This window comes from Engystomops pustulosus, chromosome 4 (genome assembly GCF_040894005.1).
Source record: "Engystomops pustulosus chromosome 4, aEngPut4.maternal, whole genome shotgun sequence".
Taxonomy (NCBI): domain Eukaryota; kingdom Metazoa; phylum Chordata; class Amphibia; order Anura; family Leptodactylidae; genus Engystomops; species Engystomops pustulosus.
Window position 1 is genome coordinate 108135939 of NC_092414.1, and position 1153433 is coordinate 109289371.

At 40.3% G+C, this 1153433-nt stretch overlaps 2 protein-coding genes and 3 long non-coding RNA genes across 9 annotated transcripts; 3 read left to right on the plus strand and 2 right to left on the minus strand.

Annotated features, from left to right (window-relative positions):
• The first annotated feature begins 19105 nt into the window (after window positions 1-19105).
• Window positions 19106-22348, plus strand: LOC140129065 (uncharacterized). Its single transcript, XR_011855286.1, has 3 exons — window positions 19106-19243; window positions 20280-20404; window positions 22212-22348. It is a non-coding gene; the product is annotated as an uncharacterized lncRNA (long non-coding RNA).
• A 117902-nt stretch (window positions 22349-140250) lies between these two features.
• On the minus strand, window positions 140251-823088 carry GRM8 (glutamate metabotropic receptor 8). 2 transcript variants are annotated; one of them, XM_072147036.1, is made up of 11 exons: window positions 822675-823088; window positions 801337-802150; window positions 613180-613396; window positions 401733-401868; window positions 401082-401236; window positions 398607-398744; window positions 334255-334455; window positions 270861-270997; window positions 233762-234697; window positions 158079-158325; window positions 140251-140772 (listed from the first exon to the last, which is right to left on the minus strand). In XM_072147036.1, exons 2-11 carry the CDS (start codon window positions 801862-801864, stop codon window positions 140723-140725), a joined length of 2745 nt encoding a protein of 914 aa, XP_072003137.1. In that variant the 5' UTR covers window positions 801865-802150; window positions 822675-823088; the 3' UTR covers window positions 140251-140722. The 2 variants fall into 2 exon arrangements, with proteins under 2 accessions (XP_072003137.1, XP_072003136.1); XM_072147035.1 differs by lacking the exon at window positions 822675-823088 and adding an exon at window positions 822171-822577.
• A 53118-nt stretch (window positions 823089-876206) lies between these two features.
• Window positions 876207-903415, minus strand: ZNF800 (zinc finger protein 800). Of its 4 annotated transcripts, none has more exons than XM_072147037.1 (6): window positions 903135-903415; window positions 893482-893573; window positions 893240-893339; window positions 883305-883400; window positions 882278-882421; window positions 876207-879037 (listed from the first exon to the last, which is right to left on the minus strand). In XM_072147037.1, exons 2-6 carry the CDS (start codon window positions 893530-893532, stop codon window positions 877395-877397), a joined length of 2034 nt encoding a protein of 677 aa, XP_072003138.1. In that variant the 5' UTR covers window positions 893533-893573; window positions 903135-903415; the 3' UTR covers window positions 876207-877394. The 4 variants fall into 4 exon arrangements, with proteins under 4 accessions (XP_072003138.1, XP_072003139.1, XP_072003141.1 ...); XM_072147038.1 differs by lacking the exon at window positions 903135-903415 and adding an exon at window positions 902760-903014; XM_072147040.1 differs by lacking the exon at window positions 893482-893573 and having other exon boundaries at window positions 903135-903414.
• Window positions 902994-922174, plus strand: LOC140126961 (uncharacterized). The gene is made up of 3 exons (XR_011854934.1): window positions 902994-903408; window positions 904418-904576; window positions 922091-922174. It is a non-coding gene; the product is annotated as an uncharacterized lncRNA (long non-coding RNA).
• Window positions 922175-923533: 1359 nt separating this feature from the next.
• On the plus strand, window positions 923534-934752 carry LOC140129066 (uncharacterized). The gene is made up of 3 exons (XR_011855287.1): window positions 923534-923815; window positions 930276-930382; window positions 933449-934752. It is a non-coding gene; the product is annotated as an uncharacterized lncRNA (long non-coding RNA).
• Window positions 934753-1153433: the final 218681 nt, after the last annotated feature.

Genomic DNA, 1153433 nt, shown 5'->3' on the forward strand with positions numbered 1-1153433 from the left:
AAGTTCGGAGGAGGAGGTGGAGGAGGGGTGGGAGGAGGAGGAGGCATAGTAGGCCTGAAACACCTGGACCGAGGTAGGCCCCGCAATCCTCGGCGTCGGCAGTATATGACCAGCCGCAGGGTCAGACTCGCTCCCAGCCTCCACCAAGTTAACCCAATGTGCCGTCAGCGATATATAGTGGCCCTGCCCGGCAGCACTCGTCCACGTGTCCGTGGTCAGGTGGACCTTGTCAGAAACGGCGTTGGTCAGGGCACGGATGATGTTGTCTGACACGTGCTGGTGCAGGGCTGGGACGGCACATCGGGAAAAGTAGTGGCGGCTGGGGACCGAATACCGAGGGGCGGCCGCCGCCATGTGGTTGCGAAAGGCCTCGGTCTCTACTAGCCTATAGGGCAGCATCTCCAGGCTAAGCAATCTGGAGATGTGCACATTAAGGGCTTGGGCGTGCGGGTGGGTTGCACTATATTTGCGTTTCCGCTCCAGCGTCTGGGGTATGGAGAGCTGAACGCTGGTGGTTGCTGTCGAGGATCGTGGAGGCGACGATGGGGTTTTTGTGGCAGGGTCCTGGGCAGGGGGCTGACTATCAGCTGACACAGGGGAAGGAGCAGTGGTGTGCACGGCCGGAGGTGAACGGGCTTGTTGCCACTGAGTGGGGTGTTTAGCATTCATATGCCTGCGCATACTGGTGGTAGTTAAGCTAGTAGTGGTGGAACCCCTGCTGAGCCTGGTTTGGCAAATGTTGCACACCACAGTCCGTCGGTCATCCGGTGTTTCCTTAAAGAACCTCCAGACTTCTGAAGATCTAGCCCTCGCCGCAAGAGCCCTCGCCACGGGAGCTTCACTAGTTGACACATTTGGCGCTGATGCACCAGCTCTGGCCCTGCCTCTCCGTCTGGCCCCACCACTGCCTCTTCCAACCTGTTCTGGTCGAGGACTCTCCTCCGTCTCAGAAGCACTGTGTTCACCCGGCCTCTCAACCCAGCTTGGGTCTGTCACTTCATCATCCTCCGATCCCTCAGTCTGCTCCCCCCTCGGACTTCCTGCCCTGACAACAACTTCCCCACTGTCTGATAACCGTGTCTCCTCATCGTCGGACACCTCTTTACACACTTCCACTACGTCAAGAAGGTCATCATCACCCACAGACTGTGACTGGTGGAAAACCTGGGCATCGGAAAATTGCTCAGCAGCAACCGGACAAGTGGTTTGTGACTGTGGGAAGGGTCCAGAAAACAGTTCCTCAGAGTATGCCGGTTCAAATGCCAAATTTTCCTGGGAGGGGGCAGACTGGGGGGGAGGAGGCTGAGGTGCAGGAGCTGGAGGAGTGGCGATTTCGGTGACATGGGTGGACTGCGTGGAAGACTGACTGGTGGACAAATTGCTCGAAGCATTGTCAGCAATCCACGACATCACCTGTTCGCACTGTTCTGGCCTCAACAGTGCTCTACCACGAGTCCCAGTAACTTCAGACATGAACCTAGGGAGTGTAGCTCTGCGGCGTTCCCCAGGTGGTGTCTCACCCCGGCCAGGACCACGGCCTCTGACCCCTGCAGTAGTTGGACGCCCACGTCCCCGCCCTCGTCCTCTACTTCTAGCCCTCGGGTTAAACATTTTTAAAATGAGAGTTATAGCTTTAATTTTTTTTTTACTTTTTTTTGTGTTTTTTTTTTTTTTTTGTGTTTTTGAGTTTTTAAAACCAAACGATGCTATCCTATTGCTATGGCTATTTTCTAGCCAAGTATGAAAGCACACTACTATGCCAGATGAGATGACGCTGAGTTATTAAACAAAATAAACGTAAAATAAAAAAGGACAAATGGCAGACTGTGCCTAATTGAAATCCAACCCCTACTAAATTTTCCCACTTCGGTCTTTGCAATGGATATGTACGTCACTAAGCGCAAAACACAGCGGTCGCAAGTCTCACTACAAATTGCTCACAATTGGCTAGTAGATGCACTGCAGCAAGTACAGCCACCAGCAGATCAACCAGAAATCAAAAATATAACGCTACTGTAGGCGTAAGTAAGCCGTTTGGATTCTCCTATGGCTATTTTCTAGCCAAGTATGAAAGCACACTACTATGCCAGATGAGATGACGCTGAGTTATTAAACAAAATAAACGTAAAATAAAAAAGGACAAATGGCAGACTGTGCCTAATTGAAATCCAACCCCTACTAAATTTTCCCACTTCGGTCTTTGCAATGGATATGTGCGTCACTAAGCGCAAAACACAGCGGTCGCAAGTCTCACTACAAATTGCTCACAATTGGCTAGTAGATGCACTGCAGCAAGTACAGCCACCAGCAGATCAACCAGAAATCAAATATATAACGCTACTGTAGGCGTAAGTAAGCCGTTTGGATTCTCCTATGGCTATTTTCTAGCCAAGTATGAAAGCACACTACTATGCCAGATGAGATGACGCTGAGTTATTAAACAAAATAAACGTAAAATAAAAAAGGACAAATGGCAGACTGTGCCTAATTGAAATCCAACCCCTACTAAATTTTCCCACTTCGGTCTTTGCAATGGATATGTGCGTCACTAAGCGCAAAACACAGCGGTCGCAAGTCTCACTACAAATTGCTCACAATTGGCTAGTAGATGCACTGCAGCAAGTACAGCCACCAGCAGATCAACCAGAAATCAAATATATAACGCTTCTGTAGGCGTAAGTAAGCCGTTTGGATTCTCCTATGGCTATTTTCTAGCCAAGTATGAAAGCACACTACTATGCCAGATGAGATGACGCTGAGTTATTAAACAAAATAAACGTAAAATAAAAAAGGACAAATGGCAGACTGTGCCTAATTGAAATCCAACCCCTACTAAATTTTCCCACTTCGGTCTTTGCTATGGATATGTGTGCCACTAAGAGCTAAACACAACGGTAGCAAGTCCCCCTGCTAATTCCTCACAAAATGGTAATAGATGCAAATTAAAATAAAAAAAGTAGAACGTTATTGTAGCCCTAAGAAGGGCTGTTGGGTTCTTTGAGAATCACTCCTGCCTAACAGTAAGCTAATAGAACACCCTAATGCTTTCCCTGACCAGCAGCAGCTCTCTCCCTAGCGGCATCCAGACACAGAATGATCCGAGCAGCGCGGGCAGCGGCTAGTCTATCCCAGGGTCACCTGATCTGGCCAGCCAACCACTGCTATCGACGTGTAAGGGTACCACGTCATGCTGGGTGGAGTGCAGAGTCTCCTGGCTTGTGATTGGCTCTGTTTCTGGCCGCCAAAAAGCAAAACGGCGGGAGCTGCCATTTTCTCGAGCGGGCGAAGTATTCGTCCGAGCAACGAGCAGTTTCGAGTACGCTAATGCTCGAACGAGCATCAAGCTCGGACGAGCATGTTCGCTCATCTCTAGTACTAGCTCCTGCAGATCTTGTTTGAATGCTTTCAGATGATTGGCTATTGCCATTTCTGCAGCCAATCATTGGCCTCAGTCATGACATGTACACACATGGCACTTTAATGACTGTAGATATACAGGTCATCCCCGAGTTACGTACATGATAGGTTCCAGAGGTTTGTTCTTAAGTTGAATTTGTATGTAAGTCAGAACTGTATATTTTATAATTGTAGTTCCAGACAAAAATGCCAGACAATTGCCTCAGTGACAATTGGAGTTTCACAATTTTTTTACAGTGAGCAAAGGGGTCCGTCTTTAACTAGGGGTCGCCTGTAAGTCAGGCATCTTTAAGTAGCGGACTGCCTGTATAGTGCAGTAGATGCCCCCTGTGAGAACTGTACATTTTCTGTTGAGGGAGATTATTTACTATTAAGTTGCAGTTTTTAGTGGTACCATTTTAGGGTACGCGTAAAAATTTTATTTCAGCTTTTTCAAAGAAGTTGTAAATACAGTTTTAAATTTATTTTTTTATAGTGTTCACATTGTGGCATAAAAATATTTGTTGCATTGTGCTGTTTTTTATGGTGCAGCAATACCAACTTTTTGCACTTTTTAAATTATATTTTGTATTTTATGAACACCTTAAATCCTTTTTCACATACATGTATGTCATGGAGCTGTTAAGGATATATGAAGAGTATGGAGCCTGGAGCCCCTCAGGCTGATTTGCGTACAGTCATTCATCCTGGTGCTAGATGCCCTTTGAAGAGATGGCACATGGGTGCCACTATTTAAGGATAGTTGCTCCAAGTCGCCATCGCCAGTGATCAAAAGGTCGTATGGCAAAATCATTATCTTTTGTGATTTTTTTTTTTTTTTAATTGATGACATATTTTTTTAAATTTAGACTGTAGTGTAATATTATTGTGGAATATAGACATATTCTTCAAATTAGCAAATGAAAAAAATATGATAGCCGTATAGTATGTGAAGTTAATTATACAATAAAGACATCACGTAGACTCATTCTTTTTCACTGCTTGTTAACTGTATTGCAAGTAAGCGAAAAGCCAAGACAATCACTCAACCCGTGTACAGGCCTGATGCTGTTAGCATTCACATTGAGGAATGGACAAGCAGATTCTGCATAAATAATTAAAATCAAATGTATCTTATCCTGTCCTCCCTTTGAATTTTTAACTACAGAAACCACTATACAATAGAGTTATTGTGATCTGAAATGTTTACTGTTAAAATTACTGGGAAAAGTACAGTATAAAGATTAGATTTTTGTTGTTTAGAAGGGTATGTATGTTTAAAGTGCACTGTATCTACCTGATGCCTGATGGGTCTTCATCCTGTTAGGATGATTATTATTATAATTAATGTTATTCCCCTGTATTTTCAATGCTCCCTCTCTGTATCACCACTATACTTCTGTAGATGACAATTACAAGTAATGCATCAGAGGTATACAAGGGGAAAAGAATGGGGGGGGGAGTAAAATCCCTTTGGGTGCTATGATGTAGCTCATCACTGTTGTAGAATCCAGTGTTCCAATGTGGACTACTTGAGTCCAATCCACCAAGCCAGTCCACTCTTTATCCCCTCATTCACCTCCACAGCTGCATGCTTTTTACAAATATGTAACAAATAAATCACTGCTTCCTCCACGTTAGAATTCTCCTGGTAGGCAAATTGATGAGTGTCACAGCCCTTAGATACTTAGGTACCAATCTATCTAGAATTTTCATTACATGCAATGTTGAGAATATAGGTCAATAATTGACCACGTCTTTTGGTAAAGGTACTTAAAAACAGAATTTAATTATATACTTTTTATCCAAATATCTGCTACTTGTTGTTTTCCTAATGCTCCTATTGAACAACCCATTAATAAACCACTTGTTTCTGCAGCACACACTTTTAGGTCTTTTGTACATAAACACATAGGGAGAGATTTATTGCGCCGAATACATCAAAAACCTGAGGCCCCCATGCCTGCCCCCTCCATCTGCCACCGGGCCCCTCCACGCCCATATGCCATGGAGGTGGTGTATTTGCCAGAAAACTTTTATAAATCTCCCCCATATGGCACATTTTACACCCTTACCCACTCATACGCCATACAGACATACATTCATGCGCTCATATATTTAGACACTTATACCCACCCACACATGTTGCATATATACACACAATTCTGCATGATATTTACAATCCAAAATACTTTATTTATACACTGGATGATATGCCCAGCAGTCTCAGTCTCTGCATCCTGTTTCTCTTGCACAATTTTGTTAATATTCAAGAGTTACTTGTCTAAAGTGTGGTGGATGTGAAAATGTTCCGCACAATTATTCTTTTGCTTTCGATCATGGAATATTTAAGGCCCCTTTCACACTTGCGTTTTTGACGTGCAGAACATGCATTACACTCTGACCCATTGTAATCATTGAGTTTTTTCAGACTTGCATTCTTTTTCACGCACACATGCACGCGTGAAAACTGCACCATACAAGTCTATGGAGACGCATCAAAACGCATTGCACTCTGAGACACTTGCTAGTCCAATGTAAATTCAATGCATTTTTCAAGCATTAATTGCCATAAAAATATAGACCTCAGTCCTTTTCACGAGTGTTATAAATGCATTGAAATTGCCTTGAAATTGCCAATAAAAAGGCGCGTGAAAAACTGAGACTGAACAAACTCAGACTGAAAACTGATTGATGAAAAATGTCAGTTTTTCACTGACCAAACCCTGATTGCACCCTGATCAGATTCTAGCGTATGAAAGAGGCCTTAAAAAGATATTTTCTAATTAAACTGTTAAAATACAATTTTCAACTTGCGGTTTATTTACTAAAGTAAAGACAGAAAAACTATGACATTCCAAATACAAAAATAATCATTCGATGATATGAAATGTTAGCAAAATATATGATGTCAGGATAGACAAAATTGGAGGTTATACAATATTTTACATCTCTCTTTCAAATAATAATGTAGTCTTCATTATCAGCCTTTTCTCCCTTGACAAGGGGAACATCTGCTGAAGTGTTTGTCTATTATAGCACAGCTAAGGTAATCTCTTTGATGTGACATATATCAAAATAGCTCTCTGATCCTCTCCTCTCCTATGCAGGGAGACTGAATGTGTCCAATTACAGTAGTTACTGGTGTTAATAACAATAACTAGCAATCTGATGTTCTCAGTTCTACAGTAGAAAATGTTCCATGATTTCACTATTCAAAAATATGTTTTTGCATGTAAGAAGCAGAGAGTATTCTACTCTATAATAAATTATAATCTTGCACCTTTATGTATAATGTATATCATCACGACATGCCCCTATAGATCACTTCATTTGGTGGGCAGCAAGGGACTGTTAATAACATGACTTTGAAATATTCTGTATATTGGAAGCAAAGTATTTCCAAATAATATGTCTTACTTCCAAAATATAGTTGTCTCCAGGGCTGTGAATACTGAATATGATTCATAGAAATGTGACTTCAAATGCTGTGGTTTAAAATGAAATAGTCTTACCAAACAAGCATTCTCATCTGGGACATTTATGGCAAGTTTATAGACTATACCCTAAATCTGGTAGATATGGTTCCCACCTATAATAGGTGACAGTAAATATGTAGCTCACTTTAGTGCCATGCATGCTATGCCCATTCTCTAGTGACTAAGAAAGAAAAACTTCTTGTGAATGGAATATCCCTTTAAACATGTGACATTTTTGTTTTCTTTAAAAAGCACCAATTCAGTACTGCTGATGTATTCCTGACTGTCATTACTCTTGGCTTACATAGTAACTATAAGTACAAAAAAGATACATTATACAGCGTGGTGTATTTAGCCTTAATTTGTCGTGGGCTGCCCATTGACCCAAGTCTGTAGTGATCACAGGATGAGGTCAGAGACAGCCAGCTACTCTGAAGAGAAGGTAGAAGAAATGTATTGCCTGCCTCTTATTATTATGACTGCCTTTATGGGCCCAGAATTCAGTTCATTACTGGGTCTAAAAGGGTTAGCCAGAGTTGCTGGGTCTGATCAGACCCAGTGTAGCTCAGCCTTAGGCCCGTTCCTTGCGCGTGATGCAATAAACTCATATCACACACAGCGTGTGCTGTCTGCATCTCCCGGCTCGAACGCTGCAAACCGGAACTGAACTCAGCATGTCAGTTCCGGTTTGCAGCATTCGGGCCAGGAGATGCAGGCAGCAACCACTGTGAGTGTGATGCGAGATCATCGCATAACACTCGCAAGTGTGGAACGGGCCTTAGACATCTAGATTGTCATTTCCCTTGTAACTAGGGCTCTTACAGATGCTTAATTTGGAGTGGGGAAAAAATTTAATTTGTTGTGGTAGAGACTTACTCACAACCCCTGTCACCTACTTAACAAGCCTCACAAACTCTAATGGTCAGAGGGACAAACAAAAGAAAAAAACAGACAAGCGAAGTCAGGAAGAACTGAATCAAAACCAAGAAGATGGATAAAAAATTGATGAGGTAAAAAATTGAGAGGCAAGAGATAATAGATAAGATAAAGTAATGTATATATATAAAATGTCAAAGGACTGCAATAACGAGCAACTGTTAATCAGAACTGGGCAGAGAAATGTAAAGAAGTTCCCAGATGCCATCCTCAGCAGCTGAATGGTTCAGCGCTGAACTAAAACTGAACTCAAAATAAATTACACACATAACTTTCGGCAGGGACCTGATCCAGAAAGTCAAATGTGAAAAGCAGCCTGACTGAAACCAGTCACTTGCAAGGTAAGGGAGTTCACATCTGTATATTTTGGAACCTGCCTCTGGAATCATTGGCATTATGTATCCACAAGATTCAATACCCTTATTATTCATAAAGAACCTGTCCAGCAACAGCGCAATCACAACCAAGTATGGTGCTATATGGTGGTGAACTCAACCTGTGACATCCCTGCGAGCTATGGCCCTGCCTGCAACAGATAAGCCACCCTGACATGGGCAAACATGCCATCAGGAACCTAACTAATGGTCCCTGAGAGAACCTACAAGGTGACAGGGAAGACTTTCTTTATCACACTGGGAGATATACAACACTGAGAGACAAACAACAGACACAGACAGACAAGCGGAGTCATACAAAACCAAGACGGTGGCAAAGTTACAGAAAAGTATAGCAAATAGAGTGGTCGGAGAAGTCAAATACACAGAATTGCAAACAATAACAAGAGCACTAGAGAACACAGAAGACTGAATAATCAGCAAGGTCTGATGGGAGTAGGCAGATATATAAGGCAGTTCCCGGACACGCCTCCATGAGCAGCTGTCCATCAGGCTAGTAACCCTTGCAGGACAGGGCTGCACTACAGAGAGCAGGGTGTGGGTCAATAAATCTAAACACAGAAACCTAAGCCACAGTTCACACACAAGAAACACAAACAAATTAACGCCACCTATTCTACCAACTACAAATAGACTGACTTTTTGTTACAGACGTTACTTTACTCCCTTAATGTATTGACTTATTAACATGTAGATTCAGTTGGTTCTGCTGGTTGAAGTTGTGACAGATGAGAGCAGGGGCGGACTGGGAATTTAAAATGGCCCTGGAAAAAAATATAAAAGTGGCCCCATCTTATGGGCGGAGTCAAAACAAGTGGGTGTTGTCAGATAATGTGGGTGGAGTTATAACAGACAAATTGTTGGTAGATGGCCTTAATGCAAAACAAGAACATCTTTTGCTAGTAAGTGAATCTAATGTGCAAGGAATGTGACCTGTCGATCAGTAAATTATGCCTTAATTACCTTTCCCCTGTGCCATACAAGTAGAATTCAGAGAAAGAAAATATTGATACTGCCTCCTATGTACAGGAATAATGCTACAATAACACATTCAATCCTGCCTTCTATATACAAAATAAAACTACTACAATACCTTCTCCCATATACAAGCCAACTACTATAATACTGCCTCCTATGTACAGGAATATAACTCCTATAATACTGCCCCCTATGTACAGGAATATAACTCCTATAATACTGCCCCCTATGTACAGGAATATAACTCCTATAATACTGCCCCCTATGTACAAGAATATAACTCCTATAATACTGCCTCCTATGTACAAGAATATAACTACTATAATACTTCCCCCTATGTACAGGAATATAACTCCTATAATACTGCCCCATATGTACAGGAATATAACTACTATAATACTTCCCCCTATGTACAGGAATATAACTACTATAATACTGCCCCCTATGTACAAGAATATAACTACTATAATACTGCCCCCTATGTACAGGAATATAACTCCTATAATACTGCCCCCTATGTACAAGAATATAACTCCTATAATACTGCCTCCTATGTACAGGAATATAACTCCTATAATACTGCCCCATATGTACAGGAATATAACTACTATAATACTTCCCCCTATGTACAGGAATATAACTACTATAATACTGCCCCCTATGTACAAGAATATAACTACTATAATACTGCCCCCTATGTACAAGAATATAACTACAATAATACTGCCCCCTATGTACAAGAATATAGCTACTATAATACTGCCCCCTATGTACAGGAATATAACTACTATAATACTGCCCCTATGTACAAGAATATAACTACTATAATACTGCCCCCTATGTACAGGAATATAACTACTATAATACTGCCCCCTATGTACAAGAATATAACTACTATAATACTGCCCCCTATGTACAAGAATATAACTACTATAATACTGCCCCCTATGTACAGGAATATAACTACTATAATACTGCCCCCTATGTACAAGAATATAACTACTATAATACTGCCCCCTATGTACAAGAATATAACTACTATAATACTGCCCCTATGTACAAGAATATAACTTCTATAATACTACCACCTATGTACAGGAATATAACTACTATAATACTACATATATACACAGAAGCGAACATGAAAAAAATCAGTATTTACCATATACAACTACAGAAAACACATGAGATCCTCACCTATTGCATCCAGTGACCTCAGGTGACGTGTCCTCGGATTGTATTCGTTCCTCATCTTCTCCATTAGTTCCACCATCACCTTGTTTCTTCCTCCAGGTACACAGCATTCCTGCAGAGTTTACCACACAGACGTCTTATGTACTGCACTTTCCCATTGTCCCTTCTTCTGCTACCACCAATACTGTGCCCCAAATACTGTAATAGAGCCCCCTACAATATTAATACCACACAAATATTGCCCCATAATATAACTGTAATGGTAAGGATAATTTATTTCTTCTTTCTCTCCTTTAACCCCCCCCCCCCCACCGACCCACCCCAGTATTGATAGAGCTCCTACTATGACCCAGGCATAAAAATAATGGCCCCAGCCTGCCCCAGACATATAATTAATGCCCCCTGCCAGCCCCAGATATATAATTAATTCCCCCCGGCCCCAGACATATAATTAATGCCCCCTGCCAGCCCTAGATATAGAATAATGCCCCGCCCCAGACATATAATTAATGCCCACTGCCAGCCCTAGATATAGAATAATCCCCCCCGCCCCAGACATATAATTAATGCCCACTGCCAGCCCCATATATACAATAATGCCCCCCCCTGCCCCAGACATAATTAATGCCCCCTGCCTGCCCCATATAAACAATAATGCCTCCCCCCACCCCAGATATATAATTTATGCCCACTGCCAGCCCCATATATACAATAATCCCCCCCACCCCAGACATATAATTTATGCCCACTGCCCGCCCCATATATACAATAATCCCCCCCCCCACCCCAGACATATAATTTATGCCCACTGCCAGCCCCATATATACAATAATACCCCCCAGACATATAATTTATGCCCACTGCCAGCCCCTTATATACAATAATCCCCCCCCACCCCAGACATATAATTTATGCCCACAGCCCGCCCCATACATACAATAATCCCCACCCCAGACATATAATTTATGCCCACTGCCAGCCCCATATGTACAATAATCCCCCCCCACCCCAGACATATAATTTATGCCCACAGCCCGCCCCATATATACAATAATCCCCCCCCCCCGACATATAATTTATGTCCACTGCCATTCCCAAATATAGAATAATGCAGCCCCCCCAGAGATATAAATAATGCCCCCCGTTCTGTAATTTAAAAAAAAGACATCATACTCACCCCTTTGGTGCAGTTTCTTCCCGTCTTCCTCGGTCTTCGGTGGCTTGGTGTAGAGGCGCGGGATAGTGACGTCACTGCTCCGCGCCGCGGAGCTACACAGAGGCCGGCGACAGCTGACAGCTGGGAAGTCAGCCTCTTCCACGCTACACAGGTCGCGCATTGACGTCGATTGCACGACCTGTGTAGCTGGGTTTATACACAGACGCAGAAGCAGCGGTGCTGCGCTGCGTCTGTGTAATAATCTATAGTACCTGCATCGTACGATGCAGGTACTATAGATTATGTGAAAAGTTTTAGGGAGTGCGGACCGGCCCCGCACCAGCTCCAGACCGGCCCAGGACCAACCGGCCCACCGGGAAAATTCTGGTGGGTACAATGGCCAGTCCGCCCCTGGATGAGAGGTTCTTGTCAATAATAAAAAATAGCCAAGAAAATCTGCACATTTAACAGCTTGTTGTATGGCTGGGAACTTCTATTAACCCAACATTGAAATACTGTACTAACAAAATGGAGTTGTAATTGATATATAAGCAACAAACTGCATAGCTTCCTGTAACAAGGAGAAAAACACACTAAAAGTGGTACACAAGATGTGGGCTTTTTAATGTCATATCCCCTAAAATAAGTCCAGGTACAGGTAGAGATAGAAGTGGAAATGTTTTATAGGTTTTTTTAATCTTTCGAAGTTATATTAGTTTCCAAATCATTGTGGTTGTCTGAAATTGTATACACCTTATCTGTCTGTAAATCAGTACATTGAGAGGAATGTATAACTATTGAAAAATGAAACAAAAGCAATTTTAATCTCATGTTAGGTATTTGATGAAATCTCGGGATTACTTAAATGTCATTGTCCCTTTGGTGTGTCGCATCAATACATTAAATAGCTACATTGGAAGAAAGGGAAAGAGAGCCATATTCAGCTCTTTGAAGGCTACTCAGCAACACAAAAATATCTTATTACAGGTTGAAGGATGAGTGGCAGATACATAGAGCCTTGATGAGCAGAGAAAAAATTGGGAATACAGCCAGTTCAATTTTCTCATCAAAAATAGATGTAATAGATTTTTTGATGGAAACTTTCAGCTGTAACATTGGGAAGAATGAAAATCTGAAATCTGAAGAATCTTGTAATGTGTGTGTGTTTATAAACACTTCTGATATTTATAGTGTTTAATGACTTTTCTTTGAAAACCTTATTACGATTTCCAGTACAGTAGATAGAGCCATATAATGTGTAAATCACAGTAAATAGAACAGTGCCACTATAACAAAGGAATGAAACAACTATGAATGAAACTTGCCTCCGATGCTTCCTCTCAGTAATGTGCACTTTATTTTTTTAAATTTGACTAATATGACTTTATATCTACCCTGTTTCCCCGAAAATAAGACAGTGTCTTATATTAATTTTTGCTTCTTAAGTGGCACTAGGTCTTATTTTCAGGGAATGTCTTATTTTTCCATGAACAAGAATTTACATTTATTGGTGAACAAAAAAATCTACTTCTCTAGCATTCCTATTAATCTCCAAATTCTGAATTTCTTGCTGTATTTCTTAGAATCATTGGCCACAATCTCTCATGTTTAGTGAAAGCACTTTCCAGAAATGACGCCATCTTATCCTGCTAGCTGTTGGTATCACATTTGCAGCACAACAGTCAGTGATTTACTTCCATGAATTCTTCCCCATGTCAAAATCTATTGCAGCACCTAAAAGATTTCCTTATACTAATGTATGGCGCGGGGGGAGCTGCCGCAATGACTGCCACTAGGTCTTATTTTCAGGGGAGGCCTTATATTTCTAAGCCTAAACAAAATTGTACTAGGTCTTATTTTCAGGGGATGTCTTATTTTAGGGGAAACAGGGTATCTATACCTATAGATTCAAAAGAAAATGTCAGCATCCAAAATGGTATAAAAATGTGGTGTTTATTCCACCTCCAACAACATTTCAGCTGTGATACTAGCCTTTGTCAAGTGAACATGGTGTAAAAAACATATATAGTGACAATATGGTGGCATCACTCAAAGATCCATCAATTATATACATAATTACATAGAGTATGTGGTTACAATATTGTCTACTCTCATATGAAGTGTACATTAAGAAAGTCATGAGAGCAAAGTGAATCTTATATGAAAATTACATTGCAATGAGGGAATTAGGGTAAAAGAAATCACCTGTGTGGATAACGCCTCTCACTTTGAAACATCAAACATAAGTGAAACACTGTCCGCATCTAAGCAATGAAAATGCACGCGCCCCATGGGTATGTTGGATAGCAGGGACAGTACTGTGCATGTAGTGCATGCAGGAACGTAACTAGAAAGGCTGGGTGCCAAAGCAGACTTCTGCATGGAGCCCCCCTTCCTCTTAAAAAAATATATAAATATTTGTAAATACACATATTTACACTTTCAATACATTTATGCACGCTTACTCACATTCATAACGAACGGTATCTTAACCATGGGCAAAATCATATAGTGATCCTGTAGAGCTAAGAACAGCCCTATTCTGTGGCCAGCTTATATTATAAGATGGCATTAAATCTATGGGGAAAACCAAAGTAACAATAAATTACAATTATATGATTATAAAAGATGGGTCAGTACAATTAAATATTTATGATAAAATAAGAGTCTTGTCTATGTACAAAGACAAGACAGCAACCAATCTATTTAGCAAAAGCTGTTTGTTTGATGCACGCAGTCCAGGGTCCTAGTGTGCAGGATCAATAGTCCAAGACAAAAAGGGGAGACCACAGCATCCAATATGATGAAAAAAGGTTAAACCTTTATTCACACATGAATATTTGTCAAGAAAAGATTCATTGTGAATCGAAACGTTGCACTTTTTTCTATGCCTGTGTGAATAAAGGTTTAACCTTTTTTCATCATATTGGATGCTGTGGCCTTCTCGCCCCTTTTTTTCACAAAAAGTTGTGGGTCACTATGAAACAGTTCAACTTATATGACTGGACTGGTGCATGCAATGAGGCATAAACCTCACACAGCACAGGTGTAATATCTAGAGCTATGGGTAGAGGGAGTCCTCAACCAATGGTGTATATACTAGAATATATAAAGAAAGACCCTAGTTACCAATATGTATATAGCAAGGATAATAAGTAAGATCGCCTGCAAACAAGGTTCACATAACTAATATAAGAGTAATAAAATAATTAACAAAATATATGTTTAATGAGAAACCATCAGAAAATATAAAAATATATCTTAATAGTAGAGGTCCACAACACGCTGACTTGAAGTATCTTTACTTCAATCTGTGATAAAGTGACACCTTAATAAAAATGATCTAAAAAAGGGAAAAAAGAAACATAAATTAGAATCACATAGTATTTATGAAACACCAAAACCTAAACAGAGTACTAAACTCAACAACTTATGAGCCATAAAAAAGCAAACTAGAAAATCCCACTTAGAAACTCCACATTAAGTCCATTGGGATTCAATAAATTCAGTTTATAGATCTATTCCACATCTCTCCTCTTAAGCATTTTCATGTTGTCGCATCCTTTCTCAAGGGCAGAATATAATACCTTATACCTCCTTATGGTTGCATGCTTTAAATTGTTTGATGACCTGGGGATTCTCTTCTGACTAGAGGGACAACTGTGGAGGATAGTGTAATGGCGGCTGTGGAGCACCAGTGTTCTCCTACTTACTGCTCCAGATCTCATGTTCGGACGGGCACAGCCCCTTCTGGTCATCTTAGCCTTGGCCACCTCCAGTTGTGTTGCAGCACAGGAAGCAGCGCTGACTGGTCGACCAGGTACTTTCCAAGCCTTATACCAGTCCTGCAAATTAGAGAGATAGACGGGTGCACACTGTTGAATAGGATTCCATAAGGTAAGTATAGATTGTTAGCCATGGGTAGTTTATTGAACATAGATCAGTCAAAGAGTATAGGTACACAGCGCTCCTAATGGCACCTGCACTGCTTTCAGATGACTCTGCAGATTGCTGACAAACCAGAGCATGAGCGACCCCTAATCGGAGTAACTTTTTCCTACTTCCCCTGTAGAAACCTTCCACTCTGCATTCCATCTGCAATCTCTGCATCAGGCCTCAGAAGCATATTGTTAAGCAACTAGACTGAACTATTAATTGGACCTGATGAAGGGGGCAATACATCCCCAAAACGCATTGTCCCTTGTCAATATATATGTGAAATAAATGTCTAGTCGTATATATATACGTATATGCTTGTTACAACCACAACGCGTTTCGGGGACTGACAGATACCCCATTGTCAAGTGAAATTTCTCTAAGACATAAAAAATAATACAGAAAAAAACAAAAGCAGGACAATATAAATATTGTACAGCAAGGTCTTATGTGACTAAAACCAGGAGTCAGGTATGTCCCCCATACCCCTCTGCTCCCTTGTAACACCTTTTTACATGCTATTGTATAGATTTATTTATTTTGTTAGGATTCTAAAAAGCCACTATTTATGCATATATTTGTTTTTGTATTTACAACATTCTTAGAGTTTTATAGTTTTATATTATTTATTGGATCCTGCCGTCTCCATCAGTGCCTGAGGGTCAAAGTACCTTGTGACTTGCCTAAAGTGCTCTGTTGCCTTTCATCCTGGCTGTGTTATTTAGCTGTTTAGCCTCATCCTCTGGACCTGTGCTGTTGCTCCTGTGTTCTTCTCCTCAGTGCCTTCCTCTGGCCTTTTATTGGTGTTCTTCAGTCCCACTGGCACCAGTTGTGTTGTTGGAGGTGCATGCGGTATCCCCTTGGCTCAGCCATCTCCACCATCAGGAGCTTTGTGAAAAAGAAAGGGATCACTGGGACATTTCCCTCTAAAGGAGGTGCATCTTGTGGCATAGTGGGTCAACACCCTCTTCGTTGTGGCTTATAGCAACAATAATTGTCAGATATCTAAGTGGTTTGCTGCTGGCTTTCATATATATATATACTGTATATATGCACATACAATATTTAAAACAAGTATACTGTGTCCATGCATCACATGCGTTCAAATACATTGTACTATGCATGATTTACAGATGTGTGTTACTTAATAGTGTGCATTATGCCTGTTTAACCCATTTAGGACACAGTCAGTTTATAGCTTAAATAGTAACTAGTTAAATAGTTTTAGCACAGCTGGAGAGAGCCCTTGACAAGAATTCTATCGATACTTGCGTGCTGCTTGCTTTCTTCTTAGCCTTAGATACAGACTTGTATATTTATCATCCCTGCTTACAAAATCATATTCAGCTATTGCTGAAGTGGGTGAGTACTGCCTAGTTGTGACATCATCTAAGGGCACTCAGGGCATTCATATGAATCAGGAAAGCAAGTTTGTAATTAGATGACCTGAAGCATGTGATGAGTCGCATGCTTGAGGTTTCATTCAAGGCTCTGTGCCAAAGTAATAAGGCCTTTCACATGAATCAGGACACTGTGTTTATAATTGGATAGCCTGAAATATGTGGTGAGTTACATGCTTGTGACATCACTCAAGGTCAGGTTTCCTTCTGCTCCTCTCCTACTGCCCCTCTCAAAAAGCCTCCTCTCGTCTCCAGCTGTCCTATACGGATTCCCATGGTTACCACGAAGCATAGCAAATGGAGATTAGCCGAGAGGGACAAGGTAAAACCTCTGCTAGCAGCTAAACACTTGCAGATAACTAGAGTAAATTATAAAATTGCTTATTTTTGCTTAATACAGTGGTAGGCAAAAGTTTTTGTACTTTACAGTTGTACTTTTTGTCGCTTTATATGTTTATAACTTTTGAACACTTTAACTTACCAAAGTTATTTTGTGACAGTTTTTTTATCACATGACGTACTTCATGTTAGTGGTAAACTTTGGCTCCTCAACTGTAAAACAATCAAAAATGGCAACATTTAAAAAAAATTCTAAATCATCTTGTTTTCAGGCAGTTTTACAACCCAAAATAGTTAGGCACAGAAGTGAAGCCAGTTATGCCCTATAAAATTTAGTGGTTTTTCATTGGTTAATGGGCGCCCTATTGTGAGCTATAAAATATTTGTTTTTCCATTAAGTTGCCATGTGAGGGCTTATTTTTTGTGGGATTAGATACATTTTTAAGTGACACCATTTTGGGGTGGCGGTGTCCTATTGCAAAAAAAATTGTGTTTGTAGAAAAATATCAATTCTGTAATGGATTTTTGACTTTTTTTTTCAAGGTGTACACTGTATACCACAAGTAATATGTTCATTGTAATACCCTGTGACAGGACTTTACAGGTATTTACTATGGACAGCCCCGAGGTCTGAGAGCAGACCATCTGGTTACCATAGCGATGGCTAGCACCCCCTGCAAATACCAATCAACCGGGAATTACAGAGTTCACATGATCAAGATCAGAAGGATATGATGCATACATAACTTATAGTGACAATTGTAATCAAAACAAATGTAGCTACAAAACATGGTTGTGTAGGATGTGCATATAAATATGTCTCAATGGTCAGTGGACAAATGGACAGTGATGGAGTGATTGTCCAAATGAAGTTCAAACTTGCAGACAGGCATAATATATTCCAAGGCATAATTCCGATAAGGAATATCAGAATTCTATAAGAAAGGTAAATGATAATTAAGTACAGGCAGTCCTCAGGTTACGTACAAGATAGGTTCTTTCGTATTGTACTTAAGGTGAATTTGTTGGAATAGTATATTTTATAATTGTAGCTCCAGACAAAAAAAAAAATTTGCCCCAGTGACAATTGGATTTTCAACATTTTTGCTGTTCACGGATTCTCAATAAAACTACATTACAGACACTTTCCAGCTGATCATTGCAGCACAGGGACTAAAATAAAGCATCCAGAGAGCTTCACCTCCTTCTCTAACTAGGGGTCGTTTGTAACTCGGATGTCCTTAAGAAGGGGACCGCCTGTACAGTTGGCACTGCATGCAACAGCATACGGCACTGTAATTCAATATAGCAGCATTCACTGCATGGAGGGGAGCACTGATGGTGTAGTAGGGTACAGCCTGTTTATGGGAACTTACCACATGTTGTGGCTGATGTAACTTCCAGAAGTAACAGGAAGTGCAACTCATGTGTTTTACCTTTAGTGGGTTTTCCCACCAAACAAGTTAGGACCTACCCACAGGTCTCAGTGATGAGACCTCCACATATCACGAGATCACAGATCACTAGAAAGGGGTCTGATGGGTGTTTGACAATCTGTCAGCTCCATAGAGATGGACTGGAGTGGAATAGAAATGTACAGCTATACAGCTACAGCCATCTGCTCCATGTTAACATTTAGCAATACTAAAATACCATGTGGACAAAAGGTATTCAAGGTATATTTTCTCTTGTGGAGTGCAGTGGAATTTGGAGATTGTTAAAGACTGTTTGGTAGAATCCTGGTGGCAGCTGGTGTGATGTAAAAGATTGTTAAGATCTGTGGTTTTGGTATAAATGTCAGTCTAGAGTGACCTATCTTGTTCTTTAAGTTTAAGGTTTGAAGGAACTGTATTATTTTGTGCTGAAATAGTTAGTAAACTTTAATTCCAGCCAAATGAAGTTTCGATTTGTGACAAAATCCAACAATGAGTCAACATGGCTGTCTCCATATGCAAAACATAAGGTCGACCACCAAAAGGAGGGGGAGTAAACATCAACAGAGATCAACAACCAACGATGACAACTAGATCCCAGGTATGGGCACTTCATTAGTTGTTAACATTATTTAAGGTGATAATTTATAATAACAATATATAATTCAAATTAATGAAGTGTATGATGTTTTGGACATGTATTTTCACAGTGATTGGAGGAAAACCTGTCCCCTTATAAATTATAATGGTCAAAGACCTCTAAAAGATATAGCCTGTTTGCAGATATCAAATATTGCATTGAGAAGATACACTTCTGAGCACCAAAAGAAGTAGCAAAATACTATTAGGTTTTCTTTAGATGTATTAGATGTTACATCTAAAGGTATATAATGTAAAAGTCCTGACCCTTCTAAATCTCATAAAATATATCAGAAAACTTTATAAGTTGCATTAAGAATGTATAGGATTCTGTTCAGTTTATTTTGTATGCAACACAGGAATCACTTTTAGCCATGTAGCCAATATTTCCAGAGATTAAAAAAATAATATAAAACCTAAAATATAAAAGATGAGACTACAATAAAAACAAAGATTTTACCGTTCTGTGAATATTCTGCTGGATGTTCTATAATGTCATTCTTGAAGGTTCCTGTCTGAGTCATTATTGTATTCAACATCTTATATATTCAGTGAACATTTGGCAAAAAAAATAGAATTTTATGCTCCAACAGACCAAATAGTTAATTAAAATGTAATTAGAAGGGCCTTTCCATCTTCCTCAATTAACAACTAAAAGCATGACGGCGATACAATTGGCATTTCTTTTTTTTACTTTTATATTTTTTACTCGAATTCTAATTTCAGTGTTTTAGCATAAGACTAAATCTAAAAAAAGAATAAATGCAAGCGCACAACAGCACTCAAAATTCCATTGTCAATTTCTGAAATACATTACGGGAATTTGAAAGTATTTACAAGATGTTCAGTAGAGTACTACTCAATGTTCTTTAAAAATCACTAATGGGTTTAATTTATATTTTTATGTCTCACTTAATGAATGCCATAGTATGAAAAAATGAATCATGTAGCTACTTAAAAAGTCTAATTTAAACATATTTTTTATTCCATTTAAACAGGTTTTCCAGGATGAGAAAATCTTTCAGAAACAGCATCAAAGTACAAAAACGGCAATACTAGACCAATACAAAGACAGCTGTTGCTATGTTCTTGGGGAAAAGAACAGCCATGTTTTCTAATTCTGGTAAACTTCATTAATTAATTTAAAATGAATCTGATGATTAAAAACTAGTTACATTCATTAAAAAATAACATTAAGTTTTGAAATTAGTTAAAGCAAAGACGATTTTTTTAATTCTCTGGCTTGTTAAAAAGATACATGATGTAATTCTTAGAGAAGATTATCTTCTTCCTAGTGTTTATATTTGTGAGCAACAGTACTTGTTCCCTTTTGGTCTACATCTGTGACCAATAGCCGAGGATCATAAGTGTAGACAGAAAGGGGGTTTCTCTATTTATTACGATGAGACTTACACAAAGATCTCAAGGGTTAGATAAACTGAATTCCTGTCCACGCATACGATGCCATCGTAGGCAAGGCAATTTGACATATAATATTCAAAAGGGACAAGGGGTATAGCAGGAGATTTCTTTACTACTTTATTAGAAAATATTAAAGAGGTTGGCTACTCTTTCTCATGTTTTTGTAATGTGTGTATAAGTGTGTGTGTGGGGGGGAAGGATACGCAATATGCATCTATTTAAAAGTCTGATTTCTTGAAATGTGTTCCTAAAACAAATCAAAATTTAGAATGAAAAAAAGTTATTATATGCAATACATTAAATATTTAAAAATAAAAAAATAAAGTTAATCCTCCTGTAAGACATTCCTGTCCATAAAATGGCCACAGATGAAGAGTCATGTGATCTGTCCATGAGAAATAGCCCTAGTAGGACCTTATAATAGTATTCATGAATACAAGGTTAAGGTCCTGGAAGGGCAATGTCAGGATCAGTGGATCCTCCGGAATCCAAGTGGCACCTGGTTTTCACCAGAGCCCGCCGCAAAGCGGGTTGGACTTGCTGCGGCAGGATACCACCAGGTCGTTCCCAGGCGCGACCAGTCCGTGGTGGCAGCCGAGGTCGAGGTACCTTAGCAGAAGACAGTCTCGTAGTCAGGTCCAGGCTCGGGGTTAGGGCAGGTGGCAGAGATGCGAGGTCAAGTCCAAATCCGGGGTCAGCAACAGGAGGTCCAGGCAGGTGGGAACGGGAACACAGGCACACGGAACACAGCAACACGGAGGAACTCGGTTAACACGGCTACACAGGACTCGGGAGCGGAGACACACAGGAATGCAGGAATACACAGGAACGCAGGAATACACAGGAACACACAGGAATGCAGATAATCACCAGGAAGCTTTCTCTTAGGCTGTGAGGCACAAAGATCCGGCAGGGAACACAGGAAGAGGCAGGATTCTTAAAGGTGAGGTGTTCAGCCAGTGCACCAATTAGCGGTGCGCTGGCCCTTTAGATTTTCGGCAGGAGCCACAAGCGCGCACGGCAGTCCGGGGAAGAGCAGGAGCCGGGAGAGGTAAGTGAGACGGGGCAGCAGCGGGGTCACACGGAGGAGCATGGATGCGCCCGCGATCCGAGACAGGGATCGCGGGAGCACCCGTGACAGGCAATTGTTCATGGACAGATAAAGATCACATGATCCTCTTTCTACAGCCATTTTATGGACAGAAAGGTCTGGCAGATGAGGTAAAAGAAAAGAGGCTTCACTTTATATATCAAGAAAGCAGTGCAGAACTTTTAATAGATATATTGGTAAATTACCTAATATCCTACCCCCACACTTGCACACACATTACAAAAACATGAGGTAAAGTGGCCAACCCCTTTTATTTATTGTATTTTTACATTTATGCATTTTATATATTTATTTATTGTGCTTGTTTTTGTTTATGTTCCGCACATATAAAATAAATGGTCATAAAAAATCCTTGTGGCACATTTTAATTTTTTTAATTTTTATTTATTTAAATCAGAACCCTGTGCTTGAAAACCCACATCCAGGACTATGTTTGATTGATAGTTGCTTGGGGGGAAAGCTTGGATTTTCATTTTGAGTTGAGGATCTCGAAGAAGGTGAACTCCGGTGGAACTCGGTGCAGAAGCAACGGATGCAGGAACTCCGGCGCACATTCTTATTGAATCGTGGCAGACCCGAATCCTCGTCGGACAATGCACTGTGGGATCGCGATAGGACCGGGTAAGTAAATCTGTCCCATTATCTTGAGACATATTATGTGCTTACCAGCAAATTTAATTTTCATTATTGAGCATAACAAAAAATAATAGAATAAGTCTTATAGGAAAATTATTTAAAAAATATAATACTATTATTATGAAAGACAAACTATTTTCATTTTTATTATATTTAAAGATGCACTCCAAAAATAAAAAAAAATAATTATGTCCCCACTTTCCTGATGTATATTCAGCTAGTATTACTTAATTTAGTTGTTTATTTTTTGTTGTAAATTCCTGGGACACTTGGGTGTTATCATGGTAAACCTAAGATTTAAAAATTAATATTCTTCTATTGTTTCAGTGGGCACCTGTCAAAATCCCCAGGTTTCTGGCATAACTACCTGGGCATGATAGAACTACCATGAAGGCTCTATCTAGGGGAGACAAAAAAAAAACCTATAGCAGATTTCTTGATATCTCCTGTCAGTTATAATGAAGGATGAGGCAGAATGGTCAACTTGACTGTCTATTTACAGTCTCCTTGTTTTGTTGTTTTTTTATAATGACAGAGTGACAGATAATAACATTGACCTTTCAGAATGCAGAGATTTTAGAGTGCCAAGCTGGCCATGCTGGTGTTTCATCAGAGGAGACAGGAGGCCATACTTCAGGTAAATTATTGTTTTTGTAACTCTGTTTTTTGAGACCAATTAATTTTATTGGGCTTTTCATATTGATCTCCCGATTGCTGGGTGTTGCTTGTTTACATACATACTGATATTGTTCAGACATCAGAATTACAGTGTATTACTTTGCATAAGCATAGGTTGACACAGGAGGGGGCCATCGCGGTTGGGTAGAGGTAGCTAAACCCGCCAGGTGCCACAGTCATGTTTTACTGTTAAATTGCCAGGTTTGTGACTATTGTGGTCCCGGCTTTTAGCACAGAGCTCAGCTGTCAAATACAGTTGTGCTCTTGTGGTGATAGCACAGGCTCTGCTTCTATTCTATGCCAGTGTGATCTTCAGAGGTGTACCTTGAGTGAGTGCAGGGGGTGCGGTTGCAGCCAAGAGGCTTAGGGGGCCTATAAGGTGTCACTTTCCCATATGAGAAGACTAGTACTATAAACAATACATCTATCAGATTCTAGTTACACCACTGGTGATCTTCATGAAGTAATAGTACATTACAGTGCTCTGTGTGCATTCAATGACATACTAGCACATCATAGAGGGGAAAGGGGTTAATCATAATGTATAAAAGCTGATACAAAATGTGATAGGCCATACCATACCTACATCTTTGAGAGAGTGAATCCTGTACCAATTGGTACTATTTCCTTTTATGCTGAGTGTCATGGATCTAAGCAGGTAAAATAAGCTCAGTGATTCGGCAGAGTGAAGGAACGTCTTGAAAAAAATCAGTACATTAAATTCCCTGCTTTTTTTGGTTTGGGGACATTTTTCTTCTATGTCCCCCACTGAAGACAGAAGCATAATTTAGGAATATTGAGCTTGAATGGTTGTTATCTGACTTAATATTGTAATGTCATCCTTTTTAGTCCTGGCTTGATTGGTGTAAGTTTCATCATGAAGGAGGACAGGGATCCACAGCATACTTATATGCAATAGGAATCTAGGACGGGGAACTGGAATATTGTCTTTGATAGACTGTCAGGTAAAATCAGCTAATCTTAACTCTTCTGTGCTGCCGTAGGATTAGCATCTCTATGAGATAAAGTAAAGAAGACCAATAAGCCAATCACTTTTCTGACAACAGCTAAATAAGTCATTGGCAATTTCCCCATAACATTTAAATCATTTAAGTGTTGCAAATCTATCTGCCATAATACAATATCGGAGGTTTAAATTGTTATACAAAGGAAGACAACCAGCTTTTGTGAAGAAATTACCTATAATTTCTGGACCATTAAATAGAACTATATTCTACTATACTGTTAATTTCTTATTCCAAACATGCTAAATCACACTTTATTTTTTAACATTATGAAGTCATTCAATGCAATGAATATGAGCATCTTAATAGATGAGAGATGTCTTAATTAGTGAACGCTAAATCAGAGATCTTTTCTTTTTCTAAAAAATTATTCTCCATTACCTTTATAGCTTAAACTATAATGAGGCTGCTGACTGCTTTCTTTTTCACTTTTCATTTTTCTCTAGTTGTGAAAGGGTCAGCACATGTGATAACCCAGATGCCCCTTCATTCTATCAAAGACCCCATATGTCATGTGAGAAATGTCCTTCCAGCTTTCACATTGTCTTGGCAAGCATCCAGGGCAGCTGCTCTGCCATTGTTGGATATGCCCTTCGGCATTGCAGTTTTGTCTTCAGAAAGCCAAGCCTGACTCCTTTCAAATTTTATGTTTTATCATATCAATATTAAACTTATTTATATCAAACAGCTAAATACAGTAATAAAGGTTGACAATATTACTATATTTTAATATAGAACCCTGTTATTATTAATAAAACAATTAGTTCATTGGTTATTAGAATGTTAAGTTAAAAATAATGACCATTTGCAATATTTAAGATTTTGTGTTTATGTATTATTACAATACATTATTGTTATCAATCATAATGATATACTTTTTGTGTAGTGTACACTATTGTACATTACTTTTAAAAAATTGATGCAGTAGAAAACCAAGCTAATATTAAGGATATTTAACATGGTTAATTGCTATGTCATTGGAATATAAGTTCTTATATTTCCTTCAGTTAGTTTGTCCTTAATTCTACACTACCTTTTGTAAATTTAATTCTATCAGTTAGATATTCATGTTTGCCATGTATCATTTTCTTGTTTTTAAGTTTTGCAGTTTTATTGTATTTTAAGTCAACAAGTATATTTAAAATGTCACTTTAACAAGTCAATTCAAAACTATAATACAAACAATATCAAATAAAACTAAAAATGTAAAATATAAATATATATGGAAGGAAAATTGTTGAGTACTTTTTATAAAAGTACTTTATCCTTTAATTTTCACTGTAGTCCCCTAGCTTAATAATAGATGAAACAGGCAAATTCTGCATGAGATCTGTATGCAGCAGTTCCTACATTTACATTCCAGACAAAACAGACAGGATTTCAATAAAAGATTACATCTCTTTAGAAACTCTATGGAGAGTTGCTCTATGGGGGAGTTACATCATATAATTGTGGAACCCCCCCCCCTTCCTTTTCAATCCGGATACATCAATAGGCTTAGGTCCCACTTGTCGTAGTTTTGCATACAAAACAGTAAACAAAAGTTCATTCGTTTTTTTTCAAAAGAAGGCAGGCACAGTGCGAGAACACCCCTTGCCTGCCACTCTATGGCCCCTCCATGTCGCTTTTATGAAAAACTGAAACAGTAATAAATCTCCCCCTTTAATGACATCCCCTTCTGAAAACTTGTCCCTTCTTTTTGCAAAGAGCATGCATAGAAAACTCTCTATAGACCTCAATAAGTTGGCTTGAGCCTATTACCAGCTATGGCCATGAGGCTGCTGTTATGTACATAACTAAGGCCTCAAGCACAAGGCCGCACATCATCATAAAAAAGTGCTAAGTTTAGATAAGTCAAAATTGAAAAATGAAAATGTATTATTTATTAATTATTATTTTGCTTTTCCAACCAAAGCAGTTGATGGTACTTTAAGCCATTGTATAAATAAATTATTTTTCTGTACTTTATATCTAAAAATCTTCAATTTTCTAATGCTGTTCAATTCATTATATGATGGTAACTCTACCTTTGAAACAAGATTACTTTTCCTACAGTCCCTGTCCCTAGTTGAATCTCTTGACATTTATAATAGAATTTTAGTCTCTCAAAATACTGTACACTTTTACAATGCGGAGAGAGAAATGTTCTGTACCGAATGTGTTATAATTAATAACAGTCCCTAGTGTCTTTTGTCGGAAAACTAGCATGTTATTGATGACTCTGAAAGGCTAGCCAAAAGTGCGATCTTTCAACTACTGTAGAAGGTCTAGAAACAAATATAAGTGAAGTTCAAAACTCAATTTTTAACCATAATTTTTAACTTCAGATCTTTTCATTCCAGAAGGACATGATGTTTCAAGGTTATTCTTCATACATGGAAATCTTGAATACTGTGTTTATTGAAGATAGCACAGCTCTGATATATGCACTTCAACATTCCTAGAATGCATATCTTCAGAAGCCAACGTGTGGTATTGTACATAGTGTTGCTTTTGACACTTTATAATATAAGAAATCATAATAACTTCAAGGGGATTTCTATCTGGGAAAAGGCTATTCGAGTTATTGACCAAATTCTATTGTCTGGTTAATGGCAGATTTGTTTGACCACATGATTTCCCTGCTGTCTACTTGATCAATTTAATGGAAAACATGTAATACTTTTCTGGAGGGAGTTGTGCAGTACAGGATTTACGGTCTCTATATGATTGATATGCCCACATTTTATTGTTATGCCCACACTAACATTTCCAGTCTAATGATGGTCCTGTGGCAAAATGTAAATTGTTCCAAGCCTGTGGATAAAAGTGTCAAGTGTGAATCCCCTCCATAGATGGGTAAATGTTCCCATTTCTCCACACCTCCAACATCTATCGGTTGATTTGTTAGAGTAGTTGCTAAAAAAGCTGATTTGCATTGATGATCACTAAACAAAATATTAGTATCCCATTCCTTAAGTGTGGGTTGTAGTGAATTAGGCTTAGTGTCTAATAGTATCAGATAAGTTTTAGAGATGCTTTTAGATGTGTAGGAGAGGTTAAACCATTTTATAAGAGCAAAATCTGTCTATTCTTTGGGTTCACCAAGTATGGGTGTTTGAAGTTGTGTTTGAATGAAGGAGTTCCAATGGGAGGAAATGGCCGTTATCTGTCATGTCTGACAGTAATTATTTTTTCCTTCATGAGGAGAGGTTGATGTTAGGTATAATTACTTCTAGAAGAGATATATGAAACTGTTCAGGAAATGAATCCTTTCTTGGGTAATATTTTTTACCGTTTATCAGCGTTTGCTGATATTGTAGGAAGTGATGTTTGTATTTTAACCCCTTAAGGACGCAGCCTGTTTGCAGGTTAAGGCTCGCAACTTTTTTTTGAAATTTGACCAGTGTCTCTTCCTGTGGTAATAACTTTTCAACGCTTTAAGATATCTCTGTGATTTTGAGATTGTTTTCTCGTGAGACATTGTAGTTTATGTTAGTAGTGTCATTTCGGTGATCCGTTCCTTTTTTGGGGGGTAAAAATTCAAAAATTTAGGAAAAATTTGAAAAAAATGACTATTTTCAAAGTTTCAAACTTTTTAGACAAAAAGTGATACCACAAATTTTTTTTGATGGAAACCTTTTGCCATTGGTCTTCTTTTTATATCCATTATTTGTTTTAAGTTTCCATTTTTTTTATGGATGTGAGAAGGTTTGAAGTTTTAGTAGCAACTTCTCAGATTTTCTTGAAATTTGAAAAATGCGAACTTTTTGGTGATCAATTCAGTTTGGAAGTGCTCTATAAAGGCTTATGTACTATATACCCCCACAAGTAACACCATTTTATGAACCTAACATCTCAACCTATTCAAATCAGCATTTAAGAAGTCTGTTAACCCTTTAATTATTTTTCCGGAAGCATATGAAAATGGAGTGGAAATTTTGAAATTTCAATTTTGGATTTCAATCTTTCCAATTTAGCCCTAAAATGGATACATTCAGAAGGAATTTGAGGTAAATATATATTCCTAATTTCTTTCCCTGCTTCTTCCGAGTACGGCGATACCAGACATGTGGATGTCAGCTGCTGTTTCCCCGCACAGCGATGTCCAGAACAGAGTTAGCGATACTGGGAATTTGGAAAGCCAATTTGGCTGCAAATATTTTGTGGTGCCACAGTGTAATTGAAGAGCCCCTGAAGTAAAAGTACAATAGAAAACCCCCCAAAATGTCACCATTTCGGAAACTAGACCCCTCAAAGAATTTATTGGTGGTTGTGGTGAGCATTTTAACCCCCGACACGCTGGTCAAAATTTTATGCAAAGTAAATGGTGCAGAGTAAAAATTGCGTTTTTATCTCAAAAATGTCATTTTAGTGCCTCATATACTGTGCCCAACCCATGCCACTTTAGACAAACACCCCAAAAATCATTCTGCGGGTTGTCCCGAGTACAGCAATACCACACATGTGCCAATACTTTACAGACTGGGCACACAGAAGGGATTAGAACAGAAGGAGTGAAATTTTGATTTTCCATCTCCGTTTTCACAAGTTTGGATTTGGAGTGCCATGTCATGTTGGCAGGGCCCGTGAGGTGCCAGTGCAATAGAAACCCCCAATAAATTATACCATTACGGAAACTAGACCCCTCAAAGAATTTATCGGTGGTTGTGGTGAGCATTTTAACCCCCGACACGCTGGTCAAAATTGAATGCAAAGTAAATGGTGCAGAGTAAAAATTGCGTTTTTATCTCAAAAATGTCATTTTAGTGCCTCATATACTGTGCCCAACCCATGCCACTTCAGACAAACACCCCAAAAATCATTCTGCGGGTTGTCCCGAGTACGTCAATACCACACATGTGCCAATAATTTACAGGCTGGGCACACAGAAGGGATGAGAATGGAAGGAGTGAAATTTAGATTTTCCAGCTCCGTTTTCACACGTTTGGATTTGGAGTGCCATGTCATGTTGGCAGGGCCCGTGAGGTGCCAGTGCAATAGAAACCCCCAATAAATGATACCATTACGGAAACTAGACCCCTCAAAGAATTTATCGGTGGTTGTGGTGAGCATTTTAACCCCCGACACGCTGGTCAAAATCGAATACAAAGTAAATGGTGCAGAGTAAAAATTGCGTTTTTATCTCAAAAATGTCATTTTAGTGCCTCATATACTGTGCCCAACCCATGCCACTTCAGACAAACACCCCAAAAATCATTCTGCGGGTTGTCCCGAGTACGGCAATACCACACATGTGCCAATAATTTACAGACTGGGCACACAGAAGGGATGAGAACAGAAGGAGTGAAATTTTGATTTTCCATCTCCGTTTTCACAAGTTTGGATTTGGAGTGCCATGTCATGTTGGCAGGGCCCGTGAGGTGCCAGTGCAATAGAAACCCCCAATAAATGATACCATTACGGAAACTAGACCCCTCAAAGAATTTATCGGTGGTTGTGGTGAGCATTTTAACCCCCGACACGCTGGTCAAAATTGAATGCAAAGTAAATGGTGCAGAGTAAAAATTGCGTTTTTATCTCAAAAATGTCATTTTAGTGCCTCATATACTGTGCCCAACCCATGCCACTTCAGAAAAACACCCCAAAAATCATTCTGCGGGTTGTCCCGAGTACGGCAATACCACACATGTGCCAATAATTTACAGACTGGGCACACAGAAGAGATGAGAACAGAAGGAGTGAAATTTTGATTTTCCATCTCCGTTTTCACAAGTTTGGATTTGGAGTGCCATGTCATGTTGGCAGGGCCCGTGAGGTGCCAGTGCAATAGAAACCCCCAATAAATGATACCATTACGGAAACTAGACCCCTCAAAGAATTTATCGGTGGTTGTGGTGAGCATTTTAACCCCCGACACACTGGTCAAAATTGAATGCAAAGTAAATGGTGCAGAGTAAAAATTGCGTTTTTATCTCAAAAATGTCATTTTAGTGCCTCATATACTGTGCCCAACCCATGCCACTTTAGACAAACACCCCAAAAATCATTCTGGGGGTTGTCCTGAGTACGGCAATACCACACATGTGCCAATAATTTACAGGCTGGGCACACGGCAGGGGTCAGGAAGAAAGAAGCACAATTTAGGTTTTCAAGCTTCGTTTTCACTAGATTGGTAATGGGGGGTACCCCCGAGGTACCAGTACAATAGAAACTCCCAAGTAGTGAACCCATTTTGGAAAGGGCACCCCTCAAAGAATGTATGTAGGCTTGTATGATCATTTTAACCCCCAACACGCTGGTCAAAATTGAATGCAAAGTAAATGGTGCAGAGTAAAAATTGTGTTTTTATCTCAAAAAAGTCATTTTTGTGCCTCATATACTGTGCCCAACCCATGCCACTTTAGGCAAACACCCCAAAAATCATTCTGGGGGTTGTCCTGAGTACGGCAATACCACACATGTGCCAATAATTTACAGGCTGGGCACACGGCAGGGGTCAGGAAGAAAGAAGCACAATTTAGGTTTTCAAGCTTCGTTTTCACTAGATTGGTAATGGGGGGGTACCCCCGAGGTACCAGTACAATAGAAACTCCCAAGTAGTGAACCCATTTTGGAAAGGGCACCCCTCAAAGAATGTATGTAGGCTTGTATGATCATTTTAACCCCCAACACGCTGGTCAAAATTGAATGCAAAGTAAATGGTGCAGAGTAAAAATTGTGTTTTTATCTCAAAAAAGTCATTTTTGTGCCTCATATACTGTGCCCAACCCATGCCACTTTAGGCAAACACCCCAAAAATCATTCTGGGGGTGGTCCTGAGTACGGCAATACCACACATGTGCCAATAATTTACAGGCTGGGCACACGGCAGGGGTCAGGAAGAAAGAAGCACAATTTAGGTTTTCAAGCTTCGTTTTCACTAGATTGGTAATGGGGGGTACCCCCGAGGTACCAGTACAATAGAAAGCCCAAGTAGTGAACCCATTTTGGAAAGGGCACCCCTCAAAGAATGTATGTAGGCTTGTATGAGTATTTTAACCCCTAAGGTGCTGGCTCAAATGTAATACAAAGTGAGTAGTGCAGAGAAACAGTTGTATTGCAATTTATCAAATATGCCATTGAAGTGACAAAAGTATTTTGCCCAACTCATGCCACTGGGGAAAAACACATCAAAAATCATTCTGCGGGTTACCCCGGTTAGGGCAATACCCCATAGGAGGCAATAATCTGTAGGATGGTGACACGGCAGGGCTCAAAAGGGAATAACTTGTTGGAGCACAGACATTGTACTTTTTTTTTTTCTTTTTGGCATCATGAAAGATTTGTAGATGCCAATAGGGGCCAGTACAGTAGAAACCCCTAAGAACTGACCCTATTTTGGAAACTACACCCCTCCATGAATTAATCTAGGGGTATAGTTAGCATTTTAACCCCACAGGTGGACCCCTGAAAAAGTGCAAAATGGATAGTGCATAGTAAAAAATATCTATTATGTCATTTTGTGCCCAGCTGCTGCCATGGGAGACAAACACCCTAAAAATCATGATGCATGTTTTCCCGGGTAAAGCATACGGGACAGTAATCTACAGGCTGGGCACATGGCAGGGCTTAGAAGGGAAGGTGCGGCATGATGTATAAGCTGTGCGTCAGGGTAACAACAGGGTACTCTAAAAATCCAGGGATGTATGATAAATTCGGAAGCAATCTTTCATACATAACCCTGGTTTTTCTGGGCATGTCTCACAGTGATGAATGGTGTCCTTCCGAATGCCATTTTTGGAGCACACCCTGCACCTCTTTTGTGACCTTCCCTTGCTGGCTGTTTGGGGAACTACTCCTGGAAAGTGCTGCCCTGGTACAATACGTGATGTGGCCTCACTTCCAGATGTGCTAGCACTCCCCCCTTCCTGGTCTCCAAAAAGAAAGTACTTTATTACCATCTCTTGAAATTCCAGGAAGGTTCCCCTCTGGCCGGCATATCGATGCAGCACATAAGCATTATACAATGCCATCTGCATGATGTGCACGGCCAGCTTCTTGTACCACACCCTCGACTTCCGCATGGCATTGTACGGCTGAAGCACCTGGTCAGACAAGTCCACCCCTCCCATGTATTTGTTATAATCTAAAATACAGTCTGGCTTGGGGGTTTCTGTACTGGCACCTCGTACTGGGACAGGGGTGGTGGTGTGCTCATGTATTGTGGTTAATACAAGGACCTCTCTCTTGTCCTTGTACTTAACACACAATACAGAGTCGCTGCATAGTGCCCTGCTTTCGTGCCTTTTAAGTTTTTGCCCAAGCAGCGACTTAGGGAGACCTCTCTGATTTCTGCGTACAGTGCCGCATGCCGCAGTATTTCTGGAAGTGAGGCACTTGAACAGGGTGGTGCTGGTGTAGAAATTGTCCAGGTAGAGGTGGTAGCCCTGGTCCAGCAGTGGGTGCACTAAATCCCACACTATCTTCCCTGTAACACCCAGGAAGGGGGGGCATTCTGGGGGCACTATAGTGGAGTCCTTCCCTTCATATACCCTGAACTTGTATGTGTACCCTGATGAACTTTCGCACAGCTTATACATTTTCACACCATATCTTGCCCTCTTATTGGGCAGGTACTGGCGGAATTGAAGTCTCCCTGTGAATTGTACCAGGGACTCGTCTATGCTCACATGTTTGGCGGGAGTATATGCCTGGGCAAACTTGGCACTAAAATGATCTAATATGGGCCTGACCTTAAATAACCGATTATAACTGGGGTCACCTCTGGGTGGGCACTGTGTGTTGTCAGTGTAGTGCAAAAACTTATGGATGGCTTCAAAGCGCATCCTGCTCATTGCCATGCGGAACATGGGGGTGTGGTACAGTATATCTGTGCTCCAGTAGTCCCTGATTGAAGGCTTCTTTACTATCCCCATAAGGAGTATTATGCCCCAATACTTGTGCATCTCTGCTGCAGTGACAGGGGTCCACCTGTAGGGTTGTGCATAAAAGGACGTGGGGTTTTGGGCAATATGTTGTGCAGCGTAGAGATTTGTCTGAAATATAATAATATTTAGCAGCTCCTCATCAAAAAAAAACTTAAAAAAGTCTACAGCTCTGAGCCCTGTCGTGTCAAAGTTAATGCCAGGATGGCCCAAAAAGTCAGGGACCTGAGGGGTATAATTATCTGGGGCTACCCATGTGGGGTCAGTGGAAGCCCCAGACGCTTCTCCTGCAGAAGTCCCAGAAACTTCTCCTGCAGAAGTCCCAGGCACTTCTCCTGCAGAAGTCCCAGGCACTTCTCCTGCAGAAGTCCCAGGCACTTCTCCTGCAGAAGTCCCAGGCACTTCAATTGCAGAAGTCCCTGGAACCCTACGGCGCCTTCTTGGGGGTCCTTCCAGGTCACTGGAAGATGAGCAGGAGGATGATGATAGGTAAAAGGGACCATCATCCCCACTAGCTGACTCGGTGTCAGAGGCAAGCATGTTATATGCCTCCAACACGGTGTACGTCTTCTGAGACATTGCACACAAAAAAAAATAGAGAACAAGAAAAATTAGATAATGTGCACCAAACTACACGGATAAACCGTCTAGCAGGCACACAAAAAAAAAATATAATGCACACCAAACTACACGGACAAGCCGCACAGATGGCACACACAAAAAATAATGTGCACTAAACTACACGGACAAGCCGCACAGATAGCACACAAAAAAAAAAAGATAATGCGCACCAAACTACACGGACAAGCCGCACAGATGGCACACACAAAAAATAATGTGCACTAAACTACACGGACAAGCCGCACAGATAGCACACAAAAAAAAAGATAATGCACACCAAGCCACACGGACCAGACGCACAGATGGCACACAAAAAATAATGCGCACTAAACTACACGGACAAGCCGCACAGATAGCACACAAAAAAAATAATGCGCACTAAACTACACGGACAAGCCGCACAGATAGCACACAAAAAAAAGGTAATGCACACCAAACTACACGGACAAGCCGCACAGATGGCACACACAAAAAATAATGCGCAATAAACTACACGGACAAGCCGCACAGATAGCACACAGAAAAAATAATGCGCACTAAACTACACGGACAAGCCGCACAGATAGCACACAAAAAAAAAAGAAAATGCACACCAAGCCACACGGACCAGCCGCACAGATGGCACACACAAAAAATAGCTAAGTACGGGTACACCTACGGCGTTCTGGAAAAAAATATTACCAGGCACCGAAAAAAAACCTATGTGCACCGCGCAAAAAGGCGCTACAAATGCACCTAGCTTGCCCTAAGACAAACTAACTACCGCTAAGATTGCTAAAGATTCTGTGCAGCGCTATTCACACGGCGCACTGAAAAGTGCGTCCAGTGCAGAACAACGCTAACACAGCGCACTGAAAAGTGCGTTTGGGTTCAGAAGGGACAGACAGGGAAAAACGGAAGACACGTGGGATCACACAAGGCGATCACACAGGGAACACACAGGACACAGGAAAAAACAGATAGGGATGGGAATTTGTAGGGAACAATAGGGATCAGATAAGGATCAGAACACTATTTATAGTGTAAAAGTGTATTTTGGTGCACACAGTAACGCTCTTTCCTCTCTCCAGCGATACCAAACCAAAATGGTGCCGCTGGAGGAAGAGGAAAGTGCTAAAAGCACGTTTTTTAGCCTAAAATCGCTGTAATTGGCCAGTCAGGTTTGACTGGCCAATCACGGCGATCGGCGGGCGGGACCGATTTGATTGGTCGGGTGACGGAGACAGGAACTCCTCCTGCCTCTGTCACCCAAATCTCAGCCCGATGTCACCACGTCTCGCGACGTGGTGACAATTCTAAAATAGTATGCGCTCGCGCAGTAGCTGTACTGCGCTGAGCGCCAATAGTGGGAAGCTGCGCAGTACAGCTACGGCGCGGAGCGCTAAGGGGTTAATGTTGTTCAACATTTTAGGCATTCAAGAATAAGTTTTATTGGATACCCTTCATTTGGAAATTTCTCCCTGCTAATCAATTTTTAATTGATCCAGTAATACTGTCCTATAATATTGCATAACTGTGGGACAACTTACCCCTTCTTACGCAATATGCCTGAATAGTATGCCTGCCTTCATTCAGGCTCTTTTCCTTTTCAATATGTAGTTCATCAGTAGGGATTGAGTTCTCTTAAGAAATGTTATAGAATTTGTTAGCAATGAGTTTAGCCAGTAGTTTGGTGTTAGTTCTGAAATATGACAAAAATGCTCAGGATTGTGTTGGGATTTACCTATTTTTGGAAAGGGTTAGTGCTTTGGATATTTCTGGATCTAGATGATCTGTTTGTGGGGTGGGGTTAAATACTTGTATTAGATGAGGGACTGGGATGGCAGCTATTGTATTTGTAATATTCATTAGACTGTTTGGGACTGGTGATTTTACTAGGTTTCATGTTTTGGATGATCTTATGTGATTCTTCTATGTTCAAAGGTTTGTTCAATATGTGAATTTATTCAGGGAGATTTTGAAAAGGTTAAGGCTGTGTACGAACCTGTTGATTAGCTTATGTTTGGTAAGTTTGTGGGGTAAAATTTTTTATACTTTTTTTTTAATAAAAGGGATTTAGAATTTAGTCTATTTTTAAAGCTTTTAGCCAAAATTTTTAATTGCCTTCTTACCCTGAGAGTAAATGGGATTCCAAGGAATTGGATTTCATTAATTATTTGCTGTGATTATTTTGTCTGATCTTCTACAGCAGTAGTTTTATATTTTCTCATTAAATTATCAATTGTGGTTTGTCTTTTTTTCTTGGATAAAGCTGCTAGGCCCATGAATTGGCCTCTGGTCATGAACTTGTGGGCACACCAATTGTTCGAATAAGAGGTATCTGTTGGGTTACAAAGCAAGAAGATGTTATTAACTTGTCAGGTGATGGTCTCATTGTAGGAATTATTCATTATGATAGTTCAATCTGCTACTGGTAAAGGGTAGTTTGTTGAATTTGGCATTGAATGATGATAAAATTCCCACATAACAGAACTGTGCCATAGCGGTCTGAAAGGGTCTTGCCATTAATACGTTGAGAAAAATTACCATGTTTTACTTTAGGAGAGTATAGGCATGTAATGGTATATTTTTTACTAATAGACAAGGAAAATCCCGGCACTTCGAGGTAGGTGAAAATCAAATATTCTTCTTTTATTTAACAAGACATCATAAATCAAGTATAACACGCAAGGAAAACGCGTTTTTTCGGCTCCACCTGAGCCTTCATCAGCTGGCGTCTTCCTGAACAGTGGTGTTTCTTAAGCAGATGAGCATCCAATGAATGCACTGCTACCGGAACACATCATCATTCTGCTGCGTCATCAATCATGTGATCACATCACGTGATCTAACATTAACCATGTGACCGACCATGTGATCATGTCACGTGATCAGATTAAATGAAAAACAAACACTAGCGGATGCTATCGTCTTGCAGGGAGATGCAATCGGACAAAGCATAAGGTATGTACATAATAATGGAACATTCATGTAAACATTCATGTAAACATAATAACCATTTTGGACATTATTGTTTTTCAGCATAGTTTAAATCATGTTTTATATTCAAAAAACAATTTAAATACCAAATTCTCAAATTCGCTACATTGTAACATCAATTGTTGGGAGAATTAGTGACGTTGATCTCCTATCTGGAGACAAAGTAAATTTTTCACAGATGTTAGTATAAGGAAAAAAAAGGGGTTAGTATTAAGAATAGAGAAATAATGGGTTTTGTTCTATACCATGTCTTCTCTCCCATTGTCAGGTGTACTCATGGGTTCTGTGTCTGTAAAAAGATAATGAAAGGGTCAGACTAGAGTTGGCCAACTTCATAGTCCCTATTTAAACCATGCGGTTCCAATGTTTTCAGTTCATGTATCCAAAAGGCTTCTTTTCGTAGTAACAATTTGGTGACATCTCCCCCCCGTCTAGGTGGATCTACTTTGTCAATAACTTGAAATTTCAATTGTGGTAATGAATGGTTGTATTTTTTAAAATGTGCAGGTATTGGTAATAGGAGATTTTCTCTCCTAATGGTCGATTTATGTTGACCGATGCGGTCTCCTATACGCTGGCGGGTTTCCCCAACGTATAGGAGGCCACAAGGGCATTTGATGATGTATATTACATCTCTAGAATTACAAGTGAAAAAATCTTTAATTTTGTATGTACGTCCTGAATGGGGGTGAAAGAAGAGGTCACCTTTGTTAACATTATTACATTGTTGACAGCTTAAACAAGGGAAAGTGCCATGTTTCTTTGTTGCTAATAAAGTTTGTCGTGCTGTTTTTTTATCACTACCCAATTCAGCTCTGACAATTTTATTCCGCAATGTGGGTAATTTCTTGTTACAGATTAGGGGAGGTTCTTGGAACTCTGGTATATGTGGGTATATTTCTTTTATCAGATGCCAGTGTTTCCTGATGATTCTATCTATTTTGTACATTAGGGGGTGAAAATGTCTCACAAAAGGTAGTCGGGGTTTAGATATCTCTCTAGTTCTAATATCACTTATTTGTTTTGATTCCTCCAATATTTTTGTAGGGTATCCCCTCTGTATAAATCTATTTTTCATCTCTTCTGTTCTAATTTGTTTTAACATGGGGTCTGAGACTATTCGGTCAACTCGCTGAAATTGAGACTTTGGGATTGACCTCTTAACTGAAAGGGGATGAGCACTGTCGAAGTGTAAGAGGCTGTTCCGGTCTGTTTCTTTTCTATAAATGTCGGAAAGTAACGTGCCGTCTTCCTGTTTAATGATTTTGGTGTCTAGAAAGCTTACTTCTTGTTGACTGTATGTCATGGTGAATTTTAATTCCTCCCATATTGAATTTAAGTCATTCAGGAAGCTCAAGAGGATGTTGAATGGCCCCTCCCATATGCAGAAAATATCGTCTATGAAACGCCTCCAAACCTTTATATGTCTCTCAAATAAAGGGTTGCAATAGACAAATTGATTCTCAAAGAAGGCCATAAACGAATTTGCATATGGGGGGGGCCACATTCGACCCCATGGCCGTACCACGTTTTTGTAAATAAAAGTCATCCTGGAACATAAAAAAATTATTGTACAAAGTAAGTTTTAGGCTTTCCAATATAAATGTTTTTTGTTCAGTACTATATTCACTATTTTGGAGGATCCATTCAACAGCCTGTATCCCTTTATCATGCTCTATAGATGTATATAAACATGTAACATCGATCGTGACCAACCACGTCTCAGATGAGATATTATTAATGTCTCGTACAATTCTCAGGAAATCTCCTGTATCTAACAAAAAAGAAGGCATTTTCTTAGTTAAAGGAGTCAGCAATTTCTCCAATGTGATTGCTAATGGAGAGAGTAGTGATTCCATGGAGGACACAATAGGTCTCCCAGGTGGGTTATGTAGAGTTTTATGTATCTTAGGCAATACATAAAAAACTGGAATTATTGGTGACTCCTTATGTAAAAACTTTGCAAGTTTATCATCAATCACCTTGTCACATTTATTTCTTACTATCAGATCTTCAATTTTCCTTTTAATCTCTACTGTAGGATTTCTTGATAACTTCTCATAGGTTACACCATCAGAGAGTTGGCGTCGGATTTCATTCTTGTAAGCGGTTTTATCCATTATTACAATGGATCCGCCCTTATCGGACGGTTTTATTATTATATTATCTTTATGTAATAAATCATCCAATGCCTTTCTCTCTGATGGGGAGAGATTTTGATTAACACGATAAGTACCTTTTTTAATCTCGATAATTTCTTTTTCTATATCTCTATTAACAAGTTGTACAAAAGTCTCAATCGGGTGGTGTAATTTAGGTGGATTATAGCGACTTTTAATAGAGAGGCCCAGTTCAGACAACTTAAACATCTTATGTGTCTCAGTAATGTCCTCTATTTGCCTAGGAGTCGGCTCTGATGAAAAATGTGTTTTTAATCGAATACTACGAAAAAATCTCTGAAGATCAATGTCCAGATTGAAAGTGTCCAAAGTCTCTACTGGACTAAAAGAGAGTCCCTTTTGTAGCACTTTAATTTCATCTGGAGCAAGACTTTGAGAGGAGATATTAATAACTAGGGAGGGGGGTTGTTGTTGCATACCTGTGATCTCGTCAGTACTGGGTTTTCTCGATCTTTGGTAATGTCGCCCCGCTCTCCTCGTCCTCTTGTACGTCCGGGTGGTCGTCCTCGCCTGGAAAAAGGACGGCCATCTTTCCTTAAATATTGACGATCGCTGCCAGAACTTGAAGAGTCGTATCCGCTCCTTGTGGATCTCCACATTGGGTAAGAGGATCCTGGTGATTCCTGCCATTTATAGACCCGTTTGAGCAGATAGTCCTCAGAATCTCGTATGAATTTCTTTTTCTTCTTTTCCTGGGTTTCCACCCGAAACTCTTCTAGATATTTATCCACTGAGGTTTTTAACTTATTGTATTCTTCTGTTGATAGAGTCTTGTAGCTGTTGTTCTGTAGTTTTAATTTGCTCTTTCAGTTTAGTAATTGATTGTTGTAGAAAGTCTACTGTCAACAGGATAATGTCCATAGAGCATTTATTCAATATGCCTTCAAATTTCTTTGTGTAATCGGGGTCTTCAGCAAAAAACGTGGGACGAAGATGCACTCTCAGTCCTCTTGGAATTCTGCCTACCTGAAAGTATTCAGCAAGGGTCGTGGCATGTAGCTCATAAGCCGTGAGTCTTTTTGCTTCTCGTTCCCAATCCCTTCTTTTAAATTCGCTTGTTGGGACCTGCAAAAATTCAGTTGACGCTGTGGCTTGAGAGATGATTCGTTCAGCTTCTTCGTCATTGAAGCTTAATGTATTGGTCGACATGGATACCGGTGCACGTACCTTTAGTTTGAAGTATGTTTAGTTGTGATGGTTCGGCACTCAGTCACCTGCGCCTCGTGCTCGTGGACAAATGGTGCTTATAAATAGACAAGGAAAATCCCGGCACTTCGAGGTAGGTGAAAATCAAATATTCTTCTTTTATTTAACAAGACATCATAAATCAAGTATAACACGCAAGGAAAACGCGTTTTTTCGGCTCCACCTGAGCCTTCATCAGCTGGCGTCTTCCTGAACAGTGGTGTTTCTTAAGCAGATGAGCGTCCAATGAATGCACTGCTACCGGAACACATCATCATTCTGCTGCGTCATCAATCATGTGATCACATCACGTGATCTAACATTAACCATGTGACCGACCATGTGATCATGTCACGTGATCAGATTAAATGAAAAACAAACACTAGTGGATGCTATCGTCTTGCAGGGAGATGCAATCGGACAAAGCATAAGGTATGTACATAATAATGGAACATTCATGTAAACATTCATGTAAACATTCATGTAAACATAATAACCATTTTGGACATTATTGTTTTTCAGCATAGTTTAAATCATGTTTTATATTCAAAAAACAATTTAAATACCAAATTCTCAAAATCGCTACATTGTAAAATCAATTGTTAGGAGAATTAGTGACGTTGATCTCCTATCTGGAGACAAAGTAAATTTTTCACAGATGTTAGTATAAGGAAAAAAAAGGGGTTAGTATTAAGAATAGAGAAATAATGGGTTTTGTTCTATACCATGTCTTCTCTCCCATTGTCAGGTGTACTCATGGGTTCTGTGTCTGTAAAAAGATAATGAAAGGGTCAGACTAGAGTTGGCCAACTTCATAGTCCCTATTTAAACCATGCGGTTCCAATGTTTTCAGTTCATGTATCCAAAAGGCTTCTTTTCGTAGTAACAATTTGGTGACATCTCCCCCCCGTCTAGGTGGATCTACTTTGTCAATAACTTGAAATTTCAATTGTGGTAATGAATGGTTGTATTTTTTAAAATGTGCAGGTATTGGTAATAGGAGATTTTCTCTCCTAATGGTCGATTTATGTTGACCGATGCGGTCTCCTATACGCTGGCGGGTTTCCCCAACGTATAGGAGGCCACAAGGGCATTTGATGATGTATATTACATCTCTAGAATTACAAGTGAAAAAATCTTTAATTTTGTATGTACGTCCTGAATGGGGGTGAAAGAAGAGGTCACCTTTGTTAACATTAGTACATTGTTGACAGCTTAAACAAGGGAAAGTGCCATGTTTCTTTGTTGCTAATAAAGTTTGTCGTGCTGTTTTTTTATCACTACCCAATTAAGCTCTGACAAGTTTATTCCGCAATGTGGGTAATTTCTTGTTACAGATTAGGGGAGGTTCTTGGAACTCTGGTATATGTGGGTATATTTCTTTTATCAGATGCCAGTGTTTCCTGATGATTCTATCTATTTTGTACATAGGGGGTGTATTTTTTACTGTTAGCGATGCATTGTTGAATAATGAAATGACCTTTCAGGTCATCAATAAGTTTTGTCAGCTGGAAAGCTAAGTTAACAGACATTAAAACCCCATTTCTTTGTTCATCTCTGGGGGAAAAACAATATGGAGAGAAATTCTGTTTTTGGCACTATAGAGGTCTTGTTCTTTTAGGTGAGACTCTTGAATACATTAAACATGGCATTTAAGTGAATAAGGGCTCTCTTAAATGGCCTATTTAGTTCTTTTTCATTTAGGGTGAAGATCTCCAATACCATTGATCTGGAAGGAAGAGGAACACAGTAAATTAGCTTTAAGCATAAAAATAATATAGACAGTATGGCTTAGACGAGTCGGGTTAATATACTCCAGAGGGAACCTGATAATGAGGCCTTGTAGTTGTGGAAAGTAACAATAAGTAAAAAACAACAAGTAAATGAGCAAACATCACAGTCCAGGTGAGTCCCAATGAGTCCAGATTCAATGTGAACTTACCTAGAGTAGGCATAGGATGCTTATATGAAAAAAGTACAGGCAAGCTATGATATCTCTACCAAAGATGGAAGATTTTTTGTTTTAGTGATTTTTTTTAATGTACTATATGCATGTCCCTTGTTCTGCATTGGGAAGCAGCACAGCAAAGTAGTTAGTCAGTAAGCATTTCAGAAATTCTGCAGAAACTGAAATTATTCCTTTGTACAAAATCTTCGAGATCAGCTAGTTTAAGTTTCACAACAAACATATCTTCATCAGTTTCAAATTGTGCATCAACCAGTGTAATATGCTCTTCAGTGAACTCCTACAGTGCTCTCCTAGATCCTTTACTTTTGAGTACAGGGAGACCAGTGCTGTTTGGATGTCTTTCTGAAGACTATCTCTTAGTTCCCCTATGAAGGCTTTCAGACTAGCTTCACTGATGAAGTGCTCATGCTGTGAGGGGACTGATGCTGCATATGCATAGACTGAGGTCCTCTTATGCTGCAGGGAGCAAGATTGCTAGCTGGTTGCTGGATCACCATGTCTTGATTTGGCTGCTAATAGTTTCGGTATGAGCTAAGCGTCACACTTCCCGCACCTTCTGCTACATCTGAGTGTTGATGAGCCTCCACCCATATATATATGTGTATATATATATATATATATACATATATATATATATATATATATATATATATATATGTGTATTTTTAAGAGGATGCAAAGCCTACTGTTCTCCAAGAGATTAAAGGAATGGTGGTTCACATGTATGTCCTGTGTGTACAGATCTTGAAAGTTCCTACTGAGAAAACCAGGCTTTATCTTCCCAACTATTTTCTGATTTCTACCCTTTTAAGCAGCATTATTTTTTCTTTTTACAAAGGCAAAGGAAAGCTAGGTTTTTCAAAATGAGCTGTATTTTTAAGCTCAATAACTTTTTGAGCAAATAAAGCTTTCCTCACCCTTCCTCTCTCCTGCAGGTGGAACATATCTGCCCTCAATGACTTTTACCATCACTACGTCACAACACAAAATAATGTAATTTAGACTGGGTTGTTAATAAGCTGTGTCATGTCAGGGCCATTTTAGCAAACTCTAGCTGGCTTTAACAGATCCCTGTATTAATGCGGTACATGTATATACATTTTAGTCCTTGTGAACTATCCTTTACTCAGAAGTAAATAGCATATCTTTGAATGTGAAGATTTTAAATGCTTCTCACTCCAGAATCTTTGCTCTCTTGGTCTCCCTTGTATTTTTTTACTGTTTTGGAGTTGATGAGGTTCCGTATATTCAAGTGATCACCACAGCCATTGCTATTCAAATGGGAGTCAAGGGTCTAAATTTGCTCTTATGGACGTCACCTCTGGGATCATCAATGCTGAGGTCAATGATTGACTGCTGCAGTGACAATTGGGTACCAACAGAGTACCACAAAATCTTGAAAAGAATAAACAGGTGAGTATTTTTCCTGTTAGGTTAACATATTAACATCCTGAAGAAACAATTTAAATAAATTAAATGTAATATTTGTAAATTTAATACATATACAAACATTTATTTTAATTGAGTAAATAGTGTTTTTTTCTGTACTAAAAACCTCTTAGTAATCATCCACAGAAAAAAGAAATGGGGGCACTATCTGAAGATAGGAAACACAAGGTAATAAGAACCCTTTGCAACCAGGACGTACTCTATATGGTGTTGCTAAGGGCAATGTAAAAAATACGTAGGCACATATGGGAAAGAATTGAAAGACAGCAGCATTCACCATAAAACTTTACTTTTAATTAGCCATCTTCTAAAAATTCATGATCATAGCCTTCGGGGGGTAGGAGCATGAGGTTTCACAGAAACCACATGTGACAGCTGTTTCACTGATCTCTAAGGCCGTGGCATCTGCGCCTGCAAAAAATCAGCGATTCCAGAGCCGTAACCGAGCATTACAGCGATGTCATGGAGGCTGGGCTCATGGAGTCCATCTCCCTTAAAGTACATTATAGTGGTGTAATCGAACAGGGGGCGTGTCGCTGTCATAGCTACAACCAACACTCCCCTGTATGGATATCATACTTCATTTAGATATAGTGTAGATCATTAGTACCTCCAGCAAAAGCAAGCTGTTACTAACAGAGGAGGTAACAGTAATCGCATGGTGCTGTTGAAACCCGCTCCTCCACATCACAAAAGATAAAAATATATCACCAAGATATATAAATTACAAAAAATGGAATACTCAAGAATTTAAAAGTATATAAATTAATAAAAAATTCTTAATTCTCTGCAGCGAGCCTGATACCATTAAGTAAACACAGGTCCTTAAAGGAAACCTGTCATCAGAAATTGGCCTAATAAACTGCTATTAGTACATTGTCAGGTAGCATAACACCTTCAAGGTTGTTTCTTTCATGGACCAGTATGGTGGCTTCTTCCAGAAAATCAACACTGAATTGAAGGTGGGAGCTCTGAACACCTCCAGGAGATCTGGTTAGTGATGTATCTAGATGCAGAACCATCAATTACAGTGAAGGGGGATTTCTGAGGAAGAAACAGCTTGATTTCAGTGTTTTTACATCTAATTTACATCTCACTTCAAAGTTGAGTTTCTAAATGATGCCACCATGTGGTTCATGAAAGAAACATGATCTGGAATGTGTTCAGCTGGTTGGCGACCTAATGGTAGTGGTTTATTAGGTGACAGGTTCCCTTTAAAGGAAATCTACTTTCTGAAAGATTCCCCATGGTAGATTCCCCCTCCTTGCAGCAGGCAATCGCATTCCATTTTTCCGCAATCTTGGGATGCAGCTCCTACAGAAATAAACTTTAATCCGTGTATATGCAGGTTTATTTTAGAGGCTACTAGGGGTGTGGAGTGGCACCTGCCTCTGTGAAGTAGCTCGGGCACATCTCGGGCAGGTGCTACTATACTTGCGCATAGCTCATGTGTAGCTGGAGACGCGGTCGGGACGAGTGGCTAGGTGGGTATGCAGGGGTGAATGGGGGCATGGAGTAGCCTTTGCCCTGAGAGCTATTTGAGGCTACTCCAAGACCCCATAAGCCTCTGAAGTAAATTTGCATATACACATATTAAAGATTATTATTGAACCAACTGCATCCCAGAATTACAGAAAAACAGTAATTTCCTTTAAACCTAACCATTGAATATATTTAACACGTATTAGGGATGATGAGAAATACACTCACCGGCCACTTTATTAGGTACACCATGCTAGTAATGGGTTGGACCCCCTTTTGCCTTCAGAACTGCCTCAATTCTTCATGGCATAGATTCAACAAGGTGCTGGAAGCATTCCTCAGAGATTTTGGTCCATATTGACATGATGGCATCACACAGTTGCCGCAGATTTGTCGGCTGCACATCCATGATGCGAATCTCCCGTTCCACCACATCCCAAAGATGCTCTATTGGATTGAGATCTGGTGACTGTGGAGGCCATTTGAGTACAGTGAACTCATTGTCATGTTCAAGAAACCAGTCTGAGATGATTCCAGCTTTATGACATGGCGCATTATCCTGCTGAAAGTAGCCATCAGATGTTGGGTACATTGTGGTCATAAAGGGATGGACATGGTCAGCAACAATACTCAGGTAGGCTGTGGCGTTGCAACGATGCTCAATTGGTACCAAGGGGCCCAAAGAGTGCCAAGAAAATATTCCCCACACCATGACACCACCACCACCAGCCTGAACCATTGATACAAGGCAGGATGGATCCATGCTTTCATGTTGTTGACGCCAAATTCTGCCCCTACCATCCGAATGTCGCAGCAGAAATCGAGACTCATCAGACCAGGCAACGTTTTTCTAATCTTCTACTGTCCAATTTCGATGAGCTTGTGCAAATTGTAGCCTCAGTTTCCTGTTCTTAGCTGAAAGGAGTGGCACCCGGTGTGGTCTTCTGCTGCTGTAGCCCATCTGCCTCAAAGTTTGACGTGCTGTGTGTTCAGAGATGCTCTTCTGCCTACCTTGGTTATAACAGGTGGCGATTTGAGTCACTGTTGCCTTTCTATCAGCTCGAACCAGTCTGCCCATTCTCCTCTGACCTCTGGCATCAACAAGGCATTTCCGCCCACAGAACTGCCGCTCACTGGATTTTTTTTCTTTTTCGGACCATTCTCTGTAAACCCTAGAGATGGTTGTGCGTGAAAATCCCAGTAGATCAGCAGTTTCTGAAATACTCACACTAGCCCTTCTGGCACCAACAACCATGCCACGTTCAAAGGCACTCAAATCACCTTACTTCCCCATACTAATGCTCGGTTTGAACTGCAGGAGATTGTCTTGACCATGTCTACATGCCTAAATGCACTGAGTTGCCGCCATCTGATTGGCTGATTAGAAATTAAGTGTTAACGAGCAGTTGGACAGGGGTACCTAATAAAGTGGCCGGTAAGTGTATATACTATGTTACTAGCTCAGCTAGTAGGATATAGTCACTTTAAAATGTTTTAATCCTTAAGTATCAACAATATGAATAATAATTCATGATAATTTAATGCAGGCATAATATTCAAGGTCCCTTAACAGTTAATTATGAAAATTGAAATGTGTATTATGTAGATGCCAAATTAGTAACTTTTGCAGATCTGGTTGTAAGCCAAAGGTTTGTTATCAGTGTACACTTATTTAAATTGCTTTAATTGCACAATTGGGAGACAAATACCTGACAATTTAGGTGGATACAGCAGTACCAAGTCATATAGAGAATCAGATTTAGAAGAAAGAAATTGCTTATCCTTAATGTCTGAAATGTAGTACTGCCACTTTTGGATTTTGGACATTCTACCATTAGTGTTTTCAATTTATCATGTTTGCTGATTTTTAAATGTATTATGTATTTATAAGTCCTGCCTAGTTTATAACACAGATCACAAGAGTCAGAAGTAGAACATACACATTGCTCTCAGGACTTATGGGATGATGAAAGGAAAACAACTTTGCATAATCTGTTCCATGCACTTGGACACAATCTCTAGTGTAGTTTCAGTTCTTTTTGATAAACAATGATGAGCTGCTTGTAAGCAATTAGAAAGCATTTTTATCCCATCTGTAATGGCTTGTTGTTGGGATTGCTACATAAAATCTAATGATATTTGTATATGACTAACTTGCTTCGGTGCCAGATGTAACTTAAATAACTATTGAAAATAGACTTTTTTATTTCACAGATAAGACATACACAGATAATATAATTATACCAGCTAGGCAATACTAATAATCAGGGGCGTAACTACAGCCGTAGCAGACGTAGCAATTGCTACGGGGCCCGGCAGGATCAGGGGCCCGTACTCGGCCCCTGGCTGTAGTTACGCCCCTGTAATGGGCAGCACAGCGGTACCGCAGAGATACAGGGCTGGATATAGGGGCGGGCACCATCCTCCTGCTCCATGCAGTCTGCACGAAGGATCTTGATATCAGGAGGGAGAGAGGGAGGGGAGGAGACTGTCGGCAGCCAATCCCTGCTCGGGATGTCAGCAGCACAGGAGACTCAACTTGAGAGAGTTCTCGACACCTGAAGAGAAGCAGCAGCCTCCTCCATAGCAGCCAGGAATCAGCCAAAGCTAAGTGCTCCCTCCCCCAAGTGTCTCCTCACACTCTGCCTTAACCCCTTAGTGTCCTGTGTGCAGGAGCAGCTAAGAAGCTCCTGAGTGTCCCTTACAGACCCCACTGCATCATCCCCTCATACCTTCCCCCACCACCCACTGCATTTCTACATTAATGTGAGGTTCTGCAGCAGCTGTTGTGATACAATCAGTGATAAATGTGGTGCGGTCAGTAATAAATGTGAAGCAGTCAGTAATAAATGTGGAGCAGTCAGTAATAAATGTGGCGCAGTCAGTAATAAATGTGGAGCAGTCAGTAATAAATGTGGCGCAGTCAGTAATAAATGTGGAGCAGTCAGTAATAAATGTGGAGCAGTCAGTAATAAATGTGGAGCAGTCAGTAATAAATGTGGAGCAGTCAGTAATAAATGTGATGCAGTCAGTAATAAATGTGGAGCAGTCAGTAATAAATGTGATGCAGTCAGTAATAAATGTGGAGCAGTCAGTAATAAATGTGGTGCAGTCAGTAATAAATGTGAAGCAGTCAGTAATAAATGTGGAGCAGTCAGTAATAAATGCAGTGCAGTCAGTAATAAATGCGGTACAGTCAGTAATAAATGTGGTACAGTCAGTAATAAATGTGGAGCAATCAGTAATAAATGTGGTGCGGTCAGTAATAAATGTGGAGCGGTCAGTAATAAATGTGGTCAGTAATAAATGTGGAGCAGTCAGTAATAAATGTGACGCAGTCAGTAATAAATGTGATGCAGTCAGTAATAAATGTGGAGCAGTCAGTAATAAATGTGGAGCAGTCAGTAATAAATGTGGAGCAGTCAGTAATAAATGTGGAGCAGTCAGTAATAAATGTGGTGCGGTCAGTAATAAATGTGGTGCGGTCAGTAATAAATGTGGAGCAGTCCGTAATAAATGTGGAGCAGTCCGTAATAAATGTGGAGCAGTCAGTAATAAATGTGGAGCAGTCTAATAAATGTGGTGCGGTCAGTAATAAATGCGGTGCGGTCAGTAATAAATGTGGAGCAGTCAGTAATAAATGTGACGCAGTCAGTAATTAATGTGACGCAGTCAGTAATAAATGTGATGCAGTCAGTAATAAATGTGGAGCAGTCAGTAATAAATGTGACGCAGTCAGTAATAAATGTGGAGCAGTCTAATAAATGTGGTGCGGTCAGTAATAAATGTGGTGCGGTCAGTAATAAATGTGGAGCAGTCAGTAATAAATGTGACGCAGTCAGTAATAAATGTGACGCAGTCAGTAATAAATGTGGAGCAGTCAGTAATAAATGTGACGCAGTCAGTAATAAATGTGGAGCAGTCAGTAATAAATGTGGTGCGGTCAGTAATAAATGTGGTGCGGTCAGTAATAAATGTGGAGCCGTCAGTAATAAATGTGGTCAGTAATAAATGTGGAGCAGTCAGTAATAAATGTGACGCAGTCAGTAATAAATGTGATGCAGTCAGTAATAAATGTGGAGCAGTCAGTAATAAATGTGGAGCGGTCAGTAATAAATGTGGAGCGGTCAGTAATAAATGTGGAGCGGTCAGTAATAAATGTGGTGCGGTCAGTAATAAATGTGGTGCGGTCAGTAATAAATGTGGAGCAGTCCGTAATAAATGTGGAGCAGTCAGTAATAAATGTGGAGCAGTCTAATAAATGTGGTGCGGTCAGTAATAAATGCGGTGCGGTCAGTAATAAATGTGGAGCAGTCAGTAATAAATGTGACGCAGTCAGTAATAAATGTGACGCAGTCAGTAATTAATGTGACGCAGTCAGTAATAAATGTGATGCAGTCAGTAATAAATGTGGAGCAGTCAGTAATAAATGTGACGCAGTCAGTAATAAATGTGGAGCAGTCTAATAAATGTGGTGCGGTCAGTAATAAATGTGGTGCGGTCAGTAATAAATGTGGAGCAGTCAGTAATAAATGTGGAGCAGTCAGTAATAAATGTGACGCAGTCAGTAATAAATGTGACGCAGTCAGTAATAAATGTGACGCAGTCAGTAATAAATGTGGAGCAGTCAGTAATAAATGTGACGCAGTCAGTAATAAATGTGATGCAGTCAGTAATAAATGTGACGCAGTCAGTAATAAATGTTGAGCAGTCAGTAATAAATGTGACGCAGTCAGTAATAAATGTGGAGCAGTCAGTAATAAATGCGGTGCGGTCAGTAATAAATGTGGAGCGGTCAGTAATAAATGTGACGCAGTCAGTAATAAATGTGAGGCAGTCAGTAATAAATGTGACGCAGTCAGTAATAAATGTGATGCAGTCAGTAATAAATGTGGAGCAGTCAGTAATAAATGTGACGCAGTCAGTAATAAATGTGGAGCAGTCTAATAAATGTGGTGCGGTCAGTAATAAATGTGGTGCGGTCAGTAATAAATGTGGAGCAGTCAGTAATAAATGTGATGCAGTCAGTAATAAATGTGACGCAGTCAGTAATAAATGTTGAGCAGTCAGTAATAAATGTGACGCAGTCAGTAATAAATGTGACGCAGTCAGTAATAAATGTGGAGCGGTCAGTAATAAATGTGGTGCGGTCAGTAATAAATGTGGAGCAGTCAGTAATAAATGTGACGCAGTCAGTAATAAATGTGACGCAGTTAGTAATAAATGTGACGCAGTCAGTAATAAATGTGGAGCGGTCAGTAATAAATGTGGTGCGGTCAGTAATAAATGTGGAGCAGTCAGTAATAAATGTGACGCAGTCAGTAATAAATGTGACGCAGTTAGTAATAAATGTGATGCAGTCAGTAATAAATGTGGAGCAGTCAGTAATAAATGTGACGCAGTCAGTAATAAATGTGACGCAGTCAGTAATAAATGTGACGCAGTCAGTAATAAATGTGGAGCAGTCAGTAATAAATGCGGTGCAGTCAGTAATAAATGCGGTGCAGTCAGTAATAAATGTGGTGCGGTCAGTAATAAATGTGACGCACGTTCAGACTAAGCTGTACCAGCCCCTTTAGGTGACATTCTGTCTGATTTGTGTATTATAATGTTCTGCAACAGCTTAAGTGTAAATAGGGAGGTTCTGCAGCAGCTGGCTCGTGTGTTGGGGGGTTCCGCCAGCAGTTGGCTTGTGTATTGGGGGGTTCTGCAGCGGGTGGTGCATGTATCGGGGGTTCTGCAGCGGGTGGTGCATGTATCGGGGGTTCTGCAGCGGGCGGTGCATGTATCGGGGGTTCTGCAGCGGGTGGTGCATGTATCGGGGGTTCTGCAGCGGGTGGTGCATGTATCGGGGGTTCTGCAGCGGGTGGTGCATGTATCGGTGGTTTTGCAGTGGGTGGTGCATGTATCGGGGGTTCTGCAGCGGGTGGTGCATGTATCGGGGGGTTCTGCAGCGGGTGGTGCATGTATCAGATGGCTCTGCAGCATTATTATTACATCTATTAATACATTAAACAGGGTATAAGGAGACCTTCTGCAGAGCTTCATCCACTGCCGGTCTCTGTTATTCCCCTCCATTATAGAAAAAGATAGTGGAAACCCATGTAACACTAAGGACCTATGGTTGCAGGGGGCCCCTGCCAAAAATTTGCTATGGGGCCCACTCATTCCTAATTACGCCACTGCTAATAATATGACTGTGATGTAAACGTGTTAACGCAGGCATTTGTTAACACATGTGTTAACAGCTGTTTAATTAGACAAATCATCTCTTCACTTGTTGCAATGAGTTTTTAAACGCATGTGTTAAACGCGACGCGTGACCACACCCTCAGTAAAATTAAATAAAATACACAAAACCCCCACATATTTGATATTGCTGCGTCCGTAACAATAATAAAACAGAATCATTACTAGACACGCACAGTGGACCCCTTAAAAAACCTCTAAAAAGTGTTTAAAAAACATGTTGCTGTCTCCAATATAAGACCAATAAAAAGAAATCATCTCGCAAAAAATAAGCCCTTACCCAGACTTGTCAGCCAGAAAATAGAAACGTTATGCATTTGAAAAGACAGTGATGCTAAAATTAAGAACTTTTTCTCCAAATTAGTTTTTATTCAGTAAAATTGGATAAAAAATCTATATAAATTAGGTATTTTCATAATCGTGGCAACCCATAGAATAACAATAACATATTATTTATATGGTATGGTGAATAGCCAAAAAAACAAAACATGCTGTGCATGCTCAGTGTGTTACAGCCGTGTCCTGGCAGAGCCCGGGGCTGGGATTGGAGCAGCAGACCCCCCCCCCCCAGTAAACACTGCGGGGGGGGGGGTCCCATTCACGTAAAATGCCCCTTGCACGCTGCGGCCAAGCATGACCAAGTCGTGTAAGGGGTTAACACCCGCGATCGGAGCCGGTGCCAGAAGCTTCACGTAATTGTACTGTAAAATGTGGAAACGCACTTCTGCCATGCAGTACTATTAAGTCAAATGTTGGGAAGGGGATAAAAAAAGAAAAAAATTATAGCCAATACAATTTGACAATGCAAATCTGCTGTGTGTGGCGCTCCTTACATTGTATGCCTGGCCATGCCCATGCAACAGTTTACCACCACATATGAGGTATCGGTGTGCTCGGGAGAAATTGAGTATGAAACTTTGTGGAGCTTTTTCTTATTTAATCCATTACCAATGTTTACTTTTCTGCCCAAAATGAATGTATTTTTCAAAAATATTTCAATTTGCAGACTGCACCTCCATTTTGTTTTAAAACCTATAAAAACCCCAAAGGATTAACAAACTACTTAAAAGTGTTTTTTTGTATTTTAAGATGTGTAGCTTCCATAATGGGGTAATTTACAAGTCTTGCTAGTATGTAGCCCTCTCATAAAGGTCCTTATAAATACGGGGTTTGGAGGTTTTCCAAAAAATATGAAAACACACCCAAATTCGAAGCCTCATAACATTCTAGTAAAATATGTGGAATCTTACAAAACCATGCCAACATAAAGCTGACATTTGGGAAATGTCAGTTATGAATTAATTTGGGTGCTATGACTATCTGCTTCAAGGTCCCGTAGAGAATTTAGAACTTTGAAAATAAAGAATTCAAAATTTTTGCAAAATTTCCATTTTTTTTTCCATTTAAACACAAAAGATATCATCCAAATTTTAAAACTAATTTCAAGCATAACGTGTCTAGTTAAAACAATCTCAAAATCCCCTGGATATGTTATAGCGTTCCAAAGCTATAACCACTGAAGGGGTTAAACCGATATTAGTTAAGGTTTTGCATAACTATTTTTCAAAATGTCACATTTGTGGTCAACTGAAAAAAAACAGTCCTATCATTCCACAGTTCTTGCCCTTCAAATCATACAGTACTTTTAGAAAATAATGTTTTCTTTTCTAAATTGCAGTGTTTGCAAATGGAAAATTGTTGCCACATAAAAAGCTTATGCGTCCAGTTTGTCAATTGAGTAGCCTTGTCCTTTAAAATGTACAGAGGAAACAGAACAGACAGTTCTATATTTCACTTATACAATGGAACTTGAAGATTTGCTTTCATTACTTTATTTGCTGCATTCTGCAATATACTACCTGCTGTGTGCAAAAGAATATTTTTTCGCTGCTGCTGTCAGATCTTCAAATTGAAAAATCTGTACTGTATTCTATGCCTATAGTTGTCTATATGACAAACCTGTCTTAACTGCCACCAGAATCAATATGATTGAATGTTATCTGACTGCCACAGTAAACCTATTTCACAGTTGTTCAATGACATTTGAGTAAAATATTCCTCACCTCCAATCTCTATACTCAACAGAATAAATTATTTCCAATGCCTAGCACATAAGTGGCAATGCAAAGCAATGTAACATAAAGCAGCGGTAAAGCAAAGATGTATCCTGGAAATGAACATAAATAAACTTTTCTTTTCCATTATAAAATAAAAAGAAATACTAACATTTTAAGCATAGCTACCACAAAACTGCTTTTCTGCAATATAAGAAAATGAAGAAAAAAAATAACATACTACTGTGTGGCCCCGCTCAAATATTTTGTTGTGCAAGCATGCATGTGTATGAAGGAGTTTGGGAGAGATAGCTGCACACAAGTCATCCCTAGGCTCTACCCATGGGTGTCGCTTGGTCAAAAGATCCAGGGCTCGTGCCCCGGATCTTTTGGCCAGAGCCCCGGATCTCCCTGGGTCAGCAGGACATCTCCCCCACTGCCTGGGTATTCCTCCTCAGGACACAGATCTTGATGAGAATGTGTGCATTACCTTCCCCTGCAGGTCCTAGCCTCTGGCAGAATAATACTCCCGGAGGCAACAGGACCTGTGATGATGACATGATCACATGACCGACAGGGAAAAGTAATGCACAGAGCTGCATGAATGAGGTGAGGAGGAAACATGATAGCAGCTAAGGGAAGGGGGAGAACATGGGGGGTAACACTGTGGGCACATTATTGGGGGGGGGGGTAACTGTGTGGGCACATTACTTACTGGGAGGTAACTGTGTTGGTACTTTACTTACTGGGGGGCTGTGTGGGTACATTACTTTCTGGGGGTCTGTGTGGGGGACATTACTTACTGGGGGGAAGTCTGGGCACATTACTTACTGGGGGCTGTGTGGGCACATTACTTACTGGGGGCTGTGAGGGGGACATTACTGGGGGTTGTGCAAGGATATTACTGGGGCAAGATGTGTGGGGAAATTACTGGGGGGATGTGTGGGGGACATTCCTGGGGGGCTGCATGGGAACATTTCTTGGGGGCTGTGTGGGGACATTACTGGGTTATCTGTGTGGGGAACATTACTGGGTGGCTGTGGGGGGAAATAACTGGGGGGCAGTGTGGTGGACATTACTGGGGTAGCTGTGTGGGGGACATTACTTGGGGGCTGTTTAGGCACATTACTGGGGGTAACTGTGTGGGACACATTACTGGGCGTAACTGTGGGGCACATTTTTTGGGGTGGATTACATTGGACACATGGACAGGCCTCCCCTCGGTTTGATCTCATATGTTTTCCAGTAAAGCACATGTGATCGGTAACAAGCACATGGTTTTGTTTAAATGTAAGACAAACTTGTGAACACAGCCTTACAGCATTTGGGGGAGATTGTTAGGGGCAGCAGCTGGATAACACTGTCCGGGAACCAAGATGAAGAACATAAGATGTGGTGATGCCTAATGGAGAAGATGGAGGACGTGTCACCAGCAGTCACTGAACGTAACAACTAGGGTTTTCTAATGAGTCTTCTGTAGCTGAATACACCCTCAGTTGTTATTGGCACAAGCAAATGTGAGGGGGATTATGTACAGGAGTGGGCATTACTTAAAGTGTGATACACATGCATGAGGCCAGTGCCCCCAGATCTTTACCACCCTAGCAACACCCCCGGCTCTACCTATATTTTTATCTGGTCCCCAGCTCTTGTTTGGAATAAGGTAAGGTAGCCAGATGAGGTTCCAGGTTAGTCATAGGAAGATCATATGTACCTGTGTCTTTGGCTCCTTTGAGAGCTTCATCCTTAGTATGTTCTTACCAAGCTATCCTTTGCACATGTATACAGCTCACTCTCTCTTACTGCTGTAGGCCATATTTATGCCGTCACCCACTGTGTCTCTCTTTTCACTGTCTGTCATGACTGACAAAGAGAGGAAGAGGGGGGGGGCAGACTGAGACATAAGTCTAATGCTACAGCTCCTCCTATTCATAAGTGCTCAGACATGTAAACAAAGAATCACAAATAGTCTGCAGACAGCCCAACAGTAAGTATGAGGACTATTGAATCACTTGGTGAACATTCAGGGATTATTATTTAACCTTCACAATTATCATCATACACTATAGCACACATTAGAAGCACATAATATAGACAGTGTAAGTATCACATAGAGACATGGTAAAACAATTCCTTGATACCAAAAGTAATAAACCTATGCTATAGGGATCTTATTATGATTTTTTGGTTTGGTTTGGGGTCGAAGCTATTTTATTTGAAACAATATTGCTCCAGTTGTCCTGGAAATTAGTTTATAAAGCCCTCTATCTTTCACTTAATTGTTTTAAATTTTCCCTTACCCATCCAGTGTCCCTAAGCTCTTGGATAAATGACAGAATAGGCTAGCTACCATTTTAAAAGAATTGGCTGAATAGAAACAGAAAAGATTTGTACCAAATATATGAACCAATTTGTAGATATCTATTAGGCAGCTTATATTTTAATAAGTAAACTGAAAAACCATTGCATATATAATAAAGATTATAAGTAGAGATGAGCGTAATAACAAAATAGAGGGGTGAAGCACAGCTATAGTGTATGTGAGCCAGATACACAAGAACTAAGTCAAATCCAAACACAAGAAGAAGAATGTATCCAAAAAGGCTCATTGGGTGATGCAAAAATCAAGAACAAATTTTATTGATGCAAGACAGATAATACACAACATGTTAAAAACATTTAAAATACACAAAGTGTATACCAAAACAATGTACGGTGACCGGGTATGGGTACACCGTAACTGCCCGCTGTCAATCACTGAGTAGTGATATATTACCTCCCAAGGATTCTCAGCCTGATCATGAATAAAGTGCCACAAGTGCCAAAAGGTGCAATATCCAAAAAAAACAAAACAATCAACAGTACTCAGTATATCCAGGCCTGAGGAAAACCCACTAGCATAACAAGGTACATCTAAAGGTGCTACTTGTAATGGTAAACGTGACAATAATTGAGGGGAAAAAAATGAAAGGAACACGAGTTACCACAGTGGAAGGAGGTAAGTGGAGACAGAGGCAAAGGGCTCCCCACGCGTTTCGTCGCCACAAAGTGCAACTTCCTCAGGGGTGTACAGCCCTAGACTAGCGTGTCTCACCTTTTATGCAGTCCGCATGTGAATTGTAAGGCAACCGGCGTGTTGCCCGGTCCACGGCGCATGACCGGAAGTTAATCGGCGTAAACCGGAAGTAGTTAGAAAGTCTGGCGCATGCGCATCCCCGGCCGGGGTGTAAGTGTTTGGATGTTGCCTAGGCAACAAACAGGTAAGTAAGACGTTGAAAAATGTCAAGCGGTGCATGCCACCCGGCGTAAAAATGATGACATGATGGCGCACAATAAATGTAACTTAAATTACGAACATGCAAGACTGCAAAGACGAAGGTTTTGACACTCATGGTCTTGGATTGTATCGTACATTATAGCCGGTATTTATATCGAAGTAATTATCTGTCCTAGAGCACTTATCCTAGGGAGATATAGATTATAGCAAATGCCAAGTAAATCAAGGGTAGTGCTTAGTATACTCAAAAATAAATAATATCGATCGCATATAATAGAGCAGATGGACCCGGAACTGAGAATCTCAATATATATAATACAGTGAAAAGTAGGCTATGACATGGGCACAGGCTTAAAGAGTCGAAAGTCAATTTTACTAGGGCCATAACAGTTACGATCCCCAGGCACTGATAACATACATGGATGTAAAACAGGTAAGTTGAAGAAACAAGACACAGAGAAAACTTAATTGTATCATTGATGATCCTTAATATACGTCTGTTAGCCGTTTGTTCCACTTGATAGTTATATTCAAGGATTCCAAAGTTGCTGGATATAGTAGTTGGATAGTAATATCCTTGTAAAGTTTTTTAGAGTCCTAACTGTGGTACACGGCATCTAGAAAGAATGCATATATATACATATGGAGTTAGTCAAAGTGAATAGGACAACCAATTTGCGGGTGCCGGTTCTCACGGTACTTGAGAAAACCGCAGATAAAAATTAAAAAGTACAGTGTGATAAATAATAAAAAATAAATAAATAAATAATTTAGATAATACAAAAAAGTATATAAATAAATCGTGCTAGGATTACTATACAGTAAATAACATGCTTTAGCGTGGATAAAATAGCAACTGGATGTGTACTAATATGTGAGTAAATACAATTTAGGAGTGGAGTTAGTGATAGTGTAGACCTAATAATGGATGCTGGAAAAAATATGTGAATGAAAAGGTGAGAGTGGATACTGGAAAGTGTGTGTGAGTGAAGAGGTGAAAGTGGAAAGAGATGGGTAGAAGTAGGTGAGAATATGAGAGGAAAAGGTGAAAGGGGACTGTGATGTGATGTGTGATAAGGGGGCCATAGGGGTCCAAGACTAAGAGGGGCCGGGGGAACAAGAGGGGCCCTGACTACAACTGGTGATAAGACTGGTGAACAAGAAAAGAAGTGCTAAAAGAAAAAGTGAGAAAGAGAAAAGGAGAGAAAAAAAAAAAGGAAAAAGGAATGCGGTCCGTGTATATGTGATTGTAATAGGGATAAGAAGTAAATAATAAATGGTGATCGCTGATGAATGAATTAAAACGAAATAAAGGGTGAGAGAGATATAAAAAAATGTGTAAGAAATATATAGGGGAAGGACTTACCTATTAAATGGGAACTGAGAGAGAATTTTCAAATCGTTGTCCGATATTTATTCACAGTCCAATGTTGTCGGTTTCTATCTTTGTTTGTAAAACCCTGTAAACAAGAGCTCCTCGTTAAGGCCCTGGGGAGAAAGACAGTTTAGTCTGAAAATCCATTGGGCTTCACATCGTAGTAATTCTAGGGTAATATTGCCCCCTCTAGCATTAGGGCGAATCTTATTCAGGCCCACAACTTGTAGGCCACTACTCTTGCCCCCATGTTGGCTCCGAAAGTGGGCCGCAACTGAAGAAAGATGCTTACCTTGCGAAAAGTGGGCATGAGCGTTATTGATACTCGATATGTGCTGCTGAACCCTCTTTCTTAATTCCTGAGTTGTCTGTCCCACGTAGACTTTTTGACAGGGACAGATCAGAGCATAAATGATGTTTCTGGACTTACAGTTGATGTAATTTGAAAGATAAAATCTCTTTTGATCAAGTGGATTAGTAAACTCCTTTGTAGGGCGTAGTAGTGAACACACCGAACAGTCTCCACAAGGAAATGATCCTTGAAATCGCAAGCCCCTCCCCAATGGTTTTGATGGACGGACGAAATGGCTTTTCATCAGTTGGTCCTTTAAATTGCGTGCCCGTTTTGCCACCAATTTTGGTTTCTTGTCAATGAAGGGTTTTAGTCGAGATTCTGTATTTAGAATATGCCAGTTTTTATTTAGAATCTTCCAAATATCTCCCCATTGGTTGTTATACTTTGTGTAGATCCCCAGCTGTGGTGGTGCCCTCGCCTTTTTTGGGGTCAAAAGATCAGATCTAGATGAGTTACGGGCTCTTTGATAAGCTTGAGAGATTACACGTTTAGGATATTGTCTGTTCCTAAATCTTGATGTGAGGTCCTGGGCATTGCTTCTAAAGTTGTCATCCAAGGTGCAGTTGCGTCTCAGGCGAATAAACTGGCCCACTGGAATGCCAGTTTTCAGATGTTTTGGGTGAAAGCTTTGAAAATGAAGTAGACTGTTGGTGGCAGTATCTTTTCTGTGGAGGTCTGTACATAGGTGGTTGTTTACAATGGAGATCTTGAGGTCCAGGAAGTCAACAGCTGTTTGTGAAAAAGTAGAGGTTAGGAAGATATTCAAAGAGTTCCTGTTCAACTCCGCAATGAAGTCCTGGCATAATTCTATTGGACCCACCCATAAGAAAACCACATCATCAATAAAACGATGCCACCATTTGACATGTTGCCCGAAGAGATGCGATGGGCACGTGTGCGTCCTCCCACCACCCTAAAAATAGGTTGGCATAGGAGGGCGCACAACGCGCACCCATCGCTGTCCCCGAGATCTGCCTAAAGAACCTGTGGTCAAATACAAAATAGTTGTGCTTAAGTATGAACTCCAACAGGTCAAGCAGAAAGGAATCAAATCTACGGTCTCCAGAGGACCGTTTATCCAAAAAATATGCTGTAGCTCTGATACCATCATGATGTGCAATGTTTGAGTATAGTGACTCTACATCTAGAGTCACCAGCCAGGTGCTGTCGGGGAGCTGGGACTGTTCCATTTTTAGTATCAAATCCGTGGAGTCTCGAATATAAGAGGGTAGGGACAGAACAAGAGGTTGCAGGAAGAAATCCAAGAACATGCATGGTTTTTCACAAAGGCCCCCTATCCCTGACACAATCGGTCTGCCCGGAGGACAGGTCAGGGATTTGTGGACCTTTGGAAGCATGTAGAACGTAGGTATTACAGGATCTGATACCATTAAGAATCTCTGTTCCTTCTTAGTAATTATCCCATAACTTAGTGCTGCTTCAAGCAGGTTAGATAGTTTCTTAGCAAAGATAGTTGTTGGGTCTGAGGGCAGCACGGAATAATAGGTTCTGTTCCCTAGTTGTCTCTGAGCTTCATTTGTGTACAATTCAATAGGCCACAGAACCACATTTCCCCCCTTATCTGCTTCCTTGATAAGGAAGTCTGTATTGGATTTTAATTTCTTGAGGGCCACTCTCTCCCTTCTGGTTAGATTTTCTCCGCTGTTAGGGTCCACTTTGAGGTTCTGGATGTCATGAGTCACAGCATTGAAAAATATCTGTAACGCTGGTATCAAAGCCAGATTAGGTGTCATCTGTGATGGTGTCCTCAGGGGACACACCCTCCTACCTGTTGTGCTTGAGTCCTCATTTTCCTGAAGCAGATCCATTAGGTCGTTAAGGGTTTGTCGGTCTTCCGGTGGAACACTGTCCAACAGGGAGGGTTGATGATAAAAAGCCTTGAATGCCAGCTGTCTACAAAATAAAAAGGTGTCCTTAATTAGCTCAAATTTATCGAGTTTTTGCATAGGGGAAAAGGTAAGTCCCTTCTCCAATACAGCCACTTCATCAGCTGACAATGTGTAATCAGAGAGATTGATAATCTGTAATCCACCATTCTTACCAGCGTTATCTTGGGCATAGGTGTCTATTTCTTGATGACTGTTTGTTGTTTGCCTTTCTTGTATGCAGGGGATTTGTCTTTGTGGCGTAGTCCTCTCTTTCTGAGGTTTGGGGGATCTATTCTGCCCCCGCCTGATCTTCCTTCGCCCTCGCTGGTATCTGTGGATAAAAAATCCTCGTTTGAAGAGTATTCTGCTGTTGACTGTGGCCTACCACTTTTTGTGTAGGATCTACGGTTTCCCCTATGCGTCCACTTATATGCAATACCTCTGTCAAAGTCATTTTTGTCCCTCCTCATCTTGTCACGTTTACCCTGTATAATTTCTCTCTCCAAATTATCAATAGTTTCTTTAAGTTGTTGTTGAAAAGGTTGGACCAATGTAATTTGATCAAAGCCCACAAGCTTTGTTTCCAATTTCTTTATTGTTTCTCTTGTTAGTGTTAAATTTTCTCTATCACGTGTGAGAAGAGTGTGTATGAGAATATTTGAGCATTGTAGAAGGCTCTTTTCCCAAGTAACCTTAAAGCCCTCGTCGGGTTCCCAAGACGGGAAAATCTGTACCCTTAAGCCCCGTGGGGCAATATTGAGACGGATATATTCCTCCAGACTCCTAATGTTCCAGTAGACCCTAGTTAGGGTCTTATGTGCCTCTGTAAGTTCCCTTGTGATAGTTTTAAATTCATTATCGCCTGAGGGTACATCATTGGAGGATTCAAGTAAGCCTACCGTCTGACTAGACCAAAGAGATTCTCGTGTCTTAAGATCCATAGTCGTAATATAGGTCAAAGAAACCCAAGTGGGAAAATTTACGCGTGCTAAAACACCCAGAAATATTGCCCACACTGGAAGACTGGCAATAAACAACAAGCGTAATAACAAAATAGAGGGGTGAAGCACAGCTATAGTGTATGTGAGCCAGATACACAAGAACTAAGTCAAATCCAAACACAAGAAGAAGAATGTATCCAAAAAGGCTCATTGGGTGATGCAAAAATCAAGAACAAATTTTATTGATGCAAGACAGATAATACACAACATGTTAAAAACATTTAAAATACACAAAGTGTATACCAAAACAATGTACGGTGACCGGGTATGGGTACACCGTAACTGCCCGCTGTCAATAACTGAGTAGTGATATATTACCTCCCAAGGATTCTCAGCCTGATCATGAATAAAGTGCCACAAGTGCCAAAAGGTGCAATATCCAAAAAAAAAACAATCAACAGTACTCAGTATATCCAGGCCTGAGGAAAACCCACTAGCATAACAAGGTACATCTAAAGGTGCTACTTGTAATGGTAAACGTGACAATAATTGAGGGGAAAAAAATGAAAGGAACACGAGTTACCACAGTGGAAGGAGGTAAGTGGAGACAGAGGCAAAGGGCTCCCCACGCGTTTCGTCGCCACAAAGGGCAACTTCCTCAGGGGTGTACAGCCCTAGACTAGCGTGTCTCACCTTTTATGCAGTCCGCATGTGAATTGTAAGGCAACCGGCGTGTTGCCCGGTCCACGGCGCATGACCGGAAGTTAATCGGCGTAAACCGGAAGTAGTTAGAAAGTCTGGCGCATGCGCATCCCCGGCCGGGGTGTAAGTGTTTGGATGTTGCCTAGGCAACAAACAGGTAAGTAAGACGTTGAAAAATGTCAAGCGGTGCATGCCACCCGGCGTAAAAATGATGACATGATGGCGCACAATAAATGTAACTTAAATTACGAACATGCAAGACTGCAAAGACGAAGGTTTTGACACTCATGGTCTTGGATTGTATCGTACATTATAGCCGGTATTTATATCGAAGTAATTATCTGTCCTAGAGCACTTATCCAAGGGAGATATAGATTATAGCAAATGCCAAGTAAATCAAGGGTAGTGCTTAGTATACTCAAAAATAAATAATATCGATCGCATATAATAGAGCAGATGGACCCGGAACTGAGAACCTCAATATATATAATACAGTGAAAAGTAGGCTATGACATGGGCACAGGCTTAAAGAGTCGAAAGCCAATTTTACTAGGGCCATAACAGTTACGATCCCCAGGCACTGATAACATACATGGATGTAAAACAGGTAAGTTGAAGAAACAAGACACAGAGAAAACTTAATTGTATCATTGATGATCCTTAATATACGTCTGTTAGCCGTTTGTTCCACTTGATAGTTATATTCAAGGATTCCAAAGTTGCTGGATATAGTAGTTGGATAGTAATATCCTTGTAAAGTTTTTTAGAGTCCTAACTGTGGTACACGGCATCTAGAAAGAATGCATATATATACATATGGAGTTAGTCAAAGTGAATAGGACAACCAATTTGCGGGTGCCGGTTCTCACGGTACTTGAGAAAACCGCAGATAAAAATTAAAAAGTACAGTGTGATAAATAATAAAAAATAAATAAATAAATAATTTAGATAATACAAAAAAGTATATAAATAAATTGTGCTAGGATTACTATACAGTAAATAACATGCTTTAGCGTGGATAAAATAGCAACTGGATGTGTACTAATATGTGAGTAAATACAATTTAGGAGTGGAGTTAGTGATAGTGTAGACCTAATAATGGATGCTGGAAAAAATATGTGAATGAAAAGGTGAGAGTGGATACTGGAAAGTGTGTGTGAGTGAAGAGGTGAAAGTGGAAAGAGATGGGTAGAAGTAGGTGAGAATATGAGAGGAAAAGGTGAAAGGGGACTGTGATGTGATGTGTGATAAGGGGGCCATAGGGGTCCAAGACTAAGAGGGGCCGGGGGAACAAGAGGGGCCCTGACTACAACTGGTGATAAGACTGGTGAACAAGAAAAGAAGTGCTAAAAGAAAAAGTGAGAAAGAGAAAAGGAGAGAAAAAAAAAAAAGGAAAAAGGAATGCGGTCCGTGTATATGTGATTGTAATAGGGATAAGAAGTAAATAATAAATGGTGATCGCTGATGAATGAATTAAAACGAAATAAAGGGTGAGAGAGAAAAAAATGTGTAAGAAATATATAGGGGAAGGACTTACCTATTAAATGGGAACTGAGAGAGAATTTTCAAATCGTTGTCCGATATTTATTCACAGTCCAATGTTGTCGGTTTCTATCTTTGTTTGTAAAACCCTGTAAACAAGAGCTCCTCGTTAAGGCCCTGGGGAGAAAGACAGTTTAGTCTGAAAATCCATTGGGCTTCACATCGTAGTAATTCTAGGGTAATATTGCCCCCTCTAGCATTAGGGCGAATCTTATTCAGGCCCACAACTTGTAGGCCACTACTCTTGCCCCCATGTTGGCTCCGAAAGTGGGCCGCAACTGAAGAAAGATGCTTACCTTGCGAAAAGTGGGCATGAGCGTTATTGATACTCGATATGTGCTGCTGAACCCTCTTTCTTAATTCCTGAGTTGTCTGTCCCACGTAGACTTTTTGACAGGGACAGATCAGAGCATAAATGATGTTTCTGGACTTACAGTTGATGTAATTTGAAAGATAAAATCTCTTTTGATCAAGTGGATTAGTAAACTCCTTTGTAGGGCGTAGTAGTGAACACACCGAACAGTCTCCACAAGGAAATGATCCTTGAAATCGCAAGCCCCTCCCCAATGGTTTTGATGGACGGACGAAATGGCTTTTCATCAGTTGGTCCTTTAAATTGCGTGCCCGTTTTGCCACCAATTTTGGTTTCTTGTCAATGAAGGGTTTTAGTCGAGATTCTGTATTTAGAATATGCCAGTTTTTATTTAGAATCTTCCAAATATCTCCCCATTGGTTGTTATACTTTGTGTAGATCCCCAGCTGTGGTGGTGCCCTCGCCTTTTTTGGGGTCAAAAGATCAGATCTAGATGAGTTACGGGCTCTTTGATAAGCTTGAGAGATTACACGTTTAGGATATTGTCTGTTCCTAAATCTTGATGTGAGGTCCTGGGCATTGCTTCTAAAGTTGTCATCCAAGGTGCAGTTGCGTCTCAGGCGAATAAACTGGCCCACTGGAATGCCAGTTTTCAGATGTTTTGGGTGAAAGCTTTGAAAATGAAGTAGACTGTTGGTGGCAGTATCTTTTCTGTGGAGGTCTGTACATAGGTGGTTGTTTACAATGGAGATCTTGAGGTCCAGGAAGTCAACAGCTGTTTGTGAAAAAGTAGAGGTTAGGAAGATATTCAAAGAGTTCCTGTTCAACTCCGCAATGAAGTCCTGGCATAATTCTATTGGACCCACCCATAAGAAAACCACATCATCAATAAAACGATGCCACCATTTGACATGTTGCCCGAAGAGATGCGATGGGTACACGTGTGCGTCCTCCCACCACCCTAAAAATAGGTTGGCATAGGAGGGCGCACAACGCGCACCCATCGCTGTCCCCGAGATCTGCCTAAAGAACCTGTGGTCAAATACAAAATAGTTGTGCTTAAGTATGAACTCCAACAGGTCAAGCAGAAAGGAATCAAATCTACGGTCTCCAGAGGACCGTTTATCCAAAAAATATGCTGTAGCTCTGATACCATCATGATGTGCAATGTTTGAGTATAGTGACTCTACATCTAGAGTCACCAGCCAGGTGCTGTCGGGGAGCTGGGACTGTTCCATTTTTAGTATCAAATCCGTGGAGTCTCGAATATAAGAGGGTAGGGACAGAACAAGAGATGAGCGAGCACTAAAATGATCGAGTGCTCGTTATTCGAGACAAACTTTTCCAGATGCTCGAGTGCTCGTCTCGAATAACGAGCCCCATTGAAGTCAATGGGAGACTCGAGCATTTTTCAAAGGGACCATGGTTCGGGAATAAAATGTGTTAATTAATTGAAAAAGAATGTCTTCTGATAAGTTATCAGGTGTATGCAAACATCTGCAATCTATTCTTCACTGTTCCGCGCGTATATTATCTCCCGACAAGTTAGCAGATGTGAAGAACAGTGAAGAATAGAATAAAAACAGTGAACACAGTGAACACAGGCTCATTTAAGTGAAAAACGCAGTGAAGAATAGATTGCAGATGTTCGGCACATCTGCTTACTTGTCGGGAGATACGCTGTCCCGGGATCCGCTGCTCTTCTTCCACTGAAGTCTCCCCGATGTCTCCGTGCTGCTCCCCGATGTCTCCGTGCCGCTGCCCGATGTCTCCGTGCCCCGATGTCTCCATGCCGCTCCCCGATGTCTCCGTGCCCCGATGTCTCCGTGCCCGATGTCTCCGTGCCGCTCCGTGCCGCTGCCCGATGTCTCAGTGCCGCTCCCCGATGTCTCCGTGCCCTGATGTCTCCGTGCCCCGATGTCTCCGTGCCGCTCCCCGATGTCTCCGTGCCGCTGCCCGATGTCTCCGTGCCGCTGCCCGATGTCTCCGTGCCGCTCCCTGATGTCTCTGTGCCGCTCCCCGATGTCTCCGTGCCCCGATGTCTCCGTGCCACTCCCCGATGTCTCCGTGCCGCTCCCCGATGTCTCCGTGCTGCTCCCCGATGTCTCCGTGCCCCTCCGTGCCGCTGCCCGATGTCTCCGTGCCCCGATGTCTCCGTGCCGCTCCCTGATGTCTCCGTGCCGCTCCCCGATGTCTCCGTGCCCCGATGTCTCCGTGCCGCTCCCCGATGTCTCCGTGCCGCTGCCCGATGTCTCCTTGCTGCCGCTGCCCCATGTCTCCGTGCTGCTCCCCGGTGTCTCTGTGCTGCTCCCCGGTGTCTCTGTGCTGCTCCCCGGTGTCTCTGTCCTGCTCACCGTGTTCTTCAATGTGTTCTTCACACATATATATTGTTCTTCACATGCTATTTTGTTCGCACCGTTCCGCGCGTATCTTCCGACAAGTAAGCAGATGTGCCGAACATCTGTAATCTATTCTTCACTGTGTTTTTCACTGTGTTTTTCACTTAAATGATCCTGTGTTCACTGTTTTTATTCTATTCTTCATTGTTCTTCACTGTTTTTTTAATTAAATGCTCGATCTCGAGCAGGGGAAATACTCGTCCGAGCAACGAGCCGTTTCGAGTACCTTAATACTCGAACGAGCATCAAGCTCGGACAAGTATACTCGCTCATCTCTAATTATAAGTCATAAATGTTTAGAGAGCATGTTTTTTGAGAGCACAAAACTGACTACTACACACAATTAGCAGCTTTTACTTACTATTGCTGAACAATTGAAAAGAGTCTGTTAGTTCTTCAGACTGCCTAGGAATTCAGTTGGAAACCTTGCTAGGGTATTAGATGTCGCTTTACCTCTTAACTTTAATTTTTATGCAAGAAGATTATTTTTTTAAATTTACATTAGTGTGAGGCAAAATTATGTGCAATTAAGTGAATACTAATACATTGACTAATACATTGCCAACCTTTTACTGTTGGTGACCTCAAATCTTAATATTAATTCATTTGAAAATCATTTTCTTAAAGTCTGGTTTTGATGTTCCTCACATTTCAGAATAAACTGTTATTAAAGCCAATGTGCTAAGTGTCAGGCTTATCAAATTTCCCAGGGACCAAGAAAATGAATGTAATTGCTTCCTTCTCATGATATGCGTCTTATAATTGGCTTTCGACAACAAAGCAGCTGGAATATGTTTGCCATTTGTAAAAGAAATTAATTTTAGCTTGTCAATCAGACAATGTAAGATAGATTCTCATTTTGAAGGACCATAGTGTCTCATTAAAATATTTCAACATTTTTTCATGAATTCTATACAGTGTTGTAGGCAGGTCAGTGTAGAGCTCTACTATAAAAGAAAACCGTCAACAGTAATAAAGTTGCAATTCAGTGACTGAATAATATAAATGAAATACTATTGCACCTATGAGACCTGAATTATGCTCTATCTATGAAAGAGACTCACCATTTTTTTCTCATGAAAAAATGGCAATACTGAAAACAATTATAAAGGGCTGCCTTTTAATTTAAGTGTAATCTTTTGTAGAAGCTCATTTATTGAGATGATGACAAATGATTCCATGACTCTGGTCTATTGGTTCTGAGCCATCCTTATAACCAAGAGTCCTGAATGATTAATTTTTACGAGGGCGGTTCAATAAGTACCCGTGTTTGACGACAGAGGGCGTTCCTAAGGGAAGTTGGTGTTATCAACGTGTGCTGACATCTATCAAACGACGGCAAAACAAATTGAAAATGCTCATATGAAGACTCTTTTCTTTTAGCTCTTGCACCCTTTGAGCTCCTCATATGACTCCTGAGCCTTGCCTTGTCCTGCCTATGGTGGTGAGAAGGTCTGGGAGTCAGCGAACTCCCCTACTTTCCGATGAAACCTGAATATCTCTATTTTTCTCATCCTCCATATCTCCTTACTACAGATCACAACTTACAAGATGGCACCCACACTTTCCTCTGGTGCTTTATGTGATTCACCTCCTTCTTCCCCTTGACAAAGGAACCTGCTGTGGGTGGTAGTGTCCCTCTGTTTCCACCTGATTTTGACTGGGCACCATTTCAGGGTGGCAACACATCTTACAGGGACACTTTTCCATCTTACAATGACCAGTTTAAACAGGGGCTTCTTCCCCCTCTATGGCCTACATTCCAGGGAGGGAAAAACCCCTGAATGAGCCCACGCTTATACCTCCTCCTGATGTGGACTTTACATCTACCACAGAAACATTCATGTGACCCTTCATCTGAGTCCTAAGGCTTTCGGGAAAATTAAGCCCCAAAAAAATGCCCCAAAATGCCCCAAATTGCAAGATGCTTAATGTGTTAAACAGAAACAGGATGTGTTGTTTTTAAATTGGAAAAATGCTAGATCAAAAATCAGAACTCTCTGCTTCACTGGACACTGTCCTTTCTAAAAGGGAGGATACCATACAAATCCAGCAAGCTTTTATCCATAGTATGCTACTCCACCTAGATGGCCAGGAAAACCAAAGCTGTAGGAACAATTTCCAAATTTGGATAGAGTTCACAGGGTTGCTACCTTTAGGAAAAATAATGACTTAGATCCTTGGGATGTTCACTGAGGGGTCTAATTCTATCAAGCAAAGGAGGATATTATTTAAATGGTCTGGAAACTAAGGAAGGGTCCTGGACTGGGTGAAGTTTCCTCTACACCTCTCACCAACTGCCTCTACCTGACCCCCGGGGGCTAATGATAGGCTGCCTCCTTTTTAAGTATGGGCCCCCCACCTCAGATGATCCCAGGTAATGTCTCTGCTGGATAACCAGAAAACCTAAAATGGAAATCCTTAACCTTCCTATTTCAACCTTCTTTTGTTATAAATTATTCTAACCTATGCAAACAGATGATCGCCAGTTCTACCTTAGGGCGCAACATTATTTGCCATATCTTACTGACTCCTTATTGCCTACTTTGTGCTAATGTTGGAATTTTCACATGATGGACCTTGCTTCAGGTCATAGTTTTTTCTCTCAATTTCTTGCTCAGGATCCCAGTGGGCCTGGGGGAAGAGGGGCATCTGAATTGTTTCAGGTTACATATTTTGGTGCAAGCATTCTTGGGCGTACTGGACTCTGTATAAGTGGGATTTCCTACAACCCTTTTTGTAGCTGTCACTCACTTTAGCTGTCTCTGCATTAGCTAGACACAACCCCTAGTGTTAGTTGGTGAATAGTGCTGGTTCTGGTATTGATTAGTTCCCATACTTAAAGGGGTGTTCCCATTTCAACAAGTAATTGATATTGTTTGAATAATGAAAAGTTATACAAATTTCCAATATACTTTCTATATCAATTCCTCACAGTTTTCTAGATCTCTGCTTGCTGTCCTGCTATAGAAAGCTTCATTGTTTATTTCCAGTGGACATAAATCATTATAAGACCCAACTGTGATTACTCTTAATGATACTAACAAGCTTTAAACCTGACTGACCATGGTCAGATTTCTGTCCCCTGGAAATAAACAATGAAGCTTTCTATATAATGACAGCAAGCAGAGATCTAGAAAACCGTGAGGAATTGATACATCGGAATAAGAATCGGAATACAGGTATATCAGAAAATTATTTTCATCATACAAACAATAACCTTAATTTGCCAAAGTGGGACTACCCCTTTATTTTTATTCAGGTCTATTATTTACCTATGTGTCCATGCCTTCCTATCTTCCCCCTTTATTTTTTTCTAGGTCACCTTGAACTGTAATACAATGGCAAATATCTCTTTTACTCTGTCAACGTGAATGGACTTACAGTATTATCCCCACATAAAGATCCTCCCTGCTCCGCCTGTTAGGGATTAAGGCCTCTTTCACACTTGCGTTGCAGATCATGTCAGAGTGCAATGCATGAAAAAATAACGTTTTTGTTTGTGTTTTTGGTCAGTTTTTGCTAGGAATCATCAGCGTCTATGGCAATTGATTAGTGAAAAACACATTGCACTTGCATGTGTCTTTTTGCAATTTGTTTTTGATGTGTCTCCATGTGTGTTTTTCATGCGTGTAGATTTTCTTCACACATTAAAAAAAAAAAACATGTGTGTGCATGAAAAAAATGCAAGTCTGACAAAACCCATTGAATACAATGGGAGTTATTTATCATTAGGCAGGCTCCTTGTGACAATTCTATGTCTGATTGTGGAGATTTGCTGCCCATGAGATCCTGTAAAGTGACATTGGCCTTTAATAAATGCTTGTTTGCTCTAATTGCTGTATGGATTGCTGGATTTTTTTTAAGTCCAAAAAGAGTCTCAAAATGCACAAAAAGTCCCAGCACTTACACCAGCAGTAGCTATGAGACTTTTTTATGGGACTTTTTGTAAAAGTCCCAAGTCATGAATCTGGCTTTGTACGGTGTTGCACTAGCAGTAGCTCTATGTTCACATCAGATTAATGAAGTGGACTTTTTAGCTGTGAAAAGTCCCAAAAAAACCTTAATTTAATGCCAAAAAGCCCACCAAAACTTAGGATAAATAACCCCCAATGGATCAGAGTGCAATGTGAGTTTTACAAGTCAAAAAAAGCGTCAGAGCAGCGCTGTGGGTCATGCATCGACGTGTGATGAATAACCCCTAGAAGTCTAGAAATGCTTCATGACGTGTCTGAGATCTGAAGAGAAACCTTTTATGCAATTGGAGTCTTTGTGATCTCAGAACTTTCAGAATGAATTATCCAGATCTAGTGCAGAACAAGGCAGGGAAGACACAGCAATGGATCTCTGCATCATTCAGTAATATCCTAGATTACGAAGAAAATATATATTAGAACATCTACACTTTATTCTGTTGGAGAGAAGCTATAACCAGATAGATTAATTTTTTTTACTGTCCAAAGATACAAATGTTATATTTATCAGACAGAACATTCTATTTTAGTAAAATGATATAGATATTTGTGAACACGTAAGACACATATATATGGTATAAACAAATCCCTACTTCCTCTCAGGCATAATTCACACACTGTTAGCACATCATGAATCTCCTCTCAGTATTTATCATGAACTTATGCAGGGAACATAAACCTTATCGCACTTCAGTATGCCTCTAATATGTCTAATGTATCACATCAAATATCAAGACAAAAGTGCTAAATAATGTTTTACCTTAATTTTCTTTTTCAGCACTTTTTATATTTCCTTAAAGCATAACTGTAAAGTTACTTGACAAAAATAGTTTTAGTACAGCTGGAGAGAGCCTTTGACAACAATTCCAATGATACCTGTATCATGCTTCTGGCTTCTTCCAATATGGATTCTTGAGTGTCTCAAGGCAATGAAAAAGAAGTATAGTACTAAATAGGTCTAGAGCACCACCAAAAAATGCATCCCATATTAGACAATAGTATATAAGACAATAGTGAAATGCTGAGAATAAATGATGTAATGTTTAATATACAACCCTAAAATATACAATACTGAAATACACACTGATACACAAATATATGTTCCAATATAGTAAAAATGCATGTCCAATTCAGTCTGCTATTGTTGAAGTCTCGCATAGAGACGGAGTATGGTATAAGTACTGATAGTCTCATGTACAAGCAAGATGCAATAGAGTACTAGTAGTCTCATATGGTAACCCACTGGTCTATTTATACTTAAATATCCAGCTTAAGTTTCTTTAGATACTGTGCCTATCAACACAGCCTCACTGAACAAGCTTATGATGGAGATGAAATGTAGCTACAACCGCAAGTTATAAGACTTTATTCAGCTAGATAGGTTCATTTATTACTCACAGTCCCATAGTGTAGAGTGTACCTCCTTGCATCTCCGTTAGCTGTCTTGCAGCTGTGCTATAGAATTAATTTAGTATCAGAACTCCGTGTATCTCAGATGATGAGATGTAAAAAACCACTGGAAAAAGTGCCACAGTGTATAACCAGCACTGTAGAGGATCTCTCCTTTAGGCTGTTATTCCTCTAAACAAGCCAAGTATATTGTGGATATATGAAAAAGTGGAAAAGTCAAAACCCTTGAAAATGGTTCAAATAAGGGTTAAGCTGCCAGAGGCGTTTTAGGGGTCTTTCCCGCTTTTTATCTTCTTCCGTTTATTCTCATATGTTCTTTTTATAGTGTGTCAGAAGGAAATCACAAATTGTAGAGATAAAAGAGGTTCTATATGTTTTTGAAAAAAATTCTGAATTTGACAAATACCAATCAAATATATGTAAATCTATATGCAAATATTTCTACTAACAACAAATTTACTTCATTAGAAGAAAATACTTTTTTAAAGCAAAGTATCCTATGCAATTCAGATTTTGGGCAATCCAATATAAGGTCAGTAAATCCTCAGAAACATACCCACCAACCAATACAAGGCCAGTACACCAGATCCCAAGAGGAAAATTTACACCAGCCTTTATTATACAGGAGATCAAATCACCAATACAGACACTATCACAATCTAATGGTTACACCACAAAATTGAGGCCACAATTATCACAATCATTACAAAAACTGGAGACCCAGATAATTCAACCATCAATATCCACAGACACATTCAACTCAATATGTGCGACAACATAACACTATCACCATTCACCATCAGACACACAACCATACACAAACACAGGAGACAAACTTGGACAATACAATTCTACAATCCTCCACTGGTAAAGTGAATGCGTGAACAAACGTTCCCCCCAAATTATCAACCAATTATCAATGGTTCACAGAAAATAAGATCTAGAAGAGGGGGTAAAAGAACCCACAGGTCCAAACCCCAAAGTAGGCAGGAAAAAGTAGAATCTAGCGCAGTTATCAACATAAATACAATTTCTTTGAACCATGCACATTTGTCTGTACTAAATAGGGGAGAGATTAAAAGAGATTAGTAAGGAAATGAGTGCTTTCAAATAAGTAGTTGAACAAGACTTGAGAAAAAAGAGGGAAAGAGAATTTAAGTTCTGAGCAAGTCTGAATTTAGAGCCATTAAACAGGTAGAACAAAATTTGCAGATAACTATACACCCCGGGGATAAGGGGGAGGGAGAGTAGTTATGGATACCCCTCAGGAATGTCAACGAGAATTGAGAAATACAAATACATATGTCAGATTAAGAAGGGATCCAACAGAAATGTTTGCTGATCAATTAGTACACTTATCTCTAAGAGCATTGTAAAAAAGAGTCCTAATAAATTGGAATATAACTTAGTAATATAATCATTAGTAAAAATAAGAACTATAGATTTCCTGTCAGGCATTGGCTCACTGACTGCCAACTTGTCTCAATATATAGACAAGTTATTACAACCTGTGGTCAAATGCACTTCAAGTTATATTAAAGACACTACACAAATTGTTGCAGTTCTGGAAGCTATTCAGAGGTAGCCCCACTGGTTATTGGCTACATTGTACATTTTTGTTGAAATATATCAAACATCATCAAGGATTACCTGCAATTTCCCACTTTCTGTCTTTAAACACAGACATTAAGAAGGAGCAGGCCAAATTTGTATTGGAGGTTATTGAATTTATTTTAAAACACAATTATTTTATTTTTGAAGACATATTTTATTTACAGGAAACCGGTACCGCCATGGGCACCAAATTCACACTTAATTATGCCAATTTATTTATGGCTTTTTTGGAATTAAACACCATATCCCCTGTGCTGGGTGCAGATCTGGTGCTCTGCAGGGTGTACATTGATGATATCATCCTGATTTGGTCAATAGGTAGGGGGAGTCTCAGTCAATGTATTTATTTTCTTTGGAACATCATGAGTACAATTTGAAGTTTATACCACATATAGGTGCATCAAAAGTGGAATTTTTTAGTTCTATTAGTTTCCATTAGAGATGTCAAGATAATATGTTGTACATAGAAGAAGGTGACAGCCAGAAACAGCTTTATACATCCAGACAGTTGCCATCTTCCTAGATGGCTTCTTAATATCCCTCACAGCAATTTAGCTGTATAAGAAGAAATTGCACTTTTATGTCTGATTTTGAAAAGAAGGCAGAATTTAACCAAGGCCTATTCAAAAGCAAAAAATTTAGATTTTAAATTTTATTTTACCCTTCAATTCTAAATGCAAGAAAATAGAAGCTATTCTCAATAAACATTGGCAGCTGATACAGAGAGACAAAATACTAGGGATTTTTTTTACTGAAGAAACCTCCAGTGGTAAACACAAATGCACAGAATTAAGTTAATAAGGTGGCCCCAACTGTAAAAACAGGAAAAATATACAAAAAACAATCTAGTACATCACTCACATTTAAGGGATTTTATAAGTATGGGTCATGCTCTAACTGTAAAATAACCTCTTTTCCAAAAAATACTGTTCAATTACAAAATACGGCCAATAATTTTGAATATGAAATCAATGAATTCTTGTAATGTAATACAAGGGGAGTGATATATCTTATACAGTGTCTCTGTGGGTTTCAATACATAGGACGCACATATAGAACTCTTAAACAGAGAATGAGTGAACATATTAAAAATATTAAATAAAGCTTTGTAAATAACTCCTTTCTTTGCACTATAAGCAAAAACACAATTTCAATCCAGGAACATTGGTTTTTAGTGCAATTCACACCGTCTTGATTGTCGGGGTGGCAGCTACAACTCAAAAGATTTTAGAATTTGAGACTATGATGCCAAAGGTCCTTAATGCTGAGATTTTTGGTTTCCTTTAGATTTTTTGGGGGGCTCACTGCCGTTCTGGCTCAGGCTGTATACCCAGCACGCAGACTGCCACTGAACCCACTTCATATTGCAATACCTCCGCTGATAGTACTGTTCTTAATGTTATTATTGCTATAAATGCTACTTTTTGTCACTTTTGACATTACTAAGAATTGTTAAGAATGTCATGATATCAGGGTTGGTAGGAATATTTTGCCATATTCTACTATATGAATTTTTATATTTTCATTTTTAATTCCTTTTTTTATTGGCTATGATTATTTGTTAGAATTCTTACTCTCTGGTTTTGTCAAAATTAGCCCATTGTGATCTAGTATTTTCCAATAGAGCTAGTTACGATCATCCATAAATTCCAGTCTGGATATTGGATCCAACTTTGATCCACAGATAACAGATAATGAAAAGAACATATGAGAATAAAGGGGAGCAGCGATCGAAAAAGGGGGGAATGACCCCTAAAATATGTCTGGCAGCATTTCCCTTATTTGAACTGATTCTGAGGGTTTAATTGTTTAAAGTATGACTTATCCACTTTTTCATCTATCCATAATATACTTGGCTCATGTGGAGGAATTACACACACAAAGGAGAGATTCTCTACAGTGCTGGTTATACACTGCGGCACTTGTTGCAGTGCGTTTGTACATCTTATCATCTGAGACACACGTAGTTCCGATACTAAATTAATTCTAAAGCACAGCTGCGGGCGAGCTAACGCATGTGCAACAGTTGTCTCTGGAGGCGGAGAAGCCACAGCAAAGAGGTACACGCTACACTACAGGACTGTGAGTAATAAATAAATCTATCTCTGAATGAAGTCTTATAACTTACAGTTGTAGCTAAATTTAATCTCCAGGAGGGGTACACACCAAACAAAATCCCCCCAAAAACGGTTGTACATATCCAAAGCATAACATTATACACGTATAATAAATGTAGGCACGTGTATCATAAGAGCTTACAACGGTTATAGAAGATACAGAGACTAACAATCATAGGCAAGTGCCCACTGTATCAGCCCAATGGTAAATATCAGGCTAAAAGCCTACATATGTGAAGAAAAATTAGGTATGGTGAACAATAACATTACCCGAATGGTGATCCAGGGAGGGGGGAGTAAAATTGCCCCACGCATATCGCCCATCAACTGGGCTTCATCAGGGGATACCAGCGTGTAGATCACGCTGTCTTTAAATACCTTCCAGTACTGTGATGGAGCTCAGCCAAGCAAGCGCAGCAACACCCCCAGCGGAGAACTCCTTCCGTAAGACCGGAAGCGCTTCAACCTGATAGCGTTCCAGGAAGTGAAGGCGGAGCCTCCATGCATTTCACTGACTTAAGGATGATAGACTTGATGTTTCATCAGGGTAAGTAAAAACAAGGAGCGATCATGCTAATGAAGCCTAGGACCCGAAGAATACTGGAACGGAATGCTCCCTAACCCATGAATGTTCTTATTAATTGAATAAAAAGTAAACCATTGCTCTTTTTTCTCCTTCTTTTGTGGACCCGATGCTGATGCCCTGTGACATGCTTGATAAAGGTGCTGAAAATATATGCAGGTAATAAAGACATAATAGTATATGTGTAACAGAAAACAGGTCAATTATACGTCAAATAATCCAATGATGCAACAAGTCGATATAAGTCAAATGATATAGTACTGCAAAGTTCGTTGTCAAGATAAATACCTAGTGCTGCATTTACAAAGCAAAAAAATCATCGTGTGAATGTTGTACTGCATATCACTGGAGTAGGATATCTAATATTTCACTCTTTTTAAACACAGAAAGAGGTAATACAATATTGAATTACAAGCATCACCGCATAATAATCAGGATAAATTGCTAATACCACTTATAAAAAAAAGATAGGAGCTTGTTCCACCCTCATAGGTATATAGAGGTAATGCAACAAGGCAAAGTAAGGTATATGTCACGGCGCACCACTATTGTGATCATAAGCCATAATGCGGTAATTATGCGGTAAGTATATATCACGTGTCTACAGAAAAAATTAATGGCGCAATATGAAATAAATCAATACCCATATCATCATTAAGTATTATAGCGTATTATTGTGTCCACCTAGAGTAATACCACATACATATTGTAGTCAACTAAAGAACAAAATAACTAGCGCATGCCCCAGAGAATTATTAGTGCAAGTATATCACACATAGAATAAAGTCAATCAATGGTAACATATCCATCCAACATTATGGCGCGGCGCTCTAATGTATCCATAATATCTATCCATGGTAGAAAACAACATATGTGATAGGGATTTTTATGCAGGGCCCCAACAGCCCTCTTGATTTTTGTAAGGTGAGTCCTAATTAACCCTTTCATGGTTGTCCTGGTACCAGGAACTTGAACATAAAAACCAAGACACGTCAGTCTCTTAGTGTATGTAAAGTGTATGTAAAGATCTTCTCCCGTTTAATATCTCAAAATGCATAATATCACAGACAGAAGAGTCATCAAAGAGGCGTGAATAGTATACTGCAAAGCTATTGGTCATCAGCACATTCTACAAAAAGTTAATTAATTGTGCTAAGTTCTCAGGGACCTTGTACACAGATATTGTTTATATTATCAAAAGCTACAAAAAGTACAGAGAATGACTTCAGAAGATAAACAATGCTAGAGAACAAGATAAGAAGGAGAACAATTATGTATAACAAGTGTCAAGGAGAAATCATTACAGGCAGACTTTAAATAAAAAAGAACTGAAGTTTGAATTATGAATTTAACTGGACAGTGGTCAGTGAACATGTCTGCTGTATCTAAGAAGGCGGACAGTAGTCAAGATGGCGTCCGAAACCAGTGCAATCTCCTTAACATATACATATTCCAATAAATTGTAACGTGTATCCACAGAGCAAAGGTCAATAGGAATATTGCACATAACATACATTAGTGTATAAAGTATGGAACACGTACCCATCCCACACAGTGAATGCCATCCATGTGGATAGTACGTAAAAGTGTAATATCCCCTCTCAATAGGAGTAGAACACCAATAATGCATAAAAAACTAAAAAATTCAGACAGAAATTTAGCTTTTTCCACACGAAAATGCATTGGTAACACATATCGCATGATTAATATTGATGAACATATTTACCTATAAAAAAGGAGGCTGATTGAGATCTTCCTCATTCGAACGAAAAATAAACTAGTAACACGTGTCCCTCTGTGGGACCGTCATTTGAACAAAATCAATGCTAATCGATAATGATATAAAAGTCACAAGATTTTAACGTATACATAAGTAAATTTCATATAAATTGTTAAAAGGCTAGGGGGCCCCCAGGCCTCCTATAAAACCAACAAGAAATTTGCCAAGTGCAAATAACGTGCAATAGTGCATGTAAACAACCAAAAAAGAAGTAAACATCATTAACCCCTTATCACCGACACTAGTTTTCAGCTCAATGACCAGACTCGATTTTTCAAATCTAACATGTATCATGATAATTGGTTATAACTTCGGAACGCTTTAACATATCGAGGTGATTTTGAGAATGTTTTCTCATGACACATTGTACTTCATGTTAGTTATAAATTTAAGTGATACGTTTTGCATTTCGTTCTGAAAAAAAGTGAAAATTTGGCGAAAGTTTCTAAAAATTCTTCATTTTCCAAGTTTGAAATGTTCTGCTATCCAGGCAGGAAATAAAACTACCCAAAAAGCTTGATAATTAACATTTACGGAATGTCTTCTTTATGTTGGGATGATATTTTATGCGTCCTGTCATTTTTCTACGATGTTATGAGGTGCCGAACTTTAGGTGCGATTTTTCTCATTTTCATGAAAATTGCTAAAACTCACATTTTGAGGGACAACTCAGCTTTCAAGTAACCTTGTAAGGCCTACATAATAGTAAAACCCCATAAATTACCCAACTATAGAAACTTCACCCCTCAATGTATGTAAAACAACTTCTATTGAGTCTATTAACCCTTTAAGTGTTTCACATGGGTTAAAACAATATGGACCTGCGATTTAGAAACTTTAGGATTTTTTTGGAAAATTAATTTAGGCCATAACTGACAGTTTCATAATAAATAAAATGATGAAACACTCTGCAACGTCTAATGCCCAGTTTCTCCCAAGTGTACTGATACCCCATACTTGGTGGTAACCTGCTGTATGGACGCACGGCCGGGCATAGAATAGAAGCTGCGCTATTCACAGCAGATTTGTATTGTTACATTGTACAAGCTATAAATTAAAATTTTTTTTGGTAATGCGAACATATGAGGGCTTATTATTTGCAAGGTGAGATACAATGTATAGATAATTCATTTTGGGGGTCTATAGCTTATTCATGAGATTTTATTAACTATTTCAAGACTGACACAAACAAAATCATCAATTTTTATTTTAGATTTTTAGCACTTTTTTCCCCCGCTCACCATAACGTAAAAATAATATTTTATCTTTAGTCTCTGGTTCACTGCAATTACGGTGATACCTCATTTATATTGTTTTTCTTATCTTTGCTCAATTTTACTGAGCAAAACCAATATTGGAGAAAATCGCATTGTTTTTACTATTGACAACTTTTCAGGGCCATAACTTTTGTATTTTTCTGTTGTCAGTTCTGTTTGAGGGCTTATTTTTTGCGAAAAGAGTTGTTCTATTCAGTCGTATCATATTAGGGAACATAGCTTTTTTTTATCACTTTTTAGAACATTTATTGTGATGGTGTTTGATGAAAAATTGTTTATTGCGGGAAGTTTTTCGTAGTTTTTTTTTTGTCGTTCACAGAGCGGGTTCAATATTGATTTAGATTTATTGTACAGATTAATACAGATGCGGTGATACCAAATATGTACATTTTTCGTGTTTTGTGTTTTATATACTGTATTTGCATTATATGTGTAACTGGGGAGATTATGGGACTTTTTTTATTTATTTATTTAATTATTATTATAAAATGATTTACTCTTTTTTTTTTAACTTTCATACATTTTAGACCTTTTGGCTTCCCTTGACAGGAGGGATCGGATCCCCCGGTAAGCACACCGGGGGGTCCGATCCATATTGAGCTGTGTCAGGCAGAATTTTCGGGTGTTTCACGACATACATAATGGAGCTCGGCCCATCTGTCGCCGCCATGCTGGAGACCTGAAGTTGCAATCATAGCAGCGCAATATGGATGCCCCATTTTGTTGCTCTTAATCATGGAACCATTTCCAAAAAAAACAATTAAAAATAGAACCGCTATGCTATTCCATTATTCCTAGATGAAATATTCAAACGACCCCGCATGCTTTGAAAATTATAATTTTTTCAAAGTAAACGCTTCTGGCTCCCAGGCTCATTTTGGGTGGGGAGGAGCCGAGAGACAGGGGCTTGGATAGGCGAAAGCGCGCCTGGCAGCGGACCGCCAGCTCCATCCCAAGATTAGGCAGCCTCAGAGGCATCCATGCATACTGCCCCTGCTGTTTCCTGTCCATTTCGCCTCCACAATCCTCCACAGCGTCCACCAATGTCTCCATGCGCAACTTTCAACTGTCTATACCCCAGACACTGGAGCGCGAGAGGAAATACAGCACATCATCCTCTTATCAAACGAGCTGTGTCAGGCAGAATTTTCAGGTGTTTCACCAGATAAATAATGGAACTCGGCGCATCTGTCGCCGCTATGCTGGAGACCTGAAGTTTCAATCATAGCAGCGCAATATGGATGCCCCATACTGTCGCTCTTAATCATGGAAGTCGTCTCCATGGCTGCCTCCACATGTCGTCCCCTTATCAAACTAGCTGTGTCAGGCTCATTTTTCAGGTGTTTCACCAGATACGTTATGGAACTTGGTCACTATGTCGCCACCATGCTGTGTTATCGACTAAATATACCGTCAACCTTTTGTTCACATAGGAAATCATTTCAGCGCTTCTTGCTCACCTTCTTTGGTTCCTCTCTGCCGCCTTAACCAAGCAAAATACTGATACATACAGTGCTACACATTATCTTCGCCAAAAGGAATTTTTTAAATTGGTTTGAAGCCTGAGTCCATTTGGGGTATGTCGCCATGCCACTCTCTAGCCTGCCGCTGCTGCCGCTGCCTCTGCATGCCGTCTTCAATAGTGTTAGGGTCAATTATTGGATGTTTTAGATGCTATCTAGCCTCATTCGGTCACTCTGTCATCGCCATGCTGTTGCCCATAATTTTGGCATAATGGTGCGATTAAGCAGCCTCAGAGGCATCCATGCATGCTGCCCCTGCTGTTTCCTGTCCATTTCCGTGGTGTTTCCATAAGTTTCTGAGGTTTCCAGGTGTTTGGCCAAGCTTCCCTATGCAGACCCTTGGTCCCCTTGAAAAATGCTTGAGTCTCCCATTGACTTCAATGGGGTTCGTTATTCGAGATGAGCACTTGAGCACCGGGAAAAGTTCATCTCGAATAACGAGCACCCGAGCATTTTAGTTCTTGCTCGTCTCTAATCCTTAGTATTCAAGAGACAGGAGACAATCAGAGGGAACCAGAAGTCTCAAAAACAGGATAAATACGGGACAAACCATAATTTTAACTCAATAGTCATATATAATATCTTGGCGTAAGTTCAAACCATTAGGCTGTTTCGTGTTTAACAGGAACATCCAGAATGCTTCTTTATTATGAAGCTTACGTCGATGGTTCCCATCTCTCTTGGGCTTAGTAACCTTTTCGATTCCCCTGTACCTGAAACTTCTGGTATCTCCTTTATGGGTCTGAATAAAGTGCTTGGACACCGCCGATGGATTGTTTGCCAAAGGATTGCATGCATCAGATAAATGCCTGAAAATAAGTTTTTTCAGCGGAAGAACTGTACATCCTACATATTGGATTTTCCAGATAATGCAGTCTATAAGATAAACAACATGATTGGAGTTACAATTAATGTAACTACCAATCCCGTGAGAGGTGTTATTGGAAAAAGATTTGAGCCAGGTGGGGACATTTTGTGTTTCTACAACGAGACTAGGGGATAACATATTTCCCAAAGACGGAGCCCTTTTGGAAATAAATCTAGGTTAATTTTTGAGTATTTTCGCAAGTATGTCATCATGATATAAAATCGGAAGGTATTTTCTCCCAATATTTACAACCTGTTTGTATTCTAGACTATACGTGGTAAAAAATGTTAGAGAATTCTCATTTTTAATAATTCTATTTTTATCCTTCAATAATGTGTCCCTTTGTTAATCATTAGTTTGGTTTTTAGCTCTTGCAAGAACCCAATTGGGATATTTCCTATCCTTCAAACGTTGAATAGTATGATTTTGTTCAATCTTAAATTCAGAATCTTGACTCCAATTTCTATGTGCCCGTAACAATTCCCCTTTCGGAAGATTTTTCACTACATAAAAGGGGTAGCACGCTTTCACATGCAAGATAGTATTTACTGACATAGATTTCCTAGAGGTAATACTAATTATTTGTTTATTCACAATATGAAAATTAAGATCTAAAAAAGAAATAGTATTTGGGTCTGAATGTGCAGTAAACTGTAAATTAAAATTATTAGAATTCATGTGGATGACAAAGTTTGGAATGTCACATTGACGAGGAGGAGTTGGCTAAGGTGTCATTTTTTCCAGGAAAAGCTGACATTTTCATTTCTACCATTTTGGGGCCTTTTATTATTTTTTTTTCTTAGATGTGTTGTTTTATATGTGCTCTTTTATTTTTACAATACTAGCATATGAACTAGTGATCATGTGATCACTAGTTTATACTAATATACTGCAATAGCCATGTATTACAGTACATTAAAAGTGTCAGCCTATGCAGCTGCGCAGGCATGTGCTGGATATGAAGATGGCACCCACGCGATCACATCACGGTGTGTCAGGAGGATAGGGAGGGAGCACCTCCCTCTGCAGATACATTGTCAATGCTGTGATAGTGGGATATAACAGGTTAACAGCCGGATCAGAACACTGTTTCGATCCAGACTGTCAGAGCAGGATCTTGGCTGTCATAAGACAGCCGGGTCACTGCTCTTTCCTGCATGGTGGGTTCGTGCAGACCTTAGGTTAGGCCGACGGAGAAACCTGTCTAGTCATGGAATAGGCATGTGTTTATCTAGACCAAGTGTACTGCGTCTGTACTTCTCCTATGCAGAGTACTCATCTTGAGAATAGGTAAGATAGAAATGGTAAAAATTAACCTCTTTAAAACACATGATGTAGATGGTATGTGAGCCTGTTACCTTTCAAGTTGCTGGAGTCAAACTTGACACACCATAAACTGTGCGTAATGGTAGGACACTGACAGGACAGTGAGCCCTAATACTGAGCCCCCCAAGCTGTCAACGGCCTTACTTGATGGGCTAACCTTAAGAAGTGGTCAATAACTGGGCAAAACAAGCAGATTCCAAATAGCAGAATATAACAGAGAAGTAGGCAGACTAACTGTTTGACCAGCAAGGAAATACTTTATTATAAATATTTTATATATCCCTTAGTATGAAAATGCAAAATAAATAAATATATCAGATTAAAAACAGATTATAAAAGTATATAGGTAGGCACTAAATAGGGATCGGCTTCAGATTTCTTATTAAAGTGATTTTAATCTAAACAATACATACAGATAAATACATATAAAAATCAGACCCACAGACGTCTGTAATGAAAAAATTGGTCTAGATAACAAACAACAACTAGTTTGAAATTAAAAGATTCTAACGTTCTAAAGATGCATCAGAGGTTTAGTTTGAACTTAATACATCAAATTTTGAGCTGATAATATACAATATTAAAAGATCGTATGAATAAAAAGTTCATATGAGTGAAAAACGAATATAACAGAGAACTAGGCAGACTAACTGTTTGACCAGCAAGGAAATACTTTATTATAAATAAAGTATTACAGACGTCTGTAATGAAAAAATTGGTCAGACGTCTGTAATGAAAAAATTGGTCTAGATAACAAACAACAACTAGTTTGAAATTAAAAGATTCTAACGTTTTAAAGATGCATCAGAGGTTTAGTTTGAACTTAATACATCAAATTTTGAGCTGATAATATACAATATTAAAAGATTGTATGAATAAAAAGTTCATATGAGTGAAAAAAGGTTCGTACGAATAAAAAAAAGTGGGGGATAGGTATCCAGGAGGTGTCTTTGGTAACTGGCAAGATATAGGGCCCTATATCTGCAGTGTGTAGTTAAATAGAATCGGCCCAATATAGAAGATAGATAACGTTATATGATTATAGTCATACACTCACGGTTCATTGGTTCTGGCCTCTTTTCAAGTTAGTTAATTTTCTTCATAGCGGAGAAGAGGCGGAGGATGTGTGGATGATGTACACACTATAGTGTCCTTACCGCCACGTGTGTTGTACGATGGCGTTCCTAGACAGCTGGTGTGGCGCGGTTCCTGCGTCAAACGGCAAGGTTTCCGAGACAGCTATTGTGGCACAGTTTCTGCGACAGACCGGCAGACCGAGACAGCTCTTGTGGCGCAGTTTCTGCGACAAACCGGCAAGGTTTCTGGTTGTCTCGTCTCCTCCCTTCACAGATCCAATAGTTACTTTTGCACTGGGTAAGTGGTGTTGTTATGTCCAACGGGATGCGTCCATCCCAGGTAATAGGGTTTGTGACAAGGAATATCTCCATGAGTGATTATTGAATGGGTCTCGATCCTCTGGTTTTAAAGCTGTTGCGGCTATTAGGCTAGACGCGTTTCAGAGCAGACAGCTCTTTCCTCAGTAGCCTTTAGCCTCGCAGAAACTGCGCCACAAGAGCTGTCTCGGTCTGCCGGTCTGTCGCAGAAACTGCGCCACAATAGCTGTCTCGGAAACCTTGCCGTTTGACGCAGGAACCGCGCCACATCAGCTGTCTAGGAACGCCATCGTACAACACACGTGGCGTTAAGGACGCTAAAGTGTACATCATCCACACAATCCTCCACCTCTTCTCCGGTATGAAGAAAATTAACTAACTTGAAAAGAGGCCAGAACCAACGAACCATGAGTGTATGACTATAATCATATAACGTTGTCTATCTTCTATATTGGGCCGATTCTATTTAACTACACACTGCAGATATAGGGCCCTATATCTTGCCAGTTACCAAAGACACCTCCTGGATACCTATCCCCCACTTTTTTTTATTTGTACGAACCTTTTTTCACTCATATGAAATTTTTATTCATACGATCTTTTAATATTGTATATTATCAGCTCAAAATTTGATGTATTAAGTTCAAACTAAACCTCTGATGCATCTTTAGAACGTTAGAATCTTTTAATTTCAAACTAGTTGTTGTTTGTTATCTAGACCAATTTTTTCATTACAGAAGTCTGTGGGTCTGATTTTTATATGTATTTATCTGTATGTATTGTTTAGATTAAAATCACTTTAATAAGAAATCTGGAGCCGATCCCTATTTAGTGCCTACCTATGTACTTTTATGAATTACTTCGCTTTTTTCCCTTTTGGTGTTTGAGGGTTAAGGTAGTAGCACATAAGGACGGCCAGATAAGTCTGATAAGTGCCACTAAAAACAGATTATGACGTTTTAAAGTCATTCAAACATAAGATCAATACAAATTAAGATGATGTTTTTTTTTGGAATTCTATGCTAGAGTATTTAAAGTAAAGCCCATCTGCAAATGGCTGCAATTTCTTTTTGTCAATTCTGCCTCATTTTTTACTTTTATCAGCTTTCCAGTCTGTTGCACAGAATAATAAATGGTGTCTACATGAAGTACAATTTGACCCAGTGAACAATCCCTGATATGTCTCTCAAAAGATCAAAGTCAAAGTGATAACAAGTCTGGCAAAAACCTTGGAGAATATGCATTGGGACTGGGAACTGGTAGGCAGAAAGTAGGCAGACTTCTACCGAGATTAATTCTTCTAAGCCTTCCACAATGCAGATGTATGAAGGACTTAGTAAGCCAATTGTTGTTGAGGAGTAGGCAGGGGTATAGATGTTTGGTTTTCTAGAGATGTCCAGATAAACCTTCTAAGTATTGGAAGAAGTGAGACCAAACCAGGAAGAATCAAGCTTCCTAGCAACATCCCACTACAAAGATTTTTAGGATCTCAGAGAGGAGGACATGGTAGTGCTGATTGTGAGGAGAAGGGATCATCTTTGTGGTAGACACATGGCTTTAGGAATAATTTTGATTAACTTTCTGGGCACAGTGAAAATTCAGATCTCAGGGTCCTGAAGAAGCGGGAACCGGTAGGTTTGGCCATGGCCAATGTTAGAGGGGTTTGGTGCATAGCTTTCCAGATCCCCTTCCCAGGGTTATATAACTTACCAAGCCCTTGTGGGATGAATTGCGAAAGTTCTACACATCGGCTGGCGTTGTACTGAATCATAATTTGTTTTAGAGTACAGGTGCTTTTTACACATTTAGCTAAGTTGAAGCCTTGAAAATATAGCATATATATAGGAAATATATAGCACAAGATTTTGGGCCTTTCATCTTTATAGTTCATGGCAGGCTTCAGTTGGATTGGTGTACTGCAGTATACTGGTCTCTCCAGAGATGTTTGACTGGGTTAAAGCAAGGGCTTTCAATGGGACAATCAAGGGTTTTTACTCTTAACGTAAGGAGAGTAAATCTACAAGCTAGAGGAAAGATAAGATTTTTATATCAGGGGAAGGAGACATATAGCAGAGATGACTGTGTAGAATAAGTAACAGAAGAAAATGGGAGAGAGAGCGCACATAGGGTTGAATTGTAAGGCGACCAATATTAGTGTATATATGTTTATATATAGCCTGCTCACCTGATGTGGTTGTGCACAATTTAAGGCACAACTCTAGTGTAAATGTATTAGATAATTTCCAAAAGGTGCAGCCTACATCTTGGACCACTAGTCTGGAGGGCCAGACCAGCTTGAGTACAGTACAGTACTCTCTATTTCAAGAGCTGACTATGAGTGTGATATAGCTGAGTTAGCAGTGTCATTGTGTGTTATATGCATTTCATGGATCTCATCATCTCTCATCTCTGATCTGTCTCATTTCTCTTTTTCTATGTTTCAGATACTAGTACAATGTTCAGAAGCTAAATAAAAGTGTAGATAAACCTGGACCCTGATAATGTAGGCAGATTGTCAGCACTCAGAATCTCATAGCACAGAGAAATCATGAAGTGTCTGCTTAAAGAGTCCCTGCCCACATCCGTAATTTTACACTGACCATCACTGAGTTATAGGAGCTAAAACAGCAATAAAACTTATTAAAATTGTAAAGTGTGGGGGTAAAAATGATGTTTATTGTGTAAACATCATTAGGGGTTGAAAATCTGAGAATGTAAAGTAGCTTGACCAGGATAACCAATTAGTTTGCGGTTATCTCTATTACCAAAACCTTTCTCCCTGAATACTTAATGGGCTGGACAGCTCTAAGAAGAGTCTTAGTTGATACTAATTCATTGAGGAATTATGGAGGCCACTGTGTTCTTAGGAATTTTCAGTATAGCAAAATATTTTTGTGTACCTTTCCCCAGACATGTTCTACAACAAAATACCGACCTCCACATGGAGTTCTTTTCTTCTCATGGCTTGGTCCTTGCTCTGATGAACATGGGTATGCATGTTGTAATACATCTAAAAAGCAAAATGACTAAAGACTTTCCAAATTCACAGTATCTTTCTTAAACTTGCCTTAGTTATATAATAGTTGATGAGGTGACAACGGCATCCTTACACTGTAGCTCTTTGTTCTCATATTTCTAATCAGAGCAAAATGGTGAATTTTTATGAAGCAGCTATATTACTAGGTCAATCTATTTGCTAGAAGTAAAGAATCATCACTAGAAATGCTGTACAAGACACATACAGTAATTGTTGCATTAAAACCTTGTAATATATTGCTGGGAAACTACAAAGTTGCACCTAAGGCTTTAATTTTATTTATAATACCATGGGAGATGAAATGCACTATGTCTCCAACTGATTTATAATTACAGAAAAAGTAGAGCTTTTCGTTTTTATTTTAAAGTTATATTATAGATATTGATATTTCCTATTAAACACCTAGGTGGTGAAAACAAGCAATATAATAGTGGAACGAAAGAAAATAGTATATGGTACTTTAGTTCTTTGGTTCACAAATTGTAAGTCATGCTCCTCCATAGACATGTGAAATGCTGTGGGGATGACATTAACTTTACATTAAGTTCACAATAACACATGCTTTTTTTTTATTAATGCTTATACTATGTTTTACTATTTTAAAAAGTCTCATATAGATACAATTTTTCCGGCACCTGTTATATGCTCTTGCAAAGTAGACATGGTTTGTGTTAAAAATCTCTGTGCGTTTTCATGCTCCAACTTCCATACTTAAGGGGGTAGAAGTGACAAATGGTATACAGGTTGTTTCAGAATGGGTTCATTGGGGCCCATTAGTAAACTTGTTTTTGGCCGCCACCACTCCGACACAAAAACAGTTCTAGGAAAAAATCGTTATGAGATTGAATCCAATACAAAAAATTAAGACCTAAGTTATCTGCAAATGAAGGTGTGAGAAAATGGGCCGCAAAAACATTTGTGTGAAAGGGGCATAAGTGCATGTACTGTATGTAGCTACTTATCCCTTTGGACAGATTTTGATCTTCACAATGTCCATAAAAATGGTATTCTTAATCCAATGGTGTGCAATCCATGTATTTTATTCAATTTTGTAAAACTATTATTTTAGGCAAAATTTAGACACTTTCACAACTTTTCTGAAAGCGAGTGTGGCATTATAGAAAGTAGTGATGTGCATTAAATTTTAAATTTTAATAAAAGAGTAATAGTTTATAGAGAAAGTTTATGTATGTTGCTAGGCTGTACCTAAAATAATGAAAGGCAAAATGCAACCTAGGTGTACGATTCATATTTGTACATTTACACTATGACTCATTGTCTTTTTCATAACTTTTTAATGGGAACTGTACAACCTTTTGATGACTTTAATTTCAAGTTTTATGTGTTGAAAAATTGCAAAAACTTTTTTGATATTTGGGAACTATTTTCCATTACGGGAATCAATCAGGAATATTTGTTTTTATAGTTTGATAGATCAGGAATTTTTGGATGCAGCGATACCTAACATGATTTATGATTTTATTTGTTAATTTTTATATCAGTTCTAGGGAAAGGGGGGGTTGAGTTTTGAGTTTTTAAACATTTTTTAAAACTTTTAAAATATTTTTTACTGTATTTGCAGATCCCTCTAGGGTACTTCAACCATACAGAGTCTGATCATTCCTACCATGTACTGCAATACAGCTAAAGAGCAGAATATGGCTGATTTACTGATGACTAGTTACAATGTGGCACCAGCACATTGTAACAGATCTACTAAAATGACAATGTCTGGTGTCTCATAAAACTCCAGGCTGTCATGGTGATGAATCGTTGCTCCCTAATGATGACACAAAGAGTGGAGATTCTTACCAAGATGACGGCACCCATGCGCTATAGGGATTGAAATACCTCCTGTGGCTTTGCCAGTGGCATTTAAATGGCTAACTTCGGGGGCGTGTCCGGATGCCGAGGGAAGAAGGCGCGTGTTAGATTGGCTTGGTCCCTGAAGGCCCCGTTTGCAGCATTATAGCCAGCCTACCTCTGCTCCATGGGCAACAAAAGAAGGGCCAAGCCCTCCGCTACCTCTGCTACCAATCCAGAATCCCACAGGTCCCCACACTTGTGGATTTCTTCGCCCGAGAGACGCAGGCATCGATATCAAAGATGGCGCCGCCGCGTGCAGCGATATGATTAAGGACTAACAAACTATAGTCCGAAACGCATTACCGCTGTATTTTTTGGTCGGTCCTGTGCGATTACCATTCATGTAACTTCCATGTTGTTCTACTATTGGAATTTTTCCTCTGTTTTTTAAAGGATATGAAGAATACATTTTTGGACATGTTTTAACAGCGAGTCTTTTTCCTTTGGATCTATCGGATGTTGAATGCTGGATTCCCTTCCTGTGGGTGTAACTTCCCTTCACCCAACTGTGGGTGAGCCGTTACCGTAAACTTTTTTTCTTTGATTTATTGCGCCTCGCAGAGAACTCCCCCTCACTCCAGGCCGGCGCCGGTCATGAAACCACACAACGGGCTCCTCCGCTCTACCCGCTACTGCAGCCCTCACTAGCCGACCACCACACTGGAGGCACAGGTACCGCTGGCAATACAGCCATACCGAACAAGGGCAGGTCATATCATGGGCCGAAGCACAGCAATTAGATTCACCTCCCCTCCCCCCTTTAACTCATGTGCAACATGAGTTAAGCCCTGGGGGCCAGATCCAAAATCTTGCTCCCTGGAGCCAGGCAAGCCCAGTGCCAGGACCTGGCTCTCCCCTTAGGCCCTGTAGGCCTGCTGCCACAGGCACATACAGAGGTTACATTGGCTGCATCACCCCTGCCACAGAGAGACTCTGCTCCCCGCAGGCACACGCCTGAAGGCACTGACACCGAAGCGGCGGAATATGCCGCCACTCCACAAGCCCTGCAGCCATCATCGCCCCATCGCAGCTGGTCCCTTGCTTCCGATGGGTCGTTTGCCACAGAACCCCCTTCGCAGCCACCCACTGACTGGTGGACGCACGTGCAGCAATTGCTTACTAAATTGGACTTTCAAGCTCTGATAATGGAGGTCAAGGAGACATGTAAATTGGCTATAGCTGAGGTTCGTAAAGATATACAAATAGTTGCTCAACGGGTGGACACGCTGGAAGATGACTACACAGCAGCGGTCAAAGCTGTTAATGTGCTCCATAACCACGTTATGTCTCAAGAGGAGAAAATCCAAGAGCTGCAGTCTCATATAGAAGACCTGGATAACTGGGGGAGAAGACATAATATCTGGGTCCGGGGGATACCAGAAGCTACGGGCCAAGAGGATGTGTTCTCTATCCTGCAGAAACTCTTCAATTCTATACTGGGTAACCCCCTCGATGCCCCCCTAAAGCTGGACTGGGCTCATAGGGCCTTGCGCCCTAAATCAGCATCCAACCATCCCAGAGACATTATCTGTTGTGTTACAGACTTCATACTCAAAGAAGAAATCATGACTATAGCTAGGCGCCTGCGAAGTGTGGATTATCGCGGGTCGCAAGTCCATCTTTTCCAGGACCTCTCTTGGGTCACCCTGCAATGACTGAGGGCCCTACGCCCACTACTGTTGCTTCTACAATAACGTAATATACCATATCGCTGGGGCTTCCCCTTTAGTCTCAGCGCCCGTAAAGATGGTATCACCTCGACCCTCCACACCTCTAAAGACATGCCAGACTTCTGCAAGATATTCCGATGCCCACAATCATCCCAGTGGAATCTACATTACCCATTCCTCCTTTGCCACCAACATGACAGCGAGTATCGGCCCACATTCGGGGTCGCAGTCCCCAGTTTCGGGGAATCCTTCACAATCCAGTCTTCGCTGAGCGATTGGTTTTCAGGTTTTCTACCTTCTTCAAGCTAATGTTTTTCTTTCCCTTTGCCCTTTTTCCCTGTGACATAACGTAAATATAATGTGTATTTTTCATTCATGTTTAATGCCAGAGGTAGGCATCATCATTTCGCATTTTTTAAGGGGCCCCAGGGGAGTCGGCGGCAGTGAGACCCATATTCTTGGGATCTGCCGTGACCCCTTTGACGGGCGTACTGAATGCATTGGTGTCATCCCGAATCTGAGGGATGTCCCCGCTGCATCACTATGTATGCAGGCCAGCTTGTCCTTGGTGTGGGATCACACGAGTTGGATCCCCCTAGAGCAGTGGTGGCGAACCTATGGCACGGGTGCCAGAGGTGGCACTCTGAACCCTCTCTGTGGGCACCCAGGCCATCACCCAGCACAAAGGTCACCATTCAGGACTCTTCCTCCTGCAGTCACAGGGAGCCCAGAACGTGCCGTGTTCAGTACTATTTTAAAGTGACTTGAAGTACAAGAGCAGTGGACAGAGCTGGATCATCATTGAAGCCCCTTCTCAGGGCCTGTGATTCATCCTGTTAGAGGGACCTTAGAGGGAATCTACAGTAATAATCCGCATTGCCCCATCTTTGTACTGTATTGGTGTCTTCAGGACGCCAATACGTTTGAATCTGTGACAGAGCTGGGAGCAATAAGTTACTTTAAATTGGCATTTGGCACTTTGTGAAAAATATGTCGCTTTAGGTTGTAGTTTGGGCACTCAGTCTCTAAAAGGTTCGCCATCACTGCCCTAGAGGGCTAGGCTACATTGCTGTTTTATTTTTATTTTTACACAGTTGTACTGTTTTCTTAAGTTGTCTTAATTCTGTTCTAATTCTTAAGTTCCCATCCTACCAAGACACAACCACTTAACAGTGAAGGAGCAGTCTGGCACAGCAACGCAGGGGTTTCACCGGGACGAACCCCTGGGTTCCAGCCACGTCACACTAATAAGCAACTCCAGAGAAACCCGCAGATATGATGAGATTATTGTCACTGAATGTTAAAGGCCTTAACTCAAACAACACAGGAGGAAGGGGAATACAATGAGAATGGAGATGCGTTTGAAAGTGAAAAAATTTAATGCTTTATTAGGTACAATGTGAGTTTAAAACATAGTGGATAAAAAGGATGGCTTACAGGAGAGGCATAAGTTCACAAAGTCCAGGACATATGAGATACAGGTAATAAGTAAACAATAGTAAGGGGCATGCTAATAACAAACTCAAAACTGAGTTACAGCATTGTATGTGCCCAACCTCGACATGAGAGGAGGAGCGCTAAAACGGAAACTGCTACAGGTCGAATCGAAATGGATTTGGTCTCTGAATACAGTGCACCCATTTGGACTAAATGAAAACTTCGGCTTCTCTGCATTCTTATAATTCTTATAACAAATTATTTGTGATTTGTATCATATGCTTTGCTATGACTAACTACAACATCTGCCCATTTGAACCCGTCCAGAAAGTTCAAGATTTGTTTCATGCATTTTATGCATTTTCATGAATTTTATATTATTTTCTTCTTTTTATACTCATTTTTTAGAATAATCTTTTATAGTGATCTGACTCTTGATACCTCACATGGTAAATAATCCGGCCCGGTATTCTAAGCCTCTGACCACAAGTAACACTATATCTGTTGTCTTATACGTATCTGTTTTTAGCTTTCTTTAAGCATAAATTGAATTTGTCATTCATATATATGTGGTTGCCGCGTATAGGCGTTTCCGCGACATGCTTTATCACAGCGTTTCCGCGACATGCGTTATCACAGCGTGTTTGCAGTCTCTCTGTATTATTAAGCTCATTGTTCCCTGAATATGCGTACGCAACATGACTTGTCCTTTCCACCACACTCGCATTCATAATTGTCACAGCTCTTCCATACCCTTATGTCATTGTACTTCACACGTATCCCCACACTCACTTTGCATCACATTCATCATCACTTCGCAGATCACACTCATCCCTACAGTGTTTATTATCAGTACACTCTATATCTAGTTATCATTCATTCCACACACCGGACCTTCAGTCCCACATTCACATACACTGTTTATCTCAACCTGCTACGATCTGAACATCCATTCAAATCTAACGACTAACAGCATTAATTATGAATTTTTTCCACTAGTACACATTTTATTTATTAATGGATTTGTGCACATTATTAATGAGGTATTTTTCACTTTTGCATATATTTATTTAATTATATATTTATTGTTATAACTACTGATGCAATTGTGTGTATACAGATATCAATTATATTAATTTTAATAATTTTTTATATCTAGTTATTTATATATGAGTCATGAACGTATCCTTGGTCTATGTCAGCCTTGCACTTGTATTGAAAAAAAACCCTAGTATGTCATTCACTGTAAGATAATTCTTTGTATTGGTATTTAATCAAAATGTTGCATTGGGTTTACACTACTTCCACCTATATTGTTCCATTTACTGTTTTGTACATCGGCACCTCCATAAGGTTGTTATGCACCGCATGTCTCCTCATTTGACATCGCATGTCCTCTAGGATGTTTCAACTTTCTTCATTAACTCACCTTGTGCGCATATCTGTCTGCCTCTGGCCCGCAGTCTCCGTGCTGGGAGGCGTGTCGCTGAGGTCACATGACGCGGTCACGTGTAACGCCTCGGTGACGTCACCGCCCGCCCTGGCCGGTGACGCGGACTCATGCAGACAGCGATGCGACTCATGCAGACAGCTCTTGAATCCTCATTGGTCAGTTGTTGCTTATATACTGGGCCGGTTTTACTTAGCGTTACCCCTTGAGAAAGACCGGCGGGTTGAAACGCGTGTTTCTTACTGACCAGGTAACTATGTATACAGCTTTCTTTATTGTATACGTCCGTGGATTAGTCTTTGCTCACGGTATTGCATTGTTACTTCTGTTAAATCGTTTGGGCACATACAATGCTGTAACTCAGTTTTGAGTTTGTTATCAGCATGCCCCTTACTATTGTTTACTTATTACCTGTATCTCATATGTCCTGGTCTTTGTGAACTTATGCCTCTCCTATAAGCCATCCTTTTTATCCACTATGTTTTAAACTCACATTGTACCTAATAAAGCATTACATTTTTTCACTTTCAAACGCATCTCCATTCTCATTGTATTCCCCTTCCTCCTGTGTTATTTGATATATATCGACCCTGTACGGGGATGAGATAGAGTTCCCTGGCACCACCCCCTTTTTATAGGCATAGATTAGTACGCATAGCGGTTTTTGATCTTAACTCAAACAGTAAGCGCCAACTACTAACGCAGGAACTAAAGAGGCTATCCCCAGATATCGCATTTCTACAGGAGACTCACTTTACTGAGTCAGGCACCTGCAGATTTGCTAGGCGTCAATATCCACAGGCATTTCTAGCATGCTCTCAATCCAAAAAAGCAGGGGTAGCTATTTTAGTCTCTCGTACATGTCCCTTTACAGTCTCCAACTCCTTAGCAGACCCAGAAGGCAGGTATATTATCCTACAAGGTTCACTGAGTGGCATCCCTATAGTTCATTGCAATATTTACATGCCAAATTCAGGACAGCTCTCATTCATTTCCCAAATCCTGATGCGACTGGTGCAATTCAGGGGAACCCCCGTTCTATTAGGAGGTGACTTCAATGCCCCTTTTTCAGAATGCAGAGATAGACTCTCTATTCCAGGTCATCCCCCATTATGACAGACCCAGTGCTTAGCCACTGGTTTCCGGAGGCTGATCCGCCAATATGACCTATATGACCTGTGGAGAGTGGACAACCCGACAGCCAAGACATATTCTTTCTATTCCCCTCCCCATAACACATATACACGAATTGACTACTTCTTTGGTGATATCTCCATTCTCAGGACTTTAGGCACATCCTCCATTGCACCGATTACCTGGTCAGATCATGCTCCTGTATTACTTGTCCTTAACCTTACCTCCCCCCCAACCCACCCATTACACTGGAGACTTAATGAAACTTTGCTATCCGATCCCACACTGCGAGCGGAACTGCACCAATACCTGTTACATTACTTTACTGAAAATACACCCACCGCACCCTCACATACAATTCTGTGGGAGGCGCATAAGGCTGTTATCCGTGGTAATTGTATATCAATTGCATCTTGGAAAAACGGTTAATTCAAGCAGTCCGAATACAGTGTTAGAAGGAACTTTGCTCCCTAGAATCCATCCAATCCATCCATTAGACTACTGAGACAGGTAGTGGACGAAAGGGCTAGACTGCAGGAGCATCTACTCATGAGTAGCGAGAAACTTCTTCGATATTCCCGCAGACGTTTTTATGAATATGGTAACAAGGCACACACCCTTTTGGCCAACCAGCTAAGAACTCAGGCTGCAAATGGTAACCCCTATGGTATTAAAGATTCCTCTGGGGTTATTCAGTATGATCTAACTAAAGTAGCCACAATTTTTGAGGACTTCTACAGAAATTTATATACGCTCCCTCCTAGGACTCCGACCGACTGCCCAGAACGTACAGACCGGCTGAGTGACTACTTAGCGGACTAAAATCTCCCATCCCTCTCCTCAGAGGCATTGAGCGACCTGAACCAAGATATAACTATAGAAGAACTGTCAGATGTGGTGAAAACCCTACCCAATGGCAAATCTCCTGGGCCAGATGGCTTAACTTATATATATTATAAAACGTACGTGGACATTTTGCTCCCTCACATGGTTCAGCTGTTTAATGCTTTTCATGGAGGATCCCCCATACCCGACCTGCTAAGTTCATACATTACGGTACTCCCCAAACCGGGCAAGGACCCATTGACTTGTGCTAGCTACAGACCAATTACCCTTTTAAATTCGGATTTAAAAATCTTCACTAAATTGTTGGCAGCTAGACTAAACCACTGACTCCCCCAACTGGTCCACAAGAACCAGGTGGGTTTTGTTAGATTTCACCAAGCCGGGGACAATACAAGAAGGGCGGCTGACCTCCTTGAAGTCGTTTGACATCAGGGACAGCAGGCCCTTTTCCTTAGCCTCGATGCTGAAAAAAGGCATTCGACCGACTAGACTGGACTTTTATGTTTGCCACCCTTCAACATTTTGGACTTAGGGGCCCTTTTTTACAAGCCCTTAGGGCGCTATACTCTAACCCGTGCGCAGTAGTACGCTTACCACATGCCCATTCCTCCCCTTTCCCCATCCAAAAGGGCACACGTCAGGGTTGCCCGCTCTCACCACTGTTATATGTTATGAGCATAGAGCCACTGGGTGAACCCCGACATTTTTGGAATATAGGTGCGTAATACCCAATTTAAAATTTCCTTATTTGCAGACGATGTCCTGCTCATCTAACCCGGTCATAAGTTTGCCGAATCTACATGAGACTCTGAAACAATATAGTGATTTATCCGTATATAAAATTAATAAGTCTAAAACAGAAGCCCACCCCATTAATTTATCCCAGAATGACTTGGTGGCACTACAATCGGCTTTCCCTTACTCATGGAAAAAATACTTACTTAAATACTTGGGTATTAACTTAACTCCTACTTATGGTGAACTCTTTAGAGCCAATTTTACACCCTTACTTCAGGAGATCCAATGGCTTCTAAGTAAATGGAAACCAATGCATATATCACTTATGGGACGTATTGCAGCGGTTACAATGTCGATCTTACCTAAGATATTGTATTTGTTTAAAACACTGTCAGTTAGAGTGCCGATGACCTGGTTGACTAGACTACAATCCAACTGTCTGGACTATGTCTGGAATGGGTGTAGACACCATATCCCGAAGTCAGTTATGACTGCAAGTGCCAATGATGGTGGCCTAGCTTTCCCTAATTTAAAACTATACTACTTTGCGACCCACCTCAGAAATATAGCCTCCTGGACCATGCTTCCAGCATACAATAGATGGACTGAGATAGAAAAACTATGGCCAGCCCCTTTCCATCCGGCTACTCTAATATGGGGCCCTGTCTCAGAAGTGACTCCTTCCTCCATTTTAGGACCCACGCAATTCACACAGGAAATATGGCTTAAATGCAGGGTTCGCTTTAGCCTAGCTACCTTACGTTCACCACTGACCCCTGTCCTTTTCACCCCACACCTCCCTGACAGCGTCTCCTCTGTAGGGTTTAAACCTTGGTTTCAGGCCCGGAAATTCCAGATAAGGGATTTTATAGATGCCCATACAAGGCAAATCCTTCCTTTCTCCGCATTGGTAGACAGACATCCGGAGTTAGCAGGAGGGCTTTTCTGCTATCAACAAATCAAATGCTATATATCGTCCCTTATGGGCCCTGAGATGTTTCCGAGGCCCACTTCTTGCTAGTGGCCCATCTCATAAAGGCCTAATTTCTAATATTTATGGTACTCTTAATTCCCCTTTGGCTCCTGATTTCCCAACACATAAGTATATGGAAAGGTAGGAATCCTGGCTAGGTAAGAATCTCACAAAGGAGCAGTGGCAGATAGTCTGGGCTATAGCCAAAAAATCTTCTGTTAATACCCTTTACAAGGAAAATCAAATTAAAATCCTTATGCACTGGTATCCTACTCCAGAATTGCTCCACAAATTTAACCCTGACATACCCAACTTATGCTGGCGTTGTAATACAGCAGAGGGCTCTTTAACACACATACTCTGGGTTTGCCCAATCATATAACTCTACCGGAATGCCGTCAGTCAGCTAACCTTAGATCTACTGGGCCTTGAAGTCCCCCTAGACCCCGAGGTATACTTACTCAATCTATTTCCGAAAACCATAAATGGTCCAAGTGCCAGACTGCTCCTTCATGTCCTTACAGCTGCCAAATGTTTACTCTCTTTATCTTGGAAGAAACCATCTCCGCCTTCTACTCTGGATTTGTATGCCCGAATTAAGGATGTAAGACTAATGGAACACTTAACTGCCCAAATAAACAACAAAATGGACAAGTTTGAGGCGGTATGGTCCATCTGGGACAACTTCTGCACATCACATGTTCCTTAGTGGTGTCAACTGCTCCATCTATACTTTCCTCTCATTAAATGCAACGGACAGGTCCGGAACACGAGTTTCAAGTTTAAGTTCTTGTTTATTGAAGTTACGTGTTCTTTATTTTGACATATGAACATAAGCTGTCACATATTCTGTCTCTGTGCCGTGGTCCTCCTGCTGCATCAGGAGTAAGGGACCTGTCTTGTGCCTTCTTTATACCCTTGTAAGGGTTGATAAAAACAAAATAAAGAGTTGATAAAAAAAAAAAAATGGCTAACTTCTGTGGTTGGTGCTAAGTGTTACTTCTGGGTGTTTGCTACATGATGCAGTCTGTATGAAAGGGGCTCATTATTGCAGGCACATCCTCAAGTGTTAATGGATTAAAACGAAAACTATGGCACAGATTAATCAGAAGTGTTTGTGAGCAGTACTGTTCTAGTTGACCATGGAAACCAATAGGAGCTCAGCTTTAATTTTCTAAACAGCAGTGGGAAAATAAAAGATGAGCTCTGATTGGTTGCCATGGGAAACTAGCACAGTTCTGCTCTCAAACACTTGTGATAAATCTCCACCTGTGTGTATCAGAACCCTTTGAATGGGATCAGATTTCAGGTTTCTGTGCTTGAAAACCACTCCCAAGACTGCTTTTGACTCATAGCTGCCATTCAGGATTAGTTCCTTGGGAAAAGCTGAGTGTGTCATTCCGAGTTCAAATTGTATTCAGCTGTGGATTGATAGCCAGTCGAACCAGTCATCTGCTGGGGTGGCATCTAGGAACTCTTTTATATATCTGCTGAGCCTGCTGTCTCCTCTATATCTGTGCTGGTAGGATTAGGAGACACTGAGTTTTTTGTCATCTTTTGTCACCTCTAAACTAGGTTCTATGGCTGTCTGACCTGATGTCTGCCACACCCCTCTCTAATTCTGTCTTGCAAGAGTTAACATTGAGGACCTGTAATTGCTTGCTCCTTCCACCTATGGCAGGGCCCTATAAGTGTCCAGTTTAGCTTTGACTGCTTGCTATTGCTGTGTTCACTAGCTTCTCTTGCATTCTCTAGTTTCTTGTTCTTGATCTCTTGCCTGTGTCTCGAATACTCTATTTGGATTGTGATTTGGTCATTGTTATTCCCCGCTGTTACCGATTTGGATTGTATACCTCGCCTTATTGTGCTTGTTTTTTGTCAGTATTGTTCTCACCTTACCCAGGGAGGGAACGTTGCCCAGTTATTGGCCACCGTCTAGGGGGGACCCAATAAGTCTGTAGGGACAAATTGGGGGTCTCAGTGCCAGGGCTCACTGTCCTTGTTTGTGTCCTGCCATTACAGATAGTTTGGTTGTCCATAAACGACAGTCAACAGATAACAGAAATTCATTTTTATATACTTAAGGGATACACAAGAGCAGATCTTGGAGTGAATCACTGAATAATCATTTGAATTATTTCTATGCGATTATTATTCTTTTTTATAATTTTGCTTGCTCATTGTTTTTCTTTTAAAAGCAAGAGCCAAGATATTTCTGTATTATTTTACTTTGTCTAAACTCTGAAATTTTTCATAAATTATGCTGTTTATAATTTAATTCACATTCATTTTTGATAGTATCGCAAAACAGCAAGACATATTGAATTCCTTGTTCAATCCTGAATGCTAAAAATGCATGTGGCTTGTGGCATGTATTTAAAAAAAAAAACTACAAATAAAGCAATTAAAAATCTAGCAATATTACTGTTAAAAACGTAAACCAAGTATTGAAAACAGTAATTATTTACCATTTCAAGTTTCTCACCTTTGGTGATTACCGTATATACTCGAGTATAAGCCGACCCGAGTATAAGCCGAAGCCCCTAATTTTACCACAAAATACTGGGAAAACCTATTGACTCGAGTATAAGCCAAGGGTGGGAAATGCATTGGTCACAGCCTCCCCAGTATATAGCCAGCCAGCCCCTGCCCCAGTGTATATAGCCAGGCAGCCCCTGCCCCAGTGTATATAGCCTGCCAGACCCTGCCCCAGTGTATATAGCCTGCCAGACCCTGCCCCAGTGTATATAGCCTGCCAGACCCTGCCCCAGTGTATATAGCCTGCCAGACCCTGCCCCAGTGTATATAGCCTGCCAGACCCTGCCCCAGTGTATATAGCCTGCCGCCACTGCCTGACAGATCGCACAGAAGATATACAGGGGTCGCCGGAAAGGTGAGTTTAGATATATTTATTTTTTTGACTCGAGTATAAGCCGAGTTTGGGTTTTTCAGCACATTTTTTGTGCTGAAAAACTAGGCTTATACTACAGGATTGTAATTACTAAAATAGAATTGTCACACATTACTTTTAATAAAAATCTATCTTAATAAACCCCGGGACACTTACTCATAGATCCAGGCACCGTGACTGTGGTAATCTTCTTACATTTGTTTTTTATTACATCATCCCTTCTAATTGAGCATGAAGGGCTCCTGGCGGTGTTACCAAAGTCCCTCTGTTATGCAGCTTCACAGGCTGTTATAGTGTCTCCCCTCCTCGCTTCCTCAGCACTTTACCCTCTTCCCCCTTCCTGATGTAATAAAACTGCAGCAGAGGAAGTTTCAGCACATGGTGGGAGGGGTAAGTGCTCCTTGCACATTGCAACAGCCTTTGAATCCGTAAAATGCAGGGGGTTAAGGTAACATCCCCCAGAGCCACTCAGGCTCCTTAGCATAATTATAAATGTTTACTTTAGAAGGAAGGAGGCCATAAATAACAAGTATAAGAAGATTACCACACTCACGATGGATACATAAGTAAGTGTCCCTGGTTAGTTATGCTTGATTTTTATGGTAGATTTCCTTTGATAATGCTAGTCTTCTTTATAATAAACCAAGTCTATAAAGATGTTGCCAATTTTTCAAAGACAAACTTGCTCTGTGGGCATGCAGAAATTATTGGGCCAAATCTAGAACTACCTATCTAACATGCTGAATTCAGTTAAGGATTCCAGGTTCAGTCCAGTAAATCCCACGTACACACATGTGTTCCTGGGCATAGGCTCATAGATAAGGAACTTACTGTAGTACGGCATGCATAAATCAGTGCTGGGGAGAGGAGGAGGGGTAGAGCGCCGCTCACCCCTGCTCCTCTCCATAGAGTAACATAGGGTCCGGCGCCATATACCATCAAAAGTTGGGCTATGGAACACGTCCAGCACCATACCGCGCCTGCATGGCACTGTGAGACCATTGTGGCTCATGGGGGATGTATATATGTCAACCATATATATATATGCCCCCCCATACTGTTGGAGAAAGATCTCCTTACTCAGATGTGATGCGGTTTCAAATAAATTTATAGTACGAGCTGCTCGGTGAATCACTCAGACCTTCACAAGTGTTTGAGAGGATTCCAATTTTATTTAGTCAAGAGAGAGTTTTTATAGGTTCTTGAGACAAAGGAACCTACTGCGCATATCCACATTCCAATAGCCTCTACAGGATGTAACTGAAAGATGATCTGTATACTCAGGGGATGGTACTAGTCATAGAAGTCTTTGTTAGATACGTGGTAGAAGAACAGATTCAAACTGGGATTCTATTCCCTCACAATTCCTCCCTTTTGTGAATAATTTCAGGTACTGCTCAGGTGGTACATTGACATATGCTAATCACACATCCAGGACTTATCTAACCTCTTCACCTGCTTCCCTCCTGAGCATCCTGAACATTACATCACAACACAATTCATTCGGTCCTAATATTAATGGTAGGTTCTCTACACTCTCTTGGCCAAATTGTACATAGGTATAACCACTCCCTCTGTAGAATTAGGTGTATACCTAGGTTGATATCGCACAATCCTTGGTTTCCTTCGCCACAGTTTTACAACAAGCCAGATTACTACTCTTATGCAGATATAAACAAACACACATAACAAAATGATCTGAAATATTGCTTGCAAAATTCCCATGAGCCACCCAAAAATACCCTTAAACCAATTGGCGGATGTGAATGTGTCAGACCACCAGCTGTCTTTATTACTATTATGTTCCTCTAAAATCAGCAATTTTTGCTAAATTTGTCTTAATTTGCATGTTACCTTGAGGATCGATGTAATGACAACATGTTGGCCCTATGACTTGACACATGCCAAGGGACGCAGTGATGTAATCTAAAACTAATTTATGTTGGTTGGTTGGTTACCACAATTAACTGTCTCTGTCTCTGGATCTGAAAAATTTGTTGATCTAGATAATCTGTGGCTTCTACCAATTTATCCCACATCTGCATTATCATAGGATAAATAAAAAGTGTGCTGAAGATTGTGTTAGCTGTCCCCATCTCCACCACATGTGGGCGTCCGTCTGGTCTAGGAAGATTATCTGCTTTCCTCTTGTGTAATGTGTGCTTGGGAATAAGATTTACATTTACATTGGTATGGGGGACAATAAAAGTGGCAGGAGTAAGGCGAGCCAGTGTACAAACTCCTGTAAAATTGCTAGCAAGCCATTTATAAGCCTGATGGCCACACACAACATGTATGTTTTTTGGAACTCCAACGACCGTGCCATTAAAAAGCTCTGCTACCCATTTAACTAGAGAAACCAATTAGAGCAAAATATGAATCAAATACAAAATATCAATACCGGCAATGTTGCTGTAATGAAAAAATGTTGCTGGCACAAAAAATATGAAAAACGCTGCGCTCAAAGAGCAGATAACCAACAAAAGAAAAGAGTGAGCATACGTTTACTAAGAAATATATAAATTTTATTGATATACATTAAAATTAGAACATCGCATAATTCTGGGTAGTTACAAGGCAGAAAATGGGTGCTGGGCAGCATCAATATACAGTGGACATTTAGGCATAGTATTAGGTAACATCATAAAGTGCATAGTGCAGAGCCCAAAATACAATCCATCTTAGATAAGTAATAAGGAGAAAGTGGTTAAGCGCTAAGAGGCAAATCACAAGGTTAAAATGTAGTAGGCGCATAGAGGAAGAGCTGCCCAGCACCTCCTTGTAACTACCCAGCACCTCCTTGTAACTACAACTGCCTTGTAACTACCCAGAATTATGCGATGTTCTAATTTTAATGTATATCAATAAAATGTATATATTTCTTAGTAAACGTATGCTCACTCTTTTCTTTTGTTGGTTATCTACCCATTTAACTAGCATGTTCACCTTCAGTATTTCACTCACTTCCTGTTGGAAAAAGGTGTCATTTGAAAGGAAACCTGCAACAAGGTTTTGCAAGGATATGCTAACACAGGGGAGTATAGAATTAATAGTGGCATCGACTCCTACACATTGAGTGATGTCAGATTTGTTACCATCACACTCTGTATAGTTGGAGTTAGAGAAAAACATTCCTTTAGATCTAATTCGGATACAACTGCAACATGTAAAATTAGGATAACAGGCAAGATTAACATTATTTAAAGCCCAAGGAATGACAGTCTGCTCTAACGGTGGACCACTATTAAATATCATCCACGGCTCTTCCACCCACGCAGCTACAGGTAATGGTACAGTCATCTCCTTATGTTCACTTTCCAGCACAGCTATTACTGTATTGTTACAGATAGAAAATATTTCCTCTAAAGTCACTGGGATAGCTAGATAAGGCATACTGCTAGAGCTGACAGGACTGTGGGTACAAATCCAACAATCTTTGGGTAATACATCATCTCTCATATCTTTTAAAAGGATTTGGTGATGCTTAATGAGCAAATTATCCCAATCCTCTCTCAACATCTCGTTGAAAGTTCTTCCAAGGGGTAATATCAATAGTATCTTAAGTAATATTAACATTTGGAGATACAGATTCATCGTCATGAGCAGCTGGATTCAATATTCTTTTGCAATGGCTGGCGTGAATCCAATTAGGCTTCCCTTGTAACTTCACGGAAGTAGATGTGGTCAGAAGGACTTGAAATGGTCCTTCAAAACGTGGCTCAAGGCTTTTTCTCACGTGTCGCTTCAAGACCACCCAATCTCCAGGTTGTAGATTATGTGATCCTCCTACTGCATCAGGGTCTGGAATAGAAGCAAAAACTTGTTTATGCACCAAAGCTAGATGTTTTTGCAGGGCTTGGACGTATCCTGTCAATTCTCCATGGTACATGTGTAAAAATTGTGGAAAATATCCACAAAAGTCCATCCGAGGAGCATATCCAAAGAGAATCTCAAAAGGTGAGAGGCCTGTTTTCCTGTTGGGAGTGTACCTTATAGAAAATAAGGCCAAAGGAAGACAATCAACCCAGTTCTTCCCTGTCTCTTCCATGGCTTTCTGAATTTTTAACTTAAGAGTCTCATTTAACCTCTCCACCTTCCCACTACTCTGTGGATGGTAGGGGGTATGGAAGGCCTGTTCAATCCCAAGTGCTCCCATCACCTCCTTCATCACCTCCCCTGTAAAGTGGGAACCTCTATCACTCTCTATGGTCTCTGGAATCCCAAATCTATAGACTAGCTCCCTTATTAACTTCTGTGCTGTGTTTTTTGCTGTGGCTTTTGTCACAGGATAGGCTTCAGGCTACCCAGAAAAGATGTCCACACACACAAGTACGTATTCATAGCTATTTACCTTTGGTAGCTGTATATAGTCAATCTGCAACCTCTGGAAGGGGTAAAGCGGCTTTAGAGTATGTTTAACTGGTGTTTTCACTACTTTACCTACATTATGCTTAGCACAGATCATACAGGCTTGTGTAAACCGGGTAGCAACAGTTGTAAATCCAGGGGCTACCCAATACTTGTCGACCAATGAACACATAAACGTCTTGGACAGATGCGTCGGTCCATGAACATACTGAGCCATCATAGGATAAAGGGCCTTTGGCAGACACAGTTTGTCACCTTTTTGCCATAGTCCATCCTCCGCCTCTTGGGCCTCTATTTTGCTCCAATCTTGTTTCTCACCTTCTGGAGCCTGTTTTTATAAAGACTGAAGTATAGACAAATCTACTGGGCCAGCGAGTATTATGGACTGTACTGATCTAGCATTAGCATTTCCTCTGGTCTCAAAAATATTGCTTCTAGTGTGGGCCATGACTTTTACTATGCCTAGCTCTTTGGGTAACATCAAGGCCTCCATTAACTGTTTAACGCTCTCAGCATTTTTGATTGGCTTACCATTCGAGGTCAGGAATGCTCTAGCTCTCCAAATTGAGCCATAGTCATTCGCAATTCCAAAAGCATACCTAGAATCGGTATAAATATTAGCCGTCTTACCCTCTGCCGCTTTACACACTTCCGTCAGTGCCTTCAACTCCGCCTCCTGTGCAGACAGGTGGCTTGGGAGTGGTTCTGCTTTTATTACCTCATGTTGTGTGACCACTGCATATCTGGTGTAGAATCGGCCTCCTTCCTGATATCTCGAACCATCTACAAAAAACTCAAAATTTGGATTAACTATCGGTTCATCTTTTACATGTTCAAAACCCACAGTTTCTTGTGCCATTAACGCAATATAATCATGTGGTGATAAAACAGCATCTTTTTCTTCAGAGGACAACAATTTTAGATACAAACTATCCTCATCATCCCCCCCCCCCCTTTGAATCTAGTGGAAGTAATGTAGCTGGATTCAAAGTAGTACAGCGTTTCAAAGTGACATTTTACTTCCAGGCATGTCTCTCGGGAGGGAGAACACAAAAGAAGATCATCAACATATTGCAACAACACAGTTTGTGAGTCTGGAGGGGACCAATTCTGTAGTATAGCAGACATATTTGCAGTATACAAGGTTGGTGAATTTTGAGCACCTTGTGGTAAAACCAGCCAAGTATACTGTTTCCCTTTGAAGGTGAAAGCAAACAAATATCAGGATGCAAGGGGACAGAAAAGAAGGCATTGCTTAAATCAATGACAGTAAAATAGGTAGCTGTTAGAGGCACTTGTGCAAGCAAGGGAACAATTGGTGTTATGGCTTAAGTGACAGGCTGGCCTTTTTCTGTCTTTTTCTTGATAGGATACAGTGGGGTATTACAGGGGGATACATTAGGTTTTATAGCCCCTGCCTTTAAAAGTTCCTGAATAGTCACTTCAATTGCAGCCTCTTGTGCAGGACTAATGGGATATTGCGGGATCCTGGGTAGATTCGCTCCTGGTTTTAAATTAACAGTTACCGGAGGCACATGCAGTTTACCAATATCTGTTTTGTTCTGGGCCCACAGCGTTGTTGGTACTCTCTCTAAATATTGCGAATGTAGGTCAATATTTAACTCAGGGGGTGTTTCAACCTTAGACAAAAATTCAAAGGCTCCTAATCTACATACATGATCATCATCCACTCCTGGAGTTAAAGATACAGTAATGGCTCAAAATGAATATGAGCATTTAGGGCCTCTAAAACATCAGCACCTAAGAGATTAACAGGAGAAGTTTCACTAACCAAGAATTGTGTAATTATTTCATGTGTGGGTGTAATGGACACTAGAAGGGGGGTAGACAATGGGGTGTCAACAGGACGGCCATCCACTCCACATGAAACAAAATCATCAGTCACTTCATAAGGAAAGATGTTATCAGCGTGCACAACAGACTTGGCTGCCCCAGTATCAATTAAAAAGTCAAGTTCCCTCCCTTCTGGTAAAGTCAATTTTACCATGGGTGCAGGTCCAAGCTTGCACGCCTACTACTGGGTTGCCAAATTCCTATTGGGCAGTTGCCCCACCCTGGGTGGAGTCTGTCTTATAATCTGGCTCAGGACAAAATTTACCTATATGACCTGGTTTTCCATAGTTAAAACAAACCAAATTCTTCATGTTTCTTTGTCCTCTGCCTCGTGTTCCATAGGCACTCCCCTGAAAGGCGTACAAACCCCTTGGTACTCTACTACAACGGTTCTCTACTCCTTTTGCCACCTGAAGCAAATCTTTAGGATCTAAGCTCCTCCATTCAGGACGGGCAGTTACAAGTCCATCCCTCAAAGGTTTTTTCAAACCATCCACAAAGGCCCTTCCCAACAGTCTAACATCCAACATTTGGCGGGGAGAGTACCCCATATCTGACCATCTCATCTGCATTCTAGCAAAAAACTTTTCAACACTTTCCCCTTTCTCCTGTGTAATATAATTTAAATTAACAGATTGTTCTGCCAGCCTTTCCTGAGCCCAATTATGTATCAGTGCACAGTACTCTATTCCTGAAGGTCTAGTGTGTAACCATCTCCAACCATCTGTTCTCAATCTAGCATTCTTATGAGATTCTGTATGCTATTCTAATATGTATGCAAGTGGGGAGTCAGCTTTTAATTTTACCAGCCCTTCTAAATCTTGCCATGTATTGTTTTGCAAATTCTAGTAACTTTTCATAGGGATCAGGCAATAGTTTTAACATAGCCAGTTGATCTCCTGGCTTCCAAGGACGGTATTCAGTCACTTGAACTATTTGTGGTACTTGTTGTCCTTGCTGTAGCTGGACTGGAAACAGCACACGAGGTACTGGCAACATAGGACCAGTTGGGGTGGCGTCTGGTGGGATGTGATAATGTCTACCAGTCTGGTTACTATCTGTGTCATCATCCTCATTCCACTGGTCTACTAATGCATGTGGAGTTGGGGTGACCCCTGCAGGATAACCAGCAGAAGCTGCAAATGGATTATTATCACTACAAGACATATATCTTTGTGGGGGGGTCAAAGCATATGGCGTGCCTGGAGTTCCTACTACTTCTGTTCTGGTCATGACCGGATATATTCCAGTGTGGGGGTTGGGCCTAGGTGCCCCACAAACAGCACATGTCCATCTCCAGTCTGGGTCTTTGTTCCCATAAACTCTACAATTCCACCCCCCCCCTGGGCCATTGTAGGGTGGAGGTAGAACTTCTCCCTGAATTTTGTCTTTTTCTTTTGTCTGTCCAGTGCTTGTCCGTCATCGTCATAACACTCATACAACACACGATTTCCTATGGCTGTTTCTTTATAACCTCCTCTGGTTACTTCCTCTGCAACTTTCTCCCATCTACTTGCCATTTTCATCATATCATTATCATGCAACCAGCCTCTTTGTTCTTTTAAGAACTTTTTCCATTTATTAACATCCAAACTACCATCTTTTGGCATACTTGCCTTTTTCAACATTCTCTGACATCCTTTTACAGCCTCTTTTCCCTCTCTCTCACTATCTGTACTGCTGGTTTTCCCTTTGAATTGCCTCTCATCCTACCTAGCAAATTTCCCATAATTTTCTATATATCTCTAGTGCCGGCACACACTCGCAGTCACTCTTCCTTAGGGCAGTTTTAACCACTTTTATTTTTAATTTTTTTTCCTAAACCGTTTGCCCGTCAAGAAATGACCGCAGTCCCCTTCCTGCAAGCAGATTTGGATCCTATCACACAAAATAAATTTATAAAGTCTGACTGTCCAAACTCAGTCTCCTTTGTCTCAAGCGAATTACGATCCACCAACTGCTCTTCTAGGCTGACTCTTTAGGTAGGGGGCTATTCTAGAATGTTACTCTCTTAAAACCAATACAGTACAGTATCACAATAGCGCTATCAAACACACATGTTCAAACTCACACAATACCCATATACACTACCACACATCACATGGAGTTTTCAAATAAACTAACAAGATTCTTTGGACTGGACAATATAGGCATGCAACTCACCGGACATGGAACGACCCAAACAAGGAGAGACTGAGCAAATTATAAGAATAAACTTCTTACCTTTTATTTGTGCAGCTGCATGGTCTGTCTGTCCTGAAAGGATGATCCCCAAAATGTCCGGTAAGCTTCAAGCAGTGGTAATTCGGCACCAGGTTGTTGGAGAAAGATCTCCTTACTCAGATGTGATGCGGTTTCAAATTAATGTATAGTACGAGCTGCTCGGTGAATCACTCAGACCTTCACAAGTGTTTGAAAGGATTCCAATTTTATTTAGTCAAGAGAGAGTTTTTATAGGTTCTTGAGACAAAGGAACCTACTGCGCATATCCACATTCCAATAGCCTCTACAGGATGTAACTGAAAGATGATCTGTATACTCGGGGGATGGTACTAGTCATAGAAGTCTTTGTTAGATACGTGGTAGAAGAACAGATTCAAACTGGGATTCTATTCCCTCACAATATGTTCATGTGAATGTAGCCTAACTCAGGAAGAAACAGTCATGTAACATGAGGCCTAAGTCAGTTTGTACCTAGAATGCTGCCAACATGTGTTTGGATGACCACTTGAGAGTTATCTCCATGATGGCCGCTTCTGGAAACTACAAGTCCCATGATTCTTTAGTTCTCATTAACTCCTCCCTCTTATGATCTGCTCCCAGTAATGATGTAGCAGATTGTCCTGCTCTGTTACCATAGTAACAATGTGTGTAACTGGACATGATTCGTAATTTCTCATTAACTCCTCTCTCTTATGATCTCCTCCCAGTGATGATGCAACAGACTGTCCTGCCCTTTTACCATAGTAACGATGATGTAACTGCACACTGCTTCACTGAGATGACATCTTACCACAACGCTAGCCATACTGGATGCACTGCAACCAACCGAATACAGCCAAACATAGTGATGATCACATGACCTGCCCAGGCAGGTGCAGGACATGCAATGTGGACATGTGACCAGCGGCCATTTTCTGTCCTGTGTCTGCTCCACACTGAGAAAATAAACGATGACTGAGTAATGGGCCAGTAGCATTTTAATTCTTCATTACAGTGTATGTCAATAGCTTCTTTCTGCTAAGGGGAGCAAAAGTTAAAATAACAACTGATTACTTATTAGCTTGTATTTTAAAGATCCATTTGTATATGAATGACATTTATTCTTGGACAAACCCTTTAAGTTCAAAGAGGTTGTTCACTTTAAGCACATTCCAGCAAATAATTAATTTTGCGTGTGTAATGAAAAGTTAGACAAATTTCCGAAATACTTTCTCTATCAATTCTTTGCTCGCTGTCATGTAACAGGAAACTTCATTCTTTACTTCCTGTAGATGACCACTAGTCCATGGTCATGTGATGTTACACTGGCACACAGCTCGTTATATCATAGAGTGTAATCAAAGCTGTGTGATATGAACAAGCTGGCCAAGCTTTAGAAAGCTAAATTTTACACAAAAAAGAATAGGGGGCATACTTTGTTGTGGAATCATTAAAAGTGGGAGTCCCATTATGGCTAACGTTTTAGTATCCAGTACAGAAACATTATTAGTTTGGTAAACAGAAAAGGGTCTATAATTGTAGGCATATGATGGAATAAGGTGCTTCACCTAGACCACATATGCTACAACTCTTATCTCTCCAACCACACTTTACTACATTTTGAGTTGCTGAAGCTGCTTGCAGCACCCACATTTGCATAAAAAACTATTACTCCTAACGTCACAAAGTAATTTTAATGGGTATGAATATTAAACTATATTGTTCTGGCCCTTTAGAGGATGTATAGTTAGAATCTCCATCCTGTCTACCAGTGTATACGTGCATGTGCTGAGTGGGTGAGACAGTAAACAGGAGTTCTCTGAAACCAGCACCTAACAGTAGCCCTTAGCTAATGAGTCCCACTTGTTTGCTCGTCCATCAGTCCTCTCCTCCACTCATTGCAGGACATGCCACTATATTTAATTGGCCCATTCTGCTTTGTATCGGCCTACTGTGCCCTTGTCGCTGACCCCCACTTCTTAAAAGGACCCCTGCTTGAACCCACACATGCACATCCTTAGCAGTTTTATTTAGTCATATAGCATACACAATCCATTATAATGCTTGTAGAACTTTATACTATAAAAATGAGATAATGTCCAACACATTCTTCACACTATTGACATGATTTCATTTTTGTGTTAGATTGTAATGTTATAGCCAGATAAAATATAGCAGAACACTGTATCATCCCTCACGTAACATAAAGATCATTTGATAAAGATTACTGCTGTTTTACTAATTGAAAACATATTTCCTTCAATTAAAGCTCCATTTATATTGTCTATTATTGAGAGCATTTACATTCATTATTTATCAATGGGAACAGGCTATTTGACATTTTCATTGCTTAATATAGATAGATACTTGATGAGTAATTGTATATGGTACTGAGTCCTATGCATTTATTTGCATGTGTTTTATTAGTACAGATCTGAATCACAGCACTAGATGCTGATATGTGTTTTAAGCAGATACTAAACTTTAATGAGCAAAGGCCTTGCAATCATCGTAATATATTGTAATGCAATAATTGTACAACTGAAGGACACAGGTTAGTTGTGAACAAGATTCTAGTAGTAACGTTACGTAAGAACAATGAACTATAAACTTCCTGCTCTGCTGCTGGTAGTAGCAGAGCCATATTTTTTGAATGGGTGGATGGATTTTCATCAAGTAATATGTTTATGACTGCCAGAGAAAAAGAACTTGCTGCTTCATACAGGCGTAGAACTCCTTATCATGACAAGCTTAAAGGGGTTGTCTATTTAGGGATTGACTATTATAAAAATTTAGCAGCCAGGCTGGGGAGGTCTTTTTAAAAAGAATAAAACTTTACTCACCTGGACACTCTTGGTCCTTTGAATCGCGGTCTGTCACAGCCGTGCTCCTGTTTGTTTACAGAGGGCACAGAAGTTCCACTCCCACAACTTATGGGCAGCCTGGAAAGCTCACCCGTCTTCTGTACCAGTGCCGTTTTCAAGCGCTGGGAAAGGAGACTGGTGGGTGTCCCGCCGGAGTAGTCACGTTTTATATTTTTTAAAAAGCCCTCTCCAGTCTGGGTATTAAATTTTTATAATAGTCAGACAACCCATTTAATTTGTTAACAAGACATGATAGCTCAATCTGCAACCAATGCTATATCTGTACATATTGGAAAGACCATTATGCTGAATTACATTATTTGAAATTATAAAGGTTTGGCTAGAACAGTGAACCTGCTTTATATCTCCTTTCCAAAAGTTATATGGATGCAAAAAATGTAAAACGGACGTGAAATCTTCTGTAGTTTGAAAGGTTGAGTATATCATTCTTGTTTTTGCTCAAATGCATGCTTAAAGTATCCTATAACCTAGAGCAAGCCTGTAGCATTTCCTAGTGTATATACTGAATGTTTAGTATACATTCACTATTTTTCGTTGGGTTTCCCGAATATTACCGATTTGCATCGCTTTTCCCTGAATTGCCCCGGGTTTTTGGCGCACGCGATAGGATTGTGGCGCATCGGCGTCGGCATGCATTAGACGGAAAATGGAGGCGTGGACGACGGAAAACCCTTACGGCTTCTGAAAAAACCCGGAATTTAAAAGAAAAATGTGTAAGCGCTTGACACGCGCTTACATGCACCCAGGATAGGATGGTGAACTCCGGCGGACCTCGGCACAGCAGCGACACCTGGTGGACATCGGGCGCACTACCTTAGTGAATCTCGACCTGAATCCTCGACGGAGAACGCTGGATCACGACAGGACCGGGTAAGTAAATGTGCCCCACTGTGTTATAGCCTTATATGTTAACTCAAGTCATTTCATCTGCATCCTAATGAATGGTTATTGATACCTGAAATGACCCCCATTTAGCAAAACTTGACAGCCCTTCCAGTGGCTATTCTTCTGAGATAATGGTCTACCTTTATTAATGTGTTTGCTCCACTTTTCTGTCTGACCTGGCACCAGAAATAATATATAAACTGATCGCATGTATATATTTCTAAATTGCCTGTGCCAGTTTTGTGTCGCGGCTGCACTGTGCTACGTATTTACATTTTTCTCTATCAATACATCAAATCTGTAATCTTTCTCACTAAAATATCCATTTTTTCCTTTTTATTTTTCTTTCTTTTTTGCCTTTCATCTCACACCTATCACCATCCTTATTTGTGCTAATTATGGAGAAGTTTTTGCAAGCTTTAAGAGAAAATAAAGTAATAAAAGGGCTGGAAGTTAATGGCGCGGTACATCTGAACGCAGCATTTGCAGATGATCTACTAATATTCATAACAAACCCAAAAGTAGCCTTCCCGCACATAATGTCACTGATAGAGGAGTTTGGCTCTCTGTCAAACTTTAAGATAAACTTCGCCAAATCAGAGGCACTGAAAATCACTGCAAGTAACTCTTTAGTCAGGGAGCTGCAAAGCAAATATCCGTTCACCTGGCAACACCACCAGATAAGATATTTAGGGATACAGATAACTAGCGATCCGTCAAAATTATACAACGCAAACTATAAAACATTACTGAAGTCAATAGATCATTTTCTGAATTCCCTTAAAATACCCTTTGTGTCATGGACGGGCAGGAAAAATATATTAAAAGCATATATAATGCCTAAGCTCCTTTATTTATTACAGATGCTCCCATTACACATCCCTAAAAGCTTTTTCCAGCAAGTACAGGCCTCTTTTCGTAGGTTCTTGTGGCAGGGAAAGAGAGCAAGGTTAAATTATGTGGGACTTACCCAACACAAAAAGAAAGGAGGTATGGGCCTCCCAGATCCGTTGCTATATTATAAGGCAACTCACTTAAAGAGGTGGATATTTATGAACTCCCCCACAGGTAGACAATTAAGTTTTGACCTGGAGCTTGCAAATGTAACAGATGAGCATCTAGCCTGGGCTTGGGGCTTGACACAATCCCATAAGAGCCTCCCTGAAAACTCAATTACCAGAGGAACTTTAGAGGTAGTAAGACAACATAAGTCTCTATTTTCATCCCCGTCTCCTGGGATGCCGGCAAGGCTCCTTCCCTATTACATAAAACCATCAGGTAAACATCTCCCTGGAATTTGGAACAGACTAGAATCTATTCCACTGTCAGAAATAATCAATAGGTTAGCTCAACAAGAAGCACTATCCAAGTACTTAGATACCCTGTTCCCTAATATTCACTTTCTACATAAACTAGAGATCCACACTCTCACAAAGCAATTAGTAGCTACAATACCAAGTTCGGGTACTCCCACCTGGTTTGAGGAAATAATGAACAGGGTGAATAGGCCTAAAGGCCTTATATGTACCATATATAACAAACTAGTGGAGGACTCGTTGGGAAGAAGCAAACCGGATTACATAGGCAAGTGGGAAAAAGACTTAGGGCTCAATTTCAGTGAGGTTGAGATATCTAGAATACATAAAAATTCACACGGCTTTTCTAGATGTGTGAAAGTCCAGGAAAATTCATATAAATTAATGACCAGATGGTACAGAACACCTAAGGTACTCAACCAAATGGGTCTAATTCCGCATGATAAATGTTGGAGGTGTGATGCACCTAATGGATCGCATTTGCATATATTTTGGTCCTGTCCAGAAATTCAGAAATTTTGGAAGGACGTAGCTAAAATAACAAATCAGTTATCAGTTAAATTACTTCGCAAGCTTTGCTTCTCTCCCCGGCCAGTGTTCTACTTTGGTTGCCCAGTAAAACATGGACCCCTTCAAGAAAGAGCCTAACCACAGCGTTAATACAAGCAGCAAAATTGCTTATCCCCATATACTGGTTGAGCAAGACAATCCCTACAATTCCTGAGTGGATCAATAAGGTGGATCAAATGTGCAGGCTAGAGGAACTCACCAGCTGGTCAGACAGGAAACATGATACATTTAATAAAATGTGGACTCCTTGGTTCGCATTCAGAGGCAAGCTCATGCAAACCACTTCTTAAAAAACCTTTAGAACATAAGGTTATGGATTAGTCCAGCGGTAACATCTCCAGTGTTAAGAAATAAACAGAATTAAATTGCAAGTGTTAATCCTGACAATGATACTATATATGCCAGTCACTAACAATCTAGTAGTGTATACGCTATAACAGCTTTGTTTTTAGAATGGAAGTCAAGCCGGTATCTGTTCAACGGTATATCCCTTCCCCTACCCCTCCTTCAAGCTTTCCCAATTGTCACTGTTTGTTCACCCCCCTCCCCCCCCCATCCAAACTCCCCTACTCAATTATCGCTATCTATTGTAAAATAAAGAAATAGTCTGGAGAAGTAGGCATGTCGCTATAAGTCTTAATACATGACTATGTGTAAAGATGTTAAGCTTATATTGTATCTACCGACTCAGCAGAGTAGATGCCTGCGTGAATCGTGCTCTACTTACTGCATAACTTGTTACTATATTTTTCTCAATAAAAAGTTAAAATGAAAAAAAAAAAAAAAGATGATATATCTATTAATGTATAGCAGATAAGATTTCAAACACTTCCAGACTACAAGAACACCTACAATGTACAACTCCCACAGTTTTTCCCATATTACCCTTCAGAACAAATTCTATTACAACACATTACAGCATATACAAAGTTGAATAGTGAGAATGTTTATACTGACACTACAAGCCTTTTCAGCTTATTACCAATGTCTTGTAAAACAGAATGTGTCAAAGAAGAAAACTCAGAGAATTAAGTGTTCTAAAATGTAAAGTACAAGATCACATTCATGCTTTGTGGAGTTTCTCACCTTCTTAAAAAAACACACATTTTTTCAGCATTTTCCCTCGAGCAGTTTTGGAGCTGTTGTCCATTTAAATTTCCTGGTTGAAGGGTTACACTGTGATGTGTCACATAAGGGTGTATCTGTCACATCGTGTTACCGAAGTGGAAATGAAATGGGTTCACCCAGAACAGGACAATGTTAAAGTTTATAAAGGCAACTTAAAAGACTGGTGTCCTTTCATGTGACTCTTAACGTTTCCCTTATTCTCAGAAGTTGTACACAGTACACTATATCAAAGTAAAGTACATGCACTAGACATGAATATGTTTTATCCATTATGGCCAAAATAAAATTGAATACAGATAAATACATTTAGTGCCTGCTAAGAGTAATCTCTCTAGACTGGTTGGATTGTGTGCAATAGGAAATGTTTGTGTTGTCTCTTGTAATATGTTGTTAGTCAGCTCTTACTTTAGTGAACCCATCACCATGATAGTTCTGTGATTACAGTATTATGATATATTTTGAACCTAAACCTTGTACATAAAATGCATAACATCAGATTGCAAAAGTACTATAAACTGATTCTCCCAGCATTTTGGGTGCTTGATGCAGTGATCAGTTGTTATTGTACTTTAAATGGGTTTTTCCATGCTTGGAGGTTGCAGTGGAAGCAAAACATTTTAGTAGTAATTATGCAGATATAGTGGCTGCACAATAACCTGGTGCCTCAACTATTGTTGCTTCAAAATACATGGAAAAATTATTATACAATTTCTAACAAAAGGTTGGGATGGGGGAATATGTACAAAAATAGATATTTGACCCAATGATACCAAACTTGAAAGAAACTCCTCACATCGGAGAGCTGGATTAACTTAAGTCTCCTTCCTTCTCAAGATGCGGATTTATCTTGTTGCCTACAAAGTTTTCAAATATTGAATGCTCTACATTAAGTGTTCGAATTTGGTAATATTGCATACTTCTTTTTCCAGATTTTGGATCGGAAGTACGTTTTTTGAAATATCCAATTTTTCTATGTTTTTGAACACATTTTTATTTTCAGTGATTACAGCATCATCTGTCGCCAAAATTGAAAGAGACTAATGTGAAATCAATGCAATTTTTCCTCTGAAATCTGAATCTGCAATAATCTTCACATTTAACATTTTTAAGTTACCCTCCACCGTACCCTCAGGAGGTGGGGGCAGGGGGTTTGGTATCATCAGATAGATTTTTGAAAAAAATATTTGGTACATATATCTTTTAACTTTTTTGATCTAATGTATATTTTGCGAGATATTCCACTGCCCAAACCTTTTTATTACACCCTGTATATGTTTTGGCATACATAAAAACAGCTGAGAGGCCAAGATAAATTGTGAAATGATAAGGAAAATGTTTATAAATATGGCATATAATTATATACCATATTTTTGTCATGCAAATTCTGACACTCATCCTCCAACATTGCAAGACCAAAGTATTTTTAATAAAACAAATTTAGTTGACTTTTTGTTAGCTTAGCTATAACAAAATAGAATTGGTTAACAGAAAATATTTTATATCTATCTATGTAACTATCTCTTCCTGTCTGTCTCTCACTCTCCCTGCCTGTCTTTCTGACACTCACTCTACCTTCCTGTCTCTCTGTCACTCATTCTCCCTGCCTTTCTCTCACTCATTCTCCCTGAAGATCTCTCACTTGCTATTCATGTCTGTTTCTCATTCACTCTTCCTGCCTGTCTCTTTGTCTCTCACTCTTCCTGCCTATTTTGCTGTCTCTAACTCACTCTCCCTGCCTATCTCTCTGTTGCTCACTCTCCCTAACTGAATCTCTGTCTCACACTCACTTATTCTTCCTGCCTGTCTCTCTGTCTCTCTTATCACTCTCCCTGCCTGTCTTGCTGTCTGTCACTCACTCTCACTGCCTGCCTCTCTGTCACTCACTCTCCTTGCCTATCTCTCTGTCACGTTTTAACATTTAAATTGTGTCGCAAGACATACACTTACATACACTGGGAAGAAGAAGGTGAACTCCGGCGGACCTAACCGGGGAAACGACATATGCAGGAAATCGGGCGCATGATCTTTGTGAATCGCGCCAGAGTCCATGATCGTCGGACAATGCACAGCGGGGATCGCGACAGGTAAGTAAATGTGCCCAATAGTGTACATACCGATTAAACACACACACATATAGCATATACATACAGTGGGAAAAATTATTTAATCAGCCACCAACTGTGCAAGTTCTCATACTTAAAAAGATTAGAGAGACCTGTACTTGGCATCATAGGTAGACTTCAACTAAGAGAGGCAAAATGTGAAAACAAATCCAGAAAATCATTCTGATTTTTAAAGAATTTATTTGCAAATTATACTGGAAAATGTTTTTGGTCAATAACAAAAGTCAATCTCAATACTTTGTTATATATCCTATGTTGGCAATGACAGAGGTCAAACATTTTCACTAGGTCGGCACACACTGTTTCTGGTATGTTGACTAAATTCCTTTAGAGCAGTAATGTTTTGGGGCTGTCACTGGGCAACAAAAATTTCCAAGGGGTTGGGGTTGGAGACTGGCTAGGTCATTTCAGGCCCTGGAAATGTTTCTTACGAGCCCACTCCTTTGTTGCAATTTCTTTTAGTACACAAGAAATTGTGACTACTTTAGCGCTTCTACACCAGAAACTGGCATATAAACACTGATAAATGGGAAGAATCAGTCAGATCTGCAAGCAGACGTAGCAGAAGCAACATAAAAGGGTGGGACCAAGTGGTTATTTAGATGGCCAAACTTGAAAACCACAGCTATCTAAACAGAGATAGTAAATGCCTACAGGCTCCAAAAGAGAAAGTGGACAACGGTGGTTTTGCCTCAGGCAGGTTGTAACTACAAGGCTAGCAGTAGAGATGGGTGAATCGATTCAAATGAAGTGGAATTCAATACAAATTTTATAGAAAATTTGATTCGTCATGAATCCGAAGTTTGATGAGGGTGAGCACAATGTTTTACATGGGGCAGAAAACTCTGGGAAGGAGAAACGAACACCCTCGATGACATATGCAAACCTGTAAGCCAATCAGCGACTGGCAGGCTTATGTGATGTCACACAGCCTATAAAAACTGTCAGCTATTTGCAATCTCGGCATTTCACACTGCATGTGCTGTCTGTAGCGTCTAGCTGATTTTACTGTACTGTGCTGGGTGTGCGTTTTGGGGGATCTGTATACCCCAAATTGCAGTTCCTTTTTGTTACTGAAGCGACTAGGAAGAAATCTGTTTCATATCCACACAGCTGCCGTAGTGATTCCTGGACCTCTCCCAGGGTGTGCGTTTTGGGGGATCTGTATACCCCAAATAGCAGTTCTTTTTTGTTACTGAAGCGACTATGAAGAAATCTGTTTCAGATCCACACAGCTGTTGTAGTGATTTCTGGGCCTCCCCAGAGTGCATTTAGGGGCATCTGTATAACGCAAATTACAATAATTTTTGTTGCTAATGTTGAGAGCAAGAAATACGTGTCAAATCCATGTAGTTATAGAGTGGTTTTCGCTCCAATTATAGGTTGTCCGTTGTGGGGTATCTGTATAACACAAATTTAAATTTTTTTGTTGCTAAAGTTGAGAGCAAGAAATATGTGTCAAATCCACGTAGTTTATAGAGGGATTTTCGCTCCAATTACAGGGTGTCCATTGTGGGGTATCTGTATAATGCAAATTCCCATACTTTTGTGTTGCTAAGGTTGAGAGCAAGAAATGCATGTCAAATCCACGTAGTTGATTAACCACTGTGTCAGATAGAAAGGTGGCAGGTGGAGCAGGCACAGGTCGCAGCACAGTAAGGGGACGTCGCAGCATGGGTGACTCTGTGAGGCCAGAACTGCCGTTTCATCTGGCGGCAGTGTGTTGATCTAAAACCCAAAAGTTGATGATTGGTTGACTAGGTCATCCAATTCCTCAAATATAACATCTGACAACCCCAGCTAAGAGTCCGTGGGTTCGTTAGATACAACAATTAGTTGGCATGGCCCAGGAGCAGATCAGCGGCCCTTACCTGTCCTCAACCAGACTCTGTCCTTTTCATTTCCCTCAGCCAGAGATCTACTAGGTGGTCTGGGCTCAGTGCCACTATACAGCAAGGACGAAGTGTTTGAGGACAGTCAGCATCTGCTTGGCAGTGAAGAAGTGGGGCAGACATCCGCTGCTTTGTGCAGTAGGCAGGCTGTGCATACTGACGCTGTTGAGGAGAATAGCAGTGACAGGGAAACGCAAATTGACGATGATGTAGCTGATCACACTTGGGAGCCAGGTGTAGCAAGGGATTCATCATCGTCGGGCGAATAGAGTATCAGCTTGCGCCATTGTGCCACTCTGTGGCCTACTATGCTGCTGCCACCTCCCGCGTTTGTCATTGTGCCACTCTCTGACCACCTGCTGCTGCAGCTGCCACTGCCGCCTCCACGCTCTAACATTGTGCACACTGTGGCCTACCATTTTGCTGCCATCTCCCGAATTTTTCATTGTACCACACTGTGGCCTACCATGTTGCTGCCACCTCCCAAATTTTTCATTGTGCCACTCTTTGACCTTATGCTGCTGCTGCCACTGCCGCCTCCATGCTCTTATTGTGCCACACTGTGGCCTACCATGTTGCTGCCACCTTCCAAATTTTTCATTGTGCCACTCTCTGACCTCATGCTGCTGCTGCCACTGCTGTCTCCACGCTCAAACGTTGTGCCACACTGTGGCCTACCATGTTGCTGCCACCTAAAGAATTTTTCATCGTGGCACTCTCTGACCTCATGCTGCTGCTGCTGCCACTGCCACCTTTGAAGAACATTTTTGGCAAAGAGAATGTTTTCAGCGAAATTGTAATGGATGATGAATGTGGTGTCTCTAATCTTCAAATTTAAATAAAAAATTTCAACTTTGAATTCATTTCAAACTTCAAATTCACTGAAAACTTCTAATTGATTGTGCCACTCTGTGGCCTACCATGTTGCTGCCAGCTCCAGAATTTATCATTGAGCCACTCTCTGACCTTCTGCTGCTGCCAACACTGCCACCCCCACGCTCTAACATTGTGCCACACCGTGGCCTACCATGTTGCTGCCACCTAAAAAGTTTGTCATCGTGCCACTCTCTGACCTAATGCCACTGCTGTTGCTGCTGCTGCCACTGCCGCCTTTGAAGTTATTTTTGGCAAAGACATAATATTTTCAGGGGATGGTTGGATGCATGTGGAGTTCAAATTTAATCTTCAAATTTAAATAAAAAATTTCAACTTCAAATTGTAAACTTCGAATTCATTTCAATCCTCAATTTCATTGTGCCACTCTGTGGCCTTCGATGTTGCTGCCACCTCCATAATCTGTAAGTATGCCACTCTGTGGCCTACTCATGCTGCTGCCAACTGACTGCTGCCTCCCTGGAACACTCTGTGATTTCCATAATGTTGTTTTCACCCTCCACCACTCTATGACGTTGCCACTATGTTTGGTTTCCCCCTTCATTTCATTTGTCAGAAGGAATGAAAAGCTTCAGGATTGAAAGCTAAAAACAGGAGTAGATACAGAACACACAGGACATGCAAATATCCAATTTACTGCTTATCTCTGTTCTGGAAGCACTCCTGTTTTTGGCTTTAGCAATAATGATAGATTAATGACCGATTGAAAGCGGACACTGGCAGATGAGAAGAAGGGTAAAATGATCAGTGACATCATTATCTATGGAATCATCTGATGTAATTGTAAAAAGAGTGCACTCTTTGATTTTATAGTTGGATCTTGGCCCTCAGCTCAGTCCTTTCGAGCTGGCACAGACGTTACCTTGTCAGGCTGTGTTCCAGCTTCACTTATTTGGTGAAGTTGGCCCCTGTAAGTGCACATGGAATTGAAGAGTGAAGTGATTCTAAGAGCGGCGGCTGTCATGTGTGTGTCATACTAAAATCCAGCATTGTTTGAAGACCAAACCACGCTCCCTATGCATATTTGAGCATTGCACAACATTCTATAACACCCTTTATGCTCTCTGCAGCCAGGAAATACCTGTTTTTTTAATGTGATTCATCATGATTCGAATCAAATTTTTGCGAAAAATTCTGCGAATCGGGTCGAATGGATTTTCAACAAATTCCCCATCTCTAGCTAGCAGCCATTGCAGCTGCTACAGGTCCAGAGTGACAGGGGCCACACAACTAGCCACACTAAAGAATGGAGGATGTGCACCATTATGTACATATAGGGGCTTATTTACTAAGGGTCGCGGATCGCACTTTCGTTTTGACTTTTCATGGTTTTCGGGATTTGCGCAGCTTTGACAGGTATTTAAGATGGTTATGCGCTTGGATTGTGTTACACTTGATCGGATTTTCGTGCAGCTGTGCTGGCTTTCATGCAACAGAATTTGTGGGGGGGTTGCCGTCGTGATTCACGAAGCAGGTGCACCTGAGTTCCTGCATCCGTCGCTTCCCCGGTCCGCCGGGGTTCACCTTATTCTTCCCGGTGTTTGTAAGTGCGTGTCTTGTGACACAATTCTTTTTTTTTTAATCATTTTTGAAATTTATTGTACAAGAAAAAATTTAATTTACAAAATACAAATACACTTCTTAAATTCATTACAAAAGAGTCCATATTTAGTATACATAATTACCTAGTACAATTTCCCCCTAAGTCCCCACCCCCCTCTTGGTTACATTCTTTTTCATTAATTATACCACCTTATATACCACCTAAAAACAACAAAAGAAAAAAAAAAATTTTTTTTTATGCTTTATGTGTGTATACAGTGGGGCAGATTTACTTACCCGGTCCATTCCCGATCCAGCGGCGCGTTCTCTGCTCTGGATTCGGGTCCGGCCGGGATTTATGAAGGCAGTTCTTCCGCCGTCCACCAGGTGGCGCTGCTGCGCTAAAAGTCATCTCATCGCGCCGGAATGCACCACCTCGGACCAGGTGAAGGTAAGCGCTCCCCAAGCGACACTTTTTCGGTTTTTAAATGCGGCGGTTTTCCGAATACGTCGGGTTTTCGTTCGGCCACGCCCCCCGATTTCCGTCGTGCGCATGCCGGCGCCGATGCGCCACAATCCGATCGCGTGCGCCACAATCCCGGGGCAATTCAGGTACAATCGGCGCAAATCGGAAATATTCGGGTAACACGTCGGGAAAACGCGAATCGGGCCCTTAATAAATGACCCCCAGTGTGTTTATTCTGTATGCACATTATGGGGCTTATTTACTAAGGTCCTGCAGGCGCATTTTCGTCTAGTTTTCCGACTTTTTCGGGGATCGCGCCGCACGTGATCGAATTGGGCCGCAATCGAGACAGCTTTCATGCGACACAAATCGGGGGGTGGAGGATGGACAATCCAACAGGTTCAACAAATTAATTTGTGCCGCATCCAATGCACTTACATACACCGGAAGGAAGATGGTAAATGTGCCCTATGTGTATATGATGTTTATATATTGTATGTATGATAATATGATGCTTATATACTATATGTGTATGTTTGATATTTATATACTGTATGTAGCATTGTGTATAAATGTATATATGAGTGTATACATGTGTGCAAGAGTTTACAAATGTGTGTGTGAGAGAGATAGTGTAGAACTGTATCTGTGTGTACAAAGTATATAAATGTGTGAGGTTGTATAAACATGTGTTAATGTAGAAATATGTAAGGGGAAGGGGGTCCTATTCAGAAGTATGCTATGGGGCACAGCCTCTCCTAATTATGCCCCTGGCCTCAAAAGAGATAGGATGATGGAACAATAGATGAACTACGGAGCCTGGGGGACAGTAATTGCACTGGGGACTTCTGCAAAGCCAGTTGTTGTCTGGGGAATCGAGGTAACATGAAAAGATAACATTAACAAAGCTACTATTCTGTACAGCACACTAGAAGGCAGCTACACCAACATCCTTGAAAAGGAGGTAAGCAGATGTTTACAGTAACTGATGTTCTGCTGAGGACCGCAAGGAAGTTTCCTCATCTCTATGTAGAGAGGGATAATGGTTTCCCACTTCCTGCTTACCAAGTTTAGTAAGACTATATCAGTGGTGGCGAACCTATGGCACGGGTGCCAGAGGGGGTACTCCAAGCTCTTTCTGTGGGCACCAGGGCCATCACCCCAACACACCTGACAGGACTCAAAGAATTTTCCTGCAACTCCAAGCAACTTTAAAGATGCTGGTTTCAGTGATATTTTAACTTGGCTACTTGGACTGTAGGAAAGTGCTAATGTGTAGACAAGTCCAGGTCCTCACTTCTTCTAGCATGGAGCCCTTGCCGCTGCACTTATTCTCAGTCAAGCCACAGCTTGTATGACAATCTCATCATAGGTCTCCTCTGATAGTCCGCCATCCATGCCCTCATCCTCAAATAAAAGTTATTAGGAATCTTTGAACTATATCACTACTACTGGGCAAGGGTAGGAGAGTCATCATACAGCATCAGTGACTGGCTTTATTGCTTTGAAGGGGGTGAGGTGGAGGGCTCTCAAAACAAGGATGAGCATGAGATAGATAATCCTAAATAAGTTGAAGCACTGTTGTCTATGTAATTGACCAATGCCTCAACTTTGTGTGACCTACCTAGGGCCTTTCCTCATTTCAAAAGACCTGCAGTAACAAACTATACAATGAGAGCACCTTTATGATCTAGGTATTAGTGCACACTATTCCCTGACAGGAGCACCTTTTCAATCTTGGTATTACTGCTTGCCATTTACGGACAGGAGCATCTTTACAATCTTGGTATTACTGCTTGCCATTTACGGACAGGAGCATTTTTACAATGTACATATTAATGCATGCTATACGCAGACATGGGTACTCTTACAATATAGGTTTTAGGAAATGCTATTCACTAACAGGAGTACCTTTACAATCTAGGTATTGGTGCACACTATTCACCACCTTTAAAATGTAGTTCTTAGTGGGTGCATTTTACTCACAGGATTGGTGCACGCTACTCACTGACAGCAGCACCTTAATGATTTCTCTTGAGATGAAAACTATACAGAGACCGGACCTTTAAGATCTTGCTGGATGGTCCAGTAAATGCTAACATTTCTGTTTAGTATTTCCAAGTACTGCTGTATAATCCTCTAATATATAAGAATATCCCAGCACTATAGAGGCCTGTGAGTAGCTTAATGAAGTTCTTTAGAATGCCCTAAAAATGCAATAATTTCAGACTTCCACCTGTCTTTAAACCTTGCTAAACCCTGTAGCTAAACTCTGTGTGCCAACATTAGTATGCCACCCCATTTTGGGGAGGATTGTCGCTCCACAAAAATGTTATTCTATTTGCCATAAATAATTTTATTCTGGTCTACCTCAAATGATGCCAATAGAGAAAAACACTATGTAATTGACTAGATAATTGCTTAGAAAAAAAATAACCTTTATTAACATAGCACCATCATATTCCATAGCGTTTTACAAACCTCATGTAATTTAATTAAAGCATTTGGTGTACATTGAATATATTAAAAGCAAGAGCCTTTATGTTTTGATTTCTTGTATACTATTAAGGTTTATGTAAGAAAGTTGATACTGAGAAAATGCAAAGGATTTATCGTAACATAAACAGAGCATTAATATTAATCAGTTGAACAGACAGATCTATATCTACACTGTAAAAAAATCTATTTTACACAAAGAGGTTGAAATCATTTACATTTTCCAACTTCTGCAACACTAGCAGATAGAGGTTACGCCAGTGAAATAGTCCTAGCGCCCTTTAACAAGGTGTATTGATTACAGTGAAGTGAGTTATTGATACCTAAAAATAAAAAGAACAATGAAACTGGTCAATATTCCAATGACCTTTCCTTCATAACGTTTGTAACTCAATATATCAGCCAGACTCATAGTTTAAAAAGCAATTTTTAAACAAACATAAAATCTTGTGAATGTTAGATCCATTGTCAGAATCTATTCTATAATAAAATAGATGATCAGTCAAAAATGAGACAAAAAAGTGTCTTCATTATTGGCTGTGCACCGAGGAACAAGTACAAGTAGACAAAGAATTAAATCTTGGTTATGTTTTAATTGATTGTGAATAAAAGAAACTCAAAAACTGTTGCAACTAACTATGTAATACCTTGTTACTTGTGACAATGGGAGGAGGTAAATAGGTCACTATTTTCAGTTACAGGATAGCTATTGTCTATTCGCTGCCAGATGCAGCTCCTCTTTTGGCCTTTTAGGTATATTTTAGCTCTGTGTTATATTATGTGACACGCATCCTAAGAGACATATCTGTTTATGGCAAAATCAGAACAGTATTCAAAAAGACTGCATCTTATTACTATAATATGATATGGTATGTATGTAAGTGTATACATTATTTGAAGTGGTTTTGGCAGGGTTATGTGGGTTAGATACTCAGTGTTCATGAACAGTATCCATGATTATGTGATGATCAGCTGTTTTGCTGCTTGCTCAGTAGGATAAAGAAATCATTATAAGGTGCATGTTAAATGAAATGGGCTATGTATATGTTGTCATAGAGGTGCTCTTGGTTTCAGCTATCAGTTTTAAACATCTTAGGGCCATTTCACATCTCCAGTTATCTCCTTCAGTTATTATTTAGGTTTAAGGCTACATTCACACTAACGTATGGGGGACGTATATACGGCCGACGTATATACGGCCGATATACGTCCCCCATACACTTCTATGGGCGCACGGCACCCTACGGGAGCGGTACCCGGGAAAAAGATAGGACCTGTCCTATCTTTTCCCGTAATACGGCGCCGTGCGCCATAGGTTGCTATGGAGAGGGGCGGGGGTGAGCTGCGCTCACCTCCTCCTCCTCTCCCCGTACACTGCCGTTGCCCCCTACGGTACGGTACGGGCGGGCAACGGCAGTGTGAATATAGCCTAACAAAAACCAGGAGCTATTAAAACACAAAACAGGTGCCTTTCCAGTGACTATACAGAAGTAACATACAATGGAAAGACCTGCACCTCTTCTCTGTGTTTGACCACTTGTGGTTTTGGTTAAAGGAAACCTATCATCAGGAATCTACCTATTAAGCGATGTTCCCATCAGAAATCTACCCATCTACAGTTTATCTATCTAATATGCCAATTTTCTAGAGAGGCTACACAGTAGCCTCTGCGATCCCTCCCTACCTGTGCCCAAGTTGAATCTTCAAGAAGTAGTCAAGTTGAATCCTCAAGAAAAAGTCTGCTAACAGTGAGATTTACAATAAGTCATTTGGACATATCTGCAACTTATAATATAGCAAAACTTTGTGTAACACCTCAAGGATGCAGCCTTTTTTATTTATTTTTGATTTTCCATTTTTCGCTCCCTTCCTTCAAAAGTTCATAACTTTTTTTATTTTTCCATTTACAGAGCTTTATGTGACTTGTTTTCTGCATAACAAATTGAACTTCTTAGTGACTAAAAAAAAATTTCAAATGTAGTGAAATTGAAGAGAAAATGCATTTGTGTGATTTTCGTGTGAGCTCAGTTTTTACAGCTTTCACTCCAAATGACACATCCCCTTTATTCTTTAGTTGTTATGATTACATTTCTTAGGCCATATTTTGGTGCTGATAACTTTTTCATACTTCAGTCTACAGACCTATGTAAGGTGTCATTTTTTGAAGGTTGAGATGATGTTTTCATGGGTATCATTTTTTGGACTGCATTTTAATTCCAAATGTTCAGTGTTGTAAAATGCGAAAAAATTGGCATTACAGATAATTGGGGAGCTATTTTCGGTTACAGGGTTCACCACTGGAAATAACTATTTTTATATTTTTTAAATTGTTTTTCACTTAGTTTTACTGTATTTGCATATCACCTAGAATACTTTAACCATTGGGGGTCATATCGTTCCTAACATATATTGCAATACAGCTGCATTGCAGTATATGGTGGATATACTGATTATATATTACAATGTGCCACCAGCCATTTTTCAAGTGGCATTAAAGTGGTTTTTATGGTGTATCACAAAACTGTATTTAATTGGGAAGTTTATATTGAGTTTATTCCTTACCACTCATGTGAGAAGATCCTAGTCCTATGTAATAAGCTATTCATTTACAGATCCAGCATTGATTAACACAAAAAGGGGCACTGCAATACAATAACTAACACAATAAACTTAGCTATCACAACTGCTTAAAGGACACCTGTCATCAGGTCTGTGTCACTTGTCCTGTCACAACTACCTGTTGGAGCAGCTCACAAGGATCCCATCCCAGCCTTTATCTAGTCATTTCATACATTATTCATTGTAAAATCATCTATTTTTTATTATGTAAATGAGGCTGGTCACATGGTCAGAGGCAGTGATGTCACCCCTGTTGCCCCTCCCCTCTCCTCCCCCTGCTCATGTCTGTGTGTAATGTATAGTAAAGCATTGCTGGTGTGTGTACTGCATCTGCTGACATGCTGCATCCTCCTAATATACAGGTGAGAGACACAGACATCAGCTACACATGAATCTGACATGTTCTGCTATAAAATGGCTGCCTGGAGCTGTTATATCTCTCCTAAACACACACACATGCACACACAGGCTGCAGGGGGTGTGGCCACCAGCACCAGGAAGCACATCATTACACAGCCTCTCATCATTATACAGGCTGTCAGTCAAGCACTGGGGGTGTGGCTGTGCCTCCCACTCATGAAAAAGCTGGACAGCTTGAATATGCTAATGCTTCATTGGACATTTCACAGGTCATTTGCATACAGCTTTAGGACCTCATTGATTAGGTTTACAGGCATGTAGAGAGACAATGAAGGGATAGAGGCAATGCTCTCTTTCGGCAGTGTATGAAAATATATTTAGTTTAGGGGGGTTATTTTGCATGACGGGTTCTCTTTAATGAGTAAAGTCAGTCATATAGTGACTATACTGCATGGAAGAAAGATTAAATAGAGCTTTTAAGCATCTGAATAATATATCTGTGGGCTACATTAACCTCTCCAGCTGATAAAGCCAGCCATGCATGCTTAAAATTTGCCCTCCAAAATCTAGCTTCCTATCATTCTGATTTCCAATTATATAAAATTTCTTTTCTCACCAGCATCAAATCTATCAAGGTCTATTATATAGCTGTCTCAGGACCACAGATACCCAACCTGATCCCCAGTATACAATTTTTTTCATTGAATGGAACTTCAACCTTAAATACAAACTACAAAATCTTAATTATCGCCAAACAGTAGGGAAACAGATTTGGGCATCTCCACATCACATGAACCAAATCAGTGTCAGCCTAATTGCACCTTTTCAATACTTACTCCATAATTAAAAAACCTAGGCGTATAATAAAATAAATGTAATAAAATGATTATGAAATGATTTGTTTCTAGTAACTTTTTCTATTAACTCAAAAGCCTCACTCCAGTCTTCACTTGACAAATCGCCCAGCACAGAATATCCTTTCTTATATCCTGGGGAAATTTCTGCATCAACACCAAGCATGACCTGTATCCTAGACATAGCACCTTTCTGTCTTATACAGTTAGCCGTCAAGGCTGGCAGTGGATGTCTTGGCGATCTTTAAAATTAAATAACATAAAGGGCGGATAAAATTGGTTTCACATCTAGAGTCAAATTATTACTAGCAAATAGAAAATACTTGTAAAATGAGCTGCCAAAAACAGGTCAATACAAATATTAATGACATGGATTCAAGATAAGCATTCACTTTTTTGATTCATAATATGGTTAAATTATAGCATGTTGAATTTAACTCGCCTTTTTATGCCGATTGACAAATTTTTAAAAAAGGGTTATAAAAGCAAATATATACTGAGCAAGTTAGTTTGTGGTGTTAAGATTATTCTATAAGGCTGACGGGTAGGCCATCTATATAATTAAAGGGGTATTCTTATGAAGACAAGTTTCTTCATAGCAAATTTTCTAATTCACTGTTATTAACAAAAATACAGCATTTCACAGTTATAATTCCAACCGGTCTCTATCAGTCCTGGTGTACACAATTTCAGTTGCCCCTAGACACAACCCTGTAACTTCTGACGTAGGATTGGGTGGCCTCCAACTTGGCTTCCTGTGTGACTCTGTGCTGCTGAAATTTCTGTCTTTCTCCTCCGTGCTTGCACCCACTCCCCCTGCACAGAGTTTACAGGCACTGACTGATTAACTTCTTGTCAGCACCACATTGTGAGGAAAGTGAAGCTGCAAGCTACAAACTACTAGGAGATAAGTTATCTGGGGGAACGGAGAGGCAGGCACATATCTGTGAGAACAGATTTGTAGCAGAGCTGACAGTGTAAAAGTTTGTCAGCCTCTGTCTGTCATGCCTCTGTGTAATAGGTAGCTCATGCATCTCTGATCTGTCTCATCTCTCCTTCTATGTGTCAGTGTGTTAGAACTACAGGGATCATAATGTGTCTGCTTAGAGTGGCCCCGCCCACACCCTGGGATTTTGCACTGACCATAAATGAGTAATCAGAGCTTAAACGGCAATAAAACATAAAATTGTGAAGTAAAATGATTAAAATTGTCTTTATTGTGTAAACATCACTAGGGGGTTAAGTTGTGAGAATTTCTTTCGTGGCTAAACCCCTTTAAATGCTAAACTTCTTCATAATTGTTCTCATTTAGGCTAGAAACTAAATGGACACATACTGTAATTAAGGCACAAAGATAATTTGCTTTGATTGGGACTCTCTTTGAATGCAAATTAACACATAAACAAGGACATATTTGCTAATTTCAATATCCTAACTTCAATATTTCCATATAACATTTTGAATCACAGTTGGATCTTTCCTATAGATCTGCACATTCTGACAAAATTATAGAGGAGAAGCTGAGGCTCGGGGAGGAGCCATGTGTTATGCTAATCTTCTCTAATACTGTCCAATCAGTGGCAGACAGTGTGTGATTTCTCTAAGCCTATCTAGATGCTATAATGGGGTTCATTTACTAAGGGTCCGCGGACCGCCCTATCATCAAAATATCCGACGATTTCCGATGTGCGCCACATTTAGAACGGTTTTTGGGGCACGTGATCGGATTTGGGCGCATCGGCGCCGGCTTTTATGCAACAGAAATCGGAGACCGTGGCCATCGTACAACCTGACTGATTCGGAATTTAAAATTCAAATTGTGTTGCAAGACATGTACTCACATACACCAAAGAAGAAGGTGAACACCGGTGGACCTCAGCGGGGAAGCAACACATGCAGGATATCGGGCGCACGATCTTAGTGAATTACAGCAGACTTCATCCTCGTTGGACAATGCACCTCGGGGATCGGGCATGGACCGGGTAAGTAAATGTGCCCCATTGTGTTAACATTCTGCTAATATTCAGTTAACATTGCATTTACCCCGTGTTTCCAAAATTGCAATGTGACAAATTGTGATGCAAACATAATGCAAATACAATGGAAACACAAACACAATGGAAACATAAATACAATGTAAATGCAATGTAAACATACATGCAAGTGCAATGTAAATGCAAACTTGAAGCAAACACAGTCTAAATGGCATGTAAACATAAAAGCAAATGCCAGGTCAACGTTATTCAAACGTCATGTAAATTCAATTGCAAAGCAAACCTCACATAAATGACAACGCAATGCAAATGTCATGCAAATGTGACGCAAACAAAACATAAATTCTAATGCAGTGTAAAGCGACATAAGGCCATGTGAATGCAATCAGTGTGTTAATGCAAATGCCACGTAAAACTAAAAGGCAAGGGGCATGTAAACCAAGTGCTGTGTAAGCATAACCCCACATAAATGCAGGCATCAAAACAAACGCAATGTCATGCCAAGGTAAAAACAATGCAAATGCCAAGTAAAACAGTAACACAATGCAAACGCAGTGCAAATGTGATCACAAGCCCCACGCAAATGCCACATAACCATAAGCGCAAAAGCAATGCAAAGTAGAGGCGGTCTACTTAAAGGACACCTGTCATCAGGTCTGTGTCACTTGTCCTGTCACCTCTACCTGTTGGAGCAGCTCACAAGGATCCCATCCCAGCCTTTATCTAGTTATTTCATACATTATTCATTGTAAAATCATATATTCTTTATCATGTAAATGAGGCTGGTCACATGGTCAGAGGCAGCGATGTCACCCCTGTTGCCCCTCCCCTCTCCTCCCCCTGCTCATGTCTGTGTGTAATGTATAGTAAAGTATTGCTGGTATCTATGCTGCATCTGCTGACATGCTGCATCCTCCTAATATACAGGTGAGAGACACAGACTTCAGCTACACATGAATCTGACATGTTCTGCTGTAACATGGCTGCCTGGAGCTGCTGTATCTCTCCTAAACACACACACATGCACACACAGGCTGCAGGGGGTGTGGCCACCAGCACCAGGAAGCACATCATTATACAGCCTCACATCATTATACAGCCTCACATCATTACACAGGCTGTCAGTCAAGCACTGGGGGTGTGGCTGTGCCTCCCACTCATGAATAGAGTGGACAGCTTGAATATGCTAATGCTTCATTGGACATTTCACAGGTCATTTGCATACAGCTTTAGGACCTCATTGCTTAGGTTTACAGGCCTGTAGAGGGACAATGAAGGGATAGAGGCAATGCTCTCTAATGGCAGTTTATGACAATATATTTAGTTTAGGGGGGTTATTTTGCATGACGGGTTCTCTTTAAGGACACCCGACTTACAGATGACTCATAGTTACAGACGGACCCCTCTGCCCACTTTGAACTCGGTGAAGCTCTCTGGATGCTTTACTATAGTCCCAGATTGCAATAATCAGCTTAAAAGTGTGTGTAATGAAGCTTTATTGATAATCCTTGGTCCAATTACATCAAAAAATTTGAAACTCCAATTGTCACTTGGGCAAAAAAAAAAAATTGTCTGGAGCTACAATGATAAAATATACAGTTTTGACTTGCTTACAAATTCAACTTAAGAACAAACCTACGGACTCTATCTTGTACGTAACCCGGGGACTGCCTGTATACATAAATGCAATGCAAGCACCAGGTAAACACATGTGGCATGTTAGCGCAAATGCTACTAAACACCATGTAAGCACAAAAGCCACAACGTAAATGCCATGTTAACCACAAATGTAATGTAAGCACAAACACCATGTAAACTTCATGTTTGCGCAAATGTAATGTAAATACTTTTACATCACATTTATGTTTACTTCACTTTTGCGTAACATTGTGTTTTAATTTACATTGCGTCTGTGTTCACATCACGTTTACATCATGTTATTATATTTGCTTTTTCAACGTTTGTGTTCACATCACATGTACATTCCATTTAAATGGCAATTTTGTAACACTGTGTTTATGTAAAAACAGTCTAAATGCAATGTCAAAAGAATATTAGTGGAATGTGTGTGAACACAGCCTTATGTGAGTATAGAGAAATCACAGATTACTACTGTTCATAGTAACTTCTCTGACATTGCCTGCCACTGATTGGACTGTATGAAAGAAGATTATCATAACACACGCCTCCAGCTCCAGCTCCTCTCTGGCACAACACGGATTAGAATGGTCTGATACTGGGACTGATACTGGGGCTAGAAAGAAAGTTTAAAGAGCCCCTGAATCTGTGTAGCATATCCTACATAAGGGTATGCTAACCTCCACATAAGTTAGAGGTTCTCTTTAAGTTGCTGTAATAAAACTGTTTGCATGTCTTATTTGGGGAAGTGGGATGTAACAGTCCATGCAGTTTTTTCATAACTTTTAACTTAAGAATTTCCCTGATATTTACTGATTTGTAAGTGCATGTTTTCTATAGGTCAAACTAACTCATTGGCACCTTAGTTTGCTTGGTGAACGTACTACTTACAGGCAACATCTGTTTTTTAATGTGTACCATTCAGCTATCATTCGGATGAATCTTATGATAAGTGATCCCCATAGTTACCTGTACCCAGCACATGGTCCAGCTGTGCTGACAGATGGTATAGAAGATAACTGTGCCATCCGTATAGCTTTATCAGCAATTGAAAACATCCAACTCCAGTGGTTTCTGTAACATGCGGCAGCTGATGAAACGGGAGCTGTGGCCATTCTAATCTTCTGCCACCTACACATATTTTAGCCACTTCAGTAGCTGCTGCTGACAGCTCTGTTTTCTGCAAACTGTCATATTCATGGAACCAGAAGATAAATGAACATAATAGTAGGGGAATCACAGAAATTCCTGCTTGTGATATAGAGATGTCAATCTGACCGTGACACCTTCATACAATGGCTGATATAATTCTCTCATCTGTCCAAATATAACCAAGACTCAGCTAATTTCTATTACTGCCTTATTTAATTTTATATTTGCCGAGCCATCACATTTTCTGCTTGGTAAAACTTGGTTTAATATATTATTACCTTTATAACAGTAAATTATTCTCAGTTCAATAAACAAAGGTGTTAGAAACGGGAATCTGATCTAGATGTGGTTACAGTAAGAGATATATCTAACAGCTGCCATCTACTAAAGATTTGCATGATGAGGTTTATATTGGCTTACTGTAAATATAAACTTTAGTGTAATAGTCAAAATATCTTATATTACGATCTTATATCATCATATTCAAACTGTCTTAAAATGTAAAATATGCTCCAAAAGCAATAATACAATTGGTCCGTGCGTCCAATTTCCTGCAGGTGTTGCTGCTGCACCGAGTTCCGCCGGAGTTCACCTGCTTCTTCCTGGTGCATGTAAGTGCTTGATCTTGCGACACATTTCGTTTTTTAAATTCCACGGTTTTTCTGACAGCCACAACCCCCAATTTCAGTTGCATGCAAGCCAGCGCCGATGTGCTAAAATCCAATCTTGTGCGCCAAAATCCTGGGGCAATTTGACGCAAAACAGAACTAATCGGGAAACCCGAAGAAGGTGCGCCATTCGGACCCATAATAAATGTGCCCCATTGTGCTCAGAGTCCCATCCCCAGTTTTTGGTTGAATGACAGTTTGATATGAGTGTGCTCTATATGCTATATAAGACCCCTAATTCACCAGAGTATTGGTTTTGGAGCAATATTGCAATGGAAAGATTCCCCTTAAACTTTTATTATACCGCCTGATTACCTGTCTCCAAATATGTTGCCATATTACAGCTAATCTGAGAGTGAGATGGGACTGTGACCTGGGAATTCTCTTCCAGTAACCTAGTTAAGCCAGTACAAAGTCATTTCCATAATTATATAATGGACTAATGCAACAATTTGCACAAACTACGAGAGGGCTATGAATGTTGTTTTCTTGCATTGATTTTAGTGTAGGCATCACCACATTACAGCAAAAATAGAGAACTAATTCTAGTGTAAATGTATTTATATGCCCTCTATTTATGTAAGAAAACAGGTATCAAGGTAATAAATAATACACTTTGTTGTCACAAGCATGAAAGATATTATAAATTCTTCCCATCCAAAGTCAGAGCTATTTTATTTCACCTGAGTGTTTGCATGTGAAAAATGTAATCAGGCTGCAATGCAAGCATTTCAGTGTATATTTACTTTTATTTTTCCTGTCATTGCCGGCACAGCTCCACTTTTTATACGACAAAATAGATGCAAAATACCTCAGTATGCAGTTTTCATTGAGTCTTGAACTAATAAAGGTCAGAATCTCAGCATGAAGTTATAGGCAAGCGGGAAAAGATCCCACTTATTTCACTTTAAAATCCATTAGTGTCAGTTGCTGTTTTTGTTGTCACATACTTGTGAGCCTTTAAGTGGTATACAGTCAGCGATCTAGATATTTCTTATTAGTGAAATATTACAGGATTCAGACAAATGCCAGTAAGAGAAAAACTCCAAGTACAAAGGCATTTGATAATATACATTTATATGTATATAGCAATAACTAAGCCAAATTGCAAAACCCATACGTGAAAATTTTAGTACATCCTTCGTTCATGGGAAAATAAGAGGTTATGTGGCAACTGAGTACTACTAATGTCATTCATTAATTTATTATCAGCACGTGTAACCACCTTTATAAATGATGAAGTTTTAACAGTTTCCTTGTCTGGTGCATGTGGACCTGTGTTGACACAATTTCAAGAAGGAAATGCATCAGCACTTCTCTATAGGAAACAATGGTTGCAATGGTCCACAATTTCCAAACTATTTGAAGTCCATTGTTCTACCATGGAAATGCAATGTAATGCTCAGAGAGCTACGTCTCAGGCCCCACTCAAAATAGTTACAAGCAGAAATTGCCTTCTGTCTAAAAACAACATGACAAAGTTTGCAAAGTTACATCAGCACAAACCTCAAGACTTCTGAAAGTTCATTGGATGGACGTGGAAGTCTTTGACAGCACTTGCTCCTTCAAAGAGATGCATACACATAGAAACAGCCTACAGTTTGTATTTTATGGGATTGCTTTTTATCCCGCATCATGTCATTAGGCTTTCTCAAAAAGTCATGCTTGATTTTAAAGGGGCTGCCATACAAAATAAAGAGGCAATGTTTTCCTTAGCCTATCCTTGAAACATATTTGCATTTTCCATAAATTCCCAATGGAACATCAATGGTTGTAAGTCTCCACACAACTGTAGAGGTAGACTTTAATGGCAAAGTCTCTGCAAGAAGTTTTCTTACTTCCCTAACCTAGTCTCCTGCCTCTAACATATCTAAACCAGTAAACCTACACTGTGCTGAAGAGCTGCATAACATTGAAATAGTTCTGTCCATAGTATAGAATAGATATAATGGATTATCTTTTATCCCACATCATGGGACAATATAAGGCTTTCTCAAAAGACTTGATGTTAAAAGGGCTGCCTTACAAAGTAGTCAAGAGGCAATGTTCTTATTTTCCCATCCTGGAAAATGTATTTGCATATTTTTCAGCGATATACAGGCAGTTGAGAGCACAGAAGTTTACCACTCAGTGTGATCTCAGAACTGTAAAAGGATTCTCTAAAATGTCATAAAATAAACAGAGTTTTCTGTTTCTGGGTGTGCAGTATTCCTCTCTATATATGGAAGATAAGATTCTCATACAGCAGTCCAATATCAATAATTTAAGATGTTGCAGTTGAGGTCCCATTCTAAATTTTCCTTTCAGATTCCATGGTAATTATTTATGCCCCTGAATGTTCATCGGTCATTTTACATACAAGTCTTGGTACAGTTGAAAATCATTCAAAACATAGATGTTTTTCCACAAATATCCCTTCAGTTTGCAATCAGTCACTCAGAATCAACAGTTGGCAGAAAATGGTCTATTCAAACTTTTTTCAGCAATTCCAGTCAATTTTGCTGGAGTGTGTGAACCAAATTCATTAACTGGCACATAACATTTGATATTTTTGAAATATCTTTAAAGAAAATCTACCAGCAAAATCCATCATGATAAACCAGGGACACTTACTCATAAATCCAGGCACCGTGCAATATTCTATTTCTTTGTAAAATCAACTCTTAAATTATACTAATGAGTCTGAGGGCCTCTGTTGGGGGTTTCCAGAACCCCTCAGTGAAGTCATTTCCCTTGCTGTTACAATAAGCAGAACAAGTCTCCCTTCCCCCTGCACTTCCTGCTGCTGCTAGATTACACTTAGAGATTGCACAGAGAGAGTAGGGGAGGGAGAGACATGCTCTGCTCATCTGCTCAGCTTGTGAATGTGCAGCAATGAGGGGCTCTGTAAATGCCCACCAGAGCCCATTAGGCTCATTAGCATCATTTTAAAAGTATATTTTAGAAGGGGGGAGACTGGGGGTAATAAATATTACATTAACACAGTCATTGTTACCTGGATCTATGAGTAAGTGTCCCTGGTTTATTATAGTGATGGAAGATATCCTTTAAGTCTGTTCTAAAAAATATTTCCACTTTTATGCCACCTTTTCAATGGATGGGCTTTCTACAATATTTCTTACTTTTTAAAAAAAAATAATCAGTAAATCTTATTTACAGATGCTAATTGCACCAACTTTTCCACTTTATCTTGAGAGTTGTGTAAAACTTAAAAATGTCACAATATTTTTGTGAACTTTTTAGCGACTGAACTGCAGCATATATATCTTCATAAATAGCACAAATTGTAACTTCCAGTTATGGACACTTCAGTTACGTAAAGCTAGTTACACATGAACCGAGTTTCTCAGCTACTTCCATGAAAGTTGTGCAGGAAAACTTACCGCTCTAGGATAACATTTTTGAGCAATTTTCTCTACCAAACAGAGTAGGACATTCTGTGTTTTTCTCAGATTGGATATCATTGCAAAATAAATCTTATGTCTGAAAGCTAGAATTTATACCAATGCAATCTGGTGACAAATCAGATTGCAATGCAATGTCAGTCTAAACTTAGGTTATATGTAAAGCACCACATACCATGAATTAATCTGATTTAGCAGTCCTGCTACTTAGTTTTGTACTGTGACTCTCTGTGATTCTTTGTTTACACGTTTGAGCTCTGATGAATAGGTCAAAGTTAGTCTCCCAGTCTCAATCAGTGAAATTGGACAATGAAAAAAGAAACACAGTAGTTGACGCCATGAAGGTGGCCTATAGAGGGCGGCACGGTGAAAACAGAAAAAGGCTGAAGATTTCAAAGGAAGCAAAAACACAGGTAAATATATACATACAGAGACATGGAATGGAAGAGATTTCTTGAAAAGTAGTAAACCCCTTTAATGTCCAATTAATTGATGTTTTTATGTTATTTAAATGCTAATATTTTTGTGCTATTTTCAATGGCCTTCGAATCAATGCATGGTTACTTTATACATACAGTGGAATCAATATTTATGGCAGTACTATTATTAAAAATTCCATTCTAATGAATGACTTATTTAAAAAGAGAAACCATATTATATTTCTAAGTCTGAGTAAATTTTTCCTCGCAATTGATTTACTGTAAAAAGACCTCCACCGAGTTAATGCATGTGACAAATAATAGCGCAGCAGTAGCTTAGGATCTATTAACAATTTACTGAGCAATAGCAGTTAGTTCTTGTAGTTTCCTTTAAGGAAATATATTATTATCTCTCTAATATATTGGTGTTAGTGCTGAGTATTATAATGATTGTTCCTTGTACATATAACTACCATTTGTATTAATCTCATATCCTCATTCAAACATAAGGTTGTACCCTATCAGATGACTGTAACTAGAGGTAAACTGTGCCAGCAGGTTCAATTGGAATAAATTAGTCCTTTAGAAATTAATTGAGAGCTGAATAAAAGCACATTAACTATTGTTAAATACCCCATATGTCTATAAAATGACACATCTTTTATGTATAGCAAATGAGTTCAATAAGTTAAGTGACGCGCCTGCTATGCTCATTTGCATTTCATTATCCAGAAGCAAAGTCTAAGCTACAGACCATGTATAAAGGAGCAATTCTGTAAACATTTGAAAATATATGAACTCTTCTCCACTGGAATTGTGGATTTCTTTTTACCTTTGCTTTTTTGCTCTACGTCATAGATGTGGTAATTGCTTGTACACCATTTACATTATATTTTACAAATATTGAAATTAATATATTAGCAAAGGTGCTAGTGACATGTAATTCACATCAGAGGTCAGTAACAAGACATAGATGTCCATTTATTGCGTTATGTTTTGTGATTAATGATAAATTATATAATGTACAAAATGATATACATTGTACAAAAGTCTTTGTCAGTGAAGACCGGTTCAAGATGCCTCCTGTTTGGGAGACTATTCACATACAATACTTAAGTGTGATTTTGGTCCATTCTTTCACCAAAACACTCTTCCCTGAAAACCCATTGGTAGTTTCCTTGGCTGTGAGTTTGGATCACTGTCTTGCTGTCATGTCCACCGTTAGTATCCTGGTAGATGGCAGCAGATTTTTTTTTGTCTAATTACTGATAGACTGAAGCTGGTGTCATGATTTTACATATCTTTCATGTGTTCAAGATAATTATCATAATTATCACCCAATACTTAGTTTATGGTCATCTATTTCTTAATTTCTTTGATAATGTTTTTACATACATCAATTACACATTGTACATTTTGAAATATATTGAGGCAAAAAATAGCAGACATGATCGATATTTATATCAGCTACTGTATCTTCCCTGTACGGGGCATAGCCAACATTTCAAAGAAATCACCCTCATGTGCCCTTTTAGGATAAGGTCACACAAAACATTTTTTATAAATTAGTCACTGCTAATTTCATACAGTTTTTTGTACCAATGCTAGAAGTTAATCAAGCAGAAAGAAGTAAAATGGCTTGTATTACATTCATATCACATCCACTTCTAGTTTTATCCAAATATTTAAAGGGGTATTTCCACGAAGACAAGTTTCTTAAATATACTTAGGATAAAAAAGTAACACATTCTCTAATTCACTGTTATTAACAAAAATACAACATTTCGCTGATATCATTTCAACCATAATTTCAGTTGGCCCTGGTTTTTGACGCTGTATCTTCTGACTTTAGGGTCGGCAGACTTCTTGCCTGATGCAGTGAAGCTGAGCTTCTTTCTCCCTTTGCTCCCTGGAGCGACCCCTAACCCTGCATACCAGGACAAGCTCACACTGATACACACTGACCTCCTGCCAGCAAACAACAGCAGCAGTGAGAGGAGAGCTACAAGCTACAGGCAGATAAGTTCTTTATCCAGGGTGGGAGGCACATCAGATCTGATAGTGTGAGAGCAGAGATGTAGCAGTGCTGACTGTGTCATTGTGTGTAACATGAATCTCATGGATCTCATCATCTCTGATCTGTCTAATCCCTCTTTCTATGTGTCAGATACATATGTAAAGAAGGTAAATGAAACATGTACCTTGATAATCTAACCACATTGTAAGCACACAGCATCTCATAACACAGAGGAATCATGAAGTGTCTGCTTAGAATTGCCGCCCACACTCTGGAATTTTACACTGACCATCACTGAGTAATAGGAGTTAAAACAGCTTAAAACAGAGTAAAATTGTAAGGGGTTAAAAATGATCTTTTTGTGTTAACCTCACTAGGGGATTGAAATTTGAGAATTTTCTTTCATGGGCAAACCTCTTTAAAATGAATTCCAAAGAACACTTTATCAAATCAACTTAAAAAAAAGAGGTGGCGTAAATTACTCTTTTGAGTAATGAAAATTCTTCTTCTGTGTAATTTATTGTCTTAGCTGGTAGTGATTACAATACTTGAATTAGCAGGATTCAGAAATATAAACCAATATCAAGTCTCACCATTTGCAAAACATTCCTTTATTATTAGAAATAGCTTTTGTATAAAAAATGTGCATGCGTAAACCATTGCAGTTATTGAACACAACCCAGGGCTTCATGTCAATCAGTCAATACAATGCACAAACTCATCTCCTATACAGATAGAACAATATAGGACAGGAATGAAAGTTCTCACAAATCACAAAAAGTACTTACAATAATGGTGTAACATATGACAGACTTGTTTTCATAAAATGCAGTTTCATTTGTGAACAATAGCATTGACTCTTTTATCTCTCCTTGTGCACATTAATCATTTTTTCCATGTGCTTTAGTTTAAAATATTTTGACACTTTCATTTGAAAAATAAATTCAGGCATTTTCCATAAATAATGTCTTTTATGCTTGCTTGTTCCATTCAGATAGTTTACACTGTAGAGCATGTGATACATCACAAAATTTGGTGTTGGTTATCCAGTGACAATCCTTCGTAACTCAGGTGGCATGATTGCTGTAGCTGACATAAGTGGTCTTTGTAGATGAAGCTGTAAAAAAAACAAAGATAGCAATTCAGTTAAAATAAATATGGATGTAGTTTCCAGTGTCACAAAAATTACTGCATATACTCCAGTATAAGCTGCGTTTTTCCGCACAATTTTTGTGCTAAAAGAGCCCCACTTGGTTTATATTTGAGTATATATAGAAAAAAACCTTAGCGCTCACCTCCAGCGCGAACCCATGGGGTCCTATTTTCTCCCGACTTGTCTTTTGCGCTCTATGCTCTCTGCTCACCTGCACACACTATGAAACTGTGTGATGTCATCAGGTGATGACACGCTGAATCACAGCGTGTGCGTGTGGGCAGAGAGCATAGACATGCCTTTGCCCTTACTGCCGTGAAACCGGAGCTGAACGTAGAAGACGAGTCAGATGATAAAACGAAGCAATGGGTGAACATTGGAGCTGAGAACTAAGTTTATTTTTTTATCATGGAAAGTTTTCCATGAAAGCTGGACAGTTTTTTTTTTTTTAAAGGTGGGCACTGCTGGACATTGTTTTTAAAGGGGGGCACTCTTGGACATTTCTTTATAAAGGAGCACTTTGTTGGACATTTCCTTTTAAAGGGGATTTCTGTTGGACATTTTATTTTAAAGGAAGGCTCTACTAGACATTTAATTTTATAGGGGGCTCTGCTGGACATTTTATTTTAACTCATCTCGAGGTTCCAGCTGATTTTAGACGTAAGCGGGTGCAGATCCGGAGTCTGCAGCGATTTCTAGGGCGGGAGCAGGAACCGGTCTCCGGGTGTCAGGGGCACCCAGAGACCCTAGGGCAGTGATGGCAAACATTTTAGAGCCTGAGTGCCCAAACTTCAACCAAAAGCCACTTATTTATTGCAAAGTGCCAGCACAGCAATTTAAGCAGTAATTTATTTTTCCTTGTTCTTTGACAACTTTCAATCGTTCAGCCTCCCAAAGACACCAACGTGCTGAATGAGGGTGATGCATAGAGGAGCGGAGCCGATGATGCCGCTGGCTCTATAGACTCGACGGTCACGTAATTAGACCCAGTACAGCCCTGATCAGCACCACCAGTAACAGTAATCTCATAGATGCCTCAGTTACAGGGGAAAACTTGTAAAGTACAGGCAGTCCCCGGGTTACGTACAAGATAGGGTCCGGAGGTTTGTTCTTAAGTTGAATTTGTATGTAAGTCGAAACTGTATATTTTATAATTGTAGATCCAGACAAAAATAATTTTGTCCCCAGTGACAATTGGAGTTTAAACATTTTTAGCTGTAATGGGACCAAGGATTATCAATAAAACTTCTTTACAGACACCTTACAGCTGATCATTGCAGTCTGGGACTATAGTAACATCCAGAGATCTTCACCAGAGATCAGAGGGGTCTGTCTGTAACTATGAGTTGTCTGGAAGTCGGGTGTCCTTAAGTAGGGGACCGCCTGTAAATTAAAATTAGAAAAAAAAAAAGAAAATGTCCCCCAGGGAACTTTAATGACCTCATTGGGGACATATAAATTAAAAACACACATACACAAAAAATATTCATAAATATTCATAAAAATACAGTGACATTTCCCGATATAATTTTAAAAAATCCTCCACTACGCTACAAAAAACACTGCCATATATTATATATCAAAACAACCGAAAAAAGGGAAATCATTTAAAATGTTATTTTAGTTTTGTTATTTTAATTTAAATTGTATTCAATAACATGCAAACATATATACTTTGTTGTATGGTGCCCATGATGTAGTCATATAATAAACTGTTATGAACTTTGTATCATTTGGTAAAATAAATAAAATATTTCAGAACCATTTCCATACTGAAATCATATCATGTGCCTGTCCGCTTTGATTTCACTTTTAGTATGCTGCCTATTTGAGGAGAGTGTTCATTCGGTTTTGAGGTTTAGGTTGGTCCCATGCAGATGGATCGCATAGGTCCTGAGGGATTTCCCATCTGACCTGGATTAATGCATCAGTCAACTCCTGGACAGTCTATCCACTCTGGTAACATGTCCAGGACACGCGGGGCACATGCTTACCCTGAACCCAAGCTGAGACTTTGGGTCCTTTCGTCTATGCAGCCTACCCTGACCCTGTGCATTAGTTTCAAAAACTCTACATGCCCTGTATTACATATGAGTACTGTGTTATGACTCTCCTACCAATCTTCATCTCATCTGTCATTTCTGCTTTTTTTCGAAAAGCTACCAGTGGAGTCTCTCTGGGGCTTACAAAAAATTAACCCATCTACCCAAAAAATCTAATAAGCTGTACAATATACTATAGTTGAAAATGTGGTTTGGTAGACCTCTAGAAAATAAATATTAAAGTTTGCACACATGGGAGTTTTAGGAGATCTAAAATCTATATAGAGAAGCACAAAGTGTTATTTGTTAATGAATTCATAAGCAATACAATATAATAACATTAAGATATAAGTCTGCATTATAGTGTGGGCGCCGGCATCTTCACTTCAATTGTCGCTCCTCAGAACGTTGGGGAGCAGCAATCTATTTCTATGATAGGAGGTTTATACAGGAGGTTTTCATTTTTTTTAATGTATTAAAATATTATAAAACATATCTGAATTTTGTATCCACATTATCATACCGACCCAAAGAATAAATGAGATATGTTATTCGGGGCACACACTGAAAGCCATAAAATCCAAGTCCACAACAGAATGGCGCAAATGCATTATTTTTACTAATTTCACTGCATTTCAGTACACGGCATGAAATAATAAATGCCCCCACACAGCTCTTTACATGGAAACATAAAAATGTTATAGATTTTATAGAAGGTGGGGAGTGAAAAATTAAAACTCAAAAACCTGGTGATTAAGCACAGTATCTATTCAACCCTATATGAATCTGATTAGTTTTTTCCTTATATTGCAATATCATAATATTACTTTGCTGAGAATCATTGATGAGTAATCAAAAAGACTAAAGGTCAAAGGGGTTGTCCGGCAGTTGAAAAACATGGCTGCTTTCTCCCAAAAACAGCATTACATCTTACCACATGGTTTATGTTGGTATTGTAGCTCAATTGTATATAAAGGAATAGAGCATAGCTAAAGTACCACAAACCGCCCATAGTAAAATGTGAAGCTGTTTATGAAAGACAGTATCCATGTTTTTAAGCCTCCGCACAACCCCTTTAATAAATAACTATCTATTTCTATGATATTTTTAAAAGGTCATTTGGAAAGCTCATAGAGAAATTACGTATTGTAATAATTAAGTCAAAAATAAATAAATTAAAATAGGCTTCATGCTTATTTCCTTAGCTGTTAAATGCTTTGTATTTACTGACAAATCTTTCCTAGAGCAAAAGTTAATTGAGGACTGCTTTCTTTACTAAAATGTTGCTATTTGTAAACCTCTGTAGCTGGAAGGACTTCAAATTTAGTGCAAAGTTATTGATCTGACTATTGATTGTATTTTAATTTTCCTTATAGCTGTATTTTGTCTCTCTTTTATTTCATGATTAAATAAAATCTCTTTTAGTAGTTCAGAGGTTTGGAATTGCCATAAGTGCTGATCGCTACAATTATAGAGAAGGAAGTGAGATGATTATTCTTGTGATATATGCAGCTGGATTAGGAAGTGAAGGTAAAAGGTCTTGACTTCAATGTTCACAGCTCTAGCTAATCCTCACTTAAAGTATTATGATCAGCTCTGAAGAATTCATTCAGATAAAAATGTTCAGACATTAGAGGAAATCTTAAGTCTGCAAAACTGTGCAGACTATTGAACACAAAGATAGTAATGAAAGATCCAGTAGAGAATTGTGCATAAAGAAGAGTAGTGAAATGATTGGAATAAGCTCCATTAAACACACTAACAAATTCAAATTGGTTGGTTCCTTTAGACATAACTTTAGCATGTGGCATTTTCGTTCCTTTTTTCTGGACCCATTAAACCCTTTACAACTCAAGTCTCACATAGAAAACAGGCGCTTTCTTGACAGCCCTTTTCGGAACTTGACTTACTTCCTGCAAGCCTTGTTAACAAATAAAATTTGTCTAAATTGTAGAACCCTGGAAAGTTTTTTTTAAAATGAAGATGTATACATACAGTTTGGAAACAAGGTTCTGTGTGTCACTTTTGGCATATAGACACTATACAAAGGTTAAGTTAACTTTCAATATTCATTAGCAGACTCTTATTTAAAGAAGGCCTTCACCAGTTTCTACTTCCTTCAGCACAGAAGGCACATAATTGTCCACACTGAATTGAACTTCAATTTCTCATGAAACCAATTCAACACTTTTTAAATGGACACCGAAAGGGAAATGGGGGTGAGGTCAGTGGGCCACCGACTTCAAACCTCCCCAGAAAGCAATTCACATACAGGAAAAAAAAAAGAGAAACCAATAACGAATATAAACAACCAGTGGTTAAAATATCAATTTCATTTCCTGGCGAAACACGTGTCGGGGCCATTGCACAATACCGACGGTCTGTATGTGATCTTTGTATTTATATTTATTTATTTGCATAATATGTGGCTTTCCCTTTATTCATTGTAAACTCTATTGGTGACTTTTAAACGTACTTTTGTATTCCTTGCATCACTATGAGCTGCCATATTGGGGCATGATAGGGAGCCCCTTGCTGCTATATACTACAGTTTACATTGGGTATTGTGCAATTTTTTCTGTGAGTTCCCCTATTTTTGTCATTTAATATATATTTATACAATAATAAAATGAAATTGACTTTTTAAATGGAACCTGTCATCAGAAATTGGCCTAATAAACCACTGCTGTATGTTGATAAGCAGCTTCTAGATTGTGTTTCTTTCCTGGTCCAGTGTGGTGGCATCATTCAGAAAATCAACATTGAAGTGAGATCTAAATTGGTTTTATGAAGTCAATGAGAGTTTAACACTGAAGTCAAGCTTTCCCTGCCTTAGAACGCCCCCTTCACTGTAATTGATCGCTCTGCGTCCATGGACATCATTGATTAGATCTCCTGAAGTCCATCACATGATGTCAATCACATGGAAGGAGGTTATAGTGGCAGAGAGAGCTTGACTTCAGTGTTAAACTCAATGGGGCTTATTTACTAAGGGTCCCGCATTTTCATTGTGTTTCCCGACTTTTCGGGGATAGCAACAAAATCATATGCAAATGCACGGTCGAGAGTCACTTATTGTCTAAGATGAGTCAGGAAGAGAAACTGGAAGCGGAGTGTCAATTTAGATGCTCATATATTGGGCTCTATAGAACCTACAACCATATAATTGGTATCAAATTAAAGATGAAAGTCAGGCCTGTGGTTTTGTGTGCTGCAGAACTAGAGATAATTAAAAAGTTGGGAATGCCATCTGCAGGTCAAGATCAATGTTTTACCTTTTTTAACATACTTTATCTTAAATGTAGATAGAAGAAAGATATAAAAAGACAATCGCTGGTATTTTGCATATTAGGTGAGATAACGTGAAATTACACTCACCTTTTACAGTTGTGTTCAAGCCACAACTGCTTTCATGCGTTTTTTTGTGTTGTAACTTTAATCCATGGAGCCGCCTCGGATCACCCAGAGAAGCACAATGGGTGTATATAAAATAGAAACTGGGGTTTACGAGTTGAAACAGACCTCCAAAATTCCACTTGGCGCTCTTTTTCACGGAAAAAACAAGTAGTCTGATTCAAAACCTCAAAACTGTTAAACTCTTATAAACTTACATACATTTAGAACATAACATTATATATGTCTATAAAAATGATACGCCTTTCTAGCTCGAACTGGGCTCGTTCTCAGTCAGTGGACTCATCCTGATCCTCATCCTGATTTTTATGTTCTAAATGTATGAAAGTTTATAGATTTTTAACTGTTTTAAAGTAATAAATTAGCCTACATGTTTTTTCCGTGAATAAGAGCGCTAGGTGGGATTTTTTATACGTATGTTTTAACTCCTAAACCCCAATTTCTATCTCTGGTTCTGTAGCACGCAGAACAAGCCTGGTGTGATTAGAAAGATGGGATAATCATGGGATAAACATTTTAAAGAGGTTTTTATTCTCTTTGTTTTTTAAAACTTTTTGCCTACTATTATTCTGGATCCTTATGGTGTTTGAATCTGAGACTTCGATTACTTTCATGTCATATTCAAGTGTCAGAATCACCACTTTTCGCCATTTCACCACACAGAATATTTTTTAATAAGTGATCAAAGGGTTTTACAGTCCCAAAATGTGTAGCAATGATAAAGTCATTTAATCCTGCAAAAAATGCTTCATAATCCAAAGTATGGAAAAGTTATTGGTATCAGAATATGGTACACTTTTTTTGCACAAAAGATTTTACTTCTGTATTGTTTTAAAACATAATAAAACTTATATATTGCTGGCATCTCTGTGATCATACGGATCCAAAAAAATAAAGTAGAGGTGTCATTTGGAGCACAGGGCAAAAGTAGTAAAAACACAGCCAACAAAAATATGGTGCAAATTCATCTCCCTCTCAATTTCACAGCGTTTGGAATTTTTTTTTCAGTTGGGAAATTTTCCATGTGATATTAAATACTGACACTAGAAAGTACAATTTGTTTGACAGAAAACAAGCCATAATAAAACTGTGTATGCATAACAATAAAAATAAAGAAAAAATTTTAAAAAGGAAAAAGCATATTCAGCAAAATATTAATGACAAAATAATTTGTGATAAATATATTAATAAAATAAACCTTTTCTTTAATCAGCTAAAAACTATTTTGAGAATTCAATACAAGTGAATATAAAGGGTGTAAGGACTGAAGTGACTGCAAATGCTATATATTCTGCATACATATTCATTTTTCCCTGACTTCTGGGTTATTTTAATTATAAATTGCCTCAATCTACTTTCCAAGAATGAAAAAGATTGAACTCAAAACTTAACTTCAATATTTTATTACTTCATCGGAATAATCAATTTCTTTGAGGCTGTCATTTAGCTAATAGCAGCATATACATCATTAATATGGTACTTTACTAACACTGTAAAATACAATACATTTATCATTCATATACTTCTATGCTCTAGTCTTTATTATAATTAAAAATTTCCAAATAAATCTTATATTTCATGGTCTATGGTACCATGTGTAAGTGTTTTTTTGTTTTTCAACTAAAACCAAAATTGCAAGGGGTGAGCTTTAAGTTAATTTTTTAACATTTTTAACATATGGAGGAAAATATATTAAGTAACTCACCAATGTATATTCAGTTAAAGGTTGGAAGCAATATGCCCTGATTCAGAAATGCCTTCATCCATATGAACAGGTGGCTCCAATTCATAAAATGGTAGATGGAGAATAATCACCTTTCCCTCTTATATATCATGTCAGTGCCATATCACAGGGGGCTGTTATGAGAAGCTGATAGGATGGAGACTTCAGCTTACATTTTGAACTGGCCACCCTTTAGGCTGGCTTAGTGATAAACTCCATCTATCCATGCATAGCTTCCTCTCTGTGTCTCATAACATTTCCATGTAGAAAAGTAAGTGCAGGGGTAAGCAGCAGACAAAGAAAAAACTGAACATCTCAACCTCCAGCCACACTGAAAAGCAAAGTCACATGACCGCCATCTACTGCCCTTTTTTGGACAGGAACAAAATATTTCTGAACTAGGGGCGTGTCTTTCTATTTAATTAAAAATGGTGCAGAACTTTAACTGAATATATTGGTAACATACTTGACATCCAGTCCCTCAACTATTCTAAAGAAAATAACAGAAATGGAAAACACTTTAAAGAATATTCTTTTTCTACTTATAGTTATAGGAAAACAGGGAGCAAACACCACGCTTACAGGTTTCAGATGAGATTGTAAGTGGGCTTGATTTTATTAGAATAAAAAATGTATAAAACCACACCGGGTTTTTCAAGTGAAAAATCCAGTTTACGTGGCATAGTCCTACTGGACTCTAAGGAAGGCTTAGCATCAAGCAGGACTGCGCTGAGATGGCAGAAATTTCCATTTGAAAAAGGGGTACCTCACATCCCTGAAACGCATTAGAATTTGTTATTCTAATAAAATCAATCCCATTTACAATCTAATCCGAAACCAGAACATGTGGTGTTTTTCGGTCTGCTGTGTATATTACGATGTGTCTCTCATCTATTAGCCCCTTTTCCCCCTCCCCTTATTCCCTGCTATTTCCTCTCTAATTTCTATAGATCTACATATCATGTCCATTCTAGCTCCTCTGTTGCAGCAAGTGTCCTCACAACTTAGCCTTGACCGGGAGTCATCATTTATTTTTGCTTATTTCTTCATAGATTGAGCTCACATACTTTATACTGCTCATGATCCATATCTAGATTATTGTAATAAGAAGTGAGGAAGAGATTATTTAAAGTTGGAGAAATTACTGTGATTACATAACATGGTATGTTTTATATGTTACAGGGTTCATATGTTACTTTTGATTGAGATGTACAGGCTGGATTTGTATTGGATAAAAATGTTATAAAGCTGCAATGAAGCAACATATTAATGGAATGTTAACAAATGTCCATTTTCACCCTCGGATGAATTTTATGGATTTTCTTCATCGTTTAATTATTTACAATCATTTTGACATGGAAGTATTCTGTGAGTAGTTTTTATCACTATGTCAAAGCCAAAATCAGGATTGGAACCTAAATACCTACAATACACAAACTGACAACATTCAGTAAATCGACTTTGTAAATAACATGAATTTGTTGTAAAAAGTCAAAGGTCATTGCTGTGATCAAGCTCTATGCCTATCCCTCAATGCCTATTTTGTTGTAAATTATGCAGTTTGGTGCATACAGTCTGGTGCTCCCTGGTGCTCTCTGTGACTTTATACCACTAATTTATATCTCTGGATAATGTCACAATACTGGGACATGGACATTATCTGGTAGGTGTTAATCTGCTTTACAACACACTGGTAATAGTTTATTTGGTTGATTTCTGCTGACAGGTTCCCTGTAAGTTCACATATACACAAATCCAATAGGATTGCATTGCATGTGTGTGTGTGTATTTTGCAATCATGGTAATGCAATGTAAGCAACAAGAATATTGTAAGATACTGTAACACCTTCATTAGGGGAAACAATCAATCGTAATTCAAATATTAAATTGTTAATCTGCTACCAATTGATTATTTTGTCACTTGAAGCAGTAAAAATAGAAACTTGTACAACTGGGTGCGAACTTCAATGACATTTGTTATAAATCTAAAAGATGCCACTATAAAAGCTTTCCCTTGATGAGCTCATATATATATTTAATTACATCTATATCCCACATAGAATGTCACACTGTGCTCATAAGCTTAAGATAGCATATTTTGTGCAGGGAACATCTGTTTCATAAATTATACATTATTATAGCTTAAAGAACACATGCCACTATTCAGTACATTGATGAAAGAAACAGTCCTGATATACAAATTACTGATGCTTAATGAGAATATGGCTCAAAAAAAAAATAATGGGTACATTTAGACACAGTGTAACTCCAAGTCAATCACAGTTCTGTAAAATCAAATTGGCCAGTTATGAATCAACACTGATATACTGAATAAACGACTCCTTCTGCTGATGTATAAATGGAATAGACAACCGGTAGAAATTCTCTATAGGTGGTGACCAAGTACCGTTTATCTGTTCACATCCTTCTTGATTAAAACGTGATGACACAATTATTTTAACCAAATTGTCATATGTGATTCCCTCTTTAAAAACAAACAGAATTATGCCCACATTGTTCTGTTCGCCCTTTTTTTAAGATCAATGGTATTTTCTGTTCTGAAGAAATATATAAAAAATGTTTCTCAGCTGCAGTGAAGTAGTTAGAGACTTCTTCCTGTATCTGCCCTGAAGCTGAGTCAAATGTCTGCTGCCACAGTTCCTATGATGCATTTTTCTCTAAAGTAAGTAATTTAGCATGAACACCATTGAGAACTACAAATAAATCCATTGAACAGTGCACCGTGTACATACAGGATGTTATGAAGTGACTTTCCTGGCAGCCTTCATCACACAGTAGAATGTAATAAGTAGTAGAATGGAGCAGTGAAACAGTTTACAGTCTGTGCTTTGAGAGCACCAACACAGCTCCCTCTTTTATAGAGTGTGCAGAAAGCACATGGTGGGGCAGAGTTGCTTCAGAGGAGTGAGGGGGAGAAATTTTACCTCACTATGTAGGAAACTTACACACGGAGAACAGCATACACAGCTTTCTTATCAGCTGCATAAAGAGGGCTCTGTCACACAACCTCCCTCCAGAGTGAGCAGGGAGCAGAAGCCTATTCCTCTCCGTGAATACATAAAGTTGTTTATAGGATGGTTTCATGTGGATTATCAGCATAGCCAGGAGATACAGCTACAGCAAGACTTGGCTAAACTGGAGAGGATAGCAAATAAACTGCTACACTTAGGTAATCAAGATAATAGCAAATATTGTTCTACATCCCAAAAGCTATTGCTTTGTGAAAACAAAATATTGCTTTAAGTTATGTGTCTGTTAGCAGACAGTGTCAAGTGCATGGAGCAGATACTAGAAGACAGGACAGTACACTAGGAGACATGGAAGGTACAGTAGGAGGGCAACAACCCATGAGCTGTACCACTATCTCTGCTTTTGTGCAAGAAGGAGCAGAGCCCTGCAAAATGACCTCCAGAATGCCATGGGTGTGTGTAAAGCGTTAGAAACACAAGTGTAGTTTACAATTCAGTTTTGTTCTTACAGTCCAACAGACAGAGCACGTACTGCTCCATGTAGCATCCTCCAGAATGTCTGGTTTGGCAGTTGGTCAGTAATGCTTTGGGGAAGCGTTTGTTTTGAGGGCCACACAGCCCTCCATGTGCTAGCCAGAGGTACCCTGACTATTATTAGTTACCGGGATGACGTCCTCTGACCCATTGTGAGACCATAGTGGGCCCTGGGTTCCTTCTAATGCATGACAATTCCAGGCTTCATGTGGCTGTAGCATGTCAGCAGTTCCTTCTTAATGAAAGCACTGATGTGTATTAAGCAAAAGTAATTAAACAATATCAGTTCACCCAATTCCTGAAAGCTGTATGCGATCTTTGCACGGAGAAGAACTCTGAGCAGAGGTCATTATAAGTCCATAGTAGAATCCAAAATCTTTCCTGGATCCTCAATGTTTTTGCTATGATGGAAAAAAACTGTTTTCAACCTAAAATATGTTTTCTATATTTGGAGTCTTCTTTGCTAGAGTTTTTCTCTCTTCTACTAATGCTAAGGACAGGCCTGCTCTTTCCCCAGACTTTAAGCCAATTGAACACATCTGTGACATCATGTCTTGTTCCATCCACCAATGCCAATTTACTCCACAGTCTGTCCAGGATGCTTAAATGTAGGTTGGGTAAGAGATCCCTCAGTAGAACATCTGCCACCTCACCTCATCTGCCACCTCATGTCCAGGTGTTGTAGGTCATACAAGTATGTGAAGGCCACACATACTACATTCAATGCAATCTCAAGACATTCCACCACGTAATGAATGAAGAAATACAAGTAGTATATTTTGTTCATTCAGATGTAGGATGTGGTATTTTAGTTTTACATATATATATATATATATATATTTAATTTTTTTTTTGGGGGGGGGAGGGTGACCAATACGTTTTAATGCGGTAATAAAAGTACACATTATTTCATTTTAATCTCTGGGTGTTCCCATTTTCCTTTTTGTATATTTTTGTGATTGTACTGCTCTTTTGATACTCATCTGTGTGCTATTCATGTGTGTGAACAATGAAGCATTGCTCATTACAAATATTTTATCTGTAGTGCTTACTTGAAGACAAGCACATAATGTAGACATCCGGAGAAAATTGCCAGAATCGACAACGTTATATCTTACATTTAAAAAAAATAAATCTCATTAGAGGTCTGCAGATGTGTTCTATTAATGGTAAAATGCAGCACATATTTTAACAAGAAACAGCTAAAACACCATACATTCATTTCAGTGGCTTTTAATGAGATATGATCTTTGGAATAAAATGTACAGTATATTGAAATTCTAAAATTTGGGAACCCTTACTGTAGTGGTGGTAGAGTTAGTACACTGATATTCAGTGCATAACACGTGGAAAAGGTACTACTATGTAATATTATATATACAGATAAATCTTAGTCTAAAGCTTCTGCTTCTGATGTACATTGCACAGTATGGCTATGAACTATATGAACTCTACAACACATCTGATGAATAATTCATAAACGATAGCATTAACATTTGACCCTAAAATCTGCAGGTTATCATTACAGCTTTGGAGGATTCAATAAAAATGATGATAATGGCCTTGTTTATGCAATGATAGTATCTTTCGGAAATGTACATACATGAGCAAATACACTGTAGATATACTACTCAAAGTCTGTAGTATCTATTTTCATTCAGGAATCGGTGTAGATTTAGTTCCCATCAGATAAAAGCAATACAATTGCTATAATAGGTGACTAACAAAACTATAAAATCCCCCAAAATATATCAATGGTGAATACAATCATTTTCAATCTGCTATGAGTATATTATCAATAGAGTAGAGACATAGTAGCTGGATTAGTGACAAAAGGTTATGTAGCTTTTTTTTAAAAGTTATTTAAGTTAAACCGGTTAACAAATTTGTAATGTCTTGACACACAAGGATTCTAGTCCTCATGGTCACGCTGGTACTGTAAGAGTGTCAGCAAGATCAGTAGGAGAAGACTGGCTATTACACCCAAGCTTAATCACAGCAGCTAAAGAGTTCACTCTGTAACCCCCTTGGTCTCCCGCATCCAGGAGTGCCAGGAGGTTGCCATAGCAGCCAGAAGTCTAAAGAAGACCTCCAAGATTGCCAGCTATGGAAGCTTATTAGGTCCAGTCTAAGACTTGGACAAATAGTGAAATAGTGGTCAGTGAAATACTGACAGATACAATACATTGCAGTACTGAAATGCCTGATGCAATATTGTTGTTCATTGTCATGGTATCCCAAGTGAAAGGGCAGTTGGAACACTATAAATTAAGTTAAAATAAAGGTTCTTAATAAATAAATCAGAACAATAAATACACCTCAAAAATTGTCCTTTCCTACCACATAATTATCTAATGTGACAAATGAAATAAATAACCCTCCACAAAATGGGTATTAGTGCATCCGTTGTGACCTTGGCTAGGAGGATATTTTGTTATTGTACCCATATGGTGAAGGGTATTAAAAATAAAAGTCTGTTTTAAAATTGATATTTCGGCCTACTGTCCCCCCCAAAAAATGCAATAAAAAATGTTCAAAAAGTTCCATATACCCCCAAAAAGTACCAATTTACAGACAATCTCTAGGCACAGACAGAACTCTCTGTCCCCTGTGACCTCTCATGAAGCTCTCTGGACCTCAGTCCCAAGCTGCAATGATCAGCTGTACAGTAAGTTGTCTGTAATGAAGCTTTATTTATAATCCTTGTTCCCAAAATTTTGAAAATCCAATTTTCACTGGAACAAAAAAAATTTTGTCTGAAGTTAGAATGATAAAATATAGCAGTTCCGAATTACATACACATTCAAATTGAGACCGCCAGTATCTTATTCTGTAATAAACAAACCCTAATAATGCTCTTGTGAAGGAATAACAAGGTAATACCATATAGAATGTGACAACACATAAGCAAATGAGATTTCCTCAAAAAATAGTTTTATTTGATAACGTAGTAAAATATAAGAGAACGTGCTCATGTTTGGTATCTGCTTAATCATACTAACCTACAAAATAATTTTATACTTAACAGTGAACTGCAAAAATAAACGTTTTAATAAAAACCTAGTAGTGGATAGCGGTTTTATTCTGTTTTACTGAAGGGAAAGGTTAATAAAATATTTACATTATGCTATTTTACCCTAAAAATTAAGCCACTGGAATATACTAATCACTATTTTGAGCATGAAAAAATGAAAAAAAAACTGATCTTTCCTAAACACCAAAATAGGCCTAGCCTGTCCTAGTCTCATAGCTGTTAACCGACATTTACTTTTTAATACCCAACAATGATGTAAAATGTATTAAAAAACCCATTACGGAATTCTTTATGCCAGCCTTGCAATTAGCATTGTTGCACTGTCAGCTCCTACCTTTGTAAAGAATGTTACGTGAACACTATACTCACAGAACGCTCCGACTAAAGCCTTCAGTCAACTGCAAATAAATGGGCCGAAAACTTTGCTAATTGTAAATGATGGAATAAATAAGCAATAGCTGTAAGAGCATTAGGCACATGCCAGGCTATTATAATACTGCAATTCTGAAATACATACCGCATATATGTACCATATTGACCATGAAAAATATACATATATACATATGATTGTTTTCACCATGCCCTACAGGACCCCACTTTACCCTGCCTTCGCTTCATTCCATACTCTACAGTTATAGTGCCACCAAGGCATTGGGACTAGGAGCAGGCCGGATTGGCTTCCTCTTACCTCCTCACATGTTAACTTAATTTTTTTCAGCAGACATGTGAGGCGGCAGCTCCTCCCCTAGGCAGGGAAAGAGGGAAAGGTAAGTAAAGGTTAATTTTATGTTTAATACCACCAGCAACAGGAGGGGGAGAGGGGGTCCTGATATAAGGATTGAAGAGGAGAGGGAAAACAGTAGGGGGAGGATGAAGGACATGGGCCACAATATGAGAGTTATGGAGGACAGGGAGACATATTATGAGGAGGGTTAAGTATAGGAGGCCACAATATAAGGGGGATGGAGTACAGAGGCTACAATATGAGCAGGATGGAGGACAGAGGCCACAATATGTGGAGGATGGAGGACATTAGGTCACAAAATGATGAGTATAGAGGACAGAAGGCTACAATATAAGGAAGATGGGGGACAGGGGGCCACAATGTGAGGGAGGACAGGAGACCACAATATAAGGGAGATGGAGTTCAGGGGCTACAATATGATGAGGATAGAGGACAGGTACCACAATATGAGGGGGTGAGGGGAGGGGGGTAGGAATACACAAGCTAGGGCACTATAAGTTTGGGAGATAAATGAAAGTAGAGGACCAAAGGTAAAAGGAGGATAAAATGAAGAGGGGGCATTATATGTTGCTGAGTTCATAAGGGGGTACTAGTTAGGTCCATAGTGGGGTTGGCCACAGGAAGGCGGCATTATACTATGTGGGGACCATTAAGGTCATGAGTGTGGTTTAGGAAAAAAGGAGGGACTTTTTGGCCTTCTTTCCCTAGCCCAAAAGTTGTAAGGTTTGATATATATGCCTTATGCTGCAGTTTCTTTTCTCTGCCTGTGGGAGGACCAACTTCCTTTTCTGCCTGGATCTCACCTAAAAACATTGTGTGAAAACTGTTAAAGAATATCAAGTGCTTGTTTTATCTGACACATTGCAACCACCACAAGACATATAAGGATTCAAAGGTAGGACATTCATTAACTTTCTAATGGAACAAGTAATTTCATCATTTTAGCTTCCCTCTGGGATTCAAGAAGTATAGTATATGAAGTCATCTCTAATGATTTTTTAGAAATTTAACTCTGAACACTGAAACACACATATACAGGTAACTAACACTAATAGCTCAGATTATTATGTAACCATATAAAGTAGAAACAGATAAAAACATAATGGTAATGTATGTAATATTGTACAATATATGAAGTTGCATATAGACTGATACTTGTAGATCTTTATATTTTACTATCTTCTGGGCTCTATAGTTATTTGAAAGGTTTATTTCTAGTAAAAGTAAGATTGCAAGTACTGTCGATGAGTGAGACTGCACCATACATATTTTAACATCCAAAATGCCTTCCCTATTGTATGTACATCCTAAACTCTAAGCACAGAATTGATCAAACGCTCACAAGCACAACCAGAAGCTGTGCCCATTATTTTATCTGCATACCTTTATTCTTCTACAATACAAGACTGTCTAACCTTAGAAAATTTTCAGCGTGACGTGTTTGGAATTCATATACACAGTGTTTTTACCGCCTGCCAAGTTTAAATCATATGAGATCAAAGAGGGTGAACAATTTACAATTTATTAACTGAATAATCACTTTGGATCAGTGCAGATGGTTTGTGAGGTGAGCCAACTATCAATTAATTTTCTCGGACACCTCCAATTGGTGAACACTGCCCTAGAAAAATGTAAACCATCCTAAGACCTACTTTATAAGGAGTCATATTCTAGTATCTTAAAATGTGTGAAAAAGACACATAAAACACATTTAAATGTCAGTATTTTCATACGTTATATGTGCTTCTAATTACATTTTTACATTTCCCTTTTTTATTCATGCATCTTGTTCAAGCATTCTCTATCATTTTCGAAATTACATAGAAAAAAGTCAAAATGCTTTTAAAAAAGTCTATTCCTCCTTGTTATGACCATACATCTAAAAATGCAGTTTTTTTTTCTTTCAGGATACAGATTTAACAAGCAGGGGTATAACTTAAGGGGGTGCAGAGGGTGCGGTCACAACCGGGCCCAATAGGCTTAGGGGTCCCATAAGGTGTCACTTTCCCATATGAAAAAACTAGTACTATAAAACATACATTATAGTCGGGGGCCTGGCACTGACTTTGTCCTGGGGCCCATCAGCTTCAAGTTACGCCACTGTTAACAAGCAATATATATTTGTATGATTCAGGGTACTTTAATACAAAGTAAAAAAGTATGTTAAGTTAAATGTAACCTGGTAGACAGATTCTACTTAAAATCAATTACCCTTAGATTGTACTTTACTTTTATCTGAATGCAACTTAATGCATGATAACATCAAATAATATACATTCTTAGTTGATGCAAAGTTCTGAGAAATGTCTATAATCAGTACAAAAGTACAGTGCCTAAGTATTAAACCGCTCTCCACAGTGTAAAGAAGAAGGAGAGACTGGTCCACTGCAATCCCCCTATAGTCACAATATAGTCAGCACTAGGCGGCTGCCGCCTGTTATTCCGTTAGAGCAATGTCAACTGAGAAATAAGAGCTCAAAAATAGTAAACCAAAGAAACCAAACAGAGAATTTACCTTCCCCCTCCCCCCAAATTACCTATCTGCTCAAATACTACTGTAACACACTGCCTGCTAACTGGATAGGATTTTCCAAAGTACTGTTTTTTGTAAAATAAATGTTTGTATCATTCTAGTAAAGGGCATAATCACATTGTTCCTATGATTGTGTTTTCCATGCTAAAGCTTACTTCCAGGCTCTGATCCTTAGTGAAAAATAAAGTTAATGCCTAACAGGATGCGGACATTGTGTGAATCATAATTAGAGAGAACAGTTTTGAAGATACTTACTGTTGGTTTCAAGACTTTCACAGAGTTCCGTTTTGACTTCACCATTGGGCCTGTCATTCCCTTTTTGGATCAGCTTACTTTGCATGGTGGCAGCTGTCACAACAGCCTTGAAGCTCCTCTTTCGTTTTTGAACATTTTGCTCTGGGTGGAAAATGATAATGTAAACCTTGGGCATGTAGAGCATTCCCAGAGATACAGATGCACTTAAACTCATGGATACTGTTAGTGTAGTGGTCTGGATATACATCTGGAGCAAGAAAACAAGAAGAAGATAATCAGTAATTAGATGGAAAGAAGATGTATCTTAACAATTTAAAACAAAAGAAGCTGCAGATATTTTAAGTACTTAAATAACTTAAGACTTCAAACAACCACACATATACAGTTCATTATATGCAGTCATATTAGCGTTGACATATTTTTTGTGTCCTGGTTCCCCAATGTACAGGCAATGACTCCATGATTTGTGAGGAACCTAGCGCTCATGTTCTCATGAAAGGATATCTACCACCAGGATGAAGGATTGTAAACCAAGCATGCTCACATACTGGTGCATGGCCCCTTTGGAAGAATCCGCTTTTATAAGCTCATTATGCTCTTGTTTTTCAGGTTAATGAATTGTGCGCCAGTATTTTGGTGGAATTATGTGTAATCCAAACATTTAATGTACAGCATGTCACAAACTTAAAGAACACCTATCACTGATAATGAAATTAAATAACCCATTCAATTGTTGTTGCACCCTGAAATTATAATTTTTTAAAATATATTCAACTGTTGAAGACATATGGTCCCCAGAAGATTGTATTCCAAAAAGCTCACTTTAGCTAACGATAAGTTACCTTTCAATTTTTTTAGCAGGTGGGTCTCTTTAGATAGTTGAACAAATAAGGATAAAATCTTCTGAGGAGAATATATTTTAAATTAACAGAGTACTAAAAAATAGAGGAAAATGATCAGGAGAACATTGGAAATGAAATTAGGTATAGTATTTAGTATAGTATTCACTTGACAAGTTCTACTTGACAAGTACCATATATACTCGAGTATAAGCCTAGTTTTTCAGCACAAAAAAATGTGCTGAAAACCCAAACTTATACTTGAGTAAAAAAAATATAGGTTTTACCAGGCTTTTCTTTGGTGGAAAAATTAGGGGCCTCGGCTTATACTTGGGTCGACTTATACTTCAGTATATACAGTAGATCCCATTGCAACATAGATATTGTACTCTCTTTATATTGTGGTTGGTACCACTAACTACAAGAGATTATACATTGTCTACAGATTGGGTCCACTGAAACTCTGAAATGCAAATTACTATAATTTACTGCAAAACGGAACCCTGAAAAATTGATCCTATATCTCTTATTAGGATGAAATCTTCCTTTAACATTATTTATATTACATATACAATATTATAATTACCCCCTAAGGAACTCATAACTATTCAAAATAACAGCACAACTCGGCAGGCTGCATTTGCTCGTCATGCAACTTTTTCAACTTAAAATTATGGTTCTGAAGCAGTTGGGGTTGGTATTTATACTTTAGATTTTTTTTTCTACAATAAGACATAATTCACAGTGTCCAATAATGAACTATGGTAATGAAAAATGTCATCATATGTTCTTGACTAAAGTCTTCTTATTTCTTTAGCTTGCTGTAACTATTGCAAAAATAAAGGCATTAATATGCAGTTAGTCATCCCCTTTGCTTCTACAGCTTCTGCTCTTCTGAGAAAGCTTTGTAGAAACTTTTGGAGTCCTGTATGTCCATAAGAATGTTTGTCCATGCATCCAAAAGGTATGTTAGGCAAAGGTGTCTGGTTGCAACCTCTGTTCTTGTCTAGTCCAAATATGTTCCCAGGGATTGAAGTCAGGACAAGTTCTTCCACACCAAATTTACTCCATGTTTTTTATGGACCTTTTATGAGTCTTCTCCTTACTATTTCCACATTGTTGGAAGCACACAATTGTCCAAAACATCTTGATATACAACTATAATTTTTTCCCTAAAACAAAACGTTCATTGTACACAGTATATCCTGTGTTCTTATCAAAACTACTGTTAAAGATTAGAGATGAGGGAGCATTAAAATGCTCGGGTACTCGTTACTCGAGCCGAACATTTCCTGATGCTCGAGTGCTCGTTTCGAGTAACGAGCCCCATTGAAATCAATGGGAGACCCGAGCATTTTTTAGTAAAATTAAAAACTGAACGAGCACTGTTCAGTGCAGATGTTTTCACTAAAAGAACAGAGTGAAAGAACACTGCAGAACAGATTGCAGATGTTCGGAGACACGCGTGCAGAACGATGTTCTCTGCAATAGTATTTGAAGAACAATATGTGTGAAGAACAACTTGCAGATGTTTGGAAACATCTGCAAGTTGTTCTTCACACATATTGTTCTTCAAATACTATTGCGGAGAACACCGTTCTGCAAGCGTATCTCCGGGACATCTGCGATCTGCTCCGGAGACACGGTGTTCTCCGCAATAGTATTCGAAGAACAATATGTGTAGAGAACAACTTGCAGATGTTGTCAAACATCTGCAAGTTGTTCTTCACACATATTGTTCTTCAAATACTATTGCACCGTGCAAGCGTGTCTCCGGAACATCTGCCATCTGCTCCGGAGACACGCGTGCAGAGCGGTGTTCTCCGCAATAGTATTTGAAGAACAATATGTGTGAAGAACAACTTGCAGATGTTTGACAACATCTGCAAGTTGTTCTCTACACATATTGTTCTTCGAATACTATTGCGGAGAACACCGTTCTGCACGCGTGTCTCCGGAGCAGATCACAGATGTTCGCGAACATCTGCAATCTATTCTGCACAGTGTTCTTTCACTGTGTTCTTCAATTAAATGATTAAATTAAATGTTTTAATTGTATTTTTTTACTGTTCTTTACTTTTTTTTTTTTTAATTAAATGCTCGTTATCGAGCAGGGCAAATACTCGTCCGAGCAACGAGCCGGTCCGAGTATGCTAATACTCCGAGCATTAAGCTCGGACGAGTATACTCGCTCATCACTATTAAAGATATATTCCTCTACAGGTGCCATTTTGGAGATCAACCGGACATTTTAGTTTTAGCCGAGGATTATGTTGACCTGTGTACAGCCATCGAAATGACTGGAGACTTCATTTTGTGTGAAAGTGTTTAGAAATGACTGTTTCTTTGCTATTGCTATCTTATCCTCTCTGCAGCTTCTCTGCTTAAAGGCCATGTTGTTTCTTATACAGAGCTAACACAAGGACAATTAGTATACACATTCTGTCTCCCTGGAGACATTGCTCGGTGTGAGAAATAATATTTAAAGTTCATCTACATGTTTTGGGAAAGTGAATTTATGGGGGTATATTCCTTATGGCCAATAGCATTGCAGTATTCTATCACCTTTTCACGCCCCCGTTGAGTTGATGCTTTTATGTTTGATATATGTGACTGCACACTAATAAACTGGGCTAGTTTCTCCATTTTCTAAGAGACTGGTGTGTCTTGGTTAATATGAAAGTCACCTTGCAACTGAAGTAAGGGCGATTTAAGCCCTAGATAAAAATCTCTATCACTGTATAGAACCAATCGAGGTAGATATACCACAGCATGGCTTCTAGAAAAGAGAGCAATATTGTTTATCAAAATTTACCAAATTAACAACACAATTTTCCTTGAATATTTGCAACAGGAATATAGTATGAAATTCAGAAGTAAATTCATGTGTGACTTATATTCCTTATTTATGGATTATAATCCATAACATAATAAAACATAGATTGTTTTTTAAACATTAGAGACTTAAGCTTTCTGATCTTTTATTACATTTCATTAGTTTATTTAGTGTAGTCATTTCCAATTAAGGGAAGGATTCTAGATGTTGCTATTCTAAAGATATTTAGAAATTATTATTTTAGTAAAGGAGATCATAACTTTTTGTGGTTGGCAGTACTTCTATGTCTGGATCAGCGAGAACAGAAACAGTACAACATTATTGGTTTAATATTTCTGTTGATAAGAAATTCTTCCCAAAAGTTAAGCCAATTAAAATTAATTCTAAAACAAAAGTTTATCCAATTATAATTAGCTGAATGAACTGAAATAGTAATAAAACACTGAAAATTACTTTGAGCTGTAGCATTATACACTACTCTTAATTCTTCTTACTGATATGATTGTATTTCTTTACTTGGAAATGTAGCAGCACTTGAAAATGAATATATTCCCATCACAAAATAAGCTATCAAATGCATTTTCATAACACTCAATACACTTTACCTAAGTATCAATCAAATGTGAAATAATCCATAGAGTGTGTTGAAGCAAAATACATTTGCATGCCCTAATTTCGCTTTTCATTCTCTGCAGAGAACACACTGTGATGACAATGTATTCTTAAGTAGAATATGAGATCAAAGTTAAACCTGTTCATTTTAATAGCCTGAATGTACCTTGATATTCCAACTAGAGAGATAGCACTGTAGACTTGCTATTTGTTCCAAAGTAACTGAAAAAAATGTTATTCAACTTAAAAAGTCATTTTTGATCATTTATAAACTTTACAAATCTGAAGAAATGACCTGATTTATCTGCCGCAAAGTTCCTATTTGTCAATTTTATGCATATGAATGCAATAGCTTTCTTTATACAGTTCACCTGGGCAGACAGTTGAAATGAAAATTAGCTTGCTACGCTTTTGCTTGGAAAGCAGTATAAAATCTATCACAAGTAGAGATGAGCGAGTATACTCGTCCGAGTATGCTGCTCAGTCGAGTATTAGCATACTGGGACCGGCTCGTTGCTCGGACGAGTATCTCACCGGCTCGAGATCGAGCATTAAATTAATAAAAGACAGTGAAGAACAGTGTTTACAGTGAAGAATAACACATTACAGATGTTTAGTGTAAAAGAACACTATTTTTCACTTTGCAGGTGTTCACGCGCGTCTTCCGCTAAGTTAGGAGATGTGCGCGAACATCTGGAATGTTAAGAATAGTGTTCTTTCAATGTGTTCTGCACTTAAATGGTCCTGTGTTCACTGCTTTCACTGTTTTTATTCTATTCTTCACTTTGCAGATGTGCGCACACGTCTCCGAACTTATCGGAAGACATGCGCGAACACCTGCAATGTGAAAAATAGAATAAAAACTGTGAAAACAGTGAACACAGGACCATTTAAGTGCAGAACACATTGAAAGAACACTATTCTTCACATTCCAGATGTTCGTGCACATCTCCTAACTTAGCGGAAGACACGCGCGAACACCTGCAATGTGAAGAATAGTGTTATTTCAATGTGTTCTTACAAGGAAAACATCTGTAAACATCTGTAATGTGTTATTCTGCACTGTTCTTTTAATGTTTTCTTTCAGTGAAAAAATGCTCGGGTCTCCCATTGACTTTAATTGGAGTTTGTTATTCGATACGAGCACCCGAGCATCGGGAAAAGTTTGTATCGAATAACGAGCACCTGAGCATTTTAGTGCTCGCTCATCTCTAATCACAAGGCTTTGGAAGACTAAAGAGGTATCCATCTTTGATCCTTCACATTTGTACATTTAGGTCCCTCCTCTCTACCTTTGCTTACTTTTGAGACTTTTCCTGTGCGAGTGGAATGAGGGATTAGTATAAGGAAGCTCCTGTATGGGTCACACCACACTAGCTACAAGCAGCACTGACACAGTGAAAACAGTGAGGTTTACCAATCTGAGTAATATGGACATGTCCTTAGTTAGGAACCTCTACTTCAGTTTGATGCCCATATAAACTAGTGCAGTGAGGAAACATTTTTAAAGACCAAGTGCACAAACTGAAACCCAAAACCCCTTTTATTTTTTCCAATGTGCCAACATGGAAATTCTTCCCTAAATAATGAGATTTCCCCCTCCCCCCACAGTTTTAGTTCCAACCCTCCAATAGTTTTAGTGTGCCGTCCTTAGTTTCATGCTCCCTTTGTGCCCATTTTCTCTATTGTCAGTTCTCTTTTAGATGTTTTAGTCTTTCCTCTCTTAAGGGTCCTGTTGACATATAATAGTGCGTAACATACCATTTTAGATATTCTAAGGCTTTATTTTATTTTTGATATGAAAACATATGAACATTACAGAACTTACAAATAACCTCAACCACTTGCATTGGAGCATATCAAATACAAGTCTCATATAATTTATCTATGCACCATTCCCAAGAAGACTCATGGCTGTACTAGCTCTAAAGGTGCTTCAACTCAATACTAAGCAAAGGGTCTGAATACTTATGTCCATGTATCATAGTAAAAAAAGGCTAGAAAAATACATTAGTTCAAGTCCAACCTATACATTATATTGTGTTGATCCAGAAGAATTCAAAAATCCTCCTGCAAAGCTGATGCCAATTGGCCCAAAGCAGAATAGTCAGAATAACTCCCTGGATCAACAGAAACTACTAACAAAAAGTTTTATTCCTATACAATGTTATTGCTCTCCAGAAAGGCATCCAGGCCTCTCATGAACATGTTCAAATTATCAGCATCAAACATCTTATGGCAGAGAGCATCATTGTCTCACTGTTCGCACAGAAAATAACCTTTGTCTATGGTGATGGTAGCACCACAGGTTTAAAATGATCTTTGGATATATCCTTGTACTGCCCATTCAGGTATTAGCACATTGTAATGAGGTCTCTCCTCAGTGGTTTTATTTCTAAACTGAATAATCCAAAAATTTTGTAATCTATTATTATATTCTAGTCCCCCATTCTCCTAATAATCTTGGTTGCTCTCCTATGCACCCGGTCCAGTTCTACTATGTCTTTTTTATACACTGGTGCCCAAAACTGTACACAATATTCCATGTTTGGTCTGATCAATGATTTGTATAAGGGCAAAACTATGTCCTTATCATGAGAATATATTCCTCTCTTGATGCATAATTTAATTTGCTTTAGCAGCAAATGCCAGGCTCTGATCATTAAAAACTGAGTGTACTATCCACCACCGACTGCCAAATCTTTTTCTCCATCAGTTTTACCAAGAAATTTATTGGCGACAAAGTTAACAACTTTGATGTGGAATCCATGAAAACAACCCGAATTTCTGCCTGACACACCTCGTTTGATAAGGGGACGATGTATGGAGGCAGCTATATGAATGACTTTTGGAGGTAGCAATGGAGACAACGTGTGGAGGCTGCTATGGAGACAATTTAATTTGGATAGTGCCTGTATGTGGCAGTCCAAAAAAGTTTTCAAACCAGAGGAGCAGGTAGGTGGCCCTCCAGAAAAATGAAATAGATTGAGTGCCTGTATGTGGCAGTCCAAAAAAGTTTTCAAACCAGAGGAGCGGGTAGGTGGCCCTCCAGAAAAATGAAATAGATTGAGTGCCTGTATGTGGCAGTCCAAAAAACTTTTCAAACCAGAGGAGCAGGTAGGTGGCCCTCCAGAAAAATTGAATAGATTGAGTGCCTGTATGTGGCACTCCCAAAAATTGTTTAAAACAGAGGACCGGGTAGGTGGCCCTCCAGAAAAATTAAATGCATAAAGTACTATAGCTAGAGCCAGTGGGCCCTGTCAAAAAATAGCCAGTTTCCTCTGCTTTACTGTACAAAGAGGAGGAGAAGGAGGAAAATGAGGAGGAGGAGGAGTGGATAAATTATTCAGGTTGAGCTTCCTTCACCTGGTGGAGATTGGAAATTATGAGAAATCCAGGCTTTATTCATCTTAATAAGCGTCAGCCTGTCAGCGCTGTCAGTCGACAGGCGTCTACGCTTATCGGTGATGATGCCACCAGCTGCACTGAAAACCCGCTCGGACAAGACGCTAGCGGCAGGGCAGGCAAGAACCTCCAAAGCGTACAGCGCCAGTTCGTGCCACATGTCCAGCTTTGAAACCCAGTAGTTGTAGGGAGCTGTGTGATCATTTAGGACGATGGTATGGTCAGCTACGTACTCCCTCACCATCTTTCTGTAAAGATCAGCCCTACTCTGCCGAGACTGGGGACAGGTGACAGTGTCTTGCTGGGGTGACATAAAGCTGGCAAAAGCCTTGTAAAGCGTACCCTTGCCAGTGCTGGACAAGCTGCCTGCTCGCCTACTCTCCCTCGCTACTTGTCCCGCAGAACTACGCACTCTGCCGCTAGCGCTGTCAGAAGGGAAATACTGTTTCAGCTTGTGAACCAGGGCCTGCTGGTATTCATGCATTCTCACACTCCTTTCCTCTCCAGGGATGAGAGTGGAAAGATTTTGCTTGTACCGTGGGTCCAGGAGAGTGAACACCCAGTAATCGGTGCTGGAATAAATTCTTTGAACGCGAGGGTCACGGGATAGGCAGCCTAGCATGAAATCTGCCATATGCGCCAGAGTACCAACGCGTAAGAATTCACTCCCCTCACTGGCCTGACTGTCCATTTCCTCCTCCTCCAACTTCTCCAACTCCTCTTCTTCTGCCCATACACGCTGAACAGTGAAGGACTCAACAATGGTCCCCTCTTGTGTCTCGCCAACATTCTCCTCCTCTTCCTCCTCATCCTCCTCCACCTCCACCTCCTCCGAGAAACAGACCTAAGGGTGCTTTGGCTATCAACAAGGGAATCTTCTTCCCCCGTCTCTTGTGACGAGCGCAAAGCTTCCGACTTCATGCTCATCAGAGAGTTTTTCAACAGGCCAAGCAGCGGGATGGTGAGGCTGATGATGGCGGCATCGCCACTGACCATCTGTGTTGACTCCTCAAAGTTACTCAGCACCTGACAGATATCAGACATCCACGTCCACTCCTCATTGTAGACTTGAGGAAGCTGACTGACCTGACTACCAGTTCTGGTGGAAGTTGACATCTGGCAGTCTACAATCGCTCGGCGCTGCTGGTAAACTCTGGATAACATGGTCAGTGTTGAATTCCACCTCGTGGGCACGTCGCACAACAGTCGGTGAGCGGGCAGTTGGAGGCGGCGCTGCGCTGCCCTGAGAGTGGCAGCATCTGTGCTGGACTTCCTGAAATGCGCACAGATGCGGCGCACCTTCGTGAGCAAATCAGACAGATTGGGGTATGTCTTGAGGAAACGCTGAACTATCAGATTTAACACATGGGCCAGGCATGGCACATGTGTCAGTCTGCTGAGTTGCAGAGCCGCCACCAGGTTACGGCCGTTGTCACACACAACCATGCCTGGCTTCAGGTTCAGCGGTGCCAGCCACAGATCAGTCTGCGCCGTGATGCCCTGTAATAGCTCTTGGGCGGTGTGCCTTTTATCGCCTAGGCTCAGCAGTTTGAGCACCGCCTGCTGTCGCTTAGCGACGGCACTGCTGCTGTGCCTAGAGCTACCGACTGATGGCGCCATGCCCACGGATGGTAATTCGGAGGAGGAGGAGGTGGAGGAGGGGTGGGAGGAGGAGGAGGCATAGTAGGCCTGAAACACCTGGACCGAGGTAGGCCCCGCAATCCTCGGCGTCGGCAGTATATGACCAGCCGCAGGGTCAGACTCGGTCCCAGCCTCCACCAAGTTAACCCAATGTGCCGTCAGCGATATATAGTGGCCCTACCCGGCAGCACTCGTCCACGTGTCCGTGGTCAGGTGGACCTTGTCAGAAACGGCGTTGGTCAGGGCACGGATGATGTTGTCTGACACGTGCTGGTGCAGGGCTGGGACGGCACATCGGGAAAAGTAGTGGCGGCTGGGGACCGAATACCGAGGGGCGGCCGCCGCCATGAGGTTGCGAAAGGCCTCGGTCTCTACTAGCCTATAGGGCAGCATCTCCAGGCTAAGCAATCTGGAGATGTGGACATTAAGGGCTTGGGCGTGCGGGTGGGTTGCACTATATTTGCGTTTCCGCTCCAGCGTCTGGGGTATGGAGAGCTGAACGCTGGTGGATGCTGTGGAGGATCGTGGAGGCGACGATGGGGTTTTTGTGGCAGGGTCCTGGGCAGGGGGCTGACTATCAGCTGACACAGGGGAAGGAGCAGTGGTGTGCACGGCCGGAGGTGAACGGGCTTGTTGCCACTGAGTGGGGTGTTTAGCATTCATATGCCTGCGCATACTGGTGGTAGTTAAGCTAGTAGTGGTGGAACCCCTGCTGATCCTGGTTTGGCAAATGTTGCACACCACAGTCCGTCGGTCATCCGGTGTTTCCTTAAAGAACCTCCAGACTTCTGAAAATCTAGCCCTCGCCGCAGGAGCCCTCGCCACGGGAGCTTCACTAGTTGACACATTTGGCGCTAATGCACCAGCTCTGGCCCTGCCTCTCCGTCTGGCCCCACCACTGCCTCTTCCAACCTGTTCTGGTCGAGGACTCTCCTCTGTCTCAGAAGCACTGTGTTCACCCGGCCTATCAACCCAGCTTGGGTCTGTCACCTCATCATCCTCCGATCCCTCAGTCTGCTCCCCCCTCGGACTTCCTGCCCTGACAACAACTTCCCCACTGTCTGACAACCGTGTCTCCTCATCGTCGGACACCTCTTTAGACACTTCTTCCACTACGTCAAGAAGGTCATCATCACCCACAGACTGCGACTGGTGGAAAACCTGGGCATCGGAAAATTGCTCAGTAGCAACCGGACAAGTGGTTTGTGACTGTGGGAAGGGTCCAGAAAACAGTTCCTCAGAGTATGCCGGTTCAAATGCCAAATTTTCCTGGGAGGGGGCAGACTGGGGGGGAGGAGGCTGAGGTGCAGGAGCTGGAGGAGTGCCGATTTCGGTGACATGGGTGGACTGCGTGGAAGACTGACTGGTGGACAAATTGCTCGAAGCATTGTCGGCAATCCACGACATCACCTGCTCGCACTGTTCTGGCCTCAACAGTGCTCTACCACGAGTCCCAGTAACTTCAGACATGAACCTAGGGAGTGTAGCTCTGCGGCGTTCCCCTGCTCCCTCATAAGCAGGTGGTGTCTCACCCCGCCCAGGACCACGGCCTCTGACCCCTGCAGTAGTTGGACGCCCACGTCCCCGCCCTCGTCCTCTACCCCTAGCCCTCGGGTTAAACATTTTTAAAATGAGAGTTATAACTTTAATTTTTTTTTTACTTTTTTTTGTGTTTTTTTGTTTTTTTTTTGTGTTTTTTAGTTTTTAAAACCAAACGATGCTATCCTATTGCTATGGCTATTTTCTAGCCAAGTATGAAAGCACACTACTATGCCAGATGAGATGACGCTGAGTTATTAAAAAAATAAACGTAAAATAAAAAAGGAAATGGCAGACTGTGCCTAATTGAAATCCAACCCCTAATAAATTTTCCCACTTCGGTCTTTGCAATGGATATGTGCGTCACTAAGCGCAAAACACAGCGGTCGCAAGTCTCACTACAAATTGCTCACAATTTGCTAGTAGATGCACTGCAGCAAGTACAGCCACCAGCAGATCAACCAGAAATCAAATATATATAACGCTACTGTAGGCGTAAGTAAGCCGTTTGGATTCTCCTATGGCTATTTTCTAGCCAAGTATGAAAGCACACTACTATGCCAGATGAGATGACGCTGAGTTATTAAACAAAATAAACGTAAAATAAAAAAGGAAATGGCAGACTGTGCCTAATTGAAATCCAACCCCTAATAAATTTTCCCACTTCGGTCTTTGCAATGGATATGTGCGTCACTAAGCGCAAAACACAGCGGTCACAAGTCTCACTACAAATTGCTCACAATTTGCTAGTAGATGCACTGCAGCAAGTACAGCCACCAGCAGATCAACCAGAAATCAAATATATATAACGCTACTGTAGGCGTAAGTAAGCCGTTTGGATTCTCCTATGGCTATTTTCTAGCCAAGTATGAAAGCACACTACTATGCCAGATGAGATGACGCTGAGTTATTAAACAAAATAAACGTAAAATAAAAAAGGAAATGGCAGACTGTGCCTAATTGAAATCCAACCCCTAATAAATTTTCCCACTTCGGTCTTTGCAATGGATATGTGCGTCACTAAGCGCAAAACACAGCGGTCGCAAGTCTCACTACAAATTGCTCACAATTTGCTAGTAGATGCACTGCAGCAAGTACAGCCACCAGCAGATCAACCAGAAATCAAATATATATAACGCTACTGTAGGCGTAAGTAAGCCGTTTGGATTCTCCTATGGCTATTTTCTAGCCAAGTATGAAAGCACACTACTATGCAAGATGAGATGACACTGAGTTATTAAAAAAATAAACGTAAAATAAAAAGTAAATGGCAGACTGTGCCTAATTGAAATCAAACCCCTAATAAATTTTCCCACTTTGGTGTTTGAGGTGGATATGTGTGTCACTAAGAGCTAAACACAACGGTAGCAAGTCCCCCTGCAAATTCCTCACAATATGGTACTAGCTGCAAATAAAAAAAAAAAAGTATAACGTTATTGTAGCCCTAAAAAGGGCTGTTGGGTTCTTGGAGAATCACTCCTGCCTAACAGTAAGCTAATAGAACACCCTAACGCTTTCCCTGACCAGCAGCAGCTCTCTCCCTAGCGGCATCCAGACACAGAATGATCCGAGCAGCGTGGGCAGCGGCTAGTCTATCCCAGGGTCACCTGATCTGGCCAGCCAACCACTGCTATCGACGTGTAAGGGTACCACGTCATGCTGTGTGGAGTGCAGAGTCTCCTGGCTTGTGATTGGCTCTGTTTCTGGCCGCCAAAAAGCAAAACGGCGGGAGCTGCCATTTTCTCGAGCGGGCGAAGTATTCGTCCGAGCAACGAGCAGTTTCGAGTACGCTAATGCTCGACCGAGCATCAAGCTCGGACGAGCATGTTCGCTCATCTCTAATAACCTGTCATTTATCTACATTAAATCTCATCTCTCATTTGTCAGCCCAGTCCTCCAGTTTCCACAAATCCTTCTCTAATGTTATACTATACTCCTATGTATTAATTACTTTACAGAGCTTACTATCATCTGCAAATATAGAAATTCTGCTTTGTAAGAGGTCTTTGTAAGAGGTCATTAATAAAAATATTAAAAATTAGTGATCCAAATACTGACCCCTGTGGCATTCAACTGGTAACATGAACCCAAATTGACAATGTGCCATTAGTGGCGACCAGTTGTTTTCTATCACTAGGCCATTTTCTTACCTAAATACACAGGTTTTCATCCAGTCCCAGCATTTTCCTTTTATGTACTAACCTTTTATGCAGTACTGTATCAAATGCCTTGGAAAAGTCCAGCTACTTAACATCCACAGCCTCCCCCAGGTCCAGTCTAAAACTTACCTCCTTGTAGAAGCTAATCAGTCTGACAGGAACAATCCTTCACATGGGTTTGATGTTTGGTTATAAGGTTACTTACAGTGAGATACTCCAGGAAAGCATCTCTTAGAAACCCCTCATATGTTTTCCTAACAACCAATGTTAGACTCACAGGTCTGTAGTTTCACAGGATCACTTTTTGACCCTTTTTTAATATTGGCACCATATTTGCTATGCCCCAGTTCTGTGGAATAGAACCTGTCATTAAAGGGGTTTTCCCATGAAAGAAAATCCTCACATGTCTATCGCCTAGTGATGTTAACACAATAAAGATACTTTTAACCCCTTACTTAACAATTTTACTCAGTTTTATTGCTGTTTTAGCTCCTATCTCTCTCTCGGCTGTTCAGTGAAAAATCTGAGGGTGTGGGCTGGGCCTCCCTTACCAGACACATTATTATCCATCTAGTTTTGTGAGGTGACAATGTGGTTAGATGATCAGGGTACAAGTTGTAAATACACTTTCATCTGGCTTCTGACATTATACTAACACACTGACACTAGAGAGAGAGAGATGAGACAGATCAGAGATGCATGAGATTACACAGAAGCTGACAGACTTTTACACTATTACACTGTGACCTCTGCTACATCTCACAGATATGTGCCTGCCTGCCCCTTCCCCCGGATCCCTTATCTCCTTCAAGCTTGTAGTTTGCAGCCTGTGTCTCTGCTCATGATCTCCTGGCAGGATGTGATCAGTGAGTGTCTTTGAGCTCCGTGCAGGGGGCATGGCTACAGCCACAAAACAGAGACAGACAGAAATCTCATTTGCACAATCTCACACAGAAATCCAAGATGGCGGTCACCCGACCCTAAGCCAGAAGTTACAGGGTCGTGTCTAGGGGCAACTGAAATTGTGTACAGCAGGACTGATAAAGAGTGTTTTTTTAAATATCCTGAGTACATATAAGAAACTCGTCTTCACGGAAATACCCCTTTGATGTATCTTCAAATATTACAAATCATTGTCTGTCTATCAGCGTAGATAACTCATGTAGCACCCAAGGGTGTTTGCCATTAGGGCCTGGGGATTTGTCTATTTTATTGGTGTTCAGGCGGAGCTGTGCCTGTTCCTATGTTAAGCAGCTGACATTCAATGGAGGATTTACATTACAGGCGGTCCCCTACTTAAGGACACCCGACTTACAGACAACCCATAGTTACAGACAGACCCCTCTGCCCATTGTGACCTCTGGTGAAGCTCTCTGGATGCTTTAATATAGTCCCAGACTGCAATAATCAGCTTAAAATTGTCTGCAATGAAGCTTTATTGATAATTCTTGGTCCTATTACAGCAAAAAAATTTGAAACTCCAATTGTCACTGGGGCAAAAAAAAAAATTGTCGGGACCTACAATGATAAAATATACAGTTTCGACTTACATACAAATTCAACTTAAGAACAAACCTACAGTCCCTATCTTGTATGTAACCCGGGGACTGCCTGTATTCCTCATCATGTCATTTCCCATGGGACTTTCCTCATCCCCCTGCACCATGACCTCCAAGTTATTCCTCAGAGGGCTCCCACTCTCCGTTTTTAGTTTCTTACTATTTATATTTTTGTAAAATAATTTGGGATTATTTTTAATTTCCAGTGCAATATTTCACAGGATTTATTTTTCTCCTTATAATCCCATAATGTCTCATTGCAGCTTTTGTGTTTTAGTAACTTAAATGCCTTATTTTTCTTGTTTATTGCTCTCCTTAAAGTAGTAGTTAACCACATTTTCTTTTTCCTGTTTCTATTATGCTTATTCCTACATGGTATATGTCTTTCACTGAATATTTCAGTTTTTCTCATTTAATAATTTATCACAAATATCTACAATTCAGTTAATATAAGCCTTTAAGGACCTTGTCCTTTTTTGTTTTTTCATTTTTATTTTTCACTTCCCACAATCAAAAATCTATATATATTTTTTTACACGTAAAATAGCAAATTGTACTTCATAGTGATGGTATTTACTTTTCCATGCCATGTACTGGGAAGCAGGAACAAAATTCAAAATGCAGTGAAATTGGTGAAAAAACGCATTTGCCGCGTTTTCTTGTGGGGTCGGAATTTACGGCTTTTACTGTGCGCCCCAAATGACATGTCTACTTTATTCTTTGGTTTGGTGCGATCACGGGGATACCAAATTTGTATAGTTTTTATCTTGTTTTCTACATTTACAAAAAATAAAAACTTGTGAAGAATTTTTTTTTTACATTTTGCCATCTTCTGGTGCTAATAACTTTTTTAATGTTTCAGTATACAGAGCTGTGGGTCTTATCAGTTTTTGAGACTTGTGATGAAGTTATCAATGCTACCATTCTTAGGACTGTGCGACCTTTAGATCACTTTTTGTAGATTTTTTCATATTTTTCAAAATGGCAAAAAAGTGCCCTTTTTGACTTTAGGTGCGACTTTCCGTTATGGGGTTAAATGCTGTGAAAAATGGTTATTATATTTTGATATAACAAGGATTTTCTGATGCGGCGATACCTAATGTGTTTGCGATTTTTACTGTTTATTTATATTTAAATAAGTTCTAGGGAAAGGGGGGTGATTTAAATTTTTAGGGTTTTTTATTATGAATTTTTTTTAACTTTTTAATTTTTACTTTTACTATTTTTCAGATTCCCTAGGGTACTTTAACCCTAGGTTGTCTGATTGATCTTACCATATACTTCCATACTACTGTATGGCAGTATATGGGGATTTTCCTCCTTATTCATTACAATGTGCTGATAGCACATTGTATCGAAAGGGTTAAAATGAGACAGAACTCGTTTCAGAACTCGAGTCAGAACTTTGGAATATCCGAGGCTGTCATGGCGATGGATCACCGCTCCCCGATGACATCATCATTCCCGATGACATCACGGGGAGCAACGATCCTCGGCAAGATGGCAGCGCCCATGCGTCGCCATCTTTTTGAAACCACTGGCTGCTTTGCTGGCGGCAATGTGCGGGTTAACACATGCGATCGGTGCTAGCAGGTCTTTACTGCGATATACAGCAAAGACTTACAGGCTATGGAGAGGGCCTGCTATTACGTCACGAGTCGTGAAAGGGTTAAAAAATAACTTTTTGTGATCTTACCAATTGGCCGCAGTGAAACAAAGATTGAACAACTTAAAGGAGTCTGAATACTTTCCATGCCCACTGTAAACACACTCATGAAGAGAACTAATCTGCCTCCAAATCCTCAGTCATATATTGAAAAAAAACATACATCCCGAATCAAAAAGAACCAGTCCTGGGTGCCCCTAACTGAATAAGTTAGCTCATACAATGAGAGATTGGCATTTACCAGTGCAATCCAATGTGATAGCGTGGGAGTCTTAGGTGGTTTCCAATTAAGCAAAATCACCTTCCTGTCATAGAACATCAGTGTCTGGAGAAGAATATTTAGGTGGGAGGATATCATTTACCATGCCAAGGAGAGAAACCTGAGGGGAACAAGTTCCAGGGAGAATGAATTCCACATTAACGGAAACTTAATTGCTAATCCTTTGGTCTTGGGGATGACCTCACTTTTATTATTTCAGATTATTGTAAAAAAAAACTTTATAAAAATATTCAAATAAAACTGGACTAGTGCCCATGATCACTGTTAAAACAACAGTGCTAAAACCTTCGCTAAGATTTTGGTATTTAAGATAATCAACTTAATAGGTTGGCAAAAGCTAAAAAGTGTATGTAGCTTACCATATTTATTTATTACAACTATGGTGGCATCATAGAAAGTAGGGGATTATAAGTTAGCAGTTTTGTAGTAATCACCTCAACTTGGGATTTGTAGCATTCCTCAGAGAACCCATTTGAGCCACGGGCTTTATTTGAGGGGGGAAAAGATGTTATAGCATGAGTGATTTTCTCAACTTTCAGGGGGCCACTCAAAAGGTTTCCATTTCTACTGCCAGTCTCGGGAGTTGAAGCCCAGAAATAAAAAACAAATTCTTCCGAGAGGCGTATATAGTGCAGAGTAATATGATACAATCTGACTATAAATGCCAGTTGGATCAGTACCTACATACCCATACCCATCAAGGATACAATCAGCCACTAGAGACAGTAGGTCTGTCTCTAGCTTGGGTCATGTGATTTGCAGCTGTTTCCAATAGCCTGCAATTGCCCCAGGCAAGGCTCTTCGGTCGGTGCTCAGGCAAGGCTCTTCGGTCGGTCGGTGCTTGCACCAATCGCGGCTATTAACACCTTCTTTGCCGCCGGCAAAGTCTCCGGCGGCGTTTAAAAGACAGCGGCGCGCGGGCGCCGCCATCTTTTTTTCGATCGCCACGCCCCCGAACGTCATCGGGGGACGGCGATCGGTTGCCATGGTAGCCTCGTGTCTTCTCTTGACACGAGGCTACATGGCAGCTGCAGATTCGTTACAATGAGCCAGTGGCTCAATGTAATGAATGTGCTGCAAAAATGCCATATATTGCAATACAGAAGTATTGCAGTATATGGTAGCAGCGATCTGACCATCTAGGGTTAATGTACCCTAGATGGTCTAAAAGATAGTGAAAAAAAAAAGAAAAAAAAAAGTTTAAAAAATAAAAAAAATTTATAAAATATTAAAAATTCAAATCACCCCCCTTTCCCTAGAACTGATATAAAACATAATAAACAGTAAAAATCACAAACATATTAGGTATCGCCGCGTCCCAAAATGTCCGATCTATCAAAATATAAAAACGGTTATGGGCGGCGGTGACCTCCGAGGCGGGAAATGGCGCCCAAATGTCCGAAATGCGACTTTTACACCTTTTTACATAACATAAAAAATTAAATAAAAAATGATCAAAATGTCGCGCAGACCTCAAAATGGTAGCAATGAAAACGTCGCTTCATTTCGCAAAAAAATTCTTTTTTGTACACATTCGTTTTATTTTTGAAAATGTATTAAAACACAATAAAACCTGTATAAATTTGGTATCACCGCGATCGCACCGAACCAAAGAATAAAGTAGGTGTGTTATTTGAAGCGAAGAGTGAAAGTCGTAAAAACTGAGCCCACAAGAAAATGACGCACGTGCGTTTTCTTTTCAATTTTTCCACGTTTGGAATTTTTTTTCAGCTTCGCAGTACACGGCATGTTAAAATAAATAACATCGGCGCATTTAAAAGACAGCGGCGCGCGGGCGCCGCCATCTTTTTTTCGATCGCCACGCCCCCGAACGTCATCGGGGGACGGCGATCGGTTGCCATGGTAGCCTCGTGTCTTCTCTTGACACGAGGCTACATGGCAGCTGCAGATTCGTTACAATGAGCCAGTGGCTCAATGTAATGAATGTGCTGCAAAAATGCCATATATTGCAATACAGAAGTATTGCAGTATATGGTAGCAGCGATCTGACCATCTAGGGTTAATGTACCCTAGATGGTCTAAAAGATAGTGAAAAAAAAAAGAAAAAAAAAAGTTTAAAAAATAAAAAAAATTTATAAAATATTAAAAATTCAAATCACCCCCCTTTCCCTAGAACTGATATAAAACATAATAAACAGTAAAAATCACAAACATATTAGGTATCGCCGCGTCCCAAAATGTCCGATCTATCAAAATATAAAAACGGTTATGGGCGGCGGTGACCTCCGAGGCGGGAAATGGCGCCCAAATGTCCGAAATGCGACTTTTACACCTTTTTACATAACATAAAAAATTAAATAAAAAATGATCAAAATGTCGCGCAGACCTCAAAATGGTAGCAATGAAAACGTCGCTTCATTTCGCAAAAAAATTCTTTTTTGTACACATTCGTTTTATTTTTGAAAATGTATTAAAACACAATAAAACCTGTATAAATTTGGTATCACCGCGATCGCACCGAACCAAAGAATAAAGTAGGTGTGTTATTTGAAGCGAAGAGTGAAAGTCGTAAAAACTGAGCCCACAAGAAAATGACGCACGTGCGTTTTCTTTTCAATTTTTCCACGTTTGGAATTTTTTTTCAGCTTCGCAGTACACGGCATGTTAAAATAAATAACATTACAGGAAAGTAAAATTTGTTACGCACAAAATAAGCCCTCACACAGGTCTGTACACGGACAAATGAAAAAGTTATGGATTTTTGAAGTTGGAGAGCGAGAAATGAGGCGAAAAACCCTCCGTCCTTAAGGGGTTAAACCTGCCATTTTAGGGTCAAGCAGGGAACACATAAAGTGTGTAGAGACATAAGATGGCGACAAGTGCCATACATAGGAGGGCAAAGCACACTACAACTGCAGCACACAGTTTGTCACCAGGAGTAGGGGGCCTCAGTGTGGGGCTCACCTGGGGTTAAATATTAAAGTTTAGCAGGCTGCAGAGGAATCCTATTGTCTGGAGCCCAATTGTCAGGGCACTTCAAAGATGGCAGACCACCACTACTTCCCACACTGAATCCTAGGTGAAGGAAGATGCTTGGGCTCACAAAACAGTTCCCAGTGCAGAGGCATGAGGATGGATCCCAGACTAGTAAGAGGCACCACAGCAGCACATGGTAGGCAACAAAGGAAGCAAGAGCAAAAAGATATGAGCACCGAAAACAGAGCAAAGCAAAGGATGGAGAACACCACCGAGAGGCAGCAGGACCCCATGAAACTGTCCACCACTAGAATCTTTAAGTGAAATACTGAATTTCAGTTTCAGGTGCTCCCTTTCCATGTGTTCTTCTTCATCAAACCGTTGGCCACATCCTCTTCTCAACATACCTTTACTCATTCCCAGATGAGTGGCATGAGTTTGGCCTCTACCTGCACTTGACATCTGAAGTGCAGCACAGGCACAACAATTATGTGAAATTACTGCACTCTCTTCACCGGGAAGCTGAATACAAAGTATTCCTTACTGAAGGATGTTGAAATGGATTTTCTTCAAGAGAAAACAAATGGAGAATTAAGGGGTGTTTCGCTTGCTGCCATTGTTATTTAACTTCTATTAATAAGTATTAGTTACACAATATAATTGCAAATACTTCAAATGCAGCTTATTTTTTTTAATTTAAAACTAATTTTAATATGCATTTTTTGATCCTGTCACCTTATAGTGAATGCACATTTTACAAAGACCAAGTTGTTTAATGAGCTGGAAAGCATAGATACAATAAAACTAGACACCCAGGCATATTTGCTGTGTTTGTATTTTCTTGCTTTTCCCTGTATAAGGTTGATGTGACTGCACAGCCTGGTTAGGATGATATTATATTAAATTTCTTTACTTTAGAAATAAAATTCACTGTGGAATGTGTGAGAAATGCTGAAAGAATACATGTGATTTTGTACAGTAAATTAGGATAAAAACAAAGCAAATAATATTAAAACACTTATTTCCCACGACTTTTTGAGTACATTCCCAGGATTTATGCAAGGAATTGCTATTTTATGTTACATATTATTTTATGATGCGAACACAGGACTCAACAAAGTAATGATATTTGTTATTTCCTATATACAAACAACCACAGGACAACAAGAAAGCAATATAAAAACACTTAAAAATATACCTGTAAGGGTATATGTAGCTGCCCAAGGGCATGTAAGCCCTACAATCCCTCTCAACAATCTGATTGTGAACCAAATGACAATAATAAGCGTTTAAAAAGATGAAAAAAACAAGTGTAAGAAGACTAGATCCATTAAATATATGTGCAAGTGCATATCCAGTACAAAAAACCTGCTGCTAGATAATACAATACCCAAATGTGAAAGATCAATAATCCAAATATAGGTAAAACACAAGTACCTTACAGGTATATTTTTAAGTGTTTTTATATTGCTTTCTTGTTGTCCTGTGGTTATTTGTTTGTATATAGGAAAAATAAATATAATTACTTTGTTCAGTCCTGTGTTCACATCCCATCTTTCCTTTCTTGTCTTTCTCACTGTGATATATAGGGATGCTTGGACGTGTTATTCATTAATTAGTACAGTAGTGCCCGCTTTCTCTTGTGTATTTTGATATTATTTTATGATCACATATCTAACAAAAGTGTTTTTCCCAGGATAATGATATTGACAATCTATACACAGGACTAGTTACAAAGTATGAAGTGAGAAGTCCAGCTCCATTTCCTGTATAGTGACAGGTGCCAAGAACTGCAGTTCAGATTCTTTTAAAGTGAATAAAAGCTGCGGTTCCTAGGACTGGCCACTTCACAAAGAATGACGCAGGACTTCTGGTCTTGTATTCTGGTATTATTCTTGCTGGGAAACTACCTGTAGCAACAGATTGATGATGGTGCAGAGAGTCCAACCCCTACATCTTATCTGACATTAATCATCAATCTTGCGGATAAACAATCAATTTCGTTATCAGGAGAAAGCCTTTAACCCCTTAACGACTTGGCCTTTTTTAGTTTTTTCACTTCCATTTTTCACTCACCAACTTCAAAAATCTAGAACTTTTTTATTTTTCCACATAAAGAGCTTAGTTGTGGCTTATTTTCTGCGTAACAAATTGCACTTCATAGTGACAGTATTTAACATTCTATGGCGTGTAGTGGGAAGCGGGAAAAAAATTCCAAATGCAGTGAAAATGGTGAAAAACCACATTTGTGACGTTTTCTTGTGGGCTTGGATTTTACAGCTTTCACTCTGCGTCCCAAATGACATGTCTACTTTATTCTTTGGGTCGGTACGATCATGTGGATACCAAATTTGTATAGGTTTTATAATGTTTTCATACATTTAAAAAAATTAAAACCTCCTGTACAAAATATATATTTTTTTATTTTGCCATCTTCTGGGGCCAATAACTTTTTCATACTTTGGTGTACGGAGCTGTGGATAGTGTCATTTTTTGCAAATTTTGATGGCGTTTTCATTACTATCATTTTTGGGACTGTGCGACCTTTTGATCACTTTTTATTAATTTTTTTATATTTTTCAAAATGGCAAAAAAATGCCATTTTCGACTTTGGACGCTATTTTCCGTAATGGGGTTAAATGTAGTGAAAAAAAATTATCATATTTTGATAGATCGGGCATTTTCGGACGCGGCGATACCTAATGTGTTTATGATTTTTACTGTTTATTTATTTTTATATCAGTTCTAGGGAAAGGGGGTGATTTGAATTTTTAGGTTTTTTTATTATAATTTTTTTTTTAAAACTTTTTTTTATTTTTACTTTTACTATTTTTCAGACTCCCTAGGGTACTCTAACCCTAGGTAGTCTGATTGATCCTATCATATACTGCCATACTACAGTATGGCAGTATATGTGGATTTTACTCCCCATGCATTACAATGGGTTAAAACGAAGTAGCCTCGGGTATTCGGAACACCCGAGGTTACCATGGCGACGGATCGCCGCTCCCCGTGACGTCATCGGGGAGCAGCGATCCACGACAAGATGGCGGCGCCCATGCGGCGCCATCTCTTTGAAGCCGCCGGCAGCATTGCCGGCGGCGATCGAGTTGAAAACACCCGTGATCGGTGCTAGCACCGATCACGGGTGTTACCGGTAAGCCTTTGCTGCAATATGCAGCAAAGACTTACCGGCTATGGAGAGGGCTCGGCCCGCTATGGAGAGGGCTCGGGACCCGGCGCGCGCTGTACTAGTACGGCGCGCGTCGGGAAGGGGTTAAGGGCTTTTTTATATGAGATTGTATTATATTTTATATATATATAAAAATGTTGTCCAAAAATTGTAAAAAAAAACATGTCTCATAAATTAAACATATTGGACTAAGCATTTCGCAGGAGAGAGGCAGAGATTAATAAAGTAGCCTGAAATATCTTCTTATAATATTATAAACTTGAAAACACTTTGCAGAGCAATGAAAAAAAACAATTCCAAATATTAAAAATTGAATTGTAACTCTTAAAAGAGGAAGCAAACTGTTGTGTAATTTTAGTTCTTTAATGCCTAGACATAAAATTTTATGCATTAGGTGATAGAGAAAGTACAATCTTTTGTAAAACTGATTGTTTTAAACGTAGGGAAAAAAAAATTCTTTAATCTGCAACAAATTTCCAATTGTCTTGCTAAATGCTGTGCCTAGGCTTATTTGTATACACACCACCCTAAAAATATTAAAAAAGAAAGGAAAGGAAGGAAGGAAGGAAAGAAAGGAAAGAAAGGAAAGGAAGGAAGGAAGAAAAGAAAGGAAAGGAAGGAAGGAAAGAAAGGAAAGAAAGGAAAGAAAGAAAGGAAAGGAAGGAAGGAAAGAAAGGAAAGGAAGGAAGGAAAGAAAGGAAAGAAAGGAAAGCCTTTACAGTTCTCCAGACTTTCAACTTCATTCTTTCTTTTGATGTGTTTGTGTTAATATCCTTGCTCACTAGGGAAGCCAGACTTGCCCATCATACCAGTTTCTGTCACACTTCTGTCACCTTTTGACAACCCATAGCCATTTATGTCAATTAAATAAGGTCACTGAATTGCCCATAGCTCATGCCCCCTATAGATGTTGTAAATGTTCCATAACTATGTCCATTCAGAGATGAATTGGTGGAGGGGTTGTAAATAGTAATCTATGAACTAAATGTCTTTGCTGCTACGTGGCAGGAAGCCAGAATGCTGACTTAATGGGCGGCCCCTTGGCACAGGCCGGACAGCTGAATTATACTTTCTTGATTATTCTGCTTCCCATCCACTCCTGGCTGGTCCCTCTACCTCCCCTGGCTGCTGCTAAAGAATTTATTTATCTGTATGTATGCTGTATATACTGAATGTGTGTATATATGCTATATATCTGTGTGTATGTTGAATATACTGGACACTTCTGTATATATGGTGTATATCTGTGTGCCTGCTGTATATAGTGGATGCTTGTGTATATATGCTGTATATCTGTGTGTATGCTGTATACACTGGATGCTTGTGTATATATGCTTTGTATCTGTGTGTATGTTGTATATACTGGATGCTTGTTTATATTAGCTGTATAGCTGTGTGTATGTTGTATATACTGGACTTGTGTGTGTGCATATATGCTGTATATGTGTGTATACTTTATATATTGGATGTGTGTATATATACAGTGTATCTGTATGTATGCTTTATATACTGGATGTGTGTATATATAATATATATATATATATGCTGTATACCTGTGCATATGTGTCACGGATACAACCGCGATCCTCGGTAGGGATTGAGGGTGCATGCGTGCCTGCTGCCGTGGTCCTGCGTGCCTTTCCGTGTTCCTGCCTGCCTTCCCGTGGTCCTGCCTGCCTTCCCGTGGTCCTGCCTTCCCGTGGACCCCGTGTCCCTACCTTGGCTGCCACCGCGGGCCTGGTCGCACCTGCGGAGCGACCTGGTGACTCCCTGCCGCAGCAAGACCATCCCGCTCTGGAGAAGACCAGGAGTTCACTTAGATTCCGCTCCCGGGTTTCGGCTAGTGTTGTTATCCCCCGCGGTGGTCCAGGGAGTCCACTTACTTAGTCCTAAGGGACTAATCCCCAGAGACTGTGACAGTAAGATACGACCATGGACTCCGCCAAGGTCCTGTATCCTGCAAAAGCCATGGACTGTGTCAAGGATCCGTACCTGCTACTGGATGACCTCCCTAGTACCATCGCCCAGCAGTCCCAAGAGATTGCTGCCTAAAAGAAACTCTTGGACAAACTTGCTGCCACTCTTCGAATGATTGCCTCCCAGCAGTAGGCTCCCATGACTGTTGCTTCAGTCACCCCGCAATGTTTTTTGGCAGTAGAGACCCGAAAATATTTTGCCGGACAAATTTGATGGCCACCCCAAATTGTGCCGGAGATTTATTTCCCAGTGCTCGCAGCACCTTGAACTGTTATCCTCCTAGTACCCCAACGAACGCTCTAAGGTGGCGTTCATCTATCTGCTCTATGGAGAGGCCCTGGCCTGGGCTACCCCTCTATTGGATAGTGGTGACCCGGACATGGTTTCCCATACCAAGTTCCTGGCAAAAATCTGGTCCAGGTTTGAGCCACCTCAAGTTCGGCTACCTCGCCTGTCCAGCTTGGTCCCGGTGTCTACAGTGTTTCCGCAGCTTCCCAGAGCTGCTCCATCAGTACCCAAGCCTCTGCAACTCCCCACAGCTGTTCCAGTGGCTCCGCAGCTCCCCACAGCTGCTCCAGTGGCTCTGCAGCTCCCCACAGCTGCTCCAGTGGCTCCGCAGCTCCCAGCAGCTGCACCAGTGGCTCTGCAGCTCCCCACAGCTGCTCCAGTGGCTCCGCAGCTCCCCGCAGCTGCTACAGTGGCTTCGCAGCTTGCCAGTGCTGCTCCAGCGGCGCCCCAGCCTCCGCAGCTTTCCAGTGCTGCTCCAGTGGTGCCCCAGACTTCGCAGCTTCCCACGGCTGTTCCAGTGGCGCTCCAGACACTCTGCAGCTTCCCACGGCTGTTCCAGTGGCGCCCCCGACTCTGCAGCTTCCCATGGCTGTTCCACTTGCGCCCCAGGCTCTGCAGCTTGCCACGGCTGCTCCAGCAGTGCCCCAGGCTCCGCAGCTTGCCAGTGCTGCTCCAGAGACTCCGCAGCTTCCCAGTGCTGATCCAGTGGCGCCACAGCCTCCTCAGCTCCCCAGTGCTGCTCCAGTGGCGCCCCAGACTCCGCAGCTTGTCCAGTGATGCCCAAGCCTCCGCAGCTTTCCAGTGCTGCTCCAGCGGCGCCCCAGCCTCCGCAGCATCCCACGGCTGTTCCAGTGGCGCCTCAGACTCTGCAGCTTCCCACGGCTTTTCTACTTGCGCCCCAGGCTCCGCAGCTTCCCACGGCTGTTCCAGTGGCGCCCCAGACTCTGCAGCTTCCCACGGCTGTTCCACTTGCGCCCCAGGCTCCGCAGCTTCACACGGCTGCTCCGGCCTCCCTTGAAGCTGCTCCAGAGTCTCCACCGGCCTCCCCTGAGGCCGTTCCAGAGTCTCCACCGGCCTCCCCTGCGGCCGCTCCAGAGTCTCCACCGGCCTCCCCTGAGGCCGCTCCAGAGTCTCCACCGGCCTCCCCTGAGGCCGCTCCAGAGTCTCCACCGGCCTCCCCTGAGGCCGCTCCAGAGTCTCCACCGGCCTCCCCTGAGGCCGCTCCAGAGTCTCCACTGGCCTCCTCTGAGGCCGCTCCAGAGTCTCCACCGGCCTCCCCTGAGGCCGCTCCAGAGTCTCCACTGGCCTCCCCTGAGGCCGCTCCAGAGTCTCCACCGGCCTCCCCTGAGGCCGCTCCAGAGTCTCCACCGGCCTCCCCTGAGGCCGCTCCAGAGTCTCCACTGGCCTCCCCTGAGGCCTCTCCAGAGTCTCCACCAGCCTCCCCTGAGGCCGCTCCCCTGAGGCCGCTCCAGAGTCTCCACTGGCCTCCCCTGAGGCCACTCCGGTGTGCCTAGAGCCGACCCAGCCTGCGCCTTCCCAAGTCTTCCCGGTGCCTTCTCTCCTCCTAAAGTGTCTCATCAACAAGAAAAATTGGAGGAGGCGAAGAAAGAACAGCGGGCTGAAGAAGAAGAGAAGAGGGGCCCTAAGGGGGGGGGGGGGCACACACGCGATCCTCGGTACGGACTGAGGGTGCACCCGTGCCTACTGCCGTGGTCCCCACTCCCCCAGCCCTCACTAACCCCTCCTGGCTCTGGCCTTTACTCTGGCTCCAAGCGTGTAGGCTGCATGCTTCTTCCCTGCAGTCGTGCGCTCCCGCCACCAGGGGGGCGCGCACGGACTTCTCTCAGCCTTAAAGGGCCAGCGTCCTCCTTATTGGCTCTGGCATACCTGGCTCTGCTATATAGCCTGGCTACTCCCAGCATCCTGGTGTCCTGTGGCAGTCCTGCCTGCCATCCGAGGTCCTGCCTTCCATCCTGAGGTCCTGCCTGCCATCCCGAGGTCCTGCCTGCCATCCCGAGGTCCTGCCTGCCTTCCCATGGTCCTGCCTGCCTTCCCATGGTCCTGCCTCCCTTCCCATGGTCCTGCCTGCCTTCCCGTGGTCCTGCTTGCCTTCCCGCCTTCCCATGGTCCTGCCTGCCTTCCCGTGGTCCTGCCTTCCCGTGGTCTCCATGTCCCTACCTTGGAGCGACCTAGTGACTCCCCACCGCAGCAAGCCCATCCCGCTTTGCGACTGGCTCTGGCGAAGACCAGGAGTTCACTTAGACTCCGCTCCCAGGTTTCGGCTAGTGTTGTTATCCCCCGCGGTGGTCCAGGGAGTCCACTTACTTAGTCCTAAGGTATTAATCCCCAGAGACTGTGACAGTATGTGTTAAGTGTTGTACATACTGGATGAGTATGTATATATGCTGTATATCTGTGTGCATATTGTATATAATGGATGCTTGTTTATATATGTTGTATATCTGTGTGTATGTGTTGTATATACGGGATGCTTGTGTATATATGCTGTATATCTTTGTGTATGCTGTATATACTGGATACGTGTGTATATATGCTGTATATCTGTGTGTATGTGTTGTATATACTGGATGTGTGTGTATATATGCTGTATATATGTGTGTATGTGTTGTATATACCAGATGTGTGTGTATATATTCTGTTTTTCTGTGTGCATGTTGTATATACTAGATGTGTAAATATGCTGTATACTGTATACAGTATGTGTCTCTACGCTGTATATACTGGATGTGTGTGTGTATGCTGTATTTCGATGCGTATGTTGTATATATTGTAAATTTTATGTGTATTATACTGTATTTCTGTATATGATGTGTATAATTTTATGTGTGTATAAATGTATGAATGTGTAGACACATGTATGAGTGTAAAAATGGTTGTGATTCAATGGTCTGCTATGGGGCCCTATGGGGTGTTGTCATGTGTCTTGGAAGAGGTTGGAAAACCCTTTAAGGCCATTGACCCACAGTCCATAATCCCATGGATTGGTTGCAACAAACTGGTCTGTGCCTAATCCAGTTTACTGTCACAGCAAAGTGAACATATGCTGCTTTGGTTCTCGGTTTCCGTATTGTGTTGTGCATCCCCAGAAGGCTTTATGTTTTCAACATTGTCTGCGGGGTTTCCTGGTAAACCCTTTTGATAATTTGTCTTATTTGTACTATGAAAGCACTAGGATTCACATACTGCAAGATCTTACTTAAACATATAGAATGACAACAGAACAGATTTTTGTAATTCCATCACGTTATTTGCAGTGGTACTGAAGACAATATGAAAGCCCATTGATAATAACATTCATAAATATGTAGAATACCCACAATTTATTTTTTAATTAGCCCCTAAGGCTGCATTTTATTCACTCAACCTGCAGTAATAGGTCAGTGTTTTTTAAAGACAGAGATAAAGTAAGGTAGTTCTTCATGATTTTTTAATGAATACAAAAATGTTGAAGGGTATGTGAGGTGAGTTGCACTGAGTAAGTCCACTAAAATGTCTTTATTTCTTCACAGAAAATGACTATTTGAAGCTAGACATTACAAATCTCGTTGCTGCCTCCTGAGCACTGAGTACCTTCATACTTAGCAGCAGAATTATTATTAGACAAAGTCAAGTGTTCACTTTCTTCCTGCAAGGTTCATTTATGTTTTCTTTCATTTTTAACCCTTGATAATAATAAACTTGAAATTTGCAATAAATGGCATTATGTCATTATGGAATAATCCACCAGGGGGTAGGTTTTGTTAAAAATAAATAAATTCTCATTAAATTTCTGTAGGTAAATATTGCAGTCCAGATAATAAAAGCTGCTAATTAGAATTTGTCTCTATAAAATTATACTTATCACAAATAACATATGTTTTGTGGCTACCTTCCAGTTTTTCACTTTTTTTCCTTTTATTTGTACCTGCTTCTGTTCCGATTAAACTTGCCAAATACTTTACATTTTATTTTCCTAACAAGCTCATCCAATTTTTTGGAGCATGTGCCATTACAAGCATATCATTTCTATTGATTCCTGCTAAAACACCCATTGATAGTGCAAGTCCAGATGGATACTTTCGATACATTTTCTCTGAAATACATAGCTATCAGCAGGTATTTTATCTACAAAGACCTTTAAAACCAAAGAGAGGTTGTGTTCATTAAGAGAAGAGATCACACCTGTTCTAGAATAATTATCTTGAGTATTCAAATACTTGAGCCAGACTGTATATTTATTCAATAATCATCTGAAATATTCCAAAAACAATTAAAAAAGTAAAAAAATAAACCCTACAGTAAGTGTGAAAATAAGGAAATGAATATGCAAATAAGCGTTGTTGGGTGTGAAAAGAAACACTATGCCTGTGCTATCTTAATCCTATTGTGACAAAGTTTTGCATGTCATTAATAATGTAGCTTTGTATTTTTCATGACATGTAAGACCTTAAAGAGAACCCGTCATGCAAAATAACCCCCCTAAACTAAATATATTTTCATAAACTGCCATTAGAAAGCATTTCCTCTATCCCTTCATTGTCCCTCTACATGCCTGTAAACCTAAGCAATGAGGTCCTAAAGCTGTATGCAAATGACCTGTGAAATGTCCAATGAAGCATTAGCATATTCAAGCTGTCCACTCTATTCATGAGTGGGAGGCACAGCCACACCCCCAGTGCATGACTGACAGCCTGTATAATGATGTGAGGCTGTTTAATGATGTGCTCCCTGATGCTGGCGCCCCCTGCAGCCTGTGTGTGCATGTGTGTGTGTATAGGAGAGATACAGCAGCTCCAGCAGCCATGTTACAGCAGAACATGTCAGATTCATGTGCAGCTGATGTCTGTGTCTCTCACCTGTATATTAGGAGGATGCAGCATGTCAGCAGATACAGCACACACTAGCCATGCTTTACTATACATTACACACAGAAATGAGCAGGGGGAGGAGAGGGGAGGGGTAACAGGGGTGACATCACTGCCTCTGACCATGTGACCAGCCTCATTTACATGATAAAGAATAGATGATATTACAATGATTAATGTATGAAATAACTAGATAAAGGCTGGGATGGGATCCTTGTGAGCTGCTCCAACAGGTAGTAGTGACAGGACAAGTGACACAGACCTGATGACAGGTGTCCTTTAACTTGAAAAAAGTCTTTTTTTCCTAAGATTTTTTTAAAAAGCGGTAAAAATAAACCTTTACCAAAATATGTTAAGAATATGCAATCCATCACTAGTAATGAGTGAACCTGTGAAAATTCCAATTAAAAAAATCTGCTCAGATCCAAGTTCAGACCTGAATTCCCACTGGTAACAGCGGCATCGATGACATTTAATTCGCTGTGACATGACGTCATCCTGAAGTGATCCTTCCCAAAATGGTAGCACCCTAAGCCGGCAGCACACACTCCATTGAATTTAAAGCTGACAGTGGCTTTTACATTCAAAAAGTTAGCTTCCCAGTGATTGGTGCTAGGGGGAAGAGGGTTGGTTTAACCGAATCGGACAGCAACTCAAACTCGAACCCAAATCCAAACTTCAGATGAAGTTCGGGAGATCAGAACCTACAATGTTTGGTATGAACTTGAACTTTGCAGTTCAGGTCCATTAAAAGGGGGTTTCCACAGGATAGGTCCTAACTTGCTGATTGGTTGCCATCTCAATGATGAGACCCACACAGATCACAAAAACAATGGGGTTCGATGGGGTCCCACGTACCTCTGTCCGAACCCTCATTGCAGTACTCATGAGAGTAATAGAATAGACGGGCGCGCATGACCGTTCTGCTCCATTCATCTCTATGGAGCTGATGGAGATTGCCGAGCATGGCGCTCAGCAATTCTCGTCAGCTCCATTGAAATATATGGAGCAGAATGCGCTGCTGACAGAGTGCCGTCTACCTGCTTTCCTCCTTGTATTCAGGGACCGTCTGTAATATTCAACTACAGACATATAAAGCTCTATGTAGAGATGGGAAATATTGTGTACATTTTTTACACAGTGTCTTGTGTTACATTCATGACATGTGACCAGTGACATCATTGCAGGTCCTTCAGACTTTGAAGAATACCAAACTGTACCCCATGTATGTGATTTCATGAAATCACAGCAGCTTCCATGGGGGATGGAGAGGAGAAGAAGTCTATGGAGGCTGATGTGACTTCATGGTTTGATACATGCATAGGGTAAAGTTTGCTATTTTGTGTACTATTTGTATGTTTAGTTTGCTATTTTTAAGAGGCTGAAATACCTGAGATGATGTCACTCTGGTCACATGACATGAACTGTGACCAGTAAGCAGGCATAAGGCATGGGAAAGATTAGAGGGAGGGGCTGGCTGAGCAAGAAACACCCCCCTCTGATTCCAGGCAATATAAGATAAAAGGTGATTTATGTGGATGTACGCAAAACAATTTTTAGCTAAAAGAAGGGGGTCAGTCAGTGAATAGAGCTCTATCGGAACCTGTCACTGCCTGTATATGTGCAAATGTGGTGACTTGTTTCTTTTAAGCTTTATTGTTTATCCTCTGTGACAGCCCAAAATATTAAATATCCTATTGTCACAAAAAATATTTCCAGGAGTTACGCTTACAGACTTACATACAAAGTCAACTGAAGAATACATCTAAAAGCCTTTCTTGTATGTAACCCGGGGACTGCCTGTATGCTTTAATGCTAGATCAGTGTTATCTTCTATAAAAGAACCATGAAGAGTTGCACAGTTAGGGCTCTTTCACATTGGGGTTCATGCTCAGCTTCAGTTGCGCATCTGTTGCATTTTGTCTCCATTGTGCCACAAAGCCAATATGAAAGAGTCCTTACAGAACTGGAGTAGGTTCCATCCTTAGCTCTAATTTCTTTTTATTAATCTTTAATTTATTGAAACTTTTTATCTAGAAATGAAACCTTTTATTTACTATATAAAATTAATATCTGCTGAATAAAATCTAAGGTAATGAAATTACTCACAGTTTACTAAAAGCTTTTACACAGTCTGATAACTTCTATAAAATCAATTGTACCTTAATGTTAATGGATTATTTAGTCTCCGGGATGATCTGTATTACAAATAAATTAAGGAACACTGATTCAGTGATAATTGTTGGTCAAATAAGTTGAAAACTTTTAAAAATGATTAATTATTTAGCACATGTAGCCCTATGTGTCACAGTTCAAGTACTTGATGGGTAAAAAATGTAATGAAGTGTACTTGTTCAAAGGATAATTGTGTTTCACATCCTCAAAGCAGAACATAATTAAGTTACTCTGTCATATAAAGTGATTGAGGCTTAAATATGTAACAGCTGGTTACCGCAATGTCTGTGGAACTGCCGGGCAGCCTATGGCAAATCAAGTCAGAGAAACATAACCAATGTATTATGCTAATCACTTCAATGCAATGAGCAAAGAAAAATAATAACAAAACATCTAATACTTAATTCTACATACAAAATGCCAATTTTGCTATAGTGTTTGACTACATTATAGAAACCCCAGACCTAACCGGAACATTGCATTAATTTAACCAAAAACCCTTCTAATGATTAAAAATGCTTTTTTTCCCCTGTGTTGACTAATAGTATAAAATGTAAAATGAGCTTAATTAGTCCAGGAGGGATATGATTTGTTATTCATCATAATTTTGAGTTTCTTAAATGAAATTATTCAATGTGCCCCTGAGTATTTGACATTTGCTGCTGTTATATAACTTACAATTATTTATTCTAACATAAAACACTTTCTTGTCATGAGTGCTTTGTCAAATGAAAAATGAAAACGTTCAATAAAACAGAAGCATAGGTAGTGTAGCCATGGTAATGGATAAAATGTTTGAATAAGATTCTTAACAATAAATCATTTAGCTGCCTCATAAATATACAGTGAATGAGCAATTTATTATGTGCACCCTCTACTTCAACAACATGATTTCAGTATTTTATGCCTGGGTCCTGCACTACGAATCAGAGACCCTGGCATTATATCAGTCTTTCCTTTATTCTGCTTAGAAATTGGCACCGCTTATAAGCATCTTTTGATTTTTGTTGTCAGAGGTGCAGGTAAATGCTGGTATGGACAAAGATGAACCTCATCACATTTTCACACACATTTACAAAAGTATTAAAGTGGTTTAGAGACAGATATAATCACTGAAGATTGGCAAGGGTTTTTTAGGTTACCTAAATATTGAGTACCGATACATCCAATACTTTGTTTTTGTAAACTTGTGCCATAAGCAAGTGTGTTAAAAGGATTACCCGGTGGTCTCACAAAGGCCAATATGTATCAAACTACTTGGGAGCCTACCATTACACCATGCTTTACAATCATTTGCAATCATTTGTTGTTAATTTAAGTACCAAATACAATTTTGAGGTTAGTGAACAGCAACATTTATACTAGTAAGGTAATAAGTAAAAGCTTTCGGCCCCATAGAAAAATTTCGGATGGAGCCACACATTGGCTTACTTGTTCTCATCCACCTGTGGAGTAGACCACTGTAATAAGGTAACGTTTACCCTGCATCTTCTATCAGTCTCTGACCCCATTCAGGATCAAGAAACCAGCCATCTGAAGGCTGATCTGTCAATGGCTTTACTATAAGCTCTGCCTGAGCATTTGTAGGAGGTACCAACAGTACCACCCTATCATATGCTTTTGCCCTGTACTAAACAACTTAAGCTGTTAATATTATTATTATCATCCTTAAAGGTTTTCCAGACAAATACAATTGCAAACAATCAGATAGACTATCCATCCAATCAATATAAGATTGTTGGGAATAAGACATTAGGCACCTCTAACAATTAGTTGTTTATAGAGCCCCCAGAAGCACTCACAACTGAGTAGATGGAAGTAGACTGCAGTAAACCTGACTACTGCAGGAGCTGAACTCATCTGGCACTACCAGCTGTGCTATCCCCACAGATTTCATATTGATAGGCTTTATATATGTATACCTTAGGACACCCCTTCAACAAGCCTCCTTCAAAATGCTTTTTAACACTTCAGTTTTTTTACAGTTTTTTTATCAGCAGATATTGGGTCTGCTACACTGAAAGGATATTGACATGAATCAACATATTTCCATATTTCAGTCAATCACTTCTATGCTTATTAGTGTAGATAAAGTAACTTCACTCAAAATTAGTTGTTACTGTCAAAAGTCTGTTTTCCAGTATTGCAAGTGGTTGGTAGGAATTCAGCTACTGGTTGTACTACCAATTACAGAATGTAAATGGGAGCTGGGTGCACTGTAACTGTAGCGTTAGTGGTTGTACAGTGGTGACAAATATCCCTGCACCCCTCATTAACCCACTCTGGTACCTGTGCAATGTAAAACCTGTTTGTAAAGCTTAGTTTTCTGTTATTTGACATAGTGATGGTTGCAGTATTGTGTATTAATACAATTTGGTTCCCCACTATGTACCAGAATTGTCAATGGTAATGAAATTTTAAAATAATTACAGTTACTATTTGTACTATAACTTAGAAGTGGCCGATTCTACCCTCAGGTCTTATAATCTCATTTCTTTTTGTAGATAATACCACTACATGCTGACATTCTCCATTCATGATAATACAAATAGAATGTGTCTTTGCTTTTATCTTGTAATAACGATTTTCAGCAGATTACATAAAATACAAGATATTAATAACATACTTTGTAATCTAGCTTTGCAAATGATAGTGACATAAAATGACTTTGTTAATAGGAAATGGGAACAATCAAGGCAATGGTCAGTTATGGAAGTTCCAAGGTAAGTTTGGAGGAAGTATTATTGGGCTCATTGGCGGATGTATTTTTAGGCAGGCAGGGTGCCCCAGTTTGTAAACTGTCTTAGAAGTCTTATCCCAAGGTATGAGCTGCAATGATCCTTAGACACTGGTCCCAATAAATAAAACTCTTCTTACTTTTTGTAAGTTTTGTCGATTGGGAACAGTTCACATGCAATAGCTGACCGCAAATCTAATGGCACTCAATTGAGGCAACAGTGCGCAAGGGACATCCCATTAAGCAGCAACATTATGGATGCAAAAAAAAAATTGTGAATACCAGATACTATAGTTAACTATATATAAAGGCCAATTGTTGGGGACAACAGCTGGTGCGTTTTCTTCATTATTGGCCCAATTATAGACTAGGAAAAATTTGACCATTTGCTCAAATTTGTAGTAGTTTTACATACATTGGGTATTAGGACATTGCTTCTCCAGATGACCTCATGACAGTGTCCATCAGATACTGCATAAACAGAAGATCTGCTAATCATCACTTTTCTTATTGCAACAGTGCTACGGTACGGCGGGCACATGTTAGTGTGAATGCAGCCGTGGCCACATTTTTAATATTTCTGAATATATATTGTTCAAGTAAGACTAGCCGGGTGATTTTCGTGTTTTCATCCCCTATTTTGTATATATTGCCCCCTGACCTGTGTCATTCTATAGTATTGCAGCTTGAAAAGGGTACAATGTTAGGAAGTAACATTTTTAAAAATAAAGTCTTCAGTCTTTTTGCAGACATAAAAAAAAACTTAACAATGGAAGCATCACAGACATAATGCAGACAAAAAACAGAAGCAAAGCGTTTTAATCTGCCCTGATTTTGAAAAGTTCAGAAAACTTGAAATACTTATGCACATCACAAAAATAGTAAGCGTGTATCATACATATCTGTGCATTATGTGCAGCTCCTTGTATCCAATTCTGGTAGTCTGGGAGAATTGTTCTGGCAGTCTGGGAGGCCAGGACATTTTTCCTAGGGTAGAGGATCTCCCTTAATGTGGCTGACCCCATTTACTAAATTTAAGCAGGGTAAGTACAAAACCCCAATAGTGTCAGCCATATTATACTTACCCTGTTAAAGTTTGCCCAGAGCTGAAGTATATGTGAGCCCCAGACAGCAGAACTTGGAACTTGGGATTTCCTGTAAGATGCTTTATCATGGTGGGTTGTGGGAGATCGAGGGAGAAATGCACTCCTACATCAGTTGCTGGAGGAAAATGCAAACAACATTCACACAATCACTGATGTGAGTAATTACTGCATGTCCCCTCCATCCGCCGGAAAAAAGCAGGTCAGGGGACATCACAGGAAGTCCTGCTACCCAGGGGTCATATGACCTGCAAATCCGAAACTTTAACAGGGTAATTCTAATGTTGGTGACCCTATTAGGGTTTTATACTTACCTTGTTAAAGTTTAGTATAAACTTTAACAATATGAATTTTCCAGTATATATGAAATCAAAAATTGTAAAGCTTATCACCATAAAGGTTAAGATCCATAAAAACTATCCCTTGAGCAATAAAACTTGTGGAAGTACTGGTGGCACCTCTGGTGGGTGGTTAGACAGAACCATAACTAAACTGAACTTGACTGACATTTTAATGATTAAAGTAAGGAAGACTTTCCAATGAACAATTCAAATCTTTTGTCTCAGATTATGAAAGCTACACATTTTTATTTATTTCATTTGTTCTGGCTAAAGCTTTACCACTAGAGATGAGCGAACATGCTCGTCCGAGCTTGATGCTCGGTCGAGCATTAGGGTACTCGAAACTGCTCGTTGCTCGGACGAATACTTCGCCCGCTCGAGAAAATGGCAGCTCCCGCCGTTTTGCTTTTTGGCGGCCAGAAACAGAGCCAATCACAAGCCAGGAGACTCTGCACTCCACCCAGCATGACGTGGTACCCTTACACGTCGATAGCAGTGGTTGGCTGGCCAGATCAGGTGACCCTGGGATAGACTAGCCGCTGCCCGCGCTGCTCGGATCATTCTGTGTCTGGATGCCGCTAGGGAGAGAGCTGCTGCTGGTCAGGGAAAGCGTTAGGGTGTTCTATTAGCTTACTGTTAGGCAGGAGTGATTCTCAAAGAACCCAACAGCCCTTCTTAGGGCTACAATAACGTTCTACTTTTTTTATTTTAATTTGCATCTAGTACCATTTTGTGAGGAATTAGCAGGGGGACTTGCTACCGTTGTGTTTAGCTCTTAGTGGCACACATATCCATAGCAAAGACCGAAGTGGGAAAATTTAGTAGGGGTTGGATTTCAATTAGGCACTAACTCAGTGTCATCTCATCTGGCATAGTAGTGTGCTTTGATACTTGGCTAGAAAATAGCCAAAGGAGAATACAAAGAGCTTACTTACGCCTACAGTAACGTTCTATATATTTGATTTCTGGTTGATCTGCTGGTGGCTGTACTTTCTGCAGTGCATGTACTAGCCAATTCTGAGCAATTTGTAGTGAGACTTGCGACCGCTGTGTTCTGCGCTTAGTGACGCACATATCCATAGCAAAGACCGAAGTGGAAAAATTTAGTAGGGGTTGGATTTCAATTAGGCACTAACTCAGTGTCATCTCATCTGGCATAGTAGTGTGCTTTGATACTTGGCTAGAAAATAGCCATAGGAGAATACAAAGAGCTTACTTACGCCTACAGTAGCGTTCTATATATTTGATTTCTGGTTGATCTGCTGGTGGCTGTACTTTCTGCAGTGCATGTACTAGCCAATTCTGAGCAATTTGTAGTGAGACTTGCGACCGCTGTGTTCTGCGCTTAGTGACGCACATATCCATAGCAAAGACCGAAGTGGGAAAATTTAGTAGGGGTTGGATTTCAATTAGGCACTAACTCAGTGTCATCTCATCTGGCATAGTAGTGTGCTTTGATACTTGGCTAGAAAATAGCCATAGCAATAGGATAGCATTGTTTGGTTTTAAAAACTCAAAAAAAAACAAAAAACACAAAAAAAAACAAAAAACACAAAAAAAATAAAAAAAAGTTAAAAAAAAAATAAAGTTATAACTCTCATTTTAAAAATGTTTAACCCGAGGGCTAGGGGTAGAGGACGAGGGCGGGGACGTGGGCGTCCAACTACTGCAGGGGTCAGAGGCCGTGGTCCTGGGCGGGGTGAGACACCACCTGCTGATGAGGGAGCAGGGGAACGCCGCAGAGCTACACTCCCTAGGTTCATGTCTGAAGTTACTGGGACTCGTGGTAGAGCACTGTTGAGGCCAGAACAGTGCGAACAGGTGATGTCGTGGATTGCTGACAATGCTTCGAGCAATTTGTCCACCACCAGTCAGTCTTCCACGCAGTCCACCCATGTCACCGAAATCGCCACTCCTCCAGCTCCTGCACCTCAGCCTCCTCCCCCCCAGTCTGCCCCCTCCCAGGAAAATTTGGCATTTGAACCGGCATACTCTGAGGAACTGTTTTCTGGACCCTTCCCACAGTCACAAACCACTTGTCTGGTTGCTGCTGAGCAATTTTCCGATGCCCAGGTTTTCCACCAGTCACAGTCTGTGGGTGATGATGACCTTCTTTTTTTTTTTTTTTGAGTAATAATATTTATTATCATATGCAAAGTGTACATCAATACAAAAAACGTGATACAAAAAACGTGATAATAATTGTCAGCAATTCTTACTTCCCTTCTTATATTCCAACAAATATATACCAAGTTTACAATTTCCATATTAATTACCCATATATTCCCACCCCTGCCCACCCTTAATGATTTATTTACAAAAACGGGAGAGAGACATTCACCATTGTCTATACAAATCAGTTTCATATAGGTACGTATCATCACCCGTATATACATCTATAATTCGAATTAAAGTTAATCATCCCCTCCCCTCCCCGTCCCTCCCACCTACTGACAGGAAAAGAAGAAAAAAAAAAAAAAAAAAAAAAAAAAAAAACAACACAGGGGGAAATACTTGTTACGTTCACTATTACTCCCTCTTCCCTTTTCCTTTTTTTTTTTTTTCCCTTCTCTTTTTCTCCTTCCCTCTTCCCTTCCTTTCCCCTTCCCTTATTTCCACTTCATCCATATCTCTGCCCATTTCCCACTTTTCCCGATTTTGTTAGCATAAATTTGCTCATATCTTTTGATTTTTTGAGAAAGGTTAAACCATTGATCTATATTTGGCGATGTGTGGCTTCCCCAAGTTCGAGTTATGAGGACTTTAGCAATCATCATTAATTTAGTTATTAATACACCTTCCTTGACGCTAATGTTATGGCTGGATCCGTAAATTCCTATAACTGCGACATTAATTGATGGGATCAGGGATTTCCCCAGCACTTCATTTATCCTCAGGAATATTTTGTCCCAAAATGTTTTTATATTCGGGCATATCCAAATTAGATGAAGGAAGTCAGCCTCCTCCCTTTCACATCTATAGCATTTGGAGGATTCCCTTAGTTTCATCTTGCACAGAGCGGCCGGTGTGTAGTACAGCATATATAAGATTTTTGTCTGTATGGCTCTGTGGTTTTCGCTAATTGATCCAATTTTTACATTCCTGTATATTTCCCCCCATCCCTCCCTCGAAATCATTCCTATCTTATCTTCCCAGAATTCCTGTGACTTGTGTTTAAACCCTAAATTATTCCCTTTGATCAGGAATCTATAAATCCCTGATATCAAACCTTTTTTCCTCCCAGTGTGCTTAATAAACTCTATACATTGATGTGTTTCAAATTTTATACTTCTGTGGGTTTTTATTGCATTAATTGCATGTGTCAACTGTAAATATCTCAAAAAATCACCATCATTCAAATTTGCTTTATCTTTAAGTGCTGAGAAACTCATGACTTTCCCCTCTTCCAAAACCTGTGAAAACAAACGCACCCCTCTGTTTTCCCAAAATATGGGGTCAGGAAGGTCTCGTAACTCTGGAAAGTTAACGTTTGACCACAGAGGAGTATCCTCCATAATGCCATTGATAAGATTAATCTTTTTTAAAGCTTTCCATCCTTTATGAATGGCTTCCTTTATCAGGTTCTTATGTTGTTTGTTTTGTTCTATCCCGCTCTCTAAGGCTTCAAAAACTGTGTAGGTTTTCCCATCTTCCATAAGTAATGTTTTTAACGGTTCCTTTCTGTCCTTCCACCCCACTATACGGGACATCTGAGCTGCGAGGAAGTATCCATACAAGAAAGGGATTCCCAGTCCTCCTTCTCCCATAGGAGCGTATAGATAACTAAGTTTGATTCGGGTTCTTTTCCGACCCCAAATAAGTTCATTGAACAGTGCTTCCAATGCTTTAAAAAAAGAGCTGTCTATCCAGATTGGACATGGGATTAGAAAGAATAAAATCTGCGGCAGAAGGACCATCTTTATTAATGCAATCCTATCTGCGAAGGAGAGAGGTAGTTTATCCCAGATATGAATCCTGCATCTAACAGAACTTATTAGGGGTTTCAAATTCAGGAGGTCATAATCTTGTACCTGTGCTGATATCGTAGTACCTAAGTATTTCAACGAGTCTTGGCAGCGCATGATGTTACCGGCTTTAAGGGCTTCCGTCCTATTCCCATCAAGGGGCATCAGACCTGATTTACTCCAATTAATCTCCAGGCCGGAGAACTGGCCGAACTCTGTAATTACTCTAACCGCATTAGGGATGGATGTTGGGGAGTCGCGAAGGCACAGCAGAATGTCATCTGCATACATAATCAGTTTATCCTGGGGTCCACCGCTCCCCCCTCCTCCTATGCCATCAGAAGCCCTGATTTTAATGGCCAGAGGTTCAATAAAAATAGCGAAAAGGAGAGGGGAGAGGGGACATCCCTGTCTTGTGCCGCGAGAAAGGGGGAAAGACTCAGATTCTCTGTTATTAATATAAACTCTAGCTTTGGGGGAGTCATATAAACACTTAACCCACTTCGTAAATACTTCTCCAAATCCGAATCTATTCATAGCTTCCCATAGAAATCCCCACTCGACCCTGTCGAAGGCTTTTGTCGCATCCAAGGACAGGATCGAGCGGAGGTCCCCCCTACCCCTCTCTATAGATACAAACAATCTATCTAAACAGTCGCTCACATTCCTACCTGGGATAAACCCCCTCTGGTCCCCGTGAATGATACTGGTAATTACCCTCTTAAGCCGTATGGCGAGGACTTTTGCAATAATTTTTGCATCTGTGTTAATAAGAGATATTGGTCTAAATGAGCCCGGTTCTAGAGGGTCCTTATCCTTCTTAGGGATGAGTATAATACTGGCTTCCGACATTGAGTCCGATACCCTTCCATTACTTTGGATTACTTGTAATGTCGACCACAGCATAGGGGCCAGTACCTCCCTATATCTCCTATACAGACTAAAGGGGATGCCATCTGGGCCTGGGGTTGAGTCCGTGTTACAGGAGTCAATTGTTTGCTTCAGCTCATCTAGCGTAATAGGAGCGTCCAGCATTTCTACCTGGCTCTTAGTTAGATGAGGGAGAGTGATGTCATGGAAGAAATTTTCTATATTCCTTGGGTCTATGTCTCCTGATGTTTCATATAACCGTTGAAAAAAAATTCTAAATTCTTGTTGGATCTCATCCTGTTCCCTACAGATTTGGCCTTTATATCCCCTTATGGCGCGAATGTTACCATTCCCTTTTGTATTATTTTTAATCATATTGGCTAGGAGTTTTCCTGGTTTACCCTTTTCTGTAAAGTATCGCTGTCCCTCGAAGAACACCTTATGTTGAGCTTTGTCTAGCAAAAAATCATTATATTTTTCCCTGGCTACATTGTACGCCTGTGTGTGTCTTCTTTCTCCTGGCTTGTCTAGGTTCTTAGCTGTCTGTTCAACCTGTTTTCTTAAGTCGTCTTCTTTCCTTCTAAAATTCTTTTTTGATACATTAATGGCATGAGACAAGGTATTTTTAATAGATAATTTTAGAGTATCCCATACTACCCGTGTATCTGCAGTGTTGATATTCAAGTCCCAAAATTCTTCAATAACTGATTTTAGATCCAGAGTGGGTTCGAGAATAGTTAACCAGTAGGGGTTGAGTCTGAACCTTCTCCTACTAAGTACGGGTTCCCCAAGTGATATCATCATTGGGGCATGATCTGATATCACAATTGGCTCATAAACCATTCTGGAAATATTCCCTATTAGTTGCGAATTTGCCAGGACATGGTCTATTCTGGACAAGCTTTGATTTGATTTACTGTGGCAGGAGAAAGCCTTCTTCCTGCCGTATTTAGCTCGCCATACGTCCTCTAGCCCCATGTCCTGGCAAAAGCCATTCAATTTTCTCCCTTCACAGGTTTTTATTCTCCCTTCCCCCTGGAGATTAAGGCGATCGAGGGTCGAATCGAATACCATATTCAGATCTCCCATTATCAAAATCCTACTGCAGTTTTTATCCTTAATAAAATCAGTGAACTCCATCAACACCTTCATTGAGGAGGGGGGAGGGATATACAGAAATGCCAACAGATATTCATAGCCATTCAATAAACATTGTATAAATATAAATCTCCCCTCACTGTCAATTCTCTTATTCATTAGTTTGAAATCGACACTAGTATGGACAAGGACTGAAACCCCCTTAGAGTAATTATCTCCATAGGAATGTAATTCCCATGCCACCCATCGTCTCTTTACTCTCTGTCTAAACTCTGGTGTTAAATGTGTCTCCAGTAGTACTACCACTGCTGGTAGATGTTTTTTTATTACATCAAATATTGCGCATCTTTTTTTCCTGTCGCTTAGACCCCTAATATTCCAACACAAAATCCTTGTTACCTTCTCCATTTAACAACAAAAAAAAAAAAAAAAAAAAAAAAAAAAGAAAAAAAAGAAAAAGACCCTCCTGTCAGTAGGTCCCACCCCCCACAATCTTGATCCACCTTTACCAACATAAGGTAGATCCCCATTTCTCCCATCGCCCTCCCAACTCCCGTTAGTCTTCATTACTCATATTTTACTTAGCGTTCATTTTTCTTCTTTGCTAATTCTTTCCCACTTTGGTCACTTCACATTTTATCTTAAATCCCCTGTCTCTCCAGCCACTCCGAGGCTTCTTCAGACGAATCAAAAAACCACGTTTTGTTTTTGTGAATAATTCTCAGTTTGGCTGGAAATAACAGGGAAAATTGAATATTTCCCTCATGCAACCTCTTTTTCACCATTTTGTAACTTGCTCTTTGCTTTTGAGTTTCCCTCGCGTAATCGGGGAAGATAGCAACTTTGTTACCTTCTACCATCAGCTCCTGTTCTTTTTTTCTAGAGTTTCTAATGATATATTCCCTATCTTGGGAATTCAGGCATTTGCCCAAAATTGTTCTGGGGACCGCCCCAGCAATTGGTTTCTGGAATGGGATTCTGTGGGCTCTTTCTATTGCAAATCCTGAAGAGAGTCCCTCACTTCCAAATACCTCCAATAGCCATTTCTGAATTTGATTTGCCAAATTCCCTTCCTCCGATTGCTCTGGGAACCCTACTATTCTTATGTTGGATCTCCTGGACCGGTTCTCCAGGTCCACCAATTTCTCTTTCAGGGTTACGTTTTCTGCCCTCAGATCCTTCATACTTTTCTGGATTAATTTAATATCCTCCTCCTTTTTCTTAGCGTTTCTTTCTATTTCTTTAAATTTATCCCTTAATGAATTCAGCTCTTCTCTCATGGTTGAGATATCTGATCGGACACTCCCAACATCTGACTTTAATTCTGCTATTGATATTTTGGTTTCTTGGACCGTAGCTAGTATTTGAGCCAAGACCCCCTCACTCCCTATGCTTGTGTCTTCACTATCTGGACTAGTTCTACTTGGGTCTGGATTGGCTGATGTGGGTTGGGGATCCTCCCTATTAACTTGTCTCGTTTTTGTGGGTGAGGTTTTCCACATTTTCTCTAGACCCCCAGATTTCCTGTCTGGTTTTTTTGGAGGCATTGTTAAACTTGGGGGGGAGATGGTATTCCAAAAGGGAGGGGGGGAACAGCGTCCTAAGGATCGCCTAACGTCACAACTGATTGACCGGCGGTTCTACGTTCCGATTTTTGGAGCCCGTACTGCCGGGTTGCCCGTATCAGTGTCAACTTCCCCTGCAGACCGTTAACCAATTACATATATAAAAAAAAAAAAAAAAAAAAAAAATTGACATAGTAGTGTCCAATTAGTGTCCAGGCTGATATTAAGTTGATTTTACACCTCCTTGCTCCAGACAATTTTACCAAAGAAGGGGGAGAAATACGTAATCAATTGTTAATAATTAATAGTTACCAGTTAACCATTTCATATTTAGTACTGTTAGTACCATAAACACAGCAAGCCATCTCTCGTTCATCTCCCATTAAGCATAAGCATTGCAGATCATGGAATGAGGGGGGATGATACATAGTTAACACCGAAAGTCAAGAGAGAGTAGTAGTTGTGTTCCAATAAGAGTTACTTGTCACAGAAGCATAGAGTTAGTCGTTCTTAAAGATTACTTGTTAGTAGAGTTATTAGAAGGACTCTCTGATTTCTCATATTAGAAGGAATAGGGAAGATAGCAAAACAGTTATTAGCTGTTAGTGATCTTTAGTTCGTCACGGCTATTAGTGAGGTCACAGGAAAGGCAAGGGGACGCAAAGTAGGTAAGCGTTTTCCTTAAGAGAACACCATAAAGAAGTAACTTGTACAACCTGAATCGTTGAGCATGGGGGGTTCTCAGAAAGGTCGTCGCAGCATGTTGAGCACTAGATTACTGGCATCGCCACAGACCATCGGAGAGACGTTCTCTGCAGTTCCTGGTGAGAGTTTGGGCCAGTGTACACCTCTCGTTGGGCCGATTTCAGAGCTGATGCCCGGCGTGTGCAAGGCACCAGCGCTTGGCGGTTCCTCTGATGAGTGAAACACGTGGCTTCTGCACTGTTGTCCGGAACCCTCCTTCCGATCTCTCCAGCGGTTCTGGTCTCCCTTGGTCTCGGCAACCGCAGCCCTCGTCCGTGTCAGTGTGATGTTCTTCACCCCCACGGCTTCATAGAAGATAGTGGGGGATCAGCAGTAGGGGACCAGCGGGGACTCACGTTACCGGGTCCCGCCGATTCCCGATCCGAGGTACAGCGTGCTGCCGGTCCCGGTAATACGCAGCCTTCAATCCCGCCTCGCTGCGGTGGAGAACGCTAAGGTGCCGGAGCATTCACATCTGCGTGCGGGGGTTGGGAGGCGGAGCGGCGTGCGATCACGTCATTCCGTCACGCGATCCTTCGTGATGATGACCTTCTTGACGTAGTGGAAGTGTGTAAAGAGGTGTCCGACGATGAGGAGACACGGTTGTCAGACAGTGGGGAAGTTGTTGTCAGGGCAGGAAGTCCGAGGGGGGAGCAGACTGAGGGATCGGAGGATGATGAGGTGACAGACCCAAGCTGGGTTGAGAGGCCGGGTGAACACAGTGCTTCTGAGACGGAGGAGAGTCCTCGACCAGAACAGGTTGGAAGAGGCAGTGGTGGGGCCAGACGGAGAGGCAGGGCCAGAGCTGGTGCATCAGCGCCAAATGTGTCAACTAGTGAAGCTCCCGTGGCGAGGGCTCTTGCGGCGAGGGCTAGATCTTCAGAAGTCTGGAGGTTCTTTAAGGAAACACCGGATGACCGACGGACTGTGGTGTGCAACATTTGCCAAACCAGGCTCAGCAGGGGTTCCACCACTACTAGCTTAACTACCACCAGTATGCGCAGGCATATGAATGCTAAACACCCCACTCAGTGGCAACAAGCCCGTTCACCTCCGGCCGTGCACACCACTGCTCCTTCCCCTGTGTCAGCTGCTAGTCAGCCCCCTGCCCAGGACCCTGCCACAAAAACCACCATCGTCGCCTCCACGATCCTCCACAGCATCCACCAGCGTTCAGCTCTCCATACCCCAGACGCTGGAGCGGAAACGCAAATATAGTGCAACCCACCCGCACGCCCAAGCCCTTAATGTGCACATCTCCAGATTGCTTAGCCTGGAGATGCTGCCCTATAGGCTAGTAGAGACCGAGGCCTTTCGCAACCTCATGGCGGCGGCCGCCCCTCGGTATTCGGTCCCCAGCCGCCACTACTTTTCCCGATGTGCCGTCCCAGCCCTGCACCAGCACGTGTCAGACAACATCATCCGTGCCCTGACCAACGCCGTTTCTGACAAGGTCCACCTGACCACGGACACGTGGACGAGTGCTGCCGGGCAGGGCCACTATATATCGCTGACGGCACATTGGGTTAACTTGGTGGAGGCTGGGACCGAGTCTGACCCTGGGGCTGCTCATATACTGCCGACGCCGAGGATTGCGGGGCCTACCTCGGTCCAGGTGTTTCAGGCCTACTATGCCTCCTCCTCCTCCCACCCCTCCTCCACCTCCTCCTCCGAACTACCATCCGTGGGCACGGCGCCATCAGTCGGTAGCTCTAGGCACAGCAGCAGTGCCGTCGCTAAGCGACAGCAGGCGGTGCTCAAACTGCTGAGCCTAGGCGACAAAAGGCACACCGCCCAAGAGCTATTACAGGGCATCACGGCGCAGACTGATCTGTGGCTGGCACCGCTGAACCTCAAGCCGGGAATGGTTGTGTGTGACAACGGCCGTAACCTGGTGGCGGCTCTGCAACTCGGCAGACTGACACATGTGCCATGCCTGGCCCATGTGTTAAATCTGATAGTTCAGCGTTTCCTCAAGACATACCCCAATCTGTCTGATTTGCTCACGAAGGTGCGCCGCATCTGTGCGCATTTCAGGAAGTCCAGCCCAGATGCTGCCACTCTCAGGGCAGCGCAGCGCCGCCTCCAACTGCCCGCTCACCGACTGTTGTGCGACGTGCCCACGAGGTGGAATTCAACACTGACCATGTTATCCAGAGTTTACCAGCAGCGCAGAGCGATTGTAGACTGCCAGATGTCAACTTCCACCAGAACTGGTAGTCAGGTCAGTCAGCTTCCTCAAGTCTACAATGAGGAGTGGACGTGGATGTCTGATATCTGTCAGGTGCTGAGTAACTTTGAGGAGTCAACACAGATGGTCAGTGGCGATGCCGCCATCATCAGCCTCACCATCCCGCTGCTTGGCCTGTTGAAAAACTCTCTGGTCAGCATGAAGTCGGAAGCTTTGCGCTCGTCACAAGAGACAGGGGAAGAATATTCCCTTGTTGATAGCCAAAGCACCCTCAGGTCTGTTTCTCAGCGCATATCGGAGGAGGTGGAGGTGGAGGAGGATGAGGAGGAAGAGGAGGAGAATGTTGGCGAGACACAAGAGGGGACCATTGTTGAGTCCTTCACTGTTCAGCGTGTATGGGCAGAAGAAGAGGAGTTGGAGGAGTTGGAGGAGGAGGAAATGGACAGTCAGGCCAGTGAGGGGAGTGAATTCTTACGCGTTGGTACTCTGGCGCATATGGCAGATTTCATGCTAGGCTGCCTATCCCGTGACCCTCGCGTTCAAAGAATTTATTCCAGCACCGATTACTGGGTGTTCACTCTCCTGGACCCACGGTACAAGCAAAATCTTCCCACTCTCATCCCTGCAGAGGAAAGGAGTGTGAGAATGCATGAATACCAGCAGGCCCTGGTGCACAAGCTGAAACAGTATTTCCCTTCTGACAGCGCTAGCGGCAGAGTGCGTAGTTCTGCGGGACAAGTAGCGAGGGAGAGTAGGCGAGCAGGCAGCTTGTCCAGCACTGGCAAGGGTACGCTTTACAAGGCTTTTGCCAGCTTTATGTCACCCCAGCAAGACACTGTCACCTGTCCCCAGTCTCGGCAGAGTAGGGCTGATCTTTACAGAAAGATGGTGAGGGAGTACGTAGCTGACCATACCATCGTCCTAAATGATCACACAGCTCCCTACAACTACTGGGTTTCAAAGCTGGACATGTGGCACGAACTGGCGCTGTACGCCTTGGAGGTTCTTGCCTGCCCTGCCGCTAGCGTCTTGTCCGAGCGGGTTTTCAGTGCAGCTGGTGGCATCATCACCGATAAGCGTACACGCCTGTCGACTGACAGCGCTGACAGGCTGACGCTTATTAAAATGAATAAAGGCTGGATTTCTCAGAATTTCCAATCTCCACCAGGTGAAGGAAGCTCAACCTGAATAATTGATCCACTCCTCCTCCTCCTCATTTTCCTCATTCTCCTCCTCTTTGTACAGTAAAGCAGAGGAAAATGGCTATTTTTTGACAGGGCCCACTGGCTCTTGCTATAGTACTTCATGCATTTAATTTTTCTGGAGGGCCACCTACCCGGTCCTCTGTTTGAAACAATTTTTGTGAGTGCCACATACAGGCACTCAATCTATTCCATTTTACTGCAGGGCCACCTACCTGCTCCTCTGGTTTGAAACATTTTTGGGACTGCCACATACAGGCACTCAATCTATTCCATTTTACTGGAAGGCCACCTACCTGCTCCTCTGGTTTGAAAAAATTTTGGGACTGCCACATACAGGCACTCAATCTATTCCATTTTACTGCAGGGCCACCTACCTGCTCCTCTGGTTTGAAACATTTTTGGGACTGCCACATACAGGCACTCAATCTATTCCATTTTACTGGAGGGCCACCTACCTGCTCCTCTGGTTTGAAAAATTTTTGGGACTGCCACATACAGGCACTCAATCTATTCCATTTTACTGGAGGGCCACCTACCTGCTCCTCTGGTTTGAAAAATGTTTGGGACTGCCACATACAGGCACTATCCAAATTAAATTGTCTCCATAGCAGCCTCCACACGTTGTCTCCATTGCTACCTCCAAAAGTCGTCCATATAGCTGCCTCCATACATCGTCCCTTTATCAAACGAGGTGTGTCAGGCAGAAATTTGGGTTGTTTTCATGGATTCCACATCAAAGTTGTTAACTTTGTCGCCACCCTGCTGTGTTATCCACAAAATATACTGGCAAACTTTTACCATTTAGGGATATTATTTCAGCGCTTCTTGCGCATCTGTTTACATTCCCCTCACCCGGCATATCCTAAACTTATAAGAACGCTACTACACTTGATCTTATACAAAAGGTTCTTAGAACAGTTTTCAGCCTTTATTAAGAAACTGGAGAAACGCTTGATACCCATACAAGCTGAAGTAAAAGAAAAGAAAAAAGACAAGTTCATAAGAGACAAAAATGATTTCGACAATGGAAATGTATTTGATTGGGGGAGCCAAAAGCAGTTGAGGATGCGCAGGAGACATTTAAATAAAAAGAAAAATAACGATTACTGGACCACCGATTCGGACTCTAGCGTATCAGACGATAACCCAAATAACCAACCCCAACAGTCAGAACCTGGGACCTCTCAAACCACCGAAAAGAACATCCCTTTAGGAAAAGGACGAGGAGGGGGCGCAGAAAAAGGCCAAGGAAGAAAGCGGAAACAAGTATCTTGGAGACAATAACAGAAGAGAACATAAATGAAGCAGAAAAAGACAGCAACGACCTCCTAGTTGTTAATCTGACCGACACTGAATTAAGTCCTGAATGTACATCGCTGCTGACTAAAGGGTTAGGCTTCTGCCTATCTGATAACTTTAATTTCGTAGATTTTGAAATTGATCTCTTTAAAGGGGTTCGTAATATCAATCTGAAAAGATTTTTTTCAATAAATGCATCCAAAAATGTTAATAATACCGTCCAGCCTCCAAAAAAAGAGGGCGAAACACCGATCCACATAGGGCCCCTGGGTTTTATGGTGCACGACCCCCCAGAACCGCAGGATCAAGAATGCCTAATGGCTTTAATGGATCTGGACGATTTACAGATCCATCAGGCTGAACCCGAAATAGGGGTAGGTTTTAGAGGAGGGAACAGGTCCACGTTCAACCCCCCATTAGCTCCGGGAGGTGCCCTCTTCCAGTTTCAAAAAAGGGTCTTACAGAGTCTAAAAGCCTTAATTTATGAGAGAGACCCCGATAATATTAAAGAAGAGGAGAGAGCGGCCTTGAATTGGCTCAAAGATAATAAGACTCTCGTAGTTAAAAGAGCAGATAAGGGGGGCAACGCGGTAGTGATGACTCGAGAGTATTACAAAAAAGAAGCCTACAGGCAACTGGATAATCCAGATGTTTATACTAAGCTTACCTCCGACCCCACGCCAAAAATTAAAAACAAGCTCTGCTCCTTTCTCAGAACAGGAGTTGAAAAGGATATTTTGAACAAATCCATGGCTGAAAAATTACTACCCCCCTTCCCTCAAAAACCGACATGGTATTTTTTACCAAAAATTCATAAAACACTACAATCCCCCCCAGGACGCCCCATAGTGGCCGGAGTAGGCTCTGTCACCGAGCCCCTCTCCAGGTATGTGGATTGGATCCTACAACCCATTTTGCGGGAGATCCCCACATACCTGAAGGATACCAACGACTTTTTACGTAATTTAAAAGATGCCCCCTGGCAAGACGGGTTTATACTAGCTACCATAGACGTGGAAAGCTTGTATACGAGAATTCCCCATCACTTAGGTATAGATGCCGTTCGTAAAGTCTTGATTAATTCCGGCAGAGATATAAATTTTATAAACTTTATTTGTGATGCAATACAGTTCATTCTCACCAATAATACTTTTCAGTTTGAAGATACCTGGTATAGGCAGAGAGACGGGACTGCCATGGGCACGCCCATGGCCTGCACTTATGCCAATATATTTTTGGCCGTCCTTGAAGACAAATACGTTTTTTCAAAAGAAAACACCTATGCTAAGTACATACACTCATTTCTGAGATATGTGGATGACATTTTCGTTATATGGTCAGGAACAGAGGCGCAATTTCAGGAATTTATTACCTACATTAATAACAATAATATGAATATGTTTTTTACATTTAAAACCTCCAACACAGAATGCGAATTCCTTGATGTCCTAGTCCAGGTACGAAACTCTGCATTGACCACCACAGTATTCAGGAAGAGCACCTCGACTAACAGTCTTCTACATCATGACAGTTATCACCCTCAACACGTCAAAACAGCAGTCCCGTACGGACAGTTTGTACGCCTTAGACGGGTTAACAGTGAGGACGATGCTTTTTTGTCCCAAGCAGAGGACTTGAAAATAAGGCTATTTAAAAGAGGCTACCCCCCTCACACAATTAATGAAGCCTTTCAGAAAGCAGCTGCTCTTAAGCGCGAAAATCTCTTGCACCCCAAACACATTAGATACAGACATAAGAACCGCTTCACCTTTACCTTTAACTTTAGTCCCATGGCCCAAAGAATCAAAAATGCTATCCACAAAAATTGGTATATGCTGACCGAAGACCCAGTGCTCAAGGACTTAATTACCGCACCCCCCCTGATCTCTTTTAGGAGAACCAGAAGTATTAAAGATCATCTAGTACGCAGTCGATTACCCCCCATACAAAAGAACTGGCTTGATAGAACAGTTCCAAGCGGTAATTACTGTTGCGGTCACTGCAAGTTCTGTCCTCAAAACGTTAAAAAACGCGAGCTGAGCATCGGAGGGGTCAGAATAGTTCCACGTCAATTTATGTCTTGTAGATCACAATATGTAGTATATGTGGTTTTCTGCCCCTGCGGTCATTTTTATATTGGTAAAACCATCCGCTCCCTGAATATCAGGTTTAGCGAACATTGTCAGTCAGTAAAAAGTGGCAGGGGTGCTCCCAGACTCATTGAACATGTCAATAGGGCACATGGGGGGAATACTGGCATTCTCCGCTTCGGTGGCATTGAATATGTTCCAGTACCGCCTAACGGCGGGGACCGCCATAGGCAACTCCTAAGGAAGGAGGCAAGGTGGATCCTGAGAACCAATGCCATGGGCCCCCTAGGATTAAATGATAAGAACGATATGGGGGTGTTTTTGTAAGCTTACCTCCCATCCTGAGTAGTCATACCTTTGCGGTTGCGCATATTAGCGCGTATGCCCTGACTCTTCTCTCTGCTTATGCCAGGTTCTTCTCTTGTTCTATCATCTTTCGTTTCTCTGCATATGATTCAATAGAAATAGGCTTATTAGCAGAAATACGTTTACCATTCAAGTTAATCCTGTTATATGTTTTTTAATCCTGTATATGCTGCCTTGTCTGTACAGCGCTCTATGCATAGCTCGGCTCACTTCCGGCCGCTATGCCTCGCAGCGTTCCGGTTGCCGAGCAACGGGGGGGGTGTGACGCCTCGCCGGCTGTATTAAGAACCAGGTGAGGACGCCACACTCCATAGGCTGGAAAAAGCGCCGGACGGCGCGAAACGGCTGTCGCCTTTCCTTGACCCCCTGCTCCTATTCCTGCCCCGCTCTGGCTGTATCATGTCATAACGTTCTTATGTGAAGACTACAATAAAGAAGAAATTTTAACGGGTGAGTGCCGCAGATGTCTCCTTTTCTTTGTTCTTAGAAGTGCTGTTTGGGGAGTAGCCTAGAGACAGGGGCTTGGATTGGCGAAAGCTCGCCTGGCAGCGGAGCGCCAGCTCCATGCGCATCATGCGCTTCTTGCGCATCTGTTTACATTCCCCTCACCCGCCATATCCCAAACTTATAAGAACGCTACTACACTTAACTTGGTGCAGACTGGGACCGAGTCTGACCCTGGGGCTGGTCATATACTGCCGACGCAGAGAATTGCGGGGCCTACCTCGGTCCAGGTCTCAAAGGCCTACTATACCTCCTCCCACCCCTCCTCCACCTCCTCCTCCTCCGAATTACCATCCGTGGGCATGGCGCCATCAGTCGGTAGCTCTAGGCACAGCAGCAGTGCCGTTGCTAAGCGACAGCAGGCGGTGCTGAAACTGCTGAGCCTAGGCGATAAAAGGCACACCGCCCAAGAGCTATTACAGGGCATTCCACATCAAAGTTGTTAACTTTGTCGCCACCCTGCTGTGTAATCCACAAAATATACTTGCAAACTTTTACCATTTAGGGATATTATTTCAGCGCTTCTTGCGCATCTGTTTACATTCCCCTCACCCGCCATATCCTAAACTTATAAGAACGCTACTACACTTGATCTTATACAAAAGGTTCTTAGAAGTGCTGTTTGGGGAGTAGCCTAGAGACAGGGGCTTGGATTGGCGAAAGCTCGCCTGGCTGCAGAGCGCCAGCTCCATCCCAAGATCCAACTAACATAGTTGCAGCACCTTTAATCTACTACTAGTTCACTGCCTCCATAATAATAATAATAATCTTTATTTATATAGCGTCATCATATTCTGTAGCGCTTTACAAATCATAGGAAACAAATACAAATGTAATGTAACAGAGCACAACATTTGTATGGAACAACAGGAGTGAGGTCCCTGCTCGCCAGAGCTTACGGTTTATGAAGATGATGGGGTAACACGAGGTAAAAGAATATTTAATGGTCAAGCCATTCTTCTTAGGGAATAGAAAAAAATATAATAAATGGAATTGCTGTCGCTTGAACCACTCAGCCGTCATCTTATATACCAGGTCCAGGGTGAATGGGACTGCAGAGAAGTCTGGTGCCTGTTGGTTGCTGGATAACAGATGGGAGGACGACACAGGACGGGTTAGTAGAAGAGTTAAAACTTCATGCAGTTAATGAGTGTTATAGGCTTGCCTAAAGAAATGGGTTTTAAGAGCACGTTTGAAACTTTGGAGGTTAGGTATTAGTCTGATAGTCCGGGGCAGAGCATTCCATAGAATTGGTGCAGCTCTAGAGAAGTCTTGGAGACGCGAGTGGGAGGTCCGCACTAGGGTAGAGGTTAATCTAAGATCACTGGCGGATCTAAGAGCACGGGTTGGGCGATAGACTGAGATAAGAGAGGAGAGGTAGGGGGGTGCAGCATTATACAGAGCTTTATGGATGAGGGTTATTATTATTTTAAACTGTATTCGAAAGGAGACTGGCAGCCAGTGCAGCGACTGGCATGAACTGTAAGCATACATGGTCCCCTTATCAAACGAGCTGTGTCAGGCAGAATTTTGGGTTGTTTTCATGGCTTCCATGTTAACTTTGTCGCCACCCTGCTGTGTAATCCACAAAATATACTGGCAAACTTTTATCATGTACCGATATTATTTGAGCGCTTCTTGCTCACCTCCTTTGGTTCCTCTCTGACACCCATTGGTTTGAAGCCTGAGTCCAATTAGGGTATGTCGCCATGCCACTCTCTAGCCTGCTGCCGCTGCCTCTGCATGCCATCCCCTATAGTGTCAGGGTCAATTATTGGATGTTTTAGATGCTATCTAGCTTCATTCTGTCACTCTGTCATGGCCATGCTGTTGCCCATAATTTTGGCATAATGGTGCGATTAGGCAGCCTCAGAGGCATCCATGCATGCTGCCCCTGCTGTTTCCTGTCCATTTCCGTGGTGTTTCCATCCTTTTCTGAGGTTCCCAGGTGTTTGGCCAAGCTTCCCTGTGCAGAGCCTTGGTCCCCTTGAAAAATGCTCGAGTCTCCCATTGACTTCAATGGGGTTCGTTATTCGAGACGAGCACTCGAGCATCGGGAAAAGTTCGTCTCGAATAACGAGTACCCGAGCATTTTAGTGTTCGCTCATCTCTATTTACCACCTATAGATCATTTATATACATTTTGTAATTTTGTAACTTGAGGTGTTTTGTGTTAATTTGCCCTGCACTTATATTATTTTATACATTTCCTTTCAGCTCCTCTTAATGAAACTTAAACTTGCAAATCACTCCGCAATATGTTTTATTCTTTGCCTGTTACTTTACCTTGACTTGTCAAGGTAAAGTTGGGTAATCTCAACTACTTTTGAGTTGCCCTGACTTTCAATCAGCAAATTTTCCGGTCAATTCAAATAGCATCTACTGTGAAAGTAGCAATAGGCAGCTAATATCTGATCAATACTATGCTAAATGGGCAATGCAATTTTCTGATCTCATGACAGATCTAAAATTCCAAATATATATATATATATATATATATATATATATATATATATACAGTATATTTATATATATATATATATATATATATATATATATATAACAGTGTTATGTGGCTCATACAATACATTGATTCACCATTTTAGTAATACAAGTTGACATTTTGTAAAATTAAAAAATAACCACTTATTCAATTACTACTTCTTTTAGAGATCTTGAATGTATTTTATATTGTAAGATAGATATGCTGAATTGCCTGTGAAACTTTAAGTGTTGTTCAGTTGAAATGACAAGTACAAAAAAATCTGATCTAAAGACTGACGAGCACAAAAGTATAGAGATATACATCGCTGCTTCCTAACCTGACAGGATGGATCTGGCTTACTCTCTTAAAAACTGTCAGTCTTAGCACAACGTGAACACAAACTGCTGTAAAAATAGGTCATGACATTGACTTTGATGTACAGTATTATACTAGCTGGAGATTTGCCCAAGTGCTGCCTTTGCAAACTATTCTTTAAATACTAATTGAGCAAAAGTCCTGTCATTATTATTGTGTGACAAAAAGGTACAAAATATTTTAACATCAGAAATAACTAGACCCTCCTTATAGATAGACATTTTAACATGGCATCCATTTTATTTTATTTGCAAAGTTGGGGAATGTCACTGGGTGCTATCGAAACTCCCATTGAGGTTGCAATTCTAATCATCCGTGACAAAGTTTAACTATAAAGTTTAATGGGTTGTTTATTGAGTACTGTAGAATTTAATACCATACTGCAGGGTTATTGGACATATATCGGGATATGTGCACCAATTTTTTAGCATAAAAGTCCTGAAATAATCACAATTACTTGCGAAACCTTTGCCAGTGCACTCGCTGCACTGTGAAACTTCATGAGTGATCCATTGCCATTGTACACCAGGCAGGGTCTGACATAGAACTGTATGCCGATGCAGCTGCCACCTCAAGTGCATCAGGAGGCCAGAACCTCCTGATGTATCCAGTCCCGCCAGGGCAGGTGAGAGGTTATCAGACCACGGCATGCGAGTGCCGGAATATGATAGATGTTGCCCATTTTTTCTACGTTTTATGCTTGATCTTCGTAACCCCTTTGTAGTTGGCTGAACTATTACACGTTCATTAAGATTATAGGAAGTGTTTTACATCATAATGATTTTTTAGACCATAGCTAACCAGACTACTCCTCTAATGATCTGAATTAGAGATGACTGTGATCCCAGCTGCATAATATCTAATTATAAATACCATTTGTAGCTACCTTTGCTTTATATTCATTAATTCTACCCTTGGAAGAAATCATGTGAGAGGGGGGCGACCATCAAATCATATACGTGCTGTAACTGAGAGGCTCAAAATATTACATAAAAAGTACATAAAATCCAGAACTTTCTTATTTCATTTGCATGCAGTACCATGTCAATATAATATAAATTATAGAAGTAAAAATCTGAACATGTTTGTAATTAGGATATTGAAATGCTAAAAATCCTCCAGTGAAAAACCAAGTATAAAATTTAAGTAAAAAAAGCCAATCTCTGAAATGCAAAATAAACTGCCAGCCTCTACTAGTCATTGACCTTGTTAATTAAGCATTTTTTCAGCAAATTCTAAAGCTGCCTGGCATCTTTTTTACATGTTTAGACAGTGATAAAAGCCTGCTGAGCCCAATGAAAGATTTGACATGCATTGATTGCCTATAAATGTTTCAGTCGGTGTTAATTTTGGCTCTGCTATGTGAAGCAATGCAAATGCTTTATACAGACAGTAAATGTGGACTAATTAAACACTCATTAAAAATACATATCATACAGTTAATATCACCTTTAAATTAAAATGGACAGTAATATACAAAATAGGCTGGAAATAGGTGAAATGCTTTTGGCTTCTTTTGACTATTTCAGACATTAAATTTTGACATTTTGGTAGAAAGAGTCTAGAGATAAACAACTGCTGGAATGTAAGTCATGTAGTTGTAATTTAGTACTTTAACTAGCCTGTTTTGGGCTAAATGGATTTCTTTTTATTACGAGGGACATTTATAAGGACTATTATGCCAGTTTTCTATTGAACTGCCAGGCATTATGATTATTTGCCCATTTATGCCACCACTACTATTCTACATGTAAGAGGAGGGACATCCATCGCATGAAATACTTTTTTTTTGCTTTTTGAGCTGTGACTCTGGCATGCCCTAATAAGTGTATACCATATCAGACATGGGGATGTTGTTTTAGATTCCATTTGTAATGGTAGCCCTCCAGTGCTAAACTTTCATATAACAGAGAATAGGTTAATTGGAGATCTATGTTGTCAGGTGGTCAGGGTCATGCTTTTCTTTGTTAATTCAGGCTTTTTTCTGTATGTCACAGAGACATCCCTACATCTCATTGACTTTTTGCACTGTTTTCTGGCATTACAACAATCTTTTAGTAAGTCATGCAGATAAATACCTAACCCCCAAACACCAATATATACTTCTTGCAAATCTAATGTGCTTTGGAATCTTGGTCATTTAATTGACTATGGTTGCCTATGGCATTTTCACTATACAGTATTTGGTGGCATGTGCACTGATTAGCAATCAAGTCACAATCATTTAATAAGATAATAATAAAAAATTATAATGATTATAAATCCCAGCAAAATGTTACCATCATCTAGGCTTACAAATTAATATATAAAGACAAATATAACATCCTTGGCACCACAACATAAATTGAATATTTCACTTTACAATAATGAAGACACTCAAAACCACTCAAATTAAAGATTGTATGGTATGTAAATGAAGTTTAACAGCTTATGTAATTTTTAAATTCTAATTACTATATAGCTCAGAATACAGCAACTGTGTTCTTTTGTTTATTTTACCAATTCCAAGTAGAAACAGAGAAGACTCCTTTGTAAAGACTTTTTACTGCAAATCTGTGGAATAGCCTGTCTCTGGAGTTGGTCACAGCAGAAACAACAGAGAGCTTCAAAAAGGACAAAGTTGCATTAATTGTTATGTTTTAGTACAGAATTGTGATCTCATACATCCCTTCCCCTAGCATATTCCCTTGCTCTTCTTGCTTTCTAGATATATATGTTTATGTAACTGAAATAAGCGTTGTGCTATAAACAACCTTTGCATAAACCAATTCTACAGGTAAATATAACACTCTACATGATTTATCATTCCAAATATCATTCCTCTTTTTCCACTTTTTAGCTTCCGGTCTCTTGCACCCTAAACTGATTATAACTGTTTAATTCATATTCAAAGACAAAATTGACTTTGACCCCTGTTAAGGATCAGGTAACATGTTGTTCCTGTTACTTGTTTACTATCGTGGTGTTGTATTGTAGGTTGTGCAACCTGGCCGCCCGATACATCAGCTGCGGTGAAGGGACAGAGTTTCTCATGGCAATGCACAAAGTGCTGGCGTATGATAAATCACTGATAAAGACCACACAATACAAACATATAAGAGTAGTCAACAAAATACTGGACCAAGGGGAAATTTCAATACAGGATCAATAGGAAAAATGATAGTCATAAAACAGGCAAAGGGTCAGGGAATCCAGATTACAGAAGTCAAGATAATCGCCATCTAGCTCCACATTAGCCTTATGGCAAGCATGCAAGAAATAGAATGCAAGCCTTTTATGAAGTATCAGTGTCCGGGTAAAAAAGATTTCGGTATCCTGCCTTGTCAGGAACAACTCCATTTCTTTATTTAGGCAAGTTATAAAATTCCATAGCAAGTAATCTTTCCCAACGCCTTTTGAACGGACTAGCCGTTCGCAGCCATGACTAAGAATGGCTAGTCCATTCAAAATCCGTTGGCAAAGATTACTTGCTATGGAATTTTATAACTTGCCTAAATAAAGAAATGGAGTTGTTCCTGACAAGGCTGGATATCAAAATCTTTTTTATTGTTTATACTGCCCAAGCAGAAGGGCAATCCGCACCATACTAGGACACTCTATATCGTTGGAAGGTGAGCTGGTCTTCATCTTATTTTCTCATCTGTGTCCTGGTCCAGAATATATTTAGATCAGTTCTCTGTCATCCAGACAGGGCAGACTAACAGAGAGAAAGGTGAGTGAAGAAAGACTCTGTCCATCTCGGTTAACTTAACTGATGGGTGAAATAGAAATCAGTGTTGAGACTAGTAAAGACAGAATTAAACAAAATATCCCTTATCCCTGCATTCTCAACTGTACTTTACAGACAGAGGATAGTGCTGAAGCCTGAAGGGGCACAGATGTTACACAAACTTTCCATCTCTTCCTTGGTGCTGCTTCCCTTTCTGTAAGACTTAGTTTAGAAGAGTAGGATCTACTCTTCTTTTTTTGCAGTTTATCAGAATAATTATAGCAGGTCATATTTACCCTTGAGCTAAGGGAGAGCTTATAATTAGAGAGAGATCCTGCAGTAAATGTTCTGAAAAGTCATCTGGATCAACCGGTAAGGCTTTGGGGGATATTTATCATACAACAACGTATGATAACCCCACTTTTTCTCTTTTGCAGACCGATACATCAAGAGGATCCGACTGGGTCCTGCTCAGGGTTTATTTCTACGCCAGGCTCTGACTGGTGTAGAAATAAACGCAGCCGACGAATTTTAACAATTTGAAAATTCCCTGGCTGCAGGGAGTGTGCAGGCGTTGGGGTAGTAACACCCCATGCCGGTCAACTCTCGACCAGCCGCCCCCTCCACATGGCCGGCTGGGCTCCCCCTTCATGCCCCCTGGCGTGAAGGTGGTAGATTGGGATAGATAATAACAAGTACTAGCAATAAGCTAGCATTTGTGATTATTTCAGGGATTCTATGCCACTGACATGGCACAAAGGCCCTAATAAATATCCCCCTTTAAATCTATTTGGTAAGTAGATCTTTTTGATCCTAAAATGTTCAGTTTCAACAGTTCTAAATTTAATGTTTCATTCCTGACCTTTCATAAGCCCTGTTTATTTATATACAGTAAGGATTGATCATAGTAGATAGTGGAATATCTATTTGACCTTAAGGTTTAGTTTCATGCTATGTATGACCTAAAGGTTGATGTTTCAAATTGACTTTTAGAGTGTATATTATAAAGAAAAGGGCAAATGAAAGTCTTCATTGTATTTTATTTTTTTGTCTTACTCATCTTTTTCATTTTTTTCTATTAAACTTTTCAACTATGTACATTTTCTAAGAAACTAAATATAAAAAAATGGAATAGCCAAAAAATCTATTGATCCATAATTAGTTATTTTTAAGAAAGAAAAAAAGATCTTTATGATTTGAATTTTAGTCTATAATGCATTTAAATTGCCTGCAGAAAGAACTACCGGCCGCCACATGACCATCCCACTTTGTGGAGGGCTCTGGCGAAGACCAGGAGTTCACTTAGATTCCGCTCCCAGGTTGTGGCTAGTATTGTTATCTCCTGCAGTCTCCCCTGAGACTGTGACAGAAAGATCCGGCCATGGACGCCGCCAAGGTCATGATCTCTGCAAAAGTCATGGACAGTGTCAAGGATCCGTACCAGCTTCTGGGTTACCTCCCCAGCACTATTGCCCAGCAGTCCCAAGAGATTGCTGCACAAAAAGAACTCTTGGACAAACTCTCTGCCACCCTGCGGTTTATTGCCTCTCAGTAGCCTCCTGTTGCTTCTGTCTCCCAGCCATGTTTTTTGTCAGCAGACTCTGGACCAGATTTTTTGCGGCTGATCCAGAGTCTTCACCGGCCTCACCTGAGGCCGCTCCAGAGTCTCCACCGGCCTCCCCTGAGGCCGCTCCAGAGTCACCACCGGTCTCCCCTGAGGTCGCTCCGGTGTGCCAAGAGCTGACCCAGCCTGCGGCTTCCCAGGTATTCTCGGTGCCTGCTCTCCTCCTAAGGTGTCTTATCACCAAGAAGAACTGTAGGAGGCGAAGAAGGAAGAACTGCGGGCTGAAGAAGAACAGAAGAGGGGCCCTAAGGGGGATACTGTCATGGGTGACCCCACGTTCCATTTCTCGGATCGCGGGGGCACCCGTGTCCCAGTCTGCCGCGTGGTCCCCGGTCCATTCCTGTCACGGGTGTCCCCGCAATCCATGTTGCAGATTGCGGGTCACCCGCTCCCCCCGGGTCAGTGTTTACCTGTCCTGGCTCCTGATGGCTCCATTGCGGTCCCGTCCAGGCTGCAAGTCTGTCTCCTGTGTAGGCATATAGTCTAGTATAAGTTTTCTCAGGTATTTGTGGTATAATTCGGTGCCTCAGGTTGGCTGGAGTGAAGAGGCCAAAGACAAGGGGACATTTTAGGTTGACGGCTATAAAAAAGGATATTAACATGTCCTTTATTATGTAGCCCACTTATTATAAAGACAGACAACAGAAAAAAGGAGCACTGTCAGAGGTTAGCTACAGAAAAGGGAGAGGGTAACGAAAAAAGTGGCACTTTAAAGGGGGACTACAGAAAAGGGGGACTGCATGCAAACTACATTTGGCAGTTGATATTGTTGTAGAAAGTACACTTCAATCATTTACCCCTTTCCAACATGTGATGTATAAGTAGATCACACATCAGCTGCGGTGTATGGAGAGAGCTCATGGGCATGTGATAACTCTCTGATCTCTACCAGTAGCTAAAAAGCTGACACCCACGGCCATCTTGGCTTAGATTGTCCTTCTCCATGACCCCATCTCTGTATAGTTTCTGATCATGTGTTACAATGTGCCCGTGGCACGTTATAATAGATGATAAGTGAAATCCCCATAATCCCCACTGTAGTATAGCAATATATGGTAGTATTAATCAGACAACCTAGGGCGAAAGTACACTAGGGGGTCTGGAAAATAGTAAAAAAAAATAATAATAAAAAACCACTAAAACTTTAATTCACCCTCCTTTCCCTACACATCTTAGAAACCACTGTGTCCGAAAATGTCTAATCTTTCAAAATATAGTAACAGTTATTGAACCCTGTGAAAAATAGCGTCCAAAAGTCCTAAACTGCAATTTTTTCACCATTTTGCAGCACATAAACATTTTTATAAAAAATGAGCAAAAGGTGTACAGTACTCAAAATAAAAGCAATGAAAATGTTATCTCATCTTACAAAAAATGACATGTCATACAGCTCAGAACACTGAAGGTTAGCAAACTTTTTTCATGTATGGAGACACCATTAAACCTATATAAGTTTAGTATGCACGCGATTATACCGACCCAAATAGTAATCCAATGAAGAAAGGATTTCCAGCGCAAACTCTTCTCTGGTTAAAAACTTGCTTTATTGGTGCAACAGTACATCGGGTATGTTCACAGTGAAGACAAAACGATCAACGCGTTTCGGCTATGCAGCCTTAGTCATGATCTAGTTTAACAGGTAAAATTTAACCCTTTATATAAAACTGACAAAGACGGTCACATGACCGAATTTGTGAAACAGGGAGGGAGGGGAAAACAGGTTTAACCCTTCACAAAAGAAGAGACATACTGCAAATGCCTAGCCTGATAAATCACATAAAGGCAAAAAGTACAAATGAGGAAGAAAGTAGATGACAGAATACATATTAAAACTACACGTTTTCTTTCAGTAACTGGTTATCAGATCGTGCCTATGGTTCATCCCTTTTGGTTGTCTAGTTTCTAGGACGAAAATCCAATAGGATTCTCTATTCAAAAGCTTTTTTTGCAAATCTCCGCCTCTAGCGGGTTTGGAGACTTTTTCAATACCTGTCCATTTAAAACTAGAGATGTCTCCTTTATGAACATCTCTAAAGTGCTTAGTGAGGGAAGAGACATTGAATGAGTTGTTTGTTACATCTGACATGTGTCGTCTTATACGAACTTTGGCCGGACAAGTTGTGCATCCTACGTATTGTATTCTACAAGTGATGCAAAATGCCAGGTAGATGATGTTGGAAGTGTTGCAGTTGATATATGATTTTATAGGGTGCGTGTACAAGGTTCTGTATGAAGTAAAGGAATCCCCTCTCATAATAAATTCACATGCTTTGCAGCGTTTATGTCCACATTTGTGGCATCCTGGATAATCTAGCCAAGTTCTTCTATCTTCCTCCATTTTTTCGCTGGTAAATAGGCTGGGGGACAGAATGGAGCCTATAGTCTTTCCCTTTTTAGCTACAAATCTAACTCCCCGGCTAATGGTGTCATGATGGTCCTTGTCACAAAGAAGTACAGGTAAGTATTTTTTAATAATTTGTTTGATCTTATGAAATTGATTGCTGTATTGTGTGGAAAAAGTGACTTGTTGTAATTTGGTATTGGGTTATCATACTTTTTGTGCAAAAGTTGTAGTCTAGATTTTTTCTTTACCCTATTGAGAGATGTTGTAATAAGGTGATTGCTGTACCCTCTCTCCCTTAATCTCTCTGCAACAAGGGCAGCTTCCCTTGTAAAAATGTCTTCGTTGGAACAGTTTCTTTTGAGTCTGATAAACTCACCATATGGGATGTTATTGGTAACGTGTTTAGGGTGACAGGATGAGGATAGTGTTCTGTCTTCACATACGTCACAGCTGTGTATACTCTGACATACAGCATAAACCTTCCTGTCTTCCAATAAGCTAGACTGTTGTGGTTATGTAGTCAAACTTTATTGCTCCAAAAGGTTGACAACTGAACAGTGAGGATTTGGATATTCAGATGTCTGTTTAATGGTAAAACTGAAACAAGCACATATAGGTAATCAGAATAAAGTACAGATCTATAATCCTGCAAGAACAGTAGGAATACATTTACATGTATATAACATAATGTATGTTAGCCAGTCTACTTACAAAGCATTACAGTTCATTAACAGTAACTGAGTTCATAGACTATAACATTATTTTACACCTCTTACCAGCTATGCTGTTCACAAGGAATGAAAAGGAGAAAATATATGGCGGGTAGAATGACTAAGATGGAGAGTGTCTGATCTCCCCAAAGTACAGTCTCAAAATGGTGTAAGCTCCCACAATGCATTTCACCTACCAATAAGATTGCATTAAGTCATAGGTCACATGACAATGACATAAGCATTAGACAATTACATGGTTTACAACTAATAACAATAACAGCTGACAGCCACTAGGCGGCGTACTAACCAAAAATTAAACATAATGATCATAATGTGGTCAACAATGCTTTCCACCTTATGCCCTCATTGAAGGGCAGAACAGATAGTAGGATCGAGTTACCCGCTGTGGGTTTTCTGAATGGTGAAAACCCACAGCGGGTAACTCGATCCTACTATCCTCATCCTGTCACCCTAAACACGTTACCAATAACATCCCATATGGTGAGTTTATCAGACTCAAAAGAAACTGTTCCAACAAAGACATTTTTACAAGGGAAGCTGCCCTTGTTGCAGAGAGATTAAGGGAGAGAGGGTACAGCAATCACCTTATTACAACATCTCTCAATAGGGTAAAGAAAAAATCTAGACTACAACTTTTGCACAAAAAGTATGATAACCCTATACCCAATACCAAATTACAACAAGTCACTTTTTCCACACAATACAGCAATCAATTTCATAAGATCAAACAAATTATTAAAAAATACTTACCTGTACTTCTTTGTGACAAGGACCATCATGACACCATTAGCCGGGGAGTTAGATTTGTAGCTAAAAAGGGAAAGACTATAGGCTCCATTCTGTCCCCCAGCCTATTTACCAGCAAAAAAATGGAGGAAGATAGAAGAACTTGGCTAGATTATCCAGGATGCCACAAATGTGGACATAAACGCTGCAAAGCATGTGAATTTATTATGAGAGGGGATTCCTTTACTTCGTACAGAACCTTGTACACGCACCCTATAAAATCATATATCAACTGCAACACTTCCAACATCATCTACCTGGCATTTTGCATCACTTGTAGAATACAATACGTAGGATGCACAACTTGTCCAGCCAAAGTTCGTGTAAGACGACACATGTCAGATGTAACAAACAACTCATTCAATGTCTCTTCCCTCACTAAGCACTTTAGAGATGTTCATAAAGGAGACATCTCTAGTTTTAAATGGACAGGTATTGAAAAAGTCTCCAAACCCGCTAGAGGCGGAGATTTGCAAAAAAAGCTTTTGAATAGAGAATCCTATTGGATTTTCATCCTAGAAACTAGACAACCAAAAGGGATGAACCATAGGCACGATCTGATAACCAGTTACTGAAAGAAAACGTGTAGTTTTAATATGTATTCTGTCATCTACTTTCTTCCTCATTTGTACTTTTTGCCTTTATGTGATTTATCAGGCTAGGCATTTGCAGTATGTCTCTTCTTTTGTGAAGGGTTAAACCTGTTTTCCCCTCCCTCCCTGTTTCACAAATTCGGTCATGTGACCGTCTTTGTCAGTTTTATATAAAGGGTTAAATTTTACCTGTTAAACTAGATCATGACTAAGGCTGCATAGCCGAAACGCGTTGATCGTTTTGTCTTCACTGTGAACATACCCGATGTACTGTTGCACCAATAAAGCAAGTTTTTAACCGGAGAAGAGTTTGCGCTGGAAATCCTTTCTTCATTGGACTGCTCTTTGCCCTTGCCTTGGGCGTTTCCGTGCCTGCAACTCACCGGTTTGTGTAAAGGGAGTGAGTAGAGCTGATTTGGACTCTTTATACGACCCAAATAGTAAATTAGACATGACATTTGGGGTGCACAGTGAAAGTCATAAAAACCAAGCCCACGAGAAAATGGTGCAAATTTTTTCACCAATATCACTGCATTTGGAAATTTTTCCAGCTTTCCACTACATGGCATGGAATATTAAATACCATTACTACAAAGAAAACAAGCCCACTTTACATGAAAAAATAAAAAAGTTAGATTCTTCAAGCTGAGGAGTAAAAAATATGAATTTGCTTATATTCCTATTTATTTATAAACATGACCTTCATTTAGGTATTATTATGAGTGTGTAAACAATTTTTCACAAATACAGCTGGTGGAAGGTTTACAAAAAGCCCTGTTAACTAACTGAAACCCTTCTTTTAGCTAAAAATTGTTTCCCTCATATCCCTATATTGTCATCTTTAAATAGGGCTAGGGATATCTTTAGAGAGTTAAGAGAAGTGTGGCCTCCTCAGGCTGAAAACAGCAATTCATCTCCATGCTTTCTCAGGATGCTGTAGTAATGTCATGTGACCAGGGTGACATCATCTACGGTCCTTTAGCTTTCTAACATGAGCAAACTCTTCACCATGCATATATCTGATCACATGAAATTGTAGCATCCTGCATGGAGCCAGAGAGGCGAAGAAGTCCATGCAGGCATTCTGTGATTTAATGTGATCAGATATATGCATGCGGCATGGATTGCTAATGTTAGGGGGCTAAAGGACCTGAGTTGATGTGAGCATGCTGAAAAAGCATGAGGAGGAGATAATGGATGCAGCTTGAAGAGGCCACCATCCCCTTGATTCACAATAGATAGCCCTGTATACCTGGTAAAATTATAAAGACAATTTAAGGGAATCTGAGGGAAACAACTGTCTTTTTTTAGCTAAAAGACGGTTTCCACTGCTTTGTGGGAACCTGCCACTATATGTATTTGTGAAAAATGTGGTGACAGATTGTCATTAAGACATTAGGGCACATTTACTAAGGGTCCTCGGACAGCAATTCCATCGGGTTTTCCCGAATATTTCCATTTTGCTCTGTTTTGTGCTGAATTGTCCTGGGTATTTGCCGTACGTGATCGGATTGTGGTGCATCAGCGCCGGCTTGAATGCAACAGAAATCGTGGGCGTGGTCGTCGGACAACCCAACGGATTCGGAAAAACCAAGAAATGTAAAAAACGAAATGTGTCGCAAGATCAGCACTCACATGCACCAAGAAGAAGAATGTGAACTTCGGCGGACCTCGCCGCAGCAGCGGCCTATGCAGGAACTCAGACGCATGATCTTAGTGAATTGCGTCGGACCCGCATCCTCGCCGGACATCGCACAGCGGAATTGCGACAGGACCGGGTAAGTAAATGTGCCCCATTGTTTTTCTAAAACATCAGAACCATAAACATCTGCCAAACTTATCAGAAGATAGCATAGATTTCTAAACAGTCAAACGGGCAGATGGAGCGGTACCCCTGGTTCAAGACACGGCATGTGCCTTATCATAATTTAGGCTAATAGCTTCGGTAACCAAGCAGTTATCAAGTCTAGCATACAAAAAGGCTGGTCTTGACAAATGTCCCCGGATGAATGGAAATAATTATTGTGATTTCTAGTATTAACATTTATATTCAATTTGGCACAGACAAAGCAGATCAGATAAAGCTGCATTGTAATTCTTCTTCCTCACATCCCCTATTCCTGCTCAAATCGCTGATAATTATTTACAGCAGTCATGTTGCACTATTCAACTTGGCTGCCTTGATTTTGACTCAAAGTCTCATGTTGTAGCATAGGATTCTTTCTAAACGGAATCTGTCTTTTATACCATTAAACTAACAGACCTCTCAGGAAGGCTACGAAGTATCCTTTTCTAACATTCCTGCTTATGTTTCAAATAAAAAAGCTGTAAAAAATTGCCTCCGAAGACATTAGCAAATAAGCTCAGAAGAATCATTTTTATGGCTGAGAGGAGTCATGCTGAGGTGCTGGAGAGAGTATCAATTCAAACATAGCCATTTTGGGCTCTTTGGTATCACTTCTAGAACTATAGCTCATTTTAAAAACCGATAATAATGTTTTAAAATGTTTCTCTATCTGTCGGCATATAGAATTGAGATACAGGCAGTTAAAAACATGGTTTGGAATTGGGTTAAACTGCTTTATCTCTGGATCCATAGGTCGCACAACCACAATCTTAATGCATTTAGAAAGATGTAAACTTTATATTTAAATCAGAACCATGATTTAGGTACTATAGATCCTTCATTATTTGCTAATGAATTAGTAGGAATTTTTTTTTATCAGTGAATAGGAAAGCAGGTGAATAGTGCCCTTTAAGCCACTTATTCAATTGGAGCGTCCTTTTAAAGGAAACCTACCACTTGTAGTGGCAGGTTTCCGATGGCAATACCGAGCACCAGCTCAGGGTGAGCTGGTGCCGGAGCTTATTTTAGTTAGTGTTTTAAACCGCGGTATCGCGGTTTAAAACACTTTTTAAACGCTATAGCCGGCGCAGGCAGGTACGCGCTCGGCGCTTACCGTGCGCGCGGCTACATAGGAAGTGAATGAGAGCCGCGTGCACGGTAAGCGCCGAGCGCGTACCTGCCTGCGCCGGCTATAGCGTTTAAAAAGTGTTTTAAACCGCGATACCGCGGTTTAAAACACTAACTAAAATAAGCTACAAGTGGTAGGTTTCCTTTAAGGAAGATCCACAAACTGCAACACATTAGTCAGAAGTGTTTGATTAAAATATTAGAAATATACTATATTAATTGTGAAATACTCCTAATTTATTATATACAGATGTATCTTCTATTATCCTTCTTCCTAACTGGATATGTCAAAATCTATGTCACAAGTAATATTTTTCTTTTCAAGAAAGTGATTCAAATGGATGTACTGCATGGGTGACTACCCACATGTATTGTGAATTGTGGCCTGTTAAGTATAGCTGCACAAGATGTAAATCTTCATGTGGGGAAACCGCATAAAGGTTGGCATCAAAAGCAACCTGTAAAATATGAACTAGTAAGCATGGATATCCGGTGCAAACAACTTGCAGATTTTCATGTGATGTTATAATTGACTTAAAGGAAATAAATCATTTAAAAAAAACAAGAAAGCATACAAGGATACTCACCTCGGCTCCTCTTCATTCCAAAGCTTAACACACTAGGATCATATACAAAAGAAAGTTAAAAAAGCAGCACAGTGTGCGGGGACAAGATTACCGGCTCTCCGGGTTGCTAATATTGCACGCTGGGAGCATGGGAGTGGGAGCGGACGTTACCTGAGAGGCTTGAATTCTCTCCTCTCGTGGAAGAGGGATGTGGCGAGGACATGCATAATCAGCAGCCAGGAGCACCGGACATCTTGTTCCTGTGCTCCATGCTGCTTTTTATAATTTACTCTTCTAAGTGATCCCAGTATGTAAAACTTAAGGGAGGACAACGCTGGGATCAGAATAAATAGTAATGTAGATGAGTATCCTTAGATGGTTTCTTGTTTTTTAAAATGGTTGACTTGCTGTCAGTAGGTGGGGGGAAAGACAACCAGACAGTGAGCCCTGAGGCTGAACCCCCTCCCACTGTCCCTACCTACTTGCCTCAAGACAGCTCTAGCAACTGCGGACAACCTCGGTGGCGGTCCCTATACTATGTAAGTGACACACGTAACTGGACAAGACAGACAACACAATAAGGGGTAGTCGACAAGCCAGAATCAAAACCAGAAGAATCGCAGTACAAATTCAGTAGGCAAAAACGGTAGTCAAAGTCAGGCAAAGGTTCGGCAACGATAACAGAAGGTACAAAGAGGTCACAGGGAAATATGGGGAGCTGGGATATCCAGGTAAGAACTTAGACAATAGCCAGCACGCAATTGAGCCACTGGCAGCCTTATAAGTAAAGCTGGAGAGACAGACAAGAAGCTGATAGGACTAGTGCTGATTAGAGCTGAAATCAGCTGCATCAGTCCAGCAAAGACCAGGTAACTCATTAACTGCTGGACCATAGTCATCGGGTGTGTCCAGACTCCAGAGGCACAATTCACACTGAACGGTTCTGACAGTACCCCCCCTCTTATGAGGGGCCTCAGGACCCTTAATCATTGGACCAGGCTTAGAAGGATTATGTAAATGGTACCGCCGGACCAGACGGGGCGCATGCATGTCTTTAGCAGAGATCCACGTGCGCTCCTCCGGTCCGAAACCCTTCCAGTGGACCAGATACTGTAAGGAGTCCTGTACCCAGCGGGAATTCAGAATTTTCTCCACCTCATACTCCAATTCCCCCTGGACGATGAGTGGAGCCGGAGGAGGTGAAGGCAACACCGATGGCACATATCTTTTAAGAAGAGACTTATGAAACACAGGATGGATACGAAGAGCATTGGGTAGTTTCAACCTAAAGGTTACCGGATTAATGATTTCCACAATGGTATAAGGTCCAATATATTTGGGTGCCAGTTTCCCTGACTGCACCCTAAGTTTCAGATTTTTAGCTGAAAGCCAGACCTTCTCACCTAGTACATATTGCTGACCAGATATACGTCTTTTATTAGCATGTCTTTGATAAGCCTCTTGGGCTTTTACCAAGTTCTGATGAGCTTGGGCCCAAACTGTGCACAGTTTAGAGAAAATGGCCTCGGCTGAGGGATTAATAGATTCTGCAGAATGAACAGACGAGTACCTGGGGTTAAAACCATAATTACAGAAGAAAGGTGACATCTTAATAGAACGTTGTTCATGATTGTTTATAGCAAACTCTGCTAGAGAAATGAAGTCTTTCCACTTATTCTGAGTATCAGCCACAAAACATCTTAGAAATTGCTCTAACGATTGATTGGTCCTCTCTGTCTGTCCATTGGTCTGAGGATGGAATGCAGACGAGAAGGACAGAGAGATACCTAATTTGCCACAGAACTCCCTCCAAAACCTAGCCACAAACTGGACACCCCTGTCGGAAACAACATTCTCAGGCACCCCATGAAGACGTAGAATATGATTAATAAAAAGTGTGGCGAGTGTGCGAGCGTTAGGCAGTTTGCGTAGTGGGATGAGATGACACATCTTAGAAAATCTATCCACCACTACCCAAATGACTGTCTTACCCTTAGATAGTGGCAAGTCGGTAATAAAATCCATAGAAAGATGCGTCCAAGGTCTCATAGGAACCGGTAGAGGATGTAACAGACCCTCGGGTGGTCTACGAGGGACCTTGGACCTAGCACAAACCTCACAAGCTTCGACAAAAGCCTTGACATCTCGAGCCCAAGATGGCCACCAGTAATGGCGAGAGAGCAGATACTTAGTACCTGCCACACCTGGATGACCAGACAAAACTGAACTATGAATCTCTTCAAGAACTCGGAGTCGAAGGTTAGGCGGTACATACAACAAAGAGTCTGGAGTGTTATGAGGTGCTTGACCCTGAGATTCTGCAATCAGGGTCACCAAGTCAGGTTGCAAAATAGACACTACTACCCCGGGTCTTAAAACAGTATCAGATTGAGTCCTGGGGGAACTTTCTATATCAAAGCTACGAGACAAGGCGTCAGCCTTGATATTACGGGAACCAGGTCGGTAAGTGACTTCAAAATCGAATCTGGTAAAAAACAAAGCCCATCGGGCTTGACGTGGCGAGAGACGTTTAGCATTGTCTAGGTAAACCAGATTCTTATGATCAGTGAGTACCACCACCTTATGTTTGGCACCTTCAAGGAAATGCCTCCATTCATCAAATGCCAACTTGATGGCCAATAGTTCTCTATTACCGATATCATAGTTACATTCAGCTTGAGAGAACTTCTTTGAGAAGAACGCAATAGGTCGCAGGTTAGTAAGAGTGTCCGATCCTTGGGACAACACCGCTCCTACCCCTACCTCTGATGCGTCCACCTCCACAATAAATGGACGTTCAAAATTAGGTTGAGTCAATACTGGGGCCTCTGAAAAACACTTACGGAGCTTGTCAAAAGCTCGGATAGCCTCATGAGACCAGTTGACAAGATCTGCCCCCTTCCTGGTGAGATCAGTAAGTGGTTTGGCTATAACAGAAAACCCCTTAATAAATTTCCTATAATAATTAGCGAACCCCAGAAATCTTTGTAAGGCCTTCAAATTATTGGGACGTTCCCACTTTTCGATGGCCACCACCTTAAGGGGATCCATACGGAAGGAATTAGGGGTGATGTAGTAACCTAAAAAAGAGACCTCCTGGATACCAAACTGACATTTAGACAACTTAGCAAACAGACTGTTTTGTCTAAGCAGTTCCATCACTACACGAACATGTTTTATGTGTGAAGCCCAGTCGGGAGAAAAAATCAAAATGTCATCTAAGTAGACCACAAGAAAACGACCTAGATGCTGACGAAATATATCATTCACAAAATGTTGAAAGACCGCCGGGGCATTACATAGACCGAAAGGCATCACTAGATATTCAAAATGACCCTCTGGTGTATTGAAAGCGGTCTTCCATTCATCACCCTCTCTGATTCTAATCAAATTGTAAGCCCCTCGCAAGTCTATCTTGGAGAACCATTTGGCCCCCACAATTTGGTTAAATAAGTCAGGAATCAGGGGTAGAGGGTGTTGATTCTTAACAGTGATTCTGTTAAGTTGTCGATAATCTATACAGGGTCGTAATCCCCCATCCTTCTTTCCCACAAAAAAGAACCCTGCTCCCAATGGGGATGAAGATGGGCGAATGTGACCCTTCTGGAGACTTTCCTTAATATACTCCCGCATAGCCTCCCTTTCCGGACAAGACAAGTTAAAAATACGACCTCGAGGAAACTTGGCGCCGGGAATTAATTCAATGGCACAGTCGTATGATCTGTGTGGCGGCAATCCGTCCACAGTTTTTTCATCAAATACATCCGCATAATCGGACAAAAAACTCGGAATATCCTCTTCCATGGAAGAGCACTCAGCAAAAGAAACCACCTCACAATGGGAGTCACATTCAGTCCCCCATTTCACCAGTTCCCGGTTTGCCCAATTAAAAACAGGATTGTGCTTCTCCAACCAAGGCAAACCTAAGATCACATCAGACGACAGGTTATGCAGACACAAAAACTTCATACGTTCCACATGAACTGCCCCCACCTTAACCTCAAGGCAGGGAGTGATGTAACGTATATCCCCCTGAGCAAAGGGGGCTGAGTCTGCTCCTGTGACATTAACAGGAGATTGGAGCAGAAGGGGACACACCTCTAGACCGGAAAAGAACATAGGGTTAACAAAATTAGCAGAAGACCCCGAGTCAATCTGAGCATAACCAGAGATGTTTCTCCCTCCCAAAGACAATGAAATAGGCAATAATAACTTATTCTTATTGGTGAAGGTTACCTGTTCGCCTGAGTGACCCCCTCGATAGTCACTCAGGCGTAGAAGTTTTCCGGCGGTGGTCCAGGAAGGGATGGACATTGCCGGACTCGATGTCCTGCTTTCCCACAGTAGAAACATAAGTTGTTCAACACACGATATGCACGTCTGGTCTTGGCATCAGTAGAATCCACTTGCATAGGTTCCTCTGATGGGGGTATAGCAGGAGGGGAAGGACTAGGGTTGGTAACACGAATAGGTGAAGGTCTAAAAGCGTCTGATGTACCTCTCTCCTTTAGCCTGTCTCTCAAGCGTCTGTCAACTCGGATAGCTAATGTCATGCTATCCTCAAGTGAACTAGGAGTGGGATAAGCTACCAACAGATCCTTCAACCGATCATTCAGTCCGACACGAAACTGAAATCGGAGTGCCGAGTCATTCCAAGTGGAGGGGCCACTCCACTGCCTAAACTCCGAGCAATATTCCTCCACAGGACGCCTACCCTGCCTCAGACCTGTCAAGTGACGTTCAGCATTAGCTGCACTATCCGGGTCATCATACAGTAGCCCTAGGGCCTGAAAAAACCCATCCACCGTCTGCAACTCAGGAGAACTAGGAGGTAACGAAAAAGCCCATTCCTGTGGTGACCCCTGGAGTAGAGACATAACTATGCCCACCTTCTGGACCTCATCCCCAGAAGAGCGGGGGCGCAATCTAAAAAACAATTTACACCCTTCCCGAAAGGCACAGAATCTCTTTCTATCCCCACTGAACTTATCTGGGAGTTGTACAGGTGGCTCAGGTGGTGCTGGGGAAGCCATGGTAAACTGACGTGGGGCCGTCTCCTGCTCATGAAGCCGAACAGCTAGTTCCTGCACCATGGTGTTGATTTGCTGCATCTGTTCCACAATATTTGTCAACGTAGTTCTGCTGTCCATGACAGCGACAGTATATTTTGGGCTGGCTATTCTGTCAGTAGGTGGGGGGAAAGACAACCAGACAGTGAGCCCTGAGGCTGAACCCCCTCCCACTGTCCCTACCTACTTGCCTCAAGACAGCTCTAGCAACTGCGGACAACCTCGGTGGCGGTCCCTATACTATGTAAGTGACACACGTAACTGGACAAGACAGACAACACAATAAGGGGTAGTCGACAAGCCAGAATCAAAACCAGAAGAATCGCAGTACAAATTCAGTAGGCAAAAACGGTAGTCAAAGTCAGGCAAAGGTTCGGCAACGATAACAGAAGGTACAAAGAGGTCACAGGGAAATATGGGGAGCTGGGATATCCAGGTAAGAACTTAGACAATAGCCAGCACGCAATTGAGCCACTGGCAGCCTTATAAGTAAAGCTGGAGAGACAGACAAGAAGCTGATAGGACTAGTGCTGATTAGAGCTGAAATCAGCTGCATCAGTCCAGCAAAGACCAGGTAACTCATTAACTGCTGGACCATAGTCATCGGGTGTGTCCAGACTCCAGAGGCACAATTCACACTGAACGGTTCTGACACTTGCTTTAAATAAAATCCAGATCAAATCTGTAGTAGAAAATCAATATCCACCAGATTTATCATGGCATTCCAGCCTCCTGATAAATTTTGGCGGGTGGGTACACTGCTCTTCGCACCAACCAACTCACTTGCTGGGCGTACCTCCGTGCATACCCCTCCACACCCAATTGGGTTGGAGGTGGTGTAAGAGTGGAAATAGGCAGAATTCCTTGCTGTGTTCCACCATATGTGCCTATTTTAGGGCATGTACACCAGATTTCAGGAATACAAGCCCTGATGAATCTCTCCCTTGCCTAGTTTCTTGCACTACTTTTTGCCTTCATTGAGACAAAACATTCTCAACTGAGACAAAAAAGTATCCAAAAGAAGTACAGGAAACCAGACAATGTGCTGATTAATCTCCCCCATTGTGTGTGGCTTTTCAAAGGGTTTTGTTAGCATATCGGGATATTGGGTTACAGTATTTTTCGGACTATAAGGTGCACCATCAATAAATGCCTGATAAAATGTCTAGGTTCATATATAAGGCGCAATGGACTATAAGGCGCACCTGATTATAAGGATGAATGACCAGCAGGTGGCAGACCTGTGCACAGTTCAAGGCAGCTGTTGTCTGTAAGTAAGGTTCATATATAAGGCGCACTGGACTATAAGGCGCACCTTTGATTTCTGAGAAAATCAAAGGATTTGTTGTGTGCCTTATTGTATGAAAAATATGGTAAATTGGTATAATGAAAACTTAATTTCCTTAACCTAATTACAGCTCAGTTTAAGGATACATCTGTTTTTGCATTAATTATATATGTTATTTTATTTTCAAAACATAGTAAATAGAGATTTAATTAAAATATGAGACCTATTGCATAACAGTAAGTACAATATTAGCACAGAGTTTTCTAACAAGGGCTCATTCTGCTAGCAATAGATTTTCTCTTGGTCTGTATTAAGTAGGTTGTTTTTTTCTAGCAACTAAAAAATATGAATTACAAATTGGTTGAACTGTTTGCTGTGCACATTGGATTGCCAACATGTAAAACACTGAGAATACTTATTAATAAAATACACTTCATTTATTTATTGTGTCTTAAATTGCTTATAATCAAAGCAAATACCAATGGGGTATTCCCATCTAGACTTCCAAGTTTATTTTAATTCATTTGATTCATTTGTTTCTTTGTTCAATCACTTTAGCACTGTTGGTCGTATCCAAGGACCACCATATCATTTCTAAGGGTTAATATGACTACATTTATGGAAGAAATTTATTGAAGAAATCTATATATATGGAGAATAAATTAAATTAAATGTCAAGGCCCAAATGAGAATATTCTTTTAAGTTAGTATGGCCCATTTTCACTGATATTACTTAGCTATTAATTACAAGACTGACCTTAAACAAATAAATATGCTGTAGGTTTAATGGCTAAGATGAGTAATCAAACAAAGAATTTTAGATTCAAGTAGTTGAATGGAATGATATACACTTATAAATAATTAACTAAAATGTTTACCCTTATACATAACAGGAGACGTTAGGGTAACACTTATGCATTGCCCCTGATGGTACTGAAACCTGCAATGAGCGTTTTACAATTTGCCTTAAAAGGAAACGAACTATGCAAGTGTATTAAATATCGTGGACCAACCATCATGGAATAGAACTTTTAATGTTGAAAAATAGTTTTATGGTGGTAAAGTATAAGGTGGTATTGGTACTTACCCTTTCTGCTGATTGTGCAGTTCCAAAAAATATTGGAATAAAAGCTAGCCAAATGATGCAGGTTGTGTACATTGTAAATCCGATGGGTTTGGCTTCATTAAAGGTTTCTGGCACTCCTCTAGTTTTGATGGCATAAACAGTACATGTAACCATTAGTAGAATACTGTAACCAAGGGAACAGATTAAAGAAAGTTCTGAAATGTCACACTTAAGAACACCTCGGGCATTCTCTGGGTCCGGTGTTCTTTGCTCTCCATAGTCTACTATGATATGTGGAGGATCTACTAAAAACCATATGAAAACTCCAAGCAGCTGGACAGATATAAGGCTGAAAGTAATAACTAGCTGAGAAGCTGGGCTTATACACTTTGGGGCAGTCACAGATTTCTTTCCTTGTTCAAATATTCGATGAATCCTGTTGGTTTTTGTAAGCAGGGCAGCATAACTGAAGCACATCCCGAGCCCCAAGAATATGCGTCTGAGGGAGCAAACTACCATATCTGGAGTTCCAATCATTAAAAATGTGATTGAATAACACAAAAAAATGCCAGTCAGTAACACATAGCTCAGCTCACGCCCAGATGCTCTCACAATGGGTGTATCATTGTATCGTACAAACGTGACTATTACAAATGTTGTTGCCACTATTCCCAAAATGGCTATAAAAACAGGAACAACAGCCCAAGGAGAGTGCCATTCAAGCTTGATAATAGGGATTAGTGTGCAACCAGTGCGGTTTGTATTTGGTTTTTGATCTAAAGGACATAGTTCACAGGTCAACTCGTCAGCCTGGTAATGATAGCCTTCACATCTCTCACAATTCCAGCAGCAAGGGACTCCTTTTACTGTTTTCTTTCTTTCTCCAGGTTTGCACGGCAGGCTACAGACGGATGCTGGCTGTGTATGTTCTCTGCTTGTCCACTGCATATCTTCTACCTGTAAAAATCAAACATTTAGAACTAATTCAGGTGGGAAAATGCAACAATTAAATGTAATGCTTATTATTTATCATAATAAAACATTTTTATATTTTTAAATAGTATGTTACTAATATATTAAAGGGAATCTACCATCAAAATCAAGCATAAAAAGAAACCATAAAAATAAAGACAAAACAGAGACAAAACGCAGCGAATGTGCAACTAGAGCTGAGCACAAACTCCAATATGAAAGAGCCCTGACTTCTATTAAACTAACTGGAGCCTCAAACATGAAAACATGAATACAATCACATTACTGTGACTATCAAACCAAGCCCTAGTAACACACTCAAAACATCAGTCCTCTGAATTGTTCTAAAAGTATTCCGTAAGGCATAACTGTAAAGTTATTGAAAAAACAGGTTTAGCACAGCTGGAGAGAGCCTTCTGGTATCATGCTTCGGGTTCTTCCTATCCTGAGATATAGGGCTAATAGATATATGAGGCTATCTATAAAACACTTTCAGCTTTTCCTGAAGTGGTCGGGACTTCCTAATTGAGACATCAGCTATGGGCAATAATGCATAATGCAATGGGCATTCACATGCACAAACAGCTCAGCCAATCAGCATACAGAATCAGTGTTACTGTTTGTACAGAGATCTAGTGCAGAGCAAGGCAGGGGAGACACAGAGCATTGGAGTTCTGCATCATACGAGAATCTACTGCATCAAAAAGACGAAAAATATATTAAGGGTGCGTTCACATGTGACATTAATGCCTGCATTTTCAAATGCATCACAGCAGCTGAGAAGAGGAGATTTGCCTGATTACATAGATGTTAGCATTTGCATTTCCAAAACACAATGGGGTAGATTTACTTACCCGGTCCATTCGCGATTCAGCGGCGCGTTCTGTACGCTGGATTCGTGTCCGGCCAGGATTTATTAAGGCAGTTCCTCCGCGGTCCACTAGGTGGCGCTGCTGCGCTGAAAAGCATCGGAACGCACTGGAGTTCACCGAGCCGGGCTGAGTGAAGGTAAGTGCAAGCTCCGCGACAGATTTATTTTTTTTAAATGCGCCGTTTTTTTCAAATCCGTCAGGTTTTCGTTTGTCCAAGCCCCCCGATTTCTGTCGCGTGCATGCCAGCCATGATGCGCCACTATCCGATCGTTCGCACCAAAATCCCGGGGCAATTCAGGGGAAATCGGCGCAATATTCAGGTAACACGTCGGGAAAACGCGAATCGGGCCCTTAGTAAATGACCCCCAATATTAACACATGTGTTAACATAGTGCTAAAATAACATTAACATATGTGTTAACACAATTTTAACAGAAATGTAATCAGGCAAATCTTATTTTCTTAGCTGTTCTGATGCATTTGAAAACACTGAATCCTCTTGATGTATCGTGCTGGGAAAATGTAGCAGGGTGGCTATCATACAATGGCACACGAGTGTTGGCGTATGATAAATATCCCCCAATGAGTGTAAATTAGAGAACTGATTAATTTGGTTTAGTGCAGAGCTAGGCAAAAGTTTTCATAGTAACGAAAGATCACAGCACATTTTCTCCTCTTCTATACCATAAAAGTATTGGACATGGCAATCATGATCAATACAAATATATGGTAGATTTTCCCTTTTGTCCTAATTTCTGCATAAATATTGCCAAAGTCATGTAGCAGGGATCACACATGATCATAATCATGGCTGATAAAGGGTGGTTTTTCCACCTGAAACACATTGGGGCAGATTTACTTACCCGTCACGATCCCGCGGTGGGTTGTCCGGCAAGGATTCGGGTCCGGCGCGATTCACTAAGATTGTGCATCCAAGTTCCTTCCTGTGTTGGTGGTGCTTCCTGTGTTCACCTGCTTCTTCCCGGTGCATGTGAGTGCTTGATTTTGCAAAACAGAACCTTTTTTAAATTCCATGGTTTGTCCGAATCCATCGGGCTGTTTGACGGCCACGATCCCCGATTTCTGTTGCCTGCAAGCGGATCACGTGTGCCAAAATCCCTGGGCAATTCGGCGCGAAAATATTAGGCGGAAATATTCGGGAAACCTGACGAAAGTGTGTCTGACGGACCCTTAGTAAATGAGCCCACACTTGTACTGTGGATATGCATGTTTTGAAACAATCACACTTAGCTTTAACACATGCATTTTCAAACTCATGACAACAGCTGTGAAGAAGAGATTTGGCTAGATTTGCCATGATTTGTCTAGTTACATTACTGTCAACATTGGGGGTCATTTACTAAGGGCCCGATTCGCGTTTTCCCGACGTGTTACCCGAATATTTCCGATTTGCGCCGCTTGTACATGAATTGCCCCGGGTTTTTGGCGCACGCGATCGGATTGTGGCGCATCGGGGCCGGCATGCGCGCGACAGAAATCGGGGGGGCGTGGCCGAACGAAAACCCGACGTATTCGGAAAAACCGCCGCATTTAAAAACCGAAAATGTGTCGCTTGGGGAGCGCTCACCTTCACCTTCTATGGGATGGTGCATTCCGGGGCGTTAAGATTATTTTCGGCGCTGCAGCGCCACCTGGTGGACGGCGGAGGAACTACCATCTTAAATCCCAGCCGGACCCGAATCCTGTGCAGAGAACGCGCCGCTGGATCGCGAATGGGCCGGGTAAGTAAATGTGCCCCATTGTGTTTACAGAATGCATGTGTTAGCATCCAGTTAAGATGTGCATTTTGTAAACACAATGTTGACAGCAATTTAACTAGGCAAATCTCCTCTCTTCAGCTCTTTGAAAACGCATGTGTTAACGCCACATGTGAACGCACGCTCAAGGTCACAGTGTCTTCACAAGCTGTGCACTATTTTTTTCATTGCACTTACAGCTTCCGAAGAGCTGATCCGTGCAGCTATGGAGATGTGAGGTGGGTGAGCTGCTTTTCTTTAACCCCTTAAGGACACAGCCTGTTTGTACGTTAAGGCTCGGTACTTTTTTTTTTAGAAATTTGACCAGTGTCTCTTCCTGTGGTAATAACTTTTCAACACTTTAAGATATCTCTGTGATTTTGAGATTGTTTTCTCGTGATATATTGTAGTTTATGTTAGTAGTGTCATTTCGGTGATCCGTTCCTTTTTTGGGGGGTAAAAATGCAAAAATTTAGGAAAAATTTGAAAAAAATTACTATTTTCAAAGTTTCAAATGTTATACTTTTTAGACAAAAAGTGATACCACAATTTTTTTTTTATAGAAACCTTTTGCCATTGGTCTTCTTTTTATATCCATTATTTGTTTTAAGTTTCCATTTTTTTTTATGGATATGAGAAGGTTTGAAGTTTTAGTAGCAACTTCTCAGATTTTCTTGAAATTTGAAAAATGCGAACTTTTTGGTGATCAATTCAGTTTGGATGTGCCCTATAAAGGCTTATGTACTATATACCCCCACAAGTAACACCATTTTATGAAACTAACATCTCAACCTATTCAAATCAGCATTTAAGAAGTCTGTTAACCCTTTAATTATTTTTCCGGAAGCATACGAAAATGGATTGGAAATTTAGAAATTTCAATTTTTGATTACAATCTTTCTAATTTAGCCCTAAAATGGATACATTCAGAAAGAATTTGAGGTAAATATACATCCCTAATTTTTTGCCCTGCTTCTTCCGAGTACGGCAATACCAGACATGTGGATGTCAGCTGCTGTTTCCCCGCACAGCGATGTCCAGAACAGAGTTAGCGATACTGGGAATTTGGAAGGCCAATTTGGCTGCAAATATTTTGTGGTGCCACAGTGTAATTGAAGAGCCCCTGAAGTAAAAGTACAATAGAAAACCCCCAAAAATGTCACCATTTCAGAAACTAGATCCCTCAAAGAATTTATCGGTGGTTGTGGTGAGCATTTTATCCCCCAACACACTGGTCAAAATTGAATGCAAAGTAAATGGTGCAGAGTAAAAATTGCGTTTTTATCTCAAAAATGTCATTTTAGTGCCTCATATACTGTGCCCAACCCATGCCAATTTAGAAAAACACCCCAAAAATCATTCTGTGGGTTGTCCTGAGTACGGCAATACCACACATGTGCCAATAATTTACAGACTGGGCACACAGCAGGGCTGAGAACGGAAGGAGTGAAATTTTGATTTTCCAGCTCCGTTTTCACACGTTTGGATTTGGAGTACCATGTCATGTTGGCAGGGCCTGTGAGGTGCCAGTGCAATAGAAACCCCCAATAAATGATACCATTTCGGAAACTAGACCCCTCAAAGAATTTATCGGTGGTTGTGGTGAGCATTTTAACCCCCAACACGCTGGTCAAAATTGAATGCAAAGTAAATGGTGCAGAGTAAAAATTGCGTTTTTATCTCAAAAATGTCATTTTAGTGCCTCATATACTGCGCCCAACCCATGACAATTTAGACAAAAACCCCAGAAATTATTCTGCGGGTTTTCTCGAGTACGGCAATACCACACATGTGCCAATAATTTACAGGCTGGGCACACAGCAGGGCTGAGAACGGAAGGAGTGAAATTTTGATTTTCCAGCTCCGTTTTCACACGTTTGGATTTGGAGTGCCATGTCATGTTGGCAGGGCCCGTGAGGTGCCAGTGCAATAGAAACCCCCAATAAATGATACCATTACAGAAACTAGACCCCTCAAAGAATTTATCGGTCATTGTGGTGAGCATTTTAACCCCCAACACGCTGGTCAAAATTGAATGCAAAATAAATGGTGCAGAGTAAAAATTGCGTTTTTATCTCAAAAAAGTAATTTTAGTGCCTCATTTACTGTGTCCAACCCATGCCACTTTAGACCAACACCCTAAAAATCATTCTGCGGGTTGTCCAGAGTATGGCAATACCACATACCAGCTGCTGCCACGGGAGACAAACACCCCAAAAATCATGATGCATGTTTTCCCGGGTAAAGCAATACCCCATACGGGGCAGTAATCTACAGGCAGGGCACATGGCGGGGCTTAGAAGGGAAGGTGCGGCATGCGGCATGATGTATAAGCTGTGCATCAGGGTGACAACAGGGTACTCTAAAAATCCAGGGATGCATGATAAATTCGGAAGCAATCTTTCATACATAACCCTGTTTTTTCTGGGCATGTCTCACAGTGATGAATGGTGTCCTTCCGCAGTATTTCTGGAAGCAAGGCACTTGAACAGGGTAGTGCTGGTGTAGAAATTGTCCAGGTAGAGGTGGTAGCCGTGGTCCAGCAGTGGGTGCACCAAATCCTGCACTATCTTCCCTGTAACACCCAGGAAGGGGGGGAATTCTGGGGGCACTAAAGTGGAGTCCGTCCCTTCATATACCCTGAACTTGTAGGAATACCCTGATGAACTTTCGAACAGCTTATACATCTTCACACCATACCTTGCCCTCTTATTGGGCAGGTACTGTCGGAATTGAAGTCTCCCTTTGAATTGTACCAGGGACTCGTCTATGCTCACATGTTTGGCGGGGGTATATGCCTGGGCAAACTTGGCGCTAAAATGATCTAATATGGGCCTGACCTTAAATAAACAATCATAACTGGGGTCACCTCTGGGTGGGCACTGTGTGTTGTCAGTGTAGTGCAAAAACTTATGGATGGCTTCAAAGCTCATCCTGCTCATTGCCATGTGGAACATCGGGGTGTGGTACAGTATGTCTGTGCTCCAGTAGTCCCTGATTGAAGACTTCTTTACTATCCCCATAAGGAGTATTATGCACCAATACTTGAGCATCTCTGCTGCAGTGACAGGGGTCCACCTGTAGGGTTGGGCAAAAAATGAAGTTGGGTTTTGGGCAATATGCTGTGCAGCGTAGAGATTTGTCTGAAATATAATAACATTCAGCAGCTCCTCATCAAAAAAAAACTTTAAAAAGTCCACAGCTCTGAGCCCTGCCGTGTCAAAATTAATTCCAGGATGGCCCAAAAAGTCAGGGACCTGAGGGGTATAATTATCTGGGGCTCCCCTTGTGGGGTTAGTGGAAACCCCAGACGCTTCTGCTGCAGAAGTCCCAGACACTTCTCCTGCAGAAGTCCCAGGCACTTCTCCTGCAGAAGTCCCAGGCACTTCAATCGCAGAAGTCCCTGGAACCCTACGGCGCCTTCTTGGGGGTCCTTCAGGTCACTGGAAGATGAGCAGGAGGATGATGATAGGTAAAAGGGGCCATCATCCCCACTAGCTGACTCGGTGTCAGAGGCAAGCATGTTATATGCCTCCAACACGGTGTACGTCTTCTGAGACAATGCACACAAAAAAATAAGAATGTGCACAAGAAAAAAAATAGAGAATGTACACTAGAAAACCTAGATAAACCGTCTAGCAGGCACACAAAAAAAAATGATATAATGCGCACCAAACTACACGGACAAGCCGCACAGATGGCACACACAAAAAAAAAAAGATAATGCACACCAAACTACACGGACAAGCCGCACAGATGGCACACACAAAAAATAATGTGCACCAAACTACACGGACAAGCCGCACAGATGGCACACACAAAAAATAATGCACACCAAACTACACAGACAAGCCGCACAGATGGCACACAAAAAAAAAAAAAGATAATGCACACCAAACCACACGGACAAGCCGCACAGATGGCACACACAAAAAATAGATAAGTGCACCCAACTACTGGTACACCTATGGCGCTCTGGAAAAAAATATTACCAGGCACCGAAAAAAACCTATGTGCACCGCGCAAAAAGGCGCTACAAATGCACCTAGCTTGCCCTAAGACAAACTAACTACCGCTAAAGATACTGTGCAGCGCTATTCACATGGCGCACTGAAAAGTGCGTCCAGTGCAGAACAACGCTAACACAGCACACTGAAAAGTGTGTTTTGGTTTAGAAGGGACAGACAGGGAAAAACGGAAGACACATGGGATCACACAAGGCGATCACACAGGGAACACACAGGACACAGGAAGAAACAGATAGGGATAGGGATTTGTAGGGAACAATAGGGATCAGATGGGGATCAGAACAGTAATAATAGTGTAAAAATGTATTTTGGTGCACACAGTAATGCTCTTTCCTCTCTCCAGCGGTACCAAAATGGTGCCGCTGGAGGAAGAGGAAGGAGCTAAAAGCACGTTTTTTAGCCCAAAATCGCTGCAATTGGGATGTCAGGTATAACTGGCCAATCGCAGCGATCGGCGGGCGGGCCCGATTTGAATGGTCGGGTGACGGAGACAGGAACTCCTCCTGCCTCCGTCACCCAAGTCCCATCCCGATATCATTTAACATTTTTAAACTCCTATGTGCTGAGGGGTTAATAAGATCATACATTTTTACATTTATTGCCATCTCACAGTACAGAGGACTAGTTTCAGAAACAGTTAGCCAGTCAATCAGAAGCACATTAAATGGGATCATCACAAGGCATATAAATTACTTGCTATTGAGGGATATATATCTTTATTTTGACTCTTTTTTTTCCTTTTTCACATTTTAAGATTTTTTTAATTTGAGAGTATTGGCACATCTTTTTACGCCTACGCCAAGGTCTTACGAAATTTGCCGATTTGTGTGATTGTTGTAGTGCTCCTAATGTATCTTTGCAAGACAGATGTTCCTTTGTTTTGCCCCTACTTCATACCATACCATTTTTAAGAAACAAGAGACTCTTTGGGACCAAATTGAAGTACAGCAGACCCATACTTACACGTTTTGAAATGCCCCCAAAAACAAAATAGAAAAGTGTGTAAACACACACCACCAAAAAAACACACATGTTGCTATGTATCTCAGTGTGAGATACATAAGAACACAAAGTATGGCGACAGCAGACAACCTGTAATGCTAAAGAAGATAGAAACCCGCACAGCAAGAATATGTTCGACAAAATGCCTTAATAGGCCACCACACTCTAATTACAAGTACATGACCAAGGAAGAGACAAAAGGGAGTGTGTATAGGCCAACAACGTCTATATACAAATCTTTATTTATTTATAATTATACATATAACAAAATATGCATGTTCTTAAAAACACCTAAAACGTACAAAAAGTACATACAATTTGACCCATGTATATGACCGCAATAGGTCTATACATAACACATGACCCTATATAGACAAAAAATGCCAATCAGTTGCCAGTTTTTTGCCCTGTGAAAACAATATCTGCAAAAGGGGAGCTGGTATGGCACAATACAGTGTCAAAATACACTATTGATGGTTCCCTCAAGTATAATGCACATGTTAGTACACAAACAAGAGCAAGTACCGAAAGCACACTCAAGATAAATACAGATAAGTTGCTGATATAAAATTACCCATCCATCTGTTAAGCCTGGAGTGGACGAGTGTGCAAAGGGTGATGTGGGCAAGCAAGTCCCCACGCGTTTCGTCGCTACATGCGACTTCCTCAGGGGTCCATAATGTAGTAGCGGACAATGGTCCGGCATAAATACACCTGTGCCCCTCCCCAGGGTGAAAAATAGCCACTCACATACCTCCCATTGATCATGCAGCTGTGATCTCTCAGCGTTCGCGGCAACGCGACCGCCGTCCGCTAGTCATGTGACCCATTTCCAGTCTCGCGGTAGTTGGAAAGTCATGTGACAAGTCACGCGGGACTTGTGAGTCGGCGACATAGCGCATGCGTGCCCCTAGCTATTACATTGTGTTGCCGGCAACAGATTAGTAGTATGCGCATGCGCCGATGCACTGTCCAATGGTTATAAGGTAAATTGGTCCACAGTGGAGTACTCAATTGAGTACAGACATTACGTGCCTGAATGATGTGCGTAAAAGATAATAATAATTAAGGTAATATAAGTACCCATTCAGGAAATGATAACATCCGCACCTGGAAAAAATATATTTAGAAAAGTGAGTTTTGGCTAACACCTTGGGGAGGGAAATTAAAAACAAATGCGTGTCATGCAAAATAAAGGTAAGTTGTGTAGTCAATATTACCAATAGAGAAAATGGGTATAAAGAGTAAATTCATTATGTAGCATCCATGTTGATGTCAGAACGTCGGCAGTCATTTCAATGAGAGGAGCTCCAAGGGGAAAAAAAAAACAGCAGACAACCTCGAAAAGAGGCAGCAGAAATAAAATGATACATGTGCATGATAATAAATATTCGGCATACTGTGTGGAAAAAAAAATGCAGAATTTAACTTATTAGTTTTTTGCCTGGTCAAAGATGAAACATTTTACAATGATTTTAACACCGTGAGTAAGAGTTGGCTATTGTTTATTTTGCCTTCTATTAGACCACATAGGTGCGGTATATCTAAGAAAGATTGAATTGTGCTGCCATTTGACTTTATCCTTGGCTATTTAAAGATCTGCACTGTACCATATATAAAAGCCTGGCACGATGTGTTCTTTACACTAGAATTAAGCTTTTAATTTTAGAGTGTGCCATTATATAGAAGGAACTTAATGCAGCCCTTGTGCTCCATGATGGGGTACTATGCCAGATGTATTTTTAAGGAAACATTAGATGTGGTGAGTGCCGTGTTTCTTTTCCTGCTATGTTTATTCGCTGTGCTCGTATCATTCCACTTTTTCTCATCCATTACAAAAGCATAGCTCACTGCCAAATCAATAGCTTCATTCTTTCACTGCACTTTTAAAAACTGTAGGTTTAAAGGAAATCTGCCATAAATATCCATCATGATAAACCAGGGACACTTACTCATAGATCCAGGCACAGTGACCTTTCCTTCTAAAATCAACTTTTAAAATCATGCTGATAAACCTGAATGACTATGGGTGAAGCCCACCTTGCACTGTTTTCACAAGCTATTGTTACACTTCTACAGTGGGTCTCATCCTCCCTCTGTACTCCCTGTTATTTTAGCACCAGTGAGAACACAGTGGGGAGAGGAAGTGCTATGGAAACATTCACCAGAGACTCATTAGCTTACCTGGACCCAAATCCCAGTAGCAGCTACAATCTTTGTCAACTCTTTAAATTTCACTGGCATAGTTGCCAGTGGCATTTAAAACAATGGTGTACAAGTGCATCAGCATTAACATGGTGGGGGCACAGTGGGAAGGGTGAGGCTCCCCATGATATCATTGGGGAGCAAGGATCTTCTCCAAAATGGCAGAGCCATGTGCCATCGGCATGCTAGTCCTATGCTCCAGAATAACGTTAGGTAAAAACATAAATAAACATATTTATTTCATTCAATTTTAGATACTCAAAGAAAAAATCTTTTCCAACGAGGTATTACAAAACACAAAATTGTCAACCCTACAATACAACCAAGGTAACACCCAATGTATAAACTAGTTCTCAGGAAGCTTTATTACCTGTACTATAATTTCCAGAACTATTAATATTTATATATGTCACTCCAAATGTCAAAAGGCAGCTGAGCATTTCATCTCAGAAATGTGTGATCTGAAATTGGTTGATGAAATTCGAGACTACAAGATGGGCATTCAATAGATGACTGAAAGGATGATCAACATCATTATTCATTATCAATTTCTTTAAAGAGGACCTTTCACCACCTCACACATGTAGAGATTATAATACCATCCTGTAGGGGCGGCTACACAGATTCAGGGGCATTTTGAATTTTCCTTCTAGCCCCCCACGGTTGCAGAGATAACATTCCCAGTGTTTGACAATTGTAATCAGTGTTTGGTCAGAGAGGAGGAGCTGGGACTGGAGGTGTGTGTTATGCTAATTTTCTCTCATACTGTCCAATCAGTGGCAGGCAATGTCAAAGAAGCTATTATGAATATTGAGCTGTGAGTTTTTCCTATGTTCATCTAATATTCTCCTGACATTGTGTTAACATAATCACAATGGTTGGTCAGTTTTGCTTGCGGTTGCATTTACGCAGCATTTGCGTTGTGCTTACACTGCGTTTGTGCCACGGTTACGCTTATGCGGCAGTTGCGACATTTACTTTTACGTGGCGTTTGAATTACGTATACTTTTACACGTTTGGGTAACATTTACGCTTACACAGAGTTTGCGTCACGTTTACGTGCCGTTTGCATCATGTTTACGAGGCGTTTGCGTCACATTTACGCTTATACGCTGCTTGCATCACGTTTGCGCCTGTGCAGCGTTTGCGTCATGTTTGCGCTTATGTGGCGTTTGCGTCATTGATACGCTTATCACAAAAAAGGCCTAAAGGTGGCCTTACGGTTACACGGCGCTTGCGGCACGTTTTGTGCTTATGCTGCGTTTAGGTCACGTTTGCACTTATGTGGCATTTGCATCATGGATACGCTTACACAGTGTTTGCGTCACGTTTACGCAGCATTTGCATCCCGTTTACGCGCTGTTTGCATCACCTTTATGAGGCGTTTGCATCACATTTACGCTTACAAGGCGCTTGCGTCACGTTTGTGCTTATGGGGCGTTTGCGTCACGTTTGCGTTTATGTGGCGTTTGCGTTATGGATACACTTATGTGCCGTTTGCGTCACGGTTACAATTACGCAGCATTTGCATCAAGGTTATGCTTACGCAGCGTTTGTGTCATGGTTATGCTTATGCAGCGCTTGTGGCATGGTTACGCAGCCCTTGCGGCATGGTTACGTGCCGTTTGTATCACGGTTACTTACGCGGCGTTTATGGCACGTCTACACTTATACCGCATTTGCATCACATTTGCACTTACGCCACGCTTGCATCACGTTTACACTTACTCACCATTTGTGTCACGTTTACTCTTATGTGGCATTTACTTTTACACTTTGTGTCATGTTTACGCTTACGCAGCGTTTGCGTAACGTTTAGGCTTACGCAGCATTTGCATCACGTTTACGCTTTGCAGCGTTTGCATCACATTTATGAGGCCTTTAGATACACATAGAGAAATTACATCTCACCACTGACAGTATGAGAGAAGATTAGCGTAACCCCCAGCTCCAGCCCCAGCTCCTCCTCTCTGACCAAACACTGATTATAATGGTCACATCTCAGGACTAATAATTCTGCAACCGTGGGGGCTAGAAGGATAATTCAAAGTGCCCGTGAATCTGTGTAGCAGTCCCTACAGAATGGTATGATAATCTCCATATAAGTGAAGTAGCGAAAGGTCCTCTTTAAGTGAACATGTTGAAAATTAAAATGTATCAATCCATGTTTAACTTTTATTCCAGACACAAACTACACATTTAATATATTCAACATTTGACTCATGCAGCACATATTGGGGCAGATTTGCTTACCTGGTCCTGTCGCGATCTCACGGTGCATTCTCCGACGAGGATTCGGGTCACTAAGATCGTGCGCCTGAGTTCCTGCATCCGTCGCTTCCCCGCTAAGGTCTGCCGGAGTTCACCTGCTTCTTCCTGGTGCATGTAAGTGCTTGATCTTGCGACACAATTGCGTTTTTAAATTCCACGGTTTGTCTGAATCCGTCGGGCTGTCTGACGGCCCGCTCCCCGATTTCTATCACGTGCAAGCTGGCGCCGATGCACCAAAATCCGATCGCATGTGCCAAAATCCTGAAGCAATTCGGCTCAAAACGGAAATCGTCGGGAAACCCGGCACAAAAAGCGTCTGACGGACCCTTAGTAAATGAGCCCCATTGTGGCTGAATGCTGTGTGCTATATTCAGGTTTTTATATGGTTTATGTGCTTCTGTAATTTTAGTGTCTCAAAATTACTTATGTCCATAAATCACCAGGAGGGGAAAACACCAGAGGGCATAGCGTCGCCGGTATCTCACCATTTTTTTTTAATCCTGGAGTGTTACAATTGTCCAGAAAAAACTTATTCAAGTTCAATTTGTGAATACTCTTGCATAAATCAATTTCAAACTGAACAGTATCAAAGGTATCAAAGGATCATGGCAAAATTAAGACCTTTTGCTAATAGAGATAAACAGTCCTTGGAAAGTGTGACTGCAGGAAGATTGATCAAGTTACTCTCCTCCATGCCACTAACATCCTTCTGACATCTAGGAGAGCAATTATTAATCAATACATTAGGATAGCCCACAGTAGAAAAGTTCAGATTGGAAAATAAGGCACAGTTAGTCATCGCATCAGTGCATGGTGCGGTGTGATCGTTAGAAGGGGGATCATATGTGAGGGGATGAGACTGATTAGTTTGGTTAGTTTGGTCAGTCAGACAATCTATAATAGTTGCAAGGTCACCTGTGTGTCTCAACGCCATGAGACCTGCTTCCTCTTGCAGTTCTTGTGCGAACCTTTTCTTCCTCCGTCTTCCTCTTCGGGTGCTCTTCCTAAAGAGACTGCAGGTGTAGACACTTCCATATTACTCTCCGCGGTCATTGCCATTTACACGGCAGATAATATTATGTCCTCTCTCTTGTCACATTAGCCTTATGTTTGCTTCATTGGTGTTCATATTTTCACCACTGGTTGTGTTTTCGCTTCTGTGACTCTGGCTTTCCTTATGTGTTTTGTGTAAGCCATTTACATCTTTTATATTATTACCACTTTGTTATTTACTTTTGCTGTATACTGTGGTTCTATTATTACAGTGTTGGGCCACATTATACTTATATGTGCCCTCACAATTTTGTACCATTTCCTTATATTCTGTTTTAATTGGACCTATCACCTGCTTCATGTATCCTTTTCTGAGATGCATTAGTTTTTATACACATTTTATTGTTCTTATTAATAAAGATTAGTGCTTGTCGTATCTTTGTTGAAGCCTTGGTTTTCATTTCCTCTTTTTCTTCTTTTTGGTATTTTCAAGATGTTTTCTTTTGGCTTTTCGGGTACACATTACTGTCACTGGACTTATTCATGTATAATTGTATGGACGTTTTTGTTTGGTGCATGTACTCTTTCTCAGAAGGCTGGTACCCTTGTCACAAGCTAGGAGCCCAGGGTCTACGGCAGAGTTTCCCCGTTCTTTTTCTGGTTGCTCAGGTAGACTGACAGTCTTTTCCTCTAAGTGCTTTTACCTAACTGCAAGGACTGGGTCTATTCTTCTTGTACATTTTTTATAGGGGAGGAGTGCTTACATTTTAGCACAAAAACAAAAAAAAATTATAAGGCATTCTCTCATAGACTTACATTTAGTCCCCCAGGGACTGCCTGTACATGAAGAAGGTTCACAGGCTGAGTCCTCTTTATACACGCCAGGGGGGTGTATGAAGAATTTGCAATTACAAAAGCAACTATGCTGCCTCCATGACATGTGGGCTTGAAGGGGTGCAGGTTGGGTGCGGGGCTTGCCTGAATTATTTTGAAAAACCTTCAAACTTTTGTTTGCTGTTTTTACACAAAACTACATCAGGATGGACCTGGTATGGTTTTGCCGGGTGGCTGCTTTTTCCAGCAGATACATCAAGAGGCCTCAGGGCGCTGTCACATGTTAGGGTTTTGATTCCGATTTGTAACCAATTGCATATTTGTTGTATAGAAACAGATGAGATCGGCAATCAGCGCCGTTGTCTTGTATTGTGTAAATGCAAGACACCGGGAGCGGATTGTTGATCGCATGTGTTTTCATACAAACGGATAATGTATGCAATTGGTTGCGGCACAACACACTGCATTTTGAATGAGTTACAAAACACAATTAAAATGCTAACATGTGACAACATGAGACCCTAAGTCTCTCCAGGTATCTGGCAGGACATGGGGGCATGGCCGATGAATATCCCCCTAAATGGATTACTGGTATCAATCACAGGTATTAACCTACAAAATGCCACTGTGAGCATTAAAAGAGCATTAACACCTGTGGAGGAGCCTGGAGCCCCTCAGGCTCATTTGCATACAGGCTTTCATCCTGGTCGCCACATATTGCGATGCAGCTATATTGCTGTAATTGGTAGGAACGAGAAGCCCTTACGATCTGCAAATACAGTAAAAAAAGGTCGGTCGGACCCCTCGTTTTTACAATCTGCACTGAGACCCCACTGATCAGTAAGTCAGGCCCTATCCCATGGATAGGGCATAACTAGTCTTTGTGGGGAAACCCCTTTAAGACATTTTTTTTGTAACAAAGGTTCATTTTTTAATATAAAAACTTTATAAAAGCTTTATGAATTTGGTGTTCTCGTGATCACACTTACCCAAGGAATTAAGAGGATGTATGATTTGGAGCATACAGTGAAAGCCATACATACGTAGCCCACAAAAAAATGTCATAAGTATGTTTTTTTTGTCAATTTTACCACATTGGGATTTTTTCCCGCTTTCCAGTACACGGCATAGAATATTTAATACCATCACTAGGAAGGACAATTTGCTATGCAGAAAACAAGCCTCATACAGCTCTGTACATGGAAATAACACAGTTATGGTTTTTTAAAAAGACAGAGGTAAAAATGGAAAATCAAAGATGAAAATGGTCTGGCCTTTAACCCTTTAAGGGTTAATATTCCGTGGAACCTGGAGAAAAATTCCAAATGTAGTATAAATGACAAAAAAAGTTGCATTTATTTTATTACAGGCTGGTTTTACATCTTTCACACACCTCTTACTTTTTTAAACTTTAATGTACGGAACTGGAGAAGCTGACGTTTTCAGTGATATCAGTTTGTGAAGTGAAGAAGTTTTTTCATCACTTTTTATTCAAATGTTTGTGCATTGAAATGGTGATGAATCTGCAATTTGGACATCATGAGGTGTGTGGGGGGCGTTCGTTGGTAATACTGAGGCTGCAGTCACAGGTAACACATTGATTCCTCCAGCCCTTGCATTTGGACAATACAAGACACCGGGTGTGGGTTACCGATCGAAGCCCCCCCCCCCCCGTGCGCTTTGATTCCAATTGTAAACAGAGTCTGTGCGTTACGTGTGACATCCTTATTCTACATCAATACTTAATACATTCAATCACAGTACTACAACTTTCATCATCTCATTCAACTGCTGGGAGTTGTAATTCTTGAGTCCACTATTATTCTATATGTATGTACACATTGCAGGGATGTAATGAGGTGCACTGTGTGTGTGTAAATGTGATGCACTTTTATTTTGTACCTTTTTCTTGTGCTGGAAGCCGTCATAGGGGGAGCAGCAGCTCCTCATCCATCCTGAGCTCCGCACACATGAGAGCAGCCTGTGCTGTGCCAGGGGGAGGACACTCCAGCCGCAGCTCCTCATCCATCCTGAGCTCCGCACACATGAGAGCAGCCTGTGCTGTGCCAGGGGGAGGACACTCCAGCCGCAGCTCCTCATCCATCCTGAGCTCCGCACACATGAGAGCAGCCTGTGCTGTGCCAGGGGGAGGACACTCCGGCCGCAGCTCCTCATCCATCCTGAGCTCCGCACACATGAGTGCAGCCTGTGCTGTGCCAGGGGGAGGACACTCCAGCAATGCCCAGGAGGAAGGGGGCCCACTGTGACAACTAGGGGGCCCACGTCCTCTGGTCTGTAATTAGTGACAGCTCACTGTCTGCTCCTCCAGTGAATCAGGGGCCATGTTCTCCTGCAGTGACGCAGGGGCTGAGGTGCTCAGTGCAGGGAGGAGCAAATGTCTTACTCACTGCCCCAGCGCTACTGTGGGAAGAGCAGAGAACCTGTCTCTCCCTCCTGCAGGATGTCATAGTCCCCCCTGCTGCCCCCCTCCTCCAGCCTCAGCTGAATGTGCCTGCACAGACACAGATAAGAGATGGTGACTTATGATAAGGGCCCACTGGGGTTTTGACAGGTATCCTGGCAGGCCAGTCCGAGCCTGCATACAGTGTACACACGAATTGCAGTATGAACATTTTCACATAAAACAATGACTATTTATGCAGGATAAGGGTGAAGAATAAATGGAAACATTTTTAGTTTCAGTAGTAGCTGGAAGTCAGGGATGAGATAATGAGGTAAGTGTTTATCTATGCACTGTCTCTATGTACAGCTACATTAGACAATAAAATATAATTATTACTGAACCAGCAGTGAACACCTTAAAATATTTTTTAAAAAACACAAAAAAAATATAATATTTACACATCCAATCTCATAAAAACAGGATAAAAAGTGATCACAAAGTAACATTTATCTCAACATTATACCAATAAATAGTACAGCTTGCCGGCAAAATACAAGCCCTAAAATAGTTTGGTATAAAGAAAATAAATATGTTATGCCTCTTAGATCATGGCGATGTAAAAGAAATCAAAGAAAGGTAAATTCCCTAAGCCAGAATTAATGATTTTCTTATCCCCACTGAGAAACAGTTAATAAAATCTCATCAATTAGTTATTGAACCCCCCTAAATATTGTACCTGAAAATTGGATCTCATCCCTGAAAAAAATAAACCACCATATGTCCACATTGCAAAAAATGTGGACTGTAGCCTGGAAAATGTGCAAATCTGCTCTGAATGGCGCTTCTTCTCTTCTATGCCTGGCCATGCACCCATACAGCAGTGTAGCATGACATAAAAGGTATGAACATATTCGGGAGAGGTTGGGTATCAAACTTTGTGGAGCTTTTCGGCATTTAATCTATTGTGAATGTTTAATTTTTAGTCCAAGATTAATATATTGTCCAAAATAAGTACAAATTGTAAATTCTGCCTCCGTTTTGGTTTGACTCATGTGAAACACCTAAAAGGTTAAGCTTCTTAAAGTTGGCTTCTCATAATAACATCCTAGAAAAATGAAAGGATATATAACAAACCATGTTAACATAAAGCAGACATACAGGAAATGTTAATGCTAACGTTATTTGGTATGAACATCTGCATGAAAAGCAAAGAATTTAAAACTTTTCTAAATCTTTGCCAAATTTCCATTTTTTCAAAATTAAATGCAAAACATATCATCCAAATTTTTCCACTAATTTGAAGTACAATGTGGGATGACTATTTCAAAATTACCTGGAAATGTTAAAGGACACCTTTCATCTGTAACTAATTCTGTCACCACTACCTGTTAGAGCAGCTCACAAGGATTCCAACCCAACCTTGTTAATTCATACATCATTGTAAAATCATATGTTTCACTATGCAGATGAGCCTCGGCTCAAAGAGAGAGAAAGTTATGTCACCACTGTTACCCCTCCACTCCCCTTGATCATGCCTGTGTCTAATGTATAGTATAGTAGTATTTGTACTTTATCTGCATCCTGTGAGAGACCCAGACATCAGCCACACAAGTACCTGACATGCTTTCTCCTTCTTTATACATGTGAGAGACACAGACATCAGCTACACAAGTACCTGACATGTTTGCCTATACACACGTGATAGACACTGACATCAACTACACAAGTATCTGACATGCTCTGTTCTCCTATACACATATGATAGAAACAGACATCAGCTACACAAGTACCTTACATGTTCTCCTATACACATGTGTGAGACACAGAAATCAGCTACACAAGTACCTGACATGCTCTGTTCTGCTATACACATGTGAGAGACACAAACATCAGCTACACAAGTACCTGATATGCTATCTCCTCCTATACACATGTGACAGACACAGACTGTCAGTCATGTGTATGGGAGTATTTCATACACACAAAGGCTGCCAGGGGCACCAGCACCAGGAAACACATAGAGGCAGCCAGCCCCAGAAGTGTCACATCATTATACAGGTTGTCATTCATGTATATTCATATATATATATATATATATATATATATATATATATATATATATATATATAGGAGTATCTCATACTCACACAGTATGCAAGGGGCGTGGCCGCTAGCACCAGGAAGTATAGAGAGGCATCAAGCACCAGCACCCTTATATAGGCTGTCATTCATGCGAAAAAGAGTATCTCATACACACGCAGGCTACAGGGGTTGTGCCCACCAGCACCAGAAAGGACATAGAGGAGCCAGCACCAGGAGTGTCAGATCATTATAAAGGCTGTCAGTCGTGTATATAGGAGTATTTGAAAAAGAGTTTTATTCTTAGCTTTTAAAAGAAAATATTGATGGATCAAAGATCATTCAACTATGAGTGAATTATTAAAACTAACAGACAGTGATGCACAGCGAGTTGGACATTAGGGATCCAGGGCATATAGGTGTAGAAAGTAATGGACCCTATAGGGTGTAGGTCTATGTCGTTCGGACCATATATTCGTCTCCCAGCTGATTAACCTCACTCCAATATAGCCCCTTAAGTCTCCTATCTGTAAGCTATAACACAGCTGGGAGATGAATATATGGTCCGAACGACATAGACCTACACCCTATAGGGTCCATTACTTTCTACACCTATATGCCCTGGATCCCTAATGTCCAACTCGCTGTGCATCATTGTCTGTTAGTTTTAATAATTCACTCATAGTTGAATGATCTTTGATCCATCGATATTTTCTTTTAAAAGTTAAGAATAAAAGTTCAATTTTATGTGACCAATGGGTGACAATGTTTTCATAGGACAAACTCTTTTTCCGATATTTAATATTATATATGCACCCAGGCACACAGGTTACAATAGATAACTTTATTTTCTCTATAGGAGTATTTCACACACACAGGCTACAGGGGGTGTGCCCGCCAGCACCAGGAAGCACATAGAGGCAGCCAGCACCAGAAGTGTCACATCATTATACAGGCTGTCAGTCGTGTGTATAGGAGTATCTCTTACACACACAGGGGGCGTGGCCTCCAGCACCAGGAAGGACAAAGATGGGCCGACACCAGGAGTGTCACATCATTATACAGGCGGTCAGTCATGTGTATAGGAGTATCTCATACACACACAGGCTGCAGGGGGCATAGCCGCCAGCACCAGGAAGCACATTGAGGAGCCTTTAAACCATCATACAGGCTGTCAGTCATGTGTATAGAAGTATCTCATACACAGGCTGCACGGGGCATGGATGCCACCACTAGGAATCACATAGAGGAGCCAGCACCAGTATGTCAACTTGGGTGGTGTGGCAGCCAACATCAGGAGGGTCACATCAATATACAGCCTGTCAGTGAAGCAGTGGGGGTGTGGCTGGGCCTCCCACTCATGGATAAGATGGCCTGCTGAATATGATAATGTTTCATTGGACCTATCTCAGGTCATTTGCATACAGATAATGTAGCGATAGGGGAAATGCTTTCTAATAGCAGTTAATGAAAATTTGTTTAGATTTAAGGCGTTAATTTGCCTGACAGGTTCTCTTAAAAGCGTTCAAGGTTATAACCACTTATAGTGACATAAGGCAGATTTTAAGATCGAGCTTGATCCAAAAGCCCTAGAGTGGCTTGTTTTATGTTAAAGTGGAAAAGCTGATAGCACAAAGTACTGCATATTTGATAGGAATTTTACAAAACTTCTGTTTGCAAAAAAAGCCTATTTGATTTGGTACCAATTTGGATAATCAGGCTTCAAATGCCATGCTTGTAAGAAGCTGAATTCATATCTATAATTAGTCAATTAAATGACTTGATTATTTTATCCATGGAATTAATATCACCATCATTTATAGGGTCAGGAAGAATCTTTTACCCTCCATGAGGTTAAATTGGTTATAATTTATGGGCTATGCTTAAGCCTTCCTGTGCTGTGACAAATATGACATTTAGAAAACATTGAGTTAGATGTGAATGCACATTTTTTAATCTTTTTAAAGTATCTTACTATATAATGTCACACATTCTGTTTAGGATGTTTTGCATGTCCATTTTACAGCACAGAGCTTCATGCTTGGTCCATGCATAATTGATTTACTATAGGAGCTGTGGACTATGTACTTGACCTTCTATACAGTATCTATACATTCAAATAAACATTCTAATATGCTTTGCCTCAGTATATTTAACCCCTGCTATTGTTTTTTGTTAAAAAGTTTCTGATCAATGCATTAGTATGGTCACACATGGATGATTTGTTGTAATTTTTGTGTTATCCCTTCCATCTATATGGAACTTGGAGAAAACATTGGGGCAGATTTATCAAGCTGTCTGAAAGTCAGAATATTTCTAGTTGTAGATGGCAACCAATCACAGCTCACCTTTAAAATATTAATGAGCACTGGTAAAATGATAGCTGAGCTATGATTGGTTGCCATGGGCAACTAGAAATATTCCGACTTTCAGACAGCTTGATAAATCTTCCCCATTATGTACATGCTGCAGCTGGTCACAGTAACATACTAATCTTTATGTTGTATATGGCGCAACAATATTCCACGCCTTTTACAAATCATGGAATACATATATTGTATATTTGGTCGCCTTTACATTGAAATGCCACCAAATAATAATAATATAATACATGTTGCTACCAGAAGTAACAATTTATTTCTCAGAGTGATGCTGGTTCTTCAAAGCTATGAACAGTGTCCAATACAATGACCACACATACGTTTTAGCAAAATAGATTATTTTTACTTCAAAACTTCAGCTTATACATTCTTTGTTCAAAGCATTTATCTGTCCCAAGATCAGTAGTTACATGATAATTTGTACTTATCCTATTCAGCTTGCATAAGTATTAGTACCTTGGATCGTAGGAGTCTATTTTCGTTCTAATGCATTATTTACAATTTTTTTCTTCCAACGGGATATAATCATAGCATAATTAATGAACTAGGACTCACGCTTTACTTGATCCTTAGGGCAGAGACACAAACTCCATAGACGTCGAGCCACGATCTAGTGAGCGCCATGTTTGCTGTGACGTTTCCAGGGACACGCCCTCTTCCTCAGACAGAGGGTGTGGAAGAGGACATGGGGAGGGGCTGGCCCGGGGGAGGTGGAGTAGGGGGGAGTGCTGGGAGCTCAGAGCAAACTCTCAGCCTCCTGGCTACTGCACCTGGTCATGTAGGATGAAACTTAACTCTGAGGCAGCCGCGTATCAGTGAAAATGGCTACGCGTGTCAGCAGTGACACGCGTGTCATAGGTTAGCCATCACTGTTCTATATGATAGAATATACAAACTAAGGGCTACACCTATGATATGTTTTGCATTCATTTTATCTTAATGTATAGTCCACAATTGCATTTTTTATGTTTGTAAAACGGATGTCCTGGAGTTGGATAAGAAACAAGATTCAAAGAAAAAAAGATGAAACAAGATTCAAAGAATTTCATTTATTTTTACTATTGAGAAGAGATGAACTAAGTAGGGAGGTGATTATCTAAATGACCAGTACGAAAAAATATTGTGAAACTTTGTCTTGTGTTAAACCAACTGAAAAGAAAAGGGGTCACTGTCTCCATCTGGAGAAAATAAAAATTAGTCTCCTAGGGACACAAGGCTTCTTTAGTGTACTATACTTGTGAATCTGTATAATAGCCTGTCTCAGGAGCTGGTCACAGTAGGGACAGCAGAGAATTTGTTATGTAACTGTGTGGAAATAAGTTCCCTTACATCCTGTTCTCTTCCCCCTGTACCTTGCCTTATGCCTTATACCCAACCTCTGACCAATTTGCCCAGTATAATTCCCCTATTGTGTTTTATTTTTGAGGATTAATTTGTGATTCAAAAGCCAATTATCTAATACCCTGTTTCCCCGAAAATAAGACAGTGTCTTATATTAATATTTTGCTCCTAAAGAGGCACTAGGTCTTATTTTCAGGGGATGTCTTATCTTTTCATGAACAAGAATTTACATTTATTGGTAAACAAAAAATCAACTTCTCAAACATCCTTATGACTCTCCAAACTCTGAACTATTGGAATATTTGACCCCAATCTCTCATGTTTAGAAATTTCACTTTCCTTAAATGACCACTTCATGTCCATGTAGCTGCTTGTAGCGCATTTGTCCTGCAACAGTCAGATTTTATTCCGATTTTATACAGATTTTATTCTGCAAATTCTTCACCTATGTCACAACCTATTCTAAAAAAAATCTACTAGTACTAATGTACGGCTTGGGGGGAGATGTAGCAATGTCTGCCACTCGGTCCTATTTTCAGGGGAGGCCTTGTATTTCTAAGATTGAACAAAATTGTCTTATTTTTGGGGGATGTCTTATTTTAGGGGAAACAGGGTACAGCTGGATATCTAAACAGTAAAATAGAAGTATCTTAATTGGAAGTTTACATGGAAAACTAAGCATAACAGTTTGCATAAATGTCACTTTTAAGTGTATGAACCCTGTGTGGGCACATATTGTTACCCGATTATCACATCAGGAATTTACAGAAAATGTTTTTGTATATAAAGCACATGAATTTAGACAAGAACATGCTCATTTGCAGTTATGACTGTATACACAGACTTCAAATGATGTTGGTTATTTTATCTTCCCAGTCAGCGGACATTGGCTCATCTTACTTCCTTAAATTTTATTAAAGATATGTAAAATATGTAATGTGCTTGTCAAATATTTATACAGTTAGTATTTAAGTTGATTAAAATGAAATAACATTCATTTAATTGTTATTAAGAATTAATATTAAGGTATTAAGCCCCTTAAAATTATATTTTATATAGTTTTATATTTTATAGTTCAATTTTGTTTGAGTACTGTTTTCTCATTCTGAACAAAACATATTCGTAGAAAATGGCATGTACAAAAAAAAATTAGCAAAGATTAATTTGATTAATTTCCACGTCCCCCCTTTCCCCCTTCCCCCCCCCCCCCTCCTTTCCCTCACCTCTTTCCATGTACCCTTCGGGTTAATACTTTATTACAGCAAATAATATTTGTTTCCATTCCCATTTGTTTTCCATCCTTAGGTCACATATATGGAGCCCTGACATCCTCTTTCCCCATTTTTGGGCTCATTTCAGTAGTATTCACCATCTTCATGTTCTTCCATCTCTCAGCTTTCTCATCCAACCCGCTTTGGCACATACAAGGGAAAAGAATCAAGAATTTGTACTACTCAATGAATATTACTAATAGAAGTAGTTGTCTGGTTACCCTCCTATTGTATATATATGTACGGTCTGTGGTATACGTGGTACGGGTGTCTGAGCATGGGCCCATGCGGGTGAGTGTTGGGTATGAATGGGTCAACCTTTAATCATTTTTGATTTATTGGTTCTATGTCCAGTCACATTATTGCACTGTCACTTTATTTATATGTATATTTATTCTTATTTTTATACTAATGATGAATTGTTAATGCCCACATATATCTTATTTATTCTATGTGCCGGTTTTACTGCTCATTTATTTCATTAACTTTATTTCTCCTATGTATTTGTGTACTAAAGTGCTACATGTTTACTAGAATTGTATGTAAAATACATTACTCCAGTCTAAGGAGACCTATTCGGGTCTCTCTTAGTCTAATTTTGGGCACGGACACTTACTTTATGGACTGGCAGCAATTCTCACATTCTCTCTGCCCGTATACATGCGCGTATACATGTCACCGGAAGTGACGTCACTAGACCATGTGACTCGCCCACGGCGTGTTCCGGCATGGGCGCCGCCATGACACCAGTACCACACACCGGCAGCTCTTCTCATCTTATCACAAGTAGGTACTTATACACCAGACATCACATCATTTGGGCACCCCTGAGGAAGCTGCACCTTGTGGCGATACGCGTGGGCCTGGACTCCCTTTGGACCTTTCTCCACTTGGTAATTTTGTGACCTCCAGCTTTGCATGCAGCAGCTTGCATCACACGTTCCACCTGGATCCCCAGTGGGACCTTTTTCATTCATTCATTCATTCATTCATTTTTTCATTTCCATGTTTTACATTCAAGGGGACTACCATTTATATCAGTGGCCCTAGGTGGCAACTTTTGTCATATTAGACACATTAGCATGTTTCATATTTTTTCTTACATCTTTTTGCATTTCTGCTGCTACTGGAGCACACCAGTGACTTATGTATTGTAGTGATGTGTCCTAGGGGTCCTGTTACAGGTTGATAGTCACTATTACATGACTTCACCTGTTATGTTCTGTCACGAAAGCAGTTGATCTGCTTGTTCGTGTTTTAATTGGTTTTATTTTGTTTGTCCATTTGATTTTCCTATTGTGTATGTAAATAAAGCATTTATCATTGATCTTCAGCTACTTGACACATGTTGTTTGTTTCGTCTTCATATGCTGCTTTGCATGTGTGTAGCACCATTTGATATGGTTTCCTCACAAGGATATGATTCCGTTCTGGATAGATTGTAATTTGACATTTGACTTATTTCAATAGTAAGGATTGCGTTAAATGTCAAGTTGTATGTTTATGTTGCTAAATAAAGTTTTATCTAGAAAAGGAACAGAGATACAAACAATAAAAATGGAAGTGTAGTCACATACAGTGTATATAAATTAAAAAGAACATAAAGAAGACAAAACTACAGGTAAAACTGGGTTAATTGTTCCACACTTCAAAAATTATCTTGTTAACAACCAGAAATAAATCTAGTTAGCAAAAACTTGTGGAACCTTGAGATTTCCAGAAAAAAATGTAGGGCGTTCATTAATCTCACATACTCTCTATGAGCCCATACACCACTGTCCAAGGAAAGTTTAGTATAAATTTTTCAGAAAGAGATTGTTACAGTTGTAAACTCTATTGATGCTATAAAATAAAAAAGGTCCTCAATGAACAATATTTTAGCATCTTTGCAATTCTTCAAAAGAGCACCACAGCTTATGAAAACATTTAATTGACACCCGACTAACTGGCTGCAGCGTAACCAACTGGTATCCATATTTCATTACAAAGGTGCTGAGTGCTGAATAATGAAGTGTTATTCTTTTATATATAGACTATACAAAAAAGGTTTGTTCAGCTCACCTCTTCCAAACGATTCACTCCAGCGCACGGAGCAGCAAACAACCCCACGGACTTCGGGCAAGACGACTCCAAACGAGAAAAAGGCACCAGCGCTTCAGGAGATTTGGAATATAAAATACTTTTTAATTCAATCTGGATAAAAACTTCCACATGGCATGGTACATAGGTGAGTGGACCAGCAGGTTATAACCGACGCGTTTCGCTCCTTACGAGCTTAGTCTTGGTTTAACAAACCTCTTGTTATAAGAGAGCTATTTAAAGATCGCGCCTCAAGTGGGCGTGTGACGTCACCGGCACTTGATGTAGATCACATGACCGGGCTTGAACGCTTCCTTAAACATATTAACTGTCTCTCTTGGGACGCAATAAAATTAAAACATTAATCGATAAATTTAAGAACAATATATCTCACAAGGTAAGATGATTATGATGGTTAACATGTGAATACATGGTTTCAAATGGAAAAAGCAATCTTATACATAGTTACAAATGGAAGTGGCAATCCAATGCATTATGCACATATGGCAAAAGCGATTACAATGCAGAAAAGAATATAATGAAATGCTGGATAACTGATAGTGGGAATAGTAATATATTGATAGTACAATATTAGTCACAGAATAAGAAAAAACTAACTAAATTATTCATAGCATAAAATTAAATCTTGGCGCAGGTTCAACCCCATGGGTTGTGTTGATTTGAGGATAAACATCCAGTAGGTTTCCCTGCTCATTAGTTTTTTCCTGTGGTCTCCTCCTCTATCTGGTCGTTTAACCTTTTCTATACCTTGCCACATAAAATATCTGGTGTCACCATTGTGCACATCTCGAAAATGTCTCGAGGCCGCGGACAAATTAGTTAAATTGCTATTTTTAACGTCAGATATGTGTTTTCTTATGCGGACTTTAAGAGCATTAGTGGTGCATCCCACATATTGTTTGTTGCAAAAAGTACATTTAATACTGTATATGGCAAATGATGTATTGCAGTTTAAATAAGTGGTGATTTTATAATTCTTTTGGGTGGTACATGAGGAAAAGGAGTCAGAAACACACAAATATCTACATGCTATGCATTTTAGATGTCCACATTTATGGCTACCCAGATGTTGCAACCAGGTGTATTTCGTGGGATTCGTGGTGACACTCTTAAAAAGGCTAGGGGACAACATAGAGCCAAGGGTAGGGGCTTTTTTGGAAATGTACCTGATTCCTTTAGCGAGACACAATTTCACATCTTCATTCTGTTCCAAAATAGGTAGATGTTTTTTAATAATTCTTTTCACATGAAAAAACTGGTTACTATAGGTAGTGGTAAATGTAATAGGTTTGTCGACTAATATTTGGTCTCTTTTATTAAGGGAATCAGATAAGAGTGTCTCTCTATTGACATTAGCAATTCTTTTTTTGGCCTTAGTTAAAACCTGTGATTTGTATTTACGCTCCCTAAACCTCTTTTCCCAGTCAGATGTTTGTTCATTAAAAGTGGAGTTTAAGGAACTATTTCGACGAAGCCGAAGCAATTCGCCGTAGGGGATATTGTCCACTACATGTCTAGGGTGACACGATGTGGACAATAAAATTGTATTACCCGCGATTGGTTTGCGGTATGGCAGTATATGTATATTGTCATTTATTCCCCTCAAGGTGACATCCAAATAATTTATTTCTGTTCCTCCAAAAAAGTGTGTGAACTTCAAGTTCATGTCATTGTAGTTTAAATAGGAAACAAAACTCTCGAATTCCTGATTTGATCCTTCCCACACCCACAACAGGTCGTCAATGAAGCGACCAAACCACTTCACAGACGACCTGTGCGGATTGTGTTCTGAAAAAATATATCTTTTTTCCCACTGTATCATAAATATATTTGCAAGGGAGGGGGAAAATTTGGCTCCCATAGAGAGTTTTGTTTCCTATTTAAACTACAATGACATGAACTTGAAGTTCACACACTTTTTTGGAGGAACAGAAATAAATTATTTGGATGTCACCTTGAGGGGAATAAATGACAATATACATATACTGCCATACCGCAAACCAATCGCGGGTAATACAATTTTATTGTCCACATCGTGTCACCCTAGACATGTAGTGGACAATATCCCCTACGGCGAATTGCTTCGGCTTCGTCGGAATAGTTCCTTAAACTCCACTTTTAATGAACAAACATCTGACTGGGAAAAGAGGTTTAGGGAGCGTAAATACAAATCACAGGTTTTAACTAAGGCCAAAAAAAGAATTGCTAATGTCAATAGAGAGACACTCTTATCTGATTCCCTTAATAAAAGAGACCAAATATTAGTCGACAAACCTATTACATTTACCACTACCTATAGTAACCAGTTTTTTCATGTGAAAAGAATTATTAAAAAACATCTACCTATTTTGGAACAGAATGAAGATGTGAAATTGTGTCTCGCTAAAGGAATCAGGTACATTTCCAAAAAAGCCCCTACCCTTGGCTCTATGTTGTCCCCTAGCCTTTTTAAGAGTGTCACCACGAATCCCACGAAATACACCTGGTTGCAACATCTGGGTAGCCATAAATGTGGACATCTAAAATGCATAGCATGTAGATATTTGTGTGTTTCTGACTCCTTTTCCTCATGTACCACCCAAAAGAATTATAAAATCACCACTTATTTAAACTGCAACACATCATTTGCCATATACAGTATTAAATGTACTTTTTGCAACAAACAATATGTGGGATGCACCACTAATGCTCTTAAAGTCCGCATAAGAAAACACATATCTGACGTTAAAAATAGCAATTTAACTAATTTGTCCGCGGCCTCGAGACATTTTCGAGATGTGCACAATGGTGACACCAGATATTTTATGTGGCAAGGTATAGAAAAGGTTAAACGACCAGATAGAGGAGGAGACCACAGGAAAAAACTAATGAGCAGGGAAACCTACTGGATGTTTATCCTCAAATCAACACAACCCATGGGGTTGAACCTGCGCCAAGATTTAATTTTATGCTATGAATAATTTAGTTAGTTTTTTCTTATTCTGTGACTAATATTGTACTATCAATATATTACTATTCCCACTATCAGTTATCCAGCATTTCATTATATTCTTTTCTGCATTGTAATCGCTTTTGCCATATGTGCATAATGCATTGGATTGCCACTTCCATTTGTAACTATGTATAAGATTGCTTTTTCCATTTGAAACCATGTATTCACATGTTAACCATCATAATCATCTTACCTTGTGAGATATATTGTTCTTAAATTTATCGATTAATGTTTTAATTTTATTGCGTCCCAAGAGAAACAGTTAATATGTTTAAGGAAGCGTTCAAGCCCGGTCATGTGATCTACATCACGTGCCGGTGACGTCACACGCCCACTTGAGGCGCGATCTTTAAATAGCTCTCTTATAACAAGAGGTTTGTTAAACCAAGACTAAGCTCGTAAGGAGCGAAACGCGTCGGTTATAACCTGCTGGTCCACTCACCTATGTACCATGCCATGTGGAAGTTTTTATCCAGATTGAATTAAAAAGTATTTTATATTCCAAATCTCCTGAAGCGCTGGTGCCTTTTTCTCGTTTGGAGTATTCTTTTATATAGTTTTGGTCCAAATAGACATTAATGTTTGAAAATTGCTTCATGCCAACCAAAATATGTATTATGTTTAGCCCATATGAAGGACATGCAGAATTGTCCATTTACCCAGTGGAGACCAACAGAGTGTCCTTTTGTATACCACAAGAATGGGTAAGTATGTCACAATAATGTACTGCGTGATGGCTCTTCTGGCACTAGAGTGCAGTGGTGGCAAAAGCCATCTGGTGCCCCAGCTATTAGTGTGGTTGATCATCTAGCATGAGGTCATCACAAAGTTGTCTACTCAAGAAATTTTATAAAATATACACTAAGAACACTAATTTCAGATATATAAATGTGGCATAGTGGAAACTGATCATTGTGTTATGTGTAGTTGGGTCGCCAGGTTAATTTTCATTTTAAATCGGAATTTATGGTAGTCTGACGCATCTACATTAAGAAAAGTGAGGCATGGGATTTATAGCACACCCTTAAGATTTTCTCAATCTAGTAAAAGTCAAAGTATGGGTACTATATATGTATAAATATATATATATATATATATATATATATATATATATATATATATATATATATAGTTATCAATTAAATACTGTATTCTACATCCTGGATACAGGAAATGTCAAAGCTCAGGGTCATAGGGTCATTACATGGATATTTTATAGTGAGAGGTTATTAACACCCATTGTATACAATCCTCAGGCTGGGTTATTAAGAATTCAATAAATCTTCCATGTTACTCACAGGTGATGTTGACATCTTTGGGGGCAAATGCCATTTCCTAATGTAACGTATACACATGCCCTTAGCACTTAATAGTTTGAGTTCACAAAATAAAAATATACTATATATATTGTATCTTCATTAAATTCATTCTTCCATTACTCATTCTATGAGCTCCTTTCCCATTCCCAGTATCTTACATACTACAATGTTTGTTATTAATGCAATGTAGCATATGTAATGATTGGAGTCATACTAGCTTCCTTTCGACAAACCTTAAAGGCATGTTGATTGTAAGCTCTTGTGAGCAAGGTCCTCACTGCTACTTTACTACTTTGTAATGTCTAATGTTGTCTGTATATGTGCTCCATGATTTTTAAAGCACTGTGATATATGACGGTGTTATATACATTTCTAGCTTTATTATATACAAATGGGTAAGGATAAACTGTAGTAGATCAACTCTTAAATAATTACACTTAGATAATACACTTTTTACTTAGCCTATCAGTATTGCAAATTATGACCATATAATGAACATATTTTTTACGGCAAACAATGCATTCACAGGCTAAGGATCAAAACCTTTATTGATATGGCAACAAATACTTAGCATAATCTCATGAAGATACTCCAGAAAAAAAAAAAGAAAAAAAAACTGCGGAGCAACAGTAGCTAATAGTTCTAATCATTAGCGTAACCGTAAGTATTCAAAAAAACTGTTTGTGTCCTTGTTCAGGTACCAACTCAAATCCCAACCAGTAACACCTGCTCACACCAATTATGGGTTGAAAGTGCACCCCCTGGAACTAAGATGGTGAGGATCCTCAAGAGCGCTGTCATGGGTGCTCCCGCGACCCATGTTTTGAGTTGTCGGCTCACCCGTGGCCCCAGCACCCTGTGGTGTCTGCTTACCTATCCTCGCTCCTATCTCCACTCCATCGGCCCTGCGTGCTTGTCCCCGACTCCTAGTGCTGGCCATTTCCCAGAATGCCATTTAAGCCTGCCTCTCCCTGCACACCCTGCTGGATCTTTGTGCTATATGCCTTTGTAAAAGCTGGTTTTGCTTCCCTGTGTCTGTTTATTAATTTTCCATTGTGACCTTCTGCTCTGCCTCGGACCTCCTGCCTGTCCCCGACCACAAACCTGCCTTCCGTTTTTGTATCTCGCCTTGGTTGCCACCATGGACAAGTCGCACCTGTGGAACAACCCGGTGGTACCAAGCCGCAACCAGTCCACGCCATAACAGGTCCATCCCAGGAGCCTGACAGCGGCCAGCGAACATTAAAACAGTTAACAACTCTGATAAGTGCCAAACCCAGATAGGGACTTATAATGAACTTTCCGGTTCGGGTTTACTATATGTTGAAAGCACTAGACTGTTTTTATTTTGTGTAAGTTGCATGTCATTAAAGGGAATCTGTCAGCAATTGTGTTGTTGTTAAATGCATTTATACCCCAGGATTGTAGCTGGACTCAGGATACTGTGGTAATCTGGAGATCTCATGGCACAGCCCCCTCCTCTCTGCTATGAGTAACTGCTGTAGCAGGTTTCCATGAAATATTACTTCAACAATCACTCAAGGGGAAGGGCTGTTCAGCAATATATTGCACATCAGTGTACAAGAGAGCTCCAATGACAGCTCCAATCCTTGAATATAAATGTATTTTTCATAATCATACTTAAAATACACACAAAAATTTCTGTATTTCCAGGTATTACTGTAGCAAATTGAGAAATATTTCTAGAACATGCCAAAACATTAAGAATAATTGGATACCCTGATATTACAGTTATTTTTTAATATCTTTAAAAGAGTTTACTTTAAAATATTATTTTATATTTAAAATATAGAAAAATATAATTTCTATAAAGATAAGGACCAATTAAATGAATGTTCAATTTCTGTACAATATTGTTACACAATGTCATACCTACTTAAATGTCATATAAAATACCTAAATGAAAATGGAACAGGTTCAAGAAAACATAGGGGTATATAGACAAGAAGTATGTAGAAACACATATGAGAAGCAAAAAAATCAGTTATAGAAGGTGCAACATTTATATAAAGTTTGCATATAATATATATAATGTTTGCATGAAAGAGCCCTTTTATTGAATTGGTGAATTGCTAAATTATGGAGATTTCTTAAGCGTAATGCATCTGTGCTGATCTCACCTGATCTTAATGTGCTGCGCTCATTAAGAGGTATATAAAAAAATTGGGAAATTTTGACAAATTTCTCCCAAAGTTACACACAAATTGCACCATAGCCCTCAAATCATGTAGATGTCTTTCTTCAGATTTCTAGTGTTTTAGATAGTGTTTTAAGTGTTGCCCCAAAGAGGTTGTGGCTTTATGATTATGGACACAGTTTATGAAAAGGTTAAAGATGTGACAATGTTCATCAAAGTGCACTTAAATTTTGATCTACAATTCTTGTGCAAGATAAGCTATCTAATAGGTGATGTAATCTTAAAGGGTTTGGCCACTTTACTTCAGTTTCTTTTGTTATTGTCTAAAAATGTGTTAGGTAATTTACCAATATACATCTATTAAAAGTTCTGCTCTGATTTCTTGAAAAGGTGAAGCCACTGATTTAGAAATTTGTTATACCTCACCAGCCATTGCTGTCAATAAAATGGCCAGAGACGGAGGGTTGTGTGATCCCTAACTGTCTAAAGACCTATCTGCCTTCCAGGACCTTAATATTGTATTTATGGATACAATAATAAGGTCCTGGAGGTCAGATTGGTCATGTGCAGTTAAAGATTACATGACCCTCCACCACTGGCCATTTTATAGGTAGGAATGGCTGATGTAGGGGGCTTTCCTTTACATTTCAAGAAAGTGGTACAGAACATGTAGTAGATGTATACTGGTAAATTACCTAATATCATGCCCCCCCATGCTTACGTGAAAATTACGAAAAACATGAGGTAAAGTGGCCAATCTAAAGCGGTACTAGATTTATCATCAAGCAAATTTAGACATGTTAATAACCTCTATAACTGCATTGTTATAAGTAAATATTAGGTAGGTCTGCTACAATATAAAAGGAGCTATAGGGTAGAATACTTACTTTTATGAAGTATTGAATAGTACCTTGAGCATAGTATAAAATGCACATTTACATAACATCTAGATAACATCTACATGTTCATACATGACATAGAAGCATGCATTCTGCTGAATAAATTTGTATTTGGGATTTGTATTTCTGCAGAAATCATTTTATGAGGACATGCCGAGCACCTTCCATTCCCATGGCAGGCATTGGACATGTGCATTTAAATGAATAGCTATAGTAAACATACATTTATACGCCATCCCCGCAGCAGTAAAGTGGAGAATGCGATAGCACTATCATGAATTGCTTTAAATTACAAATGAAATGTCTTTAAATATTAAATAGTTGAGTGCTGTATATTAAGGTAAGAAATCCTTCTGTGCAGATGGTAATGACGGGAGAACTATTTTGCACAATACATTGAATTTTCAATGTGACAATTTCTTTTTTCATCTACAGAGAATATAAATACCTTCTATTTCACTGTCATTCTAAAACAAACAGGATTTGAAACCTACTTTTACCATTATCCATTCACCGTACAGGTTTATTGAACTGAAAAATAATGTGCTTTATGCAGTGTATTCCCACTGCACTTGTGTTCAATTGCCTTATAAAATGCACTATTTTAAACATGGGGTAATTGTGGAAACATATTATCTTAGAAGATAAAAAAAATTAAATAAAAACACCTATGTTCATGTTTAATTTAACCTTTACTTAATCTCCTATTCCCGACCTGTGCAATGCACATTTTTCAATCTTACAAATTGTTTTAATGTATAAGGTACAGAATGATTTGGCATATTCTAAACTCAAGCCATCTGTATTTCTGGAGAAATTCTTCCCCCGATGAATATTGATCCCATTCTTACAGACATTCCCCAGTAGCAATGAGAAAAATAATATGAATAACACTCATCTGGCTGTCCTTTTGAACACCTGAGCCTTTCCCAAAAGAGACCAAAGCTTCCTCTGAGTTCTGAGCTATCCTTCAGCAGATGCAGACAATAGAATTTTTCACAGTGCTTCACTTCATTCTTTATTTATTTACAAAATGATTATGAATTTAGTTCACGGTTATTTTCCATGTGTTGTTTATGTACAGTCTAGACAAATATGTAAAAATACAGGTAACATAGCATTAAATTAAAGTATATTGAACTATGTAAATAGATACATGGATGAAAAGAGCTGATTTCACAGGCAAAATATTCCAGTTGAATGGATCAATTTCTCTTTTACATGTAGAATCCAACTGAACAAGGTAAATATTTTTTGTATTTTTCTAATGGACACAAAATAAGAATAATTCAATAATTCTGGCAAAGTATTCTTATTAAGGGATATATAACTATGTCATAGCAGTTTTCTACTGTAAAAAGTTGTATATATAAAATAAAATATTTGGCCCCCCCCCTATTTATAAGTCCCAGTACCCAGAATCCACCCAGAGGCAAAATTGTAATATAGTCCAAATAAGAAAATCCAATTCAGTGGTTTAAAATATTTGGAAATAAAGCTTAAATGTTTATTTTAATTGAGCAGTCCAATTAGTCCTTGATCAAAATCATCTACTTGGAATAAAAAAGAAAAAAATTCAATTTGCTGAAAAAAGTTGTGACAAAATCTGGGACAATTTCTGAAAATAGAGGGCGAGGCAAGAATATGGTGTGTGGTTGAGGTAACAGGCCTCTCATCTTATCACTCATCATTTATTACCACTTATCATCACCTAAAATCCAATCACTTATACCAGTATTTGGATGTATGACTAAAATCTACAGAGGTTTTTAACCGAAATCTTGATAAACCCACCTTTATATTGGATGGGATTATATAAATACAAGAAGGTCCCCATTTCCCTTTTTTGTTGGTTGGACATATAATTATATATAAGAGATGATAAGATTTTTATGATATGTAATATTTATCCACAAAGTAGATTATGTGTCTTTGATCAACCCTATATCAAACATAGTTGCTTGTTTTGTCAGCATGGCTGTTCAAATACAATTGTGTACCACAAAAAGGCGCGTGGAGAGGAAATAAAACAATGTTTTAACAAGAGGACCCACGAGGATGAATAGGAAGGGAAGAATAAAAGGAAAAGAAGGAAGTGAAAACCCACAGGGAAGCGCCTAGCCTAAAACTGTACTAAAGTCTGGAGAGTTCTGGAAAGATAGCCAGGGTTGCCAAGGGGTTTGGTAACTTTCAATCAAACCTTAAGCATCATGCACATGACCATATTTGGGGGCATTGAGCTACTCACACAAATCGTAACTAGCTTATGGCCCCCATTGAGGTCTATTGTGCAAAGTCACAGTGAAGTTATCCCAATGTGTCTTATCGCACTGTGACCAAGCCAGGCAGCCACTCAGCATCTATGGAGAAAGTGCTAACCCTCACCCTCACAGTTAAAACTGTTGTGCGCATGAAACCTTAGCATGTCTTTTTGTATGTTGAATTTGTTTGTAACAAAATTAGATATTTTGTGAACCAAAACCAGGAGTAGTTGCCACATAGAACTTTCCATTATATTTAACCTTTCTGTTTCCCCACATTTGCTTTTGGCTTCAAAAAACTAATATAAAATAGCTGAAATGTAAAAGGAAAACTGAAACAGGTCATAGTTTTGAATACAGCATATTACAGCAATGGGTTACCCTAGAATTATTTAAGCAAACATGTCAAAAATATACTATGGCTACTATTTGCGGCGGACATCACATATACCCATTATGGTAAATCAAGCTTCACACATTTATGAATGTGTGCATATACATTGCATTGCACACATCTTTTTATGTAGCCTGTATAAGACCTTTATTGCATTATTTGAGGTTCCGTGAGACTGAGTTTCGAGCAAATGTAAAAAAAGGAAAGTTACAACTAGTAGGATCAGGACCTCATGATACCTAACACAGTTTAAAATTTTGCAGCAACCACTGCCACCCCATAACTATATCCTAACTTATAAAACCATGTATACTGTGTACTTGAATATTTGCATTGTGTTTCATCATCTCTAAAAGAAAAGCACCATAAAAACAGTGTCAGGAAATAAATACAACAATGTAAATAACTGTATGGGATCATCCTATTTCTATATCAAACATTTTGATTTAGTTTGACTGATTAAACAAATATACAGAACCAATTGGAACAACTTTATAATGCTTTAGTGTAACACATTGAAGCGACATGTTTTTCCTCATGGATCTGTATGTAAACTGACAGAAAAAGGCAGATTTTATATGACTTACATTGAGATGTAATTGGTTTGTCCAGTGTCCGATGACCTTGTATTCCGCAGTATTATTTACTATTTGATACTGGTAAATATCATAGCGTCCAGGGGCATCTCCATTTTCATTGTATGTGACTGGCGTGCCGGCACTGCCTAGAAGATAAAATAGATGGATTCTGATATTAGGAGAAATCAACAAATCAAAACTGTGCCTGTAAACACAGAGATATTTCTGTGCAAACATAAAAAAGAGAAAAATGGGAAATGCGTTGAGGACACTAAATATTTCCCTTATCATATATAGGATCACAACCAAAGAATTCTGAGTTAATGCATCAAGATTAAACAAGATCAACTATTATTTACTAGTGCAAGATTACATTTTTACCTCAAATCCTTAACATTTCTTTTGTTATATAGATTTTCTTATGTGGTATTGCATTGTAGTGTTGCTGCTACTCGGCTATAAATTAAGTTTACTCAACAAAGGGTTTGCCTCCTGTATTACCTAACACTACATGCAGCAAAAATTGGGGGGCGTGCTGTCGGACGATCTGACTGATCAGGACTCAGCGCGGGATTTCACTTTCAATTTGTGTCGCAAGCCCAAGCACTTACATGCACCAGGAAGAAGACAGTGAAATCCGTAGGACCTGAACCGGGGAAGCAACACATGCAAGATATCGGGCACATGATCTTAGTGAATCACGGCACAGTGCATGATCGTTGGACAATACACTTTCAGGGAACACGTCAGGATGGGTAAGCAAATGTGCCCCAATGTGCTCACCACATTGTGCATGGCGCCTATCGCCCTCTACTGGGACGTACATTCGTCCGACAACTTGCGGCTGTATATACATCCACTTACTACTATCTGATGCCATAAGTCCTTGTTTTCCTACTTGACTCCTCCTTCTCTAACTCCTCCATTCATAGAAAGGAAATTCAAACTTCAATAAACTGTGTTCATTGAAGGTAGATATAGGCATTGCACAAAGCAGTTTAAACATGGAAGAGTGCTTCGTTTTGGTATTCTTTGAGTGTGAAATTCCAGGTATGTTATTAATACATAATGGATAATGGGACCTTGTAGTCACAATTTAACTCTCAGTGGGTTTGTAGCACATATTTCTAAATAGGTTATTATTTTCTATGTGTACTGTGAGGTCCAGAAAGTTAACTGAACTGTGTTTTAAGTTGTTAAACATTGTAAATCATTTTATTTAGAGTTTCAATAAAATGAAGGAGTGATTTTAATGCAGAAACATTAGAGTATTCTTTTTCAAGATTAAACCTTATGGAGCACTATATGTTTCCCTTATATCAAACCAGTTCCCTAACAAAACTGTCATTTTTGGTATATTGGTCTAAATATTAGTCTCAGCATCCTTAAATCACATGGCATAGTTTATAAGTTGGATTTGATCTCCCTAAGGAAAGGATTATGCCTGGAGATTCTCTATTTCTGTATTTTTGAAAGGAATAAGCACCTACAAGTCCCTGATGAAGAAAGCTGAGAATTCTGAAATATATTGGACACTGCAGTGTACTTTGCAGCTTTCTGTAGTCTAAGGGACGTTAGTAATGGTAGGCCGACAAATGCCTTTACAAATTTTTCAAGGTATATATATATATATATCTATATATAGAGCTATATTTATATATAATAAATCAAAAACATAAAATACCACCAGCACTATCACTTTACACTTCTATAACATTAATCAACAACATATTCTTGATTTACTGCTTGTTTACCTTCTTAAATGCAGTGTTCAAATCAGTTCATGGCACTTAAATGGCTGCAGTGTATGGCAACATGCATATCACTAAGGAGGTGCAGATTGGTTGCTATTATACTCGGGAGCCTCTATCACATCTGCTTGAGGCATCCTTATATAATATATAAATAATTATCCCATACACTAAATGCCATTGTGAAAAAATGTCCTAATTTCCGCACCATAGCTTTTCACTGATTGACTAATAAATGTATTAGTGTCCAATAATCCTGATGTATCTGAGCATAAAAAACAGTTACTATGAAGTGAAGGTTGTCTATGGTTGTGAAAGTTTCTAGTGTCATGATAAAACAAAATGACACTTAAAAATGACGCCAACATGACGCAAAGCTGAGATATGGTAAATGTTAGTTTGTTACTAAATTGGGTAGTAAGACAATTAGTTTGAAAAACAGAAGAGTTTGAAAATAGCAATTCATCAAATTCACCCTTTTTCATAAATACATTTAAAATATATCAGCCAAAATTTCCCTCTAACTTGAAGTACAAAATGTCACAGAAAAACCAACTCAAAAACAATTGGGTGAATTAAAGCCTTCTAAAGTGATAACCAGATAAAGTGACAGATGGTGGTTTTGAAAAATTGGCCATGGTCATCAAGGTGCAAATGAGCTTGGTCACTAAGGGGTTAACATAACAAAGCTCTATAATTCTAGTAGCTCTAAGGTTGCATTCACACAATGTACTATGGTAAGGCGGGCATACATCGGTGCCGGGGAGAGAAGGAGGGGATGAGTGCCGCTCACTCCCGCCCCTCTCCATAGCGATATCTATCTTTCTCCCGGCTATAGAACGGTATGTTGCCACAAGTGTGCGACACCGTACCACTCCCATGAGACCGTGAGACCAATGCCATGTATAGGGTAAATATATACGCTGTATACACAAGTACGTCAGCCGTATATATGTCCTCCATACATTGGTGTGAATATAGGCTAAGACTAAACAGAATGGGGCTCATTTACTTACCTGGTCCATTCGCGATCCCGCAGCGCGTTGTCCGACGTTGATTCGGAGCTTGCCGGGACTCATTAAGGTCGTGCGCCCGATATCCACTAGGTGTCGCTGCTGCGCTAAAGTCCGCCGGAGTTCACCTTCTTCATTCTGGTGTATGTGAGTGCTATTCTTGCAACACAATTTTTTTTTAAATTCCGAGTTTTTTCCTAATCCATCGGGTTTTCCAACGGCCACGCCTCAGATTTCTGTCGCATGAAAGCCAGCGCCGATGTGCCACAATCCGATCGTGTGCGCCAAAATCCTGGGGAAATTCTGCTTAAATCGGAAATATTCCGGAAACCCGGCGAAAATGCATGAATTGGACCCTTAGTAAATGAGCCCCAATATGTCACATTTGGAATTTTTCTCAAGCTTTCCTGTACATTGTACAGAATGTTAAATGTTTCCAATAAGAAATACAATTCGTAGTACAGATAGCAAGCCTTCATATAACTCTATAAACAAAATAATAAAAAAGTAATGGCTACTGGAAAGTGGTGAGTAAAAAACCAAAACCCAAAAATTGGAAAAGACTGTATTCAATTGACAAACATAAAATAAGAAAAAATGTACATACTTGTAACAATGTAAAATTAGCGGGATCACTTCTCTCAATAGCACTAAGGGGCTTATGTATCTTTAGTCAGGATATTTGTGTGTCCTTTTTTGTTCTTTTCTAGCTTTTGGACTCGTTTGATTTATCTTAGAGGTTGATAGAGGTGCCAGGCAGAGGTGCTAGGCAGCTGAGTCTGTGTAGTTTATGAGACTTTACATTAAAAAGTCGCACAAAAATCTTAAACTCTTCTAATGCTTCTTCTAAAATTATTCCACCATTTTTTTTGTGAAGGTTATAGTTAATCTGCTACCCTCCTTACTACACCCACTTTCTTTTAAACCTGAGAATGAGGTACAACTATTTAAAACATCCTAATTTTTATGGTGTGGAGCAGAAATTTAGATTTTGTGTATAGCTTGCATGGAGAAGGCGTGGTGTGAATGAACCTTCTAAGCTGTAATGTACTTTGCTCTGGTTAAAATGAAATACTGATACTATATAATGTCCTAGGGGTTCACTGATACTTGCCCTTTAACTTCTCTGTGGAGATCGGAACCTTTAGGTTATGGTCTCCAATGTAATCAAATATTGATAGCAGTAGTGTAGTTATAACTAAACATAGAGTGAAGGAAGGTATTTTTATCATAATACTAGTCATAGATTCAGGATATATTCAATAGGTGTAACCTCTAAAAACATTTTTATTGTGTTTTTAAGTTTGAGTCTCGATTTAGCATTGGAGAACTACAACAGAAGTCAGTAGAGGCTAACATTACAAGACAGTATGAGAGCACACCAAAGTTAGCATGCAGCTGATGTTTGTAATTTATCTTCTAGCTCTTATAAACACTGTTCTGACAGCAATATGTTCACTGTTTGCCTGAAAAGCTTTTTGTGTTATGAGCTAGGTTTGTAAAATCCCAAGCTTTCAAGACCCAAAGGTCAAAAAACAGGATTACTATACATATAAATAAGTCTGCAAAGCAACATGAGATGTGCAAGAACTATAGTCTAGTAATCTCTAATCCTTCTATAACAGAAATCTCTGTAACAGATATATATGAATTATTTCTATAAAGTTACAAAATATTGCTAATATTTATTTGATTTAATATATCTATCGTTTACACTAACAATTACAAAAAAACTGTACAGGTATTGGGCTTGATGTATTAGACGTTCCCTTTTTTTGTTTTAGCGATTTTTCAATTTGTTGCAACAACTTTGCACCTGTTTTGTACCTACACACCAAACTAGCCACGCATCTAAAATAACCATGATTTCCTCATTTATTCTATTAATCCAGATGTTTTGCTGTGCCTACTTATGATTCATCATTAGCGACTTTTTGACAATTTTGCCGCAAAAACACTCTAGCAGAAGGTGGCATAAACTAAGAAGCAAGACCCTGAGCTCTTCTGCAGAGCAGTGTACATCACAGCAGCAGAGCTCCATAAGTGTTTACACTACATGCAGCATCTGTTCATAGTTAATGAGCTTATATTTACAAATAATCTGCAAAAGTGGCAGCACAAAGCAGGATAGAAATGAAGTGTGTGGGGGAGAGACGGTACAGAAAAGTGTTCCCATTTAGTAGTGCCAGAGGTCCCCTCCAGGAGAAGATATAAGCCACTGCTGAGGAGGATCACTCGGTGCAGCTTGTCAGACACCTGGGCTCTGCTGTGAGGGTCATTTTCATGCTGGGGTGTGGGAGAGAAGCAGAATGGAGCTTGTATGAGGCTTATATGTGCCAAAATAAAAGATTGCAACTATATTATGCCTAATGTAAAATGCAGTTGCAAAATGATCCTGAAATTCACAAGTGATTACTAAGAGGAATGAACTCAACTCATCACAAATGATTCTAGCCTGTGAAAATTTATTTAGTTGGGCTAGTGTTAGAGTTAGTTTTGGCATGCAAGTTTTTGCCGTGAGACCACATCTCTTTTTCCATATGCCACACCCCTTTAGTAGGAATTTTATTTTCCAAAAAACAACTATAGACTTGATAAATGTGCAAGAGAAGGGAAGTTTTTTTTAGTCTTAAATAACAAGAGAATTCTTGTGCAAGAGGATTAATAAATTCTCCTCATTATGCTAAATTTCTTAAATCATGCATCACTACACATATTTCCCATAATCTGAAATAGATTAACAACAGTAATTGAACAAAAACACAAACAATGGGTCAGATGTAACACAGTTGTGGCGCACTAATTCTGTTTTTGCACCTAAATTAGCCATACTGTCCCATGTAGCATATACATCAGTTGGCACCAGCCATGCAGTCCCATGTAACATACACCTCAGCCTGCACCAGCCACACAGTCCCATGTAACATACACATTAGCCATGCAGTCCCATGTAACATGCACCTCAGCCTGCACCAGATACGCAATCCCATGAAACATACTCCTCAGCCTGCACCAGACATGTAGTCCCAAGTAACATACACCTCAGCCCCCCAGTCCCATGTAACATACAACTCAGCCTGCACCAGACACACAGTCCCATGTAATATATACCTCAGCCTGCACCATACACACAGTCCCATGTAACATACACCTCAGCCCCCCAGTCTCATGTAACATACAACTCAGCCTGCACCAGACATGCAGTCCCATGTAACATACACCTCAGCCACACCATCCATGCAGTCCCATGTAACATACACCTCAGCTCCCACCATCCACACAGTACCATGTAACATACACCTCAGCCACACCAGCCATGCAATCCCATGTAACATACATTTCAGCCTGCACCAGACATGCAGTCCCATGTAACATACACCCCAGCCACACCACCCATACAGCCACTTACCCTTCTCCATGTGTAGTTTGTTTTCACAGCACAGCTCCTCTACTTCCTGCACTGAGAATAGGCTTCAAGGGAGGCCCCGCCCCTTCTTGTGACATTATAGTTTACCCCATCTATAATCCAGCCCTGTATGTAGCTCTGGCTTTTAAGGGGTGCAAGATGTAGTACTGACTTATACACATCAGTTTGACTATATATATATATATATATATATATATATATATATATATATATATATCTGATCAGAGTTCCATAGATATGTGTGTGTGTGTTTTGAGTGGTAAATAATACAGTCCTTGTCAGATTACACATAAAATGTTTCACTCCCAGTCTGAAAACTGATTTGTACTTCTTATCGTTAAAGTCTTTAATATCCATACATAATTTTAAAAGGAATATTACTGAGTATGGATATAATATGGCTTGATGGAACACTGTAGCATGCAATTGGTTTATTTTTATAAGAATTTAAGAGCCCTGTGTAGATCAAAAGAAAAACTATGGATTGGACACACTTCTTCAGAATGTGTCCACATTAATCTTTCAATTGTAACAAAATAAAGAAATCTGTTTGAGCAATTTGGATTTGTTCTGCATCCTGAACCTTTAAATAAAATTGGTTTCTTCAACCTCAATGAAAAGATTTCCTTCAACAAAAAAGTAGACTTGTTATTGATGTTCAGTGATGCAAAGAAATGATATTTTTAGAAGAAAGCCATCGTACAGGACACCACATCTAGCCAGTACAGCATAACATACAAATAATCTATAGCAGTGGTGGCAAACCTATGGCACTGGTGCCAGAGATGGCATGCGGAGGCATCTCTGTGGGCACACGGGCTGTCTCCCAGGCACAGAGTATGCCAGACATGGCATCTTCCTGCAGTCTCAGGCAGTCCAAGTAGTGCCCTGCTATTTTAAAATGACCCATCCTGTGCTGCTTGGTCCTATCCGAAGAGTGAAAAAGTGTCAGATTGGAGCTTAAAGATTCTGGTAGCAATAAGTTTGTTACTGCCTAAATTGCTGTGTTGGCACTTTGGGAAAAGCTAATGGTTTTTGGGTCTCATTTTGGGCACTCGATTTCTAAAAGGTTCGCCATCACTGACCTATAGTATACCATTTAACTAATTAAATTGTGCAGCAGTGCAGATTATTTTCAATATGTAAATGTATTAAACTAATTGTGCCTAAATGATACTTTACGAGGTGCACATATATTGAATCACATAAAGATGTGTGCAAAATAGGATAACCTGTTTGCAGCCTGGTTTGGTCAGAGGACACAGGCGGGGCAGCACTCCTGCCTTTTTGATGTCCATAGGAAACAAGCCCAATCACAATAGAAGTCTATGAAGGCCGTGAGGTGACTGCTGCTTGTGCATTCAGCTCAAGGCCAAAAAAAACATTTGTGTCAATCCGTCTTCATTATATGTTTGCTTCACTTAGTTTTGGAAGGTATGTTTAAGTCTTATAGGGTTTACATGGATTAAGATGTACTAATGTGTGCCAACAAATTGTTCAACTCAGCAGATAAACAATGATTTTACCTGGTCTACTCATGATCAGTAAATCTGCATCATTGCTTCTTTGACCGTCTGACATTAAATCAAAACAAGCGCAACATCAAAAAATAAATTTCAGCAATAAAAAATAGATTCTTGTTTTTTTTTTGTTTTATTACCAAACATATTTCAATTTGATGTTGTTGGAAACTTTTCAATGTATTTCAGTAACTTTGCTGGATATTGAATATTTTTACTAAATACCGGATAATTATCCCCTACTTAAATATGTCTTTTTACAAAAATATTGTAAAAACCGAGGAAACATAATACATGCTTGTGATCTGCGGACATTTCAGGGTGAGAGGAACTACAATATTGCATGGATGTATGAAGGTATGTTCTGATTGAAGTACTGTCAATGCTTTGTATATACCAGTTTAGACCTACTTTAAAGTGGTCTAAACTCTGCACCACAATTTTTGGTGCACAGAACATGCAAATAGGCCACCACCGTTTTCGACCAAACCACGCCCATTTTCCGAAGGCCACGCCCCCTCAGTCGGACAAGTCGGAAAATGTCTAAAAACAGGTCTAAAAGCCTTGATACATGTGGCGCAGGCATTTTAGACAGTGTTTTAGGTGCAAAACCACCAGAATTGTGGCACAAGTGCGTTAATTTCCCCACTGTGGGACTAATAAAGGATTATCTTATCTTAATACATCCCCCCCATTACAATATTTGTACAGGTTTCCTGGTGCCTTATTTAGCAATGTACATAGTTTTGTGGAGTCATAATAGAAAGCAGCCCATTAATGAAAGAAGACACTTAAAAATGATATTCCTCCCCCTTAGACATAAGGAGAATACAATATTACTGCAGTGTAACAGAGCTGAATTTCACTATTATAATTAATGATGTACATAGATTGGATAGATTTAGAACAAAAAGTTCTTCACTAATGTTTTGTCTAAATGACCCTGGAATGCATCTCTTAGAAGTAACAGTTGAAGCAATGTCACAGAAAGATATTTAAGCTCTAAAATGCTGATATTATGATTAGAAAGAAGCAGATCTGAAGTAACATAGGATCGTCATTTCAGTGTATCAGAAGTAAGTGAAAGATGACTGGTTTATGATTAAGATGCCACGGCTAAGTATTATTTTATATTACTACTCCTTTATTCATTACCCTACTGAAATGGAATCATTTGCAACTTGTGCACGCTGTGATTTAATATGTTTCAATGGAAATTTAAGCCACTACACTAGAGCATAAAATCATGAAATAACCAAGTTTACATCACAACGTAATTTAATGTTTTTTGCATCCCACACAGAATATTGCATAAATATAAATCTCATTGTTGAATTAAAAATGTTGGGTGCCCACTTATTTGATTTAATGGCCCAATTACTGCTTGTTTGTCTATGTGCTTTCAGTGATTTGTGGGACTGGGAGGAGTGCATTCATCCCAAAAGACTGTATGCATGTCGGAGGAATTATTTCCAGTTCTTTTTGACACATGCTAATTAGTAAGTGGCTTTTTTTTCACTACACTCTATGCTGTAGGAATTTCATAGTAACTGCTCATGACAAGTTACATGTACTTTGATGAGAACTAGTTTATGTATTCTGACAAAAGACATAACTTTTTACATTTAAATGTAAGCTCCTCAAAATATGCAATTGCAAACATAAATTGTGATGCCAAATGTCAATGCTTATTGAGATATCTTCTAGTATCTATGATTGATTGTGAGCGAAGGTCTTGGTTTAAAATGAGTTCACAATTTAGTTTTAAATGAATTGCCTCTATATATCATCATGTCACAAGAATGTTTTACTTACAAACATGTGCCCAGAAGAAGAGGGTAACATAGTCCCCACTAGAGAGATCTAAGCAGCAGTGTTGGGTTTATTACTGTTACGGGTGTCCATGCCTCGGATCGCAGTCGCACCCATGGCTCTCTCCATGGCGGCGCTGCCCCATCCCCTGGCCCACACTCACCTCTCCATGCTCTTGCTCCCATCCCGGCTAGACAGCACGTGTCCCCACTCCCTAGGGCATTGGACACTGGAAGATTTAAATGGCTAGCGCACCGCTGATTGGCGGGTTTCCCATAAAGATCAGCAGCTTCCATCACCCCCTACCAGATCTTTGAGCTCATAGCCTAAAAGAAAGCTTCCTAGCGTTTGTTCCTTGCTCTTTGTTCCTGTTCCCGCTCTGCTTTGATCTTCAGTTGTGACCCCGGACTTGACCTCTACATCTCTGCTTGCCCTGACTGTCTGTCTTTGCCTGACCTCGAACATGGAATGTGATTCTGTACTTCGACCTTGGCTGCCACCGCAGGCTAGTCGCACCAGTGGAACGACCTGTTGGCACCGCACCACAGCAAGACCATCCCGCTTTGCGGCGGGCTCTGGTGAAGAATGGGTGCCACTTAGATTCCGCTCCCAGGAGTCGGCTAGTACCATCTCCCACTATGGTCCAGGAGGCACACTGACCCCGAGTGCTGACAATTACCTTGATGTACATGTACAGTGCAACAACAAAAATTTTTAAAAAGTGTGTTTGAAATCTTTCATTTAGAGATCACAAGGAAAACTATATATAGGAAGTTTGATTGCTAAAATCTTGTAGAGTTGATCACTATCAAGTTAATATATTAGTATTTTAAGCATTATTAAAAGTGAGTTGTTCAATTATTTGTGTGACTACTACATCAGATAAAACCCAGTTAGATCAATTTGCAGATGGGTTGACACCTATATTACCTGGGTTGTTGTGGTACTTAGATGTTAATCATATTGGGTTTTTTTATATTGATTTAAGAAGAATGTTTTGGATAAAAATAAAAGAAGTGCAACTTTAGAGGTTGCAAGCCTATCTATTTTCTGTAACAGATGTAAAAAAATTTGTTGTCAATCATCTGGTGCAGAAGGTTTAGCCTCATTACTGCTGTATATCGTTATAAGAGCTTTGACAGAAATCGTGGTTTGATCTACGTTCTCATAACTTCATATATTAGTACAGTATATCATGGATAACTAGAGGTGTTTTCATAAGAATACATATTTAGAGTTAAATGTGCAATATAGACTATAAACTACATGTAAAGTAAAACTAGAGCAATTTGGAATGAAAAAATAATATGTAGCTTTTATTGCTTCGTATAAAAGTAGAATTTGTTTTGTTTTTTATTTTTTAACACACCTTAATGTGCAGACATAATATACACAGTAAAAGTATTTTAATGAGCAATTCAGATGTGGGAAAGGATCTGTTTTCAGTAAAGAATATTTTCTAAAGCCAGAACACAATTACATATTTTTATCATACAGTACATATAGGAAGTATATAAGACACCCAAACATATGAAGAACATGCAAACTTTGTGCAGACTGTTCCCAATCATATCTTTAGATTTTTGTTTACGTTTTTGTATATAGTGTCTGTATGAAGGAGATACTACATTCTAATGCTTAACAATTCAGGTGAGGATCATTCTTCTTAGCTTCAGAGAAACATCCATTTAGAAAATAGGAACAAAGAAACAAAAAATACAGAGTTGAGAAGTGGACAGATGGCAATTGTAAACTACCAACGGCATAAAAAAAATAGCACATCCACATGCAAGTAAGTCTCTCTGCAGTCACTTTACAGAACATCTAACATTTATAACAGAGGAACTTAAAATACAATAGGTTGCAAAAACAATGGCAGACAGATGGTAAATGTCAAAATCCTGCAGTGTGGAGAAGTCTAACCATTGAAAGATACTGTAATTATTTGAGAACTCCAAAAATTCAGCATTGAGTGTGTACTCTTAAAAACCATTTTCAAGAAAATCTTTCAATTCTGGCAATAGTATGACTATTTTAATAATATATAATATAGGCAATTAATGCTTTAGAATTATTAAAATATACTCAATTTCCTTAAACAGTATAGCATTTAATATGGCCTTTCAAACAGAAAACTGTTTTCTTTTTTTAAAATGTTTTTATAGTCATTGACCCCATAGCGCAATAAGACGTACCTGTACATTTTATTGCGCATGGGGTAGTATGAAGAGGGTTCACGGGCTGAGCCCTCTTCATACACGCCGGGTGCTTGCTTCACAATGAAGCAAGCACCCATCGCTAACACCCGCGATCGGTGCTTGTACCCATCGCGGGTGTTAACCCTTTCATCGCCGCCGGCAAAGCTGCCGCCGGCATTAACGAGCCGGCGGAGCGTGGGCGCCGCCATCTTGGCTCCGATCGCCGCTCCCCGTGACGTCATCGGGGAGCGGCGATCCGTTGCCATGACAGCCTCGGGTCACACAAAGATCCAAGGCTATCATGTTTTAGGCCATCTATTACAATGTGCGATCTGCACAATGAAACAGATGGTGTGCAAAATCCCCATATACTGCCATACTGTAGTATGGCAGTATATGGTAGGATCAATCAGACAACCTAGGGTTAAAGTACCCTAGGGAGTCTGAAAAATAGCAAAAAAATTTTAATTAAAAAAAATAAAAAATAAAAATTTATATTAAAAAAACCTAAAAATTCAAATCACCCCCCCTTTCCCTAGAACTGATATAAATATAAATAAACAGTAAAAATCATAAACACATTAGGTATCGCCCCGTCCGAAAATGCCCGATCTATCAAAATATAAGAATGTTTTTTTACTGCGTTTAACCCCGTAACGGACAATAGTGCTCAAAGTCGCAAATGGCAATTTTTTGCCATTTTGAAAAATATAAACAATTCAATAAAAAGTGATCAAAAGGTCGTACAATTTTAAAAATAAAAGCATTGAAAACGTCATCAAAAGTCGCAAAAAATTACACCACCCAGAGCTCCATACACCAAAGTATGAAAAAGTTATTAGCGCAAGAAGACGGCAAAATGAAGAATTTTTTTTTTGTACAGGAGGTTTTAATTTTTGTAAATGTATGAAAACATTATAAAACCTATACAAATTTGGTATCCATGTGATCGTATTGACCCAATGAATAAATTAGACATGTCATTTGGAGCGCACAGTGAAAGACGTAAAATCCACGCCCACAAGTAAACGGCACAAATGCGTTTTTTCACCATTTTCCCTGCATTCAGAATTTTTTTCCCGCTTCCCAGTATATGGCATAGACAAATAAATGAAGTGCAGTATATGCCATCACTATGAAGTGCAATTTGTTACGCAGAAAACAAGCCATCACACAGCTCTCTACATGGAAAAATAAAAAAGTTATAGATTTTTGAAGGTGGGGTGTGAAAAATAAAGACGCAAGAACGAAAAAGGGCCTGGTCCTTAAGGGGTTAAGATTTCTGAGAAATTGACACTTACAATAGGAAACTTAGTTTTTCATTGGAGTTGGGATTTCCCTTCAGTCTCACATCCAATATGTAATAATAATCATAGAAATTGATTTCAGAAACCCAGTTAAATTGGTATATTTTAAAATTGCAGAAGATATGTCATCTTTAGAGCAGTACTATAAAGAATGTTTGTTTTAAAATGGTTCATATGAACATCTTTTACAACAAAAGGTATTTTTCTGCATTAGTTGTCAAACCAACACTTTAACCCCTTTGCGTTTTTATTTTTCACTCCCCACCTTCAAAAATCTATAACTTTTTTATTTGTCCATGTACAGAGCTGTGTGATGTCTTATTTTCTGCGTAACAAATTGCACTTCGTAGTGATGGTATTAAATATTCCATGCCGTGTACTGGGAAGCGGGAAAAAAAATCTAAATACAGTGAAAATGATGAAAAAATACATTTGTATTGTGGGCTTGGTTTTTACAGCTTTCACTGTGCGCCCCAAATGACAGATCTACTTCATTCATTGGGTCAATACGATCACAGGGATACCAAATTTGTATAGGTTTTATAATGTTTTCATACATTTACAAAAATTAAAACCTCCTGTACAGAAAAAAAATTCTTCATTTTACAGTGTTCTTGCGCTAATAACTTTTTTATACTTTAGTGTACAGAGCTGTGGGTGGTGTCATTTTTTGCGACTTCTGATGACGTTTTCAAAGCTTTTATTTTTAGGACTGTGCGACCTTTTGATCACTTTTTATAGAATTTCTTCTATTTTTCAAAATGGCTAAAAAATGCAATTTGCGACTTTGGGCGCTTTTTTCCGCTACGGGGTAAAGCACAATTAAAAACGGTTATTATATTTTGATATATCTGACGTTTTCGGGCATTTTCGGACGCGGCGATACCTAATGTGTTTAGGATTTTTACTGTTTATTTATATTTATATCAGTTCTAAGGAAAGGTGGGTCATTTGAATTTTTATGGTTTTTTAATATAATTTTTTTTTTTACTTTTTTTTATTTATTTTTTTGTACTATTTTTCAGACTCCCTAGGGTACTTTAACCCTAAGTTGTCTGATTGATCCTACCAGACACTGCCATACTACAGTATGGCAGTATATGGGGATTTTGCATACCATCTATTACAATGTGCAGATCGCACATTGTAATAGATAGCCTCCATCATGACAGCCTCGGATCTTTGTGAGATCCGAGGCTGTCATGACAACGGATCGCCGCTCCCCGTTGACGTCACGGGGAGTGACGATCGGAGCCAAGATGGCGGTGCCCACGCTCCGCCGGCTCTTTAATGCCGCCGGCAGCTTTGCAAGCACCGATCGCGGGTGTTAGCGACGGGCGTTTGCTTCATTATGAAGCAAATGCCCGGTGAGTATGAAGAGGGCTCAGCCCGTGAGCCCTCTTCATACTCCCCCATGCGCAGCAAGACGTAAGGGTTGCCCCGTGATTTTGGCGCACATGATTGGATTGTGGCGCATCGGTGCCGGCATGCACGCGACGGGGGTTGTGGCCGTAAGAAAACCCGACGGATTCAGAAAAACCGCCGCATTTTTTTTTAAAAAAAGGGTCGCATGACACACGCTTACCTGCACCCAGCGTAAAACGATGAACTTCAGTGCACTCCGACGGAATTCAGCACAGCAGCGACACCTGGTGGTCATCGGGCGCACTACCTTAGTGAATCGCCGAACAACCCGAATCCTCTGCAGAGAACGCGCCACTAGATCATGAATGCAGCAGGTAAGTAAATCTGCCCCACTGTGTTTGGAGGCCAAAAGGCTCTATATCATATAGACCCAAAAACACAATGCCAACAGTGGAGTTTGGGGTGCGAAAATCAATTGTATAGATTCATCACCAAGTTGTCTAGTTTCTTGTACTACTTTTTGATTCTTTTTTTGTCTTAGTTGAGACTTTTTTTTTTTGTTTCAGCTCTGCTCTTCAGCTCTGCATGTTGCATAGTGGCGTGTGAATAGACTAAAAGTATATGAAGTTTAAAACATAATTACTGGATACTGCAAATGCTGTTTATGTTGGGAAAAAACCTTACAGAATCCCTTTAAAGGGAACCTGTCACCAGGCACCTCATTTTCACTAAAGACAGGTTGCAGAAGCCCTTCACACCTGCAGTGCCAATCTGCCTTTCTGCCTATTCAAAGCACTTGCATTACAATATAATTGTGTGCTATAACTTACCTTGCTCCCTGACAAAATCCTGGGGCAGTCACAGGGGCTGGACTTTGGTTTGGATGCATTTCAAAAAACAACATGTGGCTTGTCTGTTACCCACTCCTCAGAGCTTGGCCCCCACCTTTGTGCTCCTGTATAGCTCCACCTCCTGCTCCTTCTCAGAGGTTACAGCCTGGTCAGCCTGACATCAGTGGGGGAGAGACAAGATGTACAGGAGCACAAACATGGAGGCAGCCTGCAGTTCAAACAGGTCATTTGTTGTTTTTTGAAATGCATGCAAACCAAAGTCCAGCCCCTGTGACTACCCCAGGATTTTGTCAGGATGCAAGAGTAAGTTATAACACACAATTATATTCTAATGCAAATGCTTAGAAAAGGCAGAAAGGCAGATTTGCACTGCAGGTGTCATGGGCTTTTACAATCTGTCTTTAGTGAAAAATGAGGTCCCTGGTGACAGGGACTTAAAAAGCTCCAATTATATAGTAACTAATGCAATATTTAGTTATTTTGTATATTGGTTACATAGACCTACCGTGTTTTTCTATTGAAAATTGCATTTTTTTTATCTAGGAGAGACAAAAGGGAATCTTTGAGGTGAAATTCTATGATCTTTCTGTCCTTATGACTGAGTCATATCTGTTGCAAACATGAAAGCCTTGAAAACTGAGAACACTGTATTCATTATAATGTAAACTAACACCTTACATAACTGCCTTAAATAATGTTATGTATTTAGCAACATGACTCCTATACATATCAGATGTTCACAAAGTACCTTGACTATAACAGTAAATTAGATCTGTAAAAGTATGCAACTCCATAAGAAAAATATCAACAATATAATAAGTCAGGCAAAGGTATTAAATAAGAAGGTTCAGCTTAGAAACACAGACCCCTGCTGGTGCCTACTGTACACCAATAAACACACTTATTCAATTAAATAAAACTGTTGAAATGTTCAAAAGAGTTCCAAAATAGATACTTCAGATGTGACTTGTTTATACTCCTGATACACAATTTGACATTGTTTTCCTATTTTAAGAAGCCAACATTTTCAAACTCACAAGATGATAGGAAGCATAAGAAAACCAAAAACACGGAGTTATAAGTCTAAGCAGTCCTTGGATAGCAAAAGGAGGCATTGTTTTCCAGTTTCCACCTTTGAAAACGTATTTGCATATTGCCCAGCCCTCAGATAAGCTGATGTAAAGTACAGTATTCATACAATATCTCTAGTTATTAATGGTGACCTAAAATGGACCTAAAGTAAGTAAAGGAATAAGCTCAATTTTCAATGCTTAAGAAAGATCCTCCTATTACAGTGTTTGTGTATAAATTTCAGAGCAGAAATATATATTTTTCCCTGAAAAGTGAGAAACTCACCCTTACATGTTGGTAATGGTTTTCTATCTTTAGCTCTTTATGTGTTTTTTCGGTGCCACTTTCCTATAGATTGCTGATGGTCTGTTCGTTGAAACATTCATTTTTTATTCTTACAGTATCAGAGGACTGTTGCTACTGTTAAGGAGAATTTTACATAATTCTCACCTTTAGGGAAGACGCTGACATTTTATGCCGAAACAACATCAGTTATAGTATAATTGTTATACTAAAAAGTAGAGTGAGAACTATTTATAACATGTTTGTATGTTGAGGGGCTAAAGGGAGTGGAGTAATATATTTATAGTAGGTTAGAGTGGAGGTGTGGGCTCAAACCAGTTCACCATATTCTGAAATACTGATGTATTGCAGTAAATTTTGGGGACATACGTGTTTCCAAACCAAACTTTTGTTCAAAGTTTGGCTGAAGGCAAAGAACTGGAATGGGTCTGCTCATCATTAATCTACTGGCCATCTTTTATATGTGATTGAGTATGAGGGGGACTAAAGGGAGAGGATTGAGAACTAACATGAACATAAGCAAAGTATTTTACTTTGGATTGTATTTTAGGAAGGATACAGGCACTCCATGTCTAGTGTTGATAAAAGTAGGTGAGCAATTTTTACATTCACTTTCATCCTTTGTGGTCAAAGAAAGTGAGGTTTCAATACAGGAGCGTATATTGGAGGGTTTTCACCATTAAACCTAATTACATGTTTTCACAGGAGTCTTCTCACTGTTATCCGTTCAAATTTTTACTATAAATTCCATATTTCATATCTTTATTAAATCAATTTCAAAATAACAGTAGACGGCACCTTGACTCACTGGGTCACAGGGGATGTTTATTCTCTTCTGTAATGTCTCCCTAAGTTGCCTCATTCCCTCAGGAATTTCTCTTCAATGAGTCACGGCCAACATTTCCCTCAACTCCTTCATTGGGAATGAGGGACCTGAGGTAGACATTGGAGAAGAAAAAACAAGACCCCTGTGACTTCATGAGTCTGCTAGCAAGGTATCAGCTATTAAGAGGAGAGGGTCTGGACCGATTCTATGAATCAGGAGTAGAAGGGAAAAGACCAGGGCGCATCGACTCAAGAGTAGGTTTGATTAAAAAATGTATTTAAAAAATGCTAATAAAAGCTGCTCACCTTGCAGCTATCTTTTAGCCTAGCATGTAGTCAAGTATGTGGAGTGCTGCCGGTGGAGCCACGAAGATTGAACGTCCAGAAGTGTGTGGAGATGCTTGTAGGTAAGCAAGACAGGAAAGATCCACAGTGTGGCGCAACGTCACTTTGGTGAGAATCTTTATTGCAAATGAACTACGCGTTTCGGCGCTTGGACCAGCGTCTTCGTCAGGTTCGGCAAACAAGATAAAAGGTAACATTCATGGCTATATTATATACACAGAGGCTGGGAGCCTCATTCTCAAAAAGGGGAGGTACGTCATAGGTAAGATGGTGGGATAGGAAGATGCTGCTGTCCATCAGTGGCAGCCCCGTGTTTTTTACAGGTTAAAACAATAAATATTTGAATAATAACACAATGAACCAATAATAACACAATAACACAATAATAACAGAGTAATAATCCCGCATACTTCATATAGATACAGATAGGTTGGTTAAAATAACGGGTTAAAAATAGCATGTTAATAAGAAAGAAAGAAAAAAAAAAATGTGAAAAAGAATAATAAGGGGTTTACCCTAGATCCAGTGGGAAGGTGTATTGTTGGGGCTTATGTTTGGTTGGGACCTGGGGGACTCAAGTGTGGATTCTCTACTCATCGCTGAGGGGGAGGGTGTACCTCTGTGGGCTACTTGTGGTCATGGTAACCGGACGCTTTAGTTAAAGTTCCTTGTGTTCGGACGCTTGAAGCAAGATTCTACGGAAGCCGGTCTGGGACAAAAAGGTTTCCGTTCGTTGTGTCAAAAAGGACCAAGTGAGGAGCATAGTGTTCACTATATTTTCAGTCGGTGTGGCCTCTTACATTATGATGACGGTAGTTGGGTCTGCTAGTTCTCTTGGAGTGTGGTGGCCGTATATCTCAATTTTCGAAGGTCTCTATAGCTTCATTTAAACCTTCAGGGGGTAATGTGTAGCCTGTAGATCCAATAAGATTCTTTTTTGTTACGTATAGTTGTTCTATCTGGGGTATCCTCCGGGATGTGTTCAATGGGAGTGATCGTAATACAGCTACAATCTTTGTTATGAATGGTGGTTAGATGTCTAGATAAACTTTGAAGTAAAAAGCCGGCTTTAGTCTTGCATCGGTCCCCATTCAGTCGCATCCTCAGGGATTGTGTGGTACGTCCCACATACTGTAGCCCACAGTTGCAGGTTATTAAATATATTATATAGTTAGAATCGCATGTCATTCTATGTTTGATTTTGAATTGTTCTCTGGTAATATTGGAATGAAAGAAAGTCTTTTTGTCTGTGATGGAAGAGCAGCACAGGCATTTTTTATGGTGGCATTTATATGCTCCTTTCGGCGGTGTTCTCCCTTGTGTCACTTCAGGTTTTTTTGAGTTCCTTAGTTTACGTGGGGCGATGATGTTCTTTAAGCTTCTAGCTTTTCTAAATTTAATCTTAGGAGTAATTGGCAAGTCTTTGGCCAAATGTGTATCATCTCTCAGGATCTTCCAGTTTTTTTGTAATAGGTTTCTGATAGCCTGGTTACCCTGGTCAAAGGTGGTGATAAAGTTATTTTTTGTAGTCTTAGAATTGTGAGAGCTTAGTTTTTCTGTTTTTTTTGGGAGAAGACATTCCTTTTGACTGGTGTGTAGATTTTTTGTATAAGCATTTTGTATGAGTGTTTTCGGATATCCTTTCGTGAGGAACCTCTTGAAGATCACTTTAGCCTGAATTTTGTAGTCAGTAAGGGTTGAACAATTTCTCCTTATTCTGCGGAATTGGCTGAAAGGGATATTTCTCAGCCATTTGTTGTAATGGGCACTGTTATAGTTGAGGTAACTGTTTCCATCAACTTTCTTGAAATGTGTTTTAGTGACAATTTGGTTGGTACTGTTCTTCCTGATTTCCAGGTCTAGGAAGATAATTCGATTGGAATCGAAGGTAGATGTGAATTTGAGGCCCCAATTGTTATTGTTGATATGGTTTACAAAGGCTTGGGCTTCGGTTTCATCCCCATTCCAAATTATAAACAGGTCATCTATATATCTTCTATACAATAGAATTTTGGACCAAAATGGTGATGCATATATATGTTGGCTTTCGAATCGCCCCATAAACAGGTTGGCGTAGCTAGGGGCAGCCCGAGTCCCCATGGCCATGCCGCAGATTTGTTTGAAGATTTGGCTCTGGAATTCGAAGATGTTATGTTCTAAGACGAATTTGATCCCCTCCGTAATGAATTTGATTTGTCTGCTATCCATTTTTGTTTGGTTGTGTAAGTACCACTCCATTGCTTGTACTCCCAGTTCATGTGAAATATTAGAATACAGGGCTGAAACATCCAATGTGAGAAAATGAAATTCTGATTCCAATTTGAGATTCTGTAGTTCCAATATGAGTGTACTGGAGTCTCTCAAATAGGAGGGTAGGTTTTTCACTAGGTCCTGTAGAAAGAGGTCCACATAGTGTGAAAGATGACTTGTTAAGGAACCTATCCCCGATATAATGGGGCGTCCCGGAGGATTAGTCTCATCCTTATGTATTTTAGGAAGATGGTAAAAGGTCGCAATGACCGGATTATTTACAGTGAGGAAACCTTTTTCTTGTTTATTAAGGATTCCTTCCTCGGAGGCTTTTTTTATAAGATTTTTGTATGAGGAAAGGTAGTCCTGGATTGGGTTTTTCTTTAATATCGTGTAGTATTTGGTGTCCGATAGTATATTGTATGCTTCTTTTAGGTAGCAGTCTCTGTCCTGAATGACAATGCCACCACCTTTATCCACTTCCCGGATTACTATATTTTGGTTCTTCTTGATCTTGGATAGAGCTGTTAGTTCGTCCTTTGTGAGGTTGTTAGCCACTTTTTGTTTAGTTTTTATTGAACTGAGATCTTTTGTCATTGTGGCATAGAATGTTTCAATAAACGCTCCTTTATATGCCACAGGGTTGAAGGTAGATTTCTTTTTTACCGGTTGGTGTAGAAATGAATCTGGTACAGTTGTAGTTACTGTTTGGTTGTCAGCTGGTTTTTGTCCTTGTTTTATTAAAAAATACCTTTGGAGGGTCAGTTAACGGACAAATCTGTTTAGATCAATAAAGAGATTGAATTCGTCCGTGGTCGTTGAAGGGCAAAAATTAAGACCTTTAGATAAAAGGGAATTTTCTTGGTTGGATAACTTATATGTGGATAAGTTGAAAATTTTTATTTGTTGGTCGTGCTTTGGGATCCTGATTTTTGCATCTCTGCACGTTTTTATCCCCATATCACTGTTGTCTATTTTGTTTATATATGTATCCAAATGGCTTTTCTATCCTTCTTTGGTGGTCCTTCTTTTTGATCCTCCTCTGTTTCCTCTGTGGGTTTTTTTCTTTTTGTGGCTTTTGGGGTGAATAGAGGAAAAAAGTATGTTAACATTTTCTGGGGAGGGACCGGTGTCATTCCGCTCGGATCCGGGATTTTCGACATAGGTGTTGAAGGTCTTGTGGGTCCCAGTTCTAAAAAAGAGACATTGGAGGTCATACTGGTTGGTGAGGCCGGGCTGGAAGGTTGAATGGGTAGGTGATCTGTTGTAATATTGTCTGTATTAGTGTATCCCCTGTTTGGTTGGGGGGGGGGGGGGTCTTTGGAAATAACCGTATTGAAGCTGGTACAAAAGGAAATCCTTTCCTACAAGCATCAGCTATTAAGAGCTATTGAATTTCTATAGTAAAAACTGAATGTTAAACAGTGAGCAGACTTCTGTGGGAACCTGTCTTTAATTTTAATGGTTAAAACCTTATGACAGGTTCCCTTTAAAGCCTTAAAAATAATTTTAAAAATGGCAACAGAACTGAGAAATTCAGCATGAGTAGTGTTGTGGGGTGATGTAATGTGAAGTGATGGCAGTGACACAAAGAAATATGAGGTAAGAGAAAAATCTATTCAATTCCTAACAGAGCAGGCCATTTTTTAGAGAGTATAATCGTAGAAATTACTGGGAGCAGAGTATGAGAGGGAGCAGCTGGAACTGAGAACTAGGAAATACCAATTTTCCTATTTAAAATCATAGTATCATAGTATCATAGTATATAAGGCTGGAAGGAGACGCAAGTCCATCAAGTCCAACCTTTAAGAATTAAATAAATGTTTTATCCCCGTAACCCGTGATATTTTTTCTCTCCAGAAAGGTATCCAGGCCTCTCTTGAACATGTACATAGAGTCCGCCATAACAACCTCCTGCGGCAGAGAGTTCCACAGTCTCACTGCTCTTACAGTAAAGAACCTTTGTCTATGTTGATGGTAAAATCGCCTCTCCTCTAAGCGTAGAGGATGCCCCCTTGTCCTGGTCACAGGCCGGGGTATAAAAAGATCTTTGGAGAGATCCTTGTACTGTCCGTTCAGGTATTTGTACATTGTAATGAGGTCTCCCCTCAGTCGTCTTTTTCGTAACTGAATAATCCCAAATTTTTTAATCTGTCAGTGTATTCTAGTTCCCCCATTCCCCTAATAATCCTGGTTGCTCTCCTCTGCACCCGTTCCAGCTCTACTATATCCTTTTTATACACTGGTGCCCAAAACTGTACACAATATTCCATGTGTGGTCTGACCAGGGATTTGTATAAGGGCAAAACTATGTCTTTATCATGAGAATCTATTCCTCTCTTGATACATCCCATTATTTTATTTGCTTTAGCAGCAGCCGCCTGGCTCTGGTCACTAAAATTAAGTTTACCATCCACCAATACCCCCAATTCCTTTTCAGCTTCAGTTTTACTAAGTAATTGACCGTTTAGAACATAATTATACTTTTTGTTTCCATGGCCCAAGTGCATAACTTTACATTTATCTACATTAAACCTCATCAACCATTTCTCTGCCCATCCCTCAAGCTTCCACAAATCCCTCTGTAATGCTAAATTATCGACCTCAGAATTTATTACTTTACACAGCTTAGTATCATCTGCAAATATTGAAACTTGACTGTGTAAACCCACTACAAGGTCATTAATAAAAATATTAAAAAGAAGTGGCCCCAATACTGACCCCTGTGGCACTCCACTGGTAACATCAACCCAATCTGAGAATGTGCCATTAATGACCACCCTCTGTTTTCTATCACTAAGCCAATTACTTACCCAAATACACAGATTTTCTCCTATTCCCAGCAGTCTCATTTGATATACCAACCTTTTATGTGGCACGGTGTCAAATGCCTTTGAAAAGTCCAGATATACAACATCCACAGCGTCCCCCAGATCCAGTCTTGAACTTACCTCCTCGTAGAAACCAATCAGATTAGTCTGACAGGAGCGATCTCTCATAAACCCATGCTGACGCTGGGTTATAAGGTTGTGCACAGTGAAATACTCCAGGATAGCATCTCTAATAAACCCCTCAAATATTTTCCCCACCACAGCAGTTAGACTCACGGGTCTGTAGTTTACAGGATCGCTATTTGATCCTTTTTTGTATATTGGTACCACATTTGCTATGCGTCAGTCCTGTGGAACATAACCAGTCCTCAGTGAATCTTCAAATATAACGGTTTGTCTATCACCGTACATAATTCATGCAGAACCCGGGGGTGTATGCCATCTGGCCCAGGTGATTTATCTATCTTAGTGGTTGCGAGGCGGCGCCGTACCTCTTCCTGGGTTAACCTGTTGACATTATAAAAAGAATTAACATTATTCCTCATTGTGTCTTCCACCAGGGGATTTTCCTGGGTAAAGACAGTTGAGAAGGCGACATTCAGTAGATTGGCCCTTTCCTCATCTCCTTCCACCATGACCCCCATGTTATTTCTAAGGGGACCCACACTCTCTGTTTTTAGTTTCTTATCATTTATATACTTGAAAAATAATTTGGGATTATTTTTGCTCTCCCTTGCAATATTTCTCTCAGTCTCTATTTTTGCGGCCTTTATCTGCTTTTTACAGGATTTATTTTTCTCTCTATAATCCTGTAATGCCTCATCGCTACCTTCACGTTTTAGCACCTTAAACGCTTTATCTTTCTCGCTTATTGCTTTCCTTACAAGACTAGTTAGCCACATAGGGTTTTTCTTGTTCCTTTTATGCTTTTTCCCATAAGTTATGTGTTTCTCACAGGACTTTTTCAGAATATATAAGAAAAAGTCCCATTTTTGGGGTGTACTTTTGTCTTTGAGAACATTATCCCAGTCTATGCCTTTAAGGTTTTCCCTTAGTTGCTGAAAATTTGCCCTCCTGAAGTTTAGAGTGTTGGTTGCCCCTTCACTAACGCTCTTAGTAAAGCATAATACAAAATCAATAATATTATGATCACTATTCCCCAGGTTCCCCCCAACCTGCAGTTTTGATATCCTATCAGGTCTGTTGGTTAGGATAAGGTCCAGCAGTGCCCCCCCTCTTGTTGGCTCCAGGACTAGTTGCGACAGGTAATTGTCTTTTGTTGTTGAGAAGAACCTGCTGCCTTTGAAGGACCTGCATGTTTCTGCCCCCCAGTCAATATCTGGGTAATTGAAGTCCCCCATGATAAGTACTTCACCATGCTTTGAAGCCGCATCCATTTCACTTATCAGCATTTCCTCTGCTGCCTCCATTATATTTGGAGCCTTATAACAAACCCCTAGTAATATTTTATTATTCTTTTTCCCTCCCCTTATCTCCACCCATAGGGATTCCACATTTGCGTTACTGATGTCATCTCGCAGGACGGGCTTGAGGCGAGAATTCACATATAAACAAACCCCTCCCCCTTTTTTATTTATACGATCCTTTCTAAAAAGACTATAACCATCTATAGCAACAGCCCAGTCATAGCTACTGTCCAGCCATGTCTCGCTGATACCCACTATATCATATTTCCGCTCCAACATCAAGAGTTCCAGTTCCTCCATTTTGTTTGTGAGGCTTCTGGCATTTGTGTACATGCACTTTATATGGTTTTCCCTGTCCGTATTCCTTTTGTCCTTATTCCCCAATCTCATTCCAGCCCCCCTTCCTCCCCCATGGACTATGGCTCTTCCCAGCTCTCTATGTACACTGTCTATTTGCCCTGCACAAGTGTAGTTGCCCTCCCCCCAGGTCTCTAGTTTAAACACTCCTCCAACCTTCTAGCCATTTTTTCCCCTAAAACAGCGGCCCCCTCCCCATTGAGGTGCAGCCCATTCCTTCTGTAGAGCCTGTAGCCGACAGAAAAGTCAGTCCAGTTCTCCATGAACCCAAAACCCTCCTTCCTACACCAACTTTTGAGCCACTTATTTACCTCCTTGATCTCCCGCTGCCTTTCTGGTGTGGCACGTGGTACAGGCAGTATTTCGGAGAAAATTACCTTTGAGGTCCTTGCCCTGAGCTTATGACCTAAATCTCTGAAATCATTTTTAAGGACCTTCCACCTACCTGTTACTTTGTCATTTGTGCCAATGTGGACCATGACCGCTGGTTCCTCACCAGCCCCTCCCAGTAATCCGTCAACCCGATCCGCAACATGCCGAACCCGAGCACCCGGCAAACAACAAACTGTTCGGTATGCACGGTCTTTGTGACAGATTGCCCTGTGTGTTCCCCTTATAATCGAATCTCCCACTACCAGCACCTGTCTGACCTTGCCTGTGCTTCCATTACCCTTCTTACTGGAGCAGACATTCCCCTGGTTGCTAGCGGCCACGTCTTTCTGCAGCATTGCTACCCCAGAGCTGATATCCCCCTCATCCGCCAGCCTGGCAAACTTATTGGGGTGCACCAGATCAGGACTAGACTCCCTACAACTCTTCCCTCTACCCCGCCTTCTACATGTTACCCAACTAGCTGCCCCATCACTCTGCACCTCCATACTTCCCTCCCCACACCCATCTTCCCCAGAGAGTTTGTGCTCCAGGAGCAGCAAACTTCGTTCCATATTATCAATTGCCCGCAGCCTTGAAACTTGCTCATTTAGATCCAGAATCTGGGCTTCCAGATGAGCAATTTTCACACACCCCACACAGCAGTATTCCCCCTCGAACGGCTGTTCAAGGAAAGCATACATGGCACAGAATGTACACCGTGTAGCAATGCCACTTATGGAGTCCATTATTCTAATGGGGATTACAATAGAAATATGCACAGAAAGAAGAATCTACAGTCAAAGTAACACAAAACACAGCAGTTACCTGTTAAAGCCCCTCAAACTTAAGTCCCTTAAACCTAAGTCACACTTAAGACACTGCACACACTTGGGATCAATGCACACTCGCCGCCAAGCTCACACACTCGCTTTTGTGATGCTTCTTTTAAAGGTTATCTGCCACAAAAAATCTGCAGAGCTCACTGCAACAAGATCTGGCTGCAAACCACCAAACAAACTGACCACAGAAGTATATAAAGGCTGCTAATTAGATAGCCACACCCCACTATAAATTAGGCAGCACCTGTGACTATACTGTCTAGATAAGCAAGGTGAATGCCTCCCTATACCCCCCACACAATATACAGATTATGCAAGTAAAATACCTTCAGATCTACTTGGTTGCAATAAAAATCACACAATGAATATCAGGAAATAAAAATGTATATGCACTTATCTATTTGTTGCTGGATCCAAAAAGTACTCCTTCCCTTAAACCTAAGTCACACTTAAGACACTGCACACACTTCAGATCAATGCACACTCGCCGCCAAGCTCACACACTCGCTTTTGTGATGCTTCTTTTAAAGGTTATCTGCCACAAAAATCTGCAGAGCTCACTGCAACCGGATCTGGCAGCAAAACCAGTGAAAAACCAGTGAAAAATACTTTTCACTGTGTATTTTGGCAGGGATGTGACTACTAATATACAGGCCAGGCTGCTTCAAGTAATATACTACAGTACAATTGAATGAAATGTCCCTATTTTAATATAATTTAGGTTATAGAAAAATCTAATAGCAGTAAAGTCAAATCAATAAAAATTGCCAAAACCTTAAATAAATGCTTACACTTGCACATTCCATTGAGAGTGACCAATGCTTCTTCTGGTTTGCTTTCTCGAGGGCCCTTTATTGATATTTTCTTCATGCTTAACTACTAATAGTATAATAAACAGAGATGCTATTGTGCACCATAGGGTGCAATTAAATTAGTGTGAAATGGCTCATAGCAGATACAAGTTACAGTTTCATCCTAGAGCACTATAATTGCATTCAACAGCTCTGAACCAATGAACAGGTACTGGCTAATTCTGTAATTTTCTTAACTACAATAACACTAAAGCAGATGCTGGTTTTGAAATATTGGTCATAACATTGTACAGGGGTTCTTAATATACTCTAAATGATCTAATCCATTATTGCCTTCTGATCTGAGAGATGTTGTAATAATACTATATCGTGGTAGTCAGGAGTGAACAAATTGTCTTCTATATTTTCTTTTTTAGTTTGTATTTCAGATTGGAACCCTCTTGCTTTAAGTTAAACAGGGTTGTTCTTTTTACCTGGACAGATGGTACACAAAAATAAAACCTAGGTAAGCTAATTTTGGAATCAGTGGGAAGTACAGCTGTATATTTAACTCCACACAGGATCTGCAAAGGTGAGCATGGACATTACTCCAGAGAATGGCATAATCATGGAGTGAGATAAATCGAAATCTAGTGTGCGCACTACTGACTGAATATAATGGAAATTGGCTTGGATCCCAGCATTAAAACCATATATAAGCCGCTGAATAAGGGTTTACTTTCCTCTTTGCTGCTTCTGCACATTACAAAGCAAATATATACCAATGTTATCATCTGTGTCTCTGCTCTACACATATTACTTGATATTTTTATCATTATACCTTGTGTTGTTTGCCATTTGAGCTTTTGTAGACTATTTATAATAAATAATGTAAGTATGAAGTCATGGGGGGATATTTATCAGGACCTCTGCGCACCGCCAGTGGCGCAGAGGCCCTAAAATAATCGCAAATGCTAGCTTTTTGCTATCTTTTGCGATTATTTGCCCCTATCCGCCACCTTCACAGCAGTGGGGCGTGAAGGGGGGGGGGGCGCGGCCAGCCGAGAGGAGGGCGCGGCCGGACAGGAGTGGGTCGGCATGGGGCATTACTGCTGCCGGCGACTTTTCATATGTGAAAAGTCGCCGGCTGCATCCTTTTCTATGCCCTGCCTGGCGTAGGATAAACTCTGCGCTGCAATCATCCTCGATACATCAAGAGGCAGAAGCCTCTTGATGTATCGGGCTGCGAATTCGCAGCGGCGGGGCTATCATATGCTGGCGTACGAGCGCCACTGAGTGACTATAAAAATTCAGAAAATTAGATAAAACTTAACGTTTAATACATTTGATTAAAAGTGTAAGTATCAAATCACATTTAGACAAACACTCAGAAGGTACATCTAGGTACCAACATAAAAACTTGGATGCCAATGTTCCAAATCCATCCATGTGATTCACGCCTTAGGCTGTTTGGTTTTCATTAACGGAGTCCCAAATGGCCTATACAAGAGTAGAAATTCTTAGGCTGAAATGATGCGGTTGCAGACCACCCCTGTCTTATAAAATTGTATAAGTTATGACAGACAAGGTGACCTTTACTATTTTATTTCAATGCCACGGTTTTCTGTGTAATTCAGACACTATGGTTAGGGACACTACTGGTCTGAAATGTTATCTCTCTTCTTTGCAATCTATTCAAGGCAGATACATAGGGTCGCATTTACTAAGAACACTACAAACTGCACTATGTGTTTGCCTGTGTATTGTGCAGAGGGCACCAGATTCCGGATTTCTGGCCACATTCTTGATGAATCCGGCACCTCCTCATTGCTACGATAGAGTGCACCACTTCTCTTTGGTGCACCTTTAACATGGGCCATGCAACACACTTCTGTCTGACTTTGCTTGTTAAATCTGGCATGCGGTCCGACTGAAATTTGTGTCGCATGCACCCACGACACAAATGTGGCAGGACACTTCTTAAATACTTCTTAAATACCTATGCAAGCAGTTTGCACTAGAAAGAATGTGCAAAGTCTGACAGAAAACTGTTGCCACTTTAGTAAATGTACACCATTGTTCTGTATAGTGTCATTGGTGTCTGTTTTGTACAGACCTTCTAGATATGGCACCATGCAGTCTCATCAGACATTAATTTACTGTAAGTAGTGCAAGTTTAAACACCTATTCATTCCCTGGTGATTGTGAAGGTGCATTGATATGTAGCTACATTGAACCTCAAACTTGGCCAATACTGTCCACTGAACCTCAAATTAGAAACATAACACAGAAGCATAAACGATTCGACCCTAAGCAGAGTTTCATCTCACCAGAAGACTCTTCACGGGTCTAAAAATTTGGCTGAGCTGTCTAGATTATGGCATTGTTGCATGCTTTATTTTCTAAACTGACAAGTAATCTTTCCATGTGTTACATGCAGTGACACTAGGCGTGCCAACCGCTGATCCTCCCTATAGTTTTTGTAGGCTCAGACTCCCGTAACTCCTAATGTGTCTCCTCTACTGAACCAATGATTAGCTGCCGCATCATAGATGACAACAAAGAGGCTTGTCTGTTCAGGGGCTCGGACACATTCTATTGAATGTATCCAGATGCTCACAGGATACTCCCACTTCCAATATGTGTTTAGCGTCTGCCCTCCACATGCTGATGACACATTTGCAACACAGAAGATCCCTGTCGCAGCACCAAAAAAAAGTTCAAGAAACATTGTTAGTGTAACAATATATAAACACATAAAAATATGGATGCATGCAGACATTTTAGAAACATACTTAAAATTTTTCCTTTATATGCAAATGAGAAATTAATTTATAATCTATATTTTAACATTTCCAGAATTTTGTCTTAAAATGCTATAACAAATGTTAAAATACAGCATTAAATAAATAAATATGAAATTGTTTTATTACTATCAAAGGCAATTTCTCTTAATTTGTACATATATTAACATCTTTATTTTATTTTTTGTATTCTGAAAAGGCACCTCAGTTGGCCAGCTTATTGGTGGCTAGTTTTTTGCCTAAATCTGTCTAAAAAATATAGATTTTTAGCACAGCCTATTACACAGCAAGTTTGGCAAAAAGAAAAGTTGGAAAAAATGTTGCAAATTCACAATTTATCAAAAATAATAAGGGGTAATTTTTCTTTATCTGTCTTCCTGGGTTTTCTGTCTTTTTGAAATGTGCACCGAAGTCTGCAGCGCTTTATTTTATCATCAGTAAGATGCATTTATCTTCTATTCCAGATGTGCTAATGTTGCTAAATGACATTTATCTTTTCAAATTCTCTAATAACTAAATAGACAAATTTAACACAAGCTAAAAGACTAAATAATAAATGAGAGGGTATTCAGAGGTGAAAAAGACAGGCAAAAAACTAGCAACACAACACACAGAAAAGATAAATGACCTCCAATGACTTTTCTTGTACTAAGGAAAAAAGAGAAAGCAGCATTTAATACGCTATTGTATGTATAAAATATTGATATTATCCTTAAGATCAAATAATGGGCCATGCCCAAATCCTTAGTGGCAGTCCCTCCAAAAAATGCATCAATTGCTAATGTACATGTGAAATGGTGAAGCTCTCTGGATGTTTTACTATAGTCCCAGAGTGCAATAATTAGCTGTAAAGTATATGTAATGAAGCTTTATTGACAATCAGTGGTCTAATTACAGCAAAAAAATTTGAAACTCCAATTGTCACTGGGGCAAAAAAAAAATCGTCTAGAACAACAATTATAAAATATACAGTTTCGATTTGCATACAAATTCAACTTAAGAACAAATCTATGGACCCTATCTAGTACGTAACCAGGGGACTGCCTGTATAGAGATATCTGCTTTATTATTCCCTCTCTTGCTCATTCACTCTTGCTCATTCTTACTCACTCAGAAGATGCATGAAAGACAACAAACAGCTGTAACAGTATTTTGGAGACAAAAATAGATTTAGCAGGGATTTCTTAATGGTATTGGAGAGAACCTGACACATTAAGAAAAAAGCTTTTTTACTAATAAAGAAAAGTAAAAAAAAGTTTGTGTCACGATAAGTGGTTATAAATTCGGAACATTTCAAGATATCCAGGTGAATTTAAAATTTGTTTTCTCGTGACACTTTGTACTTCATGTTAGTTGTGAAATTTAAGTGATAAGTTTTGTGTTTCATTCCGAAAAAAATTTGCCAAAAGTTCAGAAAAATTCTACTTAAAAAGCTTGATAACTAACATTTCCGGAATGTCTGCTTCATGATGACATTGGGCCACATTTATGCGACAGTTTTCTGTCTGACTTTGCACTAGAAAGAACATGCAAAATGCTTGCGCATGTATTTATAAAGTGTTTGCACCAGTTGTGTTGCAGCTGCACTATGACAAAACAGAAAAAATGTGCACCTAAAGAGGTGTGGTAGTGCATCATAGTATATAAGGCTGGAAAAAGACACAAGTCCATCAAGTCTAACCTTTAAGAATTAAATAAATCTTTTTTCCCTATAATCCATTTTTTTTCTCTCCAGAAAGTTATCCAGGCTCCTCTTGAACATGTACATAGAGTCCGCCATAACAACCTCCTGCGGCAGAGAGTTCCACAGTCTCACTGCTCGTACAGTAAAGAACCTTTGTCTACGTCGATGGTAGAATCACCTCTACTCTAGGTGTAGAGGTGCCCCCTTGTGCTGGTCTCAGGGCTAGGTATAAAAAGATCTTTGGAGAGATCCTTGTACTGTCCGTTCAGGTATTTGTACATTGTAAAGAGGTCTCCCCTCAGCCGTCTTTTTTCTAAACTGAATAATCCCAAATTTTGTAATCTGTCATTGTATTCCAGTGCCCTCATTCCCCTTATAATCTAGGTTGCTCTCCTCTGCACCTCTTTTTTAGTTTTACTATGTCCTTTTTATACACTGATGCCCAAAACTGTACTTAATATTACATGTGTGGCCTGACCAGTGATTTGCATAAGGGCAAAACTATGTCTTTATCATGAGAATCTATTCCTCTCTTGATACATCCCATGATTTTATTTGCTTTAGCAGCGGCCGCCTGGCTCTGGTCACTAAAATTAAGTTTACCATCCACCAATATGCCCAAGTCTTTTTCAGCTCCAGTTTTACCAAGTAATTGACTGTTTAGAACATAATTATACTTTTTGTTTCCATGGCCAAAGTGCATAACTTTACATTTATCTACATTAAACCTCATCAACCATTTCCCTGCCCACTCCTCAAGCTTCCACAAATCACTCTGTAATGTTAAATTATTGACCTCAGTATTAATTACTTTACACAGCTTAGTATCATCTACAAATACTGAAACTTGACTGTGTAAACCCACTACAAGGTCATTAATAAAAAATATTAAAAAGAAGTGGCCCAATACTGACCTATGTGGCACTCCACCTATAACATAAAGCCAATCTGAGAATGACAACCCTCTGTTTTCTATCACTAGGCCATTTACTAACCCAAATGCACAGATTTTTCCCTATTCCTAGTAGTCTCATTTTATGCACCAACCTTTTATGCGGCACTGTGTCAAATGCCTTTGAAAAGTCCAGATACACAACATCCACAGCGTCCCCCAGATCCAGTCTGGGACTTACTTCCTCATAGAAGCCAATCAGATTAGTCTGCCAGGACTGACGCTGGTTTATAAGGTTATGTACAGTGAGATACTCCAGGATAGTATCTCTAACAAACCCCTCAAACATTTTCCCCACAACAGAAGTTAGACTATAAGCTCTTCAGTTTCCAGGAACGCTTTTTGATTCTGAGTTTAGTCAGACCATGCCCCACAATTCTGTCCGACGTTTCCCACAATTGTGTCTGCACCAAAATTCTGCAGAATGAGTGTGCAAAAAATGGTGAACACTTCCCGAGCAGTGCAGGGGGAGCCAGATTCATAAAGAATGTGCACCACAATTTATGAATCTGGCGCACCCTGCGTTGTTTTTTTGTGCATCCTCTCATTTTTCTAGGATTTTATGAGGCTTAAAACTATAGGTGTCATTTTTCTCATTTTCATGAAAATCGATAAGATTCACGTTTTGAGGGCCAACTCAGCTTTAAAGTGACTTTTAAAGGCCTAAATAATAGTAAAACCCCATAAATGGCTCCACTATAGAAACTACACATCTAAACATATGCTAAACCATGTCTATTAAGTCTATTGACCGTTTAAGTGTTTCACAGGAGTTTAAAACTAAATTGAACTGTGATTTAGAAATTTTAGAATTTTTTCTGAAAATACATTGATTTAGGCCAAAAATTATTTTGTGGGATGAGATACAATTAGAGATGAGCGAACACTAAAATGCTCGGGTACTCGTTATTCGAGACGAACTTTTCCCGATGCTCGAGTGCTCGTCTCGAATAACGAACCCCATTGAAGTCAATGGGAGACTCGAGCATTTTTCAAGGGGACCAAGGCTCTGCACAGGGAAGCTTGGCCAAACACCTGGGAACCTCAGAAAAGGATGGAAACACCACGGAAATGGACAGGAAACAGCAGGGGCAGCATGCATGGATGCCTCTGAGGCTGCCTAATCGCACCATTATGCCAAAATTATGGGCAACAGCATGGCCATGACAGAGTGACAGAATGAAGCTAGATAGCATCTAAAACATCCAATAATTGACCCTGACACTATAGGGGACGGCATGCAGAGGCAGCGGCAGCAGGCTAGAGAGTGTCATGGCGACATACCCTAAATGGACTCAGGCTTCAAACCAATGGGTGGCAGAGAGGAACCAAAGGAGGTGAGCAAGAAGCGCTCAAATAATATCGGTACATGATAAAAGTTTGCCAGTATATTTTGTGGATTACACAGCAGGGTGGCGACAAAGTTAACATGGAAGCCATGAAAACAACCCAAAATTCTGCCTGACACAGCTCGTTTGATAAGGGGACCATGTATGGAGGCAGTGAACTAGTAGTAGATTAAAGGTGCTGCAGTTAAAACTATGTTAGTTGGATCTTGGCATGGAGCTGGCGCTCCGCTGCCAGGCGAGCTTTCGCCAATCCAAGCCCCTGTCTATAGGCTACTCCCCAAACAGCACTTCTAAGAACCTTTTGTATAAGATCAAGTGTAGTAGCGTTCTTATAAGTTTAGGATATGGCGGGTGAGGGGAATGTAAACAGATGCGCAAGAAGCGCTGAAATAATATCCCTAAATGGTAAAAGTTTGCAAGTATATTTTGTGGATTACACAGCAGGGTGGCGACAAAGTTAACAACTTTGATGTGGAATGCCCTGTAATAGCTCTTGGGCGGTGTGCCTTTTATCGCCTAGGCTCAGCAGTTTCAGCACCGCCTGCTGTCGCTTAGCGACGGCACTGCTGCTGTGCCTAGAGCTACCGACTGATGGCGCCATGCCCACGGATGGTAATTCGGAGGAGGAGGAGGTGGAGGAGGGGTGGGAGGAGGTATAGTAGGCCTTTGAGACCTGGACCGAGGTAGGCCCCGCAATTCTCTGCGTCGGCAGTATATGACCAGCCCCAGGGTCAGACTCGGTCCCAGCCTGCACCAAGTTAAGTGTAGTAGCGTTCTTATAAGTTTGGGATATGGCGGGTGAGGGGAATGTAAACAGATGCGCAAGAAGCGCATGATGCGCATGGAGCTGGCGTTCCGCTGCCAGGCGAGCTTTCGCCAATCCAAGCCCCTGTCTCTAGGCTACTCCCCAAACAGCACTTCTAAGAACCTTTTGTATAAGATCAAGTGTAGTAGCGTTCTTATAAGTTTAGGATATGCCGGGTGAGGGGAATGTAAACAGATGCGCAAGAAGCGCTGAAATAATATCCCTAAATGGTAAAAGTTTGCCAGTATATTTTGTGGATAACACAGCAGGGTGGCGACAAAGTTAACAACTTTGATGTGGAATCCATGAAAACAACCCAAATTTCTGCCTGACACACCTCGTTTGATAAAGGGACGATGTATGGAGGCAGCTATATGGACGACTTTTGGAGGTAGCAATGGAGACAACGTGTGGAGGCTGCTATGGAGACAATTTAATTTGGATAGTGCCTGTATGTGGCAGTCCCAAACATTTTTCAAACCAGAGGAGCAGGTAGGTGGCCCTCCAGTAAAATGGGATAGATTGAGTGCCTGTATGTGGCAGTCCCAAAAATGTTTCAAACCAGAGGAGCAGGTAGGTGGCCCTCCAGTAAAATGGAATAGATTGAGTGCCTGTATGTGGCAGTCCCAAAAATTCTTCAAACCAGAGGAGCAGGTAGGTGGCCCTCCAGTAAAATGGAATAGATTGAGTGCCTGTATGTGGCAGTCCCAAAAATTGTTCAAACCAGAGGAGCAGGTAGGTGGCCCTGCAGTAAAATGGAATAGATTGAGTGCCTGTATGTGGCAGTCCCAAAAATTGTTCAAACCAGAGGAGCAGGTAGGTGGCCCTGCAGTAAAATGGAATAGATTGAGTGCCTGTATGTGGCAGTCCCAAAAATGTTTCAAACCAGAGGAGCAGGTAGGTGGCCCTCCAGTAAAATGGAATAGATTGAGTGCCTGTATGTGGCAGTCCCAAAAATTGTTCAAACCAGAGGAGCAGGTAGGTGGCCCTGCAGTAAAATGGAATAGATTGAGTGCCTGTATGTGGCAGTCCCAAAAATGTTTCAAACCAGAGGAGCAGGTAGGTGGCCCTCCAGTAAAATGGAATAGATTGAGTGCCTGTATGTGGCAGTCCCAAAAATTGTTCAAACCAGAGGAGCAGGTAGGTGGCCCTGCAGTAAAATGGAATAGATTGAGTGCCTGTATGTGGCAGTCCCAAAAATGTTTCAAACCAGAGGAGCAGGTAGGTGGCCCTCCAGTAAAATGGAATAGATTGAGTGCCTGTATGTGGCAGTCCCAAAAATTTTTTAAAACAGAGGACCGGGTAGGTGGCCCTCCAGAAAAATGGAATAGATTGAGTGCCTGTATGTGGCACTCACAAAAATTGTTTCAAACAGAGGACCGGGTAGGTGGCCCTCCAGAAAAATTAAATGCATGAAGTACTATAGCAAGAGCCAGTGGGCCCTGTCAAAAAATAGCCATTTTCCTCTGCTTTACTGTACAAAGAGGAGGAGAAGGAGGAAAATGAGGAGGAGGAGGAGGAGTGGATCAATTATTCAGGTTGAGCTTCCTTCACCTGGTGGAGATTGGAAATTCTGAGAAATCCAGCCTTTATTCATTTTAATAAGCGTCAGCCTGTCAGCGCTGTCAGTCGACAGGCGTGTACGCTTATCGGTGATGATGCCACCAGCTGCACTGAAAACCCGCTCGGACAAGACGCTAGCGGCAGGGCAGGCAAGAACCTCCAAGGCGTACAGCGCCAGTTCGTGCCACATGTCCAGCTTTGAAACCCAGTAGTTGTAGGGAGCTGTGTGATCATTTAGGACGATGGTATGGTCAGCTACGTACTCCCTCACCATCTTTCTGTAAAGATCAGCCCTACTCTGCCGAGACTGGGGACAGGTGACAGTGTCTTGCTGGGGTGACATAAAGCTGGCAAAAGCCTTGTAAAGCGTACCCTTGCCAGTGCTGGACAAGCTGCCTGCTCGCCTACTCTCCCTCGCTACTTGTCCCGCAGAACTACGCACTCTGCCGCTAGCGCTGTCAGAAGGGAAATACTGTTTCAGCTTGTGCACCAGGGCCTGCTGGTATTCATGCATTCTCACACTCCTTTCCTCTCCAGGGATGAGAGTGGGAAGATTTTGCTTGTACCGTGGGTCCAGGAGAGTGAACACCCAGTAATCGGTGCTGGAATAAATTCTTTGAACGCGAGGGTCACGGGATAGGCAGCCTAGCATGAAATCTGCCATATGCGCCAGAGTACCAACGCGTAAGAATTCACTCCCCTCACTGGCCTGACTGTCCATTTCCTCCTCCTCCAACTCCTCCAACTCCTCTTCTTCTGCCCATACACGCTGAACAGTGAAGGACTCAACAAGGGAATATTCTTCCCCCGTCTCTTGTGACGAGCGCAAAGCTTCCGACTTCATGCTGACCAGAGAGTTTTTCAACAGGCCAAGCAGCGGGATGGTGAGGCTGATGATGGCGGCATCGCCACTGACCATCTGTGTTGACTCCTCAAAGTTACTCAGCACCTGACAGATATCAGACATCCACGTCCACTCCTCATTGTAGACTTGAGGAAGCTGACTGACCTGACTACCAGTTCTGGTGGAAGTTGACATCTGGCAGTCTACAATCGCTCTGCGCTGCTGGTAAACTCTGGATAACATGGTCAGTGTTGAATTCCACCTCGTGGGCACGTCGCACAACAGTCGGTGAGCGGGCAGTTGGAGGCGGCGCTGCGCTGCCCTGAGAGTGGCAGCATCTGGGCTGGACTTCCTGAAATGCGCACAGATGCGGCGCACCTTCGTGAGCAAATCAGACAGATTGGGGTATGTCTTGAGGAAACGCTGCACTATCAGATTTAACACATGGGCCAGGCATGGCACATGTGTCAGTCTGCCGAGTTGCAGAGCCGCCACCAGGTTACGGCCGTTGTCACACACAACCATTCCCGGCTTGAGGTTCAGCGGTGCCAGCCACAGATCAGTCTGCGCCGTGATGCCCTGTAATAGCTCTTGGGCGGTGTGCCTTTTGTCGCCTAGTCTCAGCAGTTTGAGCACCGCCTGCTGTCGCTTAGCGACGGCACTGCTGCTGTGCCTAGAGCTACCGACTGATGGCGCCGTGCCCACGGATGGTAGTTCGGAGGAGGAGGTGGAGGAGGGGTGGGAGGAGGAGGAGGCATAGTAGGCCTGAAACACCTGGACCGAGGTAGGCCCTGCAATCCTCGGCGTCGGCAGTATATGAGCAGCCCCAGGGTCAGACTCGGTCCCAGCCTCCACCAAGTTAACCCAATGTGCCGTCAGCGATATATAGTGGCCCTGCCCGGCAGCACTCGTCCACGTGTCCGTGGTCAGGTGGACCTTGTCAGAAACGGCGTTGGTCAGGGCACGGATGATGTTGTCTGACACGTGCTGGTGCAGGGCTGGGACGGCACATCGGGAAAAGTAGTGGCGGCTGGGGACCGAATACCGAGGGGCGGCCGCCGCCATGAGGTTGCGAAAGGCCTCGGTCTCTACTAGCCTATAGGGCAGCATCTCCAGGCTAAGCAATCTGGAGATGTGCACATTAAGGGCTTGGGCGTGCGGGTGGGTTGCACTATATTTGCGTTTCCGCTCCAGCGTCTGGGGTATGGAGAGCTGAACGCTGGTGGATGCTGTGGAGGATCGTGGAGGCGACGATGGGGTTTTTGTGCCAGGGTCCTGGGCAGGGGGCTGACTAGCAGCTGACACAGGGGAAGGAGCAGTGGTGTGCACGGCCGGAGGTGAACGGGCTTGTTGCCACTGAGTGGGGTGCTTAGCATTCATATGCCTGCGCATACTGGTGGTAGTTAAGCTAGTAGTGGTGGAACCCCTGCTGAGCCTGGTTTGGCAAATGTTGCACACCACAGTCCGTCGGTCATCCGGTGTTTCCTTAAAGAACCTCCACACTTCTGAAGATCTAGCCCTCGCCGCAAGAGCCCTCACCACGGGAGCTTCACTAGTTGACAGTGGCGCTGATGCACCAGCTCTGGCCCTGCCTCTCCGTCTGGCCCCACCACTGCCTCTTCCAACCTGTTCAGGTCGAGGACTCTCCTCCGTCTCAGAAGCACTGTGTTCACCCGGCCTCTCAACCCAGCTTGGGTCTGTCACCTCATCATCCTCCGATCCCTCAGTCTGCTCCCCCCTCGGACTTCCTGCCCTGACAACAACTTCCCCACTGTCTGACAACCGTGTCTCCTCATCGTCGGACACCTCTTTACACACTTCCACTACGTCAAGAAGGTCATCATCACCCACAGACTGTGACTGGTGGAAAACCTGGGCATCGGAAAATTGCTCAGCAGCAACCGGACAAGTGGTTTGTGACTGTGGGAAGGGTCCAGAAAACAGTTCCTCAGAGTATGCCGGTTCAAATGCCAAATTTTCCTGGGAGGGGGCAGACTGGGGGGGAGGAGGCTGAGGTGCAGGAGCTGGAGGAGTGGGGATTTCGGTGACATGGGTGGACTGCGTGGAAGACTGACTGGTGGTGGACAAATTGCTCGAAGCATTGTCAGCAATCCACGACATCACCTGTTCGCACTGTTCTGGCCTCAACAGTGCTCTACCACGAGTCCCAGTAACTTCAGACATGAACCTAGGGAGTGTAGCTCTGCGGCGTTCCCCTGCTCCCTCATCAGCAGGTGGTGTCTCACCCCGCCCAGGACCACGGCCTCTGACCCCTGCAGTAGTTGGACGCCCACGTCCCCGCCCTCGTCCTCTACCCCTAGCCCTCGGGTTAAACATTTTTAAAATGAGAGTTATAACTTTATTTTTTTTTTTACTTCTTTTTGTTTTTTTTTGTGTTTTTTTGTGTTTTTTTTTTTTTTTTGTGTTTTTTGTTTTTTTTTGAGTTTTTAAAACCAAACAATCCTATCCTATTGCTATGGCTATTTTCTAGCCAAGTATCAAAGGAAGCACACTACTATGCCAGATGAGATGACACTGAGTTAGTGCCTAATAGAAATCCAACCCCTACTGAATTTTGCCACTTCGGCCTTTGCTATGGATATGTGCGCCACTAAGCGCAGAACACAGCGGTCGCAAGTCTCACTACAAATTGCTCAGAATTGGCAAGTACATGCACTGCAGAAACTACAGCCACCAGCAGATCAACCAGAAATCAAATATATAGAACGCTACTGTAGGCTTCAAGAAGCTGTTTGTATTCTCCTATGGCTATTTTCTAGCCAAGTATCAAAGGAAGCACACTACTATGCCAGATGAGATGACACTGAGTTATTGCCTAATAGAAATCCAACCCCTACTGAATTTTGCCACTTCGGCCTTTGCTATGGATATGTGCGCCACTAAGCGCAGAACACAGCGGTCGCAAGTCTCACTACAAATTGCTCAGAATTGGCAAGTACATGCACTGCAGAAACTACAGCCACCAGCAGATCAACCAGAAATCAAATATATAGAACGCTACTGTAGGCTTCAAGAAGCTGTTTGTATTCTCCTATGGCTATTTTCTAGCCAAGTATCAAAGGAAGCACACTACTATGCCAGATGAGATGACACTGAGTTATTGCCTAATAGAAATCCAACCCCTACTGAATTTTGCCACTTCGGCCTTTGCTATGGATATGTGCGCCACTAAGCGCAGAACACAGCGGTCGCAAGTCTCACTACAAATTGCTCAGAATTGGCAAGTACATGCACTGCAGAAACTACAGCCACCAGCAGATCAACCAGAAATCAAATATATAGAACGCTGCTGTAGGCTTCAAGAAGCTGTTTGTATTCTCCTATGGCTATTTTCTAGCCAAGTATCAAAGGAAGCACACTACTATGCCAGATGAGATGACACTGAGTTATTGCCTAATAGAAATCCAACCCCTACTGAATTTTGCCACTTCGGCCTTTGCTATGGATATGTGCGCCACTAAGCGCAGAACACAGCGGTCGCAAGTCTCACTACAAATTGCTCAGAATTGGCAAGTACATGCACTGCAGAAACTACAGCCACCAGCAGATCAACCAGAAATCAAATATATAGAACGCTACTGTAGGCTTCAAGAAGCTGTTTGTATTCTCCTATGGCTATTTTCTAGCCAAGTATCAAAGGAAGCACACTACTATGCCAGATGAGATGACACTGAGTTATTGCCTAATAGAAATCCAACCCCTACTGAATTTTGCCACTTCGGCCTTTGCTATGGATATGTGCGCCACTAAGCGCAGAACACAGCGGTCGCAAGTCTCACTACAAATTGCTCAGAATTGGCAAGTACATGCACTGCAGAAACTACAGCCACCAGCAGATCAACCAGAAATCAAATATATAGAACGCTACTGTAGGCTTCAAGAAGCTGTTTGTATTCTCCTATGGCTATTTTCTAGCCAAGTATCAAAGGAAGCACACTACTATGCCAGATGAGATGACACTGAGTTATTGCCTAATAGAAATCCAACCCCTACTGAATTTTGCCACTTCGGCCTTTGCTATGGATATGTGCGCCACTAAGCGCAGAACACAGCGGTCGCAAGTCTCACTACAAATTGCTCAGAATTGGCAAGTACATGCACTGCAGAAACTACAGCCACCAGCAGATCAACCAGAAATCAAATATATAGAACGCTACTGTAGGCTTCAAGAAGCTGTTTGTATTCTCCTATGGCTATTTTCTAGCCAAGTATCAAAGGAAGCACACTACTATGCCAGATGAGATGACACTGAGTTATTGCCTAATAGAAATCCAACCCCTACTGAATTTTGCCAGTTCGGCCTTTGCTATGGATATGTGCGCCACTAAGCGCAGAACACAGCGGTCGCAAGTCTCACTACAAATTGCTCAGAATTGGCAAGTACATGCACTGCAGAAACTACAGCCACCAGCAGATCAACCAGAAATCAAATATATAGAACGCTACTGTAGGCTTCAAGAAGCTGTTTGTATTCTCCTATGGCTATTTTCTAGCCAAGTATCAAAGGAAGCACACTACTATGCCAGATGAGATGACACTGAGTTATTGCCTAATTGAAATCCAACCCCTACTAAATTTTCCCACTTCGGTCTTTGCTATGGATATGTGTGCCACTAAGAGCTAAACACAACGGTAGCAAGTCCCCCTGCTAATTCCTCACAAAATGGTAAAAGATGCAAATTAAAATAAAAAAAGTAGAACGTTATTGTAGCCCTAAGAAGGGCTGTTGGGTTCTTTGAGAATCACTCCTGCCTAACAGTAAGCTAATAGAACACCCTAACGCTTTCCCTGACCAGCAGCAGCTCTCTCCCTAGCGGCATCCAGAGACAGAATGATCCGAGCAGCGCGGCCAGCGGCTAGTCTATCCCAGGGTCACCTGATCTGGCCAGCCAACCACTGCTATCGACGTGTAAGGGTACCACGTCATGCTGGGTGGAGTGCAGAGTCTCCTGGCTTGTGATTGGCTCTGTTTCTGGCCGCCAAAAAGCAAAACGGCGGGAGCTGCCATTTTCTCGAGCGGGCGAAGTATTCGTCCGAGTAACGAGCAGTTTCGAGTACCCTAATGCTCGACCGAGCATCAAGCTCGGACGAGCATGTTCGCTCATCTCTAGATACAATCTATACATAATTCATTATGGGGGTCTATAGTTTATTCACGAGATTTTATTAATTACTTCAAGGGAGAATTTGTGAATTTGTGCCTGCTCATCGAAATGTAAAAATAATATTTTATCTTTATTATGGTGATTCCTCCTTTATATAGTTTTTTAGTTCTAATCAATATTGAAGAAAATCACATTTTTTTTAGTACGCACAACTTTTCTGTAGTTTTCAGATCTGACAAATCTGATTGAGGGCTTATTTTTTATGAAATAGTTGTTCTTCTCAATCGTATTTTAGTGTTTTTTTTTACACTGTTCACTCACTTTAGATGAATTGTACAGATTAAGGCTATATTCACACGAACGTATGGGGGACGTATATACGGCCGCCGTATATACGGCCGATATACGTCCCCCATACACTTCTATTGGCGCATGGCACCCTACGGGAGCGGTACGGTGCCGCATAGGTTGCTATGGAGAGGGGTGGGGGTGAGCTGCGCTCACCTCCTCCTCCTCTCCCCGTACACTGCCGTTGCCCGCTACGGTACGGTACGGGCGGGCAACGGCAGTGTGAATATAGCCTAATACAGACACATTTATACAGATACAGACACAAATATGTACTTTTTTGTGTTTTTAATACTTTATTTGCTTTTTATATGTCACTGTGGTGATTAGAGGACTTTTATTTATTCATTATTATAAAATTATTTTTACTTTTTAAATTCTTTTTTCAATATTTTTCATACTTGGGCTTGAGCAAGTGTTTGTTCAAGCCCTTTCACTGCAATACACTTGTATTGCAGTGTAATGCAGTTCAGAACATATGTAACTATATATCCATCACATATATCAGAATATTCAATTAGATTCCTGAGGGGACACAGCTATATTTACTTCATAAAAAAAAACAATACATCTAATACCTTTTTGAATATGGAAGTACATGTGATATAACCTTCACTTCCTACATGATCAATACGTAAGGATTAGATTAAGTGTTTTATTCAATCCAAATGGCTGTGGACTTTCATCAATGAGTAATCGACTTTCTTTTCATTCAGCAACTCCTCTTATGGGTTGTGTCACTCTTTCAATACCCTTCCAAAAAAAAAGGCTGTCAAAAAACTGACAAAAGCGAATAATAAATGTCCCCCACTGTGTCTGAATTAATAGTTGCCGATTGCTGCCAGACTGCACCTGAACTAACGTTTTGTAAGTGCAACCAAACAATTGGCAGAAATCTGCATTTAGAAATCTTGCCTCTGGCACACCATGCATAGGCACCCCATGAACTGTCTGTTAGGCTGTTTCTCAATAATAAATATTCTTTTTCAGCTTATTAGAAAAAACTGAAAAGTGACAAGAGTAAAAGGCTACTATTACAGCACATTTTTAGAAAGCAAGAAAAGCAGTGCAACAAAGAAATAACAGAAAATAACCTTGGTAAAGTCTAAGTTAGAAAACTCAATTGCTTTTAAAAAGTTAGATACATAGATAGATTTAATTTAATTCTATGCAAAAATGCCCAATATTTTGGAAGGAATTTATTAACATTGGCGTATTGCCAATTCTTAATTTTACCCTGCATTGGAGGACAGATTTACTCAGAGGGGGATATTTATCATACGCTGGCGTGAAGGTGGCGGATTGGGGAAAATAATCGCAAAAGCTAACAATAAGCTAGCATTTGCGATTATCTCAGGGCCTCTACTCCACTGGCGTTGCGCAGAGGTCCTGATAAATATCCCCCAGAGGCTCCAACCTCTTAGTAGATGCATAAATACTCTATACTGTTCTCCACCAGGATAGAACAAGGTCAGACCTGGTGGAGATTTCAGCCACAGGGGATTAGTTATCTTTGGTTTTGTCAAGTTTTTTTGTTGTAAAAATGTTTAAAAAAATTCTCATTAAGGTTTTTTTTTGCCACTTTTCACTGCTTAAAAGTTGCACTGGAATATTTCCGCCACTTTACTATTCTGTTGTAAACATAAACCTACTGCTAGTGGATCCCTTGCAAAGCCAGATTCACGACTTAAAAAGTACCATAAAAAGTTGCAGTCCCCTGTGTATGTAATGAGAGTTTTTTTATGCATTTTACAACTGTTGGGTTTCTGATGGATACTATAGTAAATGCAGCACCACAATAGTTGGAATATAATATAATATAAGGGCAATACATTTACAGTTTTATTTTATCTTTTTTTCCACCAAGAAGATAAAATAAGTGGTGATTTGCAAATATTTTTGCAGCATTCCTTATTTGCAATGCAACTCGTTGTACATGAATCTGAGCAGTACACTCAATTTATCTTACAATTCCAGATATTTAGTTGCATTTGTTTTCTGTATTTACTATCTGCTACTTTTTATAAAGGTGCCAAAAAATTGCAAATGCTTACCCAGTCTCAGATGGCAAATCTGAGACTGGAACAGACCTTTCACACTACATCTTTTTTTGTGCAAAATCAATGTTTTTTGAGTAAAGACACTTCATGTGTGCATCCATTGCATTCTCTGTTGTGGTTCAGTTTTTCTTCCATTTTGTATGTGTGATGCATCCATTTTTATTTGTGTCCGCAAAAAAAAACCTGAAGGTTTAACATTGCTTTGAAAACATCACACTGATGCCTAATCAGTGGAGGAAAATGGTTTTATTAGTTTTTTTGTGATCCATAGGCTTGTATGGACAACGGATAGAATCAATAGAAATCAATGGCTTTGTGATGCATCCGTGGAAATCACTGAACCACGTACGTGAAAAACAACATTCATGTGAAAGAGCCCTAAAAGACAGGCATGTTACACTAACTAGCACTAGTCACTTTTAACCCAAAGTAAAAACACCTAAGACAAGATCATAGTAACAAGCCAAAAAAGAAGCTCAACTGATTGGAAAACTAGACAGAGAAGAAGATAAATCCCCCCCTGTAATTGCTTTGCAGTTCAGGCCAACTTACCACTATTAATTACCTTTCATGTATCAATTGGGAATAATGTTTGATAATTCTGTAATACATCTGGTCATAAGAATCAATTATGTAGTGATTATAGTGGAAAATAATTGGTGAGTAGAGATGAGCGAGCACCAAAATGCTCGAGTGCTCATTATTCGAGTCAAACTTTTTCTGATGCTCGAGTGCTTGTTTCAAATAATGAACCCCATTGAAGTCAATGGGAGGCTCAAGCATTTTTCAAGGGGACCAAGGCTCTGCACAGGGAAGCTTGGCCAAAAACCTGGAAACCTCAGAAAATGATGGAAACACCATGGAAATGGACAGGAAACAGCAGGGGCAGCATGCATGGATGCCTCTGAGGCTGCCTAGTCGCACCATTATGCCAAAATTATGGGCAACAGCATGGCGATGACAGAGTGACCGAGTGAGGCGAGATAGCATCTAAAACACCCAATAATTGGCCCTGACACTATAGGGGACGGCATGCGGAGGTAGCGGCAGGGTAGAGAGTGGCATGGCGACATACCCCAAAAGGACTCAGGCTTCAAACCAATTTGAAACTATGTGAACAAAAGGTTGATGGTATATTTAGTCGATAACACAGCATGGCGGCGACAGATTGACCAAGTTCCATAACGTATCTGGTGAAACACCCGAAAAATGAGCCTGACACAGCTTGTTTGCTAAGGGGACGACATGTGGAGGCAGCTATCCAGACGACGTGTGATGGCAGCTATCGAGACGATGTGTGGAGGCTGCTATGTAGACGATGTGTAGAGGCAGTGGGGATGGTTTTGGCACCCGAGGTAAACGTAAGCGGGTGAGAAAAGAGGAGTGAAAAGATAGATTTTTGAGGTAAAAGGTTATAGTAGTAGATTAAAGTTGCTGCAGTTAAAACAATGTTAGTTGGATCTTGGGATGGAGCTGGCGGCCCAAGCCCCTGTCTCTTGGCTCCTCCCCACCCAAAATGGACCCGGGGGCCCGAAGCGTTTACTTAAAAAAAATTATCATTTTCAAAGCAGGCAGGGTCGTTTGAATACTTCATCTACAAATAAAGGAATAGCATTGTGGTTCTATTTTTTTTTTTTCTTGGAAATGGTTCCATGATTAAGAGCGACGGTATGGGGCATCCATATTGCGACGCTATGATAGAAACTTCAGGTCTCCAGCATGGCGGCGATAGATGGGCCGAGTTCTATTACGTACCTGGTGAAAAACCTGAAAATTCTGCCTGACACAGCATGTTTTCTAAGGGGACAATGTATGGAGGCAGCTATGTGGATGACGTGTGGAGGCAGCGGCCGCAGCCTCAGGCTGGCGATTGTCCAGAGTGTACTCATTCTACAAAGAGCATTTCTAAAAACCTTTTGTGTAAGATCAAATGTAGCACTGTTCTTATAAGTATTTGGCCTGGTTATGGTGAGGGAGGGGAACGTAAAGAGATGCGCAAGTAGCACTGAAATAATATCCTTCATAGATAAAAGTTTGGCGGTATATTTTGTGGATAACACAGCAGGGTGGCGACAAAGTTAACAAGTTTGATGTGGAAGCCGTTAAAACAACCCTGAATTTTGCCTGACACAGCTTGTTTGCTAAGGGGACAACGTGTGGAGGCAGCTATGGAGATGACTTTTTGAGGCAGCTATGGAGACGACGTGTGGAGGTAGCAATGGAGACAAGGTGTGGAGGCAGCAATGGGGACACCGTGTGGAGGCAGCTATAAAGACGACGTGTGGAGGCTGCTATGGAGACAATTAAATTTGGATAGTACATGTATGTGGCAGTCCAAAAAAATTTTCAAAACAGAGGAGCGGGTAGGTGGCCCTCCAGAAAAATGACAACATCTGACAACATGCTAGAGGCAGGGCAGGCAAGAACCTCCAAGGCGTACAGCGCCAGTTCGGGCAAGATGTCCAGCTTTGAAACCCAGTAGTTGTAGGGAGCTGTGTGATCATTTAGGACGATGGTATGATCAGCTACGTATTCCTTCACCATCTTTATGTAAAGATCACCCCTACTCTTGTGACAGTGTCTTGCTGGGGTGACATAAAACTGGCAAAGGCCTTGTAAAGCGTACCCCTGCCAGTGCTGGACAAGCTGCCTGCTCGCCTACTCTCCCTCGCTACTTGTCCAGCAGAAGTACGTCCTCTGCCGCTAGCGGTGTCAGATGGGAAAGACTGTTTCAGCTTGTGCAGGGCCTGCTGGTATTCATGCACTATCACACTCCTTTCCTCTACAGGGATGAGAGTGGAAAGATTTTTCTTGTCCCGTGGGTCCAGGAGAGTGAATACCCAGTAATCGGTGCTGGGTCACGGGATCGGCGAGGGTCACAGGATAGGCAGCCTAGCATGAAATCTGCCATATGCGCCAGAGTCCCAACGTGCAACAATTCACTCCCCTCACTGGCCTGACTCTCCATTTCCTCCTCCTACTCCAACTCCTCTTCTGCTGCCCATACACACTGAACAGTTAAAGGGGTATTCTCGTCTGGACATTCACATTCAGTTTGATCAATCTGCCATACATATACATTTCTTCAATTGGATGTTATTAAAAAAAATGTTCCCGTGTGAAGATGATTTCTCATAAATGTAGTCATTTTATCCCTTAGAAACGAGATAGCTTCCTCGGATACGGCCACCACTGCCTGAGAGATTGCACAAATAAACAAAAAGGTTTTGGTATATGAAATGTCCAGGAATTACTGCAGGTCCCACAGCCGTCCTGTGGTAATGATTGCTGAATCCAGGACTCTATAGCGCATGTCTGGCCACTGCTGCCAGAGTGTGACGTGGTCGTAACCGAGGAAGCTATCTTGTTTCTAAGGGACAACATGACTACATTTATAGGAAATTATCTTCACACAGGAACATTTTTTTTAATAACATCCAATTGAAGAAATGTTTATATATGGAAGATTAGTGAAACTGAATGTGAATGCCCAGGTGAGAATACCCCTTTAATAAGGACTGAGCAGAGGTCCCCTCTTCTGTCTCGCCGATATTCTCCTCCTCTTCCTCCTCATCCTCCTCCTCATCCACCTTCACCTCCTCCGATACGCGCTGAGAAACAGACTAGAGGGTGCTCTGGCTATCAACAAGGGAATCTTCTACCGACTGATGGCGCCATGCCCACGGATGGTAATTTGGAGGAGGAGGAGGGGTGGGAGGAGGATGAGGCATAGTAGGCCTGAGAGACCGTGACCGAGGTAGGCCCCGCAATCCTCTGTGTCGGTAGTATATGAGAGGCCCCAGGGTCAGACTCTGTCCCGGCCTCCACCAAGTTAACCCAATGTGCTGTCAGCAATATATAGTGGCCCAGCCGGCAGCACTCGTCCACATGTCCGTGGTTAGGTGGACCTTTTCACAAACGGTGTTGGTCATGGCACATGCTGGTACAGGGCTGTGACGGCAGAACGGGAAAAGTAGTGGCTGCTGAGGACCGAATATCGAGGGACGGCTGCCGCCATGAGGTTGCGAAAGGCCTCGGTCTCTACCAGCCTATAGGGCAGCATCTCCAGGCTCAGTAAATTGGAGATGTGGACGTTGAGGGCTTGGGCGTGTGGGTGCATGGAACTGTGATTCCTCTACCCTTAGCACTCAGATTCAACATTTTCCAAATTAATGTCTTTTTTACAGACAAAAGAGAAATATAAAGTGTAAATTTTTTTTGGTAATTTTTTTTAGGTTTGTTTTTTTTAGGAGTTATAGAAGAACAAAACATGCAAAAGAAATCAGACAGCAACCTCAGAAGATGATTGCTATGGCTTGTTTCTAACCAACACAGACAATTTTCGGGATTTCTGGATACTAACTTGCTAAACAGTAGCAGGCAGACAAAGCTAGATGAAATTGGATTTGCACCGCTGACAGCACACAAAAGTATTTTGTCCTGTGACTTTCACTTTTGAAAAAAAAAAATCGGCAGACTGTGCCTAATCCAATCAAACCCCCATATTGTCCCACTTAGCTGTTTGAAATGGATATGTGTGTCACTAAGAGCCAAAAATAACGATCGCAAGTCTCCCTGCAAAATCGTCAAAAGATGGTAGTAGCTGCAAAGTTGGGTTAGCTTATTTAACTGACAGCAGCTGTAGGGGGTAGTGGGGGATAAATGATTAAAACTTAACTTTTATTAGGATGATCAAACAACTATCACCATATGTAAACAAGGGCAACAAAAAAACACAATAAACTCAGTGGAGTGTACTGCTCAGCGGAAGTAGGTAATTATGTATCACACATATTGACATCTGGTGGGACAACATGCCATCAATACACGTATGGTCATCTCCTACCGTGATTCAGATGTCACATAAGAAAGCAGGATTTGCAGGGGTATCCGGAACTGTGCTGTCCCTCTCAGAAAAAAACCCTTAACTCCTGCCCTGACAAGGGCAGTCCACAGCTGTCCCTGTCCGAAAACAAAAGCATGCCCCCTGTTAGCGCCACCTTCCCTGACGCGTTTCGTCACCTTGACTCTTCAGAGGGAACCAGTGTGAGTCAAAAACACCATACTTGCTAGGCGTAATTGAACAAAAAGCTTGGCATGCAGAAGATGTAGTTGTTGCGCTGTGGGTAACAACGTCGTAATATAGTGTCCTGCAAGTCTCCAGTCCTGGTGGTGGACTAGGAGACACGGTGTGCAGGCATGGCTGGCAGCTTTTGTTCAATTACGCCTAGCAAGTATGGTGTTTTTGACTCACACTGGTTCCCTCTGAAGAGTCAAGGTGACGAAACGCGTCAGGGAAGGTGGCGCTAACAGGGGGCATGCTTTTGTTTTCGGACAGGGACAGCTGTGGACTGCCCTTGTCAGGGCAGGAGTTAAGGGGTTTTTTCTGAGAGGGACAGCACAGTTCCGGATACCCCTGCAAATCCTGCTTTCTTATGTGACATCTGAATCACGGTAGGAGATGACCATACGTGTATTGATGGCATGTTGTCCCACCAGATGTCAATATGTGTGATACATAATTACCTACTTCCGCTGAGCAGTACACTCCACTGAGTTTATTGTGTTTTTTTGTTGCCCTTGTTTACATATGGTGATAGTTGTTTGATCATCCTAATAAAAGTTAAGTTTTAATCATTTATCCCCCACTACCCCCTACAGCTGCTGTCATTGAATATTTGCATGGGGTTTTTGTAACTTGATAAGTATTGCTGATTTTGTTAGCTTATTTAACTACCATGCAAGTCGTAGTTTTCCTTTAACATCAAAGTTGATTTTCTGGACCATGCCACCACCCTGGGCCATGAATAAACATGATCTGGAAAATGTTTATCTAGTAAATTTCTGATGATAGGTTCCCTATAAAGCTGAAAAGCATTCAGCCTAGCATTCACTAGCATTGTATTTCTACAGTATTTGCAAAACAACCTGAAACAAAGTAAGGTTATATCTCATGTGTTCTTAGCTTCTGCCTTTACATCTCACATCTCAAATGTTTTGGTTGCCTCAATAGCAGTAGGCATGAAAGATGCCCTTGGCAGGGAACAAGTTAAATGCTTTAATTAAAGTGTTTACATGTATTTAACTATTAAAGTACCCAGGACTACTTCTGTTGACAGTTTTTATTCCGAGTCTATTACTCTGTCAGAGTCTGCATGAAATAGAATTAAGGAAAAGAGTGTTTAGTATGAAATGGAGTGTTATTTGGCTATTTAGTGCAATAAAGAAGTCACAAGTGAAGAAGTAAATCAATTAATTTTGTATATTCATCAAATATTTCTAGTCTTCAAAATTGAGGTAGTATATGTCTTTAATATATATGCTGTACAGTACTTCAGCCTATAAAGGACTTCAGCCCAAATAGACTGAACACCTTAAAATATATCTGTCCTAGTATGTGTAAAAGTTCAGGCGATTTCTTTTCTAGCTTGGCGTGTACTAAAATAGAGACACAATGATACAAATATCTTCGCTTTCTTCTCACACAGCACTCCAAATGTCTTTTTATAACACGTTCTACCACAGCCAGTGAAAAATGTTAGGGTTTTTTTGTATAAATTTTGCTTTACCCCTTCATATTTAACTTTGATCCTATTAACCAACACAGCACATGCCCCCTCCCCCTGTAGATAGGAAGTCAGTGCACCGGTTGCTCCCCAGTAGATAGGTAGCCAGTGCAGCACATATAGTGATAGTGATCCCTAGCACTAAAACCCTGAAACTGTCCCTTCCTTCTTGACAAATAATGACCTAAACTGGTTGACAATCCCTACACTAAGTAAATTGAGGGAAAAGTAGTAAAAGAAGAAGCAGAAAGTTCAGTACCAGGGCCAAGATCCAAATCTCTAGTCAAAAGATCCAATTATTCACCATATTTCATAACAAAAAAGATACATTGAGGTCCAAATCAGAAGTGTAAAGAATAAACTCAATACTAATAATCAAGAAATAGTCAAATGGACCAAACAAAGATCAATCCCATAGTAAACAAACTCAGAAACAATGAAACTGAGTAATTAAATGGCACAACAGGCCTCAGATGGATAATATCTGGTCAGTAATCAGCTGAAGATAGCTGAAAGGCAGATCTCAAGGTTTTAACCCCTGTTTGCCACTCAGCCTCATACTGGCAGCACAAGACATAAGACAAATACCTAACTTTTCATTTTCAATGATATCACATTTTTTGCTGCTGACTTTTTTTTAGTCTTCTTACAGTCTTTAAAAACAGTCATTGATTTAGAGAAATTTAAAAAAAGTCTTTTAAAATATGTTCCACCTAAGAGAAAAACATATACTGTGTAGTCATTTAGAAACTACAAATGTCGATAGAACAAAACAAACTGCAAGGTAATGTAAATAATACATCAGCTAAAAAGGTTGCATTCACCCAAAATTTGAGCATCTGCAGTAGCATACATCCCAAAGTTTGAGAACCCAAAACACACAATAGATTGAACAAAATCAATTGCCTGTCCTGTTAACAAAGCCACCGGAGATACCTGTCTAGATTAATAACTGACAAGAGCAGCTAATAAAAATACAAAGTACCAAAGAGGTGGATAACAAATGGTCTGTGAAACTATTTGCAAGATGGGAGTAAGTTACTTCCACATCGTATGCTGTTCATAAAAATTAATAATGACTTTTCTTGAATCTTGAACATTTTTAATGATGGCTTATAAAACTTCAACTCCAAGCACCAATTACATTATATGATTCTAGCCCCATAATATAGGCAATGTTTATTAATTAAACATGACTTTCATAACAATAATTTCCACCCAAGAGAAATTATCTATCATTATGTTTTACATTTTGGAGACCTTTCAAACACATATATTAGTTTCAATTATTGAGGCTTATATAGTGCAAAGCATTTCCTTGTTATATGCCTTAGCCATCAGAAGAGTGAAGAAATCAGGCGATACCTTTTTGAAGTTTTAAAGTTATTGTAAGCTTTCGAGAATACTAGTTCTCTGCATCAGACATGATGTTACGCATGAACCAGAAATTTTACAGCAATTTTTACATACTTGGCAATGATCATCAAAGTAAATTTAAAAAAACTTTAAAAAAACAAGAAAGATATATAACCAAATAACTATTTTACAACAGCATTGTAATGGACTAAAATAAGTTAAGACTCTGGTTCTTATTTGCTTGTGGCCTTCAAGTCACAGACACTGGATCATGAAGCTGGCATGTTAGACCACTTTACAAGGTGTTCTCTGCATTAATTTATACTCCCATTCTTCCTTTTCCCACTGTTTCTTGAAATGTCTGTTTCAAATATACCACCTGGAGGAAAATTTCCGTTTGATTTTATGTACCTACTAAGATTGTGGGTGGTCAACATGGCTAACTGTGTGAATGTGCCAGAATGTTTTGCACCAGTTTTGGAGGGAGGGTGAGGTGCCCTTTCCTGATAAGGCTTTAGGGCACTCTGGGCAACAAGTTTTTTCAGGTTTGGTGGAAGAAAAGGAGAAAGGGGAATGGGAATATTTCTTTTACTCTCATATCATTGTGAAGAATCAGAGTTCCCTGGCAATACAACATAGGATCTCCAGTTGTGGGCTGTAGGCGAATACTTGTGGTAGCCTCCTGTTGTGTCTCTCTATGTGTCTCTGCTGCTGCTTTTCGTATTTGATTGTCAATCAATTTTGGTCAGTAGCCAAACAGGAGAAATTGAGACCTTATCTCTAGTAGGGTTTTTTTCAGGTCTGTCTTGTTTGAGCAGATACATTTGTAGCGTATAGCCTGGCTGTATATATTGGATTGTTTTGTGTTTTTGGGTAAAAGCTGTCATTTCTCAGGTAGGCATTTCTGTCTGTTGACTTGTGGTAAATTGTAATGGTTAAACAGATTTCTTTAAACCCTTCACCATACATGTACGGTGCAGAGGTACTACAGGTGAGCCCTTGTCATACAGAGGTGGTGTTTGCTGCATATTACAGCAAACACCCACTGCTAATACCCGTGTTTGGTGCAAGCACCAATCGCGAGTATTAACCCCTCTGATGCTACTGGCACCATTTAAAATATGGCGGCGCATGTTATAATCGTTGATCAACGTGACGTCATCGGGGAGCGGCAATCGTTTGCTATGATAGCCTTGGGTCTTAGTCAGACCCGAGGCTGCATAGCATCTACAGTTTCATTACAATGAGCCAGTAGCTCGTTGTAATGAATACTATGTTAAAAAGCCATATGCTGCAATACATTGCAGTATATGGTAGGAACAATCAGACCATCTAGATCTAAGAAATAGTGAAAAATAAACAGTTACAACATGTTAAGTATCGCCACAACTCAGAATGCCCGATCTATCAAAATATTAAACTGGTTATTCCCGGCCGCTGAACCCAATAACGGAACATAGCTCCCAAATGTCTGTTTTTTTCTGTACACATTTTCTGCACACATTTTTGACAATGTATTAAAACACATTAAAACCTATATAAATGTGGTATAATTGTGATTGTACCAAACCAAAGAGTAAATTAAAAACTGAGCCCACAAGAATGTGCCACAAATGTGTTTTTTTGCCAATTTCACCACATCTAAGTCCAGGACATAGAATAATAGTGGACTAGTCATTGAGAATTAAAATTTGTTACGCAGAAAATAAGCCCTCACACAGCTCTGTACACTGAAAAATGAAAAAGTTATAGATTTCGAAGGTGGGACGTGAAAAATGAACAAAAAAACACTGTGTCCTTAAGGGGTTAATGTGTATGGTGGTGTCCAAAAATGTATTATCTGAATAGCTTAATTTTGATTGATGGTGGGGTTAAACTTGTTGTAACCCTGATGGAATTGAGGCAGGACCTCCTCGCCTGCAGTCCAATTGATCAGAATATCATCAATGTAATGAAGGTCGATCATGGGTTTTGTGGTACAGGTAGAAAGGTATGCACCTTCCAATTCAGCTATGTAGAGAATACTGTGTCTACTGTGGTGCACACCTTGAAACCACTGATGTTCCCATATACTGTAGGTACAGTTCCTCTCCAAATGAGAAATATTTGTGGGTGAGCATCATTGTATACATTTTGTGACAAGTTCTGTTGGTAGATTATGTTTCTTCAAGTTTGCCTGACATGCTGCTATTCCATTTTCGTGGGGAATGTTAGTGTACACATATTCCACATCTATAGTGGCCAGAATTGCACCTGTAGGAAGTGAACTTACAGCCTTGGTTTTATTTAAAAGATCAGTGGTGTCCTGGATGTAGCTAGGAGTATTTTTGACCAGGATTTTGGGAGGTTTTCCCCCCAGCCTGAGATGTTTTGAGTGTCAATGCCAGAAATAGGCCTTCCTGGATTATCATCTTAGTGAATCTTAGGCAGCATATAGAAACAGCCTGGCTTGGGATGTCAGTTGAAAACTTCTTGGTCATGTCAATGAGTTATTCGTAGTAACAGTTCAAGTTCACTGTAATGGATGGGATTGGAAAGCTGTTAGTTTGCCTCCTTGATGTAGTGCAAAGTGTTTATTTGGACTTTTGCTCTTTGTCAGCAGGTTTTATAAAGATATCTGGGTTTACTTTCAATGATCTAATAGCCCTTTGATTCTGCAGGGTTAGGTTATGCACTTGTTTCTTTCTTTTCCCCAGGATGTAAGTTCATCCATGTAAATTCATCCATGTCATTGCTGAGTCTATTGTTGTCCAAAGATCTTGCAGAAGGACAGACTTCTGGAGAGACAAATGACGGTTTATTTTTATCAGGCTCATAGGAAAAAATGTTCACAATGCACCTCTCATGACCTTGCTGAGCACTTGTGTCTGTAGTGATGGCGACATTTTGTCTCAGTCTATGGAGCTTTCTCTATATTTTGTCATATTTCTCCACTGTGTCTTTTTCCAGTAGTGTCTTTAGGGTATGTTTTTTATCCTCCTGAATTATTCTCTTGTTGTTATAGAAAATCGTAACTGTAATGTTAATGCATAGTTTTTCAGATATCTGTATGCATAGCTGTTCTTCTAATCGACTGTTGTAACTATTCGTGGTTGGGTTATGTAGCATGAAGCCTTTTCCTACTTTTTGCATTTTGTTAGGAAAAATATGTGACTGTTGAGTTGTTCAAAATCTTAAACTGGGTTTTCTGTTCCATGTGTGGTACCTCCCATGTTGTTATCCATGGAAAGCAGAAGAAGAGTGAAAAAAACAGACATACCTTTTTGATGCTAACTGAGTATATTGGATGGTGAGCTAGACACTAGACATTGATCATCAGCGCTTGAGCTTGCAGAGATCCGAAATTAAAAACAAAATGACAGATCACCCAGTGGCTGCACATTTCTCCAGAGTGGACTACACTATAAAAGATTTGCCGAGTACTATTTTAATGGAACATTTCAAGACACAAAGGGAAAAGAAAGAATGGGAGTATAAATTAATCATAGATTATCACCTTGCAAAGTGGTCTTAAGATCCATGCCAGCTTCATGATCCCCTATCTCTGACCTGGAGGTCACAAGAAGATCAAGAGCCAGAGCTCTCTGGTCATGCCTCACAGGTTTTTCGTCTGTTTATTACCATCCTGCTGTAAAATAGATGTCTATTTATATATCTTTCTCTCATTTAATTTTTTAAAATTATCTTTTGATGATCACTGCCAAGTTTGTAAGAAATGGTGTGCATTTTTTTGTTTCATGTCATCATGTCTGCTGAAGAGAACTAGTATTCTCAAAAGCTCACCATCAAATATACTCAGTTATCCTCAAAAAGGTATCACCTGAGTTCTTCACTCTTTTTCAGCTGTCTATGGATAACACGGCAAAGTCTACACTTCTAGCACTTAAAAGGGTATTCCCTGGGTATTTACGTTTAATTTAATTCATTTGCCATATGTAAACATTTCTTCCATTGGATGTTATTAAAAAAGATGTTCATGTGTGAAGATAATTTCTCATAAATGTAACCAGGGTCCCTTAGAAACGAAATGGCATCCTTGGATGTGACCACCTCACATTTTGGCCAGACATGCACTATTGAGTCCTGACCACCTGGCTTCAGCATTCATTACCACAGGAAGGCTTTGGGACCTGCAGTGACTCCCGGACATTTCATATGCAAACACCCTTTGTGTCTTTGTGCAATCCGTGGCCGTAACCAAGGATACATTCTTGTTTCTACGGAACCATTAGATTATCTTTTTGAGAAATTATCTTCACACAGGTAAATTATTTTTAATAACATTTAATTGAAGAAATGTATATAAATTGAATGTGAATGGCCAAACAACATTACCCCTTTAAGCCATCACTCTTTGTTAGAACATTGTCTATGAACTGTTTATACACATATACGTACACAAAATCCTCATGGCTTCAAAGTCATTGATCAACAATTGAAAGGGTACACCATGCTATCGGAACAGTGTTTTACACAATTACCAAAGAATATCAAAATAATAAAATTGCTAATTGCACATTGTAATGTATGAGGATGAAAATCCCCATATACTGCCATACTGTAGTATGGCAGTATATGGTAGGATCAATCAGACAACCTAGGGTTAAAGTACCCTAGGGAGTCTGAAAAATAGTAAAAGTAAAAATAAAAAAACAAAAAAAATATATATATTATAAAAGAACCTAAAAATTCAAATAACCCCCCTTTCCCTAGAACTGATATAAATATAAATAAACAGTAAAAATCACAAACACATTAGGTATTGCCGCATCTGAAAATGCCCGATATCAAAATATAATAATGTTTTTTCAAAACATCATTAAAAGTCACAAAAAAAGATACCATGCACAGCTCTGTACACTGAAGTATAAAAAAGTTATAAGCCCCAGAAGATGACAAAATAAAAAAATACATTTTTGTAAATGTATGAAAACATTAAAAAAAAACCTATGCAAAGTTGGTATTCCCGTGATCGCACTGACCCAAAGAATAAAGTAGACAAGTCATTTGGGGCGCACATTGAAAGCTGTAAATTCCAAGCCCACAAGAAAACGACCTAAATGCATTTTTTCACCAATTTCACTGCATTTGGAATTTTTTTTTCCCATTTCCCAGTACACGGCCTTAAATATTCAATACCATCATTATGAAGTGCAATTACGCAGAAAACAAGTCATCACACAGCTCTTTACGTGTAAAAAAAAAGTTATAGATTTTTGATTGTGGGAAGTGAACAATGAAAATGAAAAAATAAAAAAGGGCGAGGTGCTTAAAGGGTTAATCCATATCTGCAATGCATTTACTGTATGAACACTGCTGCAATGACCTTCATATTTTGATACTTTTTAAGAAACAAGATTTCAAGCTCAAAACTGTACGTTTTGGTATTTAAAGTATTAAAACAAATGCTTTTTATTTCTAAACCCCAGAGAAACAATCCAGTTTAGATCTGGAATGGTACATGTAGCATCACAGAGCTATAAACTGATTGATGCAAATGGGGTGATCGTTACTATTATAACCATGTTGCCAAGGAAATAGAAAGGAGTATCAAATTGAAGTGGCACTTGAAGCTCCTGTTTTGAGTTGATTCCTAATGTTTTATTTTGGGATTATGTTTGCGACACTGCATTATAATAACAAATTTTGTTTACCTGTAAGCTGTTGCTATTCTCCTACATAGTCAAGTATATACAATTATAGCAATGGAGAAGGGTGCTTGCACCGCAAATTCACTTGAAAAGATATTTTCCATGGCCAAGAAGTCAGAGAGGCCGCTCATCGTAAACTGTTAACTGGCTGTTAGGTTCAGAGCTGCTCACGTACTCATTTCTCAGCATTAAGTGAAAACATCATTTCACAACAATTAGCCTTTCTGAATGCCTAAGGTTTTCTGAGATCATCTCTCTAATTTTAAACTCTGTCATTCCAGTTCATAGCACACAGCACTGCTGCAGCTTAGCTGACAAACAGTTTTGCAAGTTTACCAAATAAAATCCAATTAATCACCCAAAACACTTTGACATTGGTTGCAATGTGACGCTGAGCATGACCTTAAGCATTTTCTTGGACAAACAGAAAATAACCTGGAAATTTATCAGAATATAATATAGAGGTAGACAAATGAACTGAAAATAGTAAATGTGAAATATTAAAAAAATAAATATATTGTACATAGTTTCTTAAATAGATCACAAGTGAAGGGATAACTTTAGATCAGTGTTTTAGATGCTATTTTTAATTATGTCTATTGCCTTGTCTTTTTTAATGCTAGAGTTTAGTTGCCTTGCATCACATTTATCTTGTCTATATATTTATCTAGGCTAATGGTATAGACAACTAATTGCAGTTCCCAACAGATGTTTTATTGGAAAGCAATCCAACAAAATGTCAATAAATGACGTTCCAAATCTTATTGATGACCTGTCTTCACAGAACTGCCATTGGCTGCACACCTCTACAGCTCCTCTTCACTCACTCTCCAGCTTTTATTTGTCTAGCCTCTACTGTCCACCCACAATCAGTGTTATTCAGTTCAACAACAGATACTGATTAAATGTCAAACTACTGTGTTCTTTATCCAGGTAGGTACATAATAGCTACAACATTATGCATGCTAGTAATATATAAAGAAGTCCCAAAAGCCTAACATGTAGAATATATTTGTAGAATATACAATATATCTCCTTGCACTCCTCAGATAATAATATACAAGATGAGCTACCTGTGCCAATAAGATAACATACACATAAGTAATTACTGTTGTAGTGTTCTTGGCAGCCATAGAATCAATGGATCAAATAGGGTCAAAAGTAAATACTTTGCATACGGTAAGAGAAAAAAACATCTTTGGGAAGCATATGCCAGGATCATACAGGATGCAAAAAAACAAAGGCACATACACAAATGTATATGCATATTTACATTAAGAAAATGACTCACATTGTTGTCTTTAGACTAACATACTGTGCTTAAGACAACTCCCATCTGTGTCCTTCTTGGCATAAGACTGCTCTTATCTAAGGACAGTGTTTGGTATTGTAACTCATCTACACTTAAACGATAGGGGCTGGACTATAATCCTAGACACAGCCAATAAACAAAGTGGCACTACTCCTCAGATAAGCAGGTTTTTCTCTACTTTCGTACAAACAAACACCATACATCTTCAGCCATGATGGCATACCCAATCCTGATTGCAGTTCTCCTAAAATTATTATTTATTTTAACTTTTACTTCTGAAAAATGCTATTTTTGTTTGTAGATTTAGTAAACACCTGCCCACTAGCAGGTCTGAATGAAATTGGCACTAGAAAGATTACTCCGACATTCACAAGTGAAGCACCTTCCTGCATGCATGAGCAGAGATATGGGGAAACAACTATAATTATCTGAAACTACCAAGTCTGGAAATATAACATAAGGGAACAGAACAAACTATGAAAAGTCAAGCTAGAAAGAAACTTTCAGGTTGTGTGAAATAGCATCTTCCTGGAAATACTTTTTACATTTTGGGTTTCAGTAAATATCTGTATGTCTTGAGAAACATCTTATATCTTCATCAATATCCATTGTCTATAATTATTGTTAGTATTCTTATGAGTGGTTTCTATAATGTAAAGTACTCAGGATACACTCTAAAAATGTTTCTTTCTTTCTAAGTATGGTTATAAAATATTGCACTCTTTGGTACAGCACAGCTATAGATGTAGGAGAAATTGGCTTCTTTATTTCAAGTACCTGTAGGTCAAAGGGTCAATATAATTCTATATTTTTTTTAAAATACATAAAAATCATGCAGCTCTCCATATGTTACATTTCAGGAGCAGCTTTAGTAATATGTTAACAATAGGTCATGTTATCTGCTTGTTGCATTTCTTAGTATAATTCAGCAGATTCAATAGACTTATGTGTTGCATGTATTCTCTCACATGGATCATAGCCTTTAGTGAATTTATTTTTGCCTGTATTTTGTAAACTAATTGGTTTTGGTCTCATTTGTAGGAGGCCAATTGTTGCCATGCGGAATGTCCTTACAGTTCTGCACTTCAGGACACATAAGTTGCCAGCGAATGAAAATACCTGCCTCTCCATCATGCTGGATACAGCCTCCTTTGTTCTGGTGTACAATTTTACTCCAAGCCATGCTATAAAGGGCAATAAAGTGCAGATGAATTTTGGTACAAAACTACTCAAAACCTTTTTATTTATTTATTTAAATTCATAATATATTTCTTAATGAGAAACATAACATTGATGAGAAATATGTGTAAAATATTATAAAAAAGCAAAAAACTAATTTGTGTTACTAAAATTACAAAAACCAAGCACATCACCAAATATACATCATACAATATATAAACATGCATAATAAACATATAAGGTATGGACTATCTAGTGCGTTTTCTGCATAGAGTTCATGTATGTACACAGTGATGGTAATTATCTATGGCTGTTCACAGCCCAGTTAACTCTTTATATTTATATAAAGATAGCCAGTCATTGACTTGCAATTGATCAACAAACTTGAAGTCAAATGACACTATGGGGCACATTTACTAAGGGTCCGCAGCCGCGAATCCGTCGGGTTTTTCCCGAATATTTCCACTTTGCACTGTATTTCATGGGATTGCGGCGCACGTGATTGATTTTAGGCGCAATCGCGCCAAATTTCACGTGACAGAAATCGGGGGGCATGGCCACCGGACAACCCGAAGGATTCGGAAAAAACGCAGAATTTAAAAAGCCATTTGTGTCGCAAGATCAAGCACTCACATACACCAGAAAAAAGCAGGTGAACTCCAGCGCACCTGGTGAATACCGGCGCACGGACCTTAGTGAATCCCGGCAGATCCGAGTTAGCGTCGGAGAACCCGCCGCTGGATCGCGACTGGACCGGGTAAGTAAATGTGCCCCTATGTCTTGCTTTGTGAGGTATTTTCCAAAATATTCTACCAATTAGCAGAGGTGATAGAAAGAAGCTCTACAGCATGGGGGGTAATTTATCACTAGGCAGGCTCCTTGGGACAGTTTTATGTTTGTCTTTGGAGCTTCACTGCCCATCAGATTCTTTAAAGTGGCTTTGGCCCTTTTATGAATGTTCTAATGCTCTATTTGCTGTCTGGAATTATTTTTACCTAAAAGTCACAAAAAAGTCACAAAATGCATAAAAAAAGTCTCAGCACATATGCCAGAAGGAGACTGGAGCTACTATGAGACTTTCTAAGTCACAAATCTTGCTTTGCACTGTGTTGCATGGCATGGCAATAGCAATTGTTCTATGTTTATGCCAGATTAATGGAGTGCTTGAAATGTGCTGTGCAATTTTGTTTAGTTAAAGAAAAGAGTATTTGTAACTTGCACATTTTAGGCTACAGGACACAGTGCGAGGGGAGCAGGTTTGCAGAGGATTATCTACTGCTGACATAGGCAGGTCTTTAACATGTTAAAATTTTACTGACCCCACCATCATCTACTCCCAGCACATGTCACTCAGAGTTGGGGAGTTTTGGCATACCCACAGATTGCAGTAATTGAGCACCTAACCTGCTGTATCTTGCCATGTGTACTCAAGAATCAGAGTATGATACTTAACCCAGAAATAACACAAATCAATACCTGTAAACCTGACATACAACATGTGCAATATGTAAGGTAACATCTAGCAGCAGCATTTGTAACCTGCAAAGTCATAACACCAATGAAATCCCCTAGAAACTGATATGTGACAAATCTGCTTTTGCAGTCAACATGACAAACTGTACTGTACTGTTTTGTCCTGACAGAAAAAAAAATCTACATCTAAACATATCCTAATATATCCTATCATATATATTTAACATGCAACTTTCAAATATAAACCCTTAGGGCTGTGAAGATTTACCTTACCTCTCAGTAGGATCTATTGGCTGAATACGAGCACATTTATAGAATGTATTTTTTTCTCTGGACTGCATGACAGACTTGTGTGATACCTTTGGTTTATAACACAGCTCTGCGGGATTATTCTTCACTTGCTCCATAGGATTCAATAGAGAGTTTTATATATAACTGAAAATGTTATTCCTCGTCTGTAAGGTGGAGTTGCCCTTTATGTAGATTTCCACTAAACCTCTTGGTAGAACAATTTAAAATATTTTCTCATTCTCTATTTTTTAATAGAATTCATCATATTCATTTCATAGATTTTTGGTGATATATTATTAGTCATTCAATTTTGCTACATTTTACAAAATCAAACAAAATGCCGGTATAGACCGTAGATTACTAATTCATATCGGCTGAATGCCAAATAGCTACCTGGTGTATATCTATAGCAACCAAGCACTTTGGGTATTTCACCTGAAGCTAAAAACAGTTTCCACTTGGAAACTAAATTCAGAATGACCTTGTGCAGTCTCAAAAAGGCTGCCAGCTGCGGTCAGTGATGTGTATTGTGATAAACAGTGTTGCTGATATCTATTAGAAGGCAGTGCAAGTACATAGACTATGACGGCAGTTATTCTTACAGTAGAGACATTCAATCGAAATTCACATTTGTCCTATTTATACAAACCAACTTAAAAAGTTAGTTTGTATAAATAGTAGTAGTGATACTTCTAGTATCTCTGCTTAACATTTCAGTATTAACTCTGAAAACACGAAATATGCAGATATTATAATTCATTAAATCATTATTATTATAATAATAATTATAGAATTATATTACAAATATTTAATTATATCAGAAATGTCTTGAAATAATGATTATAGATTTTTCTTGACCCACCTGATTAAAAAAGGTCTACAAATAGATTGCAAAAAATGTAATTAATATGATGTCTTCTAGAGGAGCCAATGTTCCTCTGTTAACAAGAAAGATAAGGGGAATTTATCTCGATCTGTGAATTGTGATACTCCCTGATGCTTCAAATACACTAAGAGGTACTGGCCTCTGCGTTCAGATCCAGATTTTATTCCAGATCCGGCAGGTCGTGCTCCATCCCCCTCACGTCCCTTCACGGCCCTCGTGAAGGTGGCGGAGTGGGCTAAATAGTTGCAAGTGCTAGCAATATGTTAGCATTTGCGTTTATTTCAGTTCGTGATAAATATTCCCCCTTTATGCAATTTAAAATGGGTTATCCCAACTACACTTTACTGAGACATATATAATAGTTAACAACTTGTGAACCTCACTTTACTTACGCTAAAAAATTTCTTGAGATACAAGTTATTATTAAGTATATCTATGATAATTTTTCATATGTAGACAGTTAAACTGTACATGAAAACATTTTGGAGAGTAAACTTACCATTAAAGTTGACAGCCCGAATGTAACCAAGAAGGTCTTTTCCATCCACAGGCTTCATTCTTGGACAAAGACCGACATAACCAGGGCAGAAATCTCTGTGCATATTGTGGAGTGCATGTGCCAGTGAATACACAGCATCAATCACAAACTGGACTTTCCCCTCTTGTTCATAGCTGGAATGTTTTCCAATACGTTCCAACCCTAGAATAAAAAAATTGAATGAATTCTTATTTGCAGGTACATCACAGAGCAAACATTTCAAACAATTATATACACAATTGAAACAAGTAAAATCAGCAAGATTTACCAAAGAAGATTTGTCAGAATCCTTGTACAATTTTACAACTTGCACAACTTTTAGACAAGGTTTATGAAAATGATGTTATGTTTTGAGACCAAAACTAGTGTCATTATTCTGGTGCATTTTCTGGTGTGAACAACGCCGACCGGGGAAGTGCAGTCTATGAATTCGAAAATATTTTAGTGACTGTGGGTAACAACTGTAGAGTCTTATAATGCTAATTTAATAGTGGACCTGGATTAATGGTTTCAGAGCTTGCTGATGACAAGACACTTTTTGCTAAAGATAACATACTTGGCCGGTAAATTCAAAAACAAGATGTCAGAGCTTCTAACTGTGTGACACAGTGGGTGCATTCATTATTGACTTTCAGATGGAAAACTGGCGTTCTTTTTTCCCCTTGCTGCGCCTGTTGCACCATATTTATTAAGTGTCAGCACCACAATATTGGTGGTTTTTTTAACCTCTTTTTTTTGGGTGCCTAATTTGGGCACCGCTTGATATTCAGACACTTTTCCTGTTCATCTAATTTCCGACTATCTAGTTGGTGAACTTGTAGAACTGCAAAAAGCTGGTCTATGGAGTTCTATTTCACCTAATGAATGTGGAGACAGTTTTAAACCTTTTCAGTCCTGCACCAAAACATTAACCCCTTGCACCACAATCTTACATTCCATTGAAAGTTATAGCACAATTTTGAGGATACGGGATACAGATATGGTTACATACAGTTACATACATGTTACGTTGGGATGAAAATTACTACTTTTGCTTATTTATTTGTTTGTATGTATGTATGTTCTTATGTATTTTTACAATACATAAAAATACGATTGTAAATGATTTTGAGACAATTGTTATGGCAACTTACAGATTCTACAGTGTTATAAAGTATTGGTGAGACCAGCATCGGCCGGGAAGGGGCACTAATCATTGCTTCTGAAGACATGGTGCCGGCACGTTAAGCAGCCTGGCCTACAATTCTGAGCTTCTGGATACAGCATATCCCCTCCTGGTGAGCGCTGACACAATGAGATTGGAAGGGGTACTTTAACTGTTACTTTAGTTGTTGAGGTTATAGTTGTGTGGAGGGGTGGTATATGGGATATTGTGGAGGAGGTTAAGGGAGGGGCTTAGGGGTGACTGCTTGTGGGATTCCAGGTACCAGGACTTACATTTCAGCAGCAAGATCAGCTGCTGTATGGAGCCAGGTTACAGCGCTCTAGTGCACCTGTGGTCTTGCATTTCAATGAAGACTGGTGTCTGGGCAGTTTACAGGCCTGTGCTGGCACCATTGTTGGTGCTTGCAGGCACCCTAATGTTTGCTGATGCTCCATTTAAGGCATCGGTGGAGCTGGCACCAGTTGGTAAAGAAGTACACCAAATTGTCCACCATCTCTTCATGATGAGAAATGTATGTCGCTCACTGACTTCACTGTGGTGCCACCTTCTGACCATGGACCCCAGTCCTCTTTTTTCTTTTCTGTTTGGTTTTCAACTGATATGCTGGCCTTGGAGCCCACATCGAAACTGCCTCTGCTGTAAGCATGCTCTCCAGGCTGGTCTCTATGGAAATCCATTGCGCTGAATGCACCAGCAGAGTGTGGACCTCCTACCCATCACATAGTTCAGGAGGGTAAGAGAAATATGCCTACTGACACAGCAAACATCCAGAGTCAGGGCCATCTGCTCATTATTCAGCTCAGGAGGGCCGACAGGGGTCTCATTGCTTGGTCCAGGAGGAAGTTGTTGCCAATCTGCAGAAAGTGATCTTGTTGCATGCTACTGGAGGGGTGCCAGATGTCTTCTACTTGGTCTTTTGTGGGATGCCGGTCACAGGGAAACCTGTGAACAAGTGCTGGATTCTTGGTTCCTAATCAACTTTACAACTGGCAGCCTCCAGACCAGGTAGCAGTGTCAGAGTGACAGGCACAGGCCCAATTTAATACAAGAAAAATCCATCTTAGACAAATTAGACTAAGACATAAGATGAAAAAAGAACTAGACTGACAGGAAAACTAGATAGAGAAAAGATAAATCTCTGCCATTGATTTTTATTTTGTCAAGATTTGTGACTAATTTTGCTTCTCAAAATCATGTAAAGATAAAGGTGCACATTATAAGGAGCCTGCTGTAGTGGAATCTTCTTTCTGGCAATGCAGCCATACACCAGACAAATTTGACTAACAAGAACATGCCCTAATTAACAAACACAAAAACCCCTTAAACACTAAAACTGGGGAAAAAGTAACTAGACTGACAAGAATAATAGACAACAATAATAATAGTTCATGTCTTTTGGTATGTTCAGATACAATTTTAGAAAACTAGAGTACAGTCTGCTGCCATTTTCTCTTTAGAAAGCAGTTGCTTTCTTCTGCCAACCATTCCTAACAAACCAAACCAAATGTATTAAGTCCTTTACTTATAATATCAAGACTTTGAACATTTAACATAATAGCTGTGGTCTATTGAATCTGAGATGTATTGCAAATTTTTAACCTGGAATGTCTATTCCTTGGAAGATTGCCAATTGTCTAGAATGTTTGCTATGCGGTGTTAGTCATCTGAGGCTGTATTTGCTTGATTTAAGATCTTTGAATAGCCAGATCTTCTTTATTATTAGTTTAATTAAAAACGTAAAACCATAGTTTTCAATGAGAGTACACTTTTGATCATGATTAAATGCACAAAAGATGGACATCTATATTGGCCCATTGAAAATGCCCATATTATGAGATCATGCAGACTGCTCATCATCTTTTCAGTTACTGACTTCAAATGTAGTTTAAATAATTTATCCTCATGGCTGGAAATTTCTAGATTTATGTGTTCCAAGATCATCAAGTTTTCAAGACAATGGGGGAGATTTATCAACCTGTCCACGCCAGAGTAATGGAGAAATATATATCTGTTAAGGATTTAGACCATTTTTGGGGTAGCTTTCTGAGATGTCTCTAAGGTCCATGGAAAAGGGGCATGCTTATATGCGCACAAGAAAATTCAATCAAAAACCAAACAAGTAGAAGTAGACTCCACAGTCATAAACTACAGTCATAGTCATCCATGATTTATCTGGCACAGAATACAACTAGTTTAATTCTGCACTGGTTTATTCACCGAAACTTTCATAAATCTCCTCTAATGTGATTTAATAATATTGTTACACAAATGAATCATTTATATTAGTTTAAATATATTTTATCATGAGTAAAAGACTTTAAGTATTGTTTAGCATATAGCAATGTTGAAATATATGAAATTGGAGTAGTTAACATTTGAATTAAGTTAAGGGTTAACACATCTGTATTGTATCCATTTAATTTAAACTTAATAGTGAAGCATCAGTATCGTAAACTTTAGTATAACAACTAAATAGGGGTATGCAGATAAAATCTAACAAATAAATCAGACTGAGATCTCCATTAGTGTAAACATTTTAATTGTGGTTGATAAAAACTCTTCATAAAAATTAAATAAATAAAAAATAAAAGAATTTAAGAAACAGGAAGAATGGAAAACTGGATGCAATGTTTCATACCATAGTGTAGCCTGGATGCCACCTATAACGAAAAATCTTTTTAACATAAAATTGATGATGTTCTTGTATATTTTAAATGTCTTATACAAAATGTTCCTGATATTTCTTTTCTTCCTGATATTTGCATTCAGTTTAGGTTATTAAGGGACATCCATGATGGTCTATGATGAATTTGCAATGAATTATTGTGGATAAAATAGAGAGGCAAAAAAGATTAGAGTGAATCATTTAAAACTACTGAAAGATAACACTCAACAATAAAACTGATTTATAACCTGATGTTACAGATAATTGTCTTCAGTGATAAGAATCACGAACATATCAAAAATAATAGAGAGCCATCTGCAAATATCCAGACAAATTGTAAGCATGGCACGCTATTTGAATGATTGCTATATTACTACATTAATACTCATACCCTTAAAATGTCCATTACAAATTTGTCATGAAGATTATTTTTTACATAATCAGACACCTTTACTACCTACATCAGTTATACCTGAAAGACCAGACTAGATGCCTGTATATTCAGTCTACATAGCTCCATTACTGCAAAAGGATCTTTCTTTTTAAGGTAAGTTTAAATCTTAGGTTTTTCATTTTGTTTTTTTGATTAATTTATTGTGAGCCAAATCCAGCTGGGCTAAACACACAGAACAGATGCAAATCTTTCCATTACACCTCTGGGTCTGAACTGGGTCTAAATAACTTTTATGTAGACAGGCCTGCTAACATCCATAATTCAATGTAAAGATTTAGTTGACCACATTCAACTAGTCCTGCTGCTAGCCTATGAAGTGAACTACCCTATGTTTCCATCATGCAAAACTTCATCAGGTGTCTCATAGATGAATACTATAAGCAGCAATTTGGTGCTCCTCTGTTTAACATCCTTATAAGGCCAGGCATGACAATCAATCCAATAATGAAAAATCCATCTCATGACAGCCAAGGGAGGATCCTACAATACATTACAAGACATTGCCCATCTTAACCCTGAATGTGGTATATTAGAAGGTTAATGTATTTAATCATTGTCAGATGATATTGTCAATGGACCTCAAACACGTTCTCTCTCTTAAAGAAAGATAGATCTATTGGGAGAAATCCTTGAAGGTTCTGTAACCCCCCTAAGGTTGCTCGGGCAGCATTTGCCCCCCAGACACGACCTAGTACTAGTAAGAAGTTGAAGAGAAGTATTGATCAGTGGGGATATTGTATCTACACTCACCGGCCACTTTATTAGGTACACCTGTCCAACTGCTCTTTAACACTTAATTTCTAATCAGCCAATCACATGGTGGCAACTCCTGCCAAGACAATCTCCTGCAGTTCAAACCGAGCATCAGTATGGGGAAGAAAGGTGATTTGAGTGCCTTTGAACGTGGCATGGTTGTTGGTGCCAGAAGGGCTGGTCTGAGTATTTCAGAAACTGCTGATCTACTGGGATTTTCACGGACAACCATCTCTAGGGTTTACAGAGAATAGTCCAAAAAAGAAAAAACATCCAGTGAGTGGCAGTTTTGTGGGCGGAAATGCCTTGTTGATGCCAGAGGTCAGAGGAGAATGGGCAGACTGGTTCGAGCTGATAGAAAGGCAACAGTGACTCAAATCGCCACCCGTTACAACCAAGGTAGGCAGAAGAGCATCTCTGAATGCACAGTACGTCGAACTTTGAGGCAGATGGGCTACAGCAGCAGAAGACCACACCGGGTGCCACTCCTTTCAGCTAAGAACAGGAAACTGAGGCTACAATTTGCACAAGCTCATCGAAATTGGACAGTAGAAGATTGGAAAAACATTGCCTGGTCTGATGAGTCTCGATTTCTGCTGCGACATTCGGATGGTAGGGTCAGAATTTGGCGTCAACAACATGAAAGCATGGATCCATCCTGCCTTGTATCAACGGTTCAGGCTGGTGGTGGTGGTGTCATGGTGTGGGGAATATTTTCTTGGCACTCTTTGGGCCCCTTGGTACCAATTGAGCATCGTAACGCCACAGCCTACCTAAGTATTGTTGCTGACCATGTCCATCCCTTTATGACCACAATGTACCCAACATCTGATGGCTACTTTCAGCAGGATAATGCGCCCTGTCATAAAGCTGGAATCATCTCAGACTGGTTTCTTGAACATGACAATGAGTTCACTGTACTCAAATGGCCTCCACAGTCACCAGATCTCAATCCAATAGAGCATCTTTGGGATGTGGTGGAACGGGAGATTCACATCATGGATGTGCAGCCGACAAATCTGCGGCAACTATGTGATGCCATCATGTCAATATGGACCAAAATCTCTGAGGAATGCTTCCAGCACCTTGTTGAATCTATGCCACGAAGAATTGAGGCAGTTCTGAAGGCAAAAGGGGGTCCAACCCGTTACTAGCATGGTGTACCTAATAAAGTGGCCGGTGAGTGTTTGTACTTAAGTATATTTCTGTGTATGTACTTTATTTGTAATAAAATTTATAGAAAAAGGCAAGTTGGTAGCAAGTTTTTGGGCCCATTTGTTGTGGAGTTTTATATAAAGTTTCATAAAGTTTGGTTTTAAGCACACACTTTTTTAACCACATGTGAAGAAAATAAGTAGAAGAAACAACAAGGTGATTGCTCTATTTTTCCATTTCAAACTGAAGAAAAAACAATTTGTGTTACTTTTAGAATGGTAAGCAATGGGTTAGTAATACAATTATACAGTGTAATCGTTCAGCCTTCATCCTGACAGTGTACTGTCAGCCGTATGCATGAGGAAGGTTTATAGAGTGATCTTTGTAGATCAAAAAATTGCCCTGACATGGATGTAAATAGTACTTTCAGATGTAACACTGATCAAAGGGTAGGGAAAAGAAGAAAGAAGTTGAGAGTGTAAATAAAACTTAACCTTTATTAAATGTATATATATATAAAAATTTCAGTGGGAATTGCCACTTAAATAGGTCTTTATTACAATTATTATAACTGCTATCAGCACTATATCTCCTACATTTTAGTGTGTCCCACCTTATAGAGCTTATGAACTACATCGGGGTACGCCCCCTCATATATGTGTACCCCTATTTTCATTTAAGGTTCCACTGTGAATGAAACCAAACTGAATTTGCCCCCCATGGGCCATAATGAGAATTAGGAGACAGTCCTGACGGCACTTATAATAATTTTAATACCGACCTATTTAAGTGGTAATTCATACTGCAATTTTTATATATAGATTTAATAAAGTTTACGTTTTATTTACACCCTCAACTTCTTTCTCCTTTTCCCTATGATAAAGGTGCACCATAAAAAAGTTGCTGAACTCTGTCAGACCAGTGCAGGGAAGCTCCAGATTCATGATTTCTGTCGCACATTCTTAATGAATCTGGCGCACCGAGCATTATATACAGACAGAGCACTTCTAGTGCAGTTTCCTACATTCTTAGTAAATGTTCCCCATTGTCTTGTATAGTTGTTATTAAGAGGTGGGATGAAAATATAGAATTGATGTAACAAAAAAACACTTCTTGCTGGTATTGCTTCTAATATCCAGTTTACAGTGATTAATAAAACAGTTGCCAGGGTTGTAAAGTAGTTGTGAAAAATAAACTATTTCAATAACATGCTCTGAGATGTGCAGGCTCTCTGAGGTAATAAAGATCCCAAATTGTTGGATTTCAACTAAAGAACATCAAAACATTGAGACCTGCCAGAATTTTTATTTTTTCCATTTAGGCTTCATTCCATTGTGCATTCCCCCATCCATGCAAATCAAAGCAATAAAATGCTTTTCAGTTCTCAATAAAATGTAAATTACATGGTTTGCATTTTAACAACCAATTTGTTGCTTTCTATTCTACTCGTCTCTTTAACAATATATGTGTTCACATGAATCACAACTAGATAGTTTAATTACATTGTCTTGTACTTGATATTTTTTAAGTAATTTGAATATGTATAATGGAAAGATAATATTGTTTGAAGAAAATAACTGGAAAAACAGTATAAATTGTCAGTCATGGAATTTTGTTTTCAACGTGAAGCTGTCAAAAATTTTATAGTGTAGAAACTCCATCAATTAATGACATACTAGTATATAGCCCATCACAGGAAGGATACTGTAATAGGAAATGTATTCACTAAAGGATTAATGGCACAAGAGACTCTGAGTATCAACCCTTATGCTTGGTAAGCAGGTAATGCTTGGTACTGGAGCAACAAAGTATGGACCTTGTTGTTACTAGTGCCCCATTAGGCTATATCTTCCTGTACATTGGGAATTAAATGCAGCAGGATCAACTGTGCTTAGACACCATAACATATTGACATCAGTCATTACAGAATATTGTTATGTCATGAAATAACACAGCCTAAAATTCTTTTTATTTTATCTGATTCCTTCTTTCAAAAAATTCAATTACTGTATTGTTTTTTTCCCTTTTTTTTCTTAAGTTATGTCAGTACTATTCTGAAGCTACTTGTCTGACATTTTCATCAGCAACAGAAAATTTGGAAGAGTCTTACCTCTTCCTGTTTTTGTTCTAGAACTATTACCTACAGGCCTCACTTTCCACAATGCCTTTTATTCTCTCATAAAAGAACTTAGCAGCGAATCCAGTGTGATTTGAACAAGAAGATGTCTTCTGCATAGTCTGTACATTCAGAATCTGCAAAGTAGCCTACTCAGAAGCTTTAATCAAGGAAGTGTCACAGAATGCAATAAGTAGTAGAAAAAGCAGTGCAATAGTTACAGGATGGTCGGAAAGTACATGGTCTGATCTTTGTAAGCACATGGGGTTAACAGCTTCCCTGCTGTGAAGATAAAGTGTCTATAGAGCAAGGGCTGGGGGAGGAGTGGTTTGCAGGGAAGTTTGTGAAGGATCATAGTATCATTGTAAATAAGGTTAGAAAAAAGACATCAGTCCATCAAGTCCAACCTATGACAGACAGGGGAGCATCTCTGCCATCACTATTCTTTGCAGGAGAATTTTGCATCCACAGAGCTGCATAGACACAAGGCTAATCTGCTAGCTAAACATAGACTAAGTTCTCCCCCTCTCTCTAGAGTGAAGAGGGAGCAGGTTTCTTTTCATCTGTCAGTTGTTTAACAAGTCTAATAAATAAATAATAAAATAATATGCACAGAAAAAAAGTCAATTATTGCCACTCTGACGGGATAAAAGGAGCAGGATAGCAAAGGAAGTAGGTAATTAAAATAGTAGGGCGAGTTGTTCAAAAACGTAATTGATACTGATAAACTGTCATTTATTTGGTCTTAAAGAAATAAATACTTATATATACAGTTAAGTATGTTATTATCATGTTTTGTGTTCTTTTTCAGTAAATTTCACCCACAATTAAATGAGATGACCGAAACTACAGAAGAAATTGGCTGCAATGTAAGTTATTGTTAGAAAATATGTAACACTTTACAGTATATTTTATCTGGAGAATGCCATAACTACTCCTAAGAACAGGGATTAAATAAGGGTCAGGCAATTTTTACTTTTTACTCATTCTTTAGTTTATAAGGTGTTTGTCAAATCCCACCACATCCTCATTTTACATCAGCAGAGGAGTGCTTAATGAAAGGTTAACTCTTACCAAAACTTTCCACAGTAGTGAATTTTGATGTGTTACATGGCAGAAAACAATGGACACTATGGGGCACATTTACTAAGAGTCCGAACACTGCATTTTCGTCGGGAACTGGGAAGAAGAAGGTGAACTCCGGTGGACCTCAGTGGGGGAAGCGACGCATGCAGGAAATTGGACGCACGATTTTAGTGAATCGCAGCAGCTCCAAATCCTCGTTAGACATTCCGGATTGGCGGCATCAACGGGATGGGTAAGTAAATGTGCCCCTATGTGCCCCTATGTATGAATCTATCTACTACATTTACAAAATCCTTTTCGTATATAAACTCAATGATGATCTATACAGCCTTTATTTTATACAGCAGTAATACAATAGTATGGAAGTTACTTTTGCATATCAATTAAAGACAGTTGTACTCTGCACTTGGAGACTATGACCTCAAAGTTAACTTCCAACCCAATAAATGTTCCTCCCCGAGTCCTCTTTATAAATATTCTAGCAGTGCAGCTTCATTTTTAAAATAAGGTTCAAATAATTGCTGGTGATTTTAGTCAGAATATTCACAAATCACTATAATGCCTACAGCTCTGCTATAAAACTGCAGGTGCTCAATATTAAAATAAAGAAAGAAAACAAGCTGGAACATGAGATAAGGAAGACAGAATAGTAAACCTGGATTAACTACTGTAGACCTAATGATAAATGAAAAATATCTTCAAACTCCATAAAATTATAAAATGAATCTATTTTCAATGCAATGTGATAGACACATTTGCATAAAATAGTCAGTACATTGTTATGCTACCATGGTATTTACTCTTGATTTGAAGTCAGTATCTTTCATACACTATTTGTGTGCGTTCTTGTCTTAACAAAGTGGCAAGGTATGTCAACTCATTCTGGATCATTACATTCATGTGTACATGGTGCATAAAAGAGAGTTTTTGTGTTGGATGCTGAAACTATGAAAACCAGTTGAAGGGATAATTAATACTACAGTTTAAGAGATAATAATGCCTGGCAACCCCTTAACTACTGTAATTATCCACGGTCTAGTGTAGGTGTCAACATGGCAGATACAACAGTATTGTCTCCAGGAAATGTGAGTTTGTGTTGCTTTTCCTTCTAAACATTCTATTGTTCCTTCTAAATGTTATATTTCTTCTTTTGTGATCATCCATCCATCCTCATATCTTTAAATTCAACCACTTAGGAAAATATTCAATGTCTAATTATCTGCTTCAAGCTGATAACCTCAAATGCTCGCACAACGATCTGTCATTCATCACTACCTTGCATGAAATGTATACAATAGAAACACAATTACAAGATCATGTCCTATATTATTTTCATCTAACTTGCTTTCATTGTATTCCTGACAATGAGGAATATCAAAACGGGAAGCATTTTTAATAATTAGACACTAATTATAGTTTTTATATCACCGGAGAAGAGCTGATTATGCCATCCTTACAAAGAAGAGAGTATGCCGCATGCATGCTTTACCTTGTGGTACAGCTAAGTATAATTAAAAACAATATTCCATCTGATTCTATTATGTTACTAACATTAGTTTAGAATGAGCCCTCCTTTCTATACAGCGAATGTGGAGCTGTGCATCAAATGAATGGAACTGTAACTTATAGATATTGTACTACAAATGCTGTGATTTGGGCTTGTGGCATTATTTTTATCCACAGTTATCTAAAATATTATTGGTGAGGTCCAACCCCTAATAGTCACAAGAACATGATCCTGATCTCACCAATTGATGTAGTGGAAGGTCAAGTGTGCTTACTTATGCTCTAATGGGATTGATGGAAATTCAGTGCTGAAGTATCTTTGGCACTATCATGTTCTTCAGCACTATCTGATTTCATTATGAAAGTGCCAGAGATTGCCAAGCAATGTGCTCTACAACTTTTTGCACTCCCATAGACAGAGAATGGAGCATCAACCTGGCACTCCATTCAGTAGTTCTGCAACTTGTTCTGGCGAGAAGAAGCACTCATAAGGAAAATAGTTTAAAGTATTCCAGGCTCTTGATATGCAGGAACAGAAAAATCTAGAAAAAAGGCTTGGCCACCAAGAATTGAAACAATCCTGTCATTAAGGGGTAAAACTAAAAGCTCAAACATTTTGAATATTTTTTTCTGCTTTGCATTCTTTTTTCTATGCACTCCTGCTTACATTTAATAAATGTAATGATCACTTAAAAACATATAATGACAGCCTTTAGGCTATGAACCTATTTAAACATAACATAGATGTAACATTTACTTTTAAATCTCAAGATTAGAAGAAGATCAGGTGTAATGGTCCTTAACGGAAAAAAGTTGAATTAATTTACATTTCACTTAAGGCAAAGAAGCTCGCTCAAATAGTTCCCAATGCCCATTGTCTTCCAATGCTTGGATTTTGTTAGTTTGTATTTATCTTAAGGAACACATCAGCAGTAACAAACTGTAATCCTGTAAAAAAAAAAATTGTCCATCAACAGCACAACCATAACCAGACTTGGTGCTAGCTGTCAGACTGGGTAAGTGGTGGCAAACGATCAACGCCATGTTCTTGAGGCTATGGCCCTGCCTGCTGCAGATAAAACCACCTTGCCAAGACAACCCCACTATCAGAAACCTAAAGTCTGAGAGACCTTACAAAGTACACAGGGAAAGCAGGGTCACACCTGGAGATACACGATGCTCATGGACAAACAACAGATACAGACAGACAAGTGGTGTCAGAAAGAACTGGGTCAAAACCAAGATGGCAGCAAAGGTACAGAATCGTATAGCAATAGAATGGTCAGTAAGTGTAGAAGAACCCAAATACATAGAATAGCAAACAAAGCATTAGTACTATATAGAATAGCAAGAGAAGACTGAATAACCAGCACTCTCTAAATGGGTTGGGCAGAATATAAAGTAATGGACATTGCCCATAGCACTGACTGGTTCAGCCGTCCATCACTTTATCCATAGCTGCACACAAAATGAGCTTGACTCACACCCAGCTTTCCCTAAGGAAAGATCCTGAGAGCTGTCACTTGCAGCTGTGGTTTTGTTTAACAGAAACCTGAGATCTGATTCCACTCCATTCCAATTTGTGAGTTTAGACAATTCCTTAGCGCTTTACATTCCTTATCAGTCAGTCATTCTCCCCAGTGGGACTCACAAACTAAATTCCCTTTGTCTATGTCCTAAGAAACCAGAAAGCCTGGAGGTACCCCATATAAGGCATGGTTCTTCTACTATGTGCTCTGTGTGTTAGACATAAACACAAACTAATATACATAGGGCAAGAGGATCGGAATAAATTATCGAGAGTGTAAAGATGCTTTAATCATCACAAAATTAAAAAAAAAATGTCATCAAACTTTGCATACATCAATAGTACAAGTCCATTCAATAAACACAACATTTCTAATCAGAGCAAAGTGGTTTTCATCTACTTTGATTCTTATCAACCTTCCTCCTTCCCTCCTAATCTGCTTTTAACTCTACAATCTCTGCAGAATTTTGTCTTGCTAGCAACATGGATAGTAGCTAATTAATTACATAGAAACTCTATGCAGAGGAGAAATGCAAATTTGCAGACACTTCCGACAAAGAGGAAAGATGTTTGAAAATAAAGATCACGAGCCACACAATGACCAGAAACAGCGCCTTTCCTCATGTTAACTGACTGGACTCATGAGTTGAGTTTGCTACATGGTGATGCTTGCTTTAATATCATAGATTTAATAATAAATGAGGGATTCCCTGAGTAAAGTCCTGATGGCTGAGTAATGTGCAGAAAGATCATATTTCAAGAGCAGTGCAGTAAAGATTTAATATGAGAAAATATTATACTCGAACAATCATCATTGCACTGTCTTCTATCGCTATAATTAGAATACCTAAATTGCTTTCAACTAAGCTCATGATATTGGAATACATAGTTAGACAGATCACAAGGCATATTTAATTAGACAGATGAAACAGAATGCAAAGAATAGTTCAATAGATATGTGTACGATTGAAATGAAGGACATGAATTGAAGATAGTCACAAAGAAAATTATCAGCTCACAGGGGGAGATTTATCAGAAGTGCCTGAGAGCAGAACTGTTCTAGTTGCCCATAACAACCAATCACAGCTCAGTTTTTATTTTATAAACAGCTGTGTAAAGATTAAAGCTGAATTCTGATTGGTTGCCATGGGCAACAACAACATATCTGCTCTCAGACACTTCTGATAAAATTCCCCCAAAGTGCCCATGTCAGTCTTGTTTGTCATAATTATTATTCTCTCTCTTAATAGGTACATTTCTATATCATCTCACAGAAATAAAAAAAATTGTTGCACCGTGTTTTTTATAGTAAGGTTATGCATTTATGTAAATATAAAGCCTTGCTTAATGTATGGTATTGCACCACAAACTTGTAAATAAATAAGATATGTAATATGTAGTATATGCTTTTTACTTTGTAACCTATATTTTTGTTACATTTGCATAATTTTGACCTCATTTTGCTTATATTGCTCTTATTTTTGTATTTAGTGAAGGTCCAGTTAAAAAATAAATTGGCCCCTTAAAGGGCTTTTCTGGGATTATGAACGTCTGATACAGAAACCCATAATGCTACAAATAAATGAATACAACAAAACTCAATGGGAAATTTATCATACATGTCTGAGGCAAAACTGATCTATAAACAGCTGTGGGAAAATGAAAGCTGAGCTCTGGCTACTTCTGATAAATCTCCCCTTATGTCTTTAATCACAAAATAGAGTTTAAATAGTTTGCTTTTATGACACACAACATTTAATTGGCTTTCTAAACATGGCTGACACACATTACAACTAGAGCTTGATGCTCGTTCGAGTATAAGCGTACTTGAAACGGCTCGTTGCTCGGATGAGTATTTCGCCCGCTCGAGATCGAGCATTTACTTAAGAAAACACAGTGAAGAACAGTGAATACAAGAATACAATGAAAACAGTGAACTCAGTGAACACAGTGAACACAGGATCATTTAAAAAAAGGATACAGTGAAGAACACAGTGAAGAACACATTGCAGATGTTCCAAACATCTGCTAACTTATCCGAAGAAACGCGTGCAGAAGAAACATGTTTCTTATCCGAAGAAACATCTGCAATGTGTTCTTCACACATATTGTTCTTCACATACGCCACACGTGTCTTCGGATAAGTTAGCAGATGTACGTAAGCATCTGCAATGTGTTCTTCAGTGCTCTTTTAATGTGTTCTTTCAGTGAAAACATCTGCAAACATCTGCAATGTGTACTTCAGTGTTCTTCTTTCAATGTGTTCTTTCAGTGAAAAATACTTCAGTCTCCCATTGACTTCAATAGGGTTCGTTATTCGATACGAGCACTCGAGCATCGGGAAAAGTTTGTCTCGAATAATGAGCACTCGAGCATTTTAGTGCTCGCTCATCTCTAATTACAACAACTCCCTTGAGCTCTCGGGGAATATTTCAAACCCCTATTAATCACCCCATTTTCAAAACTGCACCCCTAAAACTACTAAAAACAACTGTTAACCATTTGGGAGATTCATAGTAACTAATGAAATTAAGAATTGTCTAATTTTGTCACTAATACATTCATTTAGCTCTACAATTTGCACATCCACATATATAAAATGACAAAACCAATATTCATAGTTTCATAGTTTCATAGTTTATACGGCTGAAAAAAGACACCTATCAAGTCCATCAAGTTCAACCAAGGAAGGGATTGGATGAGGAAAGGATTTAGGGGAAACAATTCTATATAACATAACCATCAATGTTATTTAGGTTTAAAAAGGCATCTAGACCCTTCTTAAAGCTCTCTGCTGTCCCTGCTGTGACCAGCGCCTGAGGCAGGCTATTCCACAGATTGACCGTTCTCATAGTAAAAAAGCCCTGTCGTCCCCGGTGATTAAACATTGATTTCTCCAAACGGAGACAGTGCCCCCTCGTCTTTTGATTTGATTTAATCTGAAACAACTTACCACCATATTTTTTGTATGGACCATTCATATATTTAAATAAATTAATCATGTCCCCTCGTAGTCGTCTCTTTTCCAGACTAAATAAATCTAGTTGTTTTAATCTTTCCTCTTAACTAAGACCCTCCATACCCCTTATAATTTTTGTGGCTCTACGTTGAACCCTCTCCAGCTCCAGGGCATCCTTTTTATGGACCGGTGCCCAGAACTGGACAGCATATTCCAGGAGTGGCCGAACCAGTGCCTTGTATAGTGGTAATATTACATCCCTATCACGAGAGCCCATACCACTTTTGATACATGACAAGATCCTACTAGCTTTAGAGGCAGCTGCTTGACATTGCATGCTGTTACTCAATTTATGATCTACTAGTACCCCCAGGTCCTTCTCAACAAGGGACTCTCCCAGATTTACTCCCCCAAGTACATATTTTGCCTTTGGATTATTGGCCCCCAGGTGCATGACCTTAAATTTATCCACATTAAACCTCATTTGCCAAGTGGATGACCAAACATTCAGTTTGTCCAAGTCACCCTGCAGCCTATGAACATCCTCCATAGACTTACACTACACAGTTTGGTGTCATCTGCAAAAATAGACACAGTGCTATTAATTCCTACCTCTATATCATTAATTTATTGTTGTACAATTTTTCCTGATTACAGGGACACCTCACATGTAGACGTTGCTTGTTTGTGCAGTAGTAAGATTGCTTGTTAGCTGATTTGTGCAGTAGTAAGATTCTGAAACTGGGAAGTACTTCTCTTTGTCCCTCACAGCTATCTTTCCCTCCATATCTGCCCTGACAAGGAAAATTCTGAAATTCAGGACACTCTTTTCTTTCCCTTACTGTCCCTACAGTGCAGCCTTACCCTCTCTGTTTCCTCTCTATAATGGTGCTAGGACATGAGATTATGCTAGTTACACAAGAAAAAAATCACATGTCCCACCTGACCAATCATTGCTTTACCCATATATAGCATGGCTGTGGTTGTCAGGGGGCTAAACAGCTTGATTGGCTGCTCAGCTATCAATCAAGCAGTGTTCTGCATGATTTTACAGCCAAATAACAAACTAGGACCTGAAGATTTGAATAAACTTTGGATCCAGGTCTGTAACTGCAAACACAGACCCCCTCAATACTAGTAATAAATCAATAAAAGAATGCAAAGTCAATGAGCATCAGTTATGAGGAAATAATGAAGGAACTAACTTTAGTTTGTCTTGAGAAGAGTCATTCAAGGAGATACAGGATTAACTTCTATAAATTTTTCAACATCTTTTGCAAAAATAAAATAAAATACCTTCAAAGGTCAATGGTTATGTCACGGGTTGTCCCGCGATCCCTGTCTCGGATCATGGGTGCACCCGTGCCTCCCCAGGGTCCGGTGGCCGGCTTCTCGCACCTTCCCCAGCTCCCGCGGCATCCTCTGCTGCTCCCGCGGCTCGGCGCGCGCTTCCCCATCACCTAGGGCACGCCCCGGCTCGCTAAGATTTAAAGGGCCAGTGCGCCATTAATTGGCGCTGTCCATTTAGCTAATTCTATATAAGCCTGCAAGCCCTTGCCGGATCTTTGTGCCTCACAGCCTGAGAGAAAGCTATTCTGCTATTGCCTTCGATTCCAGCGTTCCTGTGTCTCCTGTGTACCTGACCTACTCCGTATTCCTGTGTTACCTGACCTCCTCCGTGTTCCTGTGTTACCTGACCTCCTCCGTGTTCCTGTGTTACCTGAGCCCCTCCGTGTTCCCGTGTACCAGTGTTCCTCCGTACTGCTGTCCTGTGTGCTGTGTTCCCGTACCCTCCTGCTTGGACCTCCTATTGCTGATTCTGGACCGGACTCTGGACGTTGCACCTCTGCCGCCTGCCCTGACCTTGTGCCTGGACTTCGACCACGAGATTGTCTGCTGTCTCTGTACTTCTACCTTGGCCGCCACTGCAGACAAGTCACGCCTGAGGAACGACCTGGTGGTACCACGCTTGTCTTACCCACCTTGCGGCGGGCTCTGGTGAAAGCCGGGTGCCACTTAGACTCCGGTCCCAGGTAGTGGCTTGTGTCATCGTCTGCAGTGGTCCAGAGGATCCACACCTGCAAGCCTGACAGGTTATTTCCTTTATCTAGTGGAAAAACATTAGTAGTAACAGTTGGCAACTAAAGAATATACACAAACATATGTAATATCTTAAAACAAAATGATATTGATTCTTATATAATTATTAAAAATATATATTTTTCTTTCCTTAATACATTCCCCCATCCATGTGGAATACTCAATTTTACCATTACTTTACTATAATGACTTTTTTAAAAACAATTTCTAGTTTTGGTGTATTTTAAGGTCATATTATAAGCTCTTTTAGCTCAGAGTTATGCTTGAGTATGGTACAGTAATTCAGCTTGAAGAGTTTCAACAAGTGTCATTCAAAGCTTGATCCATTAGCTCTTTTCTCCAGTGAATCAGAGAAGGCAGTATATTTTTTTTAGTGTGACTTCTGCATGTTTTATTTCTTATGCTATTTTAATATGTTTGTTTTTCTTTGCAGCACAAGATGTTCCGCTGTTATAGACATGGGAAGATTGGTGTTCGTTTTATAGGATGTACTGCTTCTTCCTGCTGTCTATTTTTTAATTGAAGTGCTGAATACTGGAACATTTCATTTATAACTTAGCATAGACTTACTCATTCATTTTTTGCAGCACTCAATAATATTCCTTTAGGAAAAGAATTGTAGATAAATATAAATGAAAATGTTATAAAAAATAGATCTTCTCATGCACTGGACATTTATCAAATATCTGCAGGGACCATAATTACATCATGTATAAGTCTTTTGGAACATTAGTTATTTTGCCATAATTTTCATGGGCATATATTACTTTTCTTATTTTGCCAGAAGAAATAAAACAAGAGTGTAAAAATTAACATTTTACTGTTGTCTGTGGAGTATCAGTTGCTAAAAGATTGATGGGAAAGCCAGCACAATGCGGAGAGTAGACATGATACGTGCAGTTAGGATAATTCCAGCGATTTAGTTCTTGGTCTAGTTCAATTTATATCAATTGCCTATGTTGATGCATTGTCATCTCTCAGATATTAAAGATTTGTGACAATAGTGGCAATGTTTACATTACACAAAGACTTGTATTCAAAGAATATTTCTAGAAAGCTGTAAAACTCATAATATGTTAATTGTAAAACATCAAGTTAACTTGCTTGTCTTCCCAGAAAAATAAATAAAACTTATGATACAGGAAGATGTTGCAGAACATTAACACCAAAATTCTCCCAATTAAAAGAACATCACTAAATTATCACAGTAAGCTCAATGGTCAAAAGAAAATGTAAGCAAGTGTGCTAAAAATTACCAAATGAAATAACATTGTCAAAACCTACTGAATGGATTCTGGCTGCTGTGTTCTACACTTGTTAACCACAACCAGGGCTTCTCTGCCAGCTGGGATTGACGACTGCCTTGCAGGGTTGATTCTCGTGGCTGAGCTGATTCATACCTGAAACTGAATGCAGACTGATCTAAAACCCTGTGCCCGTACCTGAATCCAGCCAAATCCGGAAGTTAGTTGGGATTAAAATATTTAATGTTCAAAGCAAACCTACAACTGACCATACAATTTCAGGTTTGACCTCAGCCATTTTATAATTCTCTCATCTTAAATGATAAAAGTGAGAGATAGAATAATTTATGATTGATGTAGGTGTGCTTTAAATGGACTACAATCCCCAAATTGCATGACTTATCAGCCTCTCAAAGACTACAATGGAAGGGGGATTTACCATAGGGAACAGTACCAAAATCACTTGTTTAAACATACCCTTAAAGTTTCAGATTTGTAGCTTCAGGCTTTTTAAAGTATTTGTTACTCTGATTATGGACATACATGTTTATCATAGGATGCACATAGTTAGCACATACCCATTTTCCTGCACATCATGGTAACTGCTTGGTATCAGAAGCAGAACCCGTGCAATCACTGCAGAGTTCAGATATATGTGACAGCAGATCGCTGGCTGTAAAAACCATGACAATGATAATTTCTAGGCAAAACAGGAAATCCAGCACTTCTAAAATCTCTATCTTTGTTTCTCCATTTTAATTCTAGGCATATAGTATAAAAAAGCAACAGGTTTCGAGTGTGAGGCACACTTCATCTCGGCTTTGCCCACAACCAGGGGGAATGGAATCTTTTGAAATGATACAGAAATAATTTACACATGAAACACATGGAGGGCAGTTTTGGTTTTGCGGTTTCTAGAGTTCATATGACAATGATAATGCTGGACACTTCAAGCCCCATTGTCAAATATGAATACCATACCTAAATGACTTTCCTAATTACCCTTCCCTCACAACCCTAAGCCTTTTTTTTGGTGCGCAGGTTCTTATTAGCAGCTTATGCACCACTGTCTTCCTCTACAGTAGTTTTTCACCATATGTTGAGCATTTCTGTATTAGAGAGAAATTGTATAACAAACAATGGAATCATTCAACACCATATATAAACAATGGAATCAATATTTTTCTTTCACTGCTTGAAAAAAAGTTTGTTGGGAAAAGCAACAAATTCACTTACGGGCAAATGTTAACTGTTAAAACCTGTGGTGTTAAAATTCTCACTATACGCTTTGATAAATTCTTTTACAAGCATAGTTTCCAAAATAGGGTCATCTCAATTGGGGAAATTAAAGTTTCCTTAGTTATAAGGACACAGAATGATGTGTCATATTTGAAAAAATCTGGCTTAGTTGATAAGGTAACAATTACCTGCTGCCTTAAAAGGTACCCTCAGGGTGATTTGAGACACTAAATCACCCAAAGGTGCTTGTGGACAGGTGGTTTAATGTCCCAAATTGCCCTATATGATATTTGAAATGTGCACCAAAAGAAAAACCAAACTTTGTACTTATCTCTGTCCTCGATCTATTAGCGCCTGCGTGTTGCAAATAGTGAAGCCAGCATAGTACACCCCAGGTTCATTGCCCAAGAGTCAGAGGTACAGCACATACACAGTGAAGACGGGCTGAGGCCTCACTTGCCTCACTGAAACAGGAGACGTTGGCGCGAAATCTGAGTCTTATGTGCCTCATTGGACTCATATCTAGGTGAGTATAAAAGTTAGTTTTTTTTCCTTTACCTCCACCCACAGCTCTTGTAAAGCTTGATATAGGACCCTAAACCACAGGTCCATAAGGACCTGTATTTGGTTTAGGGTCCCCAATTGACATGACAGGTCTTCTTAAATGGGACATTATAGGTGAACAGGTGGCATTCCCAATGTAGATGATTAAAGATTCAGTGAAAGAGAATGAATATCTTTTAGAATCGAGTACACATTATTTCAAAATTCTGAAAAATAAAAGCGTGAACATTTCCCATAACACACCAGGGGCTCCAGTTGTACAACATTTGATTTTCCTACTCTTTACTGGTACACAGGAGTTTTATTACAATGGAGATACCAACATTAATAAATGAGAGTTGTGTATCAGTTTCACTTGACTACATTCCAAGATTTCTGCCATGAAAAGACCCTGTTTGTGAAAAGCATGAAATATGCAGATTAACAATGAAAAGAAAATGTATTCATATAGACTGAAATTGACATAGACTGCAGTGAAAATGAAATAGACATGAATTTCATTGAAGGGTTGCCAGTCAGTTTTTCATAGCAACCTTGCACATAATACATAGCACTGAGATATTAGTTTAATATTGCTCTCAGAAACTCAGTCAGGGAAAATAGTTTCTCCTTCTCCTTAACGGTCATAAAATATAACCTATGTTAAAAATGAGAAACATATTCAAGCAATAAATGCAGAAAAGTAAATCAACGGGGATTTTTTTAGCAGGTTGTTTCTAAGGAATAATCAGATTATTCCATTATATCAAGCTCCGCTGCAATAACATTCCTTTGAATTAGCATTGATGGAACCTGCTTGCTTCTGGATTATGAGATAATATAAAAATATAAAAATAAAGTACTAACAAAATAGACTACCTGTAGCACTAGTTCATAAAAATAGTGTAAAGAAAAAAGGTAATTTTTTAGTCACACATCTGTCCCACTCTACTAGTGTAGAGAGTACCGTATATACTTGAGTATAAGCCGACCCGAGTATAAGCCGTGACCCCTAATTTTACCACCAAAAACTGGGAAAACCTATTGCCACGAGTATAAGCCGAGGGTGTAGTATACAGCCAGCCAGCCCCCATGTAGTATACAGCCAACCAGCCCCCATGTAGCATACAACCAACCAGCCCCCATGTAGTATACAGCCAGCCAGCCCCACATAGCATACAGTAGCCCCATGTAACATACAGCCTGCCCCCATCAGTATACAGCCTGCCCCCATCAGTATACAGCTTGCCCCCAGTAGTATACAGCCTGCCCCCAAGTAGTATACAGCTTGTCCCCAGTAGTATACAGCCTGCCCCCATCAGTATACAGTCTGCCCTCAGTAGTATACAGCAACCCCTGGTAGTATACAGATAAAGAAATAAACTTAATACTGTTCGTCGCGGCTCCCTGCGGCTTCCGATCCCCATCGCGGCTCCCAGCGGCTTCTTCACTCTTCTCTGGCCGGGAGATCACAGTGTGCGACGGCAGGCAGATCGCATGGACACGACTCTGACAGCTAGAGAAGATAGAAGACAGAAGAGAAGACATGGGGAGCCACCAGGAGCTGTGACAGGGATCAGAAGCCGCGACGAACATTGGGGACACCGGAGGGTGAGTATTAATTTTTTTTTTATCATTGACTCGTGTATAAGCCGAGGCAAGGTTTTTCAGCACCTTTTTTGTGCTGAAAAACTCGGGTTATACATGAGTATATACGGTAGATAGATTATAGGATCATAGTTTATAAGGCTGGAAAAAGACACAAGTCCATCAAGTCCAACCTTTAAGAATTAAACAAATGTTTTTTTCCATAACGTTTGATATTTTTGCTCTCCAGAAAGTCATCCAGGCCTCTCTTGAACATGTACATAGAGTCCGCCAAATCATAAATTGAATAAATGGCAAGCCTAGATGAAATAAAATCTCAAATGGTGAAAATCATAGCGTATTAATTTAAGGGTTGTCCATTTTCAGCAAATATGGTTTGTGTAAGAAAAAGTTATACAGTATTCCAATATACTTTCTGTATCAATTCCTCATAGTTTTCAAGATCTCTGCTTGCTGTCCCTTTATAGAAAGCTTCTATGTTTACTTCCAGTGGTTAGTCATGTGATGTAACACCAGTACACAGCTCATTGTATCACATGGCTCTTATTACCCTTTGTGATAATAATAGCGTGAGCACCTGCATGTCACGAGACCGTGGACAGATTTCTATCCACTGGGAGTAAACAGCAAGCAGAGATCTGGAAAACCACAAGGAATTGATACAAAAAGTATATTGGAAAATTGTATAACTTTTCATTAGTCAAGTCATATCAATTATTTGCTGAAAGTGGACAACCAATTTAATGAATTAAAGTCTTAACCCACATATTTATACTTATACAGTATTTGTTATCCATAGTCTACTTCCTACTCACGTCCACCACATGGATGTAGTGCTGCTCAACAAATACTTGTCTTAGCTAAAAGGGGCTACTCTAACATAGCCAGGAGACCATGAGGCACAGTTTTAAAAGATGTTTATTTCAAAAACTAAGCATTCAGAAGCAAAAAGAAGAACAGATCATGCTTCAGGAGGCACATGCCAGCATGTAAGTGTGCTTGGTTTAGGAGCACAGAATCTACAGTGGTAGATTTCATTTAAATCAACTTTTTAAATGATTCTTATGAGCCTGGGGGCGTAACCTGAGCCCCTCGATGATGTAACACCACAGGCTGTAACACTGTCTCAACCTCTTCCCCCCCTCCGCCTGCTGTAATCTTTCTGCAGCAGTGAGCTTAAACAGTAAGCATAAGTTGGAAATGAGATGCGCTCCTGCACAGTGTTACAGCCTGTGAATCTGCCACAATGAGGAGCTCTGGTAGCGCCTCCCATATCATAATTTAAAATAAAAGTTAATTTTAGAAGGAAGAAGGCCATGGATAACAAATATAAGATTATCACAGTGTCTTGTTCTATGGGTATGTGTCCCTGGTTTATTATGATTTTGATGGTAGATTTTCTTTAACCTTAGATTAGAGAGAATAAATATTAACTCAGACTTTACTACCATTTTATTATATTCAATTTTCTTTAGTCCTTTTATTCCAAGGAGTTAAAAAATTTTTTATGAAGGTCTTTTAGTACCCTTTGGATTTTCAGTCGTATTTAAAAAATAACAGTGCGTTAAAAAATCAAATAAAGAGCAACCATATTATAATAACTTTCATTTGCCTAAATGTAATAGCACTGCAAATAGGAAAAAAAGATCATAAGGCGGTTTTTATGAAACCTGTCAGCAGATTTTACCTCATTAAACTACTAGCCCCCTTTCTCAAATTCCCTCTTTTATGTGAAATCTCACCCATTTTCCTATAAAAAATTGCCTCCAAAATCGTGTGCAGATGAGCTAAGAAGAGTAATATTTGTCTGAGATGAGTCACGTCTAGAGGCTACAGGAGGAGTGTAATTTCAGTTACCCTTTTCCTTAAATTTTTTTTTATAGGTAGAGATTTTACATAAAAGAGGAAATTTTAGAAAGGACATTTCATACCTTTCCTGTGGGGCCCAGTGGTTCAATAGGGTAAAATCTGTTGATATTATTATATTTTACTTTTTATACAGTACTTTTATATATTTTACTTGCCTTTTAAGGGCATTGAAGGCAATTTTAGCTGCCTTTAGTCGCCCATAAAATGGTGTTCAAGGAGGAGGAAAAAGAAAGGCACTCAACCAGTGAGGCCTTCTAAGTGATCTATTTTACTGTGCTTAGTCACAGAACTACTCTGAGAGAGGCAGGGAAGACATACAGGTTTTTCCATAATTAATATGCTGCACTTCCCAATATGTTTTCTTTAAGTCAAAGTACATTTTCCATTAGAACAATTAAATTGTTGCACATTAGACCATTGCAGATAAACCCCATAATGGGAAATATCATGGTGAGCTGTTGTTTAGCGCAACATATAGTTCCCCAATGTCATAGAGATTGCACAGACTCAGGAGCAAAACCTGTGTGATCTGTGCAGGAATCTGTCTCAGGTTTTTTGGAAAAAGATTTTTACTTAGAGGGGCCAGTGTTTATACTTTCTGGTAAAAAAAAAATACACAATAACCCTTGATAAATTCTCAGAGTTACTTAGTTCCCAAAATAGGATCATTTGTGTGCATAAAAAATTGCTACTTTTTTAGTAATCTTTACTAAATTTATACCAATTTTAAATATAAATGTGAAAACTTTCAACCAAAACATAGCATTAATGCAAAGAAAAAGATGTCATGAAAGAAACTGTCTGAAAATAAACTTGGTAACTTAAAGTGTTCCATAGCTATAACAGCAGATTGTGACAATTGACATATTTGAAAAATGAAGCTGTGTCCACGGGATAGGGCCTAACTTGCTGATCAGTGGGGGTCGCAGATCGCAAAAACCCCTCATTGCTCCGTCAGAGTAATGGAGTAGAAAGCTGTGCATGACCGTTCTGATCCATTAATCTCTATGGAGCTGACGGAAATTGCTGAGCGCCACACTAGGCGATCTCTGTCAGCTCCATAGAGATAAATGGAGCAGAACGGTCATGCGCTCCATTAATCTGACGGAGCGAAGAGGGGTCCGACTGACCCCTCGTTTTTGCGATCTGTGGGGGTCTCAGCACTGAGACCCCCACTGATCAGCAAGTTGGGCCCTAGCCCGTGGATAGAGCCTAACTTTCCTTTGTCGGAAAACCCCTTTAAGGCTTTAATGCTAGACAGTCTTATGCTGCACCATATTTATTTTTGTGTCTATCACTGCTTGATAAAACTGCTGTAGTTTGACTGCCATCTATTAGTTCTTCTTAGTCTACTGCACCAAATCATGCTACACCAACTTTTTTGTTATGCATACTTTTTAATGCAATTTCCTGCCCTCTTTTCAAAAGTCATATAACTTTTGTTGTTCTAGTTGGAAAAATACCATGGAAGCTGCAGAGAAGGTACAATGGGGCCCCCTGCCTTAAGGAGGCTTACAATATATATTGAGGTACTTTTATATGATCCTACTGCATAATGGAAGGAGTAGTGAAGGTCAAAAGAAGATAAGAGTACAGTGGACTAAATCATAATTTTCCATACATTTTTATAAATATTTCACACATTTTCTAGCAGAATTTAACAGTGCAGTAAGAAATAGAAACATTCCTTATTTTAAGTCTCTCACAGTTTATCAATAAATACATTACAAAGCCAGTTGTTATGTGAGAGACTTGTAGTCTCAAAAGGAAAAGTTCTGAGAAAAATGGAAAAATATTCCTATTTCGGCTTACATTACAGGGAATATTAGCCTCTAAACCCCTCAGGTTTATATCCTTTAATTTCTGAACAGGGGGCTAAATCAACAGGGCTAATAGACATTTGCATTAATATGATCCTATGGTGAATGCCTTTAGCTTGCTGTGAGGTTAAAAAAGAACTTTTGCATGTAGAATGATAGTAAACTGATTGTAATATATTATATATCCATCCAAGACATTTAAAATAGTAAATAAATATGTAGATGTTCTCTTATACTTGATTTACATAAAATGTCTATTTTTGACCACTCATAATTTAAATGAAATCTACCATCAAAATCCAGCATGATAAACTAGGGGCAATTACTCATAGATCCAGGCATCAAGACTGTGGTAATCTTCTTATATTTCCTATCCATTGCCCCCTTCCTTCGACAACTACTTTTAACATAATGCTAATGAGTCTGGGGGGGGGGGGGATTACTAGAGCTTCATAGGCTGTTACACCCTCCCCCTGCTTACTCAGCACTTGTGCAGTCAGCCCCATCCCCCATGGGCTTGTTACCAGGACCACTCTTTGCTACAGCTAGACAGGCTGCTTCATTGTCTCTCCTTCTGCTCCCTCAGCATTTCCCTCTCCTTCTGCCTGCTGTAATCTCATGGCAGGAGGAAGTGTCAGCACAGAGTGAGAAGGGGGGAATGCTTCTCCACATTGCAACATCTGTGAAGCTGCAGCACCGATGGGCTCTGGTAATACTCCAAGAAACTCATCTGGCTTATTAGCATAATTTTAATAGTTGATTTTAAAAGGAAAGAGGCCATAAGAAGATTATAAGAAGATTACTGCAATCACTGTGCCTGGATCTATGAGTAATTGTCTCTGGTGTCCATGCTTGATTTTATAGACATACAGGAATTCAAAGTTGAATTGGAAATCCATTTAAACTGGTGATTCAGTTTGAGTAAACATTGTTGAGTCTTATCGTTTATTACTCTCAAAGGGTTTTGCCCTAAAAAAGTTACTTATCTCACTGTTCGGACACTTACTAATAATGAATTCATGCTAGTCAAGTCCTGGGGATCAAGTTGTTTGGTTGAGCGTGACTGTATCAAGTCCAAATCAATTTGAAATATTAGTTACAGCAATTGAATTCTAAGTCTGGAAAAATAACTGCCTAATATGTTGAAGAATAGGGATATGCATACCCTTTCAGGTTCAGGTTTGCAAAGTACCCGAACACTTCTACACTTACATTTTACATGCGCGCGTTCAGCGCGTTCATTTGACGTGCAGAACTTGCATCCCACTCTGATCAATTGTAATAAATGGGCTTTTTTAGACTAGCATATTTTTTCACACACACGCACATTCTTTTTAAATCTCAGCATGCTCTACTTTTGCAAGTCACACGCATGAAAAATGCACCATACAAGTCTATGGAGATGACACAAAAATTCACTTCACTCTGAGACACATGCAAGTCCAATGCAAGTGCAATGCATTTTTCACGCATCAATTGCTATAGAAAAGATAGAGCTCAGTCCTGAGTCCTTTTCACACTGAGACACTGAACAAACACTGACTGAAAACTGATTGAACTCTGATGAAAAATGTCAGTTTTTCCTGGGCCAAACCATGATCGCACTCTGATCAGACTCTGACGTGATCTGCAACGTAATTGTGAAATGGGCCTTACCCCAACCAATTGTGGATGTGACCGTTTAAATGCTACAGGCAAGCATGCATGTGCACTGTCTTTTTCTTAGGATTGTTCCTCCTTTGATGAAATTGTTTTTTTTTGTATGGAACAAAGCTTAAAAATAATTATAGCTGAATTTGTACAAATTCCTATATTAATTTAGAATTTTTATCCATTATTTCATGTAATAGGTTCATAATGTAAGTATCCAGACCATTTTTGTAACAGAGTTATTTATGGTTTTGTTAATTTTATATTAAAGTAGGGAACGTCACTCTTTGCTGTTAATAAAATTCTTAATCACTAACCTCCAATAGCCTCAGGATAAAGCGGAGATATGTTGAGTCAGACATTTTCAAAGTATTATTACAAAGCAATACTGTATGTCATTGTTCTAAGAAATATCATTGCCTTACTCTCAAACAATCAAGAATTGCTGCTTTGACCCGCATTTTGTGACATCTATTTTTGATGAGTAATTCTCTTCTACTTTGTTTTATGCGATAAAAACAACAAAGTTTACATACTAAACTAGTGAACATACCAGTTAAAAATTCATTTTACTAGAGCAATAACTAGTAAGAAACAAGAATGATTTTGACATCTCAAAATTCCAAAGAAGTAAAAAACCATAAGAGTATTGGTCACTACTTTAAGACTAAAAATCCCAGGCAGATACACATTTCCACACTTAGTTGCTGTCTTCAGTTTGCCCCAGTCAATAGAAGCATTTTCAACCATGTTCATAAAGCCTCTCATGGGGGTCCTTTTATGCTTAAATTTTCACTCAGTTTAGTGTTTTTATTGCATTTAGCTGTATAGTTCTTCAATCTTCTCAAATTCTCTCTACAGTAAACCTTAGAATACTACCATACATAATCTAAGTTGGATATTTCATTTGTTACACTAGCTAAAATTCTGCAAAAAATTCTATTTAAATACATGAATGGAAATGTGTATATTGACTTGCTATAATGTGAACTTGGGTTTTGCCTGTTCAGCCCTGTGAAGCTACTTTGTTTTTAAGTCTGGATGCTGATTAAAGGGCCTACTACGCATCTTTTTCCATCAAACTTTATCCATATACTTTATCTATTTCCAATAGATGTCCATGTTTTAAAAAAAATGTGTGAATGAAGAGTCCAGCAGCTGACAGGTTGTACATTCAAAGGGTAATCTTTAAAACTTTACTTTTATTAGGTCCATGTTTAAAAACATTATAGAAAGTAGGAAGAGTTAATGAATTTCATGCTGTATGACCCTTAGGCATAGCAAATGTATACTGCATAGTATTTTTCTTTCCTTGGAAGCCTCTCCATGGCATAGTATGGTCGGCTTCTATAGATCTTTGTGCAAGGCAAAAGCAAATAAACATAGATACATAGATCAACCCATCATGTACCAAAGAATGTAAATCACAGCACAGCTGATACTTTCCCTATTGGAAACAGATTGAATTTCTGAACGCATTCTTGTGCTAGACTTAAGTCATCAGTAATATTTCCCCTAAAATCACATTTCAGTTGGGTTAATTTTTTCTCTTAATTAATCTGTGGCCTGGATATGCAGAAATGTTATCAGAAGTTAAGCCGCTCTTCTAAAAGCAACACGATGCACTGACACAATAGTAATAGGGTATATATGATGTATCCTATTTGTGCCAAGATGTGTCTATCTTGTTCAGTTGGGGTATGGAAATTGCAGCCTTTCATTGCTTTAATTAGCTAGCTAGTTAGTTAGAATGTTGTTTCATAAGAAAATTGAATAAAGTGACTTTTTTTATATCCCTTGTTCACCACTATGTACAAATCATTCAGTATTACTTTATATAGTTATTTCTTCCAATATGAATATTCTCGGCACTTAGATAATGTGATCTCATTGTGACCTGTTAGAAAAGACATGGCTTTGTGTGTCTTACCAGGGATCATTCTCACTTTCTGATGATGAGCTATATAACACTGCCTTTCTCTAGAGGGGAGAACAGAGCTAACACTACTAACAATGGGAAAGGTTCCACAGGATGGATATTAGCTAGCTGATCATGTTCCCCCAAGATCACAAAATTGGAACCTCTAGTTTTCCAGAGAATGGGGATCCCTCTGATGTTTGGAATGGAAAAGACAAACAAGTGCTTTTCCAACTTTCACAAAGTATCACAAACATGGTAATTTATTATGAACATCTAGTATGCAATAGTGATGGCAAGCTACTTAAAATGATTCAAAGCAGGAAACTTGTCTTATAAGTTTGTTCTGCAAACACCACTTAAAGTGCTTCAGCTGCTAAAAGATGGATATATTTAATTAAACATAAATCTTTCAATAACTCAATGTATATTTTTCAACTATGTAATGCACAGCTTTATATCTAACTTAATGAGGTTTCCTTGATTTACCTGCACTTGGAGCACTATAAACATGTCTCTTGTGAGAGGACAAGTTATAAAGATAAACAACTTAATAAACTTTTATAATCTTACATTTCAAGCATAGAATGACATTTATCTTAAGCAATACAGCATAGAGGAATAATATCAGTCTATTAGCCATTTATTTTAGAGTAGTCATTCCTAGTTTATATAATCATACTGCTGAATGTAAACTGCAATGCAACTTATAAAATTATAGTCTATTAACTTTGTCTAGTTATCTACAGTACATTTAGAGTAAAACTCAGAAAATTTGATTGTGATCTTAGTTTGGATAAATAGAAGCGCAGTGCATCATGTTATATTTACAAATGCTAAAACACAATGTTATCACAGCATCTTGGATATTTCTGAAAGCAATAAAACATTTCTCTAAATAAATAATTGCCATTTTGTATGTGCAACCACAGGTAGAATATTTTTTTAGTTTGTATTTATTAAAAAGAGAGTTTCAAAATGAAATCTGGCATTATAAGTTTGACGTTAAAAGCAGCTATAATAAAACATTTGGCACCCAAAGTGTCCTATTTCTTCTAATTTTTTTTTCTACAACTTGCCAAAACATCCCTGAACACATCAAAGCTCAACCCCAGGCACAATTCTTAAGACAGATAGGTCAGCTACTTTAAAAAAATATGATGTCCCCTGTAGATAGCTTTAGGCTTCTGTAACAAAAAATGTATACTGGGGTGAGTAACCTTCTGGAAAAAAATAAATTTAACAGCTAAGGCAGTAATGGCTTCATAGTTTTATATCCTTGGGTTAGGACTTAGGTTGTTCCCTTATGTCTAAACTGTTTGTTAATAGTTTTATTTAGGGTACAGTAAATGTAATAACATCAGATTTCAAGAAAATCATTATGACCAGCAAATAAAAAGTGTAAAGAAAACTCAACTTGCCAGCTCCACCATGCTAATAGAAATAACTTAATTATGTCTGCCCTTCCAATTTACATTCCCCATAAGAATTCCTAGGATATACTTTACTGTCAGGTACAGTAGCTTGGCATTTGCCAATGTATTATGACAAGACATGTCATTATTTAAATGTACACAAGATCATGAGTTTTCATCTTTCATTAATTTCATAATTAAATTAAGTCAACCACAGCAGACATCAAACTAACTATGATTCAATGAGTGTACCCAGGATAAATAGGAGCCTTCGCTATATTATATGAGCCTTTTTAATGAGAATGACATCCTTGGGGCGTTTGAATGTAATAATACTAATATCATGAACTTGATAATCTTCAAAATTCTGTGTGAAATTATGAAAAAGGAGTTTATTGCCTAAAAGGCATATGGGCTATTTAGTTTGATTCACATTTAAAAAACAAATTAAAAAATGTTAGAGTTCCAGAAATTTGTAAAAAGCCTTTCAACTTTTTCATAAATAAAATCAGTTACAGAATAACAAACTCACTGACTTGCAAATCCATAACTTACAAAAATTATAGTAGCTTAAAATGTTACCATTTAACATCTATTTACAATTTGTAAATGGCTTAATGCATTTCTTTAGGATACATAGGTTACATATGTTACAATATTATTTTGTTCCAATGTAACCACTGTAAAGTAAATATATTGTGACTTGACTTCATGAAAATGCAACTAAAGAAACATAAAAATAAAAATATATGTGTAGATAATCAATAAAGATGAACATATTCCTTATAGGCAATTGGAAGACATGTTGTAAAGTCAGAATTCTTACAAAAATAGAAGTTTAATAGTATTAAAAAATGTATTCTGCAGTGGGATAATAACTTCAAACATACAGTTATTACAATTGGAAACATTTTCGAATCTTCAGTGTTATTACCATCTTAACCATCTATAACATATCCAGAAAGAAAGATAACAAGTTCTAGAACAACTGGAAGAGTTGCTTAACCCCTGAAGGACGCAACCAGTTTATAGCTTAAGGCCATTTTCGAAATTCAAAATCATCGACTTTGAGGCAGATAGATTTACCTCCTAACTAAGTTACTGAATAACATTTCCCATATGTCTACTTTATATTTTCACAATTTTTGAAATGCCTGGATAATTTATTTTGATCTCACATGGCTTACAAATCGAATATCGGTTTTCCGTATTTTCAGAATTGACTAATTAACTAATTTGGGGATAATTACTGTTTTGAATGAAATTTTACATATTTAAAATTTAAAAACCCAATATGTACCAACCCATTTTCAAATCTGCACCCCTCAAACTATCAGAAACAACTTTTAGGAAGTAAAATGGAAGAAGTAGGATGGCACTCACCAAGGTTCACTGCTGATCCTTAGACCATGTAGCAAAAATGAGTGTCTTTATTAGGTATCAAGGGAGTACATACCAAGGGGAGGAAGGGGAGATATTCCTCCTGCGGTGCAGACTGGAGCGACGGCCGTTTTGCACTACATGCGCTTCTTCCAAACTTTTAGGAAGATTGTTGAGATCTTTATAGGAATTATATCAAAATGGAGGTGAAATTTAGAATGATTAAGTTTTGTTAGTTATACGTTTATTTAGCCCTACAATTTACACATTTCCAAAAGATAAAAAGAGAAAACCCATCTTACAATTTGTTATGCAATTTCTCCTGAGTTCAGAGACCCTCCACATGTGGACGTTACTTGTTTTATGGGTGCACAGCCAGACACAGGAGGGAAGGAGGGACCTGAAGCTGCCCGGATTTTAGTTTTCTAATTGGCCCCTATTGTAGGCTATAAAATTTTAGCTTTTTCATTATTAAGGCTTTGTGATGGCATTTTTTGCAGGATGAGATGCTTTGTCCAGTGTTAACATTTTGGGGTTGGTATCCCCTATTGTTGAAAATTTATGAACTTTTTTTGAGGGCAGGAGTATAAAAGAATCAATTCTGCACTGGATATTTTACTTTTCTGGTGTTCACCGTATTGCCTAATAATCAAGTTATCTTTATTCAACACGATTATGGGGATACTGTACCTGAATATTTTTTCTTATGTTTATCTAAATTTGCCAAATAAAACCCTAATGGGGGAGGAGGGGAATCTATCAGCTATCTATCTTGTGCATCGCCCTCTTCAAAGTGGCATAACATTTTTACTTTTTGGCTATGGAGTTGGTTGATGGCTTGTTTTTTATGGGACATGTACTTTGTAACAGTATTACTCTTTTGATCACTTGATCACATTCTATTGCATTTATTACAGATGCGGTGAAACTATACATGTGGGGTTTGTGTTAGATTTTGACTTTTTTGTGCATTATATATGTCTCTTGATATGTTATGCAGTTTATGCACATTTTTATTAATTTATTAATTATTTTATTTTTTATTGAATAACATTTTATTTAACTTTTTTAATTAGTTCCACCATGGAACATGAACAAGCAATCACATATTGCAGGGTATTAGCCATGCATGTACATAGCCTGACACTGTACCTTTAAGATGACATCACAGACGCCATCTTACAGGCTTTGCCTGAAGACAGCCCTTGGGTCCTGATCCAACCTCAGGGCTACCATAGGAAAAATTGGGCGCCCCCTAAAGACGGCGTGGGATGGGACTATCGCGGGGCAGGGACCCCTGGCATGAAAGTTAAATGTAGCGGTTGTGCTACATTGCGGCATTTATCGGGTTAAACAACTGCAATCGCCCACTCCAACCGTGGGTGTTACTCGGGGATGTCATCATTGACACCCCACGACTTCCGATGCCGGCTCCAGTGCAAAGCTTAACTGTAATCAGCTCAGCACCGTACTAGCACTAAGCAGCTAAGGGGTTAAAGCTTAGGAATTAGTTTTGCACATCATTTATTATTGACTATGTGCAAGTTTTTTTCTTTTCTGACACCCTTTTTTTGACACTCTTTTCTGACACTCATGCATTTTTTTATCATACAATTTGTAAATTTTGACACTTTTTCTGCACTTCTAGTTTACCAACATGTTTTTGTGTTCTTGCAAGTCTACCAAGTTCTATAACACCTTCATGAATGTGGAGTGAAATTTAAGATGGTTTCTGTCTCATGCCAAATTATTGATACACAATTACAGTCTATGAAGCCTTACCAAAACAATGGACCCTTTAGCACAAATAATAAATGTACCCATTTGAATTCAGTTGATAAGGACTAAATTCAGCTGTACATGTCATGTTTGTACATTTTATATTATTCCTTCCAAAATAATTTTGCCTTGATATCACAACATGATACTGCAGAATTCCTCAGAAACATTTATGCAATGACTTGTGTTTTTTTCCAAGATACTATTGTTTCTATAGCAACTAGTAAAGCAATAAAGTCTGTAGCTGGACAGAACACATGGTTTGAATTTTCAAATGCCAGAGGCGCCTTTTTTTAATATGCTAACTTCATATACAGCGCTCTTTTATATGGCTGTACTAATCTATCTTTCCATTGAGAGCAGCATTCTATTAGTAGTAGATATTATTATAAATTACACTTGTATTTTTTTGGTTAATTTTTTTTTATAAAGCACAGCTATGGGTGTCAAATGGTGCTGTGTAAAATAGAATATGCTTACAAGCTTTTGTTATTTTTCTATTTTATAAATAATTGGTAACAATGAAATACTTTGAAATCAAATATTTAAAAAATCTAAAATAGGATCTGATCTTTTTTATATAATTGTATTTATTATTGCACCAAACCTAGAACCATTGGCATCCTGTACTGCCTTCAATTTGTAAAACTAGTCTATTGGTCCACATTTTGACATTTCTTTAATTGCCATTTTAAAAGTGTTCAGATGTTTGCCAGTATGAATGGTAATGGCAGAAATATGGGTTTAGACTGATTTACTATATACTGTATAGTATTCCATAGTACAAAAAAATAGCCTGGCGATAATTTACTCTAACTTTAACCAAAGTGTTTATAACTTCTTCATTTTAAAGCTTTTCCTTTCCTCTTATTTGTTTTTACAGCATGTTCCCTACTTTGTTGCATCCAGTGGATAGATAAAGCAAATGCAATTGACTGATGCAGAAAACTGAGCACCAGCCTAAAAACAAAGTATAAAAGGTACCATCAAAAGATCTGCATCTGCTCTGTCTATTTTATCAATAACTACAGCAAAAAAATGGTGAAATGAGAACTGGCCCATGCCTGTTAAGTCAGATATTTAAACATGAGAAATTAAAAATTCCCAAACATTTTAATTTCCTTAAAGAAATCATGGCAAGTCCTGCTGCTCCCCACCCTCAGCCACTACCCCAATTGTAGAACTCATAGCTGCAGCAAATCAGTCTGTTAAGCAGCAAGAAAAGACTTTGTGATACACATAATTCTCTGCACTCTACTCCTTCAAACTAAGAGGAATAGATGAAAGAAGGTTCAGCGATCAGCTTTAGCCTTCCCATTTTCTCAATCCATTAGACAGATAGGAACATAGAACATTATTCAGCTATGCAGAAGGAATGGGGGACACTGAACCATAGCCATGCTTGTAATGTATACACATAATCTTCTCCATCTCTCCTCTTAAAAATGACGGCTCCTCCAGCCTTCACCCGTCATCGTAGATGTCGGGTCGGGCTACGTCAGTCATGTGACCAGGACGGGTGGATTAACAACTCATACATTCTTTTAAACTATATGGTTTCAGTAGAGATGAGCGAGCACTAAAATGCTCGGGTGCTCGTTAATCGAGACGAACTTTTCCAGATGCTCGAGTGCTCGTCTCGAATAACGAGCCCCATTGAAGTCAATGGGAGACCCGAGCATTTTTTAAATAAAACTGAACAGTAAAAGAACAGTGCAAAAAAAAAAATTCCAGATGTTTGCAGATGTTTTACTTGTAAGAACACATTGAAATAACACTATTCTTCACTTTGCAGGTGTTCGCGCGTGTCTCCCGCTAAGTTAGGAGATGTGCACGAACATCTGGAATGTGAAGAATAGTGTTCTTTCAATGTGTTCTGCACTTAAATGGTCCTGTGTTCACTGTTTTTAATGTTTTAATTCTATTCTTCACATTGCAGGTGTGCGCGCGTGTCTCCCGATAGGTTCGGAGATACGTGCGCACAGCTGCAAAGTGAAGAATAGTGTTATTTAAATGTGTTCTGCCCTTAAATGTTCGTGTTTTCACTGTTTTTAATGTTTTAATTCTATTCTTCACATTGCAGGTGTGCGCGCGTGTCTCCCGATAGGTTCGGAGATACGCGCGCACACCTGCAATGTGAAGAATAGAATTAAAACATTAAAAACAGTGAAAATACGAACATTTAAGGGCAGAACACATTTAAATAACGCTATTCTTCACTTTGCAGCTGTGCGCGCGTATCTCCGAACCTATCGGGAGACACGCGCGCACACCTGCAATGTGAAGAATAGAATTAAAACATTAAAAACAGTGAACACAGGACCATTTAAGTGCAGAACACATTGAAAGAACACTATTCTTCACATTCCAGATGTTCGTGCACATCTCCTAACTTAGTGGGAGACACGCGCGAACACCTGGAAAGTGAAGAATAGTGTTATTTCAATGTGTTCTTACAAGTAAAACATCTGCAAACATGTGTAATATTTTTTTTTTACAATAAAAATACTTTTATTCAATTTATTTTATTAATTTACTGCTCGATCTCGAGCCGGCGAGATACTCGTCCGAGTAACGAGCCGGTCCGAGTATACTAATACTCGACCGAGCAGTATACTCGGACGAGTATACTCGCTCATCTCTAGGTTTCAGAAATTCAATTACATCTAAATGATAAATGTTTTCCATATAAACACTTTCTAACATCAATCTTTGTTATTTAACACAATGTTTACCTCATATTATTGGCGATAAACGGGGAAGGCTGGGATCTCATAAATAAATCAACCTCCAATTTATACAAATGACGGTATTTAAAAAAACACACCTCTTTTCTTCAAAGTGCTTGAAATGACCCTATTCTCAGTGTAACAAACTTACCAACAGAAGCAGCTTGCGCTGTTGAATATCAAAGCTTCTGATCATGATAAATAACCAAGTAGGGTCCATTCAGGCTTCTGTAGCCTTAGATCAGTGCGTGGTCCTTTGCAACAACTGCATTCATCTGACTTTTATTATTTTATGAATGAAACATCTTTACTAACTGATTGTAAACTCAGTTATGCGGTTTTCATGCTAAACCAAATTATTTAAATTACCCAACCCAATAACTAAACATATGTCAATGTAACTGAGGAAGAAATCGGTATGGGTATCAGAACTGACCACACAATTGTATAATGCCTCAGATTCAAGTTGCACCAATCTCAGTAAGGTGAGCATATTGAATCCTGAAATATCCGGATTGCCTACAGAATTCACACACATAGAACCCCTGCCCTCTTTTCTTCTCCTCTTTTTCCACTAAACTAACAAAACAGGGACATTTTATGTTAATATATTTCACTATTATTACATCTAGTCCTGAAAAAAACCCAAACAATTAGAGCAAACAAAAACTTAGGAACACAACAGTAAAAATAAAAAAACTGGTCAACAATTGGAAAACCAGCCGTGATCTTAAGCTAATAATTGGTTGGGTCCTAAGATGATTTATTGGTGCAATACCATTATTACTAGTATAAGGTTATGCACCACTTTCTAAAAATATATATATTGGTAGGAAATCAAACTATTATCAAATATTCACTAGGACACTTACTGCATGTTTCCCATCAACCACTTATATGCAAATGCAGTAAAGAGACTCAGCTCATTTCATTGTAGAAATAGTAATAAAGTTTGTGAAGCAACATAAGCATATTTAAGACTGTATCCCTGCTTTATGTCCTATAATCACAATAGTAGAAACAATCTATGTAATAGCTTAGTAATGGAAGGAGACCATTTGATGAACCAAAATAAAACCATGAAGATAGTAACTGCATCTTAATTCTTTTTATTTTTGAATGTTAAAAGCTTTGGTAAGTGAAAGGGATAATTCAGTTAATACATTTGTGGCCTAGGGGTATAGAAATTTCAAACATGCAGATTGGTAAACTATGACTCCCAAAAGTATAAAAAAGAGAAAATGTGGAAAAAATGCAACTAAAGTTATCTTTTGTCTAAAAATATTGAATGAAATCTACCATGAGGAATCTTTGATTAGAAGTAGATCAGATGGTAGATTCATCCTTTATTTTTAATGTAAATGCAAATCTCTTTGGCTCATTGATTTGATTTGAATTTAACATTTAGCAGTCATTTAATAAAATCTGATTCCCCTTGGACAGATCTTTTAAAATGGTGGCAAGTGACCGCTGTCATTCAACCAAGGGTATGGTGAGGAAGATAGGCAATGGAAAATAAAATCATTTGTAAAAAATCAACAAACCAAGATAGGAGCTTTTTATATATAATACCATACTATAATTTCTAGGGCATTGGAGCAACAACAGTTAGAAACTATTCGATTCTTATTCAAAATTTGGCAAAGCTTCTATGAATAGGATCTTGGATGATTCATTTATCTGTAATCTACAGGTATATTTTTTTTTACCATTTAAACATCCATATATGTGTCTAATGCCACTTTCTCTTTTTCTTTTCAGATAATACTTATGAACATTTTCACTGAATCAGAAACAAAGGAAACTAAATACACCCAATAGTCTGTTTTTTACACTTGTTTTCTACTTTTACGGTGGTACCCTAGAATATTGGCTACATATTATTTTCTAGTCACTTTAGAAATTAGGATCACATTGAGCCATATTGTATTCTAACGTGTTTGCATGCATAAAAGTTATTGCTAAGTTTTATAGTGATTAAGAAATTAGCTACTTTATAGAAAATTAACTTCTGACATCTTTATAAGTGTCTCCTTCATATTGTTTGAATAAACCTTTACATGTTGGTAAAAAATTGATTTTTACATGAGATCCTCTAGGGAATAGTACAGAGATGATAATAATAATGATATATGCAATAATGATATGTGGGTAATATTGGCTGTGCATAAATTGTTGTTAGTTTACCATACGAGATTGCTTTTTAGGCACTGTGCCATGAAGCTTTATGAAACATTGAATAGTTAGTTATTGTATGATAAAGCATTTGTTATTAGAAATTTGGATAGCAAAGAATGAAATGAAGTGACTGTGAAGCAAAAGTTATAGAAGAAGCAAGAGCTAAATAAGTACTTTCCTGAGAAAAGCTGAAGTCCCGAATGTCAAAGCATTATCACAGTGGGGAAGCAGCTGAAAGCATCAGAGCATGTATGGAGAATATATGTCAGTCAAAATCATGTCATGTGATCTATGATAAAATAAGTGCAGCAATCACAATAGAGATAGACCTGAGAGAACCATAACTGCTTAAATATTAAGTATTGCTGTATCATACTCATGTATTTTCCTTTCTAGCAGGGGTGTAACTAAAGTGGTAGCAGCCATATTAGCCGCAATGGGGCCCGCAGTTTCAGGGGGTTCCATAATTGACCTAGCACTAAAGAATTGAGGATGTGCACCATTATATACATATAGTGCTGGAAACTGTACAACATTATATGTATATAACATATATATTTATATATTTAAGTGGGAAGGGGGTCCCATTTAGAAATGTGCTATAAGGCCCTGCCTCTCCTAGTTACCGACAGAGAGAACAACAGACAGATGAAAAAAAGATTGACATTCCTCTTTTGTTTTCTTTCCTTAAATTATTGCTCCACCAGACATGAATAGAGAAACTGAATTTGATTTGCATATATGATGTACTATGTCAGACACCAAGAGTGTATGTCTCACGGCACAACAGAAGACCAGAAGGTACCAGATAACTCAGAAATACAACCACTAATTAGAAAAGTTTCTAGCACCATTTGAATTAATGTAGGCACCATTTTGGGAAGGGTCTTCACTCCCAATTACATCGGGAGCAAAATTCCCACCCAAAATGGCAGCCCCCTGTGCCACTGCCTTGCTGGAGTTAATGCTTGAAATTGGTGCCAGCACAAATAGAGAACATTGGAGGAAACCTAACATCAGGGATCTACCTAACATCATAGATCCGATGGTAGGTTCCAACAATCAAGCTCAAAAACACGTATATTTATGCAGATTATTGGCCATAGGCATGGAGTGGGAGTAAAAGGTTCTCTACACCCCTGCGACCGATCCTGCCTATCAGCACGTCCACAACACGCTCTGGCTACAGGGATGTGTAGTAGCCTTTACTTCTTCTCCATGGTGGGGTAACTCCAAGTCAAAGTAGCTGTGGACGATAATTTGCATGAATATAAGATAAGTTTTTCTTAAGTTCTGCTAAACTCTTATATTAGCCACATGCAGTATCGGGATGAAAAAGATCATTGCAACCTACCATCATCCGAATCTACCTTGTTAGGTAGATCCCTGATGGTAGGCTTAATTTAACTTTGAGGGAGGTGTATTTAACTTGAACCCACAAGGTTTGGCCGAACTTGAACTTTGTGTTTCAGGTCCACTCAACACTAGTGGTGATTTCTTTCACATTTGAGAATCATTATGCAATTGCATTCACAGTGCAACATTTATTTTAAACATCTGTAAAAATACAGTAATAGACACAAAACTTGCCAACTTTCATCTGTATCTCTGAAAGAGCATCCACGTTAAATAAGTTCTAGTGTTTCCTATATAGGTTCTTTTGTAATACTGGCTGATTGTTCTCAACCTCTTCCCTCATGTCCTATTAGGCTTAGGTAAAGTAGGTAGACAGACTTTGTGGGACTGTACCTTTAATTAGTATAACAGTAGTATTACTAGTTCAGTGTTTCGCCACAGACACCATAGCATCTGCTAATTCATCCTAATTATAGGCATCCCACTGTTGTGGTGGTATAATCATTAAAGTATATTAATGGTGTCCAACCGGTATTGTTAAGAATGAAGGCCCTATACCAAAGAGTACGTCTCAAATACTCAGATTTTCCGTTTTAACATTACATTAGATGGAATTAGATGGATCAAAATTAGAGAACCCTTTATGATCACTTGAAATTTTCAGAAATAATGTGCATAATAATCTACATTGATTGACATTTGATGGATGTACACATGCCACTAGAACAATGTTGTACAAAATTACCAAAGTATAAAACCTCTATTTTGCAAAGATGTGATGATCATTATTAGAGGACAGCAATTATTGACATATGTCCTGTATGCAAATTGCCGGCTGATTGAGTGATGGATGAAAGGAATGAACCATGTTTTGTTGAAGAAGGTTCTGATACACACTTGCACTCACTCTGCCATATAGCTGCATGAGAAGTCCAACTACTGCTGCAGAAAACATTCCCAAAACCATGATATGTCCTCCACTAGCTTTTACTGACTTTTTTGCACACTGTGGGTTCAATTATGCCGCAGTTTGTAAAAAAACACCCAATATGGACAGTCCGATGAAGATGAAGTCTAGCGGGATTCACCAAGATCCTGCATGTGTTGCTTCCTCGCTGAGGTCCGCCGGAGTTCACCTTCTTCCTGGTGTATGTGAGTGCATGTCTTGCGACACAATTTGAGATGTTAAATCCCGCCCCCGATTTGTTTCGCGTGAAAGCCAGCGTCAATGCGCCAAAATCTGATCGTGTGCGCCTAAAACCCCAGTTAAATGTGGCGCAAAATAGAAAAATTTGGGAAACCCGATGGAAATGCTTTCCGCGGACCCTTAGTAAATGTGCCCCAATATATTTCCCATCAGACCCAAATAAATTAAACTTTCACAAATTTCATAAAAATGAACTGTGGACCACTTCTTCTATGTCCACACAAAACATTCTCCTTAGCAAGGTCTATGTCTAGTCTTTTAAGTATTTCTCTAATGAGAGGTTTGGTAACTGCTGTCAATCAAGGGATTTGACCAGTTGACTGTGGGTGTGAAGATTAAAGCAGAAAGAAAGGGAGAATATAAGACCAACCACCCACCCTGTGGAAAATGGTCAAGTTGTGAAACAAAAAGACAGGTGACACATGTTGGGGCTCATTTACTAAGGGTCCTGCGGCCGCGATTCCGTCGGGTTTTCCCAAATATTTCCGAGTTGCGCCAAATTGCCCAGGGTTTTTGGCGCACGTGATCAGATTGTGGCGCCGGCTTTCACACAACAGAAATCGGGGACGTGACCATCGGACAACCCGACGGATTCAGAAAAACCACAGAATTTAAAGAGCGATTTGTGTTGCAAGACACACACTCACATGCACCAGGAAGAGGAAGGTGAACTCTGCAGCAGCGACACCTGCTGAATATCGGGCACACAACCTTAGTGAATCCCGGCAGACCCAAATCCATGTCGGACAACGCGCCGCAGGATCGCGACTGGACCGGGTAAGTAAATCTGCCCCATTGTCTTTCTGAGACTGAGAGCATCCAAGTTATTCCCCGTACAGGCTAAACATGACAGTTCACATATTGCCATAATAGTGCTCACTTAAAACTGATGATGAAGCTCAAGCAACTAAAATGAAATTACATTTGAAACTGATGTACAATTTATATTCTTATCAAAAGTCAATGACCTAGTGCAGACAAATAGCAATAACTGTCTTTAAATAAGTTTATTACAATTATAAATTAATTTGCTTTCTCACTGCAGAGTGGGCTTTCAGTCCAAATGCTCTTAAACATTGTGACACTGTATGACAAGAAAGAAAATGACCAGCCTTCTTAGGTGACTAGAAAGAGTTTGTGATGTTATCTTGTTATGGCTGATAGGGTCACCCTTTTGTCCTTCATTTGGATAACATGTAGCTGGAGGGTTTCAGTTACATTGGAACAACACAGCATTTTTGCAAAGTTTGTAAAAACTTGAAAGTTAGGCTGCAAGTTAATTTGGCTTTATCAGATAAATAAGAAAATTATCACCAGGTGCCAGATTGACACCAGTAACTTGCAGGGGCCAGCGCTGGGCATACTTGGGCAAGTGTCGAGGCCCAGGGCTGCTGGTGGACCCACATAAGGCTGTACATAAGGAATCTATAGGGATGAGGGGGGCTGTATCTAAAAAATCCATAGGAGGTAAGGGGGGTATGTTATGTTCATATTTGCCATGATAAACAGGGGAATATTTTAGCAAATAAAGGACTTTTTTAGTTTCTGAATTTTTAATGCAGCCACTGAATTTTTAATGCAGTCACTGCAAAGGGGCCCATTGAGGCTCTGTCGCCCAGGGGCCTACTGAAACCTGGAGCCAACACTATATCTGAAAGTGTTCTCTAATTGTGATCAGTGTCCTTTTTCATTTATCTAATTTACATTTTTAATTATGTGAATGAGAATATATACAATTTACTAATAAGGCTTCAAATACTACTCATGTTAGGAAATATATATCACATATCATTTTAGAGATCAACATTAGTGAATAACTCCTAAATTCAAAGTTCCTATGAATATATATATATATATATATATATATATATATATATATATATATATATATACAGGCGGTCCCCTACTTAAGAACACCTGACTTACAGATGACCCCTAGTTACAAACGGACCTCTGGATTTTGGCAATTTAATGTACTTTAGCCTTAGGCTACAATAAACAGCTATAACAGTAATCAATGATGTCCGTTATTAAGATTTATTGTTAATCCTGGTTCTTATGACAATCCAACATTTTAGTCATAGAGACCAAAATAATTTTGACTGGGGTTGAAATTATAAATATATGGTTCCGACTTGCATACAAATTCAACTTAAGAACAAACCTACAGGACCTTTCTTGTTCGTAACCCGGGGACTGCCTGAATATATATATATATATACATATATATATATATATATATATATATATATATATATATATATATATATATATATATATTCTGCAGAGTTCATTGATTTAGTTCTTTTAGTGATATTTGCTTTGGCTAATGGATTTCTTTAAAACTAGCAGAGAGATGATAGGCCCTGTTTGTGGATTCAGACTCCCGTATTTATATCTTGCTTATGAAGTAATTCACCAAAGAAATATTGCGTTTTCTTATTTTTTCCATGAAGGAAAATCTTTTAAAAATACAAAGCACAAGATAAGATTGTCTGACTCATATTTATGACGTAAATGAATATCATAAGAATAAGTTTATTGCAATATTTTAGCATGGAAGATGTACATTACTGAGAAATGCTACTTATGTGTCTTGGAAATGTGTAGAAAGAAATTGATTTGACCTGAATTCCCTGAAGTATAAGAAGCTCAGACAAGAACCGAATTCTGAGACCTATAACTGACAACATATTAACCATTGCTTCAGAGTTCTTACCAACAAAAATGAAATATGATTTACAGCTTAATATTAACTTATTCCAACAATGACACATTTCAACATTTAAATCCATATGAGATGTAAGCATATGTATTTCTTTGGCAAGTAGAGTTTATACATGGGATTATATGTAAACATATCATTCAAAAGTTGAAGTATATTAAATTAAAACATAAAATTGTTTTCACCATCAGCATTCTGGTGAGGATGATGCGAGATGTGAGCTTCTCCCCAGAGTTGACATCACCTGTTGTACGAGGGACATGGCAGGGTGGTAATGTGGTGGTGCGGAGTTGTTTTGCAGCAAGGAGACGGAGGGCTGCCGGACGCCGCGGGCAGCCAGTGAGGAGAGCAGGGCAGCTGGGGGCATGTAATGAGGTTCTCCTGAGCGCCCAATTGACGGCCCATGTTACGGAGGTCCCAAAGTTGTGGCTGGGAGACAGTGTCGCTGAAGGTGATCGCATGACACAGAAAAGAAGGAGAGTGCTTGCCCAGAGGGTGCCATCCCCTGTTTATTTTTGCCAAGGGCTCCTGTCTCTCACCCCCTCCACTTTATCTGTTCTGGCCTTTCCTAAGAGTATAAAGGTCCTTGCATAAACAACAGTTCGATAAGACATTTTTCTTTTTTTAATAAGTTTACTGTTAGTGTGGACCTCGAAGATTCCGTGGACAATGGTTCCTGGGGTGAGGAACTGAAGAGGAGAAGGATTTAAGTGGATGAAATTCTGATTGCAGTTAAATAAATGAATTTATGTAACTCTGATGGCTGCCTCTAACTGTTCCTTTTTCACTTTTTCAATTTGCAGACTTGTTATACCGCAAGCTCCTAAAAGACCTGCCTTCTGTCTACATGTAATCTGCTGTAGTAAGAAGGCACACCTGCAGTTTCCAGCTTGGACCATCATCGCTGACATTGGTGACAGATGTTTATTTCTGTTTATGCTTGGAGATTTTGAGGAATCTTCGATCCCTTTGGGAAAAGGGGAAAATATGGACTGAGGGCATAGAAATCAGTGAGTCCTACTAAGGACCATAAGAATGCTAATTAAATGGACACATTTCTCTCCTCTCCAAGTGTTTCCCAAAACCCATCATCATTGGGGGAAGTAATTGAAGGCATTAATAGTTGGAATGTCTATATTAAGGAGGTGGCTTTCAGGGTGACAAAACTGAGAGAAGACCTAACAATTATTAAAGGGGTATTCCCATTTCAGCCAATAAATGCTATTGTTTGAATAATTAAAAGTTATATAATTTTGCAATATACTTTCTGTATCAATTCTCATGGTTTTCTAGATCTATGCTTGCTGTATTTCTAAAGAAAGCTTCATTGTTTATTTCCAGTGGATAGAATCTGACCATGGCCACAGAGGTGCACAGCTCGTTATAGCACACAGCTCTGATTACTCTCTATGATACCAACAAGCCATACACCTGTGTGGACTGCAAGTAAACATAGAAGCTTCCTATAGAATGACAGCAAGCAGAGATCTAGAAAGCCACTAGGAATTGATACAAAAAGTATATTGGAAAATTGTATAATTTTTCAAAATACGAACAGAAACATTTTTTTGCTGAAATGGGAATACCCTTTTAAGGAGGAAATAACTAATGTTAAAGGGAGAAAAAGTGAAAATATATTTCCAAGCAAGATCTGAGGGTGGTTTCTGTTTTTGTTATTATTTCTTGTCCCTTATGTATATTATAGGTAAAGACGGTGGATTGGATTCAGAGTAGTGGTGTGGAATGTGAGGGGCCTGAGTGACAGGTTGAAAATGTTTGAAACATTGTAAAATTATTTGCCTGGGGTAATCTGTATTTTGGAGACTCATCTGGTAAAAGAAAATACCGGTAGGTTGAAAAGGGGATAGGTAGGAGACAACTATCATTCCTTTTTTACAGCATATTCATGCCACATCCTGGTACATAAAAATGTCAACTTTAGGGAAATTGGGAAGAAAATTGATAGCGAGGGGAAGTATGTTTTTCTGCATTGTAAAATTGATCATTTAGTGTGTGTCCTCAGTACTTATTGGATTTAATTTAGGAAAAGAGAAAAGGTTTTCATAAACAAGAAAACATTAGTTGGCTGCAGAAAAAAATCTTTGGGGTACGACATTCAGAGGAAATTGGAAAAAAGGGTAGCAGTTTTGGAGGAATAGAAAAGGTACTTAAAGAATAAGGCACAGCACAAGTTATTGATTCAGGAATATGAAGGATATAAAGGAGACTATAGTAGCAAAGTAGGATTTGTTTAAAATGATTAAAAAAGCAATCTGGAGTTAAGTAGAGACACGGCAGATATTGAGAAAGAATTTTTTTTTTTTAATTCCAAAATTTACCGGTCAGAGAGAATTCAAGGTTATTTAGGGTATAAAGAATTTTTGGAAAAGATTGAACTACCAAAGTTTACAGAGGAGCAAAGAGAGATGTTATTATGCTAAAATTGGTTAAGATGAAGTTCAAGGGTACATTAAGAAAAACACAACAGATAAAGATCCACTGATATTAAAATTCTGGCAAAGGTATTGGCAGGGAGGTTGGGCAGGATTATTTCGGATATCATACATAGCGACCACAATGAGTTTATCCCTGAAAGGGACACCACATGGTGCATCCATCATCTTTTGAGCTATTTGCAGTTGCCGGATGGTGGCTCCCGCTCCATCCTGTCTTTAGACGTGGTAAAAGCTTCTGACAGGGTGGAGTGGGACTACCTCTGGCAGGTAGTGAGAAAATTTGGCATTGGGGAACCTTTATTTGAGCTAATAAAATTGATGTATATTAAACCTTCTACAAATGTGAAAGAAAATGGTATAGAAACTGAAAGTTTTTTTCAGTCAAGGGGAACCAGGCAGGGTTGCCCTCTCTCCCCCATGCTCTATGCAATGGCAATTGAGCCACTGACGATTAAAATTAAATCTGACCCCAAGATAAAGGGCTTTGGAGAAGGGGGGAAGGGGTGTAAAATCATCAAAAATGTGAGTATGTTATAGAAATATACAAGAGTTTGGAAAGGGATCTGGTTTACTGATAAATTGGTGGAAATCCGTATTGTACCCTTAGGGGGAGTTGGAAATAAGGAATAAGTGGGATATTACAGTTTTGAAGAAAGGAGAAAAGTTTAGATCTTGGGGATTAAAATCTTGCCGGAGATAGGAGAACTAAATATCGACCCTCTCATTAAACAATTAGAACACAAAAAAAAAGTTTGGAATAAGTTACCTTTGTCAAGGGCAGACAAAATATTACTGATTAAGATGGTGCTACTTCCAAATATATTGTTTGTGTTTGTTTCCACATCTATATGGATAGAGGACTCCCTCTATAGGGAAATTAATTCTTGGAGGTATAGGGTTAATCATTGCATGATTAGTAGCACAGAGAGATAAATTTGAAGAAAATGCTGTGCAGTAATAATGATGGTTCATACAACAATACATATGTGGTGTGACCTTTTCCTGTTTGAGCTCGCTAGAAAGGGTGGGAATGGGAGGGAGAGCATAGGGAGTGAAAATGTTTTGTTTGTATTCATCTGTGTGAGATTGTATTTTCTATTCTTAATAAACAGAAAATAAAACTTACCTGTTACTATATATGTGTTAAAAGGTGAAGGATTTTGAAAAAAAAAAATTAAAATGGCCTGGTCATTAGAATGAAAAACGGGTGCAAAGATAAGGGGTTAAAAGCAGAATAAGGATGGACAATGTTAAACCAATGATTGATCTAAAGAACAGGATTCACAAAACTAATATCCTTTACTTTGCTTGGAAAAAACTGTTATATGTTGGCGGCTAAAATCATCTGATTAATGCCCAGCAAATGTTTTATATTGTGGGATGATTTATTAATCCTTCTGTAATTTCCTTATTTTGTGCAGTTGCAATCAGAATAATTGATGTAGTTTTTGGTGTTGCTAACTTTGCTTTGACTCCATACTGCTAATACAATTTTATTTTTTATAATTTATTTGTTTTTCCCATAAAATGAATCTTAGGAGAGTAAGAGATGATATTAGTAAACCTAGCACATGCTATGCCAACAACTGATAAATGTGTTTCCAAATGAGTATATTATATACATATATAATCAAAGTTAAGTTTTAATAGTTAGATAATTGCACATAAATAAGCCAATTTAGAAATACATTATATTAATGTGAATTAATTTGTAAACCTATGCTGATGTTTCACCTTTCACACATAGAATGTAATGAGTGCAATGTACTGTATTTAAGATAGCGACCTTTATGCTGCATTCCCCATTCAGGATAAGATCCCTCATTTAACCATATGTGAGTAAAACGTGGGTAACAAAGGATTCCTCAATCTCTGCAGAACCCAATTTATTCAGCACATTACATGAATAAATGAATAAAGACCTTTTATTTCTATAGGAGCTGTCTATATTGCAAAATAAACCATGTGATCGGCCTATTTAGGGACACTTTTCACTTCTTCAAAAAGGGAATGTGTCATCAATTTTCTTTTGTACTTAAAACCAGATAGCAAAATATATCAGTTTATTCAAATCATTTTCTATTGTAGATTTTTATATTTTATTTTCTGTCCATGAACACAACAGAGGCCATCTTGCTTTAGGTCTGTTAACAGCATTTAGTGATATGCTTTACAGAAGTGTCATGGACCTCGAGAGTAATAGTCTCTAATCAATAGAATTTTCTATACCCTGTGCAGTTATGGGGTGTGGATTAATTGTGAAATCATCTATTGTCAGATTATATAATGTGATAGAGTTTTTTTTATGAAAGTTGTCATCTTTTGTAATCACATTCCATCTCTTAAGTAAATTGGGTCAAAGTTGTCAGAAAACTCCTAAAGGAATTATCAATTGTCAATCTATTGTAAGTAGTGGCGAGAGGACCTGAACAAACATTGCGGGTTTGGGTTCACAGAACATCTCAGTAAGAAGTCCAGGTTCAGTTCACCGAATATGGGTGTTATCCTTTACATGCTGTGTGAAAAGCTGACATTTGGTAGCAATTTTGTCACTCCCCATGACTTTACGGGGAATGACGATCCAAGCCAATATGGTAGCCCACATTATCGCTTCTCATGACGTCATGGAGAGAGAAAAGATTGCTGACAAAATGGTGGCAAGCATGAGGGTATTGCCCACAGAATATAAAGGATAACACCCATGATCAGTGCAAGCACTGTTTGCAGGTGCTCAGATTTAGGTGGGTTCACTCATAAGGCTTAGTTGCCAGAGTGAAAATTGCAAGATATTATACTTTTTAAAATTTATTTCTGCACTTGATTTCCTCTGCAAATATACCATAAGTGTTTGACCATAAATGGTATAACTGTGACAAAGAAGTGACATTTTTCTTTTATGTATGGACTTATTAACTATAAGGATATGGAAAGAAATACAATACCATAAATGTAAGGGCAGAGATGCACAAATTGAAACAGATCTTTAACAATGGATCAAAAATATGTTACATTAAGTATACTAATTAGGAGTCATTGAAAAACCATCACAAATGCAGAGGCACTTAAATTGCTGACCCTCTGAATTTTGTCCCTCTAATGTGTCAAGTCCAACAATAATCCTTTGATGTAAGATTTGCTCCAACTTCGTTAAATCATTAATTCATTAAATCATTAAAACTCATTTAATATTTTGAGTTTCTTCACACACTTTTGTGGGTTTGATTACTTGACCCTGGGAATCAAAATTTTGAATATTAAAATCCATATAAAACACTCCAACACACACAGAAAACCAAGTAAACCACAAGTACTGTAGGTCATAAACTAGCTTCCTTTGCAAAAAGAACTCACTGAGATTTATGCACAAGTAAAATAATTAAAACATAATGTCCAAGATATTGCATGAGTTACTTTCTGGTCTTTGTAATGCAGAGGATTGTGGGTAGGATGCACTTCCGATTCAGACACCTCCCACTTCCTCCTGACTCTCCACATGGGCTGACACATCTATTGAAGGCTTTTACTAAGATACTAGTAGTATACCCTGAAGAATCCTGTGTGACAGGCGATACGCATGGGGCTCATCTTCTCCCTCAAGTCTGACACCCTCATCTATTTCACTATTTACAAGAAGGAGCCCTTTTAGGACTGCCAAGGCAATAACAATTTATTAACAAAACTGTCCTAAGACAGAATGGAGCCTTACTCGTCAGGCCTAAAACATAACTTTTATTTTTCTTATAAAAGATTAAATCATAAATTTGTGACACACTTTGTTAAAAACCGCAAGTGTGAGGCTGTAGACTGTCCTACTCTAATAAGTAATGCTGGGTGTGAGCTCAGCCTATAAGTATATATGTGGGTCCCTGCAGCGACCCATTAGTTAGACACCCTCAGACTTGGCACGTTAAAAGCCAGACAATAGCCCCCCCGACATGTTTCGCCGGAGTCACTGCAGGGACCCACATATATACTTATAGGCTGAGCTCACACCCAGCATTACTTATTAGAGTAGGACAGTCTACAGCCTCACACTTGCGGTTTTTAACAAAGTGTGTCACAAATTTATGATTTAATTAGAGATGAGCGAGCACTAAAATGCTCGGGTGCTCGTTATTCGAGACGAACTTTTCCAGATGCTCGAGTGCTCGTCTCGAATAACGAGCCCCATTGAAGTTGATGGGAGACCCGAGCATTTTTCAAAGGGACCATGGTTCAGGAATAAAATGTGTTATTTAATTGAAAAAGAATGTCTTCTGATAAGTTAGCAGATGTATGCAAACATCTGCAATCTATTCTTCACTGTTCCGCGCGTATATTATCTCCCGACAAGTTAGCAGATGTGAAGAACAGTGAAGAATAGAATAAAAACAGTGAACACAGGATCATTTAAGTGAAAAACGCAGTGAAAAACACAGTGAAGAATAGATTACAGATGTTCTGCACATCTGCTTACTTGTCGGGGTGATACGCTGTCCCGGGATCACTCCTCTTCTTCCACTGAAGTCTCCCCGTGCTGCCCGATGTCTCCCCGTGCTGCCCGATGTCTCTCCGTGCTGCCCGATGTGTCCCCCGTGCTGCCCGATGTCTCCCCGTGCTGCCCGATGTCTCCCCCGTGCTGGCCGATGTCTCCCCGTGCTGCCCGATGTCTCCCCCGTGCTGGCCGATGTCTCCCCCGTGCTGCCCGATGTCTCCCCCGTGCTGCCCGATGTCTCCCCCGTGCTGCCCGATGTCTCCCCGTGCTGCCCGATGTCTCCCCGTGCTGCCCGATGTCTCCCCCGCGCTGCCCGATGTCTCCCCGTGATGCCCGATGTCTCCCCCGTGCTGCCCGATGTCTCCCCGTGCTGCCCGATGTCTCCCCCGTGCTGCCCGATGTCTCCCCGTGCTGCCCCATGTCTCCCCCGTGCTGCCCGATGTCTCCCCCGTGCTGCCTGATGTCTCCCCCGTGCTGCCTGATGTCTCCCCGCTGCCCGATGTCTCCCCCGTGCTGCCCGATGTCTCCCTGCTGCTTGATGTCTCCCTGCTGCCGTTCCGCGCGTATCTTCCGACAAGTAAGCAGATGTGCCGAACATCTGTAATCTATTCTTCACTGTGTTCTTCACTGTCTTTTTCACTTAAATGATCCTGTGTTCACTGTGTTCACTGTTTTTATTCTATTCTTCATTGTTCTTCACTGTGTTTTTTTAATTAAATGCTCGATCTCGAGCAGGGGAAATACTCGTCCGAGCAACGAGCCGTTTCGAGTACCTTAATACTCGAACGAGCATCAAGCTCGGACGAGTATACTCGCTCATCTCTAGATTTAATCTTTTATAAGAAAAATAAAAGTTATGTTTTAGGCCTGACGAATAAGGCTCCATTCTGTCTTAGGACAGTTTTGTTAATAAACTCATCTATTTCACCCACTGTAATGTAGCACCTTGGTTTGCTCAGCAATGCAAGCAATAGTTCTATTAGCAAAACATGTGCTGTTGGCTACCCACAATGATCTCATGGTTCTTTTGCTTGGAAATATCTGGGCTCTCTTTTAGCTTTTGAGCTTTACTACCAATATACAGATAGAATCTTTCTGACATTTTGTTATGGTATGGTATGTTACTTTTAATATTACATAATAATTGACCAGATCATTTGAGTTGCTTTTTATCCATTCTTTTCTAGTTTTCAAATGTTCTTAATCATGTATGTGAACTACATCTAAATAAAGTATTTTTGTCCCTATACACATCTCTTTGTTCTTTGTTGTATTTTGTTGTATTGTTCTTTGTATGATGCATTCTTGAAGAGTTTGGTATTTACTCTAAATTTGTCTTGTATAGAGCTGTAAGCTCCACAGCTGTCTAAATACGATATCATGTCTCTGAACATCATATATGCATTGGATTGTGGCTACTGAACCAAGTGCATACTGAGGCTTTATGTACACAAGTTATGCAAACAAGTAGACCTTTGAGGACACCACCAATTCAGGGAAGAAGATGCCCTCCTTATGATTTTAACATATTGGTGCACATTTACTAAAGTCCTTGCGCCAGTTTTCTGTCTGACTTTGCATATTCTTTTATGTGAAAACTGCTTACACATGTATTTAAGAAGTTCCTCGCTACATTTGCTTTGCAAGTGACTAATTTGTGTTGTGGCTGCACTATATTGTCTGCATTGTCTGCATTGTCGGACCATGCAACACATCTATCATACAGAACAACAGAAGCATCACATGCCCCACGTTAAAAGGGCACCAAAAAAATGTTTGGGGCACAGAACGGGTGCCACAATTTCCTCTACAGACTACGCAGGAAAACTGGGCACAGTACAGACTGCCCTGTTCTTAGTTAATGTGCCTCAATGTGTTGAATTCAAATGACTTTTTGACCTGCAGGCACATTGTCTAGTCACATCGTAAATTTCAAACATAGTCAAGCCATTTGTAAAGAAATAAAATTTTGTGATTGGGAGATTTTTATTTATAGTTGACTTTATGTATGTCCTATAAGTGTAACATGCATTTCTGTGATATCATTGTGGGTTATATAAATAAGTAGGTATCCAATTTAGCAATATCACAGGATTTTAAGAACAAAGCCAATGTTATACTTTGTTTCAACTAAGTCTTTTCAAATGTCGCTTAAAGGTCAGAAACCTAATTTTCTGTTACACTGAGAGTGCGCATGATTTAAAATAACAGGCATGACACCTACTAACTAAAGAACACAAATTACACAGTAGTGCATCAGCCTAGAGGATTATAGTAAATTGCTGAAGAGCGTTGAAGAAAACTTGATAAATAAGTTTAGAAGATATAAACAGTTTCTTTTAACTCCTGAATCACCCAGAGTGTTCAACTTACTCTTTTTTACAATATGAATTTTAATTTGAAGTGATTACAGATGATGAGTCAGCTATATTGTTTTACAATAATATTGGTATGTAGAGTTATTTAAATGTTAATGGTTAATTAAACATCAAAAAATGATTATTTTAATATTATGTTGAAATGTTTTAGGCTCTCTTGAAACCACCAAGGTATCTTACAATAATTGGTCTCAAAAGCTTTATAGAAGAATATTCAATTTGAACCCAACATCAATGACACGAGAATCTATGTGTTGATTTCTAACGTAAAAATTTACAATATGATTAAAAATGTGTACCAATTCTGTAGATGAAGAGTAATTTCTTCTTTTGGGCCTACAGAATCCCAAGCCTAAGCTCATCAAAATCCAGAGACACTTCAAGATGACAATGATAGGCTATAACAATAATGAAAGTGTCACTGTCTAGAAGCACACCAAATGTTACAATGCGAAAATGCAACAATAGGCAAAGATTTACAGTTTTAACAACCAAATAACAAACAGCAGAAATATATATATATATATATATATATATATATATATATATATATATATAAATCCTACTATTGAAAGTCTATTGGACCCAAATCATGTCAGCATAATACCTATTCAAACCTCCATTAGAGCAAACCAGAAGAAAACCAATAATTTATTGCAAAGCATCATTTGAAAAAATCTCATCTTTATTAAATAAATTACATGAAATTCATTATATACAGGCGGTCCCCTACTTAAGAACACTCGACTTGCATACGACCCCTAGTTACAAACGGACCTCTGGATATTGGTAATTTATTGTACTTTAGTCCTAGGCTACAGTAAACAGCTGTAATAGTTGTCAAAGGTGTCTGTAATGAAGCTTTAGTGTTAATATTGATTCTTATGACAACCTAACATTTTTAAAATCCAATTGTCACAGAGACCAAAAAAGTTCTGGCTGGGATTACAATGATAAAATATACAGTTCCGACTTACATACAAATTCAACTTAAGAACAAACCTACAGACCCTATCTTGTATGTAACCCGGGGACTGCCTGTATTTCATACTTATTGCACTTACCTAAGTTCTACACTACACTGCCAACACCCCAACATCCGTTTCGTACCCTGTTTCATCAGTAAATGTGACAAAGCAGGGTGCGAAACTTACATTGCGGGGTTGGACAGAACTGGTGGGTGGAGTATGTCTTCTGGTGGGTACTTTTGGACTTATGAATGGGGCTTTGCCCGTATGTTTGAGAAGATAAGGGAAGTGCAATGAGTATGAAATGTATTATTTGTGATAATAAATAAGTGTGTAAATAAGTGTAGCCCGTGATTTATATAAAAAACAGTGCCTACTGAGGTATTTTTAGATAGATATTCTACTCTCCATTTATACCAACACTGTCTGCTTGTTGTGTTGATGTTTTTATATGTATCTCTATTAATGGGATTTTTTAATTCAGATTTTTTGTGATGAATTTCATAAAAACTATTTTTCTATGTTAATAAAGATGAGATTTTTTTCAAATGATGCTTTGTCATAAATTATTGGATTTATACTGGTTTGCTCTAATGGAGGTTTGAAGAGGTATATAAAATTTGCAGTTGCTTCTAAAGTCACTTTAAATGCACATTCAAAGTTATGAGTGGGCACCACTATCCATGAACATGTTCTGACTCACTAATCTGTGACCACATCTGCATTTTGGAAATAATTTGGCTATAGAAAATGTTGTTAAGATGGACCAAGATGTTTTAATATGTGAAATCATTGTTACATTTTCAGGCTTTCTCAACTGATTTCAGGTACACATCCTATTTCAGGCATCAGCAGTTTCTCTGGTAAGTATTAGCATCGGGTAGTAAGATTTTCATTATTCAAAATCATTTTTGAGTTGAGTTAACCTTTGAATAAAAAGAATATATTTCTGTAAAATGTCAGTGGTTAAAACTGACAGGGAATTAAACGTAAAAAAACATATTGATGTAAAGATTATAAAAAAATGGATAAAATGACTATTGTCAGACTATATAGATATTTTTGGAATAGAAAAAGAATTAGACAGTGTAACATTGCCAGACATCACTGCATGTAACAGAAATTCAAACTTTATGGCCCAGATTTATCAAAAGTTACGCAAACTGCCTTAGTGCAATTTGCCTTATGAATGTGCAGGGTAAGTCAGATTATTGAATACTAATGCATGGTCTTTAATTATCTGGCACACTGCTCTGCACCACAATTCTGTCAAGTTGCTGTAATAAATGTGTCGAAAGCTACAACTTTAAACACTAACACCCCCCTTTAGGTGCCCATTTTTCTCAAGTGTGGGAAACAGTGCAGCTATAATACAAAACTGGTGCAGACACTTCATAAATATATTTGCATTCTCCAAAGACGTTCTTTTCAGTGCAAAGTTAGACAGAAAACTGGCACAGCCTGTTTTATATATCTAGGCCAATATGTTGGTGTTAGTTTGTATTGCTATGCAAAAATTTTTCTTTTAGTGATTTTAGACAACTCCTCAAAATTCATCATGGGACCAAGACTCAAAAGCAACACATTTTGTAGTCAATTGCATTTTATCTATCAAGAATCCAAGGTTAAGTACTAAAACTGAAATTTTTGAAGAAAGGGTTTTACCTGATTGGTAAAATGTATAATGTCCTGGCCAATTTAGAAATTCTTATGCACAAATTAATGTGCATGATAGCCTGATTTTTTTAGCATACCGAAGTGAAAGTTTCATTTGTCTCAGTGATTTGCATTAAATAAGCAGAGTTCAATTACTGGGATGAATATACCAAAACTATTTATAAGTGCAAAACAAATTGCCACAAATTATGTTTTTCATAAGATTTGTATGCTTTATCTTGTTATATATGGCTTTTTTGTATTAAGCAATTTATAGACACTGGTATCTTGGCTGGTAGTTTCCATCATTATTTATAATCCAAAACTGGTTGTGGCATCTTTTGACCTCTTTTGATAAATTTAGCACTACAGATATATGGTGGAGAAAGCTCCCATAGCAAATGTTAAATGTAACACTCAGATAGAATACCTACTGACCTTTATTTTACTCCTACTTCTTCTTGCTTGAATTTCTTATAATTTTTTGCAAAAAAATGTAATTTAACATCAGTTACATCATGATTAGAGATAAGCGAACATACTCGTCCGAGCTTGATGCTCGTTCGAGCATTAGCGTACTCGAAACTGCTCGTTGCTCGGACGAATACTTCACCCGCTCAAGAAAATGGCATCTCCCGCCGTTTTGCTTTTTGGCGGCCAGAAACAGAGCCAATCACAAGCCAGGAGATTCTGCACTCCACCCAGCATGACATGGTACCCTTACACGTCGATAGCAGTGGTTGGCTGGCCAGATCAGGTGACCCTGGAATAGATTAGCCCCTGCCCGTGCTGCTCGCATCATTCTCTGTCTGGATGCCGCTAGGGAGAGAGCTGCTGCTGGTCAGGGAAAGCGTTAGGGTGTTCTATTAGAATAGTGTTAGGCAGGAGTGATTCTACAAGAACCCAACAGCCCTTCTTAGGGCTACAATAACGTTATACATTTCTTTTTTTTTATTTGCTTGTGGCTGGGCTTGCTGGCACTAGTAGTGCAGCTAGTACCATATTGTGAGGAATTTGCAGGGGGACTTGCTACCGTTGTGTTTAGCTCTTAGTGACACACATATCCACCTCAAACACCAAAGTGGGACAATTTATTAGGGGTTTGATTAGAATTAGGCAGAGTCTGCTGATTTTTTTTTTTTTACCTTTATTTCATTTTATAGCTCAAACTCATCTTGCAAAGCAGTGTGCTTTCAGTGTAGGCTACAAAATAGCCATAGGAGAACCCCAACGGCTTACTTAGGCCTACAATAGCGTTATATTTTCCTTTTTTTTGTTTGCTTGTGGCTGGGCTTGCTGGCATTAGTAGTGCAGCTAGTACCATATTGTGAGGAATTTGCTGGGAGACCTGCGACCGTTGTGTTTAGCTCTTAGTGACACGCATATCCACCTCAAACGCCGAAGTGGGACAATTTATTAGGGGTTTGATTAGAATTAGGCAGAGTCTGCTGATTTATTTTTTACCTTTATTTCATTTTATAGCTCAAACTCATCTTGCAAAGCAGTGTGCTTTCAGTGTAGGCTACAAAATAGCCATAGAATAACCCCAACGGCTTACTTAGGCCTACAATAGCGTTATATTTTCCTTTTTTTTGTTTGCTTGTGGCTGGGCTTGCTGGCATTAGTAGTGCAGCTAGTACCATATTGTGAGGAATTTGCTGGGAGACCTGCGACCGTTGTGTTTAGCTCTTAGTGACACGCATATCCACCTCAAACACCGAAGTGGGACAATTTATTAGGGGTTTGATTAGAATTAGGCAGAGTCTGCTGATTTATTTTTTTTTTACCTTTATTTCATTTTATAGCTCAAAGTCATCAGGCACAGCACAAAATCCAGTTGTGTGCTGTCAGTGTAGGTCAGAAACTAGCCATAGCAATAGGATAGCATCGTTTTGTTAAAAAAAAAAAATTAAAAAAAATAAACACAAAAAAAAAAATTAAAAGTTTACACTTTAATTTGGAAAATGTTTAACCCGAGGGCTAGGGGTAGAGGACGAGGGCGTGGATGTGGGCGTCCAACTACTGCAGGGGTCAGAGGCCTCGGTCCTGGGCGGGGTGAGACACCACCTGCTGATGAGGGAGCAGGGGAACGCCGCAGAGCTACACTCCCTAGGTTCATGTCTGAAGTTATTGGGACTCGTGGTAGAGCACTGTTGAGGCCAGAACAGTGCGAAGAGGTGATGTCGTGGATTGCGGACAATGCTTCTAGCCATTTGTCCACCAGTGAGTCTTCCACGCAGTCCACCCATGTCACCGAAATCAGCACTCCTCCAGCTCCTCCACCTCAGCCTCCTTCCCCCCAGTCTGCCCCCTCCGAGCAAAATTTGGCATTTGAACCGGCATACTCTGAGGAACTGTTTTCTGGACCCTTCCCACAGTCACAAACCACTTGTCCGGTTGCTGCTGAGCAATTTTCCGATGCCCAGGTTTTCCACCAGTCGCAGTCTGTGGGTGATGATGACATTATTGACGTAGTGGAAGAAGTGTGTAAAGAGGTGTCGGACGATGTGGAGACACGGTTTTCAGACAGTGGTGAAGTTGTTGTCAGGGCAGGAAGTCCGAGGGAGGAGCAGACTGAGGGATCGGAGGATGATGAGGTGACAGACCCAAGCTGGGTTGATAGGCCGGGTGAACACAGTGCTTCTGAGACCTATAGCAGAACGAGTCCTATAGCAGAACAGGTTGGAAGAGGCAGTGGTGGGGCCAGACGGAGAGGCAGGGCCAGAGCTGGTGCATCAGCGCCAAATGTTGCCCGTAGTCAAGCTCCCATGGCGAGGGCTAGATTTTCAGAAGTCTGGAGGTTCTTTAAAGAAACACCGGATGACCGACGGACTGTGGTGTGCAACCTTTGCCAAACCAGGATCAGCAGGGGTTCCATCACTACTAGCTTAACTACCACCAGTATGCGCAGGCATATGAATGCTAAACACCCCACTCAAGCCCGTTCACCTCCGGCCGGGCACACCACTGCTCCTTCCCCTGTGTCATCTGCTAGTCAGCCCCCTGCGCAGGACCACGACCCAAACACCTCCCGTGCGAAAACCCCATCTTCTCCTCCACGATCCTCCACAGCATCCACCAGCGTTCAGCTCTCCATACCCCAGACGCTGGAGCGCAAAAGGAAGTATAGCGCAACCCACCCACACGCCCAAGCCCTCAACGTCCACATCTCCAAGTTGCTTAGCCTGGAGATGCTGCCCTATAGGCTGGTAGTGACCGAGGCCTTTCGAAACCTCATGGCGGCGGCCGCCCCTCGGTATTTGGTCCTAGCCGCCACTACTTTTCCTGATGTGCCGTCCCAGCCCTGCACAAGCACGTGTCAGAGAACATCATCCGTGCCCTGACCAACGCCGTTTCTGACAAGGTCCACCTGACCACGGACACGTGGACGAGTGCTTCCGGGCAGGGCCACTATATATCGCTGACGGCACATTGGGTTAACTTGGTGGAGGCTGGGACCGAGTCTGACCCTGGGGTTGCTCATATACTGCCGACGCCGAGGATTGCGGGGCCTACCTCAGTCCAGGTCTCAAAGGCCTACTATGCCTCCTCCTCCTCCCACCCCTCCTCCACCTCCTCAGCCTCCGAATTACCATCCGTGGGCATGGCACCATCAGTCGGTAGCTCTAGGCACAGCAGCAGTGCCATCGCTAAGCGACAGCAGGCGGTGCTCAAACTGCTGAGCCTAGGCGATAAAAGGCACACCGCCCAAGAGCTATTACAGGGCATCACGGCGCAGACTGATCTGTGGCTGGCACCGCTGAACCTGAAGCCAGGCATGGTTGTGTGTGACAACGGCCGTAACCTGGTGGCGGCTCTGCAACTCGGCAGACTGACACATGTGCCATGCCTGGCCCATGTGTTAAATCTCATAGTTCAGCGTTTCCTCAAGGCATACCCCAATCTGTCTGATTTGCTCACGAAGGTGCGCCGCATCTGTGCGCATTTCAGGAAGTCCAGCACAGATGCTGCCACTCTCAGGGCAGCGCAGCGCCGCCTCCAACTGCCCGCTCACCGACTGTTGTGCGACGTGCCCACAAGGTGGAACTCAACATTAACCATGTTATCCAGAGTTTAACAGCAGCGCAGAGCGATTGTATACTGCCAGATGTCAACTTCCACCAGAACTGGTAGTCAGGTCAGTCAGCTTCCTCAAGTCTACAATGAGGAGTGGACGTGGATGTCTGATATCTGTCAGGTGCTGAGTAACTTTGAGGAGTCAACACAGATGGTCAGTGGCGATGCCGCCATCATCAGCCTCACTATCCCGCTGCTTGGCCTGTTGAAAAACTCTCTGGTCAGCATGAAGTCGGAAGCTTTGCGCTCGTCACAAGAGACGGGGGAAGAAGATTCCCTTGTTGATAGCCAAAGCACCCTTAGGTCTGTTTCTCAGCGCATATCGGAGGAGGTGGAGGAGGATGAGGAGGAAGAGGAGGAGAATGTTGGCGAGGCAGAAGAGGGGACCATTGTTCAGTTCTTCACTGTTCAGCGTGTATGGGCAGAAGAAGAGGAGTTGGAGGAGTTGGAGGAGGAGGAAATGGGCAGTCAGCCAGTGAGGGGAGTGAATTCTTGCGCGTTGGGACTCTGGCACATATGGCAGATTTCATGCTAGGCTGCCTATCCCGTGACCCTCGCGTTCAAAGAATTTATTCCAGCACCGATTACTGGGTATTCACTCTCCTGGACCCACGGTACAAGCAAAATCTTTCCACTCTCATCCCTGGAGAGGAAAGGAGTGTGAGAATGCATGAATACCAGCAGGCCCTGGTGCACAAGCTGAAACAGTATTACCCTTCTGACAGCGCTAGCGGCAGAGGGCGTACTTCTGCGGGACAAGTAGCGAGGGAGAGTAGGCGAGCAGGCAGCATTTCCAGCACTGGCAGGGGTACGCTTTACAAGGCCTTTGCCAGTTTTATGTCACCCCAGCAAGACGCTGTCACCTGTCCCCAGTCTCGGCAGAGTAGGGCTGATCTTTACAGAAAGATGGTGAGGGAGTACGTAGCTGACCATACCATCGTCCTAAATGATCACACAGCTCCCTACAACTACTGGGTTTCAAAGCTGGACATGTGGCACGAACTGGCGCTGTACGCTTTGGAGGTTCTTGCCTGCCCTTCCGCTAGCGTGTTGTCCGAGGGGGTTTTCAGTGCAGCTGGTGGCATCATCACCGATAAGCGTACACGCCTGTCGACTGACAGCGCTGACAGGCTGACGCTTATCAAGATGAATAAAGCCTGGATTTCTCCGGATTTTCATTCTCCACCAGGTGAAAGAAGCTCAACCTGAATAATGTATGCACTCCTCCTCCTCATTGTCCTCCTTCTCCTCCTCTTTGTACACTAAAGCATAGGAAACTGGCTATTTTTCGCCAGGGCCAACTGGCTCTAGCTATAGTACTCTATGTATTTAATTTTTCTGGAGGGCCACCTACCCGGTCCTCTGTTTTAAGCAATTTTTGGGAGTGCCACATACAGGCACTCAATTTATTTAATTTTTCTGGAGGACCACCTACCTGCTCCTCTGGTTTGAAAACTTTTTTGGACTGCCACATACAGGCACTATCCAAATTAAATTGTCTCCATAGCAGACTCCACATGTCGTCTTTTTAGCTGGCTCCACACGTTGTCTCCATTGCTACCTCCACACGTCATCGCCATAGCTGCCTCCAAAAGTCGTCCATATAGCTGCCTCCATACATTGTCTCCTTATCAAACAAACTGTGTCAGGCAGAATTTTGGGTTGTTTTCATGGCTTCCACATCAAACTTGTTAACTTTGTCGGCACCCTGCTGTGTAATCCACAAAATATACTGGCAAACTTATCATTTACCAATATTATTTCAGCGCTTCTTGCGCATCTGTTTACATTCCCCTCACCCGCCATATCCTAAACTTATAAGAATGCTACTACACTTGACCTTATACAAAAGGTTCTTAGAAGTGCTGTTTGGGGAGTAGCCTAGAGACAGGGGCTTGAATTGGCGAAAGCTCGCCTGGCAGCGGAGTGCCAGCTCCATCTCAAGATCCAACTAACATAGTTTTAACTGCAGCACCTTTAATCTACTACTAGTTCACTGCCTCCATACATCGTCCCCTTATCAAACGAGCTGTGTCAGGCAGAATTTTCAGGTGTTTCACCAGATACATAGTGGAACTCGGCCCATATGTCGCCGCCATGCTGGAGACCTGAAGTTGCAATCATAGCAGCGCAATATGGATGCCCCATACTGTCGCTCTTAATCATGGAACCATTTCCGTAAAAACAATTAAAAATAGAACCACTATGCTATTCCATTATTCGTAGGTGAAATATTCAAACGACCCGGCCTGATTTGAAAATTATAATTAAAGTAAAAGCTTCTGGCCCCCAGGCCCATTTTGGGTGGGGAGGAGCCGAGAGACAGGGGCTTGGACAGGCGAAAGCTCGCCTGGCAGTGCAACACATCGTCCCATTATCAAACGAGCTGTGTCAGGCAGAATTTTCAGGTGTTTCACCAGATACATAGTGGAACTCGGCCCATCTGTCTCCGCCATGCTGGAGACCTGAAGTTGCAATCATAGCAGCGCAATATGAATGCCCCATACTGTCGCTCTTAATCATGGAAGTCGTCTCCATGGCTGCCTCCACATGTCGTCCCCTTATCAAAAGAGCTGTATCAGGCTCATTTTTCGGGTGTTTCACCAGATACGTTATGGAACTTGGTCACTATGTCGCCACCATGCTGTGTTATCGACTAAATATACCGTCAACCTTTTGTTCACATAGGAAATCATTTCACCTCCTTTGGTGAAACCTGAGCCCATTTAGGGTATGTCGCCATGAGACACTCTAGCCTGCCACTGCTGCCGCTGCCTCTGCTTGCCGTCCCCTATAGTGTCAGGGTCAATTATTGCATGTTTTAGATGCTATCTAGCCTCATTCGGTCACTCTGTCATGGCCATGCTGTTGCCCATAATTTTGGCATAATGGTGCGATTAAGCAGCCTCAGAGGCATCCATGCATGCTGCCCCTGCTGTTTCCTGTCCATTTCCGTGGTGTTTCCATCCTTTTCTGAGGTTCCCAGGTGTTTGGCCAAGCTTCCCTGTGCAGAGCCTTGGTCCCCTTGAAAAATGCTCGAGTCTCCCATTGACTTCAATGGGGCTCGTTATTCGAGACGAGCACTCGAGCATCGGGAAAAGTTTGTCTCGAATAACGAGTACCCGAGCATTTTAGTGCTCGCTCATCTCTAATCATGATGTTTCAGTGAGCAGAACACTTTGAAGTACAGGAAGTCCCAAGGTTTCATACAAGATAGGTTCCATAGGTTTGTTCTTAAGTTGAATTTGTATGTAAGTCGAAACTGTATATCTTATAACTGCAGATCTAGACAAAAACATTTTTTGCCCCAGTGACAATTTTAGTAACAAACTTTTTTGCTGTAATTGGGCCAAGGAATATCAATTAAGCTTCATTACAGACACTTTACAGCTGATCATTGCAGTCTGGGACTAAAGTAAAGCATCCAGGGAGCTTCACCAGAGGTCACAGTGGGCAGAGGGGTCCGTCTTTAACTATGGGTCGTCTGTAAGTCGGGTGTGCTTAGGAAGGGGACCGCCTGTATAGGTTTAAAGTGTATGAAGGCATGATCCTGCATTCAGATTCATATGACGTACCATTTGTTTGCTTGTTACACATTATCCTTACACCTGATAAAGATACACATACAGTACTTGTAGGTTCTATTTCAGCCAAAGTATAAGTTCATCATTACATATCAGGTTTTGTCAGTAGTGCTTCAATGTAACTGTCATCAATAGGCTTAGATCAACAACTCTGTGGTGCTATACACCCAAAACACCTGGCAGTAATCCATACATTAGTAAAATCCACATAAAGCTTTCAATATAATCGACCAAACATGAAGTAAAGAAATATCTTATAACAATATCTTCTGCATAGGGAGCCAAGAAGTTGTGGCAATTAAAATCAGCAGTTTATGCTGGGATGTAGCACTTTATCATGCACCCCCTGAAAACTATGCAGTTTTTATAGCTCCCCATAATTCAATCTGCATTGTTGAAAAACAACACTGTGACGTTTGTAAATGAAATTAATACATATGATAATATGTGACATAGCCATATATTACACTCATTTCTCTTGCTATAAGGAGCCAATAAAAACTTATTTTTTTATAAAAACACACATAAAGCAGTCATATTATCTGCACAGACTAAGAATAATAGTGGTCTTACCTGTGCATTTTTTCAAATGACTGTTCTTTTTGCCATGTGATCCCAGCTTGCAATTAAAATTCTCTTCCCAAAACTCTGCAAACCATACATTTCTTCGGTTAATGGCTAGTGACCGGCTTTTAAAATATCTATCAAATCCTATTTCATAAAAACAAAAATTATCATTAATACACATAATGACCAATAAAAGTGTCCCAATGAAAATTAAACCATCTGCTCTACCATATGTCATGTAATGGTGATCTGGACTGGTATTATGGTCAGTCAGGCAGGGAATATGTTTCACGTTGCTATAATTTCTTTTACTATTTATAGATCCTTATTATCAGATTTTAATATGCAACTACTAAATGGCTTACAACTTGTTGAAGTAATTAGAGATTTATAGATTTGGCACTAATCTGGTATTTTTCAGGCACCAAAGTGAAGATTTGTTAAATATCAATTTACAGTTTACTTAAAGGAAATCTTACACCAGGTCAAAGAATTGTAAACCAACCACACTGACAAACTGGTGAGTGCGCCCACTGGTAGGTTCTGCTTTTCTATTAGCTTCTTAGGACCTTGTTTTAACAATAAAAAGGTTTCACAGATTATGCAAATGAGCCCCAGGAGCTCCATACTGTATAGATGTTAATGGAGCTTGGAGCCCCGAAGGCTCATCTGCAAAATTTTTAGAATTTTTATTGCTTGGTTTACAATCCTTTATCCTGGTGGTAGATTTCCTTTAAGTTGTTAATATAAAATAAATAATATTACTTGGGGGCAATAATGCTTTTTAATCTGTATTGATGTGATACACTCATCCTGATGTGATACCCTTTTAACTTTTAACTTTTCCCAAGTGTCCTGATTTGCTCCACTTCCTGCTCCTGTTCTGACACAGCAGGTTATGCTGGGAATTCCAGGTTTGCAAATAACTAGCTTCAGCAAGGCTCAGTTAACATTCACATCATCTGTTTCTATTCCACTCTCCATTTTAGGAGAATGTAACAGAAACTAACAACAGAAGTTGCTGTTGCTGATGCAGGAGGCTTGTTGGTAACTGTTGGGCATAGCCAGGGACACAGAAGAGAAGACAGAAGCAGTTTATAACTTTTGTCTTCCCAATTTATGGTAACTCAATGATCATTACATAGTGAACAGAGGTAATGGCAGAGCTGATTTCTCAGCTCTGCATGTGCACTGGCTGCTGGGTCTTGGTTTATACCATAGTTAAAGAAAAAAGCACTGCAAATGTTGTATTGTAGCTTAATAAGTAAGATAGGGTCATCAAAATAGCACATGCACAAAATTATTGAAGAATTGCCCTAAAGGCAGTATTCCCACAAAGACAAGATTCTTAAAAATAATCAGAATAGAACACATTCTCTAATTCACTGTTATTAAAAAAATGCAGCATTTCACACATACTATTTGAACGTAAATCTTCCGATTGTGGTCAGACATAGCAAATTGTTCTCATGAATAGCTTCTCCTATCTGCAGGATGCAGTGTGATCTCTGCCCCTTCCCTCTCCATTACAAGATAAGCTCACACACAGACACTTCCTGCCAGCAAACTATGTATGCAGACTTACTCTACAAGCTACAGGTAAGATAAGATATTTATAGTAGGGGAAGGAGTTATAGCACTCTGTGTGTGCTATAGCTATGATATAATATAGCTGACGGTGTGTGGTATAGGTGAATCAGCAGGGTGTCACTGTGTGTTATATCCATCTCATGGATCTCATCATCTATCATCTCTGATCCGTCTCTCATCTATCATCTCTGATCTGTCTCACCTCTCTTTTTCTATGTGGCATATACTGATGAATGTTCAGAAGCTAAATGAAAGTGTGGATACATCCTGGACCTTGATAATCTAACCACATTTTCAGCTCACAAGGATCATAATGGGGCTTATTTACTAAGGGTCCGGGGAGCGCACTTCTGATTTTGAAATTTTGCGCCGCTGTGACAGGTATTTAACAGGGAATTGTGTTACATGGGATTGGATTGTGGCACAGCTGTGCTGGCTTTCATGTGACAGAAATCAGGGGGCAGGCCGGACTGACTTGAACTCAGCGCAGGATTTAAAATTCAATTTGTGTTGCAAGACAATGCAATTACATACACTAGGAAGAAGAAGGTGAACTCCGGCGGACCTGAGCGGGGAAGCGACACATGCAGGATATCGGGCGCACGATAGTGGATCATGGCGCAGTGCATGATCGTCGGACCATGCACTTTCTGTGAACTCCCAGGACCGGGTAAGTAGATGTGCCCCAATGTGTCTGCTTTCACACTGTGGAATTTTACATTGACCCTCACTGAGTTATAGGAGCTAAAACATCAATATAACTGAGTAAAATTGTAAAGTAAGGCGCTTAACATTTGACATCACTAGGGGGTTAAAATTTGAGAACTTTCTTTCATGGGCAAACTCCTTTAAGGCACTCTCATGGTTGTTAATGAATAAGGGAAATATTACCAGCTATTGAGGCTCTCTTTGGTAGGATTGTAACGGCTCCTTCTGCTATCTCCTCTTGTTGGTAAACTGGTGAAATCTTAGATCCCCAGCTGTCTGAACCAATCCAAAGGAAATGTCCAGTTTGATTGTTTCTTTTAGCTGCTTCAAGGATACGTCTGCAGGAAAAAAGAATAGGAAGAAAATAGAAAGGAAGAAACGTCCATTGATTTCAGTCAAGACACATTAACCAGATTCACTAAACATCCAGGGAGGAAACGATTAGTCAATCATTCTGTCAAGTTGACTCTAACTTCAGAGAGATAGAAAGAAGAAAGCTGCAGCACCTCTCTGTGTCTGCAGTTCATGTTAATTTGTTTTTGTCTAACCCTAATGTACCATACATTGTCTATCATTCTCATTTCATTTATCTCATTCAATCTTGTGTCTCAATCCACAGAATACTCTACCGGTACAGAAAGACAGCGAGTCTGTCTCATAGGAACAGCTGAATAGCATTTGTCTAAATGCAATTGAAATTTGCTACACCTCCAGTCTCACAAGGGTATCCTTGACGAGTTAATGTAAAACTGATAAGAAAGAAATGGGTTTGTGCAATTCTCCTGCCACTGGAAAAGATCAAACATGCCACAAACAATAGGAGGAAAGCATCACCTTATGTCATCTTCATTTGCAAAAATGATTATTGCCCGAGCATGAGGGGTTTCCAGCAGGCGCTTAATGATTTTATCATATTCTCCTGGCTTGGGCTCTCGGGGGATTTTCAGTGATTGGGCAATGCAAACACCACCTGTAAAGACATAATACACTTCATCTCAGAAACGCCACACTTTGAGGATTACTGATTAATGCTTCTTATAAACTCCATTTGGTTTATATAAATAGATCTAGGATAAATCCACATCAATTACCTCTACATGTGTACATATCATGGTTAATGGTATATTGCACTGGATGACAGAATTTACTATGATGCTTTATCTGTGAGCTTTGGTTTATTAAACAGGAAATGAAAAGCAAATGAACACATTTAGTGCTTCCCAAATACATCTGTTCTTGTATTTCACAGACACTTCAAAACATCCTTTTAAAGAGTCCCCTTACAGGTGTTTTCTATTGCTAAGAATCGTCAGGGTTATTCTTTGTTAAATTGAAATCAGATCATTCAGAGCACCGCAGAATTTGCTATAAGAACACTCATAGCATTTGTTTTATAGCCCATGAATAGATGAACACTTATTATTGGTTATATAATCAGTGTTGAGCAGTATAGAACCTCCCTCTGCGGTCAACACTGGTACAGTGCTGCTGGCAGAGTCACCAATGGCTGTCACTCTTCACCGGCAGCATTTTGCTGGTGTTGCTGGGAACCACCATTTTGGGGAGAATCGTCCATCACTGATGATGTCATTGAGAGCAACAACCTCCCTTCAAAATGATGGTGCGCAGTGCGCTGGCAGGTTGTTTAAATGCATTTTTATTGCATTAGCCCCTGAACACATGTATGCCATAGTGCTTCAAGCATGTATTAAGAGAACTAATGAGCTGAGCATTCTTCATATGGTGGGTGTTGGCTGCATTATACAGTTGATGATGCCAATTGAGGATGTTAACCATTTACCTGCCACCAGTGGCTTTGCCATTTGGTCTGGGTGCCGCCATCTTTGTTTGGATCGTCAATCCCTGTGACATTATTGTGGAGCAATAATCCATTTTAATGGCAGCTTGGAGGCATACTGTTATAGGTCCTTAGAAAATTCTTCATATACTGCAATACTATAGTATATTATTGCAGAACATCGTAGAAACGATAAATCCCCCAAGGATTAAAGTACCATTGGAGGTCTAAAAAGTAGTTAAAATAAAAATAATCCCCCTTTCCTTATAACTAAAAAAAATACACAAATAAAATCAAAAACATGTTAGGTATCGCCACATCCCAAAAGTACATATCTATCAACTTACAAAAATTACAGTAAAAAAACTCTGTAACCAAAAAATGTATTTGCATTTGCATTTTGCAAAAAAAATTTATAAAAATTGAACTAATGGTTGTACAGTCCGAAGATGGTAGCAATGTAAAAGTCATCATATCCTGCAAAAAATGACAACTTTTTAAGGTCTGTATGCCATAGTTTGAAAAAGTTATTAGCTTCAAAGTAGGACAAAATGAAAAAACTTTATTTGTACAGAAGGTTTTAATTTTTTTTTATCTATTAGAACATAATAAAACCTTCATAAATGTCATATTCTCACAATTGTACCGACTCAAGGAATAAAGTAGAGGTGTAATTTGGAGCACACAGTAAAAGTCATAAAAATGGTGTCCACAAGACAATGGAGCAAATGCATTTTTTTCTACAATTATTTTGCATTTGTTAATTTTCCCAGTAACCAGAGTGGAATAAAATCATAATGGAACCCAAAAATCGAAAATTAATTTGTATTTGAGGGGTTAATATAAGTTAAGTCCTACGCAAATTCACCATTTGTAATTTTTATACAGGTAGTTATATATTACTGGAATGATTACTATGCTTAACACATTACATAGTTTAGAATAAAAAAATTCCGCAAAACAAAAACATGAAAGAAGGTAGCTTGCCAATACATGCTAAAGTGTACACTGTATCCCTGAAATGTAAGAATACAGAAGCTGCAAAGATTTTATGAGCAAACAACATGGGAAAAATGCAGACTTTATATCAAATGAACGTATAAATAGATTACCTCCAATACGCTATTGTTACTGCATATTTTTTGGCATTTATTGGGGCAGGGACTGTGGAGGTTACTGCCTGAGGGTAAGTGTGGAGGGGAAGCTTGAGGTATTAAGAGTGTGTATAGCATTGTATGAGTATGTATAGCATTTGTTTGTGCAGTTCCATAATATTATATCAGTGTTTTTACTCTTGGCCTAATTTATTATTATTTCTGTTAGTGGATTTCATGGAAGAGTACGGTATGCTTATTTTTGTATGTTGTTATCATTATTTTTCCCTGCTGTATATCGGTGAGACAATCTGTCATATTCAAGACAATACAAAGTACAAAATCTAGAATACTGCATTGAAATCAGAGCTCCTGTAGGAGACCGCAATCCTCTCCGTGCTCCAAAACACACACACACACATACGCATAGGTCTTCAGTTTGATGAGAATTCCAGGAGGAATATATTTATTGACTTAACAGCTGCTTGTTTGCTAGAAAAATACATACTCCTACTAAACAAAAATGAGCTTCATCAAAATTAATAAACTGAGAATGTCAAAGATGACTGCTTATATGCCGTGCAAATCCACATATGTTTACATTACTCTAGCTACTAATTACACAATGAGAGTAGTTACCAAGTAGCTTACAAGGGAAAAAATCTGCACAAAGATCTTCGAATAACAACAGGCAGAGTTTAACAAGAACTATTGACATCACGGTTCAGACCACAATATTATTGATTCGGTTTTAGAAACGCAAAAGTTTATATCCAGAGAGATCAGACACAGCTTTCAAAGTGCATAAGATAGCTTAGAACTTGTGTAACCTTTGGTGGTTACATGCTAAGCTCCAAATATTGCCTCTGGGTATTTTATTCCTCTAATTCTTTAATACAGCTGTTTTGCTTCCTACATAGTATGTAGCTAGAAATACTGCAGGAAATAAGTCAGGAAAGCATCTTGTTCCTTGAGGCAAAGTGTGAGGAGGTGTCAACATTGCTATATATCCAGCCAGCTCCATGGTAGGCTTGTTAACACATCCTACACAAGCGCACACCTTAGTATAACAAACAGGTTTATACAGATGCATTATTATTAATATTTTATGTTTATGATTCCATTGTCTTTGTGGCAGATTCACATTATAAAACACGTACAGCAAATACTTTTATGACAACCATTGTCTCCCAAGTGCATGGCGGTAAAATATTAGAATATTTGTGCAAATATGTGTATATTGTCTGTATGTCATTAGTATTGTATTATTTTTTGTATCCATATTACAGATGTCTAATAATAATGGGCTATTTTATGGGAAAGAGAGGGAATCTTACAAAATGCATTGCAATATAGATGTCCTTCTATATAATTCTTTATATTTATTGAAGCATATTACAGTATATTGCATTCTTGCACTGCATGTTATCTAAGGTAAATTAAGCTAATTAAGTCTTAAATTGTGAATATGTATTATAATTCCATTCAAAACAATATCTTTGAGATTTAGTGTTTGTGACCAGTGTCCTGAAAATTAGCTTTTCCTGATGATACAATAAAAACTTTGCCTCTAATATTACCTTATAGAAGTTAGCTCGCTATTATTCAGTGACTGACTTTCAACAAGTCTTTTCACATAACTGGGAAGTATACCAAATCAACTCTATTTAAGGGTTTAGTTTTAATATTTGGGTATTGTATTCACTGGGCGGTTTTTTACACCTCAATGTTGATTCTCTATTGCAATATATCTGAGAAGAGTTCAGGATCTGGGCAATAAACTTGTTTAAGATACTGGTACATTTAAGATGTTATGCCACCATTCCTTTGCGTGCCATGCTGGTCTAATTTTCAACTGATTAAATTCCAAAGACCCAAAACTCAAGCAGTTATGGCATTGCCAAATGTACACTTATATTATTGAGGGAGTCTGTCCTCTACTCTGGTTCCTGGGCGGGTTCTGACCACCTGTCTTTACCAGAATCCCATCTAACTGCTATCGTGAGGTAAAGTGTTTATGGCCAATTTTGAAGGGTCTTGGTCTTTTATGAAAGCGAATGCTACTAGTCCAGAAAGTGGCACACAGGATCAGGCAGGCAGCTAAGAAAGTTTCCACAGAAGGGGAGCTGATAGCAGAGATTCCAGTGTTGTACTACACCTGCGTCCCACAGCTTATGGAGTTGAAAGATGCTTAGTTCTGGTGAACTTTATGTTAAATCCTTCTCACAACTCCAAGCACAATATTTTGCTATGTAAGTATAATAAATGTCTACATTTACATCATAACCTCACAGCATAGTTTGCATACTCTCAACCATCTCATCCTACCCTTTAGTAGGACTTATGCACTCCCATTAGGCAATCTAATTTATATATGCTACTTGTACCACATACAGGCTATATTTACCCCAACCCACTACTTAAAATCTAAAAATCTTCAATACTGAATTGTCATGATGAGGTAATCTTTGACATACTTAGCTCCCACTTGTTGTTTTCTATAGCAGGTAGAGCTATTACACATCATCCATCTGAGCTACCTTTTCCTGGTATTTCTGTAGAGAAAAAACATGTTTCCTAGTCACTAGTTACCACCACTAGTTGCTCCTGCAGAATTTTGCAAAATGATTTTGCAAAAAATTATCATCCTCTTTAGCAGTCATACTGAAGGTTTTACAATGACCTCCATGACTCCACTCATATGTTTGTTTGACATTTAGGATGAGGAGACGTGGCCACTATATGATTGAATCTTCCGCAGGGAGATTCCATTCCAGGCCATAGTACTTTGTTTGATAGACCAGAGGATCCCATTTTGTTCCATTACATTTGTACCATTAATAATCCTTATGAGAATGGAACTGGTAGATGCACGTTCTTTAATGATTTGTACATAGTGGGGCTTATTTACTAAGGGTCATGGATCGCACTATCGTCAGACTGTTCACCGTTTTGGTATTTGCAAGGCTTTGACAGGTATTTAACTGGGGTTTGCATTTAACAGACGATCTGACTGATTCGAACTGAGCACGGGATTTAAGATTCAAATTGTGTCGCAAGACAATGCACTTACATACACCAGGAAGAAGAAGGTGAACACCAGTGGACCGATTCACTAAATCGGGCACACGATCTTAGTGAATCGCGGCAGAGTGCATTATCGTCAGACAATGCACTTTCGGTAAACTCCGTAGGCGGGGTAAGTAAATGTGCCCCAGTCTCTATGGATTGTTGTAATAATTGTACAGCTGTATGTTTTACCTTAATAAGATGAGTTTATTAAAGAAGTTTTGTCCTGACTATGATCCGTGTTATCACTGGCTGCAGCCATTTCCATTACTGTTGGAACCCCACTGTAATTTCGTGGGCATAGGAGCATATGTGGAATTCTCCATTAGGTATCTCATACTGGTGATGTACACAAAACATTATTGTAAGTTAAGGAATTGATCGTCAAATTAACTTATTTATAAATTGGCTATTCCCGAAAAAAGATAATGTGAGAAAATATAATTCCCCATTGCCTTCAGTTATATATACAAGTACTGCATCATTCAAAAGATAATTTCCTCTATTCCATGAATTGGTCTTATATACACACTAAATAAACTAGTGATGTGGACCTTCTGGTTACTACCATTTAATCTAAGATATTTTGTTAACTCTCACAATTTCTCTAGGACTAAAAGTTTTTTCTTCATGATAACCTTTTTTTAATACAGGTTACATAAATGTGTCACAGTAGGAACTAGAGCATGAATAACATGTGCCTATTATACTAATTTAGCAGGTGATTGCATAAAGAAAACAGCACAATTAGAGATGAGACATAATAATTATATTTTTGCTCTTATTTGCTTAACCCCTTAATTTTGTGATGTTTAATAAGTAAGAAGAGGGCTCACGGGTTGAGCCCCCTCCAAAAAGGCCGAGTATTGCATATTGCAGCAAGCACCCACCAGGAACACCCACTCTCAGGGCTGCCACCAGGGGCAGTTAAAAGCTAGTAGTGTGTGTGCGTATTGGTTTCGATAACGCATTTGCCTTGCAAGAAGCCGGCAAATGGGTGGGAGCTTGATGGGCCTACAACTGTCAATTTTAATTATATTTGTACAAGACTTTTATAATAATCTTATATTGTGAGTATAATAAAAACTGGTGGAGATAATTTGAGTGTAAACTCTGTACTATGTTGCAACTTTTCTCCTGATTGAGTGAGATGATAAACCACAGTTAGGGGATTGAAACTAAAGAATCACAGGGGATCCTTAACTGATGGAACCAGAAATTTACCGTTTGACCATTTCTCTGAAGGAACACACATTTCGCTTGCGAGGTGGAAGTAATTACTACTTGGACCGGAGGATGTGATTTTGGATACTGCGCACATTAAATATTACTTTCCCAGAATGTTGTAGCGAGATGTACCTTTATACTATATTGTTTTGACTTTTGAAGTGTTTCTGCAGGACTATCATCTGTTCCTCCCCAGCTCCTTTCTAACTGACCAAAGGGCATTGCACAATGTATTTTTGTCTTCTGCTCAGGGATAGAGGTATGTGTGTGGAGTGTTTTTATTTACATTTTTAAAAATGTATTTAAACACAATAAAACCTATATACATTTGGCATATGACATACTAACCCTAAAGAATAGATAGAGAAGCTGTGTCATTTGATTTGAGCCCACAATAAAATGTCACAAATGTGTTTTTTTGGCAATTCGGTGGGATTTGGAGCTTTTTCCCACTTCCCAGTGCCATGCAATATGAAATAGTATCATTTATTTTGTAATACTGAAGATGTAGGTTGCAGCCATGAAGACACAGAGGCGATATTATTAAGTAAACAGTCTACAACACAGTATAATTGCACATGTCTGAACCACAGAGCTATGTGTAATTAAATTGTTATGGTCTCCTAATGCCTGTATCATTTTATAGTCAGATTTAAATAATTATTGTCAGAACATTACAAGGTCTCCATTTGATTAGAAGACAGACACAGATGAATGGATGTGATACAGTGCCGTGTTAACATACTTCTGTGAGGTTCTGAATGTCCTTGACCTTTCAAATACGGTAGCGCCGGCTGCCTTTCTAAAATATAACAATATTTAATTGTCGGAATCATACTAAAAGCAGTGCTCAGTGTTTTGAAAGCACAGATTACAGCAAGCATCCCAGAAGAAAGGGTCAGCGGATCACTGCGTTCTCTTTGATGGTAGCAGTCAAAGGACAAGAGCTTTACACTCTACATAAATCGTAACGCCGTGTATCATGTCTCCCTTTAGACATATCTTGTCACTAACTGGGAGATAAAACCTGAGCAAAATAAAATGCCACTGAAGTCCTGTAATGTGACAAAGGAAGGAGAATGCTGACAAAGTTATTTAACAATCTGGTCATAATTCACAAGCTCTGTTTAAAGAAGACTTCAGGCAAAACTGATACACTATATTTTATTCCTAATGTAGCATGTCCTAATACAGAGATTCAAACTCAAATTATACAGTAATAGTAAAGCACCTACCTTTCAGACCCCGCACTAGATATTGTTTTTATCCCAGTCTGTCAGCCGTGAGGTTGTCCAAAGTACATAAGTTATGGATAGGGAATAAAAAGCTACTAAGTGAGAATCCAACTGCTGGGACCCGACTGATCACGAGAATGGAACTGCTAGCTCATTAGAGAATGGGTATCCCGTTTTCATTGATAGGTGGAGCACTAGGAGGTGTAGCATTAGTGGAGTGTAGGCCTTGCTGCTCCATAACCATTGTAATGTAATAAAGGAAATAGCTGAGCACAATGATCAGCTATCTCTGACCACTCCCATAGACAGTGAATAGAGCCACACGATGCATGCTCATCCTTCCAGTCTACCCATAAGTGAAAACAGCAGGGGTAACAGCAGTTGGACCCCCACTGATCAGCTAGATATGCCTCCATTTGTTCTAATCTCAATTTATGTGTACCCCCAAATTGAATGTACAGAACTATGGAATTAATGGTGCTCTATGAATAAGTAATAATCCTGCAGGGGATTACTTAAACACTTAGGAAGACACAATTTCTAAAAGATTCTATGTACACTGTTGTGTTAATATGTATGAGACTTTGTGTCAAGCAAAGATATGTCCTGCTAAAAGGAAAGGTAATGAAGGACAACCTATTTTTTATTTACTTCAAAGAAGAGGCCAACATTGCCACTACATCTCATTGCAGTCTTTTCCAAGTGACCCAGAAGTGTGTGGTACCAGGGGAAGGGGGTATATCCGCAGTCAACATGGTGCAGGGGTGCTTCAACATGTTTACTACACGTAGGCTCCGAGCCTTAAAAAAAGCCTTTGTGCATGAAATGGCCCATTGCCTGTCCACTGTCTGCCCTCTGTACCTGATGCTCTTATTAATGCTCAATAAGAATTGAATGGTTATCGGTGAATGCCGCAGCTATTTTTTTGTTTATTTACAAATATAAAGTTACTACATATAAGGAATTCCTGGAAAATGTAAATTTAGAGGATTTGTAGCAGCAATAAATCAGCTTAACTCCTAGTCTGGTGGACACTGCTTGGCAATGTATGGTAGGATAACATTTTACAAGTGGTTGACACCTATGTGCATGGAAACCGCTAGTAATTTCACACCCAAAGTATTATTTCTGCTATAAAAAATGGAAGCGTGATCTTCTGTACATATGGGAAACTAAAAGTGAGTGGAAGACTTTTATGTATACATAAGCAAAGAAACATTTAAATGGTGGACCAGTAATGGCTTTTATGCCTTTCAGGGGTTTATTGTGTTTTTTTTTCAGTGAGAACAAGACAATTTTTTCAGGATTCATATCCCCTCCCACAAAATAGAACATTTCCAATAATCACAATACACCACTTTTTTCCCACATGGAAATTGGGACTTCTCTACCATGACAATACAAACATATTGGCCCACATTTATTAAAATGTTTGTGCCAGTTTTCTGTCTGACTTTGTACCAAAAAGAACGTGCAAACTTCTTGCACAGGTGCTTATTAAGTGTTTGCACCAGTCGCGACAAAAATGAAAAAATGAATGTGCACCATATTTATGTGCCACAGTTCTGTAGCATGTACAAAGTGTACACTTCCAGAGCAGTGCAGGGTGCACAAGATTAATAAAGACCGTGTACCAGCTTTGATTAATCTGGCACACTCTGCAAACCCAACAGGCAAACTGCACAAACTGCAGTTTGCGCGAGTTTTGATAAATGTGGGTCATTTGCATCACACAAAAAAGAGAGCGGAAACATTTTGATTGTATTTCTGCCTTATAAGCTTAAATGGTAGCAAGAGAAATTGTAGACTTGGAAGACAGTAAGCAAGAATCAAAATAATTCATTTACAAATGGGTACTTAAAATATAAGCTTGTATGTAATCAGTTGTTATTTAAAATTTTGCTCCCCTGAGCAGTTCATTCTGTGGAAATACAATATAATGAAGAATTAAAATGCTACTGGCCCTTTAATCATTCTGTTGATTTCCTCTGCATGGCGCAGACACCGGACAGAGCATGGCCACTGGTCACGTGTCCACATCATATGTCTTGTACCTGTCTGGGCAGGTCATGTAATCATCTCTATGATTCGCCGTACTGGGTTGGTTGCAATTAGAGATGAGCGAGTATACTCGTCCGAGCTTGATGCTCGTTCGAGTATTAAGGTACTCGAAATGGCTCGTTGCTCGGACGAGTATTTCCCCTGCTCGAGATCGAGCATTTAATTAAAAAAACACAGTGAAGAACAGTGAAGAATAGAATAAAAACAGTGAACACAGGATCATTTAAGTGAAAAAGACAGTGAAGAACACAGTGAAGAATAGATTACAGATGTTTGGCACATCTGCTTACTTGTCGAAAGATACGCGCGGAACAGCAGCAGGGAGACATCAAGCACCAGGGAGACATCGGGCAGCGGGGAGACATCAAGCAGCAGGGAGACATCAAGCAGCAGGGAGACATCGGGCAGCACGGGGGAGACAGACATCGGGCAGCACGGGGAGACATCGGGCAGCACGGGGGAGACATCGGGCAGCACGGGGGAGACATCAAGCAGCAGGGAGACATCGGGCAGCACGGGGGAGACAGACATCGGGCAGCACGGGGGAGACAGACATCGGGCAGCACGGGGGAGACAGACATCGGGCAGCACGGGGGTCACAGACATCGGGCAGCACGGGGGAGACAGACATCGGGCAGCACGGGGGAGTAAAACCAGAAAACCACTTCCATGCTGTTTTTTTCACTAGTTACATATCTTAGAACAAAATGAGTTTCATAATGGGGTGTCACTTGGCTCTGTTTTATGGTTATGTTAAAAATATTTGTCTCAGTACATGTGACTCATACCTTCTCCTTCAGAGATTAAGACACCCACATAGTAACATCCTCTGTCCTTCTATCACATCAACAGACAGAGGAATAACTATTCCGAATTGGAAGATATTCTTATGTGTTTTAGACCTGTTTTATATGACTGTAATGATGCTAAATTTTTGCAAATTTGTAGATCACAGTCGTACAAACCTGGCATTGTAGACATGACCTGCTATGTACCTGGAGACAGACATCGGGCAGCACGGGGGAGACAGACATCGGGCAGCACGGGGGACACAGACATCGGGCAGCACGGGGGACACAGACATCGGGCAGCACGGGGGAGACAGACATCGGGCAGCACGGGGGAGACAGACATCGGGCAGCACGGGGGAGACAGACATCGGGCAGCACGGGGGAGACAGACATCGGGCAGCACGGGGGAGACAGACATCGGGCAGCACGGGGGAGACAGACATCGGGCAGCACGGGGGAGACAGACATCGGGCAGCACGGGGGAGACAGACATCGGGCAGCACGGGGGAGACAGACATCGGGCAGCACGGGGAGACTTCACTGTGTTTTTCACTGCGTTTTTCACTTAAATCATCCTGTGTTCACTGTTTTTATTCTATTCTTCACTGTTATTCACATCTGTTAACTTGTCGGGAGATAATATACGCACGGAACAGTGAAGAATAGATTGCAGATGTTTGCATACATCTGATCACTTATCAGAAGACATTCTTTTTCAATTAAATAACACATTTTATTCCTGAGCCATGGTCCCTTTGAAAAATGCTCGGGTCTCCCATTGACTTCAATGGGGTTCGTTATTCGAGACGAGCACTCGAGCATCTGGAAAAGTTCGTCTTGAATAACGAGCACCCGAGCATTTTAGTGCTCGCTCATCTCTAGTTGCAATGCTTTCAGTATGGCCAGTGTTCTGGTGAGAGCCATCTCTGTGAGGTAATGTGCAGTGATGGCAGTTACACATCATTACTATGGTAACAGAGCAAGACAGTCTGTTAGATCCTCACTGGGAGCAGAGCATAAGAGGTAGGAGGAATTACTGAGAACTAAAGTATCATGGCACTTGTAGTTTCCAGTGTCGGCCATCTTAGTGATAACTGCATATTATAGAGAGACCATAATGTGTTTTTTACACATTTGTTTAATTTTTGAAAATGTATTAAAACACAATAAAACCTGTATAAATTTGGTATCACTGCGATCGTACCTAACCAAAGAATAAAGCAGAGGTGTTTTAGAGTGAAGAGTGAAAGTTGTAAAAACTGAGCCCACATGCATTTTTTTTTCAATTTTTCCACATTTGGAATTTTTTTCCGGATTCCCACTACATCGCAGGGAATAATAAATAACATCATGGGAAAGTAAAATTTGTTATAAACAAAATAAGTCCTCACACAGCTCTGTACACGGAAAAATGAAAAAGTTATGGATTTTTGAAATGAGCGAAAATACCCTGCATCCTTAAGGGGTTAAAGTCTATGTATAGTCTTTGTATAGTATATCTGGCGGGCCAGGTGTTCATGCCCAGATCCTCCCTCTGACTGCCCCTCTCCACCATCGAGGCGTGCAGGTATGTGAAAGCCAGAAACTTGGGGCATAATGCATCTCCCCACTGAATAATATTAAGAGGGTGTGGGGCTTCTCAAAAAGTTTGCTGCTTTATGCCTTATTGCCAGACTGTCAGGACACGTGGATGAATAAAATGTTCCTTGTCCTTTTGTTCCTTCCCTTCTGTCTTAATCGTTCTTTGTTTTACTTAGCAAGGTTTTAATTGTGTTTCCACTAGTGAGGGTATTGATGTTTGTAAGGTGTATTTTCAGTTTTTCAGCAATTTTTTGCTTTTGAAATCCCATGTGGCATCCTAAAAAGGTTTATATGTACTTTGCTATTCTACTGACTGAAATGTTGTTGACAAAACACATAAAAAATGTACAATCTCTCCTTGCCATGTGGAAGATGACAAAAAATTCTATTAACAATATAAAAGTTTATAACTGTAATTTAAATGGAGCTTTGCTTTTTAAAGGTATGGTTGGAAAATTATATGCTGGAAACCTAATAAGCACATTTGCTCATCAACTTGTCATGAATTGTATGAATTGTATAGAGACAACTTATATCCTAAATAATAATCAAAAAGGAACCATTGTAATGTATTTAGAGGACACCTTTCTGAAAGAAAAATATTTTCTATTAGTGATATATATGTATTATAGTATTATACAGAAATGTAATTCATGTACCCTATGTGTTTATTTACAATATGGCTACAAACTAGAGAATTTTAAGCCAAACCCACAAAATAGGCTTATTGAGCCATTATTGAATTCTTTCTTTCCTGTAGAAGATGCTCACATGTTATGTAAAATAATCAAACCAGGTGAGAAAATACAACTTTCAACTTTACTACTGCTTCAGAACATTTGGTTTAAACTAGGCTGGTGAATCTTAATATAGCTGGATGTTCTCGAAATTTAGCAATCGGTCCGCCAGTATTTCAAAATGGGGAAAATACAGGTTTATAATGTTGAATTTAATCTTGATAACAAAGATTTATTTACAGGCTATACTCCTAATTTAAAAAAAAAATATTTACTAATACATATATAAAATTACACAATTACATTAATTGTAAAAAACTGCATTTTTAAATCAAACGAAATTCATCACATAACATGGTTGCATCAAATCATTCTTATCCTGTTCAATCATATTAAAATAACATTTTCCCTCTTTATTCTCCTCCCTATCCCACCCCTGGTGGTTGACGGCTGACCCTGAATAGAAAACAAATAAAAAAAGAAAGCTACCCTTCTTTTGACACTTATATATGTCTCTATCCAGGCACAATACTCCAAACCAAGCTCTCCTTATCCTCTCTGGTTCATTACCCTTTCCTTCCCCTTCCTGCTGCTCCGCATAAAGCAAGAGATCCATCCTATCCCTCCCATTCTTGCATCCTAGGTGGATTTTTATTCTTCCCGTTAAATAAAATTAACTTTTACAGTGAGTACACCGCACGGCGAACCAATCACTCCTATTTGTGAGCCCAAAATATAATATTCCTATTTACTTGCTTTTATGGCCTGACCATCTGATACAAGACACATATGTAAACAAGCATTTTTTGTTTATTTTGCAATATGTAATTGTGATTTGCTTATGTATGCCTTTCTTTATCCTGGGTCCTGCAAATCATTTCTGTTTATACATTCTGCGATTTCTTCCCTTCCAATAAACTAAATGATACAAAAAAAATAAATAAATAAAGACTCGTATCTTCAATATAGGTCAGTTCATTTTAAACAGCGTGTTAAATCAATTCCAGGATTTCTATTTTATTCTTATATTAGATAATAGTCATGAAAAAGAAGAACCAAATGATAATGCAATTTGACCAATTATGTCTTTAGATTAATGGAAATAGTGCAGATGAATTGAAAGTACTTTGCTTGAATTATGTATTTTTGTCCTGTTTTGGTTTTTCTTTTTTTACTTTTTTGTTATTTTTCTTTTGATAGGCATTGGATAATACAATTTTCTTGGCTTAATTGATGTGTATAAAAATATGAAAAAAATAGAAACATATCAATCCATCTACCAGTCTGTCTCTCTGTATATTCCCCACTCCCTCTCATTCCTACATTTTTTGTCTATGTATCTATCTATTTTTAAATAATTTTTCATTTTTTGCTCTATAAAAATATAAACAATCCATGGGGGGTCTCTTTAGTAAAGATTGACAATGTTACATTCAAATAGAGAAGCAATTATATCTGATTGTCTAATATAACACTTGCCTACAACCTTGGTAAACAAAAAGCAGAATCCCTTGTGAACACTGACCTTTATCAGGTTATCTTTGCCATATTTTGTTTCTGAATCATATTAGGATGGCAACATACTTTGGTAAACAATTTTGATAGAAGAATAAAAATGAAATTAAAAAGAACTTGGACTACATGAATGCAATGGTAAGTGTATTATAGAATTGCAGCATATTTATTCTTTTGAGTTGTTCTTACAGAATGAACTTGCTTAAGGGCCCTTGCACCTGCAGGATGGAGTAAAAAGTATAGCCATCAGGGCTTTCAGTTGAGTTCAGCAGACCCCATATACAATGCTTATACAATGAAATCACTTGGTTTGATTTTTTTATTTTGATTTAACAGCAACATCAAATACAGTTGGGAGTTTAATTAAGCTGTCTACAACAGAATTCTGGAGTAATCTGTACCAAAATAACTGTCTGAACTGTCTTGCACCACACTTGTCAACAGCTTTACACCATTTTTAGGCACTTTCCTAAAAACTTTTAGATTTATCATCCAGCATCAGACACAGTCATAAATTTGGCGCAGCAGAAGACTTTCTAGTCCGTACTTTGCACTGGTTTAATATGCCAAACATTAATAAATCTTGCCTAAAATGTCAGTGACATTTTTTACGCATCAAAATTTCCATAAAATGTGTTTTTAATGTGAAAACATGGTGACGCCTTTCTTTGAACCTCTTAACAACTTCTTTTTGCAAGATGAGCCGACTGTTTCATTGCTACCATTTTGAGGACTGTATGATCTTTTGATCACTTTTTATAAAAAATTTTATGTGTTGCAAAATGGTTAAAAAACTGTGTTTTGGACATTTAGGCGATATTTTCCACACCAGGAATAACTATTTCTATATTTTAATAAATTGTGGCTTTAAGAACATGGCAATACCTAACATGTGATTTGAATTTAAGATTTTTTTTTATCTTATTTAATTACATTTTTTTCTAACTAGTAGTCACCCTAGGGTACTTTACCCTAAGGAGTCTGTTTGCTCCTCTCATACTTTGCAATACTACTGTATTACAATTTATGGAGAATTTACTATAGATCTGGAGGCAAATATCCTGAAAATAGGATATTCGACCCAAACGCGAGAATAAATGTGTACCATATACTGTAGGGTCTTTCTCTTGCCTCCAACCAATTTGCAAATACCGCAATATGCTAACCTTAATATGCTATGTAGATTTTGGATCTCAAATATGGAGATATCATGGTTATATTTTTAATGTCTTTAGCATATTTAAATCTGTATATTTATCTTTGTATCAGCTTTTGGCTAAATCCAGTCAGGCATCTTTATGTTGCTTTTTCTGTAAAATTTGATTGTCAATGAATAAATATAGTTATTAGTCATATAATATTACATAATGTAGCAAAAAGATGTTTTTTCTGGATACATTTCTTGTCCCAAAGAAAGAAATGCTGAGTAGAAAATTAATTGTGCTGAGTATGATAATTTCACTACCTTCTGTTGAATGAAGAAAAATTACAGAAATAAAGGTGCATTCAGTCATTTGGTTTCTTTATAGAACAAAAATAGTTTATACTTTAGGACTAAGTGTTTGCTATGGACAAGATTCCAATCCCTCCAAGTCAGGAAATATTTACAAGACAGTTCTATAGACACAAGTTGAGCTAAATTAATTCAAACAATAGCTCAATTTTGGCATAATCTTTTGATGAAGTATTCCAATTACCGTATATACTCGTGTATAAGCCGAGTTTTTCAGCACAAAAAGTGTGCTGAAAAACCTCGCCTTGGCTTATACACGAGTCAATGATAAAAATAAATAAATTAATACTCACCCTCCGGTGTCCCCGATGTTCCTCGCGGCTCCCGGCGGCTCCTGAGCCGCGTTGGGGATCGGAAGCCGCCGGGAGCCGCGACGAACATCGGGACAACGGAGGGTGAGTATTAAGTTTATTTCTTTATCTGTATACTAATAGGGGCTGCTGTATACTACTTAGGGCAGACTGTATACTGATGGGGGCAGGCTGTATACTACTGGGGGCTGTTCGGTGTACTACTGGGGGCAGGCTGTATACTACTGGGGGCAGGCTGTATACTACTGGGGGCAAGCTGTATACTACTGGGGGCAGGCTGTATACTGCAAGGGGACAAGCTGTATACTACTGGGGGCAGACTGTATACTACTGTGGGGCAGGCTGTATACTACTGGGGGCAGGCTGTATACTACTGGGGGGCAGTCTGTATACTACTGGGGGGCAGGCTGTATACTACTTGGGGCAAGCTGTATACTACTGGGGGCAAGCTGTATACTACTGGGGGCAAGCTGTATACTACTGGGGGCTGGCTGAATACTACATGGGGGCTGGTTGGCTGTATACTACATGGGGGTTGGCTGTATACTACACCCTCAGCTTATACTCGAGTCAATAGGTTTTCCCAGTTTTCGATGGTAAAATTAGGGGTCTCGGCTTATACTCGGGTCGGCTTATACTCGAGTATATACGGTAAGTATTACATCCCATGACACTGTTAAGAAGTAGGCAAAAGCAGTCTATCATTCAACAGGTCAAATAGGAATAAAAAGGGCAGGTTTATTAATTGAGTTTAAATCTTTAAAGAGTTATCAATGTCAGGGATTGGTTATGTCTAGTACTGACCACCCTCACAGATTAGGTGTTCTCAGCAACTGATAAAAAATTAGAACAATTAGCAGATATCTATTTTCTCTGTGTGTGTTCGCTGAACCGTTGCACTCTAGGCTTTCAACCATTCATATAAATAAAAAATGATCTGCAGTTACCTGGTGTGACTGGAATGATATGCTTCCTGCACTATTCTGTTTGTTTTGTTCTCTGTCTCCGGTGCTGATCTTTGTGGGTGTTAATCAAAAGACCCTTAGAAAACTTTTCAATAATAATACTACAAGTACCACAAAAGCCCACTCCCCTGTGGGCATGGGATAATGCAAAGTGCCCTTAATGTGGGATAAATTATGGCGATTTAATGCATATGTTTTGGGGATGTACTAAACTTGGGCCATACTAGAACGAGGTGCTAGCACTTATTAGAGTGCTCCTTGAATCTCCAGCCTTTTCCGATCAAATGTGTGCTAAGGTACCCAGGCGATGTATGTGATGAGAGACCTGTCAAGCTTGTTACTGTACGCATCATATATCAAGCTCGCAAACTCATTGTGGCACATTGGATTCAGCCTAATGTCTCATCTGCCACGGAATTGCATAACAGATTGAATAACTATATATGACTGGAAAGAGCGGTATATAAAAAAAGAGGTGTGCTTAAAATTTTTTACGCTATCTGGGGAAAATGGATGGCCACCCCTGGACTGTCTTCTGGAGCCCTTCTTAAAGATGCACTGATTCACATATAAGATCAAAAGGTATACAGGCGTGATGCTTCAAAACGGACCCTATCATTAAAGAACACTGTTAAAACTCTGGAGCCCAGTCCCCTTACTGGATGGGTAGGAAACAAGACACATTAGATCACTGTCCCTCTCGGTCTGGGCTGGGTAGGGTGACAATGAGCAGTCTGTATTCTGTTTTGTTTGTTTGTATTTGTTTAAATTTTCCTAATGTGTCACTGATGTTTGTGAAATGCAATGTTTGTACTGGATCTGTGTTTTCAAAAATGGAAAATTGGTTAAGTGGTTATAAAAATTATTTGTTTCAAAAAACAAGTACCAAAAAAGCATATCAGTGTTTGACCTTCCAGTCAAAAGTATCTATATGTATTCATATCTTGTTAGTAATAATACCCCATGCTTTGAAAATTTAAAAAAAATGGTACTTCTCCCTTGAACAATGGCACAGCAATTAGAGATTGTGAAGAAATTGTGTGAGTATACACTACTAGTATTTACGATGGAGCAATATATTCATGAATCGCTGTAATAGTTTCAAGGTCAGAGGCTGTTGTTTTGAATATTGTTTATACTTTGTTCAAAATTCTCTACCGACTTGTTTATATTTCCCACTAGAGAAGAAAGCAAAATAATTTCCTGGTCTCACTCTTAATATTAATAATACTGCACCTTTCTGATCCAATAGACTAGCAAAAGTGGACATTTACGAAGAAACTGTGACACTGACTTATGAGACCAATATCTTTTTATAAGTATAAGTAATATTTGTTTTTAATGAATTGGAATCATCTTGAAAGACACCAAAGAGTGAGTCCTGTGTTTTGATTCTCTAAGATGCTCATTATCTTGACTCCGTTTAATATGGAGCCGTATATTAATAAAGGCTTAGATGGTCTGATTGCAGCCACAAGATCTATGACAAAACTATGAACTCTTCCCCATAGAGATAATGGATATGCTGCATATTTAAAACACATAAAAATCGTTGTTTTAACACTTGTGGAGACTAGAGTTTCTAAATTCAAAAAGTCTCCCTTGGAGTGGACCCAAACATGTCAATTATTTCCTCTATTTCAATCACTGAGGGTCTCAATGCCTAGATGCCAGATGCTACTATCTGAGCCAAGGTTGCACATATAAAGTAAAAGATATCTGAAACTATTAGTTTTAGACAAGGGTACAATATCATCAAACTGTGTAATTAATTGAAAAACCTCTGTGGATTTTAACTTTTAGCAATTAATGGAATCCCCAAATGATACTATGGCACGGCATGTTGAGTAACGGGTAACACTGTAGGGAAATTCTCCTTTTTTCTTGAGATTGGTAGACAACTCCCTGATCTCTTATCTCAGATTTCTTATGAAGCATTATTTTATGACAAAGGAATACCCCGAGAAATATATATTATTTAGAGTTACATATTTATTTTACATAATCCAAATTGAAAAAACAACATGAAACAGCTATTGAGCAGTGCTGAGCGGATCTAAAATATCTGTTTGGGTCCTCAACCCACCAGTAACACCAGGCACATTTAAATCAATGTTGCGTGTTTAAATCAATGTAAAGTGTGTGTGTTGGCATTTTGGGGAAAAACGACACTCCCTATGACATCATCAGGAGTACAGATCCTCCCCAGAACGGTGCCACACAGCATGTAAGTGTCAGCATGCAGGCTTCACATTGAACATCAAAAAGTGGAGGTGGTGAGCACAAACAAACCTGTTTCGACCAAAGTTGGGGTTGGTAGGGACCATAATATTGCGCTCAGGTCGTCAGCTCATTACTACTAATGAGTTACTAATGAGTTTAGGAAATATTAATGGTAACATACCTAATGCTTGTTTTGACTGTCTTTAGTAATGTCATTCATTATAAATCTGTATTGAAGTCTAATTTTATTCTGCTATCCCTTTAGTAATGCTGAAAGGTCCAATTATTGTTGTGTCATTTATTCTTAGTCAGCTATAGTCATACATAATTGTAATCTTTTGTAGAGTCCAGGCCATTGTCTGACTAAATCCAGGGCATATTCTGCCTTAATTAACTGCAAATGACACTTCTGGCACAATACTGCTATTTTCTTGGCTGGCAATACTTGAGTCTCAAACTGTATTGATATTCTCATATGAATAAAAGTAAAGAAACCAATGTTAATACGATCGTAAATTAATTAAATCAATTAAATATCCAAGTCCTTAATTCACATCAAGTAGGTAGATAGATAATTTATCAATAAGAATATCTGACAACTTGATAACTTTATTACATTCTTATTCAATTAACTTAAAAGTATTGTTGGTTAAAATGAAAAAAATAACCAACACATACTTTCCAACAAAAGTCTTACTAACATGTTTAGATTTGCATACCACAGAATATCATTTCTTTTTTTTTTTTTTTTTTTATAATTGTATTTTTATTATAGTTTTTCCAAAAAAACATAGGAAACATGTATTATGCATTGAAATTTTTCAATAATCAAACAATAATAAAACAATGTTTATCGGGTAAGACATTGACATCAGCGTTTACCATTAATCTAGTGGAAGGCCTCAAACCCAACCATGGCAATAAAATGTTTCTATGGTATTATAACAATTGTCTAGCATATTTCCAGATGACACAAAGTATGAAAAACAAGGGAGACCTAAATGCATGGCAGGCACATGTCCTGCAAGGTAGTCAATTCTGTGGGTCTCAGTATAGGTGTCTATGATTAGGTGTAAAATGCTAGACTTTTCTCCTGCATCCAAACAGGATATAATTTCAACATAACTGATTTGTAATATTATATTGCATTTTATTTTGAAATCTTTGAGACAATTAGACCTATGAGTACAATGGACACATCAATTTGTGATGTTGTTACTGCAAAACAAGTAAAAATAGATGGACTATTGGTTATGCACAGTCCCAACTATAAGAATCTTAACATGGGAGTGTTGGACTTTTCTTTTAATTTTATCTTTCCTATTGCTATTCAAAATTTTTATTTTAAATACCCTGAAAATACTTAACTTACAGGTTAGCTACATATCGCAGTGCTGGATCCAAAAGTATAGCAAAACTAATGCAATGTACTACTGATTATGAAATTTACATACCGCAACATACAGTGATATTTAAAATTCAATAGGAAATTGCCTTTGTCTAAAAAAGAAACAGTCAGGTCAGTTCAAATGACAGAAACGTTTCAAGAAAAAAAGAAAAACTTTACTTCAACTATTTAACCCCTTAGCGCTCTGCGCCGTAGCTGTACTGCGCTGAGTCCCGCGAATAGTGCTCAGCGCAGTGCAGCTACTGCGCAGAGACGATGCCAGTTCAGCGCTGCACAGCAGCCGAACCGGCATCGTTAGCCGCGGGATTTCAACGGTAATCTACCGCTGACATCCCCGGCTAACACCCGCGGTCGGAGTGGGCTCCGATCGCGGGCGTTCAACCCGCATTTAACATGCCTTCCGGAGGTCTTTACCCCACGATCGCCCCCCCCCCGCGCCATTTTCGGGGGGGGGGAACCATCGCTGCTATGGCACCTCTGGGGTCCGATCGGGACCCCAGAGAAGCCTGAAGGCAGTGCCTTTAAGATGGCGTCTGTGACGTCATCTTAAAGGCAAAGTGTCAGCCTATGCATCTGCTGGCACTGCTAATACCCTGCAATACATCAGTATTGCAGAGTATTAAGCAATCAGATGGTTGCTTGATCATATCCCATGGTGCATCAAGTAAAAAATGTAAAAAAAAATGTTTTTCAATAAAAAATAACTTTATAAATCACTAAAAATGCCCTTAAGCCCCAAAACATATAAAGAGACATATAACGCTCAAAAAAGTCTAAATCATAACACAAACCCCACATATATAGTATCACCGCATCCGTAACAATCCATAGAATAAAACTAAATAACTATTGAACCCATATGATGAACGCCGTAAAAAAAAAAATTAAAAACCCGCCAAAAATTATGATTTTTACCTATTATATCCAACTAAAAAAGCAATAAAAAGTGATCAACAAAACATATGTGCTCCAGAATGATACTGTTGCAGAGAACACCATGTCCAGCAAAAAACAAGCCATCAACCAGCTCTGTAGCCAAAAACGTAACAATGTTATGCCACTTGGAAGACGGCGATGCAAAAATGATAGATTTTTCCCCACATTAGGGTTTTATTTGGCAAATTTAGTAAAACATAAGAAAAAATATTAATGTCTTGTATCCCCGTAATCGTATCGACCCATAGAATAAAGATAACAGGATTATTAGGATATACGGTGAACACAAAAAAAAAAAAAGTAAAAAATCCAGTACAGAATTGATGCTTTTCTACTCATGACCTCAAAAAAAGTTCCTAAATTTTCAACAATAGGTGAAACCAACCCCAAAATGGTAACACTGGAAAAAGCATCTCATCACGCAAGAAAAATGCTGTCACATGGCCCAAATAACGGAAAATCGAAAATTTTATAGCCTTCAAAAGGGGGCAACGAGAAAACTAAAATCCTGGCAGCTGCAGGGTGCTCCTTCCCTTCTGCGCCTCGCTGTGCCCCCATAACACAAGTCATGTCCACATGTGGGGGGTCGCTGCACTCAGGAGAAATTGTAGAACAAATTTTAAGGTGGGTTTTCTCTTTTTATCTTTTGAAAATGTTTAAATTTTAGGGCTAAATGAACGTATAACCGACAAAATTTGACCATTCTAAATTTCATCGCCATTTTGATTCAATTACTATGAAGATCTCAAGGGGTTAACAATCTTTGTAAATGCTGTTTCTGATAGTTTGAGGGGTGCAGATCTGAAAATGGGTAGATTATATAGGGGGTTTTTGATGCTAAATATGTAAAACTTAATTTCAAACAGTATTTATCCCCAAAATAGTCAATTCTGAAAATACGGAAAATCGCTATTCGATTTGTAGGCCGCGTGGCGTCAAAATAAATTATCCAAACATTTCAAAAATTATGAAAATGTAAAGTAGACAAATGGAAAATGTTATTCGGCAAGTTTAGGCAATTTAGGTGGTAAATCGATCTGCCTGAAAACGTGGTGATTTTGAATTTCGAAAATGGCAAATTTTTCTAAAAATTCATCATTTTTTTCTTTTTTTGGAAATAAACGCAAAACTTATCAGCCAAAATTTACCACTAAAATGAATTACAACATGTGGGGAAAAAACAATCTCAGAATTGCTTTGATAAGTAACAGTGTTCAAAAGTTATAACCATATAAAGAGACGCAGGTCAGAATCCAAAAAATGGGACTGAGCCTTAAGCTGTAAAATGGCTGCGTCCTTAAGGGGTTAATGTTATCTGAAAAAGTAAGCTAAATAGAAAAAAGAACTTTTAGATAAATAAGTAATTGTATATATCCAATTAAAGTATTTTACAAATGGAAACGTGTGTAAATGGAAATTTAAAAAAAAAAATTAAAAGTAGCAACAATAAGTGACTATAAAATGACTGTTTCTTTTGTGGACATATGGCTACTATCGAACATCAACATATTCTTTTCTATTCTGTATTTCATACATTGACAAGGTATATAATTCAGATTGGAATGATGCACATTTTTTTGTTTAGAAAGCATAATTGTTACGTCTTTACATTGTTATTTTAATTTGTGACTATATCTTTAAAACTAAAGAATGAAGTTAATTTTTATGACTAAAGTACTACGAGGATATCTGTGCTTAGGACTGCATGATTAATGGAGAGCAATTAAGAACACTTCTAGTACAGATTTAATACAGATCTAAGGCACTTAATTAGCTTTATGCAAAAAATGTTATTTTTCACAGACTGCCTTATGGAAAATAGGAAGGAATGGGAGAAACAGTCTTAATAATTAAGGACCTCATCTTCCAACATAAATCTATAGTCTGGATAAATAATGTGAATAGCCAGAACTACAACATTTTGTATAAGTTAGACAATAATCTAGTCTCAATCATCCACAATAAACAATAGAAATATTAAATTGAATTTTACAAAATTTAACAGTCACATTTAGCATGTGAAAAAAATCACACTTAAGAAGGCATCATAAAGTGAAAAGATAGTAAGAAGAATAAAACAATCACAAATACTAGTGACTTCACCTGTCAGAGAGCCAAAGGATATGGATAGCTAGAAGCAATAAAGGCTAATGTTATGTGATAGGGGGAGGCTAGACTGGGTACCCTCTGAGTCGACAGTGTTGTGGAGAATAAAATCCTGTCAAGCAGAACAAGTTTGGTGAGAATGGAAATAGTATTGTATTTGCTGGGCATTCAGGTCTTCAAGCCGGTAAACCTCTAAGACCTCTAAGATCCAATAAGTCACAGATGGTAATTGGTCAGACTGCCAGTTCAGTGGAACCACGAATTTGGCAGCCAGTAACTATTGTAACTATAAGTAGGTATTAAAGTGTCTTGGCCTACATTGGGGAAGAAGATTTACTAGGACCACCATTGCAGACAAGCCAGGGGCTCCTGGCAAAATCATCTGAATTTAGTTACCCACCCCTTCCCAATAAGTGCTTTCAGATAGTTGACTATAGATGCCGTACAAGTGTACTTAAGTTTTGCATCCATATTCTCCTTTTCCTCCTGCTGCTAATGTTTCCTTTGGGACCATATCAAGATTTTCTTTTTTTTTCCCTGTACACAGACTTGACTTTTTAATCTATAAGAACATTAAGTTTTCACTTTTCATCTTTATGCTGATGATACCCAACTATATACTTCATTGTGTAACACTACCCCTGTCTCTAACATAATTTTCTCTCACCCAGAAGCTTACTCTTTCTAAAACTAAGCTTCTTGTCTTTCCAACATTTACAAACCAATCTACCCTGACACCTTCATTTAAGGCTGTGGTCTTGCCTTATCTCCCAGGTAGTAGGCCAGCTTTCTTTAGGTTGTGTTTCTCTCTGACTTCTCATTTATACCCATTTTAATCACTAGCACATGGTGCATCAAAAACATTTTCAGAATCCATCCTTTTCTGGTGGGAGTGGGAACCTCTAAAATATTAATTGCCTTGAATTCTGTAACTCCCTGCTAATTGATTTTTCACTTATTAAACTCTCTCCTCTACAATCTATTCATGATTCAGAAGCCCCACTTGTCAATCAAACCAGACACTACTTGAAAGCTTCCAGTCTTTACTGCTGGGTGTCCATCTCAACTTTCAAATTCAATTTATACTTATCCTCATCTACAAATCTCTGCACAGTGCTGCCTCTCCCTACCTCTCCTATCTCATCTAAGTCTGTTGCTCAACCCTTGTTCTTCAGTCTATCAGAGATTTAACATTAATCTCTACTTCTTGCATACATCTCCTGGAATTCTCCTGCGCTTCATCAATTCTCTCTCCAACTCAACTTTCAATGTTACAAAATTGTCCAAAAAGCGCATTTCTTATGGCAGTCCTTTGACATTCCCCAACCTCATCTCACTTTCACTCTCTTTAAATGGATCCTGTCATTAGAGAGGTAATTTTTACACGATGAAATGCTCCAATAGTCTCTGGCATGTTAATTTTTTAAATGCCTTTGTTATGAATCTGAATAATTACTATGCTTTTTAATAGTTACCTGGCTCCTTGCTGCGAGTGGTGAGTTCCGGGGAAGGATGAGCGGCTGAGTAGTTCAACACGGTTGTTTTCTCCTCAATGCTTCCCTTCCTCCTCCTAACTCATTGCACTCTCTCCTCCAATGAGTGATGAGCAATGAGGGGAGGAGGAATTGAAGAGAAGATGATTCATGCTGTTTTAGAAATCTTTTTGTGTCCAGATTGGGATACTAAACACATTTCCAATTCCCTGCTGGTAACGTCTGCAAACAGGTCCAGATATATTGAAAGTTGTGCAATCTGCCCTAAGTGCAGTTTGCCTCCTGAATGAGCAAGTTGTTACAGATGATTGAATACTGACATAAAGTTGTCAATTAACTAATGTGCCCCGTTAGGTGCACAAATTTTTTTGTTTTGTCAGACACAGTACTGCCACGGTACAAAACTGGTGCAAACACTTCTTTAATACATGTGCAAGCTCCAAAGATTTCACTGCAGACAGTTTAATTCTGTTTAGTTTACTTCTGGGACATAAACTTTGCCAGCAGCATTAAAAGAGTTAATACCCGTAATTGATGCCAGCACTTAACGCAGGATTTATCGCCAGGTTGTTGATCCAAACTTGGCTCGAACCCAAACTTCCAATGGTTTAGACTGCTCGATAATACTCATAAAGTTTTTTTTTATATATCATGATCCCTTATAAAGAATAGCCAGACGATTGAACAGGCACTTATAACTCTTGTATCACTCCTTATTCCTCATAAAGTGTAATCTGTTGCAGGTATCCTATTGTTTCAAGTTCTAAGAATTTTTTGACACAGTGGGGCTCATTTACTAAGGGCCCAATTCGCGTTTTCCCGACTTGTTACCCGAATATTTCCGATTTGCACCGATTTTCCCTGTATTGTCCCAGGATTTTGGCGCACGCAATCGGATTGTGGCGCATCGGCACTGGCATGCACGCAACGGAAATGGGGGGCGTGGCCGAATGAAAACCCGACAGATTCGGAAAAACCGCCGCATTTAAAAAAAAAAGTATTGCGGGACTTGCACTTACCTTTACTAGGAATAGACCGGTGAACTTCAGGGCATTCCAGCGGGCCTCGGGGAACTTCAGCGCAGCAGCGCCACCTGGTGGACGTCGGAGGAACTACCTTAGTGAATCCCGGCCGGACCCGAATCCACCGCAGAGAACGCGCCGCTGGATCGCGAATGGACCGGGTAAGTAAATCTGGCCCAGTGTGTATTTTGTTTGCATATGTACCCAATAATCTTTAAAGTTTAATTATTAATTTATTTTTTGTATGACTTATTTGCCACATTTTTAAATGTTAAAATTAAACGTTCTTTAAATTCCTAAACATGCTTCATCACTAGAGAGATAACTACACAATCTGCAAATCTAGCATGCATATGAGCACAGTTGCAATATTATCATATGGGCTATTTATACATTTAATGATTAGAGATGAGCGAACACTAAAATGCTCGGGTACTCGTTATTCGAGACGAACTTTTCCCGATGCTCGAGTGCTCGTCTCGAATAACGAACCCCATTGAAGTCAATGGGAGACTCGAGCATTTTTCAAGGGGACCAAGGCTCTGCACAGGGAAGCTTGGCCAAACACCTGGGAACCTCAGAAAAGGATGGAAACACCACGGAAATGGACAGGAAACAGCAGGGGCAGCATGCATGGATGCCTCTGAGGCTGCCTAATCGCACCATTATGCCAAAATTATGGGCAACAGCATGGCCATGACAGAGTGACAGAATGAAGCTAGATAGCATCTAAAACATGCAATAATTGACCCTGACACTATAGGGGACGGCATGCAGAGGCAGCGGCAGCAGGCTAGAGAGTGTCATGGCGACATACCCTAAATGGACTCAGGCTTCAAACCAATGGGTGGCAGAGAGGAACCAAAGGAGGTGAGCAAGAAGTGCTCAAATAATATCGGTACATGATAAAAGTTTGCCAGTATATTTTGTGGATTACACAGCAGGGTGGCGACAAAGTTAACATGGAAGCCATGAAAACAACCCAAAATTCTGCCTGACACAGCTCGTTTGATAAGGGGACCATGTATGGAGGCAGTGAACTAGTAGTAGATTAAAGGTGCTGCAGTTAAAACTATGTTAGTTGGATCTTGGCATGGAGCTGGCGCTCCGCTGCCAGGCGAGCTTTCGCCAATCCAAGCCCCTGTCTCTAGGCTACTCCCCAAACAGCACTTCTAAGAACCTTTTGTATAAGATCAAGTGTAGTAGCGTTCTTATAAGTTTAGGATATGCCGGGTGAGGGGAATGTAAACAGATGCGCAAGAAGCGCATGATGCGCATGGAGCTGGCGCTCCGCTGCCAGGCGAGCTTTCGCAAATCCAAGCCCCTGTCTCTAGGCTACTCCCCAAACAGCACTTTTGTATAAGATCAAGTGTAGTAGCGTTCTTATAAGTTTAGGATATGGCGGGTGAGGGGAATGTAAACAGATGCGCAAGAAGCGCTGAAATAATATCCCTAAATGGTAAAAGTTTGCAAGTATATTTTGTGGATTACACAGCAGGGTGGCGACAAAGTTAACAACTTTGATGTGGAATCCATGAAAACAACCCAAATTTCTGCCTGACACACCTCGTTTGATAAAGGGACGATGTATGGAGGCAGCTATATGGACGACTTTTGGAGGTAGGAATGGAGACAACGTGTGGAGGCTGCTATGGAGACAATTTAATTTGGATAGTGCCTGTATGTGGCAGTCCCAAACATTTTTCAAACCAGAGGAGCAGGTAGGTGGCCCTCCAGTAAAATGGGATAGATTGAGTGCCTGTATGTGGCAGTCCCAAAAATTGTTCAAACCAGAGGAGCAGGTAGGTGGCCCTCCAGTAAAATGGGATAGATTGAGTGCCTGTATGTGGCAGTCCCAAAAATTGTTCAAACCAGAGGACCGGGTAGGTGGCCCTCCAGAAAAATGGAATAGATTGAGTGCCTGTATGTGGCACTCACAAAAATTGTTTCAAACAGAGGACCGGGTAGGTGGCCCTCCAGAAAAATTAAATGCATGAAGTATAGCAAGAGCCAGTGGGCCCTGTCAAAAAATAGCCATTTTCCTCTGCTTTACTGTACAAAGAGGAGGAGAAGGAGGAAAATGAGGAGGAGGAGGAGGAGTGGATCAATTATTCAGGTTGAGCTTCCTTCACCTGGTGGAGATTGGAAATTCTGAGAAATCCAGCCTTTATTCATTTTAATAAGCGTCAGCCTGTCAGCGCTGTCAGTCGACAGGCGTGTACGCTTATCGGTGATGATGCCACCAGCTGCACTGAAAACCCGCTCGGACAAGACGCTAGCGGCAGGGCAGGCAAGAACCTCCAAGGCGTACAGCGCCAGTTCGTGCCACATGTCCAGCTTTGAAACCCAGTAGTTGTAGGGAGCTGTGTGATCATTTAGGACGATGGTATGGTCAGCTACGTACTCCCTCACCATCTTTCTGTAAAGATCAGCCCTACTCTGCCGAGACTGGGGACAGGTGACAGTGTCTTGCTGGGGTGACATAAAGCTGGCAAAAGCCTTGTAAAGCGTACCCTTGCCAGTGCTGGACAAGCTGCCTGCTCGCCTACTCTCCCTCGCTACTTGTCCCGCAGAACTACGCACTCTGCCGCTAGCGCTGTCAGAAGGGAAATACTGTTTCAGCTTGTGCACCAGGGCCTGCTGGTATTCATGCATTCTCACACTCCTTTCCTCTGCAGGGATGAGAGTGGCAAGATTTTGCTTGTACCGTGGGTCCAGGAGAGTGAACACCCAGTAATCGGTGCTGGAATAAATTCTTTGAACGCGAGGGTCACGGGATAGGCAGCCTAGCATGAAATCTGCCATATGCGCCAGAGTACCAACGCGTAAGAATTCACTCCCCTCACTGGCCTGACTGTCCATTTCCTCCTCCTCCAACTCCTCCAACTCCTCTTCTTCTGCCCATACACGCTGAACAGTGAAGGACTCAACAATGGTCCCCTCTTGTGTCTCGCCAACATTCTCCTCCTCTTCCTCCTCATCCTCCTCCACCTCCACCTCCTCCGATATGCGCTGAGAAACAGACCTCAGGGTGCTTTGGCTATCAACAAGGGAATATTCTTCCCCCGTCTCTTGTGACGAGCGCAAAGCTTCCGACTTCATGCTGACCAGAGAGTTTTTCAACAGGCCAAGCAGCGGGATGGTGAGGCTGATGATGGCGGCATCGCCACTGACCATCTGTGTTGACTCCTCAAAGTTACTCAGCACCTGACAGATATCAGACATCCACGTCCACTCCTCATTGTAGACTTGAGGAAGCTGACTGACCTGACTACCAGTTCTGGTGGAAGTTGACATCTGGCAGTCTACAATCGCTCTGCGCTGCTGGTAAACTCTGGATAACATGGTCAGTGTTGAATTCCACCTCGTGGGCACGTCGCACAACAGTCGGTGAGCGGGCAGTTGGAGGCGGCGCTGCGCTGCCCTGAGAGTGGCAGCATCTGGGCTGGACTTCCTGAAATGCGCACAGATGCGGCGCACCTTCGTGAGCAAATCAGACAGATTGGGGTATGTCTTGAGGAAACGCTGCACTATCAGATTTAACACATGGGCCAGGCATGGCACATGTGTCAGTCTGCCGAGTTGCAGAGCCGCCACCAGGTTACGGCCGTTGTCACACACAACCATTCCCGGCTTGAGGTTCAGCGGTGCCAGCCACAGATCAGTCTGCGCCGTGATGCCCTGTAATAGCTCTTGGGCGGTGTGCCTTTTGTCGCCTAGGCTCAGCAGTTTGAGCACCGCCTGCTGTCGCTTAGCGACGGCACTGCTGCTGTGCCTAGAGCTACCGACTGATGGCGCCGTGCCCACGGATGGTAGTTCGGAGGAGGAGGTGGAGGAGGGGTGGGAGGAGGAGGAGGCATAGTAGGCCTGAAACACCTGGACCGAGGTAGGCCCCGCAATCCTCGGCGTCGGCAGTATATGAGCAGCCCCAGGGTCAGTCTCGGTCCCAGCCTCCACCAAGTTAACCCAATGTGCCGTCAGCGATATATAGTGGCCCTGCCCGGCAGCACTCGTCCACGTGTCCGTGGTCAGGTGGACCTTGTCAGAAACGGCGTTGGTCAGGGCACGGATGATGTTGTCTGACACGTGCTGGTGCAGGGCTGGGACGGCACATCGGGAAAAGTAGTGGCGGCTGGGGACCGAATACCGAGGGGCGGCCGCCGCCATGAGGTTGCGAAAGGCCTCGGTCTCTACTAGCCTATAGGGCAGCATCTCCAGGCTAAGCAATCTGGAGATGTGCACATTAAGGGCTTGGGCGTGCGGGTGGGTTGCACTATATTTGCGTTTCCGCTCCAGCGTCTGGGGTATGGAGAGCTGAACGCTGGTGGATGCTGTGGAGGATCGTGGAGGCGACGATGGGGTTTTTGGGCCAGGGTCCTGGGCAGGGGGCTGACTAGCAGCTGACACAGGGGAAGGAGCAGTGGTGTGCACGGCCGGAGGTGAACGGGCTTGTTGCCACTGAGTGGGGTGCTTAGCATTCATATGCCTGCGCATACTGGTGGTAGTTAAGCTAGTAGTGGTGGAACCCCTGCTGAGCCTGGTTTGGCAAATGTTGCACACCACAGTCCGTCGGTCATCCGGTGTTTCCTTAAAGAACCTCCACACTTCTGAAGATCTAGCCCTCGCCGCAAGAGCCCTCACCACGGGAGCTTCACTAGTTGACAGTGGCGCTGATGCACCAGCTCTGGCCCTGCCTCTCCGTCTGGCCCCACCACTGCCTCTTCCAACCTGTTCAGGTCGAGGACTCTCCTCCGTCTCAGAAGCACTGTGTTCACCCGGCCTCTCAACCCAGCTTGGGTCTGTCACCTCATCATCCTCCGATCCCTCAGTCTGCTCCCCCCTCGGACTTCCTGCCCTGACAACAACTTCCCCACTGTCTGACAACCGTGTCTCCTCATCGTCGGACACCTCTTTACACACTTCCACTACGTCAAGAAGGTCATCATCACCCACAGACTGTGACTGGTGGAAAACCTGGGCATCGGAAAATTGCTCAGCAGCAACCGGACAAGTGGTTTGTGACTGTGGGAAGGGTCCAGAAAACAGTTCCTCAGAGTATGCCGGTTCAAATGGCAAATTTTCCTGGGAGGGGGCAGACTGGGGGGGAGGAGGCTGAGGTGCAGGAGCTGGAGGAGTGGGGATTTCGGTGACATGGGTGGACTGCGTGGAAGACTGACTGGTGGTGGACAAATTGCTCGAAGCATTGTCAGCAATCCACGACATCACCTGTTCGCACTGTTCTGGCCTCAACAGTGCTCTACCACGAGTCCCAGTAACTTCAGACATGAACCTAGGGAGTGTAGCTCTGCGGCGTTCCCCTGCTCCCTCATCAGCAGGTGGTGTCTCACCCCGCCCAGGACCACGGCCTCTGACCCCTGCAGTAGTTGGACGCCCACGTCCCCGCCCTCGTCCTCTACCCCTAGCCCTGGGGTTAAACATTTTTAAAATGAGAGTTATAACTTTTTTTTTTTTTTTACTTTTTTTTTTTTTTTTTGTGTGTTTTTTTTGTGTTTTTTGTTTTTTTTTGTGTTTTTTGTTTTTTTTTGAGTTTTTAGAACCAAACAATCCTATCCTATTGCTATGGCTATTTTCTAGCCAAGTATCAAAGGAAGCACACTACTATGCCAGATGAGATGACACTGAGTTATTGCCTAATAGAAATCCAACCCCTACTGAATTTTCCCACTTCAGCCTTTGCTATGGATATGTGCGCCACTAAGCGCAGAACACAGCGGTCGCAAGTCTCACTACAAATTGCTCAGAATTGGCAAGTACATGCACTGCAGAAACTACAGCCACCAGCAGATCAACCAGAAATCAAATATATAGAATGCTACTGTAGGCTTCAAGAAGCTATTTGTATTCTCCTATGGCTATTTTCTAGCCAAGTATCAAAGGAAGCACACTACTATGCCAGATGAGATGACACTGAGTTATTGCCTAATAGAAATCCAACCCCTACTGAATTTTGCCACTTCAGCCTTTGCTATGGATATGTGCGCCACTAAGCGCAGAACACAGCGGTCGCAAGTCTCACTACAAATTGCTCAGAATTGGCAAGTACATGCACTGCAGAAACTACAGCCACCAGCAGATCAACCAGAAATCAAATATATAGAACGCTACTGTAGGCTTCAAGAAGCTATTTGTATTCTCCTATGGCTATTTTCTAGCCAAGTATCAAAGGAAGCACACTACTATGCCAGATGAGATGACACTGAGTTATTGCCTAATAGAAATCCAACCCCTACTGAATTTTCCCACTTCAGCCTTTGCTATGGATATGTGCGCCACTAAGCGCAGAACACAGCGGTCGCAAGTCTCACTACAAATTGCTCAGAATTGGCAAGTACATGCACTGCAGAAACTACAGCCACCAGCAGATCAACCAGAAATCAAATATATAGAACGCTACTGTAGGCTTCAAGAAGCTATTTGTATTCTCCTATGGCTATTTTCTAGCCAAGTATCAAAGGAAGCACACTACTATGCCAGATGAGATGACACTGAGTTATTGCCTAATAGAAATCCAACCCCTACTGAATTTTCCCACTTCAGCCTTTGCTATGGATATGTGCGCCACTAAGCGCAGAACACAGCGGTCGCAAGTCTCACTACAAATTGCTCAGAATTGGCAAGTACATGCACTGCAGAAACTACAGCCACCAGCAGATCAACCAGAAATCAAATATATAGAACGCTACTGTAGGCTTCAAGAAGCTATTTGTATTCTCCTATGGCTATTTTCTAGCCAAGTATCAAAGGAAGCACACTACTATGCCAGATGAGATGACACTGAGTTATTGCCTAATAGAAATCCAACCCCTACTGAATTTTCCCACTTCAGCCTTTGCTATGGATATGTGCGCCACTAAGCGCAGAACACAGCGGTCGCAAGTCTCACTACAAATTGCTCAGAATTGGCAAGTACATGCACTGCAGAAACTACAGCCACCAGCAGATCAACCAGAAATCAAATATATAGAACGCTACTGTAGGCTTCAAGAAGCTATTTGTATTCTCCTATGGCTATTTTCTAGCCAAGTATCAAAGGAAGCACACTACTATGCCAGATGAGATGACACTGAGTTATTGCCTAATAGAAATCCAACCCCTACTGAATTTTCCCACTTCAGCCTTTGCTATGGATATGTGCGCCACTAAGCGCAGAACACAGCGGTCGCAAGTCTCACTACAAATTGCTCAGAATTGGCAAGTACATGCACTGCAGAAACTACAGCCACCAGCAGATCAACCAGAAATCAAATATATAGAACGCTACTGTAGGCTTCAAGAAGCTATTTGTATTCTCCTATGGCTATTTTCTAGCCAAGTATCAAAGGAAGCACACTACTATGCCAGATGAGATGACACTGAGTTATTGCCTAATAGAAATCCAACCCCTACTGAATTTTCCCACTTCAGCCTTTGCTATGGATATGTGCGCCACTAAGCGCAGAACACAGCGGTCGCAAGTCTCACTACAAATTGCTCAGAATTGGCAAGTACATGCACTGCAGAAACTACAGCCACCAGCAGATCAACCAGAAATCAAATATATAGAACGCTACTGTAGGCTTCAAGAAGCTATTTGTATTCTCCTATGGCTATTTTCTAGCCAAGTATCAAAGGAAGCACACTACTATGCCAGATGAGATGACACTGAGTTATTGCCTAATAGAAATCCAACCCCTACTGAATTTTCCCACTTCAGCCTTTGCTATGGATATGTGCGCCACTAAGCGCAGAACACAGCGGTCGCAAGTCTCACTACAAATTGCTCAGAATTGGCAAGTACATGCACTGCAGAAACTACAGCCACCAGCAGATCAACCAGAAATCAAATATATAGAACGCTACTGTAGGCTTCAAGAAGCTATTTGTATTCTCCTATGGCTATTTTCTAGCCAAGTATCAAAGGAAGCACACTACTATGCCAGATGAGATGACACTGAGTTATTGCCTAATAGAAATCCAACCCCTACTGAATTTTCCCACTTCAGCCTTTGCTATGGATATGTGCGCCACTAAGCGCAGAACACAGCGGTCGCAAGTCTCACTACAAATTGCTCAGAATTGGCAAGTACATGCACTGCAGAAACTACAGCCACCAGCAGATCAACCAGAAATCAAATATATAGAACGCTACTGTAGGCTTCAAGAAGCTATTTGTATTCTCCTATGGCTATTTTCTAGCCAAGTATCAAAGGAAGCACACTACTATGCCAGATGAGATGACACTGAGTTATTGCCTAATAGAAATCCAACCCCTACTGAATTTTCCCACTTCGGTCTTTGCTATGGATATGTGTGCCACTAAGAGCTAAACACAACGGTAGCAAGTCCCCCTGCTAATTCCTCACAAAATGGTAAAAGATGCAAATTAAAATAAAAAAAGTAGAACGTTATTGTAGCCCTAAGAAGGGCTGTTGGGTTCTTTGAGAATCACTCCTGCCTAACAGTAAGCTAATAGAACACCCTAACGCTTTCCCTGACCAGCAGCAGCTCTCTCCCTAGAGGCATCCAGAGACAGAATGATCCGAGCAGCGCGGCCAGCGGCTAGTCTATCCCAGGGTCACCTGATCTGGCCAGCCAACCACTGCTATCGACGTGTAAGGGTACCACGTCATGCTGGGTGGAGTGCAGAGTCTCCTGGCTTGTGATTGGCTCTGTTTCTGGCCGCCAAAAAGCAAAACGGCGGGAGCTGCCATTTTCTCGAGCGGGCAAAGTATTCGTCCGAGCAACGAGCAGTTTCGAGTACCCTAATGCTCGACCGAGCATCAAGCTCGGACGAGCATGTTCGCTCATCTCTATTAATGATTATTCCCATTACAGCAAATTAATGTCATTCCTTTAATAATGAAAAGTTATACAATTTTCCAATATACTTTCTGTATCAATTCCCTACAGTTTTCTAGATCTCTGCTTGCTGTCATTACATGGAAAGCTGCTATATTAACTACTAGTGGACAGAAATCTGACCATGGTCACACAGGTGCACGGCTCATTATAACACATGTCTCTGATTACTGTCTGTGTGATAAGGAGCCATGCACCTGTCTGACAATGGTCAGATTTCTGTCCACTAGTAGTAAAATAGAAGCTTTCTAAAGAATGATAGCAAGCAGAGGTCAGTGAAGAATTGATACAGAAAGTATATAGGAAAATTTTATAACTTTTTATCATAAAAACAATAACAATAATTTGCTGAAATGGGAATACCCCTTTAACGGGTGATTTAAAAGAATACAACAAAACTTATTGTCATTCATCACAAAATGGAGCTTAAATAGCTTGCTTTTATGATTCACAACAATTTATGGGCTTTCTAAAGTAGGCAGAATTATCTCCAAGATGGCTGCCATCTACAACTACAATTCCCATGATTCTGTAGTGCTCAGCAACAGCTTCTCCCTCTTGTGCGCTGCTGCCAGAGATGATATAACAGACTGTCCTGCTCTGTTACCATGGTAATGATGTGTAACTGCCATCACTGCACATTACCTCACTGAGATGATGTCTCATCACAACACTGGCCATACTGGATGCACTGCAACCAACCGACTACAGCCAAACTTAGTGATGTCCACATGACATGTAGGACATGTGATGTGGACATGTGATAGGCAGCCATCTTATGTCCTGTGTCTCCTCCACAGGGTCATAGGACTGATTGAAGGACCAGTAGCATTTTAATTCTCCATTATACTGTATTCCTGGAAAACCCCTTTAAGATACTTGCTGCCCACACTTTCAAGTCTTAAAGTCCTGAATGAGAGACTATCATACTACTTTGACCACTATATTACAGAACAATGAGATGGTCACAATATTCTGTGTTACCGTATATTTTATATAATTTGTTGGTTTTTAAAAATACCATTTAAAAATTTGGTTTTCCAGCGTGACATCATTTTCCTTGTGCATGCACTCTCTTTCTGTATTTAATCATCTTTCAGAAAATATCCATTGAGGCTCAAAATCTCTCAAGTTGGTATCTTTAGTAATGACATAGACTATGATATATTAAAGACTGGGCTTTATGGTGTTGCAAATGCAATATGTTATACTAAATGAGAGATTAAATCAGGAAAGTCATACAATATTTTATTCTTGATAAAAAGACTCAAGTCCACAATTCTCAGTAAAGAATAGGCCTCCAAATTCAATAGTGGATAATATCCAATATCCTTATAACAGAGGCTTCAATTTGGTAATGATTATGCAATGTTTAACTCTTGGCATTCCATCGTAGCCTATTTATACAGTTCACATGTTTTCCAAATGCTAATGTACTCAGAATATAACACATAACATTACTGATACCTAAAAGTCAGCCTATTACTATAGATACATTTTTTATCTTCTTGAACTCACTTTGTCTTGCATTAAAAAAGATACACAGATATTATTTTCATTTGAATTATTCATTCATTCAGAGATTTTAATGATTTTTTTTAAAATGTTAACTTGACAATATATTACCATATTATACATGTTGCTATTATTATTTGTAATATGGGGCTGTAGGAGAATTTGTTAGGAGACAGGTGATAAGTAGATTCATGATAGAAGATAAATAATGAATATGATATTGATTTATAGATAATAGATAGATTTAACCCCTTAATGACCGCCCTATCGGGATTCAACGGCGGTCATTAAGGGTACTTCTTCTGATGCGACGCCTTTCTACGGCGCCGCGTCAGAAGAAGATTTCGGGACATCGGGTCAGTTTAGTGCCGGTGTCGGGCTGTGATATCACAGCCCAGACCCGGCACTAACACCCGGGATCGGAAAAACTCCGATCCCGGGTGTTTAACCCCTTACACGCCGCGGTCAAGCATGACCGCGGCGTGCAAGTGTGTCCCCCGTGGATCGGACCCCCCCGGTGTGCTTACCGGGGGATCCGATCCCTCCTGCCGCTGCCCCGGGTCCCGGCGAGTGACCCGTGGCTGTCGGCTCCTCTTCTTGCCGGGTCCTGCCTTCCTGGCAGGACCCGGCTGTAAGTAACTGAGCATGCGCAGCATGCTCAGTTACTTACACTATACACTGCAATACAAGTGTATTGCAGTGTAGAGGCTTGAATAAGTGATCGGATGATCGCTTATTCAAGCCAAAATGTGGAAAATGTAAAAAAGTTAAAAAAAAAAAATTAAAACTTTTTATAATATAATTAAATAAATAAATAAAATAAAAGTCCCATAATCTCCCCAGTAACACATAAAATGCATATACAGTAAATAAAACACAAAAACATACATATTTGGTATCACCGCGTCCGTATTAATCTGTACAATAAATCTAAATCAATATTGAACCCGCTCGGTGAACTACGTAAAAAAAAAACTCGGAAAACTTCCCATAATATACAATTTTTCATCAAACACCATCACAAAAAATGTTCTAAAAAGTGATCAAAAAAAGTTACGTTCCCTAATATGATACGACTGAAAAGAACAACTGTTTTCGCAAAAAATAAGCCCTCAACCAGATCTGACAACAGAAAAATACAGAAGTTATGGCCCTAAAAAGTTGTCAATAGTAAAAACAATGCGATTTTCTCCAATATTGGTTTTGCTCAGGAAAATTAAGCAAAAATAAGAAAAACTATATAAATGAGGTATCACCGCAATCGTAGTGAACCAGAGAATAAAGATAAAATATTATTTTTACGTTATGGTGAGCGGGGAAAAAAAAAATGCTAACAATCCAAAATAAAAATTGATGATTTTGTTTGTGTCCCCCTTGAAATAGTTAATAAAATCTCAAGAATAAGCTTTAGACTCCCAAAATAAATTATCTATACATTGTATCTCATCCCGTACATAATAAGCCCTCATATGTTTGTATTACCAAAAAAAATAAAAATTTATAGGTCGTACAATGTGACAATACAAATCTGCTGTGAATGGCGCCTCCATTCCCGTACAGCAGTTTACCACCACATATGGGGTATCAGTACACTCGGGAGGAATTGGGCATCAAGCGTTGCAGTGGGTTTCATCATTTATTCTGAAAATTTCAGTTTTGGCCTAAATGAATGTATTTTCCAAAAAAATTCAATAGTTTCTAAATCGCAGGTCCATATTTTTTAACCCATGTGAAACACTTAAAGGGTTAATAGACTTAATAGAAGTTGTTTTACATACGTTGAGGGGTGAAGTTTCTATAGTGAGGTAATTTATGGGGTTTTACTATTATTAAGGCCTCTCAAAGTCACTTGAAAGCTGAGTTGTCCCTCAAAATGTGAGTTTTGGCAATTTTCATGAAAATAAGAAAAATCGCACCTAAAGTTCTGCGCCTCATAACATCCTAGAAAAATGACCGGAAGCATAAATTATCATCCCAACATAAAGCAGATATTCTGTAAATGTTAATTATCAAACTTTTTGGGTAGTTTTACATCTTGTCTGGAAACCAGAACATTTCAAACTTGGAAAATGAAGAATTTTTACAAACTTTTGCCAAATTTTCACTTTTTTTAAAACGAAATGCAAAACTTATCACTTAAATTTTATAACTAACATGAAGTACAATGTGTCACGAGAAAACATTCTCAAAATCACCGGGATATGTTAAAGCGTTCCGAAGTTATAACCAATTATCGTGAGACTTGTCAGATTTGAAAAATCGAGTCTGGTCATTGAGCTGAAAACTAGTGTCGGTGATAAGGGGTTAAAGATGCCTAAATATAAAGTATATTGTATATAAATATCTAGATAGATGATATAAGATAGATAGATATGAGATATATTTAGATACAGTAGAAGAAAGATGAAAGTTCGATTGATCGATGGATAGATACTAGATAGATATGATATATATAGAAAGGAGATAGACGATAAGCATCTTACCCCGGGCATTCAATCATGGTGTATTAAAGGAGCACTACATCCTCTGCACACAAAAGTCCATATGCAGGGATCCCCTTTAGGACAGGGGGCCCTGAGAAAATGCCCAGCTTGCTGTCCCCTAACGCCGGCCCTGGTTACATACGGACACCACCCCTCTGGCCAGTGTGACCTATGATAATGCTATCTGGAAGCTTGTAATTTATTGTACTGTTACCCCAGACTGCAATAATCAAGTGTCAGACTTATGAAAGGTATCTGCAATGAATCTGTATTGTTATTCCTTGTTTGAATGCCAACCCAAAATATAGCAAATCCAATTGTCACAGGGACAAGAAAAATTTCATCTGAAGCTACTGTCATATATAAAATATACTAGTTATTACTTACATACAAATTCAACTTAAGAACAAATCTACAGAACATGTCTTGTTCATAACCCGGGGACTGCCTGTATAGTAGTATAGTAGTATAAGTATCATTGAGATGGAAAGTATTACTTGTAGCCATTTTCTTATAGGCAATTTACTAACTGATTTTTAATAAACTTTCATGTTTACTACAATAACATAAATCCATTTTCGAGAAGTAAAAACAAACAGATTTCAAGAGCAAATATTATTAGGTTTAATTGTCTTTGACTGAATAAATGTAACTGTAGCCTGATACTGATTTAACCCTTTAATTAGCTTGGTGGGATTATCTTGATTCAGTAGTTATGAATTCTTATTTACATTTGATTTAATTTTTTACGTCTATTATAACCCATTTATTATTGAAAAGGTGGAAGATGTCCAACCATGATGCCAATGAAATTCTTTTACATATTTCTTTACTTTTTAAAGGAAAAAGGTCATTGGTGACAAGGGGTTAAATTATATTGGCTTCCTAATGTAAGCCCTTGTTGTTCAATAATGTTTAGAAAAACAAAATAATATCTGTAAAATGACTATAGGAATCTAGTAACCTAAACATAAATAAAATGGCAACAAAAATAAAGTTTGATCATTATTTGAATACTAACAACTGATACATGGAATATTTTTTAAACACATGAATCTTATCAATGGATTTTACACCCTCTTTGTTTTCATTGTGAATGTAGGTCAGCTTTGACTCTATCACGGATTTATACCAATTATGTGCTGAACCAGAACTAAAATCTTATTTCACACAGTGGCCTGCAAACATTTGCGGGTTATAATAGACAATAGAAGTCAAGTGCAGTAGCAGTGAAACATATGGTTTTAAAAAGTGTCTAATTCATTCTTCTGTCTTTTCTAAATCTAACAGAAATGGTGCCTTTGAAAAAAAAGGTATTATATAATTAGGCCACATTAGCCTTAGAGATGCCTTAAAATGGCTGATTGTAATTGTGAGACTATATTCAGTATAATAGGAGAGCTGTTATGGATAGCTACATGTGACCGGTCTTACAAATGGTCCTGTGTGACACCACGCACTCCATCCAGAGCAGTAACCTGCTCTCGCAAGCAAAACCAGTAACTTGCCAAATTATTTTTTTCTTTTTTTATCTCTCTTGATTTTTTTTTGGCATTGTACTATGAAGATATTAAGGGGATTAGCCTGCCTCTATGGGTACTGGGGGATGCTGAGTCTCTGTCCATGCTGGTGCTGCATTGTGGCCATGGTGGAAGCCATGTAATGCCGCACATATTAGTGTAGAGACCTTCTAAAACGGGGTCACTGTGAAGTGGTTAGTGGGTTTATGCAATTTGATCAAAACATAACAAAGAACCTCAAGTTTCTCTTTCTCTCTCGCCAAATGTTGCTTTACTATGAAGGTATTAGCCCACTAGAATTGATGTTCCTATAGAGCAATTGCTGCATTACAAATCTATGCACCTCTAGAAATGTTGTGAAAGAACCATAGGGCATCACACAAAGCATATTACAGACCTGTAGGGGCTCCTGTGCTGTCTTGCAGGATACATGAACTATTTGGAAAAAAACTCATCTCAAGTTGACTTTAGTAGCTTTTTGAATGGTACATTTGTGAGTTATTCTGTCCCACACAACCATTTCCTAATTATATTTTCTAAACCAGATATTCTGTCTAGGTTGAATTTGTAACAATATATTTTCTAAACCTTTAGCTTTCCAATGGGCACATGCAGAAACAACCCATTAAGATACCATTCCTGCATATGTGTTAAATTATTTATCTCATTTGCTGGAAGGAAGAAACAAATAAATCACTGTTGGACTTGTGCTTAGTGAAGACATTGTTTACTCCAAAGTTTTAGCTACCTGTTAAGATATATTCAGAGAACCTAACGCTTCCCATTACGCTGACATAATTATAGAGTGTATGTGAAGTTCGCACAAGCAGCTCTAATAGCCTTTATCATTGTGATTCTTAGGAATTTATTAGACTAAAGTAAAGTATTTCTACAGCTTCATATTTTTTCACACTATGCAATGCCACCTATAAAGCACCTACATTACCGTACTTTACATTGTGATATTTGTACTTGCAAAGTAATATGCTTTAGTAAATGCATGAGTTTGCATGGCATTTATTATAGCATAATGCTTTTTTTCTAGCGAGAACTAATATAATCTTTGAATATTGCCTAGAATAGGCATAATTAAAGTATAAAAGTATATAGTTTTTATTCTCAACTTAAGATATTGCAGACTACAGCATAATTATCATAAAAGTGTCATAATAATTTGGAGCCTTACAATGAAACATTGAACAGTATGAACATGAGTCAACCTAGGCTCTACCTGTATGAAATGAAAGCTGAGGCTAAAACTTTTATATGGAAAAGAAAAATACATTTTCTACTTCCTTCTAAAATCAACTTTTAATATTACGAAACTGGCTCTGGGTGGAGTTACCAGAGCCCATCTGTGCTGTACTTTTACAGGCAGTTACACTGTGCAAAAACAATCCCCCCACTGTGTGCTGAAACTTTCTGAGATTACTTTAGTCACAAAGAGGGAGTATGCTGAGGGAGCAGGGGGGTAGGTGAGACAGTGTAACAATCTATGAAGCTACAGAAAAGAAGGGCTCTGGTAACGCACCCCAGATCTTTTTCCGGCTTGTTACCATTTTTTGATTTTGAAATGAAGGAGGTTGTAGATAACAAATATAAGAAGATAACCACAATCATGGTGCTTGGGTCTATGAGTAAGCATCATTGGTTTATCATGCTTCATTTTGATTTAGTTTAAAAAATGTATTCAGATTTATATGTTATTCTATTTCTTCATGTTCCTTACACAAGGGTTTTATACAAATCACATTTCTTAGCCCTGAACAAGCGCAGGATTTACATGGGCCCATACACTTGTGAAAGCGCAAACATATATGATGTGTGTGACACCCTGGTTTGGGGACATAAAAAGAAATAGAAAGGAACCCCAACTAGAATGCATTTCTAAGACATTGGAATGGAATTGATGGTTCTTAATTACTTGTATTTATTCCTCTGCCATGAGGGTTATTAGTTGAAGTATTAGAAAAGGACATCACATTTTATAGCTGTCCAGAGGATTTTACGATTTGATCCTCAACAGGTTTTCTGTCTTAGAAAACGTGACATATTATTCAGTTCACTTAACAACCATTGATTCTGCTTTGTCATACCAATTAATTGTGCTGATCAGAAGTGATGGTAGAATGGTTAGAACTGGATAATGAGAGCAGGCATGTTTCGCTACAATTTCAGAAAAAGATGAACTATACCACTTCACCTTGTCACTTCTTCGGCGTTGTACAATATCATTGTACTGTTTAATTCAAAGCCACAATTTTCTTAAGTCTTTGTTCTGTTTTTCGTTCACTATAGCTGGAGCTCTGCTTTCTCCCAGTTGACATACTGGCCAATGCAAACAGTTTCCTATGAACCCTCACTGTATTTCATTAGAGTAAAGGAGAGGCAATTGTAATCTCTGAAGAATTGCTTGTTTGTATCTTTATAGCTTTTTCAGCAGTCGATTTAGCAGTACATTATTTACAATTTCTACTTTGAGAAGACAAGCAACAGTTTTAATCAGGAATATTTCTCAACACAAAAAGTAATTTGTTTGCAGTGTAAAAATTCTAAAGCAATAGGGTCATTGTACTGTAAGTAACTGATTTGTGACAGCATTCCCAATACTAGAACTAGATGAGATAAACCTTCGTAGAATTGTTTTTGCAATTCTTAATGATTTAATTGATTTAATGGTTTGCATTGCACTTTGTAATGATTAACACCAATTATCTCACTCCTTTTTGGTGTTATCTTGGTCGCACTTGTATTTAAGACAGCATACAGCATTCCTGAAGAGGAGTTAGTAAAGGATTCTTTTATGGTCCATTGAAGGTCTCGCCATCATCAAGATGTCGCCATCCCAGAGTCCTTCTTACGGTATGATAAGGTACGACTTTATTGATCCCCAGGGGGGAAACTGAATACATACGAAAAACAGGAAAAGAAACTGTATAATAGGAGACATTTCAGGGATGGGACAGGGAGGGATGTCTTGAGCAGAAAGGGGGGAGGAGGGGGGGTTGGACACTATTTACTAGTGAGTGCCTAGTACATGAATAAACAGTATGATAGTTTTGGGGACAAAGGAGTTGTGCAGTCTAGCATTTGTGCATTGGATATGTCTGTAGCGGTCGATGATGTTGCGCTGTTGCAGCATTATGGTGGCGCCATTAGGTGATGCTAGTTTGTAGCGATTGCCTCAAATTTAAGAAGGCATCTATCTTTCCATACGGTATTAAAGAGACTCAGTGGCTCCCTAATTGAGCTTTGGGCTCTTTTTGTAATCTTAGTGAGTTTGGTTTTGTCCCTTCCATTTATGCTGCCCCCTCAGCACATGTCAGCATACAAAATGATGCTGGAATAGTGCATTTTATTCTCAGTGTTATATATATATTTCCTTTTTATATGTAATAATAAAGAAATAAAGAAAATAAATGATTTTGGTAAACTAAAAAAAAGATACATTTCATAGTTTTAGCTGAGTTGTGTAGTGTTTGTTCCTACCTGTTGACTTACTAAAAGTTTCTGTATGGGTATTATGGTTGATATTAGGGTTTGAGGGATAATTGACCCCTGCCTTGAGCATATTTCTGGCCCCTAGATAAATGGTCTTGCTGCAGTAAGGGGGGGGGGGGCACCAGGTCGTTCCACAGGTCCAGTGGCAGGTGAGGTTTCCTCTAAGAACCCTGCTTTGTAGGTGTCCAGAGGTGAGAGATTATATTTTGGTGTGTGTTCTTTATTTGATTAATTAAAGATTTTTTGCTTATATTTATATTTGGTCGTTTTATTCATCCTCTTGTTCTTAATGTGGTTAAAGGCAGGTGAGGTTGCAGTACAGAATCGGAATCCAAGCTCAGGTTCAGGAACAGGCACAAAATCAGGGCAGGAGGTCAGTTCCGAGGTGACAACAGGAAAACAGACAAGGGAGGCAGGAGAACAGGAACACAAAGTTACTGAAAACTATGAGCCACATTTATCAAAAACAGGGCAAACTTAACTTAGTGCAGTTTGCCTGGTGAGTGTGCAGGGGGCGCCAGATTCCTGCACTGCTTTGACAGAATGCATCAATTTTTTTTGGTGCGCCTTTAACATAGAACGTACAGCACAATTCTGTCTGACACTGCCTGATAAATGTGGCGCACGATCCGACTATGCAGAGGAAAGCCCCCTTTCAGTGCACAATTTTGTGTTGCGTCAGGTATAGTGCAGCCACAACACAAATTTATTATTAATAAACGGACACTATATAAATACATGTGAAAACAGTTTGCCCTGGAAAGAATGTGCAAAGTCTGACAAAACACTGGTCCAGAGGCTTTAATAAATGTGGTAAATGTATGACAATCTTCCAGGCTATCAGCAGCGCCAATTACTCAGGATAGTTCCTTTTCATAAATGAATATCTTTATTCATAGGCTTCCATAGCTTCCATAGCCTGGAAGATTGCCATACATTTACTACTCTGCTCTCCGACGAATTCTATTGCCGGAAAGAACCCAGGACGGCTGCCGAGACCACTACAATACCTAAGCAACTATACGAGTTGTACCGCTTCTACAACCAGAAAAGGTGAGCAGATTACCAATCATATTTTTTTTTTTTACCAAGCCAGAAACTGCTTTCACACATGTGGCGCTTGTATCTGTAGCCCCGTAGTTTTTTTTTAACTATTCTTTTATTAATACCCTATCATGGGATATTATTACACGTAATATGTATTTTTAATAAACTATATGAACTATAGAATAAATTAAGTGGAATTATAAAAATGTTTATAACCACCACAAAGATTAATAAAGATTCATAGTTCTTGTGAGGCTGTTTTTGCTATCAGTTGTAGCCAAGATATTTCTCTTTAACTAGTCACTGCTGTGCCTCAGAAGTTATGAAAAAAAAAAAATTTGTTACCAGTATATCTTTTCCTTATTAACTTCACACTACAATCATGGTTCTGCTAGGCTTCTTGCTTTGACTTCATGGATGACAAAGCAAAGTCTGTGTTAGCTTGTTTTTATCTCAATACCTAATCAAAATGATGTGAATACAAAGTACTTTGAGGGGAAGACTAAAGAAAGTGAGCTTGAATCCAATCCACAGCTGTCTTTATTTTTCACACTCCTTGTGTTATGTGAATCAATGTTTGATTTTGTATCTTATGAAATGATTCCATCACTACAGTGTATGAGAGTAACCAGTTCTATTGAGACTGAAGCAAATTTGTAAAGCGTCACACTTTAGTAAAAAAAAAAAGGGATGTGAGTAGGGTGCTGTTTATAGAATTAAATGTGACATAATTCCTTTGTTATTACAGCAGCAGAAAGTGCCTGTGGCTTCAGCAGTCCTTGAATATGTAAACCTTGCTGCAATTTTAAAAGCAATGTAAAGGACAGCAACAAGCCGTGGTTGTCAGGCATAATTTTGCTAGGAATCAGAAAGGCAAACAACGCTTGAGTCACCTTCATTACAAGGATCTAGAATGCACAGCAGTGTGGGTACAGTCATTCATCAATTAGAATTGCAATTGTTTAGAGAAGCATAAAACGAGGCAGGTATCTTTACTGTAAACAAACATAACAATGTTTCAATGTCTTGGAAATGTTATTTTTAGCTAATTTGTTGTGACTTGTTGTAAGGATAAACAAGTGTGAAATAAAATATGTTACCTTGAGGATTACAATAATTAACTCATGGAAACTGATTGATAATATTTAAAAAGGAAATATTGTAAATAGCCTCCTGAATGCTTCTACTTTTGACTATGCTTTATTACAATATTGTAGTTTGGAGAATGTGAAGATGAAAAATGTAGGCAGCTGTTGTGCTGTATCACCACAAAAAGTCAAGATGGAGTGGCATTCTGCCAAATTATCTGTGTGTCTCCCAGCAGTTCCCCTGTGTTTATGACAATTATCCTGCCATTGTCACAGAGTTCACTCACAAAAACTTGTTGTCTGTCATTCTTCTCCATTTCTGCATTTCATACCCACAGTGGATACTGCAAACCTACTGCAGAGTACCATTTAGACAAAATATTGCATCACCATCTGTACATTATCAAATACCTTTTTATGTAAATAGGGTGAAATTTATGCATGAAAATAATTTAGATTTAATTAAAAATTCTTATAATTAGTTGCTAAATTACACCAAAAGTTACCAAAAATGTAATTAATTATTACAGACAGTAATTGTTTAACTCCTATATGTTGCAAAGCCTTTGAAGAAAACCTGGAAAGCCTTCCACTCTAGAACCAGGAAAATAGTTTTTTGTGACTTGTTAAGCGTATTTATGAAAAAAATATAACATTCTGCTCCCTTCATTTTGTAAAAGTTTTTAGAATAGAGGGCATGGTAACCTATAACATGGTAAGACACATTGGGCCACATTTACTAAGTCCCCTTGCGCCAGTTTTCTGTCAGACTTTGCACATTGTTTCTAGTGCAAACTGCTTGCACAGGTATCTAAAAGGTGTCTGAGACATTTGTATTGCACGTTACCCTTTTGTGGCGCAGCTGCACTAGGCATTATGCGACACAAATTAGGGGACTTTTCGGTACACAGTCAGACCATGTGCCAGATTTATCTGTTAAAGGTGCGCCACAAAAAGTTAAAGCCTATTCTTCATGAATCTGACGCACCCTGCACTATATACTGGCAAACCACATTTAGTGCAGTGTGCATCACTCTTAGTAACTGTGCCCCATTAGATGACCATGGTGAGAATTTTGTCACAAGAACCAAATTTTCATGATTAAAAGTTAAAAGATTGGGTATATTCATATCCTTCATAGTATCATAGTTTATACGGTTGAAAAAAGACACATGTCCACCAAATTCAACCAAGGAAGGGAAGGGATTGGAGGAGGAAGGGCTTTAGGGTAACTAATTTTATATAACATAACCGTCAATGTTATTTTGGTTCAAAAAGGCATCTGTCCCTACTGTGACCAGCACCTGAGGCAGGCTATTCCACAGATTTATAGTTCTCCCAGTAAAGAAGCCTTGTTGCCTCTGGTGATTAAAACTTGTTGGTTACAATGCCCCCTTGTCTTTATATTTGATTTATTATTTTTTATGGACCATATATAATTATATAAATTAATCATGTCCCCTCTTAATCATCTCTTTTCCAGACTAAATGAATCACCTCTTGTTGGATCTTCTACAAGCTGTACCATAAAAATTATCCTGCAGAAAGTTGATAAAATGTCACCCCTTCACAGATGAAGAGCCCTGACCCCAATTTATATTTGGAAAGTTAAAGTCTCCCATGATCACTGCTGCCCCATCCTGTGAACCACACTCAATCTGTTTATATAGGTGACCCTCTATTTCCTCAGAGATATTGTGATGCATCTAGCCATGTCTCCGCTACACCAACAACATCTAATTGTTCCTCTAATATCAGGGCTTCAAGCTCACCCACTTTGCCTGCAATACCTCTGGCATTTGTCAACATACACTTAAATTTTTCACAGTTATTTATTAGTTTTATCATTATTTTACTGGCACATATATACTCACTATTGTTTTGTAACTTGTGGATCTCCCTATCCATTACTCCCCTATTCACTGGCCACTTCCCCACCCACCAACATAACTTGCCCCCCTCTTTAACCTGTCTACCCCTTTAGCTTCTTCCTTTATCTACTCCCCCGATCCTGCCACCCCTGCTAAGATCTTCTCCCCCAGCACAGCACCCCCCTTCCATTTAGGTGCAAGTTATCAGCAGAAAACAATTTGTACCCCAATGAAAAGTCAGCCCAATGCTTTAGGAACACAAATCCCTCTGCTCTACTCCAGGATCTGAGCCATGCATTTAACTCCCTGAGCTCTCGCTGTCTTCTCTTTGTAGCGCATGGCATAGACAGTATTCCAGAGAATACTTCCTTGGAGGTCCTTCCCTTAATATTTGAACCTAATTCTTTAAAACTATTCTTCAGGCTCCTCTACCTACCATCTATTCAGTCATTAGTTCCAACATGGACCACGACAGCTGGGTCATCCCCAGCCCCTCCCAGTAATTTATCCACCCTTTCCACCACATGCCGAACCCTGGCACCAGGAAAACAGCAAACCATTTGGTTGAGGTGGTCTTAGCGACCAATTATTCTATTCATCTTCCTGATCATAGAGTCCCCTACAACCACTTACTGTCTTGACTTACCTGCATTAGCATCCTCCCTAAATCTAGCTGGGCTGCTCCCCCAGCTGTTCTGGAGAGTAGGATCCACTAGGGCTGCCATTTCTAACACTGACATCATTACATCATTGCACAATTTAGCAATTTTGCTTGGGTGCTCAGAGTCAGAATTGGCCTTCTTTTTCTTGGACCCCTTTCTATACCATTTATTTACAGTAATCCAGCTACCTACCCGGTCCTTGTGGTTTTCTAGTCGACCCTCCACTTCTATCCCGCTTATTGCTTGCTCACATCCTAAACCAGTTGAGGAAAGCATCATCAGATTTTTCCTATAAAGGACATTTAGAGAGCAAATCAAAAACAAAACTGCAGTGTCCTTTGTGCTTATGTATTATCCAACCACATGTAAGTAGAAGCATGTAATAAAGTCTTGTCAAAATATTAGGTGTTGTTTTTTCAGATTCTGAGGGTTTGCTGCTATGCATCAATGCTTAGGAATCAATAATTATTTATGCTGCTGTATGTTAAAAAATATTAAAATGAAGATGAAACAAAAGTTTGACAATTCCATCTAACAAAGGATTTTCAATTTATAAATGAAAAATGTATCTTTTCTTCTACACAACTTATTTTCTTAATAAAATGTTTCTTCCAGGAAGATAGATATGAATTTATTCCCTTGTACTTCACTGAACAAAACAAAACATCTGCTTGCCAGTTGTTGGCTTTTTTGATCTTGCCACACAGTTAGATCTCTACAGATATCCAACTCTTATTATATCTTAGGTATGTTAATTATGTGAATCATATACATATTTACGTTATGCTTATGTGCAGATTACAATTTACAAATATCTGAATGGACAGAACAGAGATCTTTCTAATCATCTCTACGGGGCATATTTACCATGGCCTCTAGGTCATGTCAGCCCTGAAATAATCCAAATACTAACTTATTGCTAGCACCTGGGATTCTTTAGTGTGGGGGGGGGGGGCTGAACTTGCGTGAAGGGGGGGGGGGGGGGCAACCGGATGTCCCCGGAAGCATTAATTTCTATGCAAGGCCTGGTGTAGAATAAATGCTGAGCAGCACCCTGCACTATACATGAAGAGGCCGTATGATAAGTATCCTCCTGTATATGTATGCTGTAGGTAGGCAAGACCAGGTCATCCTCTAAAGGAGAGGATTCTTTAATGTAAAAGCAGTCAATCTATAGCACTCTCTGCCACATGATATTGTGATGGATGGTAGTTTGCACATGTTCACAAGAATTTTGAATGTCTTCCTTGAGAGCAAGAATATCATATTTTATGTGAATAAAGAATTTTTGCTAATGTGACATTCATCAATTGGATTATGTAAATCAATAACCAACAGGATTATGAGAACATTATATTGGAACTTTGTAAAGTAAAAGCAGAATTGAGAACCTGTTTGTCTCAGAACCAATTTTTTTTAACTACTAGAAAAGTTTTTAATGAAGAGTAATGTGACAAGATACTGATAAGCAAAACTATGAGGGAGGACATGTTTTTGATTGGGGAAATTAGAGGAATAAACCAAAAAATCTACAAGATTCACAGAGTGCAATTTTTGGAACAGGGAGTTCAACTCCACTGCTTCTGATGAGTCTGCCTCAATCAACAATATTATGAACATGCTATAGGACAAACTTATCCTGTTAGAAGCACCTTATAAGCAATTCAGGGAAGGGAGTTCAAAGTAGGTAAAGCAGGTGTGGTGGGGATTGTTTATATTTATTTTCAAAAGGACTTAAACTTACTTTTCTAGACCAATGAGCAGGTGTTCTGAACAGTTTTTCTAATATTCTTCATTAAGAAATTATCCTTAGATTGTAAAGAAACAGACTGCACAGAGCCCCTTACATATAATGTTATTTCTATGTTGCTATGGCAAATCTGTCTACAGAGTTTAAGAGAGGTCTCTCTCTTCTCTTACACAGTTTTGAGTAATTAATAAGCCTTCCTGCTCTCTCCATGGCTGTAGTATGCTATGAGCAGTATATTCAAACATCAAAAGGGGTTTGCCCATTAAATGAAAGTTTTCAAATTTTAATCCTCTCGTAATGTTTACACAAAAAAGATTATTTTAACTCAGTTTTATTGATGTTTAAGCTCCTATAACTCAGTGATGGTCAGTGTAAAATTCCAGAGTGTTGGTGGGACCCTCTAAGCAGACACTTCATGATCCTTCTAATACTTTGAGATGGTGTGTGCTAACAATGTGTTTAGAACATCATGGTACAGGGTTTAGCTTCACTTTAATTTACCTTCTGAACATTCACTAGTATGTGACACACAGAAAAAGAGAGATGAGACAGATCAGAGATGAAAGATAATGAGATCCATGAGATGCATATTAAACACAATGACAATCTCAGCTCTGTAACATCTGAGCTATAACACACACAGTTAGCCCTGCTATACCTCCTACCCCTGCTATAAAGATCTTATCTGTTATTTGTAGAGTAAGTCTTTGGACATCGCTTGCTGGCAAGAAGTGTCTGAGCTTGTCTTGTAATACAGGGGGGATGGGATGGAAGCAGAGAGCAAACTGCATTGTGCAGAAGCTATTCATTAGAAGAATCTCCCCTGTCTGACCATAGTCAGAAGATTTACGGTTAAATCCCGGGGCAACCAAAATTGTATATACCAGGACTGATAGAGACAAGTTGCAATTACAAATTCTGTATTTTTGTTAAAAACATGAAATTAGAGAATGTGTTATTTTGGTATCCTGAGTATATTTAAGAATCTTCTCTTTGTGGCAATACCATTTTAAATAAAAGGATTCAATCCTCACTGGCAGAGCAGTTTAAACCCACACAGGGAGACTAGATGTAGTCTTGTGCAGCCTTTATAGACACACACTATACAGGCTGGAATATCCATCCCTATGGGAGGTAGTAGATTGTTTTTTACAAATTAAGCGGAATTTGTTAATGAAGTATATTAGAAAAATGTTCATCACATCTTCTTGCACACAATGCTAGGCTACATTCCCACGGCAGTGTGCCTGACATAACGGTACTGTCCCGTACAGTGCTGTGCACCCATTGCTGTCTATGGGGGACGTATATACCGCGTATATGTACATATGTCCCCCCATATAGCCATGTGAATGTAGCCTTAAAATAATCTTAAATGGTATTCACACTTTAAAATTAGAATGCCACAAATGTGGGGCATTTGAGTTAAGAGGTTGACCATTAAGTCAAACAGAAAAAGTTTAATCAAGTATATGTAATGAGGAATTAATCATTTTACAGCATTCTATTTCATCAAATATTTTATGGCCTTGTATAAGAGGCCTCTGGGTATTAGTATTACTTTAATCTATTTTATTTTTAACCTTTAGTGATAGATGAAGAAAATACAGTATAGCTTTATTTATAATTTAAACCCTTGGGGTATTAGTAGCATGATACAATGTTAATTCTATAATAAAGGTCACAGATTTTATTAAACCCTAAAATTTGGTTGTTAGGAATTCAGTGATGTTAAATTATCAAAGTGAAGAATGACTTTTTTTCTGTAGATCAACTGCATTAAAAAAATATAGTGCTGTTGAAACCAAGCGAATTAACTAAATTCTAGTCATACATAAAACATTTTAGCAGCTTCCAGAAACTATAAAGTTTTAATTTTTAGAACAGCTCATGCACAAAAGAGTTATACTATATTGAGCAATATAGTAAATAATATAGGCAGTCTTTTACTGCATACACCATAGGCTTGTTTAGATTAATTCATAGTTTATTTGATCCTTTTAATGTCAAACATAAGAAAAGGTACTGAACATGTTACTGCACATGTTACTGAACATTGGCTGGAATATTGTCTTTGTCTATGTCAGAATGGATTATACAAAATACATTGGGCCTTTTTAGTTTTCTTCAAGGAATATTGACCTGTGACAAAACATGACATTTTTGGACACTTGTGGGGTACTCATGATCTATTAATTATCATTTTTTAGACACCTCTTGAATGCACGAGTTCTGGGAGGTGCAGGAAGTGAATTAGGACTATCCACACAACCTTTGGATATGGCAAACCCTATCTCACAAACCTGAATGGCTGAAAGACCCTTTTCACTAGCCTTAGTGAACCATAACCTTAGCAGCCCAGTAAGCTGCTACCAGCTCGCATTTGAAATAAGCCAGTCCATAACGGGACTAAAGGGGCTGAGGAACCAACCCAGTAGCATGTATTTAACAAAGACATGGACATGGGCATTCATGGATCGAGATAAAAGAGAACAGTAGACACAATATTATATATATATATATATATATATATATATATATATATATATATATACTGTTAGTAGAGGACTGCCTACATGTATCAGCAAGCAGTGAGTTAGTTACATTGTGTGGGCCTAATGGGGGCCGCATAAAGATCCTTCCTGCAATTAGTGATGGTAAAAGGTTCCCCAAGGCAAATACAATGGGCACAAACGGTGCTCTGATTGTAATAGGTGCTGACACACCCCTACACGCCGATAGGGTTGCTCTAAGGACCCTGCTACCTGGGATCAGATCGAGTACCTTGGAGGAGTTCTCGCTAAGTGTCCTGGCTCTGGATTGGATCATTGGATCTGGAAGAATCCCTGGATCACATTATTTCTAGGCATAAACTATTTGCTATGTGCCCATTCAGAGATATTTATATCTCTCCAAGAACGCTATTTATGTCTCCTAGCAAAAAGAGCTATGGAAATTCCTGCATGGAAAGTCGGAGTATCTCAATTATCAGACAACTGTCCCAAAATATATATGTAAAAATTTTAAGTCCTTTTATTCAGACCATGCAAGACAATAGAGAATGCCAGACACACATTGAAGTGAGTTACTGGCAGTGTCATGCTAACAGCCCTTTCTCTAAGCCAGGCATACTCTGTTGTCTTGCAAAGCCTGCACATCTTTATTTTTCTTCGCTTTATAAAATACGGATTGGGGTTCTTTGCAGATAAAGATCTAATTCTCAACTCAAGCATTTGTATCTCTGATTCTATAGCACAGAGAACCACATCACAAATGTGATGAAGAGGAAGTTTTCCTCTTTACATTGACATCAGATTCCATTGTTCTAGATACTATAGATCTAAAGATAACTTATTTAACTTCTGGAGTTAACAAGCCCATACAGTTTTGTAAACTGAAAAATAAAAAAGTAACAGCTTTTGAAAGATGGGGAGCAAAAAAACTGCAAAGGAAAAAAATGGAAAAGGACTTCCGTTTTAACATTAAAGTTTTAACTGCCAAATGTAGCTCACCAAAATAAAATATTGTTCCTGTAGGTAATGGCGTTGTCTATTTCAGCAAAGTGTATACTTTCCTTGGATTTAGTTGTATATAATTTCAAAGCTCCTCAGGCTATAGCTTGTTTATTGTTTACAATTTCTAATTTGATTTCCTTATAGTAAAAGGAAATGTTTGTGCAACGTTAGTTTGGAAATTATTAAAACAATTGACATTATTCCTTAGGGGATATGTAGATTGCCGTTTTTAATCATAAAATTATAGCCCTACATTTTTTCTGTTCACTTAGTGCAAATCAGCCTTTTTTTGTATTAGCTTCAAATCACATTTTCCTGAGGCGAGTTGTGTCATTGAAGAAGGAAGTTAAACCATGTTTGTAGTATTTCCTATTCTTTACAGAGCACTGACTGTAATTCAACAATAAATACAATGATTTGTGGTTTCAAGTTGGATACTAGTGAGAAAGGAAGTGAGGGTGTACCATAAGTTTATACATGTATAGCAGGTTCTACATTAGGGGAAAAGAAATAAGGGATGTTATACAAAAGAATAGATGTGGGTACCATAGAGATCATGATCAAAACTTGGAAAGGGCAACTTAGGGGTTTTCTGGCATAATATTATTGATTCTTATTCATAAGATAGGTCATCAATATCAGATCAGAGGAAGTCCAGCATGGCCAGATGGTGCTTGCAACCTCCTGAAGCTTGGATTACAATAGCAATTGTGACATAAGTTTCTCCATTCCTTGTATAGTAGCTGGCTTTGTCCTTTGTTATTATACTGGTCCCTGGAGACTCCTAAAATCAGATAATTGGAAAGGAAAATCCCATTAATGGGAATCTGTCATTAGTATTTCATATTTTAATAAAATTTTCCCATAGTCTGTTTAATAGTAATTCCCAATCTGCTTTTATAATTAAAATTACTTCTTCCAGGCACTTTTAAAAGTTAATAAATGTTTTCATGGCTGGCTCCCTGTCAGCCAACTGGATCAAGTCATGAAGTCATCATCATTATGCATACAATGCTCTCACAACTCTACTTCCTGCTTGCTTCTACCCCTACACTCCTACAGACATGAGCTGATGAAGATTTGGTTCCACTCTTCCCTTCATTTATCCACTTCACCCATGAGTAGAGATGACTTCCACCTTGGCTAAAATATCTTTAAATCTTGTAGGTACTGCATGTACACAAATATAGGATATGAAGATGGAGTAACTAGGCTACTTTAGGGTCTCTAGGCTCTATACCTGGATTTATCTGGGGAGAGAAAAGTAAATATTCTCAATTCATAAATTTCCAGTAACAGAGAATTTGTTGAAGAAATCAATGTTTTCTGTAGTAAACATTGCGAGTCTTTCATTAAGCAGCTTATGTTTTATTGCAGCCTCTTCAGTTTACTAGATATTTGAGACAAATTTACAGCAACAAATAAGTATCTCATGCTAAATAATGACTTAATTACATAGCCAATAATTAATGAATTGAAACTCTCAGAGAACACTGAGAATGATTCACTTTTAGATATTATGAATAATGAATGTCTTACAATGCATACTACAGTAAAACTGGGATTACAACCCTGAAATTACATTTGAATATCAAAATTTAATATGGAATTTTGACCTAGTTCAAAATTCCAGGAAAAACTTTAGTAAGAAAGTATTTGTTGGGCATAGGTATGCAAGTTTTACATTTGAATGTTAATAAACAAATACAAATACATCATAAACATATATTTCATTTATAAAGTTTTTCAAGAGTAGAGAATCTAGTTCTTGTATCTAGCCCAATAAAATTTAATTCCCTTTTATTTGTCAGTAGGTTTTCAATATTTGAAACATGTATCAAGCTTTTGGCTTGCCTTTTTCTTTAATATCTGAGACTTTTTATGGTGCATGTGCTCATTTGCAACTTTTTTTGCGTCTCCCTTCAAAGTTGACCACTGTCTAGTTTTCTGCAGTATTCCTTGAGTTATCACCTGAATCCAGATGTGAAAGTTGCAACTTCAGAACTGATGGCAACTTTTGGAGACTTCTTGTGACTTTTCTTTTAAGAAGTCGCTAATTCACTGTCACGTGTATCAATAAGGAAAAACTGCTAAGATACATTTTACCAGCGGAAAAGCCAAGGAAAGTCCCAAAAAACAAAGGGAGAAAGCCAGACTTATGATTCAAGTGCACCATTGAATAATCCAGGAAATCATGTATAATTTGGAAATAATTAATTAGCATTTTATTGAATTAAATACAAATTTGATACAATAGAAAAACAGAACTTTCTATTTGGTACAGAAACTTTGGTTTCGTAAACAGATGATTGCAAACACTGTAGCAGGAATTTTGGCCCAGTCTACAAGACAGATTCTTAGTTCTTTCAGGTGTCAGGGCTCTTACTGGGTAACATTGATCTTCCACCCTTCACAATTTTTCGATTGGGTTCTGGTCTAAAGGTCATCAATGCCACTCTAGTAAATGCTTCTTTCTGGAAAACTTTGACCAGGTCAAAACATGTCCTGGGTGATCTTGCCTACCCTGCAGGATTTTAATCCTTAAACTTATAGTGGGTTACTAATGGTAATCTTTGAGACTGTGGTTGTAGCTTCTTTCAGGTCATTGAATAGGTGCTTCAATGGAGTTCTGGACAGATATCTGAATTTATATCTTGCACGAGACCCATACCAGGTCATTTTGTGTTTCTTCTATTTTCTAATAAATGTGGAACAGTTGTTGCCTTCTCCAAGCTTTGAGTGAAGAATATAAAATGTAACATTTATTTTACTCTGAAAAAAGGTAGGCACTAGTAAACAAGATACATAAAGATAAAACAAGCTTGATGTGTAGCATCAGATCGCTGCCACTATTGGACTTTGCTGCTCTTTCTTTGCTTCAAAATCTGTCCTATTTATTTAATGGTCTGCCTAATGTGCAGTAGGGAAAAATTCTGCGATTGCTGGACCTAGTATACACCCTTACACTGTCTAGAATTAATTATCATTGGCGAGTTCACTTTGGCATCTCACCTATTTATGCTCCTTATTTTAATTAATCAGTTGATATTTGCTCATCTTAGTTGGTGTAAGGCTGTATTTGCCCCTATAACTATTCGATGCAATTCCCTATTCTCTACCTGATCCCATATTAACATAGATCACAATGCCATGCATTTATTTTGCCATCAATACATCAGGGTATTTGTTATAATAAAGGCTCCTATAATATCATAATAATGTAGTATAATATGGGATCATGGTATCATCAATTCAATGGGGGCAACCTTAACCCTAGTGTCTACATCATCAGTGAAGTAATATGAACAGATATACACAAATAATTACTCAAATTTTCCTTCCTACAGTGAACAGATTGGTAGGTGATCAAATGCTTAAATGGAACCTGTAAGTTTAATTAACTACAAAAACTAAATATATTATCGTAAACTGCCATTAGAAAGCATTACCCCGACTTCATAATGCCTCTTCATGCATGTAATCTTAAACTATCCATTCCTAAAATTGATAGCCCATATAATAATTTGACATGCAGAGCTGTGCCCCTACTGCTTCTGGATTTACTCCATTAGTACCTAAAGCTCGGAGCAGCAGGAGGTCACTGGTCATCCATTCCCCTCAGCTCTATCCTACTTCTTCTAACAGAACTTAGCCGGTAGCTAAGGCCCTCTGCATGGAGCCAGCAGTGTAGATGAGGGAAGGGATGTCAGGTATTTTGTGTAGCTTATGTCTTATTTGTGTTTCTCACAGACAGCACAGCAAAATAACTAGTAATACAATGTAAAACTTTTCTGTACAAAGAGAAATGAGCAGGGGAAGGAGAAGGGAACAGGAAAGTCTCTGCCTGTCCCAACTTCCTCATTTCAGTGCCAATGCTCATTTTGCAAGATTTTTTTTTACATCGATTGATCTATGGAAGATAAGGATGGAATATTTATTTGCTCTAATAGGTAGCAATTTCAGAATTAGTAAGATAAAAACTGAATTCAAGGTTTCCTATAATTCTTGCAATAAAATACAAATTAATTGTTTAGATCTCTTACAATGTCATTATCTGGATTTTTTAGATTTTGTCTCTCACAGTAGAAGTGTACCTTCAATAAAATTATAGACCTCTCCATTCTTTGCAGGTGGGAAAACTTGCAAAATTGGTCTGGAGTCAAACACTTGTTTTCCCCACTGTATTATCAAATATCTGTCCATGAAGAGTAGCATAAGGAATAGTGGTTTTCACATTACATCTTTCAACTAAATCCCCGGTTTCAGGTGGTATATACTGCAACATTCAACATAAATCAAAAATAATACATTAATCATCTAAGCAAATGGCTTATAATGTGACTGAAGAGCATTTAAATGCTTCTTAAAAGCTTGTGAACTACATTGCAATGCACGCATGATCCACATTAATAGCTAAGTCATTTTGCAAGTGGAGTCATTCATATTCTTGACTACAGAACAAAACAGAAATGAATGCTGCTTCCAATGTTTCCTTAAAGGAGCAATAAATCTAATTCAGGAAGGCAATGAATGTGTAGCTTAAGTGATGCTGCAATCATTCCCCACATCCACATAGAACCAGAACATTTTTTTAGGACTACGGAAAAATAAAGAAATGCAAGATTTTTGGTTAATGAGGCAGATATTTTGTAGATTTTTTTTTCTGTGGTTGTAAATTAGAACTGAAGGTATATGATAACAAAACATACTTAAGATTTAAGTATGTACTTAATGTCACACTTGTGGGGACAAGTGTAGGGAAAAATCTCTATGCAAAGAGTCTGTGGACCCTCTGGACCACCGCGGGGGATGATGGTACTAGCCGCAGCCCGGAACTGGAGTCTAAGTGACCCCTGGTCTTCCCCAGAGCCTGCCGCAAAGCGGGATGGTCTTGCTGTAGCGAGGTGCCACCAGGTCGTTCCATGGGTGCGACTAGGCCCCCAGTGATAGTCAAAGTGGGGAAGCAGGAAACAGGAACCACAGGATAGCACAGGAACCACAGGGACAGATCACCACAGCTGGACACAGGAACAGACCTCAGGATGGCAGGACCTTGGCAGGATGGCAGGACCTCGGCAGGATGGGAGGACCTTGGCAGGAAGACCACTGGGATACAGGTACACCACAGGAATGCAGGACCACCAAAGTAATGCAGGACCGCCACAGGAATGCAGGACCGCAACAGGAATACAGGAACACCACACGGATACAGGAACGCCACATGGATACAGGAATGCCACACGGATACAGGAACGCCACAGGGATACAGGAAACACAGGAAACACTGGAACCCGGAGGAACAGTTGGAAACACAGGAGGGCTTTAACTTAAGGGATAATGACTTGAAGATCTGGCAGGGCGATGCTGGGAGCTGCTGGGTTATATAGCAGAGCCGGATATGCAAGCGCCAATTAGGAGGATGCTGACCCTTTAAATCACAGAGTACCACTGCGCGTGACCCCACTCTATAGGATGCGTGCGCAGCAGTACACTGTGATTTAAAGGGCCAGGGTCCTCCTAATTGGTGCTGGCATTTACGGCTCTGCTATGTAACCTGGGGCCTAGTCCTGGATGGGAGCGGGAGCCAGGACATAGAGACTGGGGCCAGAGCCTGAACAGGAGCGGGGAAGAGGTGATTGAGGGGACAGGGCAACCGAGCTGTAAATAGAGGGGCACGGGTGTACCCGTGATCCACGACATGTCCGAGACATGGATTGCAGGGTCACCCGTGACATTTAAAGTACATGAAGTTTACTATATAAAGCTGAGAGTATGCATGTGTTTGTGTGTGTATATATGTCCACTATAGGAATCTGCACTGTTACGTTTACAATCACCAAATTTTGCACAGCTGCTCTCCGTGACTCAGGAAACGTCATAAATTAGGTTTTGAGCAGAAATTTTAAATTTTAAAGCTGAGCCGCAATTGATTGCTTTTTTTCTACAGGTCATTAATATTTGCTCTGAGCTGCAATTGGTTACTATAGGTAATGGGAATAAGACAGCTTATGTGTGAGGTAAAATGGATAGGCAGGGAGACAGAGAGAGTCAAACAGAGAGAGAAAGATGCATAGAGAGAGACAAAGACAGTCAGTGACAGAGACTAACAGACAGTCTGTGACAGAGACTTACAGACGTTCAGTGATAGAGACTGATAGACAGTCAGTGACTGAGACTGACAGATAAAGAGACTGACAGAGAAAGTCAGTGACAGGTACAGTTAGTAAGAGAGATAGTCAGTGACAGATAAAATATTTTGTGTTAACCCATTCTATTTTGCTAAGTGCAGTTATTTACTTTCTCCGGAGCTACAGCCAGTTGTAAATATAAAGATTTGTGCAGAAATAACTCTATGGAACACATTACTACCTCTATGGACATGTATTTCAAATTTTCTGAAACATTATTATTATTATTGTGTCTGAACCAAGAAAAAATGTCTTTGAAGCTTGCACATGTATTTAAGCCACAATGGGGCAGATTTACTTACACAGTCCTGTTGCGATCCCGCGGTGCATTGTCCGTTGAGGATTCCGGTCTGCCGCAATTCACTAAGGTCGTGCATCCAATTTCCTGCATGTGTTTCTTCCGCACTGAGGTCCGCCGGAGCTCACCTTCTTCATTCTGGTGCATGTAAGTGCGTGTCTTGCTACACAAGATTTCCCCTACTTCTGTCGCATGCAAGCCAGTGCTGATGCGCCAAAATCCCGGGGCAATTCGGCACAAAACGGAAATCATCGGGGAACCCAACAAAAATGCGCTCTGCGGATCCTTAGTAAATGAGCCCCAATGTGTTTGTTCCACAATTGTGTTGTAGTTGCACTTTGTTGGAGACTTTAAAAAATAGGGCTTAGTGCTTAGTCGGAGTTTGCAACATTTATAACTATCATTCAATACAATTGTGTTAACATGAAACAAAGTGCACCAAAAAAAGTTGCAGCTGTGTTCACCTACTGAAAACAGACATATGAACAAATAGTGTGCGACACTTTTGGATTATGTGGTGCAAACTGCACATACAGGCATACAGCACAAAGGCAGTTCGCGTCACTTTTCACATATTTAGGCCACTGTATGGGATTTAGTCAATCTTGACACAACTATCAGACCTTTCACCCCCAAAATGCTCCTTAGGGCATTCTATGATGAATTCTACCATTTCATGTACCTAACACTCATCATTATCATAAAGATTTCAATAGGAGACATTAAGCAAAAATAAGATATTTACCTCATGTTCTTTCATACTGCGAGACAAGTTCAAAAACTTGTACTAGTGCTAATAGCTTGTACAGTAATGCATGTAAAAAATGTTTGCTCTACTTTACAAGGAATTCAACACAGTGGAAACTGTTTAAGCAAGTCACATTTACAATGGGGTCAAGTAAAGAATTTCAATGTCGGGTATTGCACAAGAAAGTCAGAGAGAACAAAACTGTTGTGTCCCTTGCTGATAAAACGTTAAAGATCTAAATTGTTGTAATGGATTTTTCAAGTATTTGAAAACAAAGCATTTTCCCTAGAGACTTTTAAATTAAGGTTTAGCTGCTGTCTAACTTGGAAAATGAAGTTTTCTGAAGAACATGTGAGTTTAGAAGCAAAGAAGTGATTTGAAGATGACACTCTTGAGAGGATATGCAGCATGACCTCAGGTGACATATTAACTGAGAAATATTTGATTAAATTTAATGACAAATATATTTACTGGTAATGTAGAGCTCAAAAATGTGTCTTGGTCCTTGCACTGGAATAAATAAAATATTCTATACACATTGACGGCATACTAAGAATGGTAAATCCTATTGTTTTGTGTTTGTTTCCTCCAAATATAGTTTACAGGGGAAACTTTGGTGGGCATTTGTTACTGCCTATCAAACTGAAAAATTGTACTAAATTATAGCAGCTAAAAGCTGTTCTAGGGAATTGTATTTCAGATAGGGAGATATTTCTGGTCCTTTTGTTTATGCACCAAATCATTTATCACTTGCGGCACAATCGTAAATCCCACTGAAAATTAAAGCAAGTTTCCTGGGACACAATGCACCCAAATTACTAAATGCCCCCCTTAGTGTCTGAGAGCAAAAATGTTTTATTTATTCATGCCAACCAATCAGAGCTTAGCTTAGCTTAGCATTTTAGCTAAGCTAGCATTTTATAAATTGCTTTGGAAAATTAAAGATGAGCTCTGATTGGTTGACACTAAAGCAACTAAAAAAATTTGCTTTCAGACACTTCTGATAAACCCCCTCAAAGAAGTTTCTCAATTCATTAAACCCTTTTCACATTATCAGAAGATAGTAGTGTTTTTAAGTAAAAAAAAAAAAACATCAAAGGACTAGCGATGATGTCACACATGAACAAAACACTATACCAAATTATAAATGTTTGTTGTCGAGCTTTGAGCTTTACAGTGATCTTTGAGTTATATTTTTCAGTTATATATATATATGTTATCTACAAGACAATATTGCCTAGAATGATTGATAAAAGATGTTTCATCACCTGCTATATGCTTTGCAGCAGTCATAAGGATCACTGGAGGTGACTCACTGGCCCAGTTTATCATTCTTTATGCACTTGTTTCTTACATGCAAGGCATGAAAAAAATTATCCTTTGCATGTGTCACTTTTACAGTAAAGTGAGCATGGTGGAGCACACGGTCAGTCAAAATTTAATATGATCAAAAACTGGAGCAGGATATGCAGATTATTAAGGCAGGTCACCTATACATGTTGGAGTCAGAGGAAACTGGAGAATCTAGTGGACATTGAGTGAAGTTACAAATTCCATACAAATTAAAATTTATATTTTCCAAATTTAAACCAAGGACATTAGACTGCAAGGCAACTGTGCTTACTAATGAGCCAAGATGTTGTCCTTAGCTTGTCAATGTACAAATCCTCTTCATTAAGTTAGTGAAGTATATTTGAATAGAAAAACATAATATATTACGTAAATACATTATGTTGGCTCTGTGCTCACTACATTGCAATTTCAACATATATTCTTCAAGAATAAAGTAAAAGTATATTGAATGCAAAAGTAAATATATTGAATTGAAAGCTTCCAGGGACAAAATGAAGAAAGCAAAAATGTACAACAACATATTATATTGTAAATTAAGAAGAATAGGGCATCAGACCCATTACAGAGCAACTGCAGATAATACTGCTGTGAAATTAGTCATTAACTGGCCTGATTTTCACCATGTACACAATGTGGCCTTGATTTACTGAATTCACTGTGTAATAGAAACCAATCCTATTATTACTGAAATTAAATGTTCTCTGTCCTCAATCCTTTCATAGGATAGCCGTTAGTCGAAGAAATCCCGTTTTTTCTTTTTTCACTGAGTTTTGTATATGCTTATTATTGTCAACAAGAAGATTTAGCTGCAGAGTCTCAACGTACAGCTGGCATGAGTAAACTGTTGTTAATCATTGAACTGTATTGGGGACATTTATCAGAACATTTATCAGAATTGTCTGAGGCAAAACTGTTCTACTTGCCCTTGGAAACCAATCAGCTCTCAGCTTTAATTTGATGAACAAAATTATATCTGAGCTCTGATTGGTTGCCATGGGCAACTAGAACAGTTCTGCTCTCAGACACTTCTGATAAATCTCCTCTATGTATGTAAAATAACACAAAAGATATAGTATACTTCTTTCTCAAGTATCAATACACCTTCAACAACAGCTACTGCCTACTGATACCCAATTGGAAAGAACGGTTTCATAGCATCTTTTTTTATAAGCAGGTAGAGTTAAAAATGGGCTGTTCAGCATCCTGTCTTGTTATTTTCCTACATTACTTTTTGAGGCCCCTGTGGACATTAGGTAGAAGGCCGAAGTTTTCAGGCTAATGCAAATTTTGGCTTGTGTGTATAGGGTACCCACTAGTTATATCCAGAAATTTTTCCTGGCCCCAGCTGCAGTCTGTGGAAATCTTCACCAAGTATTTTGACTTTATCATTGGTTATACAGACACTAATTGAACTGCAAGGAGTGAACTGCGAGCAACAGAGTAACATACAGAAAATTCCTCTGCTGCCTATGGCTGATTCATTACAATAAGATATGTTTTAATTCACAGTTCTCAAACAAGAGTGATAATAATTTAAAAACATTGATATAAATTATTAATATGACATTAGATATAGCAAAGTTGATTCTGCTAAAAACACTTTATTATCAATAAATGGTCCTGGGCACTCATCTTACATTAGCACATTGTACTTCACAATCACCTGATGTCTTTCTATACTGTACTAAGTAAAACATGTTTGTTATTACAAAATTTATACAGAAATTATAATATTAATAATACCATGGAATAACTATGGCTTTACAAGAACCCCAGGACTGCCTTCAGCAGATGTCTGTTAGATTGTACTTTTAGCACAATCTAACAGTGTGCAAAATGCTTAGGCTGACTATGTAATATTCTGCAATACAATAGTATTGCAGTATATTACACTGAACTAGTGATCAAATGATCACTTTTCATGTAGTGCATTGAGACAAAATAAAACAGTAAAGATAGTTTTTAAAAAAAAATAATTACAAAAGAATAAAAGTTCCCTAAAGCACACATCTCATGTAAAAATCACATACAACATAAAAAAGTTAAAATCACCACAAAAACACTACACATTGGGCATCACTATGTCTGCAACAACCATTACAATAAAATAAAATGGTTACTGAATCCACACGGTGCACACCATAGAAAAAAGGAAAAATTATGATATCCAACTTTAAAACAGGATAAAAAGTGATCAAAAAGTAACATTTACCCCAACATCATACCACAAAAAACAAGACCTAGAAAAGCTAAGTAAACAAAAAATTTAAATGTCATGCCTCTTAGAACATGGAGATGCAAAAACAAGCAACTTTCTCGCCAAATGAGTTTGGAGTTAGGAGTTTGTTTTCTGTAAAACAAGTCTCCCATAAAAAGTTATGTATATGGTATTTTGCAATAATTGTAGAAAAACATATTATTTTATGGTATGGTGAACAGCCAAAAAAAAACCTTAAAAAACCTTAACACAGACTTAATGGTTTTCTTAATCCCCACCAAGAAAGAGTTAATTGAATCTCATCAATCAGCCATTGAATCCCCCTAAAGGATGCACCTAAAAAGTGGATGTTATCTCACAAAAAATCAGCCCCCATATGTCCAAATTACATAAAAAGAAACATTTTATAGCTTCCAAAAATGTGACAATGAGAATCTGTTCTCAATGGCCCTCCTTCCAATCTATGCCCCCCCCCCTACCCTTGTGCCCATACAGCAATTTACTAACACTTATGGGGGAATCAATATTCTTGGGAGAAATTGGTTTATCAAACTTTGTTGAGCATTTAATCCTCAATTTTTGGCCCAAACTAATGTATTATCTAAAAAAAATTACAGCTTGTGAATTGCCCCTCCATTGTGTTTTAACCACTGTAAAACACCTAAGGGGTTAACAAACTTCTTAAAGTTGGTTTTTCATACACTGAAGTGTGTAGTTTCTATAATGGGATAATTTACAGGGTCTTACTATTATTTAGGTCTTTGAAAGTCACTTATGCTAGTATTCTAAACCTCCTAACAACCTAGAAAAATGAGACAATGTGTAAAAAAAAACTGCCAATACAATGCAGGCATTTGGGAAATGTTAGATATGAAGTCATTTCAGTGCTATGACTATCTGCCTGAAAAGCAGAGAATTTAGAACTTTGAAAATAGAGACTTTTTTTATATTATTGCCAAATTTCCATTTTTTTCATCGCCAAGCGCAAGTTTCAACTATTTTGAAGTACAATGTGAGACGAGAAAACAATCTGAAAATCCTTCATATATGTCAAAGTGTTGAAATTTATAACCACTTATAATTACACAGGGCAAAAAGTCGGGCTTGGTTTTGAAGCCCTAAAGGGGCTTAGTCCTGAAGGGGTTAAACAAACCCCAACATTTTTACATGGCATAGTATAATGAAACATAGTATCATAGTATATAAGGCTGGAAAAAGACACAAGTCCATCAAGTCCAACCTTTAAGAATGAAATAAATGTTTTATCCCCATAACCCGTGATATTTTTTCTCTCCAGAAAGACATCCAGGCCTCTCTTGAACATGTACATAGAGTCCGCCATTACAACCTCCTGCGGCAGAGAGTTCCATAGTCTCACTGCTCTTACTGCTCTTAGAATCGCCTCTCCTCTAGGCATGGAGGATGCCCCCTTGTCCTGGTCACAGGCCTAGGTATAAAAAGATCTTTGGAGAGATCCTTGTACTGTCCGTTCAGGTATTTGTACATTGTAATGAGGTCTCCCCTCAGTTGTCTTTTTTCTAAACTGAATAATCCCAAACTTTGTAATCTGTCATTGCATTCTAGTCCCCCCATTCCTCTAATAATCTTGGATTCTCTCCTCTGCACCCGTTCCAGCTCTACTATGTCCTTTTTATACACTGGTGCCCAAGACTGTACACAATATTTCATGTGTGGTCTGACCAGGGATTTGTATAAGGGCAAAACTATGTCTTTATCCTGAGAATCTATTTCTCTCTTGATACATCCCATAATTTTATTTGCTTTAGCAGCAGCCGCCTGGCTCTGGTCACTAAAATTAAGTTTAACATCCACCAATACCCCCAAGTCCTTTTGACTGTTTAGAACATAATTATACTTTTTGTTTCCATGGCCCAAGTGCATAACTTTACATTTATCTACATTAAACCTCATCAACCATTTCTCTTCCCACTCCTCAAGCTTCCATAAATCCCTCTGTAATGCTAAACTATCGACCTCAGTATTTATTACTTTACACAGCTTATTATCATCTGCAGATATTGAAACTTGACTGTGTAAACCCACTACAAGGTCATTAATAAAAATATTAAAAAGAAGTGGCCCCAATACTGACCCCTGTGGCACTCCACTGGTAACGTTAACCCAATCAGAGAATGTGCCATTAATGACGACCCTCTGTTTTCTATCACTAAGCCAATTACTTACCCAAATACACAGATTTTCCCCTACTCCCAGCAGTCTCATTTTATATACCAACCTTTTATGCGGCACGGTTTCAAATGCCTTTGAAAAGTCCAGATATACAACATCCACAGCGTTCCCCAGATCCAGTCATGAACTTACCTCCTCGTAGAAACCAGATTAGTCTGACAGGACCGATCTCTCATAAACCCATGCTGACGCTGAGTTATAAGGTTGTGCACAGTGAGATACTCCAGGATAGCATCTCTAACAAACCCCTCAAATATTTTCCCCACCACAGAAGTTAGACTCACGGGTCTGTAGTTTCCAGGATCGCTTTTTGATCCTTTTTTGTATATTGGTACCACATTTGCTATGCGCCAGTCCTGTGGAACATAACCAGTCCTCAGTGAATCTTCAAATATTAAAAATAATGGTCTGTCTATCACGGTACATAGTTCATGCAGAACCCGGGGGTGTATGCCATCTGGCCCCAGTGATTTATCTATCTTAGTGGTTGCGAGGCGGCGTCGTACCTCTTTCTGGATTAAACTGTTGACATTCCAAAGAGAATTTACATTATTCCTCATTGTGTCTTCCACCAGGGGAGTTTCCTGGGTAAAGACAGTTGAGAAGGCGACATTCAGTAGATTGGCCCTTTCCTCATCTCCTTCTACCATGACCCCCATGTTATTTCTAAGGGGACCCACACACTCTGTTTTTAGTTTCTTATCATTTATATACTTGAAAAATTATTTGGGATTATTTTTGCTCTCCCTGGCAATATTTCTCTCAGTCTCTATTTTTGCAGCCTGCAAAGGGGCAAACCTGGCAGTGTATTAACATGTATTAGTAAATGTAATGTTATTTTTCCCTAGGGTGTAAGGCACACCTGTAGCAATTTTTTATTATTAGGGTTTCTGCTGGGAGCTAGATGGATTGTGCACAACATTCTGATGGGTTTGTTACCCAGAGATTTCCAGAAAAAGGAGGATCTTTATTCAGTGGAAAAATCAACCATCTCTTTGGTGAAGTGATGGTTGATCAGGAGTAGTGGAGTGAAGAGATCCTATTAAGAGGGACATGCTGTGAGGCAGAAGAGTAATATTTAGAGTGTTAGAGGTAAAAATTGTGTGAGGGCACTGCATGTTACTGTTTGTTGTTATTAGGTTCCACAGTTCCACATCCTGCTGCTGGTAAATGTGGGTAGTACATGCTAGATACCAATATATGAATTAGTGCAGGAAAGTTGGACTCAAGCTTCTAAAGAGAAAAAAAGTGAAGTACAAAGCATCATCACCACTACCCCCTCCCCCGACCGCATCCAGCGATCTAACCAGTATGTCAAGTCTTGGGCCTCCATATTAAATTGATGATTTCTGCTGCCATTCATTCAGTAAATTAAGTTTGGTTTACCCTACTACCTCATCTTCTTTGTGTCCCTTTGTCACTACAACACAGCAGAAGTACAGAGCCCTCTCAAACACCAGCAGGCCTGGAACAGTATAACAGAGAGTGACCAAGGGGATCAACCACTACCACCAACATCCTACACCAGTGCAGCCCCCTCAGCAACCAACACCCAGGGGTTATAGAATAGAGATACAGATACCATGGTGACATAACATCAGAGATGAAAACAAAGAAAGATTAAAACCACCAGACTCCACCATCCTCTCAAGCTCTATTGTCCTTAACTCAACCCTCTGATTTGCCTGCATTACAATAGCGATATGTGAGATTTTGTGCTTTAGTGAGGATGTGCATGGTGAGAACCATATCTAAAATTTAAGACATAAAGGCACAGCTACCATAAGTGTGCTGCCCTTTCAGGTATAATGTTCAGACTCATATACTTTCCAGTCAACCCTAAAACTGCTCAAATAGGACCCAAACAGAACTGGACAATTAATGTTGGCAATTGGTAAGGATCTCTATAAGCAAATCCCCACCAGTTAAAATATCTGACATACCAACACGACAGGTTGAGTCCAAGAAAATGTAAGAAAATAGAAATGTTTTAATGTACTGTATATATACTTGTTATAATACAAATGGCTTTTCATTGGAAGTATTCTTGCCATTATAGCAAAGTTATATTTGTGAATATAGGAATTTAGGAAGGCTCACCAGAATTTTAAATCTGCACCTCTACAGCTTTACTTATCTAAGAATGCATGAGTAGTTCTGGTGAGCAACAAATGGAGCAAAAGTTAGTTTTATATTATGATAATCTAAAAGAAAAAGATTTTAGTTTTTAGACACTATACTTAGTATTACAAAAGTTTTCATTGCTTTGTAACATGAAGTGCTCTTCTTAAGAGGCCAATGCGGTTGAATGAAATTATTTATTGATTTTTCTCAAACATAAGTGGAAATCCACAGAATCAAACATCCATATTGTATAGACACAGTATTATTTTTATAATACTGTACTGTATAAAGGATTTTTAAAAATGAAAAGTTGGAGACTACTTCTAGAACAAGACTCTTCAATAAAGAAGCAGCTGAGTATGTGTGATCCATTCTCTGCCCCATCCTAAAAATAAAATCAAAAGGCACTTACCTTTGAGAAGAAATAAGAAATAATCAGTCCACAATGCAATTTTAGGAGATATGCAAGTTGATTCCATATGTAGCCACTGAGTGGTTGAATTATATGGATTTTAGCCTGCTTCTTGTTGGAATATTATGATAATGAATATGATATTATTAAGTAATATTAGTAATGTAAAATAAACAAAATAGATAAGAAGAACAACTGTTTCAACAGTTCAACAACTAATCCTCCCTAAACTATCAGTTTGTTAAAAAGTGTTCTCTGATATCTAAATCATAGAGACTTCAAGGCATAACTCCAATTTTATATTGATTTTTACCAAATTATCATAATAGAAATAGAATAACAATGCCTATATTGTGTTATGACATTGTGTGTTCTAAGGCTACTTGACAGAGACACTGCCCACAGTTTCAATGATGCCTTGTGTTCTCTCATACTCACAAACTCACAGCTATACAAAATATAGAATTGTAGAATATGTAGATATGTAGAATATCATGAAAGTAAGCATTTTGGGTTACATGAAGGTTGGAGTACTGAGCAATCAATGGAAGGTGGCTTTTCTTAGCAGTGCTCTGGTAGCACTTATCAATGCCCTGGTAGCACAAAATTGCTAATTTACATAAATTACATTTCACAGTTTAATTTTTTTAAAAAGGGTATTTTCACAATGGGCTCTTAAACACAGTACCATTGGGTGTATTTTCATGGAGATGTAAATATTTAGATTAACCTTCAATTCAATTTGCAAAGAAGATGTGCACAAATGGTAAATTCATATAGCAAATCTTTATTAATTCATCATGATTCAGAACTATTAAAACACGCAGACCACTTTATCCATTGATTATTGTTACCCAAGATTTTCATACTTTTCTATAACATATTGTAAATTTCACAGGTAGTTTTCATTTTGAGTCACACTTTATTTATTCTGCATGAGACATTTCTTTCTTTTGTATTGTATTTAGTAGCTTTTTGCCTTAATATGTTTCTATATTGGAATTAACTATTTTTCTCAATTCCTTCCACCAGTATTCAGTATTCAAAATGAATGAGCTCTTTCTTTTCTACAAATATTGCCACTACATTCCATAATCAGCTTTAACCAGAACTATGAGTATTTCAATCTGCATTACAAATGCAGGATTTAAGCGGTGCGCCAACAAAGAGTAATACAGTAACAGATCTTGTCAGTTTGTCCTTTCTTTAAGCACTGTGGATATGCAGCACTTCTCTATAAAGGAAATTATAATAGGATTAGAAAAGCACTAAGGACACTGGGATGTTAACCTAGACAAAAGGATGCTAAAAGTTTAAAGGATTTTAGTTCGGTACTGGGAATTGTAATCCATTTGCGCTAAATGCTTTGACTATGCTCATTATGCAAACCGCACAAAAGCCAAGTATTTTTCAAGTCTATCATCTGTCTACTGGGAATCATAATTAAAAAGTATTTCAGTAAATGAAATTTTAGTTAGAATTAAGAAACTGAAAAGGAGACTCAAGCTTTGCCAATGTGGTATTATCTTTGAATTACAATGTGTAAGATGTGTTGAGACTATTAAAGAAATGTCTTGGATTCACGCCTAATTCTTGTAGAACATTGGACCATTTTGTGATGTTAACCACACGGGTCACTTGAAGATTTGTGTACATCCAGTTCACAAGGTTTTTTTTTTATTTTGCATGATATCTGGAGGAAAGAAATACAGTACATGATCCAATTCCTTTTGTGGCATTAGTGGCCTTGTAACTTAACCCTGCATCAAAAAGGAACATATAACATACAGAATGATAAATCTCAACAATTTCACTTTGCTCCTCCTGTTTTTGATGCTTTTTTTTACATAAGAAAGGAAGACATTATTTATTTATGTGTGTTAAGGACCTCCCTCATCTCAAAGTTCATCCTTCCTCTCACTTCCAAGTGTCTGAGACCACAAGGAACAGTGAGTATTCCAGACCTGTTCACACATGGTGAGAATTGCTGGTGGGGACCCAGGGCCCAGAGCCATGGAAGGCTATGACTACCAGTATTGGTACTGGGGGCAACTGGGTCTTGGTCCCTTCTGGTGCTTTGTTTCAGCAGCAGTGGATGCCATGCGATGCCGCAGACAATAGCGTAAGGAACCCACTACAACAAGGTCACTGTGAAATGGTTACTGGGCTTATGCAATTTGATCAAAATGTAACCTCAAAAGAACCCCAAACTTGTTTTGTAAATGTAGCCTAGCGGCAATAGCTCATTGTATAATGTGTGGATGTGCTGTTTATTTTTTTTCTCTCCCAATGTTGGTTTGTTTATGGTACAATTGTTGGAATTCATTTTTGCTAAATAACTAGTTTCCTAGCAGTGTTATAACTATGTTTATGGAGAATTTGATCCATATATTCTACAACTTATGTTTTTAGGAAGTGGCAGTATCTGGATTATATATTACTGGATAGGCTATTGTCTGAATTGGTTCTCCAAAAATTAAAGTAAAGATGTTATAGAAAATGCATGTTAACTTTAGTCACATATAATTATTGATATATATTTCTTATAAATATGGAAACTGTTTTAACTGCATTCTTAAATAAGCCATAGATTCTTGAAAATGCTGCTATGATAGATTCTGTTCTTAAAATATGGTAAAACAATCAAACCAACCGATACAATTTTTTATTGTTTGGTAATTTTCAAACAATGATAGATAATGATCTAAAGACCTTCTCAAACAACAAATAGAAATTTTATATGTGTATTATACATTGTTGTGGTTATGTACATTTTGTTATACAATTCATTGATCTATATAGTATAGTTTATATGGTTGAAAAAAGACACGTGTCCATCAAGTTCAACCAAGGAAGGGAAGGGATTGGATGAGGAAGGGATTTACGGGAAACAATTCTATATAACATAACCATCAATGTTATTTAGGTTTAAAAAGGCATCTAGACCCTTCTTGAAGCTCTCCGCTGTCCCTGCTGTGACCATCGCCTGAGGCAGGCTATTCCACAGATTGACCGTTCTCATAGTAAAAAAGCCCTGTCACCTCCGGTGATTAAACCTTGATTTCTCTAAACGGAGACAGTGCCCCCTTGTCTTTTGATTTGATTTAATCTGAAACAACTTACCACCATATTTTTTGTATGGACCATTCATATATTTAAATAAATTAATCATGTCCCCTCGTAGTCGTCTCTTTTCCAGACTAAATAAATCTAGTTGTTTTAATCTTTCCTCATAACTAAGACCCTCCATACCCCCCATTTTTGTGGCTCTACGTTGAACCCTCTCCAGCTCCAGGGCATCCTTTTTATGGACCGGTGCCCAGAACTGGACAGCATATTCCAGGTGAGGCCGAACCAGTGCCTTGTATAGTGGTAATATTACATCCCTATCACGAGAGTCCATACCACTTTTGATACATGACAAGATCCTACTGGCTTTAGAGGCAGCTGCTTGACATTGCATGCTGTTACTCAATTTATTATCTACTAGTACCCCCAGGTCCTTCTCAACAAGGGACTCTCCCAGATTTACTCCCCCAAGTACATATTTTGCCTTTGGATTATTGGCCCCCAGGTGCATAACCTTACATTTATCCACATTAAACCTCATTTGCCAAGTGGATGACCAAACATTCAGTTTGTCCAAGTCACCCTGCAGCCTGTGAACATCCTCCAAAGACTGTATTACACTACACAGTTTGGTGTCATCTGCAAAAATAGACACAGTGCTATTAATTCCTACCTCTATATCATTAATAAATATATTAAATAGTAGTGGGCCAAGCACAGAACCCTGGGGTACACCACTCATAACTGGTGACCATTCCGAGTAGGAGTCATTGACCACGACTCTCTGGATACGATCCTTTAGCCAGTTTGCAATCCAATTGCAAATGATTTCTGCCAAACCAATAGCCCTAATTTTACCCATCAGGCGTCTATGAGGGACAGTGTCAAATGCCTTTGCAAAGTCCAAGAACACAATATCCACAGCTGCTCCTCTATCCAGGCACCTGCTCACCTCTTCATAGAAGCAGATAAGGTTAGTTTGACAACTTCTATTCTTAGTAAACCCATGCTGGCTGTCACTTATTATACTATTTGATGTCACATACTCCAGTATATAGTCTTTTACTAACCCTTCCAGTATTTTCCCCACAATGGAAGTTAAGCTTACAGGCCTGTAATTGCCTGGCGAAGTTCTAGAGCCCTTTTTATATATTGGCACCACATTTGCCGTGCGCCAGTCACTTGGCACCACACCAGACATTACGGAATCCCTGAAGATTTTATACAGTGGTACAGCAATAACAGAACTGAGTTCTTTAAGAACTCTGGGGTGTAACCCATCTGGTCCAGGAGCTTTGTACACATTGATTTTATTGAGCTTAGATTGGATCATGTCTACATTCAGCCAGTCTAGTATATCACAGGATCCATGACCCGCACTGGCACCCCCCACGTCAGAAGTTCTTTCTTCTATTGTATAAACGGAGCTAAAAAAACCTATTAAGTATCTCCGCCTTCTCTTGGTCTCCAGTCACCGATGCCCCATTTTCAGAATAAAGGGGTCCAACCTGTACTGACCCATTTTTTTTGCATTGATATACCTAAAAAATTTCTTGGGATTTGTTTTACTATCTTTAGCCACCTGTCTTTCATTTTGTATTTTGGCTGATTTGATTTCTTTTTTACAGATTTTGGTAAGTTTTTTGTAAGTATTGAAAGCCTCAGGTGACCCGTCAGATTTATATTTTTTAAATGCCCTCTTTTTCTCTTTAATTGCCATTTTAACTGTAGCTGTAAGCCACGCAGGGTGTAATCTAGCCCGTCTATACTTGTTACCTATTTATTGTTTGGTAATTTTCAAACAATGATAGATAATGATCTAAAGACCTTCTCAAACAACAAATAGAAATTTTATATGTGTATTATACATTGTTGTGGTTATGTACATTTTGTTATACAATTCATTGATCTATATAGTATAGTTTATATGGTTGAAAAAAGACACGTGTCCATCAAGTTCAACCAAGGAAGGGAAGGGATTGGATGAGGAAGGGATTTACGGGAAACAATTCTATATAACATAACCATCAATGTTATTTAGGTTTAAAAAGGCATCTAGACCCTTCTTGAAGCTCTCCGCTGTCCCTGCTGTGACCATCGCCTGAGGCAGGCTATTCCACAGATTGACCGTTCTCATAGTAAAAAAGCCCTGTCGCCTCCGGTGATTAAACCTTGATTTCTCTAAACGGAGACAGTGCCCCCTTGTCTTTTGATTTGATTTAATCTGAAACAACTTACCACCATATTTTTTGTATGGACCATTCATATATTTAAATAAATTAATCATGTCCCCTCGTAGTCGTCTCTTTTCCAGACTAAATAAATCTAGTTGTTTTAATCTTTCCTCATAACTAAGACCCTCCATACCCCCCATTTTTGTGGCTCTACGTTGAACCCTCTCCAGCTCCAGGGCATCCTTTTTATGGACCGGTGCCCAGAACTGGACAGCATATTCCAGGTGAGGCCGAACCAGTGCCTTGTATAGTGGTAATATTACATCCCTATCACGAGAGTCCATAGTTCTTTCTTCTATCGTATAAACGGAGCTAAAAAACCTATTAAGTATCTCCGCCTTCTCTTGGTCTCCAGTCACCGATGCCCCATTTTCAGAATAAAGGGGTCCAACCTGTACTGACCCATTTTTTTTGCATTGATATACCTAAAAAATTTCTTGGGATTTGTTTTACTATCTTTAGCCACCTGTCTTTCATTTTGTATTTTGGCTGATTTGATTTCTTTTTTACAGATTTTGGTAAGTTTTTTGTAAGTATTGAAAGCCTCAGGTGACCCGTCAGATTTATATTTTTTAAATGCCCTCTTTTTCTCTTTAATTGCCCTTTTAACTGTAGCTGTAAGCCACGCAGGGTGTAATCTAGCCCGTCTATACTTGTTACCTATTGGAATAAATTTAGAAGTATAATGACCCAGGATAGATTTGAATTTCTCCCATTTAACATTAGTATCTTCATTTGACAGAATCTGGTCCCAGTCTATATCCTGTATTGCAGCCCTGAATTTCTGGAAATTAGCCCGCTTAAAATTCAAAGTTTTTGATTTTCCCACCTGTTTCTGCTTTTTAAAGTTTAAGAGGAACATAATTATATTATGATCGCTGTTCCCAAGGGGTTCCCGGACACTGACATTTTGGATAATCTCCTCATTGTTAGAAATCACAAGGTCCAACAATGCGTCACCTCTTGTGGTATTTTCTACAAGCTGCAACATAAAATTATCCTGAAGAATGTTCATAAAATGTCTCCCCTTCACAGATGAAGAAGAGCCCTGACCCCAGTGAATATTTGGAAAGTTAAAGTCTCCCATTATCACTACGGTCCCCCCCTGTGCAGCCCGCTCCATCTGTTTATATAGGTGACCCTCTATTTCCTCAGAGATGTTAGAGGGTCTATATATTACACCAAAAATAATTTTCTCAAAGCTCTCTTGGCTTTGAATTTCAACCCACAAAGTTTCAGCCTCCTCACACTCTTCTGAGACCACTGACTCATTCACAATCGCTTTTAAGTCTCTTCTGACATACAGACATACACCACCTCCCCTCCTATTTGCCCTGTCTTTCTGAAAGAGTGTAAAACCGTGAATATTAACACCCCAAGCATGCGATGCATCGAGCCATGTCTCTGCTACACCAACAACATCTAACTGTTCCTCTAATATCAGAGCCTCAAGCTCGCCCATTTTGCCTGTGATACTTCTGGCATTTGTGAACATACAATTTAATTTTCCACAGTTATTTGTCTGATTTAAAGTAAATTTACTGGTACATATATCCTCACCACCGTTCTGTAACTTGTGGATGTCCTTATCCACTGCCTTGGTCCCACATACACCGCCCATCTCACCGCCCACCAACATAACCTGCCCCCTCTCTTACCTGTCTACCCCTTTAGTGTCTTTCTTTTCCTCCTCCCCCGATCCTAGTTTAAATACTCCGCCACCCCTGCTAGGATCTTCTCCCCCAGCACAGCAGCCCCCCTTCCATTTAGGTGCAAGTTATCTGCGGAAAACAGCTTGTACCCCAATGAAAAGTCAGCCCAGTGCTCTAGGAACCCAAATCCCTCTGCTCTACACCAGGATCTGAGCCATGCATTTAACTCCCTGAGCTCCCGCTGTCTGCTCTGTGTAGCGCATGGCACAGGTAGGATTCCGGAGAATACTACCTTGGAGGTCCTTTCCTTAAGCTTTGAGCCTAGTTCTTTAAAATTATTCCTCAGGCTCCTCCATCTGCCATCTAGTCTGTCATTGGTACCAACATGGAGCACGACAGCTGGGTCATCCCCAGCCCCTCCCAGTAATTTATCCACCCTTTCCACCACATGCCGAACCCTGGCACCAGGGAGACAGCAAACCATTCGGTTGAGGCGGTCTTGGCGACAAATTATTCTATCCGTCTACCTGATTATAGAGTCCCCTACAACCACTAGCTGCCTTGGCTTACCTGCACACCCATCCACCCTACTACTAGCTGGTCTGCTCCCCCGGCTGTGAGGGAGAGCAGGATCCACTACAGCTGCCATTTCTGACACTGACGTCCTTACATCATTGCACAATTTTGCAATTTTGCTTGGATGTTCAGAGTCAGAGTTGGCCTTCCTTTTCTTTGACCCCTTCCTACCCCCTCTATTTACAGTAACCCAGCTACCCACCTGGTCCTGCTGGCTTACCTCTCCATCCTCCACTTCTACCCCGCTTATTGCTTGCTCAGTGAGCAGCATACTCCTCTCAAGATTGTCAATTGCTCGCAGCCGTGCAATATCTTCCTCCAGATCTCTAACACGAGCTTCCAGTAGAAAAATATGGGCACATCTGTCACAGCAGTATTCACCCTGGAACTCCTGCTCCAGCAGTGTATACATGCGACAGAGTGTGCACTGGAGCATACCACCAATCTTGCTAGCCATATCCTAGTAACAAAACAATGATAAGTATATAAATCAAGAGATATGTAGATTACTTACAGTTCTGTGGACTTTTTTCAACTCCACTTTTTTCAACTCCACTTTTTTCAACTCCACTTAAGTTCACTAGCCACTTAAGTTCACTAGCCACTTAAGTTCACTAGCCAAAACTGAGCGAGCTCAAAAGTGAGTTGCTAGACCTTAATTTATCAGGTGTGAACACTAATCCCTCCTCCCAATTAGCAGACCAGGCAAAGAAAGGAAAAAAAAAATCTATTTAAATTGTGACACTAAGAAAAGCGATATTACCTATATACTCAGTCCACAATCACCCAAACAACAGATTCACTCTTATCACACACAAAACTCCGCTTTTTTCAACTCCACTTAAACTCACTAGCCACTTGAAATCACAAGCCAAAACTGCTTTATATAGGTAAAGCAATAAATAAAGCTCTTTTGAAAATAAAAAAAAAACTGCTCATATCATTACTACTCAATCATTTTGCACTGGTAAAGCAAAGACTATTTTTATGTAGTAATAATAATAATAACAATAGACATGAATTACATGAACCAGTTACTTGTATGTGATCAAGGTAATATTATTTGCTATTGCCATAGTAGATAGAATACACAATCTCTTAAATCTCTCTGAGTTACATTTCAGAAGGAGGAATCTAGAGCTAAATCTACTCTGACTACCTAAGATGAGAGTGTGTAAAAGGTGATCAGGGTTTTCCATCATCTTGTGTAATTTTTCAACCAATTTACACTGGAGTACACCATCACATAATTGTAAACCTGTGCCCACTACTACTTACCTTATTTATTCTCTGATTGTCCTAACCTAGATAAAGCAAACCCAAGCTGATACTGTAAAAAACTCTAACTCTCATTGACTAATAAAAACTTTTGAGCATCTGATATATAGATTAAATTACTTCAGCAATCGCAGGAAAAATGGTTTGTTCTGCATTCTTTTACACAACGTGGTGCCATTTTAATTTTTTGTCTAACCTCCACACCACCAATGCATAGTGGCTTATCCCCTCCCTTAGTCTGGCGTGAGAAGCTAATCATCATTTCTTTGCTCTTACCAATATTATGCTGCAGATAGCTACAAACACACCGGTTTGAAAACACATCAACCAACCTGTATTCATTATCATCCTCCTTTATAATGCAACCTACTAGTACTGAGCCTGCATCATTTTTCTTAAAGTATGCAGTGTGAGATATAAATACAAATGAGGCTAAAACAACACCCTGCAGAACACCAATATAACTGACAATCAAATCCAACCAAATATTCCCCAGGCAAACTCTTTGTGGTATTACCATTAAATCGTTCATGGGAGAACAGTTTTCGCAACAAGTGCATTAGGATATTTTCCACTCCCAACTTCTACTGATAAGCAAATTGGAGTGGGTATAAAAATGCCTTTGCTACCAGCTACATGATGCAGGAAAAGCCTCACGAAAATTTTCATAATCAAAATTAGCCAATAATCATAGTAAATAACATTGACAGATCCTCGCTACAAAGACCTTTCTAGCATTCAGTCTGTACGTACCTCATGATTTTTTTTTTTACAGGCGGTCCCCTACTTAAGAACACTCGACTTACATACAACCCATAGTTACAAACTGACCTCTGGATATTGGTAATTTACTGTACTTTAGCCCTAGGCTACAATAATCAGCTGTAACAGTTATCAGAGGAGTCTGTAATGAAGCTTTAGTGTTAATATTGATTCTTATGACAACCCAATATTTTTAAAATCCAATTGTCTTTACAGGTTGTTACACTGTCTTACCCGCATACCTCCAAATGGAGTATGGCAGCCAGAACCCCCAGAAGTTCCTCTCTGAACTCCCTGATGCTCCCTGCTATATTTCGGAGTACTACCTTCTTATTATAATAAGAAAGAAAGTAGCCATTTATTCAACTGGCAAGCTGCATTCCCTGAGAAACCGGAGAGGGCTCTGAGAGGCTCCCAGCTGTCATGGAAACCTGACAGCACCTACTCATGATGTCATGAGGAAATTTAGCGAAAAATTATTTTAGGTTGTGTCATGTATAAGGATACATTTCTTCAAAAAGTCATGAAATAGGACATTTGTGACATATTGGGACAATTAATGGAAAGAAGTATGACAATTTGCATTTCTACACCACTCACTTTTATTTGGAAAGTTGCTTTGATTTGGATAATATTTTAAACTGCAACATTTTTAAACATTCGCAAATGTCACTAAGTTAAAGGGATGAGGCAAAAAGTGGAGTTACATATCATTTAAACACATCATAAATTTTAGGAAGTTTGCAGCAAAATTGGCTTCAATTTTTCATGATTATAAATGTCTCCATTGAAAAAAATGAGTCAAAAGTCATAGCTAGATGCTTTTATTAATTTGCTGCAAAAATAAAAATTCAAAAATCTATAGATATTTGTTGGGGAAAAATTCTGCAAAATATTATGGGCAAATGAGTAATTTACATAGATAATTACTATATGGCTTGCATTCAAATTAGATAGCTTTTAAGTACTAAGTCGAGTGGTAAGTACTCAGTTGCTGACAACTTCCTAAGGTACATGTACACTGGGACAGCCATTAATGTGTTCTCAATGGGAAAAACTGAGAAAGCTGGACAGCTCAGTCTCTAGAAGAAAACTAGCAACTATAATATGATGTGTATGTAATGTTGAAGAAAAAGTAAAAATGCTAATTCCATTTTCTTTGGATATTAGAAATAATAAGACAGTGAAATAATCATTGAAGGCCATCTTTTTCTTAATAAGTTTAAGTAAGATCATTGAAAAAATACAAGACAATGTAACCGGTAATTTGTTTTGGTGTCTCAATGTATTGAACACATTTTCTTTATAAATTTTACTAACTTTTTAGAAAACAAAAACTTTACAAAACTTTAGCAGAAACAAAAATTGCCCCAGCAGGAAAAGTAACTGCAAGGGCTTTGCTGAATTTACTGAACAATCACCACTGATGAAAGTTATAGCTATTTAATATTTATTTTTAAAAGTGGACATGAAAGCGACAAATCTAAAATCCACGGTACAACGCAAGATTAAAGCTTAACATGTTTTGCAGTCCAAGATCCTAACATTAAGTATCAAAACATTAAAGAAGGTTAAAAATACCAGCACTAAGGCTGCAGAATGATTATTTCAAGAGTTCTTTTCATGGAGGTATTTTATTGTATGTAAAAATTCAGCATTGACTGTGTCATTTACCTGACTCATAGATACAAATATTACAGCAACCATGAAAATAGGTCATTTACAAAGGAAAAACATGTTATGTTTTCAATGAAAGTGATTGTATAAGTTTAGAAATAGCACAAACAGCCTCAAACAGCGCCATCCTGACCACAGGTCATGAGTAGAATTGCAGCCCAGCCTCACACGCTTCTTTTGCTCTCTGAAACCAGATCTAAGAAAGTACAGACAGCTTTAATTGGTCTGGGATGTATGGAGGCCCATATTAGTAGTCTTAACAAATTAAACACTTTCTGATGGTAGTGACATGGTAATACAATTAGTACTTTTAAAAAAAATAAAAACCTTATCATATATGTTGTATAGGGGAGTAGGAATGAGCATATAAATAGAGTAAAGTAAAGGGCATCTTCCCAATAGATACCCATTTCTGACACCTTTACTTACCTCCAATTGAATGTCTTGGGAGAGTCTTTTTATTTTTCCTCTCTCCAAAGAGACCTTCCTTACACATACATTACATTGACACATTGATCATCCATTGATCAGCCTCTCATTTTTATGGATGTAAGGCATTCCTTGTTCAGGACACTTTTAAGTGCACCAAAAGTGTATGTTTATACCCAGTAACATTGTGATAAATCTAGGAAATATAAATTACGGTAGTCTAACTTTGTACTGTCTAATTTTAAGACATTTTTGAAAAATCTTCCCCTATGGATTTTCCAGACAAACAGAGATGCAAAATAGAATGTGGTCATTCTTTATAAGCTGAATAGCACCACCTATTAGGAATGCCTGTTCTTATTTTTGAAAAATTGATCAAAAATAAAGAATTGTACTATCACAGAGAGCTACAAATGTGGGTGGTTTATGTTCCAGAATTAATGCCAGACCTTTGTGAGTAAAAGTTTAGCTTATAACTAAATGTTTTTGTATATACACTTTAATGTACAAGTGTATAGATTTTATGTTCCCACTAAACTCATTAGTATACTGTAAGGTTTAGTAGGAAAAACATTTATTACAAAAAAACCATGGCATGGACACATGGGGATGTCTGCGTCTCTCACATGTGTATAGGAGAAGAGAGCATGTCAGGTACTTGTGTAGCTGATGTCTGTGCCTCTCACATGTGTATAGGAGGAAAGAGCATGTCAGGTACTAGTGTAGCTGATGTCTGTGTCTCTCAAATGTGTAAAGGAGAAGAGAGAATGTCAGGTACTTGTGTAGCTGATGTCTGTGTTTCTCACATTTGTATAGGAGTACATAGCATGTCAGGTACTTGTGTAGCTGATGTCTGTGTTTCTCACATTTGTATAGGAGTACATAGCATGTCAGGTACTTGTGTAGCTGATGTCTGTCTCTCACATGTGTGTAGGATAACAGTGCATGTCAGGTGCTTGTGTAGCTGATGTCTGTGTCTCTCACATTTGTATAGGAGAACAGAGCATATCAGGTAATTGTGTAGTTGATGTCTGTGTCTCTTACAGGCAGCAGATAAAGCACAAACACTAGCAATGCTTTACATTACACACAGACATGAGCAGAGGGAAGAGAAGGGAGAGTAACAGGGATGACATCACTTTATTTCTCCATGTGCCCAGCCACATTTTCATAATAAAGAAAATATGATTTTAGAATGATCAATGTATGCATTAACTAGATAAAGGCTGGCATGGAATCCTTGAGAGTTGCTCTAACAGGAAACAGAATTAGTTAATGAGACCTGATGACAGGCTTTTTTTAAACAAAAGTTCCTTGCAAATGAAACAGATAAAAAGTTATAAGATATAATATGGTAACCCTATTTGATTAGTATGAATAGTTTTGCAATTGATGGTGTGTAGACTGTTGTTATTTTTCCACTAGTAATTTAAAAATAAAACATAAAAGAAGCTAGTAATAAATATAATACTGTATAATAATGCATAAAATATTATAATTACCGAAAATGCCTGGAAAGTAAATTGTAAGGAGATTTGTTAGTTTGGCAGGAGTTACCCTTTAATATTCTGATTCTGTGCTTTGGTTAACAAGCAAAAACAAATATATACATAACACTGATTGTTAAGAGCTCTACGAAACTGAATCATTACCAAATGTACAGTATTCAGTTGATGCAGTGCCTCTGCCAGCTTGTGATAGTTGATGCCAGTGGAAAGCAGTGATAGATAGTAATTATTGCTTTTTTCATAATAAAAGGTTTATGCTGGCAAGAGACTAATATGATTAAAACATAAGCAGTGCTGTTGCATAATATATTAGTAACAATATTTGTTTATAAATTGGCTTAATTTGTTTCTAAATATTAAAAGGATACAAATTAAAGCTAAAAAATAAACTTAATTGTCTATCCAAAAAGAAGGCTTCCTAATGGAAAATGAGATCCCAGAACAGCAAATCTTCACAAATTAGCTCATCTCTAATGATCAACATAGATCATACAACCAGGCTTGTGATTTTTTCGAAATCATTTAAATGTAACTGTACTTAAGGATCTACATATGATCCCCAATAAACATGGTCCCCTACTTAAGAACACCCGACTTACAGATGACCCCCTAGTTACAAACGGACCTCTAGATGTTGGTAATTTACTATACTATAGCCCTAGGCTACAATGATCAGCTATAACAGTTATCAAAGGTATCTGCAATTAAGCCTTATTGCTAATCCTGGTTCTTATGACAATCCAACATTTTTAAAATCCAATCGTCACAGAGACCAAAAAATATTTGGCTGGGGCTACAATTATAAAATATATAGTTCTGACTTACATACAAATTCAACTTCAGAACAAACCTAAAGAACCTAAAGGGGACCACCTGTACAGTTCGGTAGCTAAATGGCTACTGCAAAGTGTTGACTGTGAAGCCTTTATCAGCGCCTACTTTTTGAGAACAGAAAAGCTTTATACTTTTTTCTGTAGTAAGTGTTCTATCCTATCCTACCTAAGTGTTTACAAATCTAAAGCGGAGTAGGATAAAACATAATTGTTGTTATAGTTTAAATCCTGTGATAATATACTATGTTGTGGCAAGTCATCAGTCTCAAATCAAGCTTTGTTATATCTGTACAGATAGATTTATTTAATTGATCACTCTAAGGGTGGTGTTAACAATTTTGTTGTCCTTGGATTTGATTGTAAACTTTGACTATGGTCGGCTGATTCCTCTAGCGTATCTTGTATTGCAGGAGCAGAGGTAGGAGACAGACAGCACTACAGACACTTCCTGTACCAGCAGCAGTGTGCTTCTACACTTTTCTCAGCAGCGTGGAGAGGAGACAGCAGCAGTACGGCAAACAAGATAAAGTCTTGATCCGAAGAGAGAGGGTGACATAGTAGTGCTGACTGTGTGTTGTATTGATTAGGTGGTGTGTCTTATATACATCTCATGAATTTGATCTGTCTCATCTCTCTTTTACTATGTGTCAGATATTAGTAGAATCTTCAAAAGATAAACGAAAATATAGCTAAACTCTGTACCCTGATAATCTAAGCACATTGTCAGCACACAGCATCTCATAGTACAGAGATATCATGAAGTGTCAGTTGAGAGAGTCCCCACTCTGGAATTTTGCACTGACCATCACTGAGTTATAGGAGTTAAAACATCAATAAAACTGACTAAAATTTTAATGTAATGGGTTTAAAATTATCTTTATTGTGTAAGCATCACTGGGGGAATAAAATTTGGGGACTTTCTTTCATGGGCTAACCCCTTTATAGAGTAACTATAGCTTTGAAGCTTTTTTTTTTCATTTCATAAATGAATAACATAGGTTCTCAAACCTTTATAGTATTCTTTTTTTAAGTTAAAAATCTTGGGTGCACCAGATTCACATATCCAGAGCTTATCCAGCACCGTAGACCGACTATAGCTGGAATGAAAAATGTTGTACTAAACCCTGTGTAGGCTGACCATTGGAACCTTGAGTCAAAATTTATGATAGGTGCAGTATTACAATAACAAAGTACAGGCAGTCCCCGGGTTACATACAAGATAGGGACTGTAGGTTTGTTCTTAAGTTGAATTTGTATGTAAGTCGAAACTGTATATTTTATCATTGTAGTTCCCGACAATTTTTTTTTTTGCCCCAGTGACAATTGGAGTTTCAAATTTTTTTGCTGTAATAGGACCAAGAATTATCAATAAAGCTTCATTGCAGCCAATTTTAAGCTGATTATTGCAGTCTGGGACTATTTTAAAGCATCCAGAGAGCTTCACCAGAGGTCACAGTGGGCAGAGGGGTCTGTCTGTAACTATGGGTTGTCTGTAAGTCGGGTGTCCTTAAGTAGGGGACCGCCTGTACTGTAAAATTGTGCCACTGATATGTCCTGATATTCTGTTCTACTTAAAATCATCATATGACTAATAGTCCAAATCCAATGAATTTTACAACTCCAACCTATGAATAGTGTTGTTATGACGCATTAAGGATAACACATTCATTTCAGATTTAGAGGGGATTAGCACCTATATGTTTGGTAATAAGCATCAGGAATTTGAAGGCCTGTATTCTTCTAAGCACACAGCAACCGCTTTACACCACAATGGCTCTGTAATGATTGACAACCTGAAATATCCGTAAAATAAACTGTTCACGATAAAAAAAAAACTAAACACGCATCAATTAACTGTAACTAAAGAAAAATTGTTGAACAAGAATGTAATTAACAACCATATACCCAGAGGAGAACAATAAACTAGCATAAAACAGCTTCATTTAAAAGAGAATTTCATTAAAATATGGTTTGAAATAACATTGAGAAGCTAATAGGGAAACAAAGTATTTTAAGTCCTTTTTTTCACTAATAAACCCTATTTGTAGTCCCCAGTGGTAAAATGTTCAGTTTTAGATTCTTCCTAATAGTAGACAAAAAAAGCTTAATAAAATACATTGCGACAATTACATTCTAGAGAAAATAATTTACATCTATAAAATCAAATCAATGATCATGGATTTCAAAGTAACAATTTAATTAGAAAACATTTATCTAAGATAAGCATGGTAAATTGCAATAACGGAGAAAAGCAGAAACAATGAGCAGCATAATGTCATGTTATGCATCACAGATGTTTATGGAATTTAAAATAATATAAATTCATACAAACATGTCATAGATGTTTATGGCACTAAAATTTGTACATCTATATTTCACTACAAAGTTATTGCCTCCTATGAAACGTCAGCTTGGCTCTGTGGGGGGTAGCAGTGCAGAGTTTCCCTAATACCATGTGCCATGGAGATGCCAACATACCATTTAGCTTTGGCATTCTCTTAGGATGACATTTCATTAAAGTATTGGGTGTATTCTTGTTAATTCATTCTTAAATGTAATGTATTTCTTTTACACAAAATGTTGGGAACGGTACATTAAACATGATACAAACAGTGGCCACATAAGTGACGGTTTAAGGCATTTTAAGATGTGTCTAAGAGCTGTACATGATGAAACAATATAAATATGTACATTTTTGGTACCAAAAATATAGTGGCATACTCTTTTTATCCTTTACCATCACCTCTCCAATGGCAAGGGATGCCGTCAGCAAAGTCTCCAGTAAGTTACAGCACTAACATGCCATTGACTTCACATCGCCATTTTGTGGAGGGTCTTTGCTTCCTATCATGCCATCAACAACAGCAATTTAAATACAGCTGGCAACTTTGCAGGCTTTTGAAGAGTTAATGCCCCAGGTCAGGGGGACTAGAACAAGCAAAGTTTGGGTGCGTACAACACTACTCAGATGTCTTCTTTCTGCAGAGTAACATCGTAATCTAATGTAATTGCATAGAATAACATCCTACATTCTCACAGTCAGTCGTATTCCTTGCATTTTTTTCAGTTGGTTGAAATTTTTCAAACACAAAGACTTCATAAGGCGGCAATATACATTGCAGGGCTGTCACTTAGCTCTCTTCTAGGACGAAAGGGAATAACATTCTCCCTGTGTTATCTCATACAAATGTACCTGTCAATGGAAATAATGTCCCTCCTACTGTGCACTTCTCTGCCTCTTACTAGCTGTGAGGGCAATTATGAGCCTGTCATGTCTGTGTTTTATTGTGATGTATGGAGGTTTACAGTATGCCATCTCCCAGAAGAGTGATGCTTAGTGACATATAAAAAATTCACATACACTAGAATATTTAGCCAAACTGATATGTTCTCTTCATTATGTGTTGTAATAGTAATATATATGGTTTATTGCTTATAACAAATACACTATGCAGCAATGTCTACCTGGTTACCCTACACTGTGATTTTTGTACACAATTATTAAATACCAGGCTACAACATTGGGGGTAACCTCTTGTCTTAATAAAGGAATGATACACATTTTGAATACAACATGGGAGAGCTATTACAAGAGATAAGCACAAGTGCTTCTCGTCCATTAAACTTAATTTACAAGATCTTGTATAATTTCTTGAATCAATAAAAGTAATATATGTAACTCTTAGGGCTTCACACAAATGTGTGCATCCTGTGGAAATGGGTCCATATATTAGCACAATCCCACAAACTGCACACTGCAAATGAGATTCATTGCACAAACTTTTAATCTTGCAGCAGAACTGCACCGGCACTGTATAAACTGTTACATTACCGGCACTGCAGTTTGCATGATGATCAGCAATGAATGAATCAACTTTACATCTTTAAAATTAACTATTTGGTGCACATTTTCTATTGTTCAGTTCTGTATGGACATACTCTGTACTTTTCCGTTTTACATATTCACACATGCACAGGATATGCATTAAATGTTTGATGAGTCCTGTGATCTCAATTATGATAACCTGTAGGAATGTTATAAATGTATGAAATGTGAATGAACCTTTTATAACAGACTAGTTATTAAACATTCTCCATCGAATGAGAACATTTATTATATACAGGTTACGACCATTTATGTGATATTTGCAATCTTTGCCATATTGGGATCTTTAAGATACTATATTATTCATTTCTATAATTGTATCTTATTCATTTCTATAATTTATTATGTGACAGAAAATAAAATGTATATAAGACGTCAAATAAATGGTTGTTTTAAGGAAATCTATTCTCAATGTTCTTAAATGTTCCTAAATCCATGCACCCCTAAAGAAAATGAGTGGGCATATTTCTAGTAGAATAGTTACAACACTGCAATTTCACATTTTGTTTATAAGGGGCAGTACCAAATATTATTTTTATTTTGATCATATTATTGTTATCCAATATCCACAAGATAAGGGGTAAGAAACTGATCAGTTCACACAAACTCAATACAATGGAATTGCCAAGAAATTGCCAAGCAATTGCTGAGCAATTTTTTTGGATAAAACTGGTAAAAACAGCCAAATCAGGAAAAGTGTATGAAGTGGTTAACATCTATTGGAAACAGCGACTATGGTGGTTGCAGGTTAGAAAGGCCATGGGCCATATAAGCACAGCAGACCTATCCTGTCAAAAGTTATTGGTTTAATCCATAGAGATACTACATAGAGAATCAATGGTATCTGCACCTTTAAGACGGTGCAATGATCACTAATGCAGAATTAGTCTTTGTTTATGTTTTTTTGGCTTTACTATGGTGGTATTATTCAGTTATTGTGTGGCAGCATTATTTTGGCTTGGTACATCACCTTGTCTCACAAAGAAACCTCCCAAAAGTGAGTTGCAAGTTGTTGTTTTTTTTTGAAGGGGGACTTTCTTTTGCTATGTGGCCCCATAATTTCTATGTATCCTCCATAGATTATGATACACATATTCATATGTACATTGTTGTTTTGGCAGTCTTGGACATTTTCCCTACTCTTGGACTGGCCAGCATTGTAGAACAAAGTAGTGCTAGCCAAAGGAAATGTTTCAGTCTGGCAAAGCACAATGTGCAAAGGGTAAACAGAATCGCTGGCCACCAGAACTAAATGGACAAGAAATAGTGTAAAATTTCTATGTAATAAAGGAGTGCCACTTTGACGAGTCCAGCGTAACCAGTGCTTTATGCTGTAGATCTCTGCTGGGAGATGTACCGGTACTTAAACAAGACCAGGAAAGCAACAGCTTGCTGTGCTTGTCCTCAGAAAATGAAGTCCTGGTATTGTAATAATAAAACATGTAATAGCAGACACACTAGACCAGTGTTTACTGTAATAATGCCTCAGAAAGACTAGGGTTCAACTGGTTGGCTTATCGAAACAAACCAATAAATTGATGTTGAAAGGTTTCTGAAAACAATTTCAGCTTTCTTGTTATTTTTCAAGCAACTGATGTATTATGTTAACCCACTCATTTTTCTGAAATATGTATCACACAATATGTAGCAGGCCTTAAAGTAAATAATGAATCATTTATTTTTTTATGTTTTCATTATTATACTATTTTCAAATTGAATGATGTGTAGTACATAACATGCAATCAATAAACTGTTTTTAGACTGTTCTCCTCACGTCTAGGTAATGCTATTGGTGTATATATGTCACTTACACACAACAGGAGGTACAATACTTTTGTATAAGCATACACATTTACAGCATATGCAATACATAAACATTTAGGAGCACATTTACTTACATTCCCGCTGGAGTTCACCGAAAGTGCATTGTCCGACGATAATGCACTGTGCCGCGATTCACTAAGATTGTGCACCCGATATCCTGCATGTGTCACTTCCCCAGTCATGTCCGATGGAGTTTACCATCTTTTTAGTGGTGTATGTAAGTGCTTGGGCTTGCCACAAAATTTGAAAGTTAAATAGCATGCTCAGTCCGAATCAGTCGGATCGTCGGCACGCCTCCTAAATTGTGTCGCATGGAAGCCAGCGCTATAGCGCCAAAAAAAGGATTGTGTGCACCAAAATCCCAGCGCAGACACTTCTGTGCAAGCCATGTTATACACAAAAAAGGTGCACAGTCTGATGAAAGTGAGCAGCACGACCCTTAGTAAATGAGCCCCATATTCTCTTGGAATTTTGGCACTAAATATAAATGTCTTTCCTTACCATTTGCCTAAGCTGGAAACATCAAGATTTGTTATATTGTATGACATTGTAATGTAGCATATGGGAATACAGTATGTGATTTGTTGGCTGTAGTTTTCAAGCTCTTGTGAGCCCATTTTTGACAATGGGGGAGGCAATGGGGGGACAACAGAGGAGCACTGATAACGTACATCTGATGTTTGGATTGTTGCAAATATAAATGTATTTATATACCGTAGATAAACTTAAGGGGGGATTTATCTGGGCAGCGTACGGCCAGGAATTGCTCCTATATTCCCCCCTTATGCCACCACTATGCCAAGTGGGCATGTATTGGTGTGAAGGGGGTGTTTACAGCTGTGGAGTGGGCTAAAAAGGGGGAGTTCAAGTGCAGGATATAGTGAAATTCTATGTCAGGTAGGACCTGGCATGGATCAGCTCTTTGGCACAACCCCGCCAGATGTTTCATGGGCCTGCAGTTGTACATTATTCATATAGATGTGTTAAAAATACAGTCAATATTAAAATGTTATGAAATAACATTAGAAATTATTACAATATTTTATAAATGTGGGTTTCTCATCATGTTGATATTTAAATACAAATAAAATGTGTAAGCAGATCTCATTCATTTGATATATTTTTGCATAGGAATTTGAAACAGTTGGTATGACATGTCATTACCCCAAAATATCAATATTTACATACTAATGATGACAAATCTTGAGATTATAGGCAAGCCAAGTCATTTTCCTCATTGTTGAATTGCATTTTGGGCCTAGCACCTTACTGTTTATTATGTGTGTCTTAATATGGATCCCTGCATGACTTTACTTTATAATATGACCTTGTAGCGGCATGTACGATTACAGCACTCCATCATTCCCTAATAAATGTCACAACTCATACCATATGTGCTAAATTAAATCATGGTTACGGCATAAAATGTTTAAATGTGAATAAAAAGTGCAGGTTAAGCATTTTTTAGGTTTCTTCTTATATTCGGTGTAATCTATACCTGACTCAATGGGGGTCATTTACTAAGGGCCCGATTCGCGTTTTCCCGACGTGTTACCCAAATATTTCCGATTTGCGCCGATTGTACCTGAATTGCCCCGGGATTGTGGCGCACGCGATCGGATTGTGGCGCATCGGCGCCGGCATGCGCGCGACGGAAATCGGGGGGCGTGGCCGAACGAAAACCCGACGTATTCGGAAAAACCGCCACATTTAAAAACCGAAAAAGTGTCGCTTGCGAAGCGCTTACCTTCACCTGGTCCGAGGTGGTGCATTCCGGTGCGATGAGATGACTTTCAGCGCAGCAGCGCCACCTGGTGGACGGCAGAAGAACTACCTTCATAAATCCCGGCCGGACCCGAATCCGGAGCAGAGAACGCGCCGCTGGATCGCGAATGGGCCGGGTAAGTAAATCTGCCCCAATATGTTGTGGCAAACTCGAAACATGAAGTGAGACTAAAGTAATATTCTTCCTATTAAACCATATACAGGCGGTCCCCTACTTAAGGACACCCGACTTACAGACAACCCATAGTTACAAACAGACCCCTCTGACCTCTGGTGAAGCTTTCTGAATGCTTTACTATAGTCCCAGATTGCAATGATCAGCTGTAAGGTGTCTGTAATTAAGCTTTATTGATAATCATTGGTCCCATTACAGCAAAAAATGCTTAAACTCCAATTGTCACTGGGGCCAAAAAATTTTTTTGTCTGGATCTACAATTATAAAATATACAGTTTCGACTTACAAATTCAACTTAAGAACAAACCTCCGGACCCTATCTTGTACGTAATCCGGGGACTGCCTGTAGTTAATATTTTGCAATCAAACATCAGTGTGATAGAATCATGTGAAAGAGTGGAAATGTTTTATTTTCTAATCAGGTTATAGGTTCTATATGGCTTTATTATCTCTTTCTCTGCCTTCAAATGCTTGCTTTGGTCTAGAGTATATGATTTTGGTGTATTCAAGCCTAGCCTTTACATGATGCCAGTTCTATTCAAGATTAAGGAGCAGGAAGAAAGGTTCTGTCCCGTGGTCATTATTAAGATCTGCTAAATGTAGGACCAGCGAAACACACCAGGGAAAAGCTGTTTTTAGACCAAAAGTCATACAGATGCACTAACTGCAATACTTTTGCATAGGTCAGTGCTCACTGAAATTATTTTAATGCACTATACAACCAATCCATTACAAAGTACGGTATATCCAAGTCAGATTTTGTTTGGCTTTTCTGCTGGTCACATTTATCTTAGTGGTTTATCCTTATTCATTCATGTGGTATTTAAGAAGTTAGATCTGAAGAGAATTAGCATTTTTTTTTAAACAACAGTCACTAAAAGTCTCCAAAAAGTAGCAAAAAGCTCTAAGCTATTTCCTATGCCAACATAAATCGCAAAAAAGGTAAAGATAGTTATTTGACTTTAAGACCAGCAAACATAGTTTCCAGAATTTAAAGGGAACCTGTCATCAAGAACAGCCACACTAAATTGTACTCACTCCCCCATTGTAACTTTGTTTACAAGTGCAGTGCCAGCTTAGAGAAGGAACTCTAGAAGCTCAAATGATAATCTGACCCTGTCAGCACCTTCTCAATCTTTCTAGAGATCTCAGGCTGCCCAGGATGTGATGTTTTAAAATCATACTAAGCATGACAGGACATACCTGCATGTCCATATAGAGGCCTCTGAGTGCAACCTCCGGTCACTGTGCCATAGGTTTACCGCCACTGATCTAGGAGATCTCCTTTTTGTTGAGCTGCCTACAGTGGTCTCTGCCTTTCATACAGTAGGTCTGAAAAAGTAATTTCTTACACAAATGTTCAGTGTTCCATATGTGTTACTTATGTAATGTTTCCATAAGTAAGTGAAGTAAATATATATATAAAAAAATCACATAGCTTACATGGCTGCACCATAGTCAAACAGGACTGAGTACATTTGGTGTGAGTGGTGAACCTAGACTTGGTGCTTATTTAGAGACAAATCAAGGCATCTCCCCCTAACCTTCCTATGGTTTGGAAATCATGACGCTTGATATGTCACGCAATATCTTTCTGTACAATATACATTGATGTCACCTGTGTTGCCTTTGAAATCAGCCAAATTGAGTAGACAGAAAGTGATAGGGTTCAGTGCAGTAGTGAGCCTGCAATGGAGACAGACCATGCAACTGCTCTGGAGTCAGTAGATATTGACCATGTAGAGTGCAGACTCACCAAGTACTATTGTCAGATAAATACTGTGGACACCAATAATAATTGTTGTCCACAGACAAGTGACTGTGGTATTTTCAAGGTTGTGGTGTGGAGATATGTATTTATCTTTCATTTATCATACATTGAAGTGCATTGAAGTTAATAGACCTTTTTCCCATGTCACCAATCTGCATTTATTCTCAGCTATAAACAAATCTAGATTGCTAACAAGATGCCTTTAATGCTATATTACTCATCATTAATTCTTTGTTAATCAAGCTGGCACTTGATTAAAAGTCAAGCTAAATAAATTACATAAATACACACAGAAACGTTCAATTAGCATTAAGTAGGTTGTCTGACACCAACATATCAAAGAAATATTTGCAAAAACGCATATTTTTATTTTAAAAATCTATTGCATACATGCTGGTTCATACATTTTAAGTGTATGTATCACCGCTAAAACCAGAAGAAAAATGTCTTTAATGTAGAATTTTCTGTAGATGATTATGGATGCTGCTGTCTAGCCTTCTGTGACGCAACCCACTCACAGGGCTTACTTACACTAGACAGCCTCACTATTTATCACGTAAAACCCCGCCCATCCAAGATAGCAGATAGGTGTACTGTCCTAGTGGCCACCACCAGCATAAACCTTTGCAAATTGTGCTGACACGACCTATACTTAACTTATTTACAAATAAGGCAATAGGGGTCTATCTACAAAAATGCCTACACAAGTTGATAACCCAAAATACAGTGGAACTAACAAGCTATAAGATAAGATGAAAACAATACTAGAACCATTATCTCTTTGGAAATTTAAAGCTCACCTGTCACCAGGAATGTCATTATCAGCTGGTGACAGGCTCCAAAAGCCTATGCTATGCTGATTTTAAAAATGCCCTTGTAAGCATTGAAAATCATTTCACTACTTTAAAATAGTTTAGTTTACATCATTTAGCAGCTGCAGCCTGCGTCATTCTCCTCACCTCCACACTCATCCTACTTTCTCACACTCACATAGGCACACAGGCAAATAGACTGCTTCAGCTGCTCAATGCCCCTCTCCACCCGACTCACCACATGCTGCTGGCAGGGAGCCAGCCAACATAAAATAAACTATTATAAAAATACTGAAGTGGTTCATAATGCTGACAAGGGCATTTTTAAAATCAGCTTTGCATAGGCTATGAGCCTGTTGTCATCTAAAAATGACATTCCTGTTGAAAGTCTTTAAAGCTACAAGGGGAGACTTATAGATTTAATACAAAGATGTGCAGTGCAGAAAAGTTGTCTTATAAAAAGATAAAATAGTCAAATGTTTTCTTGAATAATAAAAAGATTTCCCCTTTTGACCAGGGTAAGAGCCAAGCCATCTCCGGTGGAAGTGTGAAAACCCTCACTTTACAGGATCTGCCATGACTTTTCTTAACCAAGGTCTCGTGGTGGGTTGCAAAGAGCCTTACAGAGAATTTATGGCAGCCTATCCCTAAAATGGGTTTTGGGATTTGTAGATTAGGATAGGAATATGGAAGAGACAGGAGGACTAAAAACAATAAAATAAGTGTAACATGCATGCCAAAGTCCTTGCACATGCACTGAACATGCACTTAGCTTGCCGGCTGATTTGGAGTTGATTGCACCACAGCCTTATCCTTGTGCAGTCTGTTCTGTCCTGAAACTGTTAATGGTTTGATTGATAGACTTTGGCTCCAATCGCCTAGACAAACCATCTATAAGTTGTTTTCCATTCCGTCAAGGGCTGATACTTCTCTGTTGCTGCTTTTGCTATTCTTCTGACATCCCTGGTTTTCTGATCTTGACTTTGTTGTTGTGACTCTTCCTTTTGAATTCTGATTTTGTATGTACATGCTATCTTCATTGTGACCTGGACAATTGACTTTGCTTTCTGTGTTATCCGTTTGTGAGCCTTGCTTTGTGTCTACACTGTGGCTTACGGAGGTCCTGAATCACCTAGGATCCCATAGGCAAGAAGACAGGTAATAGTTTTGGGGGGCTCAGTTTAGGGCTAACTGTCTGACTGTTCTCCCTGTGCCCCCAGACATTTATTACATGAAAACTGGCCATACTTGAATATGGAGACCATGGAAGCTGTTGTTAGTCAGGTACAGAGACTGGCTCAGATGGTTCAGAATTTGTCTGAATATGTGCAGCAGCAGGAAAAGTACCTCCCTTTGATTTCAGGACAGTCTATGTATGAGCCTAAGGTTAAGCTATCCGATATGTTTGCTGGAGAAAGAAAACTTGTTATTTCCCTCTGGGTGAGTTGCAAGTTGTATTTCCACCTAAGCCCCAGTCTTCTGGTAACACCAAGAGGGTATGCATTATCATGTCACTCCTGCATGGAAGCCCTCAGGAATTGGCATTTGCCTGAGACCCTGAGTCTCCAGAGGTGTCCTCAGTAAACTGCTAAAACCAGTTTTGCTGAATTTCAGTTAACTGCTTTATGCAGCGAAAACCTGCTGCACAAGATTATTGCTCTGAATTCAGGAGATGGTCCATTCCATGCAGATGGAATGATAGAGCTTTAAGATACCAATTTAGATTGGGCTGGTCAGATGCTATTGAAAATATTTTAGTGGGGATCCTGAGCCTAAGACCTTAGAACAGGACGTGTATTTTTCAGTCAGAGTAGACAGACATCATAGACAGCGTAATCAGGCCCAGCTCCAGCACCCGGCATACCTGGGCAAGTGCCAGGGGCCCACACACACTGTGCACATGTTCACTCTTCACTTCCTGTGAGTACGAGCTGTGTCCTGCACCGTTCCTCCCCTCTGGGACAAGGCAAAGCACAGGTAGAGACTACAGAGCTGCCTGTGTGGTGCAGCACATTATTGGTTAACCCCCCCCCCCCCTTCCCCCCATCTCCTCTTCACACGGAGCTGCAGTAAAGCAGAAATCTGGCAGCTCAGAGATCGGGACGAAGAGGAGGAGGAGGAGAAGCCTGAAGACTCCTCTGTGTGATACCAGGGCTGCTGCAGACACCACAGGGTATGTGACATGTATGGATGTGTATTATTGATCCATAAAGTGAGTGTATTGTATGTGTGATGATGTGTTTGCTTGCATGTGTGTCTGCATGTATCTGTCTGTCAGTGTGTGTCTTCGCCTCCATGCTTTTCTGTAGCTGTCTGCATGTATCTGCAGCTGTCTGCCTGTATCTGCAGCTGTCTGCCTATATCTGTAGCTGTCTGCATGTATCTGTAGCTGTCTGCCTGCATCTGTAGCTGTCTGCATGTATCTGCCTGTATCTGTAGCTGTCTGCCTGTATATATGTCTTGCTGCATGTGTGGATGTGTGAATGAGATGAATCATCCAAATATACATGAGAAGCAGAGAGGGTTCTGTGTCAGTGATGTGTAGTATGATGTTACACCGCAGATGAGGTAGGTATTATGAGGTTCTGCAGCAGCAAAGTTTTGCATTATGAGGTTCCGCAGCAACTCAGGTGTGTATTATGAGGTTCTGCAGAAGCTGAGGTGTGTAGCATGAGGTTCTGCAGCAGCTGAGGTGTGTAGCATGAGGTTCTGCAGCAGCAGTGATGTGTATTATGAGATTCCGCAGCAGCTGAGGTGTGTAGCATGAGGTTCTGCATTATTGAGGTGTGTATTATGAGGTTTTGCAGCAGTTGAGGTGTGTATTATGAGGTTCTGCAGCAGCTGAGTTGAAGTTTCAGTTTTATTACTTGGCAGAGTGGAGGGGAACACATTTTTAGGTTCACCCTGTTGGTTAAATGACCTCAAATCTGCCCTGACCACGACACGGCTGTTTGGGATGATAAACTGGGGAATATTTCAGGGAATAGGAGGCCATTTTAGTTTTTGAATTTTTAATGCTGGCACTGCAAAGGTGCCCACTGAGGCACTGTCGCCCAGGGGCCTACTGAAACCTGAAGCCGGCCCTGAGCGTAATGGTGAACTTCAGTCTGCTTTACTTGCTCCGCCTTCTTTATCCTCTAGTTTCCTGTTCTATCTCAAGGCACCCTGCAAAATACTGTAAAACTCATGCAAATAGAAGTGGACAAGCCTGTGAACAAGGGGGAGTTATGTCCCCTCCACAACACTGAGATCTCCATAAGAGGAACACCCTGTGTTTCTACTGTGGAAACTCTGGTCCTTTCATCCAGTCCTGTCCTATCAGACCTCTGGGGAAGAAGCATCTGCACCACGGTCATGATAGAGGAGGTTACTTAGGTGCTCAGGTATTTAAGAGACTCCAGATGATATCACCTGTTGTTGGTTCCCTGAATGAGAATAAGATGTCTGATAAGGCCATTGTTGACCCTGAACCTGTGTCTGTTCAAGGTTGATATTGAGAAATATGCAGCAGTATGAAATGATTGTACTAAGGCTAAGGTTCCCAAAAAATGTTCTGTGGAATCATCTGCTCCTTTGGCTGTTCAGTTTAAGCCATGGACACATTTATCGATGAATTTCATCATGACTTTGCCTCCGTCTCAGGGAATGAGTAATTTGGGTGGTTGTTGACCTCATATCTAAAATCGGCTCCATAGAGTTGTTCTTCTATTGCAACACTATCTTTCTTATATGTGATGTGAATAGATTGACTGTGGGGAATAGTGCTTTTTTTAATATAGAAAATGTAAAATGGTAACATTCAAAAAATATCAAATCTACATTCAATGCAAAAACTTTGTTTAAAAAGTAGTCAATTTTCTGATGACAAATTTCCTTCAAGAAGGCATAACTTTTACCTACCTCTTCTCATCTAACATACAGTATTGCATTTAGGAAGATGCATTTAACCTCCCTGCTGTTATATGACTTTCCATTATGTTCCCCCTTCTGATTGGAAGCTATCATGTACCAAAGCTTTTACTCAATAATGCATTTATGCAGCTACTCAGCACTTGCCGCAATATGACAGAAAAGTAAAAGGTTCTTGTATTTATTAAAAGTCCATTTCATCTGTATGTATACTCTCCAGAAATAGTAGAATACCATCCATTAACATGGAATTTCAACAAAAACTCAAAAGTGTTTTTTCTTCTTACTTTATTTACAAAGAAGAATCATAAATTTGTTACTACAGGACTTGCTATAACCAGAAGTCATAGGGTTCATGTATTGTAGGCGCTATAGCTTAATGCTCATGCAGGTTCTTCTACTCAAAACAGGGAGAAGTACATTTTGGAGGTACTGTGCAATACACAAAACAAAGTTCTAATTGTAACAAGGGTTTTTCACATGTGAATATATATTTTTAGGGGCTTCCACAGGGTACTAAGTTATGTTTCTGACATAAAGGTCGATACTGTATAACAGATTGAAATCATTCAGATGTATTTTGTGCCTATACAGTTTTTTGTAATGATTGCAATAAATGAATATATTCTGGCACATTTACGTAGGAAGTTGGAAAATTCACTAAAGTGCTATTTCCTTGTATAATGCTGCATGTGGCCATTCACTAAGATTGTGCACAAGAAATCACAGACTGCAGTGCACCCTTAGTCCAGCCTGTTTAGGGTATAAATGAGTATTTCTTAGCATATAGAAATGCCTGATTTTGTTATACAGGTATTTACCCTAAGAAGCACTGTGTCTAGGCTAGAGTATGCCAGCACATAGCACTGGAGATGTTCCATGTGCATGGACCCATAGAGAAAGAAATTCATTTTAAACACTCCAGAAATTTTCATTTACAATAAAACATATTTGGAAAGCAATTGCAGGGAAGAAAAATATGCAGTACAATTGTTTTAGTCCATTACTATTTCAAAACTGATATCCAATATTTTCTTGCTCTCAGATAAGAAGATAATTGGAGGCAAGTTATGCATAGTAATATCTAATATGAGCCACTTTTACATAATTTGATTTTTCACTATCACACTGTGGATATGAGTGAAATTAATTCTGCTGTCAAATATGTTTATTTTTGTGTTCTCTCTTAAACAAAATTGAAAATATTAAATTTGACAAATTGTTAAATAGTAATGAAAAAAGGTTACTCTGCATACAGCATGTATTCTTATAAATTATGTTTATAATATTAACCCCTTCCTGTTGAGCAGCGTAATAATACAGCACCGCGGGAAGGTAGTTAACGATGCATACCATAATAGGAGTCAGCTCACGTATGGAACCGGCACCATAAAGAATGGGTGTCAGCTGCACATTGCAACTAACACCCTGCTGTAACACCTGCGACCAGAGATTCTTCCAATCACTGGTGTTAACCCCTTACTCACCATGGTCAAGCATGACTGCGGCATGTAAGGGGCTTATGAAGTGGATTGGACCCCCCCTGAACCTTATTGGTGGGGTCTGATCCTCCAACGGCAGCCCTGGGGTCTTCCAGTGCCCTAGGGCTGTACTATGTAGTCCGGGAGCTGGGTCCTGGCAGGACTCTGCTGATATTCATTGAGCATGCACAGCAAAAACACACATAAAAATTGGCAAAAAAAAATAATGATAGTATAGCCTTTAAACTCCTTCCTGACACGTGCCATCATAGAATGGTGTACCTGGAAGTGACCTGCCAACATGGTTCAAGCACAGTGACCGGGGCAAGATGGTGGCTGTTACTGGTGGCCATTCATCTTGCCCCCTGGACCAGAAGGGTTTCATCCCACCCCGCATAGTCCGGCATATCTACATTATCATAATTTTTCACAAATTCACAAATGAAAAAATTTTAAACCCATATTGCTTTGATCAACTGTAACAAATTATTATATATATTTGTGGAATCAAGGTCGGCCCATTTTATCCCAACTCAGACTCCACCAAAATTATCACCAACCATGACTCCACAGCCTTGAAAGCCAAAGGTAAATGATTTTTTTCACTGTATGGTGTATGGTATATACACACACCAAAACATGCGATTAGGTATTGATAACCTCATGGAGGGGGCTCATGACATACTGCATACTGCAGCAAACACTTACCAGTAGCATATGCAATTGGTGCTAGCACCAGTCGCGGGTGTTGTCCTGTCCATGTCCTCCTGCAAAGCTGCCGGCGGGTTCAAAAAGATGGCGGCGGGTGGGCACATGGGCCATCTTGGTGAAGATCATTGCTCCCCGTGACCTCATCGTCTTCCGAAGACCCAAGGCTGTCTCGTTTTAAATCATTCAATATAATGTGTGTTTTGCACATTGTAATAAATGAGGAGGAAAATCCTCATATACTGCCATATTGTAGTATGTCATGGTAGAATGTATATGGTAGAATCCATCAGACAACCTAGGGTTAAAGTACCCTAGGGCGTCTGAAAAATATTAAAAAGAAAAAAACTATATAAAAAAAAATAAAATTTCCCATCACCCGCCTTTCCCTAGAAGTCAAATAAATAAACAGTAAAAATCATTAAAACAATAGATATTGCCTTTTCTGAAAATGCCACATCTATGAAAATAATTGCGTTTAACCCGTAACAGAAAATAGCACTTTCTGCCATTTTTAAAATGATAAAAATGCAATCAAAAGTGATCAAAAGGTCATACAGTCCTAAAAATAGTAGCATTGAAAACGTCATTAAATGTCCCAAATAATGACATCCCCCACAGCTCCATACACTGAAGTATGAAAAAGGAGGTTTTCATTTTTGTAAATGGATGAGAATATTATAAAACCTATACAATTTTGTTATCCCTGTGATCGCACAGAATCAAAGAATAATGTAGACAAGTCATTTGGGGTGCACAGTAAAAGCCGTAAAATCCAAGCCCACAAGAAAAAGGCGCAAATTTTTTTCACTGTTTTAACTGCATTTGGATTTTTTTCCAGCTTCCCAGAACATTCCATGGAATACTAAATACTGTCATGATGGGGGCGTGGCTTGACTGCCGGACTGCACGGTCGCATGAGGTGCTAGCTCTGTCACCGAACCAGATCCAAAGCGGCTTTTCACAGCTAAAACCCAACAAAATGAGCTCCAACCCTGCTCATAAGAGTAAGCAAGCCACAAAGAAAAGGGGGAACGAGCACAAACCCCACAAACTTATAGATTTTTACCTTTCCCAAACTCCGGAGACGAAGCAAGATGGCGCCGAGCGGCCGCGCACGAGGTCTGTGAGAACAAACTACCTCGCGGAAGAGACAGACAGCCAACACTCACAAGCCAGCAGGAGATCCTGCTCGGTGCCGACATCACCACTATCCCGGCTAATGAATCAAATAGCTGCAAATGATCCGACGGCAAGCAGCCCGGACCTCATGGAGCTCACAAGCGCCAAAACATGGCCGCTGCTACCATCTCCCACAGACCAGAGCCCGGCAAAACAGCGGCCGAGACTAAGCCCTGACCAGGACCTCTCCGGTGATGAAGCGTCTCATTCAGGGAGCCCTTGCACCATGCTACAAGATGCCTTTGACTCCTTCCCAGCATCGGATAAGGTAATTACAGAGTCAGCAATGAAAACCATGCTTTGTGCATTGAGACATTCATTCCAGGGGGATATACACAAGTTAATAACCCCTATCCAAGCTGATATGACAGAAATGGGGAATAGAGTGCACCACATAGAGGATAAGATGGGAGAAGTTGTAAAATCCCACAATGAACTTATCGATGATCATTATAAGCTAGAGGAAGAGGTCAAACAAATTCAAGCTAAACTGGCTGACCTAGAAGACCGGTCACGCCGGAATAATATATAATTCAGAGGCATACCGGAGCTGATACCTCAAAATGAATTAACCTCTTATATCCAGAAGCTTATTAAGACCCTAATTCCTGATTGCACAAGTGCGGACATCGCCATTGATAGAGCACACAGACTACCACGTCCAAAACACTTGGCGGAAGAAATCCCAAGGGATGTTCTAGCACGGATCCATTTTTACACGGTCAAAGACCGACTTATGTTTGCTGCTAGGAAGAAAGGTACTCTCCCCCAACCTTTTCAAGATATATCACTATATACCGATTTATCAGCAGCAACACTGAAACTCAGAAGAATGCTGACACCTATTACTACCGCTATTAGAGAAAATCAAATCCCATACAAATGGGGTTTCCCCACGAAGTTACTAATCTCCAAAAATGGAATCATATCGGTGGTGAAGACAACAGAAAAGGGGGTCACACTGCTTAAAAGATGGGGAATCACAATTACGGAAAACCCAATGAAACCAAAAAAAAACCCAACTGCCATACAAGAAGAATGGCATAAAGTCAGGTCAAAGAACAAAAGAAGCACCTGAAGTTTGGAGAAGAGTTGACACCTGTTTCATTACCCACTCAAACTACAGGACTGGTAACGTTACACCCGAACTGTGTTACATACCCCAACCTGAGCAGCATATATGCTGCAGTATTTTGTTCACATAGGAGCTATTAGTATGCTCAACATTGTTCTTTACTCTAGTCCAGAATTAGCTCAAATATTGAATATGCTGTGGGAGTAAAAATTATATCAATTAATACCAAGGACTTTAATAGCCCATTTAAAAGGGTACAACTTTGGAAAGAAATGCGGGACCAAGCGGCTGATATCTTATATGTGCAAGAGTCGCATCTTCTAGCAAAGGATGCACATAGAATTCATAACAGTGCGTTTACCCAGATAAATCATTCTCATTTTCATACAAAAAGTAGAGGTGTTATTGTAGCAATCAAAAACTCCATAGCCTTTCAAGAAATTAAGGTAATTCAGGACACAATGGGAGGGTATATTTTTCTTGTATGTACGATTAACAATGAAGTGTTTACTTTGATTAACATTTACGCACCAAACAAACACCAAACACATTTTTTCCATAAAATGATGCGCATTATACATAAACACTCACAAGGGGAAATAATTATGGGAGGAGATTTTAATATTATTCCAGACCCAGACATGGATAGCACATCAGCCCCCACTAGACGGACGCAGGGTCTGAACCATGCCATTAGCAAAACAAACCTATTTGACATATGGAGAGCCCAGCATAGTTCAGAGAGGGACTATACCTTCCACTCCATTGTGCACAATTCCTATTCTAGGATTGACCTATTCCTAATTAGCAAAAATTTGCTCACTAGGGTGGATGAAGCCAACATAGCCATTATCACGTGGTCAGACCACGCTCCCATTACCATAAGTATATCAGACACACAAGATCAAAAACCTACCTATATTTGGAAATGCAACGAATATTTATTGAAACAACCCAACTACAAAGCTATTTTTGAAAGAGATCTGAAGGAATATTTTAGGTTCAACACTACATCTGTCCCAGGCCCCATCCTACTATGGAACGCCCATAAAGTATATATTAGAGGCACATTCATTAAATTGGGAATTCAAGATAAAATACGCAGAGTGCAAGAAGCAGAAGCCATTACACAAGAGCTACAAAGATTAGAGGTGTTAAATAAACAATCCCCAAACCTAAACTTAGCAACAAAAATCTTAAACAAACGGGAACAACTACGCATGCTCTTATTACATGTATATGAAAAGAGACTCTAAAAAACCGGAGCCTTATACTATGCCCAAGGCAACAAAGTAGGGAAGATTCTAGCCAAAAAGTTTTAAAACAAACAACTTAAGGCAAAAATACCATTCCTCTTCACAGCAGATAACAAGGGTAAATTACTAACTCCGGAAGAAATAGCTAACAGATTCAGGGATTATTATGAAACCCTATATAACCTACAGAAGGACCCTTTTACCTATCAACCTTCCCAGCAAGAAATAAATGCCTTCTTAAGCAAGCTTCATCTTGAAACTATCTCGGAATCCCAAAGTGAACACATAAATCAGCCACTCACCTTAGATGAAGTTAGACAAGCCATTAGAGACACCCCATCACATGAAGCCCCAGGACCAGATGGAGTCATAGGTGAATATTATAAATTATACTAGGATTTGCTCATACCACATATGACAAAAACTTTTAACACTATGATAACTTCAAAATGTTTTCCAAAAAAAAAAACCAAGAGGCTTTAATAGTCACTATCCCGAAACCTGGTAAAGCATCCGAATGCCCCCAAAACTTCAGGCCAATATCATTATTAAATATAGATACTAAAATCTACGCAAAAATACTAGCCTCTGAAATACCTACCTGGTTTGATAAATGACAATCAGACAGGTTTCATAAAAAATAGGTAAGCATCAGACAATACCAGGGAAATAGATTTAGTCAATCTTTTGGAACAACAAAAAACACCTGCTGTATTGTTAGCTCTAGAAGCTGAGAAGGCGTTTGACCGCATTCATTGGTCATACGCCTTCTCGGCTCTCACATGCATGGGCTTCGAGGGGACCTTTCTTTCTGCAGTAAAAAAATCTATACTCTGCACCTTCTGCCAGAGTTTATACTAAGTGCACCTTGTCAAAACCATTCGACATATCGAATGGCACACGACAGGGATGTCCCCTATCCCCCCTGATTTTTAACCTGTCATTGGAACCTCTTGCTCAATCTATCCAACACTCTCCCTCAATACAGGGTATTACTGTAGGTAATAAGAAACATGTAATTGCACTATATGCAGATGATATTATCTTATCGCTTACCAGCCCTGAAGACGCTCTAGAAGCAGCCATGTCCATTCTACAAGCCTTTGGAAACATTTCTTATTACAAACTCAATACTACCAAGACCCAAGACCTTCCATTATACATAAAACCAGACTCCCTATTCTTCTTACAAAAGAAATATCCCTTTGACTGGAGAACACATAATATTCAATATCTGGGAATACAAGTTACTTTTCCATCCGCCAAACTCTACACAGAGAACTTCGAAGTTTTGTTAAATAAATTAGACAAGGAAGCTAAAATGATGTTAAATAAAGAGATATCCTGGTTAGGCAGAATAGCTGCCTATAAGATGCTTCTGCTTCCTAGATTACTCTATCTGTTCCGCACTCTACCTATGGCCCTCCCAAACAGGTTCTTTATTAGAGCCCACAACATCATGACCTCATACATCTGGAAAGGACATAAGCCACGTGCTTCACACAAAATCACAAACTCGCAGGAGGATTGGGAGTCCCAGATATTAAAGGATATCACTATGCCATGGTGCTCCATCAAGCATCACAGTGGCTTAAAACCAAAACATTACTCCCTTGGATGCACATAGAGGAAGCAGGTAACACCAAAATAGACACATTATTGTCAGCCTCCCTATGGAACTTCCCACATTCCAAGTCATTGCTCCCTATGACACGTAACCTTTTGGACATTTGGGTTCAAACACACAAATCCACAACACTAAAACATACTAACTGTCAATCAAAAGAATGGAGTACGCTCTACTAGATCTCAATATGCAAGCCTGGAGAGAAAAAGGATCCGGAATATTAAGCAATTACTGGAGGAAAACAAGATCAAAACTTTCTGTGACCTACAACGACAATATTCTCTCCCTAGTAACGCATTATTTACCTATCTTAGAGTTAAACATTTTATCGCCTACATACCATGATACAACAACCCTTGAGGGGTCTACAACCCATATATTTACATATAACCTCTTTCTGGCAGTTTCAAAATTTCTATACTTTTAGATTATGGGAAAGAGATCTATGTTGCAAAATCTCTCCAGATGATTGGAGTAAAGCAATTAGCATCACCCACACCGCTCTAAAATGCACTACCCACATAGAGAATGCCATCAAAATTATACTGAGGGGGTACTATACCCCAGACCGTATTCACCAAGCATACCCACTCTCATCACCCACATGCTGGAGGTGCGGTGGAGGTAAAGGTACTCTATTACATATTTTTTGGGATTGCCCAATATTACAACCATACTGGACCAAAGTTTTTAGCTTGTTGCATCTAATGATAGGTAATTCGCTTAATTGCAGCCCAGCAACAGCACTACTAAGCTTAGACCTCCATAACCTTTCATGGAAACATAAGATTTTGAGCTGCAAGACACTTGCCATAGCAAGAATTATAGTAGCAAGACATTGGAAAACTCCCATATGACCCCCCTTTCCAAAATTCATAGCAAGTGTAAATACCACTTATGAGTATGAGAAACATTTAGCTTTTGTCCTACTTCACAAACAAGCTGTAGAAGAAATTTGGGCTCCATGACTGATCCATAAACCATCATAATAACTGTTCACAATACCCAAGGACCCAACATGTTCGGGAGAAGTCATATATATAAAGTGTAAAGTAAAACAACAGAATAGGAAGAAACTTTTTCAATTTCTCACAGATCTTTCATCCTCCATCAAGCGCAACCATGGATGAGCCTATGTTCACATGTTCACATGTTTATGGTTTTATTATTTATGTTAATGCTACCATCTTTGATCACATGGAATTATTTGAGGTACTTTATGATATAACTATATAAATAGATACAGACCATATAAAGTGGGTTACTCGTGATATGACTTGTATTTTCTAATACAGTGAATGTAAAACAATATCTGTATCACAAAAATTTTCAATAAAAAAGATTTAAACAAAAAAAAATAAATACTGTCATGATGAAGAACCAAAAAATACTGTTGATAAATAACCTTGATTAATCATGTATTACAGCACACTGTATAGCTGGTGTGTTGTACTTGTCACTATAATCATTTGGGTAATTAGCTAACTGTAATAAGTATTCTTGATCCTGTATAATCCACACAAGTGCCCACATTTACTAAAACAGTGTAGTGTACGGAGGGTGCAAGATTCATCATTCTGGAGTCGTTCTTTATGAATCTGGTGCCCCTGCATTGCCCCGACAGAGTGCACCACTTTTTATTTAAATGTGGCGCATGGTCCGACAGAGCAACAGAACGCCCATTTCAGTGCAGATGTGGTGCAGGGTCTTCTTAAATACCTGTGCAAGCAGTTTGCAAATGAAAGAACATACAAAGTCCGACAGAAAACTGGTGCACGGCCCTTTTTAAATGTGGGCCAGGACGTTTCATTCCTCTCTGATTGTACCCAACTTAATTGATTTGCCCTTATGATAGTTTCACTGCCTATTTAACATTTACTTATTAATTGGCAAAATATGATGTCTATCTGTTTACTGTCAAATAAGATTACCCATAGAAACTATGTTCCCAATAAACTAATCATCACATTTTTGTTACTTGTTTCCAATGCTGACATTTCAACTTAAACTAGCCATATACATTGGAGAAATGAAAGGGTATCATTCAGTGTCAGGTTTTTATGGGATGGAAATCAACTGTCCATGCTATTGTTGTGAGAGATAAGCAACCCCTTTCAAGGCACATGTAACTTGGAATAATGGTGCATGCACACGTAACTTTTTGTAATTGACAGCACATGGCTACGCAAAACTCAATATTACCTAATTGATCAATCTGGATCAACAGATTTTAAAGGACCTAGTGTTAGCTCCTCGTAGTCATGCAAAAGTGAAAAATGGGTTGCACTCAAAAGGATTCCGCCCCCCTGTAAAAATTAGATTATGAAAGTCTAGATCTTGAAATTTGTCCTTTTTTAATAGACGGGGAAAAAAACGACAGCAGATAATTGCCTCTCATCCCTTAATAACGGACACATGGATACAAAACGGATGCCAAACATATGCAAGCGTGCAGTTTTCAAGTGAGAGAATTGATCATGGGCGTTTACCCAAGTCGAGTGTGGCTGTGTGAGAAGTTATTGGGTAGGATAATTCAGCTGAATGCTCCCTGTGTATAACCAGCCTAACAGAGAGGATAATTAGGTTGACTGAAGACTGCAGAATTGCTTCATGCATGCAATAGTATTGTGCATGTTCAGGAACAATTTTTCAAAGTGACCTATTACATGAATTAACTTATTCTCAAAATTATTCTCTATATAAACAATCATGTTGACTTGGAGCACATGTTTCTGGATATGTCCAACCAAGAGTATATGTAAGAAAGGACACAATATTAGTTATTAGTTAGAGTATTAGAGGTAGGAGAACAAGCAAGTTTTATGGAACTGGAACAATCTGTCTTGATTTCAAGTACAAAAGGCCCAGTGCTTAGTGGTTGTAAAATTGCAGTCAATGTACAGTTATGCAATGATAGGTTTGTGCAAATGAATGCTAAGGGTTTTATTTTTAAAGGTTAATCAATATCTCTTGCTAAATTAAATGATATACTAACCATAAGCATTGTAGTAGATTTTCAATCACTTTGGTAAGACATTCCATTGTCTTTTTAAATTTTTTAACATTTTCTTCTTGAAAATATAGTAATAATATTTTAATAATATAATAATAATTTCATAAATTATACTTGCAAGTGTCAGAAGATCTTAGCTACACAGAAAATTCTGCCTCTATTCGTCTCAACAGGATAACATATCTCTTAGTTTGCAGTTCAACAAAGGAAATAGTGCCATTTTAGATAATGAGGTCAGAACAGGCAGAATATTATTCAAAATTAAATATTATAGCAACATGTTGCCTACTTAGATATGAATTAGCCTTTGGATCTTTTTTGGATTTGCACAGATCAAAGCAGTATATAGATATTAATGAAATACTGCTAGTATATTCCAGTAGTGAAACCAGTGGGCAAGTAAAATACGGATATTGTATAAAGTGATGATCGTGCTCTAAAATACAGCTCATTAATGAAATACTATTTACTGTTAGCATTTATTAATGTATATGTATTTGTGTAAATTGTAGGATTATAGGTGAAAATTAGTGTGCCAAACCAAAATTAAATTATATCAACTGGTGTCCAGACAGATAGACCATGAAATGTCAAATAGTTGGCTTTAAAACATATAGAGATAAAAATATTGGCAGTTCCCAATGGTAGTCGATTAAAATATAGAAAGTTTGTGCAGTAGAATGGGGCCTTTGCACATGTACACAAGAGTCAAAGTCATACAAAGGTCTCCAGAAGGAACTCATCCGTCCATTCCGCAAATAGCCTGATTCTAGTATCATATGTAGGAAGTGAATTCCAGACTTATATAATAATAATATTCATGCAGCCCAGGGCCCAAGGCAATCTTAATCTGACCCTGGTTCCTTATATCATCAGTCCCCAACTTAAGATAACCGACCTGCAGGCAACCCATAGACGACCCATAGCTACAGACTGACCTCTCTGCCCCCCCTCTGTGACCTCTGGTGAGTTATCAAATGTGTCTGCAATGAAGCTTTATTGTTATTCTTACTCCGATGATAACCCAAAAAGTAAACATTCAATTGTCACTGGGACAAAAAAATATTTGGCAATTACACTATACCTATTCCAGCTAAAAAAACTACATATGATACACAAATTTCACTTAAAACAATAGCCAGATGAGGCCTGCATATGATATACTGTTACTAGAGATGAGCGAGTATACTCGTCCGAGTTTGATGCTCGTTCGAATATTAAGGTACTCGAAACGGCTCGTTGCTCGGACGAGTATTTCCCCTGCTCGAGATCGAGCATTTAATTAAAAAAACACAGTGAAGAACAATGAAGAATAGAATAAAAACAGTGAACACAGTGAACACAGGATCATTTAAGTGAAAAACACAGTGAAGAACACAGTGAAGAATAGATTACAGATGTTCGGCACATCTGCTTAATTGTCGGAAGATACGTGCGGAACGGTGCGAACAAAATACTAAGTGAAGAACAATATATATGTGTGAAGAACACATTCAAGAACACGGTGAGCAGGACGGAGACATCGGGGAGCAGCACAGAGACACCGGGGAGCAGCACAGAGACACCGGGGAGCAGCAGCACGGAGACACCGGGGAGCAGCAGCACGGAGACAGCCTTTGTCAAGGCTTGACAAAGGCTGAGTTAACAGCCGAAACGTTGCTGGAGGTGGAATAAACACTTCTGTTTGTTAACAACATTGGAGTGCTGCCGTATTTCTTTTTTATTGGATATCTAACCCACTCAGACTTGTATATACTTTGTTGCTGAGGACTGTGCTGCTGTTTTTTCCTTTTTATCTATCTATCTATCTATTTCTCTATCTATCTCTATATCTAAAAAACATTAAAAGTCCAGCACCACCAAAAAGCATGAAAAAAACTGTGGGTGCAGATCCCAAAAATACTGGTCTTGACCCACCAGACAATAATAATCCAAAAAGAAAAGAGACTGCACTCCAAATTGAATGTGACCAAACGGATGAGTGCTTTATTAGCCCAAGTGCAACGTTTCAGACCCTATTCAGGATCCTTTTTCAACTTGAAACGGTATATCATATGCAGGCCTCATCTGGCTATTGTTTTAAGTCAAATTTGTGTATCATATGTATGTGCAGTGTCTTTTCTTTTTGGATTATCTCTATATCTAGCTATTTCTATGTATCTTACTGTCTATGTCTCTCTATCTATGCCTCTCTCTGTCTCTCTATCTCTGTCTCTCTCTTTATGTGTTTCTCTCTGTTTCTCTGTTTCTCTATTTGTCCCTCTCTTTGTCTCTTTGTCTCTGTATCTCTCTGTCTTTCTTTTTGCCTCACTACTTCTGTCCTTCTCACTCTGTCTCCCTCTCTCTCCCTTTCTCCATCTTTGGCTCTCTCCCTATATCTGTCTCTCTCTGGATCTCTGTCTCTCTCCCTATTTCTGTCTCTCTCTCTTTCTGTCTCTCTCTTTGTCCCTCTCTGTTTGTCTCCGTCACTCTTTCTCTCTATATATCTATCTTTCTTCCTCTGTCGTTCTTTCTCTGTCTTTCTTCCTCTGTCTTTCTTCCTCTGTCTCTCTTCCTCTGTCTCTCTTCCTCCGTCTCTCTTCCTCCGTCTCTCTTCCTCTGTCTCTCTTCCTCCGTCTCTTCCTCCGTCTCTCTTCCTCCGTCTCTCTTCCTCCGTCTCTCTTCCTCCGTCTCTCTTCCTCCGTCTCTCTTCCTCTGTCTCTCTTCCTTTGTCTCTCTCCCTCTCTGACTCTCTCTCTCCCTCTCTGACTCTCTCTCTCCCTCTCTGTCTCTCTCCCTCTCTGTCTCTCCGGCTCTCTGTCTCTTTCTGTTTGCTTCTGTCACTCTTTTTTTTCTCTTTCCCTCTCTCTGTATCTCTCCCTCTATCTGTATCTCTTTGTCTCTCTCTGTTTCTTTCACTTTCTCTCTCTCTCTTTCACCCTCTCTCTTACTGTCTCTCCTTGTCACTGTCTGTCTTTATCCCTCTCTGTCTTTCCCTGTCTGTCTCTCTGCCTCTCCTATCTCTCTTTCTCTCTCCATATTAGCTCACATAATACCTCACACATGAGCTGTCTTATACTCATTGCCTATGGCAACCAATTAAAGCTCAGAGCTCATATTAATAAGCTGTGGCAAAATGTGCGGCATGAAAATTTTGATTCAAATCCTAGATTATAACATTTCCTGAGTCACTTTCTTTTAAGTAATAGCAGTCCAAAATAGTGAGTTAAGATAAGAATGCTAGAATATTTTCTTGACTGAATCCATGAGGAGTCAAGAGGAATGCTGTATAGAAAAATGGCAATTATTTTACACAGTTATAATGCCTTTTGTTTAAGTATTTTACAAGTCAAATGGTTCATGACAAAATGATGTCAGAATCACTATAAAAAATCTTTCATGCTCAGTGACTAAACTGTAAAATTCTTTGTCTCACAGCTAATATTTAAAGGTCCCCTTTAACACCCAACTACAAAGTCAGGGTAACTTCTACAATTTATAAAATTGCCACGCATAACACTGTCATAGCATTCCCATTTCTACATACAATACCTCAAAACATACAAATACATAGGGACATTTACTAATATGCATTCAACAAAATTGTAACAGAGTCAACCAATTGTCCAAGAGTACTTGTTACAAAATGGCCACTTGAGAAACCAAAAAGACACTGGTCTGCCCCTACCAATGGGATTAAAAACTACCCTCTCCAGTACAACTGTGAATTTTAGAGTAACCAATAGACTATCTGCTATTTGGAGAGGAGCTGTGCATATCTGGCCCTCCCCCACCTCCAAGAGACTCGGGCTTATGGCTTTAGATATGCCATATCCACCCCTACATATTGGCACAGATATACTGTAGTGTGACTGCATAAGACATTAACCACAAACATACAATGCCACACTAGCAGTTATACACTCACATATATATTCTCTCTAGTTACAAATACAGTTTGTGCACATTTACATGTATTTAAGCAAGTTTTTCCACTTTGTATCAAGCAGCCAATAAACATGTGGAATCACTGTTTAACAATAATATCACTGATTTCTAATTGTATTATTGAAATCTAGACACAAATTCATCCATAACATTACCCATTAATCTTTCCTTTATATAAATGACTAAGATAAAAGAACTAAACCTTAGGCATAACATCTTGCACCAATGTTTTACAGTCCTATAGGCATGTTAGCTAATGGAAAACAAGTCCTATCAGCCTAATGAGCTAATTCAATCATATTCAAAGAATATTAACATAAAAATAATCCCTGTGCGTCAAATTATTTTGCATAATGGTTGTATGTGCAGAAATGCATAATTCAGGTACTTCATTTAAAAATAAAAAAATTATGAACCATATAAAGTCAATCTAAACAGAAGTAGACAAATCTAATATGTATGTGAAACTATTTGGTAACTAAAATAATTTGAATAAATGAAAAAAAAATATAATAACAGTCCAGTAATGGATCTGAATATGAAAATGGCATCCAACAAGTTTATTGCAAATAATAAAGTTTTATCTCTGTTAGGAAAGGTTACTTTACTTTTATAATTTTATAATGTCTTCACCCTATTTTACCTTATTTATTTTAAAATGCACAACCACAATGGGATATATACTGCTTATTTCTTGTGTTTTTTTCCTCCTGTAGGAAGAATTTTAATATTCTAGTTAACCATTTCTGAGTACATCTGGTACTGGATCACCAAAACCGTTTCTACCTTTTCTTCATTCAGCTATCCACATCTGGAATGGCACATAAATCTGTAGAAATGTGCAGCTTCTATGCATTTTATCCTCTGTTGCTCTGCTGTGTAAGTATCACAGTAGTCTAGGCAGCTCTGTAACTCTCAGATTGATTTCACAAACCAAGAAACTCAGCAGGAACAGATGGAGAGAGATGTAGGATTCTTATGGAAGCAAAGGGAATTGTACCTTTAAAATATGCTCCCCTGTGATATCTAAAGAGCCTCAGAGTTTAGAAACCATCAGGCAAATATTTAATGTAGTTGGGTTGCACGATGTATTGGACAATCTTGCTGCTTGTTCGATACTTTCATACTCAGAACGGTTCAATACTAGGTTTCTGTCATTTTCAGTACTGAATGTCTTATCCTGTTGTACACACTCCTAGTAGCACTCTGCAGGGGAATCCTTTGAATAGAAAAGTCGGGCCAGAGGCAGAGCAGGGAGCACATCATCAGGGAAATTTCACAAACTGTCCATATATGGAGTTTTTACATCTCGCAGGGCCTCCCCTGACACATGGCGGTTATTTAGCACCAACATATGATAACCCTGCCATGCAGCTATTGCAGCCGGATACATCAAGAGGCTCTGGTATAGAAACAAATGCAGTAAGTGCACAGACGCGGGAAGAGGAATGCCGGCTCACTACCAACTGACTGCACGCACCCTTCAAGCCCCTTGCAATAAGCTAGCATTTGCAATTATTTCAGGGCTTCTTCACCACTGGCATGACACAGAAGCCCTAATAAATACTCCCAAGGGCTGTAAATTATTTCACATTAATCAATAAAATAATTTTTTGCCTGGGCAGGGATTTGAACTCACAACCTCCACTCTCTACCATGCCAATGAGATACAGCACCTCTATCCATCAGACAATGTACTTACTGGTTGTCAAGCAGAGGATTTTTCTCACTAAAGCTTCCATAGAGTTACACAAGCTCAATACACTGGCATATAGAGATGGATCTTTTCAAAGTTCTCTCTCTCTATCCTAAATACAGTTAAATTGAATTATAAAAATGCCACAAAATAAACTATACCCTACCTTTTTTATTAATATTAACGGGACAACCTTCAAAATACATTTATTTAATAGCTGTGATAAAAAACCTAAAGCTCTCTTCGCAAGACACTGGTTGATTGTTACTAACCGCATGCCTTTCATTGGAAATGTATAGAAACGTGATTGGGTTGAGCCCCACCCGCAGACATTTGCATTGTGTTTCTAAACATATTGTACATGACCCATGTGACCGTACCCTAAACATTGAATTTAGATAATACCATTTTCTTTTCTTGGAAGTATTGTATCGGTATGTCTGAGCATCCCTGGCTATATAGCCTTACTGCTCACTTAAATTTGGGGTTTATTATTACTATTACATCCATTACGGGTTGGTGCAATACTTGATCTATTATAACTTTATTTGTTTCTGTATGCTCATAACATTTGATTTGACAGACAGCTATTGGCACCCTGTCTCGTCTGTCCTGCTATCTCTTTGCCATGTAGTCCCCCGTGGACGTTTTATAATACATAATACATTTTAAATTGTATCATTTACATAAAGATTTGTTCTTTTACAGTACACAGATTACTATGCTTTGTTTAGGGATTTTCTTCTTATGTTTAGATTTAGTTGTATGAATATCTGATAGTCCAAAATTTATACTTAGAGGATCACTAATTGGGTATCATTTCATTATCATGACAGTATATCTTCTATTGCTACTTCTTGTATTTTTTTTTAATTTTATCAGTGTAGCATTGCAGTCTTCAGCTTTCTCTCTACCTTCAAAATGACCTCCTCTATAATAAATAGAGCCAAAGCTAAGATTTGAGAGACATGTTACCCATCCATGTAATGGACAGAGTAACATCTCCTCCATCTACCTGTGAAAAGTAGCCATTGCTTTGAATCTTACATTTTCTTTCACTTTCAATAACCAAAGATTCATTCTGTCATAGTGACTAACAGTCTCTGTACTGCTGATCAATGACTGCAAGATACCTTTATTGTTTCATACAAAAATGTAACTTTTAACTCTTTTCCCCTTTTAAAAAAAGACCTGTAGAAATTTTAAGTTTTATGGAAAATTACTTAACACCCCTTTCATTATTTTTCATGCTTACTAATTAAATATTCCCAAATTCTCTAGTAAATGATTTATCAACAAAGCATGGTAGAAGTATACAAAATAGGATAAGGGATATATGTCAGCTTATTATAATATAACAATACAGTATACAATAATTATGGATTTGCCTTTTCACTCTTTTGTTGTAGTTGACATAGTGTTAATATAACATAGACAGTTTCTTATGTTATACATCTATATGACCCACTATTTGACACATATAGCATTATTTCCCTGCCCAGTTATATTAATGCTATTAATCTGAATTAAACACAATGTTATTCAGATTTGAGGAGATATTGCAACATTGTAAAAAAAACTGTGAAACAACATTCATGGTAATTATTAAAATTGATTTTTCAGGGGGAAAATAGCAATTCTAGGGGATTGAGTGTGAAGAATACAGCAGCACTTGCCTCTCTGCCACAATGATGCAATGGCAGGGAGTACTAAAGCTAAAATGTTGAAGCAGTAGATAAAAGTAGAGATACAGTACTTTTCTTAATTTAATACATTTTCCTTTTCCCCAGAATACCCTTTGGAAAGCACAATGTATATTAAATATATAAGACAAGTCACAAAACATTAAAAATAAAGTTTTACACTTTACCACAGAAAACGTTTAGAAAAATTTGTGCTACTGTATCTCAGAAGAGTGCTTAGAAACATCAAAGAAATTTAGGTGAAATTATGTATCATAGGAAACGGGAGAAAGGTATTAGAAGTCAATTCTGCAATTTATTGCCGTTTCTTGAATTTCAATACCAGCTGAAATGTACGGAATCCAGTTTGCATCTGTCAAGGTGCACTGAGATATCTGTCAAGAGTTCGAAAGATCTCAGAAACTGTAAAAGAGAGGATGATGAATATTATTCTTTCAAGATAACATGCCTTAAAAGTCACACACTCACTATTTATTAATATGGTATTTGGTAAATATTAGATTAAAAACAAAACGGTTTGCATTGTATCAGTAAGAATTAAGAATGCTGGCACTTCATCATAAAAGGAAGTATTAACACAGTTAGTTTTGGTCTTGAGGACATGGCCAGTTTTTTGAGTTCTAAAAGCCATAACATATTTTACTTTTTTGCCAAGTTTCATATTTTCAGAAATGTTTTGAGAAAAAAACTTGCTAAAAAGTGCCTGTGTCTTATAGTCCAAAGGTCAGGAAAATCCAGCACTGCCAAACCCTTCTAATCACTGTTCTGAATGTTGGGTAAAGAACCGATGAAGCATTTCACCAAATCTGTGTCTGATCACCTGCTGCCTGCATCACTGCAAGGTTTGTATACCCTCTCATGCTGCCATATGATGGGTAAGAACAAGATATGTATGTGTGTGTGTAGCAGTGCTCAGTGTGTGTACAAAATGCTGTTTGAGTGTGTATAGCAGTGCAGAGTCTGATCCTGTGTGTGCATTTCATTAATGAGTGTGTGCATAGCAGTGCTGATTATGTTCCTGTGTGTATACAGCAGTGCTTCCTTTGTGTGCTGATTGTGTTTTGTGTGTATAACAATGCTGAGTGTGTTTGTGTGTATAAAGCAGTGAAGAGTGTGTTCATGTGTGTCTGTATAGCAGTGATGAGTGTGTTCATGCAAGTGAATGTATGTAGGAGAGCAGAGTGTTAGTGTATGGATGTAGCAGAGCTTTGTGCGCTGTGTAAAATATATTGTTCCTTTCCTTTTGGATGACTAAGTACCAAATCCCTGAAATAACAGGCAATGCTAGCTTATTTCTAGTACTTGCGATTATTTAGCCCAAACTGCTACCTTCTTGTCAGTGGGGCAAGAGGGGGCATGAAGGAGGGGCGTGGCTGGCCGAGCAAGGGCATGGGCGGCCGGGAGTTGGGCGTTACTATCCCCACACCTGCACGCTCGCTGCAGCTGGCGTCTTTTCACATGTGAAACAGTTACCAGCCCCACTGGATACATCAAGAGGCTTCAGCCTGTGCAAGAACAGTGCAAGAGCAGCTGTGGGGCTATCATACGCTGGCACTCGTGCTCCCATATTTTTTTGTTTTTTCTGAAGATGAAAATTTACAATCTTATGCCATTTAGTTTGTAACTTAAGGAAAATGCTATCTTTATTTGTTTTTGGGGTATGTTTTGAAAAATAAAAGCTTCAATACTTCATTTAAGTTGACTTTTAGTTTCTGCATTGCCATTTTCTTTAAGCCATTACTTTTTTTTCAGTTGAATGAGCTATAGTAGTTGAGGCCTTTTTTGCATGATAAGCTTCCAGGGTATGTGTGCCTTTTTGATAACTTTTTTTTATTAAGCCTTTTTGGATGCAAAGGGGAAAATTTACTAAGGGCCATGTGTCTGTTTTCTGTCCGACTTTGCGCGGTCTTTTAGTTGCAAACTGCTTGCACAGATATTTAAAGGGGTGTTCCCGTCTTGGAATTCCCATTTAATTTAATTCATAAATAAACATTTGTTCCATTGGATGTTATAAAAAAAAGTTCCTGTGTGAAGATAATTTCTCATAAATGTAGTCATGTTGTCCCTTAGAAACGAGAAAGCTTCCTCGGATACGACCGCCTCATATTTTGGCAGTGGTGGCCAGACATGCCTTATTGAGCCCTGCCTTACCACCTGGATTCAGTGTTCATTATCACACGGCATCTGTAGGATATGCAGAAACTCCCAGACATTTCATATAAAAAACCATTTTGGGGGTCATTTACTAAGGGCCCGATTCGCGTTTTTGCGACGGGTTAACCAAATTCTTCCATTTTGCGCCGATTTTCCCTGAATTGTCCCGGGATTTTGGCACACTCGATCGGATTGAGGCGCATCGGCGCCGGCATGCACGCGACGGAAATCGGGGGACCTGGCCATGAAAAATTCTGACGGATTCGGAAAAACCGCAGCATTTTAAAAAAAAAGTGTCGGTCGACAGGCGCTCCTGCATGGCTTGGTGAACTCCATTGCGTTCCGATGCTCTTCAGCGCAGCAGCGACACCTGGTGGACGTCGGAGGAACTGCCTTAGTGAATCTTGGCCGGATCCCGAATCCACCGCAGAGAACGCGCCGCTGGATCGCGAATGGACCGGGTAAGTAAATCTGCCCCTTTGTGTCTTTGTGCAGTCTCTCCAGATAAGGTGGCCATATCCAAGGACACAGTCTTGTTTCTAAGGAACCATATCACAACATTTATGCGAAATTATCTTTACACAGGTATATTTTTTTAATAACATCTAATGTTAATGTAATTCATATGTATTGCAGATTAATGAAACTTAATGTGAATGCCCAGATGAGAATATCCCTTTAAGAAGTGTCAACACCACATTTGTGTCGCATGTGACCCATTTGTGTCACGGCTGCACTAGTAATCATGCGATACATAAACCCAAATTTATGCACTGAAAGGGGCATTTCTGTGCTCAGTGGGACCGTGTGCCAGAATGCATGAGCCAGAACATGCAAAGTCCAACAGAATTGTGTTACATGGTCCATATTAAAGGTGCACCAAAAAAAAGTGGTGCATTCTGTGGGAGCAGTGCAGGGAGTGCCAGATTCATGGAGAATGGGCGCAGAAATCCTGAATCTGGTGCCCTCTATACTATACACAGGCAAACTGCATATAGTACAGTTTGCCCTGTTGTTAGTATCTTAGTTTCCCTTATTGAGGTACACTATTATTTTATTCAATAAGATTTTTTATCCTATAATGTTACTTAGTAACAGATATAATACTACTCCATACTACTATGTAAAGACTATTAGAACAGTTCATAACATAAATTTGTCAGTTTGAACAAGACATTTTAAGATTCATGTACACTGAACTGTAAAACTACTACTTAACAAGCTGCAAAGCCTGCCAGCTACACTATCACAGTCCAGTAGAGTCAAGCACAAATTGCATTTAACACTGACCTTATTTTAAAAGATAATTGAATAGAGTTTTCATACAGAATATATATTTTATTGTTAACAGGTCCCATACTACCAGTATGATCAAATATGTAAACAGAAGGCTCCATTACATTTCCACTGACATGCAAACATGTTACTGGAGGATTAGGAGTATTAAATCAAGAAGGTAAAATACAGTGGCATAACTAGGAGAGCCTGGGACCCATTACAAACTTCTGCATGGGGCCCCCCTTCCCCTTAGGGCGAATTTACACGAACATGTGGCAGGCATACTGTAGCACGGCGGGCACACGGCGGCGCACGGGACAGGAGGAGGGGGTGAGCGCTGCTCGCCCCCGTCCCTCTACATACAGATACATGGCGCACAGCGCCATATTACGGGAAAGGATAGGACATGTCCTATCTTTCCCCCGGGTACGGAACGTTACGGTACCGCTTTTAACCGCGCCGTGCACCCATTGCCTGCCAATGGGGAACGTATATACGTCCCCTAATGGCCGTGTGAATGTAAAAAAAAATATTTACATACATATTTGTACATGTTTATACATTTGCACACATTTCTATACTTTTACATGCATACATGTATACACTTATACCAAAACATTTATGTACACACGTACATACAGCATATACACATACAGTATATACAGATATGCTGCATATACATACACATAAAACAAATACACATACGTACAGTATATACAGCATATACACACACAGCACATACACTCACATAGCACATGCATACATTCACAGCGAACACACACCATATACACTCACAGCGCACCCGCACACACCATACACTCACACAGCACATGCATACATTCACACAGCACATTCATACACTTATACAGCACATTCATACACTCACAGGGCACACACACCATATGCACTCACAGCGCAACCGCACGCACCGTAAACAAACAGCACATACACTCACAAGGCACACACACACACCATATACACAACACAGCACATGCACTCACATAACACATAGACAACGCATACACACACAGCATATACATAGAGGGACTTACAGTCAGCTGTTAGCTGGCTGTCGCATTAGGCGGGAGGAGCGGATGGAGCGGAGGAGCGTAAGATCGGTCTGAGCGGAGGATCGGAGGATTGGATGGAGCGGAGGAGTGGACGGAGCGGAGGGGCGGTGGAGTGGAGGAATGGTGTAGCGGGTAGTTCCGAGTCCGTGCCGTTCGGCTGGCGGGGCATACAGGAGGCTGTCGGCTGTGTTGTCCGTGGGGGGGAGGGAGAGAGCGGAGAGCTGGGGTAAGAGCGGCCAGCGTTGTAAGTGGGCAGGAGGAAGCCCACAGCCCACCTAGAGAGTGGAGAGGGTGTCGGCAGTAATTTTGCATTGACATCACTGATCATTTTGCCCTTCTTTTCATCCGTCAGTGTCCGCTTTCAATAACTCAATAATCCATCAGTATTGCTAAAGCCAGTGATCCAAAACAGAGATGACCAGTGAACAGGATATTTGCATGCCCTCTGTGTTCTCTATCCACTCCTGCTTTTGGCTATCAATCCTATCAATCATAGAGTGGTGGCGGGTGAAAACAGCACTATGGAAATCACCGGGTGTTCCAGGGAGACAGCGGTCAGTTGGCAGCGTGGAGGTGGCGGCAGCAGCAGGAGGTCAGAGAGCAGCACAATCACAGTGTATGTGGTTGGGCGGCAGCAGTAGCAGCAGAAACCCCAAAAAATTACTCAATCAACTATGTTGATTTGACATGGATTTCTTGATATCAACTTTAGCAACAAAAAAAAATTGAAATTTCCGGTATACAGATCCCCCAAATGGACACCTTGAACTTTGAGCAAAAATCAGCTACTGAATACAAGCAGCTAGATGCTAGAGACAGCACATGCAGTGTGAAATTACAAGATTGGAAATGGCCGTCTCTTGTAATAGGGCTGTGACATCACATAAGCCTACTGCTCGCTGATTGGGTTACATGTCTGCACATGTGATCGTGGGTGTTCCTTTCTTCTTCCCAGAGTTCTCTGCCCCATGTACCGTATGTTTCGGACTATAAGGCGCACAAAAAATGCTTTGATTTTCTTAGAAATCAAAGGTGCACCTTATAGTCCAGTGTGCCTTATATATGAACAAAACTTACACACACCAGCTGCCTTGAACTGTGCACAGGTCTGCCACCTGCTGGTCAATCATCCTTATAATCATGTGCGCCTTATAATCCAATACGCCTTATATATGAACCTAGACATTTTAACAGCCATTTATTGATGGTGCGCCTTATAATCAGGTGCACCTTATAGTCCGAAAAATACTGTCACACGTTGTGCTTGTGGCCATTTTGCTAATAAAGGGTAAAAAAAATAATTTGTTCCCACGAATCACTGTAAACATCGGATTCTTGCAGAACTGACGTTTTCCTGAAATTCCAAATGAATTCCCCTTTTGTTAGAATCAATTCACCCATTTCTAATTATTACGTTATCTATGTGACATCTATGTGTTGCGGCGTGTTACCTTTTTTGTCTTCTTCTTTGTGGGCTCACTCTTATGACTTTGCCGTATTATTTTAATATTAGTTAATTAAGTTAATTGTTTTATCTTTGAAATGACAGTTTTTTCTTTTGCATTGTGTTGTTAGTTTGATAATCTTTAGGGAGAGGCTATATCCGTGTGAGACATATATTTATCATCACTTAGTTTACACTTACCATACATTTAGTTTTCCATTAATTGGTCATTACTTACATACAGCAATGGCAGAGGTGGGAAATTGTTAGAACTAAAGGGTCAGTGAGGGAAAACAATTTCAGTGTAGACCGAGGGCACTCTGGAGGTGGATCATAATTGCCCAGTGTGACATTATGCTTATTTTAGGAGTAATTTTGGACCCTTCATACCCCACTTTTCGATGAGTGTAATAAATATACTGTACATTAAAGTGCCATGTTTCTAGTCTTGATTTTTATAATGTTGTATATATATATTTTTTTGTGGTCAGACTTACTGCATGTGTTGGCAATTCTATTATCCAAGGACACAGTATTACACATTTATAACGACCTTACAGTAAATTGCAGTTGTCTTGACATTTTCAGTAATGTTTAAGAATGACTTTCGGCTAATTACTGTATATTGCACTTGGGATAAATGATCCATGGTGGTTTTCTTATCAATACTCCATATGTTTAACCACTGTAATGATGTCCTGTAACAAAACCTCTGCCTGAAAACCATTAATTCATATTTGGGTAATGGTTTCTCATATTGCTGCTTTTCATGCACTGTTGTCAATTTTTTTTGTCTGCTAGCCATTTACCAAAAGTATTTATGTTACATACTATGGTATATATTATAATGATACCTTAAAATAATAACATAGACATTATTATTCTTACGTTTTCGAGATTCCATATGCATTTAATTTTGTACAGAATAATACTTTGCTCAAACTTGATTTATTGGAAAAGTCCTTTATATAACATATTTACAATAAGGAAGAAAAGTTAAAATTACTGAGATTAAATTATTTTTTTTAATGTAAGTAAAGTTAAATTAGGCAAAACTTATAAACATTCTTATAAACTTTTCTCACCATTTTAATGGTTACTATCAGTGAATTCTGACAACTCTTGCTTACACCCAGAGGCTGAAATGTTGTATCCTGTAGATTTAATACCAAGAATTTTCTACAGTTGTATACAGTCTAGGCAATCCTCTGGGACCCAAACAGCTTGAACTCACAGAAAATCGGATTCATTTTATCTGCATTGAAACACTGAGAAAATACTGTGAAGATAGGAGAGGGCTTACACAAACCCCAAGACAAGCAGTAGGATAGAACGTGTTGTATAAGACAATCCCCAAGTAATAGCACCAACAAGATAAAAAAATACACATAAATATGGTTACAATATATAGGGGATTTCATGACCTTTGTATGGAGTAACAATCTGAGTGCATTTCTATAGGGTAGCATAAAACCTCTAAACAGTAATCGATAACAATAGGCTTGGAATAGAGAAATTCTACAGTTCTTACATTTTCTGAAAGCTCCATAGGTTCCTCATGACGTTTGTTTAGTTATATGATGAGTTTCACAGTTATCAAACTGTACAATGATTATTGCGTGGATTTTTATTTTTCAGAAGTGAATGTATTGTTGAAAACAAAATTATCACTTTTTCTTCTAATTTTCAACTACTCATTCTGTCATACAATGATAACTAAGTCACTGCTCCTCCATGTTTGAAACAGAATTACTTACCGTATTTTCCGGGCCATTAGGCGCACCGGAATATAAGGCGCATTAGTCCGATGCGCCTTATATATGTAATAATTCCATATATAAGGCGCAGCGGACTATAAGGCGCAGGGTCCGGGGGCGTGGCGGAGACCCGACGGGACGAGACGCGACGCCGAGACGCGTCGGGGAACGCGGGGAAGGTGAGCGGGGAAGGTGAGGGGGAGGTGGAGGAGGGCAGCAGACCATACTTACATAGGTCCCCGCTACCGGAGACAGCAGATCTCCAGCGGGAACTGCAGACCACGCGGCAGAAGTTGTTCGTGCCGCGTGGTCTGCAGTTCTCGCTGGAGATCTGAGGTCTCCGGTCTCCGGTAGCGGGGACCTATGTAAGTATGGCCCGCTGCCCTGTGCCATACATAGGGCGCACCGGACTATAAGGCGCACTTTGGATTTCCAAGGAAATCCAAGGCTTTTAAGTGCGCCTTATAGTCCGGAAAATACGGTATATATCTTTGCATTTCTTGTTATGACTGCTTTTGATAAATGATGTATGTCTAATATCTTGAGACTTTTCCTGAGTATTTAACATCACATTTCACTGAATACGTTTTTACAGAAATAAAAAACAGTATAACAGTACATTTTTGGATACAATAAGTTAATATGATATTATTTTCAATGCAAATATTATAAAGCATATGGAAAGCAACATGCAAAAAGAAAATCTATTACTGTGTGGCAGTAAACAAACTCCATAGTGGAATTATTCTAGGTCAGTGGTTCTCAACCTTTCTATTGCTGTAACCCCACAGTACAGTTCCTCATGTTGCGGTGACCCCAAACCATGTACAAGAATATTGCATTTGTGTTAAAAAATGCAATAAAATCGTGGCTTCGATGGCTTTAGGCGACCCCTGTGCTTTGGTCATGTGACCCCTGGCAGGGTCGCGACCCACAGGTTGAGAACCGCTGTTCTAGGTGCTTTACTATATGTCATTACCTTATATTTTAGATATGTTCTACTAAAAGAATTACATGTTTTCAGGTGGAATTCATGTGGAATGTTTTCGTGTGCAAAAGTCTTCACTTGTCTCTTCAATTGAATAACTCCCTCTATAAGTTGGCACTTACATGTAATGAGCTATAGCTTCCCAACCAGCAGGAGGGGAAAGAGGGTTATTTCTCATACAAATCTAGGGGATCTTTAAATCCCCCGAGCAGATTTAATATGAGGAAGCAGGTCATAAAATAAGTCAAATGGAGAGATTAGATAGATAGATAGATAGATAGATAGATACATAGATAGATAGATAGATAGATAGATAGATAGATAGATAGATACATACATACATAGATAGATACATACATACATAGATAGATACATAGATAGATAGATACATAGATAGATACATAGATAGATACATAGATAGATAATGCATAGATGGACTTTAAGAAGTAATATTGGTTTTAAATACAACTAAATTATATAAAATATAAATATAACACAAATATGATACTTTGCAATGGGGAAATTGTTAAAAAAATAAAAGAAATCACAATGCAATCCTATTATTAGCATCATGTTGTGAAGTATTGCTTTATGTTTAATGAAAATGTTTTTATTTTTCATATACTTGCTAAATGCTGAAATACCATAAAGACGTTTGGTGGAGAGGAGTGGACTTTGAGCAGCTTTAGCCATAGTCAAAGGTCTGCAAGACCCACTCCGATGTTTGCCATTTCACAAGAAGGATTTACAATATTAAATACACTTCAAGGAAAATAAAGCCTTAGTGTCTCCAATGCCCTGTATAATACTGTTTGACACAAATAAAGCATCTCACATCTGCCTTACTTTTGATGGCATCAGTTCGCAGAGACTGAGATTTTATACCATACGTTGTTTTGGTTTGATTTCTCCTGAGCTCAATCTGCGAATGTTATCAGTCATTAGAGAACCTGAGGTTGTGTGAATAACTTGACAATTTGAACTTGAACTTGACAATGTTATAGAAATGTTATGTCCAAGGAGATGTATCACAGTTCACCTAATCCCGCACAGTTATCGCTATTTAAGGCCACTTGTAGTTTACATTTTACAGATTTTCTATGCAGAGTAATTTAGCACCATTTACTATAAATCAATAAGGTTGATTTATCACAGTGTGTATGCCTGAATACTGGCATACAAGCCAATTCTCAGTGCAGAGCTACCCTCTATGCTTCTTGAATAGGGAGGAGTTATTCCAGGCCGTGTGGCCAGGCCCCCACACTTCTTATAGCATGCGTCAGGTTCAGGCGCAGACTATAGCACAGTTCCACGCCAGGCAGGTCCTGTGCACCTTGTAAGTACGCCCTCATCGCTGGATATATATATTAAGAGATCCTCACCTCTTGATATTTCTGGTGTGGGCTGAGGGGTGGGGTCAACATCAAGCACTGGCGAGTTCCAGCACTGGATAATTCAGCCCCTATATTTTTATAAATCTCATGTAGAATTTTTTTTTGTATTTTTATGCATGTTCATAGACACATACACTTGCAAGAAAACCAATTTTCTGTGGAGATGTTGCAGATTTTTGTTTTGGTTAGACTGATAAATCAGTAATATATTGTTTTCTTGCCTTTTATAGCTGTAAGTGGGGTACAAAAATGGGCGATATCCTCTAAATTTCATTTGATAATAGGACAACAGAACCTCTGTTTTATCTGCATAAAACTCACTAGATAGATTGCTTTTGTGCATTATTAGGAATTTACAGCCTGCCATTCTTTTTTTTTTTTTACAACAGAAGTAATTTACCATATGTGAATGGTTCATTAACATGTACAGCCACACACTAACCCTTGTAAGTCAATTTTGCAATTAGCAGATTAATCTCTTTGATCATGTAGTTAACTCCTGGGAGGAATTACTCCATTGGTAATCAATTGTTCATCAATGGATTAATCAGTAAATGGTAAAGTGTTGATATTTGTACACAAATGTTCAAAATAGATTTAGTTTCAAAATCCTAGTAGTGCAGTATATTTCACGAAAGTTACCGAATCTGAATGAACCAAAAAAGCTTATTTTGTACTATAAATGGGCATAGCATAAATTTTTTATATTACAAAAATGTTCTATACTTGACAAAACTATCTTTGACATTCTGCTGCTCAACTTAGTAGACCAAGCAATCCCCTCATTCAGTTCTAAGATTGATCATTCACTGTGACTGTAGGATGGTGCTGGTCCACGACATATGACAAAGGGAATTGATTTATGTCTCATACCTTAAAGATGAAAAGACCAAAAAAATAGAAATTTTAATTACAAGATCATTCCTTCATGACAGAAGGTCTGATGAGAGACAATGAGAAAACTATTAGGTGTGCCTTACAAATTTCTATTGTTCTTCCAAAATATTGAATGTCATTCTACAGCTAGGGTTTAACAGAAATAGAGTTTAACAGAAATATAATTTAACATACAGTATTATCAATGTTGCATAAACATAAATAATTTTGGAAGAGAAGGGCTTTTAGTGCAACCGATGCAATTCTAGCACACTACACCAGAAAATTGCAACTCTTCTGACAGCTGAATGCCCTTCTTCTGGCTTCCCCCTGTACCCATAGAGAATAGTGTACATTGCCAATGAGTTTTTATATTAAATCTGTCTTTTTCTGAAAAAAAGATAAGTTAGATGAAAGTTTACCTTTCTGTATCCCATGGGACTAAGGAAACAACTCTGCATAAAGAAAGTTAAACTTTGATAAAACTCATCTTTTTTTATTGGCGTTTATGTGACACTTACACAGTGTTTGCACTTATGTTGAGTTTGTACTTACAAAGTGTTTGAATCGCATATGGTTTACATTTCGCTTGAGTTTATGTCATGTTTACACTTACATTTCAGTTGCGTTTGCATTTATGTTGTGTTTGAATCACATTTACACATATGTGGCATTTGCTTTTAAGCTGCAATTACACTTACGTTTAGGATGTGTTTGTGTTTATGTGGCGTTCACATATCGTTTACGCTTACATGGCATTTGCATTTATCACATCTAAATTTACGTTTATGTGGAAATTGCAATTATGTCACTTTTACACTTAAATTAACATGCACTATAAATTGAGACAGAGCATGCAGCTGGTCTGAAAATGACGGAGCTCCCGGCCTAAAAATTAGAGAAAGTCCCACTTTTCTCCATGTAAACGTTATTCAATAGAAATGTCAGTCCGAGGACAGAGACAAAGACAGAGACAAAGGTTTGCTGGCCAGCAGGAGGAGAAAAAGAAGAAAAAGTACAAACACACAGACAGACAAAGAGTTCACCATTCACACCTCAACAGGGGCAAATTTTTTTTTAACTTTTTTCTCTGTTTCACTTGTTAAGCTTTCCCATTGCCACACATTTGGATGTTCAGCACTACCCCATCTTGCTATGCAAACACTTTCTATGCTAGTTGCATGTGTTTCACTGATAGCCTATGAAATACATAACTATTCTTAAATCAATAAATAATCAAAGAACCAAGGTCCAGATGGAAGAATTGAACACTAATCCCAATTTGTTAGATATTTATTCACAAATATCCCTTCAAAAAGAAGCAGATATTGGAAGCAGCATTAAATCAGAGTCTGGTTTCTTACATTTTGCACAGAAAATTCCTGTTAGTTCCCATTTTAGCTTCTCAAACCTTTCAGGGATAAAACTGTTGTAGTACTCATTCAATTTTAAAAAACATTTTTTTGTTTTTAAAAGTACTCTTTCCCATTTAGCTTGTGAACTACTGCATATGTAACCATATAGTGTGTCCTCCCAATAAATATTGATGTATCTTAGAGGTATTTCTGTGTGCGTGACTGTTAATACTCTGTAACTTTATGTGAATCCAATACCAATTCCCTCCCTTTAACTGAAAATAATCTGAACCTTTAACCCCTTAAGGACGCAGCCTGTTTGCAGGTTAAGGCTCGCAACTTTTTTTTAAATTTGACCAGTGTCTCTTTATATGGTTATAACTTTTGAACACTGTTACTTATCAAAGCGATTCAGAGATTGTTTTTTCCCCACATGTTGTACTTCATTTTAGTGGTAAATTTTAGCTGATAAGTTTTGCGTTTATTTACAAAAAAAAGAAAAAAATGATGAATTTTTAGAAAAATTTGCCATTTTCGAAATTCAAAATCACCGCGTTTTCAGGCAGATAGATTTACCACCTAAATAACTTGCAGAATAACATTTCCCATTTGTCTACTTTACATTTTCATAATTTTTGAAATGTTTGGATAATTTATTTTGACGTCACGCGGCCTACAAATCGAATAGCGATTTTCCGTATTTTCGGAATTGACTATTTTGGGGATAAATACTGTTTGAAATCAAATTTTACATATTTAGCAACAAAACCCCCTATATAACCAACCCATTTTCAAATCTGCACCCCTCAAACTATCAGAAACAGCATTTACAAAGATTGTTAACCCCTTGAGATCTTCATAGTAATTGAATCAAAATGGCGGTGAAATTTAGAATGGTCAAATTTTGTCGGTTATATGTTCATTTAGGCCTAAAATGTACACATTTCCAAAAGATAAAAAGAGAAAACTCACCATAAAATTTGTTCTACAATTTCTCCTGAGTGCAGCGACCCGCCACACGTGGCCGTTACTTGTGTTATGGGGGCACAGCGAGGCGCAGAAGGGAAGGAGCACCCTGCAGCTGCCAGGATTTTAGTTTTCTGGTTGCCCCTTTTGAAGGCTATAAAATTTTAGCTTTTCCGTTATTTGGGCCATGTGATGGCATTTTTTTTGCGGGACGAGATGCTTTTTCCAGTGTTACCATTTTGGGGTTGGTATCACCTATTGTTGAAAACTTTGGAACTTTTTTTGAGGTCATGAGTAGAAAGGCATCAATTCTGTACTGGATTTTTTACGTTTTTTTTTTTTTCGTGTTCACCGTATAGCCTAATAATCCTGTTATCTTTATTCTATATTTTTGCATCGCTGTCTTCCAAGTGGCATAACGTTGTTACGTTTTTGGCTACAGAGCTGTTTGATGGCTTGTTTTTTGTGGGACATGTTGTTCTTTGCAACAATATTATTCTGGAGTACATATGTTTTGTTGATCACTTTTTATTGCATTTTTAGTGGGATATAATAGGTAAAAATCATATTTTTTGGCAGGTTTTTGACATTTTTTTTTTTACGGCGTTCATCATATGGGTTCAATAGTTATTTAGTTTTATTCTATGGATTGTTACGGACGTGGTGATACTATATATGTGGGGTTTATGTTATGATTTAGACTTTTTTGAGCGTTATATGTCTCTTTATATGTTTTGGGGCTTATGGGCATTTTTAGTGATTTACAAAGTAATTTTTTATTGAAAAACATTTTTTTTACATTTTTTTACATGATCCACCATGGGATATGAACAAGCAATCATCTGATTGCTTGTTCTTGATAATACTCTGCAATACTAATGTATTGCAGGGTATTATCAGTGCCAGCCTATGCAGATGCATAGGCTGACACTTTGCCTTTAAGATGACGTCACAGATGCCATCTTAAAGGTAAACCCTCCAGGCTTCTCTGGGGTCCCGATCGGACCCCAGAGGAGCCAAAACAGCGATCGTCCCGATCGGACCCCAGAGGAGCCAAAACAGCGATCGCCCCCCCGAAAACGGTGCGGGGGGGCCGATCGTGGGGTAAAGACCCCCAGAAGGCATGTTAAATGCCGCGGTCGCGTTGACCGCGGCATTTAACGGGTTAAACACCCGCGATCGGAGCCCACTCCGACCGCGGGTGTTAGCCGGGGATGTCAGCGGTAGATTACCGCTGAAATCCCGCGGCTAACGATGCCGGTTCGGCTGCTATGCAGCACTGAACCAGCATCGGCTCTGCGCAGTAGCTGTACTGCGCTGAGCGCTAATCGCGGGACTCAGCGCAGTACAGCTACGGCGCAGAGCGCTAAGGGGTTAAAGTAATAGTCTCTTTATATCTCTGTAAAAGACATCACAACATTATCTCTAATTACCTGGGAAATATACTGAATTTCTAATTTCCTCCTAAAGAAAAAATAAGATATTGATTGAAACTTATAATTATAATTTACAAAGTGACCACTTATTAAACTTGTTTTGTGTTTAAAACTTTCTGTTTGTGAAAAGGCCATATTTTATTTTTGTAAAAAGACAGACATGTTTTCTGCTTTCCATTTAATCTGCGGTGTTCAAAACAGTTTTGATCTAATTCCCTATTCTTGTACTGCCCTGTTTATTGATTTCCTAACCACTTTGTCTCAGATAACGTAGATACCCAACCTAGCAGAAACTAGAACAAGTTAAAAATCAATACAACTTCTGTTAAAAAAATGACAATATCATAACTTAAAAAGTGACTTAAAAATGTATAAAATTCTAAAAAGACATTTACAGAATACAATAAGAGTTACAACATCACGGTAGGTTGTTTTCTATGCTACTTTATTTCAATGTGAATTGTGGAATTGTGTTCTTTCAACTTGGTAAAAGTAACAAAACAATCTCTTATTCATTCTTTGTTACCTAGAAAACCTAAAGATCCCTTCAGAGAATGTGTTCACTATGTGTTCCAATGTAAAATTGCTCACTTTAATCAATGTCAAGTATTTTCCCTGAAGAGGTCTCTTTCTAATAAAAAAAAGAGAAAAAAAGTGTTTGCATTGTATTGTAACGATACAACTCTGAGCCGTGGTTTATAAAGTTTTCCTACATGCATTGCCTATGGCTAAACTTCATTGTAAATAGAACTATCATTTGCATGACACGTAATTGCATTATACATCAAACAAATGAGAAGAAAGTGTCAAGATCAACAAATGCACTGAAATCTCAGGCAGGCCAAGTGCTATAATTCATGGTTGAGAGAAAAAGGTGATATTGTTTCTAGTTACTGATGTAAATGGAAAGCTCAATATACACCATTACTGTGAACACCAAACCTTTATTTATTGGTTGAAATGTTGTAGGACTATAATTATTACAAATGGGCTGTCTGATTTGTAGTCGGAGGAAACGCAATATAGACTAAACAAAACAATTCACCTTAAAACAACTGCAAATCAAGAGTAAAATATTATTGACTGAAAGAGAAGGTAAGAAACTAAAAGGAAATATAACATTTCTACTGTTTTCTAGTACAATACTAGGCAAAGCAGCAGATGTCAATTAGCCCAAATCAGCAGTCAAAATAAAACCCAATATGTGCAGTACATCTTTGAATGTAGTTATATAACTAAACAATATAACAAAAGAAACTTTTAAGTTGTACAAAGGCATCCAGCCCCTCCTGAAGTTGTCTAATGTATTAACAATCATAACATCCTCGGCACGAGTTCCATAGTGTCACTGCTGTTCAAGTAAGGATCACCCATCTATGACAACAGTAAATGTTATTTTCTCTAGGAATAGAGGATGCCCCCCCCTGTCTTGGCCACAGCAATAAGTGTACAAAGAAAATTTGAAAGATCTCTGTACTATCCATTTAAGGATTTTACATTGAAACTTGTTTCTGGCTAAATTACTTTTTTTTTAATTTTTAATCCCAAATTTGGTAACTGGTCCAAATCAAATCTCTCCATTGTTATAGTACAGCCATGTTCTGCTCAAAACAGAGTACTCTATGGACCAAAATTATCAAAACTGCTGCATACTGCACTATGAGCAGTTTGCCTGTGGAGTATGCAGAGTGTGAAATTGGCGCATGGTCTGCATTAATCTGGCGCCCCCTGTAGTGCTCTAGGTGTGTGAACCATTTTTTTTTTGTTCCCTTTGTTCATGCCTCAGAATTGTGATTGCGACATAATTTTGGCTCTTGTCAGGAATAAATGAGGTGCAAGCTACAACTAAACACTAACAAGCCCCTTTTGGTACACATTTTTCCTGTCTTGTCGGACACAGAGCAGCCATGTGACAAAACTGATAAATTTAAGGCTTTAACCCCCTTGTGCACCAGGATGCACTATTATGTCCTTGTGTTGCGGGGGTATATTGAGAGAGCCCACAGGCTGAGCTCTTTCCATACAAAGCAGGTGTCGGCTGTATATCACAGCTGACACAAACCCGCCCGCAACTACCATGGTCATGGCAGCTATACTGTTAAGTGCCGCAACCAGAGGCAGAGGGATGCCTTGGTGGGCCGATCACCACCAAAATTTAAAAAGGAGAAGTTTGAATCAACCCCCTTTCTTTAAAATACATATTAAAAAAATAAGCAGTAAAAAATCAAAAACATGTTAGGTATCCCCATGTTCCAAAATTAAAATCTATCCAAAAACATTTATCCATGAATATATGAATCAAAAATTTACACCAAAATTTACACCAAAATGTGAAAAAGTTATTGGCCTCAGAATTTGATAAAAATTCCAGTACGCTGCATGGATTATTAAATGGCATCACTAAAAAGTACAATTTGTCCCACGGATAAAAAGCTCATATTCATCTCTGTAAATGTAGAAATAAAAAATTATTGCTTTTCGAATGAGGGGAGTAAAAACAGAAAGGAAAAAAATAAAATGGGCTGAGTTCTGTAAAGCTTAATACATGTGGGCCTATGTGTGGTCTGACTAGTGATTTGTATAAGGGCAAAATTACAGTATGTTGTTACTATGAGCATCTATGTTTGATCTCATGATTTAATTTGACTTAATAGCAATTATCTGGCACTATTGGCTGAAATTGAGTTTGCTGTCCACTAATAACTACCAGTCTTTTTTGTATGTTGTTTTTCCTCGGCCCAGGTGCATTACCTCAATTTAATCTAGATTAAATTAGATTTGCCATTTCTCAGCACATGCCTTCTTTTACCACTTCAATATTATACTATCTTCCTCTGTGTTAATTACTTCACAGAGTTTGATCTGTAAATGTTAAAATTCTACACTGAGGTTATCCATTATTTTTTGTACTGAACACCAAAAAAAGTGCTATGTCAGTCACAAAGGTTTCTCTTTAGTAGATACATTTCCTATGTGTGCCTTATTTCTAAAATAGAACCACATTAGAGATGAGCGAGCACTAAAATGCTCGGGTACTCGTTATTCGAGACGAACTTTTCCCGATGCTCGAGTGCTCGTTTCGAGTAACGAGCCCCATTGAAGTCAATGGGAGACTCGAGCATTTTTCAAGGGGACCAAGGCTCTGCACAGGGAAGCTTGGCCAAACACCTGGGAACCTCAGAAAAGGATGGAAATACCACGGAAATGGACAGGAAACAGCAAGGGCAGCATGCATGGATGCCTCTGAGGCTGCTTAATCGCACCATTATGCCAAAATTATGGGCAACAGCATGGCCATGACAGAGTGACCGAATGAGGCTAGATAGCATCTAAAACATCCAATAATTGACCCTGACACTATAGGGGACGGCATGCAGAGGCAGCGGCAGCGGCAGCAGCGGCAGGCTAGAGAGTGTCATGGCAACATACCCTAAATGGACTCAGGCTTCAAACCAATGGGTGGCAGAGAGGAACCAAAGGAGGTGAGCAAGAAGCGCTCAAATAATATCGGTACATGATAAAAGTTTGCCAGTATATTTTGTGGATTACACAGCAGGGTGGCGACAAAGTTAACATGGAAGCCATGAAAACAATCCAAAATTCTGCCTGACACAGCTCGTTTGATAAGGGGACCATGTATGGAGGCAGTGAACTAGTAGTAGATTAAAGGTGCTGCAGTTAAAACTATGTTAGTTGGATCTTGGCATGGAGCTGGCGCTCCGCTGCCAGGCGAGCTTTCGCCAATCCAAGCCCCTGTCTCTAGGCTACTCCCCAAACAGCACTTCTAAGAACCTTTTGTATAAGATCAAGTGTAGTAGCGTTCTTATAAGTTTGGGATATGGCGGGTGAGGGGAATGTAAACATCTGCGCAAGAAGCGCTGAAATAATATCCGTAAATGAAAAAAGTTTTCCAGTATATTTTGTGGCTTACACAGCACGGTGGCGACAAAGTTAACAAGTTTGATGTGGAATGCCCTGTAATAGCTCTTGGGCGGTGTGCCTTTTATCACCTAGGCTCAGCAGTTTGAGCACCGCCTGCTGTCGCTTAGCGACGGCACTGCTGCTGTGCCTAGAGCTACCGACTGATGGCGCCATGCCCACGGATGGTAATTCGGAGGAGGTGGAGGAGGGGTGGGAGGAGGAGGAGGCATAGTAGGCCTGAAACACCTGGACCGAGGTAGGCCCCGCAATCCTCTGCGTCGGCAGTATATGACCAGCCCCAGGGTCAGACTCGGTCCCAGCCTGCACCAAGTTAAGTGTAGTAGCGTTCTTATAAGTTTGGAATATGGCGGGTGAGGGGAATGTAAACAGATGCGCAAGAAGCGCTGAAATAATATCCGTAAATGGTAAAAGTTTGCCAGTATATTTTGAGGATTACACAGCAGGGTGGCGACAAAGTTAACAAGTTTGTTGTGGAAGCCATGAAAACAACCCAAAATTCTGCCTGACACAGCACGTTTGATAAGGCGGCCATGTATGGAGGCAGTGAACTAGTAGTAGATTAAAGGTGCTGCAGTTAAAACTATGTTAGTTGGTTCTTGGCATGGAGCTGGCGCTCCGCTGCCAGGCGAGCTTTCGCCAATCCAAGCCCCTGTCTCTAGGCTACTCCCCAAACAGCACTTCTAAGAACCTTTTGTATAAGATCAAGTGTAGTAGCGTTCTTATAAGTTTAGGATATGGCGGGTGAGGGGAGTGTAAACAGATGCGCAAGAAGCGCTGAAATAATATCCGTAAATGGTAAAAGTTTGCCAGTGTATTTTGTGGATAACACAGCAGGGTGGCGACAAAGTTAACAACTTTGATGTGGAATCCATGAAAACAACCCAAATTTCTGCCTGACACACCTCGTTTGATAAAGGGACGATGTATGGAGGCAGCTATATGGACGACTTTTGGAGGTAGCAATGGAGACAACGTGTGGAGGCTGCTATGGAGACAATTCAATTTGGATAGTGCCTGTATGTGGCAGTCCAAAAAAGTTTTCAAACCAGAGGAGCAGGTAGGTGGCCCTCCATAAAAATGGAATAGATTGAGTGCCTGTATGTGGCAGTCCAAAAAAGTTTTCAAACCAGAGGAGCAGGTAGGTGGCCCTCCAGAAAAATGGAATAGATTGAGTGCCTGTATGTGGCAGTCCAAAAAAGTTTTCAAACCAGAGGAGCAGGTAGGTGGCCCTCCAGAAAAATTGAATAGATTGAGTGCCTGTATGTGGCAGTCCAAAAAAGTTTTCAAACCAGAGGAGCAGGTAGGTGGCCCTCCAGAAAAATTGAATAGATTGAGTGCCTGTATGTGGCACTCCCAAAAATTGTTTAAAACAGAGGACCGGGTCGGTGGCCCTCCATAAAAATTAAATGCATAAAGTACTATAGCTAGAGCCAGTGGGCCCTGTCAAAAAATAGCCAGTTTCCTCTGCTTTACTGTACAAAGAGGAGGAGAAGGAGGAAAATGAGGAGGAGGAGGAGTGGATAAATTATTCAGGTTGAGCTTCCTTCACCTGGTGGAGATTGGAAATTAGGAGAAATCCAGGCTTTATTCATCTTGATAAGCGTCAGCCTGTCAGCGCTGTCAGTCGACAGGCGTGTACGCTTATCGGTGATGATGCCACCAGCTGCACTGAAAACCCGCTCGGACAAGACGCTAGCGGCAGGGCAGGCAAGAACCTCCAAGGCGTACAGCGCCAGTTCGTGCCACATGTCCAGCTTTGAAACCCAGTAGTTGTAGGGAGCTGTGTGATCATTTAGGACGATGGTATGGTCAGCTACGTACTCCCTCACCATCTTTCTGTAAAGATCAGCCCTACTCTGCCGAGACTGGGGACAGGTGACAGTGTCTTGCTGGGGTGACATAAAGCTGGCAAAAGCCTTGTAAAGCGTACCCTTGCCAGTGCTGGACAAGCTGTCTGCTCGCCTACTCTCCCTCGCTACTTGTCCCGCAGAACTACGCACTCTGCCGCTAGCGCTGTCAGAAGGGAAATACTGTTTCAGCTTGTGCACCAGGGCCTGCTGGTATTCATGCATTCTCACACTCCTTTCCTCTCCAGGGATGAGAGTGGAAAGATTTTGCTTGTACCGTGGGTCCAGGAGAGTGAACACCCAGTAATCGGTGCTGGAATAAATTCTTTGAACGCGAGGGTCACGGGATAGGCAGCCTAGCATGAAATCTGCCATATGCGCCAGAGTACCAACGCGTAAGAATTCACTCCCCTCACTGGCCTGACTGTCCATTTCCTCCTCCTCCAACTCCTCTTCTTCTGCCCATACACGCTCAACAGTGAAGGACTCAACAATGGTCCCCTCTTGTGTCTCGCCAACATTCTCCTCCTCTTCCTCCTCATCCTCCTCCACCTCCACCTCCTCCGATATGCGCTGAGAAACAGACCTAAGGGTGCTTTGGCTATCAACAAGGGAATCTTCTTCCCCCGTCTCTTGTGAGGAGCGCAAAGCTTCCGACTTCATGCTGACCAGAGAGTTTTTCAACAGGCCAAGCAGCGGGATGGTGAGGCTGATGATGGCGGCATCGCCACTGACCATCTGTGTTGACTCCTCAAAGTTACTCAGCACCTGACAGATATCAGACATCCACGTCCACTCCTCATTGTAGACTTGAGGAAGCTGACTGACCTGACTACCAGTTCTGGTGGAAGTTGACATCTGGCAGTCTACAATCGCTCAGCGCTGCTGGTAAACTCTGGATAACATGGTCAGTGTTGAATTCCACCTCGTGGGCACGTCGCACAACAGTCGGTGAGCGGGCAGTTGGAGGCGGCGCTGCGCTGCCCTGAGAGTGGCAGCATCTGTGCTGGACTTCCTGAAATGCGCACAGATGCGGCGCACCTTCATGAGCAAATCAGACAGATTGGGGTATGTCTTGAGGAAACGCTGAACTATCAGATTTAACACATGGGCCAGGCATGGCACATGTGTCAGTCTGCCGAGTTGCAGAGCCGCCACCAGGTTACGGCCGTTGTCACACACAACCATGCCTGGCTTCAGGTTCAGCGGTGCCAGCCACAGATCAGTCTGCGCCGTGATGCCCTGTAATAGTTCTTGGGCGGTGTGCCTTTTATCGCCTAGGCTCAGCAGTTTGAGCACCGCCTGCTGTCGCTTAGCGACGGCACTGCTGCTGTGCCTAGAGCTACCGACTGATGGCGCCATGCCCACGGATGGTCGTTCGGAGGAGGAGGTGGAGGAGGGGTGGGAGGAGGAGGAGGCATAGTAGGCCTGAAACACCTGGACCGAGGTAGGCCCCGCAATCCTCGGCGTCGGCAGTATATGACCAGCCGCAGGGTCAGACTCGGTCCCAGCCTCCACCAAGTTAACCCAATGTGCCGTCAGCGATATATAGTGGCCCTGCCCGGCAGCACTCGTCCACGTGTCCGTGGTCAGGTGGACCTTGTCAGAAACGGCGTTGGTCAGGGCACGGATTATGTTGTCTGACACGTGCTGGTGCAGGGCTGGGACGGCACATCGGGAAAAGTAGTGGCGGCTGGGGACCGAATACCGAGGGGCGGCCGCCGCCATGAGGCTGCGAAAGGCCTCGGTCTCTACTAGCCTATAGGGCAGCATCTCCAGGCTTAGCAATCTGGAGATGTGCACATTAAGGGCTTGGGCGTGCGGGTGGGTTGCACTATATTTGCGTTTCCGCTCCAGCGTCTGGGGTATGGAGAGCTGAACGCTGGTGGATGCTGTGGAGGATCGTGGAGGCGACGATAGGGTTTTTGTGGCAGGGTCCTGGGCAGGGGGCTGACTATCAGCTGACACAGGGGAAGGAGCAGTGGTGTGCACGGCCGGAGGTGAACGCGCTTGTTGCCACTGAGTGGGGTGTTTAGCATTCATATGCCTGCGCATACTGGTGGTAGTTAAGCTATTAGTGGTGGAACCCCTGCTGATCCTGGTTTGGCAAATGTGGCACACCACAGTCCGTCGGTCATACGGTGTTTCCTTAAAGAACCTCCAGACTTCTGAAAATCTAGCCCTCGCCGCAGGAGCCCTCGCCACGGGAGCTTCACTAGTTGACACATTTGGCGCTGATGCACCAGCTCTGGCCCTGCCTCTCCGTCTGGCCCCACCACTGCCTCTTCCAACCTGTTCTGGTCGAGGACTCTCCTCCGTCTCAGAAGCACTGTGTTCACCCGGCCTCTCAACCCAGCTTGGGTCTGTCACCTCATCATCCTCCGATCCCTCAGTCTGCTCCCCCCTCGGACTTCCTGCCCTGACAACAACTTCCCCACTGTCTGACAACCGTGTCTCCTCATCGTCGGACACCTCTTTACACACTTCTTCCAGTACGTCAACAAGGTCATCATCACCCACAGACTGCGACTGGTGGAAAACCTGGGCATCGGAAAATTGCTCATCAGCAACCGGACAAGTGGTTTGTGACTGTGGGAAGGGTCCAGAAAACAGTTCCTCAGAGTATGCCGGTTCAAATGGCAAATTTTGCTGGGAGGGGGCAGACTGGGGGGGAGGAGGCTGAGGTGCAGGAGCTGGAGGAGTGCCGATTTCGGTGACATGGGTGGACTGCGTGGAAGACTGACTGGTGGACAAATTGCTCGAAGCATTGTCGGCAATCCACGACATCACCTGTTCGCACTGTTCTGGCCTCAACAGTGCTCTACCACGAGTCCCAGTAACTTCAGACATGAACCTAGGGAGTGTAGCTCTGCGGCGTTCCCCTGCTCCCTCATAAGCAGGTGGTGTCTCACCCCGCCCAGGACCACGGCCTCTGACCCCTGCAGTAGTTGGACGCCCACGTCCCCGCCCTCGTCCTCTACCCCTAGCCCTCGGGTTAAACATTTTGAAAATGAGAGTTATAACTTTGATTTTTTTTTTACTTTTTTTTGTGTTTTTTTTTTTTTGTGTGTTTTTTAGTTTTTAAAACCAAACGATGCTATCCTATTGCTATGGCTATTTTCTAGCCAAGTATGAAAGCACACTGCTATGCCAGATGAGATGACGCTGAGTTATTAAAAAAATAAACGTAAAATAAAAAAGGAAATGGCAGACTGTGCCTAATTGAAATACAACCCCGGGCCCTAATAAATTTTCCCACTTCGGTCTTTGCGATGGATATGTGCGTCACTAAGCGCAAAACACAGTGGTCGCAAGTCTCACTCCAAATTGCTCACAATTTGCTAGTAGATGCACTGCAGCAACTACAGCCACCAGCAGATCAACCAGAAATCAAATATATATAACGCTACTGTAGGCGTAAGTAAGCCGTTTGGATTCTCCTATGGCTATTTTCTAGCCAAGTATTAAAGCACACTACTATGCCAGATGAGATGACGCTGAGTTATGAAAAAAATAAACGTAAAATAAAAAAGGAAATGGCAGACTGTGCCTAATTGAAATCCAACCCCGGGCCCTAATAAATTTTCCCACTTCGGTCTTTGCGATGGATATGTGCGTCACTAAGCGCAAAACACAGTGGTCGCAAGTCTCACTCCAAATTGCTCACAATTTGCTAGTAGATGCACTGCAGCAACTACAGCCACCAGCAGATCAACCAGAAATCAAATATATATAACGCTACTGTAGGCGTAAGTAAGCCATTTGGATTCTCCTATGGCTATTTTCTAGCCAAGTATTAAAGCACACTACTATGCCAGATGAGATGACGCTGAGTTATGAAAAAAATAAACGTAAAATAAAAAAGGAAATGGCAGACTGTGCCTAATTGAAATACAACCCCGGGCCCTAATAAATTTTCCCACTTCGGTCTTTGCGATGGATATGTGCGTCACTAAGCGCAAAACACAGTGGTCGCAAGTCTCACTCCAAATTGCTCACAATTTGCTAGTAGATGCACTGCAGCAACTACAGCCACCAGCAGATCAACCAGAAATCAAATATATATAACGCTACTGTAGGCGTAAGTAAGCCGTTTGGATTCTCCTATGGCTATTTTCTAGCCAAGTATTAAAGCACACTACTATGCCAGATGAGATGACGCTGAGTTATGAAAAAAATAAACGTAAAATAAAAAAGGAAATGGCAGACTGTGCCTAATTGAAATACAACCCCGGGCCCTAATAAATTTTCCCACTTTGGTCTTTGCGATGGATATGTGCGTCACTAAGCGCAAAACACAGTGGTCGCAAGTCTCACTCCAAATTGCTCACAATTTGCTAGTAGATGCACTGCAGCAACTACAGCCACCAGCAGATCAACCAGAAATCAAATATATATAACGCTACTGTAGGCGTAAGTAAGCCGTTTGGATTCTCCTATGGCTATTTTCTAGCCAAGTATTAAAGCACACTACTATGCCAGATGAGATGACGCTGAGTTATGAAAAAAATAAACGTAAAATAAAAAAGGAAATGGCAGACTGTGCCTAATTGAAATACAACCCCGGGCCCTAATAAATTTTCCCACTTCGGTCTTTGCGATGGATATGTGCGTCACTAAGCGCAAAACACAGTGGTCGCAAGTCTCACTCCAAATTGCTCACAATTTGCTAGTAGATGCACTGCAGCAACTACAGCCACCAGCAGATCAACCAGAAATCAAATATATATAACGCTACTGTAGGCGTAAGTAAGCCGTTTGGATTCTCCTATGGCTATTTTCTAGCCAAGTATTAAAGCACACTACTATGCCAGATGAGATGACGCTGAGTTATGAAAAAAATAAACGTAAAATAAAAAAGGAAATGGCAGACTGTGCCTAATTGAAATACAACCCCGGGCCCTAATAAATTTTCCCACTTCGGTCTTTGCGATGGATATGTGCGTCACTAAGCGCAAAACACAGTGGTCGCAAGTCTCACTCCAAATTGCTCACAATTTGCTAGTAGATGCACTGCAGCAACTACAGCCACCAGCAGATCAACCAGAAATCAAATATATATAACGCTACTGTAGGCGTAAGTAAGCCGTTTGGATTCTCCTATGGCTATTTTCTAGCCAAGTATTAAAGCACACTACTATGCAAGATGAGATGACACTGAGTTATTAAAAAAATAAACGTAAAATAAAAAGAAACTGGCAGACTGTGCCTAATTGAAATCAAACCCCTAATAAATTTTCCCACTTTGGTGTTTGAGGTGGATATGTGTGTCACTAAGAGCTAAACACAACGGTAGCAAGTCCCCCTGCTAATTCCTCACAATATGGTACTAGCTGCACTACTAGTGCCAGCAAGCCCAGCCACAAGCAAATAAAAAAAAAAAGTATAACGTTATTGTAGCCCTAAGAAGGGCTGTTGGGTTGTTGTAGAATCACTCCTGCCTAACAGTAAGCTAATAGAACACCCTAACGCTTTCCCTGACCAGCAGCAGCTCTCTCCCTAGCGGCATCCAGACAGAGAATGATCCGAGCAGCGCGGGCAGCGGCTAGTCTATCCCAGGGTCACCTGATCTGTCCAGCCAACCACTGCTATCGACGTGTAAGGGTACCACGTCATGCTGGGTGGAGTGCAGAGTCTCCTGGCTTGTGATTGGCTCTGTTTCTGGCCGCCAAAAAGCAAAACGGCGGGAGCTGCCATTTTCTCGAGCGGGCGAAATACTCGTCCGAGCAACGAGCAGTTACGAGTACGCTAATGCTCGATCGAGCATCAAGCTCGGACGAGTATGTTCGCTCATCTCTAAACCACATCTATTCACAGGTTAGCACTTAAGTCTCAATGGAGATGAGCTATAGTACCAAACTTTCATGTGGATAGGTGCAGTGATGTTTCTGAAACAAAGGCCCTATTCTTTAAAATTCTGCACAAGCCGTTTATGGATGATATGGATGATGACAGAGATTCATATACATAAATAGCATAAAATCTGAACAAAATCTAGCACTTTTTGTTGGTTCATATTGACAGCATTTCTAATTCATTGACATGAACTTTTATTTTCATTACATGCAACAATGTAGTATATAAAGCTGTAAAATAAAACTGTATAAACGATGATACTATAAAAAATATTCCACGTAAATTTAAAAAAAGAAATCGTGACACAAAATCAGCGCTGATTATGTTTTCATAATTTTGGAGCACCGCTATCTCTTTCTTTCAACATAGTAGATAGTTTTACACCATTTCAGCATCTTAGATTTTCGGGATTCTTCCCAGTGTATAATTACAAATATTGAGCAGAATAATGCCCTGTTAAGCTAGGCGGAGGCAGGATTGGAGACATTTATCAATCTGTCTACGCCAGGATTCTGTAGTAATTCGCACCTCTAATGCCTTGCACCACATTTATTGAGGGTTGTATACTATGTATAAGAAGTTTTCCAACTTGTATGAAAAGGGAGAGTGACCTCAGGAAATTGGGATGCTGCCTGGTCCAGGTGCCTGAAAAGTCAGTTCTTAACTAGACCAGCTAGTAGTTGGTCTAAAGTAGACTCCACAGTAATAAACTACTCCAGATAAATCTTTCAACATGATTTAACTGGTGCAGATAATAAACTAATAGGGGCATATTTATCATACGCTGGTGCTCGTGCGCCACCGTATGATAGCCCCGCCGCTGCATATTCGCAGCGGCAAACGTCAAGAGGTTGAGGCAATGTTTACTCTACACCAGGCAGGGCCTGGCGTCGAAAAACTGCAGCCGGCGTGGCGCAGAGGTCCTGACAAATATGCCCCATAAACTATTTGTTTATAATGCCATGTGGCCCATATCCAATCCTGCCTGTGATGAAATAAGTATTGAACATGCCTCAAGTAAATTTTAAAGGTGCTTTTGACATGAATGTTTCCCCAGATGTCTGTAACAACCCATCCAATCCATACTGGCAAAGAAATTAAATCATAGATGTTCATAAATTTTGTTTTGTGTAGTAATGAGAAATGACAAGGGGAAAAATATTGAACACACTTACTAAAATATTTTTAAAACCTTGTACAAAAGCTTTTATCGTTGATGACAGCTTCAAAGCATCTCCTGTATGAAGAACCTATTCATATGTATTGCACAGGAGTGATTTTGGCCCATTCTTCCTCTTCATGTGCTAAATGTTCAGTAGGCGCCTTCTATGAAGTCTAAGCTTTACTTCCTACAATAGACTGTCTACTGAATTCATCTCAAGTGATTGGCTGGGACATTCAAGAAGCTTTATTTTTTTCTGAGAAAACAACTGGTATTTAGGATTATTTTCTTGATGAAATGTCATTCATGGTATCATTTTTATCATCCTGGTAGATGTCAAGAATATCTTTGTAAATTTGTTAATTCACCGTAAGCTGGAAAAGAGCCTCACATCATGATGTTTTTAGAATATATGTTGTGCCTTTTGTCAGGCAAACACAGTAGAGGAGATTTATCAAATATTTTATGGTAGTTTTCTAACGATACCTCCATACCAAATTGGCCACAAGGGGGCAATTTCTGGAACAGGTTATAGTACAATTGTATGTGAGCAAGGACTACTGGGTATATTAGGAGGCACAGCAGGAGGGGCAGAGGTTAACATCCACTGGCGCACCATGCGTCAGTTTGTGCTAAATCCCCCCTAGTATGCATTGTGGCATCCTAAGACTTAAATTTTGGTCCTATCTAATAACAAAGGAAAATTTAAACATATCATAGTATATATAAGATTGGAAAAATGTCATTAAGTCCAACCTATAAGAATTAAACAAATGTTTTTTTCCCATAACCTGTGATACTTTTGCTCTCCAGAAAGGCATCCAGGCATCTCGTAAACATAAACAGAGTCCTCCATAACAACCTCCTGCAGCACAGAGTTCCATAGTCTCACTGCTCTTACAGTCTCTCATCTAGGCGTAGAGGATGCCCCCTTGTGCTGGTCACAGGCCTAGGTATAAAAAAGATCTTTGGATAGATCCTTGTACTGACCATTCAGGTATAATGAGGTTTCCCCTTAGTCGTCTTTTTTCTAAGTTGAATAACCCCAAGTTTAGTCAACTATCATTGTTTTCCAGTCCCCCCATTCACAAAATAATCCAGGTTGCTCTCCTCTGCACCATTTCTAGTTCTACTATGTCCTTTGTATATACTGATGCCCAAAACTATAATCAATATTCCATGTTTGGTCTAACCAGTGATTTGTATAAGGGCAAAACTATTTTCCTTATGGTGAGAATCTATTTATATCTTTATACAAACCATAATTTTATTTGCTTTATTAGCAAGTAATTGACTTTTCAGAACATAATTGCACTTTTTGTTTCCATGCCCAAGTGCATAACCTTACATTTATCTTTTATGTTTCTTTTATGTTAAACCTCATCAGTAGAGATGAGCGAACACACTCGTCCGAGCTTGATGCTCGTTCAAGCATTAGCATACTCGTAACTGCTCGTTGCTCGGACGAATACTTTGCCAGCTCGAGAAAATGGCATCTCCCGCCGTTTTGATTTTTGGCGGCCAGATACAGAGCCAATCACAAGGCAGGAGCCTCTGCACTCCACCCAGCATGACGTGGTACCCTTACACGTCAATAGCGTGGTTGGCTGGCCTGATCAGGTGACCCTGGAATAGACTAGCCCCTGCTCGCACTGCTCGCATCATTCTCTGTCTGGATGCCATTATGGAGAGATCTGCTGCTGCTGCAGGGATAGCGTTAGGGTGTTATATTAGCTTACTGTTAGGCAGGAGTGAGTCTACAAGAACCCAACAGCCCTTGTTAGGGCTACAATAGTGTTATATTTTATTATTTTTTTTATTTGCTTGTGGCTGGGCTTGCTGGCACTAGTAGTGCAGCTAGTACCATATTGTGAGGAATTTGCAAGGAGACTTGGGAACGTTCTATTTAGCTCTTAGTGACACACATATCCATCTCAAACACCTAAGTGGGACAATTTATTAGGTGTTTGATTGAATTAGGCACAGTCTGCCGATTTTTTTTTTTACTTTATTTTTTTTTTCAAAACTAAAAGTCATCACAGCCAAAGCACAAAAACTACTAGCCATACAAGAATCCAACAGGGCTTCTTAGCGCTACAATAGCGTTATATATTTTATTTTTTGTTGATTTGCTTGTGGCTGGCCTTGCTGGCACTAGTAGTGCAGCTAGTACCATATTGTAAGGAATTTGCAGGGAGTCTTGCGAATGTTCTGATTAGCTCTTAGTGACACACATATCCATCTCAAACACCTAAGTGGAACAATTTATTAGGGGTTTGATTGAATTAGGCACAGTCTGCTTTTTCTTTTCTTTTTTTTTTTCAAAACTAAAAGTCATCAGGCACAGCACAAAATCCTGTTGTGTGCTGTCAGTGTAGGTTAGAAACTAGCCATAGCAATAGGATAGCATCGTTTTGTTAAAAAAACAAAAACACAAAAATTTGGCATTTGAACCGGCATACTCCCCTTCCCAGAGTCACAAACCACTTGTCCGGTTGCTGCTGAGCTCTTTTCCGATGCCCAGGTTTTCCACCGGTCGCAGTCTGTGGGTCATGATGACATTGTTGACGTAGTGGAAGAAGTTTATAAAGAGGTGTCGGAAGATAAGTAGACACGGTTGTCAGACAGTGGTGAAGTTGTTGTCAGGGCAGGAAGTCCGAGGGGGGAGCAGACTGAGGGATCGGAGGATGATGAGGTGAAAGACCCAAGCTGGGTTGATAGGCCGGGTGAACACAGTGCTTCTGAGACGGAGGCAAGTCCTCGACGAGAACAGGTTGGAAAAGGCAGTGGTGGGGCCAGACTGAGAGGCATGGCCAGAGCTGGTGCATCAGCGCCAAATGTTTCACGTAGTGAAGCTCCCGTGGCGAGGGCTAGATTTTTGGAAGTCTGGAGGTTCTTTAAAGAAACACCAGATGACCGACGGGCTGTGGCGTGCAACCTGTGCTACAGCAGGGGTTCCACCACTACCAGCTTAAAAACCACCAGTATGCGCAGGCTAAACATGCTAAACACCCCACTCAATGGAACCAAGGCCGTTCACCTCCGGCCGGGCACACCACTGCTCCTTCCCCTGTGTCATCTGCTGCCTCTGCTAGTCAGCCCCCTGCCCAGGACCCCGGCCCAAACACCTCCCATGCGAAAACCACACCTTCGCCTCCAAGATCCTCCACAGCGTCCACCAATGTCTCCATGCGCAGCATTCAGCTCTCCATACCCCATATGCTGGAGCGCAAGAGGAAGTACAGTGCAACCCACCCACACGCCCAAGCCCTCAACGTCCACATCTCCAGATTACTTAGCCTGGAGATGCTGCCCTATAGGCTAGTAGAGACAGAGGCCTTTCGCAACCTTATGGCGGCGGCCACCCCTCGGTATTCGGTCCCCAGCTGCCACTACTTTTCCCGATGTGCCGTCCCAGCCCTGCACCAGCACGTATCATAGAACATCATCTGTGCCCTGACCAATGCCATTTCTGACAAGGTCCACCTGACCACGGTCACGTGGACGAGTGCTGCGGGGCAGGGCCACTATATATCGCTGACGGCACATTGGGTTAACTTGGTGGAGGCTGGGACCGAGTCTGACCCTGGGGCTGCTCCATTCCATTCTCCACCAGGTGAAAGAAGCTCAACCTGAATAATGTATGCACTCCTCCTCCTCATTTTCCTCCTACTCCTCCTCTTTGTACACTAAAGCAGAGGAAACTGGCTATTTTTTGCCAGGGCCAACTGGCTCCAGCTATAGTACTCTATGTATTTAATTTTTCTGGAGGGCCACCCACCCGGTTCTCTGGTTTGAAAACTTTTTTGGACTGCCACATACAGGCACTATGCAAATTTAATTGTCTCCATAGCAGCCTCCACACGTCATCTTTTTAGCTGCCCCCACACGTTGTCTCCATTGCTACCTCCACACGTCATCTCCATAGCTGCCTCCAAAAGTCGTCCATATAGCTGCCTCCATACATCGTCCCCTTAGCAAACGAGCTGTTTCAGGCAGAATTTTGGGTTGTTTTCATGGCTTCCACATCAAACTTATCCACAAAATATACTGGCAAACTTTTATAATTTACCGATATTATTTCCCCTCACCCACCATAACCAAGCCAATTACTTATAAGAACAGTACTACACTTGATCTTATACAAAAGCTTCTTAGAAGTGCTGTTTGTAGCCCCCGCCTGCTTTGAAAATTATACTTTTTTCAAAGTAAACGCTTCTGGCCCCCAGGCCCATTTTGGGTGGGAGGAGCCGAGAGACAGGGGCTTGGACAGGCAAAAGCAAGCCTGGCAGCGGACCGCCAGCTCCATCCCAAGATTAGGCAGCCTCAGAGGCATCCATGCATACTGCCCCTGCTGTTTCCTGTCCATTTCGCCTCCACGATCCTCCACAGCGTCCACCAATGTCTCCATGCGGAACTTTCAACTGTCTATACCCCAGACGCTGGAGCGCTAGAGGATATACAGCACATCATCCCCTTATCAAACGAGCTGTGTCAGGCAGAATTTTCGGGTGTTTCACCAGATACGTTATGGAACTTGGTCACTATGTTGCCACCATGCTGTGTTATCGACTAAATATACCATAGGAAATCATTTCAACACTGCTTGCTCACCTCCTTTGGTTCCTCTCTGCCTCCTTAACCAGGCAAAATACTGATACATACAGTGCTACACGTTACCCTCGCCAAATGGAATTTTTTTAAATTGTTTTGAAGCCTAAGTCCATTTGGGGTATGTCGCCATGCCACTCTCTAGCCTGCTGCAGCTACCTCTGCATGCCGTCTTCTATAGTGTCAGGGTCAATTATTGGATGTTTTAGATGCTATCTAGCCTCATTCGGTCACTCTGTCATCGCCTTGCTGTTGCCCATAATTTTGGCATAATGGTGCCATTAAGCAGCCTCAGAGGCATCCATGCATGCTGCCCCTGCTGTTTCCTGTCCATTTCCGTGGTTACCATCATTTTCTGAGGTTTCCAGGTGTTTGGCCAAGCTTCCCTGTGTAGTCCCTTGGTCCCCTTGAATAATGCTCGAGTCTCCCATTGAATTCAATGGGGTTCGTCATTCGAGACGAGCACTCGAGCATCGGGAAACGTTTGTCTCGAATAACGAGGACCCGAGCATTTTAGTGCTCGCTCATTTCTACTCATCAGCCATTTCTCCTCTCATTCCTCCAGCTTCTATAAATCACTCTGTTATGTTATATTATCTGTCTCTGTATTTATTACTTTACCGAGCTTAGTATCATCAGCAAATATTGAAACTTTACTGTGTATACACTCTGTGATGTGATTACAAAAAATAAAAAAGAAGTGAGGCCCAATACCAGTGGCACCCCTCTGGTAACTTCTATCCAATCTGACAATGTGCCATTAATGACGACCCTCTGTTTTCTAGCACATAGCCAATTGCTAACCCAAAAACATGGTTTTTATTCTAGTCAAGCAATTTCATTTTATGTACCAACCTTTTATGCAGCACTGTACCTAACCCCTTAAATATTTCCACCACCACCAAAGTTAAACTCACAGGTCTGTAGTTTCCAGGATCACTTTTTGATCCTTTTTTGTATATTGGCACGGAATTTGCTATCCGCTAGCCCTGTGGAACAGAATCTGTACTTAAGGAATCTTTAAATATTAAAAATAATGGTTTATTTATCACAGTACATAATTTTATCAGTACTCAGGGTGTATGCCATTTAGACTTAGTGATTTGTCTATTTTAGTGTTTTGAGGCGGAGCTGCAGCTTTTTCTGGGTTAAGCATTTGACATTTAATGGATATAATTCCTGATTATGTAGTTCACCAAAAGTGCATTGTCTGACGATAATGTACTGCGCCGCGATTCACTGTGCACCAGATATCCTGCATGTGTCACTCCCCCGCTCAGGTCCGCCAGAGTTCACCTTCTTTTTAGGGGTGTAAGTGCTTGGGCTTGCGACATAATTTGAAAGTTAATTCCTGTGCTCAGTCCGAATCAGTCAGATCATCTGACTGCACCCCCCCCCCCCCCCCCAAATTGTGTCGCATTGAAGCCAGGGCAGCTGCGCTATGAAACGATCGCATGTGCCAAAATTCCAGCACAGACACTTGTGAAATGCCTGTGCAAGCCTTGTAATCCCTTAAAAAGGTGAACAGTTTTTATCAAGCCCCGATGCTTGATGCTGGAACCAGGACCGCCAGGCTACAAGCAACCACCAATAAGGCTTAGAATAGATGAGTAGGGCTGTTGATTTCCTTTTAATTATTACCATACATATTAAAATGCTAATTTAGCACTAGAAATCATTTTTAATGTTGTGTCCTGAATAATATGCAGAATTAAAACATACCTTTAATATAGGTATACTGCATGGAAGTATTAACCATAATTCAGTTGTTGTTATAAGATTCCCATTCTATGATATATGTACATGGCTGAAGTGCAATTAAAAATAAATGATGTTATGTTTTCATCTTCTAGAATTATAACCAAGTTATGGATTTTTGAGGAAGGTTCCTGATTTTCAATTATACTCATCTATTATATTTCGCAATGAAGATTTGCTCATTATGCATAAGTACAATCACATTAAAATGTTATTGTGACTTGAACAATTTATGTTTATTTCACACATAAAGAATCTTGTCATGCTGCCTGACTACAAATAAGAGCGTGATCTATATACAGAGAATACACTCACAATAGTGGTACATACCCTGTATGATCTGTATCATCAAATGTATTCAACCTCAGCCACAATTGTATTTTCATCTATGTTTTATCTTTGCTCTCACATTTTCAGAGAACAAAATAAACCAATATTTCCATTTTTCTATGATATGTATCTTTTTGATAAACATTGAAGAAAATAAAGTTCTCATTTCCCTTATTGTATTAGAAGAGATGAGCCAGTTGCTAGAGCTTCTGAGAATCATTTTATGCCCAAAAATGAATTTTCACACCTTTTCAACATGAATAAATAGTGCATCAGGTGACCTGAAAAAACAATGCTGTGGAAGGTTTTTTGGCAACATCTAAGTTAATTACAAACAAACAAACCTTTGGATGTATTTGAGGCACACCTGAAACAAACTGTTTCTTTGTGTCACATCATGGGAAAGTCTAAATAAATCAGCCATAATATCACAAAGAGAATTGTGGACTTGCACAAATTTGCCTCATCCTTGTGTGCAATTTACTGGTACCTGAATGTGCCTTGTTCATCTGTACAAACAAATTATGAACAAGATCTTCAGCCATCAAACCACTCAGGAAGGAGACTCTGAAATGTGTATTTAAACCCAAAAACAAAAGCAAAAGAGGTTGTGAAAATTGTGTCTGAAGTTGCTAAGACAGTGTCATTTTTTCATAGTGAAATAAGCTAACTTTCACAACATAAGCTAAAAGGCCACTCTGCCAGGAAAAATTCATTACTCCAAAAATATTCATATTTTGGAGACATGTCCTGTGCTGTGATGAGCCGCCCAAAACTGCAATGTTCAGATCGTACCAAACATTGCAGGTTCAGGTTCTCCAATCCTGAATCCAGACTTTGGTCAAAAATTCAGGTCTGGGTTTGGTTGTGCTATTTAAACGCTACCATCATAACCACTGAGGGTATTAAATCGATGTGTGCATGTTACTGGGGTAGTTACCGAGGCGTTTGGGACCCAAACAGTTTTGAACTTTAAGGGGTTCACTCATCACTAGATGAGAGGTTGTGGTCTGACGAAACTAAAATAAAACTGTTTGCCCATATTTATCTTTGGAGGAAAAGCTTTGAAGAGAACAACAGAGAACAAGCCTGAGAAAAACATCCCAACTGCGAAACACAGGGGTGTCAGCACCATGTTGTGGGGGGAATGGAGCACAGCACAAAATAGATGACATAATGAGGAAGGAACAGTAGCAACATCTTAAGACATCAGCCAGGAAATTAAAGCTTGGGTGCAAATGGGTCTTCCAAATGGATAATGACCAGAGGCATACTTATTCCTTTTGTTCCATATGTTATTACTCTCCAATGTCTTATTTTATTTATATTTTAAATATACTCGAGTATATGCCAACCCGAGTATAAGCCGAGACCCCTAATTTTAACACAATAAAACTGGAAAAACCTATTGACTCAAGTATTACCCGAGGGTGGGAAATGCATTGGTTACACCCCAGTATATAGCCTGCCAACCCCTGTAGTATATAGCCTGCCAGCCCCCTGTAGTGTATAGCCAGCCCCTGTTGTATATAGCCTGTCAGCCCTCAGTAGTATATAGTCAGCCAGCCCCCTATAGTACATAGCCATCCCCCTGTAGTATATAGCCAGCCATCCCCCTGTAGTGTATAGCCTGTCATCCCCCTGTAGTATATAGCCAGCCAGCCCCTGTAGTATATAGCCTGCCATCCCCCTGTAGTATATAGCCTGCCATCCACCTGTAGTATATGTCCTGCCAGCCCCTGTAGTATATAGCCTGCCAGCCCCCTGTAGTATATAGTCAAAATCCTCATGTAGTATATAGACAGCCCGTAAAAAAATAAACTCTGTACCAGGCCAGCACCAGGTCCGCAGAGTGTTAGGTTCGGACCTGGCGCCAGCCTGAATAAAGAAGAGTAGCTGTAGCGGACCCACCGCAATAATGGAGATAGAAGAGGATCTGCCCGGGCTGTCGGAGTAGTGAGAAGTCAGTTTGTTTTTTTATATACCCGAGTCTAAGCTGAGTGGGGAATTTTCAGCACAAAATTGTGATAAAAAAACTCGGCTTATACACAAGTATATACGGTATTATAAAACACAGTCAATGTTTTGGAGCCCTGATCTTAAACCTATTGATTATTTATGAGCAAAGTTGAAAAGGCAAGTAGGAGCAAAGCATTCTAAAATCATGGCTCAGTTACACCAGTTCTGTCAGGGGGAATGAGCCAAATTCCTAACAACTATTGTAAGATGCTTGTGGAAGGATATCCAAATCTTTGACCCAAATCATACAGTTTAAAGTGTAATTTTTTTGCTAGTGAAACAATAGAAAACTTGTGGAACTAATTTGGAGAACATATCACTTGGAAGAAACTTAAAAGCTCCTATGGTTGAAGCCTTGGATCGGTATAAATTTTCTGTGAACACTCAGACATTGGGATTGGTTCGTAAGCAGTATTGTGCTTTTAACATTACGTTTGATATAGAGCCTATCCTGCAAATATGACAATTGTGCCTCCCTTACAATTGCTTTTAACAATGCATGGTTATGTAGTCATCCCTTTGCTTAATGCCAATAGTACTTCAGCTTCCTATGCTCACTAAGGTTTCTAAGGATACAGGTGTGTCATTCACTGCCCTGGACTGCCATGTTTGGTCATAGCCAGCTACCTTGTTATGATTGTGTTTGTAAAATTGATTGTTAGCTGCTAGGCGTTAATGGACAGCAAGTTTATTTTTCAATAAACGTGTCTCCTCCTTTGCCATTTCTAAGGGTACAAATAACAAAACTCCCTTTCGGAATTATAGCATGCTGATATCAATTCCTTTATCCACAATTTAGGCCTCATTGAGCAAGAAAAAAACAGCTAGAGTCTCTCTTCAACAAATGGGAACGATTGATAGCCCTGACATCCCATTAAATGTGAAGAGATTATATGTGGCTCCTTGTGACCACTGGTACCAGGAAAGACACTAGAGTTTAGTATCTGAGCAGTGCTACATCTTATTGTATGGTTTATTATATTGTTGATTGTTTGTTTTCTTGTCCCTCTTCAGCCCCTTCCCTTTACACAAGAACTTAAGAGCTAACTGCTAATTAACTGTACATGATTGAACTGAGGGCTTCTGTCATCTGATTATCCTGATTGGGACCCAAGATTATCTAGCCTCTGCCCTTTCCTTCCTTTTTTATCTTCATTGTTTGTATCACATGGTTTTGTTTCATTCAAAATGTTAATAAATAACACACAAAAAAATAAATCTACTTGCTGGATCCATAAATTCTCCATGTGCCCCTCACCCCTACATCTCCCAAGGCTCTCTCACAGACTTCCTCCTCCTTTTGACATGAGCACATTTTGATTCCCCCATAAACCCTAGGATGGAGAGCACTAAGGAAGTTTCCCTTTTTCTTCTTTTTCAAAAGTTCATTTGATAGAAATATCAAGTGGAGGGGAGGGGGCACTACTTTGTCTCTACTTAAAAACCATGTTGTCTCCTCTAAGGGGCTTCAGTAGAATTCACATATTCTGAGTGAGCTGCCATTTTTAATAAAATGATGTAAACATTGACTGATTTGCACTGATCATAAAGAATATCCAGAATATAAAAGGTGAAAGATCAAGTGTCCCAAGGGCAGACTGTTCTAGAGCTATGACGGAGCATTCTTTCTCAAAAAACGAGGAAGGGAAAATGTTGCTGCTACCAAATAGGCCAGGTATGATTTTAATTAGCAATGAAGATGAATTATGATGGCCACAGAGAACGGAAAGGTATTGCTGACAGTGATAACCAGTTCAATTTTGCAGGAAATTTTGATAAATACACTTCACATGCAGTTACTACAGTTTAGCCTGACTGGCCACTCTTCCTGAATATAATAGATTTTAACACTTAATAGCACCCTGCGGGTATACAAATGTTAATTTTATATGTTTAACAAACAGTGAGTACTTTACTGAGCACAGTGCACAAGACCGAAAACTTGGCATTGCTGCTGTGTAACACATAAATTGTGCATTTCAGACACATTGGGGCAGATTTATCAAGTGTCTGAAAGTCAGAATATTTCTAGTTGCCCATGGCAACCAATCACAGCTCAGCTTTCATTTTACCAGTGCTCATGAATATTTTAAAGGGGAGCTGTGATTGGTTCCCATGGACAACTAGAAATATTCTGATTTTCAGACACTTGATAAATCTGCCCCATTGTTTGCCTCAAACAACACAGATTATAGCTTGACAATAGCTTGACTTACATAGGACTCTCCAGTGTAGTAGACAGTAACTTTCAGATAGAGGACTTGTATTAGTGTGTGTCTATGTAGGATGAGTATGAGTTATAGTAGTACGGGATCGTGGGGAGACCCGACGGAAATGCGATCCTCGGACCCTTAGTAAATGTGCCTCATTGGGTATTGCCAATATTCAAAGTGACTCAAGTGATTTTAACTTTCTTAAGTTGTGAAGAAACAGTTGTTCCAGTAGACCACTATAAAATCATTTAGGTATTTTCTCTAAAATTGCTTCAATGGAAATAAAATTCTGATCATTCTGCACAAATACAAGCCTCATACAATTCCATTGACAGAACAATTTAAAAGTGACTTGGTTGGAATGTATGTTTTTTTCTATTCCGTTTAGAATATGAATATGAATTCCCTTAGAAAATGTGACTTTTTTCATGCCTTCTAAGGCAAAAGAAACCTTTTTGTTATACTGGTCATTAAGAGACATGTCCAATCATGAAATTGTTTAATGAAACACATAATAGAAAACTAAATAAGACGGTATAGTTCTCACAAATATTTTTATAGGGTTTTTTAAATGGCCCATAACTTGCACACATGTAATACATTGCCGAGCCATTATTTTGTTAGTTATTATTTTGAGAGTGCTGCCAGGCTTCACCTCATTTTGATCATACCAAATTTCATTCTCACAGCTTAATTATTTTGGTTTCACACATAACCAATTTTCACCCTTTTTCTTGTTGGTATTAATATTAAATAAAGACAGTTGCGCTTGGGATTATTTATTTCAAGCAATTACATGTAATCGCTGCTTGCAAACAGTTTGCCTTGGGCTAAACAGCTTATCATTCTTATCAGCAAAGAGTATGGAAATCAACTAATGCAGTACAGTCTTTGCAGCATCTTATTCAGAGTAGTAAATGTGACATTAGAAGGAAGGAATGTTATCTCTATGTTTGGCTGTGCAACCACAAGAGCAGCCTTAAAGCATAGCCGTCATCATCTTTTTTTATATTTTGTATGGGAGGATATAGTGAACATTTTTCTAATACACTAACAAATTTTTCTTTGTTTGTAAAAAAAAATCAAGCTTCTCCTTCCCATAGAGATGCGTATTTCAGCCTGTGCAGTGTGTGTCTATGGAGGCTGCATGAGCTCGCATCTAATCTCTCTGTGTTTGGTTAAACAACTTTGGCAGTGAGGATTAACCCCTTTCACTTTCAGCTTGATGTTTGAAAATTATGCTCAAAGCATATTGCAGCCAGGGAGAGAGCAGGAAGGGTTAAAACTCACAGCTGTGTAGAAAACAGGAGAGAAGAGAGAGATCTGTCTTTGATCCTGTAGACAGATTTTCCCTAGCAATGTAGAAGTAACATTGTAACTGGGGGGGGCACTTTACAGCCTGTTACTTTACAAACTAAGGAGAATTGTTAATGAAGTATATTAGAAAAATGTTCACAACTGCCCCTCCACACAATATCAAAAATCATCTGAAATCACGGTTACTCTTTAAGCTGGCCATTAGAGATGAGCGAGTATACTCGTCCGAGCTTGATGCTCGTTCGAGTATTAAGGTACTCGAAACGGCTCGTTGCTCGGACGAGTATTTCCCCTGCTCGAGATCGAGCATTTAATTAAAAAAACACAGTGAAGAACAGTGAAGAATAGAATAAAAACAGTGAACACAGTGACCACAGGATCATTTAAGTGAAAAACACAGTGAAAAACACAGTGAAGAATAGATTACAGATGTTCCGCACATCTGCTTACTTGTCGGAAGATACGCGCGGAACAGTGCGAACAAAATAGCATGTGAAGAACACATTGAAGAACACGGTGAGCAGCACAGAGACACCAGGGAGCAGCACAGAGACACCAGGGAGCAGCACAGAGACACCGGGGAGAAGCACAGAGACACCGGGGAGCAGCACAAAGACACCGGGGAGCAGACCAAAGACACCGGGGAGCAGCACAGAGACACCGGGAAGCAGCACAGGCAGCGGCAGGCACGGAGGCAGCACAGGCAGCGGCAGGCACGGGGAGCAGCACAGGCAGCGGCAGGCACGGAGGCAGCACAGGCAGCGGCAGGCACGGAGGCAGCACGGAGGCAGCACGGGCAGCGGCAGGCACGGGGAGCAGAACGGGCAGCGGCAGGCACGGGGAGCAGAACGGGCAGCGGCAGGCACGGGGAGCAGAACGGGCAGCGGCAGGCACGGGGAGCAGAACGAGCAGCGGCAGGCACGGGGAGCAGCGCGGGCAGCGGAAGGCACGGTGAGCAGCACGGGCAGCGGCAGGCACGGGGAGCAGCACGGGCAGCGGCAGGCACGGGGATCAGCGCGGGCAGCGGAAGGCACGGTGAGCAGCACGGGCAGCGGCAGGCACGGAGACAGCGGGGCAGCGGCACAGAGACATCGGGAAGGGCAGAGAGATCGGGGAGACTTCAGTGGAAGAAGAGGAGCGTATCTCCCGACAAGTAAGCAGATGTGCAGAACATCTGTAATCTATTCTTCACTGTGTTTTTCACTGTGTTTTTCACTTAAATGATCCTGTGTTCACTGTTTTTATTCTATTCTTCACTGTTCTTCACATCTGCTAACTTGTCGGGAGATAATATACGCGCGGAACAGTGAAGAATAGATTGCAGATGTTTGCATACATCTGCTAACTTATCAGAAGACATTCTTTTTCAGTTAAATAACACATTTTATTCCCGAACCATGGTCCCTTTGAAAAATGCTCGGGTCTCCCATTGACTTCAATGGGGCTCGTTATTCGAGACGAGCACTCGAGCATCAGGAAAAGTTCGTCTCGAATAACGAGCACCCGAGCATTTTAGTGCTCGCTCATCTCTACTGGCCATACACTTTAGATGATGTGTCCAGCAGTGAAGATTCAACTGTGTAGTCCTTATCCCCAACATCGGCATTCAGTAGAGAATTGAAAAACCACATAAAATGAGAAGGTATATATCTAACCTGTATGAGCAGCTTAAAGAGACCCAGTCAGGTGAATAAAACAGTTTATACTTAATTTATACACTTCATACTAAACTAAGCAGTTCGCTAGCTCTCCCCCAGTTATCACATTGTTATATATGTAGCTTTACCGGAATATACCAATAAGCTAGGAAACAATTTACTACATAGTGGTCCAATACTCGGACCTAGCTTGCAGCGGTCTGGCTTATGCATTAGGAGCGATCCGATGTGATCCCCTTTGTTCAGCTTTTCTCCAGGGGGGCCAGTCCCACACCATAGACTGTCAGGCTCCATCCTGCTGTCCTCAGACTGACCCCTAATGAATATGCCAGAACGCTGTAAGATAGGTTTGATGATTGGACCACTACGTAGTGGATTGTTTCCTAGCCTATCGGTATAAAGCTACAGATTTAACAATGCAATACCTAGGGAGCTGCTTGCTTTACTATGAGCAGATAAAGTGTTTAATGACCTGACAGGTTTTTAAGTTATTACTAAACCTATAATATTTGACTCTTATGTTCATCAATGCTTAATATTTTTTTTATACTAATGTTCAGTTTCATTTATTTTCTTTTTTTTTCCTTATTTACCCAGTTCATGTACCCAGTGGTACAATTCATGAAAAGAACAAATTCATGGCCAAGATTAACGCAAGAGTAGTACTATATGTTTCTTTACAAAATACCTGGTTTATGTTTCCAAACCTACATAAAAACCTGTAATATACAGGCAAACTTAAAATATTGTAATGTAGTTAGCGTACCTTCACCTCACTTTAATAGCTTGAAAAGGAAGAGAAAATAACCAAAAATAATTTAGGCCATTATAATTGTAAATTTACAGCCTTCTGGGCTGGTACCTTACGACAGGTAGAAACAATTCTACGCAACCAAAAAATTGTTTCTTTAAAATGTTTTTGTATTGTTACTTTTACTATACCTCGACAAAATATCAAATTATTAAATATTTAAAATTAAAATATTAAATATGTCGTACACTAGCCATAACCATGTAGAACAATGTCTGCTTCGTGAGAATCAAACAGTGAAAGAAGATTATCCCATACTGCTGAGAACTTTGAAGTGTTTGTATAATCTGTCAAATAATGTGATTGACATGATATTGAAGGCTTTCTAATAAACAGTTAGAACAGTTGTAGATGACCCTATTCACCTCTAAATTCTGTATCTGCATATTTAATTTTTATAGTGATAACTAGGGTAATGTGTGGGTCAATAAGAGCATTACTGGTGCTCTAGGTTAGTGAAATTGTTAATGATGGCTCTCCGGATGATGCTCCAGATAGTTAGAACATTTCATTATTGGCTTTGAGCCAATCACAGATTGGCTCATCACAAACTGATGTAATCACACAGACTGTATGATTGATTGTTATAATCCAATAGTCTCACAGGGATATCCATAACATGCATACATTTTTTATGTCAAAGATCAATGGTAATTTATTAAAAAATGGAATGCTTTTTGGCATTTATTCATTAGGCGTTCTTTTTTAAAAAAAATATGTATATACATATATATATATATATATATATATATATATATATATATATATATATATCTGTATTAATAATTTTAGATGTTTGTAGAAAATAATGTACTTACTTTAGTTTTGAAATTCCGAAAATATGTTGAATACAAAATCAGAGTATGCAATACTTTAATTAATGACAGGTATTATCTATGTAGTTCACATGCCAGCACTGCAGCTTCATCCTCCAATTAAAATAGATAATTAGCTTAATAATAAGTGGTTTCACAGCACAGGAAAGATATGAAAAATGTATTGTTTTTTCCCTTTAATCTGACACCCAAGAGACCACTCATATCTCTCAAAAAGATGCATCTGACTGTCCTTTTCGAAATTTTATTATTTGTCTCTTAGTATAATTTTATTTTTTTGAAATAAAACATTTTAAATAGTGAAATATAGACTCAGTGAGTTATTTATCAGTAGACCATCACTGAGATAGTTCTAGTGAATCTTCGCTGCCCATTAGATTCAAGAGACTTTGACCCTTTAACCCCTTTCTAACATCAGGCAAGTAGCTTAGTTTTCTACACATTGCCAAATATTTTTGGGGGTCACCCTCTCCTTTCATTAGTGAGAAATACAGAAATACAGTTTTTTCTGCCTGGACACAATTGTTTGCATAATAATATTTTATTGGCTTCACCTAGAGTGAAATACACTGCATTACCTGCACATGTACAGTTAATTGTGGAATAATATATTTGAAGTGAAATAATGAATAACAAAATATGATCCTAGTATGCCACATGACTCAAACACCTCATGGATTTTGAGACCTAGTTTATATAAGAATGGTTAATGGGAAACTGTTCAGATATACAAAGTAAATTGGGAATTTATCACCACAATGATTGGTTTCTTGCACTACTTTTGGAAACTTTTTTTTTTGCGTCAGTTGAGACAAAAAAAATTGCCAAATAGTAAATTTTCAAAAAGTAGTGCAAGAAACCAGGCAACAGGGTGATAAGTCCCCTAATCAATATATTACCAGCAACAGTGACCAATTACTATGTACATGTTTGTCAATTTGCATCCTTTACAACTATAAAAATGGTGGGGACTGGTTAAACAGAGGATGCTGGAGGCCTTAGAAAGTTGTACAATTGGTTTTTCCTTGTATGGCAACATCCCATGGTTTATGTATGTGTAAGCACAGCTTAAATTTTAAATGTACTCAAGATAAAATTGCAAAATAAATAACAGAATCATGTTGAATACTTAGATGATCAACAGCTGCTTCACATATTATTTTGCTTTAAATGAAATAGAAAATACAGACAGACATCACAAGACAGTCATTGGCACTCAATGCAATCCCTGAGCAGCTGTTCTTTGAGGTTGTCAGACAACTTAAAGGGTCTACAGTATATGTTCAATATTATGCTGGCAGCCAAAAGATGACAGCACAGAAACAGCTGTTCCAGGTATAGAAGCAGACAGACTAGGTGTTGCTAGCTCAGCAGGCTTCAAGTATTTCATATGGCTACACTTTTTATAACTAATAAGATGGTACTTAGAAGCATTGATGTCTCTGTCACATGGGAGTCACGTCTTAATCATGAATGGTAGGTAACACAGGATATTTAACATATAAGTGACTTCTGGCACCTTATATGCTTAAGAAATCAAAGATTGTTTATTATGCCTTGATTTGATTTAAATGTAAATGTCTTCTAATTTTACAATATTTTCCATTTTTTAAGGGAAAAGAAAAGAATTCCTTAGAATTCAGTTACTTGGCACCATACCTTTACTGAAACAAGAGTTAATTTATACATGTTAGATATACAATACATATTATGAAATAAGCATTCTTTCCCTTAGACCAGTGATGGGGAACCTTTTTTAGACAGAGTGCCCAAACTACAACCAAAATCCACGTATTTACCCGGAAGTGCCAACACAGCATTTTAGGCAGTGACTTATTGCTATCTGGATAAAACAAAAAGAGATGGTGGAAATCCAGCACCAAAAAATGTTCCAAGGGAAAAAAAACAGCTGTTAATATCCAAAAATGTATTCAGCATATTAAAAATTCCATAATACAAAAAGACATGGATGCAAAAAGAAGGTAAAAGCATGTGCAGGACAGGACACAATGTACAGTGGTAACGCGTTTCGGACTATCGCTATGTCAGTCCTTAGTCATACCTTGTCTGCTGTAGCCTGCTAAGGGTTTAAATCAAAATGCATGTGTTTCGTGATTCCGGGCTTCCGGCGTGAAGGATCACGCCCTGAAGGGGGTGTGTCCTGGGCTAACTGTTATCTGTTCATCCACATATTTCAATCATATCAACCCCCTGAAGTCACCAATATAGTAGAAAGAAGGAGGGAAAATTCAGACTCTCATTGTAGCTTCTCTCCAGGGCCAATGAAGTGTCACTTTACAGTGGCTTGATGTAATTCCGTTTTTGGATATAGGCATTATTTCTTCCATTTGACTCTGAGGTAATATAAACCATATTTGACCTTCAACAGGAGGTGTTCTGCTGTTTCATTTATCTGGATGGAATAACATGTGTTTTTGTGGGTACTTTTTGTATTATTTTAGTTTTTATATTCTTTTGTTTGTGTAGAGTTTTGTAGAACCTCAATAAACTAATTTGTGTTTATTATCTAGCCTTTATGACACACAGTTTTTCTTCTGTCTTGGTCATATCATATCGTGTGTCGGCATTACTCAGTCATTTTCTTTACCAGCTGTAGTTGTGCTGGGTTCATATTTCTTCTGGTTCATATGTAAAGAGGGGACACAAACTGTGAAAGTGTAAAAGGATGCATCTATTACATACATTACTACTGTTAGCTTTCCTGCTCTCTACTTGATATGGTGTCAAATATCAGCCTGGCAATTGATATTGATATGTATGGGGAAGGGTATGTGCATGGGTATCTACTAGGTGGTTAAATATGAAAATAGAATTAACATATTTGCAGAATATGAATTAAACACAACTGAAGACTGTTGTATGCTGGTCAATCTGCTGCAGTAGATTGTGCAAAAACCAGCCAAAAAATACCACGGCAACGTTTGTAGAGCAAAGAATCTGCATTATTAATGGTCATTATTTGTTGCTGGCTTTCGTTTCAGGATGAGGATAGTATTTCTTGCACATAAGTAAATCACCACGGGATAGCTCTCACTGATTTTGCAGAGGTTAACCTGCAGCAATTCCGACACTTGTGTTTCTGGACTAAAGAAATGTCTGCACTATTTTTATATACATTTTAGCAGTTTGTTTCAATCAATGGATTCTATAAATTTCCACGGGGCATACAGACCGAATGTATTAGTGCACAATAATCAAACTACATGCTGCAAAAAACTTCTAGTGTAGATAAGCCCCAATGGCAATTTTGGATAAATAAGTCTATCACCTAAATTAAAATTGACAATATAAATCCATATGACTTCTCTCCACAGTAGGAACATTTATTTTCTATTTTTCTATATATTTTAACCCACTTGCTAACATTACTTTTAAAATTGAAACCAAATAGATGTTTTTTTTTTAAACAAAACAACACAAAGGACTTTCTACACATATTAAATATGTAGCTAAATGCTGATGCAATGTGACTTTGTTTTGTTTGTTGGGCAAATTGCACCTCATACATGTTTCACCTCTTCCTGCAAATAATTGTCTTTTTCCTTGAAGTCTCTTCTAGTTTATGGGATTTATGGATATGCAATATGCATTTTTAATCATGTTTTGTTTCAATGTAATTTGCTTTCAATGCAATAGATACTTTTTCTTGAGTTCTAAAATCCAGACAGGCAACAATGAAGTTTTCAAGCAGAACATTATATGGTACAGAAGTAGAGACATGCCAGATGGTGAAATGCAAAAGCAAGAGATTTGGTAGATTCTGACTGATTTAAACAAGTGTTAACAGCATGTCTGCTGAGATATAAATACATTTCACATGTTCTGTATGGGAAAAGCATGAAAAAAATGACTAAACATTGTTTTGCTGGTCCTAGAAACAGAACATAACTGCTTTAGCACTGCTAACCCTGCTGTGTGTCTCATCCTCTGCATGTTCTTTAAGCTACAAAATTCCATCTGTGAAGGACAAACTACTAATTAATAGCTACACTATGATCATAGGCCCTAATTTTAATCACCGTTGTTTCATTAGAAACCATTTTGCAAAGAATTGTTTTAATAATGGTGAAAACATTTGATGTGAAAGTACATTAATCACACACATTCAAGAGATTCAGGAACCCAAGTACATTTTATTACTTAAAAACAGAAAATACAACAGTATTTAGAGACTGAATATTCAGGGGTATGGAAGAAAGTTAATTCTGTCCACTGAATGTGTTCATAAACCTTAGAAATATTTCGTAATACAAGTTTTACTATTATCAATAAAGGTTGTGCTACACTGGGCTCTATTTGCCATACTGCACTGGGTCATATGCCACGGTAGAGGTGTCGTGAAAAGCAGGTTTTTCATTTGTTTACATTTTTTTAAAGGCCAAGCTTAACATCACCCTTAAATAGTTAATTCACTATTTGCCTATTTGCCTTAACATGACTTTTCTATTGTTTTCACTGGTGTGATATCCTGGAGGAGCATGTTGACCAATTAAAGTAAAGGATAACTGGATGTGTAACAGTGTGCAATAAACTATGCCAGTGGAACAGAAGAGGTCACAGGGGGTTGTCGCATTTAGGAGCAGGGCACAGGAAGCCAATATACATTAATCAAGTTCACAGCTGCACCTCTTTAGGAAGCTTAGTTTGGGTGCTCGCCCTTCTCAGTGGTTTGACTCTCCACCTCTACCGAAACATAGCACTTGGGTGAATAAAGTACCCACTCTTTTTTATATTGTGGTGTGCAGCATAGCAATGGTACAGGCAGCCTTTGGCAGATGCATTAAGTGTTTCTAGACCTGGCAACACCTGGCGTACTTACCACTGTAGCAGCCATAGTTTCTGAAATATTCCCCTAGGTATCTATGGGACATAAAATAGTGATGTGTGTAGGATTAGCTGTATTATTGTATAAAGTTCTTCCTCCACAGTGCTGTGCAATGTACATTTCAGCCTGCCATGTTTTTGCTCATGTGGAGAAGAGAAGAAACTGTAACTTTTATGTGGTGCCCAGCCTTTCCTTCTAACACCCTTGAGTGGTGGCAGAAGGTGTTCTATAAAAGACAAGAGTGGCTAGAGGATAATAGGCAGGAATACAAAAAGACTGCTAAAAGATCTATTGAAGTTGATGCAAATGGTTCATAGAAAAAAGAAGGGGGTATATAGGAGAGAGGAGATAGGAGAGACAGTGTAGATAACATTTTTGGGGTTGGTCATAGTGTGTGCATTCATACATAAAGAAACAAATATCATTTAAGTGAATCTGAATAGAGCAAATCCTCATGATGATCAAGTGTAAATTGGCCTTTAACAGGGGCTTCTTCAGATCTGTATTAATTGTATTTAGGGGTGCATGCATCAAGGCCCCCACCACATTACTTATAACTTATAAACCCACCAGCAATGTCCAAGAGTCAACTCACAGCGGTGAATAAATGAATGCTTGTGTACTTTGTGAGGTGTGTCACCAGGTCTTCAAATCCAAACTTAGCAGTCACTAAAGCATGCTACAATTAAGGATGCTTGATGTCCAAAATTTGTCAGACTTCATGTGTTTCAGAATGTATTTTAACTGTCTTGGCTACATGCAGTGGGGGACCCAATTGCTTTTGCCCCAAGGGGACTCCGCCTACCTTAATCCTGCCCTGATTATATTGCTATCTTAGTGACAAAATCATCTGTGATCCACAGATGGTATAGGTTCTGGGAGACAGAGAAGTATTTTCCATAGTCTGCTGAGGCAGGAAAATCAATGGAAAATATAGAATCTATCAGTCTCCCTCCTACACATGAGATGAAGCATTACGCCTGCCCTGGTCTTACTGATAAGAAGCAAAGATTATGAAAATTTTAAAAAATGGAAATGTCTTCTAATTTGTCCATGTTGAATATTTTTAATGACTGACTTGGGACTATTGAAGAGAATTTTGACTTTTAAAGGAATTTGAAAGGAATATGTCAGGATTTAGTTCATACATTTATGGTATCCATTATATTTTGGCTGTCAAAGTAGAATAAATTCTTAGGTTAAGTAAGCATAAGAAAATCAGATTAACAAACCGATTTTTCTACATTTTCAAATAAAATTGTAACAAGAGTTTAATAGGAAAATACCAAAGCAATTGTTGTATTACTTTTTATACAGTTAACCTCATTTTGTCATTTCTTAAAGTCATCATTTCTGTTCTAACATCAAGATATTGATTCAATAAGTGTATACGATACTTATGTTTACTCATCAATTTCCTGGCAAAATACACCTTCAGGTAATACTGCTGAGAGGCAAGCAGTAGAGGGAACAAATTTGATCAAATAACTACCTATAAAAAGGCTATAGTAAACTGCAGTAGTTGACATTTTGGTTGGGCTCTGTTTTAATCATTTAACAGTACTTCAATTGTCACAGTAACCACAAAGTGGCTAGGTTTCTGGCATCTTCCATGTGTGATGAATTATTGATAAATGTATGATTGTAGAGGTTTAGAAAGTAACTTTGCAAACAAAAAATCAGCTGTGAGCCTGATACCCGCTCTATAGTTGGTTAATTGCAGTATTAGCCATTAATCAATGTTGCTAGGGTAAAGGGGTCATCATTTTTGATGCCCTATCCTCAAGATAAGGAATCAAAATGTTTACACCTAGTCCCCAAAACTCATCAGCTGATCAGCCCAGTACAATCAATGCAGAGTGTGGAATAATAGATTCTGTTTTGGTACACTTGGCATGGCAATATCCAGAATTGTACTGTTACTGGTAAGTTATTTTTTCATAGTAATACTTTATTTTATTTTTTAATTGACACTTTTTTGGCAACTTTTCAAATTTTTTTTTTTAAGTGTTGATGCATTTTTAACATTTTTTAAGAACAAATCAATGAAAAAAACCTTACAGTATTCTGGTATCTTACAGACATTACGGTATGAGTACTTAACAAAGATGGCATACTTAGACTCAGGATGTATTGCATGATAACACAAAGATTCCGTGCAGAATGGCAGAGCAGAACACAGTAGTAAATGGCATTACACTGCAATCCACACTGTCCATGAATACCCTCAACATACATGCAAACATATATTCATACATACGCCCCACCCATCCCCCAATAGCCCTAAAGTCAATGTATTCAAGGCATGATAACCGTACACCACAGTATGCGAGGTGCAGGGGCATTGCTTGGTCAAAGGAACTGAGCTTGTGCCACAAATCTTTTGGCCAGAGCCCCTGATATCCCCAGGTCAGTAGGGCATCTGCCCCGCTACATGGGCATTCCTCCCCTCTCCCATCCTCAGGACATATATCGTGCTGAGAAGGTGTGTGCATTACTTTCCCCTGCAGATCCTAGCCTCCAGGAGAATTATACTCCCGGAGGCTGCAGTACCTGTGATGATGTCATGCTCACATGACCTGCTGGGGAAAGTAATGCACATAGCTGCACCAGTGAGGTGAGGAGGAAACTTAATAGCAGCTAAGGGAAGGGATAGAACATGGGGGGGGGGGGGTAACTTCGTGGACACATTACTTACTTGGGCTCTGTGTAGGGGACATTACTGGGGGGCTGTGTGGGCAAATTTCTTTTTGGGGGCTGTATGGGCACATTATTATCTGGGGGTCTGTTTGGGGGACATTACTGGGGGGCTGTTTTGGCACATTACATACTAGGGGGCTGTGTGGACACATTACTTATTGGGGGGCTGTGTGGGCACATTACTTACTGGGGGGCTGTATGGGCACATTACTTACTGGGGGGCTTTGTTTGAGCATTACTTACTAGGGGGCTGTGTGGGCACATTACTTACTGGTGGGTTGTGCGGGGGATATTACTGGAGGGGCTGTCTGGGGACATTACTGGAGGGGTTGTGTCAGGGACATCATTGGCGAGCAGTGTGGGTGACAGTACTGGGGGTAGCTGTGTGGGGGACATTACTGGGGTGCTGTGTGGGGGACATTATGGGGTGGATGTGGGGCACATTACAGTGACTGTATATGGGACATTAATGGGAGTAGCTGTGTGGGGGACATTTCTTGGGGCGCGTTAACACTAGGACAGGCCTCTCTTTGATCTCATATGTTTCACAGTGAAACGCATGTGATCGGTAATAAGCACCTGGGTTTGTTTAAATGTAAGACAAATGTGTAAACACAGCCTTACAGTATTTGGGGGAGAGTGTTAGGGGCAGCAGCAGGATAACACTGTCAGGGAATCAAGATGTAGGGACAATGAGGAACATAAGATGTGGTCATGCCTAATGGAGAAGATGGGAGATGCGTCACCTGCAGTCACTGGATGTAAAAAGTCAGGATTTCTCCTGTGGTTTCTATAGCTGTATATACCCTCAGTAAAGTTTTTATTGGCACAACCAAATGTGAGGGGGATTATGTACATGAGTGGGCATTACTTAAAGTGCAATACACATGCATTTAGGCCATTCCCCAGATCTTTTACCACCCTAGCAACACTGGCCCAGATTATCTAAAATTTTACACGGGAATTCTTATACTGTGTTTCAACTTTTGAAATTGTGGATGTCTAAATCTAGCATTAGCAGCAATATAGTGTTAATCCTAATATAATACTGACATAGTAGTGGTTTATATGAGTATTTTAACTCATTAACCAGATGTAATATTACATTCTTTAGTGTAAGTGAATGCAGAGAACCTCCCATTTTCTGTGATACCTAAATGAGTTAACTAACTTTTAGTCATGCTAACCAGTGCTGCATCTGTAAATTTTGTATGAGTAAACAATAAGGTGATCATGGAGTTATACATTTGTGAATCTAACAAACTAAAGAAAAATTATAGAAGACATGTGTATCCTTTTGTGCCAGTAGGTTAATAAGAATAGACCTACATTATTTAGAGATATTTAAAAAATGATAAGACTACCTGTTGGTATTGGTTCATTCTAGCACATATTGGGGCAGATTTATCAAGTGTCTGAAAGTCAGAATATTTCTAGTTGCCCATGGCAACCAATCACAACTCCCCTTTAAAATATTCATGAGCACTGGTAACATGAAAGCTGGGCTGTGATTGGTTGCCATGGGCAACTAGAAATATTCTGACTTTCAGACACTTGATAAATCTGCCCAATTGTCTCCTTACTTTATCTTGTAAGACAGATGAGTGGCATCAATCAAATGAAGAAAGCAATACTGTGACTGTAAAGAACATATACATTAACATAAACTATAATCAAGATCAAAGGTATGAGTTTGGACTTATATACAAAGGACCATCACAGCATCTTGTGGCAGACTGTTCCATATTGTCTGGTGGCATGACTCAGTTTTGACTATTTCTTTCCACTTGTTACCATATGTCTAAAAGTTCCAGACCAACAAACAGCCAACATTCTGTTCTAGAGGTAACTACACTTGCACTCAACTCAAACGGATTTTACCTGAAGAATGGCAACTGCTGAATTCCTACTTTGCAGGAACAAAATGACAAGGTAAGGGTCTCAAATTTTTCCCATTTTGTCTCCAATTCCACAAAAAAAAATTGAAGGTTTAAACACTGCTTTGAAAACATCTCACCTGATTTTTCAGGTTCATCAGTGAAAAAAATAAACGTTTCGTTCATCAGTTTGTTTTTTTGTAAACCCATTGAATTCTATTGCCTTCCGTGATCCACATAAGTTAAAAAATAGGACATGTTCCATAACTTTTTTTCACGAACAACGGATCAGTGAAAATAAAAAGCCAACGTGAAAACACCCATAGAAATCAATGGCTTTGTGAGGCATCCGTGGAAATCACTGAACCCTGGATGTGAAAAACAACGCCGATGTGAAAGTGCCCGTAGACTGGATTCCAGTGCAATAATAAAATAATACCATTGTTGTGGGCATCAGGTGCTAAATACACATTACCTTAACCAGTAGTTTATATCCCTTGCACAACAACATGCCAACTGAATTCTATGCTGGTAATGAGCTAAGTCTGTAATAAGTGACTCATTTAACTTCAGCCAATCAGTCCTAATAGCTGGGCCTGACTGCAGCATCATTAGCTCAAAGGAACAATCAGCATTTTTCTACCACTAATGAATGCTTCTTTTATTCCATCACAAATCTTAAAATGTAACGCGTCAGGCAGTAGGATACCATTGCAAATAACATGGCAACCAAAGGAGCCATTTGTTCTCTGCCAAGATTCTAAACATTACTTTCAGTATACAGAAAACATGGATATTCCTGCCATACAGATTTATAGTGATGCCATCACAGCGTATAATTTGCATTTAAATCAAGCATCTTTTAAAGAAACAGGTATAGCAATCTCCCAACTTCTAAAGCAAATATATAATTTTCCTCTTTGAATGAGTAATGCTAAGTGCTGCAATTATTTTCCAGTTAACAATGATTTTGTTCAATTCTGTTTTAAGTTCAATATATGGTAAACATTTCTAGAGTCTGTATTTTAGAGAGTACATAATATTACTGGTTATCGCTAAATGTTGATCAGAAAGGCAGCATCACAGACATCAGTCAGCTTGTTTGTTACAAATCAAATGTAATTAGCAGGAATATGATTGCTGCATTCCATCGCTAGAAATATATAGCATTTGTTGCAGTCTAACGTGACACTAACCGTAGTCAGCACTGACTATTTTTAATCATGTTTTTACTGTTTCTGTAAATCTGTTTCTTCTAAATCTGAATGTCAATCGAGTTCCATTAAAGTATTATAGAAAATGTTTGATTAACCTTTAACCCCCTTAACTATTTCATGTACAGGCAGTACCCAACTTACTGATGACTCCAAGTTATAGACAGACCTCTGGATCTAGGTAATTTACTGTACTTTAGCCCCCAGCTGTATTTATCAGCTGTAAGAGTTATCAAATGTTTCCGGAATTAAGGTATATTGATAATTATTGTTCTTATGACAACCCAAAAGTTAGAAAATCCAATTGTCAAATCCACCAAAAAATATTAAATAGAGTTACACTTACAAAATACACCTGTTCTGACTTAAAAGATATTTTGTACATAACTTGTTTATTTCTCACATTCAAGTCATAACTTGTGGACTTATTTTATGGGGGACAAACTGTACTTCCTGTAGGAACAGAACAGAAAGAAAAAACAGAAACGGTGCGGGCACAGTCAGTCCGTGGGTCGAACGAGATATCGTGGCTAGGAAGGTGGTGGGGAGGTGAGGGTATGGCAGCGATCACTGTGGTCGTGCTTCAGCTTCAAAGAACAGTCCAAAAGTCCAAATGCATATACAAAGAAGAAGCGGCACTCATCAGTCTCATGAAAATTGTCTTCTTTATTCACAATAAGTGGTACACAGGGAGGCACGCAGTGCCGCTAAGCCAACGGGCCGTTTCGCACCGTTCGGCGCTTTCTCAAGGCAGTGACTGCGCATGCACGCGTATCCACCGGATATGAAGTGGAAGGCGGGCACGCGTCGTCATAGTGACTCCAAACAAAACAATCTTAGAAAGTAAGTACTGTATATAACATAAGAATTACTGCAATTTCACAATATGGATGGGATGTGCGTACTGAAACTAATACATCTATCTTTTTCCATAAAAGAGTGGCGCTTGCCAAGGCAGGTATAAGAAGGGGGAATCGAGGAAAAGAGAAGTAGAAAGAAGAGAAGAGGTAGGAAGGAAGGGAAAGAGGGGGGGGGGGAGAAAGGAAAGGAGGGGAAGAAGGAAAGGAGGAAGGAATAAGAAAAGGTAGAAAAGGAACAAGAGAAAAAAAGAAGAGGAAAGGGGGGGAAGGGAAAGAAGTGGAAAAGAGAAGAAGGGAAGGGGGAAGCAGAAAAGGGAGGGAGTAAAGGGGGTAAATAATACCTAAAGGTGGTAAATACAGTAACGTACTAATGGTTAAAATATGGGTGTGTGGTACACACATACCTCTCATATAAAATCACATAATGAGGAGACATATTTAGGACTTGCCATATGTAGTTGAAATGAGGAAAAAATCATCACATTATAAGAACACTTTACGTTCATTGCGGTCATTCAGACCAGAGGGTCCCATGGCCCCAAATCTCATAATGCACCTACTTTCTCGTTGCAAGAGATGAAGGGAACGGTCACCTCCTTCTGGGCTGTGTTCTATCTTTTCGATGCCAGCAAATTTTTAGTACATCCGCGTCACCATTGTGTTGTACCCTAACATGTTCAATGAGGCGGGGACAGCCAACCCCAGTGGTAATTGACCTTTTGTGCTCCCTGAATCGGGTAAAGAGGTTCCTGACAGTTTTACCAATGTAGTATCGTTTGCATGGGCAAAATACTACGTAGACAACGAAAGTGGACCTACATGTAATGAAACTATTAACCGGCTGGGTGAATCCTCCAAAGGTAACATGTTTCAATTGACTGTTAAAGTGACAGTAACAACACGAACCGCACTTGTAGTTCCCCATGGGGGTCCCCTTAAGGAGCCAAACCTACTACTGACCAATTTATCTCGTAGTGTGGTGCATCTTCGAAATGTTACTATGGGTCTACCAGTGGTCAATCCCTTCAATTGGGGGTCTTGTTCCAAAATGTGCCAATGTTTGTTTATGGCTTGACGAATAGCTGTCTCACAGGGACTATAATCAAAAGAGAAAACAAAACGTCTATCTTTTCTATCCCTACTATTCCGATGCTTTCACCTTTGACGGTCGATGGTTTGTCCAGAATGTTGGTACGGCCATGGGCACTCCTGTGGTCTGCACCCTAGCTAATCTTTTTTTGGCCTGCTTTGAGGGTCGCTTCCACTTCATATCAGGTGGATACGCGTGCATGCGCAGTCACTGCCTTGAGAAAGCGCCGAGCAGCGCGAAACGGCCCGTTGGCTTAGCGGCACTGCGTGCCTCCCTGTGTACCACTTATTGTGAATAAAGAAGACAATTTTCACGAGACTGGTGAGTGCCGCTTCTTCTTTGTATATGCATTTGTACTTCCTGTAGGCATTGTTTACTATTCTGTGTAATGCACCAGGAAGTGGCAAAAATATTGCGGGTGTATAGTAATTGACAATAGCTATTGTTTCTTCAGCTTTCATTATGCGGATCAAACTACATGACCTCTTTATTCTTTAGTTTAGTTTAGTTTTTATAGTTTTTGTTGTAGTTTAATAGCTCAATAACATTTTTAGCGTTTCGAAAAAAATATTGTGACTGTTGCTGTAACTCAATGGGGCAGATTTACTTACCCGGTCCATTCGCAATCCAGCAGCGCGTTCTCTGCGGTCTGTCCGGGATTCATTAAGGCAGTTCTTCCGACGTTCACCAGGTGGCGCTGCTGCGCTGAAGAGCATCAGAACGCACTCAAGTTCACCGGCCTATTCCTAGTGAAGGTAAGTGCAAGCTCCGTGACACTTTTTCTTTTTAAATGCGACGGTTTTTCCGAATCCGTCGGGTTTTCGTTCAGCCACGCCCCCCCCATTTCTGTCGCGTGCATGCCAGCACCGATGCGCCACGATCCGATCGCGTGCGCCAAAATCCCGGGGCAATACAGGGGAAATCGCCGCAAATCGGAAATATTCGGGTAACACGTCGGGAAAACGCGAATCGGGCCCTTAGTAAATGACCCCCATTGTGACTGCTTGGCTCACAATGCTAAATAAGGGGTTATTTTTGTTCGATTAACACTTGTTTTCATTTAGTCTTCAATGGGAAATTTTTTGGGGGTGATTTTCACATTTGGATTTTTCAGTTATGGCATTCAATGCATAATTATTTTTATGTTTTTGGATGGCATGTTTTATTAGAATTTTGTACATGCCATAGAGAAAGGGAGTGACTTGATATTTTAGGATTTTAAATTGTTATAGTTATCATATAGTATGTCCATATTTGCCATCCTTACATGGCAAATTGTTACCAAATGCATATACTATTTGGTGCGTAGTAGTTTTTGAGAAAATATGTGGTTAATTTACCGTGTATACCAACCCGAATATAAGCTGAGGTGCCTAATTTTACCACCAAGTACTAGGAAAACCTATTAACTCGGGTATAAGCCTAGGGTGGGAAATGCATTGGTCACAGCCTCCCCAGTATATATCCAGCCAGCCCCCTGTAGTGTACAGCCTGCCAGGCCCCTGTAGTATATAGCCTGCCAGCCCCCTGTAGTATATAGCCTACCAGCCCCATTGTATATTGCAGGCCTACCCCTCCTGTAGTATATAGCCTGCCAACCCCCTGTAGTGTATAACCTGGCAGCCCCCTGTAGTGTATAGCCTGCCTGCCATTTTAGTATATAACCTGCCAGCCCCCAGTAGTATGTAGCCTGTCTGCCCCCTATAGTATAAAGGCAGCCCCTCTTTAGTATATAGCCTGCCAGACCCCTGTAGTATATAGCCTGCCAGCCCTTGTAGTATTGGCCAGCCCCCTGTATTATATAGCCTGCCAGCCATTTTAGTATATAGCCTGCAGGCCCCTGTAGTTTATAACCTGCCATCCCCTAGTAGTTTATAGCCTGTCTGCCCCCTACAGTATATAGACAGCCCCCATTTAGTATATAGCCTGCCAGCCTACTGTAGTATACAGCCTGCCAGCCCCCTTTACTATATAGCCTGTAGTGTTGATAATCATATTTATCTTTACATTTCATTAACTCGTTACTTTTGTGGTAGCTACTTTTAATCTTACATTATATATATTTTCTTAACCTCTATCCCGCACAAAGAACTATTGATTACACTCACAACAGGAACTAAATAATATTACAGACAAATTAGTTCCTACTTTATTTACCTTCTGCTCTTTCTAACCAGTTTTGTTGTCTGCCCTGCTCAATTTCAGTCCTTACAAGATGTAAAGACAGAATGGCTCATTATAGTGACACTGCATTTCGGTGTAGCGCGCTCCCAAACATGGGTTTTTATTGCTTGGCTTCCCTCAAATTGATGTTAATTTCTGATTCATTACTGTGATCCAGCCTAAACTTTTCAGTTAATTGTAATTTTAGTTAATGAGCTCTGGAAGCACATTTACCTAATGTCCCAGGACATCTTTTCACCTGTCCTTACTACTAAATCACTCCCATTGGTTTTGCACTCTCTTCAAGATTGTAATTGACATTTTGATGAAGGAAGCTGTTTTGCTGTGCATGAGCCATATGCTGATTTGCATCATGAAAATACATGCATCTAGGAACTGAAAACACACAAAAAATATACTGAAAAAGTACATATTTTTATAGCCTAGAAATATCTATTGTTTTTAAATTATAAATCATGATGTGTCATTATGGATGCAAAAGTTTATTGTATAACTTAAACTGAAGAAATATGGAAAAATGTATCTCCAATTTTGTATATGTGAGAAATGTAATTGTAAGATCACATATGCTTTTGTAAAACTTAAAAGGTAGCAGAAAAAAAGAATAAAAAAAATTTAAAAATAATAAAAATAAAAGCTATAATGAGAGAAGTCTATTAATTATTAAAGGAGTATTCCCACTTTAGCAAATTAATGCTATTCTTTGTATGATGAAAAATGATACAATTTTCCAATATACTTTCACAGTTTTCTACATCTTTGCTTGCTATCCTTCTATGGAAAGCTTCATTGTTTATCCCAGTGGACAAAAATCTGACCATGGTCACACAGGTGCGCGGCCCATTAGTACCACAGAGGGTAATCAAAGCTGTGTGATATCAATTACTTGTTGAAATGGGAATACCCCTTTAAGAATAGCTCCTACATTATGGTATAGAAAACAAAATTTTAGAAATCATATGCAACATCCATGCCAAAATATCCCTCTATTTTCAGTTGGTAGAATAGGTGGCATTAATTTGTTTGTGTTTCCTGTGTGTGAACTGTGGCTTAGGTTTCTGTGTTTGGATTTTTTTAGCCAACCCTGCTCTCTGCAGTGCAGCCCTGTCCTGCAAGGGTTACTAGCCTACTGATGGAGGCGTGTCCAGCAACTGCCTTATACACCTGTCTCCTCCCATCAGACCTTGCTGGTTATTCAGTCTTCTGTGTTCTCTAATGCTCTTGTTATTGTGTTCTTTGCTATTCTGTGTATTTGACTACTCCAACCATTCTATTTGCTATGATATTATGTACTTTTACTGCCATATTGGTTTTGACCCAGTTTTGTCCGAATCCGCTTGTCTGTCTTTATCTGTTGTTTGTCCTTCAGTGTCATGTATCTCTCAGCGTGGCCCTACTTTCCCTGTCTCAGACTTGTGTTGGTTTTCTGTGTACCAGTGTGAACACTGGTCTATATCCGAATTCCTGTTATCTATCCGCTCCCCCATCCAGCAGCTGCAGTAAAAGTAAGTCTTCCCTGTCACCTTGAAGGGTCTCTCAGGGACTCTTAGTTAGGTTCATAATAGCAGGTTTGCCCTTGTCAGGGCGGCTTATCTGCTGCAGGGTGAGTTCGCCACCACTCCAAGCCTGGTTGTGGTATCTCTGTTGCTGGACATGTTCATTATACCATACTAAGAAATTCCAAAATTATAAAGATGGTCTAGTGGAGAATATAAAGTTTGTGGTTGGGGTCACAGGGACCCCAAGCCATTCTGGAGCTCTTCTTCATGAGTATTATTTAGAATCAGGGCTAATCTCTTAGCCAGAGTAGAAAACAGACACCAAAATTGTTTGGAGGAAGCAACACATTATAAAAATAATAATCTTTATTTATATAGCGTCATCAAATTCCGTAGCGCATAATTCAAACTGTTTAGTGAGTAAATGAAATTCCTACATGCACAGATTTTTCTCTCTCTAAGTAATTATGTGTTGTTTTGGAGGCTATGTGGCTTTTTGGAATTGGAAACCATATGTAAGACTTGAAGAATGCAGAAAAAAACAGAACTAATTGCAAAATTTTATTTTACCAAAATATTGGGTAAAAAACAATATATAAAAACCTTGAAATTTGTGGTGTATAAACTAGCATTCAAGATTTAGATGGCTTCCTTAGAAAGTTATAGCATGCAACAAATTAACACCCAAACTACTATTTGGAATCCTTGGGGGGTCATTAATTTTTGTTCCTGTCTTTTTAAACCTTGGCTTTGGACTTGTTTCATTTATCTTAGAGTGTTATATATCAGGCATGTGTCTATGTTGGTTTATTGCACCTTTTTTGTGAAAATTTTGGCACAAAGATGCAAATGCATCAAATAAGCCACAAATATAAATTAAAAAGGAGAAAAGTCTATGATAAATGATCCCCATTAAGTTCTATGGCTTCATTGGTCTACATTGCTTCATTTCATATCTTGTACCCTCAAAATATACTTCAATTGTGCTGAACTAAAGTACTAAACTCAGTTTGTTTCCTTGGGGCACTTTTACTTTCTAATATGTTACCATTTCTCATTTTATTTTTCTCTGAAGTGTCAGTATTCTTTGCAGCTCTGTTGAAGACATCAGCACTAGTTCATATTTTGCCCAAAGGAGCTCACAAACATCTAGGGGTTTGTATATGTCAAATTTTAGTTCCTGAATACGTCATGAACTTTGATGTTCAATGTTACTTTTTGTAGGACAATACACCAAACAATATAACTCAATGGAATACATGATCTGTAAACAATGAATAAATAGAAAGCTGTCAAGATTAAGCCACCAGCAGGGAGCTACAAGCCTATTAACATGTCTTAGAATGAAGAGTTCAATGGATTGTGTTATATCTAATAAGCAATCTCTGACTGAAAAGACTTCTGTACTTTCTATATGAAATATCTAAAGGGAATATCTTAAAAAGAAACTTTCAAGGGAATTCAGCTCTCCCACCACCTTATTTTTATGGTGGAATATTCCTTTAAGAAAATCGATAGCCCCTTTTTCGTATAGTAGCAGTTTAGTTCTACAATATTATGGAAACACTATATTTCAGTATGAAACTCAGTGGACTATTTCCTGCTGCCTAAACCCTGCTTCTTACACATTCCTCTTGTGAATATAATTTATTGGTTGTAAGGTCTGAAAGAGCTTGTATAGATTTTCCAGCCTCTCAAGCCCACGGGACTGTATGACACTGCTGAGCATGTTAATAGAGCCTTGATGTACTGAACCTGCTCAGATTATGTGTGTTGCTATACAGGAATGGCTCGACATCAACCAGGGTTTTGAAGAAGAGAAACCTAACACCTTTCTGTAGAACTTCTATTTTTTTAAAACCTTCAGAAAAGAAAATCTGCATTTTGTATGCAATGTTGTTTTATGTATGCTGCTCTCATTTTACCTTAAAAGTTCTCCACCTGAAGTTATTTTTACAAAAATGTACTGACAAATATATTAAATAGCAGTATCTAAAATACCATTGATCTCCACCCCAGTCATCTACTTTTATCCACATCTCTGATGGATTTACATTTTCAGGAGGATTTAGCTACTTTTTCATTACAACAAAATGTTTTAAATAATTTATCAATTCTCCCCAGATCTAAACTTGTAACCTAAATTCTTACTTTCAGGACACACATGCATTACAGCACATAAAAGATATCTCAGATAGGAAGCTAATTAGAATACCCATATGCTATGGTGTATGGAGGACACTGGAGTGCCTCAAGGAGTGTGTGAAAATACCACACAGATGTTGTAATATTATCATCAGACATTTGCGTTTATTTCACTCATTATGTGTCAAAAAGCAAAATATCAAGAATAATTATGGTGATATTATTGCCAGACTTTACTCAGATTTGTGTAGTATGAAAACAGGGTACCCAAGTATCCCAAAAAAAAAAAAATTTAAGCTTCTTGGTGTGTTTTCATACTATTTGTAACGGATTGAGAATCCAACATGAGCAGCTCCTACCATTAAGAGTGTGCTACCATTGTTTCTTCATTTACTCAGATCTGTATGATATGAAGTTACTACTGATATCAGTTCTTAATCTAAATAGGAATATTATTATGTCTACATGAATGAAAATTAAACCTAGAAATTCATTTTTAGCCTAGAGTCATGGGGGGAATTTATCAGATGGTGGCTAGTGATGAGCAGACCGGAAGCTGTCACTAAGAGTCTCTGGTCAATCATTCTCCCAGATGAATGCCGCCCCAGATCCTACTTGGCATACTATTGTGCTATAACTTGCACTAGGAACCAGGTGCAGGCTACAGTAAATGTACCAGGACCCCTCCACAACTCCCATTTGGGGTGGAGGTGGTGTAGGGGTGGAGAAAGTTAGAATTCCTGGATGTCTACCTGGATTTTTTCCTGGTTAACAAGCCATGGAATCTACAGGGAACCTACATTTTTGCATATTGGCATAACAGAAATATCCTACAGTGCAGCTGAAATCTGTCCTCCTATATCATTAAGACAGGGTTGTCTAAAACCAGAAACATAACCACAAATCATAACATAAGATTATTGTGATGACTGGCTACATATGGAATAAATACATTTTAGGACACAATTAGGCTTGGGTGATGTTAGGATGTGTAAATAACTAATTATTGTGTCTGTCAGCTTGGATGGAGAATATTTTTACATTGTCGACTGGAAAATTTGGCTCATGGAGATATAGTAGAGGCCCATGTGGAAAATGTTTAGCAATGGGAAATACTAAGAAGTACAGAATCTTTATGTCGTAAAAGTAGGGATTGTACATCAATTATTTGCTGGCTGCATTTTTTTTAATTTACAGTAAGTGTACAGTACCTTTTGGAAAATATAAATAAAACATTAAGGTTAAAAAATGCTACCTAATGTATATTCATTTGCTATCTTACAGTACTTTTATAAACAATGCCCAAAATATTTAGATTGTATTGTTATCCATATATAAGTTGATTAAGTTTTCACTTTATCAATGTTTTTGACTGGTTTGTTTTGGCTTTACTATTCTTATACTTGAAAAAAAAATACATTGAAATGTTGTCATGCTGCATTGATTCAAACTCTTGGTGTGCTTTATCTGTAGTGATTTCTTGCAGTATTCAATACAACACTGAGCATAAAATCTACAGCACATTTTATATATAACATACAGTTTCGGCATATATTTTCCTGAAAATGTAGGCACCCTCAACAGATAAAAATGCATGCAAACTTACAGTATTGCGTTTGTATATGATTACAATGGTATTTGATCATCTTGCTAAGAATATCAAATTATCTAATTTATAGAATGATCACTAATGTTAAGCGGACCTAGACTATAAAGTTTGGGTTCCTACCAAACTTTGTGGGTTCGGTTCACTTAAACCCAAACATAATTTGAAGTTCGGTCTGGGTGCAGCTTAATACTAGCTGCGTATATTTGCAGCTCCACACCCGCCACAATTAACACTCATGATCGGCTGGCACCGATCATGGGCATTAACTCTTTAGATGCTGCTGGAAAAACCTCCTAAACTGCTGATACAATCTCTAGAGAATAGACTCTTAGCTCATTAAGGGTTTAGGTTGTATGGTTATCATAGACATCCAGGGATTTTTGTGTTATATCATAAATTCATGTAGAAGCAAAGAACAACTATGAAAAACGAAATGAAGGCATCAGGTGTAACATCTATACTATAAAGGAAGGCAGCTTAAAAGGCATTGATTCTTCTCTGTGTTTTGTTTGGACTGTGGCTAGGTTGCTGATATTTTGGGGATGATTGAAAAACACTTAACTTTTATGCAGCCCAGCCCCATCCAGCAAGGGTTACTAGAGTGATGTAAAGCCGATCCAGGTAACTGGGGTGGCATTCAAGAACTCCTTAATATACCGACCAAATTTAATTTCACCTTGCTAATTCTACTAGAATGCACATACATATTCCCATTTTCTGCTAGTTATTACTTTGCTATTCTGTGTATCTGACCTCTGCTATGTTTAATCCTTACAGGACCTAGTCCTTTTTTCGTTTTTGTGGTTCTGTTTTTTACTTCCTTCATTCCAAAAGTGATAACTTTTTATTTTTAAATTTATAGAGAAGTGTTAGGGCTTGTTAACTGCGGGACAAATTTTATATTTTAGTGGCACCATTTGATATTCCATGCAATGTACTGGAAAGCTGGAAAAAAATCCAAGTGCATTGAAATAGACAAAGAACATATTTGTGGAATATTATTGTAGACAATTTCTCTTTATTCTTTGGGTCGTTATGATCACAGGGATTCCAAATTTGTATAGGATTTATTAGGTTTTAATAGATTTAAAAAAAATTAAAATCTTTTGTACATAAAAATATTTGACATTTTGTCAAATTCTGGGGTCAATAACTTTCTCACACTTTGATGTACAGACATATATTAGGTATCATTTTTTTGTGGTATGTGCTGATCATTTTTATTCAAATATTCATTTATGGAAAAATGGGGAAAAATTGTTGATTCGGACATTTTCCGTTTTGGTGTTCTTTTTTATATTTTGATAGAACAGGCATTTTGGGATACGGCAACACCTATCATGTTTACTATTTTTACTGTTTATTTATTTTTATATGTGTTTTAGGGAAAGGGGGATTTAAACTTTTAGCTTTATTTACATTTCTTAACACATTTTTTTAATTATTTTTTTACGGTCGGCCATCCAAGATAGCAGCGCCCATGGGATTTTAAGTTAGGTGCCATGGGTGGGTTTGACTGTGGCAATCAGCAAGTTAACTACCACGATTGGTGCCAGCACTGACCACGGCAGTCAGCTGTATTATACAGCTGACGCCCACTGTGTATGGTGAGAGCTCAGCGCGTGAGCTCTCTCCATACACCCCCTGCAGCACCAGGAAATTATAGCACGTCTTGGTATGCGTAGGGGTTGATCCACCATTTTTTCTGCATCTGTTGTTGGTCTGACTGTGTCTTTGTGTTTACACTGGTCTGTCTCTGGCTTCATCTTACTCATCCGCTTCACCATATAGTAGCTGCCAGATGAAGTAAGTTCTCCCTATCTTCCCTATGCTCCTATCCTCCACAGTATATATGCTGTAGGCAGGATTGTAGCCTGCAGGGACATCAGATAGATGAGGCACATAGGGAAAAAAACTTCTGAAGGTTCCATTTGCCTATAATGCTGTGCATGAAGCAATAATGTCTCTCTATTAAAGCAGTCATTCAAATGACACTTATCCAATATTGAGACATTTTGAAGGCAGAAAGCTGCTATAACTGTTAAACTATAACCCAAAGTTCTATACCCCAACTCTAAAAGTCAACAAGTAAGAAGGAATACATTTGATAATTCAAGAAACCCATGTATGATTTTAAAAAGTGGGATGATCATTTAAAGGACATCTATCACCAGATCAAGGATTGTAAAACAAGCATACTGACATACTGGTGTGTACCCCATCTGGTAGGATCTGCCCTTCTTTAAAGTTTGACCGTCATTTCAAAAAACTTTTCATAGGGCAGGTAATTTTAAGCCCTTTTGCAATTGGATTAGTTACCCAAATCTTGCTCCTTCCTTTTGTATTCTACAGACTTCTCCTAGATGTCAGTGATCTCTCATAAAGCTGTTGTTAGGCACATTCCGTCTTTACTGAGGAGCTGACTATGGAGTGAGAGACACACCCACCTGTCCTCTCTCTGCAATCAGCTGCTTACCTCATGGCTCAGTGCTCCAGCACTGTCATGTGCAGAGAGAAGCCCTAACTAATGTAGTAACCAAACAACTACACTTACTACACAACTACACTACATTCTCCCTTAGCTTACCCTACACCTGTATATAAACAAATAATCCACACAGACACAAGATGGATCACAATTCCCCATCACCTCCCACTCCACAGCAGGAAATGTCAGTAGTGAATCTCCACATCTTCAAGCTGTCCCCGTATGTTCTATGCTGAAATTTTACTTAAATAGGTAGGTATATATGTAGAAAGATAGATAAATAGGATATAGATAGATAGAAAGATAGATAGAAAGATAGATAGATAGATAGATAGATATTAGATAGATAGCTATGGTGTCATTGGTGAGCAGCAGGTGCTTGTGAAGAGGTTATAGGAGGCAGGTCCCACCCCTCCATCTTGCTGATTGTAGTTTTTTTGATAGCTGGAAACCATGGTTGCTATGGGCCAAAAAAGGTACTAAATGAGGACCAAGAGGCAAAATACTTTGAGGAATGATTTCCAGGAACACCTGGATTTTAATTTTTTTTTCTCAGAATGACGGTACACTTTAAGCTTCTTATGCCCTGTTTTTTTTTAAAGGCTTTAAAAATTATGTAAATGAGCCTGAGGGGCTCCAGGCTCCATAGGAGTTAAAAGGTTTTTTGAGCTCCTCAGGCTCATTTGTATATTTTTAAAGCCCTTTATTCTTAAAAACAAGGGTATAAGAAGCTAAAAGAAGAGCAGATCCTGCCGGGGGGGGGGGGGGGGGAGGCGCACACCAGTATGTCTGCATGTTTGGTGTACAATCCTTGATCTGATGATAGATGTCCTTTAACTATATCTGCAGATTTGCCCCTTTTTTTATTTCCTCCGGGCTGGACAAACAAAAAATTTTGTTTCACCACATTGAGTCACATGTTATATCCTATTTGTTTTTATGTACGGTGCCTGTCACGGTTGCTCCTGCGATCCATGTCGCGGATCGCGGGTACACCCGTGCTCTGCTGCCGCGGTCCCCGCTCCCCAAGCCCTCACTTACCTCTCCTGGCTCCGGCCTGTACTCTGGCTCCCAGCGTGTAGGCCGCATGCTCCTTGCCTGCAGTCGCTCACTCTCACCACTAGAGGGCGCGCGCACGGACTTCTCAAGCCTTAAAGGGCCAGCGTCCTCCTGATTGGCTGCTGCTAATCTGGCTCGCTCTTATAATCCGGCACCTCCCTTCTCTCCCTGCCGGATCTTCTCCTAGGATCTCCTATGGTTCACATGCCAGGCTTCCCTAAGCCGTTCCTGTGGAAGAGAAAGCCCATTAGCATTTCCAGACGCTTTCCTGTGTTTCTGTGTGTCTCCAGCGTTCCCATACCCTCTGTTGTGTCCTGTCTTCCAGCGTTTCCAGACGCCTCCGTGTCTCCCGTCTCCAGCGTTCCCATACCCTCTGTTGTGTCCTGTCTTCCAGCGTTTCCAGACGCCTCCGTGTCTCCCGTCTCCAGCGTTCCCATAAGCTTCCTGCTGTGCCTTCCAGGGTTCCAGTCCAGCGGTGTCTGCAGTCCGTGCCAGCGTTACCAGTGTTCCTCTGTGTTGCTGCTGTCATCCCAGGCTTGGACTGTTTCCTGCACTTCCCTGTACCTTGGCTGCCACCGTGGGCCTCATACCATCTCCTGCGATGGTCCAGAGGGTCCACTGGTCCACAGACTCCTCCCTCCGGACTCTTCCCATAGAGACTTTTAGTTCTGTTGTCTGTGTGACCTGTTACAGTGCCCTTGTGGTTCTGTAGTAATTGACAGCCATACAATGTTTTTGCTATATACTGTGGTATTATATTAAACTAGTTTAAATAGAAATTTAGACTTTCAGACCAAATTCAATCTAAGTTAAAGGTGGGCACTTCTGTAAGTCATCATATTACTATATCTCCGAATCTGCGCCTAACAAGACCAGTATGCTGCAGCTATGCTAAAATTATGGCAGGAATTCTATTGGTTGTATTGACTTTTATTGCATTGTGCTTCCACAATCCATATCCACTGAAATGTGGAAAACAGAATTTATGAGAACAAAAAGACTGCCAGAGACCTTTAAACAGAATAATAAATCAAAAATGGCTCAGAGTAGGATTTGGAACTAAATTATTTGACATTTATCTTGAAAACACAAATTATTATTCTTTGCATAAAACAGCATTCATGTTCTGCTAAGTCAGTCTCTACTATAATAGTCTATACTGCATTTAGGTCACTAGAAATTAGTCTGAATGATCCCACAGGGTTTAGGTGCATTGTGACAGTAATATCAGGCAATTCATCAGTTATCTCCTAAGTGTCTGGCAGCTCAGAATAAAGACAAATAAATTATTGCTATTTTTGGTCTGTATATTTAATTTATTACTTTCCTCCTGATAATAGATCGGTGACCTCATTGCTTTTATTGGACATGATTTCACTTTTATGTGATTGAAGTAAAACATTTTAGTACAATTATAAGGCTATATCAACATACAGTTTTCTTCTTTGATTTGTTTTAGTGATGTTTTTTTGGCTTTATAGCTAAGGTAAGCTTTACTAGTCCTGAACCTTCCATATTGGCAAAATGCAGAAATCTGAGGCAGTTTTGATAGAAAATATTATTTCGAGCACATAGGGCTGCATGTACAGATAAGTACACTCTAACATAGTTCTAAATTGATAAATTCCTTTTAAAATCAATATATCAATACAATATTGAGACACACTAGCAAAACCTTTAACAGGCTGCAGTGCACAACATATTCAATGGGTGACCACACATGTAGAATTGACAACAGTGACAAAAAAGATTATTATTAGTGTTGGACAGAGCCAAACCACAAAGTTCATTGATAGAAGTTTGGACTGGCTTTGGACCAATCTCAGAGATTAACTCTGCACTGGTTACTAGAACAACAGGAAAAGGGCTCCTCCCTTCCCGGCACAAATTATGTTGACAGCATTATGTTGAGGGCGTTTATACCCTCATATAAGTGACATATCCTTACAACAGGGCAGCAGCATATCCCACTGTATGCCTACACAGCGTAATATGTCCTCACATTCCACCCAATCCCCTGAAAACTGTAAGGAGGAGCAAACATGGACAGCAGCCAGGGTTTGGCTGCTGTCAATGTTCAGGGTGTTTCACACAATGATGTCACGGTTCTTGTATAGATTACTGGGGTTTTTTAGGAGCGCACCCTCAAAGGATGCCAGAAATGAAGGCCATATAGTTGTTTCCAATCCCCATTGCCTATAATAGCCTCAACTGAGTGTTATACTGTAGGCTGCAGGATAGAAACCCACAGCTTGCTGTGTTTTTCCATCCATTGTTTTCTACTGCATACAACATATACTGTGCAGACAGAGGCAAAACGGATGCCACCACCTGGTAGTATATGCCTCATACACCCAGCATATACGCCTGGAGTATATTTCCTGACAAATATGCTGAAAGTAGCCAAAAAACAAGATGCTACGACTTTACTTGCATCACTTTATTTCAACATATCTAATATATGTATACACAAATACACAGAGTTAGGCCCCTTTCACACGAACGTATGCTATGAGGGGACCGGGGTGTAGCATACCCCTCTCAATGGTGAGGCATACAGCTGTGCTGTAAGTGCACAATGCACTTCTATGGTGGCCATATGGTAGCTGATATTTGTATGGCATACGGATGCCATATACATTTATGGGCATGGGGCCATACACATATACTCACATTTACACATACACTTACAGTATTTACTTATACAGACTCATACTGATGACACACTTACAGTATGCATATATACTTTTACACACATACACTGAGAGCATGCAAACAATGTCTGGGTAAATATACAATGGGTTTGTGAAGTATTCAGACCCTTTTAAACTTGCCACTCTTTGTTTCATTGCAGTAGCCAATTTGTAAGATCAAAAAGATTTTTTATTTTGCTTATTAATGTACACTCTGCACCCCATCTTGACAGAAATAAATATTTTTGCTAATTTATTAGAAGAAAAACTGAATTATAAGAAGAAAAACTGAAATATCACAGGGTCATAAGACCCTTTGCTCAGTATTGAGTAGAAGCACCTTTTGATCAAGTACAGTCATGAGTCTTCTTGGGAATGATGCAACACGTTTTTTACACTTGGATTTGGGGATCCTCTGCCATTCTTATTTGCAGATCCTCTTCAGTTCCCTCGGCTTGGATGGTGAAGGCTCAAAGTACAGGTTCAGGGTTCCAGATCATGTTATAGTTCAGGATCACCAAATTTAGACAGGAAACGGGGTAAGAGTCTCACAGGAGAAACAAATGACCATCAGTGAGTCATTTGAGCAGAAGCTATATATCCAGTCCAAGGATGCCACCCCTACTAGCTAGGCCCCACATTATCAACTCTAAACTGACACACAGTTTTATGAAACAGGGATTATGAAAGGCAGCTGACAATCACATCTTCCTCCAAACAGAGGATTCTGACAGGGATACAATTCATGTTTCTAAATGGTTCCACATTTAATAGTAAGAAATTCATTGTGACAGTTTGACAGCAAGGCTGTCCTAAAACAGAAGGAGTTCAATATATTTAAAATCTATTCAGGCACCTCTTCAGATGCTGCACTGGCGCTTCCTCTTTTGATGTAAGTGAAGCCCGGATAATTACCTGGCTTCATTGCACATGCGCCTAAATATGGTGCTCGCGCAGTGAAGTTAAGGTCCACTGCACCAGCTTCACTTGCTGGAACACTCAGGTGCTGAGCGGAATGAGGGATGATGTGAGAGTATAACTGTTTATTTTTTTATGACAAAGTGCAGCCAGGACATAAAACTGGCACAGCCAGTTTTAAAAATGTGCCCCCAAGTGCGAAGTTAGGCAGACTGAAACTTAACAACACCAGATATTTCAAAGTATATTTGTAGTGTGGTCTAACTTTGTACCTCCTTGGCTTATAGTACACCGGCAATTTGCAGCATATTTGAAGCAGTTTTGATATAACAACATCTTTTCCAAAGCTAATTTTCTTTTGGCCTCTAAAAACTGTTAAAAACCCTTGATAAATGAGATGTAAGGTATTTTATACATTTCTTTGGTTCAACTTCCTAAAGTACTAAACAGTATGTACAGTAATGTACAGTAGATTTGTCTTAATGCTTGGAAAGTTTCATGTAGAATTCGGTTCTACAGGTATAATTGAGACTTTTGGTATGTCTTTTTTGAAAAGTCGTACAGAACAACTGGAAAATAAAGATACATAAGGCACACTGCACAAGATTCAGATAAAGGTTCACTTGAGAAACGACAACAAAAGCCACAGTGAAAAGTTGCAAAAAAGAAAGAAAAATCATGCAGAAATAAAGATATATGTCTCCCAGTGAGTCTCCAACAGAAAAAGATAGGAAAATGTGCTTTATAATTAGAGAGTAATAACGTTACAGAACAGCTTTTTCTCTTCTATTGCTTCCCTTGTTACCATAACTAATAGCACACTTTCCACAAGAAAATGGAAAAAGACTGTTTAAGAATCTTTACGCCACAAACCAAATTAGTTTTATCTTTACACTGGATTAAGCCATACAATACCTCAATAATTTATGTTCATAATAGCCTAATTGTGTTAATAACACAATGCAGCTGGGATATAGTCAATCAGCCTTCCATGAAACTCCGGCAGATAAATTTAAACCACAGAAAATTTAAATTAATGAGACGCATTAACAATGTTGTAAAGGATAACAATAATTCCTTACACCTCGCTACGATTTTTACACTTGACATGCAGACTGTCTTCCAGTATGTTAAGGTACCATACAGTTTATATAATGTTAAAATGGGTATCAACTTTCTGTTGGAACTCTTGCAGTCTTCAATTGACAGCGGTGAGATTGAGTGTCAGGTGAGATTTCAGGATGATCATGAAATATACACTCACCGGCCACTTTATTAGGTACACTTGTCCAACTACTCGTTAACACTTAACGTCCAGTGAGCGGCATTTCTGTGGGTGGAAATGCCTTGTTGATGCCAGAGGTCAGAGGAGAATGGGCAGACTGGTTCAAGCAACAGTGACTCAAATTGCCCCCCGTTACAACCAAGGTAGGCAGAAGAGCATCTCTGAACGCACAGTACGTCAAACTTTGAGGCAGATGGGCTACAGCAGCAGAAGACCACACCGGGTGCCACTCCTCTCAGCTAAGAACAGGAAACTGAGGCTACAATTTGCACAAGCTCATCGAAATTGGACAGTAGAAGATTGGAAAAACGTTGCCTGGTCTGATGAGTCTCGATTTCTGCTGCGACATTCGGATGGTAGGGTCAAAATTTGGCGTCAACAACATGAAAGCATGGATCCATCCTGCCTTGTATCAACGGTTCAGGCTGGTGGTGTCATGGTGTGGGGAATATTTTTTGGCACTCTTTGGGCCCCTTGGTACCAATTGAGCAGCGTTGCAATGCCACAGCCTACCTGAGTATTGTTGCTGACCATGTCCATCCCTTTATGACCACAATGTACCCAACATCTGATGGCTACTTTCAGCAGAATAATGCGCCATGTCATAAAGCTGGAATCATCTCAGACTGGTTTCTTGAAAATGACAATGAGTTCACTGTACTCAAATGGCCTCCACAGTCACCAGATCTCAATCCAATAGAGCATCTTTGGGATGTGGTGGAACGGAAGATTCGCATCATGGATGTGCAGCCGACAAATCTGCAGCAACTGTGTGATGCCATCATGTCAATATGGACCAAAATCTCTGAGGAATGCTTCCAGCACCTTGTTGAATCTATACCACGAAGAATTGAGGCAGTTCTGAAGGCAAAAGGGGGTCCAACCCGTTACTAGCATGGTATACCTAATAAAGTGTCCGGTGAGTGTATATCCTCTGCCCCATGAATAAAATGTCTTGGAAGTGATCATCATGGTGTTTGTTATTGCAAGATTAACCTCTTAAGGACACAGACATTTTACAGCTTAAGGTTCAGATATATTTTTTTGTATTCTGACATGCGTCAATTTATATGGTTATAACTTTTGAACTCTGTTACTTATCAAAGCGATTCTGAGACTATTTTTCCCCACATGTTGTACTTCATTTTAGTGGTAAGTTTTGGCTGCTAAGTTTTGCGTTTATTTACAAAAAAAGAAAAGATTATGAACTTTTTGAAAAATTTGCTATTTTCAAAATTCGAAATCATTGAGTTTTCAGACAGATAGATTTACCACTTAAATAAGTTGCTGAATAACATTTCTTATATGTGTACTTTACATTTTCATCATTTTTGAAATGTCTGGATAATTTGTTTTGATGTCACGCGGTTTACAAATAGAATATTAATTTTCCGTATTTCCAGAATTGACTATTTTGGGGATAAATACTGTTTTAAATGAAATTTTAAATATTTAGCATTAAAACCACCCTACATAATCAACCCATTTTCAAATCTTCACCCCTCAAACTATCAGAAACAGCTTTTAGGAAGATTGTTAACCCCTTAAGTTCTTCATAGTTATTTAATCAAAGTGGAGGTAAAATTTAGAAGGGTCAATCGTACGGCGTTCATCGCACAGGTTCAATAATTATTTAATGTTATCCTACGGATTGTAACTGACGCTGTGATACTATATATGTGGGGATGGTGTTATGATTTAGACTTTAGATTACCGCTGACACCCCGCTGACTTCTCCAATGACGGCTTGGCTCCGATGCAGAGCTGAGCGCTAATCGCAGGAGCCAGCACCGTACATGTATGGCGTGGAGCGCTAAGGGGTTAAACTCATACTGGAGAATATGCTAGGCATATCTTCTCCATATCTCCTGGGAGAAGATATGACATTTGTGAGATATATATCCCCAACCTACCACCCTGGTACAAGAGTACAAACCGCCTCTCTCACATGTCAAAGGGGGTGGGATTAGGGAGATCTTCAAAAGAGTATGCTAGCATCTACTCATGGTCAGATTTTTAAAATATAACCAAGCTTTGTGAGGATTTTGTATGTTCTCCTCCATGGATCTTTCTGCCAAGTCAGTAAGAGGTCTGTCATTCTTTATACCAATTTTATTTTACTGTTTTGTTGTGTCTTTCTGATGTTTTGTTTATTACTCATTTTTTGTAACTTGTCTTTTTTTGCACTGTGTCTTTGCACATTAAACTGTAATGTAAAAAGTTTGCTTCTTTTTGCTCTCTATAAGTTCCTTTATCTACCACTAAAATGTGTTACCCTGTGAATTTCTGTGTGCCAGCAGTTAGCTTGTGTTCTGCTGTAAGCAATTTGTGTCTGTGTGAACTAGATGAGCGCATTTCTTGGTGTAAGTGTATATTCCTGCTGTTGGCATTCTCTTGGCCATAACAACAGGTGAGGCAGGATAATTAGTCTATGGAAGTATGACTACTAGGTGAAAATGAAAATAACACATGAACATAATGCAGACATTTGGTTAATGTTTAATCTGTACAATTCCAAGGGAAACTCCAGCATTCCAGACAAAAAAATGGTTAAAAATCCATTCCTTTATTTAGCAAAATAGGTTAAAACATACACATGTAGGCAAAAACTGACGTGTTTTGGACAATAGAATAGAATAGAATAGAATACTTTATTGTCCCCATAGGGGAAATTGACTTTGTCACAACGACAACAGCAACACCTCCATTCATGATCACAATTATACATATACAAACAATAAGATACATCATACATATACATATAAATAATAACAATTATTATAAAAGAGTCAGTAAAAAGTTTAAAAAAGGAGAAAAACACCATGGTTACAGATATTAATTACTTGCCCATGTTAACTAATACAATTGCCCTAGGTATAAAGGAGTTTTAAAACGATTCGTTCTACATTTCATATGCAGAAACCGATCACTAAATGTACTACGTTGACCCATCAGTGTGTTATGTAATGGGTTTTTCTCATTACATACAATGGACTTAAATTTGGAGAACATGCGTGCACACAAGACTGACTCCCAATCCTCTGTCTTAGTGCCAACAATTGAGTCCACCTTCCTAATCAGTTTCTTAAATTTGTTTAGTTGTAGCATAGTTTGTCACAGTCCTTAGTCCTAGCATAAAACAAAATGACACATGCGAGAGTTATATAGGGAAAAAGAGCTCCTAAACGCCCCTTCTGGTTTGCAAACTGACGTCACGTCAAGGTAAAGCGGATCAAAACAAAACAAAGATATGAAGATACTATAGCCATACAACAAATAACAGGTGAATTAATCAATATAAGTACAGGAGGTCACTTCTGTAAATCATTCCCAAAGGGGATCATGTGTGCAAGGCTAAAATCCATTAACCCTCCAATAGGCGTAGTTCCCTCAACCAGTCTCCCCCCCTCCGTTCTATTGGCATAACACATAAACTAGACATGTTACCCCCGTGTATCTGTTTGTAATGTCTTGACAAACCTGAGACATTCTTAGAAACAGTATCTTGTTTGACAATGGAGAGATTAAAATGTTCAAAAATTCTTCTCTTTATTTTGCGCTCCGTGCAACCTACATACTGTGTATTGCAGGTGTTAGATGTGGCTAAATATATGACGTGGTCACTCTCACAATTTAGATGCGTTCTGATAGAATAGGTTTTAGATGTGACTACAGAAGATAAATAAGTAGTTTTCACAATGTATCTGCACAGGTTGCAACAGGGGAAACCGCATTTGGCAATGCCATTATATTTGAGCCAGTTGGTATTATCAAATTTGATAGAAACAAATTTGGGGACAAAATTTTGGTAATTTTGATATGAATCTAACTCCTCCCTTTAAACTTTCTGCCAAAACATCTTCATGGATTTTCATATTTGTTATGAAAAGTATTGCTGAAAGTGGGTTTTGGTTCATAATGATTGAAACTTTGTTTATGTGATAGGAAACTCTTTCTTGATTCCGATTTTAATTTTTTTAGGGTACATTGAATGTTGTTTCAGTTATAACCTCGTGCATGTAGTCTCTTACAGATCTTGTCTGAAGAGGCATCAAAAAGTTCATCTGAAAAACATATGTGTTTGGCTCCAATTTGGCTTGTGAAACAGATGTGTCTGTATCTGTTTTGTGAGTGTGTTGCCCATTAAAGTGAGATCTAAGAATGGTATGTTGTGTTTGGTTGTAGCATACATAAAACTTAGATTGTAATCATTATTATTCAGGCAGCCAACAAATTCTGTAATATGATCAGGGGAACCAGTCCAGATCATGAGGTATTCATCGATGTAACGCCCTAGCCAACCTATTCATGCTTGGTATATATTGCCACTATTGGAAATCATATTTTCTTCAAACCATGACATGTTTAGGTTGGCCAGGGTGGGAGAAAATTTCGAGCCCATAGGACAACCTTTTTTTGGAAAAAGAAGTTATTGTCAAACATAAAAAAATTATTTGTGAACAGAAAAAACAAAACATCCAATTTATAATTAATTAGATCCTCTGAAAAATTACTATATTTTTGTAGTTGAATGCTTCAACGTCCAGTTGATGGAGAATGGAGGTGTATAAACCCACCACATTGCAGTCAGTTATAGTCCACCAACCAGGTGATGTGTTCCATAGCCTGAAGGACAGTACTACTGTCTTTAATAAATCCGGGGGTATGTTTCACAAATGGTTGAAGGATTGTGTCCAGCCATGACGATAACTTCTTTAAAAGAGAGTCCACTCCAGAGATAATAGGTGTGAAGGGTGGCAGAAAAAGGTTTTCGTGAGTCTTAGGTAATGCATATAGAATTGGAATATTAGGGAAATCTGGTAGTAAATGTTCAGCTGCATTTTTAATAAAAATTCGTAGGTATACACCCTCCTGTATGATTTTATTTAAATGTTCTTTTACCATAATTGTGGGATCCGCAGGAACATGGGTGTAAGTTACTTTGTCTTGCTTCATATGCATGATCTTATGATGATAAAGGGGTTTGTCCAAGAAAACTATGGAACCCCCTTTATCCGATGACCTGATAATAATATGTGGATTATTTTTCAATGCTTTGATAGCTCTAAACTCAGTTTTAGAGAGATTTTTATTTTGGGGGTATCATTATTGTGTAGTTTGGACAGGTCACATTCCACCATATTTTGGAATTGCTCCAAGGAGGGCACCATGGAATTAAAAGGGTAAAAATATGGATTATTTTTTGTAACATATTCAGACAAATCAGTCACATTAGAGATGTTATTGGTTTGTGTGTCCTGTAAGTCCTCCAATTCCAAAAGTGAGACATTCTCAGAGAAACTGCTATCATTGGAAAAAAACTGCTTCACCCAGTATATTTAAAGTAATCACAGTACGGGGGGCATATCTCCCACTCGATGGAGGAGAATCAAAATGTCTTTTTTAATGTTAAAGATCTCACAAATTTATTGACATCCTTTATAGTATCGCAAAGTTGCATGTCTGAACTTGGAATCACACTATATCACACTTGCTGTACCTGTATGACATATCAACTCTCTCTTTACTAATCCCTCCTATGTCCTCCTCCCATTTGTTATCCAGAAAACAACAGATATATAACAAGTTCCAGGCTACTCAGCAGTCCCTCTCACCTAAGATCTTGTATATAACATGTGGGCTGATGGCTGTTTCAAGCAGGCAAATTTTTTCTTTATGAAATTATTTTATACTGTTCCCTTCTACAAGCTTCTTACCTCTTGTTTTACCCCGTTTAACCTCATAGGATGTAAGTTCTTGCGAGCAGGGGCCTCACTTCTATTCCATATGAATCTTTGTACTCTGTAATGTCTTAATATATTTGTATATGTCCCCTATGATTTATAAAGTGCTGTGAAATTTGATGGCGCTATATAAATAAAGATTATTATTATTAAAATCAAGATTTTTTTAAAATTTCACCAAATATAGGTTTTGTAAAATAAATAAACACAAAGCCATCACCCAATTTTTTCAACTAACATGAAGTCCAATGTGTCATGAGAAACAATCTCAAAATCACCAGGATATGTTAAAGCGTTCCGCAGTTATAACAACTTATAGTGACACATGTCTGATTTGAAAAATTGTGGCTTATCAGGAAGGAGCAAAATGGTTATGTCTTTCAGGGGTTAATATTACACAAGCGCTTCCTTAGGCACGTGCGCATGGTATAGCACCCATTTAAGAAATGATTAAACTAAATATACTAACTATCATTATGTATTCTGTTATCTTTAAGGCATGTTTTTAGCTGTGCTCTGAAGGGTCAAATATTTTTCTTTTACAAAAGTTGGAATTTTGGATTGAATAAATGGTAGTTGACTATTGTATGCTCATTTTGTTTGAAATAAATTACAAGTTATATTAAAATTACACATATATTGTTGTAGGCTCAGTAATGTTAGTAATGCTCATTTTAAGTTACAGGCTAATGGTAAGATAAAGCTATATAATCTGCACATAAATTAGATAAATCCCATGATTGACTAATTAAAATTAATGCAATTGCTTAGGTCAACCATGAATGAACTAACAGTCATCAGGAAATTGCTTAGTGTGCCTGTAGAGTGGATGTTCTTATATCTATGCACAAAGCATTGGATAGACACAATTACATAGAATTAAATTATTGCACATTACATTATTTCCAGGTAGTAACTGTCTCATCATCCATTTAGTTGCCAGTTGGATATGTGCTCTTCTTGACACATGGTTAAAACTTGTGCCAGCAGAAACTGACAGCCAAGCATCAACATAAAGCTGAAAAAATAGATTGTTTGAATTTCATTTAAAATATCTCACACACAGCACAGCATATAAACTAGTACAATTTGATTTAATGTACTCTAATATGCAAATGTATATTGAAATCAAGTAGATTAATTTAACTTGCTTTATTGTTTTTCTATTGTTATGAAATCTAGAAATTTGTCTTTTTTTCATTTTTTTATTTATACAATGGATACAGAGTAAAATTATTTTTAAAATTATTCCTAGGAGTCTAGCAAGGATAGCAATATCAGAAAATTCAACCTTAGTGTCCTGTAAATATATTTGTCTTGAGGTTCTAGCTCTGTGACTAAAAGGAAAGGTAGTATATAGTTTTGACAATGTTTACATTACCATAGTACAAACATTGTAATTGGCACATTGTAACAGATCTTCATAAATAACACAGCCTTTGGGTCTGTCCAATTTACATCATATCACAACCATGGCTAGTTTGCCAGAGGTGTCAATTTGCCAGATTGCTTGTTCAGACGCCAATCGGGCAATATGTCTGGGTCAATCGGGATGCACCTGTAATGAACCTGTCCATCAAATGCTGAACTAAAACCAGACTTGGCATTAGCTGTCAGACTGGGTAAGTGGTTGCGAACTAACCCTACAATGTCTCTGTGAGCTATGGCCTTACTTACAGCAGATAAAACAACGCTGACAAGGGTGAGTGGACCCTGAGTGACCCTGCAAGTTGAAATGGAAAAACTTACTTTGCCTTGCAGCTGCTGGATGGTGGAGCAGACGGGTAACAAGAAATCAAAGCTAGACCAGTGTTTACACTAGTACACAGAAAAGTGTCAAGCTAAAAACACACAAGTCTGAGATAGGAAAAACACTGGCATAGAAAGACAAGTGGCGTTGGACAGATTTGGGTCAAATCCAAGATGGCGGCAAAGGTACACAACTGTATTGCGATAAAATGGTATACAACTGTATAATAATATTGGTATAAAGCATGAAGAGTGAGATACACAATGTATTTTTATAACCTGCAGAGTCTGTTTGTCCCTCTCATCTGAAAATCTCCTCCATAAGCTACTAAAAATACCTTTAAATTGATACCTCAGTGAGCTGAAAGTCCATCTCGTGAAACTTAGAGAATACAGGAGCATTTATTTTCTATACACTAAATAACTAGGTTTCTTTTTTTAAAGGTTAGTGACCATCTTAATTGTTTGCAATATATTTGTTCCAAAATTAAAGACTTTGAGATTCACTGATAACATTGACATATTTCAATGTTATGATCTTAAAGGATACATTTTCCTGATGCAATACAGCAATAATTGCATCTTAACACAACAGTAGTGGTCAATTATGAATGAGCCTCCAGATATTTCATAGTACTTTCATCATTTGTTTTATCCATTAAGATTTGACAAAGATTTTATGTAAGCCTTTTAACCTAGAGAACATATTGAGATTGTATTTAATGCTTTGGTGTATAAAATACATGGCATCTAGAGCATGAAATTAACTGAATGTAAGTGGCTTTATGCCTTAAATGAATATGATTTAACTGGAAAATACCAAGTTCAGATGATGCTTACATAAGCAATGACACAATAATTTAATAGCAAAGTCATAAATCTTTAGAGTTAATACACTGTAGAAATACTATATACATTGTAAACATCTAAAAAATGTAATGTTTATATTATTACTATGTATATAGTTATAAATGTACAGACATAGTAAAAAAGCATCACTTACTGAATACAAATGTAGATGTAATTAAAATATATAGTTTGTGGCTTAAAGCAATTCAAAAGCTAAAGCAGTTGAAAGTTGCAAAAGACAACCTGTATTCATCTAGTATTGTGAGCGTCTATACAGGCTGATTGCACCTTAGCTGCATGCAGGGTTCTGCTCTGTGGCCTGCCTCTGATTTCCCTTATTATTCGAGGAGATAAGCATTCATTATCACCTAGGGAACAGAACCTACAAGCCAAGGTATGTCTTAAGTTTCCCTCTATGAATAAAGTTCATGCTTGAATTATATTACTGGGTACTGAGATGGGTACATGGTGGGCTTCTCCGTTCGAGCTGTGGTTACAGTATAGTTTATACATTGCATTCAAGCACTTTATACTCTACGGAGTACTATTTGGGGTTGTATTTCACATTTCTGTTAGGTCTTCAGTTATTTTCAAGTATTTCCAGCAACTATAGAAAGGTAATGTATAATGGAAAGACTTGCACCTATACTGTATATTCAAATACACCTGGCTTTGGATCACAATAACTAAACAAAGATGTGAACTGGGCCTAGCTTCTTTATTCATAACTTGTTTGATCTTAATAATAATATATCCATTGTAATTGAGTCAAACACATTTACAGTCCAATTAAAAGCCACATTTTATGTAGAAGGAGGATGGGCTCCCTGTACTAGTTTCCACTTTATCTTACAATGGCAGTCCTTCTGTCAGAACTCAGTGATCTGACCAGCTTTCAGCACTACAGTCTTTTAGTTCTTGTAGGAGCAAGGCTCTGCAGCTGTGATTTCACTAGGCTTGTGACCACACCCTGATGAGATGTTCTGCTGGAAACTTTTGGAGGGACAGTTTGCTTCAGAGACAGAATCCAAGCACTCTATTTGTCCTGCCTGGGCCCTTACTCCTTGCTTGAAAACTTGACTGACTAGTGTATTTCCTCTCTTATTGCTCCTTAACCTGATCTTTGCCTTTACTGTTGACCATTATTTAGCTTCATGAATTTATACTTTGCTGACCTTTAGGTTTTCACTTAATTTGTTCAATTTGTGTAAATTTCTGTGTAGTTTGTCTTTTGTGTTTCATTATGTTTTAATGTCGCCCAGTAATTGTTTGTGGCTTACTGCAAGACCGGCAAGTAGAAAGAGACAAAGACTTTGGGAGAGTTCAGGGCCAAACCTTTACACTTTGAATGAGACCTACCGATTATAATAGAAAGGACTCTGGGGCATAACAAGGACAGACTAGACCCCCTTCTCCTTAAATGGAACCTGGCATGGCTATTTGGGACATTAAACCACCCTTATAGTGGTTTAAGTTTCCCAAATCACCCTGTGTGATTTTTAAGTATTTGGGGGGGGGGATATAAACCTCATTACATCCTGACTTCACTGTGCAAGCACCGCAAGAAAGTGTTACCTCCCTTTCCCCCATTCCCTAGTATTTCTTTTATGCTGACAATGGCTTAGCTTGTAGTGAACTATGTGCTGTAGAATAAGTGCAACAAAATATCTATACACTGCTACATTCTTTCCAGTGTGTTAGGTCGGGTAGCTGAGCCCCCGACACCCAGGGCCCCATAGTAGCTGCTATAACTGCTACCCCTGTAGTTACGCCCTATGTAGGATCACATGTTTACTGTTTGTTCTTTGTATGATTTCTTTTAGTTTCATAGAGTCTTCAAAGGTCATAGTCTTCATAGAAAATTTAAAGCACAGGCGGTCCCCTACTTAAAAACACCCGACTTACAGATGACTTACAGACGACCCATAGTTACAGACGGACCTCTCTGCCCAATGTGACCCCTAATGGAGCTTTCTAAATGCTTTATTTTAGTCCCAGGCTATAGTGATCAGCTGTAAGGTGTCTGTAATGAAGTTTTATTGATAATCTTTGTTCTCATTACAGCAAAAAATTTGGAAAATCAAGTTGTCACTGGGACAAAAAAAAAATAGTTTGGAGCTACAATTATAAAATATACAGCTCTGACTTACATACAAATTCAAATCAAGAACAAACCTAAAGAGCCTATCTAGTATGTAACCCGAGGACTGCCTGAACCCAAAAGTTCATATCTAGGAAAAAGATGCTATTCTTTTTTCTATATGTATTATTTGATCCGTTTTACATCTCATCAGTACTTTGTGTACTTCATAACAGGCTTTTATTTAGATTATAAAAAGTGTTTTGAAACTTATGTATATCTGAAACTTAAAGCCTGCACAGTTTGAGTTCTTTTGACAATGTAAATTATATTTAAATTGAATAAAAAAAATAATTAGAAATAAACAGGTGAATCTCACATAATATGTTTGATGAATAAATTCAGTCATGTGTTTTGATGCTTACAAGTCTTTTCAGCTTCATGCATATCGGTTATATAACAGTGTACAAGGCGCATTAATTTATGTTATTCATGAGGTATGCTATGATTAAAGGGCTGTTTAAGGACATCGCTTGAATGCTGAAATCTATCTTAGAATTAGTTACTGATTGTGTACTGTATGTGTTCTTTCCTCTGTCTATTTAGCACTGATATTCCTAGCTCTTACATTTATAGGATCTTAACCTTGTTGGAAAAGATTGATTATTTTGTTCCAAACAGATATGTCACCCCTTAACTTGAATGTGGTTAAGGACTTTTTTTTATAATCTTAATCTTTAATTTGAATTTCACTGCATGTATTTTATTTTTAGGCACATGTATTTCAGGTGCTGCATGTATATCATTTTGAAGTACTGCATTTATATAACTCTGGGCAATGCTTGTATTGAATGTGGCTCTACTGAGCTTGGTTCTGTGGTCAGTTCTGGTGCTGTATTTAGGTACTGAATGTGGTTCTGCTGCTATGGGACAGGTGCTGTCTTTAGGTACTGAGGTTGGTTCTGGTACAGTATCTATGTACTAATTTTGGTTCATGTGCTTTATTTGGTAACTGAGGTTGTCTTGGTGCTGTATATATGTACTGAGGTTGGGTCTAGTGCTGTGTTTAGGTACTAAGGGCATTTTAGCACAGCCTGCATTGTCTGACCCCACAAATATCCCCAAACTGTAATTTCATTGTCAAAATCATCTACTCATTTAATCTGTAACTTAGAACTGCTGTCTCTTCTTCAATGAATAATGGGGTTATCTGCATTATATGGAATGAATGGCAGTAATGCTTTGTAAGGAAAACATGTTTGAAAGTCCAGGGTTTTTCTGTAAATGTTTGCTATGGGGCTCATTCATTTCTAGTTAAACCAATGCAGTTTTACAATATTATTGTCACCTTACTGGAAGTCTGAAGGGCAAGAATTGTCATATATCATAAATCAGCTTGGCATACATGGTATAGTGTTGCAAGTCAACGTAAAACATTAAATAAATAAAGCATATTCTTCTAAAACAATACACTTTGTTTCTTCTATTTTCCAATACTTAATTCTAATCAGAGTCATGCATCTAATCATACACTGCTAGTTAGCTGACAAATCCCTAGAAGTATCAACACTTGGAGTTTAGAAAACCAATGCTGTAAATGAAAATGCAGTATTCCAATGTTTATACATATTTATGAGGCTCACAGTAAGAGAACCTTAATACTGTCAGTGTATTGTAACATGATCAAAAGGACAAGGGAAAACATGCCAACCTCTCTCTGCCATTTCTACAACAGCATGACCTCCCAGGTGGCAGAGAAGAAAGCAGGATCATTTACACAGAGCTAGAGGGTGGAGAAGTGAGGAAAAAGAGAGAAATAAACACAGCTTTATCGAAGCATCGCCTGGCTCAAATGCTTCACTTATTGTTAGTTTTATGGTAACACTAGCTTATGCCTCTGACCAATGAACTAATTACCATGAAGCTGGTGTCAGATGCTAAGTCCTGATCTCTCTTAATCTCTCCGAACAGTCGATTTAGAGCAGGACATATTCTTCTTATGGAAAAAAGTGTGATATTAAGGGTTCATGCACACAGCAGTGGACTGTTCATGGAGTATGCCTTTATTACACACAGCTTGTATGAATGTACACTGCTACAAAATATAAAAAAACAGCAGTACAACCTATCTAAGATTTACTATATGGACAAACATATTAGGGCACTTGACAATTTCATCTACAGGACCTTTAATGTAAATCTGTAAGCATTAAAATTTTTTGTCTCCTGTTTTGCTTACATAGTTTCCACTATTCTAGGAATACTTTCTACAGCATTTCTTGTATATATGTGTCAAATTATGCAAATACATACAGAAGGGCATTTGTGAGGTTGAACACTGAAATTGGATAGTTTGCCCCGACTCACAGCCTCTTCATGAAACATATTTGTTTTGGTTGAGACCAGGCTTCTGTGAGGGCAATTCAACCTCTTCCACACTAAATATACCCAATTGTAACTATATGGCTTTTGCTTTGAGCAATGTGACATAGTCATGGTAAACTAACTTGTATCATTGGCCGAATGCAGTCAGATATGGTCTTCTGACAGTCACCAATTCCAGACTCATCCCTCCATAAAACACATTTTCACATCAGAGTACTATAACCACATTACACTACTCCAGATGAAGCATACTTATGTAAGGTTTTTATACAGCTGCTTGGCCACGCAAACCAATGCAATAAAGTTCCTAGATTTTGAGCTAGGAGAAAGTTTGGAATTTTACAGTAATAAAGCCAGCAGAGCAAATGTACAGAAACTAAGTATTAAGAAAAAAAAATCTCATTTCAGTTTCTAAATGCTTATACATTTCCATAATACCACCCACAGAACAATGTGCAATATGCAATGCTGGCATCCTGTATAAAGATATTCTTCCCTGAAATTATTTCAATCAGTTTAATAACTCAGTGTATATAGAGTCCAATACAGCATTTGGATGGAACAAAGGGAAATCGCAGCACATCCTCTTAAAAAGGTATCAAACTGAATTCTTCATTCTTTAAAAAAACATTGTACAGTGGTTAGACTAAAGCCTACTCATTTCGAGCATATCCCCGCTCTTAGTCATGGCATAACAAAAGTATAGTGCAGTAAAATATTTAAAACAAACACCAACCAATTACAAAGCAGAGGAAGGGAGGAGGTGTGTCCACACACACCTGGGTGATCACGTCACTAGGGTTAATATAAGACTGTGTTCACACAAAACCAAATCGTTCTTTCCATATTAAATGCAACATTTTATACACACATACATATAAATGATTCAAGTATGTTACAACATGAGATCGTACAACTCGAGCTGATATAGACCACAAATGGACAATCATATGTGACCAAATATTGAAGACATTGTATGCGGGATCAAAAACTGTTGGTAGGACCACAATACTCTTAACTCCTACCTCTATAAGGGAATGATACCGCGAGGCTTACGCCTGAGGAAAAGACCAACTACCATATATAATAAGGAGTTTTTACAACAATTGGACAATGTTCTTTCAGAATGTTCTTTTTCCCTCAGACTGATTGTTAAAGAGGAAGTGATAAAGCTTGATAAGTTAAAAGATGAGATCGACACAACCCAGAAATCTGTTGATGCGCTTAAGGACACACTTATACAATACTTATGGACCATTTACAAACCTCTATCACTTAACTGGAGGAATCGATAGTAGAAGCTAAAAAGAAAAAGTTTTTGCGAGATTCAGATGATTATACGACAGGTTACGTGTATACTAAAAAACCTTCTGACACATGTACTCCCAGATCAATTTTAAAGAAAGAGAAGCATAGAAGACATTGAAATAGATCAAAATCCAATGTGTCCAAGGTCTCTTTTAGCTCTTCAGAAATGGACTCGGTTTTTCCAGTGACTGATGCAGAGGGTTTGACTGCCCCTTCTATTTTTGTTTCCTCTACTTTCCTCTACTTTAATAAACCAAAAACGGAGGGCTGGTAGGAAGCACAGGAGATATCGTTTCTGTTCCACCCAGGAATTATTCCATATGCAGCAAGAAAAAATGAACATACAATATAAAAGAGAAATTACTGATGTAAATACAAATAGTGTACTAAATTTATCAGCATGTATTCTCTCTTATGAGCAGATTGAGGTCTTGGACAGAGGCTTAAATTTTGCCCCTGCCGAACACTTCAATCTGTTCAATACCCTGTTGGATATAAATCGTTTTGTCAGAAGTTTAACTGTAAAAAGGCAACTTTTTAAAAGTGAAGTAAATATGTTGGATATTGAGAATAATGTCAATATGTTAACTGATAATGAGTTGAAAAGCTTGGACTTTAAAGACCAATGTACATCTAAAAGATGTACGTACATCTAATTTGAAAAGTTTGGTGACCAGTGGCGAAACTGATAGATACATACACACTACATCATTAAAAGTCACAGTAAGTTTTACCTAGTGAACTCTGGAGTTCCAGCTATGGACCAGTTTCAGCAAACTGTGGAAGGTGACCTAGTAAAATTGTATAACAAAAACTTCCCTGTCAATGAAGAAAACCTTAGCCACAATGAATGTAAGGCTTTTTCCACACTTCAATTCAATAATCTATCTTAAGGACAGAAAAAATGTCCTTAAGATAGAACTATATATGGGTTACTTGTGATATTAGTGCACTATACAGTTCCATACCTCATGATTTGGCTATTATAGCCTTAGCACACCATTTGTATAAATCCAGCGATGGAATTATGTGAGTATATTATAGATGTCACCAAATACTTGCTCACACACAACTATTTTGTTTTTGACAGAATTTTTTTTTTACAGACTAAATTAGCTAATTTTTTCATGTCATGGTGGGAGGAGGAGTTTACTTATTCCAATAACAATATGTTTTTGGGGAGCATTGTCTGCTACATCTGGTCATCTACATCAATGACAATAGTATCAACTTGCATTTTTCTCACTCAGTAGGGGTTCACATAATATCTTTTCTGGATATCTCTCTTATGGGTCACCATGACAATAAGTCAGTTAAAACATCAGGTAATACCATTTTAAAGGAGACTAGTAATCACCACAAACACAATCTAAAAGTGACAGAATTTATTAGACTGAAACAAGTCTGTTCTGATTTAGAGAAATTTCATTCTCAGGCTAACACATTGAGAGATAGACTTTTGTCACGGGGTTACCCATGATTTATGGAAAGGGCTTATAACATTATAACATAGCCAGGAAAAAAAGATTGTGCATCCTTGTTGAAACGGTCACACAGACAACAGAACTGAAAGTCTCTATGGGAAGAGTCCAGAGGGAAAAGTCTGTGGACCAGTGGACCCTATGGACCACCGTGGGAGATGGTATGAGGCCCACGGTGGCAGCCAAGGTAAAGGATATGTGAGCCTGGGATGACAGCAGGAACACAGAGGAACACTGGTAACGCAGGAACAGAGAGGTACACTGGTAACGCTGGCACGGACTGGAGACACCGCTGAATGGAACCCTGGAAGGCACAGCAGGAAGCACGGAGGCATCTAGGAAATCTGGAGACACACAGGAACACAGGAAAATGTCTGGGAACGCTAATAGGCTTTCTCTTCCACAGGAACGGCTTAGGGAAGCCTGGCATGGAAACCATAGGAGATCCTAGGAGAAGATCCGGCAGGGAGTGAAGGGAGGTAACGGATTATAAGGGCAAGGCCGTATTAGCGAACTCCAATCAGGAGGACGCTGGCCCTTTAATTCTTAAAGAGCCGGCATGCGCGCCCTAGCAGCAGGAGCGCACAGCCTAGTGGAAGAAGCCGGCGTGCGGCCTGGACGGGACCGAGGAAGCATCAGGAGCCAGGAGAGGTAAGTCCAGGATGATGGATGGGGACAGACCACACAGCAGAGCATGGATCTACCCTGCAACATCTAAAATTCGGGACATATTCAGGAAAACCAAACCCATTTATACTAATTTGAGTCGGGAATATGACTCCATTGTACATATATTGAAAAATAATTTACAGATACTCCGTCAGGATTACAAGTTGAATGATATCCTAAAGGAGGGTTGCAATTTTGTATCTAAAAATGGCAAAATGTTGGGCTCTGTACTGTTACCAAGTTTATTTGAGGACTGCTCCCATCAGGTTTAAATCTTAGAACTGACATTTAATTTTTTTATTACATTTTGGTGATGATTAGAGCCTTTGTCAGTTCTCAGTATATTCTGTTGTATATAACGGTCTTTGATCCTTCTTACAACAAAGTCTTTAATATTAATATTTGGTCACATGCCATTGTCCATCTGTGGCCCATATTTGTTCAAACTGTACGAAACTGTAGTTCAAACTGTATGGTATAACGTACTCGAATTATATATATGCTTATATGTGTATCAAATATTACCTCTAATATGGTAATAAGGATATGGTCTTGTGTGAACACAGTCCTTTACTCACCTGTGTAATGTGATCACCCAGGTTTAAATCTCAGAACTGACATTTCATTTCCCTCTTTGTATTTGCATTTTGGCAATTATAAGAGCTTTTGCCCTTTTATAGTACATTATACAAATGTCTTCACCTTTTTAAGGGAAAGGGGGAAAAAGGGAAGAAAGGAAAAAGGGAAGAAAAAAATATGCATGTTTTTTTTGTTGGCGATGATTAGAGTCTTTGTCCATTCTTAGTACAGGCAGTCCCCGGGTTACGTACAAGATAGGTTCTGTAGGTTTGTTCTTAAGTTGAATTTGTATATAAGTCAGAACCGTATATTTTATAATTGTAGAATTTTTTGGGCCTCTGTGACAATTGGATTTTAAAAATGTTGGATTGTCATAAGAACCAAAATTAATAATAAAGCTTAATTGCAGACACCTTTAATAACTGTTACAGCTATTTATTGTAGCCTAAGGGTTTAGTACAGAAAATGACCAACATCCAGAGGTCCGTTTGTAACTAGGGGTCGTCTGTAAGTCGAGTGTTCTTAAGTAGGGGACCGCCTGTAAATTCATATCAATAGTCTTCGATCCCTTCCACAATGAAGTCTCCAATATTAATATTCATACAGGCAGTCACCGGGTTACGTAGAAGATAGGGTCCGGAGGTTTGTTCTTAAGTTGAGTTTGTATGTAAGTCGAAACTGTATATTTTATTATTGTAGATCCAGACAAAAAAATTTTTGGCCCCAGTGACAATTGGAGTTTAAACATTTTTTGCTGTAATGGGACCAAGGATTATTAATAAATCTTCATTACAGACACCTTACAGCTGATCAGTGCAGTCTGGGACTATAATAAAACATTCAGAAAGCTTCACCAAAGGTCAGAGGGGTCTGTCTGTAACTATGGGTTGTCTGTAAGTCGGATGTCCTTAAGTAGGGGGACCGCCTGTATTTAGTCATATATTTGGTCCATATAACTTTGAACTGTACAGACCACCCAGGTTTAAATTTCGGAAATGACATTTCATTACCCCCCCCCTTTTTGGCAATTATAAAAGTTTTTGCCCAATACATTTTACTAATAGTTTTTGATCCCTCATACAATGTCTTCAATATTTATATTTGGTCACACATCATTGTCAATTTGTGGTCTACATCAGTTTGAGTTGTATGATCTCATGTTGTAACATACTTGAATCATTTATATGTTTATATGTGTATCAATTGTTGCATTTAATATGGAAAGAACGATTTGGTTTTGTGTGAACACAGTCTTATATTTACCTGTGTGACGTGATCACCCAGGTGTGTCTGCTCACACTTCCTCTGCTTTGTAATTGGTTGGTGTTTGTTTTAATTGTTTTACTGCACTATACTTTTGTTATGTCATGACTAAGAGCGGATATAAACTCAGAAGTCCAACCACTGTACAATGTTTTTTTTTAAAGAATGAAGAATAAAGTTTTTTAAGAGGATGTGCTGCGATTTTCCTTTGTTCCATCCAAAGTCTGTGATGACCACACCTGTAGTCCAGACAGGTTCGCCTGTGCACGCCTATGTGTGCTGAAACACACATCTATTCCAAGCCACAAACCAGTAACTAAAATCGGGACTATGTCATATATGTCATATGTTAACAGAACTGATTCCTTCAAAATTTCTTCATATGTCTTTGTAAAACTTGAATACATAGAGATTCAGTAGAGGTATACAAACTACTATAAATGTCCTTGTATAGCCCTGTTAAAGTAAGAGTTAGGCCTCTTGCACACTAGCGTTGCGTTTCACGTCAGGGTGCAATGCGTGAAAAACTGACGTTTTGGCTGCGTTTTTGTTCCATTTTTCCTTGGAGTAATTTGCGTTTTTTTTGCGTTTTCGGCGCATTTTTGACGCGCGATTCAATGGGAGACTCGAGCATATTTCAAAGGGACCATGGTTTGGGATTAAAATGTGTTATTTAATTGAAAAATAATGTCTTCTGATAATTTGCAAACATCGGCGATCTATTCTTCACTGTTCCGCGCGTATATTATCTCCCGACAATTTAGCAGATGTGAAGAACAGTGAAGAATAGAATAAAAACATTGTACACAGTGAACACAGTGACCACAGGATCATTTAAGATAAAAACACAGTGCAGAACACAGTGCAGAATAGATTACAGATGTTCGGCACATCTGCTTACTTGTCGGGAGATACGCGCGGAACGGCGCGAACAAAATAGCATGTGAAGAACAATATATATGTGTGTGAAGAACAAATTGCAGATGTTTAAATACATCTGCAATGTGTTCTTCACACATATATATTGTTCTTCTCCCCGCGGTGTAGACAGGGCACGGCGTGAGCGCGCACAAAGTTTCCCAGGTGTCGCCCACCCTCCCTTTACTCGTAGCTGTACACACAGGCGCGGGGTAACGTCTGCTGAGCGGTGCCAGTGACATAGGAAACCTTCACACACCGCCAGGTTCCCCTTCTCAGGTGTCGGGCTGCGTGCTCCCGTGTACAGCAGGTGCCTGCTGCCGTCCTCCTTGCGGCGCTGCAGGACTTTGAGTGAGGGAACAGCTGCATACTACACAGTCTCCGAGCCCTCGTGTCCCCTCTTCTCCTGCGACAATGGGACAGCCCCAGCAGTGACACGGCACCTGTGCAGCACACATTAAGGGGGTGGCGGCTGCTTACTATTGTCATACGTCCCTGACGTGTATGAACGCTGTGCTACATGACTGAGGGAAAGCTTCAGTTACATGGAGGGCAGGCAGTGCCGCATACAGTACACACGGGAGTGTTATCTGATAACACCCTGCGGGAATGTCCTGCGGGGGAGAGGAGGCGCTGCCAGCCGCGGTGTAACCGATGTTATCCACTACAAGGATGGGCACATTGTTGTTCAAAATAGCATGTGAAGAACAATATATATGTGTGTGAAGAACACATTGCAGATGTTTAAATACATCTGCAATGTGTTCTTCACACATATATATTGTTCTTCACATGCTATTTTGTTCGCACCGTTCCGCGCGTATCTCCCGACAAGTAAGCAGATGTGCCGAACATCTGTAATCTATTCTGCACTGTGTTCTGCACTGTGTTTTTATCTTAAATGATCCTGTGGTCACTGTGTTCACTGTGTACAATGATTTTATTCTATTCTTCACTGTTCTTCATTGTGTTTTTTTAATTAAATGCTCGATCGCGAGCAGGGGAAATAATGTTATTCTGGTCACCTAGCAACCCTTACGTTTAAAACGCATTGCACTCGCATTGCACTTGCAATGATTGCGAGTGCAATGCGTTCTTGATGCATCTCCATAGACTTGAATGGGGCGTGAAAAACGCGCGTGACCCGCAAAAATAGAGCATGCTGCGATTTTGACGCGCGTGCAAACGAACGCAAGCACGCGCGTTAAAAACCACGCTAATGGAGAAAGACCCATTGAATACAATGGGACAGAGTGCAATGCGAGTTCTGAGCGTCAAATGCACGCGCAGAACTCGCGCGTGAAAAACGCCAGTGGAGAAGGGGCCTAAGAATGCAATAACTTAAAAATATCTGCATGCAAACTATGAGGTTTTTACATGATACACTGATTCATCACTAGTTTGGTTAGGCAATTCAGAGCAACTCAATCTTACATATCCATGGGGTAGTAAGCTGTAATGTGACGGAAATCTGTGCTTACTAAACTGTATCATGGTCAAGTCATAGCTATAAATATTTTAGGTATTATCTCAACTATTTATAGATCAATTGATTTACCTAATGAGATTTCAACATGTTTTATATTCTACCTTCAAATCATGATTTTCACTTTTGTGCTTTAATTGAATCTTTGAGACAATCTTTAATACCTCCCTCGTGGACATCTTCAGTTCTACTTAACATTGATAACAGTAAACAAGTTGGCAAGTAAACCGATCGCAAAGGAATATCAATGTGTAGCATAATGCAAACTTTTATTGTTGCATCAAGGAGAAGAGTTTGATACTAAATAGAAAGGCAAATTGGAACATATGGATCAGCAAAGTCCACCACGTTTAGATAAATATAAATAAAAATATTTACTTCTTTATTTCATTCTTCTGTTTAAAAGCATATGACCAAACATAGGACAAAAGGATCCACCAGTCTTACTTGTTTCGAGTCATTAAGACTCTTAATCATAGATGACTCGAAACGTGTAAGACTGGTGGAACCTTTTGTCCTATGCTTGGTCAAATGCTGCCATATAATTAACAGGTTCCCATTAAAGCCCTGTTCACATTATCATGTCAAATTCGATCTGACAAACCCTAATGGTTCCCAATGATTGGGTATATCTTGGACAACACCGTTAAATACTCTATATCACCAGCTACTCTCGGAAAGGCAACCTTCCAGTCACAATATGCTATTACAAGAAATTATTCAGTGCCATCCTTTTATATGGGAATAATGCTCCATGAAATCTCTTAACTGCATAACTGCATTTCATTTTCCACTACACATTAAACATTTTGTTCACATAATGAAAAGGACAGCATAGGCAAATATCTTTACGTATTGCAAACAAGCTTCACAATATAATGACCTTAAGTGATTAGGCAAGAATATTTCTCATTTAATTGGTCTGAAATATTTAATAGCCCAAATCTCACATAAGCATTTATTTAGCTGGGTAATAGTATATCTTGCACAGTATTGTAAAACATTAATACAGCAATTTAATATCATTTACTTATAAATTGTGTCTACTAATGACATGGACTAGAAACACGTGACACCTGGGTCAAGATCATTGGACTTGTCCTTAAGATCAACATCAGAGATTGTGTCTATAGTATCGCTGCTATGTGTTATCTTACCATTTTGCACTAAGAATAGGTTTTTTAAATATAGAGTTTTTATAATTGCATTAGCAGATACACCACATTCTAAATACAATATGTTCCATTTAAGAAACAGAGCTATTGGAAGGCAATATCCAGGCAGATGCAGGAACTCAAAATTCCCACGGCTGCCAATCCCTTGTTTCCTAAACAGAATACATCTGTCATTGCAGGTTTATAAGGACACTGTGATAAACGCATGATTGGAAATGATCTGGGGCTGAGCAATGAACAACAAAAACATAAACTCTACTTTTATATATCTCTGTATAGAGGTTGTATATTGGCATCCGTTTTCACAAATTCATTTGCTGCATTTTCATCAAGTTAGAGATAAATTTCAATATGTAAATATTGCATCACACATTCTTACATTCTAGGATAGTATGCAGAAAACCATTGGACTATTTCACAAACCTGTATCCAAAACCCAGAGGTTATTAGAACTAAATCCTCTGTTGTGACTATTGATCGGCTGGAATTATTTGCTGGAGATTGTAGAATTTATGAAGCTTTTGAAAGCAAAATTGATTCGTTTAAGGCAATGTCATTCCTGAAGCAAAAAGTAAAGATTCAGCAATTCTTATTTTTGGACTAAATGCATAGAATTATGTACAGCTTTAATTATTTTTCTTTTAAATAAATAAGAGGAACCTACATCCATTTGTATCCTCTAGGGTACCTGCACACATTGTAGAATGACTTAGGATTTACTCAGCAGTAACCCCCACAAGTGTAAGAAACCAGCGGGGGAGAATGTCACTACCTAACTTCAAATTCTTAGAATCAAAAAGTTGTCGATTTTTGCACAATGCCATTTTTGCACACTTTTTGGTGACTTTACCAATTGTGCACCACAAATCGTGGTCCACTGTTTTTAAATGGATTTGTTGTATTTATCTTACAAATCCAGCTGTTTAGACTAAAGGTAGATGTATTCGCCAACTGGGAGTTTTTAAAAAAAATTTTAAAAGTCGCGAATGCTAGACAGCGTTGACCTGTCTAACTTCACCACCTTAAAAAATGTCAGATTAATAAAAAAAAATGTAAAAGTTCATTTTAGACAGCAATGTAAAAATGCACTAAAAGCATTTTAGATCTAAAATGCTTTATTTAGAATCATCAAAAGTTGTGCAAAGTTGCATATATAAATAAAGAGGTAGAATTATGGAAGTCACATCTTCCACACCAGGGAGCAATGTTAGACTAATTGCACAGGTGCAATTAAACACAATGAGAATCCCCCTAAGACTACGATAAGTAACTAGAAAAAATAGTAACTAGATAACTAGAAAACCAGAAAGAGAAAATCTAAATCTCCACCAAAGTTTTTGACAATTCTTGCAACAGTTTTTAAGCTTAGAGGTTTCTGCAGCACAGAGGCAGAAGGAGTGGAAGTAACAGTATACAAAGTATGTTACAATTATATGGTAAGAATCTGCAGCATGTAAATAGTTCCTGCAGAATTTAACCTTTGTCCTTTTAAATGCAATGGAATTCAGCTGTAGTTGGCTTTTCACCTTGTGTGGTAGCCATCCACCATTCTGCAGGCTCAGCTCCAAATCACTATATAAGATATTGATAGCCTATGAGGATAGACCATCAAATCCAAATTTAATTTTACAATTACAGAAAATCTACCTATGTATGCAAAGAGGTGAAAACATATACAGTTTTTTCCAAATATTTACTCTGTATATATGATCCACTTCGTATTTCAAAAATAAATATAATGGATGCAAAATATAAACCAAATCTAAACCACATACATGAGACCTAAGACTCATTTCTACTTCTATCATAGTTTTAGGTGTTAAGACTGTTCAACTGGTTACTGCATCTCTCCTTTATGATCTTCAGAGCCTACTGTGTTGTTTCTTCAGTAGGCATTGGTATCCATTAAAACTCCTGGACCTATAAGCTGTTATAGAGTCTTCCTCCTTAGGGTGGTGACACACATGGCATTTTTGGCCGTTTTTAGTAGTGGATGCGTTTTTGACCAGTTTGAATTAAGATAATTTGTCAAACCTGTCAAAAACGCATGCGTTTTCAAAAAACAAACTGAAAACGCACCAACTAAAAACGCCACCAAAACAGCCTCAAAATGCCACGTGTGTCACCATCCTTATGTGTTTTTTTATAATACTGTAGATTCTTACATGTTGAAGGGAATATGAGTCCTTTTAGACACCTTGACTTGGGTACAACTGCTATGACTGAAGTCCTATAATAAAACTGATGAATTTACATGTGTTTTACCATGGCCTACTGATCATACATCAAACTTTATCAAACTTTCATGGTTTTTAGAATTCCAAAGTTGATATTTGTTATGAGCCAAAAGATAACATAATTATTTTATAGAGCATCATCAAAGTTTCTAATTGCCCGCAATGTATGTAAAATATACCAAATAATAAAAATAATTCATATTATCATCATTGATTATTTTGGAAGTGGAAGCTGGATACACAATGATATATAATCAATATTTCTCAGCTGTCTACAAGATCAGGCTCATATTCAGGTTGTCAGAACGGCTTTTCTCCAAAAACCTCTATCAATACCTTTAAAGTACACGGAACAGAAAATATACTTAGAAGATTGAGCTGCAGCACAATAGAATCTGTCAGATATATATCTACAGTTACATTTACTGCTCCATGGAGAATGTGCAGTGCTTTACAGATGTAAGATATTAGTAGCTTGTCAGCATTACATATAATATATGGGTTAATGCAATCTTACCAATTTCCCGGGAAATCTGTGTAAAGGCTTCAACTCCGCTTTCTCCATAGTTCCCTTCTGAAGCTAATGTTGAGACATAATTCCATCCCAGTGCCGTTACGATATCAACCATTGCTTGTGCTTGATAGGAGTCAGGCGGGACCACTCGTGAAAAGAAGTCATATCTGCTGTTGTCACTTAGTTCTGGGGCTGTGGATGCATAGCTGATTTGAGGTATCTATTGAGAATGAACACAGAAGACATATTGCTATCACTGACACTGTTACGGTATCATTTAATGACATCTCTATATTATGGTATATATATATATATATATATATATATATATATATATATATATATATATATATAATATATATTCCAGAAAAGCAGAACTCAGTTACTGGAGTGGATTGTGCAATTAGGACTTTGAGTCAGTCTTTGAAAGCAAGCACCTGACTTGGACTGGATCTATTATCACTGTGGCACTCATCTTTTTTGAACATTTTTCAATTTCGGACAGAATTAATAAACATAAATATTTGTGATGGAAAATACATGTCTTATAACTGAATGTAGTTCTTTGTGTAACATTGGAGCAAATATATGTGACTTTTCCCGGCTTTGAAAGCATTGAAAGGGGTTATTTGAGTTGGGCTGATTTTCCATTTAATCTAAGAATGTGTGTTTTAAAATGTGTTTTAAAAATAAAACTATAATTGTATGGGTTCATCACGTTCATCATTCCAAAGTCAAAACATGGAGGGGGTATTATAATATTTTCTTTCTAATTTGATTGCAAAAAATGTGGAAATTTTTAAGTAGTTTACTTTTTCCCATTTTTCAGCTGCTTTTCTATATTTGCACCACAACCTGTGGTGAGCAGATTTTGGATGGAATTGCTTTACAAGTTAGTTGTATTGGCCATCTGCGACTTTTAAAAAAGTTGCAAAATGTGTGCAAAAGCTCACCTGGTCTTAAGGTGTGAACTTGGCTGGAAAAAAAGCAGGACAAAGAACTTTGTGACTTTTGTGCGCACATATCTGCAACTTTTTTCAACCACTTCATTATCGGGCAATATTCCAGTTTTTCACTTCCCTCTTCCCACAAGACATATCATTTTTATTTTTCTGCTAGGAGGGCTTGTTTTCTGTAAAACAAATTGTATTTTCTAGTAACATCATTTTATATTTTATTCATTGTACAGGGAAGCTGGCAAAAAATTCCAAATGTGGTGCACAATATTCCTTCATGCTTTGTTTCATCTTTTTCTGTGTGGTCCACTGGTACGATCACAGTGATACCAAATTTATGTAGGTTTTAATATGTTTTAATGCTAAAAAAAAGTGTAAATCTTTTGTAAAAAAAAATCTTAGTTTTGCCATATTCTGACCGCAATAATTTTTTCATATTATGAAGTACAGGGCTGCATAAGTGTCATTTTTGGCACGAAAGCTGATATTTTCATTGATACCATTTTGAGGACTGTACCACCTTTTCATAACTTTTTATTTACATTTTTATGTGTTGCAAAATGGCAAAAAAGTGGCGATTTGGGCACCATTTTCTGCTACAGGGTTTACCGTCGCAAATAATTGTTTTTATATTTTGATAGATTGGACATTTTGGGATGCTGTGATACCTAACATGATTATGATTTTACACATTAATTTTTCTATGTGTTCTAGGGAACGGGGGTGATTTGAATTTTTTTATACTTTTTTTTTTGTTTTTACCTTTTTTTTACTATTTTTTCAGTCCTCATAGGGTAATTTAACTCTAGATTATCTGATCAATCAGTCCAACTCATACAATATATTACTCATACAACCTTGTGAATATAATAGGTCAGAGATTGTGGCTCCCTTCGGAAGCAGTTTCAATTTAACACAAGAAAAAATTTCCTTAGACAAAGAAACAAACAAGACAAAAAATTAACTAAAATGACAAGAAAATTAGAAAAAGCAAAGATAAATTTCCCATTGGTCTTATTCTTTCAACAAAATCCATTTAGTCACAGATTGTAGTGCCCAAATTACTGTGAACATAAAATGTTCCCAATTTCCCAAATGTTCCTACAGTTCAATAATCTGACCAAGAGTGCAATTTGGAAAGGGTGTAACACAGCCAAGGAACCTGTGTACATCACTATCCACAAGTCTCTACAAGCAATTAAACTTACTCAACACTATTTGGTAAGTGTTTTGGCTGTGTTGGTAAGTGTTTTTGTTTTGGCCTTATTGAGGAGGCTGGAAGCAGCAGTTACCTACTGTATCATACATGTATGTCTTTTTTTTTCTAAGAAACTACATTGTCTCTATAGTGTTTAATATAATGTCCATATAGGATCTGTATAATTCCACATGTAGTCTGTATTGGATCTAGAGCATTCAACATCATGTTTGTATTAAACATATCGGAGATGGGTTATAAAGAACTGGTGCATTGTACCTGGGGTAGGAGTGTGGTATAACCTGTGTTAGGAACTGGTGTAGTCCACTCCATGCTCTTCTTTTCCCACTTGGTGTGTAGGTGGTATAATTGGGGGAATGTAAATTTGTCCTACTTCTTTCTACTGTATTGGTGTCCTCAGGATTCTGATATAATTGAAAGCTAAGACAGAGCAGGGAACAATAAATTAATGCTTAAATTTCCATGCTGACACCTGTGCAATAAATTAGTGGGTTTTGGTTGTAGTTTGGGCACTTGGTTTCTAAAAGGTTCGCCATCACTGTTGTATATCAGCGTGAACTACTATAAATGACGTAAATGTGTTTTATCTCAGCCTCATAATGCATAATACACGCATAATGAAAAATAAAATGTGGTTTTAGTACAAAAAAAGGAAACCTATCAAGTTAATTAAGGTATACATATAAGCTAGTTTATTCTATTTCCATCCAATGATGCTTTTGAGAGATTGTTTTACATGTTGTGAATTGCATAACCACGCTTTTATTAAATGTTCAAGTGAAGTGTGTCCTGTGATTAAGCATTTCAGTGGCGTCACAAAGGAATCCTTAGGGTGCAGAGACTGAACACTCACAGGGTGACAGCTGCAGTTACTGTCTTCTGGCCAACAGTGACATCTGCAACTTGCCATCTGCCAAAAAGAGCAAAATATCTGGCCAATCCTTTTACCTTGAAGACACAGATGTTTTTATTTTGTAATGCAGCTAGTAACATCTAAGTTGAGGCTCATGGGCTCAGATGCGTTATGATCTGCTTTTGTTAACATCCAGAGCATCTGATTATCATTGATGGATGTAATGAAGATGTATTAAATTGTAGGTTTTCATCTGTATAACAAAATGTCAAAACCTAACAATAGAAAGTAATGCATATTTTCTTGACAGAAATAAAAGGGAAGGATTTGTGAAACATACAGTAGGAGGACAATGTGGTCACAGAATACAGATCATTGTGTATTGAATTGATACTGTATATTGAAGATAGACTTTTGTTTAATAGATGCTATATATAATATGCAATCTAGGATGCCAATAAAGGTTGTGAATTCCTTTTATAGACTGGGGTGTGCCAAGTGCAATATTGCAACATTGATGTACGGCTCAGACAATTATCAAGATGAATATCTGTAAGCTTTATATCTGCCAGGGCACCCACTGAAATAAAGTCTTATGTCATTGGTTTTTCCGAGGAAATTCTTGTTCTGCCTTGTCATCATAGGCTACACTATACACTAGTAGTATTTTATTAGCCAATGGTGGCATTCATTTAAACTTCATGCACTAAAGATATTTCTTTTTCGTCATCCAACATCCTGCTACTATGATAATTCTGGCATGTTTTAGGACTGCTGGATTTAACCTCGAACTGTACAATATAGGAAATAAATAATAAAACTGCACTACTGTTTTTAATCCAGTGCAGGGTTTACGTTGGCCGTGTGTGACTCAGGGATTTGACAATAATGTGTTGTATTGGAAACACATTGGGCAAAACTCATCACCATACAGTGGATGAACTCTACAAAGAATGGAGATGTCTGTAATTTTTATGGTAGGTACAATTCAACCGTGTGAGACAGAAATTAAAAGAAATTAAGAAAATGTCATCATAATTAATTAGCATTTTATTGCATGAATTTGAAACCATAAAAAAATGAAACATAATATTTGGTACAGAAACAAATGACACTGCAGCATGGATTTTGGCCCAATCCTCCTTACAGATCTTCAGAACTTTCAGATCTCGAGGCTGTTGCTGGGCAACATTGAGTTTGAGCTCCCTCCAAAGATTTCAGATTAAGTTCCCCAGTTTCTCTGGCTGTATGTTTTGGGTCATTGTCATACTGGTAGACCAAACCACAAACCATCTTCAATGCTCATTCTGAGAGAATGAGATTTTAGCAAAATATTGCACTACATGGCCCCATCCATCCTCCCTTCAATATGATGCAGTCATATGGTCCCCTTTGTAGAAAACCACCCCCAAGGTATGATATTTGCACCATCATGCTTCACGTTTGGGATGGTGTTTTTAGGGTTGTACTCATCCTTCTTCTTCCTCCAAACCCAACAACTGGAATTGACACTAAAAAGTTCTATTTTGGTCTCATTTGATGACATGACCTTTTCCTATGCCTCCTCTGAATCATCTCAATGGTCAGTGGGAAACTTAAAATGGGCCTGAACAAGTGCTTGCATGAGCAGGGAGCCTTGCAAGCCCTGCATGATTTTAATCAATAATGGGTTTAGTGTGTTACTAATAGTAACCTTTTATACTATGTTCCCAACTGGCTTCAGGTCATTGACCAGATCCTCCTGTGCCATTTTGGGCTGATTCATGACCTTTCTAAGAATCATCTTTAGAGTGGCTCTATATACAGACAGTCCCTGGGTTATGTACAAGATAAGTTCCATAGGAATTTAAAATGAATTTCTATGTAAGTCGAAACTGTATATTTTAAAATTGTAGATCCACACAAAAAAAAGCATCCAGGGAGCTTCCCCAGAGGTCACAGAGGCAGAGGGGTTCGTCTTTAACTAGGGGTCATCTGTAAGTCAGGTGTCCTTAAGTAGGGGACTGCCTGTATATAGAACTCCCTAATAAGTTGATACACATGTATGTATACATGTATATATGTATGTGTTTATGTGTGTGTATATATAATAAGTGGGTACAGTATGTGATCAGTTCAGGGGTCCTGCATTACAAATTTTGCATCAATCAGCAAAAAGGCTAGAATTGTTCCTATTGACTCCTATAGTATTGCTTCTTTACAATAAAAATACATTTATTTTTAAAGTACATTTTCCACGGTGCACTACAGATCAAATGTCAGAGTAATAACATGGTGCAATGGAGAACTCTAAAGACCTTGCTCATAAGAAATTACAATTTAGGGGGAAGAACTGAGACACAGAAAGTAAAGGTGCTTACACAATGGCCCTGACAATCTTCTTTATTTAAAGTACATAAAATTATGCAATATGTAGATGGCAACCCTATACTTAAATATATGTATTAACAGAATTAGTAGAAAAGTGCCCTTTTTTGCAGGGAACACCAACTGTGTTGTGTAAAAAGATCTAAGAAGAATGTTCATAGGATGCCCTGTATTTAGAGAAGGAACAAAGGAGATACCCAAGAGGTATGGAGGGTCTCAGTTATGACGATTGAGGGGGGCATGATAAATTTAAATAAATATATAAATGGTAAATACAAAGAAATATGGTGACATTTGTTCCAGGTTCAGTCACATTGTTCCACTATCCACTTCTGGAGAAAAAAAGATTTACAATCCAGAGGCTTTTTAATATAAGAACTGTGAATCAGTGGAATAACCAACCTCAGGCATTGGTCACAGGGACAGCATAGAGTTTCAAGAAGGGTCTAGATGACTTCTTACAACTAAAAAAAGTATGCTTATATCATAATATAGAATTGTCTTCCCTTACAACCCCCCCAGCCATTTTACTTTGCTGTCTTGGTTGAACTTGATGAACATGGAGCATTTTTTCAACTTCAGTAACTACAGTGTGTAACTATGAGCTGTTTATTTTCAGCCATACTGTATGAAATAAAAGTTATGCTTTATGTAGTATTCAGCTAAAGTTATTTTATACTGGAATACAATATCTGATTTGATCATTTATCCTGGAATACAATATCTGATTTGATCAGTGATATTAGAATAGAAGAATATCATTTCATTTTTTAATAGTATTCTAGCACTTATCAGTACGGGGGAAGCGCAGTGAAGGACACAAGCTGTGTTGTTATGGCCATTTTATATGGAAGCATACATTACACTTTTAACCCCTCTCTGCATCTGTCTTCCATAATAAGAACACTTCTTTGGTCTCAAAGTGTTGCCAAGAGAGAATGCTAATGATGTTTATGCATATTCTACTCATTTTATGTTTTACTTTATTGACCAGCTCTAAAGTAGTGTGTTACTGTTATGTGAAATGTTCTAAGCTGTAACACATTATATGAGACGTTAGGGTGAGATTGCAAGACGGGTGAGTAAATCTGCTAGAATAACACATTTGTTCTATTATTGAATTTCCAGATATTAATAACAGCATAAATAACAAAATCTGAGTTGTAAAGCACAGATGGAGGATTTTCTACTTTTCAGCGCTTAATTTAAATACGGCAATAGATATTACAATTTAGCCTCAATGATGCTTGGCATTTGCTGTTACTTTTGGTCCTACACAGCAAATGTTAATGTAAAACAAAGTACAGTGGATCATAAAACATCACAAGGCTACTCATTTTGGTGGCCCAGATCTTACTTTGACTACAGACCGCATTTTATGACTCTCTATAATTTGGAAATGGGCTACCAATTACAAACTTCTATGTTTTGGCTGGATCTCTAGTCACAGAAGGTTGAGGAATGCTAAGGTAAGTATAGCCTTATGTCTTGTCAGTTTTTCTCAATATGACCATTCTGTTTGGCAACATTTTACGCAATCTGCATTCACCACCATTTTCACTACAAAGTATATGGAACAGATGAACAGGAATTACAGTACATGCCAAAGCTGATGCAAATGTAGTTTGTCATACTACAAATGTAATGTGTCTACTACACTGTGGAAAAAAATTCCTCACATGTTATATGTACTTTATTGCTCACCATCACATTAACCAATGCAGGAAATTTATTAAGACCGATGCACACCGGATTTACTAAAAGTTTCCAGCCTCTGGCGCAGAACTCATGCATGGGAATGTCATCTACGCCAGGCCCTGCTTGCATAGATTTCAAATATAACCTGCACTGGACATATTCTAACCTATTCTGGCACATGGGCATCCCCACCCTGGCCTGTACGGTTTCCCCTACAGCCACTTTTCAAACAAATGCAGTGTGGGGTACAAGACTAGCAAATATAACATGATAAATACCCCCGAGTGTTCCTTAAATGGACACATGGAGTATTTTAGATGAAAGTTTTATTATCAAGAAATTTAATTTTTTTAAAATTGCAGCCAGTCAAGTGATCAAATACAGTATAACATGCCAACCTGTCAAATGAAAAGGCACTGATATGAAACATGGATGGGCTTGGACAGGTGTGAGAAGCAGCATGTTCTGGTTGATGGGTAGAAGTAAAGACATGCACCTATATAGTGTATGTATTCCTTAAATAACTGGTTTAAGTGAAAAAAGAAGCACAGTTATATTTGTAACATTTAAAAATGATAAAAAGTCCTAATACACTTTTCTCAAAGTTTCTTTTAAAACTCAACGATGTCATAACAAAGGGAGGTCAGAAGTGAAAGGGAAGCTAAAGATGATCTGTATGGGCTTCTGCTATGATTTAACCTGCCCAGACTACATTCTCATTTTACAATAGACTTGACCACACTGAACACTACGGCTATATCTATACACGTTGACCTTGGTGATCTTTTGTCCAGGAAAGCATTGTATTGACTCCTTAGGATTTGTGTCATTGTGTTGATCGTTGTTTGTTTGACCACTGTTATAAATGCATTTGGACACTTCTTGCTGTTTTGTCTGGATGTTTTTCCTGATCCAAATACATCTTTATTTAAATTAGAATACAACTATATATGAGTTTAATTGGCTTGTATGGTGATATTAAGACACATATTCTGCACTTCCAAGAAATATGAAGAGGTTTTGCATCACAAGTAGCTTTATCAGATGGAAATGTTACTGATCATTGAAGAGATAACATATTACAAATGGAAGCAAAAGTCACTTGCTTCTTAATAGGAACATGCTGTTTGAAATGAAATCTTGTTCCTTTTGTGTCAAATCAGATTTTGTCTCTTTTCCAGAACAACTGTACAAACATAAAGAAGCCACACATTGTTCATCGAGATAACACAATAGATCCAAGTGTTCAAAAATTATATATATCTACAGAGATTCAGTAAAACTGAGCAATTGTTTTGATGTCGATGCTATAATCCATCTTTCTGTAATACAGAGAAAAGAACAATGGAGCGATCTATATCTATGTTTTTGTATAACTATTGCTCATTCTTATATAGAGTGGTTGCTGAAATAAGTCCCTGCTGAAATGTAACAAACAAATTAATCTTCTGCACTTCTTGAAAAGTAATAAAACCTCCAAATTCATAGCAAATGACATCATTTAAAATGGCTAATATTTTCAGATAAAAAAAATCTTACTTTTATTATTGTGTAGGATGACAAGCCAGAAGTACTGTTCACCAGGAGTGCGGCAAGATGGGACAAACTGGGCATGTGCAAGGTGTCTAAGAATTGGACCGGAATGCCCATATGTAGAGATGAGCGAGCACTAAAATGCTCGAGTGCTCGTTACTTGAGTCAAACTTTTCCCGATGCTCAAGTGCTCGTTTCGAATAACGAACCCCATTGAAGTCAATGGGAGACTCGAGCATTTTTCTAGGGGACCAAGGCTCTGCAATATGTGTCATTTTATTGAGAAATAAGGAAGTCAGTCCTGTTTCTTAGTTTTTTTAAATCGCGTTCCGATGCATGGAGAGGGCTCGCGGGTAAGTCTCTGCATATTGCAGCAAAGGCTTACCGGTAACACCCGCGATCGGTGCCGGGACCGATCGCGGGTGTTTTCTTGCTGACCGCCGCTGGCAAAGCTGCCGGCGGCTTGAAACAGATGGCGGCGCCGGCATCTTTCCGAGGATCGACGCTCCCCGTGACGTCATCGGGGAGCGGCGATCCGTCGCCATGGTAGCTTCGGGTCTCACGAAGACCCGAAGCTACTTCGGGTTAACTCATTCATTACAATGTGCTATCAGCACATTGTAATGTATAAGGAGTAAAATCGCCATATACTGCCATACTGCAGTATGGCAGTATATGGTAGGATCGATCAGACAACCTAGGGTTTAAGTACCCTAGGGAGTCTGAAAAATAGTAAAAATAAAAATAAAAAAAAATTATAATAAAAAAAACCTAAAAATTCAAATCACCCCCCTTTCCCTAGAACTGATATAAATATAAATAAACAGTAAAAATCATAAACACATTAGGTATCACCGCGTACAAAAATGCCTGATCTATCGTAACGGAAAATCGCGTCCAAAGTCAAAACTGGCACTTTTTTGCCATTTAAAAAAAAATTAAAAATTCTATAAAAATTGATCAAAAGGTTGTACAGTCCTAAAAATAATATCATTGAAAACATCATCAAAAGTCGCAAAATATGACTCCACCCTCAACTCCATACAACGAAGTATGGAAAAGTTATAAGCACAAGAAGACGGCAAAATAAAAAAAAAAATTTTGTTCATGAGATTTTGATTTTTGTAAATGTATGAAAACATTATAAAACCTATACAAATTTGGTATCCCTGTAATCGTACTGACCCAAAGAATAAATTAGATGCGTCATTTGTGGCGAGAAGGGAAAGCCGTAATATCCAAGCCCACAAGAATACGACACAAATGCGTTTTTTCACCATTTTCACTGCATTTGGAATTTTTTTCCCGCTTCCCAGTACATGGCATGGAATATTCAATGCAATCACTATGAAGTGCAATTTATTACGCAAAAAAAGAGCCGTCACATAGCTTTTTTACGTGTAAAAATAAAAAAGTTATAGATTTTTGAAGGTGGGGAGTGAAAAATAGAAATGAAAAAACGGGAAAGGGCCTGGTCCTTAACCGCTTAATTCAATGGAATATTCGTGGAATTGCAAAAAGGAGAACACATATTGTTCTTCACATACTATTGTGAAGAACACCTTTGTGTACTCATGTCTTCTGATAAGTTAGCAGATGTACGGAAACATCTGCAATGTGTTCTTCACTGAAGAACACATTGCAGATGTTTCCGTACATCTGCTAACTTATCCGAAGACACAAGTGCAGAACGGTGTTCTTCACAATAGTATGTGAAGATTCTTCACACATATTGTTCTTCATATACTATTGTGCAGAACACCGTTCAGGACTGATGTCTTCTGATAAGTTAGCAGATGTACGGAAACATCTGCAATGTGTTCTTCACTGTGTTCTTCATTGTGTTCTTCACTTAACCCCTTAAGGACGCAGCCATTTTACAGCTTAAGGCTCAGTCCCATTTTTTGGATTCTGACCTGCGTCTCTTTATATGGTTATAACTTTTGAACACTTTTACTTATCAAAGCGATTATGAGATTTTTTTTTTCCCCACATGTTGTACTTTATTTTAATGGTAAATTTTGGCTGATAAGTTTTGCGTTTATTTACAAAAAAAGGAAAAAAATTATGAATTTTTAGAGAAATTTGCCATTTTAGAAATTCAAAATCACAGCGTTTTCAGGCAGATCGTTTTACCACCTAAATAACTTGCCGAATAACATTTCCCATTTGTCTACTTTACATTTTCATAATTTTTGAAATGTTTGGATAATTTATTTTGACGTCACGCAGCCTACAAATCGAATAGCGGTTTTCCGTACTTTCAGAATTGACTATTTTGGGGATAAATACTGTTTGAAATTAAATTTTACATATTTAGCATCAAAAAACCCCTATATAACCAACCCATTTTCAAATCTGCACCCCAAAAACTATCAGAAACAGCATTTACAAAGATTGTTAACCCTTTGAGATCTTCATAGTAATTGAATCAAAATGGCGGTGAAATTTAGAATGGTCAAATTTTGTCGGTTATACGTTCATTTATCCCTAAAATTTACACATTTCCAAAAGATAAAAAGAGAAAACCCACCATAAAATTTGTTCTACAATTTCTCCTGAGTGCATTGACCCCCCACATGTGGACATAACTTGTGTTATGGGGGCACAGCGAGGCGCAGAAGGGAAGGAGCACCCTGCAGCTGCCAGGATTTTAGTTTTCTCGTTGCCCCCTTTTGTAGGCTAAAAAATTTTCGCTTTTCCGTTATTTGGGCCATGTGATGGCATTTTTTTGCGCAATGAGATGCTTTTTCCAGTGTTACCATTTTGGGGTTGGTATCACCTATTGTTGAATATTTAGGAACTTTTTTTAGTTCATGAGTAGAAAAGCATCAATTCTGTACTGGATTTTTTACTTTTTTTTTTTTTTCGTGTTCACCGTATAGCCTAATAATCCTGTTATCTTTATTCTATGGGTCGATACGATTACGGGGATACCAGACATGAATATTTTTTCTTATGTTTTACTAAATTTGCCAAATAAAACCCTAATGTGGGGAAAAATCTATCATTTTAGTATCGCCGTCTTCCAAGTGGCATAACATTGTTACGTTTTTGGCTACATAGCTGGTTGATGGCTTGCTTTTTGCGGGACATGTTGTTCTTTGCAACAGTATCATTCTGGAGTACATATGTTTTGTTGATCACTTTTTATTGCATGTTTAGTGGGAAATAATAGGTAAAAATCATAATTTTTGGCGGGTTTTTAATGTTTTTTTTTTACGGCGTTTATCATATGAGTTCAATAGTTATTTAGTTTTATTCTATGGATTGTTATGGACGCGGTGATACTATATATGTGGGGTTTGTGTTATGATTTAGACTTTTTTGAGCGTTATATGTCTCTTTATATGTTTTGGGGCTTATGGGCATTTTTAGTGATTTATAAAGTTATTTTTTATTGAAAAAGGCACTGCCTTCAGGCTTCTCTGGGGTCCCAATTGGACCCCAGAGGTGCCATAGCAGTGATCAGCCCCCCCGAAAACAGCGCGGGGGGCAAACGTGGGGTACAGACCCCCGGAAGGCATGTTAAATGCCGCGGCCGCGTTGACCGCGGCATTTAACGGGTTAAACGCCCTCGATCGGAGCCAACTCCGACCGCGGGTGTTAGCCGGGGATGTCAGCGGTAGATTACCGTTGAAATCCCGTGGCTAACGATGCCGGTTTGGCTGCTATGCAGCGCTGAACCGGCATCGTCTCTGCACAGTAGCTGTATTGCGCTGAGCGCTATTCGCGGGACTCAGTGCAGTACAGCTATGGCGCAGAGTGCTAAGGGGTTAAATGATCCTGTGTTCACTGTGTTCAATGTTTTCACTGTGTTCTTCACTGTTCTTCACTGTGTTTCATTAAATTAAAGCTCGTTATAGAGCATTCGAAATACTCGTCCGAGCAACGAGCCGTTACTGAGAAACTGTATAAATTCAAACAGTGCAAAAAAAAAAAAAGGTTTGAAGACTTTACACCTGATAAAACTTCTTAAGTATAGGAATCTATACTGCTATGACATATTGAGAGGAGTAGTTTACCATGCATAACTAACACAATCTTTTAGCCTTTCTTGTTTTCTTGTTAAGGTTATCACTTGATAGCAAGTGATGAAAATTTGCTAATGGAGTGTATTGTTTTATGTTCAAAGAAGCGTAATAAAAAAACTAAAAGATAATCCTCCAATTACTATAGCAACCCATACTTCTTGGCAGAGGGAACATACACTGGATTTATAATAAGTTACATTCCAGAGATATAGACAATAAAACATCTAGAATGGGTAACTTGAAACAGATATTAACCACTTTGTTATCAGTGTGTTTACCCTCTTCCTTACTGGACATTTTTTTAATTTCAGCAATGGGCCTATATAACTGCAAAAAACTATTACATTTCTAACATTAGATTACAGTTTTATGCAAATAGTTGATACGCACAATAATTTATTTTTTAATTTTAAAGGATAAAGGCATAAACATTGAAAAAAATAAATGTTATTTTTAAAGGAAACCTACCATCTCGGATCTACCTATTAAGGTAGATCTGGTGTCAGGATACTATAATAAATGCCATTGTAGCCCTTTTTAAGGCTAATCTTTCAGTGGCGGAAAGTTTTGAAATGTTTTATAGCCCTAATATGCATTAGTGATAGAGGATACTGTGGGGTGGAGTAGCCGGATTTGAGGCTACACGGCGTGGCTACTCCACGCCCCATAACCCTCTTTCGACCCTCCAACCAAGAGATATTCCTGGCAGCTGCGTGCACTCATTAGCCCTCTGCATGTATACAAAGCCGGCAGTAGCGCGTACTCGGCTCCAAAGTCGGAGATACTGCGCATGCGTTGTGGCTCTGGCTTCACAACCCAGCAACCACAGCCACTAACTCAAGCGCGGACTAGTGCGCAGCTACTAGGAGCTGTGCGCTGATGGTATAGCAAGACATAGCAACAGTAGATGAAGCTTTTGAACAGATAAGTTAAGGGAGTTTACTGCCTGAATCATCTGACATGTAAAAACAATATTGTGTAGGGAACTTTGTAAGCTTCTCAGATATAGCTTTCTCATTTTCATTTGTTATCTTCATGCAACTTAGGTTCTTAGATGCACTAGAATTGGTCTGTGTCTCCCGTACCTGTATTCTTTTTCTACAACTACATTCTGCAAAGGATTGTAGCTTATTGTTATAAAGGACTGCTGGTTGGTGCTGGGAAGCACAGAAAGAAGAAGATAAAGTGTGGTTTTATCTTGTGGGGGAGTTGGAGTGGTAGATGCCATTTAAATATAGTGGAAAAGGTACGGATATACTTGAGCAAATCCAACCCAGAGATACCTAATTTTAACACAAAAAACTGTGAAGACCTATTGGCTCCAGTATAAACCTAGGGTGGGAAATGTATTGGTTACAGCCTACACCCAGTATATAACCAGCCAGTCCCCTGTATATAGCCAGCAAGCCCATGTCCCCCAGTATATAGCTAGCAGCCCAGGTTCTCTAGTATATAGAAAGCCCCCTGCCCCCTAGTATATAGCCAGCCTCCTGCCCCTAGTATATAGCAAGCAGCCCCCTATCCCCTAGTATTTAGCCAGTACCTGCCCGCTTACTATATAGCCAGCAGCCCCCTATCTCCAGCCTATTAAAAAAAAACCTCTGTACGCAGCTTTCCGACACCCCCCACCCCCTCCCCACAGGTCCTCTTCTGTCTTCTGAAGCTCGTTCTCCCTGTCTCCGAGTGCTGCTGTTGCATACACCATGAAGTTATCAGCTTGCTGACTTCATAGTGTGTGCCAATGTGCCAAGGGATCCAAAGATCCGGAGCTGAAGCTTTAGAAATCAGAAGAGGGCCTGCAGGGGGCGTTCGAAAGGTGAGTACAGAGGATTTATTTCATAGACTCCAGTAGAAGCTCAGCAAGGGTTTTTCAGCACATTTGTGCTGAAAAACTTGGCTTATACTCAATTAAATACAGTACTTTACTACAGAAACTAGACCACAAAGAAAGATTACTTTAAGGCTCAATTCTGAAAACATCTTTTAACTATGATAAATGTTTCACAGAATATATGCTTAGCAATATTGAAGTTAATTAAAAGTAACCAAACTTTTTATGGGGTACATAAATTGGGTTCAAAGGTGAGCATATATTTTCAGACTCAGAACACACAAATATCCAGTATAAACATTGCTTATATAGCAAAACAATTTTCCAGTTATTCCTTAAAGAATGCGACTCATTTGAAAAAGAAGACTCAAAAATTAGTACATTAATAAACTTTCACAGCACCATATATTGCACATAGCGTAATAGACATATAGACATTTATTGCATTGTTGGCTCCACTATTTTCTTCTGCAATCAGAGAAATTTGTATTGTGGCAAACAATATTCTGACACTTTACTGAGTAATATTGACTGCACCACCCTTATTTTATTAGGTTGTTTTTGAAAAGTAAACTGAGTAATAGTGTTACACTGCTAGTTGACATCTCTTTTGTATAATTGATACATGGCTTGCTGCTTTTTCATGAGTCAGATTGGATTCCAAACTCAATTGCGCATATCAACAAGATTTGTAGTGGCCTGTCAGGCAATTCCGCAGAAAGGTTTTAGTTGTCAACGTAAAATAAAAGAAGGAGTGTGAATATGTAACATCAACTTATTATTTCTGTGCATCAGACTGTCAGTAGCTAATGGAAAACAGCTGGAGTTGAATTTCTGCTATTCACCCGTTAAAATAAGACATTTTATCTTTAATTGTCTATTCTCAAAAGTTGTGAAATTATATAAAGAGGAGGACATGACATCAATAGTTTGTGTCTCTTTTTTTGCTCTGAATAATTTATAATAAAATTATCTAAATTTCAATGATGCGTTCATATAAAGAATGTATCATAATAGATCTTTTATTAGTTTATGCAATTATTTAAATATGAAAAAAAAAATCTTGGAGTAATTTGTTGTATAATTTTTTATACAACTGTACCTTTCCTAAATTTGAAATATATAAATAAATTGATAACTGGGAGTTGGAACATTTGGGGGTTGTTCTCATGCAGTGAGTGTCAGACTTTATCGGTTAACACCTAATTGACAAGGAGAATAGGAACAATGGTCAATTTATTCATTAACCCCTTCATACTGCGGGGCTGTATGAAGAGGGTTCACTGAAAATTGCAGCAAACATCCACCGTGAAAACTGTAATAAATGCTAGCACCGATCACGGGTATAAACCCTTCCGAAGCTGCCAGCAGCATTTAAAACGCGTCAGTGCGTTGGCGCCGCCATCTTTGTTCCAATCATCACTCCTTGGAATGTCATTGTGGAGCGTCAATTGGTTGTCATGACAGCCTCGGGTCTTCATCAGACCCAAGGCTGTATGGCATAAGCAGTTTTGTTACAATAAGCCAGTGGCTCATTGAAATAAATACTGTGTAAAAATGGCATATACTGCAATACAGTAGTATTTGCAGTTTATGGCAGGAATGATCACACCAACTAGGGTTAAAGTACCCTAGAGGGTGTAAAAAATAGAAAAAAAATATATAAATAATTTAAAAATGCCTGATTTATCAAAATAAAAAAACAGTTATTGCCTGTGGTGAACCCCATAACTGAAAATAGTGCCCTAATGTCTGAAATATTGCTCTTACACCATTTTATATCACATAAAAAATTTAATAAACCAGTTTGCCAGTACATGGCATGAAATAATATACAATTTCACTGAGAAGTAAAATTTGTTATGCAGAAAATAAGCCCTCACACAGCTCTGTACAAAGAAACATGAAAAATGTATGGATGTTTAAAGGTGGAGAGCGAGAAATGAAGGTGTTAATACCTTGGGGGAATAACAGAGGAACAACACAGTGAAGAGTTGGAAATAAAGGGTCTACATACCCTTTTTGGACACTTGTTTATTAACACAGACGTAAATGAAGATTAGACTTAGTAAAAAATAAATGAATATCACATTTTGTATAATTTGTTCAAATACCTGGTTTCTTCCACAAATCTGATGCGATATTCAAATAAAATGAGTTGTCAATGGATAACCCTAATGCGAACCTGTCACCACACTAACCCCCAAGCCCACTAACAGTACCTTCTTCTGTAATATGTTTTTAGCATATTTCTAGGTTGCAACATGAATGAAAAATTATCTTTCATTCTTTTGTAGGATGCAGGCAAAAAGTCAGGCAATTCCGCCTCCTGAGGTCAGTTTACTCTGCCCACTCCATGCATCTGGCAGGGCGCCTTCAAATTGTGATGTCATTCTATGGCTATTAGGAGATCTAGGAGATAGGGCTGGGCCAGGTGCAGGGAGCCTGACTGTCTGAATGTCTCCTGGAAAAGAAAAAAAGATGATTTTTTTTACACATATTACTAAAGAAGGTGAGATTTGAGATTTTGGGGGTTGTTGTGGTAACAGGTTCGCTTTCACATTGGGAGATAAAATTCCACACTCAGAATCTGCCACATGTTGAGGTTTACAAACTCTTTGTAGAGACTATTTTTGTGCTATTAACAAGTTAAGCCTATGTGGTGTTCACTGGTAATTTTAAAGAGACACACATACTATACATTGTACTTTGTCTTCAACATCCCAAAACCCACCCTTAGTAGTTAGTCTATTTCCCAAGTTATTTCATTCAATAATAACTGGTGACTGTCTGGACTGTCTGAGACTAAGCAGTCAGAAGAGGTTTCTTCTTTACAGTGTTGAAATGGTTGCTGACCTAAAGATACCAGCTCTTCAGTGGGAGGATCTTTTTCGATGACATGTAGGGAGCAGGGTGTAAGTATTTACTCTGTCTTTTGAGTTTTTAGTAGATTTTAGAACGCATGTTAAAAAAAATATGCTTTGATAAAAAACAACAGATAAACAGTGAGAGGGCTCGGTGCTACGCATGTTTAGCAGCTTTCAAATAAGATTTGAAGTGTGATTAAAAATTATATTCTAGTATGATGTCGGAGCAGCATAATGTAAAAACATTTATCTTGGAAGATGAAACATCCCTTTTATTGAAGCAGTAGCGCCTTGTGCTGCCTCGGTAAAAGTCCATATATTAAAGAACGATATTGTTGCTAGAAGGCTAAGCACTTAATAATTTTAACTGTCCTTTCTCAATTAAAGTAAGTGTAAAATACAGTATACTGGCCCTTGAGGATAAGAGTCGGAAATATATGTTATAGGGCACGAAATAGGTTTTAATTTATGACCAGTGAAATGCCCAGAAGGAGAGCTAGTGAAGAGCTCATCAGTAGCCGGACCAAGTGTGACTGATGAGACTTCTTTAAAAAGAGGGACAAGCACAGTTCCTACAGGGGAAGGTGATGACAAAGAACCCAGCAATCTATTAAAAGGAACGTTTCAGTGTGCAGAATTTTAATGTGACTCGCAACCTTCTTGGTAAACCAAGAGGATATGAATAGCTATGTTTGTCACAAGAGAAATGACCAATGTATCATATTCTGGGAGGAAAATGTAATACTATTATTACACCATTTTAAATGAGTAGCAAAATCCTTTCTGACATATTTCACACAGTTTTCCCTTGATAAATATGGTTGGCAGAAACTTCCATTCTCACTGAAAATAAAGTCTCTTTATGTCAAAAAAACATGCTGAATATAAAATGTATAGAAAAATGCATTCTTTATTTTAAAGGGATAGTCAAGGAAATACATCACTGACTAAAAAAACATAAAAGATATAGCAAGAAGTACTGAATTCAACAGCAAATTTAGCTCAATGTGTAAAAAAAGAAAAATGATATACAATACAGAATTAGACTCTTTACACATGAACATATGCTACACCTGGGTCATTCGACCGGGTGGAGAAGGGGAGGGGGTAAGTGCTCCTCACCCCTCCCCCCTCCCCATTGGGAGCCATGCAGCTGGTATATACATACAGTGAAAGATAGAACATACTCTACTGTTTTTCCATTGACAACACGGTATGGTTGGCAATACAACCATTCAAATGTATGGCCATATCGTCCATTAAAGTGAATGTGGCCATTTGCTACCATACTGAAACAGTACAGGATTACTGTACTGATATTACTGTAATGTTAGCTTGTTACTGATGCAGGATTGCATGTGGCATTTCCCATATAATTCATATTCAATAAATAGTATAAACTATATAAACAGTACAATAAACTAATCTGTGTGGAAAACACGGATATATAGCCATACATATAAGAGTCATGTAACTAGGGAGGCAAATGATTTGCTTTCAGTCAAAAGATTTGAGTGACAAGGTACACTTTCTAACAAAATCCATATACTAAAGTACCAAAGAATCAATGGTACTTTAAAGTGTAACTAAGCTTTGAAGCCAAGTTGCATAAATAAATAGTGGAGGAGATATTTGCAAAATTTGTAATATACTTTATTAAAGAAAAATATGTCTTAAAACAGTTTTTTTTCCTCTAAATCACCTTTTCCTCCCATATTCCAATGACAGTAGAGAGGCGGATTAAGTTTCCAGATCTACAGTCACTGAATTATTTAATCTCCATACTGATCTGGATTATCAAAATATTGTATATACAAGTATAAGACGAGTTTTTAAGCACAAATAATGTGCTGAAAAACCCTTACTTGACTTATAATCAAAAAAAAAAACACTCTGTAGTCACCTTTCCCACCTGCCCCCTGCAGCTCTGGCTCCATCTTAGGGTCCCCACTGCATTGCACACAGCATTTTCCGGCTCATTTTTTGGCGCAAAAAGAGAGCAAATAAAACCAAACCTACAGAGTACTAAACCTTTTAGTCTGTACACCAATTCATTAATCCCTTGTGCCACAAATTTGCATCACATTAAAAAATATAGCGCCGTTCCATTTCCACCCTGTCCCAAAATTAATAAATGCCCCTCTGTGTGTCAGTTTTTCAAGAATTCTGATGCATCTTTAATAAAAAAAAATGCTCCAGTGTCTCATGTCTATCTAGTCAGAAAATAAGCTTCTCTATTTATTCCTATGAACCAAAAGAGAAAGTGATCAAGTCATTTAATAAGTGTTATCGAACCAAAATGGAGTGGATAATTCACCAACGCATCCACCTGTAAGAAAATTACCTTCATTGTAATTTACATCATGTGTCCTTATAACAGGCCAGAGAATAAAACATTTTAAGGGAATGCTACTTTAAGGATGTCTTTAAGTTATGGTTTTGATTTTATTTTGAAAGTTCTGAAAATTTACTTAAAATTGCAGTGTCATGGTATGGTAACTGCAGCAAAAACCATAGCATAATAATAACCAAACTTTGCATGCATCAAGCTGGCTGACTAATGATTTCTGATCTGTATTTGATAGAAGGGTGACCTAAAAATAATTTTTAGGGGAACTCTACCATTAGAGATCACCTGACATATACCAAGCAGCAGTATTTTTATTTACTAAATTATTTTATATTGCTCTGTTATTAAGAATGGCTGGACAATCTCTTTGTCAACCCCTTCGTCCTCATAGAATGTAAGCTCTTGCAAGCAGGGGCCTCACTCCTAATGTTCCATATGTTTGTACTCTGTAACATATTATTATATTTGTATATGTTCCCTATGATTTGTAAAGCGCTATGGAATTTGATGGTGCTATATAAATAAATATAATGATTATTATCATTATTTGACTCTATGAAACCCAATACTATGAAATAGGAAATGATAATTTTTAGCTTGTACCTAAAGGAAATCTACCAATAGAATTGTCCATGATAAGCCAGTGTCACACTGACCCCTGATGCAGGCTTTGGGGCACATGTATCATAGTTTTGTCTCTCTGAATGAATTTTAGAGACTTTTGGCGGCTAGTTTTTGCAGCTTATGTATGATCAAGTCTTCATTTTCAGTTTTTCCTATCCTGGCAGGCGCAAATTTTGGCTTCTTTTTGAGACTTTTGTTGCAAATGTCTCAAATCCACATGGACATTAGCCACATGAGGGGGTTATATACACGAGTGGACACTACTGTTAATTTGGGATTTAACATGTTTCATTTTTAATGCATTTTGAAACTAATTACAACAGCTGCGGAGAGGTGATTTGCCTTATTTCATTACTGTTAACATTTGTGTTTACAAAATGCAATACAAACACTGTGTTAATGCATATGTTAACATTGCGTTTACTATGCGGTTTGTAAATTCAATGCGTAATGAAATAAGGCAAATCACCTCTCCGCAGCTGTTTTAATTAGTTATATTACATTATTAGTTTTATTACATTATAAATGCAATTAAACCACTACGTGTGACCTCACCCTCAGAATTAACAGAATAAAAAAAGTAATAAAAAAAAATTTTGACAAAAGAGGTTACTGTGTAAAATGTTAAACATTTAAAGCATGTGAAATAATTCCAATTTACATGTTAAAATCGGGTCCATTTAAAAAAAAACTTCCTTTGCACCTGCCCAGGACCAGGTGCAGATTTGCGCCTAAAAGGCGCAAAAAGGCGTGAGAAAAAAAAAAAGTCGCACGGAACATCTTGAAAGTTAAGATACATGAGGCACACGCAAAAGGTGCAGACCAAGGTGCACTTGAAGAGTGCCAACAAAAGTCGCAAAAAAACGAGAAAAGTCATAAAAAAATACAATTTGCTTAGCTGAAACTATGATACATGTGCCCATTTGTGTTTGCTTTATTATGGCCGCCTAATGCAGAAAACTAACTTTTTTTTAATTTGCCAGAAGTACTTCAGGAACATCTCTAGAGCCTCTCCAGGCTCTCACCATAAAGAGTACTACTTACACGCCCGCTGCTTGATCTGCTTTGCCTCCACTTGCCTACATCACTACTCAAGAAGCATTTGACATTACCACTGCTAAAGAATCAGAAGCGGCAGGGATGTATTTTGGGAAGATCAATACCTTGATAGTCTGTATTGACAAGCTATGTTCCATGCATTTGTTTCATTGTCTGCAATCATCTTCGTTAGGACTCATTTACTTCCAAGACGCTTTGGGACATCAATACCCTTATCCAGCACATAGTAACATTAAGTTCCATGCATTCACATATAAAATCATCTGCTTATTTTCATCCCAGTCTGTATTCCCCTGTCTTGTAATTGACTATTCTCACATAATATTAAAATGGATCATATTGTATTAGATTTGTATTTTCTTGTTTTCTCTTCACACAATCTTTTACATCTGTGGAGATCATAGCTATAGTCATGCATGGCACATACATGTATTTTTGTGCCTATTAGGCATAATGGTCAGCCTCTGCTGTCAGGAAAATGTTAACCTTCAAAGCCATACATTTCATAGGCAGATAAGAAACTAGTTGTCATAAAGCATGTCTACCCTTTCAACAAACTTTGCAGAGTTCTATTTTGTGTGTGTATAGTATAGTAAAACTATTTCTGGTAATTATGTGACATAATCTTCTTCAGTTTCCCGAGGCTCTCTTTGTCTTTGTATTTTCTGTGCACTTTAACAATCTTGGAGCCATTGCTACTGTGTTTCTCTGCTAACCCTACCTCCCCCATTTAGCTTATATGTAATCTGATGCCTCCATAAGAATAATAGAGGAAGTAAAGAGAGCACATGAAAAAAGGTAAATTAAAGGAAATCTACCATCAAAATCAAGCAATAATAATTCAGGGACATTTACTCATACACTGTGCGCTCCAAATGACACCTCTCTTTTATTCTTTGAATTGGTTCGATCATAGATCACAACATTTTAAAAAGATTTTAAAAAGAGTCACATGCTGCACACCAGGGAGCAATATTGGGCTAAGTGACCCAGGTGCAATTTTTACACGAGGAGAATCCACCTTCGACAAATTAGATCAATAAACTAGACAAAAAAGGAACTAAAAAACTAGAAAACAAGCAAGAAAAAAGAAAAATCTTCCCAATTATTTAAAAATAAAAACAGCCTTATTTCCTCCAGCAATTTACTTTCTTATTTATACATAAACATATAAATAATATAAATGTTATATAGCATTTAGATGGTTTTAAACCCTTTAGTTTTTTTTCTACTACTAAGATCTTTGTGGCAGATACGATTCTGTAATTTGGTGAAGCATCAAACAATAATATGAAAAAGAAACTTTTACCAACTCCACTTACTATTTGCATGTTTATAGATACTCCCCACACATACTAGAGATCTGATAATCATTGAATATTTGCTTTTTTGAAGCTTCAGCAATTTTTTTTTTTTTGTAAGTTTAGATTCAAATCCAAATCTATTTGGTCCGAACTGGTGTTGCTTTTATTGTCCTGGAAATTGGTAAAGAAACCCATTTAGTCCTCTATTACACAGTATTTTTTTTTTAAAAAAAGGTCCTATCTACTTTCACTTTTGCACACATTTTTAAGTTTTCAGTTTTTGCTTCAGGTATAATACTTAAATCCTAACAACAGCAGTGAACATTAATAGACTTTTAAACAGATTAGTCTTCCATTATTATTGTATCAGTAATATTAGTTTTGACATACAGTGGGGAAGATTTACTTACTCGGTCCTGTCGCTATCCCGTGGTGCATTGTCTGATGAGGGTTCGGGTTTGCTGCGTTTCACTAAGCTCGTGCGCCCAAGTTCCTGCATCGGTCGCTTCTGCGCCGAGGTCCACTGGAGTTCATCTGCTTCTTCCCGGTTCTTGTGCGTGTCTTGCGACACAATTCTAAATGTTAAATCCTGCGCGTCGTCCAAATCCGTCAGGTTGTCCGACGGCCCACCCCCCGATTTCTGTCGCGTGTAAGCCAGCGCCGATGCGACAAAATCCGATCGCGTGCGCCGAAATCACTGGGAATTCGGCGCAAAATGGAAATCATCGGGAAACCTGACCAAAATGCGTGCCATGGACCCTTAGTAAATGAGCGCTAATATGTTTTTTGCTGTCAGGTAGGCCACCCAGAACTGGAGCTTTAAGCCTAGAACCATCCACCAGGCAGTTGATAGTTTAATTATAATGGGGGACTAGAGTGAAAAGTGCTCAAGAACGACATCAAAGAGTTTGAGTTGAAGGGGATGAATGGAATATGCAAGCAGAATTAGGTGGACGTACATTATGTGTTCAATATATAGATAGAGAAATAAAGAAATAGATATGTTGTTTAAATAATCTGCATTTCACAAATTAGTTAAAATATCCACAATAAGTTCTAGATCTCAATATGACAAATACCCTCCGATTCTAAGATAACCATGCTTTTGTTAAAAGATGTGTTCAATGTTACCACTAGGAAACTCAGCTTCAAAGTGCATTAGCATATAATTACAACATATGCATAAATAGATTGCCAATGATTGTGTATCCTTTATAACAGTAGGAAACTGACAAAAAGAGTGATGGGTTTTAACTATACTTCATGGCACTTCACAAAGCAGTTCAGTTTGTAAAAGCACTAAAATAAAACAAGCTCAACACAAAGTGGATTCATTCCATGCACTCAATTGCCCAGTGCTAAATGGCCCTTAAAAGATAAATACAATGCAGTTATTGTGTGGATATTTCACAAATATCTGTCTGTGCATAATCGTTCCTGTGTTGCTGTGTAGCGGTCTTTCTCTAAAGTCGTCAAGCTCTTGAGAAAGCTTTTCACACAGGGCAGCTTTCAGGTGATTTATCATAACAGTGCCCTCCCTGTAAGCATTTACAGTGCTATGTACATCTCAAAGAAAGCAGAAATGGTATGAAGTGCACATATTGGACTGGTCAAGAAGTGAAGTCAAAATTAAACATTTCAATTTTCATAAATAAGCTGTGCTTTTAGTTATAAAAACAGCATGATGGCCAAAGGTTATAGGGACTGGGCTTCTTTCCATACAATGACTGCTAAAGCTGTACTTATACAAGTGTGAAGTATATTCACTAAGCACATATTGTTGTAGAACTCTATTAGAATGAAATAAAATTGTTAATATTATTTTTGTGGCAAGGTATTATTATCATTATTATTTTCAACATATAAACAGAGAAGAAATAGAATTGTGAATTTCTCTCTCTAATTACACATAGGCATCTTATATAAGTATAATATAAATGTTTTACGTTTATTTCTGGAAAGCAAACAGTATAATCAGATGAGAAAATAACAATATGGTAAAAACTGTCCACATATTACATTGACCGGCAATGAAGGGGTGTATGGAGGAGACTCACTGGCTAAGCTGTCCCCATACACAGTTAGTCTCTGCTGTATTATAAAGCCGACAGCTTCCACTGACTGCCTGAATCTGTGCAGTCACCTATCGCAGCAGTTAACCTGTTAGGTAGCAATTCAAAGGACTGACATTAAAAATAAACAAGTAAAATAATAAATATTTAAGGTATCCCAGCGTCCCAAAATGTCTGATCTCTAAAAATAAAAAGACTATTCCTATGCCATCAATGCTGTAATGTACACATTTTTATATTTCATAAAACTTTTAACAAAAAATGTCTCCCTACCCAGCTCCATATATCAAAGTAAGAACAAGTTATGGGTGTCATAATATGGTGACGTTTTTTAATGCAAAGTTTTTGAATTTTTTAAAGGTATTAATATATAACCGAACTATATAGATATAGTGGGGCAGATTTATCAAGCTGTCTGAAAGTCAGAATATTTCTAGTTGCCCATGGCAACCAACCACAGCTCCCCTTTAAAATATAAATGAGCACTGGTAAAATGAAAGCTGAGCTATGATTGGTTGCCATGGGTAACTAGAAATATTCTGACTTTCAGACAGCTTGATAAATCTGCCCCAGTGTCTCCAGAATAATCTTTACCAAAAGAATAAAGTGATGGGTCACCTTGACCACATAGTGAAAGTCATGAAAACAAAATCAGAATATGGCTCAATTGCATTTTTTTGCCAATTCCAACACATTCTTTCCAGCTTCCCAGTAAATGGCACAGAATATTAAATGGCGCTACTAGAAAATACAATCGGTCTACTACAAAACAAGCTAAAGTATAGCTTTGTAAAGAGCAAAATAAAAAAGGTGGCATGTGGATGGCGTGGAGTAAAAAACATAAATACAATAACCCTGTAAAACCTGGTCATGAAGGAACTAAAAAAAAATTAGTCTATTTATTCTGGATTATTTTAGAACATTAGTCAGTATTGTGCTTTTACCTATTAGTTCAGAAATGTAGAATTGGGGTGTATAACGTCCTTGCTATGTAAGCACACAATTTTTTAGAAGGTAAAAGTGACATTGCTAGTTAATATTAGGTAACTTAAAGGGTTATTCAGGTTTTTTAAATTGATGACTTATGTTAAGGATGGGGTATGGAAAGACCTGTCTTTAATCACCATCTGTTAAAACAAGGGATCATGGTACTTAGTTAAGCACCACAGTCCCTTCATGATTTACATTGGGTTTCACTATAGTATATGTTACATACAACTCAACAGAGCAGCTGCATACAGTAAGACCCCCAATGTAGCCCATTGATGGTCTTTCATAAGATAAGATAAGCCAATAACCAATTAAACCAGAATCCCCTCCCTTTCAATTTTAAGAGTTTGATATGTAAGATTTCCAAACATATTTATTGTCCAAAACAATATAAAGAGTTGTATATTGTACATTTCTTTAAAAAGACATCTGTAATTTTATTACCTTGACTGTCCTACAGGAAAGCAAGGGAAACCTTGCATGACTGAAATATACATTTTCATTCTCAGGTGTCAGGGAACTTGTATGGGTATATTCATATAAAATGTATATATGATTTTACGTTATAGTTATATTATTTTTCCCAATCACTATGCTCTATATTTTAGCTAGTGAGATTGTCATTTTATCAAAGATATTTTTTCTAATATCATTAGTTGCCACAGTTGTCGGAAACCAACACAGTTTGAAACAAAAAATGACTCTGGAGGAAAACAAATGTTTAAAGGTTACAACTTCCTCCTGTACAGTTTGTATGATGGAGGATAAGGACTTCTTAAATGATTATAAATATATCTAATGTTTTCCAATATTTTAATTAGTTGTAGAGAGAATTGCTTCAGGGAAATGCATCACAAGTTAGTAATGTCTCAACTGTCACTGATATAGTACAAAGATGTTCTTGTGAAGATGAATAAATGTGTGTTTTGGTAAAGAGCATTAGGATAAATGTAGTAAAGATACACAGCAGAGCGGCACATAAGCTATAGTTCAGCAAAATAACAGTGCAGAATATGAAGTACAATCTATCATTCTTGGGAAATTCCTAAAACCTGTTCAGAATTCACCTTTGGTTATATCCCTCTGCTTAAGCAACACGCACTGTAGGAAAATGAAGAGTTGTCCCTGGCCTTTGAGATGTAAGTAATAAAATGATATGGAGATAGGAGAAACGTCCAGAAGAACAATCATCTCTGCATCTCATCATTAGGTTTGAATAGGAGAGTGACCAGATAGAAGTCTCTCTTTTAGTAAAATACTTACAACAGAGGAGTGAGTTGGTAGAAATTAGGGTTTGTCGGGTTTGTCCGATTTTTGTTAAAAAGGTCGCTTTGGGACCCCGACCTTGGGGTAAACTTTGACTGGGACACAATCCCCATTGAAGTCAATTTGAATCTGGATTTTAACACCAAAATGGTTGAAAATAGTGGGAATAACAAGGCAGTTTCTATGGCCACAATGGGCTAAGGAAAGTACAGTTGTGCTCTGGCTGGGCTGTACGCACAGAGCTGTAGTGGACATGGCGCTGGCGAACATGAAGAAGAAATATGCACTGCCCATGGAGCTGGCTCAGACCTGCCGCGCACATAAAGATAGAAGAGGAGCTGCCCAGGCCGTCAGAATGGTAGTTTAATTTTTTTACCGGCAAGCTATACCCTACAGGGGGCTGGCAGGTGATATATATAAAAGGGGGGGCTGGATTTACATTTCAAGGGGCTGGCAGGCTATATACTAAAGAGGGATGGCTATACATTACATGGGGCTGGCAGGCTATACATTACAGGGACCTGGCAGGCTATAAACTACAGGGAGCTGGCAGACTATATACTACGGGGGGCTGGCAGGCTATAAACTACAGGGGGCTGTGTCCAAAGATTTCCCATCCTTGGCTTATACTCCAGTCAATAGGTTTTCCCAGTTTTGTTGGTTAAATTAGGGGTCTTGGCTTATACTCTGGTCTGCTTATACTTAAGTATATACGGGTATATACACAGACAGGACCTTCAATACCTGAAATTCAGTATGGACGCCGATCATCACTAGTCTTAAATATTACCAAAATTAAGTTGTCATGTCATGGGGTTGCTCAGCTAGAACCTGAACCACAGACACATCTGAAGTAATATAACTGTGCATCAATGCTCCATACTCAGACATTCTATCTGGAAAATCTTGAGAGAATAATAATAATGAAAAAATACTCTACTATACACATTAGGAAATCTTCTAGCATTGTACTCTCTTAAATTTAAAATGCAATTTGTTTCTCAATGAAGTGCTGACTAAAGGGTCTGAATATTTTTTCATACGTTTTTAACAATTTCTTCAACTCTGAAAATAATGTAAATGTAGTAAAAAGTCAAAAGGGTCTGATTACTTTTTGAATGCATTGTATAATAAAAACACATAGTAAAGGAAAGAGCAGTGAATGCAAAAGCTATGTAAATGCATTGAAAGTTAAAACATGAAACTGCTTGCCAGTGAATAAATGTGTATTTAATGTTGTAATACACATTTTGTTGAGGTCATGGGGTTTTCTGTATTACTAAGAGATAAAGTATCATCAACAGCTTTTATCAGTTGTCTTTTCATGTTTCCAGATATATAAAATATGTGACATGTCTTACAAAATAAAAAGCTGTATCTTAGCTGCTCTTTTCAGACAGACAGGGCTCATAAAAATGTGAACATGCAAACAACTGCAGGCAATGTAATGGGTCAGAATTATTGGATCTCATATAGTAATCAGCATGGATTGCCAGCATGTTATCAGAGTGTGACTCTCATCTTATTCTTCAAAGCTGCCCAAGGGATGTTGATACAGATTTCATCTACAGAACTATCTTATTGTACTGGCATTTTTCTCCAAATGAAAGATACAGTATTGATGATTTCATTTTAACATGGTTAATAGTCTGTGAATCCAAGGTGTTTTCTTTTATGCTATTTTATCATATAAAATAACAACATTTCTTGATGTATAGTGTCAGAGGACTGAATATAAAGAAGAAAAATCAATGTAGATAAACTTCTATATTCAAGTTACATGCAAAACCATCTTAACAAACATACTGTATAATGAAATTGAATGTACTCTAAACTGTGTAAAAGGTTCAGGGACATTGAACACCATATACATGTCCATTTGGATTTATACAAACATATGTACAATCTACATAGCTGTTAACCTTGTGTGTTTCCTAAATTTGACACTGGTGTTTATATCATTCTAAAATAGTAATAACTAGAGATGAGCGAGCACTAAAATGCTCGGGTGCTCGTTATTCGAGACGAACTTTTCCAGATGCTCGAGTGCTCGTCTCGAATAACGAGCCCCATTGAAGTCAATGGGAGACCCGAGCATTTTTCAAAGGGACCATGGTTCAGGAATAAAATGTGTTACTTAATTGAAAAAGAATGTCTTCTGATAAGTTAGCAGATGTATGCAAATATCTGCAATCTATTCTTCACTGTTCCGCGCGTATATTATCTCCCGACAAGTTAACAGATGTGAAGAACAGTGAAGAATAGAATAAAAACAGTGAACACAGGATCATTTAAGTGAAAAACGCAGTGAAAAACACAGTGAAGAATAGATTAAAGATGTTCGGCACATCTGCTTACTTGTCTCCCCGTGCTGCCCGATGTCTCCCCGTGCTGCCCGATGTCTCCCCCGTGCTGCCCGATGTCTCCCCGTGCTGCCCGATGTCTCCCCCGTGCTGCCCGATGTCTCCCCTGTGCTACCCGATGTCTCCCCCGTGCTGCCCGATGTCTCCCCCGTGCTTCCCGATGTCTCCCCGCGCTGCCCGATGTCTCCCCCTTGCTGCCCGATGTCTCCCCGCGCTGCCCGATGTCTCCCCCGTGCTGCCTGATGTCTCCCCGTGCTGCCCGATGTCTCCCCCGTGCTGCCTGATGTCTCCCCGTGCTGCCCGATGTCTCCCTGCTGCCGTTCCGCGCGTATCTTCCGACAAGTAAGCAGATGTGCCGAACATCTGTAATCTATTCTTCACTGTGTTCTTCACTGTCTTTTTCACTTAAATGATCCTGTGTTCACTGTGTTCACTGTTTTTATTCTATTCTTCATTGTTCTTCACTGTGTTTTTTTAATTAAATGCTCGATCTCGAGCAGGGGAAATACTCGTCCGAGCAACGAGCCGTTTCGAGTACCTTAATACTCGAACGAGCATCAAGCTCGGACGAGTATACTCGCTCATCTCTAGTAATAACCTATACACAGGGCCACTGGTGCCAGCCTTCTTATGCTGTCTATTGAGCAAGCCTGTAGTAGTACATGCCATGCTATGTAGACATCAGAGAAGGTTTTGGGGCAACATGTTACTATACATTCCACATCAGATTATATTTTACCTATCTTGTCATATTTTATCTATCGATCTAGAAATGGACAGCCGTGTGAATGATCCCCCTAAGGGTCAAAGGCAAAGACACAAGATCCTGGCCAGGACTTAATGATATACAACCAAGGAAAAGACAGAATTCTAGGTAAAACATAATGAAAAATATGCAGCCATGCAACCCTTCTCAAGCCACATTATCACAATATATACATCTCTCTCTCGCTCTCTCTCTCTCTCTCTCTCTCTCTCTCTCTCTCTCTCTCTCTTTGTTTCTCTCTCTCTCTCTCTCTCTCTCTATATATATATATATATATATATATATATATATATATATATATATTTATATATAGTACAGAACAAAATTTTGAACACACCTTCTTATTCAAAAAGTTTTCAGTATTTTCAGTACAATCAAAATTGTAGATTCACACTGAAGGCATGAAAACTATGAATTAACACGTGAAATTATATATCAAAACAATTGAAAATGTGTCTTATATTCTAGGTTCTTCAAAGTAGCCACCTTTTGCTTTGATTACTGCTTTGCACACTCTTGGCATTCTCTTGATGACCTTCAAGAGGTAGTCACCTGAAAAGGTTTTCACATCACATGTGTGTTCTGTCAAGTTTAATAAGTAGAATTTCTCGCCTTACAAATGGGGTTGGGACCATCAGTTGTGTTGAGCAGAAGTTAGTTATACACACAGCTGATAATCCTACTGATTAGACTGTTAGAATTTGTATTATGGCTAGATAAAAGCAGCTAAGCTAGTGGCCATCATTACTTTAAGAAATGAAGGTCAGCCAGTCCGAAAAAGTGTTGACACAGCAATTTAATCAACAATGTATTGTTTCCTTCTCTGCCACAGAAAGGTGACTACTTCGAAGAACTTAGAATATATGAAATATTTCCAGTTGTTTCAGACTTTTTTGTTAAGTATGTAATTCCACGTGTGTTGATTCACAGCTTTGATGCCTTCAGTGTGAATCTAAAATTTTTATAGTCATGAAAATACAGAAATGTGTGTCCAAACTTTTGGTCTGTACTATATAGTAACAAAAAGGTCAAGACAGTGGAATATCACACCAAATACACATTGGATCATAATATTTTTCAAAAATCTGAGGTAGAGGACATCTTAAAAATCTTAAGTGAGAACACCAATTTTTTTAATTGTACATTTGGATCCCCCAGCATAAATTACATTGATTTCACCTAGGTCTTTTTAATTCTGGTGCTTTACTTTCCAAAAATTGAAATGAGTGCAAAAACATTGAAAAAGGGGATATTTCGATAAATACACGTAAGATCCAAAATCTTAAAATAGACATATGCAATATTTTTTCAAAATGTATCCAATGTTACAAAATTCAAGCATTTGATAAAGAACATTTAAAATTTGATACATTTGAAAACTTTGTTGGCAACAAGAAAAATCCTCATCTTCAGAGGACAAGCAAGGACTTATATTACACCAGAACAGAAGAGAACAGAAAACTATTATCATTCTTCCAGGGTTATGCTAAATGTAGTTTCTACAATAGATGCTTATTTTGGTTTTCGATTCAATATTTTTTTCTTGAGATATCCCAATTTTTGAAAACATTTTTTACCCATTTTAATTTTTGCGATTACAGCTCCATCTGTCAAAAAATGACTTAGATCATAGATTAAATCAATGTAATTTTTCCTGGGGAATCCGAATTTATGTTAAAAATATGGGGATTCCCATTTAACATTATACAGTCGCCTCCAGCCCCACCTCCAGGGGTGGGGGTTGGGGCTGAGTTTGGTATCATTGGATAGATCGACATATATGACACATGACCGGACATTTCTGTTACTATTGTTAATATATGTTATTATTTTATATGATTCACATAGCAAAATTAACATTGTTGTGGACTTTTAGATACATTTCCATCCTGCACATCTTTCAGGCATTGTTAAGGATTTTCAAGTTGTTAAAGATTTTTTTAGAGGTTGTTAGAGGTGCTTATTTACACTAACCTTTCTCACTATGTTCTTCTTTGTGGAAACACCAAGCTAAATGTTTACAGCATTACTATTATTCCACCTTACAAAGTGTTTATTTTATTTTTGTCTGTCTCACCTCAAAATAATTCTAGAAGAAGTTAAATGCATATCCAAGGTAATATTAGATGACTATTGTTTTATTATCTCCTTTTGGAAAGAATAAATTAATCCAAATGCTACATCAATAATTTTATTGATATCCTTCCAGCTCTGACCGATGGGCTTTTTCCCTTGAAAGAGCAACAGAGAAAAACAAATGAGAAAGGAGAAGGTTGAGTGATGTGATCTGTAGTCTACTACTGGAAGTAAATCACTTTCCAAATACCAGAAAGCCAGATAGAGCAGACCTGTATTGGTTGCCTGCGGATGTATCAGACAGGAACTGTCAGCTTTTCCAAACCTATCCTGCTTTAGTAAATTCATGCATTGTATGCTGCCTTTTTCCTTCTAGCTCTGCAAAAGACCAATTTATTTGTTATTTTTCCTAGAAAAGTAGAAATACGTTTTTGAATAATTTAAGGTTTGGGGAATGATCCAACCATGTTCTTCATTGCCACCATTAAACAATTTATCGCTCTATTGCATTAAATTTGGTAACCCAATCAAATACTGTTATACAAGTCTGTGTAACTTATAGTTATTGCTATTCTAATCTCTAGGATGAATAATAGAGGAGACATTTTTAATACATTGTAGATCTTCATTAAAATAAATGCACTTCTTTTCATGATTGGAATGAGACATGATTGGAAATCTATATTAGATTTAGTAAAATAATGCATTCATTTCATGATCATGTGACAATAAACATGGGATGTATGTAATATAAACCAGTATAATTCTGCAGAGTAATGCAGTACTAACTCGATGGCCCTGGTGGCTTGTACTAGAGATGTCACTTCATATGAGCTGAGCTGCTAATCAGACCAAGCGCTATGTGAAAACAGCAGAAAGGAAAGTGATTTTCTCCAATATAAGCATCACCAAAACACGGCTATGCCTTGTCGTTTCTAGTTCTAACACGAGGCTGCAGCTCTATAGGCGTAAGCTGTTGCTGACAGTTGTGTCACTACAATTACTTACACCACATTACAAGTTTCATTATATTTAATCTACTTGATCATGAGTATCATCTGATATATGTAATATTGCAGCAAATTCATATTTTACCTGTAAAACTACTGTATACATGCTAAAGATGTATATGTACAATAGATAGATATAATACATATACTGTAGCTAGAAAGGAGATATAAATAAATACGAGATAGATAGATAGATAGATAGATGTATAGATAGATAGATAGATAGATAGATAGATAGATAGATAGATAGATAGATAGATAGATAGATAGATAGATAGATAGATATGGTACATCTTATAACCAGCACTAGCAAATCCATTCAGTTATGAGTTTATCTATTTGTATATTATAATGGAAAAAGTAGACAGCCTATCATTTTCTTTTGTTTTGTGTGCATTTTCCTGTATGACGTGATGAATGCACCACACAGAAAGCACAATTAATGTTTCATAAAAGCGCAAAATACCATTTTTCATAAAATTAAATAGAAAACAAATCCAATTAGAATGTGTAAAATGTAGAACATGGATATATTTGCCACAACTGAAACTAAAATTAATTGAAATGAAGTAATTATGTGATAAATATGTTCTTTTTGAATGAGAGATTGAAACATGCCCATTGATGCAAGATATAGTAAAACATCCATTCACACGGCAAGGCATATAATAGAGATGTATTGTGGTTACTTTTCCACAAATGGATGTTTAGACAATCATTACTGGGTCAAAAGGTAGCACAGAGGCAATTAAATGACTAAGAAAAGCTGATTAAAACCAAGTCAGCAAGTTTCAGTACACAAGCTTCTACAAACAGCTGATATAAGTGTAATATAAGGGTCCATGCATCCAGTTAACCCTCATGTACTGACCCTGCTTAGCGTCACATGGGGTTCCTTTCTGGAGCAAAAGCCATTCAACATGTTTTCTTGTAAGTCATTAAGGCTGGGTTCACAATAATTTTTTTGTAGATCTTTAATGTGTATGCCAGGAAATCTCCTTACTGTCAAACAGTGGGCAAAGGGGGCATTGCTAGATCTTTTGTCTAGTGCCCCAAATCTCCTCCTGACTTCAGTTGTATTGACATTTATAGAGGTGGAGTCAGAATATCCTGTGCCCTGGGCTGTATAAAATGTGTGGGCCCCTTAAATCCAAAAATTTAACTTTTTTACTGCCGTGCATTAATAAATGCATTTTTGGCAGAGTGAAAGGCCCAATATCCCAAGTTTAGTAATCTGTATTCTAGTCCCCCCATTCCCCTTATAGCCTTGGTCACTCTCCTATGCACCCGGTCCAGTTGTACTATGTCCTGTTATAGACTGTTATAGACAATATTCCATGTATGGTCTGACCATTGATTTGTATAAAGGCAGAACTATATCCTTATAGCTCTGCAAAGGACCAATTTATTTGTTATTTTTCCTAGAAAAGTAGAAATACATTTTTGAATAATTTAAGGTTTGGGGAATGATCCAACCATAAGGGTATACCCTTATCATGCTAATCCAGGGCCGCCGATAGGGCAGTACAACTGGTACTGCCCTATGGGGCCCGGACTCTAAGGGGCCCTATGGGGCCCGGCCGGTGGGGTAATATTACGTCAAACTTCTGGCCCCGGCTCCTGAATGGAGCCGGGGCCAGAAGCTGCGGGTGTCGGCTATATATTATAGCCGACACCCTCCTCTAACACCCGCGATCGGAGATTTCTCCGATCGCGGGTGTTAACCCCTAACACGCCGCGGTCGCGCTGACCGCGGCGTGCTAGGGGCATTTAACAGGATTCGGACCCCCCCGCGGCGCTTACCGGGGGGGTCCCGCTGCTCTGATCGCAGCCCCGGGACTGCCGGTGCCCGGGGCTGCGCGATCTTCTTCCGGGTGCCGGGTCCGTGCCTCCTGGCAGGACCCGGCTGTGACACACTGAGCATGCGCAGCATGCTCAGTGTTTCACATAATACAGTGTAATACATCTGTATTACACTGTATTAGGTGAAGAATAGCTTGAACAAGTGATCAGTGGATCACTTGTTCAAGCTAACCTGTAAAAGTAAAGAAAAAAAAGTTAAAAACACTGAATAAACACAATTTTTAATAAAAATAATTAATTAAATAGAGTTAAAGTCCCCTAAACACAAACATTCCCTATACACATCTAATAAAGTAAAAATACCTGAAAATCACCAAAACCCCCCACATATTTGGTATCACCGCGTCCGTAACAATCTGTTCAATAAGTCAGATACATTATTGGACCCGTACGGTGAACGCCGTAAAAACAAAACCCGAAAAACTCGCCAAAAATATAAATTTTCATAAAATCCCTTTACAAAAATGTTCTAAAAAGTGATCAAAAAAAGTTATGTGCCCCAAAATGGTACCAATTGAAAGAACAACTCAACACGTAAAAAATAAGCCCTAAACTAGCTCTGTCAACCAAAAAATATTAAGGTTAAGTTCCCGAAAAGATGGCGATGCAGAAACAAATAAGATTTCCTCTGTATTAGTTTTTCTCCAGTAAAATTGTAAAAATAAATGAAAAACTATATAAATGAGGTATCACCGTAATCGTAGTGATCTATAGAATGAAAATATTATAGTATTTTTAGTGTATGGTGTACGACCCCCAAAATATACAAAAAAAAGAAACCCCAAATTGACAATTTTCTTTTCCTCCATACATTAAAGAGTTAATAAAATCTCATCGAAAAGCTATAGACCCACTTAAATGAAGTATTTGTAAAGTGCATCTCATGTCGCAAAAAATAAGCCCTTAAATGTCCAAATTGCCAAAAAAATAAAGATTGTATAGCCAATAAAAAGTGACAATGCATAATCTGCTCTGAATGGCGCAGCTCCCCCTCAATGCCCTGGCGTGTGCCCATACAGCAGGTTACCACCACATATGGGGTATTGTTATACGCGGGAGAGATGGGGGATCAAATTTTGAGGAGCGTTTTGGAATTTTATCCACTGAGAATTTGTACATTTTATGAAAAACACATTAATTTAGCCAAATAAAATGTAATTTCGAAATTGCATCCGATTTTGTTTTAACCCCTGTAAACCAATTAAAGGGTTAACAAACTTCATAAAAGTTGTTTTACGTACGTTGAGGGGTGTAGTTTCTATAATGGAGTAATTTATGGGGTTTTACTTTATTTAGGCCTCTCAAAGTGACTTGAAACCTGAGCAGGTCCCTCAATAGCAGGATTTAGCTTTTTTTATGAAAATGTGAAAAATTGCACGTGACGTTCAATAGTATGACTCCTATTGGCAATCTACCAGAAGAGTGTGCCTTGTCATAGCAACAGGCCTCAAACCCTGTTTGTGAAAGGTCACTGCGGGGGGCAGGAGGCTTGTTCGGTTTTGGGGTGTGTTGGGGCCCAGACACTTTTGCTGTATGGGGCCCCGAATTTCCTGATGGCTGCCCTGTGCTAATCTATTCCTTTCTTGATATATCCCTGGTCACTAAAATTATATCCCTGGTCACTAATACCCCCCAAGTCTTTTTCTGCATCCATTCCAGTTCTACTACGTCCATTTTATACACTGGTGCCGAAAACTATTCACAAGTGGTCTGACCAGGGAAACCTATACAGCTGATTACAATGACCAGTGCAGTGGAACAAAGAAGTCTAATATTGCTCCAATGCCTGCTGTTCTTTCTCCTGAGCCAAGTTAATTTCTCTGCTGCATCAGGGCATTCATTGAAAGCAGCTTCACCACCACAAAATGTTCAGCTGCTGACGAGTGGCAGGAGTCACTGTTATTTGCTATTTATTTGTGTGTTCTATTGGTGATGGGAAATGGAGCTGGGAAAAATCTACTGGCTGCAGGCTGTTGATGAAGCTTCCTCCAGCCATGGGTAGGGAAGAAAGAGTTCTCCTTATGGAGACTGCCAAATGGGTTAAGGAAAACCACTCCTCTTTTAGCTACCTTGTAAGGCAGCTCCCTTGACATCAGGCATGACCTACAAGAAGCCTTATGACATGATGCGGGATTAAAACCAAACCAGTATATTTATTCCAGAAGGAACAGACCTTCAACTGTAGGCAGCCCTGGTTAGACCTGATTGGGTCTGCTCAGTACAGCATAGGGAACTAGTTTGGCTGGCTGAGAGGCTTGAGACAAGGGTCGGGAAGAAAGAGTTCTCCTCACGGAGACTGCAAATTAAGGCCAACGCGTAGGAGTGTGGAGTCTTCTAGCCATGGATACTCCACTAGGGGGATTCTGGGAAAATATGCAAGGTTTTCCAGGATGGGATAAAGAAAACCATGCCTCTTTTAGCTACCTTGTAAGGCAGCTCCCTCGACATCAGGCATGACCTACAAGAGGCCTTATGACATGATGTGGGATTAAAACCAGTTCTGAGCACCGGTCCATAAAAAGGATGCCCTGGTGCTGGAGAGGGTTCAATGTACAGCCACAAAAATGATAAGGGGTATGGAGGGTCTTAGTTATGAGGAAAGATTAAAACAACTAGATTTATTTAGTCTGGAAAAGAGACGACTACGAGGGGACATGATTAATTTATCTAAATATATGAATGGTCCATACAAAAAATATGGTGGTAAGTTGTTTCAGATTAAATCAAATCAAAAGACGAGGGGGCACTGTCTCCGTTTGGAGAAATCAAGGTTTAATCACCGGAGGCGACAGGGCTGTTTTACTATGAGAACTGTCAAGCTGTGGAATAGCCTGCCTACGGTGCTGGTCACAGCAGGGGCAGCGGAGAGCTTCAAGAAGGGTCTAGATGCCTTTTTACACCTAAATAACATTGATTGTTATGTTATATAGAATAGTTTCCCCTAAATCCCTTCCTCATCCAATCCCTACCCTTCCTTGGTTGAACTTGATGGACAAGTGTCTTTTTTCAACCGCATAAACTATGAAACTATGAAAACCAAACCAGTATATCTATTCCAGAAGGAATAGACTCCCAACTGTAGAAAGCACTGTTTCGACTTGATTGGGTTTCCTCAGTAAAGTGTGGGGAACTGGTTTGGCTGGGTGAGAGGCTTGTGGAGAAGATAGAAGATAGAAGCCTCGTCCTAGTCTTCCCTCCCATCCACCACCATGGGCAGGATGACAGAGTAAATTTTCCTGCACCCCAATTTTTTTTATCTGTTTGGTACCCATGAGGATGAGCTGACTATGCAGTCTTTTTCTATTGTCATCAGTGAGCTGGTAATAGTCGCGAAGAACTGCACGTGTTGTATATAGGTAGCCTAAGTGTGTAAGTACTTAATATATTGGGAGGGGGGAGTAGAGGCCGCAGTTTTGCCATACAAGATAAATTATTCCTGTAAGGGCCAAGATGTGTGGGGGTAACTGCTTCACCCTGTGCTGCTTATGTGTCTCATGTGACTTTAGTTAATTGAAGCAACAAGTCAGGAGATTTATCTCTTCTGTGCAGCTAATGTCTCTTCAGACAGGGTTAAAGCTCCTGACTTGTTGCTGTAGCTAACATAAGACAGTGATAAAGAGACATGGCCCATACATTGCTACTCAGCAGTGAGCTGCCCTTTTTAGTGTAATGCTCACACCATTCTCAAGCCTCTTCCATTATAGAGGAGAATAACACCAAATATTGGTAGTAAATGAAAGCCCCTCCACTTACCACTTGCTTCCACAGACTTACAGACACAGATTCATTTCCATCATGGTTTCTTTTTATTTTTACCAGTGAAAGTATTCCAGGTTGCTACAATAATAGGAGCATGATGGAAGGGAACATTCTGTGTCTGTAAGAAGATAATGGAAATCATTTCTAAGGAAATGTTCAGTGGGGTTTTTTAATTAAAAAAATTGTACAGAAAGAAACACTGTAGACTGAAGTCTAGACATGAGCGAGTATACTCATCCGAGTATACTGCTCGGTCGAGTATTAGCATACTCGGACCGGCTCGTTACTCGGACGAGTATTTCCCCTGCTCACGATCAAGCATTAAATTAAGTAAAGGACAGTGAAGAACAGTGTTTTTATTGTTCGGAGATACGCGCGCACATCTGCAAAGTGAAGAATAGAATTAAAACATTACAAACAGTGAATACAGGACCATTTAAGTGCAGAACACATTGAAAGAAAAATATTCTTCACATTCCAGATGTTCGGAACATCTCCGAACTTAGCGGGAGACACGGACGCACATCTGCAAAGTGAAGAATAGTGTTATTTCAATGTGTTCTAACAAGCAAAATATCAGGAAACATCTGGAATATTTAATTAAGCACTGTTCTTTTACTGTTCTCTTTTAGCAAAAAAATGCTCGGGTCTCCCATTGACTTCAATGGGGCTCGTTATTCGAGACGAGCACTCGGGCATCTGGAAAAGTTTGTCTCGAACAACGAGCACCCGAGCATTTTAGTGCTCGCTCATCTCTACTGAAGTCCCATTGTTGCCAATGGATTCAAGGCCATCTTGCCTTAGTTCAGCATTCACAGCGGTGCCCTACATTTATTAAGGTGATATAAGGTGCAGGTGCATGGAAAATGTGGCAAAATGCCTAAGTTTTATAATAGAACAAAAAAGTAATAGGACTGTCTTACTCTTTGGTGCAGATTCAACAATCTGTTTATGACATAGTTGTGTCATAATTTGTGGCAAAAACATTAAATGCCCTGCACCACATTTTTCATTATTTAGGTTTAAAGGAGTTGACCACTTTTCAACAAATCTGTTCCATTAGATGTGTCTTAGCATGTACATACTATCGGTCACTGTCTGGCTCAGACACAGGGAGAATGGAGCATAACTCTCCTGCTGCAGGCCCATCCTATTCATCAATGTTCAGAAATGTTCAGACAGCACTAAAGTTAGTATCAGGACTGCTAAATCACTTACTATTAAGGCAGTAAGGCACATGGGAAATTTATGTAAAAGAGAAGCCAACCAATGCTTTAAGGGGCATGGTCTTGCATATCTTGTGCTGTAAAAAACTGTCTAGCCTACCTAAATTAAAATATAGAGTAAAGAAATTTAAAAAAATTATTTAAGCTTTACTCATACAAAAAAGGCAAAAGCTGTTTTGCACTTACTATCATTTCATCCGGCCTCTGTGAGCTAGTAAGGGTGAAATGCCAGTTGTCTTGGTATGGGCAACCAGCTTGTCCTCCCTCTCCCACATGTAGGGTTAGAAAGAACATTTTAAGGGATTTTTGTTGAGCCGGGCACCGAAAGAGGTGTGCACAAGTGGGGGGAGGGGTGTAAAAACAGGGTGATGTTGCAGCATCTAGCCCACAGGCTTTTCCACATGCTGTTTGCATCTCCTGTTTGTAAGGATTTTTATGAATAAATTCTCAAGAATCTTCAAAGATTGGTGAGTGCCATCTGATTTCTTTCCACTCTATTTTGGACGGACTATATAAATTCCAATGACAAAAATGGCTTTTTTAAGAAGATTAACTAAATGAGTGTTATTTACTGGAGTGCTCTGGTTGATCTCTTCTCATTGGATCTATTTGCCTTCTGGTCTGCAGTATATCCCACCTGGTCTTCTAATTAATGAATCCTGGTTTGGCTTGGCAAACTCTTTTTTGACGCTGTCAGTGGCCCTGGCCTATGGAGAACCCTTTTGACCGCCATCTATCAGTATAAATAAGTATGCTGCTTATAATAAAAGATGGAATAGAACAGTGATGGCAAACCTTTTAGACACCAAGTGCCCAAACTACATCCAAAACCCACATATTTTTCGCAAAGTGCCGATGCGACAATTTAAACAGTAACTTATTACTCCCAGCTCTGTCACAGGTTTAAATTGTATAGGCACCTGAGGACATCAATACAGTAGAAAGAAGGAGAAGAAGTTTGGATTATCATTGTAGCTTCCTTCCAGGGTCTTGGGCTTCCTGGGACTGCAAGAGGCCTTGAGTCCTGTCTGGCGAACCCTGTCCTGCGGTGATGGCAAGGGTGCCCATATAGAGGGCTCTGAGTGCCACCTCTGGCACCCGTGCCATAGGTTCACCTGGAATAGAGTATTCATGTCCGCAAATGTGTCAGATTAACGGAGGCCATAATAGCCTATAAAAGCCTATCCCACTGCATGTCTATACTCTGGCCATTTATCACATGCTGTATATCGTCCATATCCCATTTAGGAATAGCTTTTAAATGGTTTGTCAGATTTCGATGTACCTCTAGGCAGGGGTTAATAGTAAAATGGAACATATTTACTTTGTTTTGGCTCTCCTTTCCCATAGTCACTGGTCCCATAGTTACATAGTTACATTGCGGGCTTGGATGTAAGAGTCAGGTGGCTGCTGCAACAATTCTTAATCTTCCTACTGCGGTCACTGGGGCAAATGATTGGGTGTAGCAGTCAAAGGGCCACTGACACTTTTGAACAGTGAGTTGCAGGGGGACCATGCTGTGGAAATGGGGAACTTTATCATCCCCATTTCCTGGACTCCAGGGGTTTTCATTAGAAACTGGGAAAATATCTTTTAGGTTTGCAAACAACATTTGTTTTTGGAGACAGTGGGGGAGATTTATCATTAGTCCTATGTAGCTTCTTGGTGTAAAATTTTCGCAAATTTTCAAAAGAACACAAATTTAATTGCAGAACTACACCACATAGGAAGTGAATGTGGTTGCATTGCTACTACAGGGGGATATTTATCTCACACTTGCACAATTTTGAAGTTTTTGCTCAATTTTATGTTTGAGGTATTATGTCTGAGAATTTCCTGTGCAAAAATATCGCAAAAAGGCAGAAATTGTGCAGATGTTAAACATACGTGTGACCGGTGCAGTGTGTTCACATAGAGCACACACAGCTGATAGTCACATCAGAAGGCATGTAATACTGCACATACACCAGACTATATACCCAACTGTAGGAAAACTGCCAATCTAACATATAGAAACTGCTCAAAATCTAGCCTAATGATAAATTTCCCCCAGTAACAAAATGTCAAAGAAGTTATGAAGTCACAAATATATTAAAGTCAATATACGTCCTGTGCAGTAGAAAATGTCTTGTCTTGTTGTGGAGTGTGTTTAAATTTCTATGTATCAGGTGGAAGAAGATGTATCACACAGTACAATGTATAGTATGGTATGCGTATGTCCTGAAATACAAGCAGGAATTGTTATGCTTAAAAATAAAAACATTTTGCTTAGAATTCCATTCCAGGCAACTTGTGAGGCTACTATCAGTGTCCTGTGGAGCTTCTCTGTTACACCTTAATTGCTTTAGAGCTTCATAGTAATTTAACATAAAACTAGCAGTGAAGAACCGTGTAACTGAGACAGAACTGATTAGCAGCGACTGAATAAGCAGCTTATGCTTACCAATGGTAAGTGCTATAATTTGACATCTGTGGGATACAAATACAAGTGATTTTGTAAATGTCAAGAGCCATTGCTTTATTGTATCACTTTCTCATGTGCTATTTACATGATCACTTGTAGCAGAATCATTCATCATTAGCAATAAAAAGGGCAAACACTGAGACCTCTCTGGTTATTTAATCTATTGTCCTAACACACTATGGAATATGATGACGCTATATAAATAAAAATTAGTATTATTAGATTTACTATTGCACTCACATTACCTATTTTTACTCCAGTGGGATTTGTGACCAATGTTTTCTACTAATAAACTGCATGAAAAAGTGGATCAGCTTCTTACCAGTATACCAATTATTTCCATTTATTGAAGAACCTAAAATTATACACTACAGATCTTACTTACATGTTCATGACATGAGCAGTGTATAACTGATTGATAGGAACCTTTAGAAGGTGCTTGGTGTGAGCAACAATATCCTCCTGCTCATGCACAGGTCGCAGAAGCAGGTCGGCACAGAGAAGTAGAGACCCTGGGGCAAAAGCAGACATGGTTTATTAATGGCTCTGTCTTTTCCTGCTTTTAATACATAACTCTGAACAAGCATAGCAAATGACCAAATGATCACCGAGTATTATAATGCTAAACAGAGATACTGGGGCAGATTTATCAAGCTGTCTGAAAGTCAGAATATTTCCAGTTGCCCATGGCAACCAATCACAGGTCCCCTTTAAAATATTCATGAGCACTGGTAAGATGAAAGCTGAGCTGTGATTGGTTGCCATGGGCAACTGGAAATATTCTGACTTTCAGACACTTGATAAATCTGCCCCATTGGGTCCAAAATGCGCCTAAAACTTCATACTGATGCAAATATCTTTAACTTGAATCTGATATCACACAGTTAAAGACATTTATACAAATGGAAAAGGTAAAGTTACATTTCACACTATGGCACTATTCACAGGCAAACACAGTGCAGTTTGCACTGTTTTTGATAAATTTGGGCAAATGGGTTGATTTATCATGTTTTTGGCTTTCTTTTTTCTTAATTCTAGCAACATTTTCTACAGCAGTGGCAGATTAGTGCAGATTTATGAAAGCCCCTGTCCTAGCACCAATTGCGGGTATTACTGGTCGGTGTTTGCTGCAATATGCAGCAAACACTCACTGGCTATGGAGAGACCTCAGCCCTTGAGCCATCTCCAAACACCTACAGCCAACGTGTGACATAGTAATACGTCATGCACCGTTAAGGGGTTAAGACATTTGTGTCACGGCTGTACTATACCCAATCCTACACCGAAAGGGGTGTTCCAGTGCACATTTATCAAGCAGTGTTCAACAGAATTGTGCCACACACTCTGGGGCAGATTTACTTACCCGGTCCATTCGCGATCCAGCGGCGTGTTCTCTGCGCTGGATTCGGGTCCGGCCGGGATTTAATAAGGTAGTTCTTTCGCCGTCCACCAGGTGGTGCTGCTGCGCTGAAAAGCATCTGAACGTGCTGGAGTTCACCAGCTCGGGCTGAGTGAAGGTAAGCGCGTCCCGAGCGACACATTTTCCGTTCTTAAATTGTGCGGTTTTTCCGAATACGTCAGGTTTTCGTTTGGCCACGCCCCCCGATTTCCGCCGCGCACATGCCGGCGCTGATGCGCCACAATCCGATCGCGTGCGCCAAAATCCCGGGCCAATTCAGGTACAATCGGCGCAAATCGGAAATATTCGGGTAACACGTCGGGAAAACGCGAATCGGGCCCTTAGTAAATGACCCCCTCTATGTTAAATGTGGACCAAAAAAAGTGCTGAACTCTGTCAGAGCAGTGCAGGGCACACCTGATTCATGCAGAAAGGGCGCCACAATTACTGAACCTGGCGCACCCTGCAAAATTCACAGGCAAACTGCAGCTAATGAAGATTGTGCTGTTTTTGATAAATGTGTCTCTTCAAAGTTATCTGTGTCTGAGTTATTCTCTATTGTGCCTTATTGAACACTAAAGTCATTTAATTGTCTTAGGGCTCTTAAAATAGTCACAATTTATTGCATGAAAATACTCCTCATACTTGCTGGAAAAGATTGCTAGGATTACATCAATTGTACAGGGGCATTTTAGGGCATACACTACTTGTTTAGAATTTCAAGAAAATAATTTTACTTTAAGCTAAGAAAAAAATGGCACATGCCCAAGTATGGAATGTCAAATTTGATCATCAGCAATAAAAGGGGACATCACTGAGGCATTGAACACCCATCTAGGATTGCAGCACCCCCCGGAAACATGCCAGCAAAGTTAGTGGCACACAGTGACCACGGAAGTTAGAGGCAGGTATCATTTGTGGTATCACACGGCGGGCGTTAGGTTTCAGCAAACTGGGCATATGCCCAGGACCCTCTGTCCTAAAGGGGCCCACTGCTTGTGGACTTTTGTTTGCAGAGGATGTATTGCTCTTTTACTACCTCTTTGCTGAATACCTGGGTGAAGATGCTTATCATCCATCTACTGTCCATATATCTATTATCTATCTGTCTAGTTATCTATCTTTTAGAATTTGTTTTTGTCCTATCTATATATGTGTCTATCGAACCATTGACCTATCTAGCTTTCTGTCTATCTACCTATCTATCTCCTATCTATTAGCTATCATATCTATCTCCTATCTATTATACCTATCTATCTCTTATCTATTATCTATTATATCTATCTCCTATCTATTATACCTATCTGTCTCCTACCAGCTTTCTATCATCTATCTCATAAATCTATTAATCTTCTTTCTTTTACTGTATCTATCTCTCATATTTATCTTCTATCATCTCTCTATCTCGCTATCTATATAAAATCTATTTTATATTTAGGCATCTATAATTCCATCTATCTATAAGTCTAGATCACCTTTCATATGTATCTTCTATCCTCAATCTACCTATCTATCATCTGTCTTTCTCCCATAACATTCTCTTACAGTCCCATAATACAGATTGCCTTACCATGCTAGTGTTTTCAACTACAAAGTGTTATTATTGTGCCGGGCTAATGGGAGCCTCCTACTGAATGTGACAATTCATAAAAGAGTTTTATTTTGGGGCCCCACTTTTAGTTTTGCCCACGGCCACACTTTATCTGAAATCGACCTGCACCTGCCGTGTATGGAGAAAGTTCAGCCTGTGAGCGGTCTCCATAAACCATGGTACAACAGTACAGTGTGGCGCGCATATGGTTAAAAGTATTTTATTACATAAAGGAGAGCCTGAAAGAAAACTGCAAGAAAAGATCCAGCATTGGGGTGGCCTCAGAAATCTGCCACTGAAGCTGCTTAGTAAGTATGATCCAGACTGCACTACTCCAGTACGTGTAAAAACAAGCATCCAAAACATTTCCTCACATTGAATTCTGTTTCTTGTTTTCGATAATTTGTGATACAAAACAAAGTAACAATTGGTACTACAGTGATAGTAAGTGCTCTTTTATTTTAACATGCTGACTCCAGTCAATGTAGAACATTGTGCTTAGTTTGCAGATCAGTTTATGACCTGTTTATGACATGAGCCGAGTTCTGTTTGACAAGCTCTATTTCAATAGTCTTATATATGCAACTTGCCCTTCAACTGACAAAATCTAATGATATAAATTGCGCTGTCTGTTTCATATTTCATCTTCATCAAAAGTTTCAGTTTTATTGAAATAAGAATTACTATGTATAGGTATTACAAATTTTGTTTTTAAGATTACATTTTTGGAATATCTATTATAAATTTATTGAAAATAATATACAGTATACTGTAGTTTACCCTGTTCAGAAGTAAAATGTTATAATTAAATTATGGGGGGGGGGGGGTTAATTAAGACAGGCATTTTAAACGCCAGTTTAAAAATTCCCTCCACTGGCACTCCAGCACTCATATCTACTAGGGGGCTCTGGCCATCTGGGCACAAACTCCGCCAGTTTGGACCTACGACCAGGTCTGAACTGGCAGGGATTTTGCCATATTTTCCACCGGTTTTTGGATTTATAATAAACAATATTCCATGTGTGGTCTGACCAGGGATTTGTACAAGGGCAATGTCTTTATCTTGATAATCTATTCCTCTCTTGGTACATCCCATGATTTTATTTGCCTGGTTCTGGTCACTAAAATTAAGTTTACCACCCACCAATACCCCCAAGTCTTTTCTGCTGAAGTAATTGGTTGTTTAGAACATAGATTTTCTCTTAATCCCATTATTCTCATTTTATGCACCAACCTGTGTGGTACAGTAGGACATGTCTTGGAAAAGATACACAACATCCACAGCTTCCCATTTGAGATCAATTTTAATATTTTGTGGGAGGGAGTAAACAGTTCTTTAATGTACTTTATTCTGCTTAGTTTGTAAAAAAAAACAGGCTACAGAGCCTCATAGAGATCCATATTTCAGTCTTTACAGTGTGTGCCTATGGAGCTTATTATGAGCTTACATCTAATCTCTGAGCTCTTTCTACACAGCTCTGAGCAGTGAGGATTAACCCCTTCAATTTCAGCTTGATATTTGAAAATAATGCTCATGGCATACTGCAGCCAGAGAGAGAGTACAAAAGTGAAAAGTGTTCAAAGTGAACACAAAAAAGAGGAGATAAGAGAGAGTCGTGTCATTAGTCAGACAAGGTAGACAAAGCTACCTTGACAATAGAAAAGTAACACTGTAACTAAGGGACACTTTGCAGCCAGTTTCTTTACAAACTAAGCAGAATCTGTACATCAAGTATGATAGAAAAATGTTCAAAACACTCTCCCACACACAATGCACACTATTTCTAAACTTTACTCTGTAAGGATAGCAGCAGCTAAGGGACTTTGAAACCAAGCAGGAAGTTTTAATGGCCTCTAAGCCTTGATAAAGGTGCAATTTATGGTGCAAGGCCAAGAATTTTGAATTTTCCCTTATGCTACCTAAGTGCCAAGTACCCTGGCAGGGCCTGGCGTACTATTTTCTGGCCAAAAGTTCAGACTCCAGGTATACAGAGAGACTGGAGCCCTTCCCAAATTCTTACTCGTATACATAATTCAGTAAAGTACAACATACAGGGTACCTCCCTGCTTTTCATCTTGGTTCACACAGATAATTATGGTGGCACTAGATGATCAGCTTCTTTTTTGAAATTCAGGGTTTCAAGAAATTTGTCATGGATGCTCACTTGTGCCTCTCCCTGCTCGCAAGTGCGGTGCCCACACCTCTTACGTGTCCCCGTTCCTGTTCCCAATCCTCTGGCCATGCGTTTGCATCCCCGTCTCCTAGGGCACGGCGGCTTTAGAACATTTAAAAGGCCAGTGCATCATTAATTGGCGCGGATCATTTCCCAGAATTCCATATAAACCAGCCTCTCCTGCACATCCTGCTGGATCTTCTTGTCTTGTGTCCTAGAGAAAGGTTTGTTCCTATGCCCTGCACTGTTATTCTGATTTCCTGTTATGACCCCGGTTCCATTCTTGACTATGCTCCTCTGCTGCCTGCCTTAACCAGTTGTTACGTCTGAACTGATCCCGTGCTGCCCGTCCTGACTACGATTCTGCTCAATGTCTGTGTACCTTGCCTTGGCTGCCACCGTGGACAATGTTGCATCTGTGGAAGGACCTGGTGGTACCAGTCCAACCAGGTGCCACTTAGATTCCGGTTCCAGGTGTCGGCTTACGTCATCATCTGCGATGATCCAGTGGGTCCACTACCCCAGAAGTCTGACAGACACATTGGTACTGTTGAATATGGTCACTCATTTTAGGATTGTACAAGGCTGACTGTATTTTTCTTCCATGACAATACTGAGTAATGAGCAAGTCCTGAAGGCTTAGGAAGTGCCAGCTAATCATCTTGTCAGTGGGCACCAGATATCTGCTTTGGAACTTGACATTGCATTTCAGGTAAAGTTTATGTCAACCAATATAGTGCCATCTGCTGGGAAAGCCATAAACGGTAATGTTTTATCTCCTGGCACATGGCAGCCATAGTTGTAACATCAACGTTTAAACAGTGTCAGAAGAATACAAGGGAAACTAAATGAACACCACTGCTCCTGTGAAATGCGACTGTAAACTGCATTTCAAATGAACGTATTATTGTACAAAGTAAAATGGCATAAGCTGATGAATCTAGAGATCCTAATGGAGGGATAAATATTTCATAGAGGAATTGCTTGAGCCACGGCCATGAATGAGGTTGGCAGAGTTTGGACAAACTACTAATGGGTTTGAGGAATTACAAAAAGATAAGTGAACATGAAGGGAAAAAGCAATAACTGATAAGAGTATTGCAAGAAAACAAATAGCTGAATGAAGTCAACACGATGTGGACGACTCCTAATGGGTATGGAGGATTACTCTGATACACCTGTGAGTGAATATAAATTACAAAGAAAACTGTAAAGAACAAGTCAGATCCACTACAGGAGAAATATAAAATCTTCTCCAAATGATAGAAAAATTGAAAATGCATTAAAAATAAAAAGTGCCACCAATTACTTTCATGTAGCTGAATTTAGGAGGAGATTACAGGCGCAATCAGCGACAAGAAGAGTTCTATGTAGGTTATTAGGACCCATGCAGCGTACTCCAATATGTGTTATATATAAAAAAATAAATAGACTGATAAGAAAGTTCAGCGCTGTGTACTGTAGAAAAAAAATGATTTTGTTGAGAATCACGAAAACAGTGGGAGCTATGTATCAGTGCTAATACAGCACCTGGAGCTCCAAGAGCAGCATTTCATTACTTCTCGCAATCACTATATGGTTTTGTTTTGGTCCACTACTTTGCTATCTTTGCCCTGGGGGCTGTATAACTTCTATTTCCAAGTAATGACAAACGGAAAAGATTGCTCTTTAACTACTGTATGGATTAAAACGCGACAATTTATATGTAAAATTAAAGCTGAAAATTGGGAGATACAAATCTTTATCACTGGTAGAGGCAAAGTTATTATCCTTGGGATTTTTAAAGTTCCAAGTATAACTAAGTTGTACAGCACCTCTCCTTCAAGCACCAATTTATTACTGTCTACCTCGCAAGCAGAGAGCAGGTATAGAGCCTTCAAGATAGCAATTTGTGGAGGATGTTTTTGTAGGAAGGAAAATAAATGTATTCCTAATTGGAAAGACTTCAATTACAGCAGTGAGTAATGGTTCCTGTACATAGCTAGATCTATACCTAACACAGACATGTGAAGTATTCTGCTGTACAAAGATAAAAGCTGTTTACCTGTTTACGTAGCAAGGAGTAAAGTGGGTCACATTTCTGCAAAGTCAATTTCTACATTTTACCAAAGATCTTCCAATTAAAGTAAATATTAGGAATGTCCAAAATAGAGGTTACTACAGAAAAAAGAATTGCAATCATTACAGCAGTATGAGTCACAGGCTGCGATGTGTCCAGACATAAGTCAGATAAATGCACTTGGGGACCAATCATTACAATCCCAGCAACCCACAAGAGTGACCAAATGAAAAGGAAGTTTAGTTACCTCTGCTAACCATTAACACTAGACCTGGCAGTGTATGGTCATTATAGTAATAATATATAGGTTATTTTTCTGCAAAAGTGTGACTGAATATTTTTTATGTATAGGGGTATGTCTTTATTTCTGCAAGCATCTTCCGATGCTGGATCATTGTACACTGTCACCTCCTATGTCTTGCCTTCATCCGCATAGATTGTAAGCTCTCGCAAACTACTATTGTTATTTCTGACCACATTATTCCCCTGTAAAGTCTTATTTTTGATCTGTAAAGTGCTGTGAAATATAACGGCGCTATATAAATTAATATAGATACAGTATTATCTTTAAAGATAATATCTAAATAAAGATTGATTATAAGAAATTTTATTATTGAATGACACAAACGTTCAGAAAAAAACACACCAAAAAGAACCAATAGGAGATTATATCAAATATACAACTTTAAAAGGACAAAAAAGGAAAGAATAGGTTCCTCTCACCACCTCCTAATGCCGGTAATATTGTGAGCCAATGCCCGTACATCTGCATGTGAGCCAGTAGTTAATCCAAAAATTTGAAAAAGTGTCCAGTTTCCAGGCGTAAAATAGAAAAAGTAAAAAATCCACTTTATTGAAAAAACTATTAACAAATAGGGATGTCACTATATCATGTTTCTGACCAGAGTTTCGGACCAGTGTTGGTCCTTAGTCATAGCCTAACACAAATGATATTTAAGCAGTTAAACACCTTACCAGAAACAAAGTATGTACATGTCACGTGACTAGTATGAACCAATGAAATAAAACAGAAATCTATAATATACGATATCTGAAATGAATAAAGAATATATTGCAAAGTTAATATAGGTACATAAGGACCTTTCTATGGTTCAAACCACCTGGGGATCCGGTTTGTACAAGGATCTAATAAGCCTAACGCGAGCACAATGCTCAAGTCCAGTTCCCACCCCTCATTGGCCGAGGAACTCTTTCAATGGGTAACACCTGTAAAGTTGTTAAAATGCCATTGTAAGTTTCAAAAAAGTGGGTTTTTTTTAAGTTTACTAATCATCCAGCCAAAATATTGCAATCTGCATCGGATACATGTGGCCAGGTATACAAAGAGGTCACTCTCTTAATTGAGATGCATTTTAATAGAATACTCTTTGGACGAAATAGTAGAACAGAAAAAAAGTTGCTTATGTAAATATGCATAAATTACATTTGTTTTACCACATTTTGAGATGCTTTTATATTTGAGCTAAGAGTACTTGTTTTTTGTCTGAGAGGAGAAAAGATTAGGAGACAAAATTTTGCCCAAAGAAGAAGCATATTTTGCTGCATAACTTATGCCCTTGGCTAATATCTGGGACAACGGATTATCTTGGTACAAGATAGGAATGTGTCTTTTGATGATCCATGTAACTTGGTTGAATTTGTAACTATATGTGGTACTGAAAGTTAACATATGATTGTTTGTGTTCCTTGTATGTATTTCTTTGGGATGTAAAAATTATGATCTGGATTGCTTTTCCATCGATGCCTCTATTGTGGAAAGGTTATGTTTGTTATATCCCTTAGTTTGTAGTCTCTCTGAAATTTGTTCAGAAGCTGGATGGTATCATGCATCCATAGAGCAAATGCGTTTCGGTCGGATTTCTTTCCCATTAGGAAGATTTTTAAGAACATGTGGGGGATGGCAACTAGATGCATGTAATAGTTTATTTCCTGATTTTTGTGTGAAGATTGGTATGTACACATGAATTTGCGATATAACCTGCTGATGATAGAGGAGTAGGAGAATTGATGGTGGAAAAAGATAAATACATTTTAAATTGTATGTGTTGTTATTTAGGTGTTTAACAAATGTAGGTATATTTTGTTGTGTTCCTGACCAAATCAACAGGCAATTAACAATGTAATGACCGAACCATTTAATTTGTATTGTAAAACTATTACTTAGATCATAGATGTACCTTTCTTCAAAGCATGACATATACACATTGGCTAAAGTTGAAGAAACTTTGGATCCCATGGGGCAGCCCTGACATTGGATGTAAAACTTATTGCCAAAGACAAAAAAATTATTACTGAGTAGAAACAGCAAAACATCCAAAATGTAATTGAATAAAATAATGGAAGAATTACGTTAATTTGATAGGTGAGGTCTGACTGCTTCTATGACTGGGGAATGAGGGATACACGTATACAATGCTGTTACATCACATGTCCCCCAAACATCATTTGCCACTGTATAGTGTCTATAACTTTTATAACGTCAAATGTATCTTGTATATACCCTGGTGTGCATCTGATGATTTAATCAATCCAGATACAAGATAGTAAACAAAGACAAATCCAAAAAGTCCAAACCCATCCAAAAAGTTGTAAAAAATCAAGAAGAAAAAAAACACAAATGCAATAAAACATCATACACTCTATGGGGCATATTTATCAGTCTCTGCGCCAGTGGGGCATGAAGGGGTGTGAGGGGGGGGGGCTCAGCCGGCTGGGAGTGGACTGGCACAGAGGGGGGCCTTACTGTACCAGCACCAGCGCACTCACTGCTGCTGGTGACTTTTCATATGTGAATATTTTTGTACACCATGCATAATAAACTCTTGATGTATGCCGCTGCAAAAATGCATGAGCGCCAGTATATGATAAATATGCCCCTATGAAACGGCTGACTAAAGTGTGAAAAATATGTCGGCATGTATCTTTTGCACAAACTTCAGTTTTGTCCAAAGGCTTAAAATGTGTTCTGACTAGAGATCTGGACTTGTATGATACCATCAAAGATGTCAGTAATGGCTCCTACGTTTGACTGACGATATGGGTGGTCTCTATGAGTTTTAATAAGAAGGATATTTTTGTTATTTAGTACATGTGCTTTGTAGGTGTTACAAATGTCTATAAATGACCAAAGCTAGATTACATAGTTTATGATAAAAATGATACTATGTATGTACAGTAAATAGTAAATTGTTCCCTTACATTTCAATAATACGTTGGTCCGGAGCAACCATTGTAATTTCAATATATTGAAAGTGAAATAAAATTTGATACTATATGGTATATACAGTAAACTTATAGTAAGACGTATATAACCTTTTAATACATTTTTTAAAAAAATATTTATTGACAAAAAAAATGTGAAAAAGTGGCAATTCGAACATTTGGATGCAATGTACCGCTTATATGTTCTCCCCAAGGGTCCTAACATTCTGCTGCTGAGTTATCTGACACCTAAAGCCTGCACCATGTACATGCTATCCCACAGGCTTAAGGGACCCGGATCTCCAGTGGTAAATATACAGAGGGCAGCCTGGATGCATCTCATCACATCAACAGAAGGACAACTTCCGACATCCCTGAATTTTTCCAAGTGCCGGATATGATGCAGTCCAGGGCATAACTTGGACAAGCTCCATAGCAAAATTTCAGTTGGCCCTCCCTCCACCCAGAGATGAATATAATGTGTTGAAATGTACATAGTGATATGCCATCCACCTAAAGGACAGATCTTTATGTCACTAGAGGAGGACTGTTTAGAACACTCTGCATATGGTATTGCTGTGCATCCCTATTCACTATCACTATTGTGCACTGACTAGTCTGGTATGCTGGGCCCACCGGACACTTAGGGCCTGTAGCTGCTACTTTGACTTTTACATAGGTATTTCCACCCATGAGTGTTTCTTTTGTGAATATACCTACATAAATTTAAGACATGGAGTGGATTATTCTTTTTATGAACACAAAACAAGTGTGTCACTTGTGTAGATGTTTATGAAGAGAGTATGATCAGTTATGTGATGTTAGGATGTTTCTGTGATTTCTTACCAAGCTCTAAAATATAAACCATTCTGAACTGTGTGTACCTGGGACACAGATAGTAATTTTATGGCATGCTTAAATTAAGGACTAGAATTATTCAAATTTGTATAATTACTATGTTTAGTTTTGTATACGTATGTATAGTCCTAGTTTTATTTTTTCATAACCATAAAACAAAATCTAAGTTACTTCTCTCTGCCAGGCACTAGCCCATACCTTGCAGACATCATTTATTTCTCATTGAATGCAAGTACCTTGTTTGTCTGCTTTGGATTGTGTAGGCACTTATTCTCTACAATAACAATGTGAAGAAACCGTTCAGAACAGAAATAGAAGGTGAAAGAAACAGCAGGTTTCTCAAACAGGAGGACAGTGGGTGGATTCCGGAACTAGCAACACAAAAACTTGTCCTAATCTGCATTCAAGAGACGCACATGGCAGAATTTAAAATGCATACACATTATCTTCTCAGCAATTAGAAATTCAGCTAGACAACTAGAAAACACTGTTTACAATGGCGGAATAGCGCAGAATACATATCATTCAGCATTAAGGGATGATTTAACTATTCGCTGATCAATATGTTTTGATGATATATAGACAACAACAACTTTATGGTCTCGAAATAACCATATATGATTTTTTACAAATAGCGTAAAGAATGAGAACACCCAACTATCATCTTGTCCTATCAGTTTTATGCTGATTTTTTCTTTTCTCCTAGTATACTGCTTTTTTGCAATGCTCATTCATGTTTTATAACTCTGGCAGAAAATAGAAAATCTTAATTGCTTTTGTTTCAAGTGACAAATATATGGTGTTTCTGCTGCTAAATATATTGATTATAGCTGCACATTCATGCGTAATGTATGTTACTTTCACAGCACATGACCTGAATCAGTAACCTTTTCTTTCTTAAAGGCTTAGTTAAAATTTCATGAAAAGTACCGCCTTTAGCAGTCTCCAGGGGTTTGTAAGTTTCTCTTCATTTAGCATCATAAACTTTATATAGCCCTACATCATTCACACAACATATCCTCTGGTCACCTCTTAGAATGGATCACAGGATCCTTAAAATAAGGCCTGTCACCTCTGCTGACAGGTCTTAGTAAGCTTTGTATTCTCCATAAAATAATAATCCAGAACATCTTTTTGAACATGTGGTGGATGTGGACATACATCCTTCTGCTCGACTTCCAGCTTTCTCTAAGTAAAAGGTGTTAAAATAAACACAAGAACAGCTCTCTGGTTTTAAAACAGTTACTGTGCAAGAAAATCGACATATTTATGTACTAAAACGTATGTATAACGTCCTCCTACATATGGATATTGGTGCAGAGCACTACTCCCAATACTGCAGTGCATATAAGTAATATCTTACAAACTGCCAGCATTTCCTTACAGAAAATTGTAGAAACCTTCTTCAAAAGATTTTGACACAACTTAAATAGTCATATAGCTATTCATAAAATATTCAGAAACAGTTTGGAGGATAATAATATATTCAGTTCCTCTGGTCACTGGCAGAGCCAATTCATCCACACGAGTGAGCTGAACAGATGCATACAAATAATTGCTTGTTGCGTATATCTTAATAGTCTTGTAACTTCATAAAGAGAGCCTTCGGTAGCTTCTTTCTAAATAAGCCCTTGTGTTTTAGGATAATTTGTGCTGTGTCAGTCATTTTCATTGTTATCAATATGAAAACTATGGAATCAAGCAGAGGGTACTGATAAAATTAAAATGTAACTTTTAATCATACCTAATAAATTGTCTTCAATAGTGACCACAGTACTGCAGTATCAACCATCTAGTTTCACACAAATATATGGGGAGAGGAGACCGTTTGATGAATTACTTGATCTTTCTAGGTTTGGTCCCTACTTAAGCCTCACCGTGTCTTAGCTCTTCATAGACCAAGAATATGCCGGACAGTAAGGAACTTATATATAATAGGGTGTATCTCACCAGTCTTCAATGTGCAGATATCCCACCCAAGGGTGTCGATCCAGAGGTGCAAGACCTATTATACCCTACAATTTTCTGTTGTCCTGACCCCGCAAAAAGACTCCCGCCTGGACAAGGACGGTCCCAATACTGTCCCTGACAATTCCTGCCAGTCCCTAATACCAAATACCTACGCATTTCGTACGTCGTGTGACGCACTCATCAGGGGAAAAAGATGATATAAAGGATACAAAGAGAAAAAATATCCACTTTGTACGCACTAGTAAAGAGTAAAAAAGTTCAGCAAGAGTTTATTAAATTCAGTGATACATAAAAAAACAAAAAAACACTCTGAAAACGCATCCATTTTTTTTGTTTTTTTTATGTATCACTGAATTTAATAAACTCTTGCTGAACTTTTTTACTCTTTACCAGTGCGGACAAAATGGATATTTTTTTCTCTTTTTCTACATGTTTACCTTGAACCCAGACCAAGAGGCTTTCCTCCAGCTTTGTGTCCAGGACGGTGTCACAGTCGATATGCAGCTTTGTGGGTGAGCATTAGCACTTTCTTTTTATTTTTTCATACATATTGATATGATGGATGTCACAGCCTAGATATTACATATGTTCAGACTCAATATCAATATGAAAACTATCAATCAAGAAAATGTAGTTATTTCTTTACATAGTGTATATCTTTATTTGAGTATTTTAGAGGTGTTTTCCTAGATTTACTATTGATGGCCCCTGCACCAAACAGATGTTCAGTGCATGGAGCCCAGAGTAGCTGGCTTCCCATCCATGTAGTGTATGGAAGCTGAGCTCCTGTCAGTGTGAGCCATTCCTGCAGTGACAGTTCAAAGTCACCATAAGAAAAGTAAGGCACATGCTTACATGCAACCTGTTTATGTGAACCTCAGCAGGGAAGGGTTGTGGGGGTTGGGCGTAGGCCCTTATCAATCAGGTAGTGATGGCTTATCAAGAGGATATGCCATCAATAGTTCTTTCTTTAAAGGGGTATTCCAGGAATAAGAATAATTTATATGCAAATGGATACTCAAAATATAAGCTAATGTGTAATTAGTTGTTATTTAAAATTTTGCTCCCCTTAGCAGAAAAATGCTGATGACATAGACTGTAATGAAGAATTAAAATGTTACTGGCCCTTTAATCAGTCCGTTATTTTCCTCCACGCAGTCCGTCGCAGAACAGAAGATGGCTGCTGGTCACATGTCCACATCACACGTCCTGCACCTGCCTGGGCAGGTCATGTGATCACCACTATGTTTGGCTGTTGTCGGTTGGTTGCAGTGCATCCAGTATGGCCAGTGTTTTGGTGATGGCAGTTAGACATTATGACTATGGAAACAGTGCAAGAAAACCTGTTAGATCCTCACTGGGAGCAGAGCATAAGAGGGAGGAGGAGGAGTTACTGAGAACTAAAGGATCATGGGACATGTACTTTCCAGTGGGGGCCGTCTTGGTGATAACACCACCCACCATAAATTTTGTAAATCATAAAATCAAACTATTTAAGCTCCGTTTTGTGACTAATGACATTGAGTATTGTTGTATTCAGTTATTTATATCATCAAGGGTTTTTGTGTCAGACGTTCATATTCCCGGAATACCCCTTTAAGTCATTGTGCACACATACAGTGGATGGCAAACATACCTACATACAGGCAATGAAGGTAATGATGGCATATATTTTCTGAGATCAAATAGTAATTGTGGATTCTTATTCCTTTTTGCATCATGTACCATGCAAAATGTTGTGTGTGTGTGTGTAGTTAACTCCCTGGTCAGGTATAATTTTTATGTTCTTTTCTGTATTACAAACTGGTCACAATTTACAATGCAATTTGCTCTTAATGATCTGTGACCTTTAGGCCCCTTTACGCTCTTCCTCTTTTCATCACAATACATGTTTTTGACTGAATAAATCCACCCTAATATAAATACTTGATTAAATAGTGAAATACTGTTTACCTAGCACTGAATGTAAAATACAAAATAGATCCATAAATATTTCCATGATATTAGGTTGGAAAGCTATTTGTAGGCTGTAGTTAAATGAGAATTTAACCCAATATACCTGTTTTCCAGGTCATGGCAGAGGAATCTTCATTGAAATAGATAAAATAGGATTATAGAGTACTTGTTTGTAAGCAAATACCTTGACTTGTTCTGGGAACTATACCTAACAGGGGGAATAACAGGGGCAAGGCTGAAAGGAGGAAGATTCAGGTAACTGATCCAATTGCAAAAGGGCTTAAAATTGCCTGCCCTACAACATATCAGAAGTTTATTGTTACTCTTTAACTATGATCAATGTAGGAATGATCCTACGGTATTTGTTTTCTGTAATCTTTCTTGTTATATTCTAAACATACTAAATATACTTATTTCTTGTTGCCTATAAAGTGTAGTGCTTCACAGATATTTTCATCACTCACTTCAATATTAGTCCCCAGAGATTCACAATTTTCTGTAATTTGTCTGTGTCTAACACATACAAACTAGAACCCAATCTTAGGAGCTCAATTAACCTATTGGTTTATGAGCTCAATATTGATGACTGCCTAGCCTCTTCCTTTATTTCTCCATAGCCTTATTTACTGAACCCTGTATGATAGGTCCAATGCAATGTCCAGCATTTATTCTGATTAATACATTACATTATCTAACTTTCCTTTTGGCTGGGCTTGTCCAGATGAGTCTACTGCAATATTCTATCACAAAGTGTCATAGCATGATGAAGTTTCAATGCTTTTATTATCATGTATTGTATTGGGGTAATTTCATGAGAAACTACAGCTAATATGAGGGTGGATACATATGTTTGGTAATACTCCAGCACCACCCATGATATCATTATTTACATGACCTATACAAAACGTGAAAGTATAATGTGAAATAATAACATAAGATAAATAAACTTGCCAATAAAATGTGATGAAAAACTCACATTGAATACTGTAGTAAGAGTTGTAGTAATACCACTGGATGTAAAGTTCAACTTCTTATTAAACCCGGAAACAGATCATTAGGCTGGAAAAATGTAACTTTACTATCTAGAAGAAAATTATCAGGAAGGAATTCTGAGTTCTGAAGCAATGCAGTTCTAAAATAGCTGAATATTTTAATAATGGAAATACAGGCAGTCCCTGGGTTAAGTACAAGATAGGGTCTGTAGGTTTGTTGAATTTGTATGTAAGTCGGAACTGTATATTTTATAATTGTAACACCAGCCAGAATTTTTTTTGGTCTCTGTGACAATCGGATTTTAAAAATGTTGGGTTGCCATATGAACCAGGATTAACAATAAAGCTTAACTACAGACACATTTACTAAGGGTTAGAGCTGTTTATTGTAGCCTGGGACTAAAGTTCAGTAAATTACCAACATCCAGAGGTCAGTTTATAACTAGGGGTCATCTGTAAGTCAGGTGTTCTTAAGTAGGGGACCGCCTGTACATTATTTCACATATCTGAGAATCAACTTTGGAACCTTGGTACCATAGGTGATGTAAAAAAAACATATATATACCTAAATGGTTGCCTGGGAACCTGTCAAGGAGTCTGGAAAGGAAGAGGGCATGGAATATCCTCCCAATGGCGAGGTTGATATCCTAGGCCAAGTAAGTGCAGGAAGTCCCCGGGGTTATGTACAGGATAGGTTCTGTAGGTTTGTTCTTAAGTTGAATTTGTATGTAAGTTGGAACTGTATACTTGTAGTACTAAAATTGTAGTTCGAGACAAATTTTTTTCTTGTAAACTGACAATTGGAGTTTCAAAATCTTTTGCCGTAATGTGACCAAGGATGATCAATAAAGCTTCATTACAGACACCTTACAGCTCATTATTGCAGTCTGGGACTACAGTAACATCCAGAGAGCTTCACCAGAGGTCACAGTGGGCAGACGTGTCTGTCTTTAATTACGGGTCGTCTGTAAGTCAGGTATCCTTAAGTAGGGGACCGCCTGTAATCACAATCTAATGAATCACAATCTGATGAAGGTAGCATAAAATGATGTACTAGTGCTGTGGGAAATCATTAAAGCACAGCGAGGAGCCAAAAATTCTCTCCTCTAACTTCTCTAACTTCTTACATGACTTTTTCCAAGTTTTTCTCCATAATTCAGAATTTCCCAGAATATAGAATGATATTTAACATCCTTTATTGCAGGTTTGTGGGCCTCAATCACATGTACCCTTTAATGTTAAAAAGTATAGCAAATGGAAATAAAACAGGTTACAAAAAAAACTAAAGGGTTATACAATGAAAAGTTATACAATTTTCCTATATACTTTCTGTATCAATTCCTCACAGTTTTCTGGATCTCTGCTTGCTGTCATTCTATAGGAAGATTCATTGTTTACTTCCATTGGACAGAAATCTTACCATGGTCACACAAGTGCATGGCTCGTTATATCATAGACAGTAATCAGAGCTGTGTGACATAACGAGCGGTGCACCTGTGTGACCATGGTCAAATTCCTGTCCACTGGAAGTAAACATAGAAACTTTCTATAGAAGGACAGCAAGCAGAGATCTAGAAAACCGTGAATGCCCCTTTAAGTTATTAATATCGCAACAGTTGTACGAAACAACACCTATCGATATATCATCATTTCCGAAGGTCAGAAAAAAGATATTCTTTAAGGAACTTTAAAATTTCCTTGTTTCACAGCCAAAAGTGAAGGCATGTTTCAACATTGTGTTAATTGCTTAGTATTTAGTAACATCTGCAAACTTCACAGGATTGTAATTTTGTGTCCTTTGATGACTTGTCACAATAGAGTTCATCAGAGGGAAAATAATTACAATAGTAAAAGGTACATACAGTTTAATAAAAGAGAGCCTATCTCGGGCATGTTTTCTATATCTGACCTCCATTATCCCCACAATGCGCTCATCTATAAACGGCTATTGTGAGTTTTTACATTGATCAGACATTTCACCTCAGGATTATTGATTGAGGGTGTTTGATGTGGATTGAAGAATTGATGCAGCAAGAAAAAAATGTAAGTTGGTTTGGACTCAATATTCCTGTTAGTAAACTGACAGCAACCACACATCAAAGGGAAGAAGTGTAGCATCTGGGATAAATGTGCTCCTATTCCGCCGTGAGTCAGCGTTTGGTATAGTCAAGGAAAGTATTGTGGATGCTGTACTATATTTAATGCTCTAATGTGGCATCTCCCTCTTGAACTTCTTAATAATTGTTTGTGGAAAGATTTCTTCTGTTCCCTTTGTAATTGCCAACTGAACCCTTGTGTAGACATAATGACAAAGAACCCTTCCTATTTTTATCTTTCTTATTTTACATTGAAATTCTTCTATAATGATGTGGCCAAACACTCACTGTAAGGGATAAACTGATGAGTAAAGTCATACCTCCAATGATCCAATCACCGTCCTTTTCTCAATATGAATTATTAATGCAGATGTCTAGTTAGAATTCATTATTTTAATGATCTTAAAGTTGTACTGTACCCAACAAAAATAAAACCTCAGAAAATGAAAAGTCACTGCTAATGTTAGTAAAGTACCTAAGCCTAATTACTTCTGTAAATACAAGTTGTTAAAGCTCACTAATAGCCAGCATATTTTAATTTACTGATAATTTATGTCTAGTTCACTGTCTATGGATTCAGATAAAAACAGATGGTGCCTTCATGTTTCAAAATGTAAGTTTAATTTTTAGCCTACTGAATTTGGATATGTTTTATAGGTGGTAGATATAAAGTATATTTTATGTATTCATCATGAAATTATATTTGGCACACCAAAATTACATTTAGATGTAGACCAGCCCCTCTCCCCCATCACACACACACACACACACACACACACACACACATGTTGCTGTTGATGCATTTTTGAAAAACACCACAAAGGTTATGGGAAAAAAGGAGCAGTAAGGTTCTGATGGAGACATCCATTAGGCTGAGATCTACCGATGACAAACTCACTAGATAAGAGGCATCTTTGTTGCCTAGAGACATCCTGGGAAATAACTATGTGCTAGGCACCATTTCCTTTTGTAGAGTGATTTTGACATTTACAGATCATGCAGCCAATAATCATAATGTTTATGGTGAAACAATCTATAAGCATCAATGACAAATGAGCAAATCATGACAATAATTGACTAGTACGTACAGTCTGAAGTGATCATGGTGTCAACTTCTTCTGTCAGAATATAAAGGCAGTCTGTCAACACTTTTGACACTCCTGAACTATGGAGACTGTCAGAACGTGACAATGAAACTAGTTAAAATATATTATACTGCCATTATTGTAACAGCTGTGCCTTCAACCTCTTCTGTCCACAGAATGCAACTAAGAAGGCCTTCATTTTTCTCTGTGTTTTGTGTGTGAACTAAGGTTTCTGTTGTATTGGACTGATTGAACTTCACCCAGTTCCTCTGCAGCTTAGCTCTTACCAGCAAACATCTTACTTGAGTGATGTATGGCCGTTACAGTCAGCTGCTGGAGGTGGCGTCCAGGACCTCCTTTATATATTTGCCTAGTTCCATTACACCGTGCTGGTTTTACTTGTTTCCTGATAAATTTCCCTGTTTCTGTTTGCTATTCCTTTTGCTATATTGTGTAACCAACCTCCACTATGTTAATTGACCATTCTCTTTGTTATCCGATTCTGTGCTTTGCCAAGATCTTGGATTTGACCCTGTTCTGCCTGACTTCTATTGTCTGTCCCAAGTGTTTGATCCACTTTACTGTGCACTGTAGTCAGTTTAGGGATTGTTGACCAGAAGTCCCTAACCAATAGGCTTTTTGCGAGTCTTGTTGGGTAGGTTACAGGGGTTGCGGTTGAGTCTAGAACCTATGCCCCTTTCTCTACCTTAACAGTTAGAGAGAATGTTTTCCAAAGTTAAGTCAAGAGCTTTTAGGTTCATAGGATTCACCGATAAAAAGGACACTTTACTAGTAACATCCATATCACATTTAAAAAAAAAACTTATGGTGTGTATGATGAACCCAACTGTCAAGTTCATTCTAGTGGTACACTTACACAAGAGGGACTCCCAATTTGTATCATCCAGTTCAACTATCCAAAATGGCATATTTATTCAAAATCTACTTCCCATAGCTGCCACCACCCACAATTTACTTGTACTAAGAATGCCGTAAGCACCTCAATAACCTAGGGGTCTTCTAAGAAGAAGATATGCCCAGATATTTAGGACATATTTAGCTGTATAGTAGCTATGGAGTTTGCGCAAAGCTTCACCAAATGTATTCTTAAAACAGTGGATACCACAGACTATATTGAGGAAACACGTAGCTTTTCTCCTGTGTTTTCTATTATTGCTGTGCCAATCCAGCTTTCATCTGAACAGTTCAAAATAGGGCCTTATTTCCTAATGACTACTGTATTTTTATGAGGTTGTCAGGCACAGGACAGTATTTACAGGGCACTTTTGACACTGAATTAAGGGCTTTTTTAATTTTAATTGCAAAATTAACTTTATTACACAAAATGCTGGAAGATTTTTGCCTACACAGTGAATGTGGGCTATAATCACATTGACATATATTGAGATTTTTTATGAAAAAAACGTAAAAAGACTAAGGTACATTCCAAATGTATTTATTCTGTTTACAAAGTTGCAAAGAATGTTTTTCCAATGGACTTTGATCCCGAGTTGGCATTTAATGCAAACTACCCAATCTCCAAAAAGCTTATACTCTTTGAAAGCCATCAGCTTCTTAGTGTTTTCACAGCTCAGGGATATCCAGATTAGGAAACATAAAAGGTTTAAGAATTAACTTCTTAGGAATTAACTTCTGAGGAATTAACTTTATAAAAACCTCCTGAATTTAGAGCCAGTATCCTCCAGTATTAGTAACTCAAGCTATATTATGTCACCAAATCAATATGATGCATTTTCAATTGTTGCCAGCTCCGTGCCTCGCCTGACAATTTCACAATAAATTAAACCAGCACAATAGAGCAGAGAGAGGCTGCAACGAGCAGTGTAAGAAGAGAAGACATGTTATATTTGTACATATTTTATACTATCATGAGTAATGGCTCTAGTGATATCAGATTCATTCTCTTTTTTCAAAATCATTGCATGTTTATGAATCAGAAATATGTTTGAAAAGCTGTTTCTTTACTTATAGTAAAACCAAAGAGGAAACAAAGAGGAAAACCAGAGTACCCAAATAAAACCCAAACAACATGGAGAACACAAAAACTCCATGCAGATGTTGTGCTTGGTTGGATTTAGTGCCACTGACCAATATTACCGACCACTGAAATATGATTCTGTCTTTTTTAATATCTCTAATTGCTGTCAGTGATTGGAAAGTACAGAAAACCTGCTTTTATGCATTATGTTCTCTGGGTTTCTTTTTAGAGCAATGGGAAAATGGGATTGCTATCATTTTTCCGTCTTTCCTTTTTTCATCTGTCACTTTTTACCTTACTTTACGACTTACAGGAAATGTATCATTAGAATGACAGAAATTCAATAACGAATGTAGAATTTAGTCAATTTAGTCTTCCCTAAATTTCCCTACAGCTACTGGATTTACCGGATTTAGAGAGTCATTTAATCAGTTAATGTCACAGCAATGAGCTCAAAACTCATTGAATCACCAAAGTCCTTTTTAAAAAGTTCCTATAAATCCCAACTTAAACAAAAATAAAAGCAGAAATAATATTTTTCTTTGAAAATGTTTTTTTGTAATACAAGAGTGTCAAACTCATTTTTACCAGGGGCCACATTAGCCTCATGTTTGCCTTATGGGGGCTGAATGTAATTTTATTACTGTAAAATTGTATTTTATAAAGAATTACCTTTGCAATTAGCCCTGTAAGGGCGACCTCAAAGCTGAACTCCTCCGGCATTTGCTAAATGTCTTGTTTCAATGGGTGATCATAGCAAAAGTCTGTGTGTTATGAAAAGCTAACCCAATGCAATAACCTAGAGTGAATGCGGCCTCAGAGATTGGCATGGTCAGTAGGTTACCCCACAGCAAATAATGGCCAGAGTACCCCCACAGCAGCTAGAAGGCCCTACCTAAGCAGCTGCAGTGCCCCCCAGAAGCAACCACAGTGCCCTATCAACACTGCCAGCACTGCACATCCCTCCAGCAGCAGCCACAGTGCCCCACACCTACCCCCTAGCAGCAGCCACAATGTTACACACCTGCCTGTACGCACTGATGCCACATGATGATGTCACATCATGTGTGCCAGCTTTAGAGCAGGCATGTCCAAAGGGCGCAGGCAGGAGTGAAGAGTAAGAGTCTGCTGCTTCGGGGAGCAGGAAAAGGTGATGAGCGCAGCATTGGGACAGGGAGCTGAACCGGATAGCACAAGGCTTTGTGTTTGACATCAGTGTTGTAATAGATGAAAATAAGCGGTCATGGCAGTAATTTTTGCTTGAAATGGCTAATCACCAAAAAACGATTGGATTACAGTACCATTTAGGGTTTGTATAAATTAGTAGTGTATCCATTTGTATAAAATCAAGTTAAAATTCTCTTTATAAGATCCAGTCATATAAAAATAAAAGAATGATTAAGACAGAGGGACTATGACAGCAAAATCTCTATGTATATTTTGTGATCAGCATATTCTGTTTTCCTTTCTGTGATGTCTTTCCTTTGACCTACATTGATATGACAAATATGCCAAAATCAAAAGTCTCAAGAAATATTAAATCATAGTTGCGTTAAAAATTTAATGCTGCATGTAAATAAAAGAACTGCATATACAATTAATTTAAAGGCACATAAAGTAATTCAAGTTGTTACATGTTATACATGTGCACTGATCATTCATATAAAATAATAGAACATTTGAAATAGCATTTTAGTTTTGTACCAGTCCCAGATTTAATCCTGTAATAAAGAGCCCTAACTAGTGTTGAGCCCACCATCAAAAGTTTTGGTCCAAGTTCAACTCAACCCCCATGTCATTGTTTGGTACTAGCCGACACCTGGGACCGGAATTTAAGTGGCACCTGGCCTTCACCAGAGCCCGCAGCAAAGCGGGATGGTCTTGCTGTGGCAGGGTGCCACCAGGTCATTCCACAGGTACTACTAGCCCGTGGTGGAAGCCAAGGTCGCAGTACGGAACCGGAGTCCAGGCTCATGGTCAGGCACAGACAGAAAGTCAGGGCAGGTGGCAGAGATGCAGAAGTCAAGGGTCAGGTCTGAGGTCACAACAGGAATTCAGCAGAGCAGGAACAATGAACAATGTAGGGCGCATTCACTATGGCTAAGTAGATCAAAGATCCGGCAGGGAATCCGGGGAACAGACAGCCTTTAAGGGAATCTGGAAGTGCCAGCTGGCCCTTTAAATCTTCAAGTGCCTGCGTGTGCGCAACCTAGGGGGCGGGGATGCGCATGGACCAGGCCTGACAGGAGCAGGACCGTGGAGAGGTGAGTTTGGAGTGGGGGCTGGGACAGCGCCACGGAGAGGGGCATGTGTGACATGGATCGCGGGGGCACCCGTGACATGCCATAGCTGATAGTCCTCATACAGCTCTGTGTACGAAAAAAATATAAAAGTTATGGCTTGTTAAAGGAACCGAAATGCAAAGGGGTAAGGCCTTAACCCACAAGCGAGTCTGAAGCAACTAACTTGCATCAAACTCTCATGTGCTTGCTGAAAGGTCCATCTCAAATGCTCAGAAAACGGAAATGAACTTTGCAAGTCAATACATTTCTGGTCCATGAGCATTCGGGCTGGATAGTCCAGGAAGCACATGATACAAGTTTGATGCAAGTTAGTCACCTCAGACTAAATCGTGGGTTTTAGGCCTTACTGTTGAAGGGTGATGAAAAAGGAATAACACAGATTTAAAGAAAAGAGTATTTCGCTGAGAAAACATCTACAGTATTTCCTTAGAAATTTCTTTAGATTTAACATGGCACCTAGGTGTTATTGGTGATGTAGAAAATAAATTTCTGTACATACTAACATAGTTAAATGCTAAAATTCAGGACACCGGTAGCTCGCAATAGTAGCCAAATTAATACATGTTATGTTTTTGTAAAGTTTCTGAACATTTTGTTATATATGTATACTGTAAAACATTATTCAAAGGGGAATGTATGTGAGGTCTTAAAAATAAAGTCATATGAGATATAAGTATTGTTTTGAATTTTACTAAATTGAACCTTAACATCAACACTATATATGAAATGTAGTGTTTGACTGGCAAAGTTAATAAAAGCAAACCTCTCTTTAGTCAGATAAAGACAATATGGAGTTTATAAACTGTAAGAAATACAGTTGAATACACTAGGAATAGGGAAGAGAAAATTGTACAAGTCCTTCAATCAGGAGCTTAAATCAATGTGTATGTCCCTATATATTATTTTACCATAATGTTAGTTGGCTACTAACGTGACTAGCGCTGGAAACATCCATTGGTTGTCAGGGTACATTTATTGTGGTTTGTCGCCCTAATGACTCCACCCCCAGACGAAGGCTGTATACCAGCTGAAACGTACGTCGGGGCTGTTGTTATTCCAGGCAGTGACCAGTAAAACGTACCTCTCCCATGTATACTCATTATAAACACCATGGCCACTGATGCCTATATATTATTATCATATATTGTGATACTGCTGCTTGGAATACAACTCTATTTTTGCGTCTCACTTGGGCCGACATAATTTTTAATCAGTATGTTATTTTCAATTTGTGTAAAATAAAGTATTTACATTTTTTCATACATTTTTTTGTCTATATTTGTTTGTTGTTGGATTTCTCATCCTTTATATGGATGACCAATAGGTGTACAGTTTATATACTGTACCCACTAATGTGCACCTTGGGAAAGTAGGCTGGAAAAATATAAGATTGAGTCAATCTAATGATGTTTTCAAGAAGGAACTGTCTTTGCTTTCTCTAAAGGTTCTCCCATTAATAATGCATAGCCAACAATAAAACCTCTGTACAGCATCCAAGGTCTCACCATTTTCAAAAAGAAAGACTGTGTTCTCCATCACTTGAAGGAGATCTATTCTAATCTGAAGATTTGATTGTATTTTACATCCCTCTAGAAGTCAAAGGATTCCTTGGGTCTTACAATTTTAGCTGACAACTGCAATATTTGTCTTGGGTATAAGTATTGGGATCAAGACACTAAAAAAGATATTGCAGCAAGATGGTGCAGCAACATTTTATTAGTTCTTAACCTCTAACATAAGTTTTCTATACATGTAAATTCCTTTCTCCACTTGAAAAGATTTTGGCCAATTCTGATGTTGTCATCTTGTTCTTACAATAAAAAAAAACCTAATCATGTTTGATCATCATCATAATATAAGGCTGTACCAATGTGAACAAAAATATTTCCCAGACCTTCTAAAATTTCCCCCAATACTGGACCCCAGAAGGGTGCAAGATGTCCAAATGTCTTTGGGAGGTCTGTCCCAACTCTTTAGAGAAAATTTTCTACAGAGATTTACACTAGACATTTGTAAACATACCTTAAATAATAGATTATCAGTGACTGCCTTTACTCTTTATTATTATAAAGTTAGTCATTCAGCCAACTTTTATTTGCATTTATTAAAATAACAATTTTAGTCATGTACTTGTGCTACTTTTCCTGTCGTAGCTTGACATCCATAACTCAAATTCAGAATTTAGTAGATGGTTATAAATGGGTCAAGGTTTTTATAAACAATATATTCAGCTTTAATTGGCTGGTTGTGTATAAAAAATAACCTCCACTCAAGGTTTTATGGATGTATAATTATATGGAGTATATCATTTTAATTCATAACACGGATTAGCATCGAAATTTCTTTTGAAAATTGTAAGCAACAGACCATGAACCTACCCTCAGAGAACAGTCTCAATGCTTTAAGGTTTCTATTTGCTCTAATACTTCCAGATGCCTCTTTTTCAAGGTTTTCACTTCATTTTGCCTTGAAAAACAAGAGTTGTTTGTATTAAGTGTCATACCTTTATGCTTTAGAGCATTTTTAACACATTTTTCTATTCACTTATCAATGTTACTTCCTACACAAACTGCAAATGACAGTCATAATAAATTATATTATTCTTTTATTACTCCACCTAGGAATTCATACATTTAATATATTACAAGATATTTAATTTTGCTTTTATTTATTTGAAATCGGATGTCTGTAAATTGAATACACAATTAAATAGAACCCATCAGGCAAAATAACCCCCCTAAACTAAATATATTTTCATAAACTGCCATTAGAAAGCATTGCCTCTATCCCTTCATTGTCCCTCTACATGTCTCTAAACCTAAGCAAAGAGGTCCTAAAGCTGTATGCAAATGACCTGTGAAATGTCCAATGAGCCATTATCATATTCAAGCTGTCCAGCTTATTCATGAGTGGGAGGCACAGCCACACCCCCAGTGCATGACTGACAGCCTGTATAATGGTGTGAGGCTGTATAATGATGTGCTTCCTGGTGCTGGCGCCCCCTGCAGCCTGTGTGTGTGTGTGTGTGTGTATAGAAGAGATACAACAGCTCCAGGCAGCCATATTATAGCAGAACATGTCAGGTACTTGTGTAGCGGATGTCTGTGTATTAGGAGGATGCAGCATGTCAGCAGATGCAGCACAGACACTAGCAATGCTTTACTATACATTACACACAGACATGAGCAGGGGGAGGTGAGGGGAGGGGGAACAGGGGTGTGACATCACTGCCTATGACCATGTGACCAGCCTCATTTACATAATAAAGAAAAGATGATTTTACAATGATTAAGGTATGAAATAACTAGATAAAGGCTGGGGTGGATCCTTGTGAGCTGCTCCAAAAGGTAGTAGTGACAGGACTAGTGACACAGACCTGATGACAGGTGTCCTTTAAAGTAATCACTGTTGATTAGCCACAAAAAATATTTTAACAGCAAATCTATGCTGAGGCATAGTGGATGAGATTTGTCCAAATCTACTACAGAGCCCCCACTACATGCCAATTTGTGGTGCAATGCAAAAGTAAAGAGCAAATGAAGACAGCAGGCATGATGCTAGAAAACATAACCCATGTATGATGGTCTTTGCTGCAACAGTTACTGAAGAATGAAACAGAAATCGACAGAAGTTTTAAACATGGATACTGGAGACACACATGGAGTTTTTCGTTGGTATTTTTAGTTGTAGATTTTGTGTTTTTTTTTTTTCAATAAATGCCCTAAGTGGAGTAAAAAGCTAATGGAATTATAGAAGAAGGACATATATCTCTACTGAATCTAATTAAAGATTAGGCTCAAAGTATCTGTGACCTAAGGTTACTTGTACCTACCTAACAATTATTACAATGCTAGAGCTGATGCACAGCCAGTAGAATTGGACCTCCTGCATCATATTTCTTTATGATGCAAGGACTCCAACTGCATTCAGACCATGGGATATGATCAGCATAAGGGTCCATTTTCACAGATCAATCATGTAATTGTGCAGAGTGCCTCAAGGTGATTATCAAGCAATATTTACTATAATATCAAATTTTTCTCCTCCCTAATTTTTTATTTGGAGTCTTAATTTCTTGTAGATCTCATGGAGGAAAAACCTGACAGGAGCAAAAGAAATATTTACTTTTTAAACATATCCTATGCCTATTGGTCCCTTTAACACCTTAATGCCGAGGCGCTTTTTAGTTTTTTGCGTTTTCATTTTTTACTCCCCACCTTCAAATAACTTTTATAAGTTATCATAGTATCATAGTTTATACGGTTGAAAAAAGACACATGTCCATCAAGTTCAACCAAGAAAGGGAAGGAAGGGAAGGGATTGGATGAGGAAGGGATTTAGGGGAAACAATTCTATATAACATAAATATCAATGTTATTTAGATGTACAAAAGGCATCTAGACCCTTCTTGAAGCTCACTGCTGACCCTGCAGTGACTAGCGCCTCAGGCAGGCAATTCCACAGACTGACAGTTCTCATAGTAAAAAAGCCTTACAGCATATTCCAGGTGAGGCTGAACAAATGCCTTGTACAGTGATAATATTACATCCCTATCCCAAGAGTCCATACCACTTTTGATACATGACAAGATCCTACTGGCTTTAGCGGCAGCTGATTGACATTGCGTGCTATTATTCAATTTATGATCTACTAGTACCCCCAGGTCCTTCTCAACAAAGGATTTACTCACCCAAGGGCATATTTTGCCTTTGGATTATTAGCCCCCAAGTGCATAACCTTACATTTATTCACATTGAACCTCATTTGCCAAGTGGATGACCAAACACTCAGTTTGTCCAAGTCACCCTGCTACCTATGTACACCCTCCATAGACTGTTTTACACTACACAGCTTGGTGTAATCTGAAAAAATAGACACCATGATATTAATTCCTACCTCTATATCATTAATAAATAAATGAAATAGTAGTGGGCCAAGCACAGAACCCTGGAGTACACCACTAATAACTGGTGACCATTCTGACTAGGAATCATTGACCACAACTCTCTGGATACAATCCTTCAGCTAGTTTTCAATCAAATTGCAAATGATTCCTGCCAAACCAATAGACCTTATTTTACCCATCAGGCGTCACTGAGGGACAATGTCAAATGCCTTTGCAAAGTCCAAGAACACAATATCCACAGCAGCTCCTCCATCCAGGCATCTGCTCACCTCTTTATAGAAACAGATCAGGTTAGTCTGATAACTTCTATTCTTAGTAAACCCATGCTGGCTGTCAACCCTTCCAATATTTTCCCCACAATGGAAGTTAAGCTTACAGGCCTCTAATTGCCTGGCAAAGTTCTAGAGCCCTTTTCATATATTGGCACCACATTTGCCTTGCACTAGTCAAGTGGCGCCACACCAGACATTACAGAATCCCTGAAGATTTTAGACAGCAGTACAGCAATAACAGAACTGAGTTCTTTAAGAACTCTGGGGTGGAACCCATCTGGTCCAGGAGCCTTGTACACATTGATTTTTATTGAGCTTAGATTGGATCATGTCTACATTCAGCCAGTCTAGTATATTACAGGATGCATCACCCACACTGGGACCACCCACATCAGAAGTTCTTTCTTCTATCGTATAAACAGAGCTAAAAAAAAAACATTAAGTATCTCAGCCTTCTCTTGGCCTTCAGTCACTGAAGCCCAATTTTCAGAATAAAGGGGTCCAACCTGTTGTGACCCATGTTTTTTTTGCAATGATATATTTAAAAAATTTCTTGGGATTTGTTTTGCTATCTTTAGCCACCTGTCTTTCAGTTTGTATTTTGGCTGATTTGATTGTCTTTTTGCAGATTTTGGTAAGTTTTTAAAATGTATTGAAAGCCTCAGATTTATATTTTTTGAATGCCCTCTTTTTATCATTAATTGCCTTTTTAACAGTAGTTAACAGTGGGGTGTAATCTAGCCCGTCTATACTTGTTACCTATTGGAATAAATTTAGAAGTATAATGACCCAGGATAGATTTGAATTTCTCCCATTTAACATTAGTATCACCATGTGAAAGTATCTGATCCCGGTCTATATCCTGTAGTGCAGCCCTGAATTTCTGGAAATTAGTCCTCTTAAAATGCAAAGTTTTCAAACTTCCCACCTGTTTTAGCTTTTTACAGTTTAAGAGGAAAATAATTATATTATGATTACTGTTCCCAAAGGTTTTGGACAATCTCTGCATTGTTAGAAATCACAAGGTCCAACAATGCATCACCTCTTGTGGGATCTTCTACAAGCTGCACCATAAAATTATCCTGCAGAAAGTGGATAAAGTGTTTCCCCTTCACAGATGAAGAAGAGCCTTGACTCCAATTTATATTTGGAAAATTAAAGTCTCCCATTATCACTACGGTCCCCTCCTGTGCAGGCCACTCCATCTGTTTATATAGGTGATCCTCTATTTCCTCAGAGATGTTAAGAGGTCTATAAATTACACAAAAAATTATTTTTTCAACGCTCTCCTGGTTTTGGATTTCAACCCACAAAGTTTCAGCCTCCTCATACTCTTAATCATAATCACTTTTATGTCTGTGGATCTCCTTATCCGCTGCCTTAGTCCCCCATACACCGCCCACTTCACACCCCACAAACATAACCTGTCCCCTCTCTGGCCTGTCTTCCCCTTTTGTGTCTTCCTTTTCGTCCTCCCCCGATCCTGGTTTAAATACTCCGCCACCCCTGCTAGGATCTTTTTCCCCAGCACAGCAGCCCCCTTCCATTTAGGTGCAAGTTATCTGCGGAAAACAGCTTGTACCCTAATGAAAAGTCAGCCCAGTGCTCTAGGAACCCAAATCCCTCTGCACTACACCAGGATCTAAGCCATGCATTTAACTCCCTGAGCTCCCACTGTCTGCCATGTGTTATATGTATAACTTTTCCATGTAAAGAGCTATGTGAGGGCTTGTTTTCTGTGTAACAAATAGCATTTATGCCATAATCTTGTGGGCTTGAATTTTATGGCTTTCACTGTGCGCCCCAAATGACATGACTACTTTATTCTTTGGGTTGGTAAGTTCCCAGGGAAACCACATTTATATAGGTTTTATAATGTTTTCATACATTTACAAAAATTAAAACCACCTGTACAAAAAAAAATTCTTCATTTTGCCATGTTCTGACATGTTCTAACTTTTTCGTACTTCAGTGTACGGAGCTGTGTGTCAAGTTATTTTTGATGAGATGACATTTTCAACGCTGCCATTCTGAGAACTGAGAAGTGCCTCTTGATCACTTTTTATAAAGTTTTCTTTGTATTGCCAAAAGTGTCATTTTTTACTTTGGGCGCTATTTTACATTACGGGGTTATGTGCCGGAATAACTATTATTATATTTTGATAGAACTGACATTTTGGACATAGCAATACCTAATATGTTTATGATTTTTACTGTTTATTTATATGGGGTGATTTGAATTTTCATTTTTTTTACAGACCCCCCTACTGAACTTTAACCCTAGGCTGTCCGATTAATCCTATCATATACTACAATATGGCACTATATAGGGATTTTGCACATCATCTATTACAATGTTTAATCGCACATTGTAGTAGATAGCCTAAAACAAGACAGTCTCGGGTCTTTGTGTGACCCAAGGCTATCGTGGTAATGGACGATCTAAGCCAATAAGGAGCTGTCAGCAGAAAAAAGTTATGCCACCACAGGACAGATGTGTGTGTTTTTATATGGGTGTTCCAGGGAAGTCTTTAAAATGAATAATGAATGTATCCCTCTCCCTTATAATAGTTAAACTAAAATTTTAATTTATACCTTCCCTTTCAATATACAATTGACACTTGTCCCAAGGGTTACTTGTTTGTTCCTTAACACTCTTGAAGAACTTCTGATGTCAATAATGATATGAATCAATTAACATTTCTGATATTATACCTTCATGCTATGGCCAAAACGATCTCTAATCGTTCCTACTGGCACAAATGACATTTAAGTATTGTAAATGTAGTATTTTGCTGGATGAAAATATACAGCTAATGACTTGCCTCATAGATTTTTTTGTTGGTGATACAATTTATTTGAAGTTACATGATTTATATACATAATGGATCAATACACTTTTTCCTTTTCAGATTATCGATATTTTAATATGTACTGTACAGTATACATTTCCAAAGATCTATTTCAGGAAGTCTAACTGATCATAATGTTAGACTGGAATATATCATCTAATATCCACAGAAGCAATTTTTCTAACTCAAGTAATTTGGTCAGTTTTATCCATTAATTATTTATTACTATACCGTTACTAGCTTTGTATCATGCATTTGAAAAAAGTTGTCATTGCCTAAAATTCCTGTTGGGATAAAGTAGTGTTTTTTTATATCCTTCAAATTAAAGGAAAATGAAACCTGGATCTTTCTTGCATTTTCTCTGTCTATAGTGCATAATATAATCCAATAGATACAATAATCTTTAATCCAAAATTATGTGGCATCTACATTATTAATAATAAGATTTAATAGATTTAACTTCGATAGGCAGTCTGAATATTTATCAATTTATCAAAATAGTTAATGCTGGATGATCAATTGGTTTCTTCTGCCTATTCTCTGTTTATAACAACTATTATTTGGCTGACTTTAAACATCAATTTGGTGAAATGTGATATATTTAACATTTTAACGACAAGTGATAAAAATGTTTCCCCTTGATCAGTTCCCCTTTAAGTTCAATCAAATATGATGGTGCCAAATGTGTGCCATCATCTTGGATCTGGCTGGTGCCCCCCTTCATCCTTGATGTAATTAGAGGGTGCCCACAACTGCTATGAAATCCGATAACCCTAGCAATCACACATGCTGCTGCACCCTTCCAATGCAAAAACACAGCTTTTCATCCATATCTCACCAAAGCTCTGTTTGACAAAGGCTGTCTGTGCCGAAATGTCATGATATGTTTGCAGTGCCACTTAAATAACAATAGCCTTCAGCATCTTCTTAAAGACCCAGAGTTTTGAACAATATATTTTATTAGTGATTAAACCCCCTAGGATTCAAGTACCCTAGGGGGCTTAGAAATACAGTAAAATCCTAAAATTCCAAATCTATCTAAATATAAAACTGGTTATTCTCAGTGGTGAACCCCATAATGGAAAAATCCAGCCACTATTTTTTTACATTTTGCAACACTTAAAAAATTCAATAAACAGTGATCATAATGTGATCATAATAAACATGACAAAATTGCCTTATTTTGATGCATTTGACACCAAGGTTGAGTCATAATTACGAAAATAAGTACATTTGCACCAAATCGTTACAGAATATTCTCACCGGAAATTTTAAAATCATGCCGATTTACCATACGGCTTAATACTGTTTTAGACATTGTTACTAAATTTGCCAAACAATTAATTTTTTAAAAACCAGATTAAGCCAGATTCAAAATATCAGATTAAATGTACTGGCGTTGGTGCAGCCATAGGAATTTCATTGTAGCATCTAATTGGATATAATGGGGCAGATTTATCAAGCTGTCTAAAAGTCAGAATATTCTTAGTTGCCCATGGCAACCAATTACAGCTCAGCTTCCATTTTACCAGTGCTCATGAATACTTTAAAGGGGATCTGGAATTGGTTGCCATGGGCAACTAAGAATATTCTGACTTTTAGACAGCTTGATAAATCTGCCCCAATGTCTATACATTCGTAAAATTAAGCTTTAAATGTTCCCATTTACAACCAAGGCTGCAGGTAACTTCTCATTTTGGTTCGCAACAGCTTTAAAGAACATGCCAAACGGTAAATGCAGCAGAACTTTCCCCTATACACAAGGATGGAAAAATTTTGTTTGCCTTTTTCTTCATTCGTTTTTACATTCATATAAACATATATCCTATACAAAAGTCATCCGGGTCATAAACCAAACCATTTTCTTTCTTTGGGTCTAATCCTCCCATCAATAAACCCATTTACAAAGAAATTGCATTCCCCCTAACACCATTTCAAAGTAACATTTCTCAACTCACATGACCTTATTGACCTCGTTCCTGCACTCCATGAGGCATGCTACCTTATTGGAAAACCTTTTTTCTACAATTAGAAATCTTGTCAGAGAAGTAATAGCCAGTATCCAATTCTGTGTGAGAGGAAGTCTGCACACTACAAAATAAGGGTTTGAGAATATATTTACTCCTTCCAAATGTAAGCATCAAGGATATTTATCATTTAACCACTTACCGACATGTGACATAGTAGTACATCACATGCCAGCTGAGATTGTATGGAGATAGCTCACAGGCTGAGCCCTCTCCATATAAGGTGAGATTTGCAGCAAACACTCACCAGTAACACCCACGGCTGGTGCTGGCACCGATCATGGGTGTTAACACTTTATAAGTTGCCGGAGGCATTTAAATCCTAATGTTGCATGGATTTGGATACGATTGCTGCCCCCTGTGATGTCATTTGGGGTGGGAATCAGTTGCCATAACAGCCTTGGGTCTTGCAAAAACCTGAGGCTGTCTGGTTGTAGCCCATTCATTACAATGTGTGATTTGCAAATTTCAATGAATCATGAGATAAATCCCCATATACTGCCATACCGTAGTATGGCAGTATATGGTAGGATCAATCAGACAACCTAGGGTTAAAGTACACTAAGGAGTCTGAAAAATAGTAAAAATAAAAAGAGTTAAAAAGAAATATTTGAAAAATCTAAAAATTCAAATCACCCCCCTTTCCCTAGAATTGATATAAATATAAATAAACAGTAAAAATCATAAACAGGTTAGTTATTGCCATGTCCCAAAATGTCTGATCTATCAAAATATAATAATGGTTATTCCTGGCTTTGACCCTGAAATGGAACATAACATACAAAACGAAAATACCACTTTTTTTGCCATTTTGAAAAATATTAAAAATTCAATAAAAAGTGATCAAAAGGCCTTAAACTGCTAAAAATGGTAGCATTGAAAACACCATCAAAAGCTGACAGCACCCACAGCTTTGTGCACAAAGTGTGAAAAAGTTATTAGCACCAGAATATGGTAGAATGAAGAAGGTTTTAATTTTTGTAAATTTATGAAAACATTATAAAACCTACACAAATTTGGTATCCCGATGATTGCACCAACCCAAAGAATGAAGTAGACATGTCATTTGGGGTGCACAGTAAAATTTGTAAAATCCAAGCCCATAAGAAAACAGTGCAAATGTGTTTTTTCACAATTTTCACTGCATTTGGAATTTTTTTCCCACTTCCCAGTACATGGCCTGCAATATTAAATACAGTCACTATAAAGTGCACTTTGTTATTCAGTAAACAAGCACTCATACAGATATTTACATGGAAAAATAAGGCATTGAGAAACATAAATATAAAATAAAGTCTGTTGTCAATCATTAATCAACAGTAACTTACCTAATAAATATGACTCCTCTTCAAAGGCATTTGATAATGTCCTACCTAAACACCTGATCGGTAAAATAAGGTCTATGGGTTTAGCAGGAATCATTTGCGTATTGGATTGAAAACTGGCTAAAGGATCCTATCCAGAAAGTTGTGGTCAATGATTCCTACTCAGAATGGTCAACAGTTATAAGTGGTGGACCCCAGGGTTCGGTGCTGGGCCCACTATTATTTAATTTATTTAATAATATTAACCCCTTAACGACTTGGCCTTTTTTAGTTTTTTCACTTCCATTTTTCACTCACCAACTTCAAAAATCTATAACCTTTTTATTTTTCCACATAAAGAGCTGTGTTATGGCTTATTTTCTGCATAACAAATTGCACTTCATAGTGACGGTATTTAATATTCTATGGCGTGTACTGGGAAGCGGGAAAAAAATTCCAAATGCAGTGAAAATGGTCAAAAACCACATTTGTGACGTATTCTTGTGGGCTTGGATTTTACAGCTTTCACTCTGCGTCCCAAATGACATGTCTACTTTATTCTTTGGGTCGGTACGATCACGTGGATACCAAATTTGTATAGGTTTTATAATGTTTTCATACATTTAAAAAAATTAAAACCTCCTGTACAAAATATTTTTTTTTTATTTTGCCATCTTCTGGGGCCAATAACTTTTTCATACTTTGGTGTACGGAGCTGTGAATAGTGTCATTTTTTGCGAATTTTGATGCCGTTTTCATTACTATAATTTTTGGGACTGTGCGACCTTTTGATCACTATTTATTAATTTTTTTATATTTTTCAAAATGGCAAAAAGATGCCATTTTCGACTTTGGACGCTATTTTCCAATACGGGGTTAAACGTAGTGAAAAAACATTATCATATTTTGATAGATCGGGCATTTTCGGACGCGGCGATACCTAATGTGTTTATGATTTTTACTGTTTATTTATTTTTATATCAGTTCTAGGTAGAGATGAGCGAAAAAATACTCGTCCGAGCTTGATGCTCGTTCGAGCATTAGCGTACTCGAAACTGCTCGTTGCTCGGACGAATACTTCGCCCGCTCGAGAAAATGGCAGCTCCCGCCGTTTTGCTTTTTGGCGGCCAGAAACAGAGCCAATCACAAGCCAGGAGACTCTGCACTCCACCCAGCATGACGTGGTACCCTTACACGTCGATAGCAGTGGTTGGCTGGCCAGATCAGGTGACCCTGGGATAGACTAGCCGCTGCCCGCGCTGCTCGGATCATTCTGTGTCTGGATGCCGCTAGGGAGAGAGCTGCTGCTGGTCAGGGAAAGCGTTAGGGTGTTCTATTAGAATAGTGTTAGGCAGGAGTGATTCAACAAGAACCCAACAGCCCTTCTTAGGGCTACAATAACGTTATACTTTTTTTTGTTTGTTTGCTTGTGGCTGGGCTTGCTGGCACTAGTAGTGCAGCTAGTACCATATTGTGAGGAATTTGCAGGGGGACTTGCTACCGTTGTGTTTAGCTCTTAGTGACACACATATCTACCTCAAACACCAAAGTGGGAAAATTTATTAGGGGTTGGATTTCAATTAGGCACAGTCTGGCAGTTTCTTTTTATTTTACGTTTATTTTTTCATAACTCAGCATCATCTCATCAGTGTGCTTTCATACTTGGCTAGAAAATAGCCAAAGGAGAATCCAAACGGCTTACTTACGCCTACAATAGCGTTATATATATTTTATTTCTGGTTGATCTGCTGGTGGCTGTCCTTGCTGCAGTGCATCTACTAGCCAATTGTGAGGAATTTGTAGTGAGACTTGCGACCGCTGTGTTTAGCGCTTAGTGACGCACATATCCATCGCAAAGACCGAAGTGGGAAAATTTATTAGGGGTTGGATTTCAATTAGGCACAGTCTGGCAGTTTCTTTTTATTTTACGTTTATTTTTTCATAACTCAGCATCATCTCATCAGTGTGCTTTCATACTTGGCTAGAAAATAGCCAAAGGAGAATCCAAACGGCTTACTTACGCCTACAATAGCATTATATATATTTTATTTCTGGTTGATCTGTTGGTGGCTGTCCTTGCTGCAGTGCATCTACTAGCCAATTGTGAGGAATTTGTAGTGAGACTTGCGACCGCTGTGTTTAGCGCTTAGTGACGCACATATCCATCGCAAAGACCGAAGTGGGAAAATTTATTAGGGGTTGGATTTCAATTAGGCACAGTCTGGCAGTTTCTTTTTATTTTACGTTTATTTTTTCATAACTCAGCATCATCTCATCAGTGTGCTTTCATACTTGGCTAGAAAATAGCCAAAGGAGAATCCAAACGGCTTACTTACGCCTACAATAGCGTTATATACATTTTATTTCTGGTTGATCTGCTGGTGGCTGTCCTTGCTGCAGTGCATCTACTAGCCAATTGTGAGGAATTTGTAGTGAGACTTGCGACCGCTGTGTTTAGCGCTTAGTGACGCACATATCCATCGCAAAGACCGAAGTGGGAAAATTTATTAGGGGTTGGATTTCAATTAGGCACAGTCTGGCAGTTTCTTTTTATTTTACGTTTATTTTTTCATAACTCAGCATCATCTCATCAGTGTGCTTTCATACTTGGCTAGAAAATAGCCAAAGGAGAATCCAAATGGCTTACTTACGCCTACAATAGCGTTATATATATTTTATTTCTGGTTGATCTGCTGGTGGCTGTCCTTGCTGCAGTGCATCTACTAGCCAATTGTGAGGAATTTGTAGTGAGACTTGCGACCGCTGTGTTTAGCGCATAGTGACGCACATATCCATCGCAAAGACCGAAGTGGGAAAATTTATTAGGGGTTGGATTTCAATTAGGCACAGTCTGGCAGTTTCTTTTTATTTTACGTTTATTTTTTCATAACTCAGCATCATCTCATCAGTGTGCTTTCATACTTGGCTAGAAAATAGCCAAAGGAGAATCCAAACGGCTTACTTACGCCTACAATAGCGTTATATATATTTTATTTCTGGTTGATCTGCTGGTGGCTGTCCTTGCTGCAGTGCATCTACTAGCCAATTGTGAGGAATTTGTAGTGAGACTTGCGACCGCTGTGTTTAGCGCTTAGTGACGCACATATCCATCGCAAAGACCGAAGTGGGAAAATTTATTAGGGGTTGGATTTCAATTAGGCACAGTCTGGCAGTTTCTTTTTATTTTACGTTTATTTTTTCATAACTCAGCATCATCTCATCAGTGTGCTTTCATACTTGGCTAGAAAATAGCCAAAGGAGAATCCAAACGGCTTACTTACGCCTACAATAGCGTTATATATATTTTATTTCTGGTTGATCTGCTGGTGGCTGTCCTTGCTGCAGTGCATCTACTAGCCAATTGTGAGGAATTTGTAGTGAGACTTGCGACCACTGTGTTTAGCGCTTAGTGACGCACATATCCATCGCAAAGACCGAAGTGTGAAAATTTATTAGGGGTTGGATTTCAATTAGGCACAGTCTGGCAGTTTCTTTTTATTTTACGTTTATTTTTTCATAACTCAGCATCATCTCATCAGTGTGCTTTCATACTTGGCTAGAAAATAGCCAAAGGAGAATCCAAACGGCTTACTTACGCCTACAATAGCGTTATATATATTTTATTTCTGGTTGATCTGCTGGTGGCTGTCCTTGCTGCAGTGCATCTACTAGCCAATTGTGAGGAATTTGTAGTGAGACTTGCGACCGCTGTGTTTAGCGCTTAGTGACGCACATATCCATCGCAAAGACCGAAGTGGGAAAATTTATTAGGGGTTGGATTTCAATTAGGCACAGTCTGGCAGTTTCTTTTTATTTTACGTTTATTTTTTCATAACTCAGCGTCATCTCATCATTGTGCTTTCATACTTGGCTAGAAAATAGCCAAAGGAGAATCCAAACGGCTTACTTACGCCTACAATAGCGTTATATATATTTTATTTCTGGTTGATCTGCTGGTGGCTGTCCTTGCTGCAGTGCATCTACTAGCCAATTGTGAGGAATTTGTAGTGAGACTTGCGACCGCTGTGTTTAGCGCTTAGTGACGCACATATCCATCGCAAAGACCGAAGTGGGAAAATTTATTAGGGGTTGGATTTCAATTAGGCACAGTCTGGCAGTTTCTTTTTATTTTACGTTTATTTTTTCATAACTCAGCGTCATCTCATCATTGTGCTTTCATACTTGGCTAGAAAATAGCCAAAGGAGAATCCAAACGGCTTACTTACGCCTACAATAGCGTTATATATATTTTATTTCTGGTTGATCTGCTGGTGGCTGTCCTTGCTGCAGTGCATCTACTAGCCAATTGTGAGGAATTTGTAGTGAGACTTGCGACCGCTGTGTTTAGCGCTTAGTGACGCACATATCCATCACAAAGACCGAAGTGGGAACATTTATTAGGGGTTGGATTTCAATTAGGCACAGTCTGGCAGTTTCTTTTTATTTTACGTTTATTTTTTCATAACTCTCATCTGGCATAGCAGTGTGCTTTCATACTTGGCTAGAAAATAGCCATAGCAATAGGATAGCATCGTTTGGTTTTAAAAACTAAAAAACGCAAAAAAAAAAAAAAACACAAAAAAACACAATAAAAACTTTAAAAAAAATTAAAGTTATAACTTTCATTTTCAAAATGTTTAACCCGAGGGCTAGGGGTAGAGGACGAGGGCGGGGACGTGGGCGTCCAACTACTGCAGGGGTCAGAGGCCGTGGTCCTGGGCGGGGTGAGACACCACCTGCTGATGAGGGAGCAGGGGAACGCCGCAGAGCTACACTCCCTAGGTTCATGTCTGAAGTTACTGGGACTCGTGGTAGAGCACTGTTGAGGCCAGAACAGTGCGAACAGGTGATGTCGTGGATTGCCGACAATGCTTCGAGCAATTTGTCCACCAGTCAGTCTTCCACGCAGTCCACCCATGTCACCGAAATCGGCACTCCTCCAGCTCCTGCACCTCAGCCTCCTCCCCCCCAGTCTGCCCCCTCCCAGGAAAATTTGGCATTTGAACCGGCATACTCTGAGGAACTGTTTTCTGGACCCTTCCCACAGTCACAAACCACTTGTCCGGTTGCTGCTGAGCAATTTTCCGATGCCCAGGTTTTCCACCAGTCGCAGTCTGTGGGTGATGATGACCTTCTTGACGTAGTGGAAGAGGTGTGTAAAGAGGTGTCCAACGATGAGGAGACACGGTTGTCAGACAGTGGTGAAGTTGTTGTCAGGGCAGGAAGTCCAAGGGGGGAGCAGTCTGAGGGATCGGAGGATGATGAGGTGACAGACCCAAGCTGGGTTGAGAGGCCGGGTGAACACAGTGCTTCTGAGACGGAGGAGAGTCCTCGACCAGAACAGGTTGGAAGAGGCAGTGGTGGGGCCAAACGGAGAGGCAGGGCCAGAGCAGGTGCATCAGCGCCAAATGTGTCACGTAGTGAAGCTCCCGTGGCGAGGGCTCCCGCGGCGAGGGCTAGATTTTCAGAAGTCTGGAGGTTCTTTAAGGAAACACCGGATGACCGATGGACTGTGGTGTGCAACCTTTGCCAAACCAGGATCAGCAGGGGTTCCACAACTACTAGCTTAACTACCACCAGTATGCGCAGGCATATGAATGCTAAACACCCCACTCAGTGGCACCAAGCCCGTTCACCTCCGGCCGTGCACACCACTGCTCCTTCCCCTGTTTCAGCTGATAGTCAGCCCCCTGCCCAGGACCCTGGCACAAAAACCCCATCGTCGCCTCCACGATCCTCCACAGCATCCACCAGCATTCAGCTCTCCATACCCCAGACGCTGGAGCGGAAACGGAAATATAGTGCAACCCACCCGCACGCCCAAGCCCTTAATGTCCACATCTCCAGATTGCTTAGCCTGGAGATGCTGCCCTATAGGCTAGTAGTGACCGAGGCCTTTCGCAACCTCATGGTGGCGGCCGCCCCTCGGTATTCGGTCCCCAGCCGCCACTACTTTTCCCGATGTGCCGTCCCAGCCCTGCACCAGCACGTGTCAGACAACATCATCCGTGCCCTGACCAACGCCGTTTCTGACAAGGTCCACCTGACCACGGACACGTGGACGAGTGCTGCCGGGCAGGGCCACTATATATCGCTGACGGCACATTGGGTTAACTTGGTGGAGGCTGGGACCGAGTCTGACCCTGCGGCTGGTCATATACTGCCGACGCCGAGGATTGCGGGGCCTACCTCGGTCCAGGTCTTTCAGGCCTACTATGCCTCCTCCTCCTCCCACCCCACCTCCACCTCCTCCTCCGAACTACCATCCGTGGGCATGGCGCCATCAGTCGCTAGCTCTAGGCACAGCAGCAGTGCCGTTGCTAAGCGACAGCAGGCGGTGCTCAAACTGCTGAGCCTAGGCGATAAAAGGCACACCGCCCAATAGCTATTACAGGGCATCACGGCGCAGACTGATCTGTGGCTGGCACCGCTGAACCTGAAGCCAGGCATGGTTGTGTGTGACAACGGCCGTAACCTGGTGGCGGCTCTGCAACTCGGCAGACTGACACATGTGCCATGCCTGGCCCATGTGTTAAATCTGATAGTTCAGCGTTTCCTCAAGACATACGCATCTGTGCGCATTTCAGGAAGTCCAGCACAGATGCTGCCACTCTCAGAGCAGCGCAGCGCCGCCTCCAACTGCCCGCTCACCGACTGTTGTGCGACGTGCCCACGAGGTGGAATTCAACATTAACCATGTTATCCAGAGTTTACCAGCAGCGCAGAGCGATTGTAGACTGCCAGATGTCAACTTCCACCAGAACTGGTAGTCAGGTCAGTCAGCTTCCTCAAGTCTACAATGAGGAGTGGACGTGGATGTCTGATATCTGTCAGGTGCTGAGTAACTTTGAGGAGTCAACACAGATGGTCAGTGGCGATGCCGCCATCATCAGCCTCACCATCCCGCTGCTTGGCCTGTTGAAAAACTCTCTGATCAGCATGAAGTCTGAAGCTTTGCGCTCGTCACAAGAGACGGGGGAAGAAGATTCCCTTGTTGATAGCCAAAGCACCCTTAGGTCTGTTTCTCAGTGCATATCGGAGGAGGTGGAGGTGGAGGAGGATGAGGAGGAAGAGGAGGAGAATGTTGGCGAGACACAAGAGGGGACCATTGTTGAGTCCTTCACTGTTCAGCGTGTATGGGCAGAAGAAGAGGAGTTGGAGGAGTTGGAGGAGGAGGAAATGGACAGTCAGGCCAGTGAGGGGAGTGAATTCTTACGCGTTGGTACTCTGGCGCATATGGCAGATTTCATGCTAGGCTGCCTATTCCGTGACCCTCGCGTTCAAAGAATTTATTCCAGCACCGATTACTGGGTATTCACTCTCCTGGACCCACGGTACAAGCAAAATCTTTCCACTCTCATCCCTGGAGAGGAAAGGAGTGTGAGAATGCATGAATACCAGCAGGCCCTGGTGCACAAGCTGAAACACTATTTCCCTTCTGACAGCGCTAGCGGCAGAGTGCGTAGTTCTGCGGGACAAGTAGCGAGGGAGAGTAGGCGAGCAGGCAGCTTGTCCAGCACTGGCAAGGGTACGCTTTACAAGGCTTTTGCCAGCTTTATGTCACCCCAGCAAGACACTGTCACCTGTCCCCAGTCTCGGCAAAGTAGGGCTGATCTTTACAGAAAGATGGTGAGGGAGTACGTAGCTGACCATACCATCGTCCTAAATGATCACACAGCTCCCTACAACTACTGGGTTTCAAAGCTGGACATGTGGCACGAACTGGCGCTGTACGCCTTGGAGGTTCTTGCCTGCCCTGCCGCTAGCGTGTTGTCCGAGCGGGTTTTCAGTGCAGCTGGTGGCATCATCACCGATAAGCGTACACGCCTGTCGACTGACAGCGCTGACAGGCTGACGCTTATTAAGATGAATAAAGCCTGGATTTCTCATAATTTCCAATCTCCACCAGGTGAAGGAAGCTCAACCTGAATAATTTATGCACTCCTCCTCCTCCTCATTTTCCTCCTTCTCCTCCTCTTTGTACACTAAAGCAGAGGAAACTGGCTATTTTTTGACAGGGCCCACTGGCTCTAGCTATAGTACTTTATGCATTTAATTTTTCTGGAGGGCCACCTACCCGATCCTCTGTTTTAAACAATTTTTGGGAGTGCCACATACAGGCACTCAATCTATTCAATTTTTCAGGAGGGCCACCTACCTGCTCCTCTGGTTTGAAAACTTTTTTGGACTGCCACATACAGGCACTCAATCTATTTCATTTTTCTGGAGGGCCACCTACCTGCTCCTCTGGTTTGAAAACTTTTTTGGACTGCCACATACAGGCACTCAATCTATTTCATTTTTCTGGAGGGCCACCTACCTGCTCCTCTGGTTTGAAAACTTTTTTGGACTGCCACATACAGGCACTCAATCTATTTCATTTTTCTGGAGGGCCACCTACCTGCTCCTCTGGTTTGAAAACTTTTTTGGACTGCCACATACAGGCACTCAATCTATTTCATTTTTCTGGAGCGTCACCTACCTGCTCCTCTGGTTTGAAAACTTTTTTGGACTGCCACATACAGGCACTCAATCTATTTCATTTTTCTGGAGGGCCACCTACCTGTTCCTCTGGTTTGAAAACTTTTTTGGACTGCCACACACAGGCACTCAATCTATTTCATTTTTCTGGAGGGCCACCTACCTGCTCCTCTGGTTTGAAAACTTTTTTGGACTGCCACATACAGGCACTATCCAAATTAAATTGTCTCCATAGCAGCCTCCACACGTTGTCTCCATTGCTACCTCCAAAAGTCGTCCATATAGCTGCCTCCATACATCGTCCCCTTATCAAACGAGGTGTGTCAGGCAGAAATTTGGCTTGTTTTCATGGATTCCACATCAAAGTTGTTAACTTTGTCGCCACCCTGCTGTGTTATCCACAAAATATACTGGCAAACTTTTATCATTTACCAATATTATTTCAGCGCTTCTTGCGCATCTGTTTACATTCCCCTCACCCGCCATATCCTAAACTTATAAGAACGCTACTACACTTGATCTTATACAAAAGGTTCTTAGAAGTGCTGTTTGGGGAGTAGCCTAGAGACAGGGGCTTGGATTGGCGAAAGCTCGCCTGGCAGCGGAGCGCCAGCTCCATGCGCATCATGCGCTTCTTGCGCATCTGTTTACATTCCCCTCACCCGCCATATCCCAAACTTATAAGAACGCTACTACACTTAACTTGGTGCAGGCTGGGACCGAGTCTGACCCTGGGGCTGGTCATATACTGCCGACGCAGAGGATTGCGGGGCCTACCTCGGTCCAGGTCTCGAAGGCCTAGTATACCTCCTCCTCCTCCCACCCCTCCTCCACCTCCTCCTCCTCCGAATTACCATCCGTGGCCATGGCGCCATCAGTCGGTAGCTCTAGGCACAGCAGCAGTGCCGTCGCTAAGCGACAGCAGGCGGTGCTCAAACTGCTGAGCCTAGGCGATAAAAGGCACACCGCCCAAGAGCTATTACAGGGCATTCCACATCAAACTTGTTAACTTTGTCGCCACCCTGCTGTGTAATCCACAAAATATACTGGCAAACTTTTATCATTTACCGATATTATTTCAGCGCTTCTTGCGCATCTGTTTACATTCCCCTCACCCGCCATATCCCAAACTTATAAGAACGCTACTACACTTGATCTTATACAAAAGGTTCTTAGAAGTGCTGTTTGGGGAGTAGCCTAGAGACAGGGGCTTCGATTGGCGAAAGCTCGCCTGGAAGCGGAGCGCCAGCTCCATCCCAAGATCCAACTAACATAGTTTTAACTGCAGCACCTTTAATCTACTACTAGTTCACTGCCTCCATAATAATAATAATAATAATCTTTATTTATATAGCGCCATCATATTCCGTAGCGCTTTACAAATCATAGGAAACAAATACAAATGTAATGTAACAGAGCACAACATTTGTATGGAACAACAGGAGTGAGGTCCCTGCTCGCCAGAGCTTACGGTTTATGAAGATGATGGGGTAACACGAGGTAAAAGAATATTTAATGGTCAAGCCATTCTTCTTAGGGAATAGAACAAAATATAATAAATGGAATTGCTGTCGCTTGAACCACTCAGCCGTCATCTTATATACCAGGTCCAGGGTGAATGGGACTGCAGAGAAGTCTGGTGCCTGTTGGTTGCTGGATAACAGATGGGAGGACGACACAGGACGGGTTAGTAGAAGAGTTAAAACTTCATGCAGTTAATGAGTGTTATAGGCTTGCCTAAAGAAATGGGTTTTAAGAGCATGTTTGAAACTTTGGAGGTTAGGTATTAGTCTGATAGTCCGGGGCAGAGCATTCCATAGAATTGGTGCAGCTCTAGAGAAGTCTTGGAGACGCGAGTGGGAGGTCCGCACTAGGGTAGAGGTTAATCTAAGATCACTGGCGGATCTAAGAGCACGGGTTGGGCGATAGACTGAGATAAGAGCGGAGAGGTAGGGGGGTGCAGCATTATACAGAGCTTTATGGATGAGGGTTATTATTTTAAACTGTATTCGAAAGGAGACTGGCAGCCAGTGCAGTGACTGGCATGAACTGTAGGCATACATGGTCCCCTTATCAAACGAGCTGTGTCAGGCAGAATTTTGGGTTGTTTTCATGGCTTCCACAACAAACTTGTTAACTTTGCCGCCACCCTGCTGTGTAATCCACAAAATATACTGGCAAACTTTTATCATTTACCAATATTATTTCAGCGCTTCTTGCGCATCTGTTTACATTCCCCTCACCCGCTATATCCTAAACTTATAAGAACGCTACTACACTTGATCTTATACAAAAGGTTCTTAGAAGTGCTGTTTGGGGAGTAGCCTAGAGACAGGGGCTTGGATTGGCGAAAGCTCGCCTGGCAGCGGAGCGCCAGCTCCATGCCAAGATCCAACTAGCATAGTTTTAACTGCAGCACCTTTAATCTACTACTAGTTCACTGCCTCCATACATGGTTCCCTTATCAAACGAGCTGTGTCAGGCAGAATTTTGGGTTGTTTTCATGGCTTCCATGTTAACTTTGTCGCCACCCTGCTGTGTAATCCACAAAATATACTGGCAAACTTTTATCATGTACCGATATTATTTGAGCGCTTCTTGCTCACCTCCTTTGGTTCCTCTCTGCCACCCATTGGTTTGAAGCCTGAGTCCATTTAGGGTATGTCGCCATGCCACTCTCTAGCCTGCCGCTGCTGCCGCTGCCTCTGCATGCCGTCCCCTATAGTGTCAGGGTCAATTATTGGATGTTTTAGATGCTATCTAGCTTCATTCTGTCACTCTGTCATGGCCATGCTGTTGCCCATAATTTTGGCATAATGGTGCGATTAAGCAGCCTCAGAGGCATCCATGCATGCTGCCCCTGCTGTTTCCTGTCCATTTCCGTGGTGTTTCCATTCTTTTCTGAGGTTCCCAGGTGTTTGGCCAAGCTTCCCTGTGCAGAGCCTTGGTCCCCTTGAAAAATGCTCGAGTCTCCCATTGACTTCAATGGGGCTCGTTATTCGAGACGAGCACTCGAGCATCGGGAAAAGTTCGTCTCGAATAACGAGTACCCGAGCATTTTAGTGCTCGCTCATCTCTAGTTCTAGGGAAAGGGGGGTGATTTGAATTTTTAGTTTTTTTTATTATAATTTTTTTTTTTTTAACTTTTTTTTATTTTTACTTTTACTATTTTACTATCGATCCTATCATATACTGCCATACTACAGTATGGCAGTATATGTGGATTTTACTTCCCATGCATTACAATGTGCAATTAGCACATTGTAATGCATGGGTTAAAACGAAGTAGCCTCGGGTATTCGGAACACCCGAGGTTACCATGGCGACGGATCGCCGCTCCCCGTGACGTCATCGGGGAGCAGCGATCCACAACAAAATGGCGGCGCCCATGCGGCGCCATCTCTTTGAAGCCGCCGGCAGCATTGCCGGCGGCGATTGAGGTTAAAACACCCGCGATCGGTGCTAGCACCGATCGCGGGTGTTACCGGTAAGCCTTTGCTGCAATATGCAGTTAAGACTTACCAGCTATGGAGAGGGCTCGGCCCGCAAGCCCTCTCCATGCACCGGGACCCGGCGCGCGCCGTACTAGTAAGGGAAGGGGTTAATGATATAGAGGTATCTATTTTTGTGGGTGACACCAAGCTGTATAGTGTGATAGTGTATGTAGGATGTCCATAGGCTGCAGGGTCACTTGGACAAACCCGGTGTTTGGTCATCCACTTTGCAAAAGAGGTTTAATGTGGATAAATTTAAGGTTATGCACCTGGGGACTAATAATGCACATGCAACATATGTCCTTGGTGTATTTAATCTGAGAGAGTCCCTTTTTGAGAAGGACCTAGTAGTAGTGTACTAGTAGATTATAGATTAAATAACAGCCTCTAAAGCCAGCAGGATCTTGTCATGTATCAAAAGTGGTATGGACTCTCGGGATAGGGATGTAATATTACCACTGTACAAGGCATTGGTCTGGCCTCACCTGGAATATGCTGTCCAGTTCTGGGCACTGGTCCATAAAAAGGATGCACAGGAGCTGGAGAGTGTAAAAAAACATGATAAAATTGCAAATTTGCATCTAATTTTTTTTTTATACTATTGTATACATTTCTCTGCAAAAAGCATAAGAATGATACTGAGCAATTTAAAGGTAAACTGTATACTTAGTTGGATGGTAATTTCTCTGGAGCAAGATTTCATGAGATGACTGAAAGAATCTGTGTTGGTGCGGATGTGAAAGACACTAATTAAGCACTAAACAAACAAATGCTCAAAATCCACTATTACTGATGGCTACATGTCTACAAAAGGGCAATAGTTTTAAGTAAACCAAGCTTAAAGTTGTATTCCAATTAGCATTTTATCATTCTTTAACTATTCTCTGCTCAAAATGGCCTGAAATAAACAAATGACTGTCAAATGCATGGCATTAAACTTCCTAAGTTGTTTCATTGTTTGGAAATGTCTGCAAATGTGGAATAAGTTTATATATTATATAGATGTATATCTTCCATGTATTTTCCAAAAACAGTTTAAACCGCATTGAAAAGGAGATTGGAACATAATCTGTTATAGATGAAACAGTTACAACTCAAGTTCCCTTGGCACATAACCTAATGTTTATCAAATGTGTTCCACCACCCTTGATCCTAGAAATGTAACTGTAGTGTGACTGTAGCAGTCAGACATACAATTCAGTGATATGGAGCAAGATCTCTGTTTGTTATAACGGTACCGTCCCAACCACAGCAATTCGCCCACCACAGTTTTAAAACCAATGGTAGTCAGAACAGCATCGCTAGCATCTGTATGGAAATAGAGACTCTGCAGTGACAGGTGATGTCAGTACTGAACAAATTCTTTCTTTATTTTTTAAACCCTCTATACATATGTAATAACTCCTTGGCAACCCCTTTATTGCAAACTTCAGTCCCCCTTAATAATGTACAGTTCAGCCCCCTTAATGCAGAGATCTCACCGTCTCATTCATGCAGTTAAGCTCCCCTCATTCATGAGTTCAGCAGCTCCACCATCGCACCACTACAGAATTAAGAAGCTGCAAAAAAAACTATAAACTTACTACTCACTTCCGGCAGTTCTGGCGATCCTGTGGCTTCCTCTTCTGTGGCCATGTGGCTTCCTACAGGATGCATGTGACTTGATGCATGATTGTGTGGACAGGCAGAGTGCACAGATGTGCCTCTGCCTCCATAGCTATGGTAATCAATTATATGGATGTCTTAAGACAAGCATGTTATTGATTCTCCCTCCCCTTTGGTGAACCTGCAATTTGCCAACAATTTGCAGGTCCCCTTCAGCTCCGGACCTGGTTGTTATGCCCCAGATCTCTATCAAAGTGTTTAATCTTATCATAAGTCTATATTAGAGTAATGTTGTGATATGACCACAATGTGTAAATATGAATTAATGCTTACAAACCCAGTATCTTCCTCATTCAATCAGTAGTTAACTTTGTAACAAATTCTTTGTACATATATTGAGATTACTTGTAACTTGGGAGGTTTTCGAAATTCTTAAAACACCACAAGGCTTTATTAAGAGACAAAATCATCAGTCTTACTAAGAAATTTGCTTAAATAAGATATACACTTAGCTGAATAATAAAGTAAAAAGCATTTTTACTGACAGAAATGCATTCGTAAACTGAAGCAACTTGTTCTCATAACTTCATCTGTTACTTAATTAAGATGTTAGCATTTTAATTTCCTTGTAAAATCCGTTGCATCAGATTAGCGGGGCTATCAAATGCACTTTGAGTGTTCTAATGGTTTGTTAATGCACTGTAGTGTGAGGTGGTTCTCGGCCGCACAAAGCAATAAAACGCCAGCATCTATTAAATCCTCTTCAAGACTCCAGCAATCAATCCACAAAACTTTCTTTGATAGTTTATACCTTCAACTTCGGCCAAAAATCTCCCAGTTCCAAACCCTCTTCCCTATACTACTGCATGTAATTTAGCCTGTCTTCTGCTCTCTTCTGACTTACTTTATGGTTTGCATTAAAACATTTTTTCAGCTTCCTATCTTAACTCGGAGAGTAAAATTCTCAGAGCCTGGATGCCCTTTTCCAACAAAAATCATTTATACATTTTAAACTCTGGTTTGAAGTAGAACACACACACTCATACACCATAAATTATTCATCCGGATGATGTAACAATCTCCGTTCACACATCTCCAGACTGCAAATTGTAAGTATCAACCTGTCTTTAGATGGATGTTCCCTTGTAGAGATGTTATCTTTTACTGGCAAAAAGAAATAACAATGCAGATTCTGTGAGCTTGTCTTGTCTTATGAGGTTTCCTAATCCTGACTTGAACAGCGGAATCCAGATTAAATTGCTTCTTATGCAAAGATATGGTGACAGTATCATGACATGACTGCAGATCCAATAAAAGAAAATGAAGTGTATATTTGCAAATAGAAAGATTTCTTGTAACATAATAAGACAAAGAGAAGCAACATGTAAGTACAAAACAGCATAATTGCCGGAGACTTTCACCCTGGATGTGCATGCACGGCAATTAACAGCTTTCGGAATTTTCACTACCTCAGTAAGCAAATATGAATCTGTGCCAACACAACAGATCTATCATTTACAATGACATTTCTTGTTGCATAGCCAAGTTTTAATTAATGGAAAGAAGAAGACTAGAAAGACATTAGAATAGGCCTTCATGCTCATGAAGATAGCTAATTCTCTCCCATGCCTGTGTTTGCGCCAGAATTTTCACTTTAATGGGTGAATTGGTCTGTTAAAATGGGTCTGATAGTCCGATCTGCAATAATAGAGCATGTAATTTTGTTTTGTGGAAATTTCTTGAAAATTAGAAAACAATTAACCAAAAATTGCTAAAACAGCATGTTCTTCAGCCCAATATCCCTGTTTGCAGCCCTGTACCCCAGGGTTTCCAATACTCCTTATACCTTGAGTGAAGACATCTCATTCATTGCCCAAGTGACTGATGAGCCAATTGCTAGCTTAGATGAATGCCATGTGGAAGTTTATTTCAGCTATTATCTCAGGGGTCACATGCATAATGAATGGGACAGTGGAGTAACCAGGAGAAGCCAGGCCCCATTGCAGCATATACACATAACATAAACACACATACATAGAGTACTAAATAGAGACATGCAGCATGTACACACAACCGGTTTATACATATTACACAAACACATACAGCATTTACACATTCAATGCCCCAGATTGCAGCCTGACGCTAGGGCCCCCATAGAGGCTACTATGGTTTCTACCACTGTAGTTACCCCTCTGTAGTGGGACATCATCATACAAGGAGGGTCTGCATAGTTTATATCCCTTTGATATTCTGAGCTATAAGCTGCTATCAGCACCAAATATTTACATTTTGAATAACCCTTTTAATTTGAAATCTTATGCTAGCCAATAAGGCATACAAATACATTGTACTGTCTGGCTACTGAGAATGTTGAAAGAATTAAGCATAGCTCATGAGTGTAATGTATATGTAAGCAGAGCACATCACTTCTGCACCTCTAACCATTCATCAAGCCCATCACCGATACACATATAGACAGCAGTCTGTCAATCGCTGTCCTGACACACATCTACCATATGTGTATTCAATCTTATTTGTGCCATTCTAGACACTAGAAGAATGAGTCAGTTTAATATTACTGCCGCCTCAATGATCTCTTCCCCTCTGTGATAAAATATATATAGCAGAATTGAGTTGTCACGTAAGACAGCTCACTATTACATCATGGTACTGAGTCTCATGATTTTACATGTGACAACTAGTGAATATACTAGTACATCTACCTACACTCACAGCTATCACAATGAATAATCAATGCGGCGCTAAAGATATTAATGACAAATCCAGCTGTTATATGTGTTATAAATGTGCAGCAGTGTCAGAGCTGTAGTGACACCTGATACATTTCCTCCTATATAAACCTGGCAGACAGGCAATGTACCATGCATGGCACCTGGCACAATATCTTACAGCCTACTCTTATAATGTTCAGTCCTTTATTTTGTTGCAATAAATAAAGGGATATGAAACATCAAACCATTTATGGCCAGGCTTATATCCGTTTGTTTCAATAAGTAGATTTTAATAAAGAAACTAATAACAATAACACAGAGAATGTCAGAGATGTCATTGGACTGAGCCTTTAGGAGCTGATATGTTGCTTCATCACAAGAAATGCAGCAGACCAATTAAAAAGAACACGCATACCTTGCAGTGATGAGTAGGGTGAACTCTGTGGGGAATCTTTGACTGGAGTGGTTAAGAAAAAAGACCAATATGACCTTCAATCTAGGATGAATCACCACAGATTCACCATATCAGACATCAATACAAGAACTCCTGTGGGATAGTTCTTTTTCTCTGCAATACACTGACTGTTAGAATTAACAGCATTATGTTATCAAAGGAGACATTAAAAAACAAAGCTGAAAGGAAGGCTGATTCCAGGTTACATTTAGAATGTAAGAGCAGCTTCGGATGATGGGATGCAGCACTGTAAATCCATCTACATTTCTGTAAATACACAGAAAGATTAAAATAAGGTCTTCACATATATCATCTATAAAACATTTACTATACATCTGACAAGAAGGAAGCCTTGATAGTGCTTTCTCTAAACATCATCACATGGTGCTTCTCCCTGTCCTTAATTACTGCCATGCTCTGCCTCCCACATTCTTTTACCTGAATACAGATAAAGCAGCAAATTATATCCATTCAATACAGAGGTCACATAAAGACTGGAATATGCAGATACGCTGTATCTAATTATACCTCCTAAAGCACTTATTTTGATGTTCCTCAAAATGGAATGCAAAGCGTTCTAAAGATTTAGTGCATGATGAATACACAAGTGTTTCGCAATAAATTAGAATATCTGCAAAAATTTGCAGTCATTCAAATTGCTTACAGACAAGGGAGACTTGGGGCACATTTGTCAAAAACAGTGAATGTCAGAGGCCAGATTCAGGATTTGTGGCCCCCCCGTTCTTTAAGAATCACTCTGATTTTTGAAACCTTTTTTGATGCACCTTTTACATGGGGCGTTCAACACACTTCTGCGGAAATTTGTATTGCGTCGGGTATAGTGCATCCGCGACACAAATGAGAAGCGTGCAACACATATGTGTCTATAACTTTTTTCTTTTATTTTTATTTCTTTATTTCTTTTTTTTTTTGTGTACAGAGCTGTGTGATGGTTAAGGTCAAGCGTAAACAGAGGTGCAACAGGTGAGCAGTAAATTTACCATATACTTCAATACAGTAGTATTGCATAATAGGAGTGATCAGAACCACTGGGGTTCAATGTTTCTTAAGGGACCTGAGAAACATTTTTAAAAATAAAGAAAATTTTAAAAAATATATTTCAAATCTTCCTTCTTTACCAAGAAATTAAATAAAAACAAAACTAAACATGTTAGGCATCCCCATGTAAAAAAATGTCTGATATCTAAAAAAAATTAAAATGATTATTCCTAGCAGTGAACCCCGAAACGGAAAATGACATCCAAATGTCCACATTTTTAGACACTTTTTAGACATTTTGGAACACAGAAAATATTTTAGAATATAATAAAATAATTTTATAAAACAATCAAAAGATTGTACAGTTCCCAAAATTAAAAAGTCAACTTGTCCTGTAAAAAGTTATACCTTACATCGATTTGTAAGCTGAAGTATGAAAAATATATTTCAGAAAATGATATTTTATAGAAAAGATTACATGCTTTAAATGTATTAAAAACTATAAAAATGTGGTATCATAGAGAGCCAAAGAATAAAGGAGAGTTGTCATTTGATGCACACAGTGAAAGACGTAAAAACAAAAAGCCATAAGAATACGGCGCAATTGAGTTTTGTTTTCAATTTCCCCCCATTTGCAATTTTTTCAACTAGTGGTTCCACTAGGAAGTACAATTTGTTATGCAGAAATGAGCACTCGACTGTCTCTGTAAACCAGGGTTCCCCAAACTACGACCCGCGGGCCACATGCGGCCCGCGGACCGTTTCGATCCGGCCCCCGACACTTGGCGCACCAGCGCCAGGCCCTCGCGGCCTGCAACAGTCGGGCAGGAGCCTCCGTCCGTCCGGACAGGAAGCTCCTGCCAGTCACTGTATAGTGCTCGATGCGGCCGGAAATGGCCGCTCGAGCACTATTACTGGAGCGATGTGGCCGGAATACAACCCCGGCGCACATCGCTCCATGAACTAGGCTGCGCGGCCGCCTAATTAATTCATCACACGTCCACGCACCCCTTCCTACCCGGACGCGACAAGAAGATGGAAGACTTAGGTGAGTACTGGGTTTTTATTTTTTTATTAAAAACAGCAGTAAAAAGATTGTGTTGGCTGGGAGGCCAATAGTTAGTTATGAGGGGCAGAATAGGAAATAATTAATTATGAGGGGCAGAATAGGAAATAATTAATTATAAGGGGCAGCTTAGGAAATAATTAATTATGAGGGGCAGCATAGGAAATAATTAATTATGAGGGGTAGAATAGGAAATAATTAATTATGAGGGGCAGCATAGGAAATAATTAATGGTGCGGGTATAGGAAATAATTAATTATGAGGGGCAGTTTAGTAATTAATGGGGGGGAGGCATATTCAATAATTAATGGAGAGAGGTCCCAGTATATTAATTAATTAATTGGGCCAATATATAAAATAGTTCACAAGGGGGTGCAGTACCGGTATATTAAATAATTAATTAAGGGGGGTGCCAGTGTATTATGGATGCGGTCACATGTACCGCTATTTATTATTAAACTTTAGTCCGGCCCTCCAACGGTCTGAGGGGGACAGTGAACGGCCCCCTATGTAAAAAGTTTGGGGACCCCTGCTGTAAACGGAAAATGTAAAAAGTTATTGCTTTTGAATGGAGAGGTGCAAAACGGAAACGGGGCATCAGCAACAATGGGTTGATAATAATAATATCCAATCGTTGTTGAGCCTCACATACTTGATTATACTAATTTGAAAGCACAAATAATTACAATGACTGAATTCTCCTTCCTGATACATTGCTTACATTGTCAGACAAATGAGAGACATTTTTCCAGCATTTGAATCATACAGGCTGAAATGCTGAAATAAGGATCGATTATTCAGACTACATTTCCTTTCATAGGAAGGGTGTTACTGCATAACAGAACATTCACCTACTATTGAAAATCCTGAAAAGTTTATCTTTATAATATCTAAGTTAAACAGTAAATCACAATAATTAATACATTAATCTATCCATGTGTTTAAAGCAAACATTTCACCAGAAAAGTAACCATTCTGATTCATTTCAGTAGTTCATAATAGTTTATTTTACATTGCCTGGCTTCCAACAGCACGTGGTGAGTCCGGGTTGGAGAGGATGAGGGAAGGACGGCTGCAGCCTGTGCATGCCTGTGTCTCGTGTGGTGCTGTCTTATGCATTCTTCCTCTTCACACCATCCCCTTCTCTCCCCTGCCTGCTCAAGGCACATGACAGGAAGTAAGGAGTGGTGAGTGGAGACTGACACAGGCACACCCAGGCCTCATCTGCCTCTCCCCAGGGACTCATCAGATGCTACAGACAGGGAGCTAGGTAATATGAATTAAGCTTATACAAAATACTAAAATGATTCAGAATACTGACAAAGGCATTTTTCTCATCAGGAACCTGTCACCAGCCAAAAATTACATTCCCGGTGACAAATTTTCTTTAAGGGATGCATTATCTGATGTTTTATTTCCCTGACATTAAACCTTCTTCCCAGCTGTCACTACCTAATTGCCAAGCCTACCCTAAATGTTACATAACAACTGGTCGACATTCCGTCCCTGCTCCAAAGTGCACAGAGAGAGAAAGACTGGACAATACAAACATAGAAGAGTAGTCAACAAATAAGGGTCCGAACCAAGAGGATAATGCAGTACAGAATCAATAGGCAAAGCAGATGGTCAGAAAAATTAGAGAAGGTTCAAAGAATCAAGGTAAAAACCAGATAGCTCCAAATAAAACTTAGCAAGCGCAGATGAAATTCTAGGCAAACCTTTTTATTAGGTGTCACACAGTTCAGAATGTGATTGGACCAGTTCCCTGACATCCTGTCAGACAAAGAGAGGAGAAGTGTGAGCAGATGAACATCCTGTTCAACTCATTTAAGTTAACTGTTTGCAACCCCGAGCAAATCCACAGGAGACAGATGAGTGTGGCAGAAATCAATTAAATAAAAAATAATATACCTAATGCTCAACTCTCCTTTCACTATCACAGTTAAATTCCAAAGAAGTAAAAGATAAGGAAAGCGAACAGTACTTTAAAGTTAGAGGTCACGTACACCGCTCCACCCAGTTTCCGAAATGGAAGACTCTCAATGCTTCAGAGCTTGGCCATTACTCCGAAACATGATGTATTACCTCTAACTTGAAAGTATGGTTCTCTTTCTTTATCTTTTCCTTCTTTGGAATGTAACTCTGATATTAGGAAATAGGAGAGTTGAGCATTGGTTATATTATTTTATAGAAAATATTTTATAAAAATTTATCAAAAGATTGTACAGTTCAAAAAATTATTTTTTATGTTTTATCATCTTTGAGAGAGCTCCTCTTGCAAGTACCTTTTCTGTCAGAAATCAATTAAGACATCCAGGAAAAGAGTAAAGCAGTGTTCAGACTTCTGAACGTAACCTGAGACATACTTTATGGACAACGGATGGCTTTGATGCCTGAGTGGGCACAGGTGTTATACCTGAAGCTTCATGGTATCTATGTTAATCTCTTACCGAAATGTGACGTAATATTACGTCACACGCTGGCTTTGGGTGTATTGGGAGGTGGGTGTTTGCTGCGGTAACACCTGCGGTCAGTGCTGGAATCGATTGCGGGTGTTAAGCATGTAAATGCCTCTAGCAAAGCTGCTGGCATTAAAATCCAGAAAATGTGCTAGGGATTAAAATCCTGCCGCCATCTCGGATACTATCACCCCTCCCTCCCCTCCTCACCTCCCCGTTACGTCATTGAGGGGTGGCGATTGATTGACAACCTTGGGTCTTATGAAGAATGTAACCCCTTTTATTACAATGTGCGATTTGTACATGGTAGGATCAAACAACTTAGGGCTAAAGTACCTTAATAATAATAATAAAAAAACAAAAATTAAAAAAACCTAAAAATTCTAATCACCCCCTTTCCCTAAAACTGATATAAATAAACAGCATAAATCCTAAACATGTTAGGTATCGCCACATCCCAAAATGTCTGACCTATCAAAATATAATAACAATTATTCCTGGCATTTAACCCTGAAAATAGCACAAAAAGTCAAAAAATACCACTTTTATCATTTTGAAATATAAAAAATTCAATAAAAAGTGATCAAAAAGCAAGCTTGTAGCCGTACATAAGCCCCCCAGAGATGGCAGAGATACCATGGCCAGTGGCACTGTACCGCTCCATACACAGGAAAAAGATGGAAAAGGCCAACTTTCCCTGTGTTATAGGCCGTAAGACGTGCATTTCTTTGGAGAGGGGAGGGGTCACTCCTCCTTCTCTCGATGGCGCCGGACTTATGTCCACCCAGCTATGGCTCAGAGGGGCATACATTCATGTGAATGTAGCCTAAGGATGTTTTCAGGTCTGGGGACCTTATTGAGTTGTCATCCATAATTAGCCATCAAATTAGTGGGGGCCCAGCTCCAGACAGCTGTACAGATGATGGAACTGGAAAGAGTGGGCTCTATTTGTACAGTAGCAATGCCATATACAGTAACTGCAGCAGTTTTCATTTCTATCACCAGCTCTATCTGCTTGGAATTGATGGTCATTGTGGGGTCCAGACCTTCACAGAACTGATATTGATGACTTTCTCTGGGCCACTATTCTAAGTCAGACTAATAACTAATGGTTCCTCCTCTGACAAACCTTAAAAATGTTGGGTGGTTTTCTTATATTTTTATCTTTTACATTATGGTTAGTCTGTATGAGTGGTATGCAGCATACATGATAAACTAAAGATGGCCAAGTCCAACAATGGAAATGATATAATGCAAAAGATAAATACTGTATACCAAACATCAGCACTTTGTTGTTACCCCACAGGTGTATTACAGACCTTGTGTTTACTCACCATTGTGATCATTTAGTCAAGTACTCTGATGTTAATCCTTCTTAGTTTGCTCTTGCCACTCGATCATAGACAACACAAATGTTGTCTCCTGTCTTGCTAATTTCTTTGTCTAGGCTGCCTGTATCACATTACATCACACTTACCCATCACCATTTAATTAACAAAGGGCTTTGCATCCGCTCCTGTCCTTGTCTGACCTTTTATGCTGATCTCTGTTTTTCCCAGTGACAGGGTGCTAATCCAGTACCCCATAGGGAATGTACACTCCATGCAGTTTGACAACATGAATATCCTTTATAAAGCACAATGCACATTGAGACCTTTCCTTCACTCAGTCACTCTTTCATAAGCTCAAACTGTAAAATCACAGTTTTTTGTGCCTGAAGCTGAAGGACTCAGCATAAAAAAGCAAAAAGTAGCATAAAACGTAAAATAAAATATTATGAACAATGAATACATACTCAGAAGTAAGTATTCTCACCAAATATTTTGGATTTCTGGTAGATATTTAATGCCTTTAGCTTTTTATGTTAACAACATTTTGGAGACTGTAGATTGGTACATATGTTTTAGATATTACAGCATAAGCATAATCCCGGCAGGTCATATTTAACTTTCCTGTGTGCTTTTCATTGTAGAGAATACTTCCACTCACAAATTGTGTCAGAAAAATAATTGAGTAAATGCAATATCACACAAAGTTTCCCCATGGGTTTAATGTGTCGAGCACTGAAACCATAGCTCAAAATGAATGGGCTAAAAAGTGTTGCCACACATCAGTGTAAAAATAGGAGTGAGAGAATAACTTCCATAGAAGAATATGTTTAAAGCGCTGCTATACTATTCTCGCTTATTTTGACAGTCATAACTGTAATGAATTTCCTTTTGCATTGCAGTTACACAATGGTGCCTTTGATCTAGACGGCTTCTGAATATATAGCAATACTTTGTCGAATTCGCCATGGGGTACTGCAAAGTACGTAAATGCCGCTGAACAAAATATACTTAACATTATATAACAAAATTAGCCTTGGCTCGTCTCAATAAGTATCATTTTCTGACTGTGCATGCTGAGCTATCCATGCTGAAATATGCTCAGAGAATCTGTAACCATCATAAAAGTATGAATATGCTCAAAAGGATACAGACATTTCCAGGGAACAATGCCTGTTTTGGAAATCTCAATTCCCCAACATTTAGTGCAGAGTAATTATGTGGAGAGCTAAACAGATGTTTCCATCAATTTACTAATTTAATCAGGTAAAATTATTCATAAGCAAATTGTAAATATGATTAGATTTAAAGTGGGAAAAAACCTAGAGCTTTAAAGCCATGTGTGGATGTTGACAGCAAGGCAGTACCTTAAAGGACATCTACCACCAGGATCAAGGATTGTAAACCAAGCACACTTACATGCTGGTGTGGCCCACTGTGACAGAATCAGCTCTATTAGCTTCTTATGTCCTGGTTTTTACAAAAAAAGGCTTTTAAAATTATGCAAATGAGTCTGAGTGGCCCTAGCTTCCATAGGAGTTCATGGAGCCTGGAACCCCTCAGACTCATTTGCATAAAACCCTTTTTTTCTTAAAAGCAAAGCCATAATAAGCTTAAAGAAGAGTGCATGCTACCAGAGGGGGCAAACACCAGTAGGGCAATGGGCTTGGCTTACAATCCTTGATCCTGGTGGTCCTGGTCCTTTAACACTTTCAGTAGTTTGGATTTTGGATTTGAAGGGTGGATTCCTCCATAATGATAATTGTATGTGAGCATCTAGTGACTGCGCATCAAGACTGAGCTTACAGCAGAAATGTAAACTTAAAATTCTCAATATACGATATAAAAAATATTAAATTACTGCAAACATGTTATACTTCTTATGTGTATATGCCATTATATCCCTTTAAAGTGCACATAGGTACCTCGGGCGAAAACATCATGAAACATAGTTTTGCAGTGGCCACATTTCACAAACCGACCACAGTAGCGGCCACAGGACTCCAAGCATCATAGTGATATATGATTCAAAGTGTGACTTCTGCCCCTCAAAACATTAGCACCAAACTGCAAGCGTAAAATTTAATGTTTGCAGTCATTGGGGCAGGTTTACTAAGGGTCAGCGGACCACGATTCTGTCGGGTTTCCCTACTATTTCTATTTTGCGCTGAATCGCACAGGGGATTGTGTCACATGCGATCAAATTGTGGCGCATGGGCACCGGCTTGTATGCAACACAAATCGGGGGGCGTGGCCGTCAGACAACCCGACTGAATTTACAATTCAAATTGTGTCGCAAGATCAGCACTCACATACATCGGGAAGAAGATGGTGAACTCCGGCAAAGTTCCATTGTCTATTGTGGTAGAGATACCACAAAATAATGCCAGGAAAAATGCTACAAAATCTGCCCAAAAAAACATCTGACCAGTCCAACAAGGAATGTGCTATCCACCATGTTTTAGCATTAGGCAACAATAAGAAAGACATTTCTGTAGGTATCTACTTTTGATCTACACTTCATTCTTGCTTTACTTATATTAGATAAAGAATCATTTTTTGTTGATCAGAAGGCAAACATGTTTTAGTCCATAATGAAGCTATTAACATTATAATATATATATACCTTTATTTTACTTTCAGTTATACTTCAGTTTCCAAATGTTCTAGCCACAATTATGATGTAAATCATTAGCTACTTTAAGAAAAAAAAGTCCCTGACTAGAGACTATGGGGTCATTTATTTCTGGAGGTTTTTTTTCTCTTTTTAATATTTTATATTTGCAACTTTTTTGCTCAATTTGAATTATTCCACTTGTCCAGAAAAGTTTGCTGCAACAGTTTTTCAGTGCTGCAATTGCAGTAAATGTTGCAAATTTTTGTGCAAATAAACTCCACTCCTGAGCAGGTGTAGGAAAAATTTGAAAGATAAAGATAAATTTGAGACAATAGAAAGGCAAAAATGTTCAGACTAAAGATACCCAATATTCCTATTGATGCTCCCAGTAGTCACAATGATGTCCAAAGTAGCCCGAAGTCATAGTGATACCCCACAGTGGCCAGCAATCCCAGTGATACCACCAGTAGCATATGACAGCATAATTCTGGCACAAGTAGATTGATACATTTCCCCCAGAGAATAACATTTTGTGAAGTTTAGAAATGTGTCCAATTCTTGTCCACGCAACCAGGCACAATTCAAATTCTCTACACTTTTACATAATAGTATACATAGAACAAATGGCCTTATTTTATTACACACATGGATAATAAATGAGTCCCACTAAAGAGTAGCCACCATTTTGGAGTTATAAAAATAACCAGTGTAAATTTTTGATACATTTTATGAGTGAACAATTACAGTGGAACATTTTCATACATACTGAACGCCTATTATACTATATGTTCTCAGTGTAGTAAATTATTCAAGAATTCTCTATTGATATATAAATGAACAGAGGTCTTGGTCAGTCGTTGTAAAACTCAATTTAGGCTGCGTTTCAAGCTTATGAGTAAAAATTTTCTCTACCTGATTCTAAAGCTTGTTCACTCTTTGAAGGATTTCTTTTCCATCAATTTTTGTCTAGTACTGCATTTTTTCATAGGTTCCTGATATCTCATTAATTTGATCTAATTGCAGAACTTATTGTTATGACTCAGATTCTATTCCTATTAATCTACCATCTAAGACAATGCTTCAAACATGATTTATGAAGAGAACAATAAATGCAAAATTGAAAAACTCATAACTGCTTTATGACAGCAAAGTACTTTTCCAATGAGCTTATTGTTTGACATGTCAAAAGGAGAAATTAATCACAGTTTGCTTTAGATTCACATACATGAAAATTCTTTTATCTAGAGTTGTATTAATATAATCTTTACAGAGATATTAATGGATTGTATGCTGCTAAATCAGTCCACCACTTGTGTTGTACAATCCCTTCTTCAAGTTGAACAGTACTGATCATGGATCACATGACCATTCAAGGCCATCAATGAATAGTGGGGCTCACTTACCAAGGGTCCGAATGCATCAGTTTCATCGGGTTTCCCGAATATTTCCATTTTGCCCTGAATTGCCCCAGGTTTTTGGCGCACGTGATCGGATTGTGGCGCATTGGCGCCGGCTTGCATGCGACAGAAATAGGGGGCGTGGCCGTCGGACAACCCGACGGATTTGGCAAACCGCGTAATTTAAAAAAGGAAATGTGTCGCTAGATCGAGCACTCACATGCACCAGGGAGAAGCAGATGAACTCCGGTGGACCTCGGCGCAGCACGACACATGCAGGAATTCGGATGCACGATCTTAGTAAATTGCCCTGGACCCGAATCCTCATCAGACAACGCACCGTGGGATTGCGACGGGACCGGGTAAGTAAATCTGCCCCAGTGTGAACATTGGTGTGAACAGGAGAACAGACTAAATATTTCATAGTACATATTAACTTTCCTTTCAAGCTGGATGTGTTGTTTAAGTTACAAATGGTCTCAGAGCCGGATTATAGGCGGGGCTGCCGGGGTGCGCACCCCAGGGCCCCCACCATCTTTTTCTCAGGTGGGGCTTCCTCCAGATGATAGATGTGGCATGCACCGCTAATGCTCCCAGACAGCATGCTGACTGTCACTCTCTGAAACTGAGAGGGATGTGCAGTGGTGGTGTATTTTATTTGGTGCTGTACTTATAAATATATATATATATTGCTGGGTAGGAGGGATTAGGTAAGTTTATTAGGCAGAGAGGGTTGGGTAGGTGTACTGGGTAGGTGGGATGGTAGGTGTGCTGGGCAAGGGGGTTGGTGGCTGTATGCAGATGTATTACTGGGGGTGAGGTGGCTCTATATAGATGTATTACTAGGGGGTTGGCGGTTGTATACAGATGTATTACTAGGGGGTTGGCAGCTGTATATAGATTGAGTTCACGTACTTCATATGAAAGAGAATCATCATATATATGTCTACAATCCCCAAGCAAATGGAGAGATTGATTGTGTGAGCAGACGTTTCAAAGAAAGCCTTGCAACCACCAATCTGGAAGCCAGTGCAAGATAACCTATTGTTATGGAATTTCTCTCTCTCATATATATATATATATATATATATATATATATATATTGGGGCAGATTTATCAAGTGTCTGAAAGTCAGAATATTTCCAATTGCCCATGGCAACCAATCACAGCTCCCCTTTAAAATATTCATGAGCACTGGTGAAATGAAAGCTGAGCTGTGATTGGTTGCCATGGGCAACTGGAAATATTCTGACTTTCAGACTGCTTGATAAATCTGCCCCATTGGGTTTACAGAATGTCATCCCTATTGTGTCTAGAACATAAAAAGCGCAAACCATGAAAGAAAAACAGATGGACACAGATAACCACAGAAAAGGTAACTGAATATGTTATATATGTCAATGAAACTCAGAATCCAGAAGATAGGACAAGCTTTATTTACAAGTGCAGTCAATGTAATGAAGAAGAAAGACCAGATGGGTACTTCTAAAACACGTCTTCTCTTAGCACTTTTAATTATCTAACTCTTTTCATGACTGTGGCATATCCTTGAGTAGTGCCATCTCTGCCATTGTGTCAGCTCAATTTTGTTAACAATCTAATGACATTTCAAATATACCATGGTATTTGGAACAAGAACCACAGGGTTCTTTTTTCATGGTTCTTCTCATTCATTTTTATTTTCTTAAACCAAGAAGATGAAATAGCAACTTATAGCAGGATAAACCTTTGAACTGTTACCACAAATAGGGCCCCTAACTCCTCACTTCTCATTATGATCATGCTCAGTACCCTGGCAGTGAGGGGTCCAAACAGCGTGCCATGCTAGTTTAGTTTCTCAGTTGCTAAAAACTGCCACCTACAAAGACTCTTCACATAATGGTCTTTCATCATTGTTTTTTTTTCTGTAGGAATATTGAAAAACACAATTGTATTTTTTTTTTTTGGGGGGGGGGTACTCTTTCACTGTGTACTGCAAATGACACCTTCCCTCCATTAATTCAAACGGCATGATCATGGAGATACCAAATTTATGCAGGTTTTATTATGTTTTAGTAGATGTAAAAATGTAAATCTTTTGTACAAAAAAATATGTCTTCATTGTGCCATATTCTGAGGCCAATAACTTTTTAATACTTCAGTGCATGGGGCTGTGTAAGGCATCCTTTTTTGAAGAATGAGATGAAACTTTCACCATGTGCTACCATTTTGGGGACTGTATGACGTTTTGATTAATTTTTATAAAAATATTTATGTGTTGCAAAATGGCAACTTGCAATATAGGGAGTCTGATTTCTCCTAACATATACTGCAATACTACAGTTAAGAACATCATTGTGCAGCAAGGGGTTAAAGTCATGAAGTACTGTAAGCTAGTGATCCACTGTCAATGTCCAGATACAACTGTACTGCTCACATTTTAGTAGTTGGTTAAAGGACTCTTGGCCTGACATCAAATTGCATCAGATCTATTTGGTGACAGGTCGGCTTGTTGATTGACCAAATATCATAGAAAACACAAGTTTATATTTATATCAATTAGAAATCAAGGATTTTGAAGTCAAATTCAAAGCAAGAAAACTACTTTATACAGTAGGCTGCTAACAGAGCATTGAAAGGTCACTTAAGAGAACCGGTGATACAGTTGACTGTTACAGACACCCTAGGAGAGAACATGTATATATGGTATATGAGGATATATATTAATATAGGGAGACTTATAGGTTTATTAATTCCATTACCTTAATTTACCATACATTTATATAGATTAACCCTATTTTACATATTGCAAACCCCATGTTCCTAGTTCAATCCCTTGCTATTTAACAAGTAGTTGAGTACCCAAGCGTATTGAACTTAGCATCAGATTTATTGTCCTGAATTCCAGATACACATTGGGGGTCATTTACTAAGGGCCCGATTCACGTTTTTCCGATGTGTTACACGAATATTTGCGATTTGCGCCGATTTCCCCTGAATTGCCCCGGGATTTTGGCGCACGCGATGCATGGCCGAACGAAAACCCAACGGATTCGGAAAAACCGCCGCATTTAAAAAAAAAAAAATGTCGCGGAGCTTGTACTTACCTTCACTCAGCCCAGGTTGGTATACTCCAGTGCGTTCTGTGGAACTTCAGCGCAGCATTGCCACCTGGTGGACGTCGGAGGAACTTCCTTAATGAATCGCAGCCAGACCCGAATCCACCGCAGAGAACGCGCTGCTGGATCGCGAATGGACCGGGTAAGTAAATCTGCCCTATTGTCACGTTGTCCAAAGCAACTTGACATGAGACCCTACTCCAGTAACTAGTAGAAAATTAGAACATATTTGCATTTTATTTGTATGAAAGCTCAGTTATTATAACAGATATCAGATAATAGTTTGGCTCATCATCCTCACCTAAGGCTATTCTACAGATGGAGAAATGCAGTTTGCCAAGATCTATCAAGATAGAAGCATATGCATGAAATTTTCATGGTTCTCAAAAGTGCTAACTTAATTTCTCTGCCTTTTCCTATAGAACTACATGATTCATTCCCAAGTTTTTTGCTGAAAAATACAATATCAGCCACAATGTTTCTATATACTGCTATTCCAGAATGTAATATATTCCTAGACGAGCATACTGAATGATTGAAACACTTTCTATGAAGATTCATAGGTCAGGCTGTCTACAGTATTTGTAGGCTATCCTCTAATCAAATAAATTTTGACGAAACACAAAATAAGATGGCATTCAGAAATCAATTTTAGTAAATATAACTGCTTCTTTATCAGTAAGTGTGAGAACACCAAGTTGTGAATTCTAGTACAGAAAGGTGACATTGAGCGAAACGGTGCCCGTGTTTTTAGGATGAACCCTATTATCTTCTTAATCTAGAACTCTTAACGATGCATTGATTGCAAGTATAGAAACCATCACCATTTTACATCTCACTTTTCAATGGAAAGAACCACAAAAATAACTGTCACTAGTCACTTTAGTTCCTGTAACCAGGGGCATGATTTTCACTAAAGACAGGTTACAGAAGCCCATCACACCTTTTTTAAGCATTTGCATTACAATATAATTTAACTTATCTTGCACCTTGACAGAATCCTCTGTCAAGTCCCAGGGGTTGACTTTGGTTCACATGCATTTCACAACCAAATACAACACGTGACGTCACTCCTAAGCTCTCAGCCCCCACCTTTGTGCTCCTGTACATATCCTCCCTCCCCCACTGATGTCAACTCACCACACTGTGAGCTCTGTTACTGTGGAGCACAAAGGTGAGGGCTGAGAGTTGAGGAGTAAGAAGCACAGACAAGTAATGTGTTGTATTTTTAAAAATGCATCCAAACCAAAGCCATCCCCTAGGACTAAGCATATGATTCTGTCAGGAAGCCAGGTAAGTTAAAACACACACTTATTTTGCAAAACAAATGCTTAGAAAAGGAAGAAAGACATATTTGCAATGCCAGTGTGATGTGCTGTCTTTAGTGAAAATGAGATCCCCGGTGACAGGTTCCCTTTAAAGTAGCAATGGAGGCATTGGGTTTGAAATCAAATGTTGTACCATTAAAACATAATTGGGAAAATGATATATCTGATTCATTTCGATCTATACCTTCTGTGTTTAGACCTTTCTCATTACTTTGTGGTAGGTGTCAACTAGGATTGATTACTTTTGTAACTGGAATGTGATCAAGATGGAATCCAAATACTGTATATATATACCGCTAAAAGAAATATACGCACAAATAGAGTAGTACATTCTCTAAAATTTATGAGTTAAAATTGTACTCACAAAACCACTTTTAATATGCCCATATAAAATAGTAAATGGGATGCCAGCTTCACATGCTCGCTCGATCCTGGGTTTCGCCAACCTCGGCTTCAACGTCCCGGAAGAACCCGAGGTTCGCAAAACCCAGGGTCGGGCAAGCATGTGAAGCTGGCATCCCATTTACTATTTTATAATGCATTCAAAAATACCATTGAAAAATACATCTCATTCTAAGAATGGCAAGGCCATAAATCACTTTGGCTATAGGAAAAAATATAAACTTAAGGGTCTTGGAATGCAATAATGATAAGTGTTTGGTTATTGCAATAAATCCATAGCATACATTGTTTGATCTATTGTTGATACAGTATATTCTTAATGCAATAGAAATAATCAAACCAGTACCTCACATGGATATGACCTATCATGTCAGATTAGCAGAGTTATGGTACAGGATGCATTCCTGTAATAAAAGTACTTTTTCTTTTGTTAATAGTTTCTATAAGTAATACATTAATAGTTTACTCTCATGTTACTTTCATAACATTCAATTAGATTTCCATTTCACAATCTGTAATAATTACAAATGATAAGTTAGCATAATGTTTCATTTCAATTTTATATTCCTAATAGGAAGCAACTTGAGAATACAGATAAATGATGTTCCAACTGTCATTTAAACTAATTGTAAATAATTTTGCATTCAATTTGAATGTATAATAAACTAAGAGTTTATTATTGTCAATATTTCCAATAATTAGACCATGTTTGGATAGTGTTCTGATATTTCTTGGTCAATTACTTTTCATTCAACCATTTCTTCCAGGAAATGGTAGAGAATTTAGCATTTCATGTAGGTACTGTTTGTAACGCTCTCCTGAACCATATCCAATAGTAAATATATTTAAGGTATTGCTTAAAATGCAGTTCCCTAGTGTCACAGTTAAAGTAGCTCAAAAACAGGCTTCACTTTATAGGTAGCAAGTTATTACCACTGAAACAACCAGTATAATATTTTGAGCCAAGGTAAAGAAATTGCCTATTGCACATTTATTTTCCGATACACAGTGTATGTTTTGCTTGAATGAACAGTAAGATTGTAAAGTTACATTACAAATAAAGTCAACAGAAAGCTGCAGGGATGTACATTAACAGCTAACATGTGAAGCACTGGTCACTGAAGTAGTTAGTTCATCGTATGGATCCCTACTGTGGCCCTTTCACCAAGCACAAATATTGAGAAGTAATAAAGCAAACACTAAATATATTGCAATATGTAGCAAATAACAACATCAATGTTAATTTCAAACACACATAAAAATGCAACGGGTCCAATTAAAAACAACCATTAGGTTGTTTCCAACTCTGAAGGGAAGAAATGCTGAAAGTAAAAATTAAAGGGGTTTTCTCATCTGGGGACTCACATTCAGTTTCATTAATCTGCCATATGTAAACATTTCTTCAATTAGATGTTATTTAAAAAAATGTTCATGTGTGAAGATAATTTCTCATAAATGTTGCCATGTTGTCCTTTAAAAACGAGATGGCTTCCTCGGATACGGCCACCTCTGATGGATTGAGTGCACAAAGAAACAAAAGGTTATTGTATATAAAATGTCCAGGAGTTACTACATGTCGCACAGCCACCCTGTGGTAATGAATGCTGAATTCCGGTGGTCCGGCAGGACTCTATAGCGCAAGTCTGGCCACCGCTGCCAGAGTGTGAAGTGGTTGTATCCGAGGAAGCTATCTGGTTTCTAAGGGACAACATGACTACATTTATGAGAAATTATCTTCACTCAGGAACATTTTTTTAATTAACATCCAATTGAAGAAATGTTTACATATGGCAAATGAATTAATTAAATGTAAATGCCCAGATGGGAATACCCCTTTAAGCCTTTAACATATACTGTATGTTAGGTTAATTATATTGTTCCATGGCTCTGCAAACTAATCAAATAAGAAGACACATGTAGTGAAAAAAACTCTCTGAGATATGAAAAGTATTCTGATGAGTAGTCTGAGTTAAATGATCAGTGGGGATGCCAGTTGTTGGACTACCAAACTGCTATTGATTACCAATCATCACTATATCTGATCAATCAAGAGTTTCCAGAATACCCCTTTAACAGACCCATACATTTTTTCTATCTATATTTCATTTAAGAGCTCTTTGAGAATGCATTCAGTACTAAAAATTCTCTTGCATGAAACCTCCAAGTATAGTATATTGACATCAAAATAGAACTTAAATATAGACACTGGAACATAAAACAGAATATTGTTACATCTAGAACATATTCTTCAGAAACCTTGACGAAGGAAGAACACAATGACAATCTGCTGTATATCTGCATAAGGGCCACAACCAACAAAAAATAGTCAAACGCTCAATCCTTACATAAATAGTCAAATGCGAAGAAAGCCAAGAAACACCATAGGTCACTCCCTTTGAGGATCGTAAACACCAAATATATAAAGAATATGACAGCAGTCATCACTGCTTGCTGCTATGACTAACTACATATGTTCTCAGTTCTAAACAAAGGAAACCAAAGTCTATGATGATCAATAGAAAGGGTCAGTAAAAAGATCAGGCACAAACATAAAAGACCTGGAAGATAAAGAGATATTAGCAGTAGACACACTGAAACTGTGCAATAAAATTCTGCATGCCAAATTGCACGACTGAAGTCTTCATTTTAAAGACATCATTTAAAATTATTTCTGTTTGCATAATATATAGAATAAGTTAGTGTTACTGCATATTAGGTTCAGATAATATTTTAATAGCGGCCTATAACAAAATGTGAAAAATGTCATCTCTTGCCTTTTAGCACATTGTAAATTTGGGGTAGGTTTACATGCTTTCCTTTAAAGACAAAATTAGGACTGAATAATATAATAAAGGAAAATGGAATTTCAAAAAGCACTAAAACTGAATGATGTAAAAGTCATTTAGGCTAGGAAAACATAATCACTCTTTGCTGATCTGCAGCATTTTCATGGAAAGCAAATATAATGAAATTTAAACCCAGAATATTTATTTATAAACCTACAGAATAGGCCAACATCACATGATCAGCTTTCTTTGTTCAACCCAGAACACAGAGCCTAAAGCTTCTGGCTCCATGTTCTGTGTTCTGGACAGACACTGTAACTGCAAGTGATATTCCTATTGAAGTGAATGGAAAGAGTTCGGCAACTTTGCAGATTATGGAGCCAACTGCTTCTCACTTCATATTTTGTGTTTAACCTGGCCAGCAAATCAAATAGGCCATCAATTTAAAATTATTGCCAAGTCCTTCATAATTATACTTAATTTTAACTTCATTTAACACAATAATATATTATCCATGTATCTTTAATTGAAACAGAAGTATAGTCCTCGAAGTTACGGAAAAAAAATTGATTCATTAAATCCACCTAAAATTATATATGAAAATCTGATATTTACTGATGTTTTAATTTGATCTTTCACCTAACATCATTCTAACACTTGATGTACAAAGCACATTGTCACAATGTAGAAAACTCTAAATCAGGAAATAATTTGATACAATGTATCGATTTTCTAACCTGCCTAGCTAACCATGTTTATTTTATTAATCTAACCCAATTTGTAATTAAATACAATTCCAGCGTTTGATAAACTCCCTGAGGATGCAGCTGTCACAAATACACTTGGTACAAGCATCTGCACTATCAGTGCTTAGATCCTACTGTCTATCAAAACTCAAATCAAATCAACAAAATCAATTCTGTTCCACTTCTTAGTTCTAACCTTAAGTATATTACAGGGCGAGCAGGGACTCACGCACAGACATCAACCGCAAATAATAATGATACAATATCATTTACTTAGACAAACTGAGATACTGTAACTTTCTGCTTCCAGGTCGCCAAAAGCAATTTTATGCCAATAAAATACATACAAGCTAAAAGAAAATGTGTATAAACCTTTCTTGACTATGGCAATGGGCAGCCTCTTGGATAAACCGATATGACATGGAGATCATGACAGATTCCTCTGGGCCGAGCTTTTGATTTGGTTTTAGCAGAATGATTTTTGAAGGCGAAATGAAATTCAAGAATACAGGCTTAAATAGATCGACTTGTTTACATTCTTAAGCCCAAAGTCTGCCAACAAAATTGTGTTCTCCGGAGTTTAAGATCAAATAAGTACAAAGCTGAGGTTTTAGGAATTCAGCCTTTAGCGAGGCACTGAAAGAGCCGCTACTTTCTGTGAACAAATTAATCCAAGGCTTCATTTTCACTTCTTTTAACCTTTGTCACATCACACTCATAAAGAACATAATACATTTTAATGTGGTTCATTGGTCAGCACATTTCCTTTTGTTCCGTTAATTATGAAGTTCCTTTACAGGACTCTCTGTTCTGTTCCAATGATAATAATCTTCTTTTGGATCACATGTACAGAAAGTGCTTATGTCAAAGTGGACATCTTCTTGGCACACAGCACAATTATGTTAACTGGCATGTTAGTGCTATATCATAAAAGGACACTATAATTACTCGATGAAAGATGCAAACTAAAACATCATATTAATTTAATTGCTTGTCTTATAGCAAGATAAGTATGAGTTCATTTCATGAAATGAATTCTTCTGCCTACAGCTTTTTCTGTACGGTGCATTACCATGAAGACTGTGCAGGAAAGGCAGAAAATGGATCAGACGGGTGGATGGTCCCAATAAATGCACATGTCTCTGTAGTACAACAAATAAAGTAAACCATGGATATAATTGCTGAAGCGACATTTCTGTGTCTTTCACATAGAGAAAGGCATTGGAATAATAATCCTGAAGTGGATACAATTGTTTCCAATTGATGTGCATTCTTTGCTAAGCAAATTGAAAAGCTGTGTTGATTATTCTAGTAGCATATTGCCACCTGGGGCTCACAATATCCAGATACTTTTCTTCCAGGACATTCTTTAGGATTGCAAATAGTGCAAACTATAAACTCTGAAATGTGAGTTAATTGAGGTATTTTTCAGAAAACATTCATGGTTGAAAAAATATGTCTTCAAAAAGGAAAGATTTTTCAATACCTTTCATTTCTCTGCCGTAAGACCAGATGCTAAAGAAAATGATAACTCTGTGAGCAACACATTTATGGGTTAAAGTTCAAAGAAAACAAACAGATACTACAGGATAAATAGGATAAAACCTTCAAACGTTTTGAGTAGAGCTGGGCGAATTTGTTGAAATTCGCTTCGACCCGATTCGAATCGTCACGAATCACGTTAAAAAACAGGTATTTCCTGGCTGCAGAGAGCCTGTAGGGTGTTGTAGAACGTTGTGCCATGCTTAAATATGCAAAAGGAGCGTGGTTTGGTCTTCAAACAATGCTGTGTTTTAGTATGACACTCTTGGAATCGCTTCACTCTTCAATTCTATGGGCACTTACAGAAGTCAACTTCACCAAATAAATGAAGTGGGAATGCAGCCTGACAAGATAAAGTCTGCGCCAGCTCCAAAGGAGTGAGCTGAGGGCCAAGATCCCACTATAACATCAAAGAGTGCACTCCTTTTACACTGACATCAGATGATTCCATAGTTAACAACAGAACCTTCTGTTAAACGCAGGTACATGTAGAAACCCCCCAAAAGAGTGCAGAGGGTGTCGGCAGTAATTTTGCATTGATGTCACTGATCATTTTGCCCTTCATTTCATCCATCAGTGTCCGCTTCATCCATCGGTCAATAATCCATCATCAGTATTGCTAAATCCAAAAACAAACAGGAGTGGATCCAAAACAGAGATGACCAGTAAATTGGATATTTGCATGTCCTCTGTGTTATGTATCCACTCCTGTTTTTGGCTATCAATCCTCAGGTTTTTCATTCCTTGTGACAGACGAAATGAAGGGGAAAACTAAACATAGTGGCAACGTCATAGAGCGGTGGAGGGTGAAAATAGCATTATGGAAATCACAGGGTGTTCCAGGGAAACAGCGGTCAGTTGGCAGCAGCATGAGTAGGCTGCAAAGTGGCACAATGACAAATAATGGAGGTGGTGGAAAACATGATAGGCCACAGAGTGGCACAATGACAGAGCGTGGAGGTGATGGCAGCAGCAGCAGCGGCAGGAGGCCATAGAGTGGCACAATGACAGTGTGGAGGTGGCAGCAACCTGGTAGTCTGCAGAGTAGCGCAATGACAGTGTGGAGGTGGCGGCAACATGGTAGGCTACAGAGTGGCAGAATGACAGAGTGTGGAGGTGGCATCAGCAGGAGGTCTGAAAGTGGCACAATGACAGAGTGGAGATGACGGCAACATGGTAGGAATTTGTGTTATACAGATACCCCACAATGGACACCCTGGTAATTTGAGCTATGAGACTGCGCCGCAAAATATAGAGTATGTCCTATATTTTCATTAAAGGGCTTGTGGTCAGTGGGACAAATTGTACTTCTTAGTGATGCTAAGTACTTCATAAGGTATCGCACCATGATGTTCGTCATGATGATCAGATCACCCAAGCTCAGATGCTGACCACTGCTGCAGTAACAGCAGCGTCGGCTCCAGGTTTCTGTTGGCCCCTGGGCGAGAGAGCCTCCGTGGGCCCCTTTGCAGTGGACTCACGTGGCGGCATTAAAAATTCAGAAACTAAAATAGTCTCTGGTTCCCTAAAATATTCTCTAGTTTATCATACCAAACAGCCCCCACATGGTTATATTATATACATCCGCCACATAGTTATTTTATATACAGCCCCTGCCTCACCCCATGGATTCCTTATGTGCAACCTTATGTGGGCCCACCAGCAGCACTGGGCCCCGGCACTTGCCCAGGTATGCCCAGTGCTGGCGCCGGCTTTGAGTAACAGCTAGGATCACAATAATTGTAATCCTGGCTGTTTAACCCTACAGACGCCTTAGCAACCATAAAAAAACTATATAAATGGGGTATTGCCGTAATTGTAGTGACCCATAGAATCTCGATAATATATTATTTTATGGTATGGTGAACGGCCAAGTGATGTAACTGATTAGCCCCTATATGTTCTTTACACGAAAATATGCATTTTTTAGCCTGTAAAATGTGACAATGCAATTCTGCTCTGAATGGTGCTCCTTCCATTCTATTTCCTGTTGTGTGCCCATACTGAAATTTACCAACACAAATGGGATATCGGTACAACTCCATTTATTTGTACTCATGTTAAACACCTAAGGGGTTAACAAACTTCTAAAAGTTGGTTTTTCATACGTTGAGGGGTTTAGTTTTTATGCTGGGGTAATTTATGTGGTTTTATTATTATTCAGGCCTCTCAAAGTTATTTGAAAGCTTAGTAAGTCCCTCTAAATATAGATTTTTGTGATTTTCATAAAACTGCGAAAAGTTTCACCAAAATTCTAAACCTAGCATCCAAGAAAAATGAGAGGATGCATAAAAATCATGCCAACATAAAAAAAAACATGCAGACATTTTGGTAGTGGTATCTATGAAATTATTGGGGTGCTATGACTAACTGCTTTAAGAGCAGAGAATTTAGAACATTGAAAGTGGAGAACATTCCAAAGTTATAACCACTTATGATGCCACAGGGCAGATTTTAAAATTCGTGCTTGGTCCTGAAGTCCTGAAATAATATTCCATGGAATGGGCTGAGAAGCAAAAGAAAAGCTCCAAATATAGTGAAATGGAAACATGCATTTGCGCTATTTTCTTATGTTCTTTGTTTTTATAGCTTATACTGTGTGTTTAGAACTTAACATCCCTTTATTATTTGGGTTGGTATGAATACAGAGATTATGTTTTAATACTTAAAAAGACATATATAAAAAGTAAAGAAACATTTATGTACCGCCACATTCTAACTGTAACTGTAAGGCCCCTTCCACACTAGCATTGCATTTCACGTCAGGGTGCAATGCGTGAAAAACTGACGTTTTTGGCTGCGTTTTTGTTCCATTTTTCCTTGGAGTCATCAGTGTTTTTGCGTTTTTCATGCGCGTGTTGTTCGTGTTTTTTTGCGTTTTCGGTGCGTTTTTCACAGGCTTTTTTTAAGTCAATGGGACTTTTTCAAAGGGACCATGGTTCGGGAATAAAATGTTTTATTTAATTGAAAAAGAATGTCTTCTGATAAGTTAGCAGATGTATGCAAACATCTACAATCTTTTCTTCACTGATCCCATTACCAAAATGGTCTTGTGAATATCCATAGCAAAATTGGTCTAAGGAAGGATAATAAGTAAACCAGTGACAACTTTGTGAATACTTAAAGGGGTTGGGCATTTTTCAAAAAATCTCTTTCAAAAAATGTCTCTGCATGTATATATACCTGTTCTTTTGTGTCCTGTGATAGCTTCAGCATTTCCCTGTTATCCACATGCCCTTTGCATATATATACAACTTGCCATTTCTCATTCCTTCAGTCAGTCCATATGGCAGACTCCAGTGTGTTTTTTTTTCTTTCAGGGGACTGTATAAATCTGTGGGCAACGTTACAGACTAACTTTCCCTTGTTATAGTAACTATATTTACTAATGGCAATGGCCCTTCAGTAGCATAGTGCCAATTGTTACACTACAAACAGTGTTAAAGGGTACCTGTCAGTCAAATTAACCCCCAAAACGAAATATACTTTCATAAACTGCCAGTAGAAAGCATTTCCCTTTCCTTACATTGTCCCTCTACATGCCTGTAAACCTAAACATTCAGTTACTAAAGCTGGATGCAAAAGGCCTAAGGTGAGTCCAATTGGCAGAATGCAGCCAATCTGGCAGGCCAGGGCGGGGAGCAGGTTATAGCTGTATGCTACAACAGTCCAGAAATGTCATAGATTTTTCAATTCCGGTCTCAAACTCTAAATAATTATGGTTGCACAAAGCGGCACTCTTGATATTTCAGCACTAGTGTCTTAATAAGTCCATAGAATATTGTTCCATGTTATGACGTGTTATCTGTGTATATCATACCTGCTGTAAAGTTTACAGTCAATCCAAAGTCCTAACCTTAATTATAGAACATATTTTGTAAAATATAGTTCTGATAATAGAAGACAATAAAAAACGTGCTAGTGAAAGACAGGATGTCAATTTACCCAAAGTAAAGGGTTATATAAAGATATGTATTTAAGGAATTAAACATTTTGTACCCTTTTTAAGCAAATCTTGATAAATGAGCTAGCTTAATTTACAGCAGAGATAATGAATACTTTACAGCATAGGCCACATATTAGTGTACGCATTGATCAAAACTAATTGTGCACAAGCACAATGAATGCTTCAGTGATTGAGGGCTTAATTTCATACAGTACTTTTCCCCCAGAGGGACCCAGCAAGTGTATACTTACTATATATAGAAATTTACTGGCACATTTCTTCCCTAGGATAATGTACAATAAGCTGTGAAACCTGGTACCTAGTGTTCAGAAGGAACAAGAGTTACACTTCTGTTACACAGCCCGTGAGCCCTCTCCATGCAGCGGGACCCAACCGACGGTCACGAACCAGTTAAATAGGGAACAAGGAAAAGGTCCTTCGACCCACACAATAGTGTTTTCATGTGAAAGTATTATTACAAGAAGACTATACAGTCGGATGAAAATGACTCTACTTCAAGGAATATATAAAAGCTAAATTAAAATTATTGATTAGATTGAAGGTAAGACGTAGGTAAATAATACAGAAATGGGGAATCCAGAACCATAAGAATAGGTGTGTTTCATTTGATTATCTCAGATATTCCGGCTGAGCCAACTCTAACTTTACACTAATATCATTGATTTTGTATTACGCTTTACTAAGAGCGTTAGTGAAGGGGCAACCAACACTCTAAACTTCAGGAGGGCAAATTTTCAGCAACTAAGGGAAGACCTTAAAGGCATAGACTGGGATAATGTTCTCAAAGACAAAAGCCCCCCAAAAAATGGGACTTTTTCTCATATATTCTGAAAAAGTCCTGTGAGAAACACATACCTTATGGGAAAAAGCATAAAAGGAACAAGAAAAACCCTATGTGGCTAACTAGTCTTGTAAGGAAAGCAATAAGCGAGAAAGATAAAGCGTTTAAGGTGCTAAAACGTGAAGGTAGCGATGAGGCATTACAGGATTATAGAGAGAAAAATAAATCCTGTAAAAAACAGATAAAGGCCGCAAAAATAGAGACTGAGAGAAATATTGCCAGGGAGAGCAAAAATAATCCCAAATTATTTTTCAAGTATATAAATGATAAGAAACTAAAAACAGAGAGTGTGGGTCCCCTTAGAAATAACATGGGGGTCATGGTGGAAGGAGATGAGGAAAGGGCCAATCTACTGAATGTCGCCTTCTCAACTGTCTTTACCCGGGAAAATCCCCTGGTGGAAGACACAATGAGGAATAATGTAAATTCTTTTTATAATGTCAACAGTTTAACCCAGGAAGAGGTACGGCGCCGCCTCGCAACCACTAAGATAGATAAATCACCTGGGCCAGATGGCATACACCCCTGGGTTCTGCATGAATTATGTACGGTGATAGACAAACCGTTATTTTTAATATTTGAAGATTCACTGAGGACTGGTTATGTTCCACAGGAATGGCGCATAGCAAATGTGGTACCAATATACAAAAAAGGATCAAATAGTGGTCCTGGAAACTACAGACCCGTGAGTCTAACTGCTGTGGTGGGGAAAATATTTGAGGGGTTTATTAGAGATGCTATCCTGGAGTATCTCACTGTGCACAACCTTATAACCCAGCGTCAGCATGGGTTTATGAGAAATCGGTCCTGTCAGACTAATCTGATTGGTTTCTACGAGGAGGTAAGTTCAAGACTGGATCTGGGGGACGCTGTAGATGTTGTATATTTGGACTTTTCAAAGGCATTTGACACCGTGCCACATAAAAGGTTGGTATATAAAATGAGACTGCTGGGAATAGGAGAAAATCTGTGTATTTGGGTAAGTAATTGGCTTAGTGATAGAAAACAGAGGGTGGTCATTAATGGCACATTCTCAGATTGGGTTGATGTTACCAGTGGAGTGCCACAGGGGTCAGTATTGGGGCCACTTCTTTTTAATATTTTTATTAATGACCTTGTAGTGGGTTTACACAGTCAAGTTTCAATATTTGCAGATGATACTAAGCTGTGTAATGTAATAAATACTGAGGTTGATAGTTTAGCATTACAGAGGGATTTGTGGAAGCTTGAGGGATGGGCAGAGAAATGGTTGATGAGGTTTAATGTAGATAAATGTAAAGTTATGCACTTGGGCCATGGAAACAAAAAGTATAATTATGTTCTAAACGGTCAATTACTTAGTAAAACTGAAGCTGAAAAGGACTTGGGGGTATTGGTGGATGGTAAACTTAATTTTAGTGACCAGAGCCAGGCGGCTGCTGCTAAAGCAAATAAAATAATGGGATGTATCAAGAGAGGAATAGATTCTCATGATAAAGAAATAGTTTTGCCCTTATACAAATCCCTGGTCAGACCACACATGGAATATTGTGTACAGTTTTGGGCACCAGTGTATAAAAAGGATATAGTAGAGCTGGAACGGGTGCAGAGGAGAGCAACCAGGATTATTAGGAGAATGGGGGAACTAGAATACACTGATAAATTAAAAAATTTGGGATTATTCAGTTTAGAAAAAAGACGGCTGAGGGGAGACCTCATTACAATGTACAAATACCTGAACGGACAGTACAAGGATCTCTCCAAGGATCTATTTATACCTCGGCCTGTGACCAGGACAAGGGGGCATCCTCTACGCCTAGAGGAGAAGCGATTTTACCATCACCATAGACAAAGGTTCTTTACTGTACGAGCAGTGAGACTATGGAACTCTCTGCCGCAGGAGGTTGTTATGGCGGACTCTATGTACATGTTCAAGAGAGGCCTGGATGACTTTCTGGAGAGAAAAAATATCACGGGTTATGGGGATAAAACATTTATTTAATTCTTAAAGGTTGGACTTGATGGACTTGCGTCTCCTTCCAGCCTTATATACTATGATACTATGATACTATGATACACTGTACCCCATACCTACATAAGAAGGAGGCTGGCAGGGTCTATTTCCTGGAGGATGACAAATGGTGGGTTCCAAGAACAATTTAATCACCCATCAATGAAAACAGATGGTAGAGATACATCTAAAAGTTACTATGTCCAGATAATTATAACTGTAATAATAGAACAGTTGTTAATTTTTATTTCCTTTGTTTCTTTTTTTTATTGACTGACCACATGCCCATTTATGGCCCCACTAAAATACGTAACAGGCATAAGACTCGTTTTGTAGTGTAAATAGTAAATAACCTTTACAGCAGACAGGACTGCCAGGAAGGGATGTGTTAGTTGGAGTCTGACACGAGGTCTCAGTGGCTTCAAAGGTTGCGAGAAAACCTGTTTATACAGGGAGTGTGATCAGTGACACTCACCTGAGAGAAGGGATCAAAGAAGGAAAAGGCTTGTGTGTGGTTTTCCCGCCAAAAAAAGACAAAGAAATATCATAGTTGTCCATAACTTGGACATAATTCATAATTATGAGTCCTAGTTACAGAGGATGAAATAAAGGGTTGAAATATTCCCATAGCTTGCCTGTCAAGAAAGGCAGACCTCCACCTCTCAGTGACATCACAGTCAGGCGTTGGGGTCAAAAACCCACTGGGTTTAAACTAGTGAACTCGGAAGAAGGCCTTGGTCATCTTGGGAACTCTATCATCACTAGATGGCTGCCCGGAAATCTCCATTCTGTGTTCCCCAGCCAAAATATCTCTCTCTAACTCATAGTAAGGATTTTTTGTTAGTTTATCCCATAACTTATCCCATATTTCTCATCCTCCTTTTTTCTGTCTTTTTTGGCACAATGCAATTTTTGCGACTTTTTGTAATGTGCACTGAAGTCCGTCGGACATTTGTTTATCGTAAGTAAGACACACTTATCTTCTATTTTTCTTTTAATCAGACAAGTTTATGTTTTTGAGTGTATTTTACATTAAAACCAAATATGTATATTAAATTGTTAACCTTAATAAGCCTTTGTTTGTAGCCTTAGAGAATCTAAGTTTCCAAGGGATTGCATCACCAGGCCCTATAGATGAGGTACCTATGGCCTTCTTAGTATAAGTAAATCGAGAGTGGTGGCAGTGAGTTTGTCTTCGTTTCAAGTTCTTTGGAGTAAATTTAGCATAAAGACGCCATTTTGCGTAAGTGGGTGGAGCATAAGGGCTTGATTCTGGGACTCCATAGAATAAGTCGAGAAGGGAGGTTCATCAAAATAACCATAGAATTAAATGAGGCTTTTTTTCCAATCACTGTTTAATGTGGATGTATGTTGTCATTTTATTAACCATGCTATGTAGCATAGGCAGCCCTTAATAATCCCTCTCTATAGGCATGGTCTCCACTAATTTCACGTATTGTAATTGTAACAAAACCTCTCCCTTATAGAATGACAGCTTGGCTAAATTATGATCCGGTAGATGCATCTAACCTTGACATTAAGAGACAATTTCATTTAACAAATTTACTCACAAAATGAGGTTGAAAATCGGGGCATGTAGCGGACTAAGAGATATAAATCGTATATATCAAATGTCATGACAAACATAGACTAGATCATTAAAAATGACATTTATAACTGGAAGTTACAGCAAGCGGGGAATTATCAGTGTCCAGATTACACTTCTCTCTGAAGTACATGTCTTAGTCATTCCTAGCATTTTCTGCACATCTACAATGGACGATTTTGTCCTTTTTATTAAGCCCAAAACTGTCAATTACTAAATTTATACTGGAAATGTGGCATTGACATTAAAATTCTTTGCAATTGAAATGTAAATACTGACATTTCATCATCATTATAGTTTGGGTTTAGAGCTATGTTCAAAAGTAGAATAAATAAGAGGCAACATAACATTATCTAGCAGGAAAGATTTGCATAGCCTAATCTACAACTTTATGTATGTTTTTGTGTGTGGGGGGGAGGGTAGGTGTTATAGGTTTGATAGGTTAAACACTAATTTAGTACCCTCTTCTTCTAGTCACCCTCCGTCTCTTTGACTATTGTGGGTGTCTTTGCCATAACTTTGTTACCAAGGTTTTCCCAGAGGTTTTCTATTTAGATAGAGGTTTAGGTAAAGACTCTGGGCTGGCTGACTCTGGTTGTAATGCACACTTGCATTCACTCTGCCATGTAACAGTATAAAAGGTCCAACTCCTGCTGCAGAAAACATTTCCCAAACCATGACATTTCCTCCACCATCTTTCACCAACTTCTTTACACACTTTGGGTTCAGTATTTCCCCAGTTTGTCAAGAAACATAATGTTTCCCATTAAACCCAAATAAATTAAACTTTCATCACCAAAATGAACTGTGGACCACTTTCCTCTGTCCACATAACATGCACCTCAGCAAAGGTGAGTCTAGCATTTTGATTTCTTCTAATGAGAGGTTTAGTTACTGCAGAGTGGGCTTTCCGTCCAAATACTCTTAAACTGAGCAGCTAGCCATTGGATTTATCAGGAGGTTGAAGTCTCCTGATAGATCTAGGGCATCAGGAGGGTCAGGGTGTAATCATATGCTGGAATACGCGCCGGCGAATGATAATCCCCTTAAATTGTCTATATAGTAGCAGATGTTAAGCAAAATGCACATAGCATTTATATCAATTAGATATAATTTTTTTCACAACAGAGTTAGCTGTGTACCATATTTATTAACCCTTTAATGATTTGGCCATTTTGCACCTTCCTGACCCGGTCCTTCTTTAAAAATCTGACATGTGTCACTTTAAGTGGTCTTAACTTTGGAACACTTTAACATATCCAGTTAATTGTGAGACTGGATATTCAAAATTTTCGACTTTTTGAAAAGTTAGTCATATCACCAAAATAACTTGAAAACTACCATTTTTCATATGTCTGCTTTAACTTGGCATCATTTTTCAAGGATCCTTTTTGTAGGATGTTAGAAAAATTTGCACCCTCACAATGGGTTATAAAGAAAAATGCATTTTACAATGTTTACTGCAATTCCTCCTGACTATGCTAATACCCATTTTGTCACTGTACCCTGCTGTACAGGCACAGGGGGCACTTGGAAGGGAAAGAGCATTGTTTTGTTTTTGGTGCACAGATCGGTCAAACGGAGCTCTCTGGGAGAGCTGGTGCAGATCAACCAGCCAATAGTGGCGAACATGAACAGGGGGGGGGGTTCATAAGTAAAATTGCTGCTCTTGGCTGCTTTGCATCGATGAGCCAGTAGCAGTGATCATGAGCTGGGGGTGGGGGCAGCGAAAACCCCTCTGGTCCACGGGTCCTCTGGTCTGGATAGCCCCGATCACTATGTCTGAACCGTCATGGTGAGTCACTTCCCACCGCACAACCTAAGACAACACGCTTCAGGAAGGGATTTATAGGCTATACAATCTTTATATTTTTTTTTGTCAATTTGAACAAATAAGGGCTTATTTTTTTGCGAGATGAGATGCACTATAAAAAAACTTCATTTTAGTAGGTATTTAGCTCATTGATGAGATTTTTTGTTTCTGATTTTTAGCATTTTTGGGGGGGCATTAACTGCAGCATAAAAAGAAAATATTATCTTTATTCTACGGATCACTATGATTATGATGATACCTCATTTATATAGTTTTATTTATATTCGTCCAATTTTTTTTAAAAAAAACTAGAATAGAAACAATTGCATTTGTTTTAGTATCGCCATTTTTACAGCAGCATAACTTTAGTTATGTTTTTCTTCTTTTTTTTTTTACCACATTCACCGAGTGGGTTCCAATTATGATTATGATTTATTGTACAGATTGTTATGGGGCGATACAAAATAAAGGGGAATGTGTTGTGATTTAGTGTTTTTTGTACTTTATTACTTGTGCATAGGAAATTGTGGTGTTTGGGGGACTTTCACTTTCTTTTATTTTTTAATTTTATTTAAAAAAGATTTATTTATTGTTTTACCTGTTCAAGCTCAGATCCAACTTACACAGATAGAGCGTTTGAAAGGGTTGTATATTAAAAAAAAAAACAAGTGGCAAAAATTGCAAATGCACCAGAATTTTGCAGCAGTTTTTTTGTGGAAACTAAGCCAAAACATATGAGTTGTAAAGTTAGACCAAATAGTCTTATACTACACTAGATGCAGCATCCAGTCTGTTGCAGAATAAGGCCTTATGCACACGTCCATGTTCCTTAACAGACCACAAACAGTGGAAAGTTTACGGACCGTTTCGGCCAGGTGGAGATAGCGAAGTTCAGCAGGGCAGATGTCTGTCTCTGTCATGATGTGGTGAGGACATAAAAGTGCATTATACTGTAGTAGTCAGTGATCATTATAGTAATCTGTGCCATGTATGGTTGTATGCAGGAGGCTTTAGAATGTCTAGTCTAACTGTGCACTTAGTTTGGGTAAATGGCCCAATATGTGTATAATGCCAATCACAAATATCAAGATACTAAAAATCAACAGTGCATGTATTCTGTTTCGAATATGGCACATGCTACCCTGGGGTAGAGATTGGGAGATTTATTGACTTATTGTAAAACAATCCAAGTTGTAACCATTGTCTGTATTTTCCCAATTTACAGCAAACTGCATGTGTGTATCAGTTCTTAGTCTTCAAAATCCATTTTTTTGGAAATTCTGTGATGGCAAATGTTAAAATACACTAAAACCAATCAATGTGATTAAATAATAAAATAATATTAATCTTAAAGCCACCAACAGACACAGAAGTGTAGTAAATCATGGGTTTGGGTTAAAAAGAACACATTAAATTTAGACTTATTTATGGTACTCTGATGAGTCTCCTATCTTCTTCAGATTTATTTATGGAAATGTGTGATCACACTTAGAAATTCAACAACAGATGTCCTCAGACATGTATTTTACTATTTAAATATTTCCCTGTTTCATACCTTATTTATATCTATGGTGGTAACTTAAAGGCTCAGTTCATTCACAAAACATGATTCATTAGAAATAATCAAATGTATCTCCAAGAAACTAAATGCACTAAAGTAGACCTTAATACTACATCTTACATTAGGATTGGAGAAAGATTATTAATACATTCCAGCATTGCAATAACCATTTATGTTATAAGTGGATGTCAGACTTCCTTGTCCATCTAAACACTACATGATAGTCTGTAAGAATCCAACTTTATATCTCCATAACGTCTTCAATTATTTCCTTCAGTTATTTTGAGCCAAAACCAGGTGTGGTTGGCACAGAGAACAATTGCAAGTCATTCTATTATATCTTAATTTTGTAGTTGCTTTATAGACTTCATATAAAGAAAACAACTGAAGATCTAATGGAGAAATGAATTGACCTTAAGATATCACCACAAGGGATGAGAAAACCTGAATCCTCATATTCATATTTCCCCCACCCCCCTTCCCCACTGTGACTAACATTTAAGATCCACTATTTACATGCTGGTGGTGCACATTTTCTCAAAGATTGTTGCTCCCTGCGACGTCAATGGGGAGCGATGATCCTTGGGATAGCCAGCATGTAATTAGCGGGACTCTAATGTTGCCAGAGTAAAAAGTGCAATAGGTTGGGGTTGCGTGGGTGAGGGTTCAGATTCAGGTTTAGTTCCTGAACCGGAACTGAACCTTCTGGCCTAAAACTTGGCCAAACCCGAACTGTACTGGGTTTTTAATCCCTGTTTGAAGTAGTACTCTAATTTCATATACATATACAACTGAAGTATGGAAGAAGAGATCTAAAATATGAAACTAAATTCACATACATTTTCATAAAAACCAATGCTTTGCAGTAAATTCACAGACAAGAAGGAATTATCCCATCTAGCCACAACTAGCTGGCTAATTTATATGCTATGTGCTACTGGTGACATTTCAACAAACTGACCCTAAAGAAGCACTTCAGTATTTTTATTTAGATTGCTCTTTATTGTGAAAATGTTTTACAGAAATAAAATAGTTTATGAAACAACTTCATAAATTATTGCATAAAGCTTACATGGAACATTTAGTCTGTTTAATTCCTCTCTGAGTGGCTGAATATAGACCTAGATGATATGACTGGGCATCTGAACACAATTGTCCCTTCCATCTACTATGTAATCTTACTGCTTTGTGAGCTTTCTGTGGTCATCCTAGCAAGATGGAATTCAGTATAGATTATAGAGTGAAGTAAGTTTCATAGGGAGGGAGAATGATAAAAGTCAAATAAGTGGAGAAAGAAACACTTTTCTCTGAAAAGATAAATCCCCAAGCTTTTTATCTTCACTTTTACAATTGATTTGAACAAAGTTTAGGAATAATATGAAAAGGGGGTGTTGATAGAATGCAAACAATCATTATCCTTTGGGTCATTAGTTGAGAGGAATATGCATAACAAATAACTTCTTACTATGATTTATTTTATTGGCACCTAAAACATAACAGTATGCTATGTAATTATTTAGACCATATGTTTCTGGTCTCTAGTGTTCATAAGGCAGGGGGACTCAATCAAAGATCACACTGTTAAACAGGTTGGCAAAATGAAGCTCAGCATTTAAGTTTGAGATGTGTAGTCGGCAGAGTACATATATAGCAGGTGGATTGTTTAAACCTGAAAATAAATGAGAAGATAAAAAGTGTTTAGAATCTAAGGTATATTGGGTAAATGAGAGAGGATGACATTCCAGAAACACTTAAGGTACAGCAACCAAGACCAGTCTGAAGGGAATGTGTTGTATTCTAAATCCAATTACCCTAAATTTAAGATTTCCCTTTCCATCTGCATCCAGTTAGAACACATACACTGTGCAATTATAGCGAATACATTTTATGCAAATCACTTCGGTATTTGGAATTTAATTCATTTGTCTATGACAGATGCTGGAACACATAAGTAATGTAGCTGAGCACATGTCTACAACAAATTACCAGTATCAGCCCAGCATTGCAGTTAGTTGTGTGCATTTTACAATCATTTCCTTTTACTTAGAATGTTCTTTTATTGAGAAATAAAATATTAATAAAATAAAATCTGGAAACATTCTAAGACCTCATATAGAGAACTGGAAAATACTCCCATACGAGCTCCAAGTTATAAAAAGCTTTATAATGGCACCCAAAGAAATCTTTATGTCTAATATGTCCATATGGTTTTCTGTTGATCTATGATATTTATAATGTAAAGTAAAAATAAAAAAGTCCATTGTTCTCTCACACAATGGCCCACATTTACTGCATGCAGTTCGCCTTACTAATATGCAGAGTGCGCCACATTAAGGAAAGCCAATGCTGGGTCTTCATTAATCTGGCGCACCATGCCTGTGCAAAAAGTGCATAAACTGCGTGCACCAGATTTTTTTACTATTTTTTAGACCCTCTACAGTACACTAACCCTACCTGTATTGCAGCATATGGCATTTTTGCACAGTATTCATTACAATGAGCCACTGGTTCATTGTAACAAATCTGCAAAAACCATGCAGCCTTGGGTCTGACAAAGACTCGACAATCTGATGCCAACTGATCGCCACCTCAAACCCTCCCGCCCCTTCCCCCACCCCCCCCATTGACATTCGGGAGAGCGACGATCGGATCAAAGATGGCGGCTCCCACCTGCCGCCATCTTTCAAATGCCAACAGAATCGGTATAGTTAATAGCCCCGATCGGTGCACGGTTATTAGTTGTGGGGGTTTGCTGCAATATCCCCTCTTCATGCCCCCCCCCCCCGCACCTCTGTACCGTACAGCTAGAATGTTGTCTATGTGGGTAAACACCTTTAAGTAACCTCAAGATCTAACATAAATTGGTTTCAGACAAAACTCTGGAAGAGTTCTTCAGTTCTCCTACCTGAACATGAAAGAACATTTTTGGTGGAATATATTGATAGCAGCTGTAGCACACAGACCTAAAAATATTAGTGGACTGGAAGCCACAAAATGCTGCTTATTATATTGACCTTTTTTAACAGTTTGAGAAGGTATTTCGCTGAAAGTTTAGGGGATGATTTGTTTTCCCACCTGCATCCTTAATACTGTATGTTTTTTCAATGTGATAGATAACTACCATGCTAATAGGTCATTGATCTCAAAAACAAAATAGGGACTTTTTCTAACTTTTTATAATCCATGCTTGCTGTTGGATAGCAAGGCATTTTACCCAGGTATTGAGTTTCAGAAAGCTCTGACAAATGCCTCTTTGCCTTTTCTTTTAGATACACCATAAACTGTGGTCTCATGTGCCAAGTGCAGACCTTCTGATATAGAATAGAAACTCGCAGAAACATTTAATACATTTACAAACATTTGGGGGCAATGTACCAAATAAATACAGGGCTCATTGTAAATAATCTGTGAAATGTTCGTCATTTGTGTTTTATTTTGAGTGATAAAGGAAATGTACATGATGAAAACACATTAATTAACATAAACATGTCAAGAATGAATTGAATTGTTGCAGGAGTGTTCCATTAGGAAAGCGTGCCAGCAATGACATGGATGAATAGACAGGGAAGTTGGCACAAGAGACAAGCGAGTCTGCCACAATTCCAGATGATGTTTGGAGAATACAGCAACATATTCAAATCACATACAAGGAAAGAGAGGCAGTAACATTGACAATAAAGCAGCACTGAAATATTACAATTCATCTATTGAAGAAAAGATTGATTCATCAAACATTACGTGCAGCTCTCAAAATGCTCACAAGTCAATATTTTGTTTCAAAATAATGACTTGTCCTCTAAGTCTGCAGCGTGTGTAATTTTTTCATTAGGACTTTGGAAAATAATGACACTGATAGATGATGGTGCCGGCTAATGTTCGCTTGTGAGACAAGCGTATGTTACTTGAGATGAAAATGAAAGCTCTAAAGTAAATGATAATGATTTAATTTTTATGCAGAGGGAGTCTATGAGCAGTACTCTTCAGAGCGTATGAGACATGAGCATGCAAGTGCCTTCTAACAATGAAAACTTATTACACTTCAGAGTATTTTCATTCATTAGAATAATCAGCTTGGATAGAGCTCCCAAAGTCCTGAAGTCAAAATCTAATATATCACTAACATGTTATGTTTGGGGCTTGTTATCACAACCTTTGTACTTTTATTAAATTGCCAACCTGAGTTATTTCGGCTTCTTATATTAAAAAAATTAAATCATTCAATTGTAGAACCATGACAATTGAGACAACAAGTAATTAGTATTATGACAAGAAATAACATTATGAGTATGTGGAAATGGCAATTAGCTAATCAAAAATGGCCAATAGGTTTGTAGAGTCACACTGATATGCACAACAGCCATTCTCTTTAATTCCTATTAAGGAACTGTTTCGCCATCACTGCAGACTTTAGAAACTATGATACACATTGATATTTTAGAATCCGTTATCTTAAACATGGAAGTACATTCAGCAATAGCAAAATTACTGATTGTCAATATCAATATCAAAATGGGTTTTAGTTGACATATCACTAAGTTATACTAACATTTTCTTATTTCATGGGTTTGGAAAATAAAAATACAAAGGATATAGTTGGTTTTGATCCAGGGAGTTATTCTGACAGCCATATTGGATCGGGAAGGATTTTTTCACAGCTTAGGTTTTTAGGATTGCTTTTCCATCCTCTGTATTATGTATGATTAATAGGTAACTTTTTTAACTACTGTGATCCTTTTATTTTCAGAAATGAGTCATAGTACTCCGCTATAATCATAACTGATAGAATAACTGGCTTTATATACAACTTGGGTTAGTATGTGTACCATATCTGAGATTAGGAATTAGAAAGAATTGGACATAACAGTACGTGTGGTTTTGGGAAATTCATAATGCACATCTCTTTGACCTAATAGGGTTTCACTCCTCATCTCCTGCAGTAATTCAGCATTCAAAGTGAAATGAAGACAACTCATTTTTAAATGCTTCATTGCATTTTGGAGTACCAAATTGCTGCTGATACCAGGGAAACAGGTCACACATACCAGGTTGAAAGCTTTATATGTCATTGTTCAAATTTTATCTGAATCTTACAACCAATAGGCAGCCAATGAAGGTAGTAGTAGATGGAAGAGTGAATGATGGAATAAGGGAAGAGATAGGATATCAAAGGTGAGGGATTCTTTTCATGTTATACTCCTACACATCTACTAAACTGAGATATAAGAAATCCTGATATGTTGAATTATTTTAGCTGACATTGTGACCATCTATGAAAAGATGAAATGTAGCAGTAACCAGTGATTTTTCATTCTCTAACAATTTAATAGATCTAACAATATATTGACTTCTTGACACTAAACTGTGACAACCTGTGATTACTATAGCAAAACTGCTGGCACAATACTCTTTAGTATCTTTATATAGTGATAACTACACACCAAAGTAGCAATATGGATTCATATTACCAATGAAAGCATTCAAATGTATTAGCTATTAAGGCTAGCACTAAACCTACATTTGTGTGAAAACATTTAATAGTATTTAGCAAGTCCATTTTGTGAAGCAAAATGAAATAGAGGCTTAATTTACACTTTCAAAATATCCATAAATAGTGATCCAATTCAAGGAGCTATGTTATCATTCCTTTACAGAATAAGGTGGAGACATTATTTTGTGTTGAACAGCCACACATTTTGACCTGGCCATCTACAGAATATAAATGAAGCTCCTTAACCCTAGAATGATGTTTCAAAAACCTTTCACACAATGTCTTACTTCTAACTTCTAATCTAAACCTGAAATGAAATCTGCAGACAAAATGTCTGCGCAGAATAAAGAAATATGAAAACATGAATAATGCAAATTGCAGATTATAAATTAAAAAAAAGCCTTAACATTTTGCTTTATAGAAAGATAGTTGGATATATAATTTGAATTATATTCTTCGATTATATCTGAATGAACAGGTCAGTAACATGTCCCCGTTTAGTAAAGAGTCAGTTTTGGTTAACGAAGAACTAATCCTTTATCTGGACACCTGCTGTTGTCTACTTGCTATCTCTTTCAATCTCATTCCCATTGTACTTAAAACATTAGATTTTTACTTCTACATTCAAGTGAATCTGTTTTTATGTGGTCATGCTGTGCTGTGTTAAGCTATTGTATATGTACTATACACTATGTTCCTTGTCGACTGGTTTTGGATGCTCCATAAACTCTTATGAAATGTGTTTCAATACATTCTTTAATGAAAAGGCAGCTCTACAGGGAATTTCCATCAAAAGCTGACAGAACTAAATTCACTATGGCTTCATGGGGTCTGGAACAGGAAAAAGGAAAATAAAGAATGATCTCTACGCACATTAGGTCACTAGAGTGACTGGCTAGTCTAGTGTTAAATTTCAATTCTGAATTATTTATAAATTTGAGATAGAAATTCAGCCTGTTCTTGTGGATTGGATTGTTTTTCCACTTTCTTGAGAATATTACATTTTTTCCATGATCCATACATGCAGTTACCGCACTGATATAACTTGTTAGAGACAATAAAGATAACGGTCACAGAAACTGTTTTATTTCAAGTATAGAAGAATAGGATACAACTTTAGCTTACAGTAGGAGAAATGAAATACCAGCTCTGTGGTAAATGTTAGTTGGATTTAGAATGAGATGTAATTTAGTGAAAAGGAACTGTAACCCATGACCCTCTGCCCGATGTACGTTTAAAGTTCAGGGAAGAAGTAACAAGGTAATGAAAGGAAAATGACTTTGGGAAGCTAACTCTGGACATCTGACAAGTCCAACATTTTCTTGAAGACAAGTAATTACCGCTGCAGAAATCCTCATCCCTTTAGTGTCCTTACAAATTAAACCCATGATTTACAATAAAGTGTAAAAAAGATCCTAAAATACAAGGTGATCGCAGCCTAAACTGAACATTTTTCTTCAAAATGCTTGTCTATTTTCTAAATTTTCTTTATGAATGTTTTTTTTTAAGTTAAATTTGATACTTTTTTTTTAATGCAATAAAGTAAATGGCAAATTTTTAAAAAATCTACCACTTTCTTTGTGGTAGATGAACTATTAATAAAAAATATAGGGGTATTAGGATCTCTGCTCATTTACATAGTTTACAAAGTTTATACAGGCAGTCCCCGGGTTACGTACAAGATAGGGTCTGGAGGTTTGTTCTTAAGTTGAATTTGTATGTAAGTCGAAACTGTATATTTTATAATTGAAGTTCTAGACACATTTTTTTCTTATGTCCCAATGACAATTGAAGTTTCAAAATTTTTGCTGTAATTGGACCAAGGATTATCAATAAAGCTTCATTACAGACACCTTACAGCCGATCATTGCAGTCTGGGACTATAGTAAAGCATCCAGAGAGCTTTACCAGAGGTCACAGTGGGCGGAGGGGTCCGTCTGTAACTATGGGTTGTCTGTAAGTCGGGTGTCCTTAAGTAGGGGACCGCCTGTACTGTTGAAAAAAGACACATGTCCATCATATTCAACCAAGGGGGGAAGGGCTTTAAGCAAAACAATGCTATATTATCACATAGCCCTCAATACATCTCAACCCTTCTTGAAGCTCTCTGCTGTCCCTACTGTGAGCAGCCCCTAAGGTAGGCTAATCCACAGATTGACAGTTCACATAGTAAAAAAGCCTTGTGGCCTCTGTTGATTAAATATAATTTTCTCCAGATGCAGACAATGGGGCATATTTATCATACGCTGGCGCTCGTGTGCCAGCATATGATTGCCCCGCCACTGCATATTCGCAGCGGGATACATCAAGAGGCTTCCGCCTATTGATGTATCGGGGCAGCCGGCTGCACAGCGTTCATCCTACGCCAACAGCGCCCCCCCCCCCTCCATGGTATGCTAGCAATTGCAATAATTTCAGGGCCCTGACTGACGTGGCGCAGAGGTCCTGATAAATATGCCCCAGTGGCCTCTTGTCTTTTGATTTGATTTGACCTAGAACAACTTGCCACCATAATTTTTGCATAAACTATTAATATATTTATATAAATTAATCATGTTCCCTCTTAGTCGTCTCTTTTCAGGACTAAATAAATCTAGTTGTTTTAATCTTCCCTCATACTAAACATTTGTTGCAGGAGAATGGCCAGTTGAAGTCCATGGGTTTATGTAAAATTATTGGTGGTCTAACACCCAGACTGTTACTGTAAGTTATTAATTTAAACGGGAACTAAGCTTGGTTCCATTCTATTTTTGTATCAGCTGCTACAAAAACTTATCTGTGGGAGAGCTAAGTTTACAGTATGACACCCACCAATCAGATAATAAGAGCTTAATGTTAGAGAAGGTCATTTTTATCTTTAGACTGGAAAACATCTTTAACTATTGAGTCATATGTTACAGAATATTATAATATAATAGTTATAATAATATTATAAAATTTGTTATTTTTAATTAACTTTATGCATAACACATAATTAAATGGTTGGTTTGAAACAGAAAACAAACACGTCCTGAATTGGAGGAATAAAAGTTACTCTCTTACATACCAAATCTTTTAATGCTACAAAGATCTTTCAAATACTTAACTGTGAAGCTGAACTGCTAAACTGTGAAACTGCAGTTCCAAAGTGATAACAGGATTAGGAAACTCAAGATAAGATAATACTCCAGTTTATCCTTTGATGCTATATGTATGATTACATATTTTAAACTGTTATCAGTCATTGCATTGTCTGTCAAACTGCTATGCTTCCATTTCTTAATTTTTCTATACATGGAATGTTGTACAAAAATGCTTAAATGCTTTGTCTTCTACATGGAATTATACTATTGACTAAGAAAGATGTTAATCAAAAAATCAGTAGAGGAAGCTTCTACGCTGTTTCTCAGCAGACAGCTTTTTGTCTTGTATGCCACTGCTGATGAAAGAGTAAAAGCCATAAATCCGGGCTACTGTGTACTGTGTCAGGGGCCCAGACCACCCAGACTATCACACAATATCAAGACTGGAGGATGTACTGTGCAGAATTATATATATATATATATATATATATATATATATATATATATATATATATATATACCAGCCTACCCCTACTCCATTATAAGCAGGACCAGTATGGACTTTACAAAGGTGTCTCTGCTAGCCCGGCCAATATAGACTAACAAACTGCTCCTGCTTGCCACTTGTCTGCATTAACCCTCAGGTTACTGCAGACAAATCCAGGGCTTTTACCATGCACCCTTTATCTGGCTGTATGACAGATAGAGGTTCTCCCAAACAACACCTCTCACTTTCTCACAGTTTGTAGATAAATGTCCATATAAAAATTAAGTACTCAATTATGACATATTGCTGCAAAAACTGTATTTTTTGCGTGTTGCTTAAAGGCATTTTCCACCTACAGAATACAGGCTTTTCCTAAGCCTCTCCTAATAATCCCCTGGATAATGACATGTAAATTAACTACCTTGTGGTAATTTATCCGAAAAGAGTATGACCCCTGGATGATCTTCACAGGTTAAGGGATAACAAAGATACTCATCCACAGTTAACCTGCATAAAAAATTGACCTGTTTGTTGGAGGTGCAAATCAATGGCATGTAAATACTGCTTCAGATTTTCTCTGTTGGTGTCATTCCAGTTCCTGCATAGGGGCTCAAACTACCCCTTACCCATTCCATATGCAATATCTTAACCAAAATCTGCCATAAGTCTTCATGTTATGCATGCAGATTCACCACATATTTTATCCAGATTCTTGATACACAGATGATTTCACTTCTTCCTATTGAGAAAGGAGGAGTTTGTTGCAGATCCAAGCAGAACATTAATATACTTAAGTTTTGAAAATCCCCAAAACGTAAGTTTTTGAAAATGTCAAATTCCATGTAATATCCCAAAACCAAAGGATGCCACTGTAAAAGGAATCATGGTTGCAGAATCTATGGCTCCCTGTATCCCAGCAGAACTTATGTGGTAGTATTTTCCATGCAGGGCTAACTGAATACATTCCTCTAAATAAGCCCTAATGGTACCTCCATTTAGAATGGGGGATAATCAATCAGCCTTATATGCAGAAATTAGAGCAGTGACTGTGTAAATTGCATTTTGAATGTAGATGGAAATGTTTAAGATTGGCTGGAAAGGTTTAGTTGCCAGGACATAGTGTAATACAGTCTAAAATCTGCCCACCCAATACTCATAAGGCCCATATACATGCAGAGATGTGTTTTCATAGTGAGAAGAGGGTTATCATCCTTTGACAGTGGCTTCTCTTTACTGAAAATAAGGATGAGGAGAATCAGGGACGAATAATCCATTCCCACTTCAATCTGTCAGACCAGGTGCCTTTCATCTTATATGCATTATCCTATTAGTATTAATGGGGCATTTGTGTATTAACATTTTTACAAACTAGTGTGTGGCTACACCACACTTCTGAAGTGCTCCCTGTGTTTGATAAAATATAGTGCCCTATAAAGTAAACATTAACTACGGGCTAAATACTGTCCTAAATCTATCAGGCTGTGCCATAGTTTTTTTGAATATTTTTTTCTATCTGTCAGTGAAGCCACAATGCTCTTGCAGGTCAAAAACTGACACCAACAATGTCCAACAGATCTACACTACGTACAGGCTTCCACACACAGGAAAATTAGTTTCATGGGTAGTCTGACCAAATCTGTCATATGTGAACATAAAAATAACAATATGGCATTGGCCCAGTGTTTAAATAAAAACTTCACCAGATTATTATCATGATACATAAAACACATCCTTCTTGCATAAACAACTAGTGTTGCTCAGGGACCCAAACCAAAATCTTATTTCACTGTGCATATATTAAGCTGTGGATGCACACTGAGTTCTTTTTCAACAGACTTAATTTGCATAAACACACATTAATGACATTTAAAAATAAAATTCCTAAACATTCAATGCTAATATCATAAAATCTTTGATTTTTGTTTCACACTTTAACATTTTGTAATTAAAGGGGTATTCCCACAAAGACGAGTTTCTTATGTCTACTCAGCACAATAATATAACACTTACTCTAATTCACTGTTATTCACAGATATAAATTCCAACCTGTCTCTATCAGTCCCACAGTACACAATTTCAGTTTCCCCTAGTTCCGACCCTGTAACTTCAGACTTAGGGTCGGGTGGCCGCCATCTTGGATTTTTGTGTGAGATTTCTGTGTCTTGTGTCTGTAGTCACGCCCCCTGCAGTCCTAGGGGGCAGAGCTGTGAGACACAGACACTGATTCACTTTCTGGCAGGAGATTGTGAGGAGAGACAAGCTGCAAACTACAAGCTACAAGGAGATAAGCGATATGGGGGAAGGGGAATGCAGGCACATATCTGTGAGAACACATATATAGCAGTGTCGTGTGTAATAGGCATCTAATGCATCTCATCTCTCTATGTGCGATACAATGTCCAATGTGGCAATGTACAATGTCAGAAGCCAGATGAAAGTGCATATACACCTGTACCCTGATAATCTAACCACATAGTCACCCCACAGAACTACATGGGTCATAATGTGTCTGCTTAGAGAGTCCCCACCCACACTCTGGGATTTTGCATTGAGCAGCCAAGGGAGAGATAGGAGCTAAAACAGCAATAAAACTGAGTAAATTTGTAAAGAAAGGGGTTAAAATGGAATTTTCTTTTGTAGGAAAACCCCTTTAATGTGGCAAAGAATAGTTTTTAATTTTTTCCCTAAGTGTTAGTGCCTTTCTTTGATTGAATGCATTCTTAAGAATGGTGACATATTGCCTCTCTCTACACATACGGATAACTTATTAATCATCCCTTACAGAAGTCTAGTAAAATTGAATGAGCAAACACTGCTGTAGGGTCTAGATAGAGATGAATGTTTATGATGGCTGGAGCGGTTTAAAACAAAATGGATCCTTGAGAAGGCATTTCATATGGAGCAGCTAGGTCATATTTCACTTCATTTTCAGGATGCTTTGGACTCTGTCACTCTAACTTTTCTCTGTCACTTCTCCTCAGCTGAGAAATAGCCTAATTCTGGAAAATAAATATATAATCCATCACAAGAAGTGATTTTTTTTTTGTAGAATCCCCTGATCTTGAGTTATGAAACCCAGGAAATAATAAATAATCTCCACATATGTCCTATCATACAGAATGAAATACTAAAGTTGACGTCTGCCGCATGCTGTTAATGAAATTGAGATATCAATTTTGCATTAGTCTACAGATAGGCGACACAAATAAAGTGTCATATGGTGTCTTCTATGTCTGCACTTACGCTGTAGTTTTGGTTACCATCCTAGAAATGGCTTGTTAATATTTCTTTCATTAGATATCGTCACATACACAAAACACGAGATATATTCCATTGTGAGCTTTCATGCTGCCATCCACTGTGGTTACTGAGTACAGCAAAAAATATTACTTCCACTTCTAGGAAACAATGAAAGCATCTCAAAAAATTCAATACATGAGGGAGGGTGTTATTCTGCCATGTCTCTCCATATTGAAGTCATTTATTCATGTTTTGGAGGCAATTACCACAAAGTTGGAAGCAAACTATGTATCTCTGAACACTGGAAATAAGAATTTTATGTGTTTTCATTCCATCAGAGCTCTACAGCCCTTGGAGTAAATATTTGCTAAATAAACTGCACCTCATTGAATTCCCAGTAACCAAGGGATTTCAGATTTTATTTTATGCAGCAAAATAAAGTATTAAAGCCTCTACTATATCTTCCACCAATTATGATTCAACTGATTTTTTAATTATATCACTGCAGGAAAACAATGCAGGATGCACCAAACAGTGACACTTCCCGCTGCGAGCTGAAAGACTAGGACAGTGTGTCTAATGTGATGGGGATAAGGAGAATTTGATGATACAGAATTAACTCATCCAGGTTCATTTACAAGTAAAACTCTCTGCCAGTCCCTCCACTGGTTACACATAGAACAACGAATTTAGTTTAAAATATTAACCTTACTTTCAAAGTTGTCCTCAACATATCCCCTCCATAAATTACTTAACTAGTGATGATGAATTGTCAACTATGGGCCCATATCCAATTTGGCAGATTCGCCACCCACAACCCCTAAAGCCAAACAACCACTGTTCATACTTAGTGTTTGTGTGTGGAGAAAACACGGAAAGCTAAGCAGCCAATAAACCAGCATGCAGTCCCAGAGCAACCACAGCCATGTCCACAGTAGACATAGATGTGTTTGGCCAGGTGGGACAAGTGTCTCTAGTGTTTAAGAGCAGGGTTATTTGTCCAGAAGCCATTATAGACAGGAGACAGGGAGAGGTTGCTGCTCTTCATAGGGTCAGACAAACAGAGACTTCTCAAATACCAATGAATACGTTATTCAAAGAACTTAGGTAGCAAGATTAAGGACAGGAGGAAATTTGTAACAATTGCCCTTTTTAGGGCACTGTGAAGAACTGCATTAAGTTACTGATAGATTGCTATGGTGCAGGGTCAGAATTAGTACTATCAGCATCACTTATGGCATCATCAAGCTATACTTTAAAAGATCAGACTTATTTGAAATTAGAAATTTTCACTTATTTGAAATGTACAGTATCAGTACAATTTGCAGTCTTTGCATAATATATAAATACCAGTGTTAGACCTATTTCCATCAGTTAACTTACAGTACAAGTCCCAGTAGTATTTGCATCAGTGTTACCTCACACTACCAGTTTTAGAGCATATGTTCAGCATCGGTGGCATCCGTGTCATCACTGACAAGAGGATCCGTCTATCCATAGCAAGCATGGACATCTTCACATTCATTAAGTTAAACCATGCATGAATTACATGCAACTTGGCAGTGGCAGCATCTAAATAATGTGAAATAGCACATTACTTGAATTTTAACTTGAAACTGTCAAATTCTGTATTAACAGAGCTTAATTGTAAAATTCTGCATTACCTGAATTCAAACATGAAATTCTGCATTACCTGAACTTAAAGAGGACTTGTCACCTTTAAAAAAGGAACTAGTGCTAGCCTATTTTTAGCAGTGATAAACTGCTATCTTTATTGGAACCCTCAGATAAAGCTACCAGACACTGCTGCGAAGTACAATAGGAACACCGGCTCACTTTGAGCGTATTCATGAGGGGGTGGTCCGAGGCACTGCTTCTTCGCCGAACCACCTGTCCCACTCCCTAGGCTGGTGGTGATTGCTGAGCTTCACCAGGTAGTCACTGCCCACTAGTCCCACCCCCTCATGAATATGCCAAACCGCTTTGAGCGTGGTCCGGCATTCCTATTGAACTTTATGGCAGTGTCTGCTAGCTTTATGGGAGGGTTCCGATAAAGCTTGCAGTTTAACACTGCTAAAAATGGGGTAGTGCTAGGAGCTGCTTACTCTAGTAAGCTGCTCCTAGTGGCTTTGTTATAGGTGACTTTAAACTTGATATTGTCAAATACTGCAGTAGTTGGAGAGAAGAGGGGTTTGGTTTGTGGTTTTCCATAGCTACTTTATTCTTTTATGTAAATAACTGGGTCTGAACACACAGAGTGCCTTTTCAGTGCTGGGACATCAACAGCATTTGTGTTCTAAGCCCCGGATGTCTCTCAGCAGGGCAGTCCGAGCAGAGAGAAAAACTTTCCTCTACAAGGATCCACCCCCAGGCCCCCTTCAGACTTTGTGGTTCAAACTAATATCAGGGGAAAAGAAGGGGAGCAGGGCAATCACCCCCACATCACAGTTAGCTTCTCCTACAGCTTGTTCTAGATCAGGGGTCCCCAAACTATGGCCTGCAGACCGTTTCTAGGCCGTTAGGTTGCGACCTTCGGCAGTCGGGCAGGGGCCTCCATCCGTCCGGACAGGAAGCTCCTGCCCATCACTGTATAGTGCCTGATGCTTGCGATGTGGCCGCTCGAGCACTATTACTGCAGGTGGAGCGATGTGGCCGGAAGACAACCCTCCTTGAACCTGGACGTGTGATTACGTCATGACGCTGCCACGCACTCCTTCCTGTCCGGCAGCATCCAGAAGAAAGAAGACGCGGGAGCCTGAGGTAAGTACAGGGTTTTTAATTTAAAAAAAAAAAAAACAGCAGTAGAAAGATTGTGGCAGCCCTAATATATGAAATAATGAATTATGGGGCCAATATAGCAAATAATAATGGAGGGGCAGCATAGGAAATAATTAATTATGAGGGGGCAGCATTGGGAATAATTAATTATAATTAACTCTTTCCTATGCTGCCCCTGATAATTAACCCTAGCCCTAATTATGAGGGGCATCATTGGAAATAATTAATTATGAGGGGGCAGCATAGGGAATAATTAATTATAATTAATTATTTCCTATGCTGTCCCACATAATTAATTATTATAAGGGGCAGCAAAGGAAATAATTAATGGTGGGGGGCAGCATAGGAAATAATTAATTGTGGAAGGCAGCATAATTAATTATGAGGGGCAGTCTAGTAATTAATGGGGGGAGGGCAGCATATTTAATATTTAATTGACCCAATTAATTAATTAATTGGGTCAATAAATAAAATAGTTCACAAAGGGGTGCAGTATATTAAATATGGGCCCAGTGTATTACGGATGCTGTCACATGTACTGCTAGCGCTGTGTTTTCAAGGAATTTCTTATATTTTTTTTATTTTTAAACTTCAGTCTGGCCCTCCAACGGTCTGAGAGGGACAGTGACGGCCCCCTATGTAAAAAGTTTGGGGACCCCTGTTCTAGATAGTTTTGGCAGAGGCTGTCAGATCTGCCCTCTGCTCTTCAGCTGCAGCCATTCCCCTAGCTGCTGCTCACATAAGCCTTCTGTGCGCTCCAGTCGAGCAGGTCCTTTTCCTGCCTGTCTTTACTTTCCTGCCTATCTGTCCCACTGAGGTCATACAGAGCTCAAACAACAGTACATAGCCCTTGCTTATGGCCTACAAACTAAAATCATTTACAGATATATAGCACATTCTCCATATACTACAATACAGTAGTATGGCAGTATTTGGTAGGAGCAATCAGACTCCGTAGGGTCTGATTGTGCCATGGGGGTCTAAAAATAGTAAAAGTTTTTAAAAAATTTTCAAATCACTTCCTAGAACTGATAAAAAAATAAACAAATTATTAACATGTTACGTTTCATTGCGTTCTTAAAGTCCCAATCTATAAAAATTCGAGCCATTTAACCCTGTAGAGGAAAATAACTCCCAAATGTCTGTATCGCCACTTTTTCCCCATTTTGCAGCACATAAAAATTTTGCAAAAAGTGATCAAAAGGTCATGCAGTCCACAAAAAGGTAGCAATGAAAATGTCAGCTCATCTTGAAAAATGGCACCTTAGACAGCGCCGTTCACTAAAGTATGAAAAAGTTATTAGCGTCAGAAGATGGTGAAAAGAAGAATTTTTTTTTGTACAGAAGGTGTGTATTTTTTAACGTGTATTAAAACACTATAAAACCTGTAGAAATTTGTTGTCCCTGTTATCATAAACGCAATTTCCTTTTATCACCAATTTCATTGGTGTATTTGGAATTTTTTGCATATTATAAGGATTGTTATTTTTGATATAAAAGCAAGTAGGAGGAGGGTGATTTCTGTACAAGAGTGGACACTCCTGGGAGTTTGATACACATCCATTGGGGCCCATGCCCCAGATCTTTTATGACCCTCGCAACGCCTTCTTTAACCCCTCAACGCCAAAGCCACTTTTCACCTTCCTGACACGGCCCATTTTTTAAAATCTGCCCTATGTCACTTTAAATGGTTATAAATTTGAAACGCTTTAACATATCCAAGTGATATTAAAATTGTTTTTTTGTGATACTTTGTACTTCATGTTAGTTGAAAAATTTTGGCGATATGTTTTGCATTAATTTATGAGAAAATCAGATTTGGTGAAAATTTGGAAAAATTCTCGATTTTCGAACTTCAAAATGTTCTACTTTTTCCACACATAGTCATAAATACTTAATAACTAACATTCACTAAATGCCTACTTTATGTGGACATGGTTTTTTATGCATACTCTTATTGTTGTAGGATGTTATGGGGCTTTGAACATTAGGTGCGATTTTTCACATTTTCATAAAAAACGCAATATACTGCTATTGAGGGAGCTGTTATGGTTTCAAGTCACTTTGAGAGACCTAAATAAAAGTAAATAAATTACCCCATTATAGAAACTACACTCCTCAACGTACTTAAAACAACTTTTATTAAGTTTGTTAACCCTTTAATAGTTTTACAGGGGTTAAAACAAAATCGGATGCAATTTTGAAAGTACATTTTTTTTGGCTAAATTAATGTGTTTTTCAAAAAATCTACAAATTCTCAGTGGATAAAATACCAAAACACTCCACAAAATTTTATACCCAATACCCCATATGTGGTGGTAACCTGCTGTATGGGCACACGCCAGGGCATCGAAGGGAGCTGCGTCATTCAGAGCAGATTATGCATTGTCACATTTTATTGGCTATACAATCGTTATTTTTTTGGCAATTTGGACATATAAGGGATTATTTTTTGCAACATGAGATGCACTTTACATTTTAGTGTGTCATTAGCTTATTGATGAGATTTTATTAACTCTTGAATCTACGGGGGAAAAGAAAATTGTCAATTTTTTTTCCTTTCTTTTAGTATTTTTTTGGGGGTCGTACATCGTACACTAAAAATACTATATTATCTTTATTCTATAAGTCACTACAATTACGGTAATACCCCATTTATAGTTTTTCATTTATTTTTTTAATTTTTACTGGAAAAAAACTAATATAGAGGAAATCTCATTTGTTTTTGCATAGCCATCTTTTCGGGGACGTAACTTTAATATTTTTTGGTTGACAGAGCTGGTTTAGGGCTTAATTTTTACGTGTTGAGTTGTCCTTTTCAGTGGTACTATATTGGCACACATAGCCTTTTTTCATCACTTTTTAGAATATTTTTGTGAAGAGATTTTATGAAAAATGTATATTTTTGGCGAGTTTTTCGTGTTTTGTTTTTACAGCGTTCACCAAGTGGGCCCAATAATGTTTCTGAGTTATTGTACAGATTGTTACGGACTCGGCGATACCAAATATGTGGGATTTTTTGGCAACTTTGTGGATTTTTTTACTTTATTACATGTGTACAGGGAATGTTTGTGTTTAGGGGACTTTAACTTTATTTAATTAATTCTTTTTATTAAAAAATGTTTTCATTCAATGTTTTTAACTTTTTTAATTTACTTTTACAGGTTGGCTTGAACAAGTGATCCACTGATTGTTTGTTCAAGCTCTTCTGCACCTTACACAGTGTAATACAGTGTAATGCAAGCTGCGCATGCTCAGTGTGTGACCTGGCTCCCAGAAGAAGATTGCACAGCCACCCGCAGCCTCTGGCACGTATTTGACGTAATAGTACGTAAATGTCGGGAAGGGGTTAAATGTAAATGCAATCTATTTGTTTCAATAAGCTTCCATTCCAGACTGAGAAGAGGCAGCCATAACTGAAACTTCTTTATGGAAAGGCAGCCCCTCCTCCTTACCATCAAGCATGACTTTCATGACTATTCCAGAAAGAAGACGTTGGAGATGTTGCCAATTAAGGCTGCCTTGCAGGCGTGTGGAGATTTATAGTCATTGATGTTCTAGTAGGAGATTCTGGGAAAAATGCAAATAAGTTTTCCAGGATGGGACAAGGAAAACCACACCTCTCTTGCTACCTTCTAAGGAAGCCTCCTTATCATTAAATTCAAGCTGTAAAGAGTACTCTTAATCCCTGAACTGAGTCAAAAGCCTCTCGCTCAAGCTAAATCAGTTCCCTACACTGGTTTAGAGATACACTGGTTTGTCTTTAATCCACACCATGTCATTAGGCTTCTTAAAAGTCATGATTGATGGTAAGGGGGACTGACTTACAAGGTAGCAAAAGAGGTGGAGGTTTTGTTGTCTCATCCTGGAAAACATATTGGCATATTATCCAATTCTAAAAAATTCTGACACATATGCATACATTTATTTGAAAGATATTTTAGGTCTTCTTGGAGACTGTTCAGTGGTTCTTAGATTCATATATCATTTTAGACAAATGTTAGGGCACATTTTAATCCATGGCTCTTCAGTTGTAATTTCTACATTGCAGATTCATGGTGAAGCCATGAATACTAAGTAGGAAAAGGAATTAAGCAGTAAGCAAAATGAGGAAAAATACACCAGTATAGATTAAAAGTAACCCCCTTTTGCATTGATAACACACGGTTGATTTTTCTCACTCAGCTTTATCTTGAATATTTTCCAATTAACAGGTATGTCTTACCAGCTGACACATGACAGATGCTAAAAGAAACTATGCCAGAAATGCTGTTTTTGGCTACTTAAAAGTTGGAATGAAAAGTGATAAAAGGTTGTAGTTTTAAAATAAATAAAAAATCTGAACATGACAACACAAAATAAGGAAACATTTTTTTCAAAAAGGTTGTCATTCTGAAAAATGAGTAAAACACCAATTCAAACTATTTTGTATTTGTAGTTTGTATTTTTTCTACTTTTTGAAAAATCTAAGATTTCAATTTCATATTCTGGCACACAGAGTTAGGCTGTATTCAGATGAACGTATGCCTGCAAGGCTACAGCCAGGCGGGAGTAAGTCAAATGGATGGAGAGGAGGAGGGTTGAACACTCCCCTCTCCATAGAGACACATGGCGTGTGGGCCATAACATTGGTAAAAGATAGGACATGTCCTATATTTTCCCATGTACGGAGCATTACGTTGTTGATACATGCGCAGCACTGTATTGCTCTGTGTGGCCATTGCCGTCTATGGGGGGGGGGGCAAACCCATAGGTTTGTGTGAATATAGCCTTACACTGTTAGGCTACATTAGAACCATTGTTACATGCTCTTTTTTACACCACTTTGAAGGGGGTATCCCCCTCAAGAAGCAATGCTTCTAAGGAACAATAATGCACCTCTGTACTGAGTTAGTCTGTGCAGCAGGCATGGGACTATAGGTCTCTGAATTAAACAAATGCAAAAGTCACTCTGCATTCTAATTGGCTTCATGCCAACGTGCATAAGCCCATAAGTTCAGTTTATACTGGGTACTTAATTTGTGTTTTACGGCCATTGTGAACATTGTATATCTTCTGGACATTGGGTCGGGAAGCAATAGCCAAAGAAAATGACAATTAAGGCTGCCTTGATGCTCTACTAGGGGATTCTGGGAAGTTTTCCAGGATGGGGTATGGAAAACATTGCCTCTTAGCTATCTTGCAAGGCAGCCCCATAATCATTAAGCATGACTTTCAGAAAGTCTAATGATATGATGCGGGATACGAGCCAAACCAGTATATCTGATTCCCAGCAGTAAACACTGCTGTTTTGATATTGTTGCATCTCTTCAGTACAGTGTAGAGAACTGGTTTTGCTAAGTGTCAGATTTTTGACTTGGTCGACTTCTCCTTTCGGAGATTTTGCCAATTGCATCCACTTTGCAGAAGTGTGGAGACTAAAATCCATTGATGCTCCACTAGGGGATTTTGGGAAATATGCTAATACTTATTCCAGCATGGGATACGAAAAACTTGACATGTGTTCCATTATATTTGGGAATTTACGGTATTAATTCTAATAGTACAAAACATGAAAGCAATCTAGAATTACCATATATCTTAAACTAGATGATTAGAGACTTCCAATGTATAGTTGTATATTTTGTGAAATAACAAAATTTCTATTTCCTGAGCACCATAGCCACAAAGCACTGTGCTACAAAAATAATCAATAAGTAAAAAAATACTTTGAATAAACCAAATTGTTAATAATAATAGTAATTTACAGATTTACTAGATAGATCCACCAATGAAAGCAAAACTGTGATCTAGGAGACCAAAGTCATTATAAGCACATAAAAAAACCAAATGCATTCACATCAATATTTGAAACCTTAATTACCAGAATGTACATTAGTTATTTAGGTCTCTTAACAAAGACTTTCAATATATATTGCTTTGTTTACAGCTTGTTGATTTACAGTATACACAAAGAACAAACATGTACCCAATAAATCCATTCTATTGCATTGCTTCCAACTTGTTGATTTACTATGAATGCAAATAATAATGATAGAAGAGATAGACTTAGGGAATTATAACAATGTAAATAGCCAGAAGAAGGAAATCAAAGTCTAAGAAAACTAACATTCTAGATTTTACAGTACTATTTGTCTGTACCATTCAACATTTCTCCAAAAAATATGCTGTATTTAAATGAAATTTAATTTAGAATATTCTATATTTTGTGTTTCACTTCCTAAAAACTTTCAAGATCTCTATAAGAAGTGGTTGAAACACAATTGTGCATATTTATTAATACTAATACTAATTAATACTCGATTAGTTATACCCAGCAGACTTACTACCTTATACCCCATGCACACGAATATAATTTGCGTCCGGATCACAGTCCCCATAGATGTCCGTGGCACACGGTCACAGTGCGGTGAACAGCAGCTGTGTCTCCACACCGCCCAATATAGGACATGTCCTGTATTTTACTGTATTACAGCACCAGCCACTAGTCTTTCTATGGAGAGGGGAGAAGTGAGGAGCGCTTACCCCTCCTCTCTCCTGCAGCAAGCTGTATGCTTGCCAGGGCAGCATGAGGCCATAAGGCCTTAAACTGTGCCAGATTTATCAAAATATCTAATGCTAAATGATTTTTAGTCCAACTTTACACATGCTATTGGTTTCCTTGTTTTAAAAAAATATATGAACATGCTTTACTTATTTCTGGCTGAGCATCTCCTACTTGTTGGGCGTCCCATATAAAGTGTCTAAAATACATTTAAGGTACAAAACATACTTCAGTTTTTGTGTGCAAATTGTGTCACGCATTTCATTAGTAAATCTGCACAAAATGTATTATTCACACTAATATTGACTTCATGTCATTAAGGTGTAATACAAGTCAAATGAAAAGCTACCCAGTTATGTGCACAGTAGAGCAAAAAGCACAATTTTTGTAGTTTTCTTCATATTCGAGATCTTATAGAGGATTAATGTAACTGCTGGATACTTAATTTGCAGTTGAACTCATTAAGTAAAACAGGACCCTGTTCTTGTGAGGTCCAAATAAGACCTCCTTGCCCATTTCAACCAGCAATTATCACTAAGCTTTGCAACACCTGATGTGAGCCTACCTTAGGCCGAAGGCACACTGAAGTTGGTCTTATAATCATGGACCAAGTGCTGGCCAGATTTCACAGACCAACTACAGTGGAGAGTGGGAGAGAGTCTATTCCTCCCCACTAAACAGCAGTGGCAAACTGGAATCAAGTCATAAAAAATTGTGCTATCATAATTGTTAACATAAAAAAGTATATTTATGTTTAAACTAGCATTAGAGTTGGAAATGCGTCTTCTGTAAAACCACATGCATGCTGATTCCCTATATCACCTTTCATCAAATTAACAGCACTTGACACGCTCAATCATTAGCTCACATCTATAAGCTCAGAATAGAAATGTTTATGCTACCTTTATGCACATTCCCTCTGACGCACTTGGATTTCTGATGTCTGGACTGGTGAAACCACACCAAATATACGCTGTGAGCTGGCTGTTTTCAGGAAGATTTATATTGCTCTCAGCCATTCTGCCGTCTGTTTTACTGTTCTCTAGTGGCACTTTTGGATTAATGTTCTGAGAGCATATGACCCTTACAGTATGTTGTTAACCCATTCTGTTTCCTGGATTGACAGGTTATTATTAATGGTATCACCAGCTACCATGAAATATAGAATCCACATCCGCTTTATCTTTTGCAAAGAATGACGTACATAAAATAAAATGGCATGGGTTTAAAGTGTTGCAAACAGTGTGTATGGTTCATTGCTTGTATAGGACAGGTAAATTATATTATTTTCCTGAAAACTGACATTTCAAGTACATAATTTATAATATTTTATTAATCTACCATTGCTACATCTTGACATTATCCTCCTTAATATTATGTCCTGTTGTATTAATCTTTAGAAAGATTAGTCACCACAAGCACATGGTGCTCTGAATGGTGCCTCTCGCTATTAATGACATAAATGTTTACACTGGTCTCTTTACTCTATTTTCAGTCTTTTTTTAAACTTTTTTTTCTAGTGAATGACAAAATAAATTCAACCCAAAGTAGTCAGCCTTTAATGGGTCAAGGGAAATTAAAATTCTTTGGGTGTTAAAAGGGCTTTCCAGTGCTGAAAAATGATAGGTTCTGCCGCTGCATGCAACTATCTGTATGTCTCCCAAAAACTCAGGAAACCATTCTGAAGGCTTCTCAGCCTGTCATTGGCTGGGACAGGATACTGCTATAATCACTAATTGGCCAAGCAGTCTCTGTGTTGGGAGGCGCACAGGAAATTGAGTACAGTGAGGAGAAATAGTTGTGCTATCAAAGCGATAGGGGAATCTAGGAGTGCTAAGTAAAGTTTTATTATCTTATAGATCCCATGCAGACCCCCTTTCATCTATTAAATTTGCACTGATGACTCAATATCAGGGCCCCTCCTGCAGATCCAGAGTTCCCAGTGGAGCTTCTTCTCTGACACAGGCAAAGGATCTTTCTTCCCCCCTGCATCAGTTGAGTAAACAATAGGTAGGCTGTCCGACAAAGAACAATCCATCAGATCCATACTCGCAAAGATATCAGGCATGGATGCCCATAAATTAAGTTATGTTTAGTAATGAGAAATGACATATGGAAAAAGTATTGTACACTTGGAGAAGAAGCCATGGAAAGTTATGGCACTAGCTAAACTCTGCCACTAATAATAAGTAATCCCGTCACTTACAGAAAAATAATATCAGCAGGTGCAACTAATGGCTGAACATACTGATGACATTAGTTACAGAACATTTCTAAATTACTAAAGATTTCAGTAAGCGCTGTTGGGGCCATAATCTGGAATCTTGGAAAGAATATAATTTCACCATAAACTTGCAACAACTGGTTTTAGACATGCAAGATTTTAGACAAAGGAGTGAAAAAGAGAGAACAAGGCTCTCCTGTGCATAGCTACAGAAAGATCAGGATATGGCATTGGCAAACTTCATAAAATTGAAGGTAAGAAGAATGAAAAATTGTGCTGAGATTTTCTTGATAAATATCTTCTGCTATCCACCAGGATGATGAAGATGAAATGAGAGTGGTCATTTCAGCAAGACAATAATCCCAGCTAAATAGCCAAGGAAATTCTAAAAATGTTAAAGTTACAGAAAATGAAAATAAATTATCTGAATCCGATAGAAAATCTATCGAAGAACCTTCAACTCTTCACAGAACTCTTCCTTTGAAGAATGTTTATGTTTGTGAATAATGGACCAAATTCACACCAGAGCAATGTATATGACGAGGTTCTTCATACAGAAGATGGCTTGAAGTTGCCTTTTTGCACAAAGTATTAGTAAGTATTTCAGTAAGTGTGTTCAATACTTTTCCTTGTGTCATTTCTCATTACTACACATTATTTATGGCCTTGATTTCTTTGCGAGTGTGGATCAGACATCTGGTGAGATATACATATCAGTAGCACTACTAGACAATCTTGACCTGTGAAAATATTTAACCCAATGTATGTTCATGTACTAGTCAAACTCTTATATCATACATTAAAGAGAACCCGTCATGCAAAATAACCCCCCTAATTTCCCCCCCCCCTATATTTTCATAAACTGCCATTAGAGTGCATTGCCTCTATCCCTTCATTGACCCTCTACATGCCTGTAAACCGAAGCAATGAGGTCCTAAAGCTGTATGCAAATGACCTGTGAAATATCCAATGAGCCATTAGCATATTCAAGCTGTCCAGCTTATTCATGAGTGGGAGGTACAGCCACACCCCCAGTGCTTGACTGACAGCCTCTACAATGATGTGATGTATAATGGTGTAATGGATGTTACATGTGCTTGCTGCTGGACACGCCTCCTGCAGCCTGTGTGTGTATAGGAGAGATACAACAGCTCCAGGATACAGCCATGATAAACCAGCACATGTCAGGTACTTGTGTAGCTGATGTCTGTGTATTAGGAGGATGCAGCATGTGAGAAGATGCAGCACACACACCAGCAATGCTTTACTATACATTATACACAGACATGAGCAGGGGGAGGAGAGAGGAGGGGGAACAGGAGTGACATCACTGCCTCTGACCATGTGACCAGCCTTATTTACATAATAAAGAAAAGATGATTTTACAATGATTAATGTATGAAATGACTAGATAAAGGCTGGGATGGGATCCTTCTGAGCTGCTCCAACAGGTAGAGGTGACAGGATGACAGGACAAGTGACAGAGACCTGATGACAGGTGTCCTTTAACATAGATTTCAGTAATCTATGACTAATATCACAAATCTTAACTGTCACAAAAAGGGGCATTAAAAAAAAACTAGTGCCACTTCTCTCTATTTTCTGTGTCTCGTAGTGCAGCCCATCAGCTAATGATCAATCAGTACACCATTAAACACGCACATGAATGCAATTGTCGGGTTTCTTGAAAAATACGGAAAGACAATCTAAAGATGGATAATAAATCCTTTATTATTTGCATTATAGTAGATGATAGTACTAAAACAGTACTAAAGATTTATGCAATGCTAGAGCCTGACCCACTCTGATTATTTCTAGTGTTAGTGAACTCCCGATTGATGTATTGTATGAGATCATAATGAACACAGAGTGGAAGAGCTGCCAACAATTCTGTTGTGTTGGGGACTAGGCAGTCTTTCTACAGTATAGAATAACATACAATCAAACATTGAAGACTTCCATATTTCATTCATGTTACAAAGAATCTTCCACAAAAAATATGATGTCATGGATCCCAACGATATGTGGATCTTATCAAAGGAAGGGGAGGCTTCTCATCCAGACATTTAAGTTTCAAGTAGGTTTATTATAAGAAGGAAGAATGTTTTCTTTTTAGTTTTGAAATTATATACTTCCATTCACACCTTTTTGTAATTACAAAAGGAAGAACCACAATAAAAATAATTATGCTTTATTTATGTTATTATTATTTATTATTGATATTATTATTTTACTTTACATTTCAAACATTCAAAGCAACTTCTCATTTTGGAAAAAGAAATGTAAATATATTCTAATAAAAGAAATGGCATTAGGTAAAGCATTTTCTATGTTTACAAGCACAAAAGGGCAAATATCCAAGGACTGCTAAGAAAGATAATGGGGGTGATTAATCAAAGGCACTTAATGGTAACGTAGATACCTGCCAAGGTTTCATTTTCCAGCCTATTTTGCTACCGATTTGTTGGAGGATTAGCAGGTCTATTTTCTGGTGACTGCTTTGCATTAGTTTTGGAGACAAACAAATTAATGTTATACTATGTCCAATGTATGTGCAGGAATGGTAGGATTAGTAACCTTTAAAAATCACCCTGTGTTCTTTTATAGTTCTATTATGCTTTCTCAAAGAATTAAGTGAAAAATATTGTCACAGACAGCTCTTTTACTTCTTGCTGAAAAATGACTTTTTGAAGAAATCAATATTAATGCATGTATTGTGGAGCAAGATAGGAGTACCAGTGTTTTCTTCCTATAGCCTATTGTTTTGTTATAAATGTGGATACTGAAAATATAATACGCTAGTTCAATTTTCAAGTGACCCTGTTGACACTAGCAAGAAGTAAGAAAGAAATACATCTTGGTCAGGCTGCAATTTGAGGGTCATAATGACCAATTCTTTGGCAGATTTCACCCAGTATGTGCTCTAAAGTATAGCTTCTCAGCAAAAAGCTATAGTATAAGGTACTTGAGTTTCCGTACAGTCAGTTAAAATTTATATTGGACTGAAGAAGTATATATATATATATATATATATATATATATATATATATATATATATACTTGACTGCTTGACAAGTTTTTCCCACAAAAATTAATTAAATCCATATTTATTCTAACAATAGAATTGGCCAATCACTTAACCGGAAAAAAAAACTGCCACCATGGTATTGCTAGCATGGGAACTCTCACAAAAAGAGCTGACCAGATGTACTCAATTGTCACTTCTGATGGAATAGAGACCAGGAGCTCCTGACGAACTTTATGACAAATCTAGTCAATGTGCCATAAAAGTTTATGATGGGGAAAATATTTTAATCAAAAGATTTATAGCTACCCTGTTTCCATTCATTAAAAACACTCAGTGTCAGTGACCTTGGGTGAAATGTATTATTTATAGAGATGAGCGAACACTAAAATGCTCGGGTACTCGTTATTCGAGACGAACTTTTCCCGATGCTCGAGTGCTCGTCTCGAATAACGAACCCCATTGAAGTCAATGGGAGACTCGAGCATTTTTCAAGGGGACCAAGGCTCTGCACAGGGAAGCTTGGCCAAACACCTGGGAACCTCAGAAAAGGATGGAAACACCACGGAAATGGACAGGAAACAGCAGGGGCAGCATGCATGGATGCCTCTGAGGCTGCATAATCGCACCATTATGCCAAAATTATGGGCAACAGCATGGCCATGACAGAGTGACAGAATGAAGCTAGATAGCATCTAAAACATCCAATAATTGACCCTGACACTATAGGGGACGGCATGCAGAGGCAGCGGCAGCAGCGGCAGGCTAGAGAGTGTCATGGCGACATACCCTAAATGGACTCAGGCTTCAAACCAATGGGTGGCAGAGAGGAACCAAAGGAGGTGAGCAAGAAGCGCTCAAATAATATCGGTACATGATAAAAGTTTGCCAGTATATTTTGTGGATTACACAGCAGGGTGGCGACAAAGTTAACATGGAAGCCATGAAAACAACCCAAAATTCTGCCTGACACAGCTCGTTTGATAAGGGGACCATGTATGGAGGCAGTGAACTAGTAGTAGATTAAAGGTGCTGCAGTTAAAACTATGTTAGTTGGATCTTGGCATGGAGCTGGCGCTCCGCTGCCAGGCGAGCTTTCGCCAATCCAAGCCCCTGTCTATAGGCTACTCCCCAAACAGCACTTCTAAGAACCTTTTGTATAAGATCAAGTGTAGTAGCGTTCTTATAAGTTTAGGATATGGCGGGTGAGGGGAATGTAAACAGATGCGCAAGAAGCGCTGAAATAATATCCCTAAATGGTAAAAGTTTGCAAGTATATTTTGGGGATTACACAGCAGGGTGGCGACAAAGTTAACAACTTTGATGTGGAATGCCCTGTAATAGCTCTTGGGCGGTGTGCCTTTTATCGCCTAGGCTCAGCAGTTTCAGCACCGCCTGCTGTCGCTTAGCGACGGCACTGCTGCTGTGCCTAGAGCTACCGACTGATGGCGCCATGCCCACGGATGGTAATTCTGAGGAGGAGGAGGTGGAGGAGGGGTGGGAGGAGGTATAGTAGGCCTTTGAGACCTGGACCGAGGTAGGCCCCGCAATTCTCTGCGTCGGCAGTATATGACCAGCCCCAGGGTCAGACTCGGTCCCAGCCTGCACCAAGTTAAGTGTAGTAGCGTTCTTATAAGTTTGGGATATGGCGGGTGAGGGGAATGTAAACAGATGCGCAAGAAGCGCATGATGCGCATGGAGCTGGCGTTCCGCTGCCAGGCGAGCTTTCGCCAATCCAAGCCCCTGTCTCTAGGCTACTCCCCAAACAGCACTTCTAAGAACCTTTTGTATAAGATCAAGTGTAGTAGCGTTCTTATAAGTTTAGGATATGCCGGGTGAGGGGAATGTAAACAGATGCGCAAGAAGCGCTGAAATAATATCCCTAAATGGTAAAAGTTTGCCAGTATATTTTGTGGATAACACAGCAGGGTGGCGACAAAGTTAACAACTTTGATGTGGAATCCATGAAAACAACCCAAATTTCTGCCTGACACACCTCGTTTGATAAAGGGACGATGTATGGAGGCAGCTATATGGACGACATTTGGAGGTAGCAATGGAGACAACGTGTGGAGGCTGCTATGGAGACAATTTAATTTGGATAGTGCCTGTATGTGGCAGTCCCAAACATTTTTCAAACCAGAGGAGCAGGTAGGTGGCCCTCCAGTAAAATGGGATAGATTGAGTGCCTGTATGTGGCAGTCCCAAAAATGTTTCAAACCAGAGGAGCAGGTAGGTGGCCCTCCAGTAAAATGGAATAGATTGAGTGCCTGTATGTGGCAGTCCCAAAAATTGTTCAAACCAGAGGAGCAGGTAGGTGGCCCTGCAGTAAAATGGAATAGATTGAGTGCCTGTATGTGGCAGTCCCAAAAATTGTTCAAACCAGAGGAGCAGGTAGGTGGCCCTGCAGTAAAATGGAATAGATTGAGTGCCTGTATGTGGCAGTCCCAAAAATGTTTCAAACCAGAGGAGCAGGTAGGTGGCCCTCCAGTAAAATGGAATAGATTGAGTGCCTGTATGTGGCAGTCCCAAAAATTGTTCAAACCAGAGGAGCAGGTAGGTGGCCCTGCAGTAAAATGGAATAGATTGAGTGCCTGTATGTGGCAGTCCCAAAAATTTTTTAAAACAGAGGACCGGGTAGGTGGCCCTCCAGAAAAATGGAATAGATTGAGTGCCTGTATGTGGCACTCACAAAAATTGTTTCAAACAGAGGACCGGGTAGGTGGCCCTCCAGAAAAATTAAATGCATGAAGTACTATAGCAAGAGCCAGTGGGCCCTGTCAAAAAATAGCCATTTTCCTCTGCTTTACTGTACAAAGAGGAGGAGAAGGAGGAAAATGAGGAGGAGGAGGAGGAGTGGATCAATTATTCAGGTTGAGCTTCCTTCACCTGGTGGAGATTGGAAATTCTGAGAAATCCAGCCTTTATTCATTTTAATAAGCGTCAGCCTGTCAGCGCTGTCAGTCGACAGGCGTGTACGCTTATCGGTGATGATGCCACCAGCTGCACTGAAAACCCGCTCGGACAAGACGCTAGCGGCAGGGCAGGCAAGAACCTCCAAGGCGTACAGCGCCAGTTCGTGCCACATGTCCAGCTTTGAAACCCAGTAGTTGTAGGGAGCTGTGTGATCATTTAGGACGATGGTATGGTCAGCTACGTACTCCCTCACCATCTTTCTGTAAAGATCAGCCCTACTCTGCCGAGACTGGGGACAGGTGACAGTGTCTTGCTGGGGTGACATAAAGCTGGCAAAAGCCTTGTAAAGCGTACCCTTGCCAGTGCTGGACAAGCTGCCTGCTCGCCTACTCTCCCTCGCTACTTGTCCCGCAGAACTACGCACTCTGCCGCTAGCGCTGTCAGAAGGGAAATACTGTTTCAGCTTGTGCACCAGGGCCTGCTGGTATTCATGCATTCTCACACTCCTTTCCTCTCCAGGGATGAGAGTGGGAAGATTTTGCTTGTACCGTGGGTCCAGGAGAGTGAACACCCAGTAATCGGTGCTGGAATAAATTCTTTGAACGCGAGGGTCACGGGATAGGCAACCTAGCATGAAATCTGCCATATGCGCCAGAGTACCAACGCGTAAGAATTCACTCCCCTCACTGGCCTGACTGTCCATTTCCTCCTCCTCCAACTCCTCCAACTCCTCTTCTTCTGCCCATACACGCTGAACAGTGAAGGACTCAACAATGGTCCCCTCTTGTGTCTCGCCAACATTCTCCTCCTCTTCCTCCTCATCCTCCTCCACCTCCACCTCCTCCGATATGCGCTGAGAAACAGACCTCAGGGTGCTTTGGCTATCAACAAGGGAATATTCTTCCCCCGTCTCTTGTGACGAGCGCAAAGCTTCCGACTTCATGCTGACCAGAGAGTTTTTCAACAGGCCAAGCAGCGGGATGGTGAGGCTGATGATGGCGGCATCGCCACTGACCATCTGTGTTGACTCCTCAAAGTTACTCAGCACCTGACAGATATCAGACATCCACGTCCACTCCTCATTGTAGACTTGAGGAAGCTGACTGACCTGACTACCAGTTCTGGTGGAAGTTGACATCTGGCAGTCTACAATCGCTCTGCGCTGCTGGTAAACTCTGGATAACATGGTCAGTGTTGAATTCCACCTCGTGGGCACGTCGCACAACAGTCGGTGAGCGGGCAGTTGGAGGCGGCGCTGCGCTGCCCTGAGAGTGGCAGCATCTGGGCTGGACTTCCTGAAATGCGCACAGATGCGGCGCACCTTCGTGAGCAAATCAGACAGATTGGGGTATGTCTTGAGGAAACGCTGCACTATCAGATTTAACACATGGGCCAGGCATGGCACATGTGTCAGTCTGCCGAGTTGCAGAGCCGCCACCAGGTTACGGCCGTTGTCACACACAACCATTCCCGGCTTGAGGTTCAGCGGTGCCAGCCACAGATCAGTCTGCGCCGTGATGCCCTGTAATAGCTCTTGGGCGGTGTGCCTTTTGTCGCCTAGGCTCAGCAGTTTGAGCACCGCCTGCTGTCGCTTAGCGACGGCACTGCTGCTGTGCCTAGAGCTACCGACTGATGGCGCCGTGCCCACGGATGGTAGTTCGGAGGAGGAGGTGGAGGAGGGGTGGGAGGAGGAGGAGGCATAGTAGGCCTGAAACACCTGGACCGAGGTAGGCCCCGCAATCCTCGGCGTCGGCAGTATATGAGCAGCCGCAGGGTCACACTCGGTCCCAGCCTCCACCAAGTTAACCCAATGTGCCGTCAGCGATATATAGTGGCCCTGCCCGGCAGCACTCGTCCACGTGTCCGTGGTCAGGTGGACCTTGTCAGAAACGGCGTTGGTCAGGGCACGGATGATGTTGTCTGACACGTGCTGGTGCAGGGCTGGGACGGCACATCGGGAAAAGTAGTGGCGGCTGGGGACCGAATACCGAGGGGCGGCCGCCGCCATGAGGTTGCGAAAGGCCTCGGTCTCTACTAGGCTATAGGGCAGCATCTCCAGGCTAAGCAATCTGGAGATGTGCACATTAAGGGCTTGGGCGTGCGGGTGGGTTGCACTATATTTGCGTTTCCGCTCCAGCGTCTGGGGTATGGAGAGCTGAACGCTGGTGGATGCTGTGGAGGATCGTGGAGGCGACGATGGGGTTTTTGTGCCAGGGTCCTGGGCAGGGGGCTGACTAGCAGCTGACACAGGGGAAGGAGCAGTGGTGTGCACGGCCGGAGGTGAACGGGCTTGTTGCCACTGAGTGGGGTGCTTAGCATTCATATGCCTGCGCATACTGGTGGTAGTTAAGCTAGTAGTGGTGGAACCCCTGCTGAGCCTGGTTTGGCAAATGTTGCACACCACAGTCCGTCGGTCATCCGGTGTTTCCTTAAAGAACCTCCACACTTCTGAAGATCTAGCCCTCGCCGCAAGAGCCCTCACCACGGGAGCTTCACTAGTTGACAGTGGCGCTGATGCACCAGCTCTGGCCCTGCCTCTCCGTCTGGCCCCACCACTGCCTCTTCCAACCTGTTCAGGTCGAGGACTCTCCTCCGTCTCAGAAGCACTGTGTTCACCCGGCCTCTCAACCCAGCTTGGGTCTGTCACCTCATCATCCTCCGATCCCTCAGTCTGCTCCCCCCTCGGACTTCCTGCCCTGACAACAACTTCCCCACTGTCTGACAACCGTGTCTCCTCATCGTCGGACACCTCTTTACACACTTCCACTACGTCAAGAAGGTCATCATCACCCACAGACTGTGACTGGTGGAAAACCTGGGCATCGGAAAATTGCTCATCAGCAACCGGACAAGTGGTTTGTGACTGTGGGAAGGGTCCAGAAAACAGTTCCTCAGAGTATGCCGGTTCAAATGGCAAATTTTGCTGGGAGGGGGCAGACTGGGGGGGAGGAGGCTGAGGTGCAGGAGCTGGAGGAGTGCCGATTTCGGTGACATGGGTGGACTGCGTGGAAGACTGACTGGTGGACAAATTGCTCGAAGCATTGTCGGCAATCCACGACATCACCTGTTCGCACTGTTCTGGCCTCAACAGTGCTCTACCACAAGTCCCAGTAACTTCAGACATGAACCTAGGGAGTGTAGCTCTGCGGCGTTCCCCTGCTCCCTCATCAGCAGGTGGTGTCTCACCCCGCCCAGGACCACGGCCTCTGACCCCTGCAGTAGTTGGACGCCCACGTCCCCGCCCTCGTCCTCTACCCCTAGCCCTCGGGTTAAACATTTTTAAAATGAGAGTTATAACTTTTTTTTTTTTTTTACTTCTTTTTGTTTTTTTTTGGTGTTGTTTTGTGTTTTTTTTTTTTTTTTGTGTTTTTTGTTTTTTTTTGAGTTTTTAAAACCAAACAATCCTATCCTATTGCTATGGCTATTTTCTAGCCAAGTATCAAAGGAAGCACACTACTATGCCAGATGAGATGACACTGAGTTATTGCCTAATAGAAATCCAACCCCTACTGAATTTTGCCACTTCGGCCTTTGCTATGGATATGTGCGCCACTAAGCGCAGAACACAGCGGTCGCAAGTCTCACTACAAATTGCTCAGAATTGGCAAGTACATGCACTGCAGAAACTACAGCCACCAGCAGATCAACCAGAAATCAAATATATAGAACGCTACTGTAGGCTTCAAGAAGCTGTTTGTATTCTCCTCTGGCTATTTTCTAGCCAAGTATCAAAGGAAGCACACTACTATGCCAGATGAGATGACACTGAGTTATTGCCTAATAGAAATCCAACCCCTACTGAATTTTGCCACTTCGGCCTTTGCTATGGATATGTGCGCCACTAAGCGCAGAACACAGCGGTCGCAAGTCTCACTACAAATTGCTCAGAATTGGCAAGTACATGCACTGCAGAAACTACAGCCACCAGCAGATCAACCAGAAATCAAATCTATAGAACGCTACTGTAGGCTTCAAGAAGCTGTTTGTATTCTCCTCTGGCTATTTTCTAGCCAAGTATCAAAGGAAGCACACTACTATGCCAGATGAGATGACACTGAGTTATTGCCTAATAGAAATCCAACCCCTACTGAATTTTGCCACTTCGGCCTTTGCTATGGATATGTGCGCCACTAAGCGCAGAACACAGCGGTCGCAAGTCTCACTACAAATTGCTCAGAATTGGCAAGTACATGCACTGCAGAAACTACAGCCACCAGCAGATCAACCAGAAATCAAATATATAGAACGCTACTGTAGGCTTCAAGAAGCTGTTTGTATTCTCCTCTGGCTATTTTCTAGCCAAGTATCAAAGGAAGCACACTACTATGCCAGATGAGATGACACTGAGTTATTGCCTAATAGAAATCCAACCCCTACTGAATTTTGCCACTTCGGCCTTTGCTATGGATATGTGCGCCACTAAGCGCAGAACACAGCGGTCGCAAGTCTCACTACAAATTGCTCAGAATTGGCAAGTACATGCACTGCAGAAACTACAGCCACCAGCAGATCAACCAGAAATCAAATATATAGAACGCTACTGTAGGCTTCAAGAAGCTGTTTGTATTCTCCTCTGGCTATTTTCTAGCCAAGTATCAAAGGAAGCACACTACTATGCCAGATGAGATGACACTGAGTTATTGCCTAATAGAAATCCAACCCCTACTGAATTTTGCCACTTCGGCCTTTGCTATGGATATGTGCGCCACTAAGCGCAGAACACAGCGGTCGCAAGTCTCACTACAAATTGCTCAGAATTGGCAAGTACATGCACTGCAGAAACTACAGCCACCAGCAGATCAACCAGAAATCAAATATATAGAACGCTACTGTAGGCTTCAAGAAGCTGTTTGTATTCTCCTCTGGCTATTTTCTAGCCAAGTATCAAAGGAAGCACACTACTATGCCAGATGAGATGACACTGAGTTATTGCCTAATAGAAATCCAACCCCTACTGAATTTTGCCACTTCGGCCTTTGCTATGGATATGTGCGCCACTAAGCGCAGAACACAGCGGTCGCAAGTCTCACTACAAATTGCTCAGAATTGGCAAGTACATGCACTGCAGAAACTACAGCCACCAGCAGATCAACCAGAAATCAAATATATAGAACGCTACTGTAGGCTTCAAGAAGCTGTTTGTATTCTCCTATGGCTATTTTCTAGCCAAGTATCAAAGGAAGCACACTACTATGCCAGATGAGATGACACTGAGTTATTGCCTAATAGAAATCCAACCCCTACTGAATTTTGCCACTTCGGCCTTTGCTATGGATATGTGCGCCACTAAGCGCAGAACACAGCGGTCGCAAGTCTCACTACAAATTGCTCAGAATTGGCAAGTACATGCACTGCAGAAACTACAGCCACCAGCAGATCAACCAGAAATCAAATATATAGAACGCTACTGTAGGCTTCAAGAAGCTGTTTGTATTCTCCTATGGCTATTTTCTAGCCAAGTATCAAAGGAAGCACACTACTATGCCAGATGAGATGACACTGAGTTATTGCCTAATAGAAATCCAACCCCTACTGAATTTTCCCACTTCGGTCTTTGCTATGGATATGTGTGCCACTAAGAGCTAAACACAACGGTAGCAAGTCCCCCTGCTAATTCCTCACAAAATGGTAAAAGATGCAAATTAAAATAAAAAAAGTAGAACGTTATTGTAGCCCTAAGAAGGGCTGTTGGGTTCTTTGAGAATCACTCCTGCCTAACAGTAAGCTAATAGAACACCCTAACGCTTTCCCTGACCAGCAGCAGCTCTCTCCCTAGCGGCATCCAGAGACAGAATGATCCGAGCAGCGCGGCCAGCGGCTAGTCTATCCCAGGGTCACCTGATCTGGCCAGCCAACCACTGCTATCGACGTGTAAGGGTACCACGTCATGCTGGGTGGAGTGCAGAGTCTCCTGGCTTGTGATTGGCTCTGTTTCTGGCCGCCAAAAAGCAAAACGGCGGGAGCTGCCATTTTCTCGAGCGGGCGAAGTATTCGTCCGAGTAACGAGCAGTTTCGAGTACCCTAATGCTCGACCGAGCATCAAGCTCGGACGAGCATGTTCGCTCATCTCTAATTATTTACAGTTAACCTATTTTTCCAATAACTGTTCCCTAACTCACAATCTCTGGCAGAATCGTATACCTTTCTAAAGGTTTAAAAACTGCACAAATGATACAATCAGAATTTGTCAATGTGTTAAATCCTTCATTTGAGTGTTTGCATTGATTACTGTCACGGGTAATAGGTTATTTTAATCTAGTGCTTGTAGTCTCCGGAAAAGAGCAAATTTAATTATATAATTATTTAATTAGAATATGGGCTTTATTTTCTAGCTTTTGCTTACATTCTTTGGTTCTGTAGCCTGTTCTTAATGGCCCCCATGAATCTAATAACAGTTATTTTGGAAGTACAGGCATATAAGCTTATATACTTTGTCCATATCCACTAGATGGAAAACATAGGCAGCAGCATAGTGCAGGTTTTCCTAGCGTAATTCAAAAATTTACTGATAAAAATATACCCAAATATACAAAGGTCAGGGCCTACTATAGCCTTTTTGCGACCATCCTTTATATGGTCATCCGAATAAATTATAGCATATACAGCACCCACAATTTATTAAGTACCCTAATTTAGTCTAACCCCTGCATACACAGCCTCCAGCCCCCCTGTATGCAGCCTCCAGTCTCCTGTATACAGCCTCTAGCTCCCCTGTACACAGCCTCCAGCCTCCCTGTATATAACCTCCAATCCCCTGTATATATGCTCCAACCCCCCTTTATACATCCTCCAGTCTCCTGTATACAGCCTCTAGCCCCTTGTATACAACCTCTAGTCCCCCTGTATACAACCTGTAGCCCCCCTGTATATAGCTTCTAGCCCCTCTGTATACAGCCTCTAGCTCCCCTGTATACAACCTCCAGCCCCCTGTATCCAGCCCCCTTGTATAAAGCCTCCAGTCCCCTTTTATACAGCCTCCAGCCCCCTGTTTACAGATTCCAGGCCCTCTGTATACCGCCTCAAGCCCTTTGTATACAGCCTCCAGCCCCCCTGTACACAGCCTTCAGCCCCCTGTATACAGCCTCCAGCCCCTTGTATACAGCCTTCAACCCCCTGTATACAGCCTGCAGCCCCCTGTATACTGCCATGAAACCCCAAGAAAATAAAAACATTGTACTCACCTTTGGGCTCCAGCCCCGGCTCTTCCCCGCAGCTCCTTGTCCTCTTCTCCTGGCACCAGCAGCCGCACTGTCAGTAGGAATACAGACAGACGCGCATGATGACGTCATTATCCATGCCAGCCTGTATCCTGCAGAGCAATGCTGCACTGCTCTGACAATCTGCACTGGCAGATTGCGGACCCTTTTAGAGGAGGCATATTTCCACCTCCGGGATTCGCAATCTGCTGCCTGAGGCGGGGACTTTACCCTTCACTTCTGACTCAGTTCACTTTGCCCAATTACTGCTTCTTTCAGGGGCATGATCTTGGCATTCTCGTGTTTCCTTATATTCACAAAATTCATACCATACCCCTAAATTTCATCTGGACAATCTCTGAGTGTGCAGCTTCTAGGATCCTCTTCTTTTTAGTGAGAAAATTGTAAAGACTGTAATAACATTTTGGAGAGCCCAGTGACATCAGGCATAAATTATAATTATCCTGCGTGTTGTCACTGGAATTCAGCATGGGAGAGGAGGTAAGTTTGCCTGTTGGAGGCGTGCATAATTATTGACCCCAAGCCCTCTTTGTACGTCACGGAGCGCCTGGGGCTAATTTACATATTTATAAAAGTCTTTTTTTTTTCACATGAACAACTACACATTAAGGCTTAAAGGGAAACTACCACCACGGATCTAAAGGTAGATAGGGTGGTAGGAGGATCTATAGGATGTGAGGATAGCCCTTTTAAGGGCTATTCCTCATGTCCCCACAATTTTTAAATAACTTTTATTCCCCTAATATGTAAATTTTGTAAAGAGGCAACTGGGGCGTGGAGTAGCCAGAGCTGAGGCTACACGGCGCAGCTACTCCAAACCCCAGTAGCCTCTTCGATCCTCCTACCCAAAATCTTTGGCGCGCAGCTCATTATAGCAACGGGCCCTCATTTGAGAAACCTGCCATCTGTGCATGCGCAGAACAGCAGGCCCGGGTCTGTGTAGCTCCATATATTACAGTATGCTATAAATAATAATAATTATTCAGATTATTATATTAAGATACCATACACACCTCCAGCCTTCACTACTCCAGACTAAATAAGTTTAGGTTTGATAAGCTATCATACCTAAAATATTACATACCGTGCAGTAATTTGGTGGCCCTTCTTTGAACTGTGCTCAGTTCTCTGATGTCTTTTTTAAGAATTAGAGTCTAAAGCTGGAATGCATACTCAAGATGTGATCACACCAGTGCTGTAATTCACTCAAAATGCTTTTATCTTTTATTTGTATTATACAGTATATACTGTAGTTTCCGTCTCTTTATGTTTGTAAAAGAAATCCTTAGACTCTCAGCAAAAATATTTTCCAGGACTACATGTCCTCACATAGTTTATTTACCAGCCAGGTATGAAAAGAAAACTAGCTTTCACACTGTGTAAACATCAGACTATTGGGTATTCTATGTACAGAAGAAATTGTAGGTCAGGATTTTAGATTTACACATTACCTATAATAGAAATAATAAAACAAGAGAAATTTTCAAATTGTATTTGTTTCTGTTTATAAACAATGCCACATTATAGCATTCTAAGTAGTATATTATAGCAATTACTTATATAACATTCTGACAAGTTATTTGATTTAAAGGAGTTTGCCCGTGAAATAAAGTTCCAAAATTTGAATCCCCTAGTGACGTTTACAAAATAGAAATCATTTTTAACCCCCTTAGTTTACAGTTGTACTCAGTTTTATTGATGTTTTAGCTCCTATAACAAAGTGATGGTCAGTGTAAAATTCCAGAGTGTGGGTGGGGACTCTCTAAGCAGACACTTCATCCCTCTGGTGCTATAAGATTCTGTGTGCTAACAATGTGCTTAGGACATCAGGGCACAGGGTTTAGCTACACTTTCATTTAGCTTCTGAACATTCACTAGTATCTGACACATAGAAAAAGAATGATGAGACACATCAGAGATGAATGATGATAAGATTCATGAGATGGGCATAAAATACCATGACACTCTCAGCACTGCTACATCTCAGTTTTAACACACATAGTCAGCACTGCTATACCTCTTTCACCTTTATTAAGATCTTATCTGTAGTTTGTAGTGTAAGTCTACTTAAATATACTTGGGATAACAAAATAACACATTCTCTAATTCACTGTTATTAACAAAAATACAGAATTTCACAGATATGACTCCAACCTGTCTTTATCAGTTCAGGTGTATACAATTTTGGTTGCCCAAGGATCCAACAGTAAATCTTCTGACTATGGTCGGGCAGGGCAGATTCTTCTAATAAATAGATTCTCTTGTCTGCACTGTGCAGTTTGCTCTCTGCCTCCAACCCCTCCCCCTGCATTAAAAGACAAGCCAGCATGTAAAGCTTGTCTTTGTGGGAATACCCCTTTAATATAGGATCATGGATATTGATAATGATCTTTTGTCTAATAAACAATGATTTTGACACCATAGCAATATATATTAAGTTACTATTTCAAATTACATTCAAAATAATATTTTTTTAAATGAAATCATTTTAAAGAAATGTTTCTGTATCTAAATATTAATTTATTATATAACAAATATATTTTGGTACTTAACCTTTTTACAGAATGTCCACCCCATGTGTTCACTCATAATAGTCAAACTTGCCAGATATCTCAGACTATAAAATTACTGGTAGAAGCATCATTAGAAGGTTTATAAATTCAATCATTAAGGTGTATAATTCTTTTAAATATAACAATTTTTCAAGCAGTGGGATTTTATCCCACTCTGTAAAATTGTCGATTTGGCCGTGGAATAATCCCACAAGTGGTATCCCAAGTGTCTCAGTAAGTATTCAACCTTAAACTCCCATTTAGAGATCTGATTGTTGTTGCAACACAAGGTGACTACAACTCAAAGCATAATCAGTATAGGTGACAGCTGGCCGAGAAATGTCAGAGGAGACCAATTGCGAAGAAGCAGGGGTCAGGCAGAAAATAGTCAAAGACAGATTAAATATGGGGCAGAAAGTAATCAGGCTGAATATAAGTAAAGTCAAACCAAGGTCATCAGAAAGTCACAGATATATGACGGATCCGGTAAAAGACATTGGATGGAAAGACGTAGAAATCTACATGTTTCCATCTTCCGGATACTTTGCTCAGCAGGAGGAGGGTGCCAGTGATGTCAATGTCTATATAAAGATAGTGACATCACTGGGAAACTCCCATAACATCAGAAGCAGCCAATCACCAGCTGCCGCTTCTCTTCAATCCTCTCCCCGCATTCAGGGGAGAAGACAAGTCTCAGGGTTATGTATTCCACTGTAGTGGGATACTTTTGTGCCATATGTTGTTGTTTAAACATTGGCTGGTTTGGGTGGAAATATTTTAGGACTGCACATGCTTGGCCCTTTTTATTCTCTAAAGAGGTATGTATGCACATGTAATAGCCCTTTGGAGACAAGAAGGTAGCGGCCAGAAGATAGCAAAGAAAATGGTAGCTGGCACCTGCTTCCTGTGACCACTCTGATATTTTTAGGCCCATAGCACATTTGCTCTTTTTCAAAGAACATAAAATATACCTATTTGTGTTAAAAGCATTTAATAAATACTTTAACTTGATTGGTCTAAGGAAAATATAGAGAAAAGGACATGAAGCTTACAATCAGAAGGATGGCCACTTTACTACATGCATAACTCTAGGATGGCCCAGGGATGTATAATTTAAAACAATAATTATCTACTATATTTATTTTAGATTAATTCTAAGAATGTATCGTCCTGTACTTTTATAAAAATAATGTGACCAAAAGCGCAACATGCATTCTCAAACACATGATCAAAGAGCAAGGTCAATCACGATCAATAGTCATCCGCAAACCAGTGGGTGATATTTCAAGTTATGTGTAGACATTTCATAATTACAATCATAATTTCCCAGACAAACAATAATAACAATACTGCTCATAAAACCAAACCACCTGCACCTGCACCCACAGTTATCAAAGGCAAATTAAAATGTAAGGTCAAGAACAAAGCAGAAAAAGCTTTCCTGCTTCTTTGTGGAGTGTTGCTGATAGAAATACAGCATAATGATTGATATTCACTTTGGTGTTTGATGTAGTTCCTATCCTCTTTACTTTGAACGCTGGGAGAAATGAAGACTAAGATGCTTAATGTATTGATAAGGGCACAATGCTCTGATTAATGGTGAGACAATAAAGCAGAGGAGGATAGAGCAAGAGATTCATATTTTCTTGTGCACCTGTCACTGATTAACAAGATTACATAGAATCCTCAAGATTCTCTTCATATTCCATTATTAGGAATACAAGGTTTCAGCTGTTCATTTAACCCAGAGTATTGCTCAAATCGGTTTACTGCTAAGCTGCTGCTAAGATAGATCCACTGATAGCAAGAAGAGGGGTCATTCTGAAATGTGCAAAAGTGGCAAGGGCCACATGATTGCCTAATAATTACACATGGATTCCTTGCATTTAAAAGACTGGTAATGTACCTGTTACTTTACCATGGTTACCAAAAAGATAAAATGAAAGCCAATAATTATTTCTTTACATAAGGTTTATGAGCTCCCTTCTTTATGAATCTATTAATGTAACACAGCAAATACACTTAAGCTCTTCAACATTTCCAATGAGTGTGAAGCAAAGTCCTGTAAAAACTATAAATTGTTTCGTTAGAGTTAATCTTATTCATAACTGAAATTAGGAATGAGTAAGGCTAACTCTGAAAAATGTGTAAACTGCTGGGAAATGAGTTTCTTGTTTAATACTGTGTCTTGGAGCTAAAATAAAAAGGCGGATTATTTTGTTTCACAAGATTAGAAGTGCCTTTTGTATACTTGGTTTTCACACCTACTGGGTTGCTGATGACCACTTGGAATTTCATTAAACAGGTGAATGCAGGGAGAAGAATATCGGACTTGTATATGTGTCATACTGTACTCATGATTGCTGTTTGGCACTATCATTCCATAGGGAAGTGCAGGCTAGGCATCTGCTCCATGAAATCCGGACAACACGCAGACCTCGATTCATGGACCAAGCAAGTTTGTGTGTTTTCAGCCTAAGGACTTATTCACACAGCTGTAATGGGGACCTATATCCATCTGCAAATGGTGCAGCCGGATATCGGACCCTATATACATGTATGGCACTCAATTATTCAATTTGACACAAGTGCTCAATTAGTGAAAATGATTTCCAATCCAAAAGATATGTATAGTTTAATAAAATGCATGCATTAACATGAGTACAAAATTACCATGTAAACTCAGTTTAGGGTAGAAGAGGTGTGGAAATGAGGGCTTGGTAAATACACATTTTAGTTGTAATATCTTAATGCCTGCAAAAAGGATCAAAGACACCTGTCAGGATCGAAGGTAGTGGATCCTCTGAACCCCCGCGTACTATGACACAAGCCTACACCTGGGACTGGAGTCTAAGTGGCACCCGGTCTTCACCAGAGCCCGCCGCAAAGCAGGATGGTCTTGCTGCGGCGTGGTACCACTAGGTTGTTCCACAGGCAGGACTTTTCCGTGGTGGCAACCAAGGTCGAGGTACAGGAACGGCAGACTATCTTGTAGTCGGGGAGAGGCAGGAGGTCAGGACGGGCAGCACAGTATCAGAGTCGGGGACATAGCAGAAGGTCAGGACGGGCAGCACAGGAGCGAGATCAGGAATGGACTCGAGGTCACAACAGGAAATCAGGATAATCGCACACGGCATCATGAAAACTTCTCTAAGTCTATGGGGCATAAACATCCGACAGGGGATGCAGAAAGGGGCTGAAATTTATCAGGGATGGCAGCTGGCCAGGCGCCAATTATTGGCACATTGGCCCTTTAAATTTTACAGAGCCAGTGCGAGCGCACCCTAGGAGACAGGAAGGCATGCGTCAGAGTGTGAACATTGTGGGGACCTCTCCTGGAGCCAGGAAAGGTGAGTTAGCATGCAGACTCAGGGGGCAGAGTAAGGCACACGGCCGCGCCTGGAACCCAGGATATGGGTCGCAGTGGCACCCGTGGCCGTGACAACAACACATAAAGGACATGGTTCTTGGAACAATGTCCCATGGTGAGCTGGTGTTTTGTGGTCTACTAAGTAACCAGGGTACCAAGCACTCAGGCCAAGCAAGTGTAAGGCCCTGTATTCAGCTATTGGAAATGATCAGAGATTATTCTGGTGCTTTCACAAATAATAAAACTTTTTCGGAAGATCGGTACAATACAGCCAGATCCAGATAACACCTGTCCACCAGGATAAAACTCATATCCATTCTGTTTTTGTGTTATGTTGAAAGACTGAAACACCAATTAGAACAGAACCACAAATGGATCATCATATATCTCACCAAAATGGGGTGTGTTGGGGTGTGATGCATGTCAAAAACTTACCTGGACAAAAAAGCTGTGTCAAAATTGAATTACTTTTTTGTGACATTTTTTAATTATTTTCTTTGTGTGATAACTCAAGAATTATTGCAGAAAACTCACCATGGCAAACTTTGAAGGGTGGTTGCCTTTAGAAAAGTAGAGATGCAAAAGTAGAAATGCATCACAAAAAGTTGCAAATAAAGAAGAAAAATCCAAGCCAAATAAAAGATACTTATGCCCCAGTGTGTCCAAGTTAGCTGCAGCCTATGAACATATTTGTAGGCTGTATAACACTATACAGCTGGGGTACACCTTGGGTATACTTCGGTACAGCAAGGGGTACACTTTGGGGTACATCAGTAGTTCCTCTGTCCAGCCTTCATCTAACCTGTTCATAAAAACGAATGGGGTTAGTCTGACAACTTCTGTCCTTAAGTAAAACAATACTGGCTATTATTGATAAAACCATTTGATGTAACATTTATGTAGTTTCTTACTATCTGCTCCAATATTTTTCCCACTAGAAATCATAGAAAAGGATAATAGTATGAATATTTCACCAGAAAAAAAACGTAAAAACAAACGCAATGAACATTAATTTCCCTTCATCAACTTTATTTTATAATTGAAAGTATGTATAGAGGGGAATGTACAGAGAAGAAGGCATGTGCTAACATAAATGATGTAGGTAGTATGAAAGCGACAAATTTTCGGGAAAAAAAAAGAATTCTCCTTGTAAGATTTATGTCTAATTCTCTCCCATTCCGGCTTGCTAATGTTAATTGGTACCATTATATGTTAAAATCAATAGTAGCTGAGGTGCACTTTAATTAGCAGCTGAAAACTTTTGTAAGTTACGTGCACAACATGCATGAACTGTAATTGTGTTGTTGGAAACTTTAACCAAAAGCAATGCTACACATGTATTTAATTGCCTCTGACATAGTTATCAATCATACTGGAGACATTTCCCTTTAGCTAGCTTAAATATTGCTTTAAAATAAATGACATGGCCCTAATGAATGTTTTACTACTGCTCAGTAGAATTCACTACTAATAAAACTTCATTTGCTAAAAGCAAAGCAGATAATATACTTTCTATTATGAAGTACATTACAGGATATACTTTCAATAAACCCTTCAGTTCTGAAAGCTGATTCATGATTTCCATGCATTATTGTCCTGCTTATAGGTAGCACTGTCCGCCGCCATGCCAATCAACTTTATGGATCAGGCAGGTTGTGCTTTTAAAGAAATATAAATACAATTTAAAAAGAGGATTACAAATTTTACAGAAGCCCAAAGAAAAGGTAAATTCAGTGCATATAGGAAATCTACCACCACGATTAAGGATTGTAAACCAAGCACATAGATACGCTGGTGTGTGTCCCCTCTGACAGAATCAACTCACTTTAAGCTTCCTATGCCCTTGTTTTTAAGAAAAAAAGGATTGAGATTATGTAAATGAGCCTGAGGGGCTCCAGGCTACATTAACATCTATGCCTTTTTTTGTAAAAACAAAGGAATAAGTAGCTAAAAGAAGAACAGATTCTGCCAGAGGGGGGCAAACACCAGTATGTCTGTGTGCTTGGTTTACAATCCTTAATCATGGTGGTAGATGTCCTTTAAGGTCATTGTTTCCTGCTTTCTTCAAAGAAAGGGGTCAACAAAACAGAGAGATTAACGTTACCACAGGTACTGGGCTCTTTACCTCTCACTTTTCTTCTGCTAAAGAATGGGAAGAAGATGCAGGAGAGATAATGTAACTGGAAGGAGTGATCAGGATGTCACAATGTAGTAGGCATTTAATGTAGTAACAGAGGGCCAGGGGAGCCAGATGATTTCAGCAATGCATTGTAAAGAAGGCTAAAAAGGTGGCTGGTCCTGTGTGGAGGCAGAGAGAGACCAAATGTAAATGTTGGTAAAGGATGGAACACATAAGATAGCATGTTCTCTCTGAGCACTAATGCATACGAACATTGGGGGACTTTTATCAGTGTTTCTATAGAAGCACTGAAATAATCAGATTGTCTGATGGCCCACACCCCGATTTGTGTCGCGTGAAAGCGGGCGCCAATGTGCCAAATCCGATCGCGTGCGGCAAATCCCTGTCTCGATCCCGAAAACATCAGAAAACCCGACGGAAATAGGGCCACAGGACCTTAGTTAATAAGCCCCATTGTGTTTATTCTTGTGATGTGGGCATGTAGGGGGCATGAAGGGGTAGGGCTGCTAGTGGAGTGAGCTAGAATAGAGTTTACCTTCCCCACGCCTGCACACTTTCTAAAATCCTTAGAATTTAGACAAAACTATGCCAGGTCGGGTCTGGTATAGTTTTGTCTGGCAGTGCTGCCACCCGACGAATACATCAATGTGTATATGCCTCTTGATGTACCTGCCACAACAAGGGGGGCTTGGTCTATATTATACGCCTGTAAACAAATGTCATCGTATGATAAATTAACCCCACTATTTTTAGTCCATGTGCTATCTGTTCAACAATGACAAATTCATTTATATGGGCTTCCACACTTCGTGTGGATCAACTCCCTGAGCTGATTCCTGCCAGTGCTTGTGGTTTGGGCAGTCCTTATTGTGGTCATCAGCATGTTAGTAGAACTCAAACACTAATGATATGCAGCCTGCAAACAACAGTGGACCGTGGATCAGTTTTTTGTGGACCATGAAATTTTATAAAAGGTTTGGCGGGGGGCTGAAAACTGCCTACTCTGGCACTCCCATTCTCCCATTGAGCTGCCTGTCACTGCTGGCCACTGTTTACGGAGGTTGTTGCTCCCTTCCTGACCAATGCAGCAGTAATTGTTTGTATAACACCCCCAAGTCATATATAATATTTTTAGGAAACCCGGAAAACGCCTTAAATTGAGCAAACAGAACAGTGCTGACTGCATTGCCTCTAATGCCTGAATGGTAGATGACCTTACAGCAGATTAAGATTCTGGGAGTGGCTGTTGTCACATGGAGAAGCAGTTGGCCCAGTGGGAGCTTTAAAGGGGTATTCCGGGAATATGAACGTCTGACACAAAAACCCATGATGATATAAATAAATAAATACAACAATACTCAATGCCATTAGTAACAAAACGGAGCTTAAATAATTTGATTTTATGATTTACAAAATTTATGGCCTCTCTAAAGTAGGTGGAGTTATCACTAAGATGGCCGCCACTGTAAACTACAAGTTCAATGATCCTTTAGTTCTCAGTAACTCCTCCTCTCTCTTATGCTCTGCTCCCAGTGATGATATAACAGACTTTCTTGCTCTGTTACCATAGTAATGATGTGTAACTGCCATCACCACAACACTGGCCATACTGAATGCACTGCAACCAACCGACTACAGCCAAATGTAGTGGTGATCACATGACCCTGCCCAGGCAGGTGCAGGACATGTGATGTGGACATGTGACCAGCAGCCATCTTCTGTCCTGCAACGGACCGCGCGGAGGAAATTAACGGACTGATTAAAGGGCTGGTAGCATTTTAATTCTTCATTACAGTCTATGTCACCAGCATTTTCTGCAACATTTTAAATAACAACTAATTACACATTAGATAAACACAAACAGTGACCTAGCACAACCTAATCAAATGTAGCTTTTGCCGACACACTAATAACCAATTGATACATATGCCAAGAAAAAAGCCAGTGTGTCATCGGGCAAAGTATAATACAATAATGAAAAAATCTTTATTAATTTAAGGTTACCTACAAGACATACACGGAAAACTCGAAGTTAAAATCACTTAAAACGTACCAAGTACATATAAATGCTGCAATGTTGGATACACAAGTTAGTATAAACCAACCACACCCCCTCACACATAGGATGAAGTACTACTGGAGTATTCTATAAACATCTGACTGTGTGTGCTAGTTAAGCCAAAGTATGAAAAATAGAAGTCAAGGTACCTATGACAAGGAAGTCAGTAAATCTAGCTTAGATACATAACACTACACACTATACCACAGTGTTCCGGTCAGGAAGTAAAGGGTCAATCTGGGCACTCATTAGCTTATATTTTGAGTGCCCACTTGTATATGAATTATGCTGATTCCTGGAATACCCCTTTAAGAAAGGCATAAATCCTGTATCAGTGGATACAAACAGAATATTTTCAATCACTATGTAGGCAGATTAAAGAGGACTCTCATTTTCTCTCCTAAGAGTACTGCTGGGATTTACTATCTTTATCTACTACTAGAAAGTATGTAATAGTGTAATAGGGCAAAGTTCTTGTCCATTGACATTTGCCCACAAGTGTTTGCGCCAGTTTTGAAAAGAACAAGCAAAATGCTTGCACATGTAAGTGTCTGATCCAATTTTGTATCGCAGCTGCACTGTGTCGACAAAATGGAAAAAATGAGGGGGTGTTAGTGCTTAGGCTATGGGGGGCCGCCAGGGGGGCGTATATACGGCCGACATATATACGTGCGGCACTGTACCGCTCCGTACCCGGGACATGTCCTATCTTTTCAAGGTATTACGGCATCCCTATGGAGAGGGGCAGGGGTTAGAAGCACTCACCTCCTCCTCCTCTCCCCGCGCGCTGCTGTGTGGCCGCCGAGCTACGGTACGGTGGGCAACGAAAGTGTGAATATAGCCTTAGTCAAAGTTTGCACCACATTTATTACTGACTTGCGCTACAATTCTGCAGCATGAACTAAGTGCTCCAAAAAACAAAGTTACACAATTCTAGAGCAGCGCAGGGGTGCCATATTAATGAGAACCATGAGCCAATTTTGATTACTCTGCCGCACTCTGCATGCTTCACAGGCAAACTGCACATACTACAGACTGCCCTAGTTTTGATAAATGTGGGCTAGTGACTGCAATTTATCCACTGTATAAATCCAAACTGTCAAAAATTACTTTGTGGAATTAGTAAAATTTGTAATGCAAAGATATCAACTAATTGGAGTTCATGTTAAGTCATTAGAAACTGTAACTGATGTAAATGGATATAAATATAATAATAAACATACAGTCATAATTTATGCATTACTTCCTTCTAGAAGAGTGAAGCAAATGTGAAAATAGATTTTGTCCTCTAATATAGGTTATCACCCACAAAGGTATTCTATGACATTGCTACAAAAATAAACTTGTACCTTTAACAGTGGATCAGATCATCGGTGATGCTTGTTGTCACATTAATTATGGTGCCTTAATTAACACACTGCTCGATATAACCTCTTTGAAAGGAAATGTAGCACTTGTGATGAAAACATATGCTTACAGAAAAGTTTGTGCTGACTAAACTGTCCCTTCTTGCTGAAAGATGCTTTAATCTAAAGTTATTAAAGTAGAAAGATTTTCCAAAGTCATTTTGTTCTGTGAGATGTTTGATCCTGTTTTCTGTAGAGACTATTTGGATGAATCAGGAGAGGTTTTCTCACCTGTAGCTAATGTATTCATGCATTAGATTTGAAATGGATATCCTTTACTCTTTGATACCTTTTGGTCTTTATTCATGGGTTTTTGAAGGTGGATATTTTTGGTACAACATACTCCAAAACATGGTACCAAAAAGTCTTTGTAACCTTTGTGGCTTACTTGAGCAAAACATTTGGACTTTTTGAAGTTTTTTGAAGCTCCTATACCCCACATTTATTTACTTTTTAAAAAGCCACAAAAAAGGTTACAAGTTCACCCCAATACTAGGGTTGTGTATTATATTTATCAGACCTCATCCATAAAATGGTAAATTTGCTTCAAACTACAGAAACGTACACTCCAGAAAAACTGACTTCAGAATTTCCCTTGTGATAAGTTCCACCTTGTGACAAATTGGCCTTATATTCGCTTATGAATGGCTATTAGCTCTTGTATTGAATTGCCGTCTGATGATGCTTTGTCTTATGTGTCATAGTGTTGTACATTATTAAGTTTCTGAAGCAGTGCACCTGTGTCACATCACATGGCCATAGACAGATTTCTATCCACTGGATGTAAGCAGTGAAGCTTTCAATAGAATGCCAGCAAGCAGATATTTAGAAAACTTGAGTAATTGATTCAGAAACTATATTGGAAAATTGTACAACTTTACAATTATTTTTAACACCACTGTACAACAGTGTCCAATATTATACATGTAATGTTATTACTTTCATGTGCACACGGTGTGTGTATATATACCTTCCTAAATTGAGTTCATTATCTATTCAAACTGTGTAATATCAAATGATGCTACATACCAACAGCTGACCAGACTTTTGACTGCCTGGTGAATAGTTAGCCATCAGTGTGTCTGCCTACAGCAAAAATTCCTGTAGTGATTTTTTTCCAATGTATCCTGCTGTGTCAACCTATTTCAAGTTCATCTGTGCAGGAATTATCCTATTCCAAGAAAATTGCAGAGCTTCCTTTTCACATACTACCTTTATTTCAGAACAGTTGCATCCTATAATATGGGAAATTGAGAAAGCTACAGAGGGCTAATGAAAAAACTTGTCTCTGTGCAATTATTTATTAAATTATTATGAATCGGTAGATATTTTCTAAACAATAGCTTTTATTGTATAGCATGTCAAATGTAATTGTAAAGGAGATGGAAGGATTTTATACTAGCAAACAATAACCCTGATTGTGTTGCTGTAACATCATTCCGCAGACGTAATGAAATAAGCAATCGTGCACCGAGCACTAGAATCTCTTATTTGTGGTTAAATAACATACTGATTATGGTGACCTAAAGCCACCCATCATTCCGACTAATTGAGAGGAATGTCAAGGTCACTTAAGATCTTGATTAATCCTGCTGGCTTAGAAGTCAAAGAATTGTGGCCTTAGAAACCACCATACATCCAGGATCACTTAAACATGCAAATACATGAGAATTGGATCATAACAGAGTCCATGTTTCTAATTGGTATGTTTAGAGTATATCCAGCCATCTAAATATATATGCATCCTTCCGTATTTAGTGATTTATCTAACGTATACATATTTTTAGAGCTGCCAACTAAAGAAAGCATGCTAATGCAGCTGAGCTCTGCTCAGTAACACACTAACAAGATTAGGCACTTGTATTGTGTTCCCCAGGATTGCCCTACAAGTGGAAAATATAAATGCTGAGACTATGAATTTCTAAACACAAGGGAAGCTGCTGTGTTTGCATGATTACAAAAGCTAGATGGGAATATTTCTTTGTAGAGGAAAAAGCACAGATGATCTTCCTTTCTAAAGCTTTCATATATACAGATAATGAAAAAGCATGTGATGCACATTACTTGAAGACAGTCTGAAAGGCCCACAGATGTAATGTAGAATTCATTTACTGATACTCGATATCTCAAAGGATACAGGACACCTTTTGACCTATTTGACTTAAAAGCTAATCATAGGCTATAATTATCCATTTACATAAACTGATAGCGCTTACTACATTACTTATTCTCTAGACAGTAGCACAGTAATGCCCTGTGACACTGCCTACAATACCCATACATAGGGTATACCCATACATAGGAGGAGACATTAGGGTTAATGGCTGGGCTAACTAAACATAACCAAAACTGGTAAGCATTCAGCTTGATAACAAAGGCTGTTGTTTATAGACTTAATAAATATAGGTCTAAGTTTGGTACAGTATACACTTTATTTTTACAAGATTTATCATGATCTCCCTCTTTTGTAATATTACGGATAAAAGTCATCAGGTTTAGATAAGCAATAATGTAAAGCTAAGAACACATACACATTATAATGACAAAGTTGCCAGCTGCATTTAAATTGATGCAGTGCATAAATGCCGGCACAAGCGCAATGTGCTCTGACATTTTAGGGAAGATCTGCTCTCCTCATAATCTAATTGGGGAGCAATGATCCTGCCCATAACAGTGGCAAGCACACATCAGATCCTATTATTTGCCAGTGGCATTTCAACAGTTGGTGACAGCGCCGATCATGTGTGTTGCCGGCGATGGGTTGAGTCCGACTCTAATCCGGACCCGAACTACTGATGAACTTCGGGGTAGGGCCCGGAAGATTTACCCAAACTTTGCAGTTCAGGTCCACTCAGGCTATTTAATGACTAAAATCTTCATAAGAGCAAGAATGAGGGAAAATCTGCCAGTCATTTAAAAGTATTGTCTAAAATGCTCCAAAGTATAGAAAGATCAGGGATTCAATATAATATCAAAATTCTATCTTCTCAGCACCACCTGTTTTATACCATGCTGCGCATAGATCAGATACCATGTACAACATGACAGGTTCTTTATAAATGCATTGTCTTGAGTCAGTGTCAGACCATGCTGTGCTTTTATTAAAGCTAACTTTTTGTTCTGACATTTTTTCCGTACTTTCCTTCCTCTGATTACAATAGGGAAAACTACAACAGGGAAAACTGCATGTAAAAAGCCTGCATGCAATTTCCAATAGAAAAAAAGTTCTAGGAACATGCCCTAAAACCGTTTCTTTGAGGGAAAAAAATACACTATACACAGCAAGAAAACACAAACTGGCATTTTCAAAGTACTTTTTGATTTCTATTTGTTTTTTCAAACTTACAAACTTTCACTTTAAATGAATCAGATCTAATCATAAATTTGACATAAACATAAAACATCATAATATCTTCACTACCAAAGAAAAGTTTACTTTTTCCCATTATTTTTTCCCATTAGTAAGGGCTCTTTCAGACAACCGTGACTTGATTTCACGGACCGACCACAGGCCTAAGGATGGAACTCTAGCATCATACTGATATATAATGGAAGGAGTCCCTCCTTCCCAGCAAAACTGATTACAGTTCAATATCTTCATCGGGAAGCAAGGACTTCATGCAACATACATCACTGTCTTCTGCACTGTGGTCGATCTAGAAAATTTCATAGTCTGTGATTTCCACATTGAACACAGTGGTCTGAAAGAGCACTTATTATGAGCCAAACACAACTAGTACATGTCCCCATGTTTTTCAATGGACTCACACACACTCACATCCATGGTTTCCATGACTTTCTGTGTGAGCTGACTTCTCAAGTCACAAACTTGGAGCAGGTCCTATTCAGTCTATTCTTCAGTCATTGACGTGTGAGAAATTTGTTGTTTGCGCCCAATGAAAAGCATGCATTTCTATGCAGGAAGCCTAACTAATGTCAAATATTAATGAAATACAGAGATGTGATTTGTCCATAATTCATAAATGTTAAAATGATTCCATATGATTATAAAAAATGAAGCTACAATCACCACAATTAGAGCTGTCTCTTTTGTTCCTAATTAATGATGTGTACTTTCACTAATTAACATGAGAACAAAGGCACATATGGCTACAGAAAATTCTAAGCAAATTGTCATGCATCATAAAAATGTGCAGGTTCATTCCTGCTATTTTATTTTTAAACCTTAATATATATATATATATATATATATATATATATATATATATATAAGGTTATATATATATATATTCTTTTTTTTCCTCTGAGTAAAAAAAACTATTTAGCTATGGTCCATAATTAGATCTAAAGGAGATGTCTCCTTCTTTTGCAAGAAACTGTGCTACATCAATTACATGGGTAAATAGGAGATTTTCCCATAGGAGACACCATGTGACCCCATATTGATCAAGACTGCAGTGGAACGTTCTCTGCTGTTGCATTGCATAATGGAAATCAGACGTTGGCTGTCATGGTTTCACAAGACAAATTGCTGGAATTTGAGACAAATCATAGCCTCATTCTCATCTCTTGTTTTTTTTCTTCTGAAGTAATTCAGGCCAGGTTTATCATTTAGTTTCTCAATTAAATCCTAGCCAATATGGTAGCTAATAAAGACATGAAAACAATCTGGCCACATAAGCAATGGATTTGGCCATAACGGGAGAAGCAAACTGTTTATAATGTATTATGCATTGAGAAATATAACATAAATAATAAACAATTAAAAATAATTATGTTCCCAAATAGAGTGTTATAGGGAAATGAAGATTTAAGATAAGACGAGAGAGAAGAAAGACAGCCAACCAGCTGGAGCATTTTAATCTCATTTCATTTTTGTGCACCTTGGCATGCCTGAACAAGCTAAGTAATTTCTCTAGGGCTTATTGGAAGTTGTAGGCTTTTTCTTTCATTCTTGGTTTCTTGCAACACACAATAATCCCAAGATAGCCCCTCAAGCCATGGTATAAGTCTCACAAATCTTGTGCAGTACACTATCTGATACTCGTGCTCAGAATGGAGGAGATGAAAAGCTGCTAAGGTTTCAACAGAGCAATGTTACCTAATACACAGGCCTGCAACAAATTCCTGATAACTGAGGGAAATTACTCCCTACGAGAATCATTCTCATGATCCCAGCTTTTTCTTTCCAGTCCACGAATCACAGCCGTACCTCAATCTGTCATGACCTCATAAGCCATAAAAAGCAGTTTCATGTAGCAAACTTTTAGATTCTGCAACTGAGAGGTAACTTTTCTATCTTTTCTTGTTTAATGTTTCATTTCATTGAGGAAGAAAATGGAGACACTTAAAAATAGGAAAACTTCCAAAATTACATAACATGAGTCTTTCTCTTTGAAACACTAAAGGTACAATAACTTGTTTTTATAATTACAATTGATTTTTTTTCTCCTACTTGCTGTGTCATGAAATCACTTCTGTTATGGATGTGGTTTTTTTTTACACAAAACATAATGGGGGGAATTCATTGTGCACTGGTGAATTGTATGCCATTGCTTGGTGTTCCCTTCCACTATGTAGGTCACGCTGGAAATATATAAGAGCCCGTGGCTTTGTAGTATATCCAAAACATGACCATGTGGCTGGATCAATTCTATGAAGGCCCTTTTCGGTGTAGAACTGCACTATAACCTGTGTCAGGAAGTGGCGCAGGCCGCCCACTCTATGCCCCTCCCCAGTTACTTGGCATGGAGGTAGCATAAGTCATATTTCCTCGGCTTACTCAGAAATTGCTACTTTTAAAAGGCCATTAAGTCCCCCATCATTTATTCAGGGTTAGTCCGCTACACATAAATAAACTTCAAATTTCTAATATTTGACAGATCCATAGTTAAACATACTATGCTATATATTGGTGTAGTTATCTCACCCTTGCTTCAAGGCATTGTACCAGCTATTTAAAGGATATCTAAAGTTGGAATCTGCTTACTAAAGTAGATCTCTTGGTATATTCCTCATGGCTGCAGCATCTCTAAACTGTTTTATATTCCCCAGTATGCAACCTTTGTGCTGAAAAATGTTGTTAATTGCTGGCATAGGCTATTGGGTGATCTCTGTGGGCTAAGGCTTGTCCATACCCTGAGTATCCCTGCAGAGCCGCCTCCACGCACATCCATGTCACAGCACGATCAGTTCGCAGCGGATCAGGAATCCTTCCCAGAAGCCTTTGTGTCTGTGTCTGTCAGTCATGAGGAATCTACTATGGGATTCAGTCCAAACATTCTTTATAAATTATAAAATAAAAAAATACTCATGCACCAGCCACCAGCAACTATATTTACAGAATCCATGGATAGGATCATTGGATGAATAGGAATATTGTACTCCAAGCACAGTGAGAAAGAGTTTCTCCCGATTGCATCTACATTTACACTAAAAGATGGAAATTGGGAATGTGCACCACATGTTTGATGTTGTTTATATGCAAAACACATGATCCTTGTTCCCATTCCCAGGCTTTCAGTGTAAATGTTAATGTGTTTGGAAAAGCTCCCCCCACTGTTCTTGAATTGTGTTCCTAAATGCTATTCAAGCACAGCGTGTGAGCACAAACATAACTGTGCTTATTAACGGTAACCCAACTAAACCTAACCCCACTAACCCTAGGTGAAGTCATTCTCAATTGTATATGTGTTTACACCAAAATGCTTTCATTCAGCAATGAGAACTTGTGGTGTTCATTCCTGATCACACTTAGGTGTAGAATGCCTGTACAAACAGCTCACAGTATTTACTATAGTCTTTGCCTGACTTTAGCTGAAGCCTCTGTCAGGTCTGACCTGGTGGATATTCATTTCAGGGAACTTTTTAGATCTACTAAGGAGCCATAGCCTCTTGATAGATCTGGACTGCAAAGAACCAGCAGGAGGGAAGATTATTTTTACTTAATAATAATATTGAAGGGGTTGTCCACTTTCAACAAATAATAAATATTCTTTGTATAAGGAAAAGTTATACAATTTTCTGTATAAATCCAACATGGTTGTCTAGATCTCTGCTTGCTGTCCTTTTAAAGAAAGAGTCTGCTTGCATATTAATCACAGAGTTCAATCCACTGGAAATAAACATAAAAGCTTCCCATAGAAAGTTCTAAATCCGAACAAGACAGAAAAAAGTTGCCTAGTTGGCTAACTCACTATCAAGTAAAAAAAAAAGACATCCAAAATTCGGTAAGAAATCCAGCAGAATGTACTAGTACCATAAATAAAATGTAACTTTTAATAATTACTGATAAGATAAGTTCACAGTGAACCACAAAAATATGAATATCAACCATCTATTTAGCAAAAACACATCGTTCAGACCTCCAATAAGTCTCGTCTGACACGGCCCCCATTAATACGCATTCCTGTATAGCATATGACACATCATCTCAAAACCACGGACCAACATTAATCCGAACAGTAAGGAATACTAGGGTGGATCTCACCAGTCTTCAATGCGCAGTCTCCTGGTCAAGCGGTACTAGTCCGGAGGTACAGGACCTATTAAGCCCCACGATCGGTTAGTATCCTGACCCCACAATACTGCTCCCGCACTGACAAGGACAGTCCCAGTACTGTCCCTTACAAACCATGTTACACTGTGCTGGAGGCAAGAATCTGAGCAACGTAGTTCTACATGAAGCAGGGAGTATTTGCACTATATAAAAAACTATTATGCTTCGGCTCTTGACCACAGCACAATGTTCAGGCCTGTGAAATGTGATTGTACACCTAACGGGCTGTTCTAGCCATGGGGTTTGTGGAGAGAATGTGAGTTATACAAGGGGGTTTTACTTACATCTTACAAGAAATGCTGTCCAAATAAAAGAAAATAACCCACCGATACAAGTCATCCACTACATGCAAGACAGGAAAGAGTTAATAGTGTGACAGTAGCATGCTGCTGTATATGTATAGTGATCTAGAGCTGCTCCTGGTTGGACATTCTATACACTGCTGTATATTTAGTCTTCATACAGAGCCTCTTTGCACTCCTGGGCTCTCTTATGTTTCTTCTTCCCCTCTCACTTCTCACTCCTTTTACTCTGATATAGATGAGCTAAGATCCAAAGCACAGAGTCCTGATGACTCTGATTCAGAAGAACTCCAACAACATCCTACCCCCACCTCCCATCCCCCTTGGGCAGGTGTGGGGGGTCGATGGGGTTCAGGGAACACTATATTTGTTTCTTCTCTAAAATAAATAAACACTTCCCTCCCTTGTGTCCAAGGTGCCTATCCATAAATTTGGCTCAGCCCATATGACCAGTTTATCCAAGTCATACTGTGGCGTTTCACATTTTGTACTGTAACAACAACACGTAAGTGCTTTGTGCCTCTTGAAAATACAAAAACAAGTGCAATGAAGTTCAGAATCTAATAATTTTTGTAGGATACATGGTAATGGTACTAGTACATATCCCTATGCTACAAATTTTTAACATAATTCTATTTTGAATTCAACCAGTTTATGACAACTTTTGGATACCAATTTTCAAGCCAGTTTTGGTCCAATTACAGGTGTGCAACCTGAACTTGTGCAGGAACCAAATCAAATAGTTTAGAACAATCTGACTACAACTGTAGATAATTATTATGTAGACAACCGTTAATTTGATTATTTTAGATGAATTAACACCTTTTCACAAGGTATCTCCTACCATGAGTCAAGACTACATGTTACATGTTTTTGGAGGTTTGATTAAAGAACAGTTATGCCATTAGAAAAGTTTTACACATTCATAATATGACATCTATAAGCTAAGAGAACCTTTATGCAGGCATTGAGTAAAGCTTGTCTAAATGACCAGGACAGAATCTGAAAAAAAAAATCTGCATCCATTTTGTTTGAGTTCATTATTTGATTAGTCCGGTTTTTTTTTAAATGTATCTTTTGGCAAAGTATAAAATTGCAAAAGTATAAGACATTTAAGGTATGGCTGTGCTACTCGTCCTTCTGTATTAGAACTTAGAAATACTACTGCAGAAAGAAAAATCCCATTGGAATGCTTATTTTTAAAGGTGTTGCTTGATAAATTTATGTGTTTTTAGCTTTAGCACCTCTTTGTAAAATAATGTATTTTCCTCAAGGATTTCACGCAAAGAATTTCAGGCCAACTATTTACAGTCTTCTTGCATCACGTTATTATCACATCTTCTACACAGGCAATTTTCTATTTCTTCTCAAATTCAGGTTCATATTTCCAACACTCACAACTAAACACAGCATTATTTAATTGTACAGTGGAAATGAAAGAGGGGTTTCCCAGTATAGGTGTTTTACATTTTGTACAGTGTATGTGTTGTAAATGCTTTGCTACTTACCACTTATCACCATTAGGAATAGAGGTTGAGCAATCTTGTTTTTCAGAATCTGGGGGTCAACAAAGTACTGTATTTGGGGAAAATCCACTTTTTAGACATTCTGACACATTACTTGTACTAGAATTAAAAACTATGACAGCCAGAGACTAGAGTAAATGTATGTAGCTATCAAACTATAACCACAACTAATTTTTTTTCAGCAGATTATAGCAAATTTGTCTGGCCACAGTGTTTTCATTCTGGCCCACCTTGATCCACACCACTTATCGCCTAGATATGTAACCCCTTAATGACCAGACCCTTTTTGGTTTTTGCATTTTCATTTTTCAACAAATTGTACTTCATAGTGACAGTATTTAATATTCCATGCCACGTACTGGAAAGCGAGAAAAAAAATTCAAAATGTAGTGAAATTCGTGAAAATGCATTTGCACCGTTTTCTAGTTGGCTTAGATTTTCTGTTCCGATTCTGAGCGCCCCAATGATATGTTCTGTACAAGAAAAAAATCTTAATTTTGCCATGTTCTGGCGCAAATAACTTTCTCATATGGTACAATAGGTGCAGCAAGGAAAAAATAAATAAATACGCCAGTTTTCCATTTGAAAGTCAAAAATGAATGCCCCACTTTGTCTCAATATTGTACCAGTGTTTACTAAATCCATGAATTCTTTTCATTTGGAATATTGTCCTACATCTTTATGAAAAGAAAATGTTATTACCGTTACATTACATACAGATGGATGTACTATCCAGACCATAAAAATTGGAGTCATTTTAGTTATTAAATAGCTGCTGAAAATCCATTATGGTTAGCATGAATTTTTGTTAGAAGCGAGAAAGATTATCTGAAATGTTCTGTCTATAGCTGTTTTCCTTACACTCCAACAGATTATGAGGCAGGACCTCTGTAACAAAAAGCAAAGCCAGACAGACTGGCAAAAAAATGCCTCTGAGGACATTGCAGGTTTCCAAAAGTAATGAGATAGCGACCCTGTAGTATATCCACAGTAACTAGACTGTCTGACAGGAGCCAAAATATATCAATTGCCTTTCAGTGGGAGCTGCTGCAGCCTCACATTTCCTGCATATAATATCAGGATTAGAAATCATTAGATTTTAGATGAACCTTATTATTTGGTTACTATATGAAATTACAGCATTTCAAATAACATAAACTAGAAAAACGAAAAGTAGTAACATAAATTGAAATGACAACAGAATAAGTATATATGATTATATGACACATTATATGAAAATGTCCATTATTATGGAAGCTCAACAATCCAATTTTGTGTTTGCGAAAATGTTGCCCAAAGTTGAGCATAAATTTATCTTCAATGGGTTTTCACCCTTCATGAGGAGATCTATTGCTGATAGTTGCAAAAAAAGGCTGCCCAAACACCACATGGACCTTTAATATAAAAAAGAACCATTAAGGCCGAGGACTGTATGCACCATTTCATTGCTCCAATGAGCATGAAGACTTTGAACCACTTTCTAGTTGAAAGTTGCTTTAAGAAAATAGCTGAATAAATCTATATTCCTTCACTTTGTTTTCTGGAGTGCTACTTCTCATTTGGGTTTTTATAGACAATAATATACATTTTTTTCGTTTTTTTCAAGCTAGGAACATGACAACAGTCAACAGCATATTTCTTACAACTTTACAGCTCTTTTATGCTTTTAGAATTGAAAGTCTTGTTTGAAATGTCTGGTCTATTTGACAGTATGAAAGGATTTTTGTTAAGAATTTCTTAGAAAAGTTTGGATATCTTAAATGTAACACAAATGTCCTCAGTTCCTGTCAGCAAAGACTGGAGCCCTCAAGAGGGATCTTTTAAATACTCTATGGACAACTTTTGAAAAACTAGTTGACAATATGTGACATGCTTCTTGGAACAAACAAAAAGTGTCATAAAAGGGTGTTTGATTATCAAGTAGATAAGAACAAAATATTTCAAATTATAATCACTTATGGCAAACATTTTTATTCACTTTTATTTATATGGAAATGGTTCTCAATAAATTAGAATATCAGCAAAAATGTTTTTCAGTAATTCAATTCAAAAGGTGAAACAAAAAGTGCTGTTTTCTTGTGGCCTTGGATTTTACGGCTTTCAATAAGGTGCCCCAAATGACATGTCTACTTTATTCTTTTGGTCGGTACGATCACGTGATATCAAATGTATGTAAGTTGTCATTTTTGGTGTCATTTTTTGAGACTTTTGATGCCACTTTCAAGGCATTCATTTTTAGGATTGTATAGCCTTCTGATCACTTTTTATAAAAAATTTTTTATGATACTTTGATCCTTTGGTAGGATTTTTGATCCTACCATATACTGCCATACTGCAGTATGGAAGTATATGGGGATTTAACACTTCATTTATTACAATGAGCAAGTAGCACATTGCAATACATTGAATAAAAAGAGATAGACCCGGGTCTTTGTGTGACCCAAGGCTGTCATAGCAATGGATCACCACTCCCCTAAGATGTCACGGGTATCAAAGATCCTAGCAAAAACGGCGGCGGCCACGAGATGCCGGCTTTTTAATGCCACCAGCATCTTTGCCGAAAGGGATCAACGAGTTAGCACCGATCTTGGGTGTTACCACTAAGTGTTGCAATATGTAGTGAGTAGTGAGCCCTCTCCAATCACACGCAGTCGATATGTGACGTCCTACTACTTCACATGTCGGTAAGGGGTTAATATACTATGATATAGAACTCTGTGAAAAGACAGCTTATTTACTAAATGACTGCCTTTTAGACATATGTCAGCAGAAGTCATCTCCATTATTGCATCACCTGTATGAAAACGGGGGAGCTCTTCTAGACCAGTAAAAGGATAGGTAAATCTTTTGTGGATTGTGAAATGATTCCGGCATTTTCTGCCATTTTCCTGCCACTTGTCTCTGGTGATTGAGTTAATTAACAGTAATGCAAAATACAGGGTATACTATGTTTGTCTCATTGGATCCCCACTCCAACGCATGTTTTGAAAAGTTGGCAACTATGACTAAGTCTAACTGCAGATAACAGTTTGCTCATACCGTATGTATAATAGGGTGATTCAGACACATTAATGCCATCTGTACATCTATATTTGATATTTTAAAACTTAGGTTTAGAAGATATCTCATTAATACCAAGTAAGAAATTGTGAATCTGCTTCTTAAAAGACTTGCATACAGATATATTAAGGGTGTGTAAGTGTACATAGCACATATTTGCAGGATACACAAGCAGCAAAGAAGATACAACTTTATTAAGCCACAGAATATTGATTTATGCAGCAGATTTTACCTTTGGCTTTCACCCTTTACAATGTGCCTTGCATGGAGGCATTAAATTTCACTCCAAAAAACATTTTGGATAGTTTTGCCTTGGTGTTCATTTTTGCCAGTGTGTTAATCTGATGGATGAAGATGTATTTTCATATAAATAACACTACAGTCTACACCAGCTGCCAAAAAGCAAATTCATTGGAAAAAGGCTTAATGATTTTATAGGGACTATAACCAGAAGTGATGATTTACTTAGAAATATGATGTAAACAATACTTGTAAAATATATAAGTGAAAAAAATCCATAAATATGTAGCTGATCTGGCATTTGGGATAGATTCATAACTCCACCTGCTGTTACAGACACAATATCAAAGACTGTGACTAGGAATAATGTGACATCTGTATTTGTTATAGATATGGTAATAATAACAGTGCATTATATATAGAGCTAATGTCTCGAATCAGCTTGAAGTTGTCAAAATACAATCACTATGGTAAGAATATTGGTTTACATATATTGTCACTTTCATACAGAGTGAATAACCCTTCTGATCTAACAGGATTCAAATTCTATGACATTGATGACATCACTGGTGTTAACAGAAATTATGAAGTGTTTACGAGGGCGTCGTGATTTATTTCTGCATCATAAAGGATTATCATTTCATTGGCATATCCCTCTGTTAGGCACAATATCCAGAATGTTCTTTACTGACTTTATTGATCCATGTATTTTGTTAATGGTGTTCCCTGTTTGCAAGAGGTTATAAGAGAAACTCAAAAACATATCTTGTTACAGAAATCTTTTCTAGAAGTACAAAATTACTGTGCGTCACCAGATTACATTCGCTTGCTACAAAGATGATTCCAGCACTAACAGGGGTAAATGGGTCATTAAAACAAGAAAGTGAGAATGCAAAGGCTCTTGGCAGACAAACATTTCATTTACTTCAGTACTCCAATAACACATGCTGCTTTCAGAGCTTGGCAATGTAAACCATAAAAAGAAGCATGCTCCGCATAAATTATTCTACTTGAAGGAAATAGCGTGTTAGTCATAGACAAAGCATTGCAAATAAAGATTTGAGCAAAATACCTTACCTTAAATAGTCTTAGTATATTAGCAACCATAATGGAAACAGAACTTGCAGCAGCTCCTATGACTGCAGATATTCTATCAGGCTTGGTAAAAATAGGTGAATCTCCATTTGCACATCTGACATCAGTAGCGTCTTTTTCTATTAAAGCTTGCACAAAGGTTAAAGATTGCTCCAAGGCATAGGTATCCCTTGAGCAGGTGTCAAGGATCCGGACCCCTAAAGTTATGTTTGGAAGAAGGTCTGGGTCTTTGTTTATCTGGTCTACAGCATACATCATTGCCTCAAGTCTGTGAATTCCCTTTTCTTTTTTAAGTTCCCCACAAGGCACCCCTCGTTCTCCTCTTGAATGGACTGGGAAAAGACCACCAAGTATAATGTCCCCTTCCACTCTGATGGAGTGAGCATACTCTTGACTTCCAACTGTGTGCATCAGACATAAGATCCAATACAGCTTTATGACCAGAAACATGGTGGAAAGATCGCCAGACTTTGAGGAATTTCTTTCTGAAGCCAATCTTGCTAATTGCATGTTCACAATCCAAAAGCCAGTGCTGAAATTTATTATGCAAAATTGTATACCCTTTCAAGTTGCATCTACTAGATGCTACCATCAGTGCCCAGTAAGTGCAAGATAGGACAGTTTATTAGATAAATAGTTTCTGTAGCAGCCACAACAATACAATTTAAAATATCCAATTTAATATTGTACATTCTCCATATTCAGAACATCATGCAGATAAATACATCAGAGAAGTCTTTCGGTAAATCAGTGTGAGTAAGTTGTCTCCAAGCCATATTCATTAGGTCCTGTCCACCTGAAAAAGAGAACAGACAAAATATGTTTCAGTTTCTGCATTTGTCCTCCAGCTATGCCAAATACACAACTAACATTATACATTGAAATAACAGATGCAACTGTGCTCCGTTTGCCATGACTCATTTCCTGTACAGCATACCTTGCCTAATTCAGGTCAGTGACCATGAAAACTATATTAAATCTGATTTGTACTGAAAAACAAGTATAATTTAATTCATTATTTGACAAATCCATGTTGTTTACTATCAGAAAGATTCCAAATCATAATTTTCAATACTTTAAGTTAGTAAATTTAAAAAATATAGTTGACCCCTTATGCATTTAAGAACTGGCAAATATATATATATATATATATATATATATATATATACATTCTACACATTATACAGGTACAGGCAGTCCCCGGGTTACGTACAAGATAGGGTCCGGAGGTTTGTTCTTAAGTTGAATTTGTATGTAAGTCGAAACTGTATATTTTATAATTGTAGATCCAGACAAAAAAAAAATTGGCTCCAGTGACAATTGGAGTTTAAACATTTTTTGCTGTAATGGGACCAAGGATTATCAATAAAGCTTCAATAAAGACACCTTACAGCTAATTATTGCAATCTGGGACTATAGTAAAGCATTCAGAAAGCTTCACCAGAGGTCAGAGGGGTCTGTCTGTAACTATGGGTTGTCTGTAAGTCGGGTGTCCTTAAGTAGGGGACCGCCTGTAGTTACTGTTTACCACCAATTTAATAGTGTGGTACTGTGATATAGAAGTTACGTTCAAAAAAACAAAATGATTTATTAGTCAAAAAATGGCAAGACATTTTTTACAAACTATTAGGTCAGGGTTAGGAGTCATGCACACATTGGAACCTTGTGGTAAAGGCTTCTTATGTTAGAAATAGAAATGAGAGAAATGAAAGCTTAAATAGCTGCTGACATTCAACATTTTCCCTATATTTTGGCCATTAATTCTGCCCTGTAATCGACGAATAAACGACAGATGATTTGTTCATCTTGGTTTTAGTAATAGGGGTATTTTTCATTCCTTTTCCCCTCAATGTCCACATTGACATTTTATATAGTCTACGCTTAGTGATGAATGTTTGCAATGTTATAGACCTATCATAAGACAAACCATTGGAAAAATCTCATCTAGTACCCACAACCTACACAAATGGCCAGTCCCCTAAATGCTACTATTTATTTTCTTTGTGCTAGAATCTAGAGGTTATTTTTTAGCATACTTCAAAGATACTTGAAAGCGTAACTGCAAAGTTTCTAACAAAAAATAGCACAGCTGGAGAAAGCCTGTGAAAACGATTCCAGAGATACCTGTATCATGCTGGCTTCGTACAAGCCTGAGATATATCTGGTATATATAAAATTAGATTCAGACTCAGCTAATTCTGATGTGGGTACACAGTTCCTGGTTGTGACATCAGCTCACCCCACTGAAGCCAGAAGAGGAGAGCATGTTTGTAATTGGCCGATCTGAAGCATGTGATAAGTCACATGCTTGTGACATCAATACAGGTCCTTTGCATCGAACTAAGTATTTTCAAATGATGCAGGACAGCTTGTTTGTAATTGGCCAGCCTGGAGCCTGTGATGAGTCACATGGTGGTGACATCACTACAGGCCCTACAGACCATCTCAACAAGTCTCCTGTTGTCTCTAACTATACTATACAGTTTCCCTTGGCAACCAGAAAGCATGGCAAATAAAGATTAGCCTGGACCATTAGCAGCTAAACACCTGTAGTATATAGCTAATTACAGTATATGAGAGAAATGCTTATTTTGCATAGTGCAGAGTTAGGCAAAAGTTTTTATACTTTACTGTTGTGCTTTAATGCAACTATAAAAGGGAATTACTATCTGCTTCTTAAAACGGACATGTGACATTTTACATGCAGTCCTAAAGTATCGGAGGATACTATGGAAAAGAGGAGCAGTTGAGCAGATTGACAAACAGATTTGTGGGGAAGGATTTAATAAAATTGTATATGTAATTTTTAACTGACAAGTGGACTAAGAAATAACTGATAGCTATCACTACTGTCAGGTGTATGATGCCAAGCTGTCTACTCATAACCTCCCTTCTGATAATAGAGAGCCTATATAGCATATCCTCAGTACCCAAGATGCTAATTTGGCTCACTACTATCAGATGGGTGATAGTGTCATCAGGAGCCCTACTGGCTCCTCCATGTCCCCATACAGACTTTTGTACACTTTGCCAAAAAGCTGTTATAGTAACAATGTCTTTTTCCAAAAAAAAGATAAGTTAGATAAGAGTTTACCTTTCTGTATTCAGAGCTCTGTCCCTAGTTCCATGGGAGTGGCCAGTGAGCAGACATGTATAATGTTCTTAAAAGGGAAGCGCTAGGGTGGGGAGATATAGGGGACATGGTAGGGGACATGGGAAGGTTTTTTTAATTTGAAATTAATGCATGACAGAGCAGTTTCCTAGGGGGGGGGGGCACTCCTCCCTGGCCACACACATGGGACTAGGAAGGAACACACCTCTGCATACAGAAAGGTAAACTATGATCTAACTTATCTTTTTTTCAGAAAAGACAATTTTACTATTAAAACTATTTGGCAATGTGTACTCTATTCTCTATTGGGACATAAGGGGACAAAAAAAGGGCTAGTGGTGGGAGGATCCCTATAAGGCATTAAGCCTGGGTTTACCCATCTGACAGTAGAGATGAAGAAATAATAAGATGACTATGGCCAAATTATGCCAAAAAACAGATGTGTGTCACATACAATACACTTAAATGAAAAAAAATCTACCACCAGGATGAAAGACTGGATGCAAATGAGCCTCAGGGGCTCCAGGCTCCATAGATGTTAATGGAGCCTGGAACCCCTTATACTCATTTGCATACATACAGTCCTTCATCCTGGTGGTAGATGTCCTTTAACTGAGCTTTAAAAGCTAAAGTGGAGGTAATGGGGATAAGAAGCACATACCACAGAAATAGATTCAAAAGGTAAATCAGATTCAATGCTTCTTTATTCCCATAAGTCATGCACAGTAGGTTTTGGGGTTAAAAGCCCCCTTTTCAAGTCATACATGTAGGAAAATCAGGCAGCAATCCAGTTCAAAACCCCATTTAAAGGTGAGGTTTAATTGAGGTGTGAACCTTTTTCAAGTGCATATTACTTAATCCTTTTGCCAACTGTATACTGCCGCAGTTGGCAAAATTAACAAGTGTTTATCTGGTGCCTTGGATTCTTCCAGTTCAGCAGGAGTAGAGAGGAGAAAGTTATGGAATCATGGAAAAGAAGAGATTGATGCTAGATACTGTATGCAAGGAAATGATAAGCCATGTCTATGGACTAACTTTAAAACCTTAGCTCCTTTTCCTTACTTTTTCCTTTCATACACTGAATTCAATAAAAGGATTAACAAGTCAATTTTCCTCCCATTTAGACTGTACACTTCATTTCTTTCTTTTTCCTATAGATTAAATATATAACAACATATTCTAACAATGGCAACACAGCAACCATTTACACTAACAGATTAACAGCTTTACTTCTTATGCAGTGGATGCCATTACACACTGGAATAAATTTCACTTTGCATCTTAATCCATTTTTCTACAAGTTATCTGGCTGTTACATCTGTAAACTGGCAGGAAATACAGCTACTAAATGAAAAGGTAGCAATAATATGTATTAAAGTGGTTCTATCTAGGTCTTAATAAATGGTCATTATTCTGTCAACTATTTAACAATCCACTAACCTGGAAACCTTTACTGTCTGGAGTTGTTAGAATGTGGTTGGGATGACTATGTGTTGATGCAGATCCATATAGTAAATTTACATGTTTCATCTATACACCTTCTGTGACTACTTGATTTATTTTTTGCATTACGTGGATTTAACTATCTGCTTTACCTTGGTCATTTGCAGCAGTAATGAAACGAATGAGTTGGCTACATTTATGAAGCCATCTAGAGAGCAACCTTTCTAAGTTGCTAGCAGCAGAGCCAATCACTTGGGAACCATATACGTGTAGATTTCAAGCCACATTAGTTCATAACCACTAAACTGTCTCATAAAATTCCAGTTGTATAGCGAGCCTAAGCCAACTGCCATACTGGAAAATAATCTAGAAATATTTAGCAAAAAGAATGGAATAGATTGTAAGACGTAATTAACAATGTATACATTCTACTTATCCAGAAATAACGCTTAGCTAAAGACAATAATATTTATAAAACAGGCTAAAAAAATAAACTGTCTTTTTGGACCATAGCAACCAATCACAGCACAGCTCTCATTCTGTATTGACAGTTTATCTTTTTTAACTTTTTTATAACTTGCCCCAAATAATATGTAGATCACTAGAGAGCCAAGTACAACATCACACAGAGTAACCTGCAGTTCTATACTACAGACCCCAAGAGTAACAATGTATAATGCTCCCACAGGCGCTCTTTGTCAGAGATATAATCCTTTTAATCCTATCAGTCTATATGGCTGGAATATGGCCAAGTGCATGGAAGGCTTATTACAGCTGCATCCAAACAGAACATATGCCCTAATGTTGATTTCATGTGAGATTTCTATGTTTGCATTTCACATGACTTCACTATCTCTTAAACAATTAACTACCCCAACCAATATCTCATCATAGAGGCATACCGCTTTTCCCATAGGATACTCTTGCCATTTTATGCACTAATTCCCACATCTATCTCTAAGACATTATTATGAATAGAAATGCATCATTTTGGTTTTCCTATGTATTCCACACTCTATAAAGAACATTACTGTAAAAAAAAAAATGTTAGCTTCATGCACATACTTAGCACATAAAATGAACATGTCTGTTTGGCATCTGTTGGTTAATAGACAGGCACGGCATGTAAAATCAAGTAATTAGAAGATAGATGGTATATATCATAATAATCCCACTAATATCATAATTACTAAATACTAAACTCATTACCATGAAAATGGCATATGAGCCAGTCAGTCTTAATACATTCTTGGATTGTGTTTTGGAGCAGAAGATACAGACCAGATTGTACATATAAATTGTACAGGTAAAGCGCAGGAAAATCTTAGCTTATTGGACATTGTGCCCTCAATGCAAGCAACATTTTATAGAGTCAGACTAGCAGAGCCGATTTAGCTTCATGCCTTAGTTATAGACATGGCCAATGGACAATGGCTAATGCATAACGTAGTTTGTAGGGGTTTTTTGTTACTATAAAGTAGGCATGTATGGTCCAATGAAGAAAGAATATATCATACTTGAATCAGATTTCCATACACTTCTGCACACTGTGTATACCTTTTCTTTTTGCTACTATTAATAATTTGGGGCCCTGTCTATATTTTTCTTTGGGGCTAGCAGCAGCAAGTTATGATTCTGTGGACATTATTTACCTTTAACAGGGCTCTCAGGTTTCAGTTTGGCTTAAAGTATTTTAAGAACAGCAAACCATAGTGCCACTATTCTTGTTGCCAAAAAACACCTACATTTTTAACAAAAAAAAACTTCTAGTGTGTTATAGTTTTTATAAATTTTGCACATGTTCTTTAATTTAAGCTGATTTTCTGAAGAGTTTTTCTCTCATTTAAAATTTTCATTCTATATTGAGTATGAACATCTAGTACATGCTTCTTACTTTACATCAGCTTTTCTGCAGATTAAATGTACCGTATGTACTTATGTACAAGCCGAGTTTTTCAGCACAAAAAAATGTGCTGAAAAACCCTAACTTGACTTATACTGGAGTCAATGAAAAAAGCAAACACTGTTCTCACCTTTCCGATGCTCCCCACAGGTCTACTTCTTTCTCCGGCTATGAATCCCACCGTGCGTCCGTCACACAGACCACGACGTCAGTTGCGGCTGATGTCATGGCCTATGCGACGGCCATGCGGAGGGAAACGGAGCCAGAGCATTGCCGGAGAAAGAATAAGAAGTGTGGGTGACACGTTGGAAAGTTGAGTACAGTGTTTGTTTTTTTCTTATAGGCTGGTCATATCTCGGGCAGGGAGCTGGAAGGCTATATGCGGGGGGCTGAATGGCTTTATAGTGGGGGCAAAGACTGTAGGCTATATACTGGGACTGAATGGCTATATAGTGATGGCAGGTCCTGCAGGCTATATACTGGGGCTGAATGGCTATATAGTAAGGTAAGGTGCTTCAGACTATATACTGGGGCTGAATGGCTATATAGTGGGGGCAGAGGCTGCAGGCTATATACTGAGGCTGAATGGCAATATACTAGGGCAGGGGCTGCAGGCTATATACTGGTGCTGAATTGCTATATACAGTGGGCAGAGGCTGCTGGCTATATACTTGAGGACAAGGGCTGCTGTCTATATACTGGGAACAAGGGCTTGCTGGTTATGTAGTGGGGACAGTGGCTGCTGGCTATATACTAGGACTAAGCAAATGATGTGTCATGATGCAAAAACAATCTTAATTTTATTAAATTCACCAAAAACAATTAAAAACTATTAAGACAGTACACAACAGTACCATAACATATACACAAAACTCCCCACTAGTAAATAATGGGCTGCTACACAAAACATAAACACATACACATATGTCAATAAATGTTACAATGAAATAACCCCCCAAAACAAACACGCAGTAAGGGAATGGAAACAGCTGTTACACGTATTGGCACTAAGTGCTGTCTTTTTCAGGGCTAAATGGCTTAGAATGGAGAAAATAGAGATCCACAGAGTGCTCCTTGTGTTCTTGTATTCCCAAGTTGTTCAATGAATGATGTTAAATCTTTCTTTAAAAAATCCTTCTTCATTTATTTTGTTTGGTAAAAACATTTTTTTAAAATACATATATACCATAAAAAGGTTTATGTAAAATTCATATAAATATGAAATCTTTTGGCTACGCATTTCAAGGCTAACTTTGACTCTTTTTCAAGCCATTAACGGGTAAAGAGTATCATTTTAGCATCATTCACTGAACAACTTGGGAAAACAGGAACAAGAAGCGCTCCGCGGATCTCCATTTTTTCCATTTTACGCCAAAGTTATCTTAGGGACCCCACAGAGGATCCGGGGAGAGGAGCATACCTGTGACTCTAACAACCCCTCAACATAAGTCTACAAAGTAGTTGTGCACTCAGCATAACTACATCACTTGAGCAGCTTTCAATGCATTATCAGAATGCTTCACACAAACATTACTAGCTTATAAGCGCTTTTATCTTCCTTTACTTTTAGCTCTATATTTTTCACAAGGCACAATGATTAAAGGAAACCTAACACCACAGATCTACCTATTAAGGTAGATACGGTGGTAGGTGCATCTAACATATGTAAGGATAGCCCTTTTTAGGACTAATCCTTTACTCCACTCTATCTTTTATAACCTTTAGTGAGGGAATATGCAAATTTTCTAAAGAGGTTACTGGGGCGTTGAGTAGCCGAAGCTGAGTCTACACAGCACAGCTACTCCATGCTCCAGTAGCCTCTTGATCCTCATACCAGACAGCTTCAGTGCTTCCACAGAATGTAGGCCGGTGGCTGTGCACTCTGGGCTCCGAAGTCTAAGCTACTGTGCATGCACAGAACTCCGATTTCGCAGACAAGTGCCACAGCTGAAGCCGTCTGGTAGGAGGATCAATAGAAAATGTGCATATTCGCAGATTAAAGATAATAAAAGATAGAGTTGAGTACAAAAAAGGGCTATCCTTAAATACGTTAGATGCACCTACCACCGGATCTACCTTAATAGGTAGATCCATGGTGGTAGGTTTCCTTTAAAAATATCATGGTTCTAGTTCTTATTTCTTGACCAGGCAATCACTATAAAAATGCCCTACTAGCATAAATAGGGCATTCAAAAGGCAGAGTACAGCACCCTGTGATGAATGATCTATTGTGAATAATGTTGATATTGGATGGAGTCTATGGACACAATGACATTCCACTCTCATCCAAGACTAAATGTCTAAATGACTAAATGACGTCATGTATGCTGTGTTACACGTCAACACTACATTTTACATAAATTAGAGATTAGAGAGTAGGCTAAATATGCCTCTTCAGATTATACAGTCTTAGTAGCTTCATCTAGGCTAATAAATAGATGAAGAAGACAGAAAATAGTTCTGGAAGAGAATTAACATATACATTTCCATGTGCCACTATTCTTAACAGTATTGCCCTAGGCCTATTTTCCATTCAGCATGTGTTGTGAATAGCGGCTTCTCTGTAAGTAAAAAGGCTTGTCATCAAACTATATACAAACCTGTGGTTGATGCTGCTCACTATCATTTATTTATTGAGTATAATAGAAAATATCCCTTGACAAATGAATCAAAAACATCTATTCTTCTCTACTTACAACTGATTAAAAATGAATGATCTGCTGTTCAGTTATAAAAGAATGACTGTGCATTTAATCTTAATTAGTGTTCCTGATGGTTATAAACCTGGGTTATGAAGACTGTTAATACATTTGTTATTCTTATGTTATTGCTGGATTTTTTTTCCAAGAAAACAAAATAGTGAATGCCATGAAGTTGAGTCTAGAGCCGGACAGACATTCCACAATGAAGTAATGGAATAAAGCTGCCCTTTATTTTTCTTGTATTTCTTCTCAACTTTTTCATAAAACACAGGATCCGCTAGATGCCCATACCATGCCCATACCAGAGTTGCCATGCCTGTACCAGAAGAAGCCTCATGTTCATGTATGGTATTTTTTTCTTGACATTTTTTATAGGTTTCCTTAATGTTTAAAAATTAAGCCAGAATAAAATGCTGCTATGATACTATGTGTTCATATTTCTGAGGGCCAAAGAATAACCTTAGTATAGAACCAGGCCCAAGGTGCCGTTTCACCTGTTGAAATTGTTTATAAGTAGGCCAAATACAAGTGCTTCAGTCGCAAACCTATCCAGCAAACAGCGCAACCACATTTAGACTTGGTGCAAGTTGTCTGCTAACAAACTAAATTTGTGAAGTCCCCGTGGGATATGGCCCTGCCTACAGAACACAAAACCTGCCTGATAAGTGTCAAGCCAATAACAAACAAGTCTGAAACCCGGGTCACACCACAAGATACACAACACTGAGGGACAAACAACAGATACAGACAGACAAGCAGAGTCGGAGAGAACCTGGTCAAAACTAAGATGGCAGCAAAGGTACAGAATCGAAAAGTGATAGAATGTTGAATAAATGTAGCTGAAGTCAGATACACAGAATAGCAAAGATAGTAATAGCACAAGCAAAGGTCAACATATTATAATATCAGCAAAAAGTTTTTTTTTATCAATAATTCAATTCAAAAAGTGAAACTTATTTATTATATAAGAGTCATTACAAACAGAGTGAACTTGTTCAATTGCATATTTATGTCAACATTGATGATTATTGGTTAAGCAAAACCCAAAATTCATTATCTCATAAAGGATATAAGACCAAATGTAAAAAAAAAACACAGAAATGTTGTTAAAATGAAAAGTATGTACAGTAAATGCACTCAATACTTGGTCAGGCCTCCTTTTGTTTGAATAACTTCATCAATGCGGCATAACATGGAGGTGATCAGTTGATAACAGCCTTCATCTCGTCTCGATGGTTGGAACTGATGTCACTCATTTTGTCCTTGACAATACCCCATAGATTCCTTCTGGGGTGAAGGTCAGGCAAGTTTGCTGGCCAATCAAGCACAGTGATACTGTGGTTATTAAACCACACTTTTGCAGTGTGGACAGGTGCCAAGTCCTGCTGAAAAATGAAAATTCCATCTCCAAATAGCTTGACAACAGGGGGAAGCATGAAGTGCTCCTGTTAGATGACTGCACTGACTTTGGCCTTGATAAAACACAGTGGACATACACTAGCAGATGACATGGCTCCCCAAACCATCACTGATTTTGGAAACTTCCCACTAGACCTAAAGCAGCTTGGATTGTGCCTCTCAGCTCTTCCTCCAGACTCTGGAACTTTGATTTCCAAATCAAATGCACAATTTAATTTCATCTGAAAACAACACATTGGACCACTGAGCAACAGTCCTGTTCTTTTTCTCCTTGGCCCAGGTGAGATGCTCGGCTTGACACATGGAATGGAACACCTGAAGCCCAGCTCCTGTCTGTGTGTAGTGGCTCTTGAAGCACTTCAAGCAGTGAATCTCCCTCAAATTTGTTCTTAACAATCCTATCAAGGCTGCAGTTATCCCGGTTGCTTGTGTACCTATTTCTCCTATACTTTTTACTTCCACTGAACTTTCCATCAATATGTTTGATGCAGCACTCTGTGAACAGTCAGCTTCATTGGCAATGACCTTTTGTGGTTTCCTCTCCTTGTAGAATGTTTCAATGACTGCCTTCTGCACAATCTTCCTTATCTACCATAATTGTGTCGCCTACTGAACCAGACTAAGGGACTATTTAAAATGCTTAGGAAGCCTTTGCAGATGTTTTAGGTTAATTATTCTAATTTTCTGAGAAAAGGGCTTCTGGGTGTTCCTTGGTTGTAAGCCATAATCATCAGCATAAATAAAAACATTAAAAAGTGCACTCTGTATGTAATGAGTTATCACTGAGAGCTTGCATTGCTTTCTTATTCCTTTCAAAAAGGAGCAATGTTGCACCATAGTGGACCTTCTTGACCTTAGTGGACTTCACAGCAGCTCTCTTAACAAATTGTGGCAATGATTGACCATTGTAAATGGACCTAAAGCTACTTGTTTAGGTGATTTTTGGAAACAATATTTCTTCATATTCATGAATACACTCCAATCTTATTTGTGATAAATAACATATACTTATAGCTTGTAAAGTTTAAAATCAGAGTATCACAGTAAACATGAACACATGAAAAAAATAAAGAATTTAATCATAAAATTGTGCAAATGCCCATTTTAGATTTTAGGTTTTTATGTTATACAATAATTCACAACAAATAAATCATAGTTTTAGATGCACAGGAGTGCTTAAAGGGGTTTGCCATGAAACAAGTTAGCTCCTATCCAAAGGATAGGGCCTAGCTTGCTCAACAATGGGGGTCTCAGTGATGAAAAACCCACAGATCACGAGAATTGGGGTCGCATGACCAGGCTGTCCCATTCATCTCTATAGCATTAACTGAGATTGCTAAGTGCCATACTTGGCAATCTACGTCAGCTCCATATAGATGAACGGGGCAGCCTGGACATGTGCGTCCTCTTGCACCGCTCATCTCGAGGGTTCCGACTGGGGTACATCAGATCCCTCGTTCTAGTGATCAGTGGGGGTCCCATCACTAAGACCACCACTGATCAGCAAGTTATGGTCTGACTTGTTTAGTGGTAAAACCACTTTAAAGAAGGCCGTTCATCACCCTTGACATGCATCTTTATTAAATGATTGCATGAAAGAATCTTCTCTTGTAGTTGTGTTCCTTTGTTATTCCCCATGCTTATTTCTAACTGTTGTAGTAGGGTGAAACAACTTTCCTGGTTAGAAATGCTGTTTCATGCACAGTCTGAATCTGTCATCTTTAGACAGTGACAGGCTCAAACAAAGCCAAAACTGGAAACACATAACTGTCAAATTACTAGTAGATTTGTAAGAGGAATAAAAAAGAACATTGAGTTCTAAAAAGTGTGAGACCAGTATAGCTACTATAATAAAACAGAATGAGGATATTGTACCTCAGCATGTATGGAATGGAAACAAAAAACACAGTGGTGGAGAGTTATTAAGATTGGTGTATTGTGTGCCAGTCTTAATATTCCGGGTGTGACACGCTGTATTAAGCAACATACCAGATTAGTTAATTGGGTACAGAAGTTGTGCACCAGAACTGTCTGGTGTAGATTGCAGCTTTAACCTATACCATAAGTGGCATGAAAGGTGTAAAACATTTAACAAGTCACAACTGCCTGGATGTGGGCCAGGAACTGCTATGCTTCCATGCCATGTATGCCAGAAAGGAATGGTAAATCTATGTGAATGTTTCCTAGATGGTGGAGTTTTTAATAGCACTACTGTAAATGTTTTTTTTTATAATGCACTTCATTCTTTAAGGCACAAAAATGTATTTTTCTACAGCTACATGCCTATCCATAATTGGGATATGTTTCCCCATACAAGACTATTGTGTGATAAAATTAAGATTGTGTATATTCATGGAAAAGGTATCAGAAGTTCAGATTGTGGCGCAAAGGCCCTGATAAATATCCGGCTTTATCCACATTATAAAGAGAGAGGTTGAGAAATGGAAGATAATAGTGAATTTCTGTATCCAAAATTTTGAAGAAGGGAGAATAATTGTAAAAAACAAATGTTATTGCAGAGAGGAACATTTATGGCAGACATTATCCACATTGTGGCATTTGAAGATGTATTAAGAAATAAAGTCATATGTTGGTTCCCTGTAGAATGAGTAGCCATATGAGTACACAAAGATGGAATTTGAGGAATGGGGAGAGTGGTCTGTGAAGCAAGTCTAGATCTAACGATGGATTGGAACTGTGCCAGTTTGTTCATTAGTAGACCACAGAGGATGGCATTGTGGTAGTTGAACCAGGATACGATTAGTGCATCGTGATATTTAATATATCGATTCTTCTAGCATTCCTAACCGGCATAATGTCTGTACAGAACATGTATTAGTGATTTTCATTAGAAAGTGTTATTTTACTCCTTGCACTGTACAGTAACTTAGTTCAGAAAATAATCCCTTCAACTGCATTATAGAAACAGTATCTAGCTTTTGGAAGTCTGCAAAGAAACTGCTTCCAACAGAATTGTGCATGCCACTCTCAGCCGTAATACAAGCTAAATCACAAAATTGTTACAAAATACATAATGAAATGTATTTACAGTAATTCATTTTTCACAGCATGTAGATTGTATCCATAAAGTGGGTGTAAAACTACTACACATTGATTCTACTTCTTTATACCTTTCAGGTATGTAAGTGTCCTTTTGCTTCTGTATTTGCAGTTGCTTAAGACTTTTTAATGGCTTCAATTATTCAAGTTAAACCTATAGCAGAGCAATATAATTCATCCAATAAAATGGTTACTCATTAAGCTTGCCCGTACAACAGGTAGACAAATTGGAAACATTAGGTGACATGATGTGGAAGTAATGCCATTAGCGTTACATGTTTACCAGTTTGTAGTTTAATAAATTATTCTGCGCAGAAACCAGCACCACATATAGCTATTTTATTTTTATTTAACTAATTCAATGAGCCTGCTGGGTCCCAATGCAAACTCTGTACCAGGCTGCATGGCTATAACTTAGTACTGGACTCCTTACACAGATGAAATTTTTGGGTTTAAAATAGTATCGCTTTTGCTCAGGGTTGAACATCAATATGAATATCATACAAGTGCACTACAGCCTTTTCAATTATGGTATATACTCAATTATAAGTAGCATGAAATATAAGCTAAAGCACCTTATACAAATAAATGGCAAAATTTATTGAATTGAGTAAAAACCTAGGTTCACATCCTCTCCTCACTAATTTAATGCTCAGAAGTCTCCCCTCACTAATAAAATGCCCTGCAGCCTAATTTCATTAATGAAATGTCTAACAGCCTCACACACTAAGGAGCTGCAGGGAGCACCGGAGAAAGGAACAAAGTTTATATATTTTATATACTGGAGTATATACAGAAAACTATTTAGTATAAACTTTATACTTTTTAGAGATGTGTGTTTCTGTTTGGCTCTACAATTTTAAAATCTTCTCCATATAATTGTGGATACACGTATTTATACATTGCATTATTTATAAATTGAAGCTATCATTTCTAACTAATAGTGGATATACACATGTTAATATTGGCAGCTGTGCTGGATCATTGGCATCAAATATCCATGATCATTGTTAATAGTCCAGTTAATACTACATGTTCTAAATCTGGTCAGAAGATGACACTCATCTAGGTCTGTAATCATGTTCCAACCCCAAAGATAGATCTTGTCCATAGTGGCATAAATAAACAGTCAATAATGACCTAAATACTTTGTCAGTGATGTGCAGGATTTCTTTATTAGATATAGGGAATATATTTAGCCATTTTATATATGTTGTGAGAACAAAGATAGCAGAACAAAATATAACTGTAGCTGTATAGCTATACATATTCTTGACTGAGTAACTGAGTTTTGATTAGAACAAAACCATTGCCCTAGCAATCTCTAATGTTGTCTGAACAATGGGACTAATTGGGGGTCCTTTTTCAATACAAGATTACAGGCAGTCCTCTACTTAAGGACACCCAACTTACAAACGACCCCTAGTTACAGACGGACCCCACTGCCCACTGTGATTTCTGGCTAAGCACTCTGGAAGCTTTACTTTACTCCCAGATAAATGATCAGCTTTAAGGTGTCTGTAATGAAGTTTTATTGATAATCCTTGGTACCATGACAGCAGATATTTGAAAATCCAATTGTCACTGGGACAAAAATAGATTTTGTCTGGAGCTACAATTATAAAATATACAGTTCCAAGTTACATACAAATTCAACTTAAGTACAAACCAAAGGAACCTATCTTGTACGTAACTCAGGGACTGCCTGCATTTGATTAACCATGGTAAAGGGCAATTCATAGTAATCCATATTCTTGATAAGTATACTGTGTACTTGTGCTTCTAACTAGCTGATAAATGAGACTTTTCGCTAATTGCAATTTAATGAGTCTTTTAAATACAAAACCAAAACAAATTTTTGGGAGCTATATTTACTTCAGAACAGAACAGAAATAAAAATGAAACAAGTTGTCTCTCTTTGAATTACATACTAAATGATAGTAGTATTCACTGATTATTACCAAAATCACAACTGTACGACATTGTTTTCAAAAGAACCTGTCATCAGAAATTCCAAACTATTATGCCAGTCAATCAGCTGAACAGCTTTTAGATCATTTTTCTTTCATTGCCCAGGTCAGTGGCATCATCCAGAAAATCACCTTTGATGAGAGAAGTAAGATGCAGCAAATCCCACCTCTGTATGACAAGGGCTCACCAGTGAACTATCTTCATACAGCGTTAGTAGGTCTGCGCCGTACATGTACGGTGCAGAGCGTGAAGAGGTTACACGGAGTTGCACTAGAAGTGGTTCAATATTTAAGCCACTATTTCTGAATGGCAGGAAAAGGTCCATGCAATTTTTTGACACTAAAAAAGCGTAGAAAACCCATTGTAATTTTCCTTTGATAAATGTTCCCCTGTAACTCTGAATCTGGCACCAAAATGTGAGCAATTTAACAGGGGCCAAATTGTGATAATAGGATAACTAGATTAGGGTTTCCCCAAAAGCTTGTAAGGTGTTTCCCCAAAATCTTATAAGGCAGTGGTGGCGAACCTATGGCACGGGTGCCAGAGGTGGCACTCACAGCCCTTTCTGTGGGCACTCAGGCCATCATCCAAGGACAGAGTTCACCAAACACTGAATCTTCCTACAGTCCCAGACAACTTATGAGATGCTGCTCTCAGTGGTATTTTAAAGCAACACTTAATTGGCTGTTTGGAACTGCAGGGAAAGTAAGAAGGTGTTGACAGAATTATTTTTGGAGGTTTTCCTGCTGGACCCACCATTCTTCCTGTATAGAGAGACCCTGGAGAGAAGCAACAATGATAGTTTGAATTTGAACTCCTTCTGTCAACTGTACTTTTGGCCTTAGGCAGCCAATACAATTGAAAGATGTGGAAGAACAGGGAGCAATAAGTTACTGTTTAAAATTCCATGTTGGCACTTCACGGTAAATAAGTGGATTTTGGTTGAAGTTTCGGCACTCGGTCTCTAAAAGGTTCGCCATCACTGTTATAAGGTGTTCTCAGCGGTTTGTATTGTTCAATAAGGTCATAAGTGCTTATGGTTCACTGATGAACATTATCAATGAAAGTTAGCAGAATGCAGAATGGCAGTGTGACACAGGGGGATATACTACTATTCTGCCACTGCCACTTCACTTCCATGCAACTTTTTAGGTGCACTGTACTGCCATCCTATTTTCTATTGAACAAAAAGTCTAAAAAGTTGCACAGCAGTGCCTTGCACCTGAAAAGTCACACATCAATGATAAGGTGTGTGTTGCCGCCTTGAACCTAAAAGTTGTAAAAAGATAGCCAACAAGTCAACCAGAATAGTGATATATCCCCCCTGAGGAAATCCTGGTATTTATGTGGATTTAGTTTTGACATGTACTCCCCCTAAACACTGCTTCCACTTCCACAATGATAGTGGCCTCATTACATATCCCAACCACACTAGGAAATTGCAAATAAATGGTTTGAGTGTGTCTTTTTGTCTCCAGTTTCTGCAATATTTTAGAAAATACTATTGAGCATCTTTAGGATTTTCCAGTTAAACATACACAAAACAGAGGACTTATCTCAAAACTTTACAGGGGGTGTTCAGTAAAATGTCATTATAGATAAAGGGTCCTCACAGGGGGGTGCATTAGAATGAAAAATCACTGGTTACTGCTCTCTGCTCTCTAAAAGCAGTGACCCAGCTGGGGCAGTCCCTCCTAGTGTTTCTGTAGTTTTGAAAAACACCCAGGAATTTGGCCAGATCTCTTTCCAAGAGAAAACACCCTCTCTTTCTTGAAAATGTATTTGTATTTCTCCTTTTAAGACCCATACCTTTTATATGAACTTAGGCTTTTTTTGTTGTGTGACAAGACCCATAGTTTTTGTTGGTGCTATTCTGGTAAATATACAAGATTTTTGCAGTGTCCGACAAAAACAGCAAAATCTGGCATTGTTTTTTAGTGCCTTTTGACAGAGTTCACTGGGTAAATACCATGATAGTTGTATATGTCAGCTCTTCATCATTTCCACAATAACAACTATGGGGGGAATATATCATGGCTTGCACATCAGTTTTCTGTTACACAAGTTATAAAGAAGTAGCAATAGCCAGTACACATAGCCAGACATTGCAACTTTTATTTTTTATTACATTTTTTGTATGCAGCGAAAGGCCATCAATGTTTACAAAACAGCTTATCCCCCTACGCCACCCTCGCGACAAGTTGGCAGGAATAGGGCGTGGTCAAATTGCAGCTGGTTATTGCAGAAATCTATAGCATGCCAGATCTGGCATAAATTTTATCCTGCTGGATATACCAAATGGCTAGAGCTTCTTAGTACATAGGTAGTGTTGTACCCAGTTGCTATAAATTCACCCATGTGCCAATTTTTAAAAGGTTTTCATGGTTTTAAATTGCAAAACCTTTTGGAAAGGGAGATGTAATGTATTATTTTTTAATTTACAAACTGTCTTGATGTGTGATAATTTAAAGACTTCCATTACCTATGTACTGTAAGGCAGTGTATTATGCAGTAAGTCAAAGATTATAGATCAAAGATTATAAGGCCACACCACTAGAACAACAAAATATACATTCACTGATGGCAGCCTGTATGTGGAAGTACTAATGCATCACAGAAGGTGTCCCCTTCCTTCTTACACCACATAGATGGCACAGTCTCTATTGACCACAGTGCCTAATGGCTTGTAGTCAAAAAAAGGAAGATGTAAAAGTTTAAAGACTTTTTGACATCTTGATTCTGGTGGTTTTAATGTTATGGCTGCTTGGTGCATCTGTATTATTGTATCTCTCTCTCTCTCTCTCTCTCTCTCTCTTTATATATATATATATATATATATATATATATATATATATATATATATATATTTCTGTACAGTTATATTGTTTCACAAGTATAATAATGAAATATAAGCTAATATAGGGAAGTGCATCATTCTATAACCATCATGTGAATATTTCTTGACAATAAAACACTATTGATGAAATGGCAGTGCAGGTGAATGCAGAGATATCCAGGATTATATATTGTGACTCACTGTTACACTCTGACATATAATATTCATCCTTCCTATGGATGAATTCTCATGTAAATCATCTGGGATTTGTTCATACCAGGTCAATCTAAAAAGGTAAATGCTGGAATCAACACAATGAATAAATAGATAATAGATATCTTATAATGTCAATTACCAGAGACACTTATTTACAAGAAATCACCTCCATTATCTGCTGGATTAGTTTACTAGGCTAGTAAATTGTCAATATCATTCATCCGTGGAACACAATGAGGGTTTTCTAGAAAAAAAAAGCTTCTCTATAAGTATTGATTTATCTGAGCAGAGAGCTTGTGCTCATAGAATATATGTCCTACTACTTTCAATGCCAGGCACTAGCCACAAAAACCTAGAAATATTCTCTAACAGTTATTGCTCCAACTTTGACTAATCTAAATGATGTGCTTTGTGTTACAAAGTACAACCTTTACAGTTTAACGTTTTCTCATTTCTTCCAACATTAAAGATATCAAAGGGAAAGACTTGTCAAAAAATGTAAGCAAAGACTCAGACTTCCAGAATCCCCCAGTGCTCTGTTCTTTTGTCCATAGAGAGAGGGTAAAGGATCATATCTTCAGGTTTTCAGCCACATATACTAAAATCCATCTAGTAATACACATTGAATCATAAATCCTATTAAATGGTTTAGCTCATACTATAAAGATCTTTGTATGCATTTTATGCAGCTATCATTCCAGACAGACAGTTTAATACAGCTCCCCTCTCTTTCCAAGAGATTGTAATATTCTTCCAATATGCCCCATTGAAAAGGTCACAGGTACTAGAAGCACCCTTCCTTCTCTGCTAGTTACATTGGTAATCAATTTTTTGCTATAATGTGGTATATATTAACTTTGAAAAACCCCAACCCCAAACGATTCCTGCTGCCCACTATGCTATACTGACAGCATTCTCATAAAGAGCATAGGAAAACCTCGACCTAAAGTGTAGCAGTCGCTGCATTCATGAATACAGTTGCTGCAGATATGTTTTGCATTACAATTTCACTCATAAAATAATTGTTCAAGAATCAATCAAATGGATTTCATTTTACAAAACAATACGTGTCAAGACATTAAGAGTCCTGTGTGATTTTCACCAGCTGAACAAGCCTCCAGGGATCTTCTTGCTATTCTGCTGAGCAGATGGATTTTGGTTCACCATTTCTAACATGGCTCTCAGTTTCATATATATTCCAAAAATCTTTTATCACCCTTCCTCTTCTGGGATCCTGCCTCAAACATATAGACTGCAATGACTCACAGGGTATTAAGAATGACAGGATTCTCTTTGCAAATAAAGTCTGCCTATTCCAATATAAAAAGACAAAGTTTTAAGCCTTCAGTTTTGAACCTACATCATCTATCAGACATCATGGGATTTACACTAAGAATTGGATGATTAAGAAGTGTTATATTATCCCTAGGAGGTGACTGCACATATTAAATGCCAATTAAAAATGTCTTATCTAAAGAAAGCAGAGAACCAGGAGAAGAACATATCAGGATAGAATATTTACATATATACTTATATATATCTTCACTATCCTCCGATACACTCATTAACCCCCACTACCCCCCCCCCTCCCCGGCCCCCACTCTTTGTTTACTCCTCCAAAGTGTCACCATCAGATTCACTTTAGGTTATATTTAACAAGTCTGCAAAGGAGGAGCAAAGTAGTGTTAAAAATCTGCACCACATTACTATTAGTAAAAATGGTGGCATCTTAAATTGCAACTTGACAAAGCTTTTGCATTATTATATTTACCATAAACATTTTGTGAAGAGATCAGTTTCATTTTCCCTCACATTCCACTTTTACTGCTTTTCTTTAGGAAGTCCCCTGTCCCCAATCAGTCATTGTATATAAAAACCCAAGGAGTCCTAATATTAGAACTGGATCCCTACACCATGTTTCTAATACTTTCACTATAAAATGTGAGTAAAACTAGACACCTCCGTCACACAGGTCAGGTAATAAATAGCCATTCCGGTAGAATTTCTCATCCCTTGATACATAGTACATTATAGTATATGGTACATTAACGTAATAAACTGCGCTGCCAAGGACTGCCACAACAACTTGATGCACTAGATTCAGCTCCTACGAGACAATATACATGCACTGTACATAATACTTGTGGTACCCACCATCCCTGGTCCTGCATAGCCTGGGCTGCTCACTTGTAGCTGTCCGTGGTGCTGAAGCAGGCTGCTAGTCCAGCATTCTCCACCGCCTCTCCTCCATGTGAACTGCAAATACTCCCACTGGCAGCTATTGGTCTTCCTAACTCTCCTAATCCACCTCTTAACAGACGCTCACCCTGACCACGGGCAAGGAAAGCTTCCCCTTAACAGGCAACAATAGGTGCTGCCACCTCGGTACAGCACACAGGCAGGCACTGCAATCTAATTCTAAGTGACAGAGAAGACAATTGTGTCTTGGCTCTGTTGTTTTTTTATTTGTGGGCTGCTATCTGTTGTTCATTCATCTCCCCCTCTATACGAGGCTCAGGTTATAGAGGCTGAACAAAGCTCGCAATTAGCACAGTGAGGGCTTCCATTGTTTAATTATTAATTAGTACATGTAGTACTGTAAGCTTGCCAGGAGACACGAGAAAACCATAGAATAGATAAGATATATAGACAGCTCACCAGCTTGCAGAGTTCACTCCCTGATCAGTGCACGGCAGTAAGAGGCAAGTGACTTATCCAATAGAAGAAAGAAATCCAACACTGGACATGGACCGGTAAAAACTTGCAGCTTTATGACCAGGTGACAATTGATAAAAGCATCTCCATTAGCTTATGTGTTATTAATCAAAGTTCTTAATCCTCGCCTGTAGAAAGACTGTTAGATACCTCCCATGCCCCCGGCGGCCAATAATACATTCTTCATATGGCAATAGCACAGACTACCACAGCATGTCATTACAGCATAGAAGATAGACCTAGTAATAGTAATGCTGTAGTGAGTACAGCAAGCTACCAAAAACCATGTGCGCTGAAAAGCATTCAGCTCAGTATTGATAAATGAGATCCTGTCTATGCTCTTATCCTGCTGGATGCCGAGTGTTCAAAACAAAAATCCAGAAAGCTTCACGGCTCAACAGCAGCCTCCTACGATCCCCTCCCCTAGCAGCCAGGTTAACTCTTTAAGCACTCACTGAATGAAGGAAGATCCCTTTCAAGGCACTGTGTAAAAATATTTAGATCATGCTGAAGGATATTTATGTATTTTATACTATAGGTCAATGTATACGGATGATCTCAAGATATATTAAATATAGTATGCGATTTAATGTCGTGTTTGTAACAGAAAAAAGTTGTCTTTAATATTGTTATTTTAACACCACTTGCATATTTTATGCTCATAGCAAAAGAAAGTGTTTTTTTGTAAGTCACACTTGAATGGTTTTATTGCTCTTAAATAGAACTGGAGGTTTATTGGTGGAGTTATTTTAGAAATCAACTGAATCCATCACAAAAATTTCATTGAAATTATGGGTGAAATTTGTCAGAAGTGTCCGAGAGTAACTCTGTTCTAGTTACTCATGGCAACCAATTAGTGCTCAGTTTTCATTTTCTCATTTTTTTTTCATTTTTTTTTCATTTTCGGAAATAGAAGCTGGTGGGCCCCAGTGAAAAGTCTGTGCCAGGCCCCCGACTATAATGTACGGTTTATAGTAATAGTCTTCTCATATGGGAAAGTGACACCATAAGGGCCCCCTAAACCTCTGGGGCCCAGGTGCAATCGCAACCTATGCACCCCCTAAAGTTACGCCCATGCGCTCACCTGTGGTGGTTGTGCTTGCCGGCAGAGAGATTCCAGATATATGATCGTCTGATAATCCAGGGGGTTGAAGAGAACCTCCGTTCCTTACGAATGTGTAAAAATAGGACCTTTGTTCTGGCAACCCGAAACCCAATCGTCTATCATAGACCTGACAAAGCGTCCAGTGGTTAGGATGCAAAACGCGTTGTCTTTTTCTATATTTTATTGTTTTTTAATTTTCTCTAATAAAACTCATTTCCGGGTTGCGCCGGAACAAAGGTCCTATTTTTTCCTTTCACATCCACAAGGAACGAAGGCTCTCTTCATCCCCGCGGATTATCAGATGAACTTAGCTCTGAGAAACTTCTGATAAATCTTCCCATGTGCCTTGGTGCAATGTAGAGAGGAATGAAGAAGAAGCTGTCCAATATTTATCAAGCAATCTGCACCAGTATTCTGCTGTAGATTGCACAAAAATACATGTGCAAACTGCTTGCACATGTATTTATGTAGTGTTTGTACCAGTATTGTGTCGTGGCTGTACTATGCACACCACAACAAAATACTGTGCATCTAATGGGGTGTTCCATGTGCGTATTTGCAACGGCCACCACATTTATGTCTAAAGTATGACAATATTGTGGTAGAAAAAAACTGCACTCAGTTCATGCATTTTGGGTGCCGGCGGGGTGCACCAGATTAATGAAGCCCGTGCTCCGTAGTGCACTTTCCTTTACTGTTAATAAATGAGGCAATTGTGGTATCATTGTCACAACAGAAACATGCATCAACCATAGTGGTGCAGATCAATATTATTTTTCATTTACATAATAACTTCTGATATTTTCCCTCTGCTATAAAGTTTTCAATATGGTTTAGTAAAGAGGACATGACTTTGTTGTGATCAGACTATGTTGTGATAAGACATGTACCAGTTTTATAGCACAAAATACCAAATAGGTATCATAAACAAGCATCAGATATGTGTCAAATCTACATGTATCTATAATAGACAAGGGTCATTCTCTTGTCACAGATAATGCTGTCAAAATGATGGATAGATAGCATTATAATTTTATTAAGCCCCAAACTGAATGGAGTATTAAATATAATGCAAACATATTTATGATACTGCTTCATTCGGTTCGCATCGATTTCCTTATATTAAATGCTAATTTTATTTTGGCTAGCTTAGCTTCTATCTGAAGCAAAATGACATCTGAAATGAAGCCTACAGACCCCATCACAGTCAATGGGATTGTTGGACAATTTTTAAAATTTGGACTTAAATAACAGCAAAAGCAGCAAGAGAAGCAAGAGTGCAAGTACAATAAAACCTTATGGTTAGTTCATACAGAGGATTTTGACACAAACCCCATGTGTGTGCTTTTATTTTACCCAGAATTTGAAGCAATTGAAATTTTTTTTTTGCCAAATACCATTATGTGAACATTATGTGAATATTTTTTTGTTTTGTATCACCAAGTATTCTGAAGAAATTCCAGTGGTCTAACTGGTTGCTGCCATTTTTAAATTCTATCTTCTTGTGGATGAATACAGTACAAGGTGTACACCCAAAGCTGCACATTGGTGCTGCTGGGTGCCGTTTGATGTTGGATACATAATGCTCATATACTGTACACTTTCTATAGGCGTAATCTGAATGATTGGAGGGCCTATATCCAAATGTGTACATGGCAGTCCCCGGATTATGCACAAGATATGTTTCTTGGGTTTGTACCCAAGTTGAATTTGTATGTAAGTCAGAACTGTATATTTTATAATTGTAGTTCCAGACAAAAAAAAAATTATAAGTTTTGGTGGTAGTGGGACCAAGGATTGTCAATAAAACTTCATTACAAACACCTTTAAGCTGATCATTGCAGTCTGGGAGTCAAGTAAAGTATCCAGAGAGCTTCACCAGAGATCATAGTGGGAAGAGAGGTCCATCTGTAACTATGGGTCATCTGTAAGTCAGTTGTCCTTAAATAGGGGACTGCCTGTATATAAATAGAAAAAATTAGATTGATTGATAATTATCATTGACTGTTGACTGTGTGTAGTCAGAATGATTGGATGGAGTGCCTTCATATACTACTGTATGGATAGATAGACGGGTAAAAAAAAAAGCCAAAAAATAAGCAGCACACCAATAAATCAAGGTGAAAAAATCAAAACGAGTCGCAATGTTGCTCTCACTATGGAATAGAGTTCATCCATGTAACTTTTCACTATGAATCATTGGTGTGCTTCTCATTTTTAGGCTTTTTGTATGTGGAGGACCTTATGCAGGACCCTGTTCAGCGTGCACACTATAAATTTTTTATTATATATTTTTCTTGTCTTACTAAAAGGGTCCTTTTTGTGCTGCTCTAGTTTTCTAAATGTAGATAGATCATTATCATTGTACTGTACTGCAGACTGTGTGTAGTGAGACTGATTGGATGGAGTACCCTTTATTCTACTGGATAGATAGATAGATAGATAGATAGATAGATAGATAGATAGATAGATAGATAGATAGATAGATAGATAGATAGATAGATAGATAGATAGATAGATAGATAGATAGATAATCAACGTTGACTGTGTGTGGTCAGAATGATTGAGTGGAGTGCCCTTTATCCACCTGTGTCATAATTAAAGAGAATGTATTTTGTGAACATCTGCTCTCCATCATTACAATCTATGGCTAATCCTGCCAGCTAATTAATACATGTGTAGCACACTCAAAAGCTGCTATGTTCTATAACACACCTTTACATAAGCAGTTTATTAAATATTATGTAACATTTCCAATCCTTGGTTCATTCATTTTCAAGATGATACTATTTTCCAATGGTTTCATGTGAACTATCAAACTTTAATGTTGATATTTTACTTGGTAGAAAAGTTCCATCTTCAGGAAAGTGGCTGTAACTACATTTCTGCTCAACCTTCAGTCATGAATCATCCTTCTTTCTGCTATCACTTAACCAGCTCGAATATATTAGTCAAAATAGATGTGATGTACAGAGACCAGACAAACCTGTCTGCAATTTAAGAGGAATCATTTTCTGTGTTATATTGTGTTCCAGCTTTCAAAACACTGATGCTATAATAAATGAAAAGTGCAACGCATGCTGACAACCCTCCCGCTTCCCCAGTACATCAAAACTTGCTGAATTGGAGAAATGTATGCCATTCAAACATTCACAGGTTTAGTGTTTTATAGAACTGAATTGGTACAGGAGTTGGCCAAATAATGCTTTTAGCTTTCCAAAAAGTCAGCATCTTGGAAATTAGTCCCAAAAGCCTAAGCTTCTCCTGGAGCTTTTTTGATCCACTGGGACTGTAATATTGCCCATATGTACAATACCCTTGGAGATGGTCATACTGTATGGAGTCATGGGGATTAGAGAAAAGTCATGCTGGGATGCCCCCTTACATCATGGTTGATAATCCGAAGCCCAGGTACATGTAGATACTGTAGTATTAGTATTATGATGACCAAGTTAATTATTTCGGATGTTATTTAAGCAAAGAGTGGACCATTCAGTATAGAATGAGCATAAGTATAAAATATCAGTGGGGCACATGTATCAAACTGTTAGCTTGCCTTATTAATAAATTTTCTAGACATTTGCTCATTTACTTGTGCCTAAGACAGTCTCCCTTCGAAGTTTGCCATTGTCAGTTTTCCCTGAGTTAACACCTGAATCCAGATGTGAAAGTTGCGTGAAAATGAGCTCAGAACAGATTGGGACTTTTTGTGACTTTTGTTTTAAAAAGTTGCTAATTCACTAAAGACCAAATGCCACATATATCAATAAGGAAAAAGATACATCTGACCAGCAGAAAAGTCAAGAAAAGTCCCAAAAAAACAGACGGACAAAGCCAGACTTATGAAACGTGTGCCCCTATGTGTTTTTTACATCATCCTGGATAACAGGTTAGTGGGCCAAAATCCTCAGGATAGGTTTCCATTTAACAAAAAGGTGTCTGATACATGTTTAAATTATTACCTTATGATAAAGATCAGGGCTGGCACAAGTTTTTGTGTTGGTTGCTGTCCCATTATATTGGACATGCTTGTCAATGTTTGTTTAAAGGGAACCAGTCACCAGATTTTACCCCTTTTAAACTACGAAAGTCCCCTTTGTATGAAATGTTCTTTCTAAATTCCGTCTTTTATGTGAAATCTCCCCCAGTCAGGCAAATGTGACTCTTCTCTCCCCATTTTCACATGAGATGAGCCAAGTTTAATGGTTGAAGGTGGAGTGTCACCTTAGATGCCCCTATCTTTGGTGCTGTAGTAACTAGTAACATATTAGTTATGTCATATTAAAGAAAGAAAATGTCATATCCCTTCAAGCTTACAGTTCTGTCATGTACCATACCAGAGATACAGGCAGTTAGAAAATAGACGAAAACTGAATTATTCCACAGCTTGCATTTCAAACTACAGTGTCTACGGACAGTATTCAGACCTCTTAAAATGTTCACTCTGTTTTATTGCAACCAGTTGGTAAGATCAAAAAAGTTCTTTTTGCTCATGAATGTACACTTTGCACCCCCATTTTTGCTAAATTATTTAACTACAAAAAATGAAACATGACATGGTCATACGTTTCCATACCCTTTGCTGTGACACTCATATTTAGCTCACATGCTGTCCATTTCCTTCTGATCCTCCTTGAGATGATCTTTAAGCTTTAAGCTGTGCTAAATTAAACTGAATAGACTTGATTATGAAAGGCACACACCTGTCTATATAAGAACCTCCCAGCTCACAGTGGATGCAAGAGAAAATGAGAATCATCAGGTCTTAGGAACTGCTCAAGCAGCTCAGAGACAGAATTGTGACAAGACACTGATCTGGCCAAGGTTACAAAAATTTTTTACAGCACTTAAAGTCCCTAAGAGCACAGTGGCTAAAAGCCTGATCTGAAAAAAAAATTCCAAGAGGCTAGTTCTCCTGGCTTTTAGTTTTCTTTTTTGAAACAGAATAAATACCACAGCTAGAGCTATAATTTGTTTTAACAGAAGAGTATTGTAATTACTTTAATTCATGTAATAAATAAGTTCTGATGATGTATAAGTTGTGATAACCTATCAAGGTAGTAACTGTAAGATCATTTTATATAATTTAGACTGGTGGGGGACTAATAATTTTCCTACAGCCTAGATCCCATGGTAGCCTTTACCCATTGTTATTCTCCTCTGGTAATGAGAATCATAGTGGGCTTTGGGTCTATTTTTCTAACTATGATGACATTATGAAATTCTCAAATTCTGAAAATTAAAACAATTTTTGGATCTTGCCTCCTACCTACACAACTGCACAGTGCAACTTTCCTGTTAGGAGAGACTTCTACATTCTCATTACCTCAGGATGGGAGTAGATGCACCACAACTAGCTGAGGACAAGAGACTGTTCCCTTTTACATCTAGCTTCGGCTCCTCCTAATTCTCCCTAAAAGCACACAGTGCAGAGCTTCCTTTAAGGATCATGCACCATCTAAGGGCTAGAAGTTGTCAACACACCTGCACTTTTTCTATTAAAAAAAGGCAGCAATGACTAAGCAATGATGCACCATCTAAAAAATAGTTAAGTATCCTAACACAAGAGAGGCAGGAAATATAAGGGCAATATATACCACCAATAAAGTATTGAGGTCCATACTTTGCTCCTCAATTTAAAGGACACCTGTCATCAGGTCTGTGTCACTAGTCCTGTCACTACTACCTGTTGGAGCAGATCACAAGGAACCATCCCAGCCTTTATCTAGTTATTTCATACATTAATCATTGTAAAATCATCTATTCTTTATTATGTAAATGAGGCTGGTCACATGGTCAAAGGCAGTGATGTCACCCCTGTTACCCCTCCCCTCTCCTCCCCCTGCTCATGTCTGTGTGTAATGTATAGTAAAGCATGGCTAGTGTGTGTGCTGCATCTGCTGACATGCTGCATCCTCCTAATACACATGTGAGAGACACAGACATAAGCTACACATGAATCTGACATGTTCTGCTGTAACATGGCTGCCTGGAGCTGTTGTATCTCTCCTAAACACACACACATGCACACACAGGCTGCAGGGGGCGTGGCCACCAGCACCAGGAAGCACATCATTATACAGCCTCGCATCATTACACAGGCTGTCAGTCATGCACTGGGGGTGTGGCTGTACCTCCCACTCATGAATAGAGTGGACAGCTTGAATATGCTAATGCTTCATTGGACATTTCACAGGTCATTTGCATACAGCTTTAGGACCTCATTGCTTAGGTTTACAGGCATGTAGAGGGACAATAAAGGTATAGGGGCAATGCTCTCCAATGGCAGTTTATGAAAATATATTTAGTTTAGGGGGGTTATTTTGCATGACGGGTTTTCTTTAAGATGTTTAGCTTCTCAGCACCACAATGCAACATAAAATGGCTTTATATTATAGGATACACATGCCTTGTGTGCAAGGGGTGAAGATATGTTAGTAGTAAGTTAGTGATCTCCACATTATCTTTTTCAAGCTAGCCACATTCTGAAAACAAAGGAGATATTAAACTTAAACTAAATTATCTATCCGTTACCAGTATATCACTGCAGGTCTTATAGCAACAAGTAACAGACAGCTCCAACCACAGTGTTATGTGCATTCCGACTCCGTAGGCACACTGCAGGCTCCAAAACTTATCTCACAAACCGCTAAGTCAATCTGCTCAGCAATTTATTGGTTTATTTTAATTGCAGACAACATGACAATGTCTATTACACAATTATTACCGTATATACTTGTGTATAAGCCGAGTTTTTCAGCACAAGAAATGTGCTGAAAATCCTCAACTTGGCTTATACACGAGTCAATAGCGAGCCCAGCTCTTAAAAAAAAAAAACTTATATACTGTATACGATGTCCACATGGGTCCTCTTCTGTCTTCTATCTTCTATCTTCTTCTGTCTTCCGCAGGGCGCTGCCATGTTTTTCCCGGGCGGCAGGCACATAGTATGATGTGGCAGCTGCTGACATCATACTATGCGATGGCTGGGAGAAGGACATGGCGGCACCCTGCGGAAGAAAGAAGAAGATAGAAGACAGAAGAGGACCTTCGGTGACATTGGGGGAGCAGCGCGGATATCGGGGCCTCCGGAGGGTGAGTATATATACGTTTTGTTTTTTTTTTACTGCTGGGCTGGCTGTATACATAAGGGGGCAGGCTGGGTTGGCTGTATACATAAGGGGGCAGGCTGGGCTGGCTGTATACATAAGGGGGCAGGCTGGGCTGGCTGTATACTTAAGGGGGCAGGCTGGGCTGGCTGTATTTTTAAGGGGGCAGGCTGGGCTGGCTGTATATACTGGGGGCAGGCTGGGCTGGCTGTATACTTAAGGGGGCAGGCTGGGCTGGCTGTATACTACTGGAGGCAGGCTTGCAATACACTGGGGGGGTGTCTGTGATTAATGCATTTCCCCCCTCGGATTATACTAGAGTCAATAGGTTTTCCCAGTTTTTGGTGGTAAAATTGGGGGGTTTCGGCTTATACCCGGGTCGGCTCATACTCGAGTGTATATATATACGGTACCTGACATGCTGTGTTCTCCTATACACATGTGAGAGACACAGACATCAGCTACACAAGTACCTGACATGCTCTCTTCTCCTATACACATGTGAGAGACACAGACATCTGCTACACAAGTACCTGACATGCTCTCTTCTCCTATACACATGTAAGAGACACAAACATCAGCTACACAAGTACCTGACATGCTATCTCCTCCTATACACATGTGAGAGACAAAGATCCTGTAGCAGTTCTACCTCTGATATATAGACAGGCTGCATGGGACATGGCAGTCAGAACCAGAGAATCACATCTTTATACAGGCTGTCAGTCAAGTGCTGGGGGTGTGGCTGTGCCTGACACTTATGAATAAGCTGGACAGCTGAATATAAAAATGGCTCATTGGACCTATCTCAGGTCATTTGCATACATCTTTAGGACCTGATTGTTTAAGTTTTCAGGCATGTAGTGGAATAATGTAGGGATAGGGGCAATGCCTTCTAATGGCAGTTTATGAAAATACATTACGTTTTAGGGGTTAATTTACCTGACAGGTTCTCTTTAATATTTTTTTTATATTTAGAGCTTAATATTTTGGTTGTTAAAACAATAACATTTAAAGGAATTCTACCATCAAAATACATCATGATAAACAAGGGACACTTTATTCTTATATTTATTATCCATGAACTCCTTCCTTCAAAAATCAACATTTACCCCTTAGTGACCGAGCTCTCTTGCGCCTTGATGACCAAGGCCTATTTTTCAAAACTTGCATGTGCCACTTGCATCTGGAAATTACTTCAGAAGGCTTTAACTTTCCCAGGTGGCTTTGAGATTTATTTGTGGTAACATGTTGTACATCAAGTTAGTGTGAAATTTTGGTTGATATATTTAGCATTTATTTATGAAAAAATGTGTATTTGTTAAAAATTTTTTTAAAAATAACGTCCTGTTTTTTTAAACTAATAGTTAATAATTTGGGTAGTAAGACTAACTAACATTTACCAAATCTCAGCTTTGTATTTGCATAATTTTATAAGTGTCCTTTTGTTTTATTACAATGCTGGAAAGATTACAAATCAAACAGCATTTTTTCAAATTTTCATGTAAATTTTACAATCAATTATTTTAGGGTCCCTTTTATTTCTATAGGGATTTTGGAAGTTCTGTTTGAAAAAAAAAACACATATCAACCCGATTTATTAATTTCGGCCCTACAACTACTCAAAAAAAGCATATAGGAAGCTTGTTAAACCTTTTAGAATTTACAGAAAGTCAACCAAAATGAAGGTTTGATTTAGAAAACTAATTTCATTATTAATACGTTCATTTAGCCCTTAAATTTACCCACATGTGTATAGGAGGAGATAGCATGTCAGGTACTTGTGTAGCTGATGTCTGTGTCTCTCACATGTGTATAGGAGAACACAGCATGTCAGGTACTGGTGTAGCTGATGTCTGTGTCTCTCACATGTGTATAGGAGAACACAGCATGTCAGGTACTTGTGTAGCTGATGTCTGTGTCTCTCACATGTGTATAGGAGAACACAGCATGTCAGGTATATACTTGAGTATAAGCCGACCCTAGTATAAGCCGAGACCCCCAATTTTACCACCAAAACCTGGGAAAACCTATTGACTCGAGTATAAGCCGAGGGTGGGAAATGCATTAATATCAACCCCCCAGTATATTGCAAGCCTGCCCCCAGTAGTATACAGCCAGCCAGTAGGCTTTGTATTTGCATAATTTTATAAGTGTCTTTTTGTTTTATTACAATGCTGCAAATCAAACAGCATTTTTTCAAATTTTCATGTAAAATTTACAATCAATTATTTTAGGGTCCATTTTATTTCTATAGGAATTTTGGAAGTTCTGTTTAAAAAAAAAACACATATCACCCCATTTTATTATTTAGCCCCTAAATTTACCCACTTCAGCTGAATAAAAGTATACGCATCCACAAATATATAGTGCAGTTTCTTCTGACTACGAGGATACCGCACATGTGAATCTGGGCACATGGCACATGTGTAACCTGCTCTCTGGGCACATGGCGGAACGCAGATGAAAGGAGCACCATCAAACTTTTGCTTTTTGTTCACATGTGGCTTTTCGGTTGCAATCCAAAGGCTCAACCTGCGATCACATGTTGAGGTAAGATTGCATTTTCTTTACATTTAGTTAACGCATTGGAAACTTAATTTTACCTCAACAGGTGAAGCCTTTGGATTTTGTTTCAAAACGCGACCAAAATCCCATGTGTGGATGTGGCCTCACATACCCCAAACCCCTGATCCCAGACAATGACTCAATCTTGTAAACTTTTTATCATGTGGTATAGGGGGCATTTTACCCCCTTGCCACTGATGGGCTTTATCCATTTTATTTCCTGTTTATCGCTACCCACATTCAAAAATGCATAACTTTTTATTTTCCCATGTATATAGCTGTATAAGGACTTGTTTTCTGTGTGACAAATTGTACTTCATATGGACAAAATTTTACAATTCATGCCATGTACTGGGAAGTGGAAATACAATGCAAAATGGGGTTATATTGACAAGAAACCGTATTTGCACCATTTTCTTATGGGTTCTGTTTTTATGTCGTTCACTGCGCGTCCTAATTGACATCTCTAATTTATTCTTGGGGTCAGTACAATAACAGGGATACCAAGTTTATATAGGTTTTATTAGGTGTTAGATTGTTAAAAATGAAAACCTTTTATACGATTTTTTTCATACTTTTTTCATACCATTTTGGGGACCGTGTACCCTTTTGATCATGTTTTATTCAACTTTTATGTGTTGCAAAATGGCAAAAAAGTGTTGTTTCAGACATTTGAGTGTGTTTTTCCCTTACGGGGTTTACCGTCTGGAGTAACTGTGTTTATATATTTATAAATTGTGAATTTTTGGACGCAGTGATTGTTTTTTTTACTCTTTTCACTTTTTTAAATGATGTATAGTTTTATGTGTGTTGGGGGCTTTTGAGACATTTTATTGAATTTAAGTTTTAATTTTAATTTTTTGTGTTTTGATAACTTTTTAAAACATTTCTACTATAATGCTGCAGGAACAAGTCATCTACTGATCACTTGCTCATACTAATACAATGCAATAACCATGTCAGCACTTGCATAAGCTGACAGCTGACTGCTCGGTCCAGCCAGGGGCCGGATTGAGCAGGCCCATGCCTCAGACAGACCCGGAGACCATTAGGTCCGCGGCTGTCCAGAAGGAGGACAGGGTGCCAGGACGACATGGAGGGAGCCCGCTCCCTCACCCGGTATGCAAATCCCAGCATTGTCTGTGGGATCTAATAGGGTTAAACAGGCCAGAACGGAACTCATTCTGACCCAGATTGTTAGAGCAGGCTGCCTCCTTTTTCCTCCTGTACAACAAGCCCCATGATGTATCTGCCGTGGCAGCGGGGAGTGGGGCTTTATCATACGCCGATGCATGGAGCGCCGGTGTATCATACATCTACCCCTTTTGTTTATATGAGACTTCAAAGACAGCTAAAAACGGATGAGCTGATCCCAGAATTATTTACTATAGGGCAGATCAGTTGTGCCACTTGTGAGAGCTACCGTTGCTTAGTCCTCTGGCTATCACATATTTATCCCCTTTTATGTGTTTATGTGTTTAGAATGAAGAAACATTGTAAAGTAGATTGGGCCAATATTCCTCTAAAATGTTAGAAACTTAATGAGACATAGAGAGTCATACAGAAAAGAATTACTTCAAGTTCATGTTGGTAAAGTTGACTCTTCAAGCCATGGGATGTACGGGTTGTATGGATTTATGGGTTGTATTTAGATTTTCACACACTGCTTTTCCATTATGGGTGATTTCTGTTAGAATAATAATGGCACTAGGGTATCTGTTGTTCATCGGAGCTTGTATTTACCCAATTTTAAAAGCCTAGGTCTAGAATTTTTTAATGGCCCAATATATAAAAGCATAACATTTAAAGACGGTGCACTTTTTTGTAGGTGAATGTGTGAATCCTCATGTCTGTAAGTTAGAGTGTAGAAAATGAAAACCTATGTCTATACCTGCTCAATACAACACCATGCAAAAGAAAAAACATTTAGCAAACCACGTTGTAAGTATAGATGAAAAACAGTTTACATCTTCTATCCAAGTGATATGCCTCTACAATATATACAAAATACTTTGACACTTATACATGAATAATCCTGTCCATTTATTAAATCTGCAACTTAAAATGATAGTTTCCAACAAGTTGGTAAACTTGTTGTACTGTATGCAGTGCAGTTCTAGGGAAGCACAATCACTCACTAAGGACTAGTTTATCTTCTTTATTGGATTTCAGTGGTAATTTCATCAAACGAAGGCAGACGTAGAAATATCAATACAGCTTGTGTGCTTGGGTTTCATTTAATGAAAATATAGCGTCAGAAGCAAAATACAGTATCATTTATACACTCACAGCACCAAGACATTGTGTACCATCTATCTAATGTGCTGGGACACGTCTTGTTTATTCCCAGTAAAATAGTAAATGTAGAAATATGACAAAACAAAGAAAAATAATGGTAGCCACTCATTATTTGTATTCACTGTAATTATGGATGCTACATATAAAGGGTTACTATTATGTCACCCACTTAATTTTGTTAAAAACTTTTTTGTGTTCATTGTCATAAACAGTTTTTATTAAAAAAAAAAAAAACATAGCATATTATTGTCCTGTTATATCCCAACTAATTACCATGGCCCAGTGAATTTCAGGGTTACCTAGATTATCCACCACCATAATAGAAACAAGATACAACAAACGAAAACAATTTTCAAAGATGGCCGATTATACCATTCGTATCAAGTATGATGTACACAGGGTAGCTAGTGAGCTATATCATTTTCATAACTTGCAGAGGAATCATAAACCTTCAATAATCACTCAATGACACTCATAGGTTCCAAAACATAGTTGCCAATTAACGCATCAGGTTGTGGAGAAGAGACAAACAATTTCACCATTGAGATAACATTGAAAACTCGGTGTAATGTGTGGCTGCAGATTTTCAAGACCTGAATTACCTACCGATAAGTCTTGATTATAGGCACTAATAATGATATCCAACTCATATTTATAACATATTTGTTATGAGTGAAGGACAATATTAGTAGATGCAAGAATCAATGATACAATTTATGCCCTCTATAACAGTGTTCAGATAACAATAACACTACCACACAATGGATGCAATACATTTACAGAATTTATAGATTCATACAAAATAATGGCTATGTTGTTTGTAATAAATGGTTGTTAGTGAGCTAGTTCTTGTCTCAACAAGTCGGAAAAAAATCAATAGATGACAAAGGTCGACATGAGTTTCTGGAAGATTCAACACCATTTCTCGGTAATTGGATGCATACGGTAATTATCTGTTTTCATGTCATGACATGCTGCTGTGACAGAGTATTTAGTTTAGTGGCCCTAGAATATGTGTTTTTGCAATAATTTATAGGTTCTCAACCAGCAATTCTGCACACTGTAGTATGCGCTCTTAGATTATTTAAATTAATATTATTTTTTAGCACAGTACATGTAAATGCTATTTGCACACGTACTTATGAAGCGTCCGCAGTTACACAGTACCTGGTGTACTGTCAGACTGTGCAGCACATTTACCAAGCAGTGTGACAAAAAAAAGTTGGTGCACTCTGTAGGAGCAGTGCAGGGGGTGCCAGATTCATGAAGAGCATGCGCCACAATTCATGAATCTGGCGCACTCTGCACACTACACAGGCAAACTGCACCTAGCGCACCTTTTTTGCTAAATGTGGGCCAATGTGCTTATTCTTTTGTATTTTTCGAGTGCAAAATACTACCCATGTCTGGTAATGTGTCTTGTGTATTGATCTTTATAGCTGCTTCCCTCTAAGTTTAAACTGCTGTGATCACACATACCCTTGGTCCTAGGTTTTATAAAGGACAACATTGCTGCCATCTGCTGGTGAGTTGTGGTGGTGAGCACACAGAGGGCCATCACATTTTCTAATTAAAGGGACACTTCACTGGCTCTTGACACTACTTGACCAGTGGGTCTTCTCCCTGTAGACCTGTACCTTCAGGTCTAAGTCATATTAGGGCCTTAGGACCAGGCCTCATTTTTAAAATTTGCCCTGTGTCATATCCAGGGGGTTTTGAGATTGAAGTACAATGTGTGACGAGAAAACAAAGTAATAGAAAAATTTTTATGATATCTTTTGTGTTATGAAAAAAATAAAAAAAGCTATGAAAAAAAATGGAAAATTTTAAAAATTATTCATTTTCAAAGTTCAACATTTCAGGCAGATAGTTATAAAGTTACTTAGGTGCTATGACTAATATTTCCCAAATGTCTGCTTTATATCGGTGTGGCTTTTTATGCATCCTCTCTCTTTTCTAGGTTGTTAGGAGGTTCAGAATTGTGGGTACAATGTTTCTCATTTTTATGAAAATGCTCAGCTTAAACCCCTTAACGCCGAAGCCACTTTTCACCTTCCTGACAAGGCCCATTTTTTCAAATCTGCCCTCTGTCACTTTAAATGGTTATAACTTTGAAACGCTTTAACATATCCAAGTGATTTTAAAATTGTTTTCTCGTGACACTTTGTACTTCATGTTAGTTGAAAAATTTTGTTGGTATGTTTTGCATTTATTTATGAGAAAATCAGATATTTGGTGAAAATTTGGAAAAATTCTTGATTTTCGATCTTCAAAATGTTCTACTTTTTCCATACATAGTCATAACTGCAAAAATACTTAATAACTAACATTCACTAAATGTCTTCTTTATGTGGACATGGTTTTTTATGCATACTCTTATTTTTGTAGGATGTTATGGGGCTTTGAACGTTAGGTGCTATTCAGCGACCTGCTCATGTTTCAAATCACTTTGAGAGACCTAAATAAAAGTAAAACCCCATAAATTACCCCATTATAGAAACTACACCTCTCAACGTACGTGAAACAACTTTTATGAAGTTTGTTAACCCTTTAATTGTTTTACAGGGGTTAAAACAAAATCTGATGCAATTTTGAAAGTAAAATTTTTTTGGCTAAATGAATGTGTTTTTCAAAAAATGTACAAATTCTCAGTGAATAAAATACCAAAACACTCCACAAAATTTGATACCCAATCCCTCCCGCGTATAACAATACCCCATATGTGGTGGTAACCTGCTATATGGGCACACGCCAGGGCATCGAAGGGAAGCTGCACCATTCAGAGCAGATTATGCATTGTCACTTTTTATTGGCTAAACAATCTTTATTTTTTTGGCAATTTGGACATATAAGGGCTTATTTTTTCCGACATGAGATGCTCTTTAAAAATACTTCATTTTAATGAGTCATTAGCTTATTGATGAGATTTTATTAACTCTTGAATGTAAGGGTGAAAAGAAAATTGTCAATTTTGGTTTACTTTCTTTTCGTATAATTTGGGGGTCCTACACTGTACACTAAAAATACTATATTATCTTTATTCTATAGGTCACCAGGATTACGGTGATCTCATTTACATAGTTTTTCATTTATTTTTACAATTCTACTGGATAAGAACTAATAAAGAGGAAATCTCATTTGTTTTTGCATTGTCATCTTTTCGGAGACGTAACTTTAATATTTTTTGCTTGACAGAGCTGGTTTAGGGCTTATTTTTTACGTGTTGAGTTGTTCTTTTCAGTGGTACCATTTTGGCGAACACAACTTTTTTTATCACTTTTTAGAACATTTTTGTGTAGAGATTTTATGAAAAATGAGTTATTGTACGGATTGTTATGGATGCGGCGATACCAAATATGTGGGATTTTCTGGCAATTTTGTGTTTTTTTCACTTTATTGCATGTGTATAGGGAATATATGTGTTTAGGGGACTTTATTTAATTAATTCTTTCTATTAAAAAATGTTTTTATTTAATGTTTTTAACTTTTTTTATTTACTTTTACAGGTTAGCTTGAACAAGCGATCCATTGATAGCTTGTTCAAGCCCTTCTTCACCTTACACAGTGTAATACAGGTGTATTACACTGTGTAATGTAACACACTGCGCATGCTCAGTGTGTTACAGCCGGGTCCTGCCAGAAGGCACGGACCCCGCTCACAGAGGAGGATCGCGCAGCCCCGGGCACTGGCAGTCCGAATCGCTTCCACTGCCCCTAACACGCCATGGTCAGCGCGACCGCGGTGTGTTAGGGGTTAACACCCGATCGCGGGTGTTAGAGTCAGGTGTCGGCTATAATATATAGCTGACACCCGCAGCTTCTGGCCCCGGCTCCGTTGAAGGGCTGGTGCCAGAAGCATGACATAATGCAGTACTATTACGTCAAATGTCAGGAAGGGGTTAAGCGACTTTGAGAGGCCTAAATAGCAGTAAAACCATGTAAATTATGCCATTTTAGAAACTACACCTCTTAAAGTGTGCAAAATGAACATTAAGAAGTGTGTTAACCCTTGAGATGTTTCACAGGGGTTAAAACAAAATGGAGATGTAATTTACAAGCTTTAATTATTTTTAGACAATACATTAATTTTGGTTAAAAATTAAACTGTCACAAAGTATTAAACGCATTACCAATTGGATGTTTGGAATATTTTCTGCCTGCAAATAAAATAATAGTTGATCTATCAACCGTATCAGTCTTCTGATACTAGTCGGTTACTAGCGCACCCGTTAAGCCTTGTTTTGTCTTCTACTCTATATATTCTTCATGGTTCCATTGGATACCGATCTTTGGAGTGCTTGGGAGCTGCTGTTCCTACCAATGACATACACAGGACTCTCAAGGGATCTTTACCTCATTGTTGTCGCAATTACACATGTGACCATCAGGTGAGCATTTTCTGCTATTCACCTGGACCCATTTCACAAACGTTATTACACAAGGCGCAGTCCTCTTCTGTTGTTGTTTTTTGTTTTGTTTCTGTGTAGGTTTTTTTTGTCTTCCACTGTATCAACACCAAAAGATTATAGGGTGGACTTCATGAACCTTTGTCTTTTTTTAACTTCATCTACTATGATACTTTGATACATTTTTTGTATGAAAGATAAGTGGCAAAGTGAAGTGAGAAATGACTTTGTGGGAAGGTAACATTATTTAGCCAACCAATAGCTGGTGTAGATTGAGCTGTGCAATCAGATATTCCAGCTAAAATCCACCGAATACAGGCATTTTAATATAAAATCTTTTTTGTCTTCATGTTAAAATCACAGACATATACATCAAATAATCCAATGCGTTTTGGACGCCATGTGCGTCCTTAGTCATGGATAACACAGTATGATAAAATTAAGCAATTTATAGTAGCTGTGGACAACACTGAGCGGCCATGTTCCGCCCCCAAAGGGTGGGTGTGTGCCGAGTCCAGTCAGCTGATGACAACATCTCCATGGTGACCTGACCGTGTGAGGAAACCCGGAAGCAAGTGAGGCAAGTATTGTAACCGGACCTGACATGATGTGTCAACCCCCAAGAGACATGTTACATATATACATAAATTCAACAGATAATAGGTAAATTTAAAACCAACATACAAAGATAAAAAGGTGCATACTACTGTGAGAACCGCAAAAACCATGTAGATATAAAGACATCAAATGGTAGAATGTTTGTAAATTTCAAAAATACATATAAATGGATCAATGATAATGTAACATTAATTCATTCCTGAAATTCATGCCCGAGGGTGACATGGTATTTAGTAATATGATCTAATAGGCCTCCTGGTCTGATGGTACCTTTCTAATGTCTCCTCCTCTTTTGGATGTAAAGATGTAAAGACTTTTTTCAATAATAAAGGCATTTAAACTATTAATTTGTTTGTTATGGACATTCCGAAAATGTGCAGATGCTCCACTTAAATTTCTGCCCTCATAACCTTTAACATCATTTATGTGTTCAAGCAACCTAATTTTGAACTTGCGTGTTGTGCATCCTACATACATCATGTTACATTGTGTTTATTGAACCACATAAACAACATTATAACTGTTGCAGGTGAGGTGTTGCCTAATATTGAAAACTCTGTCACCCATAGTGTTTTGGAAGGATTTGGAGGGCGTGATAAAGGTGCAAGTCCGACATTGTCTTGAACCACATCTATAAAAACCAACCAACTGCATAGTTTTGTGTTATCTTTTATGAGAAAGGGTGACAGAATGTTACCAAGGGTGCAGCCCCTCCTGGCAACAACCCTGCACCCTTTAACCAAAATCTGTTCCAGTCTGTCAACAACAAATAGTAAAGGTAGGTTACTTAAGGATTATCTTTTTGATTTTGTAAAACTGAGAACTGTACTGCAAAGAAAGTGTCAGTAGAACCGGATTAGTGTTTTTATGGATAGGAGGGGGTCTCCTGTGAAGTAAGAGATCACGATCCCTTTTGAAGGCAATATCATTTGCTCTGTTAAGTGACCACTTTGGATTACCTATGTGTGTCAATCTCTGAGAGATACCCAGGATCTCCCTCTGAAACTTAAGATCAAAACTGCAATTTCTTCTGCTGCAAATCATCTCACCTACTGGTATTGATTTAACAGTATGTTTGGGATGTTGACTTTTATAATGTAAAATTGTGTTGCCCGCTGTGGGCTTTCTAAATGTACTAGCTGTGACCATCTCACCAACTACCCCTCGCAATCTGAGGTCCAAAAATGTGAACTCAGCTGCATGGGAATAGTATGTAAAATGCAAATTACAGTCATTTTGATTAATATACTGAACAAATGAGGGTATGGCAGATACGTCGCCCCTCCAAATGAGGAGGAGATCGTCAATGTATCTGCCATACCACTCAATGTTGGACAAAAACAGGTTCTCTTCTGTAAATGTACTGTACTGTACCATGACATGACCAGGTTGGCCAATGAGGGCGAATATTTTGCCCCCATTGGCACCCCCTAGACTTGCATAAAAATTTATAAGCAAACATGAAGTAGTTATGTGACATAAGATGGTATGTGACCTGCATGACAAATTCCTTTAAGTCTGGTGTATATTGACTGTAAGTGTTTAAATGAAATTCTAATGCCTTCATGGCAACTACATAGGGGATGGACATATATAAAGAAACCACGTCACAACCAAACCAATTGTGGCTATGTTCCCAAGTGTGTTTATTGAGAATTCTCAGGACATCTGAAAAGTCCTGTAAGTAACCTGGAACTCTGACCACAAGCGGCTGCAAGAGGCTATCAAGCCATTCGTACAATTTTTCACTGACTGACCCTTGACCTGAGATTATGGGTCTCATTGGGGGAGGAAACATATTTTTATGTGTTTTGGGTAGACCATGTATGATAGGAACCACCGGTTCATGCACAAGTAAATGATCCTTTTGTCTGGATGTAATCAGACCCAAAGAGAAACCTTCCTCTATAATATGAAACAATTTTCATTTGAAAATCTGAGTAGGGTTATGTGCGAGTTCCCTGTAAACTGTATCATCCAAAAGCATGGACAAAATTTGGAAACAATAAACATCTTTGTCCATAAGCACAACTGTGCCACCTTTGTCCGACATTTTGATAATCAAATTAGTACAATTCTTTAATTCAGACAAAGCACGGGACGACCCCAAGGCCAAATTTTTATTGTGAGACATCCCAGCAGGTCTCTGTAGGTTGCGCAGATCCCGCATGACCCTGTTCTGAAACAAGGTCATGGAGGGTGTGTGAGACTCAAGAAGGTAAAAATAACGATTGTTGATGCTTAAATCGCATGATTGATTTATGTTGGGTAGATTGAGCTGTACATGTCCAAAGATGTGTCAGAATTATGATTTAGCAAAAGCCACTTCGAAAAATGTTGCCTATCTTTAGAGTGCCCGGTAAAACAGGGTAACTGTCTAAACAGTGGATGAGATTAGTATATCTTCCTCCTTGCATTTTCAGACTGCAGTATATCATTGTGCACAATTTAAATTTAATAAAGTTATGTAAATTCTGTATTTTTTCAAGGAGTCCACTGATGCATTTAGGAATAAATGTTGTACACATGTGATTATGTCTAGAGGAAGTATGAGATTGCAACAGATGTAAACATTACACACATCTCATTATCATTTTTAAGGCCAGCTGGTAATGTATTTGTTGTTACTAGACATAAATTCCAAAATTATGATTTAGCAGCACTAAAATTCAGATATCTTCAAGTACATCATTATTGTAAACTGTCACTGGGGATCATCATGACATTTATTGTTTCTTCATATATCACCTGGCAATTCCCTCTTCTATTATAATATCCTATCCATTTTCAATATATTTCAAACTGTATTCTGCAGAAGAAGCCTGTTTATTATACAGCTTGTTTCCAGCAAGTAGAATTGGCAGGTGCAAATTAAAAAGCTCCTTTTAAAGTAAAGTGAATTACACAAAAATGAAGAAAAGTACCAAATGAAGATTTTGCAGCTGATAAAATATCCTTTGTAAAATCAACTTCATTCTATGACACCTCAACAGTGGCTTAAAGAAAATCTACCATTAAAATCCATCATGATAAACCAGGGGCCCTTACTCATAGATCCAGGCACCCTGACTCATCATGTACTTCCTGTTGCTGCTAGATTACACAAGCAGAGGAAGAAGAGAGAGCGCAGGTGGAGAGAAGACTTCATGTAACACCTTGTGACACTGATACACTGAGACTCAGGTGCATTAGCATAATTTTTAAAAGTTGATGTGAGAAGGGTGGAGGCCATGGATAACAATTATAAGATTGCCCCAGTCACAGTGCATAGATCTATGAGTAAATGCACCTGGTTTATCAGGCTTGATTTTGTTAGTAGATTTTGTAAGGGTTGCCCACTCTTTAACATAAATTGTCCATGTGCCTTTACTACCTTAATAATATTCCTTGAATGTTCACCAGTAGATTCATCATCCCTGATGCTTCCTTTAGTGCTGTGTGCAGACTCTCTGTCCATGCTGCATAGCCATGTAAACAAACATCCTACACTGATAAATATGAGGGAGCTGTAGCAGGAGATTATGACTCATCCTGCTGCCAGACCTTCCCGTCTCCCCGTATAGGTCAGTGAGATGCCTGAGGAAAACAAAAGAAACACACTGGACAGACTGAAGGAGTGAGAAACAGGATGTGGTGTAGAAATTCAGTGGGCAGCATGGGAGAACAGGGAAAGGCTGAAGCGCTCACTTGGGGCAAAAGTACAGGTAACATATACATGCAGAGACATGTCTAATGCAAGAGATTTAGTGAAAGGTGGCCCTCCCCTTTAAGTAAAAAGTGGCTTATATGGAGATTTTTATTGGTCTTTGATGCAAAGTTCAATAGTATATCAAACAAATGTAAAATGTATTGTTTCACCACATCTTATGACTACTGGTTACACATAAAGGACAGATAAATCTTTCCCTATCAGAATCTGCACCAAACTGAGCCACATTTATTAAGGGTTTCAGACAGTTTTCAGGCACTTTTAAAACTATTACATCAAAAGGGGTCTTTAAGGGGGCATGACTTCATCGGCAAAAGTCTGCATGCACATGCATGAAATGATGCAGGATTAAAACCAAACCAGTATATCTATTCCAGAAGGAACAGACTCCCAACTGTAGACAGCCCGGTTTCAACCTGATTGGGTCTCCTCAGTACAGCGTAGGTAACTGGTTTGGCTGAGTGTAAGACGTGTGACTAGGGTCCGAAAGTAAGAGGTCTCCTTATGGAGACTGCCAATTAAGGCCAACGTGTAGCCATGGACGCTCCACTAGGAGATTCTGGGAAAATATGCAAGTACGTTTTCAGGATGGGATAGGATGGGATGGGGTGATTGTTCCTTATCCGATCCTCGAAAAGTGATTTGCATATTTTCACTGTCTTACCTAATAAATCTGCTCCATAATGCATAATGAATCCTTAATCCAGAGCTACAGAGACAGACTACATGTATTGATATAAAGGATCATTTAGCAAGGTGTGCATGAGGCCTAAGCCGATTACCAGCTGTAATAATCACAATTTTGATTTACGAAAGACATTTGTAGCCATTTTGATGTATCTTCTTTTAGTTGCCTGAAGTGAAAACCATTCTGATACCTCTTGAATTATTCACAATTCCTGCAGAGTTTTAATATTAAATGAGCTATACATTTTAATAAATAGGGCTAAAGTAAGAAAGCACTACCAAGACAAACTTTCTAAGAGACAGACACAGCAGCTGCCAGAAGTTGATCACATAACTCATCCACATGGAGGGAATGGAGGGAATTTGTTCAGATAATTATTGAAATATAATTTATCTACAGACAAGCCTGTGTGAAGAAATACATTTTAGAATACATAGGTTCTAGATTAACTTAAAGAGGACCTGTCACCCATAGAAAAGACACAAGAGCTTAGGGCTTACTAAAGTGAGCAGCTCCTCGTGCTAGAACAGATGTATCAGTGTATCGGAACCCTCCGATAAAGCTAGTAGACACTGCCGTGCTGCACAATAGGAACCCTGGACTGCTTTGAGTGGGGCGGTCCGAGGGGCTGCTTCTTCCCCGGACCTCTCCCCCCCCCCCCACACACTCCATAGGCCAGCGGTGACTGCCGGGCTTTATGCAGCAGTCACTACCTCCTAGTCTCGCCCCCTCATGAATACACTGGACAGCTTTGAGCACAGTCCGGCATTACTATTATACTGCGCGGCAGTGTCTGCTAGTTTTATCAGAGGGTTCCGATAAAGCTAGCAGTTTATCACGGCTAAAAATGCCTAGTGCCTTATTAAGGGTGACAGGCCACTTTAAGTAGAACACAGTTATAATTCAGAAAAAGAATCACCAAAGCTTTTTTCTAAAGAATGAATACAAGAATAATTTAGTTGATGAGCCAGTTTGTCAAAATTTGGGTTTGATAAGTTTGGATGAACATCTGGAAAAAGTAGGTTTGAAACCTGGATTTGATCTTGAGCACGAACTCCATTGAAATTAATGGGGACCTAAATATTGAAACCTGATAATAGCTGTACAATAGGGGTAGTAAGGGGGAAAAGGCTTCAAAATGGGGGTAGTAACAGGACAGTTGCCCTGCCAAAAGTGGGCTAGGGAATGTACTTAAAATAATAACATATTATAAAATATTATATGAACAAAGAAATACTTAATAAAAATAATTATAAAAATAAAATGCTGTGAATGTCCTTGCAATAGAAGACGGTATGGGTAGTGATGAGTGGATCTGAAACTACACTGTTTGTGGGAGAGGAAGGAGCTAGAATGAAAGTAAGGGTCCTATGACAGGACATTACACATCAGTATTGCAGGGTATTATAATGAACAAGCAATCAAATGATTACTTGTTCATATCTTCTAGTGAGACAAGTAATAAATAAATGTTTTGAAAAAAATAAACTAAAAAATAAAAAGGACCCCCAAAAAAGTGTAAACCACCAAACTAACCCCACATACAAGGTATCGTCGTGGTGTAAAAAAAAAAAAAAGTAAAAAAAAAAACACCAAAAGTTATGATTTTTACCTATTTTGTGTGACAAAAAAAATACAATAAAAAGTGATAAAAATGTATACAAAAATGTCCTGCTAAAAAACAATCTCTCCAGACATAGAGACGATGCTGGTTCAGCTCAAGATCTGAGCAGAAGCGGCATCGGGAAACACGGGGTGCCAGCTGTAACACGTTGCCGACACCCCAGTGTAACACCCGCGGTCGGAGTGGGCTGAGCGCGCACTGACTACAGCATTTAACTTGGCTTTGGGGGGATCTTTTCCCCACGATCAGATGATTGCTTGTTCATGTCCCCATGCAGGGGCGCACCTGCCATGAGGCGAGTTGAGGATCTCGCCTCAGGCGGCGCGCCTCCTGCTGGACAAGGGGGCAGCGTCAGGCTCCCTCCCACCTCATGCTCCAGCCCGCCGGCACATCCCCTGCCCACCCTCCAGCACACGTACCAGCCTGCTGGCCCGCACTTCTCCATGACATCCCGCCTGCATATCCTCCGCCTGCCCCCCCACACATGTACATGCCTGCCGGCAGGCACTTCCCGGTGATGTCCTGCCGGAGGGCACATCCTCTACAATATGTGCATGTACATGCCTGCCAGCACTGCTCCAATGTGTTCTTGTACATGCCTGCCGACACCGCTCCATCACGTCCCGCCGGCCGCCACATCCTCTGGCAACTCCCTCGCACAAGTACATGCCTGCCGGCTGGCACTGCTCCTGTTTGTGCATCTACATGCCTGCCGGCACTGCTCCGTTACATCCCGCCGGGCAGCAGCTCCTCTGCCCGCACCCCGGCACATGGCATCACCCTCCAGCTGGCCGGCACTTCGCACCCTGACTGCCGGCTGGAACATGAACCACCCCGCCCTGCACAGCCCCATAACCATCTGCAGCCCCACCTGCACCCACTCCCCCCCCCCCTACCCGGCACCGGTCCCCCCCCTCTATTTTTACCTATTCAATCCCACAAAAAAATTCAATAAAAAGTGATTTAAAAAAACCACATATGTACTCCAGAATGATACTGGTGCAACATGCCCCCCAAAAAACAAGCCCCATAGCCAAAAAAGTAAAAATGTTTTCCCACATTAGGGTTTTATTTGACAAATTTAGTAAAACGTTAGAAAAAATATGCATGTATGGTATCCCCGTAATCATATTGACCCATAGAATAAAGATAACATGATTATTAGGCTTTACGGTTTTCACCAAAAAAAAAAAAAAAAGTTAAAACCCCAGTACAGAATTGATGCTTTTCTACTCCTGCCCTCAAAAAAAAGTTCCTAAATTTTAAACAATAGGGGATACCAACCCCAAAATGGTAACACTGGAAAAAGCATCTCATCCTGCAAAAAAAATGCCATTACATGGCCCCAATAACACAGAAGCTAACATTTTATAACCTACAAAAAGGGACCAATGGGAAAACTAAAATCCTGGCAGCTGCAGGGCGCTCCTTCCCTTCTGCGCCCATAAAACAGCCACATGAGGGGGTCTCTGTACTCGGGAGAAATTGTAGAACAAATTGTATGGTGGGTTTTCTCTTTTTAGCTTTTGGAAATGTGTAATAGGGCTAAATAAACATATAACCGTCAAAATTTTACCATTTTAAATTTCGATTTTGATTCAATTACTACGAAGATCTCAAGGGGTTAACAATCTTCCTGAAAGCTGTTTCTGATAGTTTGAGGGGTGCAGATTTGAAAATGGGTTGGTTATATAGGGGTTTTTAATGCTAATATGTAAAATTTCATTCAAAACTGCATTCATCCCCAAAATAGTCAATTCTGAAAATCCGGAAAAGCGATATTCAATTCGTAAGCCACGTGGCGTCAAAATAAATTATCTAGACATTTCAAAATTTATGAAAATGTCAAGTAGACATATGGGAAATGTTATTCAGCAATTTATTTAGGTGGCAAATCTATCTGCCTGAAAACGCAATGATTTCGAATTTTGAAAATGGCAAATTTTTCAAAAAAATTCATAAATTTTTCTTTTTTTTGTAAATAAACGCAAAACTTATCAGCCAAAATTTATACAACATGTGGGGAAAAAACAAACAAACAAACAAACAAACAAACAAACAATCTCAGAATCACTTTGATAAGTAACAGTGTTCAAAAGTTATAACCATATAAAGCGACGCAAGTCAGAATCCAAAAAATGGGGCTGAGCCTTAAACTACAAAATGGCTGCGTCGTTAAGGGATTAAGATGGGTTTTCTCTTTTGTGAATGTGTAAATTTTAGGGCTAAATGAACGTATTACTGACAAAATTGGACCATTCTAAATTTCACCTCCATTTTGTTCTAATTACTATGAAAATCTCAAAGGGTTAAACTTCCTAAAAGCCATTTCTGATAGTTTGATGGATGCAGATATGAAAATGGAATGATCAAAAAGGGTTTTTTTATATTATACATTTTAAATCTTATTAGAAACAATATTGATCCCAAAAAAGTAAATTTTTAAATCTCCTTGAAAATATGTAAATATTGATGTTTGATGTTCAAATTGTAAGCCGCGTGACATCAATATAACATACCCAGACATTTTAAAAATTATGAAACCATAAAGCAGATATATGGGAAAATGTTATTTAGTAACTCATTTGGGTGGTAAAAATATCTGTCTGAAAAGGAGATAATTTCGAATTTGAAAATTTTTCCAAACATTAGTCATTTAAATTTTTTTTTAAAAGTAAACTCAAAACGTATCAGCCAGAATTTAGCACTTACGTGAGGTACTCCGTGTGACAAAATCACTTTGACACAGTTAGTGTTCAAAAGTTATAACCATACAAAAAATGGGTCTGAGCCTTAGAAGACATCAACCGTCTACCAGCATTACATGCCAGTTTCTTCATGCAGTAATTGGAACTGTTTTTAGTGCATATGAAAGTTACTTTAAAAAAAAAATATGTAAATGAGGCAGAGGCACCTCTTGGCATCACGGGTTTTAATTTATCTACGCCCCCCCCCTCTATAATCCTACCTCCTGCTCCCAACCAGGGAGCTAGGAGCCAGCCGATGACGTCAGAGGGCCAGGGCATGGAGAGAGCAGGGCATGTAGTCAGTCTGAGATCCTCATTGCAAGTATGCCCTGTCTTTATGCACTAAAAACAGATCCAAAGAGTGCATAAAGAAACCAGCATGTCATGCTGGACACAAGTCAAAAGAAAAACTGTCTTTTCATAGCATTGCACTAGCAGTAGTACTATGTTTACGCCAGAATAGTGAAGCGGCAGAAATAGTCCTGTGAGATTTTTTTAGCAGTTGAAAGTCACAAAAAACTTAAATGCAACTTTTTCATGCCAAAAATGCCCAGCAAATCCAATGATAATAGCCCCAAAGCCTGTATGAACATGGCTTGAATTTATTTTTGTACATTGTACTGTATTTAAAATTTCATGAATTATTGAATGATGCCATCAGGAAGTAAAATTTGTCACAACAAGAAAAAGGCTTTATACATCTGTGTAACTGAAAAATAAGATATTGCTTTTGGAATCATTAGGAATAGAGATGAGCGAACATACTCGTCCGAGCTTGATGCTCGTTCGAGCATTAGCGTACTCGAAACTGCTCGTTGCTCGGACGAATACTTCGCCCGCTCGAGAAAATGGCATCTCCCGCCGTTTTGCTTTTTGGCGGCCAGAAACAGAGCCAATCACAAGCTAAAAGACTCTGCACTCCACCCAGCATGACGTGGTACCCTTACACGTCGATAGCAGTGGTTGGCTGGCCAGATCAGGTGACCCTGGAATAGACTAGCCCCTGCCCGCGCTGCTCGCATCATTCTCTGTCTGGATGCCGCTAGGGAGAGAGCTGCTGCTGGTCAGGGAAAGCGTTAGGGTGTTCTATTAGAATAGTGTTAGGCAGGAGTGATTCTACAAGAACCCAACAGTCCTTCTTAGGGCTACAATAATGTTTTATTTTCCTTTTTTTTGGTTTGCTTGTGGCTGGGCTTGCTGCTATTAGTAGTTCAGCTAGTACCATATTGTGAGTAATTTGCAGGGAGACTTGTGTTTAGCTCTTAGTGACACACATATCCACCTCAAACACCGAAGTGGGACAATTTATTAGGGGTTTGAGTAGAATTAGGCAGAGTCTGCTGATTTATTTTTTTTTACGTTTATTACTTTTTAGAACTCACAGTAACCTGCCAAAGCAGTGTGCTTTGAGTGTGGGCTAGAAAATAGCCATAGGAGAACCCCAACGGCTTATTTAGGCCTACAATAGCGTTATATTTTCCTTTTTTTTGGTTTGCTTGTGGCTGGGCTTGCTGGCATTAGTAGTGCAGCTAGTACCATATTGTGAGGAATTTTCAGGGAGACTTGCGACCGTTGTGTTTAGCTCTTAGTGACACACATATCCACCTCAAACACCGAAGTGGGACAATTTATTAGGGGTTTGATTAGAATTAGGCACAGTCTGCTGATTTATTTTTTACGTTTATTTCTCTAATAACTCAAAGTCATCTGGCACAGCACAAAATCCAGTTGTGTGCTGTCAGTGTAGGTTAGAAACTAGCCATAGCAATAGAATAGCATCGATTTGTTTAAAAAAAAAAAACACAAAAAAAAAAAAACACAAAAAAAAAAAAATTTGAAGTTTACACTTTAATTTTGAAAATGTTTAACCCGAGGGCTAGGGGTAGAGGACGAGGGCGTGGACGAGGGCGTCCAACTACTGCAGGGGTCAGAGGCCGTGGTCCTGGGCGGGTGAGACACCACCTGCTGATGAGGGAGCAGGGGAATGCCGCAGAGCTACACTCCCTAGGTTCATCATGTCTCAAGTTACTGGGACTCGTGGTAGAGCACTGTTGAGGCCAGAACAGTGCGAAGAGGTGATGTTGTGGATTGCGGACAATGCTTCTAGCCATTTGTCCACCAGTCAGTCTTCCACGCAGCCCACCCATGTCACCGAAATCAGCACTCCTCCAGCTCCTCCACCTCAGCCTCCTTCCCCCCAGTCTGCCCCCTCCCAGCATACTCTGAGGAACTGTTTTCTGGACCCTTCCCACAGTCACAAACCACTTGTCCGGTTGCTGCTGAGCAATTTTCCGATGCCCAGGTTTTCCACCGGTCGCAGTCTGTGGGTGATGATGACATTATTAACGTAGTGGAAGAAGTGTGTAAACAGGTGTCGGACAATGAGGAGAGACGGTTGTCAGACAGTGGTGAAGTTGTTGTCAGGGCAGGAAGTCCAAGGGGGGAGCAGACTGAGGGATCGGAGGATGATCAGGTGACAGACCCAAGCTGGGTTGATAGGCCGGGTGAACACAGTGCTTCTGAGACGGAGGCGAGTCCTATAGCAGAACAGGTTGGAAGAGGCAGTGGTGGGGCCAGACGGAGAGGCAGGGCCAGAGCTGGTGCATCAGTGCCAAATGTTGCCCGTAGTCAAGCTCCCATGGCGAGGGCTAGATTTTCAGAAGTCTGGAGGTTTTTTAAAGAAACATCGGATGACCGACGGACTGTGGTGTGCAACCTTTGCCAAACCAGGATCAGCAGGGGTTCCACCACTACTAGCTTAACTACCACCAGTATGCGCAGGCATATGAATGCTAAACACCCCACTCAATGGCACCAAGCCCGTTCACCTCCAGCCGGGCACACCACTGCTCCTTCCCCTGTGTCATCTGCTAGTTAGCCCCCTGCCCAGGACCACGGCCCAAACACCTCCCGTGCGAAAACCCCATTTTCGCCTCCACGATCCTCCCCAGCATCCACCAGCGTTCAGCTCTCCATACCCCAGACGCTGGAGCGCAAAAGGAAGTATAGCGCAACCCACCCACACGCCCAAGCCCTCAACGTCCACATCTCCAAACTGCTTAGCCTGGAGATGCTGCCCTATAGGCTGGTAGAGACCGAGGCCTTTCGAAACCTGATGGCGGCGGCCGCCCCTCGGTATTCGGTCCCCAGCCGCCACTACTTTTCCCGATGTGCCGTACCAGCCCTGCACAAGCACGTGTCAGAGAACATAATCCAAGCCCTGACCAACGCCGTTTCTGACAAGGTCCACCTGACCACGGACAAGTGGACGAGTGCTGCCGGACAGGGCCACTATATATCGCTGACGGCACATTGGGTTAACTTGGTGGAGGCTGGGACCGAGTCTGACCCTGGGGCTGGTCATATACTGCCGACGCCGAGGATTGCGGGGCCTACCTCGGTCCAGGTCTCAAAGGCCTACTATGCCTCCTCCTCCCACCCCTCCCCCACCTCCTCCTCCGAATTACCATCCGTGGACATGGCGCCATCAGTTGGTAGCTCTAGGCACAGCAGCAGTGCCGTCGCTAAGCGACAGCAGGCGGTGCTCAAACTGCTGAGCCTAGGCGATAAAAGGCACACCGCCCAAAAGCTATTACAGGGCATCACGGCGCAGACTGATCTGTGGCTGGCACCGCTGAACCTGAAGCCAGGCATGGTTGTGTGTGACAACAGCCGTAACCTGGTGGCGGCTCTGCAACTCGGCAGACTGACACGTGCCATGCCTGGCCCATGTGTTAAATCTCATAGTTTAGCGTTTCCTCAAGACATACCCCAATCTGTCTGATTTGCACACGAAGGTGCGCCGCATCTGTGTGCATTTCAGGAAGTCCAGCACAGATGCTACCACTCTCAGGGCAGCGCAGCGCCGCCTCCAACTGCCCGCTCACAGACTGTGGAATTCAACATTAACCATGTTATCCAGAAGTTTACCAGCAGCGCAGAGCGATTGTAGACTGCCAGATGTCAACTTCCACCAGAACTAGTAGTCAGGTCAGTCAGCTTCCTCAAGTCTACAATGAGGAGTGGACGTGGATGTCTGATATCTGTCAGGTTCTGAGTAACTTTGAGGAGTCAACACAGATGGTCAGTGGCGATGCCGCCATCATCAGCCTTACCATCCCGCTTCTTGGCCTGTTGAAAAACTCTCTGGTCAGCATGAAGTCGGAAGCTTTGCGCTCGTCACAAGAGACGGGGGAAGAAGATTCCCTTGTTGATAGCCAAAGCACCCTTAGGTCTGTTTCTCAGCGCATATCCGAGGAGGTGGAGGAGGATGAGGAGGAAGAGGAGGAGAATGTTGGCGAGACAGAAGAGGGGACCATTGTTCAGTCCTTCACTGTTCAGCGTGTATGGGCAGAAGAAGAGGAGTTGGAGGAGGAGGAAATGGGCAGGCAGGCCAGTGAGGGGAGTGAATTCTTGCGCGTTGGTACTCTGGCGCATATGGCAGATTTCATGCTAGGCTGCCTATCCCGTGACCCTCGCGTTCAAAGAATTTATTCCAGCACCGATTACTGGGTATTCACTCTCCTGGACCCACGGTACAAGCAAAATCTTTCCACTCTCATCCCTGGAGAGGAAAGGAGTGTGAGAATGCATGAATACCAGCAGGCCCTGGTGCACAAGCTGAAACAGTATTTCCCTTCTGACAGCGCTAGCGGCATAGGGCGTACTTCTGCGGGACAAGTAGCGAGGGAGAGTAGGCGAGCAAGCAGCTTGTCCAGCACTGGCAGGGGTACACTTTACAAGGCCTTTGCCGGTTTTATGTCACCCCAGCAAGACACTGTCACCTATCCCCAGTCTCGGCAGAGTAGGGCTGATCTTTACAGAAAGATGGTGAGGGAGTACGTAGCTGACCATACCATCGTCCTAAATGATCACACAGCTCCCTACAACTACTGGGTTTCAAAGCTGGACATGTGGCACGAACTGGCGCTGTACGCCTTGGAGGTTCTTGCCTGCCCTGCCGCTAGCGTGTTGTCCGAGCGGGTTTTCAGTGCAGCTGGTGGCATCATCACTGATAAGCGTACACGCCTGTCGACTGACAGGCCGACGCTTATCAAGATGAATAAAGCCTGGATTTCTCCGGATTTTCATTCACCACCAGGTGAAAGAAGCTCAACCTGAATAATGTATGCACTCCTCCTCCTCATTGCCCTCCTTCTCCTCCTCTTTGTACACTAAAGCAGAGGAAACTGGCTATTTTTTTGCCAGGGCCAACTGGCTCTAGCTATAGCACTCTATGTATTTAATTTTTCTGGAGGACCACCTACCTGCTCCTCTGGTTTGAAAACTTTTTTGGACTGCCACATACAGGCACTATCCAAATTAAATTTTCTCCATAGCAGCCTCCACATGTCGTCTTTTTAGCTGGCTCCACACGTTGTCTCCATTGCTACCTTCACACGTCATCGCCATAGCTGCCTCCAAAAGTCATCCATATAGCTGCCTCCATACATGGTCTCCTTATCAAACGAACTGTGTCAGGCAGAATTTTGGGTTGTTTTCATGGCTTCCACATCAAACTTGTTAACTTTGTCGCCACCCTGCTGTGTAATCCACAAAATATACTGGCAAACTTATCATTTACCAATATTATTTCAGCGCTTCTTGCGCTTCTGTTTACATTCCCCTCACCCGCCATAACCCAAACTTATATGAACGCTACTACACTTGATCTTATACAAAAGGTTCTTAGAAGTGCTGTTTTGGTAGTAGCCTAGAGACAGGGGCTTGGATTGGCGAAAGCTCGCCTGGCAGCGGAGCGCCAGCTCCATCCCAAGATCCAACTAACATAGTTTTAACTGCAGCACCTTTAATCTACTACTAGTTCACTGCCTCCATACATGGTCCCCTTATCAAACGAGCTGTGTCAGGCAGAATTTTCAGGTGTTTCACCAGATACATAGTGGAACTCGGCCCATCTGTTGCTTCTATGATTGAAACTTCAGGATGCCCCAGTAGTCACTCTTAATCATGGAAGTCGTCTCCATGGCTGCCTCCCCATGTCGGCCCTTTTTCAAACAAGCTGTGTCAGGCTCATTTTTCGGGTGTTTCACCAGATACGTTATGGAACTTGGTCACTATGTCGCCACCATGCTGTGTTATCGACTAAATATACCGTCAACCTTTTGTTCACATAGGAAATCATTTCAGCGCTTCTTGCTCACCTCCTTTGGTGAAACCTGAGTCCATTTAGGGTATGTCGCCATGACACTCTCTAGCCTGCCGCCGCTGCCTCTGCATGCCATCTTCTATAGTGTCAGGGTCAATTATTGGATGTTTTAGATGCTATCTAGCCTCATTCGGTCACTCTGTCATGGCCATGCTGTTGCCCATAATTTTGGCATAATGGTGCGATTAAGCAGCCTCAGGGGCATCCATGGATGCTGCCCCTGCTGTTTCCTGTCCATTTCCGTGGTGTTTCCATCCTTTTCCGTGGAGGTTCCCAGGTGTTTGGCCAAGCTTCCCTGTGCAGAGCCTTGGTCCCCTTGAAAAATGCTCGAGTCTCCCATTGACTTCAATGGGGTTCGTTATTCGAGACGAGCACTCGAGCATCGGGAAAAGTTCGTCTCGAATAACGAGTACCCGAGCATTTTAGTGCTCACTCATCTCTAATTAGGAACAAGTTAACTATGTTAAGGGGTTGAATGATATTTCAAATTTAATTAATCAAATGACATTACTTTCTAGAAGAAAAAACAAAAAAAAATAAACAAATACTCTTTTCTGCTGTATTATCTACTTAGATAGATCAAGAATATGCATTTTCTGTATTCATTTTAACAACCTTGATGTATGGAACTCCTAATACACTTGTTAGCGACTCATGAAGCAGTGAATAAGAAAATATAGTAGGAAAAACTAAACACAACCAACGAGAATGCTGACAGAGATAAGTCAACAGTGAAAATTATATGAACAAAATCATTAGTCATATTCCAAATATTTCTTGCATTTTTATAGATTTTTTTTTTAATTTTTACAAAAACTGTCAGTTTATATTTAGCACAATAAAATGGGAGGATTATTCTTTTGACTTTTAATCATGCTTTAGTGGCACGAATATATTGCCTCAGGTTTTTAGTATGACTTCAAGTGAATTATTTTACAGTGTCTAGCATTTTATTAACTTATTAAAATCACTTGGATGAGATAGAAGTGGATGTGTATGTCATGTCTTTCTTTTGTCAGTACAATGCATTTCACCTACCTGGGCCGCATGTCAATCTAGTATATTGAATATAAACAATAAATTATGAATGTAAAAGGGATCACTCACCTCGAAACTGCAAAGAAAATCGGTTTAATGTGTCCACATACTTCAAGTCCGCTAACAATAAACATCATTTGTTTGAAAGTTTATCTGGTTTGAAGGTTGGATTTGAAGTTTGAAGCAATAAGACTTACATCCTTAGGTCAGCATTTGAAATGTCTTCTTACAAGACTAGAGACTTTATTAGAATAAAGGCAAGTTTTTTTTTTCCAAACACAAATCTTTTATTGAAAACAACAATATAACTATGATAATAAATACCTATAGTTTTATTATAATATTACCAGAATTTCCTTCACAAAACAATAAAATTCTAGACATTTTAAGTTGTCGCAATTCAACCTAATCCATTTTTTGTGCTTAACCTGGAAAATTTTCTACATTGAAGTCTGGAAAAAGCTAACCTTGCAAGTAAAATCCATCTTAAGGCAACAATAATAATGCCGCATATACTCGAGTATAAGCAGAGTTTTTCAGCACAAAAAATGTGCTGAAAAACCCTAACTCTACTAAAAGTGTACTTACCGTATATACTCGAGTATAAGCCGACCCGAGCATAAGCCGAGACCCCTAATTTTACCACCAAAAACGGGGAAAACATATTGACTCGAGTATAAGCCGAGGGTGGGAAATGCATTGGTCACAGACCCCTCCCCCAGTATATAGCCAACAGCCCCCTATAGTATACAGCCAGTCCAGCCTGCCCCCAGTAGTATAGAGCACTGCCCCCCGTAGTATACAGCACTGCCCCCCGTAGTATACAGCACTGCCCCCCGTAGTATACAGCACCGTAGCCTGCCCCGTGTGGTATACAGCCTGCCCCCAGTAGTATACAGCCCAGCGCAGCCTTCCCCCGGTAGTATACGCCTGCCCCCAGTAGTATACAGCCCAGCGCAGCCTTCCCCCGGTAGTATACGCCTGCCCCCAGTAGTATACAGCTTGCCCCAGCATTAAAAAAAATAAAAAACTTATATACTCACCCTCCGGTGGCCCCGATGTGCAGCGCTGCTCCCCCGATGTCCGCGCGGCTCGTCTTCAGGCTTCCGCGCCTGTCTTCTTTCTTCTGGCGGGCGCCGCCATTGCTCTCTATCTCGGCCGGCGCTCATACTGCAAACCGGAACAGAACTGACATACTGAGTTCAGTTCCGGTTTGCAGAGTTCAGGCCAGGAGACCCGGGCAGCACGCATTGCGAGTGTGATGTGAGTTCATCACACTCGCAAGAGTGGAACGGGCCTAAGTCTGTAGACTGCATCTCCTATTCCTTACTCTTTCACTCCATGGGTCGTTTTTAGAAATCAGAATGCCAGGTTGAAGGGAGAGAACTGAGACAGTATGATAACAGAGGATTAGCAGAGAAACAACAGCAATAAGGTAATGTGTGTAAATTGGAAAAGTTTTAGTTTTTAGCTGTTGCCGCTATGGAAAAAACGTTCTAAATTTTACAGTTACGCTTTGACCAGTGCCGCATCTGCCATGAGGCAAGATAAAAATCTTGCTGAGGCAGAAGATACAAGAGCCCTCTGGCGGCTGTGTGTGATTCAGGAAGCAGCCCATGGCCGTCGGAAACACTCACCTGATTTTTGGTCTTGCCGGCTGCTCTCTTCATACAGATCATTCATACAGCAAGGACTTTATTCCATCATCCTGACCTTTTGAAGTTAGGTCCTTATTCAACAATGATAAGTCATGACTAGAAATTATGAAGTCCTCACCCTGTGAGCCCTCTTCATACAGCATTCACATCTCGGTGCCGTACATGTACGGCGTAGAGGGTAAACGAGTTAAAGATTTGCCAAACATGCCAAAAACAGCCCAGACTTTAACAGATTTTAGTCTAAATAAGCACAAAATTGATCAAAGTTACCCATGTTGGCGGATATTCTTATGGATAAAAAAATAAAATACCAAGAAGGAGTTGAATCAAATGAAGCTTTACGTGTGTGTGTAATAAAAATGGTTACTATATAAATTAACTTTGAAAATGTAACTGGCTTTCAGCAAATCAAGAACCTGAGCCATGTAGGCATTTTAGAAGTCATATAGGCATTTCATAACCTAGAGAGTCAACACAGTAAAACCTCCTGTCAATTCCATGTTCCTTACTAGAGATGAGCGAGCACTAAAATGCTCGGGTACTCGTTATTCGAGACGAACTTTTCCCGATGCTCGAGTGCTCGTTTCGAGTAACGAGCCCCATTGAAGTCAATGGGAGACTCGAGCATTTTTCAAGGGGACCAAGGCTCTGCACAGGGAAGCTTGGCCAAACACCTGGGAACCTCAGAAAAGGATGGAAACACCACGGAAATGGACAGGAAACAGCAGGGGCAGCATGCATGGATGCCTCTGAGGCTGCTTAAATGCACCATTATGCCAAAATTATGGGCAACAGCATGGCCATGACAGAGTGACAGAATGAAGCTAGATAGCATCTAAAACATCCAATAATTGACCCTGACACTATAGGGGACGGCATGCAGAGGCAGCGGCAGCAGCGGAAGGCTAGAGAGTGGCATGGCGACATACCCTAAATGGACTCAGGCTTCAAACCAATGGGTAGCAGAGAGGAACCAAAGGAGGTGAGCAAGAAGCGCTCAAATAATATTGGTACATGATAAAAGTTTGCCAGTATATTTTGTGGATTACACAGCAGGGTGGCGACAAAGTTAACATGGAAGCCATGAAAACAACCCAAAATTCTGCCTGACACAGCTCGTTTGATAAGGGGACGATGTATGGAGGCAGTGAACTAGTAGTAGATTAAAGGTGCTGCAGTTAAAACTATGTTAGTTGGTTCTTGGCATGGAGCTGGCGCTCCGCTGCCAGGCGAGCTTTCGCCAATTCAAGCCCCTGTCTCTAGGCTACTCCCCAAACAGCACTTCTAAGAACCTTTCGGATAAGATCAAGTGTAGTTTGGGATATGGCGGGTGAGGGGAATGTAAACATCTGCGCAAGAAGCGCTGAAATAATATCCGTAAATGAAAAAAGTTTTCCAGTATATTTTGTGGCTTACACAGCAGGGTGGCGACAAAGTTAACAAGTTTGATGTGGAATGCCCTGCAATAGCTCTTGGGCGGTGTGCCTTTTATCACCTAGGCTCAGCAGTTTGAGCACCGCCTGCTGTCGCTTAGCAACGGCACTGCTGCTGTGCCTAGAGCTACCGACTGATGGCGCCATGCCCACGGATGGTAATTCGGAGGAGGAGGAGGTGGAGGAGGGGTGGGAGGATTTGGAGGTATAGTAGGCCTTTGAGACCTGGACCGAGGTAGGCCCCGCAATCCTCTGCGTCGGCAGTATATGACCAGCCCCAGGGTCAGACTCGGTCCCAGCCTGCACCAAGTTAAGTGTAGTAGCGTTCTTATAAGTTTGGGATATGGCGGGTGAGGGGAATGTAAACAGATGCGCAAGAAACGCATGATGCGCATGGAGCTGGCGCTCCGCTGCTAGGCGAGCTTTCGCCAATCCAAGCCCCTGTCTCTAGGCTACTCCCCAAACAGCACTTCTAAGAACCTTTTGTATAAGATCAAGTGTAGTAGCGTTCTTATAAGTTTAGGATATGGCGGGTGAGGGGAATGTAAACAGATGCGCAAGAAGCGCTGAAATAATATCCGTAAATGGTAAAAGTTTGCCAGTGTATTTTGTGGATAACACAGCAGGGTGGCGACAAAGTTAACAACTTTGATGTGGAATCCATGAAAACAACCCAAATTTCGGCCTGACAAACCTCGTTTGATAAAGGGACGATGTATGGAGGCAGCTATATGGACGACTTTTGGAGGTAGCAATGGAGACAACGTGTGGAGGCTGCTATGGAGACAATTCAATTTGGATAGTGCCTGTATGTGGCAGTCCAAAAAATTTTTCAAACCAGAGGAGCAGGTAGGTGGCCCTCCAGAAAAATGGAATAGATTGAGTGCCTGTATGTGGCAGTCCAAAAAATTTTTCAAACCAGAGGAGCAGGTAGGTGGCCCTCCAGAAAAATGGAATAGATTGAGTGCCTGTATGTGGCAGTCCAAAAAAGTTTTCAAACCAGAGGAGCAGGTAGGTGGCCCTCCAGAAAAATGGAATAGATTGAGTGCCTGTATGTGGCAGTCCAAAAAAGTTTTTAAAACAGAGGACCGGAAAGGTGGCCCTCCAGAAAAATTGAATAGATTGAGTGCCTGTATGTGGCACTCCCAAAAATTGTTTAAAACAGAGGACCGTGTCGGTGGCCCTCCAGAAAAATTAAATGCATAAAGTACTATACCTAGAGCCAGTGGGCCCTGTCAAAAAACAGCCAGTTTCCTCTGCTTTACTGTAGAAAGAGGAGGAGAAGGAGGAAAATGAGGAGGAGGAGGAGTGGATAAATTATTCAGGTTGAGCTTCCTTCACCTGGTGGAGATTTGAAATTAGGAGAAATCCATGCTTTATTCATCTTGATAAGCGTCAGCCTGTCAGCGCTGTCAGTCGACAGGCGTGTACGCTTATCGGTGATGATGCCACCAGCTGCACTGAAAACCCGCTCTGACAAGACGCTAGCGGCAGGGCAGGCAAGAACCTCCAAGGCGTAGAGCGCCAGTTCGTGCCACATGTCCAGCTTTGAAACCCAGTAGTTGTAGGGAGCTGTGTGATCATTTAGGACGATGGTATGGTCAGCTACGTACTCCCTCACCATCTTTCTGTAAAGATCAGCCCTACTCTGCCGAGACTGGGGACAGGTGACAGTGTCTTGCTGGGGTGACATAAAGCTGGCAAAAGCCTTGTAAAGCGTACCCTTGCCAGTGCTGGACAAGCTGCCTGCTCGCCTACTCTCCCTCGCTACTTGTCCCGCAGAACTACGCACTCTGCCGCTAGCGCTGTCAGAAGGGAAATACTGTTTCAGCTTGTGCACCAGGGCCTGCTGGTATTCATGCATTCTCACACTCCTTTCCTCTCCAGGGATGAGAGTGGAAAGATTTTGCTTGTACCGTGGGTCCAGGAGAGTGAACACCCAGTAATCGGTGCTGGAATAAATTCTTTGAACGCGAGGGTCACGGGATAGGCAGCCTAGCATGAAATCTGCCATATGCGCCAGAGTACCAACGCGTAAGAATTCACTCCCCTCACTGGCCTGACTGTCCATTTCCTCCTCCTCCAACTCCTCCTCTTCTGCCCATACACGCTCAACAGTGTAGGACTCAACAATGGTCCCCTCTTGTGTCTCGCCAACATTCTCCTCCTCTTCCTCCTCATCCTCCTCCACCTCCACCTCCTCCGATATGCGCTGAGAAACAGACCTAAGGGTGCTTTGGCTATCAACAAGGGAATCTTCTTCCCCTGTCTCTTGTGAGGAGCGCAAAGCTTCCGACTTCATGCTGACCAGAGAGTTTTTCAACAGGCCAAGCAGCGGGATGGTGAGGCTGATGATGGCGGCATCGCCACTGACCATCTGTGTTGACTCCTCAAAGTTACTCAGCACCTGACAGATATCAGACATCCACGTCCACTCCTCATTGTAGACTTGAGGAAGCTGACTGACCTGACTACTAGTTCTGGTGGAAGTTGACATCTGGCAGTCTACAATCGCTCGGCGCTGCTGGTAAACTCTGGATAACATGGTCAGTGTTGAATTCCACCTCGTGGGCACGTCGCACAACAGTCGGTGAGCGGGCAGTTGGAGGCGGCGCTGCGCTGCCATGAGAGTGGCAGCATCTGTGCTGGACTTCCTGAAATGCGCACAGATGCGGCGCACCTTCGTGAGCAAATCAGACAGATTGGGGTATGTCTTGAGGAAACGCTGAACTATCAGATTTAACACATGGGCCAGGCATGGCACATGTGTCAGTCTGCCGAGTTGCAGAGCCGCCACCAGGTTACGGCCGTTGTCACACACAACCATGCCTGGCTTCAGGTTCAGCGGTGCCAGCCACAGATCAGTCTGCGCCGTGATGCCCTGTAATAGTTCTTGGGCGGTGTGCCTTTTATCGCCTAGGCTCAGCAGTTTGAGCACCGCCAGCTGTCGCTTAGCGACGGCACTGCTGCTGTGCCTAGAGCTACCGACTGATGGCGCCATGCCCACGGATGGTCGTTCGGAGGAGGAGGTGGAGGAGGGGTGGGAGGAGGAGGAGGCATAGTAGGCCTCAAACACCTGGACCGAGGTAGGCCCCGCAATCCTCGGCGTCGGCAGTATATGACCAGCCGCAGGGTCACACTCGGTCCCAGCCTCCACCAAGTTAACCCAATGTGCCGTCAGAGATATATAGTGGCCCTGCCCGGCAGCACTCGTCCACGTGTCCGTGGTCAGGTGGACCTTGTCAGAAACGACGTTGGTCAGGGCACGGATTATGTTGTCTGACACGTGCTGGTGCAGGGCTGGGACGGCACATCGGGAAAAGTAGTGGCGGCTGGGGACCGAATACCGAGGGGCGGCCGCCGCCATGAGGCTGCGAAAGGCCTCGGTCTCTACTAGCCTATAGGGCAGCATCTCCAGGCTTAGCAATCTGGAGATGTGCACATTAAGGGCTTGGGCGTGCGGGTGGGTTGCACTATATTTGCGTTTCCGCTCCAGCGTCTGGGGTATGGAGAGCTGAACGCTGGTGGATGCTGTGGAGGATCGTGGAGGTGACGATGGGGTTTTTGTGGCAGGGTCCTGGGCAGGGGGCTGAATATCAGCTGACACAGGGGAAGGAGCAGTGGTGTGCACGGCCGGAGGTGAACGCGCTTGTTGCCACTGAGTGGGGTGTTTAGCATTCATATGCCTGCGCATACTGGTGGTAGTTAAGCTAGTAGTGGTGGAACCCCTGCTGATCCTGGTTTGGCAAATGTGCCGATTTCGGTGACATGGGTGGACTGCGTGGAAGACTGACTGGTGGACAAATTGCTCGAAGCATTGTCGGCAATCCACGACATCACCTGTTCGCACTGTTCTGGCCTCAACAGTGCTCTACCACGATTCCCAGTAACTTCAGACATGAACCTAGGGAGTGTAGCTCTGCGGCGTTCCCCTGCTCCCTCATAAGCAGGTGGTGTCTCACCCCGCCCAGGACCACGGCCTCTGACCCCTGCAGTAGTTGGACGCCCACGTCCCCGCCCTCGTCCTCTACCCCTAGCCCTCGGGTTAAACATTTTGAAAATGAGAGTTATAACTTGTATTTTTTTTTTTAACTTTTTTTTGTTTTTTTTTTGTGTTTTTTAGTTTTTAAAACCAAACGATGCTATCCTATTGCTATGGCTATTTTCTAGCCAAGAATTACAGCACACTACTATGCCAGATGAGATGACGCTGAGTTATGAAAAAAATAAACGTAAAATAAAAAGAAACTGGCAGACTGTGCCTAATTCTACTCAAACCCCTAATAAATTTTCCCACTTTGGTGTTTGAGGTGGATATGTGTGTCACTAAGAGCTAAACACAACGGTAGCAAGTCCCCCTGCTAATTCCTCACAATATGGTACTAGCTGCAAATAAAAAAAAAAAAAAATTATAACGTTATTGTAGCCCTAAGAAGGGCTGTTGGGTTCTTTTAGAATCACTCCTGCCTAACAGTAAGCTAATAGAACACCCTAACGCTTTCCCTGAGCAGCAGCAGCTCTCTCCCTAGCGGCATCCAGACAGAGAATGATCCGAGCAGCGCGGGCAGCGGCTAGTCTATCCCAGGGTCACCTGATCTGGCCAGCCAACCACTGCTATCTACGTGTAAGGGTACCACGTCATGCTGGGTGGAGTGCAGAGTTTCCTGGCTTGTGATTGGCTCTGTTTCTGGCCGCCAAAAAGCAAAACGGCGGGAGCTGCCATTTTCTCGAGCGGGCGAAATACTCGTCCGAGCAACGAGCAGTTACGAGTACGCTAATGCTCGATCGAGCATCAAGCTCGGACGAGTATGTTCGCTCATCTCTATTCCTTACCCTCCCTCCTGTTGACATAGTTGCAAGCAAAGTTCAAGATGTATTTGAAAACAATGGAGGGAATTTATAATGTGTTCTATACAAGTTCCATTCATAAAAGGCATGGAAAAATTCACAAATCTGGGTGCAAGGTACAGACTTCATGGATGTTTGATCCTTTAATGCTCCAAACACCTCTATTAAAATAAGTAGGAGTGGCATGTGTCATGCACCATTGCGGAGGTATCCAGATTTTGGATATGCACACTGATCAGTAGGAGTCTACACCTCAGCTTCATGATCTCAATGCTAAATGCACATGTTTGGGAGGGGGAAAGGAGGAACAAGGAGGTTTTACCATAAATGAATCTGTGACTCGTGAGATGCCACCATGATTTAGATGCCTGACTGGCAAATATTCAAACTTTTAGCAAAAAGAAAGGTTAAATTATGATGACAAGTTTCCTTTAACCTTTTAATAACATGGCCCGTTTTAGGGTTTCTGTTTTTCAGTCATTGACAGGATTTGTTAGGTAATATCAAAATGAAAGATCACATTGATTGGCATAATATATTTGCATTAATTGAAAATATTCTTGTGTACTATTTTGATGCAAGAATGCACATAAGTATATACATGAGTCTATTGAAAATGGTTCACCTATAAAATGAAATTTTATACGTCACTATTAGAGATGAGCGAGCAATAAAATGCTAGGGTGCTCGTTATTCGAGACAAACTTTTCCCGATGCTCGAGTGCTCGTCTTGAATAACGAGCCCCATTGAAGTCAATGGGAGACTCGAGCATTTTTCAAGGGGACCAAGGCTCTGCACAGGAAAGCTTGGCCAAACACCTGGGAACCTCCACGGAAAAGGATGGAAACACCACGGAAATGGACAGGAAACAGCAGGGGCAGCATCCATGGATGCCTCTGAGGCTGCTTAATCGCACCATTATGCCAAAATTATGGGCAACAGCATGGCCATGACAGAGTGACCGAATGAGGCTAGATAGCATCTAAAACATCCAATAATTGACCCTGACACTATAGAAGAAGGCATGCAGAGGCAGCCATGAAAACAACCCAAAATTCTGCCTGACACAGCTCGTTTGATAAGGGGACGATGTATGGAGGCAGCTATATGGACGACTTTTAGAGGCAGCTATGGCGATGACGTGTGGAGGTAGCAATGGAGACCACGTGTGGAGGCAGCTAAAAAGACGTGTGGAGGCTGCTATGGAGACAATTTAATTTGGATAGTGCCTGTATGTGGCAGTCCAAAAAAGTTTTCAAACCAGAGGAGCAGGTAGGTGGTCCTCCAGAAAAATTAAATACATAGAGTACTATAGCTAGAGCCAGTTGACCCTGGCAAAAAATAGCCAGTTTCCTCTGCTTTAGTGTACAAAGAGGAGGAGAAGGAGGACAATGTGGAGGAGGAGTGCATACATTATTCAGGTTGAGCTTCTTTCACCTGGTGGAGAATGGAAATCCTGAGAAATCCAGGCTTTATTCATCTTGATAAGCGTCAGCCTGTCAGCGCTGTCAGTCGACAGGCGTGTACGCTTATCGGTGATGATGTCACCAGCTGCACTGAAAACCCGCTCGGACAACACGCTAGCGGCAGGGCAGGCAAGAACCTCCAAGGCGTACAGCGCCAGTTCGTGCCACATGTCCAGCTTTGAAACCCAGTAGTTGTAGGGAGCTGTGTGATCATTTAGGACAATGGTATGGTCAGCTACGTACTCCCTCACCATCTTTCTGTAAAGATCAGCCCTACTCTGCCGAGACTGGGGACAGGTGACAGTGTCTTGCTGGGGTGACATAAAACTGGCAAAGGCCTTGTAAAGCGTACCCTTGCCAGTGCTGGACAAGCTGCCTGCTCGCCTACTCTCCCTCGCTACTTGTCCCGCACAAGTACGCCCTCTGCCGCTAGCACTGTCAGAAGGGAAATACTGTTTCAGCTTGTGCACCAGGGCCTGCTGGTATTTATGCATTCTCACACTCCTTTCCTCTCCAGGGATGAGTGTGGAAAGATTTTGCTTGTACCGTGGGTCCAGGAGAGTGAATACCCAGTAATCGGTGCTGGAATAAATTCTTTGAACGCGAGGGTCACGGGATAGGCAGCCTAGCATGTAATCTGCCATATGTGCCAGAGTCCCAACGTGCAAGAATTTACTCCCCTCACTAGCCTGACTGTCCATTTCCTCCTCCTCCAACTCCTCTTCTCCTGCCCATACACGCTGAACAGTGAAGAACTGAACAATGGTCCCCTCTTCTGTCTCGCCAACATCCTCCTCCACCTCCTCCGATATGCGCTGAGAAACAGACCTGAGGGTGCTTTAGCTATCAACAAGGGAATCTTCTTCCCCCGTCTCTTGTGAAGAGCGCAAAGCTTCCGACTTCATGCTGACCAGAGAGTTTTTCAACAGGCCAAGCAGCGGGATGGTGAGGCTGATGATGGCGGCATCGCCACTGACCACCTGTGTTGACTCCTCAAAGTTACTCAGCACCTGACAGATATCAGACATCCACGTCCACTCCTCATTGTAGACTTGAGGAAGCTGACTGACCTGACTACCAGTTCTGGTGGAAGTTGACATCTGGCAGTCTACAATCGTTCTGCGCTGATGGTAAACTCTGGATAACATGGTTAATGTTGAATTCCACCTCGTGGGCACGTCGCACAACAGTCGGTGAGCGAGCAGTTGGAGGCGGTGCTGCGTTGCCCTGAGAGTGGCAGCATCTGTGCTGGACTTCCTGAAATGCGCACAGATGCGGCGCACCTTCGTAAGCAAATCAGACAGATTGGGGTATGTCTTGAGGAAACGCTGAACTATGGTCAGGGCACGGATGATGTTGTCTGACACGTGCTTGTGCAGGGCTGGGACGGCACATCGGGAAAAGTAGTGGCGGCTGGGGACCGAATACCGATGGGCGGCCGCCGCCATGAGGTTTCGAAAGGCCTCGGTCTCTACCAGCCTATAGGGCAGCATCTCCAGGCTAAGCAGTTTGGAGATGTGGACGTTGAGGGCTTGGGCGTGTGGGTGGGTTGCGCTATACTTCCTTTTGCGCTCCAGTGTCTGGGGTATGGAGAGCTGAACGCTGGTGGATGCTGTGGAGGCGAAGATGGGGTTTTCGCACAGGAGGTGTTTGGGCCGGGGTCCTGGGCAGGGGGCTGACTAGCAGATGACACAGCGGAAGGAGCAGTGGTGTGCCCGGCCGGAGGTGAACGGGCTTGGTGCCATTGAGTGGGCATACTGGTGGTAGTTAAGCTAGTAATGGTGGAACCCCTGCTGATCCTGGTTTGGTACAGGTTGCACACCACAGTCCGTCGGTCATCCGGTGTTTTTTTAAAGAACCTCCAGACTTCTGAAAATCTAGCCCTCGCCACGGGAGTTTGACTACGTGAAACATTTGGCGCTGATGCACCAGCTCTGGCCCTGCCTCTCCGTCTGGCCCCACCATTGCCTCTTCCAAGCTGTTCTGGTATAGGGCTCGCCTCCGTCTCAGAAGCACTGTGTTCATCCGGCCTATCAACCCAGCTTGGGTCTGTCACCTCATCATCCTCCGATCCCTCAGTCTGCTCCCCCCTCGGACTTCCTGCCCTGACAACAACTTCACCACTGTCTGACAACCGTGTCTCCTCATCGTCCGACACCTCTTTACACACTTCTTCCACTACGTCAATAATGTCATCATCACCAACAGACTGCGACTGGTGGAAAACCTGGGCATCGGAAAATAGCTCAGCAGCAACCGGACAAGTGGTTTGTGACTGTGGGAAGGGTCCAGAAAACAGTTCCTCAGAGTATGCTGGTTCAAATGCAAAATTTTGCTGGGAGGGGGCAGACTGGGGGGAAGGAGGCTGAGGTGGAGGAGCTGGAGGAGTGCTGATTTCGGTGACATGGGTGGACTGCATGGAAGACTGACTGGTGGACAAATGGCTAGAAGCATTGTCCGCAATCCACGACATCACCTCTTTGCACTGTTCTGGCCTCAACAGTGCTCTACCACAAGTCCCAGTAACTTGAGACATGATGAACCTAGGGAGTGTAGCTCTGCGGCGTTCCCCTGCTCCCTCATCAGCAGATGGTGTCTCACCCCGCCCAGGACCACGGCCTCTGACCCCTGCAGTAGTTGGATGCCCACGTCCATGCCCTTGTCCTCTACCCCTAGCCCTCGGGTTGAACATTTTCAAAATTAAAGTGTAAACTGTACATTTTTTTTTTGCTATGGCTAGTTTCTAACCTACACTGACAGCACACAACTGGATTTTGTGCTGTGCTTGATGACTTTGAGTTATAAAAGTAAATAAACGTAAAAAAAAAAAAATCAGCAGACTGTGCCTAATTCAAATCAAACCCCTAATAAATTGTCCCACTTCGGTGTTTGAGGTGGATATGTGTGTCACTAAGAGCCAAACACAACGGTCGCAAGTCTCCCTGCAAATTCCTCACAATATGGTACTAGCTGCACTACTAGTGGCAGCAAGCCCAGCCACAAGCAAACCAAAAAAAAGTAAATATATAACGTTATTGTAGCCCTAAGAAGGGCTGTTGGGTTCTTGTAGAATCACTCCTGCCTAACACTATTCTAATAGAACACCCTAACGCTTTCCCTGACCAGCAGCAGCTCTCTCCCTAACGGCATCCAGACAGAGAATGATCCGAGCAGCGCGGGCAGGGGCTAGTCTATTCCAGGGTCACCTGATCAGGCCAGCCAACCACTGCTATCGACGTGTAAGGGTAACACGTCATGCTGGGTGGAGTGCAGAGTCTCCTGGCTTGTGATTGGCTCTGTTTCTGGCCGCCAAAAAATCACAACGGCGGGAGATGCCATTTTCTCGAGCTGGCAAAATACTCGTTTGAGCAACGAGCAGTTTCGAGTACACTAATGCGTGTGTTCGCTCATCTCTAGTCACTATGTAATTTTATCTAGATAGTACTGTGTTTTGGACTAAATAAAAGAATTTCCTGTGATTTGTATATACACATGTGAGCCGAACCTGGATATATTTTGAAGGACTACTAAAACAGTGGAAGGCGAAACTCAATTTGGGCGTGTGTGGATCTTTGTATCACTGTTCCTTTCCACACAAGCATTAGACTTTTTAATCTTAATTTTATTGATGCCTACATTTACCTTAGGTTTGTGAGTAAAAAACTATTACAACTCACTGGGAGTAATTTATCTTTGTGTTGGCTGTCTTTTTTCTGTCTCCTACTTTGGTAATTTATCAATCTCACCTTTTCCATGTGTTAAATGTTTTTTTTTTCAGATCTCTTTTTTTTCCCCACAGATGACTACAAAGTGGAATTCCAGTCCTCTTTTGGATATGGTGGGTGCTCACGAGATACACTGGAGGCGTTGCTACTCTTCTGCCTATGGAGAGAGTAGGTTCGGACGAGCACCGGCCATCTGAATGACCCCTAAGGTACTACATGCCACTTCTGTGATACTGTCAGTGTCACTGACCGACTACTAGGTTGTGAGACCACAACAGCATGTGTAGTGTCAGTAAGTCACAGAGGGCCAGGGAGCTGGTGCTTAGTGATTGGGAGCCAGGGATCCTTTATTCTCTAACCACAGATGACGACTCAGGGGAATTCGAGCCCTCTTTTGAATGGGCTCTGTTTCTGAAGGCACAAGATGATGGGTGCACACAGGATACACCAGAGTTACATAGGAAAAAGGTATGAGATGCTTAGTTTTAATCATCTTCATATTTGGGAGTAACTAGTGTTTTCTAGCATAGATGCTTTTATGTTTTTGGTGTCTGGTACAGTTAGCCTGCCCCAGCTCATCCATCACTTCTGGTGGTTATCCTCTGGCCAAGAACCTTTTGTGAATTTTACATTCTGTACTATTGGCAGTTGTTTCATCCTCATCCTTTAGGGGTTCTGGGTGGATTTACAGTGAAAAATTGATTTTGTAGAGTGATAGATTAAAGCCTTTACCGACAGACACAACCAGGACCTTGATGCAATTTAGTTGTACTTTAAATATGATCATAAAGCCTAATTAATTGTTTTTCCAGGACCCTCAAAAACGATGAGATCCCCTCCCTTTAGGTTGTAGGAAAAACTCCAAGAGTGAGGATGAAGCTATTGCCCTGTTTAAAATACATGGCAAATCTATTACAGATTTCTTATTCCAAAATGTGAAATATTGCTTTGGGTATCTGAGGGTGTAAGTGCTAAAGCGGTTGTAATAGAGGGCTTTGGCCAAAATGAAAATATCAAAGAGCCATGCCACTAAACACCTGAGATTGGTGCCAGCAGTATAAAAAAAAACACACCTCCACACTGTATAGAGAGGGATCATCCCCTTCTTATTATCATCTGGACTTTGATTCATGCAATGTGGTTAAAAGTTTGGTAACGATTTAAGATGAGCCAATAAGCATGTACATGTATAAGTTGAGATTGAGATAAATAACTGACGGTGGATCAGGAACTAGCTTGACAGCAATTTTACGTAAATAATTGTGCCTTTCACAGTCAACAAAAATGAATGTCACTACTAGTACTAGTTCGTGGCCATAATATCAAAATATTACAGTATTTCTGTCCTGTGGGTTCCCAGAAGAGCAGAGAATTTTGTGCTGTTTGCCACAATTTTCATGACCAACCCCACCACTTTCAATTACTATACTGTACCAATTTGAGAGTCACTATAGACAACAGAACTTTAACATTTAAAGATCCAATCAGAGCACAGGAACAATTTGGTACGGGTGAAAACCTACTGATTTCATGAACTTTCTGTTCATCTGATCCATTTTTCTTCCCATTTTCCCTGAACCCCCTAGCAAGGGGCTTGGTTTGTTCATTAAGACAGACCCCCCCCCCCCATTCCTCTATGATTGGTAGTATTAGGCCTGAGGGTCCCATGACCAACTCTGGTGGGTAAGCCCCAGCAGACTGTCCCCAATACAGGGTTCTCTGGCTGGCTGTAGGAACTGATGCCCTTGTTGCTTGTAGTTCATACAAAATTGATGTTTATTTTTATGTTAATGTTCTTTCCCTTTTCTCCATCTATTGGGTCTCAAAGCTTCTCATGATGTTCGGTGCCCTCAGTCGCTGGGACAGGGAACATCTGAACATAAATGAAATACTCCCTTTTATCTACACCACCTGCAATCAAGGAGGATGACAGCCTCCCAGAATCAGAAAAACAAGTTTTTGGGTAACAGATGGCAATCCACTATATTGTCTCCAGAGAAGCAGAGATATGCAGCAAGTTGTCTTGAGCAGGACCAGCCCACCGACCATATTTGGGCCGTATCTTTATAAGGACCTCACCTTGTTGGGCTTTGGTTCCACTTTTCAAAATTTTGTCAAACTTGTACAAAAGGCGGCAATAACCATTAATGGCAAAAATACCCTCCAATTGATGTTTTTAGAGTAGCTAGGAAGGATTGCCCCTTTTACCTCTATTACATAACCTCCTGTTGAGATATAGATAAGTTATCTGGATTTAAAGGAAATCAACCACATGGATTTAATGGTTTTAACCCTTGCATACTTACACACTGGTATGTCCCACCTTAATCAGGATCATTTTTTATTTAGATGTTAATGGATTTTTTTTGGGGGGAAAAAAAGGACTTTTAAAAATATGCAAACAAGCCTCACATAAGTACCATCAGTCTTTAATTTTTCATGCTGCTTTCAGTGCTTATGCCCACCTCCTCCTCCTTCCCATCAGATAGCAATTGACAGCTGACGAAGCAAAAAAGGGCTTCCCTTTAGATATGGCAGAAGCTACCTCTGACATTTGTGAAAAGGGTGAGCCTTTTAAGGCTGGTAAAATGACCATGTCTTCATCTTTTTCTGATGCTTTAGATATTCTAATGATGCTGATGAATATGCCCTTTCCTCACCTACTACCTTGTTGTACCTTGCATATGTACAATTGTCCCCTAAATCTACAACAAACCCCCTTCTTTCCACTTGGAAATCTGACGGGGACCCCCTTATGTGACACAATATCACAAGGTGTAGAATTAGCATGGGTGTGTCCTGTTTTTCCGTGAAAATGTTCAGTAAAACATTGAAAAAAAAAAAATCGTCAATTTAACCCCTTAAAGGGAACCTATCACCAGGAGACCCCTTTTTAGCAACCCCTCCTCCCATGGAGCATTGTACATACACTGCTAAACATTTTTTTGCATGAAAATTCGGTTTTACAGAACAAAATATATCTTATATATTACCTTTGAATCACATGTACTGTGTGACTATTCTAGTCGCCCCCTGTGGGCGGAGCTGAAGCGGAGTAGTTCCCCCCCCCCCCACCCTTGGAAACCACTCCTCCGTGTGTGAAATTTTCAAAAGTATACTCCCGCCACTCACCGGCCCTTCTCCTTTATTCTTTCGGCCCCTGGCTCAACCCCTGCACACGTCACCTACCCAGATCCTGCCCACTGTCCCCAGATCCTGCCCACTGTCCCCAGATCCTGCCCACTGTCCCCAGATCCTGCCCACTGTCCTGAATTCTTGCTGACTGCCAGGCATTCCTGTGCCTGCCCGGTCAGCACGTCTTGTACTGTGCACACATAAGCGGTGCCGGCCGCAAGATCCCTGCATTTGTCAGCGCATGCGCCACACTACGCTGCTGGCTCGGGTTGGCTACGTAGACCAGGAGGCACCAGGAACTATGCAAACTCTGAGTCGGCAGCGTAGTGTGGCGCATGTGAAGACAAATGCAGGGGCCTTGTGGCCAGAACGGCTTCATCTAAACTTTCATTCATCTTGTAACAAGTTTTATGCCAACTGGAAATATTTTTGTTGGTTACATTGGCAATTAATTACTTCAAGGTTACCTATGTCATACACAGTACAATGGTATGATAGAAATATACAAAATGACCTGGACACAGACATCACTTTACTTTTTACACTACAAGTTGGTACAGACATCTGATTGGTTGGTTTATATTTCCCAAGTGTGCATTCCAGTTATTGGACAGAATAGGGCCAATCGTCCGTTTTAACCCTTTGATGCTCTTTAAAATTTAACTTTTAATTCTTATCCACTTAAAATATAGAGTGAAAAAACAAACAAAAAAAAATTGTGTGGAATAAACTGTGTTACTGACTCAGTTTGGTTGTCTAAAATTATCAGAGAGCAGTGGTTAGCCTGTTTTAGCTCATTAATCTATCACATTCCTTTCGGGATATTCTAGTTAGTATTGGAGGTTTTAGCCCAGAGACAGAGAGGAGCCTAATGGAATAGAGAGTCAGGTCAGGCTCTAACACGGGATACAAATATCGAAGAGAGGTAGCATAAAGAGACGAGGGGAAAACCAGCAGGTATAGGATACCACAGATGGATGCAGCGGATTGTATGCATGGTGTGAACTACCCTACCTCAATCCTAAATTCTCCCCTACCCTACTAACTACCCTCTGTGTGCAAGCTGACCAGAATGAAAGACTCCAATACTAACTAGAACATCCCGAAAGGAATGTGATAGATTAATGAGCCAAAACAGGCTAACCACTGCTCTCTGATAATTTTAGACAACCAAACTGAATCAGTAACACAGTTTATTCCACACAATTTTTTTTTTGTGTTTTCACTCTATATTTTAAGTGGATAAGAATTAAAAGTTAAATTTTAAAGAGCATCAAAGGGTTAAAACGGCCGATTGGCCCTATTCTGTCCTATATTTAAAAGTAATTAACCCAGCTCACCAATGGTTCAATGAAAATAAAGATATTCCAGTTATTGGTTCTTTACACACAACTAACATTTTATTTCTATTGTGTTACTTACCACATCTTCTTCAGACAATACCTTACATGCAGCAACTTCTTTAACCTGCTCAGTCTCTTGTTTGTTATGTTCCATTTCCTGTTTCCCCTGAAGGCAGTTGGTGAACTATAAGGGGTTTGGATTTTAGCAATGTGTATGTGATAACTTTTTATAGGTGAAAAACAAAATATTCCAAACCTTCAAACATAACCTGAAACCCACCTATTCAAGATTGCCTACACATTAATTGCTCTGCTCCCTCACCTCATGCCTCCATCTAGCCTCCCATATAGATTGTCAGCCCTCACAAGTCCGACTTCTATTTGGTCCAGATCTCTGTAGTTTTTGTATTTGCATTTGTACTTGTCTTAAAGGGAACCTGTCACCAGGGACCTAATTTTCACTAAAGACAAATTATAAAAGCCCATGACACATGTAGTGCAAAAATGCCTCTGCCTTTTCTAAGCATTTGCATTACAATATAATTGTGTGTTCTAACTTACTCTTGCATCCTGACAAAATCCTGGGGTAGTCACAGAGGCTGGGGTTTGGTTTGGATGCATTTCAAAAAACAACATGTGACTTGTCTGAGCTGCAGGCTGCCTCCATCTTTGTGCTCCTGTACAGCTTGTCACTCCCCCCCTGATGTCAGATCACCAGGCTGTGACCTCTGAGAAGGAGCAGGAGGTGGAGCTGTACAGGAGCACAAAGGTTAGGGCTCAGCTCTGAGGAGTAACACAGACAAGGTACATGTTTTTTGAAAGGCATCCAAACCAAAGTCCTGCCCCTATGACTACCCCAGTATTTTGTCATGGTGCAAGAGTAAGTTATAACACACAATTATATTGTAAAGGCAGAAAGGCATATTTGCACTGCAGGTGTAATAAGTTTCTGCAACCGGTCTTTAGTGTAAATAAAGTCCCCGGTGACAGGTCCCCTTTAATGTCATGTATGCGAACCCCTTACTGATTGTACAGCACTATGGAATGAATAGTGCTCTATAAATAAATAATCTAGGTCAAAATAGTTTTCTTTAATAATCATGTGGGGGTTAATAGCAAGCGTTTCTGCTTGCAGTTAATGTTATAAATTATTTTTTTTATCAGGATTCTGGTACATTCTTACCCATTATAATTCAAAATAGGTCCAAGATGCAACATTTTGTATAATAATAATAATAATAATATGAAGTATCTGCAGTTCATTACTTAGCAAGAATCTCAATTTTCCAGGTCGTACCCTAACACAATATTGCACAGAGAGCTTAAATAATTTATATTTATCAATTAATACATTATAAACAACTAAAAGGCATAACAGTTTGTGAACATGACTTATGATTAAGTATAAGTTACAGAAAATAGTCACATCTAATTACATTCAATGCTTTAGTATGAAGGGTGAAGAATGACAGGATATAGTTGATGCTTGGAGAATGACTGTAGTGGTCTTGTCAAAGACAATGAAAGTGTCAGGAAGAAAACTGTTCTAGTTACCAATGGCATCCAATAAGAGCTTATTTTATAAACTGCTGTGGGAAGATGGAAGCTTTACCAAAGGTTACCAATAAACACTAGAACAGTTTTTCTCCGGATCTTCTGGAGGTATGTTGCTAGGATCGGACCACTGTAAATTACTAAACATAAAGTAGCTACTTTGCCAATGAGTAAAGTAGTCAGATCGCCAGATACCTAGCAATATGACAACACTGTGTCACAAAATAACCACATAAATGTCAAGCATTTAATTACATAAAAGAAGAATTTCAAATAAAAAGGTGACAAAGAAAAAAAAAAAAAAAAAAAAATCAATAAAAGCAACTAAACCACTCATCTATTTTTTTCTAAATAATAATAATATTAACTAATAAATTACCAGGAAGAATAATTAGAAAAAAAAAGAAAAAATGGAAGAACAAATCAATCTTTTTTTTTATACACAAATAGATTTTTACAGGTAAATTTGTTGCATATAATTTGCTTACCAAACAATAGCAATCATCCTTCTTTTGGCAAGTCCTTGTACCCACAATCTGAACTGAAATGAACAGGATTGGTGCATGTGATGTAGCCATGAAAGTTAAGTTCACATATGAACACACACTACATGCCTCATTGTAACATTACACCAAAACTAATCATGCCTACCAGTTATGGTATTCTGGACACAATTCAGTATGCTGTTTTTACAATGTGAGTATATAACTTATATACAGATATAAATATATGCACTCACATCTAAAAAAGAAAGAACAAAATTCCAGTGAACTAAAAAGTAAACATATTTGACCAAGAACCTGACTGCTACAATATATACAATGGATAAAGCAATGTTAACTGATATTTCCTTGACAGAAGAGTTTATTACTCTCATATCAAAAGTTTCATGGCCAATTTAAAGCAGAAAACTAATGTTAAAAACTGAAAATGTAAAAATCATAGTTGTTAGACTTCAAGTATTACACAGGAGCATCTCAAGCAATAAGTGATTCCTTCACATAACCTTTTGAAAAAAATATAATAACCTTCTGGGGAAAAGAAACTGGTATTCTTGACAGAAACCTTCCTGACTTATGCAAAAGGACAACCATCTAAAGTGATTCTACATCACGCAATTGTATTGTTCCATATTTACAAAATATAAAGCTTAAAGGTGATATTGTTAAACTGAGAAATTAAAAAGGTAGCACTAAAAATGTTCAGCTTCAAGAAATCTACAAGGCCAGGCTGCTTTGTTTTGCAGCGTGCAGATAATGCACATAAAATAATATTACACTGTAAGGAAGTGAGAACAGAAGGTGGGAGGGGGAAAAGATACCAATCTCCAAAATCTAAGTTTCTATCAAATTCTGTTTTTGTTCGTGAACAAGAGAATTCTCTTGGAAAAGAGGAATCTCTCACTGCTTTTCAAAATGTGTTTAGGAAACCGGTGCTTTCGCCCTTGTGCTTCTCCCTTTGTTTTTCACATCTGCAGTTGAATTACCAGAACTCACTTTGTGATTCCTTTTATGTTGCTCCAGATCTTTCTTTTTAGCAAATGCTTTACCACAAGTTTTACACTTAAGTAATGAAAAGTTTTTGGTCACTTTCACCTCAATGCTTGCATCACCTCCATTGGCCTTTCTGCTGTAGGAGGTGGGTGCATCTTTTTTGGAAGAAGCTTTTTTACCTTTTTCTTGTTTGTGGTGTTTTTTTGTAGCTTTATCCTGTATAATAGATTCAATTGGTTTTTTGATGGCTCGACTTTCAAGGTTTGAAGTTATTTTAATCAGGGCACGCTGTGTTTTTTTGTGAACAACGGTTATATGTCGGATGACATCACGTTTCCGTCGTGTCTCATACGAGCACAGAGGACATCTGTAAAATTTGACAAAGATGCAGTTTCCGTCTGTATGCAGCTCAATATGTTTTGCCAGATTTTGCTTGGAAGTGAATTGTCGTTTGCAAAGTTTACAGTAAAGTTGCTTGAAATCAAAACCTGCTGATAACTTAGGCTTACGAGCCTTTTTCTTGTCACTGGTAGGAGAAGATCCAGTTTTAGACTCAACATCCAACTTTGTTTTATTCTTTGTGGCAGGTGTACTCTTTTTGTCCAATGTTGCCCCTTTCGATTCACTCTGAGGGGAACTTGTACCACAATTCGATGAGACATCTTCAAGTTTAACTTTACCATTTGTGATGGCAACAGGACTGTCAATGGATCTAGTATGATCGGATTGATTTGTTTTATGTACTATCTGCATATGCTTCTTCATCAAGTATTTTGAGGTGTATCGCCTATTGCAAATAGAACAAGTAGAAGATGCAAGACTAAAATTAGGCTTTGATGCAGATTTCTTTTTACGGGGAATAGTCTTTACTTCTTTTTTAGGCGTTGTTAAATCAGGATTTATACTTTTAGCAGGTTTAGTACCACTTTCTGTTGTTATATAATCTCGTCTCATACCCCTGTGAACTTCATCAATGTGCCTTCTAGTATTAGCCTTTGTAGCAAATGATTTCTGGCATATATGACAGCTTTTACCTGTTGAATGAATTATACTAGCAAGTCCTTTGGAAGATGACAAAGGAATATTTCTGTGTACCTCAATGAATTTCTTTATATCCTCCAACTTTTTCTTGTGTACTTTTTTAACATGACGACGAATGCTCCTTCTACAATTAAAATCTTTTTTGCAAATGCGACACAAAAATGGATTGCTATTGCTAGGTTTCTTAATAGATCTTGCAACAACATTAGAAACATTAAGATTATTTTCATTAGTAAAACTAGACTCATCCTCAGTTTTAGCATTCTCAGAGGGTAAGCTAACAGTCTCTGTTTCTGAAGTCAATGATGGTTGAGAGGCAGGAACAGACTCTTCCTCTTGAATATCAGCAGGGCCAGACATATTGGCATTGAGGTTCATTTCACTAGCAGGCTTAACAATCTGAAACACTGCATTCTGGTTTGTCTGGATGGCTTCTAATTGTATGACAACCTCTGAATTATTTGTTCTTGGGCAACGCAAATCTGCTACATCTTTAGCTACTTGACTCTGGTTATTCCCATTTGGAGGCTCTACAGCAAAAGATAAACATTAAAAATCAAAATTGAGTAGCATGTTATTCAGGAAGCATTCACATATATATCCACCTCCACATTAAGAGATTCAAATAGCAAGAAAACATTAAAAAAAATTGTAGTTTACAAGCATTTGTCCAAAACCTTTTTTCTGGATTTAGCCATGGACCAATGGTTTTATTATTATTTGCCAACCTACATGCATGTTGGTCTTACACTTACATAATCTGTGAAAACTACCATATTCAAAAGGCTAAGTGAACCATTTACATTTTTTTCAACACACAGGAAAAATTATTGTTCTCAGGCTTATAATAGAACTAGACAAACTAAAATGTGACAAAATCATGGGCCATATTTGTTATTGAAAAAATATGTACAATTAAGGACATTTTTCCTTGTGATTAGACATAACGATGAAATTTTTCACCTGGGCAAAAAACTTGAAGGGAATCCGGTAATTTGGTACATATAAAGCTGGAGGCAGTGTTAGAAAAACTGCCAGAACTGTGTAAACATACATTTGTGAGTAAGTAGCAGCAGGACTGTGAAAAATGTATTTCTATTCCAGAATTGGGGTTGGAGCAAACAATAATAATTTCCTTCAATGAAATCAATACCATTCAAGTACATGACTTGGAATAGCATGTAAAATATATAAAGAAAACATTAATTCATGCGCAGGTTTCTACACTCTAATCTACTCTGAAGCACATTGGTTTTCTTGTATGCTAGTTTAGGATTGAGAGACAAGACTCCTGTGTGACTTCTTCCTTAAGTGAATAGATACTAACACAATTGTGTGTGGAATTACAGCGTAAGGAATGTATCAGGGGAACTCTCCCTTATTAAAGGCCCAAACAGATTTTACAATCTCTACAGCAACATAAAAATCTAGCCCTTACTAAAGCCTAACTTTATGATAAGGATATTGTGAACATAGTCGTCTTGTTTTCATCCCCCTGATTTTCGGGTGCTTTAGAGCTATGTCCAGTTCTTTGTAGATGTTCCTAGGTTTCATTTTATTTAACTAACAGGTCTGTCCTATATATCTGTGAACGAATAACCTGCTCCCCACTTTTCTAGAAAGCATGTTTTCCACCTTGCACTTGGCCATTTTTGAGGGGGGTGGGCCATTGTGACGGTTGGGTCCTGACAAACGCGCCAATGCACCAGTAGAGCATAATGATATTTGCAGTATTAGCAGTGCACATGCTGCCTACCAGCAGGTCTGCACTAGTAGACATTACATACCGTATATACTCGTGTATAAGCCGAGTTTTTCAGCACAAAAAATGTGCTGAAAAACCTTGCCTCGGCTTATACACGGGTCAATGATGAAAAAAAAAAAATAATACTCACCCTCCGGTGTCCCAGATGTTCGTTGCGGCTCCCGATCCCTGTTGCGGCTCCCGGCGGCTCCCCGTGTCTTCTTTTCTGTCTTCTCTAGCCAGCAGAGTCGCGTCCATGTGATCTGCCAGCCGTCGCACACTGTGATGCGATGATGTCGTCAGCGGCGACAGCGCTGCATCACAGTGTGCGACAGCCGGCGCGATCTCCCGGCCAGAGAAGAGTGAAGAAGCTGCCGGGAGCCGCGATGGGGATCGGAAGACGTGACGAACATCGGGGACAACGGAGGGTGAGTATTAAGTTTATTTCTTTATCTGTATGCTACAGGGGGGCTGGTTGGCGGTATGCTACAGGGGGGCTGGTTGGCGGTATGCTACAGGGGGGCTGGTTGGCGGTATGCTACAGGGGGGCTGGTTGGCGGTATTGTTATAAAATATTGTTATAAAACTTATTTACTAAAATACTTAAACATCAATAACATTTTTGTTTAACCCCTTTACGACCTGGCCCTTTTGTGATTTTTTCATTTCCATTTTTCACTCCCCTACCTTCAAAATCTATAACTTTTTTATTGAAATTGGTGAAGAAATGAATTTGCCCAGTTTTCTTGTGGGCTTGGATTTTAAGGTTTTCACTGGGCTCCCCAAATGACATGTCTACTTTATTCTTTGGGTCAGTGCGATCACGGGGATAACAAATTTGTATAGGTTTTATAATGTTTTCATACATTAAAACCTTCTGTACAAATTTTTATTTATTTTTTTTTAATTCTGCCATTTTCTGGCACAATTAATGTATTCATTCTTCGGCTGTGGGTGCTGTAATTTTTTGCGACTCTTGATGACGTTTTCAATGCTACCATTTCTCTAAATGGCAAAAAAGTGGCATTTTCGACTACGGTCGCTATATTCCGTTATTGGGTTAAACACAGTTAAAAAACGATTATTAGATTTTGATTAGATTATTAGATCGGGGCATTTTCGGACGTGGCATACACATTGTTTATGCTTTTTACTGTTATTTACATGACTTCTAGGGAAAGAGGGTTGATTTGAATTTTTAGGGTTTTTTTTTATTATTTTTACTATTTGTCAGACCCCATAGGGTACTTTAACCCTAGGTTGTCCGATTGATCCTACTACAGTATGGCAGTATATGGGGATTTTCCTCCACATTCATTAGAAATTGCACCTTGCGCCGATCCTCACCAAGATGGCAGCACATGGGCTTTGCCGGCGGCGATCGACGGGATAACACCCGCAAAGTGCTGGTGTTACAAGTAAGTCTTTGCTGCAATATGCAGCAAATACTTACCGCCTATGAAGAGGGCTCAGTCTGTGAGCCCTCTCCATGCACCCGCAACTGATGCGTGGCGCACTATTACAGTGCACAGTGGGAAGGGGTTAAGATTGCTTCAGAATTGTCTTGCAAGGTTCTTACAACTACAAATATTTTTAATAACTAAATACACATAAAAGTATGGCTAAATTCACACCCGTGTTCAGCAGGTTCCAATAGGTATTTTCTGCTATAAATTGCAGATGTGTAACAGTAAAGTTTAATTAAAGTTTATAGGGAATGGGATGTGAATTTCCGGGGTCGAACTCGAAACACCGGAGGTGCAGTGGTTTCCAAACTATTTTAACAATTGGCTGCCCAGACCATCCACCCCCACCCCACACATTTCCCCAATGACAATATCAGTTTAGTATCTCTGTAGACAGCACAGTGAAAACCTGAAGGGTAAAGGTTGTAAGAAAACTGGGCTACTTCATTTTTCCAATTATGGCTTTTGGAAGTGGGGAGTAAACAGAAAAGGTTGTCTGCGTTAAGAGGTTAGAATAAAACAGGCAAAACATTTTTCCATTTTTTAAGTAACAGTCTCACCTTCTTCCACATGGAACTTGGCTAAACAGTAAAACTGCTTGTGTGTGATCAGATTGGGCAATCCTCGGAAAAGGCTGCGGCAAGACTTACACTCAAATATAGTGTCTACTTCTCGTAAGAGCATCAGCCTAAGATGTTTGGTGCCTATGGAAAACAAATAAAAATTATTTATGAACCTTATAGATAAACATAATATATTGACTAACTGACTCTTATATTGACTAAAGAGTAAAGTGTTGGGAATATATCTCTAGTGCGTGCAGACAAATTGTGAAGGCACCTCTGTATCCTCACATGTATTCTCCTGAATACATGTGTGGTTGTACCCACAACAGGGGTTGTACCAAGTTGTCCCCTATCCATTTTGGACATGTTTGGCGAAACTGTACCTTTTCTGCAACTTTCATAAAGTTGAATAAGAGTAGGCATATGTACAGTACTAACGGAAACAATGAAGCTAAAAGTGCTGTGTTATTTACATTAATTTCATTCTTATCTATGGTCATCAGGTGCCCACTGCATAGGACACTGAACAGACAGTCCCACAACAAATCCAGTAAAGCATATATGCAGAAGGACTAAGGATTAGTTAAAAGGCATAAAAATATATTCTTGAAAGAAGAGCCAATGGGAGCTGAAATATAGGTAAATGACAACTCAAGGATGTGCCACTTCTTTGCTTTACTGGGTACAACTAAAAGAGTAAATAGACCCTTAGAGACTTGACAAGTACATTATATTTATATTTCTTATTCCACAACAAGAATATATTGTTCCAAGCAATTTGTAATTTAAAAAAGGTGGCATGCAGCCCATTAACTACTCTATAAACCTCAAACTGCTAATGAAATAACATTTTACACTTCTAAGTTCTAATAAATATATATATCCAAAATGTTTGTATTTCCATACAATTGTCACATAAAATACATCACCATAAATCACTATCTTTCTTTAATGATTTATTTTGAATTATGAAAGATAACTATAGTAGTACACAATAACATAAAAATATTACACTACATACCAGATCTGAAACATTCTATAATTTGTAATATGCCAGATTTGGAAGTCTGAACAGGCTGTTGTAGTAAAGGGGGGTCTCCAGGCTCCACAACCTTGTCTGCAATATAAAAAATAAACCACACATCATTCAGTGAAATATATTATTTTGAGGCACAGAAATTTGGTTATTTCAGACACTAAAAGCCAAAGCCCTGCCAAGAAATCTTCACTCCCTAACAGGTCAACTAACACGTGACTTTTATTACTTCAAATCCGGTTCCATGCACACAGCCTGCACTATATGATTGGCCTTTAATGGATCTATTAAAGGGGTATTCCAGGAATAAGCATAATTCATATACAAATGGGTACTTAAAATATAAGCTAATATGTAATTAGTTGTTATTTAAAATTGTGCTCCCCTTAGCAGAAAATTAGAATTAGCAGAAGAATTAAAATGCTACTGGCCCTTTAATCAGTCCGTTAATTTCCTCCGCGAGGTCTGTTGTGGATCAGACACAGAACAGAAGATGGCCGCTGGTCACATGTCCACATCACATATCCTGCACCTGCCTGGGCAGGTCATGTGATCACCACTAAGTTTGGCTGTAGTGGGTTGGTTGCAGTGCATCCAGTATGGCCAGTATTTTGGTGATGGCAGTTACACATCATTACTATGGTAACGGAGCAAGAAAACCTGTTACATCATCACAGGGAGCAGAGCATAAGAGGGAGGAGGAGTTACTGAGAACTAAAGGATCATGGAACTTGTAGTTTCCAGTGGCGGCCATCTTAGTGATAACTCCACCTACTTTAGTGAGGCCATAAATTTTGTAAATCATAAAATCAAACTATTTAAGCTCCGTTTTGTGACAAATGACATTATTGTTGTACTCATTTATTTATATCATCAAGGAATTTTGTGTCAGACGTTCATATTCCCGGAATACCCCTTTAAAGCCGAGGTGGACACAGGAGTCAATTCATGGATGAGAATTATCCAGATATTTGTGCATGTAGCCTTAAAGGGGTTCTCCGGTCACTAGATGTACTTTTTTTTTTTGACTAACCAGTTCTTTTGCATATATCATAGTTGCACACCCTTACCTCACCACCCTGAGCTGTATGCTTTGTTTTCCTTCACTTGTCACTTCACAGCTCACTGACTGCATAACTCCAAGATGGCTGCCCCCACTCTGCTTAAAGACTACATCTCCCACAATCCCCCTGGTCAGCATAGCTTCTTCATACAAAGGAACATGCAGTCACATCCCCACAGCAGGGAACAAGAAGCTGACTGCACATGTCAGACCAGAGAGCAGAGACAGTATACAGGTCGTTTCTATGGAAACTGTAAGTGTAGCAGGAGCTGGCAGTGCACAGAAATGACTTTGATTTCATGAAAAGGGGGCAGAAGATTTAATGACACTGAATTAGTAAAGTGATAAGTGTGGGGAGATAAGGTATAGTGAGGTCAATCTTTGTCCCCAGAGAACCCCTTTAAGGGGAAGCAGGCATTCAAATGTACCCATCCAAAATAAATACTTCACAAAAATAACATGATTAACCCCTTCCAGACACACAGCGTATGACTGCAGCAAGCATGTGTGCCGCCATATTGGATTGATTCTGCTCCCCCCTGTAAGAGTCTATAGTAGTCATTCAGCCTGGTCTCTAAGTGAAGAGTCCACTAGCAAAGCTGATATATACTGCAATACTGCAGTATATGGTAGAAGCGATCAGGGTTTAATTGACCCTGGAGGTCTTAAAAAAAAAAAAAAATAGAAAAAAAGAAAAGAATATTATATATAGATATAAATACCGTATATTCCGGCGTATAAGACGACTTTTGAAGACAGAAAAATCTTCTGTCTGGTCTGGGGTCGTCTTATACGCCGGTAATTGACCGCCCGCCGTGTATTCACAGCGGTGGTCGGGTCGCGCTGCATGGAGAGGGCTCACGGGTTGAGCCCTCTCCATAGCCGGTAAGTCTTTGCTGCATATTGCAGCAAAGGCTTACCGGTAACACCCGCGATAGGTGCTAGCACCGATCGCGGGTGTTTTCACAGCGATGGCTGCCGGCAGCCTCAAAAAGAGGCATGGGCGCTTCCGAAGACCCGAGGCTATTTCGTTTTAACCCCTTCATTACAATGTGCTGATAGTACATTGTAATGAATGAGGAGCAAAAACCCCATATACTGCCATACTATAGTATGGCAGTATATGATTGGATCGATCAGACAACCTAGGGTTAAAGTACCCTTGGGAGTCTGAAAAATATTTTTATTTATACTAAGTTAAAAAAAAAAATTATAATAAAAAAACCTAAAATTTCAAAACACCCCCCTTTCCCTAGAACTGACATAAATATAAATAAACAGTAAAAATCATAAACACATCAGGTATCGACGCGTCCGAAAATGCCCGATCTATCAAAATATGATAACGTTTTTTCAATGTGTTTAACCCCGTAACGGAAGTTACGCAACAAAGTTGAAAATGGCACTTTTTTGCCATTTTGAAAAATATAAAAAAAATCTATAAAAAGTGATCAAAAGGTCGTACAGTCCTAAAAATGATAACCACCCACAGCTCCGTACACCAAAGTATAAAAAAGTTATTAGCGCCAGAAGTTGGCAAAATCAAAAAAATAATTTTTGTACAGGAGGTTTTCATTTTTGTAAATGTATGAAAACATTATAAAACCTATACAAATTTGGTATCCCCTTAATCGTACCGACCCAAAGAATAAAGTTGACATGTCATTTGGGGCGCTAAGTGAAAGACATAATATCCAAGCCCACAAGAAAATGGCGCAAATGCGTTTTTTCACCATTTTCATTGTATTTGGAATTTTTTTCCCGCTTTTGAGTACATGGCATGGAATATTTAATAAAATAAAAATTTAAGGTACAGTATGGTAACATTTACAGTAAAATGGACGATGGTAATGTTGTTGTTGTATGCCTTATGTTTATGAGCGACAGTTTTCCTGCTATATACCTGCATGTCATAAGAATTTAAATAAAAACAAGGACCATGTTAAATTCAAATCTGTTTTTTTAAAAATTTTTACCGGCGTTTTGTATGCGTTGGAAAAGGGGTAGTCTTATACAGCGAATATATCTTAAACTCTATATTTTAACAGGAAAGTAGTGGGGTCGTCTTATACACCAGGTCGTTTTATATGCGGTATATATATTATATATATATATATATATATATATATATATATATATAAAACGCCAGCACTCCTATTAGTGGAAATAAAGTGGTGTTTATTTCACCTCTTGCAACGTTTCAGCTGTATCCCAGCCTTTTTCAAGCTGGATACAGCTGAAACGTTGCAAGAGGTGAAATAAACACCACTTTATTTCCACTAATTGGAGTGCTGCCGTTTTCTATTTTTTGGATATCTCTGGACTCTGTATGGTGAGAGTGTAGGATAGCACCCATTATAATTTTTTCAAAGGACTGTGCTGCTAATTTCTCTATTTTTATACCGTATATACTCGAGTATAAGCCGACCCGAGTATAAGCCGAGACCCCTAATTTTACCACCAAAAACTGGGAAAAACTATTGACTCGAGTATAAGCCGAGGGTGGGAAATGCATTGGTCACAGACCCCCACCCCAGTATACAGCCAGCCCAGCCTGCCCCCAGTGGCATCCAGCCTGCCCCCAGTGGCATCCAGCCTGCCCCCAGTGGCATACAGCCTGCCCCCAGTGGCATACAGCCTGCTCCCAGTGGCATACAGCCTGCTCCCAGTGGCATACAGCCTGCTCCCAGTGGCATCCAGCCTGCTCCCAGTGGCATCCAGCCTGCTCCCAGTGGCATCCAGCCTGCTCCCAGTGGCATACAGCCTGCTCCCAGTGGCATACAGCCTGCTCCCAGTGGCATACAGCCTGCTCCCAGTGGCATACAGCCTGCTCCCAGTGGTATACAGCTTGCTCCCAGTGGTATACAGCTTGCTCCCAGTGGTATACAGCTTGCTCCCAGTGGTATACAGCTTGCTCCCAGTGGTATACAGCTTGCTCCCAGTGGTATACAGCTTGCTCCCAGTATTAAAAAAAAAAAACTTATATACTCACCCTCCGGTGTGCAGCGCTGCTCCCCCGATGTCTTCAGGCTTCCGCGCCCGCCATTGCTCTCTCCCAGTCAGCGCCTAGTATGATGCGCCGCTGCTGACATCATACTAGGCACCAGCCGGGGGAAAGACATGGCGGCGCCCAGCAAAAGAAAGAAGACGGGCGCGCAAGCCTGAAGACAAGCAGCGCGGACGCCTGAAGACAAGCAGCGCGGACATCGGGGGAGCAGCGCTGCACATCGGGGCCACCGGAGGACAAGTATATAAGTTTATTATTTTTTAAGTATTTTTTACTGTTATATTGACTCGTGTATAAACCGGGGGGACTTTTTCAGCACATTTTTTGTGCTGAAAAACTTGGCTTATACACAAGTATATACGGTAGATATATAGATCTATATCTAAAAGTTCAAATCACCCCTTTTCCCTAGAACCGATATAAAAATAAACAGAAAAATCATAAACATGTTCATTATTGCAACGTTCGAAAATGTCCAATCAAAAAATTAATAATGGTTATTCCCAGCATTTAACCCTATAACGAAAAATAGCACCCAAATGTCTAAAAACAGTAATTTTTCGCCATTTTGCAACATATGAAAAATAAAATTCAAATTTATCAAAAGGTTGTACAGTCCTCAAATGGGTAACAATGAAATCCTCATCTCGCAAAAAATTACACCTTACACAGCTCTGTACACCAAAGTGTGAAAAAGTATTTACCGCTGGAAGATGGCAAAATAAAATTTTTGTACAGAACGTTTTATTTTTCTAAATGTATTAAAACACAATAAAACTTTAGCATTTAGTATTTGTACTGACCCAAAGAATAAGGGAGACATGTCATTTGGGGCACAGTGAAAGCCAAAAAAAAACAAGCCCACAAGAAAAAAATGGATTTAGAAATGTTTTTCCCGCTTCTCATTACACAGGACAGAATATCGAACACTGTCACTATGAAGTGTGATATGTTACACAGAAAATAAGCTTTCACACAGCTATTTACATGGAAAAATAAAAAAGTTTTGATTTTTGAAGGTGCCAAATAAAAAAATGGAAATGCAAAAACAAAAAAGGGACTGGTTGTTAAGGGGTTAAAATCATTGCCCTTTTCCATAAACAGTTCCTTTTCATGTATGCAATGTTACATAAAATCAGTTTGTGAACTTTCATGCATCACATCTAAGATAGGTTCAATGATAATGAAGGGGTGTTCACTGCACTGCTCTGCCTCCCTAATCCTGATTGACGGGTCTGACCGCTACGTACTTAGGGACCGTCTGCAAATATTTAACTACAAAACATATACAGCTCTGTAGGAAATACTGTGTCAAATGTTTTACACACTGTCTTGCTGTAACACTGAGAGAGAGCTCTGCTACATCATTCAGCAATTCATGTCATGTGACCAGGGTGATGTCTTTTAGGGATTTTTACTCCCTAACCTTTGCAAAATCTATCTCACGTATGTACAGGCAGTCCCCGGGTTATGTACAATCCAGAGGTTTGTTCTTAAGTTAAATTTGTACGCAAGTCGAAACTGTATACTTTAGAATTGTAGTTCAAGACAAATTTTTTTTTTTTGCCCCGGTGACAATTGCAGTTTCCAAATTTTTTGCTGTCATTACAGACACTTTACAGCTGATTATTACAATCTGGGACTATAATAAAGCATCCAGAGAGCTTCACCAGAGGTCACAGTGGGCCGAGGGGTCTGCCTTTAACTAACGGTCGTCTGTAAGTCGGGTGTCCTTAAGTAGGGGACCGCCTGTATATGATAACATGAAATAACAGTATGTCCCGTGGAGAACGTACACATGGGCCTTAAAGGGGTTTTCCACAAAACAAGTTAAGTGATAAATTTACAGTAATAATGCCATTTATCACCATTATGATATAAAAAATATTAAGTTATTTAGGCAGAACATAAGAATTATTTACTGGAATACAACCTTAGAATTATCACTTTAATATAAAACAGTTTCCCCTTCATATTATACGTATAGTGTATAGAATTCATCAGAGAAGCTAACCTCTACAGACAAAATTCAGAGGAAAAGCAAACGAAAACATAAAGAAGTACACAGAAAGAACATATATGGGACAATCCTGGCTTAATCCAGTTTGCTGATCACTCTAGCAGTTCTAAGATAAATGCAGACATTCTTTCCCTTCTGATCAGTAAGGGAGGAACTTCACTGCAATGCATGTGCATGATGTGCAGGCACGTTCATCTCAACCAAATCATTCAAACACACACACACACACACACACATATATATATATATAATCCTTTATTAGTCCCACAGTGGGGAAATTCACAGCGTTACAGCAGCAGAGAGAGTACAGAGAGTGAAGTACAAACTATGACAACAATAATATTAGGGATAAATGAACAAAAAGGGGGATAAAAAGACAAAAAAAGAGACAAGCAATGATCGGCAGTTTGATGTTTAGTCTGTGGATGGGACTTGCAGGGACTGGTTAGGTGGGGGGGCGCAGGTTACTTCTGTTTGGGCCTTGTTTGTTGAACAGCCTGATGGCTATAGCTATATATTTCTATTGTTTATGGTATGTGGAAAACAGTATAGACATAGAAAACCCGTCTCCGATTAGAACTTATCAAACGGGGAGAAGAGATGGATCCTATTCATCCTATGATAACGCGATCCCACGACATGGAGGCTCTGACGTATTTCCTATGGTCAAAATGAGGTTTGTTTGTAGATATAAATGTGAACTTGATTCCACTACTTGCTGTACATACATTGGTTTTAACCTGATGAAGGCATTGGTCCAACGCCGAAACACGTAGTTTTATAGCTGTGTTATGAATAAAAATACTTTTAAACCTTGGAAGATGCCCCTGTAAAAACTGATGCCAGGAATAGAACAGGCATTGTAGGACATTACAAAATTTCCGTAAATTCTGATTAAAGCAGTATGTGCTGAATATTTGTTTAAACTAATTAAAAAGTTTTGGAGTCGGTCCATTTTATTCGGACTCTGACTCCATCAAAATGGTCACCAACTCGACTCCACTGCCCTGAAGACAGTGGTTGTGTTTGCCACAACCCTGCTACATCGTTAATCACTCCCTTGGGGGGGCTGGGAGAGGCCTGGCTATGCGAAGAGAAATCAACCTCACACTGCCCTCAAGAATTCTCTTTAGAGAGTCACATGTTTGTCTCATCCATGAGGGAGCCTGGGTTAGCTGTGTTAGTAAGTGAGGAGACAAGGTAGCTTGACTGTATACTGCAGCTCCGCGAGTCTGTGACTGGAACAGAGGACATAAATGAGGCTTTTTTTTTTTTTAAAGAATGGTGGCTCTTATCCCTTGGATAGAGACACTAGTGGAAAATGTATAAAGACATCTAAAAAAGGTATTATGTGTGGTTCATGGGGGAGGGTCCTTCACCTTAGAACATCCTCTCCATGTCAGTGTGTGATGTGCCTGGATGCAGAGCTGTCAATTACAATGAATTGTGCAGTCTAAAGATGTGGAAAGCTAACTTCAGTGCTAAACTCCCACCTCTTGACTTTATTCAACTAGGTGATTATATGAATGGAAAATATATTAGGAAAATGGGTTGTCATATCAAGTGAACAGTAAAAACTGATCCTGCATTTATAGCTGTCATTGAGAACTACATATGTGAATCGCTGATTACTATTGATTACTGGTCTGTTAGACAAACAGTAGTGTGATGTGGATATTATTTTTCTGTAAAATATGGTTATATCAATATGCCTTTTATATACAAAGAAATAACACAAGGATACAGTGATGTGAGAAAAAAAATCATTGCATAAAAATAAGTTGTCCAGAAACTGAAAGCAGGAAACCATAAACTACACTATGTACACTACATCCCTTCCAAATGTAATAACATTGTCAGAAATACAGAAGCAGAGAGGCATAAAACAAATTCCTTATCCTCTCTATATGATATTATTAAAGGGTGCAGCACACAGGAAATGGTGTGCCATTCTATTTTTTTTAATGATACAGTAGAACTTGAGCCAGACTGGCATAGATGGTCAGCAGATGTTTGTGGAAATCTCAGGTTGTTACTTCAATGCATGCGTAATTACATAACCAGTGTTGTCAGTGACTGAAAGCACATGACTGTACAAACAGGGACAGTGGTTAAAGGGGTTATCCGGGTTTAAATTTTTTTTTAGGGCCGGGCTGGGGAGGGCTAGTTAAACATAATAAACATGGACTTACCGATGTCCCGCGCCGCGGTCACTTCGATCCGTGCCCCTGTAAACAAACAGGGGCACGGAAGCCACGCACAGGGAGCTTCTGGTCCGCGATGTGGACGGCTCCTCCCATCCGTCCCCATCTCTCAGCGTTGTAAGCGCTGGGAGATGGTGCGCATGGGAGCTTCCGGCCGGCCGGAAGCTCCCTGTGCGCCGGTGTAATGAAACCGGCGCACGGAGAAGACCGGCCGCGGCGCGGGACATCGGCAGCACCGGAGGAGGTAAGTACATGTTTATTATGTTTAAATAGCCCTCCCCAGCCCGGACATAAAATTTTTTTTAAACCCGGATAACCCCTTTAATCACCGATTAGGAACGTCTCCCTGACTGCAAAGCCTGAAGGGGTTTCCCACGAAACAAGATATGCCCTATCCATAGGAAAGGGCCTAACTTGCTGATTGTGCATAGATCATGAGAACGAGGTACCTCCGTCAGACCCCTCTTCGCTCCCCAAAATTGAGCAGAGCAGGTCACCACGCATGTCTGTTCCACTTCATTCATCTCTATGGAGCTGACGGAGATTGCCGAGGACTTCTTTACAGATAGCAGTAAATAGGTTACATTTGATCTATTCCAACATATTTATGAAAAATTTACACTGTTGATGATAGTGGGGTAAAGTTGGGGATAAACAACTTTTGGTTGAAATTTCCAGATGAACCTAAACTGTTCTCTAACCTTTACAGGTGAACTTAAAGGCAATAAAACACTGCAAAAAACAAACAAAAAAAAACCTACAAATACTCACCTCCTCTCTTCCTCATCTTGATTCTGGCACTGTCCGTCGCTAGACTTGACACGCCCTGATCAAATTGAAAACAAACTTATAATGTCTGGTGCTCCGGACTTCTACTTATGTTGGGAGCATGAGAAAGAGAGGTGATGTCACACAAGAGGCTTGAACGCAGGCATGAGCGGGGGAGGTTTTGAGGACATGCATAATTAGTATCCCCGTAGCACCGGACATCTTGTCCCTGTGCTACTTTGTTTTCTAGGTGATCCCGGCATGTCAAGCTTACAGAAGACAAGAGCCAGGATCCTGGAGAAGAGGACGATAAGCAAGTATGTGTGGTTTCATTTTAGTGGATGATTTCCTTTAATTGGCAGTAAAATAAAAAGTTAAAGGCTGAAAATGCAAAACAGGTTTTTAGCAGATTTTTTTGTGTCAAATGTAACAGATGTATTAATTTGAAACCAGTGTTATCGTAATGACATAAATATAAATGAAAGTCAAATCAACAAATATATATAATTTGTCCCAGAAAAACAAAGCCTTGTGCAGTGAGGGAAACATAAATATGTGGCTTTTGCGAAACAATGCATACATTTATGGATGTTTCATTCTCTTTTTTGAATTTGTACACATTTTTTTTTAAATATTCCATTAACCTTTTTTGGTCTCCAATTCCTTGTATAATTGTTTTGCAGTGTATTATGCTTTAATCTGCATCCTACATCTGGAAGACAAGGGGAGCCACCTCTCAATACCTGTTCAGATGCTATAGAGACTTAGTTAGGGCTGCTGTTCCTTCACCAAAATATGCAAAAAAAGTCACAGGGGAATACGGCCATATCATAAAGAGGTCAACAATAGGTGATGTACCTGAGTCACTACCACCATGGTGATCAGTCTGACAAGACTTGTCTCTTGATATTTTTTGAGTGGATGACTTTGTTTCTTCCGTCTCCATGTCATGTTTAGTCTGTTGAGGAAATGATAATGTTGAAATCCGATTCCTTTCTTAAGTTTTACCAATTGCAAAAAAAAAAAATACATCAAATACACACATGCAAGCTGACGTCACATGCAGGGATGCAGGAAACATGGATAAATTTGGTTAATACCTTTTTGCGCAAATAGCGTGTCTTCCGAAGGGTTACGGAATTTTTATCCATGGTTAAATTTAAGGCAGAATTACTATACTTGCTGCGATAGACTGTAAGAAAAAAGTATATTTTATGTAGTCACCAGGAAAGAGACGACTATTGCCAAGAGAAGTTCCAAAGGATTGATATAGAAGTAAAAGCATGAAATGTAAAATTTCATAGGGGAAATCTGGGGAGTGAAAACGCTGGCACTCACAATGATCTAAAGAGCAGGGTCCTTTGTATCCCTTAATAAATGGAGCAGATGGTTGCAAATGTACTCCAATACAATCTGATAGTGCCAGAGCTGCTGGACTCTATTTTGCCATCTCCAGCGTACACATAGAAGTAAACAAGTAACCAAACATGTGCAACCAGCATTAAATTAATTTTGGGTATAAGAGATCCCTAGTTCTCTGAATGGTTTCCAGCAGTCAGATCCCAACCAATCAGCAAATTAAGAATTTATCGGTTCCTTTTATTAGAGGGGACGCCTCTTTTAAGAGAAATGAACAAGACCTCTGTAACCATGACACAACCTTTTAGTGTTCTTGAGCATAATATCATGGTGCATCTTAGATATACTACTTTAGGTACTTTCCAGTCTATTTTTAACCAATATCTAGTTGCAGGGGTTAGACTGCAGAAAAGGCTTCTACCAAAGGAATCTACAAGAAGTTCCTTTTATGGATGTGCTCACATAGTTTAAAACAACAGGCATCAGAATTCAGACAATTAACTGGAATTTAATATTAGCTCGTTTACAGCTCATTTTAAAGCTGATTAACATATTACAAACTGGTTTTTTTTTTAAGAAGATTGTGATTTGCCTGCTTTCTTGTAATTGGATTTTCTGTCCTGGCCATGCTCATAAATGAGAAAGGTATTTTTTCCCAAATCAGCACCATTCGTAGAGTAATGACTTAAAGGAAACCTACCACTTGGAATCGTGCCTCTAAGCTGCAAATACCGTGCACCAGCTCAGGGTTGGCTGGTGCCGGCGCTTATTTTTGTTATTTTTTAAATAGATGTAAAAGCGTTTAAACGCTTTAGTAATCTTTATATATAAAGTAGATTCACCGCACCGCACTGATTTTGCGGTGTATCTATTTCTTATATATAGATTTCTAAAGCGTTTGTACGCTTTACATCTGTTTAAAAACATAGCGAAAATAAGCGCCGGCAACAGCTCACCTGAGCTGGTGCACGGCGTTTGCAGCTTAGAAGAACGATTGGAAGTGGTAGGTTTCCTTTAATCACACAGTTTTTTTTTCCCAGTATCCAATCACCATCTGTGATTTTCAAGGAAAGTATACTTTTTTTTTTGCTATTTTTATAGAACCTTAAACAGAATTTTTTTTTCCTGGGTCAAAATGCATAAAGCGATACCAAATATACATTTATTTTAATTTGCAAAATGAAATCCTTGTAAAGGGGAAAAAAAAACCTCTCATCATTGCCTTTCAGGCGCCATAACTTACTACATTTTTTTTTTAAATGTTGCTATGGCAGGGCTTATTTTCTGCATAAAGACCTGTAGATTTTATTTGTACAGAAAACTTTTTGATGAAACTAAATATGTCATAGATTATTAAAAACTGTCAGTTTGGACAATAGTCAGGGTTGGTACAAGTGCCGAAATGTATGTGAATAAAGGATAAATATTGTAAATTTTTTGTGGCTCACCCGATGACTTCAACCAGCGCTGCACGTCACGGATTCCGCACGAACCACTGCGTGAGACTTGAAAGCAAGAGAAATAATCCAGCGTGCTGCATCTGGATGATTAAAAACTTCTTAGGTTTATTATGGACCCATAGTCCAAGGCAAGCAGATAAAAAGACGACCACCGTTGTAGTCACAGCACAGCAAAACATGGAGGTTAGCCTACTCTGGCCAACGCGTTTCTAGCGTCATCCGACACTCTTAGTCATGGCAAAACTTGCCTTGGACTACGCGTCCATAAAAAACCTAAGAAGTTTTTAATCATCCGGATGCAGCCCGCTGAATTATTTCTCTTGCTTTCAAGCCGAAATGTATGTGTCTTTGTTTCTAACTTTAGACACTAAAGGCAGCTGAGGGTTGCCCTGGCTGCTTTTGACACCATCGGCCCAGGATTTCTACCGCCGGATGTGATGCGCGACAGAGTGAGCTCACACACTCTGCACCTGCTCAAACACTGTGGTCCCTGTTTGCCGCGGTATCTAAGGGGTCAAACACCCAGTATTAGAGTTTGTCCAATACTGAGTGTTAGTGTCGGGGGCTGGGCTGTAATAACAGACCAGCACTGACAGCAGTAAGACAGTTAACTGTTTTATAGCTATGTCTTTATTAACTGCCACCGCAGCCTTCACCTGGAAAAATAATGTTTTATTCTTGTCCGCCACAAGTCCGCTGGTGGAATGTGTGGAGCTGCAGTCAAGCAGACAGCCTCCCTCAAGGTCGCCTCATTCAGTAACCTCCTTCTCTGTACCTCCGTATAGCTGATTCGGGCCCTGCCCCCCATATTCTGCACCTCCTCGTCTTCCTGCGGTCACATTTCAAATACCAGTCATGCTCTGTGCGGCTGTCATCTTCACTCCAGCCCTGTACGTACCTGGAGAAAGAAACGAACACTACGCATGTGCTAGGACGCCCGGCTAGCAGGTACGCAGCGATGAAGTGGCAGGTGGCACACACGCAGTGTACATTTCTCCCTCCAGGTACGCACAGAGCTGGAGAGGAGAGGACAGCCGCACTGCACATGCGCAATATAGGGAAGAATGCGGGGATTTTCAAATGAGGCAGTCTTGAGGGTGGCTGCCTGCTTGACTGCAGCTCCCTACACCCCACCCCCTTGACCGGTAGCGGTACGAGAATAAAACATTTATCCGGACAAGTTAATAAAGACATAGCTGTAAACCAGTTAAAGAGAACCTGTCACCCTGAAAAACGGCACTAGGAGCAGCTTACTAGAGTAAAGCAGCTCCTAGTGCTAAAACAAATGCAGAAGTGTTACAATGTTAGCGTTATCGGAAACTTCCGATAACGCTAACTAACACTGATGTGCTGTACACCGGAAGCTCCGGACCGCTCTCTGAGCAGTTCCTAGTGCCGTTTTTCAGGTTTACAGGTCCTATATAAAGGTATGTTTGGTGGTTTAGAAGCAATGGGGCTGGTGACAGGTTCCCTTTAAGGTCTAGTTAGCAGAGGTTCAATCTTTGTTTCACCAAACCAGAGAATATAGTTTCTCACAGTCTGAAAGTCCTTAGGTCCATTTTAGCCAACCCGGTGCACAGGATCTTCCCACAATGGTTCACATTTATTAAAGTGTGTATGCCAGTTTTCTATGCGACTTTTCACTGAAAAGAACATGTAAACTTCTTGCTTATAACGTTTCTGCGCGGTGTCCGACAAGACGTGAGAAATTGTCCATCTAAAGGGGTGTGTTAGTGCTTAGTCGGAGTTTGTGCTAAATTTATTACTGACATGCTCCACAATTCTGCAGCATAAACTACCATAAGTGCACCAAAAAAAAAAAAAAAAATAAAAAATGGTGCACACTTCCCTAGCAGTGCAGGGGAGATTAATGAAGACTGTGAACCAGTATCTTCACATGTCAACCGGAGGTACATATAAGAACAATATAAGGAGATTTAAAAATATTTATTTATCCATTTCCTCAGCAGGTTTTCATTGTAAATGGGGCATCTCCTTATCGTTATAATATATATTGGCAGAACTGGTCTGGGTTTCTGCCACCCCAAGGGGCACCCAGAGATTATGTGATCACCAGGAACATCAAACACAGTGGCCCTGTCACTTACTGTATTACTACTGCGTTCTAAATAATGTGATCTTGTTATGCAAGAATCACATGTTTATGCAATTCAATAATATACCGATTTGGCAAGCTCTGTGCAGCGCTGCATATTCTGCGCTATATAAAGAATTTATATTATTAATATACCCACAATTTGCATTTACATGTTACATTAACAATTCCTTTTGTTCCATGAGTAGCCTTTACATGAGAAATGTGTTTTGGTGATTCCAAGAAAGCATTGAAAAAAAGACACACATCTGTCCTTTATGTACTATATGTCTCCCCTATTTAATCCGCATTTGGGTTTCGCTCTAAATACTGCATCAATAAAACCTGAAGGTGCCTTTACCTTTATATCAACATAAATACCATCAGAGACTATCAAGAGAATTACTGCCAAATATTCCCAGGATGCACAATGAATGGAAGTGCTTGTTTAATATTACAGTCCATGTGCAACAGACTTTTTCTTCACTGGTAAAAATCCCTCCTGCTCCTGATCTAATGTTTCACTTCATATCTACGGTAATTTTCAGCCACATTTGAATGTCTTTCACATTTCTGATCGTCCAAACAAGTTTTCCCTTTAGAAATATCCAAGTGTGTAGGACCATATAGGAAGTGTTGAAGTGTCCGTCAACCAGAAACTTGCTCAGCCCACAGTATTAAAATATATTAATTTAGTAAATTTTGTTGTAATGACACGTCAGGAAGATGCCTATACAGTGGGATATGTCTCCTGGGGACCCCACATGAATGTGGGGGGAATAGTGTACATCTGCAACAGCCGTTGATTGGCTGCTGCTGATGAACAGGGCGTTCCCCGAGTGTGTCACTGTCCTAATATGGAAAGTCAAATCAAAGGGTCCTCCCTCCTGCTGAGCAACGTATGCACTCGGCGGGGCTGTGGTGAGAGATGCAATAAGTTGCATCCACTCCCCATAGCCTTCTGCTGGAGGCGGAGGCTGCAGGATGAAAAGACATAGCTTCTGATCTACTCCCGGATTCCTCCTGCCTGCCTCTGCCCTAATCTGTAATTCAATAGTCCTGGAACCTAACTTGTTAAAAAAACTTTATTTTAGTAATATGTAAATTAACTGCAGAGGCCGTAAGCACAGCCATGCGCCACTATTCTCTATGGAGAGAAGAGGGGTGAGCAGCGCTTTTCCTCCTCTCCAGCGTGGCCAACGTGTGCCAAACTTACTATAGCCATGTGGGCACATGTTTGTGTTCATGCACCCTTAGCAAAATTCTCATTGGGCATCGAAGTTCCCCAAGTCTTCCTCAACAAATATATTGCGTTAAAAATAAATGGCAGTGTGACAGAGAGTCAATGGTTGCGACTATAAAATTCAGGTCAGGTTTTCCCGGCTTGAAGTTAAAGGAAATCTACCACTTTGAAAATGCTGATTTAAACCAAGCATACCTGATGGTAGCCGAATCCATGCTGACGCAGGATCTGTTCTTGATAATCCAATAAACCTTGCTTTTCCTGAATGAAATAACTTTTGAAGTTATGCAAATTAGCACCATGCATTCCTCGAGAGACAAGTGACGTCACGCATATGCATGCTCGTCATCACTATCACCCAGACGTATCACACAAACAGCTGCTTCTCATTGACGAAAGCGCATTTGCGAACTTCATAAGTTATTTTATTCAGTGAATTTCCCCACTGTGGGACTAATAAAGGATTCTTATCTTAAAACACAAGGGGGTATATTTATATAAAGCGTTGGTGTCTGCATTGGCTTTTTTACCGAGCTGCTCTAGGAAAGAAGATACACATTTAATATTGTGAAGCTGTGCAGATACATTTCTGGCGCTGAGACCATTCTGTCCCTGGGACCAAAATTTGTCCCGAGCACCAGAAAGGAGTCTAACAGTCGGAGAACAGGCAACAGCGCAATAGCACTGTTTTGTGTTCCTGCTAGACTAAATTTCTTTTGGTCTACTTTCCACCAGTTTACAGCGCCCAAAAATGGCTGTGACACATAGCGCCAAAGCCACGCCCCTTTTTTTGTCACCGTCAGCTAATAAATAGGTCGGAGAGCAGAATATGTGGTGAGAGCGCCACAAAACTGGCAGAAAGACCATAGTAAGTGCCCCTCAAGGTTTATCAGATTATCAAGAACAGATCAGCGTAGCGTCAGCGTAGACTCAGCTAGCAGCAGGTATGCTTGGTTTAAATCAGCATTTTCAAAGTGGCAGATTTTCTTCAATAAACCATTGAAAATTTAATAGGCGTTCACACAGTAATTGGTGAGCACCCTGTTACTTTACTGAGACAGCCCTCCTCTCTACGGTCTCTATATGATAATAGTTTAAAAGCACAGAGCTCTTGTGAAAGGATCTGTAAAACCTTGAAGGAATCTGACTTAAAAAGCAAGCCAGGTGGAAATTCTAAATATACCGTACTCAGGAAGTCAAAATATTAAAAGTGTATTATGCACATGCATATTTACCCACAAAGTAACCCAGGCAATTGCTTGGGGTCCTCAAAGATAAGGGTAGCCCCACATTGATGTTTCGAGCATCAGGTCAGGGTCCGTCTGCCGTTAAGTTTTTCCACATTGTAATATAAACAGATGTCTAGACAGATCCATAAACAGAAAAGTATTTTTTTTGCTTTTTAACAGGTGGTTTTAAAGAGAACCTACCACCACGAATCTACCTATAAAAGGTAGATCGGGTGGTAGGTGGATGTAAGGGACGTGAGGATAGCTCTTTTTAGAGCTAATCCTCACGTCCCCGCTAACTTTTGGTACACTTTATTGAGCTAATATGTAAATTTTGTTATGCGGCTACTGGGGCGTGGAGTAGCCGGCACGAGGCTACACAGCGCGGCTACTCCACGCCCCAGTAGCCGCATTACTCCTCCTACCCTGTTGCGTGCAGCTCCTCGTAGCTGCGGCCACACGCAACAGGGTAGGAGGAGTAATGTGGCTACTGGGGTGTGGAGTAGCCGCATAACGAAATTTACATATTAGCTCAATAAAGTGTACCAAAAGTTAGCGGGGACGTGAGGATTAGCTCTAGAAACAGCTATCCTCACGTCCCTTACATCCACCTACCACCCGATCTACCTTTATAGGTAGATTCGTGGTGGTAGGTTCCCTTTAACAGGTAAGTTTTAAAGCAGACACCTTGCTTTCGGTTAGTATAAGTTAATTTCCATTTTTTATTATTTCATATCCATCCATTTTCATTTATTCCTCTGCTTTGACCACAGGAGGTAGCATTGAAACTCTATAATAAAAAGGATGCATTAAAAGGGTTATCCACTTTCAGAAAATAATTGATTTTGATTGTGTAGTGGGAAGTTTCACAATTTTCCAATATACTTTCTGTATCAATTCCTCCTGATTTTCAAGACCTCTGCTTGCTGTCCTGCTAAAGAAAGCTTTTATGTTACTTACATTGCATACAAATCTGTCCATGGTCACATGATGGACAGGCAGTTGCCCGAGCCGTTGGTATCACAGAAAGGTATCATCAGAGTGAAAATAACAGCACTTACATCTCCATCGCTTGCCCATGGACAAATTTCTATCAAGTGGAAGTAAACATAGAAATTTTCTATAGAAAAACAGCAAGCAAAGATCTAGAAAACCATGAGGAATTGATACAGAACGTATATTGGAAAATTATATAACTTCTTAACAACGCAAGATGTATGGTAACGTTACTTGTCAGCTGCAAGTATTTGGAGAGGGATCATGGGCTAATCTCTCTCCATAGCTGGAGAGCCATTGCTGCATATTGCACTAAACACCCACCGGTAACATGAGCGATCAGTGCGGGCGGCACCATATTGGCTTGGCTCGTTGCCGTAGTTATAATTTTTTTTGTACATGAGGTTTTCATTTTTGTAAATGTATGAAAACATTATAAAACCTATACAAATTTGGTATCCCTGTGATTGCACCGACCCAAAGAATGAAGTAGACATGTTATTTGGGGCGCACAATGAAAGCTGTAAAATCCAAGCCCATAAGGAAATGGTGCAAATGCATTTTTTCACCAATTTCACTGCAATTGGAATTTTTTTTCCTGCTTTCCAGTACATGGTATGGAATATTAAATACCATCACTATGAAGTGCAATTTATTACGCAGAAAACAAGCCCTCACACAGTTATGGATTTTTGAAGGTGGGGAGTGAAAAATGAAAACGCAAAAAACTCCTGGTCGTTAAGGAGTTAAAACACAATCCGTATCAATTATTTGCTGAAAGTGGAAAACCCCCTTAAATGATGGTGCAAACTCATATGAATATATACACAGTCTGTCATACATAGAAAATGTTAAAAAATAAGATGGAAAGGAGTATTCCATTAGCCTGCCGTTACTTCAGATGGAAAAAAATAATGGTAAAGCAATTTGCATCCAATTATTCAAACAGAGGGCTCAAAAGATGTTAAAATGGATACTTAAAGGGGTTATCCGAGTTAACTAATAATTTAAGGCCTGGCTGGCTATTTAAAAATAATAAATGTGTACTTACCTCCTCCGGCGTCGCTAATGTCCCATGCCGCGTCCATCTGATCCATGCCCCTGTGTTTACACAGACACCGTCCCTGTCTCTCCACATTGTAAGCGCTGGGAGATGGTGTCGGATGGCCGGCGGCCCGTGCCCCCTTGTAATCAAACCGGCGCACAGATCAGATTGCCCACGTCGCGGGACATAAATATGGAGGTGGTAAATATGTGCTTATTATTTTCAATTAGCCCACCCTAGCCCTGTCCTAAATTATTAGTAAACTGGGATAACCCCTTCAAGGACGTCATTACAAATCCATCAAAATTAATAAGGGAAAAAGTATTGTTAGTCATCTGTAATTCATGTTAAAAAAAAACAGAAGATGCTAAACACAAATGTGAACGCAGATGAGAAGTGGTCCTTGCTGCATGCTGCATTTACATGTTCATGCATTGTATTTAGAAATGCAATGCAAATGCATGTGGATGGGGCTCTGCCTGATCGCACATAAGTTTCCGTTCTGAATTGTTTACATGTGAAATAACCGGATGCACATTACCGATTGCATGCGTTTATGCTGAAACGCATATGCATCCAGGCAGAATCCCTCCCTGTTCCGTTTGGATTCTGTTTTGAAACGCAATCAATACAGAAGATGTGAATGCAGCCTTACAGCAGTGACAGCTACTAGAGCTCTGTGGGATTCCAGTCTGGATGTGTTTGTCTTTGCACTAATAGATCTTAAAAAAGGGGGAGAAAGTGAAAAATGTACAAAGTTTCAGAACTTTTTATTATGGGAGGAGATGGCTCCATCCATGGAGGTTGTCAGTGAGCAGTGAGGCTGCAGTACAATAGTAGGGGATGGCGCACTATGGAGCTGATCATGCGCTCCAGGCCGCTAGCATTGCGCACACGGCAGTGGAGAGCCGCCCTGCACCCGGCTCCCCCGGCCACTCTGCTCATACCTACCTCTTTGTGCGGACGGGGTAGGGCACAGGGGTCGTTACCAGGCCACAGAGGCGCACAGCAGCCCCGCTCCGTGCCCTCCTCCCGTGTGCGTGACAAGTGGCACAGGCAGCAGGGAACCCAAGCGGTGCCATTTCAGGGAGCCCGGGACTGAGGTGGGCAGCCGGGTCAGCAGGTGCACATAGTACTGTACTGGGCGCCGTACTGCCCACACAGCACAGGACAGGGGGGCCTCACTGGGGGTCTGCGCCACCGCTACATCCATGGCAGGCCAGGCAGGCAGAGCGCGCCGAGACGCATCAGGCGCAGGAAGCGGCCGCACGGGGAAAGGGGCGCGCGGCAAGGGCGCCTGCAGGAACGCGCGGTTATTGTTATTACCTCAGGCTCGGCAGATGGACTCCGGAACATGGCTCACACCAGAGCGCAACCGAGACACAGCCACCGGACGACGCGCTCTCACCGTGCGCAACGCCCCGCCAGCCAGCAGGCTCTCCAGGGCAGAGGAGGAGGAGACAGCGCGTCATCAAGCGGCGCCCGGCCAGGGGACCAAGGCTCCGAGATCTCCACCGACGGGAATATGAGGGGGCACAGACTGCCAGCTCTAGTGCCAGGCGGCGAGAAGCGGCTACTGGCCGTACGCCCTCACCGGCCGGTAACTGCGCGCCGAGGCGCTACTACAGCTGCAGTCATCCCTCAGCACTGAGAAGTGCCCCTGCCAGCCATACATTATCAGGGAGCCCACCATTCCCAACAGGGCAACCTGGAATCCCTCTGTCAGGGCAAGTGGTTGGCTCATAAAAAGAGAAGTATCACTTCCAGTCTGACCTTTAATGGAAGTGAATAATACCATGTCCAAACATTTTACCATACTTTAACGCTTGGCACAACTAAGCATTGCCCATTCCTTCCTCACATATTGTGATATTGGGGCACAGGGACTGTATGCTTACAGCCAAATGTCATGTTTTACAAATGATATACCTTGGCACCAGCATAAATGTGGGCAGAGGAGTTAGGCTACGGAAATACAAAGATTCCTTGGGAGGACAGTCATCAGGGCTTGTACAGGTTTTCAATTCTCCTCCCACAAATGCAGCAACTCTGGGCTAGGTGGGCATGAAGGGGGGTGGCACCCATAACAAAAAAGTTATGGGTGTCTGAAAACAGCGAAACAGCCATGTTTATTTTTTGTACAAATTATTGATTTTTTTTTTAAACCTACTAAAACATAATAAAATCTCCATGATCTTACTGACACAAAGAATAAAGGAGAGGAGTCACTTGGACCACACAGAGAAGGTAAAAACAGAGCCGACAAGAAACCGCTGCAAATGCAATCTTTTTGTCAATTTCACCTCATTTGGGTGAAATCTACATTGCATGGAGTACTAAATGACCCACTAGTACACGTTGTCCTGCACCTCATACATCTCTAAACAGGAAAATAAAAAAGTTGTGACTTTTAGAAGGAGGGGAGCAAAAGACAGAAATGCAAAAATGAAAAAGGGCTGAGTCCTGTAAGGGTTAAAACAAAAAACACTTTTAAACACATTTAATGTCGTGATACAGTCAAATTTAGAAATGTAATATCACATATATTAAAGGTGTTCATTTCAGTTTTCCTGATCATATGAAGCCTTTATATTACCCTTTATTTGTAGATGGCCTTACCGTATATACTCTAGTGTAAGCCGAATTTCACGGGAACAAAAAATGTGCTGAAAACTCAAACTTATACATGTGTCAAAAACGTTGGCTGACGTCAGAGTGTGAACTCGCTGCTCTGGGAAGTAAGAAGAGGACCTGTGGGTGTCGTAAAGGTGAGTTTTGACTTTATTTTTTAAGCGCTAGGCATCCTGGGGGCTTGCTATATATACTGGTGACGGGCTGGCTGGCTATATGCTGGTGGCTGTCTATATACTAAGGACTGGCTGGGGGCTGGATGGCGATATACTAGGGCAGTGATGGCGAACCTTTTAGAGACCGAGTGCCCAAACTACAACCAAGACCCACTTATTTATCGCAAAATGTGATTATCGCAAATTTGTGATTTACACTCCCTTCTCTGTCACAGCTTTCATTTATATCAGCACCCTGAGGACACCAATAAAGCATAAAATAGAAGAAATTTGGATGATCATTGTAGCTTCGCTCCAGGGTCACATAAAGAGGAAGAATTGTCAGGGCCGGAGCAGGAGATACAATGATAAATCCAGATCTGTCCACATCTTCCCATTCCCCCAGTAGTCCCAGGTAGCTCTGTCACCATAAAATAGCTCCGTGCTTAGCAAGTCCTAGACTGTCTGGGACTGCAGGAAGATACGTGGAGTCATCTCTGGTGATGGCCTGGGTGCCCACAGAAAGGGCTCTGAGTGCCACCTCTGGCACCAGTGCCATAGGTTACCCACCACTGTAGGTGTATGGGCTAGCTAGCTATATACTGGGGGGAATGGGCTGGCGGGCTATATACTAGGGGGCATGTGCTAGCTGGCTATATAGTGGGGCAGGTTTATACTGAGTGGTAGTAGACTGGTTAGCTATATACTGGGGGGCAGGAGGCTAACTAGCTATATACTGGGGGGCAGGAGGCTAACTAGCTATATACTGGGGGGCAGGATGCTAGCTAGTTATATACTGGGGGGCAGTAGGCTAGCTATATACTGGGGGCAGGAGGCTGGCTAGCTATATACTGGGGGGACAGGATGCTGGCTAGCTATATACTGGGAGGTAGAAGGCTGGTTAGCTATATACTGGGGGGCAGGAGGCTAACTAGCTATATACTGGGGGGCAGGAGGCTGGATAGCTATATACTGAGGGGCAGTAGACTGGCTAGCTATATACTGGGAGGTAGGAGGCTAGCTAGCTATATACTGGGGCAGGAAGCTGACTTGTTATTTACTGGGGGGCATGCATTTCCCACCCTAGACTTATACTTAAGTCAATAGGTTTTCCCAGTTTTTTTGAGGTAGAATTAGGTACCTCTGCTTATATTCAGGTTGGCTTATACCCGAGTATATACGGTATATGTTTTTTTCTGATGTTAGCCATACACAATAGCTAGAAGTAGACTGATTGTTCAACAACCTCTGTACAAATGATTGTCTGATAAATTGTTGTTTTGCAGAACTAACCATACACGTTTTGTCACTACTGAACAGTAGTTTTTAAAAATATGGTACAATAAGGACAATGGTACAATAAAGTCCTATGTGAAATAAGAAAATTCAGACAAACTTTAATCTTAATTGACTTAATGGTCAATATTTGTATGAGATTAATAGGCATTCATTGTTCATTTATGTTTAAATCATTCAATTTTATAAGCATAAGGATTTCTGGGAGATTAGACATAACACAAATTACCTAAAGAGTCACAGGGGCGGATTAGAGTCACACTGGCTTGTCTAATGTCCCACAGGACTTCTACATTGTTGTAAGCTATCACCGGTAGCTGCCACCCAGATTGTGATGATGTACCTGTCTAATAGGACATCACTTAGGACATGAACTTTTATGTATTAATCGGCAATCAGCAGGTCCCTATTGTTCCATAGTGCTCATTTGACTAGTGAAGGAGGCAACTGAGTATTTTGTTAAGGGTGAATCACACCACCCTCTCTAGACCTTTTGAAATTTATCCGGGCATTCTCTTCTTTTGTATGCCACACGGTTTAGATGGATTGGTGTTTACTGGTTGTTTTCCACATGGAAAAGGACAGGGGACGCGGAGCCATTCACCGTAATGCAAATGTCTTCCTTACCAACAAAAGGGATTCCCTCAAAATCTCATATGGTGTTGCTATACCTCCTTGTCTAATATCCCCAGAAAGCATACCTAAGGTGTCAGAAGGATTGGCTCCCCTCTGCAGCAGATGCATTTTGGGGATGCATTTATTATGGAGATCACATTTTATGTAATCTTGCTGGGGTAAGATTGCACTGGTGGGTAAAAAAAAAGTTGTATAATTTTATTATTGGCAGAGAGAGGGTGGAAGCCCCCCCCCCCCCCACTCACACACACACACACTAATGTCTTCCACGTATGTAGGGCTGGGACATTTTGATGCTCTTTTTTTGCTGTAATCAGATGTGAGTAGAGCATAGAAATAAGGTCCTGAGGTCCCTGGGATCTGAAAACACCGATTAGGGGATAGCTGGTGAAAACCTTGGCGGGGTTTGAACTGTGAGGAGAGGGCATGTCTTAATTGAAGGTACTGGTAGAATATATAACTGGGAATATCATGAATGGTCTAGAGTTGTTTAAAGGATTTGAGATTAGAGTTGTCATACAGGTCTGCTAGTGTGAGGATACCAAATTGCTCCTATGCCGCCAATTCTGGCATTTTAGATATTTCATGCAGCCCTGAATTACACCACAAAGGGGTCTCAAGTATAATATATATCAAGTATAATAACCACTCTGGCTAATCTGTAAGCGGGTAGTAAATGTTTGGCGTATGTGCAGGAAGCTTCTAGGACTGGCCATAGTTTATCTAGTTCTAAATAGTGTGCCAGTTGGTAATCTGAAGTGGGTAGAGGCGTGCACAGTAGCCAGTTCCTAATGCATTTAGTTGGCCCGCTAAATAGTACAGACTCAAGTGTGGGAGGGCCGCTCCTGCTTCGTGCTTTGGCCTTTTCAGGGTTGGTAGACTCAACTTAGCCCTGAATGATCCACAAATATTTAAAGGTAAATGTTATAGGGAATTCCAGCATAAAGTCACCCTCGACCAGGCTAATTTTGTCGGATAATGGTGTGAGGGAGGACTTGGACCAGTTGGTGCGAAGGCCTGAGAACTCGCAAAATTTCTCTACAGTATGTTTCCCATCGCAATAGTTAAAGAATGTTTGGGCTCTGCCATGAATAACAGTAGGTCATCTGCGTATTGTGCTGTCCTCTTTATTTCCCACGCCTATGCCTTTGTAAAGGGAAAAGTAGCAAGTTTATAGATATTGATGCTCGAGGAGATTGGTAGATAACAGATTAAGCTGACCCCCTACCTCCAGGACCCCAGTGTGCCATTGGACTTCTAAGTTATAAATATAACAAAAACACGTTTAACAATTTGGTATTCGTATAACAACTCAAGGGTATCTCTACCCGCCTCTACTGGGATAATGGGTCTAGTAGCCCTTCTATTCATATTTGTAGGTGATTCGTGGCGCTCTATTTAGAAAACGTTGGTAGTTAGATCTGCCTGGGTAGTCACCCGTAGGAGATGCTAAGTGGTAGGTATAACCACTAGCTAAATTATTGCATCAATGCCTGTGATTTGTATGTGGCATGGGCACCGCATCTTCCCCTACAGTGGAAAGGACATAGCATGGGGAGTACATCAAAGAAGCCCACCTGTCTCCTGGTAGGGCATTTGGTATCCGGACATAAAGGTGGGCGTTAGAAACGTAATCATCCGAAATACAGTAAAAAGTCCACCAAGTGTCCTTACCTATAGGGAGAAAAAGCTAAATTGAAGATCTTATTAAGGAACTTTACAGTGTAAAGGATACTAAGATCTCGGAAGCTGGTTCAGCCAGTCTTCTGCTTCTTTTGGTGACAAGAAGAACAGGGTCTGCTCTCTGTGTATCACACGTAATCTTCACACGTAATCTTGCTGGGTATGCCATGGTGTACTGGATTGAGGCTTCGCTTAGATGCTTCTTGACCTGCTGGAACGTGGAACAAATTTTCTGAAGAGCCGCTGAATAATCTGGGACTAGCGCCACGTTGAGTAGATGTCCCAGGCAGGGAGGCTATGCTGTCCCAGGCGGGGAGGCTATGCTAGGACAGGGTGGGCCCTCTCCACCGCAAACGCTGTTGAGAAGTTTGCCTCCCGCAGAGTATCACGTAGCCATTGCTCAATGAATATACAAGGGTCTCTTTCCTCTGTTATCTCTGGGACGCCAATTATCCTAAGGTTATTTTGGTAGAGCCTGTTCTCCAGGTCATCCACCCTTTGAACTCATAGGTTGGCCACTCTCTACAGCTCCGTGATTCTGTTTGGAAGCGTTGCCTCTGTGTCTTCTAGCTGAGACACCTGCTCTTCGGCCTCACCCACTCTGCCTCTTAGATTTTGCATAGCATGTCTCAAAAGGCTAATATCTACTTTGACCTCCTCGATTTTCACAGTCAGAGATGCAGTCCCTGCTTGGATGGCCTCCAGTAACTGAGCTGTGACTTGTCTCAATGTGGGCTCTTGTTTTGGGTCTGGGGCTTTCTGTTTGGCTGAAGTCAATTACTGTTGGGACCTTTAACACCTTAGCGCTCTGCGCCGTAGCTGTACTGCGCAGAGCCGATGCCGGTTCAGCGCTGTATAGCAGCCGAACCGGCATCGTTAGCCGCGGGATTTCAGCGGTAATTTACCGCTGACATCCCCGGCTAACACCCGCGGTCGGAGTGGGCTCCGATCGCGGGTGTTTAACCCGTTAAATGCCGCGGTCAACGCGACCGCGGCATTTAACCTGCCTTCTGGGGGTCTTTACCCCACGATCGGCCCCCCCGCACCGTTTTCGGGGGGGCCGATCGCTGTTTTGGCTCCTCTGGGGTCCGATCGGGACCCCAGAAAAGCCTGGAGGGTTTACCTTTAAGATGGCGTCTGTGACGTCATCTTAAAGGCAAAGTGTCAGCCTATGCATCTGCATAGGCTGGCACTGATAATACCCTGCAATACATTAGTATTGCAGAGTATTATCAAGAACAAGCAATCAGATGATTGCTTGTTCATATCCCATGGTGGATCATGTAAAAAATGTACAAAATAATGTTTTTCAATAAAAAATTACTTTATAAATCACTAAAAATGCCCATAAGCCCCAAAACATATAAAGAGACATATAACGCTCAAAAAAGTCTAAATCATAACACAAACCCCACATATATAGTATCACCGCGTCCGTAACAATCCATAGAATAAAACTGAATAACTATTGAACCCATATGATGAACGCCGTAAAAAAAAAACGCCAAAAACCCGCCAAAAATTATGATTTTTACCTATTATATCCCACTAAAAATGCAATAAAAAGTGATCAACAAAACATATGTACTCCAGAATGATATTGTTGTAAAGAACAACATGTCCCGCAAAAAACAAGCCATCAACCAGCTCTGTAGCCAAAAACGTAACAATGTTATGCCACTTGGAAGACGGCGATGCAAAAATTATAGATTTTTCCCCACATTAGGGTTTTATTTGGCAAATTTAGTAAAACATAAGAAAAAATATTCATGTCTGGTATCCCCGTAATCGTATCGACCCATAGAATAAAGATAACATGATTATTAGGCTATACGGTGAACACGAAAAAAAAAAAAGTAAAAAATCCAGTACAGAATTGATGCTTTTCTACTCATGACCTCAAAAAAAGTTCCAAAATTTTCAACAATAGGTGATACCAGCCCCAAAATGGTAACACTGGAAAAAGCATCTCGTCCCGCAAAAAAAATGCCATCACATGACCCCAATAACGGAAAAGCGAAAATTTTATAGCCTTCAAAAGGGGGCAACCAGAAAACTAAAATCCTGGCAGCTGCAGGGTGCTCCTTCCCTTCTGTGCCTCGCTGTGCCCCCATAACACAAGTAATGTCCACGTGTGGGGGGTCGCTGCACTCAGGAGAAATTGTGGAACAAATTTTATGGTGAGTTTTCTCTTTTTATCTTTTGGAAATGTGTAAATTTTAGGGCTAAATGAACGTATAACCGACAAAATTTGACCATTCTAAATTTCACCGCCATTTTGATTCAATTACTATGAAGATCTCAAGGGGTTAACAATCTTTGTAAATGCTGTTTCTGATAGCTTGAGGGGTGCAGATTTGAAAATGGGTTGGTTATATAGGGGGTTTTGTTGCTAAATATGTAAAATTTGATTTCAAACAGTATTTATCCCCAAAATAGTCAATTCCGAAAATACGGAAAATCGCTATTCGATTTGTAGGCCGCCTGACGTCAAAATAAATTATCCAAACATTTCAAAAATTATGAAAATGTAAAGTAGACAAATGGGAAATGTTATTCTGCAAGTTATTTAGGTGGTAAATTTATCTGCCTGAAAACGCGGTGATTTTGAATTTCGAAAATGGCAAATTTTTCTAAAAATTCATCATTTTTTTCTTTTTTTTGTAAATAAACGCAAAACTTATCAGCCAAAATTTACCACTAAAATGAAGTACAACATGTGGGGAAAAAACAATCTCAGAATCGCTTTGATAAGTAACAATGTTCAAAAGTTATTACCACAGGAAGAGACACTGGTCAAATTTCAAAAAAAAGTTGCGAGCCTTAACCTGCAAACAGGCTGCGTCCTTAAGGGGTTAAAATGGGCTGGCAGAGCTATCAGCCCCCCTGGCCGATTCTCGCAGCCTGTCAGGGACCGATGCCGTCACCTTGCAGCTCATTTGTACTGGTTTGCAGCTGCTGAAGGATGATATGGTTGCGGTGAGCTTGACTGTGAGAGTATACTTAAAATTAAAAAACAAAGTCTTATGTCTCCTGCCTCCTTTGCTATTTCAGGTCCCTTTAACCCTCTGGTAATGTACCAGCTTTATGGGTTCTCAATTGGAGTGCTGGTTGTGAGGAGGAGCTCCCTTTTCTTGGCCCCTTCAGGAATTCTGAGCCTCCCTAAGGATTGCTGGAAGGAGAGGGGTACCTGAGGGGGGGCGGGGTTATATTGTGTTGTGGCGCCTGTTATAGCCTCTCGATGCAGCGTCAATGACAAGCCCCTTTTGTACCTGGAATTACAGCTGTATGTTGGAGACTAGATATCCGGGTGTCCCTGGAGTTGCGGCTTGGTGTCATCTCCTCTGGGCAGCCGCTACTTGTTTCATCAGAGAAAATGGCCACCATACGTGGCCACCGTGCGCCAGTACCCCTGGCCATATCAGGGCTCTCTCTACCACACCCCCGGGTGCCGGTGGCTCATTGTGGTCTCGCCGACCCCTCTGGCTGACTGCAGACTGACTGCAGACCTCCGGTCTGGCGTTAATCTTAGGTACGCTGGTGGTTCCGTCTGCTCCTTCTCCCTGACAAGACTCCTGGCGAGTCCCTGCTATTTCTCTTCGGTGCCTGTGCAGGATAAAGAAAGGATTATACACCGGCAATGGCGGAGCTCAACTTCGGCATGTCTTTCCAGCTCGGTTACTCGCCACGCACCCCATGTACCTCACTTTTGATTAATTACGTTATAAATTTTTGGTTTGTCTACCTGAATCTCTTACACTGCACTCTTTCTTGATTTTGATTATCACGGTGTTCTTACATTGTACATAAAGATGTTTTCTAAGCCTTGTAAAATAGAGTAAAATTATGCATAATTTCCCAAAGTAATTCAGAATATTCTAATGAAAACCTAGTCATAATTAAGATTTATTTTTTCTGCAGATAGTTTTACCAAACTCATGTTTTTCAGAATAGTTAATGCTGTTGCTGCACACGTCTCAATGTATTAATATGGATTCGAACAGCAGTTGTTTTCTGTAGGTAAATGTAATATTTTTTTACATTTCACAAAGCAGTGCGCACTTTTGAAAAATATAAGCATATGAAATATCTGAAAACAACAATTCTAGGACAAAATGTTCTTAGCTGAATCTAAAATGATTTCCCCAAGATACAGTTTAAAACAGAAGTTTACATACACTATATAAAAAGACACATATGCATGTTTTTAATCACTATGAAATCAAAACAGAATAAACTTTTCCAGTTTTAGGTCACTTAGGATTACAAAAATTATTTATGTTTGCCAAATGCCAGAATAATGAGAGAGACTTTTTAAATGGAACCTGTCATCAGGAGCCCTTTTTCTGGTTATGAATACCAACATAAGATATCCCAGTCCCCTATGTACTCGTCCTACTACTAACAAATAAACAAGCAATACCAATGGGAGTATATAGAATGCCTCAGTAACTGAACATAATTAATTCAGAATTCCAATGTAACTTTATTTAATCGGCCATCAAAAAAACATACGGTTAAAAAACACACACATAAAAACCACAAAAGATGTGGCGGTGGTCATAAATAATGCAGTACATGTTAAATACATCCAAAATTACAAACACCAGTATATACACAATCAGGCTATAACCAATAGTATTACCCACCAGGGTGTAATGAGCAGCCAACAATTGTAAAGGTAGTAATTCTGACCACCGCCACAACACCCCGATGCGCGTTTCGCCGTCGCTTCCTCTAGGGGGTGTGCTGTGGTTACCCCCCCATGTCCCAAAAAAGAATATTGCGCACATCGCCAACATGTTATATTAAAACTGTCTTTTTCCGATAAAAGCAAAAGTTAGATGAACGTTTACCTTTCTCTCTGTAGAATAATCTCCATGGGAGTGGCCAGTGAGAAGCTATTTCCCCCCTCCCTGGGGAAACCACTCCGTCATGTGTCTATTTAACAAGGAGGGAAATGGGTGTTTTTTTTTAAATTTGAAATAGAAGCATGATTGAGCAGTTTCCAGAGGATGTGCCGTTGAGGCATTTTTTTGTTATGACAAAGTCAAGTTTCCATATATTTCTTTAGTATTTGGTACCATTGCCCTTAAACAGTATGACTTGGGTCAAACATTTTGGATATCCTTCCACAAGCTTCTCACAGTAGTTGGTGGGAATTAGGGTCCTTCCCCATGACAGAAATGGTGTTACTGAGCCATATTTGTAGGCTTCCTGGCTTTCACCTGCGTTTTCAGCTTTGCCAATAAATAGGAGTGATGGCCACTCCAAAATATTGACTTGTTATTCTTAGTGGGTTTAGCTACTCTTTTACAGTTGCCCATGTGCCCTTATTGCCTTAAAGAGGTTTACCCATAAAGTAAAGTCCTCAAATCTTGATCTAGCAGTGATGCTAAAATTAAAAGGATAACCTTTAATCCCTTACTGCAATTTTACTCACTTTTTTCTGCTTTTGCTCCAATCGTGGCAGTAGATTTTTTTTAAGCCTCAGACATTACAAGACCTGGCCGTATAGGTTAAATACCCATTGCCAGGGAAACGGTAAACAAAATACACCAAATAGTGTCACTTACATATAATACAACAGATAGCATTTATTATTCAAATATATAATCCAATAAGCAAATCCTCAGTGTGTATATGTGCATGTTTATAAATAGTCACTTATGAACAAGCTTGTTACGTGACCATTACAATAACAAAGAAACAGTTACTGTATGCCGATAAGCTCAAAGTTAGCAGGGGAGGATATATGTAAAAACTAAAACAGTATGGAAGAATGAATAAATAAAGGCGAATAATGGGGCAGATTTACTTACCCGGTCCTGTAGCAATCCTGCGGTGCGTTGTCCGACGAGGATTCGTGTCTGCCGCGATTCACTAAGATCATGCGCAGGTGTCGCTGCTGTGCCAAGTTCCGCCGAAGTTCACCTTCTTCCCGGTGCATGTGAGTGCTTGATCTTGCGACACATTTGTTTTTTAAATTCCGCATTTTTTTCCGAATCCGTCGGATTGTCCGACGGCCATGCCCCCCGATTTCTGTTGCGTGCAAGCCGACACTGATGCACCACAATCCGATCGGGTGCGCCAAAAACCCGGGGCAATTCGGTGCAAAATGGAAATATTCGGGAAACCCGACGAAAGTGCAGCGTTCGGACCCTTAGTAAATGAGCCCGAATGTCTTTAGCTCTGATCACATTTAAGAATCTCTCTTCACCTTACATATATTACATATATATATTATATAATACACACTAATAATCTGATTAGGTGAATAACTTTAGACCATTATCAGATACTAAATCTATCCCTCAATGTTCATACAATTACACAACCAAGTTGTATCTAATATTAATCGTATAGAAATACACTTTTTCGGGCATTCAGACCCATAATGCCCATAATCAATTTAGCTTTCTAGCATAACAACATTTTAGAACAATCTCCACCCAAAGGATTCAATTCTACTTTCTCCAATCTTGAAAACCATAAGATGTCATTTATGGCTTTCCCTCACATGGTCAATTAGACGTGGACATTTTTTTCCTGTAGTTATGGTGTTCCCTAATTGTTTTACCTATGTAATATCTGTCACATGGACAGAATATCACATACACAGCAAATGTAGACCTACAATTAATGAATAATTTAACTTCATGTGTAATACCACCCATTCTTATCAGCTTTGCTTGAATATTGAAATTGCAAAAGACTTATTTGTAGATCCCTACTGGAACACATTTTTGTAACCAATTGTATCATGCTGTAAAGAAAAAGCTCTGTACTAATTGTGTCCTGAGGGTGGGGTTCCACGTGAACAAAATAAGCAGTCTGGACATTGTGCCTTTCGATAGTTGTGCATCCTGTGCAATATTTTCTAGTTTTATTGATGACAGCCCGTATCGCACCCTCGTAAGGATTAAATCAAAATGTAAAGGAGAAACTATTTGCAACTCTGAGCTCGAGATGACCTGGGAGTAGTACAGGACAGCTGAAAAGTACTTACTACTCTGGGGTCCTCTCTTGCGGGCGCTGTGCTCTGGGTCCTGACCTCAATGCAAACAACCAGTGTACAAGGAGAGGATCCTATTGCAGTGAGGACTTCTCATCTGCACTCTGTACTACATGGCCTCCTGCTGCAATGAACGCTTCCATCAGATATGTTACATGAGTTATGGAAGTACTTAGTTGAGATGAATGTGTGTATCACTTTATGTACATGCTGAAATGTGAAGCTCCTTTACTATAGATTAGAGGAATAAGCCACTGGGAAGGAAAGCATTTATCTCAAGCACTGATTGACCAGGAAGACAGGACTGTGGAGTCGGTGACCATTTTGGTGGAGTCGAAGTTCAGGATATTGAGGAGTTGGAGTCAGAGGTTTGGCTTACCGACTCCACAGCCCTGGTCAAGACTTGATTTATGGTCGTATCACATTCCAACCAAAACACACAATATCAGTACTGATGGAGATAAGTTAGAATCATATCTGTGAAAAGTTGTATTTTTGTTTATATCATTGATTAAAGAATATGTTATTTTACCATACTGTGTATATTTAAAATGTTTTCTTCATGGGAATACCCCTTTAATAATAATCCCTGAATGTTCAAGTGATTCAGCACTCCTGCTACTTACTTTAGTGCTGTCTGTGGCTCTTTGTGTATATGTCTGAGCACTGATGAATAGGAGGAGCCTGCAGCAGGAGCATAATGACTCATCCTGCACTCCCTTCTGCTCTCTCCTTGTGTCTTTCAATGAGATGGACTGTGAGAGAAAGAGGCAGTGGTTGATACCATTAGGACAGACTGAAGGAGTGATAAATAGGGAGTTCTGTATATATGAAGAGGGCATGTTGAGAACAGAAAAAGTCTGGAACTCTCAAAAGAGGGAAAGGTGCAGAGACATGTCTAATAGGGAGGCAAATGTGCAGACATGTCTAATAGAACAGATTTACTGAAAAGTGGCCAACCGCCTGTATGCCACTTTTGTCCATTTAGAAGACCCATTTTCAATCAAGCTTTAATTTCCTGGCTGATGTCTTGAGCTGTTGTTTCGGTTTTGCCACAAAATGGGGCACATTTACTAACAGCTTTGCCCCACACTTTTATCGGACTGTGCACCTTCATCTAGGCTAAATCGGCTTGCACAGGTATTAAAGAAGTGTCTGCACTGCTATTGTGTCGCACCCAACCCTTTTGTGGAGCCGCTGAGCTAGCCTCCATGCGAAACAAATTAGGAGGTGTGCCATCGGTTGGTCCAACTGATTTGGACCGAGCACCGTATTTAACCTGCAAATTGTGTCGCACGCCCTATGTTAAAGGTGCACCACAAAAAAGATGGTGAACTCTGTTGAGCCAGTGCACGGGAGCGATAGATTCATGATTTCTGGCGGACTGTGCACCTTAAATCGGCTTGCACAGGTATTAAAGAAGTGTCTGCACTGCTATTATAGTAAATGTGCCCCAATGTTCTTTCCTCAGGATGTCACTTTTTTGTGCTGTGCTCCAGTCCCACCACAACATGATGCTTCTGCCTTTGTGTTTCACAATTGGGATGTTGTTCTCAGGTTTGTAAGCTTATTTCTTTTTCCTCCACACTTAACAAGGGTCATTATGGCCAAACTGTTCAGGGCTGTTTCCTGGCAGAGTGGTCTTTCAGCCCAAGTCGATTTAGTACTGGATAATGACACACTCCACTGCAAACTTTTTGAAATAAACTTTTTGGAGAACACAATTTTTTTTTTTACAAAAAAATTGTTACAAAAATATATACTATACAACCCAATTTTTGCAGAGCTATTGCCCTTTTTATTGACCAAAAGTCATCTGAATACCCATTGGGGGACATCTACTATGGCGCTTCCACCAGTTTTGTGGCACTCTCACCACATGTTCTGCTTTCCGACCTATTTATTAGCTGGCAGCTCTAGAAAAAATGGTATGACTCTTCTCTGAAAAGAGGTGTGGCTTTGGCGTAGTGGAAACTCAGACACAATTAATGTGTGTTGCAACCATTTTTGGGCGCTGTAAACTGGTGGAAGGTAGACCCAAAGAAATTTGGTCTACCAAGGGCACAAAAACATGCTTTTGCACTCACATTAGGATGCCTGCTGCCTGTCCTTCTGGCATCTAATTCGAACTTGACGAGCTGTGGGACAAGATCATCCACTGATGCATTTCCACAGCTCCACTCTACGGCAGAGTTCAGCCTGTTCTCCGACTGTTGGACACATTTATGGACAGGACAGATTTTGGTCCCACAGACAGAAAATGGTCTGGGCACCAGAAATGTATCTTTCCGACAACAAGTCGGTAACAAAGCCAGTGCAGACACCGGCACTTTATATAAATGTCCCCTATTCATTGTGTGAGAAGGAGGGCTTAGTTTTTCTTATTGTGTCTTTTATGCACTGAGAGGAAAAGCCCTTTTTTCCCATTGCTTTTTTAATGTCAGTGAGAGGAAGGGTCCGGTTTTCCCACTGCGTCTCTTATGGTAGTGAGAGGAAGGCCTCTGTTTTTCAATATATAATGGGTGGCCACCCTGCCACACTATAAAACAATATTCTTGATTCTACCACTAGAGTTCATGATAAAAAAATGAGAGAATGCACGAGTGATAGTGTTCTCATTTGACATTGATGGCATAGTGGCGGTTACAGAAAATAATGCTCCCCTCCTGGACATTACAGACATCACATGCATCATTTAATGGAGTTTACCTTAAAATGTTGGTATGTTGAGTCTTTGATACGATCTCAATGGAGGATGACCACTATTCAAGGGCCAAATCTGTTTTTCTAATGACGGAAAACATTAACCTCCTCACGCTCTGCACCATACATGTACAGCACCCACCACTAGTACCATCAATCAGTGCTAGCACCAATCCCGAGTATTAACACTCTGATTGCAGCCGTATGGCACCTGGAGACTCATTAGTGGTACATTCTAATGAATACTGTGTAAAAAACGCCATATACTGTACTACAGTAGAATTGCAGTATATGGTTGGAACAATCAGACCATCTAGAGTTAAAGTACCCAAGAGAGTCTAAAGAATAGTTAAAAAAAAAAATTCACCCCTTTCCCTAGAACTGATATTAAACTAAATAAACAGTAAAAAATCACAAACATGTTTGGTAATCCCAAAATGCCTGATCTATCAAAGTATAAAAACAATTCCTGGTGATGAACCCCCTAATGGAAAATAGCGCCCAAATGTCTGAAAAGCTACTTTTACACCAATTACATCATATAAAAAAATGATTAAAAGATTACACAGTCCTCAAAATGGTTGCAATGAAAATGTCAGCTCACCTGCATAAACAGCTTCCTACAGCAAAGTATGAAAAAGTTATTAGCATCAGAAGATGGCGAAATTAATTTTTTTTTTTTATACACATTGGGGCACATTTACTAAGAGCATTGCACCAGTTTTCTGTCAGACTTTGCACATTCTATCTAGTGGAAACTGCTTGCACAGGTATTTAAGAAGTGTCTGCACCACAAATGTGTTGTACGTGACCCTTTTGTGGCGCAGCTGCACTAGGCATCATGCAACAGAAATTAGGGGGCATTCCCGTGCTCAGTCGGACCGTGCATCAGATTTAACATGCAATCTAACAGAAGTGTTTTGCACGACCCATGTAAAAGATAGACCAAAAAAAAAGCTGTGCACTCTGTCTCCCCAGTTTAGGGAGTGCCATATTAATGAAGAACGGGCTCCAGAAGTCATGAATCTGGCGCACCTTGCATTATACACAGGCAAGCTACACTTAATGCAGTTTGAACCATTCTTAGTAAATGTGCTCCATTGTTTTAATTTTTTTAAATGTATTAAAACATAAATAAACCTATATAAATTTGGTATCCCGTGATCCTACCGCACCACAAAAATGTGACGAGAATGCATTTTTTGCCAATTTCACAACATTTGGAATTTTTTTCCAGCTTCTCAGTACATGGCATGAAATATTAAATAACGTCACTGAGACATAAAATTTGTTACGCAGAAAATATGCCCTCAGACAGCTCTGTAAATGGAAATGGAAAATGACAAAGTTATAGCTTTTGAAGGTGGAAAGCAAAACATCAATGAAAAAACACTGCATCCTAAAACGGTTAATGCTGCCCCATTGATGTACTATAAAGCCCTAGCCCTAAACTCATCTCTGTAGCTCAGGGGCTGTTGTAGGCCTTGGAAAATGAAAAGCTGGATGAGGAACTTATCTTTGAAAACCTTTGGATATTTTAACCAAGACATTTATGTTTGTCCTCATCAGCATCATATTAACCTTTCATTGGACTCTCATAGTGAAGTAACTGCTACACCAGAGAGGAATCGATATATGACAATTCTGCCTATCTGTATTGTGGATGCAGCTCGATTGTTTGGCTGTGTAGTAACCAAAAACCATCCATATGATAAACTTACTGCAGAACTCATAAATAAAATTCGGGCCAAGAAAATGGCATGCAAACATTTGATCTAGGTTTCTTCACACTGTTTACTGACGAGCACATTTACGATCAAAATACTATTCAACACTATTCACTAACAATAGCACTTTAAGGATCCACGTACCATTGTTTGCTATTCATGGAAATAGAACTTGAATGATCTGTGTATCAGTGTGCGTTATTCATGGACAACAGAACTTTTATGATCTGCGTATCAGTGTATGCTATTTATGGACAACAGAACTATTATGATCCACATTTTAATGCGTACTAATCATCATGATGAGCACTTCTATTATCCATGTATAAATGTGCACTAATCACTATGATGGTCAGTAATATTATCCATGTATTAATGTGCACTAATCAGTATGATATGCAGTAATATTATCAGAAAAGAAAGCACGGTCCAGCCCGGATCCAAATTCCAATAACTTCTTTATTCAATGCATAAATAGCAATAAAAACTTCCACTCAGAAGGACGACACCAGCCTACGCATTTTAGACAGCAGACCTGTCCTTATTCATGGCTAACACTTAATGTCATACACCTCCAATTTATAATGAAAATACACTCCCCTTCTTTTCTGTACCTCCCCTCACCCATACGTCATTTCCGATACCGCCTCTAATTTGACTAGATATACATTTAACCTGCTAGCAATTGCATAAAACTAACAATGAGGATCACGCGAAAAAATAACACAAAGTAATAAATAAATACATCAATACATTGCCACACATCTTGTATAATATATCATGAAATTTCCTCGAATAGCAGTCCGTGTCGCCATGCCGGAGAAGAAATGGGGTCACGTGATACCAGTTTTGTGCATGGTAGCAGTGTGTCTTTCCAGTTGAAGTCCTGTATACAAATGCCTGTTGTTAAGCAGCGTGATTGCACAGTTAAAGTCCTGTAAACAAAGGTGCGTTGCCCAATAACCCATAGTAGTCATGTGACAGATCACGTGATGGTCATTTGAAGAATACAATTTGACATCAGGAGCTGCCACCATATATGATGAGTCCCATCAACAGCGCAGCGGAGATTCCAGTTGGGGGTTGACGCTGGTCTCGAAGAACATGTGACGGGCGGAGAGAGCCTCCTACTGAAGACCAGGAATCCACGCGGCACAGCCGAGGTGATTCAGTGGGGTGAATGGGAACCGAAGAATCTAGAAGTAATAATGGCGTACACAGAAGTGTATAAATAAAAGCAATCAATATAAAATAAAATAATAATAAAATAATTTAAAATGACAAGAATGGATACAATGAACAGTATGGTAACATGAACCCTGCGGCATAAGAATGGTTGATCGAAACAGTGTAACAATGTAACAATAGTGATTAACTAAGAGGGTTTTACCAACATTTAATAGTGGTACATTAGCTCTCGTCTCCGATTAAGCCCTTGTGGGGAGCAAGTTTCCAATGTAAAACTCCAAATGCTTCCCTACTGGCCAAACGTATTCCGAAATTGCCACCCCTAATATTTCTTTTGACTTTTTCAATGGCAAATGTAACTAGTGTACTGGTGTCCCCCCTATGTACCCTGACAAAGTGTTGGGATTCACCAGACAGATTACAACCGGAAGGGTTCGAGATATCGTGCAAATGCTCGGTAAACCGGACTTTGAATTTACAGGTAGTATGTCCAACATACATTAGATTGCATTGAGTGCATGGTGTGATGTACACTACATTTTCTGTATTGCAGTTGATCAGTTTTTTGATGGGAAAACTTTTTTGGCCATTACTGTTTGTACACGACTTAGTTTTGTTGGCGACAAAATTGCAGGTAAGACACCTTGATTGTGTGGTATACAAGGAAGGGGAGAGCAAATTCCCCAAACTTTGGCCTCTTCTAGAAATGATCCTACACCCATTGTTAAGGATCTGTTCTAATGTTGGATCGCCTTTTAATAAAGGGATATGGCATTGTACTATGTCCGAGATATCCTTGAACTGAGGGCTAAATTGGAGCACTAGTGTAGGAACATGTCTAGAAACAGAGGTCTTTGTATGTTTATTGTTCTGAATCTGATGTTGTTCAACATGTATGAGTGACTGTCTGTTTTTAATTGATGCTTTCTTATAAGCTCTTTTCAGGGACCATTCAGGATAGCCCCTGCTTATTAGTCTACTACAAACCTGTGCTGCCTCTGTCTCAAATAGACTATCGGTACTGCAATTTCTCCTAACACGTGTTAATTCACCAACTGGTATGCCTCGAATAGTATGTGAGGGATGTTGGGATTTGGCGTGTAAGATGGTGTTCCCTGCCAGGGGTTTCCGATATGTCTTCGTGATGATGTTTTTGCCGCTAACCCCTTTAAGATGCAGATCTAGAAATTAAATTTCATTGGGATGGGTGGCAAACGTGAAACTCAAAATGACTGTTTTTTTTTTAAGATAATCGACGAAGATTTTCATGGCAGGCACATCCCCACACCAGACGATCAAGATCTTGTCGATGTACCTGCCATACCACTCAATACAGTCGAAAAATGGATTATCGTGAGAGTAGATAACATGCTCCTCCCACCACGCCATTGTGAGGTTTTTCATCGACCCCCACCTGGAATCTCCGCTGCGCTGTCGATGGGACTCATCGTATATTGTGGCCGCTCCTGAAGTCAAATTGTATTCTCCAAATGACAATCACGTGATCTGTCATATGACTACTATAGGTTACTGGGCAACGCACATTTGTTTACAGGACTTTAACTGTGCGAACACGCCTCTTAACAACAGGCATTTGTATACAGGACTTCAACCGGAAAGACACGCTACAAGGAAACTGGCAACCATGCACAAAACTGGTATCACGTGACCCCAGTTGGCGACACGGACTGCTATTCGAGGAAATTTCATGATATATTATACAAGATGTGTGGCAATGTATTGATGTATTTATTTATTACCTTGTGTTATTTTTCGTGTGATCCTCATTGTTAGTTTTATGCAATTGCTAGCAGTTTAAATGTATATCTAGTCAAATTAGATGCGGTATTGGAAATGACGTATGGATGAGGGGAGGTACGTAAAAGCAGGGGAGTGTATTTTCATTATAAATTGGAGGTGTATGACATTAAGTGTTAGCCATGACTAAGGACAGGTCTGCTGTCTGAAACGCGTAGGCTGGTGTCGTCCTTCTGAGTGGAAGTTTTTATTGCTATTTATGCATTGAATAAAGAAGTTATTGGAGTTTGGATCCAGGCTGGACCATGCTTTTTAATCTGATTGGATTTTTGGAATATTATCCATGTATTAATGTGCACTAATCACTATGATGTGCAGTAATATTATCCATGTATTAATGCGCACTAATCACCATGATGAACACTTCTATTATCTATTTATAAATGTGCGCTAATCACTATGATGTTCAGTAATATTATCCATGTATTAATGTGCACTAATCACTATGATGTGCAGTAATATTATCCATGTATTAATGCGCACTAATCACCATGATGAGCACTTCTATTATCCATGTATAAATGTGCGCTAATCACTATGATGTGCAGTAATATTATCCATGTATTAATGTGGACTAATCACTATGATGAGCACTTCTATTATCCACATATTAATGTGCACTAATAACTATGATGGGCACTTCTATTATATATGCATTAATATGCAGTAATCACTATGAATACCACTTCTTTTATCCATATATTAAGGTTGCAATAATCATTGACAGAGTAACTTTACAATCAAGGTATGATTGATGATGATTTATGATTTTTCTTGAGCTGAATACTATACAGAGACAGGACGGTCAAGATCTTGCAGGATCATGTAGTAATTTATAATATTCCCATCTTGTCTTTGCAAGTGTTGCTGTAAAACCTGGCACGTGACCAGCAATGGACAGACTTATAAGTCTCCCATCACAGATAGCCATGATTAAGGAAATCACTTTCCGAAACGCATAGGCAACTCACTTTGTCTCTTCTTACCCTGTGTGAATTCTTGTACCCTGGAGATGTCTCAATACATTTTTGGAAATTTTATCTTTTCCTTGCATTCCATTTAAGAAGCTGGACTTTGGTTTTGGATTGTATATTTGGAGCAAAGGTTGTCAGTGCTCACGGATCCTCAGTAGAACTACATGACCCAGCATTTCAGGTAAGCTGATATTGAACTTTGTTTTTGTTATATCACCCCATCCTACTACTTCTATTTGCTTCAAAACTCCTGGAACAACATGTCCATCTGGAACGATCTACCGGCCTTCAATCCAACTTGTTCTTTGACAAATTTTAATCTGGTTTCTGACACAATCACGCCACATAGACTTCCCTAGCTAACGGCTCTGTCCTGGGTCCCCCTACTCTTTGCCATCCTACAGCCTAGGAGAGCTCATTAAATCCCCTGGCTTTCAATAACACTCCTATGCTAATGGCAAAAAATGTATAACACTGGCACAGGCATAACATCTTTTCTAGCCAAAATTTCAGAGCATCTATCAACCATAATCTTCCTCTTCTCTTCCTGTTTTATAAAACTTAACATGGACCCATGATCTTTCCTCCACCAAGCATCCCACAATTCATGGATCTACACTCTCCCCAGTCCAAGCCTCCTGACTTGGAGTCATCTTTAACCCTACCTTATCCTTTATGGCTCAAATATAGGTATTTATTAAAACCTGCCTCTTCCATCTCAAGAATACCTCTTGCAACCTAATCCCACAGTCTACAAAATTGTTAGTACATGCCCTCATCATCTCCCCCTCGGTTAATTGTATATTCTTCTTTGTGGTCTCCCAGCTAACTCTCTTACACCTGTCCATTACCAAGTGTAATGGTAAAGTTACTGATAAAAAGTACTCTGGAGAGAGCCTTTGACAACTATTGCAACAATACTTGTATCATGCCGCTGGCTTCTTCCTATCCTGAGATATATCTGGTATATTTAACATTATTTCTTATCAAATCAGACGTAGGTGGGCACTTCCTGGTTGTGACATTAGCTCTGGGCACTGAAGCCAGACAGGACAGCATGTTTGTAATTGGTCAATCTGAAGCATGTGATATGTCATATGCTTGTGACTTGACTGAAGGTCTTTTGCCAGAGCACTAAGGACTTTCAAATAATACAGAACAGCATGTTTGTAATTATATAACCTGAAGCATGTGACAAGTTGCATGGTTGTGACATCCATCAAGGTCCTATTTTTTTTTTGCATTCCTCAACTACTGACACTCCCAACAAACCTCCTCTCGTCTCTAACTGATCTATATGGTTTCCTAAGGTTACCAGGAAGCATGGCAAATGGAGATTAGCCTGAGGGAACAAGGTAAAACATCTGCTAGCTGCTAAACACCTTAAGGTAACCGAGGGTCTAAGGGGCATAAGTAAGACCCTCCAGCGGTATAGCAAGGACATATGATTTGTGAATCTGGAAATAGTAAAAACAGAATCATTATGAGATTATGATAAATGTGCCTGTCAAGTCTGTCTGTGTCTCTGAACTTTATTACATTAAAAACTGACCCTGCTACATATCTTTTAGACCCCCTAGGGTCTGATTGATCCTACCATATACTCTTGTATAGCAGTACATGGCCTTTTTTTCAAGATCTGTTACAATGTGCTAGTGTCACATTGTAACAGATCTTCAGAAATGAAAAATTATAAAGACTCCAGGCTGTCATGGCTACAAATAGTTGCTCCCAATGACATCGTGGGGAGCGATGATCACAGCCAAGATGGCGGCGCCCACGCTCCACCAGCAGCTTTTTTGCTGGCATTTGAAAGGTTACAGTAAATCTACTATCATAAAACTACTTTCTGATGTGGCTCCCGAAGCAGATTCCCCATGCCTGCAGAAGCTGCATGCCCGTCTAGTATATGCTCCAGAAATAAACCCGCATAGACACGCCTTCATGCCCCCAGTAGACTACTTCAGATAGTAGTTTCCCGAAAAAGGCTCAGCCCGTGAGCCTTTTTAATACACCTCTTGTGGCGGCATGACGTTCCTGTATTTCCTGGTGGGGCAAGGGGTAAAATGAGAAGTTCTTAAAAGCATAATCATTTCACTGCACTTTGAAGTCCTGAAGATCAATACTGCATCCAACAAGGTGGGGTTAGGGTCAATTGAGGGTAAATAATCCAACAGGGTTATAGCAATATACAGACCAGAGGTCCTGTACATTTGGTGTCAGTGACAATTATTACTTGGAGCCTCTCTCAATGTCAACTAGGTAGGGCAATGAGTTTCCAAGGCTCTCATTGACTAAAATGTTCAGACATCCACATTGTAAAGTGTGCTGTGTGGCATTGGATAGTGTAACATTAGGCAAAAAACTAGGTTGTGGACCGGAAGCGGGCTCAAGGGCAAAACTATCTGCTAGGTACCAAAGGTTAGGCCAGATCTCACAAAGTCCAGGAGACCTGTTGCTGTGAATCTGAATAGGGCGCCATGATCTATTAGGCTGAGTACGATGTTTTTTGTGACGGATTTTGATTTGGGGAAAATAGCTCTGCTCGCTCTAGGACTCTTCTGCCCTCTACCAGGAATTTCGTAACGTAACTTGATCCATTTTGTGTGTACGAAAAGGAAAGGATGAAATCCCAACAGTCGAGGCCTGTTCTGCGTTAGGAACCTCAGTTATGACTTTTGGACGTCTGAGGTCTATACTCTATTGAACATATCTCAGACCTGCTTGTCTAGTCTATTGAGTATGTACAACAAATACATCAAGTGAAAGAAAGACAACCCTCATGTCCTTTCATGCGACAGAAATCGGGGGGCTGAGCGTGGGATTAAACTTTAAAATTGTATGGCAAGCCATGACTTGAGCGGGGAGTGACACATGCAGGACATTGGGCACATGATCGTAGTGAATCGCAGCAGAGTTCATTCCGGAGTACACCGGATCAGGGAATGTGCAGGACCAGATAAGTAAATGTGCCCCAATATCTCAGGTAAATATTAACAAGGTACCACCTATATGTTCTCTTCTTACACATATTGTAATCATAGTTGGTGCACAAGTTAACCCTGTAAGGTGCGGTTTGTGAAATAACATTGATCGAATTGGTCTTCAGTCTCCCCACACTTATTTTCAATACATCAATAGATTAGGTGGGTGCGGAGCCATCTACCGCAAGGCTTTGGCCTTCTGAGCTAAAGGGCTTCCCTTAGGAAAGTGTGCTTATGGTGCTGCCATGATTCGTTGTCAAAGACTCCTAGTAGGCAGATCTTGGGAGCTAGTGTGAAAGGGATACCTATAATGGTGGGCAATAAGGATGTCACATCTTGCCAAAAGGAATGAATTATCAGACAAGTACACACTGTATGCCAGAAGTCAGCATATGTAGATGCACATCTAAAGCAGCCAGGGGTTTGTTTCCTGCCCATTCTTTGTTATCAAGCTGGAGTCAGCTAGCATTGGTGGAGGAAAAAACAACTGAAAAGGTTTGTTGTTGGCTGACGGAGATACATACCAACTCCATTGCTTTACTGTATGGCTTATCAGACAAATGAGGAATCTGTAGCTTCCATTTCAACAAGGCAGAGGAGGGAAAGTTGTACACTTTGTCTGTTATCAGGTGGGAATATATTGTGGATATAAGGCCTCAAGGGCCTTTACCTTAGAACTCCTTTGAGAGGGATAGCTAGACAAATGGAGGGGTAGGTTATGAAACTGCAGATATGAAGGTATCTATACCTGATATACTATAACTAATATATTGCCTGTGTCTTCCTGCAACCTCTACTGGATCTTTGTGCCTTGTTGCCTTTGAGAAAGATTGTTATTGTGACACTTGTGATTACCCATTGTGACTTCTGCTTCATTTCCTGACCTCGATTCTCTGCCGCCCACCTTGACCTTCTGCTACGTTCCCGCTTCTGATCCTGTGCCGTCTGTCCTGACCTTCTGCCTGACAACAACTCTGATTCTGCCTGCTGTTTCTGTACCTCGCCTTGACCACTACCATGAAAAAGTTGGGTCTGTGGAGCGACCTGGTGGTATCCTGCCACAGCAAGTCCAACCCGATTTGCGGTGGGCTCTGGTGAAAACTGGGTGCCACTTACACCATCACTCACGGCGGTTCAGTGGGTCCCCTACCACCCATCCTGACAGTAAGATCCGGCCATAGATTCCGTCAAGGTGTCACTCCGTGAAGTAGCTGTCCTCACCACCATTGTGGCTCAGCAGTTTCCGCATATTTCAATGCAGGCCCAGCAACTTAACCATCTTATCGCTGTCATGCAGTAGTTATTGGCCGCCCAGCAGCAGCGTCCATTTCCTGCGGAACCTCCCGCTACAGCGTCTTCTGCAGAACCCAGACTGTGTTTGTCTATGCACTCCCAGTATGACGGAGATGTCAAGTTGTACAGGGGCTTCATTACCCAATGCTCAATGCACTTCGAGCTGATGCCAACACAGTTCTCCACAGTAGGCATCCGTGGTCAGCCTACTCTATGGGAAAGCCGTGTTCTGGGCCACTCCTCTCTGGAACAGGAATGACCCAGTGGCTGCAAACATCACTGCTTTTCTTGCAGAATTCTGGTCTGTCTTCGAGGAACCAGCCCAGGCATCTTCCGCTGAGACCACCCCGTTGAATTTGTAAATACGCAGTTCAATTCTGCACTCTTACCTTAGTGCCATGTTTAAGAAAGAACTGTCAAGTCGTATCAAAGATGCACTGTCTGCTCGGGATCTGCCATCTTCTCTCATTTCTCTGGCCACTTGGATAGACTTCCGGTTCTCAGAGTGTCTAGAAGAGCAGCACCTAGAACATACGCAGATCAGGACCTGTCAACTTCCCCCCTTGGCTCCAGTTTTCCAAAGACCACCACAGCTGCCCTCCTTGTCTGTTGCAGAGGAGGCCATGCAGGTGGATAAAGCTGGATAACCCAAGAGCACGCCAGATGATGACAGTAGAATCTGTGTCTCTATTGTGCCAGTCCAGAGCACTTTCTCGGAACTTGTCTACTCCATCCACAGCATATGGGAAACGCACGCACCTAGTAATTCTGGGATAAGCGTCCCTAGGTGAGAGCAAAGCTTCTCCACGTCTGAACATACCTGTCCTACTCAGCTCTGGGAATGGTAGCCAGTTTAAAGTTTCTGCCTCCCTGGATTCCGGCTCAGCAGGAAGCTTCTTGCATGCTGCCCTGATCTCCCAGCATAATCTTCTTCTGGTCCCTCTTGAGAAGCCGCTGGCTCGCTCCATCCATGCATTGATTATCACAGACTAAACAAAATCACTGTGAAGAACCGCTACCTATTGCCACTGATCACGGAACTCTTTGACCATCTACGTGGAGCCAAGGTCTTCACCAAACTTGAGTATCTTGTCTTGCTGTTTGGACTAGCTGTATTCCAGAAGTTTGTTAATGACATTTGCGGAGACCTGCTTTATAGTTGTGTTGTGGTCTACCTGGACGATATCCTGGTTTTCTCTGCTGACCTTGAGTTCAGGTTGTACAGGTTGTACAACTATTCCTCAGGCACGTAAGGACCTGAGGAATTACTATCGGCAGTTCATACCGCATTTCTCCTCTCTTGTGTCTCCTATTGTGGCACTGACCAAGAAAGACACCAATCCTAAGCACCGGCCTCTGGTGGCTGAAGATGCTTTCTCCAAGCTGAAGTTTGCTGAGTGTCTCTGCTCCTGTACTCACGTGGCCTGATATGGTGTGCCAAAATCGTTTGTTCCAGGGTTCCTGATGCAGATTTGCTAAAAAAAAAAAAGTGCAAAGTCTGACAGATAACTGACGCAGGGACTTCAGTAAATGTGGGCCAATATGATCACATATTATGAGGAATTTCTAGCGTTTTATGTATAGGGAATTATGTATTTAAATACTGTCCTCTATATGTACCTTACATTTTTCATTACAGAATGCATGACCTTTTAGCACATGCATTCTTGTGTCATGAATATTAAGAAGGTGGAAAAGAAGACTTAAGAGCCACAAGAGAAAAATCTTTCTGTTCAACAAAAGTAGCTCTATTTGCATTATAAATATTTTAAAGGAAACTCAGTTATTATTAAAGAATGCCCTTTCATTTAAGAGCTGTAATTTAGTGTGCTCGGGTTATCAGTAATACAGTGCGTGCATTGAGAACAGACTCGTGTAACAGCAGGTAGAGACGCTATACCAAGTGCATCCAATGAAATTACATTGTATGAAAAAGATTTCATGTCTTTCACTATAACAAGCAGCTATGTAATGGCAAACCAGTGTTAAATGATCGATTAAGAGACACTTTACCTGCAGCGCCATATATTATGACACATTATTAATGTAGAGGTTAATTCGCAATGGTGAATTTAACAGTCTGTTTCAGCTGTATAAAACGAAACATCCTGATATTTAGTCACACAAAAAAAAGGACAAATCCTTGAACTTAAATTGAATATTGTAGCACATTTATAACAATTGTTTTACCAGAAAGTTTCCATCTACAAAAATGACACAGATCATTTCAGACATCTACCATATTTATAGAAAGAGCACAGATGTGCATGGGTTTATCACAACATACTCGTATAGTAAACAATTTTTTAATTCTATGGTTTATAAAGACAAAATTAATTGGTTCTTTAACCTCTTTCCAACCAGGCCTTAAAAGGTTTTAATGAGCGTCACAAAGGCTGCTTAGCACTCTCGGCTAATAATTATGAAACCCCCAGAGTGACGTCACCAGGCTCTCTAGCAGGGACAAGGAAGTGAGTATCGCTGTTAATTGGCATATTTTTCAAAGTCTTTTTTTACAGGATTGATTAACGAAGATGTTAACAGGTAGGTTACATGTAACTTAAAGCGTAACTGTAAAGCTAGCGTGATTTTACCAGTTATTATATGTGATTCCCCCTTTGAAAACAAACATAACGATGCCTACTTTGTGCTGCTTACCCTTTTCTTTCCAAAGTTATGGCATTTTCTTTACTGAAAGTGTTTGACAAAAATCTTTCTCACTAGAGGTGAAGTGGGCGGAGACTAATATCTGTCAGTCTATGCCCTCAGGATGAGACCAGTTAGCTGCCCCACAGATCCCATGATGCCTTGTGTTCCCTCTAAAAGTAATTTAGCATTAAATCCATTTAGTTTCCCACAAGTAAATCTACTGATCACTGCACAGTGTACATGCAGGATGTATATGGTGACTAGCTTCCATCACATAGAGGAGCAGGGAACATGTAATAAGTGGTAGAAATCATTAATATGCCAGTTACATGCAGTCTATAGTCTTTACTGTGTGAGCACCAAGGGTTAATAGCTTATCTCCACAAAGCTGATGCTGCCGATGACAAGGTAGGGGGGAAGTGAGCAACGAGAAATGCAGTTCTGTAGAATCAAAGACTGGGATAGAGGGACTGATAGGGTACATCACTATTCTGTGCAGGAGACATCTACTTTCACTGTTCTGTACACTTCCAGCTCTGCTACATTCATTGTTACATGACCTCCCTATCTGTGAGCAGGGAGCAGCAGATCCTCCCCTCCCATGAAACCATCTGAGACACAAAGTGGAAACAAGATATGGTCTCATAAGGCTTATCAGCACATGAAGAGGAGGCAGCTATTGCAGCAATGAGGTAATCTGAGGGCAATATCAAAGAAACTATTGAATATAGGTAACAAAGATAATAGGTAAAGTTTTGTTACATCCCAAGAGCTATTTATTTGTAAAAAGAAAAAAAACACCTTTACAGTTACTCTTTAAATTGCTAACATGCGATGGTTAGTTTACTTTTGAGAAAGTCTTAAGCAAGCTGCTCTTTCACCCAGCTAAGATGTTAGCTTTGGTTTAGAGATAAAGCTAACATCAGATGTCATGAGCAAAATAGGAATTGTGGCCCATTCATAACAGCAAGTATAGGAATTAAAAGGCTATGTAGCATCCAGATACTGCTAAATATCAAGTAATTGTAAATTGTAAAAGTTTTGGCCGTTTGCTCATCTGGAACAGGTAATTCTCTTTCTCCCATTGCATAATTCATCCTTTGTCATTCCTCTGGTTAAAAATAGCACCAACAACCAGGAAAGAAGCATTAATTTCCAAGAAGAACCACTTAGAAGTTTTTGTAAGATACAAGACATGAGCAGCTACAAAGGACTTTTTTAAAGTAATAAAGGGAGAAACAGCCTTAGGCTACATTCACACGCCGTACTATGGTATGGCGGGCATACACTGGCGCCAGGGAGAGGAGAAGGGGATGAGCGCCGCTCACACCTGCCCCTCTCCATAGCAATATATGGCTGCAGAGCCGTATTACGGGAGATAGGACATATCCTATCTTTTTCCCGGCTATGTATATACGCTGTATATACATCAGCCATATATACGTCCCCCATACATTCGTGTGAATATAGCCTTAGTAAGAGTGAAAAGCTTTGTATGGCATGAAGACCTTGCGAACAGGGTCAATCCAATATCGTTTTCAGTTTCTTAGGATCCATCTATTGGCCAGTGCAGATACAATATAGCACAAGAAGGGTAATGAGGAGTACTGAGATCTGGTTAAGTCATATCAGTTGACAGACATTTTTAGTGTGTAGCAAATTGGTTGGGTAAAACAGACTGTCTTCTAGGTATGCTGAGACATGGATATGCAATAGGTCAGGGAAAATGTCAGTGAGCAAATCTTGAAACACAACAAGAGCATTGTACAGGCCAAAATGCATGACCAAGTATTCTAAGGTATTCTAAGGGCCTTTAAAGGTTTTGAAGGTAGTCTTTCACTCGTCACCTTCACATATTTATGATAGTAGGCAACTGACAGATCCAGTTTAGAGAAGATTGAATCCTTTAAAAAAAACTCTGATATCAGCAACATGGGATATTTATTCTTGACAGTAATTTTGTCCAGTTGCTGATAATCTTTGCATGGACAGAGAGATCCTTTTCTTTTTACAAAGTATTAGTCAGGACCTGTCGCCAAAGTGGATTTACAGATAAACCTCTACTCCTACTCCTAACATGACTTGTGTATCCGCTATTCCACTACAGTGTCTGTATTAGGACATAGTCAGAAGTCAGATTCATAGATCATACAATGGCATATTTGATACTTAACACTGACACCTGACACTGACACCTGAGTCTGACACTTGACACCTACATTGAATCTTTTTAAAAACTGTGGTAGCCAATGAGGACAAGAGCATAGGGAGGGGGAAATAACCAAGAATCCAGTGCATTATTTTTCACACTTGCAGAAGCTGCTGCTAAGATTTCCATTTTAAGACATGGTCAGGAGACAGAGTCAGAGTTGAGGTTGTTAACGGTAGTGCTTGCTGCAACATGCTGGTATGCATGGAGGGAGCTTAGCCGTGAGCCCTCTCCATACATCTTTTGCCATAAGCTGACATACTGTTACGTCGGTTTGCGGCAGGGGTAAGTAAATGACTTATAGCCACTGTTAATCATATGCACACTTCTTTTATCACTGAAAATTAACTGCTGCACAGTCCGTCACTGTCACTGTATATTTGTACACAGAGACCAACAGGGCAACGCCAACCTCTATATACTAGCAAAGACCAACAGGGCAGTGCCAGCCTGTGTATACTAACAGAGACGTGGCAGAGACGGGCAGCACAACAGCACAGGGACACCCTGCATCATGTATAACCATAATTGCCAGTGTCAACCCGATTTTTCAGTGTGTTTCTCCATCACAGTGTACTTGTTCGTATAATGTCTGTTCCTCTTTTTTATGAAATTCAATAAAATTTGTAAGAGTTTATTTTGACTAAACTGTTTTTAAAGTTTGCCTTTTCTCGTGCAGGTTTTGAAAGAGGCATATTGCAGAGGCAGACTAGGTCTGTTTGTAGGCACAGGGTGACTGCCAGCTCAGCTCGCAGATGTTGCTGAAGTATGGCTGGGGGAATACGAAGGAGGAGAAAGAGGCAGTTCACACCCAGGACAGCCTATCCATCTTCTGAAAAGCCTGGCTCACATGAGCCACTACATGTTCCAGTGGCTGGGCAACCAACACTGAGTTGTCCACATTGTCACCAGTGGCCACCCTGCTGAATAGTGGCTGTAAGGATAACATAACACCCTTGATTACACAGTGGTAGAAAATTAGTGAATACAGATCCTCCTGGAATACTGGAGGAGTTCCCATCATACATTTAGGTCTCAGTGGCAGAACGAGGCCAAGGACGAGGAAGTCGCCAAAACAGCAGGGGCAAAAGCACCATCTCAGAAAGGAGGGTTAGGATGGTCACCTTGTTCAATTCTCCACAAAATCAAATCCACCACTGACCCCATTGGATATGGCCCGTAGTATCAGGAAGCAGACTTTGAGTGGCCTGTCAATGATCATTCAAAGGTGAATGTGACTCAAATGGTGGATGAGTATCTGATGACACATCTATTTATAATTTCCAATTCATTTTCTGGGCTGGTAAACTGGACACATGGCCAGAGATTACCCTCTATTCCGTAGAGGTTCTGGCCTACCCTTTAGAAAATGTCTTATTAGAACATGTTTTCAGCACTATTAGGGGTTTCATCACCGATAAGAGGATCCGCTTACACACAGCCAATGTGGACATTCTTACATCAATTAACATAAAGTCTGAGATACATAATAACATGTGGGTTTGTTGGTGGAGTCAGTTTGCAAATTCTTTTGCATTTTACATCATGTATGGAAGTATGGTCAATTTTACTTCGATTTACACATAAAGAGTCCTCCCCTTTCCCCCCCATGACCTATCATACACTGCTGGCCAGATGTCAGGTAATGTTAAAAAAAGATTTAAAAGCTGTGGAATTATTCAGATGTACCACAAAGGCAGGCTTTGTATCTAAGAAAGCTAACCTAGTTCACACTCTCTCCCAAATTTAGGCAATAGCTTCTGCAGCACCTCTTGCTGTGCAATGGACTTTTTACCCTCAAGGACATCTTCACAAGAGAAGATTTTGCTGCTGAATCTTTTCTCTAGTGACTGTAAAAAGTTTGAATTGTTTTGGGAATCAAGTTTACTATGTTTTAGCTTAAACTTGTATGTTTATAAACCTCAGAAAGTAGGTGTTATTAACTCCCTGTTGCATTCCTGGGCCCTCGAACTACCTCCAGGTACGGAGGAATGGACTTCTGTGCATCGATTTTTTTCAACGCTTGGGATTAGAGATGAGCGAGCACTAAAATGCTCGGGTACTCGTTATTCGAGACAAACTTTTCCCTAAGCTCGAGTGCTCGTTTCGAGTAACGAGCCCCATTGAAGTCAATGGGAGACTCGAGCATTTTTCAAGGGGACCAAGGCTCTGCACAGGGAAGCTTGGCCAAACACCTGGGAACCTCAGAAAAGGATGGAAACACCACGGAAATGGACAGGAAACAGCAGGGGCAGCATGCATGGATGCCTCTGAGGCTGCTTAATCGCACCATTATGCCAAAATTATGGGCAACAGCATGGCCATGACAGAGTGACCGAATGAGGCTAGATAGCATCTAAAACATGCAATAATTGACCCTGACACTATAGGGGACGGCATGCAGAGGCAGCGGCAGCAGCGGCAGGCTAGAGAGTGTCATGGCAACATACCCTAAATGGACTCAGGCTTCAAACCAATGGGTGGCAGAGAGGAACCAAAGGAGGTGAGCAAGAAGCGCTCAAATAATATCGGTACATGATAAAAGTTTGCCAGTATATTTTGTGGATTACACAGCAAGCAGGGTGGCGACAAAGTTAACATGGAAGCCATGAAAACAATCCAAAATTCTGCCTGACACAGCTCGTTTGATAAGGGGACCATGTATGGAGGCAGTGAACTAGTAGTAGATTAAAGGTGCTGCAGTTAAAACTATGTTAGTTGGTTCTTGGCATGGAGCTGGCGCTCCGCTGCCAGGCGAGCTTTCGCCAATCCAAGCCCCTGTCTCTAGGCTACTCCCCAAACAGCACTTCTAAGAACCTTTTGTATAAGATCAAGTGTAGTAGCGTTCTTATAAGTTTAGGATATGGCGGGTGAGGGGAATGTAAACAGATGCGCAAGAAGCGCTGAAATAATATCCGTAAATGGTAAAAGTTTGCCAGTATATTTTGAGGATTACACAGCAGGGTGGCGACAAAGTTAACAAGTTTGTTGTGGAAGCCATGAAAACAACCCAAAATTCTGCCTGACACAGCACGTTTGATAAGGCGGCCAGGTATGGAGGCAGTGAACTAGTAGTAGATTAAAGGTGCTGCAGTTAAAACTATGTTAGTTGGTTCTTGGCATGGAGCTGGCGCTCCGCTGCCAGGCGAGCTTTCGCCAGTCCAAGCCCCTGTCTCTAGGCTACTCCCCAAACAGCACTTCTAAGAACCTTTTGTATAAGATCAAGTGTAGTAGCGTTCTTATAAGTTTAGGATATGGCGGGTGAGGGGAATGTAAACAGATGCGCAAGAAGCGCTGAAATAATATCCGTAAATGGTAAAAGTTTGCCAGTGTATTTTGTGGATAACACAGCAGGGTGGCGACAAAGTTAACAACTTTGATGTGGAATCCATGAAAACAACCCAAATTTCGGCCTGACACACCTCGTTTGATAAAGGGACGATGTATGGAGGCAGCTATATGGACGACTTTTGGAGGTAGCAATGGAGACAACGTGTGGAGGCTGCTATGGAGACAATTCAATTTGGATAGTGCCTGTATGTGGCAGTCCAAAAAAGTTTTCAAACCAGAGGAGCAGGTAGGTGGCCCTCCAGAAAAATGGAATAGATTGAGTGCCTGTATGTGGCAGTCCAAAAAACTTTTTAAACCAGAGGAGCAGGTAGGTGGCCCTCCAGAAAAATGGAATAGATTGAGTGCCTGTATGTGGCAGTCCAAAAAAGTTTTCAAACCAGAGGAGCAGGTAGGTGGCCCTACAGAAAAATGGAATAGATTGAGTGCCTGTATGTGGCAGTCCAAAAAAGTTTTCAAACCAGAGGAGCAGGTAGGTGGCCCTCCAGAAAAATGGAATAGATTGAGTGCCTGTATGTGGCAGTCCAAAAAACGTTTTAAACCAGAGGAGCAGGTAGGTGGCCCTCCAGAAAAATGGAATAGATTGAGTGCCTGTATGTGGCAGTCCAAAAAACTTTTTAAACCAGAGGAGCAGGTAGGTGGCCCTCCAGAAAAATGGAATAGATTGAGTGCCTGTATGTGGCAGTCCAAAAAAGTTTTCAAACCAGAGGAGCAGGTAGGTGGCCCTCCAGAAAAATGGAATAGATTGAGTGCCTGTATGTGGCAGTCCAAAAAAGTTTTCAAACCAGAGGAGCAGGTAGGTGGCCCTCCAGAAAAATGGAATAGATTGAGTGCCTGTATGTGGCAGTCCAAAAAAGTTTTCAAACCAGAGGAGCAGGTAGGTGGCCCTCCAGAAAAATTGAATAGATTGAGTGCCTGTATGTGGCACTCCCAAAAATTGTTTAAAACAGAGGACCGGGTCGGTGGCCCTCCATAAAAATTAAATGCATAAAGTACTATAGCTAGAGCCAGTGCGCCCTGTCAAAAAATAGCCAGTTTCCTCTGCTTTACTGTACAAAGAGGAGGAGAAGGAGGAAAATGAGGAGGAGGAGGAGTGGATAAATTATTCAGGTTGAGCTTCCTTCACCTGGTGGAGATTGGAAATTAGGAGAAATCCAGGCTTTATTCATCTTGATAAGCGTCAGCCTGTCAGCGCTGTCAGTCGACAGGCGTGTACGCTTATCGGTGATGATGCCACCAGCTGCACTGAAAACCCGCTCGGACAAGACGCTAGCGGCAGGGCAGGCAAGAACCTCCAAGGCGTACAGCGCCAGTTCGTGCCACATGTCCAGCTTTGAAACCCAGTAGTTGTAGGGAGCTGTGTGATCATTTAGGACGATGGTATGGTCAGCTACGTACTCCCTCACCATCTTTCTGTAAAGATCAGCCCTACTCTGCCGAGACTGGGGACAGGTGACAGTGTCTTGCTGGGGTGACATAAAGCTGGCAAAAGCCTTGTAAAGCGTACCCTTGCCAGTGCTGGACAAGCTGCCTGCTCGCCTACTCTCCCTCGCTACTTGTCCCGTAGAACTACGCACTCTGCCGCTAGCGCTGTCAGAAGGGAAATACTGTTTCAGCTTGTGCACCAGGGCCTGCTGGTATTCATGCATTCTCACACTCCTTTCCTCTCCAGGGATGAGAGTGGAAAGATTTTGCTTGTACCGTGGGTCCAGGAGAGTGAACACCCAGTAATCGGTGCTGGAATAAATTCTTTGAACGCGAGGGTCACGGGATAGGCAGCCTAGCATGAAATCTGCCATATGCGCCAGAGTACCAACGCGTAAGAATTCACTCCCCTCACTGGCCTGACTGTCCATTTCCTCCTCCTCCAACTCCTCCAACTCCTCTTCTTCTGCCCATACACGCTCAACAGTGAAGGACTCAAGAATGGTCCCCTCTTGTGTCTCGCCAACATTCTCCTCCTCTTCCTCCTCATCCTCCTCCACCTCCACCTCCTCCGATATGCGCTGAGAAACAGACCTAAGGGTGCTTTGGCTATCAACAAGGGAATCTTCTTCCCCCATCTCTTGTGAGGAGCGCAAAGCTTCCGACTTCATGCTGACCAGAGAGTTTTTCAACAGGCCAAGCAGCGGGATGGTGAGGCTGATGATGGCGGCATCGCCACTGACCATCTGTGTTGACTCCTCAAAGTTACTCAGCACCTGACAGATATCAGACATCCACGTCCACTCCTCATTGTAGACTTGAGGAAGCTGACTGACCTGACTACCAGTTCTGGTGGAAGTTAACATCTGGCAGTCTACAATCGCTCGGCGCTGCTGGTAAACTCTGGATAACATGGTCAGTGTTGAATTCCACCTCGTGGGCACGTCGCACAACAGTCGGTGAGCGGGCAGTTGGAGGCGGCGCTGCGCTGCCCTGAGAGTGGCAGCATCTGTGCTGGACTTCCTGAAATGCGCACAGATGCGGCGCACCTTCGTGAGCAAATCAGACAGATTGGGGTATGTCTTGAGGAAACGCTGAACTATCAGATTTAACACATGGGCCAGGCATGGCACATGTGTCAGTCTGCCGAGTTTCAGAGCCGCCACCAGGTTACGGCCGTTGTCACACACAACCATGCCTGGCTTCAGGTTCAGCGGTGCCAGCCACAGATCAGTCTGCGCCGTGATGCCCTGTAATAGTTCTTGGGCGGTGTGCCTTTTATCGCCTAGGCTCAGCAGTTTGAGCACCGCCTGCTGTCGCTTAGAGACGGCACTGCTGCTGTGCCTAGAGCTACCGACTGATGGCGCCATGCCCACGGATGGTCGTTCGGAGGAGGAGGGGTGGGAGGAGGAGGAGGCATAGTAGGCCTGAAAGACCTGGACCGAGGTAGGCCCCGCAATCCTCGGCGTCGGCAGTATATGACCAGCCGCAGGGTCAGACTCGGTCCCAGCCTCCACCAAGTTAACCCAATGTGCCGTCAGCGATATATAGTGGCCCTGCCCGGCAGCACTCGTCCACGTGTCCGTGGTCAGGTGGACCTTGTCAGAAACGGCGTTGGTCAGGGCACGGATTATGTTGTCTGACACGTGCTGGTGCAGGGCTGGGACGGCACATCGGGAAAAGTAGTGCCGGCTGGGGACCGAATACCGAGGGGCGGCCGCCGCCATGAGGCTGCGAAAGGCCTCGGTCTCTACTAGCCTATAGGGCAGCATCTCCAGGCTTAGCAATCTGGAGATGTGCACATTAAGGGCGCATACTGGTGGTAGCCTCTCAACCCAGCTTGGGTCTGTCACCTCATCATCCTCCGATCCCTCAGTCTGCTCCCCCCTCGGACTTCCTGCCCTGACAACAACTTCCCCACTGTCTGACAACCGTGTCTCCTCATCGTCGGACACCTCTTTACACACTTCTTCCAGTACGTCAACAAGGTCATCATCACCCACAGACTGCGACTGGTGGAAAACCTGGGCATCGGAAAATTGCTCATCAGCAACCGGACAAGTGGTTTGTGACTGTGGGAAGGGTCCAGAAAACAGTTCCTCAGAGTATGCCGGTTCAAATGGCAAATTTTGCTGGGAGGGGGCAGACTGGGGGGGAGGAGGCTGAGGTGCAGGAGCTGGAGGAGTGCCGATTTCGGTGACATGGGTGGACTGCGTGGAAGACTGACTGGTGGACAAATTGCTCGAAGCATTGTCGGCAATCCACGACATCACCTGTTCGCACTGTTCTGGCCTCAACAGTGCTCTACCACGAGTCCCAGTAACTTCAGACATGAACCTAGGGAGTGTAGCTCTGCGGCGTTCCCCTGCTCCCTCATAAGCAGGTGGTGTCTCACCCCGCCCAGGACCACGGCCTCTGACCCCTGCAGTAGTTGGATGCCCACGTCCCCGCCCTCGTCCTCTACCCCTAGCCCTCGGGTTAAACATTTTGAAAATGAGAGTTATAACTTTAATTTTTTTTTTAACTTTTTTTGTGTTTTTTTTTTTTTGTGTGTTTTTTAGTTTTTAAAACCAAACGATGCTATCCTATTGCTATGGCTATTTTCTAGCCAAGTATGAAAGCACACTGCTATGCCAGATGAGATGACGCTGAGTTATTAAAAAAATAAACGTAAAATAAAAAAGGAAATGGCAGACTGTGCCTAATTGAAATCCAACCCCGGGCCCTAATAAATTTTCCCACTTCGGTCTTTGCGATGGATATGTGCGTCACTAAGCGCAAAACACAGTGGTCGCAAGTCTCACTCCAAATTGCTCACAATTTGCTAGTAGATGCACTGCAGCAACTACAGCCACCAGCAGATCAACCAGAAATCAAATATATATAACGCTACTGTAGGCGTAAGTAAGCCGTTTGGATTCTCCTATGGCTATTTTCTAGCCAAGTATTAAAGCACACTACTATGCCAGATGAGATGACACTGAGTTATGAAAAAAATAAACGTAAAATAAAAAAGGAAATGGCAGACTGTGCCTAATTGAAATACAACCCCGGGCCCTAATAAATTTTCCCACTTCGGTCTTTGCGATGGATATGTGCGTCACTAAGCGCAAAACACAGTGGTCGCAAGTCTCACTCCAAATTGCTCACAATTTGCTAGTAGATGCACTGCAGCAACTACAGCCACCAGCAGATCAACCAGAAATCAAATATATATAACGCTACTGTAGGCGTAAGTAAGCCGTTTGGATTCTCCTATGGCTATTTTCTAGCCAAGTATTAAAGCACACTACTATGCCAGATGAGATGACGCTGAGTTATGAAAAAAATAAACGTAAAATAAAAAAGGAAATGGCAGACTGTGCCTAATTGAAATACAACCCCGGGCCCTAATAAATTTTCCCACTTCGGTCTTTGCGATGGATATGTGCGTCACTAAGCGCAAAACACAGTGGTCGCAAGTCTCACTCCAAATTGCTCACAATTTGCTAGTAGATGCACTGCAGCAACTACAGCCACCAGCAGATCAACCAGAAATCAAATATATATAACGCTACTGTAGGCGTAAGTAAGCCGTTTGGATTCTCCTATGGCTATTTTCTAGCCAAGTATTAAAGCACACTACTATGCCAGATGAGATGACGCTGAGTTATGAAAAAAATAAACGTAAAATAAAAAAGGAAATGGCAGACTGTGCCTAATTGAAATACAACCCCGGGCCCTAATAAATTTTCCCACTTCGGTCTTTGCGATGGATATGTGCGTCACTAAGCGCAAAACACAGTGGTCGCAAGTCTCACTCCAAATTGCTCACAATTTGCTAGTAGATGCACTGCAGCAACTACAGCCACCAGCAGATCAACCAGAAATCAAATATATATAACGCTACTGTAGGCGTAAGTAAGCCGTTTGGATTCTCCTATGGCTATTTTCTAGCCAAGTATTAAAGCACACTACTATGCCAGATGAGATGACGCTGAGTTATGAAAAAAATAAACGTAAAATAAAAAAGGAAATGGCAGACTGTGCCTAATTGAAATACAACCCCGGGCCCTAATAAATTTTCCCACTTCGGTCTTTGCGATGGATATGTGCGTCACTAAGCGCAAAACACAGTGGTCGCAAGTCTCACTCCAAATTGCTCACAATTTGCTAGTAGATGCACTGCAGCAACTACAGCCACCAGCAGATCAACCAGAAATCAAATATATATAACGCTACTGTAGGCGTAAGTAAGCCGTTTGGATTCTCCTATGGCTATTTTCTAGCCAAGTATTAAAGCACACTACTATACCAGATGAGATGACGCTGAGTTATGAAAAAAATAAACGTAAAATAAAAAAGGAAATGGCAGACTGTGCCTAATTGAAATACAACCCCGGGCCCTAATAAATTTTCCCACTTCGGTCTTTGCGATGGATATGTGCGTCACTAAGCGCAAAACACAGTGGTCGCAAGTCTCACTCCAAATTGCTCACAATTTGCTAGTAGATGCACTGCAGCAACTACAGCCACCAGCAGATCAACCAGAAATCAAATATATATAACGCTACTGTAGGCGTAAGTAAGCCGTTTGGATTCTCCTATGGCTATTTTCTAGCCAAGTATTAAAGCACACTACTATGCCAGATGAGATGACGCTGAGTTATGAAAAAAATAAACGTAAAATAAAAAAGGAAATGGCAGACTGTGCCTAATTGAAATACAACCCCGGGCCCTAATAAATTTTCCCACTTCGGTCTTTGCGATGGATATGTGCGTCACTAAGCGCAAAACACAGTGGTCGCAAGTCTCACTCCAAATTGCTCACAATTTGCTAGTAGATGCACTGCAGCAACTACAGCCACCAGCAGATCAACCAGAAATCAAATATATATAACGCTACTGTAGGCGTAAGTAAGCCGTTTGGATTCTCCTATGGCTATTTTCTAGCCAAGTATTAAAGCACACTACTATGCAAGATGAGATGACGCTGAGTTATTAAAAAAATAAACGTAAAATAAAAAGAAACTGGCAGACTGTGCCTAATTGAAATCAAACCCCTAATAAATTTTCCCACTTTGGTGTTTGAGGTGGATATGTGTGTCACTAAGAGCTAAACACAACGGTAGCAAGTCCCCCTGCTAATTCCTCACAATATGGTACTAGCTGCACTACTAGTGCCAGCAAGCCCAGCCACAAGCAAATAAAAAAAAAAAGTATAACGTTATTGTAGCCCTAAGAAGGGCTGTTGGGTTGTTGTAGAATCACTCCTGCCTAACAGTAAGCTAATAGAACACCCTAACGCTTTCCCTGACCAGCAGCAGCTCTCTCCCTAGCGGCATCCAGACAGAGAATGATCCGAGCAGCGCGGGCAGCGGCTAGTCTATCCCAGGGTCACCTGATCTGGCCAGCCAACCACTGCTATCAACGTGTAAGGGTACCACGTCATGCTGGGTGGAGTGCAGAGTCTCCTGGCTTGTGATTGGCTCTGTTTCTGGCCGCCAAAAAGCAAAACGGCGGGAGCTGCCATTTTCTCGAGCGGGCGAAATACTCGTCCGAGCAACGAGCAGTTACGAGAACGCTAATGCTCAATCGAGCATCAAGCTCGGACGAGTATGTTCGCTCATCTCTACTTGGGATCCATCGAAGCTATGCCTGATCATGTTGAGCTTTCAGAATCCCAACTTCTGTAGCAAGATAAACACTTGACAGAGGAGTATTGCATAGCCTTCCACAACACTGTGTTACTCTGAATTGGTGTTTACCTACCTTAAAAGTTACTTTTAATGTAGTTTGTAGTTTGTTAAAGATGCCTGGGTTGTTTGCCCTGACACTAGTTTCATAGAGCAGACTATTTCTTTGGTTGTCCGCGCAGGCTTAGAGATAGATGCAAGGCTAAGATTGAAGCTAATTATTCTTCTGTGCTACCACCTTTCTCTCCTTCTGCTATCCCTGAATGTGAACTTATGTTACTGGGGTCTATGGACCCTAAAGCCAGAAAAGAACATTGATTCAAGAATGCCTTATGTCTATAATGTGGCAAGCCCTCATTTCCTGCAGAGCTGCCCTACTAAATACAGTTCGTCGCCAGAAAATCTTCAGTGCCTAATTGATAGTCAAGGATGTCACTCAGGCTCCCTGAGTTTACTATGATTTAGCGTAAACTTGTATGTTTATAAACCTCTGAAGGTAGGTGTTATTATCTCCCTGTTGCATGGGGATACCCATTCCTGGGCCCTCAAACTACCTCCAGGTATGGAGGAATGGACTTCTGTGGATCGATTTTCTTCAACTCCTGGGATCCATCGAAGCTACGCCTGATCATGTTGTGCTTGCAGAATCCAAACTTCTCTCCCTGTAGAATGATAAACACTTCACAGAGGAGTATCGCATATCGTTCCACAACACTGTGTTACTCTGAATTGGTGTTTACCTTCCTTATTTTTAACGTAGTTTGTCAGACTCAGTCAAAGATGCCTGGGTTGGTTGCCCTGACGCTAGTTTCATAGAGCAGACTATTTCCTTGGCTGTCCACACAGGTTTAGAGATAGATGCAAGGCCAAGATTGAAGCTAATTATTGTTCTGTGCTACCACCTATCTCTCTTTCTGCTATCCCTGAATGTGAACTTATGTTACTGGGGTATATGGACCCTAAAACCAGAAAGGAACACCGATTCAAGAATGCCTTATGTCTATAATGTGGCAAGCCCTCATTTTCTCCAGAGCTGCCCCACTAGTGGACATACCTGGAGGACAACCAGGCTTTGTCACCTGGAGAGAAGCTTGAGGAGGCCTGTGCTTAGCTTAGTTCTGGCAGAAGCCTGTAACAGAAGTCCATTCAGCCATAAAATGTGGGTGTAGGACAGGCTAGCAAGGTGAGGAGAAGACAGCAGAACTGGCAGAGGCACAAAATGGGACATCTTGTAGAACCGGTCAGTTACCAACCAGATAACGGTATTCCCAGAGGAGGATGGAAGATCCATGATGAAGTTCATTGCCACGTGAGACCACGGGTGGCAAGGTATCGGTAACGGTAGTAGTAAACTAGCTGGTTTAAGGCGAGATGGCTTATTAGAAGCACAGGAAGTGCAGGAACCCACAAAATCCTGTACGTCTTTGTCCAAATCAGGCCACCAATAGAAATGGGAAATGAGGGCTCTAGATTGTTGCACTCCAGTACAACACTCTTGTACAACCTTAGATGTATTCCCTTCCCCCTAACTAGAAATGTTATTAAGGAAATAGAAAAACATCTAATCACATGGACATGGGCTTATAAAAAATCAAGAATAGCAAGAGGGGTGCTCTATTGCCCAAAAAGTCTGGGTGGAGCAGGATTCCCTAGCATAACACACTATCAAGAGGCTGCACTATTAGAACCCATTAGAAAATGGTGGTCAGCAGGGGAAGTACAGGACAGGTGGATGATGATAGAATTAGAAGTAGCAAATGTACGCTCACTAAAGGCTCTGTTGCTGGGCCAATTTTTTGAATTAAAGGGGAAAAAAAGATTGGGAATCATAGATAGGGATTTCTTAGAAACAACACGCACAACGCTACATATATGGAATAAATACTGTATACTCTTTAAAGATAGAATAAAATTCTCCCTACTCGAAATAGACCTAATATCCATACAAGACATAGTAGGAAATCTTGATTTGTCAATATGGATACAAGCTGGAGTCAAAAACCTTAGGGCCTTAAAGAAAAATGGAAGTTATATCCCGTACATTGAACTGAAACAAGAATATGGCCTACCGGCAGCGGACTGGTTTAAGTACACCAGACTGAGATCCCTATTACAGTCAGTAAAAGACCTTCCAGAAGATCCAATACGCAACAGGCTAGGATTCATTTCATATATGAAAGCTTCCAGTTCAAAAGGAGGTACCTCGGCAGCATATAGGGACCTTACCTATCGATACAACAGGAGTAAGCTCCCATACATGCTGAGCTGGGAGAATGAATTGGGAGTGTCTATCTCAGAAGATCAGTGGAGAAAGGCAATAGGTGATTCAAACAGAAATTTGCTATGTACAAACCACATAGATAATTTGTTCAAGATTCGAAATAGATGGTACCTAACTCCCCAAAAACATGCAAAATTTAATAAAAATTCCAATGAATACTGTTGGAGGGGGTGTACAGATACAGCGACAACCCTACATATGTGGTGGAGCTGTGATAGAGTGATGCATATATGGAACTTTACCTTTGATCTAATCTCAAAAATGCGGAATATCCATACTCCACCGTGCCCTGTAATTGCCCTGTTAGATATATACATGAAGGGGTTTTCTGAGAAAGAGAAATGGATAATCAGTAGACTATGTGCAGTCGTAAGAGTCATGATTGCAAAACAATGGAAATCTCTAAGCCATGTTGATCAAGGTTCAATAATAGGAAATTTGAACGAATGTTATAATTATGAAAGACATATGTGGGAACAAGGTTTAATAAAAAACAACAAGTTTAAGGGAAACTGGGAGATGTGGCTAAGTATGGATTACTAATTGTACCTTCGGGTACAATCATGAGGAGTCCATTTCCCTGTAAAATCCAACTACATATATACGGAAATCCAGAAGCCTCCTTCTGCTGGCCATAGGACCTGGTCCATATAGCAGTCTCTACATAGACTAGACCAATATAGTTACTGTCATATTTATCTTAACTGCTCGTTCTCTACCTGCTCTGTTTTTTTTTCTTCATCTTCCTTCTTTTTTTTTCTTTTTTCTTCTTTCTTTTTCTTTCCTTTCCTTTCTTAGTATCTACATATAGTGCCATAATAGTTGGAGTAATTGGAGGAAGTACCTCAAGGGGAGATTTTTCTCTCCCAATACATTTTGTTGACATTTACATGTTTAGGTAATATTGACGATAGGATTAGAAATGTTATATCTACCAATTGTATGACCACTAAATCTATATTCTGTATTCGGATGATCGTTTAATAATAAACATGTTTATTGTCATAGATTGTTGCACTCCAGGGTGCCCAGACACACAAGAGCAATGTCTCCAAGTCAATATCCTCTTTCGAAGTGCAGGTCAGACATAGGTCTTGCCTACCAAAGATCCACTGGAGCAGCAACAACCAGTTGCTTGGGAAAAATTAATATGTTGAGGAGCTGGGAGACCAGAGAGGCATCCACAAAGTTTCCTGCAGAGCCGGAATCAAGGAAGGCAGAAATCAGTAACTGAGCACTTGTTCCTGAACTGAATGGGAACATTCAGACGTGGAGAAGCTTTGTTCTCACCAAGGGACGCTTCTCCCTAGAACCCTAGGTGCAATTTGTTCCCGGACACTGAGGACGAAGCAGGCAGGTCTGAAGGAAGTGTTCTGGGCTGGCACAGTCAGCTGGAACGTTCCTGAGAAGACATCCGAGCTCTGTTCATCTGCATCGGTTCCTCAGCAGCTGTCACTGAAGGTGACTCAAGCGGTCTTTGGAAGGCAGGAGCCAAGCGAGGCAAACATTGAATCTGGCCTTGCGCTTGTTCTAGACATTGCAACTTAGATTGCTCTATAAACCCGATATCCATCCTAGTGGCCAGCGAGATGAGTTCACAGACGGGAGGACACGTGCAGACGGCGGGTCTTTCACTTGTCCCGAAAGTCCCTTCTTAAAAGTCGCAGTCAGGGCTGCATCCAGGCTAGTTCAGCGGCCAGGGTACGGAACCGAACTGCAAAGTCACCAACAGAAGAGCCCCCTTGACGCAGGTTCAGCAGTGCAGTCTCCGCTGAAGAAGCCCCTGCAGGTTCCTTAAAGATGGACTGGAGCAAAGAAAGTGGTGATGTCAGCTGTAACCGGGTCTTTTTTGTCCCAGAGGGAAGTAGCCCATGCCAAGGCCTTCCTGGAGAGGAAGCTGATGATGAATGGCACCTTAGACCCTTCTGTGACAAATTGAGTCAGCATAAGCTCAATGTGCAGGGAGCACTGGATGATAAAGCCCCTGCACAACTTAGGGTCCCTATCATACTTTGAAGGCATGAAATGTCTCAGCCTAGGTTCAGCGGTAGGCAAGCAAACTGGGGATAACAGAAATCTGACAATGTTGCTGAGTGGCAGTCAGCTGCTGCAGAATGGTGGTGATTTGTCCAAGCTGTTCATGCCTTGCATGGCAATCTACTGGCACTGTTGGACCACAATGGTGGTAAGATCAGCCAGTTTAGGTAGCGGAACTGTGTCTAAGTGGCACAGGGTTTTCACCAGAGTCCGCCGCAAAGCAGGTTGGATTCGCTGCGGTGTGGTACGACCAAGTCGTTCCACAGGTGCAACTTTGTTCACGGTGGCAGCCAAGGCGAGGTACACAAGCGTTAGGCAGAATCATAGTTGGGGACAGGCAGGAGGTCAGGACGGGCAGAACGGAATCAGAGTTGGGGACATAGAAACAGGGCAGGAGGAACAGGAGCAAAGTTGAACATGGAATCGGGATCACAATGGGAAATCAATAAACAGGCACTAGACAAGGACACAAGCTTTTTCAATGGCAAAGAGCACAAAGATCCGGCGGGGTTTGCAGGAAAAGGCCAGTTTAAATAGCATACTGGGAAATGGCCAGCGCCAAGTAATGGCACGCTGGCCCTTTAAATCTCCTGAAGACGGCGCCCGCACGCCCTAGGATCGGGGGGGGGGGGGCGGGGAGAGTGCAGCACAGGTGAGACCCGCGATATGGGTTGCGGGAGCAGCCATGACAATCCTACAAAATATTACAACTTAAACAGCTTCAAATGCCAAAATACAAAAAAGAATATGGTAAAATTAAGATTTCTTTGTACAAAAGGTTTTTATTTCTTAAAATTTTATGAAACCTTTATAAATTTGGTATAAATGGGAGTTGTTGGAGTGTACAGTAAAAACTGTATAAACAGAGCCTACAAGAAAAAGGCACAAAACTGTTTATTTGTCAAGTTTGGAAGTTTTTTGCCGCTTACCTGTACATGGCATGGAAAATTAAAAGGAAAAAGTGTTATGCAAAAAACAATCCTATATCAAGCTCTTTAAAAGGAAAAATAAAAGTTATGGGGAGAAAATTGGAAACACAAAAACAAATAATGGCATGGGAGGGAAGGAGTTAAAGTCCTGCCACAGCAGAAATATACACTACATAAAAAGACACATACAGTATGTATGTTTTTCTTACTATCTGATATTGTGCCCTCTCTGTGGTATGACGCCCCCCGGCCCTCACTTACCTTTCCACGATCCTGCTCCCATCCAGGCTAGGCCACGCACAGGTCACTTGCGGGTTCTTCGACTGTCTGCGTGGTTCCAAAGTGTTCTCCAAGCTGGACCTTCGTGGGACCTACAACCTTGTACGGATCCACAAGGGAGACTAAGGAAAAATGGCGTTCAACACCTGTGATGGACACTTTGAATACATAGTGATGCCATTCAGACTCTGTCATGCTCCTGCTGTCTTTCAGAAGTTTGTGAATGATATTTTCAGGGACCTTCTGTATCCGTGTGTGGTGGTCTACCTGGACGACATCTTGGTGTATTCTCGAGACCCATCAATCACACGTACGTCAAGTTCTTGGCCGGCTACGGGCCAATCATCTCTACGCCAAGCTTGAAAAATGTCAGTTTCACCAACGCAACCTTGGCTACATAATCTCCGACAGAGGCCTCCAGATGGATTGTGCTAAACTGTCTGCAGTTCTTCAGTGGCCACGGCCAGAAGGTCTACAAGCCATTCAGAGGTTCCTTGGTTTTGCGAATTATTATCAGCAATTTATTCTACATTTTTCTACTCTGGTGTCTCCCATCGTGGCACTTACCAAGAAGAGGATTCTGTCTTGGGGACATTCTTCGTGATTGGGTGGGCACCCAGGGGTACAACGTTCTGTGGCCCTCATCTCCTGCTAATACTGGTGGCCAGATCTGGTCAAAGATGTCCGGGATTCTGTGGGATCTTGTTCCTCCTGTGCTCATAACTCTGGGTCCTCAGCTGCAGCTCTGTTCTTTATGGTCAATGGACGAATCCCCTGTGCTCCTCTTCCGTTACCCACTTCCTCTGAATCCCCTGCGGTAGAGACTCCAGGACCTCAAATCCATTTGGGAACAAACCTGTCAGTCTCTCCTCTGAACCACTGATCATACCAAGGCTGATAAGAAATGTTGGACTCCTCCTGTCTTCTCTCCAGGTGTGGTTATCTTCCAGATATGTCCAGCTGAAGATACCTAGCTACAAGCTTGGTCTCCGTTTCCTTGGTCCCTTTGAGGTGATTCAGCGCATCAATCCAATGGCCTACAAACTACAAACATCCTGAACTGCTTATATTGACATTCTCCTCCTCCTGCTTCTGAGGCTGACTCTACTATTGTCTACGAAGTCAAGGAGGTGTTGGACAGGAAGACCGTGAGGGGCAAGCAGTTCTTCCTTGTAGACTGGAAGGGATTCGGGCCTGAGGAGAGATCCTAGCAGCCCAAAGAGGATATTTTAGATTGAAGTCTCCTCCAGAGGTTTCTTGGGACCAAGAAACCTTAAAGGTCGGCTATTCCCATCAGTCTCTGTCGGATCTTTGAGATCATAGCCCAAGGGAAAACTTCCTTGCGTTGTTCCCTGTGTTCCTGTACCTGCTTTTCCTTGATCTCCTGTTGCCAACTCCAGACCTAAACTTTAGCCTCTGTATCTCTGGCACCATCCCTTACTACCTGCCTGTAACCGACCATGAGCCTGAACGCCGATTCTGTACCACAACCTTGGCTGCCACCGCAGACTAGTCGCACCTGTGGAACGACCTGGTGGTACCCTGCTGCGGCAAGTCAATCCCGCTTTGCGGCGGGCTCTGGTGAAGACTCCGGGTCCAGGTGTCGGTTAGTACCATCTCCCGCGGTGCTCCAGGGGATTCACTGACCACGAACCCTGACACCTATGAATTCAATCACAGGTCTCTCTTATCTTTTTAATTGAGAGAACTTGCACAATTGGTGAATGAATGAATCCATCATCCAAAAAAATTACATATTGTAAATTCCACCTCCATTTTATTTTAACCCCTGTAAAAGGGCTAAAGTGTTAACAAACTTCCTAAAGTTGGTTTCTCATACATTGAGGGGTGTAGTTTCTTTATTGGGATTTACCCAACTGAGCAGGTGCCTGTAAATATAGGTTTTGGTGATTTTCATAAAAATGTGAAAATTTCACATTCTAAGCCTCTAGAAAAATAAGATGATGCATAAAAAAGCATTGTTAGTTATGAAGTTTTTTGGGTGCTACGACTATCTGCCTGAAACAAAATTAGAACTTAGAATTTTTTAATCACCCCCCAAACAAAAGAATACACCTCTCTAGTGAGATTGGTGAGATATAATGCCTATAGATTGGGATTTCACTAGAGCGCTTTGTGGCGCTACCTGCCTACTTTAAATCAGCTAAGGCTAAGAGAGGTAAAAGGGGTTGTGTGTCTTTTTTGTCTTGTCTGGTTTGTGTGGGTTTTTTTTTTTTATTCTCTCACTCCTAGCCCTGTGAAGTCAACTGGAGCAATGGAACAACTACATATAGTGTCCCTAAATAAAAAGGGTTTAAATATACCCGAGAAAAGAATTTCCTTGCTGCGTTTACTCAAAAAACAAAAAGCTTCCATAGCATTTATACAAGAAACACACTTTCGATCAGACCAAATCCCTAGGTTCTTCGATAGAAACTACCCATGGGTTTATCATAGTTCTTCTGTAGACTCGAAGACAAAAGGGACTTCTATTATCTTTTCTAGAAATACACCATGGGAACTAATAGTTATAAAAACGGATGAAAATGGGCGATATGTATTTGTTAATGGTAAAATTGCTTCAGTTTTATATACCCTGGGAAAAATATATTTACCAAATACAGGCCAAGCCAAAGCTCTTAAAGGTATTTTACAGGAATTAGAGGAGTTAATTGAGGGAACACTCATTATAGGAGGAGATATGAACTTGGCCCTAGATCCAAAATTAGATACGTCTAGTGGTAGACCATCAGTTTCACAGGGAACAATAAGGACCATGCAAAATACCTTACATGCTTTCCAATTGATGGATACTTGGAGGCTATTACATCCAGCCGAGAAAGATTACACTTTTTTTTCACACGTACACAATGTGTACTCCAGAATTGATTACATTTTTATGTCATATTGTGCCCTGACACATCTTGAGGAGACAAAAATCTTCCCTATTTTATTCTCGGACCATGCGTTGATCTCAGCTTCTCTGTCCCTTCCGCCTCTAAAAGCGAGGAGCTGGGATTGGAAGCTGAATGAGAGCATATTAGACGATGGGATACTAATAGAGGAGCTTTCAGTAAAAATAAATGATTTCTTTGAACAAAATGACACGCCAGATATTTCCAAACAGTGGCTATGGGAGGCACATAAAAATCATATTAAAGGTATCTTGGTGGAAATGGGATTGCGAATTAAGAAAATGTACAATGCCCAGGCAGAAGACCTATTGAAACAAATACAACAAATAGAGAAAATACATAAGAGGTCACTTCAACAGAGTATGGGGGCACAGTTATGTCAACTTAGGGAACAAATTAAAACAATAATATTTAGCAAAGCAAAAGCAATATTACAGAGATGTCAGCGCCATTTTTACGAATTTGGAAACAAACCAGGGAAGACTCTGGCCAGAGCCTTGAGATAACAGAGAAGCAGGGCTTATATCTCTAAGATTGCAAATAATCAAAACTAATTGGTCTCATCACCATCTCAAATTCTAGAGACTTTTTATAATTACTATTCTGATTTATATAATTTAAGGGAGAAAGATGATATTGAGAATCCAAAAATTGTTATTCAAAAATATCTTGATAAATCTAAAGTACCCCAGCTCCCGTTGGAGGCAATTGAGGACCTAGATAGACCTATAGCAGTGCAGGAATTACAGGATGTGATTTCATCAACAGCATCAGGGAAAGCTCCAGGACCCGATGGGTTTACAATAAAATACTATAAAACTTTTATTATACAACTCCAAAATAGATTTTTAGAGACATTCAATTCAATTCGACCAAATGAGTCCCTCCCACCAGGGCTACTGAGAGCCCATATCTCAGTGATACATAAGGAAGGTAAGGACCCAAATTTTTGTGCGAATTATAGACCAATTTCGCTCCTCAATTCAGACCTAAAACTATTTGCTAAGATCCTAGCTGCACGTCTGTCACCGCACTTAGTAAATTTGGTACATAAAGATCAAATTGGCTTCATGCCGACCAGAGAGGCGAGAGATAAGACAACCAGAGCGATCAATGTGATTCATGAGATACAGAGAGGGGGCACAACCGCGGTTCTCTTGTCTGCCGATGCAGAAAAAGCATTCTATAGAATACAGTGGGACTTTATTAAAAGCTCACTGAACTATATAGGTCTGGGGGCAGGAATGCAGACTTGGATTGGAGCTCTATATGAAAGTCCAACTGCGGCGGTTAGAATAAATGGGGCTACATCTAATTATTTTTCTATATCAAATGGAACCAGACAGGGATGCCCCCTCTCCCCTCTTATATTTGCTTTGGTCATGGAACCACTTTTGTGCGCTGTTAGGGCAAATGTGAACATAGAGGGCATTAAAATTGGCCAGAGGAATCATAAGGTATCCGCTTATGCGGACGACTTGTTATTCTTTGTGGCCAGACCTAATATTTCCCTACCAAATTTGATGATCGAACTGCAAAAATATTCTAAATTATCTCTAGACAAAATAAATTTAAATAAATCTGAAATACTAAATATTACCGTCCTTAACAGAGAAATAGCGAATTTGAGGGATAAATTCCCTTTTAAATGGAAAACAGAGGAGATTAGATATTTGGGAATTACCCTAACGGCGGACTTAAATAAGTTATTCAGAAAAAATGTTGTACCCTTAATAAATCAGGTAGAGAGAGACCTAAACCAAAGGGACAAAGGGACCTTCTCTTGGTTGGGTAGAAGCTCTATAATAAAAATGAATTTACTCCCAAGAATTCTATACCTTCTGCAGGCGATACCTATTGCTATCCCTAAATTTTTTTTTGAGAAAATTACCTCTTGTAATTTCTCTTCAAATGCTGGAGGGGGAAGAAAGCGAACATTTCAATAGAAATATTATATCGGTCAAAACATAGAGGAGGTCTGGGAGTTCCAAATATATTTAGATACTACATAGCCACCCATCTTTGTAGGGTAATTGATTGACATAGACATAAAGATTTGAAACTCTGGGTGGAAATGGAGGAAACCGTCTCCCCAATCTCGCTTAAAAGTGCCCCATGGATCGCTATTCCATGCTTGTTTGTCTCCCATTGTATACAACCCAAATTTTGACGCTAAACCATGGGGTGACTACTTGAAGACTCTAAATACACTGGATAAGTGTGGGAAGGGAAAACACGAACAGACTGACAAACATAAAACACAAAAGAGTGGTAAACCAGCCAGAGTCACAATGAGAGGGTACGTCAAGAGCAAAATCAGTAAGCAAAGAGTCAATGTCAAAAACTAGCCGAGTTCACAACAATTCAGATACAGAGCAAGTCAAACCTAATGCAGAGAGAAAGTGAAGAAAGGGATTTCAAACACTGGCACAGGTGACTAGTGAAGCTGCAATTTATGCAGCCAGAACTCCACCTCCAGAACCTGATAGGAGCTGTACAACTTCTGGGAATTAACCCCTCATGGTGCAGAATAACCAAGCACAGTAGCAGGCACCATGCAGAGGTACCACAAGTCCCAGCAGTTCAGAACACAACTCCTAGACAGCGCAAGGTCTTAACAGCCGCTGTCCGGGGCGCATGCCAGAGACCGCTAGTAGCGGACGAGAGGTGGAGTTTGCGCAGATACGCGTCGGAGGTCGGAGAATGCTGCTAGCACCACCAGAAGAACCAGAAGTCCCAGCATTCTCCCCAGCGAACCTGACAATGCCTCAACTTTTAAAGGCTTATGTTAATTTATAAATGATCAGAACAAGAAATAATAGTGAACTTTGTAAAATATTTTCTAATATAAACATGCTTCTTCAAGGTGGGGAAAAGGGCTCCATCCTGGACCATTGGGTTTAGCTTGAGCTGGTATCCTTTATAGCTGAGATCTATGCCAGGTCTGATCTATGCCAGATCCTCTTAGTAAGTCTGGCATGTGGGGTGAAGATGGTGTTAGTGAGTTATTAAAGGGGTTGTAAAGAGGTTGAAAAACATGTCTGCTTTCTTCCAAAAACAGCTCCTCTTCTGACTATTTGTAGTTTTTGGTATTGCAACTAAGTTGCAATATACATCTTAGCTGCAATACCAGCACAAACCATGGTCAGTTGTGGAGCTGTTTTTTTAAAAAAAAGAAAGCAGACATGTTTTTCAACCTCTGGATAATCCTTTTAACTATTGCTGTGATAACTAGCTACATAAGATTAATACTCTTAGAAACAACCTAAACTGAGTTTAGTAGCAGAACAAGTAGATCTTGGTCACACCATTACCATAATCAGAACAGTGGTTTTTTTTTATCAGAAATCTATTTTTGTCCTGTTATATATATATTCTTACTTCCTTACCACCATGTCTTCTGTTTTATCATTCATTCCATTTAATAATAGTTTCTCATTAATGTATAAAGTTCTTGGTACCTACTAAAATAAGATAAATGACTTGCTAGGTAAATGTGCAAGATCATCTTTTTTTGTTATTTCAACTGTTCTGTGTTACTTAATTAAAAAGTTCAATATTTGCTTTTGGTTAAACATGCGAACATAAAACTTTTATAATTAAAGAATTATATGCAATAAAGATAAGATAAAGTCTAAATAAGAACCTTCTCCTGACACTGGGATTTCTTGAAATATGCTTATCTATCCATTAATATGTTGACTTTGGATTTATGTATTTAAAATTAAAACAGAACAATGCTTCAGCTTTTGTAAGTCTTAAATATTTAATCATATAATCCCTACAGTATAAATAAAGGATTTTTTTTAAATATATTTTTCACTTTACCTCTATTACTTGTGGCTCTTCCCCTTGTTACTCTATGGGGCACATTTACTTACAGGGTCACTGCGCGAACCCCGATCTGGATTGTCTGACGAGGATGAACTTGCGATTCATGAAGATCGTGCACCCGATATCCTGCATGTGTCGCTTCCACGATCAGGTCCACCGGAGTTCTTCTTCTTCTTCCCGGTGCATGTAAGTGCTTGGCTTGCGACACAATTTTGAAGTTAAATCCTGCGGTTTGTCTGACGTCACCAGCTCTCTGTCTGGGGAGGGTGTTGAGCAGGTAGCAATTAACTCTGAACAGTGGCATGCAGGGTTAGCATAAGATGGAGCCAGACGAGGCTTCTATTACATAGCTCCTGAGGCTCATATGCATAATTTTAAAATGATTTTCCCTAATAGTAGGCCATTAGAAGGAAAAATTGGATCCTGTTTCATGGGACACACACCAACGCATAAGTTTGCTTGGTGTACAGTACTGCTGCATCCTTTATCGCCTTCCCATATCACATTTGTTGTATTAGTACTGCATGGCGGGAAGTGCGTTCCCGCATCTTGCTGTACCATTACCATTGTTCAAGCCAACCTGTTAAAAAAATTAAAAAAAAAACTTTTTGTGATAACACTTTTTGTGATAAAAATAATAAATTAAATAAAGTAAAAGTCCTCTATACACGTCTAATAAAGTAAAAAAAAACCCTACAAAATCACAAAAAGACACTACATATTTGGTATTGCCGCATCCCTAACAATCTGTACATAACTTTGATTTTTGGACCTGCACGGTGAATGCCGTAAAAGCAAGACCTAAAAAAACTCATCAAAAATTAATTTTCATTAAATCCCTTCACAAAAATGTTCCAAAAAATGATCAAAAAAAGCTAAGTGCACCAAAATGGTACCACTGAAGAGGACAACTGAACGTGTAAAATATAAACCCTAAACCAGCTGTTAGGATTGGGTAACACGAAAGACAGGGGATAGTGTGCTCTGAGCTTGCCCCAACCTCTGTCCCTTCCTATAGCCCCCCCACGCTAAACCGTGGGGCGACTACTTGAAGACTCGAAATACACTGATAAGTGTGGAAGGGAAACACAAACAGACTGACAAACATAAAACACAAAAGAATAGTAAACTAGCCGGATTCACAACGAGAGGGTACGTCAATAGCAAAATCAGTAGGCAAAGAGTCAATGTCAAAAACGAGCCGAGGTCAACAACGATACAGATACAGAGCAAGTCAAACCTAATGCTGAGAGCGAGTGGAGAAGGGATTTCAAACACTGGCACAGGTGACTAGTGAGGCTGCAATTTATGCAGCCAGAACTCAACCTCCAGAACCTGATAGGAGCTGGACAGCTTCTGGGAATTAACCCCTCATGGTGCAGAACAACCAGGCACCAAGCATAGGTAGCACAAGTCCCAGCAGTTCCGAACACAACTCCTAGACAGCGCGAGATCTTAGCAGCCGCTGCCCGGGACGAGAGGTGGAGTTTGCGGAGAATGCTGCTGGCACCACCAGAAGAACCAGAAGTCCCAGCATATTCCCTAGCGGACCTGACACCAGCTCTGTCAACCAAAAATTGTTATGTCTCTGAAAGATGGCAATACAAAAACAAATTAGATTTTTTTAATATGCTTTTTTTCCAGTAAAATTGTAAAATATATAAATGAGGTATTACCATAATTGCAGTGATCTACAGAATAAAGATAATATAGTATTTTTAGAGAATGGTGCACAGCCCCCCCCCCCCCCAAAGAAAAAAAGGAAACGAAAATTGACGATTTTGCCCATGCAGCAGGTTACCACTAGAGATGAGCGAGCACTAAAATGCTTGAGTGCTCGTTATTCGAGACGAAGAGAAGAACACAGTGAAAAACACAGTGAAGTATAGATTACAGATGTTTGGCACATCTGCTTACCTGTAGGAAGATACGCGCGGAGCGGTGCGAACAAAATAGCATGTGAAGAACAATATATATGTGTGAAGAACACATTGAAGAACACGGTGAGCAGGACAGAGACAACGGGGAGCAGCACACAAACACCGGGGAGCAGCACGGAGACACCGGGGCAGCGGCAGCAGCACGGAGACATGGGGCAGCGGCAGCACGGAGACATGGGGCAGCGGCAGCACGGAGACATGGGGCAGCGGCAACAGCACGGAGACATGGGGCAGCGGCAGCAGTATGGAGACATGGGGCAGCGACAGCAGCACGGAGACATGGGGCATCGGCAGCGACACTGAGACATGGGGCAGCGGCAGCAACACGGAGACATGGGGCATCGGCAGCAGTACGGAGACAGGGGCATCGGCAGCAGCACGGGACATGGGGCATCGGCAGCAGCATGGAGACATGGGGCATCGGCAGCAGCACGGAGACATGGGGCATCGGCAGCAGCACGGAGACATGGGGCATCGGCAGCAGCACGGAGACATGGGGCATCGGCAGCAGCACGGAGACATGGGGCAGGGGCAGCAGTACGGAGACATGGGGCAGCAGCACGGGAACATGGGGCAGAGGCAGCAGCAAGGAGACATGGGGCAGAGGCAGCAGCACGGAGACATGGGGCAGAGGCAGCAGCAAGGAGACATGGGACAGCGGCAGCAGCACGGAGACATCGGGCAGGGGCAGCAGCACGGAGACATGGGGCATCGGCAGCAGCACGGAGACATGGGGCAGGGGCAGCAGTACGGAGACATGGGGCAGCGGCAGCAGCACGGGAACATGGGGCAGAGGCAGCAGCAAGGAGACATGGGGCAGCGGCAGCAGCACGGAGACATCGGGCAGGGGCAGCAGCACGGAGACATGGGGCATCGGCAGCAGCACGGAGACATGGGGCAGGGGCAGCAGTACGGAGACATGGGGCAGCGGCAGCAGCACGGGAACATGGGGCATCGGCAGCAGCACGGAGACATGGGGCAGCGGCAGAAGCACGGAGACATGGGGCAGCACAGAGAGATCAGGGAGACTTCAGTGGAAGAAGAGGAGTGGATCCCAGACCGCGTATCTCCCGACAAGTAAGCAGATGTGCTGAACATCTGCAATCTATTCTTCACTGTGTTCTTCACTGTGTTTTTCACTTAAATGATCCTGTGTTCACTGTTTTTATTCTATTCTTCACTGTTCTTCACATCTGCTAACTTGTCGGGAGATAATATACTCGCGGAACAGTGAAGAATAGATTGCAGATGTTTGCATACATCTGCTAACTTATCAGAAGACATTCTTTTTCAGTTAATTACCACATTTTATTCCCGAACCATGGTCCCTTTGAAAAAATGCTCGAGTCTCCCATTGACTTCAATGGGGCTTGTTATTCGAGACGAGCACTCGAGCATCTGGAAAAGTTTGTCTCGAATAACGAGCACTCGAGCATTTTAGTGCTCGCTCATCTCTAGTTACCACCACATGTGGGGTATTGTTATACTCAGGAGAGATTGGGTATTACACTTTGTGGAGCATTTTAAGTATTTTACCTACTGAGAATGTGTACATTTCATGAAAAACACATTCATTTAGCCAAAAAAAATGTAATTTCAAAATTGCATCTGATTTTGATTTAACCCATGTGAAACAATTAAAGGGTTAACAAACTTCCTAAAAGTTGTTTTACATACATCAAGTAGTTTCTATAATGGGGTAATTTATGGGGTTTTACTTTTATTTAGGCCTCTCACAGGTTCTTGAAATCTGAGCAGGTCCCTCAATAGCACGATTTTGTGTTCTTTATGAAAATGTGAAAACATTTTTTTGCTGTTATGACTGTGTGTGGAAAACATAGGACATTTAAATTTCGAAAATCGCTGATTTTCACCGAATATCTGATTTTCTCATAAATAAATGTAAATCATATCACCAAAATTTTTCAACTAACATGTAGTACAAAGTGTCATGGAAAAACAATATCAAAAACACTTGGATATGTTAAAGCGTTCGGAAGTTATAACCACTTTGGTTTGAAAAAATGGGCCGTGTCAGGAAGGTGAAAAGTTGTGTCGGCAGTAAGGGGTTAATGTTTTTAGTGCGACAAACATAATAATAAGCATGCTAGGTATCTTTGTGTCTCAATAAAATAAGAAATTGACTATTCCATGTGGTGATGCATATACTAGAAAAACATTCAAGTGTCCAAATCAGCACTTTTTGGCTGTTTCTTCACCCATAAAAAAAATTTAATAAAAAGTGATCTCAAGGTCATGTAGTTCCCAAATTTGTGTAAATGAAAACAGGTTATCTTGTCCCTCAAACAAATGACACCTAGTTATGAGTAGTGGAATATAGCAAAACCAAAATGTATTGGGGCACATTTACTAAAAACAGTGCAGACTGCACTATGTGCAGTTTGTCTGTGTAGTATGCAGAGTATGCCAGATTCATGAATTTTGGTGCCCATTCTTTATGACAGAGTGCACCAACTTTTTTTGGTGCACCTTTAACATGGGCCGTACAACACAATTCTGTCGGAATTTACATGTTAAATGTGGCACACTGGAATGTAACGGAATGCCCATTTCAATGATGAAGTTCATGTCGCGTGGAGAATAGTGCAGCCGGGCCACAAAGGGGTCTTGTGCGATACATATGCGACACTTCTCAAATACATGTACAAGTAGTTTGAACATAAAAGAATCTGCAAAGCCAGACAGAAAACTGGCGCAAGGTACATAGTAAATGTGCCCCATTGTTTTTTAAATGGGTTTATTTTTTTTAAAGGTCTTAAGATACAATAAAATTATATTCATTTGGTATCTCTGTGATTATGCTGATCCAAAATACAAAGTATATGATTTATATGAATTTCACAGTGAAAGCCTTAAAACTTGGACCACTAAGAAAATGGAACAATTAAATGTTACCACATTTGGAATTTTCTCCAGCTACCAAATACATAAAGAATATTTGTATTCTTGTATTTGTGAAGAATTTATATATTTGGGAAGAGAAAAGTAATAGATGGAAATGCAAGAATTAAAAATGGCTGCAAAACAAGGGGTTAACAGAATCAGTAAAGGTGGCTAGGCTAGTGACCTCAACATCTAAGAGAGTTTCACTGAAGAGGTAAATCTTGCACTTTCCTCTGTTGGCACCTTTCATAGTGTCGGATTTCTGTCTGCTCAGCAGGACTTCCTGGGATCTAATGCCTCTGGCAGAATCTAACAGTCTGTTTGTCAGCCTAGGCAACAACATAGACCAACTTTTCTAATTTTCAATATGCAATACATGAAAATTTGTTTAGAATGTCCCCAAAGTCCCATTTACAAATGAAACATCATATAATGTAAAAATGTGAAAAGCAGTTATAAAAACACATACGATCTCCCCAAGTCTGTAACAACCCAAACAAATATAAATCATAGATGAATCTGTATTGTGAATGATGTAAGAAACACCATACAGAGGGGGCGTGGCTTGTGTGAAAAATGGTAAAAAAAACCCATTATAGCCTGGTCCTTAAGGGGTTAAATAAGAATGAAAGGCAGAACAAAAAGAAGGACATGGGAACTGATGAAATATGAAACAAAATATACTATTATAATCTGCACTATTGATTAAAATTTTCTCAAAAGTTTAGTATTCTTTAAGAGCAAGAAAGCTAGAGAATAGCCATAATTTACCAATTGGTTTTCAGGTTTTGCACATTAAAATACTGGCAGTTGAAAACAGAGACAGCGCCAAAAGCTGCGAATCAGGGCCATTTAATGCGAATTGGACCCCTGTGCGATCTTCGTCCTGAGCCGAGTCCTGCCTTCTAGCTTGACCCGGCTGTAACGCACTGAGCGTGCACAATGCAAACCAGCCAATAGCTGCAAATTTACTTATGACGTAGACATGGTGATTGGGGTAGGGTGGCGGCTGTCCTGACAGCCACCAATTTTGCCTTGTAGTCCAGAGGGGTTTTGCTGCCCCCCTCTGTCCATGTTCGCCGCTATTGGCTGTTCGATATGAGCAGCAATGTTCGTCACAATGGGCATCGCTGGGGTGAATAAGAGCAACACACGGCGATAATTGTTCCTGTCTAGGACATCACCAATCAAAAGTGGTAGGGGCCATGTCTGGTGGCATCATGCCATCTCCCAGAGAGCTCCGAGTGACTGTAGCGCACAGCGGCATTGTACACAAAAGCCAGAGAGGTCCCCTGGAACCCTTGTTAGGCAGGGGGAAGGTCAAGGAGCTCAGCAATCAGAACTTGGTGTTTGTCAAATATAAGGACAAAGGCAATGTCCTTGTTCTGACCACAATTCGTGGGGACTCTAGCACCCTCACCCCTGTACGAGGTACCTCAACCACTGCCCCCAAACCACAATAAATAGATGGGTGGGTTTGATCTGTCAGATCAGGTGCTGAAACCGTACAGCACCCTATGGAAAATGAAGATATGGTACAAAAGCGCTGGCCATGTACATTGTACAGATGATGCTGTACAACTCTTAAGTGCTGTTCCAATGTGCAGGTCCTGCCGTATCATTTCTCCGTTTTCAAGAGGAAGATATTAGGAAACTAATATTTGGACAAGAAGGACGGGGCCCCAGTACCTCTGGATTAGATGTTCCTGTGTTTTGCCAGGACAACATTTTCCCAGTGAATTCTGCTGCTTCTAAAGATAGGACTCAATAAAGAGTCTGTTCCAAAAGAGGAGTTAGGATGGACACTACATACTACTAAGAGACCTGCGACACCTCCAGAGTGACAAAAGTTTAGTTGGTCCCCTGGTATATTCCACTTCCTTATACGCAACACATTCACAAATTATGTCCAACCTTTGTTGTGAATTAATTTAGGTAAAATGAATAATTGTAACAACTGTCTCTGGATTTTTTAGCAGATACTTTGTAATTCTCCAAGTTCTTTATTTATTTATTTATTATTATTTATTTATATTCCAAGTGCTTTATCATTCTGGAGCCCAGCTGTATTTTCTGGCTAGCATTTAGGATCACATGTTGGGTCTTTCTTGCATCAGGAAACATGCCTTCCTAATCAGAGAGCTGACATTTTACAGTGGCACAAACTAGGCATCACATAATGGGCATCACATAAAGGGAACCACATAACGGCTGCTACATAATGGGCGCCACATAAGGGGCACTGAAGTTCCCAGAAATAATTGCATCTCCATTTCCATTTTGTTCTCCATTGCACATCATATTTGGAAACCACCTACATGTTCAAAATGCTCATTTCACCACGTGTATTACACTACACCACATATTAGACCTTGCTAAATTCCCCAAGGGGTGTACATTCAACAGTTAGGGTCACTTTTAAGGTTTTCCTCTGTTTTGGTACCACTAGGGCTCTCCAAATGTATCCTGACACATGTGAAGTATTTCGGTCAAATTTGGTTTCTAAAAGACAAACATCCCTCTTTTCCTCTACTGTGCGCCCATAAAGTATTTTATATGCACATGTGAGGTACTTCTACACTTGTGAGAAATAGGTTTACACCTTTTTCATGGTAATTTCATATATTATCCTTTGTGGCTTTTTTTTAGGGCCTAATTGGATCATTCACCTGTAGGGGTAAATACACATATTACACCTTGATAAATTCTCCAAACCGTGCACTTTCCAAAATGGTGACACTTGTTGGGTTTCTCTCTGTTTTGGTACCACTAGGGCTCTCCAAATGCATCCTGACACATGTAAAGGATGTCTGTCAAATCTGGCTTATAAAAGGCCAACACTGTGTTCCCATACAACAATTTATATGCACAAGTGGTTCAATTCTGTGCTTAGGAGAAATAGTTTTACACATTTATGGGGGTTGTTTCATCTTTTATTCCTTGTGGCTTACAAAAATTTGGGGGAAAAGTGACTTTTTTGGCAAATTTTTCACCTTTTTCCTTTTTGGGGCCTAATTGAATCAAACTACTATTGGGGCAAATACACAATTTACACCTTGCTAAACTCTCCAAGGGGTGTATTTTCCAAAATGGTATCTGTTGTTGGGGCTTTCCTCTGTTTTGGTACCATTAGGGCTCTCTAAATGCATCCTTACACATGAAAACTTTTTCAGCCATATTTGTCCTCCAAAAAATGATACAACGCTCTTTCCCTTCCAAGTGCCCCCCTGTGTCCGTACAGCAGAATTCAGTGACAAAATGGGTATTGGCATACTCAGGAGGAATTGCACTAAACATTGTAAAATGCATTTTCCTTTTTAACCCATTGTGAAGGTGCAAATTGTAGTGTTCAATTAATATATTTCTGTAATTTCACTTTCATTTATTTTTCATCCTCATGAAACGCTCATAGGGTAACAAAATTTCCAAAGGTTGTTTTGAATATTTTGAGGGGTGTAGTTTCTGAAATGGTGTCATTTGTGGGGGTTTTCTGTCATGTGGGCTTTATAAAGTCACTTCTAACTAAATTGACACTCCAAAAGTAGGTTTTGATGATTTTTGTGAAAATCTGAAAAATTGCACCTAAAGTATATAAGCCTCCTAACATCCCAAATAAAGGAAAGATGTTTGAAAAATTATGCCAAGTTAAAGCAGAAATATGGAAAATGTTAGTTATCAAGTTATTTTAGTGATATGACCAACTTTCCAAAAAGTAGAACATTTTTAATTTGGAAAACATTGTTTTTTTCAAAATGTGTCACGAAAAAACAATCTCAAAATCAACTGGATATGTTAAAGCGTTCCAAAGTTATAACCACTTAAATAGACACATGTTAGATTTTTAGAAATGGGTCGTGTCAGGAAGGTGAAAATTGGCCTCGGCGTTAAAGGGTTAAGGCATTATATAAAAAATATTCATAGAATATTGTCTTGATTTTCCAATGTTCAGGAAAATGGTATTGCATTGCATTAATTGATTTTGGCTCTTAAAGTGTGCTTTAAAAATCATTTAAGCTCTTGTGCCTTTTAGATAGTTTGATGGATCATTCACAGCATGGGTAACTCTGTGGGAGAGAAGTTAGCACTTTACCAAGGAATGAGACAATGCTTCTGATTACTCCATCAGGCCATCTGTTATATAGAGATGATAGATTATTAAAGTGTACCTGTCATGCAGGAATGAAAATTCACACTTTATTAATTTAGCCCAAGGAGCCTAAGTCTAAATGCAATTTAAACCCATTGGGGCACATTTACTTACCCGGCCCATTCGCGATCCAGCGGCGCGTTCTCTGCACAGGATTCGGGTCCGGCTGGGATTTAAGATGGTAGTTCCTCCGCCGTCCACCAGGTGGCGCTGCAGCGCCGAAAATAATCTTAACGCCCCGGAATGCACCATCCCATAGAAGGTGAAGGTGAGCGCTCCCCAAGCGACACATTTTCGGTTTTTAAATGCGGCGGTTTTTCCGATTACGTCGGGTTTTCGTTCGGCCACGCCCCCCCGATTTCTGTCGCGCGCATGCCGGCCCCGATGCGCCACAATCCGATCGCGTGCGCCAAAAACCCGGGGCAATTCATGTACAAGCGGCGCAAATCGGAAATATTCGGGTAACACGTCGGGAAAACGCGAATCGGGCCCTTAGTAAATGACCCCCATTATCTCACACGTATGTATATGGTATGAAGACATTTCTAAATCCACCTGAATGTGTGATGCTAATAAGATGTAAGTTAGGAAATAAATGCAATTTCAGCATGAAGTCTATGATCTTCTGGCTATCCAGTCTGTACACACACCATTATGGATTGCTATTTTTCAGAAAATCTATTTATAGATACAGTTATGTGAAGTCAGAAGTTATATAGATACCCTGCTTACCTGTGATTCTTAAAAGAACCCGACAATCCCAGCTTTTAACAAGGCTTCCCCCGGTGTGGTTAAGAGCTCAGCACCCAGAGTCCAAACTGAGGATTATGAGGCTGTGTTCACACGTGGCGTTTACATTGCATTTTGAAACGCAATGCAACAGCTGAGAAGAGATTTTCCTAATTACTTTGCTGTTGACATTTGTGTTAAAATTGCAGCAAACTTTAGGTAAATCTCCTTTTCTCAGCTGTTGTATTGTGTTTCAAAATGCAATATAAACGCAACCTGTGAATGCATCCTGATAGTAACATCCTAATTCTTTACCTTATCCCTTTCCGCTTTTGTTTATTGTCTCTGACTATTCTACTACTTGACTTTAATTTGGTTTTAACTTATGGCGAATAATGTTCTGACCACACCAAGTTTGACTAATCTACCCATCTGCTCCACATTTCCAGTACCTGCCTGATGGAGGCCAGATTCCACCAGCAGTATTGCTCAAAGTAAGTGTCAGGTTCGCTAAGGAGATTACTGGGACTTCTGGTTCTTCTGGTGGTACCAGCAGCGTTCTCCGAACCCCGGCGCGTATCCGCGCAAACTCCACCTCTCGTCCTGGGCAGCGGCTGCTAAGATCTCGCGCTGTCTAGGAGTGGCTGGGACTTTGAACCTCTGCTTGGTGCCTGGTTGTTTCTGCACCATGAGGGGTTAATTCCCAGATGCTGTCCAGCACCTATCAGGTTCTGGAGGTGGAGTTCTGGCTGCATAAATTGCAGCTTCACTAGTCACCTGTGCCAGTGTTTGAAAATCCCTTTCTCCACTCGCTGCTCTAGGTTGTATTGCTCTGTATCTTTATCTGTATTGTTGTTACCTCGGCTAGTTTTTGACTTTGACTCTTGCTTACTGATTTTGCTATTGACGTACCCTCTCGTTGTGACTCCGGCTTGTTTACGATTCTTTTGTGTTTTATGTTGTCAGTCTGTTTGTGTTTTCCTTCCCACACTTATTCCAGCGTATCTCGAAGTCTTCAAGTAGTCGCCCCACGGTTTAGCGTGGGGGGGCTATAGGAAGGGACAGAGGTTGGGGCAAGCTCAGGGCTCACTATCCCCTGTCTTTTGTGTACCAATCTTAACAGAAACACTGGCCGCACATAGGTCTGCATCCTGTATCCGACCTGCTACATTCTCTCCTCCCATGGAGCCTTTGTCAGCTGTGGTCACTCAGGTCCAGACCCTAACTCAGTTTGTTCAGGATCTAGCCTCCCGTCTCCAAATTCAGGAATCTATGCAGGTTCCGCGGCAGACATCACCGCAGGATCCACTGCCACCCACACCTGAACCTAAGGTTCCTCTCCCTGACGTGTTTTTTGGTGACCGTAAGAAATTTTTTTCATTTCGGGAGGGCTGTAAACTTTATTTTTCCTTACGTCCTCGTTCATCGGGCACAGAGATTCAAAGGGTGGGCGTGGTAATTTCCCTGCTGCGTGGGGATCCGCAAAATTGGGCCTTTTCTCTCCCACCTGACTCTCCATCCCGTTCTTCTCTTGACGCTTTTTTTTCTGCTTTAGGCCAGATTTATGACGAACCTGACCGCCGAGCACTTGCAGTTTCCCACCTTAGATCTCTGTGTCAGGGAAAACGGACAGCAGAAGAGTATTGTGCCCAGTTCAGACAGTATGTGACTGACTCGCAATGGAATGACTGCGCCCTAAAAGACCAATTTATGTCCGGACTGTCAGACCGAGTACAGGACTTAGTCTTAGCTTATGCCGAGCCTCAGACATTAGATGATGCTATGACTCTGGTCATCCGAGTTGATCGTCGCCTAAGATCCAGGCGATCACCTCGGGTGTCCTCTGACTGTCAGCCAGCGGCCAGTCTGTCTCCAGGTAGTCCAGAATTGGAATCCATGGAGCTGGATAGCATCTCTCCTGCACAGCGGAAGCAACATCGACTGAGACGTCATCTTTGTTTCTACTGTGGAAGTCCTGATCATCTGGTCAACACCTGTTCCAAGAGGCAGCAGCAGGAAAACTTCCGCTCCTAAGCAGTAGTCGGGGGGACTGCTTAGGAGCTCAGGTACTCCCAATTGTGTCTAGAATGTATTTACCTTGTACAGTTAAGTTTCAGTCTGTTTCCTGCACTGGTCGCGCCTTTTTGGATTCAGGTGCTGCGTCTAATTTAATCGATTATAAGTTTGTCTCTCAGTTTTGCATGTCATTGATTCCATTGTCCACTCCTATCCAGATGTCGGGTGCGGATTTGACCCCTCTACAGGCAGGGTTGATCAAATTCAGAACCCCGCAGATAAAGCTTATGGTAGGAGCTATGCATGAAGAGTGGTGTTCTTTCCTAGTTATGGAAAACTTGTCTGAAAATGTCATTCTTGGTCTACCCTGGCTCCGGATCCATAATCCGGTAATTAATTGGGAAACTCTGGAGCTGGTTCATTGGGGTCCTCACTGTAAGGATCACCTGTCCAAAGTTTCATTATGTACAGTAGTAGCGGAAGATCAGAGTCTTCCAGGTTTTCTCTCTGATTACTCAGATGTGTTTTCAAAACCCTTGTCCCAAGTCCTTCCTCCTCACAGGGAGTTTGATTGTAAAATTGACCTTCTTCCTGATGCTAGATTGCCAAAGGGTCGTATATATAACCTGTCAGTACCAGAACGGGAGGCACTGAAGAGTTATATTGATGAGAGTTTGGCAATCGGACATATCCGTCCCTCTGAGTCGCCCACTGGGGCCGGGTTCTTTTTTGTTGAGAAAAAAGATGGTGGTTTACGGCCGTGTATTGATTATCGAGAATTAAATAAGATAACGGTAAAAAACTCAGGTCCTCTCCCCTTGATCCCGGATCTCTTAAATCAGGTTTCTGGGGCCCAAGTTTTCTCTAAATTAGATCTCAGAGGGGCTTATAACCTGATTCGGATCCGAGAAGGGGATGAGTGGAAAACCGCATTTAATACACCTTTGGGGCACTTTGAATACCTGGTTATGCCCTTTGGTTTGAGTAATGCCCCAGCGGTTTTTCAAGGGTTTATGAACTCCATCTTTCATGATTACATCGGTGTGTTTATGGTGGTATATCTAGACGATATTTTGATTTTCTCTCCTGATATGGTTTCTCACCAGCAACATCTCCGCCAAGTACTTACCAGGTTGCGCAAAAACCACCTCTTCGCTAAGCTGGAAAAGTGTGTTTTTTGCGTCCAGAAGGTTTCCTTCTTAGATTATGTTGTGACTCCCTCTGATGTACAGATGGATCCGAGTAAGGTTCAGGCGCTCACGGACTGGGTTCGGCCTACCAATCTTAAGGCCCTACAACGTTTTTAGGTTTCGCTAACTATTATCGGAACTTTATAAAGAGCTTTTCCGTGATCGCCAAACCCCTCACGGATCTGACCCGTAAGGGTGCTGATCCGAACAATTGGTCCCCTGCCGCTTACTCAGCGTTTGAAACTCTAAAAGCGGCATTCTCGTCAGCCCCGGTTTTGGTTCAACCTGACCTCTCTCTACCGTTTGTTGTGGAGGTTGATGCCTCCGAGGTAGGAGTAGGTGCAGTGTTGTCTCAGGGGTCTTCCACTCTCACCAGACTTAGGCCCTGTGCATATTTCTCTAGAAAATTTTCTTCTTGTGAGAGGAATTATGATATTGGTAATCGAGAGCTCCTTGCCATTAAGTGGGCATTTGAAGTCTGGCGACACTTTTTGGAGGGAGCTCTTCATCCGATAACTGTGCTCACGGATCATAAGAACTTAGTATATTTGGATACTGCTAAGCGCTTGAACTCACGTCAGGCTAGGTGGGCCTTGTTTTTCTCTCGCTTTAATTTTGTGGTCACCTACCGACCTGGGTCAAAAAATGTGAAGGCTGATGCCTTGTCCCGTAGCTTCGGGACTCCTGAGCTTCCAGAGGCTGCTGACAGTAATATTTTGTCTCCAGGGGTTGTGCTGGCAGCTGTCTCCTCCCACCTCTCCTCTCAAATTTTAGCAGGACAAAGATCTGCACCTAAAGACCTTCCGGAAGGCAAATTATTTGTTCCTCCTTCTTGTCGTTTGAGAGTGTTGGAGGAGACGCATTGCTCGGTATTGGCTGGTCATCCGGGAATGCGGAGTACCTTGGATCTCTTAAAGAGAAGTTACTGGTGGCCTCACATGACTAAGGATGTGCACGCATTTGTCCAAGCCTGTCAGGTCTGTGCGCGAGGAAAGACTCCCAGGAGACGTCCTGAGGGGCCTCTTCTTCCGCTTCCAGTTCCCACCAGGCCATGGTCTAAAGTGTCTATGGACTTCGTCACTGATCTGCCAGCATCTCAAGGCTGTTCAGTGGTTTGGGTGGTAGTGGACCGTTTCTCTAAAATGGGACACTTTGTTCCATTAAAAAAGTTGCCTTCAGCTGAAGAATTGGCTGAATTGTTTATACAGAATATTGTACGCCTCCATGGTATACCAGATGATATTGTGTCAGATAGGGGCGTACAATTTGTTTCCAAATTTTGGCGAGCATTTTGTTCTAGACTGGAAGTTAATTTGTCGTTCTCGTCGGCGTTTCACCCTGAGTCTAATGGTCAGTCCGAGAGAATGAATCAGGAGATGATTCAATATCTGCGACTCTTTGTCTCGGACAGTCAGGACCAGTGGGTGAAATTCCTTCCGTTGGCAGAATTTGCTATTAATAACCACTGTAGTTCGTCCACACAGGTATCTCCGTTTTTCTGCAATTATGGTTTTCATCCACGTTTCTCTTTTTCATCTGTGCCTGTCTCTAATATTCCTCGAGCGGAAGCTATTACATCCAAGTTGCGCTCGCTCTGGTCACAAGTTCGGGAGAATATTCAGAGGGCACAAAATTCTATGGTCCAACAAACTGAAAGAAGGCGCACTAAATCTGATACGTTTGTGGTGGGGGATAAAGTGTGGTTATCAACAAAAAACCTTAAATTGAAGGTCCCCTCTTTGAAGTTTGCGCCCAGGTTTGTGGGTCCGTTTGTTGTTACTCATATTGTTAACCCGGTTTCCTTCAAGATTACACTTCCAGCAGGGTGGCGGGTCCATAACACCTTCCATAAGAGTCTTCTGAAGCGCTATGTTGAGCCTGTTTTGCCTCTTTCTGACCCTCCTTCTCCATCTATTGTGGAGGGGAATCTGGAATTTGAGGTGGAAAAGGTGGTGAATTCCAGATGGGTAGGTAACTCCCTGCAGTACCTGGTCCATTGGAAAGGTTTTGGTCCTGAGGATAGGTCTTGGGTTCCGGCTAGAGATGTTCATGCTCCACGATTACTCAGGTTATTTCATCAGACCTACCCTCAGAAGCCATCTTTAAGATCTAGGGGTCCGAAGGCCCCCCGTCAGGGGGGGGGGTACTGTCAGGTTCGCTAGGGAGATTACTGGGACTTCTGGTTCTTCTGGTGGTACCAGCAGCGTTCTCCGAACCCCGGCGCGTATCCGCGCAAACTCCACCTCTCGTCCTGGGCAGCGGCTGCTAAGATCTCGCGCTGTCTAGGAGTGGCTGGGACTTTGAACCTCTGCTTGGTGCCTGGTTGTTTCTGCACCATGAGGGGTTAATTCCCAGATGCTGTCCAGCACCTATCAGGTTCTGGAGGTGGAGTTCTGGCTGCATAAATTGCAGCTTCACTAGTCACCTGTGCCAGTGTTTGAAAATCCCTTTCTCCACTCGCTGCTCTAGGTTGTATTGCTCTGTATCTTTATCTGTATTGTTGTTACCTCGGCTAGTTTTTGACTTTGACTCTTGCTTACTGATTTTGCTATTGACGTACCCTCTCGTTGTGACTCCGGCTTGTTTACGATTCTTTTGTGTTTTATGTTGTCAGTCTGTTTGTGTTTTCCTTCCCACACTTATTCCAGCGTATCTCGAAGTCTTCAAGTAGTCGCCCCACGGTTTAGCGTGGGGGAGCTATAGGAACGGACAGAGGTTGGGGCAAGCTCAGGGCTCACTATCCCCTGTCTTTTGTGTACCAATCTTAACAGTAAGTTTCAGAGTGTGTTCAGTTTATCTGCCTTAGGGAGTATAGGGATCATTTTCTAAACCAGGGAGCTACCAGCTGTAGGTGTGCTATCTGCTTGGCAATTTACATATATGGTATCAGTCCCATGAAACGTTTATTAACAGCTTCCTTTTACATTCAAGCTAAAGTTCTAAAGATGTATAGACTTTTGAATTAAGCCTTTCATATTAATGGAGAAGAAAATGTAAAATGAATATAAAACAGGTAAAACAAAGGATTTACAACATTGCACAACATATTATTTAGTTGTATCCCATGAAATATTAATTTTGTCAGGTTTCCTTGATAATGTTGTTGGTTGTAAAGTCAGTATATTTAATTGCATGGCTTATAGTTGATTCTGTCCTAAACTCAGTGGTTGTTCTTGTGACAAGCAAGCACAAATGACTAATTTTCATCAACAATTTTCTGCAGAAGTGCATTGCTGTAATATGTAATTATTTAGCAAAATCAAAATGAACATGTTTGTTCAGATCTTTAGGATATCATGAATAATATTAAGTGAACAATTCATGAATACCAACAATTTTATTTAAAGTTAAAATTCTTTACCAAGAAAAATCTAAAAGTGGACGAGCGTGTTTAAAGGTGAATTAAAGGTTATGCAAGGTGAGGGACCAGCAGTGTTTTTTTTGTAATGCAGGATTGTGTATATAAAAAATGATGTCATGATCAGACACAATGGAGGGTTCTGTACCAAGAGGGAAATATCAGCTGAGACCAAAGGGCATTCCAGCATTTTTCACACGGGGTGAGAGATCAACTATGATCAAGCTAATGTATAGAAAGAAAACCATAGGGGTAATCTATCACCAAATAAGACATAATAAATTTGTCTCAACTGAGACAAAAAAAATCTCAAAATGAAGTACACGAAACCAAACAAATTGGTGATAAATCCCTCCCCCCCCCGACAATGCCTCTTGACTACCTTGTAAAGAACCCCTTAACATCAAGCACGACTGTCAGGATGCATCATGACGTGATGCAGGATAAAAGACAAACTAGTATTTCTATTCCATAAGGAACAGACTCCCAACTTTAGACAGTGCTATTTCGATTGTATTTGCATCTCGTCAGTATAGAAAAGGAAATTGGTTTAGCTGAGTGAGAGACACATGACTAGGCAGGGAGGTAAGAAGACTCCTTAGAGAGACTGCAATTTAAGTAATTTATTTCCTCAAAGAAGTGAGCATAGTAGTGATCACGGAACCTATCACACTACTGTATAAAGAGCACAATCAGATCTCTAACATGTTGTTAGATAAACACATTTTTTATTTCCTTGTTTTACCTACCTAGTGTCTCCATATTACATTGGTACTAATAGCACAGTCAATTAAAGTATAATGTTACCTGCATAACAACACTATGTTCCTAAATACCGTATATACTCGTGTATAAGCCGAGTTTTTCAGCACAAAAAATGTGCTGAAAAACGTCCCCGCGGTTTATACACAAGTCTATTATAAAAAAAAATTACCCAGTTAAAAAAAATAAACTTAAATACTCACCCTCCGACGTCAGAGCGGCTCCCCGATGTCGATGTCCCCAATGTCAGCGCGTCCTGTCTTTCTTCTCCGCGGCTCTTCTTCTGTCTTCTGGCATGGACGCGGCCATGTTTTCTTCATGGCCGTGCATACTATGATGTCAGCAGCGGCCGCGTCACAGTATGCGCATGCTGGAAGAAAACATGGCCGCTTCCATGCCGGAAGAAAGAAGAAGAGCCATGAAGAAGAAAGAAGACGGGGCGCGCTGACATCGGGGACATCGGTAAGCCGCACCGACATCGGAGAGCCGCGCTGACATCGGAGGGTGAGTATTTAAGTTTATTTTTTTAGGTCCGTGGGGCAGACTGCTGTATACTACTAGGGGCTGCTGTATACTACTAGGGGCTTGCTGTATACTACTAGGGGCTGCTGTATACTACTAGGGGCTTGCTGTGTACTACTTGGGGCTTGCTGTATACTACTAGGGGCTTGCTGTATACTACTAGAGGCTGCTGTATACTACTAGGGGCTTGCTGTATACTACTAGGGGCTGCTGTATACTACTAGGGGCAGGCTGTATACTACTAGGGGCTGCTGTATACTACTAGAGGCTTGCTGTATACTACTGGGGGTAGGCTGTATACTACTAGGGGCTGCTGTATACTACTGGGGGCAGGCTGTATACTACTAGGGGCTGCTGTATACTACTGGGGGCAGGCTGTATACTACTAGGGGCTTGCTGTATACTACTAGGGGCTTGCTGTATATTACTGGGGCAGGCTGTATACTACTGGGGGCAGGCTGTATACTACCAGGGGCTTGCTGTATACTACCAGGGGCTGCTGTATACTACTAGGGGCTGCTGTATACTACTAGGGGCTGCTGTATACTACTAGAGACTTGCTGTATACTACTAGGGGCTTGCTGTATACTACTAGAGGCTTGCTGTATACTATTGGGGGTAGGCTGTATACTACTAGGGGCTGCTGAATACTACTGGGGCAGGCTGTATACTACTAGGGGCTGCTGTATACTACTGGGGGCAGGCTGTATACTACTAGGGGCTTGCTGTATACTACTAAGGGCTTGCTGTATATTACTGGGGGCAGGCTGTATACTACCAGGGGCTTGCAGTATACTACTGGGGGCAGGCTGTATACTACTAGGGGCTTTCTGTATACTACTAGGGGCTGCTGTATACTACTAGGGGCTGCTGTATACTACTAGGGGCTGCTGTATACTACTAGAGACTTGCTGTATACTACTAGGGGCTTGCTGTATACTACTAGGGGCTTGCTGTATACTACTAGGGGCTGCTGTATACTACTAGGGGCTTGCTGTATACTACTAGGGGCTTGCTGTATACTACAAGGGGCTGCTGTATACTACTAGGGGCTGCTGTATACTACTAGGGGCTGCTGCATACTACTAGAGGCTTGCTGTATACTACTAGGGGCTTGCTGTATACTACTAGGGGCTGCTGTATACTACTAGGGGCTTGCTGTATACTACTAGGGGCTTGCTGTATACTACAAGGGGCTGCTGTATACTACTAGGGGCTGCTGTATACTACTAGGGGCTGCTGCATACTACTAGGGGCTGCTGTATACTACTAGGGGCTTGCTGTATACTACTAGGGGCTGCTGTATACTACTAGGGGCTTGCTGTGTACTACTTGGGGCTTGCTGTATACTACTAGGGGCTTGCTGTATACTACTAGAGGCTGCTGTATACTACTAGGGGCTTGCTGTATACTACTAGGGGCTGCTGTATACTACTAGGGGCAGGCTGTATACTACTAGGGGCTGCTGTATACTACTAGAGGCTTGCTGTATACTACTGGGGGTAGGCTGTATACTACTAGGGGCTGCTGTATACTACTGGGGGCAGGCTGTATACTACTAGGGGCTGCTGTATACTACTGGGGGCAGGCTGTATACTACTAGGGGCTTGCTGTATACTACTAGGGGCTTGCTGTATATTACTGGGGCAGGCTGTATACTACTGGGGGCAGGCTGTATACTACCAGGGGCTTGCTGTATACTACCAGGGGCTGCTGTATACTACTAGGGGCTGCTGTATACTACTAGGGGCTGCTGTATACTACTAGAGACTTGCTGTATACTACTAGGGGCTTGCTGTATACTACTAGAGGCTTGCTGTATACTATTGGGGGTAGGCTGTATACTACTAGGGGCTGCTGAATACTACTGGGGCAGGCTGTATACTACTAGGGGCTGCTGTATACTACTGGGGGCAGGCTGTATACTACTAGGGGCTTGCTGTATACTACTAAGGGCTTGCTGTATATTACTGGGGGCAGGCTGTATACTACCAGGGGCTTGCAGTATACTACTGGGGGCAGGCTGTATACTACTAGGGGCTTTCTGTATACTACTAGGGGCTGCTGTATACTACTAGGGGCTGCTGTATACTACTAGGGGCTGCTGTATACTACTAGAGACTTGCTGTATACTACTAGGGGCTTGCTGTATACTACTAGGGGCTTGCTGTATACTACTAGGGGCTGCTGTATACTACTAGGGGCTTGCTGTATACTACTAGGGGCTTGCTGTATACTACAAGGGGCTGCTGTATACTACTAGGGGCTGCTGTATACTACTAGGGGCTGCTGCATACTACTAGAGGCTTGCTGTATACTACTAGGGGATTGCTGTATACTACTAGGGGCTGCTGTATACTACTAGGGGCTACTGTATACTACTAGGGGCTTGCTGTATACTACTAGAGGCTGCTGTATACTACTAGGGGCTTGCTGTATACTACTAAGGGCTTGCTGTATACTACTGGGGCTTGCTGTATACTACTGGGGCTTGCTGTATACTACTAGGGGCTTGCTGTATACTACTAGGGGCTGCTGTATACTACTAGGGGCTTGCTGTATACTACTAGGGGCTTGCTGTATACTACTAGGGGCTTGCTGTATACTACTAGGGGCTGCTGTATACTACTAGGGGCTTGCTGTATACTACTAGGGGCTGCTGTATACTACTAGGGGCAGGCTGTATACTACTAGGGGCTGCTGTATACAACTAGGGGCTGCTGTATACTACTAGAGGCTTGCTGTATACTACTAGGGGCTGCTGTATACTACTAGAGGCTTGCTGTATACTATTGGGGGTAGGCTGTATACTACTAGGGGCTGCTGTATACTACTGGGGGCAGGCTGTATACTACTAGGGGCTGCTGTATACTACTGGGGGCAGGCTGTATACTACTAGGGGCTTGCTGTATACTACTAGGGGCTTGCTGTATATTACTGGGGGCAGGCTGTATACTACTAGGGGCTGCTGTATACTACTGGGGGCAGGCTGTATACTACTCAGGGCTTTCTGTATACTACTAGGGGCTGCTGTATACTACTAGGGGCTGCTGTATACTACTAGAGACTTGCTGTATACTACTAGGGGCTTGCTGTATACTACTAGGGGCTTGCTGTATACTACTAGGGGCTGCTGTATACTACTAGGGGCTGCTCTATACTACTAGGGGCTTGCTGTATACTACTAGGGGCTGCTGCATACTACTAGAGGCTTGCTGTATACTACTAGGGGCTGCTGTATACTACTAGGGGCTGCTGTATACTACTAGGGGCTTGCTGTATACTACTAGAGGCTGCTGTATACTACTAGGGGCTTGCTGTATACTACTAGGGGCTTGCTGTATACTACGGGGGGCAGGCTGTATACTACCAGGGGCTGCTGTATACTACCGGGGGCAGGCTGTATACTACTAGGGGCTTTCTGTATACTACTAGGGGCTTGCTGTATACTACTAGGGGCTGCTTTATACAACTAGGGGCTTGCTGTATACAACTAGGGGCTTGCTGTATACTACTTGGGGCTTGCTGTATACTACTAGGGGCTTGCTGTATACTACTAGGGGCTTGCTGTACTAGGCTGTACTACATCGGAGGGTGAGTATTTAAGTTTATTTTTTTAGGTCCGTGGGGCAGACTGCTGTATACTACTAGGGGCTGCTGTATACTACTAGGGGCTTGCTGTATACTACTAGGGGCTGATGTATACTACTAGGGGCTTGCTGTGTACTACTTGGGGCTTGCTGTATACTACTAGGGGCTTGCTGTATATTACTGGGGGCAGGCTGTATACTACCAGGGGCTGCTGTATACTACTGGGGGCAGGCTGTATACTACTAGGGGCTTTCTGTATACTACTAGGGGCTGCTGTATACTACTAGGGGCTGCTGTATACTACTAGGGGCTTGCTGTATACTACAAGGGGCTGCTGTATACTACTAGGGGCTGCTGTATACTACTAGGGGCTTGCTGTATACTACTAGGGGATTGCTGTATACTACTAGGGGCTGCTGTATACTACTAGGGGATTGCTGTATACTACTAGTGGCTGCTGTATACTACTAGGGGCTGCTGTATACTACTAGGGGCTTGCTGTATACTACTAGGGGCTTGCTGTATACTACTGGGGGCAGGCTGTATACTACTAGGGCCTGCTGTATATTACTGGGGGCAGGCTGTATACTACTAGAGGCTGCTGTAAACTATTAGGGGCTTGCTGTATACTACTGGGGGCAGGCTGTATACTACTAGGGGCTTTCTGTATACTACTAGGGGCTTGCTGTATACTACTAGGGGCTTGCTGTATACTACTAGGGGCTGCAGTATACTACTAGTGGCTTGCTGTTTACTACTAAGGGCTGGCTGTATACTACTGGGGGCAAGCTGTATACTACTGGGGGAAGGCTGTATACTACCAGGGGCTGCTGTATACTACTGGGGGCAGGCTATATACTACTAGGGGCTTTCTGTATACTACTAGGGGCTTTCTGTATACTACTAGGGGCTGCTGTATACTACTAGGGGCTGCTGTATACTACTAGAGACTTGCTGTATACTACTAGGGGCTTGCTGTATACTACTAGGGGCTGCTGTATACTACTAGGGGCTTGCTGTATACTACAAGAGGCTGCTGTATACTACTAGGGGCTGCTGTATACTACTAGAGGCTTGCTGTATACTACTAGGGGATTGCTGTATACTACTAGGGGCTGCTGTATACTACTAGGGGCTGCTGTATACTACTAGGGGCTGCTGTATACTACTAGGGGCTTGCTGTATACTACTAGGGGCTTGCTGTATACTACTGGGGGCAGGCTGTATACTACTAGGGGCTGGTGTATACTACTGGGGGCAGGCTGTATACTACTAGGGGCTGCTGTATACTATTAGGGGCTTGCTGTGTACTACTGGGGGCAGGCTGTATACTACTGGGGGCAGGCTGTATACTACTGGGGGCTGCTGTATACAACTAGGGGCTTGCTGTATACTACTTGGGGCTTGCTGTATACTACTAGGGGCTTGCTGTATACTACTAGGGGCTTGCTGTATACTACTAGGGGCTGCTGTATACTACTAGGGGCTTGCTGTATACTACTAGGGGCTGCTGTATACTACTAGGGGCAGGCTGTATACTACTAGGGGCTGCTGTATACTACTAGGGGCTGCTGTATACTACTAGAGGCTTGCTGTATACTATTGGGGGTAGGCTGTATACTACTAGGGGCTGCTGTATACTACTGGGGGCAGGCTGTATACTACTAGGGGCTGCTGTATACTACTGGGGGCTTGCTGTATACTACTAGGGGCTTGCTGTATACTACTAGGGGCTTGCTGTATATTACTGGGGGCAGGCTGTATACTACTAGGGGCTTGCTGTATACTACTAGGGGCTCCTGTATACTACTAGCGGCTGCTGTATACTACTAGGAGCTTGCTGTATACTACTAGGGGCTGCTGTATACTACTAGGGGCTTTCTGTATACTACAAGGGGCTGCTGTATACTACTAGGGGCTGCTGTATACTACTAGAGGCTTGCTGTATACTACTAGGGGCTTGCTGTATACTACTAGAGGCTGCTGTATACTACTAGGGGCTTGCTGTATACTACTAGGGGCTTGCTGTATACTACTGAGGGCAGGCTGTATACTACTAGGGCCTGCTGTATACTACTGGGGGCAGGCTGTATACTACTGGGGGCAGGCTGTATACTACTAGGGGATTTCTGTATACTACTAGGGGCTTGCTGTATACTACTAGGGGCTTGCTGTATACTACTGGGGGCTTGCTGTATACTACTGGGGGCAAGCTGTATACTACTGGGGGCAAGCTGTATACTACTGGGGGCAGGCTGTATACTACTAGGGGCTGCTGTATACTACTGGGGGCAGGCTGTATACTACTAGGGGCTGCTGTATACTATTAGGGGCTTGCTGTATACTACTGGGGGATTGCTGTATACTACTAGGGGCTTGCTGTATACTACTGGGGGATTGCTGTATACTACTAGGGGATTGCTGTATACTACTAGGGGCTTGCTGTATACTACTGGGGGCAAGCTGTATACTTCTGGGGGCAAGCTGTATACTACTAGGGGCTGCTGTATACTACTAGGGGCTGCTGTATACTACTAGGGGCTGCTCTATACTACTAGGGGCTTGCTGTATACTACTAGGGGCTTGCTGTATACTACTAGGGGCTGCTGTATACTACTAGGGGCTGCTCTATACTACTAGGGGCTTGCTGTATACTACAAGGGGCTGCTGTATACTACTAGGGGCTGCTGTATACTACTAGAGGCTTGCTTTATACTACTAGGGGCTGCTGTATACTACTAGGGGCTGCTGTATACTACTAGGGGCTTGCTGTATACTACTAGAGGCTGCTGTATACTACTAGGGGCTTGCTGTATACTACTAGGGGCTTGCTGTATACTACTGGGGGCAGGCTGTATACTACTAGGGCCTGCTGTATACTACTGGGGGCAGGCTGTATACTACTAGGGGCTGCTGTATACTATTAGGGGCTTGCTGTATACTACTGGGGGCAGGCTGTATACTACTGGGGGCAGGCTGTATACTACTAGGGGATTTCTGTATACTACTAGGGGATTTCTGTATACTACTAGGGGCTTGCTGTATACTACTAGGGGCTTGCTGTATACCACTATGGGCTGCAGTATACTACTAGGGGCTTGCTGTATACTACTAGGGGCTGGCTGTATACTACTGGGGGCAAGCTGTATACTACTGGGGGCAAGCTGTATACTACTGGGGGCAGGCTGTATACTACTAGGGGCTGCTGTATACTACTGGGGGCAGGCTGTATACTACTAGGGGCTGCTGTATACTATTAGGGGCTTGCTGTATACTACTGGGGGCAAGCTGTATACTTCTGGGGGCAGGCTGTATACTACTAGGGGCTGCTGTATACTACTGGGGGCAGGCTGTATACTACTAGGGGCTTGCTGTATAATACTAGGGGCGGCTGTATACTACTGGGGGGCAGGCTGTATACTACTAGGGGCTTTCTGTATACTACTAGGGGCTTTCTGTATACTACTAGGGGCTTTCTGTATACTACTAGGGGCTGCTGTATACTACTAGGGGCTGCTGTATACTACTAGGGGCTGCTAAATACTACATGGGGGCTGGCAGGCTGTATACTACTGGGGGCTGGCTGTATACTACTAGGGGCTTGCTGTATACTACTAGGGGCTTGCTGTATACTACTAGGGGCTGCTGTATACTACTAGGGGCTGCTGTATACTACTAGGGGCAGGCTGTATACTATTAGGGGCTGCTGTATACTACTAGGGGTTGCTGTATACTACTAGAGGCTTGCTGTATACTACTAGGGGCTTGCTGTATACTACTGGGGGCAGGCTGTATACTACTAGGGCCTGCTGTATATTACTGGGGGCAGGCTGTATACTACTAGAGGCTGCTGTAAACTATTAGGGGCTTGCTGTATACTACTGGGGGCAGGCTGTATACTACTAGGGGCTTTCTGTATACTACTAGGGGCTTGCTGTATACTACTAGGGGCTTGCTGTATACTACTAGGGGCTGCAGTATACTACTAGTGGCTTGCTGTATACTACTAAGGGCTGGCTGTATACTACTGAGTGCAAGCTGTATACTACTGGGGGCAAGCTGTATACTACTGGGGGAAGGCTGTATACTACCAGGGGCTGCTGTATACTACTGGGGGCAGGCTATATACTACTAGGGGCTTTCTGTATACTACTAGGGGCTTTCTGTATACTACTAGGGGCTTTCTGTATACTACTAGGGGCTGCTGTATACTACTAGGGGCTGCTGTATACTACTAGAGACTTGCTGTATACTACTAGGGGCTTGCTGTATACTACTAGGGGCTGCTGTATACTACTAGGGGCTTGCTGTATACTACAAGAGGCTGCTGTATACTACAAGGGGCTGCTGTATACTACTAGAGGCTTGCTGTATACTACTAGGGGATTGCTGTATACTACTAAGGGATTGCTGTATACTACTAGGGGCTGCTGTATACTACTAGGGGCTTGCTGTATACTACTAGGGGCTTGCTGTATACTACTAGGGGCTTGCTGTATACTACTGGGGGCAGGCTGTATACTACTAGGGGCTGGTGTATACTACTGGGGGCAGGCTGTATACTACTAGGGGCTGCTGTATACTATTAGGGGCTTGCTGTGTACTACTGGGGGCAGGCTGTATACTACTGGGGGCAGGCTGTATACTACTGGGGGCTGGCTGTATACTACTAGGGGCTGCTGTATACAACTAGGGGCTTGCTGTATACTACTTGGGGCTTGCTGTATACTACTTGGGGCTTGCTGTATACTACTAGGGGCTTGCTGTATACTACTAGGGGCTGCTGTATACTACTAGGGGCTTGCTGTATACTACTAGGGGCTGCTGTATACTACTAGGGGCAGGCTGTATACTACTAGGGGCTGCTGTATACTACTAGGGGCTGCTGTATACTACTAGAGGCTTGCTGTATACTATTGGGGGTAGGCTGTATACTACTAGGGGCTGCTGTATACTACTGGGGGCAGGCTGTATACTACTAGGGGCTGCTGTATACTACCGGGGGCAGGCTGTATACTACTAGGGGCTTGCTGTATACTACTAGGGGCTTGCTGTATATTACTGGGGGCAGGCTGTATACTACTAGGGGCTTGCTGTATACTACTAGGGGCTCCTGTATACTACTAGCGGCTGCTGTATACTACTAGGGGCTTGCTGTATACTACAAGGGGCTCCTGTATACTACTAGGGGCTGCTGTATACTACTAGGGGCTTGCTGTATACTACAAGGGGCTGCTGTATACTACTAGGGGCTGCTGTATACTACTAGAGGCTTGCTGTATACTACTAGGGGATTGCTGTATACTACTAGGGGCTGCTGTATACTACTAGGGGCTGCTGTATACTACTAGGGGCTTGCTGTATACTACTAGAGGCTGCTGTATACTACTAGGGGCTTGCTGTATACTACTAGGGGCTTGCTGTATACTACTGAGGGCAGGCTGTATACTACTAGGGCCTGCTGTATACTACTGGGGGCAGGCTGTATACTACTGGGGGCAGGCTGTATACTACTAGGGGATTTCTGTATACTACTAGGGGCTTGCTGTATACTACTAGGGGCTTGCTGTATACTACTGGGGGCAAGCTGTATACTACTGGGGGCAAGCTGTATACTACTGGGGGCAGGCTGTATACTACTAGGGGCTGCTGTATACTACTGGGGGCAGGCTGTATACTACTAGGGGCTGCTGTATACTATTAGGGGCTTGCTGTATACTACTGGGGGATTGCTGTATACTACTAGGGGCTTGCTGTATACTACTGGGGGATTGCTGTATACTACTAGGGGATTGCTGTATACTACTAGGGGCTGCTGTATACTACTAGAAGCTTGCTGTATACTACTAGGGGCTGGCTGTATACTACTGGGGGCAAGCTGTATACTTCTGGGGGCAAGCTGTATACTACTGGGGGCAGGCTGTATACTACTAGGGGCTGCTGTATACTACTGGGGGCAGGCTGTATACTACTAGGGGCTGCTGTATACTACTAGGGGCTGCTCTATACTACTAGGGGCTTGCTGTATACTACTAGGGGCTTGCTGTATACTACTAGGGGCTGCTGTATACTACTAGGGGCTGCTCTATACTACTAGGGGCTTGCTGTATACTACAAGGGGCTGCTGTATACTACTAGGGGCTGCTGTATACTACTAGAGGCTTGCTTTATACTACTAGGGGATTGCTGTATACTACTAGGGGCTGCTGTATACTACTAGGGGCTGCTGTATACTACTAGGGGCTTGCTGTATACTACTAGAGGCTGCTGTATACTACTAGGGGCTTGCTGTATACTACTAGGGGCTTGCTGTATACTACTAGGGGCTTGCTGTATACTACTGGGGGCAGGCTGTATACTACTAGGGCCTGCTGTATACTACTGGGGGCAGGCTGTATACTACTAGGGGCTGCTGTATACTATTAGGGGCTTGCTGTATACTACTGGGGGCAGGCTGTATACTACTGGGGGTTGGCTGTATACTACTAGGGGATTTCTGTATACTACTAGGGGATTTCTGTATACTACTAGTGGCTTGCTGTATACTACTAGGGGCTTGCTGTATACCACTATGGGCTGCAGTATACTACTAGGGGCTTGCTGTATACTACTAGGGGCTGGCTGTATACTACTGGGGGCAAGCTGTATACTACTGGGGGCAAGCTGTATACTACTGGGGGCAGGCTGTATACTACTAGGGGCTGCTGTATACTACTGGGGGCAGGCTGTATACTACTAGGGGCTGCTGTATACTATTAGGGGCTTGCTGTATACTACTGGGGGCAAGCAGTATACTTCTGGGGGCAGGCTGTATACTACTAGGGGCTGCTGTATACTACTGGGGGCAGGCTGTATACTACTAGGGGCTTGCTGTATAATACTAGGGGCTGCTGTATACTACTGGGGGGCAGGCTGTATACTACTAGGGGCTTTCTGTATACTACTAGGGGCTTTCTGTATACTACTAGGGTCTTTCTGTATACTACTAGGGGCTGCTGTATACTACTAGGGGCTGCTGTATACTACTAGGGGCTGCTAAATACTACATGGGGGCTGGCAGGCTGTATACTACTGGGGGCTGGCTGTATACTACTAGGGGCTTGCTGTATACTACTAGGGGCTTGCTGTATACTACTAGGGGCTTGCTGTATACTACTAGGGGCTGCTGTATACTACTAGGGGCTGCTGTATACTACTAGGGGCAGGCTGTATACTACTAGGGGCTGCTGTATACTACTAGGGGTTGCTGTATACTACTAGAGGCTTGCTGTATACTACTGGGGGTAGGCTGTATACTACTAGGGGCTGCTGTATACTACTGGGGGCAGGCTATTTACTACTAGGGGCTGCTGTATACTACTGGGGGCAGGCTGTATACTACTAGGAGCTTGCTGTATACTACTAGGGGCTTGCTGTATATTACTGGGGGCAGGCTGTATACTACTGGGGGCAGGCTGTATACTACCAGGGGCTGCTGTTTACTACTGGGGGCAGGGTGTATACTACTAGGGGCTTTCTGTATACTACTAGGGGCTGCTGTATACTACTAGGGGCTGCTGTATACTACTAGGGGCTGCTGTATACTACTAGAGACTTGCTGTATACTACTAGGGGCTTGCTGTATACTACTGGGGGCAGGCTGTATACTACTAGGGCCTGCTGTATACTACTGGGGGCAGGCTGTATACTACTAGGGGCTGCTGTATACTATTAGGGGCTTGCTGTATACTACTGGGGGCAGGCTGTATACTACTGGGGGCAGGCTGTATACTACTGGGGGATTTCTGTATACTACTAGGGGCTTGCTGTATACTACTAGGGGCTTGCTGTATACCACTATGGGCTGCAGTATACTACTAGGGGCTTGCTGTATACTACTAGGGGCTGGCTGTATACTACTGGGGGCAAGCTGTATACTACTGGGGGCAAGCTGTATACTACTGGGGGCAGGCTGTATACTACTAGGGGCTGCTGTATACTACTAGGGGCTGCTGTATACTACTGGGGGCAGGCTGTATACTACTAGGGGCTGCTGTATACTATTAGGGGCTTTATGTATACTACTTGGGGCAAGCTGTATACTTCTGGGGGCAGGCTGTATACTACTAGGGGCTGCTGTATACTACTGGGGGCAGGCTGTATACTACTAGGGGCTTGCTGTATAATACTAGGGGCTGCTGTATACTACTGGGGGGCAGGCTGTATACTACTAGGGGCTGCTGTATACTACTAGTGGCTTTCTGTATACTACTAGGGGCTTTCTGTATACTACTAGGGGCTTTCTGTATACTACTAGGGGCTGCTGTATACTACTAGGGGCTGCTGTATACTACTAGGGGCTGCTAAATACTACATGGGGGCTGGCAGGCTGTATACTACTGGGGGCTGGCTGTATACTACTAGGGCCTTGCTGTATACTACTAGGGGCGGCTGTATACTATTAGGGGCTTGCTGTATACTACTAGGGGCTGCTGTATACTACTAGGGGCAGGCTGTATACTACTAGGGGCTGCTGTATACTACTAGGGGTTGCTGTATACTACTAGAGGCTTGCTGTATACTACTGGGGGTAGGCTGTATACTACTAGGGGCTGCTGTATACTACTGGGGGCAGGCTGTTTACTACTAGGGGCTGCTGTATACTACTGGGGGCAGGCTGTATACTACTAGGAGCTTGCTGTATACTACTAGGGGCTTGCTGTATATTACTGGGGGCAGGCTGTATACTACCGGGGGCAGGCTGTATACTACCAGGGGCTGCTGTTTACTACTGGGGGCAGGGTGTATACTACTAGGGGCTTTCTGTATACTACTAGGGGCTGCTGTATACTACTAGGGGCTGCTGTATACTACTAGGGGCTGCTGTATACTACTAGAGACTTGCTGTATACTACTAGGGGCTTGCTGTATACTACTAGGGGCTTGCTGTATACTACTAGGGGCTTGCTGTATACTACTAGGGGCTGCTGTATACTACTAGGGGCTTGCTGTATACTACAAGGGGCTGCTGTATACTACTAGGAGCTGCTGTATACTACTAGAGGCTTGCTGTATACTACCATAGCTCCCAACCGTCCCGATTTTGACGGGACTTTCCCGTTTTTCGTACCTCTGCCCCGCGTCACGGGCAGCTATGAGATTGTCACGGATTCTTCCCCCAGGTCCCGCTGTGTCCCGGCGCTGTGTCCGCAGAGTAAATACTTTGAAAGCCTGAACTCACAGTACAGAATGGCTTCTACAGACATCGGGAGGGAATCCTTTTCAGAGAAGTGTCTGGCTTAGCGGAGAGAGCAGGGACCACGTCATCAGCTTCAGATCAGCATCTGTCCATATATGGTCACTGCATCTCCTTGGGTTCCCCAGAGCAGACATCGGGCAGGGAATCCTTTTCAGAGAAGTGTCGGCTTAGGAGAGCAGGGACCACGTCATCAGGTGAGATCAGCATCTGTCCATATATGGTCTCCAGGGCTTCCCCAGACACAAGCTCTTTATATAATTAAATTAAATAAAGTTTTGACCAGGCTGAGATTCGAACCTGGGACCCTCTGCACTGCAAACAGGAGCTTACTGTATATACTGGCGTATAAGACTACTTTTTAACCCCTTAAAATAATGGCTACAGTGGGGGGTCGTCTTATACGCCGGATATACGGGGGCCGCGCTGTGTGAGGTGTTTTTTTTCCCCGTCAGCACGCAAAGAGCCGCTTCCTGGGACCGCCGCGCATGCGCGGCAGTCCGCCTCTCACAGTCATTAGAAGAGGCTTAGTACGCGCTGACGGGGCGGCGCGCTGTATGCTAATGCAGCCGCCCTGTCACAGCGGTCGGCGTCACAGAGCTGGGGGTCACAGGCGGCACTTACAGAAGCATGTCGGATCTTCATTAATATCGCAGCTTACAGTTATGATCACCAGGCACTTGCTCTCTTGTTTGTTTTGCAAAGTTTTAAGCAGACTTTTTTTCATTTGGGAGAGGGGTAGTCTTATACAGTGGGTATATACCAAATTCTATATTTTTAGGGCAGAAGTTGGGGGTCGTCTTATATGCCGGCATATACGGTAACTAACCGAGCTATAAGCCCAGTGATACAGAGCTGAGGATTTCTGGTAACTAAGACATGTTATCAGCCAGTGTTACATTGTGATACAGACTAATGCACTGATATATAGAGAGGGATCTTCTCAGAGATTATTATTGTAATTATTGAGACTTATTATTATTATTATAAATTTTATTATTTTTATTATTATGGAGATGATTATTAATAATAGTAAAAATAATAATAATTATCTCCATAATAATAATAATAATAATAATAATAATAATCATCTCCATAATAATAATAATAGTCTCAATAATTACAATAAACTCTGAGAAGATCCCTCCCTATATACCAAGGCAGTAAATCTGTGTCACAGTGTAAAGTAGTCATAGTTCTTAGTTACCAAAATTCTACACCCAGATAATCACTGAGATTATAGCTCAGTGGGTTGGGGCACTGTGACATTATTATACATGGACACTGCAGGTTCTGGGTTCTAATCCCAATGAGGATAATATTTTTTTTTTTTTATTGAGATCATTTTTATTATTATAATATGGCTAAAATTTGGGGCATGGCCAGGGAGTGATTGGGGGTGTGGCTTAGGGGGATTGTCCCTCTTTCCCTTTCACAAATGTTGGGAGGTATGTACTAGTAGTACAGGGGCTTGCTGTATACTACTTGGGGCTTGCTGTATACTACTAGGGGCTTGCTGTATACTACTAGGGGCTTGCTGTATACTACTGGGGGCAGGCTGTATACGACTAGGGGCTGCTGTATACTACTGGGGGCTGCTGTATACTACTGGGGGCTGCTGTATACTATTAGGGGCTGATGTATACTATTAACGGCTTGCTGTATACTACTGGGGGCAGGCTGTATACTACTGGGGGCAGGCTGTATACTACTAGGGGCTTTCTGTATACTACTAGGGGCTTGCTGTATACTGCTAGGGGCTGCTGTATACTACTAGGGGCTTGCTGTATACTACTAGGGGCTTGCTGTATACTACTAGGGGCTGCAGTATACTACTAGGGGCTGCAGTATACTACTAGGGGCTTGCTGTATACTACTAGGGGCTGGCTGTATACTACTGGGGGCAAGCTGTATACTACTGGGGGCAGGCTGTATACTACTGGGGGCAGGCTGTATACTATTAGGGGCTGCTGTATACTATTAAGGGCTTGCTGTATACTACTGGGGGCAAGCTGTATACTACTGGGGGCAGGCTGTATACTACTAGGGGCTGCTGTATTCTACTGGGGGCAGGCTGTATACTACTAGGGGCTTGCTGTATACTACTAGGGGCTGCTGTATACTACTGGGGGCAGGCTGTATACTACTAGGGGCTGCTGTATACTACTAGGGGCTTTCTGTATACTACTAGGGGCTTTCTGTATACTACTAGGGGCTGCTGTATACAACTAGTTGCTGCTGTATACTACTAGGGGCTGCTAAATACTACATGGGGGCTGGAAGGCTGTATACTACTGGGGGCTGGCAGACTGTATACTATTGGGGGGGGGGTTGACCAATGCATTTCTTACCCTCGGCTTATACTCGAGTCAGTAGTTTTTCCCAGTTTTTGTTGGTAAAGTTAGGGGTCTCGGCTTATACTCGGGTCGGCTTATACTCGATTATATATGGTAATATATATCCCTCCACAACACAACTGAACGCAGGTGCTGTGTGATCACGTAATCACATGCCTCCTGAGTCCTCCAGAGCAACAGTGTCAGGAGTTACTGCATGTCCTACAGCTGTCCTATGGTAATGAATGTTGAATAGAGGTGGTTGAGCAGGCCACAAAAGTGCACACATGGCCTCTGCTGCCAGAGTACAGTGGTGCTCATATCCAAAGACAGCTATCTTGATTCTAAAGAAAAACAGGGATTAATGGAGAAATATCTTCACACATGTACATTTATTTCATTGCAATTCAAGAAATGTTTATATATGGAAAATGAATTAAATGAAATGTGAATGTCCAGGAGAGAATACCCCATTAACGTAATGCCAATCAAGTGCTTATAAACATCATGTGGCCTTAATAAATACCAATATGAAAAACTTGATGCAGAAAGCAGAAGTTAGATTTTTAAATAATAGGTGTGTTTGGAGACAACCAAAGATTAGAAGGTAGATTTCTTCAATCACAGTTCTTCAATTGGATGTTATTCAAAAAATGTTCCTGTGTGAAGATAATTTCTCATAAATGTAGCCATGTTGTCCCTTAGAAACAAGATAGCTTCCTCAGATACGACCACCTCTCATTTTGGCAGCGGTGGCCAGATATGCACTATTGAGTACTGCCTGACCACCTGGATTCAGCAATCATGATGTCTGTAGGATATGCAGTTACTCCCAGACATTTCAAATACAAAAACTTTTTTTTCTTTGTGCAATCTCTCCAGCAGAGGTGGCCGTATCTAAGGACACCGTCTTGTTTCTAAGGGACCATATCACTACATTTATGACAAATTATCTTCACATAGGAACATTTTTTTTAATAACATCTAATTGAAGAAATGTTTATATATGGCAGTTTAACGAAACTGAATGTGAATGCCCGAACGAGAATACCCCTTTAAGTCTTTCTATATTGGATAAATTTGGATGTTTATTTAAAGGGAATCAAACAGTAGATTTCCTATGTATTAACTATTAATGTTGGGTAGATCCCAGCTGCATTTCCTATGGTGACTGTCATTATAACCATATTGGAAACCTAAAAAAGGAGAATTGACAGTTCATAAGCAGAAATAAACAGATTGTATAGTATCCATAAATTCAACAGATGCATATAAAAGCTAGTTAAAATTAGAGGATTTTCATGTCAAACACTTGCTTTAAATTACACAGGCAAATGTCCTGTGCCTATATGTTTACCTTTGATTCTTTTCAAGTTCTAAAGGGTTAAGTCTAAGTTTCTGCACGGACCCTTAACCTGTGTTATATAGTTTTGGCTTAAATTAGTTTGTGATTATCACACTTTTTAATTTTACTCTCGTTCATTTTATACATGTTTTTTCCTTTTTATTTTTTTATTTATTTCAGTTTCAATAAAAATATATTTTCCAAATCTGCATTTTAAAATAATAAAACCTAATTTCATGTGTCACGGGCACACCCGCGATCCTCGGTACGGATCGCTGGTACACCCGTGCCCTTCCATGTGGCGCGGCAACCCCTGCGGCCCGGACTTACCTATCCAACCCTCGTTCTTCCTGACCAAGCGTGTGCCGGCGCAGGGCGCAGTGCCGGCTATCATGAAGGCACTCCAGTCTCCAGCTTTCCAGAAGCCACTCCTGCCTCTGGCTTGCCAAGAGCCTCTCCAGCCTTCGGCATACCAAGAGCAACTCCAGCCTCCGGCTTGCCAAGAGCAAAACCAGCCTCTGGCTTGCCAAAAGCCACTCCAGCCTCCGGCTTGCCAAGAGCCACCCCAGCCTCCGGCCATACTACTTGCTCCTCAGGTGTCCCGTCACTAAGAAGAAGTGGAGGAGGTGGAAGAAGAGGAAGAATACGATGAACAAGGAAGGAAGGCGCCATAAGGGTGGGGGGGTACTGTCACGGCCGCACCCGCGATCCTCGATACGGATCGCGGGTACACCCGTGCCCTTCCATGTGGTGCAGCAACCCCCGGCCCTCCACCTCTCCAACACTCCTGCTTACCGATTAGGCCGTGCGCATCCCTGGTCACTAAGGTGCGCACGCTAGCTGGCGTCCTCCTGATTGATGCTGGCTAATCCACCTCGCCCTTATAATCTGACACCTCCCTTGCTGTCTCGCCGAATCTTCAAAATTGTTTCCTGTAAGTGAAATCCATATCTTCTGTGCCTAAAGCAACTTCCATGGTTTCCATACCAAGCTTCCCTAAGCTGTTCCTGAACTGGCATGAAATAGTCTCCAGCATTCCCAGACGCTTCTGTGTTCCCAGCATTTCCAGATGCTCCTGTGTCCTGTGTGTCTCCAGAGTTCCCAGAAGCTCCTGTGTTCCCAGCGTTTCCAGACACTTCTGCTTCCAAGCCATGCTCCTGCTGTCACCCCCAGGCTTGGACTGTGGCCTGCATCTCCTCCTGCTCCCTGTTACCTTGGCTGCCACCGTGGGCAGCGGCGGGCTCCGGTAAAGTCTCTGATCCTGGGTGTCGGCTAGTATCATCATCTCCAACGTTGCTCCAGAGGGTCCACAGACTCTTCCCATAGAGACTCTGACAGTTAGTCCCTAAGCGAAATGTGACAGTACCCTGACATCATGCCTCATTAACAATCTCATTTATTTTACCCCCTTCCAACCTGCACCCCCCACCCATGGAAGCGTAGCCAAGTTAGGAGGGAGAGGGAAAAAAATAAAAAAAAACGTCTTTACCCCTATACCTTTAACAGTAAACATCAATCTCTGATTATTGTCTAATTTATTAATCAGTATTCTCAATTTTTTATCAAATTCCTTGATCTTTCCCCTTTTAATATAATACCTTTGTTCATATTTCAATATTTTTAACATTTATCTCCCTCCTCCAATTTTTTATTCTGGTATTTCATCTGACATCCAATAAGATGTTAATATTTTCCTAGCAATCAACACTAATTACAAAATGTGATATTTGTATGTCCCCAATTCTTGCCGATGTTCTACATACACTAAAATACACAGCTTTGGATCTAATTTAACTTTGAAATAAAAAATATTGGACATCTTGTCCACCAATGACTTCCAAAGTCTATAAAAACCTGAAACATCTCCACAATAAATGGAAAATATCTGCATATTCTCTTAAACACTTGAGACATAATGAATTCTTCCTAATTCCTATCTTTTTCATTTTTTCTGCATTATATAGTGTTGTGTCTCTAAGAACCCAGGGTTACATTAGGTTATTTTCTTATCTTTAATCATTACATCCCATTTTTCTTTATATGTATTACCAACATCTTGGGTCCATTTCTCCCTACATATTATAGGATGTTTCTCCTCTTCCTTTTTTAACAGAATTCTGTACACAGATGAAATAGATCCTTTTATTTTATTTCTATTCTTTAGTTCTTCATAAACCGGAGATTGTCCTATATCAATTTATGTAAATTATCTCCCTTTATTAATAATAATTTTTAACTGAAGGTAGCAGAATTTAACGCCTGGTTATTTTCCCACTTTCCCCTATATCTCTTCCAATGTTTTCATCTCTTCCCCTACAAACAGATTCTATAGTGTTTTTATTCCTCGTATCTCCCAATATCTTCTTCCATTTGCCTCTTTTAGTAATTTAAAACTCTGATTTGCCCATAACAGAATACATGGCAACATTCTTCTGCGTCCCTTTATCTGTTAACCCCCCATCCATATCTTCTGTTTTTATTCCTCGTATCTCCCAATATCTTCTTCCATTTGCCTCTTTTAGTAATTTAAAACTCTGATTTGGCCATAACAGAATACATGGCAACATTCTTCTGCGTCCCTTTATCTGTTTAACCCCCCATCCATATCTTCTGTATAGTATTTAATGACGTCATATTTTTTATCTATTGCAAACGCCCTGTAATCACTATATACAGCTCCCCCAGCAATCACTATATACATCTCCCCTAGCAATCACTATATACAGCTCCCCCAGCAATCACTGTATACAGCTCCCCCAGTAATCACTGTATACAGCTCCCCCAGCAACCACTGGATACAGCACCCCCAGCAACCACTATATACAGCCCCCCAGCAATCGCTGTATACAGCTCCCCAGCAATCGCTTTATACAGCTCTTCCAGTAATCACTATATACAGCTCCTCCAGCAATCACTATATACAGCTCCCCCAGCAATCACTATATACAGCTCCCCCAGCAATCACTATATACATCTCCCCGAGCAATCACTGTATACAGCTCCAAGCAATCACTGTATACAGCTCCCCCAGCAATCACTGTATACAGCCCCCCAGCAATCACTGTATACAGTTTCCCCAAAAATTACTATATACAGCTCCCCCAGTAATCACTGTATACAGCCCCCAGTAATCACTATATACAGCTCCCCCAGCAATCACTATATACAGCTCCCCCAGCAATCACTATATACATCTCCCCGAGCAATCACTGTATACAGCTCCAAGCAATCACTGTATACAGCTCCCCCAGCAATCACTGTATACAGCCCCCCAGCAATCACTGTATACAGTTTCCCCAAAAATTACTATATACAGCTCCCCCAGTAATCACTGTATACAGCCCCCAGTAATCACTATATACAGCTCCCCCAGCAATCACTGTATACAGCCCCCCAGCAATCGCTGTATACAGCAGCCCAGCAATCACTGTATACAGCTCCCCCAGCAATCACTATATACAGTTCCCCCAGCAATCACTGTATACAGCTCCCAGCAATCACTGTATACAACTCCCCCAGCAATCACTGTATACAGCCCCCCAGCAATCACTATATACAGTTCCACCAAAACTTGACTTGAACCAATTTACATTTAGCTCAGAGTATTTACCAAAGCTCTGGAGTACACTCATCACCTCTATAAGGGAAGTAGTCGTCTTTGACAATAAAAACAAATTATCTGCAAATAGCAGTATGTTTTCCTTCCTACCGCATGTTTGAACACTTGTAATTTTTTGACTGTATTTAATAATTGAAGCCAGTTGTTCAACTGTTATTGCGAATAAGAGAGGAGATGGGGGACATCCCTGTCTAGTTCTCCTGCAAATCGCATAACTCTCAGAGATCTCTCCATTTATCTCAATCCTTGCTCTTAGTCGGGTGTACAATATCTTCACCCATCTTATGAATCCTTGGCCAAAACCAAATCTCATCATGAGCACTCATAGGAAGTAACACTCAACGCTGCCAAACGCTTTGACAGTGTCAAGTGTCACCACTGCTCTCTCACCTTCTCCCTCAAATATGCATCTCTGGATATCAAAGATAATCCTTTTCAAATTCACAGATGTAGAATTTTCAGGCATGAATCCACTTTGATTGTCTCTTATAATAGAGGTTATGATCTTCCCTAACTGCAGGGCAAGTATATTTGCAACTATTTTATTATCTAGATTTAGCAGCAAAATGGCTCGAAATGATCCTGGGCCAAAAGGTTCCTTATCCTGTTTATTAATGCTTCCAACGTTGATTTTGGCAATTCCCTCCTTCTCAAATGATACCTGTAATTCTCTATGTAGATGTATTGTAATTATATCTCTATGCTTCCTATATATCTCAGTTGGTAGTCAATCTAGTCCCGGAGCTTTCTCTAATACCATACTGTCAATGGGCAGTTTTACATCCTCCTCCGTTATGGGCAATTCCAAAAATATTTTATCTAGAATCTTTATTTTAGGTAATGTAATCCCCTCAAAAGTTATGCAGCTCGTTTTGTGAGTATACTGCTTGTGTGTTATATAAGTTCTTATAGTACTCTAAAAATATTTTATAAATCCCATCTCTATCCCTTATCATCTTATCATTGTTTTCCTGTATGCCTGCTATATATATGCTCCCTTTTTTTATCACTGATGCCAGAATCTTGCCCGACCTATCTCCCTCTACAAATATCTTTTCCTTAACTTTGCTCCTGTTTTCCTTCCCTCTTGTTTTGTTTCCAGTTCATATGCTAAAATTGCCTCTTCCCATTTTACCCTATTTATTCCATATCTTAATATTCTTTCTCTAATTAAAATATACACTCACCGGCCACTTTATTAGGTACACCTGTCCAACTGCTCGTTAACACTTAATTTCTAATCAGCCAATCACATGGCGGCAACTCGGTGCATTTAGGCATGTAGACATGGTCAAGACAATCTCCTGCAGTTCAAACCGAGCATCAGTATCGGGAAGAAAGGTGATTTGAGTGCCTTTGAATGTGGCATGGTTGTTGGTGCCAGAAGGGCTGGTCAGAGTATTTCAGAAACTGTTGATCTACTGGGATTTTCACGCACAACCATCTCTAGGGTTTACAGAGAATGGTCCGAAAAAGAAAAAACATCCAGTGAGCGGCAGTTCTGTGGGCGGAAATGCCTTGTTGATGCCACAGGTCAGAGGAGAATGGGCAGACTGGTTCGAGCTGAAAAGAAGGCAACAGTGACTCAAATCACCACCCGTTACAACCAAGGTAGGCAGAAGAGCATCTCTGAACTCACAGTACGTCGAACTTTGAGGCAGATGGGCTACAGCAGCAGAAGACCACACCGGGTGCCACTCCTTTCAGCTAAGAACAGGAAACTGAGGCTACAATTTTCACAAGCTCATCGAAATTGGACAGTAGAAGATTGGAAAAACGTTGCCTGGTCTGATGAGTCTCGATTTCTGCTGCAACATTCGGATGGTAGGGTCAGAATTTGGTGTCAACAACATGAAAGCATGGATCCATCCTGCCTTGTATCAACGGTTCAGGCTGGTGGTGGTGGTGTCATGGTGTGGGGAATATTTTCTTGGCACTCTTTGGGCCCCTTGGTACCAATTGAGCATCATTGCAACACCACAGCCTACCTGAGTATTGTTGCTGACCATGTCCATCCCTTTATGACCACAATGTACCCAACATCTGATGGCTACTTTCAGCAGGATAATGCGCTGAAACCATCTCAGACTGGTTTCTTGAACATGACAATGAGTTCACTGTACTCAAACCTCCACAGTCACCAGATGTCAATCCAATAGAGCATCTTTGGGATGTGGTGGAACGGGAGATTCACATCATGGATGTGCAGCCGACAAATCTGTGGCACCTGTGTGATGCCATCATGTCAATATGGACCAAAATCTCTGAGGAATGCTTCCAGCACCTTGTTGAATCTATGCCACGAAGAATTGAGGCAGTTCTGAAGGCAAAAGGGGGTCCAACCCGTTACTAGCATGGTGTACCTAATAAAGTGGCCGGTGAGTGTATTTGTTCTAGTGTTATTTATTTGTGATATGCTCCTACCCTTTGCTATTTTACTCTGTTGAATAATTAACCCTCTTACAAAGCATTTAAATGTATACCAGTTAACCCCATACTGTGCCTTTTTTATTATCTTCAAAAAATCATCTAATTTTATTTTCAAAAAGTGAGTGGTCAGGTATAGAGCACCCTACACCTAATCATTCCATCTCCATCTAACACCAAATGTGCATCTACTGTTAAATGATCCAACACTCCTCTCACCCCGTATTTGTTCTTCTTCACATTTGGTAGTATAAGATCATTCCCCACTATATAACCGGTCCATGAAAATATTCTATGTGTCTTAGAGTGATATGAAAAAATATTATCCTTTGGGTGCCTCTCTCTATATATCTACACACCCTAATTCTTTTGTGAATATCAAAATTTTTGTTCATAACCAAATTCAGATCCCCTAATAAAATCATCGGGCACCTAGGATATTTTGTGCAGAAGTTATTTAACATTATCAGTACCTCTAAGTTAGGGGGGTATGTATACACCAGCCACTATTATTTTTAAATCATATTTTCTACAGTTTAAGGACACATATTGCCCATATTCATCTATCCATTAATCATGCCTATCAATCTGTATACTCTTGTGAATCAATATTGACACCCCTTTAGAATATTCTGAATACACCAAATGTAGAGTTTTTCCTATCTATCCTCTCTTTATTAAATCTGTTGTTTCACTTTTAAGATGAGTTTCCTGAAGGCAAACAATCGTGGTTAGGGACTGTTGTACTAGATCAAATACCACCACTCTCTTTAATCTTGTGCCAAGATTATATTCCAGGATAATAAATCAATTTTTGTCAGCTATATGATAGAGTATATATATTCCAAAGCAATGAAAGAAAGTGGAAAGAAAAAAATATAAAAATAAAAAAATAAAATCATCATATATACACACATACTAATATGCCTCTCCACTCCACCCCCCATCCCCCAACCCACTCCTACAAAACCACCCCACGTCCACCCCTTCACACAAGTTCCTGAACCTTAGTAGCTAACTCTTTTCAAACATTACTGTACCTCTCCCCTAACTTGTACCAACTTTAACCTTTTGAACCTTTTATTGTCTTGCCTTCCTAATATTGAAATGTTCTAACTAGAGATGGGCAAATATTTTTAAAAATTTGATTAGCCGAGTTCGACGAATTTTCCGACAAAATTTGATTCGACCTGAATCGAATCATGGCGAATCACGTCAAAAAACAGGTATTTCCTGGCTACAGAGAGCCTATAGGGTGCAGTAGAACGTTATGCCATGCTCAAACTATTCTGTGTTTTAGTATGACACGCTGTGACAGCCATGGGCTTCAATTCCATGGGCACTTACAGGGGCCAACTTGACCAAATAAGTGAAGCGGGAACGTAGCCTGACAAGGTAACATCTGTGCCAGCTCGAAAGGACTGAGCTGAGGGCAAAGATTCCACTATAACATCAAAGAGTCCACTCTATTTACACTGACATCTGATCATTTTTCCCTTCTTTTCATCCGTCAGTGTCCGCTTTCAGTTGGTCAATAATCCATTAGTATTGCTAAAGCCAAAACAAAAACAGGAGTTGATCCAAAATAGAGATGACCAGTAAACTGGATATTTGCATGTCCTCTGTGCTCTGTATCCACTCCTGCTTTTGGATATCAATCCTGAAGCTTTGCATTCCTTCTGACAGATGAACTTAAGGCGAAAACCAAACCTAGTTGCAATGTCATAGAGTAGTTGAGGGTGAAAACAGCATTATGGAAATCACAGGGTGTTCCAGGGAGACAGCAGTCAGTTGGCAGCAGCATGAGTAGGCCACAGAGTGACACAATGACAAGTTATGGAGGTGGCAGCAACATCATAGGCCACAGAGTGGCAGAATGACAGAGTGTGGAGGTGGTAGCAGCAGCATTATGAGGTCAGAGAGTGGCACAATGACAAATTCTGGAGGTGGCAGCAACATGGTAGACGACAGAGTGGCACAATGACAAAGTGTGGAGGTGGTGGCAGCAGCAGCAGCAGCAGCAGAAGGTCAGAGAGTGGCACAATCACATTGTGTGTAGTTGGGTGGCAGCAGTAGCAGCAGCATGAGGCCAGAGAGTGGCACAATGACAAATTCTGGTAATGGCAGCAACATGATGGGCCACAATGTGTCACAATGAATGTGGAGGTGTCAGCAGCAGCAGAAGAAGGTCAGAAAATGACACTTGCCACCTCTCTGTCTGACATAATGGTTAATCAACTGTGTTGATTCGACACAGATTTCTTGATATCAACTTTAGCAACAAAAAAATATTGAAATTTGGGGAAAACAGAATCCCAAAAACAGGGACCGTGGACTTTGAGAAAAAAATCACTCCACCAACTATGTGGATTTCACACAGATTTCTTGATATTTACTTTAGCAACAAAAAAGAATTGAAATTTGGGGAATACAGTACCCCAAAAACCCGAACTTGGCTTATACGTGAGTCAAGGAGAAAAACAAAATGTGAACTCACCTTCTGACGCTCCCCGGAATCCATTGCGGCTCCGACATCGGGTCCTGGTCCGTCACAGTCTTCGTGACGTCAGCACACACTATGATGTCAGATTGCGGCTGACGTCATGGTGCCTGCGACGGACCGGGAAGGGCTGGCAGGCTATATACTCGAGGGGGCAGGCAGACTATATACTCGAGGGGGCAGGCAGGCATCCTATATACTTGAGGGGGCAGGCAGGCAGCCTATATACTCCAGGGGGCTGGCAGGCTATATACTCCAGGGAGCTGGCAGGCTATATACTTGATGGGGCTGGCTGGCTATATACTCCAGGGGGCTGGCAGGCTATATACTGGGGGGGCTGTGACCAATGCATTTCTCACCCTCGGCTTATACTCAAGTCAATAGATTTTTCCAGTTTTTTTGTGTCAAAATTAGGGGTCTCGGCTTATACTCGGGTCGGCTTATACATAAGTATATACGGTATGTGAATTTGACATAGATTTCTTGATATCTACTTTAGCAACAAAAAGAATTAAAATTTGGGGAATACAGATCCCCCAAAACGGACACCCTGGACTTTGAGCAAAAATTACTCCATCAGCTACTGAATACAAGCAGCTAGACACCAGAGACAGCACACACAGTGTGAAATGACCGGATTGCAAATGGCCATCTGTTTTTATAGAGCTGTGACATCACATAAGCCGCTGGACGCTGATTGGCTTACATGTCTGCACAAGTGATTGAGGGTGTTCCTTTCTTCTTCCCAGAGTTCTCTGCCCCATGTAACACATTGTACTTGTGGTCATTTTGCTAATAAAGGGGAAAAAAGAAAATTTGTTCCCACGAATCACTGTAAACTTCAGATTCGTGCGGAACTGAAGTTTTCCTGAAATTCTAAGCAAATTCCACTTTGTTAGAATCGATTCGCCCATCTCGATTCGAGCCATTGCTTCCTTTACTGTTGGAAAAAAATGGACCTTGTCTTGATACACAACCCTTAATTTAGTCAGATATAGCATCCTGTATTGGATCTGTGAATGTCTTAGTCTTTTTTTTTTACTTTCAATTCCTGTCTTTTCCTTTTAGTCTCATTTGAAAAGTTAAGGAATATTCTTATCTGATTACTATTCTATACCAGGTTATACCTTCTTGATATGTCCTCCATTTTTATCAGTTTTTCAAGATTACAATTTGACCTTTTATCAATTTTTTCCCATTTTTAATACTATCTTCTATCTGATCTTCCACCTTGCCTAGCCTCTCTTCAGCTTATCCTACTCATTTACAAATTTAGTTTAGATCTTCCCTAACAAGATTAACATCCTAAAGTTCCTACTGTTTTATCAGGCTGACTAAGACCTCATTGTTTTTATTTATGGCTTCCATCACATCCATTAAAGTTATTTTCTTCTGTATTTTACTATTTTGTTCTCTTTGCACATTTCCATGTCTTGTAATATTTACCTCTGTGTGTATGACCTCTGCCAAATCACTGCTCCCCCCACCCACACTCTGCATATTGTTTTTCTCTTTCCAGTTGTCCCAATCCTCCCTTGTACACCAGAAAAAAAAGGATATCAGGCCCCCATCTGATTTCCTATCATTAGCCTTGTACTTGTGCTCTCTTCTTTAGTTTTTTTTGTTCTGCTAGACATTTTTAGTAACAGAAAAGATAACTTATGGTCGTATTATGAAGATGTTAATTCACATATATACTTATTACATATCACTTAATGCCAGTATGATATCAACTTGCATCACATGTGTTCACAGTGTGCATAATGTCTAACCATGGCGTTGTTCTTCTTCCCCGTCGGCAGCTCACCCGAGTGAAGGAAGGTGATTTAGTTCCACGGCCCACAAGCACCGGCTTAGCCACAGATTCACACACACCACTGACCAGTGTGTGAATGGTCCCATTCAGTGTTTCAGCGAACCGGCACCTAGATCGCTATCAGTCTTTTAGGCTATCTCAGCCATAAAACAATACCCAATGGAGTTGACTCATATAAAGTAGTCTTGCCGGTTTCAGGTCTCCTGCTGCAGCATCACTTACTCCTCCGATCATATCCACGGGACCCACTGTAACTGATCCTTTGACACCCCTGTAATATATCAGGATCCCAGCCAAGAGGGGGCCACCTCCATAGGGTATACAAGAAACCTCAATCCCTTAGAAAGACACCTCAGCAAGTGAGCAACTGGAGACGCTGCATAGGTACAAACACCTGCTCACATGCTTCTCCCCCGGTACCTCTTCCCTCCTATACATTTTAAAGTTAAAGTGTAATGCACCCTTATTCTTTGTTTTACTACTTCAAACTGTTAATTTATCTTTTAATTGTGCTTTCTTCTAAGTGTTTTTTTAATTGTCTGGCCTTATTACTATGGGATTTGTGTGTGTAAAATATTTATCAGGCAGTTAGTAAAACCGGTTTCTAAAGGCTACTGCATTTCGAGGCATATGTAGCTTTGTAAAATATTATGCAAAGTATTCACAGCAGCTGGAAACATATCATGGAAATAGCCTGTCATTATGTAGACTAAGGATGCAGAAAAGTAACACAGGGCCAGTTCCTTTTCATATGAACTTTTATGAAACTCTAAAAATTGTAAGATTTTTTGCTGTATATATTTGGCTTTATTTATGCTGCACACATTCCATGAATTAAATTTTTTAAAAAAAATGTCATTCTCATAATAAACCTGAACTTTTCAGGTGCATTTTCTACCATATAATGGCTCAGCATCAGGTAAAGACCTCTCCCATGGTGCTCCTCACTGTCACAATGTGCATGTCAACATGGCTTTGTTATTTGTAAAAAAAAATTATAAATAAATAGATTGAAACTAGAGATGAGCGAGCAATAAAATGCTCGGGGACTCGATATTCAAGACAAACTTTTCCTGATGCTCGAGAGCTTGTCTCGAATAACGAGCCCCATTGAAGTCAATGGGAGACTCGAGCATTTTTCAAGGGGACCAAGGCTCTGCACAGGGAAGCTTGGCCAACAAAAGGTTGACGGTATATTTAGTCGATAACACAGCATGGTGGCGACATAGTGACCAAGTTCCATAACGTATCTGGTGAAACACCCAAAAAATGAGCCTGACACAGCTCTTTTGATAAGGGGACGACATGTGGAGGCAGCCATGGAGACGACTTCCATGATTAAGAGCGACAGTATGGGGCATTCATATTGCGCTGCTATGATTGCAACTTCAGGTCTCCAGCATGGCGGCGACAGATGGGCCGAGTTCCACTATGTATCTGGTGAAACACCTGAAAATTCTACCTGACACAGCTCGTTTGATAAGGGGATGATGTGCTGCATATCCTCTCGTGCTCCAGCGTCTGGGGTATAGAGAGTTGAAAGTTGCGCATGGAGACATTGGTGGACGCTGTGGAGGATTGTGGAGGCACAATGGACAGGAAACAGCAGGGGCAACATGCATGGATGCCTCTGAGGCTGCCTAATCTTGGGATGGAGCTGGCCGTCCGCTGCCAGGCGAGCTTTCGCCTGTCCAAGCCACTGTCTCTGGGGCTCCTCCCCACCCAAAATGGGCCTGGGGGCCAGAAGCGTTTACTTTGAAAAAATTATAATTTTCAAAGCAGGCCGGGTCGTTTGAATATTTCACCTAGGAATAATGGAATAGCATAGTGGTTCTATTTTTAATTGTTTTTTCGGAAATGGTTCCATGATTAAGAGCGACAGTATGGGGCATCCATATTGCGCTGCTATGATTGCAACTTCAGGTCTCCAGCATGGCGGCGACAGATGGGCCGAGTTCCACTATGTATCTGGTGAAACACCCGAAAATTCTGCCTGACACAGCTCGTTTGATAAGGGGACGATGTATGGAGGCAGTGAAGTAGTAGTAGATTAAAGGTGCTGCAGTTAAAACTATGTTAGTTGGATCTTGGGATGGAGCTGGCGCTCCGCTGCCAGGCGAGCTTTCGCCTATCCAAGCCCCTGTCTCTCGGCTCCTCCCCAAACAGCACTTCTAAGAACCTTTTGTATAAGGTCAAGTGTAGTAGTGTTCTTATAAGTTTGGGTTATGGCGGGTGAGGGGAATGTAAACAGATGCGCAAGAAGCGCTGAAATAATATTGGTAAATGATAAAAGTTTGCCAGTATATTTTGTGGATTACACAGCAGGGTGGCGACAAAGTTAACAAGTTTGATGTGGAAGCCATGAAAACAACCCAAAATTCTGCCTGACACAGCTCGTTTGATAAGGGGACCATGTATGGAGGCAGTGAACTAGTAGTAGATTAAAGGTGCTGCAGTTAAAACTATATTAGTTGGATCTTGGGATGGAGCTGGCACTCCGCTGCCAGGTGAGCTTTCGCCAATCCAAGCCCCTGTCTCTCGGCTACTCCCCAAACAGCACTTCTAAGAACCTTTTGTATAAGATCAAGTGTAGTAGTGTTCTTATAAGTTTGGGTTATGGCAGGTGAGGGGAATGTAAACAGATGCGCAAGAAGCGCTGAAATAATATCGGTAAATGATAAAAGTTTGCCAGTATATTTTGTGGATTACACAGCAGGGTGGCGACAAAGTTAACAAGTTTGATGTGGAAGCCATGAAAACAACCCAAAATTCTGCCTGACACAGCTCGTTTGATAAGGGGACCATGTATGGAGGCAGCTATATGGACGACTTTTAGAGGCAGCTATGGTGATGACGTTTGGAGGTAGCAATGGAGACAACGTGTGGAGGTAGCTAAAAAGACGGCGTGTGGAGGCTGCTATGACAATTTAATTTGGATAGTGCCTGTATGTGGCAGTCCAAAAAAGTTTTCAAACCAGAGGAGCAGGTAGGTGGTCCTCCAGAAAAATTAAATAGATTGAGTGCCTGTATGTGGCACTCCCAAAAATTGTTTAAAACAGAGGACCGGGTAGGTGGCCCTCCAGAAAAATTACATACATAGAGTACTATAGCTAGAGACAGTTGGCCCTGGCAAAAAATAGCCAGTTTCCTCTGCTTTAGTGTACAAAGAGTAGTAGAAGGAGGACAATGAGGAGGAGGAGTGCATACATTATTCAGGTTGAGCTTCTTTCACCTGGTGGAGAATGGAAATCCTGAGAAATCCAGGCTTTATTCATCTTGATAAGCGTCAGCCTGTCAGCGCTGTCAGTCGACAGGCATGTACGCTTATCGGTGATGATGCCACCAGCTGCACTGAAAACCCGCTCGGACAACACGCTAGCGGTAGGGCAGGCAAGAACCTCCAAGGCGTACAGCGCCAGTTCGTGCCACATGTCCAGCTTTGAAACCCAGTAGTTGTAGGGAGCTGTGTGATCATTTAGGACGATGGTATGGTCAGCTACGTACTCCCTCACCATCTTTCTGTAAAGATCAGCCCTACTCTGCCGAGACTGGGGACAGGTGACAGTGTCTTGCTGGGGTGACATAAAACTGGCAAAGGCCTTGTAAAGCGTACCCCTGCCAGTGCTGGACAAGCTGCCTACTCGCCTACTCTCCCTCGCTACTTGTCCCGCACAAGTACGCCCTCTGCCGCTAGCGCTGTCAGAAGGGACAGCTTGTGCACCAGGGCCTGCTGGTATTCATGCATTCTCACACTCTTCTCCAGGGATGAGAGTGGAAAGATTTTGCTTGTACCGTGGGTCCAGGAGAGTGAATATCCAGTAATCAGTGCTGGAATAAATTCTTTGAACACGAGGGTCACGGGATAGGCAGCCTAGCATGAAATCTGCCATATGCGCCAGACTCTCAACGCGCAAGAATTCACTCCCCTCACTGGCCTGACTTTCCATTTCCTCCTCCTCCAACTCCTCTTCTTCTGCCCATACACGCTGAACAGTGAAGGACTGAACAATGGTCCCCTCTTCTGTCTCGCCAACATTCTCCTCCTCTTCCTCCTCATCCTCCTCCACCTCCTCCGATATGTGCTGAGAAACAGACCTGAGGGTGCTTTGGCTGTCAACAAGGGAATCTTCTTCCCCCGTCTCTTGTGACGAGCGCAAAGCTTCTGACTTCATGCTGACCAGAGAGTTTTTCAACAGGCCAAGCAGCGGGATGGTGAGGCTGATGATGGTGGCATCGCCACTCACCATCTGTGTTGACTCCTCAAAGTTACTCAGCACCTGACAGATATCAGACATCCACGTCCACTCCTCCTTGTAGACTTGAGGAAGCTGACTAACCTGACTACCAGTTCTGGTGGAAGTTGACATCTGGCAGTCTACAATTGCTCTGCGCTGCTGGTAAACTCTGGATAACATGGTTAATGTTGAATTCCACCTCGTGGGCACGTCGCACAACAGTCGGTGAGCGGGACGTTGGAGGCGGCGCTGCACTGCCCTGAGAGTGGCAGCATCTGTGCTGGACTTCCTGAAATGCGCACAGATGCGGTGCACCTTCGTGAGCAAATCAGACAGATTGGGGTATGTCTTGAGGAAACGCTGAACTATGAGATTTAACACATGGGCCAGGAATGGCACATATGTCAGTCTGCCGAGTTGCAGAGCCGTCACCAGGTTACGGCCGTTGTCACACACAACCATGCCGGGCTTCAGGTTCAGCGGTGCCAGCCACAGATCAGTCTGCGCCGTGATGCCCTGTAATAGCTCTTGGGCATTGGGCCTTTTATCGCCTAGGCTCAGCAGTTTGAGCACCGCCTGCTGTCGCTCAGCGATGGCACTGCTGCTGTGCCTAGAGCTACCGACTGATGGCGCCATGCCCACGGATGGTAATTCGGAGGAGGAGGTGGAGGAGGGGTGGGAGGAGGAGGAGGCATAGTAGGCCTTTGAGACCAGGACCGAGGTAGGCCCCGCAATCCTCGGTGTCGGAAGTATGTGAACAGCCCCAGGGTCAGACTCGGTCCCAGCACACGTGCTTGTGCAGGGCTGGGACGGCACATCGGGAAAAGTAGTGGCGGCTGGGGACCGAATACCGAGAGGCGGCCGCCGCCATGAGGTTTCGAAAGGCCTCGGTCTCTACCAGCCTATAGGGCAGCATCTCCAGGCTAAGCCTTTTGGAGATGTGGACGTTGAGGGCTTGGGCGTGTCGGTGGGTTGCACTATACTTCCTTTTGCGCTCCAGTGTCTGGGTTATGGAGAGCTGAACGCTGGTGGATGCTGTGGAGGATCGTGGAGGCGAAGATGGGGTTTTCGCACGGGAGGTGTTTGGGCCGGGGTCCTGGGCAGGGGGCTGACTAGCAGATGACACAGGGGAAGGAGCAGTGGTGTGCCCGGCCGGAGGTGAACGGGTTTGATGCCATTGTGTTTAGCATTCATATGCCTGCGCATACTGGTGGTAGTTAAGCTAGTAGTGGTGGAACCCCTGCTGATCCTGGTTTGGCACAGGTTGCACACCACAGTCCGTCGGTCATCCGGTGTTTCTTTAAAGAACCTCCAGACTTCTGCAAATATAGCCCTCTCCACGGGAGCTTGACTACGTGACACATTTGGCACTGATGCACCAGCTCTGGCCCTGCCTCTCCGTCTGGCCCCACCACTGCCTCTTCCAACCTGTTCTGGTATAGGATTCGCCTCCGTCTCAGAAGCACTGTGTTCACCCGGCCTATCAACCCAGCTTGGGTCTGTCACCTCATCATCCTCCGATCCCTCAGTCTTCTCCTCCTCGGACTTTCTGCCCTGACAACAACTTCACCACTGTCTGACAACCATGTCTCCTCATTGTCCGACACCTCTTTACACACTTCTTCCACTACGTCAATAATGTCATCATCACCCACAGACTGCGACCGGTGGAAAACCTGGGCATCGGAAGATAGCTCAGCAGCAACCGGACAAGTGGTTTGTGACTGTGGGAAGGGTCCAGAAAACAGTTCCTCAGAGTATGCCGGTTCAAATGCAAAATTTTGCTGGGAGGGGGCAGACTGGGGGGAAGGAGGCTGAGGCGGAGGAGCTGGAGGAGTGCTGATTTCGGTGACATGGGTGGACTGCGTGGAAGACTGACTGGTGGACAAATGGCTAGAAACATTGTCTGCAATCCACGACATCACCTCTTCACACTGTTCTGGCCTCAACAGTGCTCTACCACGAGTCCCAGTAACTTGAGACATGATGAACCTAGGGAGTGTAGATCTGCGGCGTTCCCCTGCTCCCTCATCAGCAGGTGGTGTCTCACCCCGCCAAGGACCACGGCCTCTGACCCCTGCATTAGTCGTCCACGCCCTCGTCCTCTACCCCTAGCCCTCGGGTTAAACATTTTCAAAATTAATGTGTTTTTTTTTTTAAACCAAACGATGCTATCCTATTGCTATGGCTAGTTTCTAACCTACACTGACAGCACACAACTGGATTTTGTGCTGTGCCTGATGACTTTGAGTTATAAAAAGAAATAAACGTAAAAAAAATCAGAAGACTGTGCCTAATTCAAATCAAACCCCTAATAAATTGTCCCAATTCGGTGTTTAAGGTGGATATGTGTGTCACTAAGAGCTAAACACAACGGTTGCAAGTCTCCCTGCAAATTACTCACAATATGGTACTAGCTGCACTACTAATGGAAGCAAGCCCAGCCACAAGCATACCAAAAAAAGGTAAAATATAACTCTATTGTAGGCCTAAATAAGCTGTTGGAGTTCTCCTATGGCTATTTTCTAGCCTACACTGAAAGCACACTGCTTTGCCAGATTACTTTGAGTTATAAAAAGAAATAAACGTAAAAAAAAACAAATCAGAAGACTGTGCCTAATTCAAATCAAACCCCTAATAAATTGTCCCACTTCGGTGTTTGAGGTGGATATGTGTGTCACTAAGAGCTAAACACAACGGTCGCAAGTCTCCCAGCAAATTACTCACAATATGGTACTAGCTGCACTACTAGTGGCAGCAAGCCCAGCCACAAGCAAACCAAAAAAAAGTAAAATATAACGTTATTGTAGCCCTAAGAAGGGCTGTTGGGTTCTTGTAGAATCACTCTTGCCTAACACTATTCTAATAGAACAACCTAACGTTTTCCCTGACCAGCAGCAGCTCTCTCCCTAGCGGCATCCAGACAGAGAATGATCCGAGCAGCGCGGGCAGGGGCTAGTCTATTCCAGGGTCACCTGAGCAGGCCAGCCAACCACTGCTATCGACGTGTAAGGGTACCACGTCATGCTGGGTAGAGTGCAGAGTCTCCTGGCTTGTGATTGGCTCTGTTTGTGCCAAAAATCACAACGGCGGGAGATGGCATTTTCTCGAGCTGGCGAAATACTCGTCCGAGCAACGAGAAGTTTCGAGTACGCTAATGCTGGAACGAGCATCAAGCTCGGACGAGTATGTTCGCTCATGTCTAATTGAAACATAAAAAGGACTCTCCCCTTGACTAAGTGGTATTGGTAGAATGAAACGACCACTGGACCCAAGGTTTGTGGAGGCACACAATGGAGGGAGCATGACGCCTGATCATATTAAAAACCAGGCTATGCTTTCTCCCAGACCTCACATTTCATGACATAACAGATAGTGTTGTGACTCTACAGGTCAAGGGGCATATAACACTTAAGACATAAACAGTTAAGTAACTAAAGATAAGGAGGGGATTTAACTCTTAAAAACAAACGTAACAGTACAAGTATTCAAAAATAAGTATCACTGATTACATCCCAACATATAGGTTATACTAGAGAAAAGTCAAGTATAACCTACTGGCACTTAAACAGGGTAGCTTGTGCTATCAGGTGACTATTGCACAAACTAATGCTCCTTATATTTACATAACCCCTATAAAATAATAAAGTTCAATATTATCCCTATATATATACACTCACCGGCCACTTTATTAGGTATACCATGCTAGTAACGGGTTGGACCCCCTTTTGCCTTCAGAACTGCCTCAATTCTTCGTGGCATAGATTCAACAAGGTGCTGGAAGCATTCTTCAGAGATTTTGGTCCATATTGACATGATGGCATCACACAGTTGCCGCAGATTTGTCGGCTGCACATCCATGATGCGAATCTCCCGTTCCACCACATCCCAAAGATGCTCTATTGGATTGAGATCTGGTGACTGTGGAGGCCATTTGAGTACAGTGAACTCATTGTCATGTTCAAGAAACTAGTCTGAGATGATTCCAGCTTTATGACATGGCGCATTATCCTGCTGAAAGTAGCCATCAGATGTTGGGTACATTGTGGTCATAAAGGGATGGATATGGTCAGCAACAATACTCAGGTAGGCTGTGGCGTTGCAATGATGCTCAATTGGTACCAAGGGGCCCAAAGAGTGCCAAGAAAATATTCCCCACACTATGACACCACCACCACCAGCCTGAACCGTTGATACAAGGCAGGATAGATCCATGCTTTCATGTTGTTGACGACAAATTCTGACCCTACCATCCGAATGTCGCAGCAGAAATCGAGACTCATCAGATCAGGCAACATTTTTCCAATCTTCTACTGTCCAATTTCAATGAGCTTGTGCAAATTGTAGCCTCAGTTTCCTGTTCTTAGCTGAAAGGAGTGGCACCCGGGTGTGGTCTTCTGCTGCTGTAGCCCATCTGCCTCAAAGTTCGACGTACTGTGCGTTCAGAGATGCTCTTCTGCCTACCTTGGTTGTAACGGGTGGCGATTTGAGTCACTGTTGCATTTCTATCAGCTCGAACCAGTCTGCCCATTCTCCTCTGACCTCTGGCATCAACATGGCATTTCCGCCCACAGAACTGCCGCTCACTGGATGTTTTTTCTTTTTCGGGCCATTCTCTGTAAACCGTGGAGATGGTTGTGCGTGAAAATCCTAGTAGAGCAACAGTTTCTGAAATACTCAGACCAGCCCTTCCGGCACCAACAACCATGCCACGTTCAAAGGCACTCAAATCACCTTTCTTCCCCATACTGATGCTCGGTTTGAACTGCAGGAGATTGTCTTGACCATGTCTACATGCCTGAATGCGCTGAGTTGCCGCCATGTGATTGGCTAATTAGAAATTAAGTGTTAACGAGCAGTTGGACAGGTGTACCTAATAAAGTGGGCGGTGAGTATATATATATATATATATATATATATATATATATATATATATATATTATACACACATATCTTCTATATATATTTTATATATGTATTTTCTTCATATAGATCACTCTCACCACACTTCATTCACGCTCACGCTGAAGAACTGATCACCACAATATCACCATAAGGATCAGATAAATTATTATCCATAAGTCACAATTGCTGTATGTTTGGGAGTAATATCTGCCCTATGCCATCTGGGGACCTCGTTCTTTGGAAATTATATTGGTGCAAAATGTTCTGATTATTTGACCACTATAGGGACAGGGTACTGACCTGATATGGGCCCCTGCTGGGCTTTGCCCGAAATTGGTAGCCCTTAAGTTGGCCAGAAGTCGTGCATGTGACCACCCTTTGTTAAGGAGGACACTGCTGTGGTACCTGTACCTATGGCCCTGGGAGAATGGTGCACCTTAAAGGACAGTAAGATAATCCTATGCATTTTATATATACATATCAACACTAGTTGTCTTCCCTTAACCAAAATGGCGTTACCGGCAGCAGGTCTCTGTGGGCTTCTCACTCCGATCATGTGATCTCCTTAATACCCACAATCCCATGTGCATAGTCAGGTGAATGCACATGTGCATTAGACCTTGCAGTATGCTGTGATACACTTCTCCGGCTGCAGCTGATCCTTAGGTGAGTGTCCAAACTATAGATTATACTATATGCACACTTGCACTTTATATGTAAATATATGCACTTGATCATGAGATGTATTGACTTTATGTACAGTGGTATAGTATGAATTGTTGTCACATGACACCTTATGTTATTTGTTTGGACTGATGTCACTTCCTTTGTAAATTATATAAATACTGCACACTTGTGTATACACCTTTGCTTGAGGAAGGCTCCAGGCCATAGGAGCCGAAACGTAGCTGTTTGGCACATGTTGGAATAAACCGGTACTTTGCTCCACAACTTTGGAGTGCTGCCATTTTTCTTCATCCTGCATTGAGAGGGACCCATTGTCTTTGTCCTGGGACGTTCACCCAACCTATACATATAAGAAATTCTGCTTAGTTGGTAAAGAAACAGGCTGCAATGCTCTTTTAAATAGCTGTATTCCAAACTGTGTTAAAAAAGTGTGTGTCTATGTGGCTTACTATGAGCTTGCATCTAATCTCCCTGTTTGTTTACACAGCTTTGGGAAGTGAGCAACCTCTTCACTTTCAGCTTGATGTTGGAAATTAATGCTCATACCATACTATATCCAGGGAGGGAGCTTAAAGGGTACCACTGACTGACCACAGCTATGTTAACAAACAGTAAGGAGAGAGAGTCCTGTCTTCAGTCTGGTTGACAGACAGGCTTTGACAATGGTGAAGTAAAGCATGTCACTTCCATTTACTTCACCTCCGGTGACAAGCAATACCCCAAAAGAAGGGATGGAGGAGAGGGAAGGGGGGAAGAAGGAAAGAAAGAAAAAAAATTTCTCTCCCCGCCACCTCCTCAACCGCTCCCCCTCCCCCTGTTACATCACTTCTGGTGATGTGCAATATCTTGCAGCATGTTCACTAGTGACAGAGAACGATGCACACTAAAGTGAACAGCACCACACTTAAGTACTGCTACTCTAACCACATTGATAGATTGCTATAATATGTTAGCCAGCCACACACCGCCAGGCTTTTCTGTTAGATCGCTACAATGCATGCTTGTTGAGATCGCCGCAATAAGTGTTTCTGCAGTACTGCTAATAGGGTGTTTTTTGGCTTTCTGTTTCTTATGCCATGAATTTTATTATACAGTGAAATATAAGATCTACATTAGTACTAAACCCTATCACTATAACTTCAAAGTCCTTTCTGTGTACCGAGCTTGTCACTACCTATTAATTATTTATATCATATTGATGAATTTTTATATGAATTTTGTCATTATTTCGCTGCTAACAATGGCGTTTACATTAATAATTGATTGATTTTTTTAGTAAGAATTAACCTTTTACTGACTTTTTACTAATAAAGAAATATTTTTTTATTTATTATTACGGATTGTTTATATGGTTGTTTGTTATGCTATTTTATACAGAATTTCCAATTGTACTTGAAGAAAGGTTTTGTAACCCGAAACGCGATTACACTATTTTGGAAAAATATACTTTTTTATTATACGTACCTGCATCCGTTGAGTGAAAAATAATAGCTCCCTTCCCCTTGTTCCGTTGGGTTTTTTCCACTATTCCTTTACTTGATTTACCGGAGATAAATCCATCCTTAATGATGACGCTGGCTAGCTGAAGGGCGACCACTGTAACACACTCTTATATGCTCCTAAATGAGCGTATCAAGGTTAACACGTTTTTTTGGGGGACTTTTCTCAGATGTCCGGCTGCCATCTAGGAAAACCCCCTATTTTGAAAACCGTGAAAACATGCCTTAAAATACCTCCTGAAATACTACACTTGTTTGTCCTTTTTGTTTTTCTCTATTTGTCTCTAGCATACTCTTTAAGGTGGTCATGAGGATGTCACAGATATATCTCCTTGCCACATTGACTACTTAAAGGGATCCTGTCAGATGAAAGTTAACTAATAAATGACCCAGTGTGGTGCATTTATAAAGAAAATCCAATAGAGTGATATGCAAATTTTGTGTTTAAAGTCATAAAGGAAATCTACTCCCTAAGTTAGAGAAGTCTCTATTCTCTAGACAAATTCAGATTCTACCATTGTTTTCCCAGATCTAAAGGGACAAAAGATATACTAAAGCATAATAAAACGTATATATGTTTGGCATCTCTGTGATCATATCAACCCAAAGCATAAAGGGGAGATCTCATTTGGAGTGGCATGAAAACAGTGAAAAAAAGGGAAAGCCATTAAAACAGAGAACACAAGAAAATGTGAAAATGTGTTTTTTGTCAATTTAAGAACGCTAAGTGTAGATGTAAATTTGTGAAGTGACCGCAAATGAGGTTTGTCCATTCTTTATTCAAAGTGCAGGCTACTTGTGCCGTATTTGGTGATTGTAAAATAAATCAAAATCTCTGCACACCAGAGGTCCTATTCACTATATGCCAGCTCAGGGAATGATACCATCCCAACCCTAACATCAGTACCATAAATGAACATTTTCCTTATTACTCAAACAAAATCCACTTCTCACATTTTGCTTGGAATAGTGCTACTTTCCATAAATTCTGAAAATAAAGTTTTCCAAAATCATTCTATAATTAAGCTGCCTTCTACAGGCTGTCAAGTTAGGTACAGTTAATCATCTTGTAAAGTCTAATCATTAAGCTGTAAAGGCGTATCGAGTCTTTCAACAAACTTTATAGAAATCAATAGTCTTTACAGTAGTGCCTACATTAGAAACAACACTTATCATTATTATGTGACTTGTAATCCTCTTTTTTCAGCAGCTCTCATCTCTGTTTGTGATTTTGCTGTGCACTTTCAGCTGTGGTGGGAGAATTTGCTCATGTAACTCAATGGAGGACATGTATCTTTATTTCTGCTAGTTACAGTATATGCTCGAGTATAAGCCAAGTTTTTCAGCACAATTTTTGTGCTGAAAATTCCCCACTCGGCTTATACTCGGGTATATAAAAACCATAAACTCAGTACTCACCATTCCGACGGCCCAGGCAGCTCCACTTCCATTTTCATGTCCGCGGCAGGTCCACGGCAGCTTCATCTGCAACGCCTGACACGTGCGCACGGTCCTGGCGCCGGCCTGAAGAAAGAAGGGGTGCTGCAGACGGAGCTGCTGCAGATTTGCCACGGACATGAAGATGGAAGCGGAGCTGCCCGGGACGTCGGAATGGTGAGTTCTGAGTTTATTTTTTTTTTACGGGCTGGCAGGCTGTGGGCTGGCTGTATACTACAGAGGGCTGGCAGGCTATATATTACAAGGCTGGCTGTATACTTCTTGGCGCCTGCAGGCTGTATACTGCTGGGGGCTGGCAGGCTGTATACTACAGGGGCCTGGCTGGCTGTATACTACAGGGGGCTGGGTGTATACTACAGGGGGCTGGGTGTATACTACAGGGGCTGGCTATATACTACAGGGAGCTGACTGTATACTACAGGGAACTGGCTGTATACTACAGGGGGGCTGGCTGGCCATATACTACAGGGGGCTGGCAGACTGTATACTACTGCAGGCTGGCAGGCTGTATACTACTGCAGGCTGGCAGGCTGTATACTACTGGGAGCTGGCAAGCTGGATAGTACTGGGGGCTGGCTGGCTATATACTACAGGGGACTTGCTGGCTATATACTGGGGAGGCTGTGACCAATGCATTTCCCACCCTTGGCTTATACTTGAATCAATAGGTTTTTCCATTTTTTTGCATTAAAATTGGGGGTCTCGGCTTATACTCGGACCGGCTTATACTTGAGTGAGTATATACGGTAAATTGTCTTATTGTTCTGACTTTTGTCATTTTTGTGACCTTTTCCAAGTAGTTTCTGCTGTCACTTTTCAAGTTTTTAAAGGTCAGTGCCTTGTGCAGTGTGCCTTATTTATCTTTATTTTCTAGATGTTCTGAGTGATTTTTCCCTTATGTATCACTTTTATTGCTTATTTTTGCAACTTTTTAGGTGCAAATCTGCACCTTATCCACAGCAGGTATAAATGAAGTATGTTTTTCATGGACCCTAATTTAAATGTTTAAAATGTTGCACATTAACCTGTTTTTTTTTTTAATTCCATAATTTTTGCATTTACATTTTTGTTTTAATTTATTGGTTACTTCTAAGGGTGAAGTCACACGTGGCATTTTGGTTGCGTTTTAAGAGAGGTGATTTGCCTAATTACATTACTGTTAACATTTGCATTTACAAAATGCAATGTTAACACAATGCTAATGCTTGTGTTAACACAACATTGATGTATATGTTAACAATGTGTTAACACGATCATTTTGTAAACACAAATGTTAACAGTAATTTAATTAGGGAAATCACCTCTCCTCAGTTGTCTGTAATGTCTTTCAAAACGCATTGAAAGCACAACCAAAATACTACATGTGACCTCACTCTTAACATCATGTGTGACTACAGCCTCATATGTTGTCATCTACTTGGGGTGTGGCTAGAGTGTTTAAAAATGCAGGACACTTCCTCAAATCCAAAATTGGGTAGTGTCTACTCTTGCATATAAGCCCCTCACATGGCCTGTGTCCATGTGGATTTGAGACATTTGCAATGAAAATTCTCAACAAGAAGCCAAAATTTGCACCTATGTGAAAAAAAGACATGATCATACATAAGGCGCAATAAAGACCTTCCAAGGAGACTTCCAGTTCTGGCATGGTGATGTGAGGCAGCAGCTAGCGGAGCTCCCACGCACCGGCCGTCAGAAAACCCGCAAAGTGAACCCGACGGGGGCAGACAACAACGGGCACACAGCCATGAACCAGCTAAGTAACCGGGAAGTCCCCCGCCCAAAAAACGCTTCCCGGCAGCATAAAGCATCGGGAGGAAGATAGGATGTGCAGAGAGTGTCGGCACGGAGCAGGCAGGCAGCCAGCGTTGAATAAATCTTAACAGTAATTGGAAAAGGGATTCAACACAATTGCCTACTAAATAACGCCGCAAAGAGGAAAGGGAAAGGAATGGCGGTCCAATATTCCTTGTAGTCGAAGAAGTCTATGGGTTTTTCCTCTGCTTCTACGTCATTTAGATACCTACACAGATGCGGAGGTATAACCAATGGACAGTACCTTAAGTTAAATGAAGACAAGGTGAATAGGATAAGGTCATCACGTTCTCCAGATATTCTTCTGTGCAATGTATTCGTCAGTCCCGATAATCCACTTGCGGCATGCAGGGTGCGGTTGTGCAGGTCTCTTTTCCTTCCAACTCGGAAACTGAGTCACAGCTCTTTTCGTTCCGCCTTGGTCCGCAGTGGTACGTGTAAAAAGAAATACGGGACAATAGTGTCACAAAGATTTGTATTTAAAAAGGCCTTAAGTAAAAAACTCTTATGCACGTTCGGCGCTATCCACCCGACTCGAGTTTCGCCAACAGCGGCTTCTTCCGGGCAGCCAGCGTTATTGTGGCCAACAGATAACTAAATTACCTGAGGGGGAGCAGAACGGAACGGAGTGGAGATCCGTCAGTGAAACAGAGGAGGAGAGTGCCGAGCAATAAGCCTGCAGGGTAGTACACATGGCCGGGGTCCTGGGACACCAGTTCTTGCCTCAGCCAGACAGCACGTGCGAGAACAGGAAGCACGTGGCGCTTGCAGCACTCTGTGGAGTAACAGCAAAAGACTTGCCTTCCAAACCAGGTAGTGAGTACCGAGCGCTATTCCCTGCATAAAAACACTTTACATGTAAAAGGTGTATGGCCTTAATTCAAGCTAAGATATTAAAGACAGCTGATATACATCTGCTGACCTTATCAACTAGTATACACCTAGCTGTCCCCTAGCCCAGAACAGCCCAGAACAGAGGACCGCAAAGTTTAATAACAAGTGCCTAACAGCACATACGGCGCACAACAGGCACAGAGTGCATGGAGAGGTATTTACTTTGCAGCACGCAAAAGCCAAGAGAGAGCAGCAAAGACCCCAAAAAAGGGGTGGGAACACTGCAGTTGGAAGAGTCTAATATGTCCTCGCAGAAAGCAACACAGGACACATCACAATCCCAAAGCCCTTTATTGGCAGACACACCAATGCCAGACATAGAAGAGTCACACAATCATTAGCTGAAGCGCCACAATTGGATTATAATGTGTTGGCGGCAGAAGTAGTAGCAAAACTAGCTCCGGATATTCAGAAGGCGCTGGAGTCATCGATGCAAGTGGCATTGCAATCCATAAGGCGAGACATATCGAAACAAGCCTCCCAGCTTACAGAAGTGCCACGTACTGAAGACTCCCAGAATGAGGTCAGACGCCAATTGGAGCTGGTAACACTTGAAGCGAAAAGACTTTCTGAAAAGTTGGATGATATTGAAAACCGCTCCAGCCGAAATAACCTAAGGCTGGTGGGCCTGTCAGAAACAGTACGACCGGGTGATCTGCAGACATTTTGTGAAGTGGATCTACCGAAAGCTCTGGGATGTAAAGGAAGATGCAGAGTGGAGAGGGCTCTCCGCCTAGGCCCGGACCCAAGAACCTCCAATTCTCAGTTATCAAACAGAAATCTCAACGCCATGCGACCGCGCCAAGTCATAATGCGCTAGCTTGACTTTAATGACAAAACCGATATAATTAGAGCGTTTCGCTCTAATATTATTGTTCGAAGACTACTCAGCAGAGGTAACCAAGAAACGAAGGGCCTTCAGCTCTATTTGCTCTATGCTGGTCGAGAAAAGAGTGAGATTCCAATTAGTGTTCCCAGCAACTCTGCGAGTATTCTATGAAGATGGTTTGATGGGGGTCTATGCTACACCAGAGGAAGCGGAAAAATACTTGAAGAAGAACAGGGTAATTCACCCGACGTGGAACACCAAAGATGACAGGAAAGGAGCAGCATCTCCGCAACCACAATGTCGATTGCCAAGACGTTGCTTCTGTAGTTTGGACTCTAGACCATCATCCCCGGATTTCAGACAACCCTTTCCCCCTCTGAGCCGAGGAGACTGAGACGCAGCAATTTGATGATACAGGCTTGTTGGAGGGGTAAGGGGTCGTTGGCCCAACATGGCAATGTAATGATGTGGAGGATTTGTACTACAGGAATTATTATGTTCAGTTAAAATAATAATTTCTGTTATGGCTGCACTGTTTAAGAAATATAAGATGCTCTCCTTTTTCCCCTCATCCATCATACCCCTCACAGAAATAGAGGTGTATGGTGAGTGAGAGGAAAAGCATTGCAAATAAAAGTTAGATTAAGGGTAAGCGGTTATGCCAAGATGAAACTATATTGTCCCCAAAGGATGGTCAGACAAACGGACAGGCCGGAGAGCTCTGGGTGCTCACCACAAACTGAAAAAAGTGAAGTTCCAAAGCCCGAAGGGAGTGCAGATGCAAGGGACAACAATAGAAGGAGTAGAGTGGAGGAAAAAAATTGCACAATTCATGCAGAGGGCTGACAAAAAGTTATTTGTTAGTAGTTTATGTTTGGTTTGCATTACTTTGTTTTGATGTAAAAGGTAATATTCATGACATAAACAGGATATACAGTGTAAAGTGCATGGGGGGAGGGGAATTAGAACCAAGATGGAGATCTGAACCGAACACAAGTCCCCAAAAAAGAGGGAGGTACCCCATAACTGCCTTAAGTTAGTACAGAAGTTATGAAAGTAATCACTTGGAAAGTGAAGGGATTGCGTTTGCCACAAAAACGCTCAAAAATACTACGCCATTTAGGTAGAATGCACCCAGATGCGGCGCTTTTGCAAGAAACTCATCTGGAGGAATGTGACTATTTCCGCCTCCAGAAATACTGGGTAGGACAAGTGTTCGGGTCACCCTCCCGACAGGGAAAAGCAGGGATATTGATATTACTCCACAAAAACTTTGCGGGGAAACTGCTACACACCCAACATGATAATGAGGGAAGATGGGTTTCGATCCAGGTAGCATTTCAGAATGAAAATTGGTCAATCTACAGTGTTTATGGACCAAATGATAGAAATTGTTCTTCTCTCAACTCACAACAGTACTCTTAAGAGATCAATGTGCCCTAAAAATAGTGGGAGGGGATTTCAACACAGTAATGTTGCCAATTGAGGATCGTAAGCAACAAGATAGATCCCACAACACAGCACTACACACCAATAGAATGTCAGAGAGAATATTGCCGGACTTAGTGACTCAAATTGGGCTAAAAGATACATGGCGAATACTCCATCCAGACGAGAGGGAATTTACTCACTACTCACACCCGCATTTGAGCTGGTCGCGTATAGACTACATACTCCTATCCAATGAGGCATGTCAAAGACTGCTCGCTTCGGAAATAGGGGAATTGGTAATATTGGATCACGCCCCAGTCCAGATTAATTTACATGACGTGCAGCCAAAAGGTACCGATATTTTGTGGCGCTTTCCAACTTTCCTGACAAAAGATGATGCCTTCACAGAAATTCTAGAGGGTTGCTGGACGGAGTATGACTATCATAGTATATAAGGCTGGAAGGAGACGCAAGTCCATCAAGTCCAACCTTCAAGAATTAAATAAATGTTTTATCCCCATAACCCGTGATATTTTTTCTCTCCAGAAAGTCATCCAGGCCTCTCTTGAACATGTACATAGAGTCGGCCATAACAACCTCCTGCGGCAGAGAGTTCCATAGTCTCACTGCTCTTACAGTAAAGAACCTTTGTCTATGGTGATGGTAGAATCGCCTCTCCTCTAGGCGTAGAGGATGCCCCCTTGTCCTGGTCACAGGCCTAGGTATAAAAAGATCTTTGGAGAGATCCTTGTACTGTCCGTTCAGGTATTTGTACATTGTAATGAGGTCTCCCCTCAGTCGTCTTTTTTCTAAACTGAATAATCCCAAATTTTGTAATCTGTCATTGTATTCTAGTCCCCCCATTCCCCTAATAATCCTGGTTGCTCTCCTCTGCACCCGTTCCAGCTCTACTATATCCTTTTTATATACTGGTGCCCAAAACTGTACACAATATTCCATGTGTGGTCTGACCAGGGATTTGTATAAGGGCAGAACTATGTCTTTATCATGAGAATCTATTCCTCTCTTGATACATCCCATTATCTTATTTGCTTTAGCAGCAGCCGCCTGGCTCTGGTCACTAAAATTAAGTTTACCATCCACCAATACGCCCAAGTCCTTTTCAGCTTCAGTTTTACTAAGTAATTGACCGTTTAGAACATAATTATACTTTTTGTTTCCATGGCCCAAGTGCATAACTTTACATTTATCTACATTAAACCTCATCAACCATTTCTCTGCCCATCCCTCAAGCTTCCACAAATCCCTCTGTAATGCTAAACTATCGACCTCAGTATTTATTACTTTACACAGCTTAGTATCCTCTGCAAATATTGAAACTTGACTGTGTAAACCCACTACAAGGTCATTAATAAAAATATTAAAAAGAAGTGGCCCCAATACTGACCCCTGTGGCACTCCACTGGTAACATCAACCCAATCTGAGAATGTGCCATTAATGACCACCCTCTGTTTTCTATCACTAAGCCAATTACTTACCCAGATACACAGATTTTCTCCTATTCGCAGCAGTCTCATTTTATATACCAACCTTTTATGTGGCACGGTGTCAAATGCCTTTGAAAAGTCCAGATATACAACATCCACAGCGTCCCCCAGATCCAGTCTTGAACTTACCTCCTCGTAGAAACCAATCAGATTAGTCTGACAGGACCGATCTCTCATAAACCCATGCTGACGCTGGGTTATAAGGTTGTGCACAGTGAGATACTCCAGGATAGCATCTCTAATAAACCCCTCAAATATTTTCCCCACCACAGCAGTTAGACTTACGGGTCTGTAGTTTCCAGGATCGCTATTTGATCCTTTTTTGTATATTGGTACCACATTTGCTATGCGCCATTCCTGTGGAACATAACCAGTCCTCAGTGAATCTTCAAATATTAAAAATAACGGTCTGTCTATCACCGTACATAATTCATGCAGAACCCGGGGGTGTATGCCATCTGGCCCAGGTGATTTATCTATCTTAGTGGTTGCGAGGCGGCGCCGTACCTCTTCCTGGGTTAAACTGTTGACATTATAAAAAGAATTTACATTATTCCTCATTGTGTCTTCCACCAGGGGATTTTCCTGGGTAAAGACAGTTGAGAAGGCGACATTCAGTAGATTGGCCCTTTCCTCATCTCCTTCCACCATGACCCCCATGTTATTTCTAAGGGGACCCACACTCTCTGTTTTTAGTTTCTTATCATTTATATACTTGAAAAATAATTTGGGATTATTTTTGCTCTCCCTGGCAATATTTCTTTCAGTCTCTATTTTTGCGGCCTTTATCTGTTTTTTACAGGATTTATTTTTCTCTCTATAATCCTGTAATGCCTCATCTCTACCTTCACGTTTTAGCACCTTAAACGCTTTATCTTTCTCGCTTATTGCTTTCCTTACAAGACTAGTTAGCCACATAGGGTTTTTCTTGTTCCTTTTATGCTTTTTCCCATAAGGTATGTGTTTCTCACAGGACTTTTTCAGAATATATGAGAAAAAGTCCCATTTTTTGGGGGGGCTTTTGTCTTTGAGAGCATTATCCCAGTCTATGCCTTTTAGGTCTTCCCTTAGTTGATGAAAATTTGCCCTCCTGAAGTTTAGAGTGTTGGTTGCCCCTTCACTAACGTGCTTAGTAAAGCGTAATACAAAATCAATGATATTATGATCACTATTCCCCAGGTTCCCCCCAACCTGTAGTTTTGATACCCTATCAGGTCTGTTGGTAAGGATAAGGTCCAGCAGTGCCCCCCCCTCTTGTTGGCTCCAGGACTAGTTGCGACAGGTAATTGTCTTTTGTTGTTGACAAGAACCTGCTACCTTTGAAGGACCTGCAGGTTTCTGCCCCCCAGTCAATATCTGGGTAATTGAAGTCCCCCATGATAAGTACTTCACCATGCTTTGAAGCCGCATCCATTTCACTTATCAGCATTTCCTCTGCTGCCTCCATTATATTTGGAGCCTTATAACAAACCCCTAGTAATATTTTATTTTTATTTTTCCCTCCTCTTATCTCCACCCATAGGGACTCCACATTTGCGTTACTGATGTCATCTCGCAAGACGGGCTTGAGGCAAGAATTCACATATAAACATGAAAATAGTATACAAAAAGAAGACCCCGCACAATACTGGGTCTCAGCTAAAACAGTACTCAGGGGTAAGCTTATGGCCTATGTAGCCAATATTAAAAAAAAGACTGAACAACGCTACTTGAAAGCCAGTGAAGTACTGAGGGTGACATATACCAATCACCTAAAAGATCAAACCCCAGACACAAAAATTGCATGGGATCAGGCTGGGTCAAACTATGATCTCTGGTTAGATAAGAGGGAAGAGATACATCGTCAGGCTTTTGAATCAGAGTTGTTTCGCCATGGTAATAAATCAGGTCGCTTATTGGCGAGGTTGGCGAAGGGTAGATTCACAGCAACACATGTACAGGCACTACGGACCAATAAAGGAAGCATAGCCTCAACACCGGAAGAGGTTAACAAGACCTTTCAAGATTACTACAAGGCACTGTACAAGGATGAGGTACAAGGGAGGTCCTCATTTTCTATCTCAAGTCACACTTCCCAAGCTTACTGCCTTAATACTCTGCTACAGGGAGGCGAGATCCCTAGACATTCAAAAACTGCATATATAAAATTAATACCAAAAGAAGGGAAAGATCCCTTGAATCCAGGGTCATACCGCCCGATTTCCCTAATAGATCGGGACGTAAAGCTGCTCACTAAAATCATGGCGGTAAGACTATCACTCTACATGCCCCATCTGATAGGGGAGTCGCAAGTGGGCTTCATAAGGGGAAGAGCAGCGGTAACAAATATAATAAAAGTAATGACGGTGTTGGACAGAATAAAGTGCAGTCCGCAGCCGGGGGAACATCCAGCAATATTAGCACTAGAAGCAGAGAAAGCGTTTGATAACATAAGATGGCCCTGGCGGTGGACTGTACTAGGGAGATTTGGGATATCAGGGAAATTCAGTACATTGTTAAGAAGTCTATATGACTCCCCCAGGGCCAGGATATTCACGGGAGGCTTTCTTTCAACCCAATTCGAGTTGCAAAAAGGAACCCGGCAGGGATGCCCGTTATCGTCCCTCTTATTTGATCTTGCCCTAGAACCATTGGCAAGGTCCCTAGAAGACTCAACGCTATACAGGGGTATTGCAGCAGGAGACAAAGAAGTGAAGCTGGCACTATTTGCCGATGACATACTTGTTTTTCTCTGCAATCCTAGGCATCACCTCGATAGGGTCTTGAAGCATGTGGCAGAATTTGGTAAGTTTGCGGGCTTCAGCATTAACGCTTCATGAAGTGAGTTGTTAGAACTTGGACTGAGTAGTCTGACTGTTGCCTGGCCACCCACACTACAAATAAGGCGAGTATCATCCAATTTGTCATACCTAGGGATTCAGGTGGGTCGTACGCCAGATTCCATATATTCCCTAAACTACCCCCCTCTTGTAAGGAAAATGTTAAGGGAGCTTGAACTTCCGTTGACAACGATGGGGAGATGCCGTCTCATAAAAATGATCACTTTTCCCAGAATGCTATATCAGTTGCAAACTATACCTATGTTGTTAAAACAAACAGATGTGAATAGTTTGATGAAGGCTTTTAAGAACTTCATCTGGAGAGGAAAGAGACCCCCGATAGCGGCAAAGAAATTAATGCTACGGAAAACAGAAGTGGGGGTCAATTTGCCAAACCTGAGGGGTTATAACCTGGCAAGCTTATTTAGACACGTTATAGATTGGATCCATGACACATCCAAATATTCAAACACAACATTAGAAAGGGCATTGGCACAACCACATGACATAGTGACACTAATGCATCTTAGTTATTCAAAATGGCCCCCTATCGCAAAACAGTCAATTGTCCTGCGCGATACGCTGATATCCTGGAAAGAGGTGAGGAAACTATATAACTTGCCATATCAGGTTTCTAAGCACATGCCGCTGTGGAAACACAGAGATTTTACACCGACAATGAAAGTACACTATACAATCCCTGGAAAGCAAGCGGGATTAAGAGGGTGGGCGACTTGCTACACGAAACTGAACCCAGATGGTATACAGAGACAAAGCTTAAGAATAAATACTCTTAACAGGTTGTGTGACATTTAGTTACATGCAGATGCTCAAAAATACAGGATATAACGAGAGAAGCTTCGGAAACCTCATTCCAATCTTTATTAGGTTCGGCGCAGAGCACCAGAAATATATCGGTACTATATAACGACATAAAGGACAGCATGCTTAAAGGGGTGCAAACTAAGGTGGGTAGATGCTGGGCCCGTAAGTTCCCTGAGTGGGACGCACAAACAGGGATAGAGAAAGGATGGGCACAAATAAGAAAATGCATACTGAGTGAACAATGGCGGGAGACATACTTTAGGATAATACATCATGCCTACTTTGGCTTCAACCTCCCAAGAACGCAGGCAAAGCCAGATAGATTAGTTGCATGTCCGAAGTGTTCAAATCCAAACACAGATCTATGACATGGGCTATGGTCCTGCACTAACATCCAAGACTTCTGGAACCAAATTAGAGATCACGTGCAAGACAAGTGGAGAATTAACTTACCCAAAGCTGGACATGTGGCACGAACTGGCGCTGTATGCCTTGGAAGTTCTTGCCTGCCCTGCCGCTAGCGAGTTGTCCGAGCGGGTTTTCAGTGCAGCTGGTGGCAACATCACCGATAAGCGTACACGCCTGTCGACTGACAAGCTGACGCTTATCAAGATGAATACAGCCTGGATTTCTCAGGATTTCCATTCTCCACCAGGTGAAGGAAGCTCAACCTGAATAATTTATGCACTCCTCCTCCTCATTTTCCTCCTTCTCCTCCTCTTTGTACACTAAAGCAGAGGAAACTGGCTATTTTTTGCCAGGGCCAACTGGCTCTAGTTATAGTACTCTATGTATTTAATTTTTCTGGAGGGCCACCTACCCGGTCCTCTGTTTTAAACAATTTTTGGGAGTGCCACATACAGGCACTCAATCTATTTAATTTTTCTGGAGGGCCACCTACCTGCTCCTCTGGTTTGAAAACTTTTTTGGACTGCCACATACAGGCACTCAATCTATTTAATTTTTTCTGGAGGACCACCTACCTGCTCCTCTGGTTTGAAAACTTTTTTGGACTGCCACATACAGGCACTATCCAAATTAAATTGTCTCCATAGCAGCCTCCACACGTCGTCTTTTTAGCTACCTCCACACGTTGTCTCCATTGCTACCTCCACACGTCATCTCCATAGCTGCCTCCAAAAGTCGTCCATATAGCTGCCTCCATACATCGTCCCCTTATCAAACGAACTGTGTCAGGCAGAATTTTGGGTTGTTTTCATGGCTTCCACATCAAACTTGTTAACTTTGTCGCCACCCTGCTGTGTAATCCACAAAATATACTGGCAAACTTTTATCATTTACTGATATTATTTCAGCGGTTCTTGCACATCTGTTTACATTCCCCTCACCCGCCATAACCCAAACTTATAAGAACACTACTACACTTGATCTTATACAAAAGGTTCTTAGAAGTGCTGTTTGGGGAGGAGCCGAGAGACAGGGGCTTGGACAGGCGAAAGCTCGCCTGGCAGCGGACCACCATCTCCATGCCAAGATCCAACTAACATAGTTTTAACTGCAGCACCTTTAATCTACTACTACTTTACTGCCTCCATACATCGTCCCCTTATCAAACGAGCTGTGTCAGGCAGAATTTTCAGGTGTTTCAAACTCGGCCCATCTGTCGCCGCCATGCTGGAGACCTGAAGTTGCAATCATAGCAGCGCAATATGGATGCCCCATACTGTCGCTCTTAATCATGCAACCATTTACGAAAAAACGATTAAAAATAGAACTGCTATGCTATTCCATTATTCTTAGGTGAAATATTCAAATGACCCCGCCTGCTTTGAAAATTATAATTTTTTTTAAGTAAATGCTTCTGGCCCCAGGCCCATTTTGGGTGGGGAGGAGCCGAGAGACAGGGGCTTGGACAGGCGAAAGCTCGCCTGGCAGCGGACCGCCAGCTCCATCCCAAGATTAGGCAGCCTCAGAGGCATCCATGCATACTGCCCCTGCTGTTTCCTGTCCATTTCGCCTCCATGATCCTCCACAGCGTCCACCAATGTCTCCATGCGCAACTTTCAACTCTCTATACCCCAGACACTGGAGCATGAGAGGATATACAGCACATCATCCCCTTATCAAACGAGCTGTGTCAGGCAGAATTTTCAGGTGTTTTGCCAGATACATAATGGAACTTGGCCCATCTGTCGCCGCCATGCTGGAGACCTAAAGTTTCAATCATTGAAGCAATATGGATGCCCCATACTGTCACTCTTAATCATGGAAGTTGTCTCCATGGCTGCCTCCACATGTTGTCCCCTTATCAAATGAGCTGTGTCAGGCTCATTTTTCGGGTGTTTCACCAGATACGTTATGGAACTTGGTCACTATGTCGCCACCATGCTGTGTTATCGACTAAATATACCGTCAACCTTTTGTTGACATAGGAAATCATTTCAGCGCTTCTTGCTCACCTCCTTTGGTTCCTCTCTGCCACCCATTGGTTTGAAGCCTGAGTCCATTTAGGGTATGTCGCCATGACACTCTCTAGCCTCCCGCTGCTGCCACTGCCTCTGCATGCCATCCACTATAGTGTCAGTGTCAATTATTGGATGTTTTAGATGCTATCTAGCCTCATTCGGTCACTCTGTCATGGCCATGCTGTTGCCCATAATTTTGGCATCCATGCATGCTGCCCCGGCAGTTTCCTGTCCATTTCTGTGGTGTTTACATCATTTTCTGTGGTTTCCAGGTGTTTGGCCAAGCTTCCCTGTGCAGACCCTTGGTCCCCTTGAAAAATGCTAGAGTCTCCCATTGACTTCAATGGGGCTCGTTATTCGAGACGAGCATCAGGAAAAGTTTGTCTCGAATAACGAGCACCCGAGCATTTTAGTGCTTGCTCATCTCTAAACATCACGTCCCCCAGGGATTTGGACAGTGGGTCCAGGGAAGAACGAACAAACACCCTCTCCCCATGCACTATTCTGCAATTATATGTAATATACAGAAATATTGTGCCAAGGCAATACGTATGTTATGTACGATACAAGATGATAGAATATAAAACTGTATAAATTCTGATACTGTCACATTGATTATCAGACTTAAGACTTGTTATGTATGATGTTACATGTACGATGAAAATTTAATAAAATAGTAGCTACTTGAAGGTTACTGGGCTTGCTTCCGATCCCCATAGACTCTAGAGCAAAAAGTGACCTGGCCTTGAAGCTTTTTCTCTTAGCGAGACTAATATCAGTCAAACACTGGAAAGATGATAAAGCGCCAGCGGTGAAGGAATGAAGCAATCTAGTGGCACGTACCAAAGCATATGAATGTGCTTATGAGAAACGCTATAGGAAAGGTAGTAGACTGAGCTTGATATGGGACCAGTGGAGAATATAAGTGAAAAAAGGGGAGGGGAGGGAAAGGAGAAAAAGGGAAAGAAATTTTTTTTTTAAATTTTTTTTTTAAATTTCTCTCCATCCCGTTTTGCCCATTGGATAGGTAGCTAAGGGTAATGTAATTCATTAATTTAAGGGGTTTTTTTTTTCCTCTTTTTTTTCTTTCTTGTTTCTCTTTTTCCTTTCAATATCTCCAGCACGGGCCGAGGATGGTAGGGACGGGTTGGGGGATTTCTGTTGAGGGTAGGCATTTGTTTGTTATATGTTAGATACTCTTAAAGAATTGGAGCTTTCATATCAGGTTGATATTTTATGATTATTTGCCGCTCCCCTATGTATGTTATATATGTACTATTGCATTTTGAAAATAAAAAAAAGTTCATAAAAATAAATAAATAAATCAAATATTAGACTTTCATGGGAACTAGGTTTCCCAGCATGTCCTTTCCTCATCCTGTTTGTGGTAGTGTACATATTAGATATCTTCGCATCTAGGTAACTTCTTGAGTGTGAATGTGCTTGAGAAGTGGCTGTCTACTACCTACAAACGTGACATAGTGTATAAAAATAAAGTCTCCATTAAACTATTAAAAAAAAAAAATTTAATAATATATGTTAAAAAAAAGACCTTCCAAATGTCTCAATTATACACAAAAAAAACTATGATACATGTCCCCAATGTTACCGCTTACTTCTTCTTAGAGCTTCTATGCAATCTGACACCTCAACAAGGTTCTCTCTTGTTGCTTGCATGAAGGAATTCACAGAAGTTTCAAAGTGAAAATTATAATAAGATTGTACAAACTTGTACTATTGAGTTTAGTAAAATCTGATGAAAAATTTATAAAAAATGTAAGTAATACAGGCAGTTACTGGCTCCCCTGCCTGCTGCCACGGTCCCCGCTCCCCCAGCCCTCACTTACCTCTCCTGGCTCTGGCCTACACTCTGGCTCCCAGCGTGTAGGCCGCATGCTTCTTCCCTGCAGTCCTTCGCTAGGGGGAGGGGGGGGGGCACGCGGACTTCTCCCAGCCTTAAAGGGCCACGCTCCTCCTTATTCGCTCTGGCATTCCCGGCTCAGCTATATAGTCTGGTGACTCCCAGCATCCCCTACCGGATCTTCATGTCCTGTTACTGAAGAGAAAGCCCTCCGTGTTCCTGAGCCTCCGTGTGTTCAGTGATTCCCTTGTTCCATGGTGTTCTTGGTGTCCTGTGGCCGTCCTGGTGTCCTGTGGCGGTCCTGGTGTCCTGTGGCAATCCTGGTGTCGTGTGGCGGTCCTTGTGTCCTGTGGCTGTCCGGTAATCCAGTAGCCATCCGAGGTCCTGCCTGCCATCCGAGGTCCTGCCTGCCATCCGAGGTCCTGCCTGCCATCCGAGGTCCTCCCTGCCATCTGAGGTCCTGCCTACCATCAAGGTCCTGCCTTCCCGTGGTCCCCGTGTCCCTAACTTGGCTGCCGCCGCAGGCCTGGTCGCACCCGCGGAGTGAACTGGTGACTCCCCGCCGCAACAAGACCATCCCGCTTTGCGACGGGCTCTGGTGAAGACCAGGAGTTCACTTAGACTCCGCTCCGGGGTTGAGGATAGTATTGTTATCTCCTGCAGTGGTCCAGGGAGTCCATAAGACTTTAGTCCCAAGGGACTATTCCCATGAGATTGCGACATATGCAAGTCGGAACTGTATATTTTATAATTGTAACCCAAGGCTAAATTTTTTTTGGTATGTGTGAGAATTGGATTTTAAAACTTTTGGGGTGTCATAAGAACCAGGATTAACAATAAATCTTTATTTTATTTTGTTGTTAACTAGGGGTTGTCCGTAAGTCAGGTGTTCTTAAATCGGGGACCACCTATACTGACTACAAAAATTTGTTATCCACAACAGTTCTCCCATTTCATTAGGTTATAGTTGTTCTCATGTGCTAAATAGTGAAATCTGCTAAGGATGTTCACACAGAGAACAATATGCTTCTGGAATTTTCAGATCAATTTTTGTTTCCAGTAGCTGATTTTGAAGCTGATCTCCTTTTGAATTCCCTAATACTGCAGTTTTTTTTTTTTTACAAAAAAAAGCATGGTATAAAATAAAAGAAATTTTATTAAATGTCCCAAATAGGTTAAAAAACACACAAAAGACTTTATATAAAGTCAGCAAAAGCATAATTCGCTCCATTATGTGTAGTAACTTCCTCAGTGGTAGAATGCTGTAGGATCTCTGTGAGGAGTAATATATACCCATAGGAGCTCTTACATACAGGTGGATGTCATTAGGAGAATAGCCGGAATCAGCATGCATTAGAACAAGCAGGGCTGGATTATAGGCGGGCTCCCGGGGCTCGAGCCCCAGGGGCCCCCACCATCCTACCCCCCCCCAGGGGGCCCCCACCAGATCGCACCCCCCGGGCCATGACTCCTCAGCCGCCACCTCCCTGAGCCGTCCGCCCGACCCCGGCACAGGTGACCGCCTCCCCGCATATCCCCCTGCATGGCCGAGCCATCCGCCCCCCGGCACAGGTTCCCGCGAGGAGGCTGTATGTAGCTGTGTTACTGGGGATGAGGCGGCAGTATGTAGCTGTGTTACTGGGGGCGAGGCGGCTGTATGTAGCTGTGTTACTGGGGGTGAGGTGGATGTATGTAGCTGTGTTACTGGGGGCGAGGCGGCTGTAATGTAGCTGTGTTACTGGGGGTGAGGCGGGTGTATGTCGCTGTGTTACTGGTGGTGAGGGGGCTGTATGTAGCTGTGTTACTGGGGGTAAGGCGGGTGTATGTAGCGGTGTTACTGTGTGGTTAGTGAGCAGCAGGACGTGTATGCACGCTGCACTCAGTGGGGGCCTCCACCAGATTTTGCGCCCAGGGGCCCCCACCAACCTTAATCCGGCCCTGAGAACAAGCGGCACAGGTTTACAAGGGAGTCTTCTAATTACATAATATACAGATAGTATGGTGCAGGATCAGAAATGAGGTAAGTTTCCTAAAAGCATACTACAAGAAAAATGCTGTGCCAGTAAGTTAATACAGTACATGCGTGCAAATCATAGAAATGCAAGTAATCATCCTGATATGCTTCTGTGCGAATACTATGCTGGCTCTGCTCACAGAGATCGTATAACAGAGCAATAATGAAATCCTAATAAAACTAGCGGCTACCATAGTTAAAAAGTATTTTGCTGCACCAAATATAAAAAGAAAAATAGATTTAATTGCATAGGGATATGTGTTATGAATAGAGATGTGCGAATCGATTCGAACGAAGTGGAATTCTCTCCGAATTTCAGGGAAAATTTGATTTGTCACAAATCCGAAGTTTATGGTGATTTGTGGGAACAAAGGTTTTTATTTTTCTCCTTTATTACCAAAATGGGTGTTACATGGGGAAGAGAACTCCGGGAAGGAGAAAGGAACACCCTCAATCACATGTGAGGACCTGTAAGCCAATAAGCGACCGGCAGGCTTATGTGATGTCACACAGTCGTATAAAAACCAGCCATTTTCAATCTCGGCACTTCACACTGCATGTGCTGTCTGTAGCGTCCAACTGTTTGTACTGTACTGTGCTGTAGTGATTTTTGTATCAAGGGTGTCCGTTTTGGGGGATCTGTATACCCCAAATAGCAGTTCTTTTTTGTTGCTGAAGTGAATAGGAAGAAATCAGTTAAAAAGTCACATAGTTTCTCTAGTGATTTCTGTTCGTATCCCAGGGTGTCCGTTTTGGGGGATCTGTATACCCCAAATAGCAGTGCTTTTTTGTTGCTGAAGTGAATAGGAAGAATTCTGTGTAAAATCCACATACTTTCTGTAGTGATTTCTGCTCGTATCCCAGGGTGTCCATTTTGGGGGATCTGTATACCCCAAATAGCAGTTTTATTTTGTTGCTAAAGTGAATAAGAAGAAATCAGTGTAAAATCCACATACTTTCTGTAGTGATTTCTGCTCGTATCCCAGGGTGTCCATTTTGGGGGATACATATGTGAATTTTTTTGCTCCCAGGGTGTCAGTTCTTGTGCTTCTGTATACCCCAAATTTCAAGGTTTTTTTGGTAGATAAAGTAGATCCGTGTCAAATCAACATAGTTGATTAACCAATATGTCATACAGAGAGGTGGCAGGTGGACCAGGCACAGGTCGCAGCACAGTAAGGGGACGTCGTGGCAGGAATGACTCTGTGAGGCCAGAACTGCCGATGTCATCTAGCAGTGTGTTAATAAACAACCCAAAGGTTGTCGATTGGTTGACTCGGTCATCTACTTCCTTCCAGATGACATCTGACAACCCCAGCTAAGAGTCCGTGAGTTCGTCAGATACAACACATAGATGGTATGGACCAGGAGCAGGTCTGTGGCGCTCACCTGTCCTCAACAAGCCTCTGTCCTGTTAATTTCCCTCAGCCAGAGATCTACTAGGTGGTCTGGGCCCAGCGCCACTATACAGTGAGGACAAACTCCTTGAGGACAGTCAGCAGTTGCCTTTTGTTCCCTGAGCCATTTAGTTATCACCTTTGCTTTGTGGCAAGGTGCTCCATCATGCTGGAAATGGCATTGTTGATCACCAAACTGCTCTTGGACGGTTGGGAGAAGTTGCTCTTGGAGGACATTCTGGTACCATTCTTTATTTATGGATGCATTTTTAGGCAAGACTGTGAGAGAGCAGATTCCCATGACTGAGAAGCAACCCCACATATGAATGGTTTCAGGATGCTTTACAGTTGGCATGAGATAAGACTGGTGGTATCACTCACCTTGTCTTCTCCAAACAAGCTGTTTTCCAGATGTTCCAAACAATTAGAAAGGGGATTCCTTATGTTTTTTCTGGAGAGAAGTGGCTTCTTTTTCTGCCCTCCTTGACACCAAGCCTTGCTCCAAGAGTCTCCGCCTCACAGTGCGTGCAGATGCACTCACACCTGCCTGCTGCCATTCCTGAGCAAGCTCTGCACTGCTGGTAGCCCGATCATGAAGCTGAAACACATTTAAGAAACGGTCTTGGCGCTTTCTGGTCCTTCTTGGGCACCCTGGAGCCTTTTTGCCAACAATGAAACCTCTCTCCTTGATGATGCAATAGATTGTTGACTGAGGTGCAATCTTTCTAGCTGCGATACTCTCTCCTGTTAGGCCAGTTTTGTGCAGTGCAATGATGACTGTACTAGTTTCTTTGGAGATAACCATGGTTAATAGAAGTGAAACAATGATGCCAAGCACCAAACTCCTTTTAAAGTGTCCAGTGGTGTGATTCTCACTTAATCATGACATATTGATCTCCAGCCTGTCCTTATCAACACCTGTGTTAATGAAGCAATCACTGAAACAATCTTAGCTGCTCCTTTTAAGGCAGGCCTGCAATGCAGTTGAAATGTGTTTTGGGGGAAAAGGTTCATTTTCTAGGCACATATTGACTTTTCATTTAATTGCCGTTAAGATGATCACTCTTTATAACAATCTGGAGTATATGCAAATTGCCATTAAAAGACCTGATGCAGTAGACTTTGCAAAAATTAACATTTGTATCATTCTCAAAACTTTTGGCCATGACTGTACTATCCCTAACATTAATGCCCTGAGATAACGTCACCACTGCAGCTCCTGTACACACAGCAAGAGCCGAGTGCTAGCACAGAGGGAGGGAGAGAGGGCTAAGTTTATCCTTTACTTCATTGCCCCTGCTAGTGATTAGAGGTTCCCTTATCCCAGAATACTTCTATGTAGTAGTAGGTGGGCCCAGAAAATCTATTTCACTGGTGGGCCCCAGGCACCCCAGTCCGACCCTGCATCCGCTTCTTTGTGCAGGCGGGAAAGTAGAGATGTGGAGAGTGGCACGGGAGGTTATGTTGCATTTGCAAGTAGTTGGGCTTTGCATACTGAGACCATTGAGGAGAATAGCAGGGACAGGGAAATACAAATCGATGATGATGGGAGCTTGGGAGCTGGGTAAAGCCACGGATTAATCATCATCGTCAGGAGAAGAGGGTGTCAGCTTGCGCGTCAGGCAGTGAAGCATGCAGCAACTCGCTACTGTGGCTGTGAGTCAGCAGGGTGGCAGGAGTGCGAGGACGGGAACCAAACAGCTGTGGGGTACAAACCCTGCTTTGTGGTTCCAAGTAAGCAGTGGCACAGGGGCTCAGCAAGGCAGCGGCGTTAGTAGTCACTCAGTGCAGAGTGTTGGCAATAAAATCACCACCTCGGCGGTGTGGCAGGTTTTTGTTAATACACCAGAGGAGCCGAGTGTGGGTATATGTAGAATCTGTGGCCAGAAAGTGAAGCGTGGCCAGGAAGCAAACGTTGGCACCACGGCCCTGTGTCAACACATGCAACGTCACCATCCAATGGCCTGGGAGAAACGTGGTACATATCTGGAGGTCCATTCTGCACCCGCAGCAGCGACTAGTGGCACACATGCCATTTCAGCCAGTCAAGGCTCTGCCGAAGGGAGCTGTTTGTCTTTAACATGATCTCTTGGTCCAGATGCTCCTGCTCCTCACTACGCATGGCGGCAGCAGTCAATGCACATGGCGATTACAAATAGACAACTGTATGTGTCCAACCATCCTAAGATGCAGACCATGCACCATGTTGCTGCCACATCCCCACTCGGTCATTGTGCCACTCTGTGGCCTACCATGTTGCTGCCACCTAAAGAATTGTCATAGTGCAACTCTCTGAACTCATGCTGCTGCTGTCACCTCCACTCTTTGTTATTGTGCCACTCTGTGGCCTACTATGTTGCTGCCACCTCCACACTCTGTCATTGTGCCACTCTGTGGCCTCCTGCTTCTGCCGCCAACTCCACGCTCTGTCATTGTGCCACTCGGCGGCCTTCTCATGCTGCTGCCAACTGACCGCTGTCTCCCTGGAACACCCTGTGATTTCCATAATGCTGTTTTCACCCTCCACCACTCTATGATGGTGTTACTATGTTTGGTTTTCCCCTTCATTTCATCTGTCAGAAGGAATGAAAAGGCTCAGGATTGATAGCTAAAAGCAGGAGTGGATACAGAACACAGAGGACATGCAAATATCCTGTTTACTGTTCATCTCCTGTTTTTGATCCACTTCTGTTTGTTTTTTGCTTTAGCAATACTGATGGATTATTGACCGATTGAAAGCGGACACTGATGGATAAAATGAAGCTCAAAATGATCAAAATGACAGCTCCTTGAAAAGCAGTTCCTTGAAACAGAAAACATTGAAGGAATGCAATGACCAGCCTAGAGTCCTAATCTAAACCTAATAAAACCTGTGTAAAATCCTTGGTGATAAAGTTATGCCCAAGAAACCTCCAACAGTCACAGAACTGTGAAAGAGACTGGAAGATGAGCGGACCAAAATCACACCAGAGCAGTGTGAGAGACTGGTGGCTGCATATGTGCTGCAATAATTCAAAGCGAAGACCTATGCACTTCTTACTGAGCAATGACTGTTGTAACCATCAGAAAATATAGATATGCTATATGTTACAGTCATTGCTTTTCTCTAATTGTGATAATCACATTTTGTAAAACATTGTTCTAGTGCCATGGTGTACCCCTTCCAAAAAAAATCCTTAAAATATTGATGAATGCATTTTACATTATTTATAAATTATATAAAAATCAAATGATCATAAATTGTTCTCTAATTTTGATCTCTAGTGTACATGCAAGTGAATTAAAAATACCGTATAATATATAGTATACTGTTCTGTATAAGCCGAGTTTTTCAGCACAAAAAATGTGCTGAAAAACCTCACCTCGGCCTATACACGAGTCAATAAAAAAAGTGCGCTTATATACTCATCCTCTGGGGGCCCTGATGCTCAGCGCGGCTCCCCGATGTCGGTGCGGCTCCTCTTCTTTCTTCCACATGGCTCCACTTCTGTCTTCGGTAACAGCTGGCATAGACGCGGCCATGTTATCTTCAGGCTGGTGCATACTATGAAGCTGGCTGTATATTACAGGGGGAAGGCTAGCTGTATACTTTGGGGGGCAGGCAGGCTGTATACTACAGTGGGAAGGCTGGCTGTATACTACACGGGGCAGGCTGGCTGTATAATACAGTGGGCTGGCTGGCTGTATACTACAGGGGGCTGGCTGTATACTACAGGGGGCTGGCTGTATACTACAGGGGGCTGGCTGTATACTACAGGAGGCAGTCTGGCTGTATACTACAGGGGGAAGGCTGGCTGTATACTACATAGGGCTGGCTGTATACTAAATGGGGGCAGGCTTGCTGTATACTACAGGGGGCAGGCTGGCTATATACTACTGGGGGCTTGCTGGCTATATACTGGGGGGGGAGACTGTGACCAATGCATTTCCCATCCTTGGCTTATACTTGAGTCAATTGGTTTTCCCAGTTTTTGGTGGTAAAATTAGGAGTCTCAGCTTTTTTTACTCGTGTATATACGGTAGTAAACGTCAACAAGGCTAGAAAATCAATGCATCAAGTTTGGTATGGATAAAGATATAAAGTGTACACATAAAAACACCCCAAGTGCATAAGAAATAAGATATCCTTTGTACTGTACATGCAGTCTTTCATTCAGTCACTTTCAGAGACACAAATTCTTACTGTGGAGAGGTATGCAACTTAAGGGCTCTTTTCCATGCAAGAAATGTTCCATCTGCCCACTCATGCATCCCACAAAAGAATGAGTGATTCTGTTTAATCAGGAAAAACTTGTATTACATGATTCTGTGAACTGTTGGTCTAAAGATATGGTCTATGCCTGCATTTGCTCATTTCCAAAGGTTTATGTGAAGAAACCAGACCAGGACCTCAGGAGAAGAATAAAGCAGGACATCTCCCCAATTACGAATGCTGAACCTCATTTCCAGGGAAAAGTGTCATTGCCTGTAGCCACACTTTTCTGAAGTTATCATTATGGTAAGATTAGGGGAATGAGAGTGGTTGGGTGAAACGTTAGGTATACCAATATTTCAGGCTGTGATATCTAGGAATCTAGGAAGCCTTGCCCCAGGTGGATTATGACATGCTTCTTTTCAAAGGTTTCTTCAAAAAAATAGATTTTTGTCTAGAAAAACCATGCATAATTTGGGGGATTTGCTTCTGGTCAGGTAAATATGAATGTACTGTATATACTCGAGTATAAGCCGACCCAAGTATAAGCCTAGACCCCTAATTTCAACACAAAAATTTGGGAAAACCTATTGACTCGAGTATAAGCCGAGGGTGGGAAATGCATTGGTCACAGCTTCCCAGTCTATAGTCTGCCAGCCCCTGTAGCATATATCCTGCCCAGTCCCTGTAGTATACAGCCTGCCCTGCCCCTGTAGGTCGCACTGGAGCATCGGAGACAGAAGAGGACCTACGGGTGACATCAGTAAGGTGAGTTTTGACTTTATTTACTTGATTCGGGTCCGGTCGGGATTCAATAAGGTCCGTGCGCTGATATCCACTAGGTGTCGCTGCTGCACTGAGGTCCGCTGGAGTTCACCGGAGTTCACCTTCTATTTCTTGGTGCAGGTAAGTGCGTGTCAAGCAACACTTTTTTTAAAAAATACCACCGGTTTTCCGAATCCGTCGGGTTTTCCGACGGTCATGCCCCCCAATCACATGGAATCCGATCACGTGCGCCAAAATCCCGGCGGAATTCAGCGCAAATAGGAAATTGCCGGGATACCCGACGGAATAGCCGCTATTCGGTCCCTTAGTAAATGAGCCTCATTGATTGGGCATTTTTAATATGCTATCCAGTGATGCAATTTGTTATTTTTGTGTTGTATTTGCTTTAGTACACATGATTTCTTATTTCTTGTGCACTTGGGGTGTTTTATGTGCACATCTTTATCAATTCCAAACTTGCTGTGATTTTTCTAGTCTTTTTGAATATTTTTTTGTTTAATTTCATATATGCTCCTATTTTCATTTTTGACACACAATTGTGTTCAATACCTTACAACCATAGTAGCCGCTGTTTCGATTAAGATTCGTGTTATTTCAAGTCCCTTATTGCACTTTTATACACTCTCTGGGGCAGATTTACTTAACCGGTCCATTCGCTATCCAGCGATCCAGTTTCGCAACACATTTTTTTTTAAATGTGGCGGTTTTTCCGAATCCATCGGGTTTTCGTTCGGCCACGCCCCCCGATTTCCATTGCGTGCATGCCGGCGCCAATGCGCCAAAATCTGATCACCTGCCCCAAAATCCCGGGGCAATACAGGGAAAATCGGCGCAAATCGGAAATATTCGGGTAACACGTCGGGAAAACGCGAATCGGGCCCTTAGTAAATGACCCCCTCTGTGCGCATAGCCAGCGTACTATTTGCACGGGCGCATTTAATGATGATTACTTGCAATGGTTTTTACTTCCTGGTGCCACCTTATTAGTAGTATGCTATTAGGAGTCTTTCTTAATTTTCGATCCTACGCCCTTGCACCAGCATATTATGCAATGATAATACACACTGATCCCGGATATTCTCCTAATGCCGTACACTACACTACAAGAAAACAGGGGTTATGTATACCTAAGGGAATTTGGAGTAGATGTCGGAAGAACAAAATTTTCTGAATACAGAACAAATGATTTTGAAATGAAGCAACAAATTTGTAAAAAAAAAACAAAGAAATTTACATATCTTTCCTTCCAGTTGTGTTTAACTAGGCTATGAAACAAGGTGCTAATACATGCATCACATACAAATACTATAAAAGTATAAAAAGTTAAACAACCTATGAAATTATATATTCCTCTAGTTTCCCATTGTTTTGTCATTGGTTACGAATAATCTGTTTACTGTGTAGCAATGTTTATCTAAGCATGTTATCCAGAGTTCAGTGCACTTTTTTAGCAGCTGTTCTTTTAAGTCTTTTTCACTCTTCCCAGAACAAGTGGCAGAACACTCCTCTTCTCCACTCTGAAACTCTTTCAGAAGGAATTCTATTTGCCATCATTCAAATCCAGCCTTCTAAAAACACACAAAGGCCCCTTAAGAACAAAAAGGCATAAAATATAAAAAAAACCGAAAGGTTCAATAGATCCAATCTAAGCATTTTAAAATACTGTTCTGCTCTGTTGAGTTGGCAAACCTTTCACAAATGTTAGAATCAGGATGAAAGTCCAGTGACAAACAAGTTCTAATGAGGCTATTCTATGAAGATATGACATAGCATAGCATGTCTTTATCTGCTTTTATATAACATTTGTTATCAGTACATTTATCATGCCAGTTTTGGCAATAATATTTTTATATAATGCTATTTTATGCAAATATACATTTACTTTTTTAAATTATTTTCTTTATTGGTGACAAGAACACAGACAAGAAACAGGAACACAGTCCTTATTATATCTAATACAATATAAACTTGTGTGCAAGTCACATCTCAAATAAAGTATAACATTGTTAATCAAAAAATGTAAACTTGCTTGAATGAAATGAAGACATGAAATCAAGTCCAGTCTGTCTCCCACCTTTTTCCTTTTTAATGGTGAGGAATATTGGAAAAACCCAGTATCTTCTCAGGGCCTGCAGAAGGGCCTCCAATAGAATTCAAATAAAGAGTAGAAGAGAGAAAGGAGAGAAAAATTATATAATAGGGATATAAGGATGTAGGATAAGGAATGGGGAGGATAAAGGGGTGCCCAATCCAAGGAGAAGTGAGTGGACTATGACCATCAGCAGAGTCTTATAGTGAGCGTCTGTACTCCGCAGATTGCTGGAAAAGTATCCATGGCTGCCAAGTCTGCCAAGAATTTGGCTTGTATGCCATGGATAGAAGAGGTGAGGTCCTCCATGCATGATGTCATTTATTTTCACTATTCACATGGCTATTGTGGGAGGGGTAGTCTTTTTCCACAGAATCGGGAACAGGAACTAGCCGCAATGACCAGGAAATGTGATAAAGGATGCTTGTCCGAGTCGAGATGTCACAGTGATGGGGGAGGAGAAGAGGGGGGTCCAGTGTTATTGAGTCCCCACTAATCAGCAAAATGAAACACTGCCAAAATGGGATGAGACTGCAGCAAGACCAGAATACATGGAGAAAGGGTGCCTCCTCTCCACACCTCCAACATGTGGCGGGGACCTGCAGGAATATCAAGTGTAACTTAAGGGGAACTCTGTTCCATCTGAAATCTGGAGATAATAGAGGTACTGTGGCATTGTTCGAAAAGTTTTATTTTCCACAGGTAGTTAGATATTTAAATTAGACTCCCATTGTGTTAGGTAATGAGGTCCTGGATCTTCCGGGATAGTCATTAGACACTGAAGTGTGTGTATGGAGCAGAGCAGAAGCTATCAAAAGATTGGTTTGGGAGAATTGAGAAACGGGACAGCTTGAAAAAAGTAGAGCAGACATGGCAAGATGTTCATTTTGAGCACAGCACTCCATTCATTCTGCGCAAACTCCCCCATGAAAAGGCTGAGGAGCCAGTAGAAGTATCCATGCTTGGATCTAACACTACATTGAGATCTCTCCCTAAGACTAGCACTCCTTCGCTAAACTAATCAATAAGGTCTAGAAAAGTGCCCAAGGCTTGGGCCTGACCTGTATTGGGTAGATAAAGGGAGGCGAATGTGTATACAAACTCTCCTATATTTCCCTTGACAAGAATGGAGCTTCCATCAGAGTCACACACCAGAAATGTCCACTGGACTGAATTAAAAACTAAAATTAAGCCACATGATCTCGGGTCAGTGGTATGGCTGTAATGAGCATGTGGTTCCGTCTGTCTGTGAAATTGTATGGTCTGGTTTCACTGAGGTGAGTTTCCTGAACAAAAGCAATCCATATTTTTAGCCCTCTGAGCAAATTAAAGAGTTTCTCAGGGCAGTGTAAACCCTTCACATTAAGAGAACCAAACACTAATTTGTTCTGAGATCTCCATGGCCTAGGAATCATGGGGGGGGGGGGGGGGGATTAAGAAAAAAGTACAGAGGAGGGAAAGAAATATGTGACTAAGGGTAGATATAGAGATAAGTAGTAGATTTGTAAGAGTCAGCCAGTGACTGTAGAAGAAAAATGGGTATACCGAACGGAATCAGAAATATCCCCAAATAGAGACAAGAAGAAAAGAAAGAGGGAGGCAAACAAGCCATATATCACAATTGTCAAAACTAAGGTGAGGGATCCTCCCAAAAAGGAGGAGGTGGGGAATGTAGAAGGCTATGGAGCTGTAGTCCCGATTGGAAGCAGAAACAATTATAATCCCTCGCCTGAAGTGGTGTGTTTGCCAGTAGCAGGCAATGGAGGCACACTACTTCAGTTAGTATAACTTAATCATAAAAGTAACACAGTAAATAAAGTGCAAAATGTCAGCAAGAAAGGAGGATGATGTTTTCTGTGCACTAAAGCGCTCCTCATTGGGAGCATTACCAGCTGGGCTGTATAAATAAGTGAGATACAGGTAATGTGTCTAGGAGGAGGACACCCATGGTCTCAAGGTAGTCACTCATTCCGACTGTGTGGTATAGTGTCCATGCGGTCATGGAGAGAAGAGGAGCAGTCCCTCAATGCACGTCCAACCACCACTAATATACCTGGACCCACAGTGAGTAGTGGACCCACAGGACCACAGGACCAGCCAACACCTGGGAGCAAAGTCTAAAAGGTACTGGTTTTCACCAGAGCCTACCTCTTTGCAAGGAGTGCGACGACGTCTGGGTGGCAGGTTCACTCTGGAAAGATCTGAGGCAAGCCAGTCAGGGAAGTCTACACGAAGCATATTCAAGAAACAGAAGAGACCCGAGAGGTCATCTAGCTATCTCAAGAAATATGTATTGCCATTGTGACAAACAATTATGTGAAAAGTGCAGCCCCATCTTGCACCCAGTTCTTTTATGCGATAAAGCAGAGGTTGCAACAGCCGTCTCATTTTGAGTGTGCGGGCAGAGACATCTGGGTAAATGTGTTTTTCTGAGCCATCCAATTTGACCCTGTGTGCATCCCTGGCTGCATACTCTGTATAATAGCATAGAATGTCTCTGGGAATGGCTTCATTAGAGTTATACATTATGGATACTCTATAAACTCCATCAGTATTTCAGAGGTAGCCGACTGGTGGAGGATGTGATAAAAAATATGCGTCAATCTTTTAAGCATGTTGTCAACAGGTGAGCGTTCCTTTTATGCGTACATTATTATGCCTGCCGCGGTCAACTAGGAAAAGTTTTAAGCGCTGTATATGCATCCTTGATTGCCTCATCTCCTGCTCCAGTAAAGTAACTAGAACATTAATCGCCACAACTGACATATCGGGGTGCGAGGAGGTGAGTATATCAGCATTAAATGGCGCAGGCAGAGCTCAACTGATGAGCGTCCTCACTCTGCCATTGCCAAGCTATGCCTCCAATATACATTTACTCGAGGAACATGTATATTAAAGGAGTTTTGAGAGTTAACAGTTTTGACGTCCAGTATCATAGTAATTTAAAGGCTATCTATTTTAATACCACATATTATTATATATTTACTGCATATCTGGATTTCCATGCCCAAGTTAAAATAATAAACCTAGTAATGTGCTATAATATAGCTGTATGTCCAAAAATGACATTAAGGGAACGAATTAGGATGGATTGTTAGGACAGACAAGGACGGTGAGCTATAAGGCTATACCCACTTTCCAGCTGTCCCTTCCTAATTGCCCAGCCTACTCTAAGTAGTAGGTGACAATTGCTGATGTTCCCTTCCTGCACTAAAGTGCAAACACAGAGACAAAGACTAGACAATACAAATAGTCAACAAATATGGTAGTCAACAAACAAGGGTCAGAACCAAGAGGACAATTCAGAGCAGAATTTAGCAATCAATTAAGATTTAATCAGTTAAGAAAGAAAAGAATGAGTAAAGCAGTGTTCAAACTAGCAAAGATATAAATAATGTAGAAAAAAACAAAATCACACTCATCAGCACATCCTCAATTGAGGATGGCATTGAAGCTTGAAAAGGCACAAATGTTACACCCACATTTAGAATCTATAGCTGTACCATCAATATCAGAAACAGCAGTGTCTGGGACTATTATTATACCTACTATTAGAACAAAAAACAATTGTATCCCATTTCAGGAAGCACAAGCTAGCATGTGCTTGGTGTAGAAGCACTGAATCGGCTAAGCTGAACAAACATCTGAAGCATTTCAAGTTCCCTGCAGGAATTATTCTCCTGGTTCTTATGATACTTATGCCACTTTAATTCCGATAATAAAGATGTAAATATTTAACAAATTCAGATAGATTCAAGTCACTACTGGGGACAAAGGATAAACCTTTTTTAAATAATCTCAGAACGTTAGGGTGTAGGGTAATTACATTCAGAATCAGAATAGCTATAGATGTCAGCCATAAAAACCCTCTGCAGGAAGCCGTATGTGAATATTTGACACTCTGGCCAGGATGAAATACATATGCAATTTAGAGAGCCTGTTCAAGTTTTGTTACTCCTTAAAAGTGCTCAAAGGCAGAAAAGGAAATTCTAAATTTCTAAATAACTTGGACCTAACCTGAATGTTATGGAAGGACAGAGGTATAGTCACTGCCATTCTGTCAGAGACAGTGATATTAATTCACACAGTGAGAGTCTTCAGAAAGCTTCCCCTCCATGGTATGTGCACACCAATATGTATACCTTACAGGATTTTCTTTTTATCGACTGGGTTTTCAAGTTCGGCTTGGAAAGGGGACATTGGAAGCAGGAGGTGAGGGCAGCTACAGAAAAGAGTACAAAAGAGGGGGGCAGACACAGGAAAAGGGTACATTGGAGGTGGACAGCAAGAGGAAAAGAGGAAATTGGAAGAAGGGCAGCTACAGGAAAAGGAGACATTGGAAGGAGGGCAGATACAGGAAAAGGGGACATTGGAAAGGGCAACTAAATGCAAAAGGGAACATTGGAAGGGGGGCAGATACATTAAAAGGGGCTGCTACAGGAAAGTGGACATTGGAAGCAGGAGCATTATGGTACAGGAAAGGCGATATTGGGGGGATGTTATAGGAAAGATAGGAAAGGAGACATTGGCAGAAAGGGAATGCTACAGGAAAGGGGTAATTGGAATCAAGGGGGGTATGCTAAGGTAAAGAGACATTGGAAGCAGGGGGGGGGCAGCTGCAGTGAAGGGAACAATGAAAGTGAAGGGTATGCAACAGGAAAGGAAGAAGAAGAAAGGGTGACATGCTGCTGGAGAGAAATAAATATAAGCAGAGAGGACATGTTGTAGGAAATGAGGCAATATAAGTGGGGGCAATGTTGTAGGAATGGGGGGAGGAATAAGCAAGGGAATGTTGAAAGAAAAGGGCTAATATATTCAGGGGAGCATTTTGAAGGACATGTATACCCCCAAGTAGTGGGATTTGCCATTCCTTGTGGATATTCCTGGGGAAACTCAAGTGTCTGAGATTGTCCTCATTGGTAAGGAAAAAAAACTCTGCTCCCCAAAAAACTGTTTTGACTTTATGGACTGCCTGTTTATTATTACAAGTGAGGTAACCGATTCCTGTTTAGTTAGCGCCAAGATGGGCAGTTGTTTATCTTATGTTTTTTTTCTGTGCTGCATGTGAATACCTCTGTAGGAGTAATTAAAACTCAACATTTGACCTGTTAACATTCTGTTTCATTGCCAGCCACCCAGCACCCCCAGATCAATCTCTCTCTCTCTCTTTCTATCAATATTTATAGTAATTCATATAATAACTGCAGGATCCAAAACTCTCTCAGTATAACTGTAACAAATTACTTATTACTGCACTCATTACCCTAAGGCAGTAAAGAAGGGCCAGTTGGTGCAGTTGCAACACCCCTGCCAATGCATAGGCAGGCTGGTCATTGCGAATAGCGCCCTCTCTAGGTCAGGAACTTTTAGGGGAGTCACGAACCCTCTAGGAAGGTTCTAGATAATATTGTGTAATTTCAGCTGTAGATACTGACTGGAAAGGCAACAGTTAACTGGTGTATGTAATCATTCAATTACCTGTCTGTTATGTCAGCTGGAATGTGATTGGAGAGGTGCAACCACCTGACCAAGGGGAGTATAAAAACCCCTGCTGGGTGAGAGAAATGGTCTTAGTCTGCCTGTATCAGCAGAGACAAGAGGAGAGTGTGCAGCACACCTTCAGTGCTGCCACAGCCAACAATCCCAAAAACTACTAGTGCCTCAGGTATACTGCCTGGAACACAGGGCAAGTCTAGAGACTTAAGCCCAGAACTGTAGCTTCCACAACTTGGACTCACCTGAGCCAGTCCTGCCTACGTCTACTGGTGTAGACCCTTCCTGCAGACCAACCCTCCATGACCACTCCAGCATACAAGAATCTGCTGTTTCATCGTGCTTGGCCATTGCCTGCTGTTCAATAAAGAACTGTAAGTTGATTTGCACAACATTCCCTCCATCTGATCCCTGGATATGGCTGCTTATCACCACAGGCTTCCCCATCCATCACCCAGGCGCTCATCCCACAGATACCTCAGGGGTTGCTACAGGGAGAAACCACTGCATCAGCCTCTCCCTCCATATTTCTTGCACACACCACCTGCTAGAGACCTCTGGTCCCCATACCAAGCACCGTGACCACAGCGTGCCTAAGGCCGCTCTAGCCAGCCACTCCGGTATTCTGGGCCCTGGCTGCCTCCAGTACCACAAGAAAAGGCTAGGTCCCGTGGGGGATGTTGCACAGTTATTTTACAAAAGCTAATATGAGGTCATTTTACACTAATGTCATTCTGGCCCCATGGAAAGGTCAGCATAAACGTTTTGCCTCTTTTGTTTTTCTTTACTAGTAAGCAGTAGCAAGTTCTATGCAGTGTTTTTTTTATATGTACCATTTGAGCACAATAAAAGAACAATTTTTTTATACTGTATATAAGATATCTTTCCCATTTGCATTATATATATGTGCATTACTAAATAATGTTCTAACGTGGACTTCAGTATACAAATAAATCAGGCCAGAACAAGAAATAATTCCCAGTCTCCAAACCTCAAAAGAAGTAAGCTGGAGTGACACTTGTCACAGTATAAACACTTGTTATAAAGGTCCTTTATGACCACATTTGGGTCATTGTTATCAATTAGCCATGCTTCAAAAATGTATGGACAGAACCTCCCCCTTGGATCTCAAGGAACGTACTCCTCACTGACTTATAATGGCAGCCAAGAGAAACGTCTGAATAATTATGTGAAACAGAAGCACACAATTTCTGAATGTTAGCTTTTACTCACAAATCTGAAAGAATGTTTCACACATACTGGTCTTATTCCAACATGAAAGATCCACATTGTGATTTCTTCTACTCACAGAAGTCAGCTATAATAGATAATTACAGCCGTGACCTCAGACTACTGTATATACTCGAGTATAAGCCGACCCGAATATAAGCCGAGACCCCTAATTTTACCACCAAAAACTTGGAAAAACTATTGACTTGAGTGTAAACCGATGGTGGGAAATGCATTGGTCACAGCCCCCCCCCCCAGTATATAGAAAGCAAGCTCCCAGTAGTATACAGCCTTCCAGCCCCCAGCAGTATACAGCCAGCACCTTGTAGTATACAGCCAGCCCCCAGTAGCATACAGCCAGCCCTCAGTAATATACAGCCACCCCCAGCAGTATACAGCTTGCCAGCCCCAAGTAGTATACAGCCTGCCAGCCCCCAGTAGTATACAGTTAGGGCCAGAAATATTTGGACAGTGACACAATTTTCACGAGTTGGGCTCTGCATGCCACCACATTGGATTTGAAATGAAACCTCTACAACAGAATTCAAGTGCAGATTGTAACGTTTAATTTGAAGGGTTGAACAAAAATATCTGATTGAAAATGTCGGAATTGTACACATTTCTTTACAAACACTCCACATTTTAGGAGCTCAAAAGTAATTGGACAAATAAACATAACCCAAACAAAATAGTCTGGAACCCATGGACATCACCAAACGCTGGGTTTCCTCCTTCTTAATGCTTTGCCAGGCCTTTACAGCCGCAGTCTTCAGGTCTTGCTTGTTTGTGGATCTTTCCGTCTTAAGTCTGGATTTGAGCAAGTGAAATGCATGCTCAATTGGCTCAATTGAGTGACTTGGCCATTGCAGAATGTTACACTTTTTTGCACTCATGAACTCCTGGGTAGCTTTGGCTGTAAGCTTGGGGTCATTGTCCATTTGTACTATGAAGCGCCGTCCGATCAACTTTGCAGCATTTGGCTGAATCTGGGCTGAAAGTACAGTATATCCCGGTACACTTCAGAATACATCCAGCTACTCTTGTCTGCTGTTATGTCATCAATAAACACAAGTGACACAGTACCATTGAAAGCCATGCATGCCCATGCCATCACTTTGCCTCCACTATGTTTTACAGAGGATATGGTGTGCCTTGGATCATGTGCCGTTCCCTTTCTTCTCCAAACTTTTTTCTTCCCATCATTCTGGTACAGGTTGATCTTTGTCTCATATGTCCATAGAATACTTTTCCAGAACTGAGCTGGCTTCTTGAGGTGTTTTTCGGCAAATTTAACTCTGGCCTGTCTATTTTTGGAATTGATGAATGGTTTGCATCTAGATGTGAACCCTTTGTATTTACTTTCATGGAGTCTTCTCTTTACTGTTGACTTAGAGACAGATACACCTACTTCACTGAGAGTGTTGTTGATGTTGTGAACGGGTTCTTCTTCAGCAAAGAAAGTATGCGGCGATCATCCACCACTGTTGTCATCCGTGGACGCCCCGGGCCTTTTTGAGTTCCCAAGCGCACCAGTCAATTCCTTTTTTCTCAGAATGTACCCGACTGTTGATTTTGCTACTCCAGGCATGTCTGCTATCTCTCTGATGGATTTTTTCTTTTTTTTCAGCCTCAGGATGTTCTGCTTCCCCTCAATTGAGAGTTCCTTTGACTGCATGTTGTCTGGTCACAGCAACAGCTTCCAAATGCAAAACCACTCACCTGGAATCAACCCCAGACCTTTTAACTACTTCATTGATTACAGGTTAACGAGGGAGACACCTTCAGAGTTAATTGCAGCCCTTAGAGTCCATTGTCCAATTACTTTTGGTCCCTTGAAAAAGAGGAGGCTATGAAGTACAGAGCTATGATTCCTAAACCCTTTCTCCAATTTGGATGTGGAAACTCTCATATTGCAGCTGGGAGTGTGCACTTTCAGCCCATATTATATATATAATTGTATTTCTGAACATGTTTTTGTAAACAGCTAAAATAACAAAACTTGTGTCACTGCCCAAATATTTCTGGCCCTAACTGTACAGCCTGCCAGCCCCTAGTAGTATACAGCCATCCCCCAGCAGTATATAGCCTGCCAGCCCCCAGCAGTATACAGCCTGCCAGCCCCCAGCAGTATACAGCCTGCCAGCCCCAGCAGTATACAGCCTGCCAGCCCCTAGTAGTATACAGTCAGCCTGCCCCCAGTAGTATACAGACAGCCCCCAGCAGTATACAGCCTGCCAGCCCCCCGTAGTATACAGCCAGCCCCTAGTAGTGTACAGCCAGCCCCCCCAGCACTTAAAAAAAATGAACTTATATACTCCCCCTCCGATGCTGCCAGATGTCCTTGATATTGGCACGTCCCGTCTTCTTTCTTCCCCACGGCTCTTCTTCTTTCTTCTTTCTTTTGTCATGGACGCGGCCATGTTTTCTTCCAGCAGGCGCATCTATGACGCAGCCGCTGCTGACCTCATAGATGCGCCTGCTGGAAGAAAACATGGCCGCGTCCATGACAGAAGAAGAGCCGCTGGGAAGAAAGAAGTTTATTTTTTTTAAGTCGATTATTTTTATATATAAAGACTCATGTATAAGCTGAGGGGATGTTTTTCAGCTCATTTTTTGTGCTGAAAAACTCGGCTTATATACATATATACGGTAATCTCAAACTTATTGGGGCACATTTACTAAGAACAGTGCATTTGTCTGTGTATAGTGCAGAGTGCACCAGATTCATGATTTCTGGCGCATGTTCTGCATGAATCTGGGGCTCCCCGCACTGCCCCAACAGAGTGCACCACATTTTTTAACATAGGGCGTGTGGCACATTTCTGTCAGACTTTGCAAGTTAAATCTGGCCCACGGTCCGGCTGAGCACCGGAACGCTCCTTCAGAGCAAAAATTTGTGTTGCATGAAGCATAGTGTAGCTTCGCCACAAAACAGGTCCTTAAATACCTGTCCGACCAGTTTGCACCTAAAAAGTCTGACAGAAAACTGGTGCATGGCCCTTAGCAAATGTGCTCCTTAGTTTTGTGAACAAAGCTAGTATCACAACTGAACTCCAATATATTAATAACTCTGATATATTCATGTCACACTGACTTTTTATTAAATTAATAAATTAATAGAGTGGGACAAAGTGTCTGTATATATTTTTTGTACCATAACCCCTGAGTAAGATGTGGTTAACTCCTTAGCTCTTCGTGTCTGATATATCGGACCCTGAGCGCAGTGACTTAGTCTCGCGACAGGGTGACATTGGTTAGGGGCGATTGAGGATTGCTAAGTGACACCCACCCGCTGACATCACAGGACCACTTTGATTGGTCCTGCGATGTCCATCGCTGAAACTGGCAATTCAATGTAGACTGGCCAGTTACAGTGATGTAAGTCATGGCAGATCTAAGTCATGAAATATTGTAAGTCAGAACAGATCTGCAGCTCTCCAACGCCACCGTTCTGAATTTGGTGGTTATGGAGAGATACGTTTGATCTATCCTGTAAGTACAGTTGCACAATCAATATAACTCCCCACCATTGTCCGTTTTTTTCTTGCGTTATGCCCCCTCTTGTCCATTTTCCCTTCCCCCAACCGCTCTTGTAGGTGCGTTGTGATAGTCGAAGTAGGAGTAGTGTTTGTAGTGTGTGGAGGAGATAGTAGTGCACACCGTGGGTGGAGGATGTAGTAGTTCATGCCTTATGCAGAGGATGTAGTTGTGCACGCCATATGCAGAGGGGGTAGTAGTGCACGCTGTGTTCGGTGGATGTAGTAGAGCAGGCCGTGTGGAGGAGATAGTAGTGCCCGCCATATGCGGAGGATGTAGTAGTGCACATGTGGTTGAGGACTTGCTACTAAAACTATAAACCCTCTAAAATTCGCAAAAAATAAGCAAACGTAAAAAAAATATGGAGATAGAAGACAAATGGCAAAAGTTTTCTACAAAAAAAATTTGTAGTATGACTTTTTTTCAAAAAACTAGAACATTTGAGGGTTAGAAAATTGTAATTTTTTTTCCATTTTTCCTAAAAAGTAGAATTTTTACCCCCAAAAAACCTGACCAATCAGAAAAATTATACTACTAATATAAACTACAATGTGTCACGAGAAAATACTCTCAAAATCAGCTTGATAAATTAAAGTGTTAAAAATTTAGTACGGCTCGAAGAGACACTGGTTAGATTTTTAAAAAATGGGCTGAGCCTTGACGTGCAAACTGGCCGAGCCCTCTCCATAGCCGGTAAGTCTTTGCTGCATATTGCATTAAAAAAAAATTTGTACAGGAGGTTTTAATTTTTGTAAATGTATGAAAACATTATAAAACCTATACCAATTTGGTATCCCCATAATCGTACCAACCCAAAGAATAAAGTAGACATGCCATTTGGGGAGTACAGTGAAAGCTGTAAAATCCAAGCCCACAAGAAAATGTTGCAAATGCGTTTTTTCACCATTTTCACTGCATTTGGAATTTTTTTTACTGCTTCCCAGTACACATCATGGAATATTAAATACTGTCACTATGTGCAATTTGTTATGCAGAAAATAAGTTGTCACACAGCTTTTTATGTGGAAAAATAAAAAATTTATAGATTTTCGAAGGTGGGGAGTGAAAAATGGAAGTGAAAAAACAGAAAAGGGCCAGGTCGTTAAGGGGTTAAGAAAGAGAGGCTTTAAAATTATGTAAATTGCTTTAGGTTCCATTAACGCCTATGGAGCTTGGAGCCCCTCAGGCTCATTTGCATATTGTGCTTGGTATACTATGCTTCATTTTCGTCCATGAGGTAGCACAGTAGGGAATTCCAACCCTTTCCCATTGATAACAGCTAATTCCTGGGGAACACAGTGACACTTTGTCATCAGTCTATTGTCACCTTCTAAACTATAATAAACCATATGAACATTTTATGACCAATGCTTCCTATGTTCATGTGAGCAGCAGAGCTATTAAATGCTTCTCCAATATAGCTCTGAATGCATCCTTCCTTAAGGGAACATCTATATTAATCACAGCCGAAACAATGAACTGCAACAAGGGTACAGGCTTCCAGCTGTTATGGGGGTAAAATTTGTGCTTGTCTTATAAATCATTATTTTGCACAGTACTGTGAAGCTTCTGCAGCCTAAAAGATTACATCACTAGCTAACAAGAGGATTTTCTTGCAGGGTTTCCATAGCAACAACCTGTTCCTCGCTGCTTGTGCCCAAATTCTAGAGGGATTCAATTTGCCAGTACTCCTCATTGCTGTGATGTCACATGTTTAGAAAACTAACAAACCATGAGTTTTATTGTATGCACAGTACAAAACTACATTACCCTCTGTATTATTAAGTTAACACCTGTGTGACACCAAATAAAAATGCTTTATACATTTAGTCTAAACACAGTTTTATATTTAATCGCTTACATTTAAGCATACCATCCTCTCTTAAAAAAATGTAAATTATAAAGGCAGTTATAAGGGCAGTTGTGAAAATCATCTTTGACACAGAATTTGGATAGGAACTGAGGCTATTTTATAGAAGTTAATGAAAATTTTACCCTATGATATGACTGTAATCTGGGGAAACTATTTTTTCCTTCAGACTATGGGGGACTGATAGGTAACAGAAGAGATCTGTGTCCACCACACAGAACACATTCAGCCGGGCTACACACACAAAGAGGTCTGTGATGTGACATCCCCCTCCCAGAGAGCAGTTATTCCAAATCTTGTTTACAAATGTAAGGTCCTTAAGTGTAATCAGTAATGGCAGGAGAGGCAGCTAGTATAGAGCCAGGCTAAACTGAGGAGGATAACAAAGAAACTACTAGTCATAGATAAAAACAAAGATGAGCTATTGATTTGTGGGGGAAAAAATTACAGTCAAGCTTTAAATCTACACTTACAAAGGTGGCCGTAAATGTCAGTCTCTCCATAAGGAGAAAAGTTTTTTCTCTGATCTGTCATCCAGACAAAACAGTACCCTACTCTGTGTTGATGAGATCCAAAAACGTCAAAACAGCACTGTTCACAGATGGAAGTGTGTTCCTTTTGGAATAGATACACTGGTTTGGCTATAGTACCACATTATTTCACTAGGCTTCTTCATTGATGTTAGAGAGGCTGCCCTACAGGGTAGCTAAGAGGCAAAGTTTTTCTTATCCCATCCTGGAAAACAGATTTGTATATTTTTTCCTGAGCAACAAGACATAGAAATGCAGCAAAAGAGAAAATATAGTTTTTTAATCTGACCGGAGCTCCAGGAATTTTCTATATGTCTTTATATAATCCAGTGTTCGCCCGCAGTCACTGCCTGCTGTATCCTTTACTGATGGTTCGCACACTTCTACGGATCCTCTGATAAAAATATGTCACCATTCAGACCAATACCATTGTGTTACTATTCTTCCTTTACTGCCACTGATATTGAAAACGGAACACTGGAAGAAATAGGCGTACGGATAGCGTAGTATGTCTATACATAAATATACAAATTTATAATATAATATATAAATTTATTCCAAATCCAACATACTCACAAAATTAGTAAAAACATGCGCAAATTACAAGTGAAAATGGGACGCCAGCTTCAACAAGTCCACCCGACCCTGGATTTCGCCTCCACAGCTTCTTCCGGGGCGTTGCTGGGGTTTAATCCACCTCCCTTTCTGTATACATATTTCCTTATCGCTCTAACATTAAATCATCTTCGATACATCCCAATATACATTGCAACATACAATAGTCCCCTCCTAAAAATGATATTATAAATTAGTTTATCCCTCTCTTCAATCTTTTCCTTATTTCATTCACAAATATGTATATTTCTATCCCCATATTTATTAGTATACTACTATAGCCTGTCCCCCATCCAATAATATATCTTCGGGAGATTCTAGTCCCTCCTCTCTTCGGCACAATCCAAAACACACCTCCATCAGTATCCAATAGTCAGCTAGGCGTGCTATTCATATTCTTCTATCTGCTATCCATGGACCAACACACCTCCTTCCTCAACCAATAATCTTATAGGCACGTAGTTTGTATGTACCTATCACAGGATAAGATGCAGACACACCTTCTTACTTCTCCAATACTGCAGTTGTATTTTTAGTCCTATTTTGGTGCAAGGGATTCAAATCCTCCAATCAGCAGACAATCAGACAGAAGGTTCAAATTCTCCTATCGATATCAAAACAAAAGAAACATAGGCAGAATACGCCAATCAATGGCACTCCTATCATTCTATTAACTATTAACGCACCAGCATATTTTATCCATAGTGCAATATAAAATTATAAGTGGTTCTACAGTTGTTTAGTTCTACAGACACCCTCATACTTCCTAAAAAGACCTTAAAGTTAACATTGTGGCAACGGGTAGTATTTCAAAACCATACAGGGGTATAAACACTATATTTTCTCTAAACCTAGAATATACAATCCCAAAGTCCACATGATACGTAATCAATGCAATCCATTAACCCGATCTCAAAAAATGCCGTAAAATACAAAATCATAGCTCTTACATGTAGTGCATCAAACTTTTCACATACTATATCATAACCCAGCAATGCAGATCCAACCTCCATTTTTTTTATTAATGGATCGCCGCACGCATTGGAAGCATAATCACATTAACCCTTCCATATCTCCCCTCCTCAGTCACCTTCTATCTATCCTAGTGATTCAACCCTACTATAGTTGTTAAGTATAAAATCATGCATAAAAATACCCCATAAGTGTTTCATTATAATTCCCATAACGGAATACTTTTCTAGTGAATTAGGACACATAAATTCATGTCCATTATGTATATATATATATGTATTTCATTATTACTTATGTATTCACCCCTATACCTACCTATATTATAACTAATATATTTCTAATATTAAAATCACCCCATATATTTTACATTTATCAATTAAATATACTATAATAATAATCTTTTAGGAAACATTTTAGTTCAAAATCAATATTTAATACCCTAGGTGCTAACGTGCCTAATTTATTTAACCAATAACCCTCTCTTCTACTTAGTTTGATGTTAATTTGTTGTCCTCGCCAATGTGGTTTAATTTGTTCAATTGCACAAAAAGTCCATTTGGATCTGAATTGTGGACTTTTTAAAGTGCTAAAACGCTATGACTCGTAAAGCCCTTTCTGATGTTACGGCAGTGTTCCACAATTCTGGTCTTAATTTTACAACCTGTTCTTCCCACATATCCTATATTACAGGGACAAACCAGCAGGTATACTCCACTACTCGTATCACAATTCATGTCACTATTTAATTGAATTTTGTGTCCATTGATTGGATTTATTCCTTTGTTTCGTTTCCTTACAAGCCTTGCATTTCCCACAACATATACATTTCTTTTCTCAGTTCTAATTGTCATATTCCCCCTTTGTTTTCACATAACTTTTAGTAAGTATATCCCTAAGTGAGGGGGCTTTACAAAAAATATAGTGGGTTTGCTTGTAAGTTTTGTTCCTATCAATGGGTCTCCTTTCAACACATGCTGATATTTCTGTATAATAACTTAATTTAACTTTTAGCGCTTGCTTAGAGTATTTTGTGACAAACATAGGGTTAATCATTATAGTAAAACACAAAAAAGATTACGGTAACGGCTCACCTTTAGTTGGCTACGGTCTTGATAGTAGTATTGCTAGGCCGGGTGCAAGGGTAGTCCCAGTGACACTGGTCCGGAAATCCAGAGTCAAATATTTTTGAAGCTGCAGAAAGGAAACAATGGGGAATCCAGCTTCCAACACAAAAAGCTCCAAAGGAAAAAGCGGCTGTTAAAACGTATCCAAAAATTTTTATTCTTCACATGTTAAAAAAAAAAAGGAAGAAAAAAGTCCATTATACAAAAATGTGAGAGCAACATGAATGGTACATGCATCGGACAGACCAAAAAGTACAGCGTTTCGGACTCTCGCTTGTTAGTCCTTAGTCATAGCTAATTTTGCTGTAACCAGCTCCAAACTTAAATGAAAGTGGATGCATGGCGTGTTAGCGGGCTTCCGGCGTGGGAATCCCCCGCCCTATAGGAGGTGTGTCCTCACCTAGTTACGTCAATAGTGACGAATGATGTGACAGGTGTGTTAAAAGTTTTGCATCAGTATATGTATAACAAATCCTGTTTATGATTGAGTCCCTTAGGAAAACGAGTGTCCAAACTCAGAATCCAGTACGCTTCGCGCATTAATAACAATTTCTTCCAATTGCCTCCTCTATTAGGGCGTGTAACATGCTCTATAGCTGTAACTATCATACCACTCATGACCCCAGCATGTTTCTCTTTGTAGTGTCTCGAGATACCAGATAAATTGCGTGAACTAGAGATGGTAGTGGGATTTGCTCCCGTTATATGCTCGCTAATACGGTTCTTTAATTTTCGGACCGTGCAGCCCACATATTGAAGGGAGCACTTGGTACAATGTATGAGATAGACTACATGTGATGTTTCACAATTCATGTAAGTTTTAATGTTGTATGAAATTTTAGTAGTGACCGAGGCAAAAGAAGTTCTTTTAGGAGTAAATTTACAAATGTTGCATCTAGTGCCTCTGCAACAGTAGCTACCTTTTGTTTGTAACCATGATTTATTAGGAGTATTAGTAGAAAAAGTGTTAGGGGACAAAATGTTGCCCAATGTTCTGGCTCTAGATGAAGTAAAGGCGATACCTTTGGATAATACCTCTTTAAATATCACATCATGCTAAAATGGGTAAATGACTGTTAAGGATTTTAATGATGTCATAGAACTGGGTGCTGTATTCCGTGGTGAATGTAAGTTTAGATCTCTTTTGAATTACTGTTTGTTTGGGCTGTAGATATGACGAGCGGGGTTTGCTTCTGACTATGTTGAACGCTCTATTGCAGGATTGCTTTGTATAACCAACCTCTGGCTCGTAGTCTGCTTGTGATGGTATGTGACTCCTGCAAAAATGTTTTGTGCGTGGTACAGGCCCTCCTTGCCCTCACATATTCGCCTATGGGTAGATTTTTGATGGTGTGTGGGGCATGACAACTGGAGGAGTGTAACAATGTATTACCAGATGTTTTTTTTTTTACGGTAGAGTGTTGTATAAACCTTACCGCTTGCGGTGTCCCCAGTTAGATTGATGTCAAGAAATGAAATGTTGTTGGGTTGATATTCGTAGGTAAATTTAAGGTTAAATGAATTTTTGTTAATGTAATCCACAAATAGATCGACTGTCTCCTGGTCCGAATTCCAGACCAGGAGACAGTCGTCTATGTACCTACCATACCAGACAATGCAGGGGAGGAAGGGATTCAATGAAGTGTAGAGATAATGTTCCTCCCATACAGCCATATACAAATTTGCCAATGAAGGCGAAAAGCTAGCACCCATCGGGCATCCTAGTTTCTGAATATAAAAGTTAGAATTAAATTTAAAAAATTGTTGGATAGTAAAAATAACAAAACCATGATCATAAAGTCCTGTAACATAACATCATAATTGCTGAATTTTCTAAAGTGGTATTCAAGGGCTTCAGTGGCTTGTTTGTGTGGAATTGAGGTATAAAGTGCGGTGACATCGCACGTGAGCCAACCAGATGTTGAAGTCCAGTTAAAATTCTCCATAGCTGTTAGCACCGATTTGGAATCTTGTAGAAAGCCTGGTAAACGAGACACCAATGGTTGGAGAAGCTTATCCAGCCAAATACCCAATCTTTCATTTAGAGATCCTGTACTGGATACTATAGGCCTAAAGGGTGGTGAAAAAATTGCCTTGTGTGATTTGGGCAAGGCATAAAAAGAGGGAATAACAGGATCCGTAGGTAAAAGGTATTCGGCTGTCTTTTTGTCAAAAATGCCCAGTTTATAACCTTCATCCAATAGTGTTTGCAAATTGTTTGTAATAGTGGTCGTGGGGTCTCCCGCAAGTTTCTGGTATACCTTGACATCATTCAACATTGTTTCCACCTCACTTTGGTACAAAGCCTTATCTAGGACAATCACCGAGCCTCCCTTATCAGATGGACGCACATAGAGATAAGGATTATTCCTAAGTTGGGAAATGGCTCTGTGTTCCGTTTTTTTTAAATTGTTAGTTATAGGTGTAAGACTAGAATTATTGCAAAGGATCTTTAAGTCTTCTACATTTTCTTGAAACAGGTCCATTTCTATGGATCTCGTATTGATGGGGTAGAACAAAGGATTAGTAGTAGTCACTACATGTGATGTGTTTAAGATGGAAGTAGATACGGACTCCTCTGTGTCCATGTCCAATAGGTTAGTAAGGGTGACTTGTTCTTGGAAAGTATTAGTGAGGCTGAATTTTTCCTGGCCTCGGGCATTAGTAGCCATAGGGATGTATTGAGGAAGCATAGGAGAAACAACTTCTTTTGTTTGGTGGAAATGTTTTTTTACCGTAAGTAACGGAATAAACTTGTTCACATCTCTTATGGTCTGGTACAAGTTCATATTATTCATGGGAGAAAAACTTAGTCCTTTATTGAGTACTCGTATTTGGTCGTGGGTGAGAATACAAGCTGATAAATTAATCACACTCGATTTATTAGGAACTTGACTCTGTATAGATATACAGTCCTGGTGCGGTTGAGGGACATGAGTATCAGCAGAATGACAGTTATATGGTTGAGAGTAACCTATTTCTTGTTCTGACGAGTTGTGTATGTCCTTGGTTGTATGTCTTTTTGAGTGCTTCCTCCCCGATCGTCTACGTTTTTTGGGGCCTTTTTTGCCCTGATTTTGTCATTTTTTGCCGTTTCAACACCATTTGAGTTACGAGCCAGTTCCACATCCGATGCGTCTGTGTTTGGGTCAGATTCACAAAGGGACTTTTGGCTTCGACTTTCTGCGTTTAGGTTTACGTCGCAAAATAGACTTGTATCTGGACTGCGTTGGTTTTAAATAAACTTGGTTTATCCTTGGTTTAATCCTCTAAGTCTCTGTTGAACTTGTCTTTTTTGATCTTAGTAATTTGGGTTTCCAAGCTATCCAATTTATCCTTTAGTTTGGATTGCAACGTGATATACTGCTCGGATTCCTCAAATGGCTGTAATTGGTTTTGAAGCTGATTAATTTCTAGCTGTAGAGATTGTAGTTGTTCTTGTTCATTCTGTATAATCAACTCCATTGATTTTAGAGAACAGGAAGAGAGAATTTTATTCGACAGCAGCTCAAAATCTTCTTTTTGTGTAGTGGAAGGAAACTTTTTGATTCGGAGGCCTCGTGGAATCATCTCCTTAGATGTATTATTCTGTAAGGTGGTACAGTCCCACCATATTCGAAGTTGGTTGATAGATAAATCTTCAAGTTTAAGAAATAAGCTGCGCATCTGGAAATCGGCATCCTGATTGGGGTCCGTATGTGAAAAAAGAGCCTGAGCTTTGTTAAGGCGATCTGGATTATCCAAAGGGAATAATGGTAAAGGAGTTGATGCATTACTTATGTTTTCATCCATATAGCAATGGGAAATGTAGTAATCAGCTCGATAGAAACCAAATATTTGTTTAAATATAAAAGTCCTTTGGACCAGGTGTTTGCCGGCCGTAATTAGACAGACCAAGGTGAACTGCGCTTTCAAGTCTGTTCAAATATATATGCTTCAGACCGTGTTGAATGCCAACAAAAAGTGGGAAAAGACCCCCAACAATTACACAGATTTATGCATTATTTGTAAAGGATATATATTCTAATTATGCATGGAGGGTCACTGGCCAGGGGAGCACATTTAACCGTGGCCGGAGACAACAACTATAGTAAAACACAAAAAAGATTACGGTAACGGCTCACCCTTAGTTGGCTACGGTCTTGATAGTAGTATTGCTAGGCCGAGTGCAGGGGTAGTCCCAGTGACACTGGTCCGGAAATCCAGAGTCAAATAATTTTGAAGCTGCAGAAAGGGAACAATGGGGAATCCAGCATCCAACACAAAAAGCTCCAAAGGAAAAAGCGGCTGTTAAAACATATCCAAAAATTTTTATTCTTCACATGTTAAAAAAAGAAGAAGAAAAAAGTCCATTATACAAAAATGTGAGAGCAACATGAATGGTACATGCATCGGACAGACCAAAAAGTACAGCGGTAACGCGTTTCGGACTCTCGCTTGTTAGTCCTTAGTCATGCCTGGTTTTGCTGTAACCCGCTCGTTACAGGTTAATCATATTCTTGGCCATATCCAGTTTTTTGGGGGGTTTTGTTTCTTTCTCTAGAAATAATGCCTCTGGATAACCCCTTTTCCTAAATCTCTTTTTAATAATTTGTTTGTTCTATTTTATCCTGCTCAATCGTACAATTCCTTTCTATCCTTTTAATTTGACCTCTAGGGGTATTATTAATCCATGGTCTATGGTCTATTAAATTGAATAAAACTATTCACATCCAGCGGCTTAAAATAGTTTCTAGTTTTTATTATGTTCCCTTCCCTAAACAAATCCAAATATAAAAAATGTATAGTTTTTCATCTCTCTCATATGTGAATCCTAAATTATATTCATTATATTCATTCTCAATATACCAATGAATCACTTAAAAAGCACAATATTCTCCTTAAACCTATAGTCATAAAAAATAAATTCTTCTTCCCATTTTTTCATGTACAGGTTGGCGACCGATGGTGCAAATTTAGCCCCAGAGCTGTTCCGCCAACCTGTACATAGAAATGTTGATCAAACCAAAAGTAGTTATGTTCTAAACAAAATTTAATTGCCTCCAATAAAAAGTATCTTTTTTGCCATCCGATCTCACTGATGGTCTCCAATTTCTCTTTTATGGCTTTAATACCTAATTTCTGGGGTATCGATGTGTATAAAGTTGACAGATCACAAGAACATAATATGATATTATTATCCTGTCCTACATTTATATTTTCTAGTAATTTAATCAAATGTTGTGAATCCTTTAAGTATGATTTCATCTTTTTTATTGATGGCTGTAGATATCTATATCTTCCCCCAGGCGGCAATTGATGGAATTTATGCCTCCACACTAAATCATTGTGCCACTCTGTGGGCTCCTGCTACTGCTGAAGCCACCTCCACACTATATTATTGTGCCACTCTGTGGGCTCCTGCTGCTGATGCCACCTCCACACTATATCACTGTAACACTTTGTGGGCTCCTGCTGCTGCTGACGCCACCTCCGCACTATATCATTGTGCCACTCTGTGGGCTCCTGCTTCTGCTGCCGCCAGTTCCACAATCTTATTATGCCAAATTCATTATAACAAATTCGCCCATCTCTATTGATGATATTCAAATAAGCATCAGTAGAGCTTTTATGGTACCTCTCTCCCAGGATACATGTCTTGTTACAGTGGTATATCACTAAATAACTTGGCAGAAAGCTTTGTGGAAGTCAACCATAGTAAAGGATTCAACATATTGATAGAATTGTACAGCCCTAGGGTCCATGTTTACAAGTTTTTTTAATTTGAGTAGGTTTTTTTGCATACGTTTTATTACGTTTACAGATTTGTTTATTAGTCATTTTAATCCTCCATATTAGTTTATAAATTAATGTTACCAAAAAAGGAAAAATGGAAAGTCTCTACTTGGTAGGTTATTTTGGAACTTTTTCAAGAGGTGGCTAATAAGCCCTAAGGCACCATAACCAAGGAGTAAAAATTAACTTTTATTAAGTAATATTTAATAAACGATGAACAAAAGGTGGTTTTAAAAACACAGGGTTGCATCCACATCATGTGTGCGTATGTCCTAGTGCTGATTGTACAGATCAGCCAGACTGGATGTTATGAATTGTCACATATATATTAGTGGGTCAGACTGTGACTGTGGGTGATGTTTACAGTGTATCAGGTGAGACTCCAAACATGGAGTATATGTAGTTTATAGCTAGAGCAGGTGGATCCAATGGGGCGCAGTTCGCTCCTCCTAGTTAGTTCGGGAGGGATTAATTCGTTTGTTCCCCAGACGGGTTGTTGGGGGGATGTTATTGTTATATTATATCCCTATGAGGGTCCGATTGGTATGACCTGATGTGGATATTTAAATATTGGAGTACTTAAAGTATTTGAGAAATTAATCCACAGTCAGCCTCCCAATAGGGCAGACTAGACTGGACGGCGCCTCTGAAAGGATGTCATGTGATTTTATCCACCCTGCATGCTGATTGTCAGCTAAAGCAGTTGTCTCACACACCTGAATTAGACATTCACACCACACACTCCTAGCAGTGATTCTAACTGCCTCCTAAATAAATTACTATGTAAGTTCCACTGATATGGTGCACCCTGCTGAGTTAAAAATTGCCACTAAAGCCCCCCAATTCATAACATCCAGTCTGGCTGATCCATACAATCAGCACTAGGACATACGCACACGTGATGTGGATGCAACCCTGTGTTTTTAAAACCACCTTTTGTTCATCGTTTATTAAATATTACTAATAATATTACTAATAAAAGTTAATTTTTACTCCTTGGTTATGGTGCCTTAAGGCTTAGAAGCTGATTAAAGAAGCTTTAATTGACAGAGAAAACAAGTTGGAAAGATTAAATATATATATATTTCAGCTCTTTGTTCTTTACCAACAAATTTGTTTGAGAATAATGAATTCAACTTATTAATTCCAAGAAGAAGAGAAGATGGATGCGTATGTTGGATGAAATACGAAAAAATTTACTTTATTACATCATCAAAAAATTATTATACAAGACACAGACAATATAAAAACATCTAAAAACACACACAGGAATCGTGTGTTAGACTCTCCTGGGTCAGGAATAAGACCCAGTACTCCCCGGCTAACACCGCCCACGACCATAAGTACAATCCATGCAAAGGTATAGGTGAGGGCAAAGAAGTATACAAAGAGTTACTGATCCTAAACAAGTGTTAGTAGACTACCCTATTCATACAATACCCTAGGTGTAATCCTCAGAGAACCAATGAGGCTGGGTCGAATGTCTGGACGGGGTGCCGGGGAGGGAGAGAACCCCACGCGTATCGTCACCTCGGGGTGACTTCCTCAGGCATTGATTCACCCCTGAGGAAGTCACCCCGAGGTGTCTTGTATAATAATTTTTTGATGATGTAATAAAGTAAATTTTTTCGTATTTCATCCAACATACGCATCCATCTTCTCTTCTTCTTGGAATTTACATGTAGCATTCGGATGCGGGGATATTTCCCTCTATATGATATGGTTACATTGGCAGTGCCTGTCCGTTGTTTTAGTATAGCTGAATTCAACTTATTATTTAACAGTTTTTCTTTTCATTACAATAGACATGTTGTTTTAATACCCATATTTTTTGGACTATGAGGCGCACCATCAATAAATGCCTGCTAACACGTCTAGGTTTATATATATAGTCCGAAAGATGCGATAATATAGATGGCCTGTAGAGGCTACAACAAGGGATGTATTAAAATTTAATAATATGGTGTATTATTCTGTGACTTTTTAAAAATGTTATTGTATATTACCTATTATCCATCTCTAACACTCTACTTTCTTTCAGCAGTTCCATTTTTTAAAGGCAGTCTACTGTCAAAATATTTAAAGCTTTAATATAAAATTAAGCTCTTACCAATGTAAGGTGAAAAACTGGCATTAAAATGTCATTTGTACAAATTAATTTGTGCAACTGCTGCCAATGTTCCTATGCCACATGTAACGCTCGTGCCAAAACGTCCCTCTATTTGTTATATAGGTGGTATTAATTTTTTGTGTTTCTTGTGTGTGAACTGTGACTTAGGTTTCTGTGTTTGGATTTATTGAGCCACCCCCTGCTCTCTGCAGTGCACCCCTGTCCTGCAAGGGTTACTGGCCTGATGGACAGCTGCTGCTGGAGGCATGTCCAGGAACTGCCTTATTTACCTGCCTACTCCCATCAGACCTTGCTGGTTATTCAGTCTCCTGTGTTCTCTAATGCTCTTGCTATTGTGTTGTTTGCTATTCTGGTTAACCTCTGCTTTGTCTACCAACCATTCTATTTGCTATACGATTCTATACATATCTTTGCCGCCATCTTGGTTTTGATTTAATTTTTTCCAACTCCACTTGTCTGTCTGTATCTGTAGGGAATTTCAAGGACCGTTAATTAGGTTCATGATGGCGGGGTTGCCCTTGTAAGGGCGGCTTATTTGCTCCAAATACACCAGTCTTATCACTTTCTAAATAGGGTTATGAGGTGGGTGAGATAATGAACAACACTGTAAATAAACTGTTTTGTATCCTAAACTCTTGTTTTTTTGTCTAATAGGATTTCCATTTTTCTGTGTCTGTGTTATTTTACTACAAAGTGGATCCTATGTTGACCTTCATTTAAGTTTTACAATCTGGACAAGGAAGGGCACAATCTGTAGGATAACTTTTGCTTTCCTCTTGTGATAAAGAATTTTAGATACACAAGAATGTGCCAGTCCAAGATAATTACTGACTATCATGTCTACATTATTTAGAAGGATCCAATATTAAAACTTTACATTACATTTTGGCTTCGTTTCCATTTTTTCCAAATGATTTACCGACATTCTGCTGCCAATCTGTGTTCTTTGCTTGGCCCCAAGGACTTATTCATTAAAAGAAAAGGTTAGGGATAAAAAGTAATTTCAAATTGGAAAGAGAAGCATAATCTAATGTCAGAAAGTTAACACTTCAATAAGAATGACATGTCCATTCTATACACTTTACATTTCGACAAATGCATTAAACCAAAAACAAAGCTGTTACTTATCAAAAATAAGCCATACACCCTAATAAAGTGATGAAAGGCTGCAGAGTGTGAAAAAGATGTAGTGTTAATGAAAAGCTTGGAATAATTTCTGAAAGATTGAGTTAATATTCTACCTGGAAGGTTACCAGTTCTAAACAAAATAATTGATATTTGGGTCTTTACTAATACAAGAAACAGCTGTCAAGGCATTGACCTTAGGTCACTAGAGAGAAGATGGTAGACCTTTAATATTTATCTGTCAATATGAAGCTGCCATTCATTACAAGTAAGAAGACCACACTGGAAAAAGAGAAAATAAACATTCTGATAATGAGGTCAAGAGGGGTTCGAGGATTACTCATGGATTTTTTTTTTACTCTTGGACCATGAAGCTTTACTTTTCATTATATCTACTTAATATGCTACATTGCCATACAGATCACCCATTAAGCTGCTGAAACCGCAAGTAGCTACAGTTGCTTTTATTTGGTTTTGCATTTACTTATTAAGTTTGATTTCATAAGACTTATACATTTTGGAGAACCTAAAAAATGGTCCAATTTACATCCATACCTATTTTCCTTGTCCTTGTTTTCTCTGTGGGTCATCAGTTTAATGGGTGATTTTAAGAATCAAAAAAAAAATAGGATGCTGTCCCCTCTTTTGACAATTTTAAACTAACTCCTTAAAGACGGAATTACAAATCAGGTTTTATGTTATTGTGTAATTTCACCTTGTATATATAGGAGGAAAATATAAGTGGTGAATAAAATATAACTTTTAATGTATATGGTTAAAATGCATCTGTAAAACTCACGTGTGAATGCACAAATGGTGAGAAAATACTCCTAGACATGTATCTGCCTAAAAAAAAATGAATTCATTCATAGATACCAGATAACACAGATGACACAGAATAAACACACGTGACATGAAAAAAATCTGGTCCCTGAAGAGTCAGGACTCACCAATAGGAAGGTTGCAGTAGAGCTGAAAAAGGAAGCACCATCTCCCAGTCTGTACACCTCAACATGGATGTTCAAATGACTGTAGTAGTTGGTAATTCTATGAGCAGTCCATGGATGATGTAGAGGAGGAATCGTACAGGTGGGTGGAGGAACACAGGATACAGTGTAACTGTCAGAGAAAATGGAGGGTAGATGTGGATGCAGTACTATCCCTATTACTCCCTAATCAGACAGTGGACTAGTATACCCTGTGTAGCCTAACCTCTGAGCCGCAGCCCTAAAAAGCTGCTACCCCGACCGGAACCTTTCCCTAGAAAACGCTGGCCCTGTTAAAAACCTACTGGTCCAGGGAAAAGTAACTTTTCTCATAAAAGTGTCAGGTGGAGCATGTCCCTACATGCCATGTTTCGCCTTACATCAGGCTTATCAGGGGACATTAAATAAATCTCGTAGCCACCTGACAGTAACATAAAACGAGAAAGGAAAAACAGAAAAAAATTACCCTTTGTAGAAATATTGGAAAAGAGACTAGCATATGAAAGTGTCATTTCTCTTACCTTGGTAGATCACAAAGGTGCTATATTCAAAGAATAGGATATCCCGTGTATGGCAGAGTAATCTGTCCCAAACGAGTGTATCCTGCAAGCGGTGCTCACAGTGAGGAGCGCCCGTTACCATGGGTGAACCAGTGGGTCCCTCACGGATGTAAAAGTGTCTGAACTATTTAAAGGAGTGCATAGTGGCGCCTACCGGAAGTGCCCACCCCTTCCTAGGACTCCAGTGAAGTCAGGCAATGTTTCTGATGCCGGCGTGCGGGCCCATGCACTGCGCACGCCCCGTCTGCGTGTGCACTGCGCATGACCGTAGTATCGCGATGTTTAGTCTGGGATTGCGCATGCGCATTGAGTGTGCCGCGTCGTGCTGGCTGATCAGGATGGATATTATTGGAGCCTAGCTGCAGCAGGTGTGGTTGTATTATGCAAATAAGACCTGCTGGTGCATATGCTCCCTCACATTACAATAAGTTCTTAGGTGAGGGACAGGGGTGGGACTAGAGGCGGGATAACGTATGATAAAGCCGTTCCCCTGCGTCTGGCAATTCTACATTTAAAATGTAGAATCATAGAGGCCGTATAAAAGCCATAATAGATGCTTAACACTCTGGCTAAAATTTGCAGATACCCATATAAAAGGGATTTAAGGCTGGTAACTGGACCCATTAAGGGTAGACAAAAAGGACACGGTTTGGGATCCCCAAAAAGGGACGTGAGAACACGTGTTATGTGGACACTATAGGGTTAGAGAAAACATGCAAAACTAAGTTGTTCATTTAGGCCCTGTGGTGTCACTGTTTTTAGCCTAAAGATCCATTTTGCTTCCCCCTGTCTTAGGACCCGATCCCAGTCCCCTCCTCTGTGTGGGGTTTTACTAGGTCGATTCCAATAAAAGTTAACCCTTTCATGTTACCATTGTGTTCATTCTGTATGTGTTTAGCTAGAGTTTTGTCATGGTTGTGTCGTATGTCACCAAGGTGGTCCCCAACCCGGAGACGGAATTCCTGGTAAGTTTTAAACACATATTGTTTCTGACAGATACAGGTAGCCAGGTAAATGACCCCCATGGAACAACAGTTAATGAAACTGTTAATGGTGTACATGATGCCCGTAGAGCTGCTAGTAAATTCTTTACTGCTCACTATGACACTACATGCCAAACAGCCGCTGCATCTGTAACAGCCGCGGATCTCTTGTTGAAGCAAAGTGCCAGCTACCTTTGGTCTTTTATAGTGACTGCGTATCATGTGATCGCAAATGTTTTGGCCCATTCTGTAAGTTATACTCGGCAGCTCTACTGCAACCTTCCTATTGGTGAGTCCTGACTCTTCAGGGACCAGATTTTTTTCATGTCACGTGTTTATTTTGTGTCATTATGGTTATCTGATATCTATAAATTCCCTATAGTCGCATGGGACCCATAGGTTTAGCTTTCATTTTCACATGTCTAGGAGTGTTTTCTCACCATTTTTGCATTCACACGTGAGTTTTACAGATGCATTTTAACCACATACATTAAAAGTTATATTTTATTCACCACTTATATAACCCCTTAAAGACGCAGCATTCTTTAGTTCATTTTTCACTTCCCGCCTTCAAAAATCTATATTTTTTTCATTTTTCCTTGTATATATGAACTATATATATATTGTGAGCTATGAGTATATATTCCAAGCTATATGAGGGCTTATTTCTACACTAAACGTGCACTAAATACCAGTGATGGTATTTATTTTTCCATGCCTTGTTCTGGGAAATTCCAAATGCGTTGAAATCTTTAAAAAAAACACATTTTGCACCTCAGTTTTTTACGACTTTCACAGTGCGCTCCAAACATGCCTACTTTATTCTTTGGTTCTGTACCATCACAGGGATACTAAATTTAACTAAAATAAATTTCAGCATTTTCCTTTTTTTTTTTTCCTACTTGCTTTTTTAATGTTTTTTATAACAATACAAACAATTGCATGCAAGCAACATATCACAGAAATACAATATCACAGGAGTGGTATAAGCATATTCCGCATATCAATAGAGGCAAATATAGAGAGACCTCTAATCATGGCACAAAATGTGAGAGACACATCGAGTGTCTTAGCTGCAAGTATAATAATGAAGAGCAAGGTCCAGTGTATTGAGAGTCCCTTGTACATTTGTGGTTCAGTTGTATGCAGTACTTACTGTAACATAGACTGTAGAATGAAAGATATAGGTACCTAAGGTCCTAAGAATTAACATGTCATGGTAAGAACATAACCAAACATAACCATGGATCTCTTTTCAAATAGGAATTTCAGCATTTTCTAATGCTGTTCCTTTTAAATTCTTTGTGTATGGAGCTGTGTAAGATGAGCTCATAATTTCATTGCTACCATTTTGAGGACTGTAAAAACTTTTGATCACTTTTTGTTAAATTTTTATATGTTGCAAATTTGGCAAAAAAGTGTTTTTTGGACATTTATTATCCATTACAGGGTTCAATGCCAGGAATCACTGTTCCCCAATGACATCATGGGGAGCAAAAATCAAAACAAAGATGAAGGTGCCAATGTACCGCCGTCTTTTAACCCCTTGAGGATGCAGGGTTTTTTCATTCATTTTTCGCTCTCCACCTTTAAAAATCCATAACTTTTTCATTTTCCATGTAGAGAGCTGTGTGAGGACTTATTTTCTGCATAACAAATTTTCCTTCCCAATGACATTATTCTTTTTTCATGCCTTGTACTGGGAAGTTGGAAAATAAATTCTAAATGTGGTGAAACTGGCAAAAAAATGCATTTGAGTCACTTACTTGTGGGCTCAGTTTTTAAGACTTTTACTGTGCGCTCCAAATAACACCTCTGCTTTATTCTTTGGTCAGGTACGATCACTGTGATATTAAATTTATATAGATTTTATTGTGTTTTAATACATTTTCAAAAACTAAACAAATGTGTATGAATTTTTTTTCCATTTCTGGGCCTGGGGGCTAACTTTATCTTTATCTTTAGCTATTCTGAGGACTGGGTGACCTTTTGATCACTTTTTATTAAATTTTTTATTTGATGTAAAATTGTGTTAAAGTACAGTTTTGGTTATTTGAACGCTATTATCTGTTATGGGGTTTAACCCTGGCAATAACCGTTTTTATATTTAGATAGATTTTGAGATGCAATGATACCTAATTTGTTTGTTACTTTGACTGTTTATTATTTTTTGGGGCGATGATTTGAAATTTTAGTTGATTTTTAACTTTTATTATTTTTTTAAACATTTTTTTAAATATATTTTTTAGACCCTTTAGGGTACTTTAACTGTAGATGGTCTTATTGTTCCTAACATGTACTTCAATACTAGTATATCGCAGTATATGGCATTTTTACACAATCAAAAATATAGAAAACAGGAAAAAGGGGTGATGCCATAAAAACAAGTATGTGTGAGTAATTAACGTGGCAAATACTCATTGAGTAATGGAATCCCTATGTTAGTGGCCATACCAGGTCTAACACCTCCATATATAATGATAGAAAGAGCCAATGGTACCCCTTAACATGAGGGGAAAGAGGGGGGGCCGTCATTGGGGACAGTGGACCATTTGGGCATTTTTACACAGTTACATTACAATAAGCCACTGGTTAACAAAACTGCATATGTCATCATGGCAACCAATCACCACTTCCCAAGGACATTCTGAGGAGCAAAGTGGAAAGCACCGCCATCTTTTAGATGCATTGGGCGGGAAGGGTTAATACATGCGATCAGTGACACGCAATAGGTGACAGGAGATATTAGCAGTGGGTGTTTTCTACAATATGCAGCAAACCCCACCTCTGTATGAAGAGGGCTCAGCCCAGTAGGGAGTTTATATAGTACAGTTGTTCGTAGTAAAGTGACATCACCGGACTTTACAATTGGATCACATACAGAGCTGTACCCGCCATCCGGTTGCACACTCCTAATTCTTTGCTAGAGGAAGGACTCTTTGCCATTTTTTCCTTTTTCTCCCAAGTATACTTTTCCTTTGACATTTGGCAGCGCCACATATAAGGATTCTGTGGAGTATACACAAAGGAAGAAGAAAGACAAGACGCAAGCTTCAGTCGGAGCCTTTGTAGACGTAACCGACAGGTACCGAACAAACTATGACTTTACCATATGCTAATTCTATTCTTACTCCCTAGCAGTACATTAGTGTCAGCATTGATTATGATTTTAAAGGAAACCTACCACTTGTAGTGGCAGGTTTCTGATGGAAATACTCAGGCTGAGCTGGTGCCGGAGCTTATTTTCGTTAGTGTTTTAAACCGCGGTATCGCGGTTTAAAACACTTTTTAAACTTTATAGCCGGCGCAGGCAGGTACGCGCGGTACGCGCGGCTCTCATTCACTTCCTATGTAGCCGCGCGCACGGTAAGCGCCGAGCGCGTACCTGCCTGTGCCGGCTATAAAGTTTAAAAAGTGTTTTAAACCGCGATACAGCGGTTTAAAACACTAACAAAAATAAGCTCCGGCACCAGCTCACCCTGAGCTGGTGCCCGGTATTTCCATCAGAAACCTTCCACTACAAGTGGTAGGTTTCCTTTAAGTATCATTCAGTAACGTTCTAGTGCCCAGTGCAGTTGTTTGTTGGCGTACAGTTCTTTATACACTAGCTACGCAAATAGTGAAGGTGTATTGTATATTTTATTTTAAGTTGAAACAGATTTTATTTCTGTTCTTCAGAAATATATGCAGGTCACCTAATAACACCATCTGCTTTCCCCTACACATCCACCTCCATTGTCCTCTGTTCCAGTCATGGTGGCAGGGAGCTACGGTATGTAGTCGGTATACCAATCCTACAGTCATGGCCAAAAGTTTTGAGAATGATGCAAATGTCAATTTTTACAAAGTCTACTGCATCAGGTTTTATAATGGCAATTTGCATATACTCCAATATTTGCCTAGAAAATGAACTTTTCCCTCAAAACACATTTCAACTTCATTGCAGGCCTGCCTTAAAAGAAACAGGCAACATTGTTTCAGTGATTGCACCATTAACACAGGTGTAGGTGTTGATGAGGACAGGGCTGGAGATCAATATGTCATGATTAAGTAAGAATCACACCACTGGACACTTTATAAGGAGGCTGGTGCTTGGCATCATTGTTTCTCTTCAGTTAAACATGGTTATCTCTAAAGAAACACATGCAGTCATCATTGCACTACACAAAACTGGCCTAACAGGGAAGAGTATCACAGCTAGAAAGATTGCACCTCAGTCATCAATCTATCACATCATCAAAAAAAATTCAAGGAGAGAGGTTCCATTGTTGCCAAAAAGGCTCCAGGGCACCCAAAAAGGACCAGCAAGCGCCACTTAAAAGTGTTTCAGCTTCGGGATCGGGCTACCAGCAGTGCAGAGCTTGCTCAGGAATGGCAGCAGGCAGGTGTGAGTGCATCTACACGCACTGGCTGGTGTTAAGGAGGGCAGCAAAGAAGCCACTTCTCTCCAGAAAAAACATCAGGGACAGACTGATTTTCTGCAAAAGGTACAGGGAGGGGACTGCTGAGGACTAGGGTAAAGTAATTTTCTCTGATGAATCCTCTTTCCGATTGTTTGGAACATCTGGAAAACAGCTTGTTCGGAGAAGACAAGGTGAGCCATACCACCAGTCTTGTCTCATGCCAACTGTAAAGCATCCTGCAACCATTCATGTGTGGGGTTTCTTCTCAGCCAAGGGAATCGTCTCTCTCATAATCTTGTCTAAAAACACATCCTTGGATAAAGAATGGTACCAGAATGTCCTCCAAGAGCAACTTCTCCCAACCGTCCAAGAGCAGTTTGGTGATCAACAATGCCTTTTCCAGCATGATGGAGCACCTAGCCATAAATCGAAGGTGATAACTAAATGGCTCAGGGAACAAAACATAGAGATTTTGGTTCCAGGGCCTGAAAACTCCCCAGATCTTAAACCCATTGAGAACTTGTGGTCAATCATCAAGAGACGGATGGACAAACAAAAACCAACAGATTGTAACAAAATGCAAGCATTGATTGTGCAAGAATGGACTGCTATCAGTCAGGATTTGGTCCAGAAGTTGATTGAGAGCATGCCAGGGAGAATTGCAGAGGTCCCGAAGAAGAAGGTCCAACACTGCAAATATTGACTTGCTGCATTAACTCATTCTAACTGTCAATAAAAGCTTTTGTTACTCATAATATGATTGCACTTGTATTTCTGTATGTGATAAAAACATCTGACAAACACACATAAAAACTAGAGGGCAACAGATCATGTTAAAATATAATATTTGTGTCATTCTCAAAACTTTTGGCCATGACTGTACTTACTGATGCTAATACAGCTAACCCAGCCCCCCCTCCCCTCATGAATGAGAGAGACATATGACTTTCTAAAGAGCAGTTCTGAGGGCAACATGAGGGCTTTATTTCTCTTCAAATAACAACACTTTCTGGTGTAGAAGCACTGAAATAATCAAAATTTTTTGCACAATGCAAGAAATCACAAGGGGCGTGGCCATCTATGAAGTGAGCTAGCATGGGGTGTACCTGTCCCATGGCTGCATATTTTTTAAAAACATGCGAGTGAAGGTCAGAACTGGCTTAGTTTTGCCCAGTGGCACCTCTTGATGTAACCGCAGGAACGGGTGCTGTGTGGGGAGAGAGGCATGGCCCTTATCATATACCAGTAGCTGTATATGTCTGCAGATGAATATTGGCAGACCATCCCTAAGTTCTAGTACTATAACAGCAGCATGTTTTTAGTAGTGAGATCTGTCAATCAGGAACAGAAAGTCAGGGTAGTGCAATGATGTGCTGATCTGCATATCATGTGGGTTGCATATAAGTTTACAAACTGATTTTTTAACATTGCAGCCATATAAATGTACCCTTTAGGTACAAGGGCAATGCATTTTTTTGATTATGTATTAATTTTGGGTCAGAATAATGTAAATGGCTGGTACCCTTTAAAGTCAGTCTTGTATTTCAAGGTGGATTTAGCAGTAAGCAGTCTGGATAGGTAGGAAAGTGGATTATATGTTGAGAAAGAAGCATTCTACTTTAATACATATTATAAATTTTACACATTAAGACATGACCTAAACACAGGACTTTTTTGTTTTTCCCTTTTCCAATTCCAAAAGACAGGATGTTTAAAATGATTTATCCGGCATGGGCATATTAGGGCTTCCATCAATGGGTCAAGTTTTATGCTAAAACATAATGATTTAAATTTATTAGCATTTTCCTACAGCGGAACAGAATCAAACAGCTGTTTTGCCAGTTGTTTTATAATTAAAACTTTTACACGGTTCACCATACAGTATATTAAACATGATTAAATTATTCTGTAGGTTAGTACGATTAAGGAGACACCAAACATGTACATGTTTGCTTATGTTTTACTAATTAAGCAAATAAATATTTTATTATGTAAACCGCATTTGCCTATATGTTGCCATTTTCTGAGAGCTACGTTTTTATTTCTCAATCAATAGAGGATTATTAGGGCTTGCAAGAAAAGGTAAATGTTAGATTGGTGCTTTTATAGAGTACATCTGACGTTGTGATTTCTGTTATATATATTTTTGGAAGAAAGGAAGCACTATAATTGCTATTTTTAATTCATTTTTATTTTTTATACCCTTCGCAATGCGGGCATAATAATTTAATATCTGTTTGGCCAAGGTTGCTATGTATGCGATAATACCAATTTTGTGTGTGTGTGTGAGGGCTGTTATGTTTTTTTTTTAACACAATAAAATTATATATACGGAAATAAGTGATTTTTGTACAGTTTTTTCATTTATTTATGTTTTGAAAACACTTTATTTAACTTTTCTTTTACTGTCCCATTAGGGGACACTAGGGATACCTTGATCCCTCATATAATGAAATGTAGTACTTCTGTATTGCAATGTATTGTATCTGTCAGTCTTTTACTGACAGTTTGCCTATAAGACCCAATCTTGGACTAGGCCTAAAAGGTCACCATACATGGCAGACACAGAGTTCTTTGTCAGACCTATGGCTACCATGGCAACCCCCGGCACCTCACAATCACATTGTTGGGGGCTCTTAGCTATCACGATCGTGATTGATCGCAGCAGTTAAGGGGTTAAACTTCCCAGGTCCGCCAAGGAAAGTACTAGCGAAATAAATTGTCCAAATTAGTGGCCCATTGCCACATTAGGACAATCTATTTTATATATTTTGTCATCAACCAGTCATTACTACAATATACTGTAACTTTTACATTTTTTCATATACAGTACAGACCAAAATTTTGGACACACCTTCTAATTTGAAGAATGTTCTGTATCTTCATGACTATAAAAATTGTAGAGTCACAATAAAAGGATCAAAACTATGAATTAACACATGTGGAATTATATTCTTATAATATATGTCTTATATTCTTATGTCATATAATATATTCTTATGAAAATATGTCTTATATTCTAGATTTTTCAAAATATAATTTCACACTCTTGATGAGCTTAAAGAGGTAGTCACCTGAAATGTTCTTCCAACAGTCTTGAAGGAGTTCACAGAAATGCCTAGCACTTGATGGCCCTTTTGCCTTTACTCACCCCAAGCCATTTCAATTGGGTTTGGGTCTGGTGACAGTGGTGGCCAGGTCATCTGGCCCCATCACCCCATCACTCTCATTCTTGATCAAATAGCCCATACACAGGCTGGAGGTGTGTTTATGGTCATTTTCCTGTTGAAAAATAAATGATGATCCTACTAATTACAAACCAGATGGAGTAGCATGCCACTGTAAGATGCTGTGGTAACCATGCTGGTTCAGAATACCTTCAAATTTGAATAAATCCCCAACAGTGTCACCAGCAAAGCACCCCCACACAATCTCCACTACTCCTCCATGCTTTACGGTGGGAACCAGCCATGTAGAGTCCATTTGTTCACCTTTTCTGCATAGCACAAAGATACGTGGTTAGAAACAAAGATCTTACATTTGGACTCATCAGACCAAAGCACAGATTTCCACTGGTCTAATGTCCATTCCTCACGTTCTTTAGCTCAAACAAGTCTCTTGCCTGTCCTTAGCAGTGGTTTCCTAGCAGCAATTTTACCATGAAGGCACACAGTCTCCTCTTAACAGTTGTTGTAGAGATGTGTGGCATTGACCTTGTCTCTAATATGAGCTGCTGTTCACCTGCAATTTCTGAGGCTGGTGACTCGGAGAAACTTTTCCTCCACAGCAGAGGTGATTCTTGGTCTTTCTTTCCTGGGGAGGTCCTCATGTGAGCCAGTTTCTTTGCAGCACTTGATGGTTTTTGCAATTGCACTTGGGGACTTTCAAAGTTTTCCCAATTTTCCGGACTGACCTTCATTTCTTAAAGTAATAATGGCCACTAGTTTTTATTTATTTAGCTGCTTTTTCTAGCCATAATACAAATTATAACAGTCTATTCAGTAGGACTGCCAGCTGTGTATCCACCTGACTTCTGCACAATGCAACTGATGGACACAAACCCATTTATAAGGCAAGAAATCCCACTTATTAAATCTGACAGGGCACTCCTGTGATGTGAAAACCTTTTCTGGTGGCTACTTCTTGAAGCTCATCAAGAGAATGCCAAGAGCGAGCAAAGCAGTAATCAAAGCACAAGGTGGCTACTTTGACGAGCCTAGAATATAAGACATATTTTCAGTTGTTTCACACTTAACTTGTGTTAATTCACAAAACTTGTGTTAATTCACAGCTTTGATGCCTTCAGTGTGAATATACAATATTTATAGTAATGGAAATACTGAAAACTCTTTGATTCAGAAGGGGTGTCCAAACTTTTGGTCTGTACTTTATTTGTTGAATGTAAAATGGCTGTTTAAATAGATCTGTTTTTTAAATTTAATATATAAGATTACTTGTTTTACATCATACTTTACCATTTTACTAGAATGTCAAGCAAGATCTCTAGTGTCTTGGGATCTTGCTTAAACATTCTAATATAGGAGGACTGTAAAAGTTGACCTTTTTATGTTTTTAATCACACTGAAAATTCATTAGGTAATTAATTATTTGGCATCTTTCTTATTTTTTTCTCAGTTAGAACTGCATTTGGGATTTTAGAATATAATAATTTAATTCATCACAGTCTACTAAATATGTTTAAGATGTCAAAAAACGAAATATGAGAGGTTGAATACTTTTTAATTAAATCCGCTTTATTATTAATCTTCACAGACAGACAGAAAAACGAAATGTAGTATAGTTATTAAATCTGCACAAGTAACTTGCACTGCAAGGCTGACACCTGTTGACTAAAAATATAGTTAGAATAGCATTTGGTATAAAATCTTATAAATTCAGAAATTTGCTTACTGTTTCGGTGTTCCAAATAAAAAGCTTAGTGACTCTCAATATATCTGTCTCAATATAGACAATGACATATATCATGCTGAACACCAATACGGTAGCTTACCAAGTGAAATATAACTTTTGTAGATTTATGTAGTGCCATGAGGCCCAAATAATATAAAAACAATTAATGCTTTAGTGGATCTGGGAGTATGCATTCAAAATAACATTTATAAAATTTCAGGCCATATTAGTGCCAAGCAGAACATATTACGGTATCATGCTACGAAATGTTCTTTTCAGAAACACAAGCATCCGACCATCCACATGATATAAGAGAAACTTGATTTATAAGATCGGGTCATTTTATTTCAGTACTCGATGGTCCAGATGCTGGAATTTCTACTAATGGCCAATTGTCAGCATGGACACACTGACCAAGATACGACGCTCCATACTATCACAACCTTTCTATCACAGACATTATTAATTTTTATAACATGGAGATGTCTTTGCTGAGGAAAGTCAACATAAGTCAACACAAAATATAAAACTCTGTTTTAGAGCTTTACAAAATGAGCCCTTGAGAGCAAGTCTTAAGTGTGGAACAACCCTTTATGACATCCATAAACCCTTATTGATCATATATGAACCAGGATTCTCCTTTTGCCCTCTTCACATTTGCGGGGTAAATAAAGTTTGGGCTCCATAGATTTATGCTTTTACTATAAAACAAATGTGTAAGATGACAAAGTTAAGATGAACACACATTCAAACCCCCAATAGGTCCACTGGAGCACCTATTAACCTCTTAACAAGTTGGCTCTTTTGTTTTTGTGTTTACATTTTTCATAACTTTATTATTTTTCCATGTACAGAGTTGTGTGAGGGATTGTTTTGGAATACGTAGTGAAGGTATTTAATAATGGCCAAAGAAACGCAGAGAGGCAGATGCATATGGGTGAAAAAATATCAAATTTTATTAAAGAATATGTGAATCTTAAAAACAGTTAAAAACCCTATACAAGAGGGTAGCAAAGCAGACATACTCCTCAGCATAGCGAAATTCATTGTGTAATGCTGAAAACATAAGTATAAAAATAGTACATATGTATGCAAATACGGTGACTATTAGGTGAAACAAAATGTGTAGCAAAGAGGGACACTCAAATAAATAATAGCAGCCTTATGAAGATAGAACAATAACAATCGTGTCCAATAATGTAAACAATATACTCAAAAAAATAGTATTACCGTATGGAGAGTGTAAAGCTGGGGAGAGCAGGAATGCCCCACGCGTATCACCCGGTACACGGGCTTCGTCAGGGGATGTCTACCTGTTGTAAGTATCAGGTTTAAATACCTCGCTGCTCTGACGCGGAACAAGCCGGCCACCCCCACTGAGAGATACCGCCCCCATGTGGCGTCATATCCGGTCATGCGCAGAGACCTAATCCAACATGGTTGTGCGTTCCACAGGCCCGGAAGTTAGGGTGCGCGTACCCTAAAAGAACGGGAACGCCGCTGGTGATCTAAAGGTTCCTACCAATACAAAGTAAGCTTAGAACATATAGTCAGAATGCGTGTCCATAGCCAGAATGTAGTAAATAAGGTAAGTATAAAAAATAATAAACGTTTGGTGGCACAGACAAAGATAATAAGTCGATCAAGTACTATATGGCGCAGCGACTATGAATATTATGCGGCGCATGGTATAACAGTATATGACCGATGGAAAGGTCCAAACGAAGATCCTACAATAAAATAAAAGTGCAGACAGTATGTCCCTACAAGTTACATAACCCTCCTAAAGAAAGAAGAGTCATGTACTACCACTGTTGGGTAAAGTGAGTGGCGCCACTAATATAAAGTTATAGGCTAAGGCGCAGCGTAAGACACATAGAGCAAAAATCCAAAATAAGTGTGAACCGAGCTGTCACAATTTTATATAAACAGTATGTGAGAACACAGTGTATCCCATTAAGAAATTACTGAAAAAATAAGTGCAAAGAATGTGTAATAAGCAAGAAAATTCAAACATAATACACATGGGTGTATAATACACATAAATAGGACTGTATGATGATATAGGTATTGTGTAGTTCCTTAGAAACCATATCCTACATAGACAAGGTTGGACCAGATTGTATAGACGGCGTGTGTGTATCAATAAGACGTGGATACCGAAAGGCGTCTTACATACAAACCAGTTCAAAATAGAAGCCTAGAAATGCGGCGCCTATCGTAGGTGCGAGAGTATACGCATAGATAAACAAAATAAAACCATATGAAATATAAGACAAGGTGTGGGTATATGATTCTACACCCCAACCTATAAACATTGAGACATAAATCAATCGACATTGGGCGTCGATGATCGTATAACACAGAACATAACGCAAAGATGTACAGTTCCATATTAGACAAGAAATATCTGTATGGAGTGAAAAAAAGGAACAAAATGTAAAATCATGTCCAGATATACGTGAAATGAAGTGAAGTACCAACAAAGGTTGGATTTATAAAGTGATGTAATGCCTAAAATATAAAAACTCCATAGCATATGATAAATATTGGCTAAACGGCGACACAAGCTCAAACATAATTACTTAGGAAACATAACCTGCACCCAAGTATGAAGTGACCACTTAGGACGGGCCCAAAAGTCAGCATATATAGGTGATGTAACTGTGTATCTAATTAATAAATATCTGCACTAAATATTAAAGGCATACACCAAACAAAGTATAACCTAAAAGGAGGCTCCTTGAGAGGCTCCTGGAAAATAGAAATCTACATTGAATGCACTAGAACACGGTAAAAGAATTAGTTTAGGCATATTTTCTACGGCGAGATGTATATAGGGTACCTAGTCAATAATGCGGTTGTTATAAAAAAGGGAGGACAAAACCTCAAGGGGGGGGGGCAGGCTGAACCAAGCCAGAGCAGCAAGAAAAACAATCTACTAGGTCGAAATAAACATAACAAAATAAGAATAAATTATATAGTATATATATAAGAGTGATCACTAAAAATACAGAACACAGAAATGCCAACACCTCCCAATGACTAAGAGGAACAGACCCGAGAGCAGCAAGGAACAGTCAGTAATATGAGCCAAATGAAGGCTACAAGAACGTCCACGTCGAGGCATGAGGATATACTCAAAGGGGAGCGCAGGAGGGCGTGGAGTATGGAGAGGAGTTTGAGAGGGTCACACAGCAGATATTCTTGTAAAGCGTAGTCAGGAGGGGTTCATCGTTTACCGTATCTCGCAAGGCCATCCCATTCCACAGAGATGAGTAGTGTCTGAAACTTAAAAAAGAGAGTGAGGAAAGAGCGAAAACAAAAACATCAAACTATAGTGGCTTAGGAGGGCCCAATAATAACAAAATGTAGGGTTTCCAAGTGTGTGAGAGTGAATGTGTAATGGAAGCAGTCTCAGTGCATGGAGTGGACTGAGTGTAATGTCCAAGAGAAAACAAATTTTTTGAGTGTGGGAAGGACATAGGAATATGCCGTGAATGGATGTGGGTGTACAGAAAGATGGGATGGTGAGTCAAAGGTTTATGTTTTATAGTGGCCGGTGAACAAAAGTTCCTCGTTCAGGCCCCTAGGGACCATGGTATCCAGCGTGTAGATCCATCTGGATTCACTACGTAAGAGTAAGGGTGTGAGGTTGCCTCCTCTGATATTCAGTGTCACTTTCTCCAGGCCTACAAAGCTGAGACCTCTTGTACAGCTGCCATGATGTTGTAAAAAATGAAGAGCCACCGAGGTAAGTTTTTTACCTTTTTGCTGATCGGCGGCTGCCGTGCGGATTGTTGACAGGTGTTGTTGGCACCTTCTGCGGAATTCCTGGGCCGTTTGGCCTACATAAAGCTTGCGACACGGACATGAGAGGACATAAATAACTCCCTTTGTTTTGCAGTTAATGTAGCTCTTGATTTTAAACTTTTTGTGCCCCACCGGCTCTTCAAACTCCGAGGTCCGTGACATAAAGGGACACACAGAGCAGTCACCACACGGGAAGGAGCCACACAGACGGATGCCCCGTCCCAGAGGTACTGATGGACGTTGGAAGTGGCTCCTGGTCAAGACATCTTTCAGGTTTTTAGCACGTCTAGCAGTCAGTTGTGGTTTATCGGTGATAAAGGAGGTGAGTCTACTGTCGCTCTTGAGGATGCCCCAGTTCTTCTCTAGGATCTTATAAATCTCCGTCCACTGGTTGTTAAATGTGGTAATAAACCTCGGTCTGGCATCCAAGGGGCGTGGCTTCGTCTGTAACAGATCTTGTCTATCGTTATTGCAAGCTCGGATAAACCCCTTTGAGATGACTCGGCGTGGGTAGCCTCTATTTTTAAAACGTGTAGTTAATTCACGTGCATGAAGTCTGAAGTCTTGTTCGTTGGTACAATTTCTTTTCACACGAAAAAATTGGCCCGTTGGTATCCCTTCCTTCAGGTGGGCAGGGTGGAAGCTAGAAAAGTGCAGTAGACTATTAGATGCAGTTTCCTTACGAAATAAAGTCGTAGTGAGCTTAGGATGTACATACCTGATGGAAACGTCCAGGAAATCGACTGTAGAATCTGATATGTGTGCCGTAAGTTTGATCTTCCATGGGTTGTCATTCAGTACATCAATGAAAGTATGGCAATCGTTGATGGTACCTGTCCAGAGAAGCAGAATATCATCGATGTAGCGGTACCAACCAGCTACCCGATCTTTAAAGGCCTCTAGTTGGTACACCACCTTCTCCTCCCACCACCCCATAAATAAGTTGGCGTACGATGGTGCACATTTGGCCCCCATGGCCGTGCCTGATACCTGTTTGTAAAAAACACGATCAAAGAGGAAATAATTCTGATGTAATATCAGGTAAAGAAGGTCCAAGAGGAAGGAGTCGTGTCTCCTATCTGTGGACTATTCTTTGTCCAGATAAAAGGCAATAGCATCCAAACCCACCTGGTGTCCAATGATCGTATAAAGCGCCTCCACGTCCAAGGTGATCAACAAGATAGGGGCAGAAGTTTCAAAGTTCTCCAACCTCTGGATAAGATGTGTCGTGTCCCGAACAAATGATGGCAATCTTGAGACTAATGGTTGGAGAAAAAAGTCCAAGTAGGTACACAGTTTTTCATTTATACTCCCAATCCCCGAGACGATTGGACGTCCCGGGGGTTTATCCAAAGATTTATGCACCTTTGGTAACATGTAGAAGGTGGGTACCGTAGGATTGTCCGTAGTGAGGAAAAGTGCTTCATTCTTGTTTAAGATACCCGCCCGCAAGGCAGCTGTCAAAAGTCGATCAGTTTTTTCTTTGAAAACCCGGGTGGGATCTGAGGGTAGGACAACATAGAAATGTGGATTACCAAGCTGTCTCCTTGCCTCTTCGAGATATAGCTCAAGGGGCCAGATGACAATGTTACCCCCTTTATCAGCTTCCTTAATTAGGAAGGATGTTTGTTGTTTCAAATCGTACAGGGCTTTGCGTTCTGCCTTAGACAGGTTCTCCCTCCGATTGTTATCGAGTTTGAGGGCCCTGATATCCCGTAGGGTGGTTTCGTAGAATATTTGAAGGGCAGGGAATAATCTAAAGCTTGGTGTGCTTTGTGAAGGCACACGTAAGGTAAATTTCTTCCTACCTTGCTCTGCAGAGCTCTCGTTAAGGAGGTCCAGGAGATCTCTGAAAACTTGTCTATCCTCGGCAGGGATGGAATCCAAAAGTGAAGGTTGATGGTAAAGTAACTTAAACGCTAGTTGTCTGCAAAATAAATATAGATCTTTAGTAAGTTTAAATTTATCAAGACGATTCATAGGAGAAAAGGTAAGGCCCCTTTTGAGGACAGATATTTCAATATCACTGAAATGATATGAGGACAAATTAATAACCTGTAAATCAGCTGAATTACCGTTGTTGCTGGTCTTCTTGTTCCTGGTGGGTTTGTCCCGTTTATAGTGTGGAGACCAATCACGATGTCTTGGGCCTCTTTTCCTGGTGTTACGTTGACTGGATATTGAGTCCTCCTGGGAGTATTCCGATTCACTGAGATCTGTAGATTGTGAGTCTTGGGCTTGTGCATCCACAGTTGGTTTATGCTGTGTAGTTCTGGAATGGAAACGACGTCCATTGCCCCGATGCGTCCAGTGATAGGCCTTATTTTTCTCATAGTCTCTCTTGTCCCTTTGTAATTTATGTTGTTTATTCTGAATTATGTTTTTCTCATATTTATCGATGGTCTCTTGCAGTTTCTTACGGAATGGTTCAACTAGTGACACTGAATCAAAGGTAACCAAGCATGTTTCCAGATTCTTAATTTCCTCACGCTTCTGATTTAAGAGACCCCTATCATGGTCAAGAAGCATGTTGACCAAAATTAACGAGCACTGGGAGAGACCCTTCTCCCAGACGGTCTTTTCTTCTAAGTCCACCTCCCATGACGGGAAGATCTGAATCCTCAACCCACGGGGAAAGATTTTTAATTTTAGATATTCTTCCAAGGTCCGTATGTTCCACCATAGCCTGGTGATGGCTTTGTGCGCGTTGAGGAGCTCGTTCGATGTCCTGGCGAAATCTATATTGGCCACATTTTCAACAGTATCCTGAAAAATGTTTGCAGACTGGTTGTTCCATGCTGTTTCTCGGGTCTGCAGGTCCATGTTCGATGGTCAAAACACAAGGGGAGGGGAGGGATTCTAAAAATAGAGCATAGGAAGTGATCAAAAAAACTCAATAAGAAGAAGTAGGTGTGCCTCAGGAAAAAGATCGGGAAAAAGACCCAAAACAAACAATGTATCTGATATGTGTAGAGTTGGGGCAATGAATGGCCAAAAAATAAATAACCCACATCTGAATACAATATGAACAAAGAAACGCAGAGAGGCAGATGCATATGGGTGAAAAAATATCAAATTTTATTAAAGAATATGTGGATCTTAAAAACAGTTAAAAACCCTATACAAGAGGGTAGCAAAGCAGACATACTCCCCAGCATAGCGAAATTCATTGTGTAATGCTGAAAACATAAGTATAAAAATAGTACATATGTATGCAAATACGGTGACTATTAGGTGAAACAATATGTGTAGCAAAGAGGGACACTCAAATAAATAATAGCAGCCTTATGAAGATAGAACAATAACAATCGTGTCCAATAATGTAAACAATATACTCAAAAAAATAGTATTACCGTACGGAGAGGCCGGCTCAGGGGGGGTGGCCGGCTTGTTCCGCGTCAGAGCAGCGAGGTATTTAAACCTGATACTTACAACAGGTAGACATCCCCTGACGAAGCCCGTGTACCGGGCGATACGCGTGGGGCATTCCTGCTCTCCCCAGCTTTACACTCTCCGTACGGTAATACTATTTTTTTGAGTATATTGTTTACATTATTGGACACGATTGTTATCTTCATAAGGCTGCTATTATTTATTTGAGTGTCCCTCTTTGCTACACATTTTGTTTCACCTAATAGTCACTGTATTTGCATACATATGTACTATTTTTATACTTATGTTTTCAGCATTACACAATGAATTTCGCTATGCTGGGGAGTATGTCTGCTTTGCTACCCTCTTGTATAGGGTTTTTAACTGTTTTTAAGATCCACATATTCTTTAATAAAATTTGATATTTTTTCACCCATATGCATCTGCCTCTCTGCGTTTCTTTGTTCATATTGTATTCAGATGTGGGTTATTTATTTTTTGGCCATTCATTGCCCCAACTCTACACATATCAGATACATTGTTTGTTTCGGGTCTTTTTCCCGATCTTTTTCCTGGGGCACACCTACTTCTTCTTATTGAGTTTTTTTGATCACTTCCTATGCTCTATTTTTAGAATCCCTCCCCTCCCCTTGTGTTTTGACCATCGAACATGGACCTGCAGACCCGAGAAACAGCATGGAACAACCAGTCTGCAAACATTTTTCAGGATACTGTTGAAAATGTGGCCAATATAGATTTCGCCAGGACATCGAACGAGCTCCTCAACGCACACAAAGCCATCACCAGGCTATGGTGGAACATACGGACCTTGGAAGAATATCTAAAATTAAAAATCTTTCCCCGTGGGTTGAGGATTCAGATCTTCCCGTCATGGGAGGTGGACTTAGAAGAAAAGACCGTCTGGGAGAAGGGTCTCTCCCAGTGCTCGTTAATTAGTTGAACCATTCCGTAAGAAACTGCAAGAGACCATCGATAAATATGAGAAAAACATAATTCAGAATAAACAACATAAATTACAAAGGGACAAGAGAGACTATGAGAAAAATAAGGCCTATCACTGGACGCATCGGGGCAATGGACGTCGTTTCCATTCCAGAACTACACAGCATAAACCAACTGTGGATGCACAAGCCCAAGACTCACAATCTACAGATCTCAGTGAATCGGAATACTCCCAGGAGGACTCAATATCCAGTCCACGTAACACCAGGAAAAGAGGCCCAAGACATCGTGATTGGTCTCCACACTATAAACGGGACAAACCCACCAGGAACAAGAAGACCAGCAACAACGGTAATTCAGCTGATTTACAGGTTATTAATTTGTCCTCATATCATTTCAGTGATATTGAAATATCTGTCCTCAAAAGGGGCCTTACCTTTTCTCCTATGAATCGTCTTGATAAATTTGAACTTACTAAAGATCTATATTTATTTTGCAGACAACTAGCGTTTAAGTTACTTTACCATCAACCTTCACTTTTGGATTCCATCCCTGCCGAGGATAGACAAGTTTTCAGAGATCTCCTGGACCTCCTTAACGAGAGCTCTGCAGAGCAAGGTAGGAAGAAATTTACCTTACGTGTGCCTTCACAAAGCACACCAAGCTTTAGATTATTCCCTGCCCTTCAAATATTCTACGAAACCACCCTACGGGATATCAGGGCCCTCAAACTCGATAACAATCGGAGGGAGAACCTGTCTAAGGCAGAACGCAAAGCCCTGTACGATTTGAAACAACAAACATCCTTCCTAATTAAGGAAGCTGATAAAGGGGGTAACATTGTCATCTGGCCCCTTGAGCTATATCTCGAAGAGGCAAGGAGACAGCTTGGTAATCCACATTTCTATGTTGTCCTACCCTCAGATCCCACCCGGGTTTTCAAAGAAAAAACTGATCGACTTTTGACAGCTGCCTTGCGGGCGGGTATCTTAAACAAGAATGAAGCACTTTTCCTCACTACGGACAATCCTACGGTACCCACCTTCTACATGTTACCAAAGGTGCATAAATCTTTGGATAAACCCCCGGGACGTCCAATCGTCTCGGGGATTGGGAGTATAAATGAAAAACTGTGTACCTACTTGGACTTTTTTCTCCAACCATTAGTCTCAAGATTGCCATCATTTGTTCGGGACACGACACATCTTATCCAGAGGTTGGAGAACTTTGAAACTTCTGCCCCTATCTTGTTGATCACCTTGGACGTGGAGGCGCTTTATACGATCATTGGACACCAGGTGGGTTTGGATGCTATTGCCTTTTATCTGGACAAAGAATAGTCCACAGATAGGAGACACGACTCCTTCCTCTTGGACCTTCTTTACCTGATATTACATCAGAATTATTTCCTCTTTGATCGTGTTTTTTACAAACAGGTATCAGGCACGGCCATGGGGGCCAAATGTGCACCATCGTACGCCAACTTATTTATGGGGTGGTGGGAGGAGAAGGTGGTGTACCAACTAGAGGCCTTTAAAGATCGGGTAGCTGGTTGGTACCGCTACATCGATGATATTCTGCTTCTCTGGACAGGTACCATCAACGATTGCCATACTTTCATTGATGTACTGAATGACAACCCATGGAAGATCAAACTTACGGCACACATATCAGATTCTACAGTCGATTTCCTGGACGTTTCCATCAGGTATGTACATCCTAAGCTCACTACGACTTTATTTCGTAAGGAAACTGCATCTAATAGTCTACTGCACTTTTCTAGCTTCCACCCTGCCCACCTGAAGGAAGGGATACCAACGGGCCAATTTTTTCGTGTGAAAAGAAATTGTACCAACGAACAAGACTTCAGACTTCATGCACATGAATTAACTACACGTTTTAAAAATAGAGGCTACCCACGCCGAGTCATCTCAAAGGGGTTTATCCGAGCTTGCAATAACGATAGACAAGATCTGTTACAGACGAAGCCACGCCCCTTGGATGCCAGACCGAGGTTGATTACCACATTTAACAACCAGTGGACGGAGATTTATAAGATCCTAGAGAAGAACTGGGGCATCCTCAAGAGCGACAGTAGACTCACCTCCTTTATCACCGATAAACCACAACTGACTGCTAGACGTGCTAAAAACCTGAAAGATGTCTTGACCAGGAGCCACTTCCAACGTCCATCAGTACCTCTGGGACGGGGCTTTACAAGAATATCTGCTGTGTGACCCTCTCAAACTCCTCTCCATACTCCACGCCCTCCTGCGCTCCCCTTTGAGTATATCCTCATGCCTCGACGTGGACGTTCTTGTAGCCTTCATTTGGCTCATATTACTGACTGTTCCTTGCTGCTCTCGGGTCTGTTCCTCTTAGTCATTGGGAGGTGTTGGCATTTCTGTGTTCTGTATTTTTAGTGATCACTCTTATATATATACTATATACTTTATTCTTATTTTGTTATGTTTATTTCGACCTAGTAGATTGTTTTTCTTGCTGCTCTGGCTTGGTTCAGCCTGGCCCCTCCCCCCCCTCCCCCTCGAGGTTTTGTCCTCCCTTTTTTATAACAACCGCATTATTGACTAGGTACCCTATATACATCTCGCCGTAGAAAATATGCCTAAACTAATTCTTTTACCGTGTTCTAGTGCATTCAATGTAGATTTCTATTTTCCAGGAGCCTCTCAAGGAGCCTCCTTTTAGGTTATACTTTGTTTGGTGTATGCCTTTAATATTTAGTGCAGATATTTATTAATTGGATACACAGTTACATCACCTATATATGCTGACTTTTGGGCCCGTCCTAAGTGGTCACTTCATACTTGGGTACAGGTTATGTTTCCTAAGTAATTATGTTTGAGCTTGTGTCGCCGTTTAGCCAATATTTATCATATGCTATGGAGTTTTTATATTTTAGGCATTACGTCACTTTATAAATCCAACCTTTGTTGGTACTTCACTTCATTTCACGTATATCTGGACATGATTTTACATTTTGTTCCTTTTTTTCACTCCATACAGATATTTCTTGTCTAATATGGAACTGTACATCTTTGCGTTATGTTCTGTGTTATACGATCATCGACGCCCAATGTCGATTGATTTATGTCTCAATGTTTATAGGTTGGGGTGTAGAATCATATACCCACACCTTGTCTTATATTTCATATGGTTTTATTTTGTTTATCTATGCGTATACTCTCGCACCTACCATAGGCGCCGCATTTCTAGGCTTCTATTTTGAACTGGTTTGTATGTAAGACGCCTTTCGGTATCCACGTCTTATTGATACACACACGCCGTCTATACAATCTGGTCCAACCTTGTCTATGTAGGATATGGTTTCTAAGGATCTACACAATACCTATATCATCATACAGTCCTATTTATGTGTATTATACACCAATGTGTATTATGTTTGGATTTTCTTGCTTATTACACATTCTTTGCACTTATTTTTTCAGTAATTTCTTAATGGGATACACTGTGTTCTCACATACTGTTTATATAAAATTGTGACAGCTCGGTTCACACTTATTTTGGATTTTTGCTCTATGTGTCTTACGCTGCGCCTTAGCCTATAACTTTATATTAGTGGCGCCACTCACTTTACCCAACAGTGGTAGTACACGACTCTTCTTTCTTTAGGAGGGTTATGTAACTTGTAGGGACATACTGTCTGCACTTTTATTTTATTGTAGGATCTTCGTTTGGACCTTTCCATCGGTCATATACTGTTATACCATGCGCCACATAATATTCATAGTCGCTGCGCCATATAGTACTTGATCGACTTATTATCTTTGTCTGTGCCACCAAACGTTTATTATTTTTTATACTTACCTTATTTACTACATTCTGGCTATGGACACGCATTCTGACTATATGTTCTAAGCTTACTTTGTATTGGTAGGAACCTTTAGATCACCAGCGGCGTTCCCGTTCTTTTAGGGTACGCACACCCTAACTTCCGGGCCTGTGGAACGCACAACCATGTTGGATTAGGTCTCTGCGCATGACCGAATATGACGCCACATGGGGGCGGTATCTCTCGGGGGGGGTGGCCGGGTCCGCGTCAGAGCAGCGAGGTATTTAAACTTGATACTTACAACAGGTAGACATCCCCTGACGAAGCCCGTGTACCGGCCGATACGCGCGGGGCATTCCTGCTCTCCCCAGCTTTACACTCTCCGTACGGTAATACTATTTTTTTGAGTATATTGTTTACATTATTGGACACGATTGTTATTGTTCTATCTTCATAAGGCTACTATTATTTATTTGAGTGTCCCTCTTTGCTACACATATTGTTTCACCTAATAGTCACCGTATTTGCATACATATGTACTATTTTTATACTTATGTTTTCAGCATTACACAATGAATTTCGCTATGCTGGGGAGTATGTCTGCTTTGCTACCCTCTTGTATAGGGTTTTTAACTGTTTTTAAGATCCACATATTCTTTAATAAAATTTGATATTTTTTCACCCATATGCATCTGCCTCTCTGCGTTTCTTTGTTCATATTGTATTCAGATGTGGGTTATTTATTTTTTGGCCAATCATTGCCCCAACTCTACACATATCAGGTATTTAATAATGGGAAGCAGGATGAAAATGCCTAATGTGGTGAAATGAGTGAAAATGCATTTGTGCCATTTTCTTGTGAGCTCACTTTTTTATGATTTTTACTGTGCGCTCCATTAACACATCATCTTTACTCTTTGAATCAGTACAATCATGTGGATTCCATAGGCTTTTTGTGTTTTAATACATTTAAAACTTCTTAATTAAATCTTCTGTACGAAAAAGAATTTCTTTGTATCACCATATTCTTATACCAATAACTTTTTAATACTTCATTGTACAGAGCTGTGGAAAGTGTCATTATTAGTGGGACAAACTGACATTTTTATTGATACCATTAGGGAACTTCTGCTGGGGACTTTGCCGTGGCAGTTGAAAAGTTAACAACCATGATCGGTGCCAGCATATTGCAGCAAACATCCAGCTTAGATGAAGAGGGCTCAGCCCATGCTCAGCAACCTGGGCTTCCATAACATCAGGGGTATAATTTAAGGAGGTGCAGAGGGTTCAGTTGCACCTGATCCAATAGGCTTAGTCCAATAAGAGATAACTAGTACTATAAACTTGTGTTTATACATTTCTGTGTTCAAACATTTACAGTTGGTTTTATATAATATTCTATTTTTTTCAGATAATGACTTTTGGGTTTTCTTTGGCTGTAAACCATAATCATCAACATTAAAATAAATAAACACTTGAAAAAGTTCATGCTGATTATAATAACTCATATAAAATATGAGTTTCTCTTTTTTAAATTGCATTACTGAAAAAAAAACTTTTTGCTGATATCATGATTTATTGAGATGCACCTGTATGTGCTTAATATACACTATTGCTACTATTATTGCCACCTTCTCCAACTCCAGCTCTTTGCATCCCTTAAAAGAAATGTACCACTTGGATAGCCAGCTATTTAAGTAGACACGTACTGATTTGCATTTCCATACTGATACAGGATCATAGTGGGGCTAAATTTCCAACCCTGACAGGTCCAATGAAGCAAGACCTATTACAGGAAGGTACCACTTGTATAGGTAGATTTTAACCAAAGACACTTACTGGTTGGCATTTTCGAAATGATACAGATCATACGTTCAATAGTCCTAAAACTGTGTCATTTTGGCACACATGAAATATAACAGCAGATCAGATGCCTGTATTCCACAGAAGTTGGCACAACCACATGTCTCAAAATCTTCCAGTAGCCGGAAACATGTAAGAAACCAGCATATATCTCAATGAATCAACGATGGTGCTCAAATGATTAACAAGAATGTTTGCAAATGGAGAAATGAAGACAACACTCACCAAAATTGATTCTTCTATATTGATCAGCAATAGAACAGGGATGTAAAAACAGACACAAAATTGCAGCAACGGGCCATTTTGGGCACTCCTGAAATTAGTCTAGCCGTACATAGGACGCTAAAAGGTATGGCAGGTTAAATACCCATCCAAAAGAGTCATTGGCTTAAATGTGTCACATGCTTTGAGGTGTGTATGGAGTGACATGACCCAGTCAGCTGAGGGGGCAAAAGGGCATGGTACTCAACAAACTCCACCTCCATGGTTTGACCCGGCAAAGCCACTCGCACCTACTCATTAAAAGAAACAATATATAACATACACAAATCAATAACAGTAGACATATTAAAACAAAAGTTGCATTCAGAAACATACTTGAATGGAACACATTCTTTTTCATTGAGCACTCTAAAGACCAATATTTCGCCTATCGTAAAAGATCACCTTACAATTATAGTATATATGAATGGCGAGAATTATAAAAACTAATACATAGTCATAATTAATATTACAGAAAAACTGCCATATCATTAAGCCTTTGGCCTCTGTCTTTAGAATCCATCTCTCTTCTCTGCAGTGTGATTCTCACCATAACCTTTAAGAATAACTCTTTCTATACCAAATTTAAGTACGCCTGTATTACATTTATGTTCAGTAGGTACGAGACGAGGATTTGTATTGTTCTCTAAATCTAATATATAGGAGTCTTATTGTCTTCCCAATGTTGAAACAGTTACAGGGCAAAAAAACTACATACATCAAATTGATAAACTGTAGCTGTAGCACCACCTATATTAATATTTCTCGTCTTTAGATGGAATTTACAGAAATTGCAATGATGACAAGGAAAATTACCCTTAGGTATACCAGTTTCTAGCCATGTAATTTTTTTGTCATGAAATCAACTCCTAACCAGAAAATTTTTTTTGGTTGGATTTAACCTAAAGGCCACCGCTGGTCTATTCCCTGTGACTTTCTCTAATTCGGGATCCATCTCCAAAATATGCCAGTTATTCTGAATAGCCGTTCAAATGTCTTTCTTATTTGGACTACAATCGAAGGTAAATGTAAATTCATCATCTTTCTTTTCCTATTATTTTTAAAGAGTTTTTCTTTCCAGTAATGCCACCCCTCTCTTATGTACTTTCATTATCTCCTCTTCAGGATAACCCCTCTCTCTCAATCTATGCCTTTACTGCATAGCTTGCATGTGAAACAGGCACTGCCTTTTTTACATGTTCAGGATGTGCGCTATTATAATGTAGCAAAGAATTATTGTCTGTGAATAGATTCAACCTTCTTGATGTGGAATTCTTGTGTATAAACTATCAAAGTCTATAGAGACAAGATAGCATATTAAAATATGCAAATTAGTCTGAGGCACTCTGGACTATGTTACATAGGCCGCTTGGCACTCCCTCTGCTCATAATTATGCACACCCATTGCGTGTTCCCTCTCCACCTACTTCCTTCCATTCCCTTTTCGGAGAGCTGTATACTGAAGTGTCTTTGGCTAAAAAGCTGGATATCCAAGTGTTCATTTAAGTGTTGCTCCATTGGACCTGTTAGGATTTAAAAAATTTTCTTTAGCTCCGACCATTCCCATGAAATGTGTGCTGCTCGCTTCAGAAAGGCTAGAAAAATACTACAAAAGCCCAAGAACCAGTGGAGTATCACATATTAATGGATGCTCATGTTTCATGGACACTAAGAGATGGCACCATAGTCACACACAAATATTAGAAAGCTGCATATTCCTTTGTAGTAGTAGTGCTGGTAGATAGACAGAGTTAGAGCACAATGTAGCATATGCAAAAAAAAAAACACCTATTCACAGAAAGATAACCTACTGCTATGACCTTAGCTAAAGTGTTTGAATAGCCATATTGCATTCCTTAAGATTGCCTGAGTAAGGTAAAGTTTGAGAAGGTGTGCAGTGGGCAAGGCAACACAGAAATTAATTCCATGCATTAAGCATGAGTCGAGGCTCAGAAAATTGTCCTGTGAAGCAGATTGCCATCTAATGATGGGGGTACACAATCTACAAGCAGTATTCAGCTAACAAAGCTTTAAAGAGGACCTGTCATCAGATTTTGAGCACCCTGACTAACCATGCCTGCTGATAAAGGGTTACACTCCTCCCCATATCAGCTAAAATTAGATGCCAGTGGGGCACAGACGTTTTTATGATATGCAAATTAGCTTTTCCAAATCATGTCTGCTATATCTCAGGCTGGCAGTGAACCACGCCCCATTATTCTGACTGACAGCTCTGTGTCTCACTGCTCTGCCTCCTTGTACTTAGGGACTGTCTGCTAATATTCAACTACAGACACATAAAGCTATTTATGATACAGATGATAAATATTTTGTCAATTTTTTTACACGGTGCCTTGTGTTATATTCATTGCATGTGATCAGTGACATCATTGCAGGACCTTTACCATTCTAAGAATAGCAAACTGTACACCATGTATGTGTTTACATGAAATCACAGCAGCCTCCATGGAGGTTGGAAAGGAGTAGAAGTTGATGGAGGGAGCTGTAACTTCATGTGGTCACATACTTGCATGCGGTACAGTTTGCTATTATTAAGAGACTAAAGTACCTGTGATGATGTCACTCTGGTCATATGACATGAACTATGACCAGCAAGAAGGTATAAGGCATTGGGGAAGATTAGATTGGAGGGGATGGCCGAGCAGGACATGCACCCCCCTCTGATACCAGGTAATATAAGATAGAAGGTGATTTATGTGGATGTAAGCAAAACAATTTTTAACTTAAAGAAGGGGATCAGTCAGTTAATAGAGCTCTATGGGAACCTGTCACTGTCTGTATATGTGCAAATGTGGTGACTTGTTTCCTGTAAATTGTGCCCCACACCCTGCTGTCTAGCGCCCATTAGAGCAGGAGGGCGGGTAGCAGTGAGTACGTCTGACAAGTAATCACCACACCTGGGAGTACTTGTCAGATGTTCTGTACTCACCATTCCTGCTTCTTCACCTGCTCTTGGTATCACTCTGGGCCCTGATGCTGGTGTTGTTGCACCAGTGGTCAGAGCAGTTCCTGGAGCATATAAGAAAGAGTAGGACTTAGTAGTGCTAGCTGCGTTAGAAGCAAGGGGGGGGAGGTTGCAGGTACAGGTTGTTTGTGACGAAGATGGCGACAGTGGGTTGTGGGCTGTGTGAATAGACGCGGTAATTGGTAATCAAAATTTCAGTAACAGCTTTTAAACATATACTAAAATAAATATTTTAAATGATGACATTTTTTCTTTCTAAATAATAACAAATTTTTCCAAATGAATTTTTTTTTTCTGTAAAATCGTCCACAGTATATGACAGTGTATTAACTTGCATGTAAATCAATATAATATTTTGTAAATTGAAAGATAAATATATCATATCTAGGTATCTATCAACCAATAAAAGCCTTTGAAATACTTAATACTCTGTAAGAATTTGTATAGGAGTGAATAACACACAAACTCAGTTGCATAAAGACTAGGCAGCTCTAAAAAGAACCTATGGATTTAAATCACTTCACAATAGTGAGTGACGTGAAAATAAAGTAATATTAATGTTGCTGAATAATAGAAACATTTCTACCTGGGTTTGACTACTTTCATTTTATCTTGACCTGTGCCCTATTTTTGTCATTTATATCCAGAGATATTCTGCTATTTTGTGTGCAGGGAGCATTGCTGTAATGCTATTCTCATGCCATTATTTGAATGAACTATTATCTTTTAAAATCCCATTTCAAGAGTAACTTTGTCTGCTGATATGCCTTATTTAACAACACAAAAGTCCAGACTAAAGCTATCAAAGAAAGTGCCAAGAACAAAATGCACCTTTCAAACTGGATCAGAGCTCCTTTTACAGATTTGTACTTGGCAGAAAGACCGCACAGACACAAACAGTTAAGCGTACTTAGCAGTAGAATACCAAGAGAATAAGTACGGTTGACTCCATTCCAACTCTTGTTTTCATTAGAAAATTCATTGAGGTCTCTGCCTTTTTATTTTCCTAGCAACAGGCACATCCATACTTGGATTCTAAGCCTATATAGGACATTAATAAGAAATGCTTCACAGTTTGTAACTAATTGTTATTATGTGATTTCACTCAATTAGGTTAAGTGTTTACCCAAGTAAACTGAACCAGTCCGACTCAGAAAGTAACTGGCTTCTTCTTGGCAACTTGGCAAGACTTTATTCCTCTCTCTGGTCTCTTTTCTATACTGATTATCACAGTAACAGCATTAGCTCTGGTAGATGCATGAGAACTGTACCATATGGTATACAAGGAGGCAATGAATAGTGTTGAAGACAAAGGGACAAACTTTTTTATCCATCAGGCTCCTATGGAAACTTCATATAAAAGTAATTGTAAAAAAAACCCTCTATATCAAAAATCATGTACAAGGTTATGTGAAAATTCGTAGCAGTGTGTTTAAAGCAACTGAAAATGCTAATTTCTCATGATAGCATTTACGTCCATATCCACAAAGGCACTGGAAATGCTGCACATTAAATTCCAAATGAGACAGAACATAAACCTTCATAATTATTGGCACTCCATAGAAAGTGAATGTGAGTGCCGGTGATAGTCTGGTCTTATAGTGATGCTCTTATACTATAGAATAGAGCCGCAGGATGCATGCTCGATCTACTGCTCCATCAATAAGTGAGAATGGGACCCCTGTCCTACGGATTGCTAAGGTTTCCTTTCTTGTGATTGGAGGGTGTCCCAGCAGCGGACCCTTACCAATCACTTAGTGATCAGTTTATTTGTGTGTGATGATAAATGTGTGAATAAATATTGTTTTAAAGTACTCAAACTCCAAGGAAGGAAGCAGCACTCCAAGATAAATAGTGAATATTTATTCCACCAGTGGTAAGTGCTGCGTTTCGGCTGACTCTATGCAGCCATCCTCAAGCATTATAGCACTTCCATGTTTATTTTTCTTGCAATAGTTTTAAGGAATGTATATTTGTTTAAATGCCTTCCTATCCATTGATGGGGGTCCAAAGCCACCATAGATGAATTTCCCTCAGCAGCTGGAACATAAAGAACAGAAGAGGAAACAGACAGAAATGAGAGCACAACAGAACAGAGCAGGAGGTCAGGGCTGGCAGCAAAGGAGCGAAGTCAGGGTCAGATCCAGGGTCACAAGGGGGAATCCAATAACAAGCACGAGGCACAATAAACAGCTTTCTCATAGGCATAAGCACTAAGATCCAGCATGGTGTGCAGGGAGAGGCAGGGTTAAATAGGATTCTCGGTAAAGCCAGGGCCAATTAACGGTGTGCTGGTCCTTTAAATCTACTCAAGCCAGCACACGCACGCTTTAGGAGATGGGGACGTGTGCGCACAACGGAGAACCAGGAAGCAGGAGCAAAGGTGGCTGAGTAGCTGTGGCGTGGAGCGGGGGCACACATAGGCGCACAGGTGAGCCCTGGACCCAAGACATGGGTCGCGGGACCACCCGTGACAATAATTAGTACATATAGTGAGACTCAAGTAAGATAAGCTGGGGTAATAAAACTGCAGGTTATATTACAGAGAAGAGTGATAGGGGGAATGGCTTAAGATGGCAGGGTTCTGGAGTCAGTCTCTTGTGGGGTTTGAAGTGAGTCCATGTAATGAGCCATAAACCCGAGTGCAATATTGAGGCCTTGTGTCAGTGACTGGAGCTTGAACTCCCAGGTTTTCCTTTCTCTGCTATCCTTAAAATCACCTTTCAGTATTTAGGACCTTTAAATCTTTCTCTATGTGGCCTGGTCCAAAGAAGTGTTTTCCCACATGTGTATCCATCCCCTCCCTTATGGTGTGTCTGTGAGAATTCCTTCTGCTCTGTTGTTTAAATGTGTTGCGTCTCCCCAATGTATATATTATTTTTGCACAGACACCTCATGCACAGTATCATGTACACAACATTGGAGGATGTGCAGGAGAATGTGCCTGGGATTTTGTAGTCCTGTTGTATGTTGGGGATGTGGACTGTGCTTGACTTCTCTGGACCAAGCCACAGCGAGAAAGATTTAAAAGTCCTAATAAATACTGAAAGGTGACTTCAAGGATAGCAGAGAAAGGGAAACCTGGGATTCAAGCTGATGATGACCTTCCAGTCACTGACACAAGGCCTCATTATTGCACCTGGGTTTATGGCTCCTTATATGGACTCACTTCAAACCCCGCAAGAGACTGACTCCAAACCCTTGCCATCCAAGGCCATCCCCTCCCCCTATCGCCCTTCTCTGTGTAACATAACCTCCAGTTTTATTACCCTGGCTTATCTTAATCATATGTCTCACCATATGTACTAATTATCTTAGTGTAACATCTTTTAAATGTTGTGTTTTTCTCTCAGTGCTTCATTTGTATCCATGCCTGATGAAGAGGCCTGTGTGCCCTGAAAGCAGGGCCGGTTTACAGGGGGAGCACGGGGCGTGTGCCCCGGGGCCCCCAACGTTTTGCTCTTAAAGGGGGCCCCACCAAATGTGGACAATTCAGGTGGTCGCATGACCACCCGAATTACCAACAGTGTATTTGGCTCCGTACTCCCTGGGCCGAATCCCGCCGTTCAGAGCGAGGGAACAATAAGTTCCTTGCTCTGCCATAGACGATCAGATGTAAATAAAGATGGCGGCCACTGTGTGCTGGGTAGCAGGGCGCTGCCATCTTTGTTTACATCCTATATCCACCCTAACACTGTGAAGGAACATGAGGACGGTGCGCATCGTTGGAACGATGGAAGGGGAGTGCAATTTTATTATTTTACCTATGACTGTATATACAAATGGAAAGTCCGGGCAGCACGTGCAAACAACTGTCGGTGCAAGCTAATCAGGATTGGGTAAACGATCTTCCATGCATAAAAAATAGAAAAAAAGCAGTACTCCAAACGGTCAGGTCAGGAAAACGTGGTCCTTTTTATTTCATGTGCGACAGCGACATTTCAGATCGCTTGGAGCCTTTCTCAAAGTTGGTTATAGTCTGATGGTCCACTCACCTACGTATCGTGCCATGTTCAAGTTTTTACCTGGATTACAATAAAAAGGATTTTTTTAACTTCAAAATCTCCTGGAGCGCTCTCTTTTGTTTGGATTGAAACTTGTAATACAGCAGGGGTCAATAGGTAACTGCTTAAATTGTCATGTTGGCACGTTGCAACATAAAACTAGGTTTTGGTTGTAGTTTGGGCACTCTGTATCTAAAAGTGTCGCCACCAGTGTTATAGGGGGACTGTATATAGTTATAGGGGGTGTATATAGTTATTATAGGGTGACTGTATATAGTTATAGAGGCCTGTATATAGTTATTATAGAGGGTATGTATACAATTATTATAAGGAGACTGTATACAGTTATTATAGAGGGGTGTATATAGTTATTATAGGAGGACTGTAAATAGTTATAAATGGCTGTATATAGTTATAGGGGACTGTATATAGTTATAGGGGGACTGTATATCGTTATAATCGGGGGAATGTATATCGTTATAATCGGGGGACTGTATATCATTATTATAGGGGGACTGTATATAGTTATTATAGGGAGGCTGTATATAGTTATAAGGGGTGTATATAGTTATTATAGGTGGCTATATATAGTTATTATAGGAGGACTGCATATAATTATTGTAGGGGGACTGTATATAGTTAATGTTGTGGGGCTGTATGTAGGTAATGTTGGGGAGCTGTATATAGTTATTGCTGGGGGGCTATACATAGTGATTCCTGGGGGGCTTTATATAGTGATTGCTGGGTGAGCTGTATATAGTGATTGCTAGGGAGATTTATATAGTGATTGCTGGGAGAGCTGTATTTAGTGATTGCTAGGGGGCTGTATATAGTGATTACTGTGGGCTGCATACAGTGATTGCTAGGGGGGCTATATACAGTGATTGCTGGGGGGCTGTATACAGTGATTGCTGGGGGAGCTGTATAAAGTGGTTTCTAGGGGAGCTGTATATAGTGGTTGCTGGAGGAGCTGTATATAGTGGATGCTGGGGGGGCTATATATAGTGATTGCTGGGGGAGCTGTATATAGCAGTTGCTGGGGGGCTGTATATAGTGGTTTCTGGGGGAGCTGTATATAGTGGTTGCTGGGAACTGTATATAGTGATGTCTGGGGGCTGTATATAGTGAATACTGGGTGTTGTATATAGTGATTACTGGGGACACTGTATATAGTTATTGCTAGGGAGCAGTTTATGGTGATTGGTGTTTCCTGTCTGGACTACATTCAATGGGGTCCCCCACCATATTTTGCACCCAGGGGCCCCCACCAACCTTAATCCTGTCCTACCTGAAAGCTTACAAGAAATATAATTTTTCTGGTTAGCCAATAAAGGTATCATTCCTTTAGCACTTTTGTAGTTTTCACACAAAAGTATAGACATCAGATTTTTGGTATCATTTTAATGCTTAGAACAGCAACATCTGTCAGAGTGCTGGGTGTTGCATCCCGAGCAATCGGTTATTTATTACCTATCCTTAGAGTTGGTGATCATTATTTTAGGTCAGAAAACCCATTTAACATTTAGAAGGAACACTAAATAACTGTGCTTTATAAGTTAACTCACTGTTGCATTACATTTAATGACAAGACCATGACATCTGCAATGAATTTACAAGTTTATATAACATGAAGGTCTACCAAATAAAATGTGTTATTATCACAAATACTGCGCTTTAGAGGGGTGGCTTTTTAAAAATGTTTCTACAGGAGATATATTTGAATAATCCTCAGTGCTTGCCTTTAAATCGTTTTGTCATACTGGTTTCACTTTAGAGCATTATTCCAATTATTGACTTTTATATAAGATTAAAATTGGACTTCAAAAGAATCTTTTTAGATATGAATAGCTTAGAAGAACATCTTACAATAAAGCTGAACTCACAATGGCAAACAGAAGGATGGGCACTGCAAAGTATGGTTCTCCCTAAGGGAACACACCGCTCAATGCCTCTGTGAGAAACTGCGACTGTGGAGAAATAAAAGTAACAGTATGAAGGAAAAGAAATTAAGCAGAACTCCCTTTGACATTTGTCGTAGCTCCAAGACACTATTCAATATTGATTACTCAAAAGGGCTTCTCTTTGCAGATGCAGAATTTTGAAATAAAGATTTTACTAGACAGAAGTAGAATATGGATTAGATGTCAGCAAGTTTGCATTTGTCTCCAGAGATTACTATGATAGATCTAACAATTGAAAGCAATAACAATAACAAAAATTATTTCTTTTTTATTACGATCAATAATTATAGTAATAATAATGCTAATCATAAATTACATTTACATTTTGCTTATGATTTGTTTGTTTTTTTACCTTTTGAAACAATATCTTAACAATAACAAAATTATAGGGGGTTTCCGTTTTATTCAGGATACGAGTAGTAGTACTGTGACCATATCTGTAGGATAGTAATTGTAGTACTGTGCAGTGCCCATATTTGTAGTATTGTAGCACAGGAGTTCTACTGTGGTTTACCCATTTATATAGGATAAGTAGTAGTACTACATACCATGCTATGTCTTGATATGTAAAAACATTAAAATTGTAATTGCCACACATAAAATGATATGTTCCACTGTTTGCAATGTTCCATTGTTTGGATGCAGTAGGGAAGCCACAGGGGTATCCAACTGCAAAAAATAGTGAATCCCTGTACTCTTTCAAACAAATTCTTCTTTCTTCTGCAGTTTAAAATTACATATTCATGTATAGGTCAGCTTATGCGTTTCAAACGTACCTAAACAAGACATATAAGCTGACTCAAGTACTGCATGGATATGTTCATTTAAATTGCAATGATAAAGAAGAATTTGTTTTAAAGAGTGCCGACATTCTCTATTTTCAGCAATTTGAATGGTACTGTTTCAATATTGCATATTTCTAGTAGTTGTACTGTACGTATATGAAGGATAGGAGTAGTAGTACCATATTTGACCTTAAACATAGTATATCCGTGGTAGAATAGGAGTCACACAGGTAATAGGTAATCCAGGCACACTTGAAATGATTTATATGAAAATGTTATTGTTTATGTGGCAAAATAAAATTTTGCGTGATTGAACTAGAACAGGCGTGCACATCGCAAAGCGTTGAATCCAGTTACCCTGACATCCACTATATCCTTTCCTCTTGTGTGGCGGTGTTTGAGCTTCCCAAAGGCAAGATATGCTGAAATGTTGCACAGAAATAACAATAACATTTTCATAAAAATTATTTCAAGTGTGCCTGGATTTCCTAATGGTCTATCAGGGGTAAGAACTAGAGATGAGCGAACATACTCGTCCGAGCTTGATGCTCGTTCGAGCATTAGCGTACTCAAAACTGTTCGTTGCTCGGACGAATACTTCGCCCGCTCGAGAAAATGGCAGCTCCCGCCGTTTTGCTTTTTGGCGGCCAGAAACAGAGCCAATCACAAGCCAGGAGACTCTGCACTCCACCCAGCATGACGTGGTACCCTTACACGTCGATAGCAGTGGTTGGCTGGCCAGATCAGGTGACCCTGGGATAGACTAGCCGCTGCCCGGATCATTCTGTGTCTGGATGCCGCTAGGGAGAGAGCTGCTGCTGGTCAGGGAAAGCGTTAGGGTGTTCTATTAGAATAGTGTTAGGCAGGAGTGATTCAACAAGAACCCAACAGCCCTTCTTAGGGCTACAATAACGTTATACTTTTTTTTTTTTGTTTGCTTGTGGCTGGGCTTGCTGGCACTAGTAGTGCAGCTAGTACCATATTGTGAGGAATTTGCAGGGGGACTTGCTACCGTTGTGTTTAGCTCTTAGTGACACACATATCCACCTCAAACACCAAAGTGGGAAAATTTATTAGGGGTTTGATTTCAATTAGGCACAGTCTGCCATTTCCTTTTTATTTTACGTTTATTTTTTCATAACTCAGCGTCATCTCATCAGTGTGCTTTCATACTTGGCTAGAAAATAGCCAAAGGAGAATCCAAACGGCTTACTTACGCCTACAATAGCGTTATATATATTTTATTTCTGGTTGATCTGCTGGTGGCTGTCCTTGCTGCAGTGCATATACTAGCCAATTGTCAGGAATTTGGAGTGAGACTTGCGACCGCTGTGTTTAGCGCTTAGTGACGCACATATCCATCGCAAAGACCAAAGTGGGAAAATTTATTAGGGGTTGGATTTCAATTAGGCACAGTCTGGCAGTTTCTTTTTATTTTACGTTTATTTTTTCATAACTCAGCGTCATCTCATCAGTCTGCTTTCATACTTGGCTAGAAAATAGCCAAAGGAGAATCCAAACGGCTTACTTACGCCTACAATAGCGTTATATATATTTTATTTCTGGTTGATCTGCTGGTGGCTGTCCTTGCTGCAGTGCATATACTAGCCAATTGTCAGGAATTTGGAGTGAGACTTGCGACTGCTGTGTTTAGCGCTTAGTGACGCACATATCCATCGCAAAGACCGAAGTGGGAAAATTTATTAGGGGTTGGATTTCAATTAGGCACAGTCTGGCAGTTTCTTTTTATTTTACGTTTATTTTTTCATAACTCCGCGTCATCTCATCAGTGTGCTTTCATACTTAGCTAAAAAATAGCCAAAGGAGAATCCAAACGGCTTACTTATGCCTACAATAGCGTTATATATATTTTATTTCTGGTTGATCTGCTGGTGGCTGTCCTTGCTGCAGTGCATATACTAGCCAATTGTCAGGAATTTGGAGTGAGACTTGCGACCGCTGTGTTTAGCGCTTAGTGACGCACATATCCATCGCAAAGACCGAAGTGGGAAAATTTATTAGGGGTTGGATTTCAATTAGGCACAGTCTGCCATTTCCTTTTTATTTTACGTTTATTTTTTCATAACTCAGCGTCATCTCATCAGTGTGCTTTCATACTTGGCTAGAAAATAGCCAAAGGAGAATCCAAACGGCTTACTTACGCCTACAATAGCGTTATATATATTTTATTTCTGGTTGATCTGCTGGTGGCTGTCCTTGCTGCAGTGCATATACTAGCCAATTGTCAGGAATTTGGAGTGAGACTTGCGACCGCTGTGTTTAGCGCTTAGTGACGCACATATCCATCGCAAAGACCAAAGTGGGAAAATTTATTAGGGGTTGGATTTCAATTAGGCACAGTCTGGCAGTTTCTTTTTATTTTACGTTTATTTTTTCATAACTCAGCGTCATCTCATCAGTGTGCTTTCATACTTGGCTAGAAAATAGCCAAAGGAGAATCCAAACGGCTTACTTACGCCTACAATAGCGTTATATATATTTTATTTCTGGTTGATCTGCTGGTGGCTGTCCTTGCTGCAGTGCATATACTAGCCAATTGTCAGGAATTTGGAGTGAGACTTGCGACTGCTGTGTTTAGCGCTTAGTGACGCACATATCCATCGCAAAGACCGAAGTGGGAAAATTTATTAGGGGTTGGATTTCAATTAGGCACAGTCTGGCAGTTTCTTTTTATTTTACGTTTATTTTTTCATAACTCCGCGTCATCTCATCAGTGTGCTTTCATACTTGGCTAGAAAATAGCCAAAGGAGAATCCAAACGGCTTACTTATGCCTACAATAGCGTTATATATATTTTATTTCTGGTTGATCTGCTGGTGGCTGTCCTTGCTGCAGTGCATATACTAGCCAATTGTCAGGAATTTGGAGTGAGACTTGCGACCGCTGTGTTTAGCGCTTAGTGACGCACATATCCATCGCAAAGACCGAAGTGGGAAAATTTATTAGGGGTTGGATTTCAATTAGGCACAGTCTGCCATTTCCTTTTTATTTTACGTTTATTTTTTCATAACTCAGCGTCATCTCATCAGTGTGCTTTCATACTTGGCTAGAAAATAGCCATAGCAATAGGATAGCATTGTTTGGTTTTAAAAACTAAAAAACACAAAAAAAAAACTAAAAAACACAAAAAAACACAAAAAAGTAAAAAAAAATTAAAGTTATAACTTTCATTTTCAAAATGTTTAACCCGAGGGCTAGGGGTAGAGGACGAGGGCGGGGACGTGGGCGTCCAACTACTGCAGGGGTCAGGGGCCGTGGTCCTGGGCGGGGTGAGACACCACCTGCTGATGAGGGAGCAGGGGAACGCCGCAGAGCTACACTCCCTAGGTTCATGTCTGAAGTTACTGGGACTCGTGGTAGAGCACTGTTGAGGCCAGAACAGTGCGAACAGGTGATGTCGTGGATTGCCGACAATGCTTCGGGCAATTTGTCCACCAGTCAGTCTTCCACGCAGTCCACCCATGTCACCGAAATCGGCACTCCTCCAGCTCCTGCACCTCAGCCTCCTCCCCCCCAGTCTGCCCCTTCCCAGGAAAATTTGGCATTTGAACTGGCATACTCTGAGGAACTGTTTTCTGGACCCTTCCCACAGTCACAAACCACTTGTCCGGTTGCTGCTGAGCTATTTTCCGATGCCCAGGTTTTCCACCAGTCGCAGTCTGTGGGTGATGATGACCTTCTTGACGTAGTGGAAGAAGTGTGTAAAGAGGTGTCCGACGATGAGGAGACACGGTTGTCAGACAGTGGTGAAGTTGTTGTCAGGGCAGGAAGTCCGAGGGGGGAGCAGACTGAGGGATCGGAGGATGATGAGGTGACAGACCCAAGCTGGGTTGATAGGCCGGGTGAACACAGTGCTTCTGAGACGGAGGAGAGTCCTATAGCAGAACAGGTTGGAAGAGGCAGTGGTGGGGCCAGACGGAGAGGCAGGGCCAGAGCTGGTGCATCAGCGCCAAATGTGTCACGTAGTGAAGCTCCCGTGGCGAGGGCTCCCGCGGCGAGGGCTAGATTTTCAGAAGTCTGGAGGTTCTTTAAGGAAACACCGGATGACCGACGGACTGTGGTGTGCAACCTTTGCCAAACCAGGATCAGCAGGGGTTCCACCACTACTAACTTAACTACCACCAGTATGCGCAGGCATATGAATGCTAAACACCCCACTCAGTGGCACCAAGCCCATTCACCTCCGGCCGTGCACACCACTGCTCCTTCCCCTGTTTCAGCTGATAGTCAGCCCCCTGCCCAGGACCCTGGCACAAAAACCCCATCGTCGCCTCCACGATCCTCCACAGCATCCACCAGCGTTCAGCTCTCCATACCCCAGACGCTGGAGCTGAAACGGAAATATAGTGCAACCCACCCGCACGCCCAAGCCCTTAATGTCCACATCTCCAGATTGCTTAGCCTGGAGATGCTGCCCTATAGGCTAGTAGAGACCGAGGCCTTTCGCAACCTCATGGCGGCGGCCGCCCCTCGGTATTCGGTCCCCAGCCGCCACTACTTTTCCCGATGTGCCGTCCCAGCCCTGCACCAGCACGTGTCAGACAACATCATCCGTGCCCTGACCAACGCCGTTTCTGACAAGGTCCACCTGACCACGGACACGTGGACGAGTGCTGCCGGGCAGGGCCACTATATATCGCTGACGGCACATTGGGTTAACTTGGTGGAGGCTGGGACCGAGTCTGACCCTGCGGCTGGTCATATACTGCCGACGCCGAGGATTGCGGGGCCTACCTCGGTCCAGGTCTTTCAGGCCTACTATGCCTCCTCCTCCTCCCACCCCTCCTCCACCTCCTCCTCCGAACTACCATCCGTGGGCATGGCGCCATCAGTCGCTAGCTCTAGGCACAGCAGCAGTGTCGTCGCTAAGCGACAGCAGGCGGTGCTCAAACTGCTGAGCCTAGGCGATAAAAGGCACACCGCCCAAGAGCTATTACAGGGCATCACGGCGCAGACTGATCTGTGGCTGGCACCGCTGAACCTGAAGCCAGGCATGGTTGTGTGTGACAACGGCCGTAACCTGGTGGCGGCTCTGCAACTCGGCAGACTGACACATGTGCCATGCCTGGCCCATGTGTTAAATCTGATAGTTCAGCGTTTCCTCAAGACATACCCCAATCTGTCTCATTTGCTCACGAAGGTGCGCCGCATCTGTGCGCATTTCAGGAAGTCCAGCACAGATGCTGCCACTCTCAGGGCAGCGCAGCGCCGCCTCCAACTGCCCGCTCACCGACTGTTGTGCGACGTGCCCACGAGGTGGAATTCAACATTAACCATGTTATCCAGAGTTTACCAGCAGCGCAGAGCGATTGTAGACTGCCAGATGTCAACTTCCACCAGAACTGGTAGTCAGGTCAGTCAGCTTCCTCAAGTCTACAATGAGGAGTGGACGTGGATGTCTGATATCTGTCAGGTGCTGAGTAACTTTGAGGAGTCAACACAGATGGTCAGTGGCGATGCCGCCATCATCAGCCTCACCATCCCGCTGCTTGGCCTGTTGAAAAACTCTCTGATCAGCATGAAGTCGGAAGCTTTGCGCTCGTCACAAGAGACGGGAGAAGAAGATTCCCTTGTTGATAGCCAAAGCACCCTTAGGTCTGTTTCTCAGCACATATCGGAGGAGGTGGAGGTGGAGGAGGATGAGGAGGAAGAGGAGGAGAATGTTGGCGAGACACAAGAGGGGACCATTGTTGAGTCCTTCACTGTTCAGCGTGTATGGGCAGAAGAAGAGGAGTTGGAGGAGTTGGAGGAGGAGGAAATGGACAGTCAGGCCAGTGAGGGGAGTGAATTCTTACACGTTGCTACTCTGGCGCATATGGCAGATTTCATGCTAGGCTGCCTATCCCGTGACCCTCGCGTTCAAAGAATTTATTCCAGCACCGATTACTGGGTATTCACTCTCCTGGACCCACGGTACAAGCAAAATCTTTCCACTCTCATCCCTGGAGAGGAAAGGAGTGTGAGAATGCATGAATACCAGCAGGCCCTGGTGCACAAGCTGAAACACTATTTCCCTTCTGACAGCGCTAGCGGCAGAGTGCGTAGTTCTGCGGGACAAGTAGCGAGGGAGAGTAGGCGAGCAGGCAGCTTGTCCAGCACTGGCAAGGGTACGCTTTACAAGGCTTTTGCCAGCTTTATGTCACCCCAGCAAGACACTGTCACCTGTCCCCAGTCTCGGCAGAGTAGGGCTGATCTTTACAGAAAGATGGTGAGGGAGTACGTAGCTGACCATACCATCGTCCTAAATGATCACACAGCTCCCTACAACTACTGGGTTTCAAAGCTGGACATGTGGCACGAACTGGCGCTGTACGCCTTGGAGGTTCTTGCCTGCCCTGCCGCTAGCGTGTTGTCCGAGCGGGTTTTCAGTGCAGCTGGTGGCATCATCACCGATAAGCATACACGCCTGTCGACTGACAGCGCTGACAGGCTGACGCTTATTAAGATGCATAAAGCCTGGATTTCTCATAATTTCCAATCTCCACCAGGTGAAGGAAGCTCAACCTGAATAATTTATGCACTCCTCCTCCTCCTCATTTTCCTCCTTCTCCTCCTCTTTGTACACTAAAGCAGAGGAAACTGGCTATTTTTTGACAGGGCCCACTGGCTCTAGCTATAGTACTTTATGCATTTAATTTTTCTGGAGGGCCACCTACCCGGTCCTCTGTTTTAAACAATTTTTGGGAGTGCCACATACAGGCACTCAATCTATTTCATTTTTCTGGAGGGCCACCTACCTGCTCCTCTGGTTTGAAAACTTTTTTGGACTGCCACATACAGGCACTCAATCTATTTCATTTTTCTGGAGGGCCACCTACCTGCTCCTCTGGTTTGAAAACTTTTTTGGACTGCCACATACAGGCACTCAATCTATTTCATTTTTCTGGAGGGCCACCTACCTGCTCCTCTGGTTTGAAAACTTTTTTGGACTGCCACATACAGGCACTATCCAAATTAAATTGTCTCCATAGCAGCCTCCACACGTTGTCTCCACTGCTACCTCCAAAAGTCGTCCATATAGCTGCCTCCATGCATCGTCCCCTTATCAAACGAGGTGTGTCAGGCAGAAATTTGGGTTCTTTTCATGGATTCCACATCAAAGTTGTTAACTTTGTCGCCACCCTGCTGTGTTATCCACAAAATATACTGGCAAACTTTTATCATTTACCAATATTATTTCAGCGCTTCTTGCGCATCTGTTTACATTCCCCTCACCCGCCATATCCCAAACTTATAAGAACGCTACTACACTTGATCTTATACAAAAGGTTCTTAGAAGTGCTGTTTGGGGAGTAGCCTAGAGACAGGGGCTTGGATTGGCGAAAGCTCGCCTGGCAGCGGAGCGCCAGCTCCATGCCAAGATCCAACTAACATAGTTTGAACTGCAGCACCTTTAATCTACTACTAGTTCACTGCCTCCATACATGGTCCCCTTATCAAACGAGCTGTGTCAGGCAGAATTTTGGGTTGTTTTCATGGCTTCCATGTTAACTTTGTCGCCACCCTGCTGTGTAATCCACAAAATATACTGGCAAACTTTTATCATGTACCGATATTATTTGAGCGCTTCTTGCTCACCTCCTTTGGTTCCTCTCTGCCACCCATTGGTTTGAAGCCTGAGTCCATTTAGGGTATGTCGCCATGCCACTCTCTAGCCTGCCGCTGCTGCCGCTGCCTCTGCATGCCATCCCCTATAGTGTCAGGGTCAATTATTGGATGTTTTAGATGCTATCTAGCTTCATTCTGTCACTCTGTCATGGCCATGCTGTTGCCCATAATTTTGGCATAATGGTGCGATTAAGCAGCCTCAGAGGCATCCATGCATGCTGCCCCTGCTGTTTCCTGTCCATTTCCATGGTGTTTCCATCCTTTTCTGAGGTTCCCAGGTGTTTGGCCAAGCTTCCCTGTGCAGAGCCTTGGTCCCCTTGAAAAATGCTCGAGTCTCCCATTGACTTCAATGGGGCTCGTTATTCGAGACGAGCACTCGAGCATCGGGAAAAGTTTGTCTCGAATAACGAGTACCCGAGCATTTTAGTGCTCGCTCATCTCTAGTAAGAACCCTTTCAGTGCATCTACTATTAAAGTGCTGCCACAGGTTTTCTGTCAACAGGAGACATATAGACAAATAATGAAAGACAGACAATGGGGCAGATGTATCAAGTGTCTGAAAGTCAGAATATTTCTAGTTGCCCATGGCAACCAATCACAGCTCCCCTTTAAAATATTCATGAGCACTGGTAAAATGAAAGCTGAGCTGTGATTGGTTGCCATGGGCAACTAGAAATATTCTGACTTTCAGAAACTTGATAAATCTGCCCCATAGACTGAGTTTATTACAGTACCTTGCGGTAGAGCATGTTCCGACCTGAAACTGACCCTACCTGCATCAGATCACTTTGTGATAAACTGAAAAATAATGCTCACCATTTGCTGTGTATGCCTACGTCACAAATACTTTAAATGCAAATCTTATTGTGCAGACATGATCATTTGGATAAACATCATTGAAGAATCTTGTATACATTAAAGTTTTGTTTCCAACAGTAAAAAAAAATTAAAGGAAATATGGTCTGTGTACCTTTACATACTGTGTGTCTTATGTGCGCAGTATTCAGCGACATTGTGAATCTCTTTAGCCTTTTTTATCACACTATGTCCAAAAAGTGTACTGTCTGGAGCTTAGAACTAGTGTCTTTACTGGACTCTTCCAAATATCATGTTTTCTGTTCTTTAATTGACAGATGAATCTTTCACTTCGATAAGATATTTTTCAATTTTCCTGCTTTGTGTCATAACTTCCATGCAGAGAGAATTATGAGGCACACAAGGACATAGGGACAACAGTCTGCCAGAAAAGAGAATTGAAAGTTGCTTCTTAAAGTCTCTAAGCATAAACTTTTTAATCCCCTGCCTGGATAAAATCTGCTGTCTTGAAGGCCCAGCATGCATCAGCACTAAATCCCTCCATGAGCTGTGTAAAAAAAAAATCACTAAACCGCCATTAAGGCCTGGCATCCTAAACTCGATAATTGATTTAAATAAACAACCATCTTTTCAAAATAGTACTAATCCAATACAATATAGCATGTAAAAACACCACCCTATATTAGTCTCATCAACTTGAATGTTCTAACTGGGAGTTTAGGGATGTTTAAGAATAGATAAGCCTTAATACACTCAAAGAAAGTCCAGAGCAGCACACAAACAAGTAGAGAATAGGTGCATGCCTAATAGGGCCGGGCAGCAGGTCCTCAATAATGAGTGATAGGGGGCGCTGCAGGTCCTAGCTGCGGTCAGTGTAACACTTGCACAGGCTGCAGGCAGAGGCTGCACAGGGAGCACAGTGGTGGAGACATCACTGCTGTATCTCAGTATACATACAGATCGGGGGTGATGGGGGCAGCGGTGCAGGTCCTGGCTGTGGTCAGTGTAACACTTACACAGGCCTAATGCAGAGGCTCTACAGGGAGCGCTGCAGTGGTGATATCACTGCTGTATCTCTGTATACATACAGATCGGGGGTGATGGGGGCAGTGCTGCAGGTACAGGCTGTGGTCAGTGTAATACTTACACAGGCTGAAGGCAAAGGCTGCACAGGGGGCACTGTGGTAGTGACATCACTGCTGTATCTCTGTAAACATACAGACCGGGGGTGATGGGGGCAGTGCTGCAGGTCCTGGCTGTGGTCAGTTTAACACTTACACAGGCTGCAGGCAGAGGCTGCACAGGGGGCGCTGCGGTGGTGACATCACTGCTGTATCTGTGTATACATACAGATCGGGGGTGATGGGAGGCGCTGCAGGTCCTGGCTGTGGTCAGTGTAACATTTACATAGGCTGCAGGCAGAGGTTGCACAGGGGGCTCTGTAGTGGTGATGTTACTGCTGTATCTCTGTATACATACAGACCAAAAGGTGGGGGTGGGGCAGCGCTGCAGGTCCTGGCTGTGGTCAGTGTAACACTTACACAGGCCGCAGGTAGAGGCTCCACAGGGAGCGCTGTGGTGGGGACATCGCTTCTGTATCTCTGTATACATACAGACCGGGGAGGATGGGGGCACAGCGCTGGACTGGAGCACCAGAAGGGGTAGGTAAAACTGCTTTCTTGTTTTTACAGCCTTCTTACTCCACTAGTAAAGGAAAAAAATGCAAGCCTCGACAACCTCTTTAATCATGAAGCCATTTATGTGTATGTATAATATATAGGACATGCATCTTTATTTTGATCTGTTTGTTTCACTTTTTTGGCAGCAAATTTAGAAAGATACTTAGTACTTGTAAAGTATCACAACTTCAGACAATTTTGAAAAGTCACAAAGGAAATCAAATGATACATGTGCCCCATAGATATTTATATACACACTCACAGACTTGTATACCTGAAAACAGAACCAAAACCAAGCGGATCACACTTTCGTCAGACTGTTCGTTGTTTTCGGGGATTTCACGGCTTGGACAGGTATTTAACAGGTGTCTGCGCTGGCATTGTGTCGTACATGATCAGTTTTTGCCGCAGCTGCACTGGCTTGCGTCGGACTGAGTGTGGGATTTAACTTTCAAATTGTGTCACAATTTGACAATGCACTTACATGCACCATGTAGAAGAAGTTGAACTTCGTCAGACCTGAGCGGGGAAGCGACACATGCAGGATATCGGGTGCACAATCTTATTGAATCATGGCAGAGTGCATTATCACCAGAAAATGCACTTTCAGTGAACTCTGCAGACGGGTAAGTAAATGTGCCCCAATATGTATTTTCAGCACTTACTGTAACTCCAGCAGTTCACACTCTGGTCAGAGGATTTCTCTTTCAACTTCTTCTATGAGAATGTTTCGGCTTCTACCAGATGAGATCTCAGCTCTGAAGATTTAGACACAAAAAAAGTTATTCCTCAATGTCACACACCCTGCACCCCACATTATATCCATGTAACCCAGCACCCCACATTATATCCATGTCACCCTGCAACCCCACATTACATTCATGTCACACTGCAGCACCACATTACATCCATGTAAAGTGTTTTCACTAATTTCACTGCATTTGGATCGATTTTTTTTTCCTGCTTCCCAGTACACGGCATGCAATATTACCGTCACTACGAAGTACAATTTCTAACAGATTATCAATTTTTAATAGTCGGGAAATACAAAAACAAAAGAGGGGTTAACATGTCATTTATGCAGATCTGTAATACATTGTTACAGATGTCTAGCAAAACTGCCAAAGTGCAGTATATGCTAGGAAAATTCAGACCCCTAAAAAAAAAGTAAAGACAAAAATTTCAATAATTAAAGAAAACCTAAGTTCAAATAATTATAGAAAAAACAAAAGGCACATGAAGAGGAGGGATGCCTCATGTGCCTTTTGTTTTTTTTATAATTTTTTATTACCCTGGATCTCCGGACCAGTGTTCAGGGGCTTTCCGTGCACCCGGCCAGAGTCAACATTGAGAAAATTTCAGCCTACATGGGGTGAGCCATTACCATTTGAGATGAGTGAGCACTAAAATGCTCGGGTGCTCGTTATTCCAGACAAACTTTTCCCGATGCTCGAGTGCTCGTCTCGAATAATGAACCCCATTGAAGTCAATGGGAGACTCAAGCATTTTTCAAGGGGACCAAGGGTCTGCACAGGGAAGCTTGGCCAAACACCTGGAAACCTCAGAAATGGAAACACCACGGAAATGGACAGGAAACAGCAGGGGCAGCATGCCTGGATGCCTCTGAGGCTGCTTAATCGCACCATTATGCCAAAATTATGGGCAACAGCATGGCGATGACAGAGTGACCGAATGAGGCTAGATAGCATCTAAAACATCCAATAATTGACCCTGACAGTATAGAAGATGGCATGCAGATGCAGCGGCAGCAGCGGCCGGCTAGAGAGTGGTATGGCGACATACCCCAAATGGACTCAGGCTTCAAACCAATTTAAAAAATTCCTTTTGGCGAGGATAACGTGTAGCACTGTATGTATCAGTATTTTGCCTGGTTAAGGCGACAGAGAGGATCCACGGGAGGTGAGCAAGAAGCGCTAAAATGATTTCCTATGTGAACAAAAGGTTGACGGTATATTTAGTCGATAACACAGCATGGTGACGACATAGTGACCAAGTTCCATAACGTATCTGGTGAAACACCCGAAAAATGAGCCTGACACAGCTCATTTGATAAGGGGACGACATGTGGAGCAAGCCTTGGAGACGACTTCCATGATTAAGAGCGACAGTATGGGGCATCCATATTGCGCTGCTATGATTGCAACTTCAGGTCTGTAGCATGGCGGCGACAGATGGGCCAAGTTCCATTATGTATCTGGTGAAACACCTGAAAATTCTGCCTGACACAGCTCGTTTGATAAGGGGAGGATGTGCTGTATTTCCTCTCGCGCTCCAGGGTATGGGGTATAGACAGTTGAAAGTTGCGCATGGAGACATTGGTGGACGCTGTGGTGGATCGTGGAGGCGAAATGGACAGGAAACAGCAGGGGCAGTATGCATGGATGCCTCTGAGGCTGCCTAATCTTGGGATGGAGCTGGCGGTCCGCTGCCAGGTGAGCTTTCGCCTGTCCAAGCCCCTGCCTCTCGGCTCCTCCCCACCCAAAATGGGCCTGGGGGCCAGAAGCGTTTAGTTTGAAAAAATTATAATTTTCAAAGGAGGCGGGGTTGTTTGAATATTTCATCTAGGAATAATGGAATAGCATAGTGGTTCTATTTTTAATTGTTTTTTCGGAAATGGTTCCATGATTAAGAGCGACAGTATGGGGCATGCATATTGCGCTGCTATGATTGAAACATCAGGTCTCCAGCATGGCAGCGACAGATGGGACGAGCTCCATTATGTATCTGGTGAAACACCCGAAAATTCTGCCTGACACAGCTCGTTTGATAAGGGGGCAATGTATGGAGGCAGTAAAGTAGATTAAAGGTGCTGCAGTTAAAACTATGTTAGTTGGATCTTGGGATGGAGCTGGCGCTCCGCTGCCAGGCGAGCTTTCTCCTGTCCAAGCCCCTGCCTCTCGGCTCCTCCCCAGCCAAAATGGGCCTGGGGGCCAGAAGCGTTTACTTTGAAAAAATTATAATTTTCAAAACAGGCGGGGGCTACAAACAGTACTTCTAAGAAACTTTTGTATAAGATTAAGTGTAGTACTGTTCTTATAAGTAATTGGCTTGGTTATGGCGGGTGATGGGAATGTAAACAGATGCACAAGAAGCGCTGAAATAATATCGGTAAATGATAAAAGTTTGGCAGTATATTTTGTGGATAAAACATCAGGCTGGCGACAAAGTTAACAAGTTTGATGTGAAAGCCATGAAAACAACCCAAAATACTGCCTGACACAGCTCGTTTGCTAAGGGGACGATGTATGGAGGCAGTAAGGTAGTAGCAGATTAAAGGTGCTGCAGTAGAGATGAGCGAACATACTCGTCCGAGCTTGATGCTCGTTCGAGCATTAGCGTACTCGAAACTGCTCGTTGCTCGGACGAATACTTCGCCCGCTCGAGAAAATGGCATCTCCCACCGTTTTGCTTTTTGGCGGCCAGAAACAGAGCCAATCAGAAGCCAGGAGACTCTGCACTCCACCCAGCATGACGTGGTACCCTTACACGTCGATAGCAGTGGTTGGCTGGCCAGATCAGGTGACCCTGGAATAGACTAGCCCCTGCCTGCGCTGCTCGGATCATTCTGTTTCTGGATGCCGCTAGGGAGAGAGCTGCTGCTGGTCAGGGAAAGCGTTAGGCTGTTCTATTAGAATAGTGTTAGGCAGGAGTGATTCTACAAGAACCCAACAGCCCTTCTTAGGGCTACAATAACGTTATACACTTTTTTTTTTATTTGCAGCTAGTACCATATTGTGAGGAATTTGCAGGGGGACTTGCTACCGTTGTGTTTAGCTCTTAGTGACACACATATCCACCTCAAACACCAAAGTGGGAAAATTTATTAGGGGTTTGATTTCAATTAGGCACAGTCTGCCATTTACTTTTTATTTTACGTTTATTTTTTCATAACTCAGCGTCATCTCATCTGGCATAGCAGTGTGCTTTCATACTTGGCTAGAAAATAGCCATAGGAGAATCCAAACGGCTTACTTAGGCCTACAATAGCGTTATATATTTTATTTCTGGTTGATCTGCTGGTGGCTGTCCTTGCTGTAGTGCATCTACTACCATATTGTGAGGAATTTGTAGTGAGACTTGCGACCGTTGTGTTTAGCGCTTAGTGACGCACATATCCATCGCAAAGACCGAAGTGGGAAAATTTATTAGGGGTTGGATTTCAATTAGGTACAGTCTGCCATTTCCTTTTTTTTTACGTTTATTTTTTCATAACTCAGCGTCATCTCATCTGGCATAGCAGTGTGCTTTCATACTTGGCTAGAAAATAGCCATAGGAGAATCCAAACGGCTTACTTAGGCCTACAATAGCGTTATATATTTTATTTCTGGTTGATCTGCTGGTGGCTGTCCTTGCTGTAGTGCATCTACTACCATATTGTGAGGAATTTGTAGTGAGACTTGCGACCGTTGTGTTTAGCCCTTAGTGACGCACATATCCATCGCAAAGACCGAAGTGGGAAAATTTATTAGGGGTTTGATTTCAATTAGGCACAGTCTGCAATTTACTTTTTATTTTACGTTTATTTTTTCATAACTCAGCGTCATCTCATCTGGCATAGCAGTGTGCTTTCATACTTGGCTAGAAAATAGCCATAGGAGAATCCAAACGGCTTACTTAGGCCTACAATAGCGTTATATATTTTATTTCTGGTTGATCTGCTGGTGGCTGTCCTTGCTGTAGTGCATCTACTACCATATTGTGAGGAATTTGTAGTGAGACTTGCGACCGTTGTGTTTAGCGCTTAGTGACGCACATATCCATCGCAAAGACCGAAGTGGGAAAATTTATTAGGGGTTTGATTTCAATTAGGTACAGTCTGCCATTTCCTTTTTATTTTACGTTTATTTTTTCATAACTCAGCGTCATCTCATCTGGCATAGCAGTGTGCTTTCATACTTGGCTAGAAAATAGCCATAGGAGAATCCAAACGGCTTACTTAGGCCTACAATAGCGTTATATATTTTATTTCTGGTTGATCTGCTGGTGGCTGTCCTTGCTGTAGTGCATCTACTACCATATTGTGAGGAATTTGTAGTGAGACTTGCGACCGTTGTGTTTAGCGCTTAGTGACGCACATATCCATCGCAAAGACCGAAGTGGGACAATTTATTAAGGGTTGGATTTCAATTAGGCACAGTCTGCCATTTACTTTTTATTTTACGTTTATTTTTTCATAACTCAGCGTCATCTCATCTGGCATAGCAGTGTGCTTTCATACTTGGCTAGAAAATAGCCATAGCAATAGGATAGCATCGTTTGGTTTTAAAAACTAAAAAACACACAAAAAAAAAAAACACAAAAAAAAGTTAAAAAAAATTAAAGTTATAACTTTCATTTTCAAAATGTTTAACCCGAGGGCTAGGGGTAGAGGACGAGGGCGGGGACGTGGGCATCCAACTACTGCAGGGGTCAGAGGCCGTGGTCCTGGGCGGGGTGAGACACCACCTGCTGATGAGGGAGCAGGGGAACGCCGCAGAGCTTCACTCCCTAGGTTCATGTCTGAAGTTACTGGGACTCGTGGTAGAGCACTGTTGAGGCCAGAACAGTACGAACAGGTGATGTCGTGGATTGCCGACAATGCTTCGAGCAATTTGTCCACCAGTCAGTCTTCCACGCAGTCCACCCATGTCACCGAAATCGGCACTCCTCCAGCTCCTGCACCTCAGCCTCCTCCCCCCCAGTCTGCCCCCTCCCAGGAAAATTTGGCATTTGAACCGGCATACTCTGAGGAACTGTTTTCTGGACCCTTCCCACAGTCACAAACCACTTGTCCGGTTGCTGCTGAGCAATTTTCCGATGCCCAGGTTTTCCACCAGTCGCAGTCTGTGGGTGATGATGACCTTCTTGACGTAGTGGAAGAAGTGTGTAAAGAGGTGTCGGACGATGAGGAGACACGGTTGTCAGACAGTGGTGAAGTTGTTGTTAGGGCAGGAAGTCCGAGGGGGGAGCAGACTGAGGGATCGGAAGATGATGAGGTGACAGACCCAAGCTGGGTTGAGAGGCCGGGTGAACACAGTGCTTCTGAGACGGAGGAGAGTCCTCGACCAGAACAGGTTAGAATAGGCAGTGGTGGGGCCAGACGGAGAGGCAGGGCCAGAGCAGGAGCATCAGCGCCAAATGTGTCACGTAGTGAAGCTCCCGTGGCGAGGGCTCCCGCGGCGAGGGCTAGATTTTCAGAAGTCTGGAGGTTCTTTAAGGAAACACCGGATGACCGACGGACTGTGGTGTGCAACCTTTGCCAAACCAGGATCAGCAGGGGTTCCACCACTACTAGCTTAACTACCACCAGTATGCGCAGGCAAATGAATGCTAAACACCCCAGATGTCAACTTCCACCAGAACTGGTAGTCAGGTCAGTCAGCTTCCTCAAGTCTACAATGAGGAGTGGACGTGGATGGCTGATATCTGTCAGGTGCTGAGTAACTTCGAGGAGTCAACACAGATGGTCAGTGGCGATGCCGCCATCATCAGCCTCACCATCCCGCTGCTTGGCCTGTTGAAAAACTCTCTGATCAGCATAAAGTCGGAAGCTTTGCGCTCGTCACAAGAGACGGGGGAAGAAGATTCCCTTGTTGATAGCCAAAGCACCGTCAGGTCTGTTTCTCAGCGCATATCCGAGGAGGTAGAGGAGGATGAGGAGGAAGAGGAGGAGAATGTTGGCGAGACACAAGAGGGGACCATTGTTCAGTCCTTCACTGTTCAGCGTGTATGGGCAGAAGAAGAGGAGTTGGAGGAGTTGGAGGAGGAGGAAATGGGCAGTCAGGCCAGTGAGGGGAGTGAATTCTTGCGCGTTGGGACTCTGGCGCATATGGCAGATTTCATGCTAGGCTGCCTATCCCGTGACCCTCGCGTTCAAAGAATTTATTCCAGCACCGATTACTGGGTGTTCACTCTCCTGGACCCACGGTACAAGCAAAATCTTTCCACTCTCATCCCTGGAGAGGAAAGGAGTGTGAGAATGCATGAATACCAGCAGGCCCTGGTGCACAAGCTGAAACACTATTTCCCTTCTGACAGCGCAAGCGGCAGAGTGCGTAGTTCTGTGGGACAAGTAGCGAGGGAGAGTAGGCGAGCAGGCAGCTTGTCCAGCACTGGCAAGGGTACGCTTTACAAGGCTTTTGCCAGCTTTATGTCACCCCAGCAAGACACTGTCACCTGTCCCCAGTCTCAGCAGAGTAGGGCTGATCTTTACAGAAAGATGGTGAGGGAGTACGTAGCTGACCATACCATCGTCCTAAATGATCACACAGCTCCCTACAACTACTGGGTTTCAAAGCTGGACATGTGGCACGAACTGGCGCTGTACGCCTTGGAGGTTCTTGCCTGCCCTGCCGCTAGCGTGTTGTCCGAGCGGGTTTTCAGTGCAGCTGGTGGCATCATCACCGATAAGCGTACACGCCTGTCGACTGACAGCGCTGACAGGCTGATGCTTATGAAGATGAATAAAGCCTGGATTTCTCATAATTTCCAATCTCCACCAGGTGAAGGAAGCTCAACCTGAATAATTTATGCACTCCTCCTCCTCATTTTCCTCCTTCTCCTCCTCTTTGTACACTAAAGCAGAGGAAACTGGCTATTTTTTGACAGGGCCCACTGGCTCTAGCTATAGTACTTTATGCATTTAATTTTTCTGGAGGGCCACCTACCCGGTCCTCTGTTTTAAACAATTTTTGGGAGTGCCACATACAGGCACTCAATCTATTAAATTTTTCTGGAGGGCCACCTACCTGCTCCTCTGGTTTGAAAACTTTTTTGGACTGCCACATACAGGCACTCAATCTATTTCATTTTTCTGGAGGGCCACCTACCTGCTTCTCTGATTTAAAAACTTTTTTGGACTGCCACATACAGGCACTCAATCTATTCAATTTTTCTGGAGGGCCACCTACCTGCTCCTCTGGTTTGAAAACTTTTTTGGACTGCCACATACAGGCACTCAATCTATTTCATTTTTCTGGAGGGCCACCTACCTGCTCCTCTGGTTTGAAAACTTTTTTGGACTGCCACATACAGGCACTATCCAAATTAAATTGTCTCCATTGCAGCCTCCACACGTTGTCTCCATTGCTACCTCCAAAAGTCATCCATATAGCTGCCTCCATACATCGTCCCCTTATCAAACGAGGTGTGTCAGGCAGAAATTTGGGTTGTTTTCATGGATTCCACATCAAAGTTGTTAACTTTGTCGCCACCCTGCTGTGTTATCCACAAAATATACTGGCAAACTTTTACCATTTACGGATATTATTTCAGTGCTTCTTGCGCATCTGTTTACATTCCCCTCACCCGCCATATCCCAAACTTATAAGAACGCTACTACACTTAACTTGGTGGAGGCTGGGACCGAGTCTGACCCTGGGGCTGGTCATATACTGCCGACGCCGAGGATTGCGGGGCCTACCTCGGTCCAGGTCTCAAAGGCCTACTATACCTCCTCCTCCCATCCCTCCTCCACCTCCTCCTCCTCCGAATTACCATCCGTGGGCATGGCGCCATCAGTCGGTAGCTCTAGGCACAGCAGCTGTGCCGTCGCTAAGCAACAGCAGGCGGTGCTCAAACTGCTGAGCCTAGGCGATAAAAGGCACACCGCCCAAGAGCTATTACAGGGCATTCCACATCAAACTTGTTAACTTTGTCGCCACCCTGCTGTGTAATCCACAAAATATACTGGCAAACTTTTATCATTTACCGATATTATTTCAGCGCTTCTTGCGCATCTGTTTACATTCCCCTCACCCGCCATATCCCAAACTTATAAGAACGCTACTACACTTGATCTTATACAAAAGGTTCTTAGAAGTGCAGTTTGGGGAGTAGCCTAGAGACAGGGGCTTGGATTGGCGAAAGCTCGCCTGGAAGCGGAGCGCCAGCTCCATCCCAAGATTCAACTAACATAGTTTTAACTGCAGCACCTTTAATCTACTACTAGTTCACTGCCTCCATACATGGTCCCCTTATCAAACGAGCTGTGTCAGGCAGAATTTTGGGTTGTTTTCATGGATTCCACATCAAACTTGTTAACTTTGTCATCACCCTGCTGTGTAATCCACAAAATATACTGGCAAACTTTTATCATTTACCGATATTATTTGAGCGCTTCTTGCTCACCTCCTTTGGTTCCTCTCTGCCACCCATTGGTTTTAAGCCTGAGTCCATTTGGGGTATGTTGCCAAGACACTCTCTAGCCTGCCGCTGCTGCCGCTGCCTCTGCATGCCGTCCCCTATAGTGTCAAGGTCAATTATTGGATGTTTTAGATGCTATCTAGCTTCATTCTGTCACTCTGTCATGGCCATGCTGTTGCCCATAATTTTGGCATAATGGTGCGATTAAGCAGCCTCAGAGGCATCCATGCATGCTGCCCCTGCTGTTTCCTGTCCATTTCCGTGGTGTTTCCATCCTTTTCTGAGGTTTCCAGGTGTTTGGCCAAGCTTCCCTGTGCAGAGCCTTGGTCCCCTTGAAAAATGCTCGAGTCTCCCATTGACTTCAATGGGGCTCGTTATTCGAGACGAGCACTCGAGCATCGGGAAAAGTTTGTCTTGAATAACGAGTACCCGAGCATTTTAGTGCTCGCTCATCTCTATGCTGCAGTTAAAACTATGTTAGTTGGATCTTGGGATGGAGCTGGCTGTCCGCTGCCAGGCGAGCTTTCTCCTGTCCAAGCCCCTGCCTCTTGGCTCCTCCCCAGCCAAAATGGGCCTGGGGCCAGAAGCATTTACTTTGAAAAAATTATAATTTTCAAAGCAGGCAGGGGCTACAAACAGCAGTTCTAAGAACCTTTTGTATTAGATCAAGTGTAGTACTGTTCTTATAAGTAATTGGCTTGGTTATGGCGGGTGAAGGGAATGTAAACAGATGCGCAAGAAGCACTGAAATAATATCGGTAAATGATAAAAGTTTGCCAGTATATTTTGTGGATAACACAGCAGGGTGGCGACAAAGTTAACAAGTTTGATGTGGAAGCCATGAAAACAACCCAAAATTCTGCCTGACACAGCTCCTTTGCTAAGGGGACGATGTATGGAGGCAGCTATATGGACGACTTTCGGAGGCAGCTATGGAGATGATTTGTGGAGGTAGCAACGTGTGGAGGCAGCTATAAAGACGACGTGTGGCGGCTGCTATGGAGACAATTAAATTTGGATAGTGCCTGTATGTGGCAGTCAGAAAAAAGTTTTCAAACCAGAGGAGCAGGTAGGTGGTCCTCCAGAAAAATTAAATAGATTGAGTGCCTGTATGTGGCAGTCCAAAAAAGTTTTCAAACCTGAGGACCGGGTAGGTGGCCCTCCAGAAAAATTAAATACATAGAGTACTATAGCTAGAGCCAGTTGGCCCTGGCAAAAAATAGCCAGTTTCCTCTGCTTTAGTGTACAAAGAGGAGGAGAAGGAGGAAAATGAGGAGGAGGAGTGCATACATTATTCAGGTTGAGCTTCTTTCACCTGGTGGAGAATGAAAATCCTGAGAAATCCAGGTATTATTCATCTTGATAAGCGTCAGCCTGTCAGCGCTATCAGTCGACAGGCGTGTATGCTTATTGGTGATGATGCCACCAGCTGCACTGAAAACCCGCTCAGACAACACGCTAGCGTCAGGGCAGGCAAGAACCTCCAAGGCGTGCAGTGCCAGTTCGTGCCACATGTCCAGCTTTGAAACCCAGTAGTTGCTGGTAAACTCTGGATAACATGGTTAATGTTGAAGTCCACTTAGTGGGCACTTCGCACAACAGTCGGTGAGCGGGCAGTTGGAGGCGGCGCTGCGCTGCAGTGCCAGCATCTGTGCTGGACTTCCTGAAATGCGCACAGATGCGGCGCACCTCCGTGAACAATTCAGATAGATTGGGGTATGTCTTGAGGTACCGCTGAACTATGAGATTTAACTCATGGGCCAGGCATGGCAAATGTGTTAGACTGCCGAGTTGCAGAGCCGCCACCAAGTTACGGCTGTTGTCACACACAACCATGCCTGGCTTCAGGTTCAGCGGTGCCAGCCACAGATCAGTCTGCACCGTGATGCCCTGTAATAGCTCTTGGGCGGTGTGCTGTGCTCTTGGGCACTGCTGCTGTGTCTAGAGCTACCGACTGATGGCGCCATACCCACGGATGGTAATTCGGAGGAGGATGTGGAGGAGGGATGGGAGGAGGAGGAGGCATAGTAGGCCTGAGAGACCTGGACCGATGTAGGCCCCGCAATCCTCTGCATCGGCAGTATATGACCAGCCCCAGGGTCAGACTCGGTCGCAGCCTCCACCAAGTTAACCCAATGTGCCCTCAGCGATATATAGTGGCCTTGCCCGGCAGCACTCGTCCACGTGTCCGTGGTCAGGTAGACCTTGTCAGAAACGGCGTTGGTCAGGGCACGGATGATGTTGTCTGACACGTGCTGGTGCAGGGCTGGGACGGCACATCGGGAAAAGTAGTGGTGGCTGGGGACCGAGGGGCAGCCACCGCCATGAGGTTGCGAAAGGCCTCGGTCTCTACCAGCCTATAGGGCAGCATCTCCAGGCTGAGTAATTTGGAGATGTGGACGTTGAGGGCTTGGGCGTGTGGGTGGGTTGCACTGTATTTCCTCTTGCGCTCCAGCGTCTGGGGTATAGAGAGCTGTACGCTGTGCATGGAGACGTTGGTGGATGCTGTGGAGGATCATGGAGGCAAAGGTGTGCCTGTGACTTTAAGTTTTGAAAAAAATAAATAAATCGGCAGACTGTGCCTAATTCAATCAAACCCCTAATAAATTGCCCCACTTAGGTGTTTGAGATGGATATGTGTGTCACTAAGAGCTAAATAGAACGTTCGCAAGCAAAGAAAAAAAAAATATTCTAGCCCTAACAAGGGCTGTTGGGTTCTTGTAGACTCACTCATGCCTAACAGTAAGCTAATATAACACCCTAACGCTATCCCTGCAGCAGCAGAGAATGATGCGAGCAGCACGGGCAGGGGCTAGTCTATTCCAGGGTCACCTGATCAGGCCAGCCAACCACTGCTATCGACGTGTAAGTGTACCACGTCATGCTGGGTGGAGTGCAGAGTCTCCTGGCTTGTGATTGGCTCTGTTTCTGGCCGCCAAAAATCAAAAGGGCGGGAGGTGCCATTTTCTCGAGCTGGCGAAATATTCGTCCGAGCAACGAGCAGTTTCGAGTATGCTAATGCTCGAACGAGCGTCAAGCTCGGACGAGTGTGTTCGCTCATCTCTAATTACCATAATTGTTTTTCTTTTTCACGTTATATTATTAAGTTCAAATCACCCCCTAGAACTGATATAAAAATAAACAAAAAAAATCACACCTGCTAAATATTGCCGCATCCCTACAGTCCTGATCTATCAAAATATAAAAGCAGTTATTTCTGTCTGTGAAGCCTGTAAAACAGAAAATAACAGTCAAAAATCTTAAGTGCCACTTTTTTGCCATTTAGCACCACATAAAAAAAGCAAACAATGGAGCAGACAGTAAAAGCTGTAAAAACAGATCCCATCAGAAAATGGCACAAATGCATTTTTTTTAATTTCACTACATTTGGAATTTTTTTTACCCATTTCCCAGTAAATGGAATGGGATATTAAATACCATCACTAAAAAGTAAAATTTGTTACTCAGAACACAAGCCCTCATATAGCTCTGTACACATAAAGATAAAAAAGTTTTAGATTTCTAAAGGAGAGGAGCAAACCATGGAAACGGAAAAAGGAAGGTACTGTCATATGTAATTTTAACACTTAAAGATACAGCCCTTTATCATATTTGCATTTCTAGTTTCAAGCCCCACTTTCAAAAACCCATAACTTTTTTATTTTTGCGTGTGCAGATCTGTGTGGGTGCTCGTTTTTTGTGTAACAAATTGTATTTCCTAGTGATCATATGTAATATTCCAGGCCGTATACTGAGAAACTGGGTCAGTATGATCATGGAGAAACTAAATGTATATTGTTTTATTAGGTTTTAGTAGGTTTTTTAAAAATTAAATCTTTTGTAAAAAAAAGTGGATGGAGCTGTGTAGGGTTTAATTTTTTTTGTAGGACGTGGTGAAGTTTACATTGATGCCATTTTTGGGACTGTAAGATCTTGTTATTAAAATTTTAATTTGGCACAAAAAATGTGTGCTTTAGACATTTTGGCACTATATTCACTCTCAGGAATAACCATTTTCAAATATTGATAGTCCAGGAGTTTTGATTTACAGTTCTCACAGTAAAGATGACTTGTTTCCTCTGGTGATTAAACATTATTTTCTCCAGATGGAGACAGTGCCCCCTTGTCTTTTGATTTGATTTAACTAGGTTCTTACCAGGGGCGTAACTTGAGGGGGTGCAGATGGTGCGGTCGCAACAGGGCCCAAGAGGCTTTGGGGGCCCATAAGGTCTCACTTTCCCATTTGAGATTATAGAGAGTACTATAAACCATACAATATAGTTGGGGCCCTGGCACAAACTTTGCACTGGTGCCCATCAGCTTCAAGTTACGCCACTGGTTTTTACCCATATTTTGTCGACTATACTTTGGTGTTTGTGTGCAAATAAGATCTAAAGGATAGAGAGCAATTTACTGGGGAACTGGACAACAGATATTACTCCTAAACGCCTGAATGGATATGTTTTGAATTGCGAGAAAGCAAAAACCTGCTGCCAGACAGAGGCTTATCTCCCAGAAAACAAAGGAACAGGTATGTAAGATGTTCAATTAATCTTTCCTCTAACATCTGCCATAAAAGAAGAGTAGGAATGACTCCAGAAGTATCCGATGTTTACCTGGTACCACCAAATTAGTGGACTAGGCAAACATTAATAAAATGAATCTCAATAAATGTGCCTCACTAGCTATAGTCATGTTAAAGTCAGGTTTTGTTTTAATTGCACAAGACTAAACCAAAAAGAAAATCCGGGGGCAATTCAGGGGCGACCCGGAGCAATTCAGGGAAAATTGGCGCAAAACGGAAAAATTTGGGTAACCCGACGTAAAAACGTGATTCGGGCCCTTAGTAAATTACCCCCAGTGAGTACTAAATATGTACAAATCCCCTTGTAGTGTCAAATGATATCTAGACACATCTAGATATGTTTTAGTAGATGAAGTGCTGAATAGACAATTCACGTGCCTTCTGTCCATTGTTAAAGCCTTTCTTGTTGGCAAAAGTAGCTGAATGTGACACATGCAGAAAAGAGTATATCCTGGGAAAAAGGAAGATCTAACAGAGATTTCTAGGCAGCAATCTGCTCTAACAGATGTCAATTATTCTGCTACAAGATATGCCCCCTTTTGCCATTTATGTAATAGCAGCTATACGCTCTATTATGCTAGCGTTAGCTAATTACACACCACAAGTTCTTTAAGTCTTTCTCAGTAAATTAGAATATCAGAAAAAGTTATTTTTTTCAGTAATTCAATTCAAAAAGTGACATATTATATGGAGTCATTACAAACATTGCAACTTTTTCAAGAATTTACTTATGTTATGTTGATGATGTTGACAAGGAGGGTAAGCCACAAAATGTCATTGCTAAATGAACTGGCCGTTCACATAGTGCTTTATAAGCATAATAATGTATAGTTGAGTGGAAGGAAAAAGTGTAGCAGTAGCACCTGGGATACCCACAGCCTTTATAGGATTATTAACAAAAGGCCATTCAAAAATTTGGTAAAGATTCACAAGGAGTGGATTGCTTGTTTTTTTGGTTGTTTTTGGGGAGAGGGCATATTTATCCAATTTATCCACCTTAGATTCTCTCAACTTATCATATTTATTTGTGTTAGCTACCTCCTTCAATCTTTAAAATCGGAGATCGTATGAGGCCAGTGGTGGCAGCCAAGGTACAGGAAACAGTCCGAGCCTGGGATGACAGCAGGAACATAGAGGAACACTGGTACGGACTGGCACCAATCAGGAGGACGCTGGCCCTTTAAATCCTGAGAAGTCAGCGCGTGCACCCTAGCAGTAGAACGCGTGGCCTGGAAGGCAGGAGGTGTGTGGCCTACACTCCGGGACCCGGAGCACAGCCAGGAGCCAGGAGAGGTAAGTCCGGGCAGGGGGACGGGGAAAGGTATGCAGCGGAGCACGGGTGCACCCCCCCCCCCCTTTAGGGCCCCTCTTTTCTTCTTCTTCATCCTCTTCTTTCGCCTTCTCCAATTCAGCTTGGTGACGGGACACCTGAGGAGGAAAACAGAAACAGGACAAACCTCGATGAGGTGCTTGTACCAGGCAGGGAACAAGCTGGGAATATCCGAGACGTCTGGAGTGTCCTTTGGCCGAGAGAAGCAGGATCGGCTCTTGGAAGGCTGGAACAGCTTTGGGAAGTGGCTCTCAGGAAGCTGGAGCAGCACTGGGAAGCTGCGGAAGTAGGATCAGCTCTTGGAAAGTTGAAACAACTTTGGGAAACTGCGGAGGCTGGCACGGCTCTTGGAAGGCTGGAACAGCTTTGGGAAGCTGCGGAGGCTGAAGCGGCTCTAGGGAGGCGGAGGCTGGAGTGGCTTCTGGAAAAGCCAGAGACTCTGGAGAGGCTTCTGGGAAAGCCGGAGACTCTGGAGAAGCTTCTTGGAAAGCCGGAGACTCTGGAGAAGCTTCTTGGAAAGCCGGAGACTTCTGGGGAAGCCGGAGACTCTGGAGAGCGGTGGAAGCATGGCGGCTGGCTGGAGTGGTTCTTGGAAAACTGTAGTGGAGCTTGGAAGGTAAGGAAGCATGGCGTCCGGCTTTTGGAACACCGGAGCCAAGCGAGGCCGGCATGGAAGCTGGACTTGTAGTTGCTGGCAATCAACAGCTGCTAAGGCATAGAGACAGGCTGGAGTGGCTCTTGGAAAGCCGGAGCAGCACTGGGAAGGTGTGGTAATGAAGTCTGTGGTTGCTGGGAGTCTAGCAGCTGTTGGAGCAGGGTGACAACCCTACTCAGATACTTTCCCCAAGAAAAAATCTGTTGAGACTGCTGGGCGAGAACATCTGCCTGCAACTGGTATGAGTTTTTGGAACAGTCCATGACGGGATCCATGGCCTTGGCGGGGTCCATGTCCGGATCTTGCTGTAACGGTCATACAGACAACAAAAGTCTCTATGGGAATAGTCTATGGACCAGTGGACCCTGTGGATAACCGTGGAAGATGGTATAAGGCCTGCGATAGCAGCCACGGTACAGGAAACAGTCCGAGCCTTTAAATCCTGAGAAGTTTGCGTGCGCCCTAGCAGTGTTAGCACGCGGCCTGGAAGGCAGGAGGCATGTGGCCTACATGCCGGGACCCAGAGCACAGCCAGGAGAGGTAGGGGGACGGGGACAGGCATACAGCAGAGCACGGGTGTACCCGCAATCCGTGACATGGATCACGGGAGCATCCGTGAAACAATGCACTCCAGAGTGGAACCCTGTTATCCCCTTCACAAACAGGTTCTTTTCTGAAATTATGTCTTCAGAGTTTATTTATTAGCATGGGCTAGAGAATAACTTGTCCCTGAGTCTCTTAATCCCTGGGTGAATATCACCAACCATCACAGTCTGCATGTGGTGCTGTAATTATTCTCTCTGGGCCAGCAGATCTTATATGATCCACTTTGCTGCAATTAAAACAGAAGGCTTCATTGTCCTGGCTTGCTTCTCCTTTCGAGTTGTGAAGCTCTGGGGGATATTTCCCTCTTTCCGTCAGGCATTCTTTGGAAGTAAAGGAGTCTGAAATCTGCACAGCCGTATATGCAGTTTTAGGCTCCCTGTCACATATAAACTGTTGTCATCCACAGGACAAATGTGCAGAAATTCATCTTTTATCATAACATCCTCAAGGTCCTCATGTATTTTGACAAAAAGTCCTTAGATCCACTGTTAGAAGGAAGTTAGAAGGAGGTTTTCCCACATTATTAAACATATTATCAGCTTAGATATCAGTTGGTCCTGTACATTTTAATTAAAGCTTCTTTTACAACATCAATGTTGAGGGGGAAGGTCGGCAAATAGTTCCAGGGCTTTGCCTTTTAGCCCTGGGCTTTGATACTCAAATGACAGCAAAAAAATGTCCAAGTTCTCAATAGATGTCCAGTACTGGGACATATTCCTGATGAGGTCTTTGGGGTTTATATTTTGGTATTGGAGCTGCACAGAACTAGTACCCCTTTGAATTTGTGCCATTATTGACTGGGACTGCTGATCATATTGGCACTCTCTCTCTCTGCTGTAGCAGCCTGATGAAATTGAAGAATAAGCTGCAGGATCACAGCAATTTCCATCAACTTCATAGAGCTTAATGGAGCAGAACGGTCATGCTCGGCCGTCTGCTCCATTACTCTGGAGCGACGAGGGGTCTGACCGATGTAAGTCGTTTTCATGATCCATGGGATCTCCACACTGAGACCCCCATAGATCAGCTATTTAGGCCCTATCCTGTGGATAGGGCCTAATTTCTGTTCGTGGGAAAAGCCCTTTAACCCCTTAGTGGTCGCCCCTTCCAGATTTTTCCATCAGTCACTAAGGGGCATTAGGCTAGGTTGACGGGGTCCTAAGCTAATTATATGAGACAAGCACAGATATACTGAATTTGTGTTCAAATGTGTAAGGTTACTGCTTGAAAAATTAGACCACTTAAAATTTCAATATTTATTAAATATATTAAAAAGAGGGCCACTCTTCAGCCACAAAATTCATGAATCAGGCAATTCAGTGTATGTATAGGGATCGGGAATCTGTCACTTTAGTAGTGCCAATCATACATTCCTCCCTTGCATAGTGCAGTCTAGTTTAACACTTTCAGGTCATGGCACAATGCCTATTAACACAGACACTGATCGAGTGCTATTTACATTGGTAAGCACTGTATTGATCCTATATTTCTCCTTCGGCTGTCACTTTTCAACACGCGTTTCATCAGAGGCATATAGACTGAAACCTATAGGATACATTGCAAATGCACGCTATTAAATCATGTTTTCATGCGTATTTGATGGCGTCATCCGGCACAAGTAGGCCGACGGGGTCCCCCGTGCAGGGAAGAGCATTGACCCAGATGTCTTATGATAAGCGGGACCCTGCTCTCACAGTCCAGATTGGAATGAGTTAACCCGTTAGATCCCACGGTCAATGCTGTTATTGCAGGATTTGTGTACCTTCAGAGGGAGGAGATTCACTCCCTCTTCTCCCGGCATCCCGCAATGCTATTGCGTGGTGCTGTCTTCACTGCCAGCCAGAGGCAGAGTTGTCTGTTGCAGAGCCTGCTTGGTCCAGCAGTTGGCTTGAGGGAGTAGCTGCCTGTGAGCCTATGCAAGCGACATTCCTAATGCACTGCAATACATGGTTATTGCAGTGCATCAGTATGAACTAGTGATTACATGATCACAAGTTCATATGACAGCATTGTAAAAGTATATAAAAAAAAATTTATAAAAATGTTTAAAAAATGGCCCAAAATCTCCTAACACACATAAAGCAAAAAGTGGCAAAAACACAACATATTAGGTATTACCCAGTCCAAAAATTCCCAATCTATAATATTATAAAAATGGTTATGCCTGGCAGTGAACCCCAAAATGAAAAAATGTGCTTAAATATCTGAATCACCACTTTTTTTCCATTTCGCAACACAACACTGTCCCCAAAATGGTAGCAATGAAAACGTCAGCTCGTCTTGGGAAAAAATGACACCTTAGTGCTCCTAAGTATGAAAAAGTTATTGGAGTCAGAAAATGGTAAAATTAATATTTTTTTTGGTACAAAGCCCTCATACAGCTCCGCACATGGAAAAATTAAAACATTATTGATTTTTTAAAAGTGGGGAGTGATAAACAAAGTAAAATGGAAGAAACCCATCAGTGGCAAGGGGTTAAAATGTCCCCTATACCACATGATAAAAAGTTTTCAAATTCTCTGGCATAAGGGTTTGTGGTACCAGAGGCCACATTCACACGTGGCATTTGGAAACACAATCCAAAGGCTCCGCTAGTGATTACTGTACACGTTTTGGTAACAGTGGGCTTATTTACGGAGGATCCCACGGCTGCATTTTCGTCGGGTTTCCTGACTTTTCATAAGGGGATTGTGTCGCACACGATTGGATTTTGGCGCATCGGCAACGGCTTTCAGTAATGGGGGGGGGGGGGCGGGCCGTCGTACGATCCAATGGATGTGCGGGATTTAACATTTAAATTTGTGTCGCAACCCAAGAACTTACATGCACCAGGAAGAAGAAGGTGAACTCCGGTGAACCTGAGCAGGGAAGTGACAGATGCAGGATATAGGGCTCACAATCTTCTTGAATCTCGGCAGATGTGTATTCCGGCGGACATTCCGGATCAGGGATCGCTGGGACCGGGTAAGTAAATGTGCCCCATTATGTTTCCAGCACTTTAACTAAACGCGGAGGAAATGCAATCATACCTCAACATGCGATTGCAGGTGGAAACTTTGGATTGCGTTTCAAAACATTGCATTTCAAAATGCCACATGAGAATGTGGCCTCATGGGCTCTACAAACACGTCAGGGCACCTGAAAACTATTTAATCAAAATATGCCCTATGAAAGCTCAATGGTGCTCCTTCTCTTCCGTTACCCCATGTGCCCAGACAGTGGGTTACATCAACATATGGAGTGTTCTCTTACTCAGAAGAAATTGAACAATATATTTTTAGATGCATTTCATACTTTTATTCAGTTTTTAAGGGTGAAATTTAGGGATAAATGAGAGTATTAATGATACATAATAGTGAATTCAAAATCAAACCTTCATGTTGTTTGAAGTTCTGTAAAATACATAAAGGGTTAACAAGCTTCCCACCTGCTGTTTTGAATAGGGGGGTGAATTTAATAGAATGGGGTAATTTGTGGGAAGTTTCTATTATACCCCTATAGAAATTAAATGGTCCTTAAGATAATTGATTTTCTTGAAAATTTGATAGAATGCTGTTTGATTTGTGATCTTTCTAGAGTAATAAAACAAAAAGACACTTCTAAAATGTTACCAACACAAAGCTGAGATATGGTAAATGTTAATTAGTCACTAATTTGAGTATTAAGACTATAGGGGGATTTAACAATGTGTCTTAGGTTCCGCCAGTTTCTAGCTGGAAAACAATAGTCTTTTGCTGCGTCAGATTAATCACTGTGATGATGAATTCTGGTGCAACTTTAGACGGTCAGTTCCTACTTTAAACCTACTTTTAGTTGGCCTAAACTATGCGCCAGATTTTTGGGCGCATTTCCTGCAAGTCACGCCCCTTTCTTGTGATGCCGCGCCCATTTTCCCAAAGGCCCCACCTCCTTAATCTGAAAAATACTGAATAAAAGTTCTCAAAGCCTTTATAACTGTGGCGCAGGGCATTACAGTCGCAATCTCAACTACGGAAAGCATAACCCGATTTATTGAAGTATCACATGGCTATAAGTAATTAATGTGCAGACGCAATCCACAGCCATTAAGCGGCAAAAAAAATGAAAATCTAGCACTATTCTGGCACAGATACAATAATACATCTGCCCCAGTGTTTTTGGCACAAAACCACTAGAATTGTGAGGCAAGTGCGTTTAAAAATCTCCCCGTATGTTTGAAAAAAAGAACATTTTGAAAATAGATAATTTTTTCAAAATGTTTACCAAATTCACCGTTTTCATAAATAAATGCTAAATATATCAAATATACCAAAATTTCCCACTAACTTCAAGTAGGAGCTGTCATGAAAAACAATCTAAAAACCACCTGGGTAAGTTAAAGCCTTCTAAAGTTATAACCGGATAAAGTGACATATGCCGGTTTTGAAAAATAGGCCTTGGTCATCAAGACGCAAACTTGTTCATTAAGGGGTTAATAGACTGATAAAGTAGGAATCTCCTGTAGTTCGTCAGCCAGGCTCCTACTTCAGTGGCCACTATTGCAAATAGAGTGGTAGACACTTTTAATGCCCCTGCAACCCCTGCCTACACAGTTTAAGACACTTGGGGGATTTATAAACGCACTTGTGCCACAATTCTATCGGTCTTGTGCCAAAAACACTGTCTAAAATGCCTTGCACCACAGTTATCAAGGCTTTTAGACCTTTTTTTGTCACTTTTCCAAGTTGTACAATTAAGGGATGTGGCCTTTGGAGAAAGGGGGGTGACTTGCAGGAAATCGCCCATGTGTCCAAAATTCTGGTGCACAGTTTAGACCAACTAAAAGTATGTCTTAAGTTGGTCTTTTAAAAAATAAATTACATTGATGGAAAAATGTGAAAAAAAACTGTTTTTGGATTGTAACATAATAAAACTTTATTATTACATTTTTACTTCCCAAGAGTAACAGACAACAAAGAAAGACTATAAAAATGTCTACGAAAGTGGAAGAGCAGAATCTAAATAAACATGGTTACGGGGGGTGGAGCTTGACCGCGGATGGAGTCAGACGTGTAACACAGCTCTTCCCCACGTTCACCTCGGAACACAGCTAAAAGCAGCTATTAACCTCTTAAATGGGGAAACTCAGCAAAGAAAAGTATAAGGATACCCCCGGCACCTATAAAGGAGGTAAAACACAGGCGGATCTGGAAAGATATATAAAGAAAAAGCTGGCAGCGTCTCCCGCCCGCATGGCCAAGATGGTGCCTGAGCACATGCAGGAGACGGTGACGAAGGAAGACTCGGAGGGAGAGAGCATATGTGGACAGTCGGACACGGGTGGAGTGGAAAGAAAGACAGGTACCGGCATCCAGGGGGTTTCTAAAGAGGATCTTATTTCAAGCTCTAACACCTATTGCAAAAGATCTCTCGGAAATCAAAACTGACATAAAACACCTAGGCCACAGGGTAGAGCAGATGGAGTCCACACAAACCGCCATGGTTCAGTTTGGGGGAAGTGAAAGACTCTCTAGCCAGACATAATGATCTCATCAATGAGGCAGAAGACCTTATCAGGGCAGAAGACCAGGAGAACTGTGGCCGGAGAAATAATGTGCGTATCCGGGGCCTACCGAAGAGCATTGCACACGAGGCCCTGCCCACTGTAGCTAAAGAAATCTACGCCACACTACTAGGATCTGAGAGAGCAGATCTCCTCAAGATAGAACGCATCCATAGAGCGCTCAAAGCGAGACCTAGGCCGCAAGACCCGCCGCGAGATATTATCTGCGGTTTACTTAGCTATACAGATGCTGCAGCGGTGTTAAAGGCTAGCAGAGAGCATGGGTAAATTAAATATGAGAACTTTGTAATCTTGTTCTTCCAGGATTTAGCTCCATCTACCCTGGCCAAGCAAAGAGCGCTAAAACCACTGCTGGAAGCCTTGAGATCGACAAATACCCCCTTCAGATGGACATTTCCATTTGGGCTATGGATCACCAAAAATGGAAAGCAAATCCGGAACCCAGCGGATCTGGAGACGGCATGGCCACTACTGGACATTCCACCATTACCTATCCCTTCATGGAGACCATATGAAGAGGAGCTCCAACTACCACCGCTCCCGGAGATGTCCCCCTGGTCCGTGGTGAACACGTTTAGATCTCCCAAGACAAAGAAGACCCAAAGATCGGTCAACCACACCACTTGAGAAGCTCTGGGTTGTAAAGCACACATTAAGATTCCCGGAGGGTAATGTATAAGCAGGGACAGCTACAATGAACTGTTGATAAGACTTGATAAGTTTTGTACCTGCTATTGTTCCTCTAAGCTGATTCCCATTCCACGGTATATTTGATAAGGGATATGTTTATTTCCAATTCTTATTAAGTTCCGAGGTGAAAATAGGAAAGCCAGGTCATTCTATGCAGGCTAGATCCCCACCCCCTGGCTCACAAGACACACAAGCCCGTAATAAGTCTAGCCGTAGGCCAGGTAACTGCTGGACAACAGATTTATCGAGGTCCAACCTACCGGCCCTCTTAACACACCCAACATGGCTGCAGAAGGCCTCAGAGGCCCGGTATTTGCAAAAATGCAATTTTCATTGTTTGTTACCCCAACCTATCCTTCCCCATCTTTCCTTCCTCTTCCCTTCCCCACTTCCTGTCAGGGAACCAAAAGTAATGATATGTGATCTTGATGTATTTTTCTTCCTTATTATGCTCTATGTCTTGAAACATGAAAATACTCCATGACTGAAATAGATGTTGTTTCATATAATGTTAGAGATCTGGGCACACCACAAAAGAGAAGCCAAATTTTGCGCATACTAAAAAGTAGGAAAGCCTCAATTCTCTTACTTCAAGAGATGCACTTTAAAGAAGGGAAAATACCTTGCCTTCCAACAAGAGAATTTAAATGGTGGTACCATAGTGCCTTCACTAAGCATTCCAGAGGGGTCAGTATAGCGTTTTATAAGAACCTCCCTTTCACGCTGCTAGCAGAACTATCTGACCCGGATGGAAGATTTTTTTTTGTAAAAGGTAAGATAGGAAACTCAAAAATGTCAATTGCAAATTTTTATGCTCCAAACAAAGGACAGCACAAGTGGTTTGCCCAGACCCTAGCAACATTACAGGACTTCAGCGAAGATATTTTATTAGCAGAAAGAGACATAAACATGGCCATTAACCCAAACCTAGACACCACAACCACTACACAGGCCCCACACAGGAAACTTGCGAAGGTCTCCAAAGCTCTAGAATCAATACAACTAGTAGATGGTTGGAGGACACTTTATCCAGATAAAAAAGATTACACATTCTTCTCGGTTCCAAATCATCCGACTCTAGTCTCAGATCATGCTCTGACTTTCTTGAAAATCAGATTACTAGATCTTCCTAAAGGAAACTGGGGTGGAGGCTAAATGAAACACTGATTGCAGACCCCTCCATTATAGCCAGGATAGAAGAACGCCTCAACACATACTTCAGGGAGGAACAAGAATACCCAATCACGGCTACACACCTGTGGGAATCACACAAAATAGTAATATCTGGTGAGTTTATTTCACTAGGAGCTCATGTACGCTTAGCACAGTTAAATGATCTCTTTAACAAGATTTCATCACTAGAATCTTCACACAAAAGGCGTGCTAAACCTGAAACAATGACAGAACTGACACAACTCCGTAAAACAAAGTTAAAGACATATTAAATGTCAAAATAGCCAAAACTTATCAGTTAGCCAGATATAAACAATATGCTCATGGTGATAGGGGCAATAAGTTAATGGCAGCAATGTTACACAGACAAAAAGAGAAGTCCTACATCCATGTTATTAAAACCGAAGCAGGCCACGAAGTACATCAGACAAAATAGTCGAAGCTTTTAACACATTTTATAAAAATCTTTAAAACTTACCAGACCCTCAAGCCGACCAAGCTCATTCCCAAGCATGGTTGGAGAAATTGAACCAATTCCTCGATGAGTGCAAGCTCCCTGAGCCGGAGCAAGCCCAAAAACTAATAGAACCCCTTACAGAACAAGAACTGGAAAAGGTTTTGAATTCTATAGCATCAGGGAAAAGTCCTGGCCCAGATGGCCTTCCAATTTCGTACTACAAGAAATTTTGAAAAGTCCTCCTACCCCATTTCACCAACATGTGCAACTCAATATTGACCGGAAATAAATTCTATATACAGGATATAACAATAACAAAGTTTATTAATTCATAAAGTAACTATACATACAGGACAATCAAAAGATTAAAAACACTTAAAAAATACATCCAACGGATGTATACAGCTACCAAGGGCAAGTGATGCCCAAATACTCCCTATCCCAAGTTGGTCAATCTAATATCTGCACACAGGTACAATACTCAATAATAATTCATGTATAAACCACCAGTAAACAAGGTACATAAATTGGCCTGTGCAGATAAGGTGCATGAATGAAGTTGTCCCTGAACCTGGTCATACAATACCAAAGGTGGTCCCAGAGTAGGAGAGTGACAGGTTAATGCGAACCGGTTGCAGGGGCAGCCAAAAGGGGGAGGAGGGAGTAAGGCAGACCCCAAGCGTATCGTCACCCGAACTGGTGACTTCCCCAGGGGTAAGTGTGTGTATAGTGTGATGGTCCTCTAAAAGTAAGGTCCATGATTGCATGCAACAAGTTACCTGGAACATCAATATGCTTCCAAAGGGGGCGGCGTGTGGGTGGTAACTACCGCGCATGTCACATGACAGGTCACATGACAGGCCACATGGCAGGTCATGTGACAGGTCACATGACAGGTCACATGATCGGAGATCCGGTTTAATGAGATATAGTCGTAATACTTCTGTCATATACTCGGGAATCCTGATTATGCCGTAAATAAAAAGAAATACAAGTGAGGTGTTTCAAAATAAAGTCGATCTAAAGGCTTCTATCATTATGCGCTATGAGTATATATCTCTCCTGCTGGTATCGATATATATAAAACGCCGAATTATAATAAGAGGAAGAGAATGTGAAGCCTCAAGATAGTTATTATTTGTATTTATGCTGCCTTCTCATACCTGGACGAATTCCAGATATATACTGTATAGTCGATACTCCATATGGTACGCCGCATTATGAGCCTTCTAAGTTGAGCAGTAAGAGAGAGCGGCACCCTGTCAAGGCCATTCAATATTATGAATGGGACCCGACAGGGATGTCACCTCTCACCAACCCTATTCATCCTAGTTATGGAGACCCTAATTAGGAAAATTAGACTTGACTCGGAGATCAGGGGCATACAGGGAGGTGATTACGAACACAAAACGGCTGCTTTTGCAGATGATTTGCTAGTTATTATTTCGAACCCATCCAAAGCTCTCCCTAAGCTAACTGAACTATTTACAGAATATGGATCCCTCTCAAATTTTAAAATAAACTTTTCTAAATCGGGGATACTAAATATTACACTACCTAACACCAAAGCAAAGGCGTTGCAACAACACTCCCTGTATAACTGGCCTCAAACGAGCTTAAAATATTTGGGGGTACTAATATCTCCAAACCCCAATAGACTATATGATTTAAACTATATCCCTTTACTTAAATCAATACATGATCAGTTCCGCGAACTGAAGCTTCCCTATCTATCCTGGTGGGGTAGGAAAAATTTGCTTAAGACATTTATTCTCCCTAAAATACTCTATCTGTTCCAGGTAGCACCAATATGGATACCTAAAACATTTTTAACAGAATTACTAAACTTTTCTCGGCCTTTCTTTGGCAAAACAAAAAACCCCAGCTGAATGAAGCAATTCTGTCTCAGAGACCTCAACTTGGAGGTATAGGCATGCCAGAAGTGCTGTCATACTACCAAGCTACACAACTATCGAGATGGATCACATTGACACAAGATCACACCCCACCTTATATACCACCTTGGAGAACTCCACCTTTACAGATTTGGATAGAGCAAAGCTTTGGAACTTACGCCTCACAATGTAGCAGCATATTACATAAAGGGCTTTTCTCTTCCCTAGTAAGCCTAAATAAAAAATCACAACTATTTTCGGATGCGTGCCCGATGATGCCACTAGACTTGATCCCATACAAAGTATCACAAGATAGAAACCACTTTAACTCCTTTTGGAGAAGTCTTAGACACCTTACAGTATCTTCATTCTTTGAAAAGGAGGTAGTAATTAACACAGACTATCTCTTGCAGAAAACAGGGCTCTTACTGTCCAATTTTATCCACATACAAGACTTCAAATCTACATGTGAAGATTTCCACCAAAACCCATCCCTGTACATATGGTTGGAAAAACTAAGCACTGACACACAATCTGTAAAAAAGCTTCTTTCAAGAACATATTCAGAGATTATCATGCTTGACAACGATCCTAGACCACATTTTATAAAACAATGGGAACGAGAATTAGGAGAACAGTTCACAGAGGAGGACTGCAAAGCCATATTAAGGGTCTCCTGTGGCCTCTCAACTTTTATTAGAATGAAAGAGAATGCATATAAGATCATATCGAGGTGATACAAGACGCCTGAATGGCTTCATTAGAGATATCCAACAGTTCTTACCAATTGTTGGAGATGTAAGTCAGGAGTGGGTAGTATGAGTCACATTTGGTGGGATTGTCCCAAAATCAAGCCATACTGGAAGGAGGTAATTCACACAACTAACAAGATTTGTTCTAGTAAAATCCCCAGGTCACTAAGCACAATTCTTTTAGGGAAACCACAACCCGACTTTCATTGGCGCAGAAGTGATTTATCTTCCCACCTTTTGACAGCTGCTAAATTATTGGTTCCTACAATGTGGAAAAGAGAAGATCCACCCACTCTCACCCATTGGAAGAACAAAGTTTCGGAGATTTTTAGGTTTGAAGAACTAATCCACTGGGAGAGACAAAACCGAGTCAGACTTCTTAAAACGTGTGCACCATGGCAATTATATGCAGCGAGCTCCTCTAGCTCTACGGCATAAGTGGACCAACGCATTACATTATAGTGAAATCAATAAGATGGCCAGGTTCCCTGCACCCACCCCTCTTCCCTCCTCGTCATCCCTATTCCCCTGTTGTTACTTCACTTTAGTTGTAAGATTTATGTCATATATTCGATTGTTGTAAACCCGCTTAATTCAAAGTGCTGCTGAATCTTCACTCATTGACGTTACTCAAAATGACCCTGGGTACTGCAAAATAGCAGCACAGGGATAATAATATGTTAAAGCACAATAAGAGGAAACAGCTCCTCATTTGAAATTTGTATAAAATTTGGTTTACTTTGTAAAATGTACATTGCCTTGCAAAATTGAGCTATGTAAACTTTATATGCAATGTGTTTAATAAAAACAGTTTTAAAACAAAACGAAATAAACATGGTTACATGAGCTGACCCAAAGTTATATGTAACTCAAAATGGGTTTTATGATTAATAACATTTATCCCCTTTCCACAGGATAAGGTGGATGTCTGGCTGTAGCCGGTCCAACTGCCAAGAACCTCAACTATCCTGTATTGCAGTATTGCAGTACCAGCTTGTCCTGTAAACTATGCTGGAAGTAGTTCATGCTGATCTCCGTTGAAAAGCCATTGCCAGGGCTGCTCATGGTGATTTGTGGTCCCCCTTTCCACCATTGGAGCCCTCTACAGACAGACATTTATGGAATTAGTCACTGACTAGAAGTTTTGTTTTGTGAAAAGACGCTGATTCCCCATTACTTATCTAACTATTCAAATAGGTGCAAAATCTATTTAATAATGTCATTTTATTCAGGTTGTGCACAGTAACTTATAGCTCAAAGTCAGGAAGGTTAATGTATTTCCCTTTATAATCCATTAGTTAATGGCCAGATGGAGACTCGGCAACCACTAATCTGCGTTTAAGTTGAATTCTTTTTAATTGTAATTATAAAATGTGACACAATCCAGATTGTCATTTTAATCACACTGTATTCTTCATTGACAATCCTTCCTGCTGGCACAAGTGATGTGATATGTTTTCATGTCCCTTTCAAGTGTCCTGAAAATATAGACATGTTTTCAGCACATTGCAGTACTTAAAGTCTATTTATGCTCAAATAACAAAACATATCACCAGGGGGAGCACCAGTCTCACTGAAGGTCAAATAAAATGAAACAGATGGTTCTCATGGGAAGTGTAGGTAAGCCAAAATATAAGAAGAACGCTCTTCCCAGCCAACTTTCAATAGAATATTAATACATTTACATACTTTTAAAGTTTTATTTGTAACTTCTGGCAGAAATTCAGAATATACAAAAACTTGAAATCTACTATGTTTTACCTTAATTGATTTGTATCCAGCTGTAATGTTTATTTAAACTTGAATTTCTGATTTTAACCCTTAAGTACCATTCTGATGCACATAATAAACACTAAGGGGGTTATTTATCATACGCGGGTGCACAAGCAATGTATTATAATGAATAATATAGTACAGTATAGTATATTATAGAAATGTATTATAATGAATAATATAGTACAACAAAACGATGAATTACAGAAATTTCACAAATAAAATTCTAATTTTCATCAAACTGTGTATTATGAGTACTTATTTTTTTATGCTGCATTCCTCCTATCCGACATGCGAAATACACCCTATGCATTCAGCGTCTTGGTGATCAATAAGAAATCAATGTGAATTGTATTATATACTTGTGGACTATCCATGGACATAATCATTTTATTATGCTTTTTTGTATCAAAGTGTAACTGGAGAAAACATATAAAGAAAGATTAATATAAGTTGTTGTGTTGTGGCCTGAATAGAAAATATTTGTTAGCAGCCAGGAGACAGAATGGCCCTAGGCCTTAAAGAGGACCTATCAGGGCAATTTGGGACACTAAACCACCCATAGGTCCTTATGGACTGCTGGTTTAGTGTGCCAAGTCCCTCCGTGGGTGGTATAAAAAAAATGTTGCCTAGAAATGGGTCAGATGCGCAGTTAACTTGGGGTGTATTATGCTGGCTTTACTGTGGGACTGTGCAAAGGCAGGAGCACCGCAACGAGGCAAGTATACATTTTTTTTATTTTAATAGAGGACACATAAGGCCTTGCTAAAGGGCAATTTGGGACACTAAACCACTGCTCCATAAGGATCTCAAGTTTCTATTAATTCAAGGGTTTGTATCCATTATGAGGTCATATACACTATGGGGGTTATTTAATCTGCCCTGTGTCACTATAAGTGCTTATAGCTTTGGAATGCTATGAGATATCCAGAGGATTTTGAGATTGTTTTCTCGTGACACTTCTTACTTCAAATTAGTTTAAAAATTTGGATGATATCTTTTGCAAAATTTGCAAAAATTCTTTATTTTCAAAGTTCTAAATTCTCTACTTTTGAAGCAGATAGTCATAGCACCTAAATAAATTCAAAACTTATATTTCCTAAATGTCTGCGGTCTAGAAATTGTAATATTTTTTGACAATACACTCATTTTGGGTGGAAAATTAAACATTTGAAATGGATTAAATCATAAAAGGCTATTACTTTTTTTAGAGCATTTTTTAAAGAGTATTAATTAAAAAGTATCTTTTTTAAAGCATTTTTTTGGAGTTGTTTTTTACGCGGTTCAATATGTGGGTCCAATAACTATTTTGTTTTATTCTGCAGATTGTCATGGACACACTGATACCAAATCTTTGGGGGGGGGGGTTGAGTACTTTATTAAATTTTACTGAATAAAACCTAATTTGGAGAAAATCTTGTTCATTTTAGCATCACCATCTTTTTATAACTTTTTTATTTTTTGGTTTGCAAATCTGGTTAAGGGCTTATTTTTTGCGAGAATAGTTGTTATTTTTAGTGGTCTTGTTTTGGAATACGTAACTTTTTATTTTATTAATTAAAAATTATCTTTTTTGGAACGTTTTTTGCTTTTTTTTACCCAGCAAATACCGTACAGATCCAATAACAGATTTTTATGGATGCTGCAATAACAAATATGTGGGTTTTTTGTGTGTTTGTGTTTTTTATACCTTATTAAGTGTTATTATGGGAAAATGACATTTAAGGGGCTTATATATGTATATTTTTTTTATTTATTCGAATGGTTGAACTTTAGTGTTTTTAACTTTTTTTTTTACTTCTCAGAACTTGAACTTGAACCAGCGAAGCTCTGATCACAGGTTCAAGTCCAAAACACTGCTCTACAATACAATAATTGTAGAGCAGTTTAAACTGTCTGAGGATGCAGGTGCATGGGGTCTGACTTTCAATAACATCGGGCAGCTGACAGCCACTGCTTCTGGTGCCGGCTCCACTCTTGAGCCGGTGCCAGAAGCGGGACATTATAGAACGTCCCGCTGCGGGAAGTATCTTCCCTCAGGGACATTCTATAACATCCTGGTGTGCGTAGGGGTTAACATTCCCATTGTGGGGTTAAAAAAAATGCCAAATAAATCACACAGAGATTGTTGCAATCTCTAGCCACTGCTAGTGTAACAAAGTCTAAGGACAGATTTATGATTTGCAATTTATTTTTTAATAATTGCAAAAAAAATGCAATGTTATTCCACTACCCACCCTGTGTATGTGCTGCTGCAATTATTTTACTCTTCTCAAGATTATTTTATCATTGTTTAAAAAAAATAATCCCAGCGAGAATCCCAGAAAAAGGCCTTCTTAAAGAGAACCTGTCACCCCCCAAAAAACCCCACCAAATATGTCCCCCATAATCCTCTCCCCAGCCCCTTTCTAGCAAAGACATCTTTTAAAAAATTTAGGATGGCAAAGTTAGTTTTAATCGATCCGATCTCTTAACAATTAAGAGGTTGGATCCTTTTATATATTGCGCGATCGCTGCCGGCTCTCTGCGATGCGGCCGTGCTGTGCTTATGCACAGTGCAGGCTGAATGTTATATATATTCGGGCGGCGTTGTCAAAAAGCACGGCGTGGCCGTTGTCAGTGCGGCCGCATTACTGAGGGGGGTCTTTTGGGGGGTGACAGATCCTCTTTAAGGGCAGCGGAGCTCCAAAGACAGAGATAAAACTATTACTAGGAGCCGACCTAATCATAGATAACCCCATTGTGTATATTGTTACTACATAAAGTAAATGTTGCCATGCACCAAAGATTCCACTTTCTGCTATCTTCATAATTGTTATAAAATTTACCCATCACTGCATGTGCTAATCCACAGGACTGATACAGTGAATTGTGGCTTAAGCAACACTGTAACATGACTTTCACACAATAGCAAATCTGAAGAAGAAAATAACAAGGGTAATATTTTTTGCATGTCTCTATACTACTTTCAGGATTATTACATGGTAAACATATTGAAAATACTCTGAATATGAGTAATTAAACAAAGTTCTATGTTATATCCACAAAAATAATGTGATATTAATACAAAATAAGATGCTTCCATTTACTTGGAAATGAGGAAACATAACTCTTTGGCAGATTATATGTTGTTGCATACCATGGTTTGCTGTCTAAACACTAGTATTTTGACTCCAACGGTTAATTACAGCTTTCCTGCACGTTGTATTGCTAAGTAATTACACTTTTCAGCATTTTATCTCAGAGAAATGCACTCAATACCTGTTTTTATTGCTGTTTCCTGATATGGTTTTGCATACCCTTTGATTAGAAAGGTTACTGATATGGTGACTCTTGTTTGGTGGCTCATATCTTTCCATAATTACAAGTTACCCCATGTGTTGAGTGAAGAAGATAGAAGTTGTGTGGGATGGATAAAGCAGAACAGCTTTTCCATTAGAGCTTTCTGAGTTTAAAGCTATTAGAATAAACATCAAATAAATAAGGTCAAATTGGGTCAACACGAAGCTAAACATTAAAAACAACTTTTCACCAGCTTTTTTACCACTAAATTACCAACTGCCTTATCTAGGACATAAAATATCCTCTATAGCATTCCCTCTTTTATGTAAAAAATTGCCAATTTACCTATTGTTGAAAAAGTCTCCAAAATCATATGCAAATGAGCTAAGTGTCACCTTTTATCCAAGAGGAAGCACAGTGAAATTTGAGCTGCAGATGCCCTGGAAGTTTCCTGAGAAGACAAGGCTTTGAAGAGGACCTGTCACCATATTTTGACCATAATGACTAACAATGCCTCCCCATGTCACCTAAAATTAGCTGCCAATAGGACACTGTACCTTAATTACATGTTTTTAAGACATTTTTCTGATATGCAAATTAGATCCTGGCTGGGACTTTTCTCTCTCCGAGGCTACCAGTGAATCACACTCAATTATTGTGATTATTGTGTGTTACATATGTTATTGCTCTTCATCCTTGTTTTTAGGGACTTTCTGCTAATATTCAACTACGGACATATAAAGCTCTGTGTCCAGATGGGAAATATTGTGTTAATTTTTTTACACAGTGCCTTGGGTTACATTTGTGACATGTGACCAGTGACATCATCGCAGGTCCTTTAACCTTCTTATAATAGCAATCTGTACTGTATGTATTACGATCACATAAAATCACAGCTGCTTCCATGGAGGATAGAGAGGAGTAGATGTCCATGGAAGCATCTGTGACTTCATGTGGTCAGATACATACTTGGGTACAGTTTACTATTGTTAAGAGGCTAGAGTACTTGAGATGATGTCACTCTGGTCACATGAGATGAACTGTGACCAGTAACAAGGCATAATGCATGGGAAGGAGTAGATGGGAGGGGTCACCTTAGCAGGACACATTCCCTTATGATGCCAGGTAATATAAGATAAAGGGTGATTTAGGGGAATGTAAGTGAAACTATTTTTAGCTAAAAGAAGGGCGTCCGTAAGTTAATAGAGCTCTATGTGAACTTGTCACTGGCTGTATATGTGCAAATGCAGTGACAGGTTCCCTTTAACCCCTTCCCACACCCCAATGTGATTCTACTTCACAGGATGCAGGTAGTTCCCGCACCCTGACTTAGAATTGCATCATGGTGATCGCCCAGGCTCAGAAGCTGAGTCTGTGCGATTACCTGACAACTATTGCAATCCCGTCTGTTTACCCTATAGACATAGTAGTCATAGTGACTGCGGAGTATATAATGCATCGCCATGACGATCGGGACCCTCCGTGCAGATAAGGACCCCATGGTTGCCTTCAGTAGTTTTAAAAAGTTTTTTTTTTTTTTAAAAAAAAGTGCAATTAACAAATTATTTAAAAAGTTTGTAAAAAAAAAATCAAGCTTCTCCCTCTCATAGATATTCCAGCCTGTAAAGTATGTGTCTATTGAGGCTGCATGAGCACACGTCTAATCTCCCTGTGTTTGGTTAAACAGCAGTTAGATAGGAGGATTAACACTCACAGCTGTGTAACAAACAGGAGAGTAGAGAAACCTGTCTTCAATGTGGTAGAGTTGCCATAGCAACATAGAAGTAATATTGTAAATAAGGGCCACATTGCAGGCCGTTTCTTTCCAAGCTAAGAAGAATTTCTTGATGAAGTAGAAAAATAATTATTTATTTATGTAGTACCGCCATATTCTGTAAAGCTTAACAGATCAAGGGGACATAAATAAATAAGTCAAAACACATAAAACAGTCATATGGCTGCTGCTTGAAAAAAGCTATCAGCTGCCATCTTATATACATATCCAAGGTGAAAGTGACTGCAGAGAAGCCTTGCGCTTGGTATAGATCTGGTGTTTACAGGATAACAAATGGGAGGTGGGCACAGTAAAGAGACAATTGAAGTGTTAGGAAATTTGATATGCCTGCTTCAAGTGGTACTATAGGTAGATGTCAACCACCAACTGAAAATTAAACTCAAATTCTAAGAATAATATGTATTTAAGTGTAGTTAAAGTGGCAGAAGGTTGTGTGCACATCTCAAGACATCAACAAAGCTCTTATAGGATACCTCCAAACCTATTTCCATATTGTGACCCTGATATCCTGTGAGCATACCAGATCTTGCCAGCAAAACATTTTGGGGAGGAAGGGGGTGGTTTTTATGAATTTTAAAAACTAGCGCCTGCTTTAAAACTAAAGTGAATTTACACTGCTTTAGAAGAGTTTTACTTTAGACAACTTTAGCATTTATGTATGGTAAATCCATCTCAAAGGGTATCAGTTGATTTTCATATAAAGTGTTTAAACTAAGGCTGCCATTCCTGTTGCAGTCAGATGCTATAATCATTCATCTCGTTAATACATCGTACATCGCATTAATATACAGATCAGGGGCATACTGTGCCAATTAAACTCACTGTACTCATTGTTAGCAAATTAATCTTTTATTTTTCTACTCCTAATTTGATTTGAGAAAATGCTGCATATTGTGATTCATTTCAGATGGCTGCATACCAGCATGCTATGCTTGCTTCTATCCATCAAACCATGGATGACCAGTCACTATGAGACTATAAGCAAATTTAAACTGGATAAAGAAAGGGTATAGTAAATATCACAAATCATTTTAGAAAACAACTACAATCAATGTGAACAAGTAGATAGAAAACTTTCTGCCCTTATGGCCCATTAACACTTTTCCATTAAAGAGGACCTGCAACCCTGTATAAGCCCTCTAGGAGCTGCTTACTTAAGTAAGCAGTTTCCTAGCCCTTCCCCAGGTGTAGCAATGTTAACGTGTCGGACCGCTGTATCCATGAGGGGGCGGTCCGAGGCGCCCCCTCTCCTCTGTTCTCCCACACCATAGGCCTCGTCTTACCATCCCCTGATGAAGACGCCGGACAGCTTTAAGTGATATGTAGTGCAGTGTTTGCTAGCTTCATCGGAAGGTTCTGATAAAGCTAACAGTTAAATACTGCTTTTACTTGGTAGAACGAGGGAGCTGCTTATTTTAGCATGCAGCTCCTAGAGGGTTTATACAGGGTGACAGGTCCTCTTTAAGTTTAATCTGCTTCTTGGTGGCAAAAAAAAAATTAAATCTATCACAATCGACCAGAATACTTGTCCTAGTGTGCCTAATATGTAATTTTCTTGCAAGCAATATATTTTTTTCACTTAAAGGAAATCTACCATTAAAATCCATCATGATAAACCCAGGACACTTACTCATAGATCCAGACACTGTGACTGTAGTCATCTTCTCATATTTGTTATCCATGGCCTCCTTCCTTCTAAATTCGACTTTATGGGAGGTGGGGGAAGGGGACACCTCCATGTGCAAAAGGGTGCAATGTAACGGCAGGACACAAACAAAGACAGTGAGCCCTAGCATTGCGTCCCTCAATCTGCCCCGGCCTGCTTATTGGGTCACGCCTAAACGGAGGCCAATAACTGGTCAACGTTCCCATCTGGGTAAGGTGTGAGCATGTAACATGACAGATAAATAAAACAAAATAAGTCAGAGTAGGCAATCCAGGTCGGAAACAGCAGGAATAAACAATGAGCAAATCCTAATCTGAATAAAGAAGTCAAAATAAAGGCAAGATATCAGAAACCAAGAAGTAGACAAAGCAAGAGAGGAGCTATTGGGAAACCCAATGAAAGTGTGCTGTTCGGACACTTAGTAAATGAGCCCCAGTGTCTCCTAAGCCTACCAGCACGACAGAGAAGGAAGCAGAAGCAGATACGGCGGTATCCCCCCTCCCTGCACTCTTACGAGGGGCCACTGGACCTTCATTAGGACCACCAGGTTTGTAGTGGTTTTGCTGGGGCTATAGCCTGAGAAGCCGAGGGGCATGAAGATCTCTGCCAGTGACTCACTTACAATCCAGAGGGCCAAACCCCTTATACTGGAAAGAGTTCTGAACTCTTTCCAAAGAATTTACTCAACCTCAAACTCCAGTTCTCCATGAATGACAACAGGAGCCGGTGACTGTACAGCCTTTTGATCACTTTTTATTGAATTTTTAAAATTTTCAAAATGGAAAAAAGTGGCATTTTTTACTTTGGGAGCTATTCTCCATTACAGGGTTAAACGCTGGGATGTTTACTGTATTTTTATATTTATATCAGTTCTAGGGAAAGAGGGGTGATTAGAATGTTGAGGTTTTTATCATTTCCTTTTTTTTATATTTTTCTCTATTTTTTTTTTACTATTTTTTCAGACCCCCTAGGGTACTTTAACCCTAGGGTGTCTGGTTGAAGCTACCATATACTGCCATACTACACTATACTATGCCTGGTCTATTCCCGACTAACCCATTATCTCTCAACGAACTCCCTCCTTGACCCCTTACAATCTGGTTTTCGTACTATGCACTCCACTGAAACTTCTCTTACTAAAATCTCCAATGGTCTCCTCGCTGCTAAATCCAAAGGTGATTATTCTCTCCTCATTCTACTGGATCTCTAGGCAGCATTTGATACTGTGGACCACCAGCTCCTCCTCAGGATGCTTCACTCCATTAGCCTGAAAGACACTGCAGTCCCTTGGTTTTCTTCCTATCTCTCTGACGCACTTTCAGTCTCTCCTTTTCTGGATCTTTCTCTTCTCATCTTCCTCTCGGTGCTGGAATTCCTCACGGCTCAATCCTGGGTTCTCTTCTCTTTTCCCTTTATACTGCCCCCATTGGACAAATCATCAGCAGATTTGGTTTTCAGTATCATCTCTATGCTGATGAAACTCATCTACTACTGCGATTAACATCACTCCTGCCTTAACACCTTAAGGATGTGGCCCTTTTTCATTTTTCACTCCTCAACTTCAAAAATCTGTAACTTTTTTATTTTTCCATGTAAAGAGCTGTGTTTGGGCTTGTTTTCTGTGTAACAAATTGCACTTCATAGTGATGGTATTGAATATTCCATGCCATGTACTGGGAAGCGCCCTATTCTTGTGGAATTGGATTTTACAGCTTTCACTGAGTGCCCCAAATGACATGTCTTCTTTATTCTTTGGGTCGGTAAGATCAGGAGGATATCAAATTTGTATAGGTTTTATAATGTTTTCATACATTTAAAAAAATTAAAACCTTCTGTCCAAAAAAAAAATTCTTCATTTTTCCATGTTCTGGCACTAATAACTTTTTCATACTTCAGTGCACGGTTGGTGTCATTTTTTGTGAATTTTGATGATGTTTTTAATGCTATCATTTTGAGGACTGTACGGCCTTTTGATCACTTATAGAATTTTTGATATTTTTCAAAATGGCAAAAAGTGTCACTTTCAACTTTGGGTGCCGTTTTCTGTTAAACGCCAGAAAACATCGTTATTATATTTTGATAGATCGGACATTTTGGGACGCGATGACACCAAACATGTTTCTGATTCTTACTGTTAATTTGCTTTTATATGTGATCTAAGGAAAGGGGGGTGCTTTAAACTTTTACTTTTTTCCAATTTTTTCATTTTTTTCTAATTTTTTTTTTACTATTATTTCAGAACATCCAGGGTAATTTAACCATGCAGGGTGTGATTGCTAATACTATATACTGCAATACTACTGTACTACTGTATTGCAGTACATATTACAATGATTTCTAATAGCCTGCCATCCGCTGGAAATTAGAGATCATTGCACATGGCAAGCCTACGAGTCTCAATGATACTGTAGGCTGCCATGCCAACTTATCGCCGCCCTCCAATGACGTCATAGGGGATGGTGATCGGCCATCCAAGATGCTGGCTCCCATGTAAAGGTAAGTTAACTGCTGCGTTCGGTGCCAGCACCATCATCGACAGTAACAGGTGGGCGCAGCTGTGTTATACAGTCGTTACCCGCTGCGTATGGAGAGAGCTCAGCTCATGAGCTCTCTCCATACACCCTTCACAGCCCAAGGACAATATAGTTTGTCCTCGGTCACAAAGGTGTTAAAGGGGCTTTCCCACGAAATAAAATTCTCACATTTCAATCCCATAGTCATGTTAACACAATAAAGATAATTTTAACCCCTTACTTTACAATTTTAGTGTTATTGCTGTTTTAGCTCCTATCACTCCCTCGGCTGGTCAGTGCAAAATCCCAGTGTGTGGGCGGGACCTCTCTAAGCATTATACACTACACACATTATGACCCATATAGTTCCGTTGGGTGACAATGTGGTTACATTATTTTGGGCACAGGTGTATAAACACTTTCATCTGGCTTCTTACATTGTACTAATACACTGATAAATAGAAAGAGAGATGAGACAGATCAGAGATGCATGAGATTACACAGAGGCTGACAGACTTTTACACTGTTACACTGTGAGTTCTGCTACATCTCACAGATATGTGCCTGCCTCCCCCTTTTCCCGGATCACTTATCTGCTTGTAGTTTGCAGCCTCTCTCTCTTCTCAATATTCCAAGTATTGGAAAAAAGTGCACTCACCAAATGGACAATTATTCTTTATTAGTGATCAGTCGTGGTACAGGGAGGGATAACCGGGCACAAACAAGCGGCGACGGGCCCTTTCGAGCACTTCTGCACTTATACGCTATAAGGCATCACAGGTTAAATATTCATCTGCCAGCGTCATTGGTTACAATGTGTCATGTGTGTGGAGGTATGTGCAGGGTGACGTCACTCCAATCAGCTGGAGGTGCTGAAAGGTTGCGAGAGCTAGACCCCCTACAGCCCCTCCCCCTGACAGGCTCTGAACAACTCCTGCATAACTTTAAAAAATATCCATACAAATTATAAATCATAAACAAAATAGACACATTAAAACAATACTTGCATCTAGGACCATAGATCCTATGTGATGCCAGGAAGTAATCAGTGAGTGTCTCTGAGATTCGTGCAGGGGGCATGGCTACAATCTCAGCAAAGAGAGACAGAAATCTCATCTGCATGATCTCACAAAGAAATCCAAGATGGCGGCCAACAGACCCTAAGTCAGAAGTTACATAATTGTGTCTAGGGTCATCTGAAATTGTGTACACCAGGACTGATAGAGTCTCTGCTACTGTCTCATGATCATATTAACCCTTAAGGCACTCAACATCATTTTAACAGCAAAAATTACACATACATGCAAAGAAAACAGATTATAAGGTAAAATTTAGTATATATACATTAAATCGTGTCTATAATTTAGACCAAGTGGTGACCAAGTTTGCAGTAACAAGATCCAATAAGCTTCCCGGGATCGTAAGGATCGAGTCCAATCCCCGCCCCTAGCCGGACGAGTCACTTTCTCAATGGGTATAACCTGTAAGCAAGACTTATTACCATACTCCCTAAACAACCAGGACATATTTACATGTAAATTACTTGTAATGCCTGCACTTTTAGTTGCTGCTGTGACGTGCTCGGAGATTCTCCTTTTTAATTTCCTTGTTGTGCAACCTACGCATTGTAGGTTGCAGTGTGTACAGGTGGCTAAATAGATTATGTGATTACTTTCGCAATTCATGTGTGTTCTTATGGGATATTCCTTAAGCGTTACTGTGGAAATAAATTTAGATGTTTTATGTAATTTATCACATAAATTGCATCGGTTGCCACCACACTTGGAACTACCCTTGTATTTTAACCATGTATTTTTGTTTTTTTATCTGAAACTGAAGTAAATAAATTGGGAGAAAAAATTCTACCTAAGTTTGGGGCATTTTTGGAGGCATATCTAATGCCATTGTTTAGTATTTTGTACATTTGTGTTTTGTGTTTTTTGATGATCTGTAAAATTTTATTATACTGTCTGCTGTAAGTGGTGCTAAATGTAATGGGTTGTTTTTCATTTTGCTTGAAGTTGCTTTTTCTGTTTGATGAAAAATATTCGCTCCTATTCTTGGTTCTAATGGTTGTTTCTATTTTATGTAGATGTTTTTTGTTGTAGCCTCTATCTAGTAATCTTGTTGATACTCTTTGAGCTGCATGCTCATATGTAGTGTCTCTTGAACATATTCGTTTGGCTCTTATGTATTCTCCCTTTGGTAGATTGTGGATGACATGAGAAGGGTGACAGCTTGAAGTAATGTATTACCTGAGATAGGTTTCCTATATAAATCTGTATGTACGCATTTATGCAATGAATCACCAAACTGTATATCAAGAAATGAAATACTGGTAGAGGAAGATGATGATGTGAATTTCAGATTATATGGATTGTGATTCAGATACTGTATGAAGGAGGATATGTTTTGTGAATAACCTGAACCTGAGTGAAGTTGGCCCCCCCACCTTGTTCAAATCAAACAAAATTGGTGTCAAACGTTTGTGCTACGTTTGTGCTACGTTTGTGCTACGTTTGTGCTGGTTTGTGCAGCAGAAATTTCTGTTTGTGCTGCCATCGTGAAAGTTTCCAGAGGTCATCAGAGGTCAACCAGCCCCTCCACATTGCCCAAATCAAACAAAACTGGTGCCGAACAATTCTGCTACGTTTGTGCTGGTTTGTGCTGCGCACATTTTTGTTTGTGCTGCTTTTGTTTTGAATATATGAACAAAAAATTAAAGTTCAAAAGTTCAAGCAGCCCCCCCACATTAACCGAATCAAACAACACTGGTGTCAAACGTTAGTGCTACGTTTGTGCTGCAAAAATTTTTGTTTGTGCCGCTATAATTTTTAAGGTATGTTCAGGTGTTTGAGGTGTTTAGGATGAACTGGTAAAAAACAAACCTATTGACACTTCCCTGGCTTGATCACCAAGGGGAGCTAGCAAACACATTGTACTTTGGAAGAAATGAACTCTGATGACCTCTGCAAAAAAGTATGAATATATTAAAAATGATAGCGGCACAAACGAAAATTTTTGCTGCTCAAACCAGCACAAACGTAGCACTAACATTTGACACCAGTTTTGTTTGATTCGGTTAATGTGGGGGGGCTGCTTGAACTTTTGAACTTTAATTTTTTGCTCATATATTCAAAACAAAAGCAGCACAAACAAAAAATTGCGCAGCACAAACCAGCACAAACGTAGCAGAATTGTTCGGCACCAGTTTTGTTTGATTTGGGCAATGTGGGGGGGCTGGTTGACCTCTGATGACCTCTGGAAACTTTCATTAAAATCTTAAAAACGATAGCGGCACAAACGAAAATTTCTGCTGCACAAACCAGCACAAACGTAGCACAAACGTTTGACACCAATTTTGTTTGATTTGAACAAGGTGGGGGGGGGGGCCAACTTCACTCAGGTATAACCTGACCAGATTAAGAGGCAGTCATCTATGTAACGCCCAAACCAAGCAATCTGTGACATGAAATGGTTGTTGGCACCATAAATATATGTTTCCTCAAACCAAGACATGTACAGATTAGCTAGGGTGGGGGAATATTTAGCACCCATGGGGCAACCATGTTGTTGGAAATAAATTCCTCGTCAAATGTAAAAAAATTGTTTTTCAATAGAAATAGCAAAACATCAAGAATGTAATTGATGAGACCTGAAGAAAAGTTACTATATTGTAGCAAGTGATGTCTTATAGCTAATAAAGCTACCGTATATACTCGAGTATAAGCCGACCCGAGTATAAGCCGAGACCCCTAATTTTACCACCAAAAACTGGGAAAACCTATTGACTCGAGTATAAGCCGAGGGTGGGAAATACATTGGTCACAGCCTCCCAGTATATAGCCAGCCTGCTCCCAGTAGTATACAGCCTGCCCAGCCTGCTGCCAGTAGTATACAGCCAGACCAACCTGCCCCCAGTAGTATACAGCCAGCCCAGCCTGTTCCCAGTAGTATACAGCCAGCCCAGCCTGTCCCCAGTAGTATACAGCCAGCCCAGCCTGCCCCCAGTAGTATACAGCCAGCCCAGCCTGCCCCCTTAAGTATACAGCCAGCCCAGCCTGCCCCCTTAAGTATACAGCCTGCCCCCAGTAGTATACAACCTGCCCAGCCTGCTCCCAGTAGTATACAGCCAGCCCAGCCTGCCCCCTTAAGTATACAGCCAGCCCAGGCTGCCCCCTTAAGTATACAGCCAGCCCAGGCTGCCCCCTTAAGTATACAGCCATCCCAGCCTGCCCCCTTAAGTATACAGCCAGCCCAGGCTGCCCCCTTAAGTATACAGCCAGCCCAGCTTGCCCCCAGTAGTATACAGCCTGCCCAGACTGCCCCCTTAAGTATACAGTCAGCCCAGCCTGCCCCCTTAAGTATACAGTCAGCCCAGCCTGCCCCCTTAAGTATACAGTCAGCCCAGCCTGCCCCCTTAAGTATACAGCCAGCCTAGCCTGCCCCCTTAAGTATACAGCCAGCCCAGGCTGCCCCCTTAAGTATACACCCTGCCCAGGCTGCCCCCTTAAGTATACAGCCAGCCCAGGCTGCCCCCAGTAGTATACAGCCTGCCCAGCCTGCCCCCTTAAGTATACAGTCAGCCCAGCCTGCCCCCTTAAGTATACAGTAAGCCCAGCCTGCCCCCTTAAGTATACAGCCAGCCCAGCCTGCCCCCTTAAGTATACAGTCAGCCCAGCCTGCCCCCTTAAGTATACAGTCAGCCCAGCCTGCCCCCTTAAGTATACAGTCAGCCCAGCCTGCCCCCTTAAGTATACAGCCAGCCCAGCCTGCCCCCTTAAGTATACAGCCTGCCCCCAGTAGTATACAACCTGCCCAGCCTGCTCCCAGTAGTATACAGCCAGCCCAGCCTGCCCCCTTAAGTATACAGCCAGCCCAGGCTGCCCCCTTAAGTATACAGCCAGCCCAGGCTGCCCCCTTAAGTATACAGCCATCCCAGCCTGCCCCCTTAAGTATACAGCCAGCCCAGGCTGCCCCCTTAAGTATACAGCCAGCCCAGCTTGCCCCCAGTAGTATACAGCCTGCCCAGACTGCCCCCTTAAGTATACAGTCAGCCCAGCCTGCCCCCTTAAGTATACAGTCAGCCCAGCCTGCCCCCTTAAGTATACAGTCAGCCCAGCCTGCCCCCTTAAGTATACAGCCAGCCTAGCCTGCCCCCTTAAGTATACAGCCAGCCCAGGCTGCCCCCTTAAGTATACACCCTGCCCAGGCTGCCCCCTTAAGTATACAGCCAGCCCAGGCTGCCCCCAGTAGTATACAGCCTGCCCAGCCTGCCCCCTTAAGTATACAGTCAGCCCAGCCTGCCCCCTTAAGTATACAGTAAGCCCAGCCTGCCCCCTTAAGTATACAGCCAGCCCAGCCTGCCCCCTTAAGTATACAGCCAGCCCAGCCTGCCCCCTTAAGTATACAGCCAGCTCAGCCTGCCCCCTTAAGTATACACCCTGCCCAGCCTGCCCCCTCAAGTATACAGCCTGCCCAGCACTAACAAAAAAATAAATAAACTTATATACTCACCCTCAGGTGGCCCCGATGTCCGCGCTGCTCACCTGATGTCTGCGCTGCTCACCCGATGTTCGCGCGGGTCCTCTTCTATCTTCCTCTGTCTTCTGTCTTCTGTAGCGTGTCGCCATGTTTCCCGGGCGGCAGGCGCATAGTATGACGCGGCCGGTGCTGACGTCATACTATGCGACGTCCGGAGAAGAACATGGCGGCGCGCTGCGGAAGACAGAAGACAGAGGAAGATAGAAGACAGAAGAGGACCCGCGCGGACATCGGGGCCACCGGAGGGTGAGTATATAAGTTTTGTTTTTTTTTTAAGTGCTGGGCTGCCTATTGACTAGTGTATAAGCCGAGTTGAGGATTTTCAGCACATTTTTTGTGCTGAAAAACTCGGCTTATACACGAGTATATACGGTAAGTTGTGAGGAATGCATGTATATAAGGCTACAACATCGCATGTTACCCAGGTGTAATGTTTTTCCCAATATATGGTATCCATGACTTGTAATACACTGAATGTATCTTTTATGTAGCCTAGTTTACAAATGGTTGGAGGATGTTGTCCAACCATGCTGAGATTGTTTCTGTTATTGATCCTACCCCCGATATTATTGGTCTTAAAGGGGGTAGAAAAATGATTTTTTGGGGTTTTGGGCAAGGCATACAGAATTGGAGTATCAGGAAATTCAGGTACCATGGCATTTATGATTGATTCAGAAAAAACATTGATTCAGAAAAAACATTGGCTACAAACTCAGCAAAGAGAGACAGAAATATATGTGAAATGCTGTATTTTTGTTAATAACAGTGAATTATAGTATATGTTATTTTGTTATCCTGAGTACATATAAGAAACTTGTCTTCGTGGGAATACCCCTTTAATCCAGAACACTAGTGAATGTCTCTGACATAATGGGGTCTATTTACTAAGGGTCCCTTTCGTCGGCTTTTAGAAATTTTCAGGATTTGCGCCACTGTGACAGGTCTTTAGAAGGGGATTGTGTTGCACGCAATCAGATTTTGGTACATACATGTAACAGAAATCGGGGGGCGGGCCATTGGAAGTTTCAACGGATTCAGACTGAGCGCAGGATGTAACTTTAAAATTGTGTCGCAAGTCATTGCACTTACATTCACCAGGAGGAAGAAGGTGAAATCCGGCGCATGATCTTTGTGAATCATAGCAGAAAGCATTATCGCCAGACCACGCACAGTGGGGAACGGGACAGGACCGGGTAAGTAAATGTGCCCCAATGTCTCTAATATAATGTCCTCTCTCTTCTTGAAAGGTAATTTTTCGAAGACTGAACTCCTTCTCTTTCCAACATCTACTAACTGACCAAACCCGGACCTCTCCATCTCAGTTTGTGGGATCACTATAGCACTGAGGCAGCATGCCCGCTGTCTTGGGGTTGTGCTGGACTCTGACCTCTCCTTTTCACCATATATTCAATCTCTTGCTCGCTCTTGCCACATGCATCTCAAAAACATCTCCAGCATCTGCCCTTTTCTTACACTGTAAACCTCTAAAATGTTAATAGTTGCTCTGATTGACTCTCAACTAGACTACTGTAACTCGCTACTCACTAAACTCTCTCCTCTACAATCTATTCTTAATGCAGCAGCCAGGCTTGTCTTTCAGACCAAACGCTACACGGATGCCTCCAGTTTGTGCCAATCACTGCACTGGTTGCCTGTCTCCTTCTGAATTCAGTTTAAAATAATAACACTCATCCACAAAGCTCTGTATGATGCTGCACCTCTCTACCTCTCTTCTCTCATCTCAGTCTATTGCTCAACAGATGTCCCTTTATCTGCCAGTGATATTATATTAATTCAAACCTCTCATACACATCTCCAGGACTTCTCCCGAGCTGCACCAATTCTCTGGAATTACCTTCCCCAGACTATCAGACTAATACCTAACCTCCAAAGCTGCATGAAATATCAACTCTCTCTTGACTAATCCATTCTGTGTCCTCCTCCTGTTGGTTATCTCGCATACACCAGATATATGTCAGACTCCAGGGATAGTGGACCCACTGGACCACTGCGGACGATGACGTAAGCCGACACCTGGGACTGGAGTCTAAGTAGCCTCCAGTTATCACCAGCGCCTGCCGCAAAGCGGGTTGGACTTGCTGCGGCGTGGTACCTCCAGGTCGATCCATAGGTGCAACTTTGTCCACAGTTGCAGCTAAGGCGAGGTACACAGACGTCAGGCAGAATCGTAGGGGACAGGCAGGAGGTCAGGACAGGCAGCACAGGATCAGAGTCGGGA

Bases quoted from the DNA above. Each gene is read 5' to 3' on its own strand.
- ZNF800 (XM_072147037.1), bottom strand. From the start codon at position 893,532: ATGGATAAAAATTCCGTAACCCTTCGGAAGACACGCTATTTGCGCAAA. The intron at 893,340-893,481 runs GTATTAACCAAA...TTTCCTCAACAG, and splicing joins CACGCTATTTGCGCAAAAAG to ACTAAACATGACATGGAGAC. The intron at 883,401-893,239 runs GTACATCACCTA...TTTATATTGCAG, and splicing joins CCATGGTGGTAGTGACTCAG to ACAAGGTTGTGGAGCCTGGA.
- GRM8 (XM_072147036.1), bottom strand. From the start codon at position 801,864: ATGCAATTAGCAAGATTGGCTTCAGAAAGAAATTCCTCAAAGTCTGGC. The intron at 401,869-613,179 runs GTAAGATTGCAT...ATGTCTTTACAG, and splicing joins ACAGATTTCCCGGGAAATTG to GTGGTGTTTGCATTGCCCAA. The intron at 401,237-401,732 runs GTGATGCTTTCC...TTTTTCCTGCAG, and splicing joins GCAAATGAAGATGACATAAG to ACGTATCCTTGAAGCAGCTA.